This window comes from Leptodactylus fuscus, chromosome 10, assembly GCF_031893055.1.
Source record: "Leptodactylus fuscus isolate aLepFus1 chromosome 10, aLepFus1.hap2, whole genome shotgun sequence".
In the NCBI taxonomy this organism is placed as follows: domain Eukaryota; kingdom Metazoa; phylum Chordata; class Amphibia; order Anura; family Leptodactylidae; genus Leptodactylus; species Leptodactylus fuscus.
In genome coordinates, this window is record NC_134274.1 from 47,872,173 (window position 1) to 48,991,141 (window position 1,118,969).

The 1,118,969-nt window shown below is 41.5% G+C and overlaps 3 protein-coding genes across 6 annotated transcripts; 1 reads left to right on the forward strand and 2 right to left on the reverse strand.

The window, feature by feature from the left end:
• Nucleotides 1-17,676: 17,676 nt before the first annotated feature.
• Nucleotides 17,677-761,819, reverse strand: GRID1 (glutamate ionotropic receptor delta type subunit 1). 2 transcript variants are annotated; one of them, XM_075258436.1, is made up of 16 exons: nt 761,528-761,819; nt 758,228-758,383; nt 484,785-485,069; nt 337,408-337,613; nt 190,328-190,381; nt 156,001-156,174; nt 132,590-132,751; nt 131,257-131,376; nt 92,003-92,104; nt 87,678-87,875; nt 83,200-83,524; nt 81,326-81,464; nt 51,121-51,316; nt 42,171-42,337; nt 28,281-28,521; nt 17,677-18,648 (listed from the first exon to the last, which is right to left on the reverse strand). In XM_075258436.1, exons 1-16 carry the CDS (start codon nt 761,604-761,606, stop codon nt 18,223-18,225), a joined length of 3,030 nt encoding a protein of 1,009 aa, XP_075114537.1. In that variant the 5' UTR covers nt 761,607-761,819; the 3' UTR covers nt 17,677-18,222. The 2 variants fall into 2 exon arrangements, with proteins under 2 accessions (XP_075114537.1, XP_075114538.1); XM_075258437.1 differs by having other exon boundaries at nt 18,583-18,648; nt 28,250-28,521.
• A 190,178-nt stretch (nt 761,820-951,997) lies between these two features.
• Nucleotides 951,998-1,002,165, reverse strand: WAPL (WAPL cohesin release factor). 3 transcript variants are annotated; one of them, XR_012711771.1, is made up of 21 exons: nt 1,001,919-1,002,165; nt 989,984-990,519; nt 983,185-984,255; nt 983,002-983,061; nt 975,233-975,342; nt 970,687-970,782; nt 969,483-969,632; nt 968,819-968,955; nt 967,662-967,773; nt 967,235-967,459; nt 966,327-966,438; nt 965,677-965,774; nt 964,650-964,726; nt 964,386-964,561; nt 964,058-964,173; nt 959,457-959,615; nt 958,251-958,458; nt 957,122-957,210; nt 956,821-956,916; nt 952,407-954,773; nt 951,998-952,064 (listed from the first exon to the last, which is right to left on the reverse strand). XR_012711771.1 is itself a non-coding variant. In XM_075258435.1 (20 exons), the coding sequence occupies exons 2-20, from the start codon at nt 990,495-990,497 to the stop codon at nt 954,708-954,710; spliced, it is 3,672 nt and encodes a 1,223-aa protein (XP_075114536.1). In that variant the 5' UTR covers nt 990,498-990,519; nt 1,001,917-1,002,165; the 3' UTR covers nt 952,375-954,707. The 3 variants fall into 3 exon arrangements, 1 of the variants encoding a protein (XP_075114536.1); XR_012711772.1 differs by lacking the exon at nt 983,002-983,061 and having other exon boundaries at nt 1,001,917-1,002,165; XM_075258435.1 differs by lacking the exon at nt 951,998-952,064 and having other exon boundaries at nt 952,375-954,773; nt 1,001,917-1,002,165.
• A 59,570-nt stretch (nt 1,002,166-1,061,735) lies between these two features.
• OPN4 (opsin 4) lies at nt 1,061,736-1,104,871 on the forward strand. Its single transcript, XM_075258439.1, has 11 exons — nt 1,061,736-1,062,003; nt 1,076,129-1,076,271; nt 1,078,255-1,078,388; nt 1,082,068-1,082,271; nt 1,087,667-1,087,838; nt 1,088,825-1,088,986; nt 1,089,452-1,089,559; nt 1,100,050-1,100,239; nt 1,101,460-1,101,609; nt 1,102,529-1,102,597; nt 1,104,453-1,104,871. Exons 1-11 carry the CDS (start codon nt 1,061,860-1,061,862, stop codon nt 1,104,741-1,104,743), a joined length of 1,767 nt encoding a protein of 588 aa, XP_075114540.1. The 5' UTR covers nt 1,061,736-1,061,859; the 3' UTR covers nt 1,104,744-1,104,871.
• Nucleotides 1,104,872-1,118,969: the final 14,098 nt, after the last annotated feature.

Consider the following 1,118,969-nt stretch of genomic DNA (forward strand, 5'->3'; position numbering starts at 1 on the left):
CACCGGGGAGTAGGACCAATGAGGCCATGCCACGTCAGTTGGGACACGTCCTGTGATGTCATCATCATCATCCATCAGCAATGCCCCACCCACTCCCCACCAAAGGGCCAATCAGATGATTGTCAACAAGGGGTTTCGTCTGATTCACATGGCACAGGAAACTAAAGTCAGAAGCATCGCAGCTGACAATATTATTGTGCAGGTAACAGAAAGATCAGATGCTGAAGGACTGAACCAGTGAGGCAGAGAATGACAAGCAGCAGATATCCCACATTAGTAACCGCACATACATCTATACAACATAATGTATTAATAGATAAAGAGAGTTCAGTGAGCAAAGAGGCATCAGGCTGTAGCAATAACAAAAGACACTTCCATGTGTACGTATGCAAACATATCTCTCTTACTGCATCCATGCTATAGATATGGTATACAACACATAATAAAAAGTGAGGGAAAAACCCCAAATGATTATCATTAGCGATGCATGATGATCAGCAGGCGTGGTGTATCTAGTGGCATGTTCCTGCCCATTAAACTATGTGGATCCAAAAGTGAAAGGAGATCTGATGGAGGGTGATGTCTAATAAGACTTACCGTATATACTCAAGCATAAGCCGACCCGAGTATAAGCCGACCCCCCTAATTTTACCACAAAAAACTGTGAAAACTTATTGACTTGAGTATAAGCCTGGGGGGGGGGATGCAGCAACTACTGGAAAATTTCAAAAATTAAAATGGTTTTTGGGTGCAGTAGATGCTGGGGGCTGGGAAAGGGGGGGGGGTGTTTTGGTTGTCTGTCTGCCCCTTCCCTGAGCTTGAGGACTGTTTTTTCACCCCCCCCCCCCCCATCTGGATGAATATAGGGGATCTGTAGTGCTCCTATTAACCCCTTCCTGAACAAGAGCACTGCAGATCCCCTATATTCAGTAGACCGGGCACTTTCAGACACAGGATACCTAATGTGAATGTGTTTCACAGTAATTTTCTACTTTTATATGTATTCTAGGGAAAGGAGTGATTTAGAACTTTTATTTAGTTTATTTTTTTATAATATTTTTTAAAGCTTTTTTTTTTCCCCACTATTTTATGGGAGATTCTATACATTACTATTGCGGCTGGTCATAGACCCCCCTCCCAAAAAAAAATAAAAAAAAAATTTTTTTTTTTTCCTTGACTGGAGTATAAGCTGAGGGGGGCTTTTTCAGCAAAAAAACTGTGCTTAAAAATTCAGCTTATACTCGAGTATATACAGTAACTTTTAACTTAATTGGTCATATAAAAATGATATAAAAGTTTACATGCTAATAGCAGACATTATTGATGGAAGATATGCCCGGCTGACGCATTTCGGAGATTTCTCCTTAATCATAGCCCCTTACATCAACAGCAAAAAAAAGAAAAAAAAAAGTCTAAGAATATAACAAGAGTGGAAAAGTTAACTCCTATCTCTACTTTCAAAAATTGGAAACTAGTATAAGGTTAAAGCCGCAAGCCAGGGCTAAAAAACACTGCAGAAAAAAATGAAGAGAAAAAAGTGACTCTCTTAGATGAGCTGACAATATGTAAAAGAAACTCAGACACATGCGGTTTAAGTCAGATATCAGCAAACTTCAGCACTCTACGGGTGAGTCCACACTGAGTGTACGCCAGCTTATTCTGAACGTAAAACACGTTCAGAATAAGCGGCGTATAAAGCAGCTCCATTCATTTCTATGGGAGCCGGAATACGAGCGCTCCCCATTGAAATGAATGGGCTGCTTTTTTCACTACAAGCACTCCCATTGAAGTGAATGGAAAGTGACCGCGTGTACGGCTAGCTCTGCTCATTCCGAGCCATACATGCGGGCACTTTCCATTCACTTCAATGGGAGTGCTCGTAGTGAAAAAAGCAGCCCATTCATTTCAATGGGGAGCGCTCGTATGCCGGCTCCCATAGAAATTAATGGGAACTGCTTTATATGCCGCTGATTCTGAACGTGTTTTACGTTCAGAATAAGCTCCTGTGATGGGGACGCCCCCATCGCTGTGAGAGAACTCATTAGCATACCGGTACAAACCGGTATTTTGAACGAACGGCGCGGCGGAGAGCCCATCCAAAGGTAAGAGACGAATAGCCTTTCTAAAGGCTATTCCAACGTGTTAACTAGAAAAAAAGGTGTTTTAGTGGTAGAATCCCTTTAAGTTCCTAAAACTGCCACTACAGATTGTAAAGAGAGTAAGCAGCACTGCTATCAACATGTCCTGAGGGGGTCCTGGGTTTTAGATCCTTGCACATCTAATTGATATCCTATCTTAGGTGATCCTTTTGATGGTGTGAGGGGAAAATATCTGTGTAAAGAGAGAGACTAGTATTCCGCCATCTTGTCCTTGTATATTCCATATTGCTCTTACAGATGTCTCACACAGCTACTATGAGAGACTTACAATTGTGCTTTCTTATCATATTTAGGAAAAAGGTTGGAATGTTTCTGAGTTTCTCATAACTATTACTCAGCTTCTCATGTCCCATAACGAGACACAGAATGTCCATCAGATATGAGAATAGTCTAAATTAGATCTAAGTATCAAGGACATGCCGTCCATCTTGGAGCACTGTGCTAGTATGATCAGAACTAAAATGGATGACATGGACAACCATGTGTTAACTCATGTATTGGTTATGCACGTATTTATAGTTTGTAAATGCCCATTTTGTACTCTGACCAATGATAAGTCTTATTTCTATGTGATGTAGTTTGTTATGCTTAAATTAGCATACAGCCATTATTCTTCTAAAAGAGCTAAGTAACATGTAATAAATTTTAGAGCACTTAGATATACATGTGGCTATGTGTTACTTTGTGTTCTCCCCGTAAGGGCAACCATTTTGTTTTTAATTTGGAACTGACAGCATGTGATCCCAGGGGTGTTCCCCCAACAATGGTCTTAACCCATTCAATGCACTAAAATAGGCAATCACAGTCATAACTTGACTGTGACTAACTGTAAGCGCTTGGTTAGTAGTAGTAAAGTAGTTACAGAAAACAGCAATGTGGAAATAAGACTTAACTTTACTCCAGTTACTATACAATGGTACCCAAATCAACTCGCATAGTAAAACAGACTCCATTTTGATGAATTATGCCAAAAGCGAGTCAATACAATAACATAACCAAATCAGTCTCCTATTCTGTTTGCATAGTTATCATTGCATCACAACAGACTATCATTGACTAATAAGAATCACCTTAAGCCATAAAACACATCACTCAGTCATATACATCATGACAAGCATAGTGGCAGCACATGAAAAAAATGACAACTGCAAATTAGCCATGTAATGGCAGCACTTGAAAATGGCAGTAGTGAAAAATGGTTTGGTCTCACCAGTCTTGTGAAATATAGGGCACTTCTTTTATCCTAATGAGGGTAGAGGTGACTAGAGTCCAGTGTCCAGGGATCCTTACAAGAGCAATCCACAACTAACCCTTATGTCAAATCTATCTTAACCTATGCGTTTCATCAATGGTGAATAGGGTTGAGCCGATCTTGAGATTTCAGGATCGATTTTAAAATCCAATTTACAATCTTTTTCCAGCCGATCCCGATAATGAAATTTGCTCAATCGCCGATCAGGATCCGATTTTTTCCAATCCTGATCACTCAACCCTATTTATGATATATACATGAATAGGGTTGAACCGATCTTGAGATAACCTCTGACCTCGATCCTGCCGGAAAAGATCGGGATCGGAATTTACTCGCAATTTACTCAATCTCCGATTGAAATCTGATCTTTTCCGATCACGATCGCTCAACCCTAATGGGGAACACTGACTCAAGGAATTCTTAGAACATACATCTGGTACTATATCAAGCCACAGACTCCCTCCATATTGTTTCTCAGGCAGACCGTCTAGGCTACACTAGTTGACCTCACAGTCTACATATCTGGTATGAGGCGCACACTAGATATAATTGAAGTGCTGTGATTTTCAAAAAGACAAGAGTTTTTGCACATTTTTTTGGCCAGAATCCAACCAACTTTGCATGTAATGTAAAATGCAGTGATTTTTCCTGCAGCATTTCTACCGCAGCCAAAATGCTGCATAGTCACAATTGTGGAGCCCCAGCCTAAAGCAAGTCAGCAGAGTAATAGGTTATATAACTAATCACAGTTGTAAGGGAGACTCTACAGTTTCCAAATATGCCTCTGTTATTCCGCTTTGGAGCCCCATTTCTATGTAAATTCCTGTTTTATTCAATGAGGGAAAAGTGCTTTGCTCGGGAATCTAGAATCAAGACCATAGCCCTTGCAAGTTGAGCCATGCTGCCTTCATTATGTGAAAATGGCCATTTGCACGGAAATGGTGTTCCAAAACTGAACAACAGGAGAATATTTAGAATGTGATTAGGTTATATCAGATTAACTGCTGACAGACTTCCTTTAATATTCTATGGAATAGAATACAAGCATGTAAAAGAATGTGAATAGATTATAAATTTCAGACCTTTATTATCTCCATGACAAAAATACAATCTAAATATCAACTAATATTTCAGAACTGAATCATAATTTTTTAAATATAAACTGTCAAGGAACACACTTTTCAATGAGATATTCAGTAGTAGCCATATCAATGGAGCTTTGTATGCAGAACGATTGTTGTCTTGGCTCCAGTGCAAAAAAAAAAAATATATTCACCAGTTATATGTTATGAATGGCATCACAAATTTGTTTCAAGTCGCAATTCACTTAGCATGGTAACATAAGCTTACACAATACAGCACATGTATTGACAAAATATATATTGACACAGATGTGTCCACCCTTTCCTCATCTTCAATTTGTTTGAAAACAAGTAATTCGCAGTAGTCATTGGGTGTCCATATATACAAACAGATAGGATAGGCATCTTGTGACAGAGTATTGCAAAATCCTGTTGTCTTAAATAGCTGCTCATCTATAGGCTTCAATTTGTTGAAAAATGATTTCACTTGTCCTGTTAGGGTACTCAGCGCCCCATGTGTTATCCAAGAATTTTGCTCTATGTATAAATTTATGATATATATATATATATATATATATATATATATATATATATATATATATATATATATATTGTTCTTAAAGGGAACCTGATTTGTTGTACAAGTTGTACGAGGCCTTCTGACAGTGAAGAGCTATGGTACCGGCACTGATAGCTCTTCACCGGGGGTACAGAACATGAAAGCTGAATTCGGAGCACTGTCGGCTTTCTAGCAGTTTATTAAACCACATGCGCCCCAAATGGTAAAAGGTCCTCTTTAAGATAACATATTAAAATGCAGGAGAAGCTCATTAGATTGATATATAATTCTGTAGGAAAATATCAAGTAGTGTTAGTAATGTTAGTAGTAATGTTAGTAGTAATTAGAGATGAGCGAACACTGTTCGGCACAGCCGTTTTGAACAGCACCCTCCCATAGAAATTAATGCACGCGGGGGGTTAAGTGACCGGCCACCGGCAAAGTGTACATGCCAGCTACTTCCATTCACTTCTATGGGAGCGTGGTGTTCGGAACGGCTGATCCGAACAGTGTTCACTCATTTCTAGTAGTAATCAATTTAGAAAAATTCCTGGCTTGGGAATACAGGAGCTCAGTAAGGCTGGGGCCCCATGGGAGGGCAACGCTGTAATTTGCCCGTGGTAGAAACACTGTACAGGAAAAGTGGATGGGATTCTAACAAATCACATGCCCAGTTTGTGGTAAAAACCACCATGCAGACACACCACAATTTCCAAGGTGGCGCAGTTTTGGAAGTTGCAACATGTCAATTATGCCTACATAAATGTGACCGGTTTCCCCATAGGTATAATTGTAACAAAGTCCATGGAGGAAAATTTTGCAAACTTTCTGTTTAAAGCACTGCGGCAAGAACCATGATGCGTTGCTGCCATGGTTTTTCCCGCAGCACTTTTTTTCTGCAGGCTGTTCCGTAGGGACTTTAGCCTTAGGAAGTCTTCTTACTGGTCTCCTAAGTCCAAAATGATCAAAAAGTGAATAAATTCCAGGTTCCGCTGAATATTTCCTACAAAACTATATATCAATCCGCTCAGTAAATCCTCATTTAGAACATGATACTGACAAACCAGACTTTGTGTTCAATGTGACAGATTCCAATACACTGAGAATTACTGCTGTAGTCACAATTCTAAGTAGTAAATATATAGCAAACGGACATTTTGAAGGGTAAGGGATTTTACAACAAATCATAATATAATACAATATTCTAAGACACTTTTAATGAAAGGCAAAATTATATGAAAACATTATTTAAAAAAAAAAGTTCCTTCAGCTGAGGCTACACATTGTGGAAAAGCTGTTTTTTGTTGTAGATTGCTATGGTTTTTAAAGGGGCTCTATCACTGGATTTTCGCTATTTTAGATAAACATATGCCAGGGACAAGCCAATAGTGATATCATCACAGGTCCTGTGGCCACTAGCAGAAAAGAGACAGTTAGAGGCTGTGAATCGAAAGCAGGAGGAGGGACTTACATAGAAGAACCAAGAGAGGAGGGCGTGAAGAGAGGGGTGCACAGGAACACCCACGGTGCATTATGTTTATCTAAAATAACGAAAATCCAGTAATAGAGCCCATAGACAAAGGTGGCTTCAAAAGGAATGGGAAATATAAAGGAAGCCGTTACATTTCTCCCTTCTGCTAAATCCATTTATGGCCTTGGCTAAAAAAAATAAAATAAAATAAATAAAAACACAGCAAAATCTTCAATAAAATATGTAGCCGTTCTGCAACGTGTGGCCTTTGCCTTGGATAATCTACTTAATACAATTTAAATAATAAAGACAATGTTGGAATGTTACAAATGGAAGTTTACAAGTGTCTATACAGGCGATAGATTTAATAGTCCTTTGTATAGAACCTTATGCCAAAAAAAAAACAAAACAGACATACAGTGAGATATTGGGCTTATGTAAATGGCAAAGGTCTTCATGTGCTGCTGTTTGGTGCCTTTGGGAGACATCTAGTGTTGAGCAAGTAGAATTCGGTCGAAAACTTCACCGGCATAGGAATGCGTGTAATCGGCTGAACACCAATATACACTTTGAATATTCAATGCGTTAAACCCATTGGTGTTCGGCCGATTACACGCATTCCTATGCCAGCGAGGTATTCGATCAAACACTACTCGCTCAACACTAGAAACTATTCTCTACTAGAAGTAATAATTCTAGGGGAGAAAATTTAGATATTCAAAGATCTATATTGCGCCATTGTGAATGAAGCAAAAAAAATTATGTTAATTCCATCCAGAATGGAAACATTTCTAACTTGTTCATTTGCAAATCGGTGATTGGCTAATATAGCAAGATGACATCTCTCTCTTAATACACTTTTCTACTATTGTTCTACAGAATTCAATACAATTTTAAGCAGAAAAGATGTTTATTTCTGATTTATCAAGAAAATAAATCACATAAAAAAAATTAACTTCTGGTTAAAACATTAAAGAAATAATGTTTGATTTCGAGCGTCATGTAGGAGTTACACCGTATACCAAATTCAACATTCTTACTTCTGTATGAATCAGATGCTATATGGAAACTTCATTACATTGATCTGTTCCAATTCTCCATCTATTTATATTTGCAAATTCAATTAAGGGTGCACATATCTGCAAATTGTCACCTAATATTCTATTTTAATGTGCAATATTTTGCCAATATTAAAATTTAGTTTCGGCCAAAACACCTTCTAAGATGGTGCACTTTCTTTATATAAATTGTTCATATTTTTATGTTTATATTTTTTTATATTTATGCCTCTTTTTATTGAGAATTTGGCACTACAGAAGTCCACATATTTATCAATAAAATCCTATGATCAATATACAGCTCGTCATCAACATCAGCAATCAATCAGTGCTATATATCCAAAATCATTGGCTCGATCTTTATAAAATATCGAATATTGGAAAAACAATCAATGATAACGACATCAATAGGACTAAGAAAGCATACTCAACGTTTGTTCAGTTGGATGATGGTGGCTACTGCTTTACATTATTGACAACCAATACAGTACAATAAAACATTAAGGCACTATGAGACAAAATAAAACGTAAGCAATTTTCTTACAGCAAAACTTTTTTTCTGCAACTTTCTCAAGAATTAAAAATAGATTTTTTTATATGTATTATTTTATTATAATTTGTTAACACTTATACTTTTTTTTTTTTCCAAAAGACCACCTCTTGTGTTACACAATAAATAAAACGTTCCTACTCTTTTACATAACTTGAGCCATTCTTACACTTAGTATTAGTCCTGGGAGTTCAGGGAGTCTGCATGGGGTCCCCCTCAAATGGCCTCCCGAATGCATTGGCAAGTGGTCAGGGAAGTAAATCGCGAAGTACACGGACATCATTCTTGTCTATGGGGTCCGTATGCTTTCATAAGCTCACCGCTTGCCAATGCGTTCGGTAGTCCATTCGGGGGGACACCATGCAGATGTGACCCAGGCCTTAGAATGGCCATGCTATCTTAATGACACTTTACCATTATACTGTAGGGAGCCGATGCTTCATTTTGCAATATCTATGTGTATATTATACATATTGACCATCTTTTTCAATGCCAATTGTTTACATTTAGCAATCAAAAAACTAAAAAAAAAAAAATCAAATAGCAGCTACAATTTGCAATAGTTAACATTCAAGTGTCCATCTTCTCTATAAGCCCCTATAAAATTTTCATACATATATATATATATATATATATATATATATATATATATATTTTAAGTATTTTTCCTAAATTAAAATATTCTAGTTGATCAGTTGGACTTGATATCTTTATAGTTATATATATGTTTTTCTGCAGTACAAGAATATTTCTATATAAGGAGAATTGTATTCTTTAGGTACCTTCAAGGTTAAAAATATCCAGCCATGTATGTCGTTCTGCCTTATGACGAAATAAAAGAACACTAAACATTCTTTCTTGATATAATGACAGATATTACAGAGCAGTGTGTTGTGTTATACGTATTTACAGATGATGTTCTTCTAGGCACGGTCTCTTATTTTGTCCTATCTTTGAATATAATATCGGAAAAGTAATAAAAATAAATGGTAGTGGATAGTGTCGAGCAAGTAGTATTCGATCAAATACCTCGCCGACATAGGAAGGCGTGCAATCCGCTGAACACCAAGAGGTTAAACGCTTCAAAAATTTGATGTGTTTATCCCCTTGGTGTTTGGCCGATTACACGCATTCCTATGCCGGCGAGGTATTCCACTGAACACTACTCGCTCAACACTTGTAGTGGAAAAAATTATTTACTTACATCATAAATACCCCAAAATACCATGGATAACCTAAAAAAATTAACAATGCATAAAAGAAAACTTTGCTATACAGAAAAAGAGACCAACCTTCAATATAATAAATATAAGTTTTCCTATCTTACAGTAAGTCACTGTACAATTCTAGCCACGTAATGCCAGTACAAATAACCTGACAGATACATACAAATCTCAAGCTTTTAGTAAAATGAAGCAATGTTTTTAAAAACATCATATAACGTATCTCCCATCAAAAATAGATCGCTCTAATATTTACATGTATTAAGGAAATAGAAGTTGCCAAAAATCAATCAAATATTCCCAATATAGTTCAGGTCTAAAATGCACAATTTTCACCAATTTTGGGAAAAATTTTCTGATCAGGATCGTACAAGGTGGAATTTAAGATAATGCTATTATATCTGGTGGAGCGTGCTGTGCTATTTTGTCTATGAAAAGATTGGCACCATGTCAGAAAACTGACAGACTTCATTGTAGCCAATGAAGTGCCATTGGATTCTGTTCTATGACTGGTCCGGCATCATGATGGCGTAGAACGATGCAAATGATAACGCACATGTGCACAAATCCCAGTGCAATATGTTTATCTGCAGCTGAAAGCTGAGCAGATTTCTGTGTATGGATTTGATCAGAGGCAGGAGGACAAAAGTAAATAAACTTGCAACTTTCTTTAATGAAATACAAAGTATGAGTATATGAAATATAAAATAAGTATTTCGTTATATATTGTTTATGATGTGTCTCACCATTTTCCTGATTATTTTCACTTCCCCTAACATTTGAAAACAGAAAAGTAAAAGACCACCCCCACTCTTGTAGACGTCTACCAGAGATCGAGCCCTTTAAAGTTCTTACCTCTCAAGATGGACTGGGCTTCTTCACGCTCCAACACTGTGGCAGGCCCAGTGTAGCTACAACATTTGTTTCATGACTAAAGTAGCCCTGAGAATTATGTAAAACTGTGTTCTCGGAGAGATGATACAGGGGATGTCTGATATTTCATGGATAAATGGAATGCGTGCACTTCTTCAAGTCCACAAGTCATACACATCCTTAGACAATACTCTATGATCATATTGCATGTATCCGAAGGGGGCGTTCATACAGCGCCGCTGTCTGCCCAGAGGTTTCCGTCCTAAATCCTGGGGAAACTGGACGGGGGATGGCTTGATGGCGGTTAGCTTTAAACCCATTCATTTGGCTATACATTATAGCCAATAGATTAAATATCAGCACATAAACATTTGAATACGAAGTTGCCGATCGGCCATGTCTGAGTCAATAACCATAGTCTGAGGATGGCCACATTTCCTGGCCCGATTGTGGCTCCTCTCAAGTGACTGTGAGTGTGAGACACTAGACCCAAGGTTATTCAGGAACGTAGAACATTGAAAATCACTATGGTATCGTAAATTTAATTCTGTCAATATACGTCTAGGCCTAGGAATGTCCTTCCCGGTACTAAAACTATGATATTTCTTTTCCTGCTGAGATGGTCTAAATCTAACTGATATTCCAAGGTTACATCCAACATATGTAAAGAAATGTAAGCATATCTGAGGAGCATGCCTTTATCTTGTCACTTGAGGCCATAGCAAAAGAGAGATTGTTGTATTTGCAGCCATCATTAAATCCATATCAGAAGTTTCTAATAGAAAAAAAAAACTTTTTTCCAACCCGACCATTAGGAACAAATACTACATTTGTGTCAAAAGACGATACTGATATATTTCATACTTATTGCTCATATTTCATCCTTGTCCATCACTCTCACAAACACTTCATTGTTAAAATATCCTTAGCAATCCTCAAGACCTCGATGCAGATTAGGCTGCTTGCAGATGACCATGTGAAATCAGCCTGTGAATTAAAAACAAAGGTGGCACCTGGGAGACACACGGATGTCACCAATATGCCGCTCGTGCACGGGTCATGCTTCCGCGGCTCCCTTCAGTAAATGAATAATAGCCATGGAAGCAAGGGCCGTAAACTAAGACAGTAATAAGACCTGTTCTACATTTTGTGGCCCAACTATCGGCCTGCACACTGCTTTACACAGTATTGAAAATGTACCAGATTTATCACAGTGACTTATATTGAATGATAAATCTGGTGTATTGTCAGACTGTTAAGTCTGCATTTATACCACCCTTTTGTTGGCTTACTTTGCACCAGAATTTTTTTACACTATTTTGGCACACCCCTTTTTCTGACAATCCAAACACACAAGTGTAAAAAATTTAGCCCATATTAGATGTGCCACATTGCACCAGAGATACCAAAGATGTACCAAAGATGCAACATGTTTTCCCCAGTGTCTCATCGTATCCACAATAGTCAATGTGGTCCAATGTTTTTTTTCTCACTTGAACCCCTTAATAGCAGTCTATTTTTGCCTTGTTTGCTTCTCTTTTTTTTATCCCTGTCTACTGAGCAGAAAAACTTTCTTCCATGTCATTTTTTCGAGTCATAGCATTTCTTAATTGAACTAGCTAACCATGACAAGTTGTATTTTTAAATGAACACTTATTGTAGTAAATATAATGAATTGAAAAACTTCACCATGTGGTTTGACTTTATTTTGTGGTTCTGTATGTACAGTAATACCCAAATTAACTTTAAGGCCCCATTTACACAGGGTGCGGTATGGTGTATTTTGGTCCTGATTCTGGCATGAGAAGCTGTGTCAGAATAGGGCCAAAATGCACCTGCCATGACTGTCGAGGCCTCTGACAGTCGTGACTTCCAGATCCAGAGTAGGCCCAAATGAATGGGCCTAGTCCGGAGGGTGGTGCTGCTGCAAGGCGGACACTGGGGCTGAATCAGCCGCAGAATCTGCCTGAAAAAAGGACAGCTCACTTCTTTTTTTCCGTGAGTGGGAACATGCCGCTCATGAAAAAAAGTAAGCTAGCAGTCTACATAGACCTCTATTGTGAGGGAGCGGATTATGACCTGGATTCAGTGCCAAAATCTGCCCACTCTTGCCTCATGTGAATGAGCCCTAAGGGTTTTTTTTTACAATACAAACCCTTATATAAAATAAATATTTGAAAAGCAGTGAGACTATTTAAAGGGGTTGGCCAATTTTTTGAAGATCTATGGAAACAGGCTACAAACTGCTCTACAGCTTAAACCGAAATATAGTATCTCCAGCTTTGCTTCACTGTCTTCATTTACTAAATGTCATCCCCTGTTATGTGTACAGCCACCTCCTCTAAATGTATTATGCTCTATTTCCATCATGACCACTGATGTTGGGTCATGTGACCAGCCTGTCCATCAGTGACCTTCATTGGTTTGCATTGCATACGACAAGGCAATCTAGTTCATGTGTAGTGTTGTGTGGAGTGTAAATCAGTGGAGGCTGCTTATTGGCAGGCTTGTGACTTGACCCTCCATCAGTGGTGGCCTTGATAGAAATGGAGCACAAGACATTTAGAGATGGAGGCTGTACAAATAATAGGAGGACAGTAATGGATAGCGTCTGGAGAAAATATATTTGGATCTACTCAGTAGTAAAGTTTAGAGCATGTGCAGTAAGAGGAGGGGGCTGTACATCTTTACTATCCAAACCAACGTCAGAGGGTGCTTACAATTTCCAGGAACTGTAACAAAAAAATGGGACAACATAGGGGTATAAAAACTTATTTGGTTAGCGCTTGTTGAAAAGGAGAGGAAATGGGGGCAACAGGGTGGCTCAGTGGTTAGCACTAGAGTCCTGGGTTCTAATCCCACCAGGATCAACATCTGCAAGGAGTTTGTATGTTCTCCCCATATTTGCATGGATTTCTTCCCATTTTACAAAGACATACTTAAATGTACATTGTGATCCCTATATGGGGCTCACAATCTACACAAAAAAAGGAGAGGAAATTATAGGAAAGCACACCGGGCCTTTTTAGGTGGGAAATGAAGGGCTAAAAATACAATGACATATTATAATTTACTAATTATACAGTGAATATAATGCTAGAATAATTTTGTGACTATAGGTATTTCTTGACCGCAGTTAAGTCTATCTCAAATTGGTGTACCAAAAGTCATTAAAACACTGATAATCAAATCTAAGGAGTTTTCAAATATAAATATAGCAAGACAATTACGATGAACTTTAATGAACATTAGTCGTCTCAAAATTTAATAATGTCAACTAATACCAAAGTTACTTTTAATTTACTAAAAATGTCTCATTAGTAAGACTGTTTTCCCTGTAGTGCAGCTTTGTGTCTAACGTCTTAGAAATCTACCGTAGTATATACTTGAAGAAGGTAGCTATTACGTCTATCAGAATTGCTAAAGAATAGCATGGTGCATAGTTAGTAGCTGATGGGCCTGCTGGGATCTACTAGTGGTTTTCATGACATATACTTTTCTTGTCTCCCCCCCAATAAATATCTTATTCAAAGTATAGGACAGTTTGTGCAATTTATATGTGAAGAGTTATGCTCTGTACTTACATAGTGTAGTTCACGCTGGGATTCAGAATGTATGGCAATGTACTTGTCCATGTGAAGAGTGCTGGTGGACAAGATTCCTTGGTCACTGTCCTCACTTATCTGCATCATCTGTTCACAGCAAAGTAGTTCCTAGAAATAACGTTCTGTCCTACTTGTCAGGGAAGGAGAAGAGCAAGTACAGTAGCTGAGAAGGCTTCTTTTGTAGGAGAAGTTAGAAAGGTCTATATTGTCAGCTGCCAGTGGGGGGAGAAGGCTGATTCTGTCCAAGACCACCTTCAGCAGGGCCATTTAGCAGCAGTATTAAAATCGATATATGAAAATAAATAAAATTGCTAAAAACAGCCATTAACAGCTTTTAGGACTTTTTGGATGAAAACGATTTATGTAATATCCCCTTTAACCTTGCCTACACTAAATGACTTGCCTTTAATGATTGCTCGGTGAAAGGTGGCGTTCTGGATGATATTCTTCATAAGTTACATTGGAAAATTAGAGACCTAGGCCTTGACCAGGGATCTGGGCTTTTATTACTCAGGTGTAAATCTGCGTGAGAAATGGGGCAACATGGTGGCTCAGTGGTTAGTATTGCAGCGCTGGAGTCCTGTATTCAAATCCCGCCAGGAACAACATCTGCAAGGAGTTTGTAGATCCCCGTGTTTGTGTGGATTTCCTCACATTCTACAAAGAAATACTGATAAGGAAAAAAAAAGTACATTGTGATCCCTATATGAGGCTCACAATCAACATTACAAAATAAATAAATAAAAATCTGCTCGCCCAAACAATGTTATAAGTTTATGTATAAGTATGCCTGCATCTGACACCAACCAAAAGAAACTCATTCTTAAAAATCACAAATCCTTGTGTCATGTAGGTAGAAAGCAATATAGTACAGCAATTTTTTAAGTTCCAATTTCAACTGGACTCCTGCTGATGCCACAGAGGGCCGAAACATCCTCTGTCATACAGTATAAGGGCTCGTTCACATCTGCGCCCGGTCTCCGTACTTGAGGTTTCCGTTTCCTGCCTAAAACAGAGGCAGGAGACGGAAACCTGCAGGAGACTTTCTCACCCATTCATTTGAATGGGTGAGAAAGCTGTCCGGCCGTGCGTGGCAGTGAGCGTCTTGCGCTCTCCGCCGCGAAACCGGGTTTTTTAATCCGGACACAGAGTCGGACATGCAGTACTCTGTGTCCGGATTAAAAAATCCGGTTTCGCAGCGGAGAGCATAAAACGCTCACCGCCGCGCACGGCCGGACCCGGTCTATGGTTTCCGTCTTCTGGCATGCAGAAGACGGAAACCATAGAACGGAGACCGTGAACGCAGGTGTGAACCTAGCGTTAGTAACCACGAGGATTATAAATGACACATGATAGAGGAATTAAGTTTTCGGTATCTCTCTTATTTTTCTACATTTAAAATAGATATAAAAAAATATAATGTAGAAAAAAAGTTGGTGGAGGCTGTTAGTAAAGAAATTTACCTTGGCTGATGAAACAACTTCTTGCCTTACTAGGACTTGACTAACATGAATAAATAAATATTGTAATAAAAGAAGCAAGGGTGTACAATAGTAAGAATTGTCTTCTCCATTGGTGCTGGGTATTGACTCTCACGACAGAAGGGCTTTGTTCTCTTTTTCTAACTCAATGCACTTCCTAACACCATGTGGCTAATTCCTTATAATGCAGTTCCTTGGCATAAGGGAACCTTGTTTAGATTCTGGCTACACTATGGCTAAATAAAAAATCCCAAAAAGGTAGGGTCCATCTCTTCTATGGCCTCCATAGTAGCCACATGAGCTGCCTGTGTAAGAGGGCCGAATGCGCATGCGTGGTCATAGTCCCAAGGCTGCAATTGCACGCATGTGCATTCGGCTCTATTAGTGTCAGAGCCGACAGAGGTGAAGCCGCCGAAGAAAGAAGGGGAGGATACAGCAGAAGATAGAGGCGGCGCAGGATCCTGTTCTCTGGCAGCAGTGAGGATGCCCTCATCGCATCTTCAGCGCTGGGGCCCGCCCTCATCGCTGCCAGAGAACTAATTTACATACTGGTAAAAACCGGTATTACTAAGGAACGGCGCGGCAGAGATCCCATCTAAAGGTAGGAGACGAATAGCCTTTCTAAAGGCTATTCCAACGTGTTAGCCACAGAAAAAAGATTTTTAATGGTAGAATCCCTTTAACTAGAAATCAGCGCAGACACATCTGTAGAGTTTAATAAAACTAATTTAGCAAAGTTTCATTAGGACCTAATAAAGTCTTCTAGCATGATAGCACATCTAAACAGTTCACCCACTACCAAATGCTCTTTCATGTGAAGCCTTGCCTTTAAGATCATGTTTCTTATTATTCTTATAGGCCCTGAATGAATGGGTCAAATAATTTACTTGATTTTTTTTTAAAAAAAGTCTTGTCAAGTGTTTGAGAAGGTATGGGGGTTATACAGACAACTATAGGTGCAGCATACGGTTAGGGCTACATGGTGACTTGTAGTTGCATGACATAAGACTGTAACGTTCCACTCCTAAAATTGCAGCTATGTATAGTAAATGTGGTGGCAAAAATGTTTTTGTGTAATTGTTATTATGGCTGCATGAGTAGAATACCATCAGTAAAGGCATGTATATCCTGAACTGAAATACTCTGAAGGGCTTGAAAATGTTAGGGTATGTTCATAAAGACGCCTCCGATTCATTTCAATGGAAGTCACTCGCAGTTTTTTTTCTGCTAGCAATTTCTTTTCAGCTAATGGGATGCCCTATGTTCAAGCGGATTTCACGGCTGAGTCAGTTGTGGCTTCCACGGCTCGAGACATCCTCCTGCTTGAGCCCTTTCATCCGGGCCTAATCAGGAGCAGGATGCCGCATTTTTTATCATCCTTTAACTTCTCACAGATTTTAGTGAATGCCTTTGCGCTATTTACACCTTCTGATATATTGTCCCTACAACAAGCTCTATCTATAATTCCCTTTGAAACAAAACTAGTGGTCTTAAACAGAAATCTATGTAGTGTAAAGTTTTTTTTTCCAGAGTAACTACCAAGCCTCATCATAGGAAGCAAGAGTAAGGGTCCATTTACACAGAGGAAAATGGCGCTTTATTTGGCACTGAATTAAAAGCCTTCCATTGACTTTAATGGGTGCCGCTAGCAGAACCCATTGAAGTCAATAGGAGGCTTTTAATTCAGCGCCAAATATAAGCAAGCAGAAAATAATTCCATTGGCGATCAAAAAGGTGACAATAAATACTCAATATTATACTAGAGCGGCATCATATGTCAAGACTAAGTCCGAGATGGAGACCTGTTTGTAAGTTTATACAAATGTCAAATGAATCATAAAATAAATAATACATTACTTTTGCATTCTAAAGAGTTCTAGCTAAAAAATTTCCCAGAAATAAAAAACACTGAAAATTCTTTTAATAACTTCTTCTCCTTTGTGATATTTTTCTCCTCCGTTGTCCATTTTTACTACAGCGTTTCATGTTCCGCAGCAGAACTGGAAATAGTTAATATATATTTTATAAACTTTCACTTTCAGATATAATATATGCAGTCGCTTGAGTTTTCTTTGCTGTTGGGAAACATTCTTTAAGGCTCGAGACACAGAAGCAAAGTCTTTGTTTTCCATCAACTAACTTTTTTTCCTATTTATAAATCATCGGTACAAACCAACCTTTTATTGTACGTGCCACAAAAAAAAAGATGATTACAGGTTTCGCTCAACAGATTTTTCTTCTCACCTCTGACCTCTCTATTTCCCACCAAAGATATCATAGATTCTGCCAATTGCAAAGGTTAAATCAAAAGGCCACACAGCACAGTACACATAAAATACAATTTAATAAACCAGTGCTTTAACCTAGAAATTTTTTGTGGAGATTCAATCCCAGACGCTTCTTGTTAGAAGAAACAGTTCAGCTATAATTTAACTGACTTTCCATTTTGTTTTTTGTTTTTTAAAACATAGCTACAATTTGTTGTTTTTTTTTGTTTTTTATACTAATGCTCGGTCTAAACTTTTTTTTCAGCCTATATTAAAATTAAATGCCACGCAGTGACTAGAGAGAAGTATTGAAAAAAATGTGATAGTCTAAGCAAGTAATGAACCCAACCGAAAATGAAACACTTGTTGAAGGGCTGGCGGCCTTCTGTCCCAGTCACAGGTCTTCTTTGGCACTTGAGAAGGGTCACAAGTAAGTTGCTGATTTATTCAGATTGAACAAAATTTACAAAGCCATTCATACATTTTTTTGTTTGTTTTACTGACTTCAAAAAATGGGAATATTCAAAATACACTTTTAACCCACTTCATTCTGTTGTTATTTACAGATATATACAAGAAAAATGTAAGAGTTTTTAGTTGTATTAAAAAGCTTTGCAGGTTTTTTTGTTTTGTTTTGTTTAACTATATAGATGTTCCATGAGAAGGCTCAATGGCTTCTGGAATGGGTCCCCCTGGCATGGACTGGAATGACATTGGCATGGGTGTTTTCACAGGACTTTGACGAAATAGTCCTCCATTTGGCGATCTGTGTTTACATTGTATAGAGGGCATGGTGGCGGAGCTGCTAAGGGGCAAGGGTAAGTTACTGCTTGAAACAGAAGAAAGTGTCCTTCCACCACCATGACCAGATTGTTCAGGTAAAAAGGTGGTGACTGAAAGCTGTGTATTCTGGTATTCCCGCACTGGTTCCAAGGTTTGACTTGGCATCCCACCAATCTCCAGAGCTGAAATTTCAATTGATGCAGTGGAAATTTGCTTATGGGCCATATCTTCATCAATTAAGCTGTTCATACGTCTATGTACCTGCTCCAAATTGACTTCCTTATCCTAGAAAAGAATAAGCAAATAAGAATGATAGGTGCAAATGTACAATACAATTAAATATTAGAAATATTATTTTATTGTATTTTTATAACATAAAACAAATAGTGGATAATCAAACGATGTGGTACAGAAATTACAAGGATGTCTAACTCTTCTAGCTAAAATGGACCCAGAGAAATAAGCTGATCAGGGTATCTCTATATCATTGATTAACCACTTCATAACCATCAGTCTTTTTCCTGGATTCACGACTAGACACATTCTGTACATTTTAGAGGGGTTTTTTTTTTTGCTTAATATATAACAAAAAGCAGGGGAAACCTGACTATTTTTTACATTAAAAAAAATTAGGTGATACAGTTTTAGGTCATTTTGAGATGCGTAGAACATAGGATTTGGAAATGGAAGTGACATTTTAATTTTAGTTTTTTCTATATAGTTATATTGTCCTACTAATATTATAAATGTGAAAGTTTGAATGTTTGTTCCTCAATCACGCAAAAATGGCTTAATGGATTTAGATGAAATTTACACATAGATTGTAACCTCAATTAAAGCATAGGCTACTTTTTATCCCGGTAAATGACATGGCTTCATGACTGTTATGAATTTATGTTCACATACTATATTAAACTGCTCTTGCAGCAGCTTATCTCAGCTTCTGATAAAGCCAGGTCTATTATCTCTGTATGTAAACACACATTTAACCATATGGTCCATTGTGTGCACACATTTGCACATTATCTGATCTGCTCCAGGCAGTGCTTACACACTTGATGGGAAAACACCTTTAATCCAAATTGGCAGTTTGCCAATTTTATCATGCCTGTAAAAAGAAAATCAAATTGGTCTCAAAATTCTAAAACAACGAGAGCTATGAAAATAGCCAGAAGTCACAGACGTCTCCTCAAGCAGAGCTCAGGAGGATCATCGATGCCAACAACACACTCATTATACGGCGTCCCAGCAAGCTGCTGAGATGCGGGAACAATCACAGGTATGGTGTGTGGAACAAGTTCATCAGCAGGCCATCTTTAGAGCTGCCAAATCGCCAAAGAAGGCTGATCATCAACGCCAACAACACACTCATTATATGGTGTCCTAACAAGCTGCTGAGACACCAAAACAATCATGGGCATAGCGCGAGGAACGAGTTCAGCAGCAGTCCAGCTTGAGAGCTGCCGAAATGCCAGAGCAGGCAGATAATTGAATCCAACAACATGCTCATTATATAGCGTCCCAGCAAGCTTCAGAGATGCCGAAACAATCATGGGGCACGGTGCAAGGAATGAGTTCAGCAGCAGGACAGGTTGAGAGCTGCCGAAACACCAGAGCAGGCAAACCATCGATGGCAGTAATTTGCTGAATAAAGGTGGATCATCTATGCCAACAACACGCAGACAAAGTCGTGGGCAGGGGCTAGTTTGTATATATTTTTTTTTTTACACCATGTGCTCTCAGAAGTTCATAATAGACCTTCAGGAGGTATTTTAAGACTATTTTGTTGTCTTGTTTTTTTTCCCTCCGATTTCCTGTGTAACTAGGGCTGATACATTAGCTCCAGTTTCAGGAGGAACATAGTCTCCTATCACTGCAGAGCTGACCTAGGTCTTCTAGGACCCAGCAGAACTCACCTCCTGCAGATCTTGTAAAGCTTCTTAATTCCACAAGAATATCTATAGTCTATGAATGGTATACACATTAAGAGGACACAAAGATCATGTCTAGTGGGTGCACCTAGTACTGACTGACAACTTTTTGTTATAGATATTTAAGAACAATGTAGATTTTTTTTTAGCTAACACAGAATGGGAAAAGTCGATATTTAGCTAAAGTTGAGTTCTACAGTATAATATAATTCTGGATCTGAAATTTCGACTAGGTCAAGTGAAGGAAAACATTAATAAATTTATTGATTGCTTCAGTGTTCATCTTTATGGGCCACCAGACAATTTAATTAAAATCATACAAAACATCGAAAAGATGACCTTTTACACGAGCCAAAAAGGAGATCAAGAACTCTCACAAGGTGTATTCTTCTGTGGAGTGCCATGCTTTCTTGCTTTTTTAGCTTTGATTTTAATTAACTTTTTTTTTTTTTTAAATTCTATGACTTGCATTAAAATATAATAAAATGTGTGAGATTCAGTGTAGGTTATGGATTTATATAACAATGACTAGACGATACATATGATCACAGATTTTGGGTAACAATTTGTGTTGAGCGAGTAGTATTTGATCGAATACCTCGTCGTCATAGGAATGCGTGTAAGTGGCCGAACACCAAGGGGTTAAGCGCATCGAATATTCAATGCGTTTAACCCCTTGGTGTTCAGCCGCTTACATGCATTCCTATGGCGGCGAGGTATTCGATTGAATACTACTCGCTCAACACTAGTAACAATATTTTGTGGGACTCAAATATTGCATTTGGACTTTTGAGAGTGAACTGCTTACTTCTTGATAAAGCACCCTTCCCTTTTGTCTACTGTTGTCTTTTATTGGAGCTTATTCCTATCCTTGGTAAATATTATAGGCCTAAAGTAAATAATACAATGGGGTGGTTTAATGGTTGCTGGTCGGCCAATGCTTTTCTGAATGATCATCATGAGTAGAACTGTAGCTCAATGGCTACCAGGCTCTGCCAGTAACCAATATGTGCTTCACCAATGAGTGCTCAGAGGAGCAAGCAGTAAGTATAACTTAAAATACCCACTACTCCACTGACGTAGTTAGAGAGCCCCAGCAAGGAAGTAAAGAGTGTTCTAACAGTGGCATTAGACAGACTGGGGACATCATAATGTGCTTGGAGGTTCTAAAGGGACATTATAATGGATGTAGGCACCAAAACGGTATTCTTTGTGCAGGGAATCTCCAGAATTCTATACGTGTCTGTTTGTGGGACATGCAGGAAACCTTGCAAACTCTCAAACAGTGAAGACAAGTATCTGGTTATCCAGTTTTATTTTACCATTTCTTTCTAGGTTTACTTTTCCATGACATATCTTAATATTAATATATTAACATCCACAAGCTTAACTTTTTAATGGCCAATATTCTGGGTGCAAAAGTCAGGTTTCAGTATTCATATATGAAAAATACTGCTGCTCTCTGCATTTGTAGATTTGCTCATAAAGGTACAGTAGAATCTACCTTTAAAATTTGCCTAGTGACTAACTGTTAACGCATCATAGCTGTTCATGACTTCTATCGCTGATCTGTATTGGTACACTGGTTAAAGAAGGAATAATACAAGGATATACAACATGGCAGACACCCCTCAACCAGTATATGTAAACAAGCAAGGTTTACTCTTATATACAAACTAATATAGAAATTAGCATGTTTCTTTGTTTATTGTATAAGAATAAACCAAGTTTGATTAAATATCCCGGTTGACTGTGCTTTGTCCTTGTTCTTTTATCAAGTAGTAAGAGTAAGGGTGGAGAGTATGAGTAGGATAAACCACTACTCTGCTGATTACAGTGATGGTCTACAGTGGTTACATACAGTAGCTTGCAAAAGTATTCATACCCCTTGAACTTTTTCACATTTTGTCACCTTAAAACCACAAACTTCCATGTATTTTATTGAGATTTTTTTAGTGATAGATCAGCACAAAGTAGCAGATAATTGTTAAGTTAATGAAAATAAATATCAAAATTTTATGCCAAAAAGTTCAACTTTTGTCTCATCTAACCAGAGCAAATTCTTCCACGTTTGCTGTGTCCCCTATATGGCTTATGGCTCTCCTTGCTCGATTTGTTACTTGAGGTGGACAGCCATGTCTTGGCAGTTTTGCAGTTGTAGAATATGTTTTCCATTTTTAGATGACGGATTGAACAGTGCACCTTGGTATGCTCAAAGATTGGGATATATTTTTATAACCTAACCCTGTTTTAATCTTCTCCGCAACTTTATATCTGACCTGTCTGGTGAGTTCATTGGTCTTCATGATGCTGTTTGTTCACTAGTATTCTCTAACAAACCACTGAGGCCTTCATAGCATAGGTGTATTTATGCTCAGACTAAATTACACACAGAAGGTCTCTATTAACTAATTAAGTGACTTCTGAAGGTAATTGTGTGCACTGGATTTTATTTAGAGGTGTCAGAGTACAGGAGGCTGAAAACTTTTGCACGTCACAATTTTCAGATTTTTATTTCATTAAAATTTTGAAAACCATGTATCATTTTTGTTCCACTTCACAATTATCTGCCACTTTGTGTTGGTCTATTATGTAAAATTTCAACAACATACATTTAAGTTTGTGGTTGTGACAAAATGGGAAAAAGTTCAAGGGGTATGAATACTTTTGCAAGCCACTGTATCCATAGTCACTTGGTCATCAGTTAACCACTACTAGTAGCACTTAAGTGGAAGCACTGGAGCAGTGGGAAATTTTCCAGGTGAGTAATAAATATTTATTTTATTGCATTTCCTGGTTTGACACATTTTTAAAAAAAATCTTCTTAAACCCCTTAATTCCATGCTATAGGCTTTTGCATTCCAATACCACAAACTCCTATAGCCCCATAGAAATCAATGGAGCTCAGGTCACACAAGTGCATTAGGTGCTTTGTTCACAGAGAACTTTTGGGACCCCGTTCTTCTGATAAATGAGGGTCTCAGTGATCAGGTCCCCCCCCCCAGTTTTTCCTTTAATTGATCTCTAACTCAGTTACTGATTCCAACTTTGATTGTTGGCAATTCAACACAATGTCATGAAATGCTAAGAAAACCATTGGAATACATTAGTAATATTGGATAAGTGGGGATCCAAACCCAGAAGCCCCACTGATCAATTGTTTTCAGCACTGTGTATGGAGCTGGAAGCAGATAGCTCTGTGATGTGGCCATACCATGTTATAGCAGCTCAGTTACCATTTATTTGAATAGGAGATGCAATAACATAAGGCCTGGGTCACATCTACATTTGGTATTCTGTTTGGGAAGTCCACTTGGACACCCCCTGAATGGAATACCGAACGCATTGACAAGCGGTGAACAATGAAAGCACACGGACCCCATAGACTATAATGGGTTCATGTGTTTTCCATGCGGCGTCCGCATGAGTCATGTGGGGAGTAAAGTAGTTCATGGAGTACTTTTCTCTCCCCATGACTTGTGCGGACAGTGCATAGAATAGTCTATGGGGTCCGTGTGCTTTCATAAGCTCACCACTTGTCAATGCGTTCGGTATTCTGTTCAGGGGTCCCCATGCAGACTTCCCAAACAGAATACCAAATGCAGATGTGAACCAGGCCTAAGAAAGTCAGAGTCTTGGAGAAACCATTCAGCTTGTGATGATACTATATCTGGACATGCCCAGTCTGGAGGACACATAAAGGAGGACCCATCTGCACTAAACACTACTATTCATTTACACAATAAAGAAAATCGTAAAACATCAATTAAAATACTCTAGTTACTGTATTTTGTATATTAAAAATTAGGACAATTTCTCAAAAGTTAACACTACACTATACCCAGGTCATTATAATTCAGATAGCTAGACCGGTTTTCCCTGTACTCGTAAAACAGCAGACAGTTAACACACTGCCAGCTACCACTGTCTGCTTTCCTGGCTAGAGCAGAACTCAATTCGGAAAATTACTGCTTTACTGATATTGGCCCTGACACCCGCATAAAACATTTGTGCGGTTAAAAATACATAAAATATCAGCTTTCAATTCATATAAAATGTCTGCTTTATAGCCGCCTGCATTGTCATTTACAGAAATCAGTTGTTTATATTTATAGCGAGTCCTTCAAGGTCTCCACCAGCTGACTGTGCTCAACCTAGCAAATGCGAGGCCCAATTTGTTATACCCTGTCTTACTGTAGAGAGGGAAATACATTGTCAGTAATCATTAATGATGACTGTGAGCTGTAAAGGCTGATACATGAGCCAGCTGGATGGAAAGCTGGGATCCAGATGCTACAGTTGAATGTTATTGTTCAGTTAATGGTGCAACGGGGCTCGATTCTTGCCAAGTATGATAGTAGCATTGTAGTACAGGGAAGGGTCAGCGCAACCATTAAAGCTAAATCAAAGCCAACAGTTGTAATATGGTATGCAAATAGAACCTCGGCTTTAAAGGCTCCGTTACTAGACCGCAAGGTTTTTTTTATTTAGAGATTTTTTTTTTCCTTCCAGATTTGATCAAGTTCTGATATAACTGGAGAATATTTTCTAATCTGTTATTCTCTACGGACAATATATAAATTTTACTAGGACGTGTGGAAAAGATGTAATCTTTCGAGTTTGGCAATTTCTACTTGTTTCAGATGCACATGAGGGAATATACACCCGACCTATGGGATCTCTTTCTACTTTCTTTCTACATTATTTAATTTTAAGTCATATGGTATATTAACCAAAATAATATTGCAGACTAGGGAAATTACTAGTACCCCGGAGTGTTATTACGACATAGCAGATCTTCCAGCCTGATGTGCTACGCTGCATGAAATTACATCTGCTCAAATTTTTAGACGGAATTTTAGAACTGCAAAAAATTTAATCCAAAAGAGTTTTTTAAAGGGGCTCAATTATTGGGAAAAGTCATTTTTAGATGAGCACATCCTTGCATAGCCTTTAGAAAGGCTATCCCTTAGTTGCATAATTTTCACCAGAATTCATAGCAGAGCATGCACGGTCCGTGATTTCAATGGGAGCCTGGATCGGATCGTATGTGCCACGTTATTTTGCGGGCGTGATTTTGCAGTCGCAAAATCACGGCCGCAAAATAACGCGGTGCATGCGATCCAGGCTCCCATTGAAATCATGGACCGTGCATGCTCTGCTATGAATTCTGGTGAAAATTATGCAACTAAGTTTTCTTTTATTGAGAAATTAAAACTCTACCTCTAGCACCACCTATTGGAAGGTAGCTCCCTGTAAGTCAGTGTCTGGCATGATATGAGATTTACACCGAACCAGAAAATCTGTACCAAAAAGAAGAAGCACCGATCCATAGACAGCTGTTTCAGGATAGGTGAAAGGAGCCTAAAAGAACATCTGCTGCTGTTGCAACAAATTTAGTACTAAGCTGGTGCAGCCCAGCAATCCTTGTGAATTGCAGGACAGACCTTGTAATGTAAATGCAGACACGCACTGTCTGGCAATTCAAATGATTTTCCCACTATACAAAATAATCTTGCAGGCGATCGAGCTAACGTGAGCCACCTGTAATGTTAAAGATTGCTGCATCTGTAAATGACAACTAGGTGTTGGGTTTTTGATATACTGGTGCCTGTGATTTAACTTACCATAATTTGAAACCTGTTCGTATTCTAGTAAGTTCAGTTCTAAGTATGTCATTACTAGTATTATATAGCACATTATACCCTGTTGGTATTGTTGCAATACTTTTTAAGCTCCCCTGCCTTGCTTCTGACTTTATACATCTAGCATTGACTCTTTAGCTATCTGTACCTTTTATGTACACATATCCAATAATATTCCTATGGATTTATTAACCCTAATAACTGGAGATTTGTATTCTAGTAACATTCTGGCGGATATAGTCCCTTCCGATTTTCCAGGCGTTTTGTGATTTTGGAATGCCCACATTACTAATGCATAGAGGTGTGATATAGTTTGGATAAATATTCTACGTAGATCTGAGCTTTCTGCTTGAAATACTAAATTGAGACACCAAAAAGACCAATATGAGTTGCAATATGGGGCACAATACTATAAAACAGCTTTAATTCTGTCTAGTTGCATCAAGGAGCAGGGTTTTTTTTTCATGCTATGACTTTGCAATGAAAAATTAAAGGAATTCTATCATTAAAATGTTATTTTTTTCTGACTAACATGTAGGAACAGCCTTAAGAAAGGCCATTCTTCTCCTACCTTTAGATGTCTTCTTTGTATTGCCGTTTGGTAGAAATCCGGGTTTTCTTCGATATGCAAATGAGTTCTCTTGCAGCACTGGGGGCAGTCCCTAACACTCAAACAGCACTAGGGGCGTGTGAGAGAAATCTCCAGTGCCGCCTATATCTTCTTCTGGAACAGCCTCTCCCTGCGTCTTCTTCCAGTGCTGGAGTCAAACTTCCATCCATACAGAGCCAGCTCTACCATCGGCCCTTGGGCTGAGCTGACTGTACATGCGCGCAGCCATTTTCTTGTGGCCACTTACCCCAGCTTACTGTGTAAGCGGCCACAAGAAAATGGCTGCTTACACCAGGCGGGCATGCGCAATTGCTTTGCTCGAGACCTAATGGCAGAGCCAACTGCGCATGCTTAGAAGTTTGAAGCCAGCTCCAGAAGAAGACACAGGAAGAGGCCATTCCAGAAGAAGATGGAGGCGACGCTGGAGATTTCTCTCGCAGCATTGGGGACGCCCCAAGTGCTGTTTGAGCGCTAGGGACCGCACCAAGTGCTGTGAGAGAATTCATTTGCATACAGAAGAAAACCGGGATTTCTACCGAACGGCGGCACGAAGAAGACATCTAAAGATAGGAGGAGAATAGCCTTTCTTAGCGAAAAAAAAATGTTGTTTTAATGATAGAATCCCTTTAATACTTATGAATGGTGCGAAAAATAAAGTTGTTCCTCGATCACATCAAGTTTAACTTCAAGAACAAATGACCATGAAAATCATGAGCAAGCGATTGACTGGCCTGATGTCCAAGTCGGAAGATAAAGCATTCTGCAGGAAAACCCATACAGTTTCTATAAGCTGAGATAACTTTCATGATAAGGATCAGTTGAATATGAAATAAATGGGCATTTCCAGCTGAGACAACACATCTACATTCTCTATACATAGCTGTAGATTTTGTTTTGTATAATTATGTAAAATCCGTCAAACTGATTGAACAAAAGCTTCATTGGTGAACAAAACATAAACTTGTCTCCTAGATAAAGACAGGCACAATATATAGCAGTTTACACTTCTCAAATACTCTCTGCATTTCATTGTTAGTATCTTGTTTAGAGACAGCTGCTAAACAAAGAAAATCTCGGAAAGGTTAGCTTGTTAAGAAGTTTAATTGATGGAAATTGATGTTTGCTTTATGCATGACAACATTCAGCATTGCTTTGATTTTTCTGTTAGTTTTGCTTTGCTCTGCTTTTTTTGCTGAATACTTTAGAGTCTCAGTTACAAGATCTGTAATGATAATATTTGTATTCTATCGATATTATTTCTTTCCATTTTAGTACATATCGCACTACTAAATCTGCATATTACCGATAACATAAGAATTGATATAATATGAGCCAGTGTCTTAAAGGATTCCCTTGGTTGACTGTCTCGGCCTCTATTAATCATTCTCTATATGGTAGACTGATTGAGTAGTTGGAAAGCGCTCATGCAGAAAGTGTTAAACACTTTATCATTTTGAAGACAGGAAAGTGAATTGTGGGTCTGCTTACATTTAGAAACATGAAACAAATACACCATTGCATTTGTCATTGTCACCGCACAACCCTATTTGCTATGTAGGGATATGCATTATTGGTGCATACATACTGGTATATTTGTCTAACTGGTCGAGTGACCTATAAGTAAGTGCTGTAGGTTGTCATCGCATAACTAAATCTACTAATTGGGTTATTGCTTCCAATGATGCATGTCCCTAAGGTACCTTTTATATAATAAGAATAGTAGTTATGGACCTCTTTTGGTGACTCCTGTCGACAGCGGTTGCTGTTCCACCATAATTCCAATGCAGCTACCAAGCAAGCAAGCAGTAATCCAATGGCTAGGATGCAGAAGACTCCGGCAAAACTGTGCAGCTTTAACGCTTTGCCATCGGTTTGTGCATTGGTGTGACTGTTCAAATCACATCGTCCCATCCGTGGCCACCATTTTTGCTTTAATACATCTAAATAACCAGTGTCTTGAAATTCAAGGATTCTGGGGAAAAAAAAATAAAAATGTGATGTTATCTAGAATGACAAAAAAAAACAAATTTTAGTTAGGGATAAACAGTAGATATTTCATAAGAATCTTAGTCAACTAGCTGAGTTTTTCAAAGATGTTACTTTTTTGGAAATCTATCCACTCTTCAATAGTAATTATATTCCCTATGGAGGTATTGACTCCCCTGTGCATGGAAAAACCAAAATGTGGTGCATTAAAGTGTAAAACTCATTAAATAACTACATAGACGTGAATAAAGTGACAAGACCAATACATCTGTTGCTCCCAAATCAAATTCCGTGTGTAGCTCCAGTATAGTCTGTTCATTTATGTCAAAAAATTACTTACTTGGCTTCAGTTTTTGGCTGCATTTATTTCCTCCCAGCCATCGCGAGGTGGGGAGAGATACTTGGCTTCTAAAAATCATAGGTTACCTATGGTTACTAGAGATGAGCAAACAGTAAAATGTTCGAGGTTTGATATTCGTTTGAGTAGCCCCTCAATATTCGACTACTCAAATCGAATATTGAACCCTATTATAGTCTGTGGGGGGAAAATGTTCATTTCAGGGGTAGGCAACATTCGATCAAATTATACTTACCAAGTCCACGAGTGAGGGTCGGGCTGGATCCTCCAAGAAGTCTTCTCCGTGCAGTGTCCCCGCGGCATCTTCCGGCTCTGAATTCACTCTGCCAGGCATCGGGCCTGGGCAGAGCCAACTGCGCATGCCCACACTACAAGCGGACATGCGCAGTTGGCTCTGTCCAGGCCCGATGCCTGGCAGAGTGAATGAAGAGCCGGAAGACGCCGCGGGGAAGCTGCACGGAGAAGACTTCTAAAGGTAGGAGAAGAACCAGCGTTGATTGGCCGACTGTATAGCATTCAGCCAATCAATGCTGGTTCTGCATCGAACTTTTCCATTCGAATAGCGAGTGGTACTCGATTGAGTACAAGTATTTCGAATACCGTAGTATTCGATCGAATACCTACTCGATTGAATACTACTCGCTCATCTCTAATGGTTACGACTACACCGAGCTGATCTCAAGTATGGTTACATCATTAAAGCAATCCAGTACAATGTCGTAACTTGCTAACAAAAATCTCAAAAGCCTGCCATCCACCCACCGCACTGGGCAATCACACAAAAAGAAATAGGAGAGTTAGCTTATTCCTTTGGATCAGCTTATCATTAGATCATGTTGCCCTTGGAAAGGCTATATAACCTGTAATAGAAATACTGGGGAAAATTTACTAATCTGGTCATGCCAGTTTCCGGTACATAAGTTCAAGGTTCCAGAACAAGAAAAAAAAAATGAGCTCCTTTGTCCATTTTCTGATTTAAGCAGAGTAAGACAGAGGTCAAGGCAGCTTGAAGCAGAGATGCCTTCGTTCCAAGGATTTACTGTAACTCATAGCCGAAAACTCCTCCTGTGGGAATAAGAATTATTAAGAGGCTGGAGTCTCTTAATCTGGGTGCAACTGCCACCTGACCTAAAAATATTAATACCATCATACATTAATGTGGTCATGTCCAGCCCAAAGAAAAGAGGCTGCATTCTGAGTGGCCAGTTCTAAGTGTTCTTAACCTTATTTTGACCTTGTTTTAAGAGAAAGTTATAACAATGAGAGATTACTGTGTGAACTGCCGGTATGGCTTGGATAGGGATTTTGATCAATAGGCACCACTAACTTTTGTTGAAGGGATACACATTATAATTGTTAGGGGAAGGACCGGTGCCGCAATGTGTGGAACCTGTCGGCCCTCTCCCTGCTGCGCTCCTGAGTCCCTCTCTACAGCTTTTTGCTGGGGTTGTCGGTCTCCTCCTGAGCCGGACAGAGAACTTCTGGTTTCACCATTTCAGTGAGCCAGAGCCTATTTAAAGACGGCTCTGGCTCCGGAGCACTGCTGGCTATTCAATTGATCTCCATATCGTGGTAGTAAGCATTCCTCCTGATCTGATTACCTGTGTTTTGATCCTTTTTGTCTTAACCTTAATTTTGCCTTCTGAAATAGAGTGATTTATTCTCAGAAAAGAAGAATAGTGTTGAGCATTCAATTGAATACCTCGCCGGCATAGGAATGCGTGTAATCTGCCAAATACCAAGGAGTTAAAAGCTTTGAATATTCGATGCGTTTAACCCCTTGGTATTCGGCTGATTACACGCATCCCTATGCTGGTGAGGTATTCGATCGAATACTATTCACTTAACACTAAAAAGGAATAAAGAAGAGTCAGACATCAACAGAGTGATGACCACAGAAAAACTGCATAATATGCAAGTTCCATCGAAAACTTGGGTACCCTTTAAAGATATGACTGTCAAGGCTAGTGGTGGGGAGACAAATAAAAAAGCTCATATCACGCCTAACTAACAGCATTGTTGTGTACATGGACATGACAAGTATCATTTTTGTACTATACTTTAGGCTTTGTCTAGTAGAGTTTGCCTTTGGACACGACAGCTAATGGGAATGTTCTGGGCCAACTACACAGAATGGTCTATAATAATGTTTATTCAAGTCCCCAAGCTGACGCCAATAAATTGAATCAATATACTGCCAAGCCTGCAATTATACATTCTCCTGCACTAACAGTATTAAAAACATTAATTTTAATTAAAATGATAAAATCTGCACCACTTATAAATTTATGCACAGAGTATTTCTGTAGCATGTAGATGAGATTTGGTAAAATCTTATGTATTTTGCTGGTATTATATCCTGCTGTGGATTTTACACTGGTAAATCCATATGGAAAATCCATATCTAATACTCTACGTATACATGTAGCCCTTGTTATGTTCTGTACCCACTTGGAGTTTATTGTATAGATGGGTTACATGGCTACCAGAGGATTTATTCTATATATGATCATTAAGTCACTGTTACATTTCTTAATTGACAGTTAAATAATTGGTTAATATTTTTCATCCATTTTTTTTAATGTCACAGCTAGGCAGATCTTTTGACGTGTGTGCATTGAAATATAGTAAAATGCAGCAAGAAATCAATGTCAAATACTGCAGATGTAAAGAAAATCAAAATGGCAGATGATGTTTTGATAATATAGGATTCCATTTCATCTATACATGTACAAGTTCACATTCATCAGTGCATTAAGGTCAATGTCAATGTTATTTGTCAGGGGAATCTATGCTTTCTGTCGGGCAGATTAACATATGGGAAATCATATGCCATGACATTCTCTAGAGTACTAGCTCAGTTATAGAGACTATGCTCATAGTTTTAACATTACACACGTCAAAACGGATTATTTATTGAATGCGATGAAGCCATGCAACATGTTCAAGAAACAAATACACAATAGTTGTTATGGAAACTAATATCAGAGACAATTTGCTGTACTTCTCTTGCTTTACTGCAACATATGTACTTAGCGTAGTTAACTTTATTGACTTTCCATGAGCCAGATTTGTTAAAAAGGAAAGTGAGCTGGGTCTATACAGCAATGATCTGCCTGACTTACTAATGCATTATATATTGTTGCTAATTACATTTACGTTTTAGTACATGGGACATGAAATAAAGACTTTAAATGAAACTAGAGAAAAACAAAAAATTTACGGTGGGGTATCCTAAAACTAGGACCTAAAACTATCGAATTGGCAAACATCTGTTGTCATCACTTACTGCCTGATAAACTGAGTTTTGGATAAATAGATCCCACCCTCTTGAGGTAGTACAGTTACCTGACTGTGTGTAATGCAAATGCCTATGATACTGAAGGAAAGGCACAGGCAGGAGCTATCTATTCTCCCAAGGGTAACTAATATACTCTAAAACTTCACTTTTATTGATATACAAAATAGGGGGCTCATCTGGGATAAATATATCAATAAAAGTGAAGTTTTAGAGGATATTAGTTACCCATGGGAGAATAGATAGCTCCTGCCTGTGCCTTGATTAGAAGGGGTAACACCCCAATCCCGGATGAGCCCCCTATTTTGTATATCAATAAAAGTGAAGTTTTAGAGTATATTAGTTACCCATGGGAGAATAGATAGCTCCTGCCTGTGTCTTGATTAGAAGGGGTAACACCCCAATTGTTCTCAGTAAGCCGTTTTGTGAAAAAATATGCCTCTGATACTGAACACATTCTAAAGATTCCTAATAGAAAATCTATTCAAACCAAGGAATAAATTCATATTAACCATATAACCAACTAAAATGTCCAACATTAAACACAGACACAGGTATTTCTGATATACCCCTAATCCAGTAGGAGAAATTCATCTTACTCGTTTTCACATATGCCAAATGAGCAACCTGACTTCTTCCATATTTGTTTCTGATATTTGATATCAGCCCAGATGCCAAACTCTTTGTTATCTCTTTACAGAGGATACTCATATTGTCCTATGGAGTGCTGTCATAGTTTATCTTTTTACTATGAACCTAATAAAGTGCTAGGTGGTTGTCACTATGCTATAGGTATAAGGCTATTCTAGAATTGGATTTGTCAATTAAGGAGTAGCGACACATATGAGCCATGCATGTGTTCTTTGGACCCACTTCTCACCCCACCACTCATATGATGCGGCTTCTTGAATTGTCTCTACCTCCCACATATTAACACATGGAGGAGCCATTTCCAGGGATGTAATAGAGAAGCATGGCCACAGTTGAAGGGTCTGGGTCTACTCTATTTAAACATAGTAACAGCGCTGCTTCACGCTCATGCTGCATTTACGTGTGTTACTTATCACTGTGAGCAGCAATTGACTTACTCAGTAACTGTGAGATTGAGCCCACCGCTACCCATGACAAAAATTGGTATGGTTAAGTTCACATCTAAGTTGATTTCTCCATCATTCAGGTCCACTGGAGACCTGCACAACAGACAGTTGGACCGCTGTTTTAGTTTTTACACATGGACACCAGCAGAACCCATTGACTATAATGGAGTCCATTGGGTGTCCACTATTTCAAGGTTCTATTACAGAATGTTTGGACAGAATGGATGCCAATTGATGATAAATGCAGCAATATTTGTCTGCATCTGCCTTTTCCACTGACAGATAAAAAGAACATGGAGAAGGATCGATTACTTTGTATAACATTTCCCCACCATACATTGTCATTTATTACAGTTTATACAGGAAGATGTGCTGCCAGTCTTGCACATGATATACTGCTTGCAATGTTTAATCAACCGTTTGCTCATTTGTTGGGTGATTCCTATTATTTCTTGATCCCAATAACTGGGTAATGTAATAAATCCTTTAGGCAGCTAAAGTTGCAGCAATTAAATGAAATCTGGTCAGCTTTAACCGTATAGATCCCAATGGGACAATTCAATAAATCAACTGAATACCTACCGTACATCTAATTCTTCATTATGTATCTAATGTCCTAATTCTATATAATATCAAAGCCCTATTTTTTAGATTGTGACTTGAGTATTACTCTTTTAAGATCATACGTGCTTTTCTCTCCATTTCAAGCATCTTGCGTTACTACAGAAGTTAAACACTGTAGTTGGCATTTCTATATAATTTTTAAGAACACCTTTCCAAAAGAGAATCTCTCTATAGCAGGACAAAAAGCACTATTTTTTTAAAAAAATCTGAGTTTGTAACAAGTGGTAAATTGAAAGAACAAACAATAATTGGCAAATTCTTTCCTTAAGTGGACCATGAAATTGACTGTGCTACAGAAATAGACCATGACTAATTTTTAAGATTTTCTTTCCCCATGGTTAACGGCATAGTAATACTGCATGTCTTTTTAATATAATACATATAATTCAGTGCATACTGCACTGGGTCAGTGCTTTCTTGACAAAATGTGGAAAAGTAGGTATGTTACAATTTTATATTGAAATGTCAGCATAGCTGTTTGCATAATTCAAAGCTTAGAACAAAAGCATGGTGGAATTAGAAAAGAATCCTATTTAGTTCTGGAAGAAACATAGGACAATGAATATTAAGTAGCTGTATATGGCTCATAGGACTAGACCTAAACTAAAAGTAACACATTATTTAAAGATTGTCACTAGTTTTCGCCTCTTGTACAATGAACTGAAGTATTTGTGTTTTATTTTTATTTAGAATTCTTAATATTATTTCTTTTTTTTTTTAATGTAGATTATGAGCCCCACATAGAGCTCACAATGTACATTTTTCCCTATCAGTATGTCTTTTTTAGAATATGGAATGGAAATGCACGCAAACACAGGGAGAACTTACAAACTCCTTGCAGATGGTTTATTTGCCCTTGGCGGGATTTGAACACCAGGACTCCAGCGCTGCAAGGCTGCAGCGCTAACCACAGAGCCACCGTGTGGACCCTAATTCTTAACATTATTTTTGTGTTTTTACAATACCCTGGTACCAAATTGTTATTTTTTTTTTTAAAGTTATTAGAGATGAGCGAGTAGTACTCACTATTTGAATGTAAAAGTTCGGTGCATAACCAGCATTGATTGGCCGAATGCTATACAGTCGGCCAATCAACGCTGGTTCTTCTCCTACCTTTAGAAGTCTTCTCCGTGCAGCTCCCCGCTGCGTCTTCCGGCTCTTCATTCACTTTGCCAGGCATCGGGCCTGGGCAGAGCCGACTGCGCATGTCTGCTTGTAGTGCGGGCATGGCCAGTCGGCTCTGCCCAGGCCCGATGCCTGGCAGAATGAATTCAGAGCTGGAAGATGCTGTGGGGACACTGCACAGGGAGAAGACTGCTTGGAGGATCCAGCCGGCCCTCACTCGTGGACTTGGTAAGTATAATTTGATCGAACGTTGCCTACCCCTGAAACGAGCATTTCCCCCCCCCCCCCATAGACTATAATAGGGTTTGATATTCGATTTGAATAGTCGAATATTGAGGGGCTACTCAAAACGAATTTCGAACCTCGAACATTTTACTGTTCGCTCATCTCTAGTTATCATCACTTTTTTGGTTTTAACTTAGGTTACATATCAATATTCAATTTGTAAAATTCACAGATGTGCAACCTTATTTTTGGGAAAAAGTTAGCCTCAAACATTTAGTTTAGTTTGCACTTTGTTGGGGAAGTATTTTGTGTTGATGTGTCGATCCAAAGATGACTTGGAGGTTCCATTAGGTTGTGGATGACTATGAAAGGAATTTAAAAAGTAGAAAAGATTTCAAACAACTTTCTCAAGCCAGGTCAGGTCGACCTGGTAACTATATCTAGACATCAGTTTTATAGAGGTGGTATGGCGGAAGAAACAGTTCCTGTTCAGAAAGCACATCACAGAAAACCTGAAGTTTTCTGAAGTTTCGGATACTTAGGTAAACACAGAAGGTAGATTTATCAAGACCGCCATTTTCCATGCTGGTCCTAATAGCTCTTATACTGACAGAGGATGCGCCTAATTTATGACAATGGTCAGACCTCTCATGTATCTCCAGCCATGCATTGGTACTGTAACTTATAGCTAGATTTTAGATATCATTTATGCCAGAACCCTTGATAATGATAAATCTGGGATGGCCATTTGCCACACCCTCAGTTCATCCTTGTCCCACCCCTATACGGAACATGGTGAAGGCAGCATACACTTTGGGACTGTTTTTGTCCTAAGTAGTATTTACAAAGTCACAAAACCAAGGTTTGTTACCTTAACATACTGGAAAAGGGGAGTAGAGACTTTGTAAATCTGCTCTAGGACTGAAAAAAACGTGAAGAGTTTATTTTGATGGCTGAACCTGAATTCTAGCCTATAATACGTGCATTTTTTTAACACAGTTTTGGTGCATGAAATTTTAGACCATTTTTATGATTAGGGTATGTGGCTCATATATAGGGGCCAATGTGTGCCTGAATAGATTAAATACTTTGGAGTAAGATTGTGGCTCAGAGTAAGGCAAGTAATAGGTGATACTCACTTACACTAGATCAAGCACTAATTCAAGTATATATTGATGGTGAGTAATAATAATAATAGTTTAATATGCTGCATTTTCAAACTGTCTAGTCCAGTGATTCCCAAAGTGATCCAGGTGGAGCCCCAGGGGTCCACGGGAGACTCCATGGGGGTTTACGTTAGATCTAATCTTCACATTTTTTGACAAGTTTTGGGAATATGGTAGAAACGTAGCAGCAGGGGGTCCACCGAAACCAGTAAAATTTCCAAAGTGGTCTACGAGAAAAAAAAGTTTGGGAACCTCTTGTCTAGTCTATTCTGTTTAACTATTAGTAAATATGGACCTGAATGGCTCCAAATTGACAACGCAAAATACACAGTACAGCAGGTTGTTTGGTAAACACCAAAACCTCCATAAAAATTCCCAGAATACCCAATTAAGGCAAGAATGAAAGGAAAGTCAGGTCTATAGACCATCTAGACATATTCATACAACACAGCATAATCCTGTTCAAATAATTTATTTTGTCAGAAGATTTCAACCATTTCAAAAGACTTTCAACAGCCCCTGGATCATATAAGGTGACCTGCTGAATAAAAAGTCATTAAAACTACAGTACATCAATCTGATAAACATACAGTATTAAATTATGATTCATTTCTATATACGTTAGTAGGTTGCATGGCCTCAGCTGTTTCCCATCTGTAATATAAACTAGCAGAACAACAAAGTATTCGCAAAACAATTTTTACTTTTCTCTACATTTTTGGAGAGTTTCATTTTATTTTACGCTAATTTTAGTAGCTCTTTAACAAGAAGCAATAAAAAGTCAATTTGTGGGCTGCCATAGACTGAATTCTAGCATTCAGGTCATTTGGCAACTTTAATTAGGACTCAGCAAGATTAAACTTGCTCTAGAACATTTACCAAGCATTCACTTATTATATTTATAGATCATGGCAAATCTAAAGCAACTTTGTTCCATTCTTAAATGGAGTCTTTATTGTTTGCCAATGTAACTTTTCAATTTATTTTAATTAAGTTACAACATAAAATTTACTTTCACAATGCATTAAAGTAAACATATTACACCATAATGTATTCCGTTCTCAATCGGGAAGTCAATTCCGGAAGAAAAAAAAAAACTAAAACCAAAAACTAAGAATTGTTAAAACAAAATCTCTTTCCCATAGGTTATCATAATGCTTTTACCTATTACTATATGTCCATGTGATATGATTCTAAAGTTCTGCACATTCTAAAGTTCAAGTCTCAGGGATAGTATGGCCTTTATGTTTTCTATAGTTCATTGGTAATTCGGAGCGTCTATGACATTCACACTCTCACATTATTTATTAGCGGTATCACAGTGGATTTGGGGAAGAAAATGATCATTTCATTTGGAAACAGCAATTATACACATGAGCAATACTGAAGATAGCTTAAAGAGAACTTTATACAAATTAGTAACAAGTCAGGATCGAAAATGGGAATGTATATATCCCTGACTTCCTATTTTATAGGCATACAGTATTATTTCGATTTAGAAATTATAGTAGTAAGAAAGTAACATTATTGACCAATATAGCTCAAGGATCACCAGGAAGTTTAGAAAATAGAAAAACAAAGGCAATTTAGGAAATTTAAGTTGCAACATGGGTACCGTAACAAAAAAGTAAAAATAAGATGTAAGATAGAGACGCATTAACCAATAAGAGGTTGAAGGACTCAATGCCGAATGGTTTACCAGAATATTTAAGAATCATCCAAGATTCATGTACACAAATTACAGAGAAATATCACAGGTAGGGTTGAGCCAATTTTGAGATTTCAGGATCGATTTTAAAATCCGATTTCCAATCATTTTCCAGCTGATCGTGAAATTTGCTTGATCGCCGATCGGGATCTGATCTTTTCCGATCCCGATCGCTCAACCCCTATTAATGATATATACATGAATAGGGTTGAACTGATTTTGAGATAACCTCTGACCTTGATCCCGCCGGAAGAGATCGGGATCGGAATTCAGATTGCGATCGTGAGGTTTACTCGATCGCCGATCGGAATCCGATCTGTTCCATTCTCGATCGCTCAACCCTAATTCCAGGCAACAGAAGTTTAACAACCTGTGGAGCAGATCAATGTAAAGTTGACTCTACCATGTTAGATCAAAAGTGCCTATATAGCACCTTGAGGAAACCAATGCAAACATGTAAAGAACATACACAGTCCATACAGATTTTGTTCTTAGATGGTGTTGCTGCGAGTCAACAGTTTGTATCGCTGAGCCACTGTGCTGTCCAGTTAATGATGTCACTTATAGTGGATGGCAATATGTAGTTTCAGTAAGTGATTTATTGAATCCTCTTTTTTTTTCACCTACTCTAAGTATTACAAAGAGGCTGACTTTATTAATAGTATAAAAGTCAAGAATTCCAAATCTTAAACTTTTCATGGGAAAGAATACAACATGAATAACATGATTTCTCATATATTGTAACAATGTTACAAGCTTGTTGCAAGTAGTCAGCATAAACACCCGTATCTTTCTACTGTCTAAAGCCATGTTTTATTCAGTTTCCCAATTATCCACTTTCAATTACTATCAAACACAGATACAAATTTAGGCCATATAAATGACATATTAAGATTGAGTTTACTTGCTTTTCAGAATCTCAAATAAAGGATATTCTTATTTTATTAGAAAGGTCTAAATAATTGATTTGCTAGGTTTACAATTCATTTTTCTCAAAGTTAAAAAAAAACCAATTTGATCTACCCGTCTTTCTCCGAAAATAAGACAGGGTTTTATATTATTTTTTTTCTCCAAAAAAAGGGCTAGGGTTTATTTCCCGAGGTAAGTCTTAATTTTTTTCCATAAAAAACAATCAAATATTTGATCACTTTTAATTTCAATTTTTATCATAGGTAAAACAGCAAAAAAATGGCAGTTCGAAGTTTATAGACCAGGTGTTTTTGGACATGGACACCTAACGTGTATATTTTTCACAAAGGTTTTAAAATCTTATATGTATTCTAGTGAAAATGTGGGGGGGACTTTTCTTTTTTAAGTATTTTTTAACTTTTAGTTTTTTTTTTCAACTATTAACCCCCTAGAGGACTTGAACCTGCAATCTTCCCATCATCTGCAATACAACATATTGTAGTCTATGGGAGATTATTAGACATGAGCAAACATTGTTTGATCGAATACATATTTGACTGAATATCAGGCCGTTCGAGGTATTCGATTCCAATTGAATACCACGAGGCAAACACAGTAACATTTGTATCCCTTCCCACCTTCCCTGGCACGTTTTTTGCACCAATAACTGCGCAGGGGAGGTGGGACAGGAACTATGACAACGGAGGCATCGAAAAAAATCGGAAAAAAGAATTGGCAGCCGAAATCAGGTGACCTCCAATTTAGACGAATGGTGAGTTTAACATTTGATTAATATGAGTCTGTGAACTATGTGACTGTGAGACAGGGATAGATGTACAGGCAGGGTTAGCTAGGGATTACCTTTATTTAGGGGGGAATGTTACTCACCCAGCTCTTTGGGGCTCTATCTGGTCGGGATCCCTGCCAGCTTACGATGTGCGCGAGCTGACTTTTTCCCATAAGAATGCATTGACCAGCGTTGATTTGCCGAATGCCATACAGACTACAGCATTTGGCCAATCAACACTGATTTTGCCGGAGGAGGCGGAGTCTAAGATCCGTCCACAGCAGTTTCCATTGTGGTCCAATCTCAGATGTAGCAGTGCTGACACAGCTCTGATACATGGAGAAGCAGCAGAGCTCAGCACACACAGAGATGCAGCAGAGCTGAGTGTGCAGCATGGTTCAAAGCACACTCAGCACTGCTACATCAGATGCAGCTGAGCTGAGTGTGCAGCATGGTTCAAAGCACACTCAGCACTGCTACATCAGATGCAGCTGAGCTGAGTGTGCAGCATGGTTCAAAGCACACTCAGCACTGCTACATCAGATGCAGCTAAGCTGAGTGTGCATCATGGTTCAGCTGAACATTGGACTGCTACGTCGGACACTGCTACATCGGCCAGCACTACTACTCCAATGTGCATGCGCTCTGCTCGGCTGCATCTCCGGAGTAGCCCAACTGAGCGCACGGCCCGATGTAGCAGTGTCCAATGTAGCAGTGTCCAATGTACAGTAGCAGTCCGATACAGCAGAGCTGAGTGTGCAGCAGGGTTCAGTGCACACTCAGCTCTGCTAAATCTCTGGTGGCAGAGTCTAAGAGCAGTCCACAGCAGTCTCCATTCTAGTCAGATCTTAGACTCCGCCTCCTCACAGACGAGCCTCCGGCAGATCCAGCGTTGATTGGCCGAATGCCGTACTCTGTAGGGCATTCGGCCAATCAATGCTGGTCAATGCATTCCTATGGGAAAAAGTCAGCTCGCACATATCACAAGCTGACAGGGATCCTGACATAATAAAGGTACTTGATGCCCCAGACATGCTTCCGCTGTTGTTCCAGTTGCATTCCAGGGTGGTGGCATCATTTCCTGGGGTGTCATAGTGGACTTGGTGACTCTCCTGAGTCAAATGGTGGGATTCCCTGAAACGAAGCATTTTTCCCCATAGACTATAATGGGGTTCAATATTCATTCGAATAGTCGAATATTGAGAGGCTATTCGAAAGGAATATCGATTATAGAATATTTTACTGTTAATTCATCTCTAGAGATTATCTACATTGCTATTGAGGCTGGTTGTAGGCCAGCTTCAATAGTAATATTCATAAGACAGGCCTGTGAACCTTCATAAGGCTCCTGGCTGTTAAAAGAATAGGTTGGCTTCCACAATCACAGAAGCAAAGAAAGGCAAGAGGCTGGTGGGAACCGGCCCGGGGAGAGTTGTTCTGATGTTGGGGGTGGATTTGAGGGGGGTCATGGACTGGCTCACAGATGGGCACACTCAAAATGCCTGCGATCAGCAGAGACCCAGTAAAGTAGCTATGGTGGTTGTGCTACTTTGATGGGAAAGAGGGGAGGTCACACTCAACAATGCCCGCTATGAGAGCAGACACTGTAAATTACAGTGGAGATCTGGTACGGTAGCTTCGGTGGCTGCTCAGCACCATCTTTAAGGACCCGGCATCCACTGTAATCGCTCTTCCGATGTTGGGAAGAGCTTAAACTAGCTAGGGCTTATTTTTGGAGTAGGGTTTACATTTCAAGCATTTCCAAAACTGGAAAATCTAGCTAGGGCTTATTTTCAAGGAAGGTCTTATTTTTGGAGAAACACTGTATATGAGGTACAGTATATTATTGAATTAGAAGAGTTACTATTTCTAAGACTATGTCTAACACGTTACAAAATACTTGGAAATTATATTAGATATTATTATATTAAATTATCAGATAAATCAACTTGTTCATTTTTTAACAATAAAAATTTACTTATGTATTACAAACACAGCAGAGCATTTGTAGCACTGAAAAGTAAAATTATGTAAAGGCTATTCACGCATACGTGGGGCTCTATCAGCATAATTTTGCTGATAGAGCCCCTTTAAATATTGCATAATATCATTAAGCACAATATAGTGTCATGGCTATATTCTCAATCGGTCTGGGCCACCCGTGATAGACCATGTTTAGTATTTGACAGCAGAGATTGATGTTACACACTATTACTGCTCTTTACAATCTAGGACCTTAACCTTTCACATTAGGATGTAGCCTACGATGTGCGTGTTCATGTCAGAAACAGGATACAAGAAGTTAACCCAAGAACAAATAGAAGCAGACTGCTATTACCTCTGGGAGAAAATATCTCTGTACGGGCTGCCATGTTGGAGAGCTATTCCATAGCCTTTGCTACTAATGCTGTTTCCGATGACAGTCACTGAACATTCATCATCCGTGAGGGCTGCATACTCCACGACTGTCACATCCCATAAGAACGCATAGTTTCCTTTCTTTGCCTGGAAGTAAGAAATAATAGAAGGAAAAAGAAAACATACACAACAAATATTTAGAATACATTATGTTTTAGAAAAAAAACTGAAAACAAGAATAAAGAAAACGGCATAGTACAATATAGGGGAATTCAAGGGAGAGGGGCTTATTGACGAATGGGATTTTCTTTGCCCCATTGACCAATTTTTACATAGATTTTGATTAAATGCAATCTTTTAATTTGGTGAATAAAACTGCTTCCATTTCACACTGAATTGGATTAAAGTTCTAGAAGGCTGTCGTGTATCGCCTCGTACGCCGTTTGCCGAAAGTAATCATGACTTTATCGGAGCATTATTTTTTCATATCTATGTGATAAATAATAAGTACAGAACAACAGATGGCTCAAGGATTAAGCACAAAAGATTGTGAATTTACAGGCCCTGGCTTTCTTTGCTGTACATTTGCATAAATAATGCATGAACATGAATCCATCACCAGTGGCACGAATTCCGTTAATGTATAGGGTGTTTTATCAAACAAGGAAAGCTGTTCCGAACAACGAATGAGAAAAAAACTCGCCGCATAAAAAAAAAGGCTTAATCTGTTTAACACGGTTCTTATTACTACATAAAAAATTTGCTGGGCAACTGACATTAAAAGAAAATTATAGCTAAACCACAAAACAAGTCGTTCCTAGGAGGGAAAAAAGAAATGTATTCAAATTTGCATATACAAAATGCCTTGTTCTTTCATGCTTTAACAGAATTAATGACTTGTTTATTTTACAAACTCTTATTAAACACATATTATGAGGAGGAATGGCTTACAATGACCTCCAACACTGCCCTTTAAAAACAGAACGGGAATACTAACATGATGTTTTTCTCTAAAGCTTGGCTGGATGTTATTCGTACAGTTTACACAATTATTAAACTAAATACATTTAAAGGGGTTGTCTTGCAAATATTGTACAACTTCATACAGCATATGTAAGCCATAAGATGACCATACACATCAAATGAGCTGACATTGCCTTATGTAACTGAGAGCAATAGGATTGTACATGTTCATATAAAGAGCAGGGTTGGCATATCCCTATATAAATTAGTTAACCAAATTTGATAGGTTAGGCTGATATACAGATGCGTCTTTCACTACATATACTTTTGTCTGGACACATCCAGATATGTGTGTCACTAGTTAAGGAAAAGCAACATGATCTTCGGATAACTTTTGCGATTTGCTAACTATCCTATTTTTGTATATATGTGCTATCCTATGTGTTCTTATTAGAGATGAGCAAATATACTCATAGTATAGCATAGCCGCATAGCTCCCGGTGCAAAAACACTTCCAGGGCTTAAAATTTTTACTGCCCCTCCAACCTTCCATGTCGCTGGGAGCTACACGGCCAAGGTATTCGATCGAGCATATTCGCTCATCTCTAGTGCCTATACACAGTATAACCACCCAGTGAGGGAAAGAGCATTGTAGCCTTCCAAGGCCTTTGTAAGCATGTTATGATGTTGTGTTGAATTGGTTTCACATTGCATTGGTTATTGACCAAGTTCAAAGAGGGCCTGGATGCCTTTCTCGAGGAGAATAATAATACGGGTTATGGATTCTGGATTTTAAGGACATGTTGATCCAGGGTTTTATACTGACTGCCAGATTGGAGTCGGGAAGGAATTTTTTCCCCTGAAATGGGGCACTTGGCATGAGCCTCTGGATCAACACTGTAGATGACTGTAGGGTTATAGGTTGGACTTGATGGACTGATATCTTCATCCAACCTCATCTACTATGTAACCAAACTGGAGATCAGCTAATTATAAACATCTTTTTATAAATGAATAGAACTGATGGATATAAGAAATGTTATAATATATCTTAAAGAAATATATTTCCTTCTCCACTTACTAGGATGGTCGTCTTCTCCTTATGTTCACACAGTGTGATTTCCTGTATAGAAACCCTATTTGCCTCACACAGACAAAAGTCTATAAAGAGATGTGCAAAGAAGGCTGTTTCTAGCTAGTTAATTGATTTATTGCCCATTCTATGCACTGGTAAAGTCATTGCAAGATAGGAATAGTCAAAAGAGCTCACACACAGTAGCAGAGTTTAGTAGTTGCAGTTGTTTGTGTATCTTTTCCAGCAGTCCTCCTCCTTTCCCCTCCCCTCTCCATAGACTTCTAAGTAAAAAGTAACTCAGCTTGATAAGTGGAGCCTATTCAAACTGTCAGATCAATGGTGTAGCAGTAACGGGAAAAAGAAGTGAGATGACCTACCTTGCTCACAGCGTGAGGCTCCTTCCCGATTAGGCCCATTCATTCATGCCTAATCCAGAGCGAAATGCTGCGACGGGATGCCGGTGTACTGCATCGGCATTCAGTCGTGGCTAGCCGTGTGATATGTTCACATGCGGAATCCATTTTCCTCTGTGTGGACATACCCTTAGGCCGCTGGGTTGTAGAGTTGCTACTTAGTATGCAGCGCTTGATCCAATACAGTAGTGACCCATTTTACATTAGTGCTGTGAAGTGGCTATTGGGTTTGTAAATCTTAATCAAATGTACTAAGAACATCATGTTCATTTTTTTTTTTTTTTTTTTTTTTTTTTTTAGATTTTGCTGAGAAGCAAAGACTAATTCATAATGTATGCGCATGTGAAGTCCATGTTACCCAATGTTGGTATATATAAAAGTATAATGGGTAAGTTTACTGGTATAATATCATGTTTTTCTGAAAATAAGAATCTTATATTATTTTTTGCTGCGAAAGATAGGTTACAGCTTATTTCCAGGGTAGGTCATGTTATTTTCCATGAACAACAATCCACTCACTAGACCCTCTTACACCCAAAACAATTTAGAGTTGGCAAGTGCTAATGGTGGATGGGCTCTCACACACACCTGTGTGTGTGTGTCACTTCTGTCTCAGGCACCTTGCCATTGCAGGAGTCTTCCACTGCAGCTAAGTGTAGCAGTTGGCTCCTCCTGGTGACCGGAGGCAGCAAATGTAGTCTTGCCAGCGGGACTACCCGACCTGTGTGTTATAGTCCGACACTAGCGGTAGTCAACCCTTGATGTTGTGGAGAACTATCTCTGTAGTGCCATCTTGTGCAGATAGTTCCCTTAAAGTCAATGTATGATGCTCTTGGGGGTGCAATTCTTTTTGGGGTGTCCGCTTTCATTGAAGAAGGTTCTACTGTGTCTTTTCTGCTATGTTTCATTTACCTTTTTTATTTTATTTTATTTTTTTTACATGTAGAGCTGTCTGGACACTTTTTTTTTATGAACCATAGCTAGGACTTATTTTTGGGGTAGGTCTTATTTTCGGAGAAACATGGTATGAAACAGATTCTGTTTTTGACGTTTAGGTGTTTGTTCCCTATATAGGAGTGCCCGCATGCCATTGTGAAGATTGGTTCCTATCAGTAATGTAATGTAATCTTTACCTTGGTCCATGGTCCATTGGTCCATGGTCCTTGGTCCCTTCTTCAATGAAAGCGGACACCCCAAAAAGAATTGCACCTCCAAGAGAATCACACATTGACTTTAAGAGAGCTATCTGCACAAGATGGCACTAGAGAGATAGTTCTCCACAACAATAAGGGTTGACTACCACTAGTGCCGGGCTCTGTGAAGTGCAGCCATTGCATCATGTTTCAATCCATCTGCTGAAGTTAAGTGCTATATTCTAGCTTCCGTTTAACCGCTACAATATTTGCAACAATTCCAGTGAATTTACATTTGCTAATGTTAAATCAATCTGCTAAGAGCATAGCTGCACATTTTTTAGTCCAGAAAAGCAACGGCTGGAGGCCAATCACATATGTATATTAGATTAAAGGAGCTTCAAGATTTTATTATTGATGACCTATCCTTAGATAGACCACCAATGTTAGATCTGAGGAGTCTGACACCCGGGACTTCCGCATATCAGCTGTAACGTTTACATACCGTGAGCCGTGCTGTTCACTTGCCGTACAAACTCTAATGACATGCATAGGTACCGCAGCACTGTCTCACTATAAGAGACATGTTTCATGACACTTATTAATCTATGCAAGCCATGTAGAAAACTAAAATCTACTTAGACCTACCATAGGCGAGATCTACCAGTAAAATGAATATCTTCCAACTTTCTGCACTTTATTTATTGATCCATACTGTTATATTTTAAGATAGTAAGATAGTCGAGAGTCATACCGTATATTTTTCCTGCACACTCAAAAATGTTATTAACTCTACAACAGAAAGATCCATTTCTTCTTATTAAAGCTCCTAGCAACCATACCTTTTTCATAGTGTTTTGGACACAGTGTTCTGTACTTCTTTGCTAAGGATTTGTTTTCTTGGATGCTAACAGAATCATACAAGTTTCTTGAACTTCAGTACAGCTTTCTAGTGTTGGAATTTTTTTCTGGCTTGCCCTTTCTTGAACTTCTCTGATATGTGTTCTGTTCAAATCTTGAATTTTTTTATTGACTATTTTGATTTTATGTACTGAAGAGATGTATGACCACAAGAAAAACAGTATGCCACATGAATGGTAGAAATTTCTAAAGCAAAAAATTTACATTTCAGATAGAAGATAAAGAAAAATCAGGACAGAAAATAAAAGACACATTCATAATAATTAAATTAAGTCAAAATAAAACTATAAATTGAAGTCTTTCATTGCAGGTGACCACTGGCTTTTGCACGTCGGCTAAAACCCTATTGGAATTGCCCAGATATGTCTGTTAGTGAATATCTGATAGAATAAGATAAGGCTGTTCACAGATTTCACCATAAGAATCTTCCTAAATATATCAGATATTCTGTATTGGAAGTTTATTTCCAATTCATATTTAAAGGAGTTGTCATACAAAAAAAAAAGCCAGTGAGAATGGAGAATAAGGGTTTTTACAATCTCAAGGATCTATACTGGTAGCTTATGTAAATTGAAGGCCTTTCCTAAATATATTGCTTTAGAAATTCTTCTTCGTTTTCCTGCTATGTGAAATTATTCCTCCCATTGTTTACACAGCGTTTCCATAGCGCCGGACCTGTGTTATAGGACAAGTGATGTCACTCACTGCTCTCACTTATCTATAGCTCTGCCAGCAGGACAATCAGTTCAACTAATTGCAGTTTACTGATAAAGCTCTGTCTGTTATGTCTGTTATCTCTCTATGTAAACACACATAACATTCAGGCATTCCCTACATGCATATGTATATTACCTGTTCTGCATTTATATTAGATTTCTAGTAATCTTAAGTATTGTGATACTTCATAGTGTCCTGTTCAGCAAGCTGGGGGAGGGAAGGGAGAGTTACAGGAAGAGAGAAGAGACAGCAGGCAAAGCTGCTGAAACAGGGAGATTGGAAAACCCATTTAAGTTATTGCTAAGTTACTTTATTCATAAGGGATTTCGCAGGTTGAGTGAAGGCCAATGCAACCACATTGACACTACAAAAAGCCCAATAGGGAAATGAATTGCATTTATAATCCCAGTGACGGGGGAACTCATGTACTGCTTTACATGAGACTCTTTTTGTTCTTGGACACCAAGCATGGGCTAGATGTGCCAGATACACAGTCCAGTCATATTAATATGACCACCGCCTACTTTTGACGTCAACGTTAAATAACCAATCACAGAAGGCACGTGTTCTCAGCCATCTGGGTGCACTCATCATTGTGGAAGGCACGATGGATCAACACAGGCATGCATCTATCCTTGCGGACCATGTTTGTCCCTACATGCAAATTGTTTTTCCTCAGGATGATGGCATCTACCAGCAGGACAATGCGACATGTCATAAAGCTCGCAGTGTACGTGCATGGTTTGAAGAGCACCAGGATGAGTTTACCGTACTCCCTTGGCCAGCAAATTCCCCAGACTTGAATCCAATCGAGAATCTGTGGGACCACCTCTATGGGGTTGTTCACGCCATGGATGCTCAACCATGTAACCTAGTGCAAATGGCCACGGCACTGGAGTCGGCCTGACTCAACATCCCAGTGAACATCATCACAACATCCCCTCTCTTCCTGCACGTCTCGCAGCGGTCCACTCTGCCAAAGGTGGTTATTCTGGATTTGGACAGGTGGTCACAATAATGTGACTGGACTGTGTATTAACTATTGGAGAGACATTCACTGGCTGGGTCTTCATTCCCAGGGCTACAGTGTGAATCTCTGCTGTACTCACTGGAGCAGCAAATAAGAATCAGACTCAAGAATCCAGTATTGGAAGACAACAGTGGAGGCAGTAGGAGTACAGATGTAGCAGTCTTTAGTTGTGCAATATGCAGCAGTGCGCTATAAGATTCAAGTTAAAGCCATTGAAAGCCATTAAAAATGTCAAGTTAAGGGCTGTTGATTAGCTGTAAAGGTAAACTTTGCTACATTTATATAACAGCAATTGCATAGTATTACCTGAAGTTCCTTTCTAAACCCTATATCAATTACTATACCGTGGACCTTTATTATGGACTAATGGTGGCATGTTGATGGTGTATTATTGGAGTATTGGAATGATACACAGGACTATACATTATTTTATTGTTTACAGTATCCTCTTTTTGTCTGAATACTATAATATCCCAGATTTCTGGTGCACTCCTGAATAGGGTACTTTACAGAGCGCCTGGCACGAGCTCTGCCGAACTTACAACGTACCATAGTATGCTGTAAATTTGTCTATTTGCTAGCAGCGCTTTGTTTTCACTTTAAGAGCTCTTCTGAAACATTTATCTCGCTTATCACAAAGACCGGATTCCCGGACTTTAATATTTGTTGGCATTTGCTGAAACACTTGAATAAGCCAAATAATAAAGCAATCAATCCCACATCAATATTCCCTATGAGGCTTTATGAGAACTATATATTAAAAGTTAGAGCTTCTCAGCAAATAATGATGTTGTGAAGAAATGATAAAAACTCCTACACAAAAAAGCAAAAAAAAAAAAATCAATGTAAATGTAATAAACCTGTTGCTAATGATTAGATAAAATGACATGTTTTGTATTTGTTTCCCACTGTTTTGCATCCAAAATATATTTAGAGAGAAAATTAAAACAAAGTGTCTTATTCAAAGACCTAATAAAAACCATGTTTGTATAGTGAATAGCCGCCATCTGCTTATTCCGCGTAATGGAGCGAACCTCTGCCTTTAATGAGGAAGATGAATGGAACATGTCACTCCTTGTCTTGCTTCCTAGAGATGTCACCTACAAGCATTTTGAAGCTGTCTGCCCTTACATTACAAGCATCATTATGACTGATAATCTTTGGCTTTTAAGTTGAATAATTCTCTCCACACTTTTTAAAATCCAACCTTGAAATGTTCTGCCAGAAAAGCTCGTTCTCATGTCAGGATGTTCTATTAGAGTCTATGTTTAGCAAACGGCAGCCTTTTATCTATAGACATATCTAGACAAGATAATTGTAATAATTCCATCAGAACAAAATGAAAGCTTTGAGAAGATTACATTCTAAATAAAAGATGCTTATTTATTTAAATGGCAATGTCACCTGTGACTACCGCCGCCTTTCCTAACCAACCTCTTCATTAATTCAAGGAACTACTTTATACTTAAAAAGTCCATTAATGGGCTCACAGTCTCTTAGTCTTATCACATCCTTAAATAGGAATCAGGAAACACCCTCTTGTTGGCACTTATTTCCAGTTTGGAGCATGCTTGTTATTTGTAGGTATATAGCAATTAGGTCTATGGCACACCAAGGACTTCAATAAAATCACAAGCATACAAGACAAATTATTATAGTCCCAGATCACATTGAAAGAAAGTTTCTATCGACAATGAGACTTTCCATCTGACATCTGTAATACATGCAAATATTTAAAGGTATTCTAAGAGGTGAACTACAAATATGTATCCACACTTAACTGATCCCCAGTTTGGTTACAATAGAACTCCCACAAGAATTGTATTTTCCAACACATGATGATAAAGAGGCTCTTTCATGTTCTCGGGCACTTGCGGTTTTATATATCACTAGAAAGCTGACAGAACTCTGAATTCAGCGCACTGTCGGCTTTCCCATTATGGGCTCTGATTAAGAGATATTGGTGCAATTAATAATCGCTTCACTGTCAGAAGGAAGGACTCTACTGTCCCCTCATGACAGTAGAGTCCATAGTGCTGTACTGTCAGAGGGGGCATTCTTTATCACCCAGCCATGACACTGAGCAATAAGGAACGCTTGCCCAATACTAGTTTATGGACGAGTACTGTTAGTGGACGGGGGCGTTCCTCATTTGTCAGTGTCATGACTGGGCGGTAAGGAACTGTCAGGAGGGGAGTTCCCAGCTTGACTGTCAGAAATGCCCTTCTGAGAGTGAAGAAGTATCCGTAACTGCACCGATATCTCTTCCCCTGGGGCACATAGTGGGAAAGCCAACAGTGTGCTGAATATTTTTAAGAAAAATAAAAATTGGTGTCACCAAATGCCCGATTCCTTTACATTGCAAAGGTTAAAAGCTTAAGGAATTGACATACAGCAGATATGAAACCTGTAGTCCAGACCAATTTGCACTATGTGGCTGAGTATTAGCTACTGGCAAGTTCACAGAAGTTATTCCGCTGTAACCGCATCCCATGGGACTCTAGACTAAAATATTTAAGCAATTACAATAAAATATAGACAAATTATTTAATCATCAAACTATTCTCATCTAATACATGAAGTACTGTACATATAAATAAAAAAGATACAGACATAACTGGTATATCTTTGATTTATTTCAATGCAACTGATAATTATGGTGACGATATCTCTCTTACCTTCCTAATCCCTTCAGATGGGTTGGATACACAATTGTCAGCTCCATTATTTTTACTAATAGTTCTCCATAACTCTGCAAACGTGCTGTCTTGTTCCAAAGTGTTGGTTCCTTTTGCTTTAAAATATTCATATACTGCAGAGTCTTTTACAGTTCCATAAGATAAATCCATTTGTTTGGCCAAGTCTTGGAATGTTCTACAGTATAAATCATAGATAACATAATTTGTTATTCTTCCACTAATGAATATATAGCAACAAAAAGGTAAATAATATTATATTACATAACGTTTATAGATTGTGCATTGATATACAATATTGGTAACTTAAAAAGTAAATAACATTTCACCAGGTCAATAAGCAACCACTTTGGAAAATGAACATACAATAAATATGTGACCGCCCCATTGACATTTTCTGATTCTCTCGTGATGATCCATTTTCAGAAACAGATCGTCACAACTACTTCTCCCCTCCTCACCCAATCCATTATATTTACCCTCCAAGCTTCTTCTTTCAGAGAGATGGTTCCTCCCTCTGTACTGATTATGCAGGCTGCACAATATTCTCCTCTTCTCCGGCCTCTACTGTACATCCATGCATGAACAGTAGAGGTGCATCGGTGCTGGAGAAGAAGAGCTCGCACAGACATAGTACAGGAGGAGGATGGGCCATTTTACAGGAAGATGCATGGAGGGTAAGTATATACTATGGGTCAGGGGTTGGGCTAAGTAGGTAGGGAAGGATAGGATAGCTAGAGAGACAGGGAGGGGGTGTTTGGGGAGAGAGAGGAAGGGAGGAGTGAGGTGAGAGGCATTAGTAAGGAAGTTATATAGCAGGAAGCAGGAGCTTGTAAACAAAATCAGGAGATCCCAGCAGCTTCCAGAGACACCCAAGAATCACTCAAAACATGGCTAAAATGTATATGGGTACATTTATTAACTCATTAATAGCACTAACAAACACTTTAAACAAAATAAAAAAATGCCCAGGAAAACCCCTTTAAGCTTTTTACCTGGAGTTGGAAAAAAGTTCTGTGTTATTCTAAAAATATTACCACTCTTTTCTATGGACTCCGTCCAGTATTGCAGCGCATCAGTGTTCAAGACTACGTTGAATTATCAGATAATGGAAAACAATGTAACAGTTTTTGATCTCAATACCCATTTAATGATAGTTGTCTAGAAATACAAAGTATTTAAGGCACAACACTGTACTCTAATGATGTATAGGCCAGTTTTCTAAAAGATTTATCCTTGGTCAATAGAACGGAGATCCCCCACAATACTGAGAACTGGGGTGTTGTTACACATTGCAAATTCAGCCGGAACATAGCCAGGTTAAATATATGCAGGTCCTTTATGGATGAGACGTATCAGCACTCCAATCTGTAATCTCCGTCACACCCATTGAAGTGAAAGGGTGCAGATGTGTGTCCCGTCCACCCAGGGAATTCCTACATTCATTCATTCTGTATTCAGGCTGAATTCACAAACCAATTGGAAAAGTAATTAGAAAAACAGTGCATTGCTTATTGTTGTCTTCTGTGATAAGATACTGTGGGGAATTGCTCAGGTAGATGCTCAGTAGCCAGGAAACAGGGACACAGAGACTGGGTTGCACACAAGTTCAGTATTTACTTGCAGTGCGTTAACTGCCTTTGCAAAGGCACAAATAACCAAAACAAAAGCCTTCTCGGTTGAGAACTAACTAAAAATAAGGAAACTCTTCCCTGACTATACAGGAGCCTGGCTACCAGACTCCTGCCCTGGCAACAACAACGGGTGGCACAGTACCTGCTTTGTAGGTTCAGTCTGGACAGATCATCTCTGTCAGTGTGGTGCCACAGCTCCTAGTCCTCACACACAGACTAATATCAGGCCTTAATACATACATCCCTTAGGTGCCTGGCTGGGACATGCCTGTCCTCCCACACCACACCCTTCACTCTCTCACAATACCAATAGCAAGAGTTTGAGTTATCTCTGTTATATTTGTACATCTTAGCAATACATTTTCTTTCATATATAATAGAGTTGTTTCATAAAGGTATACTTGTCCTTTTGCCTTTCTTGCACTGATGGCACCGAGAAACTTTCCCGAATACAACGTAGTAAATAATGCATATTAAGTCCAAATAGCCTAAAGGGTAAAGCCAAATATTTTGTTCCTAAAAATGTGACATTAGTTGAAATAAAGATTAAAAAAAAAAGATTTCAAATCCAAATGTTTCATTACCAGATGACTGTAGAACATGTATGTACATCAATTAAAGCTGCTGCTTCAAAGAATAAACCTTTCAAAAAGCTTTCTATTCATCTGCTATTTAAATAACACAATCCTGAAAGGAATTTCACTTATTTCACTTAATGAAAAATGTTGAAAAGCCGTTCTGACTTTGTCCAACTGTTTCCAAAAGTGAATGTCCACCCTTGAACAAGAAACTATTTTATGGTTTTATTATCAAATTCAACATTCAGCGACAATTCTTTTAACTGGTTGTTGAATGGGCTAGTTTGGTCTTCAAATGTATTTTAGCACAGGTATTTGAGCTTAATAGGGTTTTAGCGGTTTTTTTTTAAAGATTTTTTGACCACAGTTGTGATGCTAGTGTTGGCTAAGGAAGACTTAAAGGGGCTTGATCACTGGATTTTTGCTATTTTAGATAAACATATGCCTGAATAGCCTTTCAAAAGGCTTCCAATAGCAGGAGTTTGGGTTATCTCTGCTACATGTGTACATCTTAGCAATACATAGCCTTTAAAAAGGCTATTCAAGTACTGCTAATCGTTCATTAAAAGACCCCCCCCCATTTTAATGAATTACTTTTTAAACGTATATGTAAATGAGCCCTCTGTGCAATGTGGGTGGTCCCGTGCACCCCTCACGTCATACTCTATTAACGCCCTCCTCTCTTGGCACATGGCAGGGCACAGAAGAGAAGGAGCGCAATGCAGTTTTTGGAGTGCAGATTTGGATGTTTGGTATCTAGACATCATTTCATGTTTGTAGAGCCTGTAAAGTACCAGAAAAGTGGATTCCCCAAAGGAGGGACCCCATTTTCAAAACTGCACCCGTCAAAGAATTTATCAGGGAGTGTAGTGAGTATTAGTATCCCAGACGTGAATGCACAGCGGATGGTGAAGAGGGAATATATAAGCGGTGTGGAGAACATGGGTGCAATGGTGTTGGAGGGGCCCACTGCACCCGCAATGCAAGGGGAGGGGTCGCGCTGCAGGTGGGTCGCGCTGCAGGTGGGTCACACAGAGGGTGAGGGGGCCACAGACGAAGTCGCGGGTAATGCTAGTATAATATATAATAAACCTAGAATAAATTAGACATAAGCATAGGCACCACGGAAACATTACACGTCACTTTTTGAAAATGGCAAATTAGGCACAAATCGCAAAAAGGGTGAAAACAATATATAAAATAGGGACAAACATTTTTAAAAAAGTTGAATATTAGGTAAAACACAACACCAAGATTAATCTAGGATGACACCAATGGACATTAAAGGGATTCTACCATTAAAATCAAATTTTTTTTCTCATTGACACGTAGGAATAGCCTTAAGAAAGTCTACTTTGTCTTCTACTACCTTTAGATGTGTTCTCCGCGCCACCGTTCGGTATAAATCCTGGTTTTCGTCTGTATGCAAATGAGTTCTCTTGCAGCACTGGGGCAGTCCTCAGCATTCAAACAGCACTAGAGGCGTCCCCAATGCGGCAAGAGAACTCTCCAGCGCCGCCTCCATCTTCTTCAGGAACGTCCTCTTCACGCATCTTCTTCCGGCGCAGGCGGTCAAACTTCTAGGCCTCGAGCAAAGCCGACTACACATGCCCAAGGCCACAAGAAAAATGGCCTCTTACACAGTAAGTAAGCGGCCATTTCAATGGTATAATCGCTTTAGCAGTAGCATAGTAAAATACACAGATGAACCCCCCTCCTCTATCTGTATCTATTACACTTGACTCTAATGTAAACAAAATATTGTGCGATGTCTTCCATGTTTGTTTACCTTTGTAGTGGAAGTATGCATGCTCGAAAAGTGAAGAATATGATGGGAGCTTTCTTTAGTCAAGTTACTTACATTGGGGTGAATGCAGACAGACCTGTATCTTTTGTTCTCATCATCACACAGATATGGGCAATCGACATTACATAACAGTAGTGTGAACTTACCATTACTTTTATAACAAAAATAAAAGACTATTTGTTTTTTTTATGTAGATTGTGAGCCCCATATAGGGATCACAATTTACTTTTTTTTTTTCTACCAGTATGTCTTTGTGGAACGGGAGGAAATCCATGCAAACACAGGGAGAACATACAAACTCCTTGCAGGTGTGCCCTAGGCAGGATGTAAACCTAGGACTCCAGCACTGCAAAGCTGCAGTGCTAACCACTGGACCACCATGTTGCCCCCAGGCAAGACTATTTCTTCCATAAGAGAAAAAAAATAAAAATAAACATGCTGTAGAAAGCTTCCATTATGTGTTTTACATTGGGGTGCCTGTAGTCAGATCCCCAGCGGAGAAGGTTCTGTTTGTATCTGTCATTTAATGTCTGTTGTGCTCATTATGTGATGGAGGAAAACAATAAACATTGAATAACTGTATATTTACTATTAGACCGCAGAGGGGAAAAAAACATTTGCATGGATAACATACTGTAGCTAGAACAGGAAACACCAGAAATCACTAATAAAGCCTAGTTTTCTTCTTCCATATATGCATGCTGCTTTTTTCTATGTAGCCTTATGGCATGTTAATTATGATAATTAATATAATTTGCTATGTACTTTATATACAAAAAACAACCCGTTTCACAGATTTCCTTGCTTTAAGCATATCATCTCAGATCTTCTTTCATCGAGCACATTTTCATGAATCAAGACTTTGACTAATAATACAAACAGAGAAGATGAAAGGTCTATAAAACTTAACACATCGGTGGAAAACGTTGTGGTTATCATCCAGCTTAATATTTAAGGAGTGTTCCTGATTCATTACTAAATAGCTACAACCTCCCCATGAATACAGTTCTAAATCCTCAGGAGCTATACTCCTTATTAATTCTTTCACAGATTTTGCCTTAAACTATTTCGTGAACAAAGTTATCCAGCGACAATATTAGCCATATGATAAAGTAATTCCCCCCCTTGAAATATAGTTTGTTCCACCTTTTCAGTCTTTTTAAAGACACACATACAACGAAGCTACATGCGGATATTTGTTGTATATTTTCACATACTTTGTTGCTAACAAGTTTAACAGATTTATTTGCCAATTTATTCACCATCTCAATTGAAATAGGTTAAGTTCACAATAAAAAAAATACACTAAAAAGATTGTCATGCTGTGAATATTAAAATCCACACCATATGTCCATGAACCTATTGCCCGCTCATTCCGGCAATTTTAAAATCCACACCATATGTCCATTTCTGAGCAGCAAAAAATCTGCACCATGTACATGAAATTAGGAAAATGTAATTTATGGTTGTATTACTCTGCAAATTTTCCACATAATATCTGTGTGTAATCTACATCTTCAGCAGGGGTCAAAGTCAAAGCCAAAATAAAATTATTGCTCAATTTCCCTTTCATGTATCTCCTGAATACAGAAAAGCAATCCAAAGGTATTGACTGAGTCAACGACATACAATACAGATGTGTCCATCCTTAACTCAGTTCCAGTTTAGTTTAGGACTTTTTGTTATAAAAGGACAATTTTCATTAAACCAATTCAACAAAATATTAATACATGCATGCAAAAAAAACGCAAAAAGATACAATTTATAAACCTTACTGGATGGTTATACCCCTCAATGGGAGTATGGGCACATATAGGATAGTTAGAATATCATTCTGTGATAAAGTATCATGAAGTCATAGTGTTGTCAGGAAAACTGGTTAATTTTGATATAAATATACATGATCAGTGAAGAGGACTCCTATTTAGAAAAAGAAATGTATAGCTCATGACCATCCTGACCAAAATTGTTTCTCCTGCTGTTTCTCAACAACGTAAGAAGGCAGCCTGTCTCATAAATTGGGAAGGACTAATACACAGTCCAGTCATAGTAATGTGACCACCACCTACTTTTGATGTCAACGTTAAATAACCAATTGCAGGAGGCACGTGTCATCAGCCATCTGGGTGCACTCATCATTCTGGAAGGCACGATGGATCAACACAAGTATGCATCTATCCTTGCGGACCATGTTCACCCTACATGTGAATCGTTTTTCCTCAGGATGATGGCATCTACCAGCAGGACAATGCGACATGTCATAAAGCTCGCAGTGTATGTGTGTGGTTCGTGGAGCACCAGGATGAGTTTACCGTACTCCCTTGGCCAGAAAATTCCCCGGATTTGAACCCAATCGAGAATCTGTGGGACCACCTCGATCAGATTGTTCGCACCATGGATGCTCAACCGCATAACCTAGCGCAGCTGGCCACGGCACTGGAGTCAGCATGGCTCAACATCCCAGTGAACATCATCTCAACATCCCCTCTCTTCCTGCACGTCTCACAGTCGTCCGCTCTGCAAAAGGTTGTTATTCTGGATTTGGACAGGTGGTCACATTAATATGACTAGACAGTGTATAAAGCACAGCAATTTCAATAATTCCGGTTTGTAGTTCCCCTGCTTACCATCCTATTCCCCATTTACTGCTGTACTCTATACTTGTCCTATAGAGACTGTCGCTCCATGTAAAGTCCCCCCATTCCAGTTGTGTAGCTCAGGAGAAAGAGAAACCTTGGTATCCCAGTTTTAATCAATGTTAGATGACCTACATATCTGTAATTCATGTATTTCAATATAAAATTTCTTTTAAAAAATGTGATTTCCATTTGCTTAGGTCTGTTTGAAACCATATAACCAGCATTTGGAAAGGACAAACTATTATTTAACAGCACTGAAGATTATGACATTTTTTTTTTTTTATTATTCTACCATTATTTGATCAAGTTTCTGCTCTTTACAATACATATAACAAAAGTCTAGGAGATCTACAGATACTTAACCAGACAGATCAATGCTTAAAGGATGCTCTGTTAACCTTCCTATTGACTGCTTTAGATCTCAGAGCTAAACAAGGATTGTACTTAAGTGTGATTAAACCTCAACTCAGTGGAGCAGTATGTTACAATGGTTCTTATTTCATCTATGATCACTGTATAGACAACAGGGAATTTGTCACCATGTCATTGATTGTGTGTATTGGAGCAGTAATAACATCTTCATATTTACCATTACAGTTAAAATACTAAAGATAATATTCATTTGAAAGAATAATCTTCATATTGGGAGTTCAAGAATGAAAAAAGCAGATAAAAAGATGCAAGATCTTAATTACAAATTGAAAATTAACAAAAAAAAAAAAAACTATCTCAAATTGTTTATTTTTCCCATTTAATTTTTTTATTGTTTTAAGTAATAAGAAAATTAAGAAAACACATCATTAGACCAAATGCTGTATATAATTAATTTAATTTAAATTTTAAATAATTGTGTATTGGAAATCGGTAGAACCAGCGCCGCCTGAAGCGCTCGCTTCAGGTCGCCTCATGGGAGGTGCTGGTTCTACCGATACCGACAATATGTCAGGGCCCCAGGGAGGGCGGCATTTTTGATTACCTAAGCCAGTCCAGGACAAGCTGTCCTGGACTGGCTTAGCACTGAGCAGTGGTTTGGGGAGGCCACTGGAGCAGCGCTGCTCTAGCAGCCTCCCCTCACGCTCAGGCAGAGAGCAGGTCATCTCTGTGCCTGCGAACGGCGCTAAGCCCCGCCCCCTTCACCCCGCCATGCCCCCTTCGCTTGACCACACCCCTTTTATCCGCCCCCTCCTCCGGGGGGAGGGGGAGGCGGCTTTCTGTAGATCGCCTCGGGCGGCAAAAGGGGTAGGTTCACCCCTGGGTAGAACATTATACAAACTATGACTTTTATATTAAATTGGACAACCCTTTTAGGCTTGGGAAATGCAACATTTTTGGCTCAAAAAACCACAGAAGAATCTGCTACAGAAAACAGTGTTTCCGCAACGTAGTACGTGAAAAGTAATGTATTTCAATCTAAATAGACTTTCCAGATCGATTCTGAATGAACAGTTTCCGTAAATTTGTCAAAACAGTATTATGAATATTACTAAATCATTATAATAATACAGAAGGTAATACAAATAATACAGCAGTAACATCAGTAATAGTAATAATAACAATTAGAGATCAGTGAATTGACGCTGACGAAGTGGAATTTGATCAAAATTTCAGGATGTATTCGATTTGCATTGAATCTGGATTTCCTCACGCTTCATGGTAACAAATTGAATCTTTTCATAAAATGGCTTCTGCACATGTTAAGATATGGGGCAAGGAAGTCTGGGAATGCAGGATCACAGCTTTTTTTTATTTTATGTAGATTGGGAGCCCCGTATAGGGATCACAATGTACTTTTTTTTCTTCCTATCAGTATGTCTTTTGTAGAATGGGAAGAAATCCACGAAAACACGGGAAGAGCATACAAACTCCTTGCAGATGTTGTTCCTGGCAGGATTAGAACTAGGACTCCAGCGCTGCAAGGCTGAAGTGCTAACCACTGAGCCACCATGTTGCCCAAAGGATCACAGCCTTTTAACCCCTTTGCAACTGCCCACGGCATCAGGAACGGGTGTTAGCTGTAAATGACAGCTAAAACCCTGCTCCATAACCCCTGGTCATAGCACAGCAACAAGCATGGGTTTTAACCCATTCAATGGCAAGGTCAAACATGACCATGGCATCCAAGGGGTTGCACCACCATTCTATATGCCCCCTCCACACCCCTGTGGCAAGATCAAGGGGTGCTCATATGCATTTTCTGCAGCCTGGGGTCTGGCCAGTGACCCCGGGCTGCTAGTAACCCCCAGTATCTGGTTTATTCTGCCCAGAAGTGAGGAAGTCAGCCTATGTATATTGAACTATAGACTGCATTATACGTGTATTGCAGTCTATAGTGCTGAATCGGTGATCAGTACATCGATGGTTCAGGTCCCCTAATGGAACATCATTAAAACCACTGCAAGGCACAGTGTTCTACTCCATTATACAGGCTCTCTGAAGCCAAGAAATAGCTTTTTTAATGTGATTCGCCACAAATTAGTTCGGATTGAATTGTTAGTGAAAATTCGGTGAAGCTGCCGAATCGATATTTTAAAAAATGTGTTCATCTCTAGCAAAAATGATTATTAGTATTATTTTTATTATTATAAAAAGATATTGTGAAAGACTCCTTCCAATTCAATTTTTGCTCGGGCCATAACAATTATTTTTCATGCTACTCCAGGCATAAAGCTTTTTTGGCAGTGCAAATCTCAGCAGAGGTTAATATGTCAGCGAGGCTAAGACATTGAAAGCCTTGCTTTATTAATTAAAGTAAAACCTGCAGATGGCATTTAATAAGAGGAAGGTCCCAGCAGCAGGTTTCAGTCACTTTACCTAAATCAAACTTCTCATAAAGTTGCCATGGAAATCATATCATCTGAATCAAACACATCTGGTAAGTGACGCTTTTCATCACCTATCTAGTAATAAAAATAACAAACTACTGTAATTATTTATGCATATGCGTAATCTTTTCACATTAGCAAGAGCAATTTTTACATACTGCTCTTACAGGTGACAGTCACTGCACAACAACATACTTTATGCTACTGTGTGGCTTAGGTGCAGCTTCAAACAGTGTTTAAAAATATAAAAAAAAAATTAAAAAATAAAGATGTATAGATCGATACAGGTCTCATATAGCAAAGGATTCTTAGTCCAAGGTTAAAGTTTATTTCTAATTATTAAATTGATTATTTTTGGGGTTGAGCCGATCTTGAGGTTTCAGGATCGATTTTAAAATCCAATTTCCAATCATTTTCCAGCTGATCCCGATCGTGAAATTTTCTCGATCGCCAATCAGGATCCGATCTTTCCCAATTGCTTAACCCTATTAATGATATATACATGAATACAGTTGAGCCGATCTTGAGATAACCTCTGACCTTGATCGTGCCAGAAAAGATCAGGATCGGAATTCCGATCCCAATTGTGAAATTTACTTGATTGCTGATAGGAATCCGATCTTCTCTGATCCCGATCGCTCAACCCTAATTATTTTCCAAATTACCACTAGAACGAGCATACATACATAGATGAAAAAAAGAAGAAGCGAGCAGATGTGTTTCACACCCAGGAGGCATGCTGCTCCAAGTACTGTATATGCTAAGAGAATTCAGGAATTTAATTATACTGTATAGACAGTGTGTCCTAGTACTGACAACAAGCACATCAGAAATATTCTCTTTATAACTCACCAGATTTTATTTTAAGATGACAAAATTAAGTACACAGTTTATTCGACCAAAGTTATAGGTGCATTACAAAATAGGGAAGGACTTTGGGGAATACCATGTCCTCCAGTAAATTTCACTTAAAACCCAAAGAGGGGATCATAAGGGAGTTTCTTTCCAAAAAGCCAAACAATATAATATGTGCCAACATGCTTTAAAAACAAAACAAAACCTTACACTTCATGGGATAGAGTCTCACCTTTGGCCAAAAAGATGAATGTGACTCTAGAGTCTACATGTCTTCTCCCAATTTAACCCATCCATATAGAATTAACAGATGCCTCACTTGCTCAATGTCCTCAATGCCTTGCACTAGACCATGTGATTGCATCCCAGTATCCCAAAATCACAGATCATGTGTTTACACTATTTATATAGGGAATTGTGCCACTGTGTACGTAGTTGTGTATTCAAGTGGTATATTTTCCCCTTTAAATTGGCTGAACCACTGTGTGTGTGAGTGAGTGTGTGTGTGGGGGGGGGGGGTAGTGATGGCGCCATCAAGTGCTGGAGTTAGTTTTCACTCAGCCTCCACAGGAAGGAGGAGTCTTCATGAAGCTTCTATGGAGGACCGATGTGTGAACATGGTTAGTACCTGCTACAGCCCACAGATAGGAATAAGTAGACTTAGTAGTTTGGACAGTGTTACAGTAGTGCCATTTTGTGGAGTCTAACCACACATTTACAGAACAAGCTTTAGACTAAAAACAGTGCTGTGCCATTTGACAGAAAGGACAACCTGGGTAGAGAGACAATGGAGATACTGCTACATATATTTAGTGAGTCATACCAAAGCAGAGGAGGCTGAAACCACCATCAACTCACCCCACATCCACAGTAGATCTCTGAGTAAGACATTTAACTCCATCATTGTGCAAGATGTTGGTTGTTGTTTTGCAACTTTATCAAGTAACGTTGTTAACGGTTTCCTTTTAACTTCATGCTTCCTGAGTCTTTTACCTGAACCTGCCATCACGGGCACTCTCATCTTAACCAATAGAAGACATTTGCCTATGGAAGACTACCACCATCAACAGGTACTCTACAGGCCCCCATCAGCTCTGCACCAGCCCAGGAGAAGAGCTGGAGGAGTTGGGTCTACAATCTACCATGAGAATTCCAGTTTAAACTACTACTCCTTCCAGGGTCTGGATGTTATCTCATGATATGAGGAAGAACATTTAAAGTATGTTCAAAATATGTAAGCCGTGACAGTTTTTTGTTGTATATGGCGGTATCCTGCTTTTAATGTGTCCCTTCAAATCAAGGGAACAAATTTTACTTGCATTGTATAAAGCTTTTCAGTTTGCCCATAATACTTTTCCTGTGATTTCAAAAAGAGATACAATGTAGAACCAAATTGTACTAAGTTACATGTCCAGAGATGATGATATAGTTTCAGAGAGTTTCAGTTATATAGAGAATAAGAGTAAATTACTGTGTGGTGAGATAATAGAGTATAGCAGGTTTAAAGAATTGCTTATCTTTACGTATGCTACAAAAAAAAAAGATTCGTAATGTTTGAGATTTGCAGTGGATCGGAGAGGTTTTGCAGTTTGGAGACTCAAAAGGGAAACAGATTTTCAATTGTTCAGTCATCTCTAAATAAATATCTTCACTAGAGATGAGCGAGTAGTATTCGATCGAATACTACTGCATTCGAAATACTTGTACTTGGTTGAATACCATGCGGTAAACGCAGTAAAAATTTGATTCCCCTCCCACGTTCTCTGGTGCATTTTTTACACCAATAACTATGCAGGGGAACTGGGACAGGAACTAGGACAACGTAGACATTAAAAAAACCGTATACAGTAGAGGTGGGCGAGTAGTGAAATATTCAAAAACTCGAAATTCGATTCGACTAGTCGATCGAATACCTACTACTCACTCATCTCTAATCTTCCCCAAATTGTAATTCTACTAAAATTTTACCATCCCACTACTTAGAGGAGAACGAGTTTGAGTTCAACGTTGGGCCATTAGCTTAGGATCATGTAGATGAGTATGACTTTTTATATTTGTACACCTTTCCGAGCTATTTTATTTTTTTTTACTGGACAACCCCTTAAATAGGTTGAAAAAGATATTCCTAAAGGCAACACGAGGCAAATAAACAAGTTTTCCTTCATTTTATCTCCTTAACAAATTGTAGTGACAGTATATAACAAACAGATAATGACTTTTCTTGCAGTCTCAAGGACCAATAAATCATCACAGGGATGAGAAATGAAAGGCAACCTACTTTAACATAGGATATTAAGCTATGTCTGGACTATAGAACATAGTATATAGGAAAAATAAGTGAAAAGAATCCCTAATATTTTATATTTAAAAATAGTCCAATTAATTTTATGGCTTGTGTCCCAAAATATCTAAATAATATAAGCATTCATGCGTTAACCTGACAAATTGTTTGGGTAGAAATAGCGCAACGCAATATGCTGAAAAATTTAAGCAAGGCTGGAATACGGCTGGTTATTAATATTTCAGTAAGGATTTCAATAAATAAGTTTCAAGAGTTCAAAAAGAGATTATATTCTGAACGCTACTTATATAGCACAGCCTCAGGGCATGAAGGATATAAATAGCTCGGCTTACTATTGAGCGCAACAAATAAAACAGTAGCTGTGTCGCTTTGCTGATGCCTTTGTAAAACATTCCATATAATATAGGAACCAGTTTGCTAGAAATGAAGGAGGCTATATACATTAGATTAATAGCAACCAAACCTGCCAATATTAGTGGGACAGGTCTGTCAATTTAGTGTGTATGGGGGCGTGCCAACTCTTCTTGGAGAGATCATACCAGGGAAAGGAGGACAGAAAATATCAAATTTCATAATGTCCTTTCCTAAGTCCCTCAGCTAGAACAGACTTCTTTTAGATCAGGGGTCCTCAAACATGGGGCCCGCCAAGGATATTTGTCATCTATCGTCTGGATTGCTCACCAACGCGGAAACCGGTACAAGATTCTCCGTTAGGGAGCTATTGCTGCTTTCAGTTATATGTGCAAACGCACATACAACTAAAAGATGGCCGTGTAGACTGCGGTCTGCGCAACCACAGCCTACCCTGACTGCAGAGTGTGACCTTTGCCCCAACGCAGGCACGACGACATGGAACCAGGTGATCTAGAGAAATAATCTTTCTGGACCAAATTTGTCACTTAAAGCGTCTCCGTTTTATTTAGGGTATGGCCCTAGGACTTCAGGGTGAATCAGTTGTCTAGTAGATCATTTTCTGGATAGGACACTTCAGGAGCATGACAAAGTGAATTATTAAGAACTCATTGAATGAACACACTGTGATTATTACATAGTCATTGCTACATGCGTGACCAGACTTGAAGGGATTGTCCAGGAAATACAGTTTGTTCTCCTGGAAGCCTGGGAAGGTGAAAAATAAACCCCATAATCACCTTTTCCCAATGCTTCAGTGTCCCCCACTGCTGTCTGGTCCAGCGGCACCTCTGGGCATGTTCCGGCCTAAGGAAAGGACCAGGGACATCACTACCATATGTAACCTGTGATGTCTCAGGTTCTTTCCTTAGGCCACTGAGGCCTCTGACTGTCTCAGCGGTCACGTGCCGCAAAGACTTCTGTGCCTTAATAAGCCCTATGGTGCCTCGGGAACGGACAGCAACCTTTGCCATAGAGAGCCAGGAGCAGCTGAGCATGGTTTTTTTTTTTCACCTTCCATGGCCTCCAGGAAAAAAAAAAACAAAACCTGTATTTCCTGAACAATGCCTTAAACTGATTTCCAACTAGTGCAAGTTATGATTAAACCAAATTAACTATTGCAAATTAAACATTGTAAAAAAAAAAATCCTTTAACCCTTTCCTGACATCCGCCGTACCAGTATGGTGGATGCCGGGTGTTTATAGCAGCCACTTGGTAGCCGAGCGGCCACCATAGACGCCGGGTGTTTACTGTTTTATACAGTAGAAACCCAGCGCTAATGCCCCTGGTCGGTGCCCGCACCGATCGTGGGCATTAACCACTTTGGTGTCTCGGTCAAAGCTGACCAAGGCACCATTTTCCTGGTATCAGGATCGCATCCTCATGACAGCAGAGAGCCTTGTGAAGGCTCCCCGGCCTGTCATTCAATGGATTCTATTGCAGGCTACTCTATGTAGCCTGCAATAGAAGAGCCAGGTTTTTGCAATGCATTAGCATTGTAATGCATTGCATTGGCGATCAGACCCCTGGGGCTTAATACCCCTAAAGGGGTCTAAGAAATGCCTTTTTTTTTTTTCTTTTTTTTTTTAAGTAAAAAAAATATATAAAAAAAAAAAAAAAATTGAAATCACCCACTTTCCATAGAACACATATAAAATTACTTAAATATTGTGAAACACCTACACATTAGGTATCCCTGTGTCCGAAAACGCCCGCTCTACAAATCTATAAAAATATTTTTTGAAAAATCTGGGTTTTGTGCACAGTTTCCTATGACAGAGACTGCTAGTTGCATAAGAGTGTGCCTAGAGAAATATCCTAACTAACTATCTCATGAAACACACATTTGGATAAGCCCAGTGGAGAGTATAGATAAGAAGGACAAATCTGTATCCTAAATCTATCTTGCTTCAAGGCCTGTTAAAAGATGAACATTTTCTTACAGGATATATACCGCCAATAGGTGGCATTAAAAGGCAGCTTTAGTACTCTTACATGAGAGATAATTTGCACATGAACAATTTGGTGCAGCTATTTGTAGTGTCCACCAATGGGAACATTGCTGCTTTATGGCTGTATAATATTAAAGATATGTTTGCATTGTTTTATAATGCATTTCTCGGTTTTGCACTATTACTGGTTATTTGCACTTTTCAGCTTTATGCTGGGTATGTAAGAGTTAGTCAGCCATTTCTGTATTGCTTAAAGGGGTTGTCTGGGATAAAACGTATACTTCTACACTAAGCTAAACATTCTCTCCCTGCCTAACTTACTTTACAAAAATGCATATTTAGGGTCCATTCACACGGAGTAACGCGCCGCGAGATGTGGCACGTATAAGGCATATGAGACTTTGCACGCTGTAAAAGCTCCCATTGATTTCAATGGGAGCCTGGATCGTGTATGCCACGTTATTTTGCCGCCGCAAAATCACGGCCGCAAAATAACGCCGCGTATACGATCCAGGCTCCCATAGAATTCAATGGGAGCTTTTACAGCGCGCAAAGTCTCACACGCCGTATACGTGCCACATCACGCAGCGCGTTACTCCGTGTGAATGGACCTTTTCCCATTTTGAGCTTTTATGGTGATGTCCTGTTTCTGGAAGCAGAACATCACCAATACTAAACCTTTCACGCCATCATACTTACCTGTGTTCCTGTCTGGATCTTCTGGGCATGGAACATCACTTACTTCTGGGTAGATGACTTCTCTTCTGGACGTCTGCTGGCCTCCCACGCCTGCACAATTGAGCTAACAGATGTCAAGAGGAGGAACCAGCCCCAAAAAAGGAAGTGATGTGCCCAGAAGATGCAGAAAGGAACATAGGTAAGTATGATGGGGTAGGCGGAGTTAGTTATTTAGGAAGGGCTACTAGTGGGTGGGATAGCTAGGCAAATGGGGAGGGGGTGTGAGGGAGTGATAAAGGGAGGGGTAAGGAGTGAGAGGGGGTAGTAGTGTGACTTGTAGGAAGCATGTAAACAAATGCAGAAGATGCCAGGAGCTCACTTTAAGCTCTAGATATTCTAGAAGGTGGTAGAAGTAGGTAGGAACCATTTGCTTCAATCATCACCTGTTTTAAATACTATCTTGTCTCCTATACCTTCACTTGTATCCGACGCCAAAGGAACTGGTTAGAAGTGCTCACAAAGGGTAAAGTAGCAAGGAGTGTGACTATCATCACTCTGCCAGCCTAGAGCCTCAAAGAGCCACCATGACCAACGTAACTTCCATCTTAGTTCTATTCCATACTACACCATCTCCACACTGGTGAGCTTCCGCTGCACATAGAAGTAAGAAAAACCAAGGCAATAGACTGTGAGGAATATTATAACGAAAGCTCTACACTGCTTCTGCTCAATGATATTTCATTGTGATCAGATGTCTGTAGATGCATCTAAGATTGTAAAAATGTTAAAATTGCATTTCTGGAAGGCTTATTCTTACTGAATACATGGAAAGGTCAAGTAATACAAATTCCTGAATGTAGTAATATAACTGGGAACACTGAGATCTTTCCTGTGCCATATGACAAATACAGCTTTTAGTCCTACAACTACTGGCAAATAGAGTGCTTTGTTTTTATTATATCAGTATTGCTGCTTACTGGCCGAATTTATCCAAGTAAAGGCAATATAATCTAAGTACTGAACCTCATAATAACATAGTAACATGGTGAAAAATCCATGTCAATCCCTGAAAAAACTCAAACAGCAGTATATATTATACAGCAGAATAGAAACCTTCCTAGAGAATGAACCGATTTTCTCAGTCACTGCAATGAGTCATTCCATATATACCAAAGTATCATTTCAAGCATCACCTGTAAAAGCTATTAAATGGAATTCACATTAGATTATGATTAGTTTACAACACCTAAACTGCCGAGACTATTCTTGTTCTGTACCCTTGAAGCAAATGAAGCTTTCTATAAGAATCAAATAGGTAGCCTGTCACAACTCTGACATCTGTATTGAGCCTACTAAGTCCGTTTCGCACTCGGGAGTACAACTTTAAAAATGCAAATTACTCGTGAACGCGAGAACGTAAAGGCTAGCTGTAAGAACTGAACATGATGTATTTAGTGGAAAACAAGTCCACATCTACATTACAAAAGGTGCTGAAAATGTCCTCCTCCCATATTTGAGAATGTCCTCTGCAACCTGTTTCACCCTCGATGTTTGACAAACTTTTTGGGCAATCTTATGATGGTTTTGAAGTAGGCGGGTTTCTTCCTCCAAATTTCTTTAAATATGCCCTCTAACACTGTTTTGCTTACTTGGTGACCCAGTAGGTCTTCACAACGAACACTCTGTGGCACAGTATACTACATGCTTGCTCTCGCCACTCTAGGCCACCGTAGTGGCACCAGCTATAGTGGCCACCTCTTTATGACGCAGAATCAATTCTTCATTAAATAAAGAATATTTTGAACCTTGTTGCATGATGATACATGAAGTCCTTGCAGAGTAATTCACATTTTTAAAGTTTTACTCCCGAGAGGGACACCCTGTAGTACAGATAACATGGATGTGAATGATGTGCCACTTGAACTAAATAGAATCTATTGGAACTTGTGAATAGAGTGGTGTCCCAATCAGGGGTGGAGGAAGGTTACACGGAGGAAACATGCTTGGTGATAACAATGTTCTCAGATGAGAACCTACCTTTCTGATGCTAGGGGATCCTGTGCTCGGGTTTCTGTTCTTTCGGTCTGCATGGTGCTCCAGAAAACAAAAACCCAATCCGCATAAAAAGCATTACCCATGGAAACCCATGGACCCCATAGATTATAATGGAGTCTGACAGGTTTCCACAGAAAAAATGCGAAGAGAAACGTCCTATAGCAGAATAAGCAGGCATTCTTTAACACAACTTCTTATTGTCTGGACATCTGCATGTCTGACAGCTACTGGTCAGAAAGAAAGGCTTCCCTTCTATTCGATCTGAGACATTACAGGGAATATAAAAAAATATATGCTGGGCTAACCTCATGTTTAGTCATGACCTAACCAACTCAATGCAGCTTGGTGCACTTTTACTTAATCCCTTTTGGTCGAAATGATGTTTCTTTTTTTCATTTTCATATTTTACTTCATTTAACTTATTATTTCTCCATTCCTAGAGTGGTATGAGGGCTTATTTTTTGCAGGACAAATTGTACTTAGTAATGAGCCAGGTGGTTGGGGTGCTCACACTTCTAAACAAGCACCAAATTTAAAGAGCCAACATCCAGGCTACTATTATGCAGATGTTGAGAAGAGTGTTGCAAAACTCTTAAGGTAAGTTCTCGCAGGGATTTTTGGTCAGGATTTTGAGGCAGATACGGCCTCAAAATCCTGACCAAAAAGACAGCTCCCATTGAAATCAATGGGAGCCGCTCAGGTCTTTTTTCCGGAAGCCAGTTTGTTCCAGCTCCTGGAAAAAGAGAAGAGATGCTCATTTTTCAGGCCGATTTGCCTCGCGATTCGGCCTGAAGACACTCCCTCCTCCGGACTAGGCCCATTCATTTGGCCTAATCTGGAGTGGAGTACGCGGCTGGATGTCGGTGCAGTGCATCGGCTTTTAGTCGTGGCTACCAGTATTTTGGACCGGAACCTGAGGCAGCCTCCACCTCAAGTTCTGGTCCAAAATACTCTGTCTGAACTTACCCTTATACCATGTTGTCTTTATCTGAGACTCCTTCACAGCTAGTCAGCAACACCATTGTTTTAAAGGTTTTAAATGGGTTTTTCTATGAAAAACTTTTATGACATATCCACAGCGTGAAATTTTCCCATATCCCTGATCAATGGCGTCTAAGTGGTTGCACCCCTCTTATCTGTAACTTATCCTCTATCCTTCATTATACAGTATATGGACATTCATCCTTTTCCCCATCATGGTGCCACTTTGCTAGGTTTCGCATATAGCTTATAGGTCTATGACTGGTATAACTTTTGGAGCTTTACTATAATAAGTGAAGGACTTCATCAATTAGATAGAATAGAGTCTCAAGACACTACTGTATATACTGATTAGAAAAAAAATTAAGTTAAAACAATGACATCAAATGAATTCAATTAGTAAATTGGACCCTGAATAAAGCTTAGTCAGGGAAAGACTAAAATCCGCCTCAGTAGTCTAACTGCATCTTATTTAACAGAATGATAGTGTGGCAGCCATTGTAATCGCTGCTTCACTTTGCAAATGGATTAAGTACAGTAATGTGCCTTCATGTGTTAGTATAATAGCTGTGCCAGGGGCAATGAAGTCAAAGATTGTAACCTTAATAGTTAAGGTGTGAAGCCACAATATGCCATGTGTGAATGCAATTTAGCTTATTATGTATTGATTTTCTCCTCCAGTCTGTCCATAAAACAGGAGAGAACTGATCTGCAAACTTTTATTTCCTTCTTTTTCCCTATTTAACACATCCTGTATGATTTACAACTTGGCTAAATGCTTCCCATTTCTTCAGTGAAAACTGGCTTTTGAAATATTTACAATTTTATTCATAAAAAGCTTTCTACAGCTCAGTGAGCCAGGACTAACATAATATACCAACACACAGTCAGAGATCATGGCCATCAAGGTCGAGTGACAAAGCCAAGTAGTTCAGCTCTTGATGCATCACAAAACCAGTTGGGTCTGTCATTTGATCCAGATGCCCAATGCAGTGTCCCTGCCAGTGATATAGCAGTCACTCTATTGTATGATAGATTGATTGTACAATTGTTCCTGGCCATCTATGAAAGCAGAACAAGTCTTTAGGAACAGTCTGTAGCTACAGATATATACATTGACAACTTTATTTAAAGGTAGATTTCTATTCAGTTTGAATGTATTGACAAAAAAAAAAGAGAACAGCATAAATAGAAAGAAGTCAAAAGATGGACGCAAGGGTCAGCCATCAGTAGACCAAACATGTAAAAATAATAGAAAGATGGCCAGCACACCAAATAGGGTGAAAAAAATAGGACTAACCCCAGCAGGTAACAGGCCTTACATACCAATACCTGCTCCTGCTCACGGCTGCCTCCGCTTCCCCTTCTGCGTCCCATATCATGTCGGTGGGGCCCCCTAGAGGGCTGAGGGGGAAGCAGATGCAGTTCTGAGCAGAAGCAGGATCAATAAGTGAGGCCAGGGGCCTACGACATAAGTATTTGTTGGATGAAGAAATATTGGTATGATTATAATGATCAAAGGTCCATGGGAGGTGAGCAAAGATACAAATCAGTGTTACTCATCTCTCCTGGGATCTAGCGTGACTCCCAGCAGTCTTCAGGCATCTTTGGTGCCATCCCAGATGTGATGTGGGCCATGCTGGTTTCATTATGTGCCGCAACGTCGACCTGACCCACGTGACATCTGTGCCGATGTTGTAGGTGTGCATCGGAGCCCAGGAGAGGTGAGTAACATTTTTTTTTATGCTGTGAATAGACCCCAGAGTATAATAATAGTTCAGGGGGGCATAATACTATGTACAGGGGCCACTATGGGGCATAATACTGTCTGCAGGGGCCACTGTGAGACATGATATTGTGTGCAGGGGCAATTGTAGAACTTTATACCATGTGCAGGGGTCGCTTTGGGATATTATACTGTGTGGAGGGGCTGCTGTGGGACAGTATACTATGTGGAGGGGCCGCTGTTGCACATTATACTGTCTGGAGGCCACTTTGAGACATTATAGTGGGGCACTATACCGTGAGGGGGCCAGGAAATGGGGCACTATGCATTGGAGTGGCCCCAAGCCAAAGGTTTGCTGAGGTAGTGGTCTGATCTCTTGGGCTAGCACCCTTTTACCAGAGGTGCCATATCTTGGATTTATCTATCAGACCCATCAATTTATCCTCAGTCGTCTTCATCTTGCAAATAGTTCCATTTAAACATTATTAAGACTTCAGGAAATTCTCCTCATCTGCCTTTATCTCACAGCATGTCACTTAATTAACTGAGAGAACAGTCTTGCAACCTGGGCTCCATAAAGTACTATGCATCTGAAAGGAACATGTTTCATAGCTAGGAGCTAAAAAATGCTCCATTTAGCCATTTGACCTTATATAAAAATGGTCATCTGCTGTGATATAAAGCTGTAATTGCCAAGAGCTGACTAACTGACCATTAGTACCTGCATATCAATAATTTCCAGAATCCTCCTAAAAAGTATTCCTGTAGTAGAAAAACTGCAAATCCCAAAAAGATTTACTTTTCATCTAAATTCAGATCTAGACTCACTTTCAGGTCATTAAAATTTTGATACACATTGATAGCGGAGGGTTCACTAGTCAGACTAAAATGAGTATCTTTTGTTAGTAAATAGTGATGAGCGAGTAGTATTCATTCGAATACCTCGCCGGCATAGGAATGCGTGTAATTGGCTGAACACCAAGGGGTTAAACGCATCAAATATTCGAAGCGTTTAACCCATTGGTGTTCGGTCTATTACACACATTCCTATGCCAGCGAGGTAATCGATCGAATACTACTCGCTCATCACTATTAGTAAGGCATCACATGCTATAAATGTCTGGACTTTGGAGAATTGTACAATCCTTAGATTTCTCCATCATGCAACTAGCTTGATGATCCCTTTAAAGGGGTTTTCCCATCTCACTGTTTCAGCTTTGAATGCAGTCGCCTCTTCTCACTTCCTGTATTTCTCCCTTCCCCCACTCCCTGTGGTCTGTGGTTATAGCAGCGGTGAGTAAACAATGGGAGGAACAAGTTCACGTACCAGGCAAACAAAGCAGCATTTCTGAAGCAATATATTTAGGAAAAGTCTTCAATTTACATAAGCTACCAGTATAGATAGGATCGTTGAGATGGGACAACCCCTTTAATTCAGATCTGTTAATTCTGTCTATAATCATGCCACCTAAAGGACTAGGACAAACCGGACAGAACATTTTTAGGTTTCATGAAAACCTACAAATAACCCAGAATATTTCACAAACATATTAGTTTGAACTTTTGTAACAAATTCATTTACAAAGAAAGCTTTGGACAGGTGTTAGGAATGAGAAACAGAAAAATCTGCTTTATATAGTAGGACAGATTTACTAACACTATCTAATATTTAGACGTGACATTCAGACCATTCTCCAAATATACCACCGTGGTGCATGCTGTGTGATAAGACCTAATCCAGGGTCAGCAACCTTCTGCACTCCAGTTGCTGTGAAACTACAACTCCCAACATGCTCCATTCACTTCCATGGAAGGTACAAGAACAGAAGAGCAAGCATACATACTGGGAGTTGTAGTTTTACAACAGGTGAAGGTTGCCTACCCTTGACCTAGTGCATTTTGGCACATCACTAAAAGTTAGTCTTCCCTATGGCAACTTAAAACAAACCTTTCACATGGCAAATGCTGTTCAATTTGCAGATAGCGAAAGGAGGGTAACAGATTAATATTTGTGTAAAGATTACGTTGAAAACTCAAGGAGGCGGTCCTATCAGGGATGACCAGATTCTGCTTTAGGATTGTGCATACAAAGATACAATAACTGTCAATTAGGGTTGAGCAGATCTTGAGATTTCAGGATCGATTTCAAAATCCGATTTCCAATCATTTTCCAGCCGATCCCGATCGTGAAATTTGCTTGATCGCCGATCGGGATCCGATCTTTTCCAATCCCGATCGCTCAACCCTAATGTCAATCACTGATGGTACCTTCTCCTTGACTTGTGAATGTAGAAAGATCAGAGGTTTCAATGGCTAAATGACAAGTTATACTTGTTATATAGTTTTCTGCTAAATTATACATCAATCTGTTCATCTCTCCCTTGTCTATAACATGCTATCTACAGATTGAACCGCAATTTCCGCTTGGCAGGTCCATTTAAGGCTGGCTGAATTTACACCAGTGTTCTGTAAAAGAATACAAAGTCAGTAAGCCATGCTTACTTTTCTAAAAACTTTTTAAAAAGTAATCTAGTAAGGTTTATACAGTATTCTGGCAGGACTGAAACAGCACTGTAAATCAACCCTATTGTTTATAGACGTTGATTTAATAACAATGTCCTGTTTCAACTGTAACCGATTCTGCAGCAGCCATTTGTTTTACTTTTCATTTCCAAAAGTTATAACTTTTTTTTTTTCTACTCACAGAACTGTATGAGGACTTACCTATATACTCGATATACTCGAATATAAGCTGAGTTTTTCAGCACAATTTTTGTGCTGAAAAAGCCTCCCTGGGGGGGAGGGGTTTATGACCAGCCGCAATAGTAATGTGTAGAATCTCCCATAAAATAGTGACAAAAAAAAGAAGCTTCAAAAAATATAATAAAAAAATAAAATAAACAAAAGATCTAAATCACTCCTTTCCCTAGAATACATATAAAAGTAGAAAATTACTATGAAACACATACACATTAGGAATCCCTGTGTCTGAGTGTGCCCGGTCTACTGAATATAGGGTATCTGCAGTGCTCGTGTTCCGTCGGGAAGGGGTTAATAGGAGCATTGCAGATACCCTATATTCAGCCAGGCTGAATTCCAAGTGGAGAAAAAAAATAAAATAAAATAACCCCTTCCCAACGGAACAAGAGCACTGCAGATACCCTATATTCAGCCATGGAAAAAAAAAAAAAAAAAAAAAAAACAGTTCTCAAGCTCAGGGAAGGGGCAGACAGACAACCAAAACACCCCCTCCCCTTCCCCAGCAACTACTGCACCCAAAAACTCCGACCATTTTAATTTTTGAAATTTTCCAGTAGCTGCTGCAATAAAACTGTATTGCAGTATATTTTGAAGTCTATTCACTTCTATTACAAGCTGTCTGCTTCAGTATGTAATAGAAATATAGAAATGACAGGCCTGGGAGAGCCTTCTATAGGTTCCCAACTGTGATGGACACAAATCACCACATTGGATCTCGCTCCACCTGGATGGTTTCTGTTTGTCGTAGGGATCGTTCACACGGGGCAAGAAAGGTCAGAATTTTGGTGCTGAATCCACGTCAGAATCCGCCCCCTCACAATGGAGGTCTATGCATGTTGCCGCTCACAGAAAAAAGAAGCGAGCTGCCCTTTCTTCAGGCAGATTCCGAGACTGATTCAGCCCCGACTTCCGCCTCGCGGCAGCACCCTTTGTACTAGGCCCATTCATTTGGGCCTACTCTGGAGCAGGAAGCCGTCACTGTCGGAAGCCACAACAGTCATGGCAGGCGCATTTTGGCCGTATTGTGGCAGAGCTTCCCACATCACAATCAGGACCAAAATCCACCAATCCGTGCCCCGTGTGAACTAGCCCATAGGATGGCATGCTGGCATACATATTTAAAGTGCTACATCTACTATTCTATGAGATGTTGGAAAGGGGTTAAAATAATTATTATAATTTTTTATAATTATATTACATAATGATTGTAAATTATATATTATAAACAGTAGATATGCTACTTCATTACATATATTCTGTACTCTAACAAAGTAAAATTGCACATGTGAATTGACAGACATTGGTAAACAAAGTCACTGACATGACATGAATAACTTTTAATCGGGTAGTTGCTGTGCATTGACAATACTGTGCAAACGGCCATTTTCTCATGGCCTGTAGGCATGCGCAGTCTGCTCTGCCCAAGGCTTGAGGCCTAGAAGTTACAAGCCACTGCCAGAAGAAGAGGATGCTACTGATGAAGATAGATGCGATGCTGGAGAGTTCTCTCGCATCTTTGGGGACGCCCCCAGTGCTGTGAGAGAACTCATTTGCATAACAACAAGAACTGGGATTCCTACAGAACGGCATCGCGGAGAAGACAACGAAAGGTAGGAGAAGAATAGCCTTTCTTAATGGTATTCCGACGTGTTACTCAGGGAAAAAAAAATGGTTTGTATGATAGGATCCCTTTAACAATATAAATAGATGCATTGCTTCAATATGATGGCAGAAGCATGACTTGGAGTTGAATCCTTCATTACAAGATTAAGAATTGTTTGTGCTCGCTTTATTTCTGTTGACATAGATAACATTTTTATATATTATGCTCTACTTTTTTGTAGAGAAAAAAATATCAATTCTGGTTAACAGATACTGTGGAAACAAAGAGTGATACTTCTGTCAGGTTTTTATCTCGAGTCATTTTCCATTTAACCTCAGATACAGATGAGTGCCATTTTGCCAGCAATAAATGGTTATGTCACTTACTGGTTTATATTTTATGGTTATCGAGTCACACCTAAATGAGCAGAGCAATAAAATTTTAACTGCTTTTATACTTCAGTCAGTCAAATAGAAAGGTAATGTGGTTTGATTTTGCAAGTGCTTGAAATTAAATGCATGTTAGGAAGATGAAATCTAAATCTGGATTTATGGACTCTGTGCCCTGGGTGCTATACAGTGACATCATTGATATATACATGCTTTTCAGATCAAGGTTAGAAAAATTGTGCAAGTAGTTCAGTAAACCATTGTTACACTGGGGTAGATAGATCAACATGTTACATTAGCTGAATATTGTGAAAGAAAAAGTAATTCCTAGTATTGAGATATGAAATAGCCGTATAGAAAAAGAATAAAAATAATTTATTGCAACTACTTAGATTTGTACTTTTATTTGCTAAATAGATGAATTATGTGCAATGTTAGAGTATAATCCTAATACTACTACTAATAATAAAATATGTAATACTGAATCATCTTTATTTGTTTTTCTAGGTTGCATATTGTAATCTTAAAACAGAAACATACCTTTTTGTAAGTATCTATTGTGCTAAACTTGTTGTGATACTGCATATATATATATTTATATATATTGTAAGCCGATGCCTGGTCATGGAGGGGGTGTACATCTCACCCAGACTACTCAGGTAGGTGAGATGAGAAAACTCCAGGAATGTTTGTTCTCAGCAGACAACTTTTGCAATATTGCAGTATTGGGCTGGATATTTAGTAATGACAGGTAGGTTGGTAGTGGGACCTGTCATTCCACCCCCCTCCAGTCCACACTTTGGGGATGTTCCGGCAGCGACTCAGCTGCAGAGAGTCTGCTCATCAAGGAGGCTTAAGAAGCCAGCTCCAGCAGCAACACTTTGGGCAGAGCTTGGTTGGAGAGCTAACTGAGAGGTCATATTTTTGGAGCTGTTTCCTGAGTGATTCTACTGGGTTTTTTTTTATTCCTGTTATTCCAGGTGAGGTAACCTATTCTATGTTTAGTTAGAGCCTAGCCGGGCAGGTATTTATTTTTGTATTGTTTCCTTTTGTTGCTGCACTACCTTTTTGAGTGAAAATAAATTTCTACCTTTGTTTTTGGACTAAAGAATCTGGACTTTTGTGTTTATGCCACCCGCCTAGCAACCCCAGACCCTGACTATATATATATATATATATATATATATATATATATATATATATATATATATATATATATCCCTAGTGAGTGTTCTAAGGCTCAGAAAGTTGGAGAGAGGTCACTGTGCAGAGAGGGAGAGAAGATGAGCTGCATCTATCACCTATTATAAATGGTGTAATCTTGTGTTATCTTCATACAGATATTACTTGTCACTGAGATCCTGTCTGTGATGATAATTAGATGCCTGCTGAAAAGTGATCTCTATAATAAAGGAAGTGTAAACCTATTATTGTAATGGTCAGCGACTAAACTTAATCCAGCAGGATTACTGTATTTTTAAAATATAAATAATGGCATGAAATGTGTATACAAATTGATATAAAATGTGTAATATAATTTTTAAACACTAGGCCAATATTTAAAATCTATTTATTTAGACTGCGGAGTTTGCCCTCACAATTTTCTAGGAATACCAGGTGTATCAGCAGTGAAAGAAGCAAAGAAATTTATAACAATAGCGTGTAGTCAACACCAAAACCATGTGGCATCAGAACTAAACATGGAGTTTCGACTACTAATAGCATATTCTGTGTTATTTTGTGGATAGATTGCTGGCTTGCATGAAACTGCACAGATACCATCTTGCATTCCCAAATACTATAAATATGGAAAAATGTAAGGTAAGTATGGTTGAGCGGTCGAGCAAATTTCACAATCGCGTTCGGAATTCCGATCCCGACCTTTTCCGGCGGGATCGAGGTTGGAGGTTCTCTCAGGCTCAGCTCAACCTCATTCATGTATATTTCATTAATAGGGTTGAGCGATCGGGATCGGCTGGAAAATGATCGAAAATTGGGTTTTAAAAAAAGATCCTGAAATCTCAAGATCGGCTCATCCCTAAAGGTAGGTAATTTTCTAGTGACAATTTTCTGATAACAAACTCCCTCTAACTTTTAGGATTTGAATGTACCTATGTAAAACCAAGTTTTAATATGAAAACTAATTTCAAGTAAACTACATTGCTGAAATGTCAGCTGTAAAAATAGAAATAAAGACTATTTTCTTTTTCCACATATGTCGCACACAACGTGAGATCATCTTTTTTTTTATTCTTAAAGTAGTCGGTGATAGTAGATGATATAAAAAGTTACACATCTCTAAGATTTCCCATTGCTTCCAGACAGTATTCCTGTACCTGTAGCTTAGGCACAGCAGTAGTGTAAAAGCTGTACGTAAGTCAGCCCTGTGGGATATCGGATTTTTCAGTCTCCAGACTCTCGCCTCTCCAATCGTAGATAGATTGATTTCTGAAGGAAAAAAAGTGTTGCTTGTGCTTGGATTCCAATTGTGAGACTACTTTATCAATGTGTTATTGAAGTCTCATCGCCTGTGGGGAACCGCTCAGGTAGATGCTTGGTAGCAGTGCAGGAAACAGGGACACAGAGACGGGGTTGCACTCAAGTTCAGAATTTATTCTCTTTTGGTGCACAAACTGCCTTTACAAAGGCATAAACAAACAAAACAAAAGCCTTCTCGGCTGAAAACTAACTATAACAAAAGAAACTTTACCCTGAGTATAAGAGCCTGGCTGCCAGTCTCTCGCTCTGGAAACATCAAACGGTGGGCACAATACCTGGTTTGTAAGTCTAGTTCACACAGGAACTCTCAGCTTTGTCAGTGTGGTACCACAGCTCCTAGTCCTCACACACAGACTATATCAGGCCTTAATTAATCAGCTGACCTCCCTGGTGTGGGTCTTTACCAAACACCCTTTAGCTGCCTGGCTGGAACATACCTGTCCTCCCAGACCACACTCTTCTCTCTCTCACACGCCTAGCACACTATCAGCCAAGTTCAACTCTAGAGAACTATTTTTACCAGTTAAGTTGTTTGTTCTATTTAATACTGCAACTTAGTCATAATCAAAAAGCAAAATTTAAACAACAGAAAAACATTACAGAATGAAAAAAAAATTACTGTTTGGTGCTAGCGCCATTGTTGCCTGTTACTTAAGAGTATCATGTATAGTAAGCCTGTAGCTATTACTGATGTAAGATATTGGCTCACAATAAGCTCCTTAACATAGATTTCTTTATATTGACCTGTTATCTGTTCCATCTTCTCAGAGAATAACAATAGAAAGAGATGGTGATGAACAGAAGGTGATGTCCGAACAGGAACAAAGAATAGACATTTCTTAATCCTTCTCCCATCCTGAATACTTGATTCTGTAACATTGACTTCATTGAACACTATATTCTCATGAAACCACATTTGCTTAGAAACTTTTATTTACTGAACAATTAGTTCCTAGATCCAGAGTATGAGAACTAGAACGGAGGGCATCGCAAAGTTTAACTATGGATTTCCATATTATTTGGAGGTTCATTTTAATCATCGCAGTGTTTGTCCAGTTTAAGATAAAAAAATCGGCCACTAGCAGGGGATGTGGTTAAAAAAACACTACTTACCTCCATCTGCATTCAGTCACAGCTGTTTTTTTGATAGGCTGCAGCAGTGAAGTCAGGTCAATGGCCTCAGTAGTCAAGTCTACAGCAGTCGGGTGCAGTCCACGTGACATCACTATTGGATCCCAGTCAACATATCATCACTGTTGTCACAAGCTGCACCAATCACATGTTCTTGATATGACCACTGGTGCAGCCTGTGAACAACCGCCAGTAGGGGGCAGTGGAGACTAGACACTGGAGGAGTGAGGGCTTCAGTTGATAAGCAGTTCTTTGCATTTTTTTTTCTGTAACATTTTTTTTTTTTTATTCTAAATTGAACAATTTAGGGGTCCATTCACAAGGAGTTTTTTGGAGAGAATTTTGGTGTTGAATCCGTGTGGAAAAAATGCCTCCCCATAGAGTTCTATGGGTTCCGCTCCCTTTATTTGTCCACTCGCAGAATTTTTCCCCTAGCAGAAAAAAGCTTCCTTCCTGCGGATTCCGCCTGCAAAAATCAACACAGTCAATGGGAGGCATAAAATCCACGGATTTGGGTGCGGAATTGGCAAAAACCACGCGGAAAAACCGCTAGTGTTTTTTCAAGATCCATATACTGTAGGGGCCACACAGTGGCTCAGTGGTTAGCACTGCAGCCTTGCAGCGCTGGGTCCTGGTGTTCAAATCCCACCAAGGGCAAAAAACCATCTGCAAGGAGTTTGTATGTTCTGTGTTTGCATGGATTTCCATCCCATATTCCAAAAAGACATACTGATAGGGGAAAAAAAATGTGGGGCTCACAATCTACAAAAAAAAAAAAAAAAAAGATCCATATACTGTGCTGGAAGAAAAAAAAAAAAATCTAAAAAAGCCTCAAAAAACTGCTTAAAAAAAACTATTTCCTAATTCCTGAAGTGGATTTTTTCCACGACAAAATTCTTGCTAAAAATACTCAGTGTGAATGGACTCTAAGACTAAACATTACTATTGTGATGTATAGTATATTTTACAGAACAAAATAGGTGCAAAAGAAATTTGGACCTCGTTTTTCTTTTGCTATTTTTTCTTATCTTTAAGCTTGTCATTTATGACAAATATCACAAATCCATGCTGTGTTTATAAAAGCTGATTTATTTGGGATCCAGATATTTTTAATTAAGAGAAAAGTCATCATATGTCATTTTTATGCTGGAACTGAATGACTAACAAACCCTTTATTCTATCACTTTTAGTTCAATAGGACTGACTGGGCCAGTTTCATATGAAATATGCCAAAATCAGGCAAATTTAGCCTTTGACGGTGAGAGATAATTTCAGAATGCATCCATGCCACGTATTCATGTTTTGGTAGAGATTAAGACTATTAATACATTGTATATGATAAAGCATTGTAAGATCAATGGTACCTTATTGGGTTATCCATTCTCGATACGGTTAAGAATGCCGCCAGATTTGCCGTATAAGATGAACACACGATAAGTGTGAAGAGCCACCAGCTTCCCATCACAATCCGCATGGCCACTGAATTTGCCACGGACTCGGCACCTAGAAGTAACAAAGACAATATTATGAGTTAATCTAATATGTATATTTTCTTATAATAAATCGATCAAAACCACAAATACATAAGTGTTACTTGTTCTAAATAATGAGACAGTCATGTTTTAGAACAAAGGTTAAATCTCATTGGGTTGAATACCATGACCCAAAGATATTTGCACTCAATGAAGCACGGAATGAAACATCTGCACTTGAGATGATGGAGGCCACAAGGTTATGGCAAAGGTACAGAATGGAAATGTTCTTTTATTTCATTTATTCTTTTATTATGCCTTTTAAGAAATGCTTTCAATATGAAAAATACAATTGCGGTAAAGGCAACAACAAGGAGAATAAAATCCATATTTTATCATAATCAGTAAGTTTTTTTGTAAAAGAGAGAATATAAACTTTGCAATAATCTTTCTACGCTATCTATTTGTACAGCATATAGAAAGCAATATACCAAAAACAGGAAATGAAGGAAGATAAGGCTTGTGCATGTGGCTTTTATTTCTAATATTCTATATTGTGATCTTTAGTTGTATCTGTTTGTATGAGAAGCAAAAACTTGTATTCTGAAATTGACAAAGTAAACACACATACAAGTAGTCTTAAGTTAGTTTTGCTTGGACCACCCAAGCATTAATAGGTTAAGTGACGTAAGAATATCACAGGAGAGTTAAAGACATTTTCCTTAAGATCAGCCATAATATCTAATCAGTGGAGGTCCAACAACCAACACCCGCACTGATCAGCTTTTCTGGGGATGCTGCAGTTTTCAGACATGGCCTCTATATAGTCAATGCAGCTGTATGCTTCTGGATCCATCCACTGTGTAGTTCTTGTATGGTTCGCTCACAAAACAGCTGATCAGTGGCTGCTGGGTGTCTAACATTCACACAACAAATAAAAGAGTGGAGGTCCAGCAAGAACAGTTTCAAATTCTGTGATACAAATAGAAATACCAGACCGATGACCCACTGCTCCTATATAAACAACATGCTGAACGCCACGATTCCAAGAATCACCCCCCCACACACACACACACACTGATTAAACATTGATGGCGTATCCTAGGAGGCCACGTACATTAGTCTGACGTTGGTCAAACCACATAATTTCAACCATAACCATCGTTTGACTTCAAATAAGAAAAATTTCATCCCATCTCAGGCTGAGAATCATCTCTGGACACTGGCAGGCCGGGGCCTTGCACTCGTTCGCAGTCAGGGCAGCGGCGGCCTTGCCTGCAAGTGTCCGGAGTTGACTCTCAGCCTGCGCTGTGAACAAGCAGCACCCCGGCTCCCTTCATCCCTAAGAGCAGGGAGCGCGTCATTCCCCGGAGCTGCTGCTACCCGGCCTTGCAGGCGGGGCCACCGCAGCCCAGACTGTGAACGAGTGCAAGACCCCGGCCTGCCAGTGTCCAGAGATGATTCTCAGCCTGCGCTGTGAACAAGCAGACACCGGGGACCCCTGGCTGCATCCCGTGATCGACCCATACGTCCTTCGCGATCGACCGGTAGATCGCGATCGACGTATTGGGCACCCCTGGCATAGACCAATGTATTCTGGCACAGTATACTTAACCTACATTTTAAAGGACTATTCTCCTATGAAAAGTTATATCTACAGGGCATGTCTGGTAGGTGGGGTCTCACTTCTGAGATCCCAACTTGTCGTAAGCATGGTCATATCTAATCTGATAGCAATAAGATTATGGAACATTATTGTAACTCACCTTGTTGAACAAATGCCCCATATACAATCCATATGGCACTGTGTAGTGTAGAGGAAGTGGACGGACTTGCTTGCGATGCACTCTGAGCTCTAACTGCCTGGATTCGGTTCAAGACGAATATAAGCACGCCAACTACTGGTATAACTGCAGCAATACAAGCCCAGACAGCAAAGTCAAAAGGTGCAAAGAGGGAAAAAATATTTATTCTTTCCTCAGGTTTTTTGATAAGAATTCCTACTGAGTAATCCAAGTAGCGTTTGCTGAAATCCACCACGCTTTCTCGCTCTGGTGTTATCGTGATTGCTGACAGAGCAATGTCGGCTCTCTATAAAAAAGCAATGACATTGATTAAAATTCATTGCAATGAACCATCAATATTCTACAGATTAAACTGAAGAGGATTAATTAATAACATAATTAAAGAAAAGCAATGCATGCATCCATAAAGTTACATATGTTCCTTTCAGATATAATCAATCAATTTGTAATCTTATCATATCAAGCTATCTTTAATTATAGGAAAACATTGTCAAAATGAAAGACATCAACATTCAAACAGTTTTGGAGCTTTTATATTCATTAAGATAAATCATTTTTAACACAACTTGTCTTTCTTCTGTGCTTGTCAGTGAATGAGAAGGCTTCTATTCGCATCCAATAAAATAAACATCTAGTGCATGATGCATCTTATTTATCAGGTCTCTTTGAGGCCGGGGCCCTACGTGACAAATCACTGCGGTTTCCAAAGCCATTGCTGCGGGCAGTGGTGTAACTAGTAATGACATGCCCCCCCCCCACGAACGACACCGAAGACCTCAACCGCCCCCCTCCTTCACATTCCTTCACTCTATTATGCCCCATAGTGGCCCCTGCACACAGTATTATACCCCATAGTGGCCCCTGCACACAGTATTATACCCCATAGTGGCCCCTGCACACAATATTAAATCCCTTAGTGGCCCCTACACACACAGTATTATGTCCCTTAGTGGCCCCTGCACACAGTATTATGTCCCTTAGTGGCCCCTACACACAGTATTATACCCCATAGTGGCCCCTGCACACAGTATTATCCCCCATAGTGGCCCCTGCACACAGTATTATGTCCCTCTGTGGACACCAATAAACAATTATTATATTCTGGGTTCTTTTCAGAGTCCCCCAGAGTATAATAATCGGAGACCAGGGGGGATAAAAGAATAAAAAAAAACACTGTTACTCACCTATCTCCCGTCTCCGCTGCAGTCCTCCGCTGTCGACCTCCGCTGTAGTCCAATTTCTATGACGTGAGACGTCACATGACCCGGGACGCAGGCCGGGGTCATGCGACGTCAGACGACTAGGCCTGAAGCCTGCCCGGATGGTGGAGAGGTAAGTAACAGTGTTTTTTATGTTTCTTACCTATCCCTGACCTCTGATCATTATACTCGGGGGTCTGAAACCCCCCCGAGTATAATGATAGTGTTTGTGGGGCCCGTGGCGTCACTTACCGGTCCCAGCCTTGCCAGGATCGGTAAGTAAATAGGGCCCGTTACCGGCTGGACCTATCAGAGACATTAGCGACAGTTGTCTACTGCATAAAGCCTGCGACAATCTGTGCAAGCGATACAAAGGAACCCTCAGAGAGAAAAAACAGAGGTACCTCTTCCACAAAATAGGGAAACTAGAGGACTCCCTCAAAGACAGCTCATTCTGGGAGACCTGGCACCATATGGGCACAAAACCCAAGAAAAACTCCCTCCACATCCAAAATGGCAATATCTGGCTCAACTACTTCAGAGGTTTCTACAAAAATATCCATGAAGAAGACCTAACAACAGAATAGCAACAGATAATCACCAAACTGATTGACATGGAGAAAGTCATCAAGGACTTCCAGAACCCTCTGGACTCACCAATCACCATAAAAGATATACAAGAAAGAATTGCCCTGATGAAAGGCAAAAAGGCCAGCCGCCCTCACGGCATCCTACCAAAGATGATCAAACACAGCCCTCCAGCAATACACGCAGCACTGGCAAAGCTATTCACCCTCGTCCTCAATGCAGGACACTTCCCCCAAGACTGGAACAAAGGCCTCATAACCCCCATCTATAAGAATGGAGACCAATACGACCCCAACAACTACAGAGGGATCTGCATCAGCAGCACGCTGGGGAAACTGTTCAACAGCATCATCAATAACAGAATCCTCACCTTCCTCACACAACACGGGGTCCTCAGCAAGAGCCAAGCAGGGTGTATGCCAAACCACCGCACCACGGACCATATCTACACCCTACACAGCCTCATCAAGACCCACATCCACAACACCAGAAGAGGCAAGATATACGCCTGCTTTGTGGACTTTAAGAAGGTGTTCGACTCAGTATGGCACCCAGGCCTGCTCCTAAAACTCCTAGAGAGTGGAATAGGAGGAAGAACATATGACGTCATCAAGAGCTCCTACACCGGAAACCAATGCAGTGTGAAGGTGAATGGGAAAAGGACAGCATACTTCCAACAGGACCGAGGGGTCAGATAAGGCTGTAGCCTGAGCCCAACGCTCTTCAACATCTACATCAATGAACTGGCTAGAGGCCTCACCAACCCCAGGCTTCACCCTGAACAACCAGGAGGTGAAGTTCCTGCTATACGCCGACCTCCTACTCCTGTTCCCCACCAAGAAAGACCTCCAAGAAAGCATGTCAGTGCTGGAAAAATTCAGCACCACATGGGCCCTACCCATCAACCAAAAGAAGACCAAACTCATGATATTTCAGAAGGGCCACAACAAAGTCCCCACCCCACAATTCACACTGAACGGCTCCAGACTGGAGAAAACCAACAGCTACACTTACCTGGGGCTGGAGCTCAGCCAATCAGGAAGCTTCAAAGCAGCAATAGAAACCCTGAAAGCAAAAGCCTGCAGAACCTTCTACGCCATCAGAAGACAACTGTACCACCTCAAACCAATGCTGAGGGTCTGGCTGAAGATATTTGACACAGTCATCACCCGATCCTCCTCTATAGCAGTGAGGTTTGAGGCCCAGCCACCTACCCAGACCAGCCAAAATGGGACTCTAGCCCAACAGAGACCTTCCACCTGGAGTTCTGCAAATACCTGCTCCATGTCCATCACAACACCTCCAACATGGACTGCAGGGCAGAGCTAGGCAGGCGACCCCTATGGCTCACCATACAGAAGAGGGCGCTAGCTTTCCAGGTGCACATCCAGGGGAGCAACCCCAACTCCTACCACCACCAATCATGGCTAAGCCACAGAGACAACCTCCAACAAAACAACAGCCAACCAAACCAAAAATACCAACAGATGATAACCAAGGCCAAAATAAATGCGACCACAGAGGAAAACAGAGAGCAGTACGTCGAAGAATGGAGAAACAAAATAAATAACTCCAAGAAACTCACCATGTACCAATCCCTACAAAGGGACTACACCATGGCCACCTACTTGAAGAGAATACCCCACCCCAAACACAGACAAGCCCTGAGCCGGTACAGACTGAGCACCCATAACCTAGAGATTGAAACAGGGCAGCACAGGCAGACGTACAAGCCATGTTTTTGTAATCCCTGTCTACATTATTAAGAAAGTTTGCTATTTTTATGTAAATTTAGCTTAATTTGTACACACTGTAACACAGGCAATTTTCTAACACTTTGTTTTTTAATCCCTCACCAATCTTAAGATCTCCAACACTGGAGGAATTGCAAAACAAAGAGTGTGAGAAATTTGCATATCTTTTAATTAAACAATAATTAATTCACAAATAACCTATTAGACCTTTTTTCAGGATATGTTCTAAGTGCATGATTAAAAAAAGAAAAACAAATGTTACTTACAGATTAAAGGTGAGCCCTTGAAGTGTCACTTAGCATACTGAGACACTCAAACAACTTTTTGTCTGTACCCATTTATTTATTTATTAACTTCTTTTCCATCATCTCTAGTTTATTAAAGTTTATTTAATGATTCAGGGATTTTTCTTTTTGTGTGTGTGTTGCTGAGCAGCCCCTGTTCTATTTGCATGGAAGCGGATAGCTGAGGTCAATGGAAGCTGAGCAATCTATTTCCAGGTCCGTAGACTGTACTGTACAGGATACTGCCCCAAACAGCTGGAGTCCAGTTGTCAGGCCCCACAATCAGATATCTATGGCCCATCCTAAGGATAGGCCAGTCAGAAAAATTCCTTTAATACAGTGAGCACAGATATTCCCTATCATATTAGGGAAGATTTCACCTCTTATTTTTCCAGTACAGGTTTGAAGATGAAGCCTGTGATCTTATTGATTGTTGACTATTCTACATTTCATTTGTTCTAGTGTTTATGCGTATTATTTTCAGCATTATGCATATTAGAATAACCCCGACCTAATTTGCATTAACAAAAAAATATGTTGCATTATTGTAATTGTATTTTCTATTGGAAAGCAAATTTACATATTTATTACTTCAAGTATGAACTTGTTATTACCTTATTTATGAGTTCTCCTATCATGCCATTCCAGGAGCCATTGGGAAGAGGATGTCCATATTTTCCATCTGGGACTTGGTAAATTTCGTATTTAAAACCAAGATTTTGCGATAATGCGTCTAGGACATCTATTGAAAAACCTTTATATTTCTTTGGTTGACCAAGTATATTCTCTGCAACCATGACAAAAGGCTCTTCCTAAGGGAGGAAAAAACAGAACCATCCATCAATACCAACACCACCGGCAAGGGGATTCATGTTTCCTCTTTTAAGTGACATACTAGGTTACTATAGTGCAGCAGTTTTCTCAATTATTACATTTTATTTGATTTTGATCTGTAGGCAGCAGGTTATAGAGCACAATAAACTAAGCAGATTGATGTATAGTTTTGTAGGAAAATTGCACCATAACTTGGATAATTCAGTTGGTGGTCCTGTGTGTCTTCTATAGCCAAGGACCACCCACAACAATACAGAGTTTAATAAGCATATTTGGTGCTGAAACTGAAAGGACCTATTGCTCAGTAAGAGTAAGTTCACACAGGGTTTTTTCGTCAGGATTTTGAGGCCATATCCGCCTCAAAATCCTGAACAAAAAGATGGCTCCCATTGAAATCAATGGGAGCTGGTCAGTTCTTTTTCCTGGGAGCTGGTTTGTTCGAGATGCTCATTCTTCAGGCTGTTTTGCCTTGCGATTCGGCCTGAAGACACTCCCTCCTCCTGACTAGGCCCATTCCTTGGGTCTAATCCGGAGCGGAGTGCGTGACTGGATGCCATTGCAGTGCACCGACATTCAGTCGCGGCCACCCGTTTTTTGGTCCAGAACCTGACCAAAATCCTAACCAAAAAAACGGCTCCCTTTGAAATCAATGGGAGCTGGTCAGTTTTTTTTTCCGGAAGCCAGTTTGTTCCATCTCCCGGAAAAAGAAGCGAGTTGCTCATTCTTCAGGCCGTTTCTCACGATTCGGCCTGAAGACACTCCCTCCTCCCAACTAGGTCACTTCTTGTGCCTAATCTGGAGCGATGGGCGTGACTGAATGGCGTTGCAGTGCATCGGCATTCAATCGCGACTACCCATTTTTTGGTCCGGAACCTGATGCAGCCTCCGCCTCAGGTTCCGAACCAAAAAATCCAGTGTGATCCAGTGGGCTGAAGAGAAAATTCAAACTGTGCCACGATCACGATGCGGTGGTGAAAGGTCCCTTGTAATGCTGCACTTTTGCAATATATATACTGTATATATATATATATATATATACAGTCCTATGAAAAAGTTTGGGCACCCCTATTAATCTTAATCATTTTTAGTTCTAAATATTTTGGTATTTGCAACAGCCATTTCAGTTTGATATATCTAATAACTGATGGACACAGTAATATTTCAGGATTGAAATGAGGTTTATTGTACTAACAGAAAATGTGCAATATGCATTAAACCAAAATTTGACCGGTGCAAAAGTATGGGCACCTCAACAGAAAAGTGACATTAATATTTAGTACATCCTCCTTTTGCAAAGATAACAGCCTCTAGTCGCTTCCTGTAGCTTTTAATCAGTTCCTGGATCCTGGATGAAGGTATTTTGGACAAACAATTCAAGTTCAGTTAAGTTAGATGGTCGCCGAGCATGGACAGCCCGCTTCAAATCATCCCACAGATGTTCAATGATATTCAGGTCTGGGGACTGGGATGGCCATTCCAGAACATTGTAATTGTTCCTCTGCATGAATGCCTGAGGATTTGGAGCGATGTTTTGGATCATTGTCTTGCTGAAATATCCATCCCCGGCGTAACTTCAACTTCGTCACTGATTCTTGAACATTATTCTCAAGAATCTGCTGATACTGAGTGGAATCCATGCGACTCTCAACTTTAACAAGATTCCCGATGCCGGCATTGGCCACACAGCCCCAAAGCATGATGGAACCTCCACCAAATTTTACAGTGGGTAGCATGTGTTTTTCTTGGAATGCTGTTTCTTTTTGGACGCCATGCATAACGCCTTTTTTTTATAACCAAACAACTCAATTTTTGTTTCCAAAATGAAGCTGCCTTGTCCAAATGTGCTTTTTCATACCTCAGGCAACTCTATTTGTGGCGTACGTGCAGAAACGGCTTCTTTCTCATCACTCTCCCTGACAGCTTCTATTTGTGCAAAGTGCACTGTATTGCTGACCGATGCACAGTGACACCATCTGCAGCAAGATGATGCTGCAGCTCTTTGGAGGTGGTCTGTGGATTGTCCTTGACTGTTCTCACCATTCTTCTTCTCTGCCTTTCTGATATTTTTCTTGGCCTGCCACTTCTGGGCTTAACAAGAACTGTCCCTGTGGTCTTCCATTTCCTTACTATGTTCCTCACAGTGGAAACCGACAGGTTAAATCTCTGAGACAACGTTTTGTATCCTTCCCCTGAACAACTATGTTGAACAATCTTTGTTTTCAGATCATTTGAGAGTTGTTTTGAGTAGCCCATGATGCCACTCTTCAGAAGAGATTCAAATAGGAGATCAACTTGCAATTGGCCACCTTAAATACCTTTTCTTATGATTGGATACATCTGGCTATGAAGTTCAAAGCTCACTGAGGTTACAAAACCAATTTTGTGCTTCAGTAAGTCAGTAAAAAGTAGTTAAGGGAATTCAAATCAATAAAATGATAAGGGTGCCCATACTTTTGCACCGGTCAAATTTTGGTTTAATGCATATTGCACATTTTCTGTTAGTACAATAAACCTCATTTCAATCCTGAAATATTACTGTGTCCATCAGTTATTAGATATATCAAACTGAAATGGCTGTTGCAAACACCAAAATATTTAGAACAAAAAATGATTAAGATTAATAGGGGTGCCCAAACTTTTTCATAGGACTGTATATATATATATATATATATATATATATATATATATATATATATATATATATATATAAATCCCCATTTGCAGATATGCTCTAAAGTCATTGCAATCAGACATTTCACTTAATTAACTTAAACTTAACTAGAAAGTTGAAAGCTAATAGCAAACCGGTTACAATGTTACAATGGCTGCACAGTAAACTGTACCTTTAGTAGCACTCATGAATAACAACCACTGACTTGAAATAATAGGTGGGTCACAATTAATTGGGCATATTGTCATCTGTCTAGGTGACAACATTTCTTTCCAAATGCAACACATACGAAGTTTTATTGCTCACGAAGTAATTGTCTGAAAATTAAAAAGTCGCAAAGGATATAATAGATGCACTGGGATCATTATTTTTCAAAGATGTCTAATTTTTGTGAATAAGTCAATGTTTGCACTAATTGAAAACACAGAGAAGGTAGGATTATATCATTGTACATTTTACTATATGCTATCATTGGTTTTCATGTAGCTGAATGTCATGCAGTACTCTGCTAAAAGGTTGTCCCATTCAGATCAAATCTGTCCTTATGACCATAGAATATGGACTTTATAGTACCATAAAGCTATGGAATTCAGTCAATGCAAGAGATTGGACATTGTTATTAGAAGATTGTCTTGAGGGCCATGATATCTTGCATCTTAAGGTCCCAGCCACCAACTTTGGCTTAACACAAATGGTTTACATTATGCCCATAAGCTTGTGTCTATTGACCTGCACAGATCAAAAAAAATGGTATCATATTATATAACATGTATTCATCCTTTTCTTAGCATTATCTGGATAGTGCAGGAAATGAAAGGGAGCTTCCATACATCCTAGTCTCATGCTTCGTGAAAATGGGACACTGCAATAAATTTCCACACAGGAAAGTCAATGAGTATCAGATAGGGTTGAGAGATCGGGATCGGAAAAGATCGGATTCCCATCGGCGATCGAGTAAATTTCATGATCACAATCGAAATTCTGATCCTGATCGTTTCTGGCGGGATCGAGGTCGGAGGTTATCTCAAGATCGGCTCAACCCTATTCAGGTATATATCATTAGTAGGGTTGTGCGATCGGGAAAGATCGGATACCGATCGGCGAACGAGCAGATTTCACGATTGTGATCGGCTGGAAAAAGATCAAAAATCAACTCAACCGTAGTATTAGATAATAGTAACTAATACTAATCTTAGGTTTAATTCATAATCTGTCTCAAGCCTCACAGTACTTTCGATTAAAGTAAGGAATAATTTTACTATACAAGAATGAGTAGAAAGCAAGAAAAGACATATCAAATTGGTTAAATTTACTGTCTATACACACATAGATGCCTATTTACTGGGATAACAAATCCTCTAATTTCTTTAAATACATATTCTTATACAGGTGTGAAAAGTGCATTGAGATGTATTACAGTTCTCAGAAGCATACCAAGATTGTTACTACTTTCAGACTTAATCCTTGTAGGTCATTGTCAAGTCGCTTTTCTTGTAAGCTTCCATTTAGGCCTCTTAAGGAATCCCAGGTTGCCAGCTAAAACGATAATAAAGGACATTTTAAAATACTGTCAAAAAAGATTCATGAATTATTTTAATGAAACAAACTTTAGAAGTCATAATAAGTGAACAAATAGACTTGCTGTTAGTGAGGTTTACCTTTACCGTTGCACATAGGGGTAAATAAATTAATACATTTGCACCAGAATGTTGGCATTTGCCCTAGAAAACTGTTGTACATGCTTTCCATCTCATTTTCTATGTATTTTCGACATGTTCTAACAGTTTTTGTGCATTAGGCAACATGTGGGCAAGCTTGTTGCAAAGGGGCATGGTTTAATATGCTAAACTGTGGTCCAGACATGATAGCACGATTTTGGAAGTTGTGTCATAATTTCAGCCACTACTTCAAATTTTTGCAGCATAATTTTGTGGGAAACTAAGGGGTCGTTCGCAATCATAGCAGAAAATGGACAAAGGGAATTTTTGATCCAAACATGGGACACTTACACCAGAAAACAGGGGGAGGAAATATTCATTATGTATGGCCATGGTGTAAAAGGAATTATCCGGATACTATACAATATTACTTAGTAGGTTTAGCTGTCCATGATCACTCTTCGTTTTTTAGTGACATAGGTACAATATTTCTTACATGTGAGACATTTTCACAACAATTTGGCAAATATTCTTTATTTCTGTCATTTAAATGCCAACTGAAACAAATAGTAAATCATGACCTGATCCCTATTTTATTTTTCTGAAACCCTCCAACTGAAATGATATAGCTGTCATATCTTTATCTTTTATGGGCTAGAAAACGCACCTTCTAAACTGCAAACAGAATATTTTATAAATTTCCCATTTCTTGCAAAAAGACAAGCAATACTGAGCCAAACAGTCCATCAAAAAGGAAACAAAAATGTCAAGATAATTTTATGGTTTTCTGTATTTCAATTCAACCGTAAATTCACAGTGCGCCTTTCATTGCAGAGATGGGAATATCCTCCATTGATCACAAATAAAGGCACCTTACAAGTGCGGAGAAGAGGGGAGGGAGGAAATGATAAAATACTTTACTTGAAAGCGCTCATCTAAATCCCATTGTTCCAGATCACTTTCTTTCTGCATAAGTGTGGGAAGCTTAGGCTACCAATTGTTTGTTTGCTACAATGTGATTTGTTGTATAGGTTATCTTTTGACTGTTGGTTTCTTTTTCACATTACGGCTCAAATAACTCATTTCCAGCACTAGTAAGCAAAATGTGCTGCCATCCTTTGATAAGGCAGCTAGAGATCACACACTTTGTTAGATACGAGTATTTCCAACGCAGTTCTAGCACAATCAGAGGTAGATATAGGTTTCATGGCTTTCCAATCTCTTCATATCAAACGGTTCAATGTCTGAACAGCTGCTTGTCAACCGCTTTCACACGTCACTGCTCTTGGAAAAAATATTCCCTGAAAATACCTCTGTAGGTTTTGAGTTTCTGAATCTCAAAGTCAAAGTTGTATAAAAGTACTGGAGAAAAGAAGATTTTGATGTTACTTTAATTGTAGTTTTAAATACTGTTTAAAGAAAAAGCGGAACCAAAAAAGGGGCACAAAAAAATGAAGTCCTACTCATAGATGATAGAATATAGCAGTGATTGTATTCCTCTACTTAAAGTAACCAAACCAAAACTTGAAAGTAAAAACTATAAAATATGCATATTCCGTATTGTTCATAACAGTAGTCTTCATAAATGCGCGCCAATGTTCTTTGTACTCAATAAAAACAGATATAAAACAAACTAGTAGTTATAAGGGCTCAGCAACTGAAAGCAATATGGAGAGAAAGGGAGAGGAACAGGAAATGAGTCATCAGTCCAATCATAGGGTTGATCTGTAACCTAGGCAACCAACTGTATGCGCTAAGGAGACATAGTTAGTTGTATTTGATAGACAGAGCTAGACAGATAAAGCAAAATATACTTGCTTAAGCATCAAGTTTAAATATGATCCTAAAGATGGGAATGCCCATTTAATAGAAAATATATACTATATTGTATATGTAGTAATTCAAATTCAATTATATAAATTTACAAAGTTCAACATACACTACTGATAAATGCGCTTCCTTTGTAACTTCTGATCATCTTGCATGGATAAGTTCTTATTCTAATTTTTGAGATTGTGAAAAAGAAACATTTTTATAGTTTTGCACCTTTTCTCTGCCATCTCTAATCTGAAGCACGTAACATCTGCCCTCTTTTTAAAGTCACAAAATGTCATAAACTTTGTTTTAACACTGTACATTTTTCATGTAAACCTTTTACATCATATCCACTCACATAAAACATACAAACTCAAGGAGGACAAAAAAATATCCTTAGCTGTCAGGGGACTAAGAAGTAGCAACCAAAATATGACTGTACAATTTATAGCCTTGGAAAGCACATTTGCCAGAAATCATCGAGAAATGATAGCCCATACCTCTTACAAAGCATGAGTGCTTGACAATTGAAGCAAATTACTAGAGTCGCTTTGCATGGTCCCTGTGTGATACAAAATCAGTCGTTGCTTCAAAAATACTGCATTTAGCCTGTGCTCCAAAAATCAACTAAAACCTACAATAGTCTTAAAAACAAATAATAGGAAAGAAAAACACATTTATTCTGATTCCTTTATACTAATTTAAATTCATATTATTATTTAAGGATCACTGCCGTGAACAACAATGAGCTATACAGTGTTGGCCAAAAGTATTGGCACCCCTGCAATTCTGTCAGATAATACTCGTTTTCTTCCAGAAAATGATTGCAATCACAAACTCTTTGGTATTAATATCTTCATTTATTTTGCTTGCAATGAAAAAACACAAGAGAGTGAAAAAAAAGTCAAATCATTGATCTTTTTACACAAAACTCCAAAAATGGGCCAGACACAAGTATTGGCCCCCTCAGCCTAATACTTGGTAGCACAACCTTTAGACAAAATAACTGCGAACAACCACTTCTGGTAACCATCAATGAGTTTCTTACAATGCTCTGCTGGAATTTTAGACCATTCTTCTTTGGCAAACTGCTCCAGGTCTCTGAGATGTGAAGGGTGCCTTCTCCAAACTGCCTTTTTGAGATCTCTCAACAGGTGTTCTATGGAATTCAGGTCTGGACTCATTGCTGGCCACTTTACAAGTCTCCAGTGCTTTCTCTCAAACCATTTTCTAGTGCTTTTTGAAGGGTGTTTTGGGTCATTGTCCTGCTGGAAGACCCATGACCTCTGAGGGAGACCCAGCTTTCTCACACTGGGCCCTACATTATGCTGCAAAATTTGTTGGTAGTCTTCAGACTTCATAATGACATGCACACGGTCAAGCAGTCCAGTGCCAGAGGCAGCAAAGCAACCCCAAAACATCAGGTAACCTCCACCATGTTTGACTGTAGGGACCGTGTTCTTTTCTTTGAAGGCCTCTTTTTTTTCCTGTAAACTCCTATGTTGATGCCTTTTCCCAAGAAGCTCTACTTTTGTCTCATCTGACCAGAGAACATTCTTCCAAAACGTTTTTGGCTTTCTCAGGTAAGTTTTGGCAAACCAGCCTGGCTTTTTTATGTCTCTGGGTAAGAAGTAGGGTCTTCCTGGGTATCCTACCATACAGTCCCTTTTCATTCAGATGCCGATGGATAGTACGGGTTGACACTGTTGTACCCTCAGACTGCAGGGCAGCTTGAAAAGGCTCATCAAGTTTAGTCCAATGTGAACATATTTGTTTTTTCAATGCAAAAGGGATTGTGCACTCCGAATTCGTTCCAATAGGTCAGACTGTCATCCAGGTTTTCTACTTGGGGGTTCTCAAGAGGTTGCACAACAGTTTGCGGCAAAAAAGGCCCAAAATGTGGCAGTCTGGTGATTGTTTTTTCCAACACGACAATGCCCCAGCCCACACCGCCATCTCAGTGACCACTTTCATGGCAAGAAAAGGCATGGCTGTCTTGCCCCACCCACCCTATTCACTCGATATGGCTCCCAGTGACTTTTTTTTTATTCCCACGAATGAAGAAGAACCTCAAGTGGAAGTGTTTCGCGGAGGAGGTGAAGAGGAAAACGATGGAGGCGCTTGCACACATCAAAGTAGATGAGTTTAAAAAATGTTTTCAACAATGGCAGATGAGATTTGACAAATGTATTGCCGCTAAAGGAGAGTACTTTGAAGGCGATTGAGGGAATTTTGTACAAAAAAAATATATACACGCTTCAAAAACAACATTTCTGGAAACTTTTAGGTACCCCCTCGTACTATACAGCACTGTACTGTAGGCATACAGTGTTCTCTATATATATATATTAGTGGGTTAAAGATTGTAGGTAGATCACACTAGCATGATTCTCCTGCGGTGTTATGACACATTGTCAGGCGATTAATTTAAATTACCAGGCAGGTCCTGTATTCATTTGCATTGTTGGGCCCACTCAGCAATTCATATTAATTACCAGACAGCGCCTACCTTTCCTCTTTCCCTACCTTCCCCTATAGCAGTGATGGCGAACCTATGGCACGCGTGCCAGAGAGGGCACGCAGAGCCCCCTCTGCTGGCACGCGTGCTGTCGCCCTGATCGCTCACTAACGGCGAATCTGATGCAGGATTCCCCGTTAGTGAGCGATCGCTGCCTTCAGCTGGTTGTGCAAATGCGCATCCAGCTGAAAGCTGTCAGTGTAGCTCAGTGTAGGCCACGCGTACTACGCGGCCTACACTGACTACAGAGTGTGACCTCTGAACAAGCGCGGGCGTGATGACGTAAGTCATCAGCGCGCGCAGTGAACAGAAGAGAGAACACCCGGCAGCTCTTCAGGTAACTATATTATGTTTGTTTGCACTGTCAGGGGAGGGGGGCAACGGTAGACATTTCATGTTGTGTAGGAGGGGGCTACTGTAGACTTTCATGCTGTGTGGGTAGGGGGCTACTGTGGACCATTTTATGCTGTATGGGAGGGGGCTACTGTGGACCTTTCATGTTGTGTGGGAGGGGGCTACTGTAGACTTTCATGCTGTGCGGGTAGGGGGCTACTGTGGACCATTTTATGCTGTATGGGAGGGGGCTACTGTGGACCTTTCATGTTGTGTGGGAGGGGGCTACTGTAGACTTTCATGCTGTGCGGGTAGGGGGCTACTGTGGACCATTTTATGCTTCTACTGTGGATCTTTCATGCTCTGTGGGAGGGGGCTACTGTGGACCAGTTCATGTTGTGTGGGAGGGGGCTACTCTGGACCATTTCATGCTGTGTGGGAGAGGGCTACTGTGGACCATTTCATGTTGTGTGGGAGGGGGCTACTGTGGACCATTTCATGTTGTGTAGGAGGGGGCTACTGTGGATCTTTCATGCTCTGTGGGAGGGGGCTACTGTGGACCATTTCATGTTGTGTGGGAGGGGGCTATTGTGGACCATTTCATGTTGTGTGGGAGGGGGCTACTGTGGACCAGTTCATGCTGTGTGGGAGGGGGCTACTGTGGACCAGTTCATGCTGTGTGGGAGGGGGCTACTGTGGACCAGTTCATGCTGTGTGGGAGGGGGCTACTGTGGAGTATACAGGTATAATCCTGTGTGGGGGCCACTGTGGGCCAGATTGTACTGTGTGGGGGGCCACTGAGGGGCAGATTGTACTGTGTGGGGGGGCCACTGAGGGGCAGATTGTACTGTGTGGGGTCCCCTCACTATGTATATCACACAGTATTTGTTTTATAGCAGACGTGAAATTAGTACAGGATGTAATAACATTGCACGGTAACTATAAAACAGATCCTGTGCGATGTAAATAGTGAAAATTAATTGTTTAAAAGTACAGAATGCAGAGACCTTTACCTTTCAGTACAAGATCTGTAAAGCCCCAGTCACATGACTGTAATTTGTGGGTCCGCAATTGTGGACCCACAGAGTTTTAAGGTTAAATTGCCGTGTTGGCACTCCGTGATAATTTATTTGGTTTTGGGTTGCAGTTTAGGCACTCGGTCTCAAAAAGGTTCGCCATCACTGCCCTATAGTGTGATACACTGATGTCATAGTGCAAGAATGCAAAGTTATAAATAAAACTAGAGTTGATAGATCATTAGTATGAAAACCCACCAGGGGTTGGAAAAACACTGACCCCTTCCCACAACACAGCACAGTGTAATGTGGGTTCTTCACTCTATAGAATATGTTGTACAGGGATGGAGCAGACATGGAAGCTGTGCTTATGCAATTCATGGCAGATGTCAGCTGTAAAACAAAGAGTTGACACCCCTATATTGACTTTAAACCAATATAGTTTTACAGAAAAGCTGTTTTTGTTCACTTTATAACCAAAATACTGAAATTAAAAATGACAAATTTAATGCACCTAAAAATGGTACCAACCTAAACTATAAGTTTTATGTTGCATCGTACACCTCCTGCCACCTCAAGAACATCCATCAAATCTGCTCCTTTCTCACCCTTGAAACTACAAGAATGCCAGTCCATGCTCTCATAATCTCCCGCTTAGATTACTGCAACACCTTCACCCCTCTAGTCCACCCTAAACTGCGCTGCTCGCTTAATTCACCTCAACCCCCGCTCTTCATCGGCGGCTCCCCTAATCCCTTTACTGGCTACCCTTTGCCCAGCAAATAGAGTTCAAGTTACTAATGCTGACATACAAAGCCATCCACAACCTGTCCCCTCCATATATCTCCAACCTAATCTCACACTACCTGCCCACACGTAACCTCAGATCCTCCAATGACCTCCTACTCCGCTCTTCTCTCATCTGCTCCTCACACAACCTTCTCCAACATTTCTTCTGTACATCCCCCATACTCTGGAACTCCTTACCAAGACACATAAGACTGACCTCCACAATCACAGGATTCAAGAAGGCCCTGAAGACTCCCCTATTCAGGAAGGCCTACAACCTCCAATAACACTACTGTCACCGAACCAGCATCTGTATAGTCTCTCCCCTCACCTTTTGTCTCTACCCGTCTTTATTAGGACCCGGTATTCTCTATCTCAGCCTGATAGGTTTGGGTGGGGAGTGTCAGAACGGCATTCTGCACGTGAACTGTCCGATGGGCAGTAGGGGAATGTTCACACTGGCATGTGGTTTGGCGGCTGCACTCTGGCATGGATTGTGCTATGAGCTGCACTGCTGACCATTTCTAGTGTGTCTTAGCCTCTGAAAAGGGGTTAAATTTCTCTGCTGTGCTGGGCTTCTATTCAGGTGGTTCTGATATCCAATGGGCCTTCTCTTTACTCCTGCTTTTGGCTATTTATACTCTGCCTTGCATTTTGTCAGTGCCGGTCTTAAATCTTCAGTGCCTTTGTTCCAGACGTGGTCTGTTTGTCTGAAGCCTGCTATCTCACCTGCATCTGAGCCCTGGCCTATTCAGCTTCCTAGCTGCCTGTTCACATTATCCTGGACTTCAGCTAAGTATTGAGCTTCTATTTCCAAGCTTGGTTGTGCCGGGTGCAGTGAACCCCAGTCTTTTACTGCTAAGATGTTTGGAATTTTTTTGTTAAGTTTTTTGTGTGTGATACTAAGTTTTGTTTTTCCCTATCCCTTTGCGTAGTTTTGTATTCCTGTGTTTCACATTTATTTGCTACCCTATACTTTGTGTCCCCTCATATTCACCGTGTCCAGTCGGACCTCGGGGGGGGGGGGGGGGTGGCTTTTTCTGTATCTGCTTCTCCTTCATAAATGTGAAACTAGACAGGGTATTCTGTTTCACTTTTATAGGTGAGCTATTCTCCGGCTTTGTTCGCGACCACTCAGGCAAGTTAGTGAGGCCCACGGCTACTTCTGGTTGTGCAAGGCAGGGTATAGGAGTATCCACACTAGTATTCCAAACTGCTCATACTTCTGTTTTTTTTGCATGTTTTTTCTTTAACGTGATTGAGAAGTTATCAGTCAGGGGCCAGTCCATTGTCAGAGATCCCCAGACCATAACACTCTTCCCTCATAGATTTTAAGCCCTCGCAGGCAGGGTCCCTCTATCCCACTGTGCCAGTTGGTCATTGTTAGTATTGTATTTTTGTATATTTTGTGTACTGTATGTAAACCTCAAATATAAAGCAAAATGTAATTAATCTAATAATGTACAGCACCATGGAATTAATGGTGTTATATAAATAAACAATACTAATCGTATAATGTTTGGTGGAACCAAAAATCTGTCACAGGAAATCTGGTACTGATAAAGGGATGGTCTTCTCAAAGTCTTTTGGAATCACAAAAATAATAATAATTATTAATTATTATTATTTATTTATATAGCACCATTAATTCCATGGTGCTTTACATTTGGGGGTTACATACAGTACACAAAATATACAGGCAGATATAATACTAACAATGACTGACTGGCACAGTGGGGTAGAGGGCCCTGCCCACGAGGGCTTACAATCTATGAGGGCTTACAATAATGATCATGTTGATATTTTATTTTACCATAAAGTGAACATCATAAACATGAAGACCAGAAATGATGTCAAACTGATATTCCTGTTTTTTCCAACACTCCTCCCTCCTCCAAAAGAAAAATGGTTTTCTGGGCTCAATATCATACCTCCATAATTAGCCATGAATTCTTGCTGAATGCCGTGCTTTATTCACATACAGTACAGCGGATCTTGGGAGACCCTGGGACTATACTGTATTTTTTTTTTTTGCTCTTTTTTTTCTTTTTATGTAGATTGTAAGCTCCACATAGGGCTCACAATGTACATTTTTTTTTCCTATCAGTAAGTCTTTTTTGGAATATAGGATGGAAATCCATGCAAACATGGGGAGAACATACAAACTCCTTGCAGATGGTTTTTTGCCCTTGGTAGGATTTGAACACCAGAACTCCAGCGCTGCAAGGCTGCAGTGCTAACTACTAAGCCACCGTGTGGCTCCTGGACTATATTGTATATCTCATAATTCATACACACTCTTACAACGTAAGTGTACCCAACACAACCAGCCCACTCCCCATTCAGCTGTATCTGATTAGTTCTTCTCTCCCAACCTGTAATACAGAAAAGTCTTTGAGATAAGACAGTGATGCATATATATTAATGTGTGTGTATATACTGTATATATATATATATATATATATATATATATATATATATATATTGGGGAATCGCTCAGGTAGAGGCTTATAGCAGTGCAGGAAACAGGGACACAGGCACTGGATTGCACTCAAGTTCAGGCTTTATTCACTTGTAGCGCATACACTGCTTTTGCAAAGCCACAGGATAAACAGAACAAAATACTTTTCGACTGAGAAAACTAACAAAAACTTTTCCCTGACTATACAGGAGACTGGCTACCAGTCTCCCACCTTGGCAACAACAACGGGTGGCACAGTACCTGCTTTGGAGGTTCGGTCTGGACAGTTCAACTCTGTCAGTGTGGTGCCACACCGCTAGTCTTCACACTCAGACTGTTATTAGGGCCTGATTAGTCAGCTGACCTCCCTGGTGTGAGTCTTTACCAAACACCCTTTAGATGCCTGGTTGGAATTTACCTGTCTTCCCCGTCCACAGCCTTCTCTCTCTCTCTCTCTCTCTCTCTCTCTCTCTCTCTATATATATATATATATATATATATATATATATATATACACACACACACACACATACATATACATGTACACATACACACATCGCTATAAAACAAGAGTCTCTTGACTGGGCTTGGGTTTGGGAAATCCAGCTGGAGCATAAACTGGATTTTCTGGTCCAGATTGTCTTATTTGCATGTTGCATAATATGCCAAAATTGATGCCAAGTCTCAGTTCAGTTTTGATCCTAAATATTCAGATACATTTTGAATGTAGAATAAATAAAAGTAGAAAAAAGAAATGACCATAACAATATAATTAAAAAAATCTAATAAGACTCAAAACATTTTGTAATTCTTTGAATATTTATATATTAATACTCATATCATATTAAGATTGTGAATCAAATCAATAGAAATATAAAAATATTAAATATCCAATATGAAAAAAACATAAAAGGGCTCACATCAACTCGGAATAAGGAAAGTTAATTTCTCTCTATTTTTTTTTTTAAGCTATAAGAAATGCAGTATTTCAACAAATCCTCTGCCAGACTGAGTTCACTATGAGGATCACATTGTGGACAACATTGATGGATTAAAGCAAGATAACAAGGCTGGAGTCCAGAGCATTGGACTAGGAAAAAAACAAAGTCTGACTGGACAGAATAATGGATGGCAAGTGTTTATATGATGACTTATTGAGCCAAGAGAGAGGTGCTCCTTCATAGTTTGAGCTTATTCATAAGGAGAAAACTTAGTAGACTTTAAAGTGCTGGTAGACTTTTCTGTACTTTTCACAGACCACAGGTATACAAGCTAAGACTACTAATATAAGCAAGCAGAGGAGCAGGTTGTAAAATAAATTATTTTTCTATTGTATATTTTCATATATTCTCTATGATGCTCTGTAGGAGCAGCACACTATAGACATTTGCCCCTAGAGGCAACACTTCTATGAAAAAATCCACACTTTTTGCTCAATTAATACAAAAATGAGCAGACAATAGCTCACTATCACTGTATGCTTCGATAGATGAGCCTACAAATGCTTTGCAAATTTCTATTTCTTTCTATACCCATTCCTCATGGGCTTCAAGATCTCTGCTTGCAGTTCTGTACTAACAAATAGAGTTGATTCGAAATAATTTCGAATACCTTGTGCCCATAGGAATGAATGGAAGCGGCCGAACAGCAAGGGGCTAAGTGCCGGCTGCCGGCGCCAGCCTCTTCCATTCATTCCTATGGAGTGAGATATTCGCTATTCGCTCATCTCTACTAACAAATGTTATTAACCCCTTTCTGACATCCACCATAATACAGTACGGCGCTGTAGTACACAGAAACTGAAGCTGTTGTACCATGGATAAACCACTTAACAGATTTTCGAGTGTGCGTCTCTGCTGTCACAAGATGGCCACAATATGTTGGCCAATGAAATAGTGAATCTGGAAAAATTCCAATTTTAGCTTTTCCCTGCCTTATTTATTTCTGGAAATTAAAATAATGCGATACCCAAAACAAGAGAGTTTGTAACCGAAAAGGAGTCGACTGTGTTGAAGTCAAAGGAAAGATCTAGAAAGTGGAGCATAGAGTAACGTCTCGTGGTTTGTCCTTTAGAAAATTGTTAGCAAATTTTTTCAACTTCCTTTTTATTGTGTGATGGGGTTGTCTGACAGATTGTAGGTGATCAAAGAATCAATAGTGGGATGATAGTTCAAGATTGACATATTCTTCAAGACCATAAGGATAGCAGTAAAATTGGGTGATAACTGGGTAAACAAAATGAGTTGAGAGATGACTTTAGAATGGAAGTGATGATTTTGTAGTAGAAGATAAGAAAATAGAAGAAACGTTGGGGATGGGATCTGGTGGAATAGAGTCAAGTGTGTCAAGAAGGTACAATTTGGCATGATGGGTGGAAAGTTTTCCATCAGTAATAGTAGAGTAACAAGTCTTAGGCGGAGATGAAACAAAGGATGTGTAAAGGGATTGCAGGGACTGTGGATATGTATAAAGTCATCTGCTGAAATAATAGATGTAACGGGGGCATAGTGTTGGAGTATGGAAACAATTGGTTGCGGGATAGAGAAAATATGAGATTATTAAAGTAGTCCAACTCTGCAGAAGAGAGAGCAAACTTGAGTGCTGTTTTTTTGTAAGTAATATGGTCCTCCTTTGTTTGAATATTCTTCAAATATTTCTGGAAAGATTCTGGAAGCGGAATATATATATATTTTTTTTGTCAGACTGGTGTACCAAGGTTGGATATTGGATTGTTGAGTTCAATTGTGTGTAAGCGGGGAACAGAGTTAAAACTACATGGCTGACTATACTGATGAGAGCAAAGAGTTACTTGATTTGCTAGATCCTCCTTAAGGGACAGTTTCTGCAGTTAGGCTGGGTATAGAATATGCTAGTTGTGTTTTATCATATGCTTCTCTTTTGAGATTCCAGTGAGTGTTTTGTAGTTCTAGTTCTTTGTATTTGATTTATTTTAGCTGCTGGTTTCCATATCCATTTGTTTTTTCTTTGTCTCAAAGTCACTCTAATACTCTTGTCCTTATAGGAAGCTGTCCTAGAGGCAGTGAGCATTTTTTTCCTAATTACATCCTGGAAAACAGATTTGCATATTCTCCAGAATCTCCCAGTGGAGCAAAAATGGCTTGTAAGTCTCCATACGCCTGCAAAGGCACTCTCCTTAAGGAGTTTTCTTAGTCCCTCACCCTGGTCTATAGTCTCTTACCCAGCCAAACTAGTTTCCCTACACTGTGCTGATGAGATCCAACCAGATTGAAACAGCGCTGTCCACAGCTGGGAAGTCTGTTCCTTTTGAAATAGATATACTAGTTTGACAATAATTCCACATCATGGTATTAGGCTTTACATCCTGGAAAACAGATTTGCATATTCCTAAGGACAGTGAGGATTAGTATTAGGGTCAGTGTTTAGGGATAGCTCTAGGGATTGATCAGGGCGAGTTACAATTAGGATCAATTTAATGTGTATTTGCTCTACTCTTCTGCTTATTAATGCCATCATCATCTTCATAAACCATCGTGTTACCATTCTAAGTATCTACTGGTGAATTCCCATTTTCTTGTACTGAATATTTGTTACTGCTAGTACTCAGATGCATTATCTACAAATCCTTGCTTTATCACTGCCAAGTTGTTACATAACTCATCCTTACTCTAAGTCCTGAAGGTATCTCATTTACACTATTGACACTATTAGTATCCAGAACAGGAAACTGCTGTAGGCAAAGTTCAATTTTGCATTCTTATAACAAGCAGCATCATTACAGTACCTTATGATCAATTACACCTTGTCTGATCAGACACTTATTCCCTATACACAGGATAAGTTTTCTTCATGGTTGAAGGACTAACAATTGCATATATCATAACACTTACACTGGCAGATTGTTACAGGGAGGACGGGAGGGATGCTGGCCCTCTCCTCATTGTGCTTCTGAGTCCCCATTTCCGGGTCTCGGGAGGCAGGCCGAAACCTCTGCTGCGATTTGCAGGGGTTGTCCATCTCTTACTGAGCTGGACAGGGGACTTCCGGTTTTGGCTTAGCGGCGGGCCTGTGCCTGTTTAAGGAGGGCTCTGGCTCCGGACCGCGTTAGCTATTCAGTTGTACTTCTCGTCCTGGTAGTAAGTAGAGATGAGTGAACACCGTTCGATCGAATAGGTATTCGATCGAATATCAGGCCATTCGAGGTATTCAATTCCAATCGAATACCACGAGGCAAATGCACTAAAAATTCGTATTCCCCTCCCACCTTCCCTGGCGCTTTTTTTTCACCAATAACTGTGCAGGGGAGGTGGGACAGGAACTACGACAATGGAGGCATCGAACAAAAAAATCTGAAAAAAGTAATTGGCTGGCTAAATCAGGTGACCTCCAATTTATACGAATAATGGATTTAATATCCAGGTCATATGAGACTGTGAACTATGTGACTGTGAGACAGGGATAGATGAACAGGCAGGGTTAGCTAGGGATTACCTTTATTTAGGTGGAATGTTACTCACACAGCTGTTTGGGGCTCTATTTCGTCGGGATCCCTGTCAGCTTGCAATATGCGGGAGCTGACTTTTTCCCATAGGAATGCATTGACCAGTGTTGATTAGCCAAATGCCATACAGAGTACAGCATTCGGCCAATCAATGCTGGTTCGGCTGGAGGAGGCAGAGTCTAAGATCGGTCTAAAGTAGTCTCCATTCTGGTCCGATCTCAGATGTAGCAGCGTTGAGTGCACGCTGTGCTCTGTTACACACACAGATGCAGCAGAACTGACTGTGTGCTGAACCCTGCTACATCTCAGATGTAGCAGAACTGGCTGTGACTGGAGTATAAGACATAATGTAACAACAGAATAGTGACTGCAGCTCTAGATGTGACTGGATTGACTGGAGTATAAGACCTGATGTACAGCATAATAGTGACTGCAGCTCTAGAGGTGACTGGAGTATAAGACATAATGTAACAACAGAATAGTGACTGCAGCTCTAGAGGTGACTGGAGTATAAGACATAATGTAACAGCAGAATAGTGACTGCTCAGTCAACTCTAGAGCTGCAGTCATTATTCTGCTGTTACATTATGTCTTATACTCCCGTCACATCTAGAGCTGCAGTCACTATTCTACTGTTACATCATAACTTATACTCCAGTCACAGCCAGTTCTGTTACATCTCATACGTAGCAGAGTTCAGCAAACACTCAGCTCTGCTGCATCTGAGGGTGTACAGAGCACAGCGTGCACTCAACGCTGCTACATCTCAGGTGTAGCAGAGCTGTGCGCTCAACACTGCTACATCTGAGATCGGACCAGAATGGAGACTGCTGTGGACCAATCTTAGACTCCGCCTCCTCACAGAGTATGGCATTCTGTATGGCATTCGGCCAATCAACACTGGTTAATACATTCCTATGGGAAAAAGTCAGCTGCCGCATATCGCAAGCTGACAGGGATCCCAACGTAATACAGTGACTTGGGCATGTTAGATGCCCCCAGACATGCTTCCCCTGCTGTCCCAGTTGCATTCCAGGGTGTTGGCATCACTTCCTGGGGTGTCATAGTGGACTTGGTGAACCTCCTGAGTCAAATTGTGGGTTCCCCTGAAACGAAGCATTTTTCCCCATAGACCATAATGGGGTTCGATATTTGTTTGAATAGTCGAATATTGAGCAGCTATTCAAAATGAATATCAAATATTTTACCGTTCTCTCATCTCTAGTAGTAAGTATTTCTCCTGTATCTGATTGCCTGTATTCTGAGCCCTTGCCTGACCTTGCCTTTGCCTCTTGATTTCGTACTGTACCTTGCTCCTGTTTATGACCCTGGTTTGCCTCTTGATCTCTGCTTTGGGAATACCATTTTGTACCACGCTACTGCTCCTGTTACTGACTCGGCCTGCCTGACGTTCCCTTTGGATTATCCACTCAACTGCATTTCTTTCTTGTTGACGACCCAGACTGTACGACTACGATTTACTCTCTGCTGCCAGCTGCTGACCACCAGCCTTAGCCTTCTGGATCTCTGGACCTAAAATGCAACCCGAAACTTGTAAGAGATCTCAGTGTCTGGTTTATCGTGAATTGTGGTGCGCTGTGTGTTTGCCAATTCCCGACCCGTGCCGCTCTGCCCAGTTCAGTAGTGCAATCGAGTCCATCCTCACCATCTGGGACTCTGGAGAACATCATTGTGGGATTGGAATTGGTGCGGCCTGGGGGGGTGTTGAAAACACCATTTTTACCATTTTAATCAGTGTATCTAGTACTGGTTTAGCTCTGAAACTGCATCTGTTATGATAACACAGATAACAGAGAAAATTGTTATTTTGTCAATGTGTCAAAAAGAAACACCAATAATTTTGTTGAGTTTTCAGTTTCCCCAGTCATTTTTCATAATGAATGGAGATGAGCAAGTAGTATTCGATCGAGTAGGTATTCGATCAAATACTACGGTATTCGAAATACTCGTACTCGATTGAGTACCACTTGCTATTCCAATGGAAAAGTTTGATGCAGAATCAGCATTGATTGGCCGAATGCTATACAGTCGGCCAATCAACGCTGATTCTTCTCCTACCTTTAGAAGTCTTCTCTGTGCAGCTTCCCCGCAGCGTCTTCCGGCTCTAAATTCACTCTGCCAGGCATCGGGCCTGGGCAGAGCCGACTGCGCATGCCCGCTTGTAGTGCGGGCATGCGCAGTCGGCTCTGCCCAGGCCCGATGCCTGGCAGAGTGAATTCAGAGCCAGAAGATGCTGTGAGGACGCTGCATGGAGAAGACTTCTTGGAGGATCCAGCCCGACCCTCACTCGTGGACTTGCCTACCCCCGAAACGAGCATTTTCCCCCCATATAGTATAATAGGGTTCGATATTCGATTCGAGTAGTCGAAACGAATAGCGAATCTCGAACATTTTACTGTTCGCTCATCTCTAATAATGACCTATCCTTAGGAAACAAGACCAGAGTTGTAGGCTCCATCCACTATTCAGAGGTGGCACTAGTGTACCGAATCTGCTGGTTCTAATACTTGATCAATAGCAAAGCTACTTCTGACCTTGTCCTTTGTTGTAGTTTCCTGTGCTCCGGGACAACTGTATCAGCAGATTCCTATGGGGTCTGTAGGACCTCATTCTGATGACTTATTCTGTGGATATATGAAAAGCCAATGGAGGGGGCTACAGAAAACCCATTTCACTCTATGTTGTCCTATTACACACATTAATATTGTTATGCTTTATCTATTTACTTTAGTCAATTGGAAGGTTGCATCTTAAGTCACAATGGTATCAATGCTATTCTAAACACTTTCTGCAAGTCTCATAAAATCTCTTTTGGGCACAGTCACTATTATGTGCCGAGAATGTGTTATAATTAAATTTAGCATAATTACTTTACAGAGTGATCAGTGACAGTGCATTGTTCAGGAAGAATTAATCCTGGGAGCTTTCCACAGCATTTTTGTTCACGGTTCTAAATGAGATTTCAAAGAATGTAATTTATAATAACTAAAATCCCGAACGCATATTTTAATATATTCTATCTTTGTTACAGCATTTCACTGGTGAAATCATCCTGAATTAAAATCCTCCGGAGTCAGAATAAGTTACCTATATTCAATCTTGTAACCAGAATCTAATAATAGGGACTTAATGACCTTATATTTGTGCGTCTAGAATTTCATAAACTATTTGAAAATTTATGTTTAATAGTTTTTTAAATGGTAATACAATCATTTATAGAAATGGAATACAATAGATTGACATTAATCTTGGGGAATATTGTTATTTAGCCCTGAAGTCAATTATATAGACAAATATAAAGATGGAGTGGAGAGAATAGCTTTTTGAAGTTACCCTCCCCCCACCCTTATTTTCTCTTAATTTCACACATGCCTGTACACCGTACATATTGAGAAGCAGGACACAGCTCTCAATAGAGAAGCAAAGGAAAAAATAAAAAATAAAGAAAAGAAGGATTTCACAAAAAGGAGCTAAACGTTGCTAATAAAGTATATTGCAAAAGGTATTAATGACTAGAGATGAGCGAGTACTGTTCGGATCAGTCGATCCGAACAGCACGCTCGCATAGAAATGAATGGACGTAGCCGGCACGCGGGGGGTTAAGCGGCCGGCCACCATCAAAGCAAAAATACCAGGTGCATCCATTCATTTCTATGGAGCGTGCTGTTCGGATCGGCTGATCCGAACAGTACTCGCTCATCTCTATTAATGACACAAATAGGGACAGAAAATCAAAAGGTGTTTCGGCTTGGGCAACACGGTGGCTCAGTAGTTATCGCTGGAGTCCTGGGTTCAAATCCCACCAGGAACATCATCTGCAAGGAGTTTGTATGTTCTCCCCGTGTTTGTATGGATTTCCTCCCATTCTACAAAAGACATACTGATAGTGAAAAAAATAAATGTAAATTGTGATCTCTATATGGGGCTCACAATTTACATTAAAAATAAATAAATAAAAAGGTTACACTTTAAAAGGGAAAACAGGTTATTCATCTTTAGAATTTTTGTAAAGTGATTTAATTTTAGATCTAATGGAACAATAAATACTAATAATTATAATAATGGTTCTCATTATTGTTATTTTCGTTCATATAGTACAAAAACATTCTGCAGCACTAGCCAGAGACTGTCAGCATGCACATTAGGTCTCAATCTAAATTCCTTATTACCCGGCATGTTTTTATGGGAGGAAACTTAAGTGACCTGACGAAAGCCACATACATGGACCCACATACACACTTAATGAAGATGCCCTCGCTTGTAATCTTGATTTATTAATTGTTATGCCTGTGTCCACACTCGAGAATGGTATATAGAGGTTGTGTCATTATAGACACTTATGCCCTATCCATAGGGCGTCCCAACAGTCAAAGCCCCAGCAATCAGGAGAATGGATCCCAAAAGTCTATGAGGTTGCCAAGACTTCCATCTGCAGAGTCCCAATAGAAGTAAACAGAGGGCAGCCATGCAAGCACACTATTGCTTCACTCGTAGGAAGAATTCAGCGGGGCATTTGGACCCCTGTTATCCTCATAACTAAGGGTCCTAGGATAGATGATAATTATCTGTAATGACACAATCCCTTTAAGTCAGGCAGACATAGAAGATGTACCAGCTAGGCTGTTTTTTTTTTTTTTTTTTTTTTTTTTTTATAGCATATGACTTTCTGTACATATAGGCACAGGGGAACACTTTTTAAGAATGGCATTCACACACTAGTCCTCAAATAAAGTACACTGAGGTGCAATGCACCATAGTCGGCTCTGCCCAGGCCCGATGCCTGGTAGAGTGAATGAAGAGCCGGAAGATGCCGCGGGGACGCTGCAAGGAGAAGACTGCTCGGAGGATCCAGCCCGACCCTCACTCGTGGACTTGGTAAGTATAATTTGATCGAACATTGCCTACCCCTGAAACGAGCATTTTCCCCCCATAGACTATAATAGGGTTCGATATTTGATTCGAGTAGTCGAATATTGAGCGGCTACTCGAAACGAATATCGAACCTCGAACATTTTACTGTTTGCTCATCTCTAGTATCTACTATTTGCTCAACACTAGATGTTACTAACATGTTGGATTCCTAAACGCAGGGCAGAACAACAGCGGGTACACTTGGTTTGACAAAAGGGGTTAAATATAAATTTCCATTTAGAAAGTTTTGTTTGGCCCTATTACATTATGCCCTCGGATATGGCACTATTACCAAGCTGACAGGTTCCCTTTAATGCCACCAAGCGACAAATACTGCCAGACTAGAATTCATTAAAATGAATTAACACTGCAAGCTTGGCACATTCATTATATTGGTATCTGGATTAAAGGTCACCATCATATTCTAATTATTTTTCTAAAATATGTCTCTTTGATGTATAATACACATATATCAATGAAACACTATAAAAGCAATATGTAAACCCGATGACAGCCGGATCAATTCCTAGGGTTATCTCAAACGCCTGCGAGAGGTGAACGGGCTAATCTTTTCTGTTCGCTCTAATATCACTATTTTGCAGGTAAACTTCCTATCGCTATTTTCTGGGACAAATTACCCTTCTTAATCTATTTTTACCTGACGACTGGCTAACATCCTATTAAAGGAAGAGAAAAAACATGAAATCTAATAATCTAGCGTGCCAGAAGAAATACACATTTTAGACGTACTTTTCCCTACGGCTATAATTTATCATAACATGGGAGCAGGTGTGGAAAATAGGTAGAGGTTGTTATCTTCCTCCAAATTGGTGAGTAATTATGATCTTATGTAGTTTTAGAGGACGCAGTTGAGCAGTACAGGTTACAGAAAAAAAACCAACAGGCCCTTTAGAGAAATATATAGGAAACAGCATTGTGTAGTGTTTTTCCTACCAATCATGACAACCTAGAAAGACATGCGGAACATACGGTATACATGGATAACACGGATACGTTAATTTATCGCTCCCCCGATTTGGCTTATAGAGTGTATTTGTCTGTCTGTTTCAAGTAGTCAATGGGGAAATGGATAACCTTCATCTGCATGTTGAGCCACGAGATGACACGCTGAAATGGTAGTAACTGGTAGCGGCATAAATATATAGTGACCCTTCCCATATTTAACTTACCCATTTCTAAAGAAGTCCAAATGTTTGGATAATAGTGTTATCACAGTGATGTGAAGTCTACAAGCTTCCAAGAAGGGAGATCAGTCACTACCTGTATAGAAAGTGCACACAAAGTCTAACTGTGTATATATATGGCTCAGAGAGTGTATTTGTGTGTCTACAGAGTAGAAGACAAACACTCCATGTTAGGCTAAGTTCACACATAGTATTTTGGTCAGTATTTTGAGGCCGTATCTGCCTCAAAATCCTGACCAAAAAGACGTCAGTCATTGAAATCAATGGGAGCCGCTCAGGTCTTTTTTTCTGGGAGCCAGAAAAAAGAAGCGAGATGCTCATTCTCCAGGCAGTTTCGCCTCATGACTCAGCCTGAAGACACACCCTTCTCCGGACTAGGACCATTCATTAGGCTTAATCCGAAGCAGAGTGCGCGGCTGGATGCCGGTGAAATACATCGACTTCAAGTCGCAGCTACTCGGTTTTTGATCCTGTACCTGAGGCGGCCTCTGCCTCAGGTTCCGGACCAAAAAACCTCGTATGAACTTACCCTCAGAGCAGCTGAAGAGGACTGACATAACCACAGGGCCACTGTTCTACCTCAAGGGCTTCAACGACTGAAATTCTGGAAATGAGGTGCAGTTATAGTGATGAGAAGTAATGAGAACTAAACAGGACCCTTCTAATAGTAAGCACACAACCACACTGTGTATCGCTTGGTCGGATACATACCTATACATGTAGGTTAATATGCAAACGAATTTACATAGAGTTGTAGATATAAATATTATAGTAGGACATGCATATGTGTTCGTTAAATGGCAGTATTTTGGAGTATTATGCCACTCCCTAGTACTTAACCGTGCTTGGTGAGTTTCACAGGTAAACTGCTTAAAGTATAAATATGTAACGTAGAGAAACCCTAGTTGTATCCTCAGCTTGCAGCCTACATTGACCTGTAATTGGGTCTATCGTGATTTGTGGTAAGGGTTCAGGTTTTTGATGGGAAAAATAGAGGAGTCTGTAGGACTTATGGAAATCAAAAATATAGAAGTCCAAAAAGAAAGAATGAAAGGTCTCGTATTATTCTATATGATTATTATTATTATTTATAATGAATGTATATGGCTCTAGGTGGACACTGCTTCTCCATGCAGGTCCTCTCATTAGGGAGAGAGATGCTACCTGATACATCTGGTGGGGGTTTATATCTTTTTAGGACAAAGGATTGCACAAATTGAATTGCAACATTCTTACTCATCTGTTCCCTGATATCTATTGTCAGGAAAGAGTTGGGGGTCAGACCATCACCATTCACATTAGCTGGTCAGCAGTCCAGTTGAAAATGATGGGCTTGGCTGAAATTCATTTACTGTGTGCGGCCAACTTTAATGCCCATATTATGTCACACAAATGGAGTCCAGGGTTCGAATCCTGCCAAGGGGAACATTTGCAAGGAGTTTGTATGTTCTACCTGTGTTTCCTGTGGGTACTCCGGTTTCCTGCCATTCTGACAGTAGGTTGTACGCCCTATATGGGACAGTGACTGACAATGTCTGTAAAGGCTGCGGAATATGATGGTGTTATACAAGTAAGCCAAATAAATGAATTTCAATGTTTTCACAGTTATGGAACTATATGAAGCCTCATACACCTTTGTGGGAAATATTCAGCATATTCAAAGCACGTAAAAAAAATATTATATATATAATATCCATATTAGTTCTTAATCATATTGAACACATCAATGTTGTCTCATGAATGAGTCTTAAGATCCACTTTAACTATACCTATTTAATCTCATGGGGAGCATGGTAACATAACTATTAAGCCATTATCATAATAATTTTAATCAATTAAATGAAGTCAGGTTAGAAATGATTAGGAAGTGATTTCTGGATAATAGTTCTTGGAGTGTCCGATATTAAGAGCATAGACTAATTGACAAGCAGAGTTCTAGCATCCTGAACTTTAGTCAAGATTAATACATAATTTATAAGTAAATGTGTGTAATAGGCATTAAGAATAACTTTATTACATATTAATTACCCTGTATTTACCTGATGAAGTCTATGCAATTAGCAGTCATTACACCATTACAAATTAAGCATACAGTATATCTGGGGCACTGATCATATTCCAGCTGTTACTATACTTAACTCCTTAATAGGGAACCTGTCCCACCATGAACTGCCCCCATCATGTGCAGGATGAAGTACTTACCTTGATATTGCTGCCCCTCTGTGATCTTTCTGTTGCAGCAAAGCAAAGTTATAAATGTTTGAAAGCTTAAAAAATCATATGGAAATTACCTCGATCCTGCCGGAAAAGATTGGGATCGGAATTCCGATCACAATCGTGAAATTTACTCGATCGCCGATTGGAATCCTATCTTTTTCAATCCCAATCGCTCAACCCTACTTACTAACCAGTCTTTGCCACTTTTCTGGGTGTAGATGTGCAGTGTTTTTAGCACCTGGCCTTTTTGTGTGCCAAAGATTTGCCACATTGTTGATTCTTGGCCCTTCCCACCACTTTTTAAGCGATTGGGTAGAACATGATGGAGCTCAAAGCAGGATGCAGTGGAGACAACTTGGGCCAAAAAATTACCAGAACTCACATCACAAAACTGGCATCCACCATATGGGTTAAATAATATAATAATCTGGTTGTGTCTTTGCAGATGAGGTGATACTAATTGTATGTACTTTTTATTTTTTTCACAATATAGCCCTAAAGCCCTAATAGGAAAATGTGTTTTTTGTTTTTTTTTAAGGGGGGGGGGGGGGTGGTTCGTGATTTTTCTTTTTTTTTCAAGTCTTCTAGGCTAATTTGCCCATTCTCTTTTGCTACTTAGCTCTTTCTACTTGTCTTTTCTTCTTTTATATAAGAAAAAATGATTACAGGCATATTACATTCAGCTTCCTCCTTTTCTCATCTGTCTCAGCAGTCACAGAAACGTTAGTATAAAATACACACTCTCGCCAGATTGGGTGGCCAAGCAAGAAAACTGCTTATACTGTAGATTTCCGAATAGTTTCTCAAGAACCAAAGTTAAAGGTTATAAATGAATTCAGACCACAATCATTGCTAACACTGACACTTCTTGTCCTGACTTGATTGAAATTTGCAGTTAGACATATTGCTAGCTAAGATTAAAAAACTAACTAAGCTAGGCTAAAATTCAACACATGTAAAATGCAACACACCAACGTCACGCATTTATTGATGTATCCTTAACAAAAAAAGTGCAAAAAATAATGGGGACATTTATTAAGACTAGCATTTGTTACCATAGTTTTAATGTGTTCCCCACTGGCCTCTGAAGCAACACAACTATTAAAGTCTCACTCCAGTGATATAATAATTAAATAATGAATGACTGAATTAACTAATTTTTTATTTTTTTTTACACATAAAAGTTAGAAAGAGCTGCTGGAAGCCGTAAATCACTTTCTGTGACAGTGACAAAAGCTTCTTCCTGAAAAGTACTTTTTTACTTTTACTTTTTTGGTAGAGTTGGAAGGGACCTCAAGGGCCATCGGGTCCAACCCCCTGCGAGTGCAGGTCTTCCTAAATCATCCCAGCTATATGTTTATCCAGATTCCGCTTGAAGATTTCCATTGATGGAGCGCCCACCACCTCCCGTGGCAGCCTATTCCACTCTCTCACTACCCTCACTGTCAGAAAGTTTTTCCTAATGTCTAATCTGTATCTCTTTCCCTTTAGTTTCATCCCATTGCTTCTTGTACTTCCTTGTGCTAATGAGAATAGGGTAGATCCCTCTGCACTGTGACTACCTTTCAGATATTTGTAGACTGCTATTAAATCTCCCCTCAGCCTTCTCTTCTGCAAACTTAATTAATTAACTAATTAATTAATCTCAGCCCTTTAGGACAGGGAAGAGTATTAGAGAGAGTATTAGGGTACGCTCATACAGGGTTTTTTGGCCTGGAACCTGAGGTGAAGGTTCTGGACCAAAAGTTGGGTAGCCACAACTGAAAGCCGGTGCCCTGCACCAACATCCAGCCGCGCACTCCGCTCCAGATTAGGCCCAATGACTTGGCCTAGTCCGGAGGAGGGAGTGTCTTCAGACCAAATCGCGAGATGAAACGGCCTGAAGGATGAGCATCTCGCTTCTTTTTCTGGGAGCCATCTTTTTGGTCAACATTTTGAGGTGGATACGGCCTCAAAAACCTGACCAAAAAACTCCGTGTCAACTTACCCTTAATGGGTAAGGTCACTTAACTGAAACATCTTGCAATTGGCAAATTTGACCTGTGGATTCCCACAGCAGCCATAAGTCCCTAGTTTCTGTGCAAGGCTATGAAAGTGCTACATCCAGGTTCTTATATGCATGCCCAAGACAAGTTGTTTAGTTGTGTGACTAGCCAGATCAGGCTCACAACAACAAGACTAGCTGGAGTGAGGTCCTAATCATTTTGGTACACCTCTAGTAATCCACATGCCATAAATTTACGTTTGAGCAGCTAAGACTAGCATAGATTCAGCCAATATATTTCCAACCAATTTTCTTTTACAAATAGTGTTAAATTTGTAGTTTTCTGAAGCCTCGCCCATGCCATATCCAGTATTAGAAGTAGTGAGAGCAACATAAAAAAAAATAAAAAGTCACAATTTTCAGTGCCAGTGTGGCCATTTGCCAAATACTGTGACTTGCGTACATTTTACACAAGAAACTGGTGTTACATGTGAATAAATTCCCCTCAGTGGTAAATACACCATATACATAGACAAAAATGCTTTGTTCATATGTCATATTAGGCTTGATTCACATCTGCACATGGATTTGCTCTCGGGGAATCTGCTTGAGGACTCCCCGAAAGGAAACCTAATCCACATAAAGAGCAGTTACCTAAGGAAACCCACAGGCCCCATAGATTATAATGGAGTCCGTGTGGTTTCTGCTCGGTGGAGAGAATTCAAAATTAAAACTAAATTCAAGAGAATCTTCACAAGCTTAAAATATCATTTTAAATCTATAAATCTTTAAGACTATAATTTTGAAAATTTAGTAGGAGAGGTAATTTTCATATAAAAATTTATAGTGAAAAAACTATGCAGAGAATTTATTAAGATTGGTATTTTGCATGACAGTCTTAATGCAATCCCACACGGGAGAAATATCAAGATGCTCGGGAGCACTAGTATGGATATCTACGCTTATGGCATACATTTCATATCTAACCAGTTTTCTGACACGTGTTATAATAAATTTGTCAGACCAAGACAACATTCTGCCCCAGCATGCCATGCTTTCCATGTCACTCCTTCGTAACAAGCAAGTGGGATACCAAAAGAGGAAAGTGACATGTTTGGCACAAAAAAGACCTGCAAGTCAAAGATGTCACAATTATTCCCATCTCTGGCCTAAGATAGGTTCATTTAGACACATCTAGTTTTAGATCACATTTAGGCTAAGGCCCCATCTAGCAGGCCACAGCAAAAAAAAAAAAAAAATGCAGAGGCAACACATTGCAGTTTTTCCCACAGCACTTTCCAAAGAAAGTCTGCAGAAGTTATACATATATGGAAACCAACGGCATTTCTACAGGTTGCTGTGATTTCCAACAATGTGATGCTTTTGGAAATCACAGCGTGTCCACTGTATTTTTCCACAATGTGTAGATGGGATTCACTAGAATTCCATCCACTTTGCAGGGACTGTAAAATATTGTAATTTTTTTTTATTTATGGCCAAATTGCTACATTTACACCACGCGGGGCCCCGGCCTTAAATTAGTTTTTCAACTAGCTTAACGCAGTTGTCCAGGACCCAGACTTTTTCAGAGGGCTACAGCAAATGATTAGCGTTACTAAGTAAAGCATATTATAATATTATGTCAATGTCACAATGGTTGAGTTAGCGGCATACTCAGAGTGCCATATGATCTTCCTCAGCTCTTTCAGTGACATCATGTGACCAGTGAGTATTAGCCATATGCCCTCTCAGGGACTGCTGCCTTTCTGTGTGATGGTGCTGGTATGTACTTTGTATGTTACAATTGATCTCAGCAGTATAGAGAGAGGAGTTTCATGTGCAGTATATACTTGTGCCATCACACAGTGCAGAGAAAAGATGACCAGGGACTGCATATAGGAAGCAGTGTACATAGTTACATAGTAGATGAGGTTGGATGAAGACATCAGTCCATCAAGTTCAACCTATAATCCTACAATCCCCTACAGTGTTGATCCATAAGAAGGCAAAAAAAAAACAAAACCATGAGGCTCATGCCAATTGCCCGATCTCAGGAGAAAAGATTCCTTCCCGACTTCAATCTGGCAGTCAGTATAAAAACCTTGGATCAACGTGTCCTTCTCCGTGTAGGAGGAGATGAGGGAACATGGTTGGAAGTTCCCAGTATGTGACGTCACCAGAAGAGATGAACAGTTCATGTTACGTTACAGGAATCTCGCTAACAGAACCTAACAGTAATGTCATCATATTGCAAAACTGGTTCGCTTAGCAAGACCAAGTTGCTGTAGTTATCTCAAAAAGTCTGGGTCTTGGACAACCCCTTTAATGTCCTACTAAATGCTAGACATCTAATCTCTATGAGCCAAAAAAAATAAAACCACTAGTCAGCCATTTTGAATGGCTGGCATATAATGCTATATTTTTGATGCAATGGCTTCCCCCAGCAGTTCCAACTTATCCTTCTGAGGACATTGGAGAAGCCAAACCCATGGTCTCCTGAATGCTGAGCCTACACATGTATCTGAGACAACCTCTTTAATGTATTGAGAAGCATTGTCTATGAAAGAGTTGAAGAAACATCACAGATTAAGTTATCCTGGGCTTAGAATTTCTGCCATTTTAGTTGTTTTTGAAAACTACTACAGATTTAGGCAAAAAGAAAAGAGAAGAAACTGCATCAAACTGCACTGCGTAAACGTGTAAAAAAATAAAATACCCCGACACATTTATGAGCTTGGCGAGATAAACAATGTGCCAATGATAATGGTTAAGATGAACTTTCCAACTTCTTTCCCACAAAGATGAATGAGTACTGAAAACCTTGCGTGAGGCAGCATCTGAACTTCTCATTCAATTCTTCTAAAAAATCAATACGATTATTTATAAACCGGTAACCTACTTTATCAAAAGCAGATCTCATTTTATTACTACACGTACATAGTAGGAGAAGAATATTGTGTGACAGTTAGCAATTCCAAGAAATAAAGGAGCTAAGGTTTTTCTACCTGTTCTATAATATAGAAAACATTAGTTTAGGAGGATTGGGTCAGGATAGTGGCTAGCCCTGTTTCCTGTTTCAAATATGACCAAGGGAAACATTTGCATTTGTTTGTTCGTGGGTTCTGCCAGTGCCCTTCCAAATGCAAAAATCACACACATAGGTGAAATTGCCAGCATCACCCTAGTGGGTGTCGTAGATGAATATCAAAAAGTAGAAGAATACTACAAATATAGCAAGTGTTACAATGACATCTGTTACATTGTGCGGTTAATAGTTGTTGCCACTACTATTCAATGTAATATTACAACATGCCAACAAAACTCTTTATAGGCTGCAATTTACACCACCAGGTGACACAACAAAGATACAATTAGGATGTAGGGGCAACACAGTGGCTCAGTGGTTAGCACTGTAGCCTTGCAGTGCTGGAGTCCTGGGTACGAATCCCACCAGGATCAACATCTGCAAGGAGTTTGTATGTTCTCCATGTGTTTGCGTGGATTTCCTCCCATTCTACAAAGACATACTTAAATAGAAAAAAAAAAATGTACATTGAGATCCCTTTATGGGGCTCACAGTCTACATAAAAAAAGATACATTTAGGATGCTGTAATACAATATTGCAAAATTATGCAGTCCTGAGACTAACCAAAAGAAAAGAGAAGCTAAGGGAGGAGATATCTATATTGTACCCTATAGATATGTGCTATTCACACGGTATGCTGTTCTATTAGTAAGTGTATTAGCGCCCTTTTTATTAGAAAAATATTGAAGGATTCCTAAGCATAGAATATGACACCAATATCCAATTGACAAAAGTCTTGCCACTGGGACTTCTGTTGATGACAGTGATAATAAGAATATACTATGCCACTTTTTCTCTTTAGAAGTTCTTTAAAGAGAACCTTTTACCTCCTCCACCAATTTTAGTTCTTAGTCTATGTTAATATATGCAAATCCTCTAATTTCAGCACATTTGGAATTTTCTCTCTAGCCCACACCATTCATGACGATCAAGCACAGTTAGTTTTGGTGTTTGGTGTGATATTTAGGTTCTTTAAGTATGATTCAGTGCTCCAATCAGAGGCAGCCAATGTCAGAAGTCAGAATCCCTTGTCTGCTCGTGCCTGACACTGCTCTCCCAACAGAATGGAGCCTAAATTGCAGATCAGGCACCAAAACTAGCACCATAGCTTGCTTGGGAATGGTGGGAGCTAGAGTAAAAATTGCAACTGTGCCAGAATAAGGAGAGCTGCACCTATTAACAGATGTTGAAATTGAGTTGGTGGAGGTGGTGCAAGGTCCTTTTTAATGTCTATGACCAGAAGTTCTTCATCAAAGCTGACAGGAATGGAATAAGTGGAATTTGATCTTTTCCGATCCTGATCGCTCAACCCTAATAATAAGCGTATTAAACTTATTATTAATTCCTAAAAAAAATATCTTGTAAATCCCTCTTTACACAACCTAAAGCAAACAGTGTCTTCTTATAATCACGTTATAATATAACGCCCTATTTAATGTGCAAGTAAATTTGTCAATTTGTAAATAACCACTGGGTAAATTGGCCAATTTTATTTGGGTTTCACGATTACCCAGAGACTTACAAATGGTTTTAATGTCACCCAGTGGAGACTGAATGGTAAATCTAACATTGTAATAAAATATTGGATTTTCTTTTATTGAATACACTCTTGTCAGAACTTGTAAACATTCAAACAAATAAAACCAAACTATTTGGTGGCTTATTATTAAAGCCACGGAAAACTTAAATTTTATTATAAGCCAGCAATAAAGCATCTAAAAAAAATCAATATCAAATACTACATGAAGGTTTCTTCAGAAAAACATTAATTTTCCTGAGCCTCACATGATAGGTAAAACATTTGTTGTCAGCAAGAGATGGAAAAAATGTCTTGCAAAATCTTTATTATGTCTGTATTTTATCACAGGCAAGCCAAGTGAGTTTAACAAATGTAGATACCTGGTTTATGTGAAGGCAGAGAATCTAACGGAATTCCCTTGGCCCAGTTTTTACTAGCTATGAGCAGAAATGAATAGACCTAACAGATTACTGTAGTTTACCTTAGTCAGCCTGGTACAAAGGTACAGATGAAGACAACTTAGGAGCCATCTTTATTAAGATTTATTTTCCATTATTGGATAGACTAAAAATCAGTGGAGGGAATTATTAATACAAGCTTTGAGATTTTCCTGCCCCAGCCTGCTTTGGTCTTTATCATGTGCTGCTCACTTTACTAAGAAGCAGAGGGGACAATGTGGCATATCCTTAGAGCAAGAAAGGGCCATGTGTAAACAATGTGCCCCATGTGGGCCCCTCAGAAACATGCCCTAGGGGCCTCCACCAGTTTTGGCTGTCGGGTGAGAGACACAAATTATTTTTGATATGCAACTTAGATAAAATCTTCAAATAAGCCTCAAACACAGAAGTGTACAAAACCTAAGGGCTCATTCTGTTAAAAGGGGATGTGTAATATTTAGGGTTGAGCAATCAGGATCGGAAAAGATCGGATGCTGATCGGCAATCGAGTAAATTTCATGATCGCGTTTTGATCCCGTCTAAAAAAATATCGGGAACGGAATTCCGATCCCGATCGCTCAACCCTTAACTGCAACTTAACTTAACTGTAACTTACCTGCACCGAACCACTGCCGCTCCCTGGAGGTTCAGGCCGTTGTTCTCTGTCCTCTCCTCTCTCATTCAGATGCCGGCAGAGTGCCGTGCGTGCCCCCGCCTCCTTAGGCTAATGTTACTGATGCTGGGAGTAGGAACTTGTTGTGGCATAGGAGAGTGTGGGCAGGTACAGGGCAGGGAGAGTGAGTGATTTACTAGGGAGGCAGGGGCCCGTACGGCACTCTGCCGGCGTCTGAATGAGCGAGGAGAGAAACGGACAAAAAACAACAGGCCGGAGCTCCGGGGAGTGGTGTACACACCGGGAGGGGAGGCGGCAGCGGTTCTGTGCAGGTAACCGGACAGCAGGGGGGACCAAGTAGTCGGCACATTTTTTTAATCACTACACATCGTGGAGTCCAAAAATTGATGTGTCCAATATTTGGACACATCGTTGGGTAGTGAATAGGATCATTTTTAAAATCCGATTTTCGATCATTAAAAAATCCCATTGACTTGCATTAGGATTGGAATTGGGATCGGGTTCAGATGGAAAATGATCGGAAATCAGATTTTAATAACGATCCTAAAATCTCAAGATCGGCTCAACCCTAATAATTTTTGTTATATTACAGACTACATGCAAACCCATTGAGGTGCATGCAGAGGTCTGTTCTTTTTCCACAAATAGTCCATGCAGGAAAAACAGAGACGTGATCTACTTTGGTCTTTATTACGAACCATAGATAACAATTCTAGTTTATGGGTTGCTGGAAATCATGGACATAGGCTATACTACTTCTCTAGTCTTGTAAGCTGGATGTAGTTCTAAGTATCTGCTAAGTATCTGTATTTTATAATGGGTATAATTCTCAGTATCTGTATTCTCAATATATGAACACTTCACAATACCACTTCTCTTCTCCTGTATGCTGGGTATAATTCTCAGTATTTCCTTTTATTCGGTGGGGCAGATATTATGTAGATGTCACCATTTAACTTTTCGCCTCAGGCAGCAGAAAGGTTGCTAGCATAGTAATAGCATCTAGACTGAAATAATAGGCCTTGATTACTGGCGAATTAAGAACATCTGAAACTAATGTCTTTGTAAACTACTTCATTGGTACAATTTAGTCATTACAAATTTGTGGTAGGAGATAAATGTCTCACATGTAGAATTATAACATTACACAGGGTAAAGGAAGTTTGCATTATTTATACTACCAGTAAGGTAATACATAGGGATTATGAAAGGACTACTGAGTAGAGATGAGAGAGTAGTATATGATCGAATACCTCGCTCCCATAGGAATGCGTGTAAGCGGCCGAACACCAAGGGGTTAAGCGCATTGAATATTAACTGCGCTTAACCCCTTGGTGTTCGGCCGCTTACACGCATTCCTATGGGAGCAAGGTATTCGATTGAATACTACTCGCTCATCTCTACAACTGAGTAGTTATTTCAGTGTCTACACATCAGAGCAAGGTATATACAACACCTTGACATGCCTTAGATTGTATACTGGGCTATGTGGTGTTTTTAGTGTGGCATTCTTTGTAAAGGAGAATACCTTCTCAATTTGCATCGTTATAGAGACACTATATGGTGCCTATCTATGTTTAATTTGGAAATCCGGAAACGTGTAAATAGAGACTTATATGGTATTTTTAGAATTGAATTTTTATTTTTACATTAAAATTGACGTAACACATGACAAAACATTAGGGCTATCCAGTTGAGAATGTGATGTTAACAAATAATACCTTAACACAACAAAACGCACACGTATTTGTTTTCCAAATGTGTGTTAGCCATTATCTTGTACAATAGCCATTTGTATGTATCTCCTCATGTACTGGATATGCATTGTTGTCGTGTATTTTAACCTGGAAAATTTTCAGCAGGGAAAATAATCTAAAATTATTTGCTACTGTGTGGCTTTTATGAAAAGCAAGAGTAATAACTACCATTTATATTCATTCTGCACCTTGTTAGGGTCCTTGACAGATGGAACATGAGCTCTGAGTATATTCCACATGAATACATGATGTATGATGTTGGGTTTAGAGAAAATTTCCCAAAATGATAATGTCCTGTTTCTTATATGAAATTATTATTCTACTTTTCAAGTGAAAAATTAGGATTTGGAGCTTTGAGCCTTAATGTTTAAAGAGAAAGAATAATAACACACAAAAAAAAAGAAATATTTAAGGCAACTTCTTTTGATCTCGATGAGAAATACTGCAGAGAGAACGCTGATTATTATTGTTATTGAGGGAGATTAATATCCACTGTTTTAAAAAAAAGTAAAACAAGATTTCTAAATTGGAAAACTCTTCAAGCAATGGAGCATATAAACATTACGAAATAGCCCAGTACAAATGGACAATCTCACGCAGGTAATGGTCTCGTCTATAATAAAAATACACAAAAATATAGCCATGACGAGAAAAGAGGAAATAATGGCCTCCATAAGAATAAGTAGGAAAAAAAGGCAATTGTGTCTTAAAAAATGGCTAGATACATTTAGGGACAGTATTGGAAAATAGTGGTATCTCCATTTATTGTTAATAAGCATTGTGTTTGCTATAAAACTCTCAGCATGAGCTACTTACCAAATACAAATAGGCAATGCTGACTTGTCTCCCTAGGAGAGTCATTTTATTACTACCACAGGGGGAAGAAAATGCGTTTTTATGTAATAAGCTTTTCAAGTACGCCAATAACTGAGTATTCCAGGAACAGAAACTTATCTAATTCTTTATATTGTCTGCGGAAAGGTTTTATCACCTTTAGAATTTCATCAAAACTAGAATTCCCTGACTCTACGTAGATGTTAGAATAATACGTGCCAATGTGAGAATGGCTGTAAACGTTAATATAAATTATTGGGTATGGTCATAAGGAGTCAATTGCTTTATATACAACTGAAAATACCCATTATATAAATGTGTTTAACCCTTTGCCACAAGGCACAATAGAACCCAGCTAAAGAAAAATGAAATATTATTCGCAATTTCTCAGAAGCTCTTTAGGAGTAAAAATTTAGTTAAAATTGGGTAAACATTTAGGGGTAAAAATTGAATTTGAAGAGTAATTTTACTATTACTATTTATTTATTTTTTCACCTATTTTACCTAAGGACGGGTTCACATCTGCGCCTGGTCTCTGCTTTGTGGGTTTCTGTCTTCTGCGACAGGAGACAGAAACTCGGCAGTCAGTGTCCGCCCATGAGCGTCTTCAGAAGAAGTTGCAAAATGAATATCACCTTCTCACTGACTTTGCCGCTATTGACTTACAGACCTCACAAACTCCCTGCCCTCTACACTTACTCTGTATAGACAAGCAGTAATAATGGAAATTCTGAGCTCCATTTTCCATTGGTTTTCGGAATTTCCAAAAAAAAAAAAAAAAAAAAAGACACACAAAATATATTGCCACAAGGTAACAAGCCTAATAAGATTATTTTTATGAAAAATAAATAATTGTTGATGTTGCAGGTCATGGGACCCTTTGGTAGAAAAAATAGGTTTGCAGATTCAATAGTAGAAGTCATTTTCAAACTTAAGGTGGGCAAGTGGAAAATAGCAGAGAAATAAAAATAAATACAGTAAATAACTTTCCTTGTTTCGCACCAGAAAAGTAACCAATGACCTGAAATGGAGAACAGTGTTCCTAGTTTTGTCAGGATTATGTGTATGGTACTTGCAGGGGGGGGGGGGGGAGCAAAACAGGGATAATGTAAGGCAAGGTTTGAGCAAAAAGCTGCAAAGGAAATGGTCCATGATGTGAAATTTCAGTCAATAATTTTAGATCTCCACTAAAGATCTAATCTCTGCTATTTAGTAAATCCTCTCTCACCTGGAAGATAGGTACTAGAGATGAGCGAATAGTATTCAAATATCTAGCTCCATAGGAATAAATGGAACCCCTTAACCCCTTGCAGTTCACCCGCTCCCTTTCATTCCTATGGGAGCGAGGTATTCGAAATAGTTTCGAATAGTATTCACTCATCTCTAATAGGTACCCCCCTATCCATCATTACATGTCTCATTGGGAGACCGATATGGGGTCTCCAATGTCATATGCTCAACAGAAGATTATTTGCTCTAGAACCTCAAAGTTCTCCACATGTGTGACATTTATGGAAATGCAGTTTAACTTACTTATGCATTGGTACCACACACCGGCCTTACTGCACTCTCTGAACCCCACTATTCCAGCTCTTTGTTGGTCGTGTAACAAGCTTGTGGGCTCCTTGTATCATATCTTCAGGGAATGACTAGCTCATCCTGCAAAAGGTTTGATCTCTTGTATGTACCTTCAAACATTTAGGTAAAAAGACCTCACGGCTATTTATATATTTATGCACCACTGCCAAGACCCTCATAACTAAATATTGGAAGTCTGCAGCTCCCGATTGAAGGAGGTCCATGGTCTGGAATTGGTGACTGTCACTTTAAATGATACAGTAGAGAAATGTCAGGCTATTTGGGACCCGTGAGCTATATACTGTATATTGCAAGGTCTATGACATCCTTCTCCCCACCATCACCACCACCATTTGTTTCCAATGTATTCTGTTGCTGGTTTATCCCAGCTGTATTTCTTTTCTGAAAAAACCTTAATACAAACTACAAATCAGGAATCGATAGAGCAGGTAGTATAATTTTGGCTACTTCTCATGTAAAATGCAATATGCAGACATTGTTGGTGAAATATACTGTTTGCAAACAATGATACACAAAATATAACTTTCCCCTCCTAGAGAGATAATGGTTTGTGTTACGGTATATTTCCAAGAATTTCAATTTGTTTTATATTTTACTTGCCTAATCCGCTGAAAACATTCCCACCCTATGACATATACAATATTGCTTCCAATTCTATTCATTTAAAAAATATTGGAAAGTATCAGTGTTCAGCTAATGGTAAATTATGCCGCTTCTTATTCATTCCAACACCTTTTTTTTTCTACACTCAGCACAAACTCAGAATAATTAATCCATACATAAATTACACTATCTTCTTCATCAGAATAATTCCCATTTAGCAGTTTTGGAATTGGAAGAAACGTGTCTCCGGTATAATGAATATTCCAAAATAATTTAAAAAATGACCCAGATTTTCAAACATTGCATTTGACGTATCCATTACAGCAGGTGCTGACCACAATTTGCAAATTTGTGTTAGAATATTAAATTGGCAAAACTATTTAATGTAACTTACTGTGCTGTATTTCAAGAAGAAACTCATTTTCTAAACTATTATAGTTCATCACTTTAATGCGAGTTATAATTTCACCCTGAACAATGGGCACAGTCAAATGGATTTTTTTTCATAAGCTGCTTTTATGTCTTCATGAACGGACTCATTTTTTTTTTTTTAATGTACATGTTCATGCTATAAAGAAGCCCACATCAACTTAAAATAAACTGCCAGACAAACTTGTCATATATTGTTCTTATTAGAGATGAGCGAACAGTGTTCTATCGAACACATGTTCGATCGGATATCAGGGTGTTCGCCATGTTCGAATCGAATCGAACACCGCGTGGTAAAGTGCGCCAAAATTCGATTCCCCTCCCACCTTCCCTGGCGCCTTTTTTGCACCAATAACAGCGCAGGGGAGGTGGGACAGGAACTACGACACCGGGGGCATTGAAAAAAATTGGAAAAAGTCATTGGCTGCCGAAATCAGGTGACCTCCATTTTAGACGAATAGTGGATTTCAAATCCGGGTCATATGAGAATGTGAACTTTGTGACTATGAGACAGGGATAGCTGTACAGGCAGGGATAGCTAGGGATAACCTTTATTTAGGGGGGAATGTTATTAAAAATAACTTTTTGGGGCTCTATCGGGTGTGTAATTGTGATTTTTGTGAGAGAAACTTTTTCCCATAGGGATGCATTGGCCAGCGCTGATTGGCCGAATTCCGTACTCTGGCCAATCAGTGCTGGCCAATGCATTCTATTAGCTTGATGAAGCAGAGTGTGCACAAGGGTTCAAGCGCACCCTCGGCTCTGATGTAGGAGAGCCGAGGGTGCACTTGAACCCTTGTGCACCCTCGGCTCTGCTACATCAGAGCCGAGGGTGCGCTTGAACCCTTGTGCACACTCTGCTTCATCAAGCTAATAGAATGCATTGGCCAGCGCTGATTGGCCAATGCATTCTATTAGCCCGATGAAGTAGAGCTGAATGTGTGTGCTTCGGCCAATCAGCGCTGGCTCTGCCGGAGGAGGCGGAGTCTAAGGTCGGACCTGAATGGAGACTGGTGTGTGCTAAGCACACACATTCAGCTCTACTTCATCGGGCTAATAGAATGCATTGGCCAGCGCTGATTGGCCAGAGTACGGAATTCGGCCAATCAGCGCTGGCTCTGCTGGAGGAGGCGGAGTCTAAGATCGCTCCACACCAGTCTCCATTCAGGTCCGACCTTAGACTCCGCCTCCTCCAGCAGAGCCAGCGCTGATTGGCCGAATTCCGTACTCTGGCCAATCAGCACTGGCTAATGCATTGTATTGGCGTGATGAAGCAGTGCTGAATGTGTGTGCTTAGCACACACATTCAGCTCTACTTCATCGGGCTAATAGAATGCATTGGCCAGCGCTGATTGGCCAGAGTACGGAATTCGGCCAATCAGCGCTGGCTCTGCTGGAGGAGGCGGAGTCTAAGATCGCTCCACACCAGTCTCCATTCAGGTCCGACCTTAGACTCCGCCTCCTCCAGCAGAGCCAGCGCTGATTGGCCGAATTCCGTACTCTGGCCAATCAGCACTGGCTAATGCATTGTATTGGCGTGATGAAGCAGTGCTGAATGTGTGTGCTTAGCACACACATTCAGCTCTACTTCATCGGGCTAATAGAATGCATTGGCCAGCGCTGATTGGCCAGAGTACGGAATTCGGCCAATCAGCGCTGGCTCTGCTGGAGGAGGCGGAGTCTAAGATCGCTCCACACCAGTCTCCATTCAGGTCCGACCTTAGACTCCGCCTCCTCCAGAAGAGCCAGCGCTGATTGGCTGAATTCCGTACTCTGGCCAATCAGCACTGGCTAATGCATTGTATTGGCGTGATGAAGCAGTGCTGAATGTGTGTGCTTAACACACACATTCAGCTCTACTTCATCGGGCTAATAGAATGCATTGGCCAATCAGCGCTGGCCAATGCATTCTATTAGCGTGAACTGAGTTTGCACAGGGGTTCTAGTGCACCCTCGGCTCTGCTACATCAGATTGCTACATCTGATGTAGCAGTGCCGAGTGTGCATCAGATGTGTAGTTGAGCAAAACTGACTCAGCACTGCTAAGTCTCTGCATTCGCATAGGAATGCATTGGCCAGCCTTCGGCCAATCAGCGCTGGCTCTGCCGGAGGAGGCGGAGTCTAAGGTCGGACCTGAATGGAGACTGGTGTGGAGCGATCTTAGACTCCGCCTCCTCCAGCAGAGCCAGCGCTGATTGGTCGAGTTCCGTACTCTGGCCAATCAGCACTGGCCAATGCATTTCTATGGGGAAAAGTTAGCTTGCGAAAATCGCAAACTGACAGGGATTTCCATGAAATAAAGTGACTTTTATGCCCCCAGACATGCTTCCCCTGCTGTCCCAGTGTCATTCCAGGGTGTTGGTATCATTTCCTGGGGTGTCATAGTGGACTTGGTGACCCTCCAGACACGAATTTGGGTTTCCCCCTTAACGAGTTTATGTTCCCCATAGACTATAATGGGGTTCGAAACCCATTCGAACACTCGAACAGTGAGCGGCTGTTCGAATCGAATTTCGAACCTCGAACATTTTAGTGTTCGCTCATCTCTAGTTCTTATATAGAGATACCATTTTGCATTTTAGTATTTTTTTTTTTACTTAAATGTATAAAATAATAAAGCATAGAACTCCTATAAAAAATCATATAACTTATGCCACAAAACATTTGATGAACATGACACATTTTATGAACAATACCCCCTCTTGTTCCTAGTATTGCCATTCCTATTCCATCCCATAAACATTGTCTTACCCCAGAAATTTTAATGGGAATTGTCTGATGTACAGTTGAGCTGAGATTTCAGGATCGTTTTTAAAATCCGATTTCCAATCATTTTCCATCTGAACCCGATCCCGATTCCAATTCTAATGCAAGTCAATGGGAATTTTTAATAATCGAAGATTGGATTTTAAAAACAATCCTATTCACTACACAGCATGGAGTCCAAAAATTGAACACTTCAACTTTTGGAGTCCACGCTGTGTAGTGATTAAAAAATCCCCCGGCTACTTAGTCCCCCCTGGTGTCTGCTTATCTGCACAGATCCGCTGCCGCTCCCCATTCTTCTCGGTCCGGTTCTATCTCATTTGCAGGCCTCCCAGGCTGGTGTTACTGATGCTGGGAGTAGGCAGTCTTTAACACTAGCCTGGGAGGTGGGGGGCGCGCACGGCGCTCTGAAGGCCTGTAAATGAGAGAGAACCGGACCGAGAAGAATGGGGAGCAATAACGGCAGTGGATCTGTGCAGGTAAGTAGAGCGATTGGGATCAGAATTCCGTTTCCGATCTATTTTAGGTGGGATCGGAACCCAATCACGATCGTGAAATTTACTAGATCGACGATCGGGATCCTATCTTTTACGATTCCAATCGCTCAACCCTAGTCTGACGTGTATTGGGGTCCTCTAGCTCTTTTCCGATGGCCAATGTGGGAAAGAAGAACTCAAGATGTTGCATTTCCACATGCCTGATTTTTTGTTACAGTGTTACCATAGCCATGCATTTATATCATCTTGGGAGGGTTCAGTCTCAAAAGATACATATTTTATTTTAATACCATATCCATTTGTTTTGAGGGGACTCTCATCTACCCACTCACAGCACATACAACATAAACCAAATTGGATGTATATTTATATGTAGTCGTAATTAGTGTTGAGCGAATAGTATTCGTTGAATGCCTCGCCGGCATAGGAATGCATGTAATCGGCTGAACAGCAAAATGCTTTGAAGATTTGATGCATTTAACCCCTTGGTGTTCAGCCGATTACACGCATTCCTATGCCGGCAAGGTATTCGATAGAATACTATTTGCTCAACATTAGTCGTAAAGTCAGATGTCAATAAAGCCGGAAAAATGTTACCAAACACTATAACTGGATAAGGTCCAATATTTGTATGGCAAGCATGGCATTCAGGAGGATTTTGCTAGCTATCTTCTGTAATCCAATCACAGGAGTTAATCCAAAAAGTAGTACTATGGACAGATACTTCTCTTATATAGGTCTACTCATGAGTTGGCTCAGAAAACTGCATTTGTGATTCTAGCTTTAAGCTTTTAAGTCATTAGAATTCTACAAGCTTTACTGTATATGATCCATCGAAGTGTTCCGAATGCAGTGCCACAGAAAAGAAACTCTAATTGCTTCATCATATTGACAGAAATTGCTGCTGATTCTATCATTTAGGGAATTATCTGTGAGATTTTTTACAGTTACATTTTTTCTTTATTATACTAATTAGGTTGTTAGCTATTGCTATTATTAATTTTTTGCAATGGTTGTTGAGCTTCAGCAGGATGGACAGAAGCTATTACTGTAACTAAAGGCTTCTTTAACGGAGTGAAAATCGACATTTAAGTAGTCGTCAGATAATAAGTTATTTACCCTCCGCACATCTTTGCCAAATGTCTCACTGTAGCTGGTTCCAAGAATTTCAAACTGTACATGAGGATTTGAGCCATCTTCCCTGAACTCCATAATCCCGGTTAATCCTGCGATACGACCCTGAAGAAATAGGATTTACAAAAAATTAGAGGCAACATTTTTAGAGCGCTGAAATGTAATTATCTGCAAAACAAAGTTCATGATCTGTGACCGCGCTTCTGGATTTACTATAAAATCATAATTTAATTAGCAAAGCACATATGGTAGAGACATCATAATACAACATTTACATAATATAAAAGTTTCACACCAGACAACCCAGTCCAGGTCTGATAACACATATGGATAAATTGTTTAGTGATAGAAAATGAAGAGAAGATCTTGCTAATATAACTCCTGGTTAAGGGAAACGGGGTCACATAGGGAAACAGGGTCACATAGGGAAACAGGGTCACATGCCCACTAGTTGGCAAAACCACAGCAAGGATGAAGGTTAAGACTTAAAGGGATGGGTGAAAAAAATATACTCGACTGTCCACCGTGCTCTGTGTTCTCCCATCACGGTCAGTCATGCTGCTGCTGGGGTCTTGTTCCGGCAGAAGGCCTTGCCTCGTGACATTCTGGCTCCTTCCCCATAGGCAGCCAAGGCTGTTGACTGGCCTCAGCAGTAAGGTGAGGCGAGAACTTCAGCCGGAAGAAGCAATGGGGCTGCTGAACTGGAGACTGATAGGGAACACCATAGCATTAAGGACAGATGAGTAGCTTTTCATTCCTGGTTTCTATGTAAACAAAGGTGATACATACCTTTTAACTATATATAGTACTTGTATGGTATGTGTAATAAGGTTAGTAAAATTGTTAAATAAAAATAGTGGCTAGTGTATGTTACTGGTGACCACCGATGAGATGGACACATTTTTTTATGGTTGCATGAACCCGGTAAATACAGAAGTGGTAGATAGATATAAGCGAGTAGTATTCGATCAAATACCTCCCCTACATAGTTATTGGTGTAATCGGTCCCATACCACGTGGTCAACGCAGTAAAAATTTGATGCCCCTCCCACCTTCCCTGGCACTTTTTACACCAATAACTATGCAGGGGAGGTAATCCATCGAATACTACTCGCTCATCTCTAGTGGTAGATTGTTTTATTTTATGTTGTTGTTGCTATTCTTGTAATTATTATTTTATGTTTGCTGTATCACATTCTTTCAATGCAGGCCAATTCATTTCATCACTTGAACAGAATAGAATGAAACAAGATAGAATAAAGAATAACCACAAATATGCTAATCTCTGATCTAAGTGTCCAGACTGGCTAGTTCTTACCTTTTTTATGGTGTCAAGCATAGACCGTCCACCATTCCAAGGTTTGGTTGACTTTCTCATGCAGTTCAAGCTTGCCATACTGTGCCACTTTCTGTCTTCTAGTTTTCTATGGAAGGCATTAGCCAACATCAGTACACTGTCATACAGATAAAGGTTGGACACCTGCAAACAACACACAGTATTTGTTTTATTTATTTCAGCTACAACAAAAGAAGCCTGTATACATGCACATACATTTTATATATGAAATATGAGTGCCCATGTACCATTTTGGAGTTCAGTGCAATCAGTACAGAGGGACATTGACTCCAAGCCATGTTCCAGTTTCCAAAGTGCCGCCATGTTGGATTGAGAATTCATCTACCTCAGTTAAGGGTTATCTGCCAGGTCCCATGACCCAGTTCTGGTGACAGACATTTGTACATGTTGAATTAAGGGCTGTTAACACTCTGTTGCTGTCCCTGTGTTACTTAATCACGTACAGCAGGTGACCATATACAAAGTTAGATGGTTGTTTCTTAGTATACTGGAAACGTAAATGAAATGTTGTAATCTGTCATCATTATTAGTTAGTCATTAAAAAGGTATCAACTACTGAAGACTATCAAGTTTTTTTGTTTTTTATATTTCCTACCCCCTGGCTAACACAGTATGAGAACAAACATTTCCCTTATTTTAGTATACTGAGTACACAACTACAAGTTTGCTGGGTCTGGAGCTCACAATAGCATATGTGGTATATAACAATTTATTATTGTACACAACATTTATTAATTCAATCTCTTACATGCAAAGGGGGGCATTAGATAAATCGGGTCAGATGTATTAAAACTGTCTAAGTAGCAAAACGATCTTATGCGAGGTTCAAACTAGTGTTTGGGTTTGTGTCGTTCGAGTCTGCATGGAGACCCTATCACCACAACTATACATTGTTTTAACTCAGTTTTAACTTTGGCATAACTCTGTCCAATAAAGATATTGTCTACAATTTAGTAAAAAGGCCAAAATAGGGGGTTGAGCTGATCTTGAGATTTCAGGATCGTTTTTAAAATCTGATTTTCAATCATTTTCCAGCCGATCCCAATCATGAAATTTGCCGATCTTTCCCGATCCCGATTGCTCAACCCTATCTGTCACTCTCTCGCTTTTCTATTGTGCACAGATGATAATCCATCTCATGTGACAATCCATCTAATCTCTGAAAATGGATTTTATCACTAATCAGAGTGAGTTAGTGCAAGAGTCCGGAGAAGGACTGACTTATAAGTGGAGAAATAAGCATTTGTCTCTAATAAGGATTTATTACATAGTTTAATACTATATATTCGCTTATACTTGTGATTTATGTAAATTTGGTTAAAATGACAGTCCCCATTTAACTAATGCTGTATTGCTCTGTTTGACACCAGCTCAGTTTCGAGATTGACGTTAATTGCTTAATCTTCCAAATAAGCGGCTAACCCATGCATTACGATGTCATCAGTTAGAACTGACAGCGATTCTATATTCTAAAACTCTTAAGTAATGCGATATCCATTCTAGTAATTATATGATAATCTATGGATATTTATTTATATCCTTGTGGGATTTCAATATACAGAATTTCTGCGACAAACTGACTAGTGGTAAAATCTCTCATTCATTCCGCTCCCATAGGAAGATTCACAATGTCAAGCGTCAAGTAAGGCAATTGTAAACTGTACTGTATATGCCTTACCTTCAAGTCTCTATTTATTAGTAAGAGGTGCTTTAGGTAACTTAAAGGGGCTTTGCAATTAAAACCGTGGCTTCTAGGCATTGAAGTTTAGATGTACCTTATTTTTAATGAAATGCTGTTCAATGCCTGTCAACATATGTCAACCACCTTTCTCCTCTCTCCTTGTCATGAATATAGGTCACTATAAATAGTACCTGTTTTCTGGTACATGGGGGAAGCATAGGGAAAAGATTTGATTCTCTCTAGTTTCACAATAGACTTTCAACATCAAGAATTTAATGCCTCCATGATGTATCCAGATACGTAAAAGTGCCTCCCCACAACACATATGGCTATGGCCACAAACGTGTCAAAGGCTCAAATTGTCACAAATTCTGTATATTTTTCTTATCAGTATTATAGGATCTGTCAAGTTCCATTGTTATGATTATAAGTCACTGGAATCTATTGGGCATCTGCGGTATATGTTGAATGGTGGATGTAGAGAGTTTTTTGGCTTCCATTATGTGTTCATTATTCTAGAGCCCCTCATTCTGCAATTTGGAGCAATATGTATGCCACAAAACATGGGCACATTAACTGCTAATGCAGAGCCCTCGCTACACTTTGTATATTGAGTGAGCGGGGGCAACTACCAAAACCCACAGATCTAATATTGTTGGCCTTCCTGAAGGATAGGCCGTCACTATTTCAAATTTGGATAACCCTTTTAATATAAGACAATGCCATTTGGTAACATTTTCTGGACATTAATATCAAATATCATGTCCATGTACAGCATAGTATTGCTGCAGGACAAGTTATAGACCAGAATGGAGCAATGAAGATCTGCTGCTCTACTCCCACCTCTTCCACTCTGCACTCAGGCCCTTTTATCGTGTTGCCAGTAAGGTCTGTGTACATGCTTCTGATGTATACTATTACTGCTAAAATATGTGATGTGTGTTACTAGGAAACTGTATGCATATATATTGTAATAAAGATACTAATGGCTGTATATCTGTGTAGTGGTTTACTTGACTGCAGTCATAGACATGATTCTACCTAAATAATATCAGCCTACAGTGACAACCCTGATAACAGTCCACACTGTTATTTCTATGGTATATAAATACATATGGGTGGGTCAGTGATGACTAGGGTTGAGCCGATCTTGAGATTTCAGGATCGATTTTAACCCCTTCCCGCCGATGGCACTTTTTGACTTCCTGACCAAGCTCGATTTTTCAAAACTGACATGTGTCACTTTATGTGGCAATAACTTTGGAACGCTTTAACTTACCAAAGTGATTTTAAGATTGTTTTTTCGTAACACATTGTACTTCATGTTAGTGGTAAATTTTGGTTGATATGTTTTGTGTTTAATTATAAAAAAATTGGAAATTTGGTGGAAATTTTGAAAAATATGCATTTTATAAAGTTTGAAATGATGTACATTACATACAGATAGTCAGACCGCCAAAATTATATCATAAATCTCATGTCCCAGATCTCTGCTTTATGTCGGCATCAAACTTTAGGCGCCCTTTTAATTTTTACAGACATTATAAGATTTACAAGTGAAACAACAATATTCAAAATTTTCAAGAAATTTCCAAAACCCATTTTTTAAAGGGCCTAATCCAGTTATGAAGGGGTTTTGAAAGACCCTTGTATTAAAGCCCCCCATAAATCACCCCATTTTCAAAACTGCACCCCTTAAATAAGCCAAAACAACATATACCTAGTAATTTAACCCTATAAGTGCTTAACAGGAATTAATACAAAATGGAGGTGAAATTTTCAAATTTGAATTTATTTTACTAATATTTTCGTTTAGCCCTAGAATTTGCACATTCACAAGGGGTTAAAGGAGAAAACGCATCCCACAATTTGTAAGGCAAGTTCTCCCGACTACCATAGTACCCCACTTGTGGGTGTAAACGAATATATGGACGCACAGCGAGACACAGGAGGGAAGGCGCGCCAAAGAGCTTTTAGAGGGCAGATCTGGCTGTGATCAGTTTCAGGAACCATGTCGCATTTATAAAGCCCTTGAGGAGTCAAAACAGTGGAAACCTCTAGAAAGTGACCCCATTTTGAAAATCGCACCCCTCAAAGTATTTATCAAGTGATGTAGTGAGCATTAGTAACCCCGAAGTGAATGTGTAAGCTGTGCGGAGTAAATTGGGTACACCAAATCCCATTCTATTTTCCCACCAGCTCCTATGACGCGGACGGGGAAGAGGGGCATTCTGGGGGGTCAGCGCTGGTGTATGCTCTCTCATAAGCTCTAAATATGGGGTGTCCCCTGAAAACGCTCGCACCGCTTACACATTTCCTTCTAGTCGCAGCCACTTATGTCCTAATGATTTGGCGACTTTTGGGGTTTTTGTCTTCACATTGTACAAGGTAGATTTTTATTTTTATTTTCTGGCAATGTGGCCATATGAGGGCTTGGTGTTTGCGGTATTAGATGTACTTTTCAATGCCACCATTTTGGGGCCTGTAACTTATTGACTACATTTTATTAACTCTTTCTGGGTGGGATGTAAAAGGAAACATCAATTCTGGCATTGCTTTTTAGCATTTTTTTTTTCCCGTGCAGCGTACAGCATAAGTAACATGTTACCTTTATTCTGCGGGTCGGTACGGTTACGGCAATACCTCATTTATATGATTTTTTAATGCGTTGCTATTTGTGCAGAATAGAATTCAATTCAGGGAAAAAAATCTATTGTTTTTGCATCGCCATCTTCTGAAAGGCATAACGTTTTTATTTTTCGCTAGACAGAGCTGGTTGAGGGCTTATTTTTTGCGGGAAGACCTCTTCTTTTTATTGGTATCATTTTGGTTTTCATCTGACCATTTGATTACTTTTTATTGAACATTTTGTAAGGGAAAGGTGGTGAATAATCATTATTTTGTGCGGTTTTCTACGTTTTTTTTTTACGACATTCGCCGTTCGGGTTAAATAATGTTTTAATTTTATTGTTCAGGTTATTACGGACGCAGCAATACCAAATATGTAATGTTTTTTTCTATTTTTCTTTATTTTACATAATAAAACATTTTATATGGGGAAAAAGGGATTTTTGGGGCTTTATTTATTTATAATTTATTTTAAACTTATTTAAACTTTTTTATTTTGACTTTTTTTTCACTTTTTTTTTCTGTCCCCATGGGGGATTGAAGCAGTGATCGGCTGATCACTGCTTCAATAGAGATACGCTGCAATACACGTGTTACACGTGTATTGCAGAGTATAGGAAGCTGTCAGCCTGTGTAGACGCACAGGCTGACAGCTTCATTTACGGCAGGATCGGCCAGGCGCGAGGACGGGGTAAGTGAAGGGGCAGACCTGGGGTCACTGATCAGACCCCGGGCTGCCCCCTACGAACACCGGCACCCCCCAAAACTGGCGCGGGGGGTGCCGATCGGCACCATATGACGTTGTAACCCCGGAGGTGCCGGCAGCCATCTCTGGAGGTAAGTGAACACCAGGGTGGACTAAGTAGCCAGAGGATTTAAAAAAAAAATCCTCTGGCTACTTAGTGATTCACTACACAGCGTGGATTCTAACAATTGTTAGATTCCATGCTGTATAGTGAATAGGATTGCTTTTAAAATCCGATCTCCGATTAATAAAAAAATCCCATTGACTTGCAATGGGATCGGAATTGGGATAGAGATCGGGTTCAAATGAAAAATGATCGGAAATCGGATTTTAAAATCGATCCTGAAAAGTCAGGATCGGCTCAACCCTAGTTCAGACTTTGCAAAACCAGCAGTAAATGTAGTGTCCAAACTTTGAGCCTTCCAGGTTTGTATTTATTCCCATAGTAATAAGCCCAGCAGCTACATCTGGGTTCATCCATGACTAGGGAAAACAGCCATAGCAGAGTGGGGAAGGGACTGGCATGTCCGACTACCAAACTGCCATTGCATATAAATCGAGCCCATACAACATGCTTGTGTACTGAGAACAGCTTCACTTCTACAGGCAGACAGGAAGATGAATAGGACGTGTCTTAGGATTCTATTAGAGATGAGCGAACAGTGTTCTATCGAACTCATGTTCGATCGGATATTAGGCTGTTCGGCATGTTCGAATCGAATCGAACACCGCGTGGTAAAGTGCGCCATTACTCGATTCCCCTCCCACCTTCCCTGGCGCCTTTTTTGCTCCAATAACAGCGCAGGGTAGGTGGGACAGGAACTACGACACCGGTGACGTTGAGAAAAGTAGGCAAAACCCATTGGCTGCCGAAAACATGTGACCTCTAATTTAAAAGAACAGCGCCGCCCAGGTTCGCGTCATTCTGAGCTTGCAATTCACCGAGGACGGAGGTTTCCGTCCAGCTAGCTAGGGCTTAGATTCTGGGTAGGCAGGGACAGGCTAGGATAGGAAGGAGAAGACAACCAACAGCTCTTGTAAGAGCTAAATTCCAGGGAGAAGCTTGTCAGTGTAACGTGGCACTGACGGGCTCAATCGCCGCAACCCAGCTTTCCCAGGATCCTGAATGGAATACACTGTCAGTGTATTCCCGTATACCCGATATATACCCCCGATACCCGTTCCAACGGTGTGCCCCCCCACCTTCACCCCAGAAATACCCTGCAAGTCCCCTAGCAATAGAATTGGGGCTATATACACCCACTATTTTTGCTACTGCCATATAGTGCCATTGTCTGACTGGGAATTCAAAGAATATATTGGGGTTACGTGCACCCACAATTTTTACAACTGGTATACAGTGCCAGTTTCTGACTGGGAATTCAAAGAATATATTGGGGTTACAAATACCCTCATTTCTTGCTACTGCCATATAGTGCCAGTTTCTGACTGGTAATTCAAAGAATATATTGGGGTTACGTGCACCCACAATTTTTACTACTGGTATACAGTGCCATTGTCTGACTGGGAATTCAAAGAATATATTGGGGTTATAAATACCCTCATTTCTTGCTACTGGTATATAGTGCCATTGTCTGACTGGGAATTCAAAGAATATATTGGGGTTACGTGCACCCACAATTTTTACTACTGGTATACAGTGCCATTGTCTGACTGGGAATTCAAAGAATATATTGGGGTTATAAATACCCTCATTTCTTGCTACTGCCATATAGTGCCAGTTTCTGACTGGTAATTCAAAGAATATATTGGGGTTACATGCACCCACAATTTTTACTACTGGTATACAGTGCCATTGTCTGACTGGGAATTCAAAGAATATATTGGGGTTATAAATACCCTCATTTCTTGCTACTGCCATATAGTGCCAGTTTCTGACTGGTAATTCAAAGAATATATTGGGGTTATAAATACCCTCATTTCTTGCTACTGGTATATAGTGCCATTGTCTGACTGGGAATTCAAAGAATATATTGGGGTTACGTGCACCCACAATTTTTGCTACTGGTATATAGTGCTAATTTCTAACTGGGAATTCAAAATGCGCAAGGCTCCCGGAAAGGGACGTGGACGAGGCTGTGGGCGAGGTCGGGGGAATGGTTCTGGGGAGCAAGGTAGCAGTGAAGCCACAGGGCGTCCCGTGCCTACTCCTGTGGGGCAGCAAGCATTGCGCCACTCCACAGTGCCAGGGTTGCTTGCCACATTAACTAAACTGCAGGGTACAAACCTTAGTAGGCCCGAGAACCAGGAACAGGTCTTGCAATGGCTGTCAGAGAACGCTTACAGCACATTGTCCAGCAGCCAGTCAGACTCTGCCTCCTCTCCTCCTATTACCCAACAGTCTTGTCCTCCTTCCTCCCAAAATTCCCAAGCTTCACAGAACAATAACCCCAACTGTTCCTGCTCCCCAGAGCTGTTCTCCGCTCCTTTCATTGTCCCTCAACCTGCCTCTCCACGTCACGATTCCACGAACCTAACAGAGGAGCATCTGTGTCCAGATGCTCAAACACTAGAGTCTCCTCCATCTCCGTTCGATTTGGTGGTGGATGACCAGCAACCCACCCTCATCGACGATGATGTGACGCAGTTGCCGTCAGGGCATCCAGTTGACCGGCGCATTGTGCGGGAGGAGGAGATGAGACAGGAGTTGGAAGAGGAAGTGGTGGATGATGAGGACACTGACCCGACCTGGACAGGGGGGATGTCAAGCGGGGAAAGTAGTGTGGATGTTGAGGCAAGTGCAGCACCAAAAAGGGTAGCTAGAGGCAGAGGCAGAGGTCAGCAGCTTAGGCGAAGCCAGGCCACACCCGGAATCTCCCAAGATGTTCCAGTTCGTACCCAGCCCCGAAAAACTCCCACCTCGAGGGCACGTTTCTCGAAGGTGTGGAGTTTTTTCAAGGAATGCGCCGAGGACAGATATAGTGTTGTCTGCACAATTTGCCTCTCGAAATTGATTAGGGGCTCTGAGAAGAGCAACCTGTCCACCACTTCAATGCGCCGTCATTTGGAATCCAAGCACTGGAATCAGTGGCAGGCAGCAACGGCAGGACAAAGGCCGCCTGCCGTTCACGCCACTGCCACTGCCTCTGCCTCTGCCTCTGCCACTGCCACTGCTGACTGTGCTGGCGATGCACTCCAGAGGACGAGCCAGGACACCACTTCATCTGCCTCCGCCACTTTGTTGACTTCTCCCTCATCCTCCCCTGTTCCTGTCTTATCTCCTTCTCCTGCACCATCAAAGGCACCATCAGGCGCTTCTTTACAACAACCCACCATCTCTCAGACATTGGAGCGGCGGCAGAAATACACTGCTAACCACCCACACGCGCAAGCCTTGAACGCCAACATCGCTAAACTGCTGGCCCAGGAGATGTTGGCGTTCCGGCTTGTTGAAACTCCCGCCTTCCTGGACCTGATGGCAACTGCGGCACCTCGCTATGCCGTCCCTAGCCGTCACTACTTCTCCCGGTGTGCCGTCCCCGCCTTGCACCAGCACGTGTCACTCAACATCAGGCGGGCCCTTAGTTCCGCGCTTTGCACAAAGGTCCACTTGACCACCGACGCGTGGACAAGTGCATGCGGACAGGGACGCTACATTTCACTGACGGCATACTGGGTGAATGTAGTTGAGGCTGGGACTGCTTCCCAAACTGGCCCGGTGTACCTCGTCTCCCCGCCTAACATTCCTGGCAGGGACACGAGAAGAACACCCCCCTCCTCCTCCTCCTCTACCGCCTCCTCCTCCGCTGTTAGATTGACCCCAGCTACGAGTTGGAAACGTTGCAGCACTGGTGTTGGTAGACGTCAGCAGGCTGTGCTGAAGCTGATCAGCTTGGGGGACAGACAGCACACTGCCTCCGAGGTGAGGGATGCCCTCCTCGATGAGACGGCAATATGGTTTGAGCCGCTGCACCTGGGCCCAGGCATGGTCGTTTGTGATAACGGCCGGAACCTGGTAGCAGCTCTGGAGCTTGCCGGACTCCAACATGTTCCATGCCTGGCCCACGTCTTCAACCTAGTGGTGCAACGTTTCCTAAAGAGCTACCCCAATGTTCCAGAGCTACTGGTGAAAGTGCGGCGCATGTGCGCCCACTTTCGCAAGTCGACAGTAGCCGCTGCTAGCTTAAAATCTCTCCAGCAACGCCTGCATGTGCCACAACACCGGCTTTTGTGCGACGTCCCCACACGCTGGAACTCAACGTTTCAGATGTTGAATAGAGTGGTTGAGCAGCAGAGACCTTTGATGGAATACCAGCTACAAAACCCTAGGGTGCCACAAAGTCAGCTGCCTCAGTTTCTCATCCATGAGTGGCCATGGATGAGAGACCTTTGTGACATCCTACGGGTGTTTGAGGAGTCCACAAGGAGGGTGAGCTCTGAGGATGCGATGGTGAGCCTTACAATCCCGCTCTTGTGTGTTCTGAGAGAATCCCTGATTGACATCAGGGATAACTCAGATCACACAGAGGAGTCAGGGATAGCATCCGATCCGTCACAGCTGGAGAGTAGGTCCACACATCTGTCCGCTTCATCGCGTTTAATGGAGGAGGAGGAGGAGGAGGAGGAGGAGGAGGAAGAAGAGTTGTCCGATGATGTGATGGTGATACAGGAGGCTTCCGGGCAACTTCGAATCGTCCCATTGTTGCAGCGCGGATGGGTAGACATGGAGGATGAGGAGGAAATGGAGATTGAACTTTCCGGTGGGGCCAGAGGAGTCATGCCAACTAACACTGTGGCAGACATGGCTGAGTTCATGTTGGGGTGCTTTACAACCGACAAGCGTATTGTCAAAATCATGGAGGACAACCAGTACTGGATCTTTGCTATCCTTGACCCCCGGTATAAAAACAACATCTCGTCTTTTATTCCGGTAGAGGGGAGGGCCAATCGCATCAATGCTTGCCACAGGCAATTGGTGCAGAATATGATGGAGATGTTTCCAGCATGTGACGTTGGAGGCAGGGAGGACAGTTCCTCCAGTAGGCGACCAAGTTCTCACCGGTCCACACAAACGAGGGGCACACTGTCTAAGGTCTGGGACACCTTGATGGCACCCCCTCGCCAAAGTGCCGCCACGGAGGGTCCTAGTGTCACCAGGCGTGAGAAGTATAGGCGCATGTTGCGGGAATACCTTTCCGACCACAGCCCTGTCCTCTTCGACCCCTCTGCGCCCTACACGTATTGGGTGTCGAAGTTGGACCTGTGGCTTGAACTTGCCCTATATGCCTTGGAGGTGCTGTCCTGTCCTGCCGCCAGCGTCCTATCTGAGAGGGTGTTCAGTGCAGCCGGTGGCATCATCACTGACAAGCGCACCCGTCTGTCAGCTGAGAGTGCCGACCGGCTCACTTTGATAAAAATGAACCACCACTGGGTAGAGCCGTCATTTTTGTGCCCACCTGTGTAAAGCACCCCAACATGAAACTCCATGTCTGTACTCAACCTCTCCAATTCCTCCGCATCCTCATACTCATCCACCATAAGCGTTGCACAATTCTGCTAATACTAGGCTCCCTCCAACATGATTTCCCCCAACTCTGCTGGTTAGAGGCTCCCTCCACCCTGATTTCCACCAACTCTGCTGGTTAGAGGCTCCCTCCACCCTGCTTTCCCACAACTCTGCTGGTTAGAGGCTCCCTCCACCATGAATTGGTCCAAACTGGGGTTTTTAGAGGCTCCCTCCACCATGAATTTGCCAAAACTGGGCTGTTTAGAGGCTCCCTCCACCATGAATTGGTCCAAATTGGGGTTTTTAGAGGCTCCCTCCACCATGAATTTGCCCAAACTGGGCTGGTTAGAGGCTCCCTCCACCATGAATTGGTCCAAATTGGGGTTTTTAGAGGCTCCCTCCACCATGAATTGGTCCAAACTGGGCTGTTTAGAGGCTCCCTCCACCATGAATTGGTCCAAACTGGGGTTTTTAGAGGCTCCCTGCACCATGAATTGGTCCAAACTGGGCTGGTTAGAGGCTCCCTCCACCATGAATTTGCCCAAACTGGGCTGTTTAGAGGCTCCCTCCACCATGAATTGGTCCAAATTGGGGTTTTTAGAGGCTCCCTCCACCATGAATTTGCCCAAACTGGGCTGGTTAGAGGCTCCCTCCACCATGAATTGGTCCAAACTGTGCTGGTTAGAGGCTCCCTCCACCATGAATTGGTCCAAACTGGGCTGTTTAGAGGCTCCCTCCACCCTGCTTTCCCACAACTCTGCTGGTTAGAGGCTCCCTCCAGCATGAATTGGTCCAAACTGGGTTTTTTAGAGGCTCCCTCCACCATGAATTTGCCCAAACTGGGCTGGTTAGAGGCTCCCTCCACCATGAATTGGTCCAAACTGGGGTTTTTAGAGGCTCCCTCCACCATGAATTTGCCCAAACTCTGCTGGTTAGAGGCTCAATCCACCCTGATTTTCAAAACAAATGTTGGTGCCAACCTCAACTTACTACAAGGGCCAAATTCACTGCTGGTGACAAGCTCTCCTCACTGCAAGTGCCAAATACACATGTTTCAAGGTGTTTTCCTACTGTCAGAGAGGTGGTATTGAGTGTGTAAAGTGTGTAGTTGTTAGGCTGTGATGTTGGGGTAATAGAGGGTCTTTGGTGTGTTAGATGCCCCCAGACATGCTTCCCCTGCTGTCCCAGTGTCATTCCAGAGGTGTTGGCATCATTTCCTGTGGTGTCATAGTGGACTTGGTGACCCTCCAGACACGGATTTGGGTTTCCCCCTTAACGAGTATATGTTCCCCATAGACTATAATGGGGTTCGAAACCCGTTCGAACACACGAACAGTGAGCGGCTGTTCGATTCGAATTTCGAACCTCGAACATTTTAGTGTTCGCTCATCTCTAGATTCTATGAATACCTAAGAGCTAGTCTATTTATTTGGATTGCACTGCAGAGAGGTGGCTGGCCAGGATACTGCATATATGTTCAATATGCATGTACTTGAACCAGCAAACTGAACAGGAGAACATGTTAAATTTGCAGGATCCATTTGTGGCTTAATCCAAAGGCAACCATGGATATACAAAGGAAAGGAGCTGTGCCGAATATCTAAATCTATCTAAAATTGATTTCTAGCAGCAACAGCAAATTTGGGGATCATCCCATAAATTGCACGGTACAAACGTGTGTACTGCTTTGTCCAATAAAAGAACATTTTCCATCCATACAAGTTGCTGGCAGACCAGATTGTTTTCTATCTATCTATCTATCTATCTATCTATCTATCTATCTATCTATCTATCGTGAGAAGGTGACAGGCAAAGTGCTGGAGTCCCACTATATCAGCCCCAGACTTGTGTGTGGTCCAGTCAGGGGTGAACCTACCCCTTTCGCCGCCCGAGGTGAACTACAGAAAGCCGCCCGAGGCGAACTACAGAAAGCCGCCCCCTTCCCCCCGGAGGAGGGGGAGGAGCGAAGGGGCGTGATGGAGCAAAGGGGGCGGGGCTTAGCGCCATTCGCAGGCAGAGAGCAGGCATGGAGAAGACCTTCTCTCTGCCTCAGCGTGAGGGGAGGCTTCTGGAGCAGCGCTGCTCCAGTGGCCTCCCCAAACCACTGCTCGGTGCTAAGCCAGTCCAGGACAAGCTGTAGATAATCAAAAATGCCGCCCTCCCTGGGGCCCTGACATACCGCCGCCTGAAGCGCTCGCTTCAGGTCGCCTCATGGGAGGTGCGGCGCTGGGTCCAGTGCAGGTGTGGAATAGGTTTCAGACCAGTAAAGGGTGCAGAGCCTGTACTTCAGGGCAGATCCTAGGAGGAGAAAAAGTTTCCTGACACTGAGAACCTTGTGATATGATACAGTGTTTGTTTTTTTTTGGTTGATTTGTATGGCTGGTAGTAAGCCACACATACAGTTTTCTTTTTAGTTAGTGCTCAGACGAGCAGTATTTTGGTTTGACATTATTTTGCTTGAAGTTAAGGCTGTATTTTATTTTGCTCATTTTTGTACCTGACAAAGGTTTATTTATTTTGTTGTTTTTCTTAAATAAACCACTTTGCTGCAAGATTTGTGTCCCTGTCTCTGACTGGTTGGGTCCACACCACTGCTTCTACCAAGCTAACTTCCCCATGATATCTGTAATTTTACAGAGGAGACAGATGGAGGTAGGATAAATGAGATAGGTATTTTCTTTTAACAGGTGGGTATAAGTACCACAATCCCTATTTTTATTTGAAAGTAAATTCATGTAAAATGATTCCTGTAACTATTTCATATTTTTAATGTAACAGGTCATCACAGATTCAAGTTTTCTGTATGAAGATCATCATTTAATCCATGAGTAAAAATTTGTCTTGGTCACGAAAAGAGAGGAGTGAATTGATTAGGAACAGACTTGATCAGCCTGAACGTTCAAAAAAATTTAGAATGAAAAGTATTTTAGTTGTATGAGGACCCGACTGCTTAAAACATTGTTATTTACATGATAGTCTATTGCTTTCTATTGACTTTCTGAAAAGGGCAGTTTGAGCACTGGGGCCCACCCCCAGTGCTGCGAGAGAACTAATTTGCATACCAACAAAAAACGGGATTTCAGGCGAACGGTGGCAGGGAGAAGACAATGAAAGGTAGGAGAAGAATAGCCTTTCTTAAGGCTATTCCGACCTGTTAGAAAAAAAAGTGTTTGAATGATAGGATCCCTTTAACCAAAATTTCATCAAAATTCATTTTGCTGGTACTATAAAATACAGTCTTTTAACGCCATGTTTCCGCAATATAAGGCCTTTGCCTACATCACTAACGCAGGATTAGTGTACTCTCTCAGTGGGATGGTAAAATAAAGGCTTTCTGAAGTGACCTATGTTGTGCTTGTAACATTGTGTAGTAGCTTTCATTGCATGATATGTGTGAACCACAAATATCCATTTGATGCTTTCTTGAGCTACAAATCCCTATATCCTCTTCCAAACACTTCATTTTAAGTAGAACAGAAACCCATGTGCAAACACTAACAGCTGGCTGGTTCTAGTCTAACGTATCATTTAGGGTAGACTGGAAAAACAATGTCGGGTTTGTGACTTGTCCAATATGTTCAGCAATAACAATTTACAATGAGGCTGATCTAGAATTTTCTAAATAACCTTGTTATTCATCTCTGAGGTATATCGTGAAAAGTTCAATATTCTACTAGTAGATTTATTTTTTTCAAGTGTTCAGGAAGAGCACTGTGCTTTTTAGCAGCACAGATAAGTGGCGCCATTGATGGATTTCAGAAGTATTATTTCAGTAAACACAAAGTGTCTGTTTTCTGACCCTCATACACTTAAAATAAAATATAAGGTTTGAAGAACGTTTGTGTAACAAGCAATAAGACACTTTTCTCAACTCTCTTTTTCTTAGCAAAATCCAAGTTTGTACAGTTCGTAACAAAAAAAAAAAATTAGAATCTTGGTTTACTCTTTCCAAAGTATGAATGGTGATTTTATAATTCTATAATTTAAGTTATTCTTCAAGACGTAGTGGTATCAATGAGGCCGTGTGTTAAAGTATGCAAAAAATTTACGTAGGTTATATTCTCAAAGACAGAAAGATACCGAGCGGCCCGTAGATCCGTTGTATAAAAGACGACATCTGGTAACAATGGTAACACTTAATAGAGGATCCCTCTCTGAGATAGGTGTAGCTGCAAGGCTCCTCACACCTCAAGGGTGTATGTAGAATGTGACAAAGGACCAGTAGCCCAGATAAACGTAGAAAATCCGGCTAGAAAAGAGCTGCGCTCACCATAAGATTCAGAAAAACCTGCTTTATTTGATAACTCCCACACAACGCATTTCGGGCGTATACCTCGCCCTTCCTCAGGTAACAATGATTCTTTACTGTCTGGGCAAAACTGCTTTAAAATAGTCTATTGCTTTCTATTGACTTTCTGAAAAAGGCAGTTTGAGCACTGGGGCCCACCCCCAGTGCTGCGAGAGAAATAATTTGCATACCAACAAAAAACGGGATTTCAGGCGAATGGTGGCAGGGAGAAGACAATGAAAGGTAGGAGAAGAATAGCCTTTCTTAAGGCAAAATTAAACGCATGCGCAAGTTGGCTCTGCCAGCAGGCCTCGGGCAGAACCGACTTCACATGCGGGTGGCCATTCTTTTGTGGCCGCTTACACGAGCATGCGCAGTACTCTCCTGTAGTTCTTTGGCCGCCCGCATGTTAAGTCAGCTCTGTCTGAGGCCTGCTGGCAGAGCAAACTTGTGCATGCATTTAATTTTGACCCATCGTGTGCCAGAAGAAGAAGGTGAAGAGACCGATGCTGACAAAGGTGGAGACAGTGCTGGAGAGAGTTCTTTGGCAGCACTGGGGACGCCCCCAGGGCTGTTTGAGTGCTGGGGCCCGCCCCCAGTGCTGCAAGATAACTCTTTTTGCATACCTAGAATAACTGTGATTTCAGTCGAATGGCGATGCAGATAAGACAACAAAAGGTAGGAGAAGAATAGCCTGTCTTAAGGCCATTCTGACGTGTTTGAAAAAAGCGTTTGAATGATAGGATCCCTTTAATCTCATGCACATGCTGCAGAAAAAACTGCAGGAAAGGATTTTTTTTTTTGTTTGCCATCTTTGTATGCAAACTATGCTTATACATGGAAATAAAGCAAGCATGACAACAGTATAGATTTCAAACAATATATTTTTAGATATGCTAATTCTTAGTAAAAGAGAAAAAATTTGCTCAGTACATTTACGCCTTGGTCACAAATATGTTTACAAACAACAAAACTTAACTCTATGAAATAAATTGCAAATACAAGTATTACTGAACCGAAAACTTGCACTCAAAATTAAACAAAGAGAAAAAACGAAAAAATGATGAAAGAAAAAACTCCCATTTGCTTGATGTTATCCAAAGAACCCAGCAGTCTTCAGAATGGAATGATATGTAATTATCTGTAATTTGCATGTAAATGAAGCTTGTTGTACAATACCTATTCCTTCACAGCTGGATGACAAGAGTACTAGGAAAAACTAAGTTTACCTTTTTCTTCATACTTGTAAGAACATCAGAGCTAACATTTCATTTTGAGGATCTGTTTGGCAGGTATTATACATAAAATGGTGTACGCTAAATTTTAACAATGGGCACAAACCAAATTTGAAAGACTGTTATATATTACTAAATATTATAGGCCGCATTTCTTTATGCAAATCATTACATTTTCCTACAAACTCAGTCACAGCCCTAAAAAATGGCACAATGTCTTTAGGGAATGTCTTCAATAGATTATGTAGGCTGAGAAACATTCCTATTCCTTCCCTTTGCCAGGCAGTGACTGATATACCAATAAGGCATTCCCAAAAAAGTTAAGAGAATACAAAACTACTACATACGAGCAAATCAGTATGGTAAGAATCTTGTTTATTCCAAATTTCCCAAAAATGTTAGATTCCGGCTTATTGAAAACTTACTTTCAACGACTCAGAGTAACCACTAAACCAGACAATGATAGCTGTGCTTCAGGTTATTCCCAGGCATGGAGTTAGATCTTTGAGTAGGTCATTAATAGGGTTGAGAGATCTTTTCTGGCGCGATTGAGGTCGGAGGTTATCTCAAGATCGACTCAACCCTATTCATGTATATATCATCAACAGGGTCGAGCGATTGGGAAAGATTGGATCCCGATCAGTGATCGAGCAAATTTCATGATCAGGATCTGCTGGAAAATGATCAGAAATCAGATTTTAAAATCGATCCTGAAATCTCAAGATCGGCTCAACCCCAGTCATTAACTGTTTTTAACCACAGAGATGGGCCTCAGTTATAATAGTTGTGGTGCATTTTGGGTGATCCATGCAGAAGAATATGGTCTTGGCTGGGGTACTTTTGAAAGTAGCTCAGACCACACATGATCTAAACAGTCAATGACACCTTATAGCTGTTGATGACTGGCTACTCATACTCACATACATTGACCTACATTCAAAAGTGCAGATGTGTCCTCACATACATGTTCCTTGGCTACATTGTACAGTATAGTTATTCAGTGTGACCAGTGGTAGGTTGTTACTGATTTGTTACAGGGTAGACTGCAGGGATGAAGAAGAGCCTGGCAGGGTCTAGTGAGGAGAGGTGCATGTTCCCAGAGGTAACATCAGTGGCGTAACTAGTAATGGCGGGGCCCCGTGGCAAACTTTTGACATGGGGTCCCCCCCGATTGACACCGAAGACCTCAACTGACCCCCTTCCACGCATTTCTGTGCGCTCTATTATGCCCCATAGTGGCCCTTGCACACAGTATTATACCCCATAGTGGCCCCTGCACACAGTATTATGTCCCTCAGTGGCCCCTCCACACAGTATTATCCCCCATAGTGGCGCCTGCACACAGTATTGTACCCCATAGTGGCCCCTGCACACAGTATTATGTCCCACTGTGGACACCCATAAACAATTATTATACTCTGGGTTCTTTTCAGACCCCAGAATATAATAATCGGAGATCCAGGGGGAGAAAAACATAAAAAAAACTGTTACTCACCTATCTCCTGACTCCTACGCTGTCGGCCTCCAAAGTAGTCCATCTTCAATTATGTCAGACGTCACATGACCCGGGACGCAGGCCAGGGTCATGAGACGTCAGACAACTAGGCCGAAGTCTGCCCAGATCGTGGAGAGGTAAGTAACAGTGTTTTTTACCTCTCCTGGGCCGCCAATCATTATACTCAGGATCTGAAAAGACCCCCAAGTATAATGATAGCAGTGGTAGCGATTGTCACAGGGCCCCTAATGTCCCGGGCCTCTGCTGCTACAGCAGTAGTTACGCCACTGGGTAACATAATGTATGAGTTTTATGAAGACACAGATCTGTCAAGTACAACCTATACCCTACAGTATTAACCCAGAGAAATGCAAAAAAAACCCCATAAGGATGATGCCACATCCACCATGTCAGAAAAACAATTCCTTCCCGACTCAAAGTCCAGCAATCAGTATAAAACTTGTCTCTACTAAAAATCTAAAACTTAAACTTATAATATTTTTCTGTTTTCTAGAAAAGCATCCACGCCCTTTATGAACTTACACAATGCTCGATGTGATGTACCTTCACATCTTGTAGAACTGTGATCTAAAAGTCTCAGTGTTCTTAAAGTAAAGCATGTCTATGTTGCTGGTGTAATGTTCTTTCCTGTAGGCATAGAGGATGTTCCCTTGTCACTGTCATAAGCTAAAATGTAAAAAGATCATTAGAAAGGTCTTTGTACTATCAGTTTGTATATTTGTATATTGTTATTAGATTCCCCTATCGCCATCTTTATTCCAAACTAAATATTCCAATATAAGCCATGAATGGGACTCAGAAACTGGCCTGAACCAGAATCGGGTTATTGAGGTTCACATCTGCACCCCAGTCTCCGCTTTCAAGTTTCCGTTTTCTGCCGACAGGAAACGGAAACATGGCAGACAGTGTCTGCCCGTGAGTGCCTGTGAGCGTTTAGTGGTCTCCGCGGCCAAACCTCTTGCATGTCCAACTTTGTGTCCGGTAAAAAAAAATGGTTTCACCACGGAAAGAACAGAAGAAGCTCACAGGCGCTCACTTTGCAAACCCATTCAAATAAATGGGTTTGAAAAGTGACTGCCGGTTTCCGTCTCCTGTCCAGTTTCTCAGGCAGAAGACGGAAACCCGAAAGTGGAGACCGGGTGCAGGTGTGAACCCGCCCTGAGTTGGTTATGGTTTATTCATATGAGGCCCATCCAGTTTTTGCCACACATCCCGAAAGCACTTTCAGTTAAATTGCATACATCAAAAAGTGGGACTTGTATGCAAATGTAAAAAAATATAAAGTCATTAATGGAGGCAGGAGACTGTACCCTGCTAGGTACTAAGTCTCAATACATAACTACTCCCCCACTGACAGACTCCTTTTTATAACTGCCCCAGAAATAAGCTTTGCATAATGTTCTCTATGAACATAATAAGTGGCCAATTACTGCTGGTTAAGGCAGCACGCAGTGTAAATAGATCCTCAGGTAATGCTAAAAACCCGCTGATTGTGACCTAATGTACTGCCGTATTTATGTTTCACTGAATTTAAAGCTACTGTATTTTTTTTTAATGATCAAAGATTACTGCTGTTTTGTTTGGACAAATATGAATTGAGAAGACGACCAGCCGAACGGGCTCGAATCCCGGCACTCTATTCTTCTAATCCTAACTGAGCCTAATTAGAGTCTTAGAAATATATTGCTTTTGCTTCGCTTTATGTATGCACAAAGCATTTAGCAGGTAATTAGAGAAAAAAAAACCTGACTGGTAGCTAAGGTAATTTCTTATTTGTCTGTCACAGAAGGGATTTGCTTTATTTGTGCTCTTAACTCTTCAGAGTTTTGCCTGCTATAAAGAAACAGCATATAATGAACAGCATGTAATTAGCGGCGACTCAATGAAGTTACCAACTCATGACAACTACAGTTTCGTTGACCAATGTGCAAACATTAAGTGTATGCATTCCTAAGAACTATCTTATATTTTTTTATTAAAAAAAAACAAAAAAAGTGAGTCACATTTTTTTTCAAGTGCCACTCTCCAATATAACACAATATCCCGAGGTACAGATGTGTCCACTTTTATCTTAGCTTGAATTTGGTTAAGCAATCCAATTTTTAATTGGATTATTTAGGTTTTATTCGTGAAATTGTTTACTTGGTTTATTAACTGTAATCTTAAGAAAGACCTTTCACCACCTCCACCAACTCCAACTATTTGTATCCTCCAATGTGTGTGGCTCCATTGATTCCACTGGAGTTGGAATTTTTTTTTTTTCTAGCCCCCCACTGTTTCGGAGGAATAGGTAATGCTAGTTTCAGCTCTATTATTCTCTTTACTGTTAGGTGAGTGGTCCCCGTTTGTCTGCTCCAGCTAAGGACCACTCACCTGCCAGGACCATCCACATGTGCTTTAAGTAACAGAAGTGATTACTCAGGGCTAGGGAAGAAATTCCACCTCCAAAGAATCAGAGGAGTGACATTTATATAAGCATATATATTACCTTCAGAGATGGCTGGTCCTGTGCCCCGCGCCTTCATTCTTCGCCTCGCTGCTGCTCCACGCTGCTTTTCTTCCTTCGCTGCCCCCTCCCTGCCAGGTTAGGAGAGTGTGGGCGGTTTAGGAGAGTCTGGGCGGGTACTGGGAGGGGAGATGTCACGTCTCTAAGCCACAAGCCCTGCCTACCTAGCGCTTTAAACACTAACCTGGGAGGCGGGGCAGCGAGGCAAGAAGAAGGAGGGCACTGGAGCAGCCATCTCTAGAGGTAAGTAGCTGCTAGAGATTTAGTTTAGCCTTCCATTTGAATGAATGGAGGCAGCCAGCGCACAGGGGGTTAAGGCTGTGTGTCGGCTGCTTCCATTCATTCCTATGGAACTGCAGCAGAGCCTTCACACTGAATATACATTGTATGCTCAGTGTGAAGGCTAAGCAATGCATTGTGGGAAAAATCACCGATCTCGATCCCACACGATCGCTCAACCCTATTTAAGACCCATGATAAGGGGTTACTATAATATAATTAAGATATCACCCATTCCTAGAGAGAGAGAGAGAGAGAGAGAGAGAGAGAGAGAGAGAGAGAGAGAGAGAGAGAAAGAAAGAAAGAAAGAAAGAAAGAAAGAAAGAAAGAAAGAAAAAAAGATGCAACATACAATGTAACACATACTGCTATAACCAAGCACTAAGCACGACCTCCCTGTAATTTCTTCCACCAGGCAGGGCACATTTATAATAAGGCAAAGTAGTTCAGAAAACAGAAACATTTCTTTTCTCCTTTGACGGCCATAATGAAGACAGCTATGCAAAGCCTTTATAAAATATGTCAAAATGTAATTCAAGCTTAGCATTTCTAAGGGCTATGGATATTGATAGACTCTGCTCTGCTTATCTTTCATCTAACAAGAGCCCGTTTTTTTGCTGGAGTGCAAGGGAAGAAATTGTATTTCATTATGATAAACTTGTCACATATGCGATGCCAGGCTACCACACTTTAACAAACAATAAGAATGTAAGAAATCAAAAAATAATGATATCTACAGGGAAAATATAGGAGAGATCAATATTATCTGTCAGGCATCTTCTGAGAAATCTTCAGTGTGTGGTGTAATTAGCAGAGAAAGAGGCGGCATAGAATATTTTGCTGTGCTAGTTCTGGATTCGACATAATTGACATAATTGCTCTCTTTACTGTGATATGTGTGTTATTGGCTTATATTTCAAATGGCAAAGGAAATAACTGGGTTTTTTTTTAATCATTTTCAAGTAGCCAATTACAGGAACTTCACAGTAATGATATATAGGCTATATTTTGCCGCATAGTTTATATTATTAATATATTTGCTAATTAAGTACATACACAACTGTACATTTGTGAGAACCCTTGAGATTTAGGGGAAAATTAATAGCAGATGTGCCTTCAAAAACGCAGCAATGTTGTTGTACGGCACAGAAATAGCCGTATACCCAGAGAGAATCAGGTGTTACAACAAGTACTGGATAGTAATCTGATAATAAGTATGAGAACGGTCAATGACTAATTAAGGTGGTCTTTATTTCTAAACAATAGCCAAGCTATGGATAATGAATAGGCTTTGCATACATGGCATGTGCACAGAATATTACAGGGACATTCAGAGTTCCTATGGCTGTGTGGAAGGGACTAACCATAGGGGCCCATAGCCAAAGTAGTAATGGGGCCCCAAGCTACCATGACCTCCTTAAATAGCAAGCTCAGAACTTGAAAAGCGTATAGTTATTTTGGAGTCTTTTGCATACAGGGATAATGCACTTACTCATTTTATAACACAGATAATGGCCACAGTGATGTCACACTACAATGATGTCATAGTACAGGGTTAATAAACACAATGATGTCACTAGGAGTACTAGGATAATGCACATGCTGATTTTAGTATATATCTTCCATGATCCTGCAACTGCTTGTGAGCAATACCCAAGTTTGACAGATTTAATAATTCACATCGACCAATAATATCTGTACATGAGCATACGGAACTCCTAACTGTACGAGCAAGGACTCTATAGTAATCTCTGCCACAGGAAGTTGTTATGGTAGATTCACTGAACATTTTTAAAGTGGGTTGGGATGCTTTAAAGGGATTCTATCATTAAAATGCAATTTTTTTTTACTTACACGTAGAAATAGGCTATTCTTCTCCTACCTTTAGATGTCTTCTCCGGGCCGCCGTTCGGTATAAATCCTGTTCTTCTATGGTATGCAAATTAGTTCTTTCGCAGCACTGGGGGCGTCCCCAATGCTGCGAGAGAACTCTCCAGCGACGCCTCCATCTTCTTCTGGAACGGCCACTTCACGCATCTTCTTCTTTTTGGCTTGAAACTTTTACGCATGCGCAAGTCGGCGCTGACAGCGCATGCCCGCCTGGTGTAAGTGGCCATTTTCTTGTGGCCGCATATCCCACTTACTGTCTAAGTGGGCACAAGAAAATGGCCGCTTACACCAGGCGGACTTGCGCAGTTGGCTCTGCCCAGACCCAATGGCAGAGCTGACTTGCGCATGCATAGAAGTTTCAAGCCAAGGCTGGAAGAAGACACGTGAAGAGGCTGTTCCAGAAGAAGATAGAGGCATCACTGCAGAGTTCTCTCACAGCATTGGGGACGCACCCAGTGCTGTTTGAGCGCTGGGGTTCGCCCCCAATGCTGCGAGAAAACTCATTTTCATACCGAAGAAAATCGGGATTTCTACCTAATGGTGGTGAAGAGAAGACATCTAATGGCAGGAGAAGAATAGACTTTCTTAAGGCTATTCCTACGTGTTAGTCACAAAAAAAATTGCATTTTAATGATAGAATCCCTTTAAATGATAGTAATAGTGTTATAAGTTATACGTACTAGATTACAGAAGAGGGTTGTTAACCCACCAATGGACACAAATTTCAACTATTTCCCTGAACTGTCTTCTGCTCAAGGCGTCTTAGGACTGAATAAAAAATAATAGGGTGAATTAGATGGTCCAATTTTATTTCTTTTAATCTTACTATAGAGCAGTAGGTTATAGGTCACCCATAGATTTCATTTGCACCGTTTTTAGTTGTGTGGTCTATAGGAGAAGTTGGTTGCCCTACAGAGCACCAGAGAGTGACACTATGTTAAAGTTCACTAAGAAAATACAATAAAGTGTGTAAAGCTTTGTAAACTCTATACAGGTTACATTGCTACAAATATGCTGTAAGCAGTCATATGGCTTATATGTATTAAATAATCAATAACCTTACTCAGTCCTACTTTTCCCCAGTAACCATCTGCCCCTTTAACAGATTGTCACCTTATGAAGAATTATCATACTAACCTGTAGCAATTGCAGGTAGCCTTCTTGGGGGTCACAAGGAAGTGAAGCAACGCGATGGCTGTTACTGACACATCTGACATTATTGTCTTTTGGAGAAGGAAAGATTTGTCGGATAACGGTTATCCTTCCAAGAGCGCTGTGTACAAGTTCTACTATTTCAGCATCATTGATTTCCTAGGGCAAAGAAAGGGAAAAAAAAATACGGTGGGTATTAAGCGCCTGCTTGCTTATTCACATTCTGTACAGCCAGAACATCACAATTCTAAGAAAGGATTTATGTGTCTATGTCCGTGTAGCTAAGCGCTTGGTTGGTTTGCATGAACTTTGTCACTTCAGAAAATCCGCAAAGAACCTGTTCACCCAATGTGATAAATAAAGTTAGTTATAAGTTGACACAGGTAAGAGAGTCATTATCCTAGCTATCTAATGTGTTCCCTAATATTTCTATACTTTTAGTATCATTAGAAAATATTTATCACAATTTGCAATACAGAAGAAGGGAGTTATCTAGAAATCCTGCTTTTGTTGGATCCAAACCCCAGAGAATACTATCCATAAGTTCTGCTGAGATACAGTAACATCCAGTGGCGTATCTAGGAATGGTGGGGCCCTGTGGTGAACTTTTGACATGCCCCCCCCCCCCCCCCGACCGACCCCCTCCTCCGCATTTCTGTGCGCTCTATTATGTCCATTAGTGGCCCCTGCACACAGTATTATGCTCCACTGTGGACACCCCTAAACAATTATTATACTCTGGGGACCCCAGTGTATAATAATCGGAGACCCATGGAAATAAAAACATAAAAAAAAAAACACTGTTACCTGTCCCCCGGCTCTGCTGCATTCTACTGCTGTTGGCCTTCTTCAATTACGTCGGACTTCACATGACTCGGGACGCAGGCCAGGTTCATGTGACGTCAGAGACGTCAGACAACTAGGCCGAAACCTGCCCAGAGCCTGGAGAGGTAAGTAACACACTGTTTTATGTTTCTTACGTCTCCCGGGCCTCTGATCACTTGCAGACCCCCGAGTATAATAATAGTCTTTGTGTGGCCCGCGGTGTCAATTACCGATCCCGGCCCAGCCAGGATCGGTAAGTAAATAGGGCCTGTTACCGGCTGGAGTAACTGCAGCCGGTAACGGCTTATTAAGAAAAAAGAAAAACTGTGGCGGTAGCGGCTGTCATTGGGCCCCCTAATGTCCCGGACCCTGTGGCAGCTGCCTCTGTTGCATCTGCGTTAGTTACCCCACTGGTAACATCAAAAACAGTGAAATATAGAACTATACCTAGCTCTGTGTATTGATTAAGGACAGATGGACATGACCAAGTCCGTTTTGGGAAATATGGTCCATGTGCAGCCCATATTTGCAGGACTCTGCATCATTAGGTAAGAATCAGAAAAAACTTGACACATATTAAATATAAATTGTGGTTTCTAAAGTATATGCTACGTAACACAGCTTTTCAAAGAGTTTGCTCCCATGCTGTACCATATTGTATGGAATTGGTTTCTTGAGAAATTGGAGCCCTTAGCCGCATAAGAGTTAATTTAAGAATAAGCATATCTGTCCAATCTAGTCTCCACCAATCAGCTCTGACAATGATCCTACATATAGAAAAACTGCATAATACATGCCACATAATGGTCAGAGATATTGTTACCCTACATTAATTCACAACGTACTAATGATTTCTAAAAGTTTGCTGTAAGGTTAGATACGCTTTAAGTCTATGACTTATCATGAACTAAAGCTTACATCTACATTACACAAGTATCCGATTCTCAAGTGGGCTTCTTTTCACACATATCAAGCCCTTGTTTTTCTGACTTTGTAGCAGCCATTGCCTGTTCTGTACTAACGGAGACCTATTCTTTGAGCACAATAAGATAAAGAACCCAACATTTCAGCTGGGTATTAATTAATACTAGAGATGAGCGAACAGTGTTCTATCGAACTCATGTTCGATCGGATATTAGGCTGTTCGGCATGTTCGAATCGAATCGAACACCGCGTGGTAAAGTGCGCCATTACTCGATTCCCCTCCCACCTTCCCTGGCGCCTTTTTTGCTCCAATAACAGCGCAGGGTAGGTGGGACAGGAACTACGACACCGGTGACGTTGAAAAAAGTAGGCAAAACCCATTGGCTGCCGAAAACATGTGACCTCTAATTTAAAAGAACAGCGCCGCCCAGCTTCGCGTCATTCTGAGCTTGCAATTCACCGAGGACGGAGGTTTCCGTCCAGCTAGCTAGGGCTTAGATTCTGGGTAGGCAGGGACAGGCTAGGATAGGAAGGAGAAGACAACCAACAGCTCTTGTAAGAGCTAAATTCCAGGGAGAAGCTTGTCAGTGTAACGTGGCACTGACGGGCTCAATCGCCGCAACCCAGCTTTCCCAGGATCCTGAATGGAATACACTGTCAGTGTATTCCCGTATACCCGATATATACCCCGATACCCGTTCCAACGGTGTGCCCCCCCACCTTCACCCCAGAAATACCCTGCAAGTCCCCTAGCAATAGAATTGGGGCTATATACACCCACAATTTTTACTACTGGTATACAGTGCCATTGTCTGACTGGGAATTCAAAGAATATATTGGGAATACAAATACCCTCATTTCTTGCTACTGCCATATAGTGCCAGTTTCTGACTGGTAATTCAAAGAATATATTGGGGTTACGTGCACCCACAATTTTTACTACTGGTATACAGTGCCATTGTCTGACTGGGAATTCAAAGAGTATATTGGGAATACAAATACCCTCATTTCTTGCTACTGCCATATAGTGCCAGTTTCTGACTGGGAATTCAAAGAATATATTGGGGTTACGTGCACCCACAATTTTTACTACTGGTATACAGTGCCATTGTCTGACTGGGAATTCAAAGAATATATTGGGGTTATAAATACCCTCATTTCTTGCTACTGCCATATAGTGCCAGTTTCTGACTGGTAATTCAAAGAATATATTGGGGTTACGTGCACCCACAATTTTTACTACTGGTATACAGTGCCATTGTCTGACTGGGAATTCAAAGAATATATTGGGAATACAAATACCCTCATTTCTTGCTACTGCCATATAGTGCCAGTTTCTGACTGGGAATTCAAAGAATATATTGGGGTTACGTGCACCCACAATTTTTACTACTGGTATACAGTGCCATTGTCTGACTGGGAATTCAAAGAATATATTGGGGTTATAAATACCCTCATTTCTTGCTACTGCCATATAGTGCCAGTTTCTGACTGGTAATTCAAAGAATATATTGGGGTTACGTGCACCCACAATTTTTACTACTGGTATACAGTGCCATTGTCTGACTGGGAATTCAAAGAGTATATTGGGAATACAAATACCCTCATTTCTTGCTACTGCCATATAGTGCCAGTTTCTGACTGGGAATTCAAAGAATATATTGGGGTTACGTGCACCCACAATTTTTACTACTGGTATACAGTGCCATTGTCTGACTGGGAATTCAAAGAATATATTGGGGTTATAAATACCCTCATTTCTTGCTACTGCCATATAGTGCCAGTTTCTGACTGGTAATTCAAAGAATATATTGGGGTTACGTGCACCCACAATTTTTACTACTGGTATACAGTGCCATTGTCTGACTGGGAATTCAAAGAGTATATTGGGAATACAAATACCCTCATTTCTTGCTACTGCCATATAGTGCCAGTTTCTGACTGGTAATTCAAAGAATATATTGGGGTTACGTGCACCCACAATTTTTACTACTGGTATACAGTGCCATTGTCTGACTGGGAATTCAAAGAATATATTGGGGTTATAAATACCCTCATTTCTTGCTACTGCCATATAGTGCCAGTTTCTGACTGGTAATTCAAAGAATATATTGGGGTTACGTGCACCCACAATTTTTACTACTGGTATACAGTGCCATTGTCTGACTGGGAATTCAAAGAGTATATTGGGAATACAAATACCCTCATTTCTTGCTACTGCCATATAGTGCCAGTGTCTGACTGGGAATTCAAAGAATATATTGGGGTTACGTGCACCCACAATTTTTACTACTGGTATACAGTGCCATTGTCTGACTGGGAATTCAAAGAATATATTGGGGTTATAAATACCCTCATTTCTTGCTACTGCCATATAGTGCCAGTTTCTGACTGGTAATTCAAAGAATATATTGGGGTTACGTGCACCCACAATTTTTACTACTGGTATACAGTGCCATTGTCTGACTGGGAATTCAAAGAGTATATTGGGAATACAAATACCCTCATTTCTTGCTACTGCCATATAGTGCCAGTTTCTGACTGGGAATTCAAAGAATATATTGGGGTTACGTGCACCCACAATTTTTACTACTGGTATACAGTGCCATTGTCTGACTGGGAATTCAAAGAATATATTGGGGTTATAAATACCCTCATTTCTTGCTACTGCCATATAGTGCCAGTTTCTGACTGGTAATTCAAAGAATATATTGGGGTTACGTGCACCCACAATTTTTACTACTGGTATACAGTGCCATTGTCTGACTGGGAATTCAAAGAATATATTGGGGTTATAAATACCCTCATTTCTTGCTACTGCCATATAGTGCCAGTTTCTGACTGGTAATTCAAAGAATATATTGGGGTTACGTGCACCCACAATTTTTACTACTGGTATACAGTGCCATTGTCTGACTGGGAATTCAAAGAGTATATTGGGAATACAAATACCCTCATTTCTTGCTACTGCCATATAGTGCCAGTGTCTGACTGGGAATTCAAAGAATATATTGGGGTTACGTGCACCCACAATTTTTACTACTGGTATACAGTGCCATTGTCTGACTGGGAATTCAAAGAATATATTGGGGTTATAAATACCCTCATTTCTTGCTACTGCCATATAGTGCCAGTTTCTGACTGGTAATTCAAAGAATATATTGGGGTTACGTGCACCCACAATTTTTACTACTGGTATACAGTGCCATTGTCTGACTGGGAATTCAAAGAATATATTGGGAATACAAATACCCTCATTTCTTGCTACTGCCATATAGTGCCAGTTTCTGACTGGGAATTCAAAGAATATATTGGGGTTACGTGCACCCACAATTTTTACTACTGGTATACAGTGCCATTGTCTGACTGGGAATTCAAAGAATATATTGGGGTTATAAATACCCTCATTTCTTGCTACTGCCATATAGTGCCAGTTTCTGACTGGTAATTCAAAGAATATATTGGGGTTACGTGCACCCACAATTTTTACTACTGGTATACAGTGCCATTGTCTGACTGGGAATTCAAAGAGTATATTGGGAATACAAATACCCTCATTTCTTGCTACTGCCATATAGTGCCAGTTTCTGACTGGGAATTCAAAGAATATATTGGGGTTACGTGCACCCACAATTTTTACTACTGGTATACAGTGCCATTGTCTGACTGGGAATTCAAAGAATATATTGGGGTTATAAATACCCTCATTTCTTGCTACTGCCATATAGTGCCAGTTTCTGACTGGTAATTCAAAGAATATATTGGGGTTACGTGCACCCACAATTTTTACTACTGGTATACAGTGCCATTGTCTGACTGGGAATTCAAAGAGTATATTGGGAATACAAATACCCTCATTTCTTGCTACTGCCATATAGTGCCAGTTTCTGACTGGTAATTCAAAGAATATATTGGGGTTACGTGCACCCACAATTTTTACTACTGGTATACAGTGCCATTGTCTGACTGGGAATTCAAAGAATATATTGGGGTTATAAATACCCTCATTTCTTGCTACTGCCATATAGTGCCAGTTTCTGACTGGTAATTCAAAGAATATATTGGGGTTACGTGCACCCACAATTTTTACTACTGGTATACAGTGCCATTGTCTGACTGGGAATTAAAAGAGTATATTGGGAATACAAATACCCTCATTTCTTGCTACTGCCATATAGTGCCAGTGTCTGACTGGGAATTCAAAGAATATATTGGGGTTACGTGCACCCACAATTTTTACTACTGGTATACAGTGCCATTGTCTGACTGGGAATTCAAAGAGTATATTGGGAATACAAATACCCTCATTTCTTGCTACTGCCATATAGTGCCAGTGTCTGACTGGGAATTCAAAGAATATATTGGGGTTACGTGCACCCACAATTTTTACTACTGGTATACAGTGCCAATTTCTAACTAGGAATTCAAAATGCGCAAGGCTCCCGGAAAGGGACGTGGACGAGGCCGTGGGCGAGGTCGGGGGAATGGTTCTGGGGAGCAAGGTAGCAGTGAAGCCACAGGGCGTCCCGTGCCTACTCCTGTGGGGCAGCAAGCATTGCGCCACTCCACAGTGCCAGGGTTGCTTGCCACATTAACTAAACTGCAGGGTACAAACCTTAGTAGGCCCGAGAACCAGGAACAGGTCTTGCAATGGCTGTCAGAGAACGCTTACAGCACATTGTCCAGCAGCCAGTCAGACTCTGCCTCCTCTCCTCCTATTACCCAACAGTCTTGTCTTCCTTCCTCCCAAAATTCCGAAGCTTTACAGAACAATAACCCAAACTGTCCCTGCTCCCCAGAGCTGTTCTCCGCTCCTTTCATTGTCCCTCAACCTGCCTCTCCACGTCACGATTCCACGAACCTAACAGAGGAGCATCTGTGTCCAGATGCTCAAACACTAGAGTCTCCTCCATCTCCGTTCGATTTGGTGGTGGATGACCAGCAACCCACCCTCATCGACGATGATGTGACGCAGTTGCCGTCAGGGCATCCAGTTGACTGGCGCATTGTGCGGGAGGAGGAGATGAGACAGGAGTTGGAAGAGGAAGTGGTGGATGATGAGGACACTGACCCGACCTGGACAGGGGGGATGTCAAGCGGGGAAAGTAGTGTGGATGTTGAGGCAGGTGCAGCACCAAAAAGGGTAGCTAGAGGCAGAGGCAGAGGTCAGCAGCTTAGGCGAAGCCAGGCCACACCCGGAATCTCCCAAGATGTTCCAGTTCGTACCCAGCCCCGAAAAACTCCCACCTCGAGGGCACGTTTCTCGAAGGTGTGGAGTTTTTTCAAGGAATGCGCCGAGGACAGATATAGTGTTGTCTGCACAATTTGCCTCTCGAAATTGATTAGGGGCTCTGAGAAGAGCAACCTGTCCACCACTTCAATGCGCCGTCATTTGGAATCCAAGCACTGGAATCAGTGGCAGGCAGCAACGGCAGGACAAAGGCCGCCTGCCGTTCACGCCACTGCCACTGCCTCTGCCTCTGCCTCTGCCACTGCCACTGCTGACTGTGCTGGCGATGCACTCCAGAGGACGAGCCAGGACACCACTTCATCTGCCTCCGCCACTTTGTTGACTTCTACCTCATCCTCCCCTGGTCCTGTCTTATCTCCTTCTCCTGCACCATCAAAGGCACCATCAGGCGTTTCTTTACAACACCCCACCATCTCTCAGACATTGGAGCGGCGGCAGAAATACACTGCTAACCACCCACACGCGCAAGCCTTGAACGCCAACATCGCTAAACTGCTGGCCCAGGAGATGTTGGCGTTCCGGCTTGTTGAAACTCCCGCCTTCCTGGACCTGATGGCAACTGCGGCACCTCGCTATGCCGTCCCTAGCCGTCACTACTTCTCCCGGTGTGCCGTCCCCGCCTTGCACCAGCACGTGTCACTCAACATCAGGCGGGCCCTTAGTTCCGCGCTTTGCACAAAGGTCCACTTGACCACCGACGCGTGGACAAGTGCATGCGGACAGGGACGCTACATTTCACTGACGGCACACTGGGTAAATGTAGTTGAGGCTGGGACTGCTTCCCAAACTGGCCCGGTGTACCTCGTCTCCCCGCCTAACATTCCTGGCAGGGACACGAGAAGAACACCCCCCTCCTCCTCCTCCTCTACCGCCTCCTCCTCCGCCTCCTCCTCCGCCACCGCCTCCTCCTCCGCTGTTAGATTGACCCCAGCTACGAGTTGGAAACGTTGCAGCACTGGCGTTGGTAGACGTCAGCAGGCTGTGCTGAAGCTGATCAGCTTGGGGGACAGACAGCACACTGCCTCCGAGGTGAGGGATGCCCTCCTCGATGAGACGGCAATATGGTTTGAGCCGCTGCACCTGGGCCCAGGCATGGTCGTTTGTGATAACGGCCGGAACCTGGTAGCAGCTCTGGAGCTTGCCGGACTCCAACATGTTCCATGCCTGGCCCACGTCTTCAACCTAGTGGTGCAACGTTTCCTAAAGAGCTACCCCAATGTTCCAGAGCTACTGGTGAAAGTGCGGCGCATGTGCGCCCACTTTCGCAAGTCGACAGTAGCCGCTGCTAGCTTAAAATCTCTCCAGCAACGCCTGCATGTGCCACAACACCGGCTTTTGTGCGACGTCCCCACACGCTGGAACTCAACGTTTCAGATGTTGAATAGAGTGGTTGAGCAGCAGAGACCTTTGATGGAATACCAGCTACAAAACCCTAGGGTGCCACAAAGTCAGCTGCCTCAGTTTCACATCCATGAGTGGCCATGGATGAGAGACCTTTGTGACATCCTACGGGTCTTTGAGGAGTCCACAAGGAGGGTGAGCTCTGAGGATGCGATGGTGAGCCTTACAATCCCGCTCTTGTGTGTTCTGAGAGAATCCCTGATTGACATCAGGGATAACTCAGATCACACAGAGGAGTTAGGGATAGCATCCGATCCGTCACAGCTGGAGAGTAGGTCCACACATCTGTCCGCTTCACTGCGTTTAATGGAGGAGGAGGAGGAGGAGGAGGAGGAGGAAGAAGAGTTGTCCGATGATGTGATGGTGATACAGGAGGCTTCCGGGCAACTTCGAATCGTCCCATTGTTGCAGCGCGGATGGGTAGACATGGAGGATGAGGAGGAAATGGAGATTGAACTTTCCGGTGGGGCCAGAGGAGTCATGCCAACTAACACTGTGGCAGACATGGCTGAGTTCATGTTGGGGTGCTTTACAACCGACAAGCGTATTGTCAAAATCATGGAGGACAACCAGTACTGGATCTTTGCTATCCTTGACCCCCGGTATAAAAACAACATCTCGTCTTTTATTCCGGTAGAGGGGAGGGCCAATCGCATCAATGCTTGCCACAGGCAATTGGTGCAGAATATGATGGAGATGTTTCCAGCATGTGACAGTGGCGGCAGGGAGGGCAGTTCCTCCAGTAGGCAACCAAGTTCTCACCGGTCCACACAAACGAGGGGCACACTGTCTAAGGTCTGGGACACCTTGATGGCACCCCCTCGCCAAAGTGCCGCCACGGAGGGTCCTAGTGTCACCAGGCGTGAGAAGTATAGGCGCATGTTGCGGGAATACCTTTCCGACCACAGCCCTGTCCTCTCCGACCCCTCTGCGCCCTACACGTATTGGGTGTCGAAGTTGGACCTGTGGCTTGAACTTGCCCTATATGCCTTGGAGGTGCTGTCCTGTCCTGCCGCCAGCGTCCTATCTGAGAGGGTGTTCAGTGCAGCCGGTGGCATCATCACTGACAAGCGCACCCGTCTGTCAGCTGAGAGTGCCGACCGGCTCACTTTGATAAAAATGAACCACCACTGGATAGAGCCTTCATTTTTGTGCCCACCTGTGTAAAGCACCCCAACATGAAACTCCATGTCTGTACTCAACCTCTCCAATTCCTCCGCATCCTCATACTCATCCACCATAAGCGTTGCACAATTCTGCTAATACTAGGCTCCCTCCAACATGATTTCCCCCAACTCTGCTGGTTAGAGGCTCCCTCCACCCTGATTTCCACCAACTCTGCTGGTTAGAGGCTCCCTCCACCCTGCTTTCCCACAACTCTGCTGGTTAGAGGCTCCTTCCACCATGAATTTGCCCAAACTGGGCTGTTTAGAGGCTCCCTCCACCATGAATTGGTCCAAACTGGGCTGGTTAGAGGCTCCCTCCACCATTAATTGGTCCAAACTGGGCTGGTTAGAGGCTCCCTCCACCATGAATTTGCCCAAACTGGGCTGTTTAGAGGCTCCCTCCACCATGAATTTGCCCAAACTGGGCTGTTTAGAGGCTCCCTCCACCATGAATTGGTCCAAACTGGGTTTTTTAGAGGCTCCCTCCACCATGAATTGGTCCAAACTGGGGTGGTTAGAGGCTCCCTCCACCATTAATTGGTCCAAACTGGGCTGGTTAGAGGCTCCCTCCACCATGAATTGGTCCAAACTGGGCTGGTTAGAGGCTCCCTCCACCATGAATTGGTCCAAACTGGGGTGGTTAGAGGCTCCCTCCACCATTAATTGGTCCAAACTGGGCTGGTTAGAGGCTCCCTCCACCATTAATTGGTCCAAACTGGGCTGGTTAGAGGCTCCCTCCACCATGAATTTGCCCAAACTGGGCTGTTTAGAGGCTCCCTCCACCATTAATTGGTCCAAACTGGGCTGGTTAGAGGCTCCCTCCACAATTAATTGGTCCAAACTGGGCTAATTAGAGGCTCCCTCCACCATGAATTGGTCCAAACTGGGTTTTTTAGAGGCTCCCTCCACCATGAATTTGCCCAAACTGGGCTGTTTAGAGGCTCCCTCCACCATGAATTGGTCCAAACTGGGCTGGTTAGAGGCTCCCTCCACCATGAATTTCCCAAAACTTGGCTGTTTAGAGGCTCCCTCCACCATTAATTGGTCCAAACTGGGCTGGTTAGAGGCTCCCTCCACCATGAATTGGTCCAAACTGGGGTTTTTAGAGGCTCCCTCCACCATGAATTGGTCCAAACTTGGCTGTTTAGAGGCTCCCTCCACCATGAATTGGTCCAAACTGGGGTGGTTAGAGGCTCCCTCCACCATTAATTGGTCCAAACTGGGCTGGTTAGAGGCTCCCTCCACCATTAATTGGTCCAAACTGGGCTGGTTAGAGGCTCCCTCCACCATGAATTTGCCCAAACTGGGCTGTTTAGAGGCTCCCTCCACCATGAATTTGCCCAAACTGGGCTGGTTAGAGGCTCCCTCCACCATGAATTGGTCCAAACGGGTTTTTAGAGGCTCCCTTCACCATGAATTGGTCCAAACTTGGCTGTTTAGAGGCTCCCTCCACCATGAATTGGTCCAAACTGGGGTGGTTAGAGGCTCCCTCCACCATTAATTGGTCCAAACTGGGCTGGTTAGAGGCTCCCTCCACCATTAATTGGTCCAAACTGGGCTGGTTAGAGGCTCCCTCCACCATGAATTGGTCCAAACTGGGGTTTTTAGAGGCTCCCTCCACCATGAATTGGTCCAAACTTGGCTGTTTAGAGGCTCCCTCCACCATTAATTGGTCCAAACTGGGCTGGTTAGAGGCTCCCTCCACCATGAATTGGTCCAAACTGGGTTTTTTAGAGGCTCCCTCCACCATGAATTTGCCCAAACTGGGCTGTTTAGAGGCTCCCTCCACCATGAATTGGTCCAAACTGGGTTTTTTAGAGGCTCCCTCCACCATGAATTGGTCCAAACTGGGCTGGTTAGAGGCTCCCTCCACCATGAATTGGTCCAAACTGGGGTGGTTAGAGGCTCCCTCCACCATTAATTGGTCCAAACTGGGCTGGTTAGAGGCTCCCTCCACAATTAATTGGTCCAAACTGGGCTAATTAGAGGCTCCCTCCACCATGAATTGGTCCAAACTGGGTTTTTTAGAGGCTCCCTCCACCATGAATTTGCCCAAACTGGGCTGTTTAGAGGCTCCCTCCACCATGAATTGGTCCAAACTGGGCTGGTTAGAGGCTCCCTCCACCATGAATTTCCCAAAACTTGGCTGTTTAGAGGCTCCCTCCACCATTAATTGGTCCAAACTGGGCTGGTTAGAGGCTCCCTCCACCATGAATTGGTCCAAACTGGGCTGGTTAGAGGCTCCCTCCACCATTAATTGGTCCAAACTGGGCTGGTTAGAGGCTCCCTCCACCATGAATTTGCCCAAACTGGGCTGGTTAGAGGCTCCCTCCACCATGAATTGGTCCAAACTGGGTTTTTTAGAGGCTCCCTCCACCATGAATTTGCCCAAACTGGGCTGGTTAGAGGCTCCCTCCACCATGAATTGGTCCAAACTGGGCTGGTTAGAGGCTCCCTCCACCATGAATTTGCCCAAACTGGGCTGTTTAGAGGCTCCCTCCACCATTAATTGGTCCAAACTGGGCTGGTTAGAGGCTCCCTCCACCATGAATTTGCCCAAACTGGGCTGTTTAGAGGCTCCCTCCACCATGAATTGGTCCAAACTGGGTTTTTTAGAGGCTCCCTCCACCATGAATTGGTCCAAACTGGGCTGGTTAGAGGCTCCCTCCACCATGAATTTCCCAAAACTTGGCTGTTTAGAGGCTCCCTCCACCATTAATTGGTCCAAACTGGGCTGGTTAGAGGCTCCCTCCACCATGAATTGGTCCAAACTGGGGTTTTTAGAGGCTCCCTCCACCATGAATTGGTCCAAACTTGGCTGTTTAGAGGCTCCCTCCACCATGAATTGGTCCAAACTGGGGTGGTTAGAGGCTCCCTCCACCATTAATTGGTCCAAACTGGGCTGGTTAGAGGCTCCCTCCACCATTAATTGGTCCAAACTGGGCTGGTTAGAGGCTCCCTCCACCATGAATTTGCCCAAACTGGGCTGTTTAGAGGCTCCCTCCACCATGAATTTGCCCAAACTGGGCTGGTTAGAGGCTCCCTCCACCATGAATTGGTCCAAACGGGTTTTTAGAGGCTCCCTTCACCATGAATTGGTCCAAACTTGGCTGTTTAGAGGCTCCCTCCACCATGAATTGGTCCAAACTGGGGTGGTTAGAGGCTCCCTCCACCATTAATTGGTCCAAACTGGGCTGGTTAGAGGCTCCCTCCACCATTAATTGGTCCAAACTGGGCTGGTTAGAGGCTCCCTCCACCATGAATTGGTCCAAACTGGGGTTTTTAGAGGCTCCCTCCACCATGAATTGGTCCAAACTTGGCTGTTTAGAGGCTCCCTCCACCATTAATTGGTCCAAACTGGGCTGGTTAGAGGCTCCCTCCACCATGAATTGGTCCAAACTGGGTTTTTTAGAGGCTCCCTCCACCATGAATTTGCCCAAACTGGGCTGTTTAGAGGCTCCCTCCACCATGAATTGGTCCAAACTGGGTTTTTTAGAGGCTCCCTCCACCATGAATTGGTCCAAACTGGGCTGGTTAGAGGCTCCCTCCACCATGAATTGGTCCAAACTGGGGTGGTTAGAGGCTCCCTCCACCATTAATTGGTCCAAACTGGGCTGGTTAGAGGCTCCCTCCACCATTAATTGGTCCAAACTGGGCTGGTTAGAGGCTCCCTCCACCATGAATTTGCCCAAACTGGGCTGTTTAGAGGCTCCCTCCACCATTAATTGGTCCAAACTGGGCTGGTTAGAGGCTCCCTCCACAATTAATTGGTCCAAACTGGGCTAATTAGAGGCTCCCTCCACCATGAATTGGTCCAAACTGGGTTTTTTAGAGGCTCCCTCCACCATGAATTTGCCCAAACTGGGCTGTTTAGAGGCTCCCTCCACCATGAATTGGTCCAAACTGGGCTGGTTAGAGGCTCCCTCCACCATGAATTGGTCCAAACTGGGTTTTTTAGAGGCTCCCTCCACCATGAATTGGTCCAAACTGGGCTGGTTAGAGGCTCCCTCCACCATGAATTTCCCAAAACTTGGCTGTTTAGAGGCTCCCTCCACCATTAATTGGTCCAAACTGGGCTGGTTAGAGGCTCCCTCCACCATGAATTGGTCCAAACTGGGGTTTTTAGAGGCTCCCTCCACCATGAATTGGTCCAAACTTGGCTGTTTAGAGGCTCCCTCCACCATGAATTGGTCCAAACTGGGGTGGTTAGAGGCTCCCTCCACCATTAATTGGTCCAAACTGGGCTGGTTAGAGGCTCCCTCCACCATTAATTGGTCCAAACTGGGCTGGTTAGAGGCTCCCTCCACCATGAATTTGCCCAAACTGGGCTGGTTAGAGGCTCCCTCCACCATGAATTGGTCCAAACGGGTTTTTAGAGGCTCCCTTCACCATGAATTGGTCCAAACTTGGCTGTTTAGAGGCTCCCTCCACCATGAATTGGTCCAAACTGGGGTGGTTAGAGGCTCCCTCCACCATTAATTGGTCCAAACTGGGCTGGTTAGAGGCTCCCTCCACCATTAATTGGTCCAAACTGGGCTGGTTAGAGGCTCCCTCCACCATGAATTGGTCCAAACTGGGGTTTTTAGAGGCTCCCTCCACCATGAATTGGTCCAAACTTGGCTGTTTAGAGGCTCCCTCCACCATTAATTGGTCCAAACTGGGCTGGTTAGAGGCTCCCTCCACCATGAATTGGTCCAAACTGGGTTTTTTAGAGGCTCCCTCCACCATGAATTTGCCCAAACTGGGCTGTTTAGAGGCTCCCTCCACCATGAATTGGTCCAAACTGGGTTTTTTAGAGGCTCCCTCCACCATGAATTGGTCCAAACTGGGCTGGTTAGAGGCTCCCTCCACCATGAATTGGTCCAAACTGGGGTGGTTAGAGGCTCCCTCCACCATTAATTGGTCCAAACTGGGCTGGTTAGAGGCTCCCTCCACCATTAATTGGTCCAAACTGGGCTGGTTAGAGGCTCCCTCCACCATGAATTTGCCCAAACTGGGCTGTTTAGAGGCTCCCTCCACCATTAATTGGTCCAAACTGGGCTGGTTAGAGGCTCCCTCCACAATTAATTGGTCCAAACTGGGCTAATTAGAGGCTCCCTCCACCATGAATTGGTCCAAACTGGGTTTTTTAGAGGCTCCCTCCACCATGAATTTGCCCAAACTGGGCTGTTTAGAGGCTCCCTCCACCATGAATTGGTCCAAACTGGGCTGGTTAGAGGCTCCCTCCACCATGAATTTCCCAAAACTTGGCTGTTTAGAGGCTCCCTCCACCATTAATTGGTCCAAACTGGGCTGGTTAGAGGCTCCCTCCACCATGAATTGGTCCAAACTGGGCTGGTTAGAGGCTCCCTCCACCATTAATTGGTCCAAACTGGGCTGGTTAGAGGCTCCCTCCACCATGAATTTGCCCAAACTGGGCTGGTTAGAGGCTCCCTCCACCATGAATTGGTCCAAACTGGGTTTTTTAGAGGCTCCCTCCACCATGAATTTGCCCAAACTGGGCTGGTTAGAGGCTCCCTCCACCATGAATTGGTCCAAACTGGGCTGGTTAGAGGCTCCCTCCACCATGAATTTGCCCAAACTGGGCTGTTTAGAGGCTCCCTCCACCATTAATTGGTCCAAACTGGGCTGGTTAGAGGCTCCCTCCACCATGAATTTGCCCAAACTGGGCTGTTTAGAGGCTCCCTCCACCATGAATTGGTCCAAACTGGGTTTTTTAGAGGCTCCCTCCACCATGAATTGGTCCAAACTGGGCTGGTTAGAGGCTCCCTCCACCATGAATTTCCCAAAACTTGGCTGTTTAGAGGCTCCCTCCACCATGAATTGGTCCAAACTGGGCTGGTTAGAGGCTCCCTCCACCATGAATTTCCCAAAACTTGGCTGTTTAGAGGCTCCCTCCACCATGAATTGGTCCAAACTGGGCTGGTTAGAGGCTCCCTCCACCATTAATTGGTCCAAACTGGGCTGGTTAGAGGCTCCCTCCACCATGAATTGGTCCAAACTGGGTTTTTTAGAGGCTCCCTCCACCATGAATTTGCCCAAACTGGGCTGTTTAGAGGCTCCCTCCACCATGAATTGGTTCAAACTGGGCTGGTTAGAGGCTCCCTCCACCATTAATTGGTCCAAACTGGGCTGGTTAGAGGCTCCCTCCACCATTAATTGGTCCAAACTGGGCTGGTTAGAGGCTCCCTCCACCATGAATTTGCCCAAACTGGGCTGGTTAGAGGCTCCCTCCACCATGAATTGGTCCAAACTGGGTTTTTTAGAGGCTCCCTCCACCATGAATTTGCCCAAACTGGGCTGGTTAGAGGCTCCCTCCACCATGAATTGGTCCAAACTGGGGTTTTTAGAGGCTCCCTCCACCATGAATTTGCCCAAACTGGGGTGTTTAGAGGCTCCCTCCACCATGAATTTGCCCAAACTCTGCTGGTTAGAGGCTCAATCCACCCTGATTTTCAAAACAAATGTTGGTGCCAACCTCAACTTACTACAAGGGCCAAATTCACTGCTGGTGACAAGCTCTCCTCACTGCAATTGCCAAATACACATGTTTCAAGGTGTTTTCCTACTGTCAGAGAGGTGGTATTGAGTGTGTAAAGTGTGTAGTTGTTAGGCTGTGATGTTGGGGTAATAGAGGGTCTTTGGTGTGTTAGATGCCCCCAGACATGCTTCCCCTGCTGTCCCAGTGTCATTCCAGAGGTGTTGGCATCATTTCCTGGGGTGTCATAGTGGACTTGGTGACCCTCCAGACACGGATTTGGGTTTCCCCCTTAACGAGTATCTGTTCCCCATAGACTATAATGGGGTTCGAAACCCGTTCGAACACACGAACATTGAGCGGCTGTTCGAATCGAATTTCGAACCTCGAACATTTTAGTGTTCGCTCATCTCTAATTAATACCATTAGTTTTAAACGAACAGGTCTACAAGTGACTCACATAATGTTCACTAATTAGTGCCAAACGTATGGCAATGCAGTATTCACCTTGTAACTTGTATGACTCGTCCTCTGGTGCTAAAATATAATTAATTCCATGTAAAGGACAATAAGGATGCATTCACACAATGCAGTGCCCACCGCGCCGCTTGGGTTTACAATTACATTTACTGATTATTGCTTTTAGACTTGTTTCCTGCGGTGCAGCTTGTCAGGCTTGGCTATAAGGCAGGCGTCCAGGAAACGGGCAACAAGCAATAATGAAGAAATCTAAATGGTAGAGGCCAAATCTCAGTCCTTAGCGATGGCCACGGGGAACATGACATCATTCATAGGCCAGTAAAGGAAGCAACCAGTGTTTGTACCTGGGCATCTTCCAGTATTTTCCATGTATGATGAGGGCATTCACATGGAGTAAAGTGGCACTGATAACTCGTGGCAGAGTCATCGCTGATAAAAAGACTCCCATTGACTTCAATGGGTTCCATTTAACGCGCGTAACACATTGAAATCAATGAGTTTAAAAGCCTTCCATTGATTTCAATCTCATTGATTTCAATGTGTTACGCGCGTTAAATGGAACCCATTGAAGTCAATGGGAGTCTTTATCAGCGCTGATTCTGCCACTAATTATCATGGCAGAATCAGGGCCACTTTACTCCGTGTGAATGCCCCCTTTAATGGCCTGTGATTGAGACTTAGCGGCCACATGAGATGTATCAACATCCACTAAGGCTCAAGCACAGACATCAGTGTAGCCCAAGGCTGTTGACATCACTTAAGAGGATGGAAGCGTTAAGAAAACAGAGAGGAAAGAGCACCAGATGCCGCAGGGACCCCTGAAAAGTTGAGCATGAGCCATATATTGTGTTTCTAGACCATCCCTGGGCTTCTCCTTCCACACTTATCTCTTCAGATCCTAGAGTATAATAAGTGGATTGTGAACCCCCCAAAAATGTAGTATTTGACTGAACCGGATACTGATTCTGGAGCCTCTTTTATTTTCTTTAAAAAGGCTCCAGAATCACTATGTTATTTGCTTGAGAAATGCTCTGGATTTAGAGCTGAAACGTTGCAGACAAATGGGTGAATGCATACACCACTATTTCACTTTTTGCTGGAGTGCTGCCTTTTTTTCTTATTCTTTTTTTTGCCTGGATCTTGGTTTTGCACCCAGAAGTCAATGACTTATAAGATGCATCATATAGGTTTTTTCTAGAACATCATTGCTGTCTATGGGTTGTATTAAGTACACTGCCTTTGATCTTTAGAAGTGCAGTTTCTGAGAAAACAAATGAATAAATAAAAACAGACTTTCTGCCAATTCCATATATTACAAACAAAGAATATTTTGGTTTATTGAATTCGTATATATACAATATATCAGTATAGCAATATACCAATATTGTAAACTACAATCGAAATATATAGAATATTTATTGAAATTTAATGGTGCTATAATGTGGATGTAAAGTGAAAATTATTTATTGACAAACTAAATAAATGCAAATAAGGTCTTATCCTATGTAGTGTTCACTTAAAGGGATTCTATCATTAAAATTAAATTTTTTTCTCGCTAACAAGTAGAAATAGCCTTAAGAAAGGCTATTCTTCTCCTACCTTTAGATGTCTTCTCCAAGCCGCCGTTCCGTAGATATCCTGGTTAGGGTTGAGCCGATCCTGACTTTTCAGGATCGATTTTAAAATTCGATTTCCGATCATTTTTCATTCGAACCCGATCTCGATCCCAATTCCGATCCCAATGCAAGTCAATGGGATTTTTTTTTATTAATCGGAGATCGGATTTTAAAAGCAATCCTATTCACTATACAGCATGGAATCTAAGAATTGTTAGAATCCACGCTGTGTAGTGAATCACTAAGTAGCCAGAGGATTTTTTTTTAATCCTCTGGCTACTTAGTCCCCCCTGGTGTCCACTTACCTCTATAGATGGATGCTCCTCCGTCTTCTTGTCCTCGCTGCCGGTCCAGCTGCAGTCTTCTTCGCCTTGCGGCCCCCTCCCTGCCAGGTTAGGAGAATGTGGGCGGGTTAGGAGAGTGTGGGCGGATACTGGGAGGGGAGACGTGATGTTTGTGATGTAGCCTCCCATTAGAATGAATGGAGGCAGCCGGCGCGCAGGTGGTTAAGGCTGTGTGTTGGCTGCTTCCATTCATTCCTATAGAACCGCAGTGGAGCTTTCACACTATATACTCAGTGTGAAGGCATTGTGGGAAATACTACCGATCCCACCTAAAAAGATTGTGTTCGGAATTCCGATCGCGAAATTTTCTTGATCGCCGATCGGAATCCGATTTTTTCCGAGCACGATCGCTCAACCCTAATCCTGGTCTTCATTGGTATGCAAATGAGTTATCTTGCAGCATTGGGGGCAGTCCCCAGCACTCAAACAGCACTGGGGGCATCCCCAGTACTGTGAAAAAAACTCTCCAGCAATGGCCTATTCTTCCTCTGTAACACCCTCTCTGCAACGTGTTTTTGGGATGGCTTTTTCTGGCTTTAAATGGGACGCATGCACAGTCGGCTTTATCATGCCTGCGAACATTTTTTTGTGGCTGCTTACACAGTACGCTCGTGTAAGCGGCCACAAGAAAATGGCTGCAGGCATGTGCAGTCGGCTCTGTCCGATTGCAGAGCCGACTGCGCATTTGTCCCATTTAAAGCCAGAAAAAGCTATCCAAAAAACACGTTGCAGAGAGGGTGTTACAGAGGAAGAATAGGTCATTGCTGGAGAGTTTTTTCACAGTACTGGGGATGCCCCCAGTGCTGTTTGAGTGCCGATGAAAACCAGGATATCTACAGAACGGCGGCGTGGAGAATACATCTAAAGGTAGGAGAAGAATAGCCTTTCTTAAGGCTATTCCTACATGTTAGTGAGAAAAAAATTTAATTTAAGTTTTAATGATAGAATCCTTTTAAGCCATTAAGGAAACCATTGGATACCAGGGTGTCTTTCTTGCAGAAACCCCTAAAAGGTTCTTCATCTGCAGTATTTTCCAATGTCAAACTTTAAGGACCTCAATTTCTGAGCCGTTGGAACTAAACTTTACATGAAAAATTCAGTCCTACTTAGCATGTAATATTATTCTAAAGGATGCACCAAAAATGCCTCACAAATTCATTATATGGAAGAGTGATGATGGATGTGGGTTGTAAGATCTTAAAGGAATAATTCATAAAACTATATTTTAACAAAACGTGGCGGTGTAATTTATTCTGCCCTTTTCTGTACCAGGCACCTAGGACAAATTGGTCATAATACGAGACATCTGACCTAATGTGACTACCAACAGATAAAGTAAATCATAGCCAGGAAAAGTGTATGCACAGAGAAAGAGGTCTGCACATTTAAAAGCAGGCAATAGACTTGCAAATGAGTGAATATTACGAATCTTAAGCTAAATTAATCAAAGGAGGACATGATTAAAGGAGAACGGAGAGCGGTTACACCGAGAGGAATATCTTTATTAGGAAATGAAAGAAGTGGTGTGATACAATTAAGAAGAAGGTGACTGTGCAGAGTCGCTGCTGTTTGATATCTCCATAGTGGTAAAAAAGGGATGAAAAAAACAACATTTAGTACGGCAGAATATCTAAATACCTTTAATCGACCAAAATGACTGTTAATTAGTAATTAACTAAAAGTTAGAGACTATTAAAACTTGAAATTTACCATCGTTGACATCATTCTATCAAATCAGCTGCAATAAATGGATGTTTTGATCAGCAGAATCAGTCAGGGGATAGGGATAATACTCTGTAGTGTTACACTGTATCTACAACCTGTAGACGTTTTAACCCCTTAAGCACACAGGCTAGTTTGTATGTTAATGTTCAGCGTAGGGTTGAGCCGATCTTGAGATTTCAGGTTCGTTTTTAAAATCTGATTTCTGATCATTTTCCATTCGAACCCGATGCCAATTCCAATCCTATTGCAAGTCAATGGGATTTTTTTTAAATGATTTTAAAAACGATCCTATTCACTACACAGTGTGGAGTCCAAAAATTGAACGCTTCCCTAGTGTCCACTTACCTGTACAGATCCGCTGCCGCTCCCTGTTCTTCTCGCTCCTCTTCTGTCTCATTCACATGTCTTCAAAGCGCCATGTGCGCCTCCACCTCCCTAGGCTAGTGTTACTGATGCTGGGAGTAGGCGGGGCTTGTGGCTTAAGAGGGTGTCGATGGGTACGGGGCGGGAAGACGTGAGTGCATTACTCATGTCTGCCCTCCCAGTACCCGCCCACACTCTCCTAAGCCACAAGCCGAGCCTTCTCCCAACATCTCTAACACTAGCCTAGGGAGGTGGGTGCGCGCATGGCGGTCTGAAGGCATGTGAATGAGAGAGAAGAGGAGCGAGAAGAACAGGGAGTGGCAGTGCATCTGTGCAGGTAAGTTGAGCGATCGGGATTGGAATTCCATTCCCGATCTTTTTTTTTTTAGGTGGAATCGGAACCCGATCGCGATCATGAAATTAACTCGATCGTCGATCAGGATCTGATCTTTTCCCATCCCGATTGCTCAAACCTAGTTCAGCAACTTTTTCATATTTTTCCTCCCAGTCTTCCAAAATTCATGACTTATTTTTCTCTGCTATGTGGGGGCTTATTGTTGAGTTGAGCATGTTGAGTTGTACTTTCATTTGCCACCATTTTGGGGCACATAATAATAATGTTTTGATTAGCTTTTAGCTACGTTTTTTAGGGGTCCGTGGGATATCACACAATTCTATCAGGATTTTTTGCATTTTTTTTTTACGGCTTTCAATCACTTTGTCCAGCAGGTGATTACGATTACGGCAATACTATATTAGTATAGTTTTTATTAAGTTTTACCGCTTTTACAAATAAAAGGTCACTTTTTGAAAATGAACGATTCTCCAGAGGTCACCGTATTCTGACGCTTATAACTTTTTTTTTTTTTTTTTTTTTTTTTTACTGTTCACAGAAATACATCAGGGCTCTTTGTTTGCAGAATAAGCTGTATTTTCTATTGATATGTATAGCTATATTTGGTATGTATTGACTTTTAATCACTTTTTTAGTGGTATTTTTTTGGGGAAAGCAAAGTGACCAAAATACATTATTTTATGCATTGTAGTATATTTTATTTACAGAGTTCACCGTATAGGGTGAATAATGCTACTTTTGGATAGTGGGGACTTATACGCACGTGGGAATGCCTAACATATTTGTTTATATTTAAAAAAATAAATATTGTAACAAATATAAAGGAGGGGTTTTTACAACTTTTTGTTTGTTTACTTAGGGAGCCTTCACATAGAGTAAACGCGCGTGTATTTTTGCAAAATACACATGTAAAAATAAGACTCCCATTGACTTCAATGACATTTTACAGGCGTATTTTTACACCTGTAAAAAATATCATTGAAGTCAATGGGAGTCTTATTTTTACATGTGTATTTTGTAAAAATACATGCGCGTTTACTCTGTGTGAAGGCTCCCTTAGGGTGCATTCACACTGAGTAAACGCTAGCTTATTCTGAACGTAAAACACGTTCAGAATAAGCGGCGTCTAAAGCAGCTCCATTCATTTCTATGGGAGCGGGGATACGAGCGCTCCCCATAGAAATGAATGGGCTGCTTCTTTCACTCCGTGCAGTCCCATTGAAGTGAATGGGGAGTGCCGGCGTATACGGCAAGCTCTGCTCATGCCGGAGCGTACACGCCGGCACTCCCCATTCACTTCAATGGGACTGCACGGAGTGAAAGAAGCAGCCCATTCATTTCTATGGGGAGCGCTCGTATCCCCGCTCCCATAGAAATGAATGGAGCTGCTTTAGACGCCGCTTATTCTGAACGTGTTTTACGTTCAGAATAAGCTAGCGTTTACTCAGTGTGAATTCACCCTTACTGTGTATTGTAAACTGTGTGTTTTTTTTTTACTTTTTATATGTCCCAAAAGGGGACTTGAAGGTGGAATCTGAGATCCCCAGTGCAATGTATTATTAATGTATTATTGTAGCATAGTGTAATGTAGTATTGCACAACATCACACATTAGTTCCTATGGGAACTATGCATAGGCAGTCAGGTGGCTGTGGCCTGGCCTCCAGGCTGGCATGGCAACCCATCATAACCTGCAATCTTTTTGTCGAGGGTTTGGGGGGGGGGGGGTATGATCTTGCCCCTAAACTACCTGGATGGTGTGATCGCTATTTCGCTATTGATCACAGCGTCCATGGGGTTCATTCAATAACAGGAAGCAATGGCACAATCACAGCTTCTGTGCCTATGGCATTACATCAGCGTGTTATTACGCACTGAGCATTAACTATATGGAGCAGGAAGGGATTAATACTCAGCTCTCTTGGAAAGTGTAGGGGTGGGTCTAGTAATGTCAAGTGAATATGACTATATATTGAGGTGGTAACTGTTTGATAGTCATCTAAGTAGTTTGTCAGATTCAAAATGACACCCAAAACAATATAAGTACCCCATATCTGTATCATTGTTATCTGGTAAAATTATTGGTTTGGGAGGAATACTGAACCTGGCAAGCTCGCTCTAACTTCTGGCAATTTAGAAAGTTATTCTCAAATAAAAAATGTAATATATATATATATATATATATATATATATATATATATATATATATATATATATATATATATATAAAACTAACTAAAAATACCCTTATCCGTGGTCTGTGCTGGACTATGTCACAGTTATAAAAGACTTGAATGTCACCAATGCAAATAATGTAAATTACACTATAGTGCATAATAGCATAGAATTCACTGACATTAAAACTAATAACTTTTAGTACTGTTTGTTCTATGTCACAGGAGAAATACTGGAACGCTGTAAACACAATACACCAAAATTATACTTTCTATGTTTTTTTGTTTTTTTACAATAGAGAAGCTGAAAGGAAGTTATTTGGCCCTAAAACACACTATTACTTATGTTTGTTCAGGGATCTCTTCTGATGTTTGTGTAAATGCACAGGGAGGGGAGAAAACTCCAGAATAGAAAAACCGAGTTGGCTTCCAGTCCTTATTTCTCTCATGTAGATTGTGAGCCCAATATAGGGATCACAATGTTTATTTTCCTATCAGTATGTCTTTGTAGAATGGGAGGAAATCCACACAAACACAGGGAGAACGTACAAACTCCTTGCAGATGTTGTTCCTGGTGGGAATCAAACTCAGGACTCCAGCGCTGCAGGGCTGTAGCGCTAACCACTGAGCCACCGTGTTGCCCCTCAGTCCTTCTTATTTCTGAAACTGGCAGCTTGAAACCATAAACATTGACCCAGATTTACTAATATTCAGTGTAAATTTAGACTGATGTTGGATAATAAATCTGGGTTATTGTCAGGTTGTCTGGTCTACATTTATACCACCTCAGCTGTTTATGCGCCATCTACTATAGATCATCGAAACACTTCAGCCATATTAAGCTCTGTTACAGGATACGTTACTGAAGAGGTTGGCCAAAATGGGTAGAAACCTTATCAGCAAATTAAATGTGTCATCAAAAAGAAGGAAGCCTTATGCAAGCTTTGTAATACAAAAGTTTTGGGTTATCTGGCCATCTTACAGTGTAACTGTCAATTGATTTATTATTCTATACAGAAGGTTAAAAAAAAATTCTTATTAAAGCAATTGGGCAAAGCTATTGAGAAAATGGTCTCTGAAGTTTCACCTTTGTAAAGTTTTGAGCTAAGGAGAGTCGTACAAACAACTAATGCTTCATTCATACTTGTGCCCGGTATCCATTGTCGTGAACCCACCTTAAGATAAAAAAAAAAAAAAAAACTGTTTGGAAACGGTTTGTTTAAAAAAAAAAAACATTCATTTCAATTGGATTTTAAAGGAACCCACAGGTGTATGTTTTGAACCTTTCTGCCATGTATCCACTCTTTTGAACGGAGACCAGAGTGTGACTTGCAGAGCTTTGTGTCCGTGCAAAAAATAAGCATGCATAGTTGATGAGGTTGGATGAAGACAACAGTTCATCGAGTCCAATGTACAACCCTACAGTCCCTTACAGTGTTGATCCAGAGGAAGGCAAAAACCTCATGTGGCTCATGCCAATTGCCCCATTTCAGGGGAAAAAAAATTCCTTCCTGACTCCAATCTGGCATTCAGTATAAAACCCTGGATCAATGTGTAAACGAACCGCCTCGAAACAGGCGGTCTATGGAAGGCGGATTACAAAAGGATTACAATGGCTATTTATCTGTTTGTGTTTATTTTGCAGTCTGTTTTTCCCTCGATGCACGCTCAGAATAAGGCCCAGTTCACATCTGCACATGGGTTTCCAGTCGGGGAGTCCGCTTAGGGTTCTCCGAACAGAAACCTAATCTGCATGAACAAATGGTTACCTTATGAAACCCACGGACCTTATAGACTATAATGGGGTTTGTGTGGTTTCCACTCAGTTTCAACATGAGAAATGCAGAGAGAAAAGTGCTGCTTGCAGGACTTTTCTCTCCACATGTTTCATGCAGAGAGGGGAATGGAATGGCTGAAATGCAGATGTGAACCAGGCCTGAAGAAGGAAAATAAAAAAAGATTGGTCAAATGGTCCATTTTTTGATGGTCACCCATTGGCTATCCAACTAAAAAGACTAGCACCAAACCGTTTTATTAAACGGTTTGCAAACAGACTGATATCAGGTGCAGGTGTGAATAAACGAAGTGTGAGCGAAGCGTAAGTATTGTTGAAGCGGTGTCCTTTCTGTGCTATTCTGACTATACAATGTTAGAATTAATGTATACTTCTATTCATTGTCCTTAACTTTAGTTAGATCAATATTTTCTGATACATTGGAATGAATTGATCACCCAAGATGTCTTCAAAATAGAAAAGAACTGTTGTCACACAACTTCATAAAGATAAAGTTGACCCACTTAGTTGCTATGGATTTGGGCTAACACAGGGAAAAGTTTCTAAGGGATTGCTATTTAAAAGCCTACAGTCTTTGCAAAGAGGTATGGACGCCCCACAGCGAATGTATAGATGGGTTAAAGTTCAGGAATGGCCAATGCCAGATGTTACAGTAATGAAGAACACCTAACAGAATGCTACAATTAAAGAGGACCTTTCACCTCTTGGTGCACATGCGGTTTTATATACCGGTAGAAAGCCGTCAGTGCGCTGAATTCAGCGCACTATCGTCTTTCACGTTCTGTGTCCACAGTAAAGAGCTACTGGTGCCGGTACTATAGTTCTTCACTGTCAGAAGGACGTTTCTGACAGTTAGTCGGGAACACCCTTCCTCAAAGTAGCGCCTATAACGCTGTACTGTGTGAGTGGTGAGGAACGCCTCCCTCCCCTCCTGATAGTACTCGTCTATGGATGAGCACTATCAGGAGGGGAGGGGGGCGCATGTGCCCCAAGTGGTGAAAGGTCCTCTTTAAATGGAACTTATTGTTCAGTCCAAGGGGAATACAGAAGGGCTCTTTATAAATCTAAGGGCAGCATGTGACTAGGGAACGGCATACAGAATAGGCACAACTAATCTGACTGTCCAGGTTAGCAAAAGTGATAAAAGAAAGCAACAGCAGCTTTGGCAGGCACTCTGCACATGGAGGAAGGCAGTCAGCTTGCAGATAGTATGCCAAGCATGGAGAGAAGGGAAACACAGTGTTGCAGTTGTCATGTTGAGAAAACCACTTCTTGTGACTAATATTGGCTTTGCAGGGGGGTTTTTTTTCCGTGCAGATCAGACTTGCTGTATTATGCCAAAATACACACACAGTTTAATGTTACACAAAAACTTCTTTGGATGCTGAGAATTATCTTAGCATCTGTTACTTGTAATGTTTATCCAGGAGGCTGTAAATAAATATATGGTAATCTCTCTCCCCAGCACTATCACACATCATTTCACAGCAGTGGGAGAAACTAATTAATACCATTCTCCATCTAGAAAGTACTAAAGGATATCATTCACCAAGACATCTGCAAGGAATCGTCCCAAGAGCTGACACTGAGTAAGTGGGACTGTCCTTAATTTACAAGGTCCGCATAAATGCTTGAGGTCATCTCTCTGGACTTACGTTAGAAAGTTTTAATTAATATCGATGCCAGGAAAATAGACATGGGGGAGACTTTCAGGAACATGTGTTGTTCATGCATCCAGGCATAGCAGAGGTCATTAGGATATGACTCTATTAATGTTAGAGGAACGCCATGTACCTGCTACTCCAGAATTAATGGATGCATTTACCAGCCTTACATATAGACATATAGATCTGACTTGTTTCCACCTAAACTGTGTAATGAGATTACTGCGTGCAAATTTATCTTTTAGACAGGTGACAAGATGATCTTGTCTGGACGCTTGGAATCGGAGTTTGGATTCTTAAGACATTATATAGAGTAGTGATAAAGATGCTGTAAGATACTAATGATTTAAAGGAGTTTGGCCAGGAAATAAAACCTTTTTTTTTTTTTCTAAAAGCATGGAATACTTATGAAATTACATTAATAAAAATGGCTCCAGCACCAGTGCTCTGCTATCCCCACCAGCATGTGTCGGATTGTGCTGCAGTGATGCCACACTGTAGATTCAACATGGAAGCCAATCTTGTACACTAAAAGTATGATTACATGGTGGAATTACATACTGATTTTCAGGCAGATTCCTCTTCCAATTTAGCACTAAATTCTGTCTTTTAGCTGGTCTGCTTAAGCTTATTGCCACGGTTTCTGCGTCCATTTCTTCAGTGTGAACATACCCTAAAAGCACATTCAATACATGTAGGAATCGCAACTGAGGTTACAAAATAGTCTCCTATGGCACGTAAACACCACAAGACAAAATCAACCAGACTGGCCACAGCCCTAGAATCATCATCAGGGTACAAAAATTGAAAGGCAGAAAATCCTACATTTCCAATGGGTGGTGGACATGGACACAAACAGGATAGATAGCAAATCACTTGCTGATAACTTGTGATCAAGTCATATTGTGTTTTTTTAGCAGTAGGACCGAAGCCTCCGCAGCGCTGTTTGGAGGCTGCTGGCCCTCTCCCCGCTGTGCTCCTGAGACCCCACTTACTGGTCTCAAGAGGACGGACGGAATCTTTGCAACATTGGGCGGGGGTTGCCGGTTCCATCTTGAGCCGGACAGGGGACTTCTGGATTTGGCCTAGCAGTGGCCAGAGCCTATTTAAAGAGGGCTCTGGCTCCGGACCGCCGCTGGCTATTCAGTTCATCTCTGCGTACTTGTAGTAAGCGTTCCTCCTGAACTGATTACTAGAGATGAGCGAACACTATTCGGAACAGCCATTCCGAATAGCACGCTCCCATAGAAATGAATGGACGTAGCCGGCACGCGGGGGGTTAAGCGACCGGCCACCGGTAAAGTGTGCGTGCCGGCCACTTCCATTCATTTCTATGGGAGCGTGCTATTCGGAACTGCTGTTCCGAATAGTGTTCGCTCATCTCTACTGATTACCTTTGTTTTGACCCTTTTGACTTGACCTTGCCTCTGTCTCCTTATTTCGTACCCTGCCAGTTCCTGTTAATGACCTCGGCTTGCCTCTAGATCTCTGCTCCCTGAACTCTGCTTTATACTCCGCTACTATTCCTGTTATCGACTCGGCCTGCCTGATGTTCCATTTGGATTTCCCTCTGTACTGCATTGCCCTCTTCCAGATGACCCGGACATTACAACTACAATTTACTCTTTGCCATCACCTGCTGCCCAGCAGTACAGCCAAGTCCATCCCCACCATCTGGAGTTCTGGTGAACACCATTGTGGGTTTGGAGTTGGTGCAGCCTGAGGGGTGTTAACCACATTGTGCCATGTTAACCATTTTAATTGGTATATCAAGTACTGGTTCTTAATTTGGCTCTGAACTGCATCTGCCATCCTAACAGTGTTCCAGGGAAAAGAACAGGTAAGGGTGGACAAGTCTGTATGGTAATTTCTGTCTACCAGATGACTTCTCACCAGGGTCAACCATTCACACTCACATTCTTGCCTATACTGTAGATTAATCTGTCCCTTATTAGAAAAATCAAACACAAAATTAAATGGTATTAATTATCAAGCAAATGTTTTATACAAACATATCAACTAAACTGAAAATGGCTGGTGGTTTACGCCAACGGAGCAAAAATCTACAGTTACAAATTATCTACTTACAGATATCTATTCACCAATATGTAAGGCACCTCCAACCGTGCTGACTTTGTACTGAATTCTAGCATTCTGCATTATAGAAGACCAGAAGAAAAGTAAATGTAAGCACACATAAAAAAACAATAACTTGGTAAATATGTATTAATCATGCCCACATATCTAGCTCCCACTTGTTGAGAAAATAAATCTGTTCTCCTCCGCAGGAAAAACTCATTTTAAGCTTCTGGAGCAAGGAATTGAGTGCAGATCTCTAACTATTGAAGCTCGGCAGTGCCAACAGGAGACATCCAAATCAACAGGAAACAGCAGCTCTTTAGTTATTATGTGCATTGGGCAGCAGTAAGTGAAAAATAGACAGAATTTAGGGGACAAAGCAATGTATTGTATTAACTTAGCGTACTAATATCATCCTAAAAAGTAAAAAAAAAAATCAAGGCTTATTTTCAGAGTTGTATAGTAGGTTTTTTTTAAAAAAAATATAATAATAATTACAATTTTCTTTTGGGGATATCGTCACTCCATAGGGAGAGACCACCATATAGGTGTGTGGAGTCTTATTAAGCCATGAGCGCTCCACTGCAAAGGAACATGGGAAGAATATGCAAATCTGACTTCCATGATGTAATTAGGATGCCAGTGCCTCAAGTATGCACACCAATAGAGGGCGCTGACTGAGAATGTGCATGATGTAATTATGAAGACTGTACCTGGTATAATCCCAACATCATTGCAAACAAAGGCCTCTGAGAAGGTCAGCATGATGTTAAAGGGAGCGCCCTCTATAGGCTTGCTTGACTGAGATTCTATCTTCCTAATTACATCATGGAAGACAGACTTGCACATTCTCAGTCAGCGCCCTCTATTGGTGTGCATACTTGAGGCGCTGGCATCCTAATTACATCGTGGAAGTCAGATTTGCATAGTCTTCCAATTTTCTTTTGCACATTTATTATAAATTTATTTTGAATACTTTAATTGATTTGTTTCAATACGGTAATTATTTTATGAAAATAAAAGAAAAATACTGAAAAATTTTAAAAGATTTCTTGTTCTATCACTTCCCAGAAGTATAAATGTGTCTGTACTTTACTCACAGAATTTTAAAAAAAGACTCCAATAAGGTTGAGCCGATCTTGAGAGTTCAGGATCGATTTTAAAATCCAATTTCCGATCATGAAATTTTCTCGATCACCGATCTGAATCCGATCTTTTCTGATCCCAATCGTTCAACCCTATTCACTGCTTCTCTATGGGAAAAGTCACTTTTAGGGTTGAGCCGATCTTGAGATAACCTCCGACCTCGATCCCGCTGGAAAAGATCGGGATCGGAATTCCAAACTCGATCGTGAAATTTACTCAATTGCCGATCGGAATCAGATCTTTTCTGATCCTGATCACCCAACCCTAGACTCCAATTTTTCATGATACAAATTAAATGCAAAATTAAAACATGATAAAAAAAAAAAAAAAAAATTGTCTCCAGGCTTCAGCTCACATCACAACCAGGCCATACAGTATATGTACAACTTTGTGTATGAGTAAGCCCACATTTGTATGCTTTAAATATACACGCACGTATTTGGTATCATAATATGATTGAATATTTCTAGTTATTAAATCTAATATACATTTAAGAAAGCGAATCCTTTCATGAAAAATTATTTTCGTGAATCTAAAGCCATGTCCAGTGTGATAGTCGCTTCATGTAAGTGCATATTAGCAATATCCAGGTACAGGACTGATATGTAATGTTACCACTTTATAAATTGTTGATGCGGACCCATCTGTAGTTCAGTTCTGGGCACCAGTTCATAGAAAGGATGTTCTGGAGTTGGAAAGGGTTCAATGGTGGACCACATAATTTATAAGGGGCATGGAGGATCTCAGTTATAACGAGAGACTATAATAGTTCAATCTGTTTAGTCTGGATAAGAGACATCTAGGAGGAGATATGATAAACCTGTATAAATATATAAATGGCTCATAGTAGAAATATGGGGAAAAGTTGTTCCATGTTAAATCCCCTCAAAATACAAGGGGGGCATTGCCCCTATCTGGAGAAAAAAAAAGGTTTAATCTCCAGAGGTGGCAAGGCTTCTTCACTGTAAAGACTGTGAATCTGTTGAATAGCCTACCCCAGGAGCAAGATCTATACTGTAAGAACTGTTAATCTGTGGAATAGCCTACCCCAGGAGCAGGATCTATACTGTAAGGACTGTGAATCTGTGGAATAGCCTACCCCAGGAGCAGGATCTATATTGTAAGGACTTTGAACCTTCAGAATAGCCTACCCCAGGACCTGGTCACAGCAGTACACCTGACTGCTTCAAAAAAGATTAGATGCCTTTTTAGAGCAAAATAGCATTGATGGTTATGGAAATATATAGACTGGCATGCCCTTTTTCAACCCCTGATTGAACTTAAAGGACATATGTCTTTTTTCAACTGTACTAACTATGTAACTATGTCAGTGACAATATGAGGAGAAGTGGTGATCTAAAACTATGCAGATGTATTTTTTTAATATCATGACTTCCATCTAACTCGTGCTATGGTACCGTACCATACAATATATTATATATATTACAAAGCAAGATGCTTAGAAATAAGGTTTTTTCATTTGTTATATTTTCATCATATTCTGCAATACTTTTAATCATCTATTGAAAATTCTATTTTATTTTGCTGTAACTTGCCTATATCTTAATGTGAACCTACTTCATACATTTTAACCACCATTCACCAGAGATACCACCACCATTCTGGTATTATTCACACTGTACTTTCTGAAATATACTTGTAGAACACAGGAAGTTTTGAACACAAAAACAAGAAGAGCTAATAAATTAATGTGTCGTATTCACAAGAGCAGCTCTCCGATGGTCTAATAAACGGGAAGGAAGAATAAATACACTGGTAAATGACTTGGCTATAGTCTATTACCGTGTGCCGTGGGGAGCTTATTCTAAATTAAAGTATTCTGTCTGCTATCATGAGGCCTGGATGGATTAGTTCGCTGCATATGTAAATCAGAATAGGTAGTTTAGCTCAAGCAGACAGCTCCCCGAAGAATGGAGATTTGTTCTTTGTTTTATTTTTTCTTCATTTTTTGGGAACTTTTATTTATTAAGGTAACAAAGTGGCCATTATTTTAATTTGTAGAGATATATATTTTATAAAAATATCTAGCAGTTTTATTGGCATCTTTAGTTATGTAGAATGCTGCTGAAGGACTTACACCGTGAATTTAAAACATGGCGATACCATAACGTCTCACATCCATTCTATACTACTAACATAGCATGCCATCTTTAGAATTACCATTACAACTGTACACTACATTAAAGGGGTTGTCCAGGATAACTGGAAATCCCTGCACTAATCTAAACACCCTCCCCCCTCTGAATATAATATAATATAATAAAAATGTATATTTACCATATCCCTGGGGCGGTCATGTGACTGTTCCAGGGACATAATAATAATAATAATAATACATTTTATTTATATAGTGCCAACATATTCCGCAGCGCTGTACAATTTGTAGGGTTCAAATACAGACATATACATTACAAAGAAAGTCATTTCACACAATGAGACTGGGGGCCCTGCTCGCAAGAGCTTACAATCTATGAGGTAGAGGGGGTGACACAAGAGGTAGCAGGGGTGGCATTGCTTATATAGAGGTCAGACAATGTTGTAATAGAGGTGACTGTCATTACGCAAACATAAAACTTTGAGCCGTCACCAGTCGTGTCCTTTAGCATGTGGATAGTGCTTGGACATATAAAGTTAGCCTTAAATGGCATCATATTGTGTGGGGTAATGTGGGAGCTGGAACCGAGGAGGGTTAAATTTGGGGGATTCTAATTACGGTACAGAAGGGTTTACATTAGGAATTGTGATACGCCTGTCTGTTTTTCTGATTATCTGGTGATGATCTGTTTCCTCATTTCCGAAAATGGATGGTCACTACTCTTCCCCCCACATCCACCCCATTATACTTACCTTCCATGCTTCTTCCTGTGAGACGACAACTCCTCCTTTACTGATTCTGTCTGTGTCTCTTCTATAAGTGCTGCTCTGTGCACTGCTACCAATAATCCACCTCTACTATGCAGCTCTCACTCATGCGCAGTAGAGGTGGATCATCACTGGAGAAAAGCGTGCACAGACAGAATCAGTACAGATGTAGAAGCCATCTCACAGGAAGAAGCTTGGAGGGTAAGTATATAATATGAATCGGGGATTGGGCTGAGTAGTTATGGAAGTGGGTATAGCTAGAGAGACAGGAAAGGGGTGTATGTGAGGGAGGGAGTGAGAGAGGAAGGAGTGGGGAGTGAGGAAGGAGGGGTTAGTGTAAAACTTACATAGCAGGAAGCTGAACCATGTAAATAAATGGAGGAGATACCAGGAGCTCCCAAATACACCAAAAAACTACTCAAATATGGCTAAAGGTATATGGGTGCATTTATTAACCCATTAATAGCACTAACAAACTTAAAAAAACAACATTTTTTTGTCCAGAAAACCCTTTAACTATATAGCGTGCTATCTGTGTATTTTCACTTTGCACTTGCAGTACTATAAGAAATGAGGACAAAGACAAAGGAGCCCTCAGAAGTTGTAGATGTTGGGCGATTATTAGAGATGAGCGAACAGTAAAATGTTCGAGATTCGATATTCGTTTCGAGTAGCCCCGCAATATTCGACTACTTGAATCGAATATCGAATCCTATTATACTCTATGGGGGAAAAAATGCTCGTTTCAGGGGTAGACAACGTTCGCTCAAACAGAACTTACCAAGTCCATGAGTGAGGGTCGGGCTGGATTCTCCAAGAAGTCTTCTCTGTGCAGCGTCCCCGCGACATCTTCCAGCTCTGAATTCCCTTTGCCAGGCACCGGGCCTTGGCAGAGCCGACTGCGCATGTCCGCACTAAAAGAAAATGGCCACTTACAGTCAAAGCGGCCATTTTCTTGTAGCGCGGGCATGCGCAGTCGGCTCTGCCAAGGCCCGATGCCTGGCAGAATGAATTCAGAGCCGGAAGACGCTCCGCGGAGAAGACTTCTAAAGGTAGGAGAAGAACCAGCGTTGATTGGCCAACTGTATAGCATTCGACCAATCAACGCTGGTTCTGCATCAAATTTTTCCATTCGAATAAGTGAGTAGTATTCGATCGAGTACGAGTATTTTGAATACTGTAGTATTCAATCGAATAGCTACTTGATCGAATACTACTCGCTCATCTCTAGCGATTATGACTACTATTTGACAATTCTGTATGACAATAGCGATATGTGCTTTACAAGTGCAGCATTCTCTCATACTGTTTTTTTTTTTTTTTTTTTTTTAACCAAGAAGTGAATAATTTGACTAGAGGTGAATACAAGGGGTAGGACTAATATGCTAGAATTAGCAAAAGCTATCCCCACCACCCTAATTTCTATTCTCCAGTCCTGACTCATCCAAGGTTGCCTGTTTATGTCATTGACTAAACCAATCGGTGGTTTGATATAACAAAAATATCCAACTTTAATTCGATAAGTGTTTATTCACGCAAGAAGATATACATTTATTCATAACAACAACAACCCTTATTGATCGATTTTTTTTCTAGTTCTTTTTATTTAAAAAAACCTCCTCAATAGTCTCAGTTTTTTCTTACCTCATTAACATAAACCCAGTGGCTGTCCTTGGAAGCAAGATTTGTTTCCACTGCCTGAAATGATAAAAGGAATAGGCCATATTAATGATCATAATCATGTTTAATATTTTTATCATGTTAACATTTTAAAATGTGATCCAATTGCAGATTTCAATACATTTCTAAGAAGAAGAATAAACTTGTGACTGTTTATTTTGTCACCAGACATTACTTGTAGCGCTTTCAATGGTTACTCTTATTTCTTTGCACACTGAGATAATGAATTTTTACTATTGGAAACCTAGCTATGGAGCACAATTAAACAGTGGGCCATAAATCACAGCACATTGTCTTGAATACATATTTATTTTAGAATGTCACTCAAATTTCCCAATCTAGCATATAAACCATGTTTTCCTGTCTGACACCCACTTCTGTACTTTAAATACAATACATGGTACAGAACACTCAATATTGTACATTGTCCCTGCTTGACAAGCCTGTCACATAGGTGCGCTGCAAATTCTTTATTGCCTTATAAGTAGAATTTTTCCTTAGTAAATGATAGACTATTTATATGACACTATTTATATCATTCACTTATTCACATATTTATAGGCTAATTTTGGAAGATAGGCAAAAGCTTCTACGCCCTAGCCCAAGCTTTAGTTCATTAAAAAAAATTGTATCCAGACAGCTATACATGTAAAAAAGTAAAAAGAATACAGCAGAACAGATGCAGCAGAACCATCATCAAGGAAAGCAGACACCCCCAAAAAAATTGCACCCCCAAGAGAATCACACACTACCTTTAAGGGAGCTATCTATAAAGATGGCACTAGTGAGATGGTTCTGCACAACAATAAGGGTTGACTACCGGTAGTGCCGGGCTCTCACACACATTGGGAGGTCCCACTGGCATGACTACATTGTAGTTGCCTCCAGACCCAGCGGGAGCCATCTGCTACACTTGGCTGCAGTGAAGTGCTGCTGTAATGACAAGGGGCCTGAGACAGGAGGGACACAGATCTGTGTATGAGAGCCCATCCACCATTAGCACTTGCCAATAGAGATGAGCGAGTAGTATTCGATCGAGTAGGTATTGATCATATACTATGGTATTTGAAATACTCGTACTCGGTCGAATACCACGCGGTAACCGCAGTAAAAATTAGATTCCCCTCCCACCTTCCCTGGTGCTTTTTTTTTACACCACTAACTATTGCGGGGAGGTCGGACAGGAACTAGGACAATGTAGGCATTAGAAAAACGTATACAGTAGAGATGAGCGAGTAGTGAAATATTTGAAAATTCAAAATTCGATTTCAGTAAACCTCAATATTCGACCGAATACCTATTCGATTGAATACCTACTCGCTCATCTCTACTTGCCAACACTAAATAGTTTTGGGTGTAAGGGAGTCTGGTGAGTGGATTATTATTCATGGAAAAAAAATAAGACATCCCCTGGAAATAAGCCCTAACTAGAGATGAGTCAACACTATTCGAAACTGTCATTTTGAATAGCACGCTCCCATAGGAATGAGTGGAAGCGGCCCGCACGCAGACTTTGCCGGCGGCCGGCCGCTTAAATCTCTGTGTGCCGGTTGCATCCATTCATTCCTATGGGTGCGTGCTATTCGAAACGGCAGTTTCGAATAGTGTTCGCCCGTCTCTAGCCCTAACCTATCTTTCGGATAAAAAATAATATAAAACCCTGTTTTATTTTTGGAGAAACATGATACATGTATATGTCCAGAGTAAAGAAATAATGTTAACTAAATAAATAAAATAAAATCATAAAATTAGTATTGTAATACCACTCCAGAGAAAATATAGGCAAACGTTTTTTTCTATGTAAAACATAGTACAATTGTATATACTCTAAAATATCAATCTGCTATGGATATGTCTAACACTGTATAAACATGTCTGTATTTTGTGGACATGTAAAGTTTCCATTATTCATGCCCAGATCTCCACAATGTTATTGAGTGCTGTTCCTGTTTGATCCATCTTTTACATCTTTGGAAAACAGAAACATTTTTAAAATTTTATTTCCTATGTTTTCTGTTTCCTTTGCCATAAAAAATGGATATAATATTGGATTCAATACTTGATTATTCATGGATACATAGACTTTCATTCATGTGATGCAGCCGCATTATTATAAAAAAAAAAAAAAAAAAAAAAAAAAAAAAAAAAAAATCCTTTTTTTGCGGACCAATGGATGTCTGAATGAAGACATTGAAATGAAGGGATACCGGTGTGAAAAATACTGCTCATGAAAAATGCAGACAGCATATGTACATGAAATGTGGACCTGTTAATATAGCTTAGATACATTGTTTTAATTGTACGGGGTCATCATACCAAAATGGATATTTCATTTTAAGACATATTAAGGGAGTCTGTTACCAGTCAACTCAATACAAAACCAGCCACAGTGTATTGTATGGCATGGTATACGGAGTTCCACCATACTTTTAAATCTATCTTACCCCTGGCTCACATTAGTGTTTGGATTCCGTCTGGGGGAGTCCGCATGGGCCCCCCCCCAAATGGAATACCAACGCAACTGCAAGCGCTGTGCAGTTAAAGCACATGGACCCCATAGACTACAATGGGGCCCATGTGCTTGGCGCGTGATCTCTGCACTAAACATGCGGACAAGAAAGTAGATTGAGAAGTACTTTCCTCTCCACATGTTCCCTGTGGAGATTGCACGCCAAGCACACGGACCCCATTGTAGTCTATGGGGTCCATGCGCTTTTACAGCACAGTGCTTGCAGTTGCGTTGGTATTCCATTCGGGGGGTCCCCCATGCAGACTCCCCCGAACAGAATCCAAACGTTAATGTGAACGAGGGCTTAGAAATCTATAACTGAAGCTTAAGCTGGATGGAACGTGCCCGAGCCTCCAAAGAGATCTGCATTCAGGCAATAATTAGTAAAAAAAAATATGTAAAAATGTATAAGTAAAACTCAAGCCATATTTCATCAAACATATTGAATGCAAGCCTGAGTCTATAAATGTCCTCCGGATGAGATGAGATTCAAGGTGCGTATATCATGCAAAAGACAGGTCAATGCACAATGCAATGCAAACAGAAGGATAGTTGGGCTTAAGAACTGCCCGAGGCCATTTCCTGTGCAAATAGCAAACAATATAAAAAGAACAACATGGTTGGTTATACATGAAGACTTTGTAAGCTATTTTTATCTAGAATGCTGAAGGCTGTTTGCAAATGATATGGTTTCTCTAGAGAACACATTTTTAATTCAAGCATTAAAAGAAAAGTCTTTCCTTATTTATAGTTTGCTTTTGGTACATTTCTATGCATCTTATATCTCCTAATATTGTACATGCAGTTATTTTAGAGATACATTCAAAAACATACAAAGATAGGGCAAGTTGTGGTTAAGTACTTAAGTAAAAGATATAAGATATTTAGAAATTGTGTAGTATCAAGAACATGAATGGCAGTAAAATGCTAGATTAGATTTTTAGGACTGCTTTTGTAGAAAGCCATAATAGGTTTACCATACACAACATGCCCTCCTTACACTTCCTTTTCTATAGAGAAGCATGTATAGGTTTGTTGTTCTCCTTTGATGCTAGTTTAAGTTATTGCTCCCTATAAACATTGCTTCTAATGTAGGGAACAACCAAGGGAACTTTTTCCTATTGACACCTTTTTGTTCAGATTCACCTATTACGGATCACAGACAGCACATCAAGTGAGCTCTTAAAATTTCCTGCAAAGACTTAAATGTATTGGCTTCTATATGTTTATTTTAGCAAAACATTCCATTGGAAACAGCACTAGACACCCGATCTACGTTTTCAGGTTTCCGTTTTCTGCCAACAGAAGACGGAAATGTGACAGACGTGTCCGGCCGTGAGCGTTTTTTTTTTTTTAACCGGACACAAAGTCCTGCATGTCCGACTTTGTGTCTGGTTAAAAAAAACTGTCTCACCGCGGACCGAACACTTTCCAAACGACTTCCAGGTTTCCAAAAATGACTGCAGGTTTCCGTCTCCTTTCCAGTTTCAGGCAGGAAACAGAAATCTCTAAAACGGAGACCGGGGCGCAAATGTGAACGAGCCCTTACTTATATAATATATTACATTGCAATGTATGGTCCTTTTATCACTAACGTCTTTTTCATGGACAACCTCCTTCGTTGAAAGACACTAATATATTTCACGATCCTCCATCGCTGGCCATGCTATAGTATAGCAGTGCCATAAGGTCTGTGAAGACTACTATAATAACAAGAGACACATCATATCACAAAGTAAAACGTTGGCGTTGAATTTGTTTATTTAGTTTTTAAAGAAATGTATTTCTTGCTATTTCCAACCTATTAGTTAAATGGGTTGTCCTGGATAAGTATAAATCCCTACACTAATCTAAACACCCTCCACCATCTACCTTCTAAATAACATCATTTATCAAAAATGTACATTTACCCATATTCCTGGTTTGGTCATGTGATTACCCCAGGGACATTTGCTGGTTCCCAAAAAAAGAACGCCACTACTACTTTCTCTCCCGATCTATTCCTTCATAGTTACCTATCTTCCTGCTTCCAGGCTTCTTCCTACGGGATGGCTCCTCCCTGTTTTCTGACTGCCGGCGCATGCTATAGACCCATCGCTTCTCTGTAGCCAATAATTCACATCTACAGTGCAATTCCCATGCTTGCGCAGTAGAGGTGAAGCAATAGTGCATACCAGCAGAATCAGAAAAGAAAGAGGGGTGGGAGGAGGAGGAAGATTGGAAGGAAGAGAGGTAAGTATATAAAGGACCAATGGTTGGGCTAAGTAGGTAGGGAAGGGCTAGTAGTGGGTGGGATAGCTAGAGAGTCAGGGAGGGGTGTATGGGAGGTAAGGGAGGGAGGTATTATTATTATTTATTTATATAGCACCATTAATTCCATGGTGCTTTACATTTGGGGGTTACATACATACACAAATTATACAGGTAGATATAATACTAACAATGACCGACTGGCACAGTGGGGTAGAGGGCCCTGCCTGCGAAGGCTTACAATCCATGAGGAAGGTAAGAGAGAGCTAGTGTGGAAGTTACATAGCATGAAGCTCAACCCTGTAAACAAATGCAGAGGATACCAGGAGCTCCCAGAAACACCCAGAACACTCAAAACACTGCTATGGGGATATGAGTGCATTTATTAACCCATTAATAGCAGTAACAGAACAATAGGAAGTGATCAGAATTTAATGCATAATGTTTTGTTATTGCTACTTATAAAGGGTTGTCCAAGATGTCACACCCACACCCATCAACAATAGATGATTCCCTACACTGTGCAGTGACAATGCCAAACTACTACAACTTCACTTTTTTAAGCTTGAATGGGATCCACATTTGTTTTTGGCTTTGGAAACGGTATCAGAAAACCTGGATATTTCATCATACCATAACCCAAAGGGGCTGATTTATAAGAGTTTGTGCATCACTTTCCTTAAAGTGGGAATTGCAGGGGTTTGGTGGGGGAAGGCATCTGGATATTGTAAAAGAATTATATGATATGTTAATGATATTACTTATTACACTAACACCCTACAACATAGCTCACAAAAATGAATGTGTAAAAAAACCGGCAAACCGCTAAACACTGTTTTTGTTTTTTTAAATGACAATATGAAAACACTTTGAAGGTAACATGGATCTTGCTGCCATTTGGCAAGGGAACATACTCCTGTTATTACTGCTATTCTAGCTAGCCATTTATCTCAAAACACTCTGCATAGATTATATCTTGGAAGCAGCACATGGCAAAGAAACCGTGATTTTCTGTGCCAAAGTATCTGACACAGTTCTTCTCACTGTAAGTACAAGAAGCAATAAAAGCAGATACTAAGTGTAAGACGAGTAAATGAAGACATAATTCTTTTTCTTGCTGTGTGACCTAAATCTCACATAAGTATGATGAGCATATGTAGCATAAGTGCCTATAGTGCATTATTGGTCTGCGTATGGTGTATACCAATTATGGTCTAAGAGACTAAAGTAGAAATTTAATGGAAACCGACAAAGTGTTTTGAATATGAAGACAACAACAAACGGTATAAATTTTACTCTTTTTTTTTTTTTTTTTTTTTTGTAGATTGTGAGCCCCACATAGGGTTCACAATGTAAATTTTTTCCCTATCAGTATGTCTTTGGAATATGGGATGGAAATCCACCCAAACACGGGGAGAACATACAAACTCCTTGCAGATGGTTTTTTTCCCTTGGCAGGATTTGAACCCAGGACACCAGCGCTACAAGGCTGCAGTGCTAACCACTGAACCACCGTATGGCCCCATGGTATAATTTTTAATCTCTGTAAATATATTTCTTATCCTTAAGGCTCTGTGTGAACGGTTCATAAAAAAAAAAGTATATACCCTATATTAGAAATCCATAAAAGTGGATGCCTAAGGGCTAGTTCACACAGGCACAGAGGGGGCAGATTAGGGCGTGGAATCCACGTAAACTGCTAGTGATCTTTTTTCCGTGAGTGGCATGTTGCCGATCACGGCAAAAAGAAGTGAGCTGCCCTTTCTTCAGGCGGATTCCGCGGCTCAACCTCCGGAGTCAGCCCATTCATTTGAGCCTACTCCAGAGGGAGAAGCCGTGACTGTCCTCTCCCAGTGTCAACTAACTTACTTACTGATTCATCTGTTCAAGAGTAAATCATTAAAAATATTATATTACACAGTTAATATTAAGCCCTTCCTGATATTCGTTCTATTATGGCAGATGTTGGCACTTAATAGAAGGTCCCTGCTTAGGAGCTGAGCAGGGACCATAACCGCCAGGTCTCAGATGTATTACACAATGGAAGCTTTATGGTAATACCAATGATTGCAGCCATTAAGCCATTCCAATGCTTTGGTAAAAAGTGACATTTGCTAAATCAACTAGTTTAGCCAAAATTGCACATCATGTACCAGTTGTTAAACTAGCATGTCCTTGCATGCCCATGGCTAGTGGACTTAAAAAATTCTTAAAGTAAAATCCCAACATCTACACAAGGCAAACAAAAACGATCTCTTCTAAAATTATACACATTATGTAGCGCCTTGGAATGATGATTCTAAATGTTTTACTCTTAAAATATTAACTAAATGTTCTAGACAATTCGTATTGCCTATTATTCAATAATCTGTTCTGCCGCTTTCATGTTTTCTTAGCGAACCTTGACTCTGTAGGAATACTGTTTATTTAGCACAAATGTGATATTTTCATAAGGAACTTAATAAAACTAGATCATTCCTTTCTCTTGGGTAAACAGTTCAGCCAGATAAACTGAAACCCTGAGAAAGTCAAGTACAAGTTAATTTTCTCCAACAATCTGACCTCAGGTTCAATATAACCACAACTGGAAGACGAAGGTTTTAAAAGAACTTTCATACAGAAATTTGTTCTATAGTCTCAAGGTGATTTCAAGTAAACAAAGTGTCAGACCACAAACTCATCACACAATGCAGGAAATTTTGTAAAGGTGGCAAATTTGCAAACACCAAAGATTAAACATATTGATCCTTCTGAGGCTTTGCTTGCTACTGTTTTTTTTTTTTTTTTTTTAAGAAAGTGAGTGGGGCGGAGACCAAGACATACTGGAATGGGGATGCAAATTTACTATAAGTCACAGAAGTAAGTTGAGTTATATTTGAAATCTGCACAAGTTCTTGACTGGTGTAAATTTCAATTCCGGCTAACAGGAATGCAACTGAATTATTAAAGGGAGTCTGTCAGCAGGAATATTATAATGACAGAACCTTGTAGTGATCCTGCTACACTTTCCAAATATGCTTTTGTTATTCAGCATTGCAGCTCCATTATTAACAAAGCCACTGTTTGATTAATATGTACATTAGGCGAAAAGAACTTTGGGGCATTTTTCATTTTCCCTGGTCTTCGCTCTGTACTGTACAGTATATTACCTCCCCTTGCTGATGTCCAGCTCAACACACCACTTTGATTGACTGTTGTACCCATGGAAAGCTGGGTGGCAGAAAGTAATAGTATGCTGTCTCCACAATGTAGCAGCTACAGTTAAGCTGATTTTGAGATTTAAGGATAGTTTTTAAAATCATTCCCATCTCCCCTCCCTGTACCCGCCCACACTCTTCTCCACAACAAGCCCCGCCTACTCCCAGCATCAGTAACACTAGCCTAGGGAGGCGGGGGCCTGCACGGCGCTTTGCCAGCATGTGAAAGAGAGGAGAAGACAGAGAACAACGGCCCGGAGCTCTGGGGAGCGGCAGTGGTTCTGTGCAGGTTCGCGATCGTGAAATTTACTCAACCGCCGATCGGGATCCAATCTTTTCTGATCCCAATCTCTCAACCCTAGTAACATCCAGTAGTTAACTACAGCCACATTTCAAGATGGCATTTCGCTACCTAAACTAGGTAAGTAAAGATTGGCAATTCACAAGGGAAGCATTAGCATGGGAAGAACAGGAGATTCGCAAAGTGAAATATTATTTGTACTATTCATAGAAAAATGTATTGATTTGAGCAACAACATTTTTAAGCCATGGTGTTAGAGTTATTATAAAAATATATTTGAAATTTGATATTTAAAATATTTTTTATATTATAAACGAAAAGTTGCATGTGAATATTTTTATTCATAAAATATTTTCTAGGAATTTTTTTCCCCAAGAAAAAATCATTTTTATTAAACAGAAAAGATGACATTCTGCTCCAATAATCTGCCTGTTTGCTGCTACTCAGGAGCGTAATTCATATATACTCCATAACAAACGACATAAAAGTTTAGATTTTCAATAGGTATTCTTAGTTTCTGACAATTTTAATCCCATGCTAAGTATTTAATCTCCCTTGAGGAAGTATCAAAGAGAGGGATTTTTTTGTTCATGATAACAAACACACTAATTATATCAATTTTCCTTACATTCGCTCTGAGGTAACAACCTTAATAATTTATTACTTGAAGAGCTATTGAACAGATGGCTTATCGTTTCAACAAAAATGGCACCCAAGCAAAATGAGTTTGTTCTGAAGGCATAAAGGACACAGCTCACTGAGAACTTTGGAACCGATTAAAACAACACATTTAAAACATATTCAAATTTGATTCACATATTTAATTGTTTCAATCTATTTACAACGCAATGTTTGAAAATTACATTTTAGGCTTTTCATTCCATAGATGTTTTATTATGTTAGTGCATATCTGATCTAAACAGGTGAATTGATGGTATTAGGTTTATATCAATCAAGAGTGATGTTTCTTTGGAAAGGGAGAGTAAAATAAGTGAACCATTATAAGGTTAATTGGGTGTCTGGATTAAGAAAAAAATAGAATCTTGAGTTAATTGAAAGGGGTTCTTATTAAAATATGTACTCTATTAGTCATAACTGGGGGTGGCTGCTGATAGAACCTCTTGAATTTAAGATCCTGGAACTACACAGGCAAGTGACAGTAATTCAGAAGTACAAAAAACAAAAAGGGGGACACCGAGTTGATCCTCGTGTAGTCAGGATGATATAGGAATGAAGCACGCAGACAATTGTCTGCTCACCTGAAGGGGTTGTGAAGGCGTCACAATAACCCAAATGCAAAACAAATAGATGATCCTGGGAAGGTGGACAAGGAGGAGGGCAGAAGGTTCTTTAAGAATTGGGTGAGCGCTCTCTCTCGCCCTATTCGGTTGGTTGGTCCTCTCTCATTGAGTAATTCAGAAATGTCCTTCATTATGTACAGTATACCCTGGACTGGATGTATCCAGATATATGTTAATGACCAGCTTTTCAAAGCAATATGATTTCACAATATTCTTTCAATTTCGTATGTTTTTATGTGGCCATACAGTGGTTGTGTTCAATGTTGCAGCCTATCAAAGGTTTTCCTAGCAATAAATTTGTTTAATAATACATTGGTGTCCTTAACCAAATTTGAGCTAAGGTAAGGAAGAACACATTTGTACACCTCCAATGGCTGTCAGCCCAAAGCTCATTTGGCCAGGGCATGGTGGTGCATGTCTGTAATCCCAGCTACATGGGAGGCTGAGGCTGGTAGATTGCTTGAGTCCAGGAGTTCTGGTCTCTACTGCACTATGTAGATTGGGTGTCCACACTAAGTTTGGCATCAATATGGTAACTCTGGGGGAGCTCAGAGCTACCAGGTTGTCTAAGGAGGGGTGAACCGGCCCAGGTTGGAAACAGAGCAGGTCAAAGTCCCCATGCAGATCAGTAGTTGGACTGCGCCTGTGAATAACTGGTGCAGAGCAGCCTTAACGACACAGCGTGACACAGCCAACAGCTGTTCCTTACAAACTTTACACAGACATTCACTGTTGGTTCAACAGCCAGATTTGTTATTTTGTGCATGGAGGCCTTACAAAAATGGGGTTATCTAAAGTATACAAACCCTTAAACACTATGAACAAATAAAAGACACATATTTAGTATAAAACATATCTATATTGTACTCCTCCAATTTAATACAAAAATATTTACAGATCAGATACGCGTAAGTTAGCTGAAAAGTATTTCCATTGTCATACCCCAACAATTGATTTCATTTTAGAGATTTAACAGAACATTACCTTATTACAATACCAAGCACTTTTTCCACACAATTAGGTTACTGTCTGTATTATCTAAATGGGAAATACTTCAATTAACACAGTAAGATCAAGTGGTAACGTTATTAAATGAGATTTCCCTATAATAGACGTTAATGACATGCCAATTGGATGTGCCTTAAGGGTTACATGAGAGAATCTTCTCATGCTTGGACCTGAAGAAATAGGTCACAGCACTTATTTTAAGGGAGTGAAATCTGCACGTATATCCCATCTCATTGCCATTTCTCAACTGAAATAATTGAAATCTTCAAATAAGGGCATTATTTGTATTCTTAATCATTAGGCCCCCAATCAATGTTCATATAATTTATATTTTTTGTGAAACTTTTAAGGAATTTAGTTGTTGAAAAATGTGGACTATGTCGTATTGTGCTATATGCACAAATCCCCCCAAAATCCTCTGTTATATCCGAGAAAAAAGCATATTTATTGTATCACACTTTAGTAAAAAGTTTTGGGGGGTTGCCGTCATTTTACAGATATCCATAGCAGTTGCTTTAGTGAAAGATCTGTGTACGCTATTGAAAAAGTTCCCTTCCCTAGATGTGGTGGAGATCGACGAAGAGCACGCATGAATAATTCTGGATATTAACTTAAAACCATGTCGTAATGGCCGGAATCGTTATCAGGATCTTGTGGATCAGGATCAGGATCGTGTGTGTAATTTAACTAATGTTGTGATGTGTTTGTTATTCTTGACCAAGTGTGTGACAAGATGGAGGTATTACACAGCTGTGTGTGTGTGTGTGTGTGTGTGTGTGTGTGTGTGTGTGTGGGGGGGGGTTATACCTGTGGAAACCATGAGTAAGGAGTTCATGCTAAACATGTCAGAGGGCTTTGTTTTCATTCCAGGATCTACATACATTGTTGTGTTTAAATAGATCTTCAATAAAGTCTTGGGTTGTTCAAGTTTGGTCTGTCTCCTGAAATTCCACTGAATCAGATGTTGAGCAATGTTTTTAAAACAGAAGTGTTAGGCCAGTTTCAGGAGGGGACTTTTGGTCCGGATTTTGACACGGAATCCATGTCAAAATCCAGCTAAAAAAACCCACCTCCCATTCACTTCAATGGGAGCCGGTCATTTCCATTTTCCACGAACGGTTTGCTCCGCCTAGTGACACTCCCTCCCGACTTGGCCCATTCATTTGTGCCTAATCTGGAGAGGAATACCGTGACTGGATGTTGCGGCTAGCCGGTTTTTTTGGACCAGATTGTGAGGAGACCTCCACGTCAAAATTCAGTCCAAAAACCTCCTGTGTGAACCCGGCCTTAATAGTTTATTTTTGTTAATTAACAAAATTAAATGAATGAACAAAAGATAAATCTAAATCATATCAAAATTTATCACCATCCTTTAATAAAGAGGAGTCCTGGAAGTGATCATATGGACCCACATGGATCCAAAAAGCTCTGATCTGAACATCATGAAGTCTATGTCTTAAAGTGGTCTCCATTTTCAGCAAATAAATGTTATAGTTGTATAATGAAAGTTAAACAATGTTCCATTTGATATCAATTCTTCAAGGTTTTCTAGATCTTTGCTTGCAGTCATTCATTGTTTAATTCCAGTGGATACAAATCAATTCATGGTCATGTGATATACAGTCTGTGGTCACACAGGTGCACGGCTCATTGCCAGATGTCTACTCCACTATGATTGTAAGGAGCTATGCACCTGTGTGTCCATCCCAAGAACAAGGACTATCCATCACGTCCAATGATTCCTTGTCAAAGTTTAATGCTCAAATGACTATTTAAGCCAATTTTGGCTGGGGTCAGCACAGCCATCCTAACTGGTCTGCATTATACACTGCAAGCGGTCATGCATTATGGATTCTGATGCCTTTCTATACCAATTAAAATTAAATTTGTAGCAAATGCTGCTCTGGTGGCTTTTCTATATGACCAGATGAAACAAGTTTTGAACCTCATGGTTATCTGGCACCCTGGTGCTGGTTCACAATGTGGCCCCATTTTTTTTGTAGATTGTGAGCCCCATATAGGGCTCACAATGTAATTTTTTTTCCCTATCAGTATGTCTTTGGAGTATTGGAGTAAATCCATACAAACACGGGGAGAACATACAAACTCCTTGCAGAAGTTGTTCCTGGCGGGAATCGAACCCAAGACTCCAATGCCACAAGGCTACAGTGCTAATCATTTAGCCACCATGTTGCCCCTCAATTTAGCCCTTTTTAAAGTTCCTATGATTAAATTTTTTTCAGAACAATCATACATATTTTATATACATAATACATCATTTATTTTGTAATGATAATAATTGTATTACTTGTTGCTGTATTTCTGAATTATCTACTACTGTTTGGTCCTCAGGTGTGTCATGTGATCAGCTATCAGACCCTCCAAATGACACAGCATCTCATGTATATATAGAAAACCAGTTTCTCCATTCAATGATATGAGACTAACATTGAATAAAGTGATATAATGATGTAGAATGATAAAATTAAGTAGGGCATTATATAGTATATTAAACAAAATGTCAAAAGCAATATACTACTTAGTTCAACTGTGATATCTAATAAAAGTTAATAAAATTATAAAATACAATGCCAAATGTCGTCATTAAATGGTGAATATTTAGGTGGAAATAAGACATTTTATAATGATTAACATACTAATAAAGCCAACTGCTCCAATAAATAGTGCTGCAGTATATTATTGAAGACCTAATGTAGTTACTAATTTTATGAATTATATAAAATAGTCTAGTGATCATAAAATGAATCTAGACGTATACAGGTCAGGTAAGTCAATAAAGTGTCAACAAGACTATTAAAATATAATTGTCAATTGGCTAGCACTTTATTGCATACCCAAGCCTCTGGCAACACCTAATAAAAGTCAGATAAACGCTTCTTAGATTGATTTTAACTTAATGATTGTAACATTAAAAAAAAGATAAAGAATTTAAAGCCAAGATGTAAATTAGAGATGTTTCTATACCCATGGCTATAATATGTCATATTACCATTATGGGTTTAGATAAAGATAGAGGTTTACAAAAATTTCAGGAAAAAAATGTAAATACGTAGTTTCTATACCAGCTATGACATGTTATATGAAATATGTTAAATATTGAGTTTTAATTTTAGACAGCTTTGTCATTACTTACATGACCAGCTTACAAAAAAAATTAAAAATTCAGTATTCTGAATTTTTTTTTGTATGCCACACAAAATCTCTACCCTACCTATGGCAATGTGTGGACATCCAGGAGGTGTGAAGTACATTGCAGTCTGTTGAGGGGTTTGCTATCGCATAACAATATACAGTATATAGTACTACTTTTGTTTCTTGAGCAATAGGAGTCCTTAACCAAATTCAAGATAAGGTAAAGATAGGTACATGTGGGGGGCAACACGGTGGCTCAGTGGTTAGCACTGCAGCCTTGTAGTGCTGGGTTCAAATCCCGCCAGAGACAACATCTGCAAGGAGTTTGTATGTTCTCCCCGTGTTTGCGTGGATTTCCTCCCATTCTACAAAGACTTACTGATAGGAAAAACAATCCCTATATGGGGCTCACAAGCTACATAAAAAAAAATATATATATATATACGGGCACATGTTTAGTGCAACATAATGTGCAACATCTTCTATGGACATTCACATTGGACATCTATGACTACTTAGAGACATTTGTCCCAAAATTCAATGTTTTATTTATTTATTTATTTTTATGTAGATTGTGAGCCCCATATAGGGATCACAATGCACATTTTTTTTTCCTATCAGTATGTCTTTGTAGAATGGGAGGAAATCCACATAAACACGAGGAGAACATACAGACTCCTTGCAGATGTTGTCTCTGGCGGGATTTGAACCCAGCACTACAAGGCTGCAGTGCTAACCACTGAGCCACCGTGTTGCCCCAAAAATTGAACTATGTTTTACGTTAAGTGTGGCATTTTAGAAAATTCATATTGGATCTGACCTGTGTCTGATGAGCTTATTACTGCAGTAGAACTGAATTATTATATGCAGTCATGAATGTCCATCTATGTGATCCATAGAAGGGATCTAATTCTATGACATGCATATTGTCTAATAGGGCATATGAAAAAGCGTTTTTTTTTAAGTAAGGAAACCCCTTTAAGAATACACATTGGACACCTAATATAGAAAACCAGTAACAGGAAAATGATGAGAATCTACTCTTCAATTCCATTAACCCTCCTCGCCATCTACTTTAGAAGACAAGTAATATGAGCCTCCAGTGACTTGAATGAATGCAAGAACAACATATTTTATTACAACACATAATGCAAATCTAACATTTGATAAAGTCTGTCTGATGTGTTTTGGATCTATATTTTTACACCGTCTACTAAAAGAACTCTATTAACATTATTATTATTCTAAGCCAATCTATCACATCTATATTACAGATGTCAGTTAAATACATTGATATTGAAAATAGCAATTTATATTGTTGAAGTATCTTACAGCTAGGAAGATGATATCATAAAACCTGACATTTCACTTCATGATGTATGACAAGTGACTTACAATACAAAAAAAGTGGATATGTATCACCATACCATGGGAGGAAATATCTGAACCCTTTACTGCCTTTAGAGAATATACAGCAAGTTACAATTTGTAGATTATTGTACTCTCCATTCTACGCACTATGGTTAGAAGAAATTGAGTCTGCCAGCTCCAAAATGCCCTCCAAACCAATAATAATGCCCTGAAGAGTCCTTTTATTTAAGTAGAAACATAATATTGTGGCCAAAAACCAATGAAGCGGATAATCAGATTTTTACAGATATGTAAATCAGCCGGGGGGGGGGGGGGGGGAGGTCCCATTTACCAGATTTGCCTACAGTTAGCTGTTAAAAATGTCATTCACTGCTAAAGAGATATCACTGTGCAGCGTGGCTGGGTTTGAACGTTTAAAGGGGTTGAGCCAGTTATGGATACTTAGGCACTATCCACAGGACGGAGAATAAGTGTCTGATCACTAGGAGCCCAACTGCTGAATAAGATTAGGGACTAAAAATTTCCCTCCTTATGAATATAGTGCCAGTGCACTAGAGTGAGTAGTCCTCCATTCACTTCTATAGGGTTACCGATACTGTAAACTATGACAGTGTCAGCAGACCTAGAGAAGTGAATCGAGCGCCAGCCAAGCAAGCAAGCCAACACTCCATTCACAATACCATTTTAGGGGGACCTTTCCCCCTAAACTTATCCCCTGTCCAGTGGTTAGGGGATTAATATCTGTATTGGCACAACACCCTTGACTGTCTGCTGAATAAGTGAAGTCACAAAGTGGTATTAAAAGCAAAAGTTAATACCCCTCTAAGAACTTTATTTTTCTACTTTACTACATGTTGTAAATGGGATAGCAGCTAGCAAGATTGAGGGATTTATTTCAGTGCTATTTGTATGCATGGAGCAAGATTTCCTGGATGAATACCCCCATGGTAGGGGTGAGCATTGAGCATGTTACCTATTTGGAAGTATAAAATGAAAGACTTGACAACAAAAAATAGGAAAAAAGTTAACTAATAAAAGACATCTCTATTTATTAGGTCCCGTTCACACGAGACCACATATTTTGGTCCTGATTTTGACACGGGAAGCCACATCAGAAAAGGACCAAAATGTGCCTGCCGCGTCTGTTGCGACTTCCAACAGTTGCAACTTCCCGCTCCAGAGTCGGTCGCGGAATCCTGAATCAGCCGCGGAATCCTCCTGAAGAAAGGGCAGCTTGCTTGTTCCCAGTATGTTCCCGTTCACAGAAAAAAGGAAGCTAGCAGTCTACATAGACCTCTATTATGAGGGGGTGGATTCTAAGGTAGATTCTGCATCAAGATCCGCCCCCTCTTGCCCCATGTGAACGAGCCCTTAAGGATACATAACCCAAACTGTGCAAGAAAATAAGCCAATAAAACAGTGGCTAAAAAAGTGCTTAAAGGATACAGAAGCGTGAATACCCAGCACAACTATGGAAATATATATTCTGTGTAGGTTTTACCCAATTAGGGTCCTCATACTAACTGATACCCAACAAGAGCACCATAGAGGTTACCAATCTCTGTATGAGATCCCCATTAATACACATGAGGTCTCTAATAATATACTGAGACAAAATAGGCAGCATACACGCTGAAAAGTGCTCACATTGTCATACCGACGGGCTGAGAGGGATTGTTACTTTAAGTAAATTAAATGTCTTGCAGAACAGAGATATAATATTACTTCTTTAGAAAGCATTGGTGCAGCCCCATGGAATATACAGTTCAGTTCTGGGAACCACAAAGGATATCAGAGTTAGAAAGGGAACAAACGAGAGCTACAAAACTGGACAAGGAGGACCTCAGGTATAAGGAGAGATTAGATAAATGTAACTCACTTAGGGCTCGTTCACATCTGAGCCCAGTCTCCGTTCATGCAGGTTTCCGTTTCCTGCACAAAACTGAGCAGGAGATGGAAACCTGCAGGACTCTTTCAAACCCATTCATTTGAATGGGTTTGAAAGATGTCCGTCCGTGAGCGCCGGTGAGCGTTTTATGCTCTCCGCCACGAAACTGTCTTTTAAATGGGACACAGAGCCGGACATGCAGTACTCTGTGTCCGGTTTAAAAAAAAACTGTTTCACGGTGGAGAGCATAAAACGCTCACCAGCGCACATGGCCTGACCCAGACTGACAGCTTTCCATCTTCTGCATGTAGAAGACGGAAAGCTCAGAACGGACTCCAGGCGCTAGTGTGAACCTAGCATTAGTCTTGAGAAAAGACTTTAAAGGGAGGCATGATAAACCTTTATAAATATATAAATGGCCCATACAAAAAAAAAACAATACATGGAATATAATTGTTCTATTTAAAAAGAAACCCTTAAGATACAAGGAGGCACTCCCTTCATCTGGAGAAAAGAAGGTTTAATCGGAAAAGGTGACCAGACTTACTCACTGTAAGGACCGAGTCTGTGGAATATCCTACCTTTTTGTTGGTCACAGAAGTTGTATGTTGACATATATACAGTCCTATGAAAAAGTTTGGGCACCCCTATTAATCTTAATCATTTTTAGTTCTAAATATTTTGGCGTTTGCAACAGCCATTTCACTTTGATATATCTAATAACTGATGGACACAGTAATATTTCAGGATTGAAATGAGGTTTATTGTACTAACAGAAAATGCGCAATATGCATTAAACCAAAATTTGACCGGTGCAAAAATATGGGCACCTCAACAGAAAAGTGACATTAATATTTAGTACATCCTCCTTTTTCAAAGATAACAGCCTCTAGTCGCTTCCTGTAGCTTTTAATCAGTTCCTGGATCCTGGATCAAGGTATTTTGGACCGTTTCTTTCTACAAAACAATTCAAGTTCAGTTAAGTTTGATGGTCGCCGAACATGGACAGCCCGCTCTCAAATGATCTGAAAACAAAGATTGTTCAACACAGTTGTTCAGGGGAAGGATACAAAACGTTGTCTCAGAGATTTAACCTGTCAGTTTCCACTGTGAGGAACATAGTAAGGAAATGGAAGACCACAGGGACAGTTCTTGTTAAGCCCAGAAGTGGCAGGCCAAGAAAAATATCAGAAAGGCAGAGAAGAAGAATGGTGAGAACAGTCAAGGACAATCCACAGACCACCTCCAAAGAGCTGCAGCATCATCTTGCTGCAGATGGTGTCACTGTGCATCGGTAACAATACAGCGCACTTTGCACAAGGAGAAGCTGTATGGGAGAGTGATGAGAAAGAAGCTGTTTTTGCACGTACGCCACAAATAGAGTTGCCTGAGGTATGCAAAAGTACATTTGGAGAAGCCAACTTCATTTTGGAAACAAAGATTGAGTTGTTTGGTTATAAAAAAAGGCGTTATGCATGGCGTCCAAAAAGAAACAGCATTCCAAGAAAAACACTTGCTACCCACTGTAAAATTTGGTGGAGGTTCCATCATGCTTTGGGGCTGTGTGGCCAATGCCGGCACCGGGAATCTTGTTAAAGTTGAGGGTCGCATGGATTCCAATCAGTATCAGCAGATTCTTGAGAATAATGTTCAAGAATCAGTGACGAAGTTGAAGTTATGCCGGGGATGGATATTTCAGCAAGACAATGATCCAAAACACTGCTCCAAATCAACTCAGGCATTCATGCAGAGGAACAATTACAATGTTCTGGAATGGCCATCCCAGTCCCCAGACCTGAATATCATTGAACATCTGTGGGATGATTTGAAGCGGACTGTCCATGCTCGGCGACCATCTAACTTAACTGAACTTGAATTGTTTGTCCAAAATACCTTTATCCAGGATCCAGGAACTGATTAAAAGCTACAGGAAGCGACTAGAGGCTGTTATCTTTGCAAAAGGAGGATCTACTAAATATTAATGTCACTGTTCTGTTGAGGTGCCCATACTTTTGCACCGGTCAAATTTTGGTTTAATGCATATTGCACATTTTCTGTTAGTACAATAAACCTCATTTCAATCCTGAAATATTACTATGTCCATCAGTTATTAGATATATCAAACTGAAATGGCTGTTGCAAATACCAAAATATTTAGAACTAAAAATGATTAAGATTAATAGGGGTGCCCAAACTTTTTCATAGGACTGTAAAATGCTCATTTCCTTCACTATTCCTTTAATCCTTGTCCTTTCCCATCCGTTGGTGGAAATTGACAGGCATAAGATGTTTTAAACAATACTAACTATGTAACTAGGTTATTAGATAGAACAATGGAAGCACTTAAGGCTATGTATAGGCAAATCTGGTAAATCAGGCCCCGATGGGCTTGAGGCTGCTTTGCATATTCATAGAAAGATGATCATCTCTGTATTATTTCATCACCTTGTGGCCACAAAGGAATGTTTATGTTGTTATTAAAGGCCCCAATACAGAATTATAAATGCTATGGGAGGCATTTTAGACCTGACGGACTCACTTTAAAGACTTCTCCCAGGTGACCTCATAAACTATAGTCATAAATCTAGCCTTGCCGGCAGATATTTGCATTATGAATGCACAATTTTAATAAAAACTAAAATGAATAATAAATTGTCTAGGTTACTCTGCTCACCATATTACTTTACTTTAAATTATTGCAGAATCCAGATAACTTCTTTAAAGGGGTCAGTCCATAGGTTAGGTCCACAGTATCAGATATGTGGGATCAGGAATTGAGGTCCTGCTGTACCAATAAGCTGTACGAGCAAAATCCCGACACTAGTTATGTATCATATGATGTATCTGTGGTATCAGACTACTGCAGCTCCGCTCCTATTCATAACTATAGTACTTCAGTATCACTGCTATACAACTGGCTGTGCCTTCTGCTTCTGTCCACTGTAAATTTTCCGGTGCTGGAGTCTGTCTGATACAGCTCATGTGTCCGGGTGTTGTACTCCTACACATGCAATACTGATGGCTAGGGTTGAGCTAATCTTGAGATTTCAAGATCGATTTTAAAATCCGATTTCCAATCATTTTCCAGCCGATTCCAATCGACATTGTGAAATTTGCTTGATCGCCGATCGGGATCCAATCTTTCCCAATCCCTCAACCCTATTAATGATTAGAGATGAGAGAACAGTAAAATGTTCGAGATTCGAGATTCGTTTCGAATAACCCCTCAATATTCGACTACTCGAATCGAATATCGAACCCTATTATAGTCTATGGGGAGAAAATGCTCGTTTCAGGGGTAGGCAATGTTCGATCAAATTATACTTACCAAGTCCACGAGTGAGGGTTGGGCTGGATCCTCCGAGAAGTCTTCTCCGTGCAGCGTCCCCGCGGCATCTTCCGGCTCTGAATTCACTCTGCCAGGCATCGGGCCTGGACAGAGCCGACTGCGCATGTCCGCACTACAAGTGGGCATGCGCAGTTGGCTCTGCCCAGGCCCGATGCCTGGCAGAGTGAATTCAGAGCCGGAAGACGCCGCGGGGAAGCTGCGCGGAGAAGACTTCTGAAGGTAGGAGAAGACTTCTAAAGATAGGAGAAGAACCAGCGTTGATTGGCCGACTGTATAGCATTCGGCCAATCAATGCTGGTTCTGCATCAAACTTTTCCATTCGAATAGCGAGTGGTACTCGATCGAGTACGAATATTTTGAATACCATAGTATTCGATCGAATACCTACTCGATCGAATACTACTCGATCGAATACTACTCGCTCATCTCTATTAATGATATATACATGAATAGAGTTGAGCTGATCTTGAGATAACCTCTGACCTCGATCCCACTGGAAAAGATCGGGATCGGAATTCCTATCATGATCATGAAATTTACTCGATCGCCAATCAGAATCCAATCTTTTCCGATCCCAATCGTTCAAACTTACTGATAGCCTCATCGCTAACAAAAAAGTTAGAGAACTTGGACAAGCCCAGTATTTTCCTGCTCTATATAATGCTGACTTAATACAATGATTGCATGTTGTATCTCCTGACTTTTACATATAATTTGTATGCCGGCCATGAGACGATATTCTGTAATCATGTTTAATGCACACTATTCCAACCTTTAATTAAAATCCTCTAAGACTATAGAAGTATTCATTAATAGTGATTGCCATCAAGAATAGTAATTCTTACCTTCTAGGTTGTTTTGACTAGTGTTTTGTTTGCAGAGACAGATGGCAGGCAATACATACATTGTCGTACGTGTGGACTGCACAGGCTGAATTTTAATCGCTTGCTTACAGACTGATAGAGATCTACCTACACATTGCATTGTAACTGCAGGGCTCTTATTAACTATGTGGAACTAAAGGCCAAATGGAGAGAAACTGAAAATATTGGATAACAAAAGACGTATTTTGACAGTCAGTGTTTAGAAAAAAAATAAATATGAAGCTCATATTACATCTCAAAAAGGACATCAAAAGTTCCTCTCTGGTTTGAATAATGGAGATATTTTGCTTGTTATTTTTATTTTTATCTTATTTTTCGCTTATTTTTCTCTTCAAGATCTAACTAGAAGGCTATATTCACACCACCATTCTAAATTATTTGGACAAAAAAAAAGTACTGGAAACTTGACCATTAGAGATGAGCGAACACTGTTCGGATCAGCCGATTCGAACAGCACGCTCCCATAGAAATGAATGGAAGCACCTGTGACGCCGGCCGGCCGCCGGCAAAGTCAGCGTCACAGGTGCTTCCATTCATTTCTATGGGAGCGTGCTGTTTGGATCGGCTGATCCTAACAGTGTTCGCGCATCTCTATTGACCATTACTTCCACTGTTTATGGGTTTGTTGGACATCCCATTCCAAAAGTTTAAGGCATTACGTATTACCAAGAGCTAATTTGCCATTAAGGTTAAATAAATGTAATACAAACATTATGTATATCAAATTACCATTCTACTTCTACATGTATGAAATATAAAATGAGTCTAATATGAAACTTTAATTGTATTTACTCTTTTAGTGATCCTTTAACATATGCTAATCACTAGAGTGGCCTCACAAAACCTCATATTATATTGATCTGATGTCACATTCTTCCTATCGCCACTAGTCCTGTACAATCATTAGGTCCTATGCTGGATAATGAATATTACATGTTATACTTGTCAGCAAAGGTGCATTGTTTATCCATGCATTTCTTATTATGGTGACCTGCTGTCTTACTGTGTGTTTTATGTATGTAGATCAGTCGCCCTTGTTCATGCTTTATGCTTGTGTTAAATAATAGATGTGGAAGCCTCTGCTTGTCTTGTATGACATACTGTACAGTACTGTTTACTGCTCTACTCATCATGTATTACAGTATGCGATTATTAACTGGTCACCCAATATTATTTGTGGCAATGTATTAGTTACTTTGCTTAAATCACTTTGGTTCTGTACATAATATGTTAAATAAGATTAGTTTTGTTCTTTATTCCCCATTACCCACCAGATAATGAGTCAGCATATGGAGCAGTGGGGCAAACTCATTACTGAGGTTACAACGGGACTCTGGTATAAATTTGGTGCATTTATGGCACATTTCAGTGCATCATGATACAACCCGTTTGAGTAGGGTTGAGCGATCGGGATTGGAAAAGATCGGATTCCGATTGGTGATCGAGTAAATTTCACAATCAATATCGGAATTCTGATCCCAATCTTTTTCGGCGGGATCGAGGTTGGAGGTTATCTCAAGATCGGCTCATCCCTATTCATGTATATATCATTAATAGGGTTGAGCGATCGGGAAAGATTGGTTGGTGATCCAACAAATGTCATGATCGGCTGGAAAATGATCAGAAATCGGATTTTAAAAATCGATCCTGAAATCTCAAGATTGGCTCAATCCTAAGTTTGAGCTAAATTTCTTATAACTTGCTAGACATGTGAACACATCTTCTCAAAAAAGGGGATATGGTTTACATGCGTTAAATTTGGTCTAAAATTCTGGCTCATTGTAACCAAACTAATAAATGTAAATATGAATGAAGGGTAATAGGGATTTAGGGGGTTAGTAATATTCCAAATAGATGAAAAAATGGGAAAGAACACATGGCAAATATGATATATGTTCATACTACACTAAGAACCTTGAGGTAACAGCCTCATAGGAACTATGTGTGAACACTCCCAAAAAGTAGCTCGAGAAGATGATATATATCCTGAAGCTAAATAGACTGTCCTAAGATAAATAGGAAAGAGTGAACATATAAGGAGTGTAAACACACAATGAACTGAGTGTAAAAACAGCAAAAAATGCCACCTCTACGAGTTTCAGCCCTATATTTTTATGGGATTTACAGGAGGTAAGTATAGATAGTGATGTGAACCAACAAAAATAAATTGCAGTCAAAACTGCAGTTCCCGTGACCCCAATGGTGGGCCATGGTACTTCACTGGAAGACTTCCAACTTGAGTGTCTTCCATATAGTGAATTACAAACTAATAGGTGGTATAAACTGAGACTAGACAGTCAAAAGATCCCAGGTATAATACCCAACATCAACCACTGTGATAAATCCGGTAGACGGCCTATTTTTTCACGACTGAATTTCACCTGCAAAACTCTGTCCGTATTAGTGCTGGATTTCCCAGCCTGAACAGTGTGGAGGAAGAGGGACTCCAAGTTTAATAGTTATCTATATAATAGGAATCTCTGCCTCCCAGCGACATACTGTCCTGTACTATAATCAGTATGGGATAGCAGTGAATATAGCACAGGATAGTATGTGAAACTAGGTTGTGTGAATCTAAGTTTACACCATTACTAAATCTAGGCAATGTATTTCTCTTCTTATCCTGTCAGCAGTTATATAATTGATGATAACACATGATATGTGACTCACTCCATTAGTCATAGTATCTGTCGGGTGAAGTAACAGCATTTAACTTTTTTGTATTTGTTGATCCACAGCGCCCTGTGGAGGCTGCCGACCCTCTCCTGTCTGTGCTCCCGAGTCCCCTGGTCCTGGGTGTCGGGAGGAAGGCCGGAATCATCCACAGCATTGTGTGGGGGTTGCCAGTCTCCTACTGAGCCAGACAGGGCACTTCTGGTTTTTGGCCTAGTGGTGGGCCACACCCTATTTAAGGAGGGCTTTGGCTCTGGACCGCCTCTGGCTATTCAGTTGTTCTTGTGTCCTGGTAGTAAACATTCTTCCTGTCCTCATTGTCTGTGCTCTGACCCTCTTGCCTTGACCTCTGACCCTGCCTTTGCATCATGATTTTGTACTGTGCCTGCTTCTGTTTGTGACCTCGACTTTTCTTTAGACCTCTGCTTCCGGAATACAGCTTTTATACCCCTCCACCGCTCCTGTTACTAACTCGGCCTGCCTGATGTTCCCTTTGGATTTCACATTATCCTGCATTGCCCTCTTGTAGATGACCCAGACACTACGACTACAATTTTACTCTCTGCTGCCACCTTCTGACCACCTGCCACAGCCTTCTGAATCCTTGGACCTACACTGCTACCTGAAACATCTGCTTGTAAGAAATCTCAGTGTCTGGTTTACTGCGAATTGCAGTGCGCTGTGTGGTTGGCATTTCCCGACCCATACCGCTCTGCCCACCATCTGGGGCTCTGGTGACTACCATAGTGGGGTTGGAATAGGTGCAGCCTGAGGACCATTAACCATTTTGATCAGTGTATCTAGTACTGCTTCTCACTTCCGGCTCATATCTCCATCTGTTATTCTAATACTATGTGTCTTTTGCATATATGGCTACACCCTTTTCATTCACATTATATTCTCATTTTCTCTTGATTTATTTTGGTTATAAAGTTACAGCAGAGCAAAGGCACAATGCATGTATAAAGATAGCCTACCACTCCATCAGGGAAACTGACAATGCATGTGTAAAGATAGCCTACCATTCCATCTGGGATACTGATGAGCAAATCTTTTCTTCTATGTTATTCACTGTGCACAACCATTTACTTTTCTTTTGCTTTAGTTGTTCAAACGCCCTCTGGACATTCAGGAGTAGATAATGTATCCTAATATTGGTATTACGTGACACAAAGTGTTTTTTTTTTTTTAATATTCTATTGCATTACTATTTGTTCATTTCACTGCACAAGTAACCCACTTAAAGCTCTTTACAACTTAAAAAAATTCCAAAACTTTTTTTTTTTAAACTATCAGTTCTAGGACGTTCCTGTATTAAACAGACTACTTTAATATTTCATAAATAATTTAAAAAAAAAAATAGCATTGGCTATAGCATATTAATACATTATTTTTGAGCAACAGGATAAGAACACAATATTCTAAGCAGATTTGACAGTATATTACAGCTATACAGAGCGAAGGCCCGCTGCAGTCGAGTCAATACGGTCAATTACCATATTGACTTTAGTCAATACAGTATTTGAAATGTCACATGACTGGTCCGCACTGAAAGACATCTGTGGGCGGCCGCTGGAGCAGTGCTGCTGCCGGTAGGTGGGTGGCTAGGCAGCACTGTCTCCAGGGCCGCCTTAAGATGTTTCCAAGGCAGAGAAGACACTCTGGAAATATCTTGGGGCGGTCCTGGAGACAGCGCTTCTGCCGATAGGCGAGTGGTGAGGCAGCGGCCTCCCACAGATGTCTTTCACTGCGGACCAGTCATGTGACATTTTCAAATACCGTATTGACTTGAGTATAAGCCGGAGGGGCAGTTTTTCAGCACAAAAACTGTACTGAAAAACTCGCCTTATACTCCAGTATATATGGTATATTAAAACACAAAAGAAACGTTTATGCACGTGGCTATTTTATGGCTCAATTTTATATGGAACAGTAAGAGGATTCGCATAGAGGTGAATGGGGACCCTACTGTACCTCCATACACCCTTCTATTTCATAAGGAGTCCAACAATGAAAGTGTCTTCCAGGTTCCTAATACTGTACTCTGATGTGTTCAGGAGCCCTTAATGTTTCCACTAAGTATTTCAACCTTTCATTGGAGGTATACAGTAACAATGTATACCTTTGGATAGGAGATAAGTGTCCTTAATCTAACTGAAGTGTACTCCATACATTGCTTTATCTATCTTGATCTGCTTGATCTGCCGAGTACTGCTAAATATGATGGCTAATACAGCATTCTATCAGTTCTGAATAGGGTTGAGGCGATCTTAAGATTTCAAAACCGATTTTAAAATCCGATTTCTGATTATTTTCCAGCCAATCCTGATCGTGAAAGTTGCTTGATCGCCGATCGGAATCCAATCCCGATTGCTCAACCCTAGTCAAGGTTTCTCTATGGGAAAAGTCATTTTTAGGGTTAAACCAATCTTGAGATAACCTCCGACCTCAATCCCGCTGGAAAAGATCGGGATCGGAATTCCGATCGCGATTGTGAAATTTGCTCAATCATCGATCGGAATCCAATCTTTTCCGATCCCAATCAATCAACCCTAGTTCTGAACAATTCACTTTGCTGCTAAGCCCCGACAAGGGCTAGAACAGTGCTCTGTTATGTCTGTATATGAATCCAGATTTAACCGTCTGCATTTTAGGACAAGCACAGTCTCCGAGTGCACAGCTGGCCTGACCGTACACACAGACCCCCACAACAAATTGTCATTGAACCCTTGTAGAATAGCCAAAAAAAGTTCATAGAATCTTTCTGCAATGTATTATCCTGCTTCCTTTCCTATGTTGCATGCATTACAAAACATATACATGATAATATATTTATATTTTTATATTTAAATTCATTTAAAGTAATTTTGGTGATAAATCTGTATATACAATAATTTATTTAGAACATATTTAATGATGTTGAATGTAAAGAGAGCAATAACAAATAGGATTGATAGCTTTGAAAAATTCATGATGCGTCCATCGAGATTTCTCTCTGTCTTAAGTCAGCTTTTGCCTCTTTCCATGCACAGCTGTGCCAAAGACAAGGTGAAGAAGAGTGGAGATGAATCGAGGTAGAGGGACTGTTTGTTCAGCTCCAGGAGATTAATGACAAATCTCTGTGTAACTATAACATAGCTTCCAGCGTAATGCAATTTGTAATAAGATGTTTATCTATATGGCTTATAGGGCCGGTAAAACATAGAACCTGACTGCGGATAAGAACCAATAGGCTCATCATCTACAGCAACTTGTCTATTTTCCCATCCTTTCTTACGTCTCATGGGTCTTATTTTCTGCTTGATGCATCCTCATCTCTGGCACACCGCTATGAAATTTCTTTTTTCAGAATCTCAAAACTCAAACTTTTTCTAGAGTAAGTTTTAGGAATTACAATATGTAATACTCTTGAAAATTGAGGGCCTATGCAAATGCTTGATATGGGTCCCATAGTAAGCCATAAATTTGTGGATAGACATACAAATACAATCAAACCTACACGATGTGGATATACTGTAGATAAAACAATGGGGGAGAAATGTATTAGGGGGCGTTCACACTACCGTTGGTGTCCGCGGCTATTGTCTGTACAAGATTTTAGCAACGGACACTAGCTGGTACATTTGCAATTTCCATTCATTTCAATGGGATTTATCTAGTGTCCCTTAGTGTCCATTTACAACCATGTTGTTAGAAGAATTGAGTGTTGTCAATGTAACACAAAGTAATGTCCATTCACTTGACCATTACACTAAACTTTAGAGGTCGGGTACATTTTAAAGCCTTTGCTTTGCTCACCAAAAGTACTTGTTTTGCACTCTTATGTTAGGTGCACACCTGTGCTCAGGTATCTGTCCTTTGGGTTCACTTGGAAACCCAAAAAATAGAAACCCAATCTGCTTAAAAAATGCTTACCTGCAGTCCACATAGACTATTACTCCAGGTTTCTGCCCAATTGAATATGAAATTGTCTTCAAGACATCAATTCTTAACCCCTTCCAGTCATCCGCTGTAATAGTACGGCGCTGCTGGGAAGGACACAGAACCTGTGTGCGCACCATGCCCTGCTGGTGTCAGCCGTAACATACGGCTGACACTGCCCTGTAACACCCGCGGTTGGAACCGGGTCTCATTGCGGGTGTTAACCCCTGAGATTTAGGATATAATTTTGGCGGTCTGACTATCAGTATGCAATGCACATTTCAAACTTTATAAAATGCATATTTTTCAAAATTTCAATCAAATTTCCTATTTTTTCATAATTAAACACAAAACATATCAACCAAAATTTACTACTAACATGAAGTACAATGTGTTACGAAAAAACAACCTCAAAATCACTTTGGTAAGTTAAAGCGTTCAAAAGTTATTACCACATAAAGTGACACGTCAGTTTTGAAAAATCGAGCTTGGTCAGGAAGTCAAAAAGTGGCATCGGAGGAAAAGGGTTAACCAAGTGGAAGATAGGGTCAATGTGGGCATATCTGTACTATATGCTCTCCTTTGTCTGCTTCCTACAACATAAACTTAGGATTCCTCCAGAGCTTCCCTCCTCCTCTAGAATGGATTACTCAGACACATCATTCTTTCTCTTTCTATATAAACATGTACAACACCACTGGATACACTACGGTAAGAGCATTTCTAAGCACACCTGATGTCTTCTCGCCTTTCCCTTGTAGATTAGACGCCATCACGGGATGGGCTCGAGTTGTCCAGGAAGAAATATGCAGCAATTTAATTAATCTAAACATGGTTAAAAATTTCAACTGAAAGCCTGATGATGGAAGCAGCCCAGGTCTCCGCAGAAGGCTTGGCTATATTATTTATACATTGGCAAGCGCCCAAATACATTTACAATCCTACCCTTCAGTGCATTCATATTCTGAAATTGGACTTCCCTTCAGTAGCACATCAATGAACATATATTAATCTGTTTATAGGTCAGCCACTGAAAGCCAGGGACCATTTCCAACTCTCTGAAGCTTCTTCATATCTATTTTAAACAGAGTAAATGAAAACCCAGAACTCACAGATTCGATTTGACAACTTATACATAAAAAGATATGATACTACTAGAAGTGCCTAAAGGAACCTTACAGGAGAGCACAATACTAGGGAAATCAGACATTCCTCAAATGGCTGCAGGACAAAAGTCTGACAGATATACACTGCAGGCTTCTGAAATGCCCTGCACTATTCAATGGGAATTCTAGACATTGAGAACGTAATGGAGGGAACTGTCACTATAGGATAACTGTATGCAGACCTCTGAAGAAAGTCTACCCATTAACAGCATTGTCTAAACTGACAGCTATTTCATACATCATGTTGTGAGATTTTATTTATTTTTTTAAAACACAATAATATTCTAATGTACATAGAATATTGAAATCCACTTCTATCTATGTTCTATCAATTTGAAACATTATGCAGTATATAGTGCGTAGATTCAATGAATTTGTATGGTCAGGTTTACAATTGTTACAGTTACAGTACAACAAAAACAGTACAACAAAAACAGTTAAAGGAACACTCCAGGGAAATTGTCATATTTAGTGCATTGCCCTTCAGGCACCACTCTAGTCATAACACCATGTATCACTTCTGACTTATGTTACATATATATATATATATATATATATATATATATATATATATATAGCCTCAGGACTCTTTGATATATAAAGGGAATTACTGATCTGAGGATCTGAGGCTTCTTACCATAGGGCGAAAAAAAAAGATTTCACCATCACATTGCTGTATGATCGTTTATTCATTACATACACAGCCCCTGTAATGATATATCATGGATTGACACATAGTGTTGGCGGACACCCCCCCCCCCCCAGCAAAATCAGCACCAAAAAAGCCTAGGGCTATGGCCACACATGCAGAACCGTTACATTTTAGTTGCAGATTTTGCTTTACTTTTTTGAACCAGACCAGGAGGGACAAATAGAAGAGCTTAATTGGCTTTGGCAGGAAAAAACTGCTTCAAATAGGCAACAACAAAAAAAAAACAGAGCGTTTGTGTAACTTGTGGCCTAAGGGTGGTTTCATACAGAGATTTCTGAAAAATGCTGTTTTTTTTTCCCCATGTTATTTTCTCTTTGCATCAAAACTATGTCAGCTAGATGTTCGCTGTAAGGCAATAGGGAATCATAAAATAAAGTCTAAACAGTTTATTCGCACTTTTGTACTCGCACTTTCTTACTTTTTGTTTTTCTAGACACAGGGTGCCCTAGGTATGTTTTTTCATGCATTAACCTATTAACTTATTTGCAGGGAGAAAACAGGAGCTCACCAAATCCACTTATAAAAATACAAGAATGTTTTGTTTTTAAATAAAAGCCCTAAAAACTGACCCAAACCCCCTGCCCAAAAAGGAAACATTAAAATGAAGAAAAGTAAGGCATGACAAGGCAAGACAATCCCTTTTTGCTGTAGGTTTGGATGTAGGATTGAGCCGATCTTGAGATTTTAGGATCGATTTTAAAATCCGATCTCCAATCATTTTCCAGCCGATCCCGATCTTGAAATTTGCTTAATCTTTTCCGATCCGGATCCTCAACCCTAGTCAATGCTTCTCTATGGGAAAAGTCACTTTAAGGGTTGAGCCGATCTTGAGATAACCTCCGACCTCGATCCCGCTGGAAAAGATCAGGATCGGAAGTCTGATCGCAAGATTTACTTGATTGCCGATCGGAATCTGACTTGATCGCTCAACCCTATTTGGAGGCAGTTTTTAAAGCCAAAAACTAAGAATGGATTAAAAAAAAAACAAAAAAAAAACTACTGTAGCAATATAAATGTAAAGTTTAAACTCAGTATCTTAAATCTGTCCCTATATCCCTCTACGCATTACAATACAAAACTGAAGAATTGCTGGCAAGTACCAAGTGCTCAATGGCAGACGTATTGAATATTATGATCAAATGTATATTTAAGCCTTCAGCATGGATTAACAGACTGTAGGAAGCCAATGAAACCTTCTCCATATCATATTACAAGAGAACTCTTTTACTTAAGAGTAATTTGTACCGAAACCTGAAAAGCACCTTTAATTGTCCACTTTCACCTATTAAGTTGTTACAAGTGTCAAGTGGTTACAAGTGCCGCATTCATTTCAGGCCTGAAATACTCTTAATTAAAATATTCCCTGATCCGCGGTAGTAAAAAAGGGAAAATATTGTGTCACCAACTTTCTTAGATGGAAATAAATGTAATACAAAATATATTCAAATACAGAGCAATTAATTTTCCAAATTTAGCACAAACGCGAAAAAAATCAACCCAATATTTTATGCTGCGTCTGTTCATTCCATAACTGTTTTGCATATATTTTTTATCAACTTTGAAACTAAGCCCCAAATGTGTTTTTTTCCTTCCACCTACACCACTTCACAGATTCCTTATCACATTAATATTCATTATTTAAAATAGCATTGGCACATTCCAAAGTCAAATGCCAGAGGCGTTATAGTTCCCCGTTGTCAGACTCTTACCTCAAAGTTTCTGAGTTCCTAATTTCAATCTATTCAGTCTGCAAATATATTCCAAGAAAAAAAAAAAAGAAAAATGTTCCTGCCTAATTTCAATGTCTAGTTTAAGAGCTGGAATGGGAACTGTTAAATGTTCTCCAGATGGGCGAGCTACCGTTGACGGTTTCTGCTAATTTCTTAAGTTACACTGCAGACTTCCTTCACAATTCGTTTTTTGGCAGCAATTTTTTGTCTTTTTTTTAAAAAAAACATGTTATGAATATCATGTATTTTTTAAGCTTTTTTTTGCAGTATTTTTATTACTACATTGTAACTATTAGAGCTCTATGGCGTGCCCCCCTGAGTAGCGGCCATTTTGCAGTATGTTATCAGTTTGTCATGGCAGGAAACAATACCACTGATAGTAAAAGTACATGTGGTTTGGTCTCGGTCACATTTTTCTAACAGGAGATCTTGGGGTAACAACTTTACAGATTAATAGTATTCTTCTCCCTTATTTGATAGAGCCTATGGAAAAAAAAAACTGGTGCACCCCTTTAGGATGATGCCACAACACAGAAAAGCTGACTTTTTCAGATTTTGTTGTGTTTTTTTTTTTTTTTTTTTTTTAAAGGAGTGGATTTAGCATGGGGAGGAGGGGGCGTGGGGGTAAGAACTTTCTCTACATTTTTTATTTCTTTTGAACCCGCTCTTGGCCTTGACTAAAAAAGCAACAAAACCTGCAACAAAAGAACATCTCTTTTACAATATGTGGGGCCTCAGCCTTAAAGGAAACCTTTCACCACCTACTCCATCTCCAACTCCTTGCATCCTTCAATAGGTACTGCTCTGCTGAGTCTGGCTCCGTTGCAATTATCTATAACCCCCACTGTTCCCAAGCTATCAATTCTTTAAGTTTCAGCACAGATGCTTTATCCTGTCAGGTTGGCAGGTCCAATCTGATAGCAGAGAGCATATTTGTGCTGACTGTTTGTGGTATAGTTATCTGCTAGAAGTCCCTCTCCCCCAGTATACTATTCAGGTTGATAAATGTGGCCACCACACAGATCAAGTTTCACGGATGATATTCAGGTGAACGTGGGATAAACAAAAGGTTGAGCAATGCCTAGGATGAAAAATGTCTACGATTGTTGATAAGATTGCATTTTTACTGCTTTTCTACTGCATTTTACATGCTTTCTTCCATCAACATAAGTTACCGATATCTCTTTGCTGTCAGAAGGGCATTTCTGACAATCTAGCTGGGCTGTGAGGAACGCCCCTCCTAACAGTACCTGTTCATAACACTGTACTGTCAGAGGGGATGTTCCTTACCACCCATCCATGATACGAAGCTGTGAGGAATGCTCCCCCCTCCCCGGACTGTACTTAGCCATAGACTAGTACTGTGGGGCGTTCTTTACAGCGTAGCGTTATGACTGTGTGGTAAGGAACGCACTGACAGTACAGAGCTATGGACAGTACTGTCAGGAAGGATGTTCCTAACAGCCATACTAGACTGTCAGAAATGCCCTTTTGACAGTGAAAAGATATCTGTAACTGAACTTGATATATCTTGAATTCAACACACTGTCGGCTTTCTAGCAGTATATAAAATCGCATGTGCCCGAGCACATTAAAAGTCCTCTTTAAATGTACAAAACATTGAGACATTATAGAGTACATAATAAATCTGGGGGTCAGTGAAATTTTTTTTTAAAAAAACATGCACACTCACCTGTCCCCGTTGGTCCAGTGTAGTCCTTCACCTCCCTGTCCGTTTTTTCTCCCGGGTCTCTTCCAACATTGTGCTTAAGCCGCTGATTGGCCTCAGTGGTCACGTGACTGCTGAGGCCAATCAGTGGCCTCAGCAGGCCTCGGGAATATCATAGGTAGTGATAGCCAGGCCCTTCACTTATTGGCCTTAGCGTTCATGTCACCACTGAGGCCAATCAGCGGGTTCTGGTGCAGACAAGCGGGACGGGTGAGCAACAGAGACAGGCGAGTATGCTTTTTTTTTCCACTGCCCCTAGTTTATTTAAACTTTAAAAGGTTTGTTGATTTTTCCCTGGACAACCCCTTTAATCCCCCATGTGGTGGCACTGTTAAATAAATTTCTGTAGACTACCTTCAGAGCTTAAAATTCTTCGGTAGTTCTACCTTGCTTCTACCTAGTATTTGGGCTCACATACCCAATGCAAACTATTAACACGCTGAAGTAAATGTCATTTTATCGCTAACAACATCTTTTATGTGCAAAAGAAAACAATGCATGGAAATGCAAAAAGTCGATTTGTTTTGTTGCTAGGTAATGGCTTAAAAGCAGACCTTGGGAATCCCATAGTGCCACAGTGGAAATTTCCACAAAGATATTTCTTGTAAAAACGGTATATGCGTTTGCTATGCATTAATGAACCAATTAGTTGAATGTGTTAAAATAGCATAAGGCATAGCAACTGCAATAATGTATCCGTACACATTTATTAACTTCAAGGGGAAATTCCAGAGATTATCACATGCACTAAATTCATTGGCACTGCATTAATGGTCAGACGTCTAACAGGTCGCACAACAGGTGTAATAAGGTCACATATAGGTTTAACCAAACCTGATAGATTACATCAACATCATAAACTCCCATATAGAGTCTTACTGTCTAGAGAATTGGAGCCAACATGAACCACTCACCCACAATATGGTGCTAGTGATGCAGAACATGTAAAAGTAATGAAGGTGGATTAATGATATCTAATTTAGTGGTAGAGGAAAAAATTCGGCAGTTGCTATAGTGATATCAGACAGTGTAGACTAGAAACCACTTAAACATGATGTGTTCCTAAGAGAAAGGAATAAAATTATAAAAAAAAACAAGAAACAATTAAAGTACAAAATGACTGTATTAGTATTCTTCACGTTAGATACAGTAAGACTATAATCACCTATTTGTTAAAATATTTTAAAATATTTGTTTTTCTACTGGACAAATAATACATGTGGCCACCCCTCAAGCTCTGCGGTTGGAAGATTGTCTCTTTTCAGAACAAAAGAATCAGCCATAGGGTTGAGCGATCAGGAAAGATCGGATCCCGATCGGTGATCAAGCAAATTACACGATCGGCTGGAAAATGATCGAAAATCAGATTTTAAAAACGATCCTGAAATCTCAAGATTGGCTCAACTCTAATCCATAAATATAAAGTAACTATGGTTGAGCGATTGGGATCGGGAAAGATCGGATCCCGATCGAGCAAGTTTCACGATCACCATCGGCTGGAAAATGATTGAAAAACGGATTTTAAAAATTATTCTGAAATCTTAAGATCGGCTCAACCCTAATCAGCCATGTTTAAATCCAACATACCTGATCATTCTGTTGCCCAAATATGCCATATGGGAAAAGTCATGAAACCCCACAAACATTAGATCTTGGCTATTCCTGTAAACATTGTCCTATAAGGCCAATATTCAACAAACATCTGCAGCTACCTTTAGTATGGGTATGTTCCATTTCCGCAAACAGTCTCCTTGTTGGAACGTCACCGGAAAATCGTAAAATGTGCCTGGGTCACAATCCAACCCAATAGTATGACATGCTGACAAAACTCCTGCATATCACAACACAGCCACTGGGTGGGTATCTATAGATACGTATAGGATATCATTTTATGACACAATATCTTAGAAAAAAAGATTGTCTTGTAAGACTAATCGTCTCATGCCTTTAAAGCGCTGCAGAATATGATGGCGCTATACACGCAAGCATAAAATAAAGATAAAATAATAAATCTCATGACATACATATTTGGAGATGTCTAGCAAGGTGGAATGGTAAAGTAGGACACATCTGTTCCTTAGCACTGCGATGGTTGGTGCTCACGTATGTTACCCTAATGGCCAATAAGAAGGTACTGAAGGATTATAGCTATACATTATTATTATACTATATTTGATTTCAAGGTTCTTTCTATCATTTTATTCTTCCACATTTAATATGTTTGCTTGTATTTTGCTTCCAGCTTGTTCAAGTGAAACTTCTTAGAATACTGTTTTCTCCCAATACTTCCTGCTGTGCTGCTCAGCAAATCTGACACAATGTGACTATTTTAGTCCCACACTTATACTTGTGTTTTTCTTTAATTGTTATGCTTTCACAGTCAACAAAATAATAGCAGTGTTCCGGGTAATAAAACATTACTAAAGTAAATGTGAATCTAATCTTGCCTTTTTTTTCTAAATAGACATATTTCACAACATTTCAGTTATAATGGGAATTAATTTCCCATGTATACATAGAACAGCACTGCCCACTGAGAGTTTCTAATGGAGCATATGCTGTTGGAGTGAACCGTGTGCCTTGTCAGTGAATATTAAAGTATGCAAGCATACAAGAATTTCCTCCGAAAACATAAAAATCACAAGGGTAGAGCTGAATTATGGAGAAGGCACACGGGGCTCATGCTCAAGAGTTTTCATCTGTCTGGGAACCAAAGAGTGAGTTCACACGGGGTTTTTTGGATGGCCGCCTCAGGTTCCGATCCAAAAACCGGGTAGCCACGACTGAAAGCCAGTGCACTGCACCGGCATCCAGCCGCGCACTCCGCTCCGGATTAGGCCCAATGAATGGAGGGTGTGTCTTCAGGCCAATTCGCTAGGCGACTCGGCTTGATGAATGAGCACCTCGCTTCATTCTCCAGGAGCCGGAAGAAATGGCTCCCGGAAAAAAAGACCATAGAGGCTCCCATTGATTTCAATGGGAACCGTCGTTTTGGTCAGGGTTTTGAGGTGGATACAACCTCTACACCCTGACCAAAAAACTCTGTGTGAACTTACCCTCAGAAGTTTCAACCATTTATACTCCTTGTCCAAGTCAGTTCTTTTGATGTTAACACCACAACCAGGATAGTTTGTTAAGCAACAACCTTTTACATACCCACATCATGTTCAGGGAGCAGTGATGTTACACAATGAAAAGTTTAGCTACACCCCTAATCCCATCTCTATATGTCTGTATATGTCCTATAGAGGTCAGTGGAGAAAACCTCAAACACATATAGCCACCTACCCTACTCTCATAGAACTCTACATAATGTGGTGGCGGACCACCTGAAAAGGCAGTTCTATCTTGGTGCTGCTGGACAAGAGCTGTCACTCTGGATTTTGTATTTTATGTATTCAGTCTGTATTGTAATGTAATGTATGCTATGTGTGGTAATGTATTATGCTATATGAAAACTATGTATGTGTTGTTGCAAAATCCAACCAGTAGATGCTAGTTTACCATTGCAAGGGACTGGGAAAACCTGGACCAATGTGATTAGGAGTAGGTGGAGCCTTGAGAATTTTGCACAGAGCAGGCAGGTGCCTGTGAAATGACTGCTTCCCCCTGCTGGGGGGATGAATTCAACAAACTGAATTCAATGAACTGTCAGCTTTCGCCTGAGTGGAGGCACATCCTGTGAGCGGGACAGAGACCAGAACTTGGTCTATATAAGCCCGACCTGATAGAGACAACGGTGTCAGTCTCACTGAGTACTGGGACCATCAAGATCCCCGGAAAGGCGGTTTTAACCACAAATCCCATATATATCAACATATTGTCATTGCGACGCTCTTGATGATCTTACTTTACAGTGAAACGTGTTGAGAGATTGCAATGAGAGATAGCAATGCTAACTAGTTGGTCGGGTGTCCATTACCTATGCACATTAGGAGTGATAGTGTGATTATCTCTGGCAGTCCAGCTTGATATATATGTTTGGAGGGATTGGGATTGAAGGCTATGCGCTTATGAGAGGAAATCACTGACTGACCTTGCTATGCATGATATTCCTCAGCCATGCATTGTGTGCGCCTTCTACCCTGCTCCTATTTATGTGTTCCAGAGACACACTTACAGCTGAGAGGATTTTAGGAATTGAATCCCTACATCTACCACATTTTATGAGATAAGGACCATTTATTATCTAACTGGAGGTTCAGAGATTGATAGGGTGGCAGTCCATATTAGTTGCCAACGCTAGAGTGCGTTTATATGGTTGGTATTCAGAACCTGCCCCCTTAACCGATCCTCCTTGTTTCAACATTAACTGCAGGTCCCTGTAGTAAATTGTAGTGGGACCAGGTTATGTGGGACTATATGTTATTGGGATTTTAACCTATTTATTAATAGTTATATTTTAGATGGGTAATCAACTGTCAGATTTCCCGTTATGTGCCCTGGGGCTGGAGATATCAGTGCCGTTAGTTTTGGCACTGATCTCTCCCCACTGTCAGAGGGACAGTCTGGTGTCAACGCTTTGAGGAATGCCTGACAGTACTCGTCCATAGCCCTGTTTTGTCAGAGGGGGTGTTCCTTACCGCCCAGCGATGAGCTCTTAAAAAAACAAAAAAAAACCAAAACCCTTTCCCCAGTAGAAAACTATGGACGATTAGTTCGGGGGAAGGAGCATTGCACACAGCCTAATGATGATGCTATACTGTGAGGAACGCCCTTCTGACAGTGGGGAGAAAGTGATGCCAAAACAAACAGCACCAATATCTCCAGCTCCAGGGCACCTAACGGGAAAGCCGACAGTGCACTGACTTCAGGGCACTAACTTCAGCGCACTAACAGCTTTCTGGCGGTATAAAAAAACTGCACGTATATGACAACATGAAAGGTCCTCTTTAATAACATTAATTCATAAACAATATAAATTTATTACTGATCGTATTTCTTGCAATTTATTGACCACTTAAAGATGATTGCTTTTTTTCATTCCTCTAATCTACTTATATACTCATTTCTATTATTTAATGGGTGTCAATTACTATAGGTTACAAGCTATCAGGAAATCAAACATTAACATACTTTATTGCATTGTAATGGCTGCTCTGTAATTGATACAATGATAACCACATCCAGTCACAACAGCTACTACTTGCTTTCACCCTTATTATTGAACTTTTAGCTAAACAGCCCATTGACTTTGATAATAAAGCTTAAAGAATAAAGATGAAATTTGCGGCCATGTATGACGTATATGAGTCCTGCAGTTTTGCAGGTGTATCTACAAAATAGCATTGGCGCGAAAAATAAGCAAATAAGTGACAGTGGCTATTTCTAGATCTATCAGACAACAAAAACAAACATGTGTTTTCAGCCACATACATGCAATTCAGCCTTAACTTGACTTTATGCACCTAGACAAGCACAACCCAATGCAATATATTAAGGGATATTGGAATGTACTTCTCTTGCTCCACTGAATTCCTATACTTTTGGTCATGGAACGGAGTAGAGAAATCTATATTCCACTCTTGCAAACGATAAGGTCAAACATCTTGAAACAAACTATAATTAACCAATCTATGTTCCATTGACCAACTAAACACATTCGACAACTACCTTAATAACTTAATAGAAAAAAAAAAAACAAGCAATGTCTTAAGGTGTTCTCCAAACACTCATGACCTAAACTTAAAAAAGTTTCACTTTTTACAGAAGGATATTCTTCGAATAAGGCAATTTCTGTGCTAACGTTCACCTATCCTCATCTGGTTTCAAACATTTAATACTTCTAAATAAGAACAATTGACAGTTAACATGGTTTTCTGGGCTTAGGATAGGTTATCCTTGTGGATCAGCTGTGTGAGGTAGTATTGGTGCTCCATGAGTGTCGCACATGCTTTACAGGCCATGTGATGTTACCTTCATCAGTCACATGAGAATAAGCCACAATGCTGAGCATAGGAACTATAAAATATACAGCACTGTGCCCACCCCTTTTCTGAAGAGGCTTCAGACAGCAGATGAGTTGGGGTCCTAGGTGTTAGAGTAAGTTCACACAGAGTTTTTTGGTCAGGGTTTGAGGCCGTATCTGACTTAAAACCCTGACCAAAAACACAACTCCAATGGGAGCCGCTCAGGTCTTTTTTCCGAGAGCCGTTTCTTCCAGCTCCCGGAAAAAAGAAACAATATGCTCATTCTTCAGGCCGAGTTGTCTCACGATTTCAGTCTGAAAACACTCCCTCCTCCGGCCTAGGCCCATTCATTGGGCCTAATCCGGAGCAGAGTGTGCGACTGGATGCCGGTGAAGTGCACCGGCTTTCAGACACGGCTACCCCGGTTTTTGGATTGGAACCTGAGGTGAAGTCCAAAAAACCCCGTGTGAACTTACCTTTAGAGAATGGGATAGTTTATCAATTTGTAAGCCAGGAGAAACCCCTTTTAGAGGGTGTTCATACTTGTGTCCGTTCACTGGGTCCCCATTCTATTTCCCAGGGCACCTGGCTAGAGGACGGCTCCCTGGATTGTGTCCGGCCAAAAAAAAATGGTTTCCAAATGGAAAGGCTGCATACGGACACCAGCGGTTTGCTTTTAAAACCCATTCAAATGAATAGGTTTGAAAAATGACCGCCGGGAAGCCGTCCCCTATGCAGTTTCTCTGGGGAATAGGACGGAGACATGGGTGCGAGTGTAAACGCCCCACTAACATTGTATGTCAATTTGTAATAATTGTGATCTACATCTCCAAACAGCAATATTATGATCAAACAAAATTCAAGTATAATCTCCAGATGGAGCAAACAATAGTTTATTTCCATACTTAGAAATTGCATTCAATTCTAGTCTATTTACCTCCAAGGACTTATATCACCGATTGTAGAGCGCTATAATATTAGTCTATATGATGTCTTAGGTTAACTGTTTGCATTACTTATCTACAACACTTATCTTTACTTACTCTAGCAGAAGTTTAATTAAGTGAGAAGAAACCGTGTTTATTTAGCCTGTAATGTCTCTGGGTAGCTAGTTTACTGGGCCTGATGGGAGTTGAGGGACAGCAGGAGAGTTCTAGTGCTTGAAAAGAAAATCACATTAAAAATTTCATTCTAGCTTCGGTTCTTATAATAGTGACAAAACAAAATAGAAAAAACCACCCATATAAAAAGTATGGCAGCAGTACAAGTGCTCTCATGTAAACACGCTGGCTGCTACACTATTAATAATTTAGCTACAATTATTAGCAGTCCAACTGAGAAGTGAGTGGGTGTATGCAAACATATGCCAATAAAGCAATTCTAGTTAAGCATTTAGCAAAATAGCTTATCTAGTGTTTAAAAACAAAACATAGTTCCCGGCAATTGAATAGCGCTAAAGCAATACTCATGGTTAGAGGGAAAACAAGCGCTTTTACTAGGTCAAAACTGGAATCAGTTTCCACATAAATCTACAAGGACAATGAGTTAGGTTTTAGCACATACGCTTATATCATTTGTCACATTTCCAGAGCATTTTTCCTATGCTTATGACAGCTCATCCATGTGGACCCCATTGAGCAGTAGAACAAAAGGGCAATAGCACCCCCTAAGCACTAAATCCTCTGCATTGTTTATTCAGGTTCAACAATACATCCAAACATGTAACATAGCAGATAAGGTTGGATGGAGAAACAGGTCCATCAAGTGAGTTGGTGATCCAGAAGAAGGCATAAAAAACCCCCCACAAGACTAATGCCAATTGCCCCATGTCAGTGGAAAAAATTCCTTCCAGATTCCAAATCTAGCTATCAGTATACGACTTTGGATTTACCAGTAATCTGCAATATTTTCCCATTCAGGAAAGGGATTAGGGTAAATATTGAACTTGCACAATACATTCACCAGCATAACATTCTGTGGTCGTGAGTCTCATACCCTCATGGGCGAATTGCTCTTTCCTCTAGGTGTAGGAGATGTCCTCTTGTCAATGTCCCTTCATGTTATTGTACATTGTGATTAGATCTGCCAGTAGCCATCTTGTTTCTAAATGTTTTCTAAACCAAGTTGTGAATCAGTCTTTATACTCCAGTCTACTCATACCTTTAATACACTTGGTATAGATCAGTGATCTCCTTCCTGTACACTGTATCTATGAATAGGTGAATAGGACTGAGCTGCTACACAGTCCAGTCACACTAATGTGACCACCTGTCAAAATCCAGAATAACCATCTTTGCAGAGCAGACCACTGTGAGACATGTAGGAAGAGAGGGAATGTTGTGATGATGGTCACTGGGATGTTGTGCCATGCAGACTCCAGTGCCGTGGCTAGCTGCGCTAGGTTACGCGGTTGAGCATCCATGGCGCGAACAACCCGATTGAGGTGATACCACAGATTCTCAATTGGGTTCAAGTCTCTGGAATTTGCTGTCCAAGGGAGTACGGTAAACTCATCCTGGTGCTCCTCGAACCACGCACGTACACTGCGAGCTTTATGACATGTCGCATTGTCCTGCTGGTAGATGCCATCATCCAGACGAAAAACAATTCACATGAAGGGGTGAACATCGTCTGGAAGGATAGATGCATACTTGTGTTGATCCATCGTGCCTTCCACAATGATGAGTGCACCCAGATGGCTGATGACACGTGCCTCCTGCAATTGGTTATTTAACATTTATGTCAAAAGTAGGCGATGGTCACATTAATATGACTGGACTGTGTATAACATAACTGCATGTATGGGAGAGTTGCTGGGATAGATCCATCACTAAAGCAGCCACTTTGGGAATATCCGAGAATAAGATAATTTGGGGATGAAGTATTATTTTCTAATAGTTAATATGACAGAAGCAATACCACCCTCATTACCTTGTTCAGTCAATTCAGTAAAAAATCTGGGTATAACATATGTTTTATAAATCTATTTCTAAGTTGTCCAGGCTCGGTCGGGTTGATTCATGTCCATTTGAGTCGAAAACAGACAATTTAACATATCTGGGAGTCAGGTTGGCTGCAAATATACATTTGTTTTATGACAAAACATATCTCCATGTTTAACCTCTATTACCCCAGATATTCACTCCACTCCTCTCTCACTCTGTTTTATGGGCAGATGTCATCTCTTAAAAACTGTTTTTTCCTGTGATGAAAACATTGATGAAAGCCTTCTGAACTTTTATTTAGGGCCACAATTCAAGCAATAAATTTTACCAAACTTAAGGTGTATAACCTAGCAGCCTTTAAGAGACATCTTTGTGGCTAGATAAAAGATCTTTATTCAGATGTCACATATGTCTCGACAAATATTCTAACTCCTCTGTAGAGATGAGCGAGTAGTGTTCGATCGAGTAGGTATTCGTTGATTGGCAGAATCAATGCCTATGCCTAGGCAGAGTGAATTCCAGCCAGAAGACGCCGCGGGGGCGCTGCGCCGGTAGAAGACTTCAAGGGGAATCCAGCCCGACCGTCACTCGTGGACTTGGTAAGTATAATGTTATCGAATTTTGCGTACCCCTGAAACGAGCATTTCCCCCATAGACTATAATGGGGTTCGAAATCCGTTCGAATAGCCGAGCAGTGTGCGGCTGTTAGAATCGGATTTCGAACCTCAAACATTTTAGTGTTCGCTCATCTCTACTCCTTTGTAAGCTGTAAGATATTTTAATAAATAAAATATCAGTGAGGGCAGGTTCACACCTGCACCTGGTCTCCGCTTTGCAGGTTTCAGTTACCTGTCCGAGAAACTGGCCAGAAGACAGAGACCGGAAGGCAGTTTTCAAACCCATTCATTTGAATGGGTTTGCAAAGTGTCTGCCTGTGAGCACCTTCTGCCTCTCCATGGTGAAACCAGTTTTTTTTTTTACCGGACACAAAGTCGGACATGCAGGACTTTGTGTCCGGTTAAAAAAAACAGTTTCGCGTTGAGAGCAGAAGACACTCACACGCACTCACCGGAGGACACTGAATGCCGGGTTTCCATCTCCTATTGGCAGAAGACGGAAACCCACAAAGCAGAGATCGGGCGCTGGTGTGAACCCGCCCTGGGCAGTCAAGTGGGGTACACTACTTCATCTTCATGTGCATGGGAGACACGAGACTTTTTTTCCCCACTGCTTCCAGGGACTATTTGGGAGACTAAGCCAAGGTTCCATATTGACCTGTGGGTGATAAGGAATCTCCAAAGTCCATGACAGGATCCATTTTAAAACCTACATTTTAACTAAGTTAGAACATGTCTGGTTTAGTGACTTATTCAATTCTAAAATTCCAGGCAATATTATATACAGTATTCTCTCCCAAATAATTAGATGTTTTAAAGCAAAAGATCAAGTCCAATGTAGCCTGTCACCTGTATAAGCCCAAATAAAATAGAGCATTGTATTGCCATTTGAACTAATGCCAGAATGGTGACCCAAAAATAGCACATGGCATCCCCTAATGAGCGGGAGTGCTGACTCCTGGGCGCCTCTTCCTTTTATTAAAGCTTGCAGGCATTCAGCAGTCCCAACACTGCTCTCATATACTACTGTGGGTCTCTGTGATGCCTTTGAGATGAAAGAATCAAGGTGAAGGATCACTGGAAGGTTTTCTAATAATAAGCTATTACCTGTGCTACAGTTTTATAGGCATATATATTCATTCCTCTGTACATTAATAGCAAGAGCTTGCCTATAATTGAAACTTTTCAGTAGCTGACTATGAAATTCCAAGTCATTGAAGTGTCTATTTCCAGTTTTAATGTCCCGAATTTAGACTGTGGCAGAGTTTAAAAGGATCCTATCATTAAAACTAAATTTTTTGGTCCCTAACATGTCGGATTAGCCTTAAGAAAGGCTATTCTTCTCATACTTTTAGATGTCTTCTCCGTGCCGCCGTTCACTAGAAATCACGGTTTTCGTCGGTATGCAAATGAGTTCTCTTGCAGCACTGGGGGCGGGCCCCAGCACTCAAAAGGCACTGGGGGCATCCCCATTGCTGTGAGAGAACTTTCCAGTGCCGCCTCCATCTTTCTCAGGAACGAGCTCTCTTCGCATCTTCTTCCAGCGGTGGCTTCAAACTTCTAGGACTTGGGCAGCCGACTGCGCATGCCTGCCAATCACAAGAAAATGGCCATTTACTTTACTGTATTAGCGGCTTTTTTCTTGTGGCCAGTCGGCTTTGGCTTAGGCCTAGAAGTTTGGAGCATGCGCCGGAAGAAGACGCGTGAAGAGGATGTTCCTGAAGAAGATGGAGGCGGCACTGGAGAGTTCTCTTGCAGCATTGGGGATGCCCCCGGTACTGTTTGAGCGGTGGGGCCTGCCCCCAGTGCTGCGAGAGAACTCATTTGCATACCGACGAAAACTGGGATTTATACCGAATGGCAGTGTGGAGAAGACATCTAAAGATAGGAGAAGAATAGCCTTTCTTAAGGCTATTCTGACATGTTAGTGAGTAAAAAAATTGAGTTTTAATGATAGGATCCCTTTAATGTCATTACAGGAGTTGCTGATAGATTGAAAGACCATTTACTATTGAGTGTGGTCACCATTTGCACCCCCATTCGGTGCATTTTGGCACAATTTTGATGCAAAATGTATCAACGTTTAAGTTAATTTTTGTATATATATCAACAAGGGTCAGGCGCTGAATAGAAAATGGTGTGGCTTAGTGGGGAAAAGGACTTGGGGAGATAGGGTAAAGATACGCCATACTCATCATCCAGTGTCATTACTGGGATAAATCTGGTACATACATCTCACTCAATATACACATGACCAAGCTGATTCTCAGTCATGCTTTTTATGAATCCATGTGTAATTTTGTTTTTTAAAATTGGACCCCTTCATTCAATGGTTGATTCCATAAGCCTAAGAGCTCAATCTGAGAAAAAATATAGCATCTCATATTTCTTCATTGATAAATTCAGTTATGTCTGGGGAAGCGCTCAGGTAGATGCTTGTAGCAGTGCAGGAAACAGGGACACAGACACTGGATTGCACACAAGTTCAGGCTTCATTCACATGTAACGCACACTACTTTTGCAAAGCCACAGGATAAACCAAACAAACTCCTTCTCAGCTGAGAACTAACTTAAATGTAAGGAAACTTTCCCTGACTATACAGGAGACTGGCTACCAGTCTCCCACCTTGGCAACAACAACGGGTGGCACAGTACCTGCTTTGGAGGTCCGGTCTGGATAGTTCAGCTCTGTCTGTGTGGTGCCACACTGCTAGTCTTACACTCAGACTGTTATTAGGGCCTGATTAGTCAGCTGACCTCCCTGGTGTGAGTCTTTACCAAACACCCTTTAGGTGCCTGGCTGGGACATACCTGTCTTCCCAGACCACACCCTTCACTCTCTCACATATGTGAATAAGCTCATAGACCGGATTAGTAAATCTACCCCATGAGTACATGAATGTATCTAACCTCACCAACATCATCAAAAAACTTACAACCAAATATAAAACAGATTTTTTAAAAATATAAATGTTCAAGTAAAATTGCAAATTATGATTAACCTTGTGTCATCACTTCACCTATAAAGCAAAGCACAGCAGTTACTGGATACCATACACGTCATGTAACCACACATATTGTTCTTTTCATATTGTTACTAAGGAAACATCAGCATGAAACGGTCTTAAAACTGTATTCAATAGCCTGTAGACAGTTTTATATTGTGCTCCTTCACATGAAAACCAGCATGACATACGGTAACTTCTAACTGTTCAGCTCTGCAAATTGGGAATCTCCAAATTTTATGTCCATATGTATTATTATGGACAATACTGTAGAAAGACAACCATGCAGAAGATATCCAGATGTGGTCCATTTTATCAAGTCTATTAACACATTAAATAAAAAAGGTGATAATCACTTTAACACAACTTTCTTTTGTTCCCATGACTTGCAATGGCTTTTGTTTTGTTATCACTATGCAACAAGTTATCAGATTCAAACAGAGATACTACTACTACTACTATTACTACTACTATTGCTATTACTACTACTATTACTACTCTTGCTATTAATACTACTACTTTTACTACTATTGCTATTATTTCTATTAATACTACTATTGTTACTACCATTGCTATTACTACTACTAATACCATTAAGACTACTACTACTATTGCTATTAATACATCTACTGCTAATACTACTATTGCTATTAATACTACTACTACTACTATTGATATTAATACTACTACTACTACTATTGATATTAATACTACTACTACTACTATTGATATTAATACTACTACTACTATTGATATTAATACTACTACTGATATTAATACTACTACTGCTACTATTGATATTAATACTACTACTGCTATTAATACCACTACTGCTACTACTACTATTGCTATTAATACTACTACTATTGCAATTAATACTACTACTGCTACTACTATTGCTATTAATACTACTGCTGCTACTACTATTGCAATTAATACTAGTACTGCTACTACTATTGATATTAATACTACTACTGCTATTAATTAGAGATGAGCGAACAGTGTTCTATCGAACACATGTTCGATCGGATATCAGGGTGTTCGCCATGTTCGAATCGAATCGAACACCACGTGGTAAAGTGCGCCAAAATTCGATTCCCCTCCCACCTTCCCTGGCGCCTTTTTTGCACCAATAACAGCGCAGGGGAGGTGGGACAGGAACTACGACACCGGGGGCATTGAAAAAAATTGGAAAAAGTCATTGGCTGCCGAAATCAGGTGACCTCCATTTTAGACGAATAGTGGATTTCAAATCCGGGTCATATGAGAATGTGAACTTTGTGACTATGAGACAGGGATAGCTGTACAGGCAGGGATAGCTAGGGATAACCTTTATTTAGGGGGGAATGTTATTAAAAATAACTTTTTGGGGCTCTATCGGGTGTGTAATTGTGATTTTTGTGAGATAAACTTTTTCCCATAGGGATGCATTGGCCAGCGCTGATTGGCCGAATTCCGTACTCTGGCCAATCAGTGCTGGCCAATGCATTCTATTAGCTTGATGAAGCAGAGTGTGCACAAGGGTTCAAGCGCACCCTCGGCTCTGATGTAGCAGAGCCGAGGCTGCACAAGGGTTCAAGCGCACCCTCGGCTCTGATGTAGGAGAGCCGAGGGTGCACTTGAACCCTTGTGCACCCTCAGCTCTGCTACATCAGAGCCGAGGGTGCGCTTGAACCCTTGTGCACACTCTGCTTCATCAAGCTAATAGAATGCATTGGCCAGCGCTGATTGGCCAATGTATTCTATTAGCCTGATGAAGTAGAGCTGAATGTGTGTGCTAAGCACACACATTCAGCTCTACTTCATCGGGCTAATAGAATGCATTGGCCAGCGCTGATTGGCCAGAGTACGGAACTCGACCAATCAGCGCTGGCTCTGCTGGAGGAGGCGGAGTCTAAGATCGCTCCACACCAGTCTCCATTCAGGTCCGACCTTAGACTCCGCCTCCTCCAGCAGAGCCAGCGCTGATTGGCCAAATTCCGTACTCTGGCCAATCAGCACTGGCTAATGCATTGTATTGGCGTGATGAAGCAGTGCTGAATGAGTGTGCTTAGCACACACATTCAGCTCTACTTCATCGGGCTAATAGAATGCATTGGCCAATCAGCGCTGGCCAATGCATTCTATTAGCGTGAACTGAGTTTGCACAGGGGTTCTAGTGCACCCTCGGCTCTGCTACATCAGATTGCTACATCTGATGTAGCAGTGCCGAGTGTGCATCAGATGTGTAGTTGAGCAAAACTGACTCAGCACTGCTAAGTCTGCATTCGCATAGGAATGCATTGGCCAGCCTTCGGCCAATCAGCGCTGGCTCTGCCGGAGGAGGCGGAGTCTAAGGTCGGACCTGAATGGAGACTGGTGTGGAGCTATCTTAGACTCCGCCTCCTCCAGCAGAGCCAGCGCTGATTGGTCGAGTTCCGTACTCTGGCCAATCAGCACTGGCCAATGCATTTCTATGGGGAAAAGTTAGCTTGCGAAAATCGCAAACTGACAGGGATTTCCATGAAATAAAGTGACTTTTATGCCCCCAGACATGCTTCCCCTGCTGTCCCAGTGTCATTCCAGGGTGTTGGTATCATTTCCTGGGGTGTCATAGTGGACTTGGTGACCCTCCAGACACGAATTTGGGTTTCCCCCTTAACGAGTTTATGTTCCCCATAGACTATAATGGGGTTCGAAACCCATTCGAACACTCGAACAGTGAGCGGCTGTTCGAATCGAATTTCGAACCTCGAACATTTTAGTGTTCGCTCATCTCTACTATTAATACCACTACTGCTATTGCTACTAATACTACTTCTACTATTGCTATTAATACTACTACTATTATTGCTATTAATACTACTACTATTGCTATTACTACTACTGTTGTTGTTACTACTACTACTACTATTACTATTACTACTATTATTATTATCATTATTATTAATTATAAGAATAATAAATAATCAGGCACACATCATAAAAAGTGGAATATGAATAAGCTAAGCATTATTTCCATACCCCAATCTACAGACATGCCTAATAATGTTGCTGCTGTGCTCACATGAACATTCCCGCCCAGACTATTTGGTTTCTAATAGGACTAGACATCTCTGCATTGTGCTCCTGATAGCAGGGTATTATATCCTGTGGTGGATTCTGCATCTGTTAAACATGTTGAATGATTATTGCCAAAAAGCTTACACAGAATCTACACCAAGTGACATTTATTGAACCAATGCTTAACATTAAGCTTCTACACCAGTGTACAGTATTGAGATGAATGGGTATTTAAGCAGAAAAGCCCAGTAGATAATAAGCTGAATGTTATTTATATTTGTTTTCCTTTAGGGAATGAGATATAGGAATCCACACTAAGAGCTGGCGGTGCTTTATCTGAAGATGTGAGGGGTTTAGTGTTCCACATTTCTTTTACTTATATCTTATATTATAGAAAAATCTGGTAAATAGAATATAACAATGTACTTTGCTTTCTACTTTTGTTTATTTGAGATTTTGTAGACTCTTTATGCAGCAATTTTAAAGCGGATGCGTGTGATAAGAAAAGATCACCATATTTTTTCTTTCCTTTTTTTGCAGCACTTTGTCGCTGAATGGTCCAGGGAAATCAGTGTCGTTTCTTAAAAAGAAAAAAGAACTAAGCCCTTTCTTCTAAAGTTAGCCTACCCCTTTCACTTTTCTAATTTCTCCTAATAATCATGAAAAAAAACCCAAAACATCAATAGTACGATGACATAACTTATCATCTATATTTTTACTGATCTGATACTGAAACATATATTTTTCCTTTTTCTGTAAGGCTGGGTTTATAATACTAGCCTATTCTGTCCGTTGCTCTAACCCATGAGAACAATGGACTTAAAAGTAATTGAAAGATAAATGGAGATGGAGTACCCTCCTCCTGCATCTATCACCATTCATTGTAGTATAAAAAAAAGTCTTTTTTTTTCTTTTGGGATTGAAGGTTATTTATACCCCGGTGGCCGCCTCAGGTTCCGGACCACCTCAGGTTCCGATCCAGATTAGGCCTAGTCTGGAGGAGGGAGTGTCTTCAGGCCGAATCGCGAGGTGAATCAGCCTGAAGAATGAGCATTCGCTTTTTTTTTTCAGAAGTCGGAACAAACCCAGTTCCCGGAAATAAGAACTGACTGGCTCCCATTGATTTCAATGGGAGCTGTCTTTTTGGTCTGGCTTTTGAGTGGGATACGGCCTCAAAATCCTGACCATAAAACTCTGTGTGAACTTACCCTAATATATTTCTTATCTCAACATATGGGGAAAGTCCGTTTACCAGAAATGGGGGAATACCTTAAAATTTAACAACTCCATAATCTGGTGACTCAGACCGGTAAACTGGTAAACTCATCTGCACTTCACGGAGCAAAACACGGACTAGACTGAGCAGGCTGTTTCCAGGAACCGAGCAACAAAATGAAGAGTAGACCCTTCTATATAGAGAGAAACCTAGGACAATGTTATATTGGGCACCATGCTACAGGTATGCGGGGACGCACCATGGAAAGAGTTCATCCAGAACAGAGGGTTACCCTGTAAATAATTATTCAACCTTTTATTCTATTATGGTCTGACACAAGTCTTTAATTATCCACTAAACCGGAGACAACCATCCATGTTCAGGAGCTTTTGGGCTACCGGCTAAATTTCAACCAAAAGAAGATTATCTCCATCTGAGAGCCGCTAGTTGTAGCTCAGGGTTTCCTGTTAAAATTTTATTTTTCAACTCATATATCTTCCTTCTCTCCTCCCTGGTTTTCCTCAAATACAATTTAAAGATGGATTTCACTTCTTATTTCACAGAAACAGTGATTTCTTGACATTAAACATTGGAACACGTTATGCTGTAAAAAGAAGGAGTAGCCCAATAACTGACCAAATGGAAAATATTGACTTGCTACGTACCAGTGAACAAGAGAATTGTATTATCAATTATCTTTCCAACCATAAACCAAAGGTGAACCTTTAGTACATTAAACATTGAGGGAACACAGTTCTAACTAACAGGTTAACAAAAATATGACCTGTACTAAGGTATATCAACTAGGAACAAAGGGCCAGGGTGGGCCAGAATAAATTGGTGAGCAGGGAAATTCCTTTAATGTTTGGCATCTTGTACATTCTGCTTGGCACAATGCCTATAAATGCCTATGTATGGGTTTGGATATTTGTGCACTTTTTTGTGGATGGGGATACTTTTTGCTTTCTTACTGACAGCAGTTGTCTAATGGTAAAATCTCATCTGGTCACTCTTGCAAGTAACAAATAGAATTCTTCCGATGTCAGTAATGATGTCATTGGATTCCATAGCATTGAATCAAGTTCTAGAAGTTATTCGTAACAGGATTATTTCCGTTCTCTGTCACTCTACAGGAGCATACAATGCTATCAAACCGACCATGTGAATTAATGGACTACAAACACAAAGACCATCTCTCAGCCTGTTAATTTTATAACCTGTCTATGGTAAAAATATGAAAATCTGTTTTCCAAGATTTGCTTATTTTTCCCATAATCCCCCAGTGGAGCAAAAAAAGGCTTGTAAGTCTCCATACGCCTGTGAAGGTGCACACTCCCTAAGGAGTGTTATTATAACCTGTCTATGTCAGTTTTATAGCGTCAATTGGAGGAAATGTGGTGAGTATTTAACTCACAGCTCTTTCTTGCACCCAAGATCTGCCATATTGTCAATTCTGCATATTTGTGCCACATTTTCCGAACTTTGGTGGGGCAGAGTGGAGACCAAGTAGGGCCGTGCCTGGAATACTATGGTCCAACAAATTTACAGTAACTCACCAGGTAATGACTGACCTACAGTTAAATTCTGGCGTAAATTGAAGGTGTCATGGTGTTAGCAAAATGTTGGATAGATCTGACTCTCTGGTGCCTATGATAACATCAACAGACCTACCTTGGAATTTATTAAGTAATTTACCAAGTCTGCCAGCATTTACTTCTATGACTTTATAGACATTCAACCAGTCCAGCCATCATCATTTCTCTACATGGTTCAGTGTACGTTGCTTCTTAAAAATCCTCCCAGTATTACTATTTTATGTCAAATGGGTGGGGTCTGGATGCCATCTTTTGACTTTCCCTGCACATTAAGGTAACAGTGAGAGTGGGCAAAGTTTAGAGATGGGTAAGTCTCTGAAAATGTGTTTCGGGTTCAGGCGGTTCAATCCAAAAATTAGTTTTGGATTGAATAAGTTTGGTACGTAAGCTGGCTAAAAACATAGTGTATGACACTGTTGGGGCTCCTAGAGCAAACACAGCCAAGGTTTTAAACTGATTTCTAAAAGAAAAAGCCTGAGAATGGTACAGAATTAGGCACAAGTCCACACGTTGTCATAGCACGTATAGATTTCATTATTTGACTTAAAGACTGTCGTACATTTTCTTAATGGAACCACTACAGGGAAGGATAAAGATTTTACTACGGACATTAAGCTAGCACAAAATTGCTTAGTGGTATTGGAATAACTCATACACAATAAAACCATATAGATTTTTCTTCATAAACTCAAATGTATATTATAAAACTGTAGTATGTTACACATTATTATGGCCAACTTATGATATCCAGAATAGTTACTGTGCGCCCCATGGACAGCAGCTAGAGAGCTGGAAGTAACTCAATAAGGTGCTGGTAGGTGGTCTCAGCTTGTATACACACCAAGCTAGCTCAAGACACGTTTTCCCTCATGGGCTACATGCTACCAATGTTAAAAGTAGAGAGTGGTCATAATAATTTGACTTTATAATTAAAATGGTTTGCCCACTAATGACATTTTTCTGCTATCCATAGTGCATAGGGTTGAGTCGATCTTGAGATTTCAGAATCAATTTTAAAATCTGATTTCCAATCATTTTCCAGCCAATCCCGATCGTGAAATTTGCTCAATCGCCGTTCGGAATCCAATGTTTTCCGGTCCCGATCGCTCAACCCTAGTCAATGCTACTCTATGGGAAAAGTCACTTTTAGGGTTGAGCCGATCTTGAGATAACCTCCGACCTCAATCCCGCTGGAAAAGATCGGGATTGGAATTCTGATCGCGATCGTGAAATTTACTCGATCGCCGACTGGAATCTGATCTTTTCCAATCCGATCACTCAACCCTAATAGTGTAGGTCACAAATGTCTGACCACTGAGAACTCCAATGATCATGGGAATTGAAGCCCTTAGGTGCCTAAAGTGTGACATTTTCAACCTCCACTCCATTCACTTCTATTGAACTTTCGGAGATTGCGATTACAAACATGCCAAAGTAGTAAGAGGGGCATTTGTTGAACATATCCATCAGCCCTCCAATTACATGGGACATTTGGAAGTATTTGCAGACCCCCCTTCTTGTCCTGATTGCTGGGTGTCAGACACTTTTTCCCATCCTATGGATAGTTGATACATGTAAATAGGAAAGATCCCTTTAACCACTTCCGGACCGCCCATAGACTATATACGTCCGGATAGTGGTTGTCTAGTTCTGCCAGGACGTACCTGTACGTCCAAGTCAGAACACAGCAGCTGCACAAGATCGTGCAGCTGCTTTCACTAGGAGCCGGCTGTAACTTCAGCCGGAGCTCCCAGAGAGATAGCAGGGAAGATTTATTACCTCCTCTGCTATCTCGATCGCTGTGTATACAGCGCTCAATGAGTGCTGTATACATGGCTATGGACGCAGCCATAAATCAGCTGCCCTCTGACCCGGCAGACATGTGATCTGCCAGGAGCAGTGTCCTGCCAGAGCTTCTGGGTCCTACAGGACTCAGATCAGCTCTGCATACTGTGTATAGCAGCGTGCAGGAGCTTGGATTTCTCCTGTAACTGAGGTTAAATGTAGCAGCCCCAGTTATAGGAGAAATCAGCCTCAAGTACAAAAAAAAAGTGATCAGATGTCCCCAAAGGTCTCTTATCACCTTATGGGGACACAATCTGGGAAAAAAATAAAATAAAAATATAATAAAAAAGTTTTTAAAAAATGTAAATATAAAAAATAAATAATACGCTAATAAAACGCCGTTGTTAAAGGTTATAGCCCCGCCCCCGACGACACCATACAAAATAAAAATTACCGTAACGGAGAGGAAAAACTATATTATAAAGTTTTTCAGTGACACTTTGTGTTATTAAATTAAAAAAAAAAATTATAAAATTGAAAACCAGACACAATTTCCCTCCTATTTTGTTTATATTTTCCTGGATATAAAAAAAAAATTAAAACACATTTGAAAATAAAAATAACAAAAATAAAGCCCTATGTGTCCCCGAAAAAAGACGCAAAAATTAGTTGACTAAGACATACGAGAAAAATTTTACATACCTCAAAACCGCACATACATAATAAACCTAAAATGTGTCTGGTCCTGGACCACAAATTGGCCCGGTACTGAAGTGGTTAACATTTATTCACATACGAGTAGAAACTCTCTATTACTATTTCTAATACTTAATTTTAACTGGAATAATCAATTCCATACTAGCATTTTAATCATTAAATTCACCATATTATAAAAAAGGAGTTGTTTTCCCATCAAGAACATTGAATTTTCACTCCCCTGTATGGCAATATCACTACACACACACTTTCCTAACTTGTCAGTGGTATTTTAAGAAGATAATTGCATTTTCAATAGAATGTATGGAGAGATAAATGGTGCGTAAATCAATAGAGACTCCTCGTTTATTGGTTTATGTGCCATTTATCTCTAAGTTTGTTCCTCAGATAATCCAGATATTTCTCTTATGCTCAATTTAAAATGAAAAAGTCCCAATGGAAGAAGTGATGTTATTCAAATTTATAGCATCTCCAAAGTTCAGCAAAAGTTGAAATCTTAAAAATTCAAGATCTTGAAGAAAAAGATCACAAATTTTTACGTCTTTAAAAGTTGTTTACTTAAGGAGGCATTTCTGGTTGTCTTAAACATTGTCTGTAGTACACACTGCTATAGATCATTAATGACAATATTTAGCTATGTTTACATAGATTAATATTTAAAAAAAAATAAAAAAATCATTTTTTTTTGGAGGTTACTCTTTCATATCCTGGCCCCTTATTTAATGTCAGGCTCATTGTATTTCTTCTATTGATACTGTATGAGGGTCTATTTTTTTGCACAGTTGTGTTTTTAAGTTTTTTGGGACATATACTTTGTACTATAAATTATAATACACATTTTTGTGGGATGTATACTACTTTGTGGTTTACATAAGTTTAGAATCACATTTTATTTTCTTTTTCTCAATTTTGTTTATTTTTTAATAGTATTACCATAACATGTAGTGATATCAATAATATTTGTAGTTTATCCATTAGTTGGGATATTAACGCACTGTATTTTGATTGAATTATTGTATTTTTTCTAATTATTATTTTTTTTTTTTAATCACATTATGGTACTTGACCTGCCAACTGATCAACCGTCTATGTTATATGTCACTTCTAGCCTAAAATCTGTTCTTGTCATGTGACAGACACTAGGGTTGAGCGATTGGGATCGAAGATGATCGGATTCCGATCGACGTTCGAGTAAATTTCATGATTGCGATCGAAATTCCGATCCCGATCTTTTCTGGCGGGATCAAGTTCAGAGGTTATATCAAGATCAGCTCAACCCTATTCATGCGTATACCATTAATAGGATTGAGCAATCGGGAAAGATCGGATCCCGTTCCGAGATCGAGTAAATTTCACGATTGCGATTGGCTGAAAAATTATCGAAAATCTGATTTTAAAATCGAACCTGAAATCTCAAATATTGGCTCAATCCATTAACATAAAGTAACTAGTTTTGAGCGATTAGGATCGGGAAAGATCGGATCCCGTTCCGAGATCGAGCAAATTTCACGATCGTGATCGGCTGGAAAATGATCAAAAATCGGATTTTAAAAATGATCCTGAAATCTCAAGATTGGTTTAACCCCAACAGACACACAGGTGCACAGCTTCTTAAATTTACAGTATAGTTACCAAAGCTCTGTCGTATAACAACCCATGCACCTATACAAGTACCCAGGACAAAAGAAAGTTCCAATTAAGGCTAAGGCCCCACAGGACATCCCGCAACAATAAAGGTTCTTCCTGCAGTGCTTTAAACAGAAAGTTTGCAGAGTTTTCCTCCGTGGACTCTGTTACCAATTTTACTATGGGAAAACCGCTGGTGCTTCCGTAGGTATAATTGACATACTGCAATTTCCAAAACTGAGCCGGTTTTGGAAATAGTGGCATGTCCGCACAGCAGTTTTTACCGTAAAGTGGGCATGGGATTTGCTAGCATCCCATCCACACCGTGATTTTTCCCGTGGGCAAATTGCGGTGTTTCTGTCCCATAAAGCCCTCACCCTAAAAGCCAAAAAAGCAAAAATAATTGAAGCAACGAGGAATCTGATACAGAAATCGCATTGCGCAATGGTGTATCTTTTCATTAACCAAGAATAAACTTTATTTGCTATTACCATCTTAAGACTATTGTTCACCTTCAATGTAAAAAAATTGAAATTGACTATTGCTCCATTTTATATTTTTGGTTGAAATTTTCTTTGATAGTTTGTTTCTAAAATTGACCAATCAATAGGAACAGAGACTCTTAGCGTAATACGTCTGTCTACCTTATGTCTCCGCTTGCTCGTATTATATTTTATATTGCTTTAGCACTTCAAATAAACAGTCCCAGAAACACAGACTAGAAATGAAGTTATATTTTTCATTGTAATATACATCGCCTACAGCAGCTCGGTGAAATATAAGATATTCCCTCAATGTGATTACATTTTAGTGACCCAAAGTACAATAAAACATATTAAATACCATCTAGGCACCAGTGGAGAGAAGCAAAATTGAAAATATATCAATACTGCTTCTCTCCTAAGTACAACTGCTTATTAAGGGGCATAAATACAGCGGAGGACAATATATAACCATTCAGTAATTTAACTAAGAGTATTTTATGTCCTTGGTAATACGCTGAATGTTACAGCACCTTTGTACTTCCAGAACAAACCTGTTGATAACAGGTTATCATTAAAGGTGGCCTTGGTTTATAATGATCTTATTTTTTAGAAAGCTACTTATTTACGTCTCTTCCCAAATAAGAAGGATGTGTAGGTTAGTATTTGCCTGACTGCTACATGTTTTTAGTGCTTTATACAGTTCACTTCTTATAACGCTGTCACTTAATGGCATCTTGCTGAGTATAGCGTAGATTAACAATTGACTGCGAGAAGGCAATTTTAACAGAAACATGCAATCTAAAAACAGGTTGCAAGAGATGAAAGAAGGTATTTAGATTTTGTCTCTTGTCTATGGGCGACATCTAATATTGCAACTCTGGCTCATTTACTTAAAAGAAGCTAATCTGTAATCCCAGAAATGGTTAATGCATTTTCCGGAATGAAAGCCATCACTTTCCTTGTAATTTCATACAAATACTTTAGGTTAAGGCCCCACATAGCAGGCTGCAGACAAGATGCGTTGCGGAAAAAAAAACGTGTCAATGCATCACGTGTTTCACAGGAAGGGCAGGCTCATACCTGCACCGATCTCTGCTTTATGGGTTTCCGTCTTCTGCCCGAGAAACTGGACAGGAGGTGGAAACCCGGCAGTCAGTGTCCACCCGTGAGCGTCTTGTGCCACTCTGCGGCGAAAACCGTTTTTTTTTAACCAGACACAAAGTCCTGCATGTACGACTTTGCATCCAGTTTTAAAAAAAAATGTTTCGCCATGGACAGACACAAAACACTCACGGGCGGATACTTTGCACACCCATTCAAATGAATAAATTTGAAAACCGTCTGCCGGTTTCCGTCTCCTGTCCAGTTTCTCGGGGCAGAAGACATAAACCTGCAAAGCGGAGCCCAGGCGCAGGTGTGAACCCGCGCAAAGTCCGCAAAGCTTTCCTTTTTGAACTTTCTGCTGTGGCTGTTCTGTAGGTATAATTTATACTCTGCGATTTCCAAAAACGCTAAAGTTTTGTAAACCGCAACATGTTTGCAGTGCGTATTTTCTTGCAAGGTGTGGATGGGATTCACTAGTGGCTGTAAATCCCCCGACCTTAGGTTACATGCACATGTATGCTGCAGATTTTCTGGATGAACATTTGTACCAAAATTTGCAGCAAATGCATATACAGATTTGGTCTTGGATTTTTTGAAGATTTGGTTGTTAATAAAATACACACTGAAGATCCACACAAACAATTGACTTGCTGAAAATGTCGATATCTTCTCCCTGTATCAGTTTTTGCCCAACACGGCATGATGATTCTATAGTATCATGGCGCGAATAAAGTAACATCACATTACAGCACTTCTCTGATCATATAAGGGCTAGTTCACACGTAAATTACGTGTGGCTTATTTTGGTCCAGAAAAAAAAACTTGTCCTAATTAGGAAGTGCTTTTTTGGAAAAATCTGCTATCAGAAAAAAAAAAAGCTAGCAGTCTACATAGACCACCATTGTATGGAGGCGAAATCAGCCTCCATAGCCCCGTGTGAACTAGCCCTAACACAGAAACTGTAAAGTTCATGGCTACTACATCTCCACATTGGATGAAAATCTCATCTGATGTCTGAAAAGCCCAGTGATATAAATCATCTGATCGGCACAGTCACCCTGAGCATTTTACTGCATTGTTTGTCCAAGTTACATCAGGATATACTAGCCAGGTAGGCTGGCACCCGCTGAATTACTGGAGTTACAGAAATAGCTGCAGAAACATAGTGCAGTTGCAGGGTTAACAAGTTAGTGAGAAGGCAAAAGCAATTTGATCTGCTCCTCCAATCTTGTTCCTAATAAACAGTAGATAGTGTTATATGAGGGCAAAATAACTAATGCTTGAAGGATTATTGATATAGCCAGTAGTAATGAGATTGATCATGCAATCACCTAGGATCCTTTACAATATCAGAGACACAGGGACTTTCTTCAACCCAATTATTACTGATTCTCAAGCAAATTGCATTGTAAACAGGGCTGCTATGGTTTCTGCAGCTGCATAGAACAATTCTAATGAAAAGAATAGAAATTAAATTAAACAAAGAGGATAAAATTGTGAAATAATCAGGCTTATAATGGTAACTTTGACAGTAAAATGCACAAAAATGTCACATTATATATCAAAATGAATATACAGATGCGCCCAGACTTAACTAATCTGCAGTTTAATTAACGAATGGAATTGTCATGAAAGAGATTCAACACAATTCACAAGCCCCTAACAAAAGCCTTGAAAAGCTGCAATGCGCACTCTCCTCCACTGGGTGGTCACACATAGACACAAATAGGATAGTCAGTATTTCAGTTTGTGTTAACTTCTTAGGAAATAAATGTGATTTTAGAAAAAGTGGTTAAACTTGGGGGGCACGCATCTATACATGTCCAGGCAAGAGGACAGGTAAGGGGGACATAAACATCTATACATGTCCAGGCAAGAGGACAGGTAAGGGGGACATAAACATCTAGACACATCCATGAAGGAGGAGAGGTAAAGGGGACACAAACATCTAGACACGTCCAGGTAAGAAGGACACAAACAGCTAGACATGTCCAGGCAAGAGGGCAGGTAAGAAGGACACAAACAGCTAGACATGTCCAGGCAAGAGGGCAGGTAAGAAGGACACAAACAGCTAGACATGTCCAGGCAAGAGGACAGGTAAAGGGGACACAAATAGCTAGACATGTCCAAGCAAGAGGTCAGGTAAAGAGGACACACACATCTAGACACATCCAGGCAAGAGGGCAGGTAAAGGGGAATCCAATACACTCTAACTATAATGGGGTCCACTGGTTGCTGCTAGATTGTTAAGTAACAGTTCCAGAACTTTCTTGAGGTTTCTGGTTAGGCAGATGTGAACAGTGCTTAATTGCTATGTATGATGTAACTTAGTATACACATGTGTATGTGACACGTATACACATTCATTTTCATTTTGTCAGTTTATTAATAGTGCAGATGTGTTTACTTTTAACTAATCTTGACAAAGAATGTAATTTCTCTTTAGACCAATTCAACACAAGATGACAAGGTGCTAACAGAAGTGTTCACAGGATACAACCCCTTCCCATATACTTTAGACCAGGGGCATAGCAGGGATACAGAGCTGGCAATCACTAAGATGACACCAATATTATAGACAGCACTCAATGTGGGTCCCATTACATATTTTGCATCGAAATAAGGATCAAGTTATGCCTCTGACTGTAGAAACATGTAAGATAGTTAGCATATCACTTTGTGGTAACACCACAAAATCATATTGCTTTTAGAAAAGCTACTTAAAGAAGATTTCTATGACCAAATAGTAAATGATACTGATGATTTATCCAAATGCTACACAGATTAGCGGATTCAGCTATGTATGGTATGCAAATTAGTTCTCTCACAGCATTGGGGGCGGTCCCCAGTGCTCAAACAGCACTGGGGTGTCCTCGATGCTGCAAGAGAACTACCCAGCACTGCCTCCATCTTCATCTGGAATGTCCTCTCCCTGTGTCTTCTTCTGTCCTGGGTCTCAATCTTCTAGGCATGAGCAGTCAGCTCTGCCATCGGACATCAGGTAGAGCCGACTGCACATGCTCACGGCTACAAAAAAAAATGGCCACTTACACCAGCTTATTGTGTAAGCAGCCACAAGAAATTGGCCGCTTACACAGCTTACTGTGTAAGCGGCCATTTTCTTGTGTCTGTGGGCATGCGCAGTCAGCAGAGCCAACTGCGCATACCTAGAAGATTGAAACCCAGGACAGAAGAAGACACGGCGAAGAGGGCATTCCAGAAGAAGATAGAGGCGGCGCAGGAGAATTCTCTCGCAGCATTGAGGATGCCCCCAGTGCTGTCCATGACCAAAAAATCATAATCCGATCTCCTAACAGATTATTGCGCTATTACAATAGACAATTTGTTGCCTAGCAATGCACCAATAGCAATGCACCAATAGCAATAAATACGGCTAATGGTAATTGATAGCTCCGCACTTATGGTGATAAATATGGGGAATAATAATGAATAGTTCATTTGCCTGTGCTTTTACAATTACCTGACACACAAAGAGACTATTAGACATTTGCAAGTCTAAACATTCGATGCTGTAGCACTGCCAGTTACACTCAGCCATCCCTTAGAGGTCCTAATGAAGACACCACTTTACATAGTAAATCATAGTAGTGTCTCATTTACCTTACAGAAGGATAGCAATAATCAATATAATTCAGAGGAAGCGCGGCACTTTGACACCCAGGTTCACTGGAACAATCTTAGCAATTAGCCAGCAGGAAGCTGGCAATGAAACGTGCCTATAATACTCGCGGAAGAAGAATGTGAATCTCTGAAGATCAGAATATATATATATGGGAAAGAACAAAGGAGACAGAAAATCCCATCTTTTGTAGGCTCATATTTAAAGACTTGCTGTTAAGTCATTTTACTCAAGTCCTTAACGCTCTGCTAGTTGTACAGAACACACATAAAACCCGACCCTCTCAACTGGTAATATTTTGAATTACTATTTCCCGTGAACAACTTGCAAGATCAATACTGGAGATATGGACGGGTGAACACAGTGATGGAAAGTGTGAACACCAGAAGAGAATATTGTGATCTCAAAGGTCATAACATCGATAAAGAATGTTTATAATGATCCAAGGTAACCTGCGAATTGGCAATGCACCATTTCATGATAAAGGAGAATTCTCATCTTATGAAATATTGTTAGGATATGTCATCACCTTATAATCCGTAGGGGTACAACATATGGGCCCCAACTGGTGTACTGCTGGGCCCCTACTAAATTGTATCTTCATTTTGCTGCAGCAGACGATGGTGATTTATTCTCTGTTGTTCCTTCATTTGAGAGGTTGGACCCCCACTGATAATAAGGTGATGACATATCCTAGTGACATGCCGTCATTTTATAAGAAGTACAAATGTAGTTCTATGTCAAATCTTTTGTGTTAAAAGTTATTAAAAGCAAAGCTGCACGTTTTCTATTAGGTCCACTATATCTGAAACATTTGCTTATATAAGGGATTCACATTATTAGGGGGAAAGGTCAGTTCCCTATTGGTCCCCACCACTCAGCTCTCTCTAGGCCTAACACTATTTACTGCAAGTCACAGGAAACGATCAGTTATCCTTGGACATAACTACCAGGCTAACAGACATAGCAGTTACCCATTCATTCGGGCCTAATCCATCGCGGAATGCCGCAATGGAATGTGTACACGCGGAGTTCGTTTAACTAGCCCTAAAGGGGTTGCCTAGTGTCAGCAAATAAATGTTATTGTTTGTATAATAAAAAAAAAAAAAAAAAGTTACAATAAGGGACAGTAAGCCAATAAGGGACTATTAAACTTAGCCAGATGGTCAGTTCCCTTGAAACACATCATATATTGGCACAGAGAGCAAGGTCCAGTGGCAGAGATGAAGCTGCCAGGATTGGGGAAATGGACTGAAATTGGGTAGTTAGGAAAATTCCATAAATTTATAATATAAAAGTGAATGTATGTCTGCCCTCTATAGAAAACCAAATGCCTGAACCATTTCACCCCACATAAGTAAATTGGGTGTCCAGGAAGGTAATAACGTTCCCAACGTTTATGGATATTACCAGACGGTGGTACGAGTGACAGGAGGTCACTATCTCTAGCCAAATTTACAAAGTGTGCATATTTTACCCCTTCAATTTTATCAGCTACTGTTTAGCCCTCTTTGGAGGGCTTGATGTATTTGGCACATGTTCACTGTTGTCCTCTGTTTACACCAGTGGATAATTGGCCTTCTGCTGGTGCAGTAACCAGGGTCCGAACCTTCTAATTTGATGCTTTTTTATTTTTTACATTTTTATCTGCCAGATGCTCTTTACTACATTATCCTACATGGGAATGAACGGTGGAACAGTTCCCTCTACCAACCAATCTCACATTATTACTTTCATCTTCAAAGGGACAGATGATAGCTGAAATCAGATTGATTTGCTATGGGTAGCTTCTTTATCTTCTTTTACACCCCTTCAGATAAATCAACTCCCATTACAATTTATGCCTTTGGACCACGTTTAAGTTTCCACTTAAGTCTTGAAGACCAAGCGGCAACTTCCAGTTGATCATCCTGGCTTCAGTGGGATTCATTGGACGTGCTAAACAAGTCTTCAAAGCTAAAACCAAGTGCTGTGGAGACCTAAGCTGACCTTTTATGTCCTCTATAATGGGGCATATATACTGCTGCAAAGATGAAAGCGAGCTGAATTCATTTCCAGGTAAGTTCCCCAGTTTTATATATATTTAAGTCATTAGTTTAGGATATCGATATCAGTGGCTTCACAGCTCAGCATCATTGCTGGGTGGTTAGTAAAGCCAACCTTCACATTAGAATTAGGGTCGAGTGATCGGGAAAGATCACATCCCGATCATTGATCGAGCAAATTTCACGATCGCGATCGGCTGGAAAATGATTGAAAATCAGATTTTAAAAACGATCCTGAAATCTCAAGATCGGCTCAACCCTACTCCATAAACATAAAGTAACTAGGGTTGATCGATCGGGAAAGATCGGATCCTGACCGGCGATCAAGCAAATTTCATGATCAGGATCAGCTGGAATTGAAATTCGGATTTTAAAAACGATCCTGAAATCTCAAGATCGGCTCAACTCTAATTAGTCCATAGAACGAACACAACCAGCGGCACCACTTTTAACAGAACATATTCATTGGGAGTATGCGGCAAATCTCAGCGGTAAATCTGCGCCTATTTTAACCCACACATACTATGGGGCGTAACACTGGATATAAAAGATGTCTTCCAGTGGATACATGTCTGGGTGCTCTCTGTATTATAATAGAAGAAAGTCCACCGATATACAGCACCGTAGAAAAAAAGCAGGGCACTCGCCAGCCAGTAATTAAAACTTGACAATATTTTAATTCATTCCGTTAAAAAAAACACACACATTGTGTCACTCACATACGGGATTGGAAATAGATGAAACAAGGTATGACAGAAGCGACGATCGTTTCGTGCATGTTGCACTTCATCAGGCTCCCTGATGAAGTGCAACATGCACGAAACGATCGTCGCTTCTGTCATACCTTGTTTCATCTATGATAAGGAAATCAATATGAAATCCATATATGTTAAGGTATATTCATTTGCCCTGGCCCTTTAAGCTAGAAATATAAGTTTTCCTTCTTGAAATACTAGTTCTCTAAATTGTTGTTCTCTAAAGTTGTCTGTGACCCATGGACCCATTTAGCTGAATCAGAGTAATAAAGTGTCTGGAATAAAATTGATAAGCGGGTGATTAAATATGATTAGGAGCAAATACTGCTGGGCAGTGGGAAAAATATAACATGGAATAAACCTTGATATAACACACGGTTGGGTGACTAATATGCACCGGATCAACCTCATTCAGTGGGAACAGTAGTCAGAATATTCATTTCCATGATAGGGAAATGAATATACATTTATACATATACTTTATATGTGTATACATTCTTTCCACTAACTTAAGCTAGGTCAGCTTGACCCATCGTCCATAATAAAGCAGACTATTTGCAGACATATTGCTGCACCCTATAATAAAGTCATAAACTTCTATTAATACAGTTCAGATAAAATTACCAGTAGCGAGTCATTGGGACTTTGCCTTGTAACACGATGATTTCAGCTAAATTACTTCATGTGGTGTGATGGGAATTTACCTATTTCCAAAAATTGTCATTGGATATTAAAATTGCTTATTCAGATGTACGCCCACTTCTTTGGGTATAAGAAGAGATGATTTGTTCAATAAAGTATGCTTTTGCTCAGATTCAACTTGTTTCTGTGTCATTGCATCACTGACGCTCCGGAGTGTGACGTAATTTGGAATCCACCCAATATACCTATTGGTCTGACTTAAGGACCTCCTTGTCATCTATTTCCAATTCCGTATGTGAGTGACACAATGTGTGTTTTTTTTTTAACGGAATTAATTAAAATTTTGTCAAGTTTTAATTACTGGCTGGCGAGTGCCCTGCTTTTTTTCTACGGTGCCTCAACTCTAATTAGAATAGTACTATTGGGGCATTGCTCATTGCCAATGCAGTGATATTGCTACTTTTTCTACTATTTTTCTAATATTACTAATATTAATTAATTTCAAGCAATTTTTTATTTGCATTTTATTTTTATAGGACATTCTTCTACTGGTCAGATTAGATACTCTTTTATAGGGTTATGCAGTAAATCAGAATGTCTGCAACTCCAGCACTTATGAGGTTTTACTGGCTAGAATATAAATAATATATGATACAATTTGCTCAGATATATAATTGTTACGTACTAAACCACTACTAGTGAATTAAAAAGCATTGTTCCTCCTAGTTTATTATTAAAGATGAGTGAGTAGTATTCGATCGAATACCTGGCTGCCATAGGAATGCGTGTAAGCGGCATAACACCAAGGGGTTAAGAGCATCAAATATCCACTACGCTTAACCCCTTGATGTTCGGCCGCTTACACGCATTCCTATGGGAGCGAGATATTTGATCTAATACTATTGGCTCATCTCTATTTATTATTAAAGCTTATTTCCCCCCTCGCTCTTTCACAGAAATCCAGAAATATTGTTTTCTAAGTTCCCAGCAGAAATGTTGTTGAGCAATGGCAAAAGTCTTCACATATCCATCCCGCTAGCATCAATATCGGTGCTCCGTTCTTGACATGCGGATCATGTACCAGCTTCCCTTTAGCCCAGATGAGTCACTCTACCAGAACAACGGATTTCAATACAGGAATATTAATAAATTGTGCAGAAAGCAGAGTCTATGAAAGGCTCTTCCTGAAAGAGAGCATCCTTATAAAGGTTACTAATTGAATTCACATTTTGTAAGCAGAAAAAAAAACGGGAGCGTGTTTTTCTAAAATGTATAGGAAGCAATGGAATAATTTATTGATTTTGAGAGAGGAGAGAATAATAAGCACATGAGGAGTATTCAGCAGAGGAAAGAATGGATTTCTTTATGTGTATTATTGGGCAATGTAATGCAAATAACACAGATAACGCTGCTTACACACAAATGACAAGATATTTCTCTTATCTCATCCGCAAACGGAATAAAAGATAGTAGTGTACCTTAGAAAATTAAAGATTTTCTCTTTCTATGCTTTCATTATTGCCGCAGATATCAGTAGCTGAAACCAAGGTTAGAATGTCAGAATATACTTTTTTTTATGTAAGGGTATTCAGTTTCCAATACATTTCATATTCCGAGGATGTCAGATCAAGATATAATGAGACAGGGTAGACTCATCGCTATAGTCAGACAAGAGTCCTCTTCACCCCAAGATAGGCTTAGCTATTTAGCTGTTTGAAATGGCTTCAGTCTTTAAAATCACCATAAGCCTTGAAAGACATGACAAGAAAGAAATAACTAGATGGTTTGGAGTACATGGATACATGTACATGTGTGTGTTTATGTGTATAGAGTGTGTTGTGGTCACAGTTTGAGACCATTGGTCTCATTCCTCCCCATGCTTATTTGTCCTCCTCCCGCCAGGTTTCAAGTCCTTTCTGCCCCAGTATGTCTGACTATCTGCAGCTTCTAAAGGGCATGCATTTTAGCCCTTCCTGGCTCTTAAAGAGTTAAGGTGCGTTCACATGCAGGAAAATGGTGCAGAATTTGGTGTGGAATTTCAGCGCTGAAAAAAAAGCCTCCCATTGACTTCAATGGGTTCCTTTTTTTTGCTAGCAGAAAAAGGAACCCATTGACTTCAATGGGAGGCTTTTTTTTCCAGCGCTGAAATTTCACACCAAATTCCTCACCATTTTCCTCCATGTGAATGGACCCTTAGTACATGCATCAATAGGCTTGCACCTAAACAATCCCAGGCGCCTCTTGAGCAATATAAGCTGGAGTAAGGGTGCATTCACACTGAGTAAACGCTAGCTTATTCTGAACGTAAAACACGTTCAGAATAAGCGGCGTCTAAAGCAGCTCCATTCATTTCTATGGGAGCGGGGATACGAGCGCTCCCCATAGAAATGAATGGGCTGCTTCTTTCACTCCGTGCAGTCCCATTGAAGTGAATGGGGAGTGCCGGCGTGTGCTTGCCGTACACGTCGGCACTCCCCATTCACTTCAATGGGACTGCACGAAGTGAAAGAAGCAGCCCATTCATTTCTATGGGGAGCGCTCGTATCCCCGCTCCCATAGAAATGAATGGAGCTGCTTTAGACGCCGCTTATTCTGAACGTGTTTTACGTTCAGAATAAGCTAGCGTTTACTCAGTGTGAATGCACCCTAATATAGATATTTCTGTCCTTAGCTGTCCTCTTGGTCAGTCATGTATCACAAGGTACTTTTCTCAACGTAACACATCTAACACATAGTGGTGTTGAATTGGTTTTAAGACAAATTGTGTATTTTAACCAAATTTGCGGCGTCACATTTGTAGATTCTTAGCATAGTAGTTACTATGAGGCTTTTGCTAAATACATTCTATCTAGTGTTGAGCGAGTAGTATTCGATCAAATACCTCGCTGCCATAGGAATGCGTGTAAGCGGCCGAACACCAAGGGGTTAAGCTCATCCAATATTCGTATGGCGGCGTGGTATTCGATCGGATACTACTCGCTCAACACTAATTCTATCTGGTTACCCATTGCCATTTACAAACAATAGCCTCAGCTCACTGGTGACCAATTGTCGTTGTCTCGAAAGAAGTCTGTAGTATTTCAATTTTTCGTCTAATAGTTGCTAGTCCACAAACATGAAAGAACATGAAAGATTATTAGTCTTTCACCCAGTGTCATCATTACTAATGTATGGCTGGTGTAAATGACTGTACTAGCCAATATTGGCCACAGTGTGTACTGTATGGCTACATCAGGAATGGCTCTTGAAATAAAATGTCATCCATGAGCTGCAGATCATTTTTATCATTTATCTGAGCATCAATGTTCTTCCCAGTTCATAAATATAACTAAAGTAAAGAAACAAGACTAAGGATTCTTTATTAAGAGATATCAACAATGCTGTCAACACGCTAAACACAAGAATTATTGATCCATGGAATAAAACATTATAGCCTAGAGACATTTTTATATGCTATTTATATGTATATGCCCACACTTAACGTATCTCTAATATGGTTAAATACTGCAATTTGTTTTGAAACCAGTTCAACACAATATAATGACATCTCAATAACAGTCTGGGTGGTCCCTTAGGTAGCATATCACTTGTGATCCCTTGTCACAATACTATGTTGTGTTAATAAAATCTGCCTAATGTGCAAAACACATACACACACGTGATTATACATACACAGTCCAGTCACATTAATGAGACCATCTGCGAAAATGCAGAATCACCACCTTTGGCAGAGCGGACTGCTGCGAGACGTGCAGGAAGAGAGGGGATGTTGTGATGATGTCACTGGGATGTTGAGCCATGCCGACTCCAGTGCCGTGGCCAGCTGCACCAGGTTATGCGGTTGAGCATCCTTGGCGCGAACAACCCAATCGAGGCGGTCCCACAGATTCTCCATTGGGTTCAAGTCTCTGGAATTTGCTGGCCAAGGGAGTATGCTATGGTAAACTTATCCTGGTGCTCCTCGAACCACGCACGTACACTGCGAGCTTTATGACACGTCGCATGGTCCTGCTGGTAGATATCCTGAGGAAAACCAATTCACATGTAGGGGTGAACATGGTCCGCAAGGATAGATGCATACTTGTGTTGATCCATCTTGCCTTCTACAGTGATGAGCGCACCCAGATGGCTGATGACACGTGCCTTCTGCGACTGGTTATTTAACGTCGACCTCAAAAGTAGGCGGTGGTCACATTAATATGACTGGACTGTGTATATGCACACGTGAATACACATGCACATGTCCAGCCAAGAGACAGGTGAGACAAGACATCTGTATTTCATATCTAGGCACCTATGGGTCCCATTTCTGAAATGTATGGTACAATATTTTCCCCTATAACAAATGTTCTTGGGGAAAATTTGTGTGCAAATTGGATCATACCAATGTTTTGAAAACTGGTTTTATTATTTTATAAGTTTACATTGCATAATATTATACATTTAGTATTGTTGTGATCATACTGGCCCAGAGAATATCGTTTACGTGTCATTGCCAAATAATGAACAACGTAAAAATGATCTCCCCAAAATAGTACTTTTCTATTTTTATTTTTTTTTAATTTCTTTCTACAGATAAATAGTTTACCATTTCAAAATGCATTGTATGTTAAACTAAATAATATGATATAAGAGACACATAAGTACAGTACAGGCCCATGGTGTACTATAGACCATACAATACAGATCCAGAATGTAACCATATGCATGAATATATGAATTATCTATTGCTCAGTATTAGAGATGAGCGAGTACTACTAGCTGTTTGAAGTTAAGATTCGATGCAGAACCAGCGTTGATTGGCAGAATGCTATACATTGCCAATCAACGCTGGTTCTTCTCTTACCTTTAGAAGTCTTCTCCCTGTGCAGCGTTCCCGCGTCCTCTTCCGGCTCTGAATTCACTCTGCCAGGCATCGGGCCTGGGCAGAGCCGACTGCGCATGTCCGCTTGTAGTGCGGCCATGCGCAGTCAGCTCTGCCCAGGCCCGATGCCTAGCAGAGTGAATTCAAGGCCAGAAGAGGACGCGGGGACGCTGCGCAGGGAGAAGAATGCAGCCTGACCCTCACTCATGGACTTGGTAAGTAGAATTTGATCGAATGTTGCGTACCCCTGAAACGAGCATTTTCCCCCATAGACTATAATGGGGTTTGAAACCCGTTCCAACAGTCGAACAGTGTGACTGTTTTATGTTTGCCATGAGTTAAAGAAATCACAACAATATCTTACACGAGATTCTGCCATAACTAGCACCATCACAGCCCGAATATACAGTACTTTTCTGTTTATAGACATTACAAATCCTACCACTAAATGGGGGAGAACAAATTTGTAAAAAATAAATAAATAAGCAGCCATAAAATATTCACACAAAGAGCCTATACAAATGTTCTATGGGAAGCATAAAATACACAAAGCGAGCTGTTAAGCAATATGTATATAGTTACTGCAGGGCGACCATGATTAAAACATAAGGTTAAAATCACTTATTCCTCAATGGTATGATTAATGATGCGGACCCTTAGTAGTGACATTGCAGCAGTGCTGAAAAATGATGCAATTACTCTTTTTGAATAGAAAAGTAAAATACATGTTAGCAAGGGGCAGTATGTTCAATTTAATGGTTAACTAGGGTTATTTTTTACCTCGGAGCCGCGGCTTGGGCCATTTTTGGAATATTAAACCACATAAACATTAGGCACACATTCATTTGACTGTATAATTTGGTAATGTGTTTTTTAATGTATAAACGTGAGGCAGCAAGATGTTAGATGCAAGAGACTGGGAAATTACGAAAAAAAACGGAGTTAGAACTTACCGGTAACTCTATTTCCATGTAATCCACCATGACGGCTACACAAGGAGGTTGACCTCTGACCCGCTGTAGGGACAGGAACTGAGAGACTCTGTTAAATACACCACTCCCACCACCATTCACCAGTGTTTACCAAATTACAAAGGAAAGGTGCGAAATATAAACTACAGTATGTTGTCTTACATAAAGATATTAACTAGGGAGGGTAATTAGTCGCCGTCATGGTGGATTACATGGAAATAGAGTTACCGGTAAGTTCTAACTACGGTTTTTCCATTACATCCACCATGACGGCTACACAAGGAGATATACCAGATTACAACTCCTAGGGCGGGATTACCTGCCGAAAGGACCTTACGTCCAAAGGCTAAATCATTACCGAACCCAACCTGTAGTGTTTAGCAAAGGTCCGCGAACTAGCCCAAGTGGGAGCGCTGCATATCTGCTCCAGGGAAGCCTCCCGTCTCTCATCCCAAGAAGAGGAAGCTGCCCCAGTTGAATGAGCTTTGATGTTCCCTGGCTCTGGTAGATTCCTTAACAGGAAAGCCTGCAGGATTGGCACATTAATCCCCCGGCAATGGTGGTTTTGGAAGCCTTATGACCTTTATTTTGGTACCCACAAATTTAATTTAATAAATTTACATCCTTTCTCCAGGAGGAGGTAGTTTCCAGGTAGGCGACCACTGCCCTTCTGACGTCCATGGCCTTCTACTCCCTCTCTTTTGAAGAAGAGGGATTTGAGCAAAAGGAGGTAGTTCTGAGGAACTCTGCCCCTGCCTCCGGCATAAAATTTTGGCACCGGCCTTAAAGAATCCTCTTCAATGTTCATGGCTTTACCTAATGGCATTGAATCCTTCATCCCTGTCCTCAGGAGTGGAATTTCTTTTTGAAACTGATAGGATAAGGATCCATAGATATAATCATTTGCTCAGAATCCAAGAAGGATAGAATGAGAACCTTCTCTCCGTAGAAAAGATCTGGACACTGACCCTGCTGCAGAACAGGCAGAATGTATATAGGCCATTATCCGGACCTGCCCAAAATCTACGAACATACCCCTTCATCCGAACAGGCATAAAGTGTAACCTACATACACTATTATCAGAACAGACGGATCTATTATAAACCGCAGAAGACTGTAGCCATTTGCACTGTTGTCAGAAAGGGGTTTTATTCTCCAATCAATAGAGATCTGCCCTGATATAAGCAGGAACCTGTAATGAATATTATGTCCTTGCGCAATAGGCATATACCATTCGACAATGGCGTCAGTCCTATATACACCGATCAATGTGTACCATTCCACAATGGCGTTATGCGTGCCATATACATAAGTATATATATATACATACACACCACCGCATATATCTCCATACCATATACTATTCAATGATGGTGTTAAGCATGCTATATCTCTATCTGTATATATTGTTCAGTACTGATGTACTGTATCCCTTATACCATTCGCCAATGGTGTTTATGCATGTTAGCTACACCTATCTATATACCACATAATATACCCTTCAATAATGGCATTATGTATGCTATATCATTATATACCACTCCGCAGTGGTGTTAAGCATGTTATACCTCTATGCATATATACCATTCCATACTGGTGTAATGCAACCATTATATACCATTCAACAATGGTGTTATGCAAGCTACATACACATATATGCATATATCTCTACACACACACACACACATATATATATATATATATATATATATATATATATACACAGATTACACATCATTCAGTAATGGTGTTATGCATGCCATATCATTATGTACCGTTCAAAAGATGGTATTGAGCATGCTCTAACTTTCCGTATATATCATTTAATACTGGCATATTGCATCCATTATATACCATTCGACAATGGTGTTATGTAAGCTATATACCCATACACCGTTATATATCATTCAGTAATGGTGTTATGCATGCTATATCATTATATACCGTTCAAAAGATGGTATTGAGCATGCTCTAACTTTCCGTATATATCATTTAATACTGGCATATTGCATCCATTATATACCATTCGACAATGGTGTTATGTAAGCTATATACCCATACACCGTTATATATCATTCAGTAATGGTGTTATGCATGCTATATCATTATATACCGTTCAAAAATGGTATTGAGCATGCTATATCTTTTCGTATATACAGCATTCAATACTGGTGTATTGCATCCGTTATATACCATTCAACAATGGTGTCATGCATGCTATATATATACACACCTATCTGTAGCCCACATTATATACCATTCGACAATGGTGTTATGTATGCCATATGTGCCCTGCACACATATATATATCTATATCTTTATCATTATATACCATTCAATAATGGAGTTATGTATGCCATATGTGCCATGCGCACGTATCTATATATCTACATATTCATCATTATATACCAGTTAGTATGCAGCTATACCGGTTAGTAAATACCTTTTAGCCCGCCGGCCATACAGGTTAGTAAATACCTTTTAGCCCGCCGGCCATACAGGTTAGTAAATACCTTTTAGCCCTCCGGCCATACAGGTTAGTAAATACCTTTTAGCCATGCGGCCATACAGGTTAGTAAATACCTTTTAGCCATGCGGCCATACAGGTTAGTAAATGCCTTTTAGCCATGCGGCCATACAGGTTAGTAAATGCCTTTTAGCCATGCGGCCATACAGGTTAGTAAATGCCATTTAGCCATGCGGCCATACAGGTTAGTAAATGCCTTTTAGCCATGCGGCCATACAGGTTAGTAAATGCCATTTAGCCATGCGGCCATACAGGTTAGTAAATGCCTTTTAGCCATGCGGCCATACAGGTTAGTAAATGCCTTTTAGCCATGCGGCCATACAGGTTAGTAAATACCTTTTAGCCATGCGGCCATACAGGTTAGTAAATACCTTTTAGCCATGCGGCCATACAGGTTTGTAAATAGCTTGTATTCATCCAGTTAATTTTTGCCTTTGTTCACATGTCAAAGAGCATATAACAAGCACAGTCCCGGGACTCTGTAAGAACTCATTCCAAAATGGCACACCCTGGCCTACCACCTCCAGCACATATTGTTCCAAAAGGAACCACATATATCAACCAGCAATGGTGTTATGCATGCTATCAGTACATATGACTCCACAATGGGATTAACCCACACCGCAAAGAGCTATGCCTGCCATATCTATATACACACACATACATATATATATACACATACATATATCAGTGTACACCCATGCATCAATGAGCATTATCCATATATATCATAAGGCAAAGGTATCATCAGTAGCTACCATTAACAATGGTGTTATGCCTGCTATATATCACTTAGTATATATCATCCAGCACCCATTACCTACAGTATATCCATATGTACCACTCTGTCTTTAACACAGCAGAATAGCTGGTTTTGATCAGGCCTCAGCCCTGACCTTACTCACCGCGCCCTTTTAGGATGTGGCAGGTGGTGATCAGACCAGACCAAATTTTAACTGAGGCCCCGCCAGACAATGTTGCACCTGTGCAAACCGTTTTGTCAGAATCCCAGCTAGCAAGGCTTCACCTGAGATAAGCCTTTCACCTTGGGCGTTTCCCCCCAGCAGGATAATCAGCAAACTGCTACTAAGGTTTACTCTGTTATACACTAGCCATCCTGGGAATTTGCCTCTCAATAGAACTTTACCCCCTATGCTTTCCCTGGCTAAGATTTTTAAGAGAAATAAACTTACTTTTCCTTCTGTCATCTAGACAGGGCACAAGGCTAGAACTGGAGGACTGGACTTCTTTATACTGAAAGGCCTAAGTCCTCCCAAGTCGGCTTACCCCCTTAAGGGCCTTCGCCATACTTCCTGAGCATATGGCTTCTAGAACAGGAATGCCAACTCCTTCCCTCAAAGTGGTCATTCTCTGGAGTTTTTAATACACCCTTGCTCCTATGGGAACCTTCCGTCTCCGATCACAATTGGAGACTGGAAGCCCAAATTACACTCTGCCCCATAAAAAGGAAAAAGGGAAAATAAATAAATTCTCAGGTACAGAGCCGCTGTTCCACGTACTCACAACACCAAGGGAGCTGGAAGCAGACAGGGGATCTGTGATCAACAGCTGTGCCTCAGAGAGCAACATGCTGGAACATACAGTGATACATCACATACCTTGCAGGAATGCCGCCTAGTTCACTCACCGCCCGGCATTCATCCCTTGTGTAGCCAGAAATTCCTTGATCCTGCCGCCTCAGCGGAAGCTGGGACGCACGCCACTGTGCCTGGCTATGTCACATCCTGGAACGCCAGTACGCCTAGGTTGGCCGTTCCTCCCCTGTGTGCTGGCCGAAGCCGGCATCCACTCTACCCCCTGCATTAGCCATAACAGACCGCTGGAAGGGGGGAGTTTTCCACCCGGGGGCAGGCCGGAGCGATACCCCCGTGTCCTTAATGGCCCAGGGAGGCAGGCGCCTTTGACTACGACCGAGGGCCGGACGGTGGTAATACTTACCTATTCCCCCAGATGGAGGAGAGCCTCTCATTCCGACCCTGTGTAGGGACAGGAAACACTGGTGAATGGTGGTGGGAGTGGTGTATTTAACAGAGTCTCTCAGTTCCTGTCCCTACAGCGGGTCAGAGGTCAACCTCCTTGTGTAGCTGTCATGGTGGATGTAATGGAAATACAGGATTTTAGATAAACCATAATTTCATTAGTCCACAGTGTATGTACAAGATAGATAGAAGATAAATATTAGGTATACGAGGGTAGTCTGAGAAGTTTCCGACCTCCACGTCTAGATGGCAACACTCATCAAGCGAAGTTAGGGAATGTGTTTGCGCATGCGTTGGAATGGACTCACAAAAATTTCAGCCATTTTGCACCGGCGTTTTTTCTTTGACAGTCAATGAAGTGAGTCGATGCGAGATATTTTGTGAAAATGGATAAAATGGAATATCGAGCTGTCATTAGATATTTGTTTTTGAAAAACGCAGTAAATCAGAATTTTGGAGCCGATTAATTACTGTGGATGAAACTTGGATACACCATTATACCCCAGGAACGAAAACAGCACTATATTCGATTTTATCCATTTTTACAAAATCACTCGCATTGACTTACTTCAACAACTGTCAAAGAAAAACCGCTGGTGCAAAATGGCTGAAATTTTTGTGAGTAGAGTCCAACGCATGCGCGAACACATTCCCCAACCTTGGTTGACGAGTGTTGCCATCTACATGTGGAGGTCGGAAACTTTTCAGACTACCCTTGTGTGTAGCTGCTTTTGGAAAGTACCTGTTTATAAAACCCCTTTGATTTCAGAAGCCTTGGCAATAATTCTAGAAGCTTGTACGAGTATACATTAGAGATGAGCGAACAGTAAAATGTTCAATATTCGTTTCGAGTAGCCGCTCAATATTCGACTACTCGAATCGAATATCGAATCCTGTTAAAGTCTATGGGGGGAAAATGCTCGTTTCAGGGGTAGGCAACATTCGATCAAATTATACTTACCAAGTCCACGAGTGAGGGTCGGGCTGGATCCTCCGAGAAGTCTTCTCCGTGCAGCGTCCCCGCGGCGTCTTCCGGCTCTGAATTCACTCTGCCAGGCATCGGGCCTGGGCAGAGCCGACTGCGCATATCCGCACTACAAGAAGACATGCGCAGTCGGCTCTGCCCAGGCCCGATGCCTGGCAGAGTGAATTCAGAGCCGGAAGACGCCGCGGGGAAGCTGCACGGAGAAGACTTCTAAAGGTAGGAGAAGAACCAGCGTTAATTGGCCGACAGTATAGCATTTGGCCAATCAATGCTGGTTCTGCATTGAACTTTTCCATTCAAATAGCGAGTACAAGTATTTTGAATACCGTAGTATTCGATCGAATACTACTCACTCATCTCTAGTATACATACAGAAGGTGACAAGTAGAATATCAACTAGCAGATTCGTACTGGGTAATGCCAGTTGCACTGAGATGAATTTGGCCTCGGACATTTGGTCCATGTATCGGCCATAATTCCCAGCCCAAACACAGCTCAGCATTTCAGTTCAGTTTATCTGTAGAACTACATGTATGTACAGGCCAGCAAATCTCACTGGTACACTGATTGAGTTTCGGACCCTTGTGAAACCAACCTAAAAATTACACATGTATTTGTGACATGGCAGACAATGATAATTTCTTGTTATGCTTCGTTCACACACAAAGTTGGACATACAGGACTTTGTGTCCAGCTAAAAAAAATGGTTTCCCCGTAGACAGATTGTAGGCGCACACAGCGGTCACTTTTACAAACCCATTCAAGTGAATGGGTTTTAAAGCTGATCGCTGGGCTTCCGAACCCTGTCCAGTTTTGCCAAGGTTGAAGACAGAAATCCGGAGGAATGCATACACCGGACACCAACGCAAGTGTGAGGACTCCAGCACAAGCAGATCAGGTTTAAAGGAAATGATCACACACAAACTGATTTTATCGAAATCCTGGAGTGCAGCTTTTTGGTTCTTTTGGATGGAAGATGTATGGCCATGACCTTATTTTGACGTGCACCCAGTCCATAATATTTACATGGTGCTTTTCTGTATTTTATAGATTGATAAATAGATAGATACTCATGGATAAAGAAGTAACAGCATTCCCTGTGTGTCATAGCAGCAGGAAAAACTTTAGTAAGCTCCAAGGAAACTGCTAAATTTAGCAAAGTATTTCTGGTGTCTCCATGTCCTGGAAGTTGCTTTCTTTAGTTGTCAAGTATTTTCTTCTAGAACATTCTGAATAGACAAATAAAGCACACTTTAAATCGTGCAATTTCCTGTGCACAGCATGGAACACAAAGACTAAAATCACATAATGAAAATGAATAACATTTTTAATTACATAAGGAAGCAGAAGTGCCTTTCTGTTAAACTTAAAAAAAACAATATGGAATATTTTTATCGAATAATCAAATCAAAATATGCATAGTTCCCAAAATAGGGGGAAGCTTTTCCAGCTCATCAAGTTACATCTGTCAGTTCCTTTGTCCTTGCTCAGATGACAATAGAAAAGGCGGCAATGGTATAAGTGATGAACTTAAATTCAACAGAATGCACAATGCGGAAACTTTACTTGTCCTCGTTAAACCAATAATTTACACACGAGCTTAAAATTAGCACCACCGGTGATTGTAATTAATTTACATAGGCATGAACTGACTACACGAGTATATGTTAAATAGCTTTTATCTGTATATATTCAATGTACATGCATTACTGTTGTATCTTTATGCATGGAAGATGATAATTCGTGACAATACAATCCTATACTACGTAGTCCCCTATAAAAATGTGTGAGTCCAGACATCTTCCATAAGAGAACCATCTTTTCAGAACAATATAGTGGCAGTGGCACTACAAGCGGACATGCGCAGTCGGCTCTGCCCAGGCCCGATGCCTGGCAGAGTGAATTCAGAGCCGAAAGAGGACGTGGGGACACTGCGCAGGGAGAAGACTTCTAAAGGTAAGAGAAGAACCAGCATTGATTGGCAATGTATAGCATTCTGCCAATCAACGCTGGTTCGGCATCGAATCCTAACTTCGAACAGCTAGTAGTACTCGATTAAGTATGAGTGTTTAGAATACCGTAGTATTCGATCGAATACCTACTCGATCGAATACGACTCGCTCATCTCTAATTATTATACTATTTAGAGTGCAGAATATAATAGCTAGAGTCCCAGGGAAGATGAAAAAAATAAATAAATATAGGTCACTTTCCATTACCTCTTTTGTGCTTGGGCCTCAGCAGTTATATGAACATGTCAAACATCATGATGTCACAGAACAGCACCAGACACAACTAGGAAGCAGAGACAAAGTGCTGGACACTTGAAGGAGGCCTAAAATAATTAATGGAAGTTGAGTATATTTTTTGAATTTTTGTTAAATCCCCTGGGTCTCCAGCTATTATACTCTGGGGACAGAAACTGGGGTCATGGTGGCTATTTTAGTTTGTCTGAGAAAAATCCCAAATTGTTTGTTTTTATTAAAGAACAATTTGGAATATTCAGGTTGAATAGAACCATAGGTTGATGTGAACCAATTCACCCAGCGCACCCCAGTATATCCAATGTATATCCAATTGAGATCCCTGTGCAACTTAGAAGGAACAGACATTATTATTGTCAGGATGGGGAATATAGGCGAGTTTAATGTAGAGATGGTGATGAAATAGTGAAAAGCCATAGATGTCTGAGCAGGAAACTCTAGATACTTGTCATGGTGGTCTGGAGCAGACTCTAAAGACAGGAAGAATGAAGGACTACAAATTAGAGAAGATATCTATATTGAGTCACAGGATTCAACTGTAATAAATTTAAGTCACGATGAGAAAAAATCCAGCACCATTCATGAGTTATAACATTTAAAACTTAACTTTTAATGAAAAATTTTTAGAGTCCATAAATTCACAAGACACCATATGAAAAATTGAAAAAGAAAAAACTTATGACATATGTTCACAAGACGGTGAAAGCGACATCACAAAGATAGACAGCCTTTTGACTACGCATTTCGAGGCGGTTGCCTCTTACCCATGGCATTACCGACTTGAGTAAGACGTTACCGCCTCGAAACGTTAGGCAAAAGGCTATCTATCTTTGTCGCTTTCACCGTCTTGTGAACATATGTCGTGAGTTTTTTCTTTTTCAATTTTTCATATGGTGTCTTGTGAATTTATGGACTCTAAAAAAATTTTCATTAAAAGTTAAGTTTTAAATGTTATAACTCATGATTAGTGCTGGATTTTTTCTCTTCGTTACTTCATGATCTTGCCTATACCGGGAGGTTTCGTTTTCCGCACATCAAATGAGTTTTTTCTGATCCACTCATACATTCAAGGCTGTGGGCTATGTTTTTCTTTTTGAATTTTTTGTAATAAATTGACTTATATTGTCTGCCGAGCATATGTGAAGTATTGGCATCTACCAGTATAAGGGCACTTTATGATGATAATGTTGGTCTTTGCAATGTATGCTGAGTATTTTTTTCATTAGTAGTAGGATGCTATTATTTAGTCACTATGCGGTGGTAATATGTGGTAATGGTGTGGCAGTACTATGTAACCCCTATATAATAATAGTTTAGTAATGTTTCAAGTACAGTATTGAATTAGTTGTGTAATACATAGTGTGACATGGCTCTAACAAGGTTATATGATAACAATATATGTATATAGAGTCTTTTCATCAGGGAAGGGGAATGACCTATGCCTTGCAACTAGAGCTTCTGGTCCTTTAAGACCCTAGTTAAGATTTCAGCCATGCCACTAGGGCGTTAATAAAATATTTAACCACACTGGAGGGAATTTCTTATGACTGGTGTTCTGTATGCCAGTCTTAATCAAGTCGTCAGCTTGCACAAGACGCGTCTGAATTACAAGGTTCTTGCCTCTCAATAATTCAGGCACACTCCCATGCATTAAAATTAAAATATATGCCTGATAACTTACACCACCTTTCTGATGTAGGCTATAGCAAATCATTTGGGCAACGACACCTTCGCCGCAGACATCTTTCTTCCTGCCTCTCTCCGTCTACAGTCATAAAATGTTGAGAGCCGAGAATAGAAAGGACAACCTGGTGCATCCTTGGTAGAAGAAAGGCCCGAGCACCAAAGATGTGCCACATTTACACCCAAATATCCCAGAAACTGATGCAGTTTGGTTAGTAAATTCAACCCACTGTCTCATTATCTTTACGTTACGATATGCCTTACATAGTTGTTGAAATATGATAATAACTAGAGATGAGCGAACACTAAAATGTCCGAGGTTCGAAATCCAATTCGAACAGCCGCACACTGTTCGGCTGTTCGGACGGATTTCGAACCCCATTATAGTCTATGGGGGGAAATGCTCATTTCAGGGGTACGCAAAATTCGATACAATTATACTTACCAAGTCCACGAGTGACGGTCGGGCTGGATTCCCCTTGAAGTCTTCTCCCAGCGCAGCGCCCCCGCAGGATCTTCCGGCTGGAATTCACTCTGCCTAGGCATTGGGGCCTAGGCAGAGCCGACTGCACATGCGAGGGTATGACCGCGCATGCGCAGTCGGCTCTGCCTAGGCCGGATGCCTAGACAGAGTGAATTCCAACCGGAAGACGCCTCGGGGAAGCTGCACGGAGAAGACTTCTAAAGGTAAGAGAAGAACCAGCATTGATTGGCAGAATGTATAGCATTCTGCCAATCAACGCTGGTTCTGCATTGAACCTTAAACTTCGAACAGCTAGTAGTGTTCAATCGAGTACGAGTATTTCGAATACCATAGTATTCCATCGAATACCTACTCGATCGAACACTACTCGCTCATCTCTAATAATAATCTAACACAGAATTTCTGGTGAGTGTCTAGACCTAGGTATGATCATTACACCAGTGCATTACAGAGGTAGTATATAGGTAAGAGCAACAACTTCTATACACACAGGAACAAATGTTGCAAAAAGAGCTTCTAAAATATAATTCTAAAAAGTTTAGGTTGTTTTTGCTTTCTATATAGTATAATCTTCATACAAAGTTACAGTAATTACAAATGTGCTTGGCTTGTAAAATTTTGTCTTGAAACCTGCTCTCTCTCTCAGATTAGAACGTAAGAAAGACAAGAAACATTGATTGTATGTTTGCATTCCAGTAAGCCAAGTTCTTTTTTAGGACTAATTCCAAATCTTTTGCAAGATGTGAGTAATATGGATAAAAACAGAATACGGTGCATATTCATTTCAGAGGCTGCCTTACATAAACAGCTTCACAAGTCTGAATGAGAATAAGCATTTCAAAGGTGCTCTTTTGAGGTCCGTCTGCTCTTATACCTTTGCATTAATTATTGTCCTCTTTAGTTTCTTAGATGCGGAGATGAACAAAGTACTTTAGTCTTGTTACAAGCTAGGATTTATTAGTGGCTTCTGGAGAAGATAGAGCGAAGAACAAAGAGCAGAATATCAATCAGGGAGCTTGAACTCCACTTGACATTGCATCATGAAATAAGCCTCTAGGTCACTAAACATATGACCATTATCCTTCAAAGATTAGTGGGGTTATGGCTTCTAGTCATTTCATGCATATGCTATAGTACAGACAATGAATATGCCCAATTTATTATGCAGATCATCAAGTCTAGTATTGTAAACCAACGCCATTCGTTTTGACTTATTTACAGTCTTACTGTACAGAATTATATTATTGTAGCTTCCAATATGTCATAAAACCGATTCAAGGTTGTAATTTACATAAAGAAACAAATAGGATTGTCAGCATATTACCTTGTGTTAAGGTATCATGACTAGAGATGAGCGAACAGTAAAATGTTCGAGGTTCGATATTCGTTTCGAGTAGCCCCTCAATATTCGACTACTCGAATTGAATATCAAACCCAATTATATTCTATGGGGGGGGGGGAAAAATGCTCGTTTCAGGGGTAGGCAACATTCGATCAAATTATACTTACCAAGTCCACAAGTGAGGGTCGGGCTGGATCCTCTGAGAAGTCTTCTCCATGCAGCGTCCCCGCGGCGTCTTCCGGCTCTGAATTCACTCTGCCAGGCATCGGGTCTGGGCAGAGCCGACTGCGCATGTCTGCTTGTAGTGCGGGCATGCACAGTTGGCTCTGCCCAGGCCCGATGCCTCGCAGAGTGAATTCAGAGCCAGAAGACGCCGCGGGGAAGCTGCACGGAGAAGACTTCTAAAGGTAGGAGAAGAACCAGCGTTGATTGGCCGACTGTATAGCATTAGGCCAATCAATGCTGGTTCTGCATCAAACTTTTTCATTCGAATAGCGAGTGGTACTCGATCGAGTACGAGTATTTCGAATACCGTAGTATTCGATCGAATACCTACTCGATCGAGTACTACTCGCTCATCTCTAGTGACAAGTTCTCTTATAATAATAAATTGGGAAGAATGTCTCACAAAACTGATAAAGAATTAATAAATGTCACAAAAATGTAAAGGGAGTCTGTCAGCAGTAAATTGGTTATAAAATGAATCCCGATACCCTTCTACAGTTTTCAACTATTCCTCAGATATTCAGCTTTAGAGCTATTCAGTTATATTAATATGCAAATGATGGGATGTGCTCGGGGGGGGGGGGAGGGGATACTTTGCCTGGGCTTTGGTGTCAGCTCTAGACTCTCAAGCAAAACACTTTCCCCCTACATTCTGTCGAAGTTACAAAAACAGAACAGCTAACCCTAAGATTTCATTGTTTTGTTTTGATTGTTTAGCCACCCATCATAGCGGTGCATTTTTCGAGCAAATCGTGGCCACTTCTATGCCAGTTCTCTAGCATAGATATATTAGTAGATTTCCCCATATAATGTATAGAGGAGGGGGTTAGAAACGTTTAAGAACCTCTTTTCAGAAATGCTTTTCTTAGTAGCTAGAATTAGCACTGCTACAATAGCTTTGTAAAGAACCCTATTCATTGAAAGACTAGCTGCTAACAGATGGACATTCAAGAATACAAGAAAACAACATGTTACCTAACTCCAATCCATACGAACAACTATGTCTGAAGTCTTTACACTAGGTTTTCTAAGTTTCAGCAGGTGCCACTTTCCTCCTTAATACTGCCATTAGCTGGAGATGTAAGGCATAATTTCCCCATTAGCAAAATACTCTTTTTTTAGACTAAAGCCCATAATTTACATCTGTATAGTATTCATAGGTTTAACTACTACACACAGGTTAAATTACTATAATAAAGCTAAATGTTTATATAAATATATAAACAAGTAAAAAGTAGAACGTCTTACCAGTATGTTCACACAATGAATGTTTAAGTAAGTCAAGGTATTGGCCTCCCACTGAACTTTGTACAAAGATAAGACCAGAGGGGGAGGAAATTCACCTATGTATACTATGTTCGGAAATGCTAGATTTTGCCAACTTTCCAAGTTCGCAGATTATCCTTCTCATTCATTAAAGCGTACCTCTACTTATAAACAACTTTTTATAAATTAATATTACAGGTAAATACAGGGTTAGGCAGGGAGTTATGGATGATTTGAATGGGGCACCACGAAAGGTGGGGATAACCTTGGTGGATAAAGAGTGGGGGTATCTGCTCATCAGGAGCCGCCATTTTAGTAGCAATGGAGACGTGGTCGATAGAGCATCGTGTGTTAGTGTACAGAACCTTTATTGAAACGGGTCGTTCTGACATTCAAACACAGACGTTTCCGGAATCATTTCAACGTTGGCCGTCATGGTCGTGTTCCGAAGTTTGACATGATAATAAAGTGGGAGGATCACTTTCAACTAACTTTGAGACCCAGAACTGCACGAGGAGGTGACTGAACGGTACGGACCCTGGGAAACATTGAAAGGGTGCGTCAAGCAGTTGAAGCCAGCCTTCGACGTTCGGCTGCACAGTATGCTCATGCTCTTTTTTATTTTTTTTTCTCCATATTTGTAATGGCAACATCCAAGCTACACATTGAAAGAATAAATTTGAGTTTCGTTATTTCAAATCATCTATACCTCCCTGCCTAACCCTTTATAACACAATTTATCTTATTAAAGAAATATGTTGTCTTCTCACTTTCTCAGGCAGTCACTTTCTCCATATTAGTCTACAAAGAGGAGAGGGGGAATAGAAACGGCACTTAAATAATTGCTGCTTACACTTTGCTTTTTTTTACACTGCTAAGTTGTAGATAAGAAGCTGTGAGAGCATAAAATGAGGCAATGAATCAATTAACCACTTTCACTCCATTGTATCCGATGCTCAAACAAAGAAGTCAGATTGAAGTGGTTAAGGAAACAGATATATTACAAAGTTTCTTATTTCCACGTACTAGTCATTTATGAAAAGTTGTTAATAACTGGAGTTATGCTTTGCTTTAGTTTCTATAATTTGATAGATGTTGAAAACAATACAATTCACATTGGGTAAACATACACTCACCGGCCACTTTATTAGGTACACCTGTCCAACTGCTCGTTAACACTTAATTTCTAATCAGCCAATCACATGGCGGCAACTCAGTGCATTTCGGCATGTAGATATGGTCAAGACAATCTCCTGCAGTTCAAACCGAGCATCAGTATGGGGAAGAAAGGTGATTTGAGTGCCTTTGAACGTGGCATGGTTGTTGGTGCCAGAAGGGCTGGTCTGAGTATTTCAGAAACTGCTGATCTACTGGGATTTTCACGCACAACCATCTCTAGGGTTTACAGAGAATGGTCCGAAAAAGAAAAAACATCCAGTGAGCGGCAGTTCTGTGGGCGGAAATGCGTTGTTGATGCCAGAGGTCAGAGGAGAATGGCCAGACTGGTTCGAGCTGATAGAAAGGCAACAGTGACTCAAATAGCCACCCGTTACAACCAAGGTAGCCAGAAGAGCATCTCTGAACGCACAGTACGTCGAACTTTGAGGCAGATGGGCTACAGCAGCAGAAGACCACACCGGGTGCCACTCCTTTCAGCTAAGAACAGGAAACTGAGGCTACAATTTGCACAAGCTCATCGAAATTGGACAATTGAAGATTGGAAAAACATTGCCTGGTCTGATGAGTCTCGATTTCTGCTGCGACATTCGGATGGTAGGGTCAGAATTTGGCGTCAACAACATGAAAGCATGGATCCATCCTGCCTTGTATCGGTAACGGTTCAGGCTGGTGGTGGTGGTGTCATGGTGTGGGGAATATTTTCTTGGCACTCTTTGGGCCCCTTGGTACCAATTGAGCATCGTTGCAACGCCAAAGCCTACCTGAGTATTGTTGCTGACCATGTCCATCCCTTTATGACCACAATGTACCCAACATCTGATGGCTACTTTCAGCAGGATAATGCAATGCCATGTCATAAAGCTGGAATCATCTCAGACTGGTTTCTTGAACATGACAATGAGTTCACTGTACTCCAATGGCCTCCACAGTCACCAGATCTCAATCCAATAGAGGAGCATCTTTGGGATGTGGTGGAACGGGAGATTCGCATCATGGATGTGCAGCCGACAAATCTGCGGCAACTGTGTGATGCCATCATGTCAATATGGACCAAAATCTCTGAGGAATGCTTCCAGCACCTTGTTGAATCTATGCCACGAAGAATTGAGGCAGTTCTGAAGGCAAAAGGGGGTCCAACCCGTTACTAGCATGGTGTACCTAATAAAGTGGCCGGTGAGTGTATATACCAGCCTTCTTCATTAAAAGCATCATCAAAAGTCCCAATAAGTGGCGGCAAATAAAAAACTGTTTACATTTGAGTTCACGGAAGAAATCTTTAATGAACGGTCAGTCTCTTCAGAGACAATCATTATCGGAACTGCCATGGGAATTTGCTGATCTCTGTGGGACCAGTTTCACCAAATCTGGCAAAGAGACTGTAGCTGGATCATCTGTCACCAGCCATGTCTTATGGAGAAAGATCCTAAGTGGGAGGTCACCTGTGCAACAATTAATGTGCCCCACTAGGGCATGTGAACTTAGAATACCTCTAAGTATTGTAACATACAAAAAGTGAAAGTGATAAACTGCCCAAACATTTTCATTCAACTGCCAGCGATCGTTTCCAACTTCATTCACCATACAAGGAAATCATCTAATCTGTAGGGCTAGTCTTACAGTTGCCTGTATGTGAGTTGTGTTGTGTTTCTATTCATAACTAGAGAGGAGCGAGTAGTACTCGATCGAGTAGGTATTCCATCGAATACTAAGGTATTCGAAATACTCTTACTCGATCGAGTACCACTCGCTATTCAAATGTAAAAGTTTGATGCAGAACCAGCATTGATTGGCTGAATGCTATACAGTCGCCCAATCAACGCTGGTTCTTCTCCTACCTTTAGAAGTTTTCTCCGTGCAGCTTCCTCATGGTGTCTTCTGGCTCTGAATTCATTCTGCCAGGCATCGGGCCTGGGCAGAGCCGACTGCACATGTCCGCTTGTAGTGCGGGCATGCGCAGTCGGCTCTGCCCAGGCCCAATGCCTGGCAGAGTGAATTCAGAGCCAGAAGATGCCGCGGGGACTCTGCAAGGAGAAGACTTCTCGGAGGAACCAGCCCAACCCTCACTCGTGGACTTGGTAAGTATAATTTGATCGAATGTTGCCTACCCCTGAAATGGGCATTTTCCCCCCATAGACTATAATAGGGTTCGATATTCGATTCGAGTAGTCGAATATTGAGGGGCTACTCGAAACAAATATCGAACCTCGAACATTTTACTGTTCGCTCATCTCTATTCATAACCATCCTTTATCCTCTATAAAAGGATACATAAGTGGCCTATACATACGGTCAGACTATTCAGATTTATTTTTAGAATTGAAAAGAATTTTGAAAAAAATAAAATAAAATAAACCTTTCGAGTCTCACTGGTTCTTTTGAAAACCTTTTAAGTTCTTTTTTTTTTTTTTTTTACTTGCTTTGCAATGACAAACCAATTGTTTGGGCTAGTAACAAGTAGTGGATTATAATAACAATGGAATTATTTGTATCGTGGCTTCATGAATTATCCAATACTTTCAACCATATTGTACTGTACGTATATGCTGTTGGCAAGGAATTTTATGTTTGCTATGGTGTCCGAAAAGTTTAATTATTTCAAAATGGCAATATTTCCATGGCAGGGCTACAAAAACAAATGTATTTCAGAAACACATGAGAAAGAACAGATACAATGTATAAATATAAGTGCAGCAGCTTGGAGCTGCATTACATAGATAGTCTACTGAGTCATTAGGGTTCAGCCGATCTTGAGATTTCAGGATCGTTTTTAAAATCCGATTTTCCATTATTTTCCAGCCAATCGCCATCATGAAATTTGCTCAATCGCCGATCAGGATCCAATCTTTCCCGATCCCTCAACCCTAGTTACTTTATGTTTATGGAGTAGGGTTGAGCCGATCTTGAGATTTCAGGATCGTTTTTAAAATCTGATTTTCGATCATTTTCCAGCCAATCATGAAATTTGTTGGATCACCCATCGGGATCTGATCTTTCCCGATTGCTCAACCCTATCAGTCATGTTTGGTTAAATATGACATATACCACCCTAAAATCTTATACAAGGCATAGCACATATAGATCATTACCTGATACCACAATTTCATTTTTAGATGTTTTTAAAAGTAATTTTCGAATAATTCAACCTATTAACATTATATTTTACATCCATAGCTTGGTAAATGCAGAAAGCTGAACACCACTTTTTGCCACTGGTCCCACTTCAGATTAATTAAAGGAGTTTACCCATGAAAAGGGATAGGGGGTAACATTCAGGACCAGTGGCGGTTCCACCACTCAGACTTCCATTGATCAGGAGAATAGATAATTTTTAGCAGCAATCGGGCATTCATTTCAGTGGGAGTGTTGAAGAACGCCAAGTGCTATACTTTCATCCCATGTTCTCCGGATCAGTTGGAGTCTCAGAGGTTGGACCCCCACTCATCTGCAAGTTACAGGATAACCCCTTTAACTTGGTGTGCATGATCCATCCTGCCACCTCCTTGTGCATACAGTCTGATAACAGACTCATCTTTATCAGCAAAACTGCAATTATTTGAACAAGTGTCCTGCCTGCAAGAGCAGTAAGTGAGGGATGTCACTTGTTCTACCGGTCTGTGGTTATAGTAACACTGTGCAAACAATGGGAGGAATAAGGTCACATAGCAGGCAAACAAAGCAGAATTTATAAAGCAATATATTTAGGAAAAGTCATCAATTTACATAAGCTACCAATATAGATAGGATCCTTGAGATGGGATATTTCTTTTTTTTTTCTTTTTAGCATATTGTGTTGTATTTGCTTGTTGATTTATTATCAAGAGCATGTCTAGTTTAGAAAGTTGAATTTCATATACCTGTAAATTTCTTTAAATCCTGAGAATTTAAACGGATAGTGTATAATGCTCAATTCCCCTGTGATTATGCTGATACGCTACTTTTTAAAAAAAAATTCATGGGAGTCACAGAAGAAGGAGAATATATAGTCAGCTTAATGTCAAATGAACCTTTTAACAAGTAGAAATTTCCAAATGAGGAGACTTTAACTCATTGCAGTCACCGGGTATTCATATGCTAGCCAGTCTATAGGAAAATCTACACGTTTCTGAATTTGCTGCCTCATGTAGTTATAAGTTAATGGGAGCGGTTGCACCCTCCTGGATAATCACGTGTTAATGAGTTGGACTGCATGGAGTGTTAAGGATTTAATGAGCCAGATTGAAGTGGATATTAAGGTGAAAAATTAGGTAATTACCTATTTAGGAAAGTACACCAAGGTACTGTATATATATGCACCTTATATATACACCTTATAAAAGATACATCACATAGCTAGAGTTTAGAGATGAGCGAGTAGTACTCGATCGAGTAGGTATTCGATCTTATACTACGGTATTCGAAATACTCGTACTCGATCGAGTACCACTCGCTGTTCGAATGTAAAAGTTCGATGCTATACAGTCGGCCAATCAACGCTGGTTCTTCTCCTACCTTTAGAAGTCTTCTCCGTGCAGCTTCCCGCGGCGTCTTCCGGCTCTTCATTCACTCTGCCAGGCATCGGGCCTTGGCAGAGCCAACATGTCCGCTTGTAGTGCGGGCATGCGCAGTCGGCTCTGCCCAGGCTCGATGCCTGGCAGAGTGAATTCAGAGCTGGAAGATGCCGCGGGGATGCTGCAAGGAGAATACTGCACGGAGGATCCAGCCCGACCCTCACTCGTGGACTTGGTAAGTATAATTTGATCGAACGTTGCCTACCCCTGAAACAAGCATTTTCCCCCCCATAGAGTATAATATGATTCGATATTCGATTCGAGTAGTCGAATATTGAGGGGCTACTCGAAACGAATATCGAACTTCAAACATTTTACTGTTCGCTCATCTCTACTAGAGTTATGTCAGAGTATAAAGGCAATAAAAAGTTCAAACAGATAATACATATGACTGATTTTATGAGTAAGGATTCTGGATTGTACGTATGAGGGTTATAAAGCCAACAACATTTTTGCCTCGGATGTTTTTCTATGAATGTGTCTGTAGCATCCGAACATGTTCATAGACTATAAAATGGCCTGATTTATACTTAAAAGGAATCTCTTTGGCCATCACTTGGGTTGTACGAATGAGAAAAATAATATGTTTTACATTACTACTTCGAACTGCAAATACAGCAGATTTGCTGCAAAATTTTGAGCCTGAAAATGCATTTTCTCTTCTCCATTTACTGAACCAAGGTCAACAATGATCTTTGAAATGTATAATCCTTATGTATAAATGTCATACCTAATGTAGATGCGATGATAGAAATGTATTTAAGGACTTCCAGTGGCACCATTTCAGTTATAAAACATTTACACCATTCACGACAACCTTTATTATACTGTCCTTTCAGTCTTTTTCTGTCATCCAGATGAATATCTGGGTTCATTAAGTAAACATGGATGTGAATCAATGCAACTCTATTTTATATCCATCAGCAGCAGGAAATATGGCCTAGACTATCCATCTTAATGGACTGACATGTAACTTTCTAGGTCATAGGATGTCAGACTAATTATGTGCTTGTTATATGTGTATGAAAGACAAGTAACTAAAGAGACAAAGCTGCTTAATGGCACTTGCATGACTGCCCCGCACCCTTCTCTGCGTCTGATAGCACTTCTATTATGGTTGTGTGTCATCAAATACAGATAAAGAAATACATTATCTGAAAAAGAAAAATCTTACATCACATTTTTTACTTTGATGAAATCCATCATGACTAATGAGCTTTCTAGCATGAACGCATGTCCATCCATTCTTAACACTAGAAAACAGTATCTAATTTATCTGATAATTATCCAAAAATAAAACATGGTGGGGTTGATTCACTAAGAATCTACACCTTTTATGGCAAAAAACCCAACATATACTTTGAGTATTTTTAACTCCAACTTAAATACTTTACAATGTCCAAGGTGAGTGGAGGAAAGCAGGGCCATTATGTGTCTCGCAATGAATTAAAGAGGACCGTTCATGTCCTCTAACGTTGGACATGTCATATACCACTGGATAGCTGAACATGCATTATATTCAGTGCATTGTCAGCTTTGCTGGTATCTGCCCCGGATGCAGAGATATCAGTTCCATTAGTTTCTGTCCAGCAATATATTACATGGCCAATGTTAGCCATCCACATCCAAGCACATCCACCACCAGCACAAGGGACATCAAGGGTGCGGCACAATATGCCAAGCTTGTTGAATCGGTCCCTCTAAATCTAGTAGTTTCTACCCATTGAAATCTGCAGTTTAAAAAGGACCTGTCACCTAGTCTGAATAACCCAATAAAATACATCATCACCCTGAGCATTTTGGTGTTTTGTTTAGTCAAAACCCTTTCTTTAGAGATGCAAAAACTCTGCAAAAACCACAGTGTTACAGCCCACTTAGAGAGTATAACCCAACTTGCCCAAAGAGCATAAAGTCTCATACTTTTTGTGGGGAAGGTAACTCAGTAGAAGCAGTGGTGCGGACCCAAACAGTCAAGACAGGGACACAAAATATGCAAAAAAAAACCAAACAAAAAAAAAACAAAAAAAAAAAAAACAGTTTATTTAGAAAAAAAAACAGGAAAATAAATATGCCTTAACTGCTACAAATTAAAACCTGCTCGTCTGAGCCACTAGCTAAACAGAATGGATAACCTAACTATACTTGTGGCTTACTTCCAGCAACACAAACAAAAAACAGGTGCAATAAAGTCTCACCGGACTCAGGGTTACAGGACAGAACCATACTTCTCCTTTGACCTTATGGAACTGCAGGCTCTGCAGCCTTTTATGGACCAGCAATGAGCCAAGGATCTACACCTGGGCTGAGGCCTACTTAAGATTCACCCTGGACCACACATATTTCAGAAACCTGGGACTGGTATATTTGGACTCCAGCACTTCTCACACTTTGTAATGTCTCAATGGATTTGGTTGAATATTGAGGTGTACTCAAATCGAATTTCAAATTTTTGAATATTTAATTACTCGCTCATCTCTACTGTATACGTTTTTTTTAATGCCTACGTTGCTCTAGTTCCTTTACCACCTCCCCTGCATAGTTATTGGTGTAAAAAAAAAATGCACCAGGGAAGGTGGGAGGGGACTTGAATTTTTACTGAGTTTACTGTGTCGTATTCAACAGAGTACGAGTATTTCGAATACCATAGTATTTGATCGAATACCTACTCGATTGAATTCTACTCGCTCATCTCTAGTCTTGACCATTATTGTGTTGGATTACTACATGTCATTTTGGACATAGCACCTTCTTTTGTAACGTTAGATGATTCCCTATGTGACTGAATAAGCAGACATGGATATTGGCCCCGGATATATTTATATATCTCAGTAACATCAGAACTGTTCCTTGCATCCACCTATAAAAAAGTAAAATATATGCTGAAAACTTAGCTTATTTCCATATTTCCATTCCCTATCTTTATTCATTCCAACAAGCAACATCAATGCTGTGAATTAGAATTCCCGTCATGTTCAAAGCAGGAAAACTCTTTGATGCCGCACACAGACCTATGCACGCAGCTGTCCACATATCAAAAGCTAGCATACCCTGCCTGGCAAACATCATATTCTGCAATGCATGCATTATACTTCTGGGCAGTTGGTGGTGGAATGAAATGTAAAAAAATGTTTTCCTTTCTAATCAGCCTGTAACTCACGACATGTCCCAGAGGTCGGTATCTGCTCCTCCGAGCTCACATACTATTTGTAGTTGTCTCTGCCACTGTAGATTGCTCGAAGGCCAGAGACTTTGTCAGGGAAGCGTGAGATGCATTATAAGTTGCTTGTGCCTGATGCCAAGTATTCTACAATTTACCTTATGGGGGTGCGGGAACAAAGCAATTATAGGCAGGCAAATTAATTTTATGTTTCCTTGAAGATTTACTGAAATGGTGTATTCTATGACAAAACATTGATTACAGTGCTTAACTATGTCATTGCCAGCAGATGATGCTATTAAGTGTCCTCTTATGGGATGCTATATGGATTCCACTTACAATAGCAGCAGCATTGCAGCTTCAAATGAAGATCCCCGGACTGTTTCTAAAGGCATTTAATATTCTATCTTCCTAGACAGGTATTAATCAATGTACATGTAGTTTGCTTCTTCTATACCCTGGTGGTAAGAAAATTAGCACATTGCAGCATAAAGCAAGAGAATAACTTAAGGGTTTGTTATTTTAAGTGTCTTTTATGTAGCCATTCTAGCTGTATCCTGTGCCCCATTTACTTTTTGTGTAATGCATTAATAGGATAAGCCAGCTTAATTCTCGTCTGTCTAGAGGATATAGCAAAAAAACTAAAAATGAAGAGCGAGTTTAGAATTTGACAGGATGCTGATACAGAATCAGGCTTGTATTTGGAGGAAAAACGGGACATATGACAAGGGACCGCCACCATTTATAAGCCTCTAGCAAATTATGCAGGATGGTTACGAGCAGGGTTCTAAGTACTAGTCATAGACCTGATGACTGTTTCCAGTAAGGGCCTGGTTTAGGGCTATTATTTAGACAGTGTGTGGTGGTTTTATAGCATTGTATTGTATTGCGGTTTGCTGTGCACTGAATGCGCTATAGACACGTCCATGATTTGTATCGCCACAGACATGACAGTCCAGTCAATATAACTAGGGTGCATATTACTATCATCCCTATTGTGATCTGACACCAATGCTAGGATCATGTGTTATTTGCCTATACAGAGGAAGGGGTGCATGGAACTTTTAGCAGCCCCTACGTCTTCAAATTCTTGCCCTGCTACCAGAACAGTGAAGGTGGTGTCAGGAGCTTCTATTAGCACCTAACTTCTCCAAATCCCATCACAATACTTGTTGGTGATTTTAAGCCACAGCTACTTCCCCCAGCTCTCATCTGAATAACAGAGAGAGAGGGTAGGACAAGTAAAATAGGAGACATTTACTTGTTTTATTATAGGGCGCCCGCCTCCCTCTACCGAGCGGTGCTCCTGTAGTAACCTAATAAATCAATGGCACCTCAGTGTGATGACCAGAGGATTGGCCATTAATATTAGATCTGTGGGAGTCCAACAGCCAGTACCGCGGCATATTAGTTGTATCGAGACGTTTACAAGCAGGGAGCCACACTGCTCATTTGCCATACAAAGTGTAGTGGTGACTTTAGGTACTGCAGCATTGTCCCATACCACTACACTCCATATGAACGTGAGCAGTTTGGCTCCCTGCATGTAAACATAACTGAGAGCTGAGCTGTCCTACAACAAGTGATCCTAATGATAGGCTATCAATATGATAAAGGTGCACAACCCCTTTAGGCTAAGGAAATAGAGGCCGCAGCCAAAAAGCACTGCGGGAAAAATCGCTGTGGAAACGCACTGCTGTTTTTCCAGCAGCACATTTTACAAAAATTCAGCAGAGATTTCCTGTGCCTACTTTCTGCTTCAATAATACCTACAGGGAAACCATCAGCATTACCGTAGGTATAATTGACATGCTGCAATTTCCAAAAACACAGCTGTTTTGGAAATTGCAGCATGTCCGCTGCATGTATTTTTCTGCAGAAAATTTTTCTAGAATCCCATCCATTTTGCAGGGAGTGTAAATCACCACATTCGGCTTCAGCCTTAAGGCTTCAAAGCTGAAGATAAAGGCCACTGCCATTACTTCTTACTTCCTGAAGAGCAAGTAAACATGTAGGAGCTATAAAAGGGCTAGTAGTTTATGTGTATACAGTCACATAGGGACTTCGCTCCTGTATATCTCTTTTGAGACCGAACCAACAACCTTTGATGAAAAATAGGCTTTAAACTTGTACAACTGGAACAGTGTTGGATTGTGTTAAGCCCAGAATTTAGGGCCGTTGCTCCATTAAGGTCAACCAATGTGTAAGTAGATAAGTTCTAAAAAAAAAAATCTGTCAATGTTTGCCCCAGTTTTTTAGTAGAATCACTTGCTGCAGGCGGTATGTACTCTTGTTTTCTATGTTGTAGCACAAAGTGACAAAGTGCTGATCATGTAAGATGCACGTGTGTGAGAACATAGTATTGATTTGTGTTGCTCTTGTACTGATGTATGTCTGAAACAATTCTATTGTGACAAGTGTGTCATTGGGCTTATTCTGGCTGGCTACATTGTTTAATATGCAAGCTACAAAATGTAATGAGGGTGACCTATGGGTCCTTACAGAACTATGAAGAAAAATGAGGATGGAACTTGAGGATGGAATTGATATGCATTTGTGTTTTGGAACATTATAACCTATTCCTGGACATAAGGACACATCTTTATGTTCGGTGAATGCATTCATCTGTGATGGGGATTTTTTTTTTTATCACCTTTAACAAAGGGTTTTGTCTTTGGAACAATCACTTCCAATTAAATGACATAAACCAATACTAGAGTTTACCTAAGATAAGATAATCCTTTAATAGTCCCACAATGGGGAAATTCAGTGTGTTACAGCAGCATGGATAATACAGTAATATATTACAAGAAAGAAGACATACAAGCTCAGAATAACAGATAGAAAAGATACTAGTAGTCATAGCAACTAAGAGTAAAACAAAGACTTCAGGATCATTTAGTTCTCTGTGCGGAGTGATCTTTGCTTAGCCTGATGTTTATACAGCCTGACCACAATTGGGAGGAAAGATCTCCAATAGCGCTCCTTCTCACACTTGGGGTGCAGCAGTCGGTCACTGACAGTACTGCCCAGTGCTATCACAGTCTCATACATGGAATGGGAGTTTTTCTCCAGCATGGAGCTCACCATGGACTTTATACTTCTGTCACCCACAACCTGCACTTGGCCCAGGGGGCTCCCCAGGACAGAGTTGGCTCTTATTACCAGCCTGTCAAGTCTAGTTCTCTCTCTGGCTGGTATGTTACTCCCCCAGCAGGCTACTCCGAAGAAGATGGCTGATGCTACCACAGAGTTGAAAAATGCCCTAAGAAGTGTCCCCTGGACTCCAAAGGCCCTCAGCCTCCTGAGCAGGTAGAGCCTGCTGTGGCCCTTTCTGTGCAGCGCATCCAGGTGATCAGCCCAGTCCAGGTTATTATTGAAGAGCACACCCAGGTACTTATAGGTCTTGACTATCTCAATTTAAAAGTAAGAAAATGTGATTGATCAATCTATATTATTAACTTTACAGTGTGGTAGAAGAACAATCTCAACTACCACTGATACAGTATTTAGATCTTATCTAAAACATAAAACACAAGGATTGAAGAAAAATTTTTTTTAAGACAACCTACCGGCCCAAGTACCAATAGTAATAGACATTTATTATACTAGGCACCATTGTGCCCATAGTTCTTTATTACCCTGGTATATGGTAAAAAATGTGTTCTTTTGCAGCAGTACGGTGGCTCAGTGGTTAGAATTGCAGCCTTGCAGCACTGGAGTCCTGAGTTCAAATCCTGCCAAGGACAACATCTACAAGGGGTTTGTATGTTCTCCCCGTGTTTGTGTGGATTTCCTCCCACACTCCCAAGACATACTAATAGGGGTAAAAAAATGTACATTGTGAGCCCTATATCGGGCTCACAATCTACATTAAAAAAAAAGTGTCCTTTTAGCATGTTACTTCAATGGTATTGAGCAATACATTTGTCTAAACTTTACTATTGCATGTAAACCAAATAATACTGTTGTTTTGCATTTTTATATATGAATCAATGGTAGATATTTTATGTCTGTTTCCAGGGCATATGTTTGGCACAGCCTTGACAATCGTATTTATCAGACATAGTAAAACGCTAGTGTAATTCTGTTTCCCAGTGTTCATCTATCAACTGTTACAGTGAAAAAGTGGTTCCCCCTCAATACAAGGGTGGTTAAACAGACTGGTACTGAATTAATCTGCAAGCCATATGGGAAATATTCTAGTTTTGGCTCAAAGGATTTACAAAACAAACATACATTTTGTGTAATTAAATTTTTTTTAAAATGTTTCTTCTCTGGAATAACAATTGTTCTGTTAGCGCAACTAATAATGTAAGTAGCCTTAGAAATGAAATTCAGATTTCTCCCTTGAGCCATATTAAGCAAACACAATTGTCTGTACTATGGTGGCAATGAACTTGACACATTTAGCAATTTTTCAATAAAAGAACATTGCTCTAATTAACAGTTTAATTAAACACAACATTAAAAGCAAACGTATGGTGTTTGTTAACAGATAGCTGTCAAGTCGCCTTACTATGAATGTTTGTCCAACAGTCTAGTACAAATTGCTTCTCAAAGATGGAGTCTGAACATCTTACACAAATAACTCGCTGCTCTACAAGAGATAATTGGCTTTGCCTTAGAAAATAAACTTTATGGTTTTAAAGAGCCTTTAAAATACTGTAGGATATAAAATTAATTGAACCTAGAATCGCTGTCTCGATAAAAACTGCAACAAACTTACTACGGAGAACTCCATCCACTTGTCTGGCACTTGGAGCTCCCTGGAATAACATATTGGTGTGTGTGTTGATTGTTCATCCTCTACAAATGGATTATAAAATTGTCAGAAAGACCTTTAACAGGGGGGTCATAGGAGCTAGTGGGAAAATAGAATGGGATTTGGTGTACCCAATTTACTCGCACAGCTTACACATTCACTTCGGGGTTACTAATGCTCACTACATCACTTAATAAATTCTTTGAGGGGTGCATTTTTAAAAATGGGGTCACTTTCTAGAGGTTTCCACTGTTTTGACACCTCAAGGTCTTTGTAAATGCGACATGGTTCCTGAAACTGATCACAGCCAGATCTGCCCTCTAAAAGCTCCTTGGCGCGCCTTCCCTTCTGCGTCTCGCTGTGCGTCCATATATTAGATTACACCCACATGTGGGGTACCGTGGTACTCGTGAGAACTTGCATAACAAATTGTGGGATGCATTTTCTCCTTTAACCCCTTGTGAATGTGCAAATTCTAGGGCTAAACGAAAATATTAGTAAAATAAAATCAAATGTGTAAATTTCACCTCCATTTCGTCTTAATTCCTGTTAAGCACTTATAGGGTTAAAATACTAGGTATATGTTGTTTTGGCTGATGTAAGGGGTGCAGTTTTGAAAATGGGGTGATTTATGGGGGGTTTTAATACAAGGGTCTTTCAAAACCCCTTCATAACTGGATTAGTCCCTTAAAAAATGGGTTTTGGAAATTCTTGGAAATTTTGAATATTGTTGTCTCACTTGTAAACCTAATAATGTCCGTAAAAAATAAAAGGGCGCCTAAAGTTTGATGCCGACATAAAGCAGAGATCTGGGACATGAGATTTAGGATATAATTTTGGCGGGCTGACTATCTGTATGCAATGCACATCATTTCTAACTTTATAAAAGGCATATTTTTAAAAAAATTTCCACCAAATTTCCTATTTTTTCATAATTAAACACAAAACATATCAACCAAAATATACCACTAACATGAAGTATAATGTGTTACGAGAAAACAATCTCAAAATCACTTTGGTAAGTTAAAGCGTTCCAAAGTTATTACCACATAAATTGACACATCAGTTTTGAAAGCTTGGTCAGGAAGTCAAAAAGTGGCATTGGTGGGAAGGTATTAATTCTAATCATTGTAATGGGATGAGAATTAAAGTTTAAAAAAAAAAAATTGATTTGATCTATTACCATTCATCTCAGGATACCTCAACCCATGAAAAAAGGTAAAGAATGACACACGTGTACAGAACTTCTGAGTATTTTCCATTGAGTTGTAACTTATTGTAAAACCGATGCCATTTTCTCGATTTCAATAGATGAAATAAAATTGCACATTGCAGTCATTTATATCATTTCGTTACATTTAAAAGTTTTCACCCCTACCCAAACTTGTCTGAAATTACATTTTCAAAATTGTTGCCCATGTAAAGGGCAAATTAAATCCATTTCAGCAGTGTTGCGATACCATTGTTGAATATGTGACACTATGGTACAGTCATTTTTTTTCTCGTTGACAAGCTAATAAGATATAATTATGCTTGAATATATGGGGAAAGTTAAACTCCAGTCATAAAATATATTTATTCTCTCTGAGAACATTTTTGATGTAATTGAAATATATTACTAAAGTAAAATGTTTAACTAGATTGAACAATTATGACAGAAATAAAAAGAAAGATCAACATGAAGGATATAATTACAGTATAAAATACATGTTTAATGGGGTTTTTACAGCATTTTTTTTTATAATTTTATCTTTTCAATTCTTCTATTTCTGGAGAATATTGTTCTACTGTTTTTTTTTTGTTTTTTTTAAATAACTGTTGCAATAGAATTTATTTTATGATACAAAGTCTACACAAATTACTTTTTAATTAATACTCGAAAAGATGGAAGGAAATATTTCACAGTTTAAATTGCAATTTATCTCAGTCTGAGAACAGCCCTGTCTCTAGTTCCCTTATGTGCTCTGGTGGTAAAGGGAGTCTGTCAGCAATACACAGAAACTTGGAGAGGTGAGTCTACAGTTTCCAAATATGCCCAGGAATCTAGAGCTGTGACCAAAGCCCAGACAAGCTAAGGTAAGCCCTCATTTGCACATGAATAAAAACACAATTTATATGAAATGGGGCTTCAAAACAGTGTAAGGGCTAGTTCACACGTGAGTATAAAGGGAAGGTTTTTGACAGCGGATTTCGCGTCCAAAACCTCCCCTTATAATGGTGGTCTATGGAGACCGCCGGGCTTCTTTTCTCCGCTAGCGGCGGGCTGCTGCTAGCGGAGAAAAGAAGCGACATGCTCTTTCTTCAGGCGGAAGCCGCGCGGGCTGCGCCGCACGGCTTCTGCCCGGCTGCAGCACCCTCCATGTTGGCTCATTCATTTGAGCCGACAGTGGAGGTGAAAGCCGTGACCGCGATGGTCGCGGCGGGTGGGTTTTGACGAGAGAGAGACGCGGCTCGCCGCGTCTCTCTCTGTGTCAAAACCCGCGCGGGCAGTTCACGTGTGAACTAGCCCTAACAGAGGCATACTTGGAAACTGCAGAAACCCCTTTGAAGCCAACACACAAGCTTGCAGTTTTCAACTCACGAGATCCAACACCATAGCATGTTGTATTGCTCACAATCCTTAGCTCCTTGGTTAGTAACCTGCTACTATATGAAGAAGAGTCAACCAGACCTAGGTAGTCATTAGGGTAGAGCCGATCTTGAGATTTCAAGAACGTTTTTAAAATCCGATTTTCGATCATTTTCTAGCCGATCCCGATCGTGAAATTTGCTCGATCGCCAATCAGGATCTAATCTTCTCTGATCCCAATTGCTCAACCCTAATGTTAGTTTTTCCCACAATGCTTGGCCAGTAGCCAAGCATTGTGAGAAATAACCTCCAACCTCGATCCCACCGGAAAAGATCAGGATTAGAATTCTGATCGCGATCGTGAAATTTACTCGATCGGAATCCGATCCCGATTGCTCAACACTAGTAGTCATATTGTCAAGATGCATTAGAGTTTGTAGTACTATCATGACTTGCACAGATCTCCTAAACCAAACAAAGTCACTATAAGGTTCTCAGAGGTTCAAGTGTTGTAGGTTTTATTATGGCTATCTGTGTCAATGGCAGATATAGGAGGGTAAATAACAAGAGATGAAAATGGGCTGCTCATATTGGTACCACGGTGTTGACATCCTACAATAGACAGAAAGGCTTGTTGCTTGCTTCCTACTTCTTACATTTTATACAAGCCTGGGGTATGTTGATGGGTAGGTCTAAATATACTGTATGGGGATCGAGAAGATGCTGCATATAAACAGTGATATTCTGCGATATTTACCTGTACAGATTATTCACTAAACGCATCTTTCAGAATGTCTGCCTATTTTTGACTATGGAAGAAAATTTTTTCAAATGAAGCACGTCATTTACCCATAATGTTATCTATTGTATAACATGGTCATTTAATGCTGAATACAGTAATTACATACCGCCACATACCATATAATTACTATAACCTCTATGTTCAAAGTGTGTGTAAATGATCTGAAATAATCATGCACATATTATACATGTATGTGCTGTAATTACATATAAGTGCATTAAATGGTACCAAATTACAATGGGATATTCTAGTATTGATAGTCTATATACATATAGCAATACAATTACCAATGGAGTTTGGAGAATACCATCTTGTATGATCTTAATGACTTTCGAGGAATCAGTTATTTCCGAGGGTCTAATATCATAAGATGAAATATAATTTAATATAATATATTATTGACATGAAATAAAGTGATACGTGGGCGCCTATGGAGCTGTGAATATTATTTTCCAATCTTAGAGGACTATAAAAATTTCGCCACTAACAGAAAAAGAAGAAAATATAAGAAATAGAACTGGTTTGAGGATGCAAGCAAGGTCAAAGTCAATTCTGTGCTCTCATATTCAATTCATGTATTATTCAAGAACGCTGTACGGCTGTCATACAAAATGCGCAAACCCTAAATGTAACTACTTTGAGACCAATGTTCTAATAACATTCATCTGCGATTTGCACCAGAACAATCTATTGTAATTCTATCTATTAAATGAGAGGAAAATGACTTAGCGGTATAGAGTCAGATGCTCCAATACGTAAGAGGGACAGGCTTTCCAGGCTCAATCCTATAAGTAAAGCCACATATAACAAGGTCCTATGCATTGATAACCCACAGGGATGCTCCAGGTCATTGATATTCCTATTACAGTGACTTTATTAATAATTAATCACAGATACTCACAAGAATGTTCTTAGATAGACAGGTAAAAAGTGTTTACAGTAGTTCACAAGATAAGAGGATGCAGATCTAAAAATACGCAATCCTAAAAGTAATCTTGACAACTCATTGCATGCTCTAATATAAGATTGAGACCAAACTTTTAGGATAGCATATAATGGTGATCTACACTATTTACCAAGTGTGAACTTTCCAAAACTAGATGTATGAATGGTGTGTGTATACAACATAAATAATGTAGGGACACTAGGGAATGCCTTAGACAATATATGTGCACTAGAGATGAGCGAGTAGCATTCGATCGAATAGGAATGCCATAGGTATACGATCCTATACTACTCGCTCATCTCTAATGTGCCCATGAACAAGCGTGCATGTTTTTTGGGGTCCAGGAAGAATAGGAAGAGACAATATATGCAATAAGTACTAGAAATAAATATGTCGTGCCATGCTCACGACAAATACATCGTGTCCTCTTCAGATTTTCCTCTTTTTAGTCTTGTCACATTGATTGACATTTCTGTAAGGATAGCCTTAAATGCATCCTAAGCAGGAACTCCTCGTTTCGATTTCTATACCCTTAGGATTTCAATGTTTGCTTCTAATGCTCTGACACATCTAGAAATATCAAAACGGCTGAACTAAATGCATCATGATTTCCACCTGCAAATGTCATTAAATAATGCCTTCAGCGTTGCGTCCAATCCCAGTGCAATTTCGGAATAATCACACCACTAATTGCCTTCAAAAATAAGAAAGACTACAAATCCCTGCTGCAAATGCGGGATTAGCAGTCAGATTTACCCATCTCATGTGGCCTAGCATCAACCTGTACCTTCCAAAACACATTTAACGGAATACAGTTAATAGTCGTAAAATGCATGTACCACTGTGTATACATGTATACAGATAAACACTGGATTGCTCTCTGCTTCCCTGTTGCCTTAGACTGGCAGACTGTGTTAGTCTTTGTTACTGTCTCATTGAGCTTTGGTTAATTGAGTTGTCAAACACAGGGGGAAAGCAAGAAGTTGTTGTAGAGCAGAGGCTTTCTAGATCCTTCTAAGTATAGACTGATCCACTATTATAGTGATCACATAAGTCACCGGGTAAAGGCTGAGGGACCATTCATTGTACCCTATTCTAAATAACAGAATTGAATCTTGAATTGGTAACAACCAAGGATAATACAATATATGGTAGATTTACTGATAATTCAGTCTAATAAGATTGAATAGAATTAATATATAATTTCCAGCAATGAGGTTAAAGAAAATAGTATTTTTTGGTAGCTTTCAGCATTGCTCTTGACCTTTGCACTGGTTACCAGTTCACTTCAGAATACAACTTCAATATACTGTATCATTCTCACTTGCAAATCTCTGTACTGTTCTGAGCATCACTTAACCCCTCCATTACCTCAGTCTACCACCCTATCAGCGCTCCCCATCGTTACAATGATCTAAGACTACCATCCTCCGTAATCTGAACCTCCCAGTGACTTTTCCTGAGCTGCACCAGTTCTCTGGACATGTACTACCCCACACAATCATTTGAGCTGCAATAATCTTAATTTCAAGGACCTATCATATTGTCTACTGTAATTGTTCTCAATTTAGCCCCAATCTGCTGATACTACTATGCTACATGACATATAATGTCTGTGCCTACACAGGTTATGGCTGGTGACTGGCTTATGAAGCTTTATATGGTTGGACCATTGTATAAAACAAGCATGTTTACCTTTTGTATCAGCCCTGTGGTGGTGGAAGGTGGAGGCATTCAAGGAATGGCAGGTCTGCCTGCTGTCTCTCTTGGTCATACTGGAGAATACGTCATGACCAACCCAGCCCCCATCAACCAGATGATCAAGCACGAACCAAGCTGTAACTCTACAAGATATCCAGATGAAGAAACCTACCTACGTGCTTCTCTGATGATTTAAGCTAATGAGACATTGACTGATATTTCTGTTATTCTGGAAATTTTCCCTGTGTTTCCTTGGAGACATTAATAAACCACTACATTGTTTTATAACAAGCTGCCTCTTCCTATCATGCTACCTTATGAGACCTCTCTCTCAAGGTATCGCTACACGTGATCACAAGTTTCACCAAATACTGAATATTTTACACCTATCCTCAAGAGCTGATATGTTATCCATGGTAAACATACAAGTCAGGCAAGCACTGGATTGATTCTGGTTTGTGGATTGTATATGATTCATTGAAAGGTTGTTCTGGTTCTTATTTTTACTGTATAGAGAGGCTTAAAATGACAAATAATTTGGGTCCCTGGTATTTGTTTCCAGCCTGCCAGCACATGACTGCATCAGCCAATCAGTGAAGAGAACATTACTGCTCAGCCACTGATTCGCTGGTGTGCTGCACAACGATCAGGGACATATTGGATATATCTCCGATGGGTCTCCAGTAGAGATGAGCGAGTAGTGACATAGTCGAGATTCGATATTCGTTTCGAGTAGATCCAAATGAATAGGGCTAGTCGGAAGGCGAATCCACCTAAAAGAATGAGTATGTTGCTTCTTTTTTTCCGGGAGCCGGAACAAATGGCTCATGGAAAAAAGACCTGACCGGCTCCCATTGAAATAAAATACTAAATACTGGACATATTCTACTTGAAATAACTTTGTTATATTTTTAAGGAGGGGGAAGGAAAATACAGCCTCAAAATACTGACCAAAATACCCCGTGTGAACTTACCCTTAGTAGGCCCATGCAGTATAATGCCACTTTAGTGCCTCCACATAGTATAATACTCCCCACAGAGTATAATATCCTTTTAGTGGTCCCAATATGGTTTAATGTCCCATTGGTGCTCCCACACAGTATAATGCAGCGATTATGCCCCCAGGCAGTATAATGCCATCCCCATCCAGTATAATTCCCTCTTAGTGACCTCCACATAGAAAAATGCCCCACTACTGTCCCCGCACAGTATAATACTCCTTTGTGTCTAAACACGGTTTAATGCCCCATTAGTGCTCCCACACTGACATTAGAATACTCCTGATATATAATATTGAATGAAGTAGAACTGCTCTGTTTTTTTTCCTTGTTTTTTTCCCGACAGACAGAAGATCAGAGTTGAGCGTTACATAAAATAAGAAATGACTTTTTATTTCAAAGAAGTTTATATCTGAAGTTTTGTCAAGGTGTTAAATATTTTACGTGTATGTGTACGTGGAAGAAATTCTCTCTCATCAAGGAATGTCTAGTGCTTCCGCCATGGTATTGCTTTTAACTTAAGAGGCTAGTGCAGCATTAGAAAAAAAATCTTCATTTTCCGCTGCTTCAATTCCTGTTACTCCTTTGCTGACCCTCTCCCAGGGAAATGTTTTACTCATTTTTTTCATGTTTTACGTTATGTGCCGCTTATGTCTGCTCTCTGTGCAGTTTGGAGAAATGTTGATGACTTTTATACATGTTCTCTTCGGCTCGCTGTACTACATAAAAATGATAATTAGATATCGTATTTGTGTGGATTTATAAATGGAGATATGAATAAATGATGCGGCTGCTGCATATATTGAGCTTACACTGTGGCAACAGAAAAAGATATAAGACTTTCCTCTACTTAGATATTCTATAGATATACAAAATTCCAGAAGGGATGGATAAGACAATAGCATTAGTGACATTTTTGAAAACACATCTTTTCCGCTGCATATTCTTTTTCTGCACCGTGTGGATGCACTTGCTTAACTAGGAATGGTGGGGCCCCGTGGCAAACTTTTGACATGGGTACCCCCCCTCCCCACCGACCTCGATCGACTGACACCCCCCCAAGCATGCGCTCTTTTATGCCCCGTAGTGGCCCCTGCACACAGTATTATGCCCCATAATAAACACTCATGAACAATTATTATACTCTGGGGTCTTTTCAGACCCCAAAGTATAATAATCGGAGACAGAGGGGGATACAAACATTAAAAAAAACCTGTGGCTTACCTATCCCCGGCTCCGCTGCATGCCTCGGTGGTGCTGGCCATCTTCAAGGAAGTCCAGACGTCACATGACCCATGTCCCGGTGAAGTTACGTCAGGAACGTCACACAACTAGGCCTGATGCCTGTATGGAGCGCAGAGAGGTAAATAAAACTGTTTTTTTATGTTCCCTTACCTCTCCCGAGCCTCCGATCAATATACTCAGGAGTCTGAAAAGACCCCTGAGTATAATAATAGTGTTTGTGGGGCCCATGGCATCACTTACCGATCCCTGCCCCTGACAGGATCGGTAAGTAAATAGGGCCCGTTACCAGCTGGAGTAACTCTAGTCAGTAACGGGCCTATTAAAAAGAAAAAATACGCAGCGGTAGCAGCTGTTGCCGGGCCCCTAATGTACCGGGCTCTGTGGCAGATGCTACCCCTGCTACCCCAGTAGTTACGCCACTGTGTGGATGGGATTAACCAGAATCCCATCCACTTTGCAGATAGTGTAAAACGCAGCATTTTTCTGCCGTGGCATTGTCTCCATTGCCATATTGTGACATCATCACTTTGTATATTTCCATGTATGAAACTGGGTAAGGGGTATTTTGCAGGGCAACTTGCAGTCATTTATTACATTTTGGTGAATGATATTTTGATCACTCTATTTTTTTGAGGAGGCAAAATTTGATTCAGCCATTTTCCTCTCCAGTGTATTGGATAAACATTTTATAGCATGTAGGAAAGTGGGAAGTGATTTAATTTGTTAAAAACTTTTTAATATTTGTACACTTTGGCTAGATATTGGGAACAGGTTAAAGCAACATCAGCCTATTTTATTTTTGAATCCAGCCTTGAAGTGAAGCTCAATTTGAAATTTTTCCTGTTATATTAAAGAGCAGGAGAAATGAGCAGATTGGTTTTGTAGGACAAGCTTTATTAGAACTTGTATTTAAAGGGGTTGTGCAGGACTCAAAAACATGGCTGTTTCTTTCTCAGGAAATGACATCATGTCTGTTGGTCACATGGCCATGCTGTAGCTCAGTCCCATTAATTTTAGTGAGATGGAGTTGTGGCATTGCCATGTGACCAACAGACATGATGTCACTTACTGAGAATAAAGCAGCCTGCACAACCCCTTTAAATACAAGTTATACACAGTCCAGTCATATTAATGTGACCATCGCCTACTTTTGACGACAACGTTAAATAACTAATCGCAGAAGCCATCTGGGTGCACTCATCATTGTGGAAGGCACAATGGATTAACACAAGTATGCATCTATCCTTGTGGACCATGTTCACCCCTACATGAGAATTGTTTTTCCTCAGGATGATGGCATCTACCAGCAGGACAATGCCATGTGTCATAAAGCTTACAGTGTACGTGCATGGTTTGAGAAGCACCAGGATGAGTTTACCATACTCCCTTGGCCAGCAAATTCCCCAGAATGGAAGCCAATCGAGAATCTGTGGGATCACCTCGATCGGGTTGTTCGCGCCATGGATGCTCAATCGCTTAACTTAATGCAGCTTAACACGGCACTGGAGTCAGCATGGCTCAACATCCCAATGAACATCATCACAACCTCCCCTCTCTTTCTGCTTGTCTCTCAGCGGTCCGCTCTGTGAAAAGTGGTTATTCTGGATTTTGTCAGGTGGTCACATTAATGTGACTGGACTGTGTAATAAAGCTTTTCCTACAAAACCAATCTACTCATTTCTCCTGTTCTTTAACAAGCAGAGCAGGCACCAAGTTCAGCTTAGCAGGTTCTCTTTAAGGGGGGCTTCTTGAATGCAAACATTTTTTCTAAAAAAAAAAAAAAGTTAGAATGGGTTAAAAATTGTAAGGAATACTGATCCCTTGTCACTTCATTTCTGATGCTGCCGAGGTCTCCTGTTCCTTCTTCACACATACGAAATGACCATTGAGCCAATGACTTGCCACGTCAGTGACCCAGCTCAGCCATTCATTCAATGGACCAGGGGCCAGGAAACCGAGACCAACGAAGAATCTGGACGGTCGAAAAATAGTGAATATTGCATCATTTATTTTAAATCATTCTGAACTATTTCTATTACAGAGAGAAATGACTTGAGATTCAAGAAAGATCCAGTTTTCTGACAACCATTTTGACATTGGTTGCTTTTAAACATTTTAATTTCTTGCCATACAAATTTACATTAAAAATGTGGCTTTGGCTAGCGTCATTGGTGAGTCCTGGAGGCACAGTGAGGACTATCATCTAAATGCAAAGCTCTTCAAACGAACATCTGCTTTCTTAAAGCTGTGGAAGTCAACTTGATATTTTCCAATTATGCTCCCCTCTGTTTAATTTGGAGGAGCACATTAGAAGAACAATTAGCCTACAATGAAAGCATAGATCACTTCTCTGAAAGGAAACAAAAAAGGCTTTCCAATGTTAATACAATATAAGATTACAAGACAGTGTTACACTGTAAAAGATCAAAGACACCGGATATTGTATAAGCCCAGATTTGATGGCAGTAGGCGAAATGTTATGTACAGGAGAAAAATCACAGGAGTGAAAAAAAAAAAACCTTTATACTATGTCCAAATACAGTGCAAAGTACGAAATAAATCAAATAAAACATTTTCCAGTCATTTTTTAAATGTATTTTTGTTTTATGGGAAAGACAAGTAGTAAAAGTATATTAGTTAAAGGGATTCTATCATTAAAATAACATTTCTTCTCGATCACACGTATAAATAGCCTTAAGAAAGACTATTCTTCTCCTACCTTTAGAAGTCTTCTCCACACCACCATTCGGTAGAAATCCTGATTTTCAAGGTATGCAAATGAGTTCACATGGGGCATCCCCAATGCTGCGAGAGAAATCTCAAGTGCCGCCTCCATCGTCTTCAACCTTCTAGACCTCGGGACAAGCAGACTGCACATGCCCATGGCCACAAGAAAAATGGCCACTTACACAGTAAACTGTAAGTGGCCATTTTCTTGTAGCTGCTTACTCAGTAAGCTGGTTTAAGCGGCCATTTTCTTGTGGTCTGTGGGCATGCACAGTTGGCTCTGCCCGAGGCCTGATGGCAGAGCCTACTGCACATGCGTAGAAATTTGAACCCAGCTCCGGAGGAAGACACACAGAGAGGCCGTTCCTATAGAAGATGGAGGCGGCGCTGGTGATTTCTCTCACAGAAGTGGGGACGCCCCCAGTGCTGCAAGAGAACTCATCTGCATACAGATGAAAACCGGGATTTCTACGGAACGGTGGCCCGGAGAAGACATCTAAAGGTAGGAGAAGAACAGCTTTTCTTAAGGCTATTCCTGCATGTGATTGAGAAAAATGTGATTTTAATAATAGGATCCCTTTAATAATTGTGGAAAACAGAAAGGAGGGAATAACCATCATGAAGAAATGATGGAAAGAAGAAGAAATGATATTGGCATTTGTGTTTGAATATCCATCTGTTCCCATTTTTGATTCTATCACATTACCTAGATAGAAGCTGTACTGGTACAATATCCCCTAAAACATCCCCAACAGCACTAAGCAAAATGTTAAAGGAATGTGATTTGTGTGACATGGAGGGTTAGAAACTCAGACATGAGGCAATAGTCCTACTATGCTAGCTCACACAAGTCCTTCTCCAATATAGACCTGCTCATTACTGTCTATGCTGGACTTTGCTGAATATATTCCCTGCGGTATGTCAGATCATTCACCGATTTGTATCCTATTAGGTTAGATAGAGGTCAATGGGTGGGACCCCTCTGTGTCGGTGGGACCCCTCTGTGTTGGTGACCCCCCCCCCTGCTGGATGCAGTTGGTAGTGCTGATACTGCAGTTGTTCTTACTGAATTATTTCTTGCATGAAAGCACATGTACAAGGGCATTATATGCAGCAAGAACAGAAACATATTAGGAAGTATAAGCTAAAGGGACAGGGCAGGCAGCTTAGGTTCAGTAGTCCAGGATAGGCTGAAGTCATACTTGAATAAACAGCAGCACAGAATCAGATAATCCACAGACAGTGTAGTACAGAAGCAGAAACAGAAGATTCAATGTCGCTTGGACAGGTTTCAGAATGCTGAGCCAACTAATATAGGCAGAAGCCATATGGAATTGGCTCACAAGGGAGTTTGTTAGTCTTACAGAGTTACTCCAGGTTCTACTCAAAAATATCTAGGACCAGGGAGTTTCAGAAACTACATGGTGTGAACGGGAGGCAAGCCAGTGACTGCATTGATTAGGAGAGAGAGCATGATAACAGGTGTGATACATATTTATCCTTTATTCGGATAATAGAAGATAAATTGCTGATCTATGGGGGTCTGACTGCTAAGACCCCCACTGATCCTGAGAACTGCATTCTCAGTGGGGTTAATACAGGATCAGTGAGGGTCCTACCATTTAGACTCCCACCATCAGCAAAATATGTTTGTGATATAACTCTTTTAAATGGGTAAAACAACACAGGGCAAATATCCCACTGACTTAGAGGGGCCAATTTTGCTGTTCTTTGATGGACATAGTATTTATAATGGTATTGACACATTGATATTGCATTTTTACCTTCAAAATACTGTACTTTAATCCAGATGGAACCCATTTTAAGCCAAAGGGATACATCAGGTTTTAAAAATTCACATGGCATAGCAGTCTTAGCTCTGTAATAAATGGGGTACGTGATGTTAGTGTGAACAAATCATTAAATGAGAAGGAAAAACAGGTTTGCAATATAATATATATATTGTGGTAAAGTGTACGGTAAGGTGGTGGACGGAGTGTATATCTCTCCTGGTTTCCTCAGCCAGGCGAGATAAAGGAAAGCCAGGGCAATCATGTTCTAGCAGAGCATAGTCTGCTAGAGCCCTTGTTCCATATTATGGGCTGGCTTTTCTGGACTGGAGGGCAGGTTGGTAGTGAGAGCCTTCCAGTCCACACCCTTACTCTACCGCAGGTTTTGCCCTGAGTCCGGGGCATTCACAGGTGAAGCTTCCTTAGGGCTATTTACTGGGGAAGGAAGTTCAGTTAGGAGCCTGATACACACACGGAGTGTGTGAGGAAAACACTCCTGAGACAAACAGGTATAGTGTGGACTTTGACCTGCTAATGTGGTGACGCAACCTGCTCTAGATCAGAGAGGCTACCTGTTGTATAGGTAGAGCCGGACAAGGCTTAGGTTTTTTTTTGTTATTTTGTTACTTTGCTGGCACAGTGTTTTATGCCGAAATTCCAAATAAAACACTCTGGACTAGTTTATCCTACTAACGGTCTGCATGGTGTCATTGCCGTTCCCAACCGTGTGAGCTGAACCCCCTACAAAATATATATATTTATATACATATATTATTAACCTGCATGCATTGGTGGCATATCACTAAGACCTCAATTCACCATCTATGTTAGCATTTGGAGGATGCTTAACTGATCTCATAGGTAAAGTTGAGTCACTACTCCCACTTCATTATAATGATTGTGGGGTTCACAGCCATCCAACCCCCTGAGATTAGACATTGTTTATATAGCCTAGTAGTAGTAACAATGGCCAAGAATGCCCACGCCTCAAAGGAACCTCCTTGTACAACAATCCTGACAGATGTTCCGTTTGACAATGTTTCAATAATGGTGACTCTCACACTTTATGGCGTATTGATGAGTTGAAGCCGAGTGGGATGAGCTGCATCTACCGGTTTACGACTCCAGGCCGACCAAACATGTAGAACATATTTAGGGAAAGAGTATCCCAAAACCAAACCTGTTGTTGTTGTGCACTCTCTCAGAAGAACAGGAACCAGTTAGGCCGAAGTAGTGGCATGCCGAACGGACAAATGGTTAAAGATCTGAAGAAGGGGTGGTGCCTCGGCGCTAGGAACCATTACCCCGAAAAGTGTTATCTTATACTAATAAAAATCCACTTTTGCCACTACTTCTGCCTAACAGATTCCTTTTCTTCCAAGAAAGCGTGCAATAGGGTTTGGTTTTGGGAAACTCTTTTCCTAAATACGTTCTACGTGATATAGCCTAGTGATAGGTCAAGTCCCTTAACAACTGAAAACATCATTGCAACTAAAAATGAACTACATGAAGATCAAATGAACTAAAAAACAAAAATTGAATAATGGACAGCTCCAATTAAAGATTCACAGTATAGTTTTATATACTGATGATTTCTGTGGATACATACAGCATTAACATAAGTGATACGCTTTCCAGATGTCTTTTAAGTCAACATATTTGACAGTAATTTTGTCATAACTCAAATATATATGTTCTAAGATAAATTTAAAAAAAACACAAAATCTACAAACAGCTGGTACACTAACTGCTTAGACATTGAAAGTCATAGATAATTAGTTTAATTAGCCGAGGACAAAATACACATAATACTTAATCCAACAATTTAAAAACTGCAATTAACATATATTGTACAAAGAAGTCAAATCCCGAGTGAGCAGGAGAATTAGTCGGAGACTTAGCAGAGATATTTAAGACATTTCGAAGAATTCACTCAGGCTGAAAGGAAATCACAAACAAGTTCCACACATGTCATTACATCCACTTCAATGGTCTACCGAGTAACGAAATAAAGAAGCAAAGCAGATACAAGGAAACAGTTGGTCTATAGCATCTGTACAATAGGCAACATAGATACCGCACCTGGAAACAGAAAAATACAATATATAGTAATACACACATCTAAAATATCTCAGATCATCTGTGTCCCAGGGGAAGATTTCCCACAAATGAAGAATTACATGCCAACTTTTTCAAATAAATGGTCAACTATGTAATATACAGTATATTACAACATGAGAACAACATACTTAGTGGCTCAGCACTGACTCATAGATCTTGGTTGTATTACCTACGCAAACCCCCATATGTCATCCATATGCCCTAATAAGCAATATGGACAGGAGTTTGGCAAGGGATCAAGAGAAGAAGGAAACGTGCAAACCCAAGATGAGTTTCTAATTCAGGCTTTATTTGCCATAATCACTGCAACTGATACAGAACAGAAACTGGATATAAGGACTAGAATGTATGGAAGAGGAGGAGACAAAAGACGAATACATGTCCCTCACATGGTAGGAGCCTATAAACTATGTGGACTGCAACAACGATACAGAAATGTCTTCTGTCTCCTCCTCATCCTCATGTTCTATTTCTTATATCCAGTTTCAGTACTGTATCAGTTGCAGTGATAAGACATTAAACCTGCATTAGAAGCTCGTCTTGGGTTTGCGCGGTTTCTTCTACTCTTGGTCCTTTGCTGACACTTCTTTGACACAATTCACAAGGTGATGCACTGTTCGGTGCTTGTTCTATTTCACAAGTGGCATAAACCTTTGCGTATGTAAGAATTCCATGGATAAACAGATCTATGGTAAGATAAAACGGTAATAATTTATGGACCATATAAAGGACCATGTGGTCCTTTATTCCCATCAATACTTTATGTTTCTAATGGTATATGGAACTCTAAAATGAGGCATTTTGTTGCAAGTTCAAGAAACCTTGCTCTCCATGGGTCATCTATCAGAGGTCATTGTCTTACCCAAGTGACTGCCTCTTTGGATAAATTATCCAATTATGAACTCACGTCTCCCCGTGCTGTACCCGCCCACACTCTCCTAAGCCACAACAAGCCCGCTACTACTAGCATTAGTAACACTAGCCTAGGGAGGTGCACGTCGCTCTGAAAGCATGTAAATGAGAGAGGAGAGGACCGAGGAGAAGGGGGGGCGGCAGCAGATCTGTGTAGGTAAGAGGACATCAGGGAGCACTAAGTAGCCAGTGGATTTTTTAATCACTACACAGCATGGAGTCCAAAAGTTGAAGCCTTCAATTTTTGGACTCCATGCTGTGTAGTGAATAGGATCGTTTTTAAAATCTGATCTTCAATCATTAAAAAATGTCATTGACTTGCATTAGGATCGGGATCAGGTTCAGATGGAAAATGATTGGAAATCGGATTTTAAAAATGGTCCTGAAATCTCAAGATTGGCTCAACCTTAATATATATAGTTATAAATCATAAAAGCATGGGCCATTTTAGAGTTTGATGCCTTTACACATTGCTTTATGCAATTTCTGAAATGTTATCAGTGGACATTCCCCTTTAACATGATGTACTGCGCCCACTGTATATACCGATGCGTTCTACCTATACTTTAATAAAGACACACAAGCTGACAGATTTATTATTGTTAGCAAAGTAAAACCGAACTTTCATTTGTTTGGAGAATCCATCAGAAGTCAATCTATTTCATCAGAAGGGAGGCTGAATAAAGATGATTAAAAGCAGCCTTAAATTAGCGCATCAATTCATAGCCGCCCTTCAGATACATCATATATTCCTGTAAAGCTGAACCAAAATCCTAGACAGCTCATTTTATAACTTTTTATTGATCATATTTTATAAAGTTATGAAGCTGAAGCAACTGAGCTAAGAGTAGATTCACCCATGTGTAACTAGAAGAAAAATGCGCCTATCCACGTAAGATTAAGTTTTTTGCAGCAAGGGAGATAAATGTACAGTAGTGAAACTTCAATATAGTTTGTTAATGTAACAGGATAATATAGAATTGTGTAAAGAGATGAGATATTTGGCTTACATATAAAAAAAAAAGAAACGGGATGAAATGATTAAAATAGGCTGACATAGTGCGGACTCTTCATTCTCTTTCATGACACAGCCATAAATGTGTAAGATGAAAGACCCTCTGTACTATTTAGGATAAATTCTCCATACGGAGTTAAAACGCCTGACTCTTCCTCCCATTCATTTCAATGTAAGCCAGTAACAGATTTTTTCAGCTACTGGGCAAAAATAAAAAAGGGTCTTGCAAACACCCGTGGGAATAAATCGATAACAGAAAAAACTCTAAACAGGTTTTAAAGGCAATTTTTGAGGTGCTTTTGCAAAAACCGCTTGAGAAAAAATGCTAAGGCCGAATTCACAGAGTTTTTTGGTCAGGATTTTGAGGCTAAATTCGCCTCAAAATCCTGGCCAAAAAGATGGCTCCCATTGAAATCAATGGGAGCCGGCTAGTTCTTTTTTCCGGTGGCCGTTTGTTCCGGACACATCCTCCTCTGGACTAGATCCATTCATTGAGTCTAATCCGGAGCAGAGTGCGCGACTGGATGCTAGTGCACTGCCCCGACATCAAGTTGCAGCTACCCAGTTTTTTGTCCGGATACTGAGGTGGTCTCCGCCTCAGTTTCTGGGCCAAAAAACCCTGTGTGCACTCAGCCTAAAGGTTTTAGGAAATAAAACCCTGTGGGCTCAGAAAAAAAAATCTGCTTTCAAAAACGGCTTCAAGCTAAAGCCCCAGCTGCAGAAAAGCCCGCGGTGGTAATGCATGGAATTGTTTTCTCCTCGGTGAGGTTCCTGCTCCAGCCATTTGTTTTACAGCAAGACACGTGACAGGAAGGAACATGAGCGAAGACATAAAGGAGCTCTCACTCATTGATTTCTCACATACATACATACATATATATATATATATATATATATATATATATACACACACACACACACACACTGTGGGGAAGTTAGCTTGGTAGCAGCAGTGGTGCGGACTCAAACTATCAAGACAGGGACACAAAATATGCAGAAAGAAACTGGAAAATAAATACACCTTGACTTCAGGCACAAAGTGAGCAAAACTAAATGCCTCAACTTCAGGCAAAAACAAAATAAAAACCTGCTGAGCAAATAACTAAATAGTATTTTTTTTTATGTTTATTTGTATAGTATATATATATATATATATTGTATAGTATATTCCGCAGCTTTACAGATATTGATAGTCACTGTCCCATATAGGGTTCTACATTTTGTATCAGTATGTTTTTGGCGTGTGGGAGGAAACCAGAGTACTTAGAGGAAACCCACGAAGACACGGGGAGAACATACAAACTCCTTGCAGATGTTGATCCTGGCGGGATTCGGACCCACGACTCCAGCGCTGTAAGGCAGCTGTGCTAACCACTAGTTAACCTAACTATACATGTGGCTTACTACCAGCCACATGAAAAAAAACAAGCACAACTTTGTCTCACAGAACTCAGGGTTACAGGACAGACACATAAACCTCCTTTCACTCCAAGGATCTGCATTGGAGTGCAGAATCTGCAGCCATTTTCTTGGCCCGTAATGAGCCAAGGACTCACATCTGGAGCTGAGGCCTACTCAAGACCCGCACTGGACCACACAAGTCAAAAACCTGGGAGATATATAGCGAAATACCATCACCATGCCTGTCACTTTCTCACAGATAGATAGATAGATAGATAGATAGATAGATAGATAGTTCTATTTTTGGAAAAATTATTTCCTGCACAGTCATAAATGTGGTGCCCTTATATAAAAAAAAATACCCAAAAAAACACCAATTCTCTCCACAGGTTGAGTGTGGTATTGCAGCTCAACCGGATTCCCTTCATAAGACCTTCTTAGGATCTTCACTTTATACAAAGTACAAGGGTAAAACTGCACATTAAACATAATACTAAAGGAAATGTGGCATATGATATTTTAACATATGCAGAAATAAAAATAAAATAAGAAGCATAAACGGCAGTAAAAACATTAATATTTTTGCAAAAGCAAAAACACCCACGTAGATGCCACTTATACAATCATATTAATTCAGTGCGTGAAGGTAAGGGGACAAGAATTTTAGCTTTTTTTCCCTTCCATTTTAAAGCACCTACTCTTAAATGATTGCTTGTGATTTTCCCACCCGGCAGTTACCAAAGTGCATTCCACATGCCTGCCTTAATTGTATGTTCAGTTAGTTGTAGTGAAGGCGGAGGTCAGATTTGTGTTACACTAGATCACCTATGTTTATACCCATCGCAGCATGAACCACCTACAGTTACAATCTAAGGTTCTGTCAAAGAAAAGCTTGGAGTTGAAAGCCTGTTTATAATCCTTGTAATATGTGCACAGGAGCGGTTGGAGGCTGCCTATATTTCTCCCCTGAAAGTATCTCATGGCAGATTTCATACTGTTTTGTACAGGCTATAATAAAAAAAAAAAAAGAAAAAATTAAAGAAAGAGAAAGTTAAGATAAAATACTTAGGGTTTGCTACAATCTAGAAAGTAAAACAGATTAAGGCAAAGCATATAATGAGGTCTCATGGTAGGGTCATATAGAGAGTTGGTGGATGTGTTATAAGAACACACAACTAATCAGATTAAAGGAGTGTCACATCGCGTTTCTTGTCCGGGAGAACAAAGCGTTCGATCCATAAACAACGACGGATGAGGAAAAGCACCGAACACTAGGAAGTGAGTTAAAACAGGGAGGTTTGTTTCAATTGGACTTCATGTGAAAGCTGCTATTTACTGCTCTCCGATCACTATCATTTGGTGAAATTTATCAAGATTTTTGTTTCAATCGTAACATTGTAAATAAAGGAGAAAAAGACAAATATTGATTACTTTAAATGTATGGTTGTAGCCGATTCTATCTACATGGAGTGCGGGCCGGGAAAGATGATTTGAATGATTACTGGTACGTGGAGCTAACCACAGACGTGTAGTTCTTTTAAAGGGAATCTGGCAGTGACTTTGACCCCATGACACCTCTAATAATACTAGACAGATAAGGTGTAATACAGTTACATAAGCATACAGTATATGAGTGATCACACTGGGTGAATGACATGAAAAAGTTTTTAAAAATTTTAATCCATAATCCTTCAAGATCCGAAGAGGGTTTTTTAAGTAGGTCTGGGGTTGGGAGCCACAAAAGACGGTTGAGTTGTGTTCTATAGTGGAACTCTGCCATTTGCGTGATAATTTGACATTTCAGTGGGGAGGCTAAGGACTGTCCTTGGGCAGGGAAATGTCCCGGGCTCTCTGGAATTCAAAGCTTTTCAGTCTTTAACTCTACTTCTGTGTGACAATATATGGGTGCTAGAAGTGTTATTAAAGAGGAGCAGAGAGGGCTTGGGGAGAATTAAATGTTAGGAGTCCTGGATAAGGTGGAGCGATCGGGATCGGAAAAGATCGGATTCCGATCGGCGATCGATTAGATTTCACGATTGCGATTGGAATTCCGATCTCAGATTTTCCAGCGGGATCGAGGTCGGAGGTTTTTTCAACATCGGCTCAACCCTAAAAGTGACTTTTCCCATAGAAAAGCATAGACTAGGGTTGAGGATGGGGATAGGAAAAGATCGGCTTCCGATCGGCAATCGAGCAAATTTCACGATCGGGATCAGCTGGAAAATGATTGAAAATCGGATTTTAAATTCGATCTTGAAATCTCAAGATCGGCTCAACCCTAGTCCTGAAGACACCACAGTAAAGGATTACCCAGTAACACTTAAGATGGCAACATGAGCAAGAACTTCTTTTTCTGGGCCAAAAAACTATACCGTTCATCTAGACATTTTTAAACATATTCAATATATCTGATGTTCCTCACAGTGGAAACTGACAGGTTAAATCTCTGAGACAGCTTTTTGTATCCTTCCGCTGAACAACTATGTTGAACAATCTTTGTTTTCAGATCATTTGAGAGTTGTTTTGAGTAGCCCATGATGCCACTCTTCAGAGGAGATTCAAATAGTAGAACAACTTGCAATTGGCCACCTTAAATACCTTTTCTCATGATTGGATGCACCTGGCTATGAAGTTCAAAGCTCACTGAGGTTACAAAACCAATTTTGTGCTTCAGTAAGTCAGTAAAAAGTAGTTAGGAGTATTCAAATCAATAAAATGATAAGGGTGCCCATACTTTTGCACCGGTCAAATTTTGGTTTAATGCATATTGCGCATTTTCTGTTAGTACAATAAACCTCATTTCAATCCTGAAATATTACTGTGTCCATCAGTTATTAGATATATCAAACTGAAATGGCTGTTGCAAATACCAAAATATTTAGAACTAAAAATGATTAAGATTAATAGGGGTGCCCAAACTTTTTCATAGGACTGTATATATTCTTTTCCAGGAAAGACATACAAGATGCCAGAAACCTGTTTGGACTGAACAATATTTTATTTCAAGGGATTTCATTTCTTTGAATAGGTTGTGGTAGACTGGATCCTCGTATGCCATGTGAGAAATGTAAATTTGGGCCAGGTCCACATTGGTTTTTTTTTTTTCAAACTCTCAGTATTTCATTTGATAACCGCAAAGCAATATAAATGATAAAAATAAGTTTTTTTTTTATTTTTTATTTTTTTTACAAAAACTTTGTGTGCACTTGACCCGACTAACTACTTACAGGAGATTAGACATCTTGAAAAGTTATAGCATATGGGTAAGATCTAGAGATGAGCGAACACTATTCGAAACTCCTGTGTCAAATAGCACGCACCCATAGGAATGAATGGACGCAGCCGGCACGTAGACTTTGCCGGCGGCTTCCATTCATTCCTATGAGTGCGTGCGATTCGAAATGGCCGTTTCGAATAGTGTTCGCTCATCTCTAGTAAGATCTAAACAGAATTCATTAGGTTTTAGAGGGCATTCACACGGAGTAATGCGGCACTGATTCTGGCACAATAACTCCCGGCAGAATCAGCGCTGATAAAAAGACTTCCATTGACTTCAATGGGTTCCATTTTGAACGCGGAATAGATTGAAATCAATGGGTTAAAAAGCAGCTCTGTATAATGATCAGGCTCGAACAATATAAGATGATGTTTTCACAAATATTATTAGCATGTCAATGGAAACATTTGCACAGACATGAATTAAATGCGGTATAGGTAATAAATATCAAGTGCGTAAATGGCTTCACAATGAACTAAAAATTAATGAGATACTTTCCATTTATTCTGTCAATAACCTTAAGTTATAATAATTAAAAGCTTCATTAGAAAACATGTCAGAGCCATCATTTTCAGAACTATTAGACACCGGAAAAAAAAACTGTTAAAAAAATAATTTAAAAAATGAATAAAATCTTCAGAGTGGATATTATTTGCTTTAGCTAATATTCCACATAAATATAGTATCCAAGAGCCGTAATTAGCTGGCGTCCCTTCATTAGTTTGACTGATGTCACAGGATGTGACAGTGAAATATAGGGAAGCACTAGTCTTTTGGAGACCGCTGTGCCTTGCCTGGAACAGTTTGCTGAAGTAATGATGCGTTCGATACGAAAGTGGAGACAACTTCAGACTCCGATCACTGAGACAAAGCGGAGCTGCCTGTTACCTACCAATTAATATGCTTTTCCACAAATCATAGCGGGGCTCTGGCCCACAGCAATGTGATTCTGACGATAAGCAGAGAGCATCTGCATGACAGCGAAGCAGGTATGATGTATGGCTTTTCAAAGGGCAAAATGTTCTGTTGTGCTTACTCTAACAGCGGGGATTCATTCCTAAACACCTAGAAAAGAAACCGGAATGTCAAATAGTTTCATTCCTCATAAGCAACGCAAGATGGAAGAGCTGGCTGACAGAAGTTCATTGGATATTACCCCTTCTGCCCTTTATCACAGTGATGGACACTTTTAGATGCAATATAAAATAATTCTTGCAAAATGTTTTTTTATACTTTTGGACGTCATTTTATTACAAGAAAGATGTGTGTTATGCAAACTGGCTAGCTAGAGTTGAGCCAATCTTGAGATTTCAGGATCGTTTTTAAAATCCAATTTCCTATCGTTTTCCAGCCGATCCCGATCATGAAATTTGCTCAATCGACGATTGGGATCCGATCTTTCCCTATTCCGACCACTCAATCCTACTGGCTAGGAAACGTTGTAGGAACAAATGCCATTCACTTATCCTCACACTCTCCCCAGTAGCATCTACCTCCAAATCCCATCACATTCAGTCACTGGCTGCTGCAGAAGTGACTTGCCATAGGCATCATAAGAATGGGAGCAAAGGGTGTACTGGATCTGAGTATTGGTTCTTTTACTTTTTTAGTCACTTTGTTCCCACTGCTGCCACATTTTTTTCCTTCAATGCTCTCCTTTACTTGGGCCATGGTGCCCAGCATCTTCCTCTCTGTTGTGATTTTCTTGTACCCTCAGCTACATCCCACACAAGACCATCTGCTCTTAAAGGGGCCAAAATGCCAAGTTCTGTTGGTACTAGGGTTGAGCCAAACTTGAGATTTCAGGATCATTTTTAAAATCCGATTTTTGATCAATTTTCCAGTCGATCACGATCGGGAAATTTGCTCATTTGCCAATTGGAATCCGATCTTTCCCGATCACTCAACCCTAGTTGGTACAGCTTTTATAAGAATCATCCTATCTCTAAGCAATAACATTCATTTTGTCCTGTTTGCTGATAAGGGGCTGATTTTGCCCTCATATCCCATTTTTACCTTGCCTTATTTTTTGCCTGTCCTGATCTATTTTCTACTTTGCTGCTGGGACTTCATCTGCCCTCTGTTCATATGACTATGACTTCTGTCTTCACAAGTGACATATCAACTGCCACTAGAGTACTGGGAGTTTCCCTACATCCGCCCAGAACCCTGAATAGGGGTTAAAGGCTAAAAACCAAGGACCAAGGAATTCCTAAGACTCCACTCTTGAATTGCAATCCACAACTACTCATGACACCAACACAACATGGGAAGAATATGCAAATATGTTTCCCAGGATGTAAATAGGGAAACAGTGCCTCTGTATGCTTGGAGTGACAATATCCCCATAACCAATACCAGAAGTAGGGAAATAGTCAAACTCATTCACATATATCAATCAGATTACCACTTTCATTTTCTACCACTAACAAGTACTGTACTAGATTATGTATGATTGGTTGCCCTGGCCCAAATTTGCTGTTTTTGTGTACATGAGGCTCAATGTCATTACAACATAAGCCATTGCACACACAAACACTAATGATAGTGTCATTTTTTGGCCAGGTTTAACAGTTCAATTATAAAGTTGGGCTTGTTTTCATTTGTTGGATTTCCGAAGAGCAGCTGCGATTCCAAAGCAACAATCCAATTCATTAATTTTTATTTTGCATTACTATAAAGCAAAGCGTTTGTGAAATGGGACAAATGTTATGCAGAACCTGCACCTTAGCCTAAAGGTATGTACAGACCTTTATTCAATGTGCGCGAGTGTCACAATTAATTGCTGCTAAATTCTCTTTGCATATTCATCAGTGTAAAAGAATATACAAATGAATAACCTTCAGAAATGGCTACACACATTTCACAATAATCTGTAGAGGTGGTTTGGAAATATTTCAGCAATTCTCGACTTGATGCCAGCTGCTCGGTCAACCAACATATTTTGCTTTGACATAGCAACATGTTGGGGACAAGCTATAAAAAGCAGAAATTGCATTTTGCATAACAGAATAAACAACCAAATCAAATTCCAATGTAAATCTGGTATTGTACAATCACAATACAGCCCATATCCCTGATAATACTTCAAATACTAATGTAGTTTGCAGTCAGATGCAGCCTTTGGCACAGATTCCATAAATTAGGTTTTCCATAAGTCCTTGAAAGTAATAATATTTCAGAAAATTGCTAAGTCAGCCCATTGGTTTAATGTGAATGCTTCAATTTTTGCAAGGGCTGTAAATGTCATACAATTTCTGATCACTTCAGCTGAGATATTTACTCTTTGGATAAATGATGATTAAGGACTATGCAAAGTTTAACCCAACGCCAGACTGACGTGCTGGGAGAAGGCTTGTTTTTGGCGTAAGGAATTGAACAAGGAAATAACAATGTAGCTGCTTATAATCCACATGAGTATTTCTCTTACAGTAATTCAAGTTTATCAAGTGGGTTACAAATAAAAATAAAAAAAAACACAATTTCAGATCCTTCTCTTTTCTAATTAAATTTCCTAATTTAATATATGAAAACATTTTTAATATATTAAAATTTAGCTCTATGTCTATTCCTTTTTCTTTGAACACGTTAAACTTGGATTTATTTCCGAATGTAAATGAGTTCACGTCGGCCAATTTGAGAAACTGTTCCAAAGAGGAACCCATATTTTTTAAAGTGTTTCTGGCTTGGTTAATATGCATTTTTTATGAGGAGCAGTTCACACCTGCTGGGACTCTTTAATGAGAACCCATCCCTCCTAAATGATATGTAAGTCACAATTCTATTCTTCACCCCACAATATCAGAAAATAAGAAACAGAAGACACAACCAACCCATCTTATCTACAAGAGTAAATAAGGGGGATAGATGTATAGATGTAAAGCAACACCTGGACATAGTTACATTTTACTCATTCCCTTATGCACACTTCATAAATTTCTGATTATATGCTATAAAAAAATCTACCGCGCAGAGCAAAACTAAAATAAAAATCATTTACTTGTAAAAAATTGCCTCCAATAAAATGGGTCGAAAAACTGGCCAACCTGGAATGCTCAGTATCGCATACTGCAGAATTCTAACTTATGGAACTGGTTATCATTAGAGATGAGCGAACAATGTTTGGATCAGCCGATCCGAACAACACGCTCCAATAGAAATTAATGGAAGCACCTGTGACGCTAACTTTGCCGGCGTCCGGCATCACAGGTGCTTCCATTCATTTCTATGGGAGCATGCTGTTCGGATCGGCTGATCCGAACAGTGTTCGCTCATCTCTAGTTATCATGTATTGATCCTCTATCAGCTGAGAGCAATCATCAGTTAGGGTCACCAATCTATGTATTGGTCTTTGCATGCCTACCACACCACTGGTACCAAAGAAGAGTGTCAACAAGCTAGAGAGGATGAAGCACAAGATAGTGGAAAAACAGATTGAGGCTAGGGTCCTATGTAGCAAAACAGAGTGGATTGGATTCTAGCGAATACCATCCACACATTACAGAAAAATACTGGAAAACCATTGCAGTTTTGGAAATCATATCATGTGAATCATACCGACGAAAACGCTAGTGGTTTTCCTATAGGTATAATGGAAGCAGAGATTTGTAGAGAAAACCTCTGTTGACTTTCTGTGAAAAGCTCTGCAAGAAAAAACACGATACATTTCCTCCTTTGCTGTGTCCCACTTAGTGGGGCCTAAAAAAGCTTTTTTTTTTTTTTTTTTTTAAGGGTGCATGCACACTACGTAACGCCGGGCGTGTATGAGAGCCGTACACGCCGGCGTTACAGCAGGGCTGCCGAACACTTCCCATTCACTTCAATGGGAGCGCTCGTAACAGCGGCGTTTACGAGCGCTCCCATTGAAGTGAATGGAAAGTGTTCGGCAGTCTGCTGTAATGCCGGCGTGTACGGCTCTCATACACGCCCGGCGTTACTCAGTGTGCATGCACCCTAAGGGTGCATTCACACTGAGTAAACGCTAGCTTATTCTGAACGTAAAACACGTTCAGAATAAGCGGCGTCTAAAGCAGCTCCATTCATTTCTATGGGAGCGGGGATACGAGCGCTCCCCATAGAAATGAATGGGCTGCTTCTTTCACTCCGTGCAGTCCCATTGAAATGAATGGGGAGTGCCGGCGTATACGGCAAGCTCTGCTCATGCCGGAGCGTACACGTCGGCACTCCCCATTCACTTCAATGGGACTGCACGGAGTGAAAGAAGCAGCCCATTCATTTCTATGGGGAGCGCTCGTATCCCCGCTCCCATAGAAATGAATGGAGCTGCTTTAGACGCCGCTTATTCTGAACGTGTTTTACATTCAGAATAAGCTAGCGTTTACTCAGTGTGAATACACCCTAACTGTGTTTTTGAGTTTTTCCTAGTGAAACCCATAGGGGAAATGGCAACATTTCCGCTGGTATAGTTGACATGCTATGATTTTCAAAAAGGTATCTGTTTTTGAAAATGCAGAATTTCCACAGCTCATTTAGCCAGAATCTCATTCACTTTGCAGATACTGTAAACACAGCTATTTGCCACTTTGTTTCTGTGATAAAAATGCTGTGCAGGATGGGGCTCCAGCCTTAGTTGCCTTATTTTGTATATTTCCATGTATGAAGCTGGGTAACGGCTCGTTCACATCTGCGTCGTCGGTCCTTATTGCAGGTTTCCGTTTCCTGCATAAAACAGATGCAGGAGACGGAAGCCTGCAGGAGACTTTCTCACCCATTCATTTGAATGGGTGAGAAAGCTGTCCGGCCGTGCGCGGCAGTGAGCGTTTTGCGCTCTCCGCCGCAAAACCGGGTTTTATAATCCGGACACAGAGTCGGACATGCAGTACTCTGTGTCCGGATAAAAAAAATCCGGTTTCGCGGCGGAGAGCCTAAAACGCTCACCGCCGCGCACGGCCGGACCCGATCTACGGTTTCCGTCTTCTGCCATGCAGAAGACGGAAACCATAGTACGGAGACCCAGACGCAGGTGTGAACCCAGCGTAAGGGGTATTTTGCAAGTCAAGTTGTAATCCTACTAATATTATAAATGTTAAAGTTTGTGTGTTTGGATGTTTGTGTGTTTGTTATTCAATCACACAAAAATGGCTGAACGGATTTGAATGAAATTTGGCACATAGATAGTTTGTAACCTGGATTAACACATCTAACACATTTATCCCAGTAAATGACATGGATTCGCGTCTGTTATGAATTTATCTTCACATACTATATTATACTGCTCTTGCAACAGTTTATCTCAGGTTCTGATAAATCCAGGTCTGTTATCTCTCTGTGTAAACACTCAGCTAACCCTCAGTCCATTTTGTACATGCATTTGCATATTATATGATCTGCTCCAGGCAGTGCTGATACACTGGATGGGAAAACACCTTTTATCCAAATTGGTAGTTTGCTACTTTTAAACATGCCAGGAAAAAGAAAACCTAATTTGTCACAAAATTCTAAAGCAATGACAGCTATGAAGGTAGCCAGAAGTCAACAGAGTTCTCCTCAAGCAGAGCTGAGGGGGATCATCGATGCCAGCAACACGCTCATTATATGGTGTCCCAGCGAGCTGTGGAGATGCCGTAACAATCATGGGCACAGCGCGAGGAACGAGTTCAGCGGCAAGAAAGCTTGACAGCTGCTGAAATGCCGGAGCAGGCGGATTATCAACGCCAACAACACACTCATCATATGGCGTCCCAGCCAGCTGCTGAGATACCAGAGCAATCACAGGCACAGCGCAAGGAATGAGTTCAGTGGCACACCAGCCTAGCAGCTGTAGAAATGCTGGAGCAGGCAAACCATAGACGGCAGCAATTTGCTGAATATAGGCGTATCATTGATGCCAACAACACGCAGACAAAGTCGCGGGCAGAGGCTAGTAATTTATAAGATTTTGGAGTATGATGTTTTGAGAGTCAAAATAGCAACAACAACAAAAAAAAAACTCAGGCACCACATTGCAGAAACAAAGTGTTTTTTTGTTGAAGGTTTCGCTGTGTTTTTTTTTTTTTAGCCAAAGTCAGGAATAGATTTAACAGAAGGGTAATGTCTAAGAGCCTCCTTTCTATTTTCCATTCCTCTTGTATCCACTCCTGACTTTGGCTCAAAAAGTCGCAGCAAAATCTGCAACAAAAAAAACTCTGAGTTTGCACAAATTGGGGGCCTAAGCCTAAATATGTGTTTAATATGGAAGAGGACATATAGCTGACATAGTCCAAATAGTGAATAGTATAGTGACCAACTATCGACAATAGCTCCAATATATCTTAGACCACCTACAATTAACATGTAGAATTGCTTCATCTCCAATACTTTTTATTAAGCAAAACTCAAAAATGACCAAAACAGGAAAAAATGTTAAGGCAGAAAAACAAATGCAGTGAGATATACAAAAGATGGAAATTGTTAACAACTCCACATTACTGTGTTATCTCATACCATGTTAATATTTACGATGTGTTTTCGACAAGGTCAGTAAGAAAGTCGCCATTAATTATACTATCACTGTTCTCACAAAAATCCTTTTCTATATGAGAGCGATGCAATGTTGTTATTACCAAGACAGTAGCTGTCCAAGCTTGCCAGCTGCAAATGCAAGTCGCTGCCATCTATTCTCACATTCCTTCAGATGAGAAGGAATCATAGCTGCCTTCGTGAATCAGTAGACATAGGCCCTTCCATCCCGTAAAAAGAATTCAGATACTGTGTGTGTGTGTGTATATATATATATATATATATATATATATATATATATATGTGTGTGTGCGTGTATATATATATATATATATATATATATATATATATATATATATATATATATAGTATATAGTGAGAAAGTGAAGGGTGTAGTGTGGGCAGACAGGTATGTTCCAGCCAGGCAGCTAAAGGGTGTTTGGTAAAGACCCACACCAGGGAGGTCAGCTGACTAATCAAGGCCTGATATTAGGTTGTGTGCAGTGTTAGGAGGTTAGGACAAAACTGACCTGTCCAAACAGAACCTACAAAATAGGTACTGTGTCACCCGATGTTGTTTCCAGAGCGAAAGTCTGGCAGCCATGCTCCTGTATAGCCAGGGAACAGGTTCTTATGTTTTAGTTAGTTCTCAGCCAAGAAGGCTTTTGTTTTGTTTGTTTGTGCCTTTGCAAAGGCAGTTTATGCAGTACAAGTGAAATAAACTCTGAACTTGGGTGCAACCCAGTATCTGTGCCCCCTTTCCTTTTAATTAGAGCCAAAGTAAAAGAGCTGTAGACTATAGGCTATGAGAATGCCTTTCATGATTTAGCCCATGACCCACTTGTAATGTATCTTAAAAGAGGACCTTTCATCAGATTGGGCACAGGCAGTTCCATATACTGCTGGAAAGCCGACAGTGTGCTGAATTCAGTGCACTATCTGCTTTCCCGATCTGTGCCCCGGGTAAAGTGCTATCGGTCCTGGTACCACAGCGCTTTACAGTCAGAAGGGCGTTTCTGACAGTCAGTCAGGAACATCCTTCTTCCCAGCAGTGCCTCGCGCTGTACAGTGTGAGTGGGGAGGAAGGCCCCCTCCCCGCCTGATAATACTCGTCTATGGACGAGCACTGTGAGCAGAGGGAGGGGGCGTTGCTCCTCGCTCACACTGTACAGCGCGATAGGTGCTGCTGTGGAGAAGGACGTTCTTGACTGACTGTAAGAAACGCCCTTCTGACTGTTAGGCACTACAGTACCGGGACTGATAGCACTTTACCCAGGGTACAGATCGGGAAAGCCGATAGTATGCTGAATTCAGCGCATTGTCAGCTTTCCAGCAGTATATAGAACTACCTGTGCCCAATCTGATGAAAGGTCTTCTTTAAAGGGATTGTGTGGTTGGACACATTTTTCTACAGTGTATACACTGCAGCTGTAGGGTCAGCTTATAAATATAGATGCTGATACTACAGTCCACTGATACCAGGACTGCTGGGGACCATAAGCCTTCTAGCTCATCCTGCTCTGCTGAGACACTCCAACAATTTGGCATATAACCAACCCCTCGGTAGCAGAAATAAAGCAATATAGGTCATGTGACAAAGAGTCCGATCATCAGCAGAGGAGAGTGAAATATTAGACTTTCAGCTCTGCGAAAAGCTGGACATCAGAGCGCTAGAGAATCAGCATCTATATTAATAGGCTGACCCTGCTGCTTATTAGTTCTGCTCCCAGTATAACATCTGTAACAAAACAAATAATGTATTACCATGTTTATTAGAGACTAATAAACCAACAAATAATAAGGTAGCTGGAAGAGAACATTAATAGTATGATTCATTCGACCGATTTAGGTAACAAACACCTAAAGATGCTCAAGTGACTACTTTGGATCACACGTTTTCATGAGTAAATATTGACTGTAATAAATTGGTCGGTGTAAATGCAATTCTATAATGGCCTTGCAATTAACAATGGCTTATGATGACTTCACTCCTCTTTAACTTGTGACTATGACTCTAACTTCAGAAGTGAATTACTGACGTGAGAATTTCCTAATACACATCAAAATAAAGTTGTTTTCTTGTCCTAAAACTGTACTTCCACATTTATCTCTAGTCCTCATACTAGAGGACAACAGTTTGCAAAGAACAAAGCTACTAAAGCATATACAAGATATATAACAATTATAGTGACATTTTAGATCGGATTGTTACACCACCAAGAGCAACAGAAGATTAGAGATGACACTTCCATTGTATTGTGCACTTGTCAACTTGTCTTATCACCAAAGTAAGATGAATTGAGAACATGCCAAATGTTGCTATGAAATCCTAACACTAAGTTGGTTTATATGGTTACAGCAGTGAAAGAGAAAGGCTCCGGAAAAGTCACTCGTGATGGTTAGTTTTTAAAGGTATAATAAAAAAAAAAGTAGAAATGACAGTGAAATAAACATTGTACAGCCTGTAATCCGGATGTGAGCTCTGGGCTTCTCTCACCTATATAAAAGGGTCTCATTTGTGCAAACATTTGATCCTACAGGGTTTAGATAATTTTTACATTTATTTTAAATGTTTTTATTATGTATTTAAAGTTTTGATATTACAATATGGCACATATTTAACTTTATTCTAAAGCTGTCCAAAAAGATGAAGTTGGACCTGGCTGTTATTAGCGCCTCTGCACTGTCCATCAACAGTGGATGAAAGAGGAAAAAAAAACATGAAAAACATGTACAGAAAGAATTTATAACATTATGTTTAGTGCCACATCCTCAGAGATTGTTAGATCTTGTAGGCCCATGTCTATGCAGCCTGCAAAAGAAATGATGATTTTTTGCAATGCATTTTTTTAAGGGGTCAAAAGGTAAATAAAACCATATAGATTTGGTATCCCCGGAATCATACCGAAACAAAGAATACAGGGGACATGTCATTTTGGCTGCACAGTGAACGCCGTAAAACCGAAGCCCGTAAGAATGTCGCAGAAATGCATTTTTTCTTCAAATCCACCCCATTCTGAATTTTTTTTCCAGCTTCCCAGTACATTATACAGAATAATTAATGGCGGCATCATGAAGAAAAATTTGTCCCGCAATGATTAAGACCTCATATGGCAATGGCAGCGGGGAAATAAAAAAAAGTTATGGGATTTAGAAGGAGGGGAGTCAAAAACGAAAATCAAAAAATGCCATCGGCGGGAAGGGGTTAATGACACAAATACTGCCAGAAACTCAAATGTCTATGAAAGCTTACACTTTAATAATAGCATCCATCCACAAACCTAGTTCTGTTCTACAGGCCAAGAAAAAAACTTCCAAGAAAATATACAGGAGTTAATGGAATAATGCAAACATGGAAAAAATGGCATTAATAGGAAAATTAATGAGCTGTGGTAAATATATTTTATTAAATATAAAGTACAGTAATACATAGATGCTGCATTTAGTTGCTAATCCTTTTATTTCCAAGGCAACAGCACCTTGACAATGTAGTATAGTATTCATTTATTACACTGGTGGTTTTCAAGAACTCTGAATACAAATGCTGACAGGCCTCATTGAACATGCAATGCCATCACCAGTTATTATTAGAACTTGGGTTACACTTGAAGTAACAGCATGTAATGCACTTCATAATCATGAAAAGTCAAATTAGAAAACACTGTCTAATCAATAACATGGCAATTTGGTTTTCCAGAATATGATTATATTTCCCCAGTCATGCAGTACATGCTTTAAAACATCAGCAATATGTATTTGTTACCCTTTTTATTACTTGTGTTATTGGTGTTTTATTTCTGAGAACATTGAAATGTTCCTGCCCAGAACATGGAAACAACGACATGTCTGTTCTAAAATGCTACAATAATATAGCCATAAGATAATAAAAATATTCTAATAATAAATATAGTTGTATAGTGGAATAAATATAGTGAAAGCCATTACACATGGTCAGATGGGACAAACATCCAGCTTTATTAGTGTGTTTATATTAATGTTACGCTTGGCCATATATGGCTGTATATGAGATTAGTAAATTTACAAAAAAAAATTGTAAGGGATCATTCATTGGCACCCCTCCCTCTACACAATGACGTGCATGGCACCCCTGGTACTATAATGACTACTCTAGACTAATGGCAAATACTTTTAGTAAACTTTTACTGACCTGGGTCTTCCATGAATAAAGCTACAGGTAGAACAGAAGCAGAACATGTCCGGCATTTCTGTATGTATGACAGGGTCTCTGAACCTTCATAGTCCTACCCATGCCCCCTTTTACACCAGACAGTCCTTTTGTACTCCCAATCAGTAACAGAGCACTATCTTTAGGGCCCCCAACAATATAATGTCACCATAGTAGCCTCAACGCGGTATTATGTCCCCCACACAGTCTAACATCCTTTTAGTAGCCTCCTGTACATGGTGTAGTGACTTTTTGGTGCCCCCACACAGTATGATGAAAACATCAAAAAGGATAATGTGATTTATGGCCTCTGCAGAGTAGAATGCTCCTTTGGTGCTCCTACAAAGCATTTTTCTCCCATAGTATCTCCAAACAGTAAAATTCCCCCACATTATAATCCCTCTATAGTGCCCGTACACATAGTATAATGCCCCTCAGTGCCCCCTTCATATATAATGCTCTTTGTGCCTCTACACAGTATCATTATTATTATTATTATTCATTTATATATCACCATTAATTCCATGGTGCTTTACATTTGGGGGTTTACATACAGTACACAAAATATACAGGTAGATATAATACTAACAATGACCGCCTGGCACAGTGGGGTAGAGGGCCCTGCCCGCGAGGGCGTACAATCTATGAGTACACAGTATAATCCCCGTGTGTACTTACACAGTATGATGCCAAGTTAGTCCCTTTGCACAATACAATGCCCCCTTAATGGTCTTATATTATGTCCTGTTGGTTGTCCCACACATTATAATGGCCCATTAGAGCCACAGTGCACAGTATAATGCTCCCTTAGTGGCCTGGATATGATATAATGCTCCCATAAGGCCCGCACACAGTATATTTGGACTTTAGATCCTTTACATGCACCCATAGTGCCTACTCTGCAAACTGCTCTACTGGATCAGTGTAATGACAATGGGTGATAAAGAAAGACTTATCTAACCGCTGTCAGTCTTACAGTGGTGGATCACAGTTGAGCTTTGTGGATCAGCATTTATCATAACCATGCTCCTGCATATGCAACTCCTTTGTACAAAGCAGGTACAAGAGATTCATCAATGCAAAAGGTACAACTGTGAGGATATCATTTTTTTCCTGACCACAGTCATTATACGGGAGTAAGGAAGGAGGGTTTCCTGTGGGCCACCAATCACTCCCAAGTGCTCTAAGGGCTGGGATAGAGCTGGCACCCAAAGTCCTGAACCTTACCACTGTACGCCAGTTGAGTACCCCCAAAGATTACCAAATTATTTTGAATTTGTTCACTGGATTCTAATTCCAATCTCCGGGGTAGACATGCCATACTATATAATCATAGCACAAAGTCTATAGCAATATGTCTTGTGCTGGGCCTGGCTCCGTGGGGCCATCTACTTGTTTATTGGTACAATTGGAATATTAAAAAAAAATTGTACAGTAGTTTACAGGGCAGGCAATGCTTCATACAATAAAGTTTCGGGTGCCTAGAAGCATCTGGAGGAGAACCAGCAGAACATGGCACAGGACCTTTGTCTATAAAGTCTGCTAATACTGTGAGATTGTGTTAGTTTGGGACTATGCAAAAAAACAGGGGCAACACAGTGACTCAGTGGTTAGCACTGCAGCCTTGCAGCACTGGAGTCCTGGGTTTGAATCCCGCCAGGAACAACATCTTCAAGGAGTTTGTATGTTCTCCCACTATTTGTGTGGATTTCCTCCCATTCTACAAAAACATACTGAAATGGGGCTCACAATCTACATTTAAAAAAAATGCAAAAACCTTGATGCACTACTACAATATGGACTAAAACCCCCATCAGCCCATCATTCAGTTTGTCACAGACCTGGAGACACGGGAAGCCTCTACTCTGAATGTGGATCTCACAGTAGCTCCCAGAAATGCCAAGAGCAAGTGAAGTTGTTTAGTACTTAAGTGGGGAAAGAGGCAAAGACATCGCTCAGACTTTAATCACAGACAGCAATGACAACCTGATGATGTGCAGCAAAAACTGTTCCGAAAGCCACAGGGACCTACAAACTCAAATTACAAAATCCATGTAACTGAAAGAGTTACAGAGCAGAATTTACGGCGCTGCATGAGTACCATCATATTATTTTGCTGGAAGTAAAGGCAGCTCAGGATATAGACGTAATAAAATTACAGTCTCATAACATTACAGCACTTGAAGTTTCCCAGAAAACTCAAAATCTCAAACAAAATACAGACAGCGATGTGAATTTTCAGACTATAAAAACAGAGTATGCCGATTTATTTGAAGGTGATGGGTGCCTGAAGGTAAGAGCAAACTAGAAATTGATCATAAAGTGCAACCTACAAGATCGCCTACAAGACGAGCGCCAATAGCTTTAATGCAGCTAACTGAAGCACAGCGTGATAGCACAAGTAAAGGAGAGCAGTTCATATAGAGTGAAAAGACCACCCGCATGTTAAGAATATATTTTGATCTTTAAGCCACTGAACAAGACCGAAAAATAAATCATTAGCCAATGCCGATGAAAAAATATTCAGCGAGATCTATCAGATATGAAAATATCTTGTGTACATGGAATGAAAAATTGATTTTTCTCTATCTTTGGAGATACAAGGTTAAAAAAAATAGGAATACCAACAGGAGTAAAGACTAGAGATGAGCGAGTAGTGCTCGATCGAGTAGGTGTTCGATCGAATACTACGGTATTCGAAATACTCGTACTCGATCGAACACTACTAGCTGTTCGAAGTTTAATGTTCGATGCAGAACCAGCGTTGATTGGCAGAATGCTATACATTCTGCCAATCAACGCTGGTTCTTCTCTTACCTTTCCAAAGTCCTCTCCGCGCTGCGTCCCCGCGTCTTCTTCCGGGATTCACTCTGCCTAGGCATCCAGCCTAGGCAGAGCCGACTGCGCATGCGCGGGCATGCACGCCCATACACTCGCATGCGCAGTGCCCGACGCCTGAGCAGAGCCGCACGCGCATGTGCAGTCGGCTCTGCCTAGGCCGGATGCCTAGGCAGAGTGAATTCCATCCAGAAGATGCCGCGGGGACGCTGAGCCGGGAGAAGACTTCAAGCAGAATCCAGCCCGACCGTCACTCATGGACATGGTAAGTATGACTTTATCGAATGTTGCCTACCCCTGAAACGAGCATTTCCCCCCATAGACTATAATGGGGTTTGAAATCCGTTCAAACAGTCGAACAGTGTGCAGCTGTTCGAATCAGATTTCGAACCTCGAACACTTTAGTGTTCGCTCATCTCTTGTAAAGACATGTCCTGGGCTAAAAACATTGAGGGCTTATCCTAGAAGTCGTCAACATCAGATCGGTGGCATTTTTTTTACATAGCAAATGAGAAGACACTGGAGATACAGTCCTATGAAAAAGTTTGGGCACCCCTATTAATCTTAATCATTTTTAGTTCTAAATATTTTGGTGTTTATAACAGCCATTTCAGTTTGATATATCTAATAACTGATGGACACAGTAATATTTCAGGATTGAAATGAGGTTTATTGTACTAACAGAAAATGCGCAATATGCATTAAACCAAAATTTGACCGGTGCAAAAGTATGGGCACCTCAACAGAAAAGTGACATTAATATTTAGTACATCCTCCTTTTGCAAAGATAACAGCCTCTAGTCGCTTCCTGTAGCTTTTAATCAGTTCCTGGATCCTGGATAAAGGTATTTTGGACAAACAATTCAAGTTCAGTTAAGTTAGATGGTCGCCGAGCATGGACAGCCCGCTTCAAATCATCCCACAGATGTTCAATGATATTCAGGTCTGGGGACTGGGATGGCCATTCCAGAACATTGTAATTGTTCCTCTGCATGAATGCCTGAGGATTTGGAGCGGTGTTTTGGATCATTGTCTTGCTGAAATATCCATCCCCGGCGTAACTTCAACTTCGTCACTGATTCTTGAACATTATTCTCAAGAATCTGCTGATACTGAGTGGAATCCATGCGACCCTCAACTTTAACAAGATTCCCGATGCCGGCATTGGCCACACAGCCCCAAAGCATGATGGAACCTCCACCAAATTTTACAGTGGGTAGCAAGTGTTTTTCTTGGAATGCTGTTTCTTTTTGGACGCCATGCATAACGCTTTTTTTTTTTTTATAACCAATCAACTCAATTTTTGTTTCCAAAATGAAGCTGCCTTGTCCAAATGTGCTTTTTCATACCTCAGGCAACTCTATTTGTGGCGTACGTGCAGAAACGGCTTCTTTCTCATCACTCTCCCATACAGCTTCTATTTGTGCAAAGTGCGCTGTATAGTTGACCGATGCACAGTGACACCATCTGCAGCAAGATGATGCTGCAGCTCTTTGGAGGTGGTCTGTGGATTGTCCTTGACTCTTCTCACCATTCTTCTTCTCTGCCTTTCTGATATTTTTCTTGGCCTGCCACTTCTGGGCTTAACATGAACTGTCCCTGTGGTCTTCCATTTCCTTACTATGTTCCTCACAGTGGAAACTGACAGGTTAAATCTCTGAGACAGCTTTTTGTATCCTTCCGCTGAACAACTATGTTGAACAATCTTTGTTTTCAGATCATTTGAGAGTTGTTTTGAGTAGCCCATGATGCCACTCTTCAGAGGAGATTCAAATAGGAGATCAACTTGCAATTGGCCACCTTAAATACGTTTTCTCATGATTGGATACACCTGGCTATGAAGTTCAAAGCTCACTGAGGTTACAAAACCAATTTTGTGCTTCAGTAAGTCAGTAAAAAGTAGTTAGGAGTATTCAAATCAATAAAATGATAAGGGTGCCCATACTTTAGCACTGGTCAAATTTTGGTTTAATGCATATTGCGCATTTTCTGTTAGTACAATAAACCTCATTTCAATCCTGAAATATTACTGTGTCCATCAGTTATTAGATATATCAAACTGAAATGGCTGTTGCAAACACCAAAATATTTAGAACTAAAAATGATTAAGATTAATAGGGGTGCCCAAACTTTTTCATAGGACTGTATGTAAAAAACCTTGAAGCCTTAGCCTACAACTACCATGATGCATTGCAGTTCACTCAGATCCCTTTCTCACTTCCTCCCTCACAGCCCTCCCCCCTGTGTCCCCACCTAGCCCGCTGCCTACAAGCCCTATCTACCTACCTAGCTAACTAACTCAGTCCCCCAACCCCCTCCCCACCCCATAATACTTACCAGTCTTGTCGTCCTGGAGATGATTTTGGGGTGCAGCTGTTCCCTCTTCTGCCTGCACCTGGGGTCCCGAACTGGTGCCTGCGCAATAGAACATCAGCAGAGGCCACGCGTGTGCAATAGAACGCTGCTTCTTTTTGCTTCTGTAGGTGTTCTAATGCACCAGCTCTGGCTCACTTGTGAAGGAAGCGACAGCCAGTGAGAAAGTGAGAAGTGAGTTTTGGTGAGTATCAAGGGGGCAGGGGAAGGGGAGAGAGGAAAACTGGTGGCCTCCCTTCTTCAAAAACAGTGAAACGGGACGTAAACAGGACATCAGAAAATGTGCCTGGACACTCACAAGACCACCCCAGGCATATGGGTAAATATTAGAGATGAGCGAGTAGTGTTCGAACGAGTAGGTGTTCGATAGAATACTACGGTATTCTAAATACTCGTACTCGATCGAATACTACTAGCTGTTCGAAGTTTAAGGTTCGATGCAGAACCAGCGTTGATTGGCAGAATGCTATACATTCTGCAAATCAACGCTGGTTCTTCTCTTACCTTTCCTAAGTCTTCTCCGCCCTGCATCCCCACGTCTTCTTCCGGGTGGAATTCACTCTGCCTAGGCATTCGGCCTAGGCAGAGCCGACTGCGCATGCGCAGGCATGCACGCGAATGCACAGTCGGCTCTGCTCAGGCGTCGGGCCTGGACAGAGCCGACTACGCATGCATGCCCGCGCATGCGCAGTCGGCTCTTCCTAGGCCGGATGCCTAGGCAGAGTGAATACCACCTGGAAGAAGACGCGGGGACCCTGCGCCGGGAGAAGACTTCAAGCAGAATCCAGTCCAACCGTTACTCATGGACTTAGTAAGTATGATTTTATCGAATTTTGCGTACCACAACGAGCATTTCCCCCCATAGACTATAATGGGGTTCGAAATCTGTTCGAACAATTGAACAGTGTGCGGCTGTTCGAATCGGATTTCGAACCTCAGACATTTTAATGTTCGCTCATCTCTAGTAAATATACATTTTTTTTTTTAAAGGGAGTATATTAGAAGTTAAGCCGGGAAAGGGGGTTTAGCTTAGGGGTAAAGTTTTAATTTATCCCAAACAACCCCTTTAAGTAATAAGATTATGTTATGTACTAAGTTACTGTAACTACATCCATAAACTCTCAGTAAACCCTTTTATAGGGAGTAAAATTTAACAACACACGCTGTTCGAGACTCTCATAGAGATTTTCTAACATCCAGGTAGAGTATGTTATCACAGCTATCGGGCAGACGGCTTGATTTTGTAGTATTTGGGCTGCAGGCAACTCTAGTTCTAGATAACGCTCTTCATGAAATTGAGAATCATTATCTAACATGCAAGGGAACGTGTTCAAAAGACGACTAACTCCAGCAAAACCCAACCGCGAGGGCATTGTATGGCATAGCAGGAAGAGTTATATACTAATTTTGGCTCTTCACAACACTCATTTCTTTACAATAGGTCATAATGATCCTTAAACTGTATAATAAATAGACCTTTCATAATACAATTTAATTCTCAGGATGGAATGAATTCGCTACATCTTTGGTCAGTCCATGTCCTTATTGTGAGCAACTAATAATATCATGTAGATCGATATCATGGAGCAGATGTTTCAGCTGTAACAGATAGATGTAAATGAGTTCATCCCAAGGTGTGGGTAGAAGAAAGACCTCGATAACCCCATATTTAATTATTTGTGTAAGGATAGAGATTATCCATCGCACCATCTATCCAGCGCAATAATTATTTCAATTAAAATCTTATAGATTTTTAACTGCAGAATAATGTAAAGTACCCAAGGCTGTGACATCACTTATTATCCATATGTAACAAGCCGATGGAACGGAACCGAGTGGAAATGCTTCATTAACCCCTTATTAAGCTTCGAAAACATCAGACATTTTAGAATTTCTCCACATGTGGATCTACAGTTCTATCTTTTACATTTGTTGCCGTAACATACGTGACATTTTATGCAGAGATTTTTTCAAACCTGTTTATTTTTAGATGGATTTTTCACACTAGCATTCGGCTTTCCGTTCTTCAGGTCTGCTTGAGGACTCAAAAGACGGAAATATAATTTGCTTAACAAAGTGGAACCAAATAGCCTATATTGGGGTCCGCTGGGTTTCTGATAAAAAAAATACGGAAAGCGAAAGAAGGACTTTTCTCTCCGCATTTGTCAAGTGGATTCTGGGATGGAATCCTTGAACGGAGGATTTTTGGCAATTTGGCAAGTACTACAAGGTTTATTGGGCTACATAACATTGTAGAACTACACTCACCGGCCACTTTATTAGGTACACCTGTCCAACTGCTCGTTAACACTTAATTTCTAATCAGCCAATCACATGGCGGCAACTCAGTGCATTTAGGCATGTAGACATGGTCAAGACAATCTCCTGCAGTTCAAACCGAGCATCAGTATGGGGAAGAAAGGTGATTTGAGTGCCTTTGAACGTGGCATGGTTGTTGGTGCCAGAAGGGCTGGTCTGAGTATTTCAGAAACTGCTGATCTACTGGGATTTTCACGCACAACCATCTCTAGGGTTTACAGAGAATGGTCCGAAAAAGAAAAAACATTCAGTGAGCGGCAGTTCTGTGGGCGGAAATGCGTTGTTGATGCCAGAGGTCAGAGGAGAATGGCCAGACTGGTTCGAGCTGATAGAAAGGCAACAGTGACTCAAATAGCCACCCGTTACAACCAAGGTAGCCAGAAGAGCATCTCTGAACGCCGCACAGTACGTCGAACTTTGAGGCAGATGGGCTACAGCAGCAGAAGACCACACCGGGTGCCACTCCTTTCAGCTAAGAACAGGAAACTGAGGCTACAATTTGCACAAGCTCATCGAAATTGGACAATTGAAGATTGGAAAAACTTTGCCTGGTCTGATGAGTCTCGATTTCTGCTGCGACATTCGGATGGTAGGGTCAGAATTTGGCGTCAACAACATGAAAGCATGGATCCATCCTGCCTTGTATCAACGGTTCAGGCTGGTGGTGGTGGTGTCATGGTGTGGGGAATATTTTCTTGGCACTCTTTGGGCCCCTTGGTACCAATTGAGCATCGTTGCAATGCCAAAGCCTACCTGAGTATTGTTGCTGACCATGTCCATCCCTTTATGACCACAATGTACCCAACATCTGATGGCTACTTTCAGCAGGATAATGCAATGCCATGTCATAAAGCTGGAATCATCTCAGACTGGTTTCTTGAACATGACAATGAGTTCACTGTACTCCAATGGCCTCCACAGTCACCAGATCTCAATCCAATAGAGCATTTTTGGGATGTGGTGGAACGGGAGATTCGCATCATGGATGTGCAGCCGACAAATCTGCGGCAACTGTGTGATGCCATCATGTCAATATGGACCAAAATCTCTGAGGAATGCTTCCAGCACCTTGTTGAATCTATGCCACGAAGAATTGAGGCAGTTCTGAAGGCAAAAGGGGGTCCAACCCGTTACTAGCATGGTGTACCTAATAAAGTGGCCGGTGAGTGTATGACGACATTGAGGGTGGCTACTTATATGGATGCCGAAATACATCTGCTTTCTATTGCTCTAACAATAAGTATCCTTTAGAGAGCTCGGCACATACACTAGATATTCATGTACCATAATGAACTTCTAATTAAATGTGTACACTGTTATATTTAAGCAGATAAGGAGGAAAAGACGAAATCTCATTAAATAGGCAAAATACGTACACGGATATCGTACGGCATATTGTATGTAAGGTCACTTCCTGCCACACAAAAAGACCAAATGTAAAATCTAGTTGCTATAGTATGAATTCAGCTGTTCCAAAATTCATCATCTTGACCCTATAGTATAATCCCAAATAACTAAAGGTCCATTTTACAGAATTGTAGGCTGTCATATAATGCCTTCCTTGTCATCCGTTTCTATTTCTGGCCTTGAGAAGAAAGCGATGTTTAATTCTTTCATCACAGTCTTTCAATTGGGACAAGTTTTCTTTTCTATATTGCTGCTATTTTGTTGCATATTTATTGCAATGACTTTTTTTTTTTTTGCAAAAAAAAAAAAAAAATTCTGCCACTGTCTTGTGGTTTCTGTTTCACAGCTTAACTGTGCACTACATGTTCCCCATACCTGGTATGCGTTACAGTGATATAAAACGTTATATTTTTTTTTTTTTTTTTACTGTTCTCAGAACTTTGAGGGCTTTGTTTTTACAGGACAAGCCTTAATTTTTAGTTACTATTTCTACTGTGTTCATTTTATAGTATGGGTCATTAAAATTGTGGTAATACCAATTATGTCTACTTGTGTACACTCATAGATATAGGATGAGTCTGTGTTCTTTACCTCAATTATTTTTTTTTTTTTAAAGTATGAGCACTTTTTTAAAGCCCTACTAGAGGACCTGACTATGTGATTGTTTGATCACTTACATTACATTACAAGAATTTTGTATTACGCCAGTTTCCAAAACCTAAGGTCCTACCATGGAAATTCATCTATATTCCTTTTGTCTAACCAATTAGATTACAATGTCGCCACTTACCAGTGTATCAAAGGCTCCTTGCAGATGACCGTGGCTAGTGTGCAATCTGTGTATTTCACGGATAGCACACTAGCCCATTCTTTTCTATGTGTCTGTATACATGACTATGAATTTCACAGTCCTGTGTGCGGGCAGACACCCCGGGTCGCAAAATATAGAACAGGTCCTATGTTGTCCTATTTTGCAGCCCTTACCCTTCATTCACATCTGTGTTCGGTATTCCATTCAGGGAGTCCACATGAGGCCCCCCCCGAACAGAATGCCAAATGCAACTGCAAGTGGTGTGCAGTGAAAGTACACGGACCCCATAGACTATAATGGGGTCTGTGTGCTTGCTGCACGCTGCCCGCACGAATCATGCGGACAGGAAAGTAGATTGTGAACTACTTTCCTATCCACATGATCCCTGCAGAGATCTGGCGGCAAGGACACGGACCCCATTATAGTCAATAGGGTCTATGTGCTTTCACTGCACATCGCTTGCAGCTGCATTCGGCATTCTGTTCGGGGGCTCCTCATGCGGACTCCCCCGGACAGAATACCAATGTAGATGTGAACAAAGCTTTACTTCCATGGCTCCTATTAATTTAATGAAAGGGGCCTCAGAAGCACGGCGCGTGAGCACACGGGTGACATCCCTGTGTTCCCCGTGTGCCGCCCGTGCTTTTAATTCACAGCTGGCCGTTTCAGCACAGTTGTCTGCAACCGGCCTAAAGAGTATCCAGTCATTACTGCAGACTTTTAACCATAAGGCATATCAGACACAAGCTGCACATGGTGTAGAAGCCTTTCATATTACTATAGAGCACCAGGCCCGAAATTTATGGTACATAGCGCCATGGGGCTAAGGCACTGTATTCTTCAAGCCTACTAAGTTTAAGCAATTAGGCCTACTAATTTAACTTTAATAAACCTTTAATCCAATGTCTTGGGAACAGATTTATACACTGTGTACGTGTCATGAGAATTATCACACCATCCTATATTAGCCTGTAATGTTTTATCCGAAACTTTACGATAATGAAATATTAATTCCATCACTTCAATAATGTACTGTGTTTAAAAAGATGCAAATAAATAATAACAGTTACATTTCTATACAAGCAATAACGCCGTTCTGAAGTTTGCCTGGGTGCGCGAAGATAAATGACCTCATTAGCATTTTTATGATATGATATTGGAAGATTCTGTGGATATTAAACACCTGCAATGTATATGTTAATGTTCCGCAACTATTAAATGTGAGAAAGATTTCCATTCTATGTTTCTATGCTAATTACAACTATCACAAAGCTTTATTATGTGAGCTGTTACAAGTTCCTGTCACACTTAAGCTTTAATTAAGGGAGCTGCTACCATAACTCATTAGCACCTAAACAACCTACATCCATTGACACTTCATTTGATCTTGAGATCAAACAGCCACATTAAAAAATAATTACACGTGAACCATGGAGCTGAATAGAATCCTTTGTATTGTTCGGGAACAAAATGAAACCCGTGTCTTGTGACGTTTGGATTTAGATTCAATAGATGCTCCTGCTCTTTAGGAGTCCATTGAAAGATTCAGATGGACAAATTCAAAAACTACAGACATGAAGAAGATTCGGGCAGATATTAATTCCTCTATTCAAATGGTTGTTCTGCAGGAAATATTTTTTAACCCCTTGTGGACAGTCAATTTTGGTTTTCAAAACGTTTTCTGAGACTCACTGTTTTTTTTTTTTACAGGACAGGGTGTCCGGTTATGGATACTTATCCCCTAACCACAGAACCAGGGACTGAACATTTGGGACCCGATCATTGGCTCCCGGCCGATCATTGGCTCCCGGTAATCCAGATTATGGGGGACCAGAAGTCCAACTAAAGCCTCCATGTGAAAGGAGGGCCAGTACGCTTGCTTGGAAAGCACTCCATATCTATGGGACTGCTGGGACTAGAATGCGCCCACAGTCCCAAAGAAGTGAATGGAGAGTCAGTTATGCAAGTGCACTGGCGCTCCTTTCACAAGGCGGCGTTAGAGGGACTTTTGGTCCCTTGTTCACCTGATCACTGGGGGCCCCCCGTGCATGGAAAATAAGTGTCCATAATGGGACAATTTGTTTAATGGCCTTAGAGGCCAGACACTTTTTTTTACTTTTACTTTTTACTTGGAATCTAAGAACCATATCAGTTTTATTTTTTCATCAACATAGCCATATGGACAATATAAGGTGTAATATTTAGCAGCACCATTTTGAAGTACATGTCATATGTTGTATGATATCCATTTTTCTTTTTATAAACCTGTTTTTGGTTTCATTCTAACAGTGTTTACAGGCTAAAGCATTGGCTTCATTGTTATTAAGCACCCAGCCAGCACTGGTCCCTTGTGCAGCACACAGACTACAGAATTGTACAAAGTCGGCACTCTAGGCTAAATGTGGCCACTAATAAGGCCTAATGTACATTCAGTTTTTATCTCATTGGGTGCTGGTGGAAACTGACAGAGTAAAACTTGAGCTCTGTTTTCGCCTTTCTAAGCAAACTGGCTACCTGTGCATTTGCTCTACCTCTTTAGATATTAGTATATATGCCGGATAAACTTCCTCCTGCCTATCCATGTCTGTATGTATTTAGGCTGTTTCTTTAGTCCCACTTTGACTGAGCAATGAGTTCTGTTCCATGCATGTGGCTCTACTGTTTATGCCAGGGCCTTTGTCCTGTTTTTACGCAAGTCATGTTGTCTGTTATGTCTATGTTAGAACTCTGTTACTTGCTTGGCCCATGGCCTCTGCAAATTAACTCTATTACTTATGGCCTGTTGCCTTTGGGCTTTCCACAATACAATTGGTAGCTGTGTCCTCTGTGTTTTCTTCAATACTTCTGATACCTTCTCATGACTGTATCTTCTGGGCTTTCTACAATACCACTGATATCTGTGGCCTCTGGGCTTTCTGCAATACCACTGATATCTGTGGCCTCTGGGCTTTCTGCAATACCACTGATACCTGTGGCCTCTGGGCTTTCTCAATACCCACTGATTCCTGTAGACGCTTGGATTAATACCTTTGTTACTTATCTGTTGCTTTGTTGTCTGTATGTTTTGTCCTGTTTTATTCAATGTTCATTGTGTTTTTATTTGTTTCGGTGTTGCACTGCACCATTGTCTTGACCCAATTAGGCTTGGTTCACACATCAGTATGCCATCCGTCCATTTGAATTCAGTTTGAGACTAAAAACGGACTGATGCACATACTGGTTGTATACTGACACCTTTTTATGCGGATAGCAAACGCTGTCTGTTCCCTAGAGGACAGATAAGGGGATTAAAAGTAGCAATTGTAAACAGAGTAGAGATAAGGACATTTATTTGATGCTCTTAACCCGTTGGTGATCGGCCACTTACACGCATTCCTATGGCAGCAAGGTATTCGATTGAATACTATTCGCTCATCTCTAGTTCTGATACAAAAATGGCAGTTTTTTTTGTTGCACAGACACCTTAGGCCAAAAAGCCTAAAAAATGTTCCACTTTGTCCTACCTGCTTGGCCTAACACATACCAGAAAACTCGGCCAATAACAGTCCACATACAGATTGCTGTGTATTTCTACACAGTAGAACACTAACCCTAAGTAAAGATCTGGACCATTGATTAATTATTAAAGATCCCCAGAGACCTTCCCTAATAATACAATTAACTAAGACCAAATGCAGTGAAGCAATTTATCTAAAATACATTACTGGAATAAAAGCGTATAACATTCAATGACACAGAACACTCGGATGGTATATTACATGAACTAAGGGCATTTTCTGTATATTTGCTTTTGCTTGTTTATTTTATGACATTTATTCAAGCCATTTTATCATGCTTTTTATTTCTCTCTGAATTGTGATATATGAAAGTCCATGCCCTTACCTTGTCACTGCAGCACCATGTCTCCAAATTCAATTTTGGTGTCATTTATTATTATAGTTCATACTCATCCTTGACTACTGCCTGCCTTGTGTTGTTTACTCTCATAATCCAGTCATATTCTTCCTCAGTCCAAATAAATCAATCGGACTTACCGCAGTCAATGCTATTTTGGTATGTTTAATACTGCCTACAATAATTCCGAATAGTGTTTTCTGTATAACATATGTGAATTAGAAAGTCATAGGATATAGTAAAAAGTAAGATGGCAGAAAGCTGCAGTTGGTCCACAGGATTGTTTTGGAATTGCCATTTATGAAACTCCCTAATATATGTAATACGGATCACTGGTTGAGACGATAATCTACAAGTTAATACAAGCCACTTATCAGACACCACTCTGGGAATCTGGGTAACAAAGTCTAAGGGCTCGTTCACATGGGGCAAGAGGGAGCTGATTTTGGCGCTGAATCCACGTCAGAATCCGCCCCCTCACAATAGAGGTCTATGTAGACCACTAGCTTACTTTTTTCCGTGAGCGGTTTGTTCCCACTCACAGAAAAAAGAAGCGAGCTGCCCTTTCTTCAGGCGGATTCCGCAGCTGATTCAGCCCCGGTGTCTGCCTCGCGGCAGCATCCTCCGATCTAGACCCATTCATTTAGGCCTACTCTGGAGCAGGAAGCCACGACTGTCAGAAGCCGCAGCAGGTGCATTTTGGTCCTATTCTGACGTAGCTTCCCATGTCACAATCAGGACCAAAATCTGCCATTCCACACCCCTTGTGAACTAGCCCTAAGACAACCCTATGTATTCACCTGATCCTGCAACAATGCATAATGCATATAACTGCTAGGGAACCAGATTGCATCTGTTGAGTAAGGTGACAAAAAACAGGAGTTAATTTGCAAGTCCCAGACTAATGACAGGAAAACGAGAGTCAAACTAACCAACGTCAAAACCAAGAGGGTACAGATGCCAAATGATAAACTGGAGAATTACCACTAGAGGAAGCCAAGGTCGAGTCTAGGAGAGTTCGGATACAGAAAAATCAGAACTGTACTTGAGCAGACTGAAGGAGCCAAGACACAAAGTAATCACAGCCAAGACACATTAAGTAATCACAGGCAAAGACCTGGTATCAGAACCAAGTTTAGCCCTTGACTAGACTCTGAACCAAAGCCCTGATTAGCTCTGTATCGAAGACACTGACTGGCCGAGCAACCCCAGACAGAGTGAGAGGTGGTAGATATAGCAACCTTAAGGAGATAGCCTTGGGAAAATGCATATACCATTCACATTCACAGCAGACAATTAAATAACATGTATCTGACATTTCATTTTAAAAGAGGTAAGGCATGGCGTATCTTATAAAAGTTTCTAAGGAGTTAGACACCATTTCTCAGCTTGCCATTCACTGTATTTTTTTTTACTCAGCTGTTTTTTGTCAATTTGCTGGGTAAAACCTTGAATATTCTACACTACCTTGTCCAAAAAGAGACAACTGGATTCAGTGACTTTTTGTCACATGAACAAATCCAGTTTTATTGTTCACATCACAGTACGCATCAAAGTCTGTCTCGCTTTAAGACACAGTACAGTAATAGTTGTCAACCTGAACATGCAACTTAGCAAAACACATAGCAGGTTCCCCGCAAATGGCTATGTCAACGGTGAAAAAGAATTTATAGACCAAATCAGTGTGAAAAATGCAGTCAAAGAGCCAAAGATTTAGGATTATTAGATCCCCAAACCATTACAGTAGAAGTTTGTAGATTACTCCAGTAACTGTGGGAACTGCTGATTGTTTTATATGGGCAATGGCTAAAAATATGAAGAATCTCCGTAGAAAGTGCTTGATTTCTTAATATTTTTACTGTACAAAGTCATTTCATTTGGCTGAGATTGATGCTTGATTTTAAACTAAAATAAAGTAGATCTGCCAACTCACGTATGTTATTTCTCTAGGGGTATGTTCACATGGTGGAAAATGAGGCATTCCGTCACAAAATCTGGCACCAAATCCATGGCAAATTCCATCAAGTGAACATACCCTAAAGCTAAGGGAAAAAAGATAGGCCTGCTGCAGTATATCCGGTTTTAGTCTCAATTACCTGGCCTGGCCCCAATTTTAGCCTTTGCGTTGCACAGATTGAAAACTTGCCAAAAACATAACTGATATGCTGCATGTTCCAAATTTTGTGAAATTTTGTGCTGCAGGTTTTTGTCTTAGGGTAAGTTCACAACAGTGTATTTTGGACTGAAACCTGAGGCGGAGGCTGCACTGCACCGGCATCCAGTCGCGCACTCCACTCTGGATTAGGCCCAATGAATGGGCTTAGTCTGGAGGAGTGTGTGTCTTCAGGCCAAATCTCGAGGCGAAATGGCCTGAAGAATGAGCACCTTGCTTCTTTTTCCAGGAGCCAGAACAAGCCAGCTCTGGAAAAAAAAACACACCTGACTGGCTCCCATTGATTTCAGTGGGAGCCGTCTTTTTGGTCAGGATTTTGAGGCAAATACAGCCTCAAAATCTTGACCAAAAATCTTCATGTGAACTTATCCTTATTGGGGTTATCCAGGCAAAAATGGACAACCCTTTTAATGTTTAAATCAGCTGGGGGTAGTGAATAAAATGTAAAAAAAAATGCATATTCACCAGTCCCCGATGCTCCGTGTCCTCCTGCGTGTCCCAGTTCTTCTGCTCTCCTAGTTCTCTTCCAGATTTCTGCTTTAGACGCCAATCAGTGGCAGGTGAATATGCATTTTTTTTTTTTAATTCACTGGTGTTCCAGGTGTCATATAGAATAGATTTGTTTTAGGTTTTGTTTATTTTTATCTATTTTTTTTTTTTTTTTTTTTTTTGGGGGGGGGCAGGGTTTGAAAATTTTCATTAATTTTTTTCACATTTTTAAAACAAAAAAAAATATTAGCCCCATGAGTATAAAGACCAGTACAATATGGCTATGTCCACAGAAAAATAAAAACCGAGTTATGACTCTTGTAGGTGGGGAGGAAGAAAACGGGAAATGCAAAAGTGAGAAGAAACCTGTTCAATAGCGCTTAAATGTCCTAGTTTAGATGTTTATCATTGTGTACTATACTGTGGAATCTAAGTGTTTCATTAGAGGAACGATCGTCTCATTTTTATCAACACAAGGTATAAAATGTTATAATCTTCCAAACTGACCAGATCTTACTGACAAGATCAATTGCAGAAATCTCCTAGCTTCACGGATGTTCTGCATTACAGTGCCTGCGTTCTATCTTCTGATCGCTTATTGTTTTGGACTTTATATTTTGACTGTTTGTTTTTTGACCTTGAAAATAAATAAATTTCTTCATTGATAAAGCCCGTGGTCTTTCTGCTCCATTGCATCAATGTAGTAAACCACTGTCACAGGATTTTGATAGAAAATGCATTAGGATATTGTCACCGTAACATGACAGACTTCATGTACATTTGAGGTCGTCTTGCTCCAAAATTCTCATTTTCTATCTGTCTGGCCAGGATAAAATTGCATTTTGTTACATTTACTTCTCTCTGCTACAGTTTTACCTTTCATTTTCCAGGGAAAGCTTTTATCTAAAGTGAAATATACATGCAAACAAATAAATATCTGCAAGAACCCCTACAAAAAACGGAACAGCATACGGCCAGGATCACACGTCACACTGTAGATCCAGTTTTCCCATGAACACGGCTTTACTGAAGTTCAGTTAGCAGTAAGAACTCGTCACCCACCTCATTGATGAAGTTTTGTGCTCCTCTCGGACTCAGAAGTAAAATTGCTCTACGCAAAGTGTCGCGGTACCGATTTAGTTCTTCTGTTTTCATAGAGGTGAAAAGACTGGCAAAAACTTTACTGATGTTCCTGTCCACTTTTTGCAACGATACATCAAGCCCTAGTCGTGATGCTTGGTCCAGAAATCCTTGGAGTCCCCGAATATCTGCAACACAAAAAATTACAAAAATAGATTTTTTATTGGAGTACAAATGTTTTAAATATTTTTTTGTATTTAAAAAAGGTCCTTTTCTAAGTAAATATTATAGATTATATATATATATATATATATATATATATATATATATATATATATATCCCTATATTATAAAAATGAATTTCTGTCTGTCTGTCTGTCTGTCTGTCTGTCTGTCTGTCTGTCTGTGCTCTAATGCGAACCAAACGACTGGATCTTCACCAAATTTGGTACAGAGATACTTCAGATATCCGGGAAGGTTTAAGACGAGACTCCAACTCGCTCGGACGTACCGTTGCTGAGATACAGCATTTCAAACACAGTGCCCCCCCCTTAGCCAATACAAACCTGCAAGACTTTCACTCATATTCCAACTGCAATACACACGGTCACTCCACATGCACAATACAACACTGATATCCAAACTGAGATACACGCATCAGAGAATTAGATACACAGATCAGCACACAGTATCACACACCAGAGGATTAGATACACGGCTCTGCACACAGTCCCACAAACCAGAGAATTAAATATGCACTTCTGCACACAGTTCCACACACTGAAGGATTTGATACACGCGTCTGCACACATTTGTACACGCCATAGGATTAGATACACGCGTCTTCACACAGTTCCACACTCCAGAGGATTAGATACGCGCGTCTGCACACATTTGTACACGCCATAGGATTAGATACACGCGTCTTCACACAGTTCCACACTCCAGAGGATTAGATACGCGCGTCTGCACACAGTTGTACACGCCATAGGATTAGATACACGCGTCTTCACACAGTACCACATGCAGTAGGATTAGATACGTGCGTCTACACACAGTTCCACACGCCGAAGGATTAGATACGCGCCTCTTCACACTATACCACACAGGGAAAGATTAGATACGCGTGTGTGCACACAGTACCACACTTTGGAGGATGAGATACATGCCTCTGCACACAGTACCACAAGCCAGAGAATTAGATACGTGTCTCAGCACACAGTACCACATGGGGGAGGATTAGATACGCGCATCTACACACAGTACCACATGCCATAGGATTATATACGCATGTCTGCACACAGTACCACATGCCGGGGGATTGGATACGTGCGTCTACACACAGTTCCACACACTGTAGGATTAGATACGCACCTCTTCACACAATACCACACAGGGGAGGATTAGATACACGTGTCTTCACACAGTTGTACACGCCATAGGATTAGATACACGCGTCTTCACACAGTACCACATGCAGTAGGATTAGATACGCGCGTCTACACACAGTTCCACATGCCAAAGGATTAGATACGCGCCTCTTCACACAATACCACACAGGGGAGGATTAGATATGTGTGTGTGCACATAGTACCACACTTTGGAGGATTAGATACATGCCTCTGCACACAGTACCACAAGCCAGAGAATTAGATACGCGTCTCAGCACACAGTATCACACGGGGGAGGATTAGATACGCTCATCTACACACAGTACCACATGCCATAGGATTATATACGCATGTCTGCACACAGTACCACATGCCGGGGGATTGGATACATGCTTCTACACACAGTTCCACACACTGTAGGATTAGATACGCACCTCTTCACATAATACCACACAGGGGAGGATTAGATACACGTGTCTTCACACAGTTGTACACGCCATAGGATTAGATACACGCATCTGCACACAGTACCACATGCCGTAGGATTAGATACGCGCGTCTACACACAGTACCACATGGGGGAGGATTAGATACGCGCGTCTGCACACAGTACCACATGCCTTAGAATTAGATATGCGCATCTACACACAGTTCCACACTCCAGAGAATTAGATATGCGCGTCTGCACACAGTTGTACACGCCATAGGATTAGATACACACGTCTGCACAGAGTACCACATGCAGTAGGATTAGATACGCGAATCTTCACACAGTACCACACAGGGGAGGATTAGATACGTGTGTGCACACAGTATCACACTTTGGAGGATTAGATACATGCCTCTGCACACTGTACCACAAGCCAGAGAATTAGATATGCGTCTCAGCACACAGTATGACACGGGGGAGGATTAGATACGCGCCTCTTCACACAATACCACACAGGGGAGGATTAGATACAGGCCTCTGCATACAGTACCACATGCCAGAGAATTAGGTACGCGTCTCAGCACACAGTTCCACATGGGGGAGGATTAGATACGCGCATCTGCACACAGTACCACACGCCAGAGTCATTAGATACGCGCGTCTGCACACAGTTTCACTTACTGGAGGATTAGATACGCGCCACTTCACACAATATCACATGGGGAGGATTAGATATGTGCATCTGCACAAAGTACCACACCAACAAGAATTAGACACTTGCATCTAAACACAGTACTACACGGGGAAGGATTAGATACAGCTTTACTCCAGGTATCCATAACAACTGATCACAGGTTTTTCACTGACATCCAAAATGAGATACACATAATCACATGACGCTTATGGACATACACACAAACCACATACAAAATACACCAGTGCAAAATTGGACAATTCTTATGGGGCCAGTACACAAACATAAAATGTAATATACCCGTGCGAAGCCGGGTCCTCCCTCTAGTATATATATATATATATATATATATATATATATATATATATATATATATATATATATATATATATATATATATATATATATATATATATATATTGCTACTTTAGTCAATTTGGTGTTTTTTTATGTTTGTTTTTTTATACTGGTTTTAAATATATGGCCCATAGAAGTTCTGTGCAAGTTACTCCCTTTTCTCCAAGTGGGTGGTAACTTTGTTTTTCATGAAGAAAATAAATGGATACCACCTACCACTAGGAAAATAAGGGTAAATTCACACAGTTTTTTTTGGATCATAACCTGAGGGAGAGGTTAGCTGGGTAGCCGTGACTGAAAGCCCGTGTACTGCACCAGCATCCAGTCGTGCACTCCGCTCCGGATTAGGCCCAGTGAATGGGCCTAGTCCAGAGGAGGGTGTGTCTTCAGGCCGAATCGTGAGGCCACTCGGCCTGAAGAATGAGCACCTCGCTTCTTTTTTACGGGAGCCGGAAGAAACGGCTCCCGGAAAAAAGACCTGAACGTCTTTTTGATCAGGGTTTTGAGGTGGATATGGCCTCAAAATCCTGACTAAAAACTCAGTGTGAACTTACCCTAAGAGTTAATTTTCATATAGAAACACTGGGTCCATATCTCATGTGGATGGACTTAAAGTGCCAAAATGTCCAGTGGCTACCAGATAATACATGTCCTTTAGCATGTAGTATTTGATAACATTAAAAACAATCTTCATCCAAGTGCAATACATCTTCTAAACATGATAACTATGGACCAAACTTAATTACCCATAATTAGCTCCTAACCTTGTGGCTGACTGGGCAAAAATCTCTGCTTGGCTACCTTGTGTGAGTGGGAATACAGAGATAGTTGATATATAACTGGGTTGGACTACTCTCTGGATTCAGAGGTCCAGACTGAGGATTTAAGCCAATAAAATCCAAATCCCAATGAATCATTGCTCAGAAAATTAAACATCAATCTGCTCAACTACTGGTTTCCATGGAAGAGAGGCCACTTAGCACAGCCTAAGATAGTTCTTCATTATCATGCTGGGTTTAGCCACCATGGACAGAAGTTCCCGGCAGTTATTTTTATTTCGAACTTCCAATTAGTCTCTCTCTTTATGACATTGCAGATTCTCTGAAGTGTACATGGACATGCCACCTAGAAGAAAAGGGGTGAGATCATTCAGGGTTGGCTCCCTCTTTCCAATATGTCCTAAAGCAGACATATTGCCTATTGCTATGGTATGTATAACCTACTGAGGCACAATGTTGTGGCAAAGCAGCTTTTTTTGTTGCAGATTTTACTGTTTTTTTTTAGCCAAAGCCAGGAGTAGATTAAGCATAAGAACTTCCTACATATTGGCCATTAATTTTGTAGACATTCTTGGCTTTGGCTCAAAAAAAGGCTACAAAATCTGCAACCAAAAAATTTGCTTTTCCACTGGGGCTTCAGCCTAAAAGGGCTTATTGATGTATATAAATTGTTTAATGCCGTTGTGATGAATGGCCCTGAGATAAGTTTTTTTTCACTGCCCTGCTCAGATATATTTCCCTTTTGCCCTGTTAATTTACTCTACTGGTTAGCATATCAGAGATAGTGTCCCATTGTCCAAGCCTAATTCCTCCCTGGAGGTATCTTGCCTTACCCTGAGCACGGCATTGTCAGGTTTCTGCTAACTTCATTATTCTTAGCAGGGGCTATCTGGGATCAGTGGACTGAGAGCCTTGATATCACCTTTTAGCAGACAAGCTGACTCCGAGGAAACCTTCAAAGAGTTATGACCGTATATAGTAATACTGGTACAAGGTGAGGGGGAGAGCTGCCCACCTTGCTGACCTCATCATGGGAGGGGGCTAAGTGGAGATATATTGTCACACATGACAAGACCACAGGCTCTTGTTGTTCTTCCTGGACTGCTGGGATGTGTCACAAAGTGCTGTGATGCTGTGGAAGCTAATCCCGTGGACTATGGACTCTATTGCCTATGGAAATAGCATGCACCCTGGACTATTCTGCTACTGGGGTAGTCAAACCCTTACCAACTAAGGATTACCTATGGACTCTCACGGCTTATAGACTCTAAAGAACTGTGCCCTGGATTTCATGAGGTGAACTCCAGAGACCCAATTATAATTCTGTTTCTATTCTTTTATTCTTCTTATCTTACAGCACAGTAACATATCCTTCTTTAACCATACAAGCTTGCATCCGCTAGCATATATCTTTATGTATGTTGGTTGTCTAGTATCGACCCTCTTGGGTTAATAAATATAAAACTTTAGAAAGCTCGTCTCATATTATCCTATAAGACCCGGTCCCTCTCTAAGGGTGAGAGTGGATGGTAAAGGTAAGAAGTTGATTGCAGTTTTGCCCATGGCAAGGCCAGGTAGGCCAGAGGCTGGGTAAAAGTGGCTTGGACGGAGGCGAGATCCTTCACAGCAGGTATTAGTTTATCATTTAAAAATAACACTCATATTATCTGGTCCAGCCTTGCTGCTCACACCCCATCATTTCCAGACCCAGTCAGCCAGAAGTAACAACACCTCAACCTTTGCCTATTGTAGGTATTCATTGGTATGAACGGTTACTTAATGTTCTTGCACATGTGACCATTTGGCTTCCACATAACGTGCATTTGTAAATGTTATAACTGAAGAAATTTTGGCTACCATGGTCATGTGATGATGAATGAATGGGACATCAGCAATTGTGGTCCAGCAGGGGAATGAAATAAAGGGAATGGAGCAGCGGCACTCGTGTTTCCTGCACTTCCACATACATTATGAGTACAAGAGTAATAACTACTTCTGACCATGATATGCCTTGTATTCTGTATTTTTCAGAAGTTTTCTTTCTATGCCGGCTCCATATATACCATATATACAGATTGTCAGTTTCACCTGAGCTCAACTAAAGATGGAGTCTATGTATGATGATATCTTCCATATATTCGTTATAGAGTGCGGATCTTGCTCCCCTTTGTAAGACACCCTCAGATACAGCAATGGCATGAAGAATATTCTACTATAGTACTTAGTGGTGTTTCTGTGAATCCAGCATGGAGACATAGAAATGACTAACTAGAACTATCTGCAGCAGTCACTTCTCTGTGCTTCTGTTTCGGTCTCTGTATAATAATGTTCCCTCCTACTTTCGCTCCCCACTCTATAGTCTTCTATGGGCAGCAGCTATACACTGTCTTTTATTGAGTTGATTATCTTTATCAGCCATGCCTCTCTGAAGGTAGATTGTACCACTAACTTGAGAGAGAGAGTGATCTTATGTGGAGTTGGGGAAGTGCTGGAATGAGCAGAAGACGGTCTGATACATACAGGTAAATAAGATAAAGCATATTACAAAGTTAAGTTTCGCCACTGACATTATTGATTTATGGGTAACACCCCCCCCCCAAAAAAAAAAAAAACCAAAAAAAAAAAAACAACAAAACAGTTAATCTATAAATTACTTGTAAATTCAGTTGACATCAGGGTCCATGCATGCGTACAGACTGAACAATTTTGTATTACTGTAATGTACTTTTAGGTAAAGTGAATATTATATATACTATTAAAATCATAAGTGTCAAAAAATTATATGACCCTTCTGCTGAATTCATTCATTATACAGTATGAAGGTTGAGAAAAAAGGAATGCAAAACTTATTTTGTACCTCCATTTGTTTCATTGCTCTTCATGATTATGTGTTCAAATGTCCTATTAGGATTCATATACAGGATAAAGATAGGCCCTTCACCTCTATATATACCATACTGGAAACTCAATGTGTAAGGGTAGTGCCCTCTCTGATGGAGCCGACATGTCTATACAGTTCCTAGACAACAATTCATGTTAACAGCCAGCATGGGAAGTCACATTTCCCACGAAGAGGCCTTTTCTGGTGAGCTGTCAGTTTACTGTATATGTCCATTTGCTCACACTCTTAAAGGGATTCTATCATTAAAATTGTATTTTTCCTGCCTACCACGTAGGAAAAGACTTAAGAAATGCTATTCTTCTCCTACCTTTAGATGTCTTCTCCACGCTGTCGTTCGGTAGAAATCCAGGTTTTCAGTATGCAAATGAGTTCTCTTGCAGCACTGGGGGCGGTCCCATACTCAAACAGCACTGGGGGTATCCCCAATACTGCAAGAGAGATCTTCCGGAGCTGGGTACAAACATCTAGGGCACAGGCCTTGGGCAAAGCCAACTGCACAAGCCCGCCGGCCACATGCAGTTTGAACCCAGCGCCGGAAGAAGATGCGAAGAGAGGCCGTTCCATACGAAGATGGAGGTGGCGCTGGAGATTTCTCTTGCGGCATTGGGGACGCACCCAGTGCGGTTTGAGTGCTGGGGCCTGCCCACAGTGCTGCGAGATGACTCATTTGCATACTGACGGAAACCAGGATTTCTATCAAACGGCAGTGCAGAGAAGACATCTAAAGGTAGAAGAAGAATAGCATTTCTTAAGGCTATTCTGACATGGTAGGCAGAAAAAATACAATTTTAATGATAGAATCCCTTTAAATGGACACATGTATGCCAACAGGGAATCCATAAATCAAATATTTTGGTGAGATATATCAGAATTTTGCAGACCTGATTACATTCTGGCATAATTTAACCCCCTAATGTCCCGGGCCCTGTGGCAGCTGCTACCCCTCTAGTTACACCCCTGGATGTGTGCAGGTGTATATGCCTATGGCCTCATAAATCTGATAGCTGAACACAAATACCAAACAAGGTGTGTACTTAGCCTAATTGTACAAGTATACCTGTGAGCGAGCTATATCCCTTATTTGAATCTATTGACATTTGTAGTATAGTTTACTTTGGCAACCAAAGAATTTTAATCAAGTAAATAGAGGAAAATTGAAGCTAAAATGTATATTATGCATACTGTATACTTACCTCAATAATATAGTACAGCAGAGATAAAATAACAGGTGAAGACGAATCCAAAGCCAAACCTTAAATGTCAATCTAACCTTGAACAAGTGACACTTCATTAAATACCAACATTTAGAGCAGATTTAAGTCTCCTCAAATGACTAAAACTTGGACATCGTACATCAAGTTTAGTAGAAAGAATCGTTAACACTTCCTAAGAAAACCATCTGGTTAACGACAGAAAAGAATTATGCAAGGCTGATTCCAAGTGCTAATTGTGTAACAAATATGCAACCATGCAGCTGGGCTATAATTATACTCGTCGCTGGGATGGGGCATATGACAATGCTATTTGTACCTCGGTTAGTTCTTGTTTAGAAACAAAATTTCATGCATGAGCCCCCACCTAGCCTACATAAAGCCAAACACATTACACACATCTGTAGAGAAGACTGTCAGAATATGGGCCGGGAGTAGAAGAAGACTGGAACATTTATTTGACTGGCCTGTCCTATGAATTATTAGAAGGTGAAATGATTATAGTTTTGTTGACTTAAGTTCTTTTACCTATTTGCTAAATGTCTGAAAAATATATAAAAGGCTTTTAGCTGTGTCTCGGAAAAGTCTGCACAACTCATGTCCTCCATTCACTTTGACTCAATATACTTTGCCGCAATACGCAGTAGTTGTAATAGTTTTGCAAAACTTTACTGAAGGTGATGACAAAGGTTTTCTATTATTTCAGCATGGACTATGTCCAGACTCTTAAGCCACATACACATGGCTCCATTACCTCTATGATTTGTAAGGAGTAATACAATACCCTCCATACCTCTATAGGGCTATACTGTTCTTTTGATATAATAATAAGGCTTTAAATTGGATCTGTCACAAGGCTTTGAAGCCCCCATACCAGCTGTGGGTCCTTATGCTATTGGAGATTAGGGCGCTACACTTGGTGACCCCCCCCCCCCCCCAAATTATTTTGCCAAAGAAAAGTCTGGATTCATCAACCGGCTCTTGTACAGTGTAGAGTTGTCGCAAAGGTGAGTGTTGGGAGCAGCCAAAAAAAAAAGAGTCATGACCCATATCCAGACGAATAAAACATTAAGTTCCTGCTAAACACAGTGATGGACATAAACCTCTATAGCACAAGGACATGCTCTTGAATTGAGGGACCCAAACTCTATTTGTTGGTACATGGTGTACGTACAACACTGTAGTAAAATATCTCAGAAACTTTGATGTCTTACAGCCTCCTTCATACTGTTATCCCATAATCATAGCCTGGACATATATATTAAATAACTAACAGATTCAGCCAATACCTATTCCTCCCACCTCCTCCATACACTTGCACTAATCCTGTAGCTTCAATAAGAGCTGAGCTACAGTGAAGGTGCCGGACAACGGACAGAGCTTTCCGCTTCCAACCCTGTATTATGTACTGGACAGGAAACCGGAAGTGGCACTATACAGATGATCGGTCCAGGGGCCGAGTGTCAGGCCCCTATCAATCCTATATTAATATATATTTATTTCTGAGGATAGGCCATTAAAAAGTTAGCCCGAACAACCTCTTAAGACACTGAATCCGTTGTAGCTCATGAGTAGCAGTGCAGTGTAGGATTGAGATGGCCCCAAAGTATAAAATCCCTCAAAGTATAAATATACATATAAACATAGGCTCCCTTAACTGGTGTTTGCAAGTTCTCCTGGCACAGCGATGGATGTAGGCCAGAAAAGGAGTCTATAGCTTCCGTTGCACATTAGGTTACATATAGTTACATAGTAGATGAGGTTGGATGAAGACATCAGTCCTTCAAATCCAACCTAAAACCCTAGAGTCTCCTACAGTGATGATCCAGAGGAAAGCAAGAAACCCCATGAGGCTCATGCCAATTGCCCCATTTCAGGCGAAAAAATTCCTCCCCGACTCCAATCTGGCAGTCAGTATAAAACCCTGGATCAACGTGTCCTTAAAATCGAGTCCATAACCTGTAATATGTTTATTTTCAAGAAAGGCATCCAGGCCCTCTTTGAACTTGTTTAATGAGGTTGTAAAATTCCCACGTGCAGTAAATTTTCATGGGATCAATACTAGAGATGAGCGAGTAGTATTCTATCGAATACCTCGCCACCATAGGAATGTGTGTAAGTGGTCGAACACCAAGGGGTTAAACGAATCGAATATTGGATGCGCTTAACCCCTTGGTGTTCGGCTGCTTGCACTCATTCCTATGGTGGTGAGGTATTTGATCGAATGCTACTCATCTCTAATCAATACCTCTCAAAACAAGTAGGGGATGGTGGTGATTTTGTGTTCGCTTAAGTCTTAGAGAACGTGGATTGCTACAGGTTACTTTTTAAGGCACAAAGGTCACAGAATTTGCTTATATCCGATGGAGTCTACTGGCCATACCTCCTCAAAATCAATTTCATACCAAACTTTAAACATTTTACAATTCCAAAAGAGACTAACATTTGTCTGTAGGTGAAGGCTGACGTTAAGGTAATGAATATAGTCTAGGATTAAAAATAAATAAGTTCTGAAAGTTTCTATACATCAAGTAACTTAATAGGAGATATTAACTGTCCTTGACATAAGATAAACAGAAGAGTTTGCTACCTCCATTGTACGCCACTTACATAAATTTCCAAAACTACATGTCGTTTCCAAACCAGCTTTGTAAGGGTATACTAAATCTCAAGTCCTATCCTTAAATAATCTGTTGGTCTTGTTATTTTTAGGATCTAATTGACACCCTGGAATAAATGTGATGCAATTAAGTTACCCACAAATAATACTGGTCATGCAGGACGGAGATAAAAGTCTATAAAATGCAACATTAATGGTGTAATTAACCTTTTTGTGTAACGTGTTTCTTGACATTTACAGCTACTTCTTCACTTACATGGTAATTGGTACAAGTAATTTTCAGCCATATACTTGGTATTAAAGTGTATCCAGTCACTTAAGTAAATTTGGAAAAAGGATTAGAGACCCAGCACAAAAATAAATACACAAATAACATACGGTAATAAAAGATGTACCAATATTTTACCAGCTAGTACTGTTTTCTGTATGAAATTTATATAATATCACAAATGTTTTCAGTGATTGAAATGATTTAGCAGAAATAATGAAAATTTTGTAAGAGATCACAATAAGTAATGGTAGGTTATAGCTGGGGGTGGTTCGGTGACTCCTGGAATCAAATTAAAGGGAGTCTGTTATCAAGAAAATGTGTATCAAGCTATACTTTCCACAGATGTCTTTCTTATTCAGTATTTTATCTTCATTTTCATGAAAATCAGTGTTTTATTTGTATGCAAATTAGCTGAAAAGGTATTTAGGGGTTTTTCTTCTCTTGTGAGTGCTTAAAGGAATTCTATCATTAAACTACTATTTTTTGTCCCAAACACGTAGGAATAGCCTTAAGAAAGGCTATTCTTCTCCTACCTTTAGATGTCTTCTCTGCACCGCCGTTCGGTGGAAGTCCTGGTTTTCTTCTGTATGCAAATGAGTTGTCTCACAACACTGGGGGCAGTTTCCAGCGCTCAAACAGCACTGGGGGCGTCCCCAATGCTGCGAGAGAACTCTCCAGCAATGCCTCTATCTTCTTCTGGAACGGCCTCTTCACGCGTCTTCTTCCGACGCTGAGGTGAAACTTCTACGATTGTGCAAGTCGGCTCTGCTGTCGGGCCTTGGGCAGAGCTGACTGTACATGCCCACCTGTTGTAAGTAAGTGGGATAAGTGGCCACAAGAAACTAGCCGCTTACACCAGGCGGGCATGCGCAGTCAGCTCTTCCCGAGGCTCAACGACTTGCGCATGAGTAGAAGTTTCACCACAGTGCCGGAAGGAGACACGTGAAGAGGCAATTCCAGAAGATAGAAGCATCATTGGAGACTTCTCTCGCAGCATTGGGGACGCCCCCAGTGTTGTTTGAGTGCTGGGGACCGCCTCCAGTGCTATAAGAGAACTCATTTGTATACCAAAGAAAACTGGGATTTCTACCAAACGGCAGCGTGGAGAAGACATCTAAAGGTAGGAGAAGAACCCTTTAATGCTCTGCTCTAGATAACCACCCTCTAACTGCTGCCTGGCTCCACCTCCCATTGTTTGAGTGACATATGCCACTTTGTCACTAATTACAGATGGTTATTCAGAATGGGGAACAAATCCCTCGCTAGAGAAGAAATGCCCCTAAAGCATAAGAATAAAGTTTGAATTTGACGAAACTGGTGCTACAATGGAATAAGAAAGGCATCTTTGGAAAGTGCTCCATTTCATACTGCTATTACTAAGATCACCAAAACAAGCTTCTGTGCTTCCCCAAAAGAGCTACTATTGTTACGTCAACCTCAAATTCTATAATATTAAGTCTTTCTACAAAACAGTTATTTTCATAGTTCACTCCTTCATACATTCATTTTAACTAAACTGAATCTGCTGCTGTAGATTGTAGCTTTGAGTTTCTAACACCATGGTTTGGCTGCAGCATTGTACAATCCCCGTAAGATGGATGGGATTCTTGTAAGTCCCATGCACAAATAGTGAAAAAATACACGACAAGCAGAAATGCTGCGATTTCCAAAAACCTTGCATTTTGGAAATTGCAGCACAGGAATTGTATCTACAGAAACATCAGTGGTTTCCCTATAGGCATAATGGAAGAAGAAAGTCCACAGAGGAAACCTCTGCTGACTTTTTGTGAAAACTGCTGCAGGAAAAACTGCGATGTGTTGCTGCCATGGTTTTCCCACAGTGATTTTTGTTGCGGCCTGCTACATGGGGACTTAGCCTAAAAATTTGACTCTGGCATCCTCTTACATTATCGCAACTGAGTGCAAGTGGTTCCCACTATGGCAGCTACTAGAATTTACAAGTTACAACGGATTATTCTACAAAGTCTACTTTGCTACAACGTTACCACTTTTCCCTCTAAATTGCAAACTCTGAAATTGTTCCATAATTTTTCTGACTGTGAAAGCTGTTAGAGTAAGGCAATATGGTTTCGGGTAGCACACTGCTGAATTACTACCCACCCTTTGCGGTCAACGGTCACACAATTATATGAATAAGTACTATAAAAGTTTTGTATTTGGTTCCTGCAATTAGACAGGATTTTGGCTTTGTGCAACATTAGATCATGTAGTCTTATCCGTATTGGACGTGTAGATTTCATTAGAACAGTGATTTAAATAAAATTTTCCTTTTCAGATCACTAAAGCTTAGGGGAAATGCTAAATATTACCAGTCTTCCTTCTAGACAACAGGGTCTTCTCCAAGAGATAAAATTTATCTGGTAGATTCTTGATGATGGATCAGGGGAAATCTGACTAGGGTCAAATTATCAAAACTAACACCTGAACCCTAGATCACTTTCCTCTCTCCTTCCTTGATCTAACAAATAATTACCAGTGTTACGGAGGTGGTCTGAATGCAGTAAGGTCAGCCCCCATAGCACAGAGAGACTGGGTAAACCAATCCCGGGGTCTGGAACAAGGCCCAAAACCCCTAGGTCCATCATCAAGAATCCACTGGATCAATTAGGGTAAGTTCACACATAGTTTTTTGGTCAGGATTTTGAGGCCGAATCTGCCTCAAAATCCTGACCAAAAAGATGTCTCCCATTGAAATCAATGGAAGCCGCTGAGGAGCTTTTTCCCGGGAGCCGTTTCTTCTGGCTCCCAGAAAGAGCCGTTTCTTCTGGCTTCAGGCGATTTGGCCTGAAGACACTCCCTCCTCTGGACTAGACCCATTCATTGGGCCTAATCTGGAGCAGTTGCATGGCTGGATGCAGGTGCAGTGAACCGGCTTTCAGCCACGGCTACCCAGTTTTTGGTCCGGAACCTGAGGCGGCCTCCGCCTCCGCCCAGTTTTCAAACCCATTCAAACCCCTCAGGTTGCGGACCAAAAATCTCCATCGGAACTTACCCTTAGGATAATTTTAACTCCTTGGACTTTTCCTTCAACTAGTTGATTGAAAATTTGCTAATTGATTGCAGTAGATAATGCCAAAGACAAAATCATAAGGAGGATTTCTTACATTCTCTATCAGATATGTGTACTGCAGTATATTAACAAAATTATGAAATATTCTCCATAATACTGCTCAATATATGGCTTCGGAAAACCTACTAGGAATTTCAAGGAAATACTACAGTAAATCTTCATCTTACATTTTTATTGTTTTCGGTGCATACTGAATTGATTCCCTTACCAGTCATCCTTTAAAATCTTTGCATTATGCCATAACCAAAGTGTTCTAAAATTATTCATTAAATCAAATGTTAGATGAGTATCTTGAAGAAACTACTGGGACGAGAAGAAGAATTGGAAGGTCGTTAAGGATAATAAAACAAATTATGCAGATGATAACTATTATTCAGGATTGGATAGTTCTTAAGATTATGGTGACACGAGTAATGCCTCCAGATCGTTACGTGTTCTGTGATTCTTACTAATGCAATAATGACAAAAAAGTACTTCATTAACGGCTCATTACTTTTGGGTTGACAGGCAAACATAATTATGAGCTGCACAAAAAAAAAAGGAAAAAGATTATACAGCACAATGCAAGGTGATTGATCTTCAGAAAAACTCATTCTTTTAGAGTAATTGCACAAACCACCTAATATAATTTTGTTGACAAAGTAGCCGCTTGAGAGATACTTCTGGAACAAGTCATCAATAATCAAAAGTACAAAGACGGTAAGCATCATTTTTACTAGAGATCCCTATCAAACTTTTAGTTTTAGAGTTTGCCTTCACACAAGTTTATTGACTTAAAGGGGTCTGTTTTAGACAACCTCTCCGTATTAGGGAACGTTGATGTGTAACTTCAGTAAAAGTTCTGAAGCCTTTGTAATCCAAGTTCAGCCTTTTGTAATAGGGACATCTCCTTTCCAATCTAAGGGCGGGTTCACACCTGCACCCGGTCTCCATTTTGCAGGTTTCCGTCTTCTGTCCGAGAAACTGGACAGGAGACAGAAACCAGCAGTCAGTTTTCAAACCCATTCATTTAAATGGGTTTACAAAGTGTCCACCCATGAGCGCCTGGTGCCTCTCCGTGGCAAAACTTTTTTGTTAACCGGACACAAAGTCGGACATACAGGACTTTGTGTCCGGTTAAAAAAAAACAAAAAAAACAAACGGTTTCGCCGCGGAGACCAGAAGACACTCACAGGTGGACACTGACTGCCGGGTTTCCATCTCCTGTCCAGGTTCTTGGGCAGAAGATGGAAACCCATAAAGTGGAGACCGGGTTCAAGTGTGAACCCGCCCTAACAGAAGGGTGCTATTTCCTGCCATTTACAGGCTCAGCAAATATGAAATTTTAAATTATACCCCCTCCTCCTTCCTCTGCTTATTACACTCCTTTACTTTATTAACTAGCATATTACTTCTACAGAAGTTCTCTTTTTGGACAAGTTATTTTGTCTCTCTCTCAATCTGCAGCAAGACAATAAGTAAATCCCATACAGTACTACAGCAATTTTAGTTTACTCCCACTTTGTTCCATACTTAGATACTGTACATATCTTAAAAGGTTTTTCAATGAATCACCGAATGTAAGTTTTAAAAGCATTTTCCTATCTTAAAATAATGCCATATTGCTAGGATATACCAAAACCCAGCCTTTGGGACTACTTCCAATCCTGAGAATAATGGGAACACCAGGAAACCCTTAAAACCTGACCTTTATTAAGTCCACCTTTAAAACTGGTGGCGTGTAGAAAAAGGGCTAACTAAAATAGTAGTGACACATCTTCAATCTGCCCTGCCAACAATTCGTATAGATTCACAACATGGCAGACGCACTGTCAAAGATATCTGCAAAGTCATTACAATCACAATATATGCTGCTATGGATAAAGGTCACCCCCGTGCTCCTCTCCTTAATTAAGATGCCATTTTACAGAGTGTCTTGGCACTTTCTATACTTCACTTTACAAGAATACAATTTTGGCCACACATTCATAATTTTTTTTTTTTCCAGCATCTACAGAGGCATACGCCCACAGCCCTGGCAAAAAATGTTAAAAACACATATTGCATGCAACCGTTTCGAGGAACTAGACAGGGATTTTCCCTTAGACACCTAATCTTTGTAGAAGTTTCCTCACCTCCTCCAACTTCAGCTCTTTGCATAGCTCCACTGATTCCCATGCAGTTGGAATATTTTCTCTAGTCCCTTTCATTCTTGAGCAATGGGTGCTCTTAGTTTCAGCACACATAGGGTAAGTTCGGGGTTTTTTGGATTGGAACCAGTGTTAGCCGGGTAGCTGTGACTGAAAGCTGGTGCAGTGCACCTGCATCCAGTTGTGCACTCTGCTCCGGGATAGGCCCTATGAATGGTCCTAGTCCGGAGGAGGGAGTGTCTTCAGGCCGAATCACGAGGCGACTCGGCCTGAAGAATGAGCATCTTGCTGCTTTTTTCCGGGAACCGGAGAAAACTCCTGAGCGGCTCCCATTGATTTCAATGGGAGCTGTCGTTTTGGTCAGGATTTTGAGGCGGATACGGCCTCAAAATCCTGACCAAAAATCTCCATGTGAACTTACCCTCAATATTCTTTTTAGGCTCTCTGCTATCAGGTGGACAGCCTTGAGCCTGGAGAAGACAGCTCAGAACTGCTCACAACATATAGAAACATCACTTGTATACTTAGGAATCCCAATAGGCAACAAATAATTCAGAAAAGCTGTATTTGTGGACAACCTTCTGCTACCACTCTCAAATTCTGATAGACCCTCCCTCATGACCTCCAAAACATCTAGATTACAGGTGCATTGCCAGGCTACATACTCAAAATAGGTAAATGCAAATCACTATTATTTAAGGTTCTCCCTCCCATCCTCTATGGATAATCTTGATTTGTTTCTACTGGAACACACATATATGAGAGTAGACATAACCAGATCTCTGGTATTACTGTTTTGTACTAATCACTTCCTCTCTACTTGTACCAAAAGGTCAACTATATCAATCATCTATATCAGTGTTTCACAACATTTTCAGACTCCAGACTTCCTGGGGAAAAAAAACAAAAAACTTGGGCACCACTATGAAATAATTTTTACCAAAAGACAAGAAAATTACAGGGTTTTTTTAGAACAATTATTACAACTGGAATATACACTTGCCCCCATGCAAGTAGTAATACTCCTCAGTAGCCCCAAGAAAGTAAGAAGTAATTACAAGCATTGTGACCCTGAAAAAATTAATATTGTCCCCAATATCCCCCGGGAAAGTAATCATGCCATCTAGTAGCTCCCAGGCAAGTAATCATGTCCTCCAGTGGACCCACACTGTAGTTATGCTATAATAATAATAATAATAATAATAATAATAATAATAATAATAATAATAATAATAATAATAATAATAATAATAATAAAAAAATGCCACTTACCCATTCTCAGTTCCTCAGAACTCTGATTTTTTTTTTTTTTCTTAAATTAACTTTTTATCTGCAGATTGATGCAGCAGGTTCTCACCAGGATACCTGAATAATAGAGCAGGAAGCTAAAGGCTTCTTACTGCATTGTTCTAATGAAAAGTTAAAAGGGGGTGTGCCGCCATTTCATCACCGTATTATCCCAAAACCCCGTTTGGGAATTGCTGAGCTATAAAGTATTCATCTGAGCTAACAAAAAAAAAATAAAATAAAAATTACAAATCAAAACCTCCTTTATCATTCTAAAGTAAGCTACATTTTTCAGATATCTGATCCACACAAGTGCAGACTGGATTCAATTCACAAACTACTATACAGACATACGAATATATATATTATATATATATATATTCGTATACAGTACTTTGATCAATAGATCCTCCCCTTCCTAATCTACATACCCCAAACTGCAAGTTATAAGATAATTAGTGTTGAGCGAATAGTATTCGATCAAATACCTCGCTCCCATAGGAATGCATGTAAGCAGCCGAACACCAAGGGGTTAAGCGCATCAAATATTCACTGCTCTTAACCCCTATGTGTTCAGCCGCTTACACGCATTCCTAAGGGAGCAAGGTATTTGATGAATACTTTTCGCTCATCTCTAAAGAAAATATAAAGGTAACTTCTTTTTGATTTTCACATGGTACATAATTTGCAAGCTCAAAAAAGTGAAACCTAAGTGAAACCTACACAGTCCTTTAATATTGCTTTGATGAATAGTCCAATTTTTTTGCATGGACTCCCAGATACTATATTCAAATCTTGATACCCTGCAAATAAGACTCCATATTCCATTGAAAAACTACAAGAAAAATGTCCCACCCTTACCTTTCCCTAATTGGTATACATACAGAGAATGATTATTTTCAGGCTCACTTGTGCTCAGTGGGATGTTATGTTTAATATGGTTCTAAATTTGCCAACAAATTAAAATGGCCAGAAATTGACTTCATGTAGCTACCTACTCCCCATAGGATTACAATACTTGTCACATGGCCATTATGACATGGTTAAATTGGAGTCTATGACCTACACTAAGTATAAACAATACACTTTTGATTCAGCCGCGGACTCCGCGGCAAGATAGGGCAGCTCACTTCTTTTTTCCGCCATTTTTGGCAGCAAATTTTGAGGTGGATTCCATATCAAAATCCCCGCTGCCAAAAGACCCTGTGTGAACTAGCCCTTACATGGTTGAATATGCTTGGAGGAGGTGGTAGACTCAATTTGAACGTATCCCATCCCTTATTATCTCGGAGTTACTCAATATTACAAAATACTCAACAAAAAAAAACCTAACCCCCTAGATAAAAATAAAATAAATAATACAAAAAAAATAGTACAAACATAAAAAATAATAAATTTAAAAAAATAAAATAAATAAATAAATAATAATAATAATAATGAAAAAAATAGATAAAAAGGACACCACATTTTTTTTTATATACATAGATCCTGTATGTCTTGTACTCTAGGCCAGATACAGATGCTCTTGTCAAATTTGGAGAGCTAAAAGCTGACCTTGCACTTTGCCTTTCAGGCCTGTGTGATGATCCAGTCTTTCTGGAGATAGTTACATAGTTAGTATGGTTGAAAAAAGACATATGTCCATCAAGTTCAACCAGGGGATGGGAAACGGCATGACAGTCTTAGGTATGGTAAATCAATTGAGAAAAATGCATTTACATTTTGTCCTTTATGTTGCCCTTTGGTGCTTATTTGGAAGCTGAGAAGGGAAAACTAAACCACACCATAAGTTACTGTCCCAATACATGTGGATATAAAAGCAAAATCACTCAGTCATTATTGTAATCTGCATTCTTTGCAGCAAATAACGCTGTGTCTTTGACTAAAATACACGAGATATAATGGCACTAATAATACTCATAGAAAGCAGACGATTACTGACAATATACTTCTTAGTGCTGTCACCTACACCTAGGTAGCTGTCACTCTGCCATTATCTTCTTCCCTTGATCACTATCCCACTTACATTAAGACTAGAGATGAGCGAACAGTGTTCTATCGAACACATGTTCGATCGGATATCAGGGTGTTCGCCATGTTCGAATCGAATCGAACACCACGTGGTAAAGTGCGCCAAAATTCGATTCCCCTCCCACCTTCCCTGGCGCCTTTTTTGCACCAATAACAGCGCAGGGGAGGTGGGACAGGAACTACGACACTGGGGGCATTGAAAAAAATTGGAAAAAGTCATTGGCTGCCGAAATCAGGTGACCTCCATTTTAGACGAATAGTGGATTTCAAATCCGGGTCATATGAGAATGTGAACTTTGTGACTATGAGACAGGGATAGCTGTACAGGCAGGGATAGCTAGGGATAACCTTTATTTAGGGGGGAATGTTATTAAAAATAACTTTTTGGGGCTCTATCGGGTGTGTAATTGTGATTTTTGTGAGATAAACTTTTTCCCATAGGGATGCATTGGCCAGCGCTGATTGGCCGAATTCCGTACTCTGGCCAATCAGTGCTGGCCAATGCATTCTATTAGCTTGATGAAGCAGAGTGTGCACAAGGGTTCAAGCGCACCCTCGGCTCTGATGTAGCAGAGCCGAGGCTGCACAAGGGTTCAAGCGCACCCTCGGCTCTGATGTAGGAGAGCCGAGGGTGCACTTGAACCCTTGTGCACCCTCAGCTCTGCTACATCAGAGCCGAGGGTGCGCTTGAACCCTTGTGCACACTCTGCTTCATCAAGCTAATAGAATGCATTGGCCAGCGCTGATTGGCCAATGTATTCTATTAGCCTGATGAAGTAGAGCTGAATGTGTGTGCTAAGCACACACATTCAGCTCTACTTCATCGGGCTAATAGAATGCATTGGCCAGCGCTGATTGGCCAGAGTACGGAACTCGACCAATCAGCGCTGGCTCTGCTGGAGGAGGCGGAGTCTAAGATCGCTCCACACCAGTCTCCATTCAGGTCCGACCTTAGACTCCGCCTCCTCCGGCAGAGCCAGCGCTGATTGGCCGAAGGCTGGCCAATGCATTCCTATGCGAATGCAGAGACTTAGCAGTGCTGAGTCAGTTTTGCTCAACTACACATCTGATGCACACTCGGCACTGCTACATCAGATGTAGCAATCTGATGTAGCAGAGCCGAGGGTGCACTAGAACCCCTGTGCAAACTCAGTTCACGCTAATAGAATGCATTGGCCAGCGCTGATTGGCCAATGCATTCTATTAGCCCGATGAAGTAGAGCTGAATGTGTGTGCTAAGCACACACATTCAGCACTGCTTCATCACGCCAATACAATGCATTAGCCAGTGCTGATTGGCCAGAGTACGGAATTCGGCCAATCAGCGCTGGCTCTGCTGGAGGAGGCGGAGTCTAAGGTCGGACCTGAATGGAGACTGGTGTGGAGCGATCTTAGACTCCGCCTCCTCCAGCAGAGCCAGCGCTGATTGGTCGAGTTCCGTACTCTGGCCAATCAGCGCTGGCCAATGCATTCTATTAGCCCGATGAAGTAGAGCTGAATGTGTGTGCTTAGCACACACATTCAGCTCTACTTCATCAGGCTAATAGAATACATTGGCCAATCAGCGCTGGCCAATGCATTCTATTAGCTTGATGAAGCAGAGTGTGCACAAGGGTTCAAGCGCACCCTCGGCTCTGATGTAGCAGAGCCGAGGCTGCACAAGGGTTCAAGTGCACCCTCGGCTCTCCTACATCAGAGCCGAGGGTGCGCTTGAACCCTTGTGCAGCCTCGGCTCTGCTACATCAGAGCCGAGGGTGCGCTTGAACCCTTGTGCACACTCTGCTTCATCAAGCTAATAGAATGCATTGGCCAGCGCTGATTGGCCGAATTCCGTACTCTGGCCAATCAGCGCTGGCCAATGCATTCTATTAGCCCGATGAAGTAGAGCTGAATGTGTGTGCTAAGCACACACATTCAGCACTGCTTCACCACGCCAATACAATGCATTAGCCAGTGCTGATTGGCCAGAGTACGGAATTCGGCCAATCAGCGCTGGCTCTGCTGGAGGAGGCGGAGTCTAAGATCGCTCCACACCAGTCTCCATTCAGGTCCGACCTTAGACTCCGCCTCCTCCAGCAGAGCCAGCGCTGATTGGCCGAATTCCGTACTCTGGCCAATCAGCACTGGCTAATGCATTGTATTGGCTTGATGAAGCAGTGCTGAATGTGTGTGCTTAGCACACACATTCAGCTCTACTTCATCGGGCTAATAGAATGCATTGGCCAGCGCTGATTGGCCGAATTCCGTACTCTGGCCAATCAGCACTGGCTAATGCATTGTATTGGCTTGATGAAGCAGTGCTGAATGTGTGTGCTTAGCACACACATTCAGCTCTACTTCATCGGGCTAATAGAATGCATTGGCCAATCAGCGCTGGCCAATGCATTCTATTAGCGTGAACTGAGTTTGCACAGGGGTTCTAGTGCACCCTCGGCTCTGCTACATCAGATTGCTACATCTGATGTAGCAGTGCCGAGTGTGCATCAGATGTGTAGTTGAGCAAAACTGACTCAGCACTGCTAAGTCTGCATTCGCATAGGAATGCATTGGCCAGCCTTCGGCCAATCAGCGCTGGCTCTGCCGGAGGAGGCGGAGTCTAAGGTCGGACCTGAATGGAGACTGGTGTGGAGCTATCTTAGACTCCGCCTCCTCCAGCAGAGCCAGCGCTGATTGGTCGAGTTCCGTACTCTGGCCAATCAGCACTGGCCAATGCATTTCTATGGGGAAAAGTTAGCTTGCGAAAATCGCAAACTGACAGGGATTTCCATGAAATAAAGTGACTTTTATGCCCCCAGACATGCTTCCCCTGCTGTCCCAGTGTCATTCCAGGGTGTTGGTATCATTTCCTGGGGTGTCATAGTGGACTTGGTGACCCTCCAGACACGAATTTGGGTTTCCCCCTTAACGAGTTTATGTTCCCCATAGACTATAATGGGGTTCGAAACCCATTCGAACACTCGAACAGTGAGCGGCTGTTCGAATCGAATTTCGAACCTCGAACATTTTAGTGTTCGCTCATCTCTAATTAAGACCAAATGTGTTTCAATATTTTGTATTCTCATCGGAGATTACATATTTGTAATAGTTATTACTGCCAATATGTAGGTGCATGTTTCATGTGTTGCATTGGTGTCAGAGGCAAAGATATACAGGGACACCAAAACTATATGAATAATGCTCCCCTCTTCAAACTGGGGCGGTCCAAATGGTCGTGTGATGAAATATGAATATAAAATAGTTTGTCAGCAGATTGGTCCTTTGTGTATTAGTCTGTGCTAGACTGTCTAGGAATTCTAATGTGCAATCTACAGTTTAGGCTAATTCAGTTGTGGTCTATAGTAAGTCTGTCGTGGTCCAATTCCTGGTCAGATTGTATGTTTGAATGGTCAGGACTCTAAATATTAATCAAATAAAAATGATAGCATCACAGGTCAGATGCAAGAAGGGAGAAGAGCCCAGAATCAGCTCAAAATTATTAGTTACAGGAAATCTGTGTCAGATTATTTGGAGCCATGTCTATCATATATCATCTGCCCTTCCTTCTGTGGTGCCTCAAGCACCCGACTTATTAACAAGTCTGTAATTTAATTTTTGTTTTATTTCACATTGTTTGTATCGATGTGTCTTTCTTGCGCCATCTTTTCTTGTAAGCACTGTACCTTTTACTGTATAGTAAATCTAAAATTTAAGAAGACTTGGCTCTAAACATCCTCACAATTACAAACAAATATTGCTTAGCCTTGTTATAATTTTCTTTGTAGTTGTAAGTGGTTTGGGTATATTAGTATCCCACTTAACATAAGTGGCAGCTCTTTATGTAGATGTATGATTGTAGAAGGTCGCTTCTACTCCTGTGTAGCCTTGTGTGACCGGTGAGCTGGAAGGGAATGTGGAAGCAGAGTTTCTTTTTTACGATCACATCCACGATCAAATGGGTGCGTGTGATAAATAAGGTATACGGATAGCCGACAGAACTGGTATAGAGTGAGCCAGCATATCTTGTATGAGGCTCGAACCAATGGAGGTTCATATGCACCATATATCAACAGTGACACCCATTTGTTCGCACACACCCATGTGTACATGAGTAGTACCCACCAGGTCACATGATCTTATGTCATCAGTGCCGCATCCACATTCGACACCTACCAAACCGCTCCCACTGACTACAGAAGAAAGAACAAATCCTCCATTATGAATGGAGCATTAGAACAACCAATCCACTATATTTAGAGGAAAGCAAATTTTTGTGCCGTTATAGAAGGACACTCTTTCTTGTTGGAACAATGGTGCTATAGACCTTTGTAGTACAGAATGTTGCTATGTATAATTCATTGAAAAATAGTGATGCTTCTCTCTCTTGAAAATAAAAATATTACAAGTTCTATGAACGAGATTGCTAAGGATTAGTTATTGATCCAGTGTTTTGTCATGATTGCCATATTTAGTGGTCAGGAAGGAATTTTGTTTCTGATAAGGAAAATTGGATTTTGCCTCACATGGATTATTTACCTTCCTCAACATTGCAGAAGAAAAGCTAAAACACATTTTTTCAAACCAATCTTCTATGTGACTATGTAACTACTTTAGGTAAGCGATGATAAACACAGGACCAATAGGACCAATGTGTTAGATATGACTGGACATGCAGTTTTATAAAGCACACGTTTGGTTGATGAATGCAATGCCATAAAGTGAACTAATATTTAATAGCTACTAGTCAATGCATAAATTATTCTCTGAGGTTAAGCCACAATTTATTACATCAATAGCCACATAAAGAAAACTTGACAAGCTATATATAACCATTTACGTATAGAGCAAGCATGTGACCATCTCTAAGGAGCAATTAAATCTATAATTTTCGTTTTCCACTCATTAAGTTTGACACTGTTATTAGTATACGATAGAAATTAATCTTTTTGCGTTGATTAAGAATTCAAGCTTTATGTAACAAATTAGGGACAAGTCTCATTGTTATTTAGCCTACTTCTTGCTAAGATTTGAGGGGTTAAGGAAAAACATATTTAAAGTGCCTGATGTGACATGGTTTTGCCAATATATGTCTTGAGTTAGGGACACCCTTATCCTCATCGTTGCTCCTGAATAGATTTGAACGAGAATTTTCTGAAAATTTTGGTTTCAACTCAAACCCAAAACTTTAGGGATTCATCACCTATAAATCAAAAGTGTAATTAGTGATGAGCAAGTAGTATTTGATCGAATACCTCACGGGCATAGGTATGCGTGTAATTGGCCGAACACCAAGGGGTTAAACACATTGAATATTCGAAGCATTTAGCCCCTTGGTGTTTGGCCGACTACACGCATTCATATGCCGGCGAGGTATTCGATCAAATACCACTTGCTCATCACTAGTAATTATTATACTCTTGGGTCTCTTCAGGCCCCAGAGTATATTAGGTTGCCCAGGGATGGCATGGAAAAATAAACTGTTATACTCACCTGTCATCAACTCTCCTGGGGATCTTCACGGCACCTGGCATGCTCTCTGGGTAATCTTATAATCTCCCAGGTGATGTCATGGGCCCCAGGGTCAAGATATCACCCAGGAAGCTGGAAGAATCCGGAAGAGGACCAGAGTATAATAATTTCACTTCTGGTCCATGATATACTTATTCAACCTGAAAGTAATCTTGGAAATGAACCACCTGAACCATGAACTTATGAAAATATAGATATATGATAAACTAAATTACAATTGCATACACCTTAACCACATTCATTAAAGCTGAAATGCAAACCCTTCCTTACTGTAGGTCAGATGGGATCATTGCTATATTTCAGGAGTGTGAATAATACTGGAGGCAAAGATTTACTTGAGCCTTTATCATAACAAGTTGACTGTGCCATTAATAGCTTAATAACAATTAAATAGCTAGAATGTGAGCAAATTGGTGAAATACCTGTGGCAGTACCTTAACTCTTACCTTCAAGGCCAAAGTGTATCATGGGAAAATCTAAAGAAATAATTGAAAGACATTGGAAACCAAAAAAAGAATAGTGGACCTCCAAAAGTCTGATACAACTCTTAGAGATGAACATACTTAGGTTCAAAAACTAAAAATCAATCCGAGAACACCACCAATTCACCTTGTGAAGTTATCGGAGGAAGCAGGTACAAAAGAGTCTTTATCAACAGTAAAATATTTCAATATGACCTGCAAGTCATCTTAGAACATAAAAAGTTACTGCTCCAATACCGGCACAAAGAGAGTCAGGTTAGTTTGTAACTGCACATGTGAACAAAAATCTTACTTTTTCCAGAAAGGTCCCTGGTCTGACGAAACAAAACTGACCTGTTTGGCCATAAAATCCATCATTACATGCAAAACTGCAAAACTAGGAACACAGGGTAGCAGCATCATGTTGTGTTTAGGGTTGAGTGATCGGGATCGGAAAAGATGGTATTCCGATCGGCGATCGATTAAATTTCATGATCAAAATTCTGATCCCAATCTTTTCCTGCAGGATCGATGTCAGACATTATCTCAAGATCAGCTCAACCCTATTCATGTATATATCATTAATAGAGTTGAGCCATCGGGAGAGATCGAACCCCGATCTGCGATCGAGCAAATTTCATGATCGGCTGGAAAATGATCGGAAATTGGATTTTAAAATCGATCCTGAAATCTCATGATCGGCTCAACCCTAGTTGTGTTTCTTTAGTTTAGGAGAGCTCTTCACAAAATAGATAGCATTGTGAGGAAGGAAAATTAGGAGGGATATTAAGGAAACATATCAAGACATAGGCCAGAAAGTTAAATCTTTGGTGAAAATGGGCCTTGTAAATGGATAATGACCCCAGGCATATTTTCAACATTGGGGCATGTGAATGGCCATTTCAAACCATCGACCTCATGTTATGGGTAGAGATGAGCGAACAGTAAAATGTTCGAGATTAGAGATTTGTTTCGAGTTGTCCCTCAATATTCAACTACTCGAAATGAATATCGAACCCTATTATACTCTATGGGGGGGAAATGCTCGTTTCATGGGTAGGCAACATTCAATCAAATTATACTTCCACGAGTGAGGCTCAGGCTGGATCCTCAGAGAAGTCTTCTCCTTGCAGCGTCCCCGCAGCATCTTCCGGCTCTTCATTCACTCTGCCAGGCATCGGGCCTGGGCAGAGCCGACTGCGCATGCCCGCACTACAAGCGGACATGCGCAGTCAGCTCTGCCCAGGCCCGATGCCTGGCAGAGTGAATTCAGAGCCGGAAGACGCCGCGGGGAAGCTGCACGGAGAAGACTTCTAAAGGTAGGAGAAGAACCAGCGTTGATTGGCCGACTGTATAGCATTCGGCCAATCAATGCTGGTTCTGCATCAAACTTTTCCATTCGAATAGCGAGTGGTACTCGATCGAGTACGAGTATTTCGAATACCGTAGTATTCGATCGAATACCTACTCGATCGAATACTACTCGCTCATCTCTAGTTATGGGCATAACTGAAAAAACCTGTGGGTGCAGGGAGGCCTATGAACCTAACTAGAGCAACCTATTGTGAAAAGCTTGTGGAAGGCTACCCAAACTGTTTGACCTTAAGAGGCAATTCCACTAAATGATGATAATATGAAAGTTTTAAATTTTGGGGAATGCAATGACAAAGAAAATCTAAAATAAATAATCGCTTCTTGTATTATTCTGACATTTAAAATGCTTGAAATATAGTAGAGATTAGAACTACCCGAAGAGAGGGAAGTCGACTAGGATTAAATGTCAGGAGTTGTGAAAAGCTGAGTTATAATGCATGTGGCTAAAGTGTATGTAAACCTATTACTTAAGTGGTATACACAGTCTTGTTGCTAAACAACTGCCTTCCAAAATTTTGAAAACTTATCGGTAACTTTCCAGTAAGTAAGTCTGACCTTTAAAGACCCTTAAAACATAACAACCAGAAAAATTCAACTGCAGGCATCAATTTTTCACAGTTGGCATTAGAAAGTTTGTTTTCTCTTTTCTGGAGAAGAGCTGTTTTTCCACAAATTCTCACAAGAAATATTGCCCTAAAGACTCCATAGTAGATATAGCTCTGAATAAAGTATAAGTTATTTGAAACCAGCTAGAAACAACAGATCGAAATCAAGCTCTCAAAAATTGTAAAAATTATACCCATAATTTTTGAAACAATAAACTTTCAAAACCAATATAACATGAAATATTACATAAATATATGCCAAGAATCTTTTAGCAGTACAAAGATGGCCAAGATTTACCACACTTGACTTCTAGATCTAGAGGAAAACCCCTTAAAACCTCTAATATTGTAAGAAGGTGAAAGACAAAGTGCTTGAGTCCTGTTATATCAGCCACAGATTCCTGACTTATGTGTGGTCCAGTGCGGGTCTGGAATAGGTTTCAGCCCCAGGTATGGGTCCTGAAGATGGTTATTGGCCCATAAAAGGTTCCAGAGCCTACACTTCAGGGCAGATCCAAGGATTAAGGAGGTGGCTGGGTCTGTCCTGTAACCCTGAGTCCAGTGAGATCAATTGGTGCTTGTGTTTTTTGTGTGGTAGTAGTAAGCCACATGTATGGTTAGGTTATATCTTCTGTTTAGTTAGCCACTCGGACGAGCAGGAATTATTTTATTTTTGCCTGAAGTTAGGGCTGTATTTTGCTTTGCTCATTTGTGCCTGAAGTTTGTGTCCCTGTCTTGACTGTTTTGGTCCACACCACTTCTACTGAGCTATATTCCCCACAATATATACAGAGCATAATAAGGGTAAAAGGAAAGGCAACAACTGTGCAGAATGCTATTCCTTGTGATGCTCCTATCCCTAACAATTTTTTTTTCAACCATTGATCAGGTCTCCAGGCACTTCATCTTTAAGAAGGAAAAGAAGAGTAAGAGAGAGGAAAAGTAGCAAACACCAAAAGTCGAGACCATAAACTTCACCAAGATGGGGGCATAAAATGAAGAAATATTTGACCCTAGGAAAGATGGAGCAGTGTAACAACAGTGAGAGAAGATGAAAATTATTCAATTATGATATTGTAGATGCTTGAAAACCAAAGTAATACAGATAACTCCTTTTATGGTTTCTAAAAACCAGAGTTTGATTTTCTAGAAAAATGAGAAGAATTACAGTATTTAATGATGCAAGATTACTTCAGTGAGAGAATTTATAGGTCTAAAAAATGTGTAGAAAGTAACTTTCCTCTTCTCTAAAGCAATAGCTGGCCACAAGAGCTGTTGGGAAAAGGCTTTGAAGTTACACGCTGCTTCACAGTACCAACAGGAATACAAGTTGTATCTAGGGTTGAGCCGATCTTGAGTTTTCCGGATCGTTTTTAAAATCTGATTTTCGATCATTTTACAGCCAATCATGAAATTTGCTTGATCGCCGATTGGGATCCGATCTTTCCCGATTGCTCAACCCTAGTTGTATCCCACTTTCTGATAACAAGAACTGACTTGTGTTTTAAGTGAACAGAACTCTGATCCATATAGATCATAGCGCTATATCATCTTCTAATCTGAACACAGACAATGGAAGTGGATGGGCCATTGTAGATATTAGAAGGGTATAAGTGGGCACTGGTCTTAACCAGCTGTAAGCTTGTAGAATTCATGAAATGTGATGGAGCCCAAATAAAGTTCTTCCTGGGCTCATAAATCCCATTTGTCTGCTTTCTCATAAAGTTTGCCCAATGACTGGCTCTGATAAAATCAAAAACAAAAGAAAAAGGACACCCGAACCTGCTCTGAAGTCTAATTTATTAAATTAATTTGCCAGTCCTTTAAAAAAAAAGGAGGAACAAACATTTACTGAAGGAAAATTATACATTTATTAAAACTGATTTGTCTAATGCATTATCATGAAAGCTACATAATTTGATTTTCAAACGGACAAGAATGACCTCTAAAGACCAAAATGCAATAATTTCCAATTAAATCATTAAATAAAAATTTAAAAATAACTCAGACTGAGAAATGGCCAACAAGATTATCTATAGATCTGGAGGCTTTAGCATCTATGCATTACAAGGACTGCCCATTAATTTTATGAGTAACTGTAGAGTAATTCATTTCTCTTGTGGTGGTACTAAACACTGGTTTAAGAGGTTAGATTACAGATGATCTTTGGGTCATCCTCTAATGTCAGAGACAATTGAGAACGTCTTAGCTATTTCTGGCAGTCCCAAAGAGAAGAATGCAGCTACAGTGTATTTTTGCTACCCCTACTTCATTTAGATGGAAGAGATCCCCATTGTTGTGATCATTGAAGGTCCTTGTGCAGTGGCGTAACTAGGAATGGCGTAGCCCCATGGTGAACTTCTGATATGGGCCCCCCACCCCCGAAGACCCTGACTGACCGACCCCTCCCCCGGCATTCCTGCATGGAACATTTTTTCCCCTTAGTGGCCCCTGCACACAGTATTATGCCCTATAGTGGACCCTGCACACAGTATTATGACCCATAATGGCCCCTTCACACAGTATTATGCTCCATAATGGCCCATGCACACAGTATTATGCCCCATATTGGCACCTGCACACAGTATTATGTACTGTGATACATAATACTGTAATACATTTTCTGCCTGGGGAAGAAGAGGTTACAAGTGCCACATTCAGTGTTAATGAAGAGTGTTCTCACAGTTATCACTTAAAACAGTCTTCATAGACATTGAATGTGGCACATGTAACCCCAGGCAGCAAACTTATTATAATTATTGCAAAGAAGAAAGTGCAGCAGGCAGCTGCCAGCACTGTACTGTGTGCTGTAAAGCCTAACCCTGGCACACATGGTGAGTGTGATACACTTACAGCTCACCAGTCTCCACGCTCCAGAAGGGCTCAACAATGCTGCACTCCTCACTCCATAAGAAGAATCCCCCTGCACAGTTACCTTCCTCCTGCGTGAAACTCCGCCCCCTCATTGTAAGTGAGGCCTTACCCTGCCCAAAACCCAGCACCTTAGGGGGCCTTGGGTTTCAAAAAGTATTATTTATTTTTGGCATATTAACTAGTAAGGGGGGCCCGGGCCCCCCAAGGTGTCGGGCCCTGTGGCAGCTGCTATCACTGCTACCATGGTAGTTACGCCACTGTCCTTGTGGATAGTGGCTAGATTATCTCTAGTGAAAAAAAATCCTTTAAGGCAACAGTGGATCATGTATACATATACTCAGTATTTTACATGCAAATCTTCTCAAGGTCACAACCATACTGTAGGTAGCTGTGATTTTGTATATTATCAGACTGACTGACTATTTGCTTTTGGTGACATATTTAGATAAAAATATAGCGTTCCTTTTCCCGGTCACATAAAAAAGACTCTTCCCGAGCAGCTACTTATTACAAACTTTATAAAATGCTAAAAGTCAACTGAGCTCTACTCAGTGATCTGAAAAATCAAAACCAAATTAGGACGGCGGTTCGGCTTTAATAAGTTGCGGATATCACAGCAGCCAAACAAGAACAAGAAAAAACAGACAATCAACCATAATTCAGAAAAAAATAGAAAATCAAAGAAGCAGAAAATGAAACAGACAAAAGGAATAATCTCGCAATAGTTCTTGTCATGGTTTGAAAAAAAATATTAAAGCAAACAAGAACTTGATATTATTGTATTGAAATGCTCAGTAGGGGCTCCTTGGTGTAACTCTGGGCAAAGGCAGTTTCTAAAGCAAATTTCGATTGTTTGCAGGATACCGGGATTCATCTGATGTAAGCAACAGTTTTATCTACTTTCTGTAGCGCAGCAATGCCCACTGGCTTAGTCTATCATGTAATTTTATTTTCTGACCTATATTCAAATATTAACTTTTACAGAGTACAAATGTACCTAGAATAAACCTTAATATTACGTATAGAAACACAAAAATTAAGTTGCTTTTGGAGGTTTATATTTGTCTATTATATAATAATACAATAATTGCAGACTAAAAAGACGCAATTGAAACAAACAATAGGCCATTTATCTGCTCAACATGGTTTTCAGAATTTATATTTCAGCAAGATTTACACAATGGAGATTGCACAGACAGATAACATTGTTATGATCAGCTCCTTATGAATCAGATCCTTACCTCCTACCCACAGAATACGGAGTGGAGGTGTGTGGTGCCCATTCACTCTTCCATTGAGACCAAGGTGCAAAGCAACCTGGATCTCATGATTGGTATGATCCAGGCTCTGTCTAGCCCAAAGATGTACAGGTGAAGCCCCTAGTGGGCCCTTTAACCATATGGGCCCCCAACTAACCCTGGCATAGCACAGTACACTCATTGTACTTCCCAGAGATACAAATCATACGTTATCTCATTATGTGTTGATATAAGATAGGGAGGTTATTTAACAAACTACCCAGTTTAATTCTCTATACTATCGACATATTTGGCAGCTGAGGTGACATTTAGGTCCAGAATCAGGATAACCAGTATCCCTGGGCCCCATTCTTACCATCATATTCCAGGGTCCCAATTACCAGTCATTTTGCAGTGTCTTTCTGCTTTAGCCCTGCTGCTGTGTGGGCACATATTTCTGGTTCACAGAGCTAAGAGTGTCCACTTTTAAGGTAACAACTAGGCAGCAAACTATTAACAGGTCCCCAGTAGGGTTGAGCTTGAGATTTCAGGATTGTTTTTAAAATCCGATTTTCAATAATTTTCCAGCTGATCCCGATCACGAAATTTGCTCGATCCCGATCCAATCTTTCCCGATCCCTCAACCCTATTAATGATATATACATGAGTAGGGTTGAGCCAATCTTGAGATAACCTCCAACTTTGATCCCGCCAGAAAAGATTGAGATCGGAATTCCGATCGCGATCGTGAAATTTACTCGATTGCCGATTGGAATCCAATCTTTTCCGATCCCGATCCCTCAACCCTAGTCCCCAAGTAAGAAACAACTAGAGACAAGGGCAGCAAGCTACTACTGAACAGTACATTTACGTTTGTGACATATTAGGAATTTGCAAATTAGCGGAAAGTTTGGATGTGCTGTATAGTATAGCATAGTTTATACTGTAAGTGGGTCTTCAGAGATACTAGACACCCTAGTCCAAGACTGCACCAATGTACAACTTATTTATTACGAGGAATGGTTGATTTTGTGCCAAATCCATGTAAGACATGTAACAACAGCTTTAGGATATTCTAGGGCTATGAACTAAGCAATAAACTCATGACTTAAAAATAGCATAGTGATTAGATGTACCTCATACACCTCAACAAATAAGACCATCATAAAAGCAAATCCTAAATTCTACAGGAGCTTTTGAATGTCATTTAGTTAAAGAGGTTGTGGACTTTGAACAATCTTTGATTTTTGGAGGAAAGCCCAATGATATACTGACCACAACTTGCTGTTTAGAAACCCTCATAAACACCTGTAATCTGCATGGGAAACCCAGTGCTAAATATTTAAATTTCCCTGGGATGCCCCATGGGGCAGAACAACATGACTGAAATGAATGGGTTGTAGAGTTGATTTGAATACTAGATTCGAATACCTCGCTCCATAGGAATGCATGTTAGTGACCGGCGCCTAACCCCTTGGTGTTTGGTCGCTCCCATACATTCCTATGGGAGCAGGGTATTCAAAACTCTAGTTTCGAATACTATTCGCTCATCTCTAATGGGTTGTTATTATATGGTACAAATACAGCAGTTTCTAAGATCCCCCAAGTTGTAGACCACTTTCTTTTATTTTAGAATGCATTGGCATGCTCTCATATAATTCATCACGAAAAATGACTGGAGCATATGAGAGGAATTTCCTAGGACTAAAATATGCCAACTTTATGAATATATGGATGCTTGTAATAAAATGAGCTTCCCTTTGGCTGTCTGTGTAATGGAAAATCTAATTTACACCTGATAACTTTTCTTGGCACTTTTAGGCTAGGGTCTCATGTTGCGTAAACCAGGGCCTGGCCCCCATGTTGTGCAGTTTTCCCGTGGCATTTTACAGATAATCTTATCCTCACTTTGTGGAAAAAATACGTGCAGCGGACACATTGCGATTTCCAAAAACCATTGCGCTTTTGGAAATCGCAGCATGTCAATTATACCTACGGAACCACCAACGGTCATATAATTGAAGCAGAGGCCACAGAGGAAACCTCTGCAAACTATCTGTGAAAAAAGCACTGCTGGAAAAACCGCAATGTGTTGCTGCCACAGTTTTTCCCACAGTGCTTTTTTTTTGCTGCGGCACGCTACATCAGGCCTTAGCCTAAAGAAGTTTTGAGCGGTATGTGGAAATTGTATACCACAAATTTTATCAGTTTCTTTATTCCACAAATGTTTTGCAGATGTTTTTTTTTTTTTCTATTCCTCCTATGTCTATCAAACATTCTTTATAATAACAATTGGTGCGTATTTAGACTTAATCCTACTAATATTATGAATGTGAAAGTGTTTGTTTGTTTGTCACACAAAAACGGCTGAACGGATTTGAATGGAATTTGGCACATAGATAGTTTGTAACCTTGATAACACAAAGGCTACTTTTTATCCCAGTAAATGACATGGTTTCATGACTGTTATGAATTTATGTTCACATACCATATTACAATGCTCTTGCAGCAGCTCATCTCAGAATCTAATAAAGCCAGGTCCTTTAATCCAAATTGGCAGTTTTCTACTTTTAAACATGCTGGGGGGAAAAGAAAATCTAATTTGTTGGCAAATTCTAAAACAACAACTATGAAGGTAGCCAGAAGTCATTACATGGCGTCTCAGTGAGCTGCTGAGATGACAGAACAATCACAGGCACAGAGCGAGGAACAAGTTCAGCGGCAGTCCAGCTTGACAGCTGCCAAAACGCCGGAGCAGGCGGATCATCAAAGCCAACAACACGCTCATTATATAGCATCCCAGTGAGCTGCTGAGATGCTGGAACAACCACAAGCATGGCGTGAGGAACAAGTTCAGCAGCAGGACTGCTTAAGAGCTGCTGAAATGCTGGAGCAGGTAAACAATTCACGGCAGCAATTTGCTGCATATAGGCAGATCATTGACGCCAACAACACGGAGATGAAGTCGCGGGCAGAGGCTAGTAGTCTAATATGATCATTTGTTATCCACTTCTTCCTTTTTACAAGCAGTATAAGAAACAACAGGCTCCAATTGGGTTGTGAACGTTGATCTCAATTAATTACTAGGCTATGATAAAAACACACAATTTGTTTAATATAGATAATTAATAGACTCACATCAATACAAAAATGCATTCTGTCATATTAGGCATGATATATATATATATATATATATATATATATATATATATATATATATATATATATATAGTGGAAGGCAATAGTCTCAGTTTAAAAGAAACATGGAGGTCTCCAGACCAAGTGATAATTACCGGCATATTATTTTAATTAAATATTTAATCATGTGATTTCCAATTTGTAATTAACACTATATTCCACTGGACACATTACGTATTGTGCTGGGTTTTGCACTGGAGAGGTAAACTAGATTGAATTGTAAGCTATAACCTAATTAGGGAGACTCTTCTTATTACGACTCATTATGTAAATAGCAGCAAGTCCAGAAAGAGTTGAAACAAAAAGAAATATCACAAGCCAAAGAGTCTAATGGCAAATATAATAAAGAAGTAATACTGTGAGATTTCAATTGTACAGGAATCATTACAGGAACAGTATACATTATACATGGTTTTGGTATTTTCACTTTTAAGTACGGTATATAAAAAATAGGAATAATTACCTTCCTACATGTTCCATTTGGCATTCATAGTATGTATCAGCGGGGGTCGGAAACCTAAAATTTTTAGGCATATAATTACCCACACAAAACAGTTGCTAAGTGCGCCAAGAACTTCACAGCTATATCATGTTACATTAAACCGGTGGTTTATTACACGTCATGGCAGCAAACTGTATATCAAGAAAAGAAAGAACAAATTCATTGGTATACACCCCTACAGAGGCTGCACGCATCCAGAAATACATGCCAGCTCTCAAGCTTGGTTTCCATAAACAAATTGTCTAAGATTGCAATGTGGGTTCACCGTCAGCTCCAGATAGTCACAGATGTTGGACAGAATCAACATTGGTGAAGATAAACGCACCATGAATGTTCCAATGAGATGGCTCCTAAGGCCATCTTTACAGATAAACTATAACTCCTTGAGGAGTTTAGCCTTTACCACACTGCATATCTGCAACATGACTATGGCAGGGTTCTCCAGTCACTTTGCATGTGTTTGAATGCTATGCTGCTACTTTTTATGGTCACAAGTACCTTAATTGCAAGTATATCATGAGCCTTGTCAACATATGCCACACATATTATGGGATAGATCCAAAATATAAGCATCTAACTACAGATCATAAATCAGTAGAAGGTCATAAGGAAATTGGATGCCATCCCTCTAAGAGTCATTGTGCATGTAGTGAGACTGTTCTAAGAACATTCATGGGTTTTGTACACATTACTGAAGATCCCAAAGGAAAGAAAACACTGGCACATGTGAATGCTTTGTATATGGCTTGTAGTTATTTGGTTTATAAATTAAACCATAAGGTCAAAGTTAAGTGCATATATTCACCAACAAGCAAAAGGGTAACAATTAGAGATGAGCGAACACTAAAATGTCCGAGGTTCGAAATCCAATTCGAACAGCTGCACACTGTTCAACTGTTCGAATGGATTTTGAACCCCATTATAGTCTATGGAGGGGAAATGCTCATTTCAGGGGTATGCAAAATTCGATGAAATTATACTTACCAAGTCCACGAGTGACGGTCAGGCTGGATTCTCCTTGAAGTCTTCTCCCGGCGCAGCACCCCCCCCCCCCTCCCCCCGCGGCGTCTTCCGGCTGGAATTCACTCTGCCTAGGCATCAGGGCCTAGGCAGAGCCGACTGCGCATGCGCGGTCAGCTCTGCCTGGCCCGACGCCTGAGCAGAGCCGACTGCGCATGCAAGGGCATGCCCACACATGCGCAGTTGGCTTTGTCTAGGCCGGATGCATGCAATGTATAGCATTCTGCCAATCAATGCTGGTTCTGCATCGAACCTTAAACTTTGAACAGCTAGTAGTGTTTGATCGAGTACGAGTATTTCGAATACCGTAGTATTCGATCGAACACCTACTCGATCGAACACTACTCGCTCATCTCTAGTAACAATGTTTTCAACTTTTGACTTTCAGGTTCCATATCTCCCCATCCACTACAGCTTTGAATGTGAGACTACCATCATTTTATAGACAATCATCTTGGCTAGCTCATAAATAGATTTGACTTGCAACTATTTATTATTTTGTTAGTATTTTGTAAATCTACCATTGGCTTTCAACAGTGCCTGAATCCTTCTGGGCATGAAGAAATCAAAGAAGATGGCAGGAGGCGCACTGGTCCAATTTCAATAGTTTATTCAACACACAACGAATTTTGGGTTGACTACCCTTTCTCAAGTGCTTCCATAATGCACATAAAATACAAGATATATATATATATATATCATAAAAAACTGGGCATGGTCTTTATCAGTTTCAAGTATGTTCCGACCAAATTCTGATCCCAGGTCTCTTCTACATGTTCCCAATGTTGGTGCATAATGGTTGACTTATCTGAGTATGAACACAGCTTTTTCTTCAACTCTTCCCACAAATGTTCCATTGACTTGAGATCTGGAGAATGTGGGGGCCTATCCAGCTACTCTACTTCAATATCATTTAACCATTTCTTTGCTAATCACAACATATGCTACATTTTCAAACCCATAGTACTTGAGTGTACGAAGTAACTAGTTTTGTAGAATACTCACATATAGCTCAGCAGTGAGACTAACATCAATACAGGTCAAATATCCAATGTCTTACGCTGTGAAACCCCTTATCATCAGCCTCCCTACACCAAACTTGACAACTCCTTCAATTTCTTGAACCATTAGCCCCTTTTCCCCTTGTTTCTTCCAGACTTGCGTAACACGCATTGCATGGTGCTTGCATGGACATCTATGATCTCACCATTAGAGATGAGCGAACACTAAAATGTTCGAGGTTCAAAATCCAATTCGAACAGCCACACACTGTTCGACTGGGTTTCGAACCCCATTATAGTCTATGGGGGGAAATGCTCGTTTCAGGGGTACGCAACATTCGATCAAATTCTACTTACCAAGTCCATGAGTGAGGGTCGGGCTGGATTCTTCTCCCTACGCAGCATCCCGCGTCCTCTTCCGGCCTTGAATTCACTCTGCTAGGCATCGGGCCTAGGCAGAGCAGACTGCGCATGCCCGCGCTACAAGAAAATGGCCGCTTAGAGTGTAAGCGGCCATTTTCTTGCAGCGCGGACATCAGCAGTCGGCTCTGCCCAGGCCCGATGCCTAAGCAGAGTGAATGCAAATCCGGAAGAGGACGCGGGAACGCTGCGCAGGGAGAAGACTTCTAAAGGTAAGAGAAGAACCAGTGTTGATTGGCAATGTATAACATTCTGCGAATCAACGCTGGTTCTGCACCGAATCCTAACTTCGAACAGCTAGTAGTATTCGATCGAGTATGAGTATTTCGAATACCGTAGTATTCGATCAAATACCTACTCGATCAAATAGTACTCGCTCATCTCTACTCGCTATTATGAAGCATACAAGCCACCTCTACTGCCATGTTTGTGGCATCAGAATGGATAGACCTTGGGATAAGGTAACATGTTGACTGATATTTTGCCTGGATGCCCACCTCTTGGCTTTTGAGTGGATAGACAGACTTCATACCGTAATCTTCCAAGTGTCCTGTCACTCACATGAGGCAGTTTGGCAATTTTCGTGGCTGAGAGACCATTATTGATGACCTGGATGACACAGTTTTTCTTATCTTATCTAATCTTCTTCATGGCTAATGCTCAAATTGAACTAGTGACATTTTGGTTAGGAATTAACCTAAAAACACACTGAGCTATTAGGGAATGTGAGAACAGGTTGTAATTTGTAGTATACAAGAAGAAAAAGATTTTTCCACCACCAAGGAGCAAAACTGTAACAATGCAGTCAGATGACAAGAATCTGTGTAATTAATCATATGCTAAATAGCTGCAAGTCAAATTTACATATGAAATAGCCAAGATGATTGTCTATAAAATGATAGTAGTCTCACATTGAAAACTTTAGTGGATGGTGAGATATGATGCCTTAAAGTCAAAAGTTCAAAACATTGTTACCCTTTCACTCATCAGTGAATTTACAGGTACATGCAGCCCATGCGGCTACTATGGGGCTTTCGGAGAGTGGGGTGTCGACATTTTTTTTTTTTTTTTTTTTTTTTCTTTTTTATCTCCCATCCCCTTTGGTATTGCATTGTTGTAACTTGATGTGGATTGGTGGATTTATTCCATAAGAAGAACTACACTGATAAACAAGAATTTGGTATTTGCCTCAAGTGTAATGATAGAATGACAGAGGAAAGCAAAGCCAAGATTTACTTATGTTTTGGAGTCCCCATTAGTCCACTGAATAAAAGGTTATTGATATTAGATTCTATATATTGCTATGGGATAATCTGTTCACAAAGACACCATTCAACAACCTCCAAAAAAATCTAAAAGCCTAAAGACTCAAGAGACTTTTTAGTACTCTCTATTAAAAATATAAATCTTTTTTGGGATCATCTTATGGGTTGTGATAATCTTGTAAGCTCATTTAGAAATTCTCTGCGCTTGCTAATCACTGACTCAAAGGTGAATCTACTTGACAGTGTTCCTGAGGTTTCAGGTCTAGTCAGCCCTCTGTCACCTATAATATTGTAATGTGTCTTTACTACAGTAGGATAGAAATATGTAACATCCCATTGTCATCACTAATAAGACTTTTCAAGAATTTTAGCTTGCAATTTTAGATTTGTGAACTAGACTATATATCTATATATATAGATCACCTGGTGGGAGTCGGAAAGTGGCAAGAGATGGAGAGAATCTTTATAAACAGTTCCTTGTAGATTCTATGAGATGTGAGCTAGCTTGATTTGCTGCTGGTGTCAGAAGATGCTTGAAAACAGAGCAGATAGGGATGATGAAGGCTATTTTTTTCATTAAGCAATGCTGGCAACGAATGTAGTGCTGGGACTGTTTTACAATTTTACTTGAAGAACACATACTGTACATATTCTTACCTGGACATTTCTACATATGTATGCAAACAAAAAAGCGAGAGCACCGAGTAGTGCATAGTGCATTATCACTTGAAAACAAAGGTACAAGGAAAGAGACAATTAGCTTCTCACCTTTTTAGGTTGTGTCGAATAACACAACCAACTTTCAGGCAGTAAAAGGTATCAATACAGGATGACGGATCACTGCCGTCACTTATGTGACACCAGATCCCAATCCCAATCACTCAACCCTATTTATGATATATACATGAATGGGTTTGAGCCGATCTTGAGATAACCTCCGACCTCGATCCCACCGTAAAAGATCGGGATCGGAATTCCGACCGCGATCGTGAAATTTGCTCAATGGCTGATCCTAACCTAATGTTAACACAACCATAAATCACCAAAATAGAGCAGAACATACAGTCACAGCCTCATCTTGGGAAACCATTTAGTTTACTGGCTAGTGGCACAATCCCCTGGCATTCACTCACAGATCTCACAATCTTGTTTTCCAACACCAGTAAGCTGCATGTTAGAGTAAGAACCTTTTAGAATAGAACTAGAGACTTGATATCTATTGTGACCATATAGTAGGTTTGGTCTATCAGACCCAGCAATCCCTATTAGCACCACAGTCCATAAAAAAAAAAAAAAAAAAGGACAGGAATCCAGTTTTCAAAATAATCCTTCCATGTGCACAATGCTGTCATGGTAGAGCTCTTTATATAAAGGATTGTTCTTGGGAAAATTGGTGGCAAAGGGGGCAGTGTGAATTAAAAAATAAACCAAACAGTTACTGTTAAGTCCTGTTCACACTCCTGGCCACTCCTGTTCTGATACTGTCTCTATTTAGAGATGAGCAAACAGTAAAATATTAGATATTAATTTCGAATAGCCCCTCAATATTCGACTATTTGAACCCCATTATAGTCTATGGGGAAAAAAATGCTCGTTCCAGGGGATCCCCACTCTTTGACTCAGGAGAGTCACCAAGTCCACTATGACACCCCAGGAAATGATGCCAACACCCTGGAATGCAACTGGGACAGCAGGGGAAGCATGCCTGGGGCATCTAACATGCCCAAGTCACTGTATTACGTCAGGATCCCTATCAGCTTGCAATATGCAGGAGCTGACTATTTCCCATAGGAATGCATTGATCAGTGTTGATTGGCCGAATGCCATACAGAATACAGCATTTGCCCAATCAACGCTGGTTCTGCTGGAGGAGGCGGAGTCTAAGATCTAAGCGTCTAAGAGTGCACGGCCATCTCTGCTTCATCTCCGGTGTAGCAGTGCTGGCCGTGCGCGCAGCTCGACTGCATCTCCCGAGTAGTCGAGCTGAGCGCACGGCCAGCACTGCTACATCTCAGCATAGGAATGCACTGACCAGCGTTGATTGGCCGAATGCCATACAGAGTACAGCATTCGGCCAATCAACGCTGGTTCTGCTGGAGGAGGTGGAGTCTAAGATCGGTCCACAGCAGTCTCCATTCTGGTCCGATCTTAGACTCTGCCTCCTCACAGACAAGCCTCCGGCAGAACCAGCGTTGATTGGCCAAATGCTGTGCTCTGTATGGCATTCGGCCAATCAAGGCTGGTGAATGCATTCCTATGGGAAAAAATCAGCTTGCGCATATCGGAAGCTGACAGGGATCCTGACAAGATAGAGCCCCAAAGAGCTGTGTGAGTAACATTCCCACCTAAATAAAGGTCTCATATGAACCGAATCTGAAATCGACCACTCATATAAATTGGAGGTCACCTGATTTAGCCAGCCAATTAATTATACCGATTTTTTTTTTTTGATGCCTCCATTGTCGTAGTTCCTGTCCCACCTCCACTGCACAGTTATTGGTGCAAAAAAAGCACCAGGGAAGGTGGGAGGAGATACGGAGATTTTTAGTGTGTTTGCCTCGTGGTATTCCATTGGAATCGAATACCTCGAACGGCCTGATATTCCATTGAATATCTATTCGATCGAACAGTGTTCGCTCATCTCTATTCCTAGTAAAATACAATGACTGAGGAAGTATTATACATGTGCCATGATGCAGGCAGGAAGTATTGACCAGAGGAATAACAGTATGCATTAGAACAGGGAGGGCAGGGGATTCATTTATCCTAATCCCTTGTCTGATGCTGCCCTGGTCCATGTTGGAAAATGAGTTGTGGGAAGCTAGTGAGGGGTTTGATTCTAGTGAGGTCTTGCTTCTTTAATTTCTTAATCCATTCTGAGCCCTTCGTCATCATTGTTTCTCTGCTTGACACCCACTTATCTGTGTTATTAAAGGGCAATACAAACACAGACAATGAAACCTGTTTACAAACACTATCCAAGATAAGTTCAGATAGATTATCTGGTTTATAAAAATGACAGAATTCCTCTATATAAAAAACCCCTAGTATATGTCACAATAACATTACGTGTTGTTTAGCTGATTTATCTTTAGGTCACATGACAATATCTATGATGTTTTGTTCGCAGGCTCCCTGCAAGCATCGAGGCCCATAACTGAAATGTCACTATTGCATGTGACCTGTTCTGAGCCACCTTGGGACCGAGCTCAGACAGGCAGTATATTCCTACTGCCTACAGAAGGAAAAATAGAAGTTAACCAATAAGCAAACAAACAACGAAACAAGGAGGACCCAATCGCAATAAGGCCCATCAGACATATTCAGAGACCGGACCTTTCCACAACCAACAATCCGGGGGAGGAGCAGTCAACAATAGGGCGAGTCGGGAAATGAAGGGAAATGGAAGAGGGACAAAAGGGAACAAAAAAGAGGAGGCCAGGGAAGAGGGAGAGGAGTAGACCAAAGAGGGAAGAGGGGGGGGAGAAACAGGGAGCAGTTAGAAGGAAAGGGGGGAGTGGGGGGGAGCCCCGGGGCACGCCATCAACCCAAACCCGCGCCTAGCTCATTATATCCCTGTACTAACCGGACCCCTGGAAAAGGATCCAGGGTGTCCAAGCCTTCAAGAAAGCATCATGGGCGTCTCGAAGAGATGCCGTGGGGTCCTCCATAGATTGGATGTCCTCCACTTTGCGAAGCCAATGACGAATAGACGGAGGGTTAGGGGACTTCCATAAGGCCGGGATGCAAGCCCTAGCTGCATTAATCAAATGCCGGATCGCAGATTTGCAGTAGGCCTTGCGGGGGAACCCAGAAAGGTGAAGGAGAAAGCAGGCTGGGGTATTAGGCAGAGCAGTCTGAAAAATCTGGGATGTCAAACGATGGACACCATCCCAAAATTCTCGTAAAGCCAAGCAGCTCCAAAAAACATGAAGAAGTGTCCCCTCCTCCGAACCACACCTCTAACAAAGGGGAGAGGCGGACGGAAAAAACTTGTGCAAAAGGGAAGGGACGTGATACCACCTGGTAAGGATCTTGTAGCCCGCCTCTTGGTATTTACAGGCCATAGAGCTCTTACGGGCAAGCTCCAAGATCCTAGCACAGTCCACATGCGAAAAGGAGAGGTTAAGATCAGCCTCCCACTTGGAGAGGAAAGAGGGTCTGTGATCCGGAGAAGGGGAAACCAATATGGCGTAAAACTCCGATAAGGAGTGACGCTGAAGACCAGTGCCAACACAGGCCTTCTCAAAACCCGTGAGGGGTCTATCAAAGGAGTTAGGGTCTGAAAAGGAGGAGAGGAAGTGAGTGAGATGCAAACCTCTCCAGGGCCCCAGAGCAGGCAGATCCATGTCCGACTGCAGGTCGCCAAGGGAACGCCACCGTCCATTAGCCTGAAAGTGGAGGACCCTCTGTAAGCCGGCCTTCAGCCATGAGCGAAACGGACCTGGTGAGAGCCCAGCTGGAAAGGATGGGGATCCCAGGATGGAAAGAAGGGGGGATGGAGAAGGGGAGAGACAGTCCTTACGAAAGAGCGACCGGCACACCCGGAGGGTAGGCCCAATCGTGGGATGGGATGCAAGAGCAGGGGTTGAAACAGAGTCCAACCAGGGAAGCAGATGTAATGGAAGATGCGAAAAAAGAACCTTCCAAAGAAATCCATTGTTTGAAGGGGGAGTGGCGGCACCAATCCAGAACTCGATGCAAGAGGGCAGCTTCGTAGTAGCGGTGGGGGTTGGGAAGACCCAGACCACCCCATTTTTTCGGGAGAGTCAGGGTGGCTCACGCCAATCTGGCGCGCTTACCCTGCCAAACAAATCGGACCAGATCAGAGTAGAGTAACGTGAAAAAACTAGAAGGAATATGGATAGGCAAAGTTTGCAGTAAATAGAGGAATCTGGGCATTACATTCATTTTATAGATAGCACAACGGCCGAACCAGATGTAAGTGCCTCTGGACCATTTTTTCAGATCCAGGCGGACAGTCCTGAGTAGCGGGAGGTAGTTGAGAGAGAAGAGATCGTCAAGAGCACTAGGGATCCATAGGCCTAGATATTTTATAGCAGTTCGAGACCAACGGAAAGGAAAAGCGAGGGTTAGGGATGACCGAAGACCCGACGGGAGCGAGACATCGAGCGCCTCCGACTTTTGATAATTAATTTTCAAGTTAGCTAAGCGGGAAAACACATCCAGTTCCGACCTCAAGATCGGGAGAGAAGCCGAAGGGTCGCACAGAAATAACAGAAGATCGTCCGCGTAAGCCGCTATCTTCAAATGTCGTCCCCCCATCTCAAGGCCCAGCAGGGCAGAATTAGCCCTAGACACTGTGTCTTATAGGCGCCCGCAGAGATAGGTGTATACTGTCCGTCTGAGCTCGGTCCCAAGGCGAGTGAATGGTGATAAGTTAGTGGATGGCTTAGACCAGGTTGCATTTTACAGTGATGTTTCATTTGCAGATCTCTATACTTGCAATAAGCTCGCAAACCAAACATCATAGATGTACTCAGGTGACCTAAAAGTAAATCAGTTAAACGGCACATAAATTTAATGGTTTTTTTGTATATCATATAAGCTATAATTTCTATAAAATGGATAATGCTTTAATACATAATACATAAGACTGCTGTAGGTGGAAGGACGTCAGGTGGAAAATGTTTTTATGAACAGAAGTAGAGCCACAGATGAGCATTACAAGGTTCATTTTCAGAGGTTATGGATCCAATATTGTTAATTATTTTTTCGAGAGGAAATTTTTACAAAGAACAAAAAGTAATAAATTAGAAGCTGTAGGGGACCGATCGCTGTATCAGCAGGGCTCCTGTCTAGACAGGAACAATATGTGATATTATGTTGTTGACCTGCGTGTTCTGATTTGTCGATTTCTGCATCTTATAAAGAAACACTGATACTTTCTATGTCCCAATATGACTTTGTAAAAGAGTGTTACAAGTATGAATCTACTGACATTTAACTAAAGATCACAGTTACTGAAAGATGGGAATTTTATTATGCCAACTGCACAGGAGACTTTATCCACTTGGTTCAGAGTTGTAAATTATATTGCATTATTTGCTGTTTTGCAATGAAACACACTTCACATAGAAGAACACATTTTATAGCTCAGAGATAAGTAAAAAGACTTCTGAACAAGGCTATACACAGTAAGAGCTACAGCCACCCGGGTTGTATAGAACTGTAATATTGCACCCATACAAATATATGCGTTCATTAGGGTTGAGCGATCGAGATCAGAAAAGATCGGATTCTGATCGGTGATCGAGTAAATTTTACGATCAGGATCAGAATTCCGATCCTGATCTTTTCCAGTGGGATCGAGGTCGGAGGTTATCTCAAGATCAGCTCAACCCTAAAAGTGACTTTTCCCATAGAGAAGCATTGACTAGGGTTGAGCAATCGGGATCAGAAAAGATCGGATTCCGATCGTCGATTGAGCAAATTTCACGATCGGGATCGGCTGGAAAATGATCGGAAATCGGATTTTAAAATCGATCCTGAAATCTCAAGATCGGCTCAACACTAGTGTTCATAGTGTACGAATCAACAAGAAAATAAATGTAGTATGCTCTAATGGTTGGTCTGTGTATAGAAATTTTCTTCACATAACTGCTTCTATGGGAAAATAACTTTGTATACACAATACCTGGAACAACCGTAAACTGCATGCTCTTCACGTGTTGTTATATAGGCTCTAAGCTACCAGGCGTCTTTGTAGTGATACAAAATCTTGGGCAAATCAGTTTTCAATGAACTGGATTCGACCAGAATTTTACAAATTGTTTGGTTTATAAAGAAACTGTACAATTTTAGATTTGATATGGACAAATTAAAATGGCTGAATGGTAGTAAATGGGGTTGAGCTGATGTTGAGATTTCAGGATTCGATTTTCTATCATTTTCCAGCCGATCTCGATCACAATCGTGAAATTCGCTCGATCGCCGATCGGAATCCGATCTTTCCCGATCACCCTAATGTTAGCTTTTCCCACAATGATTGGCCAGTAACCAAGCATTGTGGGAAATAACCTCCGACCTCGATCCCGCCAGAAAAGAGCAGGATCGGAATACCGATCACAGTAGGGTTATACATAGTGTATCCTATGTATAACCCTAATGTACAACACCCAATAGTTGCAATATATCTCTTCCACTATATATTGAGGGACATAGTATTATAGTGCTGTAGCTAGTGTATTGAATGAAAGAGATATATAAGACGGTCATATCTTATGCAGTTGGTTGGCCCTTCTTCATTGGGCCTCACTAAATAAGGATGCAGTCCCTCAGCACGGCACTTGGCACGTCCGAATAGATATTTGGCATTGCCCCACTTTACTAGCTTTGGCAATGCCAAATATCTATTTGGACGTGCCAATAAAGCTTTTTTGATTTGATTTGACTCGTACCAACCAAATGGATGAGCTGAAACAAATATTTTCGCTGGACTGAGGCAGTAAATGTGGTGGTTTGTCTCAATAGTCAGGGGTGCAGCAGTCACTACTGGGTCTTGGATACTGAGGGTCCATCTTCCACAACAATATACCAAAAGAAGACAAAGAAGGAGCTATAAGTTACGCCTTTGTCAATAGTAGTTGGCACAGGCTTAGTTTTTGCCAAACAAAATGCAGTATACCCAAAATGGTTAAGACATCTAGAAGTGATTGTGGTATAGGGAAAAGTTTTGTCAATACCCTCTTGGATCTCAGAGTCAGCACAGGTTACTGTTTAGCCCACATCACACAAGATTTTTTTGTGTCTACGGGCTGCACTGCCACAAAGTACCCTTGGCATCCTACTTCTATATCTTTACTCATGCTTATAGGGCTTGCATGGAGTCAAATCCAGAGATCTACCACATGCGCTGGACTCAACTAATGCTGTGTGCCAATATCTTCAAATAATAGTGTATATGTTACCAGCAATGTATGAAATCCGGCATTCTATAGAATGCCTAAAACTAGCCGGCAATGTATGAAATGATTTGTCATTTCACACATTGCCTAGGCATTCTATACAATGCCGAATGAGAAAGCGGCAAAGTATGAATTAATAGGTGACCTTCGTTCTCGCATCGCTTATTCGGCTCCTTGGCAAGGCACTAGCACTAGCAGCATCATCTCCGATGATCGCGCGCGCTTCGCTTCTAGCATGAACTAATAGATGACCTTTGTTCTCTCTTCGCCTCTTCAGCTCCTCGGCAAGGCACTATTAGCAGCAGCAGCAGCATCATCATCTCCGATGATGGCGCGCTTCGCTTCTAGCATTAAGCCGCTGCCGCTTCCACGCACATGCGATACAACAGTCTCGCTCTGCCATTGCCTCAGGCTTACACTTCGTTCAGCAACATCTCTGATGATCTCCCTCTCTATTATTTTTTTATTTTTTTTTTATTTTTAAATGTAGATTGTGAGCTCCACACTTTTGGAGTATGGGATGGAAATCCATGCAAACAAGGGGAGAACATACAAATTCCTTGCAGATGGTTTTTGCCCTTTGTGGGATTTGAACACCAGGACCCCAGCGCTGCAAGGCTGCAGTGCTAACCGCTGAGCCACCGTGTGGCCCCTCGATGATCTTCCTCTCGTGCTTTGCTTCTAGCATGAGCCCAACGGTCTTCTCTGCTGTTGCCTCAGGCATTTGAAATTTGACTTAGTTCGGTTTTGTTTGTGAATGAATGTCCATGAAAATGTGGGGAGGAGTTGGTGTTGGTGGGTTGGAGAAGGACATGAAACAACGATTCAATGAGGAACTGTCCAAAATCCGAGGGAAAGCTGCCAAAAACAGTATTTGCTTAAGCCAAACTACTTACCAGAAGTCCAAAAAGCCAAAATGGCTACTAAGAAGGAACCCATGGACTATTGGTTGCTGAATCGCTATGATGTGATGATTGTAGGAAACTAAAGTAAACTCATTTATCCATGCGGCTTCTACTATGGCTACTGCGCACAAGCCTTTTTTTTTTTTTTTTTTTTATCAGTGTCAGTTCGCGTGCGCCGGAGGAGGACAGGACCGGAGGACATCGGAGGAAGAAGAGGCGTGGATGAAGAAGAAGACACACCCTGAATGCCCGCCCAGCGTGCACGATGCGTAAGTAGATCATATTCTTTTTTAGGGTTTTATTTTAAAATGGGGGGGTAGTATAATATAACTTTTACGGTGCCTGAATAGCCTTTTTAAAGGCTATTCACGCATATGTGGGGCTCTATCAGCATAATTTTGCTGATAGAGCCCCTTTAAAGAAGGTGTCAGTACTACGATCCAGTATTACGTCACAGACTTTTTCACTACATTTCACACACTTCACGGAGCTAGTTTTGGGAGTTTTTCATACTTTGCCTAAATAGAATTTGGCATTCTATAGTTTGCCTAGGTATATACAACGCTTAGCCTAAGTACGGAACAATTCTCCCATTTCATACATTGCCTAAAAACCCTGGGCATTCTATACAATGCCTGCTTTTCATACATTGCCTGTAACACATATAACTCAAACACATGCCTTACATTATATGATATTTTCACCCCCATGTTTTCTACCAATATCCTACAATATGTGCACGCCAAATGCAATTTTACTCAAGTTATAGCATAGATCATGAATACATCATCAAACCTTTCATGGATACAAGTTGTCGGAGGGAAATATTAATAGCGCATATCAGTTTGCTGACAGTTTATGGTATATTTGCATCGTATTACATAGTTATATGATATCAATCTGGCATACATCCATGATCCTTTCAATGATGCTCAAACAAGTGCTCTTAATAACATACATCTTGAGCACACTTCAATCCTGTGCTAATGTGCACGCGGTTATTTTCACATAATGGTTGAGCACATGAAAGGAAAAAAAAAAAAGCTGGATTAAAAAGAAAAAAAAAAAAACTAAATTGTAAATTAAAAATAATTTGAAAGAAATCTGCATTGATAGTCCGGGCAAACACAACAATTATTGTTTTAATCAAGTAAATTATAGCAACTAACAATTTTCATTATGTTGAAATTTACATTCCAGACATTAGTATGTAAATGGGCTTCATAGAATAATGGATCACGAGTGTGGTGTGTGCTGCTTCAGCTGAAGATTAAAAGTATTTGTTAATCTGGTTGCATTGCCGGAGATGTTTCCTCTTACAAATTTCAAGCTTGTTTTTCTTCCTTTTCATCCCTTTTCCCATAGCAATAAACAGTTTCTTTCATTACTATTCCCTTTAGGACTCACAGATGGATTGTATGCAGATTTGTAATATCCAGGATTTACTGCTTGCTCTGCCTACAGTCAAAGGTCTGCTTTTAAACCAACATCTTATGTACATATAATGGGACTTATTTTCCGAGGGCTTCTATGCAGGGTTTTCATAAAAGTTAACCCAGTAACGTATGAAGAAAGAACTCATTTATATAAGAGCTTCCATGTATTAATATCTAACGCTAATAAATTTAGTGTCGGAAACCTTTGACTTTACTGCTCAACCAGAAATCTGGAAGTAAATATGTAAAACCATGAAAAAATACAGATCAGAAGGTTTGGGTTTTTTTAGACACATATAGGCAGATCTCAGTAGCCATATCACCCCCAGGCTTACCGTTTATATAATTGGCTTCTGTAGGGATCTGTTAGGGGACATTCCAGTTTTGAAGGCCTAAGTACAGACACTAAATTTCTCTGCATTATCACTACCTGAGACTGGTCTTAAAAGGGAAGGAATCAGACAGATAGCATTCTCATAAATGGAGACGTAGGGTATACAATGCCAAGGAGGACTGACTAGACTCATTTGAAACAACTTATACCTGCCATTCCACTCCATTTGTTGGACCCTATGCTTTGTTTGCATCCATACTTCTCGATACTGCAAAAACACCTGATGCAGGGCTCCAATAGCCCAAAACATTGCTCATGTCCTATGAGCATGTAATAGGGTTGAGCCGATCTTGAGATTTCAGGATCGATCTTAAAATCTGACTTCCGATCATCCAGATTGTGAAATTTGCTCGATCTCCGATTGGGATCCGATCTTGATCGCTCAACCCTATTCATGATATGTACATGAATAGGGTTGAGCCGATAGTGAGATAACATCTGACCTCGATTCCACCGGAAAAGATAGGGATCGGAACTCTAATCGCGATAGTGAAATTTACTCGATTGCTGATTGGAATCCGATCTTTTCCCATCCCAATCGCTCAACCCTATTATGAGAGCTTATACTTTACATGGATTCTGATGATTCTATAATTGTAATAAAATAATCAAGCTCTGAAAACTAGTGTGGAATGCTGTCTATTCTTCTGATAGTCTTCAGGGGAGTCTGTCAGCAGTAACTTTGATATAAACCCAAATACAGGACATTGTAGAGTCTTCAGTTTCCAAATATGCCTGGGAATCAAGAGCGGAGACAAACTAAGGCACTCCCACAAAATACTCATTTGCATATGAATAAACAATGATTCAGATTAAAATTTGGCTCCAAATCTGAATAACAGAGGCATATTTGAAAACTGTAGAATCCCCTTGACAAGGCATTGTGGTTAAATTACAACCACGATACTGTTCACAGACTCCCTTTAAGATATATTTCTATGCAGTCTATTATCCTACAAACTGCTCCAAATATCTGAGTAACATGCATTCAATATACTGATGTGGGACTGGGACAACTCCCAGTAATAGCAGATATCAGTAAGGTTGTAGGCAGATTGCTGAATAATGGAGTTGTTATCTTATCCACAAATTTGACCATGTTTCTCATATGAATGTGCAGCTCCATAGATCCTGATGATACAGATAGTTTGGGTCAATAGTAGAGATGAGCGAACAGTAAAATGTTTGAGATTCGATATTCGTTTCGAGTAGCCCCTCAATATTCGACTACTCGAATATCGAACCCTATTATAGTCTATGGGGGGAAAATGCTTGTTTCAGGGGTAGGCAACATTCGATCAAATTATACTTACCAAGTCCACGAGTGAGGGTCGGGCTGGATCCTCCGAGAAGTCTTCTCCTTGCAGCATCCCCGTGGCATCTTCTGGCTCTGAATTCACTCTGCCAGGCATCGGGCCTGGGCAGAGCCGACTGCGCATGCCCGCACTACAAGCGGACATGCGCAGTCGGCTCTGCCCAGGCCCAATGCCTGGCAGAGTGAATGAAGAGCCGGAAGACGCCGCGGGGAAGCTGCACGGAGAAGACTTCTAAAGGTAGGAGAAGAACAGCATTGATTGGCCGACTGTATAGCATTCGGCCAATCAATGCTGGTTCTGCATCGAACTTTTCCATTCGAATAGCGAGTGGTACTCGATCGAGTATGAGTATTTCGAATACCGTAGTATTCGATCAAATACCTACTCGATCGAATACTACTCGCTCATCTCTAGTCATTAAACCCATGGTTGGAATTTGATTTGTATACAATATATACATAATACAGCCATACATTTGTATACATATATACATTGTACAACCACCATATTCCAACCATCTGAATAAGCAGCAAGGCTCTATTTTTAACATGGAGGTTCTACTTTCTAAGAAAATAAGATTGATATTGATTTAACTCCATGCCAATTCAGTGACATACTTTACATCTTTCATTGGTTTTAATCAAATAGTGATGAACAATATGACTGAGGACATAGCTAGTAGAAGTGAATGCAGCCATTGTCACACGTGTCCTAGAGCGCCATTTACACAGGGGACTCAGAGATACCCTTTTAATGTTTGGTGATGTCCTCAGCAGCTGCAGCCCAGGCAAGATTATCTCTTCTTCCAGATAAATGATATATGCGCTTTGTTGGAAAATTCCATTAAGATGTACTTTTTTATAACATTGATCGACTATGAGCTCAGTGCTTTCAAGAAACAATATTCTCAAGTTAAGAAGATATCAGATGACATTTGCGCAATGTATCTTTCTAACATAATCTTGGTGTTAACAGTTTGAAAGCGTTTGAACTGTTCTAGTTCTCCCCTCCTGTACTGATCTTACCTATTAGACTTGTGTGTAAGTATGCCTTAGCGGCATTATATCCCTAGTGTATTGTAGTACGGGAAGTGAGACGCATTTCAGGACTGACAACTCCTGATAAGTCTTTAATAAACCATACTGGAAACAATCTCAGGCTTTTCAACATTAAGTGCAAATCTTACGAGAAAGAATTACATTAAAAGTAAATGTGTCCTCTCTTCTTTCTGCAAAAAAGGTACTAATGCATCTTTTAAATCTTGGAAGCTTAAGTAAAAAAAAAAAAAAATACCATTACTAAGCACTTCATCTTCATATTGCAAAGCTCTGTCCTGGGCAGCCCCCTGGACCCAGTACAGGTGGTGGGTGACAGAAGGATACTGTCCGTGGTGACCTCCATGCGGGAGAATAAATCCCACCCCATGTATGAGATCTTGATGGGACTTGGCAGCCCTGTAAGTGATCGACTGCTTCACCCCAAGTGTGAGAAGGAGCTATCGGAATTCCTTCCTACCAACTGCGATTAGGCTACATAATCTACATCAGACCAAGTGAAGATCACTCCACACAGAGAAGTAAATGATCCTGAAGTCTTCCTTCTTTCTTCTTCTGTTCCTGTTATGGACTCCTAGTATATCTTCTCTTCTCAGCATATGTGTGTCTACTTCCGCAATATATAACTGTTTTATTATCCTGTATCTGTATTACTATGCTGCTGTAACATACTGAAATTTCCCCACTGTGGGACTATTAAAGGATTATCTTATCTTATCTAAAACCCCAAATTTTACAATAGGCTGTCTGAGGCTCTCTAAAATTAAAATCTTTAGGAAGGACATATGCACCTTCTGAGCTGTGTAAGATGGTTTCCTCTGCAGCCAGTAAATTCCTTGAGTTGTAATGTGGCACTTACATATAACTTATCTCCAATGGAAACAAAGCATAAGGCATATCCACATTCAGCATGCTCAATCCTTTTCCTCCTGACATCAATTCCCACAACACAGTTACCGTAGTTGGACAAGTAGAGTAAGGAAAAAAAAAAGATCATTCTATTTTATATTCTTTGTTATCTTTATTCTATAAAATAAGGCTTTGGAATGAAAGCCATAAGGAATTATAAATGTTCGAATTAACGCCCAGCCCAGAATATGGCTATGAAGACATTAGTAGCATTAGAGCAAACTGAAAAATGGTAAAAATTAGAATCAATCCAAGCTGAAGCTTCTCCATGGGAGATGGGATCATTGGAACATTAAACTTTTTATGGACTGAAGAGAAAAGTCTAAAGTTTTTTATTTTATTTTTATGGACTATCCAGGAAAATAAATAGTTATTCACCTTGATTTATGTCCTGCACATCAAGTTTTGCAGCACTATTACTCATTGGAGGATGGAAGCTTGAAGACATAAGGAGTCATCTTTAGCCATTCATAAAGATGAACTGCAGCTGTATGGCTTCACCGGTGGTTTATAGCCATCAAACATTTTTGTCTTGGGTTTGGAGAGTTAGATGCTGCTATACATGACATGTCTATATGTGTGATCACTGGTGTAGGAGACCAAGTTATCAGATAATAAAATATAACTAGTTGCATCCTTCCAGCTATAAATGAAGATGTTATTTTTCTCTAGAATGTAAATGTGTAGTTCGCACGTGAAGTTCTCCAAAGCTAAGGTAATTTTCCTCCAGGCTTGTCAATGTCCATGCCTTCAAGACTTGAAAGCATGCGCCAAACTTGACATCTCATGGGACTGCACCTTTGTTCTGGTCTCCTTCTCAGCTTACTATCATGCATGATAACATCAGCATGTCATGTCTTTGTCAGACAGTCCACCTATTGTTAATTCTTTGGTATTGGGTGTAGCAAGACGTGGCGCAGCGCAAACACAGCGGCCATGTATTCACATTGAGGTACACGAATTACTGTTCTCGGTTGATGTACAGTAAAAAAAAAAAAAAAAGTTACTGGTTGTTCCTTGATATGTCATTTTACAGTATCTACAAACAAGCCCAAATATATTTTAGGTTTTTTCCGTACATGTAATTTTGAGGGCTGTAATATTTTTATTCATTTGGATTATTTCAGTGATTCTTGGTGATACATGAGGCTTTATTTTTCTGTTTTTATTTTGACATGTTTTTTCTGATTTTAATATCTGAGAAAATGTAAACAAAATAAGGGGGTAAGTTGAAACCGCGCTCATACAGTTGCGGAATTTTGTTAAAAAATATGCATACATATATATATCTATATCTATATATATTTATATCCTTTCAGAGTTCCGCATGAACCGACCAGATATATAGTCAATGGGTAGTCCAGGAGTGGTTAAAGTTCATAAAAACAAGAGTGATTTAGCCATATTGCTACTGAAAAATGCTGTTAGATGTTATGTTATATGTATTATGTTATATGTTGTATGTTGTATGTATTATGTTATATTTTGTATGTGTTGTATAATAGATTATTGTTCATTCCAAATTGTTAAAATAGACAACAGAAGTTTTATGTATAAATAATAGAAAGCAATGAGTGATGAGCTTTAGTGTAGAACATACTGTAGCTGAAAAGCAGATCTCGGTATGCTCTGTGCAGTCAACAGCTGTCCTATCAAGATTCATTTGTTCTGTGGAGACTGACATACCCGACAGGTTAAAAAATGTTCCCACAGTATATGTCTTATTTGTCTGACATCCTGGTTTCATTGTTCTCATGCAGTAAGATGACTATATATCTTCAATAGTTTGCAAACAGGTGAACGTACGGCTGATCCCTTCCATCTCCTGCAAGTCCTCTCTGTTTTCTTATCAAATATGGTTTTCAGAATTTCTCATTACATTCACTCCATAGGGTTCTTCAGACCTTAAAGGGGTTTTCCGGGCATTTTTTTTTTTTTAAATAAAAGTCTGTCACTGCTATTAATGGGTTAATAACTGCACCCATATACCTTTAGTAGTGTTTTCAGTGATTTCTGGGTGTCCCTGGGAGCTCCTGTTATATCCTGCATTTGTTTACTTGGTTCGACTTCCTGTTATGTAACTTCCACGCTAACCCCTCTAACCTTACCGCCGCTTTCCTCTCTACCTCCCTCCTCCCTCCCTGTCTCTCTAACTATCCTGCCCTTCCCCACCTACTCAACCCAACCTCCGACCCCATTATATACGTACCCCTCCATGCTTCTTCCTGAGATGGCCCCTCCTTCTTTACTGATTCTGCAGGCACGCACTCTTCTCCAGCGATGATCCACCTCAACATCGCATGTGTGGGAGCTACGCAGCAGTGGCAGCAGTGCACAGTGAAGTGCTTGGAGAAGAGGGTTAGTCTGCAGAATCAGTAAAAAAGGAGGCTCTGTCCCACAGGAAGAAATGTGGAAGGCAAGTATAATGGGGTGGATGGGGGGGGGGGGGAGTAGGTAGTGATGATCCGTTTAGGGAAATGGATAGGAACAGGATAATCAGAAAAAGTTCCTGGGGCAGTCACATGACCACCCCAGGGATATGGGTAATTATACATTTTTTATTAAATATGTTATTTAGAAAGTAGGAGGGGGGTAAAGTTTAGATTAGTGTAGGGATTTCCAGTTATCCCGGAGAACACCTTTAGATAAGATAATCCTTTAATAGTCCCACCATGGGGAAATTTCAGTGTGTTACAGCAGCATGGATAATACAGATACTGGATCATAAACAGTAATATATGTAAGTATGTAATTAAGATAGGTTATCAAAAGTAAAAGTAACTCCTGATTAGGCATTGTTCACACATTCGCATTTTACGTATGTGTGATCTCTGTAAGGCTTGGTTCACATACGCTGATGTGTTCCGTCCATGGGGGTCCGCATGAGGACCCCTACGGATGAAACACAAGCGCAACTGCAAGCGCTGTGCAGTTCAAGTGCACGGGCCCGGTAGACTATAATGGGGTCCGTGTGCTTGCCGCGCACTGCCTGCACAAATCGTTCGTGCGGGCAGTGCGCGGCAAGCACACGGACCCCATTATAGTCTACGGGGCCCGTGCACTTGAACTGCACAGCGCTTGCAGTTGCGCTTGTGTTTCATCCGTAGGGGTCCTCATGCGGACCCCCATGGACGGAACACATCAGCGTATGTGAACCAAGCCTTAGGCTCGTAGACAGAACCTCACCCCGCTAATTTGCAGGTGCTGTGCTGCCCATGGTTGATCTAATTTTCACATCGGTAAAAAACAGATCAATGGTTTTTTGTTTAATTTCTTATTCTTTGTATGTGTTTTGGTCCTTGAAAAATGGATGACACAAGGATGTCTTTTTTTGTATGAACCTATGTAATCTCACTGGTGTTGTGGTGTGAATAAAAAGGCAGATGTCTGCCAATAACATACATATCCATTAATTTCAATGTCTTCATGCAAAAATGGGACAGCATACATATGGGAAATGCAGATGTGTGAATATGACCTTAGACTGGGAGCACACATTGTGGGTAAGCTGTATTTTTTGCTAATTTTGCTGCATTTTTTTTCCCATCTAAATCCATGAGCAAATTTATAAGGAATGGGAAATATAAAATAATTACATAACCAATTAATTATTTAATGGGAAATCCTGTGTGTACATATAACTTAATATCTCTTAATATCTATAACTTAATATACGAACAGTTTGTTTAAAACCCATTTTAAAAGCCATCAGCGGGTGTGTGTTTTGAGGATTTCCATCAGGTATCTGCTCTTTTGGCCAGAGAAAAAAAGTCAAACTTGCAGGACTTTTTCTCCGTCCAAAAAATAACGATAAAAGATGGAGAGAAACCAATTTTTTTTACATGAGGTCTATGAAATTGGGTTACAAATGGATTAAAAACAGATTGCAATCTGCTTGGGTTCGTTTTACCCTCTGTGCATGCTCAGAATGAAGAAGGGGGGGCGATAAAGGATTGGTCAAAAGTGGTACACAAACGGAGCACAAATGGTCAGTGTTATTTTTTTGACAGACACCCACCGACTAATCCATCTACAAAGTATCCAATGGTATCTGGTATCCACTGTCTAACCCAGGGGTAGGGAACCTTCGGCTCTCCAGCTGCTGTGAAACTACAACTCCCAGCATGCTCCATTCACTTCCATGGGAGTTCCAAGAACAGCAGAGCAAGTATGCATGCTGGGAGTTGTAGTTTTGCAACAGCTGGAGAGCCGTACGTTCCCTACCCCTGGTCTAACCATCTGGAATCCTTTTTGGACCAAGCTCTTTTTTTAAAAAACGGTTTGCAAGTGGGCAGATATCAGGCGCAAGTGTGAACCTGGCGTAATATGAATCCAGAGGATATCTAGTGTGTCTGTGTTTTTTCTATTGTTCTTATTGATCTCTATGTAAAATGACAGCACAAGCACTACCTACTGTCTACCGATACTTGAGGACTCTTTTTATCATTATTTGAGGGTCTCCTAGAGGTTGGACCAACATATTAGGTCATAAAATTTAACATTTTTAGACTCTACACAACCCATTAAAAAACCTTATAAGAAAATCAAAAAGCCATGTGAATAATCTAGAAAAAGAATAAGATTGAAGAAACCTGACCTTTTAGAACAAACATTTAACACTGCCCTGAATACTGGTTATTTTTAATTTGACTTCTTTTTGGTTGTTTCCAAGGCTACCAAGTGTTTTGGGTCCAAAAGATAGTGGGAATCCAAAATGCAGACATATCAATCATGTATTAGTGATTTTACTATGTATCATGCATGTATTGTTTAAAACAGGCGCATGTGTTGTGCCCATGTTGTTTTTAATACTTGCTAAGAATGTTGCCTTGCGCCTGGCACTAACAGGTTAACTCCCCTACAAAAAAAAGCTAAAGCAAAGCCAAAAATTTACTAATTCCGTTGAAAGAATACTGAAGTAGAAGAAACAAGGCAAAGCATTCAAGTGACCCATTCAAACACAAGGAACAAGACGCAAATGACTCCGAGATCTTACAGTCCTGGTTTCTATATTACATACTGTATGTTTATAATACATACAAAATTACCCAAATGGAAAGTTTATTCTTATAGGCAGATTGTAGTTCTTTGTCTTCGCACATTTTCCATTTCTAAGTAAACAAGCACACATACTTAAGGTTGCTGAATTATTATCACTTTTCTAAGACATTTATTCATGGTTATTTTCATAAAAAAATTAATAGGTGCTCTCTTTGGAGTTTTCCGTACAATGTGGCTTGTGAGATAGCTAATGCAATTTATCAAGGACTTTGGAATCAATCATATTCATTTCCAGTTGATCTGGCATAAGAGCCCCCGCTGATCACTTTTTAGTCCAGACATGAAGGCAGGATCTCTGTTAATGTAAGTGTAGGCGAAATAGTAACAAAACGTGTTACTGTATATTCTATACTCTTCCTGCTCTAGAAATTTATGAAACATTTAAGATATTTTCTCAGGGGACTGTGTAGCATGAATAATATTAAAATAACATCCAGTCAAACAGGCACATCGCAGGTCATGTCAGGTCTTAATTGTTTCTGGATATTCAATAGGGTTGTGGCATTGGTCTCTATTAAAGATGAATGAATCCCAATGGGACCCAGATAATTCTTGGAAACTAAGCTAGATATTACAAGAATTTTCCAAAATTTCATATTTAGCATCTGAGCACTCACCACTAGGGTTGAACTGGATCTTGACATTTCAGGATCGATTTTAAAATCCGATTTCCGATCATTTTCCATTGCGATCGTGAAATTTGCTCGATCGCCTATCGGGATCTGATCTTTCTCTATCCCAATCACTCAACCCTATTAATGATATATACATGAATTAGGTTAATCCGATCTTAAGATAACCTCTGACCTTGATCTGGCCGGAAAAGATCAGGATCGGAATTCCTCTTCACTTTCCTTTGTGTGAACTTACCCTAAAGAGATCTACTTAAAGAGGATCTTTCACCATCTTCAACAAGTCCAGCTCTTTAATGGGTTCTGCTCCACTGATTCCAGCACAGTTGGAATTTTTTCTCTATCCTTCACCTTACCGAGAAATCAATGCTGTTTAGTTTTGGTGTCTGCAACAGTACAGAGCCTAAATAGCATGTCAAACGCAGTGTCAGGCAGGAGCAGACAAGGGGTGTGATTATGACCTCTGACAGTGGCTGCCTCTGATTGTAGATCTGAATCACGGCCCCCTGCCTGACACCCTTCTCTGACATTACAGAACCTAAGTAGCACATCGGCCACAGAAAATAATTGTGTTTAATGGTGGAGGCTAGATAGAAAATTCCAACTGTAATGGAATCAGTGGAGCGATACCTAGTCACAGATTCTGAATTGGTGGAGATGATGAAAGGTGTTCTTTAAACTGCGCTATTCATCATTAAAGGAGTTGTCCAGGTAAAAATGGACAACCTGTTTAAGTATTAAGTGGGCAGTGAAATTTTATTTATTTATTTATTTATTTTTTAAAGTCATACTCCCCTTTCCATGGTGTTCCAGTATCTCCCTCCACGGTCTGGTCTTCTAGGTCCTGTACTGATGTGTGGCATATGTCCTAGTCACACATGACCACTGTGGCCAATTAGGGCCTGAGATGTCACTACCTGTTATATCATGGGTCTCTTCCTGCAGCCTGCTGAGGCAGCTGACTGGCCTCAATGGTCAGATGATCGCTGAAGCCAATCAGAGGCTTCAGCGAAAGCAATTCTTCACAGTCAGTGAACAGTTTCACTTTGAGAAAACGCCACAGCAAAAGGATCGGCACACACCTGGATGCCACCGGAGCATTGAGGGTCCGCTCCCACAATGTAACGTGGCGCTGATTCTGACACGTAAACTTGTCTCAGAGTCAGCGCTGCAAAACAGAATCCCATTGACTTCAATGGGTTCCATTTAGCGCATGTAACACATTGAAATCAATGGGTTAAAAAGCCTCCCATTGATTTAAATGTGTTACACGTACTAAATAGAACCCATTGGTATCAATGGGATTCTGTTTTGCAGCGCTGACTCTCACACGAGTTTACATGTCAGAATCAGTGCCGCATTACAGCATGGGAACGGACTCTGATTTATTTATTTTTTTACCTCACCCAATTGTTCAGGCATTAAAAAAAAAAAAAAAAAAAAGTGCTTGAACAACCACTTTAACAGTGGTCAAACATTCTAAGGTCTTTTTATAAAAAGTCCTGCATATAAAATATTTTTAAGAAGGTTCCACCATGTACCCAAAGACAAGATAATTAATATGAATAAACGTGGCATGGGTAGGACACCATAGACTTAAGTCACAGCTACTCCATGGTACGTACAGTGTTGGCCAAAAGTATTGGCATCCCTGCAATTCTGTCAGATACTACTCATTTTCTTCCAGGAAATGATTGCAAGCACAAACTCTTTGGTATTAATATCTTCATATCTGCCATTTTGAGATCTCTCCACAGGTGTTCTGTGGGATTCAGGTCTGGACTCATTGCTGCCACTTTAGAAGTCTCCAGTGCTTTCTCTCAAACCATTTTCTAGTGCTTTTTGAAGTGTGTTTTGTGTCATTGTCCTGCTGGAAGACCCATGACCTCTGAGGGAGACCCAGCTTTCTCACACTGGGCCCTACATTATGCTGCAAAATGTGTTGGTAGTCTTCAGACTTCATAATGCCATGCACACGGTCAAGCAGTCCAGTGCCAGAGGCAGCAAAGCAACTCCAAAACATCAGGGAACCTCCGACATATTTGACTGTAGGGACCGTGTTCTTTTCTATGAAGGTCTCTTTTTTTTTTTTCCTGTAAACTCTATGTTGATGCCTTTTCCTACTTTTGTCTCATCTGACTAGAGAACATTCTTCCAAAACGTTTTTGGCTTTCTCAGGTAAGTTTTGGCAAACTCCAGCCTGGCTTTTTTATGTCTCTGGGTAAGAAGTGGGGTCTTCCTGGGTATCCTACCATACAGTCCCTTTTTATTCAGATGCCGAAGGATAGTACGGGTTCACATTGTTGTACCCTCGGACTGCAGGGCAGCTTGAACTTGTTTGGATGTTTAGTCGAGGTTCTTTATCCACCATCCGCACAATCTTGCGTTCAAATCTCTCGTCATTTTTTCTTTTCCGTCCACATCTAGGGAGGTTAGCCACAGTGCCATGGGCTTTAAACTTCTTGATGACACTGCGCACGGTAGACACAGGAACATTCAGGTCTTTGGAGATGGACTAGTAGCCTTGAGATTGCTCATCCTTCCTCACAATTTTGTTTCTCAAGTCCTCAGACAGTTCTTTGGTCTTCTTTCTTTTCTCCAAGCTCAATGTGGTACACACAAGGACACAGGACAGAGGTTGAATCAACTTTAATCCATTTCAATTGGCTGAAAGTGTGATTTAGTTATTGCCACCACCTGTTAGGTGCCTCAGGCAAGTAACAGGTGCTGTTAATTACACAAATTAAAAAAGCATCAGATGATTTTTCAAACAGTGCCAATACTTTTGTCCACCCCCTTTTTATGTTTGCTGTGGAATTATATCCAATTTGGCTTTTTGACAATTCTTGAAGGCAGATTAAATGTAGATAATAATACCAGAGAATTTGTGCTTGCAATCATTTTCTGGAAGAAAATAAGTATTATCTGACAGAATTGCAGGGGTGCCAATACTTTTGGCCAACACTGTATACTTGATGTCACATATGTTCTTGTGTTTAACCAATAGTCATTTTTATGCTGCAAAATTAGGTTTAGAAAATGTAATTTAATAAATTGAATACCTATTAAAAACGGATACATCTATCATTGCATGAGAAAAATATCCTTACTTTGTCTATATTTAGAATGTAGTATATATTTTTGTTGGTAAAGAAATATGGTTTTATTTAATAAGTTGGCAGTTACTATCAAATGATTTAAAGATGCCGATGTACACCGCAGGCAAACCAAATGAAACCATTCATCATTGTGTTTCTATGAGTAGATTAAATCAGCAGAAGGAAAAATTTTATATATGCAATTGATTAATATATAAATTACTATCTTTACGTTTCTTGCTGGAATCCCTTAGATTAATCTCTACTCATTTAGGCAGACTTATCTCATAATGGCCTAAAAGAGCAAGGAAGTCATTATTTTTTCATTAAAGTATCAGCCTCTTTCACAAGTTCCTGGAATGTACAGTAATTGTCCTCTCTTACTGATCTTGTTTGGCTATAAAAGATAGATATTACTATAGGATAATAGTTTGGTGGCTGGTGCTAATTCTAAAAGAAAAACAAGCATTTGCAACATCTAATTCCGATAGGTCATTTTAAGCTTCAATTTGCCATTGAACCATTTATCCCGTGGCATATTCATACAATACAAAAACCATAAGGGCTAGTTCACATGTGAGTATAAGGGGAGGTTTTTGACAGCGGATTTCACATCCAAAACCTCCCCTTATAATGGTGGTCTATGGAGACCGCCGGACTTCTTTTCTCCGCTAGCGGCGGGCTGCTGCTAGCGGAGAAAAGAAGCGACATGCTCTTTCTTCAGGCGGAAGCCGCGCGGGCTGCGCCGCACGGCTTCCGCCTGGCTGCAGCACCCTCCATGTTGGCTCATTCATTTGAGCTGACAGCGGAGGTAAAAGCCGCGACCGCGATGGTCGCGGCGGGCGGGTTTTGACAAGAGAGAGACAATGCTCGCCGCGTCTCTCTCTGTGTCAAAACCCGCGTGGGCAGTTCACGTGTGAACTGACCCTAACTATACACTGTGAGAAGGTGACAGGCAAAGTGCTGGAGTCCCGCTATATCAGCCCCAGGTTTAGGATCTATGTGTGATCCAAGGCGGGTCTGGAGTAGGTTTTAGCCTAGGTGTGGGTCCTGGGCTCAACCCTGGGCCATAAAAGGCTGAAGATGAGACTATCGTGCTTATTGGTTTGTTCATACGGCTGATAGTAAGCCACACATATAGTTAGTTTATGATCATTGTTTAGTTAGTGGCTCAGACGAGCAAGATTTTATTTTCATTTGCCTGAAGTTAAGGCTGTATTAATTTTACTCATTTTGCGCCTGAAGTCAAGATTTATTTAGTCATGGCATGGGATGCCATGACTAAGGAACTGTGCGTTCCGAAACACATTGGCATTTTTTAATGTGTTTTTTCACTCCTTTTGTATTGTTGTTGTATTTTATTTTCAACACGGATTAAAAGTTTCATTTTAATACCATCTCTGGAGTGATGCCGATCGATTTCTACTTTTCTTCATGATTTTTTCCTTGCTTCTTGTTCCGGGAAGTGGATCGTGCACCCCGAAGAGGACTTCAGATCATCCACAGTGAGCTCCAAGTCTTTTTTCTTATTGACATTTCAAGATATTTATTTATTTTCCTGGGTTTTTTTCTAAATAAACCCGTTTACTGCATATTTTGTGTCCCTGTCTTTGACCGGTTGAGTCTGCGCCACTACTGCTACTTTCCCCACAAGACCCAAGTATGGGGTATAAATAAATCAATGCTCCATAGACTGGAATCACATATCACAGAAAGAGGTCAATAAAACTCTTAATACCTTTAACCTAGTCATTAAAATCACTATCCAAGCATCCAAAGAGACAAGGCTGCCACACTAAAAAGGGCTATCACTCTTCAAAGTCCAAAGGAGGCTTTTAGGGTTGTAATAGGGAACATAGCCATGACTTGCCCTTGGGAAAGGATATTGTTTTCTTAGCAAACATCTTGTCTATCCCCTTGGTTTTCAGGTAAGCAATGAGATGAGCTAGTAGTTAAATACTTGATATTCGTTTCGAGTAGCCCCTCAATATTCGACTACTCGAATCGAATATCAAATCCTATTATACTCTATGGGGGAAAATGCTAATTTCAGGGATAGGCAACATTCGATCAAACTGAACTTACCAAGTCCACGAGTGAGGGTCGGGCTGGATTCTCCGAGAAGTCTTCTCAGTGCAGCGTCCCCGGGTCGTCATCAGGCAATTAATTCATTCTGCTAGGCATCAGGTCTGGGCATAGACAACTGTGTATGACCGCACTACAAGAAAATGGCCATTTACAGTCAAAGCGGCCATTTTCTTGTAGCACAGGCATGCGCAGTCGGCTCTGTCCAGGCCCAATGCCTAGCAGAGTGAATTTAGAGCCGGAACACGCCGCAGGGACGCAGCGAGGAGAAGACTTCTAAAGGTAGGAGAAGAATCAGCGTTGATTGGCTGACTGTATAGCATTTGGCCAATCAACGCTGGTTCTGCATCTAATTTTTCCATGCGAATAGCGAGTGGTACTTAATCGAGTACGAGTATTTCTAATACCGTAGTATTCAATCAAATACCTACTCGATCGAGTACTACTCGCTCATCTCTAGTAAGCAACTGTAAGCAGAGGTACTGGGCTTATCCTCTTCCGTAGCTGATCAGTGGAGGTGCTAACTCCCATTATTTTACGGTTTCTATTTGCATTTCTGCCAATAGTATCTTTTGTAAATAAATCGGGCAGAGTGTTTCATAATCATTATGTAACATAACATGTGCAATTAAAAATAAATATTGCTCAAACACGAGTATATACTTTTAAAGGTAGAATGTTACCATGAATACATTATAAAAATAAAGTATGCGTGGGTTGATATAGATATACCTAAGAAATGCCAGGATGGTAATTAAATGCACAGTATAAAAATATGCAGCACAACACCAAGGCTACAAATAGGAGAAATTAAATACAGATCACATTTAGTTTCTATGGAAACATTACTATCTTAAAACAAATCAGAAATGACATTTCTTTACTCGCGCTCTCAGAAAGCCACTACTTAATCTATAGCTTACCTAATACGCTGTCATCAATTGCTCCGTGCTTAACCCAAATTATGAATTGGCATCAGAAGAAAATTGATGCACTGGCATTCAGGGTAAGTAAGATGGAAATAGCTGGCATGATGTAACGCAATAGATGCAACAGTTTCATTCATTAAAAGCAGCAGTGACTGATGGACGTTCGTGAGCCTCACAATATTCCACCTGTATCCTTTATGTTTTGTACTAATGGCAGAAGAACAATTGATCGTGGGTTATGGCCAAAAATATAATGCCAAAGGCACATCAATCTAACCGCTGAAATCCACTTCACAGATTCTACTACCTTGCCAACCGTAAATAGATATTTACAACAGGTTACATGGTCACAAATCTAGAAAATGTCACTACAGTCAAAGAAGAAATTGGAAGTCACGGTCAGGACTCTAAATAGGAGGAGGTCCCATTGTATTATTAGGAGATTTTACTAAAGCTGGCCAAACATAGAAGATGAATTTGGTACGATCAATCGGACCATCTACAAGGATATCCAACTCATCCATATTAAAACATAGTATTGATTATCCCCTCCATCTCAAGCAGAGGCTGCTTTGCTATACCATCCTGCAGCACTATTCCCCTACACACATATATCAAGAGCAAGAGAAATTCTTATTTTATAAATTTGTGCAATTATCCCATTAACTATGTTTGTTTGCACAACCTTGGAAGGTTAACACATTGGCATCTGCATCTCAATACTGATTTCATTGAGATACTGTATCAACCCTATAAGGCATTTCTTGTATATGCTCCTGATTCTTTGCACTTCTAACCATGTAAAGCTCCTGCTGCCAAAATACCATTGGTTCATTAAGACATGGACTCCCCAAGACCTCTCAATATGTCCAGTGGTCCTGTATCTTGTACAAAACTTTTAGTAGCAGTTCTTCAAAGTCCTGCAAATTGTGAGATTGTGTACAATCCATACAAGCACCACCTGTTTCTGGCACATTCCACAGATTCCACCTTAAAATCAGCTTCCAAAAAAGCCTCCCAATAGACTTTTTTTTGGAGGCTGAGGGTAAGTTCACACGGGGGGTTTTGGTCAGGATTTTGAGGCCGTATCTCCCTCAAAATCCTGACCAAAAAGACGGCTAACCATTGAAATCAATGGGCGCCCGTCAGGTCTTTTTTCGGGGAGCCATTTGTTCCGGCTACCAGAAAAAGAAGTGAGATGCTCATTCTTCAGGCCAATTCGTCTCGCAATTCGGCCTGAAGACACTCCATCCTCCCGACTAGGCCCATTCATTGGGCCTAATCCTGAGCGGAGTGCACGAATAGATGCCGGCATTCAGTCGCGGCGACCCGTTTTTTGGTCTGGAACCTGGTTAAGGACCAAAAATCCCTGTGTGAACTTAACCTGATTTCGAAGCAGATTCCTGAGCAAATTCTTGACCAAAAACTCTGTGTGAACTCAGCCTTATGCAGCTGAAACCCTGCACTAACAACTGTGGTTGGTAGTATTGCTGATTGTGACTGTTTAACTACTTGTATTCTGCAGTCAGTATTGACCATCTAAGACTTCGTTCATATCTGTGTTTGGATTCCGTCCAGGGAAGTCTGCATGGGGACCCTCCCCAACGGAATACCGAACGCAACTGCAAGCGGTGTGCCAGTAAAAAACCATGGACCCCACAGTCTATAGTGGAGTCCGTATGCTTGCTGACAGATCTCCGCAGGGATCATGCGGACAGGAAAGCAGTTCACAATCTACTTTTCTGTCCGCATGATTCATTCAGGCAGCGTGCAGCAATCACATGAACCCCAATATAGTCTATGGGGTCTGTGTGGTTTACTACACAGCGCTTGCAATTGCACTTGGTATTTCGTTCGGGGAGTCCCCATGCGGATTTCCCGAACGGAATACTGAACGCAGATTTGAACAAGATGTCAGCCACTAGATCAATGATGAATATATGAGGTCCACCATCATTCAACCAATCGGCGCCTCCGACCATTATAACCTGGTGCTGACTGGATGTCATTACAGCAGGGAGTATTTAGAAAGCTCACAGACCTGCCATGCTATCAGTTGTATTACTGGGTATACAGTACAATAAAATATTAAATTGGCATAATAAATTGGTAATTTTTTAGTGAATTGTTTTTAAATATTAACCAATGAATATGTAGTAATAACTATGAGATGCGTGATCTTTGTAGTTTCCCTATACTAAAAACCCTACAGTAACTTCCCTCAAGGCATTCCTAGTTTATTGGCCCTTTACTAGCACAGAATAAAGTAGGTAAAAGTGAATTATTTTCTCATAATGCAAAACATACCCAAAGGAAGCATTGCCGACTATTTATTGCAACTAATAGAATTTAATTATACACAATATTTTCACAAAACCTGTAGAAATATGGTATTTAACGAGTATTTTTATTCTCTCGAATAAAAGATACTTATTATAAGCTCAATGTTGACTGCTTTTAAAAAGACATCTATTATTCGGCAGCACTTTGAAGCATCAAGAATTTTTTATGCATTGCAAGACCTACAGCAGAGAAATCATCATTTCCTTACAAAGGATTACACATATAGTCTTAATATGTAGGCATTACTGCGACGAGAGACACCGCGGGTCTTCTACTGAACTCCTGAAACATTTTACATATGAAAAATAGAAATTTATGATGGTAAGCAATAAGAGCGAGAAAAGATTTCTATACTCGTCCCCTATTATTAGTCTCCCTGAAATTCCTTACTGAGCTGAGGATCCTCACACCTAATTACACTAATAACCAAAAAATTGTCCAAGCGGTGGATACACTGAAACTGAAATGTAGAGACATCTATATACACCATAATATATCATACTAATTTTAATATTGACTTTGCTGAATGAGGTGTGCTATCATACCATGCAATGACCCAGTAATGGTCTAGTTAACCAAGACTCCGTCTCTGATGGTACTTTTGTGAAGTGTTTTTTCTTTCATTATTAAAAGGGTTGTCCCATCTCAAGGATCCTATCTAGACTGCTAGCTTATGTGGATTCAAGACTTTTCCTAAGTACATTGCTTCAGCAACGCTGCTTTGTTTGGCTGCTATCTGAGATAATTCACTTCATTGTTTACACTGTGTTTCCATAACCACAGACCTTGGGATGATCTTATCTCTCCGCCCAGGACAAGCGATTTAGCTCCCTGCTCTCAGGAGGGGAGGGGGAGCTGAGTGCTCGGAATAAGCTTGTATTTCTGAGCTGTTTATCTCCATCTTCCAGTATTAGTCTGCTAATTGAATTTTGCTGATAAGGACTGAGACAGGGAGTCTGTTACCTCTGTATGTAATCACAGACCTAAAATACAATTTATTGCAAGCTGACTCTTCTTCCTGCAGCATGTAAGTTTGTTTTTCTCTCCCACCCCGTGTAGTATAACAGTGCAACCCCACCCACCAAGTTACAGAGAAAACCAGGAAGCGAACAGAGCATACAGCCTGCAAGTTGGTGAGTAGGCGAGGTGGGAAAACCCCTTTAACCCTTAAGTACTAACATGGTATCTATCATACACTACTATCATACACATACCATTATGATAGACACCATGATAGTACTTAAGGGTTAATCATAATAGTCATGAAATAAAATTATTTTAAGGGTTTTTTCATTGAGACTCATTATTAGATTGAAATTAAATTGTAACTCAACAGATTGTAACATGCCTGACTTGTGAAATCCCTGCCGATCACCATAGAGTATATGACCAGGGAAGTTGGAGGAGAACGTTGAATAGCTGCTGAAGGAAACAACAGGGAAATTTAAGAAGTGGCCAACTATGTAGCATATAAATAAAGTAGGCTCACCACAGCTAGTCCCTCTTTTTCATAGTAGTTCCCTGCTTGTGCAAATTTCATGACCTACATATAAGATACGAGATAGTCCTTTAATAGTCCCACAATGGGGAAATATAGTATAGTAAAGTATAGTAGTATATAGCAAGAGAGAAACACATACAAGCTCATGGCAGATAGAGAGATACTAGGAGTCATAGCATCTAAAAAGAAAGAAGCAAAAGACAAACTGCAGGGTCATTTAGTTCTCTGTGCAAAGTGATGTTGATAATACAGCCCAACTGTGATTGTAGGACACGAGGAGGAGGTCACAGCATGTAGATATAACAGGCAGAAACAGATTTTTGTAGAGGTGGGGGACGTGGATTCCGCATCAAAATTCTGACCAAAAAAACTACTGTGTGAACTTACCCTTAGAAATCTGCTGAACACTTACTTTTATCTTAGGTAGCATGAGTGTTCTAGTTTCTTGACTCACTGAACCGCCTCCTTCTCCTCCTCCCTCCCCTCCACTGCTCCACTCCTTCTCCACTGACTTATATGAACTGCAACCTGCTTTCACTGAACAGCAATGGAGAGGAGCTGCTAACAGGAGAAAGAGGATGTATTTATGGTGCATCTTTGACACATGGCCCTTTCCTGCACAAAACCCACAACCCTCCTTCTGCAAATTGATCAACACTTTTGTGAAAGTGGGCAGAGCAGGGTGAAGAGTGAAGAGAGCCGGGGTTACTTCAGCTTAACATTTTTTTTTTTATAACTCCCACCAGGAAAATAGGAAATCTACACCAGTCCCTGAGTGGCATAGACTTTCATCCTGTTTCACAGCAGTTGGTCTAATGTATTAAAAGGCTGGAGCTTCATAATAATTCAGGACGGCCACAGACCAGCAGTGGACAAGGGAAATGCCGGTCTTAAAGGGGCTCTATCATTGGGATAAGTCATTTTTAACTAAACATACCTTTGCATAGCCTTTAGAAATGCTATTCCACACCTACCTTTAGTATGTAGATTGTCTCAGTGGTTTCTGAATCAGTTTCTATTCATATGCTAATGAGCTTCCAGCCAGCACAAGACGTTCCCAGCAATACTCATCCCTGCTATTATCTCCTATGTGTGTGTGCAAACAGGAAGCTGAGTCATCATCATCATTAGCAGCAGCCTGTGCCATAGGAAATGATAGCAAAGAGGGTGCACGATGCATGGTGCACCAGTCTAATTAGCATTTTAATGGACTTATTCAGAAACCACTGAGGCAATTTACATACTAAAGATAGGTGTGGAAAAGCCTTTCTAAAGCCTATGCAAGGATGTGATTAGTTAAAAATGACTTTTCCCAATGATAGAGCCCCTTTAATATATTTCCTCCATTATGTTCAGATTAGCAAACTGCTGTGATCTTAAACAGATTCAACACAAATTTTCCAAAAGATTCAGGTTCAACCTGAACCTGAAACTTTTGGGCTTCTCCCCCACGAATTACTATTATTATTTTTTTCCTATCAGTATTAGAGATGAGCGAGTAGTGTTCGATCGAATACTACGGTATTCGAAATACTTGTACTCGATCGAACACTACTAGCTGTTCAAAGTTTAATGTTCGATGCAGAACCAGCTTTGATTGGCAGAATGCTATACATTCTGCCAATCAACGCTGGTTCTTCTCTTACCTTTCCAAAGTCTTCTCCGCGCTGCATCCCCGCATCTTCTTCCGGGTGGACTTCACTCTGCCTAGGCATTCGGCCTAGGCAGAGCCGACTGCGCATGCACGCGCATGCGCAGTCGGCTCTGCTCAGGCGTCGGGCCTGGGCAGAGCCGCACGCGCAGCCGGATGCCTAGGCAGAGTGAATTCCACCCGGAAGAGGACGTGGGGACCCTGTGCTGAGAGAAGACTTCAAGCAGAATCCAGCCCGACCGTCACTCGTGGACTTGGTAAATATGATTTTATCGAATGTTGCTTACCCCTGAAACGAGCATTTCCCCCCATAGACTATAATGGGGTTCAAAATCCGTTCGAACAGTCGAACAGTGTGCGGCTGTTCGAATCGGATTTCGAACCTTGGACACTTTAGTGTTCGCTCATCTCTAATCAGTATGTGTTTGTAGAATGGGAAGAAATCCATGCAAACACGGGGAGAACATAAAAACTCCTTGCAGATGTTGTTCCTGGCGGGATTCAAACCCAGGACTCCAGCACTGCAAGGCTGCAGTGCTAACCACTGAGCCACCGTGTTGCCCCTCAAATCACTATTATACAACACTTCGCTACCCATGAATCACTATTATATACCTTGAATTCAATAATTAGAGACCCACAATAGGTGCAGAAACATAGTATAAACATATGGTCCATTCACACAGATGAAAATGGTGAGGAATTCGGTGCTGAAATTCCACACCAAATTCCTCACCATTTTCCTGTGTGTGAAAGGACCCTTATGTCCTACCACTGTAACCCCTACTTACCACTATGAACATAACATAAGTTCAGTTTCCAGTAAACATCAGAATAGCAAATGTAGGAGGCTAGTGAGTGGTTTTTCCCCTTTCAGCTCCCTTTGCCCTTAAATGTTATTCCACTAGTAAACCACTTTTAGGGAAATTAAAAAAAAAATACATTTCCTGAGTCTAAACCCGACAATCCCATCAAATCCCTGGATCGGCGCAATAGATTATTATTTTAAGAATTATCCAGAGACTAAAACCATGTGCAAGATCAACCACTCTTTTTTTCCCAGAAGTAAATCATGAAAATGAGCCACATGATCCAATTGTGCTGTGCTAAATACAAGACCTTGTATTGTACAAACTTCAATGCAAAACAATATCATAGGGAGGCAAAAATTAATCAAAGTGGGTTGAGTTCATCATTATTGAGCAAAGAACTGACCTTCAGAACCTATTATTTTGGAATAGCTTGTTCTATACATGAAAAGGCTTTGGCTAACAATCTGAATGAAAGAACTCACAGGCAAGATGGGATTAATCAATTTAAGATTATGTATTTTCTTCTATTATGCGGTTCTTTGTTCAGACGCATAACCTTTTGGATGTAAAGTTTGAGCAATTTCTCAAGGCATTTAGCATAGGTATATTTCCAGAAAGCAAGAAATAAGCCATTTTTCATGTATTCCACCCACAGCTGAAATAAAGCTCGGATACCATTAAGCACATCAAGACTGTGCAGGAATAGATGCGACATAACGTGGAGAGATTGAGTATTTGAAAATTAGGTTTTTATGAACCAACAAATATTTTGCTGCCTTTTATATTTTAGCAGAACAAATATATAGAAAATTGGAATCAATTCACAGCTCTAGTAAAGATGATTTGTGTCCACGTTTTTATTTTGTGTGATGTAACCCTTCAGTTGTGATAGTCTAAATCTTGGGTTTAATGCTGATTTGGAAATGTAAATTGCTATCTTTAATACCTCCGACTTGCAGATGAGGTTTATATATTAGGTTGTTATTCTAGAGCATGCAGTCATACTTGGATCCTGGAGGCTCAGGGGTCTAAAGTTCACATAAAGCAATGACAGTGTTAGTTTTCTGTACCATGGCATTAATGTTTATTCATGTTCTATGGCATAGCTGATCACTGTGTTCATAATATGATATCATTGCATTAATAAGAGTCTGGCTCCATTGATGACCTCTTAAAATAGACTGTACAATATAAAAGGAGCAGTTGAAACATACTTATGTTAAAGGTCACACAAGTTGTATGTATGAGGAATCCAAGTTTTACTTCCTTTTAATGCTGCAACTAGGGTTGAGCGATCGGGATTGGAAAAGATCAGATGCCAATCGGCAATCGAGTAAAGTTCACGATCCCGATCTTTCCAGTGGGATCTAGGTCGGAGGTTATCTCAACCCTAAAAAATGACTTTTCGCATAGAGAAGCATTGACTAGGGTTGAGTAATCGGGAAAGATCGGATTCCGATCGGTTATCGAGCAAATTTCACGATCAGGATGGGCTGGAAAATGATCAGAAATCGGATTTTAAAATCAATCCTGAAATCTCAAGATCGGCTCAACCCCATCCGCAACTGCCCCAAGTGATGGCTCTGGTGGTCTACTGGCTACAGACACTAAAGTCACCAATCAAGACCAGGGGAGGGCTAGACAGCCTGGGACACTGAACTTAAAGAGATCACCAAGGCATTTGTGGTCATAGCTCCATATAGATTAATATTATAATTTCTTTATATAGCACCATTAATTCCATGGTGCTTTACATATAAATGAAAGAGAACCTTTCACTGGTAGTGTATCTAAAGTCTTGTGGGCCCTGGTGCAATCTTTTGTCCAGGGCCCCCTACCTCAAATGCTTGATAGTGATGGATACGGGTAGTAAGGAGTTTAATCAACCTTAGTATGGACAAAGCTCTCAAGATTCCTTTTGTTACAGTTTTGGGTTTAAAACATAGTGTAGAACAGGGGTACCTAACAAAAAAATGTGTCCGACTGAAAGATGATCAAGAAAATGTAGGAAAAAATATTTCTTAATGTCACATTATACTTTGTCTGGGGGGACCAAGAGACATTATACTATTCTACTACTATTCTATTTGTATGAAAATGGTCAAGTCAAGCAGCAAACACCTTACTTTCTGCAAGCTCCATTTAGAAGAACGAAACAGTTTCAGAAAATCCATGTTCCAATGCCATATATTAATATACACTATCCTTATATTACCATTGCATAGTTACACCGCTCTATTTAATATAATTGTACTGCTACATATCTATGTTCATTATCCTTGTATTGTGACATTATTATATTTATTATCCCTATACTTAGGCTTCACATGTTTAATATCCGTGAGCTGTGATGTCTCTCTGGGTATTATTTCTAAGCTGTCATATCACTGTTTCCTTATTTTGTAGTCTCAAAATAATCTTAGAAAATCTGGAAAAGTAGGAGAAAGATTGTTTAATTATGATAACCTACAAACATCTCTATATATTAACTCATTATTGGTAAGAGAAGTATAAAAATGGTGACCTGGCGCCCGTCTGGTGAAAACAGTAGACTCCAGTCAGGAGCCCACCAGGCCAATTGCAGCTCTTACCCGGACACCATCCAACACAGTGGGTGGTGAGGCAAATTGGAAGGGATTAGAGATGAGAGAGTACTGTTAGGATCAGCCGATCCGAACAGCACGCTCGCATAGAAATGAATGGACGTAGCCGGCACGCAGGGGTTTAAGCGGCCGGCCGCCGTCAAAGCGGAAGTACCAGGTGCATCCATTCATTTCTATGGAGCGTGCTGTTCGGATCGGCTGATCCGAACAGTACTCGCTCATCTCTAGAAGGGATATATAGAAAAATCGGGAAATGATAGAACACTAATGGCAGCAAAATCTGTAACAAACTTGAAAATAAAATAACAATGTGGATGGATAAGATGAATTGGTTCTGTTTATTGCTCCAAGGACATGAACAACAGCTTAAAATGGCTATGTGTTTCGACACCGGGCAGGTGTCTTCTTCAGGCAAAGCAGGAGGTGTCCAGCAATAGCCTTAGATCCAAATCGAGGATTTGGTGTCGAAACACGTAGCCATTTTAAGCTGTTGTTCAAGTCCTTGGAGCAATAAACAGAACCCATGCATCTTAACCATCCACATCGTTATTATAATATCAAGTTTATTACGGATTTTTCCTGCTTTTTCTATACATCCAACCCATTAATGGGACATAGTAATTTATTTATTTTTTCAGCATTTTTGAAAGTTTGTGTTTTTGCAGGACAAATTGGACTTTCTAATGAATTAATTTAATATTCCATACAATGTATGGGAAAGCTAAAAAAAACAACAACATATGAATGGGGTGGAATAGGAAAAGAAAATGGAGCAGTGGCATTTCTCCTTGGGTTTGTATTCATGGCATTTCATGTGTGACAAGCATACACAATGCATTTATTCATTAGGTCAATACTATCACAGCAAATTACCAAAATAATAAATTCCCAAATTTATATTACTGTCATTCGATGTACCTTTAATTCAAAATCAAAAAAATTTGGGAAAAAAAAATGGTATTGCCATATTCTTGCGCTTGGTTTGACCTTTTTAAATATTAATGACAATAGAGATGTGCAGTTAATTTTTTCCAATTCGTATTTATTTTAATATCTTATTTCCTTTTACACCGTACACCATATTCGTCGTACCAATAAATACTTTTATATTTTAAAAATACACACAGCGGAAATGCTGCAATTTCTAAACCATTGTGGCTTTTTGTAGGTTTTTTTTTCTTTTATTTCAACAGCAATTAATTAAATGGGATAAAGGAAATTTTAGGGGATTTTATTTTTTTCTTAAAAAATTAAAAATAATTTTGGTACTTATTTTACTAAAGCAGGGAACCATATAATATTTTGATCATTGATATAATACACAGCAATACCTCTGTCGGTCTTCCTATTAGGCCCTGTCCTAATAGAGGTAGCAAAATAGAAGCCCTGAAGGCCTTTATCAGTCCCCTGGCTATCATGAGAGCACATCGGCACCCCCAAATTCTATTGTAGTGGGCCATGAAGGCGGTAAGGATTGTGATAAACCTGATCGCTATTGACCATGGCATTGGAGGTGTTGAGTGCCTGTTATCTTATGGATTTTCCTGCTATGCAATAAATGTATGGCACCATGCAAGAAGGAGTGATCCAAACCGAATAACCATGGGAGATATGTATTTTTTTTATTTGAAATTTTCTCTTAAAGAGGACCTTTTATGTTCTCCTGCACATGCAGTTTTATATACCGCAAGAAAGCCAACAGTGTGCTTAATTCAGCACACTGTTAGCTTTCCAGTTATGTGTTCCCAAGCTGGAGATATCGATGTTCGTTACTTTCGGCACCGATCTCTGCCCACTGTCAGAAGTGCGTTCATGACAGTCTCGCTGGGCTGTGAGGAACTCATCCATATATTTTTACCGGTGGGATGTTCCTCACTGCTTAGCGTCATTCCTGGGCAGTAAGGAATGCCCCTTATGTCAGTACAAGGCCATGGACGAGTACAGTCGGGGGGGGGGGACGTTCCTCACAGCCAAGCAAGACTGTCAGCAATGCCCTTCTGACAAAGGGTAGAGTTCAGTGCTGAAACTAACAGCACCAATATGTCCAGCCCTGGGGACGTTAACGGGAAAGGCAACAATGTGCTGAATTTGACGCACCCTCGACTTTCTAGCAGTATATAAAACTGCATGTGCCCGAGGACATGAAAGGTCCTCTTTGAGCTCTTCCTCAAGTCCATACTGCTATTCCCATGTGGTTAAGCAAACATTTACAAAAAGCATGGTAGGATAAATGATTAAAGGGGTGTTGTACAGGAGGGGTCAGCAATAGAGATGAGCGAGTAGTATTCGATTGAATACCTCGTTACCATAGGAATGCGTGTAAGCGGCCGAACACCAAGGGGTTAAGCGCAGTTAATATTCGATGTGCTTAACCCCTTGGTGGTCGGCCGCTTACATGCATTCCTATGGCAGCGAGGTATTCGATCGACTACTACTCGCTCATCTCTAGTCAGCAACCTTCTGCTCTCCATCTGCGGTGAAACTACAACTCCCAACATGCTCCATTCACTTCCATGGGCGTTCCAAGAACAGCAGAGCAAGTATGCATGCTGGGAGTTGTAGTTTTACAACAGCTGGAGTGCTGAAGGTTGCCGACCCCTGTTGTACAGTTTCACTTGAGTGAAGCAGAGTAGAGTTACAATACTAGACACAACCAATGCACAAGAGAAGAGCGTTTTTTGTTTTGTTTTGTTTTTTTAATGAAAGCAGACCATGTATCTGTAATCCTGGACCCCCCCCCCCCACCTAATTTGTTCACCCATCCATATGAGTTGCCCAGACCTTCAGAAAACAAGACTATAAAAGGAACTAAAAACCTTCATGCACTTATCAGTCATTTTGCACGTTCCAACCTCAACCAATGATGTTCAGATTTTTGGATCATAAATAAAACCATTGCATTATTTCTTCTCACTCTGACACAAGCAATGTTTCACACTTCATGTTTTAGATGACACATCATATAGAGAGTTGAAGCTTTCACAATAGTGCCACAGTTCCAGTCTTCCACGATTTAAGAATGTCCCTGCTTCAGCTCAAGTGTGTTAATCCAAATGATAAATCCACTGATTGACACACATGTGCAAAAACAGGGATATCTTCAACAGCTAATCCGTTGGCAGCTTTCAAGGGCAGTGCAGTATATATAGTGTATAGTGTAAGGGCTGCAAATCCATGATTGAGAGAATGCTTCAGTAAACCAGCATGCAGTGTAACACGTATAGGAACACTAAGAGCCCGTGCAATCCTCAAACCCTGACTTCACATTCACCTTGTACTATATCTAAAGATTTTTTTTATTTTTTTAAGGGGGGGTGGGCATTACTACATATAAGGTTGGTTATAGGAACAAAGATATCCACAATTATACATACAATATACTAACAATTTCCTTATAGGACAGATATATTTGTGACCAATGTAACAGGTTTCTATCTGAAGTTTTTTTTTCACTAGATTTTTTTTTTTATTCTCTAAAAGTGACAAAAAAAGTGACAAATGCATAAAATAAAAAAATAACCATAACCTGCCAAATAAACCCTTGTCTGCTCCAGTGCTGCCGCTTGGGTGGTCTCTGCCAGCCTTTCTCTGTCTGTCCTGCAGTGGTGATTTATTGCACACCCAAGTGACCTCTGCAGCTGAATACTGGCTTCAGCTGTCTAAAGGGCTCCTTAACATGGAGTAACGCTCCCTGCATTTTGCTACAAATTATGCACGCAAAATTATGCGCGTTATACAAACATTTATACATACATACATACATTTTACACGTGTATTTTTACACATGTAATTTGTAGAAAACTGTGCGGAGCGTTACTCCGTGTGAAGGCGCCCTAAGGGTCCGTTCACACGATGTAATGCGCCGTTGACTCTGACACGTAAAGTCGTGTCAGAGTCAGCACTGCAAAACAGAATGCCTTTGACTTCCGTTTAGCGCACGTAACACATTAAAATCAATGTGTTAAAAAGCCTCCCATTTATTTCAATGTGTTACATGTGCTAAATCCCATTGAAGTCAATGGGATTCTGTTTTTCAGCGCTGACTCTGACACAAATTTACGTGTTAGAATCAACGGCACGTTACATTGTGTGAACGGACCCAAAGGGTGCATTCACACCGAGGAAAATGGTGCTGAATTTGGTGTGGAATCCGCATTAGATTTAGTGCTGAAAAAAATATTTTTTTGCTGTCTTTCTAGAAACAGACTCATTTTTCTACATCATCTGTGTCCAGTATTGGCTTAAACAGGTTATCCAGCTAAGGCCCTATTCACATCTGTGTTTGGTATTCTATTTGGGGAGTCCACTTGGGGACCCCCCTCAATGGAATACCGAATGCAATAAAATGTGGTGAGCAATGAAACCACACGGACCCCATAGACTGTAATGAGGTCTGTATGTTTTCCATGTGTTTTCTGTACAAATCATGCGGAGAGCAAAGAGATCAATAAGGTAAGTTTTACTTATTTTGTTATTATATACCATTCTAAGTATTTTTTATTATTATTATTTATTTGTTGGGTAGATTGACAACCTTTCGGAAATGACATGTAACTCTGTAATTTTGGCTAACAATGACCTGCTCTTTTTTTGCACAGTTTGCTGTCTGGCTGCTTTTGATTGTGTTGCTTAGGCTGAGTACACTGGGTTTTTTGGACTGGATTTTGACGCGGAGGCCGCCTCAGAATCCAATCCAAAAATGGCTAGCCGTGACTGGATGACGGTGCAGACCCAAATGAATAGGCCTAGTTAGGAGGGAGTGTCGTGTCGTGACATTCAGCCATGGAATCCGCATCAAGATAGGACAGCTCGCCTCTTTAATCTGCGAGTGCCAAAAAACCGCTAGCGTAAAAAAGAAGTGAACGGCTCCCATTGAAGTCAATGAGAGGCGTTTTTTGGAGGTGGATTCCACGTCAAAATCCAGTCCAAAAAACCCAGTGTGAACTCAGCCTTAGTTTCCAACTATGTTCCAACTATATTGGATTTCTTAGGGTCCATTAACATGGAGGAAAATGGCGCTTTATCTGGCACTGAAAGCATCAAATAAAGCGCCATTATTCTCCATGTGAATGGCCCCTGAGATGTGCTTTCTCATTGAGTCTCAAAGCTACTTTGCGTTTCTTCTTCCATGCAGTCGGTGAGGAGATTAAGTCACAGTCATCCCAGAACCTCCTCTCTCATTTCATTCAATCTAATCTAGGTAGTGGCTCCAGACTATAGATTTTCTTCTATGTTATAAGAAAGATTTTACGATAGGTGCCATGATAGATAAACTAATAGGCTGTATAAGTTAATGCCTGATTTATTTATTTTTTCTAAAATTTTAATTTTCTTCCTGCAGTAACAGATAGACGCCGGCAAACTGATACTAATTTATTCTCACATTGAATAATGATCTGACAAGATAATAACAATTTTGCTGCGAAATAAGAAGAGCTACAAAATAACATAAGATGTCAATGATAATTTGAAGGAATAACAAAAGCAAGTAAAATATAGTACAGAGTGTCGAGCTTTATTACGGCTCATTTAGTTTGGGTTTATATCACTATGAGCTACATCATTATGAGAGACTGATACAAATCGGATTAAATTCATGTTTCAGCCATACTTGGATGGCTTCATTTATTGTAATGTGACCAGCATGATAACACTTTGAGTTGTGACAAAGGAGAATACTTTGAAATATATCATCAGATGTTTCACTATTCAGCTATACTTTAATATGATGAGTGAAAATCCTGAGATTCTGTATGAGAATATCTAATACTGCTGTGAACTCGGTCCCATGTACAATCATCACAACCTCCCTTACCAGACTGGGTCGTTACAGAGTGCTGATGCTGCTGTGATCACATCGCTAACAACTTCCCTTTACATTAAAGTCTTTGTTTTAGTCGAATATTTAGATACTTTCTGTTCCAGAAGGATTGAAGTAAAGGCCCGCTCTTACCCAAGTTCCCTCCTACTGTAACCTATATTAAAGTTAACTGAGAGAGCAGCCTGAAAGTGAGTAACACTCACAAAAATCTGGTTCACTAGAAGTTAGGGTTGATCGATCAGGATCAGAAAAGATCGGATCCTGATCGGCGATCGAGAAAATTTTATGATCGAGATCAGGTTCCAATCCGGCCTAAAAAAGATTGTTAACAGAATTCCGATCCCGATCGCTCAACCCTAGCTACCTGCACAGAACCGCTGCTGCTCCTGGAGTTCCGGGCCGTTGTTCTCTGTCCTCTTCTCTCTCATTCACACGTCGGCAGAGTGCTATGCACGCCCCCACCTCCCTAGGCTAGTGTTACTGATGCTGGGAGTAGGCGGAGCTTGTTGTGGCTTAGGAGAGTGTGGGTGGGTACAGGGAGGGGAGACGTGCGTGATGCACTCACGTCTCCCCAGCGGAAAAGCTGCACTTACGTTTTTGAAAATTACGACATCTGTTATGCCTGTGGCAACGTGGGTGTCTTCTGTATGGGTATAGTAGGGGAAAGAAAGTCCACCAAGCAAATGCTATAGAAAATATGTGATGAATTTCCACTACATTGTGTTCCACAGCGGGGTTTTTTTGTTTTGTTTTTTTGCAGCACTGCTGTACATGGAGGACTTTTTTTGTGGAGAGAACCCTTGGGCAGAGGTTGGGTGTGTTTACATGTTAACATTTTCATATGTAGATTTTGAAACCAAAACCAGGTATGGATCATAAAGAGGAGGAAAGTATATGGAAAAGGTGCTATTTCTCTTTTACTCTTAAAAAATGTGAGCACCTAGAGTAGCCAAAAAGCTTGCATGGCTGTCAGGTTAGGTTCTCTGAGCTTGTATTAACATTACTTCCGTCTGTCATGGGTTCAAATCCCCATGGTGGTCTCAGGCAGCTCCCCTATCTAAATATCTAAACACAGCCTGTGTTCAGGTTTTTGCATACAATTTTTGTACTCAAAACCATTAAGTACATTGAAATAAAGAGAAAGACTGTGATTTATACTGATTGATGGCCTTATGAGACTACCCCAATTGTAGTCTGGTAGTCGTAGTCTGGGGAATAACCATGTCGTCAGTATTTTACTCACACATTATTCAGCAATATGATGGTATGGAACAGCGTTCGCAAACTCACCCACGAACAAGCGTTTCCGTTTCAGACACTAGAGATATGGTCTTTGATACACAAAATGCAGGAAAATCTGCACGGCCCCTTAATCATAATTCTTGAGCTCAATGCTTTAGAAAAGTTAATTCTTTAGCAAAGTATTTTAGCAGAGATCTCTGTGTATAAACAATGATAACGGCAGTCAGTGAGAACCAGAGATAGTCACATGCATTGTCTGTCTGTGAAGCATTAACTGCACTTCAAAGGGTAGCACTGAGGGTTGTAACTGTAACACCACTGGACCCGCACCACTCTCCTGTAATGAGTACAGACAATCCTAGTTACTGAGTACCTCGTCTAAGGTTGCAGCTAAGCAGTGTCGGACCATAGAGTCTAACCTCACCCATGGCACAATTCCCAAACAACACATAGGTTCCACTTGCCCAAAATGCTTATGGAGAGAAGCGGCAACAAGTATGTAATATGGCATGGCAGGGTTAATGACATACAGCACACAGTCTTAAACGGTCACTAATTTTTCAGACAACTTAGTCTTATTTCATAGAATATGTTATTCTGGAACAAGATGTAATGTTGATATTTTCCACCTGAAAAACCTTTTTAAAATTTCATCCACCAAGTGCCTCTCTCATTGCTTATTTGCTGTTAAATTCCTGTTACTAGGGCCTCTGTCTTTAGAAACCAGCAGACTCAAGATGAAACACAGAATTTGGAGGGGACATGTTCATTTTCATAGGTCTTGCATGTTTAGACATAGAGCTTCTCTGTGCTCCCTACCTGAAACCAGGAGTGCTACAGAAGAAAGTGTAAAGCTTGACTAGTTGCTTGTGTGCTGTGGTTGATGGCATGGCTGGCAGAAAACTACTATATTTTTGGAATCCAGTTTATCTCCTTTAGTATGTTCTCGATCTTTTATTACTGGTTTGCTGTCTTCTACTTTAGGGTTAGTTCACACGTAAATAACTTGTGGCTTATTTTGGCACCGGAAAAAAAAAAGCTTCCTAATTAGGAAGCTTTTTTTTGGACCTTGCTAAGCTTTTTTTGGAGCTTTTTTTTTTTTTTGTATGCTATGTTCGGCAAAGTCTGGAGAGAGTTCTCGGGCAGCAGTGGGGACGCCCCCATCGCCGGTAAAAACCTGGATTTCTAAGGAACAGAGCAGTGGAGACCACGTCTAAAGATAAGAGACAAACATCCTTTCTAAAGGCTATTCCGACATCTAAAGCAGGAAAAATACCGATTTAGTGGTAGAAACCCTTTAACTCCACTACCGCTATCTGGAAAAAATAATACTGTTGTCCCCATCAATACAAGTAATATTTTATGACACTTTAAGTCAACAACAAATGGGGTTTAGCAAAATCATTGCTAAAGAACTGGTAGACATTTACATAGCCCCACAATCACAGGCTTCAAGAAGGCCCTGAAGACTCACCTATTCAGGAAGGCGTACAACCTCCAATAACACTATCACCGCACCGCCATCTGTACAGTCTCCCCCTCTCCTTCTGTCTTTACCCCCCTTCCCTCATAGATTGTAAGCCCTTGTGGGCAGGGCCCTCTACCCCACTGTGCCATTCGGTCATTGTTAGTTGTATATCTACCTGTATTTTTTGTGTATTGTATGTAACCCCCAAATGTAAAGCACCATGGAATTAATGGTGCTATATAAACAATAATAATAATAATTTACATCATCAACATGAAGTTTGTTTGCCATTGTAATGCATAATCTTCCCTTTATTCTATGAAGTGAAATTGGTTCAATTTTCCTACCTTTTACTACCAGAAAATGTCACCGGAATCCCCCAACCCATTTTTTTATTTATCTGAATTAGCACAGTAAAGTCATATTTCCTACTACTTCAAGTCCAGTTTTAGTATTCTATGATGGATTAAAGGGGACCTCTAGTCCAAAGTAAACATTTGACCATAAATAGCCAATGTACAGTAGAAATGCCTGGTGCCCCCCTGTTTTGAAAGTCTAAGACAACCTTCCGATAGCAGGTGGATGCTAAAACCAGAATGGACAACCATCAACAGCCGCTTTCAGAAGAATGCCACCCAGTGTGTCTACTTTACATTGACTAAGTTTGGTGACATTTTTACATTATCCTGGAGTGATGCTTTAATAGAGATGCAGTTTTTGTTGAATGAAAAATTGAGGCCGGCCTGATACAATGCTCAGCCTGAAGAACAGCGCTCACCCAGAAGATGACAGAAATTTCTTTAATAACAAATAACGCGTTTCGGACATATGGTAGTCCTTCCTCAAGTGAACAGTCACTGGCCTGGATGGCTCCAAACATCCAAGCAGTTTTTGTTAAGTCCTGGATGATGGAGACTGCAAACCACAAAGGTGGTGAACATGTACATATATTGACTGTATATTAGTTCATCCTGAAAAGTCTCACAGGTCTTATCAACCAGGATCGCATTGTAATTGAACTCATTCTGTAAAAATACAACAAAAATAGGGTTGAGCGATCGGGATCAAAAAAGATCGGATTCCGATTGGCGATCGAGTAAATTTCACAATCGTGATTGGAATTCCGATCCCGATCTTTTTCGGCGGGATCAAGGTCAGAGGTTATCTCAAGATCGGCTCAACCCTATTCATGTATATATCATAAATAGAGTTGAGCAATCGGGAAAGATCGGATCCCAATTGGTGATCGACCAAATTTCACGATCGCGATAGGGATTGGGATTGGCTGGAAAATGGTCGGAAATCGGATTTTAAAATCGATCCTGTAATCTCAAGATCGGCTCCACCCCAATCAAAAACAATCAGACATGAGTAACGGGGGGTATTCTGTGAATACAACACATAAAAGATATATCTTTGCAAAATGCAAAGAACATATGGCAGTACAATACAGTATAGGGATGTCTCATAGTTGCTATTTTCTTATAAACATGTATATATGGATAGTAAATCACAAGCAGAAGCTTCCTTTTATTCGGTCATTTATTTTTAATATTAACAATATAATGAAATTGAGTGGAAATATTCTCACAGGAAGGCAGATTCACTTATCTGTGCACAGCACAAACATTGCAATTATAGTGGAGCCAGAAACTCTTTTTACAAGGCCATTTCCTCATGTAATGACCTCATTTTATATTGTGATCTTGCATGTTTTTGTGTTAGAACAGACCTGCAACTTATTATAAATGGACAAAGGATGAGCAGTATCTGTTGACACAGCAATGTATGGAGGACCATTTAACTCAATTAATCATTGCCCCATATCTCTCAGAAACAACAGCAATTATTCACTCTCTTTGCCACTGGTAGGAAAACAATACAGGACAATAAATTGGAGTCTAGGGGGAATCTACATGTATGGCATATCTAATAAAATGGAGCAAACTAATAATTCTAGATAATGGCACCAATTCTTGGGCTATGATTAAGTAGCATTGCTGATGCAATATTTAGTAGCGAAAAAGCTTATGGTGATCTACCTGCTGTATAAGATATAAGCTCATATATTTTATATATGTAATGTCAGGGTCTGGGGTTGCTAGGTGGGGTGGCAGACACAAAAGTCCAGTTTCTTCTAGTCCAAAACAAAGGTAGAGTTTATTTTCACTCAAAAAGGTAGTGCAGCAACAAAATACAAAAATAAATACCTGTTAGGCTAGGCTCTAACTAAACATAGAATAGGCTTCCTCACCTAGAATAACAGAAACCCAAAAAGCCAGTAGAATCATTCAGGACACAGCTCCAAAAATATGACCTCTCTGTTTGGCACTCCAGCCAAGCTCTGCTCCAGAGTCTGCTGCTGGAGCTGGCTTCTTAAGCATCCTTGATGAGGAGACTCTCAACAGTTGAGTTGCTGTCGGAACATCCCCAAAGTGTGGACTGTAGGGGGTGGAATGACAGGTCCCACTACTAACCTACCTGCCATTCCTAAAAATCTAGCCCAGTAACTGGAACTCTGAAATAACCCTCAGCAGACAATAGTTATCTGTAGAGATGAGCGAACAGTGTTCTATCGAACACATGTTCGATCGGATATCAGGGTGTTCGCCATGTTCAAATCGAATCGAACACCGCGTGGTAAAGTGCGCCAAAATTCGATTCCCCTCCCACCTTCCCTGGCGCCTTTTTTGCACCAATAACAGCGCAGGGGAGGTGGGACAGGAACTACGACACCGGGGGCATTGAAAAAAATTGGAAAAAGTCATTGGCTGCCGAAATCAGGTGACCTCCATTTTAGACAAATAGTGGATTTCAAATCCGGGTCATATGAGAATGTGAACTTTGTGACTATGAGACAGGGATAGCTGTACAGGCAGGGATAGCTAGGGATAACCTTTATTTAGGGGGGAATGTTATTAAAAATAACTTTTTGGGGCTCTATCGGGTGTGTAATTGTGATTTTTGTGAGATAAACTTTTTCCCATAGGGATGCATTGGCCAGCGCTGATTGGCCGAATTCCGTACTCTGGCCAATCAGTGCTGGCCAATGCATTCTATTAGCTTGATGAAGCAGAGTGTGCACAAGGGTTCAAGCGCACCCTCGGCTCTGATGTAGCAGAGCCGAGGCTGCACAAGGGTTCAAGCGCACCCTCGGCTCTGATGTAGGAGAGCCGAGGGTGCACTTGAACCCTTGTGCACCCTCGGCTCTGCTACATCAGAGCCGAGGGTGCGCTTGAACCCTTGTGCACACTCTGCTTCATCAAGCTAATAGAATGCATTGGCCAGCGCTGATTGGCCAATGCATTCTATTAGCCCGATGAAGTAGAGCTGAATGTGTGTGCTAAGCACACACATTCAGCTCTACTTCATCGGGCTAATAGAATGCATTGGCCAGCGCTGATTGGCCAGAGTACGGAATTCGGCCAATCAGCGCTGGTTCTGCTGGAGGAAGCGGAGTCTAAGATCGCTCCACACCAGTCTCCATTCAGGTCCGACCTTAGACTCCGCCTCCTCCAGCAGAGCCAGCGCTGATTGGCCGAATTCCATACTCTGGCCAATCAGCACTGGCTAATGCATTGTATTGGCGTGATGAAGCAGTGCTGAATGTGTGTGCTTAGCACACACATTCAGCTCTACTTCATCGGGCTAATAGAATGCATTGGCCAGCGCTGATTGGCCGAATTCCGTACTCTGGCCAATCAGCACTGGCTAATGCATTGTATTGGCGTGAGAAGCAGTGCTGAATGAGTGTGCTTAGCACACACATTCAGCTCTACTTCATCGGGCTAATAGAATGCATTGGCCAATCAGCGCTGGCCAATGCATTCTATTAGCGTGAACTGAGTTTGCACAGGGGTTCTAGTGCACCCTCGGCTCTGCTACATCAGATTGCTACATCTGATGTAGCAGTGCCGAGTGTGCATCAGATGTGTAGTTGAGCAAAACTGACTCAGCACTGCTAAGTCTCTGCATTCGCATAGGAATGCATTGGCCAGCCTTCGGCCAATCAGCGCTGGCTCTGCCGGAGGAGGCGGAGTCTAAGGTCGGACCTGAATGGAGACTGGTGTGGAGCGATCTTAGACTCCGCCTCCTGCAGCAGAGCCAGCGCTGATTGGTCGAGTTCCGTACTCTGGCCAATCAGCACTGGCCAATGCATTTCTATGGGGAAAAGTTAGCTTGCGAAAATCGCAAACTGACAGGGATTTCCATGAAATAAAGTGACTTTTATGCCCCCAGACATGCTTCCCCTGCTGTCCCAGTGTCATTCCAGGGTGTTGGTATCATTTCCTGGGGTGTCATAGTGGACTTGGTGACCCTCCAGACACGAATTTGGGTTTCCCCCTTAACGAGTTTATGTTCCCCATAGACTATAATGGGGTTCGAAACCCATTCGAACATTCGAACAGTGAGCGGCTGTTCGAATCGAATTTCGAACCTCGAACATTTTAGTGTTCGCTCATCTCTAGTTATCTGCTGAGAAACATTCTTTCTGGAGTTTTCTCATCTCACCCACCTTAGTAGTCTGGGTGAGATGTACACCCCCTACATTACCTGACCAGCCATCGGCTTACAGTAATTATTTTTCTCTCAGGATATATTAACTTCATGTGGATGTTACTTATGGTAGGACACCATGCTCCATCTTAAAACTACAGTAATTTAACCATCAAATCAATATAGTTGAGTCCCAATATAATCTCAGTGGAAGATATATTTCATTTTTAAAGGATATAAGTCACCACAGCTGCCTGTTTCTCACTTCACTTTGTCTATTAAAAACATATGCGCTGTGTGGTGGCATCAGAAAGAATCATGTTTGGGCAACGACTTCGCCCCTCCGGGTTTTCGCATCATCCTTCAGCTGCATGCTGCGGCACAGAAGACAGCCACCTATGATTTCTTGCTTTGGATTCTTCTTATATTGTCTCAACACTGTCCTATTCCCTCACTTCGGTAATTAATTTTCCACCACACCCATCTCCTTCACCTTGGATTCCCTCTGTCCCTCTAGTAGTTAATGTTAGCCTTACCTGTGTGATTGACAGCCTATCTTCCTATCAGGTCTGGGGCGGGTTCTTCCTTCCAATTTATTGTTTGCTCACATTCACATTGGTGCTCGCTATTGCCTTTGACATGCTGGCTATTCTTTTGCTGTTTTGTATTCATATTCCTAACCTCTAGCTTTACCTTTAACTATTCTCTTGGATTTTGATTCTGTACTACGTTGCTCGACTGTTACCGAACCTTTGGCTAGCTGACCTCCCTTTGTTGTTGTTTGTCTTGTCTGCATTCTGTGTCATTATGTCCTTTAAACCCATACTATCATACGTTTAGGACATACAGTAGGTTTATGCTGGCTTCCAAATCATAAGGCAGCCAAACGCATTTGCATTCTCTGATATAATATAAAGGGCACTACTGCTTTTGCTGGTTGTGGTACTCAAATGACATCACATGGTTTTAAAAAATAAATATTTGTACTAGAATCCAAAACTGCATTTCATTGTTAATGGTGGCTAATGGAAACAGTCAATGCATTTGTTGTCAGGCACAAATAATTGGATATCACTAGGTTATACTTGTCCTTAAAGTTTAAGTTGAATTAAAACATAAATCATGAAAAGGCAATCAATACAAACATTGTATATGTATTTTATTACTGTATCCAACAAATCCTGGCTATAATGTTGGGTAAGGTGCCCATGAACTTTAACATGTAATGTTCAAAATGCTCTCAGTACCATCCTCACCATGAACTCTGATAATAGTGATTTTGCCGTAATGTTTAATAAAGCATGCAGGATATAACCAAGACTTGTATTTTATTGTAATCTCTTAGTACTAAGCAAAACTTTCAACAGATGTTTGATGGGAGCCGCTATATTGCAGAATTGCATACAGTAGATGCACAGGGTAATAATGGATATCAAAGTCAAGATCGCAGTAATGATCAATGACATGTAACACTGATTTACTAAAGGTATTGTTTTGTGACAGGTTTATTAAATTAAGCTTGCTTCATGTGAGGTCCACCATATGCTTTTACAGTTTTAAAGAGAGCTTATGTAGTGTACATGAGCAAAATAAAACTCGGTGCGGGAGCAAGCTACTGGTAAGTCTTATCTAATCTCTCAAGACAATATCCAATCTCGCTAGAGGCTTTAAATGCAAGGCTCATTCATGAAAGTAACATCCACTTCTTTCTATGTAACGTATTTTTCAAGGGTAAAGTCAATGATATTGGTAGTTGTGTGTTCCATCAGAAGTTTATCAATGATGGAAAAGAATATATGACCAGAGGAGACTTAGACAACCATATGTTGTAAGCCTCTATTGCTGTCTCCCCAACATCTCCGGTGAGAGAGATATACAACATTGTAAAACATTATTTCATAGGATGGTGCACCAGAATGGTCTCAATCTAATGCCGCCTTATTTTTATCCACAACCCAAATCCAATCTGCGATTATAGTAACTAGCTAGAATAACTTCTGGTAGAACAGGATTTAGGGAAGCTGGAAGAATGGTCGGAGTCCTAGAAAATTAAATTTTATCAAGACAAATGTAAGGTTATGTTTTAAGATGTCAAAATAAAAAGTATGATAACGTACTCAATAGTAAATTACTAGGTAAGACTCAAAGAAAAGACTTGATGATTTTGGTGGACAGTAAGAATACATTTAAGAGTGATCAGCGAGACTTTAACCCCTTCCCGCCAATGGCATTTTTTGATTTTCATTCTTCATTTCTGATTCCCCCCCCCCCCCATTCCAAACCACATAACCACCTTATTTCTCCACTCAGAGTCATATGAGGGTCTTAATGTTTGCGGGACAAATTATTCTTCATGATACTACCATTAATTATTCTGTAATATGTACTGGGAAGCTGGAAAAAACTTCAGAAGGGGGGAGGGGGGATTTGAAGAAAAAATGCATTTGTACGACTTTCTTACGGAATTCGTTTTTAAGGCGTTCACTGTGCAGCCAAAATGACGTCACCTGCTTCGGTAAGATTCTGGAGATACCTAATTTATATGGTTTTATTTGCATTTTAACCCCCTATCACATTGTACATTTTATGTTCCTATAACTTTATTAGAAGTTATCATTCAGTTGCAAGACCATACCAATTAATTAGGATAATACATGATGAAATTACATTTCACTGAGTGTGTATATATGCCAAAAAAAAAAAAGTGCCAAGCAAACAAGATCGGTGAGCCAAAGACCACCTGTCTAATTACTGAGCCATATGAATATGTCACACTGAGGAGCAAAAGGGTAACAATGTTTTGAACTGTTGACTGTCAGGCTCCATCCACTACAGCTTTGAACGTGAGACTTCCATCATTTTATAGACAATTACCTTGGCTATCTTGTACGTAAATTTGACTTACAACCATTTTGCATATGATTAGTTATGCAGATTGTTGTCACGTAACTGCATTGTTACTGTTCTGCTTCTAAAAATCTAAATTTTTATTTTTATTATTTTTTAAACTCACTTTTGGCTTTCCACATTGCCTGAATCCTTCTGGGCATGCTGTATAGCAGATTAAAGCATCTCTTGGCCGGAATTTGGCCTCAGGTCTCTTCTACACGTTCCCAATGTTATTGAATATTGCTTGACTTACTGGTGTATGAACATAGCTTTAACTTCAACTCTACCCACGTGTTCAATTGGGTTGAGGTCTGGAGACTGATTTTTTGTTTACTCCATGCATGATGCGGTTTCTCTTTTCTTAGGAAATCTTCTTCATGGCTGATCCTAGATTTTGAACTATTGACCTTTTACTTGGGAATCACACTGAGCTATTAAGTAATGTGAGAACAGATTGTAATCTATACTATACAAGAAGAAAAAGATTTTTCCACCACCAGCAGCAAAACAGTAACAATACAGTTACATGACAAGAATCTGCATAACTAATCATATGCTAAATAGTTGCAAGTAGGATTGAGCGATTGGGATCTGAAAAGTTTGGATCCCGATTGGCGATTGAGTAAATTTCACGATCAGGTTCCGATCCCACCTAAAATATATCGCGAACAGAATTCCTATCCTGATCGCTCAACTTACCTGCACAGATCCGTTGCCACTGTCGCCCCCTTTTCTTCTCGGTCTGGTTCTCTATCATTTACAGGCCTTCAGAGCGCAGTGCGCGCCTCTGCCTCCCAGGTTAGTGTTGCAGACCTAGGAAGAAGGCGGGGTTTGTGGCTTAGGAGAGTGTGGGCAGGTACTGGGAGGGGAGACGTTAGTGATGCACTCACGTATCCTCACCCTGTACCCTCCCACACTCTCCTAAGCCACAACAAGCCCTGCCTACCCCCAGCAAACTAGCCTAGGGAGGTGGGGGCACACACGGCACTCTGAAGGCCTGTGGATGAGAGAGAAGAGGAGCGAGAAGAACGGAAAGTGGCAGCAATCTGTGCAGGTAAGTGGACACCAGGGAGGACTAAGTAGTCAGAGGATTTTTGGTTTATCACTACACAGCGTGAAGTCTAAAAATTAAAGCATTCAATTTTTAAACTCCAAGCTGCATAGTGAATAGGATAGTTTTTAAAATCCGATCTTCGATTATTAAAAAATCCCATTGACTTGCAATAGGATTGGAATTGGGATCGGGTTTGAATGGAAAATGATCGGAAATTGGATTTTAAAAACGATCCTGAAATCTCAAGATCGGCTCAACCATAGTTGCAAGTAAAATTTATACATGAGATGATTGTCTATAAAATGATGGTAGTCTTAGGTTCAAAGGTGTAGTGGATAGTCAGATATGGAACCAGAAAGTCCAAAGTTCAAAAGATTGTTACCCTTTTTTGTTAGTGCATGCCCACTTTGATCAAGCCACATGTTTGGTTTTGTGCCCTTTTTTGGCATTTCAACCCAATAAGTCTAATGTATTCCAAAACTCTGAATGGAAACTTGACCTACAGAACTTGTTCAGCCATATACAGAGTTGATTGATATATTGTTACATAAGTAAGTGATAGATTCCCCCCACTAACCCTATAAAATCTCACTGACAAACCTTATACAAGTTATTATGGACTACCTAACTTTAATGTAAATAGATAAATGGATTAACACTGAGTACAGGGTCCAATTAAAGATTTGACTGAAGGAAACTATAAAACATGGAACATTTTTAAACAAAAGAGATACAAACTAACATTCATATATCAAAGACTTGTAACCAAGTGACAAGTAACATGAGAATAACATAAAACAAACCGTATCTGATCTGAATCCCGAGAAAGAAGTTAACTTCGCTCTCAGTTCTGTCCCAAGTGAATCGCACGTTGTTACTTGTTACATTTCTGCTTATCAACATTTTCAGAAAACAAGACTTTGCTAGTTCAGAAGGGATGGACTTGTTGGTAATGTAGCTCACGGTTCACCTCAGTGACAGCTCCCAGAAGCTCATACATTACACTGCTCAACTATTTGGAATTCCCTGGATTATTCAATCTGTTGCTTTAATTATAGAGGTGTGAAATAAGGAGCAATGGTAAACAAACACCGTTCCAATTCTCAGCATTTTTATATTAACCACTTGTTATCTGGGATCCCTTCCCTTAATTAGTACTTATGTAGTTCTCAATAATACATTGATATTTTATTACCCTCTACCTACATAGGGCATGAGCACATCCCATATCCATTTTATCATAATCTGTGTTCTTATCTTTGCATGTGCTGATCATATTTTATATTTTTATTGACTCTGACATTAACTACAAATGATGTTGTCTTCTTCTAAAGCCTTGTTTCATTAGGGGTAGAGATGAGCGAGTAGTATTCAATTGAAAATCTCGCTCCCATAGGACTGCGTGTAAGCGGCCGAACACCAAGGGGTTAAGCGCAGTGAATATTCGATACGCTTAACCCCTTGGTGTTCGGCCGCTTACACGCATTCCTATGGGAGTGAGGTATTTGATCAAATACTACTCGCTCATCTCTAGTAATTTGTGTCATCTTATATACTCTTCGGAGTATATACACATTAAGTATAAAACTTTATAGACCTACTGCACTGTAAGTCTATTCAACTATATACATGTATACTGTACTATGTACTTTAACTGTACTTTGTAACTATGGACATCTATGGATCTTTTTTTTTTAATTATCAATTTACATGTATTCAGGGGGTAAAACATTTTTGTAATCGATTTTATTAAAACTTGACATGAATGATGTTGAAAAGTAGAGTAAGGACTCTCCATCCATTCCCTGACTTCTCCTGTATATTTGATAGATCCAAAGTTCGACCCTGATTTGTTCATAAATCCCACAATAAGAAAATCAACTGGCACCCGTGCAGAAAAGACCCACACCTGGCACCCACTACTGTTGAAAAGTAAAATAATGCATGCAGAAATAAAATTGATTGTGTCTTTATTGACTCCAATAGACAGCAAAAAAAAAAAAAAAAAAAAATCTGCTACGCGTTTTGATGCCATTTCGGTGTCTTCCTCAGGCCAAGAAGTCTTGAACAGTCAGAGCATGGGACTCTGCCAATAAATCATAAATAAACTGTTCATAAATCAGTTTGTAAGAAAGTGCTGCAATACATGATAGGGATGGAGAATGAGTCATTGGATGGCCAGTCTGATGGATTTGCTTTCTGCAGCTGCAACGGCCAAACCAAAGCAATTTACAGAAATCTTTTCACCCCAAAATATGGTACTAAAGATGTCCATAGCCTATAGAGTCAAATTTGTGAGACATTGACCATTTACTGTTATGGTTAAGCCCCATGTACATAAGTGTATTATATTGCAATACAATCATCAAACTGTAATATGGTGACCATAGACCTTTTGTTTTCTAATGTAGATTGTGAGCCCCATATAGGGTTCACAATGTACATTTTTCCCTATCAGTATATCTTTGTAGAATGGGAGGAAATCCACACAAACACGGGGAGAACATATAAACTACTTGCAGATGTTGTTTCTGGCAGGCTTTGAACCCAGGACTCCAGTGCTGCAAGGCTGCAGTGCTAACCACTGAGCCAATGTGTTGCCCCTGACCATAGACTTTTTTGTAACAAATCGAACAGAAAAAAAAATTGCTCTACGCTCCACCAGTTGCCATTTTACTAAGATACTGTGTTCCCAAGTATACAGAGAATGGCATCCTAATACAGTTTGTACAGAACCCCATAGGATGGCACTTGAAGTGCCTAAGGCAGCACTGTACAGGACTATAGCAAATACACCATTCCCCATAGTCTACTTTGTACACGGTTCTGCTGTCTCACTAAAGAAATGTGAAGAACCGTGATTCTGAAAGACATACAGTATAATGGCACAATTGAAAGACATCACTTGCACATTGTGTATAACATACTGTTCAAGAATTCTAAAATAGTTTGTGAAAAGCAGAGTTAAAAATCCTCTAAATGTAATTTGGTAGTGATGAGAATCCCGAATTGAGATAGCAATCCAATGAATGATTTAACGTCATACATGACTTGCCCAGATAACTGCCCCATTTTATGCTCTTAAACCACTCAGGAAGAAACCGACACCCTAGAAAGCATTACGTCTTACACTTTGAGATCAGTGAGGTGAAAAGAAGAGATGCCATCTTGACGAATAACTCTACACATACATATAGCACAACAATCACGATGGGGATAATTTACGTCTATTATAGCAGAAATGCTAGACATCTACAGAATGGGGTGAAAAATGTGGAAAACAACTGTGCAGAAATTCGGAGCATTGTGAAACAATCAATGTCTCCAGTCTATTCACTTTGATATGATATGTAGCAGTCACAGCCAATGATTTGTTATGTGTGCTTCATTAGCCGAGTTGTGAATATTCATCAGGCCGTAAAATATTGCCTACATTGTTGGGGGGGGGAGGGGATATGTTGTAGTGAAGTGAATGATCTGCACTAACTAAAAAGAACTAGAAGGAAAGCTCGCCCACAGTCAATCATTAGGTTACAAATGTTCAAACGAGCTAATCGCTTCAGAAAATTAAAGGTTATTGTAACTTCAGATGCCAGAGATGTTAGTCATGGACATCCGGATGCCCCCACCATTGGAACAAATGGGCACAAGCTGTCAGATGGGCACTGCACCTGTCCTGCTTGGATTGGCTGCAGTCACATTGTGCATTTTTGTTAAAAAAAAAAAAAAAAAAAAAAAAAATTACATGCATTTTTTGGTAAAAACGCCATATGTAAATCCAACCTCATAGTCTAGCTAGTGTTAACCCCTCCTATTCTAACAGAGTTGGCGAAAGCAGATCAAAGCTTACTTGGTTTCTCAGGACCTGAAGACCATCAGACATGTCAAAACTTTAAGTAAAAAATTGAGAGGCTTTAAGGTGGTAAAATTTTTTATGGTGATTGAATTTAAATGGGCTTTCCAGAATTATGATGTTGAGAACCTTCATTAGGATAGACCATCAATATTAGATTGGTAAAGTCCAACATCCAAGATCCCTGAACCTGATCAACTGTTTAAAGAGCTTGAGGCTGTATATTTCTCTTCATTGCCTTTATGGTGTGTCCCAATGATCTGTAGGAATAGTGTTACACAGATCATTCACATGACATCATTCATCTATTACATTCTGTACATGCAAGCATAATCGCTGGGACCAGTAATTGGCTGTCATATGAATGGCATATGTGACATTACTGCTACAGGCACAGCAAGAGCCAGTGGATAAGCAGGTTTTTTTTTTTAAGCTGATAGTGTGGTACTTGATGTTACTTTGCTGTATAGTATGATACCTTTTACTACGCACATGCCAAGGCTCAGACCTTGTGCCATCTTCATACTCAGGCCTTAATGTAGGGCTGTGGTGGTGAACCGGTGGCACTCAGAGCCCTCTCTGTGGGCACCCACTTAGCATCAGATTGTACCATGTGGGGGCCTCTGTGGGGCACATTGTACCACATGGGGGCCCGTTCACTATTTGTATCACACAGTATCTGTTTTACAGCAGACGTGATATTAGTACAGGATGTAATAACATTACACGGTCACTATAAAACTAATCCTGTACAATGTAAATAGTGAACTTGTTCAAAAGTATCAAATGCAAACTATTACATTTCAGTACAAAGTTGTTTTGTACCATTGAAAGCTGTGTAAAACCCCATTCACATGACTGTATTTTATAGGTACATAATTGTCCACAATGGTGGATCCGCACAGTATTAAGGTTAAATTGCCATGTTAGCACTTTGTGATAAATTAGTGGGTTTTGGGCTGCACTGTGTGAACTCTGTCACTAAAAGGTTCTCTATCACTGAGGTAGGGTGATATGGGGTATCTAAAGTTATCATGGACTGCTGTTTCTTTTTATTTAGTTGCGTTGTTCCTGCCATAATTTGGATTAGAACAGTAGTTGAATAGGATTAAACACTGTCTGTGACCAATCTTACTTCTGAACAATATAAATATTGGCCCAAAGCACATAATGAAGGCAATAAATTCTACAAATTCACTCTTGACTCTTAAAACCATTCCAGGTGACTACCTCATGAAGCTGACTGACAGAATGCCAAAAGTGTGCAAAGCTGTCAAATCAAGGGTGTCAAATAAAAATAAACGAATCAAAACTAATCTAAAAAAAAGATTCTGGTTTGTTTTTTCACTTTTTTGTTTGCTACTTAATTGAGTGTGTGCTCATTGGAAGTTTTCAAGTCTTTCATATGAATCTAGAATGTAGTAAAACAAACACATACAGAGCGAACAGGCATGTCCAAATGTTTAACTGATACCATATATCCAAAGAAAAGGCAGAATCTCAATAGTTAAGTGAATAAACAAACAGATGTCTCTTATAGGAAACACTTATACGAATAGAGCGCTACCTGTTCTTCGGATATTTGCTACACACACAAATATATATATATATATATATATATATATATATATATATATATATATATTTCAATGTTTATAAATGTATAATTGAAATCCTTGACTGAAGGTTTAGAAGAATCCATATGTCATATTCAAGCACATGGAAACAAAGTGAAATACGGTATGTGTCAGAAGAAAGAAAGTACAAATAGGACTAAGGTCAGAATTATTATTCACAATACCATCTGTTCAATCATCATGTATAGAACTATAGATTGAAGTCCTTGTCATTTCTCTAAATGGATTCATATTATAACATTATATGGGCTATGTCAATGTACAATATTGGTTTTTGTTCTGAGTCATAAATTTAAAAGAAAATTTGATTCTTTCCCCTAAAGTTTTAGGTTTGAGGGAAGTGACTGGATCCTAATAAACATTACAATCTAAGTCAAACCGAAAGGTCTTTATTTTTGGAGTGGATTATACTCTGACTTGTCGTAGCTAAATATGTTCTTTTATGTCAGCCATATGTCAAAGATAATGCTGTTAATAACTGGCCGGATTTGTCTTGTGCTTTCTCTGAAAGAAGAATCAGGGTTGTCAACAAATTTTCTTTGAAACTTGTTCTTGTGTAAAACCAGACTTTTAATAGCAGGACTTTTTAAGGAACCGCATTTTACCAGCATTCACACTATTGAAGTGACGCTTATCATCTAGCTATAGTATAGGGGATACATATTTGATAGCTCAGGCCCCACAAAGGAGACCCAAGTGATCCATATACTAAAGTACTAAAATTGATACCCATCAAATTTTCTGGCCATGTGTCTCCACCAACCTTATTGCAATTTTATTGCTAATTTACATGTCTCTGTGATTGTCATGTAAGCCAGGGTCTATATGTCATGTAAGCCAGGGTCTAGACCCTGGCTTACATGACAATCACAGAGACATGTAAATTAGCAACAAAATTGCAATAAGGTTGGTGGAGACACATGGCCATTAAATTTGATGGGTATCAAATTTAGTTCTTTAGTATAGAGAACACTATATCTTGTTCCTGCAGACAGGATTGGGGAATGCAATGATATTATCTAACTGTTCAGACCTGCATGGACACAGACTAAAATTAGCCCACAGTCAGGAACCAAAACACTTCTCCAGATTGATAAACCCAAACACCTCTCCAGATTCAAGAATCCAAACACCTCTCCAGATTGATAAACCCGAACACCTCTCCAGATTGATAAACCCAAATACCTCTCCAGATTGAGTAAGCCAACTACCTCTTCAGATTCAAGAACCCTAACACCTCTCCAGATTGATAAACCCAAACACCTCTCCAGATTCAAACACCCAAACACCTCTTCAGATTGATAACCCAAATACTTCTCCAGATTGAGTAAGCCAAATACCTCTTCAGATTCAAGAGCCCTAACACCTCTCCAGATTGAGGAAGCCAAACAACTCTCCAAATTCAGGAGCCCAAACACCTCTCCAGATTCAGTAGTGATTTAGGAATCAGAAGAGAAAAGCAGAAGCCATATTGAAGGAAATATCAACATGCCTGGTTATTGACCGATAGCTTGTTTGCTCCTGTATTTTTGTAATCCATGGTCTAAAGAAGGCAGCAGATGACATTTAAGTTAAAAAAAAAAAAAAATCCTCCTCTCTAGTTTAGATAAAAATTCCAATTTATTTTCAAACCAATTCAACCCGATGTTACAACATGCTGCCTAACAAAAGCTCAGGAATCGGCTTGACTTGTGATACACATATCTGGCTGTGTCCAGTAAGGAAGGACACAGCTTGGATTTGTCAAAAATATGTAATTTTTCTAGAATAAAGCTAGGCTTCCTTCCTTTCTTTCAGTTCAAAGAGCCCTCCAGTCATTCTCAATATAATAGGGTCAACCGGATACTGTACTATACATGTAGGAACATCAGACATTATACGTCTATATACTAACATCAGTTCTATTATATGTATATTTCATAATCCACAGTCTTTTTACTAATGCACTGATAACCTCTGATACACTTGAAGTATTCGCTGCATTTTTAAAGCAGTTATGCAGGATTTTAGAAATATTTTGGAATCGGCACCACTCCTGTCCATTGGATGGGCGTGGTATTGCATTTCATTTCCACTGGACTGCATAGGCCTGAGCTACAGTTACACACATAGCCTGAATCTTGCCGTTTTGGAAATAAGCCATGGTTTCCTAATTTGGGATGACCCCTTTAAGAGGGGAGAATCCTTTGAATGCTTAAGCGTTGCTTGTGTTGGGGCTATGGGAGTGTTGGGGCTTTAGATTATTGACTATTTGTACAAATTCCAATACACAGAATAACTTTTTGCTAAACATCTTAACATTTAAGTGATCCTTTCATTCAAGGGACATTTTCTTTTCGAGACCTCTTATGCTTGTCTTGGAGGCATTTCAAAATGAATACATTTTTCACGCACATTGAAGTTTATGTTTGAGAAGTCAAAATGATGTAAGACCTAGGACAACATAGGCCTCCGTCTGCTGCTATGACAACAAAGAGCGGCTGCCTATGTCGTGTAACGTCTCCCAGCATTTTTTTAATTCATTTGTTGCCTTGCAGAATAAAGAAGCAGCAATATCATAAAACCCGTTTGCGATACATAAGTTTCTTTTTCTTCGTAAAAGCCTTTTCCTTATGCAAATCCCAGCTGTAGTGCAGACAAAACAGATGGAAGCTAGAGCAGGAAATTATTAGAAAAGTTGATTTTGACCTCTATGGAGAGTAAAGAATACCTTTTAAAGGATAAACTGCATTTCCCAGATGTACTGTTACTTCCAATAGAGGGTAGTTTATTCCCATAATAACAATCATTCTGCATGAAGCATTCTCTTACCGCCATACAAAACAGACAGCCTCCGCTTCGTGAAAACTGCTAATGCAGAGGTGAGTAGGTGGTAATTTATGTCAGAAGTTACTTGGATTTAGTGAGCTATGAAAATCTGCACATAATGCACCAGACTGCCGTGGCCACATCTTTATAGGAATGATATCGGAGTAAAATGTGGCACGGAAAACCTGCATCTCCTTTAAAGTATGTATTTAACCTTGCAGACTCATCAGTATCCTGTGCAATCATTATTCTGACAAAGATATTACGGTTTTCCGCCCAGAGTTGGAGAAAGAATTTTTAGAAGCAAACCTTATCATTTAGGAAAATTTGACTCGCAGTACGGCTGCGGGCTGCCTGCAATATTCTGTACCGCACCGCGCTATACGTCAGTCAAGTTATACAACAGGATAAAGGATTTTTTCCTTTTATCGATGATTGATCTAGCTTCCCTGGAAGACATGTTCCAGACACAATAGGCTACCTGTTTCTACATTACAACTGTGATTGTTAAGGTTTCTAAAGCCCTCTAATACAGTAACTTTTGGGTATTATAGAACGTCTATCACCGGAACTCAGTATATCCACTCAATCCTGCAATAGGTTGCGGTCACAATCAAACCGTGTTTTCCCTTGTGTATTGATGCCAAGTTGTTTAGCCCAAAGAGGTAAACACTAATATCCTCAATATTCCAAAGAACTTGTTTGCATATTGACAAAAACAGTGACATCTCGACAAGGGAGGCAATGCTTCACAATTGGAAGACCAAACAGAGACACTGTTTTCCTATTTACATCTCGGGAAACAGATTTGCATATTTTTTCTATAATCCCCCAGTAGGGTTGAGACAATCTTGAGATTTCAGGATCGTTTTTAAAATCCGATTTTCAATACTTTTCCAGCCAATCCCGATCACAATCGTGAAATTTGCTCGATCGTCGATCAGGAGCCGAACTTTCCTGATCCCGATTGTTCAACCCTATTAATGATATATACATGAATAGGGTTGAACCGATCTTGAGATTTCACAATCGTTTTTAAAATCTGATTTTCAATCATTTTCCTCCCAATCATGAAATTTTCTCGATTGCCGATCGGGATTTGATCGCCAATCGGGATTTGATCTTGATCCCGATGGCTCAACCCTATCCCCCAGAGGAGCAAAAAAAGGCTTTTGTAAATCTCCATACACCTGTGAAGGTGATCTCTCCATTAGGAGTGATAATATCCCCAGAATCTGTCATTCCAAACAGTTATTCCATTGAAGGTAAGGGTATCAGAACCCTGACATATCATAAGAATAGATCATCAAATCAACAAATCCCAGAAAACCCCTTTAAGCTATAAAGATACAAGAAGAGGCCATGTCAGAGCTATATCAAAGAGTTGTCTCTATCTCATGAAATACCTTCTGAGATAGGAAAAACTGCTCGTGAACACCCAAGCAGTCCTGCTCTATGTTGTTCCTTTTACTCCAATAATAAAAGCAGTTGTGAAAACAGTATTGCACATATATGTATGCTGCTTCTGTAACTTTGGATCTATAAAAACAGTGTAGATCAGTTGTGATATGTTGTTTCAATAACTCCTATTCATCTCTGTGGGGGTCATGAGAATGTTGTGGACCTAAGAGTTTGGGCCAGGGAGAAATTATTTCCATGTCGGCATCAATTTACCAAGATGGGAATAATCCTTTGGCTCTGCCCAATTGGCAGAAAATTTTCCAGTTGATGCAAACCATTTAAGTAGGGTTGAGTGATCGGGATCAGAAAAGATCGGATTCCGATCGGCGATCGAGTACATTTCACGATCGAGGTCAGAGGCGAGATCGAGGTCAGAGGTTATCTCAAGATCAGCTCAACCCTATTCACGTATATATTATGAATAGGGTTGAGCGATCGGGATCAGGAAAGATCAGATGCCGATCAAGCATATTTCACGATCAGGATCGGCTGGAAAATGATCAAAATTCGGATTTTAAAAACGATCCTGAAATTTCAAGATCGGCTCATCCCTACATTTAAGGTTGGCCTTTGTGTTCTTCTGGATCCTGTATCTACACAGATGTTTTTTCAGCTATTCCTGATCTACTTCAGTATCTATATAATCTACATATTTAATTAATTTAAATTATACTGTATAAAGACCCAATCAAACTTATTATACACCAGGAGTTGCCGATAAAAACATTGTTACATAAGTTTTTATTTCACATTCAGGATAAAAAGGAAAAACATTTGTTAACTTGTTTTCTCTTCTCACCTGCCAACTGTTCTGTTATTTTCTGGAAGATAATTAATGTGATATTTAATATACATACATAGAATAATTTTAGGTTTCAAACACTAGACAGCATGTTTATTATAAAAATAGAATCTCTTTCACACATATTACAATTTAGGGTGCAGAATTGTAGTGTTCTATATATCTGCTAGAAGATGGTAACAACTTTCAAACAAAACACTTTGGGTTGAGTCCAATAGATATTTCACTATTGATTTACTACACAAAGTATAACAAACTTTAACTTGACCTAATGTATTAACCAAATTGAAGCACAGAACTTTATTCCAACTTTTGAAATGGCTTTTCAATGGCTTTTGTATTTTGATGTCAGATATCACACTGCAGCAAGTTATCTGTATCAAGTTATACTTTGCCAAAACCACAGGTAACAGATCACAGTATTATATATGAAATTGGGTCATTCATGTCTATAATATATCTATCTTTTGATAAGAATGATCAGCCATAACATTTTGGCTAGTGCTACATGACTTTGCTTCTCATTGATGAAAGTCTTCCTTCTGCTCAGGCAATGTTCCCCAACTCTGAGGACTGGTTTTTCCAGCAGGACAATGCGCTATGCCACACAGCTAGGTCAATCAATGTGTAGATGAAGGAGCATCAAGACCCTGTCATGGCCGGCCCAATCTCCAGACCTGAACCTCATTGAAAACCTCTGGAATTGAATAAAGAGGAATATGGATAGTCACAAGTCATCAAACAAAGAAGAACTGCTTACATTTTTGTGCCGGGAGTGGCATAAGGTCACCCTAAAGTAGTGTGAAAGACAGGTGGAATGCCAAGACGCATGAACGCTGGATTTAAAAATCATGGATATTCCACCAAATATTGATTTCTGATCTTACTGAGTTACAACATTAGTATTGTTTCTAAATGAATATGATCTTGTTTTTTTTTGCATTATTTGAGGTCTGACAGCGCTGCTTCTTTTTTATTATTTGGCCAATTTCTCATTTGCTGCAAATAAATACAAAAATATTTTGCTTTGAATTTCAGAGACGTGTTGTCAGTAGTTTATAGAATAAGAGAACAATGTACATTGTACTCAAAAATATACCAATAATGAGAAAAATCAGAGAAACTGAAAATTTTGCAGTGGTCTTAATTTTTTCCAGAGCTGTAGGGTTGAGCGATTGGGATCGGGAAAGATCGGATCCTGATCGGCGATCGAACAAATTTCACATTCGGCTGGAAAACGATCGGAAATCAGATTTTAAAAACGATCCTTAAATCTCAAGATCGGCTCAACCTCACTCCATAAACATAAAGTAACTAGGGTTGAGCAATCAGGAAAGATCGGATCCCGATCAGCGATCAAGCAAATTTCACGATCGGATGGAAAATGATCGGAAATCGGATTTTAAAAACGATCCTAAAATCTCAAGATCGGCTGAACCCTACAGAGCTGTATATAAATATATATGGTGTATATATTATATAATATATCAATGTACTCATCTTATCCTGCTTCACTACATGTTGTCTGCAGAAATGTTTAGGTTCTCTTTAAACAGCCTATACTATATTATGTGAAGACCTTTGACAGTCACAGTAGATATTCACCAACGTTTGGAACCGCTGAATCAACAGTCTCCAAAAATAGCTGTCAAAAATCACTATCCGTATATTTCACCGTTGAAATCGATCCAATACAACTAATGTTTAAAGTAGCAGTCAATCCAGTCTAATCCATATTACAGTTTAAGAAGAGCTACCTAGAAGATATAACCTGCTGTAATCCTTCCTTTTGTTCAGCCATATCCCATGAAATACTTGCACTGATAACCACGGCGCTCTTACTTGAATAACATTAATGTTCAGAGAGCATCATATCAAATTCAGCATCTATTCCACAATCCCTGATAGTTATTGAGACATTACTGTCTAAGCGCTGCAATGCTTCTAGAGAAAGCCATCAAGCGGACAGACGTGTTGATAACATGGTGACCAGACACCAGTATATTGTGGTCAGACGCGATAGATCCTCGCTTTTAATTAGCAGAACATCAGCGTTAACAGGTCATTTCCACCTACTATATATATTGCAGGCATTTGTTTAGGAGCGTGATCTTCTCTACTGGTCGTAATGGCTAGTTTTTAATTCTAGATAGAGAAAAGGCAGATGCAAAATGGAAATTCTAATCAGGAGATTTTGGAAGAGGGCACAGAAGATGCGTCCATCTTTCATTGATCTGCTCCTGGGTTTGGAGAAAGGTTTAAGGAAAACAATGTTTATTATGCAAGAGATTTGTGAGCGGAAGGCTCAGCCGGATTGAATAACAAATGGATTTATAAAATGCTTTGAAAGAAATGCAGAAAAGAACTAAATGAAAAGAAAGAACTTCCAGAATTCTGACGCTTATCAGATACTGAGTGATCTAAAATCCACTTTTTGAATTTTTCATCTTTTTGTGTCTGAGCGGAGCCCTCGCTGGTTTATCTATCACATCGTTCCTGCTTTCCTGTGCCTGGTGTTCTGCGGTATGACAGAGACTGCAGTAGGATCCACCACACAGGGAGAAACAGAAGGCACATACAGTCCTATGAAAACGTTTGGGCACCCCTATTAATTTTAATCATTTTTAGATCTAAATATTTTGGTGTTTGCAGCAGCCATTTCAGTTTGATATATCTAATAACTGATGGACACAGTAATATTTCAGGATTGAAATGAGGTTTATTGTACTAACAGAAAATGTGCAATATGCATTAAACCAAAATTTGACCGGTGCAAAAGTATGGGCACCTCAACAGAAAAGTGACATTAATATTTAGTAGATCCTCCTTTTGCAGAGATAACAGCCTCTAGTCGCTTCCTGTAGCTTTTAATCAGTTCCTGGATCCTGGATGAAGGGATTTTGGACCATTCCTCTTTACAAAACAATTCAAGTTCAGTTAAGTTTGATGGTCGCCAAGCATTGGACAGCCCGCTCTCAAATGATCTGAAAACAAAGATTGTTCAACATAGTTGTTCATGGGCAGAATACAAAAAGTTGTCTCAGAGATTTAACCTGTCAGTTTCAACTGTGAGGAACATAGTAAGGAGATGGAAGACCACAGGGACAGTTCTTGTTAAGCCCAGAAGTGGCAGGCCAAGAAAAATATCAGAAAGGCAGAGAAGAAGAATGGTGGGAACAGTCAAGGACAATCCACAGACCACCTCCAAAGAGCTGCAGCATCATCTTGCTGCAGATGGTGTCACTGTGCATCGGTCAACAATACAGCGCACTTTGCACAAGGAGAAGCTGTATGGGAGAGTGATGAGAAAGAAGCCGTTTCTGCAAGCACGCCACAAACAGAGTCGCCTGAGGTATGTAAAAGCACATTTGGACAAGCCAGCTTCATTTTGGAAGAAGGTCCTGTGGACTGATGAAACAAAGATTGAGTTGTTTGGTCATACAAAAAGGCATCAAGCATGGCGTCCAAAAAATAACAGCATTCCAAGAAAAACACTTGCTACCCACTGTAAGATTTGGTGGAGGTTCCATCATGCTTTGGGGCTGTGTGGCCAATGCCGGCACCGGGAATCTTGTTAAAGTTGAGGGTCGCATGGATTCCACTCAGTATCAGCAGATTCTTGAGAATAATGTTCAAGAATCAGTGACAAAGTTGAAGTTACTCCGGGGATGGATATTTCAGCATGACAATGATCCAAAACACCGCTCCAAATCCTCAGGCATTCATGCAGAGGAACAATTACAATGTTCTGGAATGGCCATCCCAGTCCCCAGACCTGAATATCATTGAACATCTGTGGGATGATTTGAAGCGGGCTGTCCATGCTCGGCGACCATCTAACTTAACTGAACTTGAATTGTTTGTCCAAAATCCCTTCATCCAGGATCCAGGAACTGATTAAAAGCTACAGGAAGCGACTAGAGGCTGTTATCTTTGCAAAAGGAGGATCTACTAAATATTAATGTCACTTTTCTGTTGAGGTGCCCATACTTTTGCACTGGTCAAATTTTGGTTTAATGCATATTGCACATTTTCTGTTAGTACAATAAACCTCATTTCAATCCTGAAATATTACTGTGTCCATCAGTTATTAGATATATCAAACTGAAATGGCTGCTGCAAACACCAAATTATTTAGAACTAAAAATGATTAAGATTAATAGGGGTGCCCAAACTTTTTCATAGGACTGTATGTGCCTACTAGAGATGAGCAAGTAGTATTCGATCGAATACCTCACTCCCATAGGAATGCGTGTAAGCGGCCGAGCACCAAGGGGTTAAGCGCAGGGAATATTCGATGTGCTTAACCCCTTGGTGTTTGGCCGCTTACATGCATTCTTATGGCAGCCAGGTATTTGATCGAATACTACTCGCTCATCTCTAGTGCCTACATCATCTCAAGAGGACCCAATCTAAATGACAAGAAAACCTAGGTTATGTCAACAGCGTGTATATACAGCCTAAAACTGGTCCAGTGTATGACAAATAATTGATGATTGATTTTGGCACACATACTGATGTAAATGTATGGTATAGTGATGTCACTTGTGTCATCCATATCATGTTTTGTGCATTCATTTAGGAGAACTATTTAATGGATACAACTGGACTTCCATTTGTTTAAGAGTCTAAGTTTTAAAAAAATGGATCTATTTTGTCACACACAAATACGTAATACTCCACACATTTGCATCCATTAAAGAAAGTAGCCAGAAATGTATCTATTTTTTAACATTATGTGAACAATTGGTTGTCTATTTGCATTTTATTGGACTATTTTTTAACAAATTTTTGTATGGATCTGCTATCAGTATGGTCAGTAGAACAGAAGGAGGACGTGTGCATGTTGCCTGTGTGGGCCACTGGAACATGGAGGACAGAAATATGTCACAGGCTAGATTGTCCAAGTGTGGCTTCTCTTGTGCAAAGGAGTGAGATTGGCTTAACCCCCTCTCCCAGTTTATCAGGATACTATATGTGGTTCCAACACGTTCTCTGTCCAACCTTTGCCCGGAAGGTTTAAAAATAGGATCAGATCCCAATTGGCGATTGAGCAAATTTCACGATCGCGATCGACTGGAAAATGATCGAAAATCAGATTTTAAAAACGATCCTGAAATCTCAAGATCGGCTCAACCCTACTCTATAAACATAAAGTAGCTAGGGTTGAGCGGTTGGGAAAGAACAAATCCCTATCAGCGATCGAGCAAATTTAACAATCGCGATTGGCCGGAAAATGATCGAAAATTGGATTTTAAAACTGATCCTGAAATCTCAAGATCGGCTCAACCCTAGTTAGAAATGCACCATCTTTTATAATTATATATATAGTGTATCATGACAGGGCCAGGGCACGCTTGGGTTAATATATGTGTGAAGAATGGATATCACTGGTCTGGACTGAGAGGTAGGGATGTGATTTTTTTTTTTCAACAGTTTATATAAGAGGAGTCAGGGATGGATCACAAAAAGTCCCACCAACTCTTCCTACCACTTTGGTTATGTTTTATATTAGGGTGTCACTTGTAAGGCATCGGGAAGTAGTAGTCCTTTTCACATGTATTAAATTGTCTTTCCAGGACCCAGTTTAGTGTTTGCTACTGCTGTTTATGTATTTGCAGGTCTTTGGCAATCAGTTACTGTGAACATTTTCACAGTAGTGGCGGTAACAGATAAAGTTATATATGATTTATACTAATATACATAGTCAGACTTTTCTAAGGGGTGAACCCAAGGATGCGACTGATAGTCTTGCAGTTTTATGGTAATTCTTATACTCTGGTTATGCCAGTGTAGCTTTATAATATTGCGGCTGGCAGAGTTATGGCTACTGGTGTGAGTGATTGTCAATGGCTCGAATTTCAAGATGTTTTTTTATTATATATTCTTTTAGTTTCTGTTATATGGGTTCTCTGAATTTCTTAAGAAGTTAATAAAGGCTGTAACCATTCACCTTCCAATAGCAATGGTGTTTGTGTAACTTATTTAGTTAGGAGGATGGTCAGGGAGACTTGGGTTTACCTGCACAACACCATGTTGCAGTGGGGACATCAGATGACGGAAACAAGGATACAAGTAACTGTGACTGTCATTTTACAGGGAAAATAGTGCACCATGTTGTGCTATATTTTTATGCCAATTGCCATCAAATTTGCAACAATGCCTTCTATAGGAGCCTCTGATCCAGATGTGAACCTACGGTAGTTTAACTAAGCTAACCATTGTTACAGGGTTGCCAAGGTCTATAAATTTATGAACATTCTGAAAACAGGTATTTTGCTGTTGCACATATGGTGCACCAAATGAAAAAAAGTGATTTTTTTTTCAAAGTTTTTCTTGTGCATGCAAAAATAAATGATATACACAATATTAACAAGAGATCTGTGAATCTGGTACATGATGTAGAGAGCCAGGCAGACAAAGATGAGATAGAGGACAGGAATTATATAATCCTTTAGATCTCTCTCTTTGGATCAGCAGTCAGTCAGAATGTTCAGCCTTTATCAGTTGTCAGAGTCGTAAATGTGCACAACCTGATCTGGACAAAGCTGGAAGTAACACTGCCTGGCAAAGAAAATAAGTGTGATAGCAAGTGTGAACTTTTTGTTTTCTAGTACAGAGTGTGATTTGTTTTTCTATTGTACATTGTGAGCCCCTTATAGAGATCACAATGTATGTTTTTTTTCCTATCAGTATGTCTTTGTAGAATTGGAGAAAATCCATGCAAACATGGGGAGAACATACAAACTCCTTGCAGTTGTTGTTCCTGGTGGGAATCGAACCCAGGACTCCAACACTACAAGGCTGCTAACCACTGAGCCACTGTGTTGCCCTGAACAGAGTGTGTTTTGTGTAGTGACAAGCATGGGTTCTAACAGTGGCTACATATGCTTTGTATACAATGACAAACATTTGTAATGTGCTTTCTCACCCAAGGGATACAAAGCACAGGGAGCGTCGTGGAGTAGAGCAGTTAGTCGCTGCCGTACAGGCGCTCATGTCCAGTTGTTTTACAGGAAGCCAATTTACTTATCAGCGGGAGGAAACCCATGCAAATGCAGGGAGAAAATACATATTCCCTGCAGATGTTGCTCTTGGTCAGAATGGACCCCATAGACCCAGCACTGAAAGGCAACAGCGTTAACCAATCACCTTTGATGCGTGTATTTGATATCCCAAGTACCAAAAAGAATGTCAAATGTGGATGTAAGTCAAATTGATATACACATCAGTTGTCCTCTTGGGTGGACATGTCCATATACTGTATGCCTATCAAGTTTCAGTTTTTCTAAAAAAGTTATTTATGATCATGAGGAGTTATTACAAAGTATCTTTTACATAAAGCTGTTTGTGGGAGATAAGTTAATATTGTCTAAGTTTTGGACAGTGCAAACTAGTCTTAAACAGAGATAAAGCAATGACAGAGGTTACTGCAGCAAGCAGTAAGTTTTCTATCTTACAGAGTGCTTTATTCACATCACTAACACTTGTTGCTTCTCTATAATGTTGTATACGATGCTGCTACTTTAGGATTTGATGATCGGGATCGGAAAATATCGGATTCCGCTCGGCAATCGAGCAAATTTTACGATCGCGATTGGGATCAGCTGAAAAATGATGGGAAATCTAATTTTAAAATCGATCCTGAAATCTCAAGATCAGCTCAACCCTATGCTACTTATGGGTTGAGCCGATCTAGAGATTTCAGGATCGATTTTAAAATCCGATTTCTGATCATTTTCCAGCCATTTGCGATCGTGAAAGTTGCTCGATCACCGATCGGAATCCGATCTTTTCCGATCCCAATGCTCAACCCTAGTCAATGCTTCTCTATGGGAAAAGTCACTTTTAGGGTTGAGCCGATCTTGAGATAACCTCCGACCTCGATCCCGATGGAAAAGATTGGGATCGGAATTCCAATTGCGAAATCTACTCGATCGCTGATCGGAATCCGATCTTTTCCAATCCCGACTTATAAGTAATCAAGAGAAAGCCAGAAAGTAGAATCTCCTGCTTTCCAAATGTCTATGAGTGACATTATATCAGCTATTTTCCATCCACTAGGTAGGGGAGAACAATTAGAGAAGGGGACACTACTCAAATGCAAACACATGACCACAAATAATTTTATACGTTATGTACACACACACACACACACAGCGTATTCTGAAAAGTCATCTGAAAGGTTAGTAATACTTTAAGAAATGAATCAGCACTAAAATCTGAAGTCAAGTAAATGGCGAGTACTTGATATTATAGGTAGACATTATTTGTACGATCTTATAAAAACCAACCTGGCAGTCCGGTTTTTACGTTCATCTAATCCTTAATGATTATTTAAGCATGACTCACTTTATACAGGCTTTGGATTATACTAGAGTATATTTTTACCTCTTCATGTACACCAATGTTTCTAAAATTGCTATCGCACTTTCAAGCTCATTCATTTAGAAATATAAGACGTGCTGGGTGATAGCTTTATGCCGCTACTGACTTAACACAGAGCATTAAATACAACAGGAAAGTAATTGCTACATCTGCTAGTTTACTTTACAACACAACTGTAAAACATTCCCATGTTATTAGTAAAATACGCTGGTTTCTTTAATGATTCCAAAGATTCTGGATGTAGGTACACGATTACTCACGGAAAGCATAACCTTAGTCTAAAAATGATCCGATTTATCACTGTGACTTGTTCACAAGTTTACAACACCTATTACTTGGCCCTGTTTGTGACAAAATTGTGGCAGCCTTGAGCAAAAAAAAAAAATAAAAATATAAATGGGCATGTAAAGTCATATTTCTTGCTCCATTTCTGCTAAGCAATGCCCCAGGCTGAGGCCAATGATTAGGTCACAGCAGTTACATGTACACACCAAATGTCAATGTCATGATGCTTTGTGTGCCCATATCACTGTTGAGGCACGATCATAGATCTCAGCGGTGAGCCCAGGCACGCAACGTCATCAGAGGAGCAGCAGACGCTGCGAGGAAGCCCAAAAAAGATGATGGAAGGAGAGGGTTTTTTTTACTATTATTTTTTTTTCACCTCTCATGGGCCTCCACCTGTTATTCTCTGGGGTCTAAAAAGACCACAAGTTATAATAATTTATCTTCTGGTTCTATATGTACAAGTTTAGACTGACATGAACCAGAGGGTCTCTTAGTCTGCACCCCAGACGAAACAAATCGTCAAAGGTTTGCCTATCTCTAAATGATTACAATTGCACTACAATGGCCATTCCTAGTGACTCTCTCTCCCTAAAGAGTCCAACATAGTAGTGAAATCCATGGACATGGCCATCATATAATGCTTCATTTTCCATATATGTGATATTGCAGTGGAATTGAAACTTGTTGACAAGTTTACTCACAGGTTACAGCTGGTTACTGGGGGTTCTTGCATTGAGATACTCAGTTATCTTATTTTCAGGTGATTGTCCTCAAAAATAAAGGATTGACCATAGTGAAAAACCTTTAAAGGGAGCCTGACAGTTGTTTTTTCCACCTTAAATTGGTCTCAGTGTGTTTAAAATTAAGTAATTTGCTTTGACGCCCCAATCTGACCCAATGGCCAACACACAGACTAAGCTAAGTCCCATTTACTCGATTGTGATTGAGGTGCGGAAAGATGGTGTGACTGATGGATGTGACATCACATCACCAAAGGGCACAACTCTCACTCATGCACCATGGCTAGGATTCTCTGCAATAGACAAGAGCCTCATACCTATACTCTAGTAAGAAACAATTTTTCAGATATCAGCTTTCAACAGAAAAACAAGGTAAAGAATAAAGTACTGCAGGATTTCTTACAAAACAAGACACAAATGATAGCAGAAAATCAAAATATGTCCAAAAGTTTAGTTACGCTTTAAGAACCCACAGATCCCTTGGACTAAAAACGTTAGGAACCTGATGCAAAAAATAACATGGTAAGTCCTGGGCAACTAGAATCCCGAAACGCTGAGGCAAAAATAGTCCTGGTTATACTATGATCTTCTAACCGGAGCAGAACCAGGCACAACAGCTCCTGATGGTGGAGTTGGGCTTGGTAAAAGTCTGAGGCCTGGATCCGCAACTGCCCAGAGAGCGACGCGCACCCAGTGAACCCCAAGTAGGAGGACCCAGACACTAACCTTAGACTGGAAGGTGCCAAATCAGTATCACGGAGGAGAGGTCTGTAAAGCAAGCCGGGTCATACACTTTCAAAGACGCCAGGGACAGGGTAAGGAGGCAGGTAAATACAGACAGGGAATAGAAGACAGGAGGATCGTCGCTGGGGAAGCTGGTACACGAATAACCAAAAGGGCCAAAATCAAAATGAAGCATAAATAGCCTCAAGCCCGCCGCTGACCCCGGAAGTGCCGGTCCCAGTGCTAGTGGGAAGCCGGAACCTCCGCACACTCAAGAAGAGGCCTCTGACCTACCCCAACTCAGGAACAGGCTGACATCCCGGTGCTGGACAGGATCGGGTCAGGTGCCTCCGCAGAGAACAGTGAAGGCCCCGGCCCATCCTAACAGAAAGTATTTTAATTCTACATAATAGTCTTCTCCAAATTAATACTAACATAGTCTTCTTACTGTAGTAAAGTTGTATAGTATGACCAAAGCTCTGAAAATATCAAGGATACCAGCTATGATACAAATGAGGGGATAAAATGAAAAGTTAGGAGATACCAACTCTATAAAATGAGCAATGGCTTTATTTCTCACAGTTTTGCATGGGATGTGTAATTCACACTGAGTAGTTTGTTGTAAGAGTGAGTGAATAAATGAGCAGTTGTCTCCAAAATGTTTCACACCGCTGAGGGCTGTGCATCTGTTGTACATAATATAGTGAATTAATGATTCTGCATATGTTTAGGAAAGTACTGTATAGTATTTATTTGTATATCTGATTAGCATGACTTAAAGGGAACTTCTCATGCATTCATTTCAGTTCTATAAATTATATTTTAGTATACAGATAATAAATTATGCATATTTGTTATTTTTTAATGTTGTAGTTATTTAATTTCCTATTGGTGACATGTCCTTTATGACAGAGCAATGAATGGGGGTTAATGACGAGATGCCAGTTCACTGCATCGGAATCCCGTCGTGGCAGCCATGATGGAATGTGTTCATGCGGAACCCCGTGTAAATTAGCCCTTAATGTGCTGACTCTGTCCAAGTCTATACAGTAAAGCTTAGAAGTAAGCTGTAGAAAGCAGGAAACATCAGTTCCTATGTATTTCAGATGATGTTGTAAACACTGGAAAGTTTCATCATCAGATATACCTATCATTTTTTTATATATGAAATATGTATATATTTCATTTAGAAAAAAAACCCTGAATTTGCCTTATATTTCCATACACATTGCGGTTCTCAATAACTAAATGAGAAAATAATTGGTCATTTTTGTTCTCCAAATTGGAGGTGTCCCAGAGGTCAGACCGCCAATGATCAGAATGTTACGACATATCCAGGTAATATAGCTTAACATTCTATGATAGGAATCGTCCTTTAATCAATACAAAACAATTTTTATATCATTTCCTTTAAACTGGGCAATTTATCTTTACATAATCTACATTTATAACATTTTCTATCAGTTTCTCATCGTTTACAAGATATCTTTTCCTATTCCCATAAACTGATCTATTAATCTTTAAAATTGTAAGGAAGTGATATTGAAAGTACAGCATATTAAACAATCCTGTGTTATGCAGTATACACAGCTGCTAAATAGAATAACACTTTAAATACCTTGTGATTCATTGTAAAGTAAAGCTTGTACATTCTGAAAAATTGAAGTTGAGGTGTAGTTATTACAAGTGATCACATATATAAAAAAGGGGGGGGGGGGAATCTGTATAACCACACGTATCCACAAGATGGAAATGCACACACCGGCTGAAAAAAAAGGATATTGTTTACGCCTCCAAACCTTCCACAGGCTCTATGGCAGTGGAGCAATAATGGGAATGAACTGGCATAGATGGTGGTTGTTATTGTTCCCCTGGGCGCACCTTTAACATAGTGGTCTACTGGATGATGGATGGGGTAAAAATAAGAAGAGTATAGGTATCAGCACTCAAGTGGAGAGTAGTAATAGTTAGACACAAACCTGGAGGAGGATTTTTGGTTACATAAATGGCATAGGATTACTATTTGCTCCTCACTCCCTCTCTCTGTCTCTTTTACCCTCAGATTCTTTCCCTGTGACTACAACTTCAAGTACCTTTCCTGGACAATAGAGATGAGCGAGTAGTATTAGATCAAATACCTCGCTCCCATAGGAATGCGTGCAAGCGGCCGAACACCAAGGGGTTAAGCGCAGTGAATACGTGATGCGCTTAACCCGTTGGTGTTTGGCCGCTTACACGCATTCCTATGGCAGTGAGGTATTCGATCCAATATTACTCGCTCATCTCTACGACAACTCTCTTTGGCCAGCATAATCTCAGAGCTATCAAGGCATTAAGGTGTGGATAAAGGTCTTGGATTGTAAAGAATAGGAGAATGTTTTGGAAATGTTTTTCTTTAAACAGATTTTCAAAATCAGCATCAAAATCAACTTAAAAAATTTCTATAAATTCAGTGTAAAATTCCTCCATGGGAACCATCCCTTAAAACACCATTTTTTAATGTCATGTCGATTCGATATAATTGATAGCAGGTTTGTTATAACTGCCATGATGCTATAATAGCAAATGATCAATGATGTGTACTGTACGGCATCCAAGCTTGACAGCTGTATTGTGGGTTATGTTAGGAGCCTCCATTATGGAGTTTGTCACATTTACCAAAATTAAGGACCCCCTGACAAAGTCAGAAACACCCAATTATTAACCCCTGGGTCTATCAGGTGCCACTGGTGTCTCTCACATTTTGGCAGATCATTATGGAGCTGTGGTATCTGTTAAAATGGAAGCCACCATACAACCTTGTGCCATAGTGGAAGGCAGCACACGTCAAGGTTGGACTAAGAAATACAGGTTTACAAATTATGAATGATAGTTGATTGTATATATAGACGACCCAAACTTGACTCACGGGGGAAGGGCTACTTGGAAATTGTACTTGGAGGAAGACACTTGCTTAAAGGACACTTGTTGGAGGAAGAAGCATTGACTGGAGGGTTCATGTTTGGCATTAACTACACCATTATTGTATTGAATTATTTGATACTTTAATTATACTTTTAGATTATTATTATTATTATTATTATTATTATTATTATATTATTATTATTATTATTATTATTATTATTTTATAGTCTTTCTGTAATTTCTGTATATTGTTGGGCCTGTCTCCTTGTATAACTCCACATATACCGATATTAACTGTAGCATCAATTTTCCATAACATACATTTTATGCATTCACGCTTATATATCCTTTATTATGTCTAACCTTCCATTCAGACCCAGTATGACGATGGATGTATAAACTCTTACATATGTAGCTAACAAAGCATATGCATATAAAGTACTATAAAAAAAAGTTTGTCGTATGCCAGATAAATACAGATGTCTGTAAAGCATCATTGAGTTTCTAAGCTCTGAAGTCTGTATAATATAATTAGATTACCTTGTGGCATCTATGACCTGTATTATAAATTAGCTGCATTGACTGCTTTATTATCCCTGCAGCTGCATCCAATATGGTACCATTTCTGTCCCTGAAGTGCTATATGGCAGCTCTTAGAGAATGACGGCCCTATTAGTCTTTGTACTCCCTGCCATGGCCTGCTAACAAGCTCCTTATAAATTCTGCATCAGTGTCTGGTTGGCCAAGCTGAAAATCTAGGTTGGCACTTTAGCAGTGAGATGATAGAGCTATCCCATGTTCTACGCATACTTCTATCATCTACATATGTGATCTCTTACATTATTCTATAGAACATGATCTAGTAGAAATACCTAAGAGCTATTTTCTATGTTATGGGGATAATATCACTCCCTAAGGAGAGACCACCTTTTTAGGTGTGTGGAGTCTTACAAAAAGCCATTTTAGCTCCACTGTCGGGATGATGTTCAAGGAAGCTACACCTAGAGGGCAGTAAACTGAAGCACTGTTTCCCTATTTACATCTTGGGAAACAGATTTGCATATTTTTCCCATAATCCGCACAGTGGAGCTAAAATGGCTTTTTGTAAGACTCCACACCCCTGAGAAGGTGGTCTCTGCTTAGGGAGTGACATTTTCTCCATAACCTGGTCTAGAAGTCTCTCACCTCTGCCAAGTAAGTTTTCCCTAGACTGTGCTGAAGAGATCCAACCAGATAGAAACAGCGCTGACCACAGCTGGGATACTGACTTGGCAAAATCCCAAATCATTGCAGTAAAGTCCGGAGGCAGCCTCAGGTTCCGGACCAAAAGATGGGTAGCTGTGACTGAATGCCAATGCACTGCACCGGAATCCAGTTGGGCACTCCGTTCCAGAATAGGGCCCAATGATTGGGCCTAGTCGGGAGGAGGGAGTGTCTAAAGGCCGATTCAACTCGAAGAATGAGCATCTTGCTTCTTTTTCCGGGAGCTGGAACAATAGACCTCACCGGCTCCCATTGATTTCAATGGGAGCTGTCTTTTCGGTCAGGATTTTGAGGCAGATACGGCCTCAAAATCCTGACCAAAAAACACTGTGTGAACTTATCCTAAGACTATTTTCTTCTCTCTCTACTCTAGAGCTCTTGAGTAGCATTGCCTCGTGTTCATGAACATGGCCAATTTAAATGCCTGTCGCAGAGCTATATAGATAGACAAAGAATGACGAGCAAACAAAAATGCCCACCCTTACTTTAGCTAAAATTTGGTTAAGGATTCCAATTTCTCCTTAAACCAATTTTGACATGCTTGCAAAACACTAGATGGGCTGAATTTCCCAACACACCCACTGTCTGGATGCCCAAAGGCATGTAAAGGATAGAGACTTTGTAACACAATAGCGTGGATTCATGTTGCTTTGAAAAGCTGATCATCTCAGATACACAGATACAAAGAAGAAAGGTAAGGAAAGACAATGCCAGGGTGAACGCCAATAAGCCATTTTGACTTAGCCAGAGTGTATAGATACACAAATAGATCAGTGAATTGAACCCTTATCTCAAATAAAGAAAACACTGGCAAAGACCCTGGGAGGCCATTTAGTCTAAAGTTTACCATAAACTTTAAGAGGGGGTTTATCCTCATGAGTAGGATTGAGCGATTGGGATCGGAAAAGATTGGAATTCCGTTCCTGATCATTTCCAGCAGGATCGAGACTGGAGGTTATCTCAAGATCGGCTCAACCCTAAAAGTGACTTTTCCCATAGAGAAGCATTGACTAGGGTTGAGGATCCGGATCGGAAAAGATCGGATTCCGATCGGCGATCGAGCAAATTTCAAAATCGAGATCAGCTGGAAAATGATCGGAAATCGGATTTTAAAATCGATCCTGAAATCTCAAGATCGGCTCAACCCTACTCATGTTTAGCTTAAAGGATACTCTAAAAGTCTGAATATTTTATCTTCTACCTTCGTGTTCAACCACAAGTAGCAAAAAATAATCATATGAAGTAACCTGTGTGTTTAGCAAGTTTTGCCCCATTCCCTCAAAGACCAGCAGATTTTGTAAGTCTAGAGAATGGGCTAAATACTATCTCTTATTGCAGTTTCAATATTAATTCTATTTTTTTAATGAAGGTGTTTCATGCAGTATAACAATTGTCGCTCTGCGTTCTTGTTCCTGTGTGTCATTTTTAATAAGATTTGCTTTGGCAAATAAAAGACTTAATGAGAGTTTATTCCTGTTACAAGACTGTGGAACAATTCTGCTTCCAGCTGTGCCTGTCATCAAAGGTCACACGGCTTGACAATCTATATAAATACTTCTCATGTATTAATAGAGGTCAATCTATGTTAAGCAACTAGTTGTACTAAAAAGAACAAAATATATTTAAAAGTAACATAATTACTCCATGTCACCTTGGCACTAGGTGTAACTACTGTTTACTGGACATAAATGATATAAATGCACACTACTAAAAAAAAAGACAAACAGAAATATATATACTTAATAGTGTATTGGTTTAAGCAGGTGGCTTTACAGGCAGGTCCTGCCGCAACAAAAAGCAAGGATGTCTGTGGTTGCCATAAGGCCTCGTTCACATCTGCGTTTGTATTCCGTCCGGGGGAGTCCGCATGAGGAATCCCCGAACGGAATACTGAACGCAACTGCAAGCGGTGTGAGAGTGAAAGCACACGGACCCAATAGACTATAATGGGGTCCGTGTACTTGCCGCCAGATCTCCACAGGGATCATGCGGACAGGAAAGTAGTTCACAATCTACTTTCCTGCCCGCATGATTTGTGCAGGCAGCGCGCGGCAAGCACATCGCCTCCATTATAGTCTATGGGGTCTGTGTGCTTTCACTGCACAGTGCTTGCAGTTGCGTTTGGTATTCCGTTCAGGCTTTGAGGCCTGCTAACTGGTGTTGAGTGCTTGGTCCTGTGCTATAATTATGTGGCTTTCCATCTCTCTTATAAGCCCAGACAGCCTTATGAGACTAGCAAAAAATTTGGAAAATTGTCTATGGAGTGGTTTGCTTTTGAGTCTGTTTAGTAGAGTCTTGGCTAGCGGACTACAGGGTCAAGAACTTTAGACTTGATTTCCTTGGCCTCCAGAAATATTAAGAATTTGCTTTTCCAGCCTCATGCACTCTCATTAGCTTACATTCATCCTGGCTAAGATTGATACAGTCTCCAAGGCAAGCCATAGGATTTTTGTATGCGGACATAAGTTACATAGCCCACAGCCACCATGTCATCCCTTGATATACAACCTTTCAAAGTTATCTTTACAGTGATGAGGGCCATGTATCATCAATAACTTTCACGTTTTCCAATCCATCCTTATGATATTGGTCTTCAGCCAGTCAATAATATAGAAACTTTAAATCAGGATTGGGCATCCAGACTGTTTATTGTGACTATTCAGTAAATTCTGATCTAAGGAGCAACCACACTGGGTAATAGGATTCCTGCACAATTTTTGCATGCTGAATGCCATAACTTTTATCCACAACACCATATTCGTACGTTTTGTTCTGGCCAAGGCTTTATAGTACCATTTTGTTATTCAGCTAGATATTTTGGCAAATTGAAGATTGCTTTTGATGCCGTCATTGAATCACATAACACTAATAAGAACAGCTTAAGGGTTTTAAAGTGTTATTACTTGCCTTTAGGGTTGAGTGATCGGATCGGAAAAGATCGGATTTCGATCGGTGATCGAGTAAATTTCACGATCGCAATCGGAATTCCGATCCCGATCTTTTCCGGCGGGATTAAGGTCAGAAGTTATCTCAGGATCAGCTCAACCCTATTCATGTATATATCATTGATAGGGTTGAACGATCAGGATTGTGAGAGATCGGATCTCGATTGGCTATCGAGCAAATTTCACAATTGTGATCGGCTGGAAAATGATCAACAATCTGATTTTAAAAACGATCCTGAAATCTCAAGATCAGCTCAACCCTACTTGCCTTTGCAACAAAAGGGGAAGGGGCTGCAATCAGAGGTGGACAGTTTTACAGTTTAGAATCATAAACCTTGCCCGGTCCTACCTGACAAAGCCTGAATAGCAATTCAGCTACCAAATCTTAGTACACTGATTGCTCAGGAATGGTGGGGAATAGAGAAAAAAATTCAGCAATAGAATGGAATCAGTGGAATAGCTCTTAAATGATGCAATAAGCTGGACTTGGCCGAGGGGGTGAAGGGTTCTCTTTAAATAATCTGTGACAAGGACTCTACTTATTATTCTTAGGAGTCCTTTTTAGTATTCTCTCAGCTCTCTACTAAACATTTTTGCTCCAGATCTATATATAGACAAATACGTATATCCTGGATTGTCCTATTTTAATTCCTGAATACATGAAACACATGTTGAGTTATTCAGATAACTTAAGTGAGAGGTTTACTGAGTGAACGTCCTTATAATGCACCACATCTTTATTAAAGCATATTTGTAAGCTCGTATGTAGCCAATAGCAGACCCAGCTGCCGCCTTCTTGAAAATAACGCTTGGAAGGAACTTTTCATACATACTTGTTATTGGTCATCATACAGAAAAACAAACAAATCACAGAATTTTTACTTGCTTGTCTAATTTCCCTTTAACTTAATCTTAAGGTATATTCCCACACAGAAGATTTCTTGCAGGAATTCCTATGATTGAAAATGTCTTTCATTCACATGAGTGAGGTTGTTTAGGTGCAAGTTGAAGGGTTTTTGCAAAACCCATCCAGATGAAGTGCACATATACAGAAATGTCCGCTCTGTGTGAATCTATCTTTACAATTCTACATTCTACTCCTGGTTTCCTTCCATTCCTGGATATACTCTATTAAGACAACATGTCACAAGAGATAGCCAACTATCCACAAATCATCGCAGTGACAAGTTGACCATCACTACATTGCTACAGTGGGTTTTGAATGGCTGGCCTACATATAGTACTATATCAATGACTTGCCCACATGTAGATCACTGGTGCAAATGAATGATTGACTCTAGTGCATGGAATATTATGGGGACTATGGACATCCAAAAAAATACACTTAGTTTAAAGGGATCCCAACACAATTTTTTCTGGTTGACATGTAGGAATAGCCTTAAGAAAGGCTATTCTTCTCCTACATTTAGATGTCTTCTCCGTGCCACCGTTCCGTAGAAATCCCAGTATGCAAATGAGTTCTCTCGCAGCACTGGGGGCGGGCCCCAGCACACAAACAGCACTGGGGGCGTCCCCAATGCTGCGAGAGAACTCTCCAGAGCCATCTCCATCTTCTTCAGGAACGTCCTCTTCATGCATCTTCTTCCGGCACAGGCGTTCAAACTTGTATGCCTCGGGCAGAGCTGACTGCGCATGCCCGTGGCCAGAAGAAGAATGGCCGATTACATAGTAAGTGGCCATTTTCTTGTGGCCTGTGAGAATGCGCAGTCGGCTCTGCCCAAGACCTACAAGTTTCACCACGTGCGCTGGAAGATGATGCATGAAGAGGACATTCCTGAAGAAGATGGAGGTGGTGCTGGAGAGTTTTCTCGCAGCATTGGGGACGCTCCCAGTGTTGTTTGAGCACTGGGGTCCGCCCCCAGTGCTGCGAGAGAACTCATTTGAATACTGGAGAAAACCAGGATTTCTAACGAATGGCAGCACGGAGAAGACATCTAAAGGTAAGAGAAAGAAAATGTCAACCAGGAAAAAAAAATGTGTTTTAATAATGGGATCCCTTTAACACTTTAAAGATAATCTTAAATCTTTATTGAAAATCTACATAAAAAAATATATAGGAAGCATCTATAGGGGTGGATGCAGCAGTCTAAGCCATGTTTTATGGAATGGTTAAGGATCTGAAAAGTGTAGACTGCAGTACCCACCCCTGTATATGCTGCCTATATTTTTTTAAGTAAATTTTCATTAAAGTTGAAAAATGATCTTTTAAGGTGTTGAATAAGCTGCCATTCTGCAAGGAAATGAACATCAGCGGTGAGGGAATAGTGAAGAATTCGGAAGGTAAGTACTACTGTATATTCAGAAGTTTATTACGTTAGCATTTTGGACGCATTTTCTGACCGTGGAAAATTCCATTGGAAAGTAGGAAATTTTATAAGGCTTAAACAAGCTTCTTTTCAATTATATTCCAGGATTAGATGTACTGACAGAATCTGTACATTCTAAATAGAAATCAGATCCATAGAGCATAGCCAGTGAAGTAGAAAAAGGTGAGCTTGGTAGAACATATTAAATTTAATGTGAAATGAGAACAAAATGTTGCAATCTAATGGTGTCATTTCCATCTGTAGTATCAGACACATCCTGTAGGTCAAAGACAAAATTGTAGGGGATAACCTAATCAGCTACGGAAAATGCTAGCTCATCTGTTCCATCTTCCTTCAGCCTCGTCCTCCAACGACAGTCAAATTGCCTACAAGGGTCTGACAGCTTAAGAGCTAGTACCCTGCAATGATATATAGTAGGTAGTTTAGAAAGACTATTTTGCCTATTAAACTCAATCTACAAGACAAACAGCCTTCAAAATTTCTGTAGATCTGTATCAGATTCACGACCACATATCAGCAAATCATATTTACGACTCCAGAGGAAGTATTGAGCCATGTAAGAGCAAGAAGTAGCAGGTTTCTATATTATAGTAACATGGAAACTGGGAATGATATACATATACATAGCTGCCTTTATGCATGTCCAAGTAAGGAAGGTAAAGATGTATATATCTGCATGTAGATAATGTCACTCCATAAGGAGAGACCACCTATTAGGTGTGTGGAAACTTATACAGCCATAGTCGCTCCACTGTAAGGGATCATGGGAGGAATATGCAAATCTGTCTCCCAAGATGTAAACAGGGAGACAGTGCCTCTGTTATGCTGCCCTCTATCGGAAGTACCCTGAACATCATGACCGACTTTCCCAGAAGTCTTTACTGCATAATGTGGGATTTTTACCAAGTTAGTTTCTCAGCTACGGACGGCAGTTTCAGTCTGGTTGGACCTCGTCAGCGCAGCGTCGAAAGAGAACTGACTTAGTAGAAGTGAGAGGCTGGGAGACCAGATTATCGGGATAATGTCACTAAATAAGAAGAGACCACCTATTAGGTGTGTGGAAAGTTATACAGCCATAGTCGCTCCACTGTAAGGGATCATGGGATGAATATGCAAATCTGTCTCCCAAGATGTAAATAGGGAGACAGTGCGCCTGTTATGCTGCCCTCTATGGGAACCACCCTGAACAACATGCCCGACTTTCCCAGAAGCCTTTACTGCATAGAGGGCAGCATACCAGAGGCACTGTCTGCCTATTTACATCTTGGGAGACAGATTTGCATATTCTTCCCATATATGTATGTGTCATTTTTAATTTAGATGGAAGGTTACAATTGATCCCTTAAAAGATGTCTCTAAAAGGTTAACCTAAACTTGTCATGTAGGTCCCAAACTGGAAACTGTACAGAAAACTTTTCCATGTTTGTATTTCATATACACACACAGATACACACCCTTGTCCCATATGGTAATAACACATAAAATGGGAGCGAGACTCCACTAAGCACACAAAACTAAATACACTGTAAATTTGTTTGTGTCAGGTCAGATTATGTCACGATATGTCAGTTTCTGTTAGACCGAATCATGACTGGGGGTAATCTGACATGATGCATGTATGAATCAGAGGATAATTCTGACATTTCGGATCAGGATTAATACCTGTGCAGTGTTCTAGATGAGCATTTGTCATAATGACCGGATGAAGCTTGGCCTAGACAGCTGTATAACTTGCTGCGATATGACCAATAAACTTGGGCACACAAGTAGGCTTGTACAACTTTAAAATATACCATGAACTATAAACTATAACATCAACTATATTCAATATACAATACTTAGCTGTTTTTATATTGTCAGATAGCTCCTTGTAGTCACTTCTAAGAGTTACAGTATTGCAATTTCGCAGGGCTCACTTACGACATGTCAAAGTACACTATAGTCGCTTAGGTAGAGAGACAGAGTAGTCATTCCAATCTATACATATGACTAGCTTCCTTATGAAAAGGAATTTGTTATCCATGATTTTTTTTAAAGCCACTGAGATAGACAACATTGTTAGTTTTGCTCCCTATTCACCACTTTTTATGAAAGAGGGTAGACCTGGGCACATCAGGGCAAGGATACCTCGGGCTAAACTACAGAAAATTGACATACAACCCCTGGCAAAAAATTATGGAATCACCAGTCCCTGAGGTTGTTCCTTCAGTTGTATTTTGTAGAAAAAAAGCAGATCACAGCCATAAAAAAAAAGACTAAAGGCATTTCATATGGAAACTTTCTGGCTTTAAGAAACACTAAAAGAAATCAAGAAAAAATAATCGTGGAAGCCAGTAACAGTCAGATTTTTAGAACAAGCCCAGGGAATAAATTATGGAATCATTCAATTCTGAGAAAAAAAAATATAGAATCAAAACACAAACACAAAATAAGACTCCAATACATCACTAGTACTTTGTGGCACCACCTCTGGCTTTTATAACTGCTTGTTGTCTCTGAGGCATTAACTTCATGAGTGATAAACAATACTCATCATCAATGGGATAGTTTGTTCAATTCTCATTCACCCAACATATATTCCGCTCTACCACCTTCCCCATACACCAAGACAAAGTTGCATGTTTTCTTGAGTCTGACAGTGGCTTATTGTTTCCTTCTTGAGAACTAAAGGATCAAGAATGTTGAACTCTAACTGCCTTAATCTTATGATATCTGAAATCCCTCATACACTTTAGAGAGCTTGCCAGTCTGGCTGAAAGTGGTGGATTTGTCCAAAAATTATCTAAGGTGTGTCTTGGAGTGATATAAAGATTTTATTTTGGTAGACTTGGCCCATCGATATGTTACACAGTTTTGGGACCAGAATTCCCCATCAGAATACAGTACCAAAGGAAACTTCAGTTAGCCTCAAAGTTCAGGTAGAGAAATATACCATTTAGAGGTGTTCACTTGATGAATTTTGATGTTGAATTTGTCAAGCAGAAAATTTGGGCTTAGAGCTCGTTCACATCTGCGCACGAACTCCGTCTGTCTGGTTTCTGTCTTCTGGAGACAGAAGATGGAAACCTGACAGTGTCCGGCCATGAGCGCCGGTGAGCGTTTTGTGCTCTCCACGGTAAAACCATTTTTTTTATTATTTTTTTTATTTTTTAACCGGACACAAAGTCCTGCATGTCCGACTTTGTGTCCAATTAAAAAAAAAAAAAGTTTTGCTGCTGAGAGTACAAAACACTCCCCGGTGCTCACAGCCAGACACTTTTCAAACCCATGAAAAATGTCTGCAGATTTCCTTCTTCTGTCCAGTTTCGTGCAGGAAACGGAAGCCTGCATAACAGAGGCTGGGGTGCAGATGTGAACCCGACCTTTAACTGACAGATTCTGCCTCAAATTCAGTTTCAAATTCCTGCATGTTCACTCCTTCAATCCACTCACTTGCCACCAGGATCTAGTGTCTCTATAAAACGGAGTGTAGACTGTCAGAATAATTTCAACTGGTGGGTCAATGGAACCCCAGTCCAAAACGTTAAATCAGCGCATTTTATTTGATGAGATGACAAGTAAGTCTGCTACAAGAAAAAGGAACGGGCAACTTTTCCCGGTGAAAACAGTTGAATAATAAGTGCTTATGAAATCAACTGAGAAATGTCAAAGCTCACTGCATTACATTAAACTATCAGAAACATTTCTTATTTACATTTGCTTTAATTAATAAATTGCAGGGCTCGCTAGAATTCCTTAAATGGCTTCATAAACCTTGAATGTACTACAACATTTAAAGCATAGCACAATAACCTTAGAATAGTGGCATCTTGTTCCTGAAAGTACACCTGCATCCCCTGAGCACAATGTGATCTGCAGCAATACGATGGCATTTATCTTATAATAGAAATCTATTAATAAAGCTTTTAAAGTAGCAGGTGCCAGCATTGCAATAGACATCCATAGTCACTGCTACTCCAGGTCATCACTAGTAATGGCTCACGTTTGGCAGTGTAGTCATAGCTGTTATTACTAGTGTTGAGCGAGTAGTATTCGATTGGAATAGGAATGCGTGTAATCGGCTGAACACCAAGGGGTTAAGCGCTTTAAATGTTCGATGCATTTAACCCCTTCGTGTTTGGCCGATTACACACATTCCTATGCCGGCCAGGTATTTCATCGAATACTACTTGCTCATTACTAGCTACAAATACCTGTGGAAAGTCAAGTAAAGCTGAAGACACAAGTTGGCATCTTCATTTGTAGCCCTAACAATGGTGGTATACATTTCTATCGCAAAGATTACAGATGAAATACATTTTGCCCCAGTCGTGTAATAGTATCCTTATGTTTTGGGATGTAATGAATTCAGAACCTGGTAAAATGTATTGAAATTTATTCACGTGGCATAATGAGTAGAGCAGATCTGCCTGGGGTATTCATTAGCAGTGCCACACAGAATGTAGGACAGAATTTCAAGCCTCCTGGTTAGCGCCAATGAAACACATATTTTGTCAGTTATTTAATCATGTGAGTGACATACATATAGCCGATAGGTACCAGCGCAGCTTCATTCGCTTACGTTTCATGTAACAGATATTTGAACAATATGGATAGGTTTGATATTCTTATCCCTGTGGAAAAGGTTAAATAGATTGCATAGAATAATCCATAAATGTATGTTACCATTGTAAGATAATTAAGTGCTACCAACTTATTAACTGATCACTTGTCCCCAATCCACCAGATTATATTACTTTTGGGTATTTTATCGGCTTTTCAGGATCATAATCAATGTAATAAGAAAGACTAATGTTGTATATCTTGTCATTGTGTCATCAAGCAGCTAAGGTTGCACACAGAGCCTCAGAGCTAGAGTCAGCAATATCAATTGATGGCTGGCCCATGGATGGACACTTTGTGTAGATGAGGAAAATGTAGGTCAGGTGTCTAGAAAGGAAGGAGCCAAAGACGTCCGAGTTGCAAACTTTACAGAGATAAGTCAGGACCGGAAGAAGTGGCCACGGCTGTATAATGGATGGATGAGTCAGGAATTGTGAATAAATACAGTAAAACAACTGTATCAGTCAACTAAGTCTCAAAATGTTTCCTGTACTGTATTCACTGACATGTTCTGCAGAGCCATGGGTATCTACCACTATCAGCTGACTGTAACAATGTCAATAATGCTGGCATACCTGGGATGGGGTCCTACTCGGATGTGTTTGCCCCCTTATGCTGAAACCTTAGCTACGCCTCTATGTTATTTTATAGGTCTGCACATCATATGTAGCCTCCTTAAAAAACAGTATTGCTGAGATATTCTACTCTACAGTAGGGTTGAGCGGTCGGGATCAGAAAAGATCGAATTAGATCAGCAATCGAGTAAATTTCACAATCAGAATTCAGATCCCGATCTTTTCCGGCGGAATCGAGGTCAGAGGTTATCTCAAAATCGGCTCAACCCCACTCATGTATATATCATTAGTAGGGTTGAGCGATCGGGAACATACACAGTAAGTAAGCGACCATTTTTCTTGTGGCTGCGGGCAAGCGCAGTCGGCTCTACCCAAGGCCTACAAGTTTCACCGCCTGTGCTGGAAGAAGACGCGTGAAGAGGAAGTTTCTGAAAAAGATGGAGGCAGCGCTTAAGAGTTCTCTCGCAGCATTGGGGATGCCCCCAGTGCTGCAAGAGAACTCATTTGCATACCGGCAAAAAACAGGATTTCTACGGAACGGTGACACGGAGAAGACATCTAAAGTTGGAGATGAATAGCCTTTCTTAAGGCTATTCCTACATGTTAGGGACAAAAAAATTTGATCTGAATGATAGGATCCCTTTAACCTCTTTATATATTGGAAATCTGCAGTCATTGCAAAATCGAGTGAAAACTCCCATGTGGTAATTTTGTATTCAGATGGGTTTTTTACATGCTGTTTGTGATATATAGCAATCTATTGAAAAAAACACCTGCAAAAAGAACATTTTTTGAAAAAAAGCAAAAGCAGTGACATGTACATGAAGTATATTCACACTGTTAACATGTATTTTATGTTTTCTTTTTGATTTCCAGGTCGGCATTTGATTCTAGTGCTTTATAGCAAAAAAGTGGCACCTGAAAGTGGCAAAAATTACAAAAACATTCCTATGTGCGGAACCATCTTAATAGGAGAAAGAACATTCATGAGAGTTACTATTTATATGACCCTACGAGTTGAAATCAACTTGATAGCACTTAAAAAAGAATAATAACCTCTGAGAAATAATGTAAGATAATAGTATAGTATTTTCTATTTTGTCCAGAACTGGAATGAAGTATTCACACTGAGAGAAGGACCATAAAATGACATTCACTGTGGGAAGAAACATTCGCTATTTCTGCTATTAAAATTTTTCAAAGCGTTACATTGGTCTTAAGGGTAAGAATCCCAGCACATATCATTTGCAGAACCCACTAAACAGCCAAATATGATCTGCTATATCCTAAATAGTAATCTAGGGCACCCTCATTATAGAGCTAGCAGAACATGAGCCAGCATGGTGCAGCTTGTTATAGAAGCATTGTCACCAGAGGGCAAGGACAAGACAATGCACCGGTAGACAAAAGAGTAGAAAATAGAAATATATTACAGTCAACTTAGTTTGGTAGTATGATTGTTACTGTTACATTTACAATCAAGGTGAATTTTAATAAATTCTATTCTACTTAAAAGGGAATCTTTCAAATCTTTGGAGGTCATAAATGGACAGTCACATGTCTAGGCTTTCTTCTTACTCCCATGTTGTGCATAAAATAATTTCTAAGCCACACCCTTCTGACTAATTCCTGCTCCTCGGTCAGTCTTCATTGAATAAAGAGTAGATCAGCAGGAGATTAGCTATTCACCTTTATATTATTTTCTAAATCTATTATTGTCATAATAATTAGGGTGGAGAAGATCGGATCCTGATCGGCGATCGAGCAAATTTCATGATCGCGATCGGCTGGAAAATGATCGAAAATTGCGTTTCAAAATCGATCCTGAAATCTCAAGATTGGCTCAACCCCATTCATGTATCTATCATTAATACGGTTGAGCGATCGGGAAAGATCAGATCCCAATCGGCGATCGAGCAAATTTCACGAACACGATTGGCTGGAAAATGATCAAAAATCGGATTTTAAAATCGATACTGAAATCTCAAGATCGGTTCAACCTTAATAATAATCCAATTGATATATTATTTGTATATTTTAGTGCATTGCTGTTATTGCAACTTTAGAGTGAAATTATATCTATGCACTTTTTAGCAGACACTATACATAATGGGGCAGATTTATAAAACTTTGTACACCAGGCATAAAAATTCACAACTCTCTGCACACATAGACAAAGTGCACAAAAGTTGTTAATTGGTCCCAACAGATAAATCATTATGGCAGAAATCTGGCTATGATCCGGTATATATTTCCCCTCCAGGCCAGAGCCCAGAGGAGGTTGCACATCATTTATGAGCACAACCTCTGCCCTCAATGGGGTTATGAAGACTAGCATTAGTAATGCTCCAATGTTCCCCAATGAGTTTTCCTATCTAGGCAAGTTCTCTCTTAGCCACAGTAAATGAGATATTTTGCAGATTATTGAAGTTCCAATTGCTCAGACCCCCAGCGATCAAGAGAACGAGGTAATTTTGTTACCTGTATGGAGCGGTAGACAGACAGTCTGTGTACCACTCAATGGGAGAGTCAGGAATAGCTGCTGATATACTTTGGCTATACCCGGTACGCTCACTGAAGTAAATGGAGTAGTGCTGTAAAACTCCTCTATTTTCCTGATCAGTGGGGCCTTATTGGTTTGAACCCCATGATCTGCAATTTATCCCCCATCGTGTGGCCAGAGGATAACTCCTTATGGTATGAAAACCCACTTAAGGTTATAAAGAACACAGCGAAATCTAATGACTCTTTGCAAACATATTTCAATTTTTATATCACTTTCTGTATTAAAATTCCTCATAACCTACAATGAAAGTGTCTATTAGGAAATTCGCTATCTATGTGCCCCGAGCTGTCAGGCTAGCAGACGTGGGCTGTACATGTATTACAGATGGCACTGCGGTGAGAATGTTTAGCTGATGGCTAGAGCTCGCACGAGAGCCGTTCTTCTATTGAAAGGGATTGACTGCGATGGGAGAAACCCTTTAACCTCTTCTGGACTGAGCTCATTTTCCTGGTTCAAGACAGGCACAGTCTCAGTGTTTTTCAGTACGTATGTTGCGGACTTTAACATTTTTTGGTTCCGGTTATTCAAATAATTTGTGTGTCCTTTTTTTCAGTGACACATAGTGCTTTATTAATAATTTTGCATGTTTTTTTTGTTTTGTTTTTTTTAAATACCCAGAAATCATGTCTACTTTTCATGTGCAACATTTGTTTTTAATAGCACAAAATACTAGTGAAAATTTTTTTTAAATAATTTCTTCTCTTCTTGTCGGTAATTGTTTTGTAGTGTTGCATTGCTGTGGTGGGGTAGATCCTATGTGGACATGGTATTGGGATTGTTTCTATTATTTTACTTGAGGTTTTTATAGACCTTTGTGGGACATTTTAACAGTCATTATTAGAGATGAGATTAGCTGTTCAAAGTTAAGATTTGATGCAGAACCAGCGTTGATTGGCAGAATGCTATACATTTCCAATCAACACTAGTTCTTCTCTTACCTTTATAAGTCTTCTCCCTGCAGCTTCCCCGCGTCCTCTTCCGGCTCTGCATTCACTCTGCTTAGGCATCCGGCCTAGGCAGAGCCGACTGCGCATGTCCGCTTGTAGTGCGGGCATGCGCAGTCGGCTCTGCCCAGGCCCGATGCCTAGCAGAGTGAATTCAAGGCCAGAAGAGGACGCGGGGACGCTGCTCAGGGAGAAGAATCCAGCCCGACCCTCACTCATGGACTTGGTAAGTAGAATTTGATTGAATGTTGCGTACCCCTGAAACGAGCATTTCCCCCATAGACTATAATGGGGTTTGAAACCCGTTCGAACAGTCGAACAGTGTGCGGCTGTTCGAATTGGATTTCAAACCCCAAACATTTTAGTGTTCGCTCATCTCTAGTCAATATTCTTTTTGCTGATTCCCTATGTAACTTATACATTAAGCATCAGAAGGAAAGCAGCCTCCTAACCATAACTGCAGAGCTGATCTGTGTCCTTTGGGACCGCGAGGTCAGGGGGGAGCCGAATCATTGAGCGCTGTGTATACAGCCATCGGGAAGGTAGGGATGGTAATACCCCGTCATTCCCTGTTATCTCCAGAGGTGCACCGGCTGTAGTTACAACCGGCTTTACAACAATTATGCAGCTGTTTAACACTGCAAGGAAGCACCAGTACGTCATTGTAGAGTTAAGAGTTGACAGTCATGTAAAGTCGATTCCAGGACCTGAATGAAGGAGTTATTTGGGATTTTTAAAACATAATCTGAGAGCAGAAAACAGTATAAATAAGATAAGCCATAACTCAACAGATAGAGCTCATTCACACAGCAGAATGTTTAGAGCAATTGAGTCGGACATCCGCCTTAGATTCCTGTTCATTTTTCACCTCTCACCCACTCCTTAATATAATAGGAGACAGAATTCAGGTAAAATCTGCTGCTAATTTTAGGGTGGAATCCACCTCAAAATCAGAGGCAGATTTTACCGTATGAACGAGACCTTAAATGCCAGTTCAGTGAGAACAATGCTATATACCATATGTTATTCATGTGACCACCACAGCCAATGAAACATGACTGATGAAGCTGGCGATAAGCTAGTCTTGCCAACTTCACCACATTACTATCAGGAACTGGAAGGGTAACACCAGAATGGTAGGGCATTTAATGCATAAGCAATGGTTATTATTTCATGATGTTTCCTTTTCTGTTCAATGCAGGCGGCATCAAAAGCAATTGTTATATCCTCTAATTCCTAGTGTTGCCTTGCGGCATCCTACAATATCTCTATCTTTTGACATTTTGATACACTTTAGCTGCAACTTTTGTCATACTACAATATATGCTTAAATAGGAATAACAAAGAATTCAAGTGATAAGAAGACACACAAGTAGGTGAGATGACAAAGGTTTAAGGCATATCTCTGCTCGTAAAGCCACTTTTTAGAAATGAATACCATATATGTAAAAAAGAATTCCTTTCATGTATCCAGCTCACAGGAAAAGTCTATAAAAGGGTCGGAGCTTGTTAACTGATTTATTGCCTCATTTTCTGCAGTGGTACATGAATCTTGATAAGTAGGTAAGTGGATCTTGAAGCGTCTTAAGAGCAATCCCTCACAGTGTAGCAGCAGCAGGTATTTGTATGTCTTTTCCAATAACCACCCCCCCTTCTTTTCCATAGACTTCTAGTTAAAATGTAGCTCAGCTTGATAAGTAGAGAAATAAACATTTATTTAATGTATTACAACGTTTCTCATATTCAAATGTATTATTCATTTATGTAAAGTCTTTTTTTTTTATAGCTAGAGACAAGTCCTGTAAAATGTGAGTTGGGACCTCCATGGTTGAGACTTGATTTTCCAGTACCTGCAACAGATGCTTGAAGTAACATCTATAAACAGTAAATGCTAGGACCCATGGATTCCCAGTAGAACATTGCTAATAGGGTTCAGCTGTTCTTGAGCTTTAAGGATCATTTTAAAATCCAATTTTCGATCATTTTCCAGCTGATCATGATTGCGATCATGAAATTTGCTCGATCACCGATCGGTATTCAATCTTTCCCGATCGCTCAACCCTAGTTACTTTATGGAGTAGGGTTGAGCTGATCTTGAGATTTCAGGCTAGTTTTTAAAATTTGATTTTCGATCATTTTCCAGCCGATCGCGAAATTTACTCAATCGCTGATCGGGATCCGATCTTTCCCAATTCCTCAACCCTATTGCCAAAGCATCTGCCTCTGGTGGCTTGCATGCCATTACTATCTTTCCTTCAGGTAAGGAACACACATCTAGCTGTAAACATGATGTAAGAGAAGTTATAGTCTTGTAGTTCTCCACAGGCCAGTTCTGATGCTTACATGCTTGTTGTAGATGTTTTTGACAGTAGACAGGTTCACCATTGGCACTCACTTGACTATGCATCCATTGAATATGGCTTTATTTAATTAAGCACTGTATTATAATTTGGGACGTGATACTTGGTCACATGAATATGACCTAAAATCCAGCAGTATTAAGTTGGCAATACACAGTAGAAATGTATCTGCAGATCATTGAAAGATTCAGCTCATCTAAGGCTGGCAATACACTTTAGATCTGGGGTGCCATCAGGTATATGGACAATCCCATCATCAACATTAGTAACCAAACTGCTCAATCATCAAAAAAAAAAAAAAAAAAACGAAGCAAATCTTCACAAGTTACAAGTCAAAAGTCAAGCATGGCCAACCTGCTTCCAGTAGGCTAAAGTCTTTTTTTTTTTTACCTTTTGTGGCATCTCTGTAGTGTGAATAGCCAAATCGATCATTTCAGCCTATGAAAATGTAATATTCATGGCCAGATTTAGTAGTCGTTGCTGTTAATGTTATGTGTATGGCCAAAGACATCAGATTTCACCAAATTTAACTGAATTAGCAAAACGTTTGCAGATAAACATCTTATGTGTATGGCCAACTTCAGGCTATAACTACTTGTTCATTGAAAATGCATAGAACCACAGCAGAACCCGCAGCAATAATTGACATATTGTATGTTCCAAACCTGAAGCACGAAACAGTTTGCTTTGCAAGTTTTTCCTGCAGTGTTGGAGATGGGATTTATTGAAATTCTATACTCTTCGCTGCTACTGAAATACACACTGTGAGGCCTCAGCCATAATCTGAATTTTCTAAACATATATTTGTTACTTTTCTCCCGATAGTCTCTCCAGGAACCAGGCAGCAAAAGGTACGGAGTTGCATTCCTGCACAGCGTCACGTCGGAAGTGGCGATGTACAAGGAGTGGCAACGTATCACTGTGGTTTACTCATGGTTAACCAATTATCTTGACACCATCAGGTTTTCTAGAAATATGCCACAAATTCAGAGGATCAAAAAACTATTTTATGGAATGTCATCACAGATGATAGAAAACAGCCCTCACCGTATGCTGACATTTCCTATTGCTTGCCCCTACGACGCAGCAACAGCTGGCCTAAGTGAACAATAAGAATACTACACATGTTTGGCAAATTTTACTTATAGATCTCCCAAATTATAATTTATATTCTTGTCGAGGCTTCTAATAAGCTGTTCTTCTTTCCGAAAGTGAAATGCAAATCAAACGATACACAAAAGCTTTCCCATGAGGCTGCAGCGGATGAGAAAACAGACTGCAGATGTCACTCTGTACACAATCGTCTGTAAAGCCAGTGTATCCACCTCTCTTCCTGCGTGTTCTACATCAGACACTTCTGATTATAGTCTAAATCACCCAGAGATAAAGATGATGTGCTGGTAATCCAGGTCCATAAAACAGTAGCAAGGAAACTGTGTTAATCCATTCATATAATCCTCTTTGGAATTCAGTTCAACTTTCAGATCTTTTGTTTGGCCACAATCACAAGGTTCGCACAATCGCTGTCTAGTTCAAAACAACACAACCTTCTCTCTATGGGAAAAATCATTTGGACTGAAACTCTGCTTATGATCGCGGTTCATTAAAATATCTGTTTTCTCGTCAGATAGGGCTTCATTTTTAGACTGATTTGTCACTACAAAGAGAAGCCGATCATTATGATGCAGAGAACTGAGATGATGCGGCAACATATCAAACAAAAAAAAAATCTGTTTTCTTCCAGCAAGCGGACGGCAAAGTGATTTTTATGATATTTTAAGACGTGTTTCGTGTCTCATAAGTACAAGATAGAACCCTCACAAACCTCTACCATCTAATGTTTGCTCTCCTTAGATCTCTTTCATGATAAGACTCTTTTGAGGACTAACATTCAGACGCTCATGACTTATTAATGCGACTATACAACTGTAATTTTGCAGCAAATATTTTTTACCAACGTACAATAAATATCAGATAGTTTTAAGTCTAAACCATAAATAAAAAGATTTTGCTAAAATACATCATGCATTCCTAAGAATGTAGTAGCCAGACATGGTAGCATGGCTGCTAGCTGACCGCTCGCTGTTTCTCTTGACTCCCCCATACACATTTAATGAAATCCAACAAGATCCCAAATATCTTAAAGCAGAAGTTTCAGGGGCCTCCATGCACAATAGACAGTTATGCCACCAAAACCATTGGTTTGGCCGATCTCTAATTTGTATTTTTAGTTTAACAGCTATGTTAATAACTAGAGATGAGTGAGTAGTATTCGATCGAGTAGGTATTCGATCAAATACTACGGTATTCGAAATACTACGGTATTCGAAATACTCGTACTCGATCGAGTACCACTCGCTATTTGAATGGAAAAGTTTGATGCAGAACCAGCATTGATTGGCCGAATGCTATACAGTCGGCCAATCAACGCTGGTTCTTCTACTACCTTTAGAAGTCTTCTCCGTGCAGCTTCCCCGTGGCGTCTTCCGGCTCTTCATTCACTCTGCTAGGCATCGGGCCTGGGCAGAGCCGACTGCGCATGCCCGCTTGTAGTGCGGACATGCTCAGTCGGCTCTGCCCAGGCCCGATGCCTGGCAGAGTGAATTCAGAGCCAGAAGACGCCGCGGGGACGCTGCACGGAGAAGACTTCTCGGAGGATCCAGCCCGACCCTCACTCTTGGACTTGGTAAGTGTAATTTGATTGAACGTTGCCTACCCCTGAAACGAGCATTTCCCCCCCATAGACTATAATGCGGTTCGATATTCGATTCGAGTAGTCAAATATTGAGGGGCTACTCGAAACGAATATCGAACCTTGAACATTTTACTGTTCGCTCATCTCTATTGATAACCTGTCCACAGGATGGATCATCAGTTTAGTAAGTAATCTCGCAGGGGACGGGGGTAGAGACATCAAAAACATCAGCTTTTCAGACAGTCTCCAGGAGACAGAAGTTACAGCATGCTTAGGCTACTCCTTTTCAAATAGGAGGGACACTGCAATTCCCCAGTGGTGCAGAATTTTCTGCAAACTTTTTGCAAATTTAGTTAATTTTGGTGAAATCTGATGTCTGTGGCCATACAAGTAACATTAACACTATCAATAGTCCTTTTACTCAAACGGAAAAAACCTGCATGTTCTGCTGTAAATTCTGACAACAAGAGGATGCTGGAAGTGCAGATCTGTGCAGGTTGGGGTGTCAGATCCTTACAGATCCTGTATCTGAAAACTCTCTTTGGGACTGGAAAACCCCTTTAAGATGGCCTAGATAGCTAGGTATTCCTCCCACCTCCCAAACACACTTAGATTGAGTATGCATGTATTTTCAATGGAGAAATAGGTCACTGCTATTGTAAAATTCCCCAAAGAGATTGGATGGTCCAGCCATAATAGGTAGAGTTAACCAACATCCATCTAATGTGTGTGTCCTGCTTTTCTGTATCAAGCCAACACTTGTTTATCCATTACATAACTATGACAGATTTTATCCATTAGGATAAACACTAAAGTTTTTGAAAGGCTGGATGAGGCTTTTGCGCAACTTGGGGCTACGTACAGGGGTGCTGTGGGCGAAGGCATGCATATCTACCATAGACAGTAAAGTACTACCATCCATTAGAAAGCTTATAAAGAAGTACACAAATGATCTTCATCCATGGCTCATGATCAATGCCAATGAGTAATATCTAACTCCCATAAAATAACAGCTGGAATTTCAAGGACCCATTTAGCGACCTTACACAGGGTTCACACCTGACAGGACAATACGATATACATCAGCTTACTTGCACAATAGAACGCATGTATAGCTCAATGTGCTGGGATCTCTTTTTTTATTCATTCAATTTTCTTCTGAATATATCCAAAAATTTCTATAAAAACACCCAATTTAAAGACTATACATTTATATCCTCAAAATATAATGGCATATAACGTCAATATGCTGGTGTGAACTAGCACAATAAACTAAAGGGCTTTTAAGGGGTATCAGTATGCAATATATGTCTTACAAGATATAACACTGTGATACAAGAAACGACAACACAAGACTCGAAAATGTGGGCAATTATTGAAAAATATGTGAAAATGGTAGAACTATTTTGTAATATTTTGGAACTTTGTAATGTATCACACTAAAGATTATTATTATGTATATTAATGTTTTCTTCTCCACTTGTTAGACTGACCTATTTCTTACACAAATATCTAAGGAGAGGGGAAGGAGAGTTGGGGGCTGCTACATTCTGCTACACTTTGAGTCACAGAACTCTTCTAATGATGCTATAGTTCACAAAAAGTCTCTACCATTGCAATAAATCAATTAAAACCTTCCTTTCCCCTCTTCCCTCACCATAGAGTTCTGTGTTTAAGTTGAGTATGGAGATGGACTTTATACAAATAAACACTATGAGTGAATCTATGAAGGTGGAGGGCAACGTAATAAGTGGAGAAGGAAACAGATTTATTTACCAAGATATATTATACATTATCTTATATTCACTTAATGAAATGTGGTTCTATAACTGGAGACTTACCTTCAATTATAGAACCATGTTTCATTAAATGAATAATACAGCTGAATATAAGATAATGTATAATATATCTCATTCAATAAATCTGTTTCCTTCTCCACTTATTACGTTGCCCTCCACCTTCATAGCTTCACTTCTTACTAAATATACCTATTCCCCATGAGATACCTATTCCGGGTCACATTTTTAGAACGCTGTATTGTGCTACTCTTTGGTTATTCTTACTAGACATATAACAATACTTTGTCAATTGGGTTTTCCCAATTCTATAATAAAAGGGGTGCCCCCCATACAGTGAGGTAGCAGTGTTAGCACCGATTGGACAATTATAGAGTATGTAGGGACAGTCCATCACTGGTAACACCCAGTTGTCAATGTACGTATGCATTTCTAAGATTAACACCAGCGGAAAGTATCATCGCAGAGTTCTAAATGTTCTCTAGAATTGTTTTTTCCCCCCAGAAGGAATATTGTACAAGTATTCACTATAATAGAGATATCAGGGGAATGACAGGTCCTTATCATCTAGTCTGCTGACGCTATTCTACCATAGTCTACACAGCAAAGCCGAAATTTGAGGTGGAGAGAATATGTAATACGATATACCATTATAGTGTGCAATCCTTGGTCCAGTGTGAAACATTTCTAAATCTGGTTTATAAGGATAGCCACTAGGGTTGAGCGATCGGGATCGGAAAAGATCCAATTCTGAACGACGATTGAGTAAATTTCACGATCGTGATCGGAATTCCGATCCCAATCTTTTCTGGCGGGATCGAGGTCGGAAGTTATCTCAAGATCAGCTCAACCCTATTCATGTATATATCATTAATAGGGTTGAGCGATCGGGAAAGATCGGATGTCGACTGGCAATCGAGCAAGTTTCACGATTGGGATCGGCTGGAAAATGATCAAAAATCAGATTTTAAAAACGATCCTGAAATTTCAAGATTGGCTCAACCCTAATAGCACATATAAAGTACCAAATATTAAAAAAAAGTTGATAATAAAAAGCCTTTTAAACATTGTATCATTTAAATCTACATTCCCTTCTAAGTCTAGATCTTTTCTACCTAAAAACCACCAGAAATATAAAATGGCTGATAATATGCTACGGTATATTACAGCTTGCTATGCTGATTTATAAAGTTAGAATAAAGTTCCACAGAGAGAATACGTATCCAGGCAAATTTCTCCATATTCCTTGGAAATGATGACTCTTCAGTCTCCTAATTGATACACCTGGATTGATCTATCCCACTCCTGAAACAGACACTTGCAGTTTAGCAGAATTGTTTGCATCCTATTATCCATACTGAATAAAATGATGCCAATATTCTTCTATTTAATCAAGCAATGCTCCTATTGTGACTTGGCATCCTAAGGGCGGGCAGACCATGTCAGCTGCCAGTTTGTGCTCAACATCTGCTAATTATTTGCAAATTAATTTACTCTTGCTGACTCATTTCATAAATCTCTTGTGATATACTGAAAGGAAGGAATGACCTAGTATCTAGCTGCTTAGCATCTTATTAAACATCTTGCTTCTACTTATAGAGTTAGCTCTGCAACTCTAACTTTAAGGCAAGTCTAGTGCAGGTGGAAGAGAAAGCTGGGTTTGTCTGCAAAAAGTCGCACCACACTCTTGATCCTGTTAGGGTTAAAAGGGTTCAGGATATTGATGTCCTACTGTAGGCTATCAATATCAGATTGGTGGGGATCCTACACCCAACACCTTTTTTAATCCAGTCAGTGTGAGTCCCATTCATTGTTTATGCTCACACACCTTATACACCTGCACACCACCAACTTAGCAGTAGCTGTGCACAGTATTGTCTCTTAAAGGGATCCTATCATTCAGAAGCAATTTTTTGTCCCTAACACGTCTGAATAGCCTTAAGAAAGGCTATTCATCTCCTACCTTTAGATGTCTTCTCCGCGGCGCCGTTACGTAAAAATCCTGGTTTTTGCCGGTATGCAAATAAGTTTTCTCGCAGCACTGGGGACGGGCCCCAGCACTGAAACAGCACTGGGGGCGTCCCCAATGCTGCCAGACAACTCTCCGCCTCCATCTTCTTCACGAACGTCGTCTTCCTAGGTCTTCTTTCGGGCGCAGGCTTTGAAACTTTTAGGTCTCGGGCAGAACCTACTGTGCATGCCTGTGGTCACAAGAGAAATGGCCGCTTACACAGTAAGTAAGCAGCCATTTTCTTGTGGCCTGTGGGAATGCACAGTCGGCTCTGCCCAAGGCCTACAAGTTTCAAAGCCTGCGCCCGAAAGACGACACAGGAAGACAATGTTTCTGAAGAAAAGATGGAGGCGGCGCTGGAGACTTCTCTAGAAAGCATTGGGGACACCCCCAGTGCTGTTTGAGCGCTGGGGCCTTCCCCCAGTGCTGCGAGAGAACTACCGGGATTTCTATGGAACAGCGCCACGGAGAAGACATCTAAAAGTAGGAGATGAATAGCCTTTTAAAAGGCTATTCTGACGTGTTAGGGACAATAGACTACAATGGGATCCGTGTGCTTGCCGTGCACTGCCCACACTAATCATGTCCACATGACCCCATTATAGTCTATGGGGTCCATGTGCTTTACCAGCACAGTGCTTGCAATTTCGTTTGTATTCCATTTGGGGCGTCTTCATGCGGACTCCCCTGGACAGAATACCAACACAGATGTGAACCACCCCTAATGACTTCATCAAACAACTATTTTAAAAACAATGCAAGTAAAAGAGTGCATTCACAAAAAACAGACTTTAAGCAACACCTAATAAAAAATAGTAAAAAACCCCAAAACAATTAAATTAATCTGTTATTTAAAAGGTTCTTAAAAAATGATACAAAATAGATTACACTAAAAACAGACCGACATAGAACAGACACAAAACAGGCCTGAAAAGTGAACTGATTTGGGGATCAGTTCGGGGATCTCCATGCGGACTTTCCCCGGATGGAATACAAAAGCAGATGTGAACCAACCCTAAGTCTGTTGACATGCTAGTGTTTTCCATAAAGTTTTAGGATTTTTTTTTTTTACTTCATCTGAAGTGTACATTTACATTAGCAACCATTGTCTGATCACACCCCGCTCTATTCCCAGAACAACTGGCATCAGAGAGAGTGCTGTTACCTGTGGCGGGTGCATGAATAGCTATCAAAAGTATAGAAAAGTATAAAGCAGATTCTTGTTTTGAAATGTATGGAGGTACATTGGAGGTCTAAGCTCTTCTGTGGAAGGTTATTACAACTGCATACAAACTTGAGCTGTAATCCAACCACATGCATGCTCTTCGCCCCATGGCAACAAAAAATGTTAATCTTAAAATGTTTATTCCTACTATGAATAGCTACTCACTCCGAGGTCATCTCAATAGATATTCACCCTCTTTGACTGGAAGAATATTCCGCCAAAGGAACGGTTAACGGTACAAAGATTTCTTTTCTGTTCCATTTACTCCTGGTTAAACCACACTTTTGTACAATCTGATTGGCCCGGCCACATGACTTGTGGAGCAGGCACCTGAATGTTTTCCCCTTTACAAGCAGAAATCTCAGGAAGTTTGTTAAGTGTGGGTTAAAGGGATCCTAGCATTTAAACAATTTTTTTTTTTTAGTTGACACGTCTGAATACCCTTAAGAAAGGCTATTCGTCTTGTACCTTTATAAATCGTCTCCGGCCCGCCGTTAGGTGAAGAATCAGTTTTTTGTCGGTATGCAAATGAGTTTTCTCACAGCACTGGGGGTGGGCCACAGAGCTCAAATAGCACTGGGGGCGTCCCCAATGCTGCAAGAGAACTCTCTCCAGCGACACCTCCATCTTCTGCAGCAACCGCCTCTTCTTCTTCTTCCAGCTGGGGTCAGACTTGTGCGCCTGCACAGTCAGCTCTGCCACTGGGACCCAGGCAGAGCCGAGTGCACAGGCAGGCCGGCGGCCATTTATTGGGAGGCTGCTTATGCGCGCATGCGCAGTATGCTCCTGTTCTCCATAGAACTACAGGAGCGTAGTGCTCGGCTCTGCCTGGGTCCTGATGGCAGAGTCGACTGCACAGGCACACAAGTCTGACCCCAGCTGGAAGATGATGATGAAGAGGCGGTTGCTGCAGAAGATGGAGGCGTTGCTGGAGAGAGTTCTCTTGCAGCATTGGGGACGCCCCCAGTGCTATTTGAGCGCTGTGGCTCGCCCCCAGTGCTGCAAGAGAACTCATTTGCATACCGACAAAAGACGGATTTTTCACCGAACGGCGGGCTGGAGATTACTTATAAACGTAGGAGACGAATAGCCTTTCTTAAGGCTATTCCAACGTGTTAACTAGAAAAAAAGTCTTTAAATGATAGGATCCCTTTAATATTGTCAGGTAATGATGGAAAATATTCTATTTTTCTATTTAAAATAATAAAACGTGCCAGTTTATCCCATGGAATTCTTACTTGCCTTCTTGCTAACCTACAAATTGTACAGTATATTAGAAAAACGTTATGAGCTGGTACAGGGTTTGGTTGCAAGGGTATAAATCCCAAATAAAACCTTAATACCATAGTTTTTACTATTCACTGTCCAAGTTACCTTGACCTGGGTACATATGCTAATCCATATCTAATTGAAAATCCTGTTACTACTGTATATCATGTCACTGGGATACGGTTTCCGAGAAACTGCATAAAATGTACATTTTAACAGCTTGACCGTTGCACTATAGGGCAGTTTGTCATTAAAATAATAGCCATCTCGATGACAAAGCTTTGAAGTTGCAATACATATTTAAGCCACCTTTGTTACCATCGCGTTGTAACTCAATACTATCGAAGAAATAACTGACTTTGACACCCAAAGCTTTGACATAACCTGAATCTACCTCCATCTGAGCCAGTCTTGTGCCATTTGCAGTTAGCAATTTTTTCGCTCCATGTAATAGCATTCGTGTCACAGCCAGTTTAAAGAAAGGAGACAAAGAAAACATCTGATATGATTTGACAAAAAGGAATCCGAAGGCTTTGATGGCGATATTCATTTCGTTTTAAAGCAACCATATATAACTAATGTATAATGGAATAGGTTGAAAAACAAATACAACCTTGTAGAAAACGCCATATTTTCCAGAGTAAAACTGAAATGATTTAACATAATCAAATCATTTTAATATGAAGCCGATTAAAAGAGACAGGTTTAGACTTCGCCAGTATCACAGCGGACAAAATTAGAATTCTTACCGCTTCCTGCAAAATGAGCATCTCGGTCCCTGTCCATCAATTTCAGAAGATTATGACTATTTCATTGAAAGACTTTAACTGTCATGATGGCAACTTACTAAAAATCCACCATGAGTGGGTGTATGGTTCAGCTCTAGATTGAAAACATCAGAATTTAGCTAAATGAATATGTGCCAGCAAGTATAAGTAAATTATTCTACACATAAGCATGTAAAAAACATTAGGATTACATTAATTCATATATTATGCTATTCTGCGGGGCTAAGGATTTAAGATGGTCTTACACATTAGACTTTAAAGAGTGTGAAGAGCTATCGGTGCTGGTACCGTAGCTCGTGACGGTCAGAAAGGCGTTTCCTGGGAGTCAGTCAGGGACGCCCTTCCTCACAGCAGCGTCTATAGTGCTGTACTGTGAGATCGGTGAGGAATGCCCCCTTCCCTCTCCTTAGACGAGTACTGGGGGGGGGGGGGGGCGTTCCTCACAGCTCAGCGTCATGGCTGGGTGGTAAGGAACGCGCCCTCTCACAGTACAACGCTATAGATGCTGCTGTGAGGAAGGGTGTTACTGACTGTCAGAAACGCCGTTCTGACAATGAAGAGTTACGGTACCAGCACTGATAGCTCTTCACCGGGGGAACAGAATGGGAAACCCGATAGTGCGCTGAATTCAGCACACTGTCTGCTTTCTAGTGGTGTATAACACCACATGTGCCCGAGGTGGTGAAAGGTTCTCTTTAAAGAGGACCTTTCATCAGATCGGGCACAGGCAGTTTTATATACTGCTGGAAAGCTGACAGTGCCTGAATTCAGCACACTATCGGTTTTCCCGATCTGTGCCCAGTGTAAAGCGCTATCGGTCCCGGTACCGTAGCGCTTTAGTGTCAGAAGGGCGTTTCTGACAGTTAGCCAGGGACGCCCTTCTGCCCAGCAGTGCCTATCGCGCTGTACTGTGGAGCGGGGAGGAACACCCCCTCCCTCTGCTCACAGTGCTCGTCCATAGACGAGTATTATTAGGAGGGGAGGGGGAGTTCCTCCCCGTTCACACAGTACAGCGCGATAGGCACTGCTGGGCAGAAGGACGTCCCTGGCTAAGTGTCAGAAACGCCCTTCTGACACTAAAGCACTACAGTACCGGGACCGATAGCGCTTTACACCGGGCACAGATCGGGAAAGCAGATAGTGCGCTGAATTCAACTTTGTACCATGCGGTCTCTGGTTTACTTGGTTGCAATGATTTGCTGTCTATCAATTACTTGCCTCAGTGGTCGTGTGTTGTAGACATGTGAGTAGATGACACGTCATTGCTACAGTCACATTAAAAAAAAAAACACTACAGTAAGCATCAGCTGAATTTAACAGGGAGGGTACAAGTCCTTTCATTATATAGCATTCCCTTCCTTTGTCTAACGTTTTGATTGTATTCACTATAAAATAAAATTTTGTCCAATTTGTATTAATACAGACAAATTATTTAACTAAAGAGGAAGTCCTGTAGTAGAAAAAGTCTGAATTGGAATGGAGAATAACTTGGGTCGGTTGGCTTTCCCATTGCAATTCATAAAGGAAATAAACCAAATGGTTCGGGCGTCTGCATCCATTAATGTAAATATCACAGCCTAGATATTAATTAAGAAGTGAAAGTCTTCGACATTACAAATGCAGATGAGTTCAGTCTCCAGGTGACAAACTATAGATTAATGGTTCTCAAGAAGCTTATCTGGTGGGATCTACACCCACAGTGTAGCAAGGAAAGTTGGTGCTTACAGTCATAAGGACAATGTTTCACAAGATTCTCTAGTGGGAGCCTGAACATGTTCTGATAATGAGACTATCCATCATCCAGGGGTCTGTAGGGTTTAAGGCTAGGATTCAGGACATCTCTGTTATTGTGCCAACTCAGGCAATGAAGCTGGTTTAGTGACCGAGGACAGTCAATTAATCTCTAGCATTAAAGTGAAAACAGAAAAAATAGAAATAGTAGCCCTAGATGTTTTCTCTCCTGCCAACAAATGAATCAATTTCACAAAGAAGTATTACTCTATGTCTTATTTTTATCAAACGTCTGAATTATACACAAGCGTTCACGTTGGTGATTTCTAGCTCTAGAAAATATACGTGACTACGTGAAAGGGAAAGTCCACCCCAAACACACGTTTGGCTTTTTTGGTCAAGATAAGTTGGAAATCCTTTGGCAACATAAGCTTGGCCAAATAAGGGCATTTAAGGAAAAGGCCCATGTGTTTCCCCATGGCGGAAATGCATCATGATTTTTTCCGTAGCGTTTTTCATTTCATTTTCACAGAGTTTTCTCTCCTCGAACTTACTGTCCCTATTATTGTGAGCATTTCTGCAGGTATAATTGAATAGAGATGAGCGAGTAGTATTCGATCGAGTATGTATTCGATCGAATACTACGGTATTCGAAATACTCACTCATACTCGATCGAGTACCACTCGAATTGAATAGAGATGAGCGAGTAGTATTTGATCAAATACCTCCCCTGCATAGTTATTGGTGTACTCTGTCAAACACCACGCGGTACAAGCAGTAAAAATTCGAGTCCCCTCCCACCTTCCCTGGCACTTTTTTTTTTACAGCAATAACTATGCAGGAGAGGTATTCGATCGAATACTACTCGCTCATCTCTAATAATTGACATGTTGCAATTTTCAAAAACCTGAGCATTCTTCAAAACGCAGCTTTTCCGCTGCGGATGTTCTTCTGCAATGTGTGGATGGGATTAGCCAAAATTTACAGGTACTGTAAAACACCATGTTTTTTTATGCGATGGAGCGTCCGCTTCTGCCAAAACATTGTGTTTTCGCAATATAGGGCTTCAGCATAAGGCCGGGGCCCTAAATGGTGTCAACGCCATGGTTTGGCCGCTGCAAAAATCACAGCATTTTAAAGTCCCTGCAAAGTGAATGGCAAATCCCATCCATACATTGCAGAAAAATAGGCGCAGCGAAAATGCTGTGATTTCCAAAACTGTTGCATTTTTGGAAATTGCAGCACGTCCATTATAACTACACCGGCAGTATCCCTGTATCTCTATCCCTATGAGTCAAACAGAAAGTCCACAGACTCTGTGGACTTTCTGGCAAAGGAACTGCAGGAGAAAGCGTTGCGTTTGCGGTGGTATTTATTTATTTTGCTTACTTATTTAGCTACATCACATTTGGCTGCACTTTACAGACATTGTGGTTACTGTCCAATAAATGACTCACAATCTAAATTCCCTATCAGTTTGTCTTTGAAGTATGGAATGAAATAGGAGTACCCAGAGGAAACCACCCAAACACGGGGAGAACACACGCATTCCTTGATAATGTACTTGTCTGGACCACTGAGCTATCATGCAGTGGTATATTTTATGTGACATAGGGACCTTAGGGCCGCCCTCAGCGTCCAGGGCCCAATAATGACTGCTACCTCTACATTTCTTATTGCTATGTGACGTTTAGGAGGTATTGCATTGAACTCAAAAATCAAACAGCATCTAGTAAAATTCTAAGCTCCCTCTAGTGTTGAGTGCAAGCAGGCAGAGCATTATTATTCAACTATTGAGCGCTCTCTATCCCAAAAAATACAATGTTTTTGCTGGAAAGCTGAATGCCAGTTCCGTAATGCTTATCGCAAGTTACTATACATGTCACCAGTATGGTAACGGCCATTAAATTGAAAACCTTTGCTTTACTTCTTGTTTTAGCATACAGGTGAAATGCATACTAGTGCTAGGTATTACGGCTAGTAATAATGGCATGCAATGCTTCATTAAAAAATACCATGTAAAACCATCCTGAAACTCTGACCTAAGTGAAACTGATATTATGGAATAGAAGATCTAAAAATGGCATGATATTAAAAGGACACTCACCTTACAGAAAACAAGATGATAAACATCACCCTATTTAAATTCATACATTTTGTTTAAATTTGTATTAACTTTCAAAGACTGAATAACCTTACGGTTTGACAAAGAGGAGCGGTTACTTCTTCTGACATGTCCGATCTCATAGATACTTTATTTTTCCACTGAATTACAATTTTCATTTTCATATTGTGCTGTTACTTTGTTTCTTCCTACAAAGTTCTAGAACAATTGACTAGTGATGTTACCATTTTCCTTGTTTGGGTGGGTTCACATCTGCGCCCTTTAAGCAATCCTGGTGGGTTACCGTCTTCTGCTTGAGAAACTGGACAGGAAATGAAAACCCGGCAGTCAGTTCTCAAACCCATTCAAGTGAGCGCCCGTGAGTGTTTTGTACCTGTCCGCGGCGAAACCAGTTTTTTTTTTAACCGGACTCAAAGTCTTGCATATCCAGTGTCCAGTTTCTCGGGGCAGAAGACGGAAACCCAGCAGGATTGCTTAAAGCGCGCATAGGCGCAGATGTGAACCCACCCTTAAGGAGGTGTTTCCTTCAACAATGCAATACTGGCAGCACTTATTGACCAGGATCAGTGTATTTAGGAATGGCCCCAAACTGATAATACCCATTCATAAAGTCCTAGAAGGAAACCGTCCTATACACAACTATAAGATATAATGATGTACAGCAATGCTTTACTAATAGAGACATGCATGATGATGACTTGTCCTCTTTAAGCTTTTATGGCGTATCATCATCTTTCACTACTTACTAGAACTTTTTTAATGATTTTTCAGAGATTTTTAAGACTTCATTAATGTATATCAGCTGTTAACAAATAACAGAGACATATATCATTTATAGAGAGGGGTTAGCTCTGTAAGAGCAGCTCCTACCATAGCAAACCCAGAGTGGGTACATGCAAATAAGAACAGTATTGGACTTATTTGTTTTATTTTATTTTATTATTTTTCATTTAATGGCTGTCTCACAAAAAAAAAAAAAAACCTTTTGAAATGGAAGCCAGCAACTCCACCCACTGTTGGCCAGCGCTTATTACTTGGGAAAGCAATACAGTACATCTTATATATTCAAATGAATGGCCGGCCATCTAATGCATGTTGACTTGTGCATGTAAGAGCACTTTTCACTCTAAGGGGGCATTCACACAGTGTAAAGAGGCGCTGATTCTGCCACGATAACTTGCAGCAAAATCAGCTCTGATAAAAAGACTCCCATTGACTTCAATGGGTTCCGTTTAGAGCACGTAACACATTGAAATCAATGAGTTAAAAATCTTCCCATTGATTTCAATGTGTTACGTGCCTTAAACGGAACCTGTTGAAGTCAACGGAAGTCTTTTTTATCAGCGCTGATTCTGCTGCGAGTTACCGTGGCAGAATCAGCGCCATATTATTCCATGTGAATGCACCCTAAGACTGACATTGGCTTTTCTCTCTGCATTTTTAGCCTTTTTTGGGTGGAAACCGAGTGGAAACCACAGTTCCCCATTATAGTCTATGGGGTCCACGGGTTTCCTAAGGTAACTGCTTTTTTATACGGATTAGGTTTCAATTTGGAGGGTCACCAAGCGGACCCCCGAATGGCAACATGAATGCAGATGTAAACCTAGCCTGAGAAGCAATACGTTGCAGAAATACTGCATTTTGTTGCAGATTCAATGCTGTTTTTTAAGCCAAAGGGGTAGATTTACTAGAAAGGAGAAATATAAGAAACTCTCGATTTTGGCTCAAAAAACTGCAGGAATCTGCATAAAAAATGTAGCTTTGAAATAATGTGTGGCCTCAGTCTTAGGCCAAGACTCCACGTTGCTCAAACACACCTTTTTTTGTTGTCAATTTTGCTGCGTTTTTTTTTTTTTTAAGCCAAAGCCAAATGTGGCTGCAAAAGTAATGGGACATATATAGGAAGTTCTTATAATCTGCAACAAAAAAAGCTGTATTTTCACAACATGGGGCCTTTCTGTGAAAATTGCTGTGGAAAAAAAAATGATAGTTTTTCGCAGCCCTTTCTGGCTGCAACACGTTATGTGGGACTTTAGTACCATGGGGGTTTTCCAGAGTATCCCGCATCAGAATCAGGACCAAAATACGCCATACTGCGTCCCGTGTTTACGGGGCTTAACATTTATGAGGCTCAAGGTATATTCAAGCCCTGTGGTAAATCAAAAATATATTTGTGGCCCACATCATTTTTCTATAAGAATACAGGTATGCTCAGTTAACACTCACCATAATCGCTGTCATAGAATACGATGAATTTCTGCCATCGTAGTTCAGTTACTAGTTTCAACATGACATCGTTGAGGCGAACTGGTGGTCTAGCAGCCAATGTGTATTCCTCTCCATCCAGGCTAGGGTTTAGTTGACAGACAGTTCTTGGTGATCCAGCAGTGTTACGTTGTACATAGATGTGTGGGATGTGCATGGCATCTGTCAATGACTGAAGGGCGTTTGCTGAGGCACAACCAGTAGACGTCACTAAGGCTAAAATTCCCTGGGTCATCAAGTCACACGCTGAAACAGAAATACAACAAGATATGGTCACACGTCACCCTCACAAAGCATGATATAGCATATCAAAACAATAGGACAGTAATAGCTTTGAGATTTCAAGCAAAATAATGACCATCAGGGTTGAGCCCATTTTAAGATTTTAGGATCGTTTTTAAAATCCGTATTTCGATCATTTTCCAGCGATCGCGATATTTGCTCGATCGCCGATCGGGATCCTATCTTTCCTGATTCCGATCGCTCATCCCTACTGACCATTTACAAGACAGCTTCAGATCGCAGGTGTCCATACACATCAGAGCAAAGTTAGACAAACTCACCAGTTTCAGAAAAACTGGGTGACTATCCTATGTGTATGGGTGTTTGCAGACTCTCTCTCAAAGGAAACGAATGGTCAGACATGTTTAGTTTCAACATGCCCAGTTCTTTGTTCCCAGGGTAGATGAGAGTGCTACCAGGTGTGTCCAGTAGCATTGCGTTCTCCTCTCTGTTGGAAACACAGAAATGCTCAACTAAACCCAGCATACATTTGTATTGCGGACTGGGCAATATTTGTACGGCTGACAGCTATTGCAAATGTATGGCCAGCTGTAGTCTTTCCATCTTTGCAGAGTACTTGGAATACAAATGTTTCTTCATTAGGCCAAAAAATACTTAACTCCTAATGTTCTGGTCTTTACAAATCACTTTTTGTCTGCAACATGTGGATGGGTTTCGCTAGACTGTGGATTTTGTCACAGCGTTTCCGCCACTGCCACACAGTGTCGTTTACACCACATGGGTCCCTGGCCTTAAAGGAGTATTCAATTTTTAAGGCTCCATGTATATGACCATGTGTGAGTCTGTGGAAATCACAGACTGCATGGAAGGTATCGGTATCTTTTTTTCCATGGACCCTATTAATAGAATAGATAAGACTGAGATGCAAAAATGGGCAGGAATAGGATCTACTCCATAGTTGGTGGCTAAGGAACCATAAAAAAATACAGCTTTGAGCATGGAGCCATAGAAATGAATGGGTCCTTATGATAGTAGTAATTACAGATACATTGCAATGGATAGCACACAGACAAAAATTGTAATTTGGTGTATGGGAACTTAGGATAACTTAGGATTACCAGGTAGATGTCTGATTATTGTGCTGTGACTATATAACAAGCTGACCTGACATGACCATGGACTGTATATCACATTGTCACGGATTGCATATATCACATGACCATGGATTGTATATCACATGGTCATGGACCGCATATATCACATGGTCATGGACCGCATATATCACATGACCATAGACTGTATATCACATGGTCATGGACCGCATATATCACATGACCATAGACTGTATATCACATGGTCATGGACTGGTTTTTATCCACTGGCTGTAATCTGTATGAATGAAAGCAAGCAAAGATCTAAAAATCTGTGAGGAATTGATACAGAAAGTATATTGGAATATTATTATACAAAGAATAACAATTGTCTCAGTATTGGTCTGAAAGTGGCCAACCCCTTTAATATAGCAAGAGCAGAGATTTCAATGACTAGATGACAAGTTACACTGTATATATTTTCCTACAAACCTATATATCATTCTGCTCACCCTCGCCCGTTCTACAATGGATTTTACTGCATTGTTCATGTCCCAGGTTTTTTCCTAAGTAAAAATTTCAGATCACTGTAGTATCAATTGTAAGTAAATCTAGACTGTACAGAATCTCATGCAGAAAATGGTGATAATAGCGAAGACAAAAAGGTTAATAGATAGCAGTATCTCAAGTGTAGTCTTAAGTGGAATGTATAATTAGAAGTCAATTTAGTCTTTCGGTGAATATCTCTATAATAATGTAATATAGCCATCAGTGCTTTCATTATATTAGCGGCATGTGGGGAGCATTTCCTCTCTACTTCACGCTTTCCTGACACAAATCACAAATTCTCCCATAAAATGTGTTTTACCTAATGTGCATTTGTCAAGTTCTAATGAACTGATTCTTCAATACGGATTATCATTTCTTGGTTTAATTCCATTTTTTTTTCTCAACCCTTATTCGGGGATGTGGCTGGTCTGGAGAGAGTAAAGTGTCTTCGCTCAAAATCAGAATCTTCTGTGTGTTATTGGGAAATGTAATTGTCAGAAGAGACCTTTTTTTTTTCCATTTTCATTGCAAATCTCATTTCTTTGTAATATATGGAAATCACGACATGTCTTCTATGGATTCTAGTACATCAATACAAGCCCGTAAGAAACAAGAAGCAGAAATTCATTCTACTAAAGATGACTTTCCAGAGAATCGCATGCTAATGATGGCATAAAAGCAGCGCTAATGTAGTTAAAATATAGATTAGCTTTAATGTCTTTAGTGTCTACCGAAAAAAAATCCCTGCCTAAAGGGAACCTGCCGTCATAATAAGCAAATCCTAATTCATTTTTGGCTTTTCATCAGTAATAATTCTGGAGTATTTATTTCTTACAATCCAGTGTCCTGTTGTCATTACTATCTTATTTTTCCAAGAAATGTATAAACTGACAAGTAGGCGTTACCCTCCTCCTTGTTTATGGCGCATGATCCTGATCACTTTTTAGAAGTGTCAGACTGATTGGCAATGGATAATCATTTGTTATAGTTATATAGCACCAACTAGTGTTGAGCGAGTAGTACTCGCCGGCATAGGAATGCGTATAATCCGCTGAACAACAATGGGTTAAACGCTTCGAGTATTAGATGCATTTAACCCCTTGGTGTACGGCCAAGTACATGGATTCCTATGCCAGTGAGGTATTCGATTGAATACTACTCGCTCATCACATTCTACAGCACTGTACAAAGATGGAAATGACTTACATCATTTCCTATTCTCATTGGGGTTCATAAATTCCAAATTATCCAGTATGTTTCCCAAGATAAATCTAGTCTTTGCTTATATGTGACTCTAGGAACTCATTGCTACAAGAAACAGTGCTAAACACTAGACCACAAGGCAACTGGTAACCATTAGTTATTGGTTTATTCAGGCTAAGGCTCCACGTTGTGGAAATGCAGCTTTTTTTTGTTGCAGATTTTGCTGCGATTGAGAGAAAGCCAGGAGTGGATTGAGCAGGAGGTAGATGTATAAGACATTCCTATAAGTTTCCCATTGCTTTTGTAGCCATACTTGGCTTTGGCTTAAAAAACGGCAACACAATCTACAATAAGAAAGCTGCATTTTCCACAATGTGAGGACTCAGCCTTATACAGTTTTAGGAAGAAAAACTAAGGCTGGGATCACACTGGGTTTTTTGGTCTGGAACCTGAGGTGGAGGCTGCCTCAGGTTCTGGACCAAAAAACGAGTAGCCGCGATTGATTTCAGGTGCACTGCACCAACATCCAGTCGCACACTCCACTCCGGATTAGGCCCAATGAATGGGCCTAGTCCGGAGGAGGGAGTGTCTTCAGGCCGAATCGCAAGGTGAATCGGCCTGAAGAATAAGCATCTCGCTTCTTTTCTCCGGGAGTCAGAAACGGCTCCTAGGTGAGGTTATCTATACTGATCACAAGCAGTAAGAGTCTAAAAGATGGTTGGAGCTCCTGCAATGCGATTAAGAAGATTTGGCTAAGCACAGAAGGATACTAGTTAGTCCAAGTCTACACTAAGATGCCATCTCAGCTGCCAATGTGTCTTCAGTATATACAAATAAACTGGGTAGTTTCTTAAATAATTTACTAAGCATGTTATACTGATACAGAGCCTGGTTGCTGTATAAGGAGTATAATATGCAGTATAATAATGTACTGAGCCATGCCAGGACGATCTGAGGACCACCTGGGGATTTCACCATTTCATCCATGGGCTAGTACGAGCCTGTAGTTTGCAAACCTTTCAATACCCATCCATTTTGGCTTTGGGCATGTACTGTAGAGTTTTTCTCTATTTTGCCCCTGAGCTCCAACTGTTCTATCCATTTAACTTTTGGGTCAATGTAGTTGCTAGACAAGAAATTTGTCAGTGTTTCCTTGGTCATATAACACAAGTTATCATAAATTGTGTAGTTATTTTCTAAAAAAGGTTGTTGTGTATGATAAATATAATATATAGGTTGTTACAATTGTGTACATTCAAAATACAATATTACTTATATTTTTTATTTTTACTGATACAGTTTAAACCCCAAAAGAACACAATATTTGTCTTTTACACATTGAGGCGGGTTCATACCTGCTCCCGGTCTCCGCTTCCAGGGTTACATCTTCTGCCCGAGAAACTAGACAGGAGACTGAAACCAGCAGTCAGTTTTCAAACCAATTAATTTCAAACCAATTAATTTGATGGTGTCCTCCTGTGAGCATCTTCTGGTCTCTCCGCGGCAAAACTTTTTTTTTTTTTTTTTTTTTTTTTTATAACCGGACACAAAGTCGGACATGCTGGACTTTTGTGTTCGGTTAAAAAGAAAACGGTTTCACCACAGACACCAGAAGACGCTCATGGGCGAACACTGACTGCTGGGTTTCCATCTCCTGTTGGCAGAAGACAGAAACCCACAAAGCAGAGACCGGGCGCAGATGTGACCCCTCCCTGTGTCATAAGTGGCACAAAGCAAAATAAAAATAAAAATACAGAATATCGATAAGTCAGTACATACCACAGTGAAACAACTACCACCCAAAGGCAAAACTTGAAGCACCATGGCCCAGTGCGGACTCTGTAATTGGACCCCTACCAACCTTTTGCCATTATAATAGTAGTATATTTGGGGGCCCCTCAGGGTTCAGGGCCTCGTAGCAATGGCTACTGCTACACTCATATAACCACCTACTGAGGCTATACCCTATTTTCTCGATCGCCGATCAGAATCCGATCTTTTCCAAACATGATCGCTAAACCCTAACTATGAGCCATAATTCATTCCTAGAATCAATGGCTACCCCATTCTTAGTTTTCTGTTATGGCACTGATCTGTATACAGTATACCGACAAATGAGACCATAAAATCTACTGAAGCCCACGTGGTACGTACTCAGCACCACTGCACACACAACTTCCAAACGTAAAGATTAGGTTTTAGAATTGTGCAGTAGTCTTGGCATCTTGATAAATGACTCCCAAGCAGCGAATTGAATCTTACATGTGTAAACAATGTTATATCTACTTTTCGTATGTATATTCCATAAATCAAACATTTAACAGACAAATGTCTGACTCTGCATAATAATTCTATGCAATACAAACACAGTCATTCAATTACGTGTCCCAATTATTCCAGCAGCCATATTTATCCACTTCTGTGATCCTTCTACTTATCCTTTCTCCTTGGAATTTTTTTTTTTTTTTTCTGGCGTCTCTCAGCATTTACAGCAAACAAATTATCTCGCTTTATTCTACCTTAATTATGCTAATAGAAGATTGTTCCATAAATCTGGTCCTTATGAATGAGTCTCTATGTATTGCGCTGTCATCGGGGACATCCTGCTTTCGGTACAGATAGCAAGACTGTTGCCAGATAAGGCTTATCCTGTCAGATGAGTAATTCATTCAGTCACCTTGACGTGATGATAGTGTGGAGGTGGACTGGACTATAGATATCATTTTCTATATAAAAGAGTACCTCCTTCTGGCAAAGCAATTACTATAATGTCATCTGAGGGAAGATTTGTCTCCCGTATACTCTGCATTACAGCATTTTGAAGAGCAAGAGGTCATCAGAGGGAAGAAATATACAATATGAGTAATATTTATTCAATAGCGCAAAACTTTTTTCACTGTGCCGGGATCTGAAGATGAAATAACTTTCACTAGTTGTCGTCAATGTTGTTACCGTTTCCAATCTGGCTTGTGTTTAATTCCACCTCTATGATTCTGCCTAAGTGATACAGACATCTGCTCTCGTCTGCTATTGCTTAAAGAATTATGATGTACATCTCGGCTGGAACTTCTTTCACTTAATTTAGAAAGTCACTCTGTTCTCACGTAAGATCTCATTAATATCCTATGACTATGATTTTTTTTTTTTTTAAATGTGCTTTTTTTCAAAACAGGAAGCAGTGCTGTACGTTCATAGGCCTTGATACTGTCCTTTTGTTAAAACTGTTGTGGTTTTGGAAATCACAACGTATTTTTCCGCAAGGTGTAGATGGAATTCTAGCGAAAACCATCCACCTTCCTGTAGTCTTCAGCAAAAACCACCAGAGGCAAGGCTGAAGCAGCTTGCAACAAAACGTGCTGCTGAATTTCCTAGATAAAAAAATTCAGCAGAGGGGCAACATGGTGGCTCAGTGGTTAGCACTGCAGCCTTGCACTGCTGGAGCCCTGGATTAGAATCCCGCCAGGAACAACATCTGCAAGGAGTTTTTTTATGTTCTCCCCGTGGATCTCCTCCCATTATACAAAGACATACTGATAGGAAAAAAATGTGCATTGTGATCCCTATATGGGGATCACAATCTACATTTTAAACAAATAAATAAATAAATAAATTCAGCAGTGTGGCCAAGTTGTGTGTCCTCAGCTTTCTAGGACAAAATTGAACTGCTACCCATGTAGCATGGATAACCAATACAATGTAATAGCTACCTGATCTTACAACAGGTTCTTTGTATTCACTTGATCGGTTATGTGAGTAAGGGTAAGTTCACACAGGGTTTTTTGGTCAGGATTTTGAGGCCGTATCTGCCTCAAACTCCTGACCAAAAAGACAGCTCCTATTGAAATCAATGGGAGCCAGTCAGTTCTTTTTTCTGGAAGCCGTTTGTTCCGGCTCCCGGAAAAAGCAGCTTATTCTTTCAGGCAGATTTGCCTCGTGACATCCATGTGAAGAACCTGCCTCCTGACTAGTCCCATTCATTTGGGCCTAATCTGGAGTGGAGTGCGCAACTGCTACTCGCAGCTACCTGTATTTTGGTACTGAACCTGAGGAGGCCTCTGCCTCAGGTTCCGGACCAAAAAACCCTGTGTGAACTTACCTAAGGAAGATAATACAGATTGTGCAGGAATCAGGGATTTACAAGGTTGATCCCCATTGCACCACATGAATTATGGCTCATTAAAGTCTGGATATTCTTTTTATTGTATATTTTATATTGGGAAGAGAATATCAACATTGGATTTACTTACAGTTTTTAAAGGGGTTGTCCAGGATAAATTGATCTTATTAATCTAAGCTAAACACCCTCCACCCCGCTTACCTTTTAAATTACTTAGGTTACCAAAAGATCTATATTCACTGTGGGGAAGGTAGCTCAGCAGAAGCAGTGGTGCGGACCCAACCAGTCTGAGACAGGGACACAAATCTGGCAACAGAACGGTTTATTTGGCAAAAAAATAGCAAAATAGATAAACCTTTATGTCAGGCACAAAAATGAGTAAAATAAAATACAGCCTTAACTTCAGGCAAAATAACATCAAAAATCCTGCCAGTCCGAGCGCTAACTAAACAGAAAAATACTAATTGTATGTTTGGTTTACCATCAGCCACACGAATCAACCAAAAAAACCACCATACCGTAACCCAAGGCTCTCAGTGACAGGACAGACCCAGCCACTTCCTCTCTTCTCAGGATCTGCCCTGAAGTGCAGTTTCAGCAGCCTTTTATGGGCCAGTAATGAGCCTATTACCCCCACCTGGGGCTGTAACCTATTCCAGACCTGCCCTGGACAAGACACATGTCAGTACTCTGGAGCTGATATAGCAGGACTCCAGCACTTTGCCTTTCACCTTATAACATCACCTAGATCATCAGGGCGGTCATGTGACTTCCCCATGCGCATTTTCTAGTGGTGTTCCATTTTCAGAAGGGGGAAAACAGAATGTCACCTACTGTATACTAACCCCCTCCACTTCATCCTACTTACCTGTCTTCCAATAAGGATCTTCTGAGCACGGGACATCATTTCTTCTGGGCAAAGAGCCAGAGTGGGAGGGTTGAGTTAGTTAGGAAGGGCTAGTATTGGGTGAGCTAGCTAGAGAAACAGTAAGGGGGAGGGAGCGAGAAAAGGAGAGGGAGAGAGGGAGAGAGAGGGAGGTGGTGTCACTAAGCTCTGAATGAATCCCAAGTCATCGTGGTAGTTGTAGGAAAGCACAGAACACAAAGATACCCTTGTAAACTAATGCAGAAGATGCCAGGAGCTCACAGAGAAACCCAGAAATCACTCAAAACACTGCTAAAGGTATTTGGTTGCACTTATTAACCTATTAAAAGCATTAACACACCTTTTTTATTTATTTATTTTTTTGCCTTGAAAACCCCTTTAAAACAGTTTTTAATTGAATTTTTTTTATGTATTTAAAGGAAAGAAAAGAAAAGAAATGGGCCAAGATAATTTTTGCTTCCCTTTTTGAAATGTAAATTAAAGAAGCAATAAATAAGGTTATACTTCTCTTTCCTGTTAAATCCACTTCTGCCTCAAGTACTGCATCAAAATGGCATGTGTTTTTCCAGCCCAAGATACTCGAGAGCAAATAGAGTGAATTGGTCAATATATTTCCATGCCTCATACAGTATATTCATTATTTCCTTTCTCCAGTTGTCACACTGTTCATTGAATCTAAATGTCAATAAGAAAAATCTTACAAGTCCCATAACCAACTCACTGAAGATAATGGAAAGTCAATCATGATCAGATGATGTGACTCCCAGAAGAACTTGGATCTCCTACAAGAGGCAATGAATAACTAGATCTAAACAAATAAATTATCTCCCACTGTAAATTTATGTTTTATGTTGAATAATCGCTACTGCCGGCAGAAACATTCACACCCAGGATTAAAAAAAAAAAAAGAAAAAAAAGCCGATTTCATCTTAATGCAAGATACATATTGTTATAAATAACATAATTAAAATCCAATTATATCACAGTTAAAATCCAATCACTGACAATTAAAACAGTCTTAAGCAAATGAATAATGTGTTCTATTCTGTATCACATTATGAAAAGCTGTTAAAAGACATTAAAGCATTGCATGGGGGATCAAAATCAGCAAAAGCCGCTCTGTTAACTTTACTTAGAGGAGGCTGAGGTGATTCAGATGAAAAGCCCAAACACATTAGCATACAAAACTGGAAACATTACTGTATAATCCAGTGTAGATAAGGACGCCAAGAGAAAAGATCCTCAGACTGCGCCGCACCCAGCAGAGCCGAGCAGGGATTGTTCTTTATGGCTACGATACACTTATATCAGGAATATAGCTGACTGAACAAGTGCCCAGTGTGCCGTGGTGGTGCCAACAAGTCACTTTATCTTGGCTGGGTTAGGACAGTAAACTAAATCCTTGTATCCTCTGGAAAAAACACCTAGCTACAACCTAGCTTTTATCATAGGGTTTGTTCCTTATTACTGGAGCATCAGTCACACTATGGAACTATGCAGATCTTTATCAAATTTTGCAGCAAAATCATTTGACAGGGTAACATCTGAAGTGCAGACAATGCGGTAATGCAGATTTAATCTCTGCACCGTAGAGCAATTTCTAGGCTGTTTTCTTTAGCATGTGGGTGAGAGTTGAACTCCACTTTGCTGCTACTAGAATACACTGCAGATTTGGCAAATCCGAAACAAAAAATCTGCAGGTTATTAGCTAAGTGTAAACATACCCTAAATCCTTTATTAGGCTGAGGCCCCACATAGAAAATATAGCAGAAAAAAACACAGCAGAAACACATTGCGTTTTTTTCCGCAGCATTTTTCACAGCATTTTTGCAGAGTTATTACACAGTCCAGTCATATTAATGTGACCACTTGTCAAAATCCAGAATAACCACCTTTGGCGGACCGCTGCGAGACGTGCAGGAAGAGAGGGGATGTTGTGATGATGGTCACTGGGATGTTGAGCCATGCCGACTCCAGTGCCATAGCCAGCTGCGCTAGGTTACACGGTTGAGCATCCATGGCGCGAACAACCCGATCGAGGTGATCCCACAGTTTCTCGATTGGGTTCAAGTCTCTGGAATTTGCTGGCCAAGGGAGTACGGTAAACTCATCCTGGTGCTCATCGAACCACCCACGTACACTACGAGCTTTATGACATGTCGCATTGTCCTACTGGTCCTGCCATCATCCTGAGGTAAAACAATTTGCATGTGGGGGTGAACATGGTCCGCAAGGATAGCTGCATACTTGTGGTGATCCATCTTGCCTTCCACAATGATGAGTACACCCAGATGGCTGATGACACGTGCCTTCTGCGATTAGTTATTTAACGTTGACGTCAAAAGTAGGCGGTGGTCACATTAATATGACTGGACTGTGTATAATTCTAATATTCAGTTATTATTCACATGCTGCTTTTACACTGGTGATTTCTTTGTGCAACATGTGGATGGGATTAGCCAGAATGCCATTCCCTTTGCAGGTAGTGTAAGTCGCAGCATTTTTGCAATGTGTAGCTTTATCCTCATACAAATAGGCTCACACTTATTAAAACGATTTCATATGTAGGTTTAAAGAAAAGTTCCTCGGAGGAAATTGGACAAAATTCTGCATTTTCATTAACTTGATGCACTTTGGACTGTCCAAGCCAGAAGGTAAAGTCTTCACTTTCCATGTGCAGGTTTAGATCTGAGACACTTTCTGGCTTCAGTGTTAAAACCTCTGTTGAATGAGCACACCATGGCTACTGCAAATAAACCTTAGCCACTATTGTTGGCAGGTTTCAAAACTGAATAATGCAAAAAACAAAAAAAAAGTCTCTCGAGCCGTGATTTGTGACTTTTTTAAGCCTAAAAAAGTGCAAAGGTATTAATGAATCCCTTCTGTAGTATATTGAAGAAATACCGGAATTGCCTTATGTTTTATGCAAAGAACATGGGCTTAGGTTAAGCAGACATGTCGATTCTATTAACTGTAACAGAATGGGGTTGTAGTCCATGCTAAAGTTAACTTAATTCTTACACTGTCAACTACAGTATAGTGATCTCGATTAGAGATGAGCGAGTAGTATTCGATCAAATACCTCGCTCCCATAGGAATGCGTGTAAGTGGCCGAACACCAAGGGGATAGGTGGATAGTGAATATTCGATGCGCTTAATCCCTTGGTGTTCGGACGCTTACACGCATTCCTATGTCGGCGAGGTATTCAATCCAATACTACTCGCTCATCTCTAGTCGAGATTATTTAAAGTAAATGCTAAACTGCCTCCATTTTGTTAACCATAATCTTTTATTTGATTTTAAAGGACGATTCTAACAATAAAAAATAGGCAATAAGTATACCGTAGCATTCGATCGAATATCTACTCGATCATCTCTAGTGACAACCCATTTAACGACAGTATAAGGTGGAATCTTTTTTCTGTAAAGTAGCTTATAACTGGATCTAGAGTTTTTGCTCCATATACTATGAATCCCTTCCAAACAGATAAGTGTCAGAATAAATGCACTTCCCACAGTATTTACATGTGAGTTTGGTTTATGTAAACTACAAGCACAAGTTTGCTCAGTATCAATTAAGTATATTATTGCTGTAGGGAAGCTTTCTGCTTTCATAAAAGATAAATGTGTTCGCGGAGTAGGTAGACAGGACACAGAGCAGCAGGACACCCGAAGACACAATGCCAAGCACCAACTCCCCATCTGGTCATGCAGAGAGATCAGTCTTAAAGACAAGAGAAGATGTCCCTCAAAATGAGGAAAAACAGCAGGCCGAAATCATGAGATTGAAGAAGTGCCAAACACCTAATCCCCCGTTGCCAATTAATAAAAGAAATGATATAGAAGTAGCCCAAGCTTCCTGCTTATGAATAAGTAATGATGAACATGTAGCAATCATTTGTAGACAGAGGCAGGAGGAGGAAAAATTGGCATAATTAGTTGAGGACTGGCTTGTTTAGGGTCCACGGGGATGAACCGCTACATGAGCAAGAAACTTGTTTTGGCTAAGACAAAGTTAGTGGCTAATTAAAAAGTCATTAATAGTGGACTTCAATGGATCTATCTATAGATGAGATTATATATCTGGTGGTGATCTTCTATTCATCTATTTATAGACAAGATTATATATCGGGTAGTAGTGATCTTTGAAAAAACTGCCAAAGACGGATAAAATGCCTTGAATTTTTTTTTAAAAAAACACATTCTGGCCAATTTAATTTTTGACAGAGGGAAAGACAGAAAAAAAAAAAAACACTTGCTGAAGGAACCCTTATAATGGTGAATTCATACTGATCTATTTGTAGCAGAGATAATTAGGGTTGAGCGATCAGGATTGGAAAAGATCGGATTCCGATCAGCGATAGAGTAAATTTCACGATCGCGATCGAAATTCCGATCCCGATCTTTTCCGGCAGGATTGAGGTCAGAGGTTATCTCAAGGTCGGCTCAACTCTATTCAAATATGTATCATTACTAGGGTTTCGCGATCGCGAAAGATTGGATCCTGATTGGTGATTGAGCAAATTTCACGATCGGGGTCGGCTGGAAAATGATCAGAAATCGGATTTTAAAATCGATCCTGAAATCTAAAGATCGGCTCAACCCCAGAGATAATATATATAATATAACTATAGTAAATTCCTATCCAGTATTCATAACAGCGAGTGAACTTATATAACAGTAGTGAACTGCTATTGATCTATTTAGTCCAGAGATGGTAATATAATACAAGTGGTCTTCTATAAATCTTTTCAGAATAGAGATTAAACATATATATATATATATATATACACACACACACACACAATATATATATATATATATATATATATATATATATATACACACACTATATATATATATATATATATATATATATATATATATATATATATATATATATATATATATCATAGAAGTGAACTATGATCCATTTATAGCACAGTTCTCTATACAGTTTTGTACTTCTATTGATCTATTTCTAGCAGAGATTATACCGTATAGACAATAATAGTTGTGAATTTCTATAAACTGCAGCACAGATTATATATAATATCAATTTATATAGTTTTATAGCAGAAATGTATAGACATATATATAATAAATATATAAACAAATAAAAATAAACTAATAGTAACTCAGAAAATAAAAACACATTCCTAAATTGCTTTACGGGCCATAAATAAGTATCCAGCCTTAATTTAGATCAATATCACATGAAATGAATCTAATAAAATATTCTGATAAAATCGCAAAACCCTTGACAGTCTCCAGTTCACAACACAACTGCCAGGTAGCCACGTATGGACTAATGTTGAGCGAGTACCTCGTTGGCATAGGAATGCGTGTAATTGGCCGAACACCAAGGGGTTAAATGCTTTGAATATTCAATGCGTTTAACCCCTTGGTCTTCGGCCAATTACACGCATTTCTGTGCCGATGCAGTATTCGATTGAATGCTACTCGCTCAACACTAGTATGGACATATACTATATATAATACGTAGCATATAACTGTGTTGTATCACTTTGTGATACAATATCGTGAAAAACGGTTTATGTTGTGATACACACAATTGCAATCTACAATTGCTTAAACTGCTGCGGCGTGATATTTTTTTTATCACAGAAGACACAAATAATGAACACTCATTAAAAAGTTTTTGTTTTCCAGTGACTTGTATTGTTTTTCCTTGTCCTCTGTGATAAGATAACTTACTGCGATAGTTTAACCAATTGCACAAGTTCCGGTTAATTTAGCTACACCTGTATTGAGACATGTCCAGCCAAGAGGAGCAGAAAGGGAGGCACATCTGTATCTCTAACATTACTGAACGTGATTTATTGTGTGATTCAAGCTTAGCAATAGTGTAGAACAAACACCGGGTTTACAACCAAAATAATGGAACTTTTATCTTACATTATATTTTGCCATAAATATTTGACATTGCTTTCACCTCTATGCTTTCCTGTACAATTCCTCCATCTCATCCATAGATAAAAAGCTGCATTGGCTCACCATGACTTGTTTGAGTTGACAGATAAGGGATACATAGCTCTGCATTGAAGGATCTATTATGTGACACTGCAGATCAATGACTCAGGCATCTATTTAGCGCAGAAGAATTGCAGCACCTCCATTTCAATGTCACCCCCCACCATTTGCGTCTATCAATACTGAATAGAACTTAAGAATACATTATGACATTTTCATTTTGGCGTCAGTCTTGTATTTTTATCCGTTTTTTGTTCAATTAAAAAAACACATTAGATCAGCAGATCAACAGCAGAATGTAGTCTACTAAAAAAGCAATAAAAATCCAATTAATATCACCTATCACACTCTTAGCGTGGATGTGTATAACGGGAATATTGCACAAGCTCAGGAGCAGCAGCACCTATTCCATAGTACTCAGGTGTAAGCTGTGTTGTACCGCTACGATCAATGATAGCATCAATTTTAGACGTGAAACCCTTAGGGCCAGTTCACACGGGGTTAACACGCTCGCATTCTGGCACGTATACATGTGTCAGAATATGAGTGCTCAAAACAGATCCCATTCATTTCAATGGGTCTTTACGGGCATATTACGACCCATTGAAATGAATGGGATCTGTTTTGAGCGCTCATATTCTGACACGTGTATACGTGCCAGAATGCAAGCGCATTAACCCTATGTGAACTGGCTCTTAGATACCACAGACGATGACTACCATGGTATTTGAGGGGCTTCATAGCAGCCAGATGACTGACTCTCTTACCAGTAGGCAACCCTACTGGTAGGCAACCCATGAAGTTGCAAGGGGTGCTGTTTGGTTGTGAAGACAGCCTGAATCCTATTGAAGATGAAAATAGACTACGTAAAGAATGTCTACAGCCCAACTCACATGTCTATAGTATTCAGAGGACGCGAGGATAATCTCCGAAGCACGGGCCTTTGTTGCACTCTTTGAAGACATGTAACACTTCATTTTTTTTATTTGCATGGGAACAATATAAATTGTATTTTAATTTTTGATCCTTCTGGATTACTGGATCTTCTTTTGCAATTTTTCTTGAAAATGTTCTACACCTTTATTAAAGTTAATATTTACCATTCTCTTATTAGGGCTATGATGCCTCTGTTTGCTGCCCTCTAGGGACAGCCCCCTTAAACATCATGCATGACGTTATCAACAAGCCTATTGCTATGATACGAAGTTTAGCCAAACCAATAGATTTGCATATTTCCCATAATCCCCCAGTGGATCGAAAGTGGCTTTGTAAGTCTCCAACTAATATACTCTATCAGCCATTATCATATATGGACGATGGTCACCACAAAGCCAAAGAAGTTTTAAATAGTGTATTTAAAGAATATCTATCTCCTATCTATCTATCTATCTATCTATCTATCTATCTATCTATCTACCTACCTATCCATCTACCTATCTATCCATCCATCTCCTATCCATCTATCTATCATTATTGTGGACCGCCTGAAGGATATTTAATTGATGGAGCTAGTCATTTCTGATTTATTGACACTTATTGAGTCTGAGGCAGTGAATACAAAAAACAAACTTCACTCTAAAAATATATTAACTCAGATAAAAAAAAAGCCACCTGCAATTTACATATAAAATAGCATACATTATAATGTAGATTTTCTGCCGCTACATCGTACTTTACATACATAGGGCATGTTTAGTCACGTGAACCCGCCCCAACAATGTAGGCAATTTCTAGACATCAATGTAGTGCAGTATGGAGCCTATTCACACATCTTATGTGCTGGGATTTCAACTAGAGATGGATAAGCAAGAAAAAATATGTAGCACTTGGAAATATTCTATTTACATGCATGTCATCTTGAATGTATTATTGATTTCATTTTTCTTTATAGAGATAGCCTATTTTACATAATTGTAAGTGGCATGTTAATGCGACCGGGACTGCAGGACAGGACCCCGAATCCGGGAAAGTCCCGCAGAATCTGGGACAGTTGGGAGGCCTGTTATTATCAATCAGCCATGTAGTGGCACCATGCTCCTCAAATGGTCAGATTACATGCATTTTTTGGAGCAGTATTTTTTAACACACACATATATATATATATATATATATATATATATATATATATATATATATATATATATATATATATATATACACGCTATATATGCGGCACTGTTCTACCCAGGTAGTTGAGAGAAGTACATTATACTAGAATCATATAAAGAGGTTCAAGGAGACGAATCTCTACATGGAAATATCTGATTGGAACAATGGTGCATAGGGATCACTTCTGTACTACAAGTGAAATTGGTGGTCACATCCCAAACTGAGGGTGGCAAACTGTGTCGACACAAATGATAAAACAGGGGCTTATAAGACAAACTCCAACTGTAGGAGCTCTATTGACCACACACAACTGCTTTCTAAGGCTACCATGGTGCACAGCAATATGGGAATGGAGACTGGAATGGAGGTCTATCCAAGAATGGCTAGAGATTGGTCTGGACATGGGAAGGAATGTCACACTAATCCTATGGTATCAGTTCCTTCTAGTCTTTATTTTGTTTACATTTACAGCTCAACATTACATTAATTTCTTTGTGGAACCAGTGGTGCAGCCATTTTTTTAAAGCATCCCAAAAGCCATTTTTCTACAGGTCAACCTGAGGCCGCATGTTGCTTGTGTTACTATGGCCTGCAGTGTCACCGGACTTGTCTTCCATTGACCATGTATGGGAAATCATTGGATGGCAATTGCAATTAGCTGCCAGTGGCCAATCTTGATGATTTGTGTACCCAAGCACATTCAGTGTAGCATACCATACCATTTCTCAGATAACTATTAATAACTTTATTGATAGCATGGCAAGATGTGTAATTGCATTTATTTCTGTATTTTTCATACCCAATACTGAATAAATTAAGACATTTTGAGTATCTTGTTTGCATTATTTATCATTTGCATATCATTAACATATCTATCAGTCCTGTAATTTCCATTATTCCAAGACTTTTCCTTCTTGTTGCAAACTTTAATGTTGAGGAATATAAATTTTGTCATTTTACTACTCAAATTTTTTATGGCACCATATTTTGACAACTGTAATTTTTTTCTATTTTATCTTTCTATTTAGTATGTTAATCTCTGCAGGTAAAACCCACTCCAATAATTGACATGTAGATCTAAAACCTTCAATACAGGTCATTTCACCCTGTAAGTTTTAATCACAGCTAGAGTTGTGCCAATGTTGAGATTTCAGGATCGTTTTTAAAATCCAATTTTCGATCATTTTCCAGCCGATCCCGATCATGAAATTTGATCAATCGCCGATCGGGATCTGATCTTTCCCGATCGCTCAATCCTAGTCACAGCATGTAGATGAGATTTGTATTTGGATGTGTTATTCTGCTGTCCACTGCTGTGGGTGTGGGTAAGCAGCTGATGGATAAGCAGCTGATGGGTTTGTGACTCTTAACCCACCACAGGATTGACTCCTTAGCCCTAAATTTTCTGACTACCAACATTTGATGAACCGTTGCCCACCTCCTTAACCACTTCAGTAAGGAGCATCCAGAGCTTAGAAGGAACATAATCAACATGTAAGTCACTGGTAATATCTACTGTGAGAGCAAGAATATTGAACTCTAACCGTCTGATGCAGTCCTTTTAGTTATAATGAATAGAGATGAGCGAGTAGTACTCGATCAAGTAGGTATTCGATCGAATACTACGGTATTCAAAATACTCGTACTCGATCGAGTACCACTCACTGTTCGAATGTAAAAGTTTGATGCAGAACCAGCATTGATTGGCCGAATGCTATACAGTCGGCCAATCAACGCTGGTTCTTCTCCTACCTTTAGAAGTCTTCTCCGTGCAGCTTCCCCGCAGTGTCTTCTGGCTCTTCATTCACTCTGCCAGGCATCGGGCCTGGGCAGAGCAGAGTGCGCCTGTCCGCTTGTAGTGCGGGCATGTGCAGTTGGCTCTGCCCAGGCCCGATGCCTGGCAGAGTGAATTCAGAGCCGGAAGATGCCGGGGGGACGCTGCAAGGAGAAGACTGCACGGACGATCCCGCCCGACCCTCACTCGTGGACTTGGTAAGTATAATTTGATCGAATGTTGCCTACCCCTGAAACGAGCATTTTCCCCCCATAGACTATAATAGGGTTCGATATTCAATTTGAGTAGTCGAATATTGAGGGGCTACTCGAAACGAATATCGAACCTCGAACATTTTATTGTTCGCTCATCTCTAATAATGAACAATTCAGCACTAAATAGAAAAATACCACAAAATTCCTGGGCCCCAGAGCAAAATCTACCATGGAACCTGAACCATATCGTGCATCTTTTACAGTATTGAACTTTTCTGATGGGACAGGCAGAGAGACACTTTCTACTCGCTCAGACTTCAGGAATCAGGTGTAATTGGAACTTGCACCTTCTATTATGTATTGCATCCCTGTTAATAAATTAGGGAGATATCTATGGGGCACAATAGGGGCATGTTCCCCAAATGCTAAATACTAGAGGGAGTGACAAGTCACTTTGCCTTGGTTACAGAATTTTAATGCAGGGTTAGAGCGGCATACTCACCCTTTGCACCAGGTACAATAAAATGCAGCTCCATCTCTGCTCTAGTACATCTGTACCTTTTACCTGGAGACGAGTTTTTGATATGTCACCAAATCAACTACTAAAATAAGCTACAATATTTCTTCCTCAATAGCCTTGGTACAGTGGTTCCCTTGTTTTGCTTGACATGTCAACTTCCAGTAAAATAATACAATCTTCCCTATACTCTAGACAGACATAACCCCTTCTTCATCAATAAGCACACTCCGTACCCGGCTTCAGACGTCTATATACAAGAGGAAACTCTATTACACTGCTGTCTTAGGAGACTAATACAAAAGGCGTGTATCATACTAAAGCAATGTGGCAGACCCACAAAATATCTGCGCTTTAGGCAGAAATTGACTTCAGAGTGTAATAAGAATGAGAGGTCAATGTACATTATTAGAAATGGTTGTGGTTGTGTACTCGGGTACTAAACATTGATTTATACTTTGCCCGAACCATAATTTCCCATGTAAGTGATACACTGGTAAATCACCGGCTTGTAGCAGAACAAAGCAGGCATTGTATTTAGTGCAGAAGCTAAGGACCCAGAAATACACTCAATGCATTCTACGGGTACAGTATTTCAGCATGTCAACTGGTGTACATGTTATTTTCCATAGTAACATTATCTCAATGCAATAGTTAATTAAAAAAAGCAGATATTTAACGATAAGGTCGCCTTAATATGCAGCACATGATGTTCTGAATGGAGCTGGTCGGACTAATGCAAAACCCAGCATACTAATTGGCTGCCGCCGTTCCCATAGAAACTATACGCGGCCTGTACACATTCGGTGGATTGAATGAGCTAAGCAGCTGAAGGACCTATTTGTGTCCAACAGTGTGATAAATCAGGGGAATGCAGAAATAATTTCAAGGTTATGCTAGTTTTCAACGAACAAAAGTGTGTCTACTCGCCCTTCATTGACTGCCTAATTCTGTCTATAAAGAAGTAGTTTAGCAAGAGCTAAATCCAATAAAATGGTTCTTATTCCACTGGAGTGTTAAATCTGGCAGCCCCATACTGATATGTACTCGAGAACATTCATACCGCTATGGAATACCAATTCTGGAATGATTGTCATTATGGTATCCTACATTAACGTAACTAAAGGTCGCCAGCCTTAGACATGAATATAATCGGCTACTCCAGCTCCTTAAAGGGAACCTGGGACATAGAATATAGCAGGAGGAGATGAGCACTTTGTTAGAAAATGTACAGTATAACAAACCATTTATTCATCTAGTTCCCAGCTTAGGAGTCAGGTAGGTGGTCGTAACCAGTGACTGACCATTATCTATACATGCACACTTATTGGGTAGGCTACTGATATCCATTATTAGGGCTTATTAGGATGCTTAGGAGTCCAGGGGGTGGTCCTAATCAGTGACTGGCAGTAACCTATGCAAGTACATTTATAAAATGGAGGTTAGTATTTACTGGGTAGGCTAGTAATATTCATTATTGGGCTGATTAAGATGCTTAGGAGTCCAGTGGGTGGTCCTAGTCAGTGACGGACAGTTATCTATGCAAGCACAGTCGTACAGGGAATGTTAATATCTAATGGATAGGCCAGTGGAATACACCATTAGCGCTTATTTAGATGTCTGATGTTTTCAACAAAATTGTCATAATATTCAAAGTGGATTCATAAAAAATAGAAAACACACAAATGGCAATGGAGTTTGTGATTTTCAATAACTTAAAAGGGGTTCTCCTATCTCAGCCTTTCAGCCAGGCGGTATGCAGTGTTTGCTTCTCACTTCCTGCATTTCTCTCCCTCCCACCTGCTGTACGGGACACACAACACTTCTGCAGGTCAGATAATCTGCAGTTTCTTGTATAGAATGGGCTCAGCGTTATCTGTGTGTTTACATAGAGAGATAACAGACCAGGCTTTATCAGCAAACTGCAATTAGCTGAAGCCTGCAAGAGCGGTGAGTGACGTCACTTGTCCTATAGGTCCGTGGTTATAGCAATGCTGTGTAAACAATGGGGGGAATAAATTCACATAGCAGGCAAATAAAGCAGAATTTCTAAAGCAATATATTTAAAAAGGCTTCAATTTACATAAGCTACCAGTATAGATAGGATCCTTGAGATGAGACAACCCCTTTAATGCAAATGTATAATGCACAAAATTGATCAACATAGTGTGTTTATGGTTTAAATATAGGTGTATGAGTTTAAATTATCTGTCCTATGAGTCTAGTCACTATAGACCTTGATGTTGGTTGTAGTTGCTATATGAAAATGGACATCAGGTCTATTATTTGGATTAACCATCAGATGATCACATTTTTCTGTACATATAAGTTTTTTTTCCCTATGAGTCTAGACATGCTATGCGTGTCTACATATAAATATTAGAGTGTCTATACTAGAACCATAAATATCTATTGGTGCTACCAGGTAATCTATCGTACTGTGTAGTACTCGGTTTATGGTGTATGGGTGGTATATCATTTGCGCTAATTACCTTCGCACTTTCATTAGCTTAATGTGGATAGCTCTTACAGTTTTATTGGCAATTAGGGTTGAGCCAATCTTGAGATTTCAGGATCGTTTTTAAAATCTGATTTTCGATCATTTTCCAGCCGATCGCAATCATGAAATTTGCTCGATTGCCGATCGGGATCCGATCTTTCCTGATCACAAACGCTTAACCGTAGTTACTTTATGTTTATGGAGTAGTGTTGAGCCAATCTTGAGATTTCAGGATCGTTTTTAAAATCTGAATTTCGATAATTTTCTATCTGATCCCGATCAAAATCGTGAAATTTCCCGATCCCTCAACCCCATTGGCAATCTAATAAAGGGTACTATTCCGTTATCGGGCCAGCAGCAGCGCAGTTCAGCAGCAGCTTTCGGGACAGCAGTTCAGCAGCGGGAATTACAATGACATCCGAGGACTGCTGGCCCGATGCTTGTGCCCAGTAACCAGTACATCGATGACCCCCCTCCCCCATCCTTCTCCTCCTGCCAGTGCTGCCCCCCAGCTCTCCTTACATCTTCCCCGTACCCTCTCCCCGCCACACGACTAGGCCTCACCTCAGCGCTAGTACCGAGACCGAAAGGAAAGACACCGGGGCTCAATCCAGGCCCTGACAAGAAACACGCCGACTATAGGAACGGTGAGCTACAGCGAGCCGGAGGGACAAACTTTCTGCAGCGTCCGGCGGCTATCTAGTAGCATTCATTGCTCAAGATTTACGGTGAGGCCTATTACAGGGAGAGGGTACGGGGCAGATGTAAGAAGAGCTGGGGGGCAGCACTGGAAGGAAGAGGAGGATGAGGGCATCGATCGATGTACTGCCTACTACACACAAGCACGGCCTCTATCATCGGGCCAGCATCGGCTTAGTCATGTGGCGGGGAGAGGGTACGGGGTAGATGTAAGGAGAGCTGGGGGGCAGCACTGGAAGGAGGAGGAGATGGAGGGGGGGTCATTGATGTACTGGCTACTGGGCACAAGCATCGGGCCAGCAGTCCTCGGATGTCATTGTAATTCCCGCTGCTGAACTGAACTGCTGTCCCGAAAGCTGGTGCTGAAATGCGCTGCTGCTGGCCCGATAACGGAATAGTACCTAATAAAGTTTACAGTTTTAGGTATACCCAGATTAGGGAGTGACTCTGCCATTTTTTTTTTATTTATTTTTTTTTTTTTAACTATTTTTCTTTTTTTGGGGTACCATATTACAGAATTTAATTCTGTTTTGGTGATCAACATAGTGTGTGGTCCATTATGGATCATAATTCATAGAAAAAAAAAAACAATATTGGTATTCAGCCATTAAAAACAAAGGATATGGTCTGCAGTCTATGGATAACACAGCATCAGGACCTAATAGACATCTGAATAAGCTTTTATTTGCATAAAGGAAACTATGAGGCTGAAGCTCCAATGAAGCGAAACGCAAAAAAGCAAAACTGCGGAAAATACAACTTCGGAAAATCAATGTATTTTTTCTGCAGCATTTTTTCACAGTTCTCAGCTGCGGAATTTCTGCCCCAATTGTACCTAGAAGGTATAGCCTTTCTACGGGTGTAACTGACATGCTGAAACTTTTATCCAGAATGCAGGTACTGTAAAACGCTGCCTTTTTCAATTTGACTTTGGCCAAAACTCTGCATTCTCGCAACATGGGACTTTAGCTTGAAAGGAAAAACTGCTTCCAGGAAACCTTTGCTTCCAATACAAAAAAATTTGAGTATTAAACCTTACATTATAAATGTGATTTGTCGCCATGCCAAACCTCTTTGAACAGATGGAAATAATTTTGTCATCTATTTTGAAGAGTGGATTCACATGCCAGATTTTTTTTTTTTTGCAGAAATTTCTGCCATTGTCCCTTAAATCTCAGTGAAACTTTCAGAAATGCATGTGCTTGCTGCCAAAACAACCCCGTTCAGATGAATGGAACAGATTTTCAGTAACAGAAATTTTTAATACAAAAAAAATACTACATGAAATCCACCATAAAAGTGCAATTTATTGTTTCTAGTTTCATCTGACCACCTCTGATCAGCTTCCAAGTAGCAGAAATTGGGAAACTCTTCCTAAATAGTAAGCTTTTGAGACAAAAATTACAAAATCTTTGTAAACCTAATCATAAACCTAATCATAAAGTTTTGCTGATGATGGAGCGGGACCCATTCCAGGTTTTACTGTTAGAGATAATGATTTCTTGCTACAAACCTAGCAGTTTGGATGACCAAAACTGATCAAATGGAATGTATCACTTTTTTTCCTCTTGATATGTTTTATAACAGTCATGGCTGTGGGCACTAGAGATGAGCGAACAGTATTCGATCGAATACCTCGCTCCCATAGGAATGCGTGTAAGCGGCCGAACACTAAGTGGTTAAGCGCAGTGAATATTTGATGCCCTTGGTGTTTGGCCGCTTACACGCATTCCTATGGGAGTGAGGTATTCGATCGAATACTATTCGCTCAACACTAATAGGCACCAATAGTCTGGAGTTGACTCACTGAGGTCTGTACATTCTTCTATATCTGTCTGTGATGTAAATAGGGTGACTGCTACAATGAAAACCCCTATAGAATTGAGAACTGTCAGACTATGATTGGCAGTAAGAGTAAAAATTGCAATATTTATATATATATATATATATATATATATATATATAGATAGATAGATAGATAGATAGATAGTGACATGGAAAATTTAAAGTAAAATCAAAAATTCTTTAAAAAATTACTTATTTTAAAAATCAAATTATTTTGTGACAAATTCCCTTTAAATAGTGGTTGCCAAAGTTGTCATTGGCTGAAAGGTAGTGTCTATACTTTTAGATAAATTATAAGCTTTTAGAAAAACTCATTATGAAAATAATTTATAAAGGAATAGCACTGCAAAATTTACATTGTTCATAGGATCGTTGTTATTTGACCCCAGTTCTCATAGTGAAGCATATTGATCCACCTTCTAATGCTCCTTTATTCGCCAGTTTCTAGCTGACTCCCAAATTCATTTATGGAACAGCGCCACACAGGGGTCATGGTTATACGTGATACTGCAGCTCAGCTACATTGCCACATTGACAGGGTGGAGGGACAATATCAAACACAGGCATAGCACAGTTTTGGAAGAAGGTAGCAGGTTTTTTTTCTAATTCTGGCCATCTCCTTTAACTGTTAGGGAAGAGATCAGCGCAAGCTACATCCCATTAACCTGTGATAATACCATCTTTAGAGGCATACGATCTGCTGTGAATCACTACATGTGGATATACCCATACAGATTGGTGGTTGACTGAAGGTCATTTTAATTTTCATAACATTGGAAGGTATGCTATAGTCACCATATATTGGATAGACCCGAGTACAGTAAATCAATCTATCCAAACATAGTATACACATCACCAAAGATTATAAGAATATAAGAACCACAGAGTGACTTAAAAAGGCTTTCATCAGCCGCCATAATCATTTACCTTGTCACCAAATCTTTGACAACGTGATCAATAATACAGTCATATTCGAGAAGATGGATTATAAATGGTGTACATAAATCCTCCCATGATGAAGAACTAGCTCCTTTAGGGATAACTACTTCCCTTCAGATACAAGTTCTACCATGACACAACACATAAGACATCGTAGACTAAACAATTCAGCATTATTCTAATATTTTTTTTTTCGTAAATCTGCCCACGCATCAGCATGACTACACTTCATGGAGATCTGGAGATGTCTGACCTTGCTGATAATTTACACATAAGGCAAATTATTTCTCAGGTTTTCTTCATATGATTTGAGTCTTTATATTATATAGTCCAGACATCACCTCTGAGATAACATGCCACAGTGTAATGGATTGACAATACAGACAATACGAAAAAAACAGCCTTAGTCAATGTGAGTAGGGTTGAGCGATCGGTTCGAGAAAGATCGGACCCCGATTGGCGATTGAGCAAATTTCACAATCGGCTGGAAAATGATCGAAAATCAAATTTTAAAAACGAACATAAAGTAACTAGGGTTGAGCGATCGGAAAAGATCGGATCCCCATCGGTGATCGAGCAAATTTCACGATCGCGATCGGCTGGAAAATGATCAAAAATCGGATTTTAAAAAGAATCCTGAAATCTCAAGATCAGCTCAACCCTAAATGTGAGTATTTTCAGCAGAGTAAAACTCTGCCTGCTATAAAAAAACTACATTATTTTTTTTTTGTTGTTGTTCTCTGCTACTATTTAACCCCCATGGTCTTAAATAAAAGTGCGTCAGTATTTCCTTCTTGGTTGTGAGAGGAACTAATATTAACATATAGAGTGGTGTGACTTCTTCACCGCCTGGCACTCAAGCTGAACACCAAGGGGTTAAACGCTTATATGATTCGATGCGTTTAACTCCTTGGTGTTCGGCTGATTACACGACTATGCCGGCGAGGTATTCGACGAATACTATCCGCTCAACCCCATTTGTAGCCAAATAGACGATAGCGAAATCAGACACTGAAAAAAAACTGTTAGTTGCCAGCTTTCAATTATGTACATCCTTTTTATGATTATTCTGTGGATGTCGATTGTTTGCCCAAAAGATGAAATATAGGCAACCTGTTTAACTATAACAATTTGCATCGTGCGTGGGTATCCTGTAACGTATTCGGAAAACGTGGGCTAATATTAGTACTAATCTGTATCATCTGACGCTTTCTATATGTGCGTTTATCATGCATGAAAGCTATTCAATGTACTTTTATCTAGTGTCAATTCTACCACCCACACCAATTTTTACACTGCGGTTATTCGTGTCTTGTATCTAGTTTATGCTAAATTGAAGTTTATTTCCATTAAGTTATGTGAAGTTTTACTTAGTCATTTTTGTAGAATTCCTGTGACTGCCTTCATAAATTCATTTACGCCTACAATATGAAACCATTCTCAAATGGCAAAACTATGTTTTGTGCTTTTCATTGTCATAAAGTTAAAGGGAAATGTTATTTGAGTTGGTATTTGTGCGTTTGTTGTATTTCAGTGCTGGGGAAAGTCTAAACTTCTAACTATATCTTTAGGTCATTCCTATAGACTACTGAATGATATCGTTTGATTAAATACAACACTGTGAACATATAGACAATAAAACTCCCGGTAAATTGGTATTGAAATCAGATAAGATAAAGCCATATAAAAGGTAGAATTACAAGGTAAAACCATAGAGACCACCTATGATGAAATATCACAAATGTACAACTCATGACAAACAAAATAAGAAATGCAATTTTTGACTTAACGTTTAAGGGTAACTCTTAGTTCATCGCAAGGTTAAATATAGAGATGAGCGAGTAGTATTTGATCGAGTAGGTATTCAATCTAATAATAGTATTCAAAATACTCGTACTTGATCGAGTACCACTCGCTGTTCAAATGTAAAAGTTCGATGCAGAACTAGCATTGATTGGCTTAATGCTATACAGTCGGCCAATCAACGCTGGTTCTTCTCCTACCTTTAGAAGTCTTCTCCGTGCAGCTTCCCCGCGGCGTCTTCCGGCTCTGAATTCACTCTGCCAGGCATCGGGCCTGGGCAGAGCCGACTGCACATGTCTGCTTGTAGTGCGTGCATGCGCAGTTGGCTCTGCCCAGGCCCAAAGCCTGGCAGAGTGAATGAAGAGCCGGAAGACGCCGCAAGGAGAAGACTTCTCGGAGGATCCAGCCCGACCCTCACTCGTGGACTTGGTAAGTATAATTTGATCGAACGTTGCCTACCCTTGAAATGAGCATTTTACCCCATAGACTATAATAGGGTTCAATATTCGATTCGAGTAGTCGAATATTGAGGGGCTACTCGAAACGAATATCGAACCTCGGACATTTTATTGTTCGCTCATCTCTAGTTAAATACCTTTATGGTCCTGCTGGGACCTTTATTGTACATGCAGGAAGCATGTACAATACAGAACATTAAGCTTGCTCCACATCCATTACTACTACTACTGGTTTCTCTATATGTAATTCTGCTAGGTGACACTGTATAATAGCAAACATGTACCTGGAAAAGCCTAACTAAACATAATATAGGTGATCCAAAAATATTCAATTGAAAATACAGGTTATGATGCAGTTAAAAAAAAATCTCTGATACAGAAAGAGAGAAATCTGTGCACAATCTAGAAAGCCACTTCCTGCCTATGACTAACATCTCAACAGCAATAACACAAGCAACTAGTCAGAAGTATATAGGAGTATATAAACTCTCCTTACTGTAGAGCTGCTGGAGCTGTGAGAAGCTGCAAACTCTTCTCCGAGTAGTATACAGGCAATGAACACAGAGCAATGGATCCGTGGGTAGACATATAGAGGTTGTGAAGAGAAGCTACGGATGAGCAGACAACTCCTATCACACAGCTATAAGCAAAGAGATCATAGCTCAGGTTTCCTAGCTATATACACTTACTATATACTTATAGATTTTTTAGATTATTTGGGAGAACATAGAGAGAATGACAATCACAACGTGCTGCCCCCATCAGGTATAGCACATGTAGCTGCCCAAGTGATGGGATTATAGATAAAGTAAACAGAAATATGAAAGCCAGGATGATCAGGAGCTCAGTCAAAGCTGGATTACAGGGATATAAGGGCAGTATACATAAAGAATGTGACAGACAATCAGGTTAGGGGTGCTGAGATAGAAAAAAGGTACAGTATAGTATTATAAGAACAACTCAAATTGGGGTAAAAATGTGCTATACAGAAATAAGGGATATACAAAGATGAACATTCTACATGTGACATTTCTGGAGATCTGTGAGTGTCATTGATCCATATCCATATTGTCTTTGTTTTAGGCTCTCATTGATAGGTTTATTGGTATTGTATAGAAATTGGTTGTAGAGTGTGTCTATCTGTGAGATTGTTGAAGTTCAATTGTGAGATCAGTCAGGGATAGTCACTGCTATGAGAAATGGCTGAAGATAATGTTGGCGCTGTATAAAAAAAAGACAATAATAATACAATTGAACTTTTTCATTTACAATCAAGTTAAAGGGGTTTTCTCATGTCAGGATTTCAGTTGCCCTCCTGACTCATCTCTCCTCTACTTCCTGGTTTTCAGCTCATTCTTGCACCTAGCTTCTGCTTGCTCTAAATGGCACTGGCACAATATCTCTGGGTTTACATATACTGATAACAGAGACTCTGCTAAAGAAACGTATCTAGGCCTTATCAGTGCTTAAAAGCTGAAAGCCTATGCAAAAATAGGGAAAATAAGAGTATAGACTGCTGGAATGAGTCACCATTAGGGTTGAGCCAATCTTGAGATTTCAGTATCGATTTTAAAATCCGATTTCCGATCATTTTCCAGCCGTTCCCAATCGTGATCGTGAAATTTGCTCGATCGCCGATCGGGATCCAATCTCTCCCGATCCCTCAAGCCTATTAATGATATATACATGAGTAGGGGTGAGCCGATCTTGAGATAACCTCTGACCTTGATCCCACCGTAAAATAACGGGATTGGAATTCTGATCGCTATCGTGAAATTTACTCGATCACAGATTGGAATTCGATCTTTTCCGATCCCGATTGCTCAACCATAGTCACCATGCTGACCTGTAGCTGGACTGTAACTTAGACAACCAGCTGTAAACGTAGAAGGTAAAATACGTCAGTAAGCTTCAGCTACAAGTCTGAATATGATCCTACAGATGGCAATACCTCTTTATTAGAGATGAGCGAACAGTAAAATGTTCGAGGTTCGATATTTGTTTCAAGTAGCTCCTCAATATTCAACTACTCAAATCGAATATCGAACCCTATTATAGTCTATGGGGGGAAAATGCTCGTTTCAGGGGTAGGCAACGTTCGATCAAATTATACTTACCAAGTCCACGAGTGAGGGTCAGGCTGGATCCTCCGAGAAGTCTTCTCCTTGCAGCGTCCCCGTAGCGTCTTCCAGCTCTGAATTCACTCTGCCAGGCATCGGGCCTCGGCAGAGCCGACTGCGCATGCCCTCACTACAAGCGGACATGCGCAGTCAGCTCTGCCCAGACCCGATGCCTGGCAGAGTGAATGAAGAGCCGGAAGACACTGCGGGGAAGCTGCACGGAGAAGACTTCTAAAGGTAGGAGAAGAGACAGTGTTGATTGGCCGACTGTATAGCATTCGGCCAATCAATGCTGGTTCTGCATCAAACTTTTAAATTTGAATAGCGAGTGGTACTCAATCGAGTTCGCTATTTCAAATACTCTAGTATTCGATCGAATACCTACTCGATCGAGTACTACTCGCTCATCTCTACTCTTTATCTCTATACAACTACCTACATCACATGAAGCCACCTACATCACATAGTCCACCTAAACTTTACTACTCAGTGTGTATTGACAGAGTTGTATCAAATATTACCCAAACATAATAGTAAAGCCGTTTTCTACTGAACGATAGTCTGAAATCATTTTATTTAATCATCTCTCTAAATATAAAACACTAGGAGGAAGGCTACACTAAACATACATGCCAGAACCATTGCGTGGGATGAAGAGGACTGGGCCAGACGCTTTACAGCTTATGAGACTCAAATCTCTGAAATTCAGATGAATCAGAGCAAAATAAATTTCATGTTCAACTACCGAGCAGGAATGGAGATTTGTTTAATGATGTCCGCACAGATGTTACTGGTGCTACAGCAAGCAGGATCAGCCAGCAAGATTGATGGCACTTCAGTTAGATATTGTAATATCTCCCAAATCTGTCTTAGTAAAAAGCTTGTGCCTCTTCCCAGTGATCTGTCATCTTGGAAAATTTGCATATTGAAGTGTTGTCATTTCAGAGGGATGAGACCACTGCAGACTCTATTTTGACAGTTTATGGGACTCTCATTTTATTAAGAGCAGCAACAACTGCAAATTCTGGTGTGTCTTACAGACGATGGCTCTTAGCAATTCATGGCCATTGTGATATGAGATGTTACAGATACGGATCCATGTTTTAGGCACTGATTGATGAAATTTGTCATTAAGGCTCGGTTCACACCGGCGCTCGATCTCCGCCTGGGGATTCCGTTCCCCATTTCTTTTTAAGGGGGCATTCAAATGGAGTAAAGTGGCGCTGATTCTGCCATGATAACTCGCAGCACAATCAGTGCTGACAAAAAGTCTCCCATTGATTTCAATGTGTTCAGCGCGGAAGACGGAACCCATTGAACTAACTCAATGAGAGTCTTTTTTTTTTTTTTTTTTTAAATCGGCGCTGATTGTGCCGTGAGTTATCATGGCAGAATCAGCGCCACTTTACTCCATGTGAATGACCCCTAAAAATGTGGAGAGAAGTTCTGCAACCAGCATTTTTCTCTCCATAGTTTCTACCCTTTTCTGGCAAAAATAGGGCAGAAACCCAGTGAACTCCATTAGAGTCTATGGGGTCCGCTGGTTTCCGAAGGTAACCGCTTTTTCCAGCTGATTAGATTTCCGTTCACGGTCCGCTTGGGGAAATCTAAGCAGGTGTGAACATAGCATACTATTTTAAGGAGAGTCTTTCTATTTAGCACAAATTGTTGCTCTTATGGTCCTCACCAGTCCTGCAGGGACATTGTCGCATGCAACATGCACATGAAACCAATCAATGGCCTCATTTCTCATATGTGTATATACATGACCCCAACAGCATCATTATATTGATGACTTGTCCACAGAAAAGACCATAAAGTATCTTATCAGTGGGGTCTAGATTCCACACCGATCCACTGATTCGGCTGTAACATTTCCCTGCTACTATTATAGAGTAGATTCGTCAGTATAACGGTAAGGCCCAAGTGATGAGATGAAATGCAACACATTTTGTACCTCAGCGCTTTTCACAGAAGGTCTGCAGAGTTTTCCTCTGTGTACTTTCTGTCCCTATTGTACTCACATGGAAAACACCAGCGTAGGTATAACTGACATGCAACAATTTACAAAAACGCAATGTTTTTTGAAATTGCAGCATTTTTGCTGCAGATTTTTTTTATGTAACGTGCAGATGGGATTAGTCAGAATGCCATCCACTTTGCAGGTACTACAAACGCTATGGTTATTGCATTGGCTTCTCCTCTTTCTAATAATTTTAGTGGTCACAGTCTGTTCTTTTGATCTGTTGCCAATAGATACAACCATGAATGCAGCAACTTGCTGTGGTCTGGCACTTGTCAGAAACCCAGCCGTGATTCCTTTAATGTGCCCAAGTTATCAAGGAGAGACACCACATGCACAAGAAGATAATTCAGCAATAAGGAAATTATAGCTGGATTTCAGACTATAGAAAGTTCCTGCATTCATAGTTGTATCCATTGGCAAGTGATCCAGACAGCAGATTGTCACCATTAAAAGGGTTAGAGAAAATCTTTATAATGCTGCAAATGTTTCATTATCTTCCAATTTAAAATCTGGTTATGTTTCGGGGAATACTTAGGCCGGGGCCCTATGTGGTGTTAACACCATGGTTTGGCTGCAGTGTAAACACGCAAGGTGGATGGGATGCCATGCTCAATTTCCAAAACCGTTGCAGTTTTGGAAATCAGAGGATGTCAATTACACCTATGCATACCCAAGCAGTTTCCCTATAAGCATAATGGAAGCAGAAAGTCTGCAGACTTTCTCTGAAAAGCGCTGTGGGAAAAACAGTGATGCACTTCTGCTGTGTTTTTCCCTACAGCCCGCTATGTGGGGCCTTAGTCTAAGCATATCCCAGAGAACCTCTCCAAACATGGCTGCGGACATAGATAAAAATCATGCAACAGGTACAAATCTGGTACCATTTAAGCATTGACAGTACCAAGACAAGGAGATGGTAAGGGTGTGAATTCTATTTATACATCCACTTTACAGATGGCATTCTGTAACACTAGATTTATACCTTGTGCCGTATGGTATAGTTTCCTGAGACATTTTGAAAAGATCCACTGAACATATGGTCCAGACTAAAGTGAGAAAATGTAGTTTCTGCAAATAGTTGGATGGAAAAGTAACTGTGATCTCAATACAATTAAGATAGAAATATATTGATATATACTATCCAAATGTGTGCCAAAAAGAGCATTTGTTCAGATAATGAAAGTCGATAGGTATGCTAAATGTTTACCATGACCACAGAATAAAAATATACACATTCTTTTATATTAAGTGTTAATTCTACAAAGAATAGCCAAACTTGCCATCCGACTTCTTGGATTGCCCAAAATAGCAGATGTAGGTGAAAGCAAGGATTGAATGGGGTGAATGTAATAAATGCCTGATCCTTTGTTACCTAATAGAGATGAGCGAGTACTAGTCGATCGAGTACCACTCGCTATTCGAATGTAAAAGTTTGATGCAGAACCAGCATTGATTGGCCGAATGCTATACAGTCGGCCAATCAGCGCTGATTCTTCTCCTACCTTTAAAAGTCTTCTCTGTGCAGCTCCCCGCGGCGTCTTCCGGCTCTTCATTCACTCTGCCAGGCATCGGGCCTGGGCAGAGCCGACTGCGCATGTCCGCTTGTAGTGCGGACATGTGCAGTCGGCTCTGCCCAGGCCCGATGCCTAGCAGAGTGAATTCAGAGCCAGAAGATGCCGCGGGGACACTGCGCACGGAGAAGACTTCTTGGAGGATCCAGCCCGACCCTCACTCGTGGACTTGGTAAGTATAATTTGATCGAACATTGCCTACCCCTGAAACGAGCATTTTCCCCCCATAGACTATAATAGGGTTCGATATTCGATTCGAGTAGTCGAATATTGAGGGGCTACTCGAAACGAATATCAAATCTCGAACATTTTACTGTTCGCTCACCTCTATTACCTAACAAAGAGAATGGTAATAGAATGACCAACAGATAACATATAAATATCAAGAAAGAGGATAGTGATACTGGATGTGTAATATGTATTAATATAAGTTATTCCACAATATTAGGTAAAAAAAAAAAAAAAAAAAAAAAACTTAACCCCGCATTCATTTACATGACAGACTTATTTTAGACCCAGAATAAAACAGTTTTCGCGTTTTATCACTTTCCCACATTCTTTCCCAAGCATCATACAACACAGATTTCACTACAGCTGTGCTGTAGTTGGAGAAAAGGAAATATCACTCATAACAAGGAAATTATTGCATAATATTACTTACCCTTCTATTTTAAAATGATTGTTCTTAAATTACAGCTCCAATCACACTGTGACAACCCTAAATGTCCTACTGTCACTGGCCCTACAAGCAGATATTGCAAATTCCTACCGCTGTACCTGATTACCAATAATGTAACAAGCGAAGAAATTAGAAAGAAGAGAGGTTAAAGGGATCCTATCATTTAAACTCAATTTTTTCTGCCTATCACGTCGGAATAGCCTTAAGACAGGCTATTCTTCTCCTACCTTTAGTTGTCTTCTCCGCGCCGCCATTCGGTTAAAATCCCGTTTTTGCTGGTATGCAAATAAGTTTTCTCGCAGCACTGGGGGTGGGCCCCAGCGCTCAAACATCATTGGGGGCGTCCCCAATGCTGCGAGAGAAATCTCCAGTGCCGCCTCCATCTTCTTCAGGAATGGGCTATTGACGCGTCTTCTTCTGGGGGTTGGCTTCAAACTTCTAGACCTCAGGCCTAGGGCAAAGACGACTGTGCATGCCCGCAGGTAACAAGAAAATGGCCAGTTATAATACTGTGTAAGCAGACATTTTCTTGTGGCTGACAGGAATTTCTTCCTCTATTATAACTAAATGGAAACTGCCAGCGTTTCCATATAGGTATAATTGACATACTGTGATTTACAAAAACACAAGAGTTGCAGGTTTTTTACTGCAATATGTGGATGGGATAAGCGAGAATATTATCCACTTTGCAAGTACTGTAATATGCACCATTTTTTGTGTGCACAATATTGGGCCATGGCTGAAGAATCGCTCTTCTCTACTCACTTTCACAAGATCACCAGTTAGCTGTCAAAGCAAATAAAGTCAGGAGTGCGCGATAGACTGGTGCAGAGATTTTGTATTGGCTCCCAGGAGGTGAAAGTTCCACTGATGTACTGCCAAAGCAATTATCATTTGCCACAAACATATTAATTATACCTTTTCGGATGGCATAGCTACAGCAGCTGTAATATACAACTAATATCACACTGCAATGGCCAGGATCAGAACAACCTCAGGCAATAATGCTTTATTAAAAATGAATTGTGGGAACTATGGCATATTTGTTGTTATTTTCTTATCTCCCTAACCCCCGCCTGTGAAATGAAAAAAAAAAAAAATTCAAAGAGAAACTACAATTAGTCTAGCAAAACACAAGCTCTCATAAAGACTTGCCTAAGAAAAAATTAAAACTTATAGTTCTTGGAATGTGTCAATGAAAAACAAGGAACACAATATAGGCATCAAATGGTGGCACATATGTACTTAAGACAGGGCCGCCGATAGGCCAGTACTACTGCTACTGGCGTCAGGGGCCCGGTCAAATTGAAAAATGGGTTTTGGCCCGCCACCGTGTGCTGGCCCCCTGGCGCCCGCAGCAGTCATTGTATGTCCTATTTCAACTCAGATCTGCATCCAGAGGACGCAGATCTGAGTTGAAGACATACGCGGCTGAAGCAAGGAGCTGACACAGGTCAGCTCCTCGCTTCGCCGCTGTGCGCCTCTCTCGCTGACACATATGCGGCTGAAGCGAGGAGCTGACCTGTGTCAGCTCCTCGCTTCGCCGCCGCTGCTACTGGCTTGTAGACGCTATGTGATCACATCGCGTCTAAAAGCCAGTAGCTGGCGGCAGCGGCGAAGTGAGGAGCTGACACAGGTCAGCTCCTCGCTTCAGCCATCGCGTCTAGAAGCCAGTAGCCGGCGGCAGCAGCGAAGCGAAATGCTGACACAGGTCAGCTCCTTGCTTCGCCGCTGTGCGCCTCTCTCGCTGACACATATGCGGCTGAAGCGAGTAGCTGGCACAGGTCAGCTCCTCACTTCGCCGCCGCTACTGGCTTGTAGACGCGATGTGATGACGTCACATCGCGTCTACAACTGTGCGCCAGTGAGAGAGAGGCGCGCAGAGAGCTGCGAGGGAACGAAGGAGAAGGTAAGTGTAATGTCGTGTACGCTGAGGTGGAACGTGAAACTGGGGGCAGAGATGGAGAGGATGGCATGACACTGGGGGCAGAGATGGAGAGGACGAAATGACACTGGGGGCAGAGATGGAGAGGACGAAATGACACTGGGGGCAGAGATGGAGAGGACGAAATGACACTGGGGGCAGAGATGGAGAGGACGAAATGACACTGGGGGCAGAGATGGAGAGGACGGCATGACACTGGGGGCAGAGATGGGGGGGACATGAATCTGGGGGCAGAGATGGAGGGACATGAATCTGGGGGCAGAGATGGGGGGGACATGAATCTGGGGGCAGAGATGGAGGGACATGAATCTGGGGGTAGAGATGGAGGGGACATGAAACTGGGGGCAGAGATGGAGGGGGGACATGAAACTGGGGGCAGAAATGGATGGGCGGACATAAATCTTGGGGCAGAAATGGAGGGGAGACATGAAACTGGGGGCAGATGAAGGGTGTATATGAAGCTGGGGGAGAGATAGAGGGGGGACATATAATGTACAGGTCACTGTAGGAGGATTATACTGTGTGCGGACACATGAAAAATTAATGAGAATGGGCGGAGTCAGCATAACAGTGGGTGGGGCTAAATTTGCACGTTTTGTCCCTCTTTTGGTTCTTCAAAAGTTGGGAGGTATGGGTACAGGGGGCAATGGAAAGATGTTAGAAGGAGGGGGGGGGATTGTTGGGGCATCGGGTGTGCGGCACCGCGGAGAGGGAACTGGGGCAATAATATATAAGTTTTTAGCTGGAGAACTACAAAGCACACAATACCTCCAAAGGTATGTGTGCTTTGTATTAATAATGATGTAGGCTGCTATGCTACTAGCATAGCAGCCTGTTTGGGGGTGGGACTTTCACTTTAAAGGAGTGTTCACATTGCGTTTTTGGCCTCCCTTGCTGGGATACGTTGGTAACCAGTCACAATCAGCTACCCACTTATCCCTGCACGGAGAACTGCAGGCCCCCCTTTTTTTTTTTTTTTAATGGCCAGTTCTTCGTGCAGGGATAAGTTGACAGCTGATTCTGACTGGTTACCAACGTATCCCGGCAAGGGAGGCCAAAAACGCAATGTGAAAAAGCCGTGAGGATTTATTAGGAGGGCTCTTATAGATGGTGTTGGCTCTCTATAGGCGCTGTCACACGTAGCAGATTGTACCTGCAAATAGAATCTGATTAAGCCTTTTAATGCTGCTAAATAAAGGGAAATGTAATACAGAATTGGTATGTCACAAAATAAAGTAGTTTTAAAATGGCAGGGGGGGGGGGGGGGGCCCAGACACTTAGGCTGTATGGGGCCCCAAAATTCCTGATGGCGGCCCTGACTTAAGAGAAAGACAAGCTCACATTTTTGGATAAATACTGGTTTGGGATCATCGCAGACAATGCAGAAATGTTTAGACTAGTGACAATCCTACTTTTACTAAAAAGTCCACTAACCAGGATCTGCCATCAGGTGCACATCCAAGCTTAATGGTACATTCACACGAACATTGTGCAAAATGGACTTGTAAAATGTATGTTCTTCATGGATGTCTTGCACCAATGGGGATCTCATTTTCGTGGATCCCACATACAGTTAAATGTAAGGATGGATCCCGGGAAAATTGGCAAAAATAGAATATGACATATCAAAATAGTAATCATGTGAATAGCCACCATTAGTCTCAACCAATTTTAATGAAACCACGTGACGACCGTAAAAAAGCAACCAAACGGACAGCTAGGGTAGGTTCACACAGGGCAAGAGGGGGCGGATTTTGGCGCTGAATCCATGTCATAATCAGCCCCCTCACAATCGAGGTCTATGTAGACCACTAGTTTACTTTTTCCGTGAGCAGCATGTTGCCACTCACGGAAAAAAGAAGCAAGCTACCCTTTCTTCAGCGGGATGCCGCAGCTTATTCAGCCCCAGTGTCCGCCTCACGGCAGCACCCTCCAGACTAGGCCCAGTCATTTGGGCCTACTCCGGAGCGGGAAGTCATGACTGTCGGAAGGCGTGACAGTCGTGTGGCAGGTGCAGCTTCCCGCATCAGAATCAGGACCAAAATCCACCATTTTGGGCCCTGTGATGTTTGTGGAACTATAGGGTAAATGAACATGTCCAATATTTATCACAATTTGCGGATGATAAGATGCATTTGACCACAAGATGCCCCCCAGGTTTAGACAAGAAAAATTACAAAATAATATTTCATATTAATTTAACTTTCCCTGATGGTTAAATGAAGTGGATGTGTCAGTGCCAATAACTAATGAGGGGGCACTAAGGAGATGTGTAGGGGGATTGAGGAGCATCATATTATCAATAGCTACAGTGATAACTTGAAGCTCCTTGGCCCCAAAAGCAAAATCTGCAGTTGACCCTTACCTACCTTGTGCCATCTAGAACAGGGGTATATATTATGGGGTATAAGGACTTTTGAGGCCCTCTCAGGGTTCAAGGCTCAATAGCTACTGCTTCTTCTGCAGCCCCTAAATCAACGCCTACATGGCTGAAGCAGGAAATGACAACTGAACTTCTATCCAGGATTTATTGTGTAATATCTAGAGATGGGCAAACCAAATATACTGATCCAGGATCAACTCAAATTTCCTCCCAAATAAAGATTTGTATTGGGAAAACTAAAATGGCCATCACATTATACTCTGGGGTCTCTTCAGACCAAACGGTATAATATAGGTGAAGGCTCAGGTGACAAAAATTAAGAAGCATTCATACTCGCCTTCCATTATCTCTTTTGGGGCCACCAGCAGTCACATGGACATGCTCATGTTAGCATTGAGGCCCAATCACAGGGCTCAGTGGTGACTAGAGATGAGCGAACACTAAAATGTTCGAGGTTCGAAATTCGATTCGAACAGCCGCTCAATGTTCGTGTGTTCGAACGGGTTTCGAACCCCATTATAGTCTATGGGGAACAGATACTCGTTAAGGGGGAAACCCAAATCCGTGTCTGGAGGGTCACCAAGTCCACTATGACACCCCAGGAAATGATGCCAACACCTCTGGAATGACACTGGGACAGCAGGGGAAGCATGTCTGGGGGCATCTAACACACCAAAGACCCTCTATTACCCCAACATCACAGCCTAACAACTACACACTTTACACACTCAATACCACCTCTCTGACAGTAGGAAAACACCTTGAAACATGTGTATTTGGCACTTGCAGTGAGGAGAGCTTGTCACCAGCAGTGAATTTGGCCCTTGTAGTAAGTTGAGGTTGGCACCAACATTTGTTTTGAAAATCAGGGTGGATTGAGCCTCTAACCAGCAGAGTTTGGGCAAATTCATGGTGGAGGGAGCCTCTAAAAACCCCAGTTTGGACCAATTCATGGTGGAGGGAGCCTCTAACCAGCCCAGTTTGGGCAAATTCATGGTGGAGGGAGCCTCTAAAAAACCCAGTTTGGACCAATTCATGGTGGAGGGAGCCTCTAACCAGCCCAGTTTGGGCAAATTCATGGTGGAGGGAGCCTCTAACCAGCCCAGTTTGGACCAATTAATGGTGGAGGGAGCCTCTAACCAGCCCAGTTTGGACCAATTAATGGTGGAGGGAGCCTCTAACCACCCCAGTTTGGACCAATTCATGGTGGAGGGAGCCTCTAAAAAACCCAGTTTGGACCAATTCATGGTGGAGGGAGCCTCTAACCAGCCCAGTTTGGACCAATTAATGGTGGAGGGAGCCTCTAAACAGCCAAGTTTGGACCAATTCATGGTGGAGGGAGCCTCTAAAAACCCCAGTTTGGACCAATTCATGGTGGAGGGAGCCTCTAACCAGCCCAGTTTGGGCAAATTCATGGTGGAGGGAGCCTCTAAACAGCCCAGTTTGGGCAAATTCATGGTGGAGGGAGCCTCTAACCAGCCCAGTTTGGACCAATTAATGGTGGAGGGAGCCTCTAACCAGCCCAGTTTGGACCAATTAATGGTGGAGGGAGCCTCTAACCAGCCCAGTTTGGACCAAATAATGGTGGAGGGAGCCTCTAACCACCCCAGTTTGGACCAATTCATGGTGGAGGGAGCCTCTAACCAGCCCAGTTTGGACCAATTCATGGTGGAGGGAGCCTCTAAAAAACCCAGTTTGGACCAATTCATGGTGGAGGGAGACTCTAAACAGCCCAGTTTGGGCAAATTCATGGTGGAGGGAGCCTCTAAAAAACCCAGTTTGGACCAATTCATGGTGGAGGGAGCCTCTAACCAGCCCAGTTTGGACCAATTAATGGTGGAGGGAGCCTCTAAACAGCCAAGTTTGGACCAATTCATGGTGGAGGGAGCCTCTAAAAACCCCAGTTTGGACCAATTCATGGTGGAGGGAGCCTCTAACCAGCCCAGTTTGGACCAATTAATGGTGGAGGGAGCCTCTAACCAGCCCAGTTTGGACCAATTAATGGTGGAGGGAGCCTCTAACCACCCCAGTTTGGACCAATTCATGGTGGAGGGAGCCTCTAAACAGCCAAGTTTGGACCAATTCATGGTGAAGGGAGCCTCTAAAAACCCGTTTGGACCAATTCATGGTGGAGGGAGCCTCTAACCAGCCCAGTTTGGGCAAATTCATGGTGGAGGGAGCCTCTAAACAGCCCAGTTTGGGCAAATTCATGGTGGAGGGAGCCTCTAACCAGCCCAGTTTGCACCAATTAATGGTGGAGGGAGCCTCTAACCAGCCCAGTTTGGACCAATTAATGGTGGAGGGAGCCTCTAACCACCCCAGTTTGGACCAATTCATGGTGGAGGGAGCCTCTAAACAGCCAAGTTTGGACCAATTCATGGTGGAGGGAGCCTCTAAAAACCCCAGTTTGGACCAATTCATGGTGGAGGGAGCCTCTAACCAGCCCAGTTTGGACCAATTAATGGTGGAGGGAGCCTCTAAACAGCCAAGTTTTGGGAAATTCATGGTGGAGGGAGCCTCTAACCAGCCCAGTTTGGACCAATTCATGGTGGAGGGAGCCTCTAAACAGCCCAGTTTGGGCAAATTCATGGTGGAGGGAGCCTCTAAAAAACCCAGTTTGGACCAATTCATGGTGGAGGGAGCCTCTAACCAGCCCAGTTTGGACCAATTAATGGTGGAGGGAGCCTCTAACCAGCCCAGTTTGGACCAATTAATGGTGGAGGGAGCCTCTAACCACCCCAGTTTGGACCAATTCATGGTGGAGGGAGCCTCTAAACAGCCAAGTTTGGACCAATTCATGGTGGAGGGAGCCTCTAAAAACCCCAGTTTGGACCAATTCATGGTGGAGGGAGCCTCTAACCAGCCCAGTTTGGGCAAATTCATGGTGGAGGGAGCCTCTAAACAGCCCAGTTTGGGCAAATTCATGGTGGAGGGAGCCTCTAAAAAACCCAGTTTGGACCAATTCATGGTGGAGGGAGCCTCTAACCAGCCCAGTTTGGACCAATTAATGGTGGAGGGAGCCTCTAAACAGCCAAGTTTGGACCAATTCATGGTGGAGGGAGCCTCTAAAAACCCCAGTTTGGACCAATTCATGGTGGAGGGAGCCTCTAACCAGCCCAGTTTGGGCAAATTCATGGTGGAGGGAGCCTCTAAACAGCCCAGTTTGGGCAAATTCATGGTGGAGGGAGCCTCTAACCAGCCCAGTTTGGACCAATTAATGGTGGAGGGAGCCTCTAACCAGCCCAGTTTGGACCAATTAATGGTGGAGGGAGCCTCTAACCAGCCCAGTTTGGACCAATTAATGGTGGAGGGAGCCTCTAACCAGCCCAGTTTGGACCAATTAATGGTGGAGGGAGCCTCTAACCAGCCCAGTTTGGACCAATTAATGGTGGAGGGAGCCTCTAACCACCCCAGTTTGGACCAATTCATGGTGGAGGGAGCCTCTAACCAGCCCAGTTTGGACCAATTCATGGTGGAGGGAGCCTCTAAAAAACCCAGTTTGGACCAATTCATGGTGGAGGGAGCCTCTAAACAGCCCAGTTTGGGCAAATTCATGGTGGAGGGAGCCTCTAAAAAACCCAGTTTGGACCAATTCATGGTGGAGGGAGCCTCTAACCAGCCCAGTTTGGACCAATTAATGGTGGAGGGAGCCTCTAAACAGCCAAGTTTGGACCAATTCATGGTGGAGGGAGCCTCTAAAAACCCCAGTTTGGACCAATTCATGGTGGAGGGAGCCTCTAACCAGCCCAGTTTGGACCAATTAATGGTGGAGGGAGCCTCTAACCAGCCCAGTTTGGACCAATTAATGGTGGAGGGAGCCTCTAACCACCCCAGTTTGGACCAATTCATGGTGGAGGGAGCCTCTAAACAGCCAAGTTTGGACCAATTCATGGTGAAGGGAGCCTCTAAAAACCCGTTTGGACCAATTCATGGTGGAGGGAGCCTCTAACCAGCCCAGTTTGGGCAAATTCATGGTGGAGGGAGCCTCTAAACAGCCCAGTTTGGGCAAATTCATGGTGGAGGGAGCCTCTAACCAGCCCAGTTTGGACCAATTAATGGTGGAGGGAGCCTCTAACCAGCCCAGTTTGGACCAATTAATGGTGGAGGGAGCCTCTAACCAGCCCAGTTTGGACCAATTAATGGTGGAGGGAGCCTCTAACCACCCCAGTTTGGACCAATTCATGGTGGAGGGAGCCTCTAACCAGCCCAGTTTGGACCAATTCATGGTGGAGGGAGCCTCTAAAAAACCCAGTTTGGACCAATTCATGGTGGAGGGAGCCTCTAAACAGCCCAGTTTGGGCAAATTCATGGTGGAGGGAGCCTCTAAAAAACCCACTTTGGACCAATTCATGGTGGAGGGAGCCTCTAACCAGCCCAGTTTGGACCAATTAATGGTGGAGGGAGCCTCTAAACAGCCAAGTTTGGACCAATTCATGGTGGAGGGAGCCTCTAAAAACCCCAGTTTGGACCAATTCATGGTGGAGGGAGCCTCTAACCAGCCCAGTTTGGACCAATTAATGGTGGAGGGAGCCTCTAACCAGCCCAGTTTGGACCAATTAATGGTGGAGGGAGCCTCTAACCAGCCCAGTTTGGACCAATTAATGGTGGAGGGAGCCTCTAACCAGCCCAGTTTGGACCAATTAATGGTGGAGGGAGCCTCTAACCAGCCCAGTTTGGACCAATTAATGGTGGAGGGAGCCTCTAACCACCCCAGTTTGGACCAATTCATGGTGGAGGGAGCCTCTAACCAGCCCAGTTTGGACCAATTCATGGTGGAGGGAGCCTCTAAAAAACCCAGTTTGGACCAATTCATGGTGGAGGGAGCCTCTAAACAGCCCAGTTTGGGCAAATTCATGGTGGAGGGAGCCTCTAAAAAACCCAGTTTGGACCAATTCATGGTGGAGGGAGCCTCTAACCAGCCCAGTTTGGACCAATTAATGGTGGAGGGAGCCTCTAAACAGCCAAGTTTGGACCAATTCATGGTGGAGGGAGCCTCTAAAAACCCCAGTTTGGACCAATTCATGGTGGAGGGAGCCTCTAACCAGCCCAGTTTGGACCAATTAATGGTGGAGGGAGCCTCTAACCAGCCCAGTTTGGACCAATTAATGGTGGAGGGAGCCTCTAACCACCCCAGTTTGGACCAATTCATGGTGGAGGGAGCCTCTAAACAGCCAAGTTTGGACCAATTCATGGTGAAGGGAGCCTCTAAAAACCCGTTTGGACCAATTCATGGTGGAGGGAGCCTCTAACCAGCCCAGTTTGGGCAAATTCATGGTGGAGGGAGCCTCTAAACAGCCCAGTTTGGGCAAATTCATGGTGGAGGGAGCCTCTAACCAGCCCAGTTTGGACCAATTAATGGTGGAGGGAGCCTCTAACCAGCCCAGTTTGGACCAATTAATGGTGGAGGGAGCCTCTAACCAGCCCAGTTTGGACCAATTAATGGTGGAGGGAGCCTCTAACCACCCCAGTTTGGACCAATTCATGGTGGAGGGAGCCTCTAACCAGCCCAGTTTGGACCAATTCATGGTGGAGGGAGCCTCTAAAAAACCCAGTTTGGACCAATTCATGGTGGAGGGAGCCTCTAAACAGCCCAGTTTGGGCAAATTCATGGTGGAGGGAGCCTCTAAAAAACCCAGTTTGGACCAATTCATGGTGGAGGGAGCCTCTAACCACCCCAGTTTGGACCAATTCATGGTGGAGGGAGCCTCTAAACAGCCAAGTTTGGACCAATTCATGGTGAAGGGAGCCTCTAAAAACTCGTTTGGACCAATTCATGGTGGAGGGAGCCTCTAACCAGCCCAGTTTGGGCAAATTCATGGTGGAGGGAGCCTCTAAACAGCCCAGTTTGGGCAAATTCATGGTGGAGGGAGCCTCTAACCAGCCCAGTTTGGACCAATTAATGGTGGAGGGAGCCTCTAACCAGCCCAGTTTGGACCAATTAATGGTGGAGGGAGCCTCTAACCACCCCAGTTTGGACCAATTCATGGTGGAGGGAGCCTCTAAAAACCCCAGTTTGGACCAATTCATGGTGGAGGGAGCCTCTAACCAGCCCAGTTTGGACCAATTAATGGTGGAGGGAGCCTCTAAACAGCCAAGTTTTGGGAAATTCATGGTGGAGGGAGCCTCTAACCAGCCCAGTTTGGACCAATTCATGGTGGAGGGAGCCTCTAAACAGCCCAGTTTGGGCAAATTCATGGTGGAGGGAGCCTCTAAAAAACCCAGTTTGGACCAATTCATGGTGGAGGGAGCCTCTAACCACCCCAGTTTGGACCAATTCATGGTGGAGGGAGCCTCTAACCAGCCCAGTTTGGACCAATTAATGGTGGAGGGAGCCTCTAACCACCCCAGTTTGGACCAATTCATGGTGGAGGGAGCCTCTAAACAGCCCAGTTTGGGCAAATTCATGGTGGAGGGAGCCTCTAAACAGCCCAGTTTGGACCAATTAATGGTGGAGGGAGCCTCTAACCAGCCCAGTTTGGACCAATTAATGGTGGAGGGAGCCTCTAACCAGCCCAGTTTGGACCAATTAATGGTGGAGGGAGCCTCTAACCACCCCAGTTTGGACCAATTCATGGTGGAGGGAGCCTCTAAACAGCCAAGTTTGGACCAATTCATGGTGAAGGGAGCCTCTAAAAACTCGTTTGGACCAATTCATGGTGGAGGGAGCCTCTAACCAGCCCAGTTTGGGCAAATTCATGGTGGAGGGAGCCTCTAAACAGCCCAGTTTGGGCAAATTCATGGTGGAGGGAGCCTCTAAAAAACCCAGTTTGGACCAATTCATGGTGGAGGGAGCCTCTAACCAGCCCAGTTTGGACCAATTAATGGTGGAGGGAGCCTCTAACCAGCCCAGTTTGGACCAATTAATGGTGGAGGGAGCCTCTAACCACCCCAGTTTGGACCAATTCATGGTGGAGGGAGCCTCTAAACAGCCAAGTTTGGACCAATTCATGGTGGAGGGAGCCTCTAAAAACCCCAGTTTGGACCAATTCATGGTGGAGGGAGCCTCTAAACAGCCCAGTTTGGGCAAATTCATGGTGGAGGGAGCCTCTAAACAGCCCAGTTTGGACCAATTAATGGTGGAGGGAGCCTCTAACCAGCCCAGTTTGGACCAATTAATGGTGGAGGGAGCCTCTAACCAGCCCAGTTTGGACCAATTAATGGTGGAGGGAGCCTCTAACCACCCCAGTTTGGACCAATTCATGGTGGAGGGAGCCTCTAAACAGCCAAGTTTGGACCAATTCATGGTGAAGGGAGCCTCTAAAAACTCGTTTGGACCAATTCATGGTGGAGGGAGCCTCTAACCAGCCCAGTTTGGGCAAATTCATGGTGGAGGGAGCCTCTAAACAGCCCAGTTTGGGCAAATTCATGGTGGAGGGAGCCTCTAACCAGCCCAGTTTGGACCAATTAATGGTGGAGGGAGCCTCTAACCAGCCCAGTTTGGACCAATTAATGGTGGAGGGAGCCTCTAACCACCCCAGTTTGGACCAATTCATGGTGGAGGGAGCCTCTAAAAACCCCAGTTTGGACCAATTCATGGTGGAGGGAGCCTCTAACCAGCCCAGTTTGGACCAATTAATGGTGGAGGGAGCCTCTAAACAGCCAAGTTTTGGGAAATTCATGGTGGAGGGAGCCTCTAACCAGCCCAGTTTGGACCAATTCATGGTGGAGGGAGCCTCTAAACAGCCCAGTTTGGGCAAATTCATGGTGGAGGGAGCCTCTAAAAAACCCAGTTTGGACCAATTCATGGTGGAGGGAGCCTCTAACCAGCCCAGTTTGGACCAATTAATGGTGGAGGGAGCCTCTAACCAGCCCAGTTTGGACCAATTAATGGTGGAGGGAGCCTCTAACCACCCCAGTTTGGACCAATTCATGGTGGAGGGAGCCTCTAAACAGCCAAGTTTGGACCAATTCATGGTGGAGGGAGCCTCTAAAAACCCCAGTTTGGACCAATTCATGGTGGAGGGAGCCTCTAAACAGCCCAGTTTGGGCAAATTCATGGTGGAGGGAGCCTCTAAACAGCCCAGTTTGGACCAATTAATGGTGGAGGGAGCCTCTAACCAGCCCAGTTTGGACCAATTAATGGTGGAGGGAGCCTCTAACCACCCCAGTTTGGACCAATTCATGGTGGAGGGAGCCTCTAAACAGCCAAGTTTGGACCAATTCATGGTGAAGGGAGCCTCTAAAAACCCGTTTGGACCAATTCATGGTGGAGGGAGCCTCTAACCAGCCCAGTTTGGGCAAATTCATGGTGGAGGGAGCCTCTAAACAGCCCAGTTTGGGCAAATTCATGGTGGAGGGAGCCTCTAACCAGCCCAGTTTGGACCAATTAATGGTGGAGGGAGCCTCTAACCAGCCCAGTTTGGACCAATTAATGGTGGAGGGAGCCTCTAACCACCCCAGTTTGGACCAATTCATGGTGGAGGGAGCCTCTAAACAGCCAAGTTTGGACCAATTCATGGTGGAGGGAGCCTCTAAAAACCCCAGTTTGGACCAATTCATGGTGGAGGGAGCCTCTAACCAGCCCAGTTTGGACCAATTAATGGTGGAGGGAGCCTCTAAACAGCCAAGTTTTGGGAAATTCATGGTGGAGGGAGCCTCTAACCAGCCCAGTTTGGACCAATTCATGGTGGAGGGAGCCTCTAAACAGCCCAGTTTGGGCAAATTCATGGTGGAGGGAGCCTCTAAAAAACCCAGTTTGGACCAATTCATGGTGGAGGGAGCCTCTAACCAGCCCAGTTTGGACCAATTAATGGTGGAGGGAGGCTCTAACCAGCCCAGTTTGGACCAATTAATGGTGGAGGGAGCATCTAACCACCCCAGTTTGGACCAATTCATGGTGGAGGGAGCCTCTAAACAGCCAAGTTTGGACCAATTCATGGTGGAGGGAGCCTCTAAAAACCCCAGTTTGGACCAATTCATGGTGGAGGGAGCCTCTAAACAGCCCAGTTTGGGCAAATTCATGGTGGAGGGAGCCTCTAAACAGCCCAGTTTGGGCAAATTCATGGTGGAGGGAGCCTCTAACCAGCCCAGTTTGGACCAATTAATGGTGGAGGGAGCCTCTAACCAGCCCAGTTTGGACCAATTCATGGTGGAGGGAGCCTCTAAACAGCCCAGTTTGGGCAAATTCATGGTGGAAGGAGCCTCTAACCAGCAGAGTTGTGGGAAAGCAGGGTGGAGGGAGCCTCTAACCAGCAGAGTTGGTGGAAATCAGGGTGGAGGGAGCCTCTAACCAGCAGAGTTGGGGGAAATCATGTTGGAGGGAGCCTAGTATTAGCAGAATTGTGCAACGCTTATGGTGGATGAGTATGAGGATGCGGAGGAATTGGAGAGGTTGAGTACAGACATGGAGTTTCATGTTGGGGTGCTTTACACAGGTGGGCACAAAAATGAAGGCTCTATCCAGTGGTGGTTCATTTTTATCAAAGTGAGCCGGTCGGCACTCTCAGCTGACAGACGGGTGCGCTTGTCAGTGATGATGCCACCGGCTGCACTGAACACCCTCTCAGATAGGACGCTGGCGGCAGGACAGGACAGCACCTCCAAGGCATATAGGGCAAGTTCAAGCCACAGGTCCAACTTCGACACCCAATACGTGTAGGGCGCAGAGGGGTCGGAGAGGACAGGGCTGTGGTCGGAAAGGTATTCCCGCAACATGCGCCTATACTTCTCACGCCTGGTGACACTAGGACCCTCCGTGGCGGCACTTTGGCGAGGGGGTGCCATCAAGGTGTCCCAGACCTTAGACAGTGTGCCCCTCGTTTGTGTGGACCGGTGAGAACTTGGTTGCCTACTGGAGGAACTGCCCTCCCTGCCGCCAACGTCACATGCTGGAAACATCTCCATCATATTCTGCACCAATTGCCTGTGGCAAGCATTGATGCGATTGGCCCTCCCCTCTACCGGAATAAAAGACGAGATGTTGTTTTTATACCGGGGGTCAAGGATAGCAAAGATCCAGTACTGGTTGTCCTCCATGATTTTGACAATACGCTTGTCGGTTGTAAAGCACCCCAACATGAACTCAGCCATGTCTGCCACAGTGTTAGTTGGCATGACTCCTCTGGCCCCACCGGAAAGTTCAATCTCCATTTCCTCCTCATCCTCCATGTCTACCCATCCGCGCTGCAACAATGGGACGATTCGAAGTTGCCCGGAAGCCTCCTGTATCACCATCACATCATCGGACAACTCTTCTTCCTCCTCCTCCTCCTCCTCCTCCTCCTCCTCCATTAAACGCAGTGAAGCGGACAGATGTGTGGACCTACTCTCCAGCTGTGACGGATCGGATGCTATCCCTAACTCCTCTGTGTGATCTGAGTTATCCCTGATGTCAATCAGGGATTCTCTCAGAACACACAAGAGCGGGATTGTAAGGCTCACCATCGCATCCTCAGAGCTCACCCTCCTTGTGGACTCCTCAAAGACCCGTAGGATGTCACAAAGGTCTCTCATCCATGGCCACTCATGGATGTGAAACTGAGGCAGCTGACTTTGTGGCACCCTAGGGTTTTGTAGCTGGTATTCCATCAAAGGTCTCTGCTGCTCAACCACTCTATTCAACATCTGAAACGTTGAGTTCCAGCGTGTGGGGACGTCGCACAAAAGCCGGTGTTGTGGCACATGCAGGCGTTGCTGGAGAGATTTTAAGCTAGCAGCGGCTACTGTCGACTTGCGAAAGTGGGCGCACATGCGCCGCACTTTCACCAGTAGCTCTGGAACATTGGGGTAGCTCTTTAGGAAACGTTGCACCACTAGGTTGAAGACGTGGGCCAGGCATGGAACATGTTGGAGTCCGGCAAGCTCCAGAGCTGCTACCAGGTTCCGGCCGTTATCACAAACGACCATGCCTGGGCCCAGGTGCAGCGGCTCAAACCATATTGCCGTCTCATCGTGGAGGGCATCCCTCACCTCGGAGGCAGTGTGCTGTCTGTCCCCCAAGCTGATCAGCTTCAGCACAGCCTGCTGACGTCTACCAACGCCAGTGCTGCAACGTTTCCAACTCGTAGCTGGGGTCAATCTAACAGCGGAGGAGGAGGCAGTGGCGGAGGAGGAGGCGGTAGAGGAGGAGGAGGAGGGGGGTGTTCTTCTCGTGTCCCTGCCAGGAATGTTAGGCGGGGAGACGAGGTACACCGGGCCAGTTTGGGAAGCAGTCCCAGCCTCAACTACATTCACCCAGTGTGCCGTCAGTGAAATGTAGCGTCCCTGTCCGCATGCACTTGTCCACGCGTCGGTGGTCAAGTGGACCTTTGTGCAAAGCGCGGAACTAAGGGCCCGCCTGATGTTGAGTGACACGTGCTGGTGCAAGGCGGGGACGGCACACCGGGAGAAGTAGTGACGGCTAGGGACGGCATAGCGAGGTGCCGCAGTTGCCATCAGGTCCAGGAAGGCGGGAGTTTCAACAAGCCGGAACGCCAACATCTCCTGGGCCAGCAGTTTAGCGATGTTGGCGTTCAAGGCTTGCGCGTGTGGGTGGTTAGCAGTGTATTTCTGCCGCCGCTCCAATGTCTGAGAGATGGTGGGTTGTTGTAAAGAAATGCCTGATGGTGCCTTTGATGGTGCAGGAGAAGGAGATAAGACAGGACCAGGGGAGGATGAGGTAGAAGTCAACAAAGTGGCGGAGGCAGATGAAGTGGTGTCCTGGCTCGTCCTCTGGAGTGCATCGCCAGCACAGTCAGCAGTGGCAGTGGCAGAGGCAGAGGCAGAGGCAGAGGCAGTGGCAGTGGCGTGAACGGCAGGCGGCCTTTGTCCTGCCGTTGCTGCCTGCCACTGATTCCAGTGCTTGGATTCCAAATGACGGCGCATTGAAGTGGTGGACAGGTTGCTCTTCTCAGAGCCCCTAATCAATTTCGAGAGGCAAATTGTGCAGACAACACTATATCTGTCCTCGGCGCATTCCTTGAAAAAACTCCACACCTTCGAGAAACGTGCCCTCGAGGTGGGAGTTTTTCGGGGCTGGGTACGAACTGGAACATCTTGGGAGATTCCGGGTGTGGCCTGGCTTCGCCTAAGCTGCTGACCTCTGCCTCTGCCTCTAGCTACCCTTTTTGGTGCTGCACCTGCCTCAACATCCACACTACTTTCCCCGCTTGACATCCCCCCTGTCCAGGTCGGGTCAGTGTCCTCATCATCCACCACTTCCTCTTCCAACTCCTGTCTCATCTCCTCCTCCCGCACAATGCGCCGGTCAACTGGATGCCCTGACAGCAACTGCGTCACATCATCGTCGATGAGGGTGGGTTGCTGGTCATCCACCACCAAATCGAACGGAGATGGAGGAGACTCTAGTGTTTGAGCATCTGGATACAGATGCTCCTCTGTTAGGTTCGTGGAATCGTGACGTGGAGAGGCAGGTTGAGGGACAATGAAAGGAGCGGAGAACAGCTCTGGGGAGCAGGGACAGTTTGGGTTATTGTTCTGTAAAGCTTCGGAATTTTGGGAGGAAGGAAGACAAGACTGTTGGGTAATAGGAGGAGAGGAGGCAGAGTCTGACTGGCTGCTGGACAATGTGCTGTAAGCGTTCTCTGACAGCCATTGCAAGACCTGTTCCTGGTTCTCGGGCCTACTAAGGTTTGTACCCTGCAGTTTAGTTAATGTGGCAAGCAACCCTGGCACTGTGGAGTGGCGCAATGCTTGCTGCCCCACAGGAGTAGGCACGGGACGCCCTGTGGCTTCACTGCTACCTTGCTCCCCAGAACCATTCCCCCGACCTCGCCCACGGCCTCGTCCACGTCCCTTTCCGGGAGCCTTGCGCATTTTGAATTCCTAGTTAGAAATTGGCACTGTATACCAGTAGTAAAAATTGTGGGTGCACGTAACCCCAATATATTCTTTGAATTACCAGTCAGAAACTGGCACTATATGGCAGTAGCAAGAAATGAGGGTATTTATAACCCCAATATATTCTTTGAATTCCCAGTCAGACAATGGCACTGTATACCAGTAGTAAAAATTGTGGGTGCACGTAACCCCAATATATTCTTTGAATTACCAGTCAGAAACTGGCACTATATGGCAGTAGCAAGAAATGAGGGTATTTATAACCCCAATATATTCTTTGAATTCCCAGTCAGACAATGGCACTGTATACCAGTAGTAAAAATTGTGGGTGCACGTAACCCCAATATATTCTTTGAATTACCAGTCAGAAACTGGCACTATATGGCAGTAGCAAGAAATGAGGGTATTTATAACCCCAATATATTCTTTGAATTCCCAGTCAGACAATGGCACTGTATACCAGTAGTAAAAATTGTGGGTGCACGTAACCCCAATATATTCTTTGAATTACCAGTCAGAAACTGGCACTATATGGCAGTAGCAAGAAATGAGGGTATTTATAACCCCAATATATTCTTTGAATTCCCAGTCAGACAATGGCACTATATGGCAGTAGCAAGAAATGAGGGTATTTGTATTCCCAATATACTCTTTGAATTCCCAGTCAGACAATGGCACTGTATACCAGTAGTAAAAATTGTGGGTGCACGTAACCCCAATATATTCTTTGAATTCCCAGTCAGACACTGGCACTATATGGCAGTAGCAAGAAATGAGGGTATTTGTATTCCCAATATACTCTTTGAATTCCCAGTCAGACAATGGCACTGTATACCAGTAGTAAAAATTGTGGGTGCACGTAACCCCAATATATTCTTTGAATTACCAGTCAGAAACTGGCACTATATGGCAGTAGCAAGAAATGAGGGTATTTATAACCCCAATATATTCTTTGAATTCCCAGTCAGACAATGGCACTGTATACCAGTAGTAAAAATTGTGGGTGCACGTAACCCCAATATATTCTTTGAATTCCCAGTCAGACACTGGCACTATATGGCAGTAGCAAGAAATGAGGGTATTTGTATTCCCAATATACTCTTTGAATTCCCAGTCAGACAATGGCACTGTATACCAGTAGTAAAAATTGTGGGTGCACGTAACCCCAATATATTCTTTGAATTACCAGTCAGAAACTGGCACTATATGGCAGTAGCAAGAAATGAGGGTATTTATAACCCCAATATATTCTTTGAATTCCCAGTCAGACAATGGCACTGTATACCAGTAGTAAAAATTGTGGGTGCACGTAACCCCAATATATTCTTTGAATTACCAGTCAGAAACTGGCACTATATGGCAGTAGCAAGAAATGAGGGTATTTGTATTCCCAATATACTCTTTGAATTCCCAGTCAGACAATGGCACTGTATACCAGTAGTAAAAATTGTGGGTGCACGTAACCCCAATATATTCTTTGAATTACCAGTCAGAAACTGGCACTATATGGCAGTAGCAAGAAATGAGGGTATTTGTATTCCCAATATACTCTTTGAATTCCCAGTCAGACAATGGCACTGTATACCAGTAGTAAAAATTGTGGGTGCACGTAACCCCAATATATTCTTTGAATTACCAGTCAGAAACTGGCACTATATGGCAGTAGCAAGAAATGAGGGTATTTATAACCCCAATATATTCTTTGAATTCCCAGTCAGACAATGGCACTGTATACCAGTAGTAAAAATTGTGGGTGCACGTAACCCCAATATATTCTTTGAATTCCCAGTCAGACACTGGCACTATATGGCAGTAGCAAGAAATGAGGGTATTTGTATTCCCAATATACTCTTTGAATTCCCAGTCAGACAATGGCACTGTATACCAGTAGTAAAAATTGTGGGTGCACGTAACCCCAATATATTCTTTGAATTACCAGTCAGAAACTGGCACTATATGGCAGTAGCAAGAAATGAGGGTATTTATAACCCCAATATATTCTTTGAATTCCCAGTCAGACAATGGCACTGTATACCAGTAGTAAAAATTGTGGGTGCACGTAACCCCAATATATTCTTTGAATTCCCAGTCAGAAACTGGCACTATATGGCAGTAGCAAGAAATGAGGGTATTTGTATTCCCAATATACTCTTTGAATTCCCAGTCAGACAATGGCACTGTATACCAGTAGTAAAAATTGTGGGTGCACGTAACCCCAATATATTCTTTGAATTACCAGTCAGAAACTGGCACTATATGGCAGTAGCAAGAAATGAGGGTATTTATAACCCCAATATATTCTTTGAATTCCCAGTCAGACAATGGCACTGTATACCAGTAGTAAAAATTGTGGGTGCACGTAACCCCAATATATTCTTTGAATTCCCAGTCAGAAACTGGCACTATATGGCAGTAGCAAGAAATGAGGGTATTTGTATTCCCAATATACTCTTTGAATTCCCAGTCAGACAATGGCACTGTATACCAGTAGTAAAAATTGTGGGTGCACGTAACCCCAATATATTCTTTGAATTACCAGTCAGAAACTGGCACTATATGGCAGTAGCAAGAAATGAGGGTATTTATAACCCCAATATATTCTTTGAATTCCCAGTCAGACAATGGCACTGTATACCAGTAGTAAAAATTGTGGGTGCACGTAACCCCAATATATTCTTTGAATTACCAGTCAGAAACTGGCACTATATGGCAGTAGCAAGAAATGAGGGTATTTATAACCCCAATATATTCTTTGAATTCCCAGTCAGACAATGGCACTGTATACCAGTAGTAAAAATTGTGGGTGCACGTAACCCCAATATATTCTTTGAATTCCCAGTCAGAAACTGGCACTATATGGCAGTAGCAAGAAATGAGGGTATTTGTATTCCCAATATACTCTTTGAATTCCCAGTCAGACAATGGCACTGTATACCAGTAGTAAAAATTGTGGGTGCACGTAACCCCAATATATTCTTTGAATTCCCAGTCAGAAACTGGCACTATATGGCAGTAGCAAGAAATGAGGGTATTTGTATTCCCCAATATACTCTTTGAATTCCCAGTCAGACAATGGCACTGTATACCAGTAGTAAAAATTGTGGGTGCACGTAACCCCAATATATTCTTTGAATTACCAGTCAGAAACTGGCACTATATGGCAGTAGCAAGAAATGAGGGTATTTATAACCCCAATATATTCTTTGAATTCCCAGTCAGACAATGGCACTGTATACCAGTAGTAAAAATTGTGGGTGCACGTAACCCCAATATATTCTTTGAATTCCCAGTCAGACACTGGCACTATATGGCAGTAGCAAGAAATGAGGGTATTTGTATTCCCAATATACTCTTTGAATTCCCAGTCAGACAATGGCACTGTATACCAGTAGTAAAAATTGTGGGTGCACGTAACCCCAATATATTCTTTGAATTACCAGTCAGAAACTGGCACTATATGGCAGTAGCAAGAAATGAGGGTATTTATAACCCCAATATATTCTTTGAATTCCCAGTCAGACAATGGCACTGTATACCAGTAGTAAAAATTGTGGGTGCACGTAACCCCAATAAATTCTTTGAATTCCCAGTCAGACACTGGCACTATATGGCAGTAGCAAGAAATGAGGGTATTTGTATTCCCAATATACTCTTTGAATTCCCAGTCAGACAATGGCACTGTATACCAGTAGTAAAAATTGTGGGTGCACGTAACCCCAATATATTCTTTGAATTACCAGTCAGAAACTGGCACTATATGGCAGTAGCAAGAAATGAGGGTATTTATAACCCCAATATATTCTTTGAATTCCCAGTCAGACAATGGCACTGTATACCAGTAGTAAAAATTGTGGGTGCACGTAACCCCAATATATTCTTTGAATTCCCAGTCAGAAACTGGCACTATATGGCAGTAGCAAGAAATGAGGGTATTTGTATTCCCAATATACTCTTTGAATTCCCAGTCAGACAATGGCACTGTATACCAGTAGTTAAAATTGTGGGTGCACGTAACCCCAATATATTCTTTGAATTACCAGTCAGAAACTGGCACTATATGGCAGTAGCAAGAAATGAGGGTATTTATAACCCCAATATATTCTTTGAATTCCCAGTCAGACAATGGCACTGTATACCAGTAGTAAAAATTGTGGGTGCACGTAACCCCAATATATTCTTTGAATTACCAGTCAGAAACTGGCACTATATGGCAGTAGCAAGAAATGAGGGTATTTATAACCCCAATATATTCTTTGAATTCCCAGTCAGACAATGGCACTGTATACCAGTAGTAAAAATTGTGGGTGCACGTAACCCCAATATATTCTTTGAATTCCCAGTCAGAAACTGGCACTATATGGCAGTAGCAAGAAATGAGGGTATTTGTATTCCCCAATATACTCTTTGAATTCCCAGTCAGACAATGGCACTGTATACCAGTAGTAAAAATTGTGGGTGCACGTAACCCCAATATATTCTTTGAATTACCAGTCAGAAACTGGCACTATATGGCAGTAGCAAGAAATGAGGGTATTTATAACCCCAATATATTCTTTGAATTCCCAGTCAGACAATGGCACTGTATACCAGTAGTAAAAATTGTGGGTGCACGTAACCCCAATATATTCTTTGAATTCCCAGTCAGAAACTGGCACTATATGGCAGTAGCAAGAAATGAGGGTATTTGTATTCCCAATATACTCTTTGAATTCCCAGTCAGACAATGGCACTGTATACCAGTAGTAAAAATTGTGGGTGCACGTAACCCCAATATATTCTTTGAATTACCAGTCAGAAACTGGCACTATATGGCAGTAGCAAGAAATGAGGGTATTTATAACCCCAATATATTCTTTGAATTCCCAGTCAGACAATGGCACTGTATACCAGTAGTAAAAATTGTGGGTGCACGTAACCCCAATATATTCTTTGAATTCCCAGTCAGAAACTGGCACTATATGGCAGTAGCAAGAAATGAGGGTATTTGTATTCCCAATATACTCTTTGAATTCCCAGTCAGACAATGGCACTGTATACCAGTAGTAAAAATTGTGGGTGCACGTAACCCCAATATATTCTTTGAATTACCAGTCAGAAACTGGCACTATATGGCAGTAGCAAGAAATGAGGGTATTTATAACCCCAATATATTCTTTGAATTCCCAGTCAGACAATGGCACTGTATACCAGTAGTAAAAATTGTGGGTGCACGTAACCCCAATATATTCTTTGAATTCCCAGTCAGAAACTGGCACTATATGGCAGTAGCAAGAAATGAGGGTATTTGTATTCCCAATATACTCTTTGAATTCCCAGTCAGACAATGGCACTGTATACCAGTAGTAAAAATTGTGGGTGCACGTAACCCCAATATATTCTTTGAATTACCAGTCAGAAACTGGCACTATATGGCAGTAGCAAGAAATGAGGGTATTTATAACCCCAATATATTCTTTGAATTCCCAGTCAGACAATGGCACTGTATACCAGTAGTAAAAATTGTGGGTGCACGTAACCCCAATATATTCTTTGAATTCCCAGTCAGAAACTGGCACTATATGGCAGTAGCAAGAAATGAGGGTATTTGTATTCCCAATATACTCTTTGAATTCCCAGTCAGACAATGGCACTGTATACCAGTAGTAAAAATTGTGGGTGCACGTAACCCCAATATATTCTTTGAATTACCAGTCAGAAACTGGCACTATATGGCAGTAGCAAGAAATGAGGGTATTTATAACCCCAATATATTCTTTGAATTCCCAGTCAGACAATGGCACTGTATACCAGTAGTAAAAATTGTGGGTGCACGTAACCCCAATATATTCTTTGAATTCCCAGTCAGAAACTGGCACTATATGGCAGTAGCAAGAAATGAGGGTATTTGTATTCCCAATATACTCTTTGAATTCCCAGTCAGACAATGGCACTGTATACCAGTAGTAAAAATTGTGGGTGCACGTAACCCCAATATATTCTTTGAATTACCAGTCAGAAACTGGCACTATATGGCAGTAGCAAGAAATGAGGGTATTTATAACCCCAATATATTCTTTGAATTCCCAGTCAGACAATGGCACTGTATACCAGTAGTAAAAATTGTGGGTGCACGTAACCCCAATATATTCTTTGAATTCCCAGTCAGAAACTGGCACTATATGGCAGTAGCAAGAAATGAGGGTATTTGTATTCCCAATATACTCTTTGAATTCCCAGTCAGACAATGGCACTGTATACCAGTAGTAAAAATTGTGGGTGCACGTAACCCCAATATATTCTTTGAATTACCAGTCAGAAACTGGCACTATATGGCAGTAGCAAGAAATGAGGGTATTTATAACCCCAATATATTCTTTGAATTCCCAGTCAGACAATGGCACTGTATACCAGTAGTAAAAATTGTGGGTGCACGTAACCCCAATATATTCTTTGAATTCCCAGTCAGAAACTGGCACTATATGGCAGTAGCAAGAAATGAGGGTATTTGTATTCCCAATATACTCTTTGAATTCCCAGTCAGACAATGGCACTGTATACCAGTAGTAAAAATTGTGGGTGCACGTAACCCCAATATATTCTTTGAATTACCAGTCAGAAACTGGCACTATATGGCAGTAGCAAGAAATGAGGGTATTTATAACCCCAATATATTCTTTGAATTCCCAGTCAGACAATGGCACTGTATACCAGTAGTAAAAATTGTGGGTGCACGTAACCCCAATATATTCTTTGAATTCCCAGTCAGAAACTGGCACTATATGGCAGTAGCAAGAAATGAGGGTATTTGTATTCCCAATATACTCTTTGAATTCCCAGTCAGACAATGGCACTGTATACCAGTAGTAAAAATTGTGGGTGCACGTAACCCCAATATATTCTTTGAATTACCAGTCAGAAACTGGCACTATATGGCAGTAGCAAGAAATGAGGGTATTTATAACCCCAATATATTCTTTGAATTCCCAGTCAGACAATGGCACTGTATACCAGTAGTAAAAATTGTGGGTGCACGTAACCCCAATATATTCTTTGAATTACCAGTCAGAAACTGGCACTATATGGCAGTAGCAAGAAATGAGGGTATTTGTATTCCCAATATACTCTTTGAATTCCCAGTCAGACAATGGCACTGTATACCAGTAGTAAAAATTGTGGGTGCACGTAACCCCAATATATTCTTTGAATTACCAGTCAGAAACTGGCACTGTATGGCAGTAGCAAGAAATGAGGGTATTTGTATTCCCAATATACTCTTTGAATTCCCAGTCAGACAATGGCACTGTATACCAGTAGTAAAAATTGTGGGTGCACGTAACCCCAATATATTCTTTGAATTACCAGTCAGAAACTGGCACTATATGGCAGTAGCAAGAAATGAGGGTATTTATAACCCCAATATATTCTTTGAATTCCCAGTCAGACAATGGCACTGTATACCAGTAGTAAAAATTGTGGGTGCACGTAACCCCAATATATTCTTTGAATTCCCAGTCAGACACTGGCACTATATGGCAGTAGCAAGAAATGAGGGTATTTGTATTCCCAATATACTCTTTGAATTCCCAGTCAGACAATGGCACTGTATACCAGTAGTAAAAATTGTGGGTGCACGTAACCCCAATATATTCTTTGAATTACCAGTCAGAAACTGGCACTATATGGCAGTAGCAAGAAATGAGGGTATTTATAACCCCAATATATTCTTTGAATTCCCAGTCAGACAATGGCACTGTATACCAGTAGTAAAAATTGTGGGTGCACGTAACCCCAATATATTCTTTGAATTCCCAGTCAGAAACTGGCACTATATGGCAGTAGCAAGAAATGAGGGTATTTGTATTCCCAATATACTCTTTGAATTCCCAGTCAGACAATGGCACTGTATACCAGTAGTAAAAATTGTGGGTGCACGTAACCCCAATATATTCTTTGAATTACCAGTCAGAAACTGGCACTATATGGCAGTAGCAAGAAATGAGGGTATTTATAACCCCAATATATTCTTTGAATTCCCAGTCAGACAATGGCACTGTATACCAGTAGTAAAAATTGTGGGTGCACGTAACCCCAATATATTCTTTGAATTCCCAGTCAGAAACTGGCACTATATGGCAGTAGCAAGAAATGAGGGTATTTGTATTCCCAATATACTCTTTGAATTCCCAGTCAGACAATGGCACTGTATACCAGTAGTAAAAATTGTGGGTGCACGTAACCCCAATATATTCTTTGAATTACCAGTCAGAAACTGGCACTATATGGCAGTAGCAAGAAATGAGGGTATTTATAACCCCAATATATTCTTTGAATTCCCAGTCAGACAATGGCACTGTATACCAGTAGTAAAAATTGTGGGTGCACGTAACCCCAATATATTCTTTGAATTCCCAGTCAGAAACTGGCACTATATGGCAGTAGCAAGAAATGAGGGTATTTGTATTCCCAATATACTCTTTGAATTCCCAGTCAGACAATGGCACTGTATACCAGTAGTAAAAATTGTGGGTGCACGTAACCCCAATATATTCTTTGAATTACCAGTCAGAAACTGGCACTATATGGCAGTAGCAAGAAATGAGGGTATTTATAACCCCAATATATTCTTTGAATTCCCAGTCAGACAATGGCACTGTATACCAGTAGTAAAAATTGTGGGTGCACGTAACCCCAATATATTCTTTGAATTCCCAGTCAGAAACTGGCACTATATGGCAGTAGCAAGAAATGAGGGTATTTGTATTCCCAATATACTCTTTGAATTCCCAGTCAGACAATGGCACTGTATACCAGTAGTAAAAATTGTGGGTGCACGTAACCCCAATATATTCTTTGAATTACCAGTCAGAAACTGGCACTATATGGCAGTAGCAAGAAATGAGGGTATTTATAACCCCAATATATTCTTTGAATTCCCAGTCAGACAATGGCACTGTATACCAGTAGTAAAAATTGTGGGTGCACGTAACCCCAATATATTCTTTGAATTCCCAGTCAGAAACTGGCACTATATGGCAGTAGCAAGAAATGAGGGTATTTGTATTCCCAATATACTCTTTGAATTCCCAGTCAGACAATGGCACTGTATACCAGTAGTAAAAATTGTGGGTGCACGTAACCCCAATATATTCTTTGAATTACCAGTCAGAAACTGGCACTATATGGCAGTAGCAAGAAATGAGGGTATTTATAACCCCAATATATTCTTTGAATTCCCAGTCAGACAATGGCACTGTATACCAGTAGTAAAAATTGTGGGTGCACGTAACCCCAATATATTCTTTGAATTCCCAGTCAGACACTGGCACTATATGGCAGTAGCAAGAAATGAGGGTATTTGTATTCCCAATATATTCTTTGAATTCCCAGTCAGACAATGGCACTGTATACCAGTAGTAAAAATTGTGGGTGCACGTAACCCCAATATATTCTTTGAATTACCAGTCAGACACTGGCACTATATGGCAGTAGCAAGAAATGAGGGTATTTGTATTCCCAATATATTCTTTGAATTCCCAGTCAGACAATGGCACTGTATACCAGTAGTAAAAATTGTGGGTGCACGTAACCCCAATATATTCTTTGAATTCCCAGTCAGACACTGGCACTATATGGCAGTAGCAAGAAATGAGGGTATTTGTATTCCCAATATATTCTTTGAATTCCCAGTCAGACAATGGCACTGTATACCAGTAGTAAAAATTGTGGGTGCACGTAACCCCAATATATTCTTTGAATTCCCAGTCAGACACTGGCACTATATGGCAGTAGCAAGAAATGAGGGTATTTGTATTCCCAATATATTCTTTGAATTCCCAGTCAGACAATGGCACTGTATACCAGTAGTAAAAATTGTGGGTGCACGTAACCCCAATATATTCTTTGAATTACCAGTCAGAAACTGGCACTATATGGCAGTAGCAAGAAATGAGGGTATTTGTATTCCCAATATATTCTTTGAATTCCCAGTCAGACAATGGCACTGTATACCAGTAGTAAAAATTGTGGGTGCACGTAACCCCAATATATTCTTTGAATTCCCAGTCAGACACTGGCACTATATGGCAGTAGCAAGAAATGAGGGTATTTGTATTCCCAATATATTCTTTGAATTCCCAGTCAGACAATGGCACTGTATACCAGTAGTAAAAATTGTGGGTGTATATAGCCCCAATTCTATTGCTAGGGGACTTGCAGGGTATTTCTGGGGTGAAGGTGGGGGGCACACCGTTGGAACGGGTATCGGGGTATATATCGGGTATACGGGAATACACTGACAGTGTATTCCATTCAGGATCCTGGGAAAGCTGGGTTGCGGCGATTGAGCCCGTCAGTGCCACGTTACACTGACAAGCTTCTCCCTGGAATTTAGCTCTTATAAGAGCTGTTGGTTGTCTTCTCCTTCCTATCCTAGCCTGTCCCTGCCTACCCAGAATCTAAGCCCTAGCTAACTGGACGGAAACCTCCGTCCTCGGTGAATTGCAAGCTCAGAATGACGCGAACCTGGGCGTCGCTGTTCTTTTAAATTAGAGGTCACATGTTTTCGGCAGCCAATGGGTTTTGCCTACTTTTTTCAACGTCACCGGTGTCGTAGTTCCTGTCCCACCTACCCTGCGCTGTTATTGGAGCAAAAAAGGCGCCAGGGAAGGTGGGAGGGGAATCGAGTAATGGCGCACTTTACCACGCGGTGTTCGATTCGATTCGAACATGCCGAACAGCCTAATATCCGATCGAACATGAGTTCGATAGAACACTGTTCGCTCATCTCTAGTGGTGACCACCAGGCACATGGCGTCACTGAAGTGAGCCTGGTGTCACTGAGGAGACAGAAACAGAGCATTGAATACACGGAGGCCCTAAAAAAATAGGTATGAACGTTATTTTTTGGGTTTTTTTTTTTACACCACCTCTGGGCCATCACTTATTATACTCTGGTATCATAATATTGTCACTTTCACTTTGACATAGCTTTGGTTCTGTTTGCCTTAGAGAGCCAGAAATTGGATAGTTAGGTATTTAGTAGCCCTGAGAGTATTCTACGCTATATTATAAGCCATTTTAACCCCTTAACGCTAAATCACGTACACGCTGCTCCTTAATCCCTCCCCCCATCGGAGCGAGCTCCGATGGGGGGGAGCGTTAACCCCTTGGATGCTGGGACGAGAGTAAGCTAGTCTATGCATCTGCATAGCTAGCTTCCTCTATAGACTGCAATACACGTGTATTGCAAGTCTATAGTTAGTATAGAACCAGTGATCCTCTCTGATCGCTGGTTCTAGTGTGCTTACAGCACAAATGTAAAAAAGTTTAAAAAAAAAAAAGCGTGTAAAACAAAAAAAACAAACAGTTACATTTCTTGTAAATCTGGAAAATCGCTGTTACACTTGTAAGCCTTGTAACGTCCAAAATAAATTAAAATACAATCAAAAGATGATGCCAATATAAAGCAGAGATATGGGAGATAATATGTATTACTATATTTGGGTGGTATAACTATCTGCATGAAAAGCAGAGAATTTCACATTTTGAAAATTGCATTTTTTTTTCCAAATTTCCATCAAATTTCCTATTTTTTTAATAAATACAAAAATATTGATTAGTGTTTAACACTAACATGAAGTATAATGTGTTACGAGAAAACAGTCTAAGGGTGCATTCACACTGAGTAAACGCTAGCTTATTTTGTAGAGTAAAATTACACTTGTAAATTTTGCTATCCCATTGACTTCAATGATATTTTTTTACAAGTGTAAAAATACGCCTGTAAAAAATACGCCTGTAAAAAATACGCCTGTAAAAAATACGCCTGTAAAATGTCATTGAAGTCAATGGGATAGCAAAATTTACAAGTGTAATTTTACTCTACAAAATAAGCTAGCGTTTACTCAGTGTGAATGCACCCTAAAAATCACTTGTGTAAGTTAAAGCGTCTCAAAGTTATTGCCATTTAAAGTGACATGTCAATTTTGAAAAAATAGGCCTGGTCCTTAACATACTTTTGGGCTGTATCCTTAAGGGGTTAAAGGTGTGGTTTGCACCAAACCTGAAACAATAGAAATCTAGAGGGCTTCTCCCATCTCTGGTTGTATCAGAACTTTGGGAACAAAGTTTGAGGGAAGTGTTTCTTTCTGCCACTGTCATGATGCAAGGGCTAGGAGGCTGGAGTCCACACTATTGGTGGCTACTAGTTCATATCCTGCCTGCGGAGTATCGATAGTTTTTAATATACTGTTTTTAAAGATTGCCAAAGCATTACAGATTATTCTTAATCGTCATTAATAGGAAACATCATTACAAACTAGCAAAATAACTTATCATACCTGCAGCTACAGTCTATTATCAAGGATTCACGATAAGATTTGTGTAAGTGGTTTTCTTTTAGGAGCCCATGATACTCTATTAACTGATGTTAGGCTGAGCCAGCACTTCACACAGAAGGATTCTTCCACTAATTGCTTATTATAATCACTAATTACACAGATCTATGTATTGAATTTAAGCACACCATCAACCACAGAGAATTCCTACTTGTCCTACGCATAAAAAGCAAACTAAAGTGGTTGCTACAAGGCAGGTCACTTCCTGGCCATCTCAGGCAATGTGATCATTGGTCAAGTAGCTGCCTGATCACATAGCGGATCAACATTCATCATTGACATTCACTCATCAACTAGTCAGGGATTTTAATTTCATTCAGTAAATGACATCAGTGGATGTGTACAGTGGTGTCATGTGTGCAGTTATATTTATGTCAAAATATGTGCATTTTCTCAAATATATATATATATATATATATATATATATATATATATATACATATATATTGGGGAACCACTCACAAGGATGCTTGGTAGCAGTGCAGGAAACAGGGACACAGAGACGGGGTTGCACACAAGTTCAAGATTTATATCACTTGAGGTGCATAAACTGCCTTTGCAAAGGCATGAACAAACAGAACAAAAGCCTTCTCGGCTTAGAACTAACTATAACAAAAACTGTTCCCTGACTATACAGGAGTCTGGTTGCCAGACTCTCACTCTGAATACATCAAACACAGTACCTGGTTTGTAGGTTCAGTTCACACAGGAACTCTCAGCTTTGTCAGTGTGGTGCCATAGCTCCTAGTCCTGACACACAGACTAGATCAGGCCTAAATTACATAGCTGACCTCCCTGGTGTGGGTCTTTACCATACAACCTTTAGCTGCCTGGCTGGAACATACTTGTTCTCCCAGACTACACCCTTTACTTTCTCTCTCCCTCTCTCTGTATATGTATAGTTACCAATGTATATCTGTGTATAAGCATAGCACATCTGTAGACCGACACAGTCAGAGGCTGAAAACATAATTTACTAGTAAAGGAGTAATATTGGGCAGTAATGTTAGAGGACATTCAGAGCACTTGTGGCTATCTGTAGGCAAATCCAATTAAATCAGACTCCGCCACCAAAGCCCTTGAGGCTGATTTGCATAGCCATACACAGATTAAGTAGCCGTACGGATCATTATTTTTGGTTTGGGAGGCATCTTGACATGACCACTCCCTTTTACCAAATCTGAGCCTACACTTAAAGTCAGTCCTACGTCCATGAAAATGTTCTACATACATCTGTATATGGAATAAGGCTTAATGGACTTTTAAATTACCTTCCATTTATTCTACAGAAGCTCAAAACAATATTAAACATTAAATCAACATGACAAACCGCATTTGCACTGGTGACATTGAATAAATCTACAGACTAATAGAAACATTGTACTGAAGTAAGCTGGAGACCAAAAAATAGCACCTGTTGCTCAAAGCAACCTCAGGAACCATTGTTGTTTGCCATATTCCTTTGAAATCATCAGTAGCTGTAAAGCTTGGCGGGAGGCGGCAATGACAAACAGACTGTCACATTGTTTACATTCCCCAGCTGTGGGAGCTCAGTTGCATTGCAGAAAGGGGCTAGAATTTCTTTACCACTAGAAATAAATAGGAAGGGCATTAAACAAAGACAGCCAGCGTGAGTTTTTTTTTTCCATTGAAGATTCAAATAAAATGTCACAAAATAGAAATAAATAGATGTGTGCAATATCAAAAAAGGATCACAGAAGAAAAGAGATGGCAGATAGATAGATAGGCGGTGTATCAATACTTCATTATCAGGAGGAGCATGGGAGATGGAAACTCTCCCAACGACGAAGCATGCCACTCTGTTGTTAATCCCATATCTGAGACCAGTCAGGAGCTCAAAAACGATCAATCGGTAGCTATAGTGAATATTTACTTGTTACTAATTTTCTACCACTACCACTGAGCTACAGCACCTACAGGTAGTCAGAGCGCTCTGACAGTGGACTTTACATTGGGCTGAGGAAGACGCTAGACCAGCATCGAAACGCATAGCCTTCTTTTACCTCTGTCTTTGGAACCAATAAAGTGATTTTATTAACCTACACCTACTCAGTGGCGCTCTCATACCCAGTTTTTACCATTTTCAATTTTTCCCTTCCTATAAATGACTGATAGCTGTGGTTCTTACTTCTGGGATCCATTAATTTCTCTGGATACTGCATCCAAATGGGGAATGAATGAAAAGTTAACAGTTTATGACTTTGGCTCTTGCTTTTAACATTCAAGGTAGTTAGACAAGCAAGCATGTAGAACTGTTTCCCAATGAAAGCACATTCACAGCTACCAATCTATTCATTCCCCCTGTACATGCCATAGTAAGTGGTTGTGGCAACAGGCAGGACAGAAGATGGGGACAAAGGTATTGTCCCAAAGGTGGGGCACTCATCTTTCAGACTCTAAGGGTAAGTTCACATGGGGTTTTTTGGTAAGGGTTTTGAGGCTGTATCCGCCTCAAAACCCTGACCAAAAAGACAACTCCAATTGAAATCAATGGCAGCCGCTCAGGTCTTTTCTCTGGGAGCCGTTTCTTCCGGCTCCCGGAAAAAAGAAGCGAGGTGCTCATTCTTCAGGCCGAGTCACCTCGCGATTCGGCCTGAAGACACTCCCTCCTCCGGACTAGGCCCATTCATTGGGCCTAATCTGCAGCAGAGTGCTTGAGTGCAGATGCAGTGCACCAGCTTTCAGTCGTGGCTACACGGTTTTCGGATCAGAACCTGAAGCGGTCTCCACCTCAGCATCTGATCCAAAAAACAGTGTGAACTTACCCTTACTCCTTTAATTCTTCTGATACTCTAGACTAGAAGTGAAAATTCATTAACCCCACTCCTAACATATATCACCAAGGGAATTGCTCAATTGAGATGACCATATACTTGTAATGTAATGTGAGTGTGCCCAGACTCTCTCTCCCCCCCTACTCCCCGATTATAGAAGAAGCAAGAAGTTGGATACATCAACCTTCCTGATTCTTTATTCTTGTAGAAGAGGTGTCTAGCAGCACTTTATTCCTTTTTGTACATTGAGTATTCCGATTCTTATCCCCTATCTCGTGAATTCGGGTTAAACATCTGTAATGGCACTACCCATTTATCTTGTCTTGAAGTTGCAGGAGAATGTGGGTCTATAAACAATTTTGTGTTCTCCATTTTGGATCTCTATCGCTACCTCTGCAACAGAGGAATACACTTTGCAGTAACTAATACACAATGTTATACAATGGGAATTAAAGTAATAGAAAGAATAAGCGAACAACTCATCTATAAACATATTTCTAAACACATACTTTCCAGATGTGCGTCATGAGATGAGAAGCTTTTCAGAGCAAACTATGTGAGCTGTAGCTTGACGAGGGCTTTGTAAGTATATTGTGATGTAGTATTGAATTAGTTTCATGAGCTATTGTAAGTTAAGAGTGGACACATTTGTACGTATATGCAATAATCATGCAGAAAGTGTTTAAGTGTTTTCTGTGCTCAATAGAAAGGTCTACATCACAATGGATTTTAATATGTTTATGCCCACTTCAAATTAAAGAACCATCTGTGCTTTGTTATATCAAAAGGATTCCAATGTCTTTTAATAAGGTCTTTAATCCGAGAATTGTGCTTGAGATTAACCTTGCCGATGATTACATGTATTTATAGAGGACCTTGCTTTCAAACACTTTAGCTGGGATGATATTATTCAGTAATAATTTGTCACTTGCACACTAAGCATTCTGCTCCTGCAGGCATGCAAAGAATCAATCATGACTCGGAATAAAATCATAAATCTTCTTTACTCCAGTCTATTTTCCGGATAGATATTGGATGGTATTAAATCAAGTGGCTGCATAGACCCAAATCAAATCCGCATGCTGGACGTAGGCATTAGTCACGTAGGATGGGCTCATATTTATATTTTTTTTTCCAGAGATTTCTCTGTATAATTTGAAGTTTCCAGTAGGTCATCTTAGACAGCAGGGATTAGCACAATGTTAATGGTTTGTTAAGGGTGACAGATGCTCATTTAGGTCTATGGATGCATGGTATGTGTTGTATAAAGGGAACTGAGGATTGCACTGGATAGGGCTGGCATTGCATAAGCAATAAAGGTTAAAACTGCCTGTAGACTAGCACTGAATAGGAACTTGTATATGGGCACTGCTTTGTTGTCAGTGTGTGTTTGGCACTGCATTAAGTAGTAGGGGTACAAAAATGTCTTCAGCATTATTCTTTTACTTAAATAATTCTTTAAAGTAAAGTAGAACTTCGTTCTATTGACTTCTTTGCAGAGAACTGCCATGTTGAAAAGGGATTATGGTTAGGGTTGAGCGATCAGGAATGGAAAAGATCGGATTCCGATTGGCGATGGAGCAAATTTCACGATCGTGATTGGAATTCCGATCCTGATCTTTTTAGGCGGGATCTAGGTCTGACATTAGTTCCCACAATGTTTGGCTACTGGCCAATCATTGTGAGAAAAGCTAACATGACGCGTGAAACTCAGGCACCATGTTAGCTATGGGCAACTCAGGAACAAGCTGCATTTTATTAACAGGATTATTGCGACGCATAATTTATTCCAGGGCTGGAGTCTAATTGGTCTGGGGGGAGGGCGTGCTGCTAAATGCCAGGTTAATAAGTAAGAGGAGGGTACAGCGGTGCACACCAATATCACTGATGGCAAACGTGGCACTCGGCTGTTTATAGCAGCTGCTCTCCGGAGATATCGCTGGGCGCCAATCAATAACGCAGCATTCAGCGCTTCTCCTAGAGGTCCCGGAGAAGTATGTACAGCTGCAGCCAGCACAGGGACAGGGGATCAGCATTCAGCCCAGGGGCGATCACAAAGGATAGGGGGCAGTAACATTCCAGGCAACAAGCGCTCCATTTACACCTGGCCTGCGGTGCCTGCAGCCTGTGTGTGGGTGCATTCCCAGCCCATGACATAACGCTGGAGAGAGGTCATAGATCACAATCATTCATGGGTAGGGTTGAGTAATCAGGAAAGATCAAATCCCGATCGGCGATCGAGCAAATTTCATGATCAGGATCGGCTGGAAAATGATCGAAAAATCGGATTTTAAAAATGATCCTGAAATCTCAAGATCGGTTCAACCAGTTAGGAATTTTCTCAGAAGCAGTAAAGAAGAATATACTAAATATACAGTATAATATTTGCACTGGCCATGTCAGTGTGACAAATAAAGGGGTTCAATACCCATACGCATTGATCAGCTTTGCAAATATGACGCTGTTGCTAGTTCACTGATTGTCCTCTCTTGGATCATTCTTGGTGGTGACTAACTACTGAATACTGGAAACAACCTACAAGGCCTGCCATTTTGGGGGAAGCTATGATCCATTTATCTAGCTCCTACAATTTAGCCTTTATCAATGTCACTCACATCCTTATTCTTGCTCATTTTTCCTGCTTCCAGTACATCAACGTCTAGAACCGATCGGTCCCTTGCTGCGTAATATATATCCCAGCCCATGACAGGTGCCATTGTAATGAAATAATCAATGTTATACACGTCACCTGTCGTTGGTTTTAACGTTATGGCTAATCTTGGTATTTCTGCAGAAAGAGAAAACATATCATATATGTCCAGCAATGGGAAGCCTCTCTCTGAAGTCATTGCGTCATAATTCACCATGACGACCAATGTAATTGTGCTCGGAGATATTAACTGCTAGTGTAATAACCTTCCCTGAGAAATGTCAGGGCAGAATTTAACTCTCCACGCTCTGACATTTGATTGATTCCCCCCACAGACACGCAACGTAAATCCAGAGTTCCAATTGAAGAAAGATTGTCTGTTTTTGGGATATTTTACTAATCCCAAGGCCCCTATTAAAATAATAACTATATAGTCGAGGCCTAAATAGAGCTACGCTACGGTAAAGCCTTGGAACAAATAAAAAGTTTAGAAAAATGAAGAATGATGGGAAGAGCGAAGCTTTCAGCCTCCTAGCGATACATACGCCAGCTAAACTTTTTATACTTTGGAACATTTGCCTTCCATAGACACAGAAACAGAAAGTATCACTATGAAACATGTCAGGCCGAATTCCTTTTGCTGCTCCCAACTGGGTCAAAAGAAAAGACACAAAGCAAATAGCATAAGGGAAGGAAAAGCTACTCTTTCGCTTCCAATGCATCACAGACTCTTGTGATCGAGAGAAGGAATAAACATCCCTGGCGCCCGCATGACATGCAATATCTCAGAATCCGGTGACATCTGGCCAGAGTAAATGCAAACACGCTTCCACAAGATGGAAACAAGCCTTTAAGACTGAATGTTACTGAAAAACACGAGCGCCTTACGTTCTACTTTTAAGTGACATAACAACAAGGATAAACTCAAGAGAAAGAGTTTATTCAACAAGTCCAAGACACTAAAAAGCTGAATTTCAGGCATCATTTATCCCACTGAACTGGCATAAATTATATTAAATGTAATGCGATTGCTAAATTCCATATGGCTTCATGGAAGTGGTGTAGTAGGAGAAAAAACACCAGCGGCAACAATTATTTTCACCATTGGCATTCAAAAAATTGCAAATCTGAGGTTTCTGACTTATCAATAGCAGAAATTTGGCATAGATTCAAGAAGAAATCTGTCACAGCAGGTCCAAAATATTTCAGTGAAGTGAGGAAGATTAGCTTGTAGTGGGGTTGAGCCAATCTTGATATTTCAGGATCGATTTTAAAATCCGATTTCTAATCATTTTCCAGCTGATCCAGATTGCGATCGTGAATTTTGCTCGATCGCTGATCGGGATCCGATCTATCCCAATCCTGATCACTCAACCTTATTAACGATATATACATGAATAGGGTTGAGCCAATCTTGAGATAACCTCTGACCTCAATCCTGCCGGAAAAGATCGGGATCGTAATTCCGATCACAATCGTGAAATTTACTCAATCGCCAATCAGAATCCGATCTTTTCCGATCCCTCAACCCTAGCTGGTAGTTGATGCCCCTCTTCAAGAGTCATTACATGAAACACCATAAGATACAATGGGAAATGATTAGAGATGAGCGAGTAGTATTCGATCGAGTAGGTATTCGATCGAATACTACGGTATTCGAAATACTCGTACTCGATCGAGTACCACTCGCTATTCAAATGGAAAAGTTCGATGCAGAACCAGCATTGATTGGCCGAATGCTATACAGTTGGCCAATCAACGCTGGTTCTTCTCCTACCTTTAGAAGTCTTCTCCGTGCAGCTTCCCCGCGGCGTCTTCCGGCTCTGAATTCACTCTGCCAGGCATTGGGCCTGGACAGAGCAGACTGCGCATGCCCGCACTACAAGAAAATGGCCGCTGCACGGAGAAGACTTCTTGGAAGATCCAGCCCAACCCTCACTCGTGGACTTGGTAAGTGTAATTTGATCGAATGTTGCCTACCCCTGAAACGAGCATTTTTCCCCCATAGACTATAATAGGGTTTGATATTCGATTCAAGTAGTCGAATATTGAGCAGCTACTTGAAACGAATATCGAATATCGAACATTTTACTGTTTGCTTTGATTCATCTGAAGTGGTGAAAATGAAAAATGATACGGATTCTTATAGTAACACATTGATGTCAACTATCATCTGTCCACATGTCCTTTGACAATGACAGTTCTAATGTTTTGGAATAGGCTGGATTTACATTAAACTATCAGATACTGATGAAGTGGTTGATCTATCTCTTCAAAAGGTAATAAAGTAGTAAAAACTTACATAATACCGCTGCAGCTTTTCTAGCCACAAAAGAGGATTGATAAAATCCCTTCTGCTGAGCAATCCCATTACACAGGACAGGGGAACTACCGCTTTATTTCAGTAGGTAAAAGTCCCTGGAAGTGTCTTACTACTAGAGCTTCTTAAAGATTCACCACCTGAGAAACCAGAGAACCTGAACCTTGCACAATACAGTAGCTCTAACCTGAAATTTTAAATTTGCTTATATCTTTAGTGTAGCCAGAACTGAACTTATGAAGCTACCTAGTACACAGACACGCACATGCGGCTTTCATTTGTCAACTGCTTGCTTTTAAGTGCAACCATCGGCAAGTAATAGTGACCATGATGTTTGTGCGTTATTAAGGTGTATTGTCACTGCTGACTTAAAGGGGCTCGATCACTAAAATTTCATGTTTTTAGCTAAAGATATGCCTAACCTGAAATTCTGCTAATGCTGCTAATCGTTTGTAGAAAGACCCCCCTCCCCCCATTTTTGTTAATTACAGTGGAAGTCAATATGCAAATCAGATATATATATATATATATATATATATATATATAGCAAATTAAACAATAGTTATACTATACGCTATGTTATACAAGCTTGCCTCACTGATACTATACAGAGGCAGAATATAGGCTACTGCAGGTTACATGGATTGTTCCTACATAACACACTATGAAAATAAATTGTGTATGAGGGAATTAATGTTCATGCCGTGCCCTAAAAGAGTAGTATTCCTTTAGTCTAGCCTATGATATGAATGTCTGTAATAATTTCAATACCTCTGATATCAATATCAAATAATATATGAAAAAAACCATCACTGCACATATATTTACTGCTGCTTTGTGACCGCACGCACTGGGTAAATCTGCAGATGAGAAATGCATTAAATTGCTTCCTGATCTATGAAATATGGCTCTGCGGATGTGTCCTAGTAATTGTTGATGTAAATTATATCCGTGTAAGCCTGTTAAGCGTGAAGCTAAGGGTAGAATAGTCTTTACAGCAAAGGGCACGCTAATCTACATTGTCACATTCTGTTTTCTTTTCCTCCATTTGTCTGTCCTTTGCTAAACTGAGTCATTGTTTGTCACGCATTATTTCCAATCCTCTACTCAATACCAGGATTTGCAACATCACTGCGGATGTTTAGATGGCTTAAGGGAAGTAGTAATCTAAAGTACTGGGGGGTAAGGACTCTGCAGCACTCACTTGTATTATACATAGCATGAAGATTTACATTGGATGGCTTGCACAGCCCATTAGCGTAGTCATTACTTACGTTGCACATCATTACAGTATAAGGAGCTCACCCTTTTACATGAATAACTGTATGCTATACTTGTAAATTCAGCAAGAAAACTTTGATATATATAACTATTATTTTATATATTATACTGGGCAGTATAAAATCCCTATAGGCTCCCTTATTATCAACAGCTATGTGCAACTTCAGATGACAGCGGAAACAAAGCTTCAAAGCCAGGAATAAGGAGATGTCACTGGGGCAGTCCCACTCCGGTTGTGCCGACAGCTCATCTTCATTGACCGGCTTTATCAATTTGCTTAGACTATATTAAAGCCATAGTAGTAAAGTACATGTGAGAGGAAGAGGAAGGTGGAGTAACCCAGGAATGGAGTTCTGGGTCTGATCACATGACTAGGTTTGGAACCATCCCAGGACCCCCAGGTCCAGCTTCAAAACCCCTAAAAAAAGCTAATAAAACTCCCGGAACAACTCCTCGAGCTGGGTGGGAAGAAGCCAGTGGAAAACTGCCTTGTTGTCTGTTCTTCATATTACAAAATCTTTTGTAGGCTAAGGTCCCACATAGCAGCCAAAAAGCGCTATAGAAACATATTGCGGTTTTCCCAATTGCGGTTTTCCCATATTGCGGTTTCATTAAAATATGTTTAGTTCCAGCAACCCCTTGGCTACTTTTATAAATTTTACAAATGATTTCAACATAATTAATACTTATATCTGTTTCCTGTATTACACTTGTTAACATTGTATAGCCGTGTAGTTATAATTTCCTTTGGATTGACATAACCTCAAACACATAGTTACATATATAGCAAGTGCCAACCTTACAAATGGGGCATAACATAATCCATAATATATATCCTTATAATTACATATCCTTGATGTTTTACACACAGTTTCATATCAAGTGTAAGAGAACACTACTTCAGGTGAGTAGCATGTGGTCGGTACTCACTCCATCTGTACTCTACTCCAGTGGCAGAAAATGACACACTATTTCAGTACACCCTATAAGTACTAGTACTATAAGATTAAGGACAAGAAGGAGAGGACCCATAATCGACCTCAAGGTCAGCGTAAGTGCACATCACGCCCTTCTTCACGTAACACAATTTTAGCAAGAGGGTTATTACAGCCGAGCTTCCTATGAAGTATAAGGAGGCAAATGGTGAACAAGCTTTAGGGTGTTGTGTTCAAGGATGGAGCCAATTTTTAAAAAATTGAAAAAAAAGCATTTGTCAACATATAACGGGATCCTAGTTTTGGGGAACGTTACCTCGAACAACTTGTTATTTATGCATTTAAATCTTAGCTTTTCCTATGCTTTTAATGGAGCCTACTACATCCCTCAGGTATATACAGTCATCACCACCACATTACAGAGAACATTTCAGTGGAAAACAAAAAATATTTGGTACGTGTGTCAAGGTGATGTATTAGGGTAGAAGCATTGTAGTGTTAGGGTGAATTCACACTGAGTAAACGCTAGCTTATTCTGAACGTAAAACACGTTCAGAATAAGCGGCGTCTAAAGCAGCTCCATTCATTTCTATGGGAGCGGGGATACGAGCGCTCCCCATAGAAATGAATGGTCTGCTTCTTTCACTCCGTGCAGTCCCATTGAAGTGAATGGGAAGTGCCGGCGTGTACGCTCCGGCATGAGCAGAGCTTGCCGTATACGCCGGCACTCCCCATTCACTTCAATGGGACTGCACGGAGTGAAAGAAGCAGACCATTCATTTCTATGGGGAGCGCTCGTATCCCCGCTCCCATAGAAATGAATGGAGCTGCTTTAGACGCCGCTTATTCTGAACGTGTTTTACGTTCAGAATAAGCTAGCGTTTACTCAGTGTGAATGCACCCTTAGGGTAAGTTCCCATGGGTTTTTTGGTCCAGTACCTGAGGCGGAAGGCATTCCGCTCTGAATTAGGCCCAAATGAATGGGCCTAGTCGGGAGGGAGCATCTTCAGGCGGATGTCGCGAGGCGCCTGAAGAATATGCATGTTGCTTCTTTTTTCTGGGAGCCTGAACAAACAGCTCCCGGAAAAAAGAACTGACCGGCTCCCATTGATTTCAATAGGAACCGTCTTTTTGGTCAGGATTTTGGAGGTGGATACGGCCTCAAAATTCTGATGAAAATACCCGGTGTGAACTTACCCTTACGCTTATGAAGCAGTGGGTGCACTGGGGGTGGCATTCACCTGTGGGAGCACTGCGTTTGCCACTCAGATATAATGGTAATGTAATAATGGGAAGATTAATTCCCAATAATGCAGACAGGAAATTGAAGGGCTGAGTATCAAAAGAAGAACTCCCAGGGCTAAAGCTCCACCCCAGGGCACCAATGGCCTCATTTGCATAACACATAGTTGTTTTTCTCCAAATCTACAAAAGTGACAAATGTAACAAAGGTATGTAGTTTATCTCTGTAATGTAATCTGTAACATGGTGAGGACTGTTGAATAAGCTTGGGAGAAGTGTTAGGCTGAGTTCACACAGTTTTTTTCAATGGGAGTCGGTCGTTTCTTTTTTCCGGGAGTGATTTGTTCTGGCTCCTGGAAAAAAGAATGGACATGCTCATTCTTCAGGCGGGCTGCGCCAAGCAAATCCGGCTGAAGACACTCCCAACTAGGCCCATTCATTTGGGCCTAATCCAGATCGCAGTGGCAAGACTGGATGCCGGTGAACTGCACTGACATCCAGTTGCGGCTACCCCATATTTTGGACTGGAAGGTGGACTCCGCCTCAGATTCCAGCCCAAAATACTCCATCTTAACCTATAGCCTTAGACTTAATTTAAGAGCTCAGTGGGTGGTCCTATTCAGTGATTGACAACATACTATATGTAACGGTCAGTGAGTAAGGAATACCCACCAGACTTTGAAATGTAAAGGGTTCGCAGAGACAACCTCTGTGGACTTTGTGAAAAACCGCAATGCATTGCTGCAGCATTTTTTTCCCGCAGCGTTTATTTTTGCTGCAGGACGCTACATGTGGCCACAGCCTTAATCTTTGAAATTCTGGGCCACTACATTGGCCTTGTACCCATTTACAGTAAACTGATAAGCCTAGTTTTACATTAAAGGACAGCAGTAGAATTGTATCAGTACCCAAAATCTGAGATATAAGCTGGGTAATTAAATAAATCAGTAGCAAAAGACAGACAGAGATATTAAATATTTATAATATGATTGCTATTACCATTGTATCACTTTCGGGAATTTCACCATTCATTTCAGCTATGTACAGCGTATTATGTCTCCAGCAACAAAAACAGCATCATGACAAAATATTCAAGAAATGTTGACTTGACTTTTCACTCTAATAAACATGACATAAGGAATTCATGAATAAATCAGTTGATTTTACACTTGGGTGACTATGCAGATAGACTCGCAGTAGTGATAATATTATTTTAACATCAGCCAACACAGTTTCTAGAAAGTAAGTTATTACTAAACAAAATGAGGGATTTTTTTGTCATCTACAGTGTGTCAAGGTTATAAATCCCCACACATTTGTACTGCGCCACCTTTCTATTTGCTGTTCTTAATGTCCCCCACTTAAAGAGAACCGGTCAAGTTGATTTGGGACACTATACAACCCACAAGCTATGGCCCGAAGGTTTAGTGCCCTAAATCGCCCTATTTTAAAGTCATCCATCTCGACATTTAAAAAAAAAAAAACAGTCCAGTCATATTAATGTGACCACCGCCTACTTTTGACGCCAATGTTAAATAACCAATCGCAGAAGGCACATGTCATCAGCCATCTGGACGCACTCATCATTGTGGAAGGCACGATGGATCAAATTCCCCAGACTTGAACCCAATTGAGAATCTGTGGGACCACCTCAATTGGGTTATTCTCGCCATGGATGCTCAACCGCATAACCTAGTGCAGCTGGACACGGTACTGGAGCCGGCATGACTCAACATCCCAGTGAACATCATCACAACATCCCCTCTTGTCTTGCAGAGGGTCCGCTCTGCGAAAGGTGGCTATTCTGGATTTTGACAGGTGGTCACATTAATGTGTGTATTTTTACTGGTGGCACGTATGGCTTTTAAAGGGTTTCATAGGCAAAAAAACAAAAAAATCAAAAGGTTTACTAATAGGTTATTGCCGGCATGCTGGCACTTGGGCTCTATTGCTCAGACATGGGCGGCAGGCATACATCAAGAAGAGGAGGTGTCAGCTGCTCAGAAGTAGTGACATCCCATGTCCAGAAGGTCTGGACTAAAAGACAAGTAAGTATGATGGGGTGGGGGGAGGTGTTAGTATAGGTGTACAGGTTCTATTTTCCCCCTTCGAGAAAAACAACTTCACCGGAAAATCATAGAAAGTTCCTGGGGTCACATGAATGCCTTGGTAATCTAGGTAATTATAGATTTTTGCTGTACTAATTAATTTAGAAGGTGTGAAGGGGTTTAGCTTAGATTAGAAAAGATCAATTTATCCTGGACAATCCCTTTAAAACAGGTTGACAAAATGACCTGTGGGTGGTTTATTGTCCTTAATTACGCTGACAGGTTTCCTTTAAGGTTTTACTTTGTAAAACTTATTTTCTCCAACTTGGCCCCCAAGTTGACAACAGTACAGTATACCTTACTAAGGTTCACTTTGGAAAGGTAATGTTAGGTCATTACAGTCAGAGGTGATGTCACTCAACATGCAAACTAAGCAATTGCTGAGGGCCCAAAAAGATCAGGAGACCTTTGGCTGACAACTAAAGTTGAGCAGTCGGGAAAGATCGGATCACAATCAGTGATCAAGCAAATTTCACGATCCCGAGGAAAATGATCCGAAATCAGATTTTAAAAACAATCCTGAAATCTCAAGATCGGCTCAACCGGTTGTCTCTACCGACAACATACTGACCAGCATTTAAAAAAAAAATAATAATAATTGGCTGTTATCTGTTATGCTATGTCTAATCATTAATAGTCATCTCTCCTTGCTCCACCTCTTCATCCCAACATGTTCTCAGAATCTGCACGTAACATTGAAGCCACTCCATGATGGCAGCACCAGAGTCTTATAGCTGATGTGCCAGGAAAGTGACACTAAGGGGCAGAAGAGACAGGGGGGTGATCCCCTCTTACATACACTGTAATCCACAATATTCTATGATGGCCCCTATTAGTCCACACCACCGGCAGTCCTGACCATATGTTATCCTCACATAGGGCAGCATCTTCAGGTGACATCTGCTTTAAGCCTCTTATCTTCTATATTTTTCTTTCCTTTTTTCTGCAGCCACATATTATAGTTATTCTGTAGATTACCAGGAGCTTTTCCTCTGTACTACAGTGACCTATATTTTGGCGCTGTTACTGTATTTCATTTGACATGATATAAGCTGCTTGTCTGTATATTGTTCTTCTGACTGGGGATACTGTCAGATATTGATGTGTTTCCTGTGATGAGAGAGTGTACTTCTGTTTTATATAGAATTAGGAGACAAGGGAGCCAGAACTAGATTAGAATATACATACATTGCTTCACACTGTATAGGGAAAAGGTATTGGTATAGTTCTATACAGCAGGCAGTGTGGCCTGAATGGTATGTGGATGAGAGGGGGGACTAGGATCTGCGGGGAGTACTATTACCTATGGGGGGAGCAACTGTCAACGTGGAGAGCTTATGGGGGGCAATACATTGCTGAGGGAACAGTAAGCTTGTGGGAGCCATAAGTGGACACTATTAACTGTTAGTGGCCTTGCTCACAACTCCCATTGTGTGACCAAAAATTGCCATGTTATCCTGTGATTCCTTCATTAACATAACACCTTCCCAACATCTACCGTACTAGTGCATTAACCCCTCCGGCGCCTCTATCAAAGCTGACTAAGGCGCCATTTTCCTGGCGGCGCTTGTTCCTGGCCATTTTCCCCATGATCGCCAACACCTGGAGTAATCTCCAGGGCCGGCGTCATGTTGCTACGACAGCCAGGAGCCTTGTGGCCTGTCATTCTATTGCTTCTATTGCAGGTTACGCTAGGTAAGCTTGTAATAGAAGTGCCGGTATTTTGCAATGCATTGCAATGTATTAGCATTGTAATACATTGCATTAGGAATTTGACCCCTGGGGTTCAAGATCGCTAGGGGTCAACAAATGCAAAAAAAAAAAAAAAAAAAAAAGTTTTAAAAAAAGTAAAAAAAAAAAATAAATTAATAAATTAAAAATATTATAAGTTCAAATCACCCCCCTTTTCCTGGAACACATAGAAAATACTTACTGTGATCCACATACACATTAGGTATCCCTGTGTCCAAAAACGCCCGCTCTACAAATCTATAAAAATATTTTTCCTGTACAGTAAACGCCGTAGCGGGAAAAAAAGTCAAAAGTGCAAAAGCGTTTTTCATTGTTTTTCCTCTGATAAAAATTTGAATAAAAAGTGATCAAAGCGAAAGCAATTCCCCAAAATGGTAGAACTAAAAAGTACACCCGGGCCCGCACAAAAAGACGCCCTATGCATTCCCGTACACGGAAGCATAAAAAAGTTACGGCTGTCAGATTATGGCGACTTTTAGAAAAAAAATTTTTTAACACAGTTTTGGATTTTTATTAAGGCGTTACAATATATATATAAAACCATAGAAATTAAGTATCTCTGGAATCGCACGGAAACATAGAATACAGGTGACATGTCATTTTGGCTGCATAATGAACGCTATGAACTGGAAGCCCGTAAGAACGTTGCACAAATGCATTTTTAGTTCAAATCCACCCCATAATGATTTTTTCCCCAGCTTCCCAGTACATTATACAGAACAATTAATGGTAGCATCATGAAGAAAAATGTGTCCTGTAAAGATTAAGAACTCATATGGCTCTGAGAGTAGAAAAATTAAAAAGTTATGGGGTTTGGAAGGAGGAGAGTCAAAAATGAAAAACGAAAATCGAAATATGCCACCAACGGGAAAGGGTTAATGGGGCTCTATCAGCAAAATTATGCTGTATGAGCCGACATATCCCTGAATAGCCGCTAATCTTATTTTAACATCCCCCCCTCCCCCGTTTTAAAATAATACCCTAAAAATGAATATGTGAATTATACTTGCCGTGCGCAGTGGGTGGTCGTGCACTGGTTGATGTCATCTGCTGTCACGCCTTCCTCCTCTTTCTTCTTCCAGAGATGCCCTTCTGTTCTGGCTCCTCCCTGCTGCTGTTCTGTTCAAATCCCGCACGTGCGCAGTAGCCAGTGCCATTTCTGTTGTAGTCCTAAACACCCCTTAGAACTACGCACATGCACAGTACGCTCGTGAACTTCTTCATTCAGGAAGAAAAGAAGATCAAGGCATGGAAGAGCGAGGACAGGAGGACGTCGCTGGAAGAAGAAAGAAGAGGAAGACGTGGCAGCAAGTTGACGTCGGATAGTGCAGGACCGCCCATCGTGCATGGTATCATTTGAATAATCGGGGGGGGGGGGGGGGTAAAATAAGATTAGCAGTGCCTGAATAGCCTTTTTAAAGGCTATTCAGGCATATGTGGGGCTCATACAGCATCATTTTGCTGATGGAGCACCTTTAAGTGAATGGAGTTGCATTGTGACCCAAGGGTGTTTAGCCTGCAACTTCCAGTTGCAGATAGATTGAGCTTTGCTACAAATCACGGTTGCAACATCCCTTAGTTCATTGACTCACAATAGAGGAAAAGTCAAAGGGTATCACAACGTTCTTTGGTTAAGTTGCAATGTAGCCCTAGTCTTACAGACAGGAATAGTGGGGATGAAATACGTTTTAAGGGGGATGGATGCCAGTGTAAAACCATAACCTTTTATATACACCCCTGGCACTATTTATAGTAATGGTATGAGAATATAGATTTACGTTGGAGGTAACACAGTTGGAACAGGTTACAAAGGAAGCAATCGTGCCTGGCAACTGTATATTGTATAGAATATCCTTCCTAGACAAAATCCTGCATAGATTCTCATGGATCAAGCAAACACATTTTTCTAGCTACATTTTCTACTTTTCAGCTAACTGTAGATATTACATCCTACACAATAAAGAGGCATCAAATGAGAAAACAGACCACATTGAAAATCTATAATTGGCATTTTATCTGTAAAAGTTTGAGAAGAAAATGCAGCTTTCTTCTCCCCGACACAATCTGTAACTTTAAGAAACATGAAACGGCTAAGACTTTGACATGTTTAAACCCATTTCTCAATTTTCTTTCTGTGCCATCTCCAACGGCAGTTTTAGTTAATCAAATGTAATCTAAAACCCATTACAACATAATTACCATTATAGCATTAAACCTCATTGTCGTGCCTTCAACTTCTATGGAGTTGGTTCGTTCTCCCCAGTGGTTCATTTCACTGTAAGTCTGAAGATGGAGGATTTCATGTTCTTTGGATTGAAGTTTCAAATTAAATGGAAAATTAATTCCATGTACAGAGAGTTGTAGGAGCCTGAACTGAGGTGTCGGACATAGGCCAAATTCAGCATTACTGGAGATTGAGGATGAGCAATGAGAATTTATGGAAAATGATACAAAATTAACCAAGGGACATAATTCCAATTAGGAAAAAAAACAATTAGTGTCCTAGAGTCATAACTAAGTGAATGCAAGCTGAATTCTACAACTCCTGGTAATATAGTCCTGCCTATTGCTGCATGATATACCCTCAAAGCAAGAATTTAAGGGGTGTCTAATGAAAATATACTTCAAAAACATTTCTATTGTATTATTTTCAACTATTCAAGAAAATGGAAAGCGGTATAAGCATCTTGTCCTTTAGAATGAGAGCCAATCTAAGTCAACAACTTTCCACCCTACCCAGCTCAATGACATCTATATACACAAATAGGTCATATTCAAAGGGATGTCTTTTTTCCAACAACCCTTTTAAGGCTAAGGCGCATGTAGTGGGCCTCAGCCAAAAAGCACTGAGTAAGGGGCCATTTTCTTGTGGCCCGGGCATACGCAGTCCACTCTGCCCGAGACCTAGAAGAATGAAAGCCAGGACGGAAGAAGACACAAGGACAGGGTGTTCTAGAAGAAGATAGAGGTGTCGCTGACGAGTTCTCTCGCAGCATTGGGGACGCCCCCAGTGCTGTTTGAGCACTTGCGACCGCCCCCAGTGCTGCGATTAACTAATTTGTATACCAGAGAAAATCAGGATTTCTACCCAATGGCGGCGTGGAGAAGACATCTAAAGGTAGGAGAAGAATAGCCTTTCTTAAGGCTACTCCTACATGTTAGGGAGAAAAAAGGGTATCTAATGATAGGATCAGTTAAATGTACATCGCAGTTTTTGCTGAAGCGTTTACGCCTCATGGGGCCCTGGCTTAAAAGAAACTCTATCCTTGCAACTACTTTAAGGTTAAAGCCCTATGTAGTGAAATGTAGCTAAAAAAAAACACTACGGAAGAAAACATAGCAAACACACATAGGATTTATTTCCTCAGCATTTTTCTATAGATTTTGCAGTTTTTCTCTCAGAATTTTTTAACTCTGTTAAATATACAAGGAAAACACTTACATTGTACTAAAATTAACATTTTGCGTCTTTCAAAAAAGCACACATTTTTGAAATGCAGCTTTTCCACAGCTTTTTTTTTCCCCACAGTGTGTGAATGAGATTAATGAAATCTTATTTACTTTGTGGGTACTAGAAAATGCAAGTTTCCACCCCATTTATGCAAAAAACCGCAGCATTTCCACAATGTGGGTCCTGTGTTGGGGTCTCCGTTTAGACGCTGTCAGTGAAGCAAGTCTGACTTTTTCATCTAGCACTTTCAGTTTAAAATCACGGACACCCAACAGATCCTGTGATAGTCAATGGGGTCCATCCAGCATTGTTGGTCTCCACTATTTTAGTGGTCCGTATGTTTATTGTTCTGGTCCTCCTCCAAATAAATGAGCCTAGTCCGGAAGGTGCTGTCACGAGGGGGACACCACGGCTTAATCAGCCTGAAGAAAGGGCAGCTCGCTTCTTTTTTCTGTGATGCTAGTGGTCTACATAGACCTCTATTGTGAGAGGGTGGATTTGGCATCAAAATCTGCCCCCTCTTGCCCCGTGTGAATGAGCCCTTACCTAAAAGGTATCAAATGGAGAAGCCTATACAGGTGTAGGTAGGTGTAGCTACAGCGCAGACATGTAAACACAGCCAGCGATCTAGAGTCATATTCAGCAAACAAAAATATGTTAAAAAAAATAATGAGAATTAGCCAACAATTTTAGTTTTTAAGTTCCTGCTAAAGATTTGTTACAAGGGTAGTCATTGGGACATTGTATACAATGTCCATTTAACCACTGCCTATCATGTCTGCAACTGGAATTACACAAAGCTTTCTCTTATTAGACTCTGACTCGCTGTCAAATACAATGGAATTAGCACAAAACGAATCTGTCACTATTTACGGGTCAGGCCAGGCCTTCCTTTCTCCACATCTGTATCATTGTCTCTCTTCCCACAGATCAGAACTGAATGGGATTGACTATAACAGTTTGTTTCACAGAAATTCAAGTAAGCCAGATAGGTTTGGTTAAGGAGTATATTACAGGTATCCTACAGGTAATGTTTAGAGATGAGCAAGTAGTATTCGATTGAGTAGGTATCCGATCGAATATTATGGTATTCGAAACACTCGTACTCTATTCAATACCACATGGTAAATGCAGTAAAGATTTGATTCCCCTCCCACCTTCCCTGCCCCTTTTTTTACACCAATAACTATGCAGGAGAGGTGGGACAGGAACTAGGACAACGTAGACATAAAAAAAAAAATGGTACAGTAGAGATGAGTGAGTAGTGAAATATTCGAAAATTCGATTCGAGTAGACCTCAATATTCGATTACTCGATCGAATACTACTCGCTCATCACTAGTAATGTTACTTCTTTTAGGCAAACTTTTTTCGTTTTTTGTTTTTTGCACATGTAGACTTATAATATTGTTATCAGTAGTTCGGGGACACAGCAGGTAGTTATCTATATAGATATAAAACTCAAATCCTGTAGTAGTCTGCTCTATACAAATCCACAGTTCTCGCCCAATATGGCTGAAATTTGGCATGCCCCCTCTCCACCCACAGGAGCAGAATACTGCACACGTTACATCTCGCTAGCGTCCCCTCGTCATGAGATTGGGGCCCCTAAACTTAGGCCCTATGCATATAATGGGGAAAAGTGAAAGGGCTGAGGGGAAAACAACAGTTGTGACTAAAAGGGACTATAGCGACGGCACCAAAGTCGCTGGTAAAGGGGCCACACCACCACACACAACACACTAACATTTCACAAACACCGTATAAACATCACACAGACAGCACACATACACCAACCCACAAGCACTACACCACACAATGCCACAACAAACCACACAAACACCAGACCACTCTAAACACACACAACACAAACACCACCCCAGAAATACCACACACACACACACACACACGGACCAAACATAAATGCAAACACACTCAGATGAATGCACACTACACACATGGATGAACAGAGAACATGTGTACTCACACACAACTACTGCACTCATGGGCACTTGCTCTGTGCACGCAGAAACACATGGATCACATGCGCACAGTAACTCCAGCCAGTATCGGCCTATTTAAAAAAAAAAAAACTGCAGCGGTAGTGGTTGTCACCGGCTCCCTAATGTCCCAGGCCCTGTGGCAGCCTCTACCTTTGCTACCTCGGTAGTTACAGCCCTGGTGTAAATGTTTTAAATGTTTGTGTAAGGGGCATACATTTTAATTTTTGATTAAAAAATAGTTCAAAAAATAGTTGTAATAGGTTATACTACATAATATGTATTGAATATATAAAATCAATAAAAATGTTGAAATGAAAAAAAAAAGTTTTTCACATCAATGTTACGACAAATTAGTAAAATGCCAAAATAAAAATTTTAAGTGGAAAAAAAAATTACTATAGCACTCAAAATGTCAATTTCAGTGTGTCACTCAAAATTTTACTTTAGCATAACCAACAATTTAACATATTTTCCGTGAGCGAAGCCGCGGGTATTCTACTAGTTATTAATATAAATGACAGTAAATTTTACTTCTGTTTCTCTGCACTCAAATTAAAATATTCTCCATTTGTAACTATCTGCAAAATCAATTCCTAAATATACGAGTCATGAATACTTTTGTTTGCAGCTAGCGCAAAAAATATTGCAAGTTGCTGGGGAAAGTTTATAAATCAAAATTTTATTGTCAGTCTAGAAACTCATGAGAGATGATCCTTAAGGCTAAGGGAACATGAGCCGGAACCGCCACGCTGCAGTGCTGCAGGAACAACCACAGCGCGAATGTATTGTGGTTCTTCCCGTAGCGCTTTTAACAAAGTTCACAGAGGTTTCCTCTGCAGACTTTCTGTTACAATTATATCTATGGGAAAGCCGCCGGTAGATGTAATTGACACGTGATCATATCATGCATTTTTACGCATTGTGTGGATGGGATATGCTAGAGGGCCCAAACCGATAAGTTACTTTATATGATGGCGAAAGTGGTGGGGAACACATTCAGTTTCTTCCATGGGTCAAAACAGGGCAAGCTAGAGTCCTGGTATTACTGTCCTGTCCCGATTAGGGTTGAGCCGATCTTGAGATTTCAGGATCGATTTTAAAGTCCGATTTCCGATCATTTTTGCAGCCGATCGCGAAATTTTTTCGATTGCCGATTGGGATCCGATATTTCCAGATCACTCAACCCTAATGTTAGCTTTTCCCACAATGATTGGGATGGAACCCTATTAATAAGGTAATAAGATAACCTCTGACCTCGATCCTGCTGGAAAAGATCGGGATCGATATTCCGATCGTGAAATTTATGGTCATTCTGCGTGTGATTGCAGTTTCTATCTACTGTTCTTCTGGGCTATGTTTGGCAGCATTGAAACTACTAGTTTTTCCTTCACTTCTAGTAAAATAAATTCTCATTTTAGACTTTTTCAATTGCTTTCCAAGTGCAGTCATATAAAAAAAAATATAGCTGCCCAGGGGTTCTTTAGGCAAATGGACATGCAGGCCACCAGTGTACATCTAAGTGATTCCCACAGCTCACAATTACAGGTGAGTTGCAGCCTACCAGGCGGACTGTTGTGGGAATTGTTATACCGCCATGTGGGAGGTTCACCTCACTCACAGCAAATTAATTGTTGAAGAGCAAAAGGTCCATGTATTTTTCTTGCACAGGGACCTCCTGATGTCTAAAGCTTCCCCTGGCGAATTTCAAACACTGAACAGTCTAGACAGTTGAGTTTATGTGCATGGAGATGAAATAATGAGCAGACATAGAAATAGATGTCCGCTAATCCCCAAGTATAATTTAGCTGTAAAAATGTATATTTTCAGTCTTGATCATACTCCTTATAAGATGTGTGGAATGAATTGAAGTCAGTAAATAGATAAGGAGGTAGAGGACGTCTCAGGATGTGTTTAGCAAGCAGCCAATTCTATGGTTTGTGCTGTTTTCTTATTTGAAATGCTGAAAGCTCCTTCCAAGGAAAACAGTTTAAATATTAAGAGGAATTCATTACACACGTACAAAGAACCTGCTTAACATGTGGCTACAGGAGTGAGCCCGAAGGTTTAACAAAGATTAACACAAAACCACTACTGAGCTTTGGAACTTAAACCGCTGCCACAAGGGCTAATGGAGTTGTTTTTATAATACTGAGCAGCGTGAGAGTCCTTCATTTCTTGAACAATTTCTTCATTGACTCTAATTAGGCTCCCCATTAGGCAAGCTAAGGTGTTTCTCAGGCAAAGGAAATATACAGGAGCTTGCCATGCCGATTCTTACTAGCAAGAAATACACTGTATTATCGGGAGGATTTTAACTCAATCATGTTCAGTTTGCAAAGGCTGCAACAAACTATACAGAAATTTGTGCAATTCCAATTATATTCTGCAAGACTAGAATGCTAACACTATATGTCACTACAGTGGGGTTGAGCCGATCTTGAGATTTCAGGATCATTTTTAAAATCCGATTTTCAATCATTCTCCAGCCGATCCCGATCTTGAAATTTGCTTGATCGCCGATTAGGATCCGATCGTTCAACCCTAATGTTAGCTTTTCCCACAATGATTGGCCTGTAGCCAAGCATTATGGGAAATAACCTCCGACCTCAAATTCGGAATTCCAATCGCGATTGTGAAATTTACTCGATCGCCGATCGGAATCCGATCTTTTACAATCCCGATCGCTCAACCCTACACTACAGTATAACATGGAGCTCATGATGCATATCATAATCATAAAACTATCACAGTAACATGTTATTCTCAACTTAACTCTTACTTTAGAAGGTATAACTCTTCTAATAGTGTTTACTAACTGAAACCAGTATAACATTGTATCTGCCTATATTCTAACATTGTGGTTGTGCACCTATTTCCTAAAAATGCATTACTTAGTTTCTCCACTAGGGGACATAATCAGGCTTTGCAGAGGTTTTCCCGTTCTTGAGCTGAGTTGACCCCATCTCCCGGCTTCCCACCATCGCCCATTCCTTAAACTGCCATGACATTTATTTTTAAACAGAGCTATGTGCTGAAAAAATGCCAACTTGTCAAAAAGCTACAAATCAAAAGCTATAGTGCCAGATCTACATATTCATGTGGAATCAAACGAAGTTCTGCTTCTTTCTGCTTTTCTAAAATGATTGCAAATAGATCTGGTTTTTGATAGAATTTATGGATGAATGTTTATGAGAATGAAATGTCAGTCTAAATTTAGTTTAGGCTGAAATGTAGAAATACAGAATCTGCCATAGTTCACAGATGGCTAGAAGAAGCCAAACAAAAAAAAAAAAAAAAAGTCACAGGGAAACTTGTAGAAATTAAATGAATTTTTAGTTTCCTATGTGTTTTCTTTGTATAAAGGCGCAGAGGTGAAAGTATCAGCTGCTTCTTTGTGACAACAGGCAGTAGGACATATAATGGGGATGTCTAATAAAGACAACTTTTTTTTAATTGGACTCTGCGACTCCCGGCATTTAGTTGTTATCAGGGAAGAAAACTGCAGCCAGATATACATTTCTCATGCAGTAGACAGGCCGGATCCGCCAAAGCTGAAGCTAATCTTACGGAACAGCTGAATGGCGAACAATCCACTCTATAATGCTTATATGTTCTAAAAGGTCACCAAGTAGGAATAGTCCCCCTAGATAACTACTGGGGTTGAGCCGATCTTGAGATTTCAGGATCGTTTCTAAAATCCGATTTCCGATCATTTTCCAGCCGATCCCAATTGCGATTGTGAAATTTGCTCGATCGCCAATTGGGATTCGATCTTTCCCGATCGCTCAACTCTAATAACTACTCTAAAATTGGATTCATACTCTGGAAGTCCATGAAACAGTGAGCGCAGAGGACTGTTGCAGGTCTTTATGTCCAGTAATAAGATCTGCTTCACTGATTCCAGTGCATTTTTTTTTTTCTATCACCTACCATTCCTGAGGAATAAGTGCTGATAGTTTTGGTTGGTAAGCTCTCTAAGGTTAAGTGGTTAGTCCATGCTCTCCTGACACTGTTGGCAATCATGTCAGAGCTTTGACTCACACCCTCTTGCCTGCCCTGCCTTACAACACCCAACTGCCATGCCTAATAGCATCAACTGCACAGGGATGGTTGGGGCTAGAGAAATAATTCCAACAGACTACAGTATATGTTAACTATCTGACAAGTGTCTTCTGGGTGGTGCCTGGTCAGGGAGAATTCCTGGCTATTTATCAGTTATCCCTCTTAAAGGGGTTGTCCCATCTCAAGGATCCTATCTATTCTGCTAGCTTATGTGGATTTAAGACTTTTCCTAAATACATTGCTTCAGCAAAACTGCTTTGTTTGGCCGCTATCTGAGATTATTCACTTCATTGTTTACACTGCATTTCCAAAACCATGGACCTGGGGATGATCTTATCTCTCCGCCCAGGACAAGTGACATAGCTCACTGTTCTCAGTTGGGAGGCGGGGGATGAGTGCTCGGAGCAGCTTGTATTTCTGAGCGGTTATCTCCATCTTCCATTTATCAGGTCTGCTAAATGAATTTTGCTGATAAGGGCTGAGACAGGGAGTCTGTTACCTCTGTATGTAAACACAGACCTAAAACAGAGTTTATTGCAAGCTGACTCTTGGTCCTGCAGCATGTAAATTTGGGATTTTCATCACCTAACAAATCCAGCTCTGCTACATTAGCTTTATATTGTGCATCTTCCAGTGATACTGTGCTAATTTATTTACAACCATCTCTCATTACTGACTACAAACATGTACTGCTATGAAGAGAGATGAAAGAGCAAGTGAAACCCTGCCCACCAATTTACAGAGGAAACCAGGAAGTTAACAGAGCACACAGCCTGCAAGTTGTTGAGCAGGCCAGGTGGGAAAAACTCTTTAAATGCCTTTTTCTCTCATTTTGATTGATGGCTCGGTGTTCCCTTTATGTCACCCAGTTTACTGCTGAAATTCTGCACCTGTGCTATGCACAACACCTTACTTAAGCTGTTTCCTGGCTTTGGATTGCAGAACATGACCTGACTGGTGCAGAGTTTTGTAGAGTATTTCAACAGTTGTATATAAACTAGTCCCTAGAGATCACTGAAAATAAGAACACTTTTAAGCAATATTAGTTTGGTCAGTATTTTGCATATACAGTAATGTTTTTTTTAAGCCCCAACAAGGAAGGGATAATGGAAAGAAAAAATATTCACTTTAATTTTGGCGCCACTCCTGGTTATGAGTTGACAGTCAAATACTGATGCAAAATACTGACCGAAATACTGTAGCCCTTTTACGTTACATACTGTAAGTACAGTACTGACATTTATTGTAAATGTTTTTGGCTAGAACAACAGTATTTTATCAGTACTAATACTCAGCTATCCTGAGGTTAACATTTTCACTCCTTGGATTAAAAATCGAGACTTTTATTTCATACCTGAATTAATACATTAGAATGTGCCAAGCCCCGACTTGTGATTAGCTGAGTGTGCCAGTTTTCATTAACTCCTTATCTGATTGTAAGTACTTACTAAGCTTCTGGAGGAAAAAAAAACATTAAATGTGATTTATTCGCACTTGGCTAGGGTTTTGGTACTGAAAATGGCACTCGCATCATTAGCACAGCTACTGGGGGTGCAGATGAAGAGGTTGCACATAGGTCCTGCAGGGGGCCCATAAGCATCTTGACACGACACTGAAGTGCAGCAAAAATATTAAGACGTTTACACCTCTTAATAATTTTGGGCCATCTCAGGTGGTTTGTTTACTAGAAATTGAAATCTATGGTAAGGGGTGGCGTAGATTTGTGTCACTAAACATTTATTTGCACCAGTAAATCCCCAGTACATCCCCCATATATTTCCATGTATTTACACCAAGCAACTGATATAAATACATTGATAAATCTCCTCCATACAGCTCTGTGATAAAAAATTGCTGCCCTCAGCCACCATTAGGGGGAGCTCAATGCACACGAATTAACACAAATACCATTGAACACAATAGAAATTGTAAAAACCAAAATCTTACACTGAGCTGCAGGTAATGCAATGAATTAGCATTAGGAAGCAGGAGAAGATCAGTAGCTGAAAGGTCTGTATACATAGTATCTATAACCGTAGATAGATAGATAGATAGATAGATAGATAGATAGATAGATAGATAGATAGATAGATAAATAGAGATACTTTTTATCCATCTATCCATCAAGGGTTTGCGTCAGTGATAGCTACAGCATTAACAGCTCAATGCAGATTGACCAATTCCGTAATATTTCATGAACTAATTTCCTGCTATGACAACCAATATGAGCACTAATTTCTAATTAGTAAACCATATAGTTCATTAAGACGACTGAATTTCATCAATATGGAAAAATCAGCCGCATTTATCCATGAATGAATCACAAACAAATTACTGAGATTAACTCCGCCATGTACAGTGTGTGGTGGGGAGACTAGTAACTCAGGCTAATGGGCTGGAATATATGCAGGCAGCACGGAAGCCTCATAAATTTACAGCCACTTTCCTCTGTGAATCCAGAGAAACTATTTTATCATAGACAACCAGCATTACCAGCTAATGATGTATGGAGTCAGCGGAAGTGTTGCTGCTGTTTAAAGCAAGGTAATGAAATTATCTAATACATTGCTCACAACAATGTTCTTTAAGACAGGAATAAAACTGTAAGGGTGAGAATGTGCAGGGTGTCAGGAGTTACTGTAACACTAAAGTGGTCGTTCTAATGAATGCTATGCTTGGTTCACATCGGTGTTCGGTATTCAGTTCGGGCAGTCTACATCTGGACCCCCAGAACGGAATACCGAACACTACAGCAAGCAGTGCACAGTAAAAGCACACGACCCCATAGACTATAATGGGGTCCGTGTGCTGGTCGCGCGCTGCCCACACGAATCATACAGGCAGGAAAGTAGATTGTGAACTACTTTCCTGTCCGCATGATCCCTGCGGAGATCTGGTGGCAAGCGCACGAACCCCCTTATAGTCTATGGGGTCCATGTGCTTTCACTGGCACACCGCTTGCAGTTGCGTTCGATATTCCGTTCGGGGGTCCTCATGCAGACTCCCCCGGATGGAATACAAACCCTGATGTGAACGAGGCCTTATCTCCATGTCATTCTATGGGTCATAGCTATATTGAAATGCTGGCATTTTTAATTAGATATGAAAAACAGATGTACAAAACAGCTTTTTTTTTTTTTTTTACAATTTTTGAAAGTTTCTGTATTGTACCAATTTTTCTTCAGTGTTTTTTTAGTTCATTATCTTTCATCGGTCTATTTTCTAATTCTTTTGCTTTTTTTATAATATTGAGTAAATATAGACAGAAAAATAAATTATAGCACAAACATGCACCTATTGTATAAACTAGGCAAATGTGTTTATTTACCTGCAGCTTTAATGGTGCTCTACGTAAAGCTATTGGATTTTTGGGATGGCATGGATCTTAGGCTCAGACCACACAGGATAAGTCTGCTGTATAATGTCCATAGCAGACATCCAACGGCGAGTGCGGTCAATGACAAGAAAAAGTCATTAGACACAGTGGTCAGCCACACCTCCGAGGCAGCTTGCCTCGCTTTCCACCTTTGCTTTGCAACAGTGGAAAACTGGTCGATCCTGCAGCAATAGCAGACATACTGTGAAAGTAAACGCTGCAGCTTTGCAGTGCAGATTATTTTCTATAGTGTTTGGATCGAGTTTATATGACTACTAGGGTTGAGTCGATCTTGAGATTTCAGGATCGATTTTAGAATCCGATTTCCAATCATTTTCCAGCCGATCCCGAAATTTGCTCAATTGCCGATCGGTATTCAATCTTTCCCGAACCTGATCGCTCAACCCTTTTCATGACATATACATGAATAGGATTGAGCCGATCTTGAGATAACCTCTGACCTCGATTCTGCCGGAATAGATCGGGATCGGAATTCCAACCGCGATCATGAAATTTCGCTAATTGGAATCTGATCTTTTCCGATCTCGATTGCTCAATCCTAATGACTACTGTACATTGCATCCTCCAGGCAGAACCTTCTATGGACTCATCTTGGGTGTTCCAGGTCTTATACGGTTTTTCACAGTTATTTATGGCCTTACATAGATAAAACCCTGATCATTATAAAATAAAAGATTATCTTAAATGTGTGTAAAAACAACTAATCAATAGCCTATATACAATAAAGACATTATAGGAGGTGACGTTTTGTTCAGTGACCCATATTTCAAGAATACGCACCTGTGAGCAATGTTCTGTTACAAACAGCAATGTATAGGTAACCACTGCATAGGACAAAAACCTTTAAGATGCTGAAATTAATGTGTGAAAATAGTAGAGTCTTCATTGAAGATAACAAAGGAATGTAATCAAATAGACAGGACACACAGGGATCTTTGTATACTGGGTCTGCAGATGTACCGAGCACATAGAGTCTCTTTAGGACAGGGTCATTCAAAGCACGTCTAGGTAGCCCATGCCAGCTGGCCAGGAAACGGCAACAGGCACCAGATGCAGAATCCGCAGCTAGCTTTACATGGCTATCAGGGAGTTGCCTGGATACAGCTACCAGCAGAAAATCAGAAGCAGGAAATAAACAGAACAGACAGAGCGAAGAGAAATGATAGATTCCACGTGAGATGAAGAAAAGTGCTGTACTTATAAACTCAAGAACAGCATAGATTTGCATTGCGAGAAGAGCAAAGTGAAGGGGAAATTACATTTAAATATTCACCTTTTGCCGGCACTTGCAAAGAAATCGGTTATGAAGCAACAGCTTCATAAAAGAAAGCCCATTCTCCAGGATATGCTCTGCCATGGTTCCTTACAAGTTACTAGACTCAACAACTTATTTGCTGAATCAGCCATTCCGTTATGATAGGGGGATGTGAGTGATTTGTTGGCATTTGGACATTTTTGTTTTATGGAGCTTTTTTAGGAAGCCACGGTAGATTTATAGCGGATAATACATGGTGTATTTTAGGAAGATGGCGGCATCCGATCAGGTACAGTCACAGGAGTGTTTTTATCCTGTGTCCTCCCTCAGATCAACGCACTGCAGGTGAGGGCGGAAACCATAGTGCTGTCAGGTTGGGGCAAATGGGATGAATACAACGCAGAATTTATGCCAGTTGTTAAAGTTTTTCATGCGGTTTTCTGAGACCAACCAGATGTAAATTCAAAAGAAATAAGAAGCATAAGGGGTGACCTGTAGAGATGAGCGAACACTAAAATGTTCGAGGTTCGAAATCCGATTCGAACAGCCGCACACACTTTTCGACGGTTCAAAAGGGTTTCGAACCCCATTATAGTCTATGGGGGGAAATGCTCATTTCAGGGGTATGCAACATTCGATCAAATTCTACTTACCAAGTCCATGAGTGAGGGTCGGGCTGAAGTCTTCTCCCTGCGCAGCGTCCTCGCGTCCTCTTCCGGCCTTGCATTCACTCTGCTAGGCATCGGGCCTGGGCAGAGCTGACTGCGCATACACAGGTATGCGCAGTCGGCTCTGCCCAGGCACGATGCCTAAGCAGAGTGAATTCAGAGCCGGAAGAGGATGCGGGAACGCTGCGCAGGGAGAAGACTTCTAAAGGTAAGAGAAGAACCAGCATTGATTGGCAATTTATAGCATTCTGCCAATCAACGCTGGTTCTGCATCGAATCCTAACTTCGAACAGCTAGTAGTGTTCGATCGAGTATGAGTATTTTGAATACCGTAGTATTACTACTCGCTCATCTCTAGTGACCTGTATTTCTCCTTCCTGCTGGATTTTCTTCTGACTGACTTACTTCTGGCTCACAAATAGCAACGGTGTTTTTCCAAAACTGAACCCATAAAATGTTGCCAATGCATATACACAGTCCAGTCATATTAATGTGACCACCGCCTACTTTTGACATCAACGTTAAATAACCAATCTCAGAAGGCACGTGTCCTCAGCCATCTGGGTGCACTCATCATTGTGGAAGGCATGATGGATCACCACAAGTATGCATCTATCCTTGTGGACCATGTTCGTCCCTACATGTGAATTGTTTTTCCTCAGGATGATTGCATCTACCAGCAGGACAATGCGACATGTCATAAAGCTCGCAGTGTACGTGCGTGGTTCGAAGAGCACCAGGATGAGTTTACCATACTCCCTTGGCCAGCAAATTCCCCAGACTTAAACCCAATTGAGAATCTGTGGGATCACCTCGATCAGGTTGTTCATGCCATGGAAGCTCAACCGTGTAACCTAGCGCAGCTAGCCACGGCACTGGAGTCTGCATGGCACAACATCCCAGTGAACATCATCACAACATCCCCTCTCTTCCTGCACGTCTCGCAGCGGTCCACTCTGCCAAAGGTGGTTATTCTGGATGACAGGTGGTCACATTAATGTGACTGGAATGTGTATTTATGTCACTGCAGCATAGACCTCATGCTACAGCAGGGGCAAATTGTGACTACCAAGGGTACTGGACTATGAAAATTGTGCCTTAAGCCTTAGAGTGGTCTGCTTATAGATTATTAGATCAGCAACCTTCTACCTACAGTTGGCTTGATGAAGTTGTCTAGAAGCAAGCTAGGAGGGCATGATCTAGGTCCTAGCATTGTCCCTGTATGCAGATCACTGCTAATAGCCATCTGATTACCAGTAGCCAAGGTGGGTTATGCTGGGAGGACAGAAATCATGGTTTCCCAGCTTTCTGGACATGCTTTCCCAAAACCTAGGAACAGGAGGTTGCAAAAAGAGTAGCGTTTATAGTACTTTATACCAAACCAGCCCACCCACACGGTCAGGGATATCTTTTTGATATGGATGCTTTTCTACTTGAACACCTACAATAACATTTTCTGTGTACAGGCAGATCCCACATACAATACCAGCTAAGGGAGGAAGCAATGTAGAAATAGCGGTGATCTTCTCTCTGACATTATACAGATGATGTAAGGCAAAGTGAAGACATTTTGTACCATTATGAGATAATTCGGAGCAATTTGTGACAGTTAAACTTCAAATAATCCTAATTATATTGAATTACAAAAGGAAGAAGGAAATTTTGCATTTTCTTAAATTAAAAGATATACTGTATCAACTCAAGTATAAGCCGACCCAAATATAAGCCGAGGCCCCTAATTTTGCAGCCTAGGCTGCAATACTAGTTAGATGTATACCATGTGTCGTGTGTGTGTGTGTGTGTGTGTGTGTGTGTGTGTGTGTGTGTGTGTGTGTGTGTGTGTGTGTGGCCCCTAATTTTACCACAAAAAAAAAACTGGGAAAACTTATTGACTCAAGTATAAGCCGAGGGGGGGAAATGCAGCAGCTACTGGAAAATTTCAAAAATTAAAATGGTCGGAGTTTTTGGGAGCAGTAGTTGCTGGGTGCTGGGAAAGGGGAGGGGGTGTTTTGGTTGTCTGTCTGCCCCTTACCTGAGCTTGAGGACTGGCTGAATATAGGGTATCTGAAGTACTCCTATTAACCCCTTCCGGGCGGAACAGGAGCACTGCAGATACCCTATATTCAGTAGACCGGGCACTGTCAGACACAGTCATTTTCTACTTTTATATGTATTCTAGGAAAAGGAGGGATTTACTACTTTTATTTATTATTTATTTAAAGCTTTTTTTCCACTATTTTATGGGAGATTCTATACATTATTATTGTGGCTTGTCATACAAGTTTTACCGCCTGCGCCAGAAGAAGATGCGTGAAGAGGACCTTCCTGAAGAAGATGGAAGCGGTGCTGGAGAGTTATTTCGCAGTATTGCAGATGCCCCCAGTGCTGTTTGAGCGTTGGGGCCCGCCCCCAGTGCTGTGAGAGAACTCATTTGCATACCGACGAAAACTTGGATTTATACCGAACGGTGGCGTGGAGAAGACATCTAATGGTAGGAGAAGAATAGCCTTTCTTAAGGCTATTCCTAAGTGTCAACAAGAAAAAAAAAATTGAATTTTAATGGTAGAATCCCTTTAAACAGTTAATGCAGTATTGTGGTCTTTTTTGCTCTTCATGTACCTTGATGAGGACAGTTCAGCCTCCCTTATTGTATTCCTATATTCTAGTAAAATATATAGAAAAGGATAATCATTAGAGATGAGCGAACACTAAAGTGTCCGAGGTTCAAAATCCGATTCGAACAGCCGCACACTGTATGACTGTTCGAACAGATTTCGAACCCCATTATAGTCTATGGGGGAAAATGCTCATTTCAGGGGTAGGCAACATTTGATAAAATCATACTTACCAAGTCCACAAGTGATGGTCGGGCTGGATTCTGCTTGAAGTCTTCTCCCGGCGCAGGGTCCCCGCATCCTCTTCTGGGTGAAATTCACTCTGCCTAGGCATCCGCCCTAGGCAGAGCAGACTGCGCATGCGGCTCTGCCCAGGCCCGACGCCTGAGCAGAGCCGACTGCGCATGCATGCCCGCGCATGCGCAGTCGGCTCTGCCTAGGCCGGATGCCTAGGCAAAGTGAATTCCACCCGGAAGAAGACGCAGGGATGCAGCGCGGAGAAGACTTCGGAAAGGTAAGAGAAGAACCAGCGTTGACTGGCAGAATGTATAGCATTTTGCCAATCAACGCTGGTTCTGCATCGAACCTTACACTTCAAACAGCTAGTAGTGTTCAATCGAGTATGAGTATTTCGAATACCGTAGTATTCGATCGAACACCTACTCGATCGAACACTACTCACTCATCTCTAATAATCATACCATCCTGTTCTGTTCTGAGATGTCATGGGATTGATAGCAAAGAATAGAGAAATCGAAAAATCACGATAGTGTCTGATAATATTATAGACTGGACTGCAAGGATTTCAGCCCGATATACATAAAAGAAGTGCACTGTGGGAAGGAAATCAGGTGATGGATATAAGGATGGATGAAGGAGTTTTGCTGGGCTGCTTCTTTAAATCAGTTCTACAAGATTCAACAAAAGTCTCTTTGACTTTTGCTAAACGCTCAAAATAAAAAAGGCAGCGTAGAAGTGAAATCACTTGCAACACTTATTGTAAACCTAAGCATTCAAAATACTCGACCTTGTACAATTTGGATGTCATTCAACTTGGAAGAATGCTATTGCTCACATAATGCAATGGAGCTAATTGATAGAAGCATAATGAATTTATGCATACAATAAATTTAACAGCTCCATAGACAATATTTCCAGCATTCCTTTGCTTCGCCTATGCTTCCACACAATTAAGATCTTGTTAGCTGGTGTATTAGACTGCTCAGGCAAAACAGTCAATAAACAAAGAATGAATAAGTGCTGGAAGTTCTAGTGAAAAGGTCAAGATAAATACAATTATAGGAGGTCATCACAGCCTCATCGCCTATAAAACATCCCTAGAGTCTTTTGACTGAAGAAAAATAAGCTAAAGGCTCCTACTTGTCTGACAAATCCACCATTGCACTCAGGAGAGATAATCCTGCCCCCGAGGAGCCCGGCAATGGTTTACTCATCTTCTCAGTCAGAACACATGCACACTTGGCTTTAACTTAATGTGTATGTGCAAGGGAGGGATAGTTGTCAACCACTATCGAAAAGGGGTACGGGCACCTTTACATATTTTGCTGAATATCTCAACATAACCTGTTGTAAAGCATCATAAAGAGAATAAGGCACCATTTATTTCTGTTAAGTGTATAATGTATTATTTGTGTCAGTTCTGCCATGCTTTTTGATCTAGCAGCCAAGAGGACTTCTGGGTATGTTGTTATAATGACAGTCAGAGAGGTTTTACTAGAAAGCCAGTGAGCTCAAAAATGACCAGCAACTAGGGTTGAGGCAATCTTGAGATTTCAGGATCGCTTTTAAAATCCGATCCCGATCGTGAAATTTTCTCGATCGCCGATCGGTATCCGATCTGTCCCGATCTTGATCGCTCAACCCTATTCATGATCTATACATGAATAGGGTTGAACCGATCTTGAGATTACCTCTGACCTCGATCCTGCCAGAAAATATCGGGATTGGAATTCCGATCGCGATTGTGAAATTTACTCGATTGCCGATAGGAATCGGATCTTTTCCCATCCCCATTGCTCAACCCTACCAGCAAACATTTACATTTGTCAAAAAAATTGTTTGAATATTTAAGTGCTACTCCACTGATTTCAGCACAACTGGAATTTTCACTCTAGCCTCCCCCATTCCTGAGAAACAGGTGCAGTTAGTTTTGATGCCTGATGTGTTATTTCAGCTCTGTAATGTCAGAGGGGCAGTGTCAGACTATGGGTCTGTGAAAAAACAGAGGGCATCCCTAACAAACTCAGAGACCCAAAGTATATGAAATGAAAAAACGTTGACCTGCTTTTCACAGATGTGAAAAATGGACTGTAACTTTGGTATCAATATGTTCTCAAATGAAAACTAAATAGACTATTTTGAATGCATTCGCACCTCCATAATACAGCTCTTACGGTAGTAGAAAACATATAACTAATGCCAAAACCAGGATTGGAGAACACCATGGAAATCAAGTAATGTATTTACCCATTCAAGCAAATCCCATCCCCATTTTGCAATAAAATACGCGGACACGCGACGATTTCCAAAACAGTTGTGGTTTTGAAAATCGCAGCATGTCAATTATACCTAAAATGTAAACAGGGTTCACACCCCTAACTTAAGCATACTTATTAGACTGTGTGTTCAGCATTTCATTTTAAACTGTGCTATGAATAAGGATATACATTTTAGAGATTATATACAAGAACCACTATGCCTTTCCAGAGTTGTTGCAGTAAGGACACCTTAAAACATGAGAGATTATGTCAGACAAAGCTAAAATATGCCTTTTGAAACCAAATACTGGTTATTTAGATAGTTATTTGAAATTTGACTGCACAACCCATCAAAATGACTTTGAACTGTAAGGAAAAGAACATTGGCAATAGCATCAAATGAACGGAGCCAAAATACTATTAAAGTAATCAAATGTTCTCAGGCTCAATAGTATTAAATTGTGTTACTTCCTCCATTGCCTGCTTACTTTGCCTGCACCTCTTTGAATCTGTTGCATTGAAAACTAGAAAAAGCCAAATTGTTATATAGAACCCAGATCTGTACTATGTATACGCTTCAACAAACAAACAAAAGGCCACAGCAACGTATTTATGGAGCGTTTTCATCACATAGAATAGGCCTGTTTCAGCGACTGCTGTCTCGCTGTGCGTTGACATTAAAAACATTGTTACATAAGGATTCTGAATTCTTCTTAGCAACGCTAATAAGCATCTTATTCATGTTGCCAACGTCACCTCTTTAATGATTGCGCAGATTAGACTGGATTTAAGATTCGCAATTGCACATGTCAACAGATACGTATAAGGAGGAGCGGAAGGCGAGAGTCTGTGATGAGGTGTCAAAGCTGTCACTTTCTAATAAAAGTATGAGGATGTAGACATGCCGATGCACTAAATTGCATAGTGCTTTAACAGTAAAGGTTGCTTTAACTGTCAGTTCGGGTGTTTTTGTCATAAAAGTGTAGTTTTGACAATTTTATTAAGTTTTTCTATATACTTTATTAGGCAACCCAGCCTCCTTTGATATTAAAAAGAAAGCCAATCTCAGCACAACTACATTGGAAATTTTTACTATGAATTTCTCTGCCCTTGGACTAAACTGCTTGTGCCAAACAGACACCTCCAGGTTCCTCCCTTCCCAGATGCCTACTTAGTATGCGAGTACGCCAGGAAGTATATGGAGAAAGGGTTTGCCTTAGTCAATATAGTACAAGGGCAGAGTAGTAAAAATATCCTATCCACTGATGCATTGCTAAAGCAGGCTGAGTACAAGCTATGCCTTAATGTGTATAGGAACCCTATTAAATGTAAGAACGCTGAAGGTGGATTATTTCTTAGCAACAGGCAGTTTATGATGAGAAAGGGGCGACGCTTCAGGCACTCATTTATCATCAAAGGAGGATTGCCTAATAAAGTATACCGTGGAAGTTAAAATCACTAAAGCTATACTTTTATGGAAAAACCTTCATGTGACACTTTAGCAAAAAAACCCAAAAAACTATATATATCGGGATTGGAAAAGATCGGGTCCCAATCGAGTAAATTTCGCGATCAGGTTCTGATCCTGCCTAGAAAAGATCGGGAACGGAATTCCGATCCTGATTGCTCAACCCTTACCTGCAACTTAACCTAACCGTAACTTACCTGCACAGAACCGCTGCCACTCCCCAGAGCTCCAAGCTGTTCTCGATCCTCTCCTTTTTCGTTCACGCACCAGCAGAGTGCCATGCGCACCCTTGCCTCCCTAGGCTAGTGTTACTGATGCTGGGAGTAGGCGGGGCTTGATGTGGCTTAGGAGAGTGTGGACGGGTACACATGAGTGATTCACTAGGAGGCGGGGGCGCGTACGGCACTCTGCCAGCGTCTGAATGAGAAAGGAGAGAAACGGACGCAGAACAACTGGCCGGAGCTCTGGGGAGCAGCATACACACCAGAAGGGGAGGCAGAGGTCTGTGCAGGTGACCGGACAGCAGGGGGGACTAAGTAGACGGAGAATTATTAATCACTACACAGCGTGGAGTCCTAGTGAATAGTATTTTTAAAATCTGATTTTCGATCATTAAAAAATCCCATTGACTTGCATTAGGATCAGAATCGGATGGAAAATGATCGGAAATCAGATTTTAAAAATTATCCTGAAATCTCAAGATCGGCTCGACCCTAGCTACAGGGCATTGCGCTGCACCTCTTATGTGATTCAGGAAGGAGATATGCTCTTAGTTATAGCGATTCAAGTATGGAATATTTTCCTTTAAAAATTCAAGATGACACCTTCCTTCCACTGGATGTTTTGTATACATTGTGAAAAAAAACAAAAAAAAAAAAAAAACCCAAATATGTCTATATATTTGTAGAGAAAGTAACAGGTGTCGACCAGGTTCAAAGCACGGGCCAATGAAGTCTGCCGCTGCCCCTCTTCAAGGGTCATGACTGAAAACTTCAATATGAGTCAAATAAGCATGCAATGGGGATATTTTATCGAAAAGTGGTGGAAAGTGGTAGAAAAGAAAAATTAAGCAGTTGCCTATAGCAAACAATTCCATAGCTCCCAACCATCCTGGATCCAGCGGGACAGTCCCGATTTTACACTGCTGTCTCTTTTTAATGGCTTTTCATTTGGTTTTGTTGTCTTCTAAGATAAAGTAGCACAATCCAGCAGTTTAGCCAATTGCAGAAGCTCTGGTTAGCTCTGCTACATCTGTATGCACTGTATCTATTATAGATGTGTATATATCATCATAAGAAGTCTGTTCTTACATTAGTTTTTGTTCCCAGTTGGACTTCTACACTAATTCCCAATAATGGCCCATTGTCAGGTTGCAGAAGTTGTTGGATTTCACCAGTGGTAGTAGAGTACCTAAAAACGATGGAGCCATTAGCAATCATGCTCATGGCTTCTCCATTTTGCAGATAAAACCACAGAATTATAGGGAAAAATAAAGTGGGTAAATAAGCCATTTGAAAAGCCAGTCTACTACGTGTGGCCTTCTTCAAAACGCGATGTATCGTTATTGGTCGGAAATGTTCATTTTCCATCTGTACCGTCTTGTAGGCTGAGTAAGGCAGGAGCAAACAAGGGGCATGATTGTAAGCCCTGATCCTGTCCACCTTTAATTGGAGTCCAACTCTTGCAAAGCCCAGATGTCTTCAACACACGGACCTTATTTCTTTCTATGGCCTCATACACACGTCTGTGTATTTTGACAGTCTAGGTAGGCAGCCATGATCCCACAGCAAAGCTCACATCAACTCCTATATCTGTCTGTTTTGTAGCCCAGACCCACTTGAGGAAATCAATGGGTTGGTGAAGGCAAAGGCAGTACACAAATATTATCCATGTGCTGTCTGTGACAGACCCATTGCCTTTGCAGTATAAACTAGGAAGTGTATAATTACAGGTTTATCACCGTGCCTAATGCTATATGAGAATTCTGACTTATCTGTAGTTTATACATTTATATCACCTTAAAACTAGGGTTGAGTCTATCTTGAGATTTCAGGATTGTTTTTAAAATTCGATTTTCGATAATTTTCCAGCCGATCCAGATTGTGAAATTTGCTCGATCGCTGATCAAGATCCGATCTTTCCCGATCCCCATCACTCAACCCTACTTTAGCACATTTTGTCACATTTTGGCCCATTTAAACCATGCCATGTTTTTCAGAGAATCTACACCCACTAGTGTCTAGTCATTACCACAATAGTAAATCTGGACCTGTATTTTTGAAGAATTCTATTTTTCATGGACCACATGCAGAGGTTGGAGACTCACGCCTAGAATAGAAACCAAATATATAATGATCTACTTCTTACTGCACAATGTCAACACATCCATGGGCTTTGTCACCACTTGTTTGTGAGGGTGACACTGCATCATTTTTTTTTAACCATTTGCATGAACACACCTATTGTTTAGCTTCTGTAGAAGGACCAATCTCTTATACGTAATAGGCAATTGTGAAACAGCCACATACCGCCAACAATTTCTGATAACCCAGGTTTAGTTTGATCCTAGAAAATGAAGTTGATGACTTCCATCATCTCCACTAGTCTCACATATTGTTGTTACAATGTTACTTCTACTAAGTAAATCCCTTAGAAATAAAGTGAGAAGACCAAGTTTACAAGTCTGAATATACCACTATTTTGCTACGCTTCGCCACTAACATTTCTCTTCCTAAGTAAATTGCTTTGTTTCAGAGAGTAGATAATAGAAGCGGATGATAATTGTAGTAGTAATAGCACGACAATGCTACATTTCTAGAAGATGACACATATTTTGGATTAGGTGCATCACATTAACAAGTCTTGATGTGCTCATCCATTTCTCCACACATTTAAATAGAGTGACAACAGGTACAAGGACACATTGTCATAGTGATTTCCCTGCCCATTACAATTTACGCTGGATCTCTGTGGAAGTGTAGTTAGTACTATGAATATGCATTACATTATACATTATAACTGGTGCTATAAATGTATGAATCAGAATATGTTATTTGTTAAAGGGAGTCTGCAAGGTCTCTGTAACCGTGCCATAAAGGGGCCTTTAATATCAGCGGAAATATGCCTTTGTAGTGACAAGGCGGTCCTTAAGTCAGACCAATATATATATTGGGTGGATTCCAAATTACGTCACACTCCGGAGCGTCAGTGATGCAATGACACAGAAACAAGTTGAATCTGAGCAAAAGCATACTTTATTGAACAAATCATCTCTTCTTATACCCAAAGAAGTGGGCGTACATCTGAATAAGCAATTTTAATATCCAATGACAGTTTTGGAAATAGGTAAATTCCCATCACACCACATGAAGTAATTTAGCTGAAATCATCGTGTTACAAGGCAAAGTCCCAATGACTCGCTACTGGTAATTTTATCTGAACTGTATTAATAGAAGTTTATGACTTTATTATGATCTGGTTTATTATAGGGTGCAGCAATATGTCTGCAAATAGTCTGATTTATTATGGACGATGGGTCAAGCTGACCTGGCTTAAGTTATTGGAAAGAATTTATACACATATAGAGTACATGTATAAATGTATATTCATATCCATATCATGGAAATGAATATTCTGACTACCATTCCCACCGAATGAGGTTGATCCGGTGCATATTAGTCACCCAACCGTGTGTTATATCAAGGTTTATTCCATGTTATATTTTTCCCACTGCCCAGCAGTATTTGCTCCTAATCATATTTAATCACCCGCTTATCAATTTTATTCCAGACACTTTATTACTCTGATTCAGCTAAATGGGTCCATGGGTCACAGACAACTTTAGAGAACAACAATTTAGAGAACTAGTATTTCAAGAAGGAAAACTTATATTTCTAGCTTAAAGGGACAGGGCAGAGGAATATACCTTAACATATATGGATTTCATATTGATTTCCTTATCAGTAGCCACAAAGTGAAAACACAATTCCGAGCTGATCATCTCGTAATGGATACGTAAATCATTCTGCAAGTGTGTTAGAAAAGGGGACCACTGCTTCCCAACCCAGACGTGTATTGGGGGCACGCTCCACTAACGTTCAAACTGCGAGCGTGTCAGATGTGAGCCCCATTATTGCTCTGCCTGCAAATGCATCAACCATTTGCCATTTCTACTTACCAAGTCCATGAGTGAAGGTCGGGCTGGATTCTTCTCCCTGCGCAGCGTCCCCGCGTCCTCTTCCGGCCTTGAATTCACTCTGCTAGGCATCAGGCCTGGGCAGAGTAGACTTCGCAATCCCGCACTACAAGCGGACATGCGCAGTCAGCTCTGCCCAGGCCCGATGCCTAACAGAGTGAATTCAGAGCCGGAAGAGGATGTGGGACACTGCGCAGGGAGAAGACTTCTACCGTAGTATTCGATCGAATACCTACTCGATCGAGTACTACTCGCTCATCTCTATTACAAACCTCGACTAAACCTGGGACCAACAGGGTGAACACCATGCAATAATTGGTCACCAGTTGCCCACCTCTAACCCATTGTGTTAACTCTCTAAACATTAGCTCTCATAATTCTATTTTGCTCTACGTAGATGTCTTACTTGGACACAGACATGTGTGAATTGACATAAGAACAAACTGACATGGAAATAAAAACTTTAGCCATCACCCTAAAATGAGATCTAACACACCTCGCTGCCTCCTGAGGTGTTTCATTTTCATTATACTGGATCTATATGATCTATGTGTTTGATTAGCTGTTTCCATTATGTGCTATTACATTCACAAACTTACATTAGAGAGTAATTTTTCTTACAATATCGGTCTATAATACAGTGTCTTTCATGCTGAATGGGGTTCAGTACAGCATTGGCTTGGAAGATCATTATATAGTTATATTACTCAGTAAGCTAGACTTTTAAGTCCTGCTCATTTTAGGAATAAAAGCGGTCTTACCTAGGGTTGAGCGATTGGGATCTTAACAGTTCGGATTCCGAATGGCAATCGAGTAAATTTCACGATTACGATTGGAATTCTGATCCCGATCTTTTCCGGCGGGATTGAGGTCGGAGGTTATCTCAAGATTGGCTCAACCCCATTCATGTATATATCATTAATAGGGTTAAGCGATCGAGAAAGATCGGATCCTGATCGGCGACTGAGCAAATTTCACAATCGCGAGCGACTAGAAAATGAAATCTCAAGATTGGCTCAACCCAAGTCTTACCCAACCCTATACAGGAAATGCTGTCCGTTATTCTTAAGACCACCCAATAGATTCCTAAACCCAGAATGAGCTAATGGACTACAAGTTCTGCAAAAAAAAGTCTTCTCCCATAGAACTATAACAGTCAATTGAGCAAATTATTTGTACCTGACTATAAGCCAGGCTGCAAGTTCTTGACAGCTGGCTTTACATTTTGGCATTCATTATCAGAGGCAGGATCACAATGAAAGCTAACACCCACTGAACAGGACCCATTGCTGACAAATCCACATTCATAACATTATTCCCTGCTATTCAGTTGAAGAATACAATATATACCATCAAAAAAGAATAACATTTTACACAGTATATTTTTTATAAACAAACAAGAATTGACCGATCCTTTTCAATCATTGGTTATTGTATAGTAACTTTGTAATCATTGCTATAGAATTTTCTGAAATCATAACATGTAACATGTTACATTATAAAAAATGTAAAGCAATAATAAACCTCTACAAAGCAATCAAATTCTACATCCACATCATTAGAATTGATGTCTCTGACTTATTACCATTGTGCCAATGGGAATTACTGTTGCTTCGATTCACATCCCCTCCCCCTCCCCCCCCCCCCCCCTCAGTTTCAGAAATAAAAGGAAGAAGAAAATATAAAAATATAGCATATGGGGGAAGGGAGTGTTATTTATTGCAGTAACCAGACTATAAAGAAGTTATTAAACCTCCAGAGTAGGAGCTTGAAAATAGCCATTCAAAGGTTTTGATGTCAATGCTTCAGGGACCTACTGAGACAATTTCTCCGACGACTTGGCCTACTCCCAATGACTTCAGGGAATCGCAAGTCTGAATGACTTTAGTGGTTCATTGAACACTAGCTGCAGTCAGGAGTAGGCTGAATCCAAAAGTCAGTTGTGAATTACAGCTCTCCCATTCATGGAGCAATGATAACCGTGACTGATTTATGGTGGGGTGGAGGAGAGAGACGGCAAAGAACGTCATATAAATCTTTGCTGACAGCGCTTCCGGTTAATGCTATTTACAAATGGAATGGCATTATTATACAGTACCTGGGATATTATATCCCTTCTGGAATGGCTACTTTCCATACATTTAAAGAGCACCATTCTGAGGGGAAAAAAATGAAATACAAGTCCATGAGTCGTCTCTGGTGTGCAGTCTTCTAACATTCTGAAATATCATCTAACTCGGCTGGATTCCTAAACGTGACTTTAATGGCAATTACTAGAGCACCCATAGGACTTGTCATACAGCTTTCCAGAGACACTCAATGGAATATAAGAACTGCATTGCTTAGTAGTAACATGCAAAACCTGTAATAGGACTCCAACCTACCATATGCTAACTCTAAGGCCTCATGCACATGATCAAGTGCGCAGAAAACCGCCGTCCCATTGGGGTCCGGATACTCTGTTCTATTGATTATAGAGCAGGTCTTAGCCTACGCAGATAGAGATGAGCGAGTACTGTTCGGATCAGCCGATCCGAACAGCACGCACGCATTGAAATGAATGGACGTAGCCGGCACGCGAGGGGTTAAGCGGCCGGCCGGCGTCAAAGCGGAAGTACCAGGTGCTTCCATTCATTTCAATGCGTGCGTGCTGTTCGGATCGGCTGATCCGAACAGTGTTCGCTCATCTCTATACACAGAGTGGAATCCCCTCAACACAGTACAATTTACATAAGTTGGGCTAGAGCTACAAAGTGATTTTGGTTGTGACTCCCTTTGGACAATGAAAGACTGTCCGATTGTCTTGCACTAGGGTTAAGCGATCGGGATTCCCAATCTTTTTAGGCGGGATCGAGGTTGGAGGTTATTTCCTACAATGCTTTGCTACTGGCCAAGCATTGTGGGATAAGCTAACCATGTTAGCTAGGTCCCATAGGAATAAATGGATGCAGCTGGCACATAGCCTGTGCCGGGGTCTGGCCGCTTAACCCCCTGCATGCCAGCTGCATCCATTCATTCTAATGGGAGACTAGCTAACATCTCTAGTAGCTAACACTTACCTGCACAGATCGCTGGTCCGGTCCCCGCTGTTCTCGCTCCTCACATCTCCCCGCCCTGTATCCACCCACACTCTCCTAAGCCAAATGCCCCACCTTCTTCCTAGGTCTGTAACACTAGCCTGGGAGGCGGGGGCAGCGAGGTGAGAAGAGGAGTGAGAAGAGGAGCGAGAACAGCGGGGACCGGATTAGCGGCAGCGGATCTATGCAGGTGAGTGGACAGAGGATATTTTTTTTAACCACTACATAGCATGGAGTCTAACAATTCAAGCGTTCAATTTTTAGACTCCATGCTATGTAGTGAATAGGATCGTTTTTAAAATCCGATCTTCAATTACTTAAAAAATCCCATTGACTTGCGTTGGGATCGGGTTTGAATGGAAAATGATCGGAAATCGGAATTAAAAAACTATCCTGAAATCTCAAGATTGGCTCAACCCTATCTTGCACCTATTTCCCTTCTACTAGTTAATAAAGCTGCACTGCAACCTCGCAAATGCCACAGCCGCGACTTAAGGTTAAACACGCCTCAATTTTTTTGACTTGACTTTTGTGACTTGAATTTGCAGTAGCAGAACCCTCTGGGTCACAGTGCGACTCCATTCACTATCATGATTGAAGGAGTCACAGGGTGACCTGTTGATATTTAGTCGTGAGATAGGAGATGTGGCCAAGAAAGCCATGTAACCCTAAGCCATGTGGCTTTCCTATTGATTTTGCATCAGTTTTGGGGAGAAATCCTTTGCAAAAACACTGCCAAAACTTATATGTTGTAAATTTAAAATCTGCATAACAGGTCAACCAATATCTATGTGGTATTATTTTTACATTATAAGATGGGTGAGAATTGCTGAAATGTTATCCACTAGAGATGAGCGAGTCCTGTTCGGATCAGCTGATCCGAACAGCACGCTCCATAGAAATGAATGGATGCACCTGGTATTTCCGCTTTGACGACGGCCGGCCGCTTAACCCCCCGCGTGCCGACTACGTCCATTCATTTCTATGCGAGCGTGCTGTTCAGATCGGCTGATCCGAACAGTACTCGCTCATCTCTATTATCCACTTTTCTGCTACTACAAATGCTGTGAGCGTTCTTCTTTTATACCGTTCTGCTCCATACTCTTATGGTGTATTCACATGTGGTGGATACACTGCAGATGTTCCATGTTTACAGTTGCAGCAAAGAAAAAAAATGTAATCTCATCCACGTTCTGCAGAAAACAATTCACGTGAAAAGTGAAATGCGGTGGAGATTTTTAAATTCGTTCTGCAAACTTTCACCTTTTGCAATGCAGAAAAACTCAACAAAATTCGCAGCTAACACATGCAAGTTCTGCCACGTACTTGCCAAGAATTTTACTAGCAGAAAGTCAGCAAATTTGTCCATGGATTCATGTTATAGCTGAAGGTTACAGGTTTCTGCTGAATATGAGAATAGACAATGAAATACAGAGGTTTTTTTAAGCCCTGATGGGTGAAGACATACAAAGAAAGAAAATATTTATTTTGTACGATATGAGCGAATAAACAGCATGTTAAGCATTTCCATAAATTCATGCCGGTTCTGTATTTTGACTAGAATCGGTTTGAGAATTTGCCATTGGCTTTTCACGAGCATTACATCTCAACATGAATATTCAATACCCAAGGGATAACAATAAGAGAAAGACAGAAAAGCCTTCCCACTCACTCCAATGCAGGTTTCTTTATGATGGCATTTACTAGATGACTGTGTGTGCATATTACATTCCATGCTAGCTTCATTACACCAATTTCCTCAGGAGCGCAGGCCATTTCTCATTTCTTCTTAAACATGGCTCCTATTTCTTTCTGGGTGCACAGGAAGATAATTAAAGTCTTTCCTCTCAATTTGTCACCTTGAAATGATCACATCCCAGTGGTGCATGTGGCTAAGCAAAATTATTTTTCTATGAGAGGTCATTATCCAGATGTTTTGCGGAGAGATAAACAATAGCACCTCTCCAATTAGATAACAATGTCTTTTATTCTCTAATGTGCTGCACTGGAAGCCACATCTCCTGTTATTAATGGAGTCCACAGGGGATTTTTTCATTTATTTTTGGACAACAAATGTTCTTTTTTACAGCTCCAGTGTCCAAAGTGTACGTATTCATCAGGGATTATCATTTGAAGTGATTTCCAGACATAAACCATTTCTGATACGTCAAAATGCTAAATTTTTTTCGTGCAAAAACTCAGCTTGGACTCCCACTGCACAAATTCTCTGTTCAACCATCAGTTTTGTCCCACCTGTATATTTTAGCCCCTTTTATGCCGCAGCCTCTTTCTAAAGAATCCCTCTTTGGCTATATGTTTTGGCATTCGTTTTCTCCTTTCTGACAATGAAATGATCACGTGTTTTACTCCATTGCACCAGGGAGAAGGGGTTATATATTTACAATGCAAAGCCTACCAGCCATCAAAAGAAACCAGAATGGAAATCAAATTAATTTAACACAGAGTTTTTTGGTCAGGGTTTTGAGGCCATAACCGCCTAAAACCCTGATCAAAAAGATGGTTCCCATTGAAATCAATGGGAGCCTCTCAGGTCTTTTTTCCAGGAGCTGTTTCTTCCGGCTCCTAGAAAAAAGAAGTGAGATGTTCATTCTTCAGGCCGAGTCGCCTCGTGATTTGGCCTTATGAAACACCCTCCTCCGGACTGGGTCTAAATCCGGAGCAGAGTGCGCGGCTGGATGTCAGTGCAGTGCACCAGCTTTCAATCGCAGCTACCCAAGTTTTTGGATCGGAACGCCGCCTCAGGTTCCAATCCAAAAAACCCCGTGTGAACTTTCCCTCAGTGTAGTAAGGGTCACCTGTGGGCTTTCCTGGACCAGATCACAGTGTTGGCCACTGTGATCCTTATAGAAACATATTTGTTAAATCATAGTACAATATGTAACCGTTAAACTGTAATTCAACTTTATTAGAAAAAAAGGACACATTAAATATGTATATCTGTCACTACGACATATTGCCAACTGAACGGCAACATGGAGGTGCTTAATGCACATTGGCTAGTAAGAGCAACGTGCTCCATTACATTAGTGATGCGTTCCATAAAAGATTGAAGAGTCTAGGGTTTATTTTATTATTATTTTGGCCTTTTAAAACACATTGAAATTAGAAGAATCTAAACCAGTTCTTGCCATCCAGTTGCAAAGGGGATGAGCCCAAAGCCCCACAGGATCCGCACAGTTTGCTTGTATGGCAGACATGCCACATTTATGTAATACTTTGTCGTTGCCCTGTACAGTAATAGCAAAGTATATTTTTCACAAGGTAGAATAGAATAGGCACATAGAGTCTCTTGTGATATGATACCCTCTCTATCTTGCTTGTTGTATCACGATAAGATATCCACAATACATTCCGGCAAATTGCTCCAAGCATGAGAATATGGCGAGATTTCTGAAGCTTGGAGAGAGCGAACGCATTTTTCACATAGAAACATTTAGAGTAAATCTCCACTATGTCAGAAATAACTTTGCATTGAAAGAAGCTCAGCGATAAAGCTGAGAACCGCAGCGTCTTCAGACGGCATGATATCTTCATTTCTGACAGGTCATGCATGGGAATTTACTTGCTTGAACAAAATATTACGCGTTAATGTGTTCCAATTTCGTACATCACCTTCCTTCTTAAACCTGCTTACTGAATTTAAAGGGATGTTATTCATGTCCTAGTATTAGAGTGCAAAATGAACCATTTCTCGCAAGATTTCATGCCAGATTCACCATGGTTAGGCTTTTAGAATTAGAAAAAAATCTAGTGCTGAAAACACTTTTTTCCAGCCAGAAAATACATAGCTACATTTTCTAATTTATTTACAGAAAGAACCTAAGGCCGTGTGCAGATGTTAGAAGAATGCATCCATTCTCAGCAAGGAAAATGACATAACATGTTAAAATGCAAAATGAGCTCTCTGATCAAGAGAACTCAAAAAGTAAATGTCATTAGCTATGAAAGGCCACAATGATATTTGCAGGAGCAGGTTGACAAGAAATGTGCTGTAACCATAGCAACAAATATAGAGCGCAAACGTTAGAGCTGACAGTTTCAGCAAACAACAAAAACATAGGACCTACAAATATCAAGTGACTCTACCAGAAGGGAACTAAGGTAAGCTAAACCATCGCATTACAATATTATTCCCTCCTGGGTAACCTTTCCGTCTGCTGGAGCTACTCAATATTAACAGACGTTAAAAAGAATGAAAAAATATCCACATCCGTGCTCAGCGTATACAGGAAAAACAAAGAAAACCATGTCTGGAGAACGGAATGTATTCCTAACAACTTGCAACAATGAATCTCATCCCATAATCAAAACATATTGTGTACAGACAGGAGTATACAAGTACTTCATCATCCTTATAGGAGAGAGTTTGCCCCTTCATCTATGTAATAAACCCCACTAAACTCCTGAGTATAGAACTACTAAATTCTAGGGTTGAGCGATCCGGAAAGATCGGATTACAATCGGCCATCGAGTGAATTTCACAATCGCGATCGGAATTCCGATCCCGATCTTATCCAGCGGGATCGAGGTTGGAGGTTATCTTAAGATTGACTCAACCCTATTCATGTATATATCAGTAATAGGGTTCAGCGATTGGGAAAGATCGTATCTCGACCGGTGATCGAGCAAATTTCACGATCGCGATCGGCTAGAAAATGATCGGAAATTGGATTTTAAAATCGATCCTGAAATTTCAAGATCGGCTCAACCCTACTAAATTCTAACGCAATATGTTAACTGTACTAATATATATATATATATATATATATATATATATATATATATATCCATCCTACTAATATTATAAATGTGAAAGTTTGTGTGTTTCTATGTTTGTAACCTCGATTAAAATATAGGCTACTTTTTATCCTGGTAAATGACATGGCTTCATGACCGTTATGAATTTTTGTTCACATAATATATTACACTGTTCTTATCTCACCTTCTGAGAAATCTAGGTCTGTTATCCTTAGAGCAAACACACTAACCCTCAGTGTACACACAGTTGCATATTATCTGATCTGCTCCAGGCATTGCAGAAAAACGGACATGGCAAACACCTTTAATCCAAATTGGCAATTTGCCAATTTTCAACATGGAAAAAGAAAATCTAATTTGCCCCAAACAACGAGAGCAAGAAGTCACAGAGTTCTCCTCAATCAGAGCTGACGGGGATCATCCGCGCCAACAACACGTTCATTATATGGTGTCCCAGCGAGCTGTTGATATACTAGAACAATCACAGGCACAGCTCAAGGAATGAGTTCAGCAGCAGGACAGTTTGACAGCTGTTGAAATGCCAAAACAGGCGGATCATCAACCCCAACAACACGCTCATTATATGGTGCTCCAGCGAGCTGCTGAGAAGCCGGAAGATTCACATGCACGATGTGAGGAAAAAGGACAGCAGCAGGACAGCTTGCGAGCTGCCAGAGCAGGCAAACCATCAACAGGAGCAATTTGCTCAATATATGAATATAGGCGGATCATCGACACCAACAACCAGCAGACGAAGTCGTGGGCAGAAACTAATTATATATATATATATATATATATATATATATATATATATATATATATATGCAAATGTGTACATAAAAAAGATTTTGCTTGTAGGTGCCAATACACATGGAAACTGTTTTTTGACAACATGTGATAGGCACCCTTGAGGCAAACATCTGGCTCTTTCCCAGCTAATGTAAAACTCTGCCAAATTGTGGCGTTTACGCCATGTGGGGTCCCGGTCATATATTTTTTTTATATATATATAAAAATAAAAAATAGCCATATTTAGCAATGTTGCTTCTGTTACAACCCATACTATAAGAATAGAATGTTATTTATCCTGCATGGTGCAGGCCATACAAAATAACAAATTAAAAAAGCAGTGTTATTTGGTCACATTGCCTCAAAAAATATATTTAAAAAAATGATTCATAAATCAAATATAACCCAATATGGTAACAATACAAACAAAAGATGCGCTCTTGCAAGGCTCCAATGATGGAAAAATAGAAGTTAAAAATGTTACGGCTCTCAGAATATAATGCCACTAAAACAACTTATTTTGGCAAATAAGTGATTTTATTGTGCAAAAGTAGCACAACATAAAAACTCCCCAATATACTCGGTATCAAGCAGAATAAAGGTAACTTTTTATTTTTTTTTTTAAATGTAGATTGTCAGCCCCATATGGAGCTCACAATGTACATTTTTCCCTATCAGTATGTCTTTGAAATACAGGATGGAAATCCATGCAAACACGGGGAGAACATACAAACTCCTTGCAGATGGTTTTATGCCCTTGGCGGGATTTGAACATCAGGGCTCCAGTGCTGTAAGGCTGCAGTGTTAACCACTGAGCCACCATGTGGCCCCAGAATGAAGGTAACTTGTCATATATGATGCTAAGGGCAAAATGCAAAATTTTGAACATAAGGGTAACTTGATTTTTGCCATCCCATTAAGGAGACATAAATAACATTTGATAAAGCTAAATGTTTCCAGAATGGTGCAATAGAAAAGTATAAATTGCTGAGAAAAAAAAAAAAAAAAAAAAAAAAAGACCATGGCACTGTCAACATTAAAAAAAAAAAAAAAAAAAAAAAAAAAAAAAGAAGAATGGTTCCTTTACTTCCAAACCTGGCCATGTCCTTAATGGATTAAGACAAGGTGAATCTAGCTGTGCTCAGTGTTTGTGTTTTCCACCTAATACTGGGCAGATACTTAAAGGGGCACTATCATTGGGAAAAGTCATTTTTAGATAAGCACATCCTTATAAACCTTTAGAAAGTCTATTCCACACCTACCTTTTGTATGTAAATTGCTTCAGTAGATTTTGAATAAGTCCGTTTATATTCATATGCTAATGAGCTTCCACTGTGCACCGGAAGTCTGACTGTGCACTGTCAATACATACTCATATAGCAGACAGTGCACAGTTACACTTTCGGTGCACGATGGAAGCTCATTAGCATATGAATGTAAACGAACTTAAAATCTACTGAGGTGATTTATATACAAAAGGTTGCTGTGTAATAGCCTTTCCCAATGATAGAGCCCCTTTAATGTCCATGTGTCAGAATAGCATATCATTCTGGCCGCACATCCTCTATCTTGTAAAATCTTTGCTATCTCATTTATCATGTCCAGATGTCTTGATCATATTTATGGAGACAAGCACTCATAACAATTGATATACCCATTCTGGCTGGCCAACATGAAAACTCAGTTTTTGATTTGGAATAGCTATAACCGTGATTAAGAAATCCTAAGCCATCACCTAAAATGAGACCATTAATCTACATATAGTAGACTTTTTGGCAACAGCAGGTAGTCATCTGTACTGCCTTGACTGAACAATACTGATTTCAGGACACCAGACAAAAATATTTTGTCAAATACTCCATGACTCATTAAAGGGGTTATTAATCCCCGTACTGGTTACATTTTACAAATATACACCCTAGTTCCCTGAAGCCCCAACTCGAAGTCACATGACTGACTCCAGTCTACTCAGCGGGCTTGTGGTCCAAACAGAGGAGTTGCTGACACTACTGAGAGATGGAGTGGCTGCATAAGAGAAAGAGGAAAGAGCATTCTATCCTCCCAGACAGGCTAAAAATGGAGCTCAGAGGAATGTAGCGGTAAACTTTATTACTTCCCAGATCATCCCTTTAAGTCAGGTTCTTGCTGCTGCCTCATCTGGGAGAAGATTATGACATAAGAGATAGAAGCTGAGCCAAGTCCTAAACCTTAAAAGGACTCCTGGGAGAGATAGTAAGTGTCCAGCATACCCATCCACATAAAGTGATTGATAACTCTCTCTGTATCAATGTGTGTATATAGAAGGCTGTCAGTCATTGTGTGATCAGGACTCCCACTGTTTGTACTAGGAGTCCTGGCAGGAGATAATCTGTTTTCTTCTCCTAAACAAATCTACTGTACAGTATACACACACACACACACACACACACACACACACACACACACACGGTGTCCCAAAAAAATGTATACACATTTTAGCAGCTGATAACTCAATTATTTATTCTTTCTTTACAGACTGAACCCATTAAACCGAGTGATGGCATACAGACTTTACTTTGAAGAAAGGAAATTTATTCTAAAATGCTACTGGGAGTATGAAAACGCAGCAGAAGTGCAAAGACAATTTAGGAGGGAGTTTAACAAAGATCCACCTACACGAGTTACCATCACTCGAATTAGAGATAAGTTTGAAGCTGATGGAACTGTTCATGACGTCCATAAGAAGCGTTCCAGAAGACCACGTACCTCAACAAGCCCCGTAAAAGAAGATAGATTACTGGAAACATTTCAACGAAGTCCAAGAAAGTCTTTGCAGCAAGCTAGTCGTGAGGTAGGGATTTCAAAATCATCAGTCCATCGCATTATGAAATGTTGTCGGTGGAGAAGTTACATTCCAAGATTAGTCCATGATCTTAATGACGATGATGCAGACCGAAGAGTACAGTATTGCGAGTGGTACTTGGAACGATGTAACGAAGATGCACACTTTCCCACAAAGATTGTGTGGAGTGACGAGGCCACATTCAAATTAAATGGTTGGATTAATAGACACAATTGCACCTACTGGGGACCTGAGAATAACACATGGTAGTGTGGAGGTACTCCATCTTTCTTCTTTTATGGGGCTTGTCGAGGTACGTGGTCTTCCGGAACCCTTCTTATGGATGTCCTGAACAGTTCCATCAGCTTCAAACTTATCTCTAATTCGAGTGATGGTAACTCGTGTAGGTGGTTCTTTATTAAACTCCCTCCTAAATTGTCTTCGCACTTCTACTGCGTTTTCATACTAACAGTAGCATTTTAGAATAAATTTCCTTTCTTCAAAGTCAAGTCTGTATGCCATCACTCGGTTTAATGGGTTCAGTCTGTAAAGAAAGAATAAATAATTGAGTTATCAGCTGCTAAAATGTGTATACATTTTTTTTGGGACACCGTATACATATATATATATATATATATATATATATGTATATATATATATATATATATGTGACCCTGACACTTCCTGCTTTGTATTGTGTTCAGTTGGAGTACAGGCTGTACGCTCATGAGATCTCCTCGCTGGAGATCTTCTTCAGTACCTTGGAACTTCACCTTTGCTGGCCGCAAGCTTTCTATAGCTTCACTTCAGCTCCTGAGCTACAATGAACTATTACCCTGGTCTCTACGTACCTGTAACTGCAGTGCTGTCCCCACTACTTACCTGACTACTGGACTTCTGCTCCTGTACCCTTAGTACTGTGACAACTGTTGTGTTAACCTGCTATTATCATATATGGAGAGCAGTGGTCTCCATCATGATAACCATCTTGTCTGTGCATCTCTCTACATAATGTATATCTAAATAAGGATGCAACAGCCCACTGACATTGACTGAAAATATGATATATAGGATCTTGAAGTACAATAAACAATGAACCAAGCCTGGCTAAAACATCAAAGCCGATCTGTTAGATGCTGTCTGACATTGGGTGTGGTTTTTTTGTTTTTTTGTTTTTTTTTTTTTTTTTTTTTTTTTAAGCAAGGTATTTTTTTTATTTTTTTTTCTAAACCCCATACTGATTTGTAGTGGTTGGGTTTAAGCCCATGGACAAGACACAAGAACAATGCTTTATCATCAAATAAGCCACATACTAGTACTAAAATACATATTATATCCCTGAAAAAGGAAAATGAAGCAGTCATACAAGCTAAAACAGCAATTAACATTTAGAGTCCACTTCTTCGGGCAGACACCTTTAACACTGAAATACAAGAATGTCTTCTGCTTAACATTTAACTTAGCATGTAAAGAACAATTATATAGTGATTTCAAGTGACTCGCTGTTGCTCCTTTGAATTGATTAAAATGAACTTTCTCTTCCTTGGCGGAGTCCTGCTGATGTATAATTACACAGCTCAGTCACAAAAATGCTTTCTCAACCACTTTTGTTTACCCTTGGGAATATAAAGAGACACCTTTATTACTTAGTGGCGGTATGTCAAATGGGGTGAAGGATGTATTTTTAGAGCACAATTAGTTGCGTATAAAACGACTAAATACGATCCCAACTTTCGCAGAAGAAGCAGGGAGAAATGTATCCGGAAAAGCAAATATATTCAAATTATATTACACAATTACAAGGGATGGCATGAGACGGGTTGGACTTGAACGTGTTCTTCTAACATGTTTTAAAATGCCTGCCACAACATGCACTGTGGTAAATTGTTACACTCAGGGGTCTCTTTAGAAGCCAAAGTATAATAAGTGGAGGCCCAGGAAGATGAAAAAAACATTTATACTCCCCTTGCCGCACCTCTTGAAGTCGTCCTTGCAGTGTCCAGCACCCTCCTGGGAATGTCATGCACCTGGGGTCACCAGTGAGGCCCGTTTTAAAACACTCACTCCAAACACCATGAACTTTCACTGCTAAGACCCAATCACAGGCCTCAGGGGTGACCTCACGTACAAGATATCACCAAGGGGGCTGAGAGAGCGCACCAGACATCTGCTCTGTGAGAGCTTACAATCTATAACGAAATAGGCATGACACAAGAAGTGAAACTGGTTGTTTGCTACAATACTCCAGCCAGCAGCTGATATCTGTGCATGTAGTGTAGGGGCCGTAGTTGGTTAAAGGGATCACGTAGTTAATCATGGACTGTAGAGGGAAGGCGGGTTTATTAGTGATTTGGTGCTTAATTAGAATATGCACTGGTATTGTGGAAAAAAACCCACAAAGTTTAGGACTATTTTTCCAGTAAACTGACACATATCATGACGCCGTGTGTGCCCCGCCTCCTAGGCTAGTGTTACAGATTCTGGGAGAAGGTGGGGCTTGTGGCTTAGGAGAGTGTACCCACCCTCACTCTCCTATGCCACAACAAGCCCCACCTACTCCCAGCATCTGTAAAACTAGTCTGGGAGGTTGGAGCACGCATGGCGCTCTGCAGGCGTGTGAATTAGAGAGAAGAGGAGAGAGAACAACATGGAGCGGCAGCGATTCATATAATAATAATAATACATTTTATTAATATAGCGCCAACATATTCTGCAGCACTGTACAATTTATAAGGTTCAGATACAGACATACATAACAAAGAACGTCAATTCACACAATGGGACTGAGGGCCCTGCTCAAAAGAGCTTACAATCTATGAGGTAGAGGGGGTGACACAAGCGATTCTGTGTGCAGATAAGCGGACAGCAGGGGGGACTAAGAAGCCGGAGGATTTTTTAATCACTACACAGCGTGGAGTCCAAAAATTGAAATATTCAGTTTTTGGAGTCCATGCTATGTAGTGAATAGGATAGTTTTTAAAATCCAATTTTCGATAATTAAAAAAATCCCATTGACTTGCATTAAGATCGGGTTCGGATAGAAAATTATTGGAAATCTGATTTTAAAAACGATTCTGAAATCTCAAGTTGGGCTCAACCCTAGAAGGAACCTGACGGTCCTCATTATACCCCCATTATATACCCTAGACATTGGTGCGTATGATGTAACTGTTCTGGCACTGCCACCATTTAAAATTTGCTGTTCCAATGATAAAAACAGAAAGCCACAAAAGCTAAGTTAGCCTAAGTGTTTGTAGTCTAGCTTAGTGTTTGATAACAACTTAGTGTAGACAGCAAAAGTTCAGGATGAACTAAATCTAAATAATATTAGTGACTGGGGGACAGTGTAACCTTGTGAAAAACACATGAAACCTCTTGCCCTTCAGTTCAATTATTTTCTTCTTAATCTACCATTGAGAATCATTCAGATTACAGAGCAATGCATTACATTTCTGAATAGCAGGAGAAATAAATCACATCAATTTGATACAGGAGATAATTACAGGCAGTACACATGGAATACAATAGTCCAAATGATAGTCAATAATTCCTCAGGAAGCCATGACTAGTGAGCTGCGCCCTGACACACAATTCAGAAGGGCCAGTTAATTGTCTTTCTGCTTTACACTTGTAATCCAAATGTCACAGGGGTCACCTTCAGACCATTACCACATTGCTACAAATAAATTCCCTTTGTTCTAAGGTCTAGATTCAGCAAAGGGTAAGAAATGAGCCTTTACTTGATTTTCTACACAAACACATTTATTAAGCCGATAATACCTAAAAAAATATATCTGTAAATAGATAAACTGACACTATACGGCATATACAGTATATATAGCTTGTATTGTAAACTGACGCTATATGGCATATACAGTATAGTTTGTATTGTAAACTGACACTATACGGCATATACAGTATATAAAGTTTTTATGGTAAACTGACACTATATGGCATATACAGTATATATAGTTTGTATTGTAAACTAACACTATACGGCATATACAGTATATAAAGTTTTTATGGTAAACTGACACTATATGGCATATACAGTATATATAGTTTGTATTGTAAACTGACACTATATGGCATATACAGTATATATTGTGTATTGTAAACTGACACTATACGGCATATACAGTATATATAGCTTGTATGGTAAGCTGACACTATGACATATACAGTGTAAATGCGGGACCTGCAGAGAAGGTAAGTTGCTGGGCCAATCAGACGGAGGCAAAGGTGTTCAGCTCGCACTTGTAGGTTTATTGGACACAGTTCAGACAGTCCAGCAGTAAATAAAACAAAATAGCTTTCTCCAGCACAAGGATAACTCAAAATAACATCAGCAGTCCTTACTTCAGGGTACAAGAAAGTAAATCTCCAAGGTTTTTCTCACCAACACACCAGGCGATTTGTTTGGGCTTTCTCCTCCAGACACATAAGGCAGTGCATCTAACAAGGTTCTCTTACATGAGACGACCACACCCTCTTCCCATGGGCAACCTCAGGGCTTTAATAGTTGACCACTTGGGTCAGCCAGCAAAACCAGGACTGGAGTATCGGCCTGGGTTTACAACAATACCTAACTCCTGGTCCCATACTCCAGCCAGTCGCCTTGTAGATACCAAACACCTCAATGGAAGATACCTGCCCTCTACCACTTTACCATCCGCCTGTTTACAACAGTATATATAGTTTGTATTGTAAACTGACACTATATGGCATATACAGTATATATAGTTTGTATTGTAAATCAATACTGTATATATAATACATAGCTTGTATTGTACACTGACACTATATTGCATATACAGCATAGTTTATAATATACAGTATTTAGTATATTATTCAAAATCTTCCTGCAAATACTTGAACACTGATAAAGCGCTTTCATCTGGCCAGATTTTCACCGACAACGGATGTGAACTACTTTGCTTCATCCTTCTAAGAATTATCTGCATTGGAGGCTCTAACACAAGTTCCATAACATTTGCCAGAAAGAAAAAGTGTTCCATGCAATGTTATACAACCAGCATGTCCTTATGGAACTGTGGCTTAGTGTCCCAAATCTGCCAATAATTTACTGGCCCAATGTTAGACCGGTGAAGGCGGACCGCTCCTTTGCAGGCATTGGGAACACATCGATCATTAACTATGAGGCATACTATAGGCAGATTGGGGACACCAAACCTCTGGCCAGTAAGGAAATGCTTGTTGCTTACGTGTCCTAAATTCAGTGGACAGGTTCGCTTTAATGTGGAGTTTCAGGCCCCATTGGTGTCCATCATGCAAGGTGATTTCTATAATATACTGAGCCCGAGTAGAAAAGATAGGGCAGATCAGGTATAAATTTCCATCAGTAATTCTATTATCAGCAAATAGAGATGAGCGAGTAGTATTCAATCGAATACCTTGCTCTCATAGGAATGCGTGTAAGCGGGCGAACATCAAGGGGTTAAGCGCATCAAATATTCACTGCGCTTAACCCCTTGGTGTTTGGCCGCTTACACGCATTCCTATGGAAGCAAGGTATTCGATCGAATACTACTCGCTCATCTATGTCAGCAAATACTGCTAAGCTTTCTTCAAAACATTATAAATGATATCTCGCCAGATTTCGGACTCTGGAAATATTGAGAATTTTTAGCTTCTTCAAGGTGCTTTTGAGTATAAATACTCCTCATTATGAAGGCCATCATTTGTTTTCAATGGGTGGCTCCAGCTGCTCATACATATACCGTTTGTTACACAGACAGGCCGCCACCTACTTCAAATACCCTTCATCAGATGCGATGTCATTTATTACATGTTCCCAGAGGCAAAATGAGTGCCGATGAAATATAGCACTCTATGTAATATATTTTATTAATGTCTACTCATTATGACGTCCTCTAACTAATGTGACCTCTGCGTACAAATCCGGCACAATATATGTCTTAAGACATCTGCAGCGTATTACTTCATAATCGTGTTATGCGACGTCCTCTCCACCGTTCTGCGGCATGTCCCATGAAATTCTATTGCCATATTTCAGAAAATGATGTTCTGGTTTAGCGACTATGAATTAAACTACTGAGATTAGCTTTCTATCTATCACTGGTGCTTCACTACGGCTTTCTATGCATTTGAGAATAGCTGTTTTTCTCTTCTTTCATTTACATCCCTGTACGTTGCGCTGTAAGACGATAAAGCAGAAGTATCATTTTTATAATCAAAATCGTGCTTGAAGAATACAACAGCGAGTCCTTTTATAGCATCATTTGTGCCAGGACATTATTTAACACTAAATGAAAGTGTGTGCTTCTGCTAGGTGAAAAGTAATGAGCCCCTGCACTTCCCGCTATACCCAAGTCGCAACTGTAAAAAAAAGTTGACAGTGAACTTCTTTAAGTCCTTTACTGAATTTCCCATGGGGTCGCAGGAACAGAACAAGGCTTTCTCAACTACATATAGCTGTGTGTTACACGTACTACACTAAATATTCAATGTGTAGAAAGGAAACCATGAAAGGAACGGCAGTTTTCTCTTTTTAGTAATATCACCCTGCGAGTAGGGTTGAGCCAGTCTTGAGATTTCAGGATCGTTTTTAAAATATGATTTTCGATCATTTTCCAGCCCATCCCAATCGTGAAATTTTCTCGATCTTTCCCAATCACTCAACCCTAATGTTAGCTTTTCCCACAATGCTTGGCCAGTAGCCAAGCATTGTGGGAAATAACCTCCGACCTCGATCCCATCGGGAAAAGATCGGGATTGGATTTCCGATCATGAAATTTACTCGATCGCCAAATGGAATCCGATCTTTTCCGATCCCTCAACCCTACCTGTGAGTGCTATTTAACCATTTTGTGATCGAGCCTGGTTCATGACACATTTTAAGTTTTCATGCACTTTGAAGAATGTTTTTTTCATTCGTAATATTCACAATTTTCCTGTTTTTCTTAGCACAAACTGCTACTAAATATATTTCTTTAAATAATCTGTCCTCTCCATTACAGTAGCTTTCATGGAGATGACGTAGTTTTATGTCATGGTTTTTTCTACCTGGGTTATTTTACTCTGGAATCTCTTTAGACCCCAGAGTAAAGTAAGTGGAGGCCCAGGAGAGGTGCAAAAACATGATACTTATACACACCTTCCCTTACCTCCCCTGGGCTCCTTTGTGCTATCTAGTGTTGCGTTGGGGTTCTCTTCCAGTCACCTGGCGAACTTGATACACTGAATGGGAATGATGAAGCCTGTAATTCTGCATCAAGTCACACGGGAAGCAAGAGTCATTGTCATGTCCCATCCCATGTGACTGCTGAGCCCCAATCACAGTCCTCAGCACCCGACCTGAGGTCTGTCTCTCAGGAGGTCTGTAAGGGCCCGTTCACATGGAGAAAATACACATGTAAAAAATGCACGTGTAAAAATAAGACTCCCATCGACTTCAATGACATTTTTTTACACGTGTAAAAAAAAAAACACGTCAAAATACATGTGTAAAATGTCATTGAAGTCAATGGGAGTTATTTTTACACGTGTATTTTTACACATGTATATTGCCAAAATACATGCGCGTTTACTCCATGTGAACAGGCCCTTAGAGTAAGTTCAGACTGAGTTTTTTTGACAGGATTTTGAAGACATACTCGCCTCAAAATCCTGACCAAAAAGACGCCTCCCATTGAAATCAATGGGAGCCGCTCAGGAGTTTTCTCCGGCTCCCGGAAAAAAAAGCAGCGAGATGCTCATTCTTCAGGCCAAGTCACCTCGCGATTCGGCCTGAAGACACTCCCTCCTCCGGACTAGTCCCATTCATTGTGCCGAATCAGGAACGGAGGGCGCAACTGAATACCGATGCAGTGCACCAGTTTTCAGTCGCAGCTACCCAGTTTTTGGTCTGAAACCTGAGGCAGCCTCCACCTCAAGTTCCGGACCAAAAAACCACATCTGAACTTACCCTAAGGAATTGAAGAACATCAAAGAGGATCATGAGGGAGCCCAGTACAGGTGAGACAAGGTATCTGTGATTATTATGTTTCCCACTTCCCCTGTCAGCAAAAATCTCAGGCAACTGTTAATTCTGTAAAGACATAGAGGTACATCCTTGCAGAGTTACAGCCACAACCATGATGTATGGTAATGGGCAGTTGACAAGTAGTCCTAAGTCTAGAAATAAATGATAAAAGTAAACATATAGTTGTTCTCGCCATTAGTCAAGGGGGTGGGCTTCACTATCAGCAACATCTGACCCAACAAGACAGTGAGGAGAAGAAATGGGGCATGGCTAAGATCATTCATCCTTTAATTTATAAATGACAGGAAGTGCTCAGATGTTATTTTATTTTAGTGTATTTTTTTTAATTTTTAGTTTACCTTTACCTATGATTTTTGCACCATTGGGCGCTCTGTGTTTCACCACACCTGCAGCCCATGAGATTCAATGTAACCTAGTATACTATGCGAGCTGTATTATGGATATGTTTAGCCCATAGAGGGTTCTGGACTGCATGAAACTCAGCTTTGCATTATTCTGCACACAGCCCTCAGGATGGAGCTACGTGCACGGATTTCTAGATTCTCATAGATATTAGAGATGAGCGAACACTAAAATGTTCGAAGTTCGAAATTCGATTCGAACAGCCGCTCAATGTTCGTGTGTTCGAACGGGTTTCGAACCCCATTATAGTCTATGGGGAACAGATACTCGTTAAGGGGGAAACCCAAATCCGTGTCTGGAGGGTCACCAAGTCCACTATGACACCCCAGGAAATGATGCCAACACCTCTGGAATGACACTGGGACAGCAGGGGAAGCATGTCTGGGGGCATCTAACACACCAAAGACCCTCTATTACCCCAACATCACAGCCTAACAACTACACACTTTACACACTCAATACCACCTCTCTGACAGTAGGAAAACACCTTGAAACATGTGTATTTGGCACTTGCAGTGAGGAGAGCTTGTCACCAGCAGTGAATTTGGCCCTTGTAGTAAGTTGAGGTTGGCACCAACATTTGTTTTGAAAATCAGGGTGGATTGAGCCTCTAACCAGCAGAGTTTGGGCAAATTCATGGTGGAGGGAACCTCTAAAAACCCCAGTTTGGACCAATTCATGATGGAGGGAGCCTCTAAACAGCCCAGTTTGGGCAAATTCATGGTGGAGGGAGCCTCTAACCAGCCCAGTTTGGGCAAATTCATGGTGGAGGGAGCCTCTAACCAGCCCAGTTTGGACCAATTCATGGTGGAGGGAGCCTCTAACCAGCCCAGTTTGGACCAATTCATGGTGGAGGGAGCCTCTAACCAGCCCAGTTTGGACCAATTCATGGTGGAGGGAGCCTCTAAAAACCCCAGTTTGGACCAATTCATGGTGGAGGGAGCCTCTAAACAGCCAAGTTTTGGGAAATTCATGGTGGGGGGAGCCTCTAAAAACCCCAGTTTGGACCAATTCATGGCGGAGGGAGCCTCTAACCAGCCCAGTTTGGGCAAATTCATGGTGGAGGGAGCCTCTAACCAGCCCAGTTTGGACCAATTCATGGTGGAGGGAGCCTCTAACCAGCAGAGTTGTGGGAAAGCAGGGTGGAGGGAGCCTCTAACCAGCAGAGTTGGTGGAAATCAGGGTGGAGGGAGCCTCTAACCAGCAGAGTTGTGGAAAAGCAGGGTGGAGGGAGCCTCTAACCAGCAGAGTTGTGGGAAAGCAGGGTGGAGGGAGCCTCTAACCAGCAGAGTTGGTGGAAATCAGGGTGGAGGGAGCCTCTAACCAGCAGAGTTGTGGGAAAGCAGGGTGGAGGGAGCCTCTAACCAGCAGAGTTGTGGGAAAGCAGGGTGGAGGGAGCCTCTAACCAGCAGAGTTGTGGGAAAGCAGGGTGGAGGGAGCCTCTAACCAGCAGAGTTGTGGGAAAGCAGGGTGGAGGGAGCCTCTAACCAGCAGAGTTGGTGGAAATCAGGGTGGAGGGAGCCTCTAACCAGCAGAGTTGTGGGAAAGCAGGGTGGAGGGAGCCTCTAACCAGCAGAGTTGTGGGAAAGCAGGGTGGAGGGAGCCTCTAACCAGCAGAGTTGTGGGAAAGCAGGGTGGAGGGAGCCTCTAACCAGCAGAGTTGGTGGAAATCAGGGTGGAGGGAGCCTCTAACCAGCAGAGTTGGGGGAAATCAGGGTGGAGGGAGCCTAGTATTAGCAGAATTGTGCAACGCTTATGGTGGATGAGTATGAGGATGCGGAGGAATTGGAGAGGTTGAGTACAGACATGGAGTTTCATGTTGGGGTGCTTTACACAGGTGGGCACAAAAATGAAGGCTCTATCCAGTGGTGGTTCATTTTTATCAAAGTGAGCCGGTCGGCACTCTCAGCTGACAGACGGGTGCGCTTGTCAGTGATGATGCCACCGGCTGCACTGAACACCCTCTCATATAGGACACTGGCGGCAGGACAGGACAGCACCTCCAAGGCATATAGGGCAAGTTCAAGCTACAGGTCCAACTTCGACACCCAATACGTGTAGGGGGCAGAGGGGTCGGAGAGGACAGGGCTGTGGTCGGAAAGGTATTCCCGCAACATGCGCCTATACTTCTCACGCCTGGTGACACTAGGACCCTCCGTGGCGGCACTTTGGCGAGGGGGTGCCATCAAGGTGTCCCAGACCTTAGACAGTGTGCCCCTCGTTTGTGTGGACCGGTGAGAACTTGGTTGCCTACTGGAGGAACTGCCCTCCCTGCTGCCAACTTCACATGCTGGAAACATCTCCATCATATTCTGCACCAATTGCCTGTGGCAAGCATTGATGCGATTGGCCCTCCCCTCTACCGGAATAAAAGACGAGATGTTGTTTTTATACCGGGGGTCAAGGATAGCAAAGATCCAGTACTGGTTGTCCTCCATGATTTTGACAATACGCTTGTCGGTTGTAAAGCACCCCAACATGAACTCAGCCATGTCTGCCACAGTGTTAGTTGGCATGACTCCTCTGGCCCCACCGGAAAGTTCAATCTCCATTTCCTCCTCATCCTCCATGTCTACCCATCCGCGCTGCAACAATGGGACGATTCGAAGTTGCCCGGAAGCCTCCTGTATCACCATCACATCATCGGACAACTCTTCTTCCTCCTCCCCCTCCTCCTCCTCCTCCTCCATTAAATGCGATGAAGCGGACAGATGTGTGGACCTACTCTCCAGCTGTGATGGATCGGATGCTATCCCTGACTCCTCTGTGTGATCTGAGTTATCCCTGATGTCAATCAGGGATTCTCTCAGAACACACAAGAGCGGGATTGTAAGGCTCACCATCGCATCCTCAGAGCTCACCCTCCTTGTGGACTCCTCAAAGACCCGTAGGATGTCACAAAGGTCTCTCATCCATGGCCACTCATGGATGTGAAACTGAGGCAGCTGACTTTGTGGCACCCTAGGGTTTTGTAGCTGGTATTCCATCAAAGGTCTCTGCTGCTCAACCACTCTATTCAACATCTGAAACGTTGAGTTCCAGCATGTGGGGACGTCGCACAAAAGCCGGTGTTGTGGCACATGCAGGCGTTGCTGGAGAGATTTTAAGCTAGCAGCGGCTACTGTCGACTTGCGAAAGTGGGCGCACATGCGCCGCACTTTCACCAGTAGCTCTGGAACATTGGGGTAGCTCTTTAGGAAACGTTGCACCACTAGGTTGAAGACGTGGGCCAGGCATGGAACATGTTGGAGTCCGGCAAGCTCCAGAGCTGCTACCAGGTTCCGGCCGTTATCACAAACGACCATGCCTGGGCCCAGGTGCAGCGGCTCAAACCATATTGCCGTCTCATCGAGGAGGGCATCCCTCACCTCGGAGGCAGTGTGCTGTCTGTCCCCCAAGCTGATCAGCTTCAGCACAGCCTGCTGACGTCTACCAACGCCAGTGCTGCAACGTTTCCAACTCGTAGCTGGGGTCAATCTAACAGCGGAGGAGGAGGCGGTGGCGGAGGAGGAGGAGGGGGGTGTTCTTCTCGTGTCCCTGCCAGGAATGTTAGGCGGGGAGACGAGGTACACCGGGCCAGTTTGGGAAGCAGTCCCAGCCTCAACTACATTCACCCAGTGTGCCGTCAGTGAAATGTAGCGTCCCTGTCCGCATGCACTTGTCCACGCGTCGGTGGTCAAGTGGACCTTTGTGCAAAGCGCGGAACTAAGGGCCCGCCTGATGTTGAGTGACACGTGCTGGTGCAAGGCGGGGACGGCACACCGGGAGAAGTAGTGACGGCTAGGGACGGCATAGCGAGGTGCCGCAGTTGCCATCAGGTCCAGGAAGGCGGGAGTTTCAACAAGCCGGAACGCCAACATCTCCTGGGCCAGCAGTTTAGCGATGTTGGCGTTCAAGGCTTGCGCGTGTGGGTGGTTAGCAGTGTATTTCTGCCGCCGCTCCAATGTCTGAGAGATGGTGGGTTGTTGTAAAGAAGCGCCTGATGGTGCCTTTGATGGTGCAGGAGAAGGAGATAAGACAGGAACAGGGGAGGATGAGGGAGAAGTCAACAAAGTGGCGGAGGCAGATGAAGTGGTGTCCTGGCTCGTCCTCTGGAGTGCATCGCCAGCACAGTCAGCAGTGGCAGTGGCAGAGGCAGAGGCAGTGGCAGTGGCGTGAACGGCAGGTGGCCTTTGTCCTGCCGTTGCTGCCTGCTACTGATTCCAGTGCTTGGATTCCAAATGACGGCGCATTCAAGTGGTGGACAGGTTGCTCTTCTCAGAGCCCCTAATCAATTTCGAGAGGCAAATTGTGCAGACAACACTATCTGTCCTCGGCGCATTCCTTGAAAAAACTCCACACCTTCGAGAAACGTGCCCTCGAGGTGGGAGTTTTTCGGGGCTGGGTACGAACTGGAACATCTTGGGAGATTCCGGGTGTGGCCTGGCTTCGCCTAAGCTGCTGACCTCTGCCTCTGCCTCTAGCTACCCTTTTTGGTGCTGCACCTGCCTCAACATCCACACTACTTTCCCTGCTTGACATCCCCCCTGTCCAGGTCGGGTCAGTGTCCTCATCATCCACCACTTCCTCTTCCAACTCCTGTCTCATCTCCTCCTCCCGCACAATGCGCCGGTCAACTGGATGCCCTGACGGCAACTGCGTCACATCATCGTCGATGAGGGTGGGTTGCTGGTCATCCACCACCAAATCGAACGGAGATGGAGGAGACTCTAGTGTTTGAGCATCTGGACACAGATGCTCCTCTGTTAGGTTCGTGGAATCGTGATGTGGAGGGGCAGGTTGAGGGACAATGAAAGGAGCGGAGAACAGCTCTGGGGAGCAGGGACAGTTGGGGTTATAGTTCTGTGAAGCTTGGGAATTTTGGGAGGAAGGAGGACAAGACTGTTGGGTAATAGGAGGAGAGGAGGCAGAGTCTGACTGGCTGCTGGACAATGTGCTGTAAGCGTTCTCTGACAGCCATTGCAAGACCTGTTCCTGGTTCTCGGGCCTACTAAGGTTTGTACCCTGCAGTTTAGTTAATGTGGCAAGCAACCCTGGCACTGTGGAGTGGCGCAATGCTTGCTGCCCCACAGGAGTAGGCACAGGACGCCCTGTGGCTTCACTGCTACCTTGCTCCCCAGAACCATTCCCCCGACCTCGCCCACGGCCTCGTCCACGTCCCTTTCCGGGAGCCTTGCGCATTTTGAATTCCCAGTTAGAAATTGGCACTATATACCAGTAGCAAAAATTGTGGGTGCACGTAACCCCAATATATTCTTTGAATTACCAGTCAGAAACTGGCACTATATGGCAGTAGCAAGAAATGAGGGTATTTGTAACCCCAATATATTCTTTGAATTCCAAGTCAGACAATGGCACTATATACCAGTAGCAAAAATTGTGGGTGCACATAACCCCAATATATTTTTTGAATTCCCAGTCAGAAACTGGCACTATATGGCAGTAGCAAGAAATGAGGGTATTTGTAACCCCAATATATTCTTTGAATTACCAGTCAGAAACTGGCACTATATGGCAGTAGCAAGAAATGAGGGTATTTGTAACCCCAATATATTCTTTGAATTCCCAGTCAGACAATGGCACTATATACCAGTAGCAAGAAATGAGGGTATTTGTAATCCTAATATATTCTTTGAATTCCCAGTCAGACAATGGCACTATATACCAGTAGCAAGAAATGAGGGTATTTATAACCCCAATATATTCTTTGAATTACCAGTCAGAAACTGGCACTATATACCAGTAGCAAGAAATGAGGGTATTTGTAACCCCAATATATTCTTTGAATTCCCAGTCAGACAATGGCACTATATACCAGTAGCAAGAAATGAGGGTATTTGTAACCCCAATATATTCTTTGAATTCCCAGTCAGACAATGGCACTATATACCAGTAGCAAGAAATGAGGGTATTTATAACCCCAATATATTCTTTGAATTACCAGTCAGACAATGGCACTATATACCAGTAGCAAAAATTGTGGGTGTACGTAACCCCAATATATTCTTTGAAATACCAGTCAGAAACTGGCACTATATGGCAGTAGCAAGAAATGAGGGTATTTGTAACCCCAATATATTCTTTGAATTCCCAGTCAGACAATGGCACTATATACCAGTAGCAAGAAATGAGGGTATTTATAACCCCAATATATTCTTTGAATTCCCAGTCAGACAATGGCACTATATACCAGTATCAAGAAATGAGGGTATTTGTAACCCCAATATATTCTTTGAATTACCAGTCAGAAACTGGCACTATATGGCAGTAGCAAGAAATGAGGGTATTTGTAACCCCAATATATTCTTTGAATTCCCAGTCAGACAATGGCACTATATACCAGTAGCAAGAAATGAGGGTATTTGTAATCCTAATATATTCTTTGAATTCCCAGTCAGACAATGGCACTATATACCAGTAGCAAGAAATGAGGGTATTTATAACCCCAATATATTCTTTGAATTACCAGTCAGAAACTGGCACTATATACCAGTAGCAAGAAATGAGGGTATTTGTAACCCCAATATATTCTTTGAATTCCCAGTCAGACAATGGCACTATATACCAGTAGCAAGAAATGAGGGTATTTGTAACCCCAATATATTCTTTGAATTCCCAGTCAGACAATGGCACTATATACCAGTAGCAAGAAATGAGGGTATTTATAACCCCAATATATTCTTTAAAATTACCAGTCAGACAATGGCACTATATACCAGTAGCAAAAATTGTGGGTGTACGTAACCCCAATATATTCTTTGAAATACCAGTCAGAAACTGGCACTATATGGCAGTAGCAAGAAATGAGGGTATTTGTAACCCCAATATATTCTTTGAATTCCCAGTCAGACAATGGCACTATATACCAGTAGCAAGAAATGAGGGTATTTATAACCCCAATATATTCTTTGAATTCCCTGTCAGACAATGGCACTATATACCAGTATCAAGAAATGAGGGTATTTGTAACCCCAATATATTCTTTGAATTACCAGTCAGAAACTGGCACTATATGGCAGTAGCAAGAAATGAGGGTATTTGTAACCCCAATATATTCTTTGAATTCCCAGTCAGACAATGGCACTATATACCAGTAGCAAGAAATGAGGGTATTTGTAACCCTAATATATTCTTTGAATTCCCAGTCAGACAATGGCACTATATACCAGTAGCAAGAAATGAGGGTATTTATAACCCCAATATATTCTTTGAATTACCAGTCAGAAACTGGCACTATATACCAGTAGCAAGAAATGAGGGTATTTGTAACCCCAATATATTCTTTGAATTCCCAGTCAGACAATGGCACTATATACCAGTAGCAAGAAATGAGGGTATTTATAACCCCAATATATTCTTTGAATTCCCAGTCAGACAATGGCACTATATACCAGTAGCAAGAAATGAGGGTATTTATAACCCCAATATATTCTTTGAATTCCCAGTCAGACAATGGCACTATATACCAGTAGCAAAAATTGTGGGTGCACGTAACCCCAATATATTCTTTGAATTCCCAGTCAGAAACTGGCACTATATGGCAGTAGCAAGAAATGAGGGTATTTGTAACCCCAATATATTCTTTGAATTCCCAGTCAGACAATGGCACTATATACCAGTATCAAGAAATGAGGGTATTTATAACCCCAATATATTCTTTGAATTACCAGTCAGAAACTGGCACTATATGGCAGTAGCAAAAATAGTGGGTGTATATAGCCCCAATTCTATTGCTAGGGGACTTGCAGGGTATTTCTGGGGTGAAGGTGGGGGGGCACACCGTTGGAACGGGGATTTGGGGTGTGTATATCGGGTATACGGGAATACACTGACAGTGTATTCCATTCAGGATCCTGGGAAAGCTGGGTTGCGGCGATTGAGCCCGTCAGTGCCACGTTACACTGACAAGCTTCTCCCTGGAATTTAGCTCTTATAAGAGCTGTTGGTTGTCTTCTCCTTCCTATCCTAGCCTGTCCCTGCCTACCCAGAATCTAAGCCCTAGCTAACTGGACGGAAACCTCCGTCCTTGGTGAATTGCAAGCTCAGAATGACGCGAAGCTGGGCGTCGCTGTTCTTTTAAATTAGAGGTCACATGTTTTCGGCAGCCAATGGGTTTTGCCTACTTTTTTCAACGTCACCGGTGTCGTAGTTCCTTTCCCACCTACCCTGCGCTGTTATTGGAGCAAAAAAGGCACCAGGGAAGGTGGGATGGGAATCGAGTAATGGCGCACTTTACCACGCGGTGTTCCATTCGATTCGAACATGCCGAACAGCCTAATATCCGATCGAACATGAGTTCGATAGAACACTGTTCGCTCATCTCTAATAGATATTTGATGGTATAAAACAAGGCTTATTTTCTCAGAAAAGTACTGAAGAAGCTCACGCTAATAACATTCAACTATTGTTAGGTTAGTACCGCTTCAGATGTCTTATTAACCTTGGACTGAACATACTAAATCGGCTGCTAAATCGCCTAAATACGGCTGTGGCAACCAAACCTGCAAACATTTTCCATTTCTGTATTAAAAAAAAAAAAGGTAAACTTACTACGGAACTTCAGAAAGTCACAATATAATCAAAATATTTTCATGATGTTATTCTACATGAGACGGTATAGGATATATAGTATACAATCTGCATTAGACAATTATGAGACAAACAATCACACAAATGATAGATTTCCATGTACGCATTATTTTATTCCCTGAGGTTCCATACAATGGGCTTGCGTTATTTTACTGTCTGAAACTCTTCTTCTTCTTCTTGTGGCGGCACAAAGGAATTGTTTTGTAAATATGAGCTACAGAAAGCGATAAAGCACAAATATACGTATAAATGGCAGCCATACAGTACCTTGCTGTGTGACCAACCACTATTCAAAGCAGTTATTTAGCCATTGTCAATGCAACAGAAACTGACACGCGACAGATGATGGTGTCCGTGCAAGGCATTGACTGGATTGACACTATTGCAAGATTGATATGAAAATGAAGCAAAATGGTCCAGATTGAAAGAGATAGTCATAGGGGGATGCGGGAGTAATAGATGCACTATTTGAAAAAGTGCAAAGACGGGCAAGCAAAATAATTAGGGGAATGGGTGGACTGGAGCACGATAGATTAACAAACTTAGGGTTATAAGCTGCTCGAGGAGTCAAGAGAAAAGACGTCTACGGGGAGATCCAATAACAATGTACAAATACATTAAGGGACAATACAAAGAACTTTCTAATGATCTTTTTACTCGTAGGCCAGTGACAGTGACAAGAGAACACCCTCTACGTCTGGAGGTAGAGAAAGTCTCACCAGAAACATAGAAGGGGATTCTTCACAGTAAGAACAACGAGGCTCTGGAAGTCTCTGCCCCAGGAAGTGGTGATGGCGGGTTCATTAAACAAGTTCAAAGAGGGCCTGGATGCCTTTCTTGAAGAGAAAAATATTACAAGTTATGGACTCTAGATTTTAAGGACACGTTGATCCAGGATTTTATACTGACTGCCAGATTGGAGTCAGGAAGGCATTTTTCCCCCTGAAATGGGACAATTGGCACGAGCCTCATGGGTTTTTTTTTCTTTTTTGTCTTCCCCTGGATTAACACTGTAGGTGATTGTAGGGTTATAGGTTGGACTAGATGGGCTTTGCCATTTAAACAAGGTGAATAAATAATTTAGAAAAAGAAATTTGACATATTATGATCTATGCATATGTACAAGTGATATCATATTAGGCTTCCATTGTGGAGGCAAAAATGGTAAGTGCCAGGAGAAAGCCGACCACATTAATGGGTCATCTCCTACAATGAATTACAAATGAAATTACAATTAGAGATGAGCGAACACTAAAATGTTCGAGGTTCGATTCGAACAGCCGCTCAATGTTCGTGTGTTCGAACGGGTTTCGAACCCCATTATAGTCTATGGGGAACAGATACTCGTTAAGGGGGAAACCCAAATCCGTGTCTGGAGGGTCACCAAGTCCACTATGACACCCCAGGAAATGATGCCAACACCTCTGGAATGACACTGGGACAGCAGGGGAAGCATGTCTGGGGGCATCTAACACACCAAAGACCCTCTATTACCCCAACATCACAGCCTAACAACTACACACTTTACACACTCAATACCACCTCTCTGACAGTAGGAAAACACCTTGAAACATGTGTATTTGGCACTTGCAGTGAGGAGAGCTTGTCACCAGCAGTGAATTTGGCCCTTGTAGTAAGTTGAGGTTGGCACCAACATTTGTTTTGAAAATCAGGGTGGATTGAGCCTCTAACCAGCAGAGTTTGGGCAAATTCATGGTGGAGGGAGCCTCTAAAAACCCCAGTTTGGACCAATTCATGGTGGAGGGAGACTCTAAAAACCCCAGTTTGGACCAATTCATGGTGGAGGGAGACTCTAAAAACCCCAGTTTGGACCAATTCATGGTGGAGGGAGCCTCTAAAAACCCCAGTTTGGACCAATTCATGGTGGAGGGAGCCTCTAACCAGCCCAGTTTGGACCAATTAATGGTGGAGGGAGCCTCTAAACAGCCAAGTTTTGGGAAATTCATGGTGGAGGGAGCCTCTAACCAGCCCAGTTTGGACCAATTCATGGTGGAGGGAGCCTCTAACCAGCCCAGTTTGGACCAATTCATGGTGGAGGGAGCCTCTAAACAGCCCAGTTTGGGCAAATTCATGGTGGAGGGAGCCTCTAAAAAACCCAGTTTGGACCAATTCATGGTGGAGGGAGCCTCTAATTAGCCCAGTTTGGACCAATTAATGGTGGAGGGAGCCTCTAACCAGCCCAGTTTGGACCAATTAATGGTGGAGGGAGCCTCTAACCACCCCAGTTTGGGCAAATTCATGGTGGAGGGAGCCTCTAACCAGCCCAGTTTGGACCAATTAATGGTGGAGGGAGCCTCTAAACAGCCAAGTTTTGGGAAATTCATGGTGGAGGGAGCCTCTAACCAGCCCAGTTTGGACCAATTCATGGTGGAGGGAGCCTCTAAACAGCCCAGTTTGGGCAAATTCATGGTGGAGGGAGCCTCTAACCAGCCCAGTTTGGACCAATTCATGGTGGAGGGAGCCTCTAATTAGCCCAGTTTGGACCAATTAATTGTGGAGGGAGCCTCTAACCAGCCCAGTTTGGACCAATTAATGGTGGAGGGAGCCTCTAACCACCCCAGTTTGGGCAAATTCATGGTGGAGGGAGCCTCTAACCAGCCCAGTTTGGACCAATTAATGGTGGAGGGAGCCTCTAAACAGCCAAGTTTTGGGAAATTCATGGTGGAGGGAGCCTCTAACCAGCCCAGTTTGGACCAATTCATGGTGGAGGGAGCCTCTAATTAGCCCAGTTTGGACCAATTAATGGTGGAGGGAGCCTCTAACCAGCCCAGTTTGGACCAATTAATGGTGGAGGGAGCCTCTAACCACCCCAGTTTGGGCAAATTCATGGTGGAGGGAGCCTCTAACCAGCCCAGTTTGGACCAATTAATGGTGGAGGGAGCCTCTAAACAGCCAAGTTTTGGGAAATTCATGGTGGAGGGAGCCTCTAACCAGCCCAGTTTGGACCAATTCATGGTGGAGGGAGCCTCTAAACAGCCCAGTTTGGGCAAATTCATGGTGGAGGGAGCCTCTAAACAGCCCAGTTTGGGCAAATTCATGGTGGAGGGAGCCTCTAACCAGCCCAGTTTGGACCAATTAATGGTGGAGGGAGCCTCTAAACAGCCAAGTTTTGGGAAATTCATGGTGGAGGGAGCCTCTAAAAAACCCAGTTTGGACCAATTCATGGTGGAGGGAGCCTCTAATTAGCCCAGTTTGGACCAATTAATTGTGGAGGGAGCCTCTAACCAGCCCAGTTTGGACCAATTAATGGTGGAGGGAGCCTCTAACCACCCCAGTTTGGGCAAATTCATGGTGGAGGGAGCCTCTAACCAGCCCAGTTTGGACCAATTAATGGTGGAGGGAGCCTCTAAACAGCCAAGTTTTGGGAAATTCATGGTGGAGGGAGCCTCTAACCAGCCCAGTTTGGACCAATTCATGGTGGAGGGAGCCTCTAAACAGCCCAGTTTGGGCAAATTCATGGTGGAGGGAGCCTCTAAACAGCCCAGTTTGGGCAAATTCATGGTGGAGGGAGCCTCTAACCAGCCCAGTTTGGACCAATTAATGGTGGAGGGAGCCTCTAAACAGCCAAGTTTTGGGAAATTCATGGTGGAGGGAGCCTCTAACCAGCCCAGTTTGGACCAATTAATGGTGGAGGGAGCCTCTAACCAGCCCAGTTTGGACCAATTAATGGTGGAGGGAGCCTCTAACCACCCCAGTTTGGGCAAATTCATGGTGGAGGGAGCCTCTAACCAGCCCAGTTTGGACCAATTAATGGTGGAGGGAGCCTCTAAACAGCCAAGTTTTGGGAAATTCATGGTGGAGGGAGCCTCTAACCAGCCCAGTTTGGACCAATTCATGGTGGAGGGAGCCTCTAAACAGCCCAGTTTGGGCAAATTCATGGTGGAGGGAGCCTCTAAACAGCCCAGTTTGGGCAAATTCATGGTGGAGGGAGCCTCTAACAGCCCAGTTTGGACCAATTAATGGTGGAGGGAGCCTCTAAACAGCCAAGTTTTGGGAAATTCATGGTGGAGGGAGCCTCTAACCAGCCCAGTTTGGACCAATTAATGGTGGAGGGAGCCTCTAACCAGCCCAGTTTGGACCAATTAATGGTGGAGGGAGCCTCTAACCAGCCCAGTTTGGACCAATTAATGGTGGAGGGAGCCTCTAAACAGCCAAGTTTTGGGAAATTCATGGTGGAGGGAGCCTCTAACCAGCCCAGTTTGGACCAATTAATGGTGGAGGGAGCCTCTAACCAGCCCAGTTTTGGGAAATTCATGGTGGAGGGAGCCTCTAACCAGCCCAGTTTGGACCAATTCATGGTGGAGGGAGCCTCTAAACAGCCCAGTTTGGGCAAATTCATGGTGGAGGGAGCCTCTAAAAAACCCAGTTTGGACCAATTCATGGTGGAGGGAGCCTCTAATTAGCCCAGTTTGGACCAATTAATTGTGGAGGGAGCCTCTAACCAGCCCAGTTTGGACCAATTAATGGTGGAGGGAGCCTCTAACCACCCCAGTTTGGGCAAATTCATGGTGGAGGGAGCCTCTAACCAGCCCAGTTTGGACCAATTAATGGTGGAGGGAGCCTCTAACCAGCCCAGTTTGGACCAATTCATGGTGGAGGGAGCCTCTAAACAGCCCAGTTTGGGCAAATTCATGGTGGAGGGAGCCTCTAACCAGCAGAGTTGGTGGAAATCAGGGTGGAGGGAGCCTCTAACCAGCAGAGTTGGGGGAAATCAGGGTGGAGGGAGCCTAGTATTAGCAGAATTGTGCAACGCTTATGGTGGATGAGTATGAGGATGCGGAGGAATTGGAGAGGTTGAGTACAGACATGGAGTTTCATGTTGGGGTGCTTTACACAGGTGGGCACAAAAATGACGGCTCTACCCAGTGGTGGTTCATTTTTATCAAAGTGAGCCGGTCGGCACTCTCAGCTGACAGACGGGTGCGCTTGTCAGTGATGATGCCACCGGCTGCACTGAACACCCTCTCAGATAGGACGCTGGCGGCAGGACAGGACAGCACCTCCAAGGCATATAGGGCAAGTTCAAGCCACAGGTCCAACTTCGACACCCAATACGTGTAGGGCGCAGAGGGGTCGGAGAGGACAGGGCTGTGGTCGGAAAGGTATTCCCGCAACATGCGCCTATACTTCTCACGCCTGGTGACACTAGGACCCTCCGTGGCGGCACTTTGGCGAGGGGGTGCCATCAAGGTGTCCCAGACCTTAGACAGTGTGCCCCTCGTTTGTGTGGACCGGTGAGAACTTGGTTGCCTACTGGAGGAACTGCCCTCCCTGCCGCCAACGTCACATGCTGGAAACATCTCCATCATATTCTGCACCAATTGCCTGTGGCAAGCATTGATGCGATTGGCCCTCCCCTCTACCGGAATAAAAGACGAGATGTTGTTTTTATACCGGGGGTCAAGGATAGCAAAGATCCAGTACTGGTTGTCCTCCATGATTTTGACAATACGCTTGTCGGTTGTAAAGCACCCCAACATGAACTCAGCCATGTCTGCCACAGTGTTAGTTGGCATGACTCCTCTGGCCCCACCGGAAAGTTCAATCTCCATTTCCTCCTCATCCTCCATGTCTACCCATCCGCGCTGCAACAATGGGACGATTCGAAGTTGCCCGGAAGCCTCCTGTATCACCATCACATCATTGGACAACTCTTCTTCCTCCTCCTCCTCCTCCTCCATTAAACGCAGTGAAGCGGACAGATGTGTGGACCTACTCTCCAGCTGTGACGGATCGGATGCTATCCCTAACTCCTCTGTGTGATCTGAGTTATCCCTGATGTCAATCAGGGATTCTCTCAGAACACACAAGAGCGGGATTGTAAGGCTCACCATCGCATCCTCAGAGCTCACCCTCCTTGTGGACTCCTCAAAGACCCGTAGGATTTCACAAAGGTCTCTCATCCATGGCCACTCATGGATGTGAAACTGAGGCAGCTGACTTTGTGGCACCCTAGGGTTTTGTAGCTGGTATTCCATCAAAGGTCTCTGCTGCTCAACCACTCTATTCAACATCTGAAACGTTGAGTTCCAGCGTGTGGGGACGTCGCACAAAAGCCGGTGTTGTGGCACATGCAGGCGTTGCTGGAGAGATTTTAAGCTAGCAGCGGCTACTGTCGACTTGCGAAAGTGGGCGCACATGCGCCGCACTTTCACCAGTAGCTCTGGAACATTGGGGTAGCTCTTTAGGAAACGTTGCACCACTAGGTTGAAGACGTGGGCCAGGCATGGAACATGTTGGAGTCCGGCAAGCTCCAGAGCTGCTACCAGGTTCCGGCCGTTATCACAAACGACCATGCCTGGGCCCAGGTGCAGCGGCTCAAACCATATTGCCGTCTCATCGAGGAGGGCATCCCTCACCTCGGAGGCAGTGTGCTGTCTGTCCCCCAAGCTGATCAGCTTCAGCACAGCCTGCTGACGTCTACCAACGCCAGTGCTGCAACGTTTCCAACTCGTAGCTGGGGTCAATCTAACAGCGGAGGAGGAGGCGGTGGCGGAGGAGGAGGCGGTGGCGGAGGAGGAGGCGGTGGCGGAGGAGGAGGCGGTAGAGGAGGAGGAGGAGGGGGGTGTTCTTCTCGTGTCCCTGCCAGGAATGTTAGGCGGGGAGACGAGGTACACCGGGCCAGTTTGGGAAGCAGTCCCAGCCTCAACTACATTCACCCAGTGTGCCGTCAGTGAAATGTAGCGTCCCTGTCCGCATGCACTTGTCCACGCGTCGGTGGTCAAGTGGACCTTTGTGCAAAGCGCGGAACTAAGGGCCCGCCTGATGTTGAGTGACACGTGCTGGTGCAAGGCGGGGACGGCACACCGGGAGAAGTAGTGACGGCTAGGGACGGCATAGCGAGGTGCCGCAGTTGCCATCAGGTCCAGGAAGGCGGGAGTTTCAACAAGCCGGAACGCCAACATCTCCTGGGCCAGCAGTTTAGCGATGTTGGCGTTCAAGGCTTGCGCGTGTGGGTGGTTAACAGTGTATTTCTGCCGCCGCTCCAATGTCTGAGAGATGGTGGGTTGTTGTAAAGAAACGCCTGATGGTGCCTTTGATGGTGCAGGAGAAGGAGATAAGACAGGACCAGGGGAGGATGAGGTAGAAGTCAACAAAGTGGCGGAGGCAGATGAAGTGGTGTCCTGGCTCGTCCTCTGGAGTGCATCGCCAGCACAGTCAGCAGTGGCAGTGGCAGAGGCAGAGGCAGTGGCAGTGGCGTGAACGGCAGGCGGCCTTTGTCCTGCCGTTGCTGCCTGCCACTGATTCCAGTGCTTGGATTCCAAATGACGGCGCATTGAAGTGGTGGACAGGTTGCTCTTCTCAGAGCCCCTAATCAATTTCGAGAGGCAAATTGTGCAGACAACACTATATCTGTCCTCGGCGCATTCCTTGAAAAAACTCCACACCTTCGAGAAACGTGCCCTCGAGGTGGGAGTTTTTCGGGGCTGGGTACGAACTGGAACATCTTGGGAGATTCCGGGTGTGGCCTGGCTTCGCCTAAGCTGCTGACCTCTGCCTCTGCCTCTAGCTACCCTTTTTGGTGCTGCACCTGCCTCAACATCCACACTACTTTCCCCGCTTGACATCCCCCCTGTCCAGGTCGGGTCAGTGTCCTCATCATCCACCACTTCCTCTTCCAACTCCTGTCTCATCTCCTCCTCCCGCACAATGCGCCGGTCAACTGGATGCCCTGACGGCAACTGCGTCACATCATCGTCGATGAGGGTGGGTTGCTGGTCATCCACCACCAAATCGAACGGAGATGGAGGAGACTCTAGTGTTTGAGCATCTGGATACAGATGCTCCTCTGTTAGGTTCGTGGAATCGTGACGTGGAGAGGCAGGTTGAGGGACAATGAAAGGAGCGGAGAACAGCTCTGGGGAGCAGGGACAGTTTGGGTTATTGTTCTGTAAAGCTTCGGAATTTTGGGAGGAAGGAAGACAAGACTGTTGGGTAATAGGAGGAGAGGAGGCAGAGTCTGACTGGCTGCTGGACAATGTGCTGTAAGCGTTCTCTGACAGCCATTGCAAGACCTGTTCCTGGTTCTCGGGCCTACTAAGGTTTGTACCCTGCAGTTTAGTTAATGTGGCAAGCAACCCTGGCACTGTGGAGTGGCGCAATGCTTGCTGCCCCACAGGAGTAGGCACGGGACGCCCTGTGGCTTCACTGCTACCTTGCTCCCCAGAACCATTCCCCCGACCTCGCCCACGGCCTCGTCCACGTCCCTTTCCGGGAGCCTTGCGCATTTTGAATTCCTAGTTAGAAATTGGCACTGTATACCAGTAGTAAAAATTGTGGGTGCACGTAACCCCAATATATTCTTTGAATTACCAGTCAGAAACTGGCACTATATGGCAGTAGCAAGAAATGAGGGTATTTATAACCCCAATATATTCTTTGAATTCCCAGTCAGACAATGGCACTGTATACCAGTAGTAAAAATTGTGGGTGCACGTAACCCCAATATATTCTTTGAATTACCAGTCAAAAACTGGCACTATATGGCAGTAGCAAGAAATGAGGGTATTTATAACCCCAATATATTCTTTGAATTCCCAGTCAGACAATGGCACTGTATACCAGTAGTAAAAATTGTGGGTGCACGTAACCCCAATATATTCTTTGAATTACCAGTCAGAAACTGGCACTATATGGCAGTAGCAAGAAATGAGGGTATTTATAACCCCAATATATTCTTTGAATTCCCAGTCAGACAATGGCACTGTATACCAGTAGTAAAAATTGTGGGTGCACGTAACCCCAATATATTCTTTGAATTACCAGTCAGAAACTGGCACTATATGGCAGTAGCAAGAAATGAGGGTATTTATAACCCCAATATATTCTTTGAATTCCCAGTCAGACAATGGCACTGTATACCAGTAGTAAAAATTGTGGGTGCACGTAACCCCAATATATTCTTTGAATTACCAGTCAGAAACTGGCACTATATGGCAGTAGCAAGAAATGAGGGTATTTATAACCCCAATATATTCTTTGAATTCCCAGTCAGACAATGGCACTGTATACCAGTAGTAAAAATTGTGGGTGCACGTAACCCCAATATATTCTTTGAATTACCAGTCAGAAACTGGCACTATATGGCAGTAGCAAGAAATGAGGGTATTTATAACCCCAATATATTCTTTGAATTCCCAGTCAGACAATGGCACTGTATACCAGTAGTAAAAATTGTGGGTGCACGTAACCCCAATATATTCTTTGAATTACCAGTCAGAAACTGGCACTATATGGCAGTAGCAAGAAATGAGGGTATTTATAACCCCAATATATTCTTTGAATTCCCAGTCAGACAATGGCACTGTATACCAGTAGTAAAAATTGTGGGTGCACGTAACCCCAATATATTCTTTGAATTCCCAGTCAGAAACTGGCACTATATGGCAGTAGCAAGAAATGAGGGTATTTGTATTCCCAATATACTCTTTGAATTCCCAGTCAGACAATGGCACTGTATACCAGTAGTAAAAATTGTGGGTGCACGTAACCCCAATATATTCTTTGAATTACCAGTCAGAAACTGGCACTATATGGCAGTAGCAAGAAATGAGGGTATTTATAACCCCAATATATTCTTTGAATTCCCAGTCAGACAATGGCACTATATGGCAGTAGCAAGAAATGAGGGTATTTATAACCCCAATATATTCTTTGAATTCCCAGTCAGACAATGGCACTGTATACCAGTAGTAAAAATTGTGGGTGCACGTAACCCCAATATATTCTTTGAATTACCAGTCAGAAACTGGCACTATATGGCAGTAGCAAGAAATGAGGGTATTTATAACCCCAATATATTCTTTGAATTCCCAGTCAGACAATGGCACTGTATACCAGTAGTAAAAATTGTGGGTGCACGTAACCCCAATATATTCTTTGAATTACCAGTCAGAAACTGGCACTATATGGCAGTAGCAAGAAATGAGGGTATTTATAACCCCAATATATTCTTTGAATTCCCAGTCAGACAATGGCACTGTATACCAGTAGTAAAAATTGTGGGTGCACGTAACCCCAATATATTCTTTGAATTCCCAGTCAGAAACTGGCACTATATGGCAGTAGCAAGAAATGAGGGTATTTGTATTCCCAATATACTCTTTGAATTCCCAGTCAGACAATGGCACTGTATACCAGTAGTAAAAATTGTGGGTGCACGTAACCCCAATATATTCTTTGAATTACCAGTCAGAAACTGGCACTATATGGCAGTAGCAAGAAATGAGGGTATTTATAACCCCAATATATTCTTTGAATTCCCAGTCAGACAATGGCACTGTATACCAGTAGTAAAAATTGTGGGTGCACGTAACCCCAATATATTCTTTGAATTCCCAGTCAGAAACTGGCACTATATGGCAGTAGCAAGAAATGAGGGTATTTGTATTCCCAATATACTCTTTGAATTCCCAGTCAGACAATGGCACTGTATACCAGTAGTAAAAATTGTGGGTGCACGTAACCCCAATATATTCTTTGAATTACCAGTCAGAAACTGGCACTATATGGCAGTAGCAAGAAATGAGGGTATTTATAACCCCAATATATTCTTTGAATTCCCAGTCAGACAATGGCACTGTATACCAGTAGTAAAAATTGTGGGTGCACGTAACCCCAATATATTCTTTGAATTACCAGTCAGAAACTGGCACTATATGGCAGTAGCAAGAAATGAGGGTATTTATAACCCCAATATATTCTTTGAATTCCCAGTCAGACAATGGCACTGTATACCAGTAGTAAAAATTGTGGGTGCACGTAACCCCAATATATTCTTTGAATTCCCAGTCAGAAACTGGCACTATATGGCAGTAGCAAGAAATGAGGGTATTTGTATTCCCAATATACTCTTTGAATTCCCAGTCAGACAATGGCACTGTATACCAGTAGTAAAAATTGTGGGTGCACGTAACCCCAATATATTCTTTGAATTACCAGTCAGAAACTGGCACTATATGGCAGTAGCAAGAAATGAGGGTATTTATAACCCCAATATATTCTTTGAATTCCCAGTCAGACAATGGCACTGTATACCAGTAGTAAAAATTGTGGGTGCACGTAACCCCAATATATTCTTTGAATTCCCAGTCAGAAACTGGCACTATATGGCAGTAGCAAGAAATGAGGGTATTTGTATTCCCAATATACTCTTTGAATTCCCAGTCAGACAATGGCACTGTATACCAGTAGTAAAAATTGTGGGTGCACGTAACCCCAATATATTCTTTGAATTCCCAGTCAGACACTGGCACTATATGGCAGTAGCAAGAAATGAGGGTATTTGTATTCCCAATATATTCTTTGAATTCCCAGTCAGACAATGGCACTGTATACCAGTAGTAAAAATTGTGGGTGTATATAGCCCCAATTCTATTGCTAGGGGACTTGCAGGGTATTTCTGGGGTGAAGGTGGGGGGGCACACCGTTGGAACGGGTATCGGGGTATATATCGGGTATACGGGAATACACTGACAGTGTATTCCATTCAGGATCCTGGGAAAGCTGGGTTGCGGCGATTGAGCCCGTCAGTGCCACGTTACACTGACAAGCTTCTCCCTGGAATTTAGCTCTTACAAGAGCTGTTGGTTGTCTTCTCCTTCCTATCCTAGCCTGTCCCTGCCTACCCAGAATCTAAGCCCTAGCTAGCTGGACGGAAACCTCCGTCCTCGGTGAATTGCAAGCTCAGAATGACGCGAAGCTGGGCGGCGCTGTTCTTTTAAATTAGAGGTCACATGTTTTCGGCCGCCAATGGGTTTTGCCTACTTTTTTCAACGTCACCGGTGTCGTAGTTCCTGTCCCACCTACCCTGCGCTGTTATTGGAGCAAAAAAGGCGCCAGGGAAGGTGGGAGGGGAATCGAGTAATGGCGCACTTTACCACGCGGTGTTCGATTCGATTCGAACATGCCGAACAGCCTAATATCCGATCGAACATGAGTTCGATAGAACACTGTTCGCTCATCTCTAATTACAATCCTCCCAGGATATAGGGAGCACAAGACAGGATGATTGAACGTATTAAGTGGATGGTACAGTGACTTTTAATCAATGCTGGTTTCTTCCGCAAAATGGGAAGAAGGAAAAATCTGCAAATGAGATCCAGTTAACCCTTAAAGAAAAGGTATAATGTACAAACTGATAAAAAAAGGTTCCCATTCTTTGAAAATGAGAAAATGAATAATCTATATTTTCAATTGCATTGGATTTCTTTGCCAAATTTCTATTGATGCTTACTCCTATCCCTACCCCTATGACATTCAGAGTCAGAGCCTGGGATTATTTCAGAGGAAACATATTGCATGTGAGCATGATAGTAGAATAGGAGAACAGATAAATGGGGTAAGCAGAGAAAATTCACAAGAGAAACCAAAGCTGCTCGAGGAGTCAAGATAACCTGGTGGTTCCAGCAGAAACTGCAGAATCCTGAAACCAACAACTGACATATTTCTGCATCGTGAAGACCTGAGATAAAAGCACTGCCAGAGTAAGTCCATGAAAAGAGAAGCAGTTAAGAGGGTTAAAAGCACTAACTACCACAGCAACATTGTACGTAGATTGTAGCGTATACTATTCCGCTGCCATAGATATTTTTAAAGGGACATTATGGTTTTTCTTTTTGATGACTTATATTGTCTGAAAGACCGCCGCTATGCACAATGCCTTTCTTCATACTGTTTTCACCTTCTTCTATGAGTCACATGATCAGTGTGAGTTCTTTCTCTCCAGATACTGTTGCGATCTACCATGTACAGAAGCTGCTCAAGTCAGAGACTTTCCCAAGGTATTGTAGATCATTGCTGTTCTTTCACAAGTCCTTATTTGTGCCACCAACTTCATTATAAAAATATATACCATGTGTGACCTATATTACTGGTGCTTTTAGAGAGCCGTTTGGGCCCCTGAAGCTCCAGGGCTTGGTAGAAATTGCCACCTCTGCACCCTTTATGCTCTCATGACCATAAGAACATCATAGTGGATGGGGCCTTGCATGGATACCCCACCCCATGCGATCGAATTTTCTCCCTCATTGACCGTGGTCTGGTAGACTCAAGCCATGTATGTAGTAAAAGGAAATTTATCTTAGAATAAGTGTTGAAAACAAGAAAAAGGAACCAATACACCTGCCAAGGTATCTTTGATAAAACACCAACCATGTGTTACTTTAAGAATGGCTAACAAATGCATCCAAGTTTAACTTCATACAGAAAAGTAACTCATTTCTGAAAAACAGTGAGTAGTCAAGAAGTTACCAACTCTGACGTCCTTCTCTAGCCTTCACCAGAACCATCACAAGTGGATTAGGATAGCGTCCTATGGGCAATCACTCACCACTTCTATCTGCCCTAGATTTCACAAATGAGGCCCATTGTGTTCACAACAGCAGAGTGTTCCATAAGTCAAGTATATGGATGCAAACAACCATGCATTGCAATGACTGAGTGAAAACACCTCTGAAGTTGACAAGGTCAGCGTTGTAAAGTAGGAACAAGGACAGTAGCAAACAGGAGGCCACAGGCTGGAAAACGGTCTCCAGATATTTCTGTTTTCCAAGGACATAGCAGGTTTTAACTCCTTAATGACCACATCTGTCTTTGGCGTACAACACAGGACCAGTTTTCATGTTGTCACCCTAAGCTGCTTAATTTAGGAATGACATTTTAAGAGCACGGGAAGAACTACATTTAGTGTGATTTCTACTTCATATTGGCAGCTTAAAAGATAAATATATACCAGGTTTGATGTAGACATGATAAGAAATATAATAAAAATAAGTTCAATAAAAATGAGGGATTTTTGTTTTTAATGCTAATGTCCATGTACATTTTAATGGGATATTGTCACTCCTTAGGGAGAGACCACCATGTAGGTGTGTGAAGTCTTATAAAGCCATTTTCGCTCCACTGTGAGGGATTGTGGGAAGAATATGCAAACGTTTTCCCAGGATGTTAATAGGGAAACACTGCCTCAGTATGCTGCCCTCTATTGGAAGCAGCTCCCTTGAACATCATGCCGACTTTCCAACAAGCCTTTAATTGCAATGATGGGGGATTTTGCCACGTCAGGATCATCCCAACTGTGGATGGCTGTTTCAATCTGATTGGATCTCATCAGCACAGTCTAGGGAGAACTGACTTGGCAGAGATGAGTGACTTCTAGACTGGATTAAGAGGATATTGTCACTACTATTTACATCCTAAACACATTTGTATATTCTTCCCACATCTACATTTTAATCATTTACATACATCCACAACATGGGTGCACTTTCATCTGTGTTCTGCCCACAATAACCACAGGTATTGTGGCCATAATATTTCTGGTTATATTTATTTATAACAAGATTTATTCACAGATACCAGCTGGTGGCGGCTCATACAGCTTCCGTTACATAACCTTTTCTAATAAAAGATGGCTGCACCATTGTATCAAACAAGCCTTCTGACCTCTTGTGTGTCCCTATCTCCTCATAGAATGTAAGCTTTTGTGAGCAGGGCGCTCACTCCTATTGTTGATAAGTTTGTCACATTGTAATGTTTCATACAAGGTTGAGTGATCGATATCGGAAAAGATCAGATTCCGATCGGCGATCAAGTAAATTTCACGATCGCAAACGGAATTCCGATCCCGATCTTTTCCGGCGGGATGGAGGTCGGAGGTTATCTCAAGATCGGCTCAACCCCATTCATGTATATATCATTAATAGGGTTAAATGATTGTGAAAGATTGGATCCCAATCGGCGATTGAGCAAATTTCACGATCGCTATCGACTGGAAACCATATTTTAAAATGGATCCTGAAATCTCAAGATCGGCTCAACCCTAGTCTATATTGTCTGTTCATGTGCCCCCTGATTTGTAAATCGCTATGGAATATGTTGGCGCTCTATAAATAAAGATATTATCATCAGTGGTATTATCTAACAGTTTTACCTAGGCTAGGTCATGTATTACAGCTTTACATACTAACAAAGGAGAGACTTGTGCAATCTATTTTCTATTCAGAAACATATGAAATTTTTATTAGACCGCTATGACGGTGAATCTTCAGATAAATATATATATATATATATATATATATATATATATACATACACATACATACATATATATACTGTATATATACATACATATATATACTGTATATATACATACATATATATATTTACACACAGGATCTCAATCTGGTTTTCCTTATCATGTAAAGCTACTCGAATGTAGTTGAAGGCCCATTTTCAGTCCAGGGAGTGATGCATAGTAATCACACTTCCTTGTGTGAAATGGGAAGGATAATATGAGAAATCAAGTTGGTTGTTGCCTCTTGTTGACTAATATCAGTGGTGTGCCCGCTGCTCACACTTTGATCCTGCGTTCAGCAACGAGAAAAGGGAAATGACATTTACTGTCTAAAGAGCCTTGTGTTGAATCTAGGCCAGACCTTCACATAAATTATGCTTGTTTGCACACTTGGAAAACTGTCAATGCTTCTCTTTTCGTAAACAGATCTAAAGCATTTGCCTTTTTTTGCATGACTGTCCTTTTGCTTTTCCTGTGTTCACATCAAGGCAAATCCTAATGAATCAAAGAGGACGACTTAGAAGCACAAAAGCTGGTGATTAATATTTATTCATTTCCCACTCTAATGAAACCAAGATGACTAGTCAGGGGAAGTATCCAAAAGCCTGCGATCTTCAACAGGATGGAGGGAAGACTGTGGTACAATGTTGTAGCTTCAGTGCACATTTAAAGACATACTTAGGCCTATATAATAGCAAATTACTGTACATGCTCTCATTACATGTGAAAAGTTTTTTTTATTGGGGTTGAGCCGATCTTGAGATTTCAGGATAATATTTAAAATCCGATTTTCAATAATTTTCCAGCCAATTCCAATCCAGATCGTGAATTTGCTCAATTGCCGATCAAGATCCGATCTTTCCCGATCACTTAACCTTAGTTACTTTGTTTATGGAGTACAGTTGAGCCGATCTTGAGATTTCAGGATCGTATTTAAAATCCGATTTTCGATCATTTTCCAGCCGATCGTGAAATTTGCTTAATCACCGATCAGGATCCGATCATTCCCTTTCACTCAACCCTAGTTACTTTATGTTTATGGAGTAGGGTTGAGCCGATCTTGAGATTTCAGGATCGTTTTTAAAATCTGATTTTTGATCATTTTCTAGCCGATCCCGATCGTGAAATTTGCTTGATCGCCGATTGGGATCTGATCTTTTCCTATCCCGATCGCTCAACCCTATTCTTTATATTTCAGGTGTTATGAGAACGTTAGATCTCAGTATTCCAATGTCTTCCTGTCTCATAGAGCATAGCTTCTCAGGCACCCTAAATGGCACAGTAATTATATTTGGCAGTGTACTTTGTGTACCTAGCTTCAGGCATTGTATTTCTTGTGCCCGATGTACCCACTTTTGACCTCATATTTGACTTATCTGAAGTTCTAACACTACATTAAAGTTATCATCCATGTTAATTTTTTTGTATGACTTTGTGCACTTTGTGCTATATAATCTGGTAAAATTGGCAATCTTGCAGCTGGAAGGAATGGTTGACTGGAGCAAAGCTCTAGCTAGGCTTTTTTCACATAAGGCAAAAGCTCAGTTTGTTGTCCTAGCCTTGTTTCTACAGAACATATCCTGGTCAAGACAAAGAAGGTTCTTGACACCTCCTATTTATTTCCTAATGAACATACTCCAGTTCCAAACCCCTCTCTGTTTAGACTGGAGTCTGCCCTTCTGATGGTCAGAAAGGTTCCCATAGGTTGGTGTTACAATCATTATTCTAGAATACATCTTCAAGTTCTGGAACCAGGAGAATACTAAGATTGTGTAACGCTTATAAAAAAGGGGATGCTATAGGCAAATTCTGCAGTCCAGTTTAACTCTTTGTGTGTGACTCAGAATCAGGTCCATTATTCCTGGAGTAAATTGAGAATTACTTGTCAATAGTTAACTCTGTGTGTGTCCTTAACTTCCCAAATGTAAAAATGGTTCTTATTCAGTAGCCACAATACTTGTATGCCACGGATAAGTCTGTAAATCTAAAGGATTTATCCTATCACTAGGTGTTATCTGTGACTTACCTAAAATATTCACTACCCAAAAGGAGCCCCCTTGGGATTATTATTATAGTACATGGCTGAATATATAGGTGTGTCCAAAAAATCCATAGACAACGTAAAGGCTGGCACCTATAGCTGCAACCAGTGCTGTTTTTTGGAGAATTCATTTAAAAGTGTTCTCCGCCGCTTTATTATTGAAGACCTATCCTTGGGATAGATTTGCTCTATCACATCAGATTAAGGCTAAATTCACACAGAGATTTTTGGTCAGGATTTTGAAGCCGTATCCAATGGGAGCCACTCAGGTTTTTTTTCTGGGAGTCGTTTCTTCCGGCTCTCGCGATTAGGCTTGAATACACTCCCGACTAGGCCCATCCAGTGTGCGGCTGGATGGTGGTGCAGTGCACCGGCTTTCATTCGCGGCTACCTGGCTTTTGGCCCAGAACCTCAGTTGGCCTCCACCTTAGGTTCCAGACCAAAAAACCCCATCTGAACTTACCCTAACTCTTCCTACTACTCCGGCACTCTTGCAGATCAGCTGTTTGCTAGTGTCAAACTACTAAAACCAACACAACCCTGTATCCTTTGTATCTTCCAGGTAAATTACGGCAACCATAGCCCCATTGACTTGAAAGGGACAAGTAAAATGTTTGCTTAGCCATAGAGCCATAGGACTATTGCTTAAGAATCACACATTATACTACATAGCTCCTAATCACTTAGCTGTATTCACTTGCTCATGGATCTTAAGCTGTATCTACTTTGGACTGAGAAAAGAAAACCTGCTGAATATGCTTTCCAGATAAAGTAAACTTGAGTGCAGTGAAGCAATAGATTCAGAAACATTTAAAGTAAAATGCAGAGTACCAGTATGAAGGAGTGCATACAACTGTATAAGCTGTTCTAGTTCATTACACCTTATCTCTGCAGCACACTGATACGGCATTATCACCAAGCTGTGCAAAATAAATACAGTAAATTTATTGGGATGTCATAAAACCCATTTATGTGCAATGAATAAACATATACAAATAAATACTGAGGGAATATTTCCCTGAATAAGTAATTAAATTTAGCGCTAAGTAAGTGCTATGACAGCTTCATCCTGCTAATAAGCCGGCCCTTTCTATCATAGCAGGGCGATTTAACCTAATATAAGTCTGGCAGGTTGATTCCAAGCAACAGGACCAGTCTGTTAGTTTATTATTACCATATATTAAATGTGATGTCACCAATGCCCAATCCCATTATTCACAACTCACAAGGATGGATGTGACATTGCCCCGGGCACCTATTATAAATCATAAACACCTGCTCGGTGCGCAGATTTAATTAGAACAGTCAGATTACCAACATTTTCCTGCAGATATTAACGACTTACACTACATTCAGTCTGGCTCCTGTTGCATTCATAGACCATGGTGTAAAATGCTTTATATAGCCATGTAGTTTCTATAAAACAGTATTGACTATAGAGCGATCTTAATGGGTGATTGATAGGGTTGAGCGATCGGGAAAGATCGGATTCGGCGATCGAGTAAATTTCACAATCGCGATTGGAATTCCGATCTCGACCTTTTCCGGCAGGATCAAGGCCGGAGGTTATCTCAAGATCGGCTCAACCCGTTTCATGTATATATCATTAATAGGGTTGAGCAATTGGGAAAGATCGGATCCCGATCGGATCAGATTTTAAAAACGATCCTGAAATTTCAAGTTCGGCTCAACCCTAGTGTGTGATCAAGTGTAGATGGGTACAGATTCACACAGTGTGTGGTTGCCCAAAGTTTCAAGTTTCAATAGTATGGAAGGAAAAGGCAGAACACGGACTCGTAACTAGGAACAATGGCCATTTCACCCTGGCAGAAGAGATATGGCTGGTTACTGGCAGCATCAACTACAGATGTGTTCTTCCTTACCCTTCCACTTGATTGGACATGTAGAGATATGTATATTACAAGATGGCCATATTTTCACACTATGCTAACACAAAGCGATATCTATCCTATATGTGCCTATGTAATGTAAAATGCAAACTGTCAAGGTTTTTGACAGCACATTCTAATATTGTATTGAATTGCTTTCTTTTATTGGAACGCACAGCATAAATGCATTTGTATAAACAAATCTGGCTCAGGCTATTTCCCTTGAATTTATAAATGGTGTTAGCCAAAGTTTTACATGTGGACAGTTAGCACTCATCCCAGAATGTGCTCAGATCCCAATGTAATGAAACCAGGGGTGCAATTCTCTCCCTCCCAGCCTTGTATATGGGGCTTCAACCATTGCTACTCCTCCATGTATTTGTGTACTTCCTCTTTATTCTACAGGCCAGCGCACCAAGATACTCTCCAAACCTCAAGTGGCAAAAAAGGTACCATTAGTCTTGGGACAAACCTCCACCATTATGACACACAACGGTAAAACACAGCAACTTCTCCTCACCTGGGTCAGGATAGCTAAGCTACATAACCTTCTTCCTTTCTATGGCACTATAGTGCCATCAAGCAATTGCCATAGTTATACATGGGCATCTGATAAAAGGGAACTCATCATCCTGAACATAAATTTTAACAACCATGTTCAACACATTTTTTTTCCCACTGCCATAAAACACCCCATCGTACAGGTTGTCAAGTTGTCTACTACTTCTAGTATTCAGTGTTGTAAAAAATGTATTACAAGTGTACTTCCAGTAAAAAAAAAAATTTAACTTCATGTATAGGACCCCTTTACCTACAAAACTAATCTGTTTGCCATGTTACAAATACACAGTCCAGTCATATTAATGTGACCACCGCCTACTTTTGATGTCAACGTTAAATAACCAATAAGCCATCTGGGTGCACTCATCATTGTGGAAGGCACAATGGATCAACACAAGTATGCATCTATCCTTGCGGACCATGTTCACTCCTACATGCGAAATGTTTTTCCTCAGGATGATGGCCTCTACCAGCAGGACAATGCGACGTGTCATAAAGCTCGCAGTGTACGTGCGTAATTCGAGGAGCACCAGGATGAGCACCAGAAATTCCCCGGACTTGAACCCAATTGAGAATCTGTGGGACCACCTCGATCGGGTTGTTCGTGCCATGGATACTCAACCACATAACCCATTTGCTTTATCGGTTTGCTAGTTAGAACTTACAGTATAACATTGTAACATTATAGTTTATTCAGTATTACATCTGTAGTTTCATTTCACCTCATTTAGCCTCTCGGATTACACTACACCAGGTTACCTAGCAACCACTTGCCTTCTCGTCCAGGTGACTACCATTCCAATGCATATAAATATGTTTTATATATTAGTATACATGGCCTTGTTTGAAGTCAAGCAGAAACAATAGAATAATACACAAGAAACCTCATTGCTTCAAAATAAAGCTGTGATTTCCCTTATAACTTCTATTTTCTACTTTAGTTTTCTTTACTCCTTTATAATGAGCTTCAAATGACAACCCAGGTAATCTCCAGCTGAAATCCATTTACTTACTTATCGATTGTTTCCCTTCTCTTTGTGACCCAAAGCTCAGTGCTCCTGAATCAGTTTAGGTTTATTGAGGGACGTGATGCCCAGCAATGATGACTAATAGCACAAAGAAAAAAATATCTATTCCTAGACTATACGCTTCCACTTTACTTCTTCCTTATACACAGACTTTATGTTCTAGGCTTCACAGTTCACATTTTTAATAGAGTTTTTTCTTACAGTATTCTGTTGACATAATAAGAGGTTAAGGGAAAAGATGAAGTCCTGTTTCTTGGCATTAACTCAACAGTATTTACAGGGGTCTATCTGGTTAGAGAAACTTGGTCTGATTTTTTTAATGCCACTCTTGCTCATAGGTTGCTTCTGATAGCGCAGCACAGACCTAGTCAAAATGGTGGAATTGAGCTGCAATACCACACAAAGACTAAACATTTTTTTTAAAAAACAGAGTGGTAAGTAGGGTTGAGCTGATCTTGAGATTTCAGGATCGATTTTAAAATCCGATTTCCAATCATTTTTCAGCCGATCCCGATTGTGAAATTTGCTTGATCGCCAATCGGAATCCTATCTTTTCCGATCCCGATCCTCAACCCTAGTCAATGCTTCTCTATGGGAAAAGTCACTTTTAGGGTTGAGTCGACCTCAACCTTGATCCCACTGGAAAAGATCGGGATCGGAATCTGATCCCAATCGCTCAACCCTAGTGGTAAGGTTTGAGGAGGGCACCCAATGCCTCTCCGCCTAGGCTTTGTCCATTAGTAGATACTTATGAACTAATTCTCATAGTTCTTGTGACATACAAGATCTTTTTGCTCATTCACTTTCTGCATTGTTGTTGGCTGTTATCCTGAAATATCTTAATAGCCTTTATGTAAAATACATCTCATCAACACAGGCAAAGAATGTTTTTCAAGTATGCACTCCAAGCTTTGCTGATAAATCCCAACTCTTCAGAAAGACATAATGACATGTGTAGAAAAATCTCCTTACCAAACAATTTAAGCCTCACATAGACTTGTAAAGGTCACTCATCCAGATAAAAGACTCTCAGTAATGAAAAAACATCCACTTAATTGATCGGCTAAAAATCTTGCTATAACTAATGCAGAAATATTTACTGAGTACCAATTATTCACTTCTGACCAACATGGAGACATCTTCTCCCCAAGTACTAAGTAGTAGTAGTAAAGAGCTGAAGTCAACAGGTGCATAGTGGCTATTACCTTTGTGCTATCTGTATGTCATTAAACATATTCTCATGAATTTAGTTACGTACATTAAGGACTTGTTTACCCAAGCATAATGCAGTGTTGTCTACCATCCAACATGGAGGATATTCCTAAACCTGTGTATGGAAAATACTTTCTTTGTTCCATTGAAAGGCTTGTTGAACTTAAAAATATGCATGGCCATTATTACTCCGATATGAAATGCTAATGGAACTATATTTAGATAATATTATGACATTTCTAGTCCCTTTCCCTTGTTCTTAAACTGACATTCACTCTGAAATCCCTTCAATCAATCTTGGTCTTTCTCCCAGAAAAGTATCCATGTAGAGAGGAGGGTGAGGAGGGATTGAAGGAGTGTGAAAGAGACATTTTCAGTACTTCTCTATAATATCCTACTGCTGCTTCTCATAATATAATATAATCACTACAAAACGCAGTAAACCAATCTCCAATAGCTCAAATACCCTATAAACGTTCCTAGAAAATCAATAATCAATGAGTAACTCCAAAAGTTAGCAGTGCAATCTCATAAATCTTTAAAGGGATTTTACCATTAAAACTTTTTTTTTTTTGTGGATAAGACGTTGGAATAGCCTTTAGAAAGGCTATTCGTCTCTTGCCTTTAGAAGTTGTCTCCGCTGCGCCGTTCCTTAGAAATACCAATTACCGGTATGCAAATGAGATATCTTGCAGCGATGGTGGTGGGCCCCAGCGCTCAAACAGCGATGGGGGTGTCCCCACCACTGCCGGAGAAGTGTCTCCAGTGCCGCCTCCTTCTTCTTCTGCAGCGCCATCTTCAATGTCTTCTTCCAGCACAGGCTTGTAACTTCTAGGCCTCGGGCCTTGAGCAGAACAGACTGTGAAGGCGCACAGACCATGGGAAAATGGCTGCTAACAATACTGTGCAAGTGGCCATTTTCCTGTGGCCTGTGCGCCTGCACTGCCTAAGGCCTGAGGCCTAGAAGTTACAAGCCTGCGTCAGAAGAAGACATTGAAGATGACACTGCGGACGAAGAAGGAGGTGGTGCTGGAGACACTTCTCTGGCAGCGGTGGGGACGCCCTCATCGCTGTTTGAGCGCTGGGGCCTGCCCCCATTGCTGCGAGATAACTCGTTTGCATACCGGTAAAAATCGGTATTTCTAAGGAACGGCACAGCGGAGACCACATCTAAAGGTAAGAGACGAATAGTCTTTCTAAAGGCTATTCCAACATCTTATCCACAAAAAGGTTTTAATGGTAGAAACCCTTTAATGATTCATCCAAGTTGTAACACAATTTAAGAAGAATTACAATCATTTATAAACAAGGAAGACTGTATGGCACAAAACGGGCAATATGCAACCAATAGTTAACTAGACAAAATCAAAATTTTCATAAATCTATAGATAAACATAATACTTAAATATTCCAAAGTAATAAATCCAATAAATATAAATAATCAAGTACAAAAATAAACCCACAAGACATATTACTCCATCTATTATATAACAAATCCCACAAGTACACAAATAAATCCATGATATACCAAGCTACAAGCCAACCATATGTATAACAGCCCCAGGCCACACTGGCCAGCAACCCAATTTTTTAAGGATGAATGTGAACAGGAGATAAAGTTACCCCAAACCTTGTGTTAATATGCAGAGAAAACGGGTATAAATTCTGCTGAATAAACAGGTTTACATTTTATCTTAATCTCTTACAGATTCTTCTGGCGTTGCTTAGATAAGAGTCGGTTGTCTTACTCTTGTCATACACAAAGAATTGTGATGGGCCAAAATCATGCTAACCAATTTCTACTGATTTAATCCTATAGACAATATCAGTATCAACATGCCAGACTATGTTATCAAATCAGGGACAGTAACAGTAAAACACAGTGTGCTTGTGCAAAGTGGCAAATGATTGGGCGAAATTGATCAACCATGCCATACACTAGGGTTGAGCCGATCATGAGATTTCAGGATCGTTTTTAAAATCCAATTTTCCATCATTTCCCAGCTGATCCCGATCGCCGATTGGGATCCGATCTTCCCCGATCCCTCAACCGTAGTTACTTTATGGAGTAGGGTTGAGCTGATCTTGAGATTTCAGGATCATTTTTAAAATCTGATTTTCGATCATTTTCCAGCCGATCCCAATCATGAAATTTGCTTGATCGCCGATTGAGATCCGATCTCTCCCGATAACGATCGCTCAACCTTACCATACACTTTTAGTTTCAGCCAATCACAACTAAAAACATCTCTCCTAAAAGATGCCATTTTTGTCAGATTTTTCCATGTAATTCTCAACAAGAGTTTGCTGAAATAGTTAAACCTGGCTATTTTGCCTTAGTTTTATCTTAGGTGTATGAGCAGACAGGAATGCGAGCGCAAAATAAAATAAATCATGGTCAATGTGAAGTTCTCAAAGTATTAAATGCAAAGTGTCAGCATCGATATTCATTCAGTACATTGTTCTATCAGTTCCATTTTGTTTCATGAACCAACTATTAGATCCCTTACTCAACAAAGGACATAATGCTCTGCTAAAGCCGAGATGGAGTGCAACAACTTAATTCTGCTATCATTAATAAAAAATGACTTAATGTAAAAAGCGAGCTGGGCACGCAGATCTTATATCAACTGTGTCCTTATCAGACAGCTAGTAAAGATAAAGAGACGAGGAATACAGCAAGGCTGTGGTCATATCCTGGGTCAAAGCCATCTATCACAGTAGTGACAAATATACTTTAAGACAGGGATATTCCTATGCTTGTAAACAATACGGCAAACATCTAGTTAGAAGACCATAAACAAGGCGCTACGCATTACATGTGAGAAGGTCAATACATAACCCTCTTACAAAGCTATTAAGGGTCAATAATTGGAAGGGAATTCAACTATATGATATTCTATAAAGAGATGAAAGCTCTGCATTATTGCTACCTCTGGATACACAGGCAAAGTACAAAAAAAACAACACTATAGTGGCTATAGTTGGTCTTCTGGACATAACAGAAACGTGAAATACCTATTACTAGCATAGCTCATAAGAAATAACATGTTTACAAGAAAGAAAGGAAAGAATTGTTTGATAGTATAAAAAAAGAGAACTCCTGCGGTTACGCAATGTACACACTCCCATACTGTAGTCTATGTATGATGAATAATACAAACATACAAGCATTGTGGGCAAATACTACACAGTCCAGTCATATTAATGTGACCTCCGTCTACTTTTGACGTTAACGTTAAATAACCAGTCGCAGAAGGCACGTGTCATCAGCCATCTGGGTGCACTCATCATTGTGGAAGGCACGATGGATCAACACAAGTATGCATCTATCCTTGTGGACCATGTTCACTCCTACATGCGAATTGTTTTTCTTCAGGATGACGGCATCTACCAGCAGGATAATGCAACATGTCATAAAGCTCGCAGTGTACGTGCAAGGTTCGAGGAGCACCAGGATGAGTTTACCGTACTCCCTTGGCCAGAAAATTCCCCGAACTTGAACCCAATGGAGAATCTGTGGGACCAACTCGATCAGGTTGTTCGCGCAATGGATGCTCAACCGTGTAACCTAAAGCAGCTGGACACGGCACTGGAGTTGGCATGGCTCAACATCCCAGTGACATCATCACAACATCCCCTCTCTTCCTGCACGTCTCGCAGCGGTCCTCTATGCCAAAGGTGGCTATTGTGGATTTTGACAGATGGTCACATTAATGTGACTGGACTGTGTAATTCTCATATAGACAGTGTAAACTTAGACTAGGAGGCTTCATAGTGCCCTGAGACTGATGCAGAGTGATCCATCTAGTATATCTCTGCTTTAGTCTACCTTTACACCATATATTCATTGGCTTGGTTTACTCCAACAAATCCTCTGCTAAAACCATGTAACACTATTACTAAATTTGGTATAAAGCATGTCTGATGCAATTATTTTGGCTCAAATTGCACCCGAATTCTAGCACATTTTCATTAATAAATCTTCCATAGTGTGTTTGCAAGGCATTTTAGAATCAATACTAATGGGGGCGGATATCGCCATAATATGGTATGTGAAGGGCTGCGATTTTCTTTTCTTGCAAATTAATTACAGAATCTGTAGGAAACACCTCTATGTGCTTTCTTATGAAATTGGCAGTACATGCAGATATCATACTGGCCATGAATATTTATGTATGTGCAATTTGGAATCCCAAATACAACCTACAGTATGTGCAGCTAAGCGGTGCTGGAGTCCAGTCAGCACAACAGTACGATCCTCTTGGCGAGATGGCCTTGTGCGTAAATTCCAGTCAGAGCTTTTTTATACATAATATTAGACCCAGAGAACTCCAGACGTGACCTTGCATCTTGGCATGAATGTTGCTTTGGAGATATATAAGAAAGTAATATCTGTTTGCGCTGATATAGTTGCTTTGATTCACTACAGAAAGCTTTGTTTGCCACAATCTTATCGCTTTGAAAACTGTAAAACTGTAAACTTTTGAAACATTAAAAGCTGAATATCCTCAAGTACCCTAAATCCTGCACCGCGGGAAATAATATGAAGACGTGACAAATATTACATACAGTAAATACTACATGTATCAGGTGGAAAACGATATGAGCCGCTTCATTAGATCTTGAACGTCACCATTGCTAAGCATTGCATAACCTTTGCACAGGAGCTACAAAACATTTATAGGATTGTGCCTTAAGTACAGTAGTCTCAGGAATAAAAACCCGTGGCAATGGAACGTTACTTACGAATACGTTCAATGAGTGCTGTGGGAGTGACAGGAGGACGTCAGGAGTGGAAGGCTGCAGGTGATGCTACGTCTTGTAGGATCTACGTGTTCAATTTTATTTTGTGTGAAAAGACTAAGGTTAGGTTCACATCAAGAAACCTAATCCGCATAAAACCTAAACTGCAAAAAAAAGGAAACCTGCAGACCACATAGAGTATAATGGGGTCCGTGTGGTTTCTGTGGAGAGGGGAACGGAATCCCAAACGCAGATGTGAACTGATCCTAACATGATTTATGGTGAATATAGTCTAGAATGCGACAATCTGTGGCTAAAGGCTCTGTTGTTGTAAAACTTGTATTGGTAGCTACATTAACATACACACTGCCCTTCAAATTTATACAAAATAAATCTACAGCTCCACATTTTACCCAGACCCCTGCCTAAAATACCTCTCTCTTATCAAAGAATGTCAAGAAAAACACAAATCAGGAAGCCAATAAGTTTCTATAGAAACTAGAGTAGACTTTTTGCTTGGTGGGCCTGATAGTGTCCATGTATTACACAGACTTTATTGGACACCTTGTAATGGTTAATTTCACATGCATTATGCATGTGAAAGTAAGACAGAAGTAAGACTCCATGCACAAGCACACTGACTCTATTGTTTCTTCTGGCCCCAAACACAAGCCCATGTAATATCGCAGGTCCATGTAGGGGGCTGTGAGAGCCCAGGGGCAAAACTTAGGACAGGTCCTATTCCTTTCTGTTTTGAGGCCCAAACTCAATTAATTGAATGGGACCATGGAAGGAAAAAAACGGCAGACATATCACCATTTTCTCACATACTAGATCATAGGCATATATTCTAAGTAAGGTTGAGTGATCGGGAAAGATTGGATCCCGATCGGCGATCGGGAAATTTGCTCGATCAGGTTTGCGATCGGCTGGAAAATGATCGAAAATCTAATTCTAAAAACGATCCTGAAATCTCAATATTGGCTCAAACCTACTCCATAAAAATAAAGTAACTAGGGTTGAGTGATCGGGATCAGGAAAGATTGGATCCCGATCGGTGATCGAGCAAATTTCACAATCGTGATCGGCTTGAAAATGATCAAAATTTGGATTTTAAAAACAATGTTGAAATCTCAAGATCGGCTCAACCCTAATTCTAAGCAATATTACCTCACAGGAGGTTCTGCAAATCAGGTGATGTCCCCTTGCCCATGTTGAGGAGACTTCACGCTGTGTATGGTGGTTTTGAGACTTTTTGATTAATGTAAGATCATATTCTTCAACCATTCATTATGAAGACGTTATTAAATAACATCATTTCTATTTCAGTCAGAGATTTTGACAAAATAAATAATTTTTACAAAATCATGGCATGTGTCAGTTTTGAATAAACAAATGGTTAACCCATGTTGCAATGGAATATATAGAAATTGCTTTATGTGGTATATATCAGTGTATGAAGGAATTCGAGAAACGTATCTACAATATAAAATTTCCCTTTATAATAGCAACAAAATAAAATGATATTTGTTCAGTTTTGATATGATAATCACTTTGAAAATACATAATATCAAAACGCATGAATAACCTTTTGTCCTCAAAGGGTTAAATCGTAAAGGAAGAAACAAAGGCATGGGGAAGATGAACAACAAGGTAAAATGGTCATAAGGTGGAAGAGGAGGAAGATTGTAAGAAGCTATTTCCATCTCATATATATTTATTGATATCACGCAGTCCGCATTCAGCACCACTTTCTTGTCCAAAGTAGGTCAAAGCCCAATTACCCAATGTGGACACTATTTGGGTTTTTGGGCCATTATCTGACACAATAGCCATTAGTGAAAACACATAGCAATTGGATTTTTCTTTCTATCATGCAATAAAAGCATAAAGAACTTGGAGGAAATCTCATTAAATCATTACATTGTTATGGACGCTTTGTCATACAGGACTTTATATTCAGGCCAAGGTGTTTTTCACAGTATTTTTCCCCATTTTTTCTTTGGCAGAGCTTATATACTATTTTATAACGAAGCCCCTGTGTTGCTAGATAACGCAAATAAATGTTCTCGCTTAAGTGTTTATGTTCATATCTATTCCGAGCCATTTGCAAGAACAGAGTACACGCTGCTTCCATAATGTATCATTCTGAAGAAGACAAAGAGAAATTAATCAATTGCAACTGCCAGAGTCGGGACATATTTCCATCCTTTATCAGCAGCCCCTCACCCTTTTGCAACAGCTGTAAGGATAAAAATTACTGTGGATAAACAGACTGGCTTTTTTCTTATTTGTCCGTTGTTTATATAGAACAGCTTGCCCGCTGTAAATGTGTACTGTAACGTACCTTACAGGGGTTGTCTCACAAAGACAACCCCTATATAAACAGATACCAGCCCATCCTCTCTAACCCCCAGTGGTCAGCTCATCTGTCCAAACATTTGCACTGCAGAGGAAACTTTGCATAAGACACAAGCCAATGAAACAACTGACTCACCAAGTCATTACTTATAATATTCATTTTTAGTTGGTCTAAAAACCCCACACACAAAGCTTGATGGACTGATGTCTTCATTCAACCTCATCTACTATGTAACTATATAGAAATTGTAAGGGGGTTCAGCTCACATGGTGGGGGGACGGCAAGAACACAGTTCACACAGGAAGTAGGCTTCAACTCCAGGGGTGTTTCAGTTGCTTCTGCACAAAACACTGCAAACAAAACAAAAGAAAACCTAAGCCTATCCAGCTCCAACTACACACCAGCATACCTTACTAACCTAGAGCAGGACAAATAAACACGTCACCAAACGTAGCAGGAAAATGTGCAAACAGTCCCAGGAGTGCTCTCTCTCTCTCTAAGGGTGAATTCACACTGAGTAAACGCTAGCTTATTCTGAACGTAAAACACGTTCAGAATAAGCGGCGTCTAAAGCAGCTCCATTCATTTCTATGGGAGCGGGGATACGAGCGCTCCCCATAGAAATGAATGGGATGCTTCTTTCACTCCGTGCAGTCCCATTGAAGTGAATGGGGAGTGCCGGCGTGTACGCTCCGGCATGAGCAGAGCTTGCCGTATACGCCGGCACTCCCCATTCACTTCAATGGGACTGCACGGAGTGAAAGAAGCAGCCCATTCATTTCTATGGGGAGCGCTCGTATCCCCGCTCCCATAGAAATGAATGGAGCTGCTTTAGACGCCGCTTATTCTGAACGTGTTTTACGTTCAGAATAAGCTAGCGTTTACTCAGTGTGAATTCACCCTAAGGCTGCAAACCTGTCAGCCCTATTTTTTTTTTCACAAGGTTTCCTTCCCCAGTAATGAACATCAGGAATAAAAATGAGTGAATAGTATTCAAATCGAATACTTCGCTGCCATAGGAATGTGTGTAAACAGCCGAACACCAGCGGGTTAAGCACATTGAATATTCGATGCACTTAAACCGTTGGTGTCCGGCTGCTTACACGCATTCCTATGGTAGCGAGGTATTCGATTGAATACTACTCGCTCATCTCTAATCAGGAAGCCTCTCCTGGGAGTACCTGGGACTAGGGAAAACCTATAGTGGACTAAGGTGTGGACTGGAAGACTTCCACTGCCAACTTGTCCTCCAGTCCAAAAAAATCCAGCCCATGTAATCTAAATAAAGAGCCTTAGCAGACTACGTTCTGCTAGAGCAGCATTTATCCTTCTGGATTTCCATCATCTCGCCTGGCTTTGGCTGAGGAAATCAGGTGAGGTTTATACCCTGTCCGCCATTTTAACATGCACTTTACCAAAGAACCTACTAATTTCTGCAGGGGCAGGAGGCTATCTGAAAAAAAGGAAAAAGGATCCAGAAAGTGGACTTTTATCATGTCTGATCTTTTGTTCCCCTAGGAGATAAGCCACTGCTAGAGGTGTCTGGCAGTGACTTAATCTCCTCTTCCTTTTGAACGTACAGGCATTCTAGGACAAACCAATAACATGTGACTGGGCAAGAAATATGTGGTTGAAAGAGTTTGGCCAGTGTAAGGGCATCATATGGCCACAACACAAACAATCCCGGTGGTTATTCAGAACCAAATCGAGGTCTTCACTAGGGAGTCAAGTTTGGCCAAGGTGACTTATTTGTAGAATATTAGTAGTGCTGCGAATAGGTCTTAAAATTAAAGAATATAAATTATTTATTTTAGTGACCTCAACACAGACAGTCAAAGAATTCATAGGGCTCCATAGCAAAATGTAAAAAACAAGGTTCCACATCCCTCTGACAGTCACATCTACATTTTTAAATGAGATGATCATCTCTGAAAAAAACATGATTGCGCACAACTCTGGCATTCTCTCTGCTATGTGTCTGTATAAGAATGCATCACATTTCTATAGCAAGAAACTGTAATCCTTCACAAAATAGGTGTGGAAAAAAAAGGGTGGACACTAGGGTTGAGCGATCGGGATCAGAAAAGATCGGATTCCGATCGGCGATCTAGTAAATTTCATGATCGCGATCGGAATTCCGGTCTCAATCTTTTCCGGTGGGATCGAGGTTGGAGGTTCTCAAGATCGGCTCAACCCTATTCATGTATATATCATTAATAAGGTTGAGCGATCGGGAAAGATCGGATCCTGATCGGCGATCGAGCAAATTTCACGATCGGCTGGAAATTGATCAGAAATCGTTTTTTAAAATCGGTCTTGAATTCTTAAGATCGGCTCAACCCTAGTGGACACAACTGTAACAGTGTATGGATTTACTCAGCTTGATGGGATCTGTGTACATATGTATTTCACGTGGAAGATGCAGATAACCAGGGTTAGAGCACTAATAATTTCTAGCTGCCATTTCCGGCAATGCTTTCACAGAGTGCAGATAAAGGGCACAGAATTATGCGGAAGATTTTTTTTATGTAAAAAGCGGAAAATGCAGTACACAAGAATTTTTTTAAAAAAAATCTAAGATTTTTTTCCATAACTGTACATAATTCCTATAAGCAATTCCCAATTAGATCTGGTCTGAACACAAGTGCCAATAAAACATAATTGATTAACTTCTTTTGTTTCAAATGTCAGTTACTTTATTATGAAGAAAAAATACAGTAGCCAACTCCATTTGCAAGTATTACACAATTTTTCATAATTATGGCCATTTACAGAGCCAGGCATTCATGTAATGAATCAAGACGGGCACGGAGGCTTGTGATGCATTACAAATACTTATTAGCATGTCATTACCATGTGTCCTGGCTTCAGCTGAAATTCTCTGTATGGATTATTCTTGTGGGGAACTGAGAAATGGATTGGATAGGGATTTAGAAATCACAGCCGACATATGCATGTTATGGAATATTCATTATAATAAAGATATGCATGTATAATAGGAAAATCAACACAATGTATTAGTCCATCTTACAGTCCTGCTACAAAGCACTCTCACATGTGTGCGCCATGTCTTCTCCTATTCTGTAATTTATTATTCACTGTAATTGAATATACCTATTGTATACTTTTCCCATATTCAAGGAAAAATTGTATTGCAATATCAATATCTTGAGTCAAAAGCAAACGGGTGAAAATTTGGGTTCCTTATAATGAATTACTCTTCATAGTAGAGAGTAATATAGATATATCCTTCCTTTCCCATATTCTGATATGCATGTCACAAGATGATCAGCTTTTTTAAACAAAGTGATTGTGTTATATTTTGTCATGAGATGTCTACTCTGTATATTTTTTGTAAGTGCCCACCCAGTGGTTGTGTTATGAATTGCAGCCAGTACATGGTTTTACTAGCAAGTTGTGATATGCATTGAACTACTGTATTTAAACCAACATATAGAAAAAATTATTCTTAAAATTGGCCAGTTGTGAAAGATAATCAAAATCTAGAAATGCTTGTGCTATATGTGCCTATATCACTTATGTCCTATTGATTATACACAGTCCAGTCATATTAATGTGACCAGCGTCTACGTTTGAAGTCAACGCTAAATAACCAATCGCAGAAGGCACATGTCATCAGCCATCTGGGTGCACTCATCATTGTGGAAGGCACGATGGATCACCACAGGCATGCATCTATCCTCGCGGACCATGTTCCCCCTACATGAATTGTTTTTCCTCAGGATGATGGCATCCACCAGCAGGACAAAGCGACATGTCATAAAGCTCGCAGTGTACATGTGTGGTTTGAGGAGCACCAGGATGAGTTTACCGTACTCACTTGGTCAACAAATTCCCCGGGCTTGAACCCAATCGAGAATCTGTGGGACCACCTCGATCAGGTTGTTCACGCCATGGATGCTCAACCGCGTAACCTAGCGCAGCTGGCCACGGCACTGGAGTCGGCATGGCTTAACATCCCAGTGACCATCATCACAACATCCCCTCTCTTCCTGCACGTCTCGCACTGGTCCGCTCTGCCAAAGGTGGTTATTCTGGATTTGGACAGGTGGTCACATTACTGTAACTGGACTGTGTAGTTTATATAAAAAACACCATTGCGATTTCTTCAATAAAAAAACATGTTACAATATCAAAAGTTGTTTCAATAATTGAAAAAAAAATCTTTAATTTTCTATCCATGGGTAAACTTTTGTAGTCTTCCTGTTAAATGCACATCAGTCGGATCGCATTAAACCTTAATATGTTGTCTCCGATACCTTCAGGCTATGTAGAAATCTAATTCAGACAATACATCAAAGAAATGAAGTCTCTTTAATGCTCATCACATTGTTAGAAACCATTTTGAAAGCCATTTATTTTATTAGAAAAGGTTTTTCTTTTCTATTAAAGTATCGAGTAACTATTCGGAGAACTCTGGTATCATATCCAACACCACTTACAAACCAGTAGGCTTAGAGTAGAAGAAATCCTAATCTCTTACAATAAATCTACTAAGTAATTCTCAAGCTCGGATACTTAGGAGTCTCAGAACTAAACTGAGAAACTATTAGTTTGCACAGTATGCCGCCGCACTTAAAGGTATATTACCACTCTACAATATTCATAGCCTTTCCTGAGGATACCACATTGTTTGGGGTCCAACTATCGGTATTCCTGTCTATTAGGAGACTGAATGGGACTGAGCTGCAGTATTAGTCACGGCTATTACAAAATGTTTTATTGTCTCAAAGCATCTAAAACGAAAAACAGACACTTTGCAATAGACCTTGACTAAAAATCACTTTCTACATCTTCTATGCAGACAATTGTATTGCTATGGTAACAGACAACAAAAAAAATCCTAAGTAGTCTGACACTGCCGTCACATTCGCTTCCATTTGTCGCCTAATTTCTTAATTTCAGAACAAATGGAAACGAGCACAAAAACGGGACATTTGTATATAGAATTTTTCTTGCCCATCACCAAAGCAACAAAAGATCTACAATAGAGTTGTAGAAATGGGACAATTGTAAATTTTTATTTAATAACTTTTACAAAGGTGTATAAGGAGCCAACCAATCAGAAGACAGCTTTAATGAAATATTATTCATACACCTATAAGACTGTAAAAGTAGACAAGCATGGGCCGTAGAGAAACAACGTATTCTATTCTGTTTTATACGCTTGTACGCGGTTTTATCCCTCCGCAGGTTTTCAGACCTGAAGCACCATAATTCTAAGAAAACAGAACCCGTGTTTATAAAACTATACTCCATATCATGGGGAGGGCTACACTGCGGCCGTAGACACTTTATATAATATTCCATACATTATGAGACTATGTTTAATACATATGACACATATAACTTGGCTTTGCTATCAAGTGAAGATCCATCCTTGCAATCATTCTTTATTAGAGATGAGCAAACACTGTTCGGAACAGCCGTTCCGAACAGCACGCTCCCATAGAAATGAATGGACGTAGCCGGCACGCGGGAGGTTAAGCGACCAGCCGCCGGCAAAGTGTACGTGCCAGCTGCTTCCATTCATTTCTATGGGAGCGTACTGTTCGGAACGGCTGATCCGAACAGGGTTTGCTCATCTCTATTCTTTATGGTTCAAAAACATCTGTGAGGACCCTTTATATGACTGCTTATTAGAGATGAGCGAGTAGTATTCAAATCAAATACCTTGCCACCATAGGAATGTGTGCAAGCGGCCAAACACCAAGGGGTTAAGCGCATTGAATATTCGATGTGTTTAACCACCTGGTGTTCGGCCGCTTACACGCATTCCTGTGGTGGCGAGGTATTCGATTGAATACTACGCGCTCATCTCTACTGCTTATGTATTCAAAATACACATGTACGTGGCTTTACCAAGGGAGAAGTGTACCAAAATTTTGGGGAGAAAGGTCTTCACACAGTCAGTTGTCTTAACCTAGACACAGGATAATAAGATGATGTGGCTAGTTTTCTTAGATATACCTTTATATACCGCTCTCTTTTTACAGCTATAAGCAGCCACAACTTTATGAATAGAAAAGAGTACAACTCTCATTTTGAGCTCCAAAAACTCAAGATCAAGACCAGATGAGTTCAGTTTAGGGGCACTGACACTTGTGAGAAGGTGACAGGAAGGGCGATGGAATCTCACTATATCTCCCGCAGGTTACGTTATGTGTGGTCCAGTGCGGGTCTTGAGCATAGCCTCAGCTCCAGGTGGGAGTCTTTGGCTCATTATTCGGCCAGTGAAAGACTGCAGATCCTGTAATCCAATGCAGGTCCTTGGAGTGAAAAGTGGTGGCTGGGTCTGTCCTGTAACCCTGAGTCTGGTGAGACAAAGTTTTGCTTGTTTTGTTCATGTGGCTGGTAGTAGGTATAGTTAGGTTAACATTTCTGTTTAGTTAGACGCTCAGACGAGCAGGTTTTTATTTTGTTTTAGCCTGAAGCTAAGGCTGTATTTTGTTTTGCTCATTTTGTGCTTGAAGTGAAGGTTTATTTTCCTGTTTTTTTCTAAATTAACCACTTTGCTGCATATTTTGTGTCCACCTTGACAGTTTGGGTTCACGCCACTCCTTGTACTGAGCTACATTCCCCACACACTTAACTACATGATGGTATTTATGAAACCAAAGCAAACAGATATTAAGTTTAAGGATAAAATTTCTGGGATTTATTTTATTGATCCATTCTCTTTGGCCCAGAAACTCTCCTTCTCCCCACTGTGCTGCTGTAGGATATAAAACAACTGGCTGGAGCAGGAGCATTCCTGATGTGCCCTTCCTGCAGTAAGACTAAAAAGTCCAGTAAGCTCCATCTGCTCGATTAAGCCCCTCCCCCTTGATAGCTTTTCAGTCTAAAATGTAGCTGATCAGCATCAGGTTATCAGCTTTGATACTTGCAGAATTTATACAAAATTGTGTAATAAATATTCTATAAAAATGCTGTAGACTAAGGGCTAGTTCGCACGGGGCGGATTTTGGCATGGAATCCACCCCCTCACAATAGAGGTCTATACAAACCACTAGTGGTTTGTTTCCGCTTGCGGAAAAAAGAAGCGAGCTGCCCTTTCTTCAGGCGGATTCCGCAGCTGTTTCAGCCGCGGTGTTCACCTCGTGGCAGCACCCTCCGGACTAGGCCCATTTATTTGTGCCTACTCTGGATCGGAAAGCCGCGACGGAATGTGTACACGTGGCACCCCATGTGAATTAGCCCTAACAAATACTGAGGGCAACTATATATTGCCTATAGTTTGATTATTTACTTAATGCTCCTTTAATTTGCAAGAGATTGATATAATATGGACTACGGATGTAAAATATACAATAAATACATTTTTGCAGATGGCAATATTCTTAGCTAATCTGTAAAACCTCCCTTCTATTTTATGTTAGACATCATTGAATGGGATATAATTGCATACATTAAGACAGAGAAAGCAGTCAAAGTTGATGTTGCTTGGAAACATGTAAGAAAATGAACAGTGACATTTACTGCTTGGTGCCTACTAATCAAAGCCCATAAGCAGACATGCTCTGGCACTGATCTACATCTACCTCTAGCACCCTATTACAGCAGGTCATTTTTATTTCAGGGCTGCTGTGTTAACCTTGTCCCACTCAGTTCATGATAAGACACGGAACTGTACTAGAGACTCTGCTGCACAGGCCAATTTCCATTTGTGTAGCTTTTGTTTCAGTTCCCCTGTGACCCATTTAAATGAACATGCTATTATCTCCGGGGCGGTATCCCCCTCCGCCTCCTCTTTCTTTTCAGTTAAGAGCCACATTGTACCTATTGCTTTCCCCAGCTCGCAAATGACATTACATCTTTACAATATGCTGCAAACTCTTGTGTATGAGCTGGAAATGGGAGTGATATTTTATTAATCTGCAATTGGAATGAGACCTTTTTTTTTTTCCTTTTTATTCTTCAACAATGGAAAATTCTATCCTGCTACTGATCAAAAGAACCGCGTGTGACCCAATAGACATTTCAAGAGAGTAAAACACAAAAATGCAAAAAAAATTGTAATTCGGAAATCAATTAAATTGAAAATAAAGAATCTGGGCTGTCCTGGTCTCCCATGTAGGAGTAAGAGGAATGAAATTGGCTGGTTCATATGAATATCCTTAGATCACATCTTTACTTTCATGAAAGAAATATGAACAAATGACAAATGCCACAGTTCCCCTCTAGTTAAATAATCCCAGGAGCCGGTGGCATGAATCTGACATTTTTATTTTTAGTGCAGCTGTGGGATTCTAAATTTGATGTTCCAATATATCTTTGTAGAAGATGATCTCTATATAACTTGTTGTTAAAAGGCCAAGCTATCTACAGGAATTCTTACTTCCGAGATGTCGTTGCTTTATTACACTCTGGCCCATACATTAACGTCTTGTAAATGTTGGGGTGCCCATTAGGCTTGCTGATGTATTATATAAGTTGGTAATACCACAGTGAGCAATGGAATATAATACTCAATATGTCTGCCAATATGCCAGCAGATATTGTTCACAATTTAGCATATTGATGAGATAAAAATGCATGTAGCTTTAAGTTACTCATACACCATCAATAGAGATGAGCGAGTACTGTTCGGATCAGCCGATCCGAACAGCACGCTCGCATAGAAATGAATGGACGTAGCCGGCACGCGGGGGGTTAAGCGGCCGGCCGCCGTCAAAGCGGAAGTACCAGGTGCATCCATTCATTTCTATGGAGCGTGCTGTTCGGATCGGCTGATCAGAACAGTACTTGCTCATCTCTAACCATCAATAACTGTTTGGATGACAGCTAGTTCTCCCCTGTCCACATGCACAGTTGGATTGCATTTTCAATACCGTTAGTGGAGTAAAAGAGTCGAGCAGACTGAAATTTGCCCTAAAATGCGCTATATTGAATTTCTCAAATACGTGACAAGAGAATATCTGCAAATAATTTTATACACATTAGATGGTTGGAGAATCTTGACAAAAGTTTAAGACAAAAGCTGAACTGCTAATGTCAGTAAAATGACCAACCTCAAGGCGCTCCCTGATATCATCTCTAAGAATAAAGAGAAAAAGGGGTGTTCCCTAAGGAAGCCTGTATAGAGACGTCCCACCAATTAAGCGAGGGAAAACAAAAGAGAGAACCGCACCGAGCGGATCTTTGTGCATTAACCAACGTAATTGGCCAAAATTGAAAGGACAGATGTCTGCTCACCTGATGAGGTTGTGCAGATGGCACAACCACCCTTATTGCATGTAGTAATAATAATAATAATAATACATTTTATTTATACACTTTATTAGGTACACCTGTCCAACTGCTCGTTAACACTTAATTTCTAATCAGCCAATCACATGGCGGCAACTCAGTGCATTTAGGCATGTAGACATGGTCAAGACAATCTCCTGCAGTTCAAACCGAGCATCAGTATGGGGAAGAAAGGTGATTTGAGTGCCTTTGAACGTGGCATGGTTGTTGGTGCCAGAAGGGCTGGTCTGAGTATTTCAGAAACTGCTGATCTACTGGGATTTTCACGCACAACCATCTCTAGGGTTTACAGAGAATGGTCCGAAAAAGAAAAAAACATCCAGTGAGCGGCAGTTCTGTGGGCGGAAATGCGTTGTTGATGCCAGAGGAGAATGGCCAGACTGGTTCGAGCTGATAGAAAGGCAACAGTGACTCAAATAGCCACCCGTTACAACCAAGGTAGCCAGAAGAGCATCTCTGAACGCACAGTACGTCGAACTTTGAGGCAGATGGGCTACAGCAGCAGAAGACCACACCGGGTGCCACTCCTTTCAGCTAAGAACAGGAAACTGAGGCTACAATTTGCACAAGCTCATCGAAATTGGACAATTGAAGATTGGAAAAACATTGCCTGGTCTGATGAGTCTCGATTTCTGCTGCGACATTCGGATGGTAGGGTCAGAATTTGGCATCAACAACATGAAAGCATGGATCCATCCTGCCTTGTATCAACGGTTCAGGCTGGTGGTGGTGGTGTTGTCATGGTGTGGGGAATATTTTCTTGGCACTCTTTGGGCCCCTTGGTACCAATTGAGCATCGTTGCAACGCCAAAGCCTACCTGAGTATTGTTGCTGACCATGCCCATCCCTTTATGACCACAATGTACCCAACATCTGATGGCTACTTTCAGCAGGATAATGCAATGCCATGTCATAAAACTGGAATCATCTCAGACTGGTTTCTTGAACATGACAATGAGTTCACTGTACTCCAATGGCCTCCACAGTCACCAGATCTCAATCCAATAGAGCATCTTTGGGATGTGGTGGAACGGGAGCTTCGCATCATGGATGTGCAGCCGACAAATCTGCGGCAACTGTGTGATGCCATCATGTCAATATGGACCAAAATCTCTGAGGAATGCTTCCAGCACCTTGTTGAATCTATGCCACGAAGAATTGAGGCAGTTCTGAAGGCAAAAGGGGGTCCAACCCGTTACTAGCATGGTGTACCTAATAAAGTGGCCGGTGAGTGTATAGCGCCAACATATTCCGCAGCACTGTACAATTTATAGGGTTCAGATACAGACATACATAACAAAGAGCGTCATTTCACACAATGGGACTAAGGGCCCTGCTCAAAAGAGCTTACAATCTATGAGGTAGAGGGGGTGACACAAGAGGTAGACAGATGGTAGAAGTTTAGGACAGCTGTTGTCAATTGCCACATGGACGTGTAGGTAGTGGTGCAAAGCGGACCAGCCCCCTTACAGGCTTTGGCCAAAAAAGTGGGGGGACAGCGCTCGCCCAATGTTAACAATGACGCATCCTTAAGAACACACAACACATTTCTGGCTTATAGCCCTTTCTCAAGTGTATAAATTTCAGGCTCTCAGTGTGTTAGAACACAACAAGCCACTTCCTCTTCTCCCAGGTGCTGCTAATGTCAGTAAAATGACCAGTGTGTGCAGGAGAACCTTGAGGCGCTTCCTGATCTATGTACATTCTGCATAAACATGGAATTACCATTAAACTACCTGCAAGTAATCTGCATGTCAACATGCCCTTACAGTAGTCTATGTAGTTACTAGCTTAGGCTACACTTGGTTGCCTGTGATGGCAGTGCTACATCAAAGGTGCACATGTTACAATATCTAAGTCTTATTCATAACCATCATGAGATATAAATGAAGTGAATATCCTCCAGGTAACTATATACCCAGTTACTTGATTCATGTAAGCATTTGCATTGGCTTTTCATTAAAAAATAAATAAAAGCCAGATCTCTTCATAGAGTAATAAAAAGTTCGGTCTGCCGCAGAGCCCTAAAACTGAGGCTTATGGAAACTGTAAGCACAACATTTTTTATGGGCCCCATTACCATTTGAACAGAAACATATACTATCGCCGTAGTAGCATTAAATATTTGTTTAAGCTTTAGCGTGCATCTCTGCCAACATGTAACTACTTCATATATTCCCATAACTTCCTTTATACCGCTCCATCCATACTGATACAATTATAAATAGGTGAGAGTCCTTGCATTTTATTAGCACTGTTGTGTATAATAGAAGGAATATGCCACTTCTCAAGCCTCAGAAAATTTATATTTGTCTTTTAGAAGGAGAATAATCAATGTGCGGTAATTTCCAGAACAAAAGTTGTTTGTTAAGACATAAATAAATATAACTAGACACTCGCTCGGTAACAAAGAGATTTTACCACTTCAAGTTAATGTTTATTCTGGAGCAAATTGAAATACACATTGAAGAAACAAATAGATCTGAAATTGTGGAAGAATAGTAATTGTAAATTTGGAGGTTAGAATTCAGAATAACAGTATATCTAATCTGGATATAATCACTGGAAGCTCCTTAATGGTTGCAGCAGTTTCTGTTGTGACCAGGCAGACAAGCCCCTATCATAAGTGAATGAGCAGTGCACTCCTGAATGGCTCAGCCCATCGTAGAGAGAACTGTGCAGCCATACATTCAGTTACAGCTGCATGGTCCTCTGTTTCCTTTCCCTCCATACATCTGTATTATCAGCACAAGGAGCAAACAGGGACTGTTCAGGACCAGGTTCCTGGATGCTACGCTCACTAGTAAAGGTGCATTAGATGGAACAATTCCAGTGATAATGAAAGTCAGCATAACCTCCAGTAGCTGAAGAAATAAAGCAGTTACATAGCAACAGTTAGGATATGACCATCGACAAAGACCTTGACTTGATCTTCACAATCTTCCCTATCATTGCTATGACCAATGAGAGAAATGTACTTGTCTGTGTTGTCCTACACGCCATAAATAGAAATGTATCTTTACAACAGTCACAAAACCAGACATCATATGTGCAACCTGTAGCCCTTCTTAGCAGCTCTTATGTACCTTAAAAGCAGTCAGCAGCTTCATACTGGTATAAGGTTACATATAAAGGACTGGTTAATGAATTTACAACTAGTAGCAGACAAAGGGATGTTCTTTATGATGACCTACTTAATAGCACAAAGCCTTTATACTATACTTGCAAAAGGACTCTCTGCCAGCTCTGAAATAGAAAACTAATTTCTTATAACCCTACCAATCCTCCCCTAAAATCGTATACAGATTATTTTAATCCCAACAGTATAAGTTTAGCAGACAAAACTACTGAAACCTATGCTTAGACTATAGTTACATTCACAATTCTGATTACTACTAGAGATGAGCAAACACTAAAGTGTCCGAGGTTCGAAATCCGATTCGAACAGCCGCACACTGTTCGACTGTTCGAACGGATTTTGAGCCCCATTATAGTCTATGGGGGGAAATGCTCGTTTCAGGGGTAGGCAACATTTGATAAAAATCATACTTACCAAGTCCACGAGTGACGGTCGGGCTGGATTCTATTTGAAGTCTTCTCCCGGCGCAGGGTCCCCGCGTCCTCTTCCGTGTGGAATTCACTCTGCCTAGGCATCCGGCCTAGGCAGTGCCAACTGTGCATGTGCGTGCGGCCCGACGCCTGAGCAGAGCCGACTGCGCATGCGCGTGCATGCCCGCGCATGCACAGTCGGCTCTGCCTAGGCCGGATGACTAGGCAGAGTGAATTCCACCCGGAAGAAGACGCGGGGACGCAGCGCGGAGAAGACTTCAGAAGGGTAAGTGAAGAACCAGCGTTGATTGACAGAATGTATAGCATTCTGCCAATCAACGCTGGTTCTGCATCGAACCTTAAACTTCGAACAGCTAGTAGTGTTCGATCGAGTACGAGTGTTTCGAATACCGTAGTATTCGATCGAACACCTACTCGATCGAACACTACTCGCTCATCTCTAATTACTATCTGACACAATCTATTCTATACCATCACATATGTCAAACAGTTTCCAAAAATAATCTTGTCATTCATATTAGATGTATTTCAGCTGAACCCTCCAATTTTTGCAGGATCAGCTGGTCAACCAGTATGCATGGGGTCCTCCTAATTCTCCCCTGAAAGTAAATGTTTCAGGAGTAGGGTTGAGGGATCGGAAACAATCGGATTTCGATTGGCGATCGAGTAAACTTCACAATCATGATCAGAATTCCGATCCCGATCTTTTCCGGCGGGATTAGGTTATCTCAAGATCGGCTCAACCCCATTCATGTATATATCATTAATAGGGTTGAGTGATCAGGATCAGGATCGAGCAAATTTCACAATCGCGATCAGCTGGAAAATGATCGAAAATCGGATTTTACAATCGATCTTGAAATCTAAAGACTGGCTCAACCCTATTCGGGAGATGAATATCAGTTCCTTTCTTCCCTCTCCACATTCAGAACATATGCATGTGTAGTGGGTAGTCAGGAAACAAACAGATGTCTGCCAAACAAGCATTCACCCGACAGTTATCTCATGTGTATAGCCAGCTTATGGTGTAAGGATTGTCTGTGAAACAACTGAAGCAAGGTCTGAATAGACCAAATAGGCAAGGATTTCTGGAAAATTCCAATCCTAAAGGGAGCAGAAATAGGAATGCAGCATTAGAGTTTAACACATGTTGTAACAAAGGGACATTACATAAGAAGAAGAGCAATGTATATGCATAACCTTTCACATGCTAGGTAGATTTTTGTGAAGGGCACGTAATGCTGTAATTGCTATTGCTTACACATTTTCTTTAGCTTCTGAAAATAAACCATTATTGTTGTGAGAAGGTCTTGCACTTTGCCCGAAATGATCATTTAATCTGCCATAAGAAATCATGGCCATGATGACAATTAAGATGACGACAAGAGCAATAATAACTGTAATTCTAGTCCTTCGTATCAAGACTAAATGATACAATAAAGTAATCTCCATCTATATACTACCCAAAATCATATTATACTGTGTGCACCCATAGTCGTATCAGAAATCTTTCAAATCATGAAAAGAAGCAGAAGAAAATATTTGACCCCCCCCCCCCCCCATCACAGGTAAAGAAACCGAATCCATCAAGCTGAAAAGCCATAATTGAAGCATTGACCCTTTGTTCTACACGACAACAAAAAGAACATGTGGCTTGCATACTGTATATACTACTCCAAACAATGGCAGAAGAGTGCTAGGAAATATGACATGCAAAAAATGTCATATCTATAAAAAGAAATCTGACAATGACAAATCTTTCTATCAGAAGAAATTTGCTTTCTTGGTTTATGAATACAAGGATTATCCAGGAATGGGAGGAAGTATGCTTTATCTTCTAGAAACAGCATCACTCTTGTCTGTAAGCTTTATCTGGTATTCCAGATCACTCACTGGGCTGCAGGATCAGATACAACCAATGGCAGAGGGTGCTGCTTTGCTTTTTTTTTTTTTCTTTTTTTTTTTTTCCTTCTTTTTTTGTAGATTTTGAGCCCCACATAGAGCTCACAATGTACATTTTTTCCCCTATCAGTATGTCTTTTTTGGATTATGGGATGGAAATCCACACAAACACAGGGAGAACATACAAACTCCTTGCAGATTGTTTTTTTTTGCTCTTGGCGGGATTTGAACACCAGGACTCCAGTGCTGCAAGGCTGCAGTGCTAACTGAGCCACCGGCGCTGCTTTTTTTCTGGACAATACACATACCAATTTTCCAGTCTTGCATAATGTTTAAAGTGTAACGCTCATTAGTTTGGGGGTTTTTTTTTTTTGCTATTCTGTCAGGGGGCGTGGGTTGAACATTTTTGCAATATACTGCTCTAAAAAAAAGCATTGCCAGGGAGAGAGACTGTCCATACAGTTGTACTCAATGCAATATATAGAGCTGAACCATTTAACAAAGTGGGGTTGGTCACTTCAAATAACTGTATCTCCAATTGTATACCACCAATGGTTCTGGTATCACAAGAAAGCGGAGACGATTTCATATTCTGTAAAATTTAAGTACGGTACTAGCTATAAAATAATTTGAAATATCACAGTCGGAAATATGAATTTATAGGGAGCATAAACTGCTAAATATTAGGTTCAAATTCCTGATGTATTTTTTAACTAGTAATATCTCAGGTTGTGTTATAGCTAACACCCTTAGGTGGTATGAAATCGGAGATACAGCCATTTCAAATGATCATCCCCCTTTGGTTAATGCTTCAGCTCTGCATACTCAAAATACAAATGTGTATGGACTTTCCCTAGTATCAGCTCAGTTTAGGGAGATGCTAAGGAAAAAGTTACAGCCGGTTTTATAATAAATGGGAAGTTAGATAGGTTAATGAAATTATTCAAATAGCTATTCGAGCCAAAAAGAAATGGTTCACAAATTCTTCATCACAGACAATTATTTAATGGATGTACTTGAAAAAGTAGAGTCACTGCCTGTGTAACTAAAATTCACCACTGCTGCTCTCTCTCCTTCCCCCCCCCCAAAAAAAAAAATCTAGATACATGGGTATTTAAGTATTTATTAAAGGAAGCAAAGTCAAGGAAGAACGAGAACCCCACTGTGTGAAAAAATAAGGAATCTTATTGTTAAGGAGCGTAAAAGACAAAGCCTCCTTTGGAATATGAAGAACTCTCCTACTAAATCTTATACGGTATACAACACAACAACTACACAATGACCATTATGAAACTTCCATCACAGATTTGGTCATACAGTGAATGCCAAAAACAAAAGCCAGCCAACAGTATGAAAGAAACCTGACAGACTTTTATATTCAACAAGGTCCATGGAGTTGGTGTCCATTATGTGATGGATCCAGAAGAGTCATCATTTTTGGTTTTCTATTCCTATAAAACGTGAACAAAAATGTGAACTCTGCTTTGGATGTTTTATCATGAAATCTGGTTTAGAGGACGTGTGTGGCCTTAATGTTCTTCAGTTTTTATAAGTAAAATCTAATTGTAATATAAGATTTAACTATCTGCTATTTCTATTCATTGCCTATTGTTCTTTGTTGGGATCAAGAGTATGAATGCCATCTTGACAGGCCTGGGGTACTATGATATAATAAGGCCGTTCTGTAGACATATTATTAGGGTCTGAGCTGATCTTGAGATTTCAGGATCGATTTTAAAATATGATTTCTGATCATTTTCCAGCCGATCCCCAATCGCGAAATTTGTTCCATCACCGATCGGGATCCAATCTTTCCTGATCCCTCAACCCTATTAATGATATATACATAAATAGGGTTGAGCTGATCTTGAGATTTCAGGATCGTTTATAAAATCCGATTTTCAATAGTTTTCCAGCCAATCCCTATCGTGAAAATTGCTTGATCGCCGATCGGGATCTCATCTTTCCCAATCCTGATCGCTCTACCCTACATATCATTGTAAAATGTGTAATACTGCACTTGAAATAATGTAAACCTAAAATAAAAAAAACACAATAAAAGAATATTGCCAAATCTGATAAATTGGAATCTGATTTTCTTCTTATTATTATTATTAAACAAGACACTCATCTGAAAACACGTACACAAAGATCTACACAATTGGCTGCTGCGGTTCTGGAAGAGATTAGTGGAAGTTCATGGATTTGTGGCTGATAACCGCTAATTTATACCACTGGGCGTTGGAAACCTAATAACCTCTCATCTAAAGACAAAGGAGATATTGCTTTTGACATAGCAAGTAATTGACGTGGTTGGTATTCTACATGCACAGTATTAATCATTTAGGTCTCTGCCTCACGGAGTGAAACGCTGAGTGCAAATATGTTGTGCGAGTGGGTAAACTGTGCGTATTAGTGCTCAGAAACAAGGTGACACGTTACTTGTTGTAGATTGAAGCATGCTTTCTTCAGTGTTCCATGCTGTAAAGTGGAGGTCAGAATGACGTGACTCACAGCCTAACAAAAAATAAATCACATTAAGTAAGCAAGGACAAATGAGAATGTTATTGCTAGTAACCAGATTCCTAAGGGACCAGGGAGAATAGCCGATAAAAAGATAATATACAAATATTCCTCTGTTTTACATATGGTAAATATCCATCTTTGCATTTCCAATATAGAAATCTAGCACATATTGATTATTTTGGTTATTTTTTTTACTCATGTTGTCCCCTCTAGAACTCAATGGGAGCTTTAATCCACTGAAAAGCATGATACAGATTAGCATTCCCGAGCAATGACCTATTACATGTACCAGAATGAGTCTACACACTGCTGTGCATAAAAATAGTCAGCACTGCATCCATCTCTGCATGACAGGTAAAGGATCTTGAAGAATCACAGCTAGTCTCCAAATTACTTGGGTCAAAGATATAGTTTACCGTCCTGGCCCTGTATCTAACCATGGCCAAAGCAGATTGGATTGTTAAAACCCTCCCTGGAACTCACTCAAGAAAGAGAACCCCCTACCACATCAATAGGGCAAAACTATTTTTTCCATTAAATGTTCTTAAGAAGAAGAGTTAAAATGCCTGCTGCCCACCTTTTTAATAGTCCTAATTAGGGTTGAGCGATTGAGATTGGAAAAGATAGGATTCCGATCGGCGATCGAGTGAATATCACGATCGTGATCGAAATTCTGATCCTGATCTTTTCCAGCGGGATTGAGGTCGGAGGTTATATCAAGATCGGCTCAACCCTATTCATGTATATATCATGAATAGGGTTGAGCGATCAGGAAAGATCAGATCCCAATCAGTGATCGAGCAAATTTCACTATCGGCTCAAATATGATCGGAAATCGGATTTTAAAATCGATCCCGAAATCTCAAGATCGGCTCAACCCTAGTCCTGATGCAGTACCTCCACTTCCCCCTCTCCTCTTGCTTTCTGTAAAACGGGCACCAGCTTCTCATACTAATATATGCACACTGTGCATTGGCAGTCTGAGATACTTTCCCCGAGGCTCTTCAATGGATCATCTGAGAACAGTCTATTCTACCCGCACAGATTTTAGTTTTCAGACTTCCAAATGTTATTTAAAATAATAATAGTAATAATCAGAAAATGTCATGCCATCTAAGAAAAGGCTACAAGAGCTATAAAATAAAATGTGGCAATATCGGATGCATAAAATACCGATAAATACTGATAAAATAATTTTAACATGATGAAACATGAATTATAAAGAAAATGTTAGGGGTTAAGTACCAAGATGTGCCCATATCAAATGATCTTCTAGACCAAAAAGCCCCAGTCAAAGTCCAATATGATCCTCCTACGCAGCCTTCAATATATCTAGTTATAATTATTTTAGAAGCAAATTTGCAAGGCTGAGTGCATTTTATACTCATTTTGACGGTTCACCCTACATTGAACTTATGTAACCTGTCGTCTTTCCAGCTTTCAAGCCTAAGGCGGAAAGAGGGAAGCACTATACCTCCTGACGGAGGTAAAAGGGCTTATTGATCTAAAGGATGCAATTTGGAACAATTCTGACATCCATTTCTGTCCTGTTGAATCTCAAAAAGCAGAGCTCTCCGTGAACTGGGAAAGGAGGGGGTCGATGCGACTCTGTATTTGTTCAGACTAAGGCAGATCTCAAAATTGAGATTTTCAAGGATAAGAAAAGACAGCTTCATTGAGTTTAAATGACAAATCAAGGACATCACTGAGAGCCATCATAACACAGTCCCAGGCATATTTGCTAAGGGAAGAATGACTTGACACTACGGGAGCCTCTTTGCATACTAACACCCCTGCTGCCACCACAATTCAATAACATAACGCAAAGCAAATAAAACGTTTTATTACATTTGGCAACTGATATGGTAATTGTATAAATAGGAACTAAGACACACAAAAGGTTGGTCTAAAATGTATTCAGCCATAAAAAGGAATAGGCATCAGCTTCCAAATACTCCAAAGTGGGGGGCTACCGAACTCTCCATCCAATAGATAATGTTGAGAGAAAATATGATCTTGCATGTTGAATTTCAAAGCTTGATACTTTAAGTTTTCACATATAGAGTAGAGATGAGGAAACTGGTTAGGGTCAAATGAGATTCAATGTTCCAAAAGTTTCAGGTTCCATCTGTAGCCAAAACTTTGGGTATTCATCAGCCTTCAAATGAGAAGAGAAAATATTATATTCTGTGTTCTCTTCAGAACATAGAGTATAATAGTTGAAGAGACAGTGGAGAGGATTGGGCCCCAGCAGTCACATGGCACATGTTGATGTCATGATATGTCTCAGTGGTGACCGAGGGCTGGAAGAGAGCCAGATAGAGCAATGGAAGTTGCAAAGAGGCCCAGTAAAGGTGAGGGCAGGTGAGTATAAATTCTAGGGTTTTTTTTACAACTCCTCTGGACCACCACCTGAAGAGACCCCCAAAGTATAATAATGTGACTTATAATTTTACATAACTTTGCCTGTGTTTGCCAAAGAGAGCTGGAAAATAGATAGGAGACCTGAGAGAGTATTCTATACTATTATTATTATTATTTATTTATATAGCACCATTAATTCCATGGTGCTTTACTATGTCTTAAGTATGATCATTTCTGGTTCTCTCTCAACAACTTCAGCGCATAATTAATCTTAATGCCGAACCACTCAAACCCGAATCTAAGTGAATCTTCAGATAGTTGACCATCTTTATTGACGGGTATCTGGAATCTAATTCTTCTCTCCTTACCAATTCAGAAAACATGCATGCACAGTTGAGCACTTAGGGATTGGTACTAAACAAACAATATACAGTACAAGGTGTGTAAATGGGAAAGAGTTGTTTAAGGACCACGTTACCAGAATATGAGATGTCATAGTCGCCAAGAAGCTGGCACAGAACTTGCCAGCGTATCATGTCCTCTTCTATCAGCTGATTTGCAGTAAAATAAGTCTCTGGAAACCATTTAAAAACATTTACTTACTGTCTAAGCGGCCATTTTCTTGTGGCCGATGGGCATGCGCAGTTGGCTTTGCCCTAGGCCTAGAAGTTTGAAGCCTGCACCGGAACAAGATGAGTGAAGAGGACATTCCTGAAGATGATGGAGGCGGCGCTGGAGAGAGTTCTCTTGCAGCATTGGGGATGCCCCCAGTGCTGCTTGAGCACTGAGGCCCGCCCCCAGTGCTGCTTGAGCACTGAGGCCCGCCCCCGGTGCTGAGCAAGAACTTATTTGCTTACTGTTGAAAACCAGGATTTATACCGAATGGCAGCACCGAAAAGACATCTAAAAGGTAGGAGAAGAAGAGCCTTTCTTACAGCTATTCCGAAGTGTTAAAGAACAAAAAAATTGAGTTTTAATGATAGGATCCCTTTAAAATGGAACACACAACGTGAATACTGTAATTTATTAAGCAGAATAGTTAATCTTATCTTTAAGCTGTTTTATCCTTCTTTTCCCCATTGAGAAGTTTAAGCAATTATCCAATGATCTGCTACAGGTTTACATAAATAGGCGCGCCTGACAAACCAATTATATTCTGTTCAATAAAACCATGAATGAAGCTTTACCAATATGAACTCAATCAGATGTATAAATAACTTTTTAATAGTCTGCAGAGATTACTCAGGTTAGAAGCACAAGTAGGTAGATCAATATATTCACCGGCTTCACCCTTTTCAGGCCGAGTACAGTCATTGCTAGGGTCACCGGAAAAATTAAAGTGTAAAGAGCATGCACCACGTCAGATATAAATATCTATGTGCACAAGGCTTGCCACAAACAGCAGCGTTAGTATATTACTTCCTACCCTTTGTATAGCCTATTGATCCCCAATACGCTACTTAAAAACAGAGCTGCGTATGTGCGTTAAAAGCATAGAAAACAAATGGCGAGATAATTTCTATTCATTGTTTGGATTGTATAGATGCATTATCTTCTGAGCGATGTATGAGCGCTCCCTCGTGTTATTATATTAATTGGCTCTGGAGTGACTCTTGTGAGTTGAGAACCTTGTAACTTGGGACCATAACTCTAAGGAAAACTAGTAATTGGTTTTGTAGCCCCAACATATTATCGAATAAGAGAAGAAGCTATTGGAAGCTGTAAGGGCATGTTAACACTACATTGTTGGGTCAAAAAATCCATTTCTCATTCCCCAGCAGAAAGTTGAGGATGATCCTAGGGTTTCTGACATAGATTTCCAGCATGATTTGCTGTGGATTCCATACAAAGTGTCTCATTCAGTGGGGCTAATCTACATATTGTAATCCATCCTGGTTTCTCCACCAAACCAACTTTGTTAAAGTGGTTACGACACAAAAAATATTTATCTTCTAGCAATAGGATAGAGAGTAAATTACTGATTGGTGGAGGTTTGACCAATGAGATCCTGACCAATTCCAAGATTGGGGTGTGTTTTAACCCCATTGTGAATGCACCCGTAGTACAGTAGAGACTTCAGCACCCCTGGTGGACACAGACGCAACCCTGAACCCATTCACTTCAATGGGAGTGCTGTAGAAAGTCAAAGTACAACACTCAGCTGTGGCACTCTCCATGGCTGCATTCACATTTGGGGATAAAATAACCCCAATTCTTAGAATCAATGAGGGTCTCTGCAGTCAGACCCCCAACCATCAGGAGTTTATTTTCTATTCTATGTATACAGGATGAATATTTTTTTATGCCATTTAAAGTAAGATCAATTATTAATGTAGATCCAAAATTTGAAGGGAAATTGTACATACTCCTACTAATGACAAAACACATTTCTCATTGACAACAACTAGATGCAAATTTTCATATGGATTTTTGCTCAGAACACGTGTTGAAACCAGAGGGAAGTTTCGGTGATGTGATTGACCCCTAAATTACATTCTACGTACAAAAAACAACCTCTGGGTTAGCCAGAAATTATGAGAACAGTAGCCATGCTGGAGTTTTACTCTAGAACAAACAGCAACCAGTGACCACTTTTCCCAGGTTGATAAGGCATAAGGGAAATAAGATGACATATTGGGGCACAACTGGTTAAAATGAACAGGTCCAGCTTTAGTATACTCACAAACATGCTATTGACATATCAAATCATGTTAAACCCTACTGAAAGTCCACGCAGAGCAGATGCCAATCTGCAGCCCAGAATTTGGAGAACAGAAGGTTCCTTTGGTCTGTGGATAGTACACACAGTGTGTTAAGTTTATAATCATGTAATGTATGAAAAACATTGTTATCCTTAAAAGCTGAATGCTAGATATAGTTGCTTATGCTTGAAACTGTTATAATGTTATATGATAAGATTGATAAGATGGCACTTGCATCCAGGATGGGTACAAGAAAAACAAATGCTTGGCTTGCTTCCAGAAGACAGCTCCCCAAGGTTACCACGCAGGACCGGGAGTAGCTGGCTATATATGGAACTGCTTAAACTTTTTCTGTTTGATTGAGATGTACCATACCAATCAGGAATGAATATGAAAACTTACGTTGTTGTTATATCACTTCCTTTCTCTACTATTTAACCAATGTGTTTTTAATAAAAGAGTGAGTCAGCACACAATCCTCTGCTAAGAGAGGAGTTAATACCAACCTTTGCGTCTGGTATCAATACCTCGTCACTAGCCCTTAGCTCATAACAATTAGGACAACAACATTTACCCAGGATTATTGGTCAATTATATAGATGAGCAAGTACTATTCGAAACAGCCGTTTTGAATAGCACGCACCCATAAGAATGAATGGAAGCAGCCAGCATGCAGGGGGTTAAGCGGCTGGCCGCCGGCAAAGTCTGCATGCCGGCTGTGTCCATTCATTCCTATTGGTGTGTGCTATTTGAAACGGGAGTTTCGAATAGTACTCGCTCATCTCTAGTCAATTAGTCACAAACACTGCTTTGACCTTATCAAGTGCACCAGAAAAATAACATGGGGATGCCCTTACCTTGCGTTCAAAAGATGAGATCATCCGGCCAGAGGAAAGAAGCAGAACAAAATATGTAGTAATACAAAGGTACTGTAGAGAGGAGCTACTAGAAAGTCAACGAGTGCATTAAGTTCAGCACTTTAAGGGTTTAACAGTGTATTAATGGGTATAAAACAATAAAAGCAGCATTACTTTCCCGTTGGAGACCCCGCCACTCCAAAGCCACTGCTCCATGCTCCCCACCAGACTTATTATTTTATGTAATTCCCTACCTTTGATCCATTTTTAATGTCTTTGGACAACCCCTTTAAAACTTGTATTTACAGCGCCATAAGGCTGGAGAACAATGGATTGGGTAAACGTATTTGATGTAAAGAAAAGGCATTAAGAGAAACATTTATTTCACCTTGAAATCAGTTTATACTGTAAAGACCAATGCGGTTTGCCACAAATAAGAAAGCTCTGCTGCTTTTCCCACTGCCAGCGTTCCTTACATAACGGTGTTCCAATAGCTACAATTCCAGTAATATAGTTTAATCGTTTCTAATGTTACAAATTACAGCAGCCGCACAATATCACTCCAGGAAGAAGGTAAACATTTAAGAGAAAAAAATGTCTATTTTCATGAAAGTGTGTAGATAATCTGGTAGGGGACAAGGGGAAGCGGTGTGTAAGAAGGCAGAGGTGTTTACCGCTATCACCATTATTTTATTTTAGTACACACTGCCAAGAAAATAGTTGCAAATGTTTTTTAAGAGCAAGAAAGCTGCAGTGCAAGATTTTCTTTATTACTTTAAGTATGTGTTATGTGACAAAGAAATTAACCTCAAGTACTGTAATTTTACATTTAGATTCTGCCTTGAGCTTACATGAAGACAAAGAACATTCTGTAAATGAACAGTGGTGAAGCGTACAGTAGTCTACATATTATTGACTCCTGGAGACCATGTCAATAAAATTTCTCAAAAATGTCCACAGGTTCCTCAAGAGTATATACTGTATATTTTATCTGGTATTGTAGCCATCCACCTTCTTTCTAGCCATGCTAAATCTATGCTTCTACTCAAGGAAATACAAAAATTGGTCTTTATGCTACAGAGGGAGGCCATACCGGGATCTGAGAGCAGGCAGCTACATCACTTGGGAAATGAGCAGATAAGCCCAGTCGCCATAGAAATGCAGTGTCAACAATGAAGTGAATAAATTAAGATAGCGGCCAAACAAAGCAGTTTTGAGAAAGTAATGTATTTAGGAAAAGTTTTAAATCCACATAAACTAGCAGTATAGATAGGATGCTTTTCATGGGAGAACCCCTTTAAAGGGACAAGTGCCAAACTACAGGTTTCTAAACAGGAAACAAAATGTCTCTCTTTGCTTAAGTTTTGTAGAACTATGAAAGAAATGGGGTTGAGTGATCGGGATCAGAGAAGATTGGATTCCGATCAGCGATCGAATAAATTTCACAATCGCAATTGAAATTCCAATTCTGATCTTTTCTGGTGGATCAAGGTCGGAGGTTATCTCAAGATCGGCTCAACCCTATTCATGTATATATCAATATTAGGGTTGAGCAATCGGGAAAGATAGGATCCCAATCGGCAATCAAGCAAATTTCACAATCTGGATTGGAAAATGATTGGAAATCGGATTTAAAAATCGATCCTGAAATCTCAAGATCGGCTCAACCCCAATGCATCACTGACCTATTTTATTGGTACAGATGTCACAAGATGATCAGCTTTTTAAGACATGATTTTGTGATAAAATTTCACGTGGTATCTAGCCTATATGTATCTGTTTAGAACCCACTGGTGGTGTATTGCAACCTACCATGTCACAATATTGTATCTCTAGTATCACATTTACACATTTTACACACGAACTTAGAATTTTGCTTTGTGAAATTTTACATTTATTACCCCAGGAAATATCTAACTAAATATTCTTGTTTATAGGGTGTATCAGTACCCCTAGCTATGTCAGGAACCATTGGACACACTCCATTAAAGGGGTTTTGCATGGAGAAATTAAACTTACCAGTGCATTTACTGTATTAGATAAGATTTATTTTTAATATATAACCCGGTCTCCCTGAGCCTAGATTACTACATTTGTAGAGCGCAGTGGAGAACTGCAAGTCTGTTCCTGCTGCCTCTCCTGTTGTTCCTGCACTATTACCAAACCCTCTGTACTCTGACTGCAAGATCACAGAGTACAGTGGAGTCAGTCACGTGACCAGTAGCCACAGCAGCAACAGAGGAGGATCAAGACATCCAACCTCCTCCTGCTACAATCTGCATAAGTGATAAACCTGTTTCTGCTTATTTATTACAAACCAAGCTTATCCAGCACATACAATGTACTGATCAGCTTCATTTTTCCCTGGGTGACCTGTTTGACAAGTGGAATGGTAACACCCAGTTGTCAGCTTATTCCTACATCTCCAGGTGGAAAACCTAGTAGCGCAGTACATTCTGGAACATGTTGGTAATAAACCTAAAAACCATTGCTCTGATCTGTATATATGCAAAAGCGAATGCATTCAACATTGTTGTGCTGTCCTCAAGGAATACGATGATTGTTACTTCAGTGTAAGATATTCCCATTGCAACCAGTTACATTTTATTATTTGTCTATGTACTGAGCACATAAAATTCATCATGTTAAGTGTCTGGACTCCGTTAGTTCAGCTTTGGAGTGTTATTGGTTTGTGTTATGATAATTCATATGTTATATTAGTGACCGGTAACTAAGAATACGTTAATAGGATCTGCCCTTCGGTGACCGGGAACGCAAACAGCTAAGTTTCTACATCAGTTTTTGGATAAGTTGGATGCACATGATTGGGTACATAACTATGGCCTCACAGTCGATACAGTTACACCTAGGACCTGAAAAGTGCAGGGGCTGAAATGATCCCTTCATGGTATAGAAGCAGACAGGTGATGGGTAACTAAATTCACCGGAGTGCCTCTTTAAAACTACTGATAGCTGGTTGGTAAAACAATCTCAATCAAAATATGGTGCTAAACAAGAATTCTTTATCTGCCTGTACACCAATCTTTTTAAATTCGGGAATGGAAGAAGTCATTATATGAGGGTGAAAAAAAAAAAAAATGTTCAGGGATTCCCTCCTAGAAGCAAAGCTGGAAATCACTGCCCTAGAGACTCATTTTGTGACCTGTATATACCGTCTACCATTAAGTACTTGGACACCCAGTAAAGTTCGGTGGAGGTGGATTTATGGTCTGGGGGTGTTTCTCCTGGTATGGACTGGGACCCTTGGTCCCTGTGCATGGTAAGCTCAACGCCTATTGCACTATTTTAGATAACAGTGTGCTCCCTACATTATGGCGGTTCTATGGGTTGGACCAATGTTACTTCCAGGATGACAATGCCAGCTGTCATGTAGTGAGGTCTACCATGGCTTGGTACAGTGACAATCAGGTTAACTGACTGGACTGGCCTGCCCAGACTTGAACCCTATCAAGCACCTCTGGGACGAGTTGGATCGCCAAACTAAGGGGTGCAGCAGCCGACCAAAATTGGTTAAAGAACTTACCTGTATTCTCCAAGTCGAATGGAATAAAATACCATTAGCCGTCATACAACAACTTGTGGAAAGCCCTGGAGGGTTGAGGTTGTAATTGCCGCTCGGACCACAGGTGTCCAAATACGTATTAGTAGACAGTGTATAAGACTATAGGGATGCTTTATGCTAAGGAGATGGTTTTTATTGAAATGATATGCATGATGAATATGTGCACATTTCATAAGTCAATGAAACAGAGGAACAGCTTGCTGTGCAATACTGTAACGGATAGGTTTCTCTATGTAAGAACAGATATTAAAACACAAGGGAATCTCCAAGTCTCTTGGCTCGCAAGTCTTAAGAGATTGGACCAAAATCAGGATTCTTGCCTGCTAGCTTCACTGAGTCCTGCAATTCCCTCCAAAGTACTTTCTTAATGATAATCTGCACATATCAGACAAAATGGCTTTACCGCACTTGCACTGGAAGCTCAGAGCTAGAAAGGTTAATTACACTTCAACTAGTTAAAAGATGGAAATGAATTGGTGCCAATGTCTTTGAAAAGTCCTCTGGGCAGAGACTGCATAGGGCCAGTCAGAGTTCTTCTACTTTCAGCATACCTAAACACATGCGTTCCTATGATGAGTTTTGGGACTTCCAAATGTACTCAGTTTCCAGCAAGCTCACAATAGTATTATATCATGGTAACCGTCAATTATACCAATACAACATGGTGCATGATTTACCGATTTGTATTCAAGACTGGCTTAATTAAAGAATGGATCGCCTGTGCACATTATAAAAAGGTATATTATATAAACACATAATTGTAGGTCTGTAATAGAACTGGACACATTTTTAGTTTTTCTTCAAAGATTCATATCAGTGAGTATTTGTTTGAGACAAGTTGTACATTATAATAGCACCATTTAATATTCCGTACAAAAAAATCTTAACTGGTTGGATTTTTTTAAAAATTCAAGTTCACCATTTTCTTACTAGTTTTTAGGGTTGAGCGATAGGAATTGGCAAAGATCGGATCCCGATCGGCGATCAAGCAAATTTCACGATCGAGATTGGCTGGAAAATGATCAAAAATTTGATTTTAAAAACGATCCTGAAATCTCAAGATCAGCTCAACCCGTTAAATGACTAAAATACAAATTTTACTGAATTATTTCTCACACAAGTATATACTTAATTCTGCTCAGCTACTCTTGTTCTGCAACATGTCACCTGTGGAATGAAGTGCCTATTTAGTGTCATTGGTTTCCTTTAAGACCCTTTAACTTAGGCTGATGATTGACTAATTTGCAGGTTGATCACATTGTTGATGCGGACAATTTGTTAATGATCATTTGTCCCATTACAGTAATATGATTGCTGAATGTAAATGGCAGTGAACAAGTGCTCATTGGCATGCCATTATCGTCATTCACTGTGATTTACAGGAATGAAATCTGCCTATGGAAATGAATCCTTACAGTGAACACTGACACCATTGTTGCTGATCATAAGTGCAGATTGCGAGAGGAATCTCTATCTTGTTAGGGCAGGTTCACACCTGCGCCCGGTCTCCGCTTTCAGGTTTCTGTCTTCTGCACAAGAAACTGGACAGAAGACGGAAACTGGCATTTGAATTCATTCATTTGAATGAGGTTGCAAAGAGTCCACCTGTGAGCGTCTTCTGTCTTCTGGGCGGCAAAAGAGTTTGTTTTTGTTTTGTTTTTTAACTGGACACAAAGTTGGACATGCACCTGCTATTTCTGGTTTAGGATGACACTTCCACTAAAGAAGAACTGGCCCAATTGTAAGAACATTCATAAAAAAATGAAGATGCCAAACTATTCAGTTTGCATGCAAGTAGCCTTGTAAAACAGGTGTAGTGAAGTGTAATTTATTTATTTTTTTGTACTGCAGATTGTGAGCCCCTTATAGGGATCACAGTGTACATTTATTTTCCTACCAGTTATGTCTTTGTAGAATGGGAGGAAATTCACGCAAAAAACGGGAACATACGAACTACTTGCAGATGTTGTTCCTGGCAGGATTCAAACCCAGGACTCCAGCACTGCAAGGTTGCAGTGCTAACCACTGAGCCATCGTGTTGCCCCTGTGAAGTGTAATTTGACATTAATTGTAATGTGATTTAATGGCACTATGGCTGAAACCCAACGTTGCAAAAATGCAGCAATTGTTTCCACTGTGGCAAATAACGCAGCTGATCCCATCCACACGTAGCAGAAAAACATCTGCAGCGGAAAATCTGCGGTTTCAAAAACTTTACCATTTTTGTAAATCACAGCATGTCAATTTTTCTTGCAGAAACATTGGCGTTTTCCATATAGGAATTATAGAGTCACGGAGGTAAACTCTGTAAAAATGCAATGAAAAACACTACAGAAAAAATGTTCAGCCAATCTTAAGATTTCCGGATCATTTTTAAAAACCGATTTTCAATCATTTTCCATCCGATCCCGATCGTGAAATTCTCTCGATCGCCAATTGGAATCTGAACTCTTCCAATCACTCAACCCTAATGTTAGCTTTTCCCACAATGATTGGCCAGTAGCTAAGCATTGTGGGAAATAACCTCCGACCTCGATCCTGCCGGAAAAGATCGGGATCAGAATTCTGATCGCGATCGTGAAATTTACTCGACGCCAATTGGAATCCAATCTTTTCCAATCCTGATCTCTCAACCCTAGTGATGTGTTACAGTCGTGTTTTTTTTTCCACAGCATTTTTTGTTGTGTTTCGCTACGTGGGGCCGTAGTTTTAAAGGGTTTTCTTATCTAAGGTTTTCACCTGTTCTCTTCTCCCCTGTACATACTGGTTTCAGTGACAAGTTGATAGGCAGACTTAGCTTGTGTGTTGTACAGGTCAGCCCGCAGTGTGATCCTGAGTGCGCTTATTATAAACTGCACTGTTATCTCTGTATTTTCATGCTGATATAACAGATGGATGTCTATAGGATCTTATCGTACCTTTATATGCTTTTCAATTTCACACAAATGCACATAGAGGAGAAGATTTTCCTGTTGGACTGTTGCATGAATCCTTCAGAAAAGAAAAACTCAATATAAGGGCTCGTTCGCATCTGCGTCCCGGTCTCCATTTTGCAGGTTTCCGTTTCCTGCCCGAAACTGGGCAGGAGACGGAAACTTGCAGTCAGGAAAGTGCCCGGCTGTGAGCGCCTGTGAGAGTTTTGTGCTCTCCGCAGCGAATCAGTTTTTTTTTAACCCAAACACAAAGTCTGACATGAAGGACTTTGTGTCCAGTTAAAAAAAAAAAAAAATGGTTTCGCCGTGGAGAGCTAAAACGCTCGCTGGCTCTCATGGCCGGACACGGTCTGCCGGGTTTCAGTCTTATGTCGGCAGAAGACGGAAACCTGAAAACGGAGATCAGGCGCTGGTGTGAACCCTTAGTAAGCTGAATGGCACACTTTTTAAGTCTTGTCTATTAGGAGAAATGGCATATAATGGCATGTTGCGTCCCCAACGCTGTACAATATGGAGCCTCAGTGGACACCATATGCCACTATACAATTTCCACAAAGCCTTCACATCACTTGCTGCTGTAATAAATATTGCTTTTGCAGTATAATCTTTATATGGTAGCTATAAAATGCAGACTTTATAACGGAGGTCACATTTATTACATTGGTTCATTAGGATTTCTATTAGACACCAGAAGTTTTCTTCCTAATCTTCTCCCAATTGCTTTCTAGTCCCTCCTCTTGAATTGCTCATTTCATCCAGTTTATGTTTCTTTTCTTCCCCCAAGTATCGACCAAATGAGGAAAACTAATCAAGAGCCTGTTTGATAAACCGACTCAGAATGGAGAACTTGTTCTCTGCCTTCACCTTGTACCTTCTCAAGGTTGATTTTATAATTTCCCATTTGCAATATAAATAAATGGGAATGAGAAGGGACTAGAAATATAGTTCCTTTAAGGGGATTTATAGTCAAAATCGGCACCGAGCTTGTAATTGTTGAGAGGTACCTTTTGGTATAAAACCTCTATAAGTAATGATAATAGATTTGACTTGACAGCATACAGAATGGGATTGTCCATAAATATGCTCTAAAGCAGCCTTTCTTATATGACTGGGACAGCGCTATAGTGTGCCTGCAGAATAATATGCATTATTACTGTCTCACCGCTCAGTTGGAACCAATGGTACACTTTGGAAATGAGGAAGGAGAAGCATGGCAGGACTTTTTTTTTTTTTTATTTGTTCTCTGCACTACTTCCTTCAGACACACACACTTAGCTGATATTTTACAATGCAATATAACATAGTTGGAAGTCATACTGTGCCCAGAATATGACAAAATGTGCTTAAAATGCATATATTCAAATCTCACTAGATTGCCGATTGTGATAGAGAATTGTTGGAGCGGGGTTGTGGGTTGGCCAACTCATTAAATTAACTTTTTCTTATTATGGCCCTGACAGATGAAGTGATGGCAGTACAGCTCAATAACAGGAAGCTTGACAACTTTCAAAGAATGGGATACCTGAGTGTCTATGTGAATGTAGTATTGGCATACATTTAAAGGGGCTCTGTCACTAGATTTTTGTGTTTTTAGCTAAAGATATGCTTTTCAAAAGGCTATTCAGGTGCTGCTAATCGTTTGTAGAAAGACCCCCCTCATTTTTGTTAATTACCGTGGAAATCGATATACAAATCAGCTCCACCGTGCATGGTGGGCGTTCCGTGCACCCCCTTGCATCATACCTTCTGGACGTCCACCACTGCCTCCAAGCCCACCTCCTCCTGCTTATTCACCGCCTTCATCGTCGGCGGTTTCTATTGAAATCACACACGTGCGCAGTAGCGCTCCCTTCGGCGCGCTACTGCGCACGCTGCAGTGCCATTTTCCCGTAGAGAACATTGAGAGCTGGCGCTGGAGCATGCGCAGTAGCGCGCCGGAGGGAGTGCTACTGCGCACATGCGTGACTTCAATAGAAACTGCCGACAATGGAGGCGGTGAATAAGCAGGGGGAGGGCTTGGAGGAAGCGGTGGGCGTCCAGAAGGTATGAAGCAAGGGGGTGCACGGAATGCCCACCATGCATGGTGGAGCTGATTTGCATATTGATTTCCACAGTAATTAACAAAAACTGGGGGGGGGGGGGGGTCTTTCTACAAACGATTAGCAGCACCTGAATAGCCTTTTTAAAAGCTATTCAGGCATATCTTTAGCTAAAAGCACAAAAATCTAGTGATAGAGCCCCTTTAACTGCTGTTCCATTCACATTCACAGCTATGAGACTTCCACTGATCTCAGACTCATAGAAGTGTATGGAGCAATGTATGGAGCAAGCGGAAAATCACGGCCGCAAAATAACGCGGCGTATACGATCCTAACTCCCATTGAAATCAATAGGAGCTTTTACGGCGTGCAAACTCTCACACGCCGTATACATGCCAGATCACGCAGCACGTTACATGGTGTGAAGGCAGCCTAATAGAGAGATACCTTCCAATAGGTGGCACTAGGAGAAATTTTTTTTTTTTTTCCAGTGAGGTCTTATTAGCATATTCTTTACTAGATATGCCCGAACACTATTCAGAACAGCCGTTCCAAAAGAGCACGCTCCCATAGAAATGAATGGAAGCAGCTAAGTCCATTCATTTCTATGGGAGCGTGCTATTCGAAATGGGTATTTCGAATAGTGTTCGCTCATCTCTATTCTTTACATTTATGTGAAAAGTCTCCTATCTTTCATATACTATACGTAAGAATTCATTTTAGTAATATATACATTCTATATGAATAAATCCTAAAAGCCTGCTATTTGTGACCTTGGTATTTGTCTGGACCCCATGCTGTGCACACATGTACTATGGCAATGACTGTACGGTACAAATTAAAAACAAAATACATTAGTATAGCTCAGCTCATATTCCTGCATCATCAAACAAAGAAGAAAATTAAATTAGATCCATTACACTCCCAGTTTGTCTTCACGCCCTTTTCATCCCTTCTTTAAGTGAGGATTAGATAGAAAGAGGAAAGGAGACGTAGCCCCCACATACTTACAAGCCTGCTGCAACCAATGGATACTCCAGAAATAAATAACTCTAAACTGTGCACAGTAGTTAATCCAGATACAGAGTGGATAATCCCTCTTGGCCCAGTTGAAAAGAAGCAGGTTTTTTTAACTCAAGAAAAAAAAAAAAAAAAGTGAATTAGCCTTCCTGTGATCAGTCATCTCTCTTAGAGGTTTGTGCGTGGTCTGCTGCCAAGATCATGGCATGAATTAAGTGAACAGCAGTGCGTTGGCATCCCCGTCATGCCTTTATTCCGGTCTGCATCAGATGGCATACCAAATACCCATCTCAGGCTGCTCCATTAAACCCGCGAGCTATGGAAGAACTACTGCTATCTGCTACATAGTCTCCGATTTCTGTATATACTGGGTGAAGAAATGGTAACGCTAAAGTCTAAGCTAATATTGACATGTTTCTGAAGAGGATGTAGTTGAAAAATTAACAATTTTTTTTACTTCTAACCAATTCTCCCATTGTCACAGTCATCTTTTCTTTCTCAACTAGTCATTTTGCAGACTAGAAAACAAAGGACGTTCTGCATCCTAATGGATCATCTGTGTCCAATCTGTGTCGCGAATGTGTGAGCACAAAAAGAAACAAATGTCGATGTAGAAGAGTTACGGATCACTGATGGATGTTCTAGCACAATTCACCGGTGATGCTAAGTATTGTTGCCAGCTATTCATTTGAATAGCTGGGCAGCTCCTAGGTTCATTTGCACATCAAAAGCTACCTGGCATTTCATATCAATGGCCCATAGACCCTCTCCTTCACTCCTTACCTAGAACGTCAATGTGATAGAGTTATCCTCAGCACTTTGACAATAAGGTCAATTCAGTGGCTTTTACTCTATGTGACCAGGAATACAGGGGCACCTGTGTAGATTTACAAGTCCCCGCTTTAGTTCATTCTGGGGCACATAACCTTTGAGATAAGACAAAATTCAGTCTGATCTCCAGGCCACCTTGTCTTTCAGGTTACACTGGATTTCTTGGATTAGGCTAGATTCTTCTATGATCATCAATTTTTTTAGCATTTTTTTTAAACAGAAAATGCTCAAGGTGGGATTGTCTAGGGCAGTTCTTCTTTAAATAAAATTTATTTCAGCTTTTTTTTTTATATATAATACTTCATCACTGCCTTAGTAACAGAAGGAGGCAAGCTATTGAAAAAAGTTAGTAAGGGCTCGTTCACATCTGCGCCCGGTCTCCGTTCTGCAGGTTTCCGTTTCCTGCACAAAACAGAGGTAGGATACAGAAACTTGCACAACACTTTCATACCCATTCATTTGAATGAATTTGAAAGATGTCTGGCCGTGAGCACCGGTGAGCATTTTATGTTCTCCGCCGTGAAACAGTTTTTTTTAAAATTGGACACAGAGTCGGACATGCAGTACTCTGTGTCAGGTTTTAAAAAACTGGTTTCGCGGCAGAGAGCTCAAAACGCTCACCGGCGCTCATGGCCGGACCCGGTCTGACAGCTTTCTGTCTTCTGCCGGCAGAAGACGGAAAGCTGAGAACGGAGACCCGAACGCTAGTGTGAACCTAGCGTTAGCCAGGACATCACTAAAGAAACAAAGGAGAGGAAGGTATGTGGAAAAACGAGTCAGCTGACCCAATGCAGGGATGAGTTGTTGACCCCTCAAATATCAGATATGTATAGCCTATTCTAATATATAGAAATAGTTCTAAATACATGCTTAAAATAGAACACAGAGTATAATATAGAAATACAAACGTTTAAAGGAATTCTACCATTAAAATCTAATTTTTGTTTCTCGTTGACACATAGGAATAGCCTTAAGAAAGGCTATTCTTCTCCTATCTTTAGATGTCTCCTCCATGCCGCCGTTCAGTAGAAATCCCGTTTTCGTTGGTATGCAAATGAGTTCTCGCACCACTGGGGGCGGGCCCCAGCGCTCAAACAACGCTGGGGGCATCCCGAATGATGCGAGAGAACTCTCCAGCGCCGCCTCCATCTTCTTTAGGAACGGCCTCTACACACGTCTTCTTCCGGCGCAAGCTTCAAACTTCTAGTCCTCGGGCAAAGACGACTGCGCATGCCTGCTGGCCATTTTCTTGTGGCCGCGGACATGCAAAGTCGGCTTTGCCCGAGGCCTAGAAGTTTGACCACCCACGCCGGAAGAAGACGCAAAGAGAGGCCGTTCCTAAAAAAGATGGAGGCGGCGCTGGAGAGTTCTCTCTCTGCGTTGGGGACACCCCCAGTGCTGCGAGAGAACTCATTTGTATACCGATGAAAACCGGGATTTATACTGAACGGCAATGCGGAGAAGACATCTAAAGGTAGGAGAAGAATAACCTTTCTTAAGGCTATTCCTACGTGTCAACGAGAAAATTTTGATTTTAATGGTAGAATCCCTTTAAAACTAAGAGCAGGTGAATAGCCTTAGCTTTGTGTCCCAGACTTTCCGATACAGAACCATGTAATATGCTTGAATAAGGCGCTAAAGCATATATATGTTTTTCGTACATTTACTTCACCTAAGTGTGCTCCCATGTTTTACAGCATGTTAAAAAAAAGGGAAAATTAGTAATTCCAAAAAACGATTTTAACTGCAGTCAAATTCTGTTTCCATAGCAGCTTTCGGAAAGTAAGTTACCGCTTGTTGATTAAAAGCAGTCCAGCTCTATAATATCATATAACGCGGCAAGCAGAGAAGCATGCAATGTTACAGCCTCCAGGGAAGCCATTTTCTGCATGTCTCTTCTGCTCACTTTCCTCACCTTATTCTCCCCTCTCATCCTCGGCTTTAGCATCATCCTATTAAGAAAAATGGGGTCCCATTGCTTTTGTGACACATGAATAGAAGGTCGGAAGAAATGAAGCGTCTTCTCATAATGTTATATTCTGTCTCCATGGTGACTCTCCCCTTCAGAAGGCCAAGTTATTTTAGTTTGTTGACAGGATGATTTGTTACAGAATTTAGAAAAATGTTATGTTAGCCATTTTTTGACTGAAACAGCTCATTTCTGGTTTGTGTTTCCATTTCTGTTTGAATAACATTCTTTAGTGCTGTGTATGGCCGGAAGCTTTAGAGTCAATATGTGGTTTTGATGGGTATGCGGGTGTAAGCCATTGTGATCGGACTGGAACGGCAACATATTCTTTACTAAGCTTCAAAATAAAAGTCAGGAGCTCACATAAAACTGATAGGGATCATATACATTGTATCATGCACTCAGGGGCACAATTAGGAAAGACAAGGGGCCACACGGTATCTCAGTGGTTAGCACTGCAGCCTTGCAGTGCTGGAGTCCTGGTGTTCAAATCCTGCCAAGGACAAAAAACCATCTGCAAGGAGTTTGTATGTTCTCCCCGTGTTTGCATGGATTTCCATCCCATATTCCAAAAAAGACATACTGATAGGGAAAAATGTACATTGTGAGCTCTATGTGGGGCTCACAATCTACATTTAAAAAAAAAAAAAAAAACAATTAGGAAAGACAGACACCCATAGCAAGCATAGACACAGTATACTGCCCCCAATACAGCATATACTAGTATATGTAAATGTAGTATTTAGAGATGAGCAAATACTATTCGAAACTCTAGTTTCAAATACCTCACTCCCATAGGAATGAATGAGAGCGTGCGAGCTGCTAGGAGTTAAGCGCGGCTGCTCCCATACATTCCTATGGAGCGACGTATTCGAAACTGCAGTTTCGAATACTATTCGCTCATCTCTAGTAGTATTCCATTGGGAAACAGCGTATTAAAACAGAACCATTCAGGCCCCATAGCAGCCACTATACCTTACTTTCCTGCATGCACTCCTATGGCTATGATCAAGTTTTGTATAGGAGGTCTTGTGTTGTGTCCATTATCGTAGATTACTGGATTTGATTCTTCATTAACCCTTTAAAAACACAGCCTACTATGCTCATTAAAGGGCTTGTCCAGTTTCAAACCAATATTGAGAGACTAATGTTATGGTTTGTATAATGAAAAGTTGTACAATTTTCCAATATACTTTCGGTATCCACTCCTCACAGTTTTCTAACTTTGCAACTTTTTACGACAGGTCATAATTACAGCGATAAAATATTTAGAAAGGCTTTATTATGTTTTACCACTATTACTGAATAAAATATTTTAGGAAAATAAATCATATACCAGGGGCCACTATTTCTTGAAAGCCATATTTTTTTTTTGTGCTTCTTATGTTGACAGAATTATGTCAGGGCTCATTTTTTGTGGGGCATGTTATAGTTTTTACCGGTATCATTTCCCGGTATCTAGAATTTTTTGATAGCTTTTGAATGTTTTTTTTAAGGGATGTGAACTAACTAAAACACATTACATCTTATACCAAACAAGTTAAATGTTACTTTTTGTAAATGGTAAATGTTTATTTTATTGCTCACAGTATTTTTGAAATTGCAAAGGGCTTGTTTTATTTCCTTTTTTTCATTTCCTTTTAGTTTTTACTGTCTCACATGGGGACCTGGGATTGCTCAATCCCCCCACATGGGGACCTGGGATTGCTCTATTCCCCCACATGGGGACCTGGAGTTGCTCAATCCCCATACATGGGGACCTGGGATTGCTCAATCCCCTGTACAATATACTGCAATACGGATATTGTAGAATATTGTACATTATCTGGCTCTTAGTGCAGAGTTCCATTCTATTAGCTACCTTGCACAATCACACTGGGGTAGCTAATAAGGTGAAAAAAACGATGTGCAACCCAACCACCTTGTTGTCATAATCACTATTGATCACGGCATCTTAAGGGTTAACCTGCCAAAGTATTTTCCAACACTTGCACTTGCAAGTCCTGCCCATTAAATACACCCAGGCGCAATATAGTAGGCACAATTCTTGCAAAACTGTGCTGTACTATTACAGTGCTGAGCGTTAACTACACATCACAGCAACATATTAGTATGGCGTAAAGTGTAAAGGGATTAAATAGTCTGAAAAACAGATTTTGAATGTATGCCATCTACTAGAAGCATGTTAATATTGGAGGATGTCCCTACACATTCTGATATTGGCCAATCACTGCTGACAGCGCTATCCTGTGTAGGGACCTGCCCCCATTGACAAGGAGAATGGTAACAACAACTTGTCAATGTACTTTTGGATATGCAAGGAGAGTAACAAAGAGTGATAAGAAAATATGCTTCAGATTTGTTATTTTACGGGGAATACAAAAATGTACCAGACAATCCGGGAGTTGGTGACAGTTTCTTAATCTTTGAACCCAAAACAAGCAATGGAACTGCCAATGAAAGTGACGTTCTTTTGTAAAAAAGGTAAATAGATGAGCGAACACTGTTCGGATCAGCCGATCCATAGAAACGAATGGAAGCACCTGTGACGCTGACTTTGCCGGCGGCCGGCCGGCGTCACAGGTGCTTCCATTCATTTCTATGGCTGCGTGCTGTTCAGATCGGCTGATCTGAACAGTGTTCGCTCATCTCTAGTAAAGAATAAACCCAATGTTTGGGCATGTCAGGAAACAGCTGAAATAAAAGCATTATCAACAGCGCAGCCTATCCAACCATTTTCAGCCTTACTTATGGACGACATCTCTAGCCAGTTAATCAGCAGAACCACCATGATGACTGCCACTTGTCCTCAGAATCACAATCAATATAATTAGCAATATTTCAACTTAATTACTTCATGATCAGTATGAATAAGGTTATCTTAAAGAGAACCTGAATTTAAGAGCAACCCTGTATACTTGACAACATTATATATTAGGTACTACTTTATGTAGAAGAAATTCTATTCACTTTTCCCACTAATTCATGACTAGCCATATGCATACTACTAGCATGACTTTTTTTTTCCTGATTTTTTATGTAACTTGGGCTAATACTTTAGTGCCAGTTACAGAAGGATTAAAGTATTCTAATAGGGATTTTAGGGCTAGTTCACACAGGGCTAGTGACCGCATATTTTGGTCCTGATTTTGACGAGGGAAGCTTGTCAGAATCAGGACCAAAATGCGCTTGCCCAAATGAATGGGGATTGTCTTGATGCAGACGCGCCGCAGCATCCGCCTCAAGAAAGGGTAGCTACATAGACCTCTATTGTGAGGGGGTGGATTTTGAGATGGATTCTACGCCAAAATCCGCCCCCTCTTGCCCCGTGTGAACGAGCCCTAAGTCTTCTAATCTTCTTCTTAAAGGGATTGCTTAGAGAAAATTGAGTATACAAGTAGTTAAAGTTACTTTCGTTCTGAATACTATACACCACTTCCTGATTTGTTCCAAGAACCTCCTTCCTCTCTCAACAATTGTGGAATCTGCTCTATAAAGAGACTAGTAATTTAAGAGGACCTTTCACAACTTCCACCAACTCGATTGCTAGTCCACCAATTCTGGCACAGTTGTAATTCCCATTGTCTCATTGTCCAACTGTGCTGGAATCAGTGAAGCGGTGCCTATTGAAGGATGACATTAACTGGACTCTTACAGTGTAATTATTCTGCTGCAGATTCTAGACATGTTGCGGATTTTCAGACTTGTTTGGCTAAATTTAGACAAACTAATGAAAAAAACGATTTTTTTTTTTTTTTTTTTTTTTTTTTTTTTTTAATGGTCCATGGTTGTCCACAATAAGGAACAACAAAGAAATCAAATTGCTGTAGTGAATTGCACTTGTACTATTATGGATCTGTGAGCTGTCCATGTGCAGTCCATTGTATGTCCATATAGTACACATACCAAAAATATGCCTATGTGAATGAGGCCTTACAGAAATACTGTGGGTTTTTCCAGTGGACTTTATTTATTGCAATGAAGTAAGAGATATCCACGACTATATCAGCACCAAAAACCTCAATAAAAAGCCATAGATATCATATCATGTAAGGTTATAACAGACGTCAATGAAGCCAAGAATATGGTCATGCAGTTTCATAAATTTGAAGTAAAAAGGGTATAAAAATCAGGGCAACACAATGGCTCAGTGGTTAGCACTGCAGCCTTGCAGCGCTTGAGTCCTGGGTTCGAATCCCACCAGGAACAACATCTGCAAGGAGTTTATGTTCTCCCCATGTTTGCGTGAATTTCCTCCCATTCTACAAAGATATACTGATAGGAAAAAAAATGTACGTTGTGATCCAGATATGGGGGCTCACAATCTGCATTTAAAAAAAAGGTATAAAAATCATTTCTATTGTACTAGCAATTCACTTACAATTGTAGGTCACTAAATGAACCAACAAAAAAAAGTTGACATAAAGATGGATCCATTTTTCGCAGTATGCAAAAACTATAAGCCTGATCTAGATGTAAAGTAGGAAGCAAATCTAATAAGCTATAATGAATGCTCGGTCTTCCTATTAGCCGGCAGGACCCCCTGGCCAGTCAGGCATACATAATAGCTTTGCTAGACCCTCCACCACGTAGACTAATCTAGGAGAGAGCAAGTCAATCTCTTGGTAGAAATTGCTCAGCTTGAGTCTTTCAGACTGTTCCAAAAACATACAGATGGGTCTTTCAAAAGAACAACTATCAAAGTTACTTTCTCCTAGTCTCCGAATGTCAGCATTAAGTCTTCACACATTGCGCTACGTGTTTTTATCCCTGCTTTCATCCAGACTATGCTTTTGCTATTGCTGCATGACCCACGACTCACCTGAATAATGTATAGAGCAAAAACTGCCGATTTTACATATACAGACAATTCCATAATTTCTGTTCATTTTTTATACAGCCGGGGTCTGTGACAAGCAGAATATGACAGATTGTGCATTAGAAATTCATTTCACAGTAGAACCGTGGATTCATTTTTCATACATGAGATGGTCCTGCTCTGTGGCACATCAACTATGACAAAGTCCTAAACATTTGTAGGGAACTTAGAAAATACTGCCTTATGTAGGGCACATGCACATGGCTGTATTGTGGATCCACATGATATGGATCCATTGTGGTCCCTTACTGCCATATGGATATGGATCCATTGTGGTCCAATTTAGGATGCATGCACACGATGTAATGCGGCACTGATTCTTGCACGATAACTCGTGTAAGGATCAGCGCTGCAAAACAGAATCCCATTGACTTCAATGGGTTCCGTTTAGCGCGTGTAACACATTGAAGTCAATGGGATTCTGTTTTGCAGCGTTGATCCTTACACGAGTTATTGTGCAAGAATCAGTGCCACATTACATCGTGTGCATGCACCCTCAAGGTTACAGAGGTATTCTCCACCTACAGAAGGTAAATATGAGGCACCATCCAGTGGCATATGGTATGCCCATGGGTGTATTACAGTCATACATGAATTTAGTGCGTTGCCAAACAGTCCTCATTCTCATGAGATGTCCAAATTTGAAATCAATACTATATATACATTATATATATATATATATATATATATATATATATATATATATATATATATATATCTGCCCTGTAAGGAGGACAATATGTTCCCACCCCGATGTGTCCAGCCTCAGTTATGAGGCAGAAGATGACCAGCTTTGAAGAAAAAAATCATTACTCTGTTAGACATTGTGAGAAATGCAAGTGAATATTTTTTTTCCAAAGGTGGTAATCTTCTTGTCACTCTTCTTGGCATAACTGGAAATAAGCTAAACCGTGAGGATGAACACATCTGTACCTCTATTGGATTCGCAAACTGTAAAATAACTTTGTTGAACACAAAACTTCACTACCAGTACTGGAGAAGACACGATCAGGTTATCCAAGGACAAGATGGCAAAGTAACTGAGTAACAACGCTAGAAGCCTAGAATCAAGCAAGTGTTTCACTTCTAAAGTCTGGTCTGAAGCACAGAGAAGACAACTTGACCCATGAATAAGAGTCCTTGACCATCTGACTCATAACTAATGGTAATTGCGCATACAATTTCCTTTTCCTGTGCCAAAAATGAAAAAGATTTCAGTACAAAACAGAAATCTGTAGACAGCGGGCATCAAGAGATCACTGCCGCAGCCAAAGCATTTCTTTTAAAGATGCCTTTATTTTGGCATATTGGTCATTGAGAGAAGACAGCAGTCACAAGTGTCACTCTAAGGATATGTTCACATGGGGCTTTCACAGGCTGAAAAATCTACTTCAGGAATTAGGAAGCTTTTTTTGCTACTTTTTTTTTGCTCCAGCTGTCAATGGAACTTGTACATGGTGGTCTAGAAATCATGAAATAAAGGGACAGTCCCTCCAAGATTTCCCCATGCCCTCATAGGCCAAGAGTGTAGGAGTATGATGGATGCAGCCAGGTTTGAGCAATTGGCCAACAGCTATCTCAAGTCCATGATCAGTTTAAGACTTTTACGTGAACCATCTGACTATCACCCCACATACCAACATACCCCTATCAACCCCACATACCAATGGCTTGCACTGATGAGCCTAAATACTGGATTTATGGATTTTTCATTGCATATTATAATAAAAGGAAAGCTTACAAAGCAAAATGCCAGCCTGGCAAACCACATCATCTGAATTCCATAACATTGGCAGAGGTTTACTAATATTTCGGCCAAGGAATGGTTACTACAATTCTCGCTTGATAGAATTGTTTAAGGTCAAAGAAGATTAGCAGGAGGAATACAAATCCAGCGTAACTGATGCAATGTTAATCTGCTACTGCAGGGCCATCTCCAGAACACCCTGCTTGAGAATCTTGTCTGGAATATATACTACGTGAGAGGACTTGCTAGAGTCAGCCTGTATTTAGGGAAGATAGCCCCAGAAAATATCATCATTTTCTGTTTTATCCTTTTCATTAAATTTCCAGAAGTACAATCTGTTGGTGTGCTAATCCTGTCTGACATACTATAAGAGAGGGATATAATATTATATGGATATAAAAACCTCCATAGCGCACATATTAAATGTGAAAGACAGGTTACTGTGTAGGCTTTTCTATGTGGAGAAACAATTCATTGTTAGCTAAGGCCTTTGACAACACTCCCTGCCATAGAAATTAAGGCTGATTTCTAGGGACACCTAGTGTTTGTACATAGTAGCCTCTGAAAGGTAGGGGAAGAAGAGCAACCAACTCTGATGGGACAAAAGGAAGGTTTTAGACTAAAAATTCCCACAGACATTGCCAAAGATGAAAACAGGAAATGTAGTCAGGAGTACCTACTATATCCTATCTCTTTGCATAGTATCAGTATTGTGGTGTTTCACGTTAACTTCATTCTCTGTACTTTGAGTTACCTCAGATGCACAGTTAGTCCAGTCGGACACCAGTGGGGGGGCTTTTCTCTGCCACTGGGTCACTATATGGCCTCCTCTTGCTGCTGCAACCTCCAAACTCTGCCACTGGGTCACTGTATAGCTTCCTAAGGCTGCTGCTACTTCCACATTATATTAACTTACCACTCTGTGGCCTCCTCACACTGCTTCCACCTCCACACTGGCCACTGGGTGACTGTATGGCCTCCTCGTGTTGCTTCCACCTCCTCATTCTGCCATCAGGTTACTGTATGGCCTGATAAGGCTGTTGCAGCCTCCACACTCTGCTACTGGGTGACTGTATGGCCTCATAAGGCTGTTGCAACCATCACACTCTGCCACTGCGGCCAAATAAGTGAGGTGAGCAGTGGTTCTAAGAGCGAAGCCTGTCATGTGCATCTCATACTCACTTACTGTATTGTTTGACTACCATAGCAGACTGTCCATGTGTGTTACTGCAAGGCACAGTGTTCTACACCACTATACAGGCTCTCTGCAGCCAGGAAATAGCTGCTTTTTAACATTATTCACTGCAAATCAATTTGGAAAGAATCAAGTCTTTTTAGGAAATCCAGAGAAGTGGCCAAATCGAATTTTCCAAAAAAAAATAAAAAATGCAAAAACAGTGGAGACAGGAAGCCATTAAAGTATACAAAATTGTTTCAGACCAGCACAGAATGCTTCATATGCATACAGTTCTAGCAAGCTCTATGGTGAGAATGACTACACATGATCAGGAAGAATCCTTTAAGTATTGGTTCGGGGACTCTGTCTCCCATTCCCATCAGGCAGAAACTGAGAGGAAACCCGGCAGACACCATTTTATTCTATGGGGTCCGTGGTCATTTTTAAGCAAATAGAAATTCCGTTCTTTGGGTCCCCAAGCGGATTCAAAGAATGGAAACCTGAACTCGTGTGAACCTAACGTCACACATGAGTAAAGCTCTTTTCCCCACATATGGCTTAAAAATTAGAAAATACTCTTGATGTATTGTGTGTAGGACAAATTGTCCCAATGTTTACAACTGCATATATACACAGAGATACATAGGTCACCAAATGACTTGCAGAGTCAAAAAAACAAAACAGTATATGATGCTCTTGGCATATGTTGGGTTCATTATACCATATGAACACGTTCTTACCATATATCAGTAGCATTTCACAACATATGTCCTGAACATAGGGATTAGGGAACAAGGCGTGAACAAAGCTGAAAATCCACTTTATTGAGTTTCTGCTAAACCCTCTGTTAACAATAACTATTCCCATGTGTTTTGCCAGAAAAGCAGGATGGTCTCCATTTCCCATATAAGATACTGATCTACACAAAAATAGAACTCAATATAAAGTCCCTGTTTACCGAAGATGATTGTCTTATTTCTATATGACAAGTAAACCAAATTGAAATGAGATATGGAGTCTTGGAGACATGGATAAAGGTTTCCCTTCCTAAAGATGACACGAGGACAGTTTTCAGAAATTCATTATGTTCCTCCAGGTATGTTAGACTGCAGGAGCCAATTTATCAGCTACTGGAACTTCCAGATGGTATAAAACACCCTTAGTTTTACACAAAATCTCTGCCAAAAGTTCTTCACTTTGTTGGCACTGCCTTAAAGGGATTATCTGCAATCAGGAAATGAAATGCAAGGCTAGAAATGAAAATGCATTCATACTTGCTGGCAAGCTCCACTTCATTCCTAGCAAGGTCAAGTCAAGTCTTTGGGTCCCCTGCAGTCAGTCACTAATAACCACTCGATATAATAGTTGGTGGGATTGTGGCTGACCTATTTTTTTAAAATTTTCTAGCCCTCCCCTACTGCATGTATTTAATTTTATGATCCCAGAAAATTTCGTTAGACCCCCTGGTACTTGCTTGCACATATGATGCAATTGTGGGAGCAGGTCAAGTTATTCAAAGAAGCCATATCTAGTACATCACGGTCTCCCTAAATGTTTGGTCTCAATTTCCAGACAGTTTCTAAAGACTGTGGTTCCACCTCTCAAACGTGGTTAAAGTCCTCACCCCTTACTATTGAGGATGAGCATCATCCTACTAATTCATCACTGCCTTAGCAAAATAACTGAAATATTGATATGTTCATACACATTTTTCCTCATGAGAATGTTTTCATGTTTTGTGACTTGTAGACTTTCAAGGGTTTGCTAGCCTGTTGCAAAACAGCATTAAACTGGTTTCTTGAGTGTTTAAATCCTTAAACTTGAGTTCCATCAAATGAATTATGTGAATACCTCTGGGCACCTTTAAAGGGAACTAGTCATGCAAATTTAGGACACTTAACTGCCAACAGGTCCCGATGGACTGATGGTTTAGTGTTTTAGTGTTTTATAGATCCCTATACTAATGCTATCTATGCCCAAGGTAATTGAGCATGCACCAAACATGAACAGGCATACTATAGGCCAGTAATGGCGAACCTGTGGCACTCAGAGCCATCTCTGTGGAACATATTATACTGTGTGGGGGCCACCATGGAGCATATTGTACTGTGTTGGATCCATTGTGGAGGAGATTGTACTGTGTGGGGGCCACTGTGGAGCAGATTGGCCCTTTCACTATTTATATCACACAGTATCTGTTTTATAGTAGATGTGATATTATTACAGGTCATAATAACATTGCAAGGTCACTATAAAACAGATCTGAGCGTTGGAAATAGTGAACATTAAGTGTTCAAAATTATAACAAATGCAGTACAAAGATGTTTGTACCATTAAATTCTCTGCAAAGCCCCATTCACACAACTGTCTTTTGTGGGTCCGTAACTGACAAAAATTGTGGATACACACAATATTAAGGTTAAATTGCAGTCTTGGCACTTTGTGATAAATTAGTGAGTTTTGGGTTGCAGTTCGGGCACTCTGTCTCTAAAAGGTTCACTATCACTGCTATAGTCAGGGGATAATAATACACATTAGGGAGAGTGTGTGCCTACATAGGCGTACAGAGACTTACAAGTCATTCCTACTCCGTTAGGGATTCTGGGTAAAAAATTTGCAAATCTATTTTCCAAGATATAATTAGGAGAACAGTGCACTCTGTATGCTGCCCTATAGGGACAGCCCCTTTAACATAATGCATGACTCAGTTAATAAGTAGAGATGAGCGAATGCTGTCATAGAAATGAATGGAAGTGGCCGGCACATGGGGGGTTAAGCGGCTGGCCGCCGGCAAAGTCTGTGTGCCAGGTGCTTCCATTCATTTATATGGAAGCATGCCGATCAGCTAATCCGAACAGTGTTCGCTCATCTCTACTGACATGATGCAGGGTTTATTGCCAAGTTAGTATTTCTATTCCAAAAGGAACAGATCACTGCTATAGGCATACTTGGGACACTAATCCATTAGTTCATAAGGATCTGTTGATGGTTTAGTGTCCCAAAAGTACATGACACGTTAGCTTTAAACCCCAACTAAACTTATTCCTCATAGAGTTTAGATCTCCATTTCCAGACCTTGAAGATACTTAGAACACATACTATTTTTTACATCACCGTTAGTTAACATTATTGATTTATTGATTTATCTACCTTTGTACGCTTCTATCCATCTTAAAAAACAAATGAATAAAAAAAAGATTTTGAAAGGAAAAAAAAAATCCTTTAAATGCAGCAAATCAGTCTGAGGCTTGCTACGGAAGTTTACCGATTCTGGGACTGGACTACCGAGTGTGGAGGAGGCTCATCATTAGTGCAGGAAGAAGTGTGTAGTAGATAAAAACTACTCAAACTAAGATCTATTAGACTGTGCGGTTGGGCTCAATCTGACTCTCCAGGTCATTACTCTGGTTTATTTCTATAAGGATGGTCCGAAAAAAAGTTGAACATGTAATTTAATGAGGACTCCATGCCAAAAGGTTATATCAGAATTTGAATGACCTTTTCCAGCAAGCTGAATTTTGGCATAAAAAGAAGTTATCCTCATTTAAGAAGGTAGTGCAGAAGGCTTTGTAGTGTTTTCTAAAGATACAAATGATGGTTTCTGTCAGTGGCGTTGAGTCTAAAGCGTAAAATACAAAGTCCAGTGATGGTTATCAAGTACGTTCTGATCTTCAACTTAAGCTTTTACAGATTGTTTTATTGGGACTTTATGAAATATAGGAATGTACTATTTTCGCTTAAAGGATGAAGGGATCTATTGTAGTTTGGAATATATTAAAGAGAAAGGCTAGGATACTCAGAGTGCTAGAGTATCTCAGAATTGACTATCTTAGGGTCAAGTTAATTTGGGACTTTATTTTTTAAGTCTTGTTGCATTAGGACGTATCTCTGTTGTCAATGTCTGTACAGTGCACAATATAAGGGACTTTTGTCCAGTGCCCATCATTGTTGGATCTTTTTTATGTTTAATCTGTTTATTATTGTTTTAATTACAATTTTTACAATGAACAATAAATTATATTAACCCCTTAGAGACACAGCCCAAAAGTGACTTAAGGACCAGGCCTCTTTTTTCAAATCTGACATGTGTCACTTTAAATGGCGATAACTTTGAGACGCTTTAACTTACACAAGTGATTCTGAGATTGTTTTTTCGTAACACATTGTACTTCATGTCAGTAGTAAATTTTCGTTGATATGTTTTGTCTTTAATTATGAAAAAATAGGAAATTTGGTGAAAATTTTGAAAAAAATGCAGTTTTCAAACTTTGAAATTGCAAGCCTTTCAAATAGAAAGTCATACTACCCGAATTTTTTTCATAAATATAATTAACCATGTCTCTGATTTATGTAGCAATCAAATTTTAAGCACCCTTTCATTTTTTTCAGATATTATAAGGCTTACAAGTCAAGCAGTAATTTTCCAAATTTTCAAGAAAATTTCCAAAACACATTTTTCAAGGGACCAGTTCAGTTCTGAAGGGAACTTGAAAGGCCTCTCTAATAAAACCCCCCAAAAGTCACCCCATTCTAAAAACTGCACTCCTGAAAGAATCTAAAACAGCAGTTAGAAAGTTTCTTAACCCTTTCAGCATTTCACAACAATTAAAACAAAATGGAGGTCAAATTTACATTTTTCAATTTCTGTCACTAATATATTCATTTAGCCCTAGAATTTACACATTTACTAAGGTTTAAAGGAGAAACTGCACCCCACATTTTGTTACACAATTTCTCCCGAACACGACAATACCCCATATGTGCTGGTACCCTAATGTACGGGCACACGGTCGCTCTCAGAGCGGATGGGGCACTAATTGGATTTTGTAGGCCAGATTTTGCTAGAATATTTTTCAGGCGCCATGCCCCGATTGCAAAGCCCCCAAGGTGCCAAAACAGTGGAAAACCCCAAAATGTCACCCCATTTTGGAAACTAGACCCCTCAAGGAATTTATCAAGGGGTTTAGTGAGCACTTGGACCCTACAGGTGTTTCACAGATTTTTTTACCATTGAGATGTGAAAATGAAAAATTACTTTTTTTATAATAAAATGTCACTGTAGCCCCAAATTTTTCATCTTCACAAAGGGTTAAAGGAGAAACTGCACCCCACATTTTGTTACACAATTTCTCCTGAACACGACAATACCCCGTATGTGCTGGTACCCTAATGTACGGGCACACGGTCGCTCTCAGAACGGATGGAGCGCTAATTGGATTTTGTAGGCCAGATTTTACTAGAATACTTTTCAGGCACCATGTCCCTTTTGCAGAGCCCCCAATGTGCCAAAACAGTGGAAACCCCCAAAATGTCACCCCATTTTGGAAACTATACCCCTCAAGGAATTTACCAAGGGGTTTAGTGAGCCCTTTGACCCTACAGGAGTGTAACAGAATTGGCCCAACAAAAGGAAAAGTGAAATTTTTTGCTATAAAATGTAGCTTTAACCCCAAATTATGCATTTCCACAAGGGGTTAAAAAAGAAAATGCACCCCACAAATTGTCAAGCACTTTGCCCCAACTACAGAAATGCCCCACATGTGGATGTAAAGTGATGTATGGGCACACTGTAAAGTCCAGAGCTGAAGGATCGCTATTGGGATTTTGGAGGGCAAATTTAGCTGAAATCTGTTTCAGGCACCATGTTGCATTTGGAGAGCCCCGAAGTGCTAGAACAGTGGAAACCCCCCCCCCCCAAAAAAAACGACCCCATTTTGAAAACTAGACCCCTCAAGGAATTTATCAAGGGGTTTAGTGAGCACTTGGACCCTACAGGTGTTTCACAGATTTTTTTTACCATTGAGATGTGAAAATGAAAAATTACTTTTTTTTCCAATAAATCGTCCATTTAGCGCCATATTTTTAATTTTTGCAAGTAGTTAGAGAATTAAGAGCCCCCCACAGTTTGTTACACAATTTCCCCTGAACACGGCAATACCCCATATGGGATCATAATCTGCTGTATGGGTACATGTTGGGGCTCAGAATGGAAAGAGCGCTATTTGGATTTTGGAGGGCATATATTGCTGGAATAGTTTTGAGGTGCCATGTCGCATTTGCTGAGCCCCTAAAGTATCAATACAATAGAAACCCCTCAAAAGTGACCCCATTTTAGAAACTACACCCGTCAAGGAATGTATCAAGTGGTATTATGATTTTGAGACTAAAAATGCTTCCCAAAAATTGAAATTTTTAAAGAAATATGCCATTTTGGTATCCAATGCATTGCACCCACTTTGTGTTGTCAGAGACCTGCACTCCTAAAACTATTAAGTGGGCCTTCCCGAGGGGCAAAAAAATTATATATGTGGGTGTAAACTGCTGCTTGGGCGCACAGCAGGGCTCAGAAGGGAAGGAGCACTGCGCTTTATAGCTTTTGGGGTACAGATTTAGAGGGACTTTCTGGGCGCCATGTTGTTTTTGCAGAGCCCTGGAGGTGCCAGTAAACTGGAATTCCCCAAGAAGTGACCCCATTTTGTAGGGGAAATTTTAGAGTCTCTGCAAAAGTGCCATGGCATCCAAAAACCAAACCGTCTAAGTCTGTGCTCCAAAAACCAAATAACCTTCTTCCCTTCTGTGTCTGGCTGGGCCCTAATATCAGTTTATACCCACATATGACATTACGTACGTTATCCGGGGTACACCAGTGTCATATATGTGCCCTAATATCAGTTTATACTCACATATTACATTACCCCGGTTACACCAGTGTCATACATATGTCATACATGTGGCATAAACTGCAGTTTGGGCACACAGCAGGGGGCAGAAGGGAAGGAGCGCGATGCGGCTTTTGGAGTACAGATTCAGATGTTTGGTATCTGGACGCCATGTCATGTTTGTAGAGCCTGTAAGGTACCAGAAAAGTGGATTCCCCAAAGGAGTGACCGCAGTTTGAAAACTGCACCCCTAAAAGAATTTATCAGGGGGTGTAGTGTAGTATTAGTATCCCGGACGTGACTGCACAGCGGATGGCGAAGAGAGAATATATAAGCAGTGCGGAGGACATTGCAGACACTAAATTCCCTACTATGTTCCAGTAGCTCCTATGATTGGGGGAGTCACACTGGGGTCACTTTGGGGGTCACTTCTGGTATATTTTCCCTCATAAGCTGTAAATATAGGGTGTCCCCTGATATTCGCTCGCACAGCTTATACATTCCCTGCCTGCCGCACCCAGTTGTGTTCTAATAATTTGGCGATTTTGCGTGATTTTGTCTTCACATTGGTAGAGGCTATATTTTCTTTATTTTTCTGCTGACGTGGCCATATAAGGGCTTGTTGTTTGCGGGATGCGATGTATTTTGTAATGACACCATCTTGGGGTGCCTAAAACTTACTGATTACATTTTATTAACTCTTTTTTTGCTGGATTTAAAAGAGAAAAAATCAATTCTGGTATTGAGTTTTACCTTTTACATTTTTCGCCATGCAGCGTACAGTATAAGTAACATGTGACCTTTATTCTGCGGGTCGGTACGGTTACGGCGATACCTCATTTATGTTATTTTTTTATGCGATACTAATTCTGCAGAACAAAAACACATTTGGGGACATAAATCAGTGATTTTTGCATCACCATCTTCTGAGAGGCGTAACATTTTTATTTTTCGCTTGACAGTGTTGGTTGAGGGCTTATTTTTTGCGGGACAACCTGTGCATTTTATTGGTACTATTTTGGGGTGCATATGACTTTTTGATCACTTTTTATAGCACATTTTGTAAGGTGAGATGGCGAAAAATCACTACTTCCGGCGGGTTTTTTCCGTTATTTTTTACCGCCGTTCACTGTGTACATTAAATATTGTTTCAGTTTTGTTGTACAGGTTGTTACGGACGCGACAATACCAAATATGTATTGTTTTTATTAATTTTTTGTGTTTTTTTTACATAATTCATTTTTTATAGAAAAAAGGGATTTTTGGGACTTTATAACTTTATTAATTGTTTTCAAATACTTTATTTTTTTTTTACACTTTTTTTTTTACTTGTTCTTGTGTCCCTATGGGACACATGGATCAGTGAAGATTGCATCACTGATTCTCTACTCTAGACTGAGACACAGGCTGCAGTGACAGCCTGCACGTGTCTCACTCTAGACACAGGAAGTGAGCTGTGCGGACGGGACAGCTCACTTCCAGAAGACGCCGGGAGCCTCACCAGGTAAGTGAGTGCTCAGGGCTGTCTGGGGTCACTAACCAGACCCCAGACTACGTATTACAGATACCGGCACCCCCCCGATCTCGGTCCGGGGGGTGCCGGCGGGGGGGGGGGGAGAGATCGCGGCACCCTTTGTTTGCGGTGGTCATGTTTGACCATCGCAATCAAAGGGTTAAAACCTCCGATCGGTAAAAGTACCGACCGGAGGTTATGGAAAAGGGTGATAGCTGTCAGTAACAGCTATCACTCAGTTCCGATTCCGCCCGCTCAGCTAGTGAGCGGGCGGAATCACCATGACGTAATATTACTTCATGGTGCGCGAAGTACCTCGCGTCCATGACGTAATAGTACGTCAAAGGTCGCTAAGGGGTTAATGTGTGTGTTTGTTTTTTATGCTTTAGATTATCTTTAGGATTCTTTTTTTTTTTCAATTCGTATGAAAACATTTTTGCCGCTTGAGACTTTAGGCTAAGTTGTCCATAAAAGCAACTCTTTCAAGGTGTCTGTGTTGCTCAGAAATTCATCTCGTGTCACATCATAGCATATACAGAACATGTCCATCTCCACCATAAATGTAACCTTTGTTGTCAATATTCTACGCACAGGACATATGATCAACAAGGTTCCATATATACGTATGTTCAGTAAATCAACCCATAAAAAAATAGTGGTATATTATTGGATCCAACCAGTGGTAATTTCTGTGGACTTTCGGGGCCCATTGAAATCACTAGATGGACTAGATGACTAGGTGGACTATGGGCCGGCAAGGTGTTTACGCTATGATTATGAATGCTACATTGCTGCTTTTCAGTTAAGTCAACAGAAGGGATTAATGATCATGGTTTGAGATTTAGTACAATTTACAAAGATACATACTTTGAATAAAAAAATTAAAAAAAACTTTTCGCAGTACTCTAAAAACATCTTGCAAGGATCAGCTTTAAGACACCTGTACTTCTTGGTCCCTTGATTCCTTGCATAGAAACCAACAACTATATGATGCTAAAACTTTCAATGGTTGCACAATTTCTTAGAGCTAAGAGCCGTTAAGGGGCAGCAGATTCAAGAGGCTTTGTTGGCTCTTATCCCTCAGTTTACAGAATTTCTACATGTTCTTAAAAACGAATAATCTTGCAGAAACCCCGCAGATAAAATGGGCTGATTTCTTGATCATCTGTTAGGGTAAGTTCACACAGAGATTTTTGGTTAGGATTTTGAGGCCATATCCGTCTCAAAATCCTGACCAAAAAGACGGCTCCCACTGTCATCAATGGGTGCCGCTCAGGAGTTTTTTTCTAGGAGCCGTTTCTTCCGCCTCCCAGAAAAAAAAGAAGCGAGGTGCTCATTCTTCTGGCGGCAGCACCTCGTGATTCGGCCTGAAGACACTCCCTCCTCCAGACTAGGCCCATTCATTGGGCCTAATCCGGAGCAGAGTGCGTGGCTGGATGTCGATGCAGTGCACAGGCTTTCAGTTGTGGCTACCCGGTTTTTGGTCTCCGCCACAGGTACCAGACCAAAAACTACATGTGAACTCTTACATTTTCAGCAGTAAAGAAGGTGTCACTTAGGGGTCTTTCCTAAAGATCATTGTGCCTTAGGCAGTTCTCCACTATCTGCCTGTAACTTAGGCAGAAAGGGGAGACTCCTGCTGAAACCAGTTGCCTCCAAAGTAGACACAGCACCATGGAGACATACATATTTGTTTATATATTGGACAGTTTTAATTACACTATATTACATAATAGGAGAAAAGGAAATGAGGATGGGAAATGCTAGAATTATTCTTATTTTTTGATTTTTTTTGTTTAGAGTCGTTATAACTAGGGTTGAGCCGATCTTGAAATTTCAAGATCGATTTTAAAATCCGATTTCCGATCACTTTCCAGCCGATTTCGATCCCGATCGTGAAATTTGCTCGATCGCCGATCGGAATCCGATCTTTTCCGATCCTCAACCCTAGTCAATGCTTTTCTATGGGAAAAGTCACTTTTGGGGTTGAGCCGATCTTGAGATAACCTCCGATCTCTATCCCGCTGGAAAAAATCGGGTCGGAATTCCTTTCGCGAAATTTACTCGATCGCCGATCGGAATCCGAACTTTTCCGATCCCAATCGCTCAACCCTATTTATAACCTAAAGACTAAATTATGAACAAGGAATCAAGATGACTCAAGATTAATGGACATGTATTTTTTATACCAATTAAAACCAGATACTAGTGATACATGCGGTTTTCTTTTCTTCTAATATCTGTTTTTATTTTCTGACTGCAGATTTTTATGTTTCAGTTTTTTGCACGTTATGTAGAGATAACCATCTTGCTATAGTTGAACAACATTCAAAAATACACTTTTTTTCAGCTCTATAACCGTACCAACGTTTAACCTGGAGATGACTGATTCTTATGGGATAAGTTTTGCAGGCTTTCGTTATGATTCCTGCGGAAGTCATTCTGCCGGAAGGTAGAGGAAGTTAGCGATAAACATTATCTATTGTGAATTGTTTAAGTTTGTGTTATCCATATAAAGGTGTAAACTTTCATTGTAATGCAATGCAATCATAATGAGAAATCTGCCGACAAGTAGGGTTGGGCTGATCTTGAGATTTCAAAATCGATTTTAAAATCCGATTTCGAATCATTTTCTTTGCTCGATCTTTTCAGATCCCAATCACCCAACCCTATTTATGATATATACATGAATAGGGTTGAGCCGATCTTGAGATAACCTCCAACCTTGATTCCGCCGGAAAAGATCGGGATTGGAATTCCGATCACGATCGTGAAATTTACTCAATCGCTGATCGGAATCTGATCTTTTCTGATCCCGATCGCTCAACCCTACTGACAAGTGATTTCTACAGAAAAGGAAGTGTTATCCAATTGGTGTTTCAGTGGTCAAATTTAAAACTGCAAGACTTCATGTTAAATACAGATTGTGACATGGAAAGTAAAAAAAAAAATAAAAAAAATCACCAAAAATTCTTAAAAGTTTATTTTTCTATATGCTATCTGTTCTTATGAGGACTGTAAAAAAAATATAATCCAGATAAAAAAAAAAAAAAAAAAACACCCAATATAAAATTTCTCCTCCAAGAAGGCAGAGAATTCCGTACATGAAGATTGAGACTCTTTATTACACCACTTATGTGGGACACTACTGGAATGACAGCCGGACTAATTTCGAGAATCACCATAATGCATCTGTTCATGGCTGGTTTGTGTCACTTTCCATCTAGAATAACTAGTATTGTACAAAAAATTACAGTCTAAATCAATCAGACACCTCAACAACAATCTAAGACATGATTCGATAATGCAAGCTTTACCAAAAGATTGTGATAGATGGCTTGGTGTGTCAAAGGGATTAGCTACAGTCACTAAAATACATGTTATTTATGCATTAAATGGCACATATCATTCAGACACACAGCTTATGTTTAACACACTCAGTAATCTAAAGGGAAATGCAGTCCATTTCATTGGATTCACCACCCTTGGTTTCACTTACTACAGTAACTGTATGTCACATTTAGGTCAGGACACCTAAATGCAGCATTTTGACCATGGCATCCACATAGATGCATGTAAAACAGTATTTTCCAAAGTGGTTCCACTGAAGGATCTCTGATTTTTTTTCTGAAAACATTAGATACATCAGGACAGAGCATGATGCCATCTTCATATACACCATTTAGTTGGCGTACTTGCATTGGAAACTAAGGAGGTCTCTGTCATCAAGATCCATCTCTAAACTTTTTTGCACAGAATTAAAAGTGCTAAAATATTCAAAGTCACCATCTTCAGCAACTTAAAGTAAGCTCCCATATTCCTGCATAATCTTCAGTTACTAAGCATTGCTGTCATCGGTCTGAAGAATGAGTGACACCTGACAAGCCCATATTTTATATGTCTAGAAAACACTGGGAGAACTAACACTGACTTTTTTTTATTCCCTAACTTTAGTCAAGTGACTTTTGCTGTTTTGTAGCAAAGACTATTATATACCACAGTGTTATAAAAGTATAATACTAACAAGATTTCAGTAAAAGACTATTTAAGGCCAGGGCCTTACATTATGAATGCACAGCCTTTCGGTTGCAGAAAAAGTGCTGTGTATTACATCCCAGTAGATGGGATTGCTGGCTAATCCCATCCAGACAGCACAGAAAAATATCTGCAGAAGAAATGCTGTGAATTTTGTAAATCGCAGCATGTCAATTATATATAGAGACTGGATCCCGATCAGCAATCAAGGAAATTTCACGATCGCGTTCTGATCCCGCCTAAAAAAGATCGAGAACAGAATTCCGATCGCTCAACTTACCTGCACAGAAGCACTGCCCCTGCCGCTCTCACTCCTCTTCTTTCTACTGTGCATGTCTGCAGAGCGTCGTGCATGCCACAAGCCCCGCCTACTCCCAGCATCATAACACAAGCCTGGGAGGCGGGGGCACATACGGTGCTCTGCAGACATGTGAAGTACAGTGCCTACAAGTAGTATTCAATCCCCTGCAGATTTAGCAGGTTTGATAAGATGCAAATAAGTTAGAGCCTTCAAACTTCAAACAAGAGCAGGATTTATTAACAGATGCATAAATCTTACAAACCAAAAAGTTATGTTGCTCAGTTAAATTTTAATAAATTTTAAACATAAAAGTGTGGGTCAATTATTATTCAACCCCTAGGTTTAATATTTTGTGGAATAACCCTTGTTTGCAATTACAGCTAATAATCGTCTTTTATAAGACCTGATCAGGCCGGCACAGGTCTCTGGAGTTATCTTGGCCCACTCCTCCATGCAGATCTTCTCCAAGTTATCTAGGTTCTTTGGGTGTCTCATGTGGACTTTAATCTTGAGCTCCTTCCACAAATTTTCAATTGGGTTAAGGTCAGGAGACTGACTAGGCCACTGCAACACCTTGATTTTTTCCCTCTTGAACCAGGCCTTGGTTTTCTTGGCTGTGTGCTTTGGGTCGTTGTCTTGTTGGAAGATGAAATGACGACCCATCTTAAGATCCTTGATGGAGAAGCGGAGGTTCTTGGCCAAAATCTCCAGGTAGGCCGTGCTATCCATCTTCCCATGGATGCGGACTAGATGGCCAGGCCCCTTGGCTGAGAAGCATCCCCACAGCATGATGCTGCCACCACCATGCTTGACTGTAGGGATGGTATTCTTGGGGTCGTATGCAGTGCCATCCAGTCTCCAAACGTCACATGTGTGGTTGGCACCAAAGATCTCAATCTTGGTCTCATCAGACCAGAGAACCTTGAACCAGTCTGTCTTAGAGTCCTCCAAGGGATCATGAGCAAACTGTAGACGTGCCTTGACATGACGCTTTGAAAGTAAAGGTACCTTACGGGCTCGTCTGGAACGGAGACCATTGCGGTTGAGTACGTTACTTATGGTATTAACTGAAACCAATGTCCCCACTGCCATGAGATCTTCCCGTAGCTCCTTCCTTGTTGTCCTTGGGTTAGTCTTGACTCTTCGGACAAGCATGGCCTCAGCACGGGAGGAAACTTTCAAAGGCTGTCCAGGCCGTGGAAGGCTAACAGTAGTTCCATAAGCCTTCCACTTCCGGATGATGCTCCCAACAGTGGAGACAGGTAGGCCCAACTCCTTGGAAAGGGTTTTGTACCCCTTGCCAGCCTTGTGACCCTCCACGATCTTGTCTCTGATGGCCTAGGAATGCTCCTTTGTCTTTCCCATGTTGACCATGTATGAGTGCTGTTCACAAGTTTGGGGAGGATCTTAAATAGTCAGAAAAGGCTGGAAGACGAGATAATTAATCCAAACATGTGAAGCTCATTGTTCTTTGTGCCTGAACTACTTCTTAATACTTTAGGGGAACCAAACAGAATTCTGGTGGTTTGAGGGGTTGAATAATAAATGACCCTCTGAATAAACTTTTCACAATTTTTAAAAGAATTAAACAAAGAAATAACATTCTTTTTTGCTGCAGTGCATTTCACACTTCCAGGCTGATCTACAGTCCAAATGTCACAAGGCCAAGTTAATTCCGAATGTGTAAACCTGCTAAATCTGCAGGGGGTTGACTACTACTTGTAGGCACTGTAGAAACAAGAGGAGCGAGAGCAGCGTGAAGCGGCAGAGGCAGCGCTTCTGTGCAGGTAAGTGGACAGCAGAGGGGACTTAAGTAGCCAGGGAATTTTTTAATCACTACAGAGTGTGGAGTCTACAAATTGAACCTTTAATTTTTGAATTTAATTCTTAAAATCTGATTTTCGATCAGTAAAAAATCCCATTGACTTACATTATGATCAGAATTGGGATCGGATGGAAAATGATTGGAAATCGGATTTTGAAAACAATCCTGAAATCTGAAGATCGGCTCAACCCTAATATCTACGGAAATGCTGGTGCTTTCCACATAGGTTTGATAGAGGCAGAACATCCACACAGGAAGATTCTGTAGACTTCATGTGAAAATGCTGTTGAAAAAAACGTGATGCATTTTTTAACCGCTGTCTTTTCCACAGCGTTTTTCAGGTGCTATTTGCTATGTGGGGCCTTAGCCTAAAGGACATTAACAGGACATGCCATAAATATCTGATAGAGGAGGGTCCCAGAACAAGGATCCTCTAATTCCACCACCCCAAATCCAACTGGTACACTTTCAATTCACTTCTAATTCATTACATTAACACATACACCACTTGGAAATGGGGTTCATCTCAAGGCCGTGTGAAAGAAGTTGAGGCTGTACATGTACCACTTTCTCTATTTACTTCTATGTGAGTTGCAAATGAATGCAAAGTATACTCAGTAAGCAGCTGCTCTTTTTATTTTTTTTTGAAGAAAAAAAAAAAGCACTAGCACAGAATGTATAATGCTAAAGAAAATGACTTAACATGCCACATTAAGATGCTGTGATCTGAACAGTATAAATGATGGCGTAAACCAGTATGCTGTATATCAAAACCATATTGCTGTGTACGTGTCACACCATGTATAATCCTGCTAATCAATGCTAAGTAACACGGCTATCAAACTATCTGCCACATGTGCAGAACTGGGGGGAGGTATACAGGAGAGAAATACTCTAGAAGGGGGAAAATAAGAGGATAGAGGCACTTGGTTAGAATAAGAAAAATATGGTGTTGAGCACTCACAAGAGCTCAGTGGCTAGTAAGTGCCAGGAGGCGGGCTACAAGCTGTTGACCAGGTGGTACCATGTTCTAAGTTGCACAGGTTTTTCCCGTCTTCTTCTCCCGTTTGTTGGCGCTGTGGCTTGGAGGATGGGACGCTTTTGCATATCTTTTGGAACTGCCCGGTGCTAAGAGACTTTTGGGATGGTGTTCACAGATTGCTCAGTCAGATTTTCCAGACCTCCCTCCCCTTTACACGGGCCTTCTATCTGCCCCACCTTTCAGAGTTCTCAAACCGTACCTACAGCAAGTCTTCTTTACGGCACTTTGTCAATGCTGCTATTGGATCTGTAAGGTGGAGGATATCCAGAGCATGGAGGACCTCACGGCTTCCCTTTGGGATGCCAGAGAAGCATTCATGGATGCCTGGATCCCATGGATTCTCTTCCAGGGCTTGCAGTCGTACCGAGACCTGAGGGGCTGAAGCAGTGTCTTGCCCCTGTTCCCGGTAGATGGGGGCGCCTGCTTCCCTTACCCCATTTTTTTCCCCCTCTCATGAATATAAATCAGTTACCACATAAATCCAGGGCTCCACATGGCATAAACGCCGATTTGGAGATCGCAGCGTGTCATTTATACCTATGGAAATGCCAACTGTTTCCCTATAGTTCCCTAATACTTCTGATGAACAGGAAAACAACTCACACACATGGCACATACCTACATTTGTGCACACCTACAGGGCTCAGCAGCTGGAAGCAATTTGCAGAGAAAGAGAATATAAGTGACTGAGAACAAGGACAGTTATAAGCCCAACCACTATAGCATGGCAAGAGAGGTGATCTGAAACCTAAACAACAATCTGTAAACACTGATGAGGGATATTTAGCTGTATCTGACAAATGGAGACAGATAAAGCAATCTATTCAGAAAAACACTGCTGGTTGCTTAAACTATAAGTTTAAATAAGATCCTGGCGATGGGAATACCCTTTAAAGCAAGCTGAGTGTTGGGATTGGAGCTTGTGACAAGAAAAAAAACTAAGAAATTTAAAAACATTGACACCACATGTGTCTATAGGTCCCGGGTTCCTCTGAACATCTCCAGCAAAAGTCTGCTTCAGTTTAAAACCTTATTCACACAGTCAGTGTTTGGTCAGTGATTTGTGTCAGCAATTCTGTGCTAAAACCATATGAGGGTAAATATTGGCAAACCTCTGAAGATTTGGATTGTCTGGTGTTCAGACTAAGGGCTCGTTCACATCTGCGCCTGGGAGTCCGTTCTGCAGGTTTCCATATCCTGCACAAAACTGGGCAGGAGACGCAAACCTGCTGGCATCTTTCAAACCCATTCATTTGAATGGGTTTTAAAAGTCTCCGGCCGTGAGCGCCGGTGAGCGTTTTATGCTCTCCGCGGAGAAACCGTTTTTTTTTTAAACCAGACAGAGTCAGACATGCAGTACCATGTGTCCGGTTTAAAAAAAAAAATAAACGGTTTAGCCACAGAGAGCCTAAAATCCTCACCGGCACCCACGACCGGACTTGGCATGACAGGTTTCCGTCTTCTGCATGCAGAAGACGGAAACCTGATAACGGAGTGCCGAACGCTGGTGTGAACCCAGCGTAAGCGATCCTAGCCTCCAGCTTGGTCAGTTTTGGCACAGTAGAGCATCAGAGCAAGTGTCTGGGACTCTTCTGTGACATTACGCGCCCTGAGTCACTGCTAAAGCCTATTATTGAGCGTCATGATGTCACAGAAGAGGGCCAGGACGTCTGAAGAAGGAAGATGCAGATGGCCAGAGGTCCGAGAGAGGTGACGGAAAGTCAGTTCGTTCAACACAGAAAACACAGGGTGGAAATCCTACCATGATACATACTTTACCTGTGAAATCTCACTATCACTGGTGGAAAACATTGACCAAAACACTGACATGTGAATAAACCCTAACAGTTGTGAGGTACCACCTCAAAAATTAAAATGATTCAGTATGATTTTTCCCGCAGTTTATTACAACACAATAGGCCAGATATGTTTTGTACAACGGATTTATCTCTGTCTTCATTGTCGTATTATAATCTACCTTCCAGTGATAGAGAAAGAGTCTTGTATGATAAGAATTCAGGAATTGGAGATGCCAATGGATTCCAAATAGTTGCCTGTAGGTGGTTTCATTCATTATCCCTATTCCATGATGGTCGACTCTTGTGCAGCTGACTCTGGGATCTTTAAGGAGCAATTGTGTATTTCAAATGCAAGTACAAGTGGAAGAGGTGAAGAATAAATATTAGTACATGTAGAAATTATATTATTATTAATAGTCTGCATGGGAGATATTATGAACAAATAGGAAGTGATCGGCAAGGAAGTGATCGGCAAGGAAGTGATCGGCAAGGATCCAAGCTTGGAGTGTTTAGGTAATGATGAAAATGAAATATATGATTCCTTAATATGGGTTACTATGGTTTAGTTTTACATGGCCTGGAAGTTCCAGTACATTAGAGCACAGGTTACCTTATTATGATTATTACTATTGCTAATACTGTTTGCTTACTATAAGTGTTTTGTATTTCAAGTTTAGTTTGAAGATGGCTTTTTGCAGGTTCTAGAATGGTAATGAGCGCCGGTGACCTATAATGAGGACACTGCTGCAGTCACCAATGTCATCCTTAGAGCGAGAACATTGTAATGCTTTCTGGATTATGAACAATATGAGGGAGATTAACAGCATGCTGGGGGAAAGGAGGAGGAAGAATGCTGCCGGGAATACACAAAATCTTCACACCAGAGACAGGTGCCTTTGTGGCGCGTGCTATGCACTGGAATATAATGATTTATTATGCATAAGGAACAGTGTAAAACCTCTCACAGGCTTAGGTGTCAGACACATGTGTTGAATAGGATGCGTTTTAAGGGTTAAACTGCTTGATTAATGTCTAGCATTACATTATTCAATAGAGATCTTTGCTGCTGCCCTCTAGTGGAGTACAATTTCCATATCAGATCTTTATGTAATTAGTCAAGAAAAACGGTTTTACTTTAGCCCTCAAGATCCATCTTCATGTACATTTATGTCCTTCCAAAATGATTTTCTTTATACTGTAGCTCAAATATTATACAGATTTCTGAAGCCGGCCTGCTAAATTCTCACTGCCGCACTTAGAGATTATTTCTCTGTCAGAAAGAGGAGCAATCATCAAGGACTTGCCAATCTCTGACGGAGATACTGACACTGGTTATATCACCCAGATTTTCCAGAAATTAAAATAGCTAACGAATGGATTAATGCAACTGTAACAGCATATGAGAAGAGGGAACCCAAATATTTCACTTCCGTAGTAACTAGTGTTGAGCGAATAGTATTTGCTGAATACCTTGCCGGCATAGGAATGCGTGTAATCGGCCAAAACACCAAGGGGTTAAATGCATTGAATCTTCGAAGCGTTTAACCCCATGGTGTTCGGCCGATTACACACATTCTTATGCCGGCGAGGTATTTGACGAATATTATTCGCTTAACACTAGTAGTAACCCTTCAAAACTGTCATCATTTTACTTATTTTGGATCTTAAGGCTATTTGTGAAATCTCAAGCGAAATCACGGCAAAACCTCAATGAAAAAGGAGTGGGAAATTTTTTTTTTTTTTTTAAACCACTTCAGTATCGGGCCAATTTCTGGTCCATGACCAGACAGTGTTTCGGGTTTTTTGTATGTGCTGTTTCGAGGCCTAGAACATTTATCATCACTGGGGTAATTCAATTAATTTCTGCGTCTTTTGTCAGTGACACATAGGGATTTATTTTTATATTTTTACTTTTTTTTTTTTTTTTTTTTTTTTTTATATCCGGGAAAATATAAACAGAAGAAGAAAATGTGTCTGTTTTTCACTTTTAATTATTTTTTTATTTAATAATACTATATTTAATATTTTTTTTATAAAATAATTTTTCCTTTCCATTATGGTAATTTGTCTTTTGTATGGTCTCGTCAGGGGTGAGGCTAGGGCCTGTAATAAAGGAGTGCTTTTGATTTCTTATTTTAATTATTTTTTATATTTTTTTTTTTTTTTACTTTTCTATTCATTTTATTTTGATAATTTTTTGACATTTTCTAATGTCATAATAGACATTTTTTTTTGTGGGGAGTCGTATTTTCCCTGTAACTGGGGCTGGTACATTTTATCCCCAGTTGCAGGAGGAATACAACCTCCTGCCTGTTACTATAAAGCTGATCTGGGTCCTGTAGGACTCAGTAGCTCTAACAGACTCTGTATACACAGCGATCAGGAAGGCAGGGAAGGTAATAAACTGAAGTTACAGTAAACGATTTTGGGCAGCTGTCGAAAACTGCAAGGACGTACCGTAACGTCCTTGCAGAAATAGACAACTACCTTCCAAACATATATACCCAATGGGCAGTCCGGAAGTGGTTAAACAACATTTTCAGCTGTGTGACTATAAGTGGCCTTAGCCTAAAGAGTTTCCGGATACTATGCTATTAATGACTTAGTCATTCCCACCAATTGACTGCTTGAAGTGGCTGCAGTATTATCACAGTCCTGCTGCAACTCAGTATTATTCAAATAAATGGGACAGAGCTACAATACCTGGCACAGCTGTTGTACAACATATAGTAATGTGTTTGGAAAGCAAAGAAGAGGCCACAGCACTTGTATGAATGTTCTTCTCCCCCACCCCAAGTTAGAAAATTAGGCTTAACTAGCAGTGCGCATGTGCACCACTCAGCACTGAGGACACGACTGAAGAGACCCCAGAGGATAAGAATAGCAGTCCGTTTTGTGCTCGGGGCCGTCTCAGTGCCGCCCCTCTCAAGGACTTGGCTATCTGTCATTTGAGAGTTTCCTAGCTGGACGTCTTGGAGACTCTAGCATGCCCCCATTGCATCTCCGCCTCCTTTGCATATTTCTACAATGGCTTCATGAAGGAAATGCTATACCTACTGTTTTTTTTTTTTTGTTTTTTTGTTTTTTTAACTGGGTTTTTTTTTTCTTAAGGCTTGAAATGTTTTACAACATATTTGACTGTCTCATTTGACCATGTGGTTGTTTGAGCACCTGTATTGCACGCATTAATATTATAATAAGTTAATAAGTATTTAGGGCGGGGGTAGCAGTGGAGTGAAAGGCAACTCCATGCTTCTGAAAGTTCTTAGTCTTGTTTTATACTACTATTTCTATTCTGTTCTCGGATCAATAGAACTGTCAGAATGACTGACGCAGATGGAACACTAGCCTCTTTTTGTTTGTCATGATTGACTGCAGAGTTAAAAAAAACAGACGCAACATCCATTTTTCCTCCTTTCTGATTTTTAGGCTAGGTTCACATCTGCCCCAGGCTCTCTGTCGTTCTTGGCTATTAGGGCACCCGATTGATGCTGCTAAAACAGCGGTCACCCATAGACACTGGCAGAGCCCAATGACTATAATGGGGTCTGCCATTTTCATACTTATAGCGGCTACAGAAACCACCAGTAATTGATTTCTGCAGTGGCGTTTCCAACAGAGACTCTGGCAAAGATGTGACGTAAGAGTTTGAAGGAAAAAGCAACATGCTATGTTTTTGACTTTTGACGTTTCTTCGGACTAAAAAAAACTGTAAGACGGAAGAGACCTTCCATCTGTTATCCTAACACTGCGGTCAATCGTGACGGATACAGACTGAAATTGTTCTGCCTCAGCCATTCTGACAGTTTTAGTGCATGTTCACACTACTGTTATTACAGTCCAATGCTCTCATCTGAACATTAATGGCAGTAAGTAATGGACACAGACTGAGCCCCCTCCATCTAGGTTTGTTCCCATTGACTAGAATGTAAGAAAAACAACAAACGCTTTCTTCTGTCATGTTTGTTTAGGTTTGTAACAGAAGAGAAAGTCTCGCATCCAAGCATTTTTCTTCCATTAGAAAAGTAGAAAACACAATGGAAGAACCTTTCTGTTATGTCATTTCATGGCGTTAATGCACACAGACACCAAACAGAGAGGGCAACGCACCCTTTACTTAAAGTCTGTTGATCTGATGAAACAAAGAGGGGGTACTTGGTGAGCTGCGCAATAACTAAGGCTGAGAACCCGTATACTGCAGTCATATACCGCATTTCTAGATGCGTGCATTTCCCAAGATGCATCTGTACTTTCCCATTAGAAGTAATGAAAGTACTTGTGTATCTGGCAAATGTATGTGTCCAGGAGCACCATGTGGCAGCACGTTTAGGTTGGTGAAATACTATGTATCTACTTGCAGCTATGGCTGCATCCCGTCCTGGGACGACGGTACTTTCACTTCGATGTAAAGCTGTGTTCAGATGGTGCATTTTTGCACAAAAATGCATTACAAAAACCATCATAAAGAATAATGTTGGACATTATTTTTATGTTGGTTTTTATGATGCATTTGTGTGGCCCCTCCACACAGTATAATGACCTCTAATGGTCCCTCTATAGTGGTCTATCCTCACAGTATAATTATACATATTGGCCCATCCATATTTCTTGGGGTTTGGCCCATGAAAGGTTATCAAAGATAAAAAAAAGAAATTATGTTAGGCTGAGACTCCTGATTTTCCCAGCGCAGCGTTTTTCACACAGTTATATTGCAGCAATTCAACATGTGGCGCTTTAGCCTAACTCACCTTCCCTGGGATCTCTGTTGTCTTTGGCGCATCTGCCTGACATCAGCCACTGCTGATATGGTCTCAGAGGTCACATTGGAGACATTATGTGTCATGTGCTATGAGTGGCACACATGCCGCAGCGTGCCACTCTTACCACATGACACATAATGATGCCGATGGTTTAGACAGTCCACCATTTCTGTAGCCCGCCTTTGCTTCCATTGTATTTTCTCTCTGTCTTATTTGTATGTAGGGCCAAGTCATCACTTTTCCATCTATATTTGTGCCAATATTTATGGTACACATCATTGACAACATATTTATGTACAGTGTGCACCAGAAAGAACAGAAAAGGCTCAACACTTTTCTCAAAACAGAAGAGAACAGATAGATTTTCTTGTGCAAAGTACACCAAGATTAAAATGGTGTAGTGATTTTCCAATTTATTTTGTGCACCGTAAATTCCCATTGTGCCATATCCCATCTTCTCAGTAAGTGAGAGATGATTTGTGTCTGCTTACGTTGTGCCAAAAATTGTAGGATTATTGATGCACTCACCAAATATTTGTTATTTACATGCAAGTCAGTTTCTTTGTCTACATGTTTTCTGCGCCATATTTGTCTTAATCTTAATTATTTGGACGTATTTGAGTTAGAATTTTGGAGCTTCTAGAAACACTCCCTATATATGAACGTCCTTACGACAGATTCTTAAATATGTCTAAAATTATGAATGAGGAGATTTGTAGTTGAAGATGGTAAAAAGTTTCACAGCATTAATAAATGCGCTGCAGTATTTCAGACATTGTCTCACCAGCGCTCTACACCACAGAATTACATTATCTCTCTTACTACTACAATGGCTACGCAATCTGTTTTACCTTCTGAATTACCTTGTTCCATTATTATTTTAGAACACCCACAGAACAAGTCTATACTGGGCACTCACCTTGTGATAATCCCATAATGAATAACTATTATGCCTATAAATAAGCCACATTAGTAATAAGACACGCTAGTAAATATGTGTAACCTCATCTCAATGGTTAGACTGCAGATATGAGTAAAAACCATGACCACCCCCATACACAACAAATTACTCATCACTATAATTTGTACTAGACTCACTCATACAGCCCTGTGTGCAACCATTTGAGCCATATGATATTTTTCTGTACAGATGTGTACAGCAGGAGACATCAAGTGCATGATAAGCTGGAGGCAGTACATACATTTATCCAGTGGAGTAACTAGGATTGGCAGGGCTCTGTGGTGAACTTTTGACATGGATCCCCCTCCCCCCGACTGTCACTGATGCCGAAGACCTTGACCGACCCCTCCCCATTCCCGCGTGCTCTATTATACCCAATAGTGGCCCCTGCACACAGTATTATGACCCATAGTGGCCCCTGCACATACTATTATGCTGCATAGTGGCCCCAGTATACAATATTATGCCCCACTGTGGACACCCATGAACAATTATTATACTCTGGGGTCTTTTCAGACCCCAAAGTATAATACTTGGAGACCGAGAGGGGATACCAACATAAAAAACCATTTTCAATTACCTATCCCCGGCTCAGCTGAAGTCCTCGGTAGTGTTGGTCATCTTCAATGACGTCCAGACATCACATGACCCAGGACGCAGGCCCTGGTCATGTGACGTCAGGGACAGAAGTAGGCCCAAAGCCTGTCTGGAACCCGGAAAGATAAGTAAGACTGTTTTTTATGTTCCCTTACCTCTCTCTGGCCTCCAATCATTGCACTCTGGGATCTGAAAAGACCCTCCCCCTCCCCGAGTATAATAGCGTTTGTGGGGCCTGTGGTGTCACTTACTGATCCCAGCCCCTGCCAGGATCAGTAAGTAAATAGGGCCCGTTACTGTCTGGAGTAACTCAAGCCAGTATGGCCTATTAAAAAAAGAAGAAAAAAAATACAGCAGTAGCGGCTGTCGCTGGGCCCCTAATGTCCTGGGTCCTGTGACAGCTGCTACCCCGGTAGTTACGCCACTGCATTTACCTTAAAGTATATAGTGGAACAGCCTAATTTAAGCAACTGCCTCAAATAAATATAGACATACCTTAAATTATAATGTAGATCAGGAGTATCACATCATGCATCACTGTATAGACTCAAAAATCCTATACACACAGTAAGAGCTATCTAAATATATGTGGATGGAAAATATGCATGTGAAATTCAGAATACCACTGTTCAGTTTGTATGAATTATAATACAATGCGGATACACAGATTTTCTCAATGTGAAAATACTAATTATCCTTTTTTTTTTTAGAAACAGAAAGTCTTTATTTCATTTCAGTCAGTGCATTTTAATACATAGCGGTCTCCGTGGATCATATGTTATTTGCATAAGCCTGTGGGTAATCAACTTAAAATATTCATTATTCATTTTCAGTTCTATTTTTTTGTTAATTATGTAAAGTGCTAAGCTGAACTTGAGTAGGTTATCATGTCTAGAATTGACTAGTGACTTGTGACATACAGCTGATGAACTGCTGGAATACAATCATATACTGTATAAGGTCTGGTTATCTGACGACAGCTTGTTACATATGTTCTCCTTACATGAGCATGTACAGAGGTGTCCGCCTTTACCTGAACTTCAATTTGGTTAAGGAAATACAATCAATTCAGCTTCACATAATTCTAGCAAAACCCTTGACAGGCTGCAATTCCCTACACGACTATTTGGTGTTTAGCATTACAAAATCATATAGTGTCGTAAATCTGGTTACTTTGCAGCATACATCTCAGGATACGTTGAGCCAAGAGGAAAGGTAAGTAAGTTTACATCTGTATATCTAATTTATAGTCATTGTGCATAACCATGCGAGAGATCCACAGGGGATCCAATATCCAGACTGCAGACACTGACTGGTGCAGGCTTCCCCCACTTTATTAATCAATCTCTGGAGGTCGGAATGGATGTGAAGGAGATTTATCATACAACATGTTTTTTGGGTTTTTCTTTTGGTTTTTATCACTTTCTGTTGCATCTTGTATTGCCATGTGATGATATATGTCATATTCTTGCCACTGCTTGTGAATATAGCCCTCAAGTCCACTGCATAGTACATACTGCTTGTCCTGGTCTGTTGTGCCGCTTATGTACAGTATACTTATACATTGAATATATAAACTATAAAAGCTAGGGCTACATGGTGACTATCTGCAACTCCTGTAAAATGACCAAAGTTCACAGTGTTGCCCTGAGACTAAAGCTACACAAATGTAAGTGAATAGAGTCATAGTGTACTTCAATGAGTGCTGCAACGGTGACTTCTAGTCTCATTTTTGTTTTGCAACAAAAACTTGCAGTCATAAAAATAGGGTAACAATGCAACTCCATTGACCTAGTGATGGCATCACAGGGCAACAAAATGATTTTGTCACCGCAACTCTGAACACTATATTCCCAAGCCTGTGTAAAGTCACAGAGGGGCAGCTGCTCTCCCCTGACTATAGAGATATCCCACAAGCTGGGATCATCATTACAAACCTCACCAAGCACAAAAAAAAAAAAAAAAAAAAAAAAAAAAATGCTCAGCCCTCTGGCTACTGACTAGATATTCAATATCTAGTCAGTACGACTAGACTCACTACGACTTCCTGGGCCTACAAACCAGCAGTTCATACCAACTCGTATAGTTCTGACTCCCACAGACCCTGGCACAGCCTGCTTCTTTCCCAGATAGGGGGCACTATGTGAAGGGTTGGCACTTTACTTGCAGAGCCCTGCAACCTGGATGACGATTAATCCTCATTGACAACCCACTTGTCAACAAATCCAAATGAAATACTCAACTTTCCCAATACTTGTCTATCCCACTCTGCTTTCTGAGGATGAAATGCACAGTTTTTGTAACTCTAGTGGCATAATGGCATACCATGTCTATCTATCCCCTCTAGCTACACACAATTTCTATATTAATTCTATTTCCTTACTTGATATGGGAGTTGTTCAGTGCTCATAGCCAAAGGATAATAGTCTTCTTGAAATATAGCAAGCTTTTCTCTACGTCACGCGTGTGTGCCAGCAATCAGCTCCCTCAAGATCTTATGAGAGTTGTAGTAATTGCTTGTCACAAATGACACTCAAAAAGTGAGAAGAAATCAAGCTTGAGAAACAGAACTGGCAAGCGGAGCAGTCGAAAGCAGTCAATGCTCAAAGACAAGCTGCTAATGTCAAGGTCTCCGGAATCAAGTGAAGACATCACCGAAGAAAGAGAGATACAAGACTGTTTCAGATAGCATGCTAAAGCCATCAGGTAATGGACTCTTCAGTGAGTAGAGATGAACATCAAGTAGAAAAAATTAGGAAGGGAAATAAAATAGGCAATATGATGTATAAGGTTACTTCAACTCTATAAACTATGAAATTGTGTTCAGTCTATTTAGTAGACTTTGTTCTAGCTTAAATTATAGTCTACATTTGCATTAAGAAATGCTTCAGAGCTAAAATCTTACGGATTTCCTTTCTGGCTCAATGGACAGAATTTATACAAGGCACCACACCAGTTTTCTGGTTGCCACTTTTGAGGAAGTTGACTGAGAAGGGTAGAGATCTAAGTAGACCAGGGCAGAGACTCCTTAGCACAACAGGTTCACAGTTGCCATCTTTAATCTAATAACTTACAACAAAAAGGCGCTGAAACCCATGGAAAAAAGCAGAGATAAAATGATTAGTTGCAGTTTACTTAACATATTAAAAGTCATGTTAAACTTTGCTGCATCTGTACTATAACACAAGCCAGAAAATTGGTATAACCAGAGCCTCTTAATTCTGGTTCATCAGTCCATGTTTTCAATATTAAGACCTGCGTAGAATAAATTCCCCCACTGTCTGCTCAGAACATGCTCTAGTCATTTGCATTAATCTACCAGACACTGTACAGTTATTTCACACAAGAAAAACTGTCTTATCAGGCTCATCTGAGCTGCTAAGGACGAGCTGTTGACAAGCGGGCTGATTGTTCAATGACAACAAGAAGAACTGTTAATGCGGCTTATATCAAGCTCTCATCCAAACGCAATGTATGGGCTATGAGAATTGCTTCAAGCTTTGTACATAAATCAACCCTATCTGTAGAGGGTGTAAAAGGAGAAAACATTGGCTTAATCTACTACTTGTAAAACCATGCCAAATTTCTCAATGTTTTGAAAATCTGGTGAGGGGATAAGCCATTTGGGTCACAGAAGGCAAAAAACACTTGTCAATTAGATTGATGGAGCTTTCAAACGGTTTCAGTAATTTGAGGCCATTTTTAAGAAAGATTATTAAAAGTTATATTTTATTTACTCCTACAGTGATTTGGTTTCAGTACTGTGCACAAGTGTTATAGGTGAAACAATGTTGCAAAACAAACATGTTTTCGATAATAGAAGGGTTAATAGATTATGTTTCTCCATTAACAAAATTAAGTGAATGAAAAAAAAAACAAAAAAACAAATTTAAGTCAAATCGTTATTTGGTAGGACCATCCTTTAGAGGATGAGCCCTTGAAGCAATGAAATAGACCATACAGAAGTCTGATCTAAACATTATCGAGCCTGTCTGGGATTACATAAGAGGTCAGAAGAAGTTGTGTAGATCTGTATTCAGAGATCTCTAGATAGTTCTCCATGAAGTTTCAATTTCAAATAACCTCTATACCAAGTGACTTATTATTGCTTAATATATGCCATACACTTTATTTCAAAGGCATTTCTTTGCAGAATTTTTTCCACCTCCACTTAAAACTTCTTCACAGTATTATATGCAGGGTATATAAAGGGTCTGGGGTTGCTAGGTGGGGTGGCATAGACACACAAGTCCAGTTTCTTTAGTCCAAGGCAAAGGTAGAGTTTATTTTCACTCAAAAAGGTAGTGCAGTAACAAGAGGAGACAATGCAAAAATAAATACCTGCCCAGCTAGGCTCTAACTAAACATAGAATAGGTTACCTCACCTAGAATAACAGAAATCAAAAGCCAGTAGAATCATTCAGGACACAGCTACACAAATATGACCTATTTGTTGGCTCTCCAGACAAGTTCTGCTCCAAAGTCTGCTGCTGGAGCTGGCTTTTTAAGCTCCCTTGATGAGCAGACTCTCTGCAGCTGAGTTGCTGCCGAAACATCATAAATATAGAAAGGACCAGGGTTTTGAGTACACTTAAAATCTAACTTTTAATAATATTCATTAAAATATTGATGAACATCCCCAAAGTGTGGACTGGAGGAAGGTGGAATGAACGGTCCCACTACCAACCTACCTGCCATTCCTAAAAATCCAGCCCAATACTGAGCATTTACCACGAGAAAATGGCCGCTTGCACAGAATTGTAAGTGGCCATTTTCTCGTGGCATGTGGGCATGCGCAGTCTGCCCTGCCCAAGGCCTAGAAGTTATAAGCTGAAGATGACAATGCTGAAGAAGAGGTGGCAGCACTGGAGAGAGTTCTCTCGCAGCATTGGGGCTGCCTCCAGTGCTGTCTGATCACTGGGACCTGCCCCCAGTGCTTTGAAATAACTCATTTACATACCGACAAGAACTGGAATTGTAGACAGACTGCGGTACAGAGAAGATGACGAAAGGTAGGAGAGGAATATCCTTTCTTAAGGTTATTGCGACATGGTACTTACAATAAATTGTGTCTGACTGATAGGATTCCTTTAAGTTTGTAGAAATTTTACAGTTTTACAAATTTTCTGTTCAAATGTTCATAGTGAAAATGTGATTGGTTGCCACTGGGTATGACCATGAATGCAGGAACTTTCTATGGTCTAGGACTTGTCAGAAATCCAGTCAAGGTTTTCCTGTTGTGGACAAGTTCTCAGGCAAGGACACTAAATATATGAGAAAGTAACTCTGCCACAATAAGGAAATCAGGGCTGATTTTCTGACCATAAAAAATTCCTAAATACATGGTCATAACCATTGGCATCCAATAAAGACAACAGATTGTCAACACTATGTTGATTAGAAAAACTCTAAGGCCCCATGCAGCAGGCCGCAGCAAAAAAGTGTTGCAAGAAAAACTGTGGCAGCAACGCACTCTTTTCAGCTCTTTTCTGCTTCAATTATACCTATAGGGCAACTGTCAGAGGTTCTAAGAATAATTGACATACTACTGTGACAGTTTTGGAAATGGCAGCGTGTCCCTTGCATGTATTTTCCCACAATATGTAAATGGATTTTCTAGAATTTGCAGGAGCAGTAAAATGCCACAATTTTTTCCACAGTCTTTCCACCACGTGGGGCCCGGCCTAAATCCCTGCTTACTTTTTAATTAATCCTATTAGTAAAAATGTTTAATGTTCAATTGTCTTGAAATGTAAATATGGTTCTGTTCAAGTGAAAACCCCTTTAAGAAGCACAAAATATATTGCATCTCGAATCACAAACCTCTATTGATCAGCGTGTAATTTGTAATGTCTAAAGAGTGATGGACGGTGCTTTAATTCAACAAGGAGATCAGCAATTGATAGATCACAGGGCACTTAAATAAACCTGGTGTCAGGGATATTGGAATACTGGAAAACTTCTTAAAAGAAAGAATGAGAATTGGAAAATATTGTTTAATTGTCAACATGTAGAACAGATTGGAATCCGATAAGCGTATATATATATATATATATATATATATATATATATATATATATATATATATAGCAGCACCATTGTTATATTATATTACGATATATCCAAAGATAAACTCTCATAACTGGCAGAAATAACAAAGAACCCCAACACAAATGAGCCATGAAGAGTTGGCATTAGAAAACACAATATGAATTGGATACGATTTTACTAACGCTTTGTATGGCCACACAAATCGGGTTCTTGGCTGACTTTTTTTTTTTTTTTTTTTTTTTTTCTTTTTGTTCCGGAAATAGATGCATGGAAACATCTGTCATATTCATTTGCATTTTTTTCCAATAATACCTGCAGGTTGTTGGGTCAACTTCATCTCAGGAAGAGACTATTATGATAAGACCATTTTATCATAGTAATTATTAGTAAGAACAAAATTCAAAAACTAATGATTGTAATTGTGGCTTAAAAACTAGTAGAAGAAAATGCTTTGTGGTTTTTACATGAAGTAGTTATTGCCATCAATGCGAGAAAAATTCATTTAAAAAAAAATTCATAGTTTGAGCTAATATATATATATATATATATATATATATATATATATATATATGTATGTATATATTGTACAGTATGTTTTTAATTCCACTGCCTACAATGTAACATCTGTCCGCTACATTGAATTACCAAAGCTGCCCAAACAATAAGAACATTGTACATATGAATGTAGATAAAAACGTAGATAGATTAAGCAAGTTTTTGGAGAATGAGGACCCTAGGACTACTTTTACGATTTCTATTTTTCCAGGTCCCACTTCCACCTAGACGACATTGTACAAGTTTCCCATTGTACAAATATCTAAATAGCCGAATAAATAAATAAAAAACAATAACACGAAGCCGAAAGCAATCTGTCTGAAGCTGTTGACATCAACACGCGTGCATTTCTTTTTGCCATACTATTTCAGATACACACTACTTAAAATATGCAGTAACCTTACGTGACCTCGCTACTGCCACAGACACAGGGTTTGTTTCTTATTAATCTGTAGCCCCATAAATAAGCTCCATACATCTCGCCTTTCAGCTGGTCATGCAATGCATTAGAAGTTGATTGATATGGATACAAGTCGTATCCATAGCTCTATGAACACACTTGGAACCTATGAATATCAGAAATGTTTCCATTTATTCACATGTAACTTACCCAAGTCACCATTTTGAATACATAATACATATACCTATCTAGCGCATTATGTTGGCACAGTGAGCATCAGTGGCCATGAATGTTTTTTCCTCTCTATTTCTCGGCAGTTCCATAGTTGAGAAGTCAGAGCTGAATTGTGAGAGGCAAGTTATTATTATGTGCCTTATACAATTCTTCCCAGCTACAAATATACAGTATATACACAGTCAGGAGTCTTTCAACTGTGAAAATCAACCGCATTTCAGTAAGGTTTAGTAATAAAATACACACACTGACCAAATAATAGCGCACCCAGATGGAAATTTCTGCAGAACTCAGCTCAAGCACATATGGAAATTATTACAGGTGTAGTTTAATTAGACACCGGGTCTCATCACAAGAGAGCATACAAGTGCATCCCCCACTGCTGAACAAAAGGGACTCCCACAGACTACTTTTGGGTAGTGTAACCTCTTAACTTCAGTACTGCGCTAATGTCTCTGGTTCAGGACCAGAAACTTTTTTATTTTTTTTTTCGTATGTGATTTTGATGCCTATATCATTTTTAATGTTTTGGTTATTCAACTATTTTTTTGCATTTTTTTTTCAGTGACACATAGGGTTTTATGTTTTCCTGGACATAAAAAAAATAAACATGCAAAAATAAAAATGACAAAAATAAAAAAGAGGCAGCTGTGAAAGCAGTCTAACTTGCTCTTGTGCCATATTAGAGCATATCCTGTTTTATAGTAGTACTGTCTTAGAAAGACAACCCTATAAATACAAAATATTATTATAATCTATATTATTGGTGCTCCAGTCAATCTTTTTTGAACACCATGGTACATAAACATTATAAACATGCACGATTTGCTGAGAAGACTGATATCTAGTTTTGTGGAGCAGATTGATATACAGTATACAGTAGTTTAGTTAAGCAGATTGATAATTTGTTTTCTTGGAAAAGGCTCCGCAGAATTTGTAACATACTGATTGAAATCTCTTGCCACTGAATAGGAGTCCAGAGGGCAGTCCTAATCAGAGATCGACACCCACCTCTGTTTGAATAATTATACATGGAAGGCCACAAATGAATGTGTAAGACCATTGGACTTCATAGACTAGACCTGGGATGGCGAATCTATGGCACGGGTGCCAGATGTGGCACTCAGAGCCCTCTCTGTGGGCACTCATCTGTGGAACAGTTTATATTGTGTGGAGGCCACTGTGGGGGCAAATTGTACTGTGTGGGGGCCACTTTGCAGCAGATTATACTGTGTGGGGTCCACTGTGGAGCAGATTGTACTGTGTGGGAGTCATTGTGGAGCAGATTGTACTATGTGGGATCACTGTGGCACAGACTGGACTGAGTGGGGCCTCTTCACTATTTATATAACACAGTATATGTTGTAAAGTTGCAACAAGTTATCAAATTCAAGTTAATGATGGCTACATCTGTATATCAAGGTTAGATCATGAAACTAGAGTTGCGGATTGTATACCACATGCCTCTAAGGTCTAGAAAAGGGTAAAGACCTTCCATAGTTTCTCAACACTCCAATAAGCCGTTGTCTAAATGCCCATGGTGCAGAGATCATCATCAATATATCATGCAGGGTCGTGTCACGATTATACATGTTGCATTTTGCTCACAGGTTCATATAGACTGTGTATATTAAATATATTCCATGCTGGTATTGATAAAAATGTTCAGGTGTTTCCTATAACACATGATAGGTGATAAAGAAAATAAATGAAATGGATAGGAAGACTGCAAAACGTCCATTGTAAGCATGCTGGGAAAAATATCTGTACAAGAGCTGGATGACAGCCATTAATATTAATGAGCAGTGCTGTATTGGGAAGCGCGAGGTAAACAGACATCAGTGACAATCTCTTCGAAGTCAATGTGTACATGAGCTACAAGCTGATAGCTATCAGACACCCTATTCAGAGAGACACATTTAGGAGTGAGTGTAATCCTAGGAAGCACAGCTCAGCCCTGTATTGGAGTTCAGCCGTATGGGTAATATAATTCTACAATATATTCATTTCCTCTGTGGTATTATTTCCATATACATGGAACAATTATGTAGCTGTCTGCAGTATAGTTTATTCATATTTTGCAAGGGTGGACATAGACAGCAGTGGGCCTCTGTGTAACAAACATCTCTAGGCCCCCATATTTCCCAATATGTCAGCAGAGCGCACACCCCTAATGTCTTTAACAATCTACCCATAGCTATGAAGTTCACTGTCACTTACCTGCAATGTAATAGACAGTGTCAAGCTGCTGTTAAGGTGATAGGCCCCCTTACATACTGGGCCCTGTGCAGTGACAGTTATACATATTCCCCTTTTATTATGGTCCGCTAGTATGCAGCACTGCACACAATAACCAAATATAATTCAATGTGACCGGGGTGCAATGAAAGCAAGGGTTGTAATTTGATTCAAGATTTTGGAATCTTAGCCCTTTGCAGTAGAAATATCCCTTATAGAGAATCCCGTGTGAGTGTTATATTGCAACGGTGATTAATCTAGATGTAGTGCTTCATATGCAATAGTTATACAATGCTGTTATCTGTATGGTAGAAAGGCAAAGGCTTAATATGTCACGATCATATAATGTACATGCAGGTGCCAAATTATGTACAAGTTAATTTAAGCAGGGCTGGCACTAGGGAAGCAAATACTCAGGTCCCCATTTCCAAACGGCATTGTACTTCAGCACCCAGTGTCGAAACTTAGTGCAACACTCTACAGCGGATATGAATGCTGTTCAGCATCAGGGAATATTGCACAGCATCTTAACTTTGGTCCCAATGTAGCGACGGCTGGAGATAGAAAGTTATATAAATAGTAAAAGGAAAGTCTATGAAGGATTCAGGTCTGCAGTCTGTATATTACATGCTGTGATATTTAAGAGGCCTGGTTTGGCATCTGATGTATTCAGGGGTATGGTCTGGGGTCTAAACCATATCTGCTTTCTGTCTGCTGAAATGACACAACCTACAGAAACATGAACACTAGAGATGAGCGAGTAGGTATTCAATCGAATAGTCGAATATTGAGGTGTACTCAAATCGAATTTCAAATTTTCGAATATTTCACTACTCGCTCATCTCTACTGTATACGTTTTTTTTCTATTTTTTTTTTTTTTTAATGCCTATGTTGTCCTAGTTCCTGTCCCACCTCCCCTGTATTGTTATTGGTGTAAAAAAGTGCCAGGGAAGGTGGGAGGGGAATCAAATATTTACTGCATTTATTCTGCATGGTATTCGATCGAGTACGAGTATTTCAAATACCATAGTATTTGATCGAATACCTACTCAATAGAATACTACTTGCTCTTCTCTAATGAACACCTTCATGATCGTAAGGTGGTCCTATAAACTGAACATATAAACAAAATCCACCAAATTCCCCAAATGGGACTGCGCTATAAGTAGAATATTTAGGCATTTGGGGTTCCACTTTTAATTATGTCTAGGGCCACAATTTGTCAAAAATTTTATCTATTCAAGGAATTACATTGCTGCCTTCGGGTATAATAAAAGAATTATTTGATTTCCTTGGGATTTTGTAGCGTAGCATGTACCATTTGTTTGTCGGGCTTTGTTTACTGAGTGAGCTATGGTTAAAACAGGGATTTCCCATTGGAATTATTCATTAGGGAGATGTGCAGACTCCGAGTCATTTCTAGTTCCACTGTTTGCTGAGCGAGGACCTGAATATGTTGGCCATAGATGCAGAACGAGTGCGCTCTATCTACTTTCCAGTAGTGTCACATAGCAAACAGTAGAAAGGCTAACGGTGAATACTGATATATGGCCCCAGCACTACTGGGCCTGGCCACCACAAATAGGGATAGTGTATGGAGCCTGGGAAGTGCTAGCTAGGAATTTTATTTATTTTTAGGCCATTGATGTACATTGATAACAATAAAGGATTCCACACATTTGAGTAAAATAAATATAAAATATGACCCCTATTGCTGATATTGAGTACCACAGCAGCTGGGGAAAGGGGTGAGTATGTTCACATATACTAAGATATAACTAAGAAATGTATCCAATGCTCTTTATGGACAATCCTCTTCTTTATTATGGTTCATGCAAACTTGCACAGGGCTTTCCTCTTTATGCACAGTGGCCCAAATTTACTAATAGTTGTGTAAACTTACACAGGCAGTCTGAAAATACGGCAGATTTATCACAGTGACCATCTGGCGTATATTTAGTCTAGTCTAAGATTATACCACCTTCTTTGGTTTACTTTGAGCCAGAATTTTTCACAAGGTGGTATATTTAAGCCATGCCTCCTCCCTCATCAGGAAGAGGCAACTGACATAGGGTTGTAGATAACAGGCTACCAATGCACAGAATAAGGAAATTAATCAATTAACTAGCTGCCAGTCTCCCACTCCCCTTTGCCTTCTCCATAGAGTTCTATGTTTAAGGCGGAATATAGAGTCTCACAAACGAGCAGTCAGATTGAAGTTAAAGAGAAGAAAAACAGCTTAATAAGCCTAGATTCACATGAAGCAGGACTTTTCTCTTTGCATTTTTCAGGTGGAAACCCAGCAGACCTCATTCTGTGGGTAATTGCTTTTTAAGCAGATTGGTTTTCCATTTTTGGGGGTCTCCAAGCGGACCTGAATAACAGAAACCCAAGTGCAGGTGTGATCATAGCTAGAGATGAGCGAACACTAAAATGTTCGAGGTTCGAAATTCGATTCGAACAGCCGCTCAATGTTCGTGTGTTCGAATGGGTTTCGAACCCCATTATAGTCTATATCCTTGTCGAAAATTTGAAGTCAGCTCACCTTCTTGTTCCAAGATCCAACACTGGGTGTATATATTCTTACGTGTATTGAAGAACTTCACCTGGAAGCTTGAGTTGGATGCACGGAGATTTTATTGCCCTTCAGCCCAGGGTGTAGTTCAACTAGTAGAAGTAAACATCCAGCACGCATCTCCTTGTTTTAAATAAAACTTAGCTTTTATTTATCCATATTCAAAAATTGGAAAGCATTCAATTTTAGATATAAAAAACGCTCAGTGTGGCCAGCATGGAGGGAAAGCGGGCAGCGTCCGGCTGACGCGTTTCGGAGCCTCTAGGTCAGCTCCTTACTCATAGCCTGTGAGTAAGGAGCTGACCTAGAGGCTCCGAAACGCGTCAGCCGGACGCTGCCCGCTTTCCCTCCATGCTGGCCACACTGAGCGTTTTTTATATCTAAAATTGAATGCTTTCCAATTTTTGAATATGGATAAATAAAAGCTAAGTTTTATTTAAAACAAGGAGATGCGTGCTGGATGTTTACTTCTACCCATTATAGTCTATGGGGAACAGATACTCGTTAAGGGGGAAACCCAAATCCGTGTCTGGAGGGTCACGAAGTCCACTATGACACCCCAGGAAATGATGCCAACACCTCTGGAATGACACTGGGACAGCAGGGGAAGCATGTCTGGGGGCATCTAACACACCAAAGACCCTCTATTACCCCAACATCACAGCCTAACAACTACACACTTTACACACTCAATACCACATCTCTGACAGTAGGAAAACACCTTGAAACATGTGTATTTGGCACTTGCAGTGAGGAGAGCTTGTCACCAGCAGTGAATTTGGCCCTTGTAGTAAGTTGAGGTTGGCACCAACATTTGTTTTGAAAATCAGGGTGGATTGAGCCTCTAACCAGCAGAGTTTGGGCAAATTCATGGTGGAGGGAGCCTCTAAGCACCCCAGTTTGGGCAAATTCATGGTGGAGGGAGCCTCTAAAAACCCCAGTTTGGACCAATTCATGGTGGAGGGAGCCTCTAACCAGCCCAGTGTGGGCAAATTCATGGTGGAGGGAGCCTCTAAAAAACCCAGTTTGGACCAATTCATGGTGGAGGGAGCCTCTAACCAGCCCAGTTTGGGCAAATTCATGGTGGAGGGAGCCTCTAACCAGCCCAGTTTGGACCAATTAATGGTGGAGGGAGCCTCTAACCAGCCCAGTTTGGACCAATTAATGGTGGAGGGAGCCTCTAACCAGCCCAGTTTGGACCAATTAATGGTGGAGGGAGCCTCTAACCACCCCAGTTTGGACCAATTCATGGTGGAGGGAGCCTCTAAACAGCCCAGTTTGGGCAAATTCATGGTGGAGGGAGCCTCTAACCAGCCCAGTTTGGGCAAATTCATGGTGGAGGGAGCCTCTAACCAGCCCAGTTTGGACCAATTAATGGTGGAGGGAGCCGCTAAACAGCCCAGTTTGGGCAAATTCATGGTGGAGGGAGCCTCTAAACAGCCCAGTTTGGACCAATTCATGGTGGAGGGAGCCTCTAAAAAACCCAGTTTGGACCAATTCATGGTGGAGGGAGCCTCTAAACAGCCCAGTTTGGGCAAATTCATGGTGGAGGGAGCCTCTAAACAGCCCAGTTTGGACCAATTCATGGTGGAGGGAGCCTCTAAACAGCCCAGTTTGGGCAAATTCATGGTGGAGGGAGCCTCTAAAAAACCCAGTTTGGACCAATTCATGGTGGAGGGAGCCTCTAACCAGCCCAGTTTGGACCAATTAATGGTGGAGGGAGCCTCTAAACAGCCAAGTTTGGACCAATTCATGGTGGAGGGAGCCTCTAAAAACCCCAGTTTGGACCAATTCATGGTGGAGGGAGCCTCTAACCAGCCCAGTTTGGGCAAATTCATGGTGGAGGGAGCCTCTAAAAAACCCAGTTTGGACCAATTCATGGTGGAGAGAGCCTCTAACCAGCCCAGTTTGGACCAATTAATGGTGGAGGGAGCCTCTAAACAGCCAAGTTTGGACCAATTCATGGTGGAGGGAGCCTCTAAAAAACCCAGTTTGGACCAATTCATGGTGGAGGGAGCCTCTAACCAGCCCAGTTTGGACCAATTCATGGTGGAGGGAGCCTCTAAACAGCCCAGTTTGGGCAAATTCATGGTGGAGGGAGCCTCTAAAAACCCCCAGTTTGGACCAATTCATGGTGGAGGGAGCCTCTAAAAACCCCAGTTTAGACCAATTCATGGTGGAGGGAGCCTCTAAAAACCCCAGTTTGGACCAATTCATGGTGGAGGGAGCCTCTAACCAGCCCAGTTTGGACCAATTAATGGTGGAGGGAGCCTCTAACCACCCCAGTTTGGACCAATTCATGGTGGAGGGAGCCTCTAAACAGCCAAGTTTGGACCAATTCATGGTGGAGGGAGCCTCTAAAAACCCCAGTTTGGACCAATTCATGGTGGAGGGAGCCTCTAAAAAACCCAGTTTGGACCAATTCATGGTGGAGGGAGCCTCTAACCAGCCCAGTTTGGACCAATTAATGGTGGAGGGAGCCTCTAAACAGCCAAGTTTGGACCAATTCATGGTGGAGGGAGCCTCTAAAAACCCCAGTTTGGACCAATTCATGGTGGAGGGAGCCTCTAACCACCCCAGTTTGGACCAATTCATGGTGGAGGGAGCCTCTAAACAGCCAAGTTTGGACCAATTCATGGTGGAGGGAGCCTCTAAAAACCCCAGTTTGGACCAATTCATGGTGGAGGGAGCCTCTAAACAGCCCAGTTTGGGCAAATTCATGGTGGAGGGAGCCTCTAACCAGCAGAGTTGTGGGAAAGCAGGGTGGAGGGAGCCTCTAACCAGCAGAGTTGGTGGAAATCAGGGTGGAGGGAGCCTCTAACCAGCAGAGTTGGGGGAAATCATGTTGGAGGGAGCCTAGTATTAGCAGAATTGTGCAACGCTTATGGTGGATGAGTATGAGGATGCGGAGGAATTGGAGAGGTTGAGTACAGACATGGAGTTTCATGTTGGGGTGCTTTACACAGGTGGGCACAAAAATGAAGGCTCTATCCAGTGGTGGTTCATTTTTATCAAAGTGAGCCGGTCGGCACTCTCAGCTGACAGACGGGTGCGCTTGTCAGTGATGATGCCACCGGCTGCACTGAACACCCTCTCAGATAGGACGCTGGCGGCAGGACAGGACAGCACCTCCAAGGCATATAGGGCAAGTTCAAGCCACAGGTCCAACTTCGACACCCAATACGTGTAGGGCGCAGAGGGGTCGGAGAGGACAGGGCTGTGGTCGGAAAGGTATTCCCGCAACATGCGCCTATACTTCTCACGCCTGGTGACACTAGGACCCTCCGTGGCGGCACTTTGGCGAGGGGGTGCCATCAAGGTGTCCCAGACCTTAGACAGTGTGCCCCTCGTTTGTGTGGACCGGTGAGAACTTGGTTGCCTACTGGAGGAACTGCCCTCCCTGCCGCCAACGTCACATGCTGGAAACATCTCCATCATATTCTGCACCAATTGCCTGTGGCAAGCATTGATGCGATTGGCCCTCCCCTCTACCGGAATAAAAGACGAGATGTTGTTTTTATACCGGGGGTCAAGGATAGCAAAGATCCAGTACTGGTTGTCCTCCATGATTTTGACAATACGCTTGTCGGTTGTAAAGCACCCCAACATGAACTCAGCCATGTCTGCCACAGTGTTAGTTGGCATGACTCCTCTGGCCCCACCGGAAAGTTCAATCTCCATTTCCTCCTCATCCTCCATGTCTGCCCATCCGCGCTGCAACAATGGGACGATTCGAAGTTGCCCGGAAGCCTCCTGTATCACCATCACATCATCGGACAACTCTTCTTCCTCCTCCTCCTCCTCCTCCTCCTCCTCCTCCTCCTCCATTAAACGCAGTGAAGCGGACAAATGTGTGGACCTACTCTCCAGCTGTGACGGATCGGATGCTATCCCTAACTCCTCTGTGTGATCTGAGTTATCCCTGATGTCAATCAGGGATTCTCTCAGAACACACAAGAGCGGGATTGTAAGGCTCACCATCGCATCCTCAGAGCTCACCCTCCTTGTGGACTCCTCAAAGACCCGTAGGATGTCACAAAGGTCTCTCATCCATGGCCACTCATGGATGTGAAACTGAGGCAGCTGACTTTGTGGCACCCTAGGGTTTTGTAGCTGGTATTCCATCAAAGGTCTCTGCTGCTCAACCACTCTATTCAACATCTGAAACGTTGAGTTCCAGCGTGTGGGGACGTCGCACAAAAGCCGGTGTTGTGGCACATGCAGGCGTTGCTGGAGAGATTTTAAGCTAGCAGCGGCTACTGTCGACTTGCGAAAGTGGGCGCACATGCGCCGCACTTTCACCAGTAGCTCTGGAACATTGGGGTAGCTCTTTAGGAAACGTTGCACCACTAGGTTGAAGACGTGGGCCAGGCATGGAACATGTTGGAGTCCGGCAAGCTCCAGAGCTGCTACCAGGTTCCGGCCGTTATCACAAACGACCATGCCTGGGCCCAGGTGCAGCGGCTCAAACCATATTGCCGTCTCATCGAGGAGGGCATCCCTCACCTCGGAGGCAGTGTGCTGTCTGTCCCCCAAGCTGATCAGCTTCAGCACAGCCTGCTGACGTCTACCAACGCCAGTGCTGCAACGTTTCCAACTCGTAGCTGGGGTCAATCTAACAGCGGAGGAGGAGGCGGTGGCGGAGGAGGAGGCGGTGGCGGAGGAGGAGGCGGTGGCAGAGGAGGAGGCGGTAGAGGAGGAGGAGGAGGGGGGTGTTCTTCTCGTGTCCCTGCCAGGAATGTTAGGCGGGGAGACGAGGTACACCGGGCCAGTTTGGGAAGCAGTCCCAGCCTCAACTACATTCACCCAGTGTGCCGTCAGTGAAATGTAGCGTCCCTGTCCGCATGCACTTGTCCACGCGTCGGTGGTCAAGTGGACCTTTGTGCAAAGCGCGGAACTAAGGGCCCGCCTGATGTTGAGTGACACGTGCTGGTGCAAGGCGGGGACGGCACACCGGGAGAAGTAGTGACGGCTAGGGACGGCATAGCGAGGTGCCGCAGTTGCCATCAGGTCCAGGAAGGCGGGAGTTTCAACAAGCCGGAACGCCAACATCTCCTGGGCCAGCAGTTTAGCGATGTTGGCGTTCAAGGCTTGCGCGTGTGGGTGGTTAGCAGTGTATTTCTGCCGCCGCTCCAATGTCTGAGAGATGGTGGGTTGTTGTAAAGAAACGCCTGATGGTGCCTTTGATGGTGCAGGAGAAGGAGATAAGACAGGACCAGGGGAGGATGAGGTAGAAGTCAACAAAGTGGCGGAGGCAGATGAAGTGGTGTCCTGGCTCGTCCTCTGGAGTGCATCACCAGCACAGTCAGCAGAGGCAGTGGCAGAGGCAGTGGCAGAGGCAGAGGCAGTGGCGTGAACGGCAGGCGGCCTTTGTCCTGCCGTTGCTGCCTGCCACTGATTCCAGTGCTTGGATTCCAAATGACGGCGCATTGAAGTGGTGGACAGGTTGCTCTTCTCAGAGCCCCTAATCAATTTCGAGAGGCAAATTGTGCAGACAACACTATATCTGTCCTCGGCGCATTCCTTGAAAAAACTCCACACCTTCGAGAAACGTGCCCTCGAGGTGGGAGTTTTTCGGGGCTGGGTACGAACTGGAACATCTTGGGAGATTCCGGGTGTGGCCTGGCTTCGCCTAAGCTGCTGACCTCTGCCTCTGCCTCTAGCTACCCTTTTTGGTGCTGCACCTGCCTCAACATCCACACTACTTTCCCCGCTTGACATCCCCCCTGTCCAGGTCGGGTCAGTGTCCTCATCATCCACCACTTCCTCTTCCAACTCCTGTCTCATCTCCTCCTCCCGCACAATGCGCCGGTCAACTGGATGCCCTGACGGCAACTGCGTCACATCGTCGTCGATGAGGGTGGGTTGCTGGTCATCCACCACCAAATCGAACGGAGATGGAGGAGACTCTAGTGTTTGAGCATCTGGACACAGATGCTCCTCTGTTAGGTTCGTGGAATCGTGACGTGGAGAGGCAGGTTGAGGGACAATGAAAGGAGCGGAGAACAGCTCTGGGGAGCAGGGACAGTTTGGGTTATTGTTCTGTAAAGCTTCGGAATTTTGGGAGGAAGGAAGACAAGACTGTTGGGTAATAGGAGGAGAGGAGGCAGAGTCTGACTGGCTGCTGGACAATGTGCTGTAAGCGTTCTCTGACAGCCATTGCAAGACCTGTTCCTGGTTCTCGGGCCTACTAAGGTTTGTACCCTGCAGTTTAGTTAATGTGGCAAGCAACCCTGGCACTGTGGAGTGGCGCAATGCTTGCTGCCCCACAGGAGTAGGCACGGGACGCCCTGTGGCTTCACTGCTACCTTGCTCCCCAGAACCATTCCCCCGACCTCGCCCACGGCCTCGTCCACGTCCCTTTCCGGGAGCCTTGCGCATTTTGAATTCCTAGTTAGAAATTGGCACTGTATACCAGTAGTAAAAATTGTGGGTGCACGTAACCCCAATATATTCTTTGAATTCCCAGTCAGACAATGGCACTGTATACCAGTAGTAAAAATTGTGGGTGCACGTAACCCCAATATATTCTTTGAATTACCAGTCAGAAACTGGCACTATATGGCAGTAGCAAGAAATGAGGGTATTTGTATTCCCAATATATTCTTTGAATTCCCAGTCAGACAATGGCACTGTATACCAGTAGTAAAAATTGTGGGTGCACGTAACCCCAATATATTCTTTGAATTACCAGTCAGAAACTGGCACTATATGGCAGTAGCAAGAAATGAGGGTATTTGTATTCCCAATATATTCTTTGAATTCCCAGTCAGACAATGGCACTGTATACCAGTAGTAAAAATTGTGGGTGCACGTAACCCCAATATATTCTTTGAATTCCCAGTCAGACACTGGCACTATATGGCAGTAGCAAGAAATGAGGGTATTTGTATTCCCAATATATTCTTTGAATTCCCAGTCAGACAATGGCACTGTATACCAGTAGTAAAAATTGTGGGTGCACGTAACCCCAATATATTCTTTGAATTCCCAGTCAGACACTGGCACTATATGGCAGTAGCAAGAAATGAGGGTATTTGTATTCCCAATATATTCTTTGAATTCCCAGTCAGACAATGGCACTGTATACCAGTAGTAAAAATTGTGGGTGCACGTAACCCCAATATATTCTTTGAATTCCCAGTCAGACACTGGCACTATATGGCAGTAGCAAGAAATGAGGGTATTTGTATTCCCAATATATTCTTTGAATTCCCAGTCAGACAATGGCACTGTATACCAGTAGTAAAAATTGTGGGTGCACGTAACCCCAATATATTCTTTGAATTACCAGTCAGAAACTGGCACTATATGGCAGTAGCAAGAAATGAGGGTATTTGTATTCCCAATATATTCTTTGAATTCCCAGTCAGACAATGGCACTGTATACCAGTAGTAAAAATTGTGGGTGCACGTAACCCCAATATATTCTTTGAATTCCCAGTCAGACACTGGCACTATATGGCAGTAGCAAGAAATGAGGGTATTTGTATTCCCAATATATTCTTTGAATTCCCAGTCAGACAATGGCACTGTATACCAGTAGTAAAAATTGTGGGTGCACGTAACCCCAATATATTCTTTGAATTCCCAGTCAGACACTGGCACTATATGGCAGTAGCAAGAAATGAGGGTATTTGTATTCCCAATATATTCTTTGAATTCCCAGTCAGACAATGGCACTGTATACCAGTAGTAAAAATTGTGGGTGCACGTAACCCCAATATATTCTTTGAATTCCCAGTCAGACACTGGCACTATATGGCAGTAGCAAGAAATGAGGGTATTTGTATTCCCAATATATTCTTTGAATTCCCAGTCAGACAATGGCACTGTATACCAGTAGTAAAAATTGTGGGTGCACGTAACCCCAATATATTCTTTGAATTACCAGTCAGAAACTGGCACTATATGGCAGTAGCAAGAAATGAGGGTATTTGTATTCCCAATATATTCTTTGAATTCCCAGTCAGACAATGGCACTGTATACCAGTAGTAAAAATTGTGGGTGCACGTAACCCCAATATATTCTTTGAATTCCCAGTCAGACACTGGCACTATATGGCAGTAGCAAGAAATGAGGGTATTTGTATTCCCAATATATTCTTTGAATTCCCAGTCAGACAATGGCACTGTATACCAGTAGTAAAAATTGTGGGTGCACGTAACCCCAATATATTCTTTGAATTCCCAGTCAGACACTGGCACTATATGGCAGTAGCAAGAAATGAGGGTATTTGTATTCCCAATATATTCTTTGAATTCCCAGTCAGACAATGGCACTGTATACCAGTAGTAAAAATTGTGGGTGCACGTAACCCCAATATATTCTTTGAATTACCAGTCAGAAACTGGCACTATATGGCAGTAGCAAGAAATGAGGGTATTTGTATTCCCAATATATTCTTTGAATTCCCAGTCAGACAATGGCACTGTATACCAGTAGTAAAAATTGTGGGTGCACGTAACCCCAATATATTCTTTGAATTCCCAGTCAGACACTGGCACTATATAGTAGTAGCAAGAAATGAGGGTATTTGTATTCCCAATATATTCTTTGAATTCCCAGTCAGACAATGGCACTGTATACCAGTAGTAAAAATTGTGGGTGCACGTAACCCCAATATATTCTTTGAATTCCCAGTCAGACACTGGCACTATATGGCAGTAGCAAGAAATGAGGGTATTTATAACCCCAATATATTCTTTGAATTCCCAGTCAGACAATGGCACTGTATACCAGTAGTAAAAATTGTGGGTGCACGTAACCCCAATATATTCTTTGAATTCCCAGTCAGACACTGGCACTATATGGCAGTAGCAAGAAATGAGGGTATTTGTATTCCCAATATATTCTTTGAATTCCCAGTCAGACAATGGCACTGTATACCAGTAGTAAAAATTGTGGGTGTATATAGCCCCAATTCTATTGCTAGGGGACTTGCAGGGTATTTCTGGGGTGAAGGTGGGGGGGCACACCGTTGGAACGGGTATCGGGGTATATATCGGGTATACGGGAATACACTGACAGTGTATTCCATTCAGGATCCTGGGAAAGCTGGGTTGCGGCGATTGAGCCCGTCAGTGCCACGTTACACTGACAAGCTTCTCCCTGGAATTTAGCTCTTATAAGAGCTGTTGGTTGTCTTCTCCTTCCTATCCTAGCCTGTCCCTGCCTACCCAGAATCTAAGCCCTAGCTAACTGGACGGAAACCTCCGTCCTCGGTGAATTGCAAGCTCAGAATGACGCGAAGCTGGGCGGCGCTGTTCTTTTAAATTAGAGGTCACATGTTTTCGGCAGCCAATGGGTTTTGCCTACTTTTTTCAACGTCACCGGTGTCGTAGTTCCTGTCCCACCTACCCTGCGCTGTTATTGGAGCAAAAAAGGCGCCAGGGAAGGTGGGAGGGGAATCGAGTAATGGCGCACTTTACCACGCGGTGTTCGATTCGATTCGAACATGCCGAACAGCCTAATATCCGATCGAACATGAGTTCGATAGAACACTGTTCGCTCATCTCTAATCATAGCGTATGTGGTGAAGGAAACACATCTTTAAAATGATATATGACAGTCTCTTATTTTCACCTGTCCTATTCATTTATGACAGCTGTTTATAACTGGAGGTATGCGTTTAGTCTGTATTCGCTCTTTAAGGAAAACTTAAAAGGGTTGTTTGTCCCATGACAAAGGCTCAGACAGGTGTTCAGTAATAAAATAAGTCCCACTCGCCTTACAGATCCCTCATCTCTCTGGTTATGAAGTTGTCTGGGGTTCCCTGCAGCTCTTTACTACCCAGGCACTTTCAACACAAAAATGAGCACTCAGCCTATCACTGGTCAGAGTGGTGACCTGGTGAGCTTAGCTTACTGAATTATTTTACACTCTCTTACACTAGGGTTCAAACTAGTGTTTCGAAACGCCATCCCAGATTCCACTTATAATCGGAGGGGAGGAAAGTCCTGCAAACTGGACTTTTCTTTCCATTGATTTCAGTATAAGAATGGCAGAAACTGGGCGCAAACCCACGTACTCCTTTATAGTCTATTGTTCCACAGGCTTCTGTGCATAACAGAACCTAGGGTTAGTCTCTATTTTTATTTAAATCAGCCACACAGGCCCTTCATACACAAACTGGGCAAATGATTATATTAAAAGGATCCTAATCATTGGATACCCTTTTTTTCATGATAGCACATCGGAATAGCCTTAAGAAAGGTTATTCGTCTTTACCTTTAGAAGTCTTCTCTGCGCCGCCATTTGGTAGAAAACCAGGTTTTCTTTGGTATGCAAATGAGTTATCTTGCAGCACTGGGGGCGTCCCCAATGCTGCGAGCGAACTCTCCAGCGCCACCTCCATCTTCTTCAGGAACCCGCCTCTCTGCGCGTCTTCTTCAGTCCTGGGTTTTCAATGATTTAGGCATCAGGCAGAACCGACTGCGCATAGTTGGGCCACAAAAAAAAAAAAGCCGTTTACACTGTAAGTTGTGCAAGTGGCCATTTTCTTGTGACCCGGGCATGCGCAGTCAGCTCTGCCTGAGGCCCGAGGCCTAGATCATTGAAAACCCAGGACGGAAGAAGATGCGCAGAGAGGCAGGTTCTTGAAGAAGATGGAGGCGGCGCTGGAGAGTTCTCTCGCAGCATTGGGGACGCCTGTGCTGTTTCAGCGCTGAGGCCTGCCCCCAGTGCCGCGAGAAAACTCATTTGCATGCTGAAGAAAACACAGTTTTCTACCGAACAGCGGTTCAGAGAAGACTTCTAAAGGTAGAAGACGATTAGCCTTTCTTAAGGCTATTTCAACGTGCTATCGAGAAAAAAAAGGGTATCCAACTATAGGATCCCTTTAAAAATTCATCTCTGGCAGAAAAAAACCTGGAGCTGATCAGATCAAGATATTTTTTTTTAAACTGCCAGAAAAATCTAGATAGACTTCAGTCATGGCTGACAAATTATTCTTTTTACTGGTCTAAACAAGGTAATTTCCATAATCGCAGATTTCTTTGTTAGAACATCCTTCTACAGTCTTGCTTCTTTTCTCTCACTTAAAAGCAGGAAAGCTCAAATCCTTTCAAGAAAATTAATCTAGCACCAAGCAGATATAATTTCACTTGAAGTGGGTGAAAGGTTTGGAGCTGCAAATCGGAGCTGTTTATATGCAATAACTGTTCTCTGTTCTTGCAGGCCTCCGTTTTAATCACCATTAGTTCTCAAACACCTTGACAAAGGGATATCAGCCCACAACTGAATGCCAATGGATCATTACACTTCAGAGGAAAACAAAAGATCACCTTGGCAAATCTGTACAGTCTGTAAATGTAATCCTGTATACTGTATGCTATTAAACAAAAAGCCATTTATTTGACTGGTAAAAAGCCTCGCAGGTTCCACTTAAATGATAGCATCTGCACCATGGCCTAGCAGAGCTGCGGCAGCCACCGAATTCACTGCTGTATACCAGTCAGGGTGAAAGACCAGAGCTCCGGACTCATCATTTCTGAATGGCTACGAGCACTCAAAAGAGATTTATACCTCAACAGCTTGTAGAGACAGATTGTCTATTAGCCTTACATTCAACTAGCTTAAAGGCCATGGTCAACTTTGTAGAGTTTTTGTTATTGCAAAAAAATAAAGGTTTTTAGTAAAATGATTTCAAAATTGTTACTCTGCATACATTGTAGGCTATTCTATCCGGTTATCACTGAAATCCATTGGAGGTTTCTTCTAATGGCTTCATCTCTAGTTCATATCTTATGTGCTCAATAACACTCATTCAAGCTGAAACTCCATTGAACTGATAAGTGATCCTAGGCACAATGTTTGCCGATAACAGCCCTGCCTAATAGATCTGCCCATCAGCTGACTAGCAAGTATCTGGTTGGCTCATCGCAACTTTTATGGAGGATAAAAGATGCTGATTATGGGCAGCACATCACCTGTGCAATGAGGGTGGTACCGTCAGTGTTCATGTAGCCGAATAGGGAGTGGGGGGGGGGGTGTTCATAGCTGAGATTGTTTCTCCCCTATTCAGCTGGCATCTATGTTACTTATTGATTGGCACTCCCGGGACTAAGATTTATTGATGCCCTTCCTGAGAGGTATCCTTATTTTCTAGTATTTTAAGGACATTAATATTAGATTGGTGAAGGCCAAACCCCTGACACCTTCAAACGACTGGTCAGCAGAACACACTGCTCTGTTATTGATGGTGATCTATCCTAGGAATATTCAAGTCCCTTCAAAACCCCTTTAAGTCTAATTATACAGTGCTCGGTGTATTCATATGTAACCTTTCCAATAAGTACATGTCCTTCCCTAAAGGCTCACTATAGGCACAGACCTACTATTTCTACATATAGATCATTCTATAACAAGGCTATAACCAGTGACGTAACGACCAGGCACGGAGAGGTTATTACATTGTTATTGCCTTATGCTACTGTACTCTAATATCTCTAATGTGTGATATTCCTACCTGCTTGAGTGATGAGATATCTTATTGATGCTTCTTGCCACCTTACCCCTTAGTACCGATGTTGATTGATCCTGACAAACCTTGTCCCTTCCCCCACCCCAACCTCACCTTCTCCCCCGCCTAAAAATAAAAAAACTACGTATACGCTCATCTTGCTATATGCCACCTCATTTAGTTCGGTGGCGTATTGTTCCTAGGCTTTTGATTATATGCTATTTTTATCACTGATGATTGTACTTGCCGATTATACGTTAAATAAATAAATACTGTGTGGTGGTCACTGTGGATCATATAATACCGTGTGGGGGCCACTGAGGAGCACATAATTCTGTGTGGGTGCCACAGCAGAGCATATACTACTATGTGGGGGCCACTGAGGAGCATATAATACTATGTTGTGACCACTATGGAGCATATAATACTGTATGGGAACAACTGCAGAGCATATAATATTGTGTGGGGCCACTGTGGAGCATATTATACTGTCCCAGTATTGGTTACATGCCAGGCACTGCACTGCTCTCTCACCATTTTCTTCATAACTGCAGTTTGGGGTATTACAGCTGTATCCCTGTCAAGTAACTGAGCTATCGCTGCAGCACCCGTAACCATCACTATCAATAATTCACTCTTAGTAGTGGGTAGGGGGCCCCCAAAGAAAAGTTTGCATTGGGGACCACAAGATCTTAGTTACACCACTGACAATAACCATGTGTACATCAGAATTATTAGAATCTTGACTACTTGTTCCTCTTAGTGCTGGTCACAAAAGCCTGCATTTTATAAATGGAAAAGTCAGCACGCCTGTTGTAAAGCGCTGGCATTATAGCAATCAAACTGTTTGAGTTAAGAAATCTGAGATACCAGTAACATTCACTGTATAATCTTCTTTAGTACCGGCCTGACTATTGTTCAAAAATAATATAATGTATTAAGAATACAAGGGAAGTATTAGTAACAATTCACTAAGAATTTTTACAGTGTCTTTACAATGAAGCTATGTTGAAAATGACCAAATAAACACGCATTGTGAGGTCTTCTGTGCTTATTTGAGTAAAGGGACAGTCACATAAACCTATAGGGATTCCCTGGGACTACTGAATTACATGTCTGTTTTTTGCATGTCTATCTCAAGGATGTTGCATATGTTTTAACCCCTGTTATAGTCCTAATGCAAATTGCTTTGTTGAACATGTTAGAGAACAGAGAGTTGCTGCAGGGTGAGCAAGTACCAAACACAATCAGCCATTGCTTCTTTTACTTGAACCACTAATGCATGATGTTACATAAGGTTATGAAAAATATTAAGCATCTGTTCCTTTATTCAGACATCTGCTTCCAATTACACATAATCCTGCAAGGTAACAGAAAACAAAATGTAATCACAATATAAATGCAAAGTGTCAGATACCGATCCCTACATAGGTGTAATTGACTGACCTCACCCAAAATTGTCAGCGGTTTCTTATATAGTGACTATCTTCTGATCTACATACACTTCTTAAAATAAAGCAAAAACCGCTAGTGAGAATTAAATCTGAAGGGAAAAAAATGCAGACAGGATATAAATAATGTATGCTAATACTGAATGCAAGAAGATCCAATATTTTACTTCTGAATTGTTCTCTATGGGAAAATGCAAAGAAGCTTATTTCTCACCCAAAACGGAGATCCGATTCATCTGTAGAAAACACTCTTTTAGGATAAATTCACATGGAGTTTTTTGGTCAGGGTTTTGAGGCCGTATCTGCCTCAAAACCCTGATCAAAAAGACGGTTCCCATTGAAATCAATGAGAGTCGCTCAGGTCTTTTTTTCGGGAGCCGTTTCTTCTGGCTCCTGGAAAAAAGAGGTGAGGTGCTCATTCTTCAGGCCGATTCGCCTCACCATTCGGCCTGAAGACACTCCCTCCTCCGGAATAGGCCCATTCATTGGGCCTAATCTGGAGCAGAGTGTGCGGCTGGATGCCGGTGCAGTCCTCCGGCTTTCAGTCGCAGCTACCCGGTTTTTGGATCAGAACTTGAGGCAGCCTCCTCCTCAGGTTCCGATCCAAAAAACCCCATGTGAAATTACCCTTAGGGTTTCTGCCCCTCATCAGTACAAAGCAGGTTACTAGTTGGATCCAAGAGGGATGGTATGGGTTTTCATTGAAAATAGTGGTATATGGAGACTTCTTTTCAGACAAAGCTGCACAGGAAAAAGTATGCATAATAGCTGAACAGTCCTGTCTGAAGATGGGTCTCTGCTTTGGCAAATATGAACCACTTTGCATGCTTTTTTCCCATCAATCATTGCCTAAAAATACGAATTTCTTTGGTGAGAACCTCTAAACTGCATGTAAGGCCATTATTCCAACAAACAGTACCTTGTTGTGTACTGATGAGTGGCAAGATCCCCTAAACATCGGTCTATATAGGGGCCGCTGATATGAGCTACTTTGTATATTTGTATCCTATGTAGCATGCTGGAAAACAAGTCTCCAAACACCATTATGGAAACATTCATGTATTCATGACAGATTTCCTGGACCTAATATCGCCATGTGAATTATATTATGCTGTTTTGATGCAGCAAATTCTCCGATGAACGGAGTGTTATTGTACTGAACTGACAGCTTTATGTTCACATATGTAACACGGTCATATGAATAACCCCCGAGCCTCCCAATGAGAACCGCTAAACCGCGGATCTATGGAGATGTGGAAGGTTAGCATAGGCAATGCACACACAATTTATGAGCTGTACACTTCATTGACCTTCATTAAAGAGTGTTGGGGGTTAGGTATATTTCCGGTTTTTTTCATCTCGAGGTCAGCTATCAGTATGGCTGTGCCTCATTGGGTAATGACATTATTACAATGAAAAATTGCTAATGCATGCCATTCTTAATGCTGTGGGTGCATGCTAAGAGAATATGGAGGCTGGATATTCAATGGTGTCCTAAAGTACTCAATAATACCCGATCCTTCGAGTTGACTTTGCTCCTTTGGAAATCAATTAACAATTTAGGGAGTGGTTATAGAATTTTGCTTAAGGGTATAGACTGAAACCTAAACAGAACTCAATTGTAATGATCGTAAAATCAGTGTCCCTGTATTCATAGACCTTTAACGATCTGAAAATTACTGGCAAGGAAATGACTGACACATAAAAGGTGCCTATAAGGACAAGTTTACTACTGCTGTCTACAATTTACACCGTTACCATACATATAATAGTCAGATGAGCCAGTGGACACTTTGTAACCCCTAGTTATGTGGTCGGAAACAGCACCTAGCCCCCAAGTTGTTTGGCCTTCTCCCGGTTTTCAGAGGTATAGTTGATCTATGGGGCTGACCTTATTATAGTCAGTCCCTATAGCACAGGTACCTATGAAAGAGGGAGAGGATGGACAAAGTGGTATGACCCAGGGGGCCGTATGCCGATTCCAATCATGTGACCCAATGTCGGAACCAGACCAAAACCCCAGATTCAGCATGAAAAAAAATGCCAAAAGAAGATACAAGTCCCTGGACAACTTCTTTAAAGAATAAGTCATTAACTTACTAGTTATATAGCTAGCTTCCATTTAACTCTTTCCATGACTAATAGTGGACACTAAACCAGGCATGACAGCTGTATGCTGCCTTACTTGTAGTCACTGGCCTGCTTTCAATAGGAGGTCAATGAGAGCAAGTATGTTACACTGCTAGCTAGAGATTTGCCACAAATATTAATAACTATGGCATCTCTCAGCTTATTCATGCACCAGACAATGGTTTGGGAAGGCAATGACCACAAGTTACTCAGACGATGACAGTAAGTGAAGACTTTCAATCTATGTATAATTTATGTGGTTTAGATGATTTAGGTCAGTGAAAGTAAATAAACCACTTTTCAAGGCAATTGGAGCTATTTCTATTGGGACTGAGATTATTTAGAGTGAATCATATCCGACTTGCTCATCTTTAAAGGGGTTTTCCTATCTCACAGTTTCAGCTTTGTCTTCAGTCTCTTCTTCTCACTTCCCTGTATTTCTCCTCCCCTTCCTCCCTCGTGCTGAATACACTATGAGGTATCACAATACATATGCAGATCAGATAATAGGCACATGCTTGTAGAGAACAGACTCAGTGTTATCTGTGTTTACAGAGAGATATCAGACTCCGCTTTATCAGCAAACTGTAATTAGCTGAACTGATTGTCCCACTGAGTAAGTGACGTCACTTGTCCTACAGGTCCGTGGTCATAGCAATGCTGTGTAAACAATGGGAGGAATATGTTCACATAGCAGGTAAACAAAGCAGCATTTCTAAAGCAATATATACAGGCCTGTGCATACAGTACCACATGCCAGAGAATTAGATACGCGTCTCAGCACACAGTTCCACATGGGGGAGGATTAGATATGCGCATCTGCACACAGTACCACACGCCAGAGTCATTAGGAAAAGCTACCATTATAGATAGGATCCTTGAGATGGGACAACGCCTTCAATGTTTTGCTAATCCTGTACAACTCTTCCAATGTCTCATGCACATTACTATAAAAATTGCTATTTATTATCTTTTACCCTATGAGGGTGCTTGCGTAGTCTCATGGTTGCTGAACAGGCTGCATATTATAGCAGAATATGATCATATCCTGATGCAGGGCAATAAAATACTGTGCTCAGTACATGGCAGCAAATGTTTGTGAAGGCAATGCAATACAAAACTATATTTGAGACATTTTATATCTTCTTCTGTGCATCACTTTATCTTTATATTTGATCTTCATCTAGATTGGGATTTTTCTCTGTGCATGATTTTACCAGTATGGAGAACAGACTTCTAGATCAGGGGAAGGCCAGAAATGCTTTATTTCATATAGAGCAAAGATCCCCCTTCTTAACTGAGGTGCCTTGAAAGCAGCTAAAGCGTCCATGTTAGATCATTCACGGATATTTCCTTTTATACATATGTAATAATTCTAATAAATTATAAATGATCATAGTCTAAACCTTAACCAATATTCTAACAAAATTCTAATATTTACTAGAATAAAGCAAGTGTTTCTGCAATACTAAGACATTATCAGGTTGTCACTTACCGGTTGACTACTATTACTTCCCATTAGCACTTAACTACATTATTTGCCCCATCGGAGGCCAATGAAAGACTGTTTTTGGCAGAAATTGAATGTAGCATTCTCACTTTGAGAACGTAAGAGTTTGTAAAGAAGTACAAAAGTGATGCCTAGAGATTTTAGAATAGAAATGAACTAGGCATTTCATGCCAGAGACCTATATACTGACTAATAATACATTAAATTTTAGCTGTTTTTTCAAACAATGCTCAGTCTTTTGTGCATGTTCTTCTTTGTTTGTGGGCACCAGTTCACACAGAGAAATGTAGGTTGAATACAAGCATGACAATAAAAAAATTAGCTTGGTTCTGGAGGGGTTACAAAGAATGATGTAAAGATACGCATTTTCATGCAACACTCCAAAGGAAAAAACATATGCAAAAAGTGGCGTCCATAGAGGAGTCTCTGCTTTGGCTAATATGAGATCATTTGCATTGTTTTCCCACAGAGCATTTCTTTTATGTATGTCTCCATATACCACTGAGGGCCAGTACCCACTCTGGCCATATTCTGCCATCCAGTACCCTGATCTGCACTGATGAAGGGCAAGGGCCTCAAGTCCCTGTCTACAAGTACAGCATGGCTCCAGCTTTAGCTATACAGGAAAACAGATTAGATGCAAGTGAAATTAGATTTATCATATATAGAGGCCCAAAGTTACACATCTACACAATAAAAAGATAACCTGGTTTTAATAGCTGAAGTATGAAAAGCTGAAAAGTGAGCTGAATTCATTTCTGCCACTGAGCTCCCCACTGCTAGAGATATCAGTGCTGCTAGTTTCGGCACCAATGTCCTTGCACTGTCAGAGAGTGGGCCTTACAGCTCAGTGTCATTGCTGGACTGTGAGGAATGCCCCTAGTTTCAGTTTCATTCCTGGACTGTGAGGAATGCCCCGATCAGGACTTGAACTCAGGGACTTCAGTGTCCCAGGCTGCAGCACTTTCCAACTGGGCTATTCAGCCTCCTGGACAGCTCCTGTGCTGATCTGAGCCTAGTTCCCAGTAACACTAGTTTCAGTTTCTCTGATTGAACCTCCTATATAAACCCAGCCTTGCACTTCCTGCCTTGCAAGATTATTGTGATCTGCTGGTAATCTAGCTGTTCTCTCCTGCAAACACTAATGCTCATCTTGTGCATTGACCACTGGCTAGCTCCTGACTACAGTATTTGCCTTCTCCTCCAACAAGGACATTCATCTTGTGCATCGACCACTGGCTTCCTCCTGACTATGTTACCAGCCTTGAAAGGAAGTCACTTTCCAAGTAGTAGCAATTTAAGACTCTGAACCAGACAGAGACCGTTACAGCCCCTGACAGTACAAGGCTATGGAAGAGTACTATCAGGGAAGGTGTCCCTCATAATATAGCATTGTAACTCTGCAACTGGGAAGATGTCAGAGAACATGAAAGGTCCTCTTTACCAGGTGATAATTGTAGCTTAGTCAGTGTTTATTAAATGTTATGTATGATAGTTCAGAAATAAAGTCCTCTTCATATTGTGCCAAGAACATGGAAACATCCTCCTATATGGTCTCCTACCTAATACTCTTGTACCCCTTCAATCTGTTATTCTTCCTCTACATCTCCTTTTCCAATCTTTTCTTTGGATATCCTTTGTCCAGCAGTTTTAGTTCAATTACATACAAGACTGTTGATAACCCATTGTACCATACATATCTAACCCAAATTCCTGTTACCTAACCGCACATAATCTAAAATCCACAATACAATCTGTCCTCCATACTCTCAAACTTGCTACCCCAATACATCAGATTGTCCTCCACCTTCAAGACCTACAAAAGCAACCTGAAAGCCGGGCTCTCCCAAAATCCCGAAAAGCAATATAAGCAGGGTGTTCTCTACTTCTGTCCTAATCTATCACTCAATGTGTTCCATGTTTATTGTTCCTGCCTTTTTGTCTTTTGTCTGGCATTATGGGAGATGAAGTTGACCATCTCAGCTGTGGTTTGTCTACATGGTGTATAAATGTAGAAAACTAAACTTTTACAGAAGACGACTCAGTCTACTTCGTGAAATCCGTCATGTGATTTGTTGAATGCTCCTTGACAGCAGACTTTGCCTATTATAAATTGGTGATTTTGTGCTCAAACATCCACCCCTGACAAATTAAATGAGAAAGTGTTTGGCTCTGTCAAGGATAGTAATGAAGAGGGAATTTATTCGGTTTCTGATATTTACGCAGCTTCTGCAGGGTGTTCTCAAACTATTGAATTAAAAGACTACAAATCATGTTTGCAAATCTCAAACATGGATGGGAAATTGTAGGAGAGGAACAAGAGACAGCCATGAACTTGTCAACTTAAAGAACTGCAACAGATATATACATGTACATGTATATATTATATATAATATTTTTATAAAAATAAATCCATCATATTCTCCCTATTTATACTTGTAAATCCAAGTTGATCCAGAGGGAAAAAAAAAAAAAAGTGTTACCGGGATAAGGTCCACCATTACTTTGATAAACCTTTTTCCTGCCTCCTGCTGTCAATTGGGCAGATCCCTGGATCAGTATTAAACACTAAAGGGGTTAATCACTTTCTAATATTAATGGTCTATTCTTAGTATATGCCATTAATATTAGATCTGCGAGAAGACGACACCTTAGATTCCCCCCCCCCCCCCCAGGTCAGCTGCTCCATGTTACGTATCTGAAGCCATACTAACCAAGAGCATCTGGACAGTAGGTAATAGTAGAAGCTGTTAAAATGGTGGCGTGGTAACCATGGGGTTACTGAAGGTTGTAGGCCTTCCTGAACAGATGAGTACTCAAAGTTTTGATTGTTGTGGTAGAGAGTTCCAGACTATAAGGGCTCGTTCACACGGGGGGCGGTGGGGCGGATTTTGGCACAGACAGTGATGCGGACACAGGGAGCCATGTCACTCTCGGGTCAAAACCCGCCTGCCACGACGGTCGCGGTTTCTCCCTCCAGAGCAGGCTCAAATGAATGGGCTGACTCCAGAGGTTGCTGCCACCAGGAGGAAGGCATGGCTCAACGAGCCCCAGAATCCACCTGAAGAATGGGCAGCTTGCTTCTTTTTTCCACTAGCAGCAACATGCCGAAAGCTGAAAAAAAGAACGCTAGTGGTCTCCATAGACCACCATTGTATGGAGGCGTATTTTTAGGTGAAACCCGCTTCCTTGCACCCATGTGAACTAGCCCTAAGGGATGCGCAGGAAAAGTTTGGAGGTAGTTATGTGAAGAACAGATAAAAGTGTGAAAGAGTAAAGGAGGTCTTGAGAGGATCGTAGATTAAACAACATACATACATACATACATACATATATGGAAGAGGAGAGAAGCTGTTGTTGGACATCTCTGGTGATGGCTTATCTGGCTCAGGATAAAATTCAATATGCTCGGTCGGTCCTTCTACCTACATTATCTGTCAGGGGATAGCTGGAAGTTTCCCATATACGTATGTTAGTTCTTGTCCCCAACATTTCAAGACCTTATCTATGGCTACAGAGGTTTACTATACATACTGTATATATATATATATATATATATATATATATATAGATAGATAGATAGATAGATATAGATATATATATAGTATTGTTTTGCTGCATAATCAATATTCGATTCTTAGTGTAAAAGACTTTCTAATCTCCAACCAAGAACATAACGTAGATTGTGGAAATCATTGCTATAGCACCAAACAGAACTTGATTGTTCTTGTAACAAGTTATTTTCCTGAAATGGATGGCTTGTCACTTTAAACCTTAACTGGGTTAAAGGCTGCACATCAAAGAAAAATGGACATGGTGGGCTAAGTGATTCTTATCTGCCATCAATTTCCGTGTGACCATTTTGTCAAATTCCAGGCTTGTCACAATGTGTCAGCTATAAGGAGGGAGCTCTGCATTTGCTACCTGCACTGATGCAGAAACAGAATGTCTTTTGGAAGAAACAACAAGCTATTTAGGCTGAAGGAATGGTTTACATCATGCTTTCCCTGCGAATAGAATAGGAAGACCCATTTCAATGGTTTATTGGTTTCCCAGACAAATAGGGGAGATTTATTGCTACCAGCCACTGTTAGCTGCGGGATGTTTGTCTTACATTTCTACACACTTGCCTAAAGGAAAGAGAATAAATGCACAAAAAAAATCAAAACAATGTGACGTAAAAGAATACACAGCATAATATTATAATGTATAATAACTATTACTATTTACTATTCTGGTAGTAAACCGTTTACTACTGTATGTCTGAGATAGATCATTTCAAGCAAAATCCATCACTATATAAGCCTTTAGACTAGAGGAGAGGAAGAATTTCCTATAAAAGTTAAACTATAAATTGACCATGTTTGAAATTTTTCTCCAACAGATCGAAAAAATGATCTTTCCTTAAAAGAAGAGACCCAGAATCTTCTAGGAAATATTATCCATTGTTGAGATCGACAATCTGAATGGCCACAACGTGTATAGATGGACGTACATGTTAGTTTCCTGACAATTGCGATGCAGTCGTTCGTACAAATGTTGTCGCCAACAACGTTAATAACTAAGCTGGAAGATCAGGGGTGGAAGTTTCCACAGACTCTGTGATAGAACTAAGAGCTAAGGCTATGTTCACATCTTCTAAGTGAAGTCTCATCACAGACAATCTCTGTACTGTGGAAGATGCCATATGGGAGATCAGCTGTTTGATGGTCTGGCTCTTAAGACAACGATTGTTTTGATGACACTGTACAACCCCTCAAACATGGATAGCGTATGCCAACTCACATCAGAGCGTTGCCTTATTCTTTTGTGCAACCTATGACAGTGATGCATTGAAGTCGTGGTTTTATCTCTTAGAACTAAAAATAATAAAACGAATTAGTAATCCCAATATAAAGAGTCTTCTGGACACTGCAATTGCCATATACTAAGGGGCAGTAATAGAACCATTTCTATTCATATGAAGACATAAGAGCCCATGTATTGTGTACAAACATCATATGATATAGGCTCGTCTTCTGGATATGGCCGATCTGTGCCCTTCTGCTTCTCAGTTTAGCTGTTTTCACATGGGCTTTCATTGTATGGACTTTTTACAATTGTTAGTTCTATGCACCAGATGCTTGAGGGTTTTTTTTTATTAGTATTTTTTGTTTATTTTACACTACTCTCTGATGGTCTTGGCATACTTGTATAGCACCATCATATTCTACAGCACTTGACTCATGTTCATCTATTTCGGGTTACTGTTCTAATCCCAATATATCACACAATACTTTGCCCACAGCAGTAGCACTGTGTAATAAATAGGTGAATGCTTACAAAAGGATTTAGTAACAAGTCCACAGCAGAGAAAAAAAAAAATCAGATCTTATGGATTTTACACGAGGAACATATGCCAAAACATTGTAGTTCTAAATACAGTACCAAGGAAGAAAGACGTCCGTTACTTCTCAAGACATTAATTGTCCCAACTACTTACACTTGTTCATACAGATGTATCACACTTGACTTTCTCCAGATCTTATCACAGAACATAGAAAAAGCCTTTGGAAGAGTTACCGTAACACACTATACGACGGTGTTGTTAAAGAAATTTCCCAAGAGTTAAATATTGATAACTAGAGATGAGCGAGTAGTATTCGATCGAGTAGGTATTCAATAGAATACTATTGTATTTGAAATACTCGTACTCGATCGAATACTATTCCTATTCGCAGTAAAGATTTGATTCAGAGCCAGCATTGATTGGCCGAATGCTATACAGTGTACGCTGGTTCTGCAGCAGGCTCATCCTTGCTAGTCGGGAGAGCTGGCAGCTTGCGGTTACGCAGGAGCTGACTTTTTCTCATAGGAATGCATTGACCAGCGTTGATTGGCCAGTGTACAGCATTCGGCCAATCAACGCTGGTTCTGCCGGAGGCTCGTCTGTGATGAGGCGGAGTCTAAGATCGGACTACAATGGAGACTGCTGTGGTCTGATCTTAGACTCCGTCTCCTCACAGGCGAGCCTCCGGCAGAACCAGCGTTGATTTGCTGAATGTTGTACACTGTATAGCATTCGGCCAATCAACGCTGGTCAATGCATTCCTATGAGAAAAAGTCAGCTCCCGCGTAACCGCAAGCTGCCAGCTCTCCCAACTAGCAAAAAAGAGCCTGCTGCAGAACCAGCGTACACTGTATAGCATTCGGCCAATCAATGCTGGTTCTGCAGGATGAGTAAGTTCACATTAGCGCTTGCCTCCTGTCCGGAAGGAGTCTACAGGAGGAATATCAGCACAACTGCAAGCATTGTGCAGTTAAAGCGCACAGACCCGTTATAGTCTATGGGGTCCGTACGCATTAACTGCACAGCGCTCCTCCTAAACACTCTCCTCCTGCTACTCGTGGACTTGGTGACTCTCCTTTAGTCGAATAGTGGTTTCCCCTGAAACGAGCATTTTTTCCCATAGACTGTAAAGGAATTCAATATTCGATCGAGTAGTCAAATATTGAGGCTCTACTTGAAACGAATATCAAATCTCGAATATTTCACTACTCACTGATCTCTATTGATAACCTTTTCTTAAAATAAACCGTCAATATCAGATCGGTGGGGGTTTGACACCTGGGATCCAAACAGATCATGTGCTCGAAGCGGCACAGGGCAGCAGTGACGTCCATTCATCAAATGACCTGTTTGCAGCTCGGTCTATTCAAGCGAATGAGATTGAAGTGTAGTATCAGGCACAGTTCCTAGGCAATATACACCATTGTGCTTAGTATTCAGTAAAGAGGCCACAGCGTACACTCCCTCATCCTATAAAAAAATCACTACTTTCTAAAATAGTTTTAGTGCTGGAACTACACAGTATATGAGTCATACTCTTAGTCACAGCGAAGCTCCTCATCTGAAGGTAAAGGTGTCTTACAGCAGAAAGTTCAGAATATGAAATATTTTTATTTTAGCAGGGAAAGAATTTACAAAGCTAGGACTTGTGTTCTGTGCCTCGCCACCTCCAATGTGAAACGCATGCCCAATAAGCCTTCATAGATTCTCTGTAGTTCTAACTCTTGATGATTAACCTGTTACAGATGCCGGCAGTCCCCGGATACAGCACAAACTCCCTTCAATATGTTTATCTGTTTGTTCTCAAATCTGTGACTAGTTGCAGTCAATAGCTATAGATCAAAGCAGAAAGGGAATTGTCTGAATCTGAAGAGGCTAAGCGTTCCTAAATATTTACCAGTTATTTATGTGCAAGTAAGAAACAGGCTGTACAATAAGAAAGCAACTAGGTTACATCTGTGGTATCCTCTATTGGTGTCCACTATGTAAACAGGGCCTCTTTATTACACCACTATATCGCTTATTTCACCATTTGTACAATCCACCTAGAACATTGACATCGCTGGGTACTGAGAGCAATGGCTGATCTGCCTTCTGATTTTTAAAGCATTTAGATATGTGTAGATTGTGCAGGATGCCAGAAAAATATATTTCTAATTTATTTATGGTTATCAGTGCAGTGGTTTTCTCAATACCCCTCATCCAAACTGCTATTCACTGGGGTGCGTCAGGATTAGGGTTGAGCCGATCTTGAGATTTCAGGATCAATTTTAAATCCGATTTCCAATCATTTTCCAGCCGATCCCGATCATGAAATTTGCTCGATCACAGATCGGGATCTGATCTTTCCCGACCCCAATCGTTCAACCCTAATTGTATATTATATATACACAGTAGGGTTGAGCCGATCTTGAGATTTCAGGATCATTTTTAAAATCCAATTTCTGATCATTTTCTAGCTGATCCCAATCGTGAAATTTGCTTGATCGCTGAATGAGATCCGATCTTTCCCGATCGCTGAACCCTAGTCATGATGTCTGGTTATTACAGTCAAGTGATGTACCATCACAGACCAGAACAAGAGCGTTAGGGTAAGGGAGAACCTTGGGTTAGGGTCGCCAACATCATCCTGCAGTGAGATGTCTGTGTTGGCATACACTGCATGGCATCTGCCCACAGCAAAAAGCAGCTGTTTTTTTTTAACGACTAGTTTAACCTATGTAGCTAGGGCAGGTTTCAACCTTTGCATTGCCAAGCGTGAAAACGGTCCCGAAATCTGCGGCAATAATTGATATGCGTTAAGTTCCAAACCTGCGTTGCAATATACTTTTCTCTATGGGCTTTTTGTGAGTTCTTGAAATCCCGTCCACTTCACTGATGCTGTACATCTCAATTCCACTGGTGGCTCACCTGCTGCCGACTTGTTATGTTTGGTGATATAGTCACAATCCATTTTTTAATTTTTATTTTTTCTGTTGCCAACCATCAGATAAGGAAATAGTCAACTGACATTGGACACATCCAGTGAATAAAAAATGTATAAAAAAAAAAAAAAAACTGAAGAAAATGACACAACCTGTTCTTTTCCACTGAAAGAGAAACAATACAAGATGGAAAGTGTTATTTGCTTCTGTACAGAAACAGGTATTTCCGCAGGATAGTCTTAATCATGGATTAGACTGACAGACAGAATTCACAATCACGCTGTTGCTTTCTCAGTGGCAATCCCACATAACTCCCGGTTTCATCTAACAAGACATGAGGAGGTACATTGTTAAAAGAGCTAACCCCACTGGGCAATAGCTTTTAACAACAGTAAGCTTGTGAGAAAATCTGCAGTTACATGCACTCCCCTGACTGTTGGTGTGATCCCATACACAGCTGGGAGTGCACAATTCCTTTTTGTTGACAGCGCCGAAATACGAGAAAAATTGCATATTTATATAAGCGCGGCATTAAAAAAAAAAATGTTTTGCATCCAGCCTTAAGCAACATAGAAGTAAACTAGAGGTACAATTAATGAGATTTTTAGAACGGACTGACGTCATGTGTAATAAGCCATCGATTATAAGCGGGAAAGCTTCACAATGTACTGCAGAAATCAGAAAATGATAACCTGAAAATACTCTAACAGGACAGGTAGATAGGAGATCGGAAGCCCATAGCCAGCGTGCAGATGAATCTGGAAATGTACCAGGTCTAAAGGGAACACAAAGTGGTTCTCGAATGGAGTATTACATGAAAATAAGTACAGAACAGAATGATTATTCTATTTTATAATCAATACAGCAAGAATCATCTTGTTATGGCTTTACACGATTGAGGCAGAGCTTGGTTCGCCAGATTTGCTTACAGACGGCCAGAGACAGACAGTGGCCGACTCCACAGATTTCCTCTGCCTGTAGGGAAATCAATCCCTAGCCAAAAGCACTTACTGGGTGACTTACATATCCATCAAATGATGATTAGGGTTGAGCGATCGGGATCGGAAAAGAACGAATTTGATAGGCGATCGAGTAAATTTCGGAATTCTGATCCCGATCTTTTCCGGCGGAATCAAGGTCAGAGGTTATCTCAAGATCGGCTCAACCCTATTCATGTATATAATACATGATACATTAATAGGGTTGAGCAATCAGGAAAGATCAGATCCCGATCGAGCAAATTTCATGATCAACTAGAAAATGATCGGAAATCAGATTTTAATATCGATCCTGAAATTTCAAGATCGGCTCAACCCTAATGATTATCATTTCTGCATTGTTTCATTGGATTGTGGCCACATGGGTATATTTCTGCTTCTAATAAAGGCACCTACATGGTATAAATATTGGTTTGGGAGGCCTAACAAACTTCCTTTCATGCTCAATGCCCATCTAGTTTGATAGATCTTTCCTAGGAACGTGATATTGCATTTGGAATTTGGTAATATAAGAGAGAGCGCGGCTGAATTGTACTAAATTAAGTAGACAATATAGCGTTTACAGGAGCCCGAATTACTGCCGGCACTAAAACATCCGATAATAAAAGGTCACGGAGGAGAGCCGGCATGTCCTTCGTGATGGCAATTATTCTTGGGATGTTAAGACAGACATTTACTTTATCTTCATTAGTATCAGGATACAATAGAAGTTTCCCAACTCCTCCCATTACTGCTCAAATTCGCTTTTATTCTACAAACCCCACCATATGTGTGAAACGCAATTTAATGATGCTCAGTATACAGCACAAACAGTATTGTTAAGACTGAACATAAACCGAGAAGACACTAGAACGGTGTTGCCCTGACTCCCCTCACAGGAAAGATAAGACAACATACACAGCAGGACAACCTATAGGGCTCATTAAGTCCTATGCACTTCTGTAAGCAACTGGAATAATTATAGCAAATAATCAGACATAGCCTATTGGGATCGCCTTGATCTGTCTACAACACAGGTACTATATTTACAGCTCTGAATGCAAAGGCAAATGCTAAGAAAACACAGCTAGAAGGAAAACTGGGCACACTGTCTAAAGGGGGCCTGCACTGCTACCTGTAGCCAGAGGTTCTTAACCAGGGTTCGATCGAACCCTAGGCCCTATGCACGGTTCATTTTGTGTACCAGTAAAAAAAAAAAAACATATACTTATGTCTTGTATTTGGAAAAAAAAAAACATTTGATTTACCACTAAAGAAGGGTTTGGTGAATGTGCATATGAAACTGGTGGGTTCGGTACCTCAAACAAGGTTAAGAACCACTGTTCTAGGTTGAAGAGTCCAGCAGGCGGATCTACTCAGTGACTAATGGTCTTTTTAATACAAGTCTATATACACAGACTATGACCGTCACTGAGCTGGGTTACTTACTATATACTTTTAAGCCCAAAAAGAGCAAACCGATCAAGCCAATACAAGACATATTGAATATTGTCCCACAAAAATGTATCATCAATCTGTTCCGCTCCTCATGCTCTATAACATTCTGCCTGCAGATGGGATTGAATTTTCAATGTGACAGGTTCCCTTTAAGGCTATGGTTCTTGAATAGAGCACATGATAGAGCCCATGTCCATATATCAAACAATTTTCTATGTTATTAGTGAAATACTCTGCCTTCTTCTGCTGTGCATTTATCCCCAGACCCCCTTCTGATGCCTCCATCTCAACAGTTCTTATGGACATGTATCAGGGACCATGGTCTATAATAGACACTTGTGTTCGTTCCTGTGAAAGTGCTGCATAGCAATTATTATTATTTTTTAATAATAATAATAATAATAATAATAATAAATTAATTGTGTGATGTATTGGACAGCTGTAATATTTCCAACTGGCTCATGATAGAAGTCTCATTATATACAATGGGTATGGAAAGTATTCAGATCCCTTTACATTTTTCACTGTTTCATTGAAGCCATTTTCTAAAAGCAAAAAAGTTCATTTCTCATTAATGTACACTCAGCCCCATCTTGACATAAAAAAACAGAAATATAGATATTTTTAACAAATTTATTTTTTTTAAAAAAAAACCTGTAATATCACACGGTCATAAGAATTCAGACATTTGCTGTGACAATCCTATTTAACCCACATGCTGTCCATTTCCTTCTGATCCTCCTTGAGATGGTTCTACTCCTTTATTGGAGACCAGCTGTGTTTAATTAAATTGATTAGACTTGATTAGGAAAGACAGACACCTGTATACATACGACCTCACATCTCACAGTGCATGTCAGAGCAAATGAGAATCATGAGGTCAAAGGAACTGCCCAAGGAGCTCAGAGACAGAATTGTGGCAAGGCACAGATCTGGCAAAGGTTACAAAAGAATTTCTGCCACACTTAAGGTTCCTAAGAGCACAGTGGCCTCCATCCATAATCCTTAAATGGAAGAAGTTTGGGACAACCAGTATTCTTCCTAGACCTGGCCGTCCAGCCAAACTTAGCAATCATGGGAGAAGAACTTTAGTGAGAGAGGTAAAGAAGAACTCAAAGATCACTGTGGTTGAGCTCCAGAGATGCAGTAGGGAGATGGGAGTTCCATAAAGTCAACTATCACTGCAACTCTCCACCAGTCGGGGCTTTATGGCAGAGTGACCCAAAGGAAACCTCTCCTCAGTGCAAGACACACAGTGCCAAAAAACACAGGAAAGACTCCCAGACTATGAGAAATAAGATTATCTGGTCTGATGAGACAAAGATGGAACTTTTTGGCATTAATTCTAAGCGGTATGTGTGGAGAAAACCAGGCCCTGCTCATCACCTGCCCAATACAATCCCAACAGTGAAACATGGTGGCAGCATCATGCTATGGGGTGTTTTTAAGCTGCAGGGACAGTATGACTGATTGTAATTGAAGAAAAGATGAATGTGGCCAAGTACAGAGATATCCTGGAAGAAAACCCCTTCCAAAGTGCTCTGGACCTCAGACTGGGCTGAAGGTTCACCTTCCAACAAGACAATGACCCTAAGCACACGGCTAAAATAACAAAGGAGCGGCTTTGGAACAACTCTGTGGTCTGGCCCAGCCAGAGCCCTGACCTAAAGCCAACTGAGCATCTCTGGAGAGACCTGAAAATGGCTCCACCAACGTTCACCATCCAACCTGACGGAACTGGAGAAAATCTGCACGGAAGAATGGCAGAGGATCCCCAAATCCAGATGAGAAAAACTTGTTGCATCATTCCCAAAAAGACTCATGGCTGTACTAGCTCAAAAGGGTGCAAATACTCAATACTGAGCAAAGGGACTGAATACTTATGACCATGTGACATTGCAGGTTTTTTGTTTTTTTTTTTAACTAAATTTACAAAAATATCTACAATTCTGGGGGACGGGGGAGGGGGTTCTGTCAAGATGGGGCTGAATGTACTTTAATAAGAAATAAAATGAACTTTTTTGATTTTAGCAAATGGTTGCAATGAAACAAAGTGAAAAATTAAAAGGGGTCTGAATACTTTCCACACACACTGTGTCATTTCCAGCACATATTTCAGTTGTGACCAAGTACAGGTTTCTCCAATCTCATTCAAGCTCTTCGGGTGATCAGAATCCCCTGAAAACTCCCAGGGTCCAGGAAAGAAGAGGGCTATCCGGGATTACATTGAAGTTGGACACTATTACTATACATAAAAGTTTAATCTCTTGGTGGATCCATTTGTTCATGATCTCATGGTGGGTGCTCGACTCCAGCCATATTTTATGGGAGTCCTTCTCCAGTCCCATTGGCTCCAAGAACCTACCCATTCACCGGATCCAGGGGCAAAATCTGTTAGCTACTATACCTATTATAACTGCCGAAATGGTTTCCCTCTGTTTTGATAGATTGCACGTCAGAAATGTCAGTCTTGGGATGAAAATTGAAGTACATAGACGTGCAGCACAAGTCCTTAGACTTAAACAGGTGCTGCCTATTGATTTTATACAATTGTGTGCTTGTATAAATCCATAATATGCACAAGACCCAAGGTCTTTTCTGACTATAATGTTCCAGTTGGGTTTGATACATTAGACTACAGCACAACCTTAAATTCCATGCACCAAAAGGAATGGGGAGCTTGTGGGGTTCACACACTTTTTGTTGGGCTTCAGTTATCATTTCTATTCCATCACTACCTCCGCTTCAGCTCTTCTATGCAACCATCACAGCTGAATGAAACTTTCCTCTAAAATCACATATGTTTATTATATAAATGTCTACATAGTAATGGCCCTAAGGTAACAATATGCTAAAGGTATCCTGTCTTTCAACTAGCATTATATAACACCAACATCTGTGCTGCTGTCTAAATGAAAGGCATACAGGGTACATATAAGCAGATGAGAGGTCTGTGTATGGAACGTTACATTCTTTACAGTATATTGTCTGCAAACTACTCACCTGGAACATTGTCATATCATTTATGGGGCTCACCATGTAATCTCCATACACTATTCTTAGTACAGTCTCAGTCTCAGCAGGTAACTAGAAGGCTATGGTAACATTGCGGATGGATCTATTCTGCCGACTGTTGGATTGACAAGTCACTGATCTGATAACAGTAATGTCGGGTTGGTTATGCTGTGACATGTAGTACTTTTCAGATTGTATAATCATCGACAAACCTTTATTTAGCTACCACAGATACTAAACGTATGTTACACAACTATTATTCATCATTCAAAGGAAGTCTTTGCCTTTGTAACAAAATTCAGTATAGGCCAAATATGATAATATTAATAACAATGACAACAAGTATAATGAAGTAATGATATTTTAAGATATTGTTCTCCAACATATAAAACTGCAGCTACTGGAAAATAAAAACTCCCTTCAATACCTGAGTGCTAAAGATACACTAAGTGGTCTCCATAAGATGTCCAGGGAACCTATTAGTATCAGTATATGGGAATATAGAAGGGTGGAATGGCAGGCACGTATATAAAGCTATATAGAAGTTTGGGAGTGATCTACTTCTGCTGTTATCCCCTATGTAAGTACCTATGTCCTGACACCCTAGGGAGACCAGTTAGTTTAACTTTGGACACCTGGCAATCAACCATAATAAGGCTGTGTTCACACATGGCTGAGCTAGGAATACAGTGATGTGTTTAGAATGGTGAGAAAAATCTGCTACGTGCCCGAAATTGGATGCATATGGAGAGAGGGTATGAGTTTATAGATTTCTATGCTGGCCATATCTAATGCAAGTTTGGGCTTCTATGGGCCAAGGATACATGAACGAGTGATCCACAACACCCCATAAGACTCCATAGAAAACAATATCTGGTCATTAAGGGTCTCTGCTTCTTTCATAGCACTCTAAATCCCTTTATTCTGCAAAACTGAAAATATGGGTTGTGGTCTCTGGAAGAACTATGAAGACGGACAGTCACCTCTCACCTAAGGCGGGAGGGGATACAAATCTGACACAGTCAATGTATAATCCGGCAGTCCCATGCAAATAGATTATTGATGGACCTTATGGAAAAGCTGCTGACATTAATGCAGTCGATGAGTGACCTGGCATATTAGAAACAAACACCTGCTGTGTAAGACAGACCTATGTACAGTAAGTGCTGATAGTACCGTATAGCACAGTATGTCATATGTGGATACACACAATATGCCCTATGTATAAAGTATATGCACTGAATGTCAATGAATATCACTAAATCACAACTTTCACGCACATTATGTTGTGTCGCAGTTGTACTAACTTCTGTTTGGATAAAACTGTATGGAAATTGCATACCTGTATACAGACCTTGCAGTGCTGAGATAGTCAATGTAACAGAAAGGAGTCTCATTTAGAATGGTGTCCTATGCTGACTTAACATGGAGTTTTACTTGTCTTACCAATATGAACAAAAGTTATAGAGCAAATAACTCAACGATGATGGTAAATCTATCTATTTCTCCATTCAAGGCCATAGGAGTATACAAAGAAACTAGTTCTGCAACCCTCCGAGCCTGTATATTTCTGATCTACAGAGAAAGGAGGTGATGAAAGGCTAATAGCATTACTATACTAAATGCAGTATTTTAAGAAGTGACCTTGAACCAATCCACACTCCACCTTTGAAGCAGAAAGAGCTTGGCAAGCACTTGTGACTGCTCACTGGGAAACAATGAGGGATCCTCCAATGATTTATCATTTTCTATTTGCTCAATGCCTAAGTTTCCAATAAGCGGCGAAAAAAAAGGAATAATCAATTCTACAGTCTTGGTAATTCATTAATGCAATCCTGCACTAAAAAGTGTCCCAGGAAGGCCCAGCCCCGCTCCCTGTTGTCAGCCCCGGTTAACCCTTCAGAGACTGACAATAAATAACTGACAAGTGATTGGTACTGGAGCAGAGACAATAAATCAGGACGCTGGAGAGTGCAGGATCATCATTTTACAGGTCTCTTTTCTGGTAACACAGCGCCCACTAGCGGCAGAAGGAAAGTTTCCACGAGCTCCTCTGCTCAGAAAGTGCCCATACAATGCCTCCTTTGTGACAGCGCCATCCTGCTTCATTCTGCAGCTGTGAATCCCCAGGAAAGTGAAATGTCGTCACATACATAGAAAAGGCTTCATCTCTACAGGTCTATTCACTAGCAAACATACAACCTCTACAGCTAAAGACAAGAGCTGGTGCCAATACATCGATAGGGATTGCTTCAGATGCATTTGCCACTATGTTGATGTGACAGTGCAGACTGCAGGCTTACCTTCCTGAACAGCTTGGAAGGGATTGTTGGGCTCTATAATCTTGATAGTGTGTCCAATTTTTTCACTTTGTAAAATGTCGTCATTGAGGTTCAGATCTGACACAGCCAGCTGAAAGATTTCATTGTCCTTTGCTGCATTTTCTTCAAATATTGCACCTGTTATGGGAAGATCCATCAGTGGTCCACATCACTAGATCAGATACTTGCAATTCACAACCAATATACACAGTGGCCTTCTCAGCAGTGGTTAATGCCTTAGCTGACCTTTTCCTAGGAGGACTAGCTGTCCTACAAGGAACTCATTAGTTCTTGCTGAAGCCATTGACATATAAATACAATTTACATGGTTTCTTTACAGCTTTCACTGTGCTGTAAAATATTGAGTACATTGTAACCTTCTCTCATTGTTCCAATGTTTCATCTAACATGAGCTGCATCAATGGTCACTATAAGCAGATGTGTCACTTATGCCCCTATACATATAGTCATTGGTGGTGCTGTCACTTCTCAATGCAAACAGGGCTGAACTATAGAATATAATAAAGATAAATATTATACTCAGCATTCACCAAGCCAATTCATTCATTGCACCCTAAAGGCCAGGTATAGAATATGTGCATCAAGTAGCCCATTTCTCTATATTAATGCTTTGCTAATGCCTCCATGGGGACTGAGGTTTTATTGAAGTGTGGCCTCAGTTCTGCCATTTATAAAGCATAGCTTATTCACTCTCTATGTGTAAATCATGCACAGTGGATGAGAGAAAGGCATGGAGACAGCTGGAGAAATATGGAGTGTCTAGCTGATTTCCTAAATGGTGGACACCTGGGCACAAGCGGCCAGAGACACTGGCAGCCCAGATCTGGATGCCAACTACATACTTAGCACTTGCACAAGCTGTCAGTACTGCCTAAAGCCCTGTGGATCTCATCAGAGAAGACAAATGTGCTGGAAGATTAGGAGAAGGTCGCATCACTGCAAGCCATAGGGAACTAAAATTACAAGGGGGTTCCTTCATCTCAGGATATTACAAGGAGTATACGAAATGAAACACACACTACTCTGTTGGCATATTAGGATCTATACTGTGTGTATTGCTAGGGGTCTCCTCAGTGAGGACCACTGTGCAGTAATATTAGGAGGTCTCCTGGAGGTATACTGTGTGTATTATTAGGGGTCTATTCAGTGAAGACCACTGTGCAGTAATATTAGGTGAGATATACTGTGGGTATTGCTAGGGGTCTATTCAGTGAGGACCACTGTGCAGTAATATTAGGAGGTCTCCTGGAGGTATACTGTGTGTATTGCTAGGGGTCTCCTGAGTGAGGACCACTGTGCAGTAATATTAGGAGGTCTCCTGGAGGTATACTGTGTGTATTGTTAGGGGTCTCCTCAGTGAGGACCACTGTGCAGTAATATTAGGAGGTCTCCTGGAGGTATACTGTGTGTATTGCTAGGGGTCTCCTCAGTGAGGACCACTGTGCAGTAATATTAGGAGGTCTCCTGGAGGTATACTGTGTGTATTGCTAGGGGTCTCCTGAGTGAGGACCACTGTGCAGTAATATTAGGAGGTCTCCTGGAGGTATACTGTGTGTATTGTTTGGGGTCTCCTCAGTGAGGACCACTGTGCAGTAATATTAGGAAGTCAGCTTTGTATATTGCTATTGGTTTTCTTTAGAGAACACTATTTTGTAGTAAAATTAGGAGGACTCTTCAGTTAAAACATCTGTGCAGAAATATTACACATGGATCTCATCAGTGCAACCCCTGTGCGGTAATATTACAAGGATGTTTTCAACAGTGTGTACAACTGTGCAGTAATATAACAAGAGTCTCAACAATGCAAACAGCTGTGCAGTATCACAGGATATATATATATATATATATATATATATATATATATATATATATATATATATAGATATATATAAATAAATATATATATATATATATATATATATATATATATATATATGTGTGTGTTATTAATACAAAGTACTAGTAGTAGTTCAAGGGGGCTTCACTGCTGCAAACATCTGGAATATGAGAATAGAATACTGTAGAAGCTTATGGGAAACTTCTATGATGGTGTAATTGTGCCCTGGAGTGCAAGTTATGAATAAATACTAGACAGTAGGATCTCAGTCACTGCTGTATTAGTAGCACAGGGGAGCAGAGCGGCTAAGAGCTCCTTTATTTGAGGAGTACAGCCTTCAAAGTTCATCCAATCTTATTTAATAGATCCGCAATGCTGTGTGCTTGGACAGGCTCCCTACAATCTACTCGTGGTTTCAGCATGGCAAGCCTGTAGAAAGGTGCCCTAGTCACTAATCCGTGACCCACCTGACCCACATCCACATTCACCCCCTTTAGCCATTCCCCTGGTCAGATCACTTGCCCTTCTTTTTTTGCTTCCAGTCTTCTTCCATTAGGTATGCCAGCTGCTGTATGTGACATCAGTATTACCTTGTTAGATTCAGTGGGAGTCTGAGCTAAGCTGCCATATCTGTGTGCATTTTGGACGTGCCTGTTCATTTTTGGTTAGATATAATCTGCATTTGTCTCTGGATCTTTCCTATCAGCCTGCAGTTTCATTGCCTGTCTCTCATCCATACATAGCTAGCAACACACATGCAGCTTTAACCCCCTCCCTTCTTCTGTTCAATCCCTGATAACCACATCTGCTATAAAGCTGCACAGTGGAATCTTATTAATTCATCCACTCGATACAGCGACTATACAGGGCATGAAAGTTACCTACTGGTAGGTGCCTATTCCAATATGCTGCCTTTGTCACATACATATTGAGGATTACAGCAGCCTCGAGCTCTTATCCATTATTGGCTGCAGTCACGCTAAAAAGACAGAATCATTAGGTAGGGCAATCTTTGCATGTAACAAGCCTCTGGCCTCTGCCCACCAAACTTGGGAATCACTTACAATCCCCAATGTCGATAGTAGCTGTCCATGGTACTAGCAGACAATACAGTATAGATACAGTTGCACATAAGCAAACAAGTTTGCAATGATCTCACCGGCAAATCCTATGAAAGTAGCATGCAGACAGTGCTAGCCTTGTCCACCTTTTGCAAGCACATAGGTGCCCATCAGCTAATGCAATCGATAGAATTAACCCTTAAAGCTCGCAACACACACACACAAGTTTGTTGCAGCAGATCTCAGTAGGAGTTGGTTGCAGCCCAGTGGTGATTTTAAGGAGACAGATCTCTCTACCCCATCCTAGTGCTCATCATCATCATCATCATCATCATTATTCCATAAGCCGGGTCCCTTTCTTACCAATGTGGATGATGGAGTCCGCCCGTACTGAAAAACACTGAAATATCCAGGGGAGAAAGCAGAGCATCAACACTTCCATTTCCAGCCTTTCAAACAGCACATCAGCTCGGATTTGTTGGTGGTACAGAGACAAGAATGATGAAAATGCTCTCCAGATAGTGAGGGAAGAGAAGACAGACAAAGCAGGCTAGATCCCGATAGGATTCCTATTGCAATATGTACAATATAGCTTATAAAGCTTAGACAGGGAAAAGCATAGACTTGCAGCTCTCTCCAACACTCTATGTGTGTCTGAGACCCAACAAACAGCAAACTGCGGAGGACCCCCCCTCCTTCTCCTCTACCACGTGATTGCAGAGACTCACCACTCAATATAGTCTTGGTGAAAACACTGAGAGATGGAGAGATGAGCTCAGATGGGGAACACTGGAGCATCTTAGTCAAAAGAGAAATGCAGGAGGCTGCTAGGCACATAAGCTAGAGGGCTGACTGCCTGTCTAAAGCTTGGACATTAGGTGTGAGAGATCAGATGCTGATGACAAGCCGCAGACACAAATGTGAATGCAATGCAAAGGAGGCAGCACACAGAGGATCATACTGGATAAAGGGTGAAGGAAATGAAGGCTGGATCTGCAGATGGTCTATTAATACCATAAATACAGTGAGTGACATATGATAGCTAGATCACAGGGCATGGACTGAAGACTAACTCTACTGAAGAGCACTCAACAGACTGGAGAACAGAAACTTATGGATTCTTATAAAGAAAGGTACTGCAACAGTGTGAAGTGTGTCCTATTAAATCTAACCATCCCAGGGTTGAGTGGAAAGGAGGAAGCAGCTTGTGGATTGCTACACACCAGAGGCTTGCAGAACATATCCATGTAATGAGTAGCTCCGGTATTCCATTGCCTTTCAGCTAGAGCTGCTCTATGCTACAGAGGTTCCAGAAAGCAGAATTACTACATACACGACTAATTGTCTCATTAGAATTCACGCCTTGTCCTGGTTTGACTATTTACTAAACAATGAAGTCTATTTACTAAGCTCTGAAGTTGAGAAGTCTTTGGTGCGAGGAGCTGGAGTTAAATGTGATCTTTCACCTGTTTCTTTAGTGCAAAGGGTTCCTGGCTTGTTGAAAGGACCCTCAGTTAATGTGCAGAACTTTGGTCTTTTTCGTTCACTGCTGGATTTTTGATGCGGCTTTTGATGTGACTTCGTTATTGTTAAGGACTATCCGCCGTTTCAAGAAGCTCCTCACATCCACAACAGGAAGGGCCGTAATTAACGCTTCCTAATTAATAGCCAGCTATGATCTCTCTCATTAGTAAAATCGCATCGTGCAGCCTGGGCTTTGGCAAAGCAACCGTGGACAGGAAGAAAATCTATCTTTTTAAGATCAGTTATTTGCCTACCACTTACATCTGCATCCTTTGGTTCCATAACTACAGCTCTCCAATAATCACAGAGGAAGGACTTTATAACTTGGCCAATATTTCAGGTTGCAGGCATGGCTGACTTAGGGGGAAGGGGAAGACCTCTTCATCTTCCCCTCCTATGGGGCCATAAAAGTTACGCTGTCTTAGTTTCATTACCCTTCCAGGCTGGGATAGGGTTAACGTGCTCACAGCAAGGCGCCATTCATGCAGTGCTATACTGACAACCACAGTGACTACATCTGCTAGTGCTGTAACTATGACATCATGGTGAAATGTTCATTGAATGTAATGGCATAGTAATGTAGCAATGGCTTTATGCATCTTATACCTCTAGACTCATCGTTTCTGCCAAACAAGCTGTACGCTGAATTAATAAAGCCTTTAACTAATGGGCATTGGCCTTTCATTTCAATACTAGTCTTCTTAACAGAATCATACAGATAAATGGGGGTGGGTACGGAGCTAAGTGCTATAAAAGGTCAATTACTGTACAGTAATATTTTAGATTTAGTACATGGACAGTGTAATGTGCTTTCAGAGACCTTTATTTCAATGCATAATGTGTGTCATGGATGGCATTAGGTAAGGGCAAGTGAGCCAAATAGAAAATACATAAAAGGTTATTTCTCCTGCCAGTCTGCTTTCGAAAACAATGCCTCAGCTATATATATATATATATATATATATATATATATATATATATATATATATATATATATATATATATATATATAGAGTGAAGGCTTTACGTTAGAGAAGTACAATGGCCATTACAGCTTCTAAGGCCTGACTAGTATATTCACCAGTTAACTGCAACATATTCTCCAGCATTTGTAGGTTATGAACGTTTATATATGACCGTCACGTCATGATTTATTACATATAATACTATGATATCTCATTTCTTATTATAAGTGTATTGCCTAAGGTGCTGAATTTCCTGACACAGAGCTCCAGATCCTCTGCACAGCCAAAGACAAATGATAACATTGTGACTGCCTGTAGCGAGCAGCAGTGTAACCCAGGAAGCCTACGCTGAATACAATAGACATAACTAATGTGGTGTATACTGTTAACATAAACCTATACATGAAAGTGCATGTTATAGAGCAGGAGGAGATGAGCAGATTGCTATATAGTTCTATGGGTTAAGATTCAATATAATGTGTCATTTATTCACTTATACCTTGCTCTTTCTGTACTGTGAGACCATCATTTAGTCATGGGGGTGGTCCTATCAGTGACTGACAGTCTTCATTGTACAAATGTACAGTTATCACGGATAAGACTGCCCCATGAATACATTTTTAAACATAGAAAGTGCACAAGTACAGTATAAATGAATAAAACTTTCCCTACAAAACTATACATAAGTCTGTCCTGTCTCCGATTCTAAAGTTACAGGTTATTCTGCATTTTTATTTCAATTTCTTTTTTTTTTTTAATTGCGTCTTTCTCCATTTATCAGAGATCTCTTTTCCCCATACTGCTGTAACTATTCAGAATCTCTGTACTCACTGAAAAATTCATTAAGGAAGGGAACATATTACACAGAGAAGATAGACTATGTGGGGGAAGCTAACGGTGCGCACAAATAAATTCTTACAGACTGTCCTGCTTCATAGATCATTACCCAGTAAGTATTAGACTTAGAACTTGACTGAGGACAACACTAATCAAACTTTTCTGTATTTTACTTCTTTGTATTTGGAACTGCAGTAAGTAGTAAGTAGTGTAGCGTACAGGTGGGGATGGAGTGGGTGTGTGGTTGTCTACAGACAGTATATTATTTCTTTGTATTTGGGACGGCAGGTAAGTAGTGTAGAGCACAGGCGAGGATGGGGGGGTGGTGTGTGGTTGTCTACAGACAGTATATTATTTCTTTGTATTTGGAACTGCAGTAAGTAGTAAGTAGTGTAGCGTACAGGTGGAGATGGGGCGGCGTGTGGTTGTCTACAGACAGTATATTATTTCTTTGTATTTGGGACTGCAGTAAGTAGTGTAGCACACAGGTGGGGATGGGGCGGCATGTGGTTGTCTACAGACAGTATATTATTTCTTTGTATTTGGGACTGCAGTAAGTAGTGTAGCGCACAGGTGAGGATGGGGGGCAGCAAGCGGCTTGCCTACAGACAGTATATTATCTCTTTGTATTTGGGAATGCAGTAAGTAGTAAGTAGTGTAGCACACAGGTGAGGATGGGGGCGGTGTGTGGTTGTCTACAGACAGTATATTATTTCTTTGTATTTGTGACTGCAGATAAGTAGTGTAGCGCACAGGTGAGGAGTGTGATCACAGTTTTAAGGTTTGGAGAATATAGGGCGCTCACCACAGACACTGATCAGCACGGAATTGTGGCCTATGGTTTTCGGAAAAAAAAAAAAATTGTCATGCAGATAACACAATCGATTGGCCTCAAAAATAGCCTATTACCTTTCAAGATAACTAAAGGTAAAGTAAAAATGAAAGTTGAAGTTTTAAAGTTTAAAGGATTGACTTGCTTTTGACAACCTTGTATTTTATATGACGTGTTATGTAAAATCTCTTGGTATTAGTTGCAATATTACCATGGGCAGCCATGTATATACCGTATTAACAGCTGATTGTGACTTAGAGGAGCAGGGGCCCATGTTCATTTCTGGCAGGAAGGAGACGCTGTAGTAGTACAGGTTTTCTTGTAACATTGCAAAGGACAGCTTTATTAATAAGTTTCACAAGAGTGATTCTGGCAGGAGGCCGGGGTGCCACTATGGAGGAAAAAATGTCACAGGGTTAAACCATTGATGCAATTCTTTCATTCTCAAGGTTTGTGGGGTTCACAGACATTGGGCCCCCTCAGATCATGAAATTATAGCATATCCTGGGGGATTAGGGCAATTTGTTTCGCAGATTTATCAGGGTACAGGGTACAACTGCATCACAATTCTGGTGCCTGCTGGTGCATCTCAGGTCAAATTCCTTTTCTGGTAAGCAATCACCCTTGGCAAGCTAGGCTCATGAAGGTATATAGCACATTCTAAATACAGTACAAGTCTTTTTGCCACATCGGTGTTTCCGTAAATATAATTAACATGCTGTGAATAATGGAAATCTCCAAATATCTACAATGTGTATTTTAGTGCACTAGAATCCTATCCACTTTGACTGCGAGTGTAAAATGCAGTTTTTGGCCCCGGCCTTAGGCTACAGCCCCATTTTACGAAAACAGCATTTTTTTCTGACTTACCATTCACACATTTCAGAAAAAAAAATCTGCTTCATTAATCTGAGGCCCCACATTGCAGAAATGCAGCTTTATTTGTAGCAGATTTAGCTGCGGCTTATTGAACCGAATCCAGGAGTGGATTGAGCAGAAATTAGAAGTATAAGAAGCTTCTATACATTTCCCATTCCTTTTATAGCCATTTGGCTTAAAAAAAAAAAAAAAAAAAAAAAAAAACTGCAGCAAAATCTGCAACAAAAAAAAAAATTGCGTTTCTTCAGAGTGGGGCCTCCGCCTAAAAGCTGCATTTTCAAAAACATGTCAATTATACCTGTGGAAATTTCCCTACAAGTATAATAAGGAAAAAAAATCCTCAGTGAAAAATGTGACGAAAAACACTGCAGAAAAACACAATGTGTTTCTGCAGTTTTGTTGTAGCTGTGTTTTGCAACATGAAACCATAGCCTTAGAGTCCGTTCCCATGATGTAATGTGACGTTGATTCCGAAACGTAAACTCGTGTCAAAGTCAGCACTGCAAAACAGAATCCTATTGACTTCAATGGGTTCCGTTCAGCGCATGTACACATTGAAATCAATGGGTTAAAAAGCCTCCCATTGATTTCAGTGTGTTACACGCACTAAACGCAACACATAGAAGTCAATGGGATTCTGTTTTGCAGCGTTGACTCTGACACGAGTTTACGTGTCAGAATCAACGCCGCGTTACATCGTGGGAATGGACCCTTAAAGAGAGAGCAACTCTAGCTCAGATATAGAGGAGGTGCAATATCGCTGAGCAGCGGTAATTCCCTGTTTAGCACTCACCTGGGAATGTTATATAGTGTCACATGTCAAAGGTTGGTTCCCCACATGATCAGAAGGGACCTTCATTTTCCTTGTGGACAGTGCTCCACTAACTGCTATGGGGCTGCTGGGACTGCAATCTCTGACAGCCCCATAGCACAAGTACAAAAGCACTAGTAATTCATTCACAGGAAGATTCCATGGGATTTTCAGTTCCCCATTCACTTCATCACAGGATGATCTAGTGGTTAGCTGTTTGAGTGCTGGGGCCCACCCCCAGTGCTGCGAGAGAACTCATTTGCATTCCGCTGAAAACCGGATTATATACCGAACAGCGGGCCGGAGAAGACATCTAAAGGTAGGAGAAGAATAGCCTTTCTTAAGGCTATTCCTACGTGGTAGGCAGAAAAAAAAATGAGTTTTAATGATAGAATCCCTTTAAGCTTGAGCAGGTGCACAGAAGAGTTTGTGCAGATCCACAGGATGAAGCCGAACCTGAATCAATAGTGAAGCTTGACTTGAATGTGATATAGCTGGCTGGAACCTGAAATGGTGTTGGTGAATTTAGATTGCAAAGGTTAGTAGCAATCCAAGGATGGACAAACAAGCAATACTGTATCTTGAGAGAAGCAACACAAGGCATAACTAGAAAATAATTCTATAAACGTGACATCTCAGACACTACTACACTTAATAGGTTTGCCAATGACATCATCAGTCATCATTAGTCATTACTGGGTGCCATAGTAACTCGTTGCTGCTGAGAAGGAGTGGCAAGAGGAGGGAACATAGGCAGCCAAATAACATAGGATATGAGATAACTATGGGGCCACAATGGGGACCACAGGTCAGAGCCCTTCTCTATCATGTCAATATACCCTTATGGCTGTCATGGACCAAGATTATCCTTAGCAGCCAAGTCTTTTTAGCAAATTATATTTTTACAGAGCCATTTCTTATGCAGTAAGTGTAAACCTCTGCATTACATAGTAGCCTGTAGATGAAGATTGTCTTATCCAGATACAATCATCGCTTATTGATGGATGGCTGATATGGTTTTCGGCTTTGTGCTTATAAATCTAAATAAGCCCTGTGCCACATGGTATTCTGAAACCTCTGCAGTGCAAAGGGCAGCTCTGCTCCTGGGCACTGTAGTGATAACCTCCTGCCTGTGCTATGCAATCGGAATATCAAGTCCGTGCCAGAGAAAGGCTTTTATGTTAGATATAATCCCAGTCTGATTATAATCGTCTCGTGAGCTTCATACACTATTATGACAAAGCAAAGCTATTGAAGGCTCTGTAGAATCCCAACAGACCACATTGAAGACGGACATGTCAAACCTAGGTTATTAAAACTATATTACATGAAATAAATTTTTCATTGCGTGCACTGAGATTAATACATTTTTAATGTGAGATTTCAAAATCTATATCTTTATAGTGGAATTGTCAGATACCCTTTAGCATGTTTCTAAAAAAAGGTGGTAACAGGATTGAAATGATGTAAGCTGCCCACGACTGACCTTTATAAAAATTAAAACACACAAATATAATAGGGGACATTTATGAAGACTGATGTTTTTACACCGGTCTTAATAACAGAAGCGCTGGGCTGAGATGTACCAAGAGGCAATGCCTTCTAATAAATACCAAGTATCTTCTGTCAGTCTGTGTGCCAAAACTGCAAATCTACTGGGGCCACACGGTGGCTCAGCCTTGCAGTGCTGGGGTCCTGGTGTTCAAATCCCGTCAAGGGCAAAAAAACATCTGTAAGCAGTGGCGTAACTAGGAATGGCGGGGCCCCGTGGCAAACCTTTGACATAAAGCCCCCCCCCCCCCCCCCGGCTGACATCGAAAACCCCGACCAACGCCGAAAACCCCGCACGACCCCACCCCCCGCATTCCTACGCACACCATTACGCTCCATAGTGGCCCCTGCACACATTATTATACCCCATAGTGGCCCTGCACACAGTATTTTACCCCATAGTGGCCCTTGCACACAGTATTATACCCCATAGTGGCCCCTGCACACATTATTATACCCCATGGTGGCCCCTGCACACAGTATTATACCCCATAGTGGTCCCTGCACACACTATTATGCACCATAGTGGCCCCTGCACACAGTATTATGCCCCATTGTGGCCCCTACACACAGTATTATCCCCCATTGTGGCCCCTTCACCCACTATTATGCCCCGTTGTGGACACCCATTAACAATTATTATACTCTGGGGTCTTTTCAGACCCCAGAGTATAATAATCGGAGACGCAGGGGAAGAACAACATAAAAAAAAAAAAAAAAACACTGTAACTTACCTGTCTCCCAACTCCCCGCTGACGGCCATCTTCAATGACGTCATGTGACCGGGAGCCTGCGTCGCGACGCATAAGGACGCAGAGCCCGATCATGTGAAGTCTGAGACGTCACACAAGTGGGCCGAAGCCTTCGCGGAGCCTGGAGAGGTAAGTAACAGTTTTTTATGTTCAGTTACCTCTCCTGCACTTCCGATCATTATACTCGGGGGTCTGAAAAGACCCCCGAGTATAATAGTGCTTGTGGGGCCCGCAGTGTCACTCACCAATCCCGGCCCCTGCCAGGATCGGTAAGTATATAGGGCCCGTTAGCGGCTGGAGTAACTCCAGCCGGTAACGGCCTATTAAAAAAAAAAAAAAAAAAACGCAGCGGTAGCGGCTGCCACCGGGCACCCAATGTCCCAGGCCCTGTGGCAGCTGCTACTGCTGCTACCACGGTAGTTACGCCACTGTCTGCAAGGAGTTTGTATGTTCTCCCTGTGTTTGCATGGATTTCCATCCCATATTCCAAAAGACATACTGATAGGGAAAAATATACATTGGGAGCTCTATGTGGGGCTCACAATCTACATAAAAAAAAAAAAAAAAAACCTGCAAATCTACATCAGCTATGTATGTGCTTGTATAGACAGGTAGCTGGAGACCATGGCCTTTCCCACATAGCCTTATCCACTTTTCTTAAAGCGATCTTATCATTAAAATGCAATTTTTTGACTAACACGTAGGAATAGCCTTAAGAAAGGCTATTATTCACCTACCTTTAGATGTCTTTTGCGCACCATCGTTCGGTAGAAATCTCGATTTTCGTTGGTATGCAAATTAGGTTCTCTCATAGCACTGGGGGTGGGCCCCAGTGCTCAAACAGTACTGGGGGCGTCCCCAATACTACGGGAGAACTCTCCAGCAACGCCTCCATCTTCTTCTTGAACGTCCTCTTGACACATCTTCTCCCGGCACTGAGGGTCAAACTTCTAGGCCTCGGGCAGAGCTGACTGCGTATGACCGTGGTCACAAGAAAAATGGCCGCTTACACAGTAAGCACGCTGCCATTTTCTTGTGGCCTGTGGGCATGTGCAGTTGACTCTGCCCGAGGCCTAGTAGTTTGACTCCCAGCGCCGGAAGAAGACGTGTGAAGAGGCAGTTTCTTAAGAAGATGGAGGCGTCGCTGAAGAGTTCTTTCGCAGCATTGGGGATGCCCCCAGTGCTGTCCGTGCTCTGTGAACCGCCCCCAGTGCTGCGAGAGAACTAATTTGCATACGGACGAAAAAAGGAATTTATACCGAACGGCGCCACAGAGAAGACATCTAAAGGTAGGAGAAGAATAGCCTTTCTTAAGGCTATACCAACGTGTTAGTCACAAAAAATTGCGTTTTAATCATCGGATCCCTTTAAAATCACCTAGTGATCATAAAACAACAAATAATTGCAAATTTTGCATAGAGACAGACATGCACTATTTTTTTCCCCTTTTTTTAAAGTCAGAAAACAAACAAATTCCCAATAAGTTTTACAATTCATTACTTCAGGCCAGTTACATTTCTAGTAATAAATCTATTCTTTCTAGCAATATTCAGGCAATACCAAAATTACCACCAGCATAAGCTAAGCTAAATAAAAGCATAATAAAAGAACTGTCCAAAGTTACCCCAGCTGTTCCTAAATTCACACACACACACACGTTCTTATTTGGCCGGATCTTCAGTCAACAGTTTTTGTTTCTGATGTTCTGCCTTTACTTTGTATAACTTAAAAAAAAATTCTAATGTAAAAAAAGAACTGTCCCACAATTCACATGATAGGTGTTAAGTGTCTGATTATGGGGCCACCTACCATGACCACAGGGATCCTAGTAGCAAACTTATGTGACTGTGAACCCCATCTCAGTGGGTGTTTTGTGTGTTGTCCTTCCTACTCCCGGGTCCCCCATCCTGGGTATTTGCATTCTCTTTAAATGTGGGGAAGGGGATATGACCCAAGTTCTCATGAATGGTTGGATTTCCAACACATAGGGCCCCTAGTAGTCAGACGTTTATTACTTACCCTTAGATAGGTGGTATGCTGGAGTTGGAGCCAATGTCTTTATTCAAACGTCTGCAGGCTATTCAAGGAGTCTCCAAGCATGAATATGTTATTTCCAACATGATAGTTCCTGAACTCACATTAATGTCCTGACTTAGTTTCTGCTGCTTATAACCAAAAACCTTCAAGTCTGACTGGTGTCTGATACATTTTTTGGTATAGAATTTGGTATAGCAAAGCACAAAAGACCTTTCTTGTCACTGGAGTCATGGCCGTGCATACTGATAACAAACCAGAGAGAGAATGTCATGGGAAAAAGTCTCCTTTATATGGAAGTCTGAGCAACTATGTGACCCATGAAACCTCATACCAGCTACCAGTACTGAAAGTTAAGGTGGGTGCTATGGAATGTGCAAGAGATCACAACTTAAACTTTACATTGCACTCACACCAAATTCTGATCCTTTGGAACAACTTGCCTATTTGCACAACATGCTAAGTAACTGTTATATATACAGGAAAAAAGTGGGATGAGGAGAATGGTAATTCACCTGTCCACTCAATAACATATATCATGACTTATTAGTCACTTGCTCCAGTGAAAATGTATGGTTTCTTTTCATAAGGCATCCAGTGCAGGGACTGAGGTGCGAGAACTAGAACTAGTAACAACTCTCAAAATCTTAAAATTATGGCTATTAAAACACCTTGAAAAGACATGATGGGAACAGAAAAAGACCAAAAAGAATTACCCCCATTTTGACCCTAGAAGAGAAACAAAAAAATAGCTAAACAGGTAAAATTTTGTGCAATTGACGTGTTAATATACTTTTTTATAGTGCCCAGTGGTATAAATCTGACACCTTTATTTTTGCCATATTGCATCAAGATATTCTTAAGAATGGCAAAACCCTTTCACGATCCAAATCAGTCTCTGCAGCCTTGGAGAATAGGAAAACAAGTCAGTCCACTATCATTACATAGCAACACTGTATCTTGGTGGAAATGGGGCAAATGTATGCTTTGGTTTGTTGTCTAGATGTAGACAACCTGATCAGCAAATTGGAAGAGAGTAGGGTTGAGCCAATCTTGAGATTTCAGAATCGATTTTAAAATCCGATTTCCGATCATTTTCCAGCCAATCCCAATCCCTGATCGGATCCGATCTTTTCCGATCGCTCAACCCTATTAATGATATATACATGAATTGGGTTGAGCCGATCTTGAGATAACCTCCAACCTCAATCCCACTGGAAAAGATCGGAATTCCGATCGCGAAATTGTATAATTAAAAAAATTATTTGCAAAAAATGTGTTAAAATAAAAACTAGTATGTTACTCCAGAGGAAGGGGGAAAAAAAACCAAGGATTCTGATACCAATAGCTCCCTCTCGGGGTGAAAAATTCCTCCCACACTCCAAATATTGTAATCAGAAAAAAAATCACTGGCTCAACATATAATTTACTGAGATGTACATAAAGATAAAGTAAAAAGCCACCCCAATACATTCAGCAGTCACTCCATAATGTAACTCTGCTACCTATCAACTAGAATATATTCTGTCAGAAGGAAAAAGTCTGTTCATGGGAACATACAAGGGAATTATACATGGAGGGACACTTGTGTAGCAGGAAATCAACGTCATATACAAGCCAAGGGGTCAGGGCAAGCAGCTCAGGTCCACAAGAAGAAGACAGGCAGAAGTCATACACGAGTAGGTAACAGAATAGGATCAGCATCAAAGCAGCATAGTAACACAGAGCTCTAGCCAAATCTGTAGCACAAGATCCATTAGGCCATAGGATGCAGGGAGGACTAATGACTAGGAGAGAAAACACAACAACAGGCACAAACTGCTACCTATAGTAATACTACACAGCACTAATGTCCCCTGCATATAAATAATAATGTCCCTTGTAAATAACAATCCCTGTTCATAAATAAAAATACCCCCTTATAAACAATACCCCCTTATAAACAATATCCCCTCATAAATAACCCCCATTTTTAAATAATTCCTCTTTATAATTAATAATCCGTTTAAATATAATGCTGCTTAGAAATAATACCCATTATCAGTAATAGTCCCCCCTTATGACGTTACCTGCAATAGCCCAGTTTGCAACATCCTCCTCCTAACGCCAATTCTGCGCCCCACCATCCACAAGGAACTTAGGGTCCATGTACATTAGTGTGCATTCAATGTGGTGGCCAAATTTATCATGCATGACATCAGAATGTATTCTGTGAAGCATTTGAGTCTATGATCTGGAAGCCCGATAGACGAATGCATTACGCAATGAACTCAGACGATACTCAGATGTCTCTCTCCGTGTTATTCAACTGCATTCCATGATACACTTGGTCATGTGCATGGGCTGTAAGGGTATGTTCCCATATGTCAATTGTATCAGTTTTTTCCCCTAATTACAATAGATGCCAAAATTGATGGTAAAAGGCATCACTCGTCATCAGGCTTTTATATAGCTTTCTTCTTAAAAACTATCAGTTATCGTCAGTTTTGCTAATCAATGTTTACTATTGTCCCCACCACCAGTTTTTACTATCACTTTTTACTATAAAATGTAGGATCTGAAAATGAACCAACTTCATCAAAGTGGTGTATTCTTTGTACGGGAACAGTATGCTGTATGGCAGGGGTCCTCAAACTTTTTAAACAGTGGGCCGGAGGCAGAGCAGGTCGCACAGACATCGGGAGCGGTGCCCTCCAATAGGTAAAGTGAAATGCGCTCCATGGCCTGGCCCGAGCTCCCCAGGAGCTTCATTATAAATGCACGCCTGCCGGCGTTGTCGGTGGGGCCAGACAGAAGTGCTTGGCGGGCCGCAGTTTGAGGACCGCTGCTGTATGGGGACCAATAAAGGAGGCATTATATTGTATGGGAGCCAATAATGGGGCAATATGTCAGGTGGGGGGCAGTAAAGAAGGCAAGATATAGTGCTTGCAGGCCAGTAAAAGGAATGTTATACGAAGTGGGGGCCACTAACCTAGACAATATACTGAGGGGACGCAGTGAAATGCTTGCTGTCGGGCCCAATCTTTCCTACTTGAGTACTGTATGAGCCACAAACATATATACAGTACCCATACAGTAACTGAAATACTTTGCCCACTTTTGACTAGCTATGCCCTGTGGATGACAGAGTGGGACTGATTTATTAAGACTGGTATATCATACGCCAGTCTTAATATAGGCCCCAACTGGCACAGAAGAGGTCTCTGCACCAGAATGCTAATCTATGTCTGTTTGAAACTAGCATAGATTTCCATTATAACTTACACCACGAAGATGGTGTGCGTTATAATGAATGTGTTGGGCTGGGGCCTTCCTGTCCTGGCAAGCACCAGCCCACATTTGGGGACTATTTTACTTATGGGGAGAACCTTCTACCTGAGAAACTAACCCTGAAACACTGTGCACTGAACTTGGGAGCTGCTTTTGGACACAGCCTATGTTCTTCTGTCTACCGTCTCATACCAAAGGAGCCGGTAGAATACACAGTGTACACCAGCTGAATGCTCCAATAGCGAGAGTTAATGTTGTGTCAGGGTTAGTTCCCCAGGTAAATGAATATTATATATAGATCAGAATCATAGTGAAGCAGGTGGGATGTCTACCATCCCAGGCAGTGAGAACTGCCTGTCTTAGAATGGTAGAGACAGCACCCGCATCACTGTATGACACCCCCTCATTTTCACTAGGTGGCGTTGCTTGTCATCTCATAACAAGTGTGCTCCTCGGGCCACTCCATCTTCGCTCTTTTTACTACCACAAGGTGTTGCAGAAAAGTAGATATGACGGCATCCGGTGATGGATCTCTGAAAGAGCCTGATATAAAAAAAAAAACAGCGCAGGTATTGCTTTTTTTTTTTTTTTTTTTTTTTTTTTTTTTTTTTTTTTTAATCTAGCTCCAAGTAAGGTCAGACACTATTCGGATGAAAAACTGCAACTCTCTGCACAATAACAGATTCCATAAAAACTATAGGGTGCATTTTAGTATCAGTTTCGCTCTGGTTTGTGTACATCACAAGCTAACAACCAATGCATATCAAAGCAGAGTTCAACCATCAACATGCTCTGCACCTCTTTCGCCAGAAGTCATCAAGTTGGTGTCCAGCAATGGCTTCCAGTCTTCAATAAAATGTTGCCAAAGTTCCCCCTATGAATCAGTATTTAGAAAGGGTGGCTTTGAAAAGTTCATTTGAACTGTTCAAAGCTTAGGTCAGCACCATCAAAGGGAATAAGGTCAGCTCCCATCCATACTCTATTCCTTATACCAGGGGTTGGGAACCTATGGCTCTTTTGATGGCTGAATCTGGCTCGCAGACAGCCGCAGGACCCACAAGCGCTATTATACTCAGGGGGTCTTTTGGACCTCTAAGTATAATGATCAGAGGCCCAGGAGAGGTAAGGGAACATAAAAAACAGTGTTACTTACTTCTCCGGGCTCCCAGCAGCCTTCAGGACTACTTGTGTGACGTCCCAGATGTCACATGACCGAGCCTGCATCCATATGCATCACGATGCAAGCGCCCCCGTCACATGACGTCCCGAACATCATTGAAGATGGCTGACAGTGGCGGAGAGTGCAGCGGAGCCAGGAAGAGATAAGTAACAGTGTTTATGTTTTTATCCCCCCTGGGTCTCTGATTATTATGCTCTGGGGTTCCCTGGTTTATACAGTAGATGCCATATAGCATCTGTGTATGTGTTGTGCTTCTGCCACACTGGGTTCCTTCTCTTCACCTAAACAGCAATGTAATCTGATCTGAGTGAGCTAAACAGCCTTCTCACTGAAGACAGATCTGTCTGAAATTAGCAGTTTGCCAGGCAGGAGGGGGAAGCATTTTCCTCTGGTAAGATACATTACAAAGTTTCTTATATTCATCTGAACTGTTCATTTGCGAAAAAAAGCTATAACAACATTTACTCTGTAAGCTCTTTTCTCCAAGTGTAAAATATGTAACAGGGGTCCCCACCTACCATGTGCAATATATGGTACCATGCCGTCCTCCGGGCATCCAGGTGTCGGTGTCACTGTACTTCTATCTATTCTAGAGGACAAGTTCTAGAGGAGCAAAAACTACTAATGTAACTAGTCAAATACTGTCTGGAATAATAAATAACATTATGTGCCTAGAAGTGTTTTGGATTTGGGTTTCATTGTAGAATGTACAGCATATAAGCTTTATTTTCTTCTACAGTCTCTGCCTTCTGTCTTACTGCGTGTGTAACAAAAGAATAGACAAAGCAAGGAAGAATAGAGTACTTGTCTACCAAACTTTCGTGGATTTTGTATAGAAGATGTCATCACAAGCAGAACAAAAGAAAATGATGTCCATTACATAATTCACAGCGACATTAATATGTATCCTATTGAATGAATGCTTTGCTCTTTTTTTCTCTCTTCTACAAACCTTGTTACAGCTCATACAGGTTGGATTCTGTCATCACAGATGTATTGCTCTTATCTACACATGCGGCTTTGGAAGATGAGAAGTAAGAAAGGGATTATAATATAATTAGCATTTAGAATGCGGGTAGCTGAGGAATATATTATGAGATAAAGGGATTTTCCCAAGATCATACTTACACCGGGCAAGATTTGTTTACAATAACAACATCCCCCGCGATACAAAGACGGAAGTAACAAAGGTTTCCAGTCACACATCTATCATACATTTTAAAGTAAAATTTCAGTATTGTATAAATTATAGGAGGCCGTACATCCTAGTAAAAGTGTATGGTCAACAACAGAACTATATCTGAAAGGAGCTCTGTTAGGCCCCGTCCACACAGGGCAAGAAGGGCAGAATCCTCCTCAAAATCCGCCCCCTCACAATAGAGGTCTATGTAGACCACTAGCTTCCTTTTTTCCGTGAGTGGTATGTTCCCGCTCACGGAAAAAAAGAAGCGAGCTGTCCTTTCTTCAGGCGGATTCTGCGGCTGATCCAGCTACAGCGTCCGCCTTGCGGCAGCACCCACCGGTCTAGGTCGGAAGTCGTGGCAGGCGCATTTTTGTACTATTCTGACGCGGTTTCCTGCATCAAAATCAGGACCAAAATGCAACATCCCGTGCCCCGTGTGAACGGGGCCATATAGCCATTCTTGCCATCTCTTCCACCAGGAAAATTCAAACTTGCTTCCTAGCAGGTTGTACAATATCTATTATGTCAAGATGAGAGATCAAGGATATATAGCAAATTATTAAATGCACTACAAATGCAAATATTTTGTTCCATGTGCTCATGTATTCAGTTTTTTCCACTGTTTTTCTATAGATTTATCTGCAGGTAGAAAAAATGGCTAAACAAATACACGTCAAACCATTTGTAAGGAAAATGTTACACATTAAAGCTTGTAAAATTATATTAATGTAATGCCATTAGTAATCAATAGATAGTGTGAGAAAGTGAAGGGTGTGGTATGGGAGAACAGGTATGTTCCAACCAGGCAGCTAAAGGGTGTTTGATAAAGACCCACACCAGGGAGGTCAGCTGGGTAATCAAGGCCTGATATAGTCTGTGGAGTGTGGCACCACACTGACAGAGCTGACTTGTACAAACAGAACCCACAAACCAAGTATGTGCCACCTGTTCTTGTTACCAGAGCGAGAGTCTGGCAGTCAGGCTACTGTATAGTCAGGGAGCAGTTTCTTTTGTCATAGATAGTTCTCAGCCGAGAAGGCTTTTGTTTTGTTGAGCTTGTTTGGAGGTTCTAGCAGGGGAGCGCAGCTACTCATATCCTAGAACGAAGAACGGTGCTTCATCTACTGGGGACAGCCATCTTCATTGACTGAGCACAGACCTTCGGGAGGGACGCACATGTGTTTTGTTTGTTTGCTCCTTTGTAAAGGTAATTTGTGCACCACAAGTGAATAAATTCTGAACTTGAGTGCAACCCCGTCTCTGTGTCCCTGTTTCACTGCTACCAAGCGTCTATCTGAGCGGTTCCCCATAATAGCTACTCAAAAGGTTGGTGTATGTGGGTAGGAAACCTAACATACAGATACGTCTGATAAAAAAAATAAAAGAAATTAAAAAAACCTAGAAGTGTTACAGAATCATAACCTATACAAAGTACTATACATTATAGTGAATGTTGGGTTTATTTTTGTATACTGTACTGTGAAAACGTAACATGTGCACATGGAATCAGCCTAGACAAAAAGTAAAAAAGTAAAATCATACCCTAGACCAAGCAAAACTTTGGGCAAGCTGTCAACCAGTACTTGGAAAACTAACCTTTAGTAAAGGTCATCACAAATATGTATTTTTTTTATTAACTTTTGGCTCCTGTTTGGATTTTTTGCCAGTACTTTCCAACAAAACTTGTCTAGCAGAGAAATTTTGTTCTCATATGCACTGCATGTTTGAAATCTCCCCAAAGATTTTCACTAATACTTGAGCCAGGAGACTGTGAAGGACGTTCCAAAACCTGAAGGTTTCTATTGTAAATTCTTAATAGTTAAGTTGGAGGAATTTTTGAGTTTGCACGAAAGGCAATTCAATTGACTTCTGCCCAGCATACTTTATTGAGTCTGGGATTTAGGAAGGCATTATCGTTCAGAGCTTAATCTCAAAGTAAGGGAGCCTGCACACGGAGTTACGCTCCGCTCATTCTGAATGTAAAACTCGTTCAGAATGAGCGGCGTAAAAACCAGATCCCATTGATTTCTATGGGTGCCGGCATACATGTGCTACCCATTGAAATTAATGGGGGTCTTTTTTCCCTATCGCTTTCAATGTGATACGCACATATGCCGGCACCCATAGAAATAAATGGGATCTGGTTTTTACGCCACTCATTCTTAACGAGTTTTACGTTCAGAATGAGCGGAGTGCAACTCTGCGTGCAGGCTCCCTTAAAGCACATAGAAGATAGTAAAACTGTCTGTTGTCGTCCACAGTGACCTATCAGAGCTCAGCCTTAATTTTACCAGGGCAGTAGAAGGTAAAGAAATAGACCCATTGTATTATTTCCTGCCAGTCAGTTGCTCCTCTTTGCAGAGGGTAGTATGGTGCGCACGACCAAGTCCAACATGCTGGGTTGAGTCAACAAAAAAACATAACAGTAGAAGCCTACATACCCAAAGGAAAACAGAGAAACATAATACTGTTAGATAGTCAATTTCTGGGTAAAGGGGATATTGTCGCTCCTTGTGGAGAGACCACCATATAGGTATGTGGAGACTTATTAAGCCTTTAGCACTCCACTTAGCAAAGGACCATGGGAAGAATATGCAAATCTGTCTTCCATTATGTAATTAGGAAGTCAGCTGCTGCTGCCTCAGTGTTGCAAACCAATAGAGGGCGCTCACTGGAATGTGCAAGCCTGTCTTCCCAGATGTAGTTGGGAAGACAGAATTTCTGGTCAATTTCTGGGAAAAGCAGAGTCCGCAAGGAAGTGGTATAACAAGATCCATGATGGAGGTTAAAATGTACATATATATAAAAATAAAAATAAAAAACATAGAAAACTACACAAAAAACTAGACAGCCTTTGTTGGTGCAGGCATCTAGGAGAGGATTATGAGAAGCCCAAAATAATGCATGTGAAAATATCCAAGCAGGCACATTTCAGCAGGACATCATATTCACACAGACAGAAATAGCATTACCTGAAGCGGTATCAAATGTCACTTGCGCAAGAGTTGAAGGAGGATGATAAAACTATAGGTGGCAAGTTGCAATTGGCTCGTAGATCTGATTTTAGATGTCCATTTGGGCTCATGGTAATACAGCATGTCTGATAAAACATGAGCTGGATTAACTGGGTAATGGGACAGGGACAGATTAAAAGGGTACAGAAATTTAGGGGGGTGACAGTTATAAAGGAAGATGTTGCAATGATATAATAAGGTCTAGACATGTACTTTTTGTTTGACTCGAGGATGAGGAAATGGTGGGCCTAAGACATGGGTAGCAGAACAGATTTGAGCTGGGGTTGGCAGGAGGTGGTTATGTTTTTATATATGCTCCAGTACATTGGTGGCTGTCAAAATGGAAATCATGAAAAGACTTATGCTGGCCATGAAGTTGAACTGAACTGAGATCAGAACCAGTCTTCAAAGGCCTTATTGCATCTTTAAGGATAACCATTACAATAGTCACCAGTGAAAATGCATATTGTAATATTCTTGCTGCATAGTACATATACATATTTATGTGAACACACAGAGTCAGCCCAGTCATATTAATGTGACCACTGCCTACTTTTGACATCAATGTTAAATAACCAATCACAGAAGTCACGTGTCATGAGCCATCTGGGTGCACCCATTATTGTGGAAGGCACGATGGATCACCACAAGTATGCATCTATCCTTGTGGACCATGTTCACCCCTACATGCTAATTGTTTTTCCTTAGGATAATGGCATCTACAAGCAGGACAACGCAATGTGTCATAAAGCTCGCAGTGTACGTACGTGGTTCGTGAAGCACCAGGATGAGTTTACCGTACTCCCTTGGCCAGCAAATTCCCCAGACTTGAACCCAATTAAGAATCTGTGGGATCACCTCGATCGGGTTGTTCGTGCCATGGATGCTCAACCGCGTAACCTAGCGCAGCTGGCCACGGCACTGGATTCGGCATGGCTCAACATCCCAGTGATCATCATCACAACATCCCCTCTCTTCCTGCACGCCTCGCAGCGGTCCGCTCTGCCAAAGGTGGCTATTCTGGATTTTGACAGGTGGTCACATTAATGTGACTGGATTGTGTATACACACACACACACAATGTCAGAATAGTACAACCAATATGCTGATAAGTTTTTTGAAAAGCCTCCATCTACTAGAGCAGGAGTCTGGTGAAAATTTATACTATGATGTGCAGTACAACAACCAACATAATAGGTATGGTCTTGGTCAATATGTCATCTAAAACCAACTTGTGGGAGAGTTGCAACATTAGCAGTATATAATTGTTGATGCATGGTTATGTTCTACTTATAGTTTGTATATCTTCTACCAAAAGCCATTTTTTAATTTGTTCTTATGTTTGACAAATACAGCATAAAATGTCCTATAAATGATATAAAGCATAGTCCAGGTTTTAGTAGAAATGCTGCTAATAGGCTATGTTTTTCCTCCTATTTCGCTCTCAAAGATGTCAGCTAGGCATAGCTTGAAATAAATGAAAATAGACATTATTTACAGAGATGGGAACACAAGTGGGCATCACACGCTAAAGTTTTCAAACAGTTCCCTTTTCAATTACCAACTTAGCAACCACAAGGATCCTCTTGACTGGGGAATAAACAGCTCTAAGGAACAACAGCAGCTATTACCATCCTGGCTTTCTATGATGTGGGTTTTGAGGATAAATAAATGCTGTTAAGTACAAATGCCACAGAACAGAATTTCCTATATTATACATTGATTCTCTCTCAGCATGGGCAGAGAAACTTCCATAGTGCACTGTATTGACATTACAATTATGATGTCATATTAAAATATGAATGTAAAAATCTAATATAAACAGGCCATCGGCCAAGTCAAGTCAAAATGAAGCAAAAAATACACCTGTACATAGCCACGTGACAAGGAGATCATTAGATAACATACTATAATAATGTAATGAAGAACGGTTTTGGCTTGAGGGTACACTTAAATGCATTGTTAATGCAAAGTGACTCTCTGGTTTTCGTCTTTTAACCCCTGTGCAGGAATATGGTCATTGCAGCAGGGAAGACACAAAGTTGCTACTTCTTAGATCGGTCTCCATCCAGCGGCAGATGACCTAGACAGGTCGACACCAGGGTGTGTGGCACTGATGAAACTGGCAAAAGAGGAGGTCAGGGGACAGACTGAGGTCAAAGTAGATGACACAGGCTTAGAATCAGTCCAGGCACAGGTCAAAGCAAGAGGCATAGCAGTGCTGTTTGAGCACTGGGGACCACCACTAGTGCTACGAGAAAACTCATTTGCATACCAATTAAAACCGGGATATCTATGGAATGGCGGCGCGGAGAAGACATCTAAAGGTAGGAGAAGAATAGCCTTTCTTAAAGGGGTATTCCCATAACTCTTGTTCTGCAGCCTGCAGGGCTCTGTGCTCTCTTCACTTCCTGGATTTCTCGGCACATTGGTGGGAGGGGTTTCACTTGCTCTGCTATCTTTGCAGTCAGTAATGAGGGATTGGTTGTAAATGAATTATCACAGTATGAAGCTGATGTAGAATCTGATGTAGCAGAACTGGATTTGAGTCAGTTTGTAATACACACAGAGGTATCGGACTCCTTATCACAGCCCTTATCAGCCAAATTCAATTAAACAGAATGATAATTGGAAGAGCAGGAGTTAAGAGCTCAGAAATCCCGGAGCTCTCACCTCCCCCCTCCACTATCTGAGGAGCTCCGTAGCTTGTCTGTGGCAGAAACAGCTTAGAGCTGCCTCCAGCACTCAGCCCCTCCCTCCCCCCCTGAGAGTAGGCAGCTACATCACTTGGGGACTGAGCAGATAAGCCCGTGGTCATAGAAACACATGTAAACAATGAAGTGAATAAATTAAGATAGCGGCAAAAAAAAAAGCAGTTTTGATAAAGCAATGTATTTAGAAAAAGTCTTATATCCAAATAAACTATCAGTATAGATAGGATCCTTGTTATGGGACAACCCCTTTAAGGCTATTCCTACATGTTAGCCAGAAAAATTGCAGTTTTAATTGAATCTCTTTAACTTCACTGCCTTGGATCCAGCTTCTCCAACCCTCAAGATTGGAATAATGTAAAATAACGACTGCAGGATAGAGATGAAATCATCACACCACAGATGGAAATATCTATGAAGAAACTGGCACAGTCTGCACATTTTTATGGTAGTTGATCATATAGTTTACAGTATTTGCTACAAAGAACACAATTGTAATTTTCTATTCATTCATGTTATTTGCCCTGACAAAATTATCTGACAAAGGTATAAAGCCAACACATGTAATATAAACCAATTTTATCCTGGCAGTATTATGAGAATGTTTCTATAGCAACTACAATCAAGTTATAGTCCAAAGTAGCTGCATTAAAGCAAAGACTCACAGGGGAGGGAGCAGCCATTGGCTGTAGTAGAAACTTAGAAATGTGACACAAATACCTGTAGACACTTCAAGCTCTAGGCAAAATGAAGATATTTCTGTCTAACATAGAATCCCCGGTTTCTATTTTAATCTGTGTAGTAAAAAATGCTGGACCCCCTGCTTACTGATCGCTTCGCTTTAAGCTACTATTTAGTCCATACTATCCAGCCGCACATCCTGTATATATAGAAAGAAACAAACTGATGTCTGCAATGTGGGTAAGCTATGTATTAAATCCCTACATTGTGTTATTTTTACAGTATAAATAGCAAAACCCCAGAATCATTCATACTGTTAACCTGTCCACAATATAGGTCATCAGTATATGATTGGTGGGGGTCTAACATATGCCCCCCAAGCCATAGGAAGCCATGCTCCATAGGAAGCTAGAGCCCCATTCATTGTATAGTGTTGCTGCTGGAGTAATATTACTTTCAGTATAAGGAAAAATATCTTTGTACCATGTTAGCCAGTGGATATAAAATATAAAAACTTGAGCGTCTTTACTAGTTGATACCTTTTTTTTAATGGCTAACTAATAATGATGACAGATTACAAGCTTTCGAGGCTCTCGGCCTCTTCCTCAGGTATAGTATAAAAACAATTTCTGAAGGAAGCCTATTTATGGAAAAAGACACATTACCACCCACCCTCCAACCTAACAGTCTATTCCTATGTGTCTTTTTCCATAAATAGGCTTCCTTCAGATTTTATACTAGACCTGAGGAAGAGGCCTAGAGCCTCGAAAGCTTGTAATCTGTCATCATTATCAGTTAGCCATTAAAAAAAGGTAACCACTGAAGACTCAAGTTTTTATATTACTTTCAGATCATCTGAACGGTGTGAGGTCCAGGTGTTGGACTACCATTGATCTGATCCTGTGTAGCATAACTGTATGTAGGCATAGCAGAGCTGTTTGTGCATAATGTCATAGAAAACCACACTACGGCACAGAATATAAAGGAATCATATTATAGGAGGATGTACATTAGGTATTTACATATCTCAAGGCACTTTGAGTGGTTTAAAGGGATCCTATCATTCAGAAGGTATTTTTTCTCCCTAACACACCAGAATAATCTTTAGAAAGGCTATTCATTTCCTGCCTTTAGATGTCTTCTCCGGGCCGCCGTTTGGTAGAAATACAGTTTTTTACCGGTATGCAAATGAATTCTTTTGCAGCACTGGGGGTGGGCCTCAGCGCTCAAACAGCACAGGGGGCGTCCACCAATGCTTCCAGAGAACTCTCTCCAATGCTGCATCCATCGTCAGGAACATCCTCTTTTTGTGTCTTCTTCCGGCGTAGGCGGTGAAACTTGTAGGCCTCGGGCCTGGGTAGAGCCGACTGCACATGCCCACAGGCCACAAGAAAATGGCTGCTTACTTACTGTGTAAGCTGCCATTTTTCTTGTGGCTGCGGGCATGCGCATTTGCCTCTGCCCAGGCCCGAGGCCTACAAGTTTCACCACCTACGCCGGAAGAAGACAAGAAGAGGATGCTCCTGAAAAAGATGGAGGCAGCGCTAGAGAGTTCTCTGGCAGCATTGGGGACCCCCCCCAGATCTGTTTGAGCGCTGAGGCCCACCCCCAGTGCTGTGAGAGAACTCATTTGCATACCGGTAAAAAACAGAATTTCTACCGAATGGCGAGCCAGAGACGACTTATAAAGGTAGGAGACGAATAGCGTTTCTTAAGGCTATTATGACGTGTTAGGGAGAAAAAATACCTTCTAAATTATAGGATCCCTTTAAAGATAAAATCACATTACTTTTAATAGCAGCAGACTCTCAGCTACTAAGCTCATCACCTACCTTAAAATACCAAGAAAGGACGCACTACTGTACATCAGCAAAGTTGGTGAACTCGATCTTTTTACCTTCTTTATCCACCAAGGGCGTTTTAATTAGCATTGAATATTTTTTCTATATTTTTATGCAATTTTTTTTAAGTAAATCTGGGGTGCATCTTATTGTCACACACACAGAATATACTTTACGTTTACAATATAAGCCAGCGCCTACACAGCCTTTACCAGTAAGACTTCATAAAGACTTCTCTTTTGTGAACGTACACATTTCCCCATCTGAATTATGTATTCTGCCAGAATGTTGTTTTGCAAATTTTAAGTAACCCTGTGTCTAAATCCCATAATAATTTGACATGTTATATTACTCGAGGCCATTAAGTTGGAAAAAAATGGCTTGGTTAAAGTCAAGCAACTGCATAAATACATATACATGCACTGATAACAAGTTCAAAGCACTCATTACATTACCTGGTACAAATTATTCCTTTCTCAACCATATGTATAATTAGATTCAAGCTGCAGTATTCTGCGTGTGTTTATACAGTACTACAGTCCCTGCCTTTGAAGTTATGTGTCCTACTGTCAGTAGCTTATAACCTTTCTTTAGATACATTATCATCATGCGGCAAGAGCATTATGTACTTTCCAGTTGTAACAATAACACATGAAATAAGTGCAGTCTAACTTTGTACATAATTCTTAATGTGTCGTTGGTAGAACTTATTGATTTACTGATCAAAATTGTATCTAAAAACTGGAAAATGCCAAAAGGTAAAGACAACATTTCAAAAAATATTTATTATAGTCAGCACCAGATTTCTATTTCTGGAGCCTGTGGGTACAGATTATCTGGTGCCGTAGATGTATAAAGCAGGCCCTGCCATGAGACATTGGCCTTAAAATATTTGTACACTTAAAAAAAATACAACAGAACATTGCACTTGTGGGACTGGTTATGTGCACGTTATGTGATGCAGTGTTATGGCCATTTCTTCTGCAGGTTCTCCAAGAACCTGTTGAACTTGTGTTGCCCTGTACAACAGACTACAGTTATAATGCGTGTCCTCTCCGATAGATGCTTACCAACATGATGTTGTCACAATCGACTTTTTAGTTGTCAAGCGTCATGTCTTTAATAGATTCTACAAGCTTTGTACATATTGTGCCTTATACTGTAAACCACTAGGCCCAGTGCCTCCAAGTTAGCACTGTATATCTATACTATTACTATGCCTACTGTGCCTCAAAAGGTTTGTTCCCACGAGGCAAGAGGGAGCCAATTTTAGCGCTGAATACACATCACATTCCACCCCCTCACAAGAGAGGTCTATGTAGACCGCTAGATTATTTTTTCCATGAGCGATATGTTCCCACTCACGGAAAAAAGAAGCGAGCTGCCCTTTCTTCAGGTGGATTCCACAGCTGGTTTGGCTGTGGTGTCCGCCTCGCGACAGCAATCTCCAGACTAGGCCCATTCATTTGGGCCTACTCCGGATCGGGAAGCCACGACTGTCGGAAGCCGCCACAGTTGCAGCAGGTGCATTATGGCCCAATTCTGACGCGGCTTCCCGCGTCACAATCGGGACCAAAATCTGCCATTCCATGCCCCGTGTGAACAAGCGTTAAGTAAATCCAGCCTTAATGATACTAATAGAAAGCGGGGTAACATCAAAGTATTTAGTAATGTTGGGTTAGGTTGAAAAAAAAAAAAACGACTTGTCAATATTCAGTTCCCATTAAAAATGACTGTAGATCTGCCATTGGAAATATACCTTAACACAACCGAGGTACAAAATCTATGAAAAACATCTATTTCATCCTTATAGATTACAGTGAATGGAAGCCTCCATGAAAACTGAAAAAATAGAGCATGACATATTTTGACGCTCTTTTACAACAGACTGTCAAAATATCAGTCATGTGAATAGCCCCTATTCACAGACAGGGAACATAGGGTTATACTATTTGTATGCAATACAGTCATTTCATTCTAAGCTATATTTTAATCCCTACCCAAATTAAAGTGTATATATCACCAGGTAAACCCAGATACTGGTATATAAGCCTATCCTTCTCTTGTAATCCGGGACATGGTAATAGCATGGGTACTGACAAGTATCATCCTCGCTCAGTGGGCAATTGAGACTTTCAATAAGTTTAGATTTATTTTATTTTTTTTGAAATATAGGTAGTGACATGAAAATTAAAACATTGCATAATACATTTAACATAAAAACTAGATTTTATATAATGGATCATTTTCTGGTGAACCGTTTTCTTTATATTGAACAATGGAAAATTTTGAGTAGGGTTTATTTACTACATACTGTATTACCATACATAATAGATCGAATAGCACTCTCAAGTCATGTTAAGATGCATATGATACCAAGGGTGGATAGATTACTTAATATATATATATATATATATATATATATATATATATATATATATATATATATATATATTTTTTTTTTTTTTTTTTTTTTTAAGTTGCATTATTAATTTTTGTTAATCAGAATCTCTCATTTTTAGCCCAATTTGGAGACTTACTTTCTCAACATATATTTCAATTCAATATAATGTCAGCTCTAAATCACAGTGCTGCAATTGAGATGGAGGTGACAATTGGAGGCCGCTCGCTATGGCTATACTGTGATCAGTACTGACATGCTGGTTCATTGGTTGTAAGGCTGGTAGCATGAGCACAGCAGTTGTGAGAGATAAGATCCCGCTCATTATACAGGTACTTTACTGTGGATGAAGTACTTAAACCTTACCTCTGCAATCCAGTGAAGCTTTTCCCTTTGCTGGCTTCATTCACAGGTGGTTTCATTGCCATGTTTCTGACATATTGGAGCTGTATCTTCACTGGTCACTGTTTCTACAAGCCTTCTAGGTGACATTACGCTTGCCCTCTGACACTCCGGGGACTGCTTTCTTGAAAAAGGGTAGTCTGCTGTATTCACAGACCTTTGTGTTGGAGAGCTTTTCATTTCCTGTTTAGGTAAGATATTAAAGTTATTTTATTTACCTGTCAATAGAGAAGCACTCTTACAAAGAACAACAAAACATTTGTATCCTTCAGTCCATTAGTAAGGTACCAAATGAATATTTAATCGCCAAAAAAATAATGTCTATTGGCTGCCATGCCACCACGTACAATGTGCAGAGTGCAGCTGCTTCAATACAAAGTCGGTAGCAAGCAAGGTTAGGCTCCATTCACATCACATTTGTTTTTACATCCGTTTAATGAATTCCCCCCCCCCCAAAAAAATAGACACAAATTAATTGATATAGAAATCAGTGTCAAAAAAGAAAAAAAAAAAAGTAATTTCAATCTTCTGTTTTGTGTTTGCCCAAAACAAATGGGCAGAAATGGATCTGTCTTTTTCTTTTTCACATTGATCTCTATGTAAAGAGATGGCCATGTATCTTTATGCATTTGTTAAAGAGATGCTCTAACTGGATCTAAAAAAACATGATCTTGTTTAACGTTTTCTTGGCTCTGCGTTTCTATTGCTGCTTACTTCATCTGAATTGGTCTTATTTTGGTGCATGTAGTGTGCTCGCCCTCATTTCTACCACTAGGTTTTTTGTCATCAGTTATGGGAACTTACATGGAAATCTGCAATTGCTATTTGTCAGGGTCTGGGGTTGCTAGGTGGGATGGCATGGACACACAAGTCCAGTTTCTTTAGTCCAAAACAAAGGTAGAGTTTTATTTTCACTCAAAAAGGTAGTGCAGCAACAAAAGGAAACAATACAAAAATAAATCCCTGCCCGGCTAGGCTCTAACTAAACATAGAATAGGTTACCTCACCTAGAATCACAGAAATCCAAAAGCCAGTAGAATCATTCAGGACACAGCTCCAAAAATATGACCTCTCTGTCACCTCTCCAGGCAAACTCTACCCAAAGTCTGCTGCTGGAACTGGCTTCTTAAGCCTCCTTGACGAGGAGACTCAGCAGCTGAGTCGCTGCCCAATCATCTCCAAAGTGTGGACTGGAGGGGGGTGGAATGACAGGTCCCACTACCAATCCTACCTGTCATTCCTAAAAATCCAGCCCAATAGAGAGAACTTGAAATAACGCCAAGCAGACAAAAGTTATCTGCTGAGAACCAGTCTTTGGAGTTTTTCATCTCACCCACCTGAGTAGTCTGGGTGAGAAGTACACCCCCTCCATTACCTGACCGGCCATCGGCTTACACATTGCAGACTATTCCAGGAATGTGGCTAGGCGATTTCCTGTCCTCCCCAAGATCCAGTTTAGGGTAAAGATCTAAAAATTCATCAAACTCTGCCCATTAATTTAGGCTAGCCAAATGCAGGAAGACATAGTGGGTCCACACTCCTGCCCCATAGCCTGGTAATATCTTATCAATATCTGGAATATGTGAACATATTGTATTTTACCAATTATAGGTGACATGATTTATGAGTTGCCCATACATTTAGTAATGCTGGGGCTGATTTACTAATTTTGTTCAATTTTAATGCCATGTAGACTTATATAGGCAGTCAGAAAATCCAGCTGATGCTGGAAGATAAATCTAACATGTCTGACTGTCTAATGTAAGTTAGAGCCAGAATTTAACATTAAAATTCTGAAGTATTTTGCCACCTGTTATACTTTATCCCTTTCCTGCTAAGTCACATCCAATTGTATAACAAGTAATTTAACTAGATGCAACAAATTGTGCTGAAATGCTGTAACATGAGCAAAAAAGCACCAAAAATCTGACTTTGTGATGCATTTTAACCCAGAGTCTAGTCTGAACTGCAGTAGTAAATCTGCTCCAATTTTTTTTTCACTAGGGTTGAGCCGATCTTGAGATTTCAGGATCAATTTTAAAATTCAATTTCCAATCAATTTTCCAGCCAATCCCGATTGCGAAATTTGCTTGATCGCCAATCGGGAAAGATAGGATCCCGATCGGCAATCGAGCAAATTTCACGCTCAACCCTATTAATGATATATACATGAATAGGGTTCAGCCGATCTTGAGATAACCTCTGACCTCAATCCTGCCAGAACAGATTGGGATCGTAATTCAATCGTGAAATTTACTCGATTGCCAATCGGAATCCGATCTTTTCTGATCCCACTCAACCCTATATGTCACCATTAATTTTGTTGGTTATGCTCAATTCTATTCTTTCACCCGACTGCAACAATGTCAAACCCTTTATTTTTCATGGAATCCACTTTTCAGATATAATAGTAGGGCGTTTGTGAGATGACTATATTTGATTCATCAGATTAAATATTATAAATTTTACATTATTTAGACGACCATGTGAAAGGCCAGACTTCTTTTCCGGAATTTTATACAGCTAGTTTATAGCATAAGGTGCTGAACAACTTTCATTTTTTTTTCTTCAATCCAAAAACATGCTAAAAAATAAACTTCTACAAGAGAACAAACTGAATGTGTCAACCCAACCTTAGAAATAATGACATGAACGAGAGGTTTTCTATCATACACAGAGTGTCTTCTAAAAAGAGATCCAGGCTAACAGCTCAGAAAGAATTGTCAGATTCATGAAAAAGAGGGGTCTTTTATGCACCGATGAATAGTCCATGCTTGATAATGTATACGGCATCCATTGTGTACGTTATGAATTATGTATATATTGCATTGTGTCTAGTTGTGAATTTTTGCTCTGTGTAAACAAGGTGTCTTATCTACTGTAAGTGGTGTGTAGGACCAGTTAGTTATTTGTGTGTATTTTGGGGGCACTTCACTCCATTGTAGCCTATTGCGATAGGTGATTGTGGAAATGATTGGAGAAGCAGAGTCCGCCTTTCAGGTCACATCCATGGTCATATGTGCTTGTGTTGTTGCGGGTTGTTCCCATGCCTGAGAGTGTTCATGAAACTTACAGTTCTCTATGAGTTATTAGGATCATCCCAAATATTAAGCTAATTTAGGATAGTTGCAAGATGTAGACTCAACTTCAGCCAAGCAAATCAAGTCATAGGAAGTATCATAGACATATTAAACCATCAATCAGACCATACCGTACATGGAATACTGTGTTCAACTGTGGACAACTCTTGTATAAGTGAAACCCAGTTGAGCTGATGGAGGTAGAGAAGGACAGCTACCAAAGTAAAGGAATGGATGGCACCAAGAAAGAACTTGGCTGCTAGGTAAATGTCATTAAAATTAATGAGTGGGTGAATGAATGAATGAATGAATGAATGAATGAATGAGTGAATGAATGGGCCACATTCACACTTATGTTACGGTGTTATGATTTCTGCTTACCTAATGCTATATTATTCTATTTATTTTGTAATATCGCTACTCTTTTTTTCAACTTCAAAGCAGATTTATATGTTTAGCTTGTCACACCGCCATTACGGTTTCTCTTGTAAGTGCACATACTTCAGTGCTTGCAACAAAGGAAGCAGAAGGGCATGATGAAGATGATATGAATTTTTAAGAGAGATCTAGAAAGAGAAGCAAGATGAAGAATACATAGACTAGTGAAAAGGGTTTTAGGTTCAGATAAAGAGAGAGATCAGCAGGGAATGAGATCATGATGATGCAGGGGCTGAAAGGTTGCAAGGTAAAGCATAGAGAAAGACATTGAAGAAACAGATGACAACTTGAAAAGTTTTAGGAATGGAACATCAGAAACAGCACCTGTAGAGCGAACCTCTTTCATTGCATTAAATTATTAAGGACAAAGAAAAAAAACTGTGAGCATCAAAAGAACCATTGGGCCCAGCTGGTGACAGATTCCTACCCCCAGACTCCTGGATTACATTAATTTTTTATTGGCTTTGCTATAACTCGTGAAATGTTAAGCACCGATCCCTTTATGTTTTCTCCAATCTATCTGCACTCCTAATAACATACATCACTGTCTATCATTCAACAATAAGGGTAAGTTCAGGCCGTATCCGCCTTGAAACCCTGACCAAAAAGACAGCTCCCATTGAAATCAACGGGAGCCGCTCAGGTCTTTATTCCGGGAGCTGTTCCTTCTGGCTCCCGGAAAAAAGAAGTGAGGTGCTCATTCTTCAGGCCGAGTCACCTCGCGATTCGGCCTGAAGACACTCCCTCCTCCAGACTAGGCCCATTCATTGGGCCTAATCCGGAGCGGAGTGCGCGGCTGGATGTTGGTGCAGTGCACTGGCTTTCAGTCGCGGCTACCCAGTTTTTGGATCGGAACCTCCGCCTCAGCTTCAGGTTCAAAAATCGCCGTGTGATCTTACCCTAAGAGTTCTATTAGGAATCAGGTCCTGGGTGGCTGTTTGGTACTAAGTATGTAGTAATTCTACGATATTAGATTTATTTGTCCTGGACAAAAGTATGACTCCGACAGCCTTCACTGTACATAAATATGCACTGTCCTTGCGTGTTTGGATAGAGGCAAATACCTTTCACAAGCACAAACATCCAAAATGATTAATATATCCATATTTCCTCAGTAAAGGACAAAGTAAAGCCATGGTAAAAATGATTCTTTTGTTTTTTATACTCTTTTATAAAGTCTAATCCCATAGACCTTCACCTATACATGTGTGCGTTTCGCTTCCATTGGTCCTAACAAGGAGCTGTCATGCTGCAGTCATCAGCTTTAAGCTTTGGGTGAATTGCCGAGCTTTGTTTAGTAATTATTATTTATCAGGATTGAGCGATCGGAATCGGAAAAGATCGGATTTCGTTCGGCGATCGAGTAAATTTCACGATTGGAATTCCAATCCCAATCTTTTCCGGTGGTATCAAGGTCAGAGGTTATCTCAAGATCAGTTCAACCCTATTCATGTATATATCATTAATAGGGTTGAGCGATCGGGCTCGGAAAAGATCGGATTCCGATAGGCGAACGAGAAAATTTCACAATTGGCTGGAAATTGATCATCATGTTACACTATAGCCACCTCTAAAATATGCAATATATGTAGTATAATGCTGACTGTTTTCTATAGCTGGTAAATAAGAGAAGACAGAATAACAAATGAAAAACAAGCATTTATCGGTTTCCCAGATTTGTCACCCATCTCCACTGATTTCAAGAACAAATGTTCCAAGTCCCAGTTGTAATAGAGCGAGGCTCACTTGTGCATACTTCTGTTCCTTCCACTGCCAAGGTGATAAGTATCAATTCTAGGAAAGTTCCTTTATCTCTTGTTGGGTAAGGTTATAAAGCAGGCGAGGACACACAATAATGCGAGTTTCTCCATCAGTGTCTGGTTAAGGGCCTCAAACACACTGCTCTGATTTTACTCAGCAAGGGATAAAGTGGTTTTCCACAATTGACAAAAATGTAGCCAAATGTAGAGAATGGATTAAAAAAAATATTGGTTCATTCTGTTGGTTTCTGCCAAAATCCTGCAAGATCACTTGTTGTACATCAGCTAGTCACTTGTAGGGTCACCTGGTGTGTGTGGCAGCAATGCTTGGCTGCACTGGTTACGAACATTGGACAAAATCAGCAAAGATCAGGGGCCACACGATGACTCTGTGGTTAGCACTGTAGCCTTGCAGCGCTGGAGTCCTGGCGTTCAAATTCTGCCAAGAGCAAAAAAACATCTGCAAGGAGTTTGTATGTTCTCCCCATGTTTGCATGGATTTCCATCCCATATTCCAAAAAAAGACATACTGATAGGGAAAACATGTACATTGTGAGCTCTATGTGGGGTTCACAATCTACCTTTAAAAAAAAAAAAAAAAAAAAAAATCAGCAAAGACCAGTGAGAAATCTCAGTTTAGTGGTAGAGCAGTGGCGAACAGATGAAGATTTTACCATGCTATCTGCTCATTGCTAAACTTCTATAAATCCTAGAAAACGTCTTTACTAGGGTTGAACCGATCTTGAGATTTCAGGGTCGTTTTTAAAATCCGGTTTTTGATAATTTTCCAGCTAATCTCTACTGTGCAATCTGCCTGATCGCCTATCCAGATCCAATATTTCCCGTTCCCGATTGCTCAACCCGTGTCTTTATCAATAACCATGGATAATTTTCCACTTTCGACAAAATCATAAAATGTGTTATTTTGGAGACCTTTATTCATAAACAGAGTTTATCAGGGCATCTAGGCATAATATCTTCGTGATATGTCCAAGAAAAGAATTGATATTATAGAGACTGGAGTTACAAACTGCTAGCTGGACAGATCCTAAGGATTCTTTCACACGGTCAGTGTTTGGTCAGTGATTTGATCAGTGATTGTGAACCAAAACTAGGAATGGGTTAAAAACACATTACAGGTACAAATATTTAGATTATACCTAATCTCTGTGTAGTCTCCTAATTTTGGTCCACAATCACTGACCAAACACTGCCATGTGAAAGCATCCTAATAGTGAAGTGCCCTTAACTATCTGCATTGCACAACTCTACAACTCCTACCCTCTACTGTCCAGGTATGGCTGCAATATAGTCCTGGTTGGACCTTACACCTGTCACTCAAGGCACAACAGAAAGTTCAGGGAACGCAGCATTCAGGGGTTTTTCGGTCCGGAAACGGAGGCAGAGGCCGCATCAGTTTCTGGCGACTTGATGCCGATGCAGTGCCCCGGCATCCAGTCACGCACTCCGCTCCGGATTAGGCCCAATGAATGCCTTGCAAATCCGCCCGAAGAATGAGCATGTCTGTTCTTTTTTCCGGGAGCCGGAACAAACAGCTCCCAGAAAGAAAGAACTGACCGGCTCTGATTGATTTCAATGGGAGCATTCTTTTGGTCAGGACTTTGAGGTGGATATGGCCTCAAAACCCTGACCAAAATACTCAAAGTGAAAACTCAGCCTAAGGCCCCATGTAGCAAAGCATGGTAAAGAAAAAAAAAAAAAAACATTGAGGAAACTCATCACATTTTTTTTCCCCACAGTGATTTTCATTGTGATTTCCTCTGCCGAATTTGCCTCAAAATCCTGACCAAAAATCTAATGTGTGAACTCAGCCTTAGGGACCATCCAGGAGCGACCACCCTGTGTGTTCATCACATGACCATGGACCATATATCAAATGACCATGGACTGATTTTTATCCATTGGGAGTAAGCAGAATGAATGACAGCAAACAAAGATCTAGAAAACAGTGAGGAATTGATACAGAAAGTATATTAGAGATTTGTACAACTCTTTATTACACAAACAATAACATTTGTCTCACAATATTGGTCTGATAGTGGACAACCCCTTTAATGGAACTATTTCAAACAGTTTAGAAATGGAACAGTTTGTATTTGTCTGTGTAAAGCAGTTGGTACTACTGGCAATGAAGAACAATGCTTATGTGCTTATTTGCTAAATACCCATGCCATATGCCTTCTCAATATGGTTATTAGAACTAGCATACAAACTTGTCCTTTTTAGCTACCATAAAAAAATCCTATTAATATTATAAATGTGAAAGTTTGTGGGTTTGTGAGTTTGGATGTTCGGATGTTTGTTCCTCAATCACGGAAAAACCGCTCGACCGATTTGGCTGAAATTTTCCACAAACATAGTTAATACACCCGATTGCGCAATAGGCTACTTTTTGTCACAATAACGCACATACGTTTGTGCCAGGACCCCCACAAAACCCAAACTCACATCACTATCTCTGCAATCTCACACACTTTGGACCATAGCAAGCCCCAAAATTCATATTGCCCTCTACAGCCTCGCCCCTAACCCCACACAATCACATATACATATACTTTACCACTTTGCCCCTCACCTTAACGATACTCCAGGAGATTCTCTTTAACGCTCCGGAGCAGCCATGTTTGCCGACCCCCACCGCTCTGACAATCTGCGACACTGCCCACCCATGTCAATACCCCTAGGCGGTCTAATAAATGCAAAAAAAAAGTTTACAAAAAGTAAAAAAAAATATTAAAAAAATAAATAAAAAGGATTAAAAATTCAAATCACCCCCCTTTCCCTAGAACACATATAAAAGTAGTTAAACACTGTGAAACACATACACGTTAGGTCTCCCTGTGTCCGAAATCGCCCGCTCTACAAAGCTATACAAATATTTTTCCTATTCGGTAAACGCCGTAGCGGGAAAAATGGTCAAAAGTGCCAAACTGCCATTTTTTCACTGTTTTGATTCTGATAAAAAATTGAATAAAAAGTGATCAAAGCAATAACATTTCCCGAAAATGGTAGAACTAAAAAGTACACCCGACCCCGCAAAAAAAGACGCCCTATAGATCCCCGTACACGCACGTTTAAAAAAGTTACGGCTGTCAGAATATGGCTACTTTTCAAAAAATAATTTTTTAACACAGTTTGGGATTTTTTTAAGGGGTCAAAATGTAAATAAAACCATATAAATTTGGTATCCCCGGAGTCGTAACGAAACACAGAATACAGGGGACATGTCATTTTGGTTGCACAGTGAACGCCGTAAAACCAAAGCCCGTAAGAAAGTCGCAGAAATGCATTTTTTCTTCAAATCCACCCCATTCTGAATTTTTTCCCTGCTTCCCAGTACATTATATAGAATAAATAATGGTGGCATCATGAAGAAAAATTTGTCCCAGGAAAAATTAAGACCTCATATGGCTCAGGGAGCAGAGAAATACAAAAGTTATGGGGTTTAGAATGAGGGGAGTCAAAAACGAAGATCAAAAAATGCCATCGGCGGGAAAGGGTTAACTTCAAATACTTCTGTCCCAAAGTCGCTATGTAAAGTTTCTCACAACACCGTATATATAGCAGCTCAAATACAAAGTAACTTCAACACAAAAGTCTCACGTATTCTCTGAATTACAGCAAAAACAAGATACAAACTTACATTTCATATCCCATACCTTATTCACAGTACGAAAACCTTACCCACGCCTGTATATACCCACTGCTACAATCACCGCAGACGAAGTCGCGGGTACCAGCTAGTAAATAAATAATTGAACATATAAAAGTGTTAAAATTCATGCAAGAAAATATTCAGCATCTAAATACTTATTAGATTACAATTGGCCCAAAGTCAATCCTAATAAGAGAAGACAAAGTCCTCTGTTTTAATTCTCCACCTTTATGGTTCCACTATAATACATTGAGAACCACACCAAAGTGAACGGTGGGCAGGGGCAAGGATGGCATGGTGAAGAATGTGGAAATGCTGGGATGTATTTCCAAAAGAAGCATGAAAAAGGGCACTATGGTTCCAATAAAGCTTTAATCCAATATGATAAAATAGTCATCACTAACCGGTTTCGGATCATGAACACTTGAGATAGGGCTGTATGTCCAAAACCAGTCGCGTGACTATTAGGGTTGAGCCGATCTTGAGATTTCAGGATCGATTTTAAAATCAGATTTCCGATCATTCTCCATCCAATCCCTATCCCTCAACCCTATTCATGATATATACATGAGTAGGGTTGAGCCGATCTCGAGATAACCTTGATCACGCCAGAAAAGATTGGGATTGGAATTCCCATCGCGATCGTGAAATTTACTCGATCGCCCAGCGGAATCTGATCTTTTCCAATCCCGATCGCTCAACCCTAGTGACCATTATTTTATGTTGGATTAAAGCTTTATTGGAACTAAAGTATCAGTGTCCCTTTTCATGCTTTTTTGGAACTACATCCCAGTATTCCCACATCCGTTACCTATTACTTGAGGCGTAGAGTGGCACACATACGATGAAGAGCTGAACGGCTGCTACCAAGATCTAGTAAGAATATCTTTAGATGCATTACTAGTTGTTGTAAACTCATCACAACTTCCTAAGGTGAGCACTGAATCCCTATTTTCACCATATTACGCAAAGCGCAATTAGCGGTATTACACTATTCGGCTTTGTCTCTTTTTAGCTCTTCTCAGATTTACAGAGGCATACATAGATCATTGAAAACAATGTGCTTTGTCGATAGAGAAATCTGTCGATAGATACAGATGAAATGTGTCGATAGATACAGATGCACAGAATCTCCTCTTCCACATCTCATGCTTACAAAGGGATTTTCCTAGTCTATTATATTGATGACAGATCCTTAGGATAGGTGGTCAATATCAAATCAATGGAAGACAAACACCCGCTCCCCTGCCTTTCAGTTTTATCAAGAGGCACCAGAGCTCAGAAGGGCACCCTTTTCCTCTTTACAGGTCAGTGAGGTCATGTCCACTAGTTACATGGTTGGTTCGTCACTTAGTTCCTTTCAAATGATTGGGATTGAGCTGCAAAACCAAGCACAGCCACTATACAATGTATGGCACTCTTTTTGCTAAACAATGAAGAACCTACACCGCTAAAATGAATCCTCAGATTCCCATTCCTCTCCAGGCTACCAGATTCTCAGACTATTCTCTCTGCTCTTAGTAGCCCATTTTACAAAAAATGAAATAGGAACTTGGAACAAAAAAAAAAAAACACAAAAATTAAAATATAATAGGTACCAGGTATTTCAAGTATATGTTATGCATTTTTATAATGATGAACTGTAAGGGTTCATTATGACGTCAGGGCTCTTCTCCTATGCAGTAATAACCCCTATAAGTTGTTGGACATTAAAGGGATTCTATCATTAAAATCACATTTTTTTTTTCTCGATCACACGTCAAGCTTAAGAAAGGCTATTCTCCTACCTTTAGATGTCTTCTCTGTGCCGCCGTTCAGTAGAAATTCTGGTTTTCCTTTGTATGCAAACTAGTTCTCTCGCAGCACTGGGGGCGTCCCCAATGCTGCAAGAGAAATTTCCAGCGCCACCTACATCTTCTTCAGGAACGACCTCTACCAGCGTCTTCTTCTGTCCTGGGTTTCAATCTTCTAGGCATGAGCAGTTGGCTCTGCCATCAGGCCTTGACCAGAGCCAACTGCGCATGCGTGGCAGCCACAAGAAAATGGCAAGAGAAGACATCTATAGGTAGGAGAAAAACAGCCTAAGTGTGATCGGAAAAAAAAAATGTGATTTTAATGATAGAATCCCTTTAATGTGTGAGGAAAAGCAGGGATACTGATTCTGCAGCCATGAGTTGGACATGAAGCCATGGATGAATGGAGGAGAAATAAGATTGACTGTACCGATACTACCTTCACTTTAATGGGAAGAGAGACCACTTATATAAACAAACAGAAGGAAATATAAAAACATGGTGACTGCGACTACCTTAATGTAACTATAATAACTTTTTTCAGGACATTACTTAAAATGTTGAAAGAGAGCTGTAATCTGTTAGGCTAGGTTCACATTTGCGTTTGATCACAATTTGGGAATTCCGTCCCACTTTTCTGTCCACATTTTTCAGCAGAAACTGGGCGATCCCCACTATAGTCTATGGGGCCCGCGGGACCAGAACAACGCAAACCTGAATGCTGGTATGAAAATAGGGTAAATCAGACTATCCATTTCATTTTCACTCAAAAATCACTTTTTAGTTTTTGGGGTTTTTTTCCTTGCTATAATTTTATATGTAACAAACAAAATAAATCATGTCAGATTTTTCATCATCCGATTCCCTATTCCCCACTGAAATAATATGGAGTAATTTTCTAAATTGATTAAGTATTTTTTTTCCCCTTAGAATGAGTCCATCAAAAATATATGTATTTATTTAGTTATTTATGATATGATTATTTTTCTTGAATATCAGCAAGTTTTAAGTTAAGCCATTCTCCATAAAAACTCTTCAGCGTGTGCCACTGGAACTTGACCTAATCAGAGTGTATCTTAGGTGAAGCGACAATACTTTTCATGGAGGATTGACCCTTTCCAGGCATGCTGTTGATGTCATCAGTAGCACAGGTTATTGTTTGCTAGGGCTTTAGTACTGACTGTGCTAATAATGTTTGACATTTAAAGGCATAAGGTGTTAGACAAGGCAGTCAGCTCCTAAAATGATGTCACATCTTTATTACAAGGGTCACTGACAGACAGACAGTAGAAGGCCTCTGTGCAGGAACAGTATAAAAGGTCTCGTTTTATTTCATTTCTCTTCATAGCTCACAATAACACAATGTATTAATTGTTAGCCATGGAATAGCTGCAGTATTTATATGCAACCTAATAGACAGTAGGATACTGATTTAGGGTGATTATGGGGACCCTTACCTACTGGGCCTCTGTGCAGCTGCACAGGTTGCCCCAATGATATGTGGATCAGCCTTAACCATCCTTCACTTTTTGCTAAAACTCCTGATAAAATTATATATAATGGTAACTACCTCTTGATGCATTAATAGTGGGTAAAACCGCTTCTGAAACGGAACATCACCATTACTCTTCCCCCTCCCCTATCACCATCAATACTTACTAAGCTTTCCTGTATCTGGGATGGTTCGTCCCCTCTTCCTGTGTTCTAGTAGTAGACAGAATAGGTTAGCTAGGGAGACGGGGGGGGGGAGGTGTGAAGGAACGGCCTAATAATGGGCGGGATCACTAAAAAGAGCAGGAGGGGATAGCAATGGGTGGGATTGCTAGGTTAGTGGTACAGGGGGAAGGGGGAGTGTAGGAGTGAGAGAGAAGAGGGGGGCTGAGTGAGAGGGAACTACACAGCAGAAAGCTAACACTTGTAAACAAAGGCAGAGAATGCCAACAGCAACCAGAGACACCCAGAAATCACTCCAAACACTGCTTAAGGTATATGGTTGTACTTATTAACCCATTACGATCACTAACACACCATTATTAAAAAAAAAAATTAAAAAAAATCTGCATGGAAAACCCCTTTAAGTTCCAATCACATACCTATAGATAGTCCAGAAAATGAGGACTGAACAAAGACAGTGTTTCATAAAGTGGCGTGAATAAATGAATAAGTGAAATAGGTCAGAGCAACATAGGATGAACATACTGCACAACTTCTGTCAAGGAAATTTCTAGTGTGCTGCTCTGCAAGTGGGTGCAACAAAAAAAACACCTGAAACTGGATGTATTTTGCTGCAGCTAACCTGTAGAAATCATTGCAGGCCTCCCACGGCTTTCAGCCTTTTCATTGCAAAGGATTGAAAACTGCATCAATAAATGACATTCGATTGAAGAAAAAAGAAAAAAAAAAAAAAACTCTCGCTTAAGATTACCGGCAGATTACAGTTGATCATGAGGAAGGGGGGGGGGGGGGTGTATATTAAACCTGACTGATTTTCCTAAAGAAATCACAAAATTTGGGAATGATCCAATTGACGAACTTAGAGGGAATGTTTCTTCATGAAATGAGCTATCAGCTAACTCTTGTTGTTATTTGAAATATGTTCCTTAATCCCCTACTGAATAGAATAAGGTGGGCGCATCCAAGTAGAAAAAGCCAATACTGTTTTCAATGAGTGCACATTGTTGTCAGAGTGAATGCAGAGACATCAGCTGATTATAGCAGTATAATAAAGTATTTATGGGGAACGCTCTGTACGACACTTACGTGCCCCCAGACCTCTTATCCATTGCAATAATAAAATTAATTCAGCCTGAGCCACTGTGCCTGTAATCCACCCAAAACTCCTTGACCCTTCAACTCTCTGTTTATAGGATTAATCCTAGTCTCCTTTCTGTATCATTCTTATGAATTGCCTGTCCTTTGCAGAAGGGAAAACTAAACCCCCTTAAACTGCTGCAATAAAGAAGACTCTCTTCCATCATCTTTCTTTCCTTCTTCTACTTTATTCTTCCATATTCTATCTTAGCCTCCTCAGTTCAGTTATCAAAACTGTAAAAGACACACATACATACACGCACACAACAACAAAAAAAGCTACACAAGGCCGGAGCTCCACTTGGTGGAGAGGCGGCAGAAAAAAAAATGCTATGTTTTACAATCACTGCAAAGTGGGTTCTAGCAAATCCCATCCACACATTGTGGAAAAAAAAGCGCAGTGGGTACGCTGTGATTTCCAGAACTGTTGCGGTTTTAGAAATTGCAGCATGTCAATTATTCCTATGGAAATGCCAGTGGCTTCCCTATAGGTATAATTAAAGAAGAAAATCTGCAGAGGAAACCTCTGTGGACTTTCTGTGAAATGTGCTGCTGTGAAATGTCCATCAGCACTTTTTTGCTACAGCTTGCTATGTGGGGCCTGAGCCTATGTTTTACCCTGTTTCCCCGAAAATAAGTCATCCCCTGAAAGTAAGACATAGCAGAGGTTTTGTTAAATTGCCTGATATAAGGCACCCCCGAAAGTAAGACATCCCCAAATGATGATAGTCTTTCTGTGTAAAGATTGTATGAAGAAAAACATTGACACCAGTTGAACACTGTGCACGATGTTCTGTGTGCACAGGTGTGCCGGCTGCTGACGCTGCTGCGATACGTAGATGAGCTAGGAGATGCCTGCTGTGCATACACTAAGCATCGTATGCAACGGGGGGTCCACTCTCCCAGCTCATCCCACAGCAGCCGGAACAATGGATACAACATACGGTATCACAGCAGCCTGATTTCCTGTGCACATGTAGCACCATACACAGCGTTCAGCCGGCTGCAATGTTTTTCTTCATACAAACTTTGCGCAGCAAGCATATCTCAGCAAAGTGCAGTGGTAGCAGCAGAACACAAAAATAAAATAAGACATCCCCTGAAAATAAGACATAGCATATCTTTAGGACCAAAATTTAATATAAGACATAGGGAAACACGGTATATTTCTGGAATTGTTATGTCCTGAAGACTAACGTTAAAAAAAAAAAAACCAGGGCAACATGGTGGCTCAGTGGTTAGTAGAGATGAGCGAACAGTGTTCTATCGAACTCATGTTCGATCGGATATTAGGCTGTTCGGCATGTTCGAATCGAATACCGCGTGGTAAAGTGCGCCATTACTCGATTCCCCTCCCACCTTCCCTGGCGCCTTTTTTGCTCCAATAACAGCGCAGGGTAGGTGAGACAGGAACTACGACACCGGTGACGTTGAAAAAAGTAGGCAAAACCCATTGGCTGCCGAAAACATGTGACCTCTAATTTAAAAGAACAGCGACGCCCAGCTTCGCGTCATTCTGAGCTTGCAATTCACCGGGGACGGAGGTTTCCGTCCAGTTAGCTAGGGCTTAGATTCTGGGTAGGCAGGGACAGGCTAGGATAGGAAGGAGAAGACAACCAACAGCTCTTATAAGAGCTAAATTCCAGGGAGAAGCTTGTCAGTGTAACGTGGCACTGACGGGCTCAATCGCCGCAACCCAGCTTTCCGCGGATCCTGAATGGAATACACTGACAGTGTATTCCCGTATACCCGATATATACCCCCGATACCCGTTCCAACGGTGTGCCCCCCCACCTTCACCCCAGAAATACCCTGCAAGTCCCCTAGCAATAGAATTGGGGCTATATACACCCACTATTTTTGCTACTGCCATATAGTGCCATTGTCTGACTGGGAATTCAAAGAATATATTGGGGTTACGTGCACCCACAATTTTTACTACTGGTATATAGTGCCATTGTCTGACTGGGAATTCAAAGAATATATTGGGGTTATAAATACCCTCATTTCTTGCTACAGGTATATAGTGCCATTGTCTGACTGGGAATTCAAAGAATATATTAGGGTTACGTGCACCCACAATTTTTGCTACTGGTATATAGTGCCATTGTCTGACTGGGAATTCAAAGAATATATTGGGGTTACAAATACCCTCATTTCTTGCTACTGCCATATAGTGCCAGTTTCTGACTGGGAATTCAAAGAATATATTAGGGTTACGTGCACCCACAATTTTTGCTACTGGTATATAGTGCCATTGTCTGACTGGGAATTCAAAGAATATATTGGGGTTACAAATACCCTCATTTCTTGCTACTGCCATATAGTGCCAGTTTCTGACTGGTAATTCAAAGAATATATTGGGGTTATAAATACCCTCATTTCTTGCTACTGCCATATAGTGCCATTGTCTGACTGGGAATTCAAAGAATATATTGGGGTTACGTGCACCCACAATTTTTACTACTGGTATATAGTGCCATTGTCTGACTGGGAATTCAAAGAATATATTGGGGTTATAAATACCCTCATTTCTTGCTACAGGTATATAGTGCCATTGTCTGACTGGGAATTCAAAGAATATATTGGGGTTACAAATACCCTCATTTCTTGCTACTGCCATATAGTGCCAGTTTCTGACTGGGAATTCAAAGAATATATTAGGGTTACGTGCACCCACAATTTTTGCTACTGGTATATAGTGCCATTGTCTGACTGGGAATTCAAAGAATATATTGGGGTTACAAATACCCTCATTTCTTGCTACTGCCATATAGTGCCAGTTTCTGACTGGTAATTCAAAGAATATATTGGGGTTATAAATACCCTCATTTCTTGCTACTGGTATATAGTGCCATTGTCTGACTGGGAATTCAAAGAATATATTGGGTTTACAAATACCCTCATTTCTTGCTACTGGTATATAGTGCCATTGTCTGACTGGGAATTCAAAGAATATATTGGGGTTACAAATACCCTCATTTCTTGCTACTGGTATATAGTGCCATTGTCTGACTGGTAATTCAAAGAATATATTGGGGTTACGTGCACCCACAATTTTTGCTACTGGTATATAGTGCCATTGTCTGACTGGGAATTCAAAGAATATATTGGGGTTACATGCACCCACAATTTTTGCTACTGGTATATAGTGCCATTGTCTGACTGGGAATTCAAAGAATATATTGGGGTTACAAATACCCTCATTTCTTGCTACTGCCATATAGTGCCAGTTTCTGACTGGTAATTCAAAGAATATATTGGGGTTATAAATACCCTCATTTCTTGCTACTGCTATATAGTGCCAGTTTCTGACTGGGAATTCAAAGAATATATTGGAGTTACATGCACCCACAATTTTTGCTACTGGTATATAGTGCCAATTTCTAACTGGGAATTCAAAATGCGCAAGGCTCCCGGAAAGGGACGTGGACGAGGCCGTGGGCGAGGTCGGGGGAATGGTTCTGGGGAGCAAGGTAGCAGTGAAGCCACAGGGCGTCCCGTGCCTACTCCTGTGGGGCAGCAAGCATTGCGCCACTCCACAGTGCCAGGGTTGCTTGCCACATTAACTAAACTGCAGGGTACAAACCTTAGTAGGCCCGAGAACCAGGAACAGGTCTTGCAATGGCTGTCAGAGAACGCTTACAGCACATTGTCCAGCAGCCAGTCAGACTCTGCCTCCTCTCCTCCTATTACCCAACAGTCTTGTCCTCCTTCCTCCCAAAATTCCCAAGCTTCACAGAACAATAACCCCAACTGTCCCTGCTCCCCAGAGCTGTTCTCCGCTCCTTTCATTGTCCCTCAACCTGCCTCTCCACGTCACGATTCCACGAACCTAACAGAGGAGCATCTGTGTCCAGATGCTCAAACACTAGAGTCTCCTCCATCTCCGTTCGATTTGGTGGTGGATGACCAGCAACCCACCCTCATCGACGATGATGTGACGCAGTTGCCGTCAGGGCATCCAGTTGACCGGCGCATTGTGTGGGAGGAGGAGATGAGACAGGAGTTGGAAGAGGAAGTGGTGGATGATGAGGACACTGACCCGACCTGGACAGGGGGGGATGTCAAGCGGGGAAAGTAGTGTGGATGTTGAGGCAGGTGCAGCACCAAAAAGGGTAGCTAGAGGCAGAGGTCAGCAGCTTAGGTGAATCCAGGCCACACCCGGAATCTCCCAAGATGTTCCAGTTCGTACCCAGCCCCGAAAAACTCCCACCTCGAGGGCACGTTTCTCGAAGGTGTGGAGTTTTTTCAAGGAATGCGCCGAGGACAGATATAGTGTTGTCTGCACAATTTGCCTCTCGAAATTGATTAGGGGCTCTGAGAAGAGCAACCTGTCCACCACTTCAATGCGCCGTCATTTGGAATCCAAGCACTGGAATCAGTGGCAGGCAGCAACGGCAGGACAAAGGCCGCCTGCCGTTCACGCCACTGCCACTGCTGACTGTGCTGGCGATGCACTCCAGAGGACGAGCCAGGACACCACTTCATCTGCCTCCGCCACTTTGTTGACTTCTCCCTCATCCTCCCCTGTTCCTGTCTTATCTCCTTCTCCTGCACCATCAAAGGCACCATCAGGCGCTTCTTTACAACAACCCACCATCTCTCAGACATTGGAGCGGCGGCAGAAATACACTGCTAACCACCCACACGCGCAAGCCTTGAACGCCAACATCGCTAAACTGCTGGCCCAGGAGATGTTGGCGTTCCGGCTTGTTGAAACTCCCGCCTTCCTGGACCTGATGGCAACTGCGGCACCTCGCTATGCCGTCCCTAGCCGTCACTACTTCTCCCGGTGTGCCGTCCCCGCCTTGCACCAGCACGTGTCACTCAACATCAGGCGGGCCCTTATTTCCGCGCTTTGCACAAAGGTCCACTTGACCACCGACGCGTGGACAAGTGCATGCGGACAGGGACGCTACACTTCCCAAACTGGCCCGGTGTACCTCGTCTCCCCGCCTAACATTCCTGGCAGGGACACGAGAAGAACACCCCCCTCCTCCTCCTCCTCTACCGCCTCCTCCTCCGCCACCGCCTCCTCCTCCGCCGTTAGATTGACCCCAGCTACGAGTTGGAAACGTTGCAGCACTGGCGTTGGTAGACGTCAGCAGGCTGTGCTGAAGCTGATCAGCTTGGGGGACAGACAGCACACTGCCTCCGAGGTGAGGGATGCCCTCCTCGATGAGACGGCAATATGGTTTGAGCCGCTGCACCTGGGCCCAGGCATGGTCGTTTGTGATAACGGCCGGAACCTGGTAGCAGCTCTGGAGCTTGCCGGACTCCAACATGTTCCATGCCTGGCCCACGTCTTCAACCTAGTGGTGCAACGTTTCCTAAAGAGCTACCCCAATGTTCCAGAGCTACTGGTGAAAGTGCGGCGCATGTGCGCCCACTTTCGCAAGTCGACAGTAGCCGCTGCTAGCTTAAAATCTCTCCAGCAACGCCTGCATGTGCCACAACACCGGCTTTTGTGCGACGTCCCCACACGCTGGAACTCAACGTTTCAGATGTTGAATAGAGTGGTTGAGCAGCAGAGACCTTTGATGGAATACCAGCTACAAAACCCTAGGGTGCCACAAAGTCAGCTGCCTCAGTTTCACATCCATGAGTGGCCATGGATGAGAGACCTTTGTGACATCCTACAGGTCTTTGAGGAGTCCACAAGGAGGGTGAGCTCTGAGGATGCGATGGTGAGCCTTACATTCCCGCTCTTGTGTGTTCTGAGAGAATCCCTGATTGACATCAGGGATAACTCAGATCACACAGAGGAGTTAGGGATAGCATCCGATCCGTCACAGCTGGAGAGTAGGTCCACACATCTGTCCGCTTCACTGCGTTTAATGGAGGAGGAGGAGGAGGAGGAGGAGGAGAAGGAGGAAGAAGAGTTGTCCGATGATGTGACAGTGATACAGGAGGCTTCCGGGCAACTTCGAATCGTCCCATTGTTGCAGCGCGGATGGGTAGACATGGAGGATGAGGAGGAAATGGAGATTGAACTTTCTGGTGGGGCCAGAGGAGTCATGCCAACTAACACTGTGGCAGACATGGCTGAGTTCATGTTGGGGTGCTTTACAACCGACAAGCGTATTGTCAAAATCATGGAGGACAACCAGTACTGGATCTTTGCTATCCTTGACCCCCGGTATAAAAACAACATCTCGTCTTTTATTCCGGTAGAGGGGAGGGCCAATCGCATCAATGCTTGCCACAGGCAATTGGTGCAGAATATGATGGAGATGTTTCCAGCATGTGACGTTGGCGGCAGGGAGGGCAGTTCCTCCAGTAGGCAACCAAGTTCTCACCGGTCCACACAAACGAGGGGCACACTGTCTAAGGTCTGGGACACCTTGATGGCACCCCCTCGCCAAAGTGCCGCCACGGAGGGTCCTAGTGTCACCAGGCGTGAGAAGTATAGGCGCATGTTGCGGGAATACCTTTCCGACCACAGCCCTGTCTTCTCCGACCCCTCTGCGCCCTACACGTATTGGGTGTCGAAGTTGGACCTGTGGCTTGAACTTGCCCTATATGCCTTGGAGGTGCTGTCCTGTCCTGCCGCCAGCGTCCTATCTGAGAGGGTGTTCAGTGCAGCCGGTGGCATCATCACTGACAAGCGCACCCGTCTGTCAGCTGAGAGTGCCGACCGGCTCACTTTGATAAAAATGAACCACCACTGGATAGAGCCTTCATTTTTGGGCCCACCTGTGTAAAGCACCCCAACATGAAACTCCATGTCTGTACTCAACCTCTCCAATTCCTCCGCATCCTCATACTCATCCACCATAAGCGTTGCACAATTCTGCTAATACTAGGCTCCCTCCACCCTGATTTCCCCCAACTCTGCTGGTTAGAGGCTCCCTCCACCCTGATTTCCACCAACTCTGCTGGTTAGAGGCTCCCTCCACCCTGATTTCCACCAACTCTGCTGGTTAGAGGCTCCCTCCACCATGAATTGGTCCAAACTGGGCTGTTTAGAGGCTCCCTCCACCATGAATTGGTCCAAACTGGGGTTTTTAGAGGCTCCCTCCACCATGAATTGGTCCAAACTGGGCTGGTTAGAGGCTCCCTCCACCATGAATTTGCCCAAACTGGGGTTTTTAGAGGCTCCCTCCACCATGAATTGGTCCAAACTGGGCTGGTTAGAGGCTCCCTCCACCATGAATTGGTCCAAACTGGGGTGGTTAGAGGCTCCCTCCACCATTAATTGGTCCAAACTGGGCTGGTTAGAGGCTCCCTCCACCATTAATTGGTCCAAACTGGGCTGGTTAGAGGCTCCCTCCACCATGAATTTGCCCAAACTGGGCTGGTTAGAGGCTCCCTCCACCATGAATTGGTCCAAACTGGGTTTTTTAGAGGCTCCCTCCACCATGAATTTGCCCAAACTGGGCTGGTTAGAGGCTCCCTCCACCATGAATTGGTCCAAACTGGGGTTTTTAGAGGCTCCCTCCACCATGAATTTGCCCAAACTCTGCTGGTTAGAGGCTCAATCCACCCTGATTTTCAAAACAAATGTTGGTGCCAACCTCAACTTACTACAAGGGCCAAATTCACTGCTGGTGACAAGCTCTCCTCACTGCAAGTGCCAAATACACATGTTTCAAGGTGTTTTCCTACTGTCAGAGAGGTGGTATTGAGTGTGTAAAGTGTGTAGTTGTTAGGCTGTGATGTTGGGGTAATAGAGGGTCTTTGGTGTGTTAGATGCCCCCAGACATGCTTCCCCTGCTGTCCCAGTGTCATTCCAGAGGTGTTGGCATCATTTCCTGGGGTGTCATAGTGGACTTGGTGACCCTCCAGACACGGATTTGGGTTTCCCCCTTAACGAGTATCTGTTCCCCATAGACTATAATGGGGTTCGAAACCCGTTCGAACACACGAACATTGAGCGGCTGTTCGAATCGAATTTCGAACCTCGAACATTTTAGTGTTCGCTCATCTCTAGTGGTTAGCTTCAGCCTTGCAGTGCTGGAGTCCTGGGTTTGAATCCTTGCAGGAACAACATATACAAGGAGTTTGTATGTTCTCCCCGTGTTTGCATGGATTTTCTACTATTCTACAAAGACATACTGATAGGGGAAAAAAATGTACATTGTGATCCCTATACGGGTGTAGGAACAGTTTTCTTTTTCTATTCTCTCGCTCAAAGAATAACCACATACTTCATGTATTATATGTGTAAAACATTTGATAAAAATTGTCACCAGGAGATTCTTCAAAAGTACAAATTGCACAGTATGGTGGAATGAAGTCTACTCTATCATTATGACATAAAAGATGGTGCTTTGATTTTCCATTTCTAGATTTATCTGGCTATGGACAGATTTTTTGTACATTTTTACGGAAATCTTCCAACAGTTATACTTCTATTACCAAAGCCACTGTTTTATTTCCATCTGTTCAGATAAAGATTAGTAGTTGCAGATGTCCAGCAGATATTTAGCACCTTTCTCTATATTAATAGCGCATATATACAAGGCATTGTCCGTGTTGGCTCCAGCAATTTGTGCACAGGGTAATTACTTGTGTACTCATGTGATTGAGAAAGACTTGGGCTGAGTAGGATGCTAGTAGGGCCACCGATGAAAGCAACATGCTGTATCGCAGCTGGAGACCGCCGCCTTTATGAAAAGATCAGACTTCAACAAGTAGCTAGAAGACTCCAAACAAATTTTGTAGGGTTATAGCAATGTCAAAAGCATCTCAGTTTGAAGCTAGCCTCACAAGCTCCTCACCGCCACAAATCATATTAGTATAATAATCGCCCATAACTTTTCAAAACTGAAGTAAAAGCCACGATCAGCATGTTCCTTTTTAATTGCCTTCTGATTTTTTTTTCAGCTGAAATACATTTTTATAATTACACAACCCACCTCATGCATTAGAGAAGTAAGACTTTCTTCACAAGTACAATTCATCATTTCATACAAAACTTAAAAATAAGTTGAACGATAATTGCAATTTGTTAGATTTAACAGTTTGTGTTTTATGGATTCCATATAAGAAACTTATTAACATATTTGAGTTTTTGAAGAGATTAAAATAACGAAATCTAAAAGATTACTGATCCAAAGCGGATAGGACCGGAGATGTTTATATGTTGCTTTTACTATGCTGCAAACTCTGACCAAGACCAGTGAAAATTAGGGGGCGTTCACGCTACCAGTGGATTCTGTCGGCAGTGTCCGTGGCTATTGTCCGTACAAGATTTTAGCAACGGACATTAGCTGGTCCGTCTGATATTTGCATTCATTTCAATGGGATTTTTTTTTTTATTTTTTTTTTAAATGTAGATTGTGAGCCCCACATAGGGCTCACAATGTACATTTTTCCCTATCAGTACGTCTTTTTTGGAATATGGGATGGAAATCCATGCAAACACGGGGAGAACATACAAACTCCTTGCAGATGTTTTTTTTTTTTTGCCCTTGGCAGGATTTGAACACCAGGACCCAGCGCTGCAAGGCTGCAGTGCTAACCACTGAGCCACCGTGTGGACCCCTATTTCAATGGGATTTTATCTGGTGTCCGTTAGTGTTTGTTTACACTCATGTCTGTTTTTTCAAGTGGACGAAAAAAATCCTACATGCAGGACTTTGTCAGTGTGAAAAAAAAGCAAGTGTCCATTTTTTATTTATTTAATTTATTATTTTAACACTGAAGTCTATGGACAACAGACTTATAATGGACAGTAACTGATAGCCAACAGTTACTGTACATGTATGTCCGTTATGATAGGTGTATTTTTTATTTTTTAAACGGACACCTTCTGAACAAAATCCAACAGTAGTGTGAACACTACCTTACTTTTAAACCATGGTACAGATCTAAAGGTTCATTCATCCACAGCTGAGTGCTGACCGTTGTATTAATAACCAGCGCATGGATCCATAGACTTTAATGGATCTTTTTGTTTTAAGGGTCCATGTGAAAGGTCCGACAAAAGATAGAACATGCTATTTCTCAGGTTATTTTCAGGATAGTATTTTGGAGGATATACCCTTAAATTGAAAAACTGGTTCGACGCTTCTTCCGAATAAAATAAATTTCTGGTGCACTGATATTATATACGGTAGTTTTATTAGAGAACGCATTTTGGGGTTCACTGGTACTTCACTTGCACCACCTCTTCATCAGATCTTTAATAGAGATGAGCGAGTACTGTTCGGATCAGCCGATCCGAACAGCACGCTCCATAGAAATGAATGGATGCACATGGCACTTCCGCTTTGATGGCGGCCGGCCGCTTAACCCCCCGCGTGCCGGCTACGTCCATTCATTTCTATGCGAGCGTGCTGTTCGGATCGGCTGATCGGCTAACTATCGATACCTACGGATGCACACCAGTGTCATGTAAAGGTATCTTAAGACCATGACTCGTGGGGACACAAGAAGCCACATTGCTTTAGCCTGGTCGTGGACAACCGCGTGTATTTTGCGGTACACTAATTAGTAATCAGTGTTCCTTTTTTGGAGACCATATGCCCTCAGTACTGTATGTCCAGTGTGTCATCAGTGATCTGAGTTTGCAGATCTGCAAAAAAAAACAAAAAAAAACACAGGAGACATCTAATGATGTCCCTAGCTGTTCTGCAAATACAAACGGCACACGAAGTACATCAGTGTCCCGTCCATGGTTTTTAGTCTCCCATAGCCTTCTTTGGGAGAGTCCATGCCACAAATACTGAACAGAACCTGCATTTTGAGTGCCGACTCACAGCCTGCACACTGATCTATGGAAATTACAGTTGTGTGCATGGGCCCATAGAAATAAATGGGTCAGTGCGCTATCTGGGAAAAACACGGATAGCACACTGATCTCGCCCACAGTCGACTGCAAGGGGCTTTAAGGCGTTCTAACCGACTGCCATGCATGAACAGCACAGGTGACGCATGGGGGACACACGAATGAATTGGAGCCGCGGAAGCAGGCCCCCAAAATCGAACAAGGCCTTTTCCATATTTAGCAGCCCAGACTGTTGGCCCGCCCACGTGACCATGAATTTCACCAATTTTTTTTCTACAGCATTTTTCATTGCGCTTTTCTTTAGTTTTTATCGGTGGATTTTATTCCCTTATTAACCACTTCAGTACTAGGCCAATTTCGGATCCAGGAGCAGACACATTTTTGGGTTTTTAGCAGGTGCAGTTTTGAGGACAACATATTTATCATTTGGGAAAATATAAGCAATGGAGGAGAAAAAAACTAGCCTTTTTCATTTTTTCTTATTTAATAGCACAAAGTAATGCTAAAAAAATCTTCTAAAATAGTTTTTCCTCTCCATTAAAGTAATTTACAGGTTGTATGCTGTCGTTGGGGGTGGGGCTAAAACCTGTCATAAAGGCATGTTATTGGCGTATTTTATTTATTCTTTTAATTATTTTACTTTAATTTTTATTTTTTACTTTTCTACTTTCTTTATTTTATTTTTTCATAATAGACCTTTGTGGATATCTGATCACTTTTTTTTTTTTTCTTTTTTTTTTTTTTTTGGCACATTTAGCCTCATTTTCAGGAGCAATACAGCCTCCTGTCCTTAACTACAGAACTCATCTGGATCCTGTAGGATACAGCAGCTTGAACAGACTCTGATCCTGGTACATCACATGACTCTGATCATGGCGGCTCCCCAGTGGCGTAACTAGGAATGGTGGGGCCCCGTGAAGAACTTTTGACAGACTTTTCAGATCCCAGAGTATAATAATAATCGGAGACCCGGGGGAATAAAAACACAAAAAACTACTGTTATTTACTAGAGATGAGCGAACAGTAAAATGTTCGAGATTCGATATTCGTTTCGAGTAGCCCCTCAATATTCGACTACTCAAATCGAATATGGAACCCTATTATAGTCTATGGGGGGAAAATGCTCGTTTCAGGGGTAGACAACGTTTGATCAAATTATACTTACCAAGTCCACGAGTGAGGGTCGGGCTGGATCCTCCTTCCAGTCTTCTCCTTGCAGCGTACCCGCGGCGTCTTCCGGCTCTTCATTCACTCTGCCAGGCATCGGGCCTGGGCAGAGCCGACTGCGCATGCCCGCACTACAAGCGGACATGCGCAGTTGGCTCTCCTCAGTCCCGATGCCTGGCAGAGTGAATGAAGAGCCGGAAGACACCGCGGGGAAGCTGCGCGGAGAAGACTTCTAAAGGTAGGAGAAGAACCAGCGTTGATTGGCCGAACCTATAGCTTTCAGCCAATCAATGCTGGTTCTGCATTGAACATTTACATTCGAATAGCGAGTGGTACTCGATCGAGTATGAGTATTTCGAATACCGTAGTATTCGATCGAATACCTACTCGATCGAGTACTACTCGCTCATCTCTATTATTTACCTGTCCCCTGGCTCCTATGCTATCGGCCTCTGCCGTCGTCCTTCTTCAACGACGTCAGACGTCTCATGACCCAGGAAGCAGGCCGGGGTCATAGGACGTCAGAGACATCAGGCTACTACGCCGAAGGCTGCCGGGAGCCTGGAGAGGCAAGTAACACAGTTTTTTATTATTATTACGTCTGCCAGGCCTCTGATCATTATACTCAGGGGTCTGCAAAGACCCCCGAGTATAATAATAGTCTTTGCGAGGCCCGTGGGGTCACTTACCGATCCCAGCCAGGATCAGTAAGTAAATAGGGCCCGTTACTGGCTGGACTCCAGCCAGTAACGGCCTTTTAAGAAAAAAACGCAGCGGTAACGGGCCGCCTAATGTCCTGGGCCCTGTGGCAGCTGCCTCCGCGGTAGTTACGCCACTGCAGCTCCCATATCTGTGTATACAGCACTCATTGAGTGTACACAGCAATCGGGAAGGCGGGGATGGAAATAAACCTCCTCTGCCTTTGGTACATCCTTGCAGAACAAGACAACCACTTCTGGACGTAAATAACCTATGGGCGGGTCCACAGGAATAACTGACATGCTGTGGTTTTCTAAAACTCAGGCTGGGATTAGTCAGAATCTCATTCACTTTTCTTTCACATTTTCACATTGTGGAATTTTAGCCTAAAAGTATGTCTGCTTGCCATCTTGTTCATATTTTCCATTCCTTTAACAGAACACAAAAATAGAAATCCAGATGAAGATGTAAAGTCCGGTTGAGGTATTTGTTGCTCTTCAGTTATTATATCATATAATTATAATCTTGACTTATCATTACACATCTGCACTGCCCTTTTCTAATACGTTTGGTATCTCAGACTAGATTTGCACTGTGTTTGTTGTATATGCCAGGAAATACTTCTAACCTGTCATTAACTCATCAGCCAAATGTATACCAAAAGGTATTTTTAAGCACACAGTATACTTTGTCATGTCTTTGTCTGAACTGAAAAGTGGAGTGAGCCATACATTGCCTTCTATACATACATTGCATTCTATAACATGAGCTATGCTATTTTTTTTTTATAGTATGAATTAATGGCAGGTCCTTCCTCTTGCAGTGGTCAGTCACAGAAGTGGTATCATGAATCGGCACCATTCTATAGGTGTTACTATTGTGTAGACAGCAGGGATGATTGCTGATAGCTACTGCCACTAACAAGATACATCACTGCAAGAAGAAGGAGGGTCAGGATATCAGTCTATTTTCCAACTGTTGTCATTGTAGTGGAACATGGAGGGAGAGTTTCGTGAGGACCTCATACTGTACACCTCTCCACTAGGCACAGGTTTATCAGAGGCAGCACTGTGGGGACATTATTCTTTGTGGGACACTATAGGGGCATTATACTATGTTGGACACTAAGAGTATACACTGTATACTGTCTGTTAGGAGACTTCATCACTGTGTATTACACGGAGGGCACTATTACTCTAAGGGTCACAAACGGACTGGAGAGAGGGGCAACACTGTGGCTCAGTAGTTAGCACTGCAGTACTGGAGTCCTGGGTTCGAATCCCACCAAGATTAACATCGGCAAGGAATTTTTATGTTCTCCCTGTGATTGTGTGAATTTCCTTCCATTCTACAAAGACATACTGATAGGAAAAAAAAATGTACATTGTGATCCCTATATGGGGCTCATAATCTACATAAAAAAAAGAAAAACCAACTGGAGTGGGCAGGGTTAGTGGCATGGTTTAACAAATGTACATTTTGGACATTTTTAGCTACTGTTCAGCTCAGACCATCTGATGTTAGTCCAAGGTCAGTGGACTTTAATGACATGTAGTTGCATACCCCTGGTTACCAAATACGGTGAGAACCTAACCTCATGTGACAATGGAGACTTTGGTTCCTCTCAAGCACCTATTCCTGAGTGTCACAAATATATTCATCCTCTATTTTATCGGTTAGTTTTTATATCAAACACCTCTGGAAATAATGGTTAAATGGGCAAGGAGAGGCCAGGATAGTGCTAAAACACTGAATACAGAGATCTCATAACAGTGTCCCTTATATTCGATACTCTAGCGCATTGTGTAGATCAGATTACTGGTCATGGCAAAGTGTTACACTTAAATAGCACAGACTCATAGATCTGTTTTAAAATAATTCAATGAAATCATACCTCCATACATTAAATTATTTTAATTGAATCCGTCCACCTTGGGAAATTAACTATGTCAGAATGTAAATATACATAAAATAGACTCATAGGGAAATGATAATGATTCCTAACCTAAAAGAGCAGCTGTTAAATGGAAGTCCCTGTCCAATTGTCTTTGATACTAACCAGGGTGGTGGGGTTTTTTTCTTACATTTTGGCCATATGGACAGAGTATATACATAGCCCAGACTAGGTTGGCTGCACCAGTCGTATTAATAGGCAGCAACCTGTGTAGTGAGCTGATCTTTACATGTCCTACAAGGATGGAGGGAGTCAACCCAAGCAAACCATTACATACACACCAAGCCCTAAGGGTAACCATATAATAAACATGGGTATATTCCCAAAGAGTAAAAACATGAAATGGAAAGAGGAAATGAAAAAAATTGGTTTTAGCACCTTAAAAACAAGGGCATATACAAACAATCTGTGTTTTCTGTGTGGGGTTCTGTGTGCAGCAATGCCAGAGAAATACCAAAACTGACGCAATATAATAATCATCCTTTACTTCAGGGGTGCTCACACTTTTTTAGCATGCGAGCTACTTATAAAATGACCAAGTCAAAAGATCTGCTACCTACTTCTTGTGGGCGGGGCCTGGGCCGCCGCATTGTCAGATTGACATTGGAACCCGGAGAGGTAAGTAACATTGTTTATTATGGTCTCTCACCTCCCCTGGGGCTCCTATTATTATACTCGGGGTTCTGAAAAGACCCCCGAATATAATAGCGGTAGTGGGATCGCGGCCTGGCCCGGGCCTATTCACTACCGCTCGCCGCGGGGAAGCAGGGGCGGCAGTGAACAGGTCCGGGGAGGTTGGTAAATAGGCCGCAACCTGCTGCGAATACTCCAGCAGGTAGAGGCCTATTATAAAACAGACAAAGTTCTCATACTTACCGACCTTGATGCTGCTGCTGCTCCTTCTGCCGCCGCCGCATCCTTTTCTCCTGGCAGACGTCTGCGTATCAGCGTAGGCGGCGTGATCACCGCCTACGCTGAAACGTAGACGTCTGAACCAGTGCAAGGAGAGCGGCAGCTCTCCTGCGCTGGTTCAAACAAAAAAAAGTAAAACAAAATAATGTCACGTGATCAAACCATACTTCCTTTGCGATCGACCGGTAGATCGCAATCAATGTATTGGGCACCACTGCTTTACTTAAACGATACACAATAAACACATACATACCAATAATAGTAATGGAGGAGGGGAGACAACATCCCAGATAACATAACGTGTGTTGGGGCAGTACATTGTTGTTCTTTTGTTCTACTTTTGTGTACACATTAGGGGTATTTTAGGCATAGGGTTTGTAGCCTATTTAGACATTTGTATTTCGGTTTCCTCTTTCTTGGTCTTATATTATTGGTGATATACAGCAGGATTACTATATAGCTCTGGCATTACCCAAAGCTATATGGGATAACTTCTTTCCTCCTCCATTACCGTTATTGATATATGTATTTTTATTGTGTATGGTTTAAATAAAAAATTAATTTTGATTATTATATTGTGTTCTGTATGACTTTTTTTTGTATACTTCAAAATAAATACATTTCTATGCATTGCCATATTCTGACACTCATAACTTTCATATTTCCATGTAGGCAGCCGTGTACATGAGAACATAAAATCCTGACAACAGGATCTCATTGCATACTATCTTTTACGCTAAAATGCTGTGCATCATTGATGGAAAGATGTGCAGGCACCCCAGGGGTGGCTCCCTGCCAGGATTAGCTTATTTTATAGTTCTCTACCTGTTTACAGATAGGGGCAGATCTCTGGATGAAGCCAAGCTAGGTGGGGAGAAGCCAGCGGGGAGCCATCCCCAGGATACGTCACCCTGTTCTCAGATTATTTGTATATGCTGTCTCTACAAATGCTGCAACATTTCAGAGTAAAACATTGCTCTTTCTAATGAGGAAGTCTGTCAGGATTTCATGCCCCTGTGGTCCGTAGTTCTCCTTATAGATTCCCCTTAGCAATCAATTGACGATTATTTTTTAACTATCAACCTGAAAGTGTAACTGACCTGCATGATAGCGCAGCTTCTGTACACCCTTCTTATACGCCATGCTACCAAAGTGTTAAATAGAAGGGGGCTCCATTCGGTACATTTAGATATCCTCATCATTAAAGGGATCCCATCATTAAAACACAATTTTTTGTGATTAACACATCGGAATAGTCTTAAGGCTATTCTTCTCCTACCTTTAGATGTATTCTCTGCGCCAACGTTCAGTAGAAATCCTGGTTTTCTTCTGAATGCAAATGAGTTCCCTCGCAGCACTGGGGGCAGTCCCCAAAGCTCAAACAGCACTGGGGGTGTCCCCAGTTGCGAGAGAACTTTCCAGCACCGCCTCCATCTTCAGGAACGGCCTTCTTCACGCGTCTTATTCCGGCATTGAGGGTCAAACTTCTAGGCCTCGGACAGAGCCGACTGTGCATACCCAAGAAAATGGCCGCTTATTTACTGTATAAGCGGCCATTTCTACCGAATGGCGGCGCAGAGAAGACACCTAAAGGTAGGAGAATAGCCTTTCTTAAGGCTACTCCTACGCGTTAGTCACAAAAAATGGCTTTTTAATGATAGGATCCCTTTAACAGATGCCTGAGCTTTCCATAGACTTTCATGACCTTACGATTGGTTGCGCTCTAACTGTTTAGTATTAGTCTTTGCGCTAAAAAAAAATACTTTACTGCACATGATAAAGCGATGGCAACCGCTCCTGGATTATTGGTTGTTCAGGTTATGTCATAATAGAGATGCTACAGTTACTTATAGCTTTACTTAGGATATCTCTGTGGCCCAGCTCCTTGACAGGTTTCATTATAGTTAATATTTTAACAGATTTCTTAGTAATACTGGATAAAATTCAATGAATAATGAAAAAAAAAAACATTTTTTCCCCGTAGGATGTAACAAACAGCTATTGGTCTGTTGAGTCAGCTGAAATCCCTTTCCTTGCATGGCACAGTACTATAAAATCCTGACCTTCGCGCCCCATACTTTGTTATCCGTCTCTAGCTACACAGAGAATACATGTGCATTTTAATCTTGTCCCTTGATGAATCACGATTTCCATATATTTACGTATTTATTTTTGTTAGCAGCTATCTTTGCTCAGAGTATCCAAAATAAATTAGATATGTGATGAATAATAATGAATCATTACAGTGCCGCTCGGTGAGAGGAATGCCATTATTTCGCGTATTGCTTGGCTAACAATGCCATCTGCTGGCGGAGGCACAGAGGTAAACAGAGTGCATCATGGTACAGCACAAGAGTACAACAAAAATCTAGATTTATGTGCATTTGACTGCTCTTTAATTAGATATGCATCACCTGAAATTCATCTGGCTAATCCAAGGGCAACCTTTACATTACTGTACATGGACGCTAATGTGATAGCACATGAATTTTCTTCCCCTCCACGCCTTCTGGAACATCTGAAAAATGCATTGTGCTCTAATGCACTTCTATTGATTCTGCAACACTCATCTGTTCTTTTTAGACTGTGATCCCTCCTATTGAGGCAATGTAATCGTGATAGGCCGACCATGAAATACACACATTTCCACAACACAATAGACCTTCTTCCCCCCGTACATCTAGAAATGAAAATAAATTGATGGCTGGATATCGAATAAAACAAGCTGCTAGTCTGAACCACTCTGCTCACACGTACAGTATCCCAGCAAACACAACTCTGCATTAGACGCCCCATCAGGAACATGAAGCTGGTTTATACTACTTCTATTATTAGATTAGGACTCTGACATAGAATTTGTTACCAGGGGTGTCCTGGTCCCAGCAGGTGCATAGTGGACAGTGAATGAATGGATACAATTTTACTCTATCAAATGCTCATGGTTTTCAGTATGTCAGTCTGTAGATATCATGCAGGTCATGTGAAGATCACACAGGTATATGGCTTGTTAGGGTTAGTTCACACTTAAATAACATGCGGCTTATTTTAGCACCGGAAAAAAAAAAAAGCTTCCTAATTTTTTTGGACTTTGCCAAGCTTTTTCTGAAGCTTTTTTTTGTAAAAACAGCTTTAAAAAAAAAAAAAAAAAAAAAAAAAAAAAAAAAAAAACTAGGCTATTTCCCTTGCTGTAAAGTGAATGGGCTGATAAAACCATGTCACTTTTTTTGCAAAAAAAATCGTCGTTTATTTTTGCAAAAAGACACGCGGTTTTCGCCTCCCATTCACTATTGCGTTTTCCGCCTGAAGAAAGCTTCTACAGCAGTCTACATAGACCACTATTGTAAAGGGGCTGATTTTAAAGTGAAATCCGCTGTCAAAATCAGCCTCTTTGCCCACGTGTGAACTAGCCCTTACAGTGCAGTCCTTGCATGCTGCTTAAGATTACTGATGACATTATTTCAACAGCTATTAATTTGGCTCTTTCTTAAATAAAAGGGTTTCATCATTTTTATTACTACTACCACCATATAAATACTAGGAAATCTCCTCTTGTCCTGGGTTTCTGGGGGGAGGTGAAAGCCCTGACTGATGCCCTTTTTGTGCAGGGGATCCCTTTAGAACCCCTCCTGTATTTACTGAACCTCCCTCCCAGGCACCTAGGCAGCAAGACTTCCAGACTCTTCCCATACCTCTGTACAGCTGCAATAACGCTTATTGCTAGACATTGGAGGAGCGGGAACCCTCCCTCAGGCATTAAACTCCTGGCACGTATCAAGGGTGTGAGGAGCCTCGAGTTCCTTACTGCTAGCCTTAACAACACCCTGGGCAACTTCCGATCTACCTGGTTTCCCTGGGATGCTTACTGTGCAATACGTAGCCCATTTTCCTCCTGTTTCTGTCTGTCTGTCCTCCTCCCCCTTTTGTTATTTTGCTGTTGTGCTGCATGCCATTTTTTGGTTCTACTCTCCTTTGGGTTTGGCAGTGTAGCCTTTCCCTCATGTTCTTGGCTTTTATTTGCCTTGATCTTTGTACTGTTCTAAATGTTTAAAAACTAAAAAATTACAGTTGAAAAAAAAACAAAAAAAAAAAACTAGGAAACCTATCAGGTACCCATTGGATACATAATATAGCTCTCTCTAAATCAAAATGGATTTCTGCCTGTCTGTCTGTACTTTATACGTGGCCAAACGTCTGGAATGATCTTCACCAAATTTGGCACAGATACTCCAGATGTCCGAGATGGTGTAAGGTGAGACCTCAACTGGCTCAGACATACCGTTCCAGAGATACAGCTTTCCCAAAACAATGACCTCCCCATCAGCCAATACAAACCTGCAAGTCTTTCACTCATATTCCAACTGCCATACATGCGGTCACTCCACATATACAATCCAACACCGATATCCAAACTGAGATAAACGCATCAGAGGATTAGATACACAAGTGAGCACACAGTATGACATGCCAAAGGATTATATACGCGCGAAAGCACGCAGTACCACACGCCGGAGGATTACATAAGCACGTCTGCACACAGTACCACATGCCAGAGAATTAGATACACGCCTCTGCACACAGTTCCACACGCCAGAGATTTAGATACACAGGTCAGAACACAGTACCACATGCCAGAGGATTAGATATGCACGTCCGCACACAATTCCACATGCTGGAAGATTAGAGACACACATATTTACACATGTTGTAGAATTAGATATGAATGTCTACACACAGCACCACATGTCGGAGGATTATATACGCGCCTCAGCACACAGGACCATACGCTGGAGGATTAGATACATGTGTCTTTATATAGGACCACATGCCAGAGAATTAGATACGTGCCTATGCACACAGGACCACATGCCTAAGGATTAGATTCCCCTCCTCTGCACACAGTTCCACAAGCCGGAGAATGATATACGTGTGTCTGCACACAGTTCCACACGCCAGAGGATTAGATACACAGGTCAGCACACAGTACCACATGCTGGAGAATTAGATATGCGCATTTGCACACAGTTCCACAGACCAGAGGATTAGATACACAGGTCAGCACACAGTACCATGAGCCGGAGGATTAGACACACACATCTATTTAAACAGTACGACATGCCAGAGTATTAGATACGTGCGTCTGCACACAGTACCACACGCTGGAGGATTAAATATGCGCCTTTGCACACAGAACCATACGCCAGAGGATAAGATAATGCGTGTTTGCAAACAGTACTACACACCGCAGGATTTGATGCATGACTCTTCACACAGGAATTAGATACGTGCCTCAGCACCCAGGACCACACACTGGAGGATTAAATTCCCCTACTCAGCAGACATTTCCACACGCCAGAGGATTAAATACGTGCGTCTGCACACAGTACCACACGCCGGAGGATTAGATACGTGTGTCTTCACACAGTACCATGAGCTGGAGGATTAAATACGCACGTCTGCACACAGCACCACACACGCAGAAGAATTACATATGCTCACCTGCACAAAGTTCCACACACCGGAGGATTATATACACAGGTCAGCACACAGTACCATGAGCCAGAGGATTAGACACGCGCATCTATACACAGTAACAAATGCTAGAGTATTAGATACGTGCGTCTGCACACAGTACCACATGCTAGAGGATTAGATACGCACGTCTGCACACAGTACCACTCGCCGCAGGATTTGATACATGCCTCAGCACACAGTATCACACATTGAAGGATTAGATACATGCCTCTGAAAACAGTACCACACGCCGGAGTATTAGATACGCGGCTCTGCACACAGTACCACACATCAGAGCTTTACTCCAGGTTTCCATAGCAAGCCAACCATTTTTTTTTTACTGCTTTATGTCAGGTTTAAAGGGGCAGGCTGCTGTGGATGACACTGTTACACAAGGTCACATTTACACAGCTTTACTCCAGGTATCCATAACAACTGATGGCAGGTTTTTCACTGATATCCAAACTGAGATACACGATTACAAAAACGCTTATGGACATACACACAAATGACATACTAAACACACCAGTGCAAAACTGGCCACTTCTTATGGGGCCACTAAACTAAACAAAAAAAAAAAAAAGTATCTGCCGGAGCTTTGTCCTAATGACAGAATTATATTGTTACAAGCAGGGAACGATCCTACAATAGCCCCAAAAAGCTGTAATGAATTCCAAGGACTTGTCATTAGAAAAAAACAGGTTTGTGGTAGCCTGGGTTATATCAATGTAGTGCTGACTGCAGTGACTATAATAGCCTCTGATAGCAGCACATTGATAGAATACACGTTGCCATAAATAGTCATTTCACACATAGCAACATATATTTTTTGGAATAGCCACTGCAAGTTTTTATACTTTTTGAACTAAAACTAGCAATGGAACCATCAGGGAGAAGACGTATGTGTCCTTCCCTTAGAGTTCCCATTCTTTTAGAATCCGTCTAAGACTTTAGCTCAAAAAAGCTACAGGAAAAACTGCCGAAAGACTTCAAGGTGTTTCTGAAGAATGCTGCATACCAAGTCCACTTCTCTGATCCAAACATGAATAAGGGAAACGCTTAGCTGTGAGATTATCTAATAGAACCATTCAAGTGGCTAATTGATTTAGCAGGACCTGTACAGCAATTTAGTGTACAGTATGCTCCCTGTACTACAGTTCATTAAAGGGGTTGTCCACATTCAGCAAATTAATGTTAATGTTTGTAGAAAGAAAAGCTTTAAAATTTTCCGATACATTCCAGTTTTTCTAGCTCTCTGCGTACTGCCATTCATTGTATACTTCTAGTGGATATACAGTCCTTTTTTTTTCCATGAGTGGGAACTAACTGCTAGTGAAGAAAAGAATGCTAGCAGTCTACATAGACCTCTAATGTGAGGGGGCGGATTTTGAGGTGGATTCCATGTCAAAATCTGCCCCCTCTTGCCCCATGTGAACTAGCCTTAAGGGTTTACGTGGTCTGCACTATGTCTTGTCATAGTACATCCTAGAATCTCTTTTCTCCTAATTAACAACCTACACATACTGGGCTGTGCATTTACAGGAACACATGATTCCTAAGAAGCACTTTCTTCTATTGCTTCATGGTTCATTTTGGATGCCACAAACGCTTATTTTAGGATCTTGCCTTGTGGACTAGGTTAGCATGACCAATCTGTGGCTAAGCAGCCCCACATAAGGAGTAAGCTGTGACACATTGTGTGTTCTGACACCGCCATTCCATTATTGCCAGTATTAACTTTTTCTGCAGTTTGTGAAAAAATAGCTATTATGTGGGACCAGACTGGGTGGCCAAGACCTCTCCTCACAAGCCTCCATGAGCCTGAGACACACATGATCCTGTGACTGGTTTACTAGTCATCCTCCTTCACCCAGTCATTAACTTATCACAGACCAAAGTCCCTCCGATCCTTACACTTGCCATTTTTTCTTGCTTTCAACAAATCAAATTTAAGAAGTGTCACTTGCTGCTTAATAAATCCCACCCCTTGACAGGTGCCATTATCAAAAGATATTCAATGTTATTGCCGTTACCCATCAGTGATTTTAATATTACGTCTGGTCAGAGTATTTGGATGACTTTGAGGATGTGTTGGTAATTTTTTTTTTGAGACTTACTGATAAAATCACTTCCAAGATTATAAATTTCACACATAGTTTGAAAGTCCTTGAGTCTAACAGAGAATCCCTAATAAAATTCATTTTTATCTACCTTTCTAGTAAATATTATATTAAACCTCAAGTCAAAATAAGAAAGGAGGAGCACGTCAAGACATTTCCATTTAAGACAAGTTCATGTCAGTAGAGACAAGTAGAAAAACGCAGAGACGCAGGTTATCCAATAGCATGCATGGCTCTCACATTGGGGTAAGTTAACTACATGTGTAAGTGACCTTAACTCCTGATGAGAGAAGGCAGTACAGTACGTGAAAGTCCATTAAGCAGAGTGATTTGACAGGGCATGGAGTCCATATGTCTGAGTCCAAAGGTAGCAGCCTGCCATTAAATGAATGCCAATGGAGGATTCGATAAACAGCTCTGGTTCTTATGGCTTCCCTTAAATAACTGCTAATGAGTTCCAGTATTACAGTAGTCATGCTCAGCTGACCATTGGATTTAGTAAAGGTACATTATATCCAGTACTATGTATATTACTGCGCTTTAGCAGGGGGTGCAGTTGCTTATGTAGATTCTGCAAAAGTTGTATTTTACTATTTTAAATGCCATTTTCTTATACAGAACAATGGTCCTTATTTTACATTAGAAAAATACCCAAAATCACAATAGGGCTGAAATACTTATCTACCTCGGACAAACTTTAGTTGAAGCACAGATTGGTTTGGGCAAGATGAATTGGAAGTTGGAATGAGCATCATTTGGGAAAAACTTAGACAAAAGGGTTGATACAAGAAGTTAATATCTTCAACATGCCTGATGTATATATTAGTGTTCCAACATATCTAACGCCATGCACTTAATGGAGCATCTCTCAAATGGACAGCTAATTCACCAACCAGAAGAGATAACATTGTATATTTAGTGTCCAGATTAGGATCTGGTGTCCTTGGGTTAAAGTAGAAGAACATTTGGGCTCCAGTGACCACCACTACTTTTGGTTTGATATAAAGCAGACTGATAGCAATTAGGGTTCGTTCACATCTGCGCCCAATCTCTGTCTGTCAGGTTTCCGTCTTCTGCAGACAGAAGACGGAAACCCGACAGACAGCGTCCGGCCATGAGTGCCGGTGAGCGTTTTGTGCTCTCTATTGCGAAACAGTTTTTTTGGGTTTTTTTTAACCGGACAGCAAGTCAAACATGCAGGACTGTGTGTCCGGCTAAACAAAAAAAAAAAAAAAATGGTTTCGCCGTGGAGAGCACAAAACGCTCACCAGTGCTCCGTAGACTTACAGGCGTGTACTGTGCATGCGCCCAAGAGCGGAGTGTGACCCCAGACGGAAGAAGATGCGATTGCTGTTGAAGATGATGGCGTCACTGGAGAGAGTTCTCTGGCAGCAGTGGCGACGCCTCCATTGCCGTTTGAGCGCTGGGGCCCGCCCCCATTGCTGCAAGAGAACTCATTTGCATACCGGTAAAAAACGGTATTTCTACGGAACGGCGGGCTGAAGGCAACTGAGCAAGGTAGGAGACGAATAGCCTTTCTTAAGGCTATTCCGACGTGGTAAATAGAAAAATGTTGTTTTAGTTGTAGAAATCGCTTTAAAGGCAATTAAACTGTATGTCACAGAGAATAATTAAAGTGAACGTCACACTTGAGTTTTGCTGTGAAAGTTTCTTTTTTTATTCGTATATACAAGTAGAGTAAAACGTTTTTCGGTATGAAGATACCGTCATCAGACTCTGGAAAGTTGCAAATAATGCGAAAAGGCATACATCAGAAATTGTGGTGAGTATCAGCTTGAACTCCGCCTTGTTCCATGCAGGGTCCGCTTAAAGTAAACAAACTGGTAGCAGTAAGACGCTGTGCAGCAGCAGGGGGCGAGAACACCAGGGAGAAAAAGCGTTCTCGCCCCTGCTGCTGCACAGCGTCTTACTGCTACCAGTTTGTATAATTTAAGCGGACCCTGCATGGAACAAGGCGGAGTTCAAGCTGATACTCACCACAATTTCTGATGTATGCCTTTTAGCATTATTTGCAACTTTCATCCAGAGTCTGATGACGGTATCTTCATACCGAAAAACGTTTTACTCTACTTGTATATACGAATAAACAAAGAAAATTTCACAGCCCAACTCAAGTGTGACGTTCACTACTTATAAGATATTGTGGGTTGGGACCCTACGTTCACACTAAAGTCTCCAACTGCATCCCTCTATACTACAGAATAATTAAAGGAGACAGAGACCACTATGGTATAGTAGAGAAGAAAGTCATGTAGTATAAGAAAATAAGGCTGCTTTTAAGAGGAATACTTAAATACTTAAAACCAATAGATAACTAAATAAAGTTAGGAAGAAGGCCAAACTTATTGTCATTGATAAAGGAAGAAGAAATCGACAATTCTACACAGTCCAGTCACATTAATGTGACCACCTGTCAAAATCCACAATAACCACCTTTGGCAGAGCGGACCGCTGCGAGACGTGCAAGAAGAGACGGGATGTTGTGACGATGGTCACTTGGATGTTGATCCATGCCGACTCCAGTGCCATGGCCAGCTGCGCTAGGTTACACGGTTGAGCATTCATGGCGTGAACAACCCTATGGAGGTGATCTCACAGATTCTCCATTGGGTTCAAGTCCAGGGAATTTGCTGGCCAAGGGAGTACGGTAAACTCATCCTGGTGCTCCTTGAACCACGCACGTACACTGCGAGCTTTATGACATGTCGCATTGTCCTGCTGGTAGATGCAATCATCCAGAGGAAAAACAATTTGCATGTAGGGGTGAACATGGTCCGCAAGGATAGATGCATACTTTTGGTGATTCACTGTGACTTCCACAATGATGAGTGCACCCAGATGGCTGATGACACGTGCCTTCTGCGATTGTTTATTTAATGTTGACGTCAAAAGTAGGCGATGGTCACATTAATATGACTGGACTATGTATTAAGAAAGGGGCAAAACCTTCTTTACATATATTAGTGATAGAAGAAAATATGTGGGCTTACAAAAGTTAGAAACTGGGTAAATAACTATATTGATAAGGTTGGCACTTGTTCATTGTTTTCAGAAGGCGGCTTTCAGAATTGTAACTTGCACAGGCATAGAATTACTGCTAGGGCTCAACCCTAATGTTTGTGGAAATTGATGTTAAGGGTGAGATGACATATTTAAAGTCAAACAAGGCAAAGGGTTCAAATGGCATCCACCCCAGGGACCAAGTTGTCCAGGATTTGAAAGCCTCTGAGGCAGTCATGTTGGGTATTAAAGAAAAAACTAAGTATACTCACCTGTTCCTTCCCAACCCCCATTTCTATGAATGTCAGTGATGAAGTGCCGGAGGCTGTGAGGTTCACGTGACTGCTGAGACAGATCAGTGACCTCACAGGTCGCTGGAGAGGAATTGGCGAAGACTCTTCAATATGTCATTGGTTTCTTACCAGCGACCACGGATTAGTCTCAGTGGTCATGTGAGCCTCCTGGCTGTTGACTCTTTGAAAGGAAGAGCTGGGAGCAGACAACAGCGCACATAAGTATTTTTTTTTCTTCTTTCTTTTACATTAAACCCCCACCATTCCAGAGGTTCCTCCAAATCCTGGGTAATCCCTTTTAAAGGGAGTCTATCATTGGCAATAGCGATTTTTAACTAAACATATCTTTGCATATCCTTTAGAAAGGCTATTTCAGGTATACCTTTTATTCTTTCATCTGTGTCGGTGTTTTGGAATTAGCCTGGTTTTAGTGATATGCTAATTATCCAGCATGGAGCACTGGAAGCTTTCTAACTATTACTTGAGCGCTGCAGCATCATCATCAGCCTTCCCCTTCTCACCGCCCTCTGGAAGCAGTGAAGAACTATAGGGGGAGGGATCCTGTATAAAGAAGTAGGCAGTGAGAAGGAGAAGGTTGATGATGCTGTGGTGCTCAGGCAACAGTTAGAAGGCTTCCGGTGCTCTGTACTGGATAATTAGCATATCACTAAAACCAAGCTCATTCAAAAATGCCAGCGTTGATGAAAGAATAAAAGGTATGCCTGGAATAGCCTTTCTAAAGGCTATGCAAAGATATGTTTAGTTAAAAATCGCTAATGCCAATGATAGACTCCCTTTAAGAACTCCGCTCTGAGGTTGCTGCTACTCTAATTACTTTATCAAATCCTTCCCAACAGAGGATGCTCCAGAAGATGAGACGGCCAATGTTCTACCCATCCATAAGAGGGGTAGCAGGGAAGAATCTGGAAACTACAGATTGGTTAGCTTAACTTCAGTAGTAGTAAAAGCAATGGCAACTCTCATGAAGAAAAAGATAATCTAAAAAACAGCAACTTGTATCCTAAACAACATGGCTAGGGATGAGCGATCGGAAAAGATTGGATCCCCAACGGCGATCGAGCAAATTCCACGATGGGGATCAGCTGGAAAATAATCGAAAATCGGATTTTAAAAACGATCCTGAGATCAAGATCAACCCTAAACAAGGCTTATTCCGGGATGATCAAGTCAAACTAATCTTATTGCTTTCTTTGATTATGTCACAAAATTGTCGCATGAAGGTGGTGCCATGGATATTGTCTACGTGGAATTTCATAATAACAAAGGGGTAGATCAGAAGCAATGTCAATAAATATTATTTCACTGAAAGAAGTTTAGAGTTGGAGCAAACGCATTTAATGTATATTCTATGGTAGAAGGTAAATAATATAAGAGCAGACTTTTTCTGCTGTTTGGTTTCTAACCTTTTTCCAGGTTTCAAGGTATATTGATATAATTGGGGGTGACTTACTCATTAGTGGGGTTCAACCACAGAGACCACTAATGATCAGATCTGGAGTGCTTCACACATGGTGCACCTAGGGGTTTACAACAGCTGCCAAACCCCCATTTACCACCACTACTTTTAGGCATCTTTTAAGGTTGTGAACCAATGCCCCCCCAAAAAACAATTTATTCCATCTATATTTTGTATGTTTATGCTTTATGATACTTCTAAATTAAAGTTGTGCTAATGTCAAAACACTTACTCTCATATGAAAAATGTTATGACCTGCGGCAGACTAGTAACCTACAGTTTCTTCTCTTGATTACTCTTATTGACCAAGTGCACATTTACCTACCCTAAAACGCTAATTCCAAGAGATTGAGTCCTACCCCTGTTCTGCCCAAGATCATCCCCCACACTGCACCCCATTACATGCAACATTTGGACAAACCCTGTTTCTTTTTCCATGTGGTTGCAAAAATTGGATTTATTAGTAAAACTATGATTGTGTGTAAATGTCACCACTGGCCTTGGGCATTGCTGGAATGGCCCGTCCACCTTCACTATAAATTAAGATGCAAACCAACAGTTTCATTAAAAGAAATACTAGAAAACAGTAATAATAAACAAGCACATGAAACCATATTAAGTACTGTAACATTCTGCACTTATTGTACACTCAGCCAAGGTTGTTTCGAGATTAAAGATAGCAATGTGCTTTTCTGCAATGAGGAGCATAAGACATTCAGTGCATGTAAATGCAAAATACAAGATTCTGATACAGATATTACATATTTACTTCATATCCTTCAGTATACCATTGTGAAGACTGATCATAAAATTCCAATTATATCACATTCTAAAACATCAAATACCAAAACAACCATTATACAGGGCTATGACCCAAGTATAAACAATGGTGTGTAGCCTTGAGGGTCTTCAGGGCCCAATACAGCCTTCTAGGATTGTAAATGCAACCCATGACCTTGAAATAGGAGATGCATATGGATAGCAGCACTGACATTGGTGTTCCTAGAGTTAGGAGGAACATTTATTGAGAAAAAAAATCGATACTGTTAAGTACTGTTAACACTATTATGAGTCTATGGGAAAATTGCATTGGTTTCATCATGATTTTATACAGGCAGTTATAGTATTATAGATATAGTCTTAACTAAAGGGGTGATATAGCAACTTTTTAATGGAAATAAAATATGAATCCTTCTATACAGTTTTCAATGACTGACCTACATATGAGTATAGTTACTAGAGATTAGCGAGTAGTGAAATATTCAAGATTCGATATTCATTTTGAGTAGAGCCTCAATAGTCGACTACTCGATCGAATATCGAATCCCATTATAGTCTATGGGAAAAAAAGCTAGTTTCAAGGGAAACCACTATTCGACTAAAGGGGAGTCACCAAGTCCACGAGTAGCAGGAGGAGAGTATTTAGGAGGAGCGCTGTGTAGTTAAAGCGCACGGATCCCATAGACTATAACGGGTCCGTGCGCTTTAACTGCACAGCGCTTGCAGTTTTGCTGATATTCCGGTCGGGGGGGGTCCTCCTGCAGACTCCTTCTGGATGGGAGGCAAGCGCTAATGTGAACTTACCCATCCTGCAGAACCAGCATTGATTGGCCGAATGATATACAGTGTATTGCATTCAGAAAATCAACGCTGGTTCTGCAGCAGGCTCCTCTTTGCTGGTCGGGAGAGCTGGCAGCTTTCGGTTATGTGGGAGCTGACTTTTTCTCATAGGAATGCATTGACCAGCGTTGATTGGCCAGTGTACAGCATTCGACCAATCAACGCTGGTTCTGCCGGAGCCTCATCTGTGACAAGGCGGAGTCTAAGATTGTACCACGGCAGTCTACATTGTAGTCCGATCTTAAACTCTGCCTCATCACAGAGATTCTCAAAACATTCGGAATGAGATAGGAAATAATACTCAGATAACAGTGTAGGGCCATGAGGACAGGAGAGGAAGAAAGAGGATTAAAATTAACTGTCTAGGGCAGATGTGGGCATGTAAAGCAATGTGAGTGAGACTATCCTTCTCTTCTTCCTCATGGTTATTGCTGTAACTAGGCAATGACCACTAGCATACGTTAGTCAGACTCATCAGCAGCAGCACTGTCTGACTTATGCAGTTCTCCTAATCATACTCTGTTTCATCATCAACTAAATGCAAACAGAAACACATGCCCAGGGATTCAGATATTTGCCAACTAAACTCCACTGCTTTTGGTAACTGATGGAGTGTACTCTGCTTCAATGGATGATACCTAACCACCATTGTTTCTCTAATAAAGGTGCCTGTGTCTTATGCTCTTACGTGTTGGACACCATGGGCCACTACTTGCAAATTTTTACTGTTCAGCAATGACAGGAGACAGAGTGAGGGAACATCCACACTTGCGCCCACGTCCGTCCACTTCCCAGCAATCAGTTTTAAAACCCATTCTTTGGAATGGGTTTTTAAAGCAAACTGCCTCTCCGTGGGAAAACGCTTTTTTTTTTTTTTTTCAATGGACACAAACATGCAAAACTATGTGTCTGTCCCCCCCCCCCAAAAAAAAAAAAAAAACAAAAAAAAAAAAACACCAGTTTCCCTGCGGAGAGGCTGCATACGGACATCGGCCGTTTGCTTTAAAACTGAACACCGGGAAGCCGTCCCGTATGCAGTTTCTCTGGGGATTAGGACAGAGACCCCATGGGAGCACACAGGCTCAAAGTGTGAATGCTACCTGAGAGATATCTGTTTCAGCATACCACTGTTAGCACAGCCAGCAGTGCATTGAAGCACAGACTGTGGGTGTACACAACAGTTGCATCAATCACAAATTGTACAGATTGCTACTGTACTGCACTGTGCTGCCTAATCAATGAGAAAAACTCAACTTGTAATCGGTTTGTGACAGGGTCCAAGAATACTAATAAAACAGACAATTTAGTCACACTAAAATCCCAAAAAAACCACAGTGAAATAATATCAGATCCAAACCAATTTATAATTTGACAAACTTTAGTTACAAACAAGTTACAAAACCCCCCAGAGATGGTGAATTTATACACAAGCTACACTAAAACTATCCACTCTCATGACTTTTTTTTCTTAAGTTTTTGTTGCATAAGACTTCATTAAAAATTGCCATTTTTTTTATTGCTAAAAAAACAAGAATAAAACCTTGTGGGTGGATAGCTCGGTAGAAGTAGTGGTTTGGGTCGAAGCAGTCAGACAAGAACACAAATCTTGCCACAAAGCGGTTTATTTAAGAAGAACAGCAAAATAAATAAACCTTTAAGTCAGGCAAAAGAATTAGAAAAATAAGATACCGCCTTAACTTCAGGCAAAATGACATCAAACAAAATCCTGCTCGTCTGAGCGCTAACTAAACAGAAAAATATTAACTGTACATGTGGCTTACTACCAGACACACAAATCAATCAAAAAGACGCTGTAGCATATCACAAAGCTATCAATGTCAGGACAGACCCAGCCACTCCCTCTCCTTCCAGGATCTGCCCTGAAGTGCCGAAATCTGCAGCCTTTTATGACCCAGTAACAAGCCTATGACCCACAATGGGGCTGAAACCTATTCCAGACCCGCACTGGACTACTCATAAGTCAGGAATCTGGGGCTGATATGGCGGGACTCCAGCACTTTGCCTGTCGCCTTCTCACAACCTATTGAACTTTTATAATATTTTATGTACATTATATTTAGTAACCATTTAGCATAAGGCCCCATGTAGCGAGCTGCAGCCAAAAAGCGCTGCTCAATAATCAGCAACAGAAACGCAACAGTTTTTTCCGCAATGCTTTCCACAGAGAGACCACAGAGTTTTCATATGTGGACTTTCTGCCTCTATTATACACCAGTGTTTCCATAGGTATAATTGACATGCTGCAACTTCCAAAATTTCAAGTACTACTAGTAATTTCTGGACATCTTTTGTGAAAATTTTTTTATAATAATCTGATTATACTTGCTACTACTCCCCAAATTTTTAAGCTCTAGTAAAACTAAAATTTAAAAAATATCTAAAAAATATCAAAAATAAAAAAAATAAAATTCATCTTGGTTGAATAGATCAGATATTTTTAAGTTGAGCTGTTGCTATGAACACTTGAATGTGGGAAGACCCTTGCAAAAATGGCAGATTTTAATGGAAAGACCAGATAGACAGTTAAAAACTGAGAGCCATCTGTGAATCCTGACTTTTACGTCCCATAGTACATTCAGTATTGTAATTACGATCATTCCCCTTTAACTTTGAGAAGTGACTCATGTTAGTCAAGCCGAGAAGATCACAGTGTGAAGGGCACACAATGCAGAGATCGCTAGAAATATATTCCTCCGTTAGCAGACGCCAGCTGTACAAATGAACACATTACGACCTGCATTCTATTATAACACCCCTCATATTACTTCCTATTAACTCTACAGTAACACAGATTGAGTACAGAAGATCAGCTCAGACTGAAGCCTGGATTAGAAATAAGCAATTTGTGCCCCTTTACAAATCCATAGAAAAGGAACAGAGGAGAGTGGTTTCACTAGTTTAAGTAATTGGGTTTAATTGTTGCCGCACATTAAAAGGATTGCCTAACCATGGACAAATTTTTGCAAGGCGGGTATCCGCTGTTCCAACATTGTCACCTCAACCCTCCTTATCAGTCTTATTGTATTTGGATACAGCAATGGTCTCATGTCTACAATATGTGACTACCAGTGGTGTAACTTAAGTCTTGTGGGCCCCAAGGCAATTTTTTGTCCGGGGCCCCCTACCTCAACCCCACAACGAATTCCTGATCGTGATGGCTACAGGTGCTAAGGAGTTTAATCCATCTTGGTGTGGTTAGGGTAATCTGCGGATGGAAGCTGCAATCTCAATACTGATGCCAGTGCTTATTGTTCCCCTAAGTCACCTGGGCCATTGTGCGACTGCACCCCCTCAAGTTATGCCCCTGGTGACTACCAATCATTGGCCTCAGTGAGACTCAGATTTGTGCCAAAATCTCTATGCATGTGTGGAAGTCCCATTTGACATTCATCAACTGTTTGAGAGGCCATTTCTCAAATGAGCAAATAGTATTCAAATCCTAGATTCGAAAGCCTCCACTCCCATAGGAATGCATGGGAGTGGCCAATCGTGAAGGGGTTAAGCGCCGGCCGGCTTCAATGCATTCCTATGGGAGCGAGGTATTCGAAACCAAGATTCGTATACTATTTGCTCAACACTAGCCACTTCACTAACACAGCAGAACAAGAGTGATTATAAACAGTATTATGATAAAGGTCCTAGTGAAATGGGATCCTTATGTTACAGTTCATGTATGGTTTCTGTTACACTTATCCAAGTGCAACAGTCCAAATTTGCCAGAACAGTCTCCTTGAAGACACCACATTTGGAGACGCTTTGAAACGCAACATTTAATATTTACAGGAGAGTTGGTACTGAATGAAAAAGATCAGCAATATGAGAACCTTGATAACCTCAGCCCTGTCTACAAATAGAATGACTCAAAGATCATCTTAGGATAGGAGTCTACTTTGTTTTTCACAAAGGACTTTGAGAGGGGCAAATCCAACAGCCAATTTCTGCAAACCTTACAATAGGGAATCATTTTAAAAATATACAGCACAACCTTTTAATACCTCTCCTATCATACTGAACATGGAACACACTATGCTGGAACAATCCTAAATTTTCAGAAAGATTCCCAGCAAAATGTATTGAAGTCTGTGTGAGGTGTGTGGATTGTAAGGCTAAATTTAAAGGACTGTGAATAATGGCCCATTTTTTTTTTAACGGACGTCACACAGCAGGATTAAATTCCATGGCAGTGAATGGGGGCTATTCACATGACCATTATTTTGATGGTCCATTGAAAGAGAAACGTCAAAATATAGGTCTTGTTCTATTTTTCTCCATTTTCATGGGTCCCTCCATATACTGTAATGTATGAGATATCTGAGAAAATGGGTCCTCAGATGCAAGAGAGTTGTGAACTACAGATTTTTTTCATGGCCATTTTGCACCTCGGTTGTCTAATTTCAGCCTACTAACTCCAGTTTTATAGGGATTCTGCTATTAAAACCCTTTTTTCTCGTAAACACGGAAGCATGCACAGTACGTTCTGTAGTGGCAACAAAAAAAATGGCCACCGGCATTTGCAGTCAGCTTTGTGTGAGGCCCGATGGCAGAGCCGACTGTGCAGGCGTCTTAGTGTGACCCCAGCCGGAAAAAGACGAGTGAAGTGGCGGTTGTTGAAGAAGATGGAGGCGGCGCTGGAAAGAGTTCTTTCGCAGCATTGGGGACGCCTCCAGTGCTGTTTGAGCACTGAGGCACCCCCCAGTGCTGCGAGAGAACTAATTTGCATACCAACAAAAAATGGGATTTTAACCAAACGGCAGGCCGTAGACTACTTCTAAAGGTAGGAGAGGAATAGCCTTTCTTAAGGCTATTCCAATGTGTTAACGAGAAAAAAAGGGTTTTAATGGTAGAATCCCTTTAAGGTAATCCCAAGGAGGTTTGGAGGTAGTCCCAGAAGTAATTGTTGGTAACTATAAGGCATATGACCATACTTTTTTTTTTTCATAGATCGAATGTCTGTGAAAAACAGATGTATCAGTAGATTTATTTACAGGACGGTCACATGACTTATTTTGTAAGATTGAGCATGCCCATTTTTTGAGGACTATATAAAACAGAGCATAAAAAAAACAGACATGTGAATAGCCTCTTAGACATTCATGGGATTTAAAAAGGCTGAGTGGTAGCCATTGAAAAACCAGCCTTCACTGTTGCGTGTATATACCCCAACTATCCATACCCACACTGTCATCTTATTTCTACATAAGGCTTTTGCAGACAAAGGACACAAGGCAAGGGGTTAAGTTTCTCTGTAAAATAAAGCTGAGGTTCTATGGAATTTGTTGCTCGTGTTGCTTTTTGCTTCCTCGCAGTAAAAGCCATTTTATGAGCAGACACTATACATTTATTCTGGTCTCTCCTAAAGTATAATTCAAGCCCAGTTCTCTCCAAAACAGTATAGCAAGCAAGATGCAGACTTAAGTCAGGAAATATAGCCCTTTATCAGGTATCTGCTGTTCAGCTCCTGTGGTTACCATGAGAAAAAATCTCTTAGGAGAGGAACTGCAAGAAATATGCTTATTCTACAACAACTTTGCACTTAAAAAAAATTCCTTTTTAGGCACAATATTAATATTGTAGTATCTCTTTTTGTTAGCTTTCACTACTTTAATAAATCCCCCTGCGTCTCTCTATCTCATTCCATTGTTCTGTGCATATAATATACTTAACAACTCCTTCCTTCTTTTCTTCATGGAGTGGGGGGGAGGGGGGTGTCAATTCAACATCTTATCCCCTTCCATTAAAATATGTCTTATCTGATGTCTGTGCTATGATAGGGCAAAATACCCTGTACTTGGTTAATGGTTGTATTTGCAGCCGCTCTAGCTCAAGCACTTCTTGAAGATGTTTTCAGAGAGAACTAGTATTCATATGAATGCACAGATGCTGGGACAGATGCAGTGTGCTAATGACTGCAGCATCTGCTTCCACTAGCTTATACGGCCATGACAGTGCATAGGCTTTCCATAGCTGGTTACACTATATTACATGAATAAGATAATTATATAGTAGTACATAGTGTTACAGTATCAATAAACCTAAGATAGTATTAGGATGTGAAACAATTCATGTGTATCTTAGGGAATTGTACTGTATTATGACCTATACTATCAGAAATAGTAGGAGGATAGCAGCCAGGGGACATTCCCTGACCATATTGTTCCTGGTGCTATTACCAGTATGGTAGTGTTTTATGAAGCATCAGCAGTGTGGAAAGAGGACTCGTGATCACTAGTGATGAGCGAGTAGTATTCGATCGAATACCTCACCGGCATAGGAATGCGTGTAATCAGCTGAACACCGAGGGGTTAAACGTATCGAATATTCTAAGTGTTTAACCCCTTGGTGTTTGGCTGATTACACGCATTCCTATGCCGGCGAGGTATTTGATCGAATACTACTCGCTCAACACTACCGATCACCTGACAGCATCACATGTATATAGGCAATATATACAAAATCAGCCCCATGTAGCAGGCTATAGCAAAAAAGTGCTGCAGGGTTCTCTTGTGCAGACTTCCTGCTTCAATTATTCCTATATATGCTGTAGTTTCCAAAAAGCATTTCTGCTGCGGGTATTTTTCTGCAATGTGTGGATGGGATTCTTTAAAATCCAATCTATTTTGCAGGGACTGTAAAATGCAGCAGTTTTTGCTGCGGTGTTTAAGCCCTGTGGGGCCCCAGCCTTAGAGGTTTTTTTCAGATTTTCAGATTAGCAGGCTGCATCACACAGCCCTTAACCCCTTCCCGCCAATGGTTTTGATTTTCGTTTTTGACTACTCCCCCCCCCCCCCCTTCTAAACCCCATAACTTTTATTTCCTCACTGCCATTGCCATATGAGGTCTTAATCTTTGCAGAACAAATTGTTCTTCATGATGCCACCATTAATTATTCTGTACAATGTACTGGGAAGCTGGAAAAAAAAAAAAAAAATTAGAATGGGGGGGGGGAGATTTGAAGAAAAAATGCATTTTTGCAACTTTCTTACGGGCTTCAGTTTTACAACATTGTCATCTGTATTCTATGTTTCGGTACGATTCCGGGGATACCAAATTTATATGGTTTTATTTCCATTTTAACCCCTTTAAAAAAAAAAAAATAATAATAATTTTTTTTTCCTAAAAGCCGCCATATTCTGACACTCATAACTTTTTTATACTTCTGTATACGGGAATACATAGAGCGTCTTTTTCTGCGGGGCCGGGTGTACTTTTCAGTTCTATCATTTTGGGGAATGTCTATTGCTTTGATCACTTTTTATTCAAATTTTTATCAGAAGCAAAACAGAGAAAAAAACGTCAGTTTGGCATTTTTGACGCTTTTCCTGCTACGGCATTTACCCTACAGAAAAAATATTTTGATATTTAGTATTTAAGTACTTTTATATATGTTTTAAGGAAAGGGGGTGATTTAAACTTTTATTTTTAATTTTTTTGAATATTTTTTTAAAATTTTTTTAAAACTTTTTTTGCATTTGTTAGACCCCCTAGGGTCCGGACTTCCGAGGTAAAACAGCGCTGAATGCTTAACACCCTCTGGACCAAAGCAGAACTAGGCCCCAGAGGTCTTCACCAGAGCTCCTGATGGTGGAGATGGACTTGGATGACTGAGGCACAGAACCACAACCAGTCAGAGAGCTCCAAACACACAGCGCACCACAAGTAACAGCAGGACCCAGAAACACGAAAATCACTCACCTCAGCGAGTGTGAAAGCAGATGAAATTGGCAGCACAGATGAAGGCAGTTGCAGGAGTACTCGAAAAGATGGCAGAAGCACTGTAGAAGTATCGTACTAGATGTGTCAGCACCAGGAGTTCACATTGTACCAAAGTTTGAGGCAAAGCATAATTAGACAAACATTATAATGTGTATATTAGGGAATTGTACTGGAGGTCACGTAGCACAAAAGGACGAGACGAAAGGGTAGTCAGGCAAGCCGGTTCAATCAATGGAGATTACGCAGTACAGAAATGCAGGTTTCTGGCCTCCTTTGCTCCAATGGACTGCGGACTTCAGGGGTAGGGGGTCATGCAGCAGGCTGGAGTCTAAGTCTAGAAGGCAAGCAGGATCGAAACAGGAGGCAGAAATGGAGGTGCAAAAACGGCAGGCAGGAATCATAGTCAGGAGAGTTAAATGGCAGTTCAGACAGCAAGAGACCAGAAGAATGCAGGGAGGAGCTGATATACAGGATAAACTGAATAGCCAGTCGCAAGCCAGAGTGTAACTTAAATAGACTCTGGCCCACCGCATGACCCCTGCCCTGAAAGTCCATGATCCAGTGGAGCGGAGAAGGCCAGCAGTCACCACAGACTACTGCAGAGGTTCTGGTCCTCCCCCCCAATGAACCCGGAAGTAGAGAACAGGGACCGCAAGAGGAGAGGGCCAGCAACCTACATGCATCGCCATGGAGGTTCTGACTCTGCTTCTGACACTGTGTTTAATCACTCTGTATACAGATGAAACTGTTCTATTGCACAAAAGTCAGACAAAATTAGATCATTGGTAATGCAAGTGTTAACTGTCCTTTGTCTGTTTGTATTAGCCCAGGCTGCTGTGCAGCTCACAATAGCAACACAAATCTTCTCCCTCATGCCTATTTATGGTTTCTATCACTCACCTGCCTGTAATTGATTAAATCTGACTAAGCTGTCCTAGAACTAAGATTCTCTAGTAGAGATGAGCGAACAGTGTTCTATCTAACACATGTTCGATCGGATATCAGGCTGTTCGATTCGAATCAAACATCACGTGGCAAACTCCAAAAAAGATTTGATTCCCCTCCCACCTTCCCTGGCGCTTTTTTTGCACCAATAACAGCGCAGGGGAGGTGGGACAGGAACTACGACACCGGAGGCATCGAAAAAAATCGGAAAAAGTCATTGGCTGCCGAAATCAGGTGACCTCCATTTTAGACGAATAGCGGATTTCAAATCCGGGTCATATGAGAATGTGAACTTTTTGACTAAGAGACAGGGATAGCTGTACAGGCAGGGATAGCTAGGGATAACCTTTATTTAGGTAGAAATGTTATTAAAAATAACTTTTTGGGGCTCTATCGGGTGTGTAATTGTGATTTTTGTGACAAACTTTTTCCAATAGGAATGCATTGGACAGCGCTGATTGGCCAGAGTACGGAACTCGACCAATCAGCGCTGGCTCTGCTGGAGGAGGCGGAGTCTAAGATCGCTCCACACCAGTCTCCATTCAGGTCCGACCTTAGACTCCGCCTCCTCCGGCAGAGCCAGCACTGATTGGCCGAAGGCTGGCCAATGCATTCCTATTGGCAGCAGTGCTGAGCCAGTTCTGCTCAATTACACCGTGTGCCGGTCAGCCCATCTGATATAGCAGAGCCAGCGCTGATTGGTCGAATTCCGTACTCTGGCCAATCAGCGCTGGCCAATGCATTTCTATGGGGAAAAGTTAGCTTGCGAAAATCACAAGCTGACAGGGATTTCCATGAAATAAAGTGACTTATGCCCCCAGACATGCTTCCCCTGCTGTCCCAGTGTCATTCCAGGGTGTTGGTATCATTTCCTGGGGTGTCATAGTGGACTTGGTGACCCTCCAGACACGGATTTGGGTTTCCCCCTTAATGAGTATATGTTCCCCATAGACTATAATGGGGTTCGAAACCCGTTCGAACACTTGAACAGTGAGCGGCTGTTCGAATCGAATTTCGAACCACGAACATTTTAGTGTTCGCTCATCTCTATTCTCTAGCTATTTTGCTTGCAATTTGCAAGCTTCTCAGGGCTTCATGCAATGAGATGAATCACGTATCCACTTGTACATTCACCAATTACAGTAATGTCTGGTGATCATGCTAACAGCACCTTATATAATGTACATGACATCAGCACAGTAAGCCAACTACCATTATCAATTGGCCGAGAGGGTGTCATGTGGCACACACTGCCATTTGTTTGGAATATTTGGGTGGAACTTGGCTTGTAAAGAATTGGTTCACCAATCTCTAACAGTGAGGGTGTGCAAGCCAGCCGAAAATATCCAGCATGATCCATTTGTTTTTACATAAAGTAAAATACCTGCCATTTGTTGATGAAAATCTAATGTGTATGGCTGATTTATATTCAGATGTAGCTTTCTTTAACTTGAATCTGATGCACTTGCTGCATTGTGATAAGGAAAAAAAAAAAAAAAAAAATCATTGAAAAACTCATGCCGAAGATATTTAGTGTTAAAAGTTATATTATGGCATCATACTATAGTATTATAAGGACACCACATTATTAAGTCCTGGCCCAAAGTAAGCCAAGTAATAGGTGGCATAAACTTGGACTATACATCCTAGAGATTTATCACCGAGCGCCAGCCAGTCTTACAAAGCTGGCACAATGCCTGTCTAAGTTTATACTATCTAACTATTAGTAAATGTCAAAAACTGGAATAAAAACCACAGCAGATACACTGTAGATTTTCTTTAATAGAGAAGGTGCCTTATAACCATGAATACGTCTTATTGATTGAAATTTCTACGTTAACTTGAGAGCTTCTCCAACAGACATGGCCAACAGAACAAGTCCAAATTTAATCTTCTTACGCAGGGCATGTCATTTCTAAGTTAGTGTACTCATCTGTGAATCTATTCTTTCTACCATTTCTACTATATATCTACACCTAGTTTAATGACCTATCTTCTGATTTGTATATGAAGAATTATGTTGGATACAGATTATTGTTCAACTATAAAAATTTAAAGAAATAAGTATTTTGGACAATACTAAGGTTAAGTTCAAATGAGAGAAAGTGAAGAAATTGAGGTCGGACTTCCACCCAAAATTCAGCTCCATTTTCCAGCTTTCCGTGGTTGAAAGGCCTCTAGCTTTTACTCACCAATTAACCTTATTAGAATGGAACTACCCAGTGGAGAACCTCTCAAAGGTGTTTCTGAATGCGCCACAGAATCCATGGCAAGATTGGTCAGTGTCCTGCTTCTATCTGGGGGGGGGGGGCAGATTTAAGGCAGACCTTGGCAATGATTTTTAGACACCAAGTTATGCTGCGTGAAAATACACTAACAGTCCAAGCCTACATTTCTAGTTCATCTCTATATTACACGTGGACAAAACACAATTAAAAAAAAGAAAAGAAAAGAAAAAACCTGACACCAAGGAACGTGCCAGCAAAGAAGTCAATGATTTTGTTTTAATTGTTCTAAAGATCTAAGGCAGGGTTCACACTTCCGTTGAATTTCGTTATGAAGGTGTCCGTTCAAAATTAAACCAAAAAACGGACACCTACCATAACTGACACAAACGGACACTAACTGATGGCTATCAGTTACTGTCTGTTATAGGTCCGATGGCCATAGACTTCAATATTAAACAGACACTAATGGACAAGATAAAATCCCAGTGAAATGAATGGAGATTTCTGACAGTTCAGCTAGTGTTCGTTGTAAAATCTTGTAACGGACAATAGCCAAGGACACTGCTGACGGTCACCAATGGTAGTGTGAAGACCCCTAATAAAGCTTGGATTACTCCATGGGCTTGGCAATAAAATTGTAAACCTACTCAGCAACATCCAATAGTGGATTAATAATGTTGGTGTACCGTACCCTTATCCATCATATATTTTTGAGTCCTCTGGAGGCTTCTTCTCCTTTCCCATTTTGTCACTCAAAATCCTCATGTTTATTGCAATTACGCATCTATGTAACTTATTTATTCTTACTATAGTTACTGTATTTAATCCTCTATTTTTTATATGTACATTACACTGAAAGTTAATGAAGCTTTGCAATGAAATATTTATTTTGCATATGTTTTAATGAAGTATAAAATGTAAGATTATATTCATTTTTTTAGATGTCCTGGCTCTTATTAAATTATCCCACGCTATAAATTTTTGCATAGACTCATGGAAATTTGTGCTGTCTTAAAAGTAATAAACACATAGGATATACACAGTGCTACATGTAATAAAAGCTGTCACGATTTCTCATGCACTCTTGTGAGTAGGAAACAAAATGAAACAATTAAACAGTGCTAATATGGCTTATGTGGGAGTTCTTGTGTTATTTTCAAGCCATGGTATGTCCAGCTTCTCCAGTTTTCCATTATAGTACTTCTGATAACTTTCCTCACTGGGCTTTGTAATATACCTCAAGTAGAGCTTCCCAAACCAGCCATCAGGTAAGCATAAGTAATCATGTCTTGTGATTTCCTTAATGTTGCAGAAGTGATTTAATTGGTTTTACTAAAATAAAACCATCAAGACAATAGCTGTTAGGGGGCATTCACACGATGTAATGCAGCGCTGATTCTGGTGCGATAACTCGTGTAAGAATCAGCCCTGCAAAACAGAATCCCATTGAGTTCAATGGGTTCCGTTTAATGCCCCTAACACATTGAAGTCAATGGCATTCTGTTTTGCAGCGCTGATTCTTTTGCGAGTTATCGCGCCAGAATCAGCGCCGTGTTACTCTGTTTGAATGGCCCCTTTAGGTTGACAATTTTTCACAGGTATTTTACAGGCCACATTGTTACCGTAAGTAAATATATTTCTGTGTATGCCGTATATACTTGAGTATAAGCCGAGGCCCCTTTACCACAAAAAAACTGGGAAAACTTATTGACTCGAGGGGGGAAATGCAGCAGCTAGTGGAAAATTTCAAAAAATAAAATGGTCGGAGTTTTTGGGTGCAGTAGTTGCTGGGGAAGGGGAGGGGGTGTTTTGGTTGTCTGTCTGCCCCTTCCCTGAGCTTGAGGACTGTTTTTTTCTCCCCCACTTGGAATTCAGCCTGGCTGAATATAGGGTATCTGCAGTGCTCCTATTAACCCTATCCCAACAGAACAGGAGCACTGCAGATCCCCTATATTCAGTAGACCGGGCACTTTCAGACACTGGGATACCTAATGTGTTTCATAGTAATTTTCTACTTTTGTGTGTATTCTAGAGAAAGGAGGGATGGGATACCGTAATGCAAAATTCTGAGTTCTGAAGAACAACAAAGTGAAAGTGAGTCAGTTACCAAGTAGGTTTCCTGATCTGAACACTTATGGGAAATTCTAAAGTGGTAAGTATTATATCACATAACATCCAGGCTCTAAAAAAGGTTAGAATGGAAAATGACAGACGTTTCAACATGCTGCCGTTTTGTTCATTCTATTCCTAGAAGACTTTGTGCAGTCATTAAAAATAATGGAGGTAATACAAAACATTAGATGATGTAGTTTTTGGCATGGGTTGTATCCATTTTTGCATCAACTTAATTTGAGTAAAACTAAAGATTTTGGAAGCCAACTTATATTATTAACCTTACTTATATGTTATGGGTTTAACAAATGTCAAATGTCATAATTTTTTAAATTGTTTTTGTGTTCAGTGAGATACTGATTAATTTTTTTTTTTCAAAGGGGTGTACTTATTTATGCTGAGTTTATTGATATTATTAGGTAAGATAGGGACTTAAGAAAACCTTCACAAACATTCAATTTACCAATGTGCCAACTCTGGGATCAAAGTTCAGCTGTTCAACGACTATCGAGGACAGAAACACAAACATTCACTTTTATAATATAGATTAGCATTCTTGGTTAATCAACAACTACTGACGTCATATTCCCTGATATCTCACTCTATATATGTTACAGAAGATTTTACTTATGTACATCATCATAACACAGTAAGGGAATGTTTTTGACGTATTTTATTTGTTCTTGAAATGATTTCAATTTTATTTTTTTAACATTGTATCCCCATAAGGTCAAAATAGATGTTTGGGGACATCTAATCACTGTTTTTTTTGTGGAGGAAATTTATTTCTCCTGTAACTGGAGCTGGTACACTTATCCCCAGTTACAGGAGAAATATATCCTCCTGTCCGTTACTATAGACCTGATCTGGGTTCTGTAGGAACCAGCAGCTCTTAGACTCTGACCTGGCAGTCACTTGATCTGCCAGGATCAGAGGGCAGCCACATCATGATGGCAACGCCCATAGCTGTGTATTTAGCGCTCATTGAGCACTGTATACAAAGCAATCGGGAAGGTAATAGACCTTTCCTTGCCTTATCTGGGAGCTCCGGCTGAATTTATAGCTGGCTCCCTATTTCAGCAGCTGCATGATTTCGTGCAGCTACTGAAATCTGCTTGGATGTACCAGTACATCCTTGAAGATCTAGAGAACCACCTTCCGGATGTATATACCCAATGGGTATATACGCTGCACCCTCATGACACTGATTGTGACATCTAAGTTGTTAAATGGGTTGTCTCATTACATACACTGAGAACAGGGGACTGAAAGTCCCAATGTCTCCTCCATGAGAATGAAGTGTCAAGTCTCAGGTCATGAATCAATATTTTTTTGTACTTTTATACCTTTCTATTTTGTATATTGCAAATACTAATTTTTCCTTGCTACTAAGTGCTCACAGCTTTGAACAAAGAATGCAAACAAGATGGTGCCGACATCCTGCTTGCCACACCTTATGGCTGACGTCTCAGGCCGAAACCAAGGCTGCACGTCAGAATCAATGGCTAATGGGGGATGGACAGCTCAGGAATGTCAGGGCTCGTTCACATCTGCGTCGTCGGTCCTTATTGCAGGTTTCCGTTTCCTGCATAAAACAGATGCAGGAGACGGAAGCCTGCAGGAGACTTTCTCACCCATTCATTTGAATGGGTGAGAAAGCTGTCCGGCCGTGCACGGCAGTGAGCGTTTTGCGCTCTCCGCCGCGAAACCGGGTTTTATAATCCGGACACAGAGTCGGACATGCAGTACTCTGTGTCCGGATAAAAAAAATCCGGTTTCGCGGCGGAGAGCCTAAAACGCTCACCGCCGTGCACGGCCGGACCCGATCTATGGTTTCCGTCTTCTGCCATGCAGAAGACGGAAACCATAGTACGGAGACCCCAGACGCAGGTGTGAACCCAGCGTCAGAAGAGTTTTATACCATACTATGCATTAACCCTCCCGTTTCCTTTCCTGTATAAATATGTGTGACGTGAATAAACACTAGCAGTGCTGATCGGACAAGGGCGAGAGAGCATGAGCTTGATGTGAAACAGAACTGAATGTCTGTGTCCTTCTTAGCGCCGTGCACACATGCTCATTAATTTGGACGGACTGATTGACCCGATATTGTCGATTTACGACCCCGACAGAAGCACCAATGCACTTGTGTGACCAGCACCCCATTCAATTCTATAGGATTGTCGGAGATGCAATCCTTGCAGCTCCACAGAACTGAATAGAGTGGTGGTCGCACAAGCCCATTGACGTTTTATTCATATGGAGAGGGAATGGCGGGAGTTCAGTCTCCCATTATCCAGATCACTGGGGGACCAAGCATTTGGACCTCCAGTGAGGAGACATATATCCTGTGGATAGGGGATAAGTGTGTTTAAGTAGACAGCCCCTTTACCACCATTCACTGCTGTTACCAGTAGCTGTCTACTGAACAAAGTGCATGGAGAAGGCTTAGCTCTGAGCCCTGCCCATACTTCCCTCCTGACGTTATGAAGTACATGCACTTCAAATGTTAAGAGGGGATTTATGTACGTATCTGGAGTGATAAAGGAAACATGTTCTAGAGCAGAGCTGGGCAATGTACAGCCTGTGGGCCATATCCGGAGGGGGGACATGAAATGGGGCAGATGAAGGAGGATATGCAACTGGTAGAGAAAAGGAGGGGGGACATGAAACTGGGGGGACAATAAACTGGGGACAACTGGAGGGGGCATTAAAGCATGCAGGTAACTGGAGGGAGACCTGTCTGCCTCTAGTTGCCCCCAGTTTAATGTCACCCTCCAGCTACCCCTACGGTTTAATTGTTGCTTCCAGCTGCCAGAGTTTAATGTCCCCCTCTAGTTTCCACCAGTTTAAACTGGAGCACTAGGAGAGGGACTTAATACTGTGGGGCAGTTGGAGGGGAACATTATAATGTGGTGACATATAATGTACAGGTGACTGTAGGAGGATTATACTTTGTGGGGACACATGAAAAGATGATTGAGAATGAGCGGAGTCAACAGAAGTGGGTGGAGCTAAATTTGCCACGGCATGCACGGCCCTCTAGAATAGTTTCAATTTTTTACACGGCCCCATGGGAAAATTAATTGCTCACCCCTGTTCAAGAGTGTTATCTAAAAACCTTTAATATTGTTGTTTATGTTAAATAAAACAATGTAAAAAGTAACTATGCAGAAAAGAATACCTGGATCCCATGCTCTGGCAGTCCTGTTACCATCGACCTGACGAAGACACCAGACCAGTCTCGACACACTTAGCTCTTTTTACTGTCATTGGAACCAAATAAAATCATAATTTTATCAAATTCATTCTGGGAATCTACCTTTCTCCAGTAGCGCTCTGTACTTTCCCCGTTTTACCTTCTAGCCAATGTGTAAAAAGGTATCTTATATTAATTGGTGGTGGGGTATAGCGAGTTTCAGACAGATGGGGGGAAATGGCAGCTCTAAACTGGATCTTTGCTCCAGGTTAGGAAAAGCCTAACTATGTATGATGGAGAAACCCTGCCAAAGAGCATACCAAAAAGTGTAGGACCCTATTCGTTGTCCAAAGGAAGGAGGAAAAATATATTGCTGTAAATAATTTCTGATTCTTTACGGCCACACTATAGTCTCTCGGATTTGACTAAACATTCAGACCGCACTGCTCTTCAATTGCAGTGACTGATCCTTCAGTTTCTGGAAAGAGGATCATTACTTTTCAGAGTTGTATTTACTTTCCTACAGACCATTGGTTAATAGCAGACTGTGCCAAATTTTTAATAGTGGGGGGATGGAGGCATCATAACACAAACCACAGTTATTATAGGAACACATTTTATCTGACTTGACAGCTCTGATATTTCCTAAGTACTTTCAGTTAAGCAATTCATGTACATCTGTAGCGTTTAAACTGTCACTTAAGAGATCACCTTCTGGTAAGTAGTTTTACATCCCGATAAAAATCATGCTGATCAAACTACTGAATTGCTAAACACATTTTCATCAGCAGAAAGCTGGAAGAATCATCCAAGTATCCTAGTAACAATGCTGAGGCAGCTGCAGCTGCTTCACACGCAGAAGTAGGAGAAAAATTATACAGCTGGTGGAAGTGTGACACCTTCGCGTTTCCTCCTTGAAAGATTAATGGAAAGATAATGGTACAGCAGAGCCAATCACGTAGATATCTGCTCCCCTGCCTGCCATACGCCTTGACAGGCCCCTCAATATTTTAAATAAATGAATTATTTCTATGGAGGTAAATTACAATTTCAGCAGGATGCTTTTATCATGTGCATCCAACGCTTCCCAACCATGTCCTCATACATACAGATTTAAAGTGGCCCTCTACAAAGGATGCAGAATAAAAGTGCATCTTAATAAATTAGAATATCAAAAAGTTTTTAGTTTTATTTTTAGTAAGTCAAATGAGAAAGTGAAACAAGTCATTAGAGTGAACTTTTTGAAATGTTTATTCCTGTTAAAGGGGTTGGCGACTTTCAGACCAATATTGAGAGACAAATGTTATGGTTTGTATAATATAAAGTTGTACAATTTTCCAATATACTTTCGGTATCAGTTCCTCACGGTTTTCGAGATCTCTGCTTGCTGTCATTCATTCTGTTACCTCTAGTCAATAAAAGTTTGACCATGGTCATGTGATTTACAGTCCATGGTCATGTGATTTACGGGCCATGGTCATGATGATTACAAGGCAGATGTCTGAATATTGTGCTGTGACTATAACGAGCGGCACCTGTGTGCTGATCACATGACCATGGACTGTAGATCACATGACCATGGTCAGACTTATCCACTAGAAGTAACAGAATGAATGACAGCAAGCCAAAATCTAGAAAACTGTGAGGAATAGATACAGAAAGTATATTGGAAAATTATAAACCTTTTTTATCATACAAATCATAACATCTGTCTCTCAATATTGGTCTGAAAGTGGCCAACCCCTTTAATGTTCTCACATACAACATTTTATCTCCATTTGATGCTCTACAATAACATAAAAACCACAGCGCTGAGTTTCTGTATAGATTTTCATTATCAGCTGTATGTTTCCAGCTCTATGTATGAAATATTCATGTATTCGTAAAGCTGTGATGCAGGAATCTATTCTTATGCATGAGAATCAAACATAAATGTGCTCTTCAAACATATTCTGAGACCCATTTTGCTGTATTTTGAACAGCAAAAAGGTCTACAGTATACAATACATGCATTATTAAACAAGCAGTAAGTTGTATTTTCTAATACGTGACTACTCTCCCATGCAAGCACCAGAATTTCTATATATGACAAGAGGATGGTGGTAAATCTTATTGTGCCGTTATCTTATCACATATGAAAGCCAACATCCCATGCGTGTTGGAGAAGAAATACCACAACTATTAGCAGCACCAACCGACTATCCCGGCTATAAGGTTATGACTATAAAGATAACCCAAATCCCTTGCTGTATTATACATTACACTGCACACATGCTTAGAAAGCATTAGCGCAATAATCTTCTCATTTTATATCCCGCTCCCTGATCTTCGTGCTTCCTATGGAAAGTAGGTGCTATAGGAATGAATTCATTTTGACAGTCAAATGGGATTTCTAGGGTTTTCAATATGAATACTTGTGACAACTAAGCGTCCTTATAGGCTATGAGCCACACAAAGAATAAGGCCTTTTTTTTCTTGACTGTATTGTCTACTAATGTCGTGCTATGTACCAAATGACATCAGAACTGTGCCATAACTTAAAGGTACATGAGCAATGCTCATATTTTCTAGGGATTATTACACTACTGTGTTGCCTTTACTCATACTGAGATAGGCGCCATAATTTAAACTAACATATTTCGGGTCCTCAATGATAGGGCCAATGAGGTCACAGGATATAAAAACTGCTTATATTAATTATATGCCTTGTTAAGGACATCAAGGGGTCCCCATAATAGAGTATGTTGCTGAGTTCCAAATTAAACATCAGGCCTGAAGTAATTACGCCCATTATCAGGTCTGGAGAAGTCTCACACACACACACACACACAGCTGATGGTGTATCAAATGAGTTCTAATTTAATGGTGCACAAAAGGTGGTTTAAATACAATACAGACAAGAGCAGGTTGGACTATTCTAATATAACATGGTTGGCATAAAATGATTGGTATAAGATAAACCTGGCACATGACTATTGGCTGAGGCCTAGTGTAGCCTGCATCTCATTATAGCTTTCCAAACTGGAATGGACTTTGTCCTTTATCCTTAAACAAAGAAAGTTTCAAAAATACTTATGTGTGAACTTAACAGCTCACACTTATGTCTATATGTATATATCATGGAAAAAGAGATAAGATGTCATGTTGGTGCTAAATGAGTCTCAGTGACCTCCATATACCATGGAGATAAGAGATATACAAATAGCCAGCTGAGACTTACTTATACAGTTTATGTGTGAAAGGTTACAAGATGACTGATGAAATACAAAGATGGAGGATTTGACTCTAACAGCCTCTTAATTTATTTCCCAAAATGTAGTACATTATCAGCTACTAAGACACAATGTGTAAATGTGTATTGTAATAAAAAAAAAATTATATATATATATATATATATATATATATATATATATATCCACTGGATAGGTGACAGATATTAGATAAATGGGGGTTCAACTGCTTCGACACCCCATGATCACTGGGGTAAGGGTTTGGTTCCTTGTTCAACTCATCTGTACGTCCAAAGAAGGTTGAGTGGAGCAATGCAAGACCTCAAATTAAAACCTATGGCTGATCTTGGGTCATAAAAGTAACCATGGTGCCCATAGCTGTAATGGCACTCCATTCACCTATGACCACCTATCTCACAGATCAGAACAAATCCAGCACTGAGGTTTGAGCTAAGTGTATTACACCTTACCCCGACAAGTATACTGTACATTCAAGGAAACTGCAGAGAGGGAGCAGTCTCTTTAAATGTTGGGTTGGCACTTTTACCTTTTCACTACTTACATAGCTGTTTTTGGTATTGCAGCTCAGCCCATTCAGTCTAATGCAACTAAGTTGCAAACAGGCCATGTGACAGCCTGCAAAGCAGAAGCATGGTCATGGTTGTCAGATTCTTGCAGATCTTCAATTGATGATCTCTTCTATATAAATATTATATAATAAATATGTATATATCGTTTTATAAATTGTTTGTCTATTTAGGAATTCCCTTACAGTTATGAGTTTTTTTGTTTTGTTTTTTTCATTCATGGGTGTAGACAGGATAGTGGGCATTTGTGTACTTGTCTATGCTAGAATTTACTGTGTTGGTAACTCCAATACAATTCATCTGCCAGGAGATAGGTGGTTATGCAGGAAATACATTCAATACAGAAAGAAGAACCTAATTAGCGAGTCTTTAACGTCGTACCCAGATGCCACAACTCCTGGTCAGTTGAAAGGCTTCAGTGGTCAGAGCTTGGTATATTGAACAAAAAATGATGACATCACAGGTGGAAAGTTCCACGAACTAGCTTGAGGGATTCCATCATTGGCTATAGTGATTTTTAACTAAGTATATATTTGCAAAGCCTTTAGAAAGACTATGCCAGACATACCTTTTATTCAGCAATCCTCCCAGCCATTTTTGAATTCGCCCCCTTTTATTGATATGCTAATTAGCCTCCATGGTGCACCCGGAAGTATCTGTGCTGCTCACTTAGCACTGTGTGATCTATGTAAACAGGGGGAGGTGAGAGCAGGGAAGGCTGATTAGTCGTCATCATCAAAAGCAGCCGCCTCCATGCTCTTACCTCCCCCTGAGTACACAGATCACACAGTGCTCAGAGACCATCAGAATATATTAAAATGTATGTGTATCTGAAATGTAATAAGGGTTTCCTTTGGTTTTAACAGCCCCACAATTTTGAAGAGAATAACGATCACTAGCTGTGTAACCCCTTTTGTATGCGACCCGTGTGTGGTGTGGGTTTAGGGGTGTCTTGCCTAATGTAAACTGGTGGCAGCTCTGTGTGTAGATGTGTGATTGTAAGAGTCACTTTACCCCTATGTGACAGGTGAGTTGGAAGGCAGTGTATCAGCTGGGTACACCTTCTTATGATTACAATATACGTGTGGTCAATTAAGTGTAAGGATACACCGCCCAATTGGTATACAGTGAGGGATATATTGGGGTGTTGGACCAGATTCCTGACATATAGATGAATACATGGCTAGAAATATTTATACAAGACTTTAATCCACTCGGTGAATATGAAGGACTCATGTTGAAGGTGGGAAAATAAATATTATTAGTTCACAAATACAAAAATCCTGTAAGTTATTGAGAACATTTTAAAATGTTAAGATTTTAATAAAACAAACACAACCATGCCAAGCACAAACTTCCAAGTATAAATAGGATAACCACAGACTAGTTAATATCTGCACATATGTATGTTAATCTATGCACTTATTGATGCAAGTTAGGGTTCATTTAACACTAAAAATACAGCTCAATCCTGCTTGTGCTCCAGTTCTGTGTTGGTTGGCAATTTTATCCCATGGAGGCGTCTATAAGTACGCTAGTATGTAATTTTTATGCATTTTGTGAAGTGCATTAAATATTTATGCTGTACTGATGTTACTTTTCCCCCATAAAAGTTAATGTAGACAAACACTGTAGATATGTAAAATTATACAATATTTCATGACTTGTATACACATACTGTTTTCTCCACTAACTAAAAGTATGACTAGTAGAAACATGGAGATTGTGATTCTACTACAGATATATCAAGACCACTTCTGAAATTCTGTATTCACTTCTGGTGACATCATCAGTAAAAAAAAATAAAAAATTAAATTGGTGAAGTAGTATGGATCGTCCAAATACTGATGACTTCAGAAAAATCACTCCATGCATGGAGTGTTGTGTTAAGTCTTAGAAACTACCCAACCCACAAACTCCTTGCTGAAATACCAGAGACCCATGGTGCTAGTGGTGCTGTTGGTGCAGGATAGCAGCAGATCATACTAGATTTGGCAGATGTAGATGGCATTGCAGCTGTCCAGCTGTTTTTCTGTGCGGTTTTATTTCTTTCTTAATTTCCCTAGGTAAAAGCTTGCAATTCTGCAACTAAAATTAACAAAGAAAACACAGCTTTTACATTGATCAAACAGTAATTCACTTTGCTGGTACTGGTGCTGTAGTTATTATACCTATACTGAAACCGCCAGCATTTCCACAGATATAAAGGACGTGCTGAGATTTTCAAAAAAGCGGCCATTTCTGAAAGCACAGTTTTTCCACTGCAGATTTTTTATGCAATGTCTGGAAGGGATTTGCTAGAATCTCATTTATTTTGCATGTACTGTAAAACGCAATGTGGGGCTTCAGCCTCAAAGAGGTTTTGTGGTACTGTTCGGATAAGGTCCCATTTAACTAAATGCAACAAAAACAAAGCATTAGAAATGTAATGGGTGTTTTCCACAATATTTTTAATTGCAATTCAGTTTTCTCCTCTGTGGACTTTCTGCCCCTATTATTTATAGATATAGAGAGAGAGAGCGCGTTTCTGCAGGTATAACTGACATACAGATTTCTTTTCTGCTAGGTGTGGATAGGATTAGCCAGAATCCGTTCCAATTGGCAGGTAATGTAAAACGCAGTATTTTCACAAAGCATTGGGTTTCAACCTTAATCTACACCTATATCACAATGTGTGAATATACTCTTAGGGGTGACCTATAGTATTACTGGTAAAACGGTACAGTACTGTATTACTGGAGATGGGTTCTTGGTCTACAGATTTTGTTCTCACACGTAGGAATCGTTTTCTGTCTGGATTAGTTATACAGGTTAGTACAGTATGTTGGTCATGTTTGAAATTGAGGAGATCAAAGAGCAAAGATCTACTGTCAGCTCCTATGAGGGGAGCTAGCTATATCTGCTTTTTTTTCCCTTTGTAGTAGAAGAGTGACTTTTTTTTTTCATTTATGATGTGTTAACAGTGACTTATTGCCATATGGGGTTAATTATTTTGTCACAGGCTATTTGTAAGCTTGCAAAAATTTTTTTTTTTTTCTTTTTTTTTTTTTATGTCGATTGTGAGCCCCATATAAGGCTCACAATTTATATTTTTCCCTACCAGTATGTCTTTGGAGTATGGAAGGAAATCCACACAAACACGGGGAGACCGTACAAACTCCTTGCAGATGTTGTCTCTAGCAGGATTTGAACCCAGGACTCCAGTGCTGCAAGGCTGCAGTGCTAACCACTGAGCCACCGTGTTGCCCCTTCCCATTTAGTTTCTTATGCCAACATGTGCAGCAACCATGTTATTAAAAAAAAAAAAAAAAAAAAAATAATGTGATTTGAAGTATTGAAGCGTTTAGAAATCCAGATTCTGGGGAAAATCAAAGATTTCCTAAAATTCTGATCCAATACCATTTCAGCAGAATCGATTCGCTCACCCCTAGTCATCATATATAGATACATACAGGATACACAAAATATCCCATTTTAATAGCATATCATAACATGCGGAGGCCGCCTCAGGTTCCGATCCAAAAAGGGTAGCTGCAACTCAAAGCCGATGCACTGTACTGGCATCCAGCCGCGCACGCCACTCCAGATAAGGCCCAATGAATGGGCCAAGTCCCAATGGGCCTAGTTGGGGGGAGGGAGTGTCTTCAGGCTGAATTACGAGGCAAAACGGCCTGAAGAATGAGCATCTTGCTTCTTTTTTCCGTAAGCTGGAAGAAACGGCTCCCGGAAAAAAAACCTCCTGAGCGGCTCCCATTGATTTCAATGGTAGCCTTGTTTTTGGTCAGGATTTTGAAGCCAATATGGTCTCAAAACCCTGACCAAAAAACGCTGTGTGAACTTACCCTTAGGCTGCATTCACACTGAGTAACGCTGGCGTTTTTTGTGCTTATTTTTGCATATAGCGCGGCGTTAACGCCACGTTATTTTGCAGTGGCGTTAACTGGCGTTAACGCGGCGCTATGTGCAAAAATAAGCACAAAAAATGCCAGCGTTACTCAGTGTGAATGCAGCCTTATACTGCTGCAGATCTGAGTTAGGCAGGGGCCCCACAGGTTGGAAACGCTGCGGAAAAATCACAGTGTCTTACAGTAACTGCAAAGTGGATGGGATTCTTGAGAATCCCATGCCCACTTTGTGGTAAAAACCACGGTGCAGATACCCCGATTTCCAAAACCGATGCAGTTTTGGATATCGTAGCATGTCAATTATATCTACGGCGGTTTCCCCATAGATATAATTGTAACAGAAAATCCTAGTAGGAAAATTCAGTGAACTTTCTGTTTAAAACGCTGCGGGAAGAACCGTGATACATTGACGCTGCAGTTTTTCCTGTAGGTCATCTCATGGGGCCTTAGCCTGAAAGCCAGATTCCTGCTGCAACTGGAAAACTATCCATTAAAAGAAAAAAAAAAAAAAAAAAGAAATCTTAAACATATGTTAAAACCTATTGTAACCAAAAACTTTACATACATTTAATAGTGTATCTGGCTAACAGTAAGTTGTATGCTAGGCCCATCTATACCTTTAATGACCATCACTTTCTGCCTTCGCAACAAAAAGCGAAGGCTTGATCGGCTGAAAATAGTGAAAATACAGATTTCATTTTGTATTCTGAAAGTATTTGTTTATGCTGCCGGCCAAGCGGCATTTAATAAACAATGAATACGAGCACATAGTTTCCTCATCCATCAAACCTTATAAAAAGCTCAGCCAGAGATTTAATCTCTCTTTTCTTCGAGCTGTCGTAGCAGTGCGCTTTTTTTACAAGATGTTTTTGTTCAAAACACATATACTCTATCCACGTCTTGTCATTAATTTGAAAAATTGCATGCATGGATCGCAATCCCCGGGAAACATGGACAAATCTTACAAGTATTCTTTAGAAGTCATTTTTCTCTTCACAAAGTGAGGGTGATCATCTGTACAATCACTGTCAAGGAAGGAAAATTGAATTGAGAGCGCGGAGTTGTGTAGCATTCAAGGCTTCTTATTTATTCTGATGTTCATAAAGGCTTGAAGTGCTCCAAAATAATGACTAAATCAGTTCCTTAGGAAGCTCCACTTACTAACATCTCGACTTGTGGGACGCTAAATTCCAGTTATTTCTTTATTTTACAATGAGAACTGCCATGTCGGATGCTAATAAGGTGCCACCGATACTTCAATTAGGTATTAAAGTGGTTGTACCAAGTTTACAACTTCTCTTTTCTTTGGTTAGGTAATACGTTTCTGACTAGTGGGAATCCAATGGTGACAAGAGTCACCGGTCGCACATGGATGCGGCTGCTCCATTCATCTCTATGAACTACACAGTGGATCAGTAGTTACCATTGTTGCCTTGCAATGCTGGGATAGGTTAGAATCTGACCAAATGCAACAGCTGTACACATGCCCTGCCCAAGTTCATGTGGATTTCCATTGGGTTCTTTGGTTTGCCCCTACTCTTAAAAGGTATGGTAAGGAACGGAGATTGTGATCCATACCAGGGACAGCGAGTAATAACATAAATACAGCTAAAGTCCCAAATGTTGGCTCCAAGATCATTATACCAAAATTTGTATTATTATAAATTCTACATTAGAAATGGGCATAACATATGATAAACCCAAAGGGAGAGGAAAAGGGAGATATTGTGGCCTCATGGACCTCTGTGGAATCCTATTACAGCTCCGTGTAAAAATGTGTGTATGGGCTGTAATACAGATTGTAACTGTAGCCTGGAAAACATGTCAGAGATAGCAGACACTTAATGCTAAAATATATACTTCAGATATAATGTAGATATTAAGCAATAGCTGATTTTTCATTTAGGAGTGTAATATTTGCTGAATGATCTAATGTTTTTTTATGACTGGCAGAAATTAAATAAAACTCAGTCAGGAATAAGCTCTACTAGGGTTGAGCTGATCTTGAGATTTCAGGATCGATTCTAATATCTGATGAATTTTCCAGCCGATCCCGATTGTGAAATTTGCTCGATTGCCGATCGGGATCTGATCTTTCTCGATCCCAATCGCTCAACCCCTATTAATAATATATACATGAATAGGGTTGAGCCGATCTTGAAATAACCTCTGACCTCAATCCCGCTGGAAAAGATTGGGATCGGAATTGCGATCGCAAAATTTACTCGATCGCTGATCGGAATCTGATCCCAATCGCTCAACCCTAAGCTCTACATAATATAACTTGTATCAACTAGTAAGAGGCACCTTCAGATGCCCTAAGATATTGAAGGTTGTGTGGCCCTAGATATCTTCATATTCATTTCAGGGCTCCATCTACATGTCATTCCAGAGCCTTTGAAGTCCATTGTTCTCATCCTATGACAGATGATAGCAACAAACTGTAATAATGGAATAGTACATGCCCAACTTCTATTTTCTACATTCTTATCTACAGCTTTTTTGACCCCCACAGTCTAAAACTTTTGCATATATATGTAAATTTAATAAGGGACATGTCCTAAGTAAATTTCTATGTGGATTCAAAGATTATATACATACTGATGTGAATTGCCATAAGGTAAAGGGCAAGATTTTAGCATTTCTTTGCTGCTACTGTTAAATTTGCTACAAAAGAATGTGAACTTCAACACGGAGAAGCAATCGACATATCATTATGCAGAAAAAACGAAAATTCAGCTTTTACATTAGTTTTCAGTTTCATAAAATAAAATAAAATTGAACGTGTCATTTGCATGTGAAAATAGCTTGAAAACATCAATTGTAAAATAAAGGGTTCTTCTGCATCAGAGTGGAACTAAAATCTCACTCTTATTTCTTCTTAAATTCCTTTGGAGCTATGGGAACATTTTATATGTGGAATTGTGCTGGCCTCTAGTGGTATACTAGCACAAAACCTGGCAGCCAGTAGTTGGTGGTTGTATCTATGAAGGCTTGGATACTCATCCCCAATAACTGCATAGGGATTGTTCAATACATCTTATAGGCAAATGGTATATCGCCAGGAACAGACAAGATGGTGTCAAGATGTCCAGAGAGATCTTGGATCTTACCCATTTCCTAGTTGCTTCAACCTTGTGCATTACAGTCATCCACATATTAGCAAATGTCCTATTCTATGTCTGTGTGAGGGGGCACTGAAAGACAGCCGGGCTCTCCCGAACCTGAGATGGGAAGAATTGTTTGTGCTATGTAAAGGAAGCATTGGCAGTACATTGATGTGTGATGCCGGGTTCACAATTTGCTCACAGTGGTCACAATGTGTTTATCTACTCTCATATAGCTTGTAGGCCTTGAGAACAAGCATTCCCACACCAAGATAGTGTCTGTGATTCAGTAAGGCCAAAAACACATTGGGGGGGGATTTATCAGAGGGCATATAGGGAAGATATTGTGGCACCATTATTTATTTTTTTTTTTTTTTTTTTATTACACAAACACACACATACACAAACCATGCATAGATTCCCATATAGCTGATGAAGCCAAAATACTGCCCTTTGTGTTGGCATACCGCTTGTCTGTCAACTGTATGTAGCAACCTGCCATGGTATCTACACAACATAGAAAGCCATCTGATTCTTTCTCCATATATTGTGTAGTTCTGGCACTGGAGGTTTCTGACAGTATCAGATGTGTGGTATATTAGACCCCCTCCAATCTGTTATCAGGCGATACGTTTGCCCACAATATTTTTCATTCTGCAGTTGTACTCCTGAAGCAAACCCTGCAGAGAATACGTTAGTACATTTCCTGCAAAATTTGGTGGTGCTGAACTGCTTACAAGTCAAGGAATGGAATTATGTCACCAAGGGGTGAAATAACTATCTCTGCATCCTCTGTAAGATTGAACATTGGGGGGTTCTTTGTGTAGACAACTGTTGTAAAACTAGACACAGCATGAGAGTAGAGCGAAGGGTCTGATCTACTAGGACACACACAGAACATTTATATACTTCTCAGTTGTATTTTTGAGTATGAATGTCTATGGATTTTCTAGATTTGTTTATTTTTAGTCATGTCCGCTCAGGCATTGTTATATACTACAGCAGAGCGGATGGCGCACTGAATTCAGTCAGTATAATGGTGCCCTTATGTTATCACACTCTGTAATGGCTTCCTTATGAGAAAATTCATAAATACACATCAGATTTGATCCCCAAAATTCCAACTCCTACCCGTTGCTCAAGCCCCTGCATACTAACAATGATCAGTGCCTGTTCTAGAAAAGGGAAGAAGGGAGTTTAGGGAACTAAAACCAGTGAGTAATGATGAAATATATACTCAGTACTTGCTTCCCAGGGCTATATACATTATAAATGTGAAAGTTTGTGTGTTTTGGATGTTTGTTCCTCAGTAACGCAAAAAACGCTGACCGGATTTGGATGAAATTTGGCACATAGATAGATTGTAACCTCGGCAAACAGCCTACTTTTTATCCTAGTAAATTACAAAGCTTTATGACTGTTATGAATTTATGTTCACATACTATATTACACTGCTCTTGCAGCAGCTTATCTCAGGTTCTGATAAAGCCAGGTCTGTTATCTCTCTGTGTAAACACACAGCTAACCCTGAGTGGATTGTGTACACGCATTTGATTATTATCTGATTTGCTCCAGGCAGTGCTAACACACTGGATGGGAAAACACCTTTAGTCCAAATTGGCAGTTTGCTACTTTTAAACATGCTGGGGAAAAATAAATCTAATTTGTTGCAAAATTCTAAAACAAGAGCTATGAAGGTAGCCAGAAGTCAGAGTTCTCATCAAGCGGAGCTAAGGGGGGATCATCGGCCCAAAAACACATTATATGGCATCCCAGCAACTTGCTGTGATGCCGGAACAATCACAGGAACAGTGCGAGGAACAAGTTCAAAGGCAGGCCAGCTTGACAGCTGCTGAAATGCCGGAGCAGGTGGATTATCAACGCCAACAACACGCTCATTATATGACATCCCAGCCAAAGTTGAGATGCCGGAACAATCACGGGCACGACGTAAGGAACAAGTTCAGCAGCAGGACAGCTTAAGAGCTGCCGAAATGCCAGAGCAGGCAAACCATCGACAGCAGCAATTTTATGGATATACCACGGATCAGACACCAACAACACACAGTCGAATTCATGGGCAGAGGCTAGTGTGTGTGGTGTGTGTGTGTGTGTGTGTGTGTGTGTGTGTGTGTGTGTGTGTGTGTGTGTGTGTGTGTGTGTGTATATATATATATATATATATATATATATTCTCCAGACCAAAAAAAAAAATAGCTGCATACAGTGCTTGGCGAACCAAGTCTGCCTCTTTCATATTTGTTGGAGAGACAAAGGAAATGTCTGACCCTGCTTCGTTCAAATTCCCCCCAAATGTGCTTAGAACCCCTGTTTTAGTTATTAATAGAGGTCCCATTAGTGGAGTCCCCAACAATTATACGCAGTCATCACCTATCCTGTGTAACGGGGAAATATACTTTTTGGAAGACATTGAGTGCTGGTTGGTTTTGGAGCACAGATGGTGCCTGCCATGTATAGCCCTACACAGGCCTCTGGAATGTAAATTAAATGGTGGTTTGTTTGTTTTTTATATACGCAATCTTATAATACTCTTCTACTGCCATGTACCACTACATTTTGTGAGTAGATACAAAAAAAAAAAAAAGTCAAACAAAGCATTACTGGCAAGCAAAGGAGATGATGATACCATTTGGATTATATATTATAAGTGCCAAGCATCTGTGGTATTTTTCATATGACCGAAGACAGAAGAGACAGAACTTCTAGACTGACATCATTACTCTTAAAATGTATTAGTCAGAAATAATGTAGAGTATTCATTGGGTATTCATGAGTAGAGATGAGCGAACACTAAAATGTTCGAGGTTCGAAATTCGATTCGAACAGCCGCTCACTGTTCGAGTGTTCGAATGGGTTTCGAACCCCATTATAGTCTATGGGGAACATAAACTCGTTAAGGGGGAAACCCAAATTCGTGTCTGGAGGGTCACCAAGTCCACTATGACACCCTGGAATGACACTGGGACAGCAGGGGAAGCATGTCTGGGGGCATAAAAGTCACTTTATTTCATGGAAATCCCTGTCAGTTTGCGATTTTCGCAAGCTAACTTTTCCCCATAGAAATGCATTGGCCAGTGCTGATTGGCCAGAGTACGGAACTCGACCAATCAGCGCTGGCTCTGCTGGAGGAGGCGGAGTCTAAGATCGCTCCACACCAGTCTCCATTCAGGTCCGACCTTAGACTCCGCCTCCTCCCGCAGAGCCAGCGCTGATTGGCCGAAGGCTGGCCTATGCATTCCTATGCGAATGCAGAGACTTAGCAGTGCTGAGTCAGTTTTGCTTAACTACACATCTGATGCACACTCGGCACTGCTACATCAGATGTAGCAATCTGATGTAGCAGAGCCGAGGGTGCACTAGAACCCCTGTGCAAACTCAGTTCACGCTAATAGAATGCATTGGCCAGCGCTGATTGGCCAATGCATTCTATTAGCCCGATGAAGTAGAGCTGAATGTGTGTGCTAAGCACACACATTCAGCACTGCTTCATCACGCCAATACAATGCATTAGCCAGTGCTGATTGGCCAGAGTACGGAATTCGGCCAATCAGCGCTGGCTCTGCTGGAGGAGGCAGAGTCTAAGGTCGGACCTGAATGGAGACTGGTGTGGAGCGATCTTAGACTCCGCCTCCTCCAGCAGAGCCAGCGCTGATTGGCCGAATTCCGTACTCTGGCCAATCAGCGCTGGCCAATGCATTCTATTAGCCCGATGAAGTAGAGCTGAATGTGTGTGCTTAGCACACACATTCAGCTCTACTTCATCAGGCTAATAGAATGCATTGGCCAATCAGCGCTGGCCAATGCATTCTATTAGCTTGATGAAGCAGAGTGTGCACAAGGGTTCAAGCGCACCCTCGGCTCTGATGTAGCAGAGCCGAGGGTGCACAAGGGTTCAAGTGCACCCTCGGCTCTCCTACATCAGAGCCGAGGGTGCGCTTGAACCCTTGTGCAGCCTCGGCTCTGCTACATCAGAGCCGAGGGTGCGCTTGAACCCTTGTGCACACTCTGCTTCATCAAGCTAATAGAGTGCATTGGCCAGCGCTGATTGGCCAGAGTACGGAATTCGGCCAATCAGCGCTGGCCAATGCATCCCTATGGGAAAAAGTTTATCTCACAAAAATCATAATTACACACCCGATAGAGCCCCAAAAAGTTATTTTTAATAACATTCCCCCCTAAATAAAGGTTATCCCTAGCTATCCCTGCCTGTACAGCTATCCCTGTCTCATAGTCACAAAGTTCACATTCTCATATGACCCGGATTTGAAATCCACTATTCGTCTAAAATGGAGGTCACCTGATTTCGGCAGCCAATGACTTTTTCCAATTTTTTTCAATGCCCCCGGTGTCGTAGTTCCTGTCCCACCTCCCCTGCGCTGTTATTGGTGCAAAAAAGGCGCCAGGGAAGGTGGGAGGGGAATCGAATTTTGGCGCACTTTACCACGCGGTGTTCGATTCGATTCGAACATGGCGAACACCCTGATATCCGATCGAACATGTGTTCGATAGAACACTGTTCGCTCATCTCTATTCATGAGGCAACCGTTCAAGCTTGACTGCTATTGAAAAGTGAGATCACATTAAACAACTCCGTCCTTTTGTAGTCCCTTACAATCACTTTGATATGAATGTTTGAAGACCAGACCAAAGCCGTAGGATCCGCAAAGTTAATCAAAGGAAAGTTGTCAAGGATTATCATCTGAATGCAGAAATATTTTCTAGTAAAGATATCAGAAATCAGCAATAATGCTAATGAAGATAGAATGATAGATGCTGCCAAGCGGCTGAGATGTGGCCAAATCACAGAGTTCTCTGCTAGATTGCGATAAATTGTTTGCTAATTGTTAATGGCTGCATGATTATGTAGATTTACTTGCACAACATTGTGACCATTGACAATCCATTAGAATACTGTGGGAGCTTTCATAGGCTTTGGCCACATTTATCTGCCATGCGTATTCATACCCATGTAGTCAGTTGGAAATGTATTAACGGGGTTATCCAGGATTAGAAAACATGGCTGCTTTCTATCAGAAAGAACGCTACAACTTCTTCTCCGGAAGTGACATCACGGCTATTGGTCACATGACCATGCTGAAGTTCAATCCCATTCATCTGAAGTAGTAGTAGTATTAGAAATACTCTGTGAAGAAAAAGAAGCCATGTTTTCTAATCCTAAATAATCCCCTTAAAGCTAAGGCCCCACAGGACCACAGCAGGAATGCATTTCGGTTCTTCCCACAGCGCTTTGAACGAAAAGTTCCCAGAGCTTTCCTCCGCAGACTTTCTGTTACAATTACATACACGGGAAAGCCGCTGACGTTTCTGTAGATATAATTAACCCCTTCCCGCCAATGGCATTTTTTTTGATTTTCGTTTTTTTGTTTTTGACTCTCCTCCTTCTAAATCCCATAACTTTTTTATTTCCCCGCTCCCAGAGGCATATGAGGTCTTAATATTTGCAGGACAAATTGTTCTTCATGATGCCACCATTAATTGTTCTGTATAATGTACTGGGAAGCTGGAAAAAAAAATTCAGAATGGGGTGGATTTGAAGAAAAAAAATGCATTTCTGCGAATTTCTTACGGGCTTTGGTTTTACGGTGTTCACTGTGCAGCCAAAATTACATGTCACCTGTATTGCATTTTTTTAGTACGATTCCAGGGATACCAAATTTATATGTTTTTATTTCCATTTTAACCCCTTAAAAAAATCCAAAACTGTTAAAAAAAAATGTATTTCTACAAGTCGCCATATTCTGACAGTCGTAACTTTTTTTATACGTCCGTGTACGGAGATGTATGGGGCGTCTTTTTTTGTGGGGCCAAGTCTACTTTTTAGTTTTAACATTTTGGGGAATAGCTTTTACTTTGATCACTTTGTATTCAAAAATTTTATCAGAATCAAAACAGTGAAAAAAAGGTGGTTTGGCACTTTTGACTATTTTTCCCGCTACGCCGTTTACCGTAGAGGAAAAATATTTTTATAGATTTGTAGAGCAGGCGATTTCGGACACAAGGATATCTAACATGTATGCGTTTCACAGTATTTAACTACTTTTATATGCGTTCTAGGGAAAGGGGGGATGATTTGAATTTTTAATGCTTTAAAATTTTTTATATCTTTAATTTTTTTTTTGCATTTATTAAACCCGCCTAGGCGTCTTGAACCCCAGTGAGTCTGATCACTAATGCAATGCATTACAATGCTAATGTATTGCATTAAATCATTTCTTTTGCAGGCTGCATAGACCAGCCTGCATAAGAAAGACTGCAGACTTGTAAAGGCTCCTGGCTGTCATGGAAACGTGACGTCAGCCCTGGAGCCTGCTACAGATGCTGGCGATCACCGGCAAAATGGCGGCGCCCATGCATCGCCAGGAAAATGGCGCCTCCAGTGCCTTTGACCGAGGCTCCGGAGAGTTTAATGTCTCCGATCGGTTTGGGGAACAGTAGACACCCGGCGGCTATGGTGGCTGCCTGACTCCTGGGCGGCAGCCATAGTTAAACACCTGACATGCGCCGTACTAGTGCAGCGGATGTCGGGAAATGGTTAACATTGTGTAATTTCCAAAACTGTGTTTGTTTTGGAGATAGCAGCATGTCTGCGCCGCGGTTTTTCACAAGAATCCCATTCCCTTTGTAGTTACTTTAAAATGTCACAATTTTTCCCTTGGCGCAAATCGTGGCGTTTCCAACCCGTAGAGCCCTGGTCTAAATGTTTTACATCAGAAAACTGGAGCTTCATTTGCACCAAATTTTTTAGACTTTTGGACAAACCTCTTGAGTTTTCATCACTTTTCTAAAAAAGTGTGAAGGACGTGATGGGAGTAAGCTTGGAAAGAGGGGGTATAACGTCCCACAGCCTGTCAGATTTGTTTTCTGTCCAGACAGCATGGACAGTGAAAGACTCCAATATGTCCAATATATATAGTTAAAACATAACTTATTTTCAAGAAGTCACAGCTTGACAAAATCCATGTGCAAAGAAGGTGTAGTAATGAAGCCTATACGTTTCGGGGCTCTAGATACCATGCCATGATTAAGGGGTATCTAGAGCCCGATACGCGTAGGCTTCATTACTACACCTTCTTTGCACATGGATTTTATTTGTTAAGCTGTGACTTCTTGGAAATAAAAATTATGCTTTAACTATATATATTGGACATATTGGAGTGCTGGAATTTTACAGTACTTCTACTGTGATCACATTGTTTCTACCGTGGGAAACAATTCGTGCACCCATTGTACCGAATCGATCTAAAGAATATTTCAAATTCCAGCGTCGCTTTAAGTGAACGTTTCTATCTATATATTATTTTTCATTTGGACTAATTGTTTTTTTCTGGGGCCATTTGCTTGTTTTGTATGCTACATCATTACTACCCAAGAAGAGATCTATATCTTCTATTAGGTGTGTATTTCACATATAGCACTGCCATGCTCTCACAAGAGATATTAATGAACCACAAGTCCTACAGAGTGTTCTCCTTTGAACTATGAGATTGCAGTGGGTAACATTTCATTTAGAAAGAAATTGTACGTATAACTTTATTAAATTAAGAGCATGAGAAACATATTGCATTTAATTAAAAATCCTCCAATGCACAATGCACAGTCAAGCGATTCTAATTACAGAACACTTGACTGCGGAGCAGAACTGAATGCGTGCTTAGTGATCTATGAAGATTTTACAGCTATCCCTGTGCACTTAACATGAGTACCAGATTCCAAAATGTGCAGGTCCATCATTTCTATTAGCATTTTTTTTTTTAGGAAAATGCTTAATGAGATTACTAAATATGCAAATGTAAGTTTTTATACAAACCCAAAGGAAAGGTTGTACGGAATATAAATCAGATACATAGTTAATATAGATTAAAATGTGGTTTCCTTCATCATCCGGTGCTGAATTTATAGTCAGAAACCAGCCCAATGTGGCAGCCCGTATTAGGCCGAGCTCAACAATGGTGCTCTGCAATTGTACTGACGGTCCCAACTGTAAAGGGTACACTACTGAGGATAATAAAAATATTTATTGTTACTATTATATAACATTATATATTTATCGTATACAAGAACTAGAAGAGATAAAAACAGAAAAGATGTGCTCCTTGTGAGGAAACCAATAAAAATGTGACTAAAAGGGAATTATAATTCCCAATAGGTTTTAAGGGGGATGTCTATTCTTCGGGAAATAGTTGACCTATATGCTATCTTAAAAGGGCTAATATTGGACAACCAAGTTATGCTAGGATTAAAAGGTTGAAAATGTTACACACTGAAGGATATTTGAGTCTACCAATAAATAGGTTCATGTACCACTGTGGCCATTTACTACCTTATTTCATGAAAAAGTAATAAAAGGTCTTCAGTGTTCTGGAAGGGTTAACTCACATTAATTATGTACAAAGTATAAATTATGAAAATGCTGTCATTTGTTTTAATATACAGACTTATTAATTATTATTATTCAAGTCTTTGTATTATTTTGGATATTCTAGTTGCTGTTACATACATAAAACAAAAAGTTTACAGATTTCTTTCATAACTGTGGCAGACAGAGGTTACAATACCAATTGGGTACCGTGTTTCCCCAAAAATAAGTCACCCCCGAAAGTAAGACATGACATAGGTTTTGTTGAATTGCCTAATATAAGGCATCCCTCAAAAGTAAGACATCCCCAAAAACATTGCAGCCGGCTGCTGCCTCTGCTGTGATACCTTTCGTTGTATCCAGTGTTCCTGCTGCTGTAGGATGAGCTGGGAGATGTCCGCTGTGCATACACTAAGCATTGTATGCGGCGAGGAGCCCACTCTCCCAGCTCATCCCACAGCAGCGGGAACAATAGATATAAGGTAGAAGAGGCAGCAGCTGGATTTACTGTGCACACTGAGCACCACACACAGCATTCAGCCAGCTGCAATGCCCATTAAGGCTCTCCAGCACAACCACCAGAAGCCTTGCTAAGCCCCGCCCACCACTTCCACCGCCATGACCAACAGCAGCACCAGCGCTGCTACAAAGATGGGGAAGGCAAGTAGCATACCTTCACCCCTCCCCTAATCTACTCCACCACCTACAACCAGCAGTCATGCTGGCGCCCCACTAACAGGACATTGTCCACCGCTCCATAAGACATTATCGAAAATAAGACAGGTCTTATTTTTAGTATCAGAATTTAATATAAGACCGTCTTATTTTTGGGGAAACTTGGTAGTAGTATAGGACTAATGATTATGACTGATTTATTAACATTACAATCTTTATTAGGGCCTTGTGAAGAGTTGTACAGAAACATAAGGAATACGTACAGTATAAACTAAAAATCAGAAGAGGGAGAACAATTACATAACCTTATACAGAAGGCAAGAATATAATTCAAACAAGCCGTTTAACAAAATACATGGAACTATATTAAAAAGTGAAGAAACTATAGGACAAGCAAAATATCCAGGGGAGCAAAGACAAAAGAAGGAAGGGGATGTACAATTAACAGCAACTCTTTATTATGGAGTAATGGGGTGGACAGTCCAGGGAGGGAATTACACAGACGATTAGCAACAAAGATTCACATAATGCAAAATTTGGACAGTACTAAGAAGTCTCGGGAGTATTGAAAAGCATCCTGCAACTGCCAGGAAGGTTGAAATTTATCAGTGTTTGGTCGCAGTTCAGAGAGGAGAAGCTCCAGGCATCTCAGGTGTAAAAGTTCCTGCAAATCATGGGCTGTGGGTACCTTTGTGGTTTTTGGGTATGAATGTGTGAACTGCCACTAACCTGAAGCTGATTAGCGAGCTAGTTGATTTTTTTTAAAGGGATCCTATCATTAAAATGTTTTTTTTCTGACTAACACTTCGGAATAGCCTTAAGAAAGACTATTCTCCTACCTTTAGATGTCTTATGTGCGTCGCCGTTCGATAGAAAACTCGGCATGCAAATAAGTTCTCTCGCAGGACTGGAGGCGTCCACAATGCTGCGAGAGAATGCGCCAGCGACGCCTCTATCTTGTTCTCGAACGGCCTCTAACCGCGTCTTCTTCCGGCGCTGGGGTCAAACTTCTAGGCATGTGCAGTTGGCTCTGCCATCGGGCCTCGGGCAGAGCTGATTTTTCTTGTGGCTTTCCCTTCTCTGATCAGTTGTCTCAGCTGTTTCTGCACCTCCCCCAAGCGACTTTTGTCCCCAGACCTAAAGACTCTTTCTCCTTGAGAAGGGCTTTAATTTCAGTTGATCCATGGTTTGTTATTGGAGAAACACCTCACCTTTCTAGTTGGTACAGTGCTGCCCACACAGAAATTAATGTAGTCAGTTATGCAGTGTGAGTGTCCCTCAATGTCACCTGGAAATGAGTCTATGGGGTCCTTGCCGACATTTATGAATAAAAAGAACATCTGGCCCACAAAAAAAAAAAAAAAAAAAAAAAAAAAAAACACAACACAACAGTTCTGGGTGTCAATATATGAAGACTAAAAAAAAAAAAAATTCAAAGTTTTGGATTTTTTTTTTTTTTTTTTTTTTTTTTTAAAGTTCTCAGTTCTTTGGCGTTACTCTTGGGTCTTGGCTGTGTTACACAGCTTAGACCCAGGAATAGCCATCAGAGTCAGACAATACTCCAATTTCAGTAGCTTAACCCTACCCCCCCCCCCCCCCCCAGATGCTGCAATCAATAGCAATCACAGCATCTGGGTGGTTCGGAGGCACGATCGTCCCCTCATTCGCAACCCCAATCCATGACAAACACCAAAAGTATCAGCATTTGGCAAAAAGAATCAAGAACGGCAGTGTGAGAACTACTAGGAGAACATCATTCTGGAACTGATACTCTACAGTAGATCTCAGCTGTTGGCAAGCAGAAGTATGACAGTATAATTGTGTCATCATTGTGTGTACTGTATGCAGGGTAAGGGTAGTGGTTTGACACCCATCAATATCAGATATATTTACTACAAATAATTATTATTAACCTGTAATGTGTACTCTGGTTCCACAAGACACCCACAGGAAACATCTGAACTTCAATATGACCTTTTATTTCAGTAGAAAGCTCAGCTAAATCTTTTATATGGCAAACAGGGATTCGATGCCGGTATAAGAAGTTATGTCCTGGACTCCGGTAATAGAGGATAGTAATCAGGTGCCTCTATAACACCAAGCAACATTACAGCCCAAGAAATGATTAATTACTAAGACAGTACTTCTAAAAAAGAAAGTCTCAGAATGTTCTGCTTTACAGCACTCCCAGGACGACCCTATATTTAACACACAATCCAATGAGGTGACAACTTCCAGGGTGCACAGAAGTTCTGCCCGGAGATTAATTGCAGGTGTTCTGTAAAGAGTCATACACTTTTGAACAGTCAGTGTAACCTATTTTTTATTTGTACCAAAAGAATATTTCCAGCAAATATGCAGCTAACTATAAAGCAAAAGGTTAAGAGCCAACATTTCTAAAGTCTTGCACTCTACAAAGAGGAGATGGATTGAACTTGGAAAGAATAACAAAATAAGAGGATGCAATAAGCAACGGCATGCCACTGTAGGACAAAAGGTAAGTAGCACAGTGTCAAAAGGTCAAATATAGACATGAATTAAAGGGGTTACAGTAAGAATACCCTTTAACGCCCCTACTTTTTAATCTGGTTTTAGAGCCCCTGTCCATATGACTGGAATGAACAAAGTGTTTTAGGGACAAGGAAGTAGGAGGGTCCACATTGTGGTGGATGCTCTTTGCAGATGGCATTTTGCTATTTATGTCCCATCCACAGGTCAACCTAGCCAAGGTCCTGGACTAAGTGGAAACCTATGGAGCAGTCTTGGGGCAAATTGAAGTTTCTGAAGTACAATGTGCTATTTCTCGGCATCCAACAATCCTACTAGGCAAACCAGTAGCTAGACAATATGTTACACACCTGGCTATTAAGATAGGTTGCACATTGGAATCAGTTTACAACCCTAATTAACCAACACTCTTTACCAAAACTCAAGAGCTGAAGAGATAGCATAACCTCTTTCTCTCATGCTTAGGAAGGACCCACCTATTTAGAATGAACAGTTTTCCAAAACTAGCCTATTTTCTTTGGTAAGGTAGGAGACCAAGAAGTCATACCTACAACAAGTTGATGGGAAGCTGGGGGCATTAACATGCCCAATATAAGGGTGTACAACTTAGCATGTATTGCTAGGTAGATATAAGAGTGGTTGAAGGGCTCTAGTACCTACTATGACTACCATCTGGAAAGGAAGCTGGATAGACCAAATGGTACCAATCCTCTGGTTGGTGGAGACCAATCACAATTAACAGCACTGCGCTCACTCAGGATTTTGTCACAACACGTCGAACTTTATTTGAAACAAAACCATGACACAGTGTTGAGACAAAATCCTGAGTGAGCGTGGTCCCGTTATTTGGGGCAGAGGAGGGGTACCAATTGGTCTATCCAGTTCACTGTACAAGTGCATCCAGCCATTGGATTGGAAAGGCTCTTGCTGCTGTTGAAAGCACCCTTAAGGTGTTTTCAACAGCAGCAAGAGCCTTTCCAATCCAATGTGATATGCACGTAATACATTGAAATCAATAGGGAAAAAGCCGCCCTTTCATTTCAATGGGGAGCGCACGTATGCCGGCACCCATAGAAATGAATGGAATCTGCTTTGTACACGCTCATTCTGAACGTGTTTTACGTTCAGAATGAGCTGAGCGTATACTCAGTGTGAAAGCACCCTAAAAGAAGGACTTACACTGTCTCAGTGCAGAAATAGAGTCTCCATTACCATCTTATTAACCCATTTAGTGCGAAACCTACAATTTATCTCCCTAGGAATTCTACAATTTGCTCGTTGTTCCACCATGCATTCCTTTGATCTACCAAACTGAACTCGCCTCCTGCACCTCAGCTTGCAAGCGGAGGATGGCGTAGAGACCTGAACAAGCAGAGATGTTACAGCGGTTCTAAATTAGATATGGTGTGACATGCATTTCTGCATCATGCACAGGGCCATCTAGGACTTTAAATTATCCTGGACACCATTGGACACCAATAGGCTCACTCAAACTGCCAAGAGCGTAATACCGACCTATTCCGTGGTTTGTGGACATGCTTTAAGATATGGGTTCTCTGGGTCCAAGTGAAAAGTTTGGCTTTTACCATATGGATGAGGGATATACCTCTGACCCTTTGAAATTTGTTTCTCACTACAAGGGTGATGTGAGTGAGGGGGAAACCCCAAACAGTCCCCTCCCAGATTGTTTCATGTATTGTGCCTGATAGTTGAACGTCAGACTACAAGATTGGCCACAGATAGTCTGTAGAACTTATAGTTGATGAAATGAAACATTTTATGCATATTGAAAGGCTCAACACTGAGCAAAAGAAAGCTTCTGCTACAGCACATTTCGTTAAGAAATGAAAAGTGTTTATAATCTCCCATTTTACAGAGGCTGAAATATGACAAATAATGGCTCCTTTTACCCTTAGATAATGGTTCAAGAGAGCAATTAAAGGGTACTTTGAGCCGACTACAAAACACACTGATTGAGTCAACATGATGTAAAGGCGGACGATAGTCAACAGTAACTTGGAGCGCAGTCAACATTTTAACACGCTACTATAATGGAGTATTACAAAGGACAAACTATTCAGTTTTCTACTTGATATATGATGTGAGCTAGATTTATGATTTGACTAGATTTATGATGTTGACTTTGAAATTAAAGGGACTCCATCATTGGGAAAAGTAATTTTTAACTAAGCACATAGTAAATCTAAGGGTATAGGGAAACTGACAATAATAGAACACACTAATTGTCCCTATTGAAAAAACAAAATAAATAAAACTTAACTTTTAATGTCCCCAAGTTAAAATTTTTGGTGTTGCAGTCACTGACAAATACTTAGATACTCCTAGTAGCCACCCTCCGTATTTCAATTAAAGTGGATACATGGAGCACAATACACATCATAAGGGTGGTTAGAGAATTGTCCCTGGGTGAGTTATTAGCAGTCTCCCTCTTTGTTAGCCACCTGCTATTCCTCCCCAACACTTCCTAGTCTCTATCCACCCCACAAATGGATAAAACTGTTACTGGTCTATTAGAAGCTGTCAGTGTAATCAATTCTGAGTTGTGCACAGAACATTAGTAGACTAGTCATGGTGCATAAACCTGGTGAGATATACAGAACGATTCCTGGTCAGTCATCCGTTCCCCAGTCCACCATTACCAGCCCCTCCTTTCCCCAAATGTTTGTGGTGCTACACTCCAAAACCTGTAGCTCCTAAACTATTAAATGCCCCTACGCGTTTCCCTATAGAAAATAGTTCATCAGGGGGATGTTTATAGATCCAGTATGCGGTAAAAACCACAGTTCGCGGGACCACGATGGTTGGCCCCGCTACTTTAGTGACTGACACTGATCGCTGCAACTCCTCGGACTTAAATAGAGCCGTCCGGGAGCGATCCCCCTCCAGGACCCCGCCCTCTCTCACAGATCGCACCAATCAGGGCGCGTCTGCACACATTACATCAGAGATAGGCGGGCTCGGTATACTGGTCCGGGGTTTCGAGTGCTCGCGCATGCGCGAAATGTAAATAAAGCGCAAGTCTTTCTTCCCCGCTGCTGGCTACCTACATCGCTGTGTCGGAAAGACCTGCAGTATATCGCGTAGCTCTTCCACTGAAAGGGATATAGATTACAGGTTGGCAGGGAGACCCACACTATATCCCGTAGTTCTTACATCAACTGGGATCTAGATTACAGGTTGATAAGGTACAACTCAATATGGGGCTTTGTTTAATTCCAGACCAATAGGTTCCCACAGGTAATGTCATCAGATGGTTATCAATAATCTATGAGATCCCTTCCTTGGTCAGATTCTATAGAATTCTGAACACCCATTAACCCCATCAAGCCTACATTTCCAAGGGGTCCCTGATCCCTAGGACATATATCAGTGACATCCAGCACTCAGGAAATTTTTGTGAGTAATAGGTAGGCAGGGTAAGTCTCAGAATGGGACTAATCATTATTCCAGATCACTAAAGTCCCAATAGTAATATCCTAACATGGTCATAAATGATCCATGACGCCCCTGAATCTTTACCATCATCCCCTTGTCGGATCCTGTATAAACCTCGTCAATCTGCCAACCTGTATGCCCCCTTAAAATAGCTACGTGTTAAGTGGGTATCCAATCGCCTCAATCAACATATGTAAATAAAATCTAGTGTTCGGGATACCTCATAAATCCCTGAGCACCAATGACCTCTCCAGCATTTAACTTGGACACCATGGAAAAGAATGACTGCACATGCGTGTCACTAAACTCGCTGGAGATTTTCAAAGAGTAAGACAATGTACCATAACAGAACCCCACCTTCAGCTGGTTTACGAATAGTCCATTAAATCACTGTACAAAAGGTAGGAAAGAGATGGAGTCGTTCAAGCCAGTCGGTTTGACCGACTTGAATCGGAAAATCCATTGCGCCTCCTTACGGAGAATGTGTCCATCCCAATTCCCCTGTCTAATGGATCTTGGGACCCTCTCAATTCCCTGGAACTTAATGGCAAAAGGGTCCCCTGCATGATGTAACCATATATGATTTGCCACAGGTGTGTCCCTCCTATGGACAATGTCCCCTATGTGGTCCAACACTCTCCTCCTCAGTTCACGTTTCGTCTTTCCAACATAATTGACAGGACATGAGCAGGTGGTAGCGTAGATTACCCCTTCGCTTTTGCAATTAATAAATTGTTTGATCTTAAAAGTCCTGCCTGCTCCATGTGCCCTCACCTCCATGCATTTTTTGATGTATGCACATGCTCTACATGTGCCACATTTATAAGTTCCTGCTACTCTGGCCGAATCTAACCATGTGCCGTCAGTAATTTTAGGAGATAAGTGGCTCCTTGTCACTATGTTGGCCACATTCCTACCCCTCCTGTAGGTAATAGAGGGGCGTGCTGTAATAACATCCCTTATATCTGTGTCTTGTCTTAGTACATCCCAATATCTATCAAAAATGTTGGAGACTTCTGTGGCATGTTGATTATAAGTGCCAATCATCCTAATCAATCTCTCTGTGTTCTCTTTAGGTCTTGGGGTTAAAAGAGACTCTCTTGGGGTAGCTCTTGCACTCTCTCTTGCTTGTTCTAGCAAATTTTTCGGGTATCCCCTCGCCACGAATCTCTGAAACAGGGATTGACTTTGTTTGTCAAATTCAATTAATGAGGAACAGTTCCCTCTAACCCGAAGGAACTGTCCTTTCGGTATTCCCCGCTTGAGTGGTAAGGGGTGATGGCTCCCCCAAGCTAGTAGCGAGTTGGTCGCTGTTTGTTTTCAAAAGAGCGTAGTCTCCAAAACCCTCTCATTAGTGATAGAGATGGTGATATCCAGAAAGGGTATTTGTTTCTCGTGAACCAAGGAGGTAAAATGTAAGTTGAGGTCATTGTTGTTCAATCGATTGACGAATTCATGAAATAGGCCAATCCCTCCCATCCACACTAGTATGATGTCATCAATATATCGTAGCCATAGCTGTACATGCTCCGCCCACTTTTCGTATTCGTCCCCAAAGACCACAACCTGTTCCCAGAATCCCAGATATAGATTGGCATAAGTAGGCGTGGCGGGGCACCCCATAGCGGTGCCCCGCCGCTGATATATCTTGCCATCAAAAAGAAACACATTATGTGTTAATATGAATTCTAGGAGTTTTAATATGAAAATGTTGTGGTCTCTGAAGCGATTCCCCCGGGTCCCAAGGAAGCGCCCCACAGCCCTTGTCGTGGGGTATGGAGCTGTAGAGCACCTCCACATCCAAAGATGCAAGGACCGCCCCAGATGGTATCTGGACGCCCTCCAAACAATGGAGGATGTCCATCGTGTCCCAGACATAGGACGGGAGCGCAAGGACAAATGGGCGTAAGATTTTGTCTAAATATTCGCTCACTCCCTGCGTCAACCCGCCTATGCCCGAGACTATGGGGCGGCCCTTGAGGGGGGGGGGATACCCCTTGTGAATTTTAGGTAACGTGTAGAATGTCGGGACCCGGGGGTGTGTCGGGAGCATGTACAGCCATTCTGAATGGGAGATCAAGCCATCCGTTTTTGCCTCATCCAATATTTCTTGTAATTGCCTACAGTATAGCTCAGTGAGATCACTGGGGAGAACCTGGTATCCTGTTGTGTCCGACAAAATATTATGACACATATTAACATATTGTTCACGATCAAGGATTACCAGGTTCCCCCCCTTGTCCGATGACTTGATAATGATGGAGTTATCAGTCTCCAATGCACGCAAGGCCTTCCTTTCTTCAGAGCTCAAATTGTCGCGCAACTCAGAATTGATTACACTGACAGCTTCTAATAGACCAGTAACAGTTTTATCCATTTGTGGGGTGGATAGAGACTAGGAAGTGTTGGGGAGGAATAGCAGGTGGCTAACAAAGAGGGAGACTGCTAATAACTCACCCAGGGACAATTCTCTAACCACCCTTATGGTGTGTATTGTGCTCTATGTATCCACTTTAATTGAAATACGGAGGGTGGCTACTAGGAGTATCTAAGTATTTGTCAGTGACTGCAACAACAAAAATTTAAACTTGGGGACATTAAAAGTTAAGTTTTATTTATTTTGTTTTTTCAATAGGGACAATTAGTGTGTTTTAACTAAGCACATACTTGCATAGTCCACACCTACCTTTTTATGTTAATCGCCTCAGACGTTTTTGAATGTGCCCGTTTTTATTTATATGCTAATTAGTCTCCACAGTGCACCGGAAGTCTCAGCAAGCACTCTCTCTGCTATTCTCTGCTATGTGTACAGCACAGGCTGCTGCTGCTAATGACTCATCTCACTGCTGTCACACACATAGCAGAGAGTGCTTGCTGAGACTTACGGTGCTCGCTGGAGACTAATTAGCACATGAATAAAAATGGGCTCATTCAGAAACTACTGAGACCATTAACATACAAAAGATATGTGTGGAATAGCCTTTCTAAAGGCTATGCAAGCATGTGCTTAATTAAAAATGACTTTTCCCATAGTGTTGTGTTGTCTCATAAATGAAAATAGGAGGGAACTTGACACAGCATAGATCAGCATCTCTGTGCAGGAAACTAGTGCTGTAGAAAGAGCCAAAAGCAGCTCTTCTCGTATGTAAGTAATAGGTGCAAACTGCAGCTCCATCAACTATATAGCAGTGGCGCTGAAGCTCTGCCTGTTATTTGAATAGTTTTGCAGCCCAGTCCGCTGCAGTAGCTTCTGGTAACAAGACACCGACAGATCAGCTGATCGCTGTGGGGTTAGGTTTTTCACTGCGATCTTCTACATGGGGCCTTAACCTTATTTCATAAAACATTTGATTCTGGACAAATATATAATGCATTTTCGTTAAAAATGTTGCTGCTTTTAGCCTGATAACTCAGGTACACTTTAAGTACACAAATAGACAGCTTTATAATATACACTTAAGAAAACCTGCATTTGGGGCTATCTGCATACTGCCATGAGAAGTCACTTTTTTTCTCCCTTACCACTTGTACATTTTTCTATATTCCCCAATGCAGCATTTCTGACTTGCCATATTTATGTCCCCTGTCTAGCACGACTTCGTGATCTCCGCTGTCTTTTTGGCATATTTGTACTTTTCCCTTTTTGCTCATAGTTGTTTTTGGTTTCCCTTTTTCTAAAAATTTTTTTTTTTTTTTTTTATTGTTTATGACACTTCATTGATTGTCCAAACATATACTGTATTTGTTTGTTAGGGAAATGGCTAAGTTTATGCATTGTGGTATTTGCGGGGGTGCCGCTACACTTATGATGGAACATGCTTCAAACATAAATGGAGGCGGCTACATATTTGTTAAATAAAATATAAGAAAGTTTCTAATTTTTGGTTGTTCTGTTCATTTCTGAATTATTTTTTTTTTAATTGGAAATATGCTTTAATAACAGAAGATCTAAAATAAGTACTATGACTATATGTGCCTCATTTCATTTTAGAGAACATCTTCGCTTTCTAATGTCCTCTGAAGCAGCACTAACTTTTTGTGCTTAAATATCCTACAACAGCTACATAAAACATCAAGGAGTATCGACCGTCAGGTGGTAAGTGATGGGATGTGGAACAATGGTTGGCCAGCAATGGTATAACATCTTACTGTTTGTTACATGCCCCCTGTGTGTTGTAATAACATGCCTGTTAACTTGCCCAGAATCTCCAGTGATCAAAGCTGAGAGGGGTTCATTTGTAAGGTCAGCGAAGGACAAAGCAGTCACAAAGAGCTGGTGAAAAAGAAAACAAGCCTAGAAAAAAAAAAAAACTTAATTGCATGAACATTATTTTTAATACTAGCACTAGTCAACTGGGACACCCTTTAGTATGAACCCAGTGACTCGGAGGATGCCTCATATCCACACACACGCCTGATTAACTGCTCACGGCTCGTGCTGCCAAGTGTCAATAGCTCGGTGTAATTGGCCCCTTTGGTGCCAGACTGCCTTAGATAATTTGTGTTTAACAACATATTAATGCCGCTCATTCAATTGCATCAATGCAAAATATTCTGAGAGTTGAATAATGGGGAATGTGGAATATTAAATAAAGATCATTGATAGATGCTGAAACCCTAGCGTAGAATACACCGCAGTTACAGGTCAGGCTGGTTCTATTGACAAGCAGTCATAGACCTTGTAGTCTTGGCGTTTTTTGATCAGTCTCTAGAACAGTAGCCACCAACTTCTCTAAAATGCATTCCCTTTTCCATCAAAGGTTGAACAACAAAGGTTAAATTTGTGGGTGAAATTTGTACTGATATGTATTTGTGGTTGAGATTTATGAATCTGTATTCTTTTATTTTATGTAATTTCTAGACATGAATAACATTTCATAACAAACCAGGGTGGACCCAAATTTTTGAAATTCTTTTATTATTAATGAAATTGAATAATTTGGAATTGCTATGAATTAAAGTGGCCACCATGAGTAGATGTTAACGGAACCACTGCCACTATTATCAGCGGTGGTCAGGCTCAACTAAAGACAGGGACACGTCCCAGGAGGAGCAGTAGACGACACTGGCAGGAGGAGTTTACTCGAGCCTAAGTAAAGGTAACCAGATTCCTCTAAGGACTCCCTGCATCACAATTGCCAGCATCCATACCTGAGAGTGGCACGAGAGGAGGAGTAGTTGAAGTTTTGCATTAAGCCTGAGTTATCCCTGGGCACCCTCCTAGAACCAAAGCTGGGGGGTTGGACATTGTGGTTCGACTACCTGTTTCAGTTGCTGAATAAAGATGTTACCTTGTTCAACTGCAACCACTGGCTTCCTGAGTCATGCCTGTTGTAACATTAGGGACTTTCTGAACACCATCACAACAGCTCAGAGAGGAGAGGTCCACTCTCTAACTAGCAACACCCCAAGGAATGCTTCTACCACCACCACCATCCAGGTAGTGCTGTAGGACCCCCTTCCCCATCTAGTGGTGTCTGACCAAGGACTGGGGCTGGGGGTTTGGTTAAAGGGATTGGCCACTTTCAGATCAACATTGAGAAACAAAATGTTATTGTTTGTACAATAAAAAGAAATATAATATACTTTCTGTATCAATTCCTCACGGTTTTCTAGATCTCAGCTTGCTGTCGTTCATTGTTACTTCTAGTGGATAAAAGTCGATCCATGGTCATGTGATTTACGGTCCATGGTCATGTGATGAGCACACAGATCCACAGCTTGTTACCAGGCAGCTGTCTGATTATTGTGCTGGGACTATTACAAGAGGCACCTGTTTACTCACCACATGACCATGGACCGTAAATCACATGACCATGGCCAGACTTTTATCCTCTAGAAGTAACATAATGAATGACAGCAAGCAGAGATCTAGAAAACTGTGAGGAATTGATAAAGAAAGTATATTGGAAAATTGTACAACTTTTTATTATACAAACCATAACATTTGTCTGAAAGTAGCCAACCCCTTTAAGTGTACTCGGCCTAGCAGGTGGCACATAATCCGCCACTACTACTCCCATCCTCTGTTTCCCTCCATCTGGGTTTCTGCAGTTACTGTCATCTGTGATTAGTTCCCAGGAGCGCCAGATTTTTCTAGTAGCCCCAAGAGTGTTCTCCACTATGTTTTAAGGAGTGATTCATACAAAACTTGTTCGACCAGTAACAAATCAAGGAGCCGAACTTGCCAAACACAAAACTAAATAAATTGAGGGGTTTTCCCATTTCTAATAATTTCTTGCCTTATCCATTCTTCCCAGAAAACTCATTAATCTCATCAGAAGAAAGGAAACCATAAAACAGATCTGGTTTTGGACAATTGCGTTTGAAGGGAGAAGTAAGGATGTTACTGTACCCACATAACAGAGGTAAAGAAGAAGAGAAGTTCCTACAGTATATACTTGTTGGTGCGCAGTCAGAACCCTTAATGTATATACGCACTCTTGCCTGTTCAGTATCCTGGACTGTTAGCCGCACTTTGATGCCCCATATCAGCCACTTGAAGACAGCATGAAACTGCCTATAGAAGCCTATATAAAATTTCATAGCAACTTTGTGGCAAATTACATTATATATCACATTTATTCCGGCAGGGTTGCAAATGAAAAAGGGAGGATGAAAATGCATGCCATAAAACACAGGAATATTATTATTTCTAAGCAAGGTTCATACTTATTTTTGTACGAACAGCTCAACTGAGACTGCTGAGGGAATGTCGCAAATTTATATATTTCATTACTGTGTGTCTCGCTAGACCATCCCTTATCCCTTGACCTCCATGGTAGTGCGCATCCATAGACATAGTTCATTTCTGTACAAGGGAATAGCAGCTTTGGGCACAAATGAGCTCTCTTGTGGTTTCTCAACAGCTAACCCTTGACGTTGTATATCCCACTATGGAGTAATTAATTGACATTTCTTTAATACATAATTTATAACTGCTCTCCGTTTTAACATAAAACAATGATAATTATTTACATGTGTATTTCTTTTAAAGGGATTCTACCACTAAACCAACATTTTTTCTTATTACCACGTTGGAATAGCCTTAAGAAAGGCTAATCGTCTCCTACCTTGCTCAGTCGCCTCCGGCCTGCCGTTCCATAGAAATACCGTTTTTTACCGGTATGCAAATCAGTTCTCTTGCAGCACTCAAATGGCCATGGAGGCGTCCATTGCTGCCAGAGAACTGTCTCCTGCGACACCTCCATCTTCAGCTGCATCCTCCCCTTCTCTCGTCGTCTTCCGTCTGGGTCAACTCAGACGCCTGGGGAGTCGGCTCTACCAGTGAGACACAAGTAGAGCCGACTGTGCATGCCAGCCCATGGCTATTTTTGGGAGGCCGCTCTTGCTCTTGTAGTTCAATACAAAAATGGCTGCTGGCCGGCATGCGCACTCGGCTCTGCTGGTCTCTCACTGGCAGAGACAACTGCGCAGGTGTCACAGTTTGACACAGACGGAAGACATAACAGGTGATTGCAGCTGAAGATGGAGACGTCGCTGCAGACAGTTCTCTGGCAGCAATGGGGACGCCACTATTGCCGTTTGAGTGTTGGGGCCCGCCCCATTGCTGCAAGAACTCATTTGTATACTGGTAAAAAACGGTATTTCTATGAAATGGCGGGCCGGAGGTGACTGAGCAAGGTAGGAGATGAATAGCCTTTCTTAAGGCTATTCCAACGTGGTAAATAAGAAAAAAAAAAATGTTGATTTAGTGGTAGAATCCCTTTAAGACGAGTATACATTACTTGACATGTAGACACAGATTTCATGTTATGTTTATGATTTACTCAATTACCAAAATATTGATTCAACTCAATATCATATTTTGCCATATATTTGGCATTCCCCACCCAAAAAAAAAAATAAAAAAAAAATAAAAAAAAAAATAAAAATCAGCATGCAAAATTTGTATACCAATTTAACCACTTCAGTACCGGGCCAATTTGTGGTCCAGGACCAGACACATTTTAGGTTTATTATGTATGTGCGGTTTTGAGGTCTGTAAAATTTTTCTCGGTCAACTAATTTTTGCGTCTTTTTTCAGGGACACATAGTGCTTTATTTTTATGTTATTTTTATTTTCAAATGTGTTTTATTTATTTTTTATATCCAGGAAAATATAAACAAAATAGGAGGGAAATTGTGTCTGGTTTTCAATTTATAATTTTTTTTTAATTTAATAAAGTGTCACTGAAAAACTTTATAATATAGTTTTTCCTCTCCGTTACGGTAATTTTTATTTTGTATGGTGTCGTCGGGGGTGGGGCTATAACCTTTAATAACGGCGTTTTATTAGTGTATTTATTTATTTTTTTATTATTATTTTATTTACATTTTTTTTAAAACTTTATTATATTTTTATTTTATTTTTTTTCCCAGATTGTGTCCCCATAAGGTGATAAGAGACCTTTGGGGACATCTGATCACTTATTTTTTGTACTTGAGACGGATTTCTCCTATAACTGGGGCTGGTACATTTAACCTCAGTTACAGGAGAAATACAGACTCCTGCACACTGTATACACAGCTTACGGAGCTGATCTGGGGTCCTGTAGCACCCAGCAGCTCTGGCAGGACAATGCTCCCAGCGGACCACGTGTCTGCCGGGTCAGAGGGCAGCTGATTTATGGCAGCGTCCATAGCTGTGTATACAGCGCTCATTGAGTGCTGTATACACAGCGATCAAGATAGCAGAGGAGGTAATAAATCTTCCCTGCCATCTCTCTGGGAGCTCCGGCTGAAGTTACAGCCGGCTGCTAGTGAAAGCAGCTACACGATCTCCGTGCAGCTGCTGTGTTCTGACTTGGACGTACCGGTACGTCCTGTCAGAACTAGGCAACCACTTCCCAGACGTATATAGTCTATGGGCGGCCCGGAAGTGGTTAAGAACAGAAGTAAAACAAAATTGTAAACTTCATGAAGGGGAATTGTGGATAATGTGGCAGAGACACTAGAAATAGGGTAACAAGAGACATCCTTTATTTCTATAATACACTTTTAAAAATAGAAAAGCAGATAAAAAAGGATCTGTCTTATCCACAAAACCTTAAGTGTTCTATAAGAATTTGAGAATTGCCATAGGGATGAGCGAACCAATTCAGATAGAATGGGATTCAACAGGAATTTCCTAAAGTTTCCTGTTTGTGGATGACAAACCCCAAAAGTGTCTGATTCATGCCAAAGCAATACCTGGCCCTCCATTTGTTATTTCTGGGGTCTAAAGAAGGACCCAGTGTAAAAAAAAAAATAGCACTTCTGGTTTGGACTGAGATGAACCGGAGGGCAGAACCTTGCTAGTTATCACAGAGATTTATATAAGGAAAAATATCTTTGTACTGTGTTAGCCAATGGATATGAAATATTTAAAAAAAATTGAGTCTTCAGTAGTTGATACCTTTTTTAATGGCTAACTAAAATGATGACAGATTGCAAGCTTTCAAGGCTCCAGGCCTCTTCCTCAGGCATAGTTTATTTTATATTATAAATATTCCTTCAGAAATTGTGTTTAAACTATGCCTGAGGAAGAGGCCTAGAACCTTGAAAGCTTGCAATCTGTCATCATTTTAGTTAGCCATTAAAAAAGGTATCAACTACTGAAGACTCAATTTTTTAGATTACAGAAATGTATCTCGTGAGGTTCATCCATCTCTACTCCGCTGTATTAGCTATTGATAAAAGAGTACTGTCAAGTGGGTGGTTGCTTGGCAGTGAAGAATGCTGTCTTGGCAGTAGAAGACAGTACAAGTATTGTGTCAGGTAATTGTTATCCGCCATCCACCAACTACCCGCTTGACATAATACTTGTATCAGCAGTCAAATTAAAAGCACCATTACTGCAATAGTATGCAGTGGCTTGCTCTTTGAGGACAAGACAGGTCCTCTTTCAAAAAAAATAAATAAATATATATTAATAATTGGTGAATTCAAGTGTGGATAAGTGGCTTTTAGATATAAAAAAAAAAAAAAAGCATATTAAAAATCAACATATAAAGGATGAGACTTGAAAATCAGATACTCTTATACAAAGCCTGTAATGGGGCTCCCAACATCGACATGTCAGTGACGTTGCTGTTTTCCATTTATGGAGAAGAGGGAAGATTAGGCCCCCTTAACCTGTGCACCCACCCCCTATATTTATGTCTCAGTCTACACATAGAACTTCAAAATCTTACCTCTAATATATTCATTCACAGCAGAAGACGGTCACACTTAGGATACCAATGCAGAAGTATCAGGGTTTTTTTTCATTATGATTGCAGCACAATAAGGAGACCTGAAAAACATGGAACAATATGTAACTCAAGCCTTACAACAAAAGCATAAAACAGTCCACATTAGAGTGGAAATAATTCTAAGGGCTCGTTCACATCCACACCTGGGACTCAGTTATGCAGGTTTCCGTTTCGTGCACAAAACAGGGCAGGAGACAGAAACCTGCCGGAATCTTTCAAACTCATTCATTTAATTGGGTTTGAAAAGTATCCGGTTGTGAGTGCCGGTGAGCGTTTGTTTTTTTAAACGGACACGGAGTCGGACATGCAGGACTCAGTGTCCGGTTTTTTTTTAAAGAAAAAAAAAAAAGGTTTTGACACAGAGCATAAAACACTCACCGGCTCTCATGGCCAGACTCTGCATGACAGGTTTATTATTATGCTTACGCTGGGTTCACACCTGCGTCTGGGGTCTCTGTACTATGGTTTCCGTCTTCTGCATGGCAGAAGACGGAAACCATAGATCGGGTCCGGCCGTGAGCGGCGGTGAGCGTTTTAGGCTCTCCGCCGCGAAACCGGATTTTTTTTATCCAGACACAGAGTACTGCATGTCCGACTCTGTGTCCGGATTATAAAACCCAGTTTCGCGGCGGAGAGCGCAAAACGCTCACTGCCGCGCACGGCCAGACAGCTTTCTCACCCATTCAAATGAATGGGTGAGAAAGTCTCCTGCAGGCTTCCGTCTCCTGCATCTGTTTTATGCAGGAAACGGAAACCTGCAATAAGGACCGACGACGCAGATGTGAACGAGCCCTTACTTATATAGCACCATCATATTACGCAGCGCTTTACAGATATTGTCAGTCACTGTCCCATATAGGGCTCACAATCTACATTCCCTATCAGTATGTCTTTGGTGTGCGGGAGGAACCGGAGTACCCGGAGGAAACCAACGCAAACATGGGGAGAACATACAAACTCCTTGCAGATGTTGCCCTTGGCAGGATTTGAACCTAGAACTCCAGTGCTGCAAGGCTGCAGTGCTAACCACTGAGCCACCGTGCTTCAAGCAGAAGAAGGAAACCTGATAGAGACCCAAACGCTGGTGTGAACCCAGCGTCACTCCTTTAAGAATCTCATAAAGTCACCTTCTTTATAGGATGCAATGTGTTACATTACTAAATGAGAACACATTACTATCTGATGCCTTTCATTCTTAATGTTCCTATTGAGATATTAGTGGATATAGATAGGTTTTTAAGCTTTATACATTACTCACAGCTAAAACTAATAGGATATGCAGCTCAATTGTTACAATCTGACTGCTCTACATTTTTTTGGCACGTCATTCATTTGCAGGTTGTATACTACATTCATTTAAATAAAAGCAGATGAGAACTTGAATCACACCATCCCTTTACTTCCTCCATGTTTAGAAAGTAAAATGTTTACATTATTTTCTATTACCACCAAAATTGCTTCTAAATCATTAAATATGCAGTTATAGGGGTGATTATGAAGTCTTCCTTCTTTCTTTCTTCTCTTACTTAGCTGCTATGGACTCCTAGTATATCTTCTTTTCTCAGCCTACGTGTGTCTGCTTCTGTAATATATTACTGTGTATTATCCTGTATCTGTATTACTATGCTGCTGTAACATGCTTTAATTTCTATTAAATGATTATCTTATCTTAGTGACCTAGTGAACATATCTTTCTTAAATGTAATTGCAATATTTCTATTTAGAAATTTAAAGGAGTATTCCCATGAACATTGTCTTATCTATATTTGTGGATAATTAAAAGTAGAGATGAGCGAGTACTATTCAAAAAAAAAAAACCCGTTTCGAATAGCACGCACCCATAGGAATGAATGGACGCAGCTGACAAGCAGGGGATTAAGCAGCCGCCCGCAAAGTCAGCGTGCCGCCCGCTTCCATTCATTCCTATGGGTGCATGCTATTCAAAACGGCCGTTTCAAATAGTACTCGCTCATCTCTAATTAAAAGTTAAACATTTTTGCAAGTATAAGTAGTCCAAAATTCTCTCCAATTCAAAATTTTCTCTAACCATCTTAGTGGTGACAGTCTGTTGTCTTGATCGGTTGCCAATGGATACAACCACGAATGCAGAAACTTTCTATGGTCTAGGACTTGTCAGGAACCATGATTTTCTTATTGTAGTTGGGTTATCAAGCAGGGACGCTACATGTATCAGAAGATATTCCATCCACAATAATTGATAGCTGATTTTCTGACCTTAGAAAGGTCCTGCATTCATGGTCGTATCCACAGGCAATAGATCAAAACAACAACTTGTGACCACAAGATATTTAGAGTAAATCTTTAAACTCTGCAAAATGTTTCATTACTTATATTAGAAAAAAAACGTTTAACTTTTAATTATCTATAAATTTAAGAATGACTGTGGGAATACCCATTTTACTTTTATTCCAGATGGAAATGAGCTGTTAGGTGCACTCAGGACAATGTTACAGCTATTGCACCAGCCAATTTCTTGTGCGCTCACCAACCAGTGCCGCCAAGAAAAAGCTGCTCCATTAGGTCCTACACATAAATGCGATTGCTCCAAAACATCTAATTTGCATATGGAATACGAGTTCAATGTCTCAGCAGGTATCTGCCACAAACTAAAATGCCACTACTACAGCATGTAAGTGGTTAAAAAGAGATTTTGGTGGTGGTAGACTCCCTTTGAGGACCAAGTCCCATGTGGCCTACACACTTTAGTTTGGCCGCAGTATAAACACCATGGAAAAGATTTGGCATTTTACAGTCACTGCAAGGTGGATAGGATTTTAGTGAATACCATCTGCACTTTGCGTAAAAATATGCATTGTAGAAATCGCAATATGTCCATTACACCTACGGAAATGCCAGTGATTTCCCTATAGGTATAATTGAAGAAGGAAGTCTGCAGAAGAAACCGCTGTGGACTCTCTGAACAGAACTGCGGGAAAAACCATGATGCTTTGTGGCTTTTACCAAAATAAGGAAAGACAAGTCATCTGTGTGACTGTAGTGGAATAATGGAAAGCCCAATTATTGGTTGAAAATTAAAATCACATCATACTATAACTTATATTGAAAGGGGCCATATCTTAGTAAGGGGTGGATGGATATTAAAAACAAAAAATGATCAGGAGCACAGCAAACTTTAAATGATGTATAATATTTAGTATTCTGTACTTGGCGAATGGTCCCTCTAATAATACATTTTATTGATATAGTGCCAACTGCTACTGTAACTCTCTTCTAATCTGACTTCCCCTTACTTCTAACTACAGAAGAGTTTTCATTAGGGATTGTGATAGGCCTGTCTGATAAGATGTGTCTTTAGTTTGCGCTTGAACCTGTAGAAATTAGGAGTTAACCTGATTGTCCGGGGTAGAGCATTCCAGAGAAGTGGTGCAACTCGGAAGAAGTCTTGTATACGAGCTTGGGAGGTTCTGATAATAGAGGATGTAAGTGTTAGGTCATTGAGTGAGCGGAGAGTACGGGTTGGGCAGTAGACAGAGATGAGTGAGGAAATGTAAGGAGGTGCAGCATTATGGAGAGCCTTGTGGATGATAACTTTATATTGTATTCTGTAATGACTAAGCAGCCAATGTAGTGACTGACAGACCGGAGACATTGCTGTAGCATCTGGACTGTAGAGGGGAGAGTTTAGTAAGGGCAAGATTGATTAGTAAGGAGTTACAGTAGTCAAGGCAAGAATGAATCGGAGAGACAATAAGTGTCTTGAATGTATCTCTAGTAAGGAAAGGGCTGATTCCCGAGATGTTTTTGAGGTGGAGATGACATGAGCGTATGAGTGATTGGCTAAGGGGGTGAAAGAAAGGTCTGAGTCAAACAACCCTGAGGCAGCGGGCCTGCTACCTAGGAGTTATAGTAAGGCCTGAGACTGCAATGGATATATCAGGGATAGATTTATTAGATGGGGGAAACACTAGTAGTTCAGTCTTAGAGAGATTTAGTTTCAGATAGAGCGAAGACATGATATTTGAGACAGCAGAAAGACAGTCATTGGTGTTGTGTATTAGTGCAGGGGTGACGTCACGAGAAGATGTGTATAATTGGGTGTCATCAGTATAAAGATGGTACTGGAAGCCAATTCTGGTGGTGGTTTGTCCAATGGGGGCTGTGTAGAGAGAGAAGAGCAGGGGGCCTAGGACCAAGCCCTGAGGAACCCCAACAGCAAGGGAAAGAGGGGAAGAAACAGAGCCCGCAAATGATACACTGAAAGTGCGGTCTGAGAGATAAGAGAAGAACCAGGAGAGGACGGTGTCCTTGATGCCAACTGAGCAGAGCATAGTGAGGATGAGTTGATGGTCAACAGTGCCAAATGCTGTTGAGAGATCGAAAAGAGAGAAGTCACCACTGGATTTAGCAATTAGGAGATCATTGGAGACTTTTGTGAGGGCCGTTTCAGTAGAGTGCAGAGCGCGGAAGCCAGATTGTAAGGGGTCAAGAAGAAAGAGAGATAGCAGGTTAAACGAGAGAATAGACCAAGTGTTCCAAGATTTTAGAGATAAACACTTAATGTTAGTAAATCAGGAAGAAGAGGTGCCAGGCACAAGCAACTGAGATTTGTAGATAAATGCTTCACAAATGTACCTTTCAAAGAAACTTCATGAAATTTAGCTTGACCTTGGCCAACAACACTATCATAAGTTATCATGCATTGACAAGCAAAGAAAGACATGTTTCAGCAACACAAAAAGTAAAAGTACAAAAAACAGCTTTCAAATTTAGAAAACCATCATTGCTTTATTAGGATACTACTTCATGAAGCATCGGTGAATTACGACACATTCCATTGGGTATAATAGATTTAATAGCATTAGCTGTAGTCAGAGACAACAGGACTGTCATTATTTGTCATGCTATTCACGCATATGTTATTATGAAACAAATCTTTATTTCAGTAGAGGCAGTGTCACGCTCAGTAATAGAGGACCCATTGTATTGATGAACGTAGAATACGCTATGCACCACACAATCACATTAATGTGCATAATAATCTGCGGTGGAGATATTCCTGTAGCTGTGTGCATCAAACAGCTTTCATTGTGTTATCGTCAAATAGTGTCTTTTGTTGAGCTACGTGAAAATATAGTGTATTGGGAAGTGGAGAAGCAGAGAGACCAGATAAAATGTCTCATCTTTTCTTTCTTTCTGGTGTTGAAAACTAATAATGCTGAATGACTACACTGACTAAAATTGTCCAAACGCACAAGATAAATGGCTTCCAAAATACCTGATTTGACCATTATGGCTGAAAATTATATACAGTCCTGGGTTCGAATCCGGCCAAGGACTACATCTGCAAGAAGTTTGTATGAGCTCCGGGTGTTTGTGTGGGTTTTCTCCCACACTCCAAAAACAAGGAGGAAACCAGAGTACCAGGGAATGTAGATTGTGAGTCCTATATGAGATAGTCACTGGCAATGTCTGTAACACACTGTGGGATATGATGGTGCTATACAAGCATGCAAAAAATAAATAAAATAAAAATATTCACGATGGCTGATAAATGTCTGCAAAAAAGGTGATCTGGCAAGTTTAACCCATTAATTATTCTCACAGGCAAACTACATTGAAAGTAGGTTATTTAAATATGGCACCCACTCAGAAGCTAAGTGGGTCCATAGCAGCTTGGTCTCCATTGTTTTATCCTTTCAGATGCAATCAGAGTATCCAAGGAGTTTCATGGAGTTCACTTTCATTTTGTAACTACTGTAAAGCTGGCCACCCTTCGGGGAAGAAGCAACGCTGGGGACCGAGCAATGCATTGGATCGCATGACCCGGGGCTCATTATGTAAATGGAGCCCTCTGGCCTATCGTCTCCAGGACCAGATATGTAAATTACTACTCCCCAAACAACCCCTGCGCTGAGTAATCGTGATTATTAGACTATTTCTTGACTGTACTTAGTAGACCCAAATCTCTTCCCTACAGTGAGTAGATGCGCTGCATTTAGCCACTTAACTGGGGCTAAAACTATGCTTCCAATATACCAAAACAAAACCGAGCTAAAACCTTATTTCAGTACAATGCAATACATGCAAAATCCATACAACTGTACTTTTTTTTCCCACAAAAAAAGCGAATTCTGCCATGCAACTTGCAGCCTGATTCTTAGATAAGCGTTACTTTCTTTTGAGGACTTGCAGCAGTTAAACAGTTAATAATGATGCCAACCAGGCCAGGGATAGAGTGAAATTTTAGCAGGTGCACCAGTTATTTCACAAAAATAAAGCAGCACATGTATTGAAAATGACCAAGGAATAAATAAAAGTTGGCCCTGTGCACATTACACTCTGCTTTTAGCACTCACGGCCATAAATCTCTTTTGAAGCCAAAATTATACCCACCTATTTCCCGAAAAGAAGAATGGATCACTACAGTGAGAAGGGTCAACATCTATTTATCTGCATAAGTCTTTGTCAGCCCTGATGTCAGGTTTTATCAGTCTAGATAAAGCATGTTTGATTTTGCCATTATCTTGAATGGCTTTGTTTTTTTACAATGCTAAGGCCAGGAGGGCTTCTGTTCACAGATCTCTTCATGTGTCCGCGTTGACAATATATCAGTATATAAAATATTTTTTCCTATACAAATATAAGGAGAACTAGTGCAAGAGCTTAGAGTATGTAATACACTCATAATACATGTACTTACACAATACTTTCAAAATATGTACTGTTATTCAGTGTTGCTCCCATGTACGGTTTCTTGGCTTATCTGTTGGTCACCTGAGAAGATTAACTTCACAGATGTGTGACTTTTTTGAGACAATTCATTAAGCCCATGTTATTAAGACTATATAGTAGTGGGATACTGATGCTTGTATCCAATATACAAATGACTGGACAGTGACCCCTAGAAACAGTCCGGTGAAAACTTCATGCTTTATTAATTAAAAAAACCTTTCATATATCAAGTCTTCAGAATACAAGATTTAGATTGAAATACAATTTTGGAGATAAGGGCTACGTGGCAAAAGTGTCCTCAAAATACATTACAAGACCAAAAGATATCTATTAGAGATGAGTGAATAGTATTTGATCGAATACCTCGCTGCCATAGGAATGCGTATAAGTGGCCGAACACCAAGTGGTTAAGCGCAGTGAATCTTCGATGCGTTTAACCCCTTGGTGTTCGGCCGCTTACATGCATTCCTATGGCGGCGAGGTATTCTATCGAATATTACTCTCTCATCTCTAATATCTAAGTCACCCTGTGACTTCTTCCCCAGTGCAATTGCATGGAGTCCCATGACAAGCCTAAGGGTGTTTCTGCTGTGACATAGTGGTAAACACTGCTAGATTTTTTTTATACTACAAATCACAGCTGCAGCACGCTTGAAGACGCAGTGTGACTCCATTCACTTACAATGGAAAACAGTTGCAGAGCAACATGGAGATCCTTGGTCATCCAATGGGAATCATGGCCTAAAGCTAGTAAGTACCATGTGTCATTTAGAAAGTTGCCATTTTTCCTATGTATTTCGTTTTAGTATCCCACAGACAACACAGTCTAGTTGTGGCATCTACCTCTGCATCCCCTGAGTATTTCGGGGGTCATATACATAGGATAGTCAGTTGGTCCTAACGAAGTCCAGCAGTGTCCAGTATTGACTTACTGTTCTCTCCCAATTGACAAGACACCAACTCTTGGATGGAGCAAGCACCCATGTTTATGGGGGAATCAGAAGGAACAACGGTTGGCTCTTACTAACACCCCAAAGTGGCTAATCTGGAATCTGATTGGTTTCTCCTGACAACTATTTTCACCCTTAAGATACGTTTTGGTTTACATTTGGGAATACAGGTCAGTAACCTTTCTTGGATCCAGAAGCCCATAGTAGTCTTCATATCCTCTCATGTCACATGAGGTGTTGTATTGGGTTGGAACAGTCAGATTATTGGGACTTGACTTTATTAGATTTTTTAATATGAGGCAGATATAAGGATGACTATAAAGACTTGTGAAGATATAAATACAGTTCTAGCATTAGTCTACATTTAACAAGCTGTTCCCAATATTTGTAACATCCTAGTCATCAGTAGAAGAACCAGATTTACCTTACACCAATATAGTAGGATTAATGGTTTAAGGCACACTCCTATATATCAGCATGGAGCTATAAGCTGCTAAAAAGCAAAGTGATTCCAGATGGATGACTACGAGTCCATCTGAGGCTCTCTTTCTTGTTTGAAGCAAATTTACTAAGTATAATCTGGTTGTATGACTCAATCAGGATTACGTAAAATACAGTCATGGAATAACATGGAGGCTTTTAGTTCAAAAGTTACTTATAGAAGGGGAAAACACATGTTTAATTGCGTTTATTATATACAGATATGTGGAGCACCCATGGGTGCTCCATTCTCACCATCCCTTGCCAACTTATATATGGCATATTGGGAAGAAAAAAAAAAAAACTATTTACACGATACATAATCCTTTTTTCTTTCATTTTTTGAGCTAGTATGGACGCTACATCGACAACATAATGTGTGGTGGGGGATGTGGCGTCTGTACCAGCTTTTTTAGTTTATTTAAATGATAATTCATTGTCATTCAGTTTTACTTTTTCGCACGCCTCCGCTAGCATAGATTTTTTTTGAACATCACCCTGGTGGGTTATGTGCAGGAGAGGAAGGTTTTTTCCGCCATGTACAGAAAACCTACTTCAGGTAATACTGTACTTAGGGCGGATAGTTGCCACTCAAGGCATGTTATGAAATCCATACTGATGGGCGAATTAATTCAAACAAAAAAGGGCATGCACCAAGGAAGAGGATTTTATACGATCCTCAACAGAGACATTAAATAGATTACGTAAAAGGCAATATCCTGAATGGACCCTGAAAAGGGCAAATAAACTTATTTTGGATAGGTCAAGAGAATCGTTATTAATAGACAACAAAACAGTTTCAAAAAGGGGAGACAGTTATTTAACTTTCTCAACAGCGTTTAGTCCCCAATACACGAAAATAGTGGATATTAACAAAAAAAAACAAAAAAAAAACTTGTCTATCCTTAGTACAGATCCGATCTCAAGATAGATTTTAGACAATGGAGTATGTTATGTAGCGGGAAAAAAAAAATCACTAGGAGACCTTTCACCAGGATTGTTTATTAGTGAATCGAAAAAAAAAATTATATAAAAATCCATCAAAGGGTTTTTGGAAGTGGGTTGTGCCTATGTACAGTATGTAGATATGCAATGAAAACTTCTATGGGAGAAAGTTATGGGTCCAACACTAAGGTTAATAGAAAAATTGTAATTAATTGCAATTCACACCATGTTATTTACAATGTTAAGTGCGTTTCTTGTAAAAAGGATTACATTGGATGTACAATTAGATCTTTGAAAAAAAAAAAAAAAAAAAAAAAAAAAAAGGATATCAAAACATATAGCCGATGCCAACAAGTTTCCCAATGAGAATATGTCGGGTGTATCCCGTCATTTTTCTGTGGTACATAATTCAGATGTCTCCTCGATGCGTTTTTATGGCTTGGAAAAAATTGATATGCCAATACAGGGGGGGGGGGGGGGAGAGACTGGAGAAAAGTGTTACTCAAGAAAGAAGCCTAATGGATCCTTACATTTAACAGCAGAATGCCAATAGGCATGAATATCAAGACGGATTTATTGTATATTTATTAATGGAGCCTGAGTAAAAGCTCGTGTATTGCAAAATACACGTGTAAAAATAAGACTCCCATTGACTTCAATGACATTTTACAGGCATATTTGATGTCTGTATATGATGTGGTGTTCAAGAATCATAACCAATAAAGCCCTCCTGTTTTACCGAGTTGTCTGAGTGAGTTTGTCGCCAGTCACCTGCACCTCTTACACATCTACAGGACAGGCTAAGCCTGCACCTGGAAGAAGGCATGGCTATTGGTCACCATAGGCAGACCGTGTTTTGGTTATGTGTGGCAGCTGATATGTTTTTCCCCTTAGGCTGGCTATACACTTTAAATTACTTCTACCTAAAAAAGCCAATTTTAGCAACACTTTAGTTTGCCAGACTTTAGTTTGCCAAAAACAATTCAACCATGCCAAATATTTTAGTATTTTAGCAGTTTCGTTTTTAAAGTTGTTGGACATCATTTGGACAGATGTATGACCATCCAGAGTCTAACATGTATGGCAGGCTGTTTGTATTAATGTGATGAATAGAGGACAAGCTGTTCACATGTATAATGAAATATGCTGCATTTATGGAGTACATATTTTCTTGCTATATAGGGATGTCTAGAATACAAAGTTTTCTGAGCCCTGCCACCACATTTATGTATTTCATTGGACCCTAATTCCAATCCACTGTACAAATTGTACAGCATAGCCTAAATTATTATTATTATTTGCATTATTAATGTTCTCTCTCAGCAGTATGGCAGCTGCACCATTTTACAGTATTTCAAATGTCAGCAAACCATTTTCTACTCTTGTAGGTTTTTTTTTATTTTCTAAGCCTGCAGTTAGTTCATGGTGCAACTAACCATGCAATTGAATGCATGATGGTACGATACAAATTACATTTTGACCCTATATAATTTGCCAGGTACACATATAACCTACTACACTAGACCTAAATGTGCAAAATAATGATAAATGACCACAGACTAGTGATAACACAACTGAAAATAGCATTAGCATTCCAAACCAGCATATGTATACATGGAGAACAAGGCTATATGCTCGAAAAATGCTGGGGGGAAAAAAAACCTACTCGCAGCTTTTCTCTCTGCATTTTTCAATCAGATTCAGGAACAGAGTCCCTGAACGGAGAGCAGGCGCAGGTATGAACCTACCCTTAACTTGTTCTGCAGATAGATTATAGTTTTACACTTTCTTAAAAGTATAAAAACAATTGTTACCTTCTAAGCAGGCTAGCTCAGACACTCCTCATAGTTCCTTACTACCTCCTCTGTGGTAGCATCATAGCAGAAGAAAGCCCTGTGCCACGAAAATTCAGTACAGGCGCTAGAGATCGCTGAGCCCTGCTCTGGGGTCTGAAGTGACCCTAGAGTGTAATATCACTTTCACTATGACATAACTTTAGCTGTATTTGTCTTACACATATGTGTCTAGCAGACTTTAGAGGGGTTGTTCCATCTCAAGGTTTCTATCTATACTGGTAGCTTATGTAAATTAAACACTTTTCCTAAATATATTGCTTTTGAAATGCTGCCTTGTTTTCCTGGTATGTGAAGTTATTCCTCCCATTGTTTACACAGAGTTTCCATAGCGCCGAACCTGTGTGATAGGACAAGTGAGGTCACTCACTGCTCTCACTGTTATCTACAGCTCTGCCAGCAGGACAATCAGTTCAACTAATTGCAGTTTGCTGATAAAGACAGTCTTATCTCTCTATGTAAACATTGAGTCCTTTCTCTAGAAGATATGCATATTATCTGATCTGCATTTAGATTAGATTTCTAGTAATCATAAGTATGGTGATACTTCATAGTGGGGGATACAGGAAGTGAGAAGAAGAGACAGAAGGCAAAGTTGCTGAAACAGGGAGATGGGTAAATCCCCATTAAGGCTGGTCTTACACGACTGTATTGAATGTACGGTCCGCAAGTTGCTGATCGGCAACATAGACTACGCAGATGTCCGTGCCCTGCCACACTCGCCCATACAGTTCTAAGGGAGAGTCCGTGCAGTGCGGCAATTCACGGCCATTACGGACATTTCCTATAAATTGCGGACCACGGTTGCAGCCCGGCCACACCATGGATAGAATATCCGGTGGTTTAAGAGGCCACATTGAATATAATGTGTCCGCAATTGAAAACCCTCAATTGCGGACCTTTTGTGGACTTACATTACGGCTGTGTAAGACCAGCCGGAGGTCCACGGGCCGCAAATTCCACAATTTGGCTGCAGCGGAAACTCCGCGGGAAAAATCATGGCGTTGTACAGTACTTGCAAAGTGGATGCAAAGCCCACTTGGGGGGGGGGGGGAATTTCAGCATGGACACGCTGCAATTTCCCAAACTGTAGCAGTTTTGAAAATAACAGCATGTCAACTTTATCTATGGAAACGCCGACTGCTTTCCCATAGATATAAAACTTTAACAGAAAGTCCGGAGGTAAACTCAGTCAACTTTCTGTTCAAAGCACTGTGGGAAGAACTGCAATGCATTCACACCGCGGTTGTTCCCGCAGCGCTTTAGCGCGGCGGTTTCAGCCTGTGGGGCCTTAGCCCAAGTCATTTTAAATTGGGGCTTTTACCAAACTTGTTTAACCCGAAACAAATCTTGGACCCAAGCCACCTGAACCTCAACGAACCCTGAGAAGTTTGCCCATCTCTAGTCTCAAACAATTGTGCAATGAATAAGTTACCCTATACAATTGAATTGAATAAAGCAGCAGTCAGACACCAACAGATCAGTCATCCCTTATGCTGTGGATGAGGAATAGTTTGTAATTATCAAAAGGATTTCTACAAGACTGATTCAGGATCACGTCGCAAATGCTGACACAGCGAGGGCAACTACTTGTTTTGATTATTTCTCGGTTTAATGTTCCATTAACAATAAAGGGTATTTTTGCTATCATTGTGCTGTAGCACTAATACTAAGTTGAACATTTGGGTAAACTTTGAATGTCTTAATCTTCGGGATAAACGTAAAGAAGAAATCGCAATAACTGTAAAACAGATTGTTGTTAGAACTAAAAATCAGCACACCATGGGGAGCATTCAGTAACATACAATTTGGTACCAAAGACTAAAAGGAAGGAAGCATTAAAGGGAGTGTCATTTGTACATATGTACGGTAACTTAACAGTGGAGAAAGATTACAGCCTGCAGAAATACAAAGGTTTTATTTTCTGATACCTACAAGTCAGTACAGAGCAGAAAGCGTTGCTGATTGGATTCCTGCTACTTACATCTCATGTTGTAGCCACAGGACTCCACCTAGATGGTAAAGGATTAAGGTCAAATAAAACTTTTAGATTGCAGCTGCTAATTTTAATCTATTTTTCAGTTTTGTTTTTTTTCACTTTCTTCACTTAGAGACAAATCTCAGACATGTCATTAGAGAACCCACTTCTAAACCAATTATATGGTCTTACAGGGTGGTAGGTAGCATAGTGAACAAACATTTTTAAAGGGATCCTATCTTTCAAACAGTTTTTTTCTGATATCCAAAGAAAAACACACCCAGCTATAATAATAAAACTATAAAGTTTATGATGTTTAAAAACTACATAATACAAAAGCACATAGACAAAATTTATATATGGGGAAACAGACTATACCCTACCCGATGGCTGGGGGTATATGGTGAAGTACATAAAGTAATAACCATATGTTAGATGTATGGCGAGTCACACAAACAGCTAAAAAATAGAGTAAACTGGTGGGTTCAAGAATGCACATGTAACAGCTGCCAACATAATAGATCACAGTGATTACACACAAATATATAGCCCCAATAAATGCATAAGCACACTCTGAAGACCTATATGAACAAGCTGAGGTGAGACCCCCTTAGGATTTACCTATACCACCACGACCATCAGAACCAAAATCGCCCAACGTATGTTTCACCCATGAATGGGCTTTTTCAAGGGACCCTTTTTTGGTCCTGATGGTCGTGGTGGTATAGGCTCGTCTGTGAGGAGGCTGAGTCTAAAATCAGACCACAATGGTGACTGCTGTGGTCCGATTTTAGACTCCGCCTCCTCACAAACAAGCCTCCGGCAGAACCAGCGTTGATTGGCTGAAAGCTGTTCACTGGCCAATCAACGCTGGTCTATTCATTCCTATGAGAGAAAGTAAGCTCGCTCCTAACAGCAAGCTGCCAGCTCTCCTGACTAGCAAGGACGAGCTTGCTGCAAATCAATGCTGGTTCTGCAGCAGGCTCATCCTGCTAGTCAGGAGAGCTGGCAGCTTGCGGTTACAAGGGAGCTGACTTTTTATCAGTGCAACTGCAAGTGCTGTGCAGTTAAAGCGCATGGTCCCCATAGACTATAATAGGGTCCGTGCGCTTTAACAGCACAGCGCGCCTCCTAAACACTCTCCTCCTGCTACTCGTGGACTTGGTGACTCTCCTTTAGTCGAATAGTGGTTTCCCCTGAAACGAGCATTTTTTTCCCATAGACTATAATGGGATTCGATATTCGATCGAGTAGTTGAATATTGAAGCTCTACTCGAAACAAATATAAAATTTTGAATATTTCACTGTTCGCTCATATCTAGTCAGCATATTTGATGGGTTACATGGCAGTTATGCTTTCTGATTGGTGATCATGATGGGGGTGATATCATGAACAAAGGTCCATGGTACCTCCTCCACAGGAGTCATTTGAAGGGTCAGAAATAGAAGGATGAGAAATGTTCTCTCTTCAGCTGTACGTATTCCCCTACACACTGGTTGAAGTGAAAGCTGTCAGTATTTGCAGCTCCAAGTTTCTTGGCTTTAAATCAAGAGCAAGGTTGTGGCTCTAGAACCTGAGACTCTGGAGTAGAGTTATTTAAGTGACTTCTCCTGCTGAATGTCTACTGCTTGAGATAAATCGTTATGTTCTTTGCTCAAACTCTGAGTAGGTGATGGAAACACCTGTCAAGATCTTAAGCCTATTGGCACATTTTTAATTTTGCACAGGAGTACCTGAACTAGCTCATTTTGGCGAATGGAAATGCAATGAAAAAAGAATTCTGTCTCAACTTCAGGTAATTCTGGTTGTCCTGGCTAGGACAGGAGGTTACTCTGATCATGGTCATTAGAGCAGAAGTCTGACTACTATTAAATAGCCAAGAACCTTGTCTACCTAGCAGAAGAGTCTCAAGTCTTCACTGGCTGTCACGTGTCATGTCCCTTCCACTGAGGCCTTTATGCGGTATCAGAAAGACCTGGGGACATCACAGGTAGTGATGTCCCGTGTCCTTCGCTAAGGTAGCTGATTGGTCTCAGTGGTCATATGCAGTGGGTCTCTTACCAGCAGAAAACAAAGGAGCTGCAGGACCAGACCAAGCTGGGAGACATCGGAGCACCAGAGGCTGAAAAGTATGTTTTTTTGTTTTAAATTTTTTCTCCTCCCCTGCATAATTAATTATTTTATTTTTTTTTTTTTTTTAGCCTGAACAACCACTCAGCTGTCCACCAAACCAGCCCACTCCCTACCTGGATAACCTGGGTGACACCATACCATAGGGGAGCAACAAAACGTCTCAAGCACTTCACCTCTAAGGAATGAGCACACAATACAGTTTCTACAAAACACTTGTACAGTGATCTGCACCAGGTAAAGTGATATGAGCAGGGGCATAACTAGTAAAGCCTGGGCTCTATAGCAAACTTTTGACACACACACACACACACACACACACACTCCTGGCCCCCACATGGTATAACGCCCCATCTAACGCATAGCAGTACAGTATAATGTCCAATAGCGGCCCCTTTACACAATATAATGTCCAATGGTGGCTCTTACAGTGTTCATTGCAAATATTGCAAAAATATAGGGTTTGACAGATCTTGAGATTATTGGGGTACTCCGCCTATTGTACTTTTTCTGACCCTAGAGTATAATGATCGAAGGCTCAGAGGAGGTGATAAACATAATTTATTTTTTTTTAAAGTGTTACTTATCCTAGGCTCCACCATGACTGAGTCATGCATTACGCAAGTGTCATTTTGCCAGTCTAACCCACGTGACGTCTGTCGTTATTAAAGAGGCCCAAAGGAAGGCAGTTGTGCCGGAGCCTAGGAGAGCTGAATAACACTGTTTTTTTAACTTGGCTCACTTTCCCTGGGCCTTCAATCATTATACTCTGCGGTCTGAGGAGCAATCACAGCACTTGGGAGGTTCAGTGGGAAGATCGCCCCTTCACACTTTACATCCCCCTGGTGAGATTGTGGTATTTGAGGAATCGCCATCGGACATAGGGAGTCTACGAGTTTCCTTGTGGGACGGGCAAAAAGTGAAAAATAAATGCAATTAAAAAAAAAAAATTATCAAAGTCATACCCATCAAAAATTGGTACCAATACTATAAACACAACAAAATACAAATACAGTGCCCTTACATATCTCTGCCAACAAAACCGTAATATGGTGACCCAAGGAAAATGACATTTTATTAGTAAATGCAGTAAAAGCAATATAAATATGGTATCACCGTAATTAGAGTGACCCGCCGGACAAAATGGCTCTATTTTTAATGCAGAGTGAATAACATAGTAAAAAAAAAAAAATCATACAATTGTGTGTTCTTTCACAAGGATCCCCAAAAAATGTTCATAAAAGTTAAAATATATGCACCCCAAAATGGTGCAAAATAAAAGTACAGCTTGTCTCACAAAATATAGCTATAATCGACAGAAAAAAAAAAAAAAAAAAAAAAAAAAAAAAAGTTATGAATTTTGGAAGGATGGGAATGATAATATAAAAAGTTGTCAAGCATTAATGTACAAACTACCCTGCCTCCTTAAAGGGTTATTTCCATTAGCCAGTCATGAAGGGAATTTAGGACTCGTTTCCAGTACAAGGCCAAGACTTAAAGGGATCCTATCATTGGATACCCTTTTTCTCCCTAACATGTAGGAATAGCCATAAGAAAAGCTATTCTTCTCCTACCTTTAGAGGTCTTCTCCGTGCTGCCATTCGGTAGAAATCTGGCTTTTCTTCGGTATGCAAATGAGTTCTCTCGCAGCACTAGGGGCGTCCCTAATGCTGCGAGAGAACTCTCCAGCGACGCCTCCATCTTCTTCTGGAACACCCTCTCCTTGTGTCTTCTTCCGTCCTAGGTTTCAATCTTCTAGGCCTTGGGCAGAGCTGACTGCGCATCCTCGGGCCACAAGAAAATGGCTGCTTATATAGTATTCCGTTTTCTGTAACTTCAAAATTCTTCAGGGTGGCAGGAACAGCAGTATTCTCATCCTAGTCATGAAAGGTTCCTTAGTGATCTACACTATGTCTTTTAACATCAGTCACTAAGAGGTTAAACGAAAAGTTCTTAACCTAAAAAATGAATATCACCTCCATTGCAACACATAGTAATACACAATGGTTTAATGTACAGCCTAATTCTTCTGCTTGTTTTACTGTGTAATAAAATAAAATGAGTTCTTTTCATTTTACTGGTAAAAAACTTGCAGGCCTCCCCATAAAGCTGTGCGTCATTCAACAGCTCATTATCGCTTGCCTCTCTGCATGAGCCACATATGCTTAGCGAAGTACTAGTTATTACTAGTCAGCACTAATAAAAGGGTGAACCTTGATGGTGATGCCCTGTAATTCACCCAGTCATAGTCTAATTATTAAAAAGTTAATAACCAGTGTCTATGCAAACAGGTTTGATTTCAAGTCCTAGTGTAAATAGACACCTCCCTCACAAATATACACATTGAGGCAAAAAAAAAAAAAAAAAGGGGCAAACGGGCCATACCTTTAAAATTGTATACTGTAGCCAAGTACTGGTGCCATACAGTATTTAAGGAGGTTGTCTGGGAAGTTCAGATTTCAGCAAGGAAGTCAGGGGAAGGGGGAGAAAAAAAACAAAAACGGACCACTGTCTTCCACCAATGCTCAGTGGACTCACTCTTTGTTTGAGCCAACAAATCTGCATCAATTACACCAAAAGCTGCATGTGAAACTCACATGTTTACAAGTAGTTGTTGCTTCATACTAGTGCGAAAAGAAACGTATTAGTCAAAGGGGGTTAAAATTGCCCCATTTCTCCTACTCATGATGTCCACCACTGCCATTCTTTTGCTGCACTAAACCGTGATCATAATAATTCATCAACTTCAGGTTGTCTGTAGTGAAAAATGGAGGAGATCAGGAAGAAAAGTTGGTCAAGTCACCACAGTACGGTTGAGCGATCGGGATCAGAAAAGATCAGATTCCGATCAGCGATTGAGTAAATTTCACAATCGCGATCGGAATTCCAATCTGAACTTTTCCAGCAGGATTGAGGTCGTTGGTTATCTCAAGATTGGCTCAACTCCATTCACGTATAGATCATTAATAGTGTTCAGTTATCAGGAAAGATCAGATCCCGATTGGCAATGGAGCAAATTTCACTATCGGCTGAAAAATGATTGAAAATTGAATTTGAAAAACGATCCTGAAATTTCAAGATCGGCTCAATCCTACCCCACAGTGGTGTAAGTAAAGGAGATTTCTTCTTTTTTTTTTTTTTATAAATTCTTTATTTATAAACACAAATAAACAGAGAAAGGTACAATCTGAAATATCAATCAGATGAGTAACAGAACAGAAGGGGGCCGAGACAACAACACGGACCCAAAATAAGACATAGGATACGGAGGTAAGACCTCTCAACAACCAGCAAACTAGGAGAGGCACCCTTACCACACAAGAATATCATAGGGGAGGGGAAGCAAGGGAGGAATGAGGGGAACAAAGGAGAGAGGGGGGAGGGGCGAGAGAGGGGAAAAGAGGAGGAAAGAGAGAGAGGGGGGGGGGGGGGAAGGGGGCCAGGTCCCGACAAAGAGCCGATCCTCAAGTCCGGCCCATAATGTCTCTGTACAGCTGAGACCCCTGGAACAAGATCCACGGAGTCCAGGCTCTCAGGAAGGCCTCGTATCTGTCTCGTAGAGACGCTGTGAGGTCCTCCATGGACTGGATGTCCTCCACTTTACGGAGCCAGTGGCGAAGAGACGGAGGGTTGGGGGATTTCCAAAGGGCAGGGATACAAGCCCTGGCAGCATTAATCAAATGCCGGATCGCCGACGACCGGTAGGCTCGGCGGGGGATATTGGAAAGGTGAAGAAGGAAACATGCCGGGGTGTTAGGAAGGGTAGTCTGGAAGATCTGGGACGTCAAACGGTGGACACCATCCCAGAACTCCCACAGAGCCGGGCAAGTCCAGAAGATATGAAGGAGGGTCCCCTCCCCCGACCCACAACGCCAGCAGAGTGGAGAGGTAGAGGGGAAGAACTTATGCAGTAGAGACGGAACATGGTACCATCTGGTCAGGATCTTGTAGCCCGCCTCTTGAAACTTACAAGCCACAGAGCTCTTGTGGGCGAGCTCCAAGATCCTAGAACAATCCGCATCCGAGAAAGAAAGATGTAGATCAGCCTCCCATCTGGTCAGAAAAGGGGGCCTGTGGTCCGGAGGAGGGGAAACCAATAGAGTGTAAAATTCCGAGAGAGAATGGCGCAGAAGGCCAGAGCCGACACAAGCCTTCTCAAAGCCTGTGAGAAGTCTATCGAAGGCGCCAGGATCAGGCAAAGAGGAAAGGAAGTGGGACAGTTGTAACCCTCTCCAAGGGCCAAGGGGTGGAAGGTCCCGTGCAGTTTGCAGGTCCCCGAGAGAGCACCATGAACCATCCGACCAGAAGTGGAAGGCCCTCTGCACACCCGCATCAAACCAGGATCGGAACGGACCCCGGGAGAGCCCAGCCAGGAAGGCTGGGTTACCTAAAACAGGGAAGAGAGGCGACGGAGAGGGGGAGAGGCAGTCCTTTCGAAAAAGCGATCTGCACATCTTAAGGGTGGGACCAATAGTAGGATGGGAGTAAACAGAAGAAGGAGCGATGGAATCCAGCCAGGGGAGCAAGTGGAGTGGAAGACTCGAAAAGGAGCCCTCCAGGGAGATCCACTGCTTGAAGGGGGAGTGGCGGCACCAGTCCAGCACTCTTTGTAAGAGGGCGGCCTCATAATAGCGGCGAGGGTCAGGGAGGCCCAAGCCACCCCACCGCTTCGGGAGGGTCAAGACAGAGCGGGCCAACCTGGCGCTCTTACCCTGCCAGACAAAACGGACGAGATCAGCGTAAAGTAATTTGAAGAAACTGGGAGGGATATGAACCGGTAGAGTCTGTAGCAGGTAGAGAAATCTAGGCATTACGTTCATCTTATAGATGGCGCAGCGGCCAAACCAGGTATAGGTGCCCCTAGACCATCTTTTCAAAGCTAGTCGGACAGTTCTGAGAAGAGGGAGGTAGTTCTTAGCAAAGAGTTCACTCAGATCCCCAGGGATCCAAACACCAAGGTACTTAATGGCAGAGCGGGACCATCGGAAGGGGAAGGCGAGGGCCAAGGAAGACCGAAGCCCCAATGGCAGTGAGACGTCGAGCGCCTCAGATTTCTGGTAGTTGATTTTAAAGTTAGTGAGGCGGTGAAACTCGTCCAATTCGGACAGAGCGGGAAGTGAAGTGGCCGGATCACGTAGGAAAAACAAAAGGTCGTCAGCATAGGCCGCTATCTTAAGGTGATTCCTTCCCATCTCCAGGCCTAACAAAGCAGTGTTGGCCCTAAGCTTCCTAAGGAGAGGTTCAAGAGTGAGAACAAAAATTAAGGGAGAGAGGGGACAACCCTGACGCGTGCCATTACCTATCGGGAAAGGAGAGGACAGGATCCCATTGACCCTAGTGGATGCTGAGGGGTTAGAATACAGGGAGGAAATCCAAGACTTCATGGCTGGGCCAAGGCCGATATGGTCTAGGACCGCAAAGAGGAAGGGCCATCCCACCCGGTCAAATGCCTTCTCCGCATCGGTGGAGAGAAGACAGAGCGGGAGATCATGGGAGCGGGCAAAATGTATAGCGTTAATAACCTTAACAGTATTATCTCTAGCCTCCCGGGAGGGAATGAAACCAACTTGGTCGGAGTCCACTAGGTCAAGGAGGAGGGGGGGCCAAATGCGTAGCCAGGATCTTGGAAAAAAAAATTTAAGTCAACATTAAGAAGGGAGATGGGCCTATAACTGGAACACAGAGTCAGATCCTTACCCTCCTTATGTATCACAGCGATGTGAGCTCTGGTCATATCTGGAGGAAGGAGGGAACCCTCAGAAATAGAGTTAAGGGCACTCGTCAGGGGGCCCAGAAGCAGAGGCGAAAATTTTTTATAGTACGAGGCCGGGAGGCCGTCCGGGCCAGGGGCCTTGCTAGATTTAATGGATGCAAGGGCCTGTGCAACCTCTTCTCCTGAGATAGGGTCTTCCAGCGAAGACAGGGATCCAATAGAGAGACGGGGCAGACCCGAGTCTCTAAGGTACTGCTCAATCATGGGGAGGAGAGAGGAATCCGGAGGAGACGCGGAAGCAGGGGAAAGATTATACAATCGACGGTAGAAGCTAGCAAATTCTTCCGCGATGCGGTTCGGATCTGTAAGACGTGTACCCGCGAGCCCAGAAATAAGGGGGACAAAATTACGGGAGCGCTGCTCACGGAGGGACCTAGCCAATGTCTTACTGCACTTGTTCCCGAACTCATGAAAATGACGGCGACCCCTAGCTAAGAGACATCTAGTCCTAATATCAAGACGCTCGCGCAGTTTCCTGCGGGCCTGGAGAAGGGCAGAACGAGCATCCGCCACATGCGAGCTCTTATGAGTCTGCTCCAGGGAGACTAAGTCAGCTATTAGAGTAGCGAGTTCGCGAGACCTCTCCTTCTTCAGACTTGTTCCATGTTGGACCAACACCCCCCGAATGACACATTTGTGAGCCGCCCAGAGCGTGACCGGGGATACGTCAGCCGTGTCATTCTCCCGAAAATACAGGTCAAGAGCCGAAGAGACTGCCATCGAGGTCGGAGTATCCTGAAGGAGCGACTCATTGAGGCGCCACTGCCAGGACCGAGGTCTCGTGGTGGGGGATAAAAGTTCAACGTGGATCATAGCATGATCAGAGAAGGTGATAGGGTCTATCGTCGAACCACGTAGCAAGGGAACATCAGTGTCTAACAAAGAAATAGTCCAACCTGGAGTAGACGTCACGGGGATGGGAATAAAAAGAATAATCCCTAACATCCGGGTGAACCGTGCGCCAAACGTCAATCAGTTGGTGGGAGCGGAGGAGCCTGCGAACCCGACAAAGCGCTCGGGCAGGCAGGTACGACACACCCCTGGAGACATCAATAGATGGGTCCAAGACAAGGTTAAAGTCCCCACCCACCAAGAGAGTACCTTCAGAAAAGTCCGACAGTTTGTCCAAGATGCGGTCGAGAGTGCCAACCTGGTCAGAGTTAGGGAGGTATAGATTAGCAAAGGTAAACATGGTGCCGGCCAGCTCCCCCTTAACAAACAGGAACCTGCCCGAGTCATCCGACATTGCAGCTCGGTATTTCCAGGCCACAGAGCGACCAATCAGAATACTAACCCCCCTGGACTTGGACTCGGAGAAACAGCCGTGATACACATCAGGATAGCGTGGGGAAGAAAGGGAAGGTACTGAGCCTTCACGAAAATGCGTCTCCTGCACAAACGCAACAGTGGACCTCTTACTCCATAGCAACCGCAAGAGGGAGGACCTTTTCTCAGGGGTGTTGAGCCCATTAGCATTAATGGAGGAAAAGATCAGGGAGTCCATGGTCAGAACCCGGGACCCACCCCAGAGGGAAGAGGGGAGGGGGAAAAGGGAGGGGAGGAGGAGAAGGAGAGAGGGGGGGGGGGGAAGGGCGAGGGAGAGGATAGAGAGGAAACAAACACAGAGGGGAAAATGCAAACACAAAAAGGAACCTCAAGAAAAGAGAGAGAAAAAAAACAAGGGGGATGAGCAAAATAAGGAACAAGGAACCAACCAAAGCCTAGCCCAGCTAATCCAAGCTCGGGAAACACCAAACAGTGGGACAAACCCACTAATGCAGGTCTCAGACGCACGCCGCAGAATGCGCTCAGAAAGCTGCCGAGGAAATCTAACCGGGGAGAGGTAGATCAGAAAACCCAAGCTACCCATTCCCAAAACAGCAAAACCTAACGGAAAACAAAAAAAAAAAAAAAAGTGAATGAAGGGGTCAAGGCCGAGAGCCATCGGCAGGGCCATGGGCACCTTCAAGCTCCGAGCGAGCCGGAGCGCCCCGTAGCGAAGAGCAAGTAGGAACAGAAGAGTAGTCCACGATCCCAGAAGCGGCACCCCCCGAAGAAAGGGTACCACGACCGGGAGCCCAGACAAGCGGAACACGGGGCACTCCAACCCAGTCAGAGAGAGGACGGGGGCAAGACACACCCCCAGCAAGCGGCAACGACCGAGGGCCGCGCCACCTGCCCACGGGGCACAAAACATCACATGGCATGAAGAGATAAAGAGGGCAGAGAGCAAAAGGAACACGGTAAATGGAAAAATGCATCAGAGCAACAATAAGTGAACGGCAGTCAGCCTTGGTAGGCCCATTAGAGTCTATACAGTAGGTAAGGATACAGATTCTCCGGGAGGAGCTGAGGAAGAATCCACAGCATGGCGTCCCTGGCGTGGCAGCGGGGGAGAAGAAGGTCGGGCAGTGGGAGAAAGGGCCAGAAGAGGGTACTCCAACCAGTCCGGTAGAGACAGATCCGGCAAATCCAGAAAGCGAGCCAGGGCCTCCACCTGATCCGGGGAATGAAGGGCGAAGACTGCTCCATTGCGGCGTATCTGTAAATGGAAGGGATGACCCCACCGATAGGTGGCACCGGAGTCCAGGATCAGACGCAGAGTGGGTTTCAAGAGACGTCGCATGGCCAATGTGCGACGGGAGACATCTGGGAGAAGAGTAATTGCACCATCTAGGAATGGGACAGGACCGTGACGCCGCTTGAAGGATGTCCTCTTTCTCTTTATAGAAGTAGACCCGGCAAAGAACATCTCTGGGATCAGAAGCAGAAACCCTCCCCGGGCCCAGCACACGGTGAATTCTGTCAATATTGATTTCAGTGTCCATAGGCCTGGAGAGGACAGTGTTGAAGACAGAAACAGCGATGGAACGTAGCTCTTTAGTAGGAACAGCGTCAGGAATGCCCCGCAACTTGATGTTATACTGGCGGCCCCGGTTCTCCTGGTCATCAACCTGCAGCAACAGATGACGGTTAAACGTGCGTTGGGTAGATAGAGTTTGCTCCACCACCAAGAGACGCTGATCAATAGATTCCGTAAGGTTCTGATGGGATGAAACCTGAGTCGACAAAGAATGCAGTTCAGCCTTAAAGCCAGCAAGGATCTTGTCCTGTCTCTCTTCCACTCTGCGAACCATTGCTTCCATGTCCAGTTTAGTAGGCATAGCACGGAGCAATTCCCAAATGTCCGAGAGCTTGGGGCGCTTAGCCCCAGGAGATGGAGAGGCCCGGGAGGAGGAAACGGAGGAATCAGAGTCCGCAGGACAGCAGGAGTGGAAGAGAAGTCCATGTCGCCAGCCTGGTGCCGAGGAGGTTGCGAGGGGTCGCCCCACAAGGGCAGGGATGAGTGCGATGTCAGGGGGTCACTCATAGGCAAGGCCCTGTTGGGGGGTCACAGGCATCCCCTGAGAGACCATGTGGTTTGGGGCAGAGGGCCCAAGAGCAAGAAGCTGGGGATCACCTAGACCAGGGACCTGAGTCTGGAGGAGGGATGCCATGTGGGACTCCTGGGGGGGCACCTGGACGTGGCTGGAGGGGGGGAGAGAGGTCAGTCTGCAGAGACAGTCCACCACGGGGGGGGGGGGGGGGGCAGGGAGTACAGGAGGAAAGGCAGTGTGAGCGTCTCTGGAGGAAGAGGGGGGGGCCACCACGAGGCCATCACCGTTGGCTCCAGAGAGGCCGGGTACCTTGTCAGTAGCTGTCCGGGGAGTCCCCAGCCCAGGAGGGCGATGCGCAGGAGCCGCCTGGAGGGTTGAAGAGGCGGGAGCAGAAGGCTGTCGCTTCACTTCCGGGACCTCCGTGAACGAGCAGGAGGCGCGCACCAGCGCCATGTTAGATGCGGCCGTCTGAGGTGTCGGAGAGGCCGCAGGCAGCAGGAACCGCTCCATAGGAGGACGGAGCCAGGCAGAAGATGGTGTTTTCTTGCCCACACGTCGGACCATGCCGGAACCGGGAGAAGGTAGGTGTCGGGACCCAGGTAAAGCTGGTGGGTAGCCGTTGGGGTCCGGGAGCTCTGGAAAAGCAAACTTTACGCCGCCATGTCTGAAGCCACACCCCAAGTAAAGGAGATTTCATGCCACAGAGCGGGAAGGGGGTTAATGGAAGAGCTGATCATGCATGCAGAAATTCCTGCATAATCCCCTGACTCAGGGTCGGACTGGCCCACCAGGAAATCCCCCGGTGGGCCCTGAGCCCTGACCGTTCGTAATCATTTTGTCAATGCAAATGCATTGGTTAGGGGCCCGACCAGGATGGCCAGAAGCCCCGAACCAATGTATTTGCATTAACAAAATGAGGGCTAATAGTGTCAGGTGCTGGATCAGTAACCTCGGGGGACCCAGGCTGCAGGCAACAATGTAATAGTTAAGGATATCCGGCTGCCGGAAATTGCCCATGTCCTCAGCATTCAGAGGCCCCCTGCCAGTGCATACTTTCCCTATCGGGAGGACATCATTGATGCTGCCGCATCAGCTAATGGCTGCTTGTCTTTTAACTCTTCCGGGCACTTACCAGCCTCAGCTACCTCTGCCACTAGCTGCCACTTCATAAAGACTTGTCCATGCTGCCTGAACTTCCTCCCCCCTCATCCCCCACTCCTTATAAACTACTGAGTCATCCCTTAGATCGTAGCGTGTGGGGAGAGGAGCAGTCTGCTGCGATGCTTCACTTTTGGAGAATATGAGTATAGTTTTTTGTAAAATCTGTATATTTAATATGTATACGTGTACATTTCTTTACTGTATGTGTCTTGTATACCGAGTACTGTATGGTTGTATTTATATGTGCGTGTGTATATACAGCATACTATAATATTGTGTTTGTGGGAGTGTCTGAGTATATATAATATATATATATTTAGTATATGAATGTATATATTTATATAGTATATGAATGTATATATTTGTTATAATAATGCATATGTGTGAGCATATATAAATGTATATCTAAGTACATATGGTATATCTATGAATGTGTAGGTATATAGTGTGTGCAATCCCATCCACACATTGCAGAAAAATACATACAGTGAAAACACTGCAATTTCCAAAACGGTTGTGGTTTTGTAAAGCAGAGTGTGTCACTTATACCTACAGAAACGCTGACAGTGTCCCTATAGGTATAATGGAAGCAGAAAGTCCTCAGAGGAAACCTCTGTGGAGTTTTAGCAAAAAGCGCTGTGGAAAAAACTCATGCGTTGCCTCCGGTAATTTTTCCTGCAGCGCTTTTTTGCTGCAGAACACTGTGTTAGGCCTTACCCTTCATTCACATCTGTGTTCGGTATTCCATTCGGGGAGTCCCCATGAGGATCCCCCTGAACAGAATACTGAATGCAACTGCAAGTGAAAGCACATGGACCCCATAGACTGTGGTCTAATGAGGTCTATGTGCTTGTCGCACACTGCCCGCACGAATCATGTGGACAGGAAAGTAGATTGTGAACTACTTTCCTGTCTGCATGATCCCTGCGGAGATCTGGCAGCAAGCACACAGACCCCATTATAGACTCCCCTGGACGGAATACCAATGCAGATGTGAACGAGGCCTAAGCCTTATAGTGTGATGTGCAATATATTGAGATGACAAGGATTAGGCCCAACAGTCAGACGCATCTAAAAAAAAAAAAAAAAACACTGTGGAAAAAAATAGCGTTGAATCTCAATTTATTTTTTCCACAGCATTTTTCATTGCGCTTTTGATGCATTTTCCAGCACTTTCTCCCAATTGCTCAGCTGAAAGTAACAGGCCATGTTTTTAGAAGTGCATACATTTAGGAATTTGCAGCATCTTCCACATCTTTTTTATCCTGCAATGTGCAGATGAGATAAATTTGATTACATTTCATTCACTCTGCTGGTTCAGTAAAACACAATTTTTTTTTTCTGCAGTAGCCAAAGACATTGTGTTTCTGCAATGTGGGGCTTCAGGTATTTATGGCTTATCTTGAGCAACAGGATGTCAGCCTCATCACCGCTCCCACACAATATGGCCCCCATCACTGTTCCCCATACATTATGGGGAACCAGTGAAGAGGCCACTATGGAGGGGGGGGACCAGTGAAGTGGCCATAAAAAATTTGGCCCATACAACCCCTTAAAGGAGGTTTTCCATAAACTGCAGTGACCACTGTGACGTATGTGTAAAAAAAAAAAAAAAAACACAACCTTCTTGTCTCAGCACCCCGTCGTTCCCTGCTTGTGTCTGTCGGTCTCATGGCTGTGCTTCGTTCTTGGAAATCTGTACCTAATTAATCTCAGTGGTCACATGAGGTGCAGGACTCCCAGCAAGGAGGCTCCGGCACGAGACTGAATGGACACTGGCAGCGCACAACGGAGCGCCGGGGACAGGTGAGTATGTTTATTTATTTTTTTATTTTACACCTCCCCCCTGGCACATGGGTTGCTCAAATTCCTGGACAACCACTTTAAAGAATTTATCAATCTTTCTAATATTGATGGCCAGTCCTTAGGATAGGCCATCAATATTACATTTGCGGCAATATAACAGCCAGGACCTCTGCAGATCAGTTTCCAGGACATTGTGGCTACAGGTAATGGTAACATTTCTAGGAGCCATGCTGCTCACTTGCCATACAGGATGTAACAGTGGGTTTAGATAGTGCAGTGGTATACATCGTATGGCGGGTGAGCAGCATGGCTCCCGACATGTTATTACCTTAAGCTGCCCTGTATCGGTACCCATGATCTGCAGGGTCCTGGCGGTGGGCCCCTAGAAACAATTCCACTGGTGGACCCTAGACACCCCAGTCCGACACTGCCCTGACTAGTCATATAGCTCAAATAATATTAGTTCTTTTACATTAGTACATACTGCCTATACAATACCAGAAACAAGTGTCACTATAATACAACAGAAGCAGTCATAACACAGAGTCAAGTGTATATAATAGTGCCAGCTGTGGGCAAAGAGGTCTGTGTAATAACAGGCCATTAATGTCTAAATCCTGTTAGATGTGATAGTGTGGCTATCATGATTAATATCAGACTGATTGGGAGTGAACAACATTGATCAGATGATCATTAGTAATGCAGGTGTGAACCCAACGTTACTGTGGCTTATGTCCCACCCACTTCTTGCAAAAATTCTTGAACTGTTACAACTATTTAATAATTCACATGAAATGCAACAATATATAGCAAATAGAGATGAGCGAACAGTGTTCTATCGAACACATGTTCGATCGGATATCAGGGTGTTCGCCATGTTCGAATCGAATCGAACACCACGTGGTAAAGTGCGCCAAAATTCGATTCCCCTCCCACCTTCCCTGGCGCCTTTTTTGCACCAATAACAGCGCAGGGGAGGTGGGACAGGAACTACGACACCGGGGGCATTGAAAAAAATTGGAAAAAGTCATTGGCTGCCGAAATCAGGTGACCTCCATTTTAGACGAATAGTGGATTTCAAATCCGGGTCATATGAGAATGTGAACTTTGTGACTATGAGACAGGGATAGCTGTACAGGCAGGGATAGCTAGGGATAACCTTTATTTAGGGGGGAATGTTATTAAAAATAACTTTTTGGGGCTCTATCGGGTGTGTAATTGTGATTTTTGTGAGATAAACTTTTTCCCATAGGGATGCATTGGCCAGCGCTGATTGGCCGAATTCCGTACTCTGGCCAATCAGTGCTGGCCAATGCATTCTATTAGCTTGATGAAGCAGAGTGTGCACAAGGGTTCAAGCGCACCCTCGGCTCTGATGTAGCAGAGCCGAGGCTGCACAAGGGTTCAAGCGCACCCTCGGCTCTGATGTAGGAGAGCCGAGGGTGCACTTGAACCCTTGTGCACCCTCAGCTCTGCTACATCAGAGCCGAGGGTGCGCTTGAACCCTTGTGCACACTCTGCTTCATCAAGCTAATAGAATGCATTGGCCAGCGCTGATTGGCCAATGTATTCTATTAGCCTGATGAAGTAGAGCTGAATGTGTGTGCTAAGCACACACATTCAGCTCTACTTCATCGGGCTAATAGAATGCATTGGCCAGCGCTGATTGGCCAGAGTACGGAACTCGACCAATCAGCGCTGGCTCTGCTGGAGGAGGCGGAGTCTAAGATCGCTCCACACCAGTCTCCATTCAGGTCCGACCTTAGACTCCGCCTCCTCCGGCAGAGCCAGCGCTGATTGGCCGAAGGCTGGCCAATGCATTCCTATGCGAATGCAGAGACTTAGCAGTGCTGAGTCAGTTTTGCTCAACTACACATCTGATGCACACTCGGCACTGCTACATCAGATGTAGCAATCTGATGTAGCAGAGCCGAGGGTGCACTAGAACCCCTGTGCAAACTCAGTTCACGCTAATAGAATGCATTGGCCAGCGCTGATTGGCCAATGCATTCTATTAGCCTGATGAAGTAGAGCTGAATGTGTGTGCTAAGCACACACATTCAGCACTGCTTCATCAAGCCAATACAATGCATTAGCCAGTGCTGATTGGCCAGAGTACGGAATTCGGCCAATCAGCGCTGGCTCTGCTGGAGGAGGCGGAGTCTAAGGTCGCTCCACACCAGTCTCCATTCAGGTCCGACCTTAGACTCCGCCTCCTCCGGCAGAGCCAGCGCTGATTGGCCGAAGGCTGGCCAATGCATTCCTATGCGAATGCATACTTAGCAGTGCTGAGTCAGTTTTGCTCAACTACACATCTGATGCACACTCGGCACTGCTACATCAGATGTAGCAATCTGATGTAGCAGAGCCGAGGGTGCACTAGAACCCCTGTGCAAACTCAGTTCACGCTAATAGAATGCATTGGCCAGCGCTGATTGGCCAATGCATTCTATTAGCCCGATGAAGTAGAGCTGAATGTGTGTGCTAAGCACACACATTCAGCACTGCTTCATCAAGCCAATACAATGCATTAGCCAGTGCTGATTGGCCAGAGTACGGAATTCGGCCAATCAGCGCTGGCTCTGCTGGAGGAGGCGGAGTCTAAGGTCGGACCTGAATGGAGACTGGTGTGGAGCGATCTTAGACTCCGCCTCCTCCAGCAGAGCCAGCGCTGATTGGTCGAGTTCCGTACTCTGGCCAATCAGCGCTGGCCAATGCATTCTATTAGCCCGATGAAGTAGAGCTGAATGTGTGTGCTTAGCACACACATTCAGCTCTACTTCATCAGGCTAATAGAATACATTGGCCAATCAGCGCTGGCCAATGCATTCTATTAGCTTGATGAAGCAGAGTGTGCACAAGGGTTCAAGCGCACCCTCGGCTCTGATGTAGCAGAGCTGAGGGTGCACAAGGGTTCAAGTGCACCCTCGGCTCTCCTACATCAGAGCCGAGGGTGCGCTTGAACCCTTGTGCACACTCTGCTTCATCAAGCTAATAGAATGCATTGGCCAGCACTGATTGGCCAGAGTACGGAATTCGGCCAATCAGCGCTGGCCAATGCATTCTATTAGCCCGATGAAGTAGAGCTGAATGTGTGTGCTAAGCACACACATTCAGCACTGCTTCATCACGCCAATACAATGCATTAGCCAGTGCTGATTGGCCAGAGTACGGAATTCGGCCAATCAGCGCTGGCTCTGCTGGAGGAGGCGGAGTCTAAGATCGCTCCACACCAGTCTCCATTCAGGTCCGACCTTAGACTCCGCCTCCTCCAGCAGAGCCAGCGCTGATTGGTCGAGTTCCGTACTCTGGCCAATCAGCGCTGGCCAATGCATTCTATTAGCCCGATGAAGTAGAGCTGAATGTGTGTGCTTAGCACACACATTCAGCTCTACTTCATCGGGCTAATAGAATGCATTGGCCAGCGCTGATTGGCCGAATTCCGTACTCTGGCCAATCAGCACTGGCTAATGCATTGTATTGGCTTGATGAAGCAGTGCTGAATGTGTGTGCTTAGCACACACATTCAGCTCTACTTCATCGGGCTAATAGAATGCATTGGCCAATCAGCGCTGGCCAATGCATTCTATTAGCGTGAACTGAGTTTGCACAGGGGTTCTAGTGCACCCTCGGCTCTGCTACATCAGATTGCTACATCTGATGTAGCAGTGCCGAGTGTGCATCAGATGTGTAGTTGAGCAAAACTGACTCAGCACTGCTAAGTCTGCATTCGCATAGGAATGCATTGGCCAGCCTTCGGCCAATCAGCGCTGGCTCTGCCGGAGGAGGCGGAGTCTAAGGTCGGACCTGAATGGAGACTGGTGTGGAGCGACCTTAGACTCCGCCTCCTCCAGCAGAGCCAGCGCTGATTGGCCGAATTCCGTACTCTGGCCAATCAGCACTGGCTAATGCATTGTATTGGCTTGATGAAGCAGTGCTGAATGTGTGTGCTTAGCACACACATTCAGCTCTACTTCATCGGGCTAATAGAATGCATTGGCCAGCGCTGATTGGCCGAATTCCGTACTCTGGCCAATCAGCACTGGCTAATGCATTGTATTGGCTTGATGAAGCAGTGCTGAATGTGTGTGCTTAGCACACACATTCAGCTCTACTTCATCGGGCTAATAGAATGCATTGGCCAATCAGCGCTGGCCAATGCATTCTATTAGCGTGAACTGAGTTTGCACAGGGGTTCTAGTGCACCCTCGGCTCTGCTACATCAGATTGCTACATCTGATGTAGCAGTGCCGAGTGTGCATCAGATGTGTAGTTGAGCAAAACTGACTCAGCACTGCTAAGTCTGCATTCGCATAGGAATGCATTGGCCAGCCTTCGGCCAATCAGCGCTGGCTCTGCCGGAGGAGGCGGAGTCTAAGGTCGGACCTGAATGGAGACTGGTGTGGAGCTATCTTAGACTCCGCCTCCTCCAGCAGAGCCAGCGCTGATTGGTCGAGTTCCGTACTCTGGCCAATCAGCACTGGCCAATGCATTTCTATGGGGAAAAGTTAGCTTGCGAAAATCGCAAACTGACAGGGATTTCCATGAAATAAAGTGACTTTTATGCCCCCAGACATGCTTCCCCTGCTGTCCCAGTGTCATTCCAGGGTGTTGGTATCATTTCCTGGGGTGTCATAGTGGACTTGGTGACCCTCCAGACACGAATTTGGGTTTCCCCCTTAACGAGTTTATGTTCCCCATAGACTATAATGGGGTTCGAAACCCATTCGAACACTCGAACAGTGAGCGGCTGTTCGAATCGAATTTCGAACCTCGAACATTTTAGTGTTCGCTCATCTCTAATAGCAAATAAAATAAATCCGCAAACTATTGTTTTCTTAGAGAGAAGAGTCTTCTGGAATATACAAAATTCAGTACTACCCTTAAGTCTCTATTATGTCAAAAGTAACATCTGAGATCACGCATATATGGCATTGCTTTTCAGTCAAAGGGGTGGGCTCGCTCACAATTTTGCCTAAAAACACATTAACTGTGATTAACTCCAAACATTGAGTAGGCAAGAATGGTTTGTCAACAGTCAGGATTTGGCCCACAGGATTATATCCAGCATGTCAGGGTGAATTGCAGAGGTCTTGAAAAATGAGGGTCAATAAATCTGATGTATTGATCAATGAAAGGGGATGTTCATACTTCTGCCCCTATCCACACACTGTGTTTCCATCCTAATCCCCAGAGACAGTACATAGGGGACAGCTTGCTGGCGGTCAGTTTAAAGGGGTCCTATCACTCAGACACAGTTTTTTCTAGTAGATGTGTTAGAATAAAATTCCAGCTTCAACCGAAGTTCAAATCATTCCAATTCCAAAACGTACATGATGTAATAAAATATAATCATGTACGTTTTGGAATTGGAATGATTTGAACTTCGGTTGAAGCTGGAATTTTATTCTAATACATCTACTATTCAACAACCTTTGAGTCCTATGAGGTTTTTCTGTGCTTCCTGGAGGAGTTTCAAGTACACTTAATGGTGAGCTGGATAAATACATGCTTATTACAATTTTTTCTAGTTACCACGTTGGAATAGCTTTAAGAAAGGCTATTCGTTTCCTACCTTTCGTCGTCACCTACAATCTCGTTTTTTTGTCTGTATGCAAATTAGCTCTCTTGCAGCACTGAGGGCGGGCCCCAGCACTCAAACAGCACTGGGGGTGTCCCTAATGCTGCGAGAGAACTCTCTCCAGCGCCGCCTCCATCTTAGTCAGCAGCGTCCTCTTCTTCCGGCAGTGGCTTGTAACTTCTAGGCAGAAGCAGAGCAGACTGCGCATGCCCACAAGCCACGAGAAAATGGCCGCTTGCACAGTATTGTAAACGGCCATTTTCTCATTGCAGTATCTCCAGGGATTAGGATGGCCAGCGGACAGGGGAGCAAGTGTGAATACCCCCTCCGTATACTTTAGTATGCCATAGAAACATCTGAGAGATCCAAAGACAAAGAAGAAAACTTTCTGAAAACCAAATTGTGTCAGGCTCAAAACACTTAGCCACAACTGTATATGCAACATTGTACATTGATGGCTGTAGCAGCAACGTCTAAGATTATAGTAAAGGCAGAGACTAAGGACTCCATGATACTGATGTTCTGACACTCATCATGATCCTAACAAGTACATCATTAAAATCACTGATGAAAAACACTAGAGCATATTGACCTTTACTTTGAGGTCAAGGTTTCCCTTAAATTCACCTGAATCACAGTAGAGAGAAAATTACACACTTGTATTCAGAGCCTCCTTACCCTCTGGCAAATCCACCAGACATAGTTCATAGTACGCCCCACCTCCTGCCCTAGATAGATCTTCTCTCTCTCACCCAGCATCACGTACCAATGTATAGAGCTTGGCATAATGTAGTTTCCTGCCTGTCTGTATTCCAATCCTATCAGTTTACATCAGTTTAAGTTGTAAAATGAGTCTCACACTCAAAATGTAGAAGTAAATGTAGATCACAATGTAGATATCTTCAAGCAAAAAAAAAAAAAAGTTGAGTACATTGGGAAAGTTCATAAGACTGTTTGACCCTAATAAATAACACCATACACCAATGAAAAAACAGAGCTAGACAGAAGTGGAATGGAAGGAATATCTTCACACCAGTGTATAGCAAACAGCTTTGTGGCATTCATCTTAATGTATACACAAGGGAGCCTATGGAGGAATCGATTTACATGCATGTAGTAGGTGACTGATAAGCGTGTATATGTAAGGGACTGTTGGAAAAAACATTGTAGCTATTGTTTCTTTAACCAAAAGATATATAGAAATTGACCATCACATAACGAAGGACTGTATATCACATAATGAAGGACTGTATATCACATGACCATCGTCAGTATTTTTTCCACTAGTAGTAAGCAGAAGGAATGACAGCAAGTAAAGCTCTAGAAAACGGTTAGGAATTAACACAAATATTGGAAAATTGTGTTTTATCACAACAATAACATTTGTCTCTCAATATTGCTCTGAAAGAGTCCAACCCCATTTAAGCCACTCTTGTTTAACCCCTTAATGATGCAGCCCAAAAGTGCATTCAGGACACTGCCTTATTCTTCAAAACTGCAAAAGATAGAAAAACACCGAGCACACTATATAGTGTAGATAGTCGATTCACCTTTTTGGATAATTGTAATGGATGTATCAGACCTGGTGGCCTCTCACCTGGTTTGGTTGTGACAGCGTTCACAACTCCGTACTAAGATGTATATGATACCAGGTATGGGGAGCAGCACGTCTCAAAGGCACCAGTTGTGTCAACCGGGGAAACAGCAGAGGAAAAGGGCAGGACGGCGCTCACAGGTCCAATAGATTTTATTAATAAGAAGAATTGCACGAAAAAAATAGCAAGAAAAAAAAAAAAAATCATAAGTGTGAAACCGCTGTTATTTCACTGTTTTGCTTCTAATAAAAAATTTAATAAACTGTGATCAAAGCAATAGACATTGCCCAAAATAGTATAACTAAAAAGTACACCTGGTCCTGCAAAAAAAGACGCCCCATGCATTCACGTACACGGGACTATAAAAAAAAAAAGTTACAGCTGTCAGATTATGGCGACTTTTAGAAAAAAAATAAAAAATTGGCACAGTTTTGGATTTTTGTTAAGGGGTTAAAATGTAAATAAAACACTTTATAATGCTCCTACAGTCACCCTAACATTTACTTATTTTGTCTATAAAAGACCATTATGTACAACTCTAGACTAGACATTCTTAAACTGGTTTACCAAAGTGAATGGCTTACGTTGGGTTCACACCAGCATCTGGACTCAGTGATCAGGTTTCCGTCTTGTGCATGCAGAGGTTTTTCTCTGCATTTTTCCTCCTATTAAATATATAGGGAAAATACAGCTTTTCCACGATGTATGAGAGAGTTAAAAATGCTGCGTTTCTGTGGCGCGGGGCCTTAGTGTTGCTTATACTACTATAAGTTTTTCCCCTCTCACTACGTGTTACACAATGCGTTTATAAGCCTAGTCTTCTCACATAGCTCACCGGCTTATTGAAGCCCTAGCGTCTGAATTGCATGTGAATTGGACTGGTGATTTAGATGTCATATTGTTTTGTTCCTAACAAATATAACAAAATATTTGACATATAATCAATATACCGAGAGCTGGTGAAAGTCAATGACAGGGATTTTAGGCTAATCCTTTACTTCCACTTGAGTTTTATAATTAAGGAATGTATAATATATGACGATAAGAAAACATTACCAATCATTCTGCCTCCATTCCTAAGATATGTCAGAAACTCACAGTGAACTCTACTGTCAGCCTTAGGTGTGCTAATCCCCTTCTCATGTTATATATCCCAAAAACAGGCACAAGATGGGGCGCACACAAGATAAAAATAGATGGATACTGAGGTATAACCCTGAAATGACATTACAAATACTTCCTATCCATACCTGTTTTTGGCTAATCTCATCCACACATGCAGGAAAAAAAAAAAAAAACCTGCAGCTGAAATGCTGAGATTTAAAAAATGCTTGAGGTTTTGTAAATTGCAGAATGCCCGTTATACCTATGAAAACGCTGGCATTTTCCAAATAGATATAACAGAAGCAGAGAGTCTGTGGAAAATTCAGCAGACTTTCTGTTAAGCGTTGCGGAAAAAAGTTGCGTTTTCGTCCCTTCTGTAACAGTTTTTGGCTGTGGTGTTCTACACAGAGCCTTAGTCTTATTCCGATTTATGTTCATCTAGGAGAAGACCAAATCCTCATAAAGAAGAAGTAAATTTTTCTTATTTTAGGGAAAAACTTTCCTTTCCCACTCTAGATCTTGCTAACAGAATAAATCGACTGGTCGTTGACCCAAGGTCTATTATATATATATATATATATATATATATATATATATATATATATATATATATATATATATATATATATATTTTTAAACTACTTAACCCTAATATTGAGAATTGAATTCCTGCAGTCATACTTACTTTGTAGAGATGATCGAGTAGTATTCGATCGAATACCTCGCTCCCATAGGAATGCCTGTAAGCGGCCGAACACCAAGGGGTTAAGTGCAAATATTCACTGCGCTTAACCCCTTGGTGTTCGGCCGCTTACACTCATTCCTATGGGAGCGAAGTATTCGATTGAATAGTACTTGCTCATCTCTATTACTTTGGTGGCATGCTCAAAGTTGTACACAATATTCCATGTGAAGGCTTATGCTATTTTTAGGAGATCAGCACTATGAATGGAACATAGAAGGTGGGGTCTGGGTACACATTTTGCATTCAGCCTAATAGCTTCAAGTTCCTCTTCTGATTTTTTTTTTCTTTAAAGGGGCTCTATCAGCAAAATCATGCTGATAGAGCCCCACATATGCGTGCATAGCCTTTAAAAAGGCTATTCAGGCACTGTAAAGTTAAATTAAACTACCCCCCCCCCCCCCCCGTTTTAAAATAACTTAAAAAAGAATGTTCTCTACTTACGGAACGTGCACCCTGGGCAGGCATTCAGGGTGCGCCGTCTTCTTCTTCCCCACCTCTTCTTCCTCTGATGTCTTCGGGTCCCGTCCTCCTCCGGCGCTTGCTGGCGGACACTGATAAAGAAAAAATAGCCCGGGCGCATGCGCAGTAGCACGCAGCTTCTACTACGGCTACTGCGCATGCGCCCGGGCTATTTTTTTTTTTTTATCAGTGTCCGCGAGCAAGCGCCAGAGGAGGACGGGACCCGAAGACGTCAGAGAAAGAAGAGGCGGGGAAGAAGAAGACGGCGCACCCTGAATGCCCGCCCAGGGTGCACGTTCCGTAAGTAGAGAACATTCTTTTTTAAGTTATTATTTTAAAACGGGGGGGGGGGGGTAGTTTAATTTAACTTTTACAGTGCCTGAATAGCCTTTTTAAAGGCTATGCACGCATATGTGGGGCTCTATCAGCATGATTTTGCTGATAGAGCCCCTTTAAGGATAACCTAAAAGTAACCCGTAGATACATTGTTACTAAAGTCTATTTTATTCTGCACAATGCATCCACAATTCTTCCCTGAACACAACACACACAAAAGATACAAATCCATTAGTTGTCTTGCATTCATTTTTCTGCTTCCTTGTGTAGCCATTTAGAAATACCTTTATTACTGTATACAACATCATAGAACTAATGCCTTTACAACTATTTAGAAACTATTTCCCCAGTACTGACACATTCCATAGTAAAGACAGACTTCTTAACAACAGGGTGTCAAACGGAGTCAGCGAGAGATGATTATAAAGTACATGAACTAATAAAATCTGCCCTGTAAAGCCAGGATGTTGCCACAGCTGTGTCACAGAGAAACAGAACAGTAATTTGCTGCATAAATCACATATCCTTATTATAATAGTATAGAATGGGAAATCTGCATCATAGAGAAGTCTTCTCATGTTACTCGCATTACTGACATTTATAATGTCCAGGTTTTACAGTATCGTAGTGCAATTTATGTTACCACTTTTTGATACAAATTTTTTGGGTTGAAAGTGAGAGGGTGCTTTAAAGGGGTATTCCCATAACTCTTGCTCTGCAGCCTGCAGGCTCTGTGCTCTCTTCACTTCCTGGATTTCTCGGCACTTTGGTGGGCGGGGTTTCACTTGCTCTGCTATATGCTATGGTTGCAGTCAGTAATGAGTGATTGGTTGTAAATGCATTACCACAGTATAAAGCTGATGTGGAAACTGATGTAGCAGAGCTGGATTTGAGTCAGCTTGCATTACATACAGAGGTAACGGACTCATTTTAGCCCTTTTCAGACAAATTCAATAAAACCGGCTGATAAGTGGAAAAGCTGAAGATAGACAGCACATAAATCCCGGAGCTCTCACCTCCCCCCTCCCCTATCTGAGGAGCTCCATTGCTTGTCAGCCCCTCCCTTCCTGAGAGCAGGCAGCTACATCACTTGGGAAATGAGCAGATAAGCCCAGTGGCCATAGAAAGCCATAGTGGCCAGTGTCAACAATGAAGTGAATAAATTAAGATAGCGGCCAAACAAAGCAGTTTTGATAAAGCAATGTATTTAGGAAAAGTCTTAAATCCACATAAACTAGCACTATAGATAGTATGATTTTCATGGGAGAACCCCTTTAATATCTTTTCAGCCTCTGTTTGGAACTAACGTTATAATTGTCCATGATCTGACTGACCGAATCCTACAGCAGGAAAGTGACAGTGTCTCATACACATAAAATAGGGAAACTCAATCCCTGTCCACACAGTAGATGCTGTAGAATTTGGGTGGTCAGATCATTTACAAAAGTCTTCAGATTACAGTACATGTGAAATAAGCTTAAGTTACATTAGCAAAGTACATTTATTCTAAATGGAATTTCTATACTCTGTTTTGATGCAGTCTATTTTGGAATAATTTGAGCCAAGGTTATGAAATGGAGCACAGTAAGTCAACAAATCCCCTACAAAATATTCACTAAAGGATGATTTGCAACTATTTAACACCACTAAAATTGTCTAAGGCTGAGGCCCCACGTTGCGGAAATGCGGATGCAGATTGTTGCAATTTCTTTTTGAGCCAAAGCCAGCTACAAAAGGAATGGGAACTATATAGGAAGTGCTTATGTTTCTACCTTTTGTTCAATCCCGTTCTAAATTTGGCTTTAAAAAAAAAAAACACACACACACACACACACACACACACACCACAAACTCAACAAAATCTGTTACAAAAAAAAAAAAAAGCTGCATTGAGCCTTAATTGGTATTTTTGGCTTCACCACTATTACAGAAGTGAACAGGGGGTGAATGGGGCTTCCATCTACCATATATTAATTATCATTTATTTCACAAAAGTGGCTCATCCCCTTCCTGCCAACGGCATTTTTTGATTTTTGTTTTCGACTTTCAGAGCCATATGAGGTCTTAATGTTTGCGGGGCAAATTTTTCTTCGTGATGCCACCATTAATTATTCTGTATAATGTACTGGAAATCTAGAAAAATTCAAAATGGGGGGGGGATATAAAAGAAAAAGTGCATTTGTGCTACATTCTTATGGGCTTCGTTTTTATGGCGTTCACTATGCAGCCAAAATGACATGTCACCTGTATTCTATGTTTCGGTACGATTGCGGGGATATCAAATTTATATGGTTTTATTCACATTTTAACCCCTTAATAAAAATCCAAAACTGTGGCAAAAAATTTTTTTTTCTAAAAGTCACCATATTCTGACACCTGTAGGTTTTTTATACTTCCATGTACGGGATGCATAGGGCGTCTTTTTTTTTTGCGGGGCCAGGTGTACTTTTGCTTTGATCACTTTTTATTCAAATTTTTATCAGAGGCAAAACAGTTAAACGGCGGTTTGGCACTTTTGACTTTTTTTCTTGCTATGGCGTTTGCCGTACGGTAAAAATATTTTTATAGATTTGTAGAGCGGGCATTTTCAGACACAGGGATACCTAATATGTATGTGTTTCACAGTATTTAAGTACTTTTATAGGTGTTCTAGGGAAAGGGGGGGTTGAATTTTTTTTTTTTTTTTTTTTTTTTTTTTATAAATGTTATGCTTTATTAGACCCCCTAGGGATCTTGAACCCCAGGGGGTTTGATCACTAATGCAATGCATTGCAAAAACCTGGCTCTTCTATTGCAGGCTATATAGAATAGCCTGCAATAGAATCCATTGAATGACAAGCCGGGAAGCCTTCCCGCTGTCATGACAACACGATGCGGGCACCAATAGTGGGCATTAGCGCTGGGTGTCTACTGTATAATATAGTAAACATCCGGCCTGTATGGTGGCCGCCCGGGTTCTGAGCGGCCGCCATGTTTAAACACTCAGCATCCGCTGTAATAGTACCTGGGATAAAGGAGGTTGAAATGTAAGGCAGCCACATAGTTGCCATAGATTTGCACAAGGGCACTGAGGGGGAAGTACCTAATGGAGCTGCATCATGAATTAGGAGCGCACCTGTGGTAACACTGTTTAGGCTGGCTGGGTATGTAAGGTCACGAGGCAGAATATATGCAGCCCGTGTGTTTCTGGTGTCCCACAACCCTAGAGTCTTCTGGAATATCTATGTGCAATGTGCAGGCAATTGTCTTCTGGACACAAGGTTGGAGTAAGCCAGGTAACCGTTCTTTACTGAAGGATTGTGCATAAAACAACTGTAATCCAGACATAGATGTACGGAGGAAAAGTCACTTCAGATGTAAGTAAAGTCAGTGGTACAAAAACGGAAGGTAAGTGCAATAGTCTGTTCACACTCTCCTATAGTAACGTCTGCTTGGAGCAGGCAATACACTTGGTTGCCAGGGGTGATGACTTAAAGGGGCTCCATCAGCAAAGTTATGCTGTATGAGCCCCACATATGTGTAAATAGCCTTAAAAAAGGCTATTCAGGCAGCGCTAAACTAATTTTAAACCCCCCCACTCGTTTTAAAATAAAACTATAAAAACATATGTAAATCATACCTTAGCATGCACCCTGGGCGGTCATGCACGATCCAACGTCCTCTTCGGTCCCACCTTCCTCCTCTTTCTTCCAGCGACATCCTCCTGTCCTGGCTCTTCTCCGCCTTCATCTTCTTTTCTTCCGGAGTGAAGAAGTTTGCGAGCATACTGCGCATGCTTGCATAGTTCTAAGGCAGGGGTAGGCAACCTTTTTTGTTCAGCATGCCGATTTAAATTAAAAAAATCAAAGATGAGGTCCTCGGAGTGCCGGGCAATAATTGTAAAGCTGACGACACCTACACTAAAGTCATATAGCACAGGGGTGCTGTCATACTGCGCTCCCAGCCACATGCGCTTACCACTATTTGCCTGGATACACATGTTCTTTTCCTTTAGAAGCAATGTAAGTACATGCGTAACCCACAATTAGTGGTAATGTATGTGACTGGGAGCAGAGTAAGGTCATACCTGTAAAGAGCTGACACACAATGTACCTGTATGCTCCATCCAGTCCTTGGCCGTTAGTAACTTCAGTTTTCTGTAAGGGAGCGTTCACACTACCGTCGGTGTCCGACAGCTAGTGTCCGCTGCTAATGTCTGTTCAAAATCTTGTGCGGACATTAGCAGCGGACACTAGCTGTGTGTGACATTTTGCATTGATTTAAACGGACACCGGGTGCGTTCTTTTACTGTCCGTGCCTGTCCTTAAGTGTCTGTTCTCAAAGATGTCCGACTTTTCAAGCGGACAGCAAAGCCCGACATGTAGGTTTTTCTGTCCGCTTGAAAAGTCGGACATCTTTGGGAACGGACACTTAAGGACACCCACGAACAGTAAACGAACACACCCGATGTCCATTTAAATCAATGCAAAATGTCACGGACGCAGCTAGTGTCCGCTGCTAATGTCCGTGCGAGATTTTGAACAGACATTAGCAGCGGACACTAGCTGTTGGACACCGACGGTAGTGTGAACGCTCCCTAAATGAAACGCAGATTAATTTGTCACTTTTAGTTCCTGGCGGTGCAGTAACAGCAAAACCCCAGCCAGGAATTAATGGGTGTCACACTTTCAACAAAGTGAATGCACTGGTGCCCAGGAACTGGATTTGGCTATAATTGCATCTAGTTACAGTGTCACCACCCAATAGAATCACACTAAGGCTGAGGCCCCACATTACAAAAATGTAGCTTTTTTTATTGTAGATTTAGCTGCGTTTTTTTTTCCGTCAAAGCCAAGAATGGTTAGAAAACGAATGGGAAATATATAGGAAGCTTCTTATATGTCTCACTTCTGCTCAATCCACTCCTGGCTTCAGCTCAAAAAACACAGCAAAATCTGCAACGAAAAAAAGCTGTTTCTGCAACGTGGGACTTTAGCCTAAGGCCCCCACGTTGTTGGAACACAGCTTTTTTTGTTACATATTTTGCTGTGTTTTTCTGAGCCTAAGCCAGGAGTGGATTGAGCAGAAGGGAGACGTATAAGACGCTTCCTATATATTTCCCATTCCTTCTGTAGCCATTTTTAGCTTTGGTTGAAATAAACCGCATCAAAATCTGCAACAAAAATGCTGCATTTCTGCAATGTGGGGCCTCAGCCTTAGGCCTCCTGCATACAAGTGGCACGCATGTGGTTTTCACTGACCTATATGTTAAAAATGAATTGACAGGGCTGCAAATGCAGACAGATATAGGGGACGTATAGGACAGATATAGGGGACGTATAGGACAGATATAGGGGACGTATAGGACAGATATAGGACCTGATCAATAGTTTTCAGTTCTTCAATTTGGCCCAGATACACAGCCACACAAAGAATGGCTGTATATATGGGTCAATTGAAATATATAGGTCTGTACTTTATCCACAGTTGTAGATAAAGAGTTTGGTCATGTGTATTACAGGTTACAACTCAATGTGCCTCATATTAATAGCAGTTAACCCCATCATGTCCCTCACATTAACCCCCTGTGTGCTTTACATAAGGGACACTGATATGTGAGACATATGGAGGTAATAAATGAATATCTTCATTATATAGGTCCTTTATTAGTACCTCCATATGTCTCACACATCAGTAACCCTTATGTGAGTCACACAGGGGTTAATGTGAGGGACATGATGGGGTTAACTGCTATTAATGTGAGGCACATGGAGTTACTAAAACTAAAGTAATAACCCCAAATGCCTGACATTAATAAGAATATTTAGTAACACACAGGTACCTGGTGTTGTGTTTGCTTTCACTTTGCTCCCCGGAGCTTCCTCTCCTCCTCAGGGCTGCAGACGGCAGGAGCTCCTCCTCACGTGTAACAGTAGGTCCAGGGAGCCCTTATCCTGTGCAGTGAGAGACTCACCTCTGATTGGTGGCAGGGAGAGAAGGGGGCGTGTCCTACACCTCAGCTCTATAGCAGAGCACTGAAGGGACGCTCTCTCTCAATTTAGTGTATGAAAGTTGCGGGCTGGCTGCCTTGCCAGCAAAATATGCCTCGCGTGCCAGTCTTGGCACGCGTGCCAGGGGTTGCCGACCCCTGTTATAAGGGATACTTAGAACTACAACAAAAATGGCGTCGGCGCGTGCCAGAAGAACAGAAGATGAAGGCAGAGAAGAGCCAGGACAGGAGGACATCGCTGGAAGAAAGAAGAGGAAGGCAGGGCCGAAGATGACGTCGGATCATGCACGACCACCCCTGTGCATGCAAAAATATGATTTACATATATGTTTTTCTAGTTTTATTTGAAAACAGGCAGGAGGTTTAAAATAAGATTAGCAGTGCCTGAATAGCCTTTTTAAAGGCTATTCACGCATATGTGGAGCTCATACAGCATAATTTTCCTGATAGAGCCCCTTTAAGGAATACACAGTCCAAGTAACAAGGCTTCTCCCTAGAAAGAGCCTTCACACCTTGGCTCAGTGTGGAAATGCAGTTGCACACATGTGGATGTAGACTAATGGTTCTTTCAGCCTGGGCTCCATACAAAGGCCTGGAACATGCAAAGGGACACTGGACATAGGATTATCCCCTCTGGCTCTAAAATACTTGTAGGAAGATGCTCTTCTGGCGTGGACTGGATGACAGGAGAGAAGCTTGCCCAAGTCAGGAACATTTCCATGTGGACAGAAAAGGTGCAAAACCTACCCTCACATACTGACCACTGACAGGATAGAAATACCAAACTAACAGGGAATATCAAATCTGAGGTACGTTCACCTGTAACACACCTAATGTAGTGTATTTAATAATGTGCACCAAATTTCCCACTGAAAACCTTTATGTTGGAGAGACCGGCCAGCAGTTTAGAAAGCGTGTGAATTCACATCGCCATACAATTAGAGAATGAAGAATGGACCTTCCCGTATCAAAACATTTCTGCAATGAGGATCATAATATCACCGATCACATGAAAATTTTGGTTTTAAGAGGGAATTTTAAATCAAAGAAAGAGCGATGGATTTAAGAGTATAAACGTATGACCCTGCTTCAAACACTGGAGAAGTGGTTAAATCTGTCACATGGATTTATGGCATCTTACAGAAATCACTGACCTGAGATCCTGAGAACTGATAAGAACCTGGAATTGTTTACATTGTTTCTACCAATTACTAATAACCCTCTTCCCCCCCCTTCCTCCTAGAATTCTATCTCTATGTGTCCTTTTGTACATAAATATGCATCCTTCAGAAATGGTTTTTAAATTTACTTGAGAAAGGAGCCTAGAGTTCCGAAACGTAATCGGTCACCATTATTAGCCATTAAAAAGGTATCAACTACTGAAGACTATCAAGTTGTTTTTTTTTACATTTCCTACCCACTGGCTAACACGGTACGAAAACAAACATTTTCCTTATACCAAGTCTTACATGGAATTTCTGTACACTGCAGCAATCCAGCACAGGTTGTCCTCAGGATCAGGGGTTAGCAGATTTGACTAGGTTTGACCTTTGGCTACAACCTCTTCATAAACACCTTAAGCTGGGGCTACTGGAGAAGACTTGGCAGCTGGAGGTGCAGGGTAGAAGCCTGAGGGGCTCATCTCTTGATAGAAGACATAATGAGGTGATGCTGCTCTGTCTTAGCACAAGCCCCAACCCAGCAATGAAGGAGCCACACACTCTCCCTGGGAGGGAGGGGTGCAAATCTAGTAGATTCTAGAACTTTCAGGGGCATCAGCAGATGCCATTGGCTAGTAGGATCATGTTGTTATTATTATTATTTATTTATTTATTTATTTATTTATTTATATACCACCATTAATTCCATGGTGCTTTACATTTGGGGGTTACATACAATACACAGAATATACAGGTAGATATACTAACAATGACTGACTGGCACAGTGGGGTAGAGGGCCCTGCCCGCGAGGGCTCACAATCTATGAGGGAAGGGGGGTAGAGACAGAAGGAGAGGGGGAGACTGTACAGATAGGGGTGCGGTGATAGTGTTATTGGAGGTTGTAGGCCTTCCTGAATAGGTGAGTCTTCAGCGCCTTCTTGAATCCTGTGATTGTGGGGGTCAGTCTTATGTGTCGTGGTAAGGAGTTCCAGAGTATGGGGGATGCACGAGAGAAATCTTGGAGACGGTTGTGTGAGGAGCGGATGAGGGCAGAGCGGAGAAGGAGGTCATTGGAGGATCTGAGGTTACGTGTGGGCAGGTAGCGGGAGATGAGGTCAGAGATATATGGAGGGGACATGTGACAGACTTTTGGCACGTACCATTACAAGCAAGAAATAAACCAATATTTATGCACACAGATCAATGTGTCATTTTGGTCATTAGGTGGTAGCAACACAATCAACCTAATGTGAGCTAATGTGGTATAATGTAATGCCAATAGGAAGCTATTACACACTATTATATAAGGTGACAGCACATAATATCCCTATGCAGAGCATTGGCCAGTGGCACATGAAGGCCCAATGTACATAGAAATAATGGCCATTATGAGACAGTACACACTCGGCTGAAGCAGAGGACAACAAGACTAGAATAAAATAGGTCATTACTTGGAGTGAGGTTGCAACAATGAATGGGTGAGAAAGGTGTCCGGCCGTGAGCTGCGGTGAGCGTTTTATGCTCTCCACCGCAAAACCGGGTTCTATAATCCGGACACAGAGTCGGACATGCAGTGCTCTGTGTACGGATTTAAAAAAACCGGTTTCGCGGCGGAGAGCATAAAACGCTCACCGCCGCTCACGGCCGGACCCGGTCTGTGGTTTCCGTCTTCTGGCATGCAGAAGACTCAAACCACAGAATGGACAGCTGAACGCAGGTGTGAACCTAGCGTAAGATTGTTTAGTAACACTAAACACGGAGAGAAGGCTTTGTAGTCATCTTTATAGTTATGACAATTCTCTCTCAATTATTAACTATTGCTGCCATAAAGCGCACACATTCTGGTGTACTCGCTACACAAACAATACATCAGAAATGCGTGCAAAGAAAAAAATGAAGTCAATGTTTCTCTTCTACAGATGTACATCTAATTAATAAAACTGACTAAATACATTCTCTTGCTTTGGTCGCTGTGTCAATAGTCGCATTAATATTTACTTGTCCAAACATCTGCTCATTACATTTCACTTTCACAGAACCACAACAATGCAGAAAGACCAACCTGTGGCTGAACAGCCTGCTTATGTACCCATAGTCTACTCCAAGCAGCCATTACCGGAGGCTGGACTAATAATCCGCACATCTGCACATGCTAATTTACCCCTGGAGGCCGAGACGTATAACTGGCAATGTAAATTACTTGTATGTAGAGTTTGTTTGTTTCAAGTTCTTATCCCACCAGGGACTATTTGGCAACACTTGATGGAGTCTGTTTGATCTTCACATTTGCTCAGCTTTCGCTTTATACTTGTTAATGTTGTTAAACAAATGATGCCAACCTGTCAAGACCACCTTCTCCTGCATCCAAAATACAACGTTTCCCCACAGAGCTCTAAGACTGGACTTTATTTTCAGGATTTGTAACATTTAGCTAGCTATTTCATGTGTAACGACAATGAGGAAACTATTAGATTAAGTTTAAAAGTTTGGTACAACAACTCTTATAGTTCTATCCTGTATGGTATAGGCGTATTCCCATTTTACCTATTGTATAGCCCAGAAGAGATTAAAGAGGACCTTTCATGGTCTGGTGCACAGGCAGTTCTATATACTACTGTAAAGCCGACAGTGTTCTGAATTCAGCGCACTGTCAGCTTTCCTGATCTGTGCCCCGGGTAAAGAGCTATCAGTCCCGGTACCGTAGCTCTTCACAGTCAGAAGGGCATGTCTGACAGTCAGGAACGGCCTTCTCCACAGCAGCGCCTATAGCGTTGTACAGTGTGAGCGGGGAGGTACTCGAGGGAGGGGGCGTTCCTCCCCGCTCACACTGTAAAGCACGATAGGCGCTGCTGTGGAGAAGGCCGTTCCTGACTGTCAGACATGCCCTTCTGACTGTGAAGAGCTACGGTACCGGGACTGATAGCTCTTTACCCGGGGCACAGATCAGGAAAGCTGACAGTGCGCTGAATTCAGAACACTGTATGCTTTACAGTAGTATATAGAAGTGCCTGTGCCCCAAACCATGAAAGGTCCTCTTTTAAAAAAAAACAACTAAACATCCTCTATACTGTAAGGTAAACTGTGCACATATACCGGGCTGTTGGATAGTCAAATGTTTCTAGGATATACTTAAGTAGTTCAAAGGATTTTGTAAGTTTTTACACTCTTAGGGTGAATTCACACTGAGTAAACGCTAGCTTATTCTGAACGTAAAACACGTTCAGAATAAGCGGCGTCTAAAGCAGCTCCATTCATTTCTATGGGAGCGGGGATACGAGCGCTCCCCATAGAAATGAATGGGCTGCTTCTTTCACTCCGTGCAGTCCCATTGAAGTGAATGGGGAGTGCCGGCGTATACGGCAAGCTCTGCTCATGCCGGAGCGTACACGCCGGCACTCCCCATTCACTTCAATGGGACTGCACGGAGTGAAAGAAGCAGCCCATTCATTTCTATGGGGAGCGCTCGTATCCCCGCTCCCATAGAAATGAATGGAGCTGCTTTAGACGCCGCTTATTCTGAACGTGTTTTACGTTCAGAATAAGCTAGCGTTTACTCAGTGTGAATGCACCCTTACTAACAAATACATAAAGATGTAGAGACTTCATATGTACAGTGTAAATCTTTACTTTTCAAGACTGCTGCGATTTGTCCTGGCATGCTGGATATCAGCTTCTGGGCCAAATACGGACTGATGGCAACCTATTCTTATCTAATCTGGGTGTCTATCATATAGTTATGGGGCTATTATATTGTGTGGGGGTAGTGATGGGGACTAACATCCTGGGGAAGGGGGGGGGACCATTAAACTGTGTGGGGCATATTAAAGGGGTTGTCCTGGCTTAAATTTTTTTTTTATGGGCCATCTTCAGGGTAGGCCATAAATACCTAATGAGTAGGGGGGCTGACACATGGCCCCATCAACTGTACAGAACCACTTCCGGTACATGTTATGTGCACAATACAGCGCTGGAAGCAGAGAGCTCCATCCGCTGTATAGCAGCCCAATGCCTTCACTGTAGATCAATATGCTGAGATGTAGTGAACAGAGCTTTTTGCTTCCGGTCCTGTATTGTGTACAGGACAGGTGCTGGAATTTGCAACTGTACAACTGCATTTGTGCGACATTCTTACAGGCTTTGTTTTTATGGTGTTCACTCTGCAGCCAAAATGACACGTCACTTGGATTCCATGTTTCGGTACGTTTCTGGTGATACTAAATTTATACGGTTTTATTTACATTTTAAACCCTGAACAAAAATCCAAAACTGTGCCAAATTTTATTTTTTCTCTAAAAGTCGCCATGTTTTGACATCTGTACGGCGTTTACCATACAGGAAAAATATTTTTATAGATTTGTAGAGCGGGCATTTTAAAAATTTGAATTCCACCCCTGCATGAGTCTATTGAGGAATCCATGGGGGTGGGGGGAGGGAAGCCAAATATAGAACATGACTTATTTTTTGATTGACTGAATATGCCTGGGAGCCTTTGCAGATAATTACAGATTTAAGAATTCATTATTGGTCATATTGATTGACTAGTATCGTCGTCTTGAATCAAAGTGGGGCAACAACATTGAAAACCGTAACGAGTAGAGATTAACGAGTAGTGAAATATTCGAGATTCTATATTTGTTTCGAGTAGAGCCTCAATATTTGACTACTCGATCGAATATCGAATCCCATTACAGTCTATGGGGAAAAAAAAAAAAAAAAAAAATGCTCGTTTCAGGGGAAACCACAATTCGACTAGGAGATGAAGGGTTACCAAGTCCACGAGTAGCAGGAGGAGAGTGTTTAGGAGAAGCAAAGTGCATTTTAATTTGCACGGACCCCATAGACCCTGGGGCGGTTCAGATTAGCGCTTACCTCCCGTCCAGAAGGAGTCCGCAGGAGGACCCCCCTGAACGAAATATTAGCGCAACTGCAAGTGCTGGACAGTTAAGCACACGGACCCCATAGCATATAATGGGCTCTGTGTGCTTGCCGGGCACTGCCCGTTGATTGGCCGAATGCTATATAGTGTACAGCATTCAGCCAATCAACACTGGTCAATGCATTCCTATGAGAAAAAGTTAGCTCCCACATAACGCAAGCTGCCAGCTCTCCTGACTAGTAAAGACAAGCCTGCTGCAGAACCAGCGTTGATTTGCTGAATGCTATACACTGTATAGCATAGCATTGTATAGCATTCAGCCAATCACTGCTGGTTCTGAATCAAATCTTTACTGCGAATAACGAGTAGTATTCGATCAAGTACGAGTATTTCGAATACCGTAGTATTTGATAGAATACCTACTCGATCGAATACTACTCGTACTTCTCTAATAGCGAGCAGTTACAATCCTGTCAAGGTAATGAAAAATGTCCACTTTCTATTGATCTGCAGTTGTGCAGTTAGTGGAGGCTGCCACTGACTTTCAACCACTGTAACCCTATGAAATACAACTTTATGAAGCCCCAATTATCGCGTCAGCCAGAAGTCTCTTGGCTGTTCAGAGAAGTGATCTAATTAGACTGAAGATTATCGGATTAATGTCTGATTCCTTTTGTAACTCATCATGAAAGCACCGGGAAGCATCAAGTCCATACTGAATGAACTTATTTAATAACCCTTCCTTTCTTTGTCAATGACACACATTATCCACGCTTCTTCCCTTGATCTTCCATGCCTCTTCATTTTAACCCCTTTCACATATCTCCTCCACACGTGTTCCTTTATCTTCCGTTTACCACTTGGATGCATTTCATGCATGCTGCCAAAAGATACACAAAAGAAATCTTTGCAAGCTTTTTTTTGGCCATTCTTTGTGCACATTTCAACTTTTTTTTACTTCATTATCCGGTATATAAAAGGGATATTTCATTCAAAAATCATAGACAAGAGCAATGGCAAATCAACTCTTAACATCCATCGAGTTGAACTTTATCCAGTTGCTTCAAATAAGAAGGATCAATTGTGTCCCCTTGAATCTTAAGGAAGCAGAGTTAACAGGGCCACCTGGAACCATTAGCCGAACAGAAAATAAGGAGAAATTGGAGGTGGATTTTAATATCTTGAATAGAGACTGTGAAATCTATTCCTTTATGAAGCCTGAAGGATTCAAGTATAACATGCTAGTCCAGAGAGATCTTGTATCCAAGTTTCTTCCAGATTATCAGCCTGGATATGCAGTCAAGATGTTTAATACATCAAAATTGCAAATTAAATTTCCGAGGAGTCAACAGAATCTTCTTACAGCAAAGCTGAAGATGAACCGTCGGTTGGCAGCTAATGCACGGGAAAGGAGGAGGATGCTGGCACTGAATGTGGCATTTGATAGACTTAGAAGCGTCATTCCGATGAGTGAGAATGAGAAGAAGCTGTCGAAATCTGAAACACTCCAGATGGCAAAGATATACATCTCCATGCTCAGCACAATACTTCAAAGAAGAGGTAGTAATAGCCAACAAGATCATATGGAGATAGCAGAAACTTGACTATATTACTAGGTTCTATAGTTATTTTTTAAAGATATCTATGGGTTCACTTTACATTTTCCTGCATGTGTGAATATTAGACAGAATATTAGATCAATAACTGTACCTATGTAATCATCACATGACCTAGACAGATTTTTGTCACCATTGGATGTAACTAAGTAAAATTGCAACAATGGCAAGCAAAGATCTTGAAAAAAAATCATTTGAATAGGTATAGAAAGTAAATTAGAATTTTTTTTATTTTTTTTTAAACAAAAGTCGGGTTGTGGTGAAGATCGGCAAATTCAAAATACTAAGTTATCCATGACCAGAAATTTTTGTAAGACAAAGTGTTGGCATATATATTATATTTCCCTATAAAATTATGGAAGTGACGTAAAGGGAAACATAGGCTACTTAGAAAGTGTGTTGTTTTATAACTGATTGATTTTTGCTATTGAGGTTCTGAGTTGTATGTAATTTTGTGACTGCAGATGTCACTACTTAAAAAAATTAAACAGTTCCACCCCAAAAAGTTTGTTTGGGTAAGACACACAATGTGGCGTTGTCGGTATGATGGTATGTGCAGCTGGTGTCTTCATTTATACTGTTAATCTTTTATTATTATTGCTAGTTATTTGATGCTGGACACATTTATGTTGGTGAACCTGCAAAACCTTATCTCCGTTAACAGGAGTACAAGTAATAACCAATAAATAATTAACATTAGAAGCAAAAACACTACATTAATATCTGTCTGATTTATTTTGCTAGTAGCCTAACCCTAAAAAGAGAACTGTTAGGGGGCATTCACACGGAGTAACACCGGGCGTATATCACAGCCGTACATGCCGGCGTTACGGCAGACTGACGAACACTTCCCATTCACTTCAATGGGAGCACTCGTAAACGCCGGTGTCAGGAGCGCTCCCATTAAAATAAACGGGAAGTGTTCGGCAGTCTGCCGTAACGCCGGCGTGTACAGCTGTGATACACGCCCGGCATTACTCCGTGTGAATGCCCCCTTAGGCTGAGGCTCCACGTTGCAGAAACGCAGCTTTTTTTGTTGCACATTTTGCTGAAGTTTTTTGAGCCAAAGCCAAGAATGGCTACAAAAAGGATAGGAAATTTAAAGGAAGTTCTTATACTTCTCCATTTTGCTCAATCCACTCCTGGCATTGGTTTAAAAAACTGCAGCAAGATCTGCAACAAAAAAACAAAATCTATTTCCGCAATCTGGGGCCACATCCTTAGGCTAAGGTTCTTTCTGCAACGCTTTTAACCCCTTAGCGACCCTTGACGTAACTGTACGTCATGGGTCGCATGGGGATGTATGGAGCGAGCTCACACGCTGAGCTCGCTCCATACAGGGCAGATGCCGGCTGTATCATACAGCCAGGACCTGCCACTAACAGCAGCGGTCGGTGCCCGAGCCGATCGCTGCTGTTAACCCTTTACACACTGCGGTCAAACGTGGCACAGGCGCCGCCATGTTTCGCCGATCGCCGCCCTCCTGAACGTCACATGAGGGCGGTGATCGGTTGCTATGACAGCCGGAAGCCTATTGAAGACTTCCAGGCTTGTCTCTGCACTAGATCTATTAGACAATGCCAGAGGCATCGTCTAATAGAAGTGCTGCGATTTTCCTATTCACTGCAATACTGTAGTATTGCAGTGAATAGTATGAGCGATCAGACCCCCTAGGTTTCAAGGTACCTAAGGAGTCTGATCATAAATGTATAACAAGAAAAAAAAAAAGTTTTTAAAAGTATTGAAAAAATTAAAAAAATATAAAAGTTCAAATCACCCCCCTTTCCCTAGATCAGCTATAAAAGTAATTAAAGAACATTAAACATAAACATATTAGGTATTCCCGCGCTCCAAAATGCCCGAACTATTAGAATATTAAAACATTTATCCCGTACTGCGAACAACGTAGCGGCAAAAAAAATAAAAATAGCCAAATAGCGTTTTTTTCAACACTTTGCCTCCTATAAAAAATTGAATAAAAAGTGATCAAACCATCAGATCTTTCCCCAAATGGTATCAATAGAAACGTCATCTTGTCCCGCATAAAAAAGACACCACAACCAGCTCCATACATGGAAATATGAAAAAGTTACAGGTGTTAGAACATGATGAGACAAATTTTTTTTTACTATTTTGCAAAGTTTATCATTTTTTTTTAAAAGTATCAAAACATTTCAAATACTATATAAATTTGGTATCACCGTGTTCGTACTGACACATAGAACACAGGTAACATGTCATTTGTACCAAACAGTGAACGCTGTAAAAATTAAACCCATAAGAAAATGGCACAAATGCATTTTTTCTCCAATTGCACCTCATTCTGAATTTTTTTCCAGCTTCCCAGTACATTGCACAGCATATTGAATGGTGCCATTACAAAGTACAATTTGTCCCGCAAACAATAAGCCATCATGTGACTCTGTGAACTGAAAAATGAAAAAGTTATGGCTCTTGAAATGTGAGGAGGGAAAAATGAAAATGCAAAGTGGGAATGGGATTTGTATGAATCCCATCCACTTTGCCTGCACTGTACAACGCCATGATTTATCCCACAGCGTTTCCGCTGCGGGCAAATCGCAGCGTTTACGTCCCGTGGGGACACGGCCTTAGGGAGATTTGGAATACCAAACCACCCACGGGCCGTATATGGACCGAGAGTTTAGTATCCCTAATAACCCTCATTTAACTTACCCATGACAAAAATGTAAATAAAAAAAAACTTTGCTCCCAGTACTGATGCAGTTCTTCAGTGAAGCTAAAGGAGTACACCTCTCCACTTTAGAGAATGCGCACCAGATCTTGGCCATATGCGCAGTGAAACTAGAGTATACATCCACGCTTTCACAGAGGAGCTGTGTGGTTGTCTGGAACACCAGAGAGGAGCCAGATGTCTTGGTAAGTATAAAGGCTTTTTTCATGCACGCATGGTTGGCTTTTCTACAGTTCTATATTGTCCACTAAATCACCTCCTCCATAAGGACCTGTGAATAGTTTAGTGTCCCATACTGACCTGACAGGTTCCCTTTAAAGTGGTTGTAAATGATGAAAAAAAACACAGCTGCCTTTTTCTACAAACTCCACCACACCCACCAATTGGACGTCAATGGTAATGAAGCGTAATTCTACTGTAATACATATAGGTTTGGTTTAGTTTCTGAAAGAAAGCTGCCTTGTTTTTCTAATAGAAGCTCCTGCTTTGTCCTAAAATTCTCTGACTTAAAGCAAACACTCGGGATACATTAGGAAGAGACCAGTGCATGATACTTTAACAGTCACTGACAGTATTAATGTTACACAGGTCACATGCTACATCACTAAACATATAATATAAGACATGACTTCTGTTTATTTCTGTAGTGTGCACATTGGCTGACTGCAGCAAAGGGATATTCCCTACTTAGAAAGTGTTTCTTGTTGGAAAATGAAGTCACTTTATAATCACTTCCAACTCCTATAGCATCCACTAATCCTAGGGATGAAAAAAGACAACACTTCTGGGTGTTCCCTGCACAGCAGTGATCCTTGCCACCCCTCCCCCACCACTGCACCACTTATAGCAGTACTTATGATCACGCAACTGTGCGGTGTATTACAGTTGGGCCTACTCACAGCTGCACTCATGGTCTCCATGTCCAAAAAGAAAAACTGTCTTTAATGTCCACAGCAACCAATCACAGTGCAGGTTTAATTTCTTATGATGCAAACATGCGCCATTCAACAAACATCTCACAGTGATAAAACTTCCAGCATTCATTAAAAATAATTTTTAATCTTCTTTGCTAAAATATGAAAATACCTTCACATGCAAGGATCCACTGACAACAGAAAGTTTGAAAGTTGGCTGACATGTTTCAGAGCGCAGGCCCCTTCTCATAGCAAACTATGGAGTACAGAGTATACTGAGCATGCTCAGCAGCTATGTACTGGCATCACTTATTTACATGTAGTTCTTATGTATGCGTACTACGCATGTGCCACACAAAAAAATGGTTGTGGGTATGCACAGTTGAGGCCCCATGGCAGAGTGACTGTGCATGCCTAGAAGGATGAAGCCCAGCACCGGAAGAAGCAGAAAGAGGTGCTCCAAATGAAGATAGAAGCGGCGCGGTTTTCTTCTGTATGCAAGGGAGTTTCTCTCACAGCATTGGGGACGCCCCCAGTGCTTTTTGAGCGCTGGGGACCGCCCCCAGTGCTATGAGACAACTGATTTGCATTCAGAAGAAAACCAGGATTTCTATCAAATGGTGGCATAGAGAAGACATTTAAAGGAAGGAGAAGAATAACCTTTCTTAAGGCTAGTCCTACGCATTACCCCTAGTTGACCCCTGTTAGAGTTTGCATTGAGACCCCCGTGCAGGCAGTGCACGGCAACCACAAGGACCCCATTATAGTCTATGGGGTCCATGTGCTTTTACAGCACAGCACTTGCGATTGTATTCCGTCCAGAGGTTCTCCATGCGGACTCCAACCGGACGGAATACATACGCAAATGTGAACCGACCCTTAGTGAGAAAAAAATGGGATACCAATGACTGGATCCCTTTAAATTGGCACGCCGAACAAAAAAGGTTGTCTATCCCTGCTTTAGATGGTGAGTGGATACAAATATTATTTTCAATAAAGAAAAAACTAAGATTTTCCTACAGTTGAATGCATGACTTTGCATCACTGTGTTGCTACTGCAACTTACCATCATGTGCACCACCTGCATTGTATCATCAATGTGGCACTTCAATATCAAAGTTTATTGTGCTCAACATTTATCAATACCTACATAAAGCCACATGCCGGCAAGGTCTTTGGTCACATTGCAGCTGTGTAACGGCTGCTATGTACCTATATTATTATAAACATACGTGGAAAGTGTGTCAACACAGATTTGACAAAGTTTAGATGAGTGTCAGTATAACTAGTCTAAAGCTTAGGCGGCATGACTTGTTTTGAATTACTGAAACATCTCTACCTTTAATACAGGTGTGAATTGAGACATAAAAGGATTAGGACATACGTAGTGGCCACAATGCAGCTGAAAACTATACCGGGCCACAACTCTACAGCTTTTGCTTGTAAAACATTACTTTGGTGGTGCAATTTGTACCAATATAAGCTGACATATAACGCCATAATATTGCCGACATAGATTTCATTCATTATTGATGACAGAAAACTGGTGTCAATGATGCTTGAAGCACGCCCTTACCAGAAAGTAGTGAGGGTGGGTAAAAAGGACAGCACAATTTTAGTTGCATGTGAAATTTCAACAATTGCAAATCTGAGGTTTCTGACAATATGGAATATGACCCTAATAAACCTGCCCCACAGAGTCGTATAGAAGGTGTTAACATTGTTTTTAGGGGGTGCTGTGATAGCATCATAACTAGAGATGAGCGAGTAGTATTCGATCAAATACCTTCCCGCCATAGGTATTTGTGTAAGCGGCAGAACACCAAAGGGTTAAATGTATCGAATACTACTCGCTCATCTCTAGTCACTACCAGGCCCCTCTGCCACATATTCTAGATACACAATGTAGGGAGCCCATTACAGATTGGGCTTTGGAGACCAGGAGCGTTAAGTTACACCTCTGTTTACCTCATTCCTTATGAATCCTCTTCTGACTTTGACACAATAATTTGATTGGAAAAAATTGCCGTGCGTGAAACTATCCCAACCCTATATTCACACTGACCCTTTTTATATCATGGCCATCACACGGCCACGTTAAATTCAATGTTTGGGAATAGGAGTTATTCCTATGACCAGTAGGTAAGCGAGTTGTATTCGATCAAATACCTCCCGGCCACAGGTATTCATGTAAGTGGCCGAACACCAAGGGGTTAAACGCATCGAATATTCACTGCGCTTAACCCCTTGATGTTCGGCCGCTTACACAAATACCTATGGCGGGGAGATATTCGATTGAATACTACTCGCTCATCTCTAATGACAAGTTTTTTGCTAGATTGACAAATGGAACATGTCCTATTATTTTCCACTTTTCTTCAATACCTTTCAATGTATGAGTGACCCGTGAAAACAACAGTAAAAAAAAAACAAAAACTTTTTTTTTCCTCACGGCCGTTTTGACCATTGGTCGCGTTAACGTAGCCTTAGTCTGTTGAATATGTCACCATTTTTACGATTCTTTCAAGCTTCCCAGCCATTTATGGAGATGTAGACAATACAAGACTACAGAAACCCCACTGGACTTTGAGGTAAAACTGCATTAGGGTTTTGGCAGCCTGGCTGCTCCCATAGTGGCATGTACTGTGTACTATAGTGATACGGAGCAGGTCTGACAATTCCCTCAGTACAGATGGAAGCTGAATAGAAATATTCATTGTCACTTACTTCTTCCATGTGTGGTAAGACTGGAGCAATCCTCTGGTAAAGTCTCCACAAGATGGCCTCCGCTTGTGTATCTGACAGAAACCTTCTGAGGTGAAGCTTCGCCCTCTCCGCACCTGTGCAGTGATTACTATACAAGCTCACTAATGGCCGGCTGCTCTCTGACAGAAACACCGACACACATGTCCATCGTTTGTCCAATTTGGCCACAACTCCTGTCATGTGACCAGACATAACCCCATGCTGCCTCGTGACTAGTTCCCCTTTTTTAGGCAATGTACCAGTATCACAGACACTAAAATGGATGAGTTAGTTGGGGTAAAAAAATAAAATAAAATAAAATAAAAAAAAATATATATATATATATATATATATATATATATATATATATATATATATATTATTTTTTTCAGTTGTTTTTTTTTTCCTTCAAGTTAAAAACTGACAAACTAAAATTATTAAAAACTTACATAAAAAATGGTTAATATCATATGTTTGTAATGTCCATTTTTCATGGTGTGTGCATGTAGCCTTAGGGCTCGTTCTTACGGGGCAAGAGGGGACGGTTTTCGGCACGGAATCCACATGATAATCCACCCCCTCACAATAGAAGTCTATGTAGACCGCTAGCGTTCTTTCTTAAATCAGCCGTGGTGTCCGCCTCGCGACAGCACCCTTCGGACTAGGCACACTCTTTTGGGCCTAATCTGGAGCGAAAAGCCGCCATGGGATGCCATGCACTGCACTGGCATCCCGTCGTGGCAGCCACAACGGAATATGACACGCAGAATCCCATGTGAACTAGGCCTTAGGGTATGTTCACAGTGAGACCTTTTGCAGTCTGATTTGCTTCAAATCAAAGTCAAAATTAAGTCATTTTAATAGGAGTCAATAACAGGTTTTTGCTCTCTAGTTGATTTTTTTTCAGCTACAGTAAAAAAAACAAAAACAAAAAAAACACATGACCTATGTTCAGGCAGATTCCACCTTCAAAAAACCATTGACATCAATGGGAGGCTGAAAAAACACAACTGTTTTTTTTTTTCTGTTGCGGTTTTTTTTTTTTTTTTTGGGGGGGGGGGGGTTTCAAAAAACACATCAAAAAACGTTTTTGTTTTTTTTTCTTATTTTTTTTTAAGATAAAGTTTCCAGGAGCACACGGTAAGCTTGAGCAAAAATTTGTGACAAAAAACACGGCAAGAAAAGCAACAAAAACCACATCATGCAAAAAAAAATAAAAAATTAAATGTTTCCTAATTCCTGAAGTAGATTTTTTCAGTCTGCAAAAACCACTGTGTGAATATACCCCTAAGGGAGAGTTCACACACGCCCATGTCTGCCCGCTAGGACTCTGTCTTATTCCACGGGGAAACTGCATAGGGGACGGCTTCCCAGCGGTCAGTTTTAAAAGCCATTCATTTGAATGGGATTTAAAAGCAATTCGACAGTGTCGACGTATGCAGCCTCTCTGCGGGGAAACAGTTTTTTTTTATTTTGTTTTTGTTTTTTTTTTGTCTATCACAATGTCTAACGTAAACCCTTAACCCTCCTCTGTCCCCGCTCTCACATTTCCCCACATGATATGTCATCTCAGGCTAACTTTATAGGTCCAAGCTCCATCCACATGTTAAAGGACACGACTGTCGACGGCTCATAAAGTCTTATGTTTATGCAATGACAGTCACCTCTATTACAAAAGTATCTGACCTCTGCATAAGCAATGCCGCACCTGCTACCTCGTGTCACCCCCTCTACCTCATAGATTGTAAGCTCTTGCGAGCAGGGCCCTCATCCCATTGTGTGAAATGACTTTCTTTGTAATGTATCTTTCTGTCTGTATTTGAACCCTACAAATTGTACAGCGCTGCAGAATATGTTGGCGCTATATAAATACAATTTATTATTATTATTATTTTTTGTGTTGGACGGACATAAAGTCCTGCATGTCCTACTTTGGGTCTGGCCAAAAAAACAACAACAACAGCAAAAAAAAAAACGGTTTCCCCGCAGAGAGGCTGCAGGCGGACACCAGCAGTTTACTTTTAAAATCCATTCAAATGAATGGGTTTTAAAACTGACCGCTGGGAAGCCGTCCCCTGTGCAGTTTCTCTGGGGAATAGGCAAGCGGACACAGGCGCAAGTGTGAACGCCCCCTGAGTGGCACCTGAGTTTTTATAAGAAGCTGAAATATGTGCAGGGTCTTGCTGGGCAGCCTGTTTGCAAGCTGTATAAGCTTTCATACATGGTGTCCTATGAGTTTTTCTGCTACTAATATCCCCTATCCATTACTGATACTGGTCTACCATTCTGCCAGGAGTAAAAGAAAAAATATATATCCTTGTACCGTGTTAGCCAGTGGATATGAAATGAAAGAAATTTTCTGAGAGAAGTCCTCAGTAGTTGATACCTTTTTTAATGGCTAACTCAAAAAGTTTTTGATGACATATTTCGAGCTTTCGGGACTACTATAAAGGTCCCTTCATCAGGATGGTATAACACAATGTCTGAAGGTGTCAGGAGTAACTGTACATTAGCAAAATCCCAAGTGACCAAAATATGGGAGGTGCAGGAACAGTGGACTGCAAATAGATGCAGGATATGACACAGGCAAAAAGGAATCTAGGAGCACAGTGAGGAAAGCTGCTTGCTGTCTGTGAATAATCTCATCTGTAATCCTACAAACCGTCAGAAGCTCATACAAGACTTTTCTTACATTGTAAGCTGAGAGTTTCCAAGAATTTCAGTTGTTTGCACAGATGAACATTTTGCAGATATGAGTGTGTAGACTGTGAAGAGAATCAGCCCTTCCCCTCTACTTTCACTGTGTGTTTCTCTTTTTAGCAATCGTTTAGGCTACACATGTAGCACAATAGTAGACCTGCATTTTGCATCTGTTTTTCAATCTACAATATGCAGTGCAAATGTGACGCAACATTTTTGGTCAGTCTATGATAGCAGGAACATCATCGTCTTTTCATGAAACAACCAATTTAAGTAATGGATTCTATTTATTTAGTTTACTTTGTACCACACTAAGGTACGCTAGGCTCACTCCGTGAATTTAGCTCTGATTCTCATTGTGTAACCAAAATTGCAACTCCTAAGTAAATGACACTACATCGCAACACAGAGGATATTGCAATAGAGACTGATAGACGAGAGAAAAGTCTGGAAGTTTTTTTTTTTTTTTTTTTTCCCTCAAGGAGTCACAATCCTTTAGGACGCCAACCCAACTCCATTCTCACACAGCGATTTTTGGAGGCTGCCTCAGGTTTCGGACCAAAAGCTGGGTAGCCGCGACTGAAAGCCGGTGCACTGCAGCGGCATACAGCCGCACAATGAATGGGCCTAGTCCGGAAGAGGGAGGAATCTTCAGGCCGAATCACGAAGCGACTCGGCCTGAAGAATGAGCACCTCGCTTCTTTTGGCTTCCCGAGCGGCTCCCATTGATTTCAATGGGGGCCGTCTTTTTGGTCAGGATTTTGAGGCGGATACAGCCTCAAAATCCTGACCAAAAAACTACATGTGAACTTACCCTTATACTAGTGGAGTCATGGTCAAAGCCTCCGTGTAGCCATGGCCTAAAAGACAGCTCAAGTTGTTTTCTACTGCAACTCATTGATTTTTGACTACCGAAACCCTATGAACACAGGGAAATCCAAACACTGGATCAGGAAACAGGACTTTGCAGTTCTACTGTATATAGTTTGGTCTGTGGAGCCGGGAGAAGATATACTTATACTTCCAGCATTTATAGGTCACTAAGATGCAAGGCGTCGTCTCCTGCTTGGGTTCTGACTTTAAAATTCAGAAGATTTACAGGGCCAGATATTGTTCTTTATTGGCACATTCACAGGTCTTGAGCGACAGCTGCAGTGCACAAGACTACACGCAACACATTCATTTCATCTATACAGTAATCTTCTAGGTCACATTCACCTTATGAAATATCTGAAAGAATAACTTCTCCATGTGTGAAATAAGTTGCAAGTGATTAGAATGTGGAGAATGTGAGCATGGCTACAAGCCGCTGAGGAGTTGCGACTGTGACTGAGGATTATTAACACTGTAGTGTTCTCTTATTAGACTTGTAGAGGACCTAAGACATGGCTTCTTTCTTCTAGAAACAGTCCCACATTCGTCTACAGGATGCGTGATACCAATCCATTGAAATGTCAGTCTATTTTTGAAAGTGAAGGGTAATGATTTTAAAGGCCAAGGCCCCATATAGCAAGTCACAGACAAAACATGTAGGGGACAAGACGGCAGTGGAAACACCTCGTGTTTTTTTTCCTGTATTATCACAGAAAGCTCGAAGTTTTAGGGGGCATTCATACGATATAACGCGGTGCTGATTCTGGCATGATAACTGGTGTCAAAATCAGCGCTGCAAAACAGAATCCCATTGAGTTTAATGGGGTCCGTTTAGCGCACGTAACATGTTGAAATCAATGGGTTAAAAAGCCTCCAATTGATTTCAATATGTTACGCGCGCTAAATGGAACCCATTGAAGTCAATGGGATTTTGTTTTGCAGCGCTGATTCTGACGCGAGTTAGACACCGTGTTACATCGTGTGAATGCCCCCTTAGGCAGCACAGTGGCTCAATGGTTAGCATTGTAACCTTGCAGTGCTGGAGTCCTGGGTTCTAATCCTGCCAAGAACAACATCTGCAAGGAGTTTGTATGGTATCCACGTGTTTGCACGGGCTTCCCCCATACTCCAAAGACATTGAGTGTTGCTCCATTTCAACCCTTAAGTACTATAAACAAAAAAAAAAAAAAAAAAAAAAAAAAGCATCCTGGTTGATCTGGCTTCTCATTCCGCAGTTCGAGACTCCCTGCTGACTAGGCCCATTCATCTGGTAGAAAGTGAAGTGGAATTCCTCTTCATTTCCACTCGTGTGAACTTTCCCTTAATATTCCATGCATTAAAGGGATTCTATCATTAAAATCTAATTTTTTTGTCGATCGTAGGAATAGCCTTAAGAGCCATTTTTCTTGTGGCCACAGGCATGCGCAGTCGGCTCTGCCCGAGTCCTAGAAGTTTGAACCCAGCTCCGGAAGAAGACGCGCAGAGAGGCTATTCCTGAAGAAGATGGAGGCGGTGCTGGGGAGTTCTCTCGCAGCATTAGGGACGCCCCCAGTGCTGTTTGAGCACTGGGCACTGCCCCCAGTACGGTGTAAAGAACTCATTTGCATACCGTCGAAAACCGGGATTTCTACCGAACGGCGGCGCGGAGAAGACATCTAAAGTTAGGAGAAGAATAGCCTTTCTTAAGGCTACTCCTACGTGTTAGTCACAAAAAAATGCGATTTTAACACTAGAATCCCTTTGAGACTTACCACACAAACATACCTTATCAATTTTTGCTTTAGTCTTTTCTCCAAGTTCTGCTACAACTCTGTGCCTCTGGTGGACTGGCTCTGGCAACTGACAATATAGCCCCCTTCTTAGCGTCCCTGATTTCTGGCATAGCCTAGCGCTGCGGCTAAAAAGTTCCTGGGTGGTGTCACACAAAGGGTTTTTCCATGAACAAAACCATATTTAAATATATAGCGTTTTAAAGTGTTTTTATTTTTTTCTAAATCTTGGTGATATCTTTTGTGTTTATTGGTTGCCAATGGATATGACCATGAACGCAGGAACTTTCTATGGTCTGGCACCTGTCAAACACAGTCATGATATCCTTATTATGGCCGGGTTATCTTCTCATGCATGTTTCCTACCTGATAACCGGTCTACAATAAGGAAGTCGCAGCTGGATTTTTAGGGTTAGTTCACACAGAATTTTTTGGTCAGGGTTTTGAGCCCGTATCCGCCTCAAAACCCTGACCAAAACGATGGCTCCCATTGAAATCACTCAGGTCTTTTTTCAGGGAGCAGTTTCTTCCGGCTCCCAGAAAAAAGAAGCGAGATGCTCATTCTTCTGGCAGAGTTGCCTCGCAATTTGGCCTGAAGACACTCCCACCTCCGGACTAGGACCATTCATTGGGCCTAATCCGGAGCAGAGTACGCGGCTGGATGCTGGTGCAGTGCAGCGGCTTTCAGTCGTGGCTACCCAGTTTTTGGATTGGAACCGGAGGTGGCTTCCACCTCAGATCCAAAAAACCCTGTGTGGACTTACCCTTAACAAGGATCAGATCATAGAAAGCTCCTGCATTCATGGTTGAATCCATTAGTAACCAATCAAGACAAAAGACTGCCACCATTAAGATGGCTAGGAAAAAGTCAAATACTGACCTAAAAGACTGTCCCTCTATAAGCAGAAGGATAGGATACAAGATCTAAAAATCTAGTGGAGGTAAGAGGATGCTTTCAGTGTGAAAAGGTTGTAAATAAGGAAGAAAACGGTAAAAATCACGACAAATTAAGTACTGAAAGTAGCAATTTTTATTTGAGTTAAAATTATTTACAAAAAAACCCAAAGACATACTTCATGAAACTGGTACAAACTTGATTTTTTTTTTTTATTTTCCTGCCGTTGGCTTTTGCTTCAAAGATCACAGCTGAGAAATACTGTATAAAATAAAAATAGGATTGGATTCAGAAAAGTACTCTACCATTCTAGTCTCCAATGGCTTGTATTTACAGAAATATATACAGTGGAAAGAAAAAAAAAAAAAAAAGTTACTTTAAAAATTTTAAATCTGAAATCAGGTTCTAAGTACCCTTAAAGCAAAAACTTTGACGGGGGATTTTCAGCAAACCAAATGTACTGCAGTTAACAAAATGGCTCCCAGTAACAAGTCGCCAAAAAGCCAGAGCACAACCAAAGGATCAGAGTTGAAGAGAACAAGTGAATAAATACACCGCCGGCTTGCTTTAAGACCAGAACAACCTGTTACTATATGGGGGATCTCTGCCAGTTTAAAACTAGTCACGTGAAGTGAACGCTACTCTAAAAATCTGGAATATAATTCATGTTTGGTCTGAATCAAAAGTTAAAAAAAAAAAAAATCCATATATCACAACCATGGCCAGTGTAAAGACAATGCACCTCTTATGTGAAATTTCATACCAAAAAGGGGCAACACGGTGGCTCAGTGGTTAGCACTGCAGCCTTGTAGCGCTGGAGTCCTGGGTTTGAATCCCGCCAGGAACATCTGCAAGGAGTTTGTATGTTCTCCCCATGTTTGCGTGGATTTCCTCCCATTCTATAAAAGACATACTGATAGGAAAATAAATGTACATTGTGATCCCTATATGGGGCTCACTATCTACATTTAAAAAAAAAAAAAAAAAACAAAAAAAACCACACAACACTAAAATACCAAGCATGACTCTACAGCTGAAAGGGAACCTGCGATGTTAAAGACAGAGCCCAATGTGCAAGCTTCAGAGCAGATGAATAGAATATTAAATGATTATGTAACAATGTATGACTGTCCTGTGCTTAGGAGTCCAGTGGGCAGTGACTAGAACCACCCACTGGACTCCTAAGCCCAAAACAACCAAGATTTCTCTTGCTGGCATGTAAAGGTGACAGGCTCCCTTTAAGTGTAGAGACGGTTGCTTCATCAACGTGACACAGACATAACTAATGAACAAGTCCTTGGACAGGAACATGGCTGAACAACTAATATGTGAGGTCAGAAAATAATTAATCTGGTATATTTAAGGTGAACGCATTACCTATGCCCTTGTACGAAAGGTATTTTTTTTACATTTTCCTTTGGCTGAAAGTTTGAAAAAAAATAAAAAATAAATAAAATGATTTTTGTCCAAAAACTGTAAGACTTCTACCCATGAGCTACAGCTCAGCCCTGTTATGTGGTCCACATGCTTTTGGAAACTAGAGTAAGAAAAGGAGGTTGCCAAAAATTTAATCTAGACAGTACCCAACGTTTCCAGTCCTTTCTGGACAGGAATAGAAGACGTCCTTGTTTGTGGCCATGTGACCGCAGCAGCCAATCACCGGTCTCAGTGTTAACATGTACACAAAAGGCACATGACTAAGGCTAGTAAGTGTCACAAAACCAAAAAATAAGAGGAACTGGATTGACGGCACTATTTTTTGGTTTTACACTTTATTCCATTTCCTGCCTAGACTAAATGTCAGATAAATATTGGACAACCTCCTAAAGCTCTTCTGTGCATGTACAACTAGTGTGTAGACTTAGGGGGCATTCACACGATGTAACGCGGCGTTGATTCTGACACGTAAACTCGTGTCAGAATCAGCGCTGAAAAACAGAATCCTATTGACTTCAATGGGTACCGTTTAGTGCGCGTAACACATTGAAATCAATGAGTTAAAAAGCCTCCCATTGATTTCAATGTGTTACGCGCGCTAAACGGAACCCATTGAAGTCAATAGGATTCTGTTTTGCAGCGCTGATTCTGACACGAGTTTGTGTGTCAGAATCACAGAATCAACGCCGCGTTACATTGTGTGAATGCCCCCTTACATGTACTATCACCCCTGCTCCCACCCCCTATGCCATCTATAATGTCAATCATGTATAGGATAAAGCATAGTACATCACCTTAAGTTAAAGGCCACAACAAATAGGATTTTGTCCATAATAATGAAATGTCTCTGGAAAATAAGTGTACATGATTGCAATAGTGTCAGGAATCCTGAGAGATCCTGAACATGTGGACATGAACTATAAAAGACACTATGGCGACACTCCAGAGTTTATGTAGTTAAACGGGATATAATACACCCATTTCCATGCAGCAAAGTTTTTTTTTGTTTTTTCTTGTAGGTTATAACATACTGGATTTTACATTTCCTAGCAGGTTAATTATTGCTGCAGATTAATATGGAAACTCCACAAATTTGACAAATGAATCACAATCCACATCAGATTTGCCTAGTCGATTGTTATAAGAGAAAAATACCTCTGCGTTTTCTAGAATAAAGTTTTACTCCGAAATATGAGGGATCGACCAAATATTAAAAAAGTTACAAAAAATCTATACTAGTGTTGAGCAAGTAGTATTCGATCAAATACCTCACGAGCATAGGAGTGCGTGTAAATGGCCAAGGGGTTAAGCGCATCGAATATTCAATGCGTTTAACCCCTTGGTGTTCGGCCGCTTACACACATTCCTATGGCGGCGAGGTATTCGATCGAATACTACTTGCTCAACACTAATCTATACCATAATGCTATTTTTGAAGCCAAAACCAAGTGTGAGAAACTGTTAAATGAGATCCTGTCAGGGTGATGTGGAACACTAACCCACTCACCGGCGTTCATGGACCTGTGGTTTAGTGCCTCAAATTTCCTTGTTTGCACCAAAAATAAAAAAGCTTTAAGGGTAAGTTCACATGGGGTTTTTTGGTTCCGGAACCTGAGGCGACCTCTGCAGGTAGCCGCGACTAAATGCTGGTGCACTGCATCGGCATCCAGTCGCGCACTTCGCTCCGGATTATGCCCAATGAATGGTCATTGTCGGGAGAGTCTTCAGGCCAAATAGAGAGGCGAAACAGCCTGAAGAATGAGCGTCTCGCTCCTGGAAAAAGGAACTGACCGGCTCCTACTAATTTTTATGGGAGACGACTTTTTGGTAAGGATTTTGAGGCAGATACGGCGTCCAAATCCTGACCAAAAAACTCTGTGTGAACTTACCCTAGACTCTCTGTACTTACTCAGGTCTTCAGTGAAACCAGAGGAGTACACCTTAGTTTGGTGCTGGGAGGACCAGAAATGGCCACAAAAACCTCACCAAAAATAAATAAAATTAACCCTTAACATGTGTCCTTACCCTAAATATGGTTTCTCTCCCATCCTCCATGACCAGAGTGTGACTCAAGCATAACACAGCTTTCAAAATGGTTAGGCTCGGCTTACACTTGTGTTACTGGAGTCTGTAGTGCTATGTGCACCAATAAAACTACCAAAGCCCTAATGGAATTCTTTATAAAGTCAATTGGAACAAAAAGGGTTCGCCGCCTTGAAAGCGGACCCGGGCTAGCCATCTTAGCCAAGTTCTAAACAGAAGCTATGAGGCTAATATCAAGCGAGCCTTACTAGTAGATGAATGTATGCTAAAACCCTTTGCGATGAATACACACACATACTTCTATAGCTTAATTCATCAAAACTGAATAACATTGCTATGGGCAACAAGGCCAGTTTTAGTTATTTGGACCCCAGAGCTAGGCAGTTTCAGATAATCTTATTCTGTCCGTGAAATATGGACTGCATAGTGATCTATGGTATTAGGAGTCCCGGCCTCCCTGTAGGACTATTGTCCTATACTGTAACTGGCAGACTGAACATGGCGATCTGAAGCCACCTTTATGGTTACTCGTGCATAGGAAATGCCAATTCAATTAAAGTGATGAGTGACAGTCCAGCCAAAATGCTAAAAAATAATCTTAAAAACATATAAATACAGACATGCACCTGGTCAGACACATAAAAAAAAAAACCCAACAGAGTCTGCAAAACGGTATGTCTTAAGGAGTAATCTGGGCAGTCAGGGCCATCTTAAAAAAATGGCTTCAAAAACCAATTTTTTTTTTCTTCTGCAGAATGGTGTCCCTATGCCAAAGACAAGCCATTGATATTGACTTTGCAACCCTTCTCTAATGGCTGCAATGCCTGGTAGCCACGAAACAGACCCTAAATAAGTAAAAAAAAAATTTAATTTACCTATTACAAAAATTAAAAATACTAGCGCCGCAGAATATTAATATAGTAGCCATGGTTTGGTTTGAAACGGCTGCTTCACAACAATCAAAACAACAAGAAAGTTGTCGGAAGTAACTGTATAAGAACAAACAATGCAAAGAAGGTCCGGGATAAATAATGCGCTGCTGATCGTTTGACATCCTTTATTGGGTATATAACGCGTTTCAACACCTACTCTTGTGTCTTCTTCTGGCCAACTCGGTGGTGTGAAGGATAACTGAATGCTATCCATTTCATTCAATTGTTATCCTTCTCACCACCAGGTTGGCTTAATGAAAACACCAGTGTAGGTGGCGAAACGCGTTGCCAGTATACCCAATAAAGGATGTCAAACAATCAGCAGCGCATTATTTATTTTGGACCCTTTTTTTTGCACGGTTTGTTCTTATTTAACTATTCCAAAGGAGACTCTAGTAATTTCCTTGATAGAATTGGGACATACCTTGTGCAAGTATCCCGATACCTAATGTCGAATGAGGGATGTTAAAGGGGCGCACAGGCCAATTTTTTTTTTTTTTTTTATTAGCCTGGGAGGTGGGGGGAAAAAAAACCACCACAAAAAACAGCTCACCTATACCCAATGCACCGGTGTCTGCCAGCGTGGTCCAAACCTGCTGCTCCAACGGAAGACCCTGCCACACATGACCCCTATCAGCGGCCTCACAGAAGGACACGGGACATCCCCAGGTCCCTTCCTTAAGCTGCCAATTGGCCTCAGCAGTTACATGACTGGTCTCAGCAAAAGAGACACAAGTTGTCACAGTCAGCAAGGACTTCCGTAAAAGACGACTGATGAGCAACAAGATCGAACCGTGCTGAGAGGACACTGGAGCACAAAGGAGAGGAGTGTATGTATGTATGTATATATATATATATATATATATATATATATATATATATATATATATATATATATATTTTTTTTTTTTTAAAGGGACAGAATAGAGCAAAATTCAATCAGTAGTAATGATACCCACCACACCAATGCTACCAGGTCCCTCTGGTCAGGGCTCATTCACATCTGCGCCTGGCACTCCGTTCTGCAGGTTTCCGTTTCCTGCACAAAACAGGGCAGGAGATGGAAACCTGCAGGCATCTTTCAAGCCCATTCATTTGAATGGGTTTGAAAAGTGTCCGGCCGTGAGCGCCGGTGAGTGTTTTATGCTCTCCACAGCGAAAGAGTTATTTTTTTTTTAAAACCGGACACAGAGTCGGACATGCAGTACTCTGTGTCCGGTTTAAAAAAAAAAAAAAAAAAAAAAAAACAGTTTCGCTGTGGAGAGCTCAAAACGCTCACTGGTGATCACGGCCGGACTCCGCATGATAGGTTTCCGTCTTCTGCAGCATCACACAGTAAATACCCGCACTGTGTTTTGAGAAGAACCAGGAAGTAGAGATTAGAGATAAGCGAATAGTAACTAGAAACTCTAGTTTCAAATACCTCGCTCCATAGTAAAGAATGGAAGCTGCCGGCGCTTAACCCCTTGGTGTTTGGCTGCTTCCTTTGACTCCTATGGGAGCGAGGTATTCGAAACTAGAGTTTTGAATATTATTCGCTCATCTCTAGTAGAGATCAGTGAAAAATGGCAAAATAGGAGCAGCAGACCCTTTTTTTTGTGTGTGTCATATTGAACTATTTACTCTGGATTATTAAACCCCATTTTACCATTTAAGGAAATCAATTTTAACCACTGAATGTTGTTTCAGCCACATATGTCCTATAAATATTAGAAGTAAGAGTTTGCAGTTGGAACACTTCACCGACGGCCGTAACTTTGGACTAAACAGCTACTCACAACCGGGACCTGTTCATGTAAATAAAGAGGGGAAACCATCACAACGTATATATAAAAGCCACTCTTTGGAAAGTTAAGATTTGCCTTCATCCATTCACTATTGAATGAGTATCCTATACAACCTTCATTGACTCTTCTTCTGTAAAGAGTACAATCGTGGGGCAAGAGTGCAATATTAGTTGAATCTAGAAAAAGTCTCACTCAATATATCTTATTAACATTTTCACATAAATATTGCTAAGAAACTCAACTAATAAGAATTTTTATACATAAAACCTTAAACTACTTACATTTCTCCTCTACCTTTGCTGACTTTTTTTTTTTCTTTTGTTTTTGTGGGGTTTTTTTTTTTTTTTTTTGCTTTTTTAGACAAAAGGCAGAGATGCAGTTTGGCTCTTGACTATATGGCTTACATAAGGTTTCCTCATTACAGTCATTCTGTTATAGTGACCTGTATCCTGGCAGAGAAAGCAGAGTCTGGGATATAATCTCATTAGGAATACAGACAAGATATAGAATCAGCAGAACATTTATCCAAGCTTCAGATTCTAATTCAAAATGTTCCGCCAAACAAACCAGATCTTCACGCATCCAACAGAAGGTTATCATACAGCTCGCTCGCTTTCAGCTTGAAGGGACCGTTCCAAGTGACGGCATAAACATGTCAAACACTTAGAGTAGAGTTTCACGTGAAGGGTGCCCGCTTTTCACACATGTTGACAAGAAGCTTACGACATGCAATCGAAAGGTGCAATAAACTTGTGCATTTCAGCAGAACGTTTAAGAGTCTGAAAATGCATCAAGGACCCTTTAAGCGCAGCTGAAGGCGTTTTTCCCTTGCCACGCATAGCTTTGCAGGTGGCCGATAGAAGAACAAGGAAAAAAACACTCCCTGAAATTGAAGTAAGGGCTCATGTCCGAGATGACACCTGAGATGGACCACCTGAAATATAAAAATAGATCCCCGCTTTCACTTTGTACAACTGAGCTATGCTAGATTAGCGCTCCGGCGCACTCCATTGAGCCATTCTTTGAGCCCTACTGTACAAATTTGGTGCTGCACAGCTTTTACAAATTTGACAAGAAACTGCTTTAAAGGTATCCATAAATCTTAAATTATGAAGAAATTGGGAAGGGGGGGTGTAAAGGTGGATATTTACAGAAAATACAATTCTGGAACAAAGTGTTATGATCGGAAGCATCTAGTACAAAAGAGTAAGCAAAATAGCCAAGGAACAAAATCTGTTAACAGTATCCTAAAAAGTTTTACATAACTCTTAACATTTTGGAAGCATTGAAAGCCTATTACAAGCAAAAACAAAAAAAGGAGGGAGAACAAAAATAGAAAGCAGCCTTTCATCCAGAAATCAAGAGCTCGAGCGTTGTATGGACTCACGCCAGTCGAGATGCTATTGTACCTAGCTGGCATGTTATGCAGGACTTCAACAGTAACACAGCAGTTGCACGATCAGCAGCAAATAATTCTTTGCAAGTTTACATTTCATTCTTTTTTAACTGGCCAGAACCAAACGTATCCAGAGGAAATAAATACAACCCCCCCCCAATGCCATCCTCCACAGAACTCCAATACTGCGATGATCAACACAGCCGGGTCTCATTCATTTACAGAACCTCTGGTCCTTCTATTCCAATAATCCCTTGTGTGTTTGGCTGTAACCTGGTTGAAGTGGCAAACTCAAGCTCAACTAGACGGCTAAAAGGGAGTCCCGTTTGCCTTTTCAATGTAAGTCGCACAGAAAATTGTGCTCAGTGCATCTTCATGGACTCTTATACATGACTTGTTCCTTTTGTAGAAGGAGTTTAATCCAGCATTAAGAAGTCTGTCAATGTAGATACCTAGCAGTGTTCCAAATACTCAATGACTCTGGAGATTGACTTCTGCCCTGTTGTTCCCACTGCACACTGAAAAACAAAAACAACATTTCTTACACTTACGGTGAACAATGACTTACAAAACCATATCAAGTCCCTTAAGGATCAGTAAACTTCATGCACGTGGTTCTGTGCCCACAGCGATAAAATCAAATGATCTGTACAGTACCTCAGAGGTCTCTCCCCACCTTCATACAAACCTACATGGTAGTAGTAAAAGTCCGTAGATACCGTGTATGCCATTGTAAGCAGACATTTGTGGATAGGTACAAACATGACCAATTGCCATTTGCAGAATCACCACTTCAAGGCCCCCACACACAAAGTCAATGATTCTTTGAGCATTAACCTTTCCTTGCCATGGATACATGTTATACATCCCAGTAGGATGGCACTTAAGAAGCTAAGTACATCCTATCCTACTAACATTATTATTAAGTTTAGATGTTTGTTCCTCAATCACGCAAAAACAGCTGAACAGATTTGGATGAAATTTGGCGCATAGATTGTAACTTCGATTAAGACATAGGCTACTTTTTATCCCGGTAAATGACATGGCTTCACGACTGTTATGAATTTATGTTCACATATTATATTACACTGCTCCTGTAGCAACCTTATCCCAGGGCTAAGGTCCAGGTCCCAGGGCTGTTATCTCTGCCATGTAAACACAGGCTAGCCCTCAGTGGTTTGTGTACACATATTTGCATATTATCTGATCTGCTCCAGGCACTGCTGACACACCGACATGGGCAAACACCTTTAATGGAAAATTGGCAGTTTGTCAATTTTAAACATGCCTGGAAAAAAAAGAGAATCTAATTTGTCGCAAACAACGACAGCTATAAAGGAAGCCAGAAGTCACAGACTTCTCCTCAAGCGGAGCTGACAGGGATCATCGATGCCAACGACATGCTCATTATATGGCGTCCCAGCGAGCTGCTGAGATGCTGGAATAATCCTGGGCACAGCGCAAGGAACAAGTCAGCTTAGTTGTTGAAATGCCGGAGCAGGTGGATCATCAACACCAACAATACGGTCATTATATGGCGTCCCAGCGAGCTGCTGAAATGCCTGAACAATCACAGGCACGGAGCGTGGAACAAGTTCAACTGCAGGACAGCTTAAGAGCTGCCAAAATGCCAGAGCAGGCAAACCATCGACGGCAGCAATTTGCTGAATATAGGCACAACTTCAACAACCCACAGACAAAGTCGCGAGCAGTGGCTAGTATACAATACATTCTTGCTACTAATTCTAATCTCAAGACTTAGATCTTATAAACCAACAGATCTCTCTCTTACACTGGGGCAGATTTAAGATATTTCGACTTAAGACAGTCTCCAGATCCGGATTGATAAATATAGCATATTATTAGACTGTCTAGTCTAACACTACAACATCTTATAAGTTGGCTTTGAAGAAACAGTAGCCAACACCTGTGAAGAGTTAACATGGACTTTGCTGTGATTGTCACGTATAGGTGTGACAGTATTCCTTAATAGAGATGAGCGAGTACTGTTCGGATCAGCTGATTCGAACAGCACGCACGCATTGAAATGAATGGAAGCACCTGGTACTTCCGCTTTGACGCCGGCCGCTTAACCCCCCGCGTGCCGGCTACGTCCATTCATTTCAATGCGTGTGTGCTGTTCGGATCGGCTGATCCGAACAGTACTCGCTCATCTCTATTCCTTAATACCCCACTGACCATACAACACTGTGACCAATTGCAGTACCAAAAGAGTTACACAAAATACACAAGTTTGCAGCAGAATCCACCCAGAATGAGATGCAAGTCATCCGAGTGAATTATGTGATGAACTCACCTCTATACGGGCTTCTGATCCATTCTGTCCGACACAAATGATTTTAGAGCAGCTCCTATCCTGCTCTTTGTTATCAGAACAGAATACAATGGAAGCCCCTACAGAGAAGAGTGCATCACAGAACGCACTTGGTTGTCAGTGTGGGGCCTACAAAGCATGCAGTTCTTCAGTTACAGTGGTGCCACAGGCTCTCTATAATTCCCAGGAAATCATCAGGTTGATCTATTTAATGGTGAAGTCTTACTTACCGTAAGATTCATGAAACTGAGAAACTTCTTCAGCATTTCAGTCATTATTGAGAAGTCTCCATCAGGTAAATGATCGCGTACAGTAGTCACGTTGATCTGAAAGACGCCAATCATGTTACAAAGACCATGTTTTATTTGTGAAGGTTAAGTAAGAACTTCATGACCTTTTGCCCCCCCCCCCCCCCCCCCCTGTGACGTTCTTCTAAGGGCTGAGCACACAAAAACAGAGCAAACTAATATTTCAAGAAGCTAATGTCCATCAAGAAACACCACACAATTCTACAAGTATATACACCCTTACCGGACTCTCCTGACAGAGGCAGCCCAGTAGCAGAGCTGTATAAGAGGCGACAATGCAATCTTCCATGTGCTTGCCTGCATGCTGGAGGGCTGCAAATAATATATATATATTAATAATTAATAAAGCTTCTAAGCAATAAGAGGAAACATTCACTGTTACATTCACATACAACCCAAGATAAATCTAAAAGGTCAAAGACAAGTCGTCCCCACTCAACAACGTGATGAATAGAATAATACATTTCTTTTCTTTCTATCGGTTCGGTTTCTTTCAAGAGGGGCATTCTATCATACTGAGGAATAAATTGGCAATAGGGTGGTCTTAGCTACAAAGTCAATTGGGCATGAACTTTACCTGCAATGTCAATGTCTGACGAGAGAGGAATGTGTTTCGGGTACTGAATGTAGGGAATTAAGAGAGATTAAATGGACTGCATAGCCAGAAGTTGAGGTACATGTCTAGGGTACCAGCACGCCAGCCACTTGGCCCAGGTCTTTATATTGAGCAGGAGACTGCACTAGGCTCGGTTCTCCCTGGGGGTTTTGTTTCTCTTATTCAATGTACTCCTACTTTTGGCTGCAAGAAATAACAACAAAATACTTGAACCTGCAAAACCAGCCTAAGACTCCATGTTATGGAAACGCAGCTTTTTTTGTTGCAGATTTTGCTGCGGTTTTTAGAGCCAAAGCCAAGAATGGCTACAAAAGGAATGGGAAATATACAGGAAGTTCTTATACTTCTACCTTCTGCTCAATCCAATCCTGGCTCCAAAATCAGCTGCAAAATCTGACACAATCAGCTTTTGCAAAAGATTTTCTAATACAGTTCTGAAGTCTGGACAAGAATAGATCAAGGAGGGTGAGAACAACAACAGCCAAAACGACTATGCTTAGTCAATTTGCTTCTGATTTTGGTTTCAGAACAGAACTAAAAAGTTGATGCAGAACTTGAGGTGTGTAATTGCACCTCAAGTGTATCCTCAGTTGTCAGTTGTCTAGGAGCAGATACAATGGTGTAGTATTGAACGTTGTCTGTAGTTGCTATAACTGCTTGTGAGATGGCATGGCTCAAACCCAACTAAGTCTGGCCTAGCAGCAGGGGTGCCCCATAAGTTTACTGATAAAATTACCTTTATTAAGGTCAAGTTCTTCATCTTCCTCTTCCTTCTTTGGAGGATCCTCTGCGTTTGGGCTCTTTTCCGTTGAGACCCACTGGATCTCTCCTCCGGTTTCCTGCCACTCGCCGCTCTTGTCATGCTGCGCTGTAGGGACTTCTTTGATAAGCTCATCTGTTTGACTTTCCGCTAGCTGGGCAGCTCTCTCACGCTCGAGGAAAAGCTGAAGGAGGGAAAACAATTTAATTTCTTGGTCTTGGACAACGGCAATACATTACAAAAAAAAAAAAAAAATTAACAGCACTATTTGATGTGCATGTAAGAGACATGACTGTACATCGACTTCACTTTATCAGGGTATCATTTCTCTGAATTTACTGAATATCGGCTTTCCCGTTCTGTGCCCCCGGTGAAGACCCATCGGTGCAGGTACTGTAGCTCTTCACCGTCAGAAGGGCGTTTCTGACAGTCAGGCACAGCAGAGGCTATTGCACTGTACTGTGAGAGGGGGCGCTGCTTACCGCCCAGCCATGACACTCAGCTCTCACAGTACAGCGCTATAGACACTGCTGTGAGGAAGGGCGTTCCTGACTGACTGTCAGAAACGCCCTTTTGACGGTAAAGAGCTACTGTGGAGAGTCTGTGTGCTACAGTCCATCACACATGATCCCATGTACATTGTTAGGTCTGAGTGAGATCTCATGACTTAGCAGAAGAGAAGAATTCAGAGGAGACATGATTAACTACTACTAGGCTGAAGTACATAGACTTGGGGATTAGATACATAAGGAATGAAAAGAATTCATGGGAGTTGTTATGTAACACCATCAGATCCTTGTTTGAGATGTGGGACACTAGGAGGTACCCTGGGATATAGTCACTGCTTTTCCCAGCTAGAGCTTTCTGGCCAGATAACAAATTGGATATACGTGCTAGGTACAGATAAGCGAGTACTATTCGAAACTCCAGTTTCGAATAGCACGCACCCATAGGAATGAATGGACGTAGCTGGCACGCAGGGGGTTAATCGGCCGGCCGCTATGGGTGTGTGCTATTTGAAACGACCGTTTCGAATAGTACTTGCTCATCTCTAGTGTTAGGTAAATCAATCCCAGAATGTGTTCTAGTTCTGTTAGGTCCTGTTTACCCCTTTGAAATAACTAAGCACGGAGCCCCCTAGTGTTAAAATGTGGCTAGACAGAGAACATGAGCAGCACTTACCTGTACCAACGCATGCACTGCACCGATATATCTACTTTCGATAATGATCTCTTCGCCTTCCCCACTAAAGGAATCGTACGATTGTAACGTCTGCATGTTTACAAGGCAGTGCCGGTTTCTAGCACTGTACTCAACTAAATTGATCAACAAACCCAAACCCTAAAAAAAAAAAATGGCAAAGGTCAGTACGAAGATCCTGAGAGAATACTAGATTTTTCTTGTTTGTTTTTGCTTGAGTTTTAGATGGTACATTTCTAACGTTGGGTTAAGCAGCATCTCATGGAATACAGGTTTTTGCTTTGCAGTGGCATACAGGCTATTTTTAAATTCAATGGACGGATTTATGAAAGAGAAAAAAAAAAAAAAAAAACTGTGCGGCTTTCATTTTTCGAAAGGAAAATAAGAAATGCAAGCACGTTGTACAGAATGTAGAGGACCTTGTACTACACAGCAAGCCTGCCAGTACAGCACTAACTAATGAGTGACCGTTCAGACAATGGGACAGAGCCAAGTCTATATTGATATTGCGGCATCACTACAGAAGGAAGTAGTCAAAATATTTCATTTTAAGGGTTAGATTTTTTTTGTTTATTTTTGAATGTAGATTGTGAGCCCCATATAGGGCTCCCAATGTACATTTTTTCCTATCAGTATGTCTTTGGAGTAGGGAAGAAATTCATGCAAACATGGGGAGAACATACAAACTCCTTGCAGAGGTTGCTCCTGGCAGGATTGGAACCCAGGACTCCAGTGCTGCAGTGCTAACCACTGAGCCACCGTGTTGCCCCTATAAGTGTTAAAATATTCAGAATCGGTGTTTGCAGAAATCCTGATATCTGGGCCAACGTCCTAAACCTACCTAATGTACTATCATTCTGTGCACAAAGTTACACTAGATATCAAGATTTGCAGTTTAACCCCTTCCCGCCGATGGCACTTTTTGATTTCCTGACCAAGCTAGATTTTTCAAAACTGACATGTCACTCTATGTGGCAATAACTTTGGAACGCTTTAACTTACCAAAGTGATTTTAAGATTGTTTTTTCATAACACATTATACTTCATGTTAGTAGTAAATTTTGGTAGATATGTTTTGTGTTTAGTTATGAAAAAATAGGAAATTTGGTGTAAATTTTTAAAAATATGCATTTTATAAAGTTTGAAATGATGTACATTACATACAGATAGTCAGACCGTCAAAATTATATCATAAATCTCATGTCCCAGATCTCTGCTTTAATGTCGGAATCAAACTTAAGGCGCCCTTTTATTTTTTATGGACACTATAAAGGTTTACAAGTGAAACAACAATATTCAAAATTTTCAAGAAATTTCCAAAACCTTTTTTTTTTTTTTTTTAAAAGGGACTAGTCCAATTATGAAGAGGTTTTGAAAGACCCTTGTATTAAAGCCCCCCATAAATCACCCCATTTTCAAAACGGCCCCCCTTAAATCAGCCAAAACAACATATATCTAGTATTTCAACCCTATAAGTGCTTAACAGGAATAAATAGAAAATTTAGGTGAAATTTTCAAATTTGATTTTATTTTACTAATGTTTTGGATTCGCCCTAGAATTTGCACATTCACAAGGGGTTAAAGGAGAAAACGCATCCCACAATTTGTTATGCAAGTTCTCCCGACTACCATAGTACTCCACTTGTGAGTGTAAACTAATATATGGACGCACAGCGAGACTCAGAAGGGAAGGCGCGCCAAAGAGCTTTTAGAGGGCAGATCTGGCTGTGATCAGTTTCAGGAACCATGTCGCATTTACAAAGCCCTTGAGGTGTCAAAACAGTGGAAACCTCTAGAAAGTGACCCTGTTTTGAAAACCGCACCCCTCAAAGAATTTATCAAGTGTTGTAGTGAGCATTAGTAACCCCGAAGTGAATGTGTAAGCTGTGCGGAGTAAATTGGGCACACCAAATCCCATTCTATTTTCCCACTAGCTCCTATGACGCGAACGGGGAAGAGGGGCATTCTGGGGGATCAGCGCTGGTGTCTTCTCTCTCATAAGCTCTAAATATGGGGTGTCCCTGAAAACGCTCGCACAGATTATACATTTCCTTCTAGTCGCAGCCACTTATGTCCTAATGATTAGGCGACTTTTGGGGGTTTTAGTCGTCACATTGTACAAGCTAGATTTTTATTTTTATCTTCTGGCAATGTGGCCATATGAGGGCTTGGTGTTTGCGGTATTAGATGTGCTTTTCAATGCCACCATTTTGGGGCCTGTAACTTATTGACTACATTTTATTAACTCTTTCTGGGTGGGATGTAAAAGGAAACATAGCATTTTTTTTTCCCCGTGCAGCGTACAGCATAAGTAACATGCTACCTTTATTCTGCGGGTCGGTACGGTTACGGCGATACCTCATTGATATTATTTTTTAATGCGCTGCTATTTGTGCAGAATAAAATTAAATTTAGGGGGAAAAAAAAAATCTATTTTTGCATCGCCAGCTTCTGAAAGGCATAACATTTTTATTTTTCGGTAGACAGAGCTGGGCTTATTTTTTGCGGGATGACCTCTGCTTTTTATTGGTACCATTTTGGTTTTCATATGACCATTTGATTACTTTTTATTGAACATTTTGTAAGGGAAAGGTTTGTGCGGTTTTCTACGTTATTTTTTTTTTTTTTTTATGATGTTCGATGTTCGGGTAAAATAATGTTTTAATTTTATTGTTCAGGTTATTCCAGACGCAGTACTACCAAATATGTCATTTTTTTCCTATTTTTCTTTATTTTACCTAATAAAACATTTTATATGGGGAAAATGGGATTTTGGGGACTTTATTTATTTCTAATTTATTTTAAACTTAAACATTTTTGTTTTTACTTTTTTTATAACTTTTTTTTTCTGTCCCCATGGGGGATTGAAGCCGTGATCTGCTGATCACTGCTTAACTACATGTACGCTGCAATACACATGTGGGGCTGCCCACTACCAACACTGACACCCCTGGCACTATTATATACCGAAACCCCTGAGATGTCGGTGGTCATGTTTAACCGCTGACATCTCAGGGGTTAACATCCGCGATTGGACCCAGTTCCGACCGCGGGTGTTACAGAGCATTGTCAGCCGTAACATACGGGTGACACTCGAAGGGCATGGTGCACACACAGGTTCTGTGTGCGCACCATGCAGTCGCCGTAGACTATGCCGGTCTGCGGGAAGTCCTACCCAGCAGCGCCGTACTATTACGGCGGATGTCGGGAAGGGGTTAAAGGAAGTGTGTGTTGCCGGGAAATGACCTATTGTTTAATTTAGATTTTTAATGCTGAACAAATTAAATTTTTTTTTGTTGTTGTGAGGTTTTTTATTTTTCCAAATGATTATCATCCAGAAAATCTTGCAGTTACAACAGGACATTGGTAAAACGGTCTGGAGCAAACCCTATCCACTCATATGGGAGAGTTTCCTAGTCATGCTGCTCAGTGACCTAGGCGGAGGTCATTGTATAGGGAGGAGAGTAGATAAGCTGTGAACTTCTTCTTGCAAACTTCTTGTGATAGGTGTGGATTCCATCTCTTATCTTCTTAGGCTGGTCTTACACGGCCGTAATGTAAGTTCGCAAATGATCCGCAATTGAGGGTTTTCAATTGCAGACACATTATATTCAATGCAGCCTCTTACACCACCGGATATTTTATCCGTGGTGTGGCTGGGCCGCAACCCGCAATTTATAGAGCATGTCCGTAATGGCTGTGAATTGCGACACTGCATGGACTTGCCCATAGAACTCTATGGGCGAGTGCGGCAGTTTACGGGTGTCTGCGGTGTCTATGTTGCTGATGCAACTAGTGTTGCTGATCAGCAATTTGAGGACTGTAAAATCATTACGGCCGTGTAAGACCAGCCTTATACATGATGGCTGTGATTGTCAGTGAGCTGTTCAGCGAGGTGCTACTAAGAGATCTCCTACACAAAATGGTAGGTCTCGACAAATTTTACGGCCTAGTGGACAAAGTCAGAACTACAAGTTTTTCTTTTTTTTTAATGTAGTAATGTAGGTAAGAAAACCTATAAGGCTGGCCTAACACGAACGCAAGTTAAATCCGCAAATGGTCCGCAATTGTGGGATTTCAATTGTGGACACATTGTATTCAGTGCGGCCTCTTACACCACCGGATATTTTACCCGTGGTGTGTCGTGCCTTGACCGGGGTCCAACTGAATACTGCAGGACCGCAAAGTCACGGACATCACTACACGGCACTTTGCGGATGGACGCGGACATCTGCTGAGAATGAAATTTAGTGTTGCTGAACAGCAAATTGCAGAACGCAAAAACCACTACGGTCGTGCAAAAACAGCCAAAGAACATTTACTGGTGACATTACCTTTAAGGCATCATGCAGATACCGGTGAAAAGCAACGGTCAAATGGATGATTTTATAACACTGATTTTCAATGGTTAAAAAATGGAGCATGTATTATTTTTGTCTGTATTCACAGATCGATCAATTGACTTAATGAGCAAGCCATCATATTTTTTTTTTTTTTTAACCATGATCGTATACACTTGGAAGAGTTCAATTTTCTTGGAAAATTCAAAAGTACATTAACATTTATTTACAGAAAAGCCTTACCAAAACTCTAATATCAAATCTCTGTTCTTGAGGTAGGTATTTTGGAACTTGAAGAACGCAGTTCATTGCAGTGCTGATCAGATTGTCCTGCTCACCAGTCTTGGTACTGCCCCATTCTGCACAACACAAATGATATTAATGCTACAACTGCTGGCACATATTTATCCTCATAACACACCACACTTCTAATAAGTTCAGGCAATTTCAATAGGGCCACACTGTCACTATCAAATGGGACCTGCAAAACACCAAACATGTCTGCACAGTGATTGTTTGGCTCGCCATCACGGTAAATAATCCGACACACTGAATACAATGAAGTCCGTACCGTTGTCATTTGTTAAATTGAGCAGCACGCCAATGATGGCTCTCATACAGTCCTCCACAGCTTTGCCCACGTGGCTGCCCGCACTGTGGTGTATAAGTGGCTTATTGTAAGGAATGCAGATGCTTTCTTCGGCTCGATTGTATTTCTGAATGAACTCCTCACAGTGTCGAAGAGCTCTGTTTAAAACAAAAAACTCATTATAAAAACTTGATACCTACATAGGTCTAGATTTCCTAAACCATAAATTGTGACAGGTTTGCTTACTTTGCTGAAGACACAATGAGCTGGGAATCTTTGTATGCAATTAAATAGCTCTGGTTTTCTGGATTGTGCACAGTGACCTGAAAACAACAGAATACACACTATTACATTGGCAACTTATCACTTGTCCATAAGATAGATAGAACCTGAGCAAACCTCAGAAACCTGAGGAATGGTGCAGTGGACTGTTGGGGACAGCAGACCAGGGCACTTCGCCATCTCTGTAAGGCACCTGGCACTTTGACTGTGGACATAAAACCCATGCTCAAAGAAGTCCGTGATGGTGCCAAAAGTAAGGCACTCCGAAATCTAACATTTTATATACAAACAGGTCAAGAAGGTAAATATTTGTTTTTTATTTTCTTCAAATAATGTTTATACAGTACATTCGTAACCCTGCTGATGTGCCAGATTACTGGAAATTCCCAGATATTAAACATTACACACGTATGCTGACAAGCAGACCTATGCCTTCTGGTACATGGCGGGTAATAAAACCAACCTTTTAATAGGGAAAGCGGCTGTAATGTCTTTTGCGCCATGGTGGGTGACCGATTACAAAGACTTTCCAGACTAATGCGCGCAATATTAATGGGACATGAATGTTTTTTCACACTCAAAGTTGTTTCATTGTGCTATCATAAAACTTTGGAAGATCATGTAGCATCTTGGAAACATGTAAAACTGTACTAAGATAAGGGTTAGTTCACACGCAAATCCGCGTGTGCATACTCCGTCGCGGCTTTCCCCTCCGGATTAGGCCCAAATGAATGGACCCAGTCCGGAGCGTGCTGCCGCTGATTCAGGCGCGGAATCCACCTGAAGAAAGGGCAGCTAGCGGTCTCCATAGACCACCTTTGTGAGGGGGCGGATTATGATGCGGATTCCGCGCCATAATCCGCCCCCTCTGTGCCCGTGTGAACTAGCCCTAAGAAGAAGGAGATATGCTGTAGAAACAATTGATACTAAAATCGGCAAAGTTATCTTTCACACATTAAGTCGGGAAAATTAAAAATAAAAAGTTACTCACACTCTCCAAAACTCGCAAGCATCTTTCAGCTCCCCACAAAAAGGCAACTAATTTTTCTTCAACTTCATCGTTGTCAAGATGATTCACACATTCTTTAACTGCAGAAAAGGAAAAATGTCATGTTCAAGTCTGCTATATATCGGGTCATCTGTTTTTCATAGAGATGGGCCACAAGATGCCATGAATGGGGAGGTCTCGGCAGCGGTCACAAAGGATTTCTGCTAGTTCTTTTGTCAAGATGAATAAACAGCTGCAAAATAATCTCCATTTTCAACAAAGGTTTTTGGAACTAATTTTTTTTTTTAATTTAACAGGACTTTTAAGCTACATTTGAACTTGTTTTATCAAATGGTGCTGTTTTTATCAGCCTCCCATTGACTTCAATGAGATTTTCAATGATTTTTTATGACTCAAGACTGGGCAGGAGGCTTCTTTATAAACTCTGAGCTGACTCCCAGTGAAAATCCCCGAAAGCTATGTTATCACTGCTTAACTACATGTACGCTGCTGTGTGTACATGGGCCAGCCCCGGGGCGGTACATGGCCCGGACTGCAGTAACCTTTGTTTCTCAATAGCTGTGTGGAATACACACTTAATATATGCAATAATTTCTGAAGCATTGTATTTCCTGCTGCTTTGCTTTACATACCTTTATCTACAATGTGGTCCAGTCCTCCTAAAAGTCTAAGTTCCTCTTTAAACCAATCTCCTGCACGTTTGGAAGTCAAGGATAATAAAGTCTCCATAGCTAAATGACCAGTCTGGAAAGCAATAATAAATATTATATGCAGTACACCTCAGCACAACAACTGACAATGAAACTGCTGGTGGAGAGAAAAAAAAAAATTAAAATTAAAAACAACAAAATCTAACCAGTAGAGGAAACAGAAGATTTTGATCATGTATAGTGCCAAGCTTTATATAAATGTACATAGGAAACGCTCAAAACTTTCTATCCTGTTAGTAACTGAGCAATAGATTTTCTACATTACTCACAATGGACTAAGCCGGATCTCCTGCACTGTGTGAAACAATTCCCAAGCACTTCACTCTTTAGATATAGTGGACATTAGTGACCATGACATTTATAGAGGACATTCATGTCCTCCAAGACAGGGCAGATTCTACATATCTACAAAGCTGTCAGTGCTCTGAATTCAGAACTTTCAGTTTTGTCTGTAGGTCCCAGTATATCCGGAACTGGGGAACCTACAGAAAAAAACTTGATTGTGTATCTGTATTGCACAGCTTAGTAGAGTCAGCAGAATTTATTGCACTGCAAAAGTAGCGCTAAGTATGATGTAAGTGATCAATAGATCACACGTTCATAACCCAAGGGGAAGGGGACCTGAGAAATATTCTTAAAACACAAGTCACACAGTTTTACATTCCCCAAAATTGCACCAATAAAAACACAAGGTTATTCCTGCAGAAAACTGACATCCCGTATGTGACCACGGCAGCAAAATACTGGAAGGGGAGACCAGGACACTAACACGTGGGTATTCAGTTCTCCTCTCAGATCATACATGTAGCGGCAGCACAGAAAGAACTTACTGTTATATTTTCCAAGTCTAGATGTTTGTTGTGGACAGTTTCGCAGAGCTTCCTTATTTTCTCTTTTATTTTGTTCATATCTTTCTCATTCATATGTCTGGAGGTGGTATCTTGCTCCATTTCTAGAAGTCTGATCATAAGGTCTAGACTAGCTCGGTCAAGGTCCATGTTCAAGCGGTCTCTGCTCAGTATGTACATGAGTGCCGCAGTACAAAGTGCTAGATTCTACCAAGAGAGAAGAGGGCAGATTATCCCTACTGACAGTAATGCATTAACATGTACACTTAAAAACTGGACAAAATACAATATTCAGGCTATATGCACAAAGTATGTTTTTCACTGGAATCAACGTGATCACATGACACTTCAGTAGTGTGTTCAGCTTACAGACAAACAGACATGGCGTTCACATAAGATGAAGATATACCGGGTGATGCTGACTGTCATCCAGTGTTTTAAAGACCATGGCTACCATCCCATGTGCTCGCAGGTGCATTCGGAAACTTGGCATTGCACACTTCGTTGCCAAGCTGATAACACTGTGGAAAAGAACAGAGGTATTTTGAATGAAACCACATCCTGAGCCACTAATAAGATGGAAAGTATATGCATTAAATCTCAACCTAAAGCTGTAATAACAGTGTACACCCTGAAAAGCAGAAGAAAAGTTACAACCTTTAACCACAGAATCTTTCCAAAGCTTTCCATCACATCCCACCTATTTGACTCTCTCTACAAGGAGAAAACTGGGGTGTTTTAATACTGCAGGTTTGTAATGAAAGTCATTTCTAACAAACGGCCACACAGAGATTTTACACTCCAAAAGTGAGTGCACTCCCGTACCATAAAATTTTGATTGGTTTGTTCCCTTTACCATTCCAAAATCATGGAATCAAATTGACAGTTAAAGGGATCCTATCATTAAAAGTCTTTTTTTTTTGTCCCTAACACGTAGGAATAGCCTTAAGAAAGGCTATTCTTCTCCTACCTTTAGATGTCTTCTCTGCGCCGCCGTTCGGTATATAATCCGGTTTTTCTCGGTATGCAAATGAGTTCTGTCGCAGCACTGGAGGTGTCCCCAATGCTGCGAGAGAACTCTCCAGCACCGCCTCCATCTTCTTCAGGAACGGGTCTTCTTCCGGCGGTAGCTTTAAACTTCTAGGCCTCGTGCAGCCGACTGTGCATGCCTGCCTGCCACAAGAAAATGTCCGCTTTCAATACTGTGCAAGCTGCCATTTTCTTGTGGCCAGCGGGCATGCGCAGTTGGCTTTGCCCTAGGCCTAGAAGTTTGAAGCCACCGCCGGAAGAAGACCTGTTCCTGAAGAAGATGGAGGCGGTGCTTGAGCGTTATCTCGCAGCATTGGGGAGGACCCCAGTGCTGTTTGAGCGCTGGGGACCACCCCCAGTGCTGTGAGAAAACTCATTTGCATACCGACAAAAACCGGGATTTCTACCGAACAGCGGTGCGGAGAAGACATCTAAAGGTAGGAGAAGAATAGCCTTTCTTAAGGCTATTCCTACGTGTTAGGGACATAAAAAAAGACTTTTAATGATAGGATTTTCCTATAGTACGCGCTGGCTCACCTAAGGCATCTTGTGTTTATGGGCTGATTACTCTTCAAACCACTCAGCAGGTACTCGATATCATCCGTGAACTCCTGGTTTTCACCAAACTCCACCACGTCATTGAAGTGCTTCACATGTTGAACAACTGTGTATAGCTGAAAAGCAACAAAGATATTTGTCACGTACTACATCAGAGTGTTGAAACATTCAAGCCATAATGGGAGATGCACGAGCCAGGCCAATGTCTGCAACCAGGCAAGTACCGGGCGCACAGTGCATGGAAGAAAGGGGTTAAGGGGGGGGGGGGGGGGCGCATTAAAAATAATAATAAATAAAAATAAATATATTGTTGGATGTGCTACACAAGGGAGACCATCTGAAAGATCACACTGAACTACAATGGTAACACTGACCGGCCGTAAATGTGTTGCTTTGTGAAAGTTTGACACAAGCAATTGACACCAGCTTTGATGCACATGGATTCTCATAAATTCTATTACTTATAATAAAATGTGCATGACTTGCATTAAGAGCATGGTATGTATACACTATCTAATAAAGACAAAGCAATACTTGAGTGTTTTTTCATCAAGCTATATTCATTAAGTGTAGAATACAGGGGGTCGTAGTAGACAGGAAAGAGAAATACATAAAAAACAAAAACAAACAAACCAGCATATACCTCTTTGTGCTCCTTCCTGCATTTCAGCGCAGTGACCATGTCTTGATACGGCTGTGTTGGGATTGTCACAGTTTTGATAACTTTGGGAGGAGGAGCAGGTGCTTTAAAAACACCGTCATCTTTTGGCGCTGAAGTCTCAGATGGCTTTGTCTGCAAATAGAAGAAATAATTAGGTAACAAAGAGGACAAAGGCAGTACTGACAAATCGCCAATAGTGGAAGCCAGACCGAAAGTCACCCGGCACGTCATCAACAACATACAGGAAAGAGAGGATGGGTGGAGGTCAAGGTGCGGAGTACCCAATCACCAAGACAAAGGGGCAGAAGTCCTAGCACTATGCCTGTTTCCGAGCATCTAGTGTGCAGGGTATAGGTACACATTAATCTTTTGAGGGTTCTGTCCCATGTGAAGTTTCTGAATTAGGTGCTGCACTGATACTTACTATGCCCTCAATGGTCTCACTGGCCCTAGCAGCAACACACTTCAACCAGTGAGTCAGAATATCCTGAATACTGAAATGGGACCTGGAAGTGGAGACCAAAGTAAAGGGACCCGGTAAGTATCCTTGTCCAGCAAAAAACTAGGGAGCCTGCCAGACAGCACCTTTAAAGATGACACCTAATTTAGAAAGTGCAAAGAGTAGCAGAGGAGGCGTGCTTTCATTTTATTAAACCCATTCTGCCCTATGTAAGGGACAACACCTTCAACATAAATATAGAAAATCTTTTGGCATTTTTAATGTATAATTGCATAAGTGGCTAAAAAACAGAAGAACGTCATGCCAAGAGATCTGAATTCTTGGGAATAAACCAGAAGGGTGGATGGGCAGACTGCTTCACCGGTCATGCAGAGAAGTGACGCGGCCTAAGCCTCAATGTTGATCTACTGAGAAGCTGCCAAGAGGTTTTCACTGAAGGGTGCTGAACGGAAAAGAGCAAAGCAGTTTGACGAAACAGGCCGTGAAGGAGGAAACGCTGGGAGGGATTAACACACCAAGATATGGAAATTTTACATGATGTCTGGAGAAATGCCTGGTTGACTAACGGGAAACGCAGGAAAACCACAGTCAAAAACCGTGGATTTTGTTTGGATTTGCAGCAGCCTTGCCAAAACCATCTTCTAGAAAAGCAGAAGAAGCAGCTCGCAGTAACTGAAATGTTCTCCGTACTTTGCACACGATTTCTTAAAATTGCCTTTGACTTACTGGTGCAGACTGAGCTTTGGACGCGGGTGCGGAAGGAAGCTCCTCTGCTTCGGGGTGATTCCAGTGTCTTGCATTATAGACTGCTTTTGTTGGAGACTAGAAAGAGACAAGAATGACATTATGAAATAGACATTCATTTCCCTAATGCATGCTAAGCGTGCAGCATCAGCAATCCATCCTGGGATAGACATTTCTGCACGAGAAATCCCTTACCATATAAGTGAATAGTTTTGCAGGATGTGTATTCAAGTTTGTCAAATGCCATTCAGGTGTATGGGATGGTTGCAGAAAATTGCTGCTATGTGTGCACAGGCATGTAATAAGATTAAGGCGGACATCTGTGCAGGTGCAGAGTCATCACAAAAATTACTGCAAGCACAACTTCTATATCCTGCAATTTTAGTTGTTTTTTTTTTTTTAAAACTAAAAGTCAATGAGGACTCTCTGGTTTCTTTTATGTCACCCGTAGAACAGATCTGTTTTTGTCTGTCTGTTCTCCGATGGATCAGAAGAACAAAACAGCAGATTGTAACGTAGCGTAGATTAGTGATGTTCGGAGACATGCCCTGACCACTAGAACAGAGAGGTAGAAATGCTGTGCCCCATGATGTCCCTGAATAGAACTACCAAGATTATGGCATTATTTAAGCAAGTTAAATTTTCCCCTTGAAGGGATTCACTAAATATGTATTTTTTGTGCTTTAGACGTCGGAATAGCCTTTAGAAAGGCTATTCGCCTTTTACCTTTAGACGTAGTCTCCGCGCCGCCGTTCCTTAGAAATACCAGTTTGTACCGGTATGCAAATGAGTTCTATTGCAGCAATGGGGGCGGGCCCCAACGCTCAAACGGCGATGGGGAGTCCCCACTGCTGCCCAAGAACTCTCTTCAGCTACAGCCTCCCCTTTTCTCGTCATCTTCTATCTGCGTCAGCTCCGATGCCTGCGCAGTCGGCTCTACTAGTGTTTCATTTGCATACCGGTAAAAACCGGTATTTCTAAGGAACGGTGGTGCAGAGACCACGTCTTAAGGTAAGAGATGAATAGTCTTTGTTAAAACCTGCTTTAGGGCGGGTTCACACCTGCGCCAAATCTCAGTCTTTACGACAGAAGACTGAAACCTGACAGAGTTTGGCCGTGAGCGTTTTGTGCTCTCCGTGGCGAAACAGTTTTTTTTTTTTTTTTTTATAAAGCGGACACAAATTCCTGCATGTTCGACATGTCCGGTTTAAAAAAAAAAACAAAAAAAAAACACGGTTTCGCTACGGAGAACACAAAACGCTCACGAGCAGACACTTTCCAAACCCATTTAAAATTCCTACCCGATTCCTGTCCAGTTTCGGGCAGAAGTCGGAAACCTGCAAAACGGAGACCGGGGGCGCAGATGTAAACCCGCCCTTAGACTAGGTATCAAGCGAGCCAAAGTGGTATCTTGAAGCGCAACTAAACCTTCAGACAACTTTTGATTTTCTGGCAGCATTTGTTTCATTAATACATTTTGTAATATTGTAATTTAGTTATAGTATATGGAGTACAGGGCTGTAGTGTCATCAATTATTTATAGAGAATCCCGATATCTCTGGAAATAATATACATAGCACTACAAACTCTCATTTGATAGAATCTCCTCTTCCATATGAAGGTTTGCACATTTTATAAGATCTGATATATAATGGTTTGACAGTGCCCTTCCCCCACTCTCATTTTCTTCACATTTTACAGCCTGTCCTCCGGTACACATCATTTAGTGAGAAGGAACTGCTCAATACAAAAACAAGGGAAAGAATTAAAAAATGCAGGATTTCACGGAAAGGATCCAAAATGTGTTAAAGTATATTATAAAAGTTATTTGTGACAGGGGCCACACGGTGACTCAGTGGTTAGCACTGCAGCCTTGCAGCGCTGGAGTCCTGGTGTTCAAATACTGCCAAGGGCATAAAACCATCTGCAAGGAGTTTGTATGTTCTCCCCGTGTGTCCCATATTCCAAAAAAAGACACACTGATAGGGAAAAATGTACCATATATACTCGAGTATAAGCCGACCCGAATATAAGCCGAGGCCCCTAATTTTACCACAAAAAACTGGGAAAACTTAATGATTCGAGTATAAGCCTGGGGGGGGGGGGGAATTCAGCAGCTACTGGAAAATTTCAGAAATTAAAATGGTCAGAGTTTTTGGGTGCAGTAGTTGCTGGGTGCTGGGGAAGGGGAGGGGGTATTTTGGTTGTCTGTCTGCCCCTTCCCTGAGCTTGAGGACTGAGTTTTCTTCCCCCCACTTGGAATTCAGCCTGGCTGAATATAGGGGATCTGCAGTGCTCCTATTAACCCCTTCCCGACGGAACAGGAGCACTGCAGATACCCTATATTCAGTAGACCGGGCACTTTCAGACGCAGGGATACCTAATGTGTATGTGTTTGACAGTAATTTTCTACTTTTATATGTATTCTAGGGAAAGGAGGGATTTAGAACTTTTATTTTGTTTTTTTATTATAATTTTTTTAAAACTTTTTTCCCCCCACTATTTTATGGGAGATTCGGCTTATACTCGAGTATATACGGTACACTGTGAGCTCTATGTGGGGCTCACAATCGACATTATATAAAAAAAAAAAAAAAAAAAAAGTTATTTGTGACACAACTACTGCCAGAAAATCTAAAGTTGCCCAAAGTTTAGTTACACTTTAAAGATAGGTGTCCAAACACTGCTCAGGTGACTGGTTGTCACTATAGATAATAACCAGCTGCATGAAGCAGGTACTCTCAGAAGTGGAAAACAATCTTCATAGTACCTGATCATAGTTCTTCAAAAATAAGACTGCATCTTATATTATTTTTCCTCCGAAAAACATTGGTGTTATTTTTCAGGCACCTAAGTGAATCAGAATTTTTTCGTGATTCGCCTGGAATAAATCTTGTAAAAGGGTTATAGTTAGAAACCCTAATCTTAGCTTACATTCACATCGGATGGTGCAGTGTCAGCGGGTCTTTAACTTACTGGCACTCTCTCCTCTCTGAACACTTTGGGTGGCAGTGCCACAGATTGGGGGTGGTTGCGAGCTGGGGTGCCACCTGACGTCTGGTCACTTACTTATCCACGTCCACAGCATAAGCATAGTAGTGGCCGGGAGGTGGCACTCTGAAGGAAAGCTTGGGAGGCAGGATTCGGGAGCAGGTTTTGCTCTACCGTGGCAGCGGGAGACTTGTTTAGGATAATTGGGAGCTACAGTATGCCTATTCTCTTTTTTTTTTTTTTTTTTTTTTTTTAAATGTAGATTGTGAGCCCCATATAGGGATCACAATGGACATTTTTTTCCCGTCAGTATGTCTTTGTAGAATGGGGTAGAAATCCACGCAATCACAGGCAGAACATACAAACTCCTTGCAGATGTTGTTCCTGGCAGGATTCTAACCAGGACTCCAGTGCTGCAAGGCTACAGTGCTAACCACTGAACCACTGTGTTGCCCCTACACCCAACTGAACCTGTCGCCTAAATAGACAGTTCAAGTGAAGTCACCAAGATCACATTGTGACATCTCTGAAACCAGGACTGTGGAGTCAGCGTCAAGAGTCCGGTCCAACGTTGGGTGTACTCAAACCCCCCAATAAAAAAACAAAAAAAAAACACAACTCTGGATTTTACTTAAAATGTTAACTATATTACATAATTATTGACACTGCATAACTTAAAGGTATTGTTAGTTACATATTAACTTTCATAAATTCAATAATTATTTAAAAAAAAAACCAAAAACAAAAACCTCAAAACACTGAACTAGAGGAGCTTTACTGCTTCTGACTGACCATGACTGTCAGACATTTCTGACAGTAGAGGTCAGTCGGTGACAGGCTGTGGGAAAAACGGAGGAGTCTGTGATTAGGCTTATCAAAATTAAGAGGAATCCTTCATTTTCCACTGCCGTTTTCCAGCCACTCGCAACGGGATACTAATGCGGAGCATCGGCATTCATTTGCGGTTTTCTAATCAACAGGAAGTCTTGAGCCGCAAGATCTGGCAGAATACTCATTTTTTTCAGTGTAGTGCTGTGACCTCTGCCTCTTATTAAACGCAATGGTAGGCAGAAACTTCAGCAACACCAGAAAAGAATAACTTTCTTTGTTCTAGTTTCAGACAATTGCTTAAGTTCTATAAGTTCTATATTTCAGCACTAGGGTTGAGCGATCGGGAAAGATCGGATTCCAATCAGCGATCAAGTAAATTTCACGATCATGATTGGAATTCCGACCCGATCTTTTCTAGTGGGATCGAGGTTGGAGGTTATCTCAAGATCGGCTCAACCCTAAAAGTGACTTTTCCCATAGAGAAGCATTGACTAAGGTTGAGGATCGGAAAAGATCGGATTCCGATCGGCGATTGAGCAAATTTCACGATCAAGATCGGCTGGAAAATGATCGGAAATCAGATTTTAAAATCCATCTTGAAATCTCAAGATCGGCTCAACCCTAGTCAGCACAAATTACAAGATTCCCCCCCCCCCCCAAAAAAAAAACAAAAAAACACACACACTAAAAGAAGCCAAATATTTACCCGTTTTGGTCCACTGAATATTTTCCGGGCCCCATCCTTGTTTTTGTCTCCTTGTCTACTAGCAGGTTTCTTAAAAACTTCTGATACAGCGTATGGATCCTCTATAGAGTCTGAATAGAATAAGAGACAGCTCATAATACAGTGATCAATAATAATCCTGGAAAAATATAGCGGATTAAAAATTAAAAGAATCAAAAGAAAAAAATCTAAGCAATAAAAAACAGATTTTTTAAAACTCTTGGAAAAAACCTGAAAATTTCATATTTTCACATTTTTTTTCATTATTTTATTGATTCGTGGGCAGATTCTCTCTTCTTATATGGTACCATTATTAATATACACACACACCGTATTTTTTGGACTATAAAACGCACTTTTTTTCCTCCAAATATGGAAGGAAAATGGGGGTGCGTCTTATAGTCCGAATGCAGAGGCTGTGCATCTGTGTCCCGTCCCTGTCCCGTCTGAGCGAAGCAAAAGGAGAGCAGCGCTGTGCCGAGAAAAACCACAACTGCTTCAACTGTGTGGCCTGCCCCTCCTTCCCTCCTGTGTCGCTTCATTGCAGGAGCGAGATATGAGAGGCAGGAAAGGAGGGGCGGGCCAGATGGGTGAAGGAGGCGTGGTCTCAAGCTTGCTGAAAAAAAAAAAAAAAAACACGCCTCCTTTTCTCGTCTGGCCCGCCCCTCCTTCACTGCCTATAAGATCTCGCTTCTGCAATGAAGCCACACAAGCAGGGTAGGAGGGGCGGGCCAGATGGGTGAAGGAGGTGTGTTTTCAAGTTTGCTTAGAAAACCACGCCTCCTTCACCCATCTGGCACGCCCCTTTTTCTCTTCTTGCACTTTTTCTCTTCTTCACTGCAGGAGTGAGATCTAAAATTAGAGTTGATCCTATTATTACTTTTTATCTGCAATGGTGGATTTCCCCCCTCGGCTTATACTCAAGTCAATAAGTTTTCCCAGTTTTTTGTTGTAAAATTAGGGGTCTCGGCTTATACTCGAGTATATACGGTATATAAAAAAATAACTCCCATATCCCTAGAATACTTATAAAACAATAACATTAGAGATGAGCGAACACTGTTCGGATCAGCCGTTCCGAACAGCATGCTCCCATAGAAATGAATGGAAGCACCTGACACGTACACTTTGCCGGTGGCCGGTCGCTGTGCCAGGTGCTTCCATTCATTTCTATGGGAGCGTGCTGTTCGGAACGGCTGATCCGAACAGTGTTCGCTCATCTCTAAAAAACATTACTGTTGAAACACACACATTTGGTATCCCTGTGTCCGAAAACCCCGGTTCTATTTACATTGGTGAAATATTATATTTTATTAAATATTTTTACAAAATTTTTCCCCTATATTCCTCCTCTAAAACCTTAGTGCGTCTTATGGTGCGGTGTGTCTTATAGTCCAAAAAATACGGTATATATATATATATATATATATATATATATATATATATATATATATAGGTATCGGTAGGAGAATAGGTCCTCAATATCAAAAGCTATTGTGGGGTGTAGCAGTGAAGGATATATAATATAAATATATATATATTATATATAAAAAATATGAAATAATATAAATATATATATATATATATATATATATATATATATATATATATATATATATATATATATATATATATATATACACACATATATATATATATATATATATATATATATATATATATATATACACACACACTAGCTGGTACCCGCGACTTCGTCTGCGGTGATTGTAGAAGTGGGTATATACAGGCGTGGGTAAGGTTTTCGTACTGTGTATAAGGTATGGGATATGAAATGTAACTTTGTATCTTTTTTTTGCTGTAATTCAGAGAATACGTGAGACTTTTGTGTTGAAGTTACTTTGTATTTGAGCTGCTATATATACGGTGTTGTGAGAAACTTTACATAGCGACTTTGGGACAGAAGTATTTGAAGTTAACCCTTTCCCGCCGATGGCATTTTTTGATTTTCGTTTTTGACTCCCCTCCTTCTAAACCCCATAACTTTTTTATTTCTCCGCTCCCAGAGCCATATGAGGTCTTAATTTTTGCGGGACAGATTTTTCTTCATGATGCCACCATTAATTATTCTATATAATATACTGGGAAGCTGGAAAAAAAAATTCAGAATGGGGTGGATTTGAAGAAAAAATGCATTTCTGCGACTTTCTTACGGGCTTTGGTTTTACGGCGTTCACTGTGCAACCAAAATGACATGTCCCCTGTATTCTGTGTTTCGTTACGACTCCGGGGATACCAAATGTATATGGTTTTATTTACATTTTGACCCCTTAAAAAAAAATCCAAAACAGTGTTAAAAAATTATTTTTTGAAAAGTCGCCATATTCCGACAGCCGTAACTTTTTTATACGTGCGTGTACGGGGATGTATAGGGCGTCTTTTTTTGCGGGACCGGGTGTACTTTGTAGTTCTACCATTTTCGGGAAATGTTTTCGCTTTGATCACTTTTTATTCAAATTTTTATCAGAATCAAAACCGTGAAAAAACGGCGGTTTGGCACTTTTGACCATTTTTCCGCTACAGCGTTTACCGAACAGGAAAAATATTTGTACAGCTTTGTAGAGCGGGCGATTTCAGACGTGGGGATACCTAACATGTATGTGTTTCACAGCTTTTAACTACTTTTATATGTGTTCTAGGGAAAGGGGGGTGATTTGAATTTTTAATCCTTTTTATTTATTTTTTTATATTTTTTTTACTTTTTTTAAACTTTATTTTTTGCATTTATTAGAGCTCCTAGGGGTACTGACATGGGTGGGCGGTGTCGCGGATTGTCAGAGCGGTGGGGGTCAGCAAACATGGCTGCTCCGGAGCGTTAAAGAGCACCTCCTGGAGTAGCGTTAAGGTGAGGGGCAAAGTGGTAAAGTATATGTATATGTGATTGTGTGGAGTTAGGGGCTAGGCTGTAGAGGGCAATATGAATTTTGTGGCTTGCTATGGTCCAAAGTGTGTGAGATTGCAGAGATGGTGGTGTGAGTTTGGGTTTTGTGGGGTCCTAGCACAAATGTATGTGCGCTATTGTGACGAAAAGTAGCCTATTGTTTAAGCGGGTGTATTAACTATGTTTGTGGAAAATTTCAGCCAAATCGGTCGAGCGGTTTTTCCGTGATTGAGGAACAAACATCCGAACATGCAAACATCCAAACACACAAACCCACAAACTCACAAACTTTCACATTTATAATATTAATAGGATATATATTCTTCACTGCTACAACCCACAATAGCTTTTGATATTGAGGACCTATTCTCCTACCCACACCTGTGGTTGGTTTTTACAAGCCATTAAAATCAATAGTTTTTAAATCAAACTGATCGGCTTTTGAGACTATTTCATAAACGGACATCGCACAGAGAGCCAAACGCAGGTGTGAACCGAGCCTTAGCCATTTTTTCATTTTCAATTCAAAACCTTTAACTTTTATAATTCTGCATTAAGAGTCATATTGACAACTCAAAAGCTGCTTCACAATGGTACCATTTAACATTCTATATAATACACATAAAGCTGCAAAAAAGAAAAAAATATATTTTAATGGGGCTCTATCATTCAGCAAACTGATTTTGAGCTAATCATATTGAGCTAATCAGTAAAAAGGATATTCTAATGAGGCTCATGAGCACCCTGGGCATTCCCCAGGGCCACAGAGCACCCCCACATCATACCTCAGTAATGACCCTACGTGGTTTGTGCTCTATTATGCCCTCCTCCTCCGCACCTGCTCTACGCCTACATCCTCTGCTGTCTTGCTCCTGATGCCGTGTATGCACAGTAACACTCTGTTCTAAGCGCTACTGCACATGCCCAAGTGCCATTTTCTTGTAGCTACCTATAGAACTCAAAATATTGCCGTTGTGAAGAGGTAAAGTGTTTTGTGTTCTGTTTCCATGTGATTTCCTTTATGTAACCTTAGTGTTGGTACAGGAGTCCCCAGGTCTGGTAATAGCTCTGTGTGAATGTTCTATTCCTGCTTCTTATTTCTTCCTTTCCTCATTAGCCCGGCCACCTAATGCTCCATTTTCCTACTATTTCTTACCATCTGGGAACAATATACTAACACTAAGGAACTGTTCACAATAACATGAATTAGTAAAGTATTTTTAGCATATTTACCTGCAGTAGTGGAGTTGCACTGGGGTGTGTCTGCCCTGATCTTATAAGACGCAAGTCTGCAGCAACTCCAGGGTTTTATAGGGGAAACTGCAGAGGATTATGGGAAATGTCTATAGGTATAAAAGGTTTCCATTTCCCAGAAAGCTGGGTGTTGGTGTAGGTCACATGATGAATAACTTGTGTGACTACAACAGCCTGAAGTACTAGGTTATTTGTTGTACACAGTATGGACAGTTTTTGAAGAATTATTATTTTTTTGTTAAAAACTGGACTTCCTGAAATAAACTCCTTTGGATTCTTTTCATCAATCAAGGCCTGATTGTTTTTTGAAAAATCCCATGCTTCACAGCCGTTCTATAGCGGGCTACAACAAAATGGCACTCACATGCACAGTACTGCGCATGCCTGAGCGCCATTTTGGTGTAGTTCACTATAGAACAGCATACTGAGAAGTATTCTGCGTTCTATAGGTAGCTACAAGAACATGGGGCTCGGGCATGCGCAGTAACGCTCAGAAATGAGCGGTACTGCGCTCCTAAAGGCTATTCAGGCATATGCTTAGCTCAAAATCCATTTTCTGTATCATAGAGCCCCTTTAATCTATTAGTAGCTTTCCAAAAAGACAGCAATTTAAGTTTGCTTCTTAGCAAATCGGTTACTCACTGTATGGGACAGAAACTTAGATTTATACAGTATTTTTATTCTAATGTTTATTTAGATATACAACACATTTTCCATGTGTTGTATATCTAAATAAACATTAGAATAAAAATGGAATGGGGAGGAGGGGATTTAAATTTTTTTTCTATTTTTAAAGCTTAATTTTGTTTTTTGTTTTTCTTAGCCGACCATTCGCTGATTGATTGTACCAGACACTGTAAAAGTACTGGCCTCAATAGTTGTGTTACTATTGCAGACTCCTGGCTCTTATACCTGGAGGGTTACCAAGACCTCCAATTGCGGAAGTTATACCAACAGCATGAAGTAGTACTAGGCACAGCCACTACCTAAAGTAAGGAACGGAATTCTTAGGGCGCCATACTTCTATTGTTTTCATGTGTCTTTTCTTAAGGCTTGCTGTAGAAGATAATCATTGAATACCTGAGCAGACAGAACCCTGAGCTGCAGGGACAGAAGTCAAATATAAAAGAAGTGTGTTTAAGACTAAGGGCTCATTCACATCTGCGCCTGGGACTCCGTTCTGCAAGTTTCTGTTTCCTGCACAAAACAGGGCAGGAGACAGAAACCTGCCGGCATCTTTCCAAACCCCTTCATTTGAAAGGGTTTGAAAAGTGTCCGGTCTTGAGCGCCGGTGAGCGTTTTATGCTCTTCGCGGCGAAACCATTTTTTTTTAAACCTGACACAGAGTTGGACATGCAGTACTCTGTGTCCTGTTTAAAAAAAACAAAAAAAAAAACAAACAAAACAACAGTTTCGCCGCGGAGAGCTCAAAACGCTCACCAGTGCACACAGCCGGACTCGGCATGACAGAAGACGAAAACCTGATAACTGAGTCCAGATGCTGGTGTGAACCCAGCATAAGGTGAGGGGTGCAGGGATGGAAATTAGAGGTTTACACTGAAATGTTTTAAGTGTTGTTGTCCACTTGTATTAAAAAAAAAAAAAAAAAAAAAAAAAATTAAACACACCAGAGCCATGATCCAATGGAAATAGCAAAACCAGGACATACATTTCTTGCGCTGGGAGCTGCAGTGCTCCACTGGGGACACTGCTGCAACGCGGATAACAGCTGATTTCCGCCGGGATACCAGAACGACGGTGAGACAGTCGTCTGAGCCAGCAGTCACCCACAGACACAAGTGACTATAATGGGGTCAATCGGGTTTCCAGCATGCAGGATTTTTCTCTGCACCTATAGAATCTGCGGCAGAAACTCCTGCATAGTCATGGCCATGTGCAGCAATAGGCTGGAGATGACTTATTGAGGTCTGTGGGAGCGTTTTAGAGACAAAGGGAGGAGAGAAGCTGACACCTATTGAGAGTAGTCGATGCAATGTTGGGTCATTGAGATTTTACTTTTTTTTTTTTTTTTTAATACTACCTGTCCATTAAATGATGAAAATTAAGTGACAGTTTCCAAAATGAAAAAAAATAAATTAATAAATAAATTTGATTTCTGGAGGATCAATACCTTTAAAGAGGACCTTTCATGGTTTGGAGCACAGGCAGTTCTATATCCCGCTGGAACGCCCCCTCCCCTCCTGATAATACTCGTCTATGGGCGAGCACTGTGAGCAGAGGGAGGGGGCGTTCCTCCCGGCTCACACAGTACAGCATTATAGGAGTTGCTGTGGAGAAGGACGTACCTGACAGACTGTCAGAAACGCCCTTCTGACTGTAAAGCGCTACGGTACCGCTACCTCTTCGCCGGGGGGCATAGAATGTGAAAGCGTGAAAACATGAAAGCGCTGAATTCACGCACTGACAGCTTTCCAGCGGTATATAAAACTGTCTGTGCCCAAATCCATGAAAGGTCCTCTTTAAAGGTAAGCTGTCAAAGGCAAGTCCCAAGTTGGCGGGCTAAGAATAAAAGAATTTTGTAGTCGTACGATTCATTTTATGCTTAGTAAACAGGACCATGCCAACCCTTAAAAAAAACAAAAAAACCTTCCAACGTCCCGAAATTCATAACTATTTTTTGTTTACAGAACTGCGAGAGGGTTTATTTTTTAGCAGGACCGAGTGTACTTCACAATGGTACCTTTCTCTAATAGGAATTGTTCTTAGGACGTTCTGTATTCTGCTGGTCACTGAAACAATGAAGATATCAAATTTATAGAAATCATTAGAACACCTTAAAGATCCCAAACTTATCTATATTTATTTTTGACATCCAAGGGATTTGAAACCGATCTTTAGATTGCTTGTTCCATGGACGGCCATTCTACAGAAGTCTATGGGGAAATCTCTGTATACCTGTTGAGGCCTGCCACAGGCACATCTCAATAGGTATATAGCTGGTATATAGCTATGACAAGCTTGGGAACCTTCAAATAGGCTTCTGGCTGTCATGATCGGACAGCTCTCTAGTTCCCGCCATGCAGGGGCCATACTGGAAGAATGATGCAACAAAGGAGGGGAACTTTTTCCAAGACTGGGGGCCATTTGCAAGGTTTCTAGGTCTCCCTTGTAAAGAACAGCAGAGACCTCGCAGTTATGGCATCCACTTTAATTCAGAACCAACATGGGAGATTTTTTGAAGAGGTTATAGGAACACTCCAAAACAGTCAGTATTTTATACCCGATGCTCGGCCTATTGGGGTGACAAATGACACAGGGAGTTTCTTTAATGCTGTTTGAAACCCTATGTCATATCCCGCAACAGGTATAAGATTTGCTGGATTGTACCTTGAAGCAGATGTTTCGGCCATCCAACCAGAGACGCACATATAGGTGTATCTTGTGTATTTAGGAAGCAATCTACTTTTACATTATCACAGATCTCTCATCCACACCTCAATCTGAACCCAATATTTACGAGCAGATTACATGGTCCTGTCACCAGTCAGATGAATAAAAGGAAATGTCAGAAGATGACGAATAGTTGGAGCCCACCACCTACTTAAGGATGTGTAACTACTTAGGAGTCACTTACCTTTGTTTTTGCTGGGGAGTGGACTACTACTGCTGCTGGTTTGAGTGGTGAATGGCTTCTCTGTAAAATGTGGTGCAAAATGTGCATTTTTTGCTTATTAAATCTACACAACATCTGGAGCAATTTTACATGAAACATTAAAAAAAAATATATATCTATATATAGCTTTCCAGTTAAACTTACCAATATTATTTGCAGACTGCATACTTTGCATATTGGTGCCAAGTCCTAAACTAGGCATGCTGGACTCCGATTCCATCATTGTACTCTTCGCCTTCTTCTTCAATTTTCTTTCTTTTTGCTGCCATTCATCTTCATCCTCATCGTCGCTTTCACTCAAGTCGTCAAACCCAAAATATTTTATTCTATAGCTTGATTGCCCCGAAGGCTTCGACCCGCTGTCACCACCAGTTCCATCATCTTGGTCATCAAACCCAAAAAATTCCAATTTGGCATCCTTCTTGGATTTAGTATTACCAGGGCGAAACCTTGTGGTAGTTTTTGCAGTAGCCATGTCGGCCTTTTTTCGAAGACGCCCTGCCTCCCCTAAATCTGTAGAAGGGCTTGCGGTAAACTCATCCATACTGCGCTCCATGCTATCCTGTATGGTGACATTACACACAGACAAACAAGATGGGTGGAGGACGGTGTAATCTCTAGTCCGACCAGTGGGTCTGGGGCCACTGCTTTTATTCACAGCATTAGTCTTGTCTGTGGAACTGTTGGATTTGCCTGAACCATCTAACAATTTATCGAAATTTGATGAACCCTGTGAAGATTTCGTTTTGTTAGACCTACAATATGTCCTACAGTTACTAAGTTTCACACCGCCTTGGAGGACATCTTCAATCATTTGCTCCTCAAAGCTGGTGGGTTGTTCTTTAAATTGGATGCCGTCATCTTCACCCCCAGGGCTCTCAATCTTAGGACTGATGTCGTCCAGATTAAACTCAAGGTCTGGGGTTTCTGAATTCTCCTCGGTCAGATCCTCCCAGTCAAACAGTCCAAATTTCTGCATCTCTCTGGCCTGTTCTTTCGGTACAGGAGAATCAGATTTCTTTACAGGTTCCATATCCCAGTCATCTGTGTCAGTGGTGAAACTGGAGAGAATTGATTCCACGGGTTTTTTGCTACTATTGCAAGATTTTGTGGAGACGCCAAAATTTAACATATCGAAAGTTTTCTTGCTGTCGTAGTCGCTCTTCTTTTGAGTGGTGCAACTATTTTTGTCTTCAATGAAACTCTGTACGTTACCTGATGAGATGGAAGAAAAATGATGGGAGAACTCAGTATATACTTTAATAGACACTACTTTATACACCCAGGGTTAAAGGAGATCATTTATGTGCTTTACATAATTGGAAAACCTCAAAAGAATTGCACTTAAGTTGCCAATAAACGACTGCTGAGACATCATGAGTCACGCCGGTTACAGAGCAAGTTTATGACCTGCTTTGCTTCTTGCTCATGTTCAGAACGTGTTCGGTGAAAGAGAAGAGTTTATACGGTTCCATTAATACACCTGTAATGCTATGGAGACTCACAAAGCATGCTCATGCTTCTACATTGATTTTGATCCAATGCAACGTCACTTAAAGTGGGGGACCATCAGTAACATCAATAAATGATTCTGGTAATCTAAGGGGAGTCTGTCACCAACCAAATCTTGGTGCCCTGTATGGGAAATTATGGTGAGCATCATATCTTTAGTGTAACAGGTGCATCATTTCCTTGAAAAAGCTATTCTTGCAACTATGCAATGGTGATGTGTCATGGCCGCCAAGAGATTCAGCAGGAAACATCAAGTACGTGCCGCAGCTCAAAAAGCAGCGAATACTTAGTGGCTGCCACCAAGCAAATGCACAGGAGCGGAGGCTTAAACCTGAATACAAAGCTCTGGAGGCGCCGACACACACTCACTGCACTTCAACCTTCTTTTTAAAGAAAATCATGCAGTTATTCAACCATCAAAGGCTGAGGCCCGACGTTGCAGAAACGCGGCTTTTTTTGAGACCCTACATGACATTTTGGTGCAACTTTTGGAACAGCAAACTTAGAATGAGATCACAAAACTGAAAAGCAGGATCTCATGCATTTCATAACTAAATAAGGCAATATGTATTCAATTATAACTAGTGGAAGAATAGGTAACGAAAAAGAAATGTCCTGGACTGTCCCTTTAAAAGAATTAATGCTGAAGCTGCTTATTCTCAACTCCCAGGGTAAAATTGCTACTTTTAGTCAAGATGATTTTTTTTCTATTTCTCTCTAAGCTTAACCTCAATAGGTAGCTAAGCAGACACGTAGGTAGCTAAGCAGACAACATAGTAATGGCCAGGAGGCGGCACCTGGAAGGCAAGAGGCAGGACTCTGCTGTAGCAGGGCATTTGACCAGGACAAGTGGGAGCTACACTAAGGGCTAGTTCACACAGGGCATGGTATGGCGTATTTTGGTCCTGATTGTGATGCGGGAAACCGCATCATAAGGCCAAAGTGCGCCTGCCGCAGCTTCCGACAGTCGCGGCTTCCTGATCTGCAGTAGGCCCAAACAAACAGGCCTAGTCTGGAGGGAGTGTCGCAAAGTAGACGCCAGGGCTGAATCAGCCACGGAATCCGCCTGAAGAAAGGGCAGCTCGCTTCTTTTTTCTGTGAGTAGGAACATACCGCTTAAGTAAGCTAGCGGTCTATATAGACCTCCATTGTGAGGGGGCGGATCCTGACATGGATTCAAAATCCGCCCCCTCTTGCCCCGTGTGAACGAGCCCTTAGCCTATTCTCCGCGACATGCAGACTGCTGGTTGCAGAATACTAGTCTAAAACTTTAACATAACAACATGGAAGCACTCCAAGACTAGCTGCTATACTAGACATATGCACTAAAACTCCCCTGATGAGTCATTGTCCACTAATGATGAAACGCATGGGATAAGAATGGTACGAGGGAAGTTATGGACTGCCCTTGTAAGGGCGGGAGCCTTGGGTGTGAGGGACATTGGCTTAGTAAGGGCAAAATAACACCCTGGACAGTGGACAGCCGCTGCTCCTACCTCCTTGGACGAGAAGTCCCGCTATACATATGTGAAATTGGTGAGACTGAACCATTTCTTTACCCGACAGTCTGGTACGTGCACTCAGGACTCTGGCAATTGAGAATTGTTTTGCCTTTGGATTGACATAGCCAAGTATGACATTTATTTGCTGCAATTCTGACTCTATTTGGCCATGGGATTGTGCAGGTTTGTCAATTTAACTATTTACGGAATTTAGATTTTAACTGAATCCGTCTTAGGAGGAGTTCATATGGGCACTTATTGTCTTTTATATTGCTATAGTAAAAGTTACATTTTGTTCCATGGTGCTTTACTGTTAACTACTTTTGGACCTGAACAACTTGGTATGCATTCCTTCTAAGAACCTCATTGGTTCAGGATCAGAGAGGAGACGTTCACCAGAGTCTGCATATGTTTCAGCAGCTCAAGGGTATGCATGTCATGTCTGGCATTATTTGTCAGCCGCTGGTCCTTGTGCAATAACTCAGACATCATCAAACTATACCCTGAAGTAAAAATTGGAAAACTCTGAGATAAATTGTATAGTAGCTACCAGGAATGTAACAAACGGAGGGATACAGGGCCCGTGGCCACCTGGAGATGGCCGGGGCTCTGGGCTACCATGATAGCAGTCAGAGAAAACCTGGTCCCCAACTAATATACATCATCTTAACTGAAAGGAGCCCGGCATTACATGATATCTGTACACACAGCTGGCCTCATTCATTAGTAGCCTGCCCGGTGGAGAGGATTAAAAATAATACTTATACTCACCTTCTGACGGACCCAGAATCGTCTTCAAGGCCCTTCCAGCCTGTGGCTTAGGTCATGCACCCAAAATGTGAGTGCTGGGATCAGTGATTGCAGTCATGTTAGTGTGCCGATGTAATGACATCAGTGCGCCCCACATGACCACTGGGGCCCAAACACAGGTCCCAGCATTGAAACCTGGAGCCTGAGACCTCAGCCATATGCAGAAGAGGACTTAAGATGCCAAAAAGAGTCAGACAGAGAAAAGATGCCCAGGAGAGGTGAGGTAAGTGGCGTTTAAGTGTTTGTTATTTTGAATCACCCCCCTGGGCTTCTACTTTTTATACAGTCCCTGACAGAAGTTCTGCCGCTTATCCATGTTGTGGAATTAAAAGCTTATAACCTGACTTTAAATTCATCTATTGGTTTTAGAAATGACTCCTATGAAAGCTGAAACCCTCCCAAATGTGTTTTTTATTAAGAAAATAAATTGGCTTCAATGGCGAAATATTGATCTTTTAATTAATGAGCATAGAAAGGTCAGATTTTGGCAAGACAAAAGTTGTGTCGCCTTGTCATGTGATGCACCCAATCCTAGTGTACAGCCTCGCCGCTGCTCACTAATTGATCAGTTAATTAGTGGGTGTGTATAAGAAGAACTCCAGCACCCCAGGACCTTCACTTGAACTGCAACTTCACCTCTGACAACATGCCAAAAATCATCTCTGCGACCAAAGCCTTGAAAATCAAGAGGCTGGAGACCAGATCCACTGCAGAGGTGGCCGCACCTTTAATGTGTCTCAGCGTCAAGTACAAAGAATTAAGAAAAGATCTGAACAGACTGGAGATGTGTTTGACAAGCCCAGGTCCGGCAGACCCCGCAAGACAACTGCTCTGGGAGAACGTTTGTTGGATAGAAAATCAATAACCAGCCCCTCTTCCACTGCAGCAGAGCTCCAACTGGCCTGGTCACCTCAAGTCCCTGTGTCACTAGAACAGTTTGTAGGATTCTGCCTCGAAATGGCCTCCATGGTAGAATCAGTGCCCAGAAGCCAGCGCTAAACAAAAGGCAATTAAAGGCCCACAGCCTGCTAAACAGACATTGTATTTTTTTTTTGTACTCACTGTAAAATCCTTTTCTCAGCCTCCTAGTGACCACGTCTACACCCCTTGGTGTTGTGATCCCCAATGAAATAAGCGAGAAATAACATTTATTTGCACACTGCAGGCTGCTCTGTCCCATCCAGTGTGAACAACGCCATGCGAGAACCCTTACAGAACCATGGTCTAGCAGGGACCCAACTATGGTATGTCCTACTTCACAGCTAGGGTTTTTAGGAACTCCTAACATGACAGCGTGAGTTTAAACAATCCTATGGATATACTCATAGAATGTGAACCTACAACTAGCATGATTTATGACATATGTTATCGATATATCCCCTTTAAATTAGATTCCCAGAATAAGGAAGTACCAAGAAATTTAAAGGGGTTCTCCCATGAAAAGCATCCTATCTATACTGCTAGTTTATGTGGATTTAAGACTTTTCCTAAATACATTGCTTTATCAAAACTGCTTTGTTTGGCCGCTATCTTAATTTATTCACTTCATTGTTTACACTGCATCTCTATGGCCACTGGGCTTATCTGCTCATTTCCCAAGTGACAAGGGGGAGGGAGGGGCTGACAAGCAATGGAGCTCCTCAGATAGGGAAGGGGGGAGGTGAAAGCTCAGGGTTTTCTGATTCTGGTTCAATTGAATTTGGCTGATAAGGGCTGAGGTAAGGAGTCTGTTACCTCTGTATGTAATGCAAGCTGACTCAAATCCAGCTCTGCTACATCAGGGTCATACTGTGGTAATGCATTTACAACCAATCCCTCATTACTGACTGCAAACATAGCAGAGCAAGTGAAACCCCGCCCACCAGTGAAGAGAGCACAGAGCCTGCAGGTTGGTGAACAATATCCCTTTAAGCCTGGTACAAAACTTATTGGGTTACTTTATAGGCAAGTTTTTTTGTCTCCAATCAACAAGAACATAAAACCGGTTTTGACATTCCTCACCAAGACTGACCATGTTGTGGTGCATATTATTATGTATCATAATTTTTTTTTATATTATATTAATTTAACATATTTATAATTATATTATATTTTTAATTCCGTGTATTAGGACTAGAGATGAGCGAGTTCTATTCGAAACGGCCGTTTCGAATAGCAGGCACCCAAAGGAATGAATGGAAGTGGCCGGGACGCAGACTTTGCCGGTGGCCGGCCGCTTAACTCCCTGCGTGCCGGCTGCGTCCATACATTCCTATGGGTGCCTGCTACTCGAAACGGGAGTTTCGAATAGTACTTGCTCATCTCTAATTAGGACGTTTTTCCACAAAATCATAGCGTCTCATTGATGTCGTATGTAAGTGATAATGTCTTACTGATAAGTATATGTATTTCTTGTTGCGCATCTAGAGAATACTTTGGGTGGGGTCTTAGCCTAAGTTGTTTTGTTTTTTTTCTATGTAGATTGTGAGCCCCATATAGGGATCACAATGTACATTTTTTGTTTCGCTATCAGTATGTCTTTTGTAGAATGGGAGGAAATCCACAAAAACACGGGGAGAACATACAAACTCCTTGCAGATGTTGTTCCTGGCGGGATTCAAACCCAGGACTCCAGCGCTAACCACTGAGCCACCGTGTCCCCCCCCTCTAGAGAATACATTTTTGTTACTAGTCACTCTGTAGTTCTATATACTATTCTGTATGCTTTTCAGTACTGCATTTCTTCAAATTCCTGTAACATAAATGGTCAGGTTATAAACCGACCTCTCAGCCCCTACCCCTCAGGTACTAGAAAAACTATATATCAATCATCTTGAATCCTAAGAAAGAAAGATGTCCAGCGTGTTGAAGTTATCAAACGATCGGTATATATCAGTGCAAGATATAATGGGCTGCATCATTGGTAACCACAGCCAATTATTATCTCTTTTCAGTCATTAAGCACTTATATTATTATTCTGGTGTCATTATAGTCATTGTCTAACCATCTTTGCATTAACCTGTCTACAATGGTATATTTATGTGATAAGCAGATGGCGGAAGGATTCATGAGCTCCAATGTCAGGTTCTCTGATCAATCCCTAATATATTACTGACTGTAAGAATATATGGTTCAATACCTGTGATAGTCTTCTTAGGTGAGCTCAGATGTTTTCTGTTATCTTCAGCGATCTTGTTTGCATTTTTTTCTTTCAATCCATATAATGTACTGTCAAAAGACAGACACTTGTATGACACTGTGGACTCTGCCGCAATGGGATGATCGGATCTGTTATTTGCATCTAACATCGGGGTGACGTTCTCTGATCCTGTTGCGACCAAACGATCTGAGGGTGGCTGAGAGACATTTTTAGGCTGTGAAATATTTTTCGATGACACTGGCTTTGATTCTTCATCGCTATCAAATCCAAATGGATCCTCCGCCATGTCATCGTCGTCGTCAACTTTGGTTCGCTTTGGGAGGTCTGCAGCATCTGGCTTGTGATTCTGTCTCTTCTGTCCTACTTTGGCCACGAATGTGGTCTCGCCCCATTTTGTGCTAAGAGTGGTTCGTTTATTGGAGAACACTTCATCAAACTTGGAGCTTCCATTTCCACCCTTGCGGCTGTACGTTTTTCCAAATCTGGATGTCATGTTGAAGTCTGTTTCATATTCTCTGTAACAAAAGAAGAAACAGTATTAAAACTAAGTGCATAATATAGATTTCCAGTAGGAATTAAATAATGATTATACACAATGTAACAAATGTTTATTTTTGTTTTGTCTTTGTTTCAATAATGTTATATTCTGATTATTTAGATCTTTAAAGAATATTAAATGCCAATTTCAACTCAAACTTTGCTTTTGGTACCAGGACATCGATATTTTAAAATCATATATTTTAATTAACAAGCATATCATATATCTATCCATACATGTATAGGTGAAATATTCTAGACTGTTCTGAAAACTCCTAACATTTACATTATTCTAGCCATGCCTAGACGTCAGTAGAATATTCCAGCCGTCTGCCTGTTTACTATATAAGCACGTCTGCTGGACAGTAGTCCTTATTGTAATTGCAGTTACAGTGTGATAATGGATAGCGATATAGTGTGAGAGCAAGTGCAGCAACTGAATAGGACTGAGAAATATAGTGTGTAGTTAGATGCAGAGATGGCATCAAGAGGATGTGAGTCCCATATCTCGAATCAAGTCGGTGAGATCCTTTTGGTTGGGGTAGTATCTCTCAGTTTCTTCCCTACTGACACTATAGACTGCATCAGTTACATCTTCTTCAAAGTCTGATGTGCCCCTTTCTTCTGGTGATGGCTGATTTCTTTCAGGAGGGGCAGGTATGGGGGCTCAGTGCAGTGTGGTACCGGAGCAATTGATGATGGGATATCAGAATACGCCACTGGAGGAGCATTCTTGTCACTTCGACGTTTGGAAGGATCGACCATGCAAAAGTAGAATTCTGCTGATTCGTTTTGCTACATATGTGGTGAATTCATCAAGACGCAGGCCAAGAAATATTGAGTGAGAACATCGGTCAGGATGTGTGAAGCCTATAAGGTATACTTCGGAGTACAGGTTGGGGACCAGGACAAACCCTGGGCACCTCACTAAAGTTGTGAAAAACTGCAAAAGAACACTTGAGGGATGGGGGGAAAGAAGAGCCATGAAGTTTGCTATTCCAAGAATTTGGCGAGAGCCTACCAACCACCTAACCAACTGCTACTTTTGCATCGTTGACCCTTCTAAACGCCAAAGTGACAAGAATGCTCCTCCAGTGGCGTATCCTGATATCCCATCATCAATTGCTATAGTACCACACTGCACTGAGCTCCCATACCTGAACCTCCTGATAGAAATCAGCCATCACCAGAAGAACGTGGCCCATCAGATTTTGAACAAGAAGATGTAACTGATCCAGTCTATAGAGTCAGTAGGGGAGAAACGGAGAGATACTACCCCAACCAAAAGGATCTCAACGACTTGACATGAGATATGGGACTCACAAAGTCCAATGCTGAGCTACTGACATCTACACTGAAGCAGTGGAACCTTCTGGACGAAAGTGTTCAAGTTGCGGACCAGTGGAAACGTCGCTACCAAGGACAGTACAACAAAAACATGATGGGAGATTACATTTGGGGACTTGCTCGAGAAAAGTGACTTAGAGTATAATCGTAAATCTAGAAAGCAAACACTTTTTAGTTGAATATCTCGACTCTTACAGTCCTGTATAATGACATTATTTTTCTATGACATTTTGTTATTGTGTATGAAGCTAGACGGCTGAATATAGTCATTATTTTTACTAATATCAGGCATTTTTATTGTTTTCGATGCCCTGGTCATAAAACCAAGGTTGATTAATAATAATTAGTATTTTCTGTAATGCCAACCTATGCACTGCTAGGAAATAACATCTGATGATCAAGGACAAAATCTCTGTTACATAGTGTTATCTATCCTTAGGATAGGTCATCAATAACTGACTGAGGAGGTGCAATACTAAATGCCTCCACTTCTCAGGCCAATGACACTGCATGTCCTGTATTCAGCTCAGTACCATACAAATGAAGAGGGGGGAACTGCAATGAACATTGCTGGACCTGGGATTCAGTGAAGATAAGCAGCAGAGGTCCTGGCACCTTGAACGCCAAATACAACAAAACATGAGGACATTACTAGGAATCCCTAACTGAGGTAGTATCTCGCTACACTGTTATCAAAGCCCAACGTGGGCGAACAGCACCAAATCCCCCCTGGGGAAAGACCTTGTATTATTTTGTCTTAAATGTTACACATACAGTTAATGCTAGGTTCACATCTGTGTTGGAATCTCCGGTGCAGAATCCACCAAAAATTGTAGGAAAGAAAAGTTCTGCAGTATAGAAATGCCAGACATGTGATGGGGCCCGCAGGTAACTCCTGTTTAAGGCCCTGTTCACACGGGACCCGGGATGGAGTATTTTGGTCCCGATTGTAATGCGGGAAGCCGCGACAGAATAGGACCAAAATGTGCCTGCTGTGACTGTTGCGGCTTTCTGCTCTGGAATAGGCCCAAATGAATGGGCCTAGTCCGGAGGGCACTGTCGCGAGGTGGACGCCGGGACTGAATCAGCCGCGGAATCCACCAGAAGAAAGGGCAGCTCGCTTCTTTTTTCTGTGAGCAACAACATGCCGCTCACAGAAAAAAGTAAGCTAGAGGTCTGCATAGACCTCTATCGTGAGGGGGCAGAATCTGACGTGGATTCAGCACCAAAGTCCACCCCCTCTTGCCCCGTGTGAACGAGCCCTTTGAGGACGTGCTCTCAGTCATTCGGGTCTCCTACTGGATCTGAACAATGGAGAGCCCAGGGCAGGTTAGCACTTAGCCTAACAAGGTAGGACAACCATAACATAAAAAAAATGTTGTTAAATCAGAATTAACTTATTACAATTTTTGTTTTTAACTCAATTAGCGTTTAAAGATATTTACAATACCTAACTAAATAGTCTCCAATGTTTGGCACGATTGTTTTATTTTTGTGAAGGTCGGCAAATCTACAGTGGATAAAAAAAAATCTTTCAAATTTCAAGCTGAGTACTTGCGCTCAGTGCCCTAGGGTAGCAGAGAACTTGCGTCCACAGTAGCATTGATCTTATTCTTTTTTTATTACATTTGTATGATTATTAGGTACAGACATGACACGGGAGATAAAAAAAAACAGCACCTGAGACACACTGGTATCCTCCGGCGTCCCCACACTTAACACAAGCTAGAAAGAAATTACTGTCACAGATCCCAAAAATCTGCTTCCCCTTACACGTCTTTCCTCTGCATAAGAGGCCTGTGATTGTTAGTTTGTACCACTGTAGTCAGAGTGAATGGGTATGAAAAATGCCGGCAGGTTTCCGTCTCCTGCTCAGTTTCGGGCAGGAAACGGAAACCTGCAGAACGGAGGCCGGGGCGCAGATGTGAACGAGCCCTTAGGCACATGCTGTTTTATATACCGCTAGAAAGCACAGTCCGTTTTCCCGTTCTGTGCCCTGGTGTAAGAGATATCGGTGCCCTTACCAATATCTCTTCACCGTCAGAAGGGCGTTCCTGACAGTCTAGCGGTCCATGGCACTGAGCGGTTTAAATATGGTTATGCTCATGGGAAAAGTCTTTTAGAGTCAACAGCTTGCACCAAGCAGTCAGGCAATTCTTATCCACTCAACATGAACTGATGTTTTAGACCTTAAGGCTGGGTTCACACAAGGTTTTTGGGTCCAGAACCTGAGGCAGAGGCCACCTCAGGTTCCGGTCCAAAATACGTGTAGCTGCGACTGGATACTGGTGCAGTGCACCGGCATCCAGTCGCACACTCTGCTCCGGATTAGGCCCAAATGAATGGTCCTAGTCCAGTGGAGGGAGTGTCTTCAGGCTGATGTCGCGAGGCGAGTCTGCCTGAAGAATGAGCATATCCGTTCTTTTTTCTGGGAACCGGAACAAACGGCTCCCAGAAAAAAAAAAATAAAATACGGCCTCAAAATCCTGACCAAAATACCCAGTGTGAACTCAGCCCAAGTAAAGCACACACATTAAAGTCACCAAATTCAGGGAGACCAGGTAAAGATCTAACAGACAGATGTAGCCGTGTTAACCCTTACTCCAGCAACTAGTTAAATTGCTGCAACGTGATCTATCACAGAAGACAATAAAATGCGTGAAAAGAGTCACTGACTTTTGTTTTTGCGGTTTTGTTGCTTTCTGTGATATGATATTGGGCTGCAACAGTTTAAGGAGTCCTGCACAGAATTGTACTTTACTATACACGGAGTTTTTGCGGCTCTATGTCTAGGCCATACTGAAGAGCTGCAAAATATGGAGACGGACCTTTATCTCTCCTTATTTGTGGCTCTGTCAATTCATTTTCAATATATGGGTCAGTGAAAATCATGGCTACTAATCCGTGTCTTATCGATGCCGTGTTTACGGACCCGTAAACCGTATGTGAGCATGTGTATACACATGCTGTGTCTACAAAACTTAAAGTTAACTTTGCAACATCTATATATGGTGGAAACCAGACTCGGAGAGACTAGTGGAAAGAAGGTAAAAGTTCAAGTGGATAGACAGACTTCACAGCTGGCCACATATATAAAAGAGGTATCATCATGTACAGCAGGTATACTACTTGTGGTTGTATACTGGTTATAGTCACTAGATGTACAATAAATTCAAGGTGCAGGTTCCACCTCTCAGACATGCACCCTCTTCATTACTACTTAGGAACTTTTCATTTCAACGGGATTTCCAGGGCGACCAACTGATAACCTATCCTTAGGATAGATCACTAATGGGAGAGGAACATGTGGGATGCCCAAAGATCAGCTGGTTAAAGAGGCCACGGCACTGAAGCATGCCTGAATACCAAGTACAACGCTGTTGGCTTTGAATGGAGCTGCTGCTGCACAATGTGACATCAGCACAGGGAAACTGCCATGTCATCTTGAACCAGCTGATCAGCAGGAGTCCTCTATATCGGACCTCCAATAGTCACATACCCTAGAAAATCTGAATAGTCTTTAGCTCTTGAGAAAGGATTTTGTACACAACACTGCTCTATGCCATGAAAAAGCTCTGGTGACTGGAAATAAATAATATTTCCAACCAATAACTCGCCCTTAGTCATCAAAATCTTTTATCAACCCTTTAGCTGCTGCCAAAGACCCAACAGATTATATGATCACATGGTTTATCATACCAAACAGTGTCAGACTAGGGTGTATAAAGTCCACTAGCACAATTCATTTCTAGGGGCCCCATGCAAATATTACCCAACAACCTTTTGATTTGTTTTATCCCAAGGTCCTCATGAGTAGTCTGCTGACTGGTTCTTTCCATGAACCAGGGCTCTCTCAACTCTGTGGATCGGGAACACGCAGCTCAGACAACAGTAGGAAACGCTAGGACAGGGTTAGGCCCTAGCTGTTGTAAAACTACAACTCCCAGCATGCATACTTGCTCTGCTGTTCTTGGAATTTCCATGGAAGTGAATGGAGCATGTTGGGAGTTGTAGTTTCACAACAGCTGGAGTGCCGAAGGTTGCTGACCCCTGCGCTAGAAGATTGTTGCTAATTGGGGCCCCCACTGAAGTGATGAAAGTATCGTCTAAGGAAAGGATATATACTAGCTGACTTGCTTCTGTGTCTATAGGAAGAAATCATCAGCACCCAATCTTCAAGAAAATACGTTTAAAGAGCTCTTTGATGTCCTCAGGCACATGTGGTTTTGTATACTGCTAGAAGGCCGACAGTGCGTGAATTCAATGCACTGATGGCTTTCTTGTTATGTGCCCCTGGGCCGTTACTGATCTCTGCTCACTGTCAGTAGGGCGTTACTTACAGTCTAGCTTGGCTGTCAGGAACGCCCCCTTGAACAGTACTCGTCTATAGCATTCCTCATAGCACAGCTAGACTGTCAGGAACACCCTTCTGACAGTGAGCAGAGATCGGTAACGGTAACAACATCTCTTGCGCCAGGGCAAATAAAAGGTAAGTCGACAGTCTGCTGAATTCAGCACACTGTCTGCTTTCTAGCGGTATATAAAATCGCACGTGCCTGAGGATATGAAAAAAAAAAAAACATCACAAAAGGAAACCTAAAATAAATGTTATATACTCACCTATCTGTTTGGCCAGCAGAGAGTCTCCTTTTGGGTCCCTGGTAGAGATGAGCGAGTACTGTTCGGATCAGCCGATCCGAACAGCACGCAAGCATAGAAATGAATGGAAGCACCTGGTACTTCCGCTTTGACGCCGGCCGCTTAACCCCCCGCGTGCCGGTTACGTCCCTTCATTTCAATTCGGCTGATCCGAACAGTACTCGCTCATCTCTAGTCCCTGGTCTTCCTGACCTCTGGCCAGCACAGGAACATGTTTGGAAATCTGTGGCTCAGCAGTGATATTCTCTTCAAACAGCGCTTTAGCAGCCAGCCACCAACTGGTTGAAAAGGATCATATTATTCAATCACTTTTTTTTTTTTTTTTTATCGTTAACACATCAGAATAGCCTTAAGAAAGGCTATTCTTCTCCTACCTTTCGTTGTCTTCTCTGCGCCGCCATTCGCCTAAAATCCAGTTTTTTTTGTTGGTACGTAAATGAGCTCTCTCGCAGCACTGGGGGCGTCCCCAATGCTGGCAGAAACTCTCCAGCGCCGCCTCCATCTTCTTCTGGAACAAGGTCTTCACCGCGTCTTCTTCCCGATGGTGACTTCTAACTTATAGGCCTCGGGCAAGCCGACTGCGCATGCGCGCTGGCCACGAGAAAATGGACGCTTACAATACTATGTAAGCGGCCATTTTTCTTGTGGCCGTGAGCATGTGCAGTCGGCTTTGCCCTAGGCCTAGAAGTTAGAAGCCACCGCTGGAAGAAGACCTCGTTCCAGAAGAAGATGGAGGCGCTGGAGAGTTCTCTGGCAGCATTGGGGACGCCCCCAGTGCTGCGAAAGCACTCATTTACATACCAACAAAAAAAACGGGATTTTAGGTGAACGGTGGTGCGGAGAAGACAACGAAAGGTAGGAGAAGAATAGCCTTTCTTAAGGCTATTCTGATGTGTTAATGATAAAAAAAAAGTGATTGAATAATAGGACCCCTTGCAGTACTCAGGCATAGGCAGAAAGTCCACAAAGATTAGGGCCCATAATGGAGACACTCCATTGGATCCCCAAACAAACTGACAGGAGATTATATACAGTTTATTATTTTAGTCCTCCTTATGTGTTAATAAAACACCCCTTTAAGTTGATTAGTCACATTAATAATTGGGTATTTTGTTGATTAATACACTAAGCAAGGTTTCTAACCCAAAGTGCTATGCCCAACACTGTTCTCCGTCCCCATCTCTTTGAAAGAAAGGGTAAAGCCAGATTTCAGGAGGAAAAGAAGAGCGTATTAGAGCAATGTGCAGCATAGCAGTCTGAAACAACGGAGCCGCCCCGGTATTCCCGATCGGTCATTTGCTTATAGTAAAATAAATGTGTGTGCAACTGGGGCACACGTTATCATAGGGAAAAAAAAGTGTTAGAACCAGGTGATCTATCTCATTTTGTTTCTGGTATAAAATGCTCCACCCTGGTGACAGACTCACGTTTTGTGTCAAAAATCCTCTTTAAACATAAAAGTATCATGCAATTGCTTCTTAGAAGACGCCAACGGTATTTTCCAGGATCTATAGGATGGCCTTCAGTGTTAGATCAGCCGAGGTCAGACTGTTGGCACCCCTGCCAATCAGCTGTTTTAATAGGTCAAGTGTGCAAATGAATGGGAAACTGCTGAAACAGTGGACCCATGTGGATAGAATGACTGATGCAAACATTGAAGATGCCAAACAGCTGATTGGCAGGGGTGCCAAGTCTTGACACCCACTGATATGATAGTAATGGTGTATTCTAACCAAGTGCCACAGTTCTAGCATCAAGTGCAAAATTTGATAGAAGAAATATATCACTTCTAAACCACGTATACATGGTTGTAAGGTTGGTTGATGTCTTACTGCTGAGAAAGAAAATAGGCATACAAAGTAAAGGTCTATGTGGCGCAAACGGGGCAAGGCCGTGTCTGCCAGAGCACATAAGGGCCCATCAGTCTTTAGGCTAGAGTCGTGATGGCACGGGTGCCAGAAGTGGCACTCAAAGCTCTCTCTGTGGGCACCCATCTGGGGAACAGATTATACTGTGTGTGGAGCAAATTATACTATGTGGGGGTCATTTTGCAGCAGATTATACTGCGTGGGGGCCACTGTGGAACAGATTGTACTGTGTGGGGGCTACTGTGAAGCAGATTGTACTGTGTGGGGGCTACTGTGAAGCAGATTGTACTGTGTGGGGGCTACTGTGAAGCAGATTGTACTGTGTGGGGGCTACTGTGAAGCAGATTGTACTGTGTGGGGGGCTACTGTGAAGCAGATTGTACTGTGTGGGAGTCCTTCACTATTGATATCACACAGTATCTGGTTTTATAGCAGACGTGATATTATTAGAGGTCATAACAACATTACGTGGTCACTATAAAACTGCTCTGTGCGATAATTGTTCAAAAGTACCAAATGCAGTACAAAGTTGGTTGCAGTATTGAAAGCTCTGTAAAGCCCCATTTACACGACTGTGTTCTGTGGGTCCTTAATTCTGGGTCCGCACAGTATTAAGGTTAAATTGTGGTGTTGGCACTTTGTGATAAATTAGTGGGTTTTAGGTTGCAGTTTGGGCACTCGGTCTCCAAAAGGTTCGCCACCACTGGGCTAGAGGGTGGCATTTGATGGTGACCACAGAAGAAGAGAAATTCTCTACAGTCAATTTGTATGCAGATTAAAAGCTGACACAAGAGGAATGTTCACTATATAACCTCCCCTGCAACAGCATAAAAAATGGATTACAAGCAATTTTAGTGGCGACAGACTCCTTCATGATGCATCCTGCATGTACCACCATACTAGATTACAGATTTGCGTGGGACACCATCTCTCTATTCTAGATTGTTTCTGAAAAAAACACCATGACAGAGCTGGGTGCAAGTTTTCATTACACCCACAACAGCCGCCACCACGTAACTCTGGGACTTGGGTTCTGACAAAGAAAATAAAAAACTTTCTTATTTATTGAAAGCTTGGTGTTGGTTTTTCCCAAAAAATTGGTCAAAGACTGGGGAATACACTATCACAAAGGATCAACCAAACTAAGGCCTTGTTCAAATCTGTGTTGGTATTTCGTCCGGGAGAGTCCGCATGATGAACCCCCAAACAGAATACCAAACGCAACGGCAAGCGGTGTGCAGTGAAAGCACACGGACCCCATAGACTATAATGGGGTCTGATTCGTGCAGGCAGCGCGGCAAGCACACGGACCCCATTATAGTCTGTGGGATCCGTGTACTTTCACTGGCACAGCGCTTGCATTCGGTATTCCGTTGGGGGGGGGGGGGGGGGGGTCCTAATGCGGACTCCCCGAATGGAATACCAAACGCAGATGTGAACAAAGGGTAACCTGTGACAAACATCTAACATACACCTTTCTGCAGCACATCAAATACCGAGCTACCTATCTCACATTACCCTTTCTTCCTTAGTATTTCTCTTAGTAAGCTGTAGTTTAATCTCCAAACTGAAGGATGTTCACTCAAAGATCTACCAGATCCTTCAGCTGACAGAAAGATTGCTCTGCTTGGATACAAGGAGAGAGAGGAGCGTCTAGATGCTAGTTTCTATTGTTTTGTTATACATTATCTATGATCACCAATACATACAGAAGCTAGCCACAAAAATCTGGGGACCTTTACAACACTGACTAGTAAAACCCAAGCTGGACACAAATCCACTACCAGCAACCCATCTACTGAATGACAGATGACATGTTCTAGGTATACAAGACCTACATTTACCATCTACTCTATTGTGTCCATCAACAGAGAGTCAAGCACTGGTTAAAACCGGCACTAAAAGACTGGCGGACATTACTAGTCAAGGACCAGGGACATCACTCACATACGTCACCGGTCTCAGTGGTCACGAGGGGCGCAGTACTTCAAGCATGAATATTAAACTAAACCAGCAAACAGAGGAGTATGCTTTTTTAATTTTATTTTTCACCTCCCTTGGATTCCACAAGGGTTGATCCAATGTCTAGACAACCACTTTAACACCTAGCGCCAAGCAGCTGCTGTCAAGGGGAAAAAAAAGAAAAATCATGAGATTCATCACTAGAGGCCTATATGATCATGTTAAGGATACAACTTTGTCTCACCAGCCAACCAACATATAATATTCTGGGCATTTGTATATAGAAATAAAATATGACATGTACAGACATAGAGGAGGGTGACAAAGTAATCCAGGTTCTCCATCTCTGTTATGTCTGACATGACCTTTTCAAGCATAGCAGGAGGTAGATCTTTGGTGTGATGCAGACTCTGGGGACGCCGTCATTGCACCAAAAACCAGATGAGCATATTAGGATTAAGCTGAAGAGAAGGAGAAACAGAAGTGTTGCATTCATGTGAATTCCAAGTATCTGACTGTTCTGGAGATAAGACACATAGAAATGGAGATCTTTCTATACATTGGATCTATAACTCTGATACAGGAGAAACCTCTTCATCTAGAGGGTAAGAGGTATCACCAGTGTCAGGGATGCTTTACATTACCAGCAGTGAGACTTTGGCACTCCATTCCACAGGATGTTATTATTATTGATACAATGCACAAGGACCACAGGGCTGGTGGATGACCCACTGATGATGAAGTAAAGGGTCCCTCTATTTGACAGCACTATGCATTGGGCACTGCTGCTCTTTTCAATTCTATAGGACTGCCAGAAATCGCCTACTTTACGGCAATCCCATAGGAATGAATAGTTGCAGGGCAGTGGATGTAGGAGACCTTGTTTTATTAACTATTTATTGCACCTAAATAGGCCATAAAGACCATCCGCATGTCAGACAACAGGCCAACAATCCCCCTTTCCCTTGTCCACCAATAGATGTCATCACTTCTGTAACTAAAAGCATAGTCTGTCTAAAGTGATGTCACCAGTGATGTCATCAGCAGACGGCAAGCAGTAGATCTCTTTGGTGATGTCATCCGGTCCCTGGAAGGTAAATAAGCATGATATATATACATAATAGATAATACTACACAGCAGATCGGTATAAGTATCAGCCACAGCTTCTCGTAAACAACACGTCTACACTGTGGCCTGGAAACAGCCGCCTATAGGACGCAATGAGAACAGATTGGCCAGGCCAGGGGAGAGCAGCAGGGCCGGTCCTCACAGGATCAGCCCGTGTCTAGTGAGGAGGGGCCAGCCCGGCACATTCTACCAAGACCCTGAAGTTGATCCCCAGGCCGCTGGAAAGTTTCCTGCCCCCTCCCGCAGGCCACACTCAGCCACAGGAAACTTCCCCAAAACTCGACCACAGACAGGCCAGGGGCGCTAGGCCGCGCGGCCCGGGGCAGAGTGACAGAGCCACAGGGAAGCCACATCCCCGGGCGTCATACATGCGGTCTCTCCCACCACTAACCCTCCAGGGGAGAACTCACACGCTCTAATCCCCAGGGCTCCACTCAGAGCTCGGCGCCTCACACTCAGCAGCGGCCGGTCTCCACAGCGGCGTCTTCTCCTTCTCCTCCGCTCCCCCAGCAGGCAGGCACCGCAAGGAAAATAACGCGAAAACCGACAGGAAATATCCGGCTGTTATTATTTAAACAGGGCCCGGGAACATCCCTCCGCCATTTGCCCCCCTTCCGTCACTACACTCACACAGCGCCCGGCCGACCAATCAGCGAACGCTTTACTCAGCCATTAACCAGCAGCCGGCACTACGCATGCGCCACCAAGGGCGGAGACCGGCTAATGACGCAGAACTGTCCACGAAACCAATAGGCTGATCACAAACACGGAAGTTGCGGGGCATTGTGGGGCTAGTAGTTTTACAGAAAACTACTAGTCCCAGAATGCCCCGCGAGCTCCGTGTTTGGCTATCAGCCCTGACTGTCAATGATGCTGGTTTCTTATTGAAACCTGCTATAGTAACCCGGGCAGGTCACGTGCCCTATCTACTTACTGATCTCTGCTCTTACTCACGGCCGTCTTCGCTTCCACTTCAGCCCTGCGGGGGCCTCAGCAGCAGAGTCGTGATATGAGACTCGCAGGCCCCCTGGAGGGCTGAAGTGGAAGCGAAGGCAAGAATGGGGCTCGCTGAAGTCTGTGGCAAGTTTATTTGTTGGTTAAACCCACAAGATTAGTTTCGTGAGGTTCACTGGGAAGTTTGTTCTGACCCCATATGTCCAACCCAAAACTGCTATCATTATACACGGTAAAGGGGAGTTCTGTAGATAACAGGGCGTTCACACTTGTGCTCGTATCCGGACATGCAGGACTTTGTGTCCGTGCAAAAAAAACACCAGGATTCCCCGCGGAGACGCTGCGTATAGACACCAGCGTTTTGCTTTAGGCCTAGGTCACACGGGGCAATGGGGGCGTATTTTGATCCTGATTTTGACGTGGTAAACCGCGTCAGAATAGGACCAAAATACGCCTGTCGTGGCTCCCGACAGTCGTGACTTCCCACTCTGGAGTAGGCCCAAATGAATGGGCCTGGTCCGGAGCGTGCTGCCGCGAGGCAAACGGCGTCGCCGAATCAGCCACGAAATCCGCCTGAAGAAAGGGTAGCTCACTTCTATTTTCTGTGAGCGGCAATGTGCTGCTCACGGCAAAAAATTTGCGGTCTAAATAGACCGCTATTGTGAGGGGGTGGATTCTGACGCAGATTCAGCACCAAAATTCGCCCCCTCTTGCCCTGTGTGAACGTTAAATACCCATTGAATAGGTTTTAAAATTGACCACAGGGAAGCCGTCCCCTATGCAGTTTGTCCTGGGAAAAGGACAGAGACACGGGTGCAAGTGTGAACATTCCCTATGATGAGCAGTGGCCCCTGGGAAGAAACAGAGAAAACAATGTTACTTATCTCTCCTGGGCTCCGCCATGACTCCCTGCTGTCTTTGGTCCTCTTTAGGGTGCGTTCACACGGAGGAAAGTGGAGCGCAATCTGGCATGTATACACGTGCAAGCAGATTACGCGCTCAAAATGCTCCCTTTCATTTCAGTGGGAGTTAGGAGCGTATACGCCGCATTATTTTGCGCCTGTGATTTTGCGGCTGCATAAGATGGCGACATTATTTAGGGGCAGCACGGTGGCTCAGTGGTTAGCACTGCAGCCTTGCAGCACTGGAGTCTTAGGTTCAAATCCTGTCAAGAACAACATCTGCAAGGAGTTTGTATGTTCTCCCTGTGTTTGCGTGGGTTTCCTCCGGGTACTCCGGTTTCCTCCTACACACCAAAGACATACTGATAGGGAATGTAGATTGTGAGCCCTATATGGGACAGTGACTGACAATATCTGTAAAGCGTTGCAGAATATGATGGCGCTATATAAGTAAGCATAATAAATAAATTGAGGGGAGCCGAAGACAGCAGGGAGTCAGACTAGAGCTCAGGAAAGTAACAGCTTTTTTTAATATCTGATCAACTCCCCTGCACCTCCAATCATTATACTCAGGACTCTGAATAATAGTTCTTGGGTGTTAAAAACCAAACATTTGGGGTTTTGCCAAACTGCTAATTTTTGCAAAATTTGCAAGAAATACTGTAGAGGCCAGGTCACTATGGGACATAATACTGTGTGAAGAGGTCGTTATGGGACATAATACTGTGTGCAGGGGCCAATCTGGGAAATTATACTGTCTGGAGGACAGTATATGGAGCGTTACACCTTGTAGGGGTCAGGAAAGGGGGTGGGGGAGTCCAAGACAAAAGTTTGTTATGAAGCCCAGTCTTTGTCCTGTAGATAGATATATGTATTCGGGGATCACTCAGTTTCTGCATTGAGCACGCCCCTTAATACAAATTGTTGACATGGTGGAATCTGGCACTGATTTTGCAGTGGATTTCACCCTTAAATCAGCTGCAGATTCTTCTCTCATTCTCGTTGAAAACAATCGTAGAAGGAGGCTGCTTGATCTTGCCACAGATTCTTCTGCTGATAAGTAGGCCGTACCTTGAGACTCCCCACTGGTTAGATCCAATCATTTGGGCCTAATCAGCAATGGAAATCCGCAACAGAATGCTGATGCTCTGCGTCCACCACCGTGAGCAGAAAATAAAGAGGAATTCGGAGCAGATTTCTGTCTCAAATTCCTCTTTACTTTCCAATGTCATAACAGCTTGTATCTACTTGTATGTAATGGATTGTATTACAGTCCAATCCAATAGGTCTCCGACAGCAAAAACAAAAAACACCACATTTTGGTTGTTTTTTGCTTTGGTGCGGTGAGTTGCTCTAAAAGGGGCCCATTGAGGCTCTGTCGCCCAGGAGCTAATCTGAATAGATACAAGCTGGCTTTAATATTTTTCTATCTGAAGAATACCTGGGGTATATTTGATTGTTGTCCATTAAGATAACTCCTATATATGAGAGTCAGTGGCGTAACTACCGTGGTAGCAGCTGCCACAGGACCCGGGACATTAGGGGCCCGGCGACAGCCGCTACCCCTGCAGGTTCTTTTTTTCCTTAATACGCTCCTTAAACTCCCCACACCCTCAAGGGCCCCATACCTTCCCTACCATAAGTAGAAAATTGCCAGTAGATGCAGGGCTGCACATGCTTCTTGTAAAAGCTTCCGCACACAGCAGCTTCCTGTTCCGCCCCTCCCCCTCCTCAGTATCGGAGTGTGAAGGGAGACATCCTGTGCGATTTATCTGCTCTCTTCACTGCTAGACAGAGCTGCACAGCCACATGTAAGTATATTTTTGGATAAAATATGTATAGATGTGTATATGTGTTTATATTATGTGTCTTATATACTGTGTGATTCCTGTATGTGTGTAGATAGGTGTGTGTATATGTTGTATATGAATGTATGTGTGTGAGTAGATGTGTAAGTATATACAGCATATCAATGTCTGTGTATCTATCTAATATCGATCTATCTATCTAATATTTATCTATCTATGTATCTATCTATCTCCTATCTATCCATCTCCTATCTATCTATCCATCTCCTATCTATCCATCTCCTATCTATCCATCTCCTATCTATCCATCTCCTATCTATCTATCTGTCTCCTATCTATCCATCTATCTATTAAAGCAGACAAGGCCGGTGGACCCGATGGTTTAAGTGCAAGGGTTCTTAAAGTGTGCGGAGACCAGTTGTGTGGCATCATTACGCACATGTACAATATGAGTCTAAAGTTGGGAGTGGTACCTCAGCTGTGGAAAACATCTTGAGAGTACCAGTACCAAAGAAACCCAACCCGATAGGCTACAATGACTACCAACCTGTAGCACTGACATCCCACCTGATGAAGGTCCTAGAGAGACTGGTCCTGACACACCTACATCCCCTAGTGAGCTTCACTCTGGACCCCCTCAAGTTTGCCTATCGGCCGGGCGTTGGGGTAGATGACGCCATCATCCACCTTCTTCACAGAGCTCTCTCTCACCTGGAGAAACCCGGGAACACTGTGAGAATAATGTTCTTTGATTTCTCCAGTGCGTTTAACACCATTCAGCCAGGGCTACTGAGGGAGAAGCTGAACCCTGGTAGAGTGGACCATCACTTGTCCAACTGGATACTAGACTACCTGACAAACCACCCTCAGTATGTGAGAGCCCGGGACTGTGTGTCTGACACTGTGATCTGTAGTACGGGGGCACCACAAGGTACAGTTCTTGCCCCATTTTCTTCACACTGTACACTGCTGACTTTAGGCACAACTCCTCCAGCTGTTACCTACAGAAGTACTCCGATGACTCTGCTATAGTCAGCCTTATCACTGATGGCGACGATAGGGAATGCAGAGACTTAAACCGGGGTTTTGTTGAATGGTGCCAGCAGAACCACTTCAGGATTAATGCTGGGAAGACCAAGGAGATGGTGGTGGGACTTTAGTAAATGGAGAAATGCTTCAACCCCGGTGGAGATCCAAGGAACATGTATTGAGATAGTCAGGACCTATAAGTATCTGGGCGTGCTCCTCAATAATAAACTAGACTGGGCTGATCACCTGGAGGCGCTGCACAGAAAGGGCCACAGCAGACTCTACCTGCTCAGGAGGCTGAGGGCCTTCGGAGTCCAGGGGACACTTCTTAGGGCCTTTTTCAACTCTGTGGGTGCTTCTGCCATCTTTTTCGGTGTGGCCTGCTTGGGGAGCAGTATATCAACCAGGGACAGAAATAGACTTGACAGGCTGATCAGAAGGGTCAGCTCTGTCCTGGGGAGCCCCCTGGACCCAGTACAGGTGGGTGGGTGATAGAAGGATACTGTCCGTGGTGAGCTCCATGCGGGAGAATAAATCCCACCCCATGTATGGGACATTGATGGGACTTGGCAGCACTGTAAGTGACCGTCTGCTTCACCCCAAGTGTGAGAAGGAGCGCTATCGCAAGTCCTTCCTTCCAACCGCGACCAGGCTGTATAATCTACATCAGACCAAGCGAAGATCACTCCGCACAGAGAACTAATGATTATGATTATGAAGTCTTTCTTCTTCTGTTCCTTAGCTGCTATGGATTCCTAGTATATCTTCTCTTCTCAGCATATGTGTGCCTACATCTGTAATATGAGAATAAAGGATCCTAGTAGGCTAAATTGTAATATCAAAGATATTTTATTTAACTAATAGTACAAATTGCACTGTGCTGCACGTGGCTATACAGAGTATATACGAGAACGTTTCGGCAAGTTCTGCCTTCCTCAAGCTCGTAGTAATGATAGGAGTGTAGAATAGGCTCCAAATGGGCAGGGTGAGGTGAAAGTCCCCCCTGTTTATTGTCCTGTCAGGCAGGTACGGGTAATGGCCGTATTGGCGTGTAAAGTATACTCAGGTGTGCAACACGACCTATGGGAAGTAGAATGGGTTGTGAGGAGTGTAGGATACTCAGTCAAGTAACATGCGTGAGATGTGTATAGGATTTACCTTGTAGGCTCAAATAGGTCCCTTAGAATAGGGGTATCCTAGGGAGTAGATGTGGTCTGTTTGCTCAGCTTGTCCTACTCTGGTCTCTGACATGTAAATCAATAGTAGGCAGGCATACTGGTGAGTAGTTCTCAATGGCAGTTGTGGCCTCCTGAGGGTCTCCAGTATAGGTGTCCTGATTTGCGTGGCCCCGGGCGGGTTCCGTTGGTGGCTCCTCTGCTCTCGACCGCCACCAACGGAACCCACCCGGGGCCACGCAAATCAGGACACCTATACTGGAGACCCTCAAGAGGCCACAACTGCCATTGAGAACTACTCACCAGTATGCCTGCCTACTATTGATTTACATGTCAGAGACCAGAGTAGGACAAGCTGAGCACATCTGAGCACAACAGACCACATCTACTCCCTAGGATACCCCTATTCTAAGGGACCTATTTGAGCCTACAAGGTAAATCCTATACACATCTCACGCATGTTACTTGACTGAGTATCCTACACTCCTCACAACCCATTCTACTTCCCATAGGTCGTGTTGCACACCTGAGTATACTTTACACGCCAATACGGCCATTACCCGTACCTGCCTGACAGGACAATAAACAGGGGGGACTTTCACCTCACCCTGCCCATTTGGAGCCTATTCTACACTCCTATCATTACTACGAGCTTGAGGAAGGCAGAACTTGCCGAAACGTTCTCGTATATACTCTGTATAGCCACGTGCGGCACAGTGCAATTTGTACTATTAGTTAAATAAAATATCTTTGATATTACAATTCAGCCTACTAGGATCCTTTATTCTCATATATATTCTGGGTTGGGACCCTTCCCTGTAGGTTCACCAGGGTGCCAGTCACACCCTTACTTTTACATCTGTAATATATTACTGTGTATTATTCTATATCTGTATTACAATGCTGCTGTGACTATTAAAGGATTATCTTATCTATCGATCTGTCTATTTCCTATCTCTCTATCTGTATTTGCTTCTATACAAGTCTACCATTATACATACTAGAATTGTATTTTATAATGTGATGTTTAGGCCCGGTTCACATCAGGTTTCCGTTCGTGGAGTCTGCTTGGGACCCCCCAAACAGAAACCTATATGCATTAAAAAGCGGTTACTGAAAAGACCCCAGAGTATAATAATTGTTCATGGGTGTTCATTATGGGGCATAATGGTGTATGCAGGGGCCACTATGGGGCATAATAGAGCGCGCAGGAATGTGGCGGAGGTTGGTCGGTCGAGGTCTTTAGTGTCAGTCAGGAAGGGGGGAGCCCCATGTCAAAAGTTCGCCACGGGGCCCCGCCATTCCTAGTTACGCCACTGATGAGAGTGAAAAGTCTTTTCCTGGATAACACCCAGGTACATTACTTTCAGTGACATAGCATGGCTGTCAGGATGCAGTATCCTTGCAGCCCAGTGGTTACCAGCAGTATACAGCATTAAGTAGCCTGCAGTGACATCTTGTGGTACAATGCTACATATGCAATAAAAATTGTAGCAGCGCTGGGTTTGTGAACGACCAATGTTTGATAACAGGGATGACATACTATCTTGCTCAATCTCTTTAGCAGCACAGCGGCCCTGGTGATAAAAGGATCCATCACCATTTTATAATAGCGAAAAATGCAGAGTTTTGGCTGCCTCAGAAACGCCTCAGCAAAAGACGTTTCATTTTATATTACCTGCAAAGTGGATGGGATTCTGGCTAATCCCATCCCCCCCATTGCAGAAAAATATTTGCAGTGGACATGCTGTGATTTCAAAAATCATTTGCGTGAAATAGCAGCATGTCAATTAAAAGGAGTCTAGCAGTGAAATAAGTCATTTTTAAGTAAAGGCACGCTGGAATAGTCTTACTTATTTCCCCATTTCTTCATTAATTCGTTTTTTTTCTTCTATGGTAATGAGCTTCATGGAGCACCAGAAGCGCCCCCTCCCCCCCCAGCACTCCGAGCATCATTCCGCTCTGCCCGCCTCCACGGCATACATGTCCTCTGACACCGTGCTGCAACTATCTCAGGCATGCGCATTCGGCTCCGCTACTGTGGGTTCAGGCAGAGCCGACTGTACTTGTATGCTCAGTTAGACCACCGCAAAAATAGCCACATAGTCTCTTGGAGCTCCTGGTATCTTTTGCATTTGATTACATGATTCAGCTTACTGCCATGTAACTTCCACACTAACCCCTCTCACCTCACTTCCCTCCTCCCATATACCCCCTCCTGGTCTCTCCAGCTATCCTGCTCACAACTATTAGCCCTTCCCTACCTACTCAGCTCAATCTACGACCCCATTATATACTTACCCCTCTTCCTTCGAGTCTTCCTTCTGCGGGATGCCCATCCTTCTTTTCTGACTGCCGGAGAGTGCTGCTCTGTAGCCAACAAGCCACCTCTACTGTGCAGGTCTCTGATGCTGCTCCCATGCCTGCGCAGTAGAGGTGGATTATCGGCTGCACAAAGCAGCACTGGGTCTATAGCACATACCAGCAGTTGGAAAAGGACTGCAAAGTGTCAGTTTTCTGGTCAAAAAAGTTTTATTAAAAAACATCTTTTAGTGGTCGTAATGGGTTAATAAATGCACCCATATACCTATATCAGTGTTTTGAATGATTTCTGGGTGGCTGTAGGGCTGCTGGTATCACTGCTTTTGTTTACATGCTCAGCTTCCTGCTCTCTAACCTTTCTCCCACCTCCTTCCTCTCTCCCCTCCCGGTCTCTCTAACTATCCCACCCTTTCCCAACCCATATAATATATTTACCTCTCCATGTTTCCAGCAAGACGGCCCCTCCTCCTTTACTCCTCCTCAGCAGCGACAAGACACCTCTACTGCGCATGCACTGAAGCGCAGTAGAGGTGAATTCCATGCGCCGCACACAATGTAGAAGGGCGCACACTGCACAGACACCATAAGGAGGAGCCCTCTCGCTGGAAGAAGCCATAGATGGGTATGTAAGAGTGGAGTGGATGGGGGAATAGTATTGACGATCCGTTTCCATAAATGGGGAAACGGATCGTCACTGGATAATCAGAAAATGTTCCTGGGTAACTATTAATTTTTGATAATCAATGTTATTTAGAAAGTAGGAGGGGGAAGGTGTTTAGAATAGCGCAATGATTTTAAGTTATCCTGACAACCCCTTTAAGTCATCAACACAAGGCAGTACTTGAACTATCCTTTTCTCTAGCTCCAATGCCAACACTATTTTTTGGATAAATAATGCAAAGATGCTGTGAAAGGGGGATGCAGCAAAATATATTAGAAGAGGACTTGTCAACTCTCCTAACATGTCCGTTTTAGTAACTTCCTGTATGTCCCATGAAATAATTCTGTAGCATCTTTTTTAGAGCTCTGTTTTCCTCCTGGAAATGTCTGAAAAGCTGACAACTGTGTGCTACCAGTCAATTGTGTACTTAAATGCACTGAGGCCTCGTACACATCTGCATTAGTATTCCATCCAGGGGAGTCCGCATGATGAACACAACTGCCAGTGAAAGCACACGGACCCCATAAACTATAATGGGGTCCGTGTACTTGCCCGCCAGATCTCCGCACCAAACATTCACAATCTACTTTCCTGTCCGCATGATTTGTGCAGGCAGCATGCGACAAACACACGGACCCCATTATAGTGTATGGGGTCCGTGTGCTTTTACTGCAAACTGCTTGCAGAACGCAGAAGTGAACGAGGGGTAACACTGAAAAATTAGTGCTGGCTTGGTCAGGAGGAAAGGTAACACTCAATTATATAGTAACAGAGGAATGGCACAGAAATGTTCCACCGTTTATGTCATCTATGTAATAATTTAAGAGACTATTCACACTGGTGACCTCGGCACATGGTGTATTACAGAGTTAAATGCACATTAGTACCTTATTTAGATTTCAGCTCTTGTAAAAATGCGTAAGAGTTAACCAAGATAAATAAGTGCTTTCTCACAGTCTTTAACCTCTTGCGTTAAAAATGCAAAATGCCTACCTGATCGGCATACCAAACAGAAAGCGTGAACTAAAAATTGCTCCCAGTTAAATACACCAGCATGAAAAATCCCACAGAACTTGGAAGGACTCATTAGAAGAACTGGACTCGGTCCAGAAAAACAAGTGTTTGTAAAGAATAACAATTCTCGAACAGAAGGAGACATTGCAGGACAAATCCCTTGGCTGAGTTTAAACCATCTGGAAAATTCAGAATACAATAAAAATCTGAAAATAAATTATTTTATTTTCGTTTTGTGATTCTTTGTTTGCCAAATATATACTCTAGCTATGTAAAGTATATATAGTGAGTTCTCAGTTGTATATTTTACCTAATTATAACAACACTTTTCTCAAATCCGCAGGATAAGGGTAAATGGCTCACTGCTGGATGTCCAACCACTGGACATTGAGAGCCCTGAGTCCCTTGTGCGACTGAAGCACAGTCAGTTAGTTCTTTAGAAATGGATGGAGAATCGTTCTCTCATGGTCTGAAGAGGGGACTGTGGGACCCACATACCTAGAAAGTATTTCCCATGAAGGTATGGACTCTCATGTCCTCTGCTGTATTCTTATTCTGCTAGCAGACACAAACACCACTTCCTAGTCAGTTGTAATTCCACAAAATAATCCTCCTCCCAGAGCCACGAATCCCAGTTGGTAACAACAAAAACCAGCAACCAGTGAAGCCAGCCCTCCTCCTAATAAAGGCCCCAGAATCGTCCCATAGGATAATGGTAACAACCAACACCTGAGGTTCGATCCAAAAAACCTCAGGTAAATTCTGAAGGCCAATACTCAATGCCCAAAAAGATGGCCCAATGGCAAGGAAACCACCAGAAAACCCCAGGCCACTGGATCAAAACCCTGACCAAACCCCACCAGAAAAACACACAATTTTTATACAAGTCTTCAGGTCGTGACAGGTTTCAATTGTTTGCCTCTGCTCCTCTAGTGCTTTTCTCAGACACACCCTGCAGAAGTGAACAGTCACTAACACCTTCTGTGCTGGACTCTTAGGTTTTGCTGTCCGATTGACTCTTCCATTTAAACTCATTTGCCCTATCAACCTGTACTTGAGGATTACATCTGCATTTGTCTGTCCTGTCTGCATCTTGTGTTTGTATACTGTGGCTAGTGTGTGTCTACTTGTCATCCATCTGTGCCCAGATCTTGATCCTGATGTGATCATGTCTACTCCTGGTAACTAATGGTCCCAAACCTGGCTGTTCCTGGATCCTTTTCCTGGTATTATCCTGGTTCTCCATCTAAGTCCTGTGCACAGTCCCTGCTCCAGTCATCCACCGATTCCTCCAAGGATGTCCAGTGTTCCATCGGAGGTCTGCTGTGCCACATTGTGCCCATACCAGATCCTGCCTTGCTAATATGTATTTCTGGACTGTCCATATCCACCACTGCTTATGGATCCTATTTGGTGGCAGGATAAAGAATATCAATCGTATTTGAGCTGCATGACAGACCATGTAGGGGCTCCATTAACAAGAGGAATACAGTTATTTACTAAAACAGTGGAGTTGGCTGGACCTCTTTAAAATTTGCAACTACCATCTTTTCTGACCATTATTAGCAACCTGAGTCATCTGCAGGAAACTCGGACACTTCTTTGTTATGATAACTAGCAAACAGTACTCTCTTTCTGCTTCACCTTTTACCTTGCCCATCACTTATGTCACACCTCAGATCATGTATGGTTTAAGAATATTTTTCTTCTCTCAAATGAAGGTGACAAAATATAAAATCATCCAACATTGCCAAATGTGGGAAATGTAATGTACGATGTAGTAAAGTTTTACTTGACTTAGAGAGGTTGTCCAATTACAGATGTAGGAAAAGTTCATCGCTCTACCAACAATGAAAAACTTGTATCAAGTGTAACACTGAGTATGAACTTTTAGGGCCCCTTCACACGGCGTAAGCGCTCGGCTCATTCCGAACTTTACGCGCGCTCCCATTGAAGTGAATGGGAAGTGTTTAGAAGCGCTCGCGTGTTCGGCTCAGAATGAGCCGAACGCTTATGCCGTGTGAAGGGGCCCTCAGGGTTGCACTAAATCCAAGGCTCAGGACTGAATGAGCAGCTCAATATAGGTACAAAAATGGATAAAAATTCCAGTATCTTGGATCCTTGTTACCTTGTTTTTTTTTTTAATTGAGACATGAAGTAAAGGTTACATTTTATATTTGGTATGCTGGAATTTCTATCCATTTTTTGTCCCATTACACCTATCCATATTATATAGGATAAATGTCACCTCTCTAAGCAGGAATGTGGCAAATCTGTGTGCTTCTTGGTACATACTCTGAACATGCAAGAGAAACAAAAAGAGAGCCTAAGTTTACCTAGCCCTGAGTGCAAGTGTCTTACTACTTATTCTCTAGTTGCCAGAATCTAAAAGCCTGTTCTCGTGGAGTATTAAACTTTCACTAGGAGATCATTTTTCTGCAATTTGCAATGTGCTTAATTAGGATTAGTTTGGATGGGAAATCCCAGTGATCACAGCCATTTTGTATTTACCACCAATGTTCGGAAAAAAATAGAGAGCACAAAAGCAGCTCAGGGCGGGTTCACACCTGCGGCTTTGCAGATTTCCGTCTACTGCCCGAGAAAGGGTTGGTTCACACTAGCGCTTGTATTCCGTCCACATGGAGACCCCCCCACCCGGACGGAATGCGATTGCAATTGCAAGCGATGTGCTTGCAAAGCACATGGAGCCCATAGACTATAATGGGCTCCATGTGCTTGCCGCGCACTGCCTGCATGAATGAATTGTGCGGGCAGTGTGCGGCAAGCACACGGAGCCCATTATAGTCTATGGGCTCCGTGTGCTTAACTGCACAGCGCTCGCATTAGCGTTGGTATTCCATTGGGGGGGGTCTCCATGCGGACTCCTTGCGGACGGAGGACGAACGCCAATGTGAACCGGGCAAAACTGGACAGGAGACGGAAACCGGCAGTCAACTTACAAACCCAATCACTTGAATGGGTTTGCAAAATGACCGTCTGTGAGCATCTTTTGCCTCTCCGCGGCGAAACCAGTTTTTTTAACCGGACACAAAGTCGGACATGCAGAACTTTGTGTCCGGTAAAAAAAAAAAAAAAAAAAAAAACGGTTTCGCTGCGGAGAGCAGAAGACTCTCATGGGTGAACACTGACAGCCGGGTTTCCATCTCCTGTCCAGTTTTTCGGGCAGAAGACAGAAACCTGCAAAGCGGAGACTGGGTGCAGGTCTGAACCCGCCCTCAAAGAGTAAAAAGTCTTTTAATAATTCTGTCTTTTCCTAATTTTGGTCAGGAACAGGGATGTCATTTCCAATGACTTATGAAGTTGTTGTTGCCATTCAAGTATCTAGTACACATGCTCCTTACATATTTCCCCAAATTTTGGGGATGGTATGCCATCTGTGTATGCTTATTAGACCTTCCCCAATACAAGGCCTAATAGGCTGCCCAGGTAGGTTTTAAACTGACAATATTCTGCTAAAGCTATATACTGCAATTCATTATTGAAGCTGTGAAATTATCTTAAGGTCAAGTACCCAGGTGAGCCTAAAAAATTACCCCGTTTCTCTAAAAATAAGCCCTAACCTGAAAATAAGCCCTAGCTTGATTTTACAGGGTTTTTGGAGTAGGCTTGAAAATATAAGCCCTACTTCAAAAATAAGCCCTGGTTACAGTCAGTGCCTCCCAGGTTAGGTTATATCATGTGAAGTTATTGAGACAGAATTGGCATACCGTAGCTCCCAACCGTCCAGTATACGTGCCCTGCTACCTCCTGCCATGGCAGGGCAAAATCTGCTCACCCGCCTCAACCCCCTGAATTCGCCTTCACCTTCCTGCTGCTACTATGCTGTGGGCTTGACTACCTACGTGACCAGACATCAGTTGCCACCCCTGCAATGAGAGAATCCCTTTAACAAATATCCAAACTTTGAAAAATAAACATTTCTTGGAGACTCAACAGTTTCGATGCCCACTCTGCTTGTGAACAAGCACCATATTTAAAGTGCTGACATTCTAACGTACCATTGTGTCGGCAAGGGGTTAATGATCCTAAGTAGCAGCATCACAGATACCGACCGTCCTATACTTCCTTCATGAAAGAAAGTAAAATAAAACCAGTTTCCAGACATGAAATATGGAGTCAGTGTAATAAAAGCGGTATTATGGCCAGATGTATTAGATGACAACGTGGCTCATTTCCTAAATAAGGTAAGGGCAATAAACTTTGATTTTACCATAAAGCTTAGAAGATCCTTCAGAAGAGAAAAGATGGATTTGCTAGTGAACGTTATTTTGCAGCTTAAGTAGCCTGGAAGTTTTACTCTGAATGTCCTGGACCATTGCTTATAGCGGTGACCAGCTATATAGTATCATCTGTAATATGAGTAATAATAGATTTGCACAGAACTCCGTGGTTATACGGTCAGTGCTCGGATAGGAGCTTACATTATAAACCACTTTTCAAAAATCCGGCAAAAATCCATACAAATAAATGTGACATTTTAGTCCCATGCTGGTTTTCCCTCAGGGAAATTAGGGTTGCACCGTTATTGTAATGTAGCATCTGTAACTTAAGGAAAGGTGCTTAATCTATTCTACCCATTGTCATTGTGATAAACATATACACTCATCTAAACTGTGCAAGTATAGGGGAGCGTTGGAAGAGATTGTAGTCATCAAACATTCAACTGACAGCCATCTAATGTGTAAACCTGCTTTAGAAGAAGGAACAGACTATACAAAAATGAATGCGAAATATGTCAAGTACATCATTACACAATTCAGTAACATGCACACACCTGAATCCTGAGGCTGAAGGGCACAGAATCCTTGGCTAAAAGCTTACTGATAGAAATAGCCACTGAGATGGGGTATTAATCATTTGGGCAGCTGCTTGTTTACAGACAGCAGACAGCTTTATATCCTGGAATTAAAAGACTTCATATAAGCATATGGACTGCTCAATTTAGGTGATTGAAAATGAACAGGCGCACTAAGAATAAAGCAGTGTTCACACTTAAAGATGCGCTGATCTAATGCGTGTAAGGCCTTTTTCACGCAACTTTGTTCTGTCTATGAAACACAGTCCGTGCACAGGCCATATTTCCTGAACTAAGATCGGGTGTGCGAGTGTACTGAGTTGACATAAAGTTGTGAGTTTGATACAGTGGCACTCCTGCTGTTTGGGAAATAATTGCATCATAACTTACTATGATGAAGCAAGTTCCATTTACTCATCTATTTTCAGTCCAGGAATACTGACTGAACACTGTCATGCAAATAAGGGCTGAGGCTACATGTCCCACAAAAATTACAGTTATACTCACCTTTCCTGGGCCTTTTTATGGTGTCCACTGCTCTCTCTGGATCCTCTTCTGATCTGTTGGGTGACATTAAACAAAGAGTCCTGTGATTGGGCCTCAGCGGTCACACATACGGTGTTAGGGAAAAGTTGGCCCATCCACCTTCCCATCACTTTCTCCTTTGAGGCTGAAGCCCCATGTGTTGTACAAATTGTGGTTTACAGTCCCTAGCGAATCCCATCCACACATTGCAGAAAATACCAGCAGCGGAAATGCTGCAACTTCCAAAACCATTGCTTTTTTGAATATCACAGCATGACAATTATACATACAGATCGCAGAGAAAAACTCTGCAGACTGTCTGTAAAAACTGCTGCAGGAACAACCACAATGCAGCTTTTTCGCTGCTGCCCACTACGTGGGGCTATAGCCTGAATATATTCTTCAGCTGTGTCTGGTTAAATTTGTTTTGGTGACTAATCACATGGTTGCAGTGGCGTAACTATCGGGGTAGCAGCTGCCACAGGGCCCTTAGGGACATTAGGGGCCCAGTGACAGCCGCTACCGCTGCGTTTTTGTTCTTAACAGGCCCTATTTACTTACCGATCCTGGCAGGGGCCATGATCAGTAAGTGACACCACGGGCCCCACAAACACTATTGTTATACTCGGGGGTCTTTTCAGGTCCCGGGTCATGTGACGTCCGAATGTCAAGGAAGATGGCCGACACCACCGAGGACTGTAGTGGAGCTGGGGATAGGTAAGTGACAGCATTTGTTTATGGTTGTATTCCTCCCTTGGGTCTTTGATTATTATACTCTGAGGTCTGAAAAGACCCTAGAGTATAATAATTGTTCATGGGTGTCCACAGTGGGACATAAAACTGTGTTCAGGGGCCACTATGGGGCAGAATACTGTGTACTGGGGCCACTATGGGCATAATACTGTGTGCAGGGGCCACTATGGGGCATAATAGAGTGCACAGGAATGGGGGGTGGGGGCGGTCGTTGGGGTCTTCGGCGTTGGTCGGGGGGGGGGGGGATGTTAGAAGTTCGCCACGGGGCCCTGCCATTTCTAGTTACACCACTGCGTGGTTGGATTGTAGGGGGCTGAGTAGATTGGTTCAAAGAAGACAGTCTTAAATTCCTCCTGTCATATGGGGTGTATAATATGGGCACAGTCACTCATCAACTGGATGTGACACGTGAGTACTGAATCATTTCTCTCTGTAGCTGCCACTAGTAAATAAGTTCCCCTTCCACATCCCTACCGATTTTTCACTTTTTCATCAGGTTTTTTTTTTTCTTTTTAAATACCAATGCACTTCATTCCTTAGAACTACCGGTAGACACATCTTTCCATTTTTATAGCAGAGCCTCATATAAATGCACTTTTCCTTAGGGCATGCCCTGGACAAGACTCCCGAAAAGGCGTGAGAAAACTCCTAATATAGTCCGTTTTCCTGCCTCAGTATGACAATAAAGCAACATGCCACAGCGTGCACAGAACTGTACAAAAAGCATGAAAAGGTGCAAAATAGTTTTGTTTGAGGGTAATCATTGCACGGACACTCATCCAGAAGACACGAGAACAAGAAGTGACATAATGACTCAGCAACAGTGGTAAAAGTCGTAGCAGCATACAATAAACACAATTGTGAGACCTTGGAGGATGTGCCTAATTTAGGACTAAGTGCAAACTCCGGAAAAAACAAGGATTATGAAAACCAGCAAGAACATTTTGCAAGTCCACCTTACAAATTTAGGCTGCCTTCACACGGAATAACGCTCTGCTCATTCTGACACATACACACGTCAGAGTGAGCGAAGTAAAACAGAATCCCATTGACTTCAATGGGTTCTGTCTTACGTGCGCTACCCATTGAAGTCAATGGGAGGTTTTACTCCGCTCACTCTGACATGTGTTTACGTGTCAGAATGAGCGAAGCGTTACTCCGTGTGAAGGCAGCCTTACAAACCAAATGTCTACACATTGAAGTTCAGGGCTGTTACTACTCGCTATATGAATGATGTCCTGTTAGGATAATTCCAAGACCACAACAGGCATTCCTTAAAGGGTAAGAAGGATCCAAAAGGTAACAGTAAAAGGCCTACTCACACCCCTTATCTCCCCCCCCCCCCATTTTTTCTGCCTTTCTGCTCAAAATTACTGGTAACATTTGGTACCTATAGGCTATTAAATTCAAGGGTTCCTCTCAGCACTGTGTGCTCAATATTTGTGGTTTAGTTTAATTATGTCAGTCTACAATTGATAGCAATCAGGCCGTATTGTATCAGTAACCAGCAGAAGGATACAGATATTTTTCTACATCTAGATTTGTCTGTTTTGCTTTTGCACCAGCTTTCCCTCTGGGACAGGGATATATTTCTTCCTATGACAATGACTCATTAGTGTCAGCGGTCATCAACTATAGTAGACAAGAGACCCTGCATGTAAGAGATCCTTTATCTGTGACTATTATCACATAATATGGCTCTAATATATAAATCAAATCAACTGCAGCCTTGTGCTTGTTGCTAAATATAACACATTTCATTGTGTACATAGGCCTGTAATCTAGAGATAACCTTTCTGGCTTACATTATTTTTCAGCATATCCTTTCTGCATTATTTGCTCGTTGGCTGATAATTACTAGAATAACTTCTAATTATCTGTCCCTGCAGTCTATTTATTACTGAACCTTGTATTCGCCATGGAATGTGTGGAATGCTACTCGACATCTAGTGGCCTCTTCTGAACACTGCAAAGATAAGAAAGCTTGGGTGCTTTCTAAAAAATTACACAAGTCCACAAAAGAAGATCAGGGCATCACATAAGATTCTTGAAGAATATTTGTATTAGTTTATATACAGGGTTAGGCAGGGAGTTATGGATGATTTGAAATAACAGTTACACACTCATTTTTCAATGAAACTCAAATTTTATTTTTTCAATGTGTAGCTTGGATGTTGCCATTACAAAAATCAAAGAAAAACAAATGAAAAAGAAATTAAAACATTGATTAATCAAAACAATATCGTCAGTCATGTTTTCCAACAATGTTTCTGAAAATCTGAATCGTCTTCCATAGTCTCTTTGCTGCAACTTTTGGACAACCATCAGCTTATAGGGATGAAAATGCATGTCTAGGTGTAAAATCCGCCGAACTGATCGGTCCGGCACGCAAAGAGCATGAGCATGCTGTATGGCCGAACGTCGAGGGCTGGCTTCAACTGCTTGACGCACCCTTTCGATGTTTTCCGGGGTCTGTACCGTTCGGTCACCTCCTTGTGCAGTTCTGGGTCTCAAAGAACCTGTTCATTGAAAGTGATTCACCCACTTCTTTATCGTGTCAAACTTTGGAACACAACCATGACGGCCAACGTTGAAATGATTCCGGAAATGTCTATGTGTTTGAATGACAGTACAGCCCATTTCAATAAAGGTGTTATACACGAACACACAATGCTCTATCGACCACGTCTCCATTGCTACTAAAATGGCGGCTCCTGATGAGCAGATACCCCCACTCTTTTCCTCCAAGGTTATCCCTACCTTGCGTGGCGCCCTGTTCAAATCATCCATACCTCCCTGCCTACATCAATTGTTATAGAATCAACTATATTACATAACAGATAATCTATAGATTTTTTTTTTTTGTACATAGTGATATTACATATCGTTGTACCTCAAACCAATCATGGCCATCTCCAGATTTCTAATGATTCAATAAATCCATACCATGTATAGAAACTGTGTCACAATTTCTATTAACAATCACAAGATTCTGTCTTGCAGCTGCTTAAATGGGTTTCCAGGCCTATAAACTTATAACCTATCCTTAGGTAATCAATTGAAGAACCGACATCTTGGCCCTGACTGATATCTAAATTAAGCTACAACATCTAGAAAGAAACTTTGGCTGCTATAACTTAAATTAGAATGTAGCAGAACGTACATCGGTATAGTAATCACTTTGGGGTAGGGAACAGGGAAAAAAATATTCAGCCACCAGCAGCAATAACCAAAATCAGATCAAATGATGACCATTCCACTTAACTTTCCTTGAGATGCCGGGTATCGCACGGAACTGACTCCTTCGGCTTGGAGCTGTAAGTATGCAGATCGTTCGAGAAATAGAACCAGCGTAGCCCCATTAGGAAAGATAAAACTCTTCTTTATTTAATCCATGAAAAATGTGATACACGCATGTGAAAATGTAGAAACTGCGCCAGACTGACGCGTTTCGGATAATGGTATCCTTTCTCAAAGTCTGGTCCAGACTTTGAGAAAGGATACCATTATCCGAAACGCGTCAGTCTGGCGCAGTTTCTACATTTTCACATGCGTGTATCACATTTTTCATGGATTAAATAAAGAAGAGTTTTATCTTTCCTAACGGGGCTACGCTGGTTCTATTTCTCGAACGATCTGCGTACATCGGTATAGTCAAAGTCAAGTCCTCCTCTATAAAGGGAAGGCTATCATAAACAAATCCGTATTACCAGGGAGAATCCAAAGATGTAGCTAGAACATAAGCCAAGACTAGGACCTGGAAAAGAAGCAGAAGGATACAAAATGTCAAGCTAAGCAGTAGGACAGGAAAGACATCACAACATACACAGAGTTAACTGAGTTCACGGTTAAGTAAAATAGTATTCGTAATTTAGATAAATTCACAGTTCAGGGAAGGTCTTGGAGACCAGGAAAATTTTATATGCATTTGGGGATGTCATCAGGGTTTTCTGATTGCCATGGCAATGTTGTTACTAGAAGGTTGAGAGCAACCCAAGGGAAACCAAGCATTGGTGCTGGATAGTGGGAAGGTAAGTGGCAGAGTCAGTTACTGTGGCAATGTAACACAACTGCAAGCAGGGGGTAGCAAACACCCAGAGATAGTCATGCTTGAGGGCATAAGTGGAGAGACATATATGTTTACATCTCTTTAAAATTAGAAGCAATTATTAAGCTTACATTCTGCGTAAGTTTATACAATGGTAAAATGTAAAAATATTATTGGTGAATAAAATGTTGTGACATTGTAATTGCTTGTAACAGAAATAATAATGTCTTAAACTGAATTACGGACAACATTAAAGCTATATTCACATGACTGCGAATAAGGGCCGTGTGACATCAGTTTTTTTTTTTTAACTGACCTCACACGGCAACCTAAAATTCTTTGTTCGTGAATGGGGGCTATTCACATGACCATTATTTTAATGAACATTTGTAATGAATTATCACAATATAGGTCATGTTCTAGTTTTGTCCGTTTTCATGGACCCTTCGTACACTGTCATGTATAGGAATACGTAAAAATGGCCACCCCTCGGGTTTTGGCCAGCTATAACAAATGATTCTAGAAATAAGGAAAAAAGCAGAAAGACAAGCTCTACCTGTGCGGAACCTGTGAGTTTTTAAAGGAATGACTCCAAGAAAGTGTAGGTCCTTATCACCCTTAAGGTGGGGTGCTCACCTGGAATGGTTGTGTAAAGACACAATCACTTTATCCATACCACAAAACCATATTGGACTCAGTGGGACAGTCCCAGGTTTCAGGTCCTGTCCCACTGTCCTGATTGGTGGGAAGTATGTCCTGGCTTCAACTTATCTGCATCCAGAGGAATTGAACACAGACAGCTCCTGCTTCACTACTCTGCCCCCATGTGCTCCAGCCCTGGGAGCTGTAGGCGCGATGTGATGATGTTATTCACATCGTGCCTGAAGCTCCCTGAAGCCTCCGCATGCAGAGACCTCAAACAGAGCAGCAGGAGAGCGAAGAGAAGTGAGTATAAGTGTTTTTTTCTGTGAAACTTTGGCAGATGAAGAGGGACATTAAACTTTTGAGGCCGACAGAGGGGGGACATCAAACTTTGGGGGCAGATAAAGCGCCAACATGGTAATTTAACCTTAATAATGCTCAGATCCATAATTACACACAATTACAGACCTGCAAAATATGGTCATACGAATGGGGCTTTATAGAGCTTTCTGTTCTACTGTGACCCCCACACAGTGCAATCAGCTCCACAGTGGCCCAAACACAGTATAATCTGCTGCACAGTTGTTCCCACACAGTACAATTTGCTTCACAGTGGCCCACACACAGTATAATCTGCTGCACAGTGGCCCCACACAGTACAATCAGCTCCACAGTGGCCCACACACAGTATAATCTGCTGCACAGTTGTCTCCACACAGTACAATTTGCTCCGCAGTGGCCCCCACACTGTACAATCTGTTCCATGGATGGGTGCCCAAAGAGAGGGCTCTGAGTGCCACCTTTGGCACCCATGCCATAGGTTCGCCATCATGGCTCTATAGAATAGCTAAAACTCTTTACATTCTCAGGATCTATATCTACAAATTGCTACACCATAGTATAATCTTTTTGGTAACATAATAATGTTATAAGAACCCAGTGAGGCCCCAACCGACAACACCTTGTGTAAAATTTATAGTCACGCACTTGCTCAATAGACTCTTTCTACAAAGAAAGATGATGACGCACAATCATGCATAATAAACACTTCTTTATTTTTCCCATTTTTTTTGGAAAGGTACCAATTTGACCTTTTTGCTGAATGGAAACAATTGCAGTTCACAATAATTGGTGCCCTTCTCTATGACAGCTGTCTCGTGACGGCCTGGACATCACATGTGCACCGATATGGGTCATTGCTGTTTGTTATTAATAAAGAACGTCTTTATTCAGATTACACGGAAACTAAATAAGAAGGATTGTCTCATTCATTAACTAAATGTAATATCAATTTAATAAAGCAGGAATTATCTAGAACCAAGTCTTAGCAATATGTTTCTTTTGTTTCTCTTTTCGGATTAGATGGTGTGTATTAAAGCGAACCTCCAGTTATACAACTGCTTTTATAAATGAATGGGACAAGTCAAAATAAGAAACTTTGTAACATTATCTTATTAAAGAACAATCTTCGTCCTCCATTTATCAGGCTGCCATTCTCCCATCCCTTCACTCGGTCTGATATAATTAATAGAAGCCATATCCAGAGTGTGGATACGGACTATCAAGACTCATAGACAGATCAGGATTTCTAAGGAGTTTATTGCACGGTCTCAATGCCAGTTGACAGTGGCGGATCCAGGGTTTGCGGGGCCCTGGGCAATTGACTTTGGCGGGGCCCTACTTACTGGGGGTCTCGCACTTCTAACCTGTACTTCCCAACTGTTGAAGACTAGAAAGAGGGAACAAAACGTGCGCTGCGCGTGCCGCAGCAAATTAGGCCCCGCCCACTTTTATGTTGACTCCACCCATTCTCATTCAATTTTCATGTGATTCCACACAGTATAATCCTCCTACAGTCACCCGTAAATTATATCTCCCCCCCATTTTCATATACACCCTTCATCTACCCCTAGTTTCATGTCCCCCCCTCCATCTCTGTCCCCAGTGTCATGCCGTTCTCCCCCCTTCATCTGCCCCAGTGTCATGCCGTTCTCCCCCTCCATCTGCCCCAGTGTCATGCCGTTCTCCCCCCTTCATCTGCCCCAGTGTCATGCCGTTCTCCCCCCTTCATCTGCCCCAGTGTCATGCCGTTCCCCCCCTTCATCTGCCCCAGTGTCATGCCGTTCTCCCCCTCCATCTGCCCTAGTGTCATGCCGTTCTCCCCCTCCATCTGCCCCAGTGTCATGCCGTTCTCCCCCTCCATCTGCCCCAGTGTCATGCCGTTCTCTCCCCTCCATCTGCCCCAGTGTCATGCCGTTCTCCCCCTTCATCTGCCCCAGTGTCATGCCGTTCTCCCCCTCCATCTGCCCTAGTGTCATGCCGTTCTCCCCCTCCATCTGCCCCAGTGTCATGCCGTTCTCCCCCCTTCATCTGCCCCAGTGTCATGCCGTTCTCCCCCTCCATCTGCCCCAGTGTCATGCCGTTCTCCCCCTCCATCTGCCCCAGTGTCATGCCGTTCTCCCCCCTTCATCTGCCCCAGTGTCATGCTGTTCTCCCCCTCCATCTGCCCTAATGTCATGCTGTTCTCCCCCCCTCCATCTGCCCCAGTGTCATGCTGTTCTCCCCCCTCCATCTGCCCCAGTGTCATGCCGTTCTCCCTCCCTCCATCTGCCCCAGTGTCATGCCGTTCTCCCCCTCCATCTACCCCAGTGTCATGCCGTTCTCCCCCCTCCATCTGCCCCAGTGTCATGCCGTTCTCCCCCCTCCTTCTGCCCCAGTGTCATGCCGTTCTCCCCCCTCCATCTGCCCCAGTGTCATGCCGTTCTCTCCCCCTCTATCTGCCCCAGTGTCATGCCATTCTCCCCCCTTCATCTGCCCCAGTGTCATGCCATTCTCCCCCCTCCATCTGCCCCAGTGTCATGCTGTTCTTCCCCCCTTCATCTGCCCCAGTGTCATGCTGTTCTCTCCCAATCTTCATCTGCCCCAGTGTCATGCTGTTCTCTCCCCCTCTTCATCTGCCCCAGTGTCATGCCGTTCTTCCCCTCCATCTGCCCCATTGCCATGCCGTTCTGCCCCTCCATCTGCCCCAGTGTCATGCTGTTCTCCCCCTCCATCTGCCCCAGTGCCATGCCGTTCTGCCCCAGTATCATGCCGTTCTCACACACACTCACCATTCCTCGTTCCCTCGCAGCTCCCTCCTCTCTCATACACATATTGTAGCCACGATGTGATGACGTCATCACATCGCGGCTACAAATGCCAGAGGCCGGAGCTCAGCGTTAAAGCAGGAGCTGAGCTGTGACAGCTCCGGCTTTAAACGCCTATGCATTCGGCTCATCGGCATCCTACGCCGATGAGCCGAATACATAGGCGTTTAAAGCAGGAGCTGTGAGCTCAGCTCCTGCTTTAACGCTGAGCTCAGTAGAAGTCGGGACATGCCGACCGGTACCATTTCGTTAGGTCCCGGCCGCGCCGCGGGGCCCCGCTAAGCGCGGGGCCCCGGGCGGTTGCCCGGCTCGCCCGGCCCTGGATCCGCCCCTGCCAGTTGATGATTAAAAGGGGTCTATAGAAAAAAGTATGTGACGGCACTCTGATTTGTGTCTGCATATGGTATTTATTAACAATTTGGTGTAAAATGCAATGTTTCAGGAACATTTCCCTTCATCAGGTATTGGTCCAGAGGCGGATAATATAGTAATAGTGGTGTCAGACAGTAACCAGGGAAGAGCAATTGGTGGGTGTAAAGGAGATAATGACGGTGTGGGACATAATATCGTGTGGAGGGTCTGCTATATTACATTACATTGTGTACAGGGACCATTATGGAACATTATATTATATTATATTATATTATACTGTGTGCAGGTGCCGCTATGGGACATTATACTTTGAGGGGGTACCAATGTGGGATATTAAACTATGTGGAGGGGCCTCTATGGGACATTAAACAGTGTGAAGGCCACATTGGGACATTGACCAGGAAAGGCGGCGTTATGTCATGGGTGGAAGCCCCAAGTCAAAGCTTTGTGATGGGGCCCAGTCATTGCAAGTTACATCCCTGCCTTGGAGGAATATCTTCAGTCTCTACAAGGTACTGTGATTAGATTTATAACCAATTTACTGCTGACCGCCTCCCTTTAATTTGTCAATGCGGACTCAAGTATATCATCTTAACTGCACAGTCAATGGAGCAGGAATGAACACTACAGCACTCTTTCCTTCCATATTTAGAGGTATGGATTATCGTCAGCACATCCCTGATAACACATGGAAATGTACTGTAGATAATCTTTATCTGCATAAAAGATGCAATTGAATGACTAACTAGAGTTTATCAAGTGGGTAAGAGATAGGCTTCCCCTCCCCCCCAAACCATTTAACCTATTAACAGCATCTTAGAAGTTAAAGTGACAGAATCTGAGTTATCTTGTATCTGTTACAAGACAGCACCATACTGTTACTGCACTGAGCATTAACTAAATGTTCAGCCTCATGTAATACTTTGCCACAGAGTTCTGAAGTTCATAAGATATATTACAGTTTCTTATTTTTTTTTTGGTACTATTCATTTCTGAAAAGTTGGTTTATAATTGGAGGTACACTTTAAGGCTAGGTTCATATGTGCACCGTAGTGTCCACTTTGAGAATCAGTCGCAGCGACCCCTGAAAATCACTGGAATTTACAGTGTTGGCCAAAAGTATTGGCACCCCTACAATTCTGTCAGATAATACTCATTTTCTTCCAGAAAATGATTGCAAGCACAAATTCTTTGGTATTATTATCTTCATTTAATTTGTCTTCAGTGGAAAACCACAAAAAGATTGTCAAAAAGCCAAATTGGATATAATTCCACACCAAACATAAAAAAGAGGGTGGACAAAAGTATTGGCACTGTTTGAAAAATCATGTGATGCTTTTCTAATTTGTGCAATTAACAGCACCTGTTACTTACCTGAGGCACCTAACAGGTGGTGGCAATAACTAAATCACACTTGCAGTCAGTTGAAATGGATTAAAGTTGACATAACCTCTGTCCTGTGTTCTTGTGTGTACCACATTGAGCATGGAGAAAAGAAAGAAGACCAAAGAACTGTCTGAGGACTTGAGAAGCAAAATTTTGAGGAAGCATGAGCAATCTCAAGGCTACAAGTCCATCTCCAAAGACCGGAATGTTCCTGTGTCTACCATGCGCAGTGTCATCAAGAAGTTTAAAGCCTATGGCACTGTGGCTAACCTCCCTAGATGTGGACAGAAAAGAAAAATTGATGAGAGATTTCAACACAAGATTGTGCAGATGGTGGAGAAAAATCCTCGACTAACATCCAAACAAGTTCAAGCTGCCCTGCAGTCCGAGGGTACAACAATGTCAGCCCGTACTATCTGTCAGAGTCTGAATGAAAAGGAACTGTATGGTAGGATACCCAGGAAGACCCCACTTCTTACCGAGAGACATAAAAGAGCCAGGCTGGAGTTTGCCAAAACTTACCTGAGAAAGCCAAAAACGTTTTGGAAGAATGTTCTCTGGTCAGATGAGACAAAAGTAGAGCTTTTTGGGAAAAGGCATCAACATAGAGTTTACAGGAAAAAAAGAGGCCTTCATAGAAAAGGACACAGTCCCTACAGTCAAACATGGCGGAGGTTCCCTGATGTTCTGGGGTTGCTTTGCTGCCTCTGGCACTGGACTGCTTGACCGTGTACATGGCATTATGAAGTCTGAAGATTACCAACAAATTTTGCAGCACAATGTAGGGTCCAGTGTGAGAAAGCTGGGTCTCCCTCAGAGGTCATGGGTCTTCCAGCAGGACAATGACCCAAAACACACTTCAGGTCAGCACTAGAAAATGGTTTGAAAGAAAGCACTGGAGACTTGTAAAGTGGCAACAATGAGTCCAGACCTGAATCCCATAGAACACCTGTGGAGAGATCTCTTGATAGCAGTTTGGAGAAAGGCCCCCTTCAAATCTCAGGGACCTGGAGCAGTTTGCCAAAGAAGAATGGTCTAAAATTCCAGCAGAGCATTGTAAGAAACTCATTGATGGTTACCGGGAGCGGTTGTTCACAGTTATTTTGTGTAAAGTGTGGTAACCAGGGGCAACGGGCAATGTAGTGTTGTCACGTTTGGGCAGAGTGGGGTCCCGGTGTATCCCTGATTATCCACAACCCTTTCCACTCTTCCATTCACCCAGGTGCGATGTGCAGGATAACAGTCGACCACACAGGGTTAGGGTGAACAGGTTAACTTTACTGAAGAAACCGACAGTCTTACAGTGCTTTGCAGCAGCAGGTTCACAGTACAATGTGACAAAGTCCAGTACAGGCACTGAAGAGTTAAGTGAGGCACCAATCACCAATCCTTATGTCCCTTAGCAGTAGTTGGGAGGACGGTTGCTATTAGCAATGTGAAGGTGTTCCAAGACAGTAGGAGAGTAGATGATAGGACAGGCCAGCCCTTGTGGGAGACAACGATAACTGCGGCTTCGTAACTTGGCTCGTTACGGATAAAGACTCACGTTTGGTGATGTCGGGGTGCAGTGGCTCGGGGACCGATGAAAGGCCACTAGCAAGGCAGGAGGGTCCTTGAAGTAGTTGCCCCTCCTGGCAAACAGTATGCACAATACTTTAGGGAGGTAGGAGACCTTGGAGAGTTTCCGCAGCTCGCAGGGCTCTGTCCGGAGAGGTAGAAGGTGCAGGAGTTGATTTCAGGGGTGCAGGCACTTCAGCCCAGCTGTACCGGCGGGCTATATCTTCCAGACCCGGATTTCAGCTTGTCAGGGGTCTCGGCTGAGACCTGCAGTGTCACTGCAACTTCAGAGAAAACAAGTAGGCCTAGACCTCAGGCTTGAGGCCTACACAGGAGCTAAGAGCTGGTGGCAGGTGTCTGCCTTCCCTAGACTCTAGGCCTAGACTGCAGGCCTGAGAGGAAGGAAGCTCCTCCCAGGGAGAGGACTGGATAGGGATTGGTGCTCACAACTCACATGTTTAGCAGACACAGGAAACTTAAAGTGACAGTACATAACAATACATTTATAATGCAGAGTACATCAGAACCTATATAAAAGAGAGATACATCTGCCTAAATACTGACAGGGGTGCCACAGAGGTGCTGAGGAGCAGTGCCCAGGAGTAAGCTACTGGCCACAGGCGCACAAGGGCCCTAACTCACTATCAGTGGCCGCTCTGGGTCACTGCACACCCCCGGGCTTTGACAAAAGCCGGCCTCGGCGCAGGGCTCGAGGGCGACTGGTGGACAGTCTAGTCCCCAAACTAGAAGGCAGGGGTTCTGGGTCACCTCGGCTCAGGATTTACTGCAACCATCAGGCCCCTAGGGGTCCTGCAGGCTAGGCCTAAGAGAACCTGAGGAGGGAAGAAGTTAGGCACTCCAATACATGTAAACAGTTGTAGTGCAAACAAGGTATACATCTTTAAATATCAAAAATATACATATTGGCATAGATGTGTAAACAGTAGAAAAATACATAAAAGCATAAAAATCAAAGTGCTAATCCAAGGGGGCTCATAGTCTTTAGAGCCCGTGTAAAAGGGGGCAAGGTAAGTAAATTTATAACGTTCATGGCAGAGCCAGGCACACAGCTTAAACGTTGCATAACAAAGAAACAGTCCATAACAAGTGCAAGTCTTTGCAGGCTCAGATGCATTAGAGTCCATGCAGGAGATAAAGAATTTAATCCTTGTAGCGGGCAGGAGGCACACCTCTTGTGCTTCTCTCAGACCTCCTGAGAGCAATCTCCGCAGCAGGGGGAAGTCCGTGAGGTTCTGCAGCAGGCAGAAGTGGCTGTGTAGCCGGCAAAGTTGGTACAGCCGGAGGCATGGCTGCAGGCTGTAGAGCAGATGGGTAGTACCCTGTCAGGAGAAAAGGGGTTTCCTGACACAGTTCACTGATGGGAATGATAGTTCTGAAGGCGGTAGAAGGAGGATGAGGAGGTACCTCTGGAGCAGGAAGAGGGTACCTGATAGGAGCTTCACTCGGTGGCAGCACCGGTGCAATGTACAGTTCTTCCCTGTGACAGGGCTTTAGCCGGTTTCGGTGAACGACTTGGGGAGCTCTTCCTTCTTTAAAGATCTCACATACATCAGGGTAAGGCACAGCTGTGAGGATATATGGTTCTGGTTCCCACAGAGGTTCTAGCTTGTGGCTACGGTGCTCCTTCTTCAGCCAGACCTTGTCTCCAATCTGGAGGGGAACAGCATGCGCTCGCTGGTTGAAATCTTCCTCCTGACGTCGGCGAGCTTCTTCCATTCGGAGATTAACAATTTCTTGTGCCTCTGTTATTCTCCTCTGATGTTCCGTAACCCAGTCATCCCTTGGCAGGGGATTTGTAGAGTCGGGTATCTGTATCCCAAGAGCTCGGTCTTTTGGGAGTTGTCCTTGTCGCCCGAACATCAGGTAGAAGGGCGTGAAGCCAGTGGAACAGTGGACGGTGTTGTTATAGATTTCCACCAGCTCAGCAAGGAGATTTGGCCACTCTTGTTGTTTTGCCACTGAGGCTGTGCGCAGCATGTTGATGAACACCTGGTTAACCTTTTCGCACAGCCCATTGCCTTGGGGATGGTAGGCAGTTGTCCGCAACTTCTTGCACTCATGGTACTGGCATAACTCCTGGAACAGCTGGGATTCGAAGGCAGAACCACGATCTGTCAGGACTTTCTCCGGGCAGCCATAGTGCTTCACGTACTCATGGTAGAAGACAGCAGCTGTTGTGCGGGCGGTAAGGTCTTTGACAGGGACAACTGCAGTCCATTTGGAGAAGTGGTCTACCATTGTGAGAGCATAGGAGTAGCCAGCCCTAGTAGGGGCCAATTTTACATGGTCCAGGGCAACGAGTTCGTTAGGCCTTTGAGTCTGGATGGGGTGAAGTGGTGCACGCTGGTCTCTTCTTCCTGCCTTGGTCAAGTTGCAGGCGGTGCACTCCTGGCACCACTTCTCGATGTCGAATCTCATCCCAATCCAATAGAATCGGCGGCGGATTGTAGCTTCGGTCTTATAGACCCCGAAGTGACCAGACTGGTCATGGTAGGCATCCAGCACCATGTTGGCGTCTCTCCTGGGGATAATAATTTGATGAAGTCGTTGGTTGGACACTGGATCTAGGGTGTTTCGGAGGATCAGCCCCTTTTGGAGGAAGAGACGCTTTCTTTGCCGCCACAAACGAAGGAGTTCGAGGTCTGGACAAGATTGACGTAGGCGGACAGGAGTTCTTCCGGTGAGTAGGTAGTCGTGTATCTCACCTAGGCTGCGGCTCTCTTGCTGCAACAGCAGCCACTTGGAAGGTTCCTGTAGAGGATCAATTGAGTTAGATGGTGACGTTTCTGCTTCTACAGCAGCGGTAATGACGTTTTGCTGGGCGAATCTGTTATAGAAAGGCGGCATCTCGACTTCTTCCCATTCATCTGGGACAGCAGACTCTTCTCCATTTTGGAGTCGTGACAGGGCATCTGCGTTTGTGTTCGTCTTTCCGCTTCTATATTTTATAGTGAAGGAGTAGTTCGCCAGCCTAGAGGCCCATCTTTGTTCAAGTGCACCCAGCCGTGCGGTGTTCAGGTGCGCCAGGGGATTGTTGTCAGTGTAGACTACGAAGGACGATGCAGCAAGATAGTCCTTGAATTTTTCAGTGATAGCCCACACAAGAGCCAGGAGTTCGAGCTTGAAGGAGCTATAATTGTTATCGTTTTTCTCAGCTCCTCGGAGACTTCGACTGGCATAGCCGATCACCCTTTCACGGTTGTCTTGCACCTGAGACAGCACAGCACCAAGTCCTTGGAAACTAGCATCAGTATACAGCCGGAAGGGTTGACTGTAGTCCGGGTAAGCTAGGATAGGAGGCTGGGTGAGCAAGGCCTTCAGCGCCTGGAAGGCGGTTTCTTGTCTCTGGGACCACTCTACTGGCAGCTTTCTGTTGTAACTTTCTTTTGGGCACCCCCGAAGCAGTTCTGTCAGAGGCTCAGCAATCTGTGCGAAGTGGGGGATGAAGCGGCGATAATAGCCAGCGAAACCCAGAAAACTTCTGACTTCTTTGACAGTAGAGGGTGTCTTCCAATCCGTGACAGCGGAGACTTTGTCCGGGTCAGGTGATACGCCTTCTGCGCTGACGATATGGCCTAGGTAATTGACACGAGGTTTCAGGAGGTGACACTTGGAGGGTTTGATCTTGAGACCGTGCTCTGTGAGCACGTGGAACACTTCAGCAAGGTGGTGTAGATGGTCTTTGTAAGACTTGGAATAGATGATGACGTCATCCAAGTAGAGCAACACATGTTGGAAGTTCACATGCCCTAAGCATCTCTCCATCAGTCTCTGGAAGGTGGCTGGTGCGTTGCAAAGCCCGAATGGCATGCTATTGAACTCATACAGGCCCATGGGAGTAGTAAAGGCAGTCTTTTCGCGGTCCTCCGGAGCCATGGGGACCTGCCAGTAGCCACTTGTCAAGTCCAGAGTGGAAAAGTAAGCAGCAGAGCCCAGTGCAGTCAAGGATTCCTCTATACGTGGCAGAGGGTACGCATCTTTATGGGTCACAGCATTCAATTTTCTATAGTCCACACAAAATCGGATAGTCCCATCCTTCTTTTTGACTAGCACAAGAGGAGCGGCCCAGGGGCTCTGACTTTCTCGGATGACATTGGCCTCTTTCATTTCCCGCAACAGCTGCTTGACAGGTTGGTACATTGCAGGAGGAACAGGCCGGTGCCTCTCTTTGATGGGAGGATGATCGCCAGTGATAATGCGATGCTGAATTAAGGAGGTCTTTCCATAATCAGAGGGGTGTTTGCTAAAAGCGTGGTGATGACGTTTGGCCAGGTTGATGACACCATTGATGTATTCTGGAGGTGTGTTAGCGTCTCCCACGTTAAGCTCCATCCACCAGGGTGAAGGGCTGGTCCTATCTGTGTAAGATGTGGTGGTAGCAGCCCGTTGTTTTGCCGTAGCTGTGTCAGCAAGGACATCTGCAGGGCACAGCTGGTGCAATTGGCCGACCGGTGTGAATTTATAAAGGCTCACAGGTGTGTCACTCATGTTGATGAGGCGTACTGGAATCTTACCGTTGGTGACAGTCACAAGACTGCGTGCTGCTTTCACCAGAGGTTGAGTCTCCAGCTGGATGGGTTCCAGAAGAGCCTGATAATCTTCGTTCTTTACACCGGGGCGTGCGTGGCACCAGACGATCGTCTCAGAGTTGGCAGACAGAGTCACAGGGTGAGTGTCCCGGATCCGGACACGGCAGATCTCTCCGTTGCGGTTAGCGAACCGTTGATGTGCCACCAGCACCTTGACATGGTGTTGTATGGCTTTCCTGTGGGAAGAAGAAGCAGTGGAGAGAGACACGTGCAAGGCACTGATTATTTCATCAAAACAGTTCTTAAGGACATTCATGCCTAGCACTAAGGCAGCAGAGCCCTCTTCTTCTACCCCTGTGACAATGACACCTTGCTGAGGGAGACGGCAGTCGCCAATCTGGATGGTGGGTTCCCAATAACCCACTTGAGGAATAGGCTGACCGTTACTTGCTAAGAGATCAAATCCTTGGCCACCAATGTCTTTGGATATGTCTCTGAGGTCCCAGTGTTGAACATAAGCAAACTTCTTTAGGGTAGTGACTTGAGAGCCAGTGTCTATAAGGGCCTCGAACGGGACTCCATTGATTCGGACAGTGATGTACGGACAGGGCGCAATGAATTTGGGCGCCTTGGAGGGACCTCTGTATATTCCTCCTGAGGGTTGGTCCTCTGCCTCGGGGGCATCCCGTTTAACTGAAAGCATTGGTTGCGATGGTGGCCAAATTTCTTACAATAAGAGCAAACAGTTCTATTAGTAGGTGGTGGCCTGTCAGGCGGAGGACGCCTGGGACGTGGATAGTACTGTCGTGGCTCAGGTGAGGAAGAGCGGGACAGGGAAGGCTCCCTGAAGGGAGGTGCGGCTGGCACTGTCAGTCCCTCTAATTTTTTAACAGCACTTTCAACTATTCTGTCCATGCAATCTTTCAGACAGGCCACCAGATCAGGTGTAGAAGCTTGGGCAGCCTGAGTAACAGCAGGAACAGCTGGAGCGGCAGGTAACAGAGGTGTAGGTGCGACAACCGGTCCACTTTCTAAGTTGGAAGGGTGAGAGTACAGGAAGGGGCTGTAAGGTGACTCGGTCCCTAAGACTTGGATGGTTAGCGACTTGAAATCTGCAAATGAAACATCCTGATTCTGCACTGCTAGCATGCGGAGTTGAGTTTGTACTAGCCGGGAGTCTACGCCTTCAATAAATCTGTCCTTGAGCATCTTATCAGCTTCAACCGCAATAATGGAATCAATTTGCTGTACAGCCCGGAAAGCAGTTTGCAGGGCTAAGGCATAGTCTCTCAATGTCTCACCTGGTTGTTGTCTTCTATTGAAGAATCCCAGTCTCACCTCTGTAGAAGATTTTGGTTCAAATTCCCGCTTGAGCCGGGTGAAGATCTTTTCAACAGAGTCTTTATCAGCTGTGGGCCAGGAGCGAGCTTCTTGGAAGGCGACTCCTTCCAGCTGGCCCAGCAGTACGTTCACCTGCTGCACTGGGGATAAAGGTAACAAGTGAAAAGCCCGGAGTATTTGTTCCTTAAAGTCTGTTACAGTGTGGGGGTCCCCCCGATAACTGGGTAGGTGCGGAGCCCCCAGAAGAAAGTTCACTCCGGTAGCTGCAGCAGCTGATCCATCATCAGGAATAACATTTAATTGAGCATTGTCCGCGTCAGACATTATAGTAGGATAGTGTGGCACTGCACCGGGTGGTCAATCAATTCACTCTTTCATCCTCTCACCAGCGCTGCTGGCTTACTCACTGCGCGGCTGGGCGTGACGTTACTCCTTTCCCAGGAGTGCACTGCGGCCGGCTGAGATGAAGGCACGCCTCCCAACACTAGAGGGGAAGCCCAGGGCTTCAGCAAGATGGCGGCTGGAGCGGAGGCCACAAGAGCAGGAGTTGGCAGAAAGCAAGTACACAGTCTGTGGAGGGGGCGGCGACACTCTGGGGCTTTTGGCGCCAATCCAGGGGGCGGTTCTGGCGCTGCCTGAGGATTTTGGCGCCCACGGCAATACAGTCCACAGACACGCCGGCCACACAGCAATGGCGGCGGTTTTAAAGTACAGTACCCCTTTATACACAACAGTTCGTTACTCACTCTGAGATGGCTGGTAGTCCACAGGAGGGGTAGCGAAGATGGAGTATAATGTCCAGCAATAAATTGGGGCCCAATTTTCACAAAGTTCAAAATCCTGTTCGTGACGCCAGAAAAAGGGGTCTTGTGGTAACCAGGGGCAACGGGCAATGTAGTGTTGTCACGTTTGGGCAGAGTGGGGTCCCGGTGTATCCCTGATTATCCACAACCCTTTCCACTCTTCCATTCACCCAGGTGCGATGTGCAGGATAACAGTCGACCACACAGGGTTAGGGTGAACAGGTTAACTTTACTGAAGAAACCGACAGTCTTACAGTGCTTTGCAGCAGCAGGTTCACAGTACAATGTGACAAAGTCCAGTACAGGCACTGAAGAGTTAAGTGAGGCACCAATCACCAATCCTTATGTCCCTCAGCAGCAGTTGGGAGGACGGTTGCTATTAGCAATGTGAAGGTGTTCCAAGACAGTAGGAGAGTAGATGATAGGACAGGCCAGCCCTTGTGGGAGACAACGATAACTGCGGCTTCGTAACTTGGCTCGTTACGGATAAAGACTCACGTTTGGTGATGTCGGGGTGCAGTGGCTCGGGGACCGATGAAAGGCCACTAGCAAGGCAGGAGGGTCCTTGAAGTAGTTGCCCCTCCTGGCAAACAGTATGCACAATACTTTAGGGAGGTAGGAGACCTTGGAGAGTTTCCGCAGCTCGCAGGGCTCTGTCCGGAGAGGTAGAAGGTGCAGGAGTTGATTTCAGGGGTGCAGGCACTTCAGCCCAGCTGTACCGGCCGGCTATATCTTCCAGACCCGGATTTCAGCTTGTCAGGGGTCTCGGCTGAGACTTGCAGTCTCACTGCAACTTCAGAGAAAACAAGTAGGCCTAGACCTCAGGCTTGAGGCCTACACAGGAGCTAAGAGCTGGTGGCAGGTGTCTGCCTTCCCTAGACTCTAGGCCTAGACTGCAGGCCTGAGAGGAAGGAAGCTCCTCCCAGGGAGAGGACTGGATAGGGATTGGTGCTCACAACTCACATGTTTAGCAGACACAGGAAACTTAAAGTGACAGTACATAACAATACATTTATAATGCAGAGTACATCAGAACCTATATAAAAGAGAGATACATCTGCCTAAATACTGACAGGGGTGCCACAGAGGTGCTGGGGAGCAGTGCCCAGGAGTAAGCTACTGGCCACAGGCGCACAAGGGCCCTAACTCACTATCAGTGGCCGCTCTGGGTCACTGCAAAAGGTTGTGCTACCAAGTATTACGCTGAGGGTGCCAATACTTTTGTCCGACCCATTTTTGGAGTTTTGTGTAAAATGATCAATGATTTGACTTTTTTTTTCATTCTCTTTTGTGTTTTTTCATTGCAAGCAAAATAAATGAAGATATTAATATCAAAGAGTTTGTGCTTGCAATCATTTTCTGGAAGAAAACGAGTATTATCTGACAGAATTGCAGTACTCTATAAGAGATTTTTATAAAGAGATACTACCGTATTTCTTCTCAGGATGGGTAATATACATGGTAACCATATTGATCTTAGTCTAAACCAATGTTAATATCCTAATATCTTATAAACTTAAGCATATATGAAAATATTGTCAATTATATTATTGGAGATTATATAATCTATATTTCCTGTTATGTTTTCATAAAGCTTTTTAAGTCAAATGGGCGTCTATAATCTTGCAAACGTCCACATAGAATATTTATCTCCTGTTTTACCCGCACTTACAGTACTGTAAAGATGTTATCAAAGAAAGTTCCAATCGATCAGCGTCTATACCCGGCTCCACTTCACAGCTATTTATATGCACGCTGCTACCTGCATAGAAACATCTAGATCATAGCAAGGGATAGACAATTAGTGCAGAAGCATAAGATTAGGAAAGACAAGTCATAATGATATAACTGGCAACACATTCCCTTGACAGCAATGAAAAAACATATATACACCAAGGTTTTGCCATACTAGGACAACACAGCTGATTCCTAACATATTGAAAGCTATAATACATGGAAATAAGTACCTTATAAATAATATGCACTGCAAACCATATTGTAGTAGTTTCTGCACCTTAGCCGTGCATGCACACCCTTTTAAAACCAGTTCATTGGGTATGAGGTACCGTAGATTTATGCAGTCATACTGAGGTTTCTTTGGGGTAATGAGAGGAGACAATTCTGAAGGCACAATTATTACCACATATGTACTAACCTAGCACATGTCTGCAATGGTTTAGTTTACTCCACATGCTCATCTTGTGCTTATCTCTCACTTAGGCTGGTCTTACACGACCGTATTGAATGTACGGTCCGCTAGTTGCTGATCGGCAACGTAGACTCCACAGATGTTCGTGTCCTGCGCATAGAGTTCTATGGGCGAGTCCGTGCAGTGTCGCAATTCACGGCCATTACGGACATGTGCTATAAATTGCAGACCACGGTTGTGGCTCGGCCATACCACGGATAAAATATCGGGTGGTGTAAGAGGCCACATTGAATATAATGTTTCTGCAAACGGTCCGCAATTGAAAACCCTCAATTGCGGACTTAAATTATGACTGTGTAAGACGAGCCTTAGGCTGCAAATTGATCAGAACCAAAGTCACTAATGACCTTGTAAATGCCAAATCCAAGCGCCATTACTCTATCCTCCTTCTCCTCGACCTCTCCTCTGCCTTTGACACAGTCGACCACTCCCTCTTGTTAGAAACTCTCTCATCCCTTGATATCTCAGACCTGGGCATTTCTTGGATCTTCTCATATCTCACCAACTGCACATTCAGCATCTCCCACTCGCATACCACCTCCTCGCCATGCCCTCATTCTGTAGGTTTCTCCAAGGCTTCATCCTAGGACCCCTCCTGTTCTCCATCTACACCCTCGACCTGGGCCAACTCATAGAATCTCATGGTTTTCAATACCATTGCTATGCCGATGATACCCAAATATATTTCTCTGTACCAGACATTACCTCTCTGTTGGCCAGAGTTCCAGATTGTTTAGCGGCCATAGCCTCCTTTCTTTCCTCCCGCTTTCTCAAACTCAACATAGAGAAAACAGAGTTCATCATCTTTGCCCCACCCAGTATGGCTCCTCCACCTTACCCATCTGTCAAAGTTAATGGAACCACTCTTACCCCTGTCCCACGGGTCTGATGCCTTGGCATAACCCTGGACTCCGACCTATCCTTCAAGTCACACGTTCAAACCCTCAACACTTCCTGCCGCCTCCAACTCAAGAACATCCATCGAGACCGCTCCTTCCTCACCCATGACACTACTAAGATGCTCGTTCATGCCCTTACCAAGACACATAAGACTGACCCCCACAATCACAGGCTTCAAGAAGGCCCTGAAGACTCACCTATTCAAGAAGGCCTACAACCTCCAATAACGCTACTGTCACCACACCACCATCTGACAGTCTCTCCTCTCACCTTATGTCTCTATCCTTCTTCCTCATAGATTGTAAGCCCTTCTTGGGCAGGGCCCTCTATACTACTGTGCCAGTCGGTCACTGGTAGTATCATATCTGTTTGTGTATTTTGTGTACTGTATGTAAACCCCCAAATGTAAAGCACCATATATACACGTGTTGCGGGGAGGACCGGAACCTCCGCAGCGCTGTAGCTATAGCAAGTGATCTGGTCCAGAGTGGCTAAAACATCTATCTGCATCACTTATGAAGAAAACCAATATAAACTTTTGATGTTCTGTTATTACACCCCTGCCATCTTACATATACTAAACCCAGGCATATCCTCAATTTGCTTAAGGTGTTGACAGGACATGGGTACTTTACCGCATGTCTTTTGGACATGTTCACTACTGCAACCATTTTGGGGCCAGGTACAGGGATTGAAATATGGACTTCTATCTCACAATGTCCCTCTGGACCCATTTCATTACCTCCTGAATGTACCTCCCAAAACCATGGGCAAACGGCAGCCCGTTTGTTTTAAGATGTAATCACATCCACTAAAACCTTGATAGCTGGTCGGTGGAAACAAATCTCAGCCCCTGATCTTCAGGGTCTCCTGACTAGAAGGAGAAATATGTATAAAATGGAGCACCTCACTCCTTCTCTAAATGACTCCTTAGATTAATTTCAGTTGATTTGGAACCCCTGGGACAACTATTGGCAGTTCCAAGTCTCGTGATATAAAATACAATGGTATCTACAGTATAAGGAAAGAATTCCCTTCTCCATCCATTAGTTTTTCCTGTATTCTGTGAGAAGGTGACAGGCAGAGAGCTTGAGTCCAGCTATATCAGCCCCAGATTTCTGACATGTGTGTGGTCCAGGGCAGAACTGGAATAGTCCTCAGCACAGGTGTAGGTCCTGCATTGCAGGGCAGTTCCATGAGGTGAAAGGAGGTGTATGGTTCTGTCCTGTAACCCTGAGTCTGGTGAGACAATATTGTGCTTATTTTGTTTGTGTGGCTGGTAGTAAGCCACATGTATAGTTAGGTTATCTGTTCTGTTTAGCTAATGGCTCAGATGAGCAGGTTTTTATTTTGTTTTTGCTTGAAGATAAGGCTGTATTTTGTTTTGCTCATTTTGTACCTGAAGTCAGGGTTTATTTATTTTCCATTTTTCTAAATAAACCAGTTTGCTTCACATTTTGTGTCCCTGTCTTGACTGTTTGAGTCTGCACCACTGCTACTACCGAACTAACTTCCCCACAGTTCACATCCCCTTTTCCTCTTGTGCTTTCATAAATGTTGTGTAAATTATTTGTTATATTCGGACCCCATATAGTTGTAGATTATTTTGATGTTTTTTCTTCCTCCCTTTGCCTCTGACCTGGAGATCTTCACCACTTGCATTGGTATACATGTTATGTTACTGTTATTTGAGGGATCCACCTTAGTTGATTCCCTCCCCTGATTGTGTAAAGCCAATATTGTACAAGTTGTAATATATATATATATATATATATATATATATATATATATTGTTATATAATGCTGCCTGTTGTAAATTACTTTATCGTAAAAATCGGGTTTAAATGAATTAATTTCAATGCTTTTATGATGGACAAAGTGATATATAAATTATTAAAGAAACTCTCCAATAAAATTTCACAAAATTCATAATGCCTAGTTAAAATATTTAATAACCTTGTTTTCAATTTTTTAGGTTTAATTCCACCAACTCCTCTTCTTTTCTGCAAAATGGCCTCCAGCTTCTCAGACTTCTCTATGTATACTGTACTCTGGTTGTCTTTGACACGTCTCTCTGCTTTTGGATGGACCACATGGACCAGAGACAAGCCAGTAAAGTCTATGATCTGCATATTTGCATTATTAAAGTGTTCCAACTCATTTACACATTGGAGAAGCTTAAAATAACAATCGCTATATAGTGACCTATCTGTTCGGATAGAGAGTCTCCATTGGGGTCTCATGTTCCTGGACTTTCCCCACACGTGAACAATATAGCCAAGTAGTGGCTGACCGATGAAGCTCTGATCAAATGGAAGATCAGCATTCAGCCACTGATTGACTCCTCAGGTCACGTATGAGAAGAACGTTAACAAAAAATTAGGGACCTGAACAGACGTTCTCCACTAAATCCTCATCTGAAGTAAAAGGTAGGTACTGTATATAGGGATTATTTTAAGCTTCTGTACGGTGCAAAAATAAGCTTTAAATCAGTCTCTCTAATTTAGGAATGTACAATGGTACCTCGCCTTGCTGTACCAAACTCCAATCTGTGTACAGCAGATCAAAGAACCTCAGTTCCCATATATTCACAATTGATTCCTACCCATAAAGAGATTTTCCATATGATCAGTTCAACCTAAATATGTCAGAAAGATAAGCTTTAGATGATTTATTCATTCTAAAAATAGCAATAGACACCATACAGCTCACATTCACGCTACAATGGGCGATGACAAAGTCATTAAACATTCAATGTATTGACTTTGTAGCATGAAATATAGATAGCCACATGTCGAGCATGGTAAAACTTAACTGTGTACAGCAACACTTCCTAGAGCTATCCAATGGCAATGGTAGATCAACATTGATTTCTAAGTCATATATAATATGTAGTACAGTCCTAAAAAGCAGGAGGTTATGATAATGCTCACATAACATTGTCTGAATTAAAAGACCAAATTCAAGTAATAATTTTGCAATACTTTGTTATCCATGAATATTCCAACTAGCATTAGTAGGCAATGAGCTGTACTATTACATATCCATGGCCTATCAGAAATGTATTGTGACAATTGTGTACTGCAGTCTGTAGCCTTAACCTTTTCGCTGCCAAGGGTCTCTGGAAATTTTGCACCTCCAGTAGCCAGAGCAATTTTCACAGTTTTGAGATGGACAAATCAAACCTAAATTGCAACATTAAAAAAGCATCCAAGCCCCCCATACCTATATATTTTCTTAAAGTAGACACCTGCAGCATTGTCAGAATGCCACCCCCCTCCTGCTGTCACATACAAGTTATGCAGAGAGAGATCGTTTCTGTGTCTCTCTCTGCTGGGCTGCTCCGTGTCCCTCTTCCTTTCTTGTTAGATCGCAACTTGCTTGCTTAGACAGGAGGGGGGATGGGACACTTTGGAGCTCTATATCTTTGGACTGCATCAACATATCTTGATGCTTTCAATTGCATTTTAAAGAGGAGAATCTCATCTTTAAAATGATATCAAGAACTCGATGATTGGATGTACAGTTTTGGAGAAATTCACTGTTGAAACGCTGTTGGGAATTGAGATCTGCAGTTGGATCTCAATGCCAAATAGCGTTTTCAACAGTGAATGGCTCCAAGACTATAAGTAAAATCATCAAGTCCCTGATATCATTTTAAAGATGAGAGTCTCTTCTTTAAAATGCATTTTAAAGCATCAAGATATGTTGATGCAGTCCAGAGATATCGGCATTAGTAGGGAGGACGTACTAAGTACGTCCTCGGCTACTGAAGTGCCACCTTGGGAGCACGTACAGTGTACGTGCCTGGCAGCGAAAGGGTTAAAGCAATATTAAAGTACTGTGCCTTTAATAAGAGCAGGGACATACCTTTGTGGCCACAAACCAATGAAGCAATGTACAGATAATCATATTTTTAGGGATATGCAATTCTTCCTCTAGTGTATCATGGTGGGGCCCAATTTAACAAATTTGCCTACAAATAGACACAAGTGCTCTAAATGTCAACTAAAATTGCCGCCCAATGTCAGCCATTTAGCAGTGAATGACATTTTCAACTTCTGCACATCTGTCTAGATGCAAACCGGGCCCTCCTTTATTGCAGGATGATTTTCATATCCATAAAAAGGGGATTAGGGGGCAACACAGTGGCTCAGTGGTTAGCACTGCAGCCTTGCAGCGCCGGAGTCCTGGAGTTCGATTCCTGCCAAGAACAACATCTGCAAGAAGTTTGTATGTTCTCTACGTGTTTGTGTGGATTTCCTCCCATTCTACAAAGACATACTGATAGGGGAAAAAAAAAGTACATTGTGATCCCTAAATGGGGCTCACTATCTACATTAAAAAAAAAAAGGGGGGGGATTATCTCTGCATTGCTTTACCAGTTTGTGGCCACAAAGATATGTTTAGGATCTTAGGCAATGCTATTAGTGGACCCTTTAAGGTAGGTTCAAATCCTGCCAACTGAGCTCTTAGGTTGGGTTCACACTACCGTTGGATGTCTGTACTGAAAGTTTCATAAACCCCCCCCCAAAAAAAAAAACAAAAACAAACAAAAAAACGCATTTATTGGATCAGTTAAAAATCCCATTGGAATCCTTTAGTGTCTGTTACCCATAGACTTGCAATCCACTCCGTAATCCTGTATTATATAATTGTGATGTTCACACCACCTGGTCTCTCCGGGTTTGATGTTTTACCATATTTGGGTATTCTTAGTTTTGGTGCCATTTATTACATGATTTCATAAACAAAATAATTTATTACAGAAAACTTTTTCTTAAGTATTTGCATGTTGTTATTGATAAGGTAAAGACACCTTGTAATGAAATTCCTGTCCATTAGAATTTTATGACAATTTTTTTAGTATTGTATTTTATTATTGATAAAAACTAGCCGCTTTCAAGTTGAATTGTAACGTATGTGTTTTTTTCATCCTAGTTTGGGGAAGCTATCGTATAACTGATGCCATAGACACTGGATTCTGTATATTGGCCCCAAATTGGATACTCAGACAAAACTTGAAAGTCCTGGGCCCCAGTGCAAAACTATAATGCGGTCCTTACCTTATGTCAATTAGAATAGTGGTATATTTTATATGTCAGAGGTACCGTTTTGGACCCATAAGGGTCCAAGGCCCAGTAGCGGCTACTACTGCTGTTCTCCATATAGCTACGTCCTTGGTGTTACCTGAGAAAACGCAATTTTTTTTTTGTTTAGTTTCGTTCTAAACCATTGTATGAAGTAACAGTCGTAGAGCATAGCATATGTGATAGAGTAATATATCTATAGCCTGGGCCAATGGTGGACACATACCAGTAGAAAGGTTTTGAGTGCAGAAATTCTCCCATCATACTGATAGCCTATGTATCTTTAGAGCCCAGCAATATGTCATTATTTAGGACAGTCCACATAGATTGACCCCATAATCGATATATGAATATTGAGTTGAAATGGTAGTGACATAAAGCAATAGAGAAAATCCAAAATAGTTCACATTACCACATGGTTTTACATGGCAACAAGCTTTTAGTAGCAGCACTATGTGCTAACTGCATTTACACACTAGAGAACTGCTTATCATCAAGATAGGTGATACATGAATGACCATTGGGGGTCGTATTGTTGTAGCGTCCACAAATTACAAGTAGAGGGTCTTAGAGCTTGCTGCCATGTTGCTTAAAGTGTGGTTAGCGATCTCTGTTATACCATAAAGATTGAATGGACCAATGAGCCAACCCCTCCTCAAAGTCTTTGCCACCTTTATCCACAAATGGTGTGCCTTCTCAGTTCTGCCATGCCAAACTAAAAAAGCATCAGCCTATTTGCCTTAAAGGGGTTTTCAGATTGGAGGCCCTGCATTGTTTGTTTAGGTTGATGGCTATCAGCCCATCCTGCTGTGCCTTACTTACTGCCTCTCATGGATTGGAAAAAAGAAGAGAGGCACCGAGCTGACCTTGGTGTAGTATTTTTTTAATCAAAAAGTCAGGGTAAGAAGAAACAAATGGGCGCTCACCTGGAGGGGTTGTGTGGGACACAACCACCTCTTTAGTGTATCTTAGGAATGGATGGCACAGGTAAACGTGGGCGACAGCTGGATATACGTCAGGGAGACGTCAAGGCAATGATATTGGGTGTGGACCTTCTCACTCGAGGGGAGAACAGAAGAACCGCGCTCGCCCAGGTAAATCAACAAACTTTATTTGCACAACGCGTTTCGAGCCTATCTTGCTCTTTCTCAAGTACATACACTGTGGGAAGGTTATCTGTATACACTTGAAAAAGAGCAAGATAGGCTCGAAACACGTTGTGCAAACAAAGTTTGTTGATTTACTCGGGCGAGCGCGGGTCTTCTGCTCTCATGGGTTGCAAGTCCTGAAATGTGCCCTATACACTAGTACCATTTACAAAAAGCCAACTACCCTTGGTTTCAAACTGCTCTTCGGTCTGTGTAACATAGAGAGGCATACGAAGCAGTGTTTGTGTTTGTGAAAAAGAGCGCCATAGGGAATTGTCAGAGAGGGAGAAGACTGTGCCATCGAGTTTCAACCTCACTGCTACAGGGACAATTCTGTAGATTGGAGGGGTAAGTAACCTAAGGTGTTAATCCTTTCACCGCCCTGGACCTCAAGGATAAACTATCTTAGTTTAATATGGTAAATTATTCCGTACTATAGAGCAATATTCCTTTTGCCATTCTTCAATCACCCTAACATCTTGTCTCTGCACCAAGCCTTAAGTTTTACAGTTTTATTCTTCTAAATCAATTTAAGAAATAGCCACGTATAAAAATGGGAACAGAAAACTTGCATTAGCTTTATTTCAGTTCATCTAATACGTGCCCATGAATTGTATTCTATTGATAATTAAATTATATTGTTCTTCAAGATGGAATCAATAGCCTGGAGGTTCATCGTACATACTAATATGTGATAAAGAGAAACAATGTGTCTGGAGGCCACATCTAGCAAAGTTAAGAAAATACTGTACCTTAAATGCCAAAATGCCTATATTATACTAAACCCAATACAAAACATGTACAGGGCCTCCAAATCAGGCTGATTATTGTAGTCTTAATATTAAAAAGCATTACTGTTTATTTATACTTCCTATAAATAGTCTAGATAGAGTCCTAGAAGCCCTGGCAATCCAACTACCAGGAGGGAACCAGAGGATGGGAGTAGTAGTAGCAATGGTGTCAACGGTAGGCCAAAGACACTCGACCTACTGCAGCAGCCCACCTCCTAAGTTGACGAAAGTTGAGGGGGCCTGCATTGTACCTGGTAGGAATGGTAGTTCTCCTGGGGCTCTTCCAGTTTATCATCCCCTGAACTGGTAATAGTGATGCTTCTCACCCTTTAGGGGACTTGCCAGGAAGATGGCTGATGGCTCTAAGAAGAGCTGAACTTTTTTCCCTCAAGGGCTGCAGAGTCTCTCAGCACAGGTTCATTCTACACCAGAGCAAGGACTCAATTAACCAACTGACCCTAGAGACTTCCAGTCTCCTTGCTTTAGCCACAAGTCCTGACCACAGTGGTATGTTCTTATAAAGGAAGAAACAGAGGACTAGAGAAGCTACAAAACACATATTAGGTGCACTATTATATATGTATATACACACATGGACAAAATTGTTGGTGCCCCTCGTTTAATGAAAGAAAAACCCACAATAGTCACAGAAATAACTTGAATCTGACAAAAGTAATAATACCCAAACCACATGTTGACAAGCTACAAAGCTTCTGGGAGAATGTCCTATGGACAGATGAGACAAAAATCAAACTTTTTGGCAAGAACATCAGCTCTATGTTCACAGATGGAAAAATGAAGCATATCTTGAGAAGAACACTGTTCCTACTGTGAAACATGGAGGAGGCTCTGTTATGTTCTGGGGCTGCTTTGCTGCATCTGGCACAGGGTGTCTTGAATCTGTGCAGGGTACAATGAAATCTCAACAGTATCAAGGGATTCTTGAGAGAAATGTGCTGCCCAGTGTCAGAAAGCTTGGTCTCAGTCACAGGTCATGGGTCTTGCAACAGGATAATGACCCAAAACACACAGCTAAATACACCCAAGAATGGCTAAGAGGAAAACATTGGACTATTCTGAAGTGGCCTTCTATGAGCACCTAAATCCTATTGAGCATCTTTGGAAGGAGCTGACACATGGCGTCTGGAAAAGGCAGCCTGCTAACCCGAGACAACTGGAGCAGTTTGCTCATGAAGAGAGGCCAAAATACCTGCTGAGAGGTGCAGAAGTCTCATTGACAGCTACAGGAATTGTGTGATTGCAGCGATTGCCTCAATAGGTTGTGCAACAAAATATTAAGTTAAGGGAACCATCATTTCTGTCCAGGCCTGTTTCATGAGTTTTACTATTTTAAAAAATTCTGCTGAAGCAAAAAGCAATGTCTGACTTTCACTTGTTCATCTTCATAGAATTTTTATCTATTATTACTTTTGTCAGATTCAAGTTACGGTATTTCTGTGACTATGTACAGTATATGTCTATGTTTTGCAGTGAATGTCCACTGAAATGCTACACTATGTTTTAAGTCAATTTAAACTTCTTCATTTGGAATAAATTTATTCAATCTAAAACAATTCTTGGGACTGCATCAGCTGAACCCCAAAAAATGAAATTGAGAGGTTCACCCATCACTATTAGTTGAATAACAATCGTCTGAGGGTTAAAGGAGGTGATGGTCTAGAATGCCATTAAGCACTTGGGGGGAAATTTATTAAGATTTGTGTCCTGTACGCCAGTCTTAATTCATTTCCTTACTGGTGCTAAGTGCGCTTGAATTATTAAAAGACTCCAGAAGAAGAGTATGCACATGCTCCTCATGACGTACTGTATAAATGCCATTGGTGCTTTTTTCTTGAAATCAGAAAAAACAATTAAATTATTAATTATTAGGTCAATTAAATCTCTAATGCCCTGATTTCTTAAGATGGCACAAGGACGAAACCATAATGTAAATGTCTAATAATGTAAAGTGGGGATATCCTGTTCTTCTCAAATACATGAAAGGCAGATTGTAATGTTCCTCGAATGGTTCCAGCTAGAAAACCTGGCAGAAGGCAAGGGCCATCTGTGTCTTAGTGAGCCATGTATTATCTTGTCTCTTCTATTTTAAGCTTATTCTTATTCCCTCCGTCCATGAGCTGGTAACATTCTGAAATTCAGCAGTCTGGAATGGAATGGAATGGCATGGCACAGCAAAGCTGGTGCTAATGAGGCAAGGAGACACATGATTTCCAGATTTTTTGGATGACCTTTGAGGATTACTCAAGCATTTGATCATTTTGCCAATCATATCACAGTCATCCTCAAAGCAAGACAACATCATAGGTGCTTCAGTGACTTTAAAGTGCAGTCTCTTGAACTGGAAATGAACCTGTGGTTTTATCAAATGTAAACTGGCTATAGGAGGCGATGCCGTAAGACTGGTAGACTGATCGCTTTCAGGATATATAGGAGGTGTTCGTGTGGAAGAAAATGTCAAAAATGCAGATTTAAGGTATTAAGAGACATTCAGCTGCACAGAATTATCCGGGGAAGTTATAGCTAAAAGTAGATTAGACCTTTTTTTTGCAGAATGAAAATCTCCATTTTTGAGCCACATTTTCCGATATTCTGTGTTGTTCCAATTCCTGATATATCTCTATAGTGTGCGCTGCTCTTTTTTCTGCTGCAAAATACAAAAATTCTATAGACATAGGTGGAAATTTACTGATTCATGAGAGAAGGGTTATGGCCTGTCAGGAAGAGCGTGTGGCCTAACGTAACACTATGTGCCAAAAATTTGCCAAACTTTTGGCTCTTTTTGTCCTTATCTAAGCCAATCTAGCTGTTGTAAAGATAGGCTAGATTGTCTAATAATATACCAGATTTGTCAAACAGTACAAGGCCGGGACGCCGTGTGGCATAAAAACCACGGAAAAAATGCGGGGATTTACAGTCACTGCAAGGTGCATCCCATCCACACACTGCAAGAAAATAAGTTTTGGAAATCACAGCATTTTGCTGCAGGAATTTTTCTGCAACGTGTGGATGGGATTCACAAGTCTGTAAAACATTGCAGTTTTTGCCACGTGGGCCCTGACCTTAAGGACTAGGATATTTCATCAATATCAGATAATTGGGTGTCTGACACCCAGCAACCACACTAGATGGTTTTTAAGCAGTTGCAATGCTCAAGCGCCATTAATGATTCACAGCCCAGTGACGTCTTGTTCATCTTTCATATAACCTGTTAGCAGCTCAGTCCCATTCAAATTCTGTAGAGTGTATGGCAGATTTCATAATGCACCCCACCACCCCTATATGCCTAATACTTCCTGTTTCTCTCCTTCACCTCCACACATATTTCTCAGTGTAGGGCCAGTTGACCATCACTCTAGGTTTTACTGGCCTTTACAAGTTCCATATTTTACCTCTTTTATATGTCACCTTCTATAATCTACAGGGAAGCACACAAAGGAAAATGCCATATATGTCATGGGCCCACATTTATCTTCAGAATGAGGATTTTTTTTTTAACCCCCTACCTTGCCTGGTAATTTCTTGTAACTATTAGGGTAAGTTCACACTGGTTTTTTAGGATCGGAACTTGAGGCCGCCTCAGGTTCCAATCCAAAAACCGGGTAGCCGCACACTATACTCCGGATTAGGCCCAATGAAAGGACCTAGTCCAGAGGAGGGAGTTTCTGCAGGCTGAATCGCGAGGCGACTCGGCCTGAAGAATGAAGATCTCGCTTCTTTTTTTCGGGAACCGGAAGAAACGGCTCCCAAAAAAAACAACCTGAATGGCTCCCATTTCAGTGGGAGCTGTCTTTTTGGTCGGGGTTTTGAGGCCGTATCCGCCTTAAGGTAAGCTCATACGGAGTTTTTTGGACCGGAACCTGAGGACGCCTCAGGTTCCAGTCCAAAAGCCGGGTAGCCGAAACTGAAAGCCAGTGCACTGCACCGGCATCCAGCCGCGCACTCCGCTCCAGATTAGGCTCAATGAATGGGCCTATTCCGGAGGAGGGAGTGTCTTCAGGCCAAATCGCGAGGTGACTCGGCCTGAAGAATGAGCATCTCGCTTCTTTCTTCCAGGAACCGGAAGAAGCGACTCCCATTGATTTCAATGGGAGCTGTCTTTTTGGTCAGGATTTTGAGGCTTATACGGCATACTGATGTATGTAAATAATTCTTAACGAGATGTTATATTAAAAAAATTTTGTTATACAGATCTTTTCTACTATTGAAGTACTGGCGTTGAAATTATTTATAGTGGAGGAAAATTATCTTGTTCACCAAGCCTCCGACTCTCCTATGAGAGGCTATTAATAGGAGTGAATATATATTGTGGGTTGTAAGTGGAGAGACATGCATGAGCAGGGCAACATGGTGGCTCAGTGATCAGCACTGCAACCTTGCAGCGCTGGAGTCCTGAGTTCAAATCCCACCAGGAACAACATCTGCCAGGAGTTTGTATGTTCTCCCCGTGTTTGCGGGGATTTCTTCCCATTCTACAAAGCCATACTGATAGGAAAAAAAAAAGTACATTGTGATCCCTATATGGGGCTCACAATCTACATAGAAAAAAAAATGTTAAAAACAAAAAAAAAGACATTTGTGAATCTCTCCATTCACTTATATGAAAGTTCCAAAATCGGGTGAGCATGTTACACAGTTTAAATACAGTGCCATAGGATAGCATAGGCCCAAGTCAAGGAAGTAGAAATCCAAATCTGTCAGACATTTGTGGCATAGGTAGAGGATATCTTGAGGGGAACACCTATTTAATTCTACTGTATTTTGTTTCCTTACCAATGTACTTCAAAATTGTGAAAGTGAACAGCATACAGATTCTATCTGCATAAAGTGATACAGTGGGTGTATTTGGACCATAAAATAGACCAAAATACTGTGTGTCTTCAAAATATAAGCATCTGCATACACGCTCATTAAATTCAGTGGAACCACATTCTGTCTGTGGAGAAGACCTTTAGGCTGAAGCCCCAGGTTGCGGAAACGCAGTTTTTTTTTGTTGCCGATTTTGTTGCGTTTTTTTGAGCCAAAGCCAAGAGTGGATTGAGCAGAAGGTAGAAGTATACGAACTTCCTATATATTTCCCATTCCCTTTGTAGACATTATCGGCTTTGGCTCAAACAACTGCAACAACAAAAAATCTGCGTTTCCGCAATGTGGAGCCTCAGGCTCAATTAATCTGTAAACTGTGCTCCTCTTCAGTGGCATCTTAGGTCCACATATTCCATCTACTCCTTCCTGATCCAACCTGATCCAAAGTATGACATTGTGGATACTCAGCCTACCATCGGGACCTGGTCATAGCCAGGTTTATGCATTAGGTGTAAGGCTGGTCTTACACGACAGTAGTGGATTTTGCAGTCCGCAATTTGCAATCAGCAACACTAATTAAGTCATTCCACAGATGTCCGTGTCCATCTGCAAAAAAAAAAACCTGATGTCACTACATAGTCCGTTCCATGATGTTCATGACTTTGCAGACCTGCGGTATTCACTGCGGACCCCGCTCACGGCACGACACACCACGGTTAAAATATCCGGTGGTTTAAGAGGCCACACTGAATACAATGTGTCCGTAAATGGTCCGCGATTGAGAACCCACAATTGCGAACCATTTGCGGACTTAATTTACGTTCGTGTAAGGCCAGCGTAAGGTTTATTAATAGTGCGTATGCATGAAGGTTATAAATAGGGAAACATGACTAAACTAAAACAAATATACAGTATAATTAGCCGGCAATACATAAAGGATTGTATGTGACATAAATGAGAATAATATATGTAAAGCCCATGCTACAAGGACACTGTGCTTACACACTAATATCCAGGGATCTTACATTGTAGCATGACATATTTGCACTCTTTATTCATCTTTGCAGGTCTATAGATTGTAACTAATGTACCTCCCTCTGCAGAATTGTTCTTAATAAATCCAGTACAAGAGTGATATAAGAGTGAAGGTCACTGCAAATTCTGAACGTTACCAACAACAACAAGAATGACAATACACAATTATCAACACATTCACATGTGACACAATAAGAAGTAGTTCAAGGTTCTGGAATAACTGAATTGTATGTTCTACTTCCGTAAGAGCAATTGCTGCAGAGTTCTCAAAAATAAATCGAAAGCAGAAATTAAATGTTTAAAATAATGCTTAAAAATGGTATTTATTCTAGGACAAATTTTGCGTAAAAATTTTCGTAAAAATAAAGCCAAACTCCACTCAAAAAATGTAATTCCATTTTGAAAGCAGTCGATCTTGTTATCCCAATTTGCTCTGACATAAGGACAGTTTGATCACTGGTTAAGTTCTATCCTAGAGAAATAAAATCATAGGAGGGAATTTATGAAGACTATCATGATGTATGCCAGTCTTATATCCCTTGCTGCTGCTGCTGCAAATGTGCTTGACTAAGAAGAACCAGTCTCTTAGTTCTAGTTTTTTGTTTGTTTTTTTAATGTAGATTGTGAGCCCCATATAGAGATCACAATGTACATTTTTCTTCCTATCAGTATGTCTTTGTAGAATGGGAGGAAATCCACACAAACATGAGGAGAACATACAAACTCCTTACAGATGTTGTTCCTGGCAGGATTCGAACCCAAGAGTCCGGCGCTACAAGGCTATCTCGTAATTCTAGTACACTCCTGTGTGCCAGAAATGAAACCTACAGCAATACCGATATTGTCATTGCCCCCAATGGAACTCGCCCTCTAATTTTCCATATCTGAGTACTCTTGAGGCTTACCATAAGTGTGCCCTATTAGTATACAGTGCATTTTGCACCTTACGGAACATAATCATTTAAGGCCACATGATTTAGAAGAGCAGCATTTTTGGCTGTTGCGGAAAAAACGCAGCGTTTTACAGACCCAGTAAATTGAATGAAGAAATTTTTTAATGTATGAACTGTTCTAACCACAGAAAACAAATTAAAAGTTCATCCAGTGGTGTAACTACCGCCATAGCAGCAGAGGCAGCTGCCACAGGGCCCGGGACATTAGGGGCCAGATGATAGCCACTATCATTATACTCGGAGGTCTTTTCGAACCCCCGAGTATAATGATTGGTGGACTGGGAGAGGTAAGAAACATAAAAAACACTGTTACTTACGTCTCCACGATCCGGGCCAGGCCTCCTTCCTAGTTGTCTGACATCTCTGACATCACATGAACCCGGCCTGCGTCCCGGGTCATGTGACATCTGACGTCATTGAAGAAGGACGGCAGCGGAGGCCGACAGCGTAGGAGCCGGGGGACAGGTAAGAAACAGTAGTTTTTTATGTTTTTATTCCCCCGGGTCTGAAAAGACCCCAGAGTATAATAATTGTTTATGGGTGTCCACAGCGGGAAGTAATAGTGTGTGCAGGAGCCACTATGGGGGATAATACTGTGTGCAGGGGCCACTGAGGGACATAATACTGTGTGCAGGGGCCACTAATGGACATAATACTGTGAGCAGGGGCCACTATGGGGGGATAATACTGTGTGCAGGGGCCACTATGGGGGATAATATTGTGTGCAGGGGTCACTAAGGGGGACAATACTGTGTGCAGGGGTCACTATGGGGGATAACACTGTGTGCAGGGGCCACTATGGGGGATAATACTGTGTGCAGGAGCCACTATGGGGCATAATACTGTGTGCAGGGGCCACTAATGGACATAATACTGTGAGCATGGGGCCACTATGGGGCATAATACTGTGTGCAGGGCCACTATGGGGCATAATACTGTGTGCAGGGGCCACTAATGGACATAATACTGTGAGCAGGGGCCACTATGGGGGGATAATACTGTGTGCAGGGGCCACTATGGGGGATAATACTGTGTGCAGGGGCCACTATGGGGGATAATATTGTGTGCAGGGGTCACTATGGGGGACAATACTGTGTGCAGGGGCCACTATGGGGGATAATATTGTGTGCAGGGGTCACTATGGGGGACAATACTGTGTGCAGGGGTCACTATGGGGGATAATACTGTGTGCAGGAACCACTATGGGGCAAAATAGAGAACGTAGGAATGCGTAGGAGGGGGTCGGTCGAGGTCTTCGGCATCGGTCGGAGGGGGGGGGGGCCAAGTCAAAAGTTCACCACGGGGCCCCGCCATTCCTAGTCACGCCACCATCTTATTGGGACTAAAAAGAAAACATTAACAATAATTGAATGAAATAAATGACCATGAAAAGCAACAAAAAAAACTACTTTTATTTATGTATTTATTTATTTATGTATTTATTTATTTTAAGGCTCTACAGTACAATTTTAAGGGCATATTCACACAAGGCCAATTTGTTGCAGACATTTTGGTGAACAAAACAAGTTCCATCCACCTGCATAGGTTTATTCTGGTAACAAGCACTAGAGATGAGCGAGTAGTATTCGATCAAATACCTCCCCTGCATAGTTATTGATGTACTGTACTCAGTCGAATACCATGCGGTAAATGCAGTAAAAATTTGATGCCCCTCCCACCTTCCCTGGCGCTTTTTTACACCAATAACTATGCAGGGGAGGTATTAGATCAAATACTACTCGCTCATCTGCAAGCACATGGATTTCTGCAAGTGCCATCCCAATGAATGGGACAAATCTGCATTGTGTGAATATACCATAGTATACATTAAGTCATGCATGCCAGAAGAATACCTTTTAATAAAGTTCTAGGTTTTTGGGGACTTTTGGGCTTGTTCAGTAAATGATCTAAGACTAACCCCTCGTTCACATCTGTGTTGGTATTCTGTCCGGGGGAGTCCGCACCTTGGGATTCTGTAGTGCATATTCTGCAGTAGATCCAGCTCTGGTAAGAAACAATAATTATTGCTGGCTTCTGGCATCAAATTCAGTTGCAGGTTTTTGCATTGCAAAGGATGAAAGCTGTGCAAGAACATGCAACAATAACAGATATACTGAAGATTCAAAACTTGTAGCACAAGATATTCTGCAGGTCTTAAAGTAGGTTCACACCAGCATTATTAATGTCTGCTGCTCTTATCTATCATAGGATGAGAGCAACGGACATTAGGTGACAAAGGTGGCTCCAACAGCATCAGTCTGGAGTCGGAATTCATTCTTATTAAAAAAAATATGATGGAAGCTTTCTTCTGTATTTTTTTTTTTTTTTTACTTTTCGGGAAGAAAGAAAAGATTGTGCATGCCGGACTTTTTCTTCCATTATAAAAGTAATCAAACATGATGGAAGAAAGCCTTCTGCCATGTTTTTAACATTAGCGTCAAAGGGAATGGACACAGTTGGAGGGAGCTCTGTCTACTCTATGGTAGATAACAGCAATGGATGTTCATACGGTAGTGGAGACGACCGGCACAGTTTTGGAAATTGCAGCATGTCAATTATATCTATGGAAACACTGGCGGTTTCCCTGTAGATATAATTGAAGCAGAAAGTCTGCAAAAGAAACCATTGCACACTTTATGTGAAATGCGTTGCAGAAAAAACCATGACGCATTGCCAGTTGCTACATGGAGCCTCAGCCTAAATCTCATCCACTACACTGCCATTATACATTACAGCAGGTTAGCACCAATGATTTTGTAGCTGATAATCCACCACTTATACACCCTGGGTGTCCTTTAGGCCCCTTGGAGACGTCCGTGGCTGTGTATTTCACGGATCGCACACTAACCCATTCATTTTTATGGGCCCGTACATATGAACGTGAATTACACGGTGACATGTGCGAGCCGACTATCAGGGCCACAAAATAATAGAGCAGAGTCCTATTTTTCGGTCCTTGCTTCCATGGCTGGGGTCCATTTGCTTTTGGTGGCACAGCGTTTGCAATTGTGTTTGGTATTCCGTTTAGGGGTGTCCCCATACGGACACCCCTGGAACGAATACCAATGCAGATGTGAACGAGGGGTAATGTGTTCAACACTGATCAAGTAACCTAATAAATATCTACTACCAAAAAGTGAGATACAAAAGTGAGATTGCACTACAGTGAAAATTGTAAATAAAAAAGATGCAGTTTTATAAATAATCCTCAGTGAGTTTACATAGTGACTAGAGATGAGTGAACAGTAAAATACTCAATATTCATTATTTGTTTCGAATAGACGCTCAATATTCGACTATTCGAACCAATATAGAATCCGATTATAGTCTATGGGGAAAAATGCTTTGTTTCAGGGGAACCCACAATTAGACTCAGGAGGGTCACCACGTCCACACCTCAGCAAATGATAACACCTCTGCAATGCAACTGGGACAGCAGGGGAAGCATGTCTGGGGGCATCTAACAAGCCCAAGTCACAGTTATACCCCACTATCACAGTCTATCAACTACACACTTTCTACACTCATAAAAACCTCTATCAAGGTGGGAAAATACCTGTAAACCTTCTTTCTTCCCCAATTGGATGGACAGAAACCCAAATTTAAGCTAAAGAAACATTAACAAGCACCCCTTTAAATCACATAACCCATGTCAACCACAGATGGAATAGGCAATGGGAAATCCAACAGTACCCACCTTGAACTGTCATTGTGTGTGTGTGTGTGTGTGTGTGTGTGTGTGTGTGTGTGTGTGTGTGTGTGTGTGTTGCGGTAAGACCTTCCAAAATTCACTTTTTTGCCCCTTAACGTGATCCCTTCCAAAAGTTACAGGCCCATAAGCTGAGCTACCAGCAGAGATTGAGGCCCTTGAGGTGACTTCAGCCTTTTACCAGCAGAGTTTTAGACCCTTTAACTTAGTTCAGCCTTGCACCAGCAGAGTTTTTTTGCCCTTTGGGTGAGTTGAGCCTTGCACCAGCAGAGTATTAGCCCCTTTAAAATTCTTAGCCCCTAAAACGGTGGTTCCTGAACCATCACTCTCATTGTGTGAGACATTGACCTTGATTTGGATTGGGAAATTGATAACATTTTGGCATCAAGTCCTGGGGGTAACTTTTATTTAGAGGACCGCAAAGGTGGAGAATTGGCTGCAACTACTACTACCAGTCATGGTCCTCTAATATGGGACTCTACATTACCTCTACAGGGTTCTGATCAGGTGTTGATAGTCCAAACAACATGCTCCAGTACTTCAGATGTAGATTAGAAACCACTTTCCCTTCCGACACCAGATTTAACCAGTCGTCGTCGTCGTCCTGGTGAGATGATGCCACTAAAGGAAACCTTGCCTTCTAAGGCATGTTCTGGAGCTGTGACTGAGCCAAATCTAAACACAGAGTACTTTGGAACTGAACAAAATTCACCAGCAGTGTTTTTGGCCCTTAGGGTGAGTTGAGTCTTGCACCAGCACGTGTCCCGTAACATCAGGCATGCCCTAAGTTCTGCACTTTGCACAAAGTTCCACTTAACCACCGACGCGTGGACAAGCGCATGCGGCCAGGGATGCTACATCTCAATCACAGCACACTGGCTGAATGTAGTTGAGGCTGGGACCGTGTCGCAATCTGTTCGGCCTGCCTTGTCTCCCCGCCCAATATTCCTGGCAGGAGTGCTGAAACACCACCCTCCTCCTCCTCCTCCGTTAAATCGACCCCAGCTACGAGCCGGAAATGCTGCAACACTGGTGTGGGGAGACGTCAGCAGGCTGTGCTGAAGCTCATCAGCTTGGGGGACAGACAGCACACTCCGAGGTGAGGGATGCCATCCTGGATGATATGGCAATGTGTTTTTCCCCACTGCACCTGGGGCCAGGCATTTTTGTCGTGTGTGATAGTGGACCGAACCTGGTAGCAGCTCTCGAGCTTGCCAGCCTCCAACATGGTCCATGCCTGGCCCACGTTTTCAACTTATTGGTGCAACGGTTTTTAAAAACGTACCCCAATTTACACGAGCTACTGGTTAAAGTGCGACGCTTGTGCACCCACTTTGGCAAGTCTACAGTAGCTGCTGCTAGCCTCAATACACTCCAGCAACGCCTACATCTGCCTGAAGCACCGGCTGTTTGCGAGGTCACCACACGCTGAAACCCTAGATACCATATGTTGAGCAGGGTGTGTGAGCAGCAGAGACCTTTGATGGAGTTCCATCTCCAAAACCCAAGGGTTCATCAACATTAACATGCGCTCATCACAATTCCTGATATGACAGCTGCGTTAAGCAGGGTGCAGGGTACAACGCAGACCAGGCCCGAGCACCAGGAACAGGTGTTACAATGGCTAGCGGATAATGCTTCCAGCTGCTTTTCCACCAGCCAGTCAGCCACTACCTGCAGTCGTTTTCATACCCAAGAGTCTTCCTCTCCTTCCTCCCAACATGCCCAATCATCCCAACAGGTTTAAAAAGATCCCACTGATGTTTGGATGCAATCAAAATTCATTTGAGACAATTGTAGAATTCACAACAGATGGTGTACATTACAATCATCCCAACAGAGTCATCCCACCCTTGCCCCCTCCCAGGATCTCTTTTCAGGTCCTTTTACTGTCTCTCCCTCTGTTGAACCACTTCCCGAATCACAGGAGCTACCAGACGACTTTGTGTGTCCTGATGCCCAAATACTGGAGCATCCGCCATTTCCTACCAATTTTGTGGTTGTGTACCCGCAACCGGCGTTTCTGGGCCTCAGTGATGATCACGAGACACAGTTGCCATCAGGGCAAGCTGTGGTTATGTGCGGTTTGCAGTAAGGGGAAAGTGAGCAATTGGAAGAGGAGTTGGTGGACAATGAGGCCACCGACCAGACATGGACAGGGGTGATGTCTAGCGGGGAAAGCAGTGTAGATGTGGAGGCAAGCTAAGCAGGAAAAAAGGTGGCTAGAGGCAGAGGCATGGACAGGGGTGATGTCTAGGGGAGAAAACAGTGTAGATGTGGATGCAAGCGCAGCAGCAAAAAAGGTGGCTAGAGGCAGAGGCATGTCTAGAGGCAGCAAGGCCAAAGATTTTCCGTGTACTAGCCACTTGTGCAAAACTCTCCCATGTTGGCAGACTTATGCGAGATCTCTCCGTGTCTTTCAGGAGTCCACCAAGAGAGTCAGCTGTGACGACGCACTCGTGAGTGTTACAATCCCGCTCCTGCGGCATTCCTAGCGGCACCCCTGGCCAAACTACCACCACCGAGGGGCCTAGTGTCACCAGGAGGGACAAGTATAGGCGCATGTTGCGGGAGTGCCTGGCCAACCCCAGCCCTGTCCTCTCCGATCCCTTTGCGCCCTACACTTATTGGGTCTCCAAGTTGGATTTGTGGCTGGAACTTGCGCTATACACCTTGGAGGTCCTTTCCTGCCCTGACATCAGCGTGCTTTCGGAAGTGTCTTCAGCGCAGCCGGTGGATCATCACGGATAAGCACAGCTGGCTGTCAGCTGACAGTGCTGACCGACTGACTTTCATCAAAATGTACAGCCAATGGATAGACCCATCATTTACATGTCGGTTAACATGACAAATTTAGTGCGGTTTGCACACTTTGCAAGTCTAAACTGAGTAGGGGCTCTGAAAAGAGCAACCTTACCACCTCTTGCGTGCGCTGTCATTTGGAAGGCAAGCTCTGGGCTCAGTGGGAGAGAGCAAATGCAGGACAATCGTCGCCCGGCATTGCCGACACTGCCTCTTCCACTGTTTACAGTGCTGGTGCTGCAGTTCAGACCACCAGCCTGGACACCTACACATCTGTCTCTGACACTTTGAAGAGTTCACCCATCCACCCTTTTTGCCTGCACCATCATGCGCCTCTTCCCAGCCACTCCCCATCTCCCAGGCATTTCATTGCAGGCAGAAGTATAGTGCAAGTCACCCACATGCCCAAGCCTTCAACGGCCTCATCTAAAAATTGCTGGCCCTGGAGATGTTGGCGTTTATGCTTCTGGATACTCAGGCCTTCCGTCACCAGATGGCAGCTGTGGCACCTCACTATGCTGGGCTTAACCATTACTACTTCTCTTGGTGTGCTGTCCCTGCCTTGCACCTGCACGTGTCCCATAACATCAGTCAGGCCCAGAGTCCCGCGCTTTGCTGCAAGGTCCACTTGACCACCGACGCATTGACAAGTGCCTGTGGTCAGGGATGCTGCTTCTCTTTAATGACAGGCCGGGTAAATGTAGTGGAGTCTGGGCCCGGGGTGCAAACTGGGGTGGCCTATCTACTCTCCCAGCCCAAAAGTCATGGCAGGGGTTCTCTGAAAGCCTACTCCAGCGCTGCAACCTTGACCCCAGCTACGAGCTGGAAACGCTGTAACACTGACGTGGGGAGATGTCAGCAGGCCGTGCCGAAGGTCATCAGCTTGGGGGACAGACAGAACAGTGCCTCCGAGGTGAGGGATGCCATCCTCATATGGCAATATGGTTTTCCCTGCTGTACCTGGGCCCAGGCATGTTTGCGTATGTGATAATGGCCAGAACCTGGTAGCAGATCTGGAGCTTGCCAGACTCAAACACGGTCCACACATAGCCCATGTTTTCAACTTGTTGGTGCAATGATTCTTTGAAACCTACACCATTGTGCCTGATATACTGGTCAAAGTGCGGCCATTTTTGTAAGTGAGAAGTAGCCTCTGCTAGGCTGAAAACATTCAGAGAACACTCCTCTCATCTTCGCACCGTTGGCTGGCGGAGGAAGACGAGGGAGATGAAGTGGCATTTCATGTCACTGTCCCACACGAGGCTTGAGGGTGCACTTCAGTGCATCCCATTGCTTCAGCACGAATGGTGTGAAAGGGAGTGGAAAATGGAGGAAATGGAGAGTGACCTTTGCTGTTGGTGGCAGTGAATTCATTGCAAGTAACGTGGAGAGCATCATGGAGAGCAAAAAATACTGGATTGAACAAAAAATTGGATACAGCTTATATAGCATGACTGAATTGCTTTGTATCCCAGGTAGGTTTTGGGGGGTATAGCATAAAAAAATTGGATTGAGCTTATATAGTGTGACTGAATTGCTGTGCATCAAACTTAGCTTTTGGGGGGTAGACCCTTAAAAATTGGATTGAGCTGACATAGCCTGATTGAATTGCTGTGTCTCCCACTTAGCATTGGGGGGTACAGCTGAGGAAAGCTGGTTTGACCATACATGGCGTAACTGAACGGCTGTGTCTCCCACTTAGCATTGGGGGTACAGTGGAGGAAAGATGGATGTTGCGTATATGGACTGAATGAATTGCTGTGTATACCACATAGCTTTGGGGGGGTACAGCATTAAACACAGGTTTCACCATACATGGACTGAATGAACGGCTGTCTCCCACTTAGCTTTGGGGGGTACAGTATGTGGAAAGCGGGATGTTGCATATATAGACTGACTGAATTGCTCTGAATCCCTGTTAGGTGTTTGGGGGGGGGGGAAACGCCGTGGAAAGCTGGGTTGAGCGTATAGAACTAGACTGAATTGCTCTATATTCCTGTTTTGGGGAGACACCCAGTGGAAAGCTCGACTCCTCTCCCTGCAGTACAGCTCTGAAAAGAGCTGTTGTTCTTCTTCAGTTTTTCCCTGCCTACTAGAAGTTAATCCGCACTAGCCCTCAGCAGAACATCTGTCCCTACGTGTACAAGCTGCAAAATGACATGAAGATGGCAGCCACTATTCTTATAAACGGGAGGTCACATGTTTTCGGCAGCCAATGGGTTTTTTCAATTTTTTTCAATGCCTGAGTTGTCGTAGTTCCTGTCCCACCTCCCCTACACAGTTATTGGTGCAAAAAACGTGCCAGGGAAGGTGGGAGGGGATACAAATTTTTACTGCGTTTGCTGTGGGGTATTCGATTGGAAACGAATACCTTGAATGGCCTGATATTCGATCGAATACCTATTCGATCGAACAGTGTTCGCTCATCTCTAATAGTGACCACATGTGAAATTAAAGGGTAAAAACTGTCCTTGGAGCAGAGTAGTCTGCCGTGCATTGGCTATAGATCTGTAGCATAATGTGCTTTAACTTGTGCTTAGGTATTATTAGAAACAAATGGCTACTTTCTAGGGTTCAACTGCACCTTGTATAGTTACACTTTTGAGAGCAGGATAATCTTTGCTCACATATTAATATATATATATATATATATATATATATATATATATATATATATATATATACACACACACACACACACACACACATATATATTTCTATGATGTCAAGAAAAGTAAAGCCTATTCCATCTAAGTCTTCATTTATTTTATAAACAATATTAAAACTAAAGCCCAGCATTGTCACGTTGAATGTGTCATATTAAGAAGAGCGTAACCTGTAGTGCTTTAGTGGCACAATAGAACTGAAGTATGAATGAGTCCAGGCACGCACTGAGCATGTGCAGAGAGTACATGCTCTTATATTTAAGGGGAGGTTGAATCTCTGCCTCCAGCAGCACATGAAAACAGTTATCTGCAGCTGCACACACAAGCACTTCTCATCTCAGCTTCAGACAAAGCTAAAAATAATTGACACTTGGTAAATACATTGGAGCCCAACAGATCCTGGCAAATATCTTGAACCAAGCATGAACTATCTACCAGTTCGAAAAGGTATCACTTGCCCACCTCAAGATGAGAACTGCACCAAGATCCTAGAGTCCGTGAGCACCTGGAATGATTCGGAATTCAGTTCCTACAAACTTGTGGAACTGCCACCAATAGTGACCACGGTAAGTTCTGTCATATCTCAAACTTATGATTCATTAATTAATAACCTATAATAAGGTTTTTTGTCTTTTTCATTTTTACTTCGGCTTTATCATTTGGATTTTCTTTTACTAGTCTGATTTGGTTATTTTTGACTCAATGTTATCTAGAATTTAAAAAATAATAATTTATATAAATCTAAAAAAAATTGCAAAAAATTGTAATATAAAAGTATAAAAAAATATTGAAATGAAATAATAGCACTGCTGACTGTATATTGGTATAAAATTTATTAGTTGGTTACTGACGGGCTAAGATTCTATATCTATAAAAAAAAAAAAAAAAAAAAAAAAAAAAAAATTCTCCAATGTGAAATGTGTGAATCCCATAATATGTGCTAAGTGGTCAGTGCTGTAAATCCAAAGGGAGGGGGGGATGTAGGTCAGTGATACACTGGAGCATCCAGCAGTGACTTGTAGATCTATGGATGATGGTGCTGTCATAATGTAATATGGAGCTTTACCTGTGCAGTAACCGTAGTGCGACAGTAATGGTGGGGCGTCCTGTAAGCCAAATAATATAATAATATAGGAAAGAAGTAGCAAAACCTGCAGAAAGTTACTTTATTTTTATTATATGGACACTTCATTGTTTTATTGGGAGTGTACCTAAAATAAGAAATTAGAAAAATTGTCAATAGTCAACTCACTTTGATAAATTTTATTATGCTTGACAATATATACAGAAGTGGTCAGCAGGACTAATATTAGCCACCGAGTATAACAGATTGTATAACTTAGGATTGTAATAACTAGAACAATAAGGAGCTAACATAGAAGTCAATCCAAGACCAACAACCAATAAACCTAAGAAAATGAAAGAAACCTATAGGAATACAATAAGATATCACCCGATGTGCAATGTATCATGGTAGTCTATACAAGGAGACCAATTTATATGACATAATTCGTGACAAAGATGTTCTAGCCTGAGTGAATGACTTTCCTTTGCTTGAATAGGAGTAGAATTTAGGAATTACCAATTTCGTTACATTAACATGCTGTATAATAAATCTAGTGACTGACATGGAGGATTGTGACGGACATTCCCAGTTATCAAACATCTCGTGAACATGTTTCTTCTAAGGACCAATTACTGACTGACATAACAGTAACACTTTGATCCTCGTGTTTTCAGATGGTAATCTGGTTTGTTAGCAGTCTGCCAGATGATAGATGCCTCTAAGGTGGAAATAAACCCACAACGTATGTAGAGATGTGGTGCAGAACTACAGTCCTACCATCAAACAGCAACACTTACTAGACAGAATTCTCTTTAGACCTCTTCTAGGTTTATTTTTCACCGCTTTTCGTTTTTTTATTGTACTTTGATGCTCTTGTTTCTGTATAATTGTTTCCCTTTCAGCCATTGGTAGCTGGCGTACGAATGGTTATATCGGTCCTCAATGGTATATCTGCTGGCTGATTCCATACCCAAGCAAAGTAACCATATGGTTTAGGTTCAGACAGTGTGATTCTAGGTTATCTACAATTTATTGAAGAGGTGTTACTTTTAACTGGATTCTTATATACCGCTGTCCCTGATTTGCACATTAGTGACAAGAAGTGTTATGTAATTGTGAGTGCTTAGTGGCTTGGATAAAAACCATAGCAATCCCAGATTTGGTTTTCTATATAGATATTAACAAGAAAACAAAAAAGTTTAAAAATGTATTTAAACATAAGAATAAATTACTCTTTAAAACTAGAGCTATACTAGATATGGTAAAGGGATTCTATCATTAAAATGCTATTTTTTACTCACTTCTCCTACCTTTAGATGTCTTCTCCGCCCCGCCGTTCAGTGGAAATCCTGGCTTTCTTCGGTATGCAAATGAGTTCTTTTGCAGCACTGGGGGTGGTTCCCGACACTCAAACATCACTGGGGGTGTCCCCAATGCTGCGAGAGAACTCTCCAGCCCCGCCTCCATCTTTGTCTGGAACGGCCTCTCTCCAAATCTTCTTCTGGTGCTGGGTTCAAACTTCTATGCATGCGCAGTCAGCTCTGCCATCGGGCCTCGGGCAGAGCCAACTGCACATGCCTGCGGCCATTTTTTTGTGGCTGCTTATGCTCTGTACTTCGCTCGTGTAAGCGGCCACAAAAAAATGGCCAGGGGCATGTGCAGTCGGCTCTGCCTGAGGCCCAATGGCAGAGCTGACTGCGCATGTGTAGAAGTTTGGACCCAGCGCCAGAAGAAGAAGCGGAGAGAGGTCATTCCAGACGAAGATGGAGGCGGCACTGGAGAGTTCTCTCGCAGCATTGGGGACACCCCCAGTGCTGCGAGAGAACTCATATGCATACTGAAGAAAACCGTAATTTATACCAAACGTAGCGCAGAGAAGACATCTAAAGGTAGGAGAAGAATATCCTTTCTTAAGGCTATTCCTACGTGTTAGTGAGAAAAAATAGCATTTTAATGATAGAATCCCTTTAAATAGGGTATGTGGTCGACAACACCACTGTTTTATTTGGTGACCGTTTTGATTATATCTAACATAGTAAGTGGTGGGAAAATCTTATTGATGCTTCAAAAAAAGTAAGGATTGCACTCAGGGAGACTGTGAAGTATAAATCACTTTTCCCAACACATTTTTATGTAGTTTAAGAGCTTTATAGGATTATGCCTACATTTGTATTTGAGGCTCCAGTCAAACGTGCCAAACAGAATAGCTCAGTGTGCAGAGTTATTTGGTCCAGTAAAATGCCAGAACCCATTGTTGGGTTGCACTTGATGTCGACGACCTGCTCGCTTCCTTTAAACTGTATTCATGCAAGATTTTCTGTTATATTATGTGCGAGCTACCGTATCTTCATCCTCTTGCTTGGCAGCCAATCTTTTAGGACTTCCCTCTCCATCGATCATAATGTTATAGCCCATCCTAGTAACTGATTAAAGGCTCTAAGTTGAGGATACCCCTTTAATACTCCCTCGCTTCTCCAGTCTGATGCTTTCCAGTTCACCCATTGGGCTGTAATACATAGATTACACATTACTATAGTATTATAATATAATATTCCTTTTTCTGTTTCTCAGCCAATCAGTGGCCTTAGCTATGTCCACCTCAGCCATTGATTGGTTGAGCAGAATTATTGGGTGTTGCCAAGGACCAGGAAGTAGAGACCAGCAGGGATGCACAAAGTGTCAAAATGGGACTGGCAATGGATCGGTGAGGAGATTTATTTGTTTATTTTTTACAGCATTCTCATCCAGATCTACATAATTTTTTTTATCATTGGCCAGACAATATTGGAACTGACAGTTACCATAATGCAGATGAGTATAATTTCTTCATTGTTGGAGCCAAAATATAAAAGTAAGTCACAGCAAATCAAGCTAATGCAGAACTCAAAGAGTTGTCAACAAATGAAACGCCAGAATCAAAGTAGCTTTCTCATGTTACATTTACCTGGAACTCCACCAAGAAACTCATCTGTCTGCAATTGAAAATGACAAATGATGGTGAAGGCGCACCTCAACAATCCTCAGAGTGGCTGCCTTCCTGAATACAAATGATAGATTGATAGAGTATCTGGAAAATAATTAAAAAAATTATCTGTCACTTCCTGTGGTAAATAAGAAATAATAACTGAAAGCGTTCAGTCCTGACTACTGTATATTGCAATATAGTTGTCAGCCGGTGATACTTCAAAGTTAGCCATACACATTAGATTACTGAACCAACTTATCAACCCATGTGTTTTGCAGGCAGATCATCGAGTAGGAATCCGACTGAAAAAAAAATACTCAACTCTTCCATTCATTTCAATAGGAGTCATGTAGATTTTTTTCCCTTTAGCGGATTTTTTCAGTGAGAAGGGAAAAAACATCACGACCTACTTTCAGTTGACTTCTGCCTTGCAAAGCCATTTGAAATTAATGGGAGGTGGAAGAAAACACAGAGAAAAACGTGTAGTGGCCACTGGGTTTTCCAAAGTGGAATCCTCCTAGATAGGTCATGATGAGTTTTCTCCTCTGTAGCTCAATAATCGACTAGAAAAAAAAAAAAAAAAATCTGCTAGTGATCCCCAGTGAAATGTGGGGAAGTTGCTGAGGCAGGCTGAACATGCAAAAAATTCTGTATGGAACTACCTCAGCATTCCCCGATATCAGTCGTTGAAGAATGAAGCTTTGAGCATATTCCTTTAGTTTCTACAATCTAAGGGGGCATTCACACGGAGTAACGCCGGGCGTGTATTACAGCCGTACACGCCGGCGCTACGGCAGACTGCCGAACACTTCCCATTCACTTCAATGTGAGCGCTTGTAAACGCCGCTGTTCCGAGCGCTCCCATTGAAGTGAATGGGAAGTGTTCGGCAGCCTGCCGTAGCGCCGGCGTGTGCGGCTGTAATACACGCCCGGCGTTACTCCGTGTGAATGGCCCCTATGGCTGAGTTCACACATAGTTATTAGGTCAGGATTTTGGGGCCGAATTTGCCTCAAAATCCTGACCAAAAAGACGTCTCCCATTGAAATCAATGGGAGCCGGTCAGTTTTTTCCCGAGAGATGTTTGTTCCGGCTCCCGGAAAAAAGAAGCAACATGCTCATTCTTCAGGCCGATTCACCTCGTGAATCCACCTGACGACACTCCCTCCTCCCGACTAGGCCCATTAATTGGGCTTAATCCAGAGCGGAGTGCGTGACTACACGATTTTTGGTCTGGAAACTGAGGCGGCCTCTGCCTCAGTTTCTGGACCAAAAAACCCTGTGTGAATTGTAAAATCCATCATTCGGACTTAGTCTATTCACGCTGTTTTTGCCAGACCTGTATCATATACATCAAGAATTTCCCGGCATATACTTCTGACGTCTTCAGTCATTGGGAACATTGTTACTTTTTTACAGAGACTTATGTCAGAAAGAAGAGCTGGTGGATTGCAAAAATTATGTGGTTATTACCATCAAAATGTCATATACTTGCAGGTTAGATATACATGATACATAGCATGATATGGTCATATTTGCTCAGTAGGATGAACTAACTGTATAGAGATTTATATAGCTCCCTCTAGTGGAGACTTCATGGGGCCTTAATCATACTCTTCTTCTTAGGTTAAAAAAGAAAAAAGAAGAGCACCTATATCCAGATATGTTATAATAACTAACCAGCACACTCACGTTTGTGATGGGACTTGTGGTAGTATTTTAAAATGGGATCCATCATCCTGTGCAGTGGTGTAACTAGGAATGGTGTGGCCTTGTGACATGGCCCCCCCACACCTGACCGACAAAGAAGGCTTCAACCGATCTCCCCCCCTCCCCCCCGCATTCCTGCACGCTCTATTATGCCCCAGAGTGGCCCCTGCACACACTATTATTCCCCACTGTGGACACCCATGGACATTTATTTTACTCTGGGGTATTTTCAGACCCCAGAGTATAATAATTGGAGTCCGAGGGCTGATACAAACATAAAAAACACTGTCACTTACCTATCCCTGGCTCCACTGCAGTCCTCGGTGGTGTCGGCCATCTTCAATGACCTCCGGATATCACCTGAACCAGGCTCCGGTCATTTGACGTCAGGGATGTCACACAACTAGGCCAAAAGCCTGTCTGGAGCGCAGAGAGGTAAGTAATAGAGATGAGCAAACACTGTTCGGATCAACTGATCCGAACAGCACGCTCCCATAGAAATGAATGGAAGCACCTGTGACGCTGACTTTGACGGCAGCCGGCCGGCGTCACAGGTGCTTCCATTCATTTCTATGGGAGCGTGCTGTTCGGATTGGCTGATCCGAACAGTGTTTGCTCATCTCTAGTAAGTAACACTATTTTTTATGTTCCCTTACCTCTTCCGGTCCTCCGATCATTATACTGGGGGGTCTGAAAAGACCCCAGAGTATAATTATAGTGTTTGTGGGGCCCATGGCGTAACTTACTGATCTCAGCCCCTGCCAGGATCGGTAATTAAATAGGGCCCGTTACCAGCAGGAGAAACTCCTATTAAGAGAAAAAAAAAAACTGCAGTGGTAGCGGTTGTTGCCGAGCCCCTAATGTCCCGGGCCCTGTGGCAGCCGCTACCCCTGCTACCCCGGTAGCTATGCCACTGGTCCTGTGTATGCCCCAAGTTATTGACCATATCCTCTATCCTGCTACTTCTAACTACAGCTCATAAACACTATTATCAGTTTCTGTCCAGGTTTCTGGAGTATCAGTGCAGAAGAGAAATACCCATCTCAGTAGTTAGAAGTAAGCTCATTTGCCTTCAAGAAAAAAATAGAAAGTTGGTGGCAATTCATGAACCATTTTCTTGCTCATAAACCTTCCAAACACATCCTGTGTTAATTTTAATGGCTGTACCATAGCTCCGGTGGTTTTCAGAGAAAACAGTTAGACTGTGACCCTTTTACTTTATTAAAGTGAGATCTGGAGTCTCATGACATGACCAGTGAGATAAAAAAAATGGAGCTCCACTGAATTTACTCCCCTTCTTTTTTAGCTTTGTGCAAATTTACTAACATCATTTACTGTAACCAAGATTAGTTTGCAGAATAAAGTCATGAGCAAATGACATCAATGAACGTTTGTGCTCTAAACCAGACAGACACATTGACTTTAGAGCATTCACGTTGTCTTTGCAAATAGGACAATATGCAGCTCCCATGTAATTATTGATCAGTTCTGTCCAATTCTTAATGTGACCGTTCAGGAAAAACCAACAATGAAGCTTTTGAATAAAGGAGCTCACCCACCATTCAAATTAGATTTTTGGTCTCCGTGTATTGAAAATTACTCATGTGTCTCATGACTTCCACTACTCCATATCTGAACAGGCAGAAAACAGATCAATCACACAGGATATTGTTGGCTAACAGTGTTTGGCATGATTGGCCATTTTCCCAATCTAGTTGTTATGGTTGATGGTGGGATCCTTTGTACAAAGGATCATCATCATTCAGACAGCCACATAATGGCGTCTGCAATTTACAGGAGTACGGCCAGCCTATATTCTGCTGGCTTATCACCAAGGGCCCAGTTCTTCCCTACCCTGACATCTTGTGTTGTAGGAAAGACACCCACATACACATTAATGCATCATCAATCCTGTTGAAATTGGTAGGGTTGGCCAAAATTAATCTAATATGTATGGCTAATTTAGGGATTAGACAAGTTAATCCTTGTGCAAGTCATTGACCTGATGGGATTATTTCTTCCTCTAACAGCAGATACCATTACAATCTTATGTCTGTAGCTAGTGTTACAGTTAGGGCCAGACAAATTTGGAGTGACCCAATCCTTATGATTTGAGCTCTGCCTGCCTCCACATCAACAACTGAGATGTAATTGAAGTTTATACGTTCATATTTAATGCAAGGGGTTTAACAAAATATCCTATGAAATGTTTAGACATTACAACCAAGTAATTGGACAAATTAACATTAACATAAATAAAATGTTCATTTTTAATAATTTGTAGAGAATCCATTTCAGGCAATGACTGCTTTGAGTCTGAAACTCACCAAAAACTGGGTTTCCTCCTTTGTGATGCTTTACCAGGCCTTTATTACAACTATCTTCAATAGTTGATTGTTTGTGCGTCTTTCAGTCCTAAAATCGAACCTTTACCCACCTCTAATAAGTCCAGTTCTTTACATCATGTATTAGGTGCTGCTCCACAGATTCTGTCACAGTTGAATTTTTTTTTTGTCTAGCCCCCACCATTCCAAATCAATGAATGCTATTAGTTCTGGTCCCTGATATGTTAGTTAGTCTCTGTACTGTCAGGAAGGTGGTGTCGGGCAGGTGCAAGAGCTTAAATAGCAGGTCAAACACCAAAACCAACTGTGCTTGTTGCTCAGGAAAGGAAGGCTAGTGGAAAAATTCCAGCCGTACTGGAATTACTGGTACGGTGCTTATCAAGAAATTTTAAGAGCTTGAATTGGTCTAGCTGTTGAAAGTTCCTCCTTAAGTTTTTGTTAAACAAGTGAAAGGCATGCTTCATTGGGTTGAGATCTGGTGATTGACTTGGCTATTGCAGAATATTCAACTTCTTTGCCTTCAAAAACTCCCAGGCTGCTTTTACCGTATGTTTTGGAACACTATCTGTACTGTGAAGCACCATCCAATCAAGCTTGCTGTATTTGGTTGAATCTGAGCAGAAAGTATATCCCTGTACACTTCTGAATTCATCTGGCCACTTCTCTCTTCTGTCATCAATATACCTTAGTGACCCAATACCATTGTAAGCCATGCATGACGTAGCAGTGCTGTAGCAGGATGTAGCATTGCTGAGCGTGCGTTGAACCATGCTGCACACTCAGCTCTGCTGCATCTCTGTGTGTGCTGAGCTCTGCCGCTTCTCAGTGTAGCAGTGCTGTGTCAGCACTACTACATCTGAGATCGGACCACAATGGAAACTGCTGTGGACGGATCTTAGACTTCACCTCCTATGGCAGAGCCAGTGTTGATTGGTTGAATGCTGTACACTGGCCAATCAACGCTGGTCAATGCATTCCTATGGGAAAAAGTCATCTCGCGCATATCGCAAGCTGACAGGGATCCCGACCAGATAGAGCCCCAAAGAGCTGGGTGAGGAACTTTCCCCCCTAAATAAAGGTAATCCCTAGCTAACCCTGCCTGTAGATCTGTCCCTGTCTCACAGTCACATAGTTCACAGTCTTAAATTAATCGAATGTTAAATTCACCATTCGTCTAAAGTGGAGGTCACCTGATTTCGGCCGCCAATTCCTTTTTCTGAAATTTTTTTCGATGACTCCGTTGTCGTAGTTCCTGTCCCACCTCCCCTGCGCAGTTATTGGTGCAAAAAACACGCCAGGGAAGGTGGGAGGGGATACGAATTTTTACTGCGTTTGCCTCGCGGTATTCGATTGTAATCGAATACCTCGAACAGCCGGATATTCAATCAAATATCTATTCGATCAAACGATGTTCGCTCATCTCTACTAATGATCTATTGATCTGTTACACTTCCATTAAGAAGTCTTTTGACCACATGTTGTGGGTTCACAGCAACAACTTCCAAATGCGAAAGACACACCTGGAATCAACTCTAGACTTCTCAGCAGCTTAATTGATCATGGATTAACAAGGGAATAGTCCATGAATCCCAAAAGAAGCAGCTACATATTACAGAGCTATAATTCCTAAACCTTTTCTCCAATTAGGATGTGAATGCACTCGAATTAAAGCTGAGAGTCCGCGCATTAAGCCCATATTGATTATATTACTGAATCTTGAATATGTTTGAGTAACATGCCAACACTTCTGTCACGGTCTTCAATGCAGATTGATTAGGACACTTCTTCTTACCTTAGGGTTCATTTATATTTACCTTTTTGATGCAGGTTTACTACTACTGCCCCCAGCTCATTTAAACCACCCCCATTGCTCTATAGATGCTGTTAACAGAATAAAAACCATACCTCTCTTTATTCAAATGAGTATCTTGGAGCACAAAGGGAGGTTGTTTTTTTTTCTATTACTGAGCACTGCTGCCTCATCATCAATAAACACACCCATCCTGAATACAGCTTCTCCCCCCAGGCAGTGTGAGGTTCAATTGACACTAGGAATATCAAATGACACTGCCCAGGGGGAGGAGCTGAATGCAGGATGGGTGTGTTTAGTGATGATGCAACTGTGCTCAGTGTCAAGATGCTCATTTGAATAAAGAATAAAAGGGCTTTTCTCCTCATCCCTGGGGCTCTGAAACGTAAGAAAGGTATGGTCGTTAGTCTACCAACAGCATCTACAGCACTGTGAGAGTAGTTTATAGTAGCTGGGGCAGTGATAGACTCCCTTTAAATGGGAAACAATCTGCTTCTCTGTTTTTTAATCCTCTCCTACCTATGTGCCACCAACATGTCAGAATCCGTATTAAAGAGGACCTTTCACCATATCTGGGCACATGCAGTGTTATATACTGCCGGAAAGCTGACGGTGCGCTGATTTCAGCGCACTGTCGGCTTTCCTGAGCTGTGCCCGGTGTGAAGAGCTTACGGTCCGGTACCGTAGCTCTTCTATGGTCAGAAGGGCGTTTCTGACCATTAGCCAGAGACGTCCTTCTGCCTTGCGGCGCCTATCACGCTGTGCTGTAGAGCGGGGAGGAACGCCCCCTCCCTCTGCTCACACAGCTCGTCCATAGACGAGTATTATCAGGAGAGGGAGGGGGCGTTCCTCCCCGCTCCACAGCACAGCGTGATAGGCGCCGCAAGGCAGAAGGACGTCTCTGGCTAATGGTCAGAAACGCCCTTCTGACCATAGAAGAGCTACGGTACCGGGCCGTAAGCTCTTCACACCGGGCACAGATCGGGAAAGCCGACAGTGTGCTGAAATCAGCGCACCGTCAGCTTTCCGGTAGTATATAGCACTGCCTGTGCCCAGATATGGTGAAATGTCCTCTTTAAATCCTTTAAATTGAATAGTTGCTGTGAGGTTCTGCCCCTCAAATTGATCCTGGATAAAACTAGCCATACACTAAAATAGCTGTCAACTGAAAGCATGTTTGACAGACAGCTATCTTGCCTGCTTTATCCATACACATGCATGCTCAGCTGAGTGTTGCATGACAACTGAAGTTAGCGAGGAACCTTGCAGAGTATTATTTCCAAGAGAACTAAAAGATCAGTAGTTGAAATAAATCTGTTGTCGGGGAAAGCGCCCATATAAATTAGGTGTTCAGCCGAACACAACTAAATTTGCCGATTCTATATTTAATGTCACTTCACATATTGTAATGTGATTTTATATATGTGTTGAATATGTAGTGCATTGTTATTTCAGAATGGACTATTATGGTGATTTTTAATCAGAAATAGTTATCCTGAATCTTACAATTAGAATTACAAGTGCGTATAGCACTAGACAGGAATCAAATTACCTTGAAGAGAAACCCTTTAATATAACCCAGATTGGATCAGTGGTCATCTAATGAAAGCCATCACCGTGATTGCAGGACACAGATCTCATCACATTTAATGAAGCAAAGACTTCTCATTTTTTCAGGGCATAAATCTGCTTATGAGATCAGGGATTTACTTTCAGTGTCAAAAGCGTTAAGAAGATCTAAATTCCTAAGATTAATATGTTTTGACTGGAACTGATATTTTTCTCTAGGAAATGTGTATGATATATGTAAGTTTCAATGCATTCTCGGATTATCGTCAATTCACTATAGATCTGGGAAATAAGATACATTGCTCTGTATGTCACTCTCAGGGAGGTCAGCGCTATAAATCAGAAATGAATGGACCAGTGAAAAGTTGCCTCTTCTGCATGTCAGTCATGGGTGGCATTTTCTATCACAGAGTTGTATGTAACACATATTGGGTGTATTCCAGTATGTTATCTTCTATTATTTTACATCCAGCAAATATCACTTTGTTATAGGAAATTCCCCCAATGCATAATGCAAATAAGGTAAATTTTCACAAATTTTCTTATCTGGTTTTATGAGGTTTACACCTCTTATCCCATAAAATTTTACATTAAAGAGGACCTTTCAACACATCCAACAAGTTCAGCTCTTTACGTCAATTAATAGGTGCTGTTCCACTAATTCTGTCACAGTTGGAATTTTTTCTCTAGCCCCTACTGTTCCTGAGCAATCAATGCAGTTAGTTTCAGTTCCTGATATGCCGTTTAGGCTCTGTACTGCCAGGAGGGCGGTGTCAGGCAAGGGAGGGGATTCTGAACTCTGACACTGGCTGCCTCTGATTGGAGCTCTGAATAACACCCCCTGCCTGACACCGCCCCTTCTGACATTACAAAGTCTAAATAGAACATCAGACATGTGCTTGTTGCTCGGGTAGGGCGGAGGCTAGAGAAAAAATTCCAACTGTGCTGAAATCCGTGGAGTGGTGCTTATCCACAAATGGTAAGAACTTGAATGGATAGAAGTCTTCAAAAGTCCTCCTTAAAAAGCTCCCTAATGTTTTTGGTATTGATTCTCCAGAGACATAGCTAGGATTTTTTTTAACACGTACAAACATTTGATTTAGCATTTGCCATCACCAATTAATAAGACCTTCGTTTCAAATACTTGTATTAACCATGACAATATTGAAGGTTTTTACATTTCTCATACTATTTAAGCGATTGCTGGGTCTCCAACTGACTGGTCTGGGTTATACAGAGATTTTTTGGTATAATATTTATCTGTTACAAGTAATAACTCTTTAAAGGGATTCAATCATTAAAACTGCATTTTTTCTTGCTAATACGTAGGAATAGCCTTAAGAAAGGCTATTCTTCTCCTACCTTTAGAAGTCTTCTCCGCGACGCAATTCCGTAGACATCCCGGTTTTCATTGGTATACAATGAGTTTTCTTGAAGCACTGGGGCGGTCCCCAGCGCTCAAACAGCACTAGGGGAGTCCCCAGTGCTGCAAAAAAAAAACTCTCCATCAACGGCCTCTTCTTCCTCTGGAACGCCCTCTCCACGTCGTGTTCTTCGGATGGCTTCCTTTGGCTTTAAATGGGACGCATGTGCAGTCGACTGCGCATGCCTGCAGCTATTTTCTTGTGGCCGCTTACATGAGCGTACTGTACGTACGGCCACAAGAAAATGGCCGCAGGCATGGCAGAGCAGCCTGTGGCCAGTTAGAAGTCAGACATTGTGTGTTTTGCAGTCAGTAAGTAGGAGTAATGTCTACTCATTTTGTAGCAGTTTTGTGCAAGAAGAGACTATGAGGGTAACTGTTATATGGTCAGACAAGGCTCTCTTTTAGAATCTGCTCACCATAGCCAGGGCATTGCAAAAATTTTGTGGACTGAGAGATAGACCAACCACACACCATGAGTGTTTCTAATCCTGGAAAGCGCTCATAAACGTGTCATATTTCTCCATCCCATTAAGAACTTTCTGAAATGAATCCATTCAGTCCAGACCCAGAAAATACTTCAATGTAAATCTGTTTTGTGAAAATCATTTTCAGCTTTATTTTCTCTTTGAGAAGCTTCTCCATAGGACTATGGCTGTAATGTCTGTTTGATGCAAATAGTACACAGAGTACTTATTCATTGGAATCCGTCAGCAGAAATTAGCCTTGGGCTGGATGGACTACCACCAAGTCATGCTGCAATGTCACAATGGGGTTTCAGTGAATGTTTACAATATAGACAAATACGAAATCTTAAAGAGCTTGTTCTAGTTTTTGAAGTTATCCACTACCTATAGGTTAGAGAATGGACGGATCAGATGGGAACATGTTCAGCTTACTGCTCCATAAAGATGAGGGATCTGGACCCCTGTTCTTGGGAACTAATCCCAAGTGCAATGGTCCAGATCTCCATCTTGATGGAGCAGTAAGCTGAGCTTGTGTTCTACTGATCTGTTAATCTTCTATGGGATCACTAGAGATAACCAAGTACAGCACACAGCTATCTCCAATAGACAATGAATGGAGTGGCAGGGCACATGCTCAGTCTGTCGCTACATTATAATGGGTGAATTGGACCCCTATCAGGATCAGTGGGGTTCCCAATGAGCTTGTTTGTTAATATTTTAAGGACACAGGCTGTTCATTTTTCTAAAAATTAGACAAAATTAGTAAATCTGGCCCTTTAGTACAGTAAATTGTTTTACCAATATAAAACCAATATCACAACTTTACATTACCTTTGGTGGAGAGAGTGCAAATCCTGGTATTTCGTTTGCACCAAGCCCCAGAGCTGGAATTGAAACCAAGGTCTGATGTATGCACTGTAAAGCTAAACTGTAGTAATCTGGCATGGACGGCATTAACATATAGTAGGTAGAGATGAGCGAGTACTGTTCGGATCAGCCGATCCGAACAGCATGCTCCATAGAAATGAATGGATGCACCTGGTACTTCCGCTTTGACAGCGGCCGGCTGCTTAACCCCCCGCGTGCCGGCTATGTCCATTCATTTCTATGCGAGCGTGCCGTTCGGATCGACTGATCCGAACAGTACTTGCTCATCTCTAATAGTAGGTCCTGCTAGTGGTTTACTGTTCCAAATCTACATGACATGTTTAAATCTAACATCGCAAATTTTTGAAGCATCAAAACGATACAATGAACTTTCTCACAATCACTTAAAATAGTAGTCATTGTAAGTAATGTGCTGATTTTTTATTTGTTGTTATTTTTTGGCTTTATTAGGAACCACCTGGAGAAGTCATTCATCACGCCTTCCCTACCGTTGATGTCCCAGATCATGTACATTATACAATTGGAGCAGTCATCTTGGCAGTAGGGATAACAGGAACATTAGGCAACTTCTTGGTCATCTATGCTTTCTGCAGGTATCACTGTATTTCTTTTATTTTCAATTTTCATATAATTTATGGCATCTGGCGAGGGTCACACATAGTATTCACACTTCTGCAGTGTGCGCTAGAGATGGGCAAACAAATTCATCACAAACCAGGTTCAGCCACAATATTCCAAATCATTTGGAACAAATGGTTATTCATAGTGAATTAACTAAAATGGCCATCATCACATGTATTGCACAGTAAAAACACACACACGTCTTGGGAGTCACTGTGACTTTTTGGAGCCATCTAATCCAATCAACCAATAGTCAGTGGTAGGTGGAAACCTTAGAGCACTGATGTCATATACATGACATATGGTTGTGCGGGTTGGAACACAAGGCGATGGTGAAAGCAGGGGATGGATATGGTATTCATTCGAGATGAACGAGTAGTACTCGATAGAGTAGGTGTTTGATCGAATACTACGGTATTCGAAATACTCGTACTCGATCGAACACTACTAGCTGTTCGAAGTTAAGATTCGATGCAGAACCAGCATTGATTGGCAGAATGCTATACATTGCCAATCAACACTGGTTCTTCTCTTACCTTTAGAAGTCTTCTCCCTGCGCAGCGTCCCTGCGTCCTCTTCCAGCTCTTTATTCACTCTGCCAGGCATCGGGCAGAGCCAACTGCACATGTCCGCTTGTAGTGCGGGCATGCGCAGTCGGCTCTGCCCAGGCCCGATGCCTAGTAGAGTGAATTTAAGGCCGGAAGAGGACGCGGGGACGCTGCGCAGGAAGAATAATCCAGCCCGACCCTCACTCATGGACTTGGTAAGTAGAATTTGATCGAATGTTGCGTACCCCTGAAACGAGCATTTCCCCCCATAGACTATAATGGGGTTCGAAACCCGTTCGAACAGTGTGCGGCTGTTCGAATCGGATTTCGAACCCCGAACATTTTAGTGTTCGCTCATCTCAAGTATTCATCACTGTATTATATAGAGCACTGAGTGCTGCAAGGATAACAGTATAGCTAGGAGTAGGAGAATTAGAACACAGGTTTAGTCAGAGTTAATCAATTACAAGAAGATTAGTGACAAGACTCATAGATAGTAATGAGGGAGAATATACCTTGTTTGTTCGTGTGGTTGGTAGTAAGCCACATGCATAGTTAGCTTTTTACTGTTTAGTTAGTGCTCGGACAAGCAGGGTTTTCTTTGAGGTTTGTGCCTGAAGTTAAGGCTGTATTTTATTTTGCTTATTCTGTACCTGAAATGAAAGTTTATTTGTTTTGCTGCCTTTTCCAAATACACCTGTTTGCACCAGACATGGTGTCCGTGTGTGACTGGTTGAGTCTGCACCATTGCTGCCGAGCCACCTTCCCCACAAAACCTAGACAGGCAGCCCAAATTTGCACCAGATTTAGCACCACAATGACTGATGCTAAATGATAAATCCAGTGTATCTTTAGATTGCCTTGTCTGAATTTATACCATCCTTTGGTTAACTGAGCCAGAATTGAACGCCAGAATATTATCAAAATTGGGGCATGCATCTGAAGCCATGTCTACTTTTTATGTAAACCACACCCTGTTGTTGAGCTGGTCAGAAAACGTATTTTCGGCTAAGACCCAACGTAACGGGCCACAGTGAAAAAGTGCTGCAGGAAACGCATCACTTTTTCCTGCAGCACTTTTCACAGAAAGTCCTCTGAGGACTCTACAAGACTTTGTATCCAAATCCAAAGATTAATTTTTTTTCTAATTTGTAATCCGCATATTGGGCAGTAAATGTTTAATCTTATCACACACACAAAATTCTGCTGATCCTTAAGCTCAGATCCTGAAAATCAATGAATAGGGTCGGTGTTAATTTCCTCCCGCAGATAGAAGATAGCCAGTGCCCGGGTAGGATAATTAGAAACTGCTGACTCCAGGATACTGATGTGAACTACATTCAGTGGCTGTTACATCACTTGGCAGTGAACTCTGGTGATCAGACATTATTATTTTTTCATCTACAGAAGTCGAAGTCTTCGATCTCCAGCCAACATGTTCATCATCAACCTCGCCATCAGCGATTTCTGCATGTCCATCACACAGGCACCAGTGTTTTTTGCAACAAGTTTACATAAAAGATGGATCTTTGGAGAGAAAGGTGATGGGGAAACTGGGGTCATTCTGTTAACAGAATTTAGAGCTTTAGACTTGAAAAACATCTCTTCTTTCCTACTAAAACAGTGCCACACCTCCCACAGGTTGTGTCTGCTATTACAGCTCAGCTACATTGAAATCAATGGAATAAATCTGCAATAACACAAAAGCTGTAGATTCCCTTATAACCCAGGGATGTGCATGCAAGTTTGCAGCAATGTACAGTAGCATAGTTTAAAGGGATTCAATCACTAGAATACCCTTTTTAATTAAATACACTGTGGGCGTTCCCTGTACGATCTGAAAACTCTCCAGCGACGCATCTGTCTTCTTTTCCAGACCGCCTATTCTCTCGTGCTCCCAAGAGGTCTTCATCCAAAAGCACCGACTGCGCATGTCCATCGGCCATTTTCAGACATGTGCTTTCTCTTTTGGATGAAGACACGATGGGAGCGTGAGAGAAGAAGCGGTCCAGAGAAGAAGACAGAGGCCATTGCTGGAGAGTTTTCAGACAGTACAGAGGACGCCCCCTGTGCAGTCTGAAAACTCATTTACATAACGAAGAAAAGATATTTCTCAGGAACGACGGCGCAGATGAGAATAATAAAGGTAAGAGAAGAATAGGCTATTCCTACGTGTATTTAGTTAAAAAGAGATTCTAGTGATAGAATCCCTTTAAACTAATCCCATTGACACTGCAGAAAAAACTGCAAATTTAAGTGTCTTGCACTGAAGGTTTCGACCTTGCAGCAGGTCAATCATTCCATGTAGCTTGGCCATATTTTCCTACCTCTGCAATAAAAGGGTTGAAAGCAGGGCAAGCCACGTGGGAATCGCAGCTGAAATTAGTATCAATGGGTCTGTTGAAGGAGGTTAGCTACTGACATCCCGCAGTGGACCTGCCTTAGCCCTTGTGCACATCTGTGTTTGGTAATCCATTCGGGGAGTCCACATGGGGACCCCCTGAACGGAATACCAAACACATTTGCAAGCGCTGTGCAGTAAAAGCACATGGACCTCATAGACTATAAGAGGGTCCGTGTGCTTGCCACACGTTCTCCTCACTGAACATGGAGCGGAAAGTAGATTGTGAAGTATTTTCCTCTCCACATGTTCCCTGCGGAGATCTCGCAGCAAGCACATGAATCCCAGTATAGTCTATAGGGATCCGTGTGCTTTTACTGCACAGTGCTTTCAAATGCGTTTGGAATTTCGTTCGGGGGCGTTCGGATGCGAACTTCCCCCCGAATGGAATACCAACACAAATGTGAATGAGGCCGGAGTGTAAAAGGCAGCCAGCCAATCTATTTTTTGGGAGTAAACAAATATGTCTGAATGCAACCTAGAAAAAGATGGAGTTAAAAAAAAATACACGTATTGGCCCTCACAGGGCTCTTTGTAAAGATGCTGACATATTTTCTTTACTAAAAAAATAGCTTGATGTTAAGCCCATGAGTATTATATTGAAAAGTGACGAGGGGTCCTGTGATTTTAGAAGGTCCCCTATGTGTTGGTGTTTCAGGGTGCATGTAATGGGGGTTTGATTGAGAAACGGCATGGTATACTTAGACGTTGTCTTTCAGTAACCATGTAATATAGAGACACAATTCACGGTACTATTCCGTTATCGGGCCAGCAGCAGCGCAGTTCAGCAGCAGCTTTCGGGACAGCAGTTCAGCAGCGGGAATTACAATGACATCCGAGGACTGCTGGCCCGATGCTTGTGCCCAGTAACCAGTACATCGATGACCCCCCTCCCCCATCCTTCTCCTCCTGCCAGTGCTGCCCCCCAGCTCTCCTTACATCTTCCCCGTACCCTCTCCCCGCCACACGACTAGGCCTCACCTCAGCGCTAGTACCGAGACCGAAAGGAAAGACACCGGGGCTCAATCCAGGCCCTGACAAGAAACACGCCGACTATAGGAACGGTGAGCTACAGCGAGCCGGAGGGACAAACTTTCTGCAGCGTCCGGCGGCTATCTAGTAGCATTCATTGCTCAAGATTTACGGTGAGGCCTATTACAGGGAGAGGGTACGGGGCAGATGTAAGAAGAGCTGGGGGGCAGCACTGGAAGGAAGAGGAGGATGAGGGCATCGATCGATGTACTGCCTACTACACACAAGCACGGCCTCTATCATCGGGCCAGCATCGGCTTAGTCATGTGGCGGGGAGAGGGTACGGGGTAGATATAAGGAGAGCTGGGGGGCAGCACTGGAAGGAGGAGGAGATGGAGGGGGGGTCATTGATGTACTGGCTACTGGGCACAAGCATCGGGCCAGCAGTCCTCGGATGTCATTGTAATTCCCGCTGCTGAACTGAACTGCTGTCCCGAAAGCTGGTGCTGAAATGCGCTGCTGCTGGCCCGATAACGGAATAGTACCCAATTCACTAACAACCGGCAGTATCTATACTTTTGGACACTATACATACGAGTCTGCTCTTCACTTTCTCCTCTAGCCCTTTCCATCATGGCATCTTCCCAGTCCTCTGGCCCTTTCCATCATGGCAATCTGGGACAATCATTGCTCCTGGCTCCTCTTTCTGTGCCACTATTGAGGAAATGTATGGCATGTCTTGGTCATGGACACCAAGGTTTCCTCACTGATGCAGCAGTTGGAGGTTTATTTATAAAAGATATGATAAGATAAGATAAGATAATCCTTTAATAGTCCCACATTGGGGAAATTTCAGCATGTTACAGCAGCATAGTAATACAGATACAGGTACAGATAATACACAGTAATATATTACAGACGTAGACACACATAAGCTGAGAAGAGAAGATATACTAGGAGTCCATAGCAGCTAAGGAAAAACGGAAGAGAAAGAGGAAGACCTCATGGTCATCGTCATAATCATTAGTTTTCTGTGCGGAGTGATCTTCGCTTGGTGTGACGTAGATTATACAGCCTGGTCGCGGTTGGAAGGAAGGACCTGCGATAGCGCTCCTTCTCACACTTGGGGTGGAGCAGACGGTCACTTACAGTGCTGCCAAGTGCCATCAAGGTCTCATACATGGGGTGGGATTTGTTCTCCCGCATGGAGGTCACCACAGACAGTATCCTTCTATCACCCACCCACCTGTACTGGGTCCAAGGGGCTCCCCAAGACAGAGCTGGCCCTCCTGATCAGCCTGTCAAGTCTATTTCTGTCCCTGGTTGATATACTGCTCCCCCAGCAGGCCACACCGAAAAAGATGGCTGAGGCAACCACAGAGTTGAAGAAGGCCCTAAGAAGTGTCCCCTGGACTCCGAAGGCCCTCAGCCTCCTGAGCAGGTAGAGTCTGCTGTGGCCCTCTCTATGCAGCGCCTCCAGGTGATCAGCCCAGTCTAGTTTATTGTTGAGGAGCACGCCTAGATACTTTCTAGAAGGCTATTTTTGAAAGCAATTGGAGTCCATTGGCAATGGAGGGCCTGTTGTGGCCTAAGCACCACTTACTAACCTAAAGAGGTGAAGGTGCCCTCTCCAAAGCTACTGTACTCAACTGCAGCTATCTACCAACTACCTGAAGAAGGCCCATACACAGGGTGGAGGTTGGGACAGCTTAGCTAGACCCTCCTTCTAGAAAACTCAGAGCAGGAGCCGCTTCAAAAAGTATATGTACTGTACTAGGCTAAGCTTTGTCAGTAGAACTATTGGCATTATTGTTCAATGTGTAATTTCAGTATTCTTGCTACCCTAGGTTGCGAATTATATGCATTCTGCGGAGCCCTTTTCGGGATCACATCCATGATTACATTGATGGTGATTGCTGTGGATAGGTATTTCGTCATCACTCGGCCACTCGCTTCCATCGGAGTGATGTCCAAGAAAAGAGCCGTGTTAATCCTTTTAGGTGTCTGGCTGTATGCTCTATCCTGGAGCCTCCCTCCCTTCTTTGGTTGGAGTAAGTTTGGATGACTGGTTTGACAGACAATATTAACTTTGCACCACATTTGCTCTTAAAATCAGAGACGATTTGCATGACAAGTTAGAGATGGAAGTTATTGGCGTGTAATTAATTTCAATCAAGGATTAGGCTTCTTGGAAAAATCTTGCAGTGTTAATATTCTATTTTGAGATTTTCTTGTGAAGAAAAATTACAAAAGTGGATTAAATAAAGGGCATGTGAAAATGTCAAACAATTACAGGACTAAAAATCTAATGACATTTTGAGTCGCTACTAGGGTTGAGCGATTGAGATCTGAAAAGATCGAATTTCGATCTACGATCGAGTAAATTTCACAATCACGATCGGAATTCCGATCCCGATCTTTTCCAGCGGGATCGAGGTCAGAGGTTATCTCAAGATCAGCTCAACCCCAAAAGTGACTTTTCCCATAGAGAAGCATTGACTAGGGTTGAGGATCGGGATTGGAAAAGATCAGATTCTGATCGGCGAACGAGAAAATTTCATGATCGGGATCAGCTGGAAAATGATCGGAAATTGGATTTTAAAATTGATCCTGAAATCTCAAGATTGGCTCAACCCTAGTCACGACCAAGTAAACATTTCAGAAACAGGTTTCTACACTAATGTATACATAGATCAAATATGTCATCTCTGATGGTCTTTGCAATGGGAAAGTTCTAGGTTATGAGGTTTAGCCATGAACAACTTATTCATGAGCAACTTATTCATGAGAAGCCATTCTTATGTGTGCGTCAATGATAAGACTGGTCTTCAATCTACGACACTTGTTAATCATAGCGAGCTCAGTAACGAAAAGCTTTGGAGGGAATCACCCAGTGGACATTTGCCCCAGAGTCAGCCACGTAACACCGGCCAAAAATCTAACTGAAACCTGTATTACCTCTATGCCATGACAGCGCATTACATTTACTGTGGTTGCGTCATCAAAAGTAATAGGGTAGATGGACAATGCAGGGTACCATGTTCTAGTGGTTTCCAGTCTTCCTTATATTACAAATATGGCCTTTCATCGAAAAGGGTTGTTTCCAATGAAACAATGGAGTAACGTAGTGCTCATTTTCACATATAAACACATGTCAGAGTGAGCGCTTCAAAACAGAATCCCATTGACTTCAAAGGGTTCCATCTTATGCGTGTAACACATTTAAATCAATGGGATAAAAAGCCTTCCATTGATTTCAATGTGTAGCGCACGTAAGACAGAACCCATTGAAGTCAATGAGATTCTGTTTTGAAGCGCTCACTCGTGTTTGTGTGTCAGAATGAGCACCGCGTTACTCCGTGGGAACGGAGCCTTAGGCTAAGGCCCCACACAGCGAATCACTGCAAAAAAAATGTTGCAGAAAAGACCATGGCAGAAACGCATTGTGATTTTTTTTTTTGCAGCGCTTTTCACAAAAAGTCCACAGAGGAAGGCTCTCTGCCTCTATTATACCTATATGGAAAAACAGCGTTTCAGTAGGAAATGCTGCGATTTGGAAAAACATTATTGGTTTTGAATTTGTAGCATTTTTGCTGCAGTTTTTTTTCTGCAATGTATGAATGGGATAATCCAGAATCCTATCCACTTTGCAGTTAATGTAAAATGCAGAGTTTTTTTTTTTGGGGGGGGGTTTGCCTCAGCCTTCTGCCTATATTATACCTATACAAAAAATGTCAACGTTTCTGCAGGTATAAGTGACATGCTGCGATTCTCAAAAATGGGGGTATTTTTGAAACAACTTTTCCACTGCAGATATTTTTCTGCAATGTGTGGATGGGATTATCAAGAATAAGTGTTTTTGAAACGCGGATTGAGGCCCCACATTCCAGAAACACACCTTTTTTTTTTTGTTCCAGATTTTGCAACACTGCATTGAGAAAAAGATATAAGTTTAAGGGTAAGTTCAGAATCCGGTCAAAAAAAATGGCTATCCGCGACTAGATTTCAGTGCAGTGCATAAAGTGCACCGGGATCCAGTCGCAGCATTCCGCTCCGGATTAGGCCCATATAAATGGGCCTAGTCCGGAGGGAGTGTAGCGATGCTGACTCAGTTGTGGAATCCACCTGAAGAAAGAGAAGGTTGCTTTTTTTCTGCCAGCAGGAAAAAAAACGCACATGGAAAAAGGAAATGACCGGCTCCTATTGAATTCAATGGGAGGCGTTTTTTTGAGCCGGATTTTGCTGAAGATTCCGTTTGAACCCAGCCTAAGAACTTCATAAATATTTCCTGTCCCTTTTGTAGCCACTCCTGGCTTTGACTCGAATAAACCCCCCCTAAAAAACCTGCATTTTGCAACGCTGAAAACGTTTTGTAGCTGAAAATTATTGAATAGGGCAGGATGATCTTGGTGACAGGCTTATTTTAATAGTCAACCTTTGTCATTTTTTCAGTCGTCTCAGTGGCCGGCCTTCCTCCAAGGGTCCATTCACAGAGTTTCCGTGCGCGGATTCTGGCGCAGAATTTGCGTCAGAATCTGTGTGTGAAAAAAGCCTCCCTTTGACTTCAATGGGAGCCCATTGGAACTCATTGAAATCAATAGGAGGCTTTTTTCCTGCATGGATTCTGCCGCGAATTCCACGTCAAATCTCGTGCACGGAAACTCCGTGTGAATAGGCCCTTAGTTTGAAAGCCAAGTTTGGCATGTGGGACATGGATTTCTGATACCCTGGGCTACCAAAGCCACTATTAAATATTTATAAGAAGTACAAAATGGTAGAACTGACAAGGGCCTGTAGAAAGCAAGAACCCAGAGAAGTAGTATACAAATATACAAGTTTACTTTACTGTTATAAGACACATGACCACTACTTGTTTTCCATCTCTAAAAAGACCCAATTTAACAAATTTAATTAGTGTAATGAACATACTTATTGGTTTACCAATGCGCTACATTATGTGCTACGTGATCATCCAAAACATGACAAAGTTCATTCAGTCATTTATTATATAATTCATAGCCTCCAACTAGAACGAAAGCAAAATTTTTCTTTTGTGCAGATTTGCATATGTAGAATAGCCCACTTTTTCCATTATTATTAGTTAGATATTCTAGACCAATTTTTTTCAACCTTCTCAAGTAAGAAAAAGTCCTAACTGAGTACTCCCGAAGTAGCGATCACTTGAAATACACAGAGACCCCCCCCATGTAACATAATAGTCGGGAGGAAGGATCTCTGACAGCGCTCCTTCTCACACTTGGGGTGCAGCAGTCGGTCACTGACAGTACTGCCCAGTGCTATCACGGTCTCATACATGGAATGGGAGTTGTTCTCCAGCATGGAGCTCACCACGGACCATATCCTTCTGTCACCCAACACCTGTACTGGGTCCAGGGGGCTCCCCAGGACAGAGATGGCCCTTCTACCCAGCCTGTCAAGTCTAGTTCTGTCCTTGGCTGTTATACTGCTCCCCCAGCAGGCCACACCGAAGAAGATGGCTGATGCCACTACCGACTTGAAAAAGGCCCTAAGAAGTGGCCCCTGGACTCCGCAGGCCCTCAGCCTCCTCAGCAGGTACAGCCTGCTGTGGCCCTTTCTGTGCAGTGTATCCAGGTGATCGGCCCAGTCCAGGTCATTAGTGAGGAGCACACCCAGGTACTTAGAGGTCTTGACTATCTTAATGCCCGTCCCCTGCTTGTTTTTGTTGTGGCTTTTGGTGTCATTTCAGTTAATTATTTTTTATTATTTTTTGGGGAGGAAATGTGACCAAAAACCAGCTTTTTATTTTTTATGCTAGTTACCATATAATATAAATAATGTTCTATTTTTATATGAAGGGTTGTTATGGATACATCAATACCAAATATAGTTCTTTTTTTGTTACTATGATTTCTCTGTTGCAAAAAAATCCCTTCATTTTATTTAATTTTTTTAAACATTTGTACTTAGTTCTATGGCGTGAGCCATCTTTGTACTATTGAGGCCGGGTTCACATCTGTGCCCCGGCCTCTGTTATGCAGGTTTCCATTTCCTGCCCAAAACCGGACAGGAGACGGAAACCTGCATTCATTTTTCAAACCCATTTGGAAAGTGTCCAGCCGTGAGCGCCCGTTAGTGTTTTGTGGTCTCTGCGGCGAAACCGTTTTGTTTGAACTGGACACAAAGTTGGACATGCAGGACTTTGTGTGCAGTAAAAAAAACCTAAAAAACCAGTTTCACCGCAGAGAGCACAAAATGCTCCCTGGCGCTCACGGCTGGACACTATCTGACAGAGATCGGGCGCAGATGTGTACGAGCCCTAGGTCAGTTTGTGGAATAGGCGTTCATCCCTAAAGTACTAGTATGTTTGAAGGTAGCAGCTAGTTAAAGATTAGGAGTAAGGGCGGGTTCACACCTGCGCCCGGTCTCTGCTTTGCAGGTTTCCGTCTTCTGCTCAAGAAACTGGACAGGAGAAGGAAATCGGCAGTCAGTTTTCAAATCCATTCATTTGAATGGGTTTGCAAAGTGTCCGCCCATTAGCATCATCTAGTCTCTGCGGCAATTTTCTTTTTTTTAACCAGACACAAAGTCTGGTTAAAAAAAAAAAAACGGTTACGCCGCTGAGACGAGAAGACGCTCACGGGCGGACACTGACTGCTAGGTTTCCATCTCTTTCTCAGGCAGAAGACAGAAACCCACAAAGTGGAGACCGGACACAGATGTGAACCCGCCCTAACTAGTTTCTGAGATAAAGCAACGCATTGTTCACCAAAAACCTTTTTTTATGATCAAAGTCACAATGGTGTTTCCTATACTTTTATGGGCTGACTAAATGAAAATGAATTTACATATCTTATGAGAGACATGTCTGCATTAGTAACAATTTCAATGAGGCCTTTGGAACAAGTTCTGCTACAAGTATAATTATGAACTTATTCCATCATGTATGCTACAGATGTAGCAGTGTTTAATTTGGCAAGATATCTTATCATAGAAGCCAAAAAAAACCCATTATATACATTGAACAAGTGTAGTTTACATGTTAGTAATAAATGTCAAGTAAAACTATGCTGGATGTGACAGTTAGGATTGAGCCGATCGTGAAATTTCAGGATCGTTTTTAAAATCCGATTTTTGCTTATTTTCCAGCCGACCCGGATTGTGAAATTTGCTTGATCGCTGATCGGGATCCAATCTTTCCCAATCCCGATCGCTCAACCCTATTAATGATATACACATGATTAGGGTTGAGCCGATCTTGAGATAATCTCCAACCTCGATCTCGCCAGAAAAGATCGGGATCCGAATTCCGATTGCGATCGTGAAATTTACTCAATCGCCAATCAGAATCCGATCTTTTACAATCCCGATCGCTCAACCCTAGACATAGTGATGAGGTTTCTGGAGCTAAAGACATCCAGAGACTAATTTAGTAAAATTAATCAACAAAACTTTTTCTTGTTTTAGGCGCTTATGTTCCTGAAGGACTCTTCACCTCCTGCACATGGGACTATATGACCTTCACGCCATCGGTTAGAGCATACACAATGCTCCTCTTCTGCTTTGTCTTCTTCATTCCCCTTTTTGTCATTATCTACTGCTACATATTTATTTTCAAGGCCATCAAGAATACTAACAGGTGATTCAGTTCTGTCTATGGCAATGCAATTGATGCCAGGACTACACACACATATGAGTTTTGTAGTCTGACCCTCAAGCATCATATATGGACAAAGATATATCACTGCAGTTTAAGGTTATTAAATTAAATGTCTCACAGCAGGTGAAATAAATATTGAACACATCACCAATTTTTGAAGTAACTATATTTCTATCTTTTCAGACCCCAGAGTATAATAATAGGAGGCCCAGGGGAGAATACAAACATAAAAAACACTGTTACTTACCTATCCCTGGCTCCAATGCAGTCCTCGGTGGTGTCGGCTATCTTCAATGACGTTCGGGACATCACATGACATGACATCACATGACATTACTTACCGATCCCAGCTCTTGCCAGGATCGGTAAGTAAATAGGGCTAGTTAACGTCTGGAGTAACTCCAGCCAGTAATGACCTTTTAAAAAAAACAAAAACGCAGCGGTAGCGGGTGTCGCCAGGCCCCTAATGTCCAGGGCCCTATGGCAGCTGCAAGCCTGGTAGTTACGCCCCTGGTCAAAGTTCAAGTGTAAGGCTGGTTGCAGATAACCGTGTGAAATCGGCTTGCTGTGAATTATATATATATATATATATATATATATATATATATATATATATATATATATATATATATATATATATATATATATATATATATATTATACACTATATATATGGATGTCCCCCATGTGCTGCCCGTGCCCATGCAATGTTTCCACGGCTCCTTTAATTAAATGAATAAGAGCCACGGAAGCAAGGGCCACAAATAGGACAGGAATAGAACCTGTTCTATATTTTGCAGCCCCCACACGGGACCGTGAAATTCACAATTGTGTGTACGGACCCATTGAAATACAAGGATAGCACAATGAACACGGCCATGGTTGTCTGCATAGCAGAATTATGAATATTTATGGGAAATAAACTATACATAGTTTGAGTTTTATTGTCACATTGTCCTTTGCAGGGCTGTTCACAAAATTGGTTCAGATGACAACAAAGAATCTCAGAAACAGTATCAGAAAATGAAGAACGAGTGGAAGATGGCAAAGATTGCGCTGATCGTCATCCTCCTCTACGTGATTTCATGGTCTCCCTATTCAGCTGTGGCTCTGGTGGCCTTTGCTGGGTAATGCCACTATGAGGACTTTTGCACTATTATAATTTTCCCGTATTAACATGTACAGTGTAGTCTACAACTGATGCCATCATTATAGATGTAATGAAAGTGAAAGGGTCAAGGGACCTAAATACAATTGTGACAGCGCTTTGGGATAATGGAAATAGAATATTAAGCTTTACATCTGGATGTCTTATGACCGTTCTTCTAGTCCATTTATATGCTGATATAAGGGCAGTTAGTGGCATAATGCACCTACAATTTTTGAGTCAAACCGCAATCTTTTATTCCGTATGCATATGTGATATTCGATGATTTCAACTCAGGATCAAACTATTAATATTAACATTTTATCATATACACAACGTCATATTGTGTATATACAGTATATAATATATACAATGTTAGAACTACACATTCTTGCAAATTTGTAATAATACATTAACCTCCTTATGTGTTCTTGTTTTCCCACAGATATGCAAATATGTTAACTCCGTACATGAACTCCGTACCTGCTGTGATTGCAAAAGCATCTGCCATTCACAATCCCATTATCTATGCCATCACTCATCCCAAATATAGGTACGGTATGTTCTATTGTATAGGGAATGCTTTTATGAGCTCCATAATAGCAAAACACAGATAGTCAAGTGTGGTTGTAAGATTTGAAGCATGCAGTAGGACTTTGAAACACAAATTGGGTGAAAAGGTAAAATAGGGGGTACATTAAGTTCTTTACTTTTAGGCCGGGGCCCCACATGGCAAAAATCAAGGCGTTTAGTCCCTGCAAAGTGGATGGGATTCTAGAATAAAATTGCAGAAAAATACCTGCAGCGGAAATGCTGAGGTTTCCAAAACCATCAAGTTTTTGGAAATCACAGAATGACTATATATATGGAAATGCCAGTGGTTTCCCTATAGGTATAATTGAAGCAGAAAGTCTGCAGAGGAAAACTATGATTGACATCCTTTTTTTAATGTCCATTGATGCTTCTCAAAGTTTGGACTTTCATAGACATTGTTTTTTTCCCCTTTAATCCTTTAATAGTCCCACCGTGGGGAAACCAACCTAAGGTATTATAAGGAGTCGGTCATACAGTGTATCATGGTGGCCAACAGCCTAGTGCTATTAGATCAGATGGACATTCCAGCAATTTTGTATAGCTGACCCTAACTTATTCCACCAATACTACAAGGACAAGCCCCATTTACACACACTATAATGTCCCACAGTGTCCTCTAGACAATATAATGTCCCCTAATGGCCCCTCCACACAGTATAATGCCCTATTGCAGTCTCTCCACACAGTATAATGTCCTATATTGGCCCCTGCACACAGTATAATGCCCCATTGCAGTCTCTCCAGACAGTATAATGTCCCATTGTGGCCCCTGCACACAGTATAATGTCCCATTGCCATCTCTCCACACAGTATAATGTCCCATTGTCATCTCTCCACACAGTATAATGTCCCATTGTGTCCCCTATGGTGTTCCTTGCAAATTTAGCAAAAATTTAAAGTTTGTGAAAACCCAAACTTTTGGAGGTTCAACACTGAGGAACTATCTCCCATGGATATCACCACATGCAGCATTCACCATGGCTCCTGGTTTCTTCGCTCTGTGCACTATGCACCAGCCCAAAGCACTACACAAACAAATGGAGATTCATAGGGTAGAATAAGTGGAGGCCCAGGGGAGATGTAAAAAAACAAAAACATTCATACATACCTTCTTCTTCACTTACCTCTTTTGGGCCTCCTTTCAGCGTCTAGCGCTCTCCTGGTGATGTCATTGGCCTGAACTTATCTTTAGTTGGGCCTCAGTAGTTACCTGGGCACATCGAGCATCATGAGCGGTGACCCCCAGGCTGCACACAAGAGCACCAGATGTCACCAGAAAAGTGATGACACAGTGAGGAGTTTTTTTTATTTGTGTTTTTTATACCAGCCCTGAGCCTCAACCTATTATACTCTGAGGTCTTTAGAGACCCTAAAGTATAAAAATGTCACTATTAGAGATGAGCGAACACTAAAATGTTCGAGGTTCGAAATTCGATTCGAACAGCCGCTCACTGTTCGAGTGTTCGAATGGGTTTCGAACCCCATTATAGTCTATGGGGAACATAAACTCGTTAAGGGGGAAACCCAAATTCGTGTCTGGAGGGTCACCAAGTCCACTATGACACCCCAGGAAATGATACCAACACCCTGGAATGACACTGGGACAGCAGGGGAAGCATGTCTGGGGGCATAAAAGTCACTTTATTTCATGGAAATCCCTGTCAGTTTGCGATTTTCGCAAGCTAACTTTTCCCCATAGAAATGCATTGGCCAGTGCTGATTGGCCAGAGTACGGAACTCGACCAATCAGCGCTGGCTCTGCTGGAGGAGGCGGAGTCTAAGATCGCTCCACACCAGTCTCCATTCAGGTCCGACCTTAGACTCCGCCTCCTCCGGCAGAGCCAGCGCTGATTGGCCGAAGGCTGGCCAATGCATTCCTATGCGAATGCAGACTTAGCAGTGCTGAGTCAGTTTTGCTCAACTACACATCTGATGCACACTCGGCACTGCTACATCAGATGTAGCAATCTGATGTAGCAGAGCCGAGGGTGCACTAGAACCCCTGTGCAAACTCAGTTCACGCTAATAGAATGCATTGGCCAGCGCTGATTGGCCAATGCATTCTATTAGCCCGATGAAGTAGAGCTGAATGTGTGTGCTAAGCACACACATTCAGCACTGCTTCATCAAGCCAATACAATGCATTAGCCAGTGCTGATTGGCCAGAGTACGGAATTCGGCCAATCAGCGCTGGCCAATGCATTCTATTAGCCCGATGAAGTAGAGCTGAATGTGTGTGCTAAGCACACACATTCAGCACTGCTTCATCAAGCCAATACAATGCATTAGCCAGTGCTGATTGGCCAGAGTACGGAATTCGGCCAATCAGCGCTGGCCAATGCATTCTATTAGCCCGATGAAGTAGAGCTGAATGTGTGTGCTAAGCACACACATTCAGCACTGCTTCATCAAGCCAATACAATGCATTAGCCAGTGCTGATTGGCCAGAGTACGGAATTCGGCCAATCAGCGCTGGCTCTGCTGGAGGAGGCGGAGTCTAAGATCGCTCCACACCAGTCTCCATTCAGGTCCGACCTTAGACTCCGCCTCCTCTGGCAGAGCCAGCGCTGATTGGCCGAATTCCGTACTCTGGCCAATCAGCACTGGCTAATGCATTGTATTGGCGTGATGAAGCAGTGCTGAATGTGTGTGCTTAGCACACACATTCAGCTCTACTTCATTGGGCTAATAGAATGCATTGGCCAATCAGCGCTGGCCAATGCATTCTATTAGCGTGAACTGAGTTTGCACAGGGGTTCTAGTGCACCCTCGGCTCTGCTACATCAGATTGCTACATCTGATGTAGCAGTGCCGAGTGTGCATCAGATGTGTAGTTGAGCAAAACTGACTCAGCACTGCTAAGTCTCTGCATTCGCATAGGAATGCATTGGCCAGCCTTCGGCCAATCAGCGCTGGCTCTGCCGGAGGAGGCGGAGTCTAAGGTCGGACCTGAATGGAGACTGGTGTGGAGCGATCTTAGACTCCGCCTCCTCCAGCAGAGCCAGCGCTGATTGGTCGAGTTCCGTACTCTGGCCAATGCATTCTATTAGCCCGATGAAGTAGAGCTGAATGTGTGTGCTTAGCACACACATTCAGCTCTACTTCATCAGGCTAATAGAATACATTGGCCAATCAGCGCTGGCCAATGCATTCTATTAGCTTGATGAAGCAGAGTGTGCACAAGGGTTCAAGCGCACCCTCGGCTCTGATGTAGCAGAGCTGAGGGTGCACAAGGGTTCAAGTGCACCCTCGGCTCTCCTACATCAGAGCCGAGGGTGCGCTTGAACCCTTGTGCAGCCTCGGCTCTGCTACATCAGAGCCGAGGGTGCGCTTGAACCCTTGTGCACACTCTGCTTCATCAAGCTAATAGAATGCATTGGCCAGCACTGATTGGCCAGAGTACGGAATTCGGCCAATCAGCGCTGGCCAATGCATCCCTATGGGAAAAAGTTTATCTCACAAAAATCACAATTACACACCCGATAGAGCCCCAAAAAGTTATTTTTAATAACATTCCCCCCTAAATAAAGGTTATCCCTAGCTATCCCTGCCTGTACAGCTATCCCTGTCTCATAGTCACAAAGTTCACATTCTCATATGACCCGGATTTGAAATCCACTATTCGTCTAAAATGGAGGTCACCTGATTTCGGCAGCCAATGACTTTTTCCAATTTTTTTCAATGCCCCCGGTGTCGTAGTTCCTGTCCCACCTCCCCTGCGCTGTTATTGGTGCAAAAAAGGCGCCAGGGAAGGTGGGAGGGGAATCGAATTTTGGCGCACTTTACCACGTGGTGTTCGATTCGATTCGAACATGGCGAACACCCTGATATCCGATCGAACATGTGTTCGATAGAACACTGTTCGCTCATCTCTAGTCACTATGACATTACCATAACTTCAGCTGTGTTTCCCTTGGAGAGCTGGTAATGAGATACATAGGTTCTAGGAGTCCTAAGATTGTTCTACGCAATGTTTTAAGCCAAGTCAAGTTGTGGCTCATGCCGAACTTGTTCAACCTAAAACAAATCAAGAACTCGAGCCACAAAAACCCAAATCTTGAGACGTTCGCACATCTGTAGTTAGATTTGGTTCGAGCAGAATAACACCACACATTACTGGATGACATATTTTCCTATACAATAGCATAGACTATATACTTATGATCCATCTCACTCAAGGTCAATCCTTCCTTTAATTCCGGAGAATGTACGTTGTTTACAGCACTGCCTCGCACAGCAGGTAACCCCCTTATTGTCTGTCTGGTGTTCTGAAAATCTTTCTTGGCATGGCACCCAGAACAAAGACAATTGCTCATGTCTAACAGAGTAAGAGATGAAAACCAAAAATCATGCTTTTATAATTTGGACCTATTTGTTACCTTCTTAGGATAAAAGATGGTATCTTAGGATCTAAAAATATGAATTTTACTATGGGAAATAATACAAGTTGCATGCTGAATTAAAGTTCTTGAGACAAGATCTGCCGTGTCCTCAAATGAGTTCTCCGGATTTTGCTTAAGCATGAAAAACATAATATCGGTAAAACATCAAAAGAACAGAGTAGATTCTGATCATCTTTACATAGATCATTAAGGTTGGAGCCATATTAGAGACCATCTCATCTATTTTTGGATTCTGAATTCCCTTATAGGTTGAACTATAATTATTCACATCAAAGACTGACTAAGTAACTTAAGATGAAACAATGCTAAGTACCCTATATAAAGAAGAGGTTATGTTATTGTAGTTCTCATTTACTGTAAATTGCTTAAAGGGATTTTCTCAGCCTATGAAAAATATGGAAATTAACTACTAAATGGCTATCAGTTGATGCCACCATAGCTCAGAAATAGAACAGCAATTGTTTTTCTCAATGTCATTATTCAGTTATGTATGTAGCACCTTTGCTTTGATGCTACCAGAGCTTTTTGTGGGTGGGATTACCAATATAAAGGACCACAGTTCCCATGATTTTTCTCCCCTCTCACAGACATGCTATGCTGCTTGCATGTTACTCAAAAACACAGTGCAAGTTACTGCTGTAATTACTCACTGTTTACACACACAACACAGAGCTGCTACTTACTACTGCTACTACAGTTCCCCATACTTATTGGACACTATCATATCTGCTGCCCAGCATGTGAAACACAATCCCTGCTGAAACAACGAGGGAGGAGTGGCCTTTTTTAAGTCACTGTTTTACCTAACATTCAATTGATTTTCGGTGTATAAATTTCATGATTATATAATTTTCTTGAAAAACACAATACACAGGGCTAGTGGTATGAACTTGGAATATTATGCCAGTGAACTGTCCAACCTACAATAGACGGTCAGAATGCTTTTCACTTTGAAAAATTGGAGTATACCAAACTAGACGTCATTATCTTTGTGGATAGAACATCAAAAGAACAGTGTAGATTTTGATCATCTTTACATATAATATTAACCACATGAGGACCGCCGTACGTAAATTTACGGCCTCATGTGCTGGTACCTAAAGACCGGACTATTGCCGAAATACGTCCGGCCTTTAGGTACCTTTCTGGCGGGGGGAGGGGTGCGGGGGGGACAGGGGTTAGGTGTTACTAACACCTAACCCCTTCCTCCATAACGTCCAGTCGGAACTGAGTCCGACTGGACGTGTTAACCCTTTCGATCGCGCCGTCAAACATCACGGCGCGATCGAAAGGGATCCGCCGACAATTGAAAGGGATCGGCACCCCCCGCGGCGAGATCGGGGGGTGCCGATGTCAGTAAAAGGTAGTCTGGGATCTGGCCAGTGACCCCAGACTACCGGAGCCCCCACATACCTGGTGATCCTGCCAGGCGGTGGAGGAAGTGAGCGATGTGTCTCACTTCCTCTGCAGCTTACAGGACACGAGCAGGTTCATGTCCTGCTCGTGTCCTGTCTGCTACTGTGTAGAATCAGCTGATGCTTTCATCAAAGCATCAACTGATTCAAGTGTCCTAAAGGGACAGATGAAAAAGTTAAAAAAAAAGTTAAAAAAAATAAATAAAGTGTATGAAAAAAGTAATAAAGTTCTAAAGTCCAAAAATCCCTTTTTTCTATACAAAATGAATTATATAAAAAAAAGCACTAAAAATTAAAAAAAGCAATGCATATTTGGTATCGCCGCATCCGTAACAACCTGTACAATAAAACTGAAATAATATTTAATGTACACGGTGAACGTCTGAAAAAAAAACCGGAAAAAACTCGCCGGAAGTAATGATTTTTTGTCATCTCATCCTACAAAATATGCTATAAAAAGTGATCAAAAAGTCATATTCACCCCACAACAGTGCCAATAAAAAGCGCACATTTTCCCACAAAAAATAAGCCCTCAACCAACACTGTCAACCGAAAAATAAAAATGTTACGCCTCTCAGAAGATGGCGATGCAAAAAACATTGATTTATGTCCCCATATGTGTTTTTGTTCAGCAGATTTAGTATTGCATAAAAAAATAACATAAATGAGGTATCGCCGTAACCGTACTGACCCGCAGAATAAAGGACACATGTCACTTACACTGTACGCTGCATGGTGAAAAATTTAAAATGTAAAACTCAATGCAGGATTGATTTTTTTTTTTTAATCCAGCAAGAAAGAGTTAATAAAATGTATTCTATAAGTTGTAGGCACCCAAAAATGGTGTCATTACAAAATGCATTTCATCCCGCAAACAACAAGCCCTTATATGGCCGCGTCACCAGAAAAATAAAGAAATTATAGCATCTAGCAATGTCAAGGCAAAACCCCCCAAAAATCGCCAAATTATTAGAACACAACTGGCTGCGGCAGGTAGGGAATATATAAGCTGTGCGAGCGAATATCAGGGGACACCCCAGATTTACAGCTTATGAGGGAGAAGACACCAGAAGTGACCCCCAGAGTGACTCCCCCAATCATAGGAGCTACTGGGACATTGGTGTTTGGTAGGGAATTTGGTGTTTGCAATGTTCTCCGCACAGCTTATATATTCCCTCTTCGCCATCCGCTGTGCAGTCACGCCTGCAATACTAATACTCACTACACCCCCTGATAAATTCTTTGAGGGGTGCAGTTTTCAAAATGGGGTCACTCCTTTGGGGAATCCGCTTTCCTGGTACCTTACAAGCTCTACAAACATGACATGGCGTTCAAATACCAAACATCCAAATCTGTGCTCCAAAAGCCGCATAGCGCTCCTTCGCTTCTGCGCCCTGCTGTGCGCCCAAACTGCAGTTTATGCCACATGTATGACACATGTATGACACTGGTGTACCCAGGATAACGGACGTAATGTCATATGTGGGTATAAACTGATATTAGGGCACAGCTGGACGCAAAAGGGAAGAAGGGTTATTGGGTTTTTGGAGCACAGACGCTTTGGTTTTTGGATGCCATGACACTTTTGCAGAGCTGAAACGCCAGTAAAGTGGAATCCCCTGATATGAGACCTTATTTTGGAAACTACACCCCTGAAGGATTTATCCAGGGGTACAGACAGCATTTTTAACCCCCAAGTGTTGCTATAACTTATTATCCATAAATGAATACGAAGCTGATTGTGAGAGGTGAAAAATGACAATTTTTCCAGGAATCCGTCATTTCAGTGCGTAACATGTTGTGCCCATCTTGTATCAGAGATGAACGCTCTGAAAGCTGTTGTGCCCAGGATACCCGCTTACCAGTTTTTGGAGTGTCTCTGCTGACATAAGTTGGGCACAACATATCGGGCACTAAAATGGCGAATCTCTGGAAAATTTTCATTTTTAACTTCTCATTATCAGCTGTGATTTCATTTCTGGAAACTAAATAAATGCAACACTCGGGTTAAAAGTGCTCGCTACACCACTTGATAAATCCCATGAGTGGGGTAGTGTCCAAAATGGGGTGACATGTCTGCAGATTCCACTTTATTGGCAATTCAGGGGCTTTGCAAAAGTGGCATGACGTGCAAAAACCAAACTATGCTCCAAAAACCAAAAGCGCTCCTTCCCTTCTGTGCCCGGCTGTGCCCAAACAGCCATTTATACCCACATATGGCATTAAGTACGTTATCCGGGGTACACCAGTGTCATACATGTGGGTATACACCGCTATTTGGGTACCCAGCAGGACGGAGATGTGAAGGAGCGATATGTGCTTTTGGAGTGCAGATTTAGATTCTTTGTTTTTGGACACCACGTCACATTTGCAGAGGCCCTAAAATTGTCCCTACAAAATGGGGTCACTTCTTGGTGAATTCCAGTTTACTGTCACCTGTGTAGTTTCTAAAATGGGGTCACAATGGGGGGTTTCCATTGTATTGATACTTTAGGGGCTCAGCTAATGCGACATGGCACCTGAGAACTATTCCAGCCACATCTGCTTTCTAAAAGCCAAATAGCGCTCTTTCCATTCTGAGCCCCACCATGTACCCATACAGCAGATTATGGCCACATATCTGCTGTATGGGTATTGCCGTGTTAAGAAGAAATTGTGTAACAAACTCTGGGTTTTTTTTTAATTCTTCAGCTACTTGCAAAATTAAAAATATGGCGCTAAATGGACGATTAATTGGAAAAAAAAAGTAATTTTTCATTTTTACGTCCCATTGTTAATAAAATCTGTGAATCAGCTGTGAGGCCAAAATGCTCACCAAACCCCTAGATAAATTCTATGAGGGGTGTAGTTTCCAAAATGGGGTCACTTTTAGGGGGTTTCCACTTTATTGGTACACTAGGGGCTCTGCAAATGCGACATGGCACCTGAAAAATATTCCAGCAAAATCTGCCCTTCAAAAGCCGAACAGCGCTCTTTCCATTCTGAGCCCCGCCATGTTCCCATACAATAGATTATGGCCACATATGGGGCATTTCTGTGTTCAGGAGAAATTGTGTAACGAACTGTAGTGAGCTTTTTCTCCTTTATCCTCTTGTGAAAATGAAAAATTTGGGGCTAAATTGACAGTTTGTTGGAAAAAAAGTAAATTTTCATTTTCATGTCCCAATGTTAATAAAATCTGTGAAACAGCTGTAGGGTCGAAATGCTCACTCTACCCTTTGATATGTTCTGTGGGGGGTGTAGTTTCCAAAATGGGGTCACTTTTAGGGGGTTTCCACTGTATTGGTTCTCTAGGGGCTCTGCTAATGCGACATGGCACCTAAAAATTATTCCAGCAAAATCTGCCATCCAAAAGCAAAATAGCGCTCCTTCCATTCTGAGCCCCGCCATGTACCCATACAGCAGATTATGGCCACATATGGGGTATTGCCGTATTCAGGATAAATTGTTTAACAAACTTTGGGGGGCTTTTACTCCTTTAACCCCTTGTGAAAATGAAAGCTTTGGGGATAAAGTGACATTTTAGTAATTTTTCTTTTACACATCCCAATGTTAGTAAAATCTGTGAAACAACTGTAGGGTCTAAATACTCACTATACCCCTTGATGAATTCTGTGAGGGGTGTAGATTCTAAAATGGGGTCACTTTTGGGGGGTTTCCATTGTTTTGGTACGCTAAGGGCTCTGCAAATGCGACATGGTGCCTGAAAATTATTCCAGCAAAATATGCTGTTCAAACACCCAGTGTCGCTCCTTCCCTTTCGTGCACTGCCGTGTGCCCAAAAATCAGTTTACACCCACATGTGGGGTATTTCTGTGCATGGGAGAAATTGCATAACAAAATGTGAGATGCATTTTCTCCTTTAACCCTTTGTGAATGTGATAATTTTAGGTCGAAATGAATGTATTAGTGAAAAAAAATGAAATGTCTAAATTTGACCTCCATATTATTTTTATTCTTATGAAATGCTTAAAGGGTTAACAAACATCCCAAATGCTGTTTTGAATAATTTGAGGGGTGCAGTTTTGAAAATGGGGTGATTTATGGGGGTTTCTATTATATAGGCCTTTATAATTCCTTTCAGAACTGAAGTGTTCCCTAAAAAATTAGTTTGAGGAATTTTCTTGTAAATCTGAAAAATCGCTGTTACACTTGTAAGCCTTGTAACATCCAAAATGAATTAAAAGACAATCAAAAGATGATGCCAATATAAAGCAGAGATATGGGAGATAATATTTATTCATGTATTTGAATGGTATGACTATCTGCCTGAAAAGCAGAGAATTTCACATTTTGAAAATTGCAATTTTTTCCAAATTTCCATCAAATTTGCTAGTTTTTTTTATAAATAAATACAAAAATATTGATTAGTGTTTACCACTAACATGAAGTATAATGTGTTACGAAAAAACAATCTCAAAATCACTTGTGTAAGTTAAAGCGTCTCAAAGTTATTGCCATTTAAAGTGACACATGTCAGTTTTGAAAAAAGAGGCCCGGTCCTTAATGTACTTCTAGGCCTGGTCCTTAACCGGTTAAAGTTAGCGCTATATTAGAGACCAGTGTCCTTGATATTTTCATCAAATACCGATATTTTGAATTTGTCTGATTTTTTTTTGTGTGTGTCTTAGAATGGCAATTGCAAAATACATTCCCTGTCTGCGGCCAATACTAAGAATAGCCCGCAAAGACTCTAGGTCCTACAGCAACTATCCATCATCTAGACGTTCTACTGTTACCAGCCATTGCAGCCAATCTTCTGACTTCGGTAGTCATCCAAAACTGAAGAGTCGTCTACCTTCTGTCTCAGACAGTGAATCAGTAAGAAAATTTGCAAATACCATTTCAGCAGTTTAAAATGTTATGTTTTTACATACTATAGCCAGGATTAGATTTACTGTTAAAGAACCGATAGGCTAGTGGTGAGCAAACGTAATTTTCAAGATCTAATGCAGTAGACATTTTCCATACTACAAGTTACTATTACTATGACCTGTGTAAGAGAACAGTACTAAGGATTAGAGATAAGCGAGTAGTATTCTATCGAATACCTCGCTGCCATAGGTATGCATGTAAGCGCCCGAACACCAAGGGGTTAAACACATTGAATATTCAATGTGCTTAACCCCCTTGGTGTTTGGCCGATAACATGCATACCTATGGCGGTAAGGTATTCCATTGAATACTACTCGCTCATCTCTACTAAGGATCTCTGACTAGAGTGAAAAGAACCTTCTTGCTTGAAGTTCTTGAGGACTAAGTGGGGTCCCCATTGTACCAGCATAGAAAGCTTGTCATCTTAGGGCACTCCCCTAATTACTTAGAAATAAACCCTTTGGTTTTTAGTTTAGTAAACCATAGTTTTCAAACAAATTGCAGTTTCTCCTTAATTGTTTCAGCTGAGCCCCCACAGGAACGTCAATGATAGGACTCACTGAGCAGTCATGGCTGATATTCCTTTATTCCCTTTCTCAGTTCTAAAAGTCGCAGGATATATGACAAGAGCAGTCATTTTACTGCTCCAATAACTAGAGATGAGCTAATCAAAGCTGATTAAGTGGAATTTGATCAGAATTTCAGGAAATATGTGATTCGCATTGAATCCGGATTTCTTCACGTGGTGACGAATTGCATTTTTTCCTAAGATGGCTGTTGCACATGTTAAGACATGGGGTAAGGAACTCTGGGAACGCGGGATCATCCACAATGCCATGTGTGCAGCCAATCTACCGCCAGCCAGCCCTGTGATGTCACAGCCCTATAAATACCTTCTGCCATCTTAGATTCAGGCATTTTCCAGTGTACTTAGGGAGAGACGTCAGCAGGAGCCTAGGGAAAGTGGCAGAAAAGTGGGGGAAAATATAAGTGGCTTATTCGCCATTGTGTGCTGAAGGGAGAAAATTACAGGCATTTTTGCCGTGCATTAGCGGCAAAAGAAAAGAATTGTTAATAATTTTGTATTTTACGTGTCTCATAATGACTTCATTGTAAATGACAGAACAGACATCAGCATGACTTGCTGTCTATAACATATTTTACAGGGATGGACTGATACGGAAGCCGATATTAATAGTATGAACTCCAGACCAGCTAGTAGACAAATATCCTATGAGATGAGCAAAGACCCCACTGAGCAGGACATAAAAGCTAAAGCAAAGCTAAAAAGTCATGATTCTGGAATTTTTGAAAAGGTAAAAGTGCAATATAAATTTCTGTATAATTTTAATAGAATGGGAACAATTTTCATTGTGTGCTTTATTATTCTTTATTTGTATGTGTTTGTTAGATCAAGTTTTTTTTAATTGTAATCCAGTTTAATAGTAGTATACAAAACAGTCTATTCCAATGTGTCCTTTGTATCTGATGTGGTCATTTTACGTACAGTACTTGGCTTTTTCAAAAAGTTGAAATATTTTGCAGGTTCTAATCATGTAATGTATGAAAAACATTGTTATCCTTAAAAGATGAATGCTAGATATAGTTGCTTATGCTTGAAACTGATATAATGTTATATGATAAAATGGCACCTACATCCAAGAAAAACTAATGCTTGGCTTGCTGCCAGAAGACATCTCCTAAGGTCACCACGCAGGACCGGGAGTAGCTGGCTATATATGGCACTGCTTAAACTTTTTCTGTTTGATTGAGATATATTCCATACCAATCAGGAATGAATATGAAAACTTACGTTATAGTTAGCAGTCTTACTTTTTCTGCTACTGTTTAACACCCGTTGTCTTAAATAAAAGTGCGTCAGTATTTCCTTTTTGGTTGAGAGAGGAACTAATACCAACATAGTGTGTCAGGTGTCATTTCCTTACTGCTGGCACTAAGCCTAATAAATTAGGACGATGACCGTAGCCGAGAATATTGGTCAATTAGTTGTAAACATGGCTTTGACCTTATCAATTTTACTTCTGTCTCTTCTTCCTCTTTGCTCCACAGTCAATATAATAACAGATATCACAAGAAAAAAACACTGGTTAATTCAGGTGACCATACCGTAATCTATCTGTGGGTTCGGGCTGTTATGCTGAGATCTGATGACAGATTCCCTTTAATGCGTTTTAGTAATAATCATCAAAACTTGTTTTATTTTCCCTTTTGTAGAACTCAATGGATGCAGACGACATTTCATTGGTAGAAATTGGCCCTTCAGATCGTAGTTCTCCACTCACTGTAAGTATTTTATGGTACACTAAACACAGGTTTGTGCGCCTTAAAGATGGCCATCTTAAAAAAAGAAAAAAAAAAAAAAAACATTTTTATTACTAAATTATGGAGATGAGTGAACAGTGAAATGTTCGTAGTTCGATTTGAGTAGCCGCTCAATACTCAACTGTTCGATCGAACATTGAACCCCATTATAGTCTATGGGGAAAAATAGTAGTTTAGGAGGAAACCAATGTTCGACTCAGGAGGGTCACAGAGTCCACTATGACACCTCAGAAAATGTTCTACTTGACATGAAATTTGTTAGAGACGTTGTCTAATGGCTTATGCCCTGTTCACATCTGCGTTGGTATTCCATTCGGGGGTGTCCACATGAGGACGCCCCTGAACAGAATACCAAACGCAACTGCAAGCGGTGTGCCAGTGAAAGCATAAGGACCCCATAGACTATAATGGGGTCTGTGTGCTGGCCGCCAGATCTCCGCAGGGATCCTGCGGACAGGAAAGTAGTTTGCAAACTACATTCCTGTCCGCATGATTCGTGCAGGCGGTGAGAGGCAAACACATGGACCCCATTATAGTCTATGGGGTCCATATGCTTTTAATGCACACTGCTTCTAGTTGTGTTCGGTATTCCATTCAGGGAGTCCCTATGCAGACTCCCCGAACTGAATACCGAACGCAGATGTGAACGAGGGCTTAGTCTATAGCCTTTTCCCCTAATCTCCCGAGAGCTCATAATTTAATTGAATTGTTAGCAAATTGGTCTAATCTTAACACCCCCTCACCCACCCACCTACTTTCTAAATGACATAATTAAGCAAAAATGTATATTTACTAGAGATGAGCGAGTAGTACTCGATCGAGCAGGTGTTCGATCGAATACTACGGTATTCAAAATACTCGTACTCGATCGAGTACTACTAGCTGTTCGAAGTTAAGATTCGATGCAGAACCAGCATTGATTGGCAGAATGCTATACATTGTCAATCAACGCTGGTTCTTCTCCTACCTTTAGAAGTCTTCTCCATGCAGGTTCCCTGCGGCGTCTTCATTCACTCTGCCAGGCATCGGGCCTGGGCCAAGCCGACTGCGTATGTCCGTTTGTAGTGCGGGCATGAGCAGTCGGCTCTGTCCAGGCCCGATGCCTAGCAGAGTGAATTCAAGGCCAGAAGAGGACACGGGGACGCTGCGCAGGGAGAAGAATGCAGCCTGACCCTCACTCATGGACTTGGTAAGTAGAATTTGATCGAATGTTGCCTACCCCTGAAACGAGCATTTTCCCCCATAGACTATAATGGGGTTCGAAACCCGTTCGAACAGTCGAACAGTGTGCGGCTGTTCGAATCGAATTTCGAACCCCGGACATTTTAGTGTCCGCTCATCTCTAATATTTACCCATATCCCTGGGGTGGTCACATGAAATGGTACATCAATGTGCCATACCATTAATTTGCAGGCAATGAAGTAACATACAAAAAGTAACTGCTTCTTTTTTATTATTATTTTCTTGAAGATATATAGATATTTATACCAGATTGGAATTATGTATAGATCCTGAGATAGCAACTATATAGACGAAGATAAGACAGATGTGTAAATGTGCAAAATAATGGCCAAACCGTGTGCATTTTAAGTGGCCACCAGTGGGGGCTCTATACTAACAGAGATACAGACAATACAGTTAAATGTTATTCAACTAGATCAGCTTTATACCTCGATATAAAAATATGGATTCGTTTGCAGATTTACAAATTTTGTAATTTTTCAAGAACTGAAATGTATCTACTACACAGTTATATTGATGTAATTCCTGTATTTTACAGATGCTAATAGCTCTTTTTAACTCTTTAACTTAAAGGCAGGAAAATATTTGAATGGCTATGGCCAAAGGAAAGGAGACCCAATCTCCAGAGCAGGAGCATCAAGAATACCCAGCATTGTAGTGACCTACAGCAACCACCAGGGAGGCCACGCAGCAGTAGAACATAACTCAACCCTGCCTGGTCTTAGGACCAACAGCCAAGATCGGGAGAAAGATCTTAGAAAACAAACTGATAAAATGAAGCAGAATTCTTCCACCATCGAGACCATACCAGAAAATGGACCAGAAATGGTCACGAATCAATCTTCACCAAATGAAATGTCATAAAACCTACAAAATGTAATGAATTGGGTTTCTACATTGGCAGACCATTGTGCTATCTTTGCTTTTGGTTCCGCTAAACAAACCATAGTTACAGAAAAGGTAGTTAGATTTAATATATGGCTAATATATCTTCTTATACAACCAGCATAATCAAAATACTCAGTAATAGCGGATATTGGTTTAAGAGAACAAAAATCACTTTAGAATAAATTTATAGTGACAGGTTTATCTGAATGTATGTCAAAAACTCTTTGAAGAAGAGAATGCCCATTTAATGGAACACTTCCAGAAGCAATATTGACTCATTAGTGAAAATTAGTTATTTAAACAGAGGCAGGGATTTTACAATAAACTGCAAATTGTTAGTACGGCAGTATACTTTACAGGTGATCAGAGCCTATATTGTTCACATCCCTATCAGTTATTCTACAGGCATAAACACCCAAGAAACAGAAGGATCTGCACAATAGGTTTATTTTATACCCCTTGTAGGTTTATAGAATATAGTAAGTGATAAACACTGCCCACGTAGACATTTTTTATTAAAATATTAGTATATTTGTCATTCTCCCTTTATCTTTGAAATATGAAAAGTTCAACTTTTATACTATAGATTGTGCCTGGTCAAAAGAGTCATTAAAATCTTGATCATTAAAAAGTTATTTCCTTCTCGGCCAGTCATGGCCAAGACGGGAATAAATGACCTCCTTGGAACTTGTGGACAGGTATTCCTGTCTCCAGCATAATTGGCAGAGATTGAGTAACCCTTTAAGACTATGGATGACAATCATTGGAATTATTAACCATAGCTACAGTACCAACCACCATGTTTAACAGTCGACAGTACAAATGTTTTATTCATCTGGATTTAGTTCATTATCTTTGGGTTCATCCAAAAATTTAAACCAAAGATTGAACCCTCAAGAAAATCCTAAGAATGGAGGTTCAGACTAGAACACAGGTGAATCCTCCGGTGGGCTTCTGAGCGAGGCCGGGTAGGAAATCACCCTGGCGTGGCACAATACAGTCACTGTACTGCATAAAGGAAGGCATCATACAACATATTGACCAGCCTTTAAGCATCTTGAATGCACAGGTTTTTTGTTTTTTTTTAAATAAATATACTGTAGCCACACCGCACGGTCAGAGTAACCAGTGTTTATCCTCCCTGGAACTCATTGCAGTGCAATGGGACCCCAATAACCAAATCATCTTGCAGCGTCTTACTTCTGCCAGAGACATGTAGCTGTGTGTGCACATATGTCTAGTTCACAGAGCTAAGAGGGTCCTTGTTCAAGGCAGGAACAGGCAAAGGTCAGACAGCAAACTACTATAGGGGAAAAATATTTAAGTGCCATTTCAGGAATTTGCAAATGAGTGTCAGCTAATATTTGCATGCAACCATATAGAGATGAATTTTATTGATGAGACTTAGGCACCCCAGTCTGACAACAGCAATTTTGGGAATTATATGGCAGTGTTAGACTAGGTTCACACTTGCCCACTAAAAAACGGACCTCAGACTATAATGGGGTCTGCCGGGTCCTCTGTGGCAGAGTCTCTTGTGAATGAAGCTTATGTGAGCAGTTTGTGGTAGTAATATATAGATGTTATATTGAGGCATTAAAGAGGTTGTCCAATTGGTTATTTTTATTTATTTTTTGTTAAAATGGGTCAGACAAATTTCACTTACCCCAAATACTGCCATCCCAATACTTCCCAGGTTCTCGTGACAGACTTTCTGCTTCCATTACAGAAAGTACATGTGGCCAGTCATTGGCTGAGGACTGTCACTACAGAAGCCAAGGATCAGTTCAGCACTCAAATTTCCATGTCATGTTGCAGATTTTATGAGCCAAAGCCAGGAGTGGATTGAGCAGAAAGTAGAATTATAATAATTTCCTATAAAATTTCCCATTCCTTTTGTAGACATTCTTGGCTTTGGCTAAGAAATCTGCACCAAATTCTGCAACGAAAAAGCTGCATTTGTGCAATGTGGGGCCTTAAGAGGTATCAGAAAGTCTTTAAAGACTGATAGAGGACCTGGTAAATTGAAGCAGTAGAGGATTATTGTATTACTTTTGAAAATTTTCAGCCATTCCAACCCCTTAGGCTGAGGCCCTACGTTGTGGAAATGCAGCTTTTTTTTGTTGCAGATTTTGTTGCGGTTTTATGAGCCAAAGTCAGGAGTATATCTAACAGCAGGGAGAAGTATAGGAGCTTCCTATATATTTCCCATTCCTTTTTTAGACACTCCTAGGTTTGGCTCACAAAACTTCAGAAAAATCTGCAACAAAAAAAGATGCGTTTCCACAACGTGGGGCCTCAACCTTAGTTTTACTGTCTGGACAACCCCTTTATTAGTCACCGTATGGCAATATTGATGAGTATTATTATCTGCCATTTTTGAGCATGTTTGGGTATAATAATTTGGATAAAATGTGTATATGTATCTATTTCTTTTTAATTTTTGTTATATATAGTTTTTGGAATTATGAGAAAAAGTAAAAGTATGAACTAAAATATTGCCCAGCGCCTCATTTTATTTTTTAGATGATACATTTTGGGATGCAATGGGTTTGTGAAAAACATTTTTGGTTGTGACATCATTTCATCTTATTTTCAGCTCATTCTTATTTCATATCAGACTGTCCAAGGAAATTCTTCACAAATGCTGTCACTGTGTTTTCTGGAATCATAGTCCAAACTCTTAGACTATATTTACATGCAAACAGCGACAAGTCGGATGTGTGAATATACCCTTCAAATTTCCAAATTTTTTTTATTTTTGCATTGACTCTACGATGAACCATTTGTATCTTTGTCATTGTGATTCCCTTATTTCAAAATCCTTGCCTCTTCTATTAAATTGTTAAAGGGGTTGTCCCATCTCAAGGATCCTATCCATACTGGTAGCTTATATAAATTGAAGCCTTTTCCTAAATATATTGCTTTACAAATTCTGCTTTGTTTGCCTGCAATGTGACCTTATTCCTCCCATGCTGATAGCCTTTAAAAAGGCTATTCAGGCACCGTAAATGTTATATTAACTCCCCCCCCCCCCGTTTTAAAATAAAACCCTAAAAAAGAATGTGCTCTACTTACCGAACGTGCATTGTGGGCGGGCATTCAGGGTGTGTCTTCTTCATCCACGCCTCTTCTTCCTCCGATGTCATCCAGTCCCGTCGTCCTCCGGCGCTCGCAAGCGGACACTGATATAAAAAAAATGGCCTGGGCGCCTGCGCAGTAGCATGTGGCTTCTACTACGGCTACTGCGCAGGCGCCCAGGCCATTTTTTTTTATATCAGTGTCCGCTCGCGAGCGCCGGAGGAGGACGGGACCGGATGACATCGGAGGAAGAAGAGGCGGGGATGAAGACTATTTTTCTTTAGAGAGAGAGTGATGCCGCAGCCCCATCCATTGCATAGTGGTGGATCTAGTGAGCCATACCACACCATCTGGAGGCAGCTAGAACAGATGATTTATGTAGAATCCAAGTGTACCCTGTAGATAGGTCATTAATATGAAAATTTGGGGCTGCTCTGTTTACCCTTCCCTCCTCCGCTCTCCCCTACCATGAAATCACAGGTAATAAATCACTCCCACATCCGAAGGGGAGAGCATGAGTTTGCACACAAAACATCACTCTGAGATCAATGACCTGAAAATAAATCAGATGTACGGATACACATTGGGAAGTGTTTTGTATTGATGGATCCTGTTATTTTGCCCATATTGTTATAACACTGGATAATCCTTACAATGTGTGCAGTTATATAAAATAAATGGTTTTATTAGAGTTCCAGTGTCAAGTGGAAACGGACTACAATATTTCATTCATTTTAATAAAATGGAAACTTGGGTGGCTCATGGTCAATATTACATATGTTTTAGATACATTAGTAGTATGACGTTTGATACAAGATCCACAGTTCTGTCTGGTGACACGTTACATCTTTTCTAGAGATGAGCGAACAGTAAAATGTTCGAGGTTCGATATTCGTTTCGAGTAGCCCCTCAATATTCGACTACTCGAATCGAATATCGAACCCTATTATAGTCTATGGTGGGAAAATGCTTGTTTCAGGGGTAGGCAACGTTCGATTAAATTACACTTACCAAGTCCACGAGTGAGGGTCGGGCTGGATCCTCCGAGAAGTCTTCTCCATGCAGCATCCCCGCGGCATCTTCCGGCTCTGAATTCACTCTACAAGGCATCGGGCCTGGGCAGTGTTGACTGCGCATGTCCACACTACAAGCGGACATGCGCAGTCGACTCTGCCCAGGCCCGATGCCTGGCAGAGTGAATTCAGAGCTGGAAGATGCCGCGGGGAAGCTACATGGAGAAGACTTCTAAAGGTAGAAGAAGAACCAGCGTTGATTGGCCGACTGTATAGCATTCGGCCAATCAATGCTGGTTCTGCATCGAACTTTTTCATTCGAATAGCGAGTGGTACTCGATTGAGTACGAGTATTTCGAATACCGTAGTATTTGATCGAATACCTACTCGATGGAGTACTACTCGCTCATCTCTAATCTTTTCATGACCTGTATATAAAAGCCCAAAAGGAAAATGAAAGAAAAAAAAAATAAGTAAAATTGCGGACACCTGAGCTAGAGAGAGCTGGGGGAAGTGTAAAGTGCTTTTGATGGCTTCAAGGATTACTTGCGATACATCTGTAAGTTCTCGTCTAGAAAATTAGTTAATCCTCCAACTGAGATGTGATCATTTCCCAGCTGCCATAATGCCACAAGGTTAAGAGCATAACTTCAGTGTCAACTTAAAGACCTTGCAAACAAAATGTATAAATCAATATCATATGTACTGTGTGGCTAAAGTGGTGCCCATCACTTGCAGTAAAACCTCAGAGTAGATCAAGAGACCAACCAAAAGTTGCATTAATGTAATCGATCAGCATGTAGAGCCCCTCTCACTCACCCCCCCCCCCAAAAAAAAAAAAAAAAAAAAACTGTGGTGAAAGAGCGCAAAATCAGGTGTTTTATGCATATCACACAGAACAGGGCATAGACCAAGACTATCCACATGCCTAACCATGAGTGGTCTTTTATATTCCTAAGACTTATTCATTTCTTAGTTCAAGATAATCTTTTCTTTCTTGGTTTCCAGTTTGGTACCACTCTCATTTTTGGCCCCGAAATGACACAGCACCCAGAAGCAGGATCTGTGATCAAGACAGCTCCAACAACAGACCATTAATCCTTCAGATACCATGGTCAGATTTAACCAGAGCATCTGAATTGCTGGTATCACTAACTTTCTTTGTAGTAGTGGAATGGCTCTCCTTTGGGTAGACTGCAGGAGCTATGGCAGCTGGTAGCGGTTTGAAGGCTCACAGGCCTGCCGTAGGAATATTGCTATTGAGACCTTCCTGTGGCAACACTCAATAATAATGTAGTGATTTCACCATAGACTGCAATACAATAGACTGCAATACCAGGTATAATTTGTCACACAAAATTCAGAAAAGGAAAAAAAGTTATGGCTTTTGGAAGGGGAGAAAAATATCTGCAAACCAAAAATAAAAAAGTGACTGCGTTGGAGGTTATTTTTCTAGGAAGATCTGTAATTCCTCTTCTAAGGAGGTGACATCACATCCACTGGCCAAGCTACAGCTTCATTTGAATGGGAATGAGCACTTTTACTTAAAGCTCTTTATAATAGCTTTCAATTATTTTTGTTTTAGGGTAAAATAGGGCAGCAGTCAGTAAAACAGACCTAATGGCAAAACAGAAAACAGTGCAGTACACTTTTTAATTGTTTGTAAGGAGAATGTACAGTGGCTTGCAAAAGTACTCATACCCCTTGAGCTTTTTCACATTCTGTCACCTTATAACTAGGGTCGAGCGATTGGGATCAGAAAAGATCGGATCCTGATCGGCGATCAAGTAAATTTCACGATTGGGTTCCAATCCTGCCCAAAAAAGATCGGGAATGGAATTCCAATCCCGATCACTGAACCCTAGTTACCTGCACAGAACCGCTGCCGCACCCCGGAGCTCCGGACCATTGTTCTCTGTCCTCTCCTCTCTCATTCACATGCCAGCAGAGCGCCATGCGCGCCCCTGCCTCCCTAGGCTAGTGATACTGATACTGGGAGTAGGCAGGGCTTGTTTTGGCTTAGGTATGTGGGCGGGTACAGGGAGGGGAGACGTGAGTGATGCCCTCACGTCTCCCCGCCCTGTACCTGCCCACACTCTCCTAAGACACATCAAGCCCGTTCTTCTCCCAACATCAGTAACACTAGCCTAGGGAGGCGGGGGCGCGCACGGCGCTCTGCCGGTGTCTGACAGAGGGAAGAGGAGAGAGCAAAATGGCCATAAGCTCCGGGGAGCGGCAGTGGTTCTGTGCAAGTAACCGGACAGCAGGGGGGACTAAGTAGGCAGTGGATTTTTTAATCACTACACAGTGTGGAGTCCAAAAATTGAAGCCTTCAATTTTTGGACTCCACACTGTGTAGTGAATAGGATCGTTTTTAAAATCTGATATTCGATCATTGAAAAATCCCTTTGATTTGCATTAGGATCAGAATTGGGATCGGGATCAGGTTCGGATGGAAAATGATCGGAAATCGGATTTTAAAAATGATCCTGAAATCTCAAGATCGGCTCAACCCTACTTATAACCACAAACTTAAATGTATTTTATTGAGATTTTAAGTGATTGACCAATGCAAAGTAGCAGATAATTGTGAAGTGGAACGAAAATGATACATGGGTTCTAAATTCTAATCAAATAAAAATCAGATAAGTGTGACGTGCAAAAGTATTCAGCCCCATGTACTCTGATACCCTTAAATAAAATCCAGTGTGTGTATAATTTAGTCTCAGTATAAATACATCTGTTCTGTGAAGCCCTCAGTAGTTTGTTAGAGACCACTAGTGAACAAACACCATACTCAAGACCAAGGAACTCACCAGACCGGTCAGAGGTAAAGTTGTGGAGAAGTTTCAGGCAGGATTAGGTTATAAAAAACATATCCAAAGCTTTGAGCATCCCAAAGAGCACTGTTCAATCCGTCATCCAAAAATGGAAAAAAGTATTCTATGACTGGAAGTTTACCAAGACATGGTTGTCCACCTAAACTAACAGATCAAGCTCAGTATGGGCAACATGGTGCCTCAGTGATTAACACTGCAGCCTTGCACTGCTGAAGTCCTGGGTTCAAACCTGTGGCCTTACTTCACCTATTAAATAAATGCTTGTGATACTGCTGCCAAAATGAACATGTTGTGGATGAGATTAAATGATGAAATTTTATTCACTTTACTGGCTCATTTCTGTAGCCGCCATAATCGCTATGTCTCCTGTTACAGAAAAGCAGCTTTATTTTGCTGCGTTTTTTTGAGCCAATGTCAGGAGTGAGTTGAGCATAAGGCAGAAGTATAAGAAACTTCCTATATATTTCCCATTCCTTTTGTAACCATTCTTGGCTTTGGCTTAAAAAAACGCAACAAAATCTGCAACAAAAAAAGCTACATTTCCACAAAGTGAGGACTCAGCCTTAAAGCCGGAGCCCTAAGTGACTTATATGGTCATTTTACAGTCTTTGCAAAGTGGATGGAAGTCTAGCGAATCTCATCCACACTTTGCGGAAAAATACATGCTGCGATTTCCGAAACTGGGGATGTACATGAAGAGGATTAGACACCACAAACTTGTTGGCCACTTATTTGCCGCATTGTAGAGTAGCAACAAAGCGAATGAGATCTAAATAAATCGCGCAGCATAATCTGACCTGAGGTGTAGAATGTCTCGCAGCCGCCTCATGTCCGCTTATGCTGCAGGTCATTCTGAGCATTGTTTGTTGTGGAGTTGATCTGGAAAATCCTCTACTGGTTTCCAGCAATGGGATATCAGCAGCGGACACAACCTATGTGGAAGTATCTACAATCTGCATGAAGACTAGGTACAGTAATATCAGGAGTTTACTAATATATTCTCTCTATAAGTTGTCTTGTTGAATCTCATTGGGAAACCCCCAACCCTTAGTAGCCTGAAAATGGCCACTAACAAAGGGTCATGTGATGCTGCAGCACCCACACCACATCTTAAAGGGATCCTATCAGAAGTATTTTTTTGTGGGCCACACGGTGGCTCAGTGGTTAGCACTGCAGCCTTGCAGCGCTGGAGTCCTGGTGTTCAAATCTCGCCAAGGGTAAAAAACCATCTGCAAGGAGTTTGTATGTTCTCCCCGTGTTTGCATGGATTTCCATCCCATATTCCAAAAAAAGACATACTGATAGGGAAAAATGTACATTGTGAGCTCTATGTAGGGCTCACAATCTACATAAAAAAAAAAGTAATTTTTTTGTCCCTAACATGTCTGAATAGCCTTAAGAAAGGCTATTTGTCTCCTACCTTTAGATGTCTTCTTCGCCCCACCGTTCCATAGAAATACCAGTTTTCGCCGGTATGCAAATGAGCTCTCTCGCAGGACTGGGGAAATCCCCAATGCTGCCAGAGAACTCTCCAGCGCCGCCTGCATCTTCTTCAGGAATGTTCTATTCCTGTGTCTTTTTCTGGCGCATGCTTTGAAACTTGTAGGCCTTGGGCAGAGACTACTACGCATGCCCGTGGCCACAAGAAAAATGGCCGCTTACACAGTAAGCTAGCTGCCATTTTCTTTTGGCCTGTGGCCGAGGCCTACAAGTTTCAAAGCCTGCGCTGGAAGAAGTCACAGGAAGAGGACATTTCTGAAGAAGATGGAGGCGGCACTGGAGAGGTCTCTGGCAGCATTGAGGATGCCCCCAGTGCTGTTTCAGAGAACTCAAACCAGTATTTCTACGGAACGGTGGGGCGAAGAAGACATCTAAAGGTAGGAGACGAATAGCCTTTCTTAAGGCTATTCTGACGTGTTAGGGACAAAAAATTACTTCTGAATGATAGGATCTCTATTATTATTATTTATTTATATAGCATCATTAATTCCATGGTGCTTTACATTTGGGGGTTACATACAGTACACAAAATATAAAGGTAGATATAAAACTAACAATGACCAACTGGCACGGTGGGGTAGAGGTCCCTGCCCGCGAGGGCTTACAATCCATGAGGGAAGGGGGGTAGAGACAGAAGGAGAGGGGAAGACTGTTCAGATGGTGGTGTGGTGGCAGTGGTGTTATAGGAGGTTGTAGCCTTCCTGAATAGGGGAGTCTTCAGGGCCTTCTTGAAGCCTGTGATTGTGGGGGTCATTCTTATGCATCTTGGTAAGGAGTTCCAGAGTATGGGAGATGCACTGGAGAAATCTTGGAGACGGTTGTGGGAGGAGTGGATGAGAGAAGAGCGGAGTAGGAGGTCATTGGAGGATCTGAGGTTACGTGTGGGCAGGTAGCGGGAGGTCAGAGAGATATGGAGGGGACAGGTTGTGGATCGCTTTGTATGTTAACGTTAGTGGCTTGAACTCAATTCGCTGGATTACGGGTAGCCAGTGGAGGGACTGGCAGAGGGGAGTAGCCGATGAAGATCAGGGGGTGAGGTGGATTAAGCGAGCAGTGCAGTTTAAGGTGATCTGGAGGGCGGCGAGGGTGTTAGCTGGGAGTCCATGGAGAAGGGTGTTGCAGTAGTCTAAGCGGGAGATTATGAGGGCCTGGACAAGCATCTTAGTAGTTTCAGGGGTGAGGAAGGAGCAGATTCGGTGGATGTTCTTGAGTTGGAGGCAGCAGGAAGTGTTGAGGGTTTGAACGTGTGACTTGAAGGATCGGTCGGGGTCCAGTGTTACCCCAAGGCATCGGGCCTGTGGCACAGGAGTAAGTGTGGTTCCATTGACTTTGATAGATGGGTTGTTTGGAGAGGCAATACGGGGTGGGGCAAAGATAAACTCAGTTTTCTCTATGTTGAGTTTGAGAAAGCGGGAGGAGAGGAAGGAGGCTGCAGCCGTTAAACAATCTGGAATTCTGGCCAGCAGAGGTAATGTCTGGTCCAGAGATGTATAATTGGATGTCATCTGCATAGCAATGGTATTGAAAAACGTGAGAATCTATGAGTTGACCCAGGCCAAGGGTGTAGATGGAGAACAAGAGGGGTCCTGGGATGGAGCCTTGGGGGGACACCTACAGAGAGAGGGCGTGGTGAGGAGGTGGTGTGCGAGTGGGAGACGCTGAATGTGCGGTCGGTGAGGTATGAGGAGATCCAGGAAAGGGCCAAGTATGAGATACCAAGGGATGAGAGAATTTCTAACAGGAGGGAGTGGTCAACTGTATCAAAGGCAGATGAGAGGTCAAGGAGGAGGACAGAGTAGTGGCACTTGGCCTTGGCAGTTAGCAGGTCATTATTGACTTTTGTTAGGGCAGTTTCAGTGGAGTGATGGGGTCTGAAGCCTGTCAAAAAGCAGGTTGGACGAGAGATAGGAGGAGAGTTCTGAGTGGACGTGTTGCTCAAGCAGTTTTGAGGCGTATGGGAGCAGTGTGATGGGACGATAGTTGGCTGGGGAGGATGGGTCGAGGGACGGTTTCTCAAGTATAGGTGTGACTGTGGTGTGTTTGAAGGCAGAGGCGAAGGATCCATTGGCTAGGGATAGGTTGAAGAGATGGGTTAGGGCTAGAGATGAGCGAACAGTGTTCTATCGAACACATGTTCGATCGGATATCAGGGTGTTCGCCATGTTCGAATCGAATCGAACACCACGTGGTAAAGTGCGCCAAAATTCGATTCCCCTCCCACCTTCCCTGGCGCCTTTTTTGCACCAATAACAGCGCAGGGGAGGTGGGACAGGAACTACGACACTGGGGGCATTGAAAAAAATTGGAAAAAGTCATTGGCTGCCGAAATCAGGTGACCTCCATTTTAGACGAATAGTGGATTTCAAATCCGGGTCATATGAGAATGTGAACTTTGTGACTATGAGACAGGGATAGCTGTACAGGCAGGGATAGCTAGGGATAACCTTTATTTAGGGGGGAATGTTATTAAAAATAACTTTTTGGGGCTCTATCGGGTGTGTAATTGTGATTTTTGTGAGATAAACTTTTTCCCATAGGGATGCATTGGCCAGCGCTAATTGGCCGAATTCCGTACTCTGGCCAATCAGCACTGGCTAATGCATTGTATTGGCTTGATGAAGCAGTGCTGAATGTGTGTGCTTAGCACACACATTCAGCTCTACTTCATCGGGCTAATAGAATGCATTGGCCAATCAGCGCTGGCCAATGCATTCTATTAGCGTGAACTGAGTTTGCACAGGGGTTCTAGTGCACCCTCGGCTCTGCTACATCAGATTGCTACATCTGATGTAGCAGTGCCGAGTGTGCATCAGATGTGTAGTTGAGCAAAACTGACTCAGCACTGCTAAGTCTGCATTCGCATAGGAATGCATTGGCCAGCCTTCGGCCAATCAGCGCTGGCTCTGCCGGAGGAGGCGGAGTCTAAGGTCGGACCTGAATGGAGACTGGTGTGGAGCGACCTTAGACTCCGCCTCCTCCAGCAGAGCCAGCGCTGATTGGCCGAATTCCGTACTCTGGCCAATCAGCACTGGCTAATGCATTGTATTGGCTTGATGAAGCAGTGCTGAATGTGTGTGCTTAGCACACACATTCAGCTCTACTTCATCGGGCTAATAGAATGCATTGGCCAGCGCTGATTGGCCGAATTCCGTACTCTGGCCAATCAGCACTGGCTAATGCATTGTATTGGCTTGATGAAGCAGTGCTGAATGTGTGTGCTTAGCACACACATTCAGCTCTACTTCATCGGGCTAATAGAATGCATTGGCCAATCAGCGCTGGCCAATGCATTCTATTAGCGTGAACTGAGTTTGCACAGGGGTTCTAGTGCACCCTCGGCTCTGCTACATCAGATTGCTACATCTGATGTAGCAGTGCCGAGTGTGCATCAGATGTGTAGTTGAGCAAAACTGACTCAGCACTGCTAAGTCTGCATTCGCATAGGAATGCATTGGCCAGCCTTCGGCCAATCAGCGCTGGCTCTGCCGGAGGAGGCGGAGTCTAAGGTCGGACCTGAATGGAGACTGGTGTGGAGCTATCTTAGACTCCGCCTCCTCCAGCAGAGCCAGCGCTGATTGGTCGAGTTCCGTACTCTGGCCAATCAGCACTGGCCAATGCATTTCTATGGGGAAAAGTTAGCTTGCGAAAATCGCAAACTGACAGGGATTTCCATGAAATAAAGTGACTTTTATGCCCCCAGACATGCTTCCCCTGCTGTCCCAGTGTCATTCCAGGGTGTTGGTATCATTTCCTGGGGTGTCATAGTGGACTTGGTGACCCTCCAGACACGAATTTGGGTTTCCCCCTTAACGAGTTTATGTTCCCCATAGACTATAATGGGGTTCGAAACCCATTCGAACACTCGAACAGTGAGCGGCTGTTCGAATCGAATTTCGAACCTCGAACATTTTAGTGTTCGCTCATCTCTAGTTAGGGCCAGAGTAATGACTTCAGTGAGTTTGGGGATGAGATGTGACTGGATCGGGTCGAGCACGCAGGAGGTGAGGTGGGATTTAGAGATTAGTGAGGAGAGTTTTTCGTCAGTGAAGGAGGAGAAACAACAGGTCAAGGATGAGGAGCAGCGAGTAGTGGGGTTGAGGGGTTGTCGGGGGTGTAGGGTGAGACAGTCTCTGATGGTGTCGATTTTAATTTTGAAGTAAGAGAAAGTCGTCAGCTGAGATAAGTGACGTTGGAGGGGGCACAGGAGGACGGAGTTGAAGGTGGTGAATAACTGTTTGGGATTGCGAGAGAGTGCAGATATGAGTGTGGTTAAGTAGACCTGCTTTGCGGAGGTGAGTGTGTTCTTAAATGTGAGAACTGCCTCTTTGTAACTGAGGAAATCCTCCTGGGAGTGGCTTTTCTTCCAGGGGTGCTCTGCAACCCGCGCGGCATGTCTCAGTTTTTTGGTCAGGTCAGTGTGCCAGGGTTGCCTATTGATAGGTCGGGCTCTAGTGGTTGAGAGCCACAGTCAAGCGCTGAGCTGATGGTGGTATTATAGAAGGCAACAGCAGCATCAGCATTCTGGAGTGAGGGTATATCAGTGAGTGGTAGGAGAGTGTCAGAGCATGCGGATGTCAAGACGGTTTAGGTTCCTGCGGGGGCATGTTGGTTTAATGATAGGGGGGTCTATTAGAGAGGAGAGGGCAGAGAATGTTAGCAAGTTGTGGTCAGAGAGTGTGGATGGAGAGTTAGAGAGGCCGCATATGGAGCAGAAGTGGGTGAATATGCGGTCTAGTGGGCCTCCCTTTATGTGGGTGGCAGAGGAGGACCATTAGGAGAGACCAAAGGAGGCAGTGAGGGACAGGAGACTGGAGGCGGGGGGGGGGGGGGGGGGGAGTCTGTGTTAATGGGGGTGTTGAAGTCACTCATGATGATGGTGGGGGTGTCTGTGGATAGGAAGTGTGAGAGCCAGGTGGTGAAGTGGTCGATGAAGGCAGCGGTAGTTCTAGGCGGTCGGTATATGACAGCCAGTTGGAGGTTGGAGGGTGAGTAGATACTGACCGAGTGTACTTCAAAGGAAGGGAGGGTGAGGGCAGGTGGCTGCTGGATTGGGGTGAATGAGCAGTTGTCTGACAGGAGGACGCCTACACCTCCACCAGGTTTATTGTTGGGGCAGGGAGTGTGTGAGAAGTGCAGACCCCCATAGGAGAGGGCAGCAGGGGAGCCGGTGTCTGAGGGTGTCAGCCATGTTTCCAAGAAATGTAAATTCATTTCAAATGAAGAGGTCGTGGATGTAGGCAAGTTTATTGCGTGCGGAGCGAGCGTTCCATAGTGCACCAGAGAGGGCAGTGGGAGGGGCAGGAGTGAGTGAGATAAGTTTAAGATTTGAGGGGTTCCGAGACGCCAGGTGTGGGGAATGAGTTGAATGTAGGGGTTTGCTGGGGTGGTCCAGGATTAGGAGATATGTCACCAGAGGTAAGGCGTAGCAGGGAGAGGGACAGTAGGTGTGCGTAGGAGAGGGTGCGGGAGGGTTGTGCGTGTCTGGGGCGAAAAACCTGCAGGTTTGTGAGTAGTTGTGCAGGGAAAGTTATATGGTGGGGTAGGATAGATGGGGAGATGAGGAATTCCTTGCTGGGACAGCTGGTTTGAGGCAGAAAAGTGGTTTTTACTAGTATAGGAACAACAACAGTAATTATAGTGAGGAGCATTTCTGCTGAGTGATAGGTGTGTTTGTAGTAGGTGATTGGAGTTACCTTCTGTTCTCTTCTGGTCCAATTCTGGTCCAATTCTAATCTGCACACTTAGATTCCACACTTCAGATGCAATGA

Coding starts and splice junctions, on each gene's coding strand:
- GRID1 (XM_075258436.1), bottom strand. CDS start 761,606: ATGGAAGTGTTGATGCTCTGCTTTCTCCCCTGGATATTTCAGTGTTTT. Junction 758,384..761,527: donor GGACTCCATCATCCACATTG/GTAAGAAAGGGA, acceptor TTCCCATAACAG/GTGCAATATTTGAAGAAAAT. Junction 51,317..81,325: donor AGAATGGATAACCCAATAAG/GTACCATTGATC, acceptor TTTATACTGTAG/AACATTCCAAGACTTGGCCA.
- WAPL (XM_075258435.1), bottom strand. CDS start 990,497: ATGACATCCAGATTTGGAAAAACGTACAGCCGCAAGGGTGGAAATGGA. Junction 965,775..966,326: donor GGACCACATTGTAGATAAAG/GTATGTAAAGCA, acceptor CCTTTTCTGCAG/TTAAAGAATGTGTGAATCAT. Junction 958,459..959,456: donor CAGTGCATGCGTTGGTACAG/GTAAGTGCTGCT, acceptor TCCCTCCTTCAG/CTTTTCCTCGAGCGTGAGAG.
- OPN4 (XM_075258439.1), top strand. CDS start 1,061,860: ATGAACTATCTACCAGTTCGAAAAGGTATCACTTGCCCACCTCAAGAT. Junction 1,076,272..1,078,254: donor GTCATCTATGCTTTCTGCAG/GTATCACTGTAT, acceptor TTTCATCTACAG/AAGTCGAAGTCTTCGATCTC. Junction 1,102,598..1,104,452: donor ATCGTAGTTCTCCACTCACT/GTAAGTATTTTA, acceptor TTTAACTTAAAG/GCAGGAAAATATTTGAATGG.